The sequence below is a fragment of the Lissotriton helveticus genome, chromosome 6 (assembly GCF_964261635.1).
Source record: "Lissotriton helveticus chromosome 6, aLisHel1.1, whole genome shotgun sequence".
Classification (NCBI taxonomy): Eukaryota; Metazoa; Chordata; class Amphibia; order Caudata; family Salamandridae; genus Lissotriton; species Lissotriton helveticus.
In genome coordinates this window covers 1,439,210,942-1,440,364,374 of record NC_136067.1, presented here as the reverse complement: position 1 = coordinate 1,440,364,374, position 1,153,433 = coordinate 1,439,210,942, and the positions used below count along the sequence as shown (strand labels likewise).

The 1,153,433-nt window shown below is 45.1% G+C and overlaps 1 protein-coding gene across 4 annotated transcripts; it reads right to left on the bottom strand.

Moving 5' to 3' along the window:
- Positions 1 to 265,250: 265,250 nt before the first annotated feature.
- On the bottom strand, positions 265,251 to 1,127,258 carry AHI1 (Abelson helper integration site 1). 4 transcript variants are annotated; one of them, XM_078649231.1, is made up of 25 exons: positions 1,127,027 to 1,127,258; positions 1,060,861 to 1,060,932; positions 1,050,239 to 1,050,363; positions 1,045,003 to 1,045,613; positions 1,028,231 to 1,028,424; positions 1,016,733 to 1,016,937; positions 970,569 to 970,761; positions 956,219 to 956,314; positions 898,456 to 898,641; positions 879,101 to 879,241; positions 836,520 to 836,652; positions 788,659 to 788,782; positions 786,218 to 786,447; positions 774,879 to 774,985; positions 732,993 to 733,111; positions 683,744 to 683,874; positions 668,989 to 669,129; positions 612,438 to 612,640; positions 518,486 to 518,603; positions 437,333 to 437,391; positions 392,331 to 392,399; positions 357,571 to 357,733; positions 357,353 to 357,435; positions 344,788 to 344,867; positions 265,251 to 271,108 (listed from the first exon to the last, which is right to left on the bottom strand). In XM_078649231.1, exons 2-25 carry the CDS (start codon positions 1,060,868 to 1,060,870, stop codon positions 270,871 to 270,873), a joined length of 3,759 nt encoding a protein of 1,252 aa, XP_078505357.1. In that variant the 5' UTR covers positions 1,060,871 to 1,060,932; positions 1,127,027 to 1,127,258; the 3' UTR covers positions 265,251 to 270,870. The 4 variants fall into 4 exon arrangements, with proteins under 4 accessions (XP_078505357.1, XP_078505356.1, XP_078505355.1 ...); XM_078649230.1 differs by having other exon boundaries at positions 1,127,048 to 1,127,256; XM_078649229.1 differs by having other exon boundaries at positions 1,050,239 to 1,050,367; positions 1,060,862 to 1,060,932; positions 1,127,027 to 1,127,245.
- Positions 1,127,259 to 1,153,433: the final 26,175 nt, after the last annotated feature.

Here is a 1,153,433-nt window from a genome sequence, read left to right as displayed (position 1 = left end):
TCTTCTGGGCGAAATTAGAGCCACTGATGAAATGAGAAAGCCTACGGTACATGCCCATCATTTAACCCTGTTGACTCCAACAATTCAGCCTTATATATTATTAATAGATAGAGACTTTGAACGTTTTTTGCTGACACATTTTAAATTGGATATTTTATATTGATCCCTAAGTTTTCCTGCAGTAAATGATTGGTATAGAGATTTGTGTAAGTGCCCGTGTGACGACATCTCAGTACAATCAACTATCCATATCATGTTTTATCTGCACATATTATGACACACCAAGAAAGAGATGGATTATTCCTGTTTTAAAGAAGCTCGGTCTGAGACATTGTCGACCCGCATTTTTAGTATTGCAACTTTTAGAAAATGGAATTTGTCATTGCATCTGTTATTGCGTTTCTTAAAAAATATATATATTTTTGGAAATCTATTATAATGTGACCTGTAATTATGTACTTTGCTGCCCCAGAAATTATTCTTAACTATGTATTTTAATGTGCTTTTATGGCTATTGTGTATTATAACCGAATAAAGATATTTGAATTGAATTGAACTGTCTCCTGCTGTGGCTGAATGTCTTTTTGTCTTTGTACATAAGTGAATGTTGGTCTGGTGATGGGTGTGTGGTGCCGGTAGATTTATTGGTTTATGTGCATAAGAGTCTCCATTGTTGTTTTGTGTCTGCATGTGTGATCTAGGTCCATGTGCGCAAGAACGGTATATGTCCCTGTGTACCAACACCATCCAAAAGGCAATCCTATTCGCTTTGTCAGTGCTTGTTAACGGACCTATTTTATTTGGATCAATTATAAATCTCAGAGGTAGCTTTGTGGAGGAACAGAGCAATCTGTATAGAAGTAGGAACATTTACACCAGCTTAAATCACGTTGGCACAGAAGAGACCATTCAGAGATCGTAAAACATTTGCCAGAGGAGTTAATTAAGGGCCATCGCGCTTAAGCCTCATTGAATTTACAGAATGGCGCAAAAACAAATCTGACAGAAATTAAGGCGGAGCGCCACACAGCCAAGAAGAACTGCTAGTGCCATGTAAATGTTTGTGGCTTGTGCTCCATGGCAACGGGCCATGAAACCTATTGAAACCCTAGGTGATGGTGTTCCTCTTAAAAATGGAAATGTCTTTGAAGGGCACCTTTAACTTTGAATCTGAGGGAGGAAGGCTCTGAACGCTGGTGTATTTTTGGACAGTGTCCCACTCTCAGCAGCTGAGAAAGGAACCATTTCGAGCGGGAAAAGAAATAATACATCTCCTTTCTTGCCATGGTATTATTGAAAATCTGAGAATATTATATATATATATATATATATTGTCATCCAAAGTGCCTGTGCTTTCGGGAAGGCACACAACATTTCTCCGCCCTGCGGGCATATCTCATTAGCATGCTGTCCGCTCTCCAATTTTAAAACTGCCCGACGCGTTTCTGGGAACCTTTTCCCGTCATCAGGGGCTGCCAACAAGGAATAATGTTCACACACCGGTATTTGCCAGACATGGATTTATTAGCCACACCCCTGGTAGGCGTGTTGTTTAGTACCTCGTCATACCAAGTGTTTCTGGGATGCGTAGTCCGTTCGGTGCATGGAAGTTGCATTTAGAAATTCCTTGAAGAATAATGCTCCTCAATTACCTATAGTAGGCTGGGTATTACGGTTCAGCACGCTGTACTGGAGTCCTGTGCTCGAACCTCCAACTCGTTTGGAAGTGATAGCCTCGAACTGCTGCAAAGGGTGAACGCTGCAACAGCTGATGGTGCTCTCCCCCCGACCAGGATATTTAAACTTTACAGAAACACACAGTCACTGGATGATGTCATCAGTGATGTCATTTGAGATGTCATCAGTGATGTCATCAGTGATGTCACTGACCATGTCATGAATGATGTAATATGTGACATCATCAGCAGTGGATTGCGGGTGCGCGATATATAGTTAGTGCAACTAACTATATATGGAATTTCAATGGTTTTGTGTGAGTAAAATAAGGTTTTTTAAATGCTAATTCCTAACTATATATGGTCTATAACCTATGGTTTTTTCAGTGAATTTTCAAGGTTTTGTAAATGCTAATTCCTAACTATATATGGTCTATAACCTATGGTTTTTTCAGTGAATTTTCAAGGTTTTGTAAATGCTAATTCCTAACTATATATGGTCTATAACCTATGGTTTTTTCAGTGAATTTCAATGGTTTTTTAATAGCAAATATCATAAGCTGTCGAATGTCAAGTACGTGGTAAGTAAAAACATTTTCGTGTTTATGCACACTGATCTGCTTTGAATGCTGCCCCCCACCCCTCATTTCTATTAGGAGTACTCTCTCTTTGCAGATAGTGAAGGGTAGTTAACGCAGCCCTTTGCCCCCTTTGTAATCCGTCGTGCCTGCTTCTCTCTCCATTTGATTGATTGTTCTCTTTGGTTCATTCTCTATTTACAAACAAGCACAGAGTCGCAATACTCTGTTTAGTCTTTGCAGATAGCGAAAAATCGTGTAAAAAAACAAAAGGAATCGAGCAAAATCAGTAGGCCACTAATGGGATCTCTTTTTGACCTCGCTAAAATAGAAACATTAGGAACAACCTGTTGAAAATAGCAATGCGTATGTATATAAGCGGCGTTCATTTGTGTTCACAGTACCCCTTGTTGATTGTTTCAATCGAGCATTGAATTGTTCGAAGTTAATTCTCTTAAGGATCTTCTCTACCTGCAAACGAGGAAGAATAGGAATATTCTCTCTCCCTTTGCAGATAGTGAAGGGTAGGTAACGCAAGCCTTTAACACGTCGTACCTATTTCATTCCTCATTGATTGATTGATTGTCCGAACATTGACTGTTTGGGAATTAGTTCTTTTTGGAGGTATTCCCTGTTTGCAAATAAACGTAGGAAAATCTTTGCAAGTAGTGAAAGGGTACGTAATGCGGACCGTTCTCCCCCGTTGTAATCTGTCATGCCTATCTACTCCCCACTGATTGATGCACCTTTTTCACCCGGACCATTTACTAGAGATACGTCATCTGGCCCGACCAGAGAGCACCCCTAGTGAAAAGGACATATGCAATAATAACGAAGTGATCACTGTATCCTGTTAACAGAAACTTTACCATGAAACAACCTGGAAAGAAAAAAATAGGAAAACGAAAATCAGTAGGCCACTGATGAACATGAACTTTTATTAAACAACGAACAAAGAAACGATAACATAACGTAATGATAAAACCTATTAATGTCCTAGAAACAAGAAAACGTTAAAATATGCCAGTGGTGAGAGACCAGAAAAACAGTAAGAGAAACCAAATCACCCCTCGCTGTCCCACCGCCTGCCACGCCAAAAAAATCGATAGACTAGGGAAAATGCAAGTCAGTAGAACATCCACCCCCACTCTGGAAACTTCCAAGGTGGGGCAGGGTTCCGGCTACGCCCAGCCGGGAGCAGCCCATATAAGGCAGGTCCTGCTGCCACGCCTCGGCCAGGAGATCCTAACGTAGGGTGTAGCCGGAGGAGAGGCCGAGGCCAGCGGGACCCGGCCAGGGGATTGCCTTTACAACGCTGAACAGTTGCAGGGGGGGGGAATGTCTCCTCGACCCTCCCCTCTCTCTCCCAGTCCGGCCGCGGTGGCCCTTGAGAGTTGCAGGTAGTCCCGCCACATGCTCTTCCGGTCCGACCACCAACGGTCGGGGGGCCGAGGCCGACGGGATCCGGCTGCAGCCGATAAACCAAGAAACCCGTTCATGGGGCCAGAGCCAGGGGCGTCCGGCCGACATCCACCGGAAGCCCGGCCCGAAGACGGACGGGACACTTCTTTCTTTTATAATGGCTGCGACAACACTGGGGGGGGATGTCTTGCACATGCCTCCTACCCCCCCCCTCGTCCTCATCGCCTGGTCCGGCCATAACAAATCTCAAGCGAGACGCCGTGGGGTGCACTGGGAGGGAGAGACGGTGCGAACAGGCCTCTCCCGCCTCCCCAGGTGGAGGCTTCCCAGCTGCACCCTCAGCGCTCCAGGCGCCCGGAAAAGGGTTCTTCCACTGTGGCCATGCTGCAACGTCTCGCCCGGCAGGGTGGAGCCCGTCCGCTCATGTGACCCCGCGATCGCCGGTAGCTGCCGAACTCTCAAAATGGCGGTCGACCTGGCAAGAGCGGGCCCAGCATAAAGAAATGGCCCGGTCACTGGTTGACTCCACCACCGTAGTCCTCCACGACCTTGAAGATTCTAGAGGAGCCGCGGGAGTCTCCGACCCCCGATGGGGAATGACTGCCATGATCGCCCGTGGAGTGACGAAACTGTATCCGCGGGACGTCGGCGCTCCCATGCTGGCGCCAGCCTCACTTTGAATTACTAGAATCCTGCAGACCTCACTTCCGGTGAAAGCACAGTGTGACCCGGTAGGAAAAATTATTGCACCCCCTCCCCTTTTTGACTGATAGTTCAAACCACCGATCCTTTCCTTTGCCCTTTTAACGGAACTTTGGACTGCCTCCCCCTCTTTTACATTTTCTAGAGAAAACAAAACATTAACCACTACATTAGCATAGCAGTTGACACCAGAACTGTTTTCAAATTGAAAACCAACAACATCTTCAACAGAATCCTTTTTGTTTCTGCTGTGACCCTGCTACAGCACAGGCATTGTCCCCAGCAGTAATTCTGCAATGCCGGTAAGAATAGCTGTGGTGCCTACTGGACTCACTCACCCCCGCGGCGCCCCACGCCGTTTTTTGCTGGGCGGCAACTTACTAGACATCACTTTCGTGCCATCTAGATTTCAGCGCGTTCTGCTGCCTTGGAACTATTCGCACAACAGACCGCTACTGACAAGAATATTTAATTATTGGTGCTGTCAATTTCAATAAATCTATTGGATAATTCAAAAGAAATTGCCACGGTCTCTTCGTTGTTTAAATGTTTTTACTGTTTTTGTTTTCTTGTATATATTTATATGTTATTAAAGTTTTATATTCCTACTACTTTGTTGGAGTGCTATATATTTTTAATGTGACACATAATTGTAAAAACTTTGATGTACAAAGAGTCATTCCTGGAATCTTCCGCTTCAGGCTCGGTCCCCTCCCCAATCACAATACAGGATGGTTTTCAGATAGTAGGAACACGTGTGGTGTGACGGATCTCATCGGGTGTGGGCCTTGATCTACTATAACTCCTTTGAAGAGGGGTGATTCTTTACAGCTGGGGCCATAAACTACATCTGCAGGGCTAGCTGATAGCCTGGACAATCGGACACAGAGAAAGAGGAGTGTCAGAGGGTGCGGTAGTGAATAGGGCGAAAGGGAGGTGTCGGGCGGGCACAGAGTGTGATTCTCAGGGAAGAGCAGTGCAGATGGGGGGAGGTTTATTGCCCATGCATAAGACAGAGAGCGGTGGTGACCAGTGCCTAGGGAAGATGCTTGCGTGGGTGAGGAGCCATGCTACGAATCGACAGCGTGCAGAGAGTGGGTCTGGTCAAGACATCTAAAATGGCTGCCGTGCACGACAAAAGTGTGGCATTTCAAAAAAGGCAAGATGGCGCAGACAATGTTTTTCAACACTTCCTCATTTCCTTCGAATCGAACGTTAACAGACGTTGGGGCATATTACCAAAGTTAAGCGATATTTATCGCTAACGATGCTTACCAACCAATTTTTTACCACTAAGCATCGTCAGAAATTATCGAAGATAAACCTTGCTATTATCAAGGTTTATCGCAAATGCGATAATAAACGGCTGCAATGCATGAATATCGCTAAAAACTCAGCGATATTCATGCATTACCGAGCTAATGCTCTTAGCCATGTTATCCACCTCCCATTGGATAACATGGCTAAGAACTGCTCAGGGCAGGTGTTACTTTTAGGAGATATTCGCGCTTAGCGCAAATATCTCCAAAAGTTGGTAATAGGAGATAGATATCTTGCATGTTGTAATGCAAGTTATTGTGGTATATGGAACTCATACCATAATCTCTCAGGAAAGCAGAAACTGATCCTTTTGGGACCGCCTAAAAAGGCCTAGGGGGTGAGGGGTACTCTACTTTGCCCCCTTTTCACGTTCCGAACTATTTTAATTTACTCTCTTCTGTAATTACACAAAATAGCAGCGATAAGATGCATCGGAGACACACAGTGAGAGAAAGGAGGCCGGAGATGAAGAAGAGATGTCAAATACACATTGGAGATAATATAGTGGCAGAAGGGAAGTAAATATGAGTAAACTTACCATGTAACATAAAAATGTTGCACTCTATACTATAAGTCTCATTTTATACTACAATCACTTCGCTACAACCTCATAAATTAAAAATAAAAATGAATAATGTCTCAAACAATTTTTGATTTCTAAATATAAATTTATTCTTCAGAATTTTCTAAATTTGAAAGAACTAGTAACATGTCCTCATCAGCAATGTCCTCATTAAAAGTCTCCAATGATGATTCTTGTAACTCTATGGTCTCCAAACACTCGATAAATTCGCCATCAAGAGATTGATCAAAAAAATCATTCAAGTCATCTCCTCCTTGTGACAATATTTCATTATTGGTGCTGTCAATTTCAATCAATGTAGTGGAATCATTCAAGTCATCTCCTCGTGACAATATTTCATTATTGGTGCTCTCAATTTCAATCAATGTAGTGGAATCATTCAAGTCATCTCCTCCTTGTGACAATATTTCATTATTGGTGCTGTCCATTTCAATCAATCTAATGGAATCATACAAGTCATCTCCTCCTTGTGACAATATTTCATTATTGGTGCTCTCAATTTCAATCAATGTAGTGGAATCCTTCAAGTCATCTCCTTGTGACAATATTTCATTCTTGGTGCTGTCCATTTCAATCAATCTAATGGAATCATACAAGTCATGTCCTCCTTGTGACAATATTTCATTATTGGTGCTCTCAATTTCAATCAATGTAGTGGACAATTCAAAAGAAATTGCCACGGTCTCTTCATTGTGAGCCATTTTATTTTGAAATTGCTTGCTGTAAATTGCAGAAAAAAATAATCACTTTCATTTATCGTTTTTAGTAATACATAATATAAAACTAACTTTATCAAGTATTTAGTATAACAGAAGGACTGCAAATAAATAACAGAAAACATTTTTCAAATTATCTTCAAGTGTACAACATAGTTCCCCTTACAAATTAACAACTCACCTTTTTAAAAGTAGCAGAAGTGTTAGTACTGTGTAAATCAAACACCAGAAATTCACCACCAAAAATTCCTCACAAATGTACCTCAGACAGTAGTATCACAAAATGGCTGTGGTTTCCTCTCATTTGACATATATACATAACCAATTAACTTTCATCACACACAAATACAAAACCAAAGTAACATTTTAATTGGTTCTAAATTTCAACACTTTCAAATGTGTTTTCCCCATGCAATTTTCCATAGGACATTTACATACGTCTGCAGCCTGAATGGCTGAACGGAATTACACCAAACTTGGCAAAATGGTACATCAAACCTAAGAGGTCAGGAAGGATCTGCTATGCCCCCTTATGGTCATTTCCCCCTTCGCTTTGGCCTCCTCTTGTCTCTCAATCCTACCGAGAGACAAGATGGCGGCCGCTACGGACTGTTTGGAATGTTGACAGACGCCGGAGAACCAATCAGCTTCGCAAAGCTCCGTAACGCGAAAAGTACGCGAAGCGGAGCGCTGTTACAGATATATATCTTTTTTTGAACGTTAATTTCTCAAAATCCACTGGAGCACATATATTGAGACCTAGCAAAGGCACATCGGGCTACCAGTCCCTAATATTTTGCCAAGTTTCGTGCAAATCCATTCAGCCGTTCGATTATTATTATTTTGGTTTTTTTTTGCCCCGCGGGGCCCTTTTAAAACCTCCACATCAAACCTAGGGGGTCAGCGAGGATCTACTATGCCCCCTTATAGTTATTTCCCCCTTTGTTTTGACCTCCTCTTGTCTCTCGATCCTACCGAGAGACAAGATGGCGGCCGCTACGGACTTTTTGGAATGTTGACAGACGCCGGAGAACCAATCAGCTTCGCTTCACAAAGCTCCGTTGCGCGAAAAGTACGCGTCCTGGGACGCTGCCAGGTCCGCTGTTACAGATATATATCTTTTTTTAAACGTTAATTTCTCAAAATCCACTGGAGCACATATATTGAGACCTACAAAAGGCACATTGGGCTACCAGTCCCTACAATTTTGCCAAGTTTCGTGCAAATCCATTCAGCCGTTCGGGCTAAAAGTGAGGCCAACCGCCCTATGGAAAACTCAATGTTAAAAACACGTTTTGGGACCCCCCTTTTTTCTCGGCCCCCCCTTGACGAACCCCCCCCAAATTTTCAAGGGCTGCTCAGAAACAAAATGTGCCATTTTCCTGAAAATTTCAGCCAATTCCGTCCACAAACGCCAAAGTTATTAGACATAGAATTTTCAAAAATCCCATAGAGAAAAAATCCTAACTATATATACCTACTGGCGACCGCCAGTAGGTAATATATATATATATCCTGCTCATTATTTTCGGCCTTATTAAAACATTATTATTATTTATTTATTTATTGATATTTTTTTATTACTTTTTTTGTACCGGAAATGAAAATAAACTTTGTGGTTGTAAAATAATAGCCAACATTCCGCAAATCAAACATAGTCTCATGTACCTTTATCACCAAACAGCTATTGATGCACTGAAGTGCGTTGTTTGCCGTTCCGCATTTGAAGAGTAGGTTAAAGGTGTAGATCATAGCTGCAGCTGACTGGAGTCGAGGTGAGGCTATTAGATTTCAGGAGGCGCGTACAGGAGCGCAGGGCCAGCACCATGGTGATAATCTAACGATGCACAAACTTGGCGGCCCTTTAATTGCATAAGGACAATGGATGCTGTCACTCCGTCATGTTATGACGAGAGGCCCTCGGAATAACTGAGCCTGGCGGTAAGAGCTTGTTTTCGACTTCCAGAGGGTGCGTGCGCACTTGAAGGTGCGTCCAAACTGGGTGTCCTGGGCTGTTCTTTCCTGCTGGCAGCTTATAGGACAAACAGCTCCGCCATGCTGCTGAACCGAGTGCGACAGCAGGTTCCTCACAGCACAGTGGATTTTCCCTCCGAATAAAACGATTTCGATTTGGCCTTACTGCCAGAGCTGCCGACTTCAAAGCTGGTTAAGTTCGAGGCTCAGCATCCGGCGATTCTAGGCAAATTACTTAACCTACCAATTAAGAATTTGTCCTTGTGTAACGTAACTCTGGTGGTCATGTAGGCCCGGTTCTAACGGGTGTGCCAGGCCCGCCCAAAGATGAGCCTTGGCCCTCACAGTGAATCTGCCAACCATGCACAACGACACTAAAACATTTACTGATAACTCTGGTGATTTATGATCCTGCTGGACAGCAATCATTTTGTCTGTTGGTAGTTTTTAAATGCAGATAAACTGAATTTTATGTGGATAGTTCAGTGGGTTACTGCCTTTGTCACAGAGACTGTGCACGTTCCCCCTATCCACCTTCTTCCTACCTCCTGAAGAATCAACACAAAGAGGCATGGGGTTCAAAGTGGGGAGATTTGCATATCAAAAGAAAGTCGAGGCTTGTGTGAAACCATACAAGGCAGTAGACTTAATAGGATGCAAAGCGCAGCAGTATAGCCCATTTTGTTAATGCGCCTGCTGCTGCTGTGTGCAACATTCAGCTTAGACGGACAGTCTTACTGGACCAGCTTTGCCTTTCATCCTTCTGAGTTTGAAATGAGCACTGTGAATTCGGGGTGATATGTACCCACAGATGACCTAGTCCCGTATGGTCGTCCCCTGAGAATGAGTTACAATGTGAAACAATACAGTGGCGCTCGCCTAAATCCTTCTAAACAGCATTTCCCATTCAAACCAACATCCTTCAAAAGGGGCATTTTAATTTAAAATAAACACAAGATTTAGGGCTAGATGTAGGTAAATCTATTTTACCACTTCTTAAATACCGAATTTTACTGATTCGGTATTTAAGAAGTGGTAAAATAGAGGGGGGAGATGTAGGTAATTCTAGATGTGGAATTACCGAATCGGTAATATTCGGTATTTACCGATTCGGGAAATACCGAATCGGTATTTCCTATTGATTCCTATGGGCTGTGAAGCCCATCGGAATCAATGGGAAATACCGATTTGGTAATTACCGATTCGGTAAATACCGAATTCTGCAAGGGTGCAGGGGGTGTTACTTTGACACCCTCTGGCACCCCAAAAATTCACATGTGCGCTATGCGGCACACAGACATGCCCTAAGGGCATGTCTGTCTGTCACATGGCATAGGTGTGCATGCACACATGTGCATGCACACCTGAATTCGGTATTTTAACACCCAATTGGATTGGGTGGTAAAATACCGAATTTGTAGGGCCTTTGGGACTCAGAAGAGTCCCACCTACATCTGAGATTTACCGAATCGGTAAAAATACCGATTCGGTATTATACAGAATCGGTAAATTTGTGCCCCTACATCCCAAAAACCCATTTACCGGTCGGTAACGGCCGAAATCGGCCGTTACCGGTCGGTAAATGGCTCCTACATCTGGCCCTTAGTGCTCTACTGTCCCCTACATGTACAAACAAACATACAAAAATATACATAAAAAACAATATCTTTTGACTTTTTACAAAGTCATGCAATTGATAACACATATTAAAAAAATTGATTTGTGTTTTTTACACAGGTACTTTCAGTCCAAAAGTCTATCTACTCGGTGCTTTTCATTGGCATGCTCCATCTATCACTTTACACCCAACAGCCCTTCACAACCAATGGCAGGACGGAACACTGATGTGGACATGTGGGGAAGACATATGTTTGGGGCAGTCATGTTCATTCATTGCATGGCCTATGTGCTGGAAGCCTGCACAGTGGGCGTGTCTTTTTAAGTGCTTGCTGGAAACGGGTGGCGGACAGGGTCTTTCTGCAGGACAGCCAGAGGGTTCACACTGCGAAATGCTTCTTTTCTTTTATATGGTGCGCATGTAGTCCAAGTTGACGTCAGAGCCCTTTTATAAAAGGCACGATAGACACTACATTATGTACATTCAGAGCCGAAACAACTAAATCACAATGCCTCATCAGAAGTAGTGTGCTATATAAATAAATTACCATTCACACGTGTTCTCATTACAGAAGTGCTCTCTCTATGAAGAAGGTAGTGAGTGAAGAATTTGAAGACCCACAGGACAAGGTAGCGTCATGGCCAGAAGAGACGCAAGATTTAAAACAAGCATTTGCAATGCAATAGGTCTTGCATTTGCTAGAGTTTGAGTTTTTGGCATTGTAAATGACAGTGCCTTTTCTTTATGTGTTGGTTTTTAAAACATAAATGAAAGGCATTGTCATTTACAATGCTGTTGGAAATGGCCCTTTCTGCAGGGTTATCCCCAAACATTTTGCTTCTTCATCCTTTATTTTTCCTGACCTGTGGTTGTTGGCAATAGGACTCTGGGAACTTTACAACTGCTGTTCAGTGCTAAAGTGCATATGCTCTCTGTATAAATTGTTATGGGGATTGGTTATCCATGATTGGCATATTTGTTTTACCAGTAGGTCCCTAGTAATTGAGTGTGCCAGGGCTGGTGATTCAAATGATACTAGTGGGCCTGCAGCACTGATTGTGCCACCCACATGAGTAGCCCTAAAATGGTGTCTCAGGCCTGCCACCGCAGTGCCTGTGTGCAGTTGCTAACTGCCATGCTGACCTGGCCAGTGTCCACACTGGCCAGGCCTAGCCCTTCCCTTTCTGTACAAATTGGACACCCCTATAGAAGGCCCTAGGTACCCCCCTGGGCAGGGTGCAGTGTATCTGAAAGGTAGAGCATGTACTGGTGTGTGTGACATGCTCTGGTAGTGAATTACAGCCATTTTCTTTTTTCACTATTGAGAGGGCTATCTTGCCCATAGGCTATAATGGGGAATGCTGAGTATAATGTTTACCTGCATATCTTCCCATAGGAGCAAGATAGAAAATTAAAGTGTGGTATCCCTGAACTCAGAATTTAATAACACATCTTTTAGGAAGGATGGTTTTTAAATCCTGTGTTTGAGAACAGCACTTTTAGAAAGTGGCTGTTCTCTTGTCTAACCTTTCTGTGTGCCTTGGCCTGTTTGAGAATTGACTGCCTGGTTTGTGAGTGACAGGGGCTGGGGAGCCCCCAGGAGGGTGGATGAGTCAGCCCTAGGCTGAATGACTGCATCTGCATCTTGAGTGCTGGGAGGGAATAGCACCTGGGCCTGAATAGGGCTGTGCCTGCCTCCCACAATGCTGGCTCCACCTCCGCTGGGCGGCTGGCGACCCTGCCCCTCTCTCTGAAAGGAGAGGAGAAGACAGAAAAACAAAGTGCTCAGGAACTGACCTGAACTGGTTCTGACCATGCCAAGGCCTCTCTGCCTCTAGAGAACAAAGGAAAGACTGGTATAAACAGGGCTACCCATACTACAGAAAATTAGATCATCCTGGAATAAAGAAGGAACCTCTGCTAAGGAGGAAAGCTATAAGACTGAAGAGGAATGACTGTCCTGCTGTGTACTTGTGGGCTGACCTGCAGTTGCTTTGTTGCCAAGGAGAGGGGAAGGACTTTGCTTTGTGCTGTGTCCCCTTGCTTGAAGACATCCCCAAGGGCCTGAGTAGAGCTGGCTCCCTGTTAAGAAGTCCCAGGAACAAAAGGACTTCACCCCCAGCTTCCCCCTTGACCTCTGCTGTATGAGTTCTGTCCTTCCTAGAGTGCTTGGTCCAGTTGTGGTGCCTCTGGAAGTTGTACCTGTTGTTTGGAAAGCTGGACAGGGAGAAACTAAGACAATCTGCAAATTTTCACGCATCGCTCGCTTGCGGAGCACATCCTCGACAGTGCGAGGAAATTCCCACCGCCGTGAAGATCGAGATCGTCACAGTGCCTGTTGCCACTGCAAGAACCGACGCATCCTTCACTTGCGGAACGCATCGCTCTGGTGCGGGAATATTACCATCACTGCGAGTATCGTCGCAGAGCCTGTCGTTGCTGGGTGAGATTGCCACACCGCTTGCTTGCGGACTGCATCATGTCGCTGCGAGTGTCATCGCAGAGCCATTGCATCAAGGGGTCGCGAGAGAAGATCGACGCTGCGCTGCACATCGCCACCGCACCTGAGATCGTCGCCGTCCTGAAGATTGTCGCATCGTGCCTTTGCGAGACGCTTCCTACGGAACCTGCGCACCGGAATCCATACAAGGTATCGCATCCCTCCCCATACAGACCAGATTCATCGCAATACGCCCGCTGCGTGCAGCGGGGCTGTCACATCACCTCCCCAGGGTCTCAGGAGTGACGCATAGCTCGTTTTTCAATGCTGCAGCTTCCATTTGGAACTTTTGTCACATCTAAAGGTACTTTTGGCTAAGCGTGACGCAACTGTGCATTATTTTACAGCAAACCCTAGAACTCTTTAAAAATCATATTCTTTAACTGTATGTTGGATTTTTGTCGTTTTGGTCTTGTGTAGTTTAGATTAAATAACTTTATTTTTCTAAACTGGTGTGGAGTCCATTTGTGGTGTTTTCACGGTGTTACTGTGTGTGTTGGTACAAACACTTTACACATTGTCTTTGATAAGCCTGTCTGCTCGTGCCAAGCTACCAAGGGGGTGAGCAAGGGTTATCTAAAGAGTGTATCCCCCTTACCCTGACTAGAAGCAAGGGTCCCTACTTGGACATTGGTACCTACCTCTGACAACTAGAGACCCCCAGATCTAACATTGGTGGCAGATGTGGGATTTGAACTTGTATTTGTACTTGACCCACAGTAATTGGTGTACATCACTAGTTTAGCGCAGACCACTACGCAACCACATACTTTGTTTTGTTTTGGTTCTATTTTTGATCTGATCCTTGAGTCATCCACACATTATGTCTCAGAAGGATAAACCAGCAAGTGATGTCGCAGAACTAGAGTTGGATATTGAAATGTTAAATGATTACAAAGTAGGTCAACTCAGGCAGTTCTGCAGGAGCTTTGGATGTTCCTTGGAAAGCAGCTCCAGAAAGGAGGAGCTACGGAAAGCCTTAAGGGCCTGGTGGGAGACCAAAGAGGCTGGGGAGACAGATGATGCAGAGGAGGATGAGGATGCACAAGGGGATGGTTTCAGGTCACAGGATCTGCCTGTGCCCAGAGCAGCCTCCAGGGCAGGCAGCTTCAATTCCGCTAGAAGTTTTTCCCCAGAGGAGTTGGAGGAAAACCAAAGGGTTAGAGATCATGAGTTAGAAGTCATGATGCTTGAGTTCTAGCTGATGGAAATAGAAATCCAGACCAAAGCAGAGAAGAGCAAGGAGAAGTATGCCTTGGAAGAATTGAAATTGACTTTGGCACATGAATTAAGAATGAGGGAGCTTGATTTGGAGCTCGAGAGGCTTCAGGCCATGAGTGTCTCAGCTGAAGAAGAAAAATGGGTAGCTCAAGAGGTGAGCTTTGCTGAGTTGGAGGTGGAGTCCAGCTCAGCTAGGGGCAACAAGATGGTAGTTTTCAGTGCTGGGAGATAGGAACAGACACCAAGAGCTGTGGCGCCTGACTTGAGGGAGGGGGTTGACATACACCAGGGGGTTCCGGTTAATGAGGTAGCTCCAGTGATGTGCAGTGTCCATGAAGTAGATTGGGGGAATGACACAGGGGACCATATTCCTAGTGGTGGGAGGAACACTCTACTGACTCTAGATGAGAGGTGCAGGGAGTGGGGTTCCCCATGGTAGAAACCTTAGTGTGTGAGTGTGGAGACCGCCTAAAAGAGTATGGGTTGTGTGACAGAGACAGTAGGACACTGTCTTGCCAATCTCAGAAGAGTGGTGTGGGGTACTTGTGTGAGGCACTGGAGTTTGAGCCAAAGGGTAGCTTGGTTAACAACTGTGGGGGGCTGTGTGATTCATTTGTTGGAGAGCATTTTACCTGTTTTCCAGAGCTATGCCAACACCCGGTGGAGTGTGAGTTCTCTGAATCCAGGGAACTTGCGCAGGAGGCAGATCTCTTGGTGGAGTCCAGAGAGTCTGTAGAGGCATTGGGGAGTGATTCCCAAAGAAGTGGCACTGATATCTTACAGACCTGTGAGGTGGAAGAGGTTCAGTGTAGCCCAGTTAGGTCCCAGTGTAGTGGGAGAGGTGTAGGGGCTCACGTCCTGTCTTGGTGGGGAAGGAGTGAGTGTGGGACTGTGGGTCCCAAGGTGCCCAAAATCCAGTCTCAGGGCCTGGAGGGTTCCTTAAGGGAACATCAGGTTGGGGACCTAGGCTGTACTTGAAGGCCATTTGAGGAGGATCTCCTAGTGTCAGGAGAACCTGGAGCCTCCGTAAACAGAGCTCTGTGGTTCTGGTTTCTGGCGGTGCCGCTCCATTTGGGAGGGTGCAGAAGTCCAGAGTGAGGGGTGTCAGGGGGATGTCTTCCCCAGTGGGAGAACCAGTGGGTCAGGGACCAGCCAGAAGGGCTGAGTCTCTCTGGAGTGACCATGGTGACACCACTTCTGTCCAGGGGGATCTTCGTGCACTGTCAGGTGGACAGGGGTCAGGAGATCTATGCCAGGCAGACTGTCACAGGACACATGAGTCATGTATCACCCTCGGGGGGATACTGTGTGAGTCCCCAGAAGTCCTGGCGTGCCAGGCAAGTGTTCAACCGCAGGGTTTAGTCCCTGAGTTGGGAGGCCAGGTTCAGGATCTGCCTGACCTGGAGGGAAGGACATCTGTAACCAGTGTCCTGACCGGTTTTGCTTCCAGGAGTACCACGCCAGTTGGGGGTGCAGCCCTCTGGAAGGGGGTGCAGAGGGAGGGAGTCCTCGCCTCTGACCCCGGTGCAACCTGAGGGTTTAGACCCTAGGTTGGGAGACCAGATGCTGGAGAGAGGTCCTGAACTGGTAGGAGAGTTGTGTTCTGAGGGCGCCTCTCCTGGGAGGAGAGTGTGGGAACCCAGAAGGCGGGGTAGGGAGAGGAGAGCCTCGCCCATGACCTCTGGTGAGCCTGAGGGTGCAGACCCTGGGCTGGCAAGCCAGTGTCAGGATGCCCTACCTGACTTGGCAGGAGGAGAGTGGAGGAAAGGTGTCAGACACCTAGGGCTAATGCCCCCCACTTTCTGACGCCACAGATGTTAGAGTGCCCTGAGAGGCATAAGGCCTGGGTTTCATCCCTGACCACTGTCAGTGGCCACTGTGGCTTGCTGTCTGTCTGTTGGGGCACACCTGTGAGCAAGTCAAGTTTAGGTGCTGCACAGGTGGTGTCTACAGGTGAGGAGAAGGGTTCCACATGGGTTGGCTTGGTGGACCCTGAGAGTATGGATGGAGTGATCCAACTGGGTTCAGGAAGGCGTAGAACAGGAATAGTGCCCTGCTGTTTGGGCCAGTTTCTGTGTTCTATCGCCCTAAGCAGGGAATCCCATCGAGGTATCGTTTGGTCTACCCTGGCTTTAGGCTGGAAGGGGGTTGTGTTGAAAATGGCCCTTTTTGCCAGGTTATCCTCAAACTTTTTGCTTCTTCCTCCTTTATTTTTCCTGACCTGTCGTTGTTGGCAATAGGACTCTGGGCACTTTACCACTGCTGTTCAGTGCTAAAGTGCATATGCTCTCTGTACAGATTGTTATTGTGATTGGTTATCCATGATTGGCATATTTGTTTTACTAGTAGGTCCCTAGTAAAGTGCCCTGAGTGTGCCAGGGCTGGTGATTCAAATGCTACTAGTGGGCCTGCAGCACTGATTGTGCCACCCACATGAGTAGCCCTAAAATGGTGTCTCAGGCCTGCCAACGCAGTGCCTGTGTGCAGTTGCTAACTGCCATGTTGACCTGGCCAGTGTCCACACTGGCCAGGCCTAACCCTTCCCTCACGGTACACATTGAACACCCCTATAGAAGGCCCTAGGTACCCCCCTGGGTAGGGTAGAGTGTATCTGAAAGGTAGAGTATGTACTGGTGTGTGTGACATGCTCTGGTAGTGAATTACAGCCATTTTCGTTTTTCACTATTGAGGGCTATCTTGCCCATAGGCTATAATGGGGAATGCGGAGTATAATGTTTACCTGCATATTTTCCCATAGGAGCAAGATAGAAAACTAAAGTTTGGTATCCCTGAACTCAGAATTTAATAACACATCTTTTAGGAAGGTGGGGATACATCTAAGGACAAATCCACTACAGGGCCCCAAAAATCCTCTAGGATGGGGAGCCCCCAGGAGGGTGGATGAGTCAGCCCTAGGCTGAATGACTGCATCTGCATCTTGAGTGGTGGGAGGGGATAGCACCTGGGCATGAATAGGGCTGTGCCTGCCTCCCACAATGCTGGCTCCACCTCCTGCTGGGCGGCTGACAACCCTGCCCTGTGAGAAGTTAGCCTGGCATATGTTGTCCACTATTCTAGAGGGCACCTTGCACCAGTCTAAATGCCCATTATGATGGTGGTTGTAAAGTCAACCTTATAGACCAGCTATCCTACTGGTAGCATGGACAAGCAGTCTTAGGCTAAAACTTCAGAGAGCATGTGAAGCCAGCTGTTTTACCATATATAATCACTTGAATACCTAATGAAAGGACACCACACAAGGTATATATCAAATATATATATATTTATTACTAACACAACCCCTCTGCACTCTTTATGAGGTCAGAGTTCGAGATACGTTACAAGTTACTCATTAAGCATACTATAAGTTGCACAAATACAATTCTGCCCTAGGGGCCTCACAAACCATATACTAAGTAAGTGGTATAAGAGCCACTTCAGGAAAAGTGAATAGGCCTAGTGCCAAGGGAATCGCTGGGGCTACACTACAGGACCAAAGGTTTGGAAGTAGGAGACCCACGGGAGACGGGTGCAGTGTGGGATCACAGACGCAAGTTACCATTGACTTACAATGGAGAACGAAGAAGTCACAAAGTTACTGATAAAGGACACTTCCGGGTGGATTACGGTGAAACCCCTTTAAACTAGGACACTTGGATAGTCAATACCCACGGGAGCACCGGAGTACTCGAGTTACCTCACCCAGGGAAGCCCGGTGCATAGGTGCCTTTTCGTGTCGGGTTTCGTCAATGCTTTCAATAGAGACCTGCAAAAGAAGTGCTGCAGGCGGCCGAAGGAAGAGTGTCCGGGTAGATCCAAGGGTGGATCAAGGAGCTGAAGAACCTGAAAGCAGAGGGGACAGAGTCTGGGTCACTAGCCAGTGACCAGGAAGGAACCAGGATGGAACCAGGTGATGTTGCGATGCAAACAAGTGAAGAGGTGAAGCTTGTCTCTGCAGCCACGAGGACCAGGAGGTGTCGACGACAACCAGGAGCTGGAGTTGAGCTGTCCCATGAAGGATCTAGTTGCCTGCAGTGTCGGTATCCGGATTAAACCCAACAAGCCTTGGTAACCGCAACCCATGCAGGAAATGAATATTCGCTTCAGGTCAGACCAGCAAGGTCTGAGGCACTTCTCCTTTGGAAGGAAGCTGGAGCAAGCACCGAGCAACCAGGCCAGTGTTGGAAATTTAAAGGATCGTCTTCAGAGGGCTCACTAGCCAATGGGCTAGCAACCGGGAAGATGCATCAAGCTGAAATGCAGGAGCGAGCCCCACGCAGCACTTGTGGAGTGTGGAGGGCTGAGCTCTGGTGCAGATGCTGCTCGGGTCTTGGGCTTCTTGTGTCCCAATGCACAACTGCAAGTTACCTCAGGAGTCGATACAATAAGCAATTTGCAGGATGTCCAGGGAGTCTGGTCCCACGTCTCTTGTGTCCGCCACAGGTCTCAGCTTTGTTGTGAATGTGGGTCAGAGTCCAAGAAGTCTGGAAGTCCAGTCCTGAGTAGCTGAGTTGCCGGGTTCCATCGGGAGCATCGACAAAGCAAACTGGCAAGTTACTGGTGGTGCCTGTTTGAACAGGGTGGTCACTCCTTGACCACAAGGGAGATCTTCTTCAGTCTTCTAGTCAGCATAGAATGTTGACGTCCAAGAGTTCTGTTTTGTAGTCTCTTTCCAGGGTAATATGATGTCTCTAGACACAGCTCCTAACTTTATACCAAACTAAGGGGCTGGATTACCTGCTAGGTCCCTCCTATGGGTAGACCCTGAGAAGGGGGTGGTTACACCCCTTTCTCTTTGTCCAGTTTCGCACCTGAGCTGGGGTTAGAGTGTCCCAGCAACTGGTTTGAACCGGGCTATGCATGGAGCACCTTGTGTGCCCCAGGCAGTGTCTCATTTTGCAGCCCTCCCTGCCCCAATACACTAAAAGCCAGTCTGGGGGAGGTGCTAGCACCTCCCAAAGCAGGAAACTTATTGTCCAGGCCTCCCCTGCCAGAGTTTCATCCAGCAGCAGGAGGTCAGACTCGTGTCTGTGGCAGCATCCATTTTGTGATGCTAAGGCTCTGTTTAACTTTAACCGGGTAAAGCAGTACCTACATGTCTTCTCCCTCTAGAAGGGTGGAATCATACCCCCGCCGCCAGAATAGGCGGGGCGGGGGGTAGTATTCCAAAGCGTTTGACACCTTACACTGCATGTTTTGATAAAGCCAAACCAAAGTTAGCATTTAACCGCGAGGATTATAATGCACTTAAGAGTATATGGTATGGCTATATCATGTAACAGCTATAAGGACATTGTTCCGAAAGCTGCAGAGGGGCTCAGCTTATGCTAGGGCACCCTCTCACATAAAACCAAGCACTCTGCCTCCAGGATTGTCGAGGCCTGCCATAGGAGTGACTTATAGGTGTATATGTGTCTATATATAAGGTTAGACATATGAATACTATATCTATGTAAGGGGTGATTACACAACCTTACCCAAGCTGAGTGATCAGCCTGCGGTGTCAGTTTGGATGGCCAGCCAGGGGTGGCATAATACATTCTGCAGCCCCTGGTAGGCCTTGGATGTACCTATGCCCTGGGTACCTATGGTACACTATACAGGGGCTCACAGGGGTGACCCAATACCCAATCAGGTATGTACCTAAAGTACATGGAGTCCATTTTACAGAGAGAGCAGGTAGCCTGGGGCCCTGAATAGCAGGATCCAAAGCCAACTAAGTCACAAACCAGCTAAACACTAGGCAAAAAGTTGGGGGGTAACCATAGTCAGATATCCACCTTGCTACATGACATACCCCTCTCTCTGAAAGGAGAGGAGAAGACAAAAAAATAAAGTGCTCAGGAACTGACCTGAACTGGTTCTGACCATGCCAAGGCCTCTCTGCCTCTAGAGAACAAAGGAAAGACTGATATAAAAAGGGCTACCCAGAACACAGAAAATTAGATCATCCTGGAATCAAGAAGGAACCTCTGCCAAGAAGAGAGCTGGAATACTGAAGAGGAAGGACTGTCCTGCTGTGTACTTGTGGGCTGACCTGCAGTTGCTTTGCAGCCAAGGAGAGGGGAAGGTCTTTGCTTTTTGCTGTGTCCCCTTGCTTGACGAGATCTCCAAGGGCCTGAGTAGAGCTGGCTCCCTGTTAAGAAGTCCCAGGAACAAAAGGACTTCACCCCCCGCTTCCCCCCTGAACTCTGCTGTATGAGTTTTGTCCTTCCTAGAGTGCTTGGTCCAGTTGTGGTGCCTCTGGAGGTTGTACCTGTTGTTTGGGAAGCTGGACAAGGAGAAACTTAGACAATCTGCAAATGTTCATGCATCACTCGCTTGCGGAGCGCATCCCCGACAGTGCGAAGAAATTCCCGCCGCCGCGAAGATCGAGATCGTCGCAGCGCCTGTTGCCGCTGGAAGAACCGACGCATCCTTCGCTTGTGGAATGCATCGCTCAGGTGCGGGAAGATTACCATTGCTGCGAGTTTCGTCGCAGAGCCTGTCGTCGCTGGGTGAGATCGCCGCACCGCTTGCTTGTGGACCGCATCACGTCACTGTAAGTGTCATCCCAGAGCCATCGCTTCGAGGGGCCGCGAGAGAAAAAGATCAATGCTGCGCATCGCCGCCGCACATGAGATCGTCGCCGTCCCGAAGATAGTCGCATCGTGCCTTTGCGAGACGTTTCCTACGGAACCTGCGCACCGGAATCCATACAAGGTATCGCATCCCTCTCCATACACACCGGATTCGTCACGACACGCCCGCTGCCTGCAACTGGGCTGTCGCATCGCCTCCCCAGGGTCTCAGGAGTGACACATCGCTTCTTTTTCAACGCTGCAGCTTCCAGTTGGAACTTTTGTTGCATCTAAAGGTACTTTTGGCTAAATATGACGCAACTGTGGATTATTTTAACGCAAGCCTTATAACTCTTTGAAAATCATATTCTTGAACTGTGTATGTTGGATTTTTGTCGTTTTGGTCTTGTGGAGTTTAGATTAAATAACTTTATTTTTATAAACTGGTGTGAAGTCCATTCGTGGTGTTTTCACTGTGTTACTGTGTGAGTTGGTACAAACACTTTACACATTGTCTTTGATAAGCCTGTCTGCTTGTGCCAAGCTACCAAGGGGGTGAGCAGGGGTTATCTAAAGAGTGTATCCCCCTTACCCTGACTAGAAGCAAGGGTCCCTATTTGGACATTTGTACCTACCTTTGCCAACTAGAGACCCCCAGATCTAACAAATGCCAATAGATTTAACTCTTGCAAATTCGAGACATATTGCATTGCAAATGCGCGTTTATTTAATCAGCAGTCGGGTCGTTAGGGCAACTGTGGAACATACTTTAAAGTGCGTGCTAACTATATTTACTGCTATATTCAATGTTTCAAGTTTGGAGGTGATTTTACTAATGTTTTTTTACCAGGAATAATGAAAGTGGAACCGGATGGTGGCTGGTATGGGGCTGGGGACCAAGGTCAGCTGTGAGATAAGATGCACTGGAAAGGGGTGGTAGAAAAGTGTATAATTAAGCCTGTAAGGGAGTGCGCTGCAGAATCAGGGGTCAGGTGGAGGTAGTAATGAAGAGGGATTCTCCCTAAAGGCTCGCACAGAGGGAGCCCGGGTAGTGTCACTTGCCTGATACCCCCACTTTAGAAACCTCCTCTTCCCATCAAAGGGACATTACATTGAAAAAAACACTTTTTGAGAGTGATAACATTTAGGAAAGAGATTTGGAAAAGAGTGCGTTTTACTAGGCCTTATAAGACTAAGAAGGGATAAAGGACGGCCCAGAAGCAGGCCTGGCTAGACATATAAGCAGAAAATCGGGTCTGCAGTGGTCCACCCGGATGCACCCTTGGCCCACGCAAATAAAGTTAGGATTTTTCTCAGTTTAGGAGTCCTAAAGTCAGGAGTTTTAACTTTATTACTCCTAAACTGAGAAAAATCCTAACTTTAAGACTTTCGGTATTCACAGAAGGCATTTTGGAGTCCTAAAGTTAGGAGTCCTAACTTTACTACTCCTAAACGGAGAAAAATCCTAACTTTAAGACTTTCGGTATTCACAGAAGGCATTTAGGAGTCCTAAAGTTAGGAGTCTTAACTTCTGTGAATACCGAAATGAGTAAGTGCCTTCTTTGAATACCAAAATGAGTAAGTGCCTTCTGTGAATACCAAAATGGTAGTAAATTTAGGATTTTGTCTTAAGTTAGTTCTGTGAATCGGGCCCTTTGTTTACAGTACTCCTTCTCTTCCTTTGACAGTGTAGGCCAGGGACATCAGACACACCACAGGAGGTGGAGCCAGCATTGTGGAAGGCAGGCCCAGCCCTATTCAGGTCCCAGGTGCTCCCCTCTGCTTACTTATAGAGTAAGCAGAGGGGAGCACCTGGGACCTGAATGGGTCTATTCAGCCCTGTGCTGACTCACCCTGTCTCTTGGAATCCCCCGGCCCCTGTCACTCAAACTCTAGTCAAGGAATACACAACCTAGCAGAGGCAGGTTTGGACAGTTAGGCAAGAAAATACCTACTTTCTAAAAGTGGTATTTTCAAACACAGGATGTTTTCGAAAAACTAACTTCACTAAAAGATGTATTTTATTATTCTGAGTTCAGGCATACTAAACTCAAATTTCTACCTAGTTCCCAGAGTCAGTTGGGATTATAAGAGGTTATAATCAAACTGCCCATTCTGGCATAGGGGGAACAGGTAGCCTTGCAATAGTGAAAAACGAAAATGGCTGTAATTCACCATCATGCCACACACATCATGGCATGTCCTACCTTTTACCTACAATGCACCCTGCCCTTGGGCCTACCTTAGCGGTGACTAATAAGTATAAAAGGGAAGGTTTAGGGACTGGCAAGTGGGCGCACTAGCCCAGTCAAAATGGCAATACCATACTGCACACAGGCTCTGCAATGGCCGACCTGAGACACACTTTACAATCTACTTCGGTGGGTGGCACAATCAGTGCTGCAAGCCCACCAGCAGCATTTGACTTACAAGCCCTGGGCACACGCAGTGCACTGTACTAGGGTCTGACAAGTAAACCAAACAAGCCAATCATGGAGTCACCAATCCATACATCAATTTACCATAGGGAGCACTTGCACTGTGGCACTGAATAGCAGTGGCACAGTGCCCAAAGCAAATAAAACCAGCAAAACATAAGAGGCAACAGCAAAAAATGAAAGGGATACCCACGCCAATGGTGGCAGGTCTAATAGTTGGCTTACTGTGATGGCGATGTCTCCAGAAGAGATGGAGGCACGTGCCATGTCGTTGCTGTCGACGCCGGGTCATTTGGACCTGCAGGCTGCAGGTCTGTCCGGGCGCGCAGGCCCCCAGTGAGGAAGGCATCGGGGGGGGTGGAGGCGGCGGTGTTTGCATGTTCACCGCAGTGCCAGGCTCCGGAGAGCCTCAGTGATCAGGTGAGAAAGCGGCCCCGATGCTGGGGGAGGGTGCGAGAGGCAGTTGAAGCCCCATACTTGCCTCGAATGATGGGGTTGAGGAGGGCGCCGTGCGCGCGACTGCGGAGCAGCCACGTGGGGCCTCTGTGTTTCAGCGTGAGGCCCTGCAGTCAGCAAACGGGAGGGCCGCCACCCAAGAGCGTGCAGCCCCAATGAAAAGGAGGGGGAAGAGCGAGGAGACACAGGTGCGTGAGCTCGCGCATTCGTTGGAAGACCCCAGGGGGAGGGTGGAGGTTTCGGCCCCAGCTGAAGGAGGGCCCAGGGGGAGGGGGAGGCTGGGCTTGGAGTTGAGGCTGTAGAGGCTGTGGAAGGCAAGGGCAAGCTAGACTTTAGGAAAGTCTATGAGGAGCGGATGAAAGAGAAAGAGGAGTCCCAGGACCTGGTGAAGGGGAGGGGTGGGAGTGGGGGAGTGCAGGTGCTCCAAGCTCCAGCTGGAATGTGATAGACTGGGATAGGGGTTCATGGCTGGAGAGAGCACTGGTAGGGATTCAGGCCTTTTGGCACTGGAGGGAGCCGGAGGGAGCAGGAGGAGGGGTGGGTAGTTCACAAAGGAAGAGGGGAGGTAGTGGGGGAGGAGAGGGAGTGGGGGGGCTGGTCTGGGAAGTGCAACCAAGAGGGATTTCGCTCGGCTCTGGCAGCAGCGGAGATGAGCTGGAGTTAGGACAAGGGCGAAGACCTGGGTTGGGCTAGTGTAGAGTCCTTTTTGCTGCGGGCCCATGGGGCTGGCACTGGGTTGGGGGACAGGCCCCCAGTGAAGGTATGTGGCAGGGCAGATCGTGGGGGGGTCAGGCGGGGTGAGGAGGAGGCATTCATGGGGTCATCGCATAGGGGCGGGCCCGGTGTGGGAACAGCGCCAGGTGGATGTGCTTGAGCTCCTAGTCACCTTTGACAAAGTCGATAACCAAACTTTGGTCAACACCCTAAACATATAGATGGGCTTCATTGGTCCAGTCTTTTAGCTGCTCATCTTCCAATTCATTCAGACAGAAAATTCAGGATTCCAGAACTTCTAGCCCCAAAAGTATTTATCCAATCTTCGATCACCTTCAACCTACAAATGTAACCTCTAGGAACCTCACTTATCTATGATACAAAACTGTACCTCAAAATCTCAGCAACAGGTGGCATTGAGGAACTTAAAAATGGTCTGTGCTAATACAGAACTAGGGTCAGATGTATGTAGCCCTTAAATAGTTGCAAAGGGTCCGATTTGCAGAATCGAGCAGTTTGCGACTGTAGAAAGGCCTTTTTTTATGTGCAAAATATACAACTGTGATTCTTTAACATGTTACATAATCACAATTTAGATTTGTGACCAAATACTAATTTGGTATTTGGAAAGGGCGCATTTAAGGTGCTCCTTCCAAATATCAAATCAGATTGGTATGTAATGTTGTTTAGCAAGCAAACTCCGAACGCAAAACCTTAATCTTTAACACCTCCTTAATGAAGGTGGTGAGCCATTCGCAAACTGGATGGGGTCCCCAAGGGACCCATTCCCCTTTGTGAATGTTAAACATTTATTAAGAGTAGGAAGTGGTCCCAGGGACCACTCTCTACTCTTAAAAAGTAAAACCCACACTTTGCATTTGTTTTTAAACACTCATCCCATTTTCCTATAAGGAAAACAGGTAGCATTAAAAAGAACAAACATGCTTTATTTAAAAGCGATCACAGACATGGTTGTCTGCTGACCTCAGCAGGCCACCATCCCTGTGATGGCTTCTATTCCTAGTGGGTCAAAATTTCGGATCTACCTCATTAATATTCATGAGGTAGGTCGATTTGCAACCCACTAGGAATCAGTAATTTAAGAACCAAGCTATTAGTAGGTTTGGTTCCCAAATTACCACACTGGTCGAAATTGCGACCAGTATTTTGTCACCAGTACTACCTACATAACTGGATCCCTTTTGCTCACTGATAGCACCAAATAGCCTTTGAACCAACCGTGGATAAAAGACATAACCATCCACAGCTTCACCTCCAGGATGACAACTAGCACGCAGTCATCTGCATTCTCCCTTGATCCTGACCTTTCTTTCAAGGAAAACAGTGCTAAGGAAACTAAGACAGCATGGGCATATGTACAAGCCCCTATCACCACCACAACGCCACTTTTACCAACGTTGTGGTGGCGCTAGGGGCTGTGCCTTATGTACAAGGCAGCGTTAAGCCACTTAACGTGACTTATTCCTGCCTTGTACATAAAGCCCACTTTCCCGCTATGGTTAGCGTGAAAGGGGTGGGCAGTGGGTTGGCGTCCCACCGCAACATCCATTCATTTTGACGCTGCCCCATAGGTACAATGGTAGCGTACATAGGAGGCAGCACAAAAATTAAGACCGGGTAAATCCTGGTCTTAAGTTGCCGAAAACTAGAAGAAATGCATTACTTCTCCTAGTTTTTGCTTTTTCCATGTGTGCTGCCTTGTGCAGCACACATGCAAAAAGTAAAATGCCATGGTTTGTTATGCACAGTGTCACTTTCTGTACATAAACAAACCTTAAAAAAAAGGCCATTTTGTCACTTTCATGTGTGCTGCATGAAGCAGCACATATGAAAGTGGCAGAATGGCATTTTATGATTGTTTATGTGCAGGAAGGGACACCTTCCTATACGTAAACAATCCTCCCCTGCACGCAGACACCCTTGCACCATGGTGCAAGGGTGACTGTGTTGGCGCTAAGTTGCCAGTGCAGGGGGAAACGCAAGGCTGCACCACATTCTTGTAAATATGGTGCAGCATTGCGTTTCAGAAGTGGCGGCACGCAGCGTTAAGCCAAGGAGGCTAACGCTGCGCTCCACCACTTCCTTGTACATTTCCCCCATGTTGCTAACTCTCCCTGCTGAAAAGTGTGGGAGGTTCCCCACTCAAAACAATCTTCAGATCAACAGTGCAAGAACTGATCTCCTAAGCAGCCTCCCTAACTTCACATTGGCACCCACAAAAGGTATTCTGCATGCTGCAGCTCACCTCATCATTGGCATAAAGAAATACAATCACATCACCTTGACACTGAAGGAACTTCAGTGTCTCCCACAACAGGCTCTTATCATCCTCAAGACAAGGTATATTGCGTATAAGGATTTCAGAAAGTAAATCCCAGCATATTTTATTGAGAAGCTAACAATTTCAGGCACACGTCACCACACAAAGAACCTAGACATCAAAAGGCAGGAGAAGAAAAAATGCAGGAAAGGACAGATTAGAAGGAAAACCTTCTCATACTTTGCAACCTGCATCTGAAACAACATCTGCATCAACATCTCTGTCCCCACCCTTAATTAGTTAAAGATAAAAGTAAAAACATACCTCTTACAGATCACGATCTCCTCTACTTCTAGCTATTAATCTCCCTTTACGCAGCAAGAACTGAAGAAATACTACTTGCCAGTTCGTTTCTGCTATATAAATAAGCTCACAGGCATACACATATATGTACATCAAAAGTAATCTCATATACAAATGCTTACTGAGGACTCTGAGCTTCATTACCAATTTTATAACAATAACAGTAGCAGTGTTCTTCTAGTTTCAGACTGCTTTTACTCCATTAGGAAATGGAAGAAAAACAATTTTCACTGCTGCAATGGAACACCTCTAACTCAAATGCTGAAAATCTGACTTTACCACTCTCAGCCTGATAGGTTTCGTCAAGCTTGATCTGAGAGAATCGTGCTCTTTATCGGTAGCTTTATAATAGTTTAAGAACTGGCAATTTGAGTGAAGAAAATTATTTAACAAATACATACATATGTACACACACACACACACACACATATATATATATATATATACACACACGTGTGTGTGTGTGTGTGTACATATATTCACTGAAAAAACCATAGGTTTAACACTCGTTATAGTTAGGAATTAGCATTTAAAAAACCTTTGAAATTCATTGAAAAAACCATAGGTTTCACACCAGTTATAGTTAGCTGGACATTTTACTCATACAAAACCAATGAAATTCCCATGTTATAGTTAGTTGGACTCACTATAACTCGCGCGCCCGCAATCCACTGCTGATGATGTCACATATTACATCATTCATGACATGGTCAGTGACATCACTGATGACATCACTGATGACATCTCAAATGACATCACTGATGACATCACTGATGACATCTCAAATGACATCACTGATGACATCACTGATGACATCATCCATGTGATAATACGATGCACCTCCTTACACTCTAATCTAAACTTTGATACATCCAGTGTTAAATACAAACTACCATTCCTGAAATTATTGACACACCAATACCAGTAACTACATACGCACTCACCGATATCTAGGTCTACACACACATCCACTCATTTACCCATACAATCACTCATACATACAGCCACTCATCAATAGAACACTATCATATCCACTCATACACCTATACAGACACTCACACGCTGACACTCATCCACAGAGTTACTCACACACCTAGTCAGTTTACAAAGAATCAATCACACTCCAATTTTCTTAACTACACATTTTTACTCACTAAACCTTACTTAATCAAACATATACTAACACATAATTACTCTCTTTTACAATCACTGATACAAGTACACATTGATCCATACAGTCACTTACGCAATCACAGGCTCTCATGTATAGTCAATTATATATGCCAACTCTCACATGCACTGTGTTTTACATATGTACTTACTTGGACATGGAGCACTGAGATAGTTTTTCACTCACCAACACACCCATGCACTGTTTTTTTCAGTTAATTTCAAAGGTTTTTTAAATGCTAATTCCTAACTACAACGAGTGTTAAACCTATGTTTTTTTCAGTGAATTTCAAAGGTTTTTTAAATGCTAATTCCTAACTATAACATTTGTGAAACCTATGGTTTTTTCAGTGAATTTCATAGTTTGTTTAAAAGCTAATTCCTTTGTATATCGACTTTGTAACTTACCTTTTTTTTATATTATTAACTGTTTTTTACAACAATTAATTATATATATATATATTTTTTTAATTATTTGTTCAATGTATATATTTTTTTTTTACATTTTTTCCTGGTGCGCGCACCGGTGAGCTTACCCGTATCATTTTGTCTTGAAGCGCTCAGGGTGCGCGCACCGGTAAGCTCTCCCGAGAGTGCAGCGAGAGCGCTAATTCTGCGTTCGTAAAAAAAAAATATGTATGAAAACTAAATAATAATGCAAGACATTCAGTACCATACTTATAAAAGTAGTATTTTTGATTTTCCGAATGGAAATGATTTTGCATTTCCGTAAAGCTACCAAAACGTCACTAAGGCGCGCCGCGTAAGCGCCCCGGGAAGTGCCTACGTTCGCGCCGAGTAAGCACCCCCCGGAAGCGCTCCGGTGCGCGCAGCGTAAGCGCTTCAAGTCACTTGACCTTAAAATAACTCTTTTCATTGGTTGCTAACATTTTTTTTTTCCAAAGAATGAAATCCCCACCCATTTCCTTCACTTCTTCTTTCACTTTTTGACTGCAAGACATGTCTTTTTCCTGCTTAATCTTTTTTGGATTATCATGGCTGCTGCTAGACCCTCCAGTAGCAGTGAGGACTCAGATGGGTTCATAGAAGAAGAGGCTCCCCAGCCCAGGGTAAAAGAACACTTCATATGGAAGTTTTTTCCCATTCCAGATGATAAAAAAAAGTAAATGCTCCAAAGGTGGAGTGCCGAATTTTTCACACTGTCCTGTCACAGGGTGACCCTAACAGAAAATATTCATTTGGAAATTCCACCATGATTCGGCACGTCCAGAGGAGGCACCCACAGAACTATGCCCGGAAGAGTGTCAGGGCTCTGGCACGAGAGGCTCCAAGGGATGGTGCCTCTACTTCAACTGGAGGAGCAACTGTATCGGTGAGGGGGCGACCAGAGCAGCTGATCCCCAATATTCAGCCTATTTTTAATGAGGCATCCATCAAATGGAAACATTGTGATGCCCTAATTTGTTACGGGAAACAAAGTATTTTGAACATTGCTCGAGCATTAGAGAACCACCGCTGCCGTCCCCAGCCCTAATTTTGATTTTTTTTTCTGCTCCTGTTGAGCAGTTTGCCATTCCCTGTTTTTGTTTTTGTTGAAAAAAAAGAAAAAAAAAGTTCTTTTCAGAACTACCTCCAATTCTCAAAAAAGAGCTGTATTCTTAAAAAAAATGAAAAAGAGTAACTGAAATGGAGTGCAGTGAGAGAGGAGAGGAAAATGAGGGAGAAAGCAAAGAAAGGGACGAGAGGGGAAGGGAAGTGAAGTAGGGGGACTGAAAGAAGGTGTGTGTGGGGAAGGAGAGTGAGGAGAAGGAGAGTGAACATGGGGAATGAGGATAAGTGAAGAAAATGTAGTAAAGGAACGGGGGTGGTAAGGTAAGAAAAGAGCAGTGATGCTTAGGAAAGAGTGGAGATACATACTGGATAAAGGCAAGTGAGTGTGAGACAAGGTGAGTAAGGCAGTGAAGAGACAGAGAAAGTGAAAGAAAAAGTGAGAGTAAAAGACTGAAGGCTTCATTTATGAGGCCATGCGTCACTTTTACGCCGCCGGTGCGTCGACGCACCAGTGGTGTAAAAAATGCACCTTGTTGAGTCATATTTAGAAAGTGACGCATCTAGGTAGATGCGTCACTTTGTAAACCCCTGCGCCACATTATGCCTGCGCCAGGTGTAAAGTATGCAAAGGGGGCGTATTGACGCAAGGAAGGGTCGTAGAAGTGACGCAGTGAAATCTATGAGATTTCACTGCGTCACTTTTAGGACGCCATTGCGTCAAAATCTTGCGCCTGCCTCACAGCAGGCGTAAGACTGAGGCAGGCCCTTTAACATGGGGCTTGCCCCATGTGAAAGGATGCATTGCTGGAGTTGCGTCACTTTTGTGACACACTCCAGCAATGCATCACTTTTGCGCTTACAGATACGTCAGAAATACTGACGTATCTGTAACTCCTTGCGAGAGTGGAGATACAGACTGGATAAAGACAAGTGAGTGTGAGATAACGTGAGTAAGGGAGTGACGACACAGAGAAAGTGAAAGAAAAAGTGAGAGTAGAAGACTGAAGGCCTCATTCATGAGGCCATGCGTCACTTTTACGTCGCCGGTGCGTCACTTTTTGTGACGCACCAGTGGTGTAAAAAATGCACCTTGTTGAGTCATATTTACAAAGTGACGCATCTAGGTAGATGTGTCACTTTGTAAACCCCTGTGCCACATTATACCTGCGCCAAGAGTAATGTATGCAAAGGGGGTGTATCGACGCAAGGAAGGGTCGTAGAAATGACGCAGTGAAATCTATGAGATTTCACTGCATCACTTTTAGGACACAGTTGCCTCAAAATCTTGCGCCTGTCTCACAGCTGGCGTAAGACTGCACAGGCCCTTTCACATGGGGCTGGCCCCATGTGAAAAGATGCATTGCTGGAGTTGCGTCACTTTTGTGACACACTCCAGCAATGCATCACTTTTGCGCTTACAGATACGTCAGAAATACTGACGTATCTGTAACTCCTTGAGACATAATGCGTCATACATTAAATATGACACATCAGGAATGTCGCAAGGCGAGCGCACTGAGAAGTGATGCATCGCTGCTTTCATGCAGCAATGCATCATTTCTCATAAATGAGGCCCTGAGTGAGAGAGGAAAGAAACATAAGTGAGGGAGTGTGGCTGTGTTATAGGGAGTGAGTGTGATAGAAGAGGAGTGACAGACTAAGGGGTCAGAGAGAATGAGGCTAACAGAGAGAGAATGAGGTAAGAGGAGTGTAGAAGTAAGAGGACAAAGGGAGTAAGAGAAGGAATTAGTGAAGTGGAGTAAGGACAGTAAGGGAAGGGAAAACAGTGAAAGAGCAAAGGATGGGAAAAGAGAGGAAGAAAAGAATAATGGCATAGATTCTTTCTCATTTCAGACCCATATTCTTGTACCTAACCGATTAAAATTGTTCCCACATAAATTCAAAACCAAACTGCACATTTTAATTGGTTGTACATTTCAAGACTTTGAAACTCACATAACATTCACCCATCCCCCCAGTGCTCATTCACCAAGTAACCATGGTAACTCCCTCTTAAACCAGCACACAGTTCACAAGTTAATCATACTATGTTGCAAAAAAATCCATCAAGGTTGTTTGACCTCTCAATCTACTAGCTAATGAAATGCAATGTTTCTTTAAATGACTTTTTCTCAACCATTTAAATGACTTCTTACAAAAAAAAAGCATGCAGCCTGATTTTCAGTGGAGATTTTTAAGAAAGCACCAATCATTTCTGGTTTTTCATCTGCACTGATTCCCAAGCACTTTTTTTCATAATCAAACTGCCATTTCATTTCCACAATTCATCTGACTAGAAGCACATCTACCTTCAACATGCAAAAAGTCTTGTTTGTGGGTCATAGCTATGTCCACTGGAGTCAAAAATACGCAGCTAACAGAGGTATTTTTAACCTTGATTTACCAAATGTGGACATTGTATGGATTGGACAGAGAGGATTGAGAAGTCACCAATTGATACCATTGGTAAAATACTTTATGCATTTACCACACCCTGACCTTATAATTGTGCACTGTGGTGGCAATGACTTGGGCACTTTGACTGGGGTAGGTCTGGAAATGCTTTTGAAGGACATCTTTGGGCAATTGATGTCACTTTTTCCAAAAACTGCCTTGGTATTTTCTAATATATGCCAAAGGCAAAAATGGAACTGGTCCAACCAATTTTGTCCATAGATTGAAAAAGGAAGGAAACATGTAAATACATCTGTTTCTGCTTACCTCAGAGACTATGGTATGGATTCCATTTACCACAACAACTTGCGTTACAACATGCAAGACATATATAGGAGAGATGGTGTGCATTTTACAGATGAGGAGAATAGAGATTTCCTCTTGAATATAAGACTCTGCATTGGTACCTACTTGTAGGTACAAAAAACACCCACATAACTCAGCAGCTCTTTTCAGAGCTACCCTACCTCTAAGCACTCTAAATTATTTTTTACTATGATTTTTTACACTGTTTTTCCCTGTGGTGTGCTCAGGGTGCGCGTACCGGAGCGCGCACCTGGGAACGCACCCAGCGCTTACCCCGCGAAAATGTAAAAAAAAAAAAAGTTTTTTTGTTCTTCAGGGTCCTTCTAGGCACCCCTCAGAAAACCTAGGGGGTTAGGGGGTGTCTACTCTGCCCCCTTTTAATTATTTCCCCCTTTATTTTTCACCTCTTGTGTCTCGATTCTACCGAGACACAAGATGGCGGACTCTCCGGACTGTTTAGAATGTTGACAGACACCCGACAGCCAATCAGCTTTCCGCTCGCGCATTCCCATAGCGCGCCGGGTGCGCTCCCCGGTACGCGCACCTGTGAGCGCTTGGAGAGCGCCTATAGATATATATATGTGTTTTTGAAGTTAATTTAAAAAAAAAACACTGGAGCAATTTTCACCAAATATAGCAAAGGCACATCTGCGTACCAGTCCCTACAATTTTGCCAAGTTTGGCGTAATTCCGTTCAGCGGTTCGGGCTGTAGACTTGTCAGACCGTCCTATGGAAATTAACATGGGGAAAACACGTTATGTGACCCCCTTTTTTCTGAGCCCCCACTACACGAATCCCCCCGAAACTTCCAGGGAAGGAGCGGAGCGGAGCTGGCCACAAATTTGGAAAATTACACGCAAATTCCTCAACCGGCCCAGAGTTATTCCCAATAGAATGTTGCGGATTTCCTATGGTAGCCAATCCTAACTATAACTACCTACTGGCGACCGCCAGTAGGTAATATATGTGTGTGTGTGTGTGTACATATGTATGTATTTGTTAAATAATTTTCTTCACTCAAATTGCCAGTTCTTAAATTATTATAAAGCTACCGATAAAGAGCACGATTCTCTCAGATCAAGCTTGATGAATCCTATCAGGCTGAGAGTGGTAAAGGCAGATTTTCAGCATTTGAGTTAGAGGTGTTCCATTGCAGCAGTGAAAATTGTTTTCCTTCCATTTCCTAATGGAGTAAAAGCAGTCTGAAACTAGAAGAACACTGCTACTGTTATTGTTATAAAATTGGTAATGAAGCTCAGAGTCCTCAGTATGAATTTGTATATGAGATTACTTTTGATGTACATATATGTGTATGCCTGCTATATATATTACCTACTGGCAATAGCCAGTAGGTATATACAGTTAGGACCTAGCTACCATAGGAAATCCGCAACATTCTATTGGGAATAACTTTTGCGCCGATGGAGGAATTTGCGTGTAATTTTCCAAAATTTTGGCCAGCTCCGCTCCGCTCCTTCCCTGCAAGTTTTGGGGGGATTCGTGAAGTGGGGGCCGAGAAAAAAGGGGGGTCACAAAACGTGTTTTCTCTATGTTAATTTCCATAGGACGGTCTGACAAGTCTACAGCCCGAACCGCTGAATGGAATTACACCAAACTTTGCAAAATTGTAGGGACTGGTACGCAGAAGTGCCTTTGCTATATTTGGTGAAAATTGCTCCAGTGGTTTTTACGACAATTAACTTAAAAAAAATATATATATCTGGGCGGAGCCTAACCACACATCTCATCGTGAGATCTGATTGGCTGTCAGCACTTCATCCAAGAAGTGTTGGCAGGCATCTTGGGACCAATATACATGATAGCACCTCATTAAAAAACATTGCAGTTAATAGAAGGTTTTAGGTCTTTAGTTACATTATAAATCATTTGTTGATGGTACCATACTCATTTTAGGAATTGTGGTGTGTTCTAAGGTGATTTTACCATGTGAAAAAGCCTTCTGCTGGGATATCATGAATCATGTTTGAAAGAAAACTATTATCTCATGCTTTTCCACCAGTGGTTTGGAAGGGGATCTATAAGCTAAACTGAAAGTATATTTTCTGTAAATTCACATTATCTTTCTCAGTCATGTGAGAATGAAGTCTGACATTCTCAGTAAAACATGTACATCCAACAAGGACAGAGACTATCAGTTGATTCCTTTGTGTTCTACTGCAGCTTCCCAGAGTGTTCTAAAGAACAACTAGAGCGCTAACAGTCCTACTTATTACAAAGGTATGGCACACCTGAAGCCATCTTGATTGGAATAAAGTGGTAACTCTTAAAACATTTAATTTAAAAAGAAACAAAATGAGGGGGTATATTTTGCCATTGAAAGTATGATTAGTGCTGCAGAAAGAAAAATTAGGGCACATTTTGAGTGACTTCTCAAATCCTCTTCTATTTCATTAAAACATTCTGACATGCAGTCTCCCAAGATGGCCACCAGAGACAAAAGAGCCCAAATGTAGCCCAAATAGCACCCAGATGTAGCCCAAGTATAGCCCAATGACAGAATGTCCCAGAGTGTTCTAAAGAACAACTAGAGTGCTAACAGTCTTACTTATGACAAAAGTATGGCACACCAGAAGCCATCTTGATTGGAATGAAGTGGTAAGTCTGAAAACATTTAATTTAAAAAGGAACACATTGAGGGGGTTCATTTTGCCATAGAAAGTATGATTAGTGCTTCAGAAAGAAAAATTAGGGCACATTTTGAGTGACTTCTCAAATCCTCTTCAATTTCATTAAAAAAATTCTGACATGCAGACTGAAACATGCACTTTGAATACCAGCAGCAGACCTGGTGAGCAGTAGCTTTACTACAGTGATATAATGAGCAACTAGAGTGCTAACATTCAATATTTATGGAAAATGTGTGACACATCTGAATGCCTTCTTGATGGAACCAAAGTAAACAAGCATTGAAAATGCAATATATCTCTCCCTCGTTTAAGTTAAAGCCATTCTGTTTGTAATGAGGTGGCTTTTTAGCTTTGCTTTTAATAGTGTTTTTCAAACTTTCATGTAAATAACATGCATATGTATGCATAGATGTATATGCATGCATGCATGTATATTTGTATTTATATAGATATGCAGATATGTATGTATATATATATATATATATACACATACATATATATAAATGCATATATATGCACATATATATGTGTATATGTGTGCGTGTAGATAGAACGAGGCACAATAAAGCAGAAAAACAAACGTGAAGAACACAAAAAGGGGGCAGGGTAGATACACCCTGACCCCCTAGGCCTGCCCAGGTGGTCCCACAAGGACAAAAAAGGCCCACATTAAAAAAAAAAAAAACCTGGTCTGTTTTTTTTTAAAATACCCCCCGGGGGGACCAAATCGCGGTGGCATAGTGATAAAGAAGTGTGGGGGGTCCACAATCCCCCCCAGACTGCCCCGGGGACCGCCACCCCCAGGGCAAAGCAACGCAGCCCATTGGCACATACTGGAGGTTCCTGGTGGGCTACTTGGCCCCCAGGGACTCCCAGTATGCAAGGGGAATTAGTTCCTATTCTGCAAACACGCCAGGGGTTGCGCTGCAGAGAGGTGTAAAAAAGGGTGTGGCCTCATTACACCTCTCTGCAATGCAGCCCCCTGGTGCCTACTGCAGGCTCCAGGTGGGCTAGTTGGCCCCCAGGGACCCGCAGTATGCAAGGGGAATTAGTTCCCCTCTGCAAACAAGCCCGGGGGCTGCGTTGCAGAGAGGTGTAAAAAAGGGTGTGGCCTCATTACACCTCTCTGTAATGCAGTGCCCTGGCTTATACTGGAGGCTCCTGGTGGGCTAGTTGCCCCCCAGGGACCCCCAGTATGCAAGGGGAATTAGTTCCTCCTCTGCAAACGCGCCAGGGGTTGAGCTGCAGAACGTTGTAAAAAGGGGGCGTGCCCTCTGAACACTTGCCTGCAAAAATGTAGTAAATCAGTATAAGAAAATAACAATTAATACATTTAAAAATTGTCATTTACAAAACCTTCGAAATTCAATGAAAAAAACATAGGTGTCAGGCCTTATATAGTTAGGAATTAGCATTTAAAAAACCTTGCAAATTCACTTAAAAAACCATAGGTTTCAGGCCTTATTTTGGGGCCGATTAGGATGGCGGTTAATCCGCATCCACCGGGCCGGCGGAAGCCACCGCCGGCCTGGAGGATGTGGTTTAACCGCCACGGCCACAGACAACACCCACCGCCAGATTAGGATGGCGGTGGGATTACGGTGGGACCAGCGGTGGACGGCTGGTCCGTCCGCCGCTGATCCGTGGGGTGTGTAGGGCTATTTGGTGACGGTGTCTGCAAGACACCGTCAGCCAAATTAGGATGTGCACGGACACATGCTTTTCCGCGGCGGCTTTTCCGCCGTGGAAAAGCATGTGGACATTGGTGTTTGGGGGCCCGTTGCGGGCCCCCAGGGTGTCAGGGGGTGGGGGGTGCACATGGGGAGTACCTAAAAATCCACTCAGTGATTCATAGATGTGTGTATACATCTATGAATCACTGAGTGGATTTTTAGATACTTGTATTGCTGTGACAATGGATTCAAATATGATACTCTGTATTTTACAAAGAGTGATGAAAAATGTAATTAGTGTATGAAAAGGTGTATGTGATTGTCACATGGATGATGTCATCAGTGATGTCATCAGTGATGTCACTGACCATGTCATGAGTGATCTAATATGTGACATCATCAGCAGTGGATTGCGGGTGCGCGAAATATAGTTAGTACAACTAACTATATAGGAGCAATTTCAATGGTTTTGTATGAGTGAAATGTCCAGCTAACTATAACACCCCTAAAACGTATAGTTTTTTTGAGTAAATTTCAAAGGTTTTTTAAAAGCTAATTCCTAACTATATAAGGCCTGAAACCTATTGTTTTTTCAGTGAATATATATATATATATATCACCACTGGGTAGTTATAGTTAGGACACCTCCCCCTCGGCTCAGGATCAGTCCAGGGGTACCGACGGACAGAGCGGGGCCTCCAACCCTGAGCAGTGGCCAGGAAGAGGTGAGGCTTTCTCCCAAGAATTTTTGGGAAAGAATCCTAAATACTTTATGAAACAGACATCCCCCGTCTGGAAAATCCAATGTACGGTAGGATGTTTGGTATCATTTATTTGTGTTAATTTTTGCTTTTTTCACTAAGCTCAGGTTAAGCTTAATTGCAGCAGTGTTTAAGAGGTCCTGACGAAAGCCCGGTAGGCTTAACTTTCCTACAATGGCTGAAACATGTTGACCATACCATCCTTAATAGACAGTTATTGTGTCAAACTGTCTCACACTCATTTTAATTTTTACACCATGATTTTCCCTAATAATGTTTTCCTTAAATCATGGTAGCCAATTTTACATCTCACTTTTTGATTCTTTTTGCACACATTTTTTCTCACTGCAATTTAACATCCCACACCATTCCAAACTGATTTGATTTTTGGTATGATCCATCACTGGTGGTTCCTTGGGTTTGGAGAAGCACATAATTCCAACAGGTGTGTGGCTCCTTAACCGGACCATCTTTGGTTCTATCCCAGATGATGAAGCTCTGCCATATGGGTGGGCTGATGGGATTCATTTCCTTTTTGTTGTACACACTTTACAGGTAGACACAGAGTCCGTCACATTTTTCTTTGCCCCCATAAGTTGTACAGACCATTGACAGTCCTTTTCTGTTGTTATACTGTGAATAAGGGGTTTGTCTGTCCTTTGGTCTTTAAATAATTTTCCCCTTAGACCCTCCACCAACCTTGTTTTTGACGATGTAGTTATAGTTAGGCCCATGTTTCCCTAGGAGAAGCAGTTTTTGGTTTTCTTATAACTGTGGTGCAGTTTGATATAACTTCACGAAAATTTCCCAAAAAAGTGTCATCTTCCTCAGTCCTATCTGGAAAGTGATCCAGCAAGTGAGGGCCGAGAAAGATGGGGTGGGGTCCCAAAACACATTTTCCCCATTCATTTTTTAATAGTACAATTAAACATAGCTACAGCCAAAACGGCTGAACAAAATTATATAGAATTTGGCACAAAGCAAAATATTGGTCATAAAAGTGTGCTATGATTTGGTGTAATTTTGTTCAGTAGTTTTCAAGAAATAATTGTTAAAAAAATAGATATTTCATGCTGCAGAGGATAGACGGATCCAACAGATCTAAAGATATGATCTGTTATGCTTTCACCACATCAACAAACATGTGGCGGCAGTCATTTTAGGGGAGCAAGATGGGGCAATCCTGCCTCCCTAGGTCTGGCGGGGATAGGCCAAAAACATATCTTTATTTTTTGAATGGACAGCAGTTCGGCAGAGGATCCGCGGTCCCTATCAATATAGAAAAATTAGCAAGTTCCTGCCCTTTTCAATATTAAGCCCCTCAGGGTTTTTTTGGGGAGGGGGCACATAACACCCTTCCCTGAGCCATTTTTAGGCCCAGTTCCCTATTCCCTGGGCCAGAGTAGTTAATTATGGGGAGGGAGGAAGCATGTGCCCCCCTCCCTGAGCCTTCAGAAGGCCACATGAACCCCATATCCCCAGGGGAGCCCCAGGCCCTCACACTGCCCATTCTGGTTTCCTTACCTGCAACCATCCCAGATGCAGTAGGAGCCGGTTATGTTTGTTTGCTCCTGCTAGGGAGAGCAGCTTTTCTCTGCTGACACTGGGAGGGAGCAAACCTGTGTTTCCTGCCCACAAGAGCGCTAGTTGTAGGATGATAGGGTCCCTGGGACACAGATACCGTCGGACCCTGAGGGATTGAGTCCTCGACGCCATTGGATGGCTAGGGGAGTGGCACCACACCTCCTCCCCACAAAACCTAATTTGATCCCCAGTGCCCTTTCGAGGCTAGGGGGGCCTATGCCACCCTAACCTTTAAAAATGTAATCAGCCCAAGGGGATGGGAACCCCGAGGCCTTTAGAAGGTTTGGGGTGGGGTCCCCGGGTGGGGTCCCCACCCTGAATCCTTCTTATTGTATAGAGCATGAGATGTTCTTGTGGGCTCTTTCTTGTACCTTCAGTTGGATGAAAAACCCTCATTTCTTTATAGCCATGAGAAGACCAGCAGGTAAAGTATTTTGTTTACTGCTTCCCATGATTTTGTCAGCAACCATGGACAGTCATGCTTCTGATGACACTGCCACTATGTACTCATGACAGCAGGAGGATAATGAATAAGAGCCTGTGCAGTGGGCTGTCGAAGAGAGGTCAGAGGGCCATGCAGGAGCACATTGATTGATATCACTTTTTTGAAACCCACCAAAATCAAAAGATGGCCATTTTCAGCATTTGGGCTGGTCAGCCAGTGAGAAGGGTGGTAAACTGAGAGTGTTTTGCGACCACAGTTGGGGTTTCAAAACATTCATACATAGGTTTTGGAGTCGCTATTAGGAAGGGACGCCCTTGGAACGCCCCTTCCTAATAGCGAGTCGCTAACCCTATTTTGTGAGTCGCTAATTGATTAGAGACTCGCAAAATAGGGTTGGAACATTGGCCACATGTTTTTTGCGGTTGTAAACGGGCATAAAACCCCTTTGCAACCGCAAAAAGCGGTTGTGCATCTGGCCTTTAATCTCCTGGTGCCTAGCAAAATGAATGTGTACGTCGGTAATGCAACTGGTGCTTATGTAAAACGCTCTGATATCTTCGTGTCGAGTTTGCTCTATATAAAGCTCACAAAAGTCTCTTGCTCAATCTTCAAACAAACCTCCATGAGCTTGACTTGATTGCTCGACCTAGCTAGGCAGGACATTCAGCGAGGTCTTGGAGGCATTTGAGGCTAAACATTCCACCGCAGACCCAGTGCCTAACATTTTGGTCAATAAGGAAAATTTGCAATCGGATATTTAACATTGTTTAGTGACCCCTACAATTTCAGGTATGTGTAAAAATTCAGTCGGTGGAAAGCATGGCATTTTAACGAAATTGTGACCTGGTGAATGATGTGCTAACATAACAGAACAGCTGAATGACAATTTGGATACATGCCAAATTCATGAATAAAACATTTTTAAAAACCATCTATTTCACACAGTTCCCAGAGAGAAATGAATTCAAAGATAAATAAGAGTTAGACAAAAAAAGCAGCGAAGTCAGCTAGGTTGTGGTAATCTGCACCTACTATTGTCATAGAAGTTCCATAGAAAGAAAAAGGAGAGTATGGCACAAAAGTAAACTGTAATGAAAAACAAATAAAGGGAGGAAGGTAGTTTAGAAGCTGCATCATCAGATGTGATGCGGTAGGGGACACCGAATAGAAAAGGACCACAAAAAACAAGCATTTGCAATGCAATTGCTGCAGCATTTATGAGAGCTATTGGCATTGTAAATTACAATGCCTTTTATTTATGTGTTGTTTTTAAAACAGATAATTAAAAGGCATTGTCATTTACAATGGTAATAGCTTTAACTCTTGCGAAGGCGAGACCTCTTGCATTGCAAATGTGTTCTGTGCCTGTGCTATCAACATTTTTAAAAAGCGTTAGGAGAGAGCTTATCAGGCAGGATAACGCTATTTGATAAAATAGTGCTCTGAGGCTGCAATTAAAGCATGCAGTGTAACAACTCATGTAAAAGGGGTAGTCGCCATGGGAGGTTACAAAATCAGACAAGGCTGTACTAAGGAGGGACTACTAAGTCTATTGACCAACCAACAGCCACTTTACAGTGTACAATGAGAAAAGCCAATGAAATTGTCTTCAAGTCCCTACATGAATTCAGGATGCCTCACAGAGCATGCGCTGCCCAGGCCCGACCTAAAAAGACAAAGCAGAAATGGGGCTGTGTGAACCGGGAAGAAAGTGTCAGATCGAGGGAGGTGAGAGGATGAATGAAACAGATAAGGCCCTAGAGGTGAAAGAGGGACATAAAACCACACATGGGAGCATAACATTTCTTCCAAAACCAGCACAGGAGAAATAGGAAGGCAAGGGGAAGGGGATAAAACCAAGGTGCAGAAGAGCAAGCCAAACAGGTAGAGCATGGAGGTGGAAATTAGGAATACGGAGTAGGGGAGGAAGGTATGAATGATAAACACTCTAGAAAAGCAAAGTAAAATTAAGAACATGGAGTAGCAGGTCTGTGTGATCCCACACAAAAACATCAGATGAGGAAAAAACTCTAAAAGACATTACTGAGGCTGGATTTGTCAGCCTAGTGAATGCCATTTATTTAGAAATGTTCAAGATTTTGTTTTACTTGGGACAGAGGCAAGATGGCCGCTGACAGTCTGTCGGGGTGAGGACGCGCTTCTTACCCGCTCCCTCGCTCAGGTTTTTTCACGTAAAGTAAAAAGAGGAGAAGTATGGACCGCGATGGTTTTTTGAAAAAGGGATTATTTGTGATGCACAGCGGACCCCCAAACCACGAAGCGTAATGGATTGAAGGGCGATTGATGTGGTTTTCCACGAAGGCGAGGGCGGAGGCACTAGCCCTCTCGACGGTGGAGGAGGTGCTGACTCGAGCATTGGCTACTGCTCGTCAGCTGATGGTGAAGGCAAGCGGCTGGAGAAAGCAGTACCGGCAGTGGCAGCAGCTGAAGCGGCTCCGGCAACAAAGTTCAGCAGGGGCTTCATCTACGAGCTGGCACTCGATGGCGCCAAAGATTTCAAAAACGCTGAGGGAGGAGAAGGCTGCTTGGAGCGAGTCGGACGCTCCGGCAGCTAACCTCCGCACAAAGAAGCTGATGCGGACACAGGAGACGAGCGAGGATTTACAAGCTACCGATCAAGTAAGGAGCGTGATACGGAGTAAGGAGGCTGGCAGTAGCGTGGGGGAGAGGCTGAAAAAAAAAGACAAAACCAGGGCGGCATTGGTAACGAAAGGAAACAGGGGAAAAGTACCCGAACAGGGGAACCTGAGGCACCCACTGGTTTTAGAAGCTTTCTTCCCGGTAATTGCAGCCAGCTCCCATGCAATTATTCCTCAGACAGACTTTGGCGATGTTATGGCCCTAAATCCGGATAACGGACCAGTTAATGGACTTAATATGAGGGAGATAGACAGCAACTCATTGGTAACCAGTTCTTTAACACAATCCGAACATGTGGGAGCCTTAATTAAGAAGGCGTACAGGAATGCTGAGCCGGCACAAACTGTCTCGATAGAGAATGCGGGGATTGTGGAGACTCCCACTGGACAGGTTAAACAGTCTAAACAGTCTCATGAGTTAGGAGGGGAACTTTTACCTGATATTGGGAAAACCGCCGGGAATGGGAATGCTGGAAAGAATGACAGTGCCCCAAGTTACACAAATGATAAGCAGGGCTATATAGAGAATGCTAGCTTCCTGCACCATGCTGAGGAGATTACTGTGCTTACAGACCCGGGTTCAGACAATGCTATGATTTTGACGGAGGTACTATCAGAGGTATTAAGGGAAGAGCAGAGCAAAATTAACGCTTCCAGTACCTTTGCTGCTATTGAGGGCCTGAGTAATGACATCAACGCATCTAAGCAGTTGGAGAGGGGGATAGGCGCTGTGGGGTCTGGTGATGGAAACGGAAATGATAATTTGACCAAGTTGACTGGTATTGACCCTAAGGTCGTGATTTCTTTAACTGGTTCTCCTTCTGATGAATGTTTTTTTTCTGTTAATGAGGGTGAGGAGGAAGGAGAGGAGGTGGGGGCAGCTGGGGGGGGCGAGTCAGAGGACTCCTCTATTGCCGATTTGGGAAGCGACCAGACACTGTCTGGACTTGGAATAGAGACTGTATCTACATCTGGCTCGGGATCTGGAGAGCCTTCTGACAAGGATACAGCAACAAAGCATAAGTCTAAGGTATTGACTAAAAAAAGGAGAAGAGCAAAAGGATCTATAAGCCCAGCAGCCATAGATGTAGCAAAGAGGCTCGATTGGGACTATGCAGCTACATCTCAATTGTATAAAGAGGGAGCCGGGAGCAAAGATGTGCCCTTAGGGTCTTTACGGCTGACTGAGGAGAGAGTTAGGCAAGGTCTACCCGAGCCTCAGACTCAAAACCAGGGGCAGCCCCAATGTCAAAAATCGCCTTTGGGGTTTGAAATGATGTACTCAATGCTCAAACAGATACAGACGGAGGCAAGGGTAGAAAGCCAGAGAGCCAGACAGGAAAGTAAAAAGATACAAAACGCTCTTCGGAAGGTAAATAAAGCGTGCACAGAGTTGGCAGGGAGAGTCACAGAGGTGGAAGAAAGAACGGGGTGCCTGGAAGATGAAATGAAGGGATGGAAGGAATTCAGACAAGACCAAGAGAAAATGAATAATGATGTATTATGGAAACTCGAAGATTTCGAGAATAGGCAGCGGAGAAACAATGTTAGACTCCTAGGTATTCCGGAGGGAAGGGAGGGTCAGGACGCAAGAGCCTATATAATCGAATTTCTCAAGGGGGCTCTCCCAGATATAAAAGGCTGGAACTGGGAAGCTGAGATTCAGCGTGCCCATAGGTTCCCTTTCACACAGAGAAAGGGTGAGGGATTAAAAAAACCTAGAGCATTTTTAATATATGTGGGCAACTTTTTATTGAGAGAGGAGATAATGGCCAAAGCAAGACCACAAGCAAAGTGCAGATACCAGGAGATAGAGTTCTTTGCTAGACCTGACTTCTGCCACACAACGGTAGAACGTAGGTGGAGACTCCGGGAGCTGATAGCTCCATTTCAGAGAATTGGGTGTGAGGCATACCTAATGTTCCCTAGTAGGCTTAAAGTGGTTAAGGACGGCCAGTTTAAGATCTTTTACTCTGAGGTTAGAGCAGCTGAATTTTTGACATGGCTTAAGGAAAGGACCCCACAGAGCAGTGCACAGTCTCAGGATTTAGTGGTAGACTTACCCGATAAAAGCAGTAGGATATAAAAAAGTTAAAAAAAAAAAAAAAAAAACTTTTTTTTCTCCAGATCTTATGAATAAATTCTACAGAAGCATAAGAAATGTTATATGAATGTGTAGATGTTAACAATGAGCATTCTCTATGTAGAGGGTTTTTGACATGATAAGAGCGGGGGGGGGGGAGGCGTTGGACCCAAACAGACGCAGCTGTCACATCTAGGTCCGATGGACCTACTTGCCTGTAGGGGGGGTGGGATAGCCGGGGTGGGGGGAAAGGGTGGGAGACACGGGGGGGGCAAGGAGCGTAAAACAAATAAGAAATGTATAATACAGGAAATACTGCAGAATAAGGGGAATAATGAAACAGAAGGAAGCTTTGTGTTTGTTGTGTTATATAAAGCCGTGGCTACAATGTGTAACCTGTTTTTTTTTTATATGATTAAAATTGTGATTGTTTTTGTTAAAAACCCCGGATGAGTATACGAGTAATGACATGGAATGTCTGTGGCCTTAATGACAAGACCAAAAGGCAGAAGGCAGCTGTTTTGATTAAAAGTCTAAAAATAGATTTCCTATTACTCCAAGAGACACATATACAACTGTCTGAAATTAGGCTGTTAGATCAGTTGGGTCTTACGGTTCTAGCATACTCTAGGCAGGGAAGTAGGAATAGGGGGGTTGCGGTTATGGCAAGGCAAAGAGGGGTAACCACCAGGAAAAAATGGGAGGATGTATGGGGGAGATGGGCCTTGATAGAATGCTTGGTCGGAGAAACGTGGGTTACTTTTGGATCTATTTATGGGTCAACAGGAGATGATCCAGAGATCTTTGAGGAAATTGATATTGAGCTGGCAACCTGGGCCCCATTTATAGTGATAGGAGGAGATTTCAATATTAACGGAGCAGGGGGACTGGGGCTGGGGTTGGGCCCCCCAATTAAGTATAAGGGAAGGAAGAAAAGAGTCTATAAAGCAGTTGCTAACTTAGCTAGAAATAATGGCTTGATTGATGTATGGGACACTCTTAACCCTGGTCAGGATGGTTTCACATATTACTCAGCACCCCATAGGATAAGTGTCAGACTAGACTATTTTTTTGTTAATAACCAAGGTGGGGATGGGATAGATATTGAAAGAATACCAAGGCTGTTATCGGACCATAATCCTCTGATAACTACTCTGAAAGATATGACAGAGGCAAGGAAGGTTTCGGAGTGGTCCTTTGAAAAGGCTTTTTTAGTGGAGGACGCGTATATCCAACATATGAGGAGATGGATTACTGAGTTTTTGGATATTAATAGGCATACAGCACCCGTAGGAACAGTGTGGGATTGTTTTAAAGCCGGTGTGAGGGGCGAGACCATTAGTTATGGGGCTAGGAAAAGGAAACAGGACAAAGAAAGAAGTGAGGGGGTAAGGAGGGAGTTATTGCGGGCGGAGGAGGAACTGAACAGTAGGACCAATCAAGCTGATAATGATGCTCCAACGAACTCCGCATACCTTAAACTCGTAAAACTGCGAATGGAGGAGGAAGAACAGTTAGCAGAAAGAGCAGCCAAGCAATATACAGTAAATAGGGAGAACTGTTACGAGTTGAATGAAAGGGTGGGCAAAATGTTAGCAGCTAGAACTAGGCAGCAGGTGTCCTTTGGGGAGATAAAAGCAATTAAAGATAGCACAGGAGCGACTGTAACCAATACACAACAAATAAGGGAAGTCTTTAGGCTTTTTTATACGGATTTATATTCTGAAAATGATATAAAAGACCCTGAAGATATAACTGAGTATTTGAATGGTCATGAGGGGGGACAGCTGGAGGAAGTAGAGAAGAAGAGGATTGATAACATGCTAGAATTAGAGGAGGTAAAAACAGCCATGAAGAGTTTACCATCAGGAAAGGCGGCTGGTCCGGACAAAATCCCGCTAGAGTTCTATAAGGTATTCTGGGAGGAGATACGTGGGGATATGTTACACACTATGAAACAGGCACAGACGGGAATTTCAATACCAGGCACTTGGTCGGAGGCCGAAATTGTGGTTATCCTTAAGAAAGGGAAAACGCCAACTAACCCAGGGTCATATAGACCGATTACTCTTATGAATACGGACACTAAGATCTATTCAAAAGCACTTGCAACAAGATTAGCCAGTATAATAACACCTTTAGTTACTAACAATCAACATGGCTTTATACCAGGACGGGGGACTACACATCACGTAAGGAAGTTAATTACCCTCATGGATAAAACGGAGGCTGATGGTGATTCATTTGCGGTACTACTACTTGATGCCGAAAAAGCTTTCGACCGAGTGTCATGGGTATATATGTGGAGTGTCTTGGAAAAATTTGGTTTTGGGAGAGGTTTTTTAACAGCGTTAAAAACATTGTATAGAGAGCCTGTGGCGGCAATAAGAATCAATGCTGGGTTAACGGACAAAGTAAAGATCAATAGGGGTACAAGACAGGGATGCCCATGCTCCCCGTTGCTATTTGCAATATATCTAGACCCTCTAATTAGAAGACTGGAGTCAAATAGGAACATTTCCCCAATCGTTACACCTAGGGGGGAGTGCAAAATATTGGCCTATGCCGATGACGTGGCGGTCATAACATCATCACCCACAGAGGCTATAACACATGTGGAGCAGGAGGCAAAGAATTTTGGGAAGATCTCCGGGTATTCTTTGAATACTGGGAAAACACAAATCATAAAAAATAACAAGACTCTATGCCAGGACCCTCGGGTGGCACGGACGGGAACCTATTTGGGAATAACTATAACCTCAGAACTAGATAAGATAGTTGAATTAAATATCGACCCTATTGTACGGAAAGTTGGGGGGAAACTAGATAGACTGAACAATCTCCATCTCACCCTGGTTGGAAGAGTGAACATTATAAAAATGTTAATCATGCCGAAATCTTTATACCTCTTTCGAACAATTCCTTTATGGTTTGACAACATCTGGTTCAAAAGGATTGAGAATATGATTAACAAATTTATATGGTCTAAAGGGAAAACTAGGAGAGCGGCTAGATTTCTGGCACTTCCGCGAGAAAGAGGAGGATGGGCGCTACCAGACATCAAGATGTATTATTGGGCTGCTGCCCTGCAATATATGGCGGGATTAATAGGCGGAGCTGAAGTAGAAGGGGAAGATCACCTAGGGTCATTAGCAGTATATGGTATATTGATGGGAGAAGAAACAAAAGATATTTTTTTGAAAAACTTTGACACGGCATATTTTAAAAGAACACGCTTCAAGACTTTAGCGGACGCACATAAAATATGGAAGGCATTTATGAAAAAGTTTGGTCTAGGGAATTTTAATAGGTATACGAGGTTACACAAGAATACGTTATTTTCGGGAGATGTATTTTCTGATGTAGTTTTTGCGGAATGGTATGGGAAAGGGATAAAAAAATTAGGAGATGTAATGGGGACACAAGGGATGAAGCAATTTGTAACAATACAGGAAAAATTTAATTTGTCAACACAACATTTCTTTAAATATTTACAAGTAAGGAGTTTTTTACAAAATAAAAGAGGGGGTACATGTGGATTTGAAAAAAATAACATATTGGAGATAATAGAGACTGGAGTAGATTGTACAATTAAAAGATTTTATTGTGAGCTAAATGAACATAGGCCAGATGATATGGATAAATGGGGGGAAACTTGGTCAAGGAAGCTGGGCATAGGACAAGAGTGTTTTAATACATCATTGGAACTGGGGGTAAACATCCTATGCTCTGCGTCACTACAAGCACAGCACTACAAGACTATGTACTGGCTATATTATACCCCGGCTAAACTGGCACAGTGGGGAGCGACAACTGGTATTAATTGTCCTAGATGCAAGTGTGTAGCCGCAGATGCCATTCACATGTTCGCAACATGTCCAAGTCTAGCTGGAATACTTAAAGAGATAGAAATGTTTTTACAAAGGGCTCTAAAATTACCTGCTAACCTAACACCTGCGATTATCTTGTTAGGGGTAGATGGTAATAACGTAGCTGACACAGGGAAATATTTCATTTTTGTGGCTATGGCAGTGTACAGATTGTGCGTCGCCACTGTATGGTTAGATCAAATGGCCCCATCATTTCAACAATGGTTAGCCAGGCTGTTGAGCATATACAATCTAGAAAAAGCGATCTACTCCAGAAGAGGTAAAAGGTTGAGGAAAATAGGTTTGGAAATTTGGGGGATAATAACGAAATGGAAGGGAGAAGAGTGATCTGTATAGGAAAGGTAAATGTATATAATTTGTATATAACTTGTATTAGTGTGTATAGGAAAGGTATATGTATATAATGTGTATATAATCTGTATGAGTCTGTAGACTTTGTGTAAAAAAAGGATTCAATAACGAATAACATAGATATAATGTGCTTGATGTTATCTAGTATGTATAAGTAGAGGTAAATTACTCCAATACTGAGGGATGGATTAATTTGGTGTTAAAAAGTTGTTTCTCTTTTTGTTTACCTTATTTCGAAACATATGGTGTAAACTTCATATGAGTAGACAATGTTGCTTTCCTTTGTTATCTGCTCCATGCCCTCTCTGCGCTCCAGAGGGGGGAAAAAGTTAAAAAAACTTTTTTGAATAAAAATATTTAAAAAAAAAAAAAGAAATGTTCAAGATTTGAGTTAATTATATCGGGTTCACGAGAACCTTTTTTTTTTAGATTCTTGTTCTCGCAGCATGATCATGGATAATCAATAATTTTAAGTAATTTTAAGATGAATAATCTTGAAGAGACCTTTTGCTGAATGGATTTTAAGCTGAAGTATTGAACTTGGAGTGAACTTGGAGTGGCCATCGAGGAAACTTTCATCAAAATGTTAGGAGGTCAGAAGTTATTAAACTGAGATATGATACTGGGTTCTGGTGACGATGTGCTGTTGGGTGTTTCCGTAGACTACATCATTGAGTTAAGTTGCTCAACAGAATCAACTAATAATTTCTTTTTGATACGTGTTTATGAATATTTTTCTTTTAAGTGACTGAGGCATTTATCTAGCCCTGAAGAAGTGTTGTTCCTACTGCGAAACACGTGTTAGCTGCCCCTGTGTTTTGTTTTCTTTCTTTATGTTCTATAAACTCTACAAAACTATATTTTCTAAAAATCCTATATAGAATTGCAATTTTGAATATTGTCTTGTGCAATATCTGACTATATATCGATGATTTAATGTATTCAAAAGTTTCAGTGTTGTCCAAAATATATAATTCTGATATTTTAGATATAATTGTTTACTATACATCACAATTACGCCCCTCACTTTACTAATAGAGTTTTTAACATTTTAAGACAGAGGGGAAACTGACGTAGTGGTAGGAGTGTGCAGGGACAGGCGTTCTATTATCCCCTTTATAGATGTTTAACAGCTTCCTCAGGATGAGTTTTTAAACCCTCACTTAGAAAGTTAATTTTCATATCTTTATTGTCTTGCAAAGGTTTCTAAAGTGATATGAAGGAAATGAGGTTTGAGATGGCCACTTGTTCTGCCGATCGCTCTAATATCTGTGCAGCATTTGCTCAACCCACCAAACTACCCAAGCATGTTTGCTTTTGTAGCTCATTTCCCTTTATTTTCTAATTCATTGAATTTTACTGCAGCATTTTAGTGCAATGCTCTTAACCTGTACTTTTATGCATATGTTGTTTTTATCCGAATAAAGTTCATATTGATTGATTGATTGATTGATTGATTGATTGATTTAGTGCAATGCAGTTTAAACGTTTTGTGACAAATTGCTGCTTTGAAAGGTTCTTAAATATATTCTGGGGTTGACCTTCTCAACTCACAATGTCTGCTTCCTAGGTAGACATGTTTAGACCAATAGATAGTCTGTTTGTCTCCTTGATATGAGCAGGAAAGAGGAGCAGGGTAGGGCTGGGGGTTTTAAATATGGGCACTGCAAAAAGGGGTCTTGAACTCATTGGTTTAGAGCTGTACTATCTGGTGGCTCATCTTCAGCGTGGGCCTAGATAGTGTGCAGATTAGGACAACTGGGCGAAGCGTCTGCTGCCGGAAGTACCCAGGGCATGCACCCTGCTGGTGATCCTAATAGCAGAAACACAAGATCAATACTGACTGCACACAATACAGTACGTTTCCAAGGCAAGGGAAACCGCAGTGAATGTGATAATGAGCAACACACTTTTTTCTAGGAAGTTGCAGATTTGGTAGCTGCTGTTATTTTTTAAAATTGGTCATAATATGTCCAGGACCAGGGAGAGGGAAGGGGGTCTCTATCAGGGATACAGTTGCATCACCATTTCAGTAGCGCAAGAGCTGTTTGGTGTAGCCGCAGGGCAATTTTTGCAGTTTGCCACACTAGCCAAGTTGGCAAAAGATATGCTTCCATGCTGTGCCCACGGAAACGTATGTCTTACAGGAGATATTAGAGATGGGTGCCTCCTGACGTTGGAGCTCTGAATTATATGAGGCCCTAAAGATAATAAGGGGGCAGATCGTACTGCCTACAAGGGAGGCTGACATTCCAGAGCTGATATCAGATGGAGATTCGGACAAGGCATGATTAAGGAGGTGTCTAGATTTAAACTTGATCATTTTTATGTTTCACCACACTTACCTATCCGATTCTTTAAGATTTACAAAGTGCATAGCTACCCAAAATAGGTCTTCCCAGCGCTAGTGGAGTGGTTGTAGTGAGTGAATTAGAAAGCTAAAATAATTTTAGAGCTTAGGGAAAAGATAGGTTTGAAGTTTTTTCCTAAAATTAACGAAGTTGTTCTCCCTTCTGCTACTGATTGGCAATCAGTTCCAAAGCTTTGGTGCAAGATACCTAAAAGACCTGGCTCCCAGTTCTATCTCTCTTGCTGTACCTGGCACCTACTAGGTTATGTAAAATGTATTCTGGCAGCTCAGATGGGAGTAGGAGGGGCTGGATTTATACATATTGGGGCATATGTGCAAGGAGTTAACGCTGCATTAGCAGCACTTTTCCGATGGTTTTGCGGCGAGATTTCCATCGCCATATGTACAAGCTGTTGCTAACCTCTGTTAGTGGCAGTTTTCCGGTGAAATCGTCCATAGAAAAGATCGCCACTTCTGTTAGCGATAATGACATGCAAGGGAGGCAGTCCCATGCAAAAACAGCTGCTAACCCCACTTCGCAATGTGTACAAGGGAATTCTTGAAGGTAGGAGGACCAAAACAACTGCCTCTAACTGCAGTTAGAGGAAGTTTATTAAGACCAGAACATAGCTGTTCTTAAAAATGGAGATAACCCTTGGGGCCTCATTTCAGCAGGTTTTGGTGCTGGACCGTGCTGCAAGCAATGTTGCTGCGCTGCCCTGCGACAAAACTACTGGACAGGACTGCGCACCATCAATAAGACAGTGCGCATTCCTGGGCCTCACTCATGAAAAGTGTTGCAGTGCTGCAAGAAGACAGCCTTGCAACACTTTTTACTACCACCTTCTTGTGACACCACAGATGCGCTGTATTCACTGGACAGCGCTCCATGACGCAAGTAATGACAGATATGTCTGGAATCCGGATGTATCTGTCTGAGCTAAAGTCACACATTGCTGCAGTTGTGTCACAACCATGACGCAACTCCAGCAATGCATGGGGCCAGCCCATCCCTGTGGCACTGCGTCACCATTACGCCTGCCATCATGCAGGCGTAAGGTACTGACGCAGTGCCGTTCTTGATGGGTGCCCAGGTGTCGTCGCAGTTCGAGATTCATCGGTGGCGGTTGTGTGCTGCGGAGTCATTGTCTGTAAGCATTGGCAGAGTGGTGGTGATGAGGGAGTTGACAAGACGTACTTTGTTGGCCTTGATCCAGCTGCAAGGGGGCGATGAAGGCGGTGGTGTATGGTGGGCATGGTAAGACGTGATGTATACAATGATGGTCGGTCCAGGAGAGTCCATTGGTGTGGCTGTAGTTAAAGGTCTCGCTGGCAGAGGAGGCATGCGCGACGGTGTGTCCTGCTATGTGGCTTGCTGCGGTGACTAGCTGCTTGAGTCTGATGTTGGGGAGCTACCCCAGGAGGGGTGGTGTTCTGGTCACTCAGGTTGTCCAGGTGGAAATTGAGTTCGCCGAGTAAGATGTCGTCGGTGGATGGGAGAGCCTGGTGTGCAATGAGGTCTACAATGGTATCGGAGAATGTGTGTCCATGGCCCAGGGGGGCCTGCAGATGAGGGTGCCCCAGAGGGTATGGTTGGGGTTGCTCCGGATCTGGAAGTTGAGGTGTTCCATGGCCACCGTTGGGTCATTAGAAGGATCTCATAATGTGGACAGGGGCAGAACACTGAATGACTATCAAGTTAAAATACATTTTCAAAGTCATGATATAATGCATAAATAATGGGCTATTCAAATAATTTCTAAAAAAAGTCCAGATGAAGCAGCTATTTCCTTCTTTGGATGGCATAAGAAACATGGACAGAAACTCAAAAGCATAAATTCACAGTATTAGGATCACAGATAAAATTAAAAGCTTCTTTATAATAAATATTTTTTTCTTTTAAAAACAGTGACCGCAGAATTTATTATGAGTAATATAAATGGAGGTTAAACGGGGCACTGCTACTAGTCTGCAAAGAAAAATATTTTCCTGTGTCTGCAACAATTTACAATTTGTCAGTCCCCGCAGAATTCCAAGGGTTATTTTAAACCTTGATGTGATTTCTTCCCTTGGCCCGTAACGTACCCTTGATGTGAACTGCACGCATAGCTGCATCAAAAAATTCACAATCTCTGTGGGAGCCACATCTTAACCAGCGACTGCCACAGCTTTGTCTGACTAACCAAGTCAAATGCACTGTTGAAATTAGCAAAACATAGATGGATGTTGCCCTCTTTCACCAGGGTGTAGCTGCTGATGAGCAAATGAAGGTTAATACATTGTTACATGGTGCCCACATCCCTACTAAAACCATATTGTGCATCTGTTAGGATCTGATTATCTGTCACCCAAATTTCCAACCTTTCTAATAAGTCTCTGCCAATTAGTTGCGTGGAGGAATCAAAGAGGGATATCGGCAATAACATTTTGCATTGCCCCGTCCCCTTTTTTAGGTCGAGCTGGAGAAAAGCAATGCGAAGCATTGCGTCCAGCTCGACAACTAATGTTGCCCGTCTCCTGGGAATCTGAGACAGGGGTCGGGCACGCGCAGCGATTGGTATCTGTGAACGTGCACATCCAGGCCGGCGCCGTGCCCATCTCCTGCCTCAGATTCCTGTGTGCAAACACACACACACAGCCACACTCACGCATGCGCACATACACAGCCACACGCATGCACACGCACACACACCCACACACACACACACACACTGCATACACACATGCACCTCCTCTAAAACAGACACACGCACACACAGACAGACACACGCACAGCCACACTCGAACACACACAGACACACGCGCGTACACCCCCCCCACTCACCAGGCTCTTTCCGCGTGTCCCTCGGCAGCCAGCATTCAGCATGCAGGGTTCCAGGACGTTCTCCCGGCAGTTCCTTCCTGTTTCTTTGCAGGCCCCGCCCACGTCCCAACGAAGGCTTCCTGACTTCCGCTAGCACTCCTTGGCATCTTAGACGCATAGCGGGTAGCATTAGCACCTCTTGTTTTTAAAATGCGTTTGTTTATCTAGGACGGACAAGTTTACTGGTTGCTTGTTTGTACTCACATCCCAATATAAGCTTTTACAGCAGGCCGACTCATCCGGTGTTTTGCAAAGTCTCAGTGTAGCTTCTATTTTGTGCCTCTAAAACTCATGGGCAGGCAGAGGCGTTTCAGCGAAAAGTCTTTATGAATGCCGGTTGCACATCTTTAACTCCTACCTGCCACACTTCCATTGGATAATGAAAACATGGCATGTATAAACAAACTGTTCATCTGTACCAAGGTCGGATGAAATTGTCTTTTAAGTGTCAAAGCTGTTTTTAAGCATTCAAACTTCCAGTAGTTTGTGCACATCCTGCTCGTGTAGCTTTCTCATAATCTCTTGAGGAATCAGGATACACTGCGCACACATGCATTGTTAAAACGTTGTGTGACTTGTATAGTTGCAGCCTGTCTTTTCCATTAAACATGCAGGCTTAAATTAACATTTCTGTGCCCTTCGTCCAGCCGCAATTTACTCTGACTAATGGCACATACCGGCAGGTGCTGATTAAATAACCATTGTCCAACACTTTAGAAATGTCTGACCTGTCTGCAGGCATGCCTTCAGTGGCAGTAATTTAATCCAACCATCCAAATGCCACTAATAATGCTTAGCAGCCTTTGGGCGGGGGCCTCCGTGGTGAATGTGACGGTCACATGAGAAATTTGAAACCAAAATTAGGAGCAAAAAAGTGGGGGAGCTCAGGAGAAACTACTTAGCATCATTTTCTATCCCAAACAAAACAAATGCGTTTTAGGTGCCAGCTTAATTACTGCCGTAGATTCATCATGCTCGGTGGTTGCTGAAATGACATCTGGGAGGGTTGAGTGTGCTGACTCCCCATAGTGGGCAAGTTGGAAATGTCGCCACAGTCTGAGTCCATATCACAAAGGCTTATTTAGCTTTAATAAAGATTTTAGATGATGAATGGTTTATTGAAGATAGGTGCTGGCGGAAATCTCATCCGCAGTGTGTCCCAAAATCCGCAAAATTATCACTGAAATATCCATTTTCAATACGTTGAAGTCTCAAATAATTTTCTCAATTATTTGAGACTCCAAATTGGAGTTTGTCATGCTCTTCGAGTGCTCACATCAGGTACACATCAACACCTGCCCCCCTTGTATTACAATTACAGGCCTTGAATACCCATCACCTGCCAGAGTAGCCACCCAATGTCAGGAAAGACCTCTTTGTGCCAGATATTGGCCACAATAATCGAAATTATGCCCATGAAACACCAAGTAATGGCAACATATGCCAATTCCGTATTATGTTTGAAAGGGCAACAATGATACCAAGGATGCCTACAGAATGTCCGTCACCATTTCACCAGGGATTTTCACATTCAGGCATGGCAAGAAGTGCCATATTATGCTATTGCTACCATTATGGAGGTAAGGGTCTAAAATATTCATAGGATGGCTTTTTTATGTAAAGGGTCCCTCCTCACGACAGATATCTCCCATTATGCGTTGAACCGGCACTTTTGTGAGGTCACACAATGGGGCAGAAAATCCTAGTTCGAAATTTTTAGAACACCCTTGACTTATGAAGGCCAAAGTGTGGGTTGGACATGCCGACTGTAGTGCATGCACATATAGAAACGCATACCTATCGCCAAAGATACACGTTACACCACACATGCATTTGTACATGCATACACACTCACCAGCTGCACAGGAGAATGACCGTCACACCCCCTCATCCTCACACCCTCATCCACCCTCCTCACACACCCGCTCACCCTCACACCTCCTCACCCTCACACCCCCTGACCCTCAAACACCCTCACCCCGTCACCCTCACCCCGTCACCCTCACCCTCCCTCACACCCCCTCACACTCCCTTACACCCTCTCACCCCATCACAACCCCACACCCTCACCCTCACAACCCCATACACTCACCCTCACACCCCTCACCCTCCCTCACCCTCACACCCCCTCACCCTCACACACCCTCACCCACACACCCTCACCCACACACACCCTCACACACCCTCACCCTCACACACCCTCACCCACCCTCACACCCCCTCACCCACCCTCACACCCCCTCACCCTCACACACCCTCACACACCCTCACACCCCCTCACACCCTCACACCCCCTCACCCCCTCTCACCCTCACACACCCTCACCCTCACACACCCTCACCCTCACACACCCTCACCCTCACACACCCACACACCCTCACTTTCACACACCCTCACACCCCTTCATGCCCCTCGCCCTCACACACCCTCGCCCTCACACACACTCACTCACAGACCCTCACACCCTCTCACCCTCACACACCCTCGCCCTCACTTACCCTCACACCCCCTCACCATCACACCCCCTCACCCTCACTCACCCTCACTCACCCTCACTCTCACATACTCACCAGCATAGCATAACAAAAGATAGCATAGCATAACAAAACAAAGAATAGGATAGCAAAACAAAACATACCATAACAAAACAAAACATAGCAAAACACAACAAAGCATAGCATAGCATACCAAAACACAACAAAACAGCATAGCATAACAAAACATAGCATAGCAAAACAAAGCATAGCATAATAAAACACAACAAAACATAGCATAGCATAACAAAACATAGCATAGCAAAATAAGCATAGCATAATAAAACACAACAAAACATAGCATAGCACAACAAAACATAACAGCATAGCAAAGCAAAACATAGCATAGCATAACAAAACATAGCATAGCATAACAAAACACAGCATATCATAGTATAGCAAATCAAAGCATAGGATAGCAAAACATAGCATAGCATAACAAAACAAAACATAGGAGAGCAAAACAAAACATAGCATAGCATACAGCATCTCTCCATACCATCACAGCATCACTCAGGGGCACCACAACATCACTATGCGCTATCACAGCATCACTGAACGCCACAGCATCACTCGTTGGCCATCACATCACTCAGCGCCACCACAGCATCAATTTGTGCAACCATTCAACAACACCTGGTTCAAATATGTTCTCTCAATGTTTCAAGCTTTATTACAAATGTAACAAAAATATGTTAATATTTCACTTCTGTTCTTGGATTTTCGTCACGATAAAATACACTGAACATAATCTTCACAAAAGTTATTTACAAAACTTTAAGCTATTGCCATTATAAATTACTATAACGTTTATTTAAGTATTAATTATTGAGAAAAATTAAAAGCCATTGTTATTTGTAATATCAATACATGTAAGTCACGTACATACAAGACATATTGTATTACAAATGCTATAGGTGTCACATTTGCGAAAGTTATAACTATTGGCATTGTAAATGACAAAGCTATTAATTTTGCTATTTTCAAAAACAAAACATAAATAAAAAATGTGTCATTTACAATAACAATAGCTCCAACTTTCCTAATGTGAGACCTATTGCATTGCATATTGGGACAATAATGCTTCCTGTCCAAGATGTGGGCAGATATCCTCTGACTGCGCATTACATACTTGCATCAGTATAGGGGCCCATAAATTAACACGTGATTTAAGTGTGTCAATTGGGACCCCATCAGGGCGAGATGCCTTTGCAGCAGCAAATGTTCCAAGGCGGTAGTAACATCCTCTAGACTAAAGGGTTTTAGGTGTGATGATCCTTCAAATCATATTGCTCAAGTGGTAACATCCAGATCTTGATTTTCCAGGATAATAATTCCCCCATAATGACTCAGCCAGTTGGCCTGTTGGACTAACGACTCTACCCGGTGGGCGGAAGAATGTTTTAAGAAGGGCTGATTTATAGTTTTCCAGAAAAGGATGCAATATACATTTGCACTATTAGGGTTGCTACTGGTTAAAAAAAAGGAATGGTAATTAGAAGGATATCTGCCACAGGTCCCATGTTACAGGCGTGCTCTAGAGATTTGTCAGAATAAAATATCAAAATAAATAAAATACATGTTGGTGGCACATCATATATATATATATATATATATATTACCTACTGGCGGTCGCCAGTAGGTATATATAGTTAGGATTTTTTCTCTATGGGATTTTTGAAAATTCTATGTCTAATAACTTTGGCGTTTGTGGACGGAATTGGCTGAAATTTTCAGGAAAATGGCACATTTTGTTTCTGAGCAGCCCTTGAAAATTTGGGGGGGTTCGTCAAGGGGGGGGCCGAGAAAAAAGGGGGGTCCCAAAACGTGTTTTTAACATTGAGTTTTCCATAGGGCGGTTGGCCTCACTTTTAGCCCGAACGGCTGAATGGATTTGCACGAAACTTGGCAAAATTGTAGGGACTGGTAGCCCGATGTGCCTTTGCTAGGTCTCAATATATGTGCTCCAGTGGATTTTGAGAAATTAACGTTCAAAAAAAGATATATATCTGTAACAGCGGACCGGGCAGCGCTCCGGTTCGCGGACTTTTCGCGGTACGGAGCTTTGTGAAGCGAAGCTGATTGGTTCTCCGGCGTCTGTGAACATTCCAAACAGTCCGTAGCGGCCGCCATCTTGTCTCTCGGTAGGATCGAGAGACAAGACGAGGCCAAAGCGAAGGGGCAAATGACCATAAGGGGGCATAGTAGATCCTCGCTGACCCCCTAGGTTTGATGTGGAGGTTTTAAAAGGGTCCCGCGGGGCAAAAAAAAATAATAATAATAATAATCGAACGGCTGAATGGATTTGCATGAAACTTGGTAAAATATTAGGGACTGGTAGCCCGATGTGCCTTTGCTAGGTCTCAATATATGTGCTCCAGTGGATTTTGAGAAATTAACGTTCAAAAAAAGATATATATCTGTAACAGCGCTCCGCTTCGCGTAACGGAGGTTTGCGAAGCTGATTGGTTCTCCGGCGTCTGTAAACATTGCAAACAGTCCGTAGCGGCCGCCATCTTGTCTCTCGGTAGGATCGAGAGACAAGAGGAGGCCAAAGCGAAGGGGCAAATGACCATAAGGGGGCATAGTAGATCCTCCTTGACCTCTTAGGTTTGATGTGGAGGTTTTAAAAGGGCCCCGCGGGGCAAAAAAAATAATAATAATAATAATCGAACGGCTGAATGGATTTGCACGAAACTTGGCAAAATTGTAGGGACTGGTAGCTCGATGTGCCTTTGCTAGGTCTCAATATATGTGCTTCAGTGGATTTTGAGAAATTAACGTTCAAAAACAAGATATATATCTGTAACAGCGCTCCGCTTTGCGGAGATAAAATTATATCTGTATTACCTAGCTGTTGCTAACACCAGTTAGCGACGGCTAGTAGGAGATAGCGACCATCTTGGGCCCCACTTTGCATGTGAGTGATATTTATCACTAATGACATGCAAAGTGGGCATGCCAAGATGTTAGCGACTGGAAACAGTCGCTAACATCGCTATCTCCTATTATCAACTTTTGGAAATATTCGCGATAAGCGCGAATATCTCCAAAAGCTAGCACCTGCCCTGAGCAGTTCTTAGCCATGTTATCCAACGGGAGGTGGATAACATGGCTAAGAGCATTAGCTCGGTAATGCATGAATATCGCTGAGTTTTTAGCGATATTAATGCATTGCGGTCGTTTTTTATCGTATTTGTGATAAACCTTGATAATAGCAAGGTTTATCTGCGATAATTTCTGACGATGCTTAGCGGTAAAAAAATCGTTGCTAAGCATCGTTAGGGATAAATACCGCTTAACTTTGGTAATATGCCCCAACGTCTGTTAACGTTCGATTCGAAGGAAATCAGGAAGTGTTGAAAAACATTGTCTGCGCCATCTGGTCTTTTTTCAAATGCCACACTTTTGTCGTGCACGGCAGTCATTTTAGATGCCTTGACCAGACCCACTCTGTGCACGCTGTCGATCCTTAGCATGGCTCCCCACCCTCGCAAGCATCTCCCCCAGGCAGTGGTCACCCCCGCTCTCTGTCTTATGCATGGGTAATAAACCTCCCCCCATCTGCGCTGCTCTTCCCTGAGAATCACACCCTGTGCCCGCCCGACACCTCCCTTTCGCCCTATTCACTACCGCACCCTCTGACACTCCTTTTCCTCTGTGTCCGATTGTCCAGGCCGGTCCTAGGGTATCAGCTAGCCCTGCAGATGTAGTTTATGGCCCCAGCTGTAAAGAATCACCCCTCTTCAAAGGAGTTATAGTAGATCAAGGCCCACACTCGATGAGATCCGTCACAGCAGACGCGTTCCTATTATCTGAAAACCATCCTGTATTGTGATTGGGGAGGGGACCGAGCCTGAAGCGGAAGATTCCAGGGATGACTCTTTGTACATCAAAGTTTTTACAATTATGTGTCACATTAAAAATATATAGCACTCCGACAAAGTAGTAAGATTATAAAACTTTAATAACTTATAAATATATACAAGAAAACAAAAACAGTAATAACATATAAACATTTTTAGGGAAAAACAACGAAGTAGCGGTCGGCTGTGAGAATAGTCCCAACGCAGCACAACGTCCAGATTTCTGGCGTGGGGCGTCGCGGGGGGTGGGTCATCAGTAGCAAACTGTTGTGCGAATAGTTCCAAGGCAGCAGAACGATGGCACCATGGTGATGTCCAGTAAGTTGCCGCACTGGTTTTGGTATCCTACAATGCTGCTCCGAATAACGGCGTGGGGCGCCCCGGGGGAGGCGGCGTGAACGGGCCTCTCCAGGTGGAGTCTCATCTGTTGTAGTGGGGCGCCCCTTTACCGTTTCAGTTGCCATTCCGTCCGTTTTTGGTCCACTGTGTCAAAAGCCGCAATTCAGCTGAGTTGCGCCCACTCTTGCGGTGCAGCGATAGGCGGCTGTCACAGGACTCTCAAAATGGCGGCAGGCTGTTTCCTTTTTGGGCCTGGTCCACTGAAATGGCCCTGGGACACCTTGGAAATCGGACGCTTGTCTGCTAGGTCTTGGACCCCATTCTCGAAAGCGTCCCCTCCGCCTTGAGGATTCATCAAAAGTTTTGGGAGCCCCCGACTCCTGTAGGCTTCTGGTGGGGAGCGGCTGCCATGATTGCTCGCGGAATGACCACGACGGAGCTACGAGATGGTGGTGCTCTCATGCTGACGCCAGCTTCAGTCTGAAACATCCAGAAACAAGGTGGGGCTTTCATCGTTTGGGAAAAAAAAAAAGTTTTCATCCAATGAAAAGTGTTGTTTTTAGGTCATATGATCAAGCCTTCCATCATTAGGAAACCAAAAGTAAAATGAACCAATGAAAAGTTTTATAAACAAGTCACATGACCTGTTATGCGACATAGATAGGGTATAAAATGCGGAGAAAATACGTTGGCACGTGAGGCGGCGTCAGTAGCGGACCGATGTGCGAATAGGCCGAAGGCAACACAACGCGCCAAGATCCGGATGGCACCGAGGTGGTGTCCAGCAAGTTGCAGCACTGGTGTGGCCATCCTACAATGCTGAAAGTCGGCGTGGGGCGCCCCGTTGGCCTGTGAGTTTGCGTCAGTAGCGGACCGATGTGCGAATAGGCCGAAGGCAGCACAACGCGCCAAGATCCGGATGGCACCGAGGTGGTGTCTAGTAAGTTGCCGCACTGGTGTGGCCATCCTACAATGTTGAAAGTCGGCGTGGGGCGCCCCGTTGGCCTGTGAGATGGCGTCAGTAGCGGACCGATGTGCGAATGGGGCCAAAGGCAGCGCAACAATATTTTCGGAATAGAAGACACCACAAGGCGCTGAGATGCCAAGATCCGGATGGCACCGAGGTGGTGTCTAGCAAGTTGTGGCACTGGTGTGGCCATCCTACAATGGTAAAAGTCGGCGTGGGGCGCCCTGTTGGCCTGTGAGATGGTGTCAGTAGCGGACTGATGTGCGAATGGGGCCAAAGGCAGCGCAACAATATTTTCTGACTGACACCACAAGGCGCTGAGATGCCAAGATCCGGATGGCACCGAGGTGATGTCTAGGAAGTTGCTGTACTGGTGTGGCCATCCTACAATGGTAAAAGTCGGCGTGGGGCGCCCTGTTGGCCTGTGAGATGGTGTCAGTTGCGGACCGATGTGCGAATGGGGCCAAAGGCAGCGCAACAATATTTTCTGTATGGAAGATACCACTAGGCGTTGAGATGCCAAGATCCGGATGGCACCGAGGTGATGTCTAGCAAGTTGCTGTACTGGTGTGGTCATCCTACAATGCTGAAACTCGGCGTGGGGCGCCCCATTAGCCTGTGAGATGGCGTCAGTAGCGGACCGATGTGTGAATAGGCCGGAACCAGCACAAGGCGCCAAGATCCGGATGTCACAGTGGTGGTTTCATAGTTGAGAGGCACTTCATCTGCAGTGGGGCGCCGAGATCCGGATGGCACCGAGGTGATGTCTAGCAAGTTGCTGTACTGGTGTGGTCATCCTACAATGCTGAAACTCGGCGTGGGGCGCCCCATTAGTCTGTGAGATGGCGTCAGTAGCGGACCGATGTGCGAATAGGCCGAAGGCAGCACAACGCGCCAAGATCCGGATGTCACCGTGGTGGTTTCATAGTTGAGAGGCACTTCATCTGCAGTGGGGCGCCGAGATCCGGATGGCACCGAGGTGATGTCTAGCAAGTTGCTGTACTGGTGTGGTCATCCTACAATGCTGAAACTCGGCGTGGGGCGCCCCATTAGCCTGTGAGATGGCGTCAGTAGCGGACCGATGTGCGAATGGGGCCAAAGGCAGCGCAACAATGTTTTCTGAATAGAAGACACCACAAGGCGCTGAGATTCGGTTACCACCGAGGTGATGTGTAGCAAGTTGCCGCACTGGTGTGGTCATCCTACAATACTGCTCCGAATAACGGCGTGGGGTGCCCGAAGGGGGGGGGGGGGCGGCGTGAACGGGCCTTCCTAGGTGGAGGCTCGTCTGCTGTAGTGGGGCGCCCCTTTACCGTTTCAGTTGCCATTCAGCTGAGTTTCGGCTGCTCTTGATGCTACAGCGACAGGCGGCTGCAACAGGACTCTCAAAATGGCGGCCTGTTCTTTGGATTTGGGCCTGGTCCACTAAAATGGCCCTGGGACACCTTAGAACTCGGACGCTCGATTTTTTTTTCCTTTCCTGTACATGCAAAAAAAGGTAAATGCCCGGTACGTTACACGCTTCATCTGCCACGATGAACTCTCCAGAGGAACCGAAAAAAAATATAGGTATGGTAACTATACCATGCATCGTCATATGGAGAGGTGGCACCAATTAATTATAGTGCTGCATAAAAGAGAAATTTGGAGGAGAACCCCTGACCTGCTAGTACATTCATCAAAGAAGTGGCACTGACAGCATCAGAGGCAAGGGAAACGGTCCCAAATATTTAGAAGAACTTTGGAAAGATTAAAATGACATGTTTAGATTGTGGCAAATTAATTTCATGTGGACAGATGAGTATTACTCTAATAAATACAGCATATGAACATCATCATAGTCGATGGTTGGTAGAGACATTTTGACTATATCCTGGACCTGCCCGTCCTCGCCCAAAATGGCGCCGGAATAAATGGGACTCGTAACTCCTTGTTGTGTACTGGTTGCAGAACCTTGAAATCACGACATACGTATGCAGTTTTGAAGCACATGGCGGGCGGGGACGAGAATTGATTGAATATTTCGACATCCCTATTGATATTAAGTTCTGATGTGTTATTGATTACTGTACTATTGAAAGTTTGAATTAACGTCACCCATGGTACTTGCCCGCAAATGTATATCTAGATAATTTTATTGTAACTGGCCCTGTCGTATTTTAATTATAAAATGTACGTCCACCGATTCCGTAACTGTTAGACACCTTAGTTCTTGCAACCTAATAGCCCGCCCGTTACGTTCCTCTACAGTGTAAATGTCTACTCATCATATACGATTACAGTTTGCTCCGTGGCCGGCCCACGTGGTTATAGGCTCGTATTTGTATAATGAAATTTTCACAATAAAGGTTTTTAAAAGAAAACATGGTAGTAGTATATACATTGGTAAAGTTTTTAATAATAGTCACTGTTTTAGAATCATTAAAAGGCAAGTGAAATAAAGCAGACCAATTACATGAAGGGTAAAAGGTATAATACGAAGGAACGCAGTAAAGATAAATGGTCAAGGGCTGTTGTGTTTTCTATTCCTGCAACATAAAGTGAACGATAAGAATCTCATATTCAGGCGTATCGGCGACTAAGACAGCAGGTCGACCCTCTTTTGCTCAACGGCTCCGTCATGGGACGAAGAAACGCTCTTTTTCTCGAAAAAAGAATATATTTTACTTGCAGGACAGTTGTAAATTTTCCGGGAAAGTACATTAGCCTGGAACATTATAACATATATTTAAGCAAAAATAATGTTCGGAAGTAATAAAAAGCGTAATTTTTAGGTCATATGACCAAGCCTTTCATCATTAGAATAAGAAAACTAAAATGAACCAATGAAAAGTTTTATTAACAAGTCACATGACTTGTTATGCTTACGTTACGCGCTGCGCGCCCCGGATGACTTCCGGATGCGCTAACGCGGCGCGTCATATGACGCATTACGCGACAACGCAGGTCCAGAATATAGTCAAAATGTCTCCACCAACCAGCGGTCGGAACACAACCCCTTTCAGCAGGCTAAATAGTTCTGTTAAATGACAACAGAAGGGACAGGCAACAAGAACCATTAGTCAAAGAGGGGAGGGCTAGTTCTTCTCTACCGGGTTACATTGGGGCGCTACCGGAACTGATCGAATTGGTAGTCTACAGTGTTTCTGGATGTTTCAGACTGAAGCTGGGGTTCGCATGAGAGCAGCACCATTTCGTAGCTCCGTCGTGGCCATTCCGCAACCAATCATGGCAGCCGCTCTTTATCGTTATTTTGGGCGGGGTGGGTGGCGGAGCCGAGCTGTTTTGCAGCCATCATTGTGTGGAGTTCAGTTCATTTCACTAGTTTTGTATTTGTCATGAGGGGTTGTTCCTAATGTTTCTATTTTAGCGAGGTCAAAAAGAGATCCCATTAGTGGCCTACTGATTTTGCTCGATTCCTTTTCTTTTTTTTTTACACGATTTTTCGTTATCTGCAAAGACTAAACAGAGTATTGCGACTCTGTGTTTGTTTGTAAATAGAGAATGAACCAAAGAGAACCAATTCTGAAACAGTAAATACTTGGATAACAATCAATCAAATGGAGAGAGAAGCAGGCACGACGTATTACAACGGGGGCAAAGGCCTGCGTTAACTACCCTTCACTATGTGCAAAGAGAGAGTACTCCTAATAGAAATGAGGGGGGGGCACCATTCAAAGCAGATCAGTGTGCATAAACACGAAAATGTTTTCACTTACCACGTACTTGACATTCGACAGCTTATGATATTTGCTATTAAAAAACCATTGAAATTCACTGAAAAAACCATAGGTTATAGACCATATATAGTTAGGAATTAGCATTTACAAAACCTTGAAAATTCACTGAAAAAACCATAGGTTATAGACCATATATAGTTAGGAATTAGCATTTAAAAAACCTTATTTTACTCACACAAAACCATTGAAATTCCATATATAGTTAGTTGCACTAACTATATATCGCGCACCCGCAATCCACTGCTGATGATGTCACATATTACATCATTCATGACATGGTCAGTGACATCACTGATGACATCTCAAATGACATCACTGATGACATCACTGATGACATCTCATTTGACATCAATGACCACATCACTGATGATATCATTCATGTGACAATACAATGCATCTCCTCACATTTTAATATAACCTCTGTTTCACCCAGTGTTAAATACAGAGTATAATTTTTGAAACCATTGACACACCAATACTAGTTACTACATATGTACTCACTGATTCCTACGTCTACACACACATTCACTCATTCACCCATACAATCATTCATACATACAATCACTCATCTTTACAACACTATCATATGCACTCATACACCTATACAGACACTCACACTCTGCCACTCATCCATGGAGTTACTCACACACCTAGTCAGTCCTGTAAAGAATCAATCACACTTCCATTTTCTTGTCTATACAGTTAAACATAGAGCACCTTACATTTTCAAACATATACTAACACATACTTACCTTGTTATACAATCATTGATATAAGTACACATTGATCTGCACAGAGTCACACACCTCCCAGCCAGCCACACACACACTCAGTCTCCCATACAAATACTTGGACAATCAATCAGTAACCCATATAGTTAATCATATAGCTACTGATCAACACATGCAGCAGTTTACAGAACAACAGACATAATGATGCACAAATTAAGACACTTTAGTCACTAACCCATGCACTCAGTGAGACACATTTAATCACTCACTCATACATTCAGTCATGCACCTACTAAATCCTTTGTCCAGACACTTATACTTCCACTCATTCTTCAATATGTAAGACACATTTTAACTTTACAGAAACATACAGTCACTGGATGTTGTCATCAGTGATGTCATCAGTGATGTCATTTGAGATGTCATCAGTGATGTCATCAGTGATGTCACTGACCATGTCATGAATGATGTAATATGTGACATCATCAGCAGTGGATTGCGGGTGCGCGATATATAGTTAGTGCAACTAACTATATATGGAATTTCAATGGTTTTGTGTGAGTAAAATAAGGTTTTTTAAATGCTAATTCCTAACTATATATGGTCTATAACCTATGGTTTTTTCAGTGAATATATATATATATATATATATATATATATATATATACAAGACTACTTATTACTTGATCCTAGTAGATTTGGACCTCATCCCAATTTAATAGTTGGTTGTTATAGCAGATTTGTGAAATATCTAAATATCTGATCTGTAGATCTTTGACATAGGTATTTTCTGATTTGCTATAGCAGGCTGTATTGCTTAACTGTCTATGAACCTCTTGACGTAGTTTTGCCTATTCATCAGGATTACGTTACCTCCTTTATCAAAGGGTTTTATCACCAGATCAGGGTCTTTCTGTAAAGATCTTACTGCCCTCCACTGTTCATTACACACGTTACAATAGGTCACACTAGCGACCAGATCACAGAAAATATGGATGCTATCTTTGGGTGATTGAAGGACATATTTAGAGGGTAATTTGAAAGCAGTTTCACTTGTGGCATCTGAGTTTATTCAGTAAGCAGTAGACAAGTCTACTATTAGGGCAGGGGTCACATGAGTCTTGGGTTTCAATCTCTATGATTCCTCCCTCAGATGTGCTCAGGTCATGCATAAGGTTTTTTGAAAACATTAAGTTTATGTAATTTCAATTTGAAGGCAAACGTATATAAGTCTCCTCTCAGTTGTGCATAATCAACAGGTGTATCTGGACAGAAGGAAAGTCCCAATCTTCAGACTTGCGCTTCTGTTCTTGAAAGTTCCCTTTTAGAAAGGTTTATTACCATTAGCTGTAGGGTCTGGTATGCCATTACTCTCTCCTTTGTGCCTGGCCGCTTGTTTCCAAACCAGTAGTTTTTTCTCTTTCTACGTTGGCTTTGTATTTGTTTTTTTTTTATCTTTAGCCTCTTTCCCTGCCTTTTTGTTTGACCTTGTAAGACTGTTTGTTGTCTTTCTGCAATAGCCAATATTCCTCGGAAAAAGAAATCAGTATCGGGGTGCTCCGGAGGAATCTTCGTTTGAGTCCAGGTCCAAACTCAAATTGGTGCTAAAGTCTCCCCTTCCTTAATCCATCGCTCCAAGTGTCTTATTTTTCACTAATTGCTGTCTGACCTTAACAAACGTTCTTGCGAAGGCCAGAATCCTCCCTTACATGTAATCCCATTCATCACATTGAAATTTCAGTTGTTTTCTCTGGGTAACTTCTTTCTCATAGATATTGATCCTGTCACCAACAATTTTCAAGATGCTGATTACATGCTCTTGGTCTTGTTCAGCCTTTTTATCAGGGAATGTATTTGGGGCATGAGATCTTTATGTTAGTCCCACGCATATTTGATAAGGATTTTACGCATTGTTTTTGAGCACGCGTTAGCCTTTTCAGCCCATTCCTTTAGAAATTGGGGCTTGGGATTGGCTGATGTTGGTATAATAAATATTCTTAGGCCGCTTGGGATACAGTCTACCTCCATATAACTCTGTAGTGAGGAGGACTCCCATCAGTGGCTTACTTCCCCTGGGCAAGGTTTTCCAGGTGGTTGCCCTTTTCTTTGTTGTTAGTTGCATATCCACTGGGGTCCGAGGTGTTCGGAGATGCTGCCCTGCCCAATTGGTTTGAAAATGAGTTCAGCCAAAGCCTCCTGCTCTCTCAAAAGGTTCTCTACCATTATTTTTGTAGATTTACATTCCATCTGCACTGAGTGCAGTACTCCAGTGCCCCCTGACTGCGTATAGATTTCCTCAGTGTGAGTCACGGCACACACGCCACTGCTGTTGTGTCAGACCTCACTCCCCAGCTTACTTTGAGCTCCTGGGGTGTGCACATCCACAGTGCTTATTTTATCAGGAAAAAGTTCCTTCCATTGTTGATGCAAAAACCTAAAAACCAAAGGTTACAAGGTCATTATAGTTAGGAAATAGAATTTAAAAAAAACATAGAAATTCACTGAAAAAAACAAAGATTGCAGGGACGTTGTAGGTAGGCTCAGATTTCAAATGTACAAAAGCATAGAAATTCAGCAGTCATAGTTACCTGAGCTAACTATATATTATACCCTGGCAATGCACTGCTTATGACTTCACATATTACATCACTCATGACATGGTCTGTGACATCAATGATAACATCACAAATTCCCCTACAATGCCCTACAATTCAGTAACTGTCAATCCATGTCACCTGGAATCCATCCGCAGAAATCCTACATGGTAGTACAGGCAACTCATGTTAGAAACATTTTCCAAGTTCCACCGTGGATTGCCGAACTCAGGATGGGTGCTTCCTCCGCTTCATCAGGGTGGGCGCACAATATATGTCATAGAAATGTCCACATCCACGGGAGATGAACCACCGGCCGTGAAATATGGGAGCGGGGCTGCTGGGCTGCCATCACACAGCCTACATGCAGCGCGAGGAAGCTGCTAATTGAAGCTGAACATTACGCCTGTAGCCCACTGGAGGGCTGTGAAACACAATCAAGGCAGAAATACCGAAGCAGGAATGATGGACTCCACTGAAGGGGGATACAACACACTGCAACTACCAGCATGCAACTCACCAGAGAGTGGATGCACGCTGGATAAATAAATAATGGCTGCAGGCTCCAGTCATTCTTGTTTGCCATCCCATGAAGAAGCAGCGTGAGCCGCGAAACGTGTTGGGACTTTAATTGGAACAGGTGTAATGTGCAGCTTCGTGCAAATAAAAGGTTTGAAACCTGCTACCTTGTGGAGTGACGTCTCTATAGATCTGAGGCATTTTGGATTGATGTTTGACACGGTACGCCTCATCCGCGGGAGATGAACCACCCGCCGTGAAATATGGAAGCGGGGCTGCTGGGCTGCCATCAGACAGCCTACATGTGGCACGAGGAAGCTGCTAACTGAAGCTGAACGTTACGCCTGTAGCCCACTGGAGGGCTGTGAAACACAATCAAGGCAGAAATACCGAAGCAGGAATGACGGACTCCACTGAATAAAAGGTTTGAAACCTGCTACCTTGTGGAGTGACGTCTCTATAGATCTGAGGCATCTTGGATTGATATATATACATATATATATAGGAGAAGTGTGGCTCAATGGTTAGAGCCAGGTTCTGAGCTGGGATGGGGCAGTGAGCTAAATAACGGTGATGGATCAAGCCCTGATCTTTGGACTGGGTAAGAGTGGTCTGCTTAATTCAGACACTCTGTTCATCACCACCCCCTTTTCTGAATCGTCAATGGTTAGAGCGGCAGACCTTGATGCAGAGCTCTGGCCCAGGACCAGGGTTCGATTCCCGCCTCGGCGGGTCTCGGGCTCAAATTCCTCTGACCGGATATTCTCGCCTCAGTGCCTATTCTAATCATGGGTCCCACGCTGCAACTCTGGGCAATAGCTTGCTTAATCTCCACAACGGCCCCAACAGCGCGAGGATGCCTGGTTTCACCAAGTGGGTGCCCAGGAGTGGACACTTCACAAGGAAAGGGTTCCTTAGCGATATGAGTACAAGCGCCGAGAGACCCGGTCCGGGTAGCTGCGCGCTATACAAGTACAAAAGCATTTACATTTACATTTATATATGAAAACTCCAAAGTTCCCCACCAAAGCAAAGAGGCACTCAGACATCCGCTAGCACCAGGCTTTTAAAGGGTAAGAACGGAACCGGCATGCCGATACAAATAACAGCTTTCGTGTCGAGTTATGCATGCCTGACGCGTTTCTGTGCTGCCGCACTTCATCAGAGGCTTTGACAGTCTTTCGTGCTGTTCTGACCCATACACACACAAGGAAGAATTTCACCCTTTGATGGGCTGCTCTGTTGAGCCTATTGACTTGTGGGTGTTGTAGTCTGGGTCAGCGAACTCTACCCTAATGGGTGCACGTAAATATTGCTTTGCCAAAAAGGTCCGAGCCCACAGATAGGCCTCCGCATGTGGGTGCCGTTAACTATCCCAAGTAAATGTCCCACTTGGTGGCTCTGTGAACTACAGCGCCCGTGGCCCCCAACCTTAGTAGGGTGGTGCATCTTGTACGGCCGGGGACGACGCGTATAATGAAAGCTCCAAAGTTCCCCACCGGAACAAAGATGCACTCAGACATCCGCTATATATATATGTATATATCAACCTACAAGCGGTCGCCAGAAGGCAGTTATAGTTAGGACCTAGTTTCCATAGGAAATCCGCAACATTCTATTTGGAATAACTTTGGCGCCGGTTGATGAATCTTCGCGAAATTCTCAAAGAAGATGGGGTGCTCCGCTCCACTCCTGTCCTGAAGGTTTCGGGGTGATTCCTAAAGCAGGGTCCGAGAAAAATGGGGTCCCAAAACGTGTTTTCCCCATGCAATTTTCCATAGGGACCTTTAAGTGAGGCTACAACCCGAAATGCTGAACGGAATTACACCAAATCTGGCAAAAAGGTAGAGTTTGGTTCGCAGATCACACTGTTTGTTAAATGGTGTAAATCCGTGCAGTAGTTCCTGAGAAAATCATAGATATATCTATGGATGAAGTAGGGTACGCGTATCCTCCGAGGATCATGCGCGTATCCTTATGAGCATGAGCTGCATGCTAATTGGCTGTCAACTGTCTGTCAACACTCCAAACCAGGAAGTGTTGGCAGCCATCTTTTGTCTCGGTAGAACCGAGGCACAAGGAAACTGAAAAACAAGTGTGCAAAAGGCGCAAAGGGGGCAGGGTAGAAACACCCTGACCCCCTAGGCCTGCTATCCCGAGGGAAAAAAAGCCCCCAGAAGTCTGCTTTGTTTCTAATTAGCCCCCGGGGGGGCAAGTCCCGAGGGCAATGTGCTTTTTTATAATGGGCCCCCCGCCCTGGGGACCGCCACCCCCGGGACTTTAACCTTATGTATGCACGGGGCTCACGGCCCCCCCGCAGCCCCGGGGACCGCCACCCCCTGGGGCTTCTTTTATTTTATAATAATGGGGAGCCCAGAGGGGCCCCCCGGCCCCGGGGACCACCACCCCCGTGGCTTTATCATTATGTATGGAGGGGCTCACGGCCCCCCCAGCCCCGGGGACCGCCACCACCGGGGCTTCTAAAATAAATTTAAAAAACCTGTGTGTGGGGACTCAAGCCCCCCCACACGCCCGGGGACCGCCACCTCCCCGGGGCACTACATTTTTAAATTGGGGGTCCGTGACGGACCCCCCAGCCCCGGGGACCACCACCCCCCCGGGGCTTTTAAATGTTGGGTGGGGGTCACGCAGCCCCCCTCCCGAAGCCTTGTGGTGGCCCTGGGGACCGCCACCCCCCAGGGCCAGCTCCTGCAGTGTCCCGGGGTGCCTACCCCGGGACACTGTAGTTTGCTATGGTAGGGCGGGAGCTTCGTGGCTCCACAAAAAAAAAAGTATTTTTTTAAAAAAAGGCCATGCCCCGGGGGATGGGATCCCCGGGCCCAAAAAAGGCCTCAGGAGGGGGGCCACACGGCCCCCTTCCCAATTTTTTTTTTTTTTATTTATAAATTTGGGGCAGGCCCTGGGGCATGGGGATCAGTGATGTCCTTTGAGATGTCATCAGTGATGTCATGAGTGATGTCACTGACCATGTCATGAGTGATGTAATATGTGACGTCATCAGCAGTGCATTGCAGGCGCGCAAGTTATAGTTAGCTGAACTAACTATAACGGGGGAATTTCAATGGTTTTGTACGAGTGAAATGTCCAGCTAACTATAACATGTGTGAAACCTAAGGCCGCTCAAAATATTCAAAAAAGGTTGCCACAAAGTGAGGGGGCCACTGCTGAGGATATCTTCTGCCAACACAGGTTCCACGAAATGCTGCCTGTCACCATCCATCACATAACGCGGCTCAACACGTTTCAGGTTTCCCCTTGTTCACGAGCCGACAGCATGCAACACAGCCACCTTTGATTGGAAACAACTGCTTTATTGAATAGTTACCGCCCTGGTGGGCGTGTCTTAGCGTCAAACTTAGCGAGTGCAAGATGATGCATTATGGTACGAGCCATCTTCTTTAAGATGGCGGAATAATAAAGAAACTACGAACAGACATGGAAAAGAACCTTGACAAACATGAGGATGAAGTGCAAACCAGAAAGCAAAGAAAATTTCATAGAGATCAAGACGACTGTGAATTTGGTACCATACTGACATTTGCTCAAAAATACGACACTTACAAACAACAATGGAAAACACCAACTGCGCTGAACGCTGCCCCATCTGGGAGTGAAACAGAATCTGAAGTCAGCGATGGAGAACAACGAATCAAAAGCTCAAAAAAGTTTTCTTTTTTAGACGAACTTACACTGCTATACCAAGAACAGCAGATGCCCAAAGGGAAACCAAAAAACAGAGGCAACTATCGAACAAGAGCCAGGGGAAGGGGGTCCTTTCAATCAAGAGGACAGGACGCAAAACAAGGAGAGGAAGGTACAAAAGGAAGCGGATACAATTTGAGGAACCGCACGATATCGAAGAAATAACAAACAAACGACACCCTAGCAACAAAATATCCCCTGACTTGATAATCAACTTATCAAGATATACTCTGACTGAAAGTGAAAGAAAACTTCTTAACAAAGGATTGTCATTCTGTCCTGAGATTCATCAGAACATTGTGGATACAAAAATTGACCTCTATAAGTATATAAGAAAACTCAAGCTAAGAAAACACTTTACAAAATTCCCCACGAACAAAGGCATAAGGCCGGATCCAAGTAATCTTGAGAGGAGTCAAGTGTCTGGTGATTACAATATAGGTGAAATACCATGCCTCCGCACAGCCTATGAGTTAGCAAATGAAACAACTACATCACAACTGACTGACACCCAAATATTGGAAGAGATGAGTGTCAGAACTGGCAAAAGAAGATCTACAGAATTAAAAAATAAATCAAAATTCTGCCCGGTTCTGTATCCGGGCAACAAAATTGATATTTTTTATGAACTAGTGTTGGGAGATATGGAAAAGATTAAACAAAATGACAATCGAAAAAGAGAAAATTTGAGCAAGACGGAACGCCTGGCAATACAAACTCTTAAAACGAATGCAACAATAGAGATCAAGCCGGCGGACAAGGGCGGAAATATTGTAATCATGGAGAAATCTGATTACATAGAAGAAGCCATGCGTCAATTAAACAACACAAAAAATGATGAACTTCTACAGAAAAATCCAACACTAGAATATATGTCAGAACTTGGTAAAAAACTGAACTCATGGAAAGAAGGAGGTTTAATAATGGAAGAGGAAAGGAAATTTCTTATGGTGGAATATCCGATCACCCCCACAATTTATTTCCTCCCGAAAATACACAAGACACTCAACAAACCCCCTGGACGACCAATCATATCCAGTTGTGGAAGTCTGTATGAACATATTGCTGTATATGTCGACCACTTCTTATCCCCAATTGTACCAACGATAAGTTCATATCTCAAGGATCTGGGGATTTTCTGCGCATATTGATGGACACACAATGGCAGCCCACATACCTACTAGTGACAATAGACGTCATCTCATTATACACTTCAAATGAACATGAGATAGGCGTAAGAGCTATCCAATATTTTTTGCAACAACGTCCCATCAATGAATTTGAACACTCAAAAATGTTGATAGAAATGATCAAACTGTGTCTTTACAACAATGTGTTCCTCTTCAATAAAAAAGTATATGAGCAAAAATGTGGGACAGCGATGGGAGTTTCCTTCTTTCCAAGCTATGCGAACCTCATGATGGGGTGGTGGGAGAGGAGCATAGCTTGGAGAGAAGAAAATGACCATCACATGGAGAATGTAGCGTTATGGCTTCGCTTTATTGATGACCTCTTCCTGTTATGGAAGGGGACGGAATCAGAATTTCTGACTTTCTTCAATACACTGAATGACAATGAGGTAGGCCTAAAATTTACGTACTCAATAAGCAACAAGGAGGTGGAATTTCTTGACACCAAAGTGTATGTGAGAGACAATAAAATACAAACAACTGTACACAGAAAGCAAACCGCCACCAACAGCCTACTTCATGGCCAAAGTTTTCATCCTGAGAAACTCAAAAAAAGTATTCCATATGGAGAACCTCTCAGAATGAAGAGAAACTTTTCTGAGGACAGTGAAATGGAGAAGAAATTCATGGAAACAAAAACACGATTTGCACAACGGGGATACAAACAGTCCGACATCTTAAGAGGAGAAATGGAAGCCAAAAAGAAAACAAGGACAGAAACCTTGCTAACTAAAGAAGAGAAGAACAGTAAATTGAACAATGCAGAGACAAGAAAGAAAGAGGAATCACCACGCATGATCATAACTTACAACAAAGAAAGCTACAAGATCCAAAAGATCCTTACAAAATACTGGCATGTAATCCAAAAGGATCCGGACATAGGCAAAAACATAGGCGACCGACCGTTAATGACCTACAGGAGGGCGCCTAATCTCTCTGATCATTTGGTGCTTAGCCATTTTGAGCCTAAAAAGACTGATAATTGGCTCAAGGACAAAAACAAAGGATTTACCAAATGCCATGTCTGTAAGGCTTATGAAATAGGCAGGAATTTGAAAAATCTCAAAGATCCAGCAGGAAAAAGTTTCATAATAAAGGATCATATCATCTGTGAAACCACGCATGTGGTGTATATGCTCCAATGTAGTTGCGGAAAAAGGTATATTGGCAGCACTAAATGCACATTAAAAAAGAGAATATTAGAGCACATACGAGCCATACAAAATGGGGACCACACTTATGCAAAGGCAAAACACATCTCCAGCCATACAAATAAAACCTGGAAGGATATCCAATATTCTGGCCTAGCCACAATTCAACAACATGAACGAGGAGGAAGCAGAAAACTGAAACTACAACGATTGGAATCCAAACTGATCATGAGATTCAGAACGAAACAGCCTACAGGATTGAATGGGGACGAAGAACTTTATTTCCATCTTTGATTTGGAGCATGTCACAAAATGAACATACAAACTTGTTGAAGTACAAATGAGCTAACCTGGAACAGGAGGTTCGGTAAAAAATGGTGGAACTGCCAGTATGATTTAATGTACAAAAGAGTTACAGTTTGACAAATTAATGTTATTGGGACATAAATAGCGGCTATACAATAGCAGTGGTAAGGGCACTCAGCCCTAGATATAGACTGAAACTGTTCACATCTATAAATTTGTTGAAACGTAAATTGAACAATGCCAAAGGTTTGAAGTATAACCACATGTGCACAGCAATACACTGCTTAGCTGCGTATTGACGTATGAAAATGTCAATCTATAAAGCATACAGGGATCACGCAAATCGATTCACACTTGCGCCGCACATAACGTGTAATAGGGCACTTAGCCCCAAAATGCATATTTCACCAATTTAATTAAGAATGGTGAGAATAATAACGATACATAGAGCGCAAGTGTAAGACACTGTTTAAATGTTTTTCTGCCTATAAAGATATAGGCACAGTTACAAATGTCATTGAATAAAGTTTTATTCAAATGAGTGTATAAACTACATATCCCAGCATGCACTACCAATAACTACATTGTATAAATATAGAAAGTGAAAAGGGACAATTGTATGACACCGCCGTGAGAAGGAACGTTATGTTCGAAACGCGTTGGCCATCACAGTGTGTTTAATAAACTAAATTCGACTTACCAAGCGGAGTGCCGGAATATTTTCTTTGAGTGGAATATTTACGAGACCCTGTCCTGGTCTCGATCCTGGCACCAACTCTGGGTGCTCCCTCTGCGACAGGACAGCTCGTGTTGTGATATATATATCTATATATATATATATATATATATATATATATTACCTACTGGCGGTCACCAGTAGGTAGTTATAGTTAGGATTGTTTTACATAGGGAAATCGCAACATTCTATTGGGAATAACTTTGGCGCCGGTTGAGGAATCTGCCTGAATTTTTTCTCAACTTTGCCTTGCGTCTCTTCGCTCCTTCCCTGAAAGTTTGGGGGGGATTCGTCAATCGGGGGCCGAGATAAAAGGGGGTCCCAAAACGTGTTTTCCCCATGTTAATTTCCATAGGGCGGTCGAACTCACTTTTAGCTCGAACGGCTGAATAGATTTCCACCAAACTTGGCAAAATTGTAGGGACTGGTAGCCCGATGTGCCTTTGCTATGTCTCAAGATATGTGCTCCAGTGGATTTTGAGTAATTTAGGTTCAAAAAAATATATATATCTATAGGCGCACCCCGCGAGTTCGCGAGCGGAAAGCTGATTGGCTCTCGGGTGTCTGTAAACATTCCAAACAGTCCGGAGCAGCCGCCATCTTGTGTCTCGGTAGGATCGAGACACAAGAGGTGGAAAAAAACAAAGGGGCAAATGACCAAAAGGGGGCAGGGAGGACCCCCTCTGAACCCCTAGGTTTGATGTGAGGGCCATAAAAGGCTCCGCGGGGCAAAAAAAATAAAAATAAAAATTTAAGATTTTCACGGGGGGAGCGCCTGGTACGCGCACCGGGGAGCGTACCGGGGAGCGTAGCATGGGGAAAACCCAGTTAATTCACTGCGTCACCTCTACGACCCTTTCTTGCGTCAATACGCCCCCTTTGCATACATTACACCTGACGTAGGTATAATGTGTCGCAGGGGTTTACAAAGTGACGCATCTATCTAGATGCGTCACTTTGTAAATATGACTCAATAAGGTGCATTTTTAACAGCACTGGTGCGTCACAAAAAGTGACGCACCGGTGGCGTAAAAGTGACGCATGGCCTCATAAATGAGGCCTTCAGTCTTCTACTCATGCGTCATATTAAATATATGACGTATTATGTCGCAAGTACTTTTAGATACGTCAGTATTTCAGACGTATCTGTAAGCGCAAAAGTGATGCATTGCTGGAGAGTGTCACAAAAATGATGCAACTCCAGCAATGCATCTTTACTTACCCTTCCACACACCCGTTCCTTTTCTACATTTTGTTTGAATAACCACATTCCCCATGTTCACTCTCCTTCTCCTTACTTTCGTTCTCAACACTCACCTTCTTTCAGTCCCCCTACTTCACTTCCTTTCTCCTCTCATACTTTTCTGTTCTTTCTTACTCATTTTCCTTTCATTTATCAATGCACTCCACTTCACTTACTCTTTTTCATTTTTTTAAGAATATAGCTCTTTGATGAGAAATGGAGGTAGTTCTGAGAACTTTTTTTTCTTCTTTTTTCTTTTTTTAGAACTACAACAAAAACAGGGAATGAAAACTGCTCAACAGGAGCAAAAAAAAAAAAAAATTAGGGCTGGTAACGGCAGTGATGGTTTTCCAATGCTCGAACCATGAGCAGAACACTTTGCTCCCCACAGGAAAGTAGCTGATCACAGTATCTGCATTTAAGGGCGCCTTTGTTAAATGCAGGCTGAATGTTCGGAACCTGCTCTTGTTATCTCCCCCTCACCGATGGTGTTCGTCCTCCGGTTGATGTAGAGGCCCCATCACTGGGAACCTTTTGTGCCAGAGCCCTGACACTTTCCCGGGCAAAATTCAGGGGGTGCCTTCTCTCCACATGGCGAATAATTGTGGAGTTCCCAAAAGAATATTTTTTATAGGGGTTACCCCGTGACAGGACTGTGTGACAGATCCTGCACTCCACTTTTGGAGCATTTACCTTCTTCTGGTGATCAGGTATGGAAAACAAATTCCAGATGAAATGTTCTTTGTATTTTGGCTGAGGAGGCTCTTCATCGATGAATTCATTGGAGTCATCTTCACTGCTGGATGATCGGGCAGCCATGATAATCCAAGATATCCAACAAAGAACCGACAGCAAAACAGGCAGGTCTTTCAGTCACAAAAGTGAAAGAAGAAGTGAAGGAAATGGGTGGGGATTTCATTCTTTATAAAAAAAATGTTAGCAACCAATGAAAAATGTTATTTTCAGGTCACATGACCCGACGCGCTTACGCTGCGCGCCCCGGGGCGCGCACCTGGTCGCGCCCCGGGGCGCGTTCGTATGCGCGTGATTGCTTCCGGGTGCGCTTACGCCGTGCGTATCACGCAGACGCGGCTACGCGATACGTTACGATGTTGTTTTCGTTCGTGGCAATAGCGCTAATGGGACGCTCACCGGTACGCGCCCCGGGAGCGCTCCGGACAAAATTATTATTTTTTTTTTTTAACTATTACATAATTATACAATATAACATTCAATTCAATATCACATTTCATACCTAGAGAGATTTGCTATTAAGAAACCTATGAAATTCACTGAAAAAACCATAGGTTTCACACCAGTTATAGTTAGGAATTAGCATTAAAAAAAACTATTAAATTCACTGAAAAAACCATAGGTTTCACACCAGTTATAGTTAGCTGGAAATTTTACTGGCATAAAACCATTGAAATTCCCATGTTATAGTTAGTTGGACTCACTATAACTTGCGCGTGCAATGCACTGCTGATGACGTCACATATTACATCACTCCTGACATGGTCAGTGACATCACTCATGACATCACTGATGACACCATCCAGTGAATGTGTGTCTTTCTGAAAAATAAATATTAGTGAGTAATGTTTAAATATTTAAATATATGTAATATTGTTTCACTTTCTGTATAAGTGGCTGCATGGGTTGGTGAGTAGATACATGTGTATGCATATGGGTTATTAGATGTTTTTCTTGGTATCAGTATGAGTGTTTGTATGGTTTAGTGGGGGTATTACATAGCACATAGATGCATGAATGACTGACTCTCTCTTTGTATGTGTTTTGAAGACAGCATATGTGCAGGACTGTATGGGTGGATGAGTGTGTATATGTGTGTGTTAGTGAGTGAATGACTGTCTCACTAGTGTCTTTATCAGTAACTACATATGTTTTAATGTATTATATGTGAATATTGATGTATATAAGTGAGTATATGTGAGAGTGAGGGATTGTAAGAGTTCCTGTTTAAATTAGTATGTGTTTCTATAAGTGATTGTTTAAGAGAGTAAGTATGTGTAAGTTTCCTTAAAAGTAAAGTGGTAGTGTGTGTATAACTGTATATGCAAATAAATGGATGTTTAATAGTTTATTTGCATGTGTGAGTATGTGTGACAGTATCTTTTGGATGACTGTCGGTGTGTAACAGGATGTATAGGTGTATCACTACATATGATGAGTGAGTATATGTATGAGTGACTACATAGAACTGTTGGTGAATGAGTGGATGTGTATATAGATGGTGGAATTACTGAATTGGTTGTTGTAACTGGTATGGGTATCTCCATTTTTTGGAAAATTTTAGTTTCTATTTTTGAATATGTGTTTCAAGGGTTACAATACAGTGAAAGGAGGTCTGTCAGTCTGTCACGAGGATGGTGTCATCAGTGATGTCATGAGTGATGTCACTGACCATGTCATGAGTGATGTAATATGTGACGTCATCAGCAGTGCATTGCACGCGCAAGTTATAGTGAGTCCAACTAACTATAACGTGGGAATTTCAATGGTTTTATGCCAGTAAAATTTCCAGCTAACTATAACTGGTGTGAAACCTATGGTTTTTTCAGTGAATTATATATATATTCACTGAAAAAACCATAGGTTATAGACCATATATAGTTAGGAATTAGCATTTAAAAAACCTTATTTTACTCTCACAAAACCAATGAAATTCCATATATAGTTAGTTGTACTAACTATATATCGCGCACCCGCAATCCACTGCTGATCATGTCACATATTACATCATTCATGACATGGTCAGTGACATCACTGATGACATCACTGATGACATCTCAAATGACATCACTGATGACATCACTGATGACATCTCAAATGACATCACTGATGACATCACTGATGACAACATCCAGTGACTGTATTTTTCTGTAAAGTTAAAATATGTCTTACATATTGAAGAATGAGTGGATGTATAAGTGTCTGGATGAAGGATTTAGTAGGTGCATGACTGACTGTATGAGTGAGTGGTTAAATGTGTCTCATTGAGTGCATGGGTTAGTGACTAAACTGTCTTAATTTGTGCATCATTATGTCTGTTGTTCTGTAAACTGCTGCATGTGTTGATCAGTAGCTATATGAGTAACTATATGGGTTATTGATTGGTTGCCCAAGCATTTGTATGGGAAACTGGGAGTGTGTGTGGGTGGCTGGGAAGGTGTATGACTCTGTGCATAATGTATGGGTTCAAAAGTGCATGTGGAAACAGCTGTATGGGTGGTTGACTGTGTGCATGACTGTATTGGTGAGTGAATGGATATCTCAGTGCTACATGTCAAAGTAAGTACATATGTAAAACACAGTACATGTGAGAGTTGACATATATAAATAACTGTGCATAAGAGCCAGTGAATGTGTGAGTGGCTGTATGGATCATTGTGCTCTTGTATCCAGGATTGTATAAGTGAGTAAATATATTTAGTATATGTTTGAATAAGTAAGGTGTGTTTAACTGTATAGTTAAGGAAATGGAGGTGTGATTGATTGTTTGCATGACTGACTAGGTGTGTGTGTAACTTCATGGATGAGTGACAATCTGCGAGTCTGTGTTTACACTGAGTGTATCTAAGGTTATATTAGAGTCTGAAGAGGTTCATCGTATTATCACATGAATGATGTCATCAGTGATGTGATCAGTAATGTCAAATGAGATGTCATCAGTGATGTCATTTGAGATGTCATTTGAGATGTCATCAGTGATGTCATCAGTGATGTCATCAGTGATGTCATTTGAGATGTCATCAGTGATGTCATCAGTGATGTCATTTGAGATGTCATCAGTGATGTCATCAGTGATGTCATTTGAGATGTCATCAGTGATGTCATCAGTGATGTCATTTGAGATGTCATCAGTGATGTCATCAGTGATGTCACTGACCATGTCATGAATGATGTAATATGTGACATGATCAGCAGTGGATTGCGGGTGCGCGATATATAGTTAGTACAACTAACTATATATGGAATTTCATTGGTTTTGTGTGAGTAAAATAAGGTTTTTTAAATGCTAATTCCTAACTATATATGGTCTATAACCTATGGTTTTTTCAGTGAATTTTCAAGGTTTTGTAAATGCTAATTCCTAACTATATATGGTCTATAACCTATGGTTTTTTCAATGAATTTCATTGGTTTTTTAAAAGCTAATATCTATAGCTGTAAAATGTATTCTTCTTTAAATCCAAAAATATATTTTATATGTTTATTAATAATTTTTTTTAAATATTTTTTTTGTTTCGCTCCCGGTCCGCGAACCGGGAAGCTTCCCGTTAGCTCAATTTGATTCCGCGATCCGGTCCGCGAACCGGTAAGAAATCAACATAGTGACGGTATCGCGTTGCCGCGTAATGCGTCTTATGACGTACTGCGTTAGCGCACCCGGAAGTGCCCCGGGGCGCGGACCGAGGCGCGAAACGCAGCTCCCCGGAAGCGATCCGCGGCGCGAAAGCGCGACGTATCGCGTTGCCGCGAAATGCGTCTTGTGACGTATCGCGTTAGCGCACCCGGAAGTGTCCCGGGGCGCGGACCGGGGCGCGAAGCTTAGCGACCCGGAAGCTAACCGGGGAGCGTTCCGCAGCGCGTAACATGAGCGTGAGAGGTCATGTGACTTGTTAATAAAACTTTTCATTGGTTCATTTCACTTTTAGTTTCATAATTATGGAAGGCTAGGTCAGGTGACCTAAAAATAACACTTTTCATTGGTTGAGAAGTATTGTTTTTTCCAAATGATGAAAACCCCTCCTTCTTTCCTCACTCTGACTTTCATCATTGTGAGAGGAAGACCTATTTTGCTTGTTGGAAGACCTATTTTGCTTGTGTGAAAATGGCTTCATTGGTTGCTTCAGCTGGTGGACCCCCACCACCACCTCCACCTCCTCATGGGAAGAGAGGACCACCTCCCCAGGTGATTACCAACACTGAGGAGGAAGATGAAGAAATGGATGAGGAGGGAGAAGAACCACAATTCCTGGAAGAGTTGCCCCGGGTTTCCAGAAAGAAAGCCAGTTTCATCTGGCAGTTTTTTTCGATGCCTCGTGGACAAAAAAAAGTCAACGCGAGGTATGTCACCTGCCTCATATGCAAGGAACAATTGTCCAGAGGGACGGACAAAAAATACAGTTATGGTAATCACACCATGCATAGGCACATGACGAGGAAACATCCCCTAAATTACAGCCGGGCGGAATTAAGGGATATGCTGGACAATCCTAGACCAACTCCTGTGGCCAGACCAACAATACCGGTTTCTTTAACACCAGAGGAGGCACGGGAAACTGTGCCAAATATCCCAAAAAATTTTGGGCATATGATACATTTATGTATGCACTGTCGTGCATTATTAGCTTGTGGCAACATGAGCATCAATGCACTCAACCTTGCATATGAACACCATGATTGCCCTAACCGCCCCCAGTAATTTTTTTTTGCTCCTGTTGAGCCCTTTTCAACGCCTGTTTTTTGTTGTTCCCCCCCCAAAAAAAACCCAAAAAAATATAAAATCGTTCAAAAAATACAAAAAAAACAAAAAAATTTCAAAAAAAAAAAAAAATATATAAAACAACAAAAATATATAAAAAAAAGTTCTTTTCAGAACTACCTTCCCTTTCAAAAAAAATTGCTACAATGTTTAGCACTCTGGCAAGCTCTATTTCTTTTGGTTCGCTCTCGGGTTAGCTTCCCGGTACGCGGACCGGGAGCTAACCAAAAAATGTTTTTTTTTTTTAAAAAGTGTAAGTATAAGGAAAGTAAACAGAGAGTGATGTTAAAAGAAAGACAGCTATAGGGAGTAAAGAAGAGATACTGTTTAATAGATCTATTTACCGAAGAAAAGACAGAAGAGGGTATAATTGTGAAAAACAAAATAGATAACGAAGTGAAAGAAAAACAAGCATTGGCATAGCCAATAGGTCTCGCCTTTGGGACCTTCTAAGTATTTAGTTATGCAGCATAATATCCTTGGTGCAGCAACATCAACTGTTGCATGGCTAAACACGTATAAGGTCCCAAAGGCGAGACCTATTGTCTATGCCAATGCTTGTTTCTTAAGTAGTATTGCAATACGTCTGACTCTTCCATGTGAAAAGATCTTATCTTGTGCTCTAAAGATTGCTAAAGTCTTGACAGAGAACAGGCTAGGCTGTAAGTAGGGTAAATTGCGCTTGGTGATCTGTTTGAGGGAGCGTCTGCTTTGCCTGGTGTCTTTGGAGAGCAATTTTGATTGGTATACTGGACAATGTTAGTTTTATTGGTCCAGTAGACAATTAAACTGCTGCATGACCACACTGTGTGATCCTGGGCACACTTTACAAATCCTACCTACCATCCAGCGGCTGAAGTGCAAATTGTAAAACCTGATAGCTGGGCACAATTACAGTGTCATTGCAGGCACACCCTGTGTGATCTTGGACATTTATCACATCTCAAAGTACTTTTAAATGCTTGAGCTTGGGATAAACCCTAGAATAATACTCTCATGCATTTGACCTACCCAGGTGTTTGCTGCTACGTGCTTGCAACACACAATTGCAACTTCTGTGCCCCTTCCAAATAAACACTAGAAATCAGAGTTGTAATTAGTCTCTAGAATGAGTAAGATGCCCTCCAGCCTCCACTTGAAAGCAGGGGTGTATAGTTTGAGGGGAGTGAGGGGGGGGCGAGGGAGGCATGCAATACTTTAACGCAGGTAAAAGTGTCCAAAGTCACACCATCTGCCCACTAAAGAGCGGCTCGCAGTGGCCGGCTGGCCCGGCTGATTAGGGGAGCTGTTGGTGCCGAGCCTGGTGGGGCAGGTCCCAGCTGTGCTCTGCCGGGCTGCAGGCAGCTCAGTTATTAGGCAGCTGGTGGCGTGGGGACCACTGCTCTTCCGTCTGTAATGTGCCCGAGCCTCCCGGCAGGCGGGGGGATCACAAGAGCGACCGCTCCCACCCTCGGAGGCTAATTAATTGGCAGAACAAGAGCGCATTAAGGCGGATATAGGAGGGAGCCCTGTGCTGGCACCTTCTGAGTGTATGAGCTAAAGGCAGGTGGTTGTGTGTTTCAAATGCCTCTCAGACTACAAAACGCAGCGAATGCTACGTCCAAATCTGAAATTAGGAGTGCTCGTGTGCACGTGCCTAGGTATGTCTATCTAAGTGTGTGTGCTTCATAGTAATAGTCTATGTGTCACTGCATCTTAGACTGTGTGCCACTTTAAGCATGTAACAGTGTGAGGGTATGCACTACTGCGCTTGTGAGTCACGCTGTTTGCGAGTGGGTTTGTACCTGACAATTACTGACCTTGCAGTTGTGTGTGACTCACTCTGTGTCTGTGCCACTTTATGCGTGTGCATTTAACCTTGAGTGCCTGTGTATGTGGAGCGTGATGTACTGCGTGTGTGTGCGCGTGTGTGTACAGCGAGTTACTGTATGTGGCCTACTGTGAGTGTGCGTGTGTGAGCCACTGTGTTTGTGTGCGTGTCCCACGCTGTGCTGTGTATCTATCTATGTTTGTTAGTGTGTGTGTGCTGCTGTGTAGGTACCACTGTATGTGTAAGCGGGTGCTGGAGTGTATAGACAAACACACGTGAATCCTCAGTTTGTATGCAATGTACGTCACACGTAATTTACGGTCCTGTTCCGCTTTATTTTATTTTGATTGCAGTATAAAAAATGCTTGTTTATATTAGACTGGGGAATACAAACAGGAATCTAGTCTTCAAAGGGAGAGCTGCATGCCAATGTAGAACAAGCACCGGCCAGCTTATAACCCTACTCTGCGATGTTCTTGACTCCCATGCCATTGTTCACCATTTGAGTGAAGTCATGACCCCGCCTACCGAGCGGGGTAAGAAATGCTGTTCACAAGTGTGGTTGTAGCTGTCTGGGCACTTAAATATGTTGCAGCTGTCACGTTACTTAAAAACATTGTGAGAGCCTAAGTAAAACTAGAGTGAATTATCGCATGGCATTTTATGTACAGCCCTAATGCTGCTGCGGCAGAATGGCACCATGTCCTGGAAATACAATAACAGAGACCAGAGCGTCTGTAAATGTCCATGAATCGGGCACCACGCTGAGCCAGGGAAACACTCGAACAATAACAAGGAGAAACACGAGAGATGGCCTGCGGCCGTCAAAGTGAAAGTACGGCCGGCGGAGGAGAAATGCGACACGGCGGGCAGGGGAGGGGGCGGAGCGGGGAGAGCGGCATGAGGGTGTGAAGCAGCAGGGGCCTGAGACGAGGCCGCCTTGCCTTTGATGTGGTAATGCGAGGCAAGCGGCTGGTGGCATTGTGCACGCGCTTTCACGTGCACTGGAAGAAATCGCCTGGGAATCGCCTGATCTCGGTAAGCTCTGTTTAAGCTGCAATAGATCGAGCTCCCGATCTCAATGCGCACATGCGCATTGAGATAGGTCGCTCGACCTAAAAAAGAGAGTATAACATTAACAAAGAAGAGTTTCTTGGAGAATGTGAGTGAATGTTCAAAATAAGATTAAAACATGGGGAATAACAGAGAGAAAAAATAGAAAACAGAAAACAAAAAATAACAGAAAAAGATTAATTGAAACAGCAAAGAAATGTAAGTAACATAGAGCCATATCATCAACATAGGCAATAAAAGTTTTGCAGCTTTTATTGGCAGAAATGTGTCGCTAAAGCTGCTTTTGCGGCAGAAAACTGCCACTAAAACTACTTTTGCACCAGTTTTCTGCCAATAAAAACAGCAATAATTTTATTGGCTGTGTTCATAATATGCCCCTTAGTGTGCTTCAACTACACAGAGAAAGCATTATGAACAAATAGTGATACAGTGATCAGTCAAAGACACTAAGAGTAATAGAGACGGAGTGAGTGAACAAGAGTGAGGAACTATGAGAAGAGAGGGACTGAGAAAAAGAGTGGAAGGAGTTGAGTATGTAGGTAATAGAGAAAGGAATGAGGGAAGTAGCAAAGGCAGGAAACTGAGGATTAAAGAAATGAAGCAGTGGAACTAATAGTAGTTCAATGTGATAGAAATGTAACGAAAAGAGTACAAAATATTTACCTTATAATTGTCGTTAAATTACTCACTTTTTGTTTTTATACTTTCAATCTGTGAAAGAGAGAACAAACATTTGAAAAATATTAAAACATGTATTTAAAAATTACAAAAGACAAGGGCAAAGATTGAAGGACAAACAGTTTTTCAACAACTTTGACACTTACAGAAGCTTCTGCTTCTCCAGGCCCCCTACACAGTCCTAAAGATATACATTTTAAACTAACAGTATCTTGATGCAGATGAAGTGAGGCCTATCTTAAAACATGGTGCATCTTTTGCACTGCTGTTGTCTCACAAAAGTGTCGCAAGACACTAAAATTTTAAATAATTGCTTCAGGATGCCAATAAGATGTCTACTATCCAGAGTTTTGTTTCAGGTGAGGCCTACTCAGGGTTGCAGATGAAATTTCGAGTTGTTGAAGAGAATAGAGGACATAATACATGTGAAGGTCTACCAATGAAGTGAGTCATGTCCACTGCACTCTTCAACAAAGTCCAAACCTCCTATGTTTCCCTGGACAGACCTAAACTTGATCTGCACAATGTGATTCGTAATGATAGGAAACACAGGTGATCTAATTGAAATACATGCAATTTATTTTGCTCATTTCACAATCACATCACTTGTGTTTCCTTTGCTTAGGTATCTCATTGTGCAGATGTAGTCTAACATATGAAAGAATACGCAGAAGTGCAGCACTGCATGCAACAACTTTGACACTTACAGAAGCCTCACCTTCTCCATGCCTCCTACACAGTTCTACATATACATCATAAATGCAAACAGTACAGAATTAATTATACATGTTAAATGGTTTATTTTTGCTGTTCTCAGAATGTATCAAAATTCACTAAAAACAGTGACTTGAAGGTATTCATCATGTAACAGCGGGGAAAAAAAAACACAATCAAAATGATTGTGTTTAAAAAACCCATACAACATCAGAAATCAAAATTCAGAACTCCTTAAAGTTAACTTACTTTCAATGACGTCAAAGGATGTCCTATGAACAGCTTACACTCTTTTGTGCTGTTATTACTTTCAGCCCGCCACTTTCTGAAAGAAAATCTCCATCGTTTTTAAAAACACGTTACATGCAATAAATGACTTCTTGCTCTCTACCACAATTTTCCACAAGGCCAAATCTGGTCAGAGCAATTTATAACTCTTGGATTTCTTGTAAGCCAATCCCGTCATTTGGCATTTCCGCAACTTTCAGAATTAAAATGTTGAAGATCATTTTCACAATCCTGGAATAGTAATATCTTCCCCTTCTTGCTCAGTCATGTTCTACTTTTCCTATGACACTGATACAAGCAGACTTACACTACCTCTATGACTACTACAATTATTTAATTCTCTACATCACTTTTAATCACAAAGCAATGTAAAACAGTAGACAGCATTGCAGACTTACATTCCCTCTACTCCATGTTTTGATTGGCTGCTTCAATTAGTTTATAAAAAGAAACAGTTTTTCTGAACTCATTCAAAGTGCACGTATTTCTCCATAATGTCCATTCCTATGGTTAGAAGTTATGTCTCTGAACTACACTTATCCTCAAGGCCAAATTGTGTAGGAGCCATTAGAACTTCTTGAAATTCCACAGAGCACATCCCGAGATTATTTCCCTAAAATTTTGGTTTTAAAAACACCAGGTAAGAGTTTTTAAGGTCATACGGCAATTTTTTTTTGAAAATTAAAACAGAATCATTGCAGAATGACCAGCCATTTCTAGACTTTAAATAAGCTGTGTAATGTCCTGATGTTATTGAAGGGCCGTCATGATATATAATTGCTGCAGTTACAAAAGTCCTTCCTGATATTGACAACTGCGAAGCTACAAAATTTTTAATTAAAGTTGTCAATTTTGTTCCATCAGGCCTACATCGTTGGAACATTAAAATGACATACTGGCCATATGTTCGTATAAATAATGTGGACATCATTTCAGATTTACATTGGCTACACTCCATGTTGTGATCAGCTGCTTTTACTAGCTTATTAAAGGAGACTGATTTACTGTCTGGCAAAGTTAAATATATAAATCTTTCTGAGTCTACACTAGTAGTACTTGATACCATACAGTTCTCGCAGTCATGCTGCCATTGATAAGAAAGCCCAAACAGCTGATCTACATCTACACCTTCAGCATGTAATACATCAAGCATATACATTAAAAACTCCTGACAATCTTGCTGAATATTTTGAGAGAATTGTGTTTGGCCTGAACATCTGTCTAACAGATTTCGAATTTCAGACACACTTTCTATGTTTCTTCTATCAGTGGTACATTTCTCTAACACAGAATTTAACAAACTGCAAAATCTTTGATCAGAATTGACCACAATCTCTTCTTTTACATTTTTTAGAGAAAACAAAACATTAACCACTACATTAGCATAGCAGTTGACACCAGAACTGTTTTCAAACTGAAAACCAACAACATCTTCAACAGAATCCTTTTTGTTTCTGCTTGTAATTTTAGGTTCATTGACTTTTTGTCTTTTTGCTACAACCTCCCCAGTATTGTTCTCATTTCTTCGTTTCCGGCCTACCACACGTTTCTCAAACAAAGGATACTGAGGCAAATGTGGCGCATACTCTCTTCTTAACCTATTGTATTCCTTAACACAATCTAGATCCGCACAAATGTTTGTGACATCACACTCAATCAAGTACAATCCCGATAAAGTTCTAACTCGTGACAATGCCACATATGCCATACCCTCCTTGAACACAGAACTGCCAATATTCACCAATGCACTGTCTACACTTAAACCTTGCGATTTATGAATTGTCACCGCATATGCCAAGCAAACAGGAAACTGCTTACGGCGAACATATAAGTCTTTTACAAGCAAAAATCTAGCAGAACAACGAGCAATTAGCTGTACTTCCTCAATGCCATCAAATTTAATTTTTAAAAATTCAATTCCATCTCTATTTCTGTATTTCACAAAATCAACAACATTACCCATTGATCCATTTACCAGACCTCTTTCAACATGTAAATTCCTTCTTAAAATTATACGGCAGTTCAAGCACACATTCAGAGTCTTTTCAAAACCTGCAGTTTTAGATATACTCTTCTCTAATGAATCCGATTTTGTTTTCAGATTCTCAGACAAAATAATTGTTGATCCCATATGCTCTACTCTATCAATAGCTTCCAGTTTCACAATCTCTTGCTTTTCTAAATGCAACATTTTGTTGTTAAATTTGGCACATTCTGCAAGAGTTGGCATCAAACATATTCCAGATTTCTTCTCAGTAATTTTCTGAAAAATATTCTCAGGCACAACATCTTGTTCTGGATATAAATTTGACAGTAATCGTGCATGTAAAGCTTCTTTCCCATGCTCGGTCACTTTTCCAATTCTAACATCTTGTAGAATAGTCTTGTAAACTTCATCCTTCGCCTGACGCATATTTTCATGCAGTTCAGCATAATTGAAGTTTAACCATATATTGACGTTGCCAATGCTGCCTAGGCACTTCCTGGTATCTTCATGCGTGAGCATTTTGAACACAGGTTGCCCTTTCACTGGTGTCAGCTGCAGAAGATCTCCGAAAACAATGATGTGTTTGCCACCAAATAACACATCATACTCTGTTTTGAGAACTTCTTGCATCCTCAAATGCACAAAGGCAAGCATGACATTGGAAACCATGCTTACTTCGTCAATGATAAGAAGTTTCATTTTCCTCAAGATTCTTGAAACTTCAAAACAAGCATCTCCAGATAGCTTGTGATATTGTAATTTGTTGTCATGCTCCACTGGCAGCATCAGTAAACGATGTAAAGTAATCCCTTTAATATTATGTGCTGCCAGTCCAGTTGGAGCAGTGACAACACAAGACAGCGATGACTCTGTCCTTTCCTGCAAATAGCATGAAATTGCTTTAATGAGGAAACTTTTTCCAGTTCCCGCTTCTCCACTCACGTACAGTCGGACAGGCTTCAACGACGTACATGAGCACTCTTTCTTATCATGACTTAATCCATGATCAATTTGCATGGTAACTTCGTCATATATTTTCCTCTGCTCAACGTTGAGTTGTCTTTCCAACTCTTCTAAGTTAACCGCATCCTCTTGAGCATGTGCCATGGCTCTTTCCACTTCATTCATAGCAGTGGCAGCTTCATTTTCGATAACAGGTCCTCCTAGTGGATCCTGACTCAATGAAGCAGAACTCTGACTGTCCTGAGAACTGTCTCTGGCAATCTCGGCTGCAATCGTTGCTTCCTGCTCAATTTCCGCATTCAACATTTCTACATATTTGGGAAAAGCAGGACATTCTATGGTCTCCTTGGCGGCATTGAAAGAGTCTTCATAACAGAGGAAATCTCCAAGCAGTTCCTCTTCTGCACGCCAAGGCTTGAAAAGTTGCAAAAGTGCTAAATAGAAAAACTCCTTTTTTTCAGGAGATTCACCACTCAATTTTCGATGGTTTACCAAGTGGCATTTTCTTTGCTTGACCAGACATCCCTCACTTCCTATTACAGCATACACTCCTTTCTCAGTATCTTCTTTGATGTTCCTCTTGAATATGTAATTTTGCAGAACCTCATACAGACAAACATTCTCGAGGTGACTGCTTCGATTTGGATAATATGTATCCAACATGTTTGTCTTCAAAATGTCGGTACTGTTTGGCTCCTTTTCCGCCAAATACTCAATTTCCCGCACAGGTTTGAGAACTCGATTACGCGTTGCTGCAAGACCAAGACTCGCCCAAACGATACTCCTGGACTTGGCATAGAGACTTGCTGAAGACAACCGGTCAGAACATTCGTACGCTCCGATTTCTCGATGCGACAACATCTTCAGACTGAAACTGTACAACTTCTTGCTGAGGCTCTTTTCATGGGAAATGTCCTCCCACATATCCTTCAATTCTGTCTTCTCTTTTTTGGTGATGTAAGACGTCACATACCGAGCCACAGCCATACAGTTATCAGCCACAAACTGTATATCCATGTTAGCATTCCACATGGACAAAATCACCGGGTTGTAGTCGTTGATGTACTTGGACTCTTGGTTCCTCTTCAAATTGTAAGTGTTTTTAGGTGATTTCTTCATGACATTGTGTCGCAGCGAAGACATCAAACTGTTTACTCTTCCTTTAGAAATCACCGGTCGTGGAAAGCCGAAACGACATTTAGTGTAGAACTTGTCCTTGTTTCGGAATTTACGACGGCAGTACTTTCCACATCGATGGCTTTGGAAACGCAGAACTTTTTCTCTTAGGCTTTTCTTCTCCTTTGCGTTTGGAACAGCACACGTAGAATACTGTTGGATGAAACTCATCACTGAGTCTTCTGGATCCGTTCCAAATTTAGGTGCATCCTTGATCCACAGCAACATATGTATATGAGGAGCACCTCTTGCTTGGTACTCCTTTCTCCAGAAGAAATCCAACACCTCTCCAAGAGGTGGATTCTTCTTATTCATGATGAAAGACATCATAGCTTCAAATCTATGATTGAAGTACCTACATACATTGACTGGATCCAAAGAGCACAGTTCTCCAGGTGTCTTGAATTCGATGTTATCTACGTTAGCATTTGCCTCTCGTAGAAATTCAAGTAAGTCTTCCCAGCCATACTCGGCACAGCTCAGAGTGAGGAACCATGTGGGAGTACCTAAGTTCCTCAGCATACATTTTAAATCACCATGACGACGGTACCAGTACTCATTAGTACCACGCTGACACGCCATGAGATTAATCAGGTGAGAATCCAAAATACTGTCTTGGACATTGACTTTATCCATAAAGTCACTTGCCGGGATGTTTTGCATGTGTATACCACTTTTCAAGATGTGGTTCACTGCATATGACAGTCCAGACAGATCGCTTTCAAACAGGAGATGAAACAAATAAGGAATGCATTGTCGAAACCTAGCATCTCCTGCATACAACCGCAAAGTCCGGTATTCAGAAGCAGGAATTTGATGAGGTCGCTCATCATATCTTCCTCCCTGACCTGTTGGAAAAAGCTGTGGGAAACACCGAGCTTCCAAACTTTCCTCCCAAACACTAATGGGACTCCCTTTGGCTTGTTTCATTTGAAACAACTCAATAGCATTCCCCATGACTTCCTTGGAATGCAAAGGATGAACACTATAATGTTCATATATTTCTTCACTAGTAGAGGGTTCTACTTTCTCAATTTGACCAGCACACAAATCGCTATCCTCTTCCTCACTTACTTCCTCTTCTGCAACATATACATTCTTATAGTATTTATTATTTTTTTTCAAATACAATGTTGCCTTTTTAACTTTCCTAACATCTACTAAATCTTGCCATATTTTCTTATTCTTTGTCGGAACCCCATTAACTAAGATAACCAGAGGTTCCTCTTCCACTTTTTCTACTCCAATTGTGTTAATGTTTTTCTTCAAATCTAGAGGCAAATAAACAACTCTTCCCTTTAATCCTCTCTGTAAATCTGATGGAGGCAATTTCCCTGTCTTTGGCTCCATTCTTACAATAGCCTGAAAGGGATGGATACTTTGAATCAAAATAGATTCATAAGTATTTAAATCCTTCAATTCAGAAGGAATCTCAACCAATTCCAGATTATTATGAACTGCTCTAGCAGGCATCTGGTTTTGATTTAATTTGCAACAACAATAAGTACACACACGTTGATCCAATCCCAAATCAAAACAATTTTCTACCATCAAGTATGTTGCAAAATCCTTCCATTCACTATTATTTTCCCTTTCACTTTTTGCATATAAATCCACTAACTTAGTCTGATTCTTATAATAAGTGCGTCGACAACACACACAAGTGAAATTAGGCCTCTCACTTGATTTCACCTCAAACGTGGCAATTTCCCTCTGGAAATTATCTGTACTGGAAACCTGTACACTATCTTCCACATGACCCTCTTCTTCTTGCTCAATTTCAACATTCTCCTCTTTACTTCCAAAGTAACAAAACTCAATTTCTTCACATATATTCTTCACATCTATTTCAGAACCATGCAAAAGAGCAGCGCATAATTGTTTAAGCATAATTGCTGGACTCTTAGCATAATACAACATTCTAACTAATTTCCTCACTTTGTTATGATGCACTGCTAGCATCCTGAAATGATGAAAAACACTCTGGCATACTCTCCTGGAAAGACAAGCCAGTGAATGTCCATGCAAACCTGTCACTTCTCTTACTCTGCAAGGATCTAATTCTTGCAACAACATCATTTTCTGCTTCAAACTTTTCTTATTAAATGACCGTACAAAATCACAAAGCAAATTGATGGAATCCTGTCGCACACTGCAAATACTACTACACTTCCAGGTGTACACAGGACCCTTAGCACGTCTTCCTAAAACCTCATTACCTAACACCTCTTCTGCCTCTGTTGTCACAAGTTTTTCTTTTTCAACTGGACAACCATCTTTCACTTCATAAGCACGACCACTGGTGTCAACTGCATGCACCAAATCATTATCCTGGAAATAACTCTCCTCATTAAAAAATGCCTCACAGCTTGAACTATGCATCCATTCTCCAGAAAAAACTTCACAAAAATTACTACGATTAACTATTCTCTTCCATCTACTATTTCTTTTGAAATCAAAAATTGCCTTGTTTAGCTTCCTAATTCTATTGATTATCAAAATAAATAACTTACGTTTAATTTCAAATGCCTGATCAATAACTTTCTCAACTTTTTTTTTTGTCTTATAAAAAACCAGTTTCTGTTGACCTTTCTTAATATTTTTTAACAAATTGCCAATTATCCTGTTCCGGAACATTCGTTTACGAATCTCCCTAAACTGTTGTTTCCTTCTACTATCATGCACAGAGTTATCTCTTGCTCTAGCAGTAACATTTTTCATTGGCCTTTCTTTTCCATTTGATTTCCTTCTCGTTTTATGGACTGAAACATTTTCTGTAGTAATATTTTTTTTACTACACATATTTCTTATAAATTGTTTTGTGCTCTTACCCGGTGCTTTCTTCGTGACTTGGCAAATCTTTTTGTTAGAGGACTGCTGCGTATTTTTTTTCACCTGCTGTCTTTGACGTTTTGCAGCCTTTCTCTGTCTTTCTATTGTAGGCATGGTGAAATCTTGAAATGATCTGCAGTTGAATCTGTGGAAAAATATAATAAATAATGTTATTAACCATTATTACCAAACAGTAAATCAGTAACAGTGATAAAAAACTTAACACACTACTTGACATTTTAATTAGAAGATTTTTTAGTCGTTGGCAAATTTACAATACAGAAATACCAGAAAAGAAATGACATTTATATTTATGTTACCTATGCTATTTTATATGTGAATCTGATCTAATTTTATGAGCATATTTTAATATTTTATTGAAGACACTACACATAACCTGCTTTTGAAGGTGTCTTTATTTTTAAATTAAACGGTTTACCTTTTTACTTTTTATTAATTATAAATTTTAAAAATAAATGTTTATATTTCCAAAGGCTCAAGCAGGTCAGCTTCCCATCCTATATCATATAATTCGGACAAATCTGCATCCTCATCACGCTCTTCTTCATCCTCAGGATTTAAATCATCCAAGGGATCAACATCCACTGATGTTTCAATTACAAGTTCAATGATGAGGTCAAAATCAACTGATTGCAGATTGTCGCTCATGTTGAGGTTGTCTTTATCTTTAAAGAAAGATAACAACAATGAGATGTTGCAGAGTAAGAGACAAATCTCACAGATTATAATAGTAAAATTGTTTAACAAGAGTAACATTTTGCAGCTATTATTTAGCCATGTCCAGCGATGCTGAGCAGGTGAAGCCTATGTCTAATCTTTCACTGAACAGGACTCATCTCTTCTTAACCTTGGATAAGCCTCACCGACTCTGTGTCCCCTGCACATACTTAAATGTAAAGGGGCAGATTTATGTTAAATGGCACATCCCCAGGCATGCACCAGTTAACGTGCACCACTGCTCTGCCACCCATGGTGTGCCGCATTTACAATCAGATAGGAGAAACCTGCGTCAAAACCCTGCGCCTGCTTGAAGCAGGCATAGGTCTTGACGCAACATTGTGGAGATGGTGCACCCCTGAGCCTTGCTGGAGCTGCATCGCACTTGCGATACAACTCCAGCAATGCGCCACCTTAACGGCACAGATGCATCAAGCATCTGTGCCGTTTTTGCCCCATGCTGTGCCGCATTGTAAATGCAGCACACCATGGGTGGCGGAACAGCGGCGCAAGATGACTGGCACATCCCTGGTGATGCGCCAGTCATCATAAATCTATCCCTAAGCTTCTTATCTTGTTAGAGATGAACTGCCATATGTATCATCAAAATATTTTGCATTTCCTAAATAGCGAATTTTAAGGAATAAATAGCGATTCTTTACCATTCCTAATTTGCGATGAGCAAATTGCTAATTGCAAGTTACCCATTCATTTCCATGGGCTAGGAGGCTCATAGGAATGAAGGTTTAATTTGCGATTAGCAATTTGCTCATCACAAATTAGGAATTTTTCCAAGGGTGCAGGGGTGTCTCAAGAACACCCTGCTGCACCCCTGAAAAAGAAATTTGGGGGCATATGGCACACATACATGCCCTAAGGGCATGTGTTGGCGTCATATGGGACCTTTTGTTTTTTTTAAAAAAAGCTTTTTGAAAAGAATTCACAAATTACCACCAATTTACCACAATAGTTTCCAAATCCTTAATGTCATTTTTTACATATTTTTTGTTTGATACATTGCATTTAAGTAGTCACAAAATTTGCAAATCCTTCAGTGCAATTGCAAAATAAGGAATAGCAAATTTTGCTACTCCTTATTTTGCATCAAACTTGTTTGATACATACCATTTGTCTAATTAACATTCGCAAAGGCCAAAATTCGTAGAATTTTGATCTTTGCGAATGCTAATTAGCTTGATACATATGGCCCCAAGTGAGGCCTGTCTTACGACATGGTGCATCTTTTGCATCACTGCTGCATCGGTTTCATGTGGTACGTTTTTTTTACACCATGACATATCTGCCTAAATGCATCAATTTGTAATGTTGTCGCCTCATAGCAAATCTTTTGCACCGCCGCTGCATCATAAAAGTGACGCACAGTGGCACAAAAGAGGCATACACCTATCATAAATCTGTCCCTAGCATTTTAAATGATTAATCCAGGATGACGATAAGGTGTGGCCTATCCAGAGGTTTGTTTAATGTGAGGCCTACTCAGGATTGCAGATTAAAGTTACGCTTGATGAAGAATACAGAGGAGATAATACATGTAAAGGCCTACCAATGAAGTAAGTAATGTGCACTTTATTGCGCCAGTCATCATAAATGTATCCCTAAGCTTCTTATCTTGTTACAGATGAACCACCATATGTACCATCAAACTATTTAGCATTTCCTAAATAGCAAATTTTAAGGAATAAATAGCAATTCTTTACTATTCCTAATTTGCAATGAGCAAATTGCTAATTGCAAATTACCCATTCATTTCCATGGGCTAGGAGGCTCATAGGAATGAAGGTTGCAATTTGCGATTAGCAATTAGCTCATCACAAAATAGGAATTTTTTCAAGCGTGCAGGGGTATCTCAAGAACACCCTGCTGCACCCCTGAAAAATAAATTTGGGGGCATATGGCACACCTACATGCCCTAAGGGCATGTATGGGCGTCATATGGGACCTTTTGTTTTTTGGAAAAAAATGCTTTTTGAAAAGAATTCGCAATGTACCACAAACTAGAAGTTGGTGGTAGTTTCCAAATCCTTAATATCATTTTTTACATATTTTTTGTTTGATACATTGCATTTAAGGAATCGCAAATTTTGAATTAAGGACATTTTAAGTCATTTCCACATGTGCAGTGTTTTCAAATTATGATTTGAAAATCGTTTTTGGGGAAAAGTAATGGTTTGCAAATTTATGACAAGGACATAATGGTGTATGCTTCTCTATAAGGCATTTCAGTGTCTCTGATGTCATTTTTCCCATATTACATTATAAGACCTTTCCCCATGGAGCACATTCCTTGTAAATATGCTCCCACCTGTGCATGGCGAATTTAGATTTTGACTGTTTGAGTCACATAGCCATGTTAAAAGTGACCCAAAAAAATTGCAAACGTTTTAAAAAAACACAATTATGTGTCTTAAGGACATTTTAAGTCCTTTCCCCATGGACAATGTTTTCTAAGTGGCGCAAAAGAGGCATACAACTATCATAAATCTGTCCCTAGCATTTTAAATGATTAATTCAGGATAACAATAAGATGTGGCCTATCCAGAGGTTTGTTTAAAGTGAGGCCTACTCAGGATTGCAGATTAAAGTTACGCTTGATGAAGAATACAGAGGAGATAATACATGTAAAGCTCTACCAATGAAGTAAGTGATTTCTACTTCATTGCGCCAGTCATCATAAATGTATCCCTAAGCTTCTTATCTTGTTAGACATCAACCGCCATATGTATCATATAACTATTTTGCATTTCCAAAAAAGCGAATTTTAAGGAATAAATAGCGATTCTTTACCATTCCAAATTTGCGATGAGAAAATTGCTAATTGCAAATTACCCATTCATTTCCATGGGCTAGGAGGCTCATATAAATGAAGGTGCAATTTGCGATTAACAATTTGCTCATCACAAATTAGGAATTTTTTCTAAAGGTGCAGGGGTGTCTCAAGAACACCCTGCTGCACCCCTGAAAAAGAAATTTGGGGGCATATGGCGCACATAAATTTTAACAACATTCCTTTACCTCAAAAACGATTTTCAAATCATAATTTCAAAACACTGCACATGGGAAAATTACTTAGAATGTCCTTAAGACACATAAAAGCGTTTTTTGATTGCCTTTCCTGCATGGTTGGGTCACTTTTAACATGGCTATGTAACACAAACATTCAAAATCTAAATTTTCCATGCACATGTGGGAGCATATTTACAAGCAATTTGCGCCACAGAGAAAGGTCTTACACTAAAATGAGAAAAATAACATCAGGGACAGTCAATTGCCTTATAAAGAAGCATACACCATTATGTCCTTGTCATGAATTTAAAAACAATTCCTTTTCCCCAAAAACGATTTTCAAATCATAATTTCAAAACACTGCACATGGCAAAATTACTTAAAATGTCCTTAAGACACATAAAAGCATTTTTTCATTGCCTTTCCTGCATGTTTGTATCACTTTTAACATGGCTATGTAACACAAACATTCAAAATCAAAATTTTCCATGCACATGTGGGAGCATATTTACAAGCAATTTGCGCCACATAATTCATAATTTTCTCCTTAAAGCACACTATTCTCTATCTAAATTAAAGAAATATTTTCTCACCTTAGCAAATACTTTGAGTTTGAAAACAGTCTCAGAAACACACCAATTTGTCTTCAGCAGAGCAAAAGGTATGCACTCCAGAGTCTGCAGCTATCAAAAGCACAGAAATGCTGTAATTCTTCACACATATTTCTCATGTCACCCAATCAAAACTCTTCCCTCACTTTTTTTCAAATGAAAACCCTTCCCCCCTCTGCCATTTCATGCCTTTTCTGCATGGCAACCACCTCTTGGAAGACTTCTGGTGTTTGCAAGTTCACACAACTTTGTTGCAATTGAACTCTGAACTCTCAGTGCACCTGCATATCCAGTGCATTCTTTCATTTAATGATTTTCTATTGACCATTCAAAATACATCTTTCAAAGAACACATCCGTGCACCCTAACTTTCTGTTTTCAGCAATCAAAATCCACCAATCACTGTTACTGCTTCATGAACACAGAAACTCCACAGTTTTTTTCATTTTAAACTCTCATTTTTTCAACTGCCATTTCATTGCCACACTTCATCTGACTGCAGGAGAACCTTCTCTCACCATGTTTTCTGTCTGGATTGTTGGACATAGTTATATTCACTGGGCTCAAAGGTACGTTGAAAACAGGAAATTACCTAACCTCAATTTACAAGATGTGGAAATTAAGTGGTTTGGCCACAGAGGATTAAAATGTCACCAATTGATACCATTGGTGAAAACCTTTATGCATTTGCCCAAACCTGACCTGTTAATTGTGCACTGTGGAGGTAATGACTTGGGCACTTTGACTGGTGTAGGTCTGGAAATGCTTTTAAAGGACACCTTTGAGCAATTAATGGCACTTTTTCCTCAGACTGCCTTGGTATATTCAAATATATGCCAAAGACAGAAATGGAGGTGGTCAAACCAATTTTGTCCACAAATTGAGAAGTCGAGGAAGCATGTAAACAAATCTGTTTCAGCTTACATGAGAGACCATGGAATGGGCTCCCTGTACAACAATAACTTGCGTTACTACATGCAAGATATCTACAGAGGAGATGGAGTTCACTTCTCAGATGAGGGCAACAGAGTTTTCACTCTGAATTTAAGAATGTGCATTGGTACCTACTTATAAGTACCTAAATGTACCATAAACCCAAAAGCTCTTCTCAGAGCTACCCTACATCTGATCACTCACAATTATTATTTTACTCTAACATTTTTCACTAATTTCCAACAAAGTACCCTCCCTGGGGCGCTACCCGGTACGCGAACCGGGAGCTAACCTCGCGAATTTTTTTTTAAAAATGTTTTTTTTTCGCACATATAAGCCTCCTCACCCACCCTCAGAAAACCTAGGGGGTCAAGATAACTCTACCGTGCCCCCTTCTACCCATTCTGAACATTATTTGCCCTCCATCTTGTATCTTAATTCGACCGAAACACAAAATGGTGGACTCCCGGAACGCTTAAGGTTCGCGAACCGGGGCGCTCAACGGTTCGCGTACCGGGTCGCTCTCTGGGAAGCGCACCATCAAAAAAGGTGGGAAAGTAGTTCACAGAAAATCCACTGGAGACAATTTCACCAAATATAGATTAGCTCATACTACATACCAATCCCTACCATTTTCACAAATTTGATTGGAATTCCATTTAGTCATTTAGCCTGTAGACCTCTCTAAATACCCTGAGGTAAATTACTTCACAAAACACATCTGAAGTGTTGGAATTGACAACCAATGAAAATGTTACTTTCATTTTCTAATTTTTTTACCTGACATTTCATTGGTTATATACCTGAATATATATAAAGGAAGAGAAGAAAACACAGCCATTTTGACTACTACTTCTTGCTGTACATTTCAATAGTATTTTCACTAATTCCTTCAACTTCTTTCTAAAGGTAAGTTTTTATTTTTAAAACTGAAGTATATTGTGCACTATAAGTTAATATGGTAAACTTTTTCGGATAGATATATACTATCCCTCTGTAGTAGTTATAGATTTAGAGAGACTTCTCTGTTATAGTTATGGATGGAGTTAGGCTTCTCTTGTATAATTATGAATTTACTTACGTTAAATCACATACACATTTTTATATTCCTACTTCCACTCTGATACTATACACTGCCCAAAGATAAATTCACTGATAAAAAATGCCTATCTAAAATTATTCCCAACATTGCCCTATCTCTACTAATATATATTTTTTTAATCCAAATTTCAGGCAAAATGGAAGGCGAAAACCAAGTTTCTTTTGAAATGGACCTGCAAGACAGCAGCCAAGAATTGATTGATACAATTGATCAAATTGACATTGAATTTTTCGATGAAACTTGGGACAATGAACTACTGCAATGTGTACAAGCAGTAGATAACCTCCTTGCAAATGAGGACATTTTACACCCTCAGAGACTACAATGTATATTCCATGATAATTATGAAATTTCTGACAATGAAATGTTAGAAAGTTTAATAAATTATGAAACACAATCACATTAAAAAAAAATGCTTAAAAAATAAAGAAAATAAAAAATAATCAACAAAAACAACAATCAATTAACATACAGCATTTGAAAAGTCTATCATTCATTTTTCATTGCAGTACGCTGCCCAGAACGCTTCCCGGTTCGCGGACCGGGCGCTCCCCACGCAAAAAAAACAAATTTTTTTTTTGTTTTTTATGCCCCGCGGGGCCCTTTTAAAACCTCCACATTAAACCTAGGGGGTCAGGGAGGATCTAGTATGCCCCCTTATGGTCATTTTCGCCTTTGTTTTGGCCTCCTCTTGTCTCTCAATCCTACCGAGAGACAAGATGGCGGCCGCTCCGGACTGTTTAGAATGTTGACAGACACCGGAGAGCCAATCAGCTTAGCTACGCGAAGTTCCGGTACGCTTAAGGTCCGCGGACCGGAGCGCTGCCCGGAGCGCGCTTACAGATATATATCTTTTTTTAAACGTTAATTTCTCAAAATCCACTGGAGCACATATATTGAGACCTAGAAAAGGCACATTGGGCTACCAGTCCCTACAATTTTGCCAAGTTTCATGGAAATCCATTCAGCCGTTCGGGCTAAAAGTGAGGCCAACCGCCCTATGGAAAACTCAATGTTAAAAACACGTTTTGGGACCCCCCTTTTTTCTTGGCCCCCCCTTGACGAAACCCCCCCAAATTTCCAAGGGCTGCTCAGAAACAAAATGTTCCATTTTCCAGAACATTTCAGCCAATTCTGTCCACAAACGCCAAAGTTATTAGACATAGAATTTTCAAAAATCCCATAGGGAAAAAATCCTAACTATATATACCTACTGGCGACCGCCAGTAGGTAATATATATATATATATATATATATATATATATATATATATATATATATATATATATATATATATATATATATATATATATATATGACAGTGTGGTAGTAGCCGTGTAGTTATATGTAGTTTTACCAGAGATACAAATTCCTCACATTTTTAACTCTTAATAACTTGCCACCTGTTTGAGGAATCTCCATGAAAATTCCCAGACCTATTCTTTCTTCTATATTGGAGAATGATAGAAAGTTTTGCAGCGGTTGGCAGAGAACAGGTTTTGACTCCAATACATTTTACTAGACCTTTTGTATTTGGCATAGCAGCAAAAACGGCTGAGCTGATTTCAATGACATTTCACAGGAATAAACACTATATTATGTAGATGATCCTTTTTGATATGTGAAGTGACATGATTTAGGGTTTCTTAAGTTATAATTCAAAACAACTTAGAGATATCTGTTGTCGCAGTAGTACCTTGGTACATGAGGATGACAAAACAAAATGTGATTGGTTACCGAAATATATTTAAAAATAAAAAGACAGGCATCTTGTTTTCAACACAGTTTTGCAGTGTGCTCTGCACTATGTTACAATATAACTCTGCAGTGATGAGGTTGGCTTCGCATACCCTGTAAAAGTTAGTAGTGGTAGGAAAATGTAATTGTATATATGTGTTCTTTTTAAAACATTTCATGGACTACTGCATTAGTACAGCGGTAGTCTCTAGGTGGTATTGTGGTGCCAAAAAATCATACGAAAATAAAAATAATTGCTCATGAACTACAAAGACTGTAGGTTGGCTCTTAAAAGAGTCTTTGGTTATATCAGAATTAGGTATAGTTAAATATGTTCTGTAACCCATTTTTTAACATTTGCCAAAAACACATTGTTGCCATAGGGACTTAGATGGGCACCATCTTTATGATACCGAACTGGGTTAGATAAATGAATATTCAAGTGAAAAATTGAAGACATTGCATGATCTTTAAGGAATGCTGACCCAGTGTTCTCACATGTCTGCAACATTTTCTAACTTTTCAGCATTTACAGTTGAGTACTTCAATTCCTGTCTCTAACAAATTTTAGAGAACACAGAATTTGTCTTGAGAACATACTCAGTAAATACCGAAAAGTGTCTTTCATCTCAATTCCAGTTCTAATCTCAGATAGCCTATAGCATACCCTCACCCTCTACCAAGGATGAATCATATACTGTGGATGCTCACATGCACTAAGGAATGAAAGTAAAGGAAGTAGTTGATTCCATCTCATACCTCTTTCTCCAATCCATGTAATATCTACTGCTTTTAAACCTAAATCACTTTTAATAGAACCATTTTTAGCATACTCTCTGGTCCACAAAATGATACGGTGTACAACCGCTCAAAAACAAACCATCATGGTTACTCACTCACATACAAGTTTCAGAAACACTCACCCACTGAAACAGATATATATATATATATATATATACACATATACTGAGGTTGAAGATTCACCAAAAGGACATAACATTACATTTAATACATTTTAAACAAACACAAGTACTGGGTTTACTTTTTTGAGCTATTAATATAGCCCAATAATACCAAAAAAAGCATAAATCCTCAGAAATAAATTAGATTGCACTGCTAAAGTTTCACACAAACTAATTAGACTATTGACACACAGATTTCTGGTCACATGATAATGTAAACCAATAAACACATCACAAGTTAAATACAACATTAAAGATTTTTCTCATTGGGTATTACACCCAACTACATCACAAACACAATTCTACTTTCCATGGCATTAAAATGCTCTCCACACATCATTCCAGTAAAAACACCAGCCATACAATTGGAACAACTTAGTGGTCAATTAGGATGGCGGACGGACCCCCGAGGTGGAGGGACCGTCCGCAAGGGCAGCGGCATTCCCTCCATGCCAATTAGGATGTGACTGCCACCCTGGCGGTCACATGCTGTATCTTTAACATTGCGGCGGGTGCTGCTTCAAGCAGCACCCGCTGCAATGTTAAAAATGCATGCATTGCATTTGCATGCAAAAAGCGGCAGGCACCGCGCAGTGCCTGTCGCTTTGTGCATGCAAATGCAGGGGGTACCATAGGTACCCCCCATGTGCACCCCCACCCCCCCTTCACCCTGGGGGCCCGCAAGGGCCCCCCAGAAGCAAAGGTCCACATGCTTTTCCACGGCGGGAAAACCGCAGCGGAAAAGAATGTTTACACACGCTTCCTAATTTGGCTGGCGGTGTATTGCAGACACCGCAACCAAATAGCGGTCTACACCCCGCGGATCAGCGGCGGACAGACCAGCCGTCCGCCGCTGATCCCACCGCCATCCTAATCTGGCGGGTGGTGTTGTCAGGGACCGCAGCAGTGAATCCGCCTCCTCCAGGCCGGCGGTGGCTTCCACTGGCCCGGAGGATGCGGATTCACCGCCATCCTAATCGACCCCTTAATTATGCTCTACTTCAGTCTAATCCAACTGCCTGTAACTCTATTACAGACTAAATATAATGAAAAAATGTTGATGCTGTATCTGAAAATAATACCTGTGCAGATGTTGTGTTCACTCACAATCCATTACTCAACTTACAGATTATTGAAATGGATAGTCTGGCATTTCAAGACACTATTTAAGAAATACCAAATAAAATATGCATTTGCTGCCGAAAAACACATTATCAAAATAATCTTAAATGATTGATCTGTTTGGAAAAAAAGAAGAAATAGAGACGGAGTATCACGGAGAAATCTAGCTATTTTTCTAATTGTGGTACAAAGATATGATATTGGTCATTAGCAGTTAATTTGCAATTACTGCCTTTGAAAACTGGAATATAACTTCTGGCCTTCACGTGCAATTCATAACAATTTGGAAATGTAACCATCAGAACTTAGGACTCATAATTTATATGAGAGTAATTTAATTCAAACAAGACATCCTTTTCAGACCATTGTTAGACTGCAATCAAAATCTGGAAAATGTCAACCTCTTAATTAGTACGAGCACTGAAAGAAAAAGTGGTGTACCTTCCATTAGTTTTCAATAGAAACATACACATTCTTGCAGTACAATGCCAAGTAGAGGAATTGTACTTGTATTAGTCAATTGAGCCCCCTACAAATGACAAATAATTTGGCAACAATTAATAAGTATTGACAAAGTTACAAACATTTTATCTTACCTTCAGAAAAACAACACATACTATAAAGAGTTGGGTGTTGATCACCTTATTTTTTCCACTTACTTACCATTTACAGATAAAAAAGTATTTGGACAATTTGAAAAGATCAATAAAGAAAGTGCTGAAGAAGTATATGAACAATAAAGTATACACCCACTGACTACACCCTAGAGATATGATGGGTGATGCTTTAGAACTCTATCAAATCAGAGGAGCTAGAGGACAGCCAATTAATACATGGGGGAAAAAACTCCAGAATTAGATGTTATCCACATTTATTTCCTACTGGTGAAAGGAGGATGATAGGATGATCTCCTGTACAAATGTCTGCTTCAAGTGCCGAGCTACAAGATTATATTCAGAAGACCCACACTTTCTCCAAGACATTCCTTACATTTTCACACTATTTTATGAAAGTGATCTTCCCATTTCTTCATATGCTGTTGCACATTTTACATATACTAGGTTCATTGTGCTGAGTACCTACCGGATGCCTTATATACATTTCAGCTTAAAGAAAATGCTAATCTTCCAGACATTACCTCCAAGACAATAGGTGAATGATGTTCTTGAGGTCCTGCAAATGTTTGCAGTTATTTCAACCACAAATTCCAAACATATTTAACTACTTAACCAACTAGAAGAAAAGTCCCTTGGAGAGATATTTGATTTATTTTGGACAAAAGAATATCAAGCAAGAGGTGCAACACATCGTGATATGCTTTTGTGGACTAGAGATACACCTACATTTGGATATGACATTGATGAATCCTTTGTACATTTTATTGAACAATATGTCATTTATATGATCCTCAAGGAAAACAATAAAATAAAAACTTTCTGAGCAAGTTGTACGATTTCAATCACATACATTCTCCCACAACACACTGATCACAAGGCTGCACAACATAGGCATCCAAGGATTAACGATCAGCTCCACCCTCTTCAACACTAATATGATACCTCTGGCCAGCATCGCCAAAACCCAACCACTCAACATCATATCCTACGCACACAACTCATCCTCTCCCTCTCTGAAGACACCATTAAAAGACCAACTTCCACAACTGTATGACAAATGTCGCCAACTGGATTAAGGACAACAGCTGAAGCTCAAAATGGACAAGACAGAGGTACTGATTTTCAGAAACAAAAGCTTCCTATGGAATGCCTCCTAGTGGCTTTCAGAACTCGGGTCTACTCCTACCGCCACTGACCACACTAGGAACCAAGGCAACATTCTGGACAACACACTAACTATAACGACTCACATCAATGAATGTTTCGTGAGATGTTCAAATGGCTACCCCAATGCTCAAGACACACCATCAACCAGTCCCACTTCTGCAGCAAACTGGACTACGGTATTGCTCTTTAAGCGGAGATCGCAGCTCACTTCCTTTGATGACTTCAAACCCCACAGAACGCTGCAGTCAGACTCATCCTTGGTCACCATGTATAACCCCATTGCGCCCCCTACCTCAGGGAACTCCACTGACTCCATGTACAGAAAAGTTCAGTTCAAGCTCCTGACTCATGCATACAAAGCCCTACACAACTGCAGGCATGTTTACTTGAACCCACACCTGAAGTTCCATCAGCCCACCAGACATCCCTGCTCAGCATCCCTTTCTCCTACCTAGCAATGAAGACATGGAATGAGCTACACTTTCATCTATGGATCTCCCCATTCCTTCCAGATATCTGAAAGTCCCTGAAGCCCTGGCTACTCTGCTAATCAACTGAACCCTGCCAGTGCCTGGACACCCTCAATGGTGACAAGTAATGCTCTACAAATCTACCAAATGGTTTATTGATTGACTGATTGATAAGCATGGAAACAATGCTTAGGGAAATTTTAAAACAAATCCAAAAATTACTGAAAATAGTGTATTTGTTATTTATTTTCCAAGGCCAATTTGGCAAAAAGGAAGAGTCAACAGTTTTATGTCATCTGTTATACATGCAATTACTGGAAAATCACCCAACAAAATACCTAGAATCTAAAAAGAGCCCAAGCATCACAATGGATCAACAACAGCAACTGTTTAATTCTACATATGTGGGATGTTAACATGATAGTACAATTTGTTGCTGATAACGGTAGCATGTTATGTTACTTCTTATATTACTAAGGTAGAGAAAACTGATATTGACCAAAAGGCTAAATCAATTTAACCTTCAAATGCTCTCTCAACGAGAGGTCAGTAGCTATGAAGCATGTGACTGTTTAAGCTTTTCAAGCTTTTACAGTAAATCCCAATCAAGTATGTGGTTTAGCTTAGGATTGTCGTCATCACAATGAAGAGTTCTGAAAAGCTACCTGAAATTGAAGATCTTGCTAATTTTTATACAAATAACAAGGGCATTGTAATAATTAATCTGTTTGACACTTACTACCCAAATAGAAGCCCTTTTTTAGAAATGATCAATTCTACACTTATCACAATAATGTGCCAGAAGATATCAATGCCAGAAAATGAAGAGTTCAAGGGACAAATGGATGTTTCATGCGTCATTTAAAACCTACACTCATTAATCACCACAAACTCAATTGTGAGAATGGAGAAAAAACCCACTACTTAGCACTTCTACAGCTTTGGAAACTGCGGAGCAAAGAAGAAGATATTATAGGGCTGTTTCAATCCTATGAAACTGCTTTCGATGCATATAAAAATGAGATTGCATTATCACAACTTCACACATTCTTAGAAACATTGGTACAAGAAATATCAAAAGAAAAGCAAATTTATGCAGAGCTAATATACCCAATAGGGTATATTAGCAGGATGATGAGACAGCGTTGACTTGCTTGGTCATCGTGAGGGATGAGTCTAGGATGAAGCCCAGGTTGCGTGCGTGGTCCGTTGGCTTCGGTGCGATGCCCAGAGCAGGGGGCCACCAGGAGTCGTCCCAGGCGGAGGGAGATGGTCCGAGGATGAGGACTTCCGTCTTGTCTGAGTTCAGTTTCAGACGGCTGAGCTTCATCACTTCCGCGACGTCTTTCATTCCTTCCTGGAGGTTGGCTTTGGCGGTGGCGGGGTCGTTGGTGAGGGAGAGGATCAGCTGGGTGTCGTCTGCGTAGGAGATGATGTTGAGGTTGTGTTGGCGTGCGATGGCTGCGAGAGGGCTCATGTAGACGTTGAAGAGGGTGGGGCTGAGAGAGGATCCTTGCGGAACGCCGCAGATGACTTCGGTGGCTGCGGATCGGAAGGGGGGAGGCGGACTCTCTGGGTTCTTCCGTCGAGGAACGAGATGATCCACTCCAGGGCCGCTCCTTGGATTCCGGTGTTGCTGAGGCGCTGTATCAGGGTGCGGTGGTGTACAGTGTCGAAGGCTGCTGGGAGGTCCAGGAGGATGAGGGCAGCAGTTTCTCCGTTGTCGAGCAGGGACCTGATGTCGTCGGTGACTGCGATGAGGGCGGTCTCGGTGCTGTGGTTTGCTCGGAACCCGGACTGTGAGGGGTCGAGGGATCCGTTGGTCTCGTGGAAGGCGGAGAGTTGTCTGTTGACGGTCTTCTCGACGACTTTGGCTGGAAAGGGGAGGAGCGAGATGGGGCAGAAGTTTTTGAGGTTCGTGGGGTCCGCGGTGGGTTTCTTCAGGAGGGTGCTCAGTTCGGCATGTTTCCAACTCTCCGGGAAGGTGGCGGATGCGAAGGAGCTCTTGATGATGTTCCGGAGTTGGGGTACAATGATGGAGTCGGCTTTGTTGAAGATGTGGTGTGGGCAAGGGTCGGTAGGGGAGCCGGAGTGGATGGTGTTCATCAGGCGGATGGTGTCTTCAGTGCTGACCGGGGTCCAGGTGCGGAGGGTGGTGGTGGGGGGCGTTGGTTCGGTGGTTGAGTCCGAGGTCTGTGCGTCGAAGCTGTTGTGTATGTCGGCAGTTGGTGAGCCACTGTGTGAGGTTGCGGGCTGCTTCGTTGGGGTCCGTCGTGTTGGTGGGCGGGTTCTGGCTGAGGGCGGTGGTGAGCTGGTCGGCGGTGATCTTACTCCAGCTTTTGCGGGGAACCTGTTGCGGGTGGTGGTGGGTCGTGGTTCTCCTGAAGCTGAAGTGAACGCAGCTGTGGTCTGTCCAGTGTAGTCCGGTTGAATGGCTGAAGGAGATGTGCTTGCTGGTGGGGGTGTTCACCAGTTGCTTGAGTCCGAGGTTGGCGAGGTTGTCCAGCAGGGTGGCGGTGTTGCTGTCATTGTTGTTCTCCAGGTGGAAGTTGAGGTCCCCTAGAAGGATATAGTCTGTGGAGGTGAGGGCGTGCGGACTGAAGTCAGCGATGGCTTCGCTGAAATGTGTGCGTGGTCCCGGGGGCCTGTAGATGAGGGTGCCTCTGAGGGTGGTCTTGGGGTCCGTGTGTATCTGGAAGTGGAGATGCTCGGCGGCGGTGAGGGTGTCGCCGGAGTTGGTCGTGATGCGGATGGTGTTTCTGTGGACGATGGCGATGCCTCCTCCGTTTTGGTTGACGCGGTCCCTCCGGGTGATCTTGGAGCCCTCTGGGATGGCTATGGTGATATCGGGGGCTGACGAGGCGTTCATCCATGTTTCTGTGAGAAAGGCGATGTCTGGTGATGTGGAGTCGAGGAGGTTCCAGAGTTAGACGGCGTGCCAGTGGACGGAGCTGGTGTTGAGCAGCATGCACTTGAGGTGGTTGTTGCTGGGGCTCGGCGTGGCGGGTGCGGTGCAGGTTCGGAGGCAGATGAATTGGCAGGCTTGGCAGGTGAAGGGTCCGTGGGTGCGTTTCGGGGTGGCTCGGTAGCAGGCGGGGTTCTGGCCAGCGTTGAGTGCGTGGAGGGTGGTGGCGTCGTAAGTTCATCGGGTGCGCTGGCAACGACGAGGGCCAGGGGTCCTGGTACTGGGCGCGGTCCAGGCGTGGACGGGCGTAGACGGGCTTACCTTTGGCGCGCCTTTGGCGCGCAAACGGCGTGCCCGCTGCGCGTACGCGTGGACTCCGCCATAAATGGCATAGTGGGAGGGAGGAGCAACTGGGAGGCGGGAGCGGGGTGGAGAATAGGAGGGGGAGAGGGTACAGAAGAAAAAAGGGGGGCGGGGCCACGGGGGAGCAGCAGCAGGGATCGGGGGAGCGGGGGAAAACCAGCGGGTAACAGGCGGCAGAGAAGCACAAAAATCAGAGAGGTACAGCAGCACAACGGTCAGACAATTAAAACAAAATTAGGCACAACAGCAGAGAAAAACACAACCAAGGGGCACCTGAGCCCTGGGGGCAGCGGCGAACAGGCGACAGCAGCAGGGGGAACCGGCGCACTCAGGAGGAGCCACGCATTCAGGAGGAGCCACGCGGCTCTGACAAGGTCAGGTCAGGTCACAGCTCCCCGTCGCGTGTCCACCGCCTAAATAGCCAGTGGGAGGGAGGAGCAGCTGGGAGGCGGGAGCGGGGTGGTGAATAGGAGGGGGAGAGGGTACAGAAGAATAAAGGGGGGCGGGCTGCGGGGGAGCAGCGGCAGGGATCGGGGGAGCGGGGGAAAACCAGCGGGTAACAGGCGGCAGAGAAGCACAAAAATCGGAGAGATACAGGGGCACAACGGTCAGACAATTGAAAAAAAATTAGGCACAACAGCAGAGAACAGACGGCAGCAGCAGGGGGAACCGGCGCACTCAGGAGGAGCCACGCGGCGGGTGGAGTGACCAGCTCTGACAAGGTCAGGTCAGGTCACAGGCAACAAGTAATAACCCTTCAACTTGTAGAACTGCAGGCTCACTTGGACAACCAACAGTTGATAATGAGGCTACAGTTGTCATGGATGAGGTTGAACATGCAACGGGCTAAGCTGAGAAAAATGTGGAAAATGTTGATGACCTAAAATCCAAATTAAGGGGTCAATTAGGATGGCGGACGGATTGCCACCGCCATGCAGGCGGTGGCAATCCGTCCGCCATCCCTGCCCATCTGCCACCTTTCTTCCCCCCGCCATATTATGATGGCGGGGAGGACCGTGGCGGAGGGGAAGACCGTCCGCTGCTTTAAGCTCTAATATGGTGGCGGTGTCTATCAGACACCGCCAGCCATATTAGGATGTGCTGGGGCAATGCCGCCACGAAAAGGCATACGGTTCCTGCTTTGGGGGCCCGTTGCGGACCCCCAGGTTGAAGGGGGGTGGGGGGTGCACATGGGGGGTACCTATGGTACCCCCCTGCAGTTGCATACACAATTCGGCAGGCACCGCGCGGTGCCTGCCCCTTTGTGCATACAAATGCATAGTGTGCATTTTTGACTTTGCAGCGGGTGCTGCTTAAAGCAGCACCCGCCGCAATGTTATATATACGGGATGTGACCGCCAGGGTGGCGGTCACATCCTAATCCCAACGGAGGGACCGCCGCTGCCCCTGTGGACGGTCCCTCCACCTCGGGTGGCGGACGGACGCAGGTCCTTCCGCCATCGTAATCGACTCCTAAGTTCAGGGCAACTTCAAATATGCAAACAAATTCAGAAGTCTGTAGATCATGGACTTCAACATGAAAATGGATTATGTCAATGTAGTCATTTCAAACCTATATTGTAATTTATCTAAGCCCAAGTTGGAAGTGACAAACGTTTCCTTATTAAAGTAATTATGTCAAATGTATCAGTGCAGTTAATGCTCAAACTGAATTAGCATCGCATAACATAAAAGGAATTACATCACATCATCTTGTTACTGCATGTGGAGCATGATAATAAATAGAAATACCTGAAATTAAAAACTAATACATCAAGAACTCAAAAGAGTTTTAAATTTTGATTATAGATGAAGTTAGCATGGTCTCCAACTTAATGTTGGCTTTTGTTCAGTTATGGATGCAAAAAGCACACAGGAAATCTTATGACATTCTCTTTGAAGGAAAACATATTATTGTTTTTGGAGACTTGTTACAACCTAAACCTGTAAAAGGTGAGCCCATTTTCAAAAAACATTTGTAAAAAAATACTTGTAATTCGCTAGGAAGAATAGGCAATGTGAACATTTGGTTACATTCCTCATACAGTGAAATCACTCAAATTATGAGGAAAGCTAATGATGATCATTAGGCAAAAATATTACAAGACATTCACCTTAGAATTTTTTTAAAAAGAGTCTAAGACTATCCTCTTGAACTGAAGTATAAGTACATTATTTCCAAATCTTCATTCACCTGCAAAAGTCATGCATTATTTACTTTGTCAAGCACTATCCATAGTTTGTTTGATGCCAAGTCTACAAAATTGTACTGAATTAAATATTGAAATGCTACATCTGGTAAATCAAAACATTGTCCATCTATCTGGTGAAGATACCTTAGAGAGTCACAGATTAAATATCCCTATTAACAAAAGCTTAGCTACAAAATTACAAAATCTGTGTCACGCAAAGCAGGACTAGAGAAAGACTAAAATCTACGTAAAAATTGGTCAGTGATTTTATGCCACAAATTGCATGTAGAAGAAGGACTTGTAAATGGAGCTATGGGATTTGTTGTTACATTTTTAATGTCTGCATATAACGAAGGCATAGAATTTATTGTTGAGAAATTTGACCAAAAAAATAGCTCGGGAATCATCAAGACTCTTTCTCATCAAAGATTTATGTATTTGCAAAGAACAGTTTTTTTTTTATTTGGCTAATGCTGTTACAATGCTGTCTGGCAACCCAAAATTTGCCTCTGTCAAAGGCGAGCTTAGGAAGTTACATTGGCTTCCTATAAAACAAAGATCTTGCTTTAAAGCGCTTTGTATAGTCTTTAAGGCTATCAAAGGTATTGGTCCAGAATTCCTCAGGCATAAGTTCCAATGGTATGTGCCCAGGAGGTCACTGAGATCTACCAGTGCCAAATTAACACATATTCCCAGGATAACTCAACTGGGGAGGCAGGAGCTTTATCCACTGTGCCTCAAGAGCCTGGAACGAGATTCCATTAGCTTTTAAAAATGCTCCAAATCTCCTCATGTTTCGGAAGAGTTTGAAGACGTGGCTTTTTTCACAATAATAATAATATCTCAGCTAGTTTCAGGAGGCCAATGCTTAGCGCCAGGACACCCAAGGATAATCGCGCGCTCTATAAATGTTAATAACATAACATAACAATACACAAATCACAAGGACTGAGCTTGGATTATGCATTAATTAACATTGGCTCCACCGTGCTCAAAAATAGAATGCTATCAAGAAATAATGCAGACAGCTCCTGTGCCAGTAAATACAATCGTTTACGAAAGACATACACTCCTTATCTTAGTGAATATCCCATTGTTACACAACTTAAAATGCCTTTCAAAAGAAAAAATGTTTTGGACAACAATCAGAAAGAACTTTTGCAAGAATCTCAACAAATCATAACATGTGGAAGTAACTGGATAACAGTTTAATAATGACAATGCAATTAACTGCAATATCAATGTTATGTTAAATCTACTTTAATTAGTATCAGTGAAAGAAGTACTACAATAACACATACATCGTTTGTGAAACAACGTAGCTACTCTTCATGGCCTACTTCACTCACACACGCACATATGTGACTCCACAAGTTCTATTAGAGATATGGTTGACATGTGTGCAGGTGCTGTTAATTTTTCAATACATCAATAGCAAAGATACTCAGGAATTTTGTATGCTGTTCTCCAAATAACTGCTAATGAGACTCAGACTAATGTAGACCTCTTTGGTATAAGCTACTTTTGGGAACATGAATGCTTATGTAGCTTTCATTCAATATGTACTATAACAGAGTTTAAATGATGTGTATATATTCCAATCCATGTGAAAATCAGTGACATTTAAAAATGTAATAAGTAACGCTCTGCTCTCAAACTTCTGTCCAAACTGTAGATCACAACTAGTCTCCTCACTTCGTTTAACTATGCTCACAAAATAAATACATTAAATATATTATTTTCATTTTTCAAAGGTGCACCAGGAATAAAAGAAAAATTAGTACCTTGATTACTAACTTCACAGCTTCCCAAATTTCTATTTCAGGCTGTACATTTACTTGTAGTGCTATCATTTTCCATCATGGAGACACTACAGGTTTCAGGAAACTATACAATATATTTACAAAACAAGACAGGGTGATCAGAATGTGATTATAACGCTCTTATATTTAAGCACAGGTTGGCTAAAAAAATTCAAATCTGTTACCTGTTAATTCTACATCCTAAATTCTGACTTCCACTGCAACCATTTCCAGAAAGCTACAAAGGTATTGTAGAGTAGCAGTTATGTCATTATGACATAACTCACATTTGTAACATACAGTGAGCTATTACTCAGTATTTACATTTCTATATGTGTTATTGGTAATGTTAATAATGTAACTGTTGAAAGTAATGAGATTTGAAACTGCATAGAGATCGCATGTCGCAGTTGCGAGTTAGAGTTGATCTAGTGTGTCTACTGAGTTTAGTGTGTATGGATTGGAACGATGTATAGTTATTTCAAGGTGCTGAATAAATTACATTTTTGGGTATCACTATTACTTCAGTATTTCAGATGTTTGTGTTTTTTAAGGTATTTTATTGTAGTACCAAGTAATGAAATCCACTTAACCACAACTGAAGGTAAACCTTGTTTTTTTCATGGAACAAGTAGGTAGATCACCATTTTTTTTTTATAACTGTTGTTATTAGCTTCAAGTTGTAAACAAAGTCATTTGCCAAAACAGTCAAAAGCAACCTCACATTCTCATATGTGAGTACATATTTAATCATTGACACCTACTAATCTCAGACCATAAACTTACAGCCATTTCTCCCATATTCGTTCATGCTTGCGGGGGCAACCCTGTGCCTCGTAGATGGGCTCCTCTAATGTTGCACACAAGTCCATCCCAGTTCTCCAGACAGTCATCGTGGGTAGAGTTGCAGCATTCCATTTAGTGGCAATATCCCTTTTGGCTATAATCATACTCATCCAGATGAGATACCTCTCTTTCCTTGTGCATCCAAAGCATCTAGTATCTCTAGTAGGGCTGCTTTGGGTGTCAGTGTGATCAAGTATTCCAGCACTTAGAACAGGGAGGACATTATCCATTTCCAGTATGTATTCAGCAATCAGTGGACATGACCATGTCATGTGGAAAACGTCTGCATTCATGTGGGGTCAGAGGAAGCAGGTTGGAGCATGTAAGTTACCCGCTTGGCAGGGCTTCAGGGGGGTTGCAGTGAAGGTACTTTAGTTGAACCTTTCGTAGTCGGGATGATATGGCTATTTCACAGGGGACCATGTGGACGAGTTGCAGGCCCACATCCTCTAATGTTCTGACCCAGCCCTCCCACTTCTGCCTGATGGGGGTAAAGTCATCAGGTGCATTTTTGATCATAGTACAGTATGGATGTATGACGTTACAATGCATACTATTACAATGCATGCTTTTACAACGCATTTTTTACAACTCATAGTATTACTCGAGTATTAAAATTAGGTATTGTAGACTTGTAAAATAAAAATGTTACAAGTCTGCAAAATTTTAAATTAACATAATATATAAATTATTAAGAAATATACCTACAAAAACATAGTCATAAATGCAGACTGCAGAAAAGAAAACAAGCGGACCACCATTTTATGAGCTCAGAAGCCCTACAACAGTTTCGATGACATTAAAATGACCCTCAGGCACACAAAATGGAGGTGAAAACAGACACAATCCAAAGTAATGGGCATAAAAGTAAACGCAAATTGAAATATATGTTTTCACATAATATAAATAAGAAAAAAACCATGAACACAATAGATATTTTTGTGAAAATAATGGTGGTACCGAATTTTTTTTTATAAAAAGAAACCGACCACCATTTTGAAAACAGTATCAGCGAGAGAACACGCTTATTTAGCTACCTCTCACTCTTGGAGATATTGTGACTGTGACATCACATAACAGCCTCTCAAAAAAAGCAAGTAAGTAAATTAAATTACTAATGAATATCTTGCTAATATTTTAAAATCAACAAAACATTATTTTGATAAATGTTAATTTTTTTCCAGTTTATCGATATCTTTTGACGGACTTTGGAGAACAGAGAAAAATAATTGTTTTCGCTTCCTAAACTCCAAAGTAATTCAAATAATATTATACAATATTCAAAGGTATAACATTAAAATGATGAATGCAAATTACAAAATATTGTATTAAATAATGCTAAATGCCTAAATCAGCCATCCTTTTGTGATAAGAGGTTTTGTGGTGGAGTAAATCACATTAAGAAAAAAAGCATAACCATTGAATGTTGATGTTGTTTATGCAAAAACATTTATTATGGTGTGCAATAGAATATTTAGATAACTCTGACATCTACCTAGGTGAAAGGAAAAAAAAGGTAAGTGATGCTAAATCAATTAATAAGTGAAAAAAACGCTACAAAAATATGTGAAAATACAGTATGGCTATTATGTTATGAATTTGTAAACTTGCCCCAAACAAAAGGTGATTGGCTCAGTAAAATTTAAAAATGATTCTCCAAAATGGTCTTAATACGAGTGTAAAACAGGATTGTGATGAATAAAAAAACTGCTAAGAATATTTTTATGCTTAAAAAGGTGGTTACTGGTGGACTAATATTAAATATTAAAAGTTAAAAGTGGTGCAAACAAAAAATGTAAATGTAAAAAGATCTTTGAAAGTCAATTAATTTTAAAAAGTAATCTTCTGTGAAAAATTAAAACCATTTCTATTCATATATATTCCAACAGACTGACAATTCTGTACCCAAATTCATATTCGAACCACCTTCAAAAAAGCATCCAAATTCATTTAAACCTCCTTCAAACGGCAAAACAACTTTTTAAGGTGAGTACATTTTCTCAAAAATTCATTATCCAGAGCAAACAATACACATAAAACAATAGAAATGTTTCAGAACTACTTAAAAGTAGACAGTGTGTGGATAGAGGAGGCAGGAGAATAAATTCGTATTAAAATCATGAAGCTAACTGCAAGTGTAAAAAAGCTGACAAGTAGAATGTTTTAAATGACATATTGTGAATAAGGTACTGCTTACATGAGTGCATATTGAAAACATTGTATTACTTGATTAATAAAGAAATGCAAAAAACATTTTAATGAAAAAATATCACTTTTTTAAAATTAATAAATGGTATATATTTTAAATGTCATCAGATATCAACAGTCAATGAACATGGAACACTAAATCCATAGAAAACCAGCTTAAACTGACCTTCCAAACAACAGATACAGCAGCTTCAAAACTCCAAAAATAATTGTTTTGGTAAGTTAATTTCCAAAATAAAAGAGAAAATTCAACTAACACTTTTTACATCAAAAAGTGCAACACTCCCAAAAATCCATATAAATATTTCAAAGCTATGTTCTTTTCTCTTCCTGAAAAATAGACACAATATTGTAAACATATACAAAGAACAGAGAGAAACGAGAAGCAAATACAACCAAGGAAAAATGTAATTAGAACTGAAACAATTTCCCAAATGTAATAATTTTTATTCCACAGGAAGATTTAATGTTTTTACTATAATATTTAAACCAACAAATGGAAGTGTCAAAATGAAACATAGATATACATTTGCCAAACAAAGCAGTTAATCATCAAGAAATGTTTTTTGAACAGCCTTTAAAAATGAAACAAAAAGAAATTGTGAAATAAACATTAAAACTTACAATCTTTTCTACATTTTCTTATCATTTCAGATAATGTCATCAAATAAGACAGCAAATTACATTACATCAAACAAGGGGAACTGCCTCCTCAAGCATGCAGGGTACATTTATTGCAAGGAGAGACTAACAGAACCAAGGTGTCATTAGAGGTGCGTGCAATACTACTCAACCCATTGCACAGGCAGAGCGGTTACTCTGGGTGACTCTGTTTAAAAGAACCACAGAGCATAACCACTCTGCCTCTGCAATGGAGATTGAGGTGAGAGAAACAATTAATGAAATCAAGGAAATTGCAAGTACCTCCAATGACTCCTGTGGTTCAATATTGATGGAGGTTGCTCAACACGTCCCAACTCATGTTGCCAGCAGTATGCCTATTATCCCCAATCAGAGAAGAATTGTGCACCTCAAAAAACCGGGAAGTAACCCACAACGAGTTACACCACAAACCTTCTCTGACATACTTATTCCTCCTGAACTCTCTGTTACTGTTTCTAATTAACCTTTCTTACTGCATGACAACCAAAACCCTCTCAAAAGAATCCTCATCTTTAGTACTCCCCGTAATCTAGTTAAGTTGGAGAATAGTGATGTTTGGATGATGGATAGGACGTATAAAAGCACGCCCCATCCTTTCACCCAAATATACACCATTCATGCAAAAATAAACAATACAGTAGTCCCGTTAGTATACAGTTTGCTACCTGATAAACAATCCACAACTTACACTGAACTTTTAACAGTGTTAAAATCAAAAACATCCAACAAAAGTCCTAGAAAAGTTATTATTTATTTTGAATTTAATAATAATAAACTTTATTCGGATTTTTTACAAAGATCCATAAAAGCAGTACATAGTAAAAATGAATCTGCAGTGCAAAATAATTACAGATAACTTTAAAAATAGCAAAAGGAATTTCGGTAATTTATCCAGTACTATTATATTTTAAAGGTTTTTCCTGTGTCCGTATATACATTTCAGAAAATTAAGAACATGGTAACATGTGGCTTCAGTATCCAAAAGCTGCAAACTCAACATGGCTACTCGACATTGTTTAAGACCCCAAGATTTTAAAAGAGTCAGTAACCAAAGTTTGCGGTGTTCCTGATAAAATTTACAGAACAGAACAGTATGAAGGGTGGTTTGTCTTGATTTCCCATCGCATGGACATGGGAGAGGATTTGGGTCCCAAACGTTTGGCGTTGGAAAAGCTACCAATTTGTGAAATATGTTCAGTCTGAATCTTATCAGGAGAAATCGGTCGAAGGTGCCAATGTCGAGAATTAAATAAGGCTGCATTAAAAGAGTGGATTGGACCATTATTGCGTGCTGTACCGACTGTTTCCCGGCTTCTGATTGTAATCTCAGGTTACCCAGATGTTCCAAGGCTCGTGTTTTTAAGTTATTTTTTGAGAGTTCTCCAATTTTTTCGGGGTTTGAGTAGTATTTTTCCATTCCAAGGTCAAAGAGGAAGTTCCGGATATAGGCCAGCCATTTGATTTTTAAAGCGTAGTCCAGGGACATTGCATCTGCCAGTATTGTTTTTGTAAGGTCGTTTTTTTCTGATGCCCAGATACGTCGCCATAAAAGAAGTGGTTGGATTTTCGCAAGATCTTCGATATATGGAACACCCAATTCTAGATGGCAGGCGTAGGTCGAAGAGCTTTTGGGGGCTGATAGAAGGAATCTAAAAAAATTGTTTTCTGCAATTTGCAGAGAGGTAACATCCGTATGGCCCCATAGTCCTGCTCCATATAAAGCTGTAGATTGGCATTTGGCTTTATATATGGTCATCAATTCTCTGGGCGGACGTTTTCCTAATTTTTGTGTAAACGACATCAATGCGGCTAGTGCTCTTTTAAAACAATGTTTTCTGGCTTCTACTGCTGGTTTCCAGGAGAGTTTATTATCTATCATGACTCCCAGATAGCAGTATTCATTTGTAGAGTCTATTCTTTGGGTGTCAAGATAGATAGATTTTTGCTGTTTTCTCCCGACCCCAGCCTTCATTACGAAAGTCTTTTTTACATTTATATGAAGGTCAAGGGTTCTCATGAACTGCGAATATCTGCTGAGGGATCTTTGGAGTTCACAAGGGGTTTGTGCAAGGAGGACGGCGTCGTCCGCGTAGAGCAGAGCGGGGATCGGGCGATGTTTGGCCAGTGGAAGATCTCGGGCACCCTTCAGGAGCTCTACCTCCAGGTTGTTAGTGTAGAGGGAGAAAAGGAAGGGTGCCAGGACACATCCTTGTCTAACCCCACGCTCTACTCTGAAGGACGCCGTCAGTTCCCCCTTTGTACCGTAGCGGACTCTTGCGGATGGATTGGAATAGAGTTCTCTCAGAAAGTTCAGGAGTGATGGATCTACCCCCATTTCTGCTAAAAGGGACCATAATTTTGTATGGGAGACACAGTCGAAAGCCGCGGACAAGTCTACGTAGGTCATATAAAGTTTTGCTTTCTTTGCATGCACGTATTTTCCAAAAATTACCGATAGATTTAGGGCTTGTTCCACGGTTCCTAGTCCTTTTCTAAATCCGAATTGTAGGTCGGATAGGATGCCTCTCTCTTCCGCCCAATCCTGGAGTCTTTCTAGGATCACTCTACCTGCTATTTTCCCTAGTGAATCCAGCAAGGAAATTGGGCGGTAGCAGGCAGGGTCCATGCGGTTACCTTTTTTGAATATCGGCACCATGATGGACCTTGTCCATGACTCCAAAATTCCTTTTTTTGCCGTTGCGGTGCAGACCCTTGTTAAGATCGGTGCCCAAAGTTCTGTTTGGTATTTAAAAAAGTCTGCCGGGACTCCATCCGGGCCTGGAGCTTTTCCCTTTTTGGTTGAGTTCAGTGCCAAAAGAATCTCGGAGATTTCGAAATTTATGTCTATAGGGTATGGTAGGAATGTTTTTTCCTCCTCTTCCGTCTCTTGATCAGAGGATGGTTTTTGGAAGACGCTGGTAAAATGTGATACCCAAGCTGCAGCATCTATGGCGGCTTCGATTTTTGGGCACGTGTCGTCTACCAAGAAGGGAGTTCTTAAGATTCTCCAGAAAGCTTGAGGATTTTTTTCTTGTGCACTGGTGTGGAGTTCATGCCAAAGCGCTTGCTTGAGTTCCTCTTTCCTCTTTTTCCTTGTTTTATAGTATTCACTTCTAAGGATGGCTATAATGCGAGGGTCCCTTTCATCTTTGTTTAAGGCTAGCTTCAGCTTTGTGTGAGCCTTAGTACATTCTTGATCAAACCAGCCTTTGAGTCGAGATAGACCGGGTTTATGTTTTGCTGTAAGTAAAACCTTTAATTTGACCATAATTTGGGCAAAGTTGTTAAGAAGCTCCTCGTCTTTTGTTGCTATGTCCAAACAAATTTTGATTTGGGGATAGACTAATCTTATTAGCTCTTTAGTAAGTTCTTCTGGGTTGATCCTTCCCCATCTTATTGAATACCCATTTAGTTTATCCATATTGATATTTTCTTGGGTCAGTGCATTGGCTATTGTTACTGGAGAACATTGTTGGTGGTTTAGTAAGACTTCCAGATTTAATATTGCATGGTCACTTTGGGGATTCGGCTTGACTTCAAAGTTTTTTACTCTTGATTGTAAGGATGTTGATATAAGTATGAAGTCTACCGTGGTTTTATAGCCTCTTCCTAAGTAAGTAGGTGCCAGTGAGTTATCTCCATAGTCCAAGGTGTTTACTATCTGGAGATCCAGGTCGGATAGGAGATCATTCATTTGTCTGCCCATGTTGTTATGCAAAAAATGGGTGAGTGAGAGGCCTTCTTCTGTCACCATGCCAGGACATTTTCTTTTTGGTTGGGTACAGGCGTGAAGGTTGAAGTCACCTGCCCATATTATTGTTGCCGGGCCTCTTTCTCCTTGTTTCGTTCTGAGGGTGGTTAGTTTTTCGTGGAGATGGGTCAGGACTCCCTGAAAGTCTAGTTCATCCAGGTTGTTATAGAAATTAATGATAACCAGTGACTCTTTTTTCGGGAAGAAGAGACCAAGGATCTGCACATTAGAGTCCAGTTCTATGACCTTTATTTTGGTGTTTTGGATAGTATTGGCTACGTAGATACACAGGCCTCCCTTTGGTCTACCTATCTGTCCCGGCTTTGCGAGAGAGGAGTACGTCTTGTAACCCTGTAGGTGGTGTTCTTGTAATGACCATGTCTCCTGTATGCATATTATTTGGTGGTTATGCATGTGATGCATAATTGTCCCATCCTCTATTTTTGTCCTTAATCCTGCGACGTTCCACGAGATCAGGCTCAGGATTGTTGAACTATTCCTTGAGCTTTTTGCTATTTTTGGTTCGTTAAAGATCTCTGGGGCTGGAGGGATCTCTAGGTCTAGAGGGACTAATGGAGAGACCGTAGGTTCCGGTGAGTCTGTGTGAATTTGGGGGTGTTCTTGTAGCTGTGATGGTCAGTCAACGCACTCTAAGGCGCTATACCTATTTGCTAAATGAAGGTCATTCCAGCCATCCCAACATGTGGGATCCCTGTGCTTTCTCCAGTGATCCTGGCCACACCATTCGTCCCTTTCTCTGCCTCGTTGATTAAGGCCTAGTGGGTTGAATGGGGGGAGCCGTCCTTGCCGCGGCTGCTGCCATTGGTGAATATTGTGTTGCGTGGATTGATGGGGTTGCCACCACTGTTGGGAAGTGTGGTGTAAGTATTGAGGAGGATGAGCAGGTGGTTGGGTAACGAGATGTAGAGGTTGAGGAATTTGGGGAGGTGGTTGCCACTGGAAGATTGATTGTTGTGGTACTTGTGGAAACCGTGGTGTGTGGTATTGATGCGTATTGTATTCTGAGGGATTTATGGGCCCGGTGTTTAATGGGAAGGCGGGACAGGGAAAATTTTGCCTTGAGGATGGGGGTAGGAAATAGGACAAGGGGAGGGGATTTATTTGGGTAGCGGGTCCACTGTTGGGTGAGTTACAGATGTAGTTAGATGCCCCTATCTCCCTAAATTTGATGCTGATGACGTCCCCCGCTATGGACTTTGTGCTTCTGCCGACCCAATCTCCTCTACGTACGGAGAAGATATCGCCCCTGATGTGAGCGGGTAAGGGTTTATGGAGTTGGAACCACTGGGCACATTTATTCCTCAACTCTGCGAAAGTTTCTCTTACACCCTCCTTCAGTGGGGGTACAGCTGTTAGCACCACCACGAAGGGAGAAGCTTCCGGGGGTAAATTGATTATTTTGGGCCGAGACTGCTTGGTCTTAGGTTCTAGTGGTTTTTCTCGGAAGGGGGTCTCTACTGGAATGGTGGTGTTTCCATTATTGCCTTTTACTTGTCGGTTGTTTGTTTTGGTTTGGCCTACTGGGTCTGTTTGTATTGCGGGGGGGAGATCTACCGCTACCGAGGTGTCAGGGGGAGCATCTGAATTGCTCCCTTTTTTAGCTGGAAGTTGTGTTGCTGACACCTTTCTCGCTGGTAAAGTATTAGGCTTGGTCGTTATGCCTGTTGTTTGTTTAATACACGGTGTGTTTTTATTTGGGAGTATTTCCTTTGCCCCATGCGTTTGTGCGGGGCCATTACCGCTTATCTTGCAGCTACATTTCGTGTTGATTAGTGAGGTGAGTCTGTCCAACTTTGATATTAGAGGTTTAATTTGTGCTGAAATTGTGGCTTCGAGGTCTGATTTGAGGTCCATTACCATATTTTCCACCCAGCAGGGGATACCTGCCGAGGGATTTGAGGTGGGCGTAATCAGGTTGTGATTCTTTATTTTTATTTTAGGTTTTTCCTTGATATTTGGCATAGCCTTGGTGATAGTGGGGGTGTTTTTCCTTGTTTTTGTCGGTTCTAGGGTCGTTACTGGATCAGGTAGTATGGAATTACTAGTGACACTCTGGTCTAATTTTTCGGTTGGTGATTGGCAGGCTTCTAAGTCTGGGGTCTCCTCAAGGTCGGCATATGATTGATCGGAATCTGTTTGGGTTACGGATAAATCTACAAAGTTTGGGACAGTCATCGTAGGAACAGTAGTTAGTGGTATTGGTAAAGAGCAGTTGTTAGCGACCTGGTGTGCAGGGGAGTTTGCGGTGGCAAGTGAACCTAACGAAGAGCGTTTAGCCTGCATGAGGTCCAAGGAAACTCTTTTCTCCAGTAGAATTATGCTCTTATCAATGGTGTCGTTTACCCTGGATATGAAGAGGTCTATGGGACCGGTCACTTGTGTCACCAAAGTAGCTTTCTTAGATGTGCTTCTGGTTTTGGGACGCATCGTGATCGTCAGTGGAATAAATCAGGAATCGTGGGGACCTGAGGGAACGAAGTGAAATGCAGGGTGACAGGGCCGGGGCCGTCCTCTGCCGTCCTCGAACGGCCTCAAACGGCCCTGTCTTTGCCCAGTCTTCGCCCGTGCTGCGTCCCGCGCTGCGGGAGTAAGATATTGTTAAATAGGGGGCGTAAAGGGCAGGGGGCGGGGCCAGCAGGGAGAGCGGACCGGAAGCTATACGTCGGTCTTGCAGGGACTTCTGGGAAATGAAGTCCCCGCACGCTCGCAGCCCCGCTGGTGCCTCGCGCCTCTCACCGCCTTTCCGCTGTTCTCCGGTGTTGCTGCTCCTCCCGGCTGTTGGTTTGCTTCCTGCGCCCAGACACGAGGCGGCACCCGCGGAGCGGGTGCTGCGAGAAATGGGCTTGGAGAGGAGGGCTGGAGGTCTGCTGCGCTGTTGAGCCTCTGTAATTTGCCCAGGTACGTCCGTTTGATTAGTGAGCGTCCCGCTCGCTAAAGGGCAGGAACGCTTTTAAATGTCTTTGATGGGCGGGGGGCGGGGCCAGCAGGGAGAGCGGACCGGAAGCTATACGTCGGTCTTGCAGGGACTTCTGGGAAATGAAGTCCCCGCACGCTCGCAGCCCCGCTGGTGCCTCGCGCCTCTCACCGCCTTTCCGCTGTTCTCCGGTGTTGCTGCTCCTCCCGGCTGTTGGTTTGCTTCCTGCGCCCAGACACGAGGCGGCACCCGCGGAGCGGGTGCTGCGAGAAATGGGCTTGGAGAGGAGGGCTGGAGGTCTGCTGCGCTGTTGAGCCTCTGTAATTTGCCCAGGTACGTCCATTTGATTAGTGAGCGTATTTTGAATTTGCAATGATTAATGTTATTACCAAAATGTACGTGGATACCCAAATTCAAGTATGTTTTTTCCACTTTTCACAGGCATTTTGGCGTAAAATACAAAAAATATCCTTAGTTGTGGATTACGTATCAGATAGCAAACTGCAATTTGAACTAAGAAAACTAACTGCATTTTGCTTTGTTCCTCCTGATAGCGTAGACGAGTACTACACTGCAATTACAGAATCTGACTTTTTTACCACAAACAAAGAAAAATTGGCACCCTTACTAAATTATTTTGAAGACACATGGATTGGGCATCTAAGCATGTCGGGTCGCAAGAGGAAGCCACTTTTCCATGTGGAGTGGTGGAACTGCTACTCGAGCTGCTTAGAAGGAGGAGCAAAGACAAACAATGCCATTGAGGGATGGCACAACTCCTTCAATTGGCAAACCTGATCCAAACTTTTATCATTTTTTGGAAACTTTGAGGAAGGGGCAGAGTTTCCAAGAAATGAGAATGTCACAAGCATTAACAGGTAGTCTAAACCCACGAATTAGCAAAAAATCAAAGGAAATGTCAGAAAGATTATTGGGAACTCTACAACAATTTTCGTTGTGTGTGGTTTCAGACTACCTGGATAATGTTGCACACATACTACATTACTAATACACACTACACTTTTACTTTCCTGTTTTGCCCTAAAATGTATAACTTGTTTAAATTGGCATTTTTTAAAACTTTTTTAAATTTTGTAAGTTGGTTCACCTTAACTTAGATGTTTTCTTTTTTCTAATCTTTAACTTCCCAATCCAAAGTATGTTGTCCATGACTGACTTTTTTCAAAGAACAAATCCACATGCGAAAACGCCATAAAAGAATGTTGAGATAAATCAACCCATTTTCCATAAGTCTGTTTTTTCAAAAAAAGTAAGTCTTCCACAATGTCCTGTTTTTTTTCGTTTCAACAAAGGCAATTTTAAAAATGTGGGTCCATTCAAGAAAAAGTTCCCAAAAATTAAATCTTTCCCAAAAAATCCAACAAAAAGTAAAAGGTCGATTTTCTACGAGCCAATCCATAATTATTTCTTCTTCAGCTCCAACTTGTTTTTAATCCAAAACTTCCCATCGCCAATGTTTTTTCAAAATTCCAAACCTTCCGATTCCACAATCCAAAACAAGATTATAATAATCCAAAAAAACATTGAAGTTATCCATAAAAAATCCACAATGTCCTTCCAGAATCCCCAAAAAAATCCAAGTGACCAAAATCGATCTTTTTCTTTGACAGCATTTATGAAATCAACATTTTTTTTGCATTATTACAAACAAATAACATTATTTACAATTAGACATCCTTTCTAGATCCAATTTTTTTAACTAAAACATTTTCTAAAAGTAAACACATGACCAGACGTGGGTATACTCTATTAACATGGTGGTTGTCAAGTTACGATAATACAAATTAAACACATTACTGACATCTAAAAAACTCCCTAGACTCTCCTTGCAATAAAAGTCACTCATGCACTATTGTATTTAAGGTTTTAAAAGTTTTTTACCTGAGCGCAGGTCTCCAAAGCTTCTGCTCTGTCTGGCAACGCTCCTCGAAATGGCTGCCTTCAAGTATCACGTTTACGCGTAAACGTCATCTAGAGCAAAAAAAAAGAAAAACTGACAATTTATTTATTGTTTATGTTTAACTTACTATTATTATTAAAAAGTATTTCATACAAAAAAGCATTATGTTAATTTTGAATACATTAAAATGTTATAATATTTACAATTATTTTCATAAAAATATTAATAATAAAAATAATATAAACACACTCGCATTTTTTTACTCAGGTATTACAAATATATTAAAATTAAATTACTACTTTTTATACTGTTTAAATTTTGTTGAAGACACTTTCTTACCTTTCAGCTGCTCCATCAGGCTTGTATTCACTCCCGCAATCCACAAAAAATGAACTTTAATAACATAGACGCGGCAATCTCCATGTGAACTATAGAAATAAAAGAAGGAAATTTTTTCACATTCACTTTAATGTCAAAGCATGGGAAAATGTTGGTTAATAATATTTTTTTAATAATTAACTTACATTTAAAATATTTAAAAAAATGCAAATCATTTTTTAAATTAATATAACAAATTCTAATGAATATTAGATGATTTAAAAAGCATGGTAATTTTTTTAAACTATTTCTTTAAATTTAATTAAATGTAATCTTTTTAAAAATCTAGTTTTAAATGCTTTTAATCTTCAATCTTTTTTTAAATTGAAAAATACATATTTAAAAAAAATTCAACTGTATTATATTTGCATTTTTTTAATACATTTTAAAAAATGTAGGGTAAGTGCTGAATAGTGTAGGGGTAATAATTACTATTCTAACTCCATAGGGGTGCATTTGTAGAGTTAAGTGCTGAATAGTGTAGGGCTAATAATTAATATTCTATATCCAAGGTGGTGCATCTGTAGGGTAAGTACTGGATACAGTAGGGGTCCTAATTACTATTCTAACTCCAGGGGGTGCATCTGTAGGGTAAGTGCTGGATAGTGTAGGGGTACTAATTACTATTCTAAATCCAGGGGGTACATCTGTAGGGTCAAGTGCTGTTTAGTGTAGGGGTACTAATTACTATTCTAACTCCAGGGGGGTGCATCTGTAGGATAAGTGCTGGATAGTGTAGGGGTACTAATTACTATTCTAACTCCAGGATTTTGTATCAGTAGGGTAGGTTCTGCATAGTGTAGTGGTACTAATTACTATTCTAACTCCAGGGTGGTTCAACAGTAGGGTAACTGCTGGATACTGTAGGTGTACTAATTACTATTCTAACTCCAGGAGGGTGCATCTGTAGGGTAAGGGCTGGATAGTGTATGGGGTACTAATTACTTTTCTACCTCCAGGGGAGCATCTGTAGGGTTAAGTGCTGGACAGTGTAGGGGTACTAATTACTAGTCTAACTCCAGGGGGGTGCATCTGTAGGATAAGTGCTGGATAGTGTAGGGGTACTAATTACTATTCTAACTCCAGGATTTTGTATCAGTAGGGTAAGTTCTGCATAGTGTAGTGGTACTAATTACTATTCTAACTCCAGGGTGGTTCAACAGTAGGGTAACTGCTGGATACTGTAGGTGTACTAATTACTATTCTAACTCCAGGAGGGTGCATCTGTAGGGTAAGGGCTGGATAGTGTATGGGGTACTAATTACTTTTCTACCTCCAGGGGAGCATCTGTAGTGTTAAGTGCTGGACAGTGTAGGGGTACTAATTACTATTCTAAATCCGGGGGGTGCATCTGTAGGGTAAGTGCTGGATAGTGTAGGGGTACTAATTACTATTCTAACTCCAGGGGGGTGCATCTAGAGGGTTAAGTGCTGGATAGTGTAGGAGTACTAATTACTATTATAACTCCAGGGTGGTGCATCTGTAGGGTTAAGTGCTGGATAGTATAGGGGTACTAATTACTATTATAACTCCAGGGTGGTGCATCTGTAGGGTTAAGTGCTGGATAGTGTGAGGGAACTAATTACTACTCTAACTCCAAGGGGGTGCCTCTGTAGGGTTAAGTGCTGGATAGTGATGGGGTACTAATTACTATTCTAACTCCAGGGTTGTGTATCAGTAGGGTAAGTGCTGGATAGTGTAGGGGTACTAATTACTATTCTAACTCCAAGGGGGGGTGCAACAGTAGGGTAAGTGCTGGATAGTGTAGGGGTACTAATTACTATTCTAACTCCAGGGAGATGCATCTGTAGGGTAAGTGCTGGATAGTGTAGGGATACTGATTACTATTCTAACTCTGAAGGGGTGCATCTGTAGGTGTTAAGTGCTGGATAGTGTGGGGTACTAATTACTATTCTATCTCCAGGGGGGTTTATCTATAGGGTTAAGTGCTGGATTGTGTAGGGATACTAATTACTATTCTAACTCCAGGGGGGTGCATCTGTAGGGTAAGTGCTGGATAGTGTAGAGGTACTAATTACTATTCTAACTCCAGGGGGGTGCAACAGTAGGGTAAGTGCTGTATAGTGTAGGGGTACTAATTAGTATTCTAACTACAAGGGGTTACAACAGTAGGGTAAGTGCTGGATAGTGTAGGGGTACTAATTGCTATTCTAACTCCAGGGGGTTGCAACAGCAGGGTAATTGCTGGATAGTGTAGGGGTACTAATTACTATTCTATTAAATACTAATCCATACCTGAGAATTAATTTTAATAAATAATTTATATTTTTAATTGATTCATCCCTAATAGTTTTAGAATTATGAGTATTTTTTATATAGCCAAATATTATTACAAAAACATGATTTAATACAGAATTTACTACATAGTATTTTTTGAATACCCCAGTATTTTTATTTTTTAAATTTCAATTCAGAGTATTTTTTAAAATCTTGAAATACCAAACTTATTAAATAATTTTAATTTTTTTTTAATCGGAAATAAAGAAAGAAACTTTCAATTAATTGTTAATATATATCATTTAAAAAAAATGAATTGTACTAAAACATAATAAAAAAATCTTTTATTTAAAAAAAACATCAAAGGATTATTCTAATACTAAAAATACAATAATAAGGAGTACTTACCCAAAAATGCGTTGTAATGGTATGCGATGTAATAACATATGCGTTGTAAATGCATGTGTTGTAAAAGCATGCATTGCAAAAGTTGCGTTGAAATAGCTTTGCGTTGTAATGCCCGCGTTGTGATGGCTGTTTCCCGTACAGTATATGCGGGATATCTAATTTGACCATCAGCAGTTGGGCCCCAATGGATTATATTCAGGGAGCACGCCAAGACAGTCTTTGTACATGGCTACAGTGTGTCTAAGCTGCATATATTTGTGAAACTGGGTTTTGGCAAAGTTAGAGTGTGCCTGAAGATCTTGGAAGGATTTAGTATGGTTCCCTTGCCAAACATCAACCAAGTTTGTAATGTCAATTTTGTCCCATGTCTTGTCTCATGTCTGGAAGCCCTGAAAGTTGGAGGTGTGCACGTGGCATGACCCCTCCACAGCGGAGTCTATCATGCTACCCATAGGACGGAGCACCACACACCAACTCAGGAAGATAACTCGGGTTACCTCTGGAAGATGTTTGGAGAGTGGGTCTCCGTAGATCAATCGCATGAGTTTTTACAGATCTACTAGTGATAATTCAGCTTGGTACATGGGGTTATTTCAGCCACTGTTCAGTTGTCCGCTAGTACAGCTGGAGGTCCACCATCACCATGTCCCTGCCGTACATCAATAATTGTCATTTGGACCAGGCAATACAAAGTGGGTGGTTAACCCACAGGAAGGTAGGAACCATGGAAGTGAGATCCCTGCATCACCAGTCAGGGATCGCTAATAGGAAGTTCTGGAGGATGTAAAGGTTACTTGGGAGGACATCATTTCAAAAAGGGTCACACATACCAGTATGTTAAGTGGTAGGGCAGACCAGCATTGGAGGTCTGATCTCGTTAGGGTGATAAGGGATGTGATAATAAGGCTCTGGGTCAACTCAGGGAGTAATGAGATGGAGATTTCCAAGTAATTAAAACTCAGTCATTTCATTGGTATGGAGGCTTGCGAATGTCTGTGGTTGTACTGTCACAGTGAATCAGCACAGGGAAAGATTTGTTTGCATTCACTTTGAGTCACAAAACCCATTATATAATTCAAGGAGCTAAAGACAACACGGTCCTGTCAGATGTGGGATAGCCAAGTAGAGGAGAATGTCGCCCACATAGAGAGGAATTCTTTTCTCCATGAAGTTATCCCACCCCTGCAGTTGGGCGTCACCCTCACCAAGTGAGCAAGGGGCTCAATGGTGAGGGCAAAAAAGAATAGAGACAGAGGGTATTCCTGCTGGCTCTCCCTGCTGATGGGAAGGAGTCTGAGAGAACGCCCTTAATTAAATACCAAGCCCTGGGCTGTGTATAAAGTAGATCAATAAAGCCACACACACTCGGCCCTAGGCCAATTTTTAACAAAAACAAACTCATGAAGCTCAAGTCAATGGAGTCAAAGGCCTTTTCAAAGTCAATTAGTAAAAGTGCTAAGGGATCGGACGTCTCATAAGCTCGGGCCAGTGCTACTTTCAATCTGAATATACGCGCATGGTACTTCGATTAGGCATGAATCCTAATTGGTCCGGGTGAACAAGGCTAAATATGACATGAATACGTCTAGTAGCGATAACTTTCACAAAACATTTCCCCAACATGTTAAAGAGGGATATGGCTCTATATAAGGTGCAATGCAGCAGAGTTCGACCCTCTTCAGGAAGCATGACAATCATGGTTGTGTCCAACTCTGATGGGAAGTGGCTTGTCTGTTCTGCTTCCGTATATAAATTAAGGAGATGATGGGAAAGGATGTCCTAAAACGTACAATAGTATTCCAGGGCATAAATATCTGTTCCAGGGACTTCCCTGAGTGTAACTCGGATATGTCTTCCTGGATTTCCTCCACTGAGATGGGCTTGTCCACATCCATTCACTCCAGAGAGGAAAGACTCTGGGGAGTTATGTCTGCCAGGAGGGGTTGGCTCTGTTTTCACAAGGGGCATTGGTATTGGCCTCAAAATAAGCCTGTAGCTCGGTGGCAAGAAGATCTGTGCAACGCTCATCCTGGATGAACCAGATATTGGAGCACCACAGGAGTATATTGTGTTTATCCTGTCAACAAGGCGAATTTCAATACCGGAGTGACACGCAGAGCGTCTGCTGCAGATTTTAAGAAGAGGTTTATGTGTGAGAGCGTCTAAAATAATACTGACTTGTGAGCATTGGCTATGCCACCCGGTTGCCACACTATCAAGATGTTGCATAAGCACAGGGAGTCTAGTCACTCCCTGAATTATTACGCCCTCGCCACACGGTGTTGGTGGAGGTTCCCATGCTGTCTATATCAGGGTTGAGCGTGGTGCTGAGTGGATGAGATGAGACATACACACTCAAGGGGTTGTATCGGCACACCACACCTACCCAGGGGATCTGTGACCATTTTCGTTGCTGTGAGGGGAAAGGATTTTTGCAACACCTCTGAAGCCCCATGTGGTAGACTCTATCATAGCCGAACCCCCTAAGGAAGGGGTATTTCGAGCCCAAAAGGTTTGTTTCCTGTAACATGAGGACAGACGGATGGGGACATTTAGCATACCAGAGGACCACCTATCTCTTGAAGAGGTCTAAAGGTCTGATTATGTTCCAGGTTAAGGCAATAATGAAAGTCATGGGGGCATTGTCATCTTGTTGCAGGGTGCCCTCTCCATAGTGGGTCACCAACATTGATGAGGAGGGACCAAAAGGGTCCAGAGGTGTCGTGGGTGCAATGTGAATCATGAGCAACGTAGCGATGAGGCAAGTCAAAACAGAAACTCAAATTAACAAACTTCAATAATCCCAACTCCACTCCTCCCAATACTACCGGCTCTGAAGCGCCTGTCACCCTTAACACCAATAATCACATATCCTGACTCAAACTGTAAACTTTAACGTTTGGGGGGTTTCCTAATGGTGCCCTTCTTGCAAGGGATTATTAGTTAGCATTGCTGGTGTTGTGTGGCTGTTGAGGAGTTGAATATAGTCATTATGGATTGCTTTCCTGTGCTAAGGAATCTCAGTTTGCAGGGTCCTCCCTCAGCATTCAGGTGGATCTACAGCAACCATGGAGCAGCTGAGTTGATGCATGCAGAAGGCTCCATGCCGATAAGGTCTAGAGAGCCTGCTTAGTGTCTGCATGTCCTGCATGATCTAGTACATTGCTGCTGTTTTGGTTTCAAAGCCTGGGGTCACGCGGTGACTCTCAACCTCCGGAAAACCTCTTGATCCGTCCCAAGGCTTGGCAAGGACGTACTGTCAGCTACCCATTACCATGCCACCTCTGGAGTATGAAAGAAGTGAGAGGCACTCGTGGATCACCTGAAGTTTCACCAGGAAAATTAGCATGTACTGAAGGCTGAGGGCCTTAAGCTTTTGTTTTACCTCATCAAAGGACCTCTGCTACCTTTACGTTTCCTGGGTATACTCTGAGAATATAATTATTTGGGAGGATTGGAACATTAGCTCCCCAATCTTGTGGGCCTCTCGAAGGATGGTATCTCTATTGTGGTAGATGAGGATCTTTGCAATTAGCGGCTGTGGGGGTGCACCGGGTAGGGGGCACTGGGCCAGTGATCTGTGTGCCCTTTTGATCACAAACCAATGAGAGAGTGTCTTTCGGTAGCCATGATTGCAACTGGTCTTGTAAGAAGTGTGTGGGCGTGTGCCAGTGGCCCTTTGTCTTTCCCCATGTTGCGGTGCAGGCAGTTACTGGGGACTATACTAGTGGCCGGGCACCAAGTAATCTACAGGGACGGTCCCCACTTGGCCAGCTTCCCCAGAGGAACAGGGCAGCACAAGCAGCCGAGTGTCCAAATAGAGCTGGGTCAGGTGAGACGTTGGGGCCTGTCAAGCCCACAGAGAATCTCCAGGCACTTTTTTGTCATGTGGGGGTGGTATCATCGGGCTAGTTACCTCTCCGAGATTGATGCTGAAGTCACTGCAAGAGAACCGCTTCCTCCCTCAGATATATGGTTGGTCCCCCAACAGGTGAAGCAGTCAAGGTGGGGGAGGGCTATCTCTCCTCACAGCCCAGTGGGCCCCCAGATGCCAAGACAGGTCTCAGATCCACGCTGTAAATGAATTGCCTGAGGCGCAGCGTGTGTTGGTGGAGGTCAGGAGCAGCCCAAACACCACTCAGTGGTCCAGGTCCAGTGGCCAGTCCCTCCACCCAGCTGAAAAGTCAAGAATGTGTCCTCTCCCCACAGTCGCCTCTCACCTCAGCCCTCTAGCAGTGAAAAGTCGAGAATTTGTCCTTTCCCCACAGTCGCCTCTCACCTCATTCCACTAGCAGTGGTCGAGTTATACCAGAACCAGGTCCATGTCTCCTGGCAGGTTCGGGCTCGATGAAGATGGTGATGCCGTCCCAATTCCAAGAAGAATAGGGTGGCTTTGACCACCTGTACTGGGCCCCAGTGCCCACACCCCCAAGGCCATTAGGGAACAGCAGCTACCTGAACAGAAGGGGCAGCACCACGGCATCCCTTGCGTCTCCAGGGAGGCACACCCGTCACTGGAAAAACCAACTGCACAGTGGCCAGCCAGGATTCTCTTAGGCCACCAGATTGACACAAGTTTAGCCTTTGACCCAGCAATGGCTCAGGTGATGTCCACCACCGCTTTGGCCGCCATAAGTGTGGCAGGGTATGCTCAGACGTGAGTCCCTTGCTCACTTTGTCACTGGATTCAAGCAAGCCGGGCTGAAGACGGCTGGAATGCCAGAAACCGGTCCTCGGAAGCTTGTTTCCGGTCCAGGAAAGGCATGGCTTGGCAGTTCGGGCTGGACTGTTCCCAAGAGGCACAGGGTCAGACTGATTTGCATATAGCCATGTCTGAACTGGGGTGGCAGAGTGGGCTAAAGAACAGTGATGGATCAAACCCAGATCTTTTGACTGGGTGTGAGTGTTTGATTGGTTCAGATGCTCCGTCCATCACCACCCCCTTTTGTACCGCTTTGGCCGCCATAAGTGTGGCAGGGTATGCTCAGACGTGAGTCCCTTGCTCACTTTGCCACTGGATTCAAGCAAGCCGGGCTGAAGACGGCTGGAATGCCAGAAACCGGTCCTCGGAAGCTTGTTTCCGGTCCAGGGAAGGCATGGCTTGGCAGTTCGGGCTGGACTGTTCCCATGAGGCACAGGGTCAGACTGATTTGCATATAGCCATGTCTGAACTGGGGTGGCAGAGTGGGCTAAAGAACGGTGATGGATCAAACCCAGATCTTTTGACTGGGTGTGAGTGTTTGATTGGTTCAGATGCTCCGTCCATCACCACCCCCTTTTGTACCGCTTTGGCCGCCATAAGTGTGACAGGGTATGCTCAGATGTGAGTCCCTTGCTCACTTTGCCACTGGATTCAAGCAAGCCGGGCTGAAGACGGCTGGAATGCCAGAAACCGGTCCTCGGAAGCTTGTTTCCGGTCCAGGGAAGGCATGGCTTGGCAGTTCGGGCTGGACTGTTCCCATGAGGCACAGGGTTAGACTGATTTGCATATAGCCATGTCTGAACTGGGGTGGCAGAGTGGGCTAAAGAACGGTGATGGATAAAACCCAGATCTTTTGACTGGGTGTGAGTGTTTGATTGGTTCAGATGCTCCGTCCATCACCACCCCCTTTTGTACCACTCAGGTGATGTCCAGCCAGTTCTCCAAGGCTCCATACAGGCCCTCCAAGGCGGGGCAATGCTCAGCAAGCAGGATGGCCGAGGATAGCAGGGATGGTCCAAGAGCACACTCAAAGTGCTTCAGCCATCTTGCTTGGGCAAAACACACCCCTATATAGATGACCATTTTGTGTAAATTTACTGAAACGCATAAGAACATTTTAGTCACCTACTGCACCACTAAAACAAAATAAATAGTTTACAAAAGGTGGATTTGTAGAGCTCTGTTTTCCACCCTTGAGGGTATCAGGCACTGAGTAAGTGAGAGTAGCCATGTAGTGAGTCTGGGCCTGAGTACAGGCAGTCATGACGGCCCCATTAGAAGACTTATTGAAAAGCCAGGTCTTCAGCTTCTTGTGGAATTCAGGAAATGATGAGGAGGCCCATATGTGGTGGGGGAGGTCATTTCAGGTTTTAGTGCTATGGTGGGTCAATGAGTGACCTCCTGTTCTGCTTCTGTGGATGCAGGGTGTATGTGCAGGTGGGAGCTCTGCTTAGCAAAGTTTTCTAGTGGGTTGGTGGAAGTGAACTTGGTGATTTAGGTATGCGGGTCCAATGTTGTGTAGTGACTTGAATACATGTGTGAGAAGTTTGAACTAGCAAAGCTTTTGCCTGGTGAGCCAGTGGAGTTCACTGAGTAGTGGTGTGGTGTGAGATCGATGCAAGAGGTTGTGGATAAGTCTGGCTGCAGCATTTTGGATGGTTTGAGGTTTGTGAAGAAGATGGGTTAGGACGCTGCTGACGTTATTTAACAGTTAATTAAATAGCATATAATACTGCAGTTGTGCTATTTATGGGCTCAAAATAACAATGGGAACATTACCCAGTTAATTAATATTGTAAGGATGAATTGCGGAATTCCTCCTGCTCAAATTTGGACACATGATCTGCCAGCCACACACAGATGTACTGAGTTAGTGAGTGTGTCACTCTCTGAGTCAATTTGTCTTATTCACAGCACCACCAAAGGAGCAGTGGGTCTTCCCGTTTTCCTTGCAAAATAGTGTAATAAAACACTGTTTTATTTGCATGACTTGAGCGTGTACATGTGTTGTCAAAGATCCCTCCCAAGTCATTACATTTTGCGAAAATTTTTTGGTGGGACCACTGCCTGTTCTTAAAAATGTATATTCTCGAAGGTTTGAGAAAGGGTTACCACCAGTTTTAAACTGGTGGTAAAGTATTAGGTTCTGATTACGAGTTTGGCAGTGCATAGGACTGCCGAACCTGTGGTGGAGGTCCGACTACCACTGCACTGCGAGACATGCAATATTGTGACTGTGGTGGTCAGACTGCCACATGATTGAAGCAACCATCATGGAGCCAGGATCCTACAGCATTTTTGCAACGGTCAAAGGCAGAAATATGTTGTGGTGCCGCAGTGGCACAACCGAGCACATTTCGAGCCACCTCACCATCACCGAAAGGTTCGGGTGAAGCAACAAAGGGGGCCATAATAGGGCCCCTGCTGCCTCAGGGTCCAGGGGTGCATGCAGGGGGCACATGTATTGCCCCCCTCAATTTGCACCCCCAGTTCCTGCATGGTGTGGCATGTATACCACACCACCCAGGAAGGTGCAGGCAGAGCTTTTTGAGAGCGTGGTCTACACGGTAGGGTCTTCTATGAGCCTACCAGACCACCCAGTCAGACTGCCGCAGGACTGCCTACCAAACCAGGAATAAACTCCATGGGTTTAGCGGTCCTACAGCGAGCGGCATGTTGCATCATTCACTGCAGGACCACCAAACTCGTAATCAGGCCCATTCTGTTTTGCAAACGGAATTTGGTTGCAAAACAGTAATACATACCATACCGATTCGGTATATGGAAGGGATGCCCGAAATATGCCCCTTCCAAATACCAAATTGCAAATGCAAGATACGATTTGGCAACAAGTTACTGAACCACATTTTGCACATTTGAAAAAGTATTTTGCGACCGGAAAAATGCTTTGTACATCTAGTCCATTGTTTTCTATGTATATATTAATATTTTTAACAATATTTTTATATATCATATCAGTTACTTTAATATATTGGTACTAAATATCGTTTTTTAATTCATTTAATATATATTAGCTGTTATATTCATTTTTTTTGTTAATATTATTAATGTAATGCCATTACTTTTTTAATGTATTTTCTAACTTTTAATGTGTAATTATAACTTTTATTATTCATCAGTAATTTATAAATTAGTAATAGTTGCTGGTTTTCTCGGGGAATATTGTGTGAAAATATTTAAATTATAGGTTGTTTTTTATTTTGAACTCAATTTTATTACTAAGTACATCTTTAATTGGTGATTAATTATATTAATTGATTAATAGTTATTTTAACTAATTGTATTTTATGATTTTTCATTTATATACTTTTTTTTTACTTAAATTATTAGTTTAGTTTTGAGATGTGGGTCACTGGATTTGTAGGGTATAGGGTAGAAAGTTATATATAATATAATTTTTGGGAAATTAATTTTATGTTTCAATTTAATATTTATTTGTCAGTTAATTATGTATATATTGAATTGATTATTCACTATGTAAATGCATTGCTGGTTTCAATTAATTGTGTAATTAGCTTATTTAAGAACAAAATTAGTAACATGCTTTTTAAAGTTTTTCTTGGTTTAAATTTGGGTCATTTTTTAAATTAATGATTGGATACTTTTTTTCATAAATTATTCACTTTTTTGAGGGATTGTGTATTTTTGGGATAGTAGGAGGGAACTGCATTTTTTTGCACATTAATATTTTACTTTTTTATGATTTTTTACATTAATGTATTATTGATGTTTTTGTAAATTTTAATCTAATTTTATTTATTTGCATAGTTTATATCTTTTGTTTTGAATATGTTTTAATAATTTAATTTTGTTACATATTTAAATGTTGTTTAAAGGTCATTCGGATTAGGAATTATTTAGGTAAACCTTCCTAAGTACAACAGTTTCTATATTTTAGCTTACACTGGACCTGGAATAGTAACTGTAAACCCTCCAAAGACCAACACTTTCCCTACTGTTACTTAGAGTGAAGTGAGCATAGTAATCTAACCACCGCAAAGCCTAGCACCTTCCCTTCTGATGCTTAGAATGGAGTGAGAATAGTAAATATAACACCTTCAATTCCCAACATTTTCTCTACGGAGCTTTAGTTTGGAGCAGGAATAGGAATTCTAAACCCTCCAAATTCCAACACGTTGGTACTGTTGCTTATGTTGGAGTGGGAATACTAAAACTGATTTTTCTGAAGTCAAACACTTTCCCTGATTTGGAAAGGCCTTGGGTCACGCACTACTCCACCCACCAGCGGGTATACCCCAGGAGCATCACGGTAAATGCAGTTCTTCAAAGCGAGTGCGCTTTACGGAGAATTCGAAGTGTATAAGCAAAGTTGCAGCACCAACTCTGGACACCGGTGTTTCAGGATTATTTTCCTTCATCAGCAGATTATATGTAGTTTTCTGGGGTTTGCTGTGCAGGCTGCCAAATATTATCAGGTCTGGTACCTCTCATAGGTGCGTTATCCGAGCTCGTCAACCCAATGGCTCGAGGGAGCCATATTTAAATGAAAGTCCATGGGTCGCACAGTACTCCACCCACCAGCGGGTATACCCCAGGAGCATCACGGTAAATGCAGTTCTTCAAAGCGAGTGCGCTTGTCGTAGAATTCGAAGTGTATAAGCAAAGTTTATGAATCGTTTTGGCCACCACAAGTGTGGAAGGGTATGCTCAGATGTGAGTCCCTTGCTCACTGCACCATCCGGATTCAAGCAAGCCGGGCCGAAGACGGCTGTAATGCCAGAAACCGGTCCCCGGAAGCTTGTTTCCTTTCCAGTAAAGAATTGGCTTGGTAGTTTGGTCTGCCCTATTCCCATGATGCACTGGGCCAGGGTCAGACTAATTTGCATGTAGCCAGGTTCTGAGCTGGGATGGTGCAGTGAGCTAAAAAACGTTGGTGGATCAAGCCCTGATCTTTTGACTGGGTAGGAGTGTTCTGCTTAATTCAGATACTCTGTCCATCACCACCCCCTTTATGAATCGTTTTGGCCACCACAAGTGTGGAAGAGTATGCTCAGATGTGAGTCCCTTGCTCACTGCACCATCAGGATTCAAGCAAGCCGGGCCGAAGACGGCTGTAATGCCAGAAACCGGTCCCCGGAAGCTTGTTTCCTTGCCAGTAAAGAATTGGCTTGGTAGTTTGGTCTGCCCTGTTCCCATGATGCACTGGGCCAGGGTCAGACTAATTTGCATGTAGCCAGGTTCTGAGCTGGGATGGTGCAGTGAGCTAAAAAACGTTGGTGGATCAAGCCCTGATCTTTTGACTGGGTAGGAGTGTTCTGCTTAATTCAGATACTCTGTCCATCACCACCCCCTTTATGAATCGTTTTGGCCACCACAAGTGTGGAAGGGTATGCTCAGATGTGAGTCCCTTGCTCACTGCACCATCAGGATTCAAGCAAGCCGGGCCGAAGACGGCTGTAATGCCAGAAACCGGTCCCCGGAAGCTTGTTTCCTTTCCAGTAAAGAATTGGCTTGGTAGTTTGGTCTGCCCTGTTCCCATGATGCACTGGGCCAGGGTCAGACTAATTTGCATGTAGCCAGGTTCTGAGCTGGGATGGTGCAGTGAGCTAAAAAACGTTGGTGGATCAAGCCCTGATCTTTTGACTGGGTAGGAGTGTTCTGCTTAATTCAGATACTCTGTCCATCACCACCCCCTTTATAAATCGTTTTGGCCACCACAAGTGTGGAAGGGTATGCTCAGATGTGAGTCCCTTGCTCACTGCACCATCAGGATTCAAGCAAGCTGGGCCGAAGACGGCTGTAATGCCAGAAACCGGTCCCCGGAAGCTTGTTTCCTTTCCAGTAAAGAATTGGCTTGGTAGTTTGGTCTGCCCTGTTCCCATGATGCACTGGGCCAGGGTCAGACTAATTTGCATGTAGCCAGGTTCTGAGCTGGGATGGTGCAGTGAGCTAAAAAACGTTGGTGGATCAAGCCCTGATCTTTTGACTGGGTAGGAGTGTTCTGCTTAATTCAGATACTCTGTCCATCACCACCCCCTTTATGAATCGTTTAAGCAAAGTTGCAGCACCAACTCTGGACACTGGTGTTTCAGGATTATTTTCCTTCATCAGCAGAGTATAGGTAGTTTTCAGGGGTTTGCTGTGCAGGCTGCCAAATATTATCAGGTCTGGTACCTCTCACGGCGCGTAGGTGCGTTATCCAAGCTCGTCAGCCCAATGGCTCGAGGGAGCCATATTTAAATGAAAGTCCATGGGTCGCACACTACTCCACCCACCAGCGGGTATACCCCAGGAGCATCACGGTAAATGCAGTTCTTCAAAGCGAGTGCGCTTGTCGTAGAATTCGAAGTGTATAAGCAAAGTTGCAGCACCAACTCTGGACACCGGTGTTTCAGGATTATTTTCCTTCATCAGCAGAGTTTAGGTAGGTTTCAGGGGTTTACTGTGCAGGCTGCCAAATATTATCAGGTCTGGTACCTCTCACGGCGCGTAGGTGCGTTATCCGAGCTCGTCGGCCCAATGGCTCGAGGGACAACATTCCTGTTGTTGTACAGATGTTGGTTACAATTGCATGATGTAGAACTCTAGGGTGGCTTGTCTTCTAACTTTGTTGATGATGTCTATTAAGAACAGCTCCCAGTTCACTATCAATGTGGGTCTGGCATGGTGCTGATAAGGTGAGAGTTTGAGTCTGCCGCTGCTTTAGCATATTTCTTTAGGTCTTTTTGCCATAACATCTTGTCAAGGGAAGTGGTGGACTCAGCACATAGTGATTAGACGTTTAGCAACAACTATTACAAAGTCCATGAACTTTGTTACATATATGCTAACTTCAATTTTCGTCATGAGACCTAAAACATACATTTTGGGTTGGCATAGGTTATTTATCCCCGTCCATTCCCCCAGTTGAGTAGTAAGATCCTTCTACCAGTACTTTATAACTCTTCAGAACCAGACCATGTATCAAAATGCACCCTCACTTGATTAAACCTGGGACATACCATGGGCGTCTGGGGGTACATAACATGACGATGTGTAGGCTTCAGATATGCTCTTTGGGGAAAATAAAATAGAATGAGCTGAAGTGGTGTTTATCAAGACATGATGCACTTATTGAAAGGCCCAGTTCTATCCAGTATCAGTGAGTAGAACACCCAGGTCTTCATCCCACGTGGCTCTTAGAAATATCAATGTCTTGAGTCTAGTGCTTCTTTTAGCCGGATAGGGTAGTGTAATGAAACGTCTACCAGTTTCAACTGTCAATAACGTCTGAGTACGTGTATCAAATGGCGCCTACTCCCCGCTCCACCCCATGTGCACTGTGTGTTAGGAACTACCCTAAATGTAGATCATGAATCGGCCATAGTTCCTCAAAGGGCATGAGATAGCCCAAGTTGTACAGGGTATCTAGTGCAGTGATTCTTGCCCTGGCCCAAAGACATCTGTTTACCCCAAAAGTTAGCCAGGCGGAACAAGGAAAAGACTATAAAAAAAACTTCCAGAGCATATGTGGTTGTTCCTGATCTATGATACAAACAGTGGTGTCAATTATATTTTACTACAAAAATGACCGACTCCCCTCTAACACAATTAAACAGTACAAAAGTGAATCCCTGGGTCTGCAACTTGAGTAGAGTGTGGGGAGTCCCTTTTAAAGACAGTTTTCCTCACCCACCCATAGGTGGCATGCTTTATCTTCGGGTAATATCCTCGCACCACTAACCTATTTGCAGTGCTGGCTAAAATCCCCTCACTGAGAGGGAGGAACTCAGGGATGTTTTTTGATGTAAAAAGAGGTATCCTAAAACCTTGAGATGAGCCGGGTATGGAGGGAGTGAAATGGGGAGTGAAAGTGAGCTAAAACGAACTCCCTGGTATGTCAGAACATTCTTTAATGGGACATCAAGAGGTCAGGCTTAAAAAGGTTGAGCTATGGCAGGGGAATTCAACCTGTCATAGACTAATAGTGGTCGACTTCTTTCAGCCTAGTACATTCCACAGAGGTGTAGCGTTTTTCTTCAGGACCAAGCGTGAAAGGTGGGGTGAAAAAACCACGCATACCAAACTTAGTAGGTGGTAAGAAAAAAGCATACAGCCAGCCAGTGGGTATAATAACCACTCAAAATTGCGGCTGGTCAGCCTCTTTCCTGAAAAGAGACAAAGTGTTAGATAAACAATTTATAACACATATCAAACGCACTCACATATAAATCACCAAATATGGGTGCTGTAAATGCAGTTTGTGGCCTATTATAGTATCAGAATGACTGTTATAAATACTTACTCATATTGTCAGGTGAGCTAATGGCACCTTAACCACGGCACACACACTTGAGGTGGCATCCAATTCCTATGTAAGAGAAAAGTGGGGGGGGGAAACAGACTGTAACGTGCAGTCATAAAAGAACCCAGATATACAGTTGATTCAATACACATGTAAAAACAAATAAAGAGAGCTATGGAGCCTTATTGTAGCAAAAAACATGCTTAACCAAGAAATTGGCATGGGAATATTCTATGAATGCCATTTTTTCTACCATTCAAAAAGAGTCTGTAATGGATTCTATGAAGAAATGTCGAAAACCACTGATAAAATAGGCATCCGCCTCAGGATATAACTGGGACGCCAGGTAGAGAAAGAGGATGTTCTATTTTGCCGGTGATTTTTTTTTTCAATGGGCTCAGTACCTTGGTCCCAAGAAACACAACCTGCTCCAATTCTTGGCACAATACATTCTCAAAAAGATAAATCTGTCCACCCCGCACAAAGATGGGGATTGCGCACCCTTGTGACATAGCTTATTATGGCAAGAATTAAAAAAATTGTTATTATGGTGTTAGCAACCAGCAAGCCTTTAATTTGCAAACAAACAGGATAGGCCAAAATGATGCGCAACCCATTGCTCAAAGGAGCACATGAATGCGAGGGGCATCAAAGGAGTGTAGTTACTCGGCTGGGAATGGGTTCATCATATCCCAGTGAAATTACAATTGTTTGGCCTTAAGCGTAGCTGTGTCAATACTCAACAAGAGGGAAAGACTGTTAATAGCTTCCGCATGAAGGGCATCTGTCCAGGAACACACCAGTCCACGGATGGGCTAGGAACAAAAAGGTTAATACATCCAGTAGCCACACTAAAGCAGTTGGCAAGCCCACAAGAAAGCGGAGGTGCAAGTGACTGGTATGCACATATCAGAAAAAATTATGCGTGCAATACCTGAAACGTAATGCTACAACTGAACACAATGCCGGGACCAAGGAATGTCGACGCTAAGCGTCGCTCGCGGATCAATGGAGTACGTGAGCGCCCGGTATGTCATGAAAGATGTGCAAATGTGCAACTGAAGCCGTACATATAAATTAAGACAAAGGAGGCATGCACATCGTCCGAGGCTTAATGGAGCCCGTGAGACCCCGGACAAACTATTGGGGTCATGAGTGAAACCAAGCAAAGAGCTGGTGGCTCAGAGGAGCTCTTGAACTATAGTCAATTTTGATAGGCTAAAGCATGAAAGCTAACACATAGGGGTCGATGCCGATCTCGTTCGGACAGCACACCGAGAACCGTCGGTAGCTTTACCTCACGACCGAATCTTTCCAGGAGCCGGACCGTCCGGGCAAAGAAGTACGATACGGAAAAGTGCCAAATTCCCGACCGACACATACGCTACGACTCCATCCACAATTTCCGTCCGAGCCGAATCTGTAAACGCCAAATCGAGTCACACAGGACCAGTTTCACTGCATTTTCTGGGCGGTCAAGTACGATGCGTACTTCCTACGCGCCGAACGGGTAGCCACGTACAGCACGTCACAGCATCCGGGAAAGCTGCATATCAGGTACGATTCACGCCAGACGGACCAGCTAGCAACGGGTTTGAGACAGAGCACCAAGCAGCGTGTACGAGACGAACACACCATGAATCCCATCGTGCATGTCATACCAGTACTGTACATCTATGACCGGATCAGGAACAGACGCGGACTGCGCAGACGGGAAGTCAGACAACCACCACACAAACAAACGACACGTGCCCACCAAATGTCACACACACCCAGGGGGTCCATATCCCATCAGCTAGCAACAGGCCACTATAGGGGTCGCATGACTACCACTAATGCCACCCCACTCATATGTGGTATGTTGCCTATCACCATAACCACCCCCACTCATATGGTGCATGTTGCCTATCACTAATACCACCCCCACTCATAGGGGGTATGTTGCCTATCACTAATGCCACCCCCACCCATATGTGATATGTTGCCTATCACTATAACCATCCCCACTCATAAGGGGTTTGTTGCCTATCACTATAACTAACCCCACCCATATGTGGTATGTTGCCTATCACTATAACCACCCCCACTCATATGGGGTATGTTGCCTATCACTAATGCCACCCCCACTCATATGTGGTACGTTGCCTATCACTAATGCCACCCCCACTCATAGGGGGTATGTTGCCTATCATTAATGCCACCCCCACCCATATGTGGTATGTTGCCTATCACTATAACAACCCCCACTTATATGGGGTATGTTGTCTATCACTATAACCACCCCCACTCATGGGGGTATGTTGCTTATCACTATAACCGCCCCCACTCATATGGGTTCCTTGATTTTAAGTGCCATTATGAATTTGAACAGGTGTTAGACTCCATTCAGCCAACTTTAGCCAAAAAGCTTTTCCTCCAGTTTAGATACGGCACCCTACCATTATTAGCATTCACCGGCAAGTGGGTGGGAGCCCCTAGTCGTGTATGCCCCGGATGCCGAGGTGAGGAGGAAACAGTAGTCCATGTGGTACTTTTCTGCAGGGTATATAAAAACCCTAGGCGGAAATGGATAATCCAATTGTGTAGGAACATGGGTGTTAGGAATCATCATGATTTTTTCAGGATTCTAAGAACAGATTCCAACCCAGTCTATGTGGTCTCAATAGCAAAGTTCCTATTTTCCTTTTTTTTTTTTTTTTTTTTTTACCATGCCAAAGTTTTATTTTTCCACTTCAAAACAGTATATTATACAGAACGAAGTTATTAGTTTGATTCATTTTACAATATTTCTTTTTTTTTTAAATAGTTTTTATTAGCAGCACGGGAAAGAAATATAATCAAAAACAAACATATCCAGAAGTTAACAATAGAAAAGATCAGTTCGTGGACAGGATTAACATATCATAATAAATGAATTCTCATTAAACCCAAACACATCAGATATAATTCATGTTGCAGGCAAATATTATAAATCAATATTCATATTCTGAGTGGACTTTGAATAAGTATACGTTTTAACAGATAACAGACCCCCAAATCTTATCAAATGTAACCAAGGCCTTATTTCCTCTAATCTTAGCCAAAGTAGATTCCATACAGTGAATCTCGTTAAGTAATGACCACCATTCCATGAAATGTGGGGGTGTAGGGGAAATCCAAGCGCGGGCGATTATGAGTTTCGCACATGATAGCATAATTGTTATTATAGGTTTTTGTGGAGTGTTCCCAATATTAACATCAAGCAGAACTAGAGCAGGATCCAGAGAAAATATACTCCCTAATTTTAATTTCATTACATTCTCAACCGATATCCAAAATTCAGATATCTTAGGACAAGTATACAACATATGCACCAAGTCTGACGCAGCCAGCGAGCACTTAGGGCATTTAGTTCGATCTGTATAGTTACTATTAGAGGTCCATTTGGAAATTCTTTCGGGGGTATGATAAAGCATGCAAGTTGTCTTAAATTGTTGCAATCTTAAGCTTGAAGAGAGTACAGCTTTATGGATATTACCCAAAGATCTGTTAATAACTACTGAGCTAATATTACTCCCTAGCATCCTACTCCATTTCTCCACCAAGGTACTGCAATCGCTATCTCTGTATGTAATAAAACGTCTATAACAACAACTTATTAGGGATTTGTTTTTTTGAGAGTAAAGGCTCTCCCAAATAATAGTAGACTCAGAGATACTCTGAAGCTGCATTTTTCGGATCAGGAAATCATATATTTGCATATATTTGTACCTCATGGTATCAGTAACATTATATAGTGTTTTAAGAGTCTCAAAGCTCAGCAGCCCCTGTGCGCCATATAGATCTCCAAGTGTTTTTATTCCATGCGCCCGCCTTATACTAGCGGTTCTATCGTTAAATATCCCTGGTAAGCCCGGATTACCCCATAAAATTAACTTAGGGTGAAAAAAAGGCAGATTACAAAAAGCCTGTATGTTGCGCCAAATTTTTACCAGATCTCTTGCGGTCTTAAATCGTACTCTTTTAAAGTAGTTAGGGTCGTTGATTCTCCATAGAAAGAACATAGCATCCTTATCAAACATAAACGTTAAAAAGTAAGGTTGGTTGTCGGATTCTTCCGAATTAATTAAGTATCTCATGCGTCCAACAAAAGCAGCCCAAAAGTATAGTTTAAAATCCGGAAAGTTCAACCCTCCTGTTTCTATGGCCCCTTTTAAAAGAGTCATAGATCTACGTGCTTTATGATATCCCCATATGAAGCTACTAAAGATACCATCTAAGTTTCTAAAGAATAAATTTCCCAAAACCAAAGGAATAGAGCGGAATAGATAATGAAATTTTGGTAGTATTATCATACGTATCAAACTGATTCTGCCTATGATATTTAGGGGTAGTTTATGCCATTTTTTTAAGAGAACTTTAGTAGTTTTAACTAATTCCTCATAGTTTACTTTTGTTATATTCTTAACTTGAGCAGTGATCCTAACCCCTAGATAAGTGGCCGCTTGACATAGTCCGATGATTGCCCTTCCCGGTTTGCAGTTACTAATTATTTGGGTTTTGTTTATATTTAATTTATATCCGGATACCTCCCCGAAACTGGTTGCTTCTGCCTTGATACCTTGCATAGCTTTTACAATATCAGTTGAGTAAATAGCGATATCGTCGGTGTAAGCTGTAATTTTTAATGTATGCGGACCAAATTTAAAAGGAATGATATCAGGTTGGAGTTGTAGTGCTTGGAGAAATGGCTCTATAGATAATGCAAATAAAAGGGGTGACAAGAGACACCCTTGGCGGGTCCCACGGGTAATAAAAAAAGGAGCTGACGTCAAACCAGCATAATTGATTGTGGCTTCCGGTGTATCATAAAGAGACTGTGCCCAATTCAGGAATTTACCCCCAAAGCCAAACCCAACCATAACTAGCCACAAGTACTCCCACCCCACTCGGTCAAATGCCTTTTCTGCATCTAACATAATCATACCGAGTGGGGTGGTTTCCTTTTCCGCTATATCAAAGGCAGTTACTGCCATAGTAATGTGTGCTGTAGTATCCCTGCCCATGACAAACCCGTGTTGATGTGGGCTGACTATTTTGGGTATAAAAGGTGCCAGTCGAATGGCCAGCACCTTTGCGAAAATTTTAGCGTCTGCATAATTAACGAAATAGGGCGATATGAGCCACAATCGTCCGGTGGTTTCCCTTTTTTTACAAAAAAAACTAATTTTACCCTATTCCAGGAGTCCGGGGCGTTCCTACTATCCCCTATAAAGTTAATAACTTGAAAAAAGAGTGGTATAAGTTCTTCAGCACACAGCTTGTATATTTCCACAGGGATAGTGTCCTCACCGGACGCCTTCCCAGATGGCAAGGAGAAAATTGCTTTTCTAATCTCCAATTGACTAATTTGAGTAGAAAGTGAATCCATCGCGAGGGAGTTAGGTCTGACGAGAAAATGATCCAGATAGTTCTTGATAAATATTGCTGTAGGAATAATCTCAGGAGTATATAATTTTTTATAGAATAATACAAATTCTTCTAATATTTGCGATGGTTGGTCAATTATAGTATCGTTGATGCCCTTCAAATTTTTAATCAAGGTGTTAGCTTTCTCTTCAGCTATTTTAAAAGCTAATAGTTTCCCGACTTTATCTCCGCTTTCATATTGTGTGACCTGATTTTTATGCAATTTTATACTGCTTTTTTCCCAAAAGGTAGTTTTAATGGCTGACTTCAGCTGTCCCAGACACAATTTTAATTCGATTGTATTAATGGTCTGTAGACGAAGAGCATCTGCCAATAATAACTCTACTGATAAAATGTCGTTTACCAAAGCTATATCTTTCTTGCGGTTTTCTAAGTTCTGATGAAAAAGAAATTGCTGAGTAAATCCACGTATGCTTGCTTTACAAGAGTCCCATACCATAAGACATGTCGTAGAATCAAGATTAAACTTAATGAAATCAGCAAAGTGTACCTTTAATTGTGAGATATATAAAGTATTAGTAAGTAAATGCCTAGGGAAGGAGAATTGTCGAGGTACTGTGTGTTTCTGTTCAGTATCAAAAGATAGTAATATTGGGTTGTGATCCGAGTTAATTCTAGGACATAGTTCGATAATACTAGTATTTGCTATTCTATTAGAAGCCCAGATCATGTCAATACGGGAACAGAGTCGATGAGGAGCCGAATAAAATGTATAACCAGGCTCAGTAGGATAGGCGTGACGCCAAACGTCTTTTAGATTATGTAGACGCCCTAGCTCAAGAATGGCGGCCCGGGTTCTCCGCATTCGTTGAAAAGAATTACCCCTTGTAGTGTCAATCTGATAATTCATTATGCAATTAAAATCTCCCATAATAAACAATTCTCCTGACCATTGTAGCAATTCCATATTTAGTTGATCAAATAAATGCGCTTCATCAAAATTAGATCCGTAGACAACACAGAATACCAATTTACTTTTTTCAATAGTTAGTTGAACTATGGCCCACCTCCCATTCTTATCACAGGCAGTTTTGTTAATTTCTATTCTAAGCCGTTTATCCTTGAGGATGGCAAACCCCCTTATTGAAGCATTAAACCTGGAGCAGGTTAGCACCTCTAAGCCCAAATGACTCAAGATCTTTTTATCTTTATAGGCTACATGTGTTTCCGATAGAAATACAAAATTAGGTTTATACAGGGCTAATTCTTCTCGTACCAGACGCCTTTTCTTTTTACTATTTAAGCCTGCAACATTCCAAACTAAGCATTTTACTCGAGACATTTAACTAAAAAAAAAAAAAAAAACTCAGATACATCCTGTCATTATGTATAGTTAAAACAAATAGTAAATTTATCTCCAATTTTTTAAGTACTTTTCCTCCTGTGCTATTTTTTTCAAACAAACCCCCCCCACCAAACATTCCTGACTCCCCACCCCTCCTATCCCTTCCCTCCTCCAGAGAGAGAGTACCCCTCCCAAATGTACTAACCCAACTGCCGCTGTGTTGGCAGCAAAAGAAACGGAGCTGCGGCCCCGAGGGTCCAGCTGTGTATTATTACCAACTCCAGACCATGTATCATGTCTAACTGTATCTTTTACCACAATATAGTGATAGATTCAGATTCAGCTGCTGATTCACTTGATTAATATCCACAATCCAATCACACTCAGCCAAAACGTGATTTAGTTCAGTCTTATTCTGATTAATGATCAGCAGCTATTTCATTGTCTATTTTCCGATTTCCATTTGTCTATTATTTGCTCTACCTCCCTTTCTTCCACAAAGTAAAATGAACGTCCATTCTTTAGAACCTTTAACTTAGCTGGTTCTTGCAAAAAAGCTTGTCCTCCCAACTCCTTGATGGGGTCAATGTATTGTCGTAATTTCCATCGGCGATCCATCGTGAGTTTACTTAAATCCGATCTTACAAAGAACGTGACTGAATCACTAGTAACTGGAGTATTTGGTTTTGCTTTTAATGAAACTGCTTGACGAAGAAGAAAGTTACCAACATAAATCAAAATAGGGCGCGGATACTGATTGTTTTTGTTTCTTTGTTTCTTCAAAGAAACAAAAGCAAAGATCCTATTTTCCATGTGGCTAACCCGCAGAACAACACAAATCCTAGTTCTCGCGGCAATATTTATCTATTGATTTGTAAACATCACTGGTTAAGAATAAATCACCCCAGGGAGTTCCTTAATCTAGGGATACTCAAGATGTCTCAGTCTATTGCCTATATAAAAAACAACCTAGCTCTGATCTATACATTTAGAACAGCAAAAGACTAACAATCACCTTGAAAGAAAAAAATATGTGAAGAGCGAGATGGCACCTCACGGGCGCACCACCAATGGGACCCCTGGCTGGTACTCACCAGGATGGCCCTGTTCTCATCATTGGTGCCATCAAGCTTTAACGTAAACGTGTCTCAGACCCAAAGTAAAAAGACAGTGAATGGTGCAGTGAACACAACTTATATGTGACAAAAACTTACAACATTAAACATTTAACATACAAGCTACTGTGCAACCAGGACAATAAACTTTACTCATGGTCCTTTCTTTGTTGCAAACAGTAAACACATAAACATAAAAAAGGAGAGTGTGAATACTACCTATCGCTTCACACCCTACTTACAGCCGACATGTTTCATTGCCTTGGTTTTTATCAGGCAATTTCCTCAGGGCAACTCAATTTAAATGCCACTGCAAGAGACACTGTGCTTCGAGTGCTGTAATATAAACAAATATATATGCGGTTACCTGTTGTCCACCTTTGTATTCTCCATATAGATACTAATACACTGTCAAACATTCATGCTGTATTAGGTAATAGTTGATATTGTTACCCTTCAAGTAGCCTTGCCTCTCATACCAGCCGAGAGGAACTTAAAAACAGGAAAACAGCCCCCATGGGTGAGCGTGGACCTATCTCCCTTCAGTTCAATTACTAGAAGAAAGTACCAAACAAACACAGGTTATCCACTTAGAAGCGTTAATTAGCCTTGCTTGTTGAACATAAAAATAAAAATAAAAAGGTCCAAATAGGTCCATCAGAGCGTTACCAGTGGAGATCACTCATTCGGCGTCTTCTCAGCACTCAAACACCGAACGAGTGTTTACACCGTTCTATTTGGATTCTGGAGTGCCGATTTTCGGGGGATCTAATTGGCCGATTTCCCGGGGCTCTGATTGGCTAGGATAGTCAGATGACTCTCGCGGCCATTTGTAAACGGTCACAAGGCCATTGAAAAATGCCTGTTTTATGTACAAATGTACACATAATCACATTTAGATTATCAAGTGCCGCTTTTCGGGGAATTTGAATGGCCGATTTCCAAGGGTTCTAATTCGCTTCATTTAACTACTTCAGCGATTTGCAAGTTTAATAGTAAGGATCGAACCGCGTATCTTCCTTGACGATAAACAGTTCCGACGTGATTGGAGCTATATCGAAAATAAATGCACCAGAGATTGGTTAATTCTTATTATCAGCACAGCCCAGTGAAGAGGTGTTAAAAGAGATCGTGGAGCTTGAAGAGACCATTAGTCGGGACAGTAGCTTTACTGATGCAAAAGAGCATTTACAGAAAATCAAAGAAGATCTTGATGAATACAAGCAATATATGATCAACCAGAAAATCAGGGGGCTACAGCGCAATTTACAACGCTACACACACGAGTGGGCTTTTCTCTATATTAACGACTCGCACTACCAACCTGCCCAAGAACAACAACAACAACAACAATTCGGAGGGGGGAGAAGAGGTAGAGGAGCCAGATTTCAGCAACAGCGACGAACACCATCAAACTGGACATTTGATAACACGTCCAGTGAAGAGGAACCTGAGCCAGGACAAAGCACCAGTAGAGTGAGATTTAACCAACCTGAGGCTCCCAACACTGACCTGAGCGCATTATTGCGGAATTTTTTAGAACAGGGACAAACAACCAACAAGGGCCCAGGACAACAAGGCAGAGGAAAAGGACGCGGCAATCGACCCCCGCAACAATGGCAAATATTCTCCCCACGACAGACAAGGAGCAGGGGAAAACGACCACTCTGAAGAGTATTGTGGTCAACTTATCCGACCATCAACCAACTTTGGAAGAAGAAAGAATGCTCAATAAAGGGTTGGGATTCGTTCCCACGCCCACTCATGATGCTTTCAAGTGTCACACTGAGTTTCACGAGACGATGCGTAAAATTAAGTTGAAGAAATTTTTCGCAAAACAACCATTTGAAGAGAGAAAAGGATTCAATATCAACTTGAAAAAGCCTTCGACTTTCTGTCCTCCAATGGGGGCAATTGGACCTGAAGTGGCGGTCTTTGAGGCCAAAGTTCTAGAGGAAATTGGGAAGATAGAAAGTAACAATAAAACAAGTGGTTTTAAAAACATGACGAAAGGAGACTGGGAAGCCATGAGGTCCCTCCAGAATAATGACAATATAACAATAAAAAGCGCTGATAAAGGCGGTGCCGTCGTCATACTAAACACTTGTGATTACGAAGCCGAAGTACGGCGATTACTTAATGTGAGAGCTAACTATCAGCACTTAAGAAAAGACCCTACCCCGGAACTGATGAAAACAATAACAGAACTCATTGGTGGAGCGAGAGAGAAACAGTGGATAAGTGCGAAGGAGGCGGAGTTCCTTATTAACACCAATCCAAGGACCCCCGCCTTCTATATCCTCCCAAAGATACATAAACCGGCCCGGCCAATTGTATCTGGAATCCAATCAATATTGGAACCTCTATCCCAGTTCGCTGATTATTACCTTCGCGAATCGGTGATAACCCAGAAATCCTATGTTAAGGACACTACAGACATCTTAAATGTCCTTAACAATATGACATTTGACCCTGTTAATGAGTATATCGTGACTATTGACATCGAGTCCCTATACTCGTGTATTCCTCAGGACGCCGCACTGGTGGCAACAGCGAGAGCACTGGCCAAACAGGAGTGGTTCTATGATGCCCCCCAGAGCTTTGTTCTGCAGTGTGTTGAATTAGCGCTCACAAGGAACTTTTTCAGCTATAAGAACGACCTGTTCCTCCAAGTGATGGGCACATCTATGGGGGCTACGATGGTACCCAGTTTGGCCTGTATTTATGTTGGCCAATTAGAGGAGCACATCATCGAATCTGACATCAATCCCTTCAAGGGCCACATGCGCCTTTGGAGGCGATATATAGATGATGTGCTCCTCCTGTGGGTAGGAGAAGAAACATCCCTCCTCCAGTTCTTAAACTGGTTGAATACCCAAGATATGAGCCTTCGCTTCACCTGGAATTATCATCACACCAGTGCGGTCTACCTTGATCTTGACATCGAAGCAGTGGAAGGAGGCTTTCGAACAAGTGTTCATCAAAAACCTACTGATAGAAATTCATTGCTATCTTATCAGTCATATCACCCGCGAGCATTGAGAGACAACCTCCCTGTGGGGCAATTTTTAAGGTACAGGCGAAATTGTTCTTCCACTGAACTATACAAAGAGCAATCAGAGGCGCTGAGTAAGAAACTGGAAGCCAGAGATTACCCGCGCAGAGTTATCAAACAGGCTCAAAAGAGAGCCTTGAACACACCAAGATCGGTTCTGTTAGAATCACAAACAAAGGAGAGGACAGACTGTCTCCCTGTGGTCATGACCTATGACCCTATGACCACCAAGATCCGCCAATCTATTAGGAAACACTGGTCTCTATTATCCACAGCGGATTTCAAGATGCCCCCGCCTCGCTTTGCTTTCCGAAGAGCTAACAATTTGAAAGACAAACTAGTCCACACCAGGATAAATGGAAGACCAGAAACAGAGAATACTACCATCCCTAAAGGACACTTTCCATGCGGAATTTGCTCAGTGTGCCCCCTGACGAAAAAAACTGCAACAGTGACTTTACAATCTGGTAAAACCTGGTCACTGAATCACTTTAGTAACTGTAACACTTCCAACGTAGTGTACAGACTAAGATGTGAATGTGGGCTGGAGTATATTGGACTCACCACACGGAAGATCAAACTCCGTATTCAGGAGCATGTCAGCACAATAAGGATTGGGAAACTAACCACTAAATTAGTGCAACATTGCCACCGCAATAAACATACCTTTACTTGGGTGGTTCTGGAGAGAGTGATGGGTGATGCCCAGACTACAGAAAGACACTTAATTACCAAGGAAGCACGATGGATATACCAAGAACAAAGTGAACAGAAGGGTCTGAATGAACTCTTGGAGTGGAACAAGCTATGTTGAGATATACATGTGGATGTTCTTTGGCGCGGTATGCTGCTGTCCCCCAACTCCAAGGTATCTCTCCACCTCAAATATAACAAGGTGACTATATCTGAATAATTCTGTATAAACAACATTACAAATAATCGTAGGTCACTTTGTACCTTCCCATTGAATATATTAAGGGTTATGATTTAAAACCTCTTTTTTACTCGCAAGGCGTCCGCATCTATGTAGAGCCAAACCCCTGGAGTATGTTTCGATCCTCACACATCTTCAAGATATAGACTGAGATGTAAGATTAAATGCACTTGTGGAATGACTTTTTCTACTTGAGTGCTATTAATAGTTGTACTATCACTACTATCTACAGAGCCCATACACTATTCCTAGATGGTTTCGACTTACATTGTATATACACTGTTCCAAGATGGCCGCGACCAATACATTACTTTTATTTTTGTATTGGTATTGTAATTACCACTGGATAACAGATGAGGTGTGGTGTCTCTATTGAAAATGTCTTTTTGTAAACCTGTCTGGAAACACAGTGACAATTTCCCGAATCGGAAAATCGACGCATCTTCTTCGCGTAAATTTCAAAATATACCCCTAAAATGTATTTATGTGATCATTAACTAGTTAAGCTGTTGAGATGGTGAAATCTGACTACACTATACGAGCAGGCACGTATTGGCACATAAAACAAACACTTCCAATGGCCTGGTAACTGTTTGCAAATGGCTGCGACAGTCATTTAACTACTTCAGCGAATTAGAACCCTTGGAAATCGGCCATTCAAATTCCCCGAAAAGCGGCACTTGATAATCTAAATGTGATTATGTGAACATTTGTACATAAAACAGGCATTTTTCAATGGCCTTGTGACCGTTTACAAATGGCCGCGAGAGTCATCTGACTATCCTAGCCAATCAGAGCCCCGGGAAATCGGCCAATTAGATCCCCCGAAAATCGGCACTCCAGAATCCAAATAGAACGGTGTAAACACTCGTTCGGTGTTCGAGTGCTGAGAAGACGCCGAACGAGTGATCTCCACTGGTAACGCTCTGATGGACCTATTTGGACCTTTTTATTTTTATTTTTATGTTCAACAAGCAAGGCTAATTAACGCTTCTAAGTGGATAACCTGTGTTTGTTTGGTACTTTCTTCTAGTAATTGAACTGAAGGGAGATAGGACCACGCTCGCCCATGGGGGCTGTTTTCCTGTTTTTAAGTTCCTCTCGGCTGGTATGAGAGGCAAGGCTACTTGAAGGGTAACAATATCAACTATTACCTAATCCAGCATGAATGTTTGACAGTGTATTAGTATCTATATGGAGAATACAAAGGTGGACAACAGGTAACCGCATATATATTTGTTTATATTACAGCACTCGAAGCACAGTGTCTCTTGCAGTGGCATTTAAATTGAGTTGCCCTGAGGAAATTGCCTGATAAAAACCAAGGCAATGAAACATGTCGGCTGTAAGTAGGGTGTGAAGCGATAGGTAGTATTCACACTCTCCTTTTTTATGTTTATGTGTTTACTGTTTGCAACAAAGAAAGGAACATGAGTAAAGTTTATTGTCCTGGTTGCACAGTAGCTTGTATGTTAAATGTTTAATGTTGTAAGTTTTTGTCACATGTAAGTTGTGTTCACTGCACCATTCACTGTCTTTTTACTTTGGGTCTGAGACACGTTTACGTTAAAGCTTGATGGCACCAATGATGAGAACAGGGCCATCCTTGTGAGTACCAGCCAGGGGTCCCATTGGTGGTGCGCCCGTGAGGTGCCATCTCGCTCTTCACACATTTTTTTCTTTCAAGGTGATTGTTAGTCTTGTGCTGTTCTAAATGTATAGATCAGAGCTAGGTTGTTTTTTATATAGGCAATAGACTGAGACATCTTGAGTATCCCTAGATTAAGGAACTCCCTGGGGTGATTTATTCTTAACCAGTGATGTTTACAAATCAATAGATAAATATTGCCGCGAGAACTAGGATTTGTGTTGTTTGATGACTTATTGAGTGGAGGGCGTCCTAGTTCTGTCTTTCCCTCTAGACTCCAATTCTGTTTGCGCCTTGTGTACGCCGGCTCAGTCGTGAGAGTTTTCCCAAGCAACCTTATTTGTAAACTCAGATTTTTTAGTTGAGTGTTATATATGTGGTTAGTAAATCCTGGTTCATTTCCACCATATACTGCACAGTCTAAGTTTCAATAAGTCTGTAATTTTAGAATGGATAAAAATTGTCTGGCTTTCACGGACGAACAAATCGCTGCTATCTTAGCAGGCCCGTCATTGTTTGAAGATAATCCCCTAACCGGTAACAATAAAGTAAGGGAAGAATGGGAGAAATTGAGTATTTTAAAAAAGAAACATATAAGAATTGCCTTGCATGGGGCCCTAATGTCTGAATACTACCAGTCTGGAGCCTCACCTGCAAGTTTAATAGTAAGGATCGAACCGCGTATCTTCCTTGATGATAAACAGTTCCGACGAGATTGGAGCTATATCGAAAATAAATGCACCAGAGATTGGTTAATTCTCATTATCAGCACAGCCCAGAGACTGAGTGAAGAGGTGTTAAAAGAGATCGTGGAGCTTGAAGAGACCATTAGTCGAGACAGTAGCTTTACTGATGCAAAAGAGCATTTACAGAAAATCAAAGAAGATCTTGATGAATACAAGCAATATATGATCAACCAGAAAATCAGGGGGCTACAGCGCAATTTACAACACTACACACACGAGTGGGCTTTTCCCTATATTAACGACTCGCACTACCAACCTGCCCAAGAACAACAACAACAACAACAATTCGAAGGGGGCAGAAGAGGTAGAGGAGCCAGATTTTCAGCAACAGCGACGAACACCATCAAACTGGACATTTGATAACACGTCCAGTGAAGAGGAACCTGAGCCAGGACAAAGCACCAGTAGAGTGAGATTTAACCAACCTGAGGCTCCCAACACTGACCTGAGCGCATTATTGCGGATTTTTTTAGAACAGGGACAAACAACCAACAAGGGCCCAGGACAACAAGGCAGAGGAAAAGGACGCGGCAATCGACCCCCGCAACAATGGCAAATATTCTCCCCACGACAGACACGGAGCAGGGGAAAACGACCACTCTGAAGAGTATTGGGGTCAACTTATCCGACCATCAACCAACTTTGGAAGAAGAAAGAGTGCTCAATAAAGGGTTGGGATTCATTCCCACGCCCACTCATGATGCTTTCAAGTGTCGCACTGAGTTTCACGAGACGATGCGTAAAATTAAGTTGAAGAAATTTTTCGCAAAACAACCATTTGAAGAGAGAAAAGGATTCAATATCAACTTGAAAAAGCCTTCGACTTTCTGTCCTCCAATGGGGGCAATTGGACCTGAAGTGGCGGTCTTTGAGGCCAAAGTTCTAGAGGAAATTGGGAAGATAGAAAGTAACAATAAAACAAGTGGTTTTAAAAACATGACGAAAGGAGACTGGGAAGCCATGAGGTCCCTCCAGAATAATGACAATATAACAATAAAAAGCGCTGATAAAGGCGGTGCCGTCGTCATACTAAACACTTGTGATTACGAAGCCGAAGTACGGCGATTACTTAATGTGAGAGCTAACTGTCAACCCTTAAGAAAAGACCCTACCCCGGAACTGATGAAAACAATAACAGAACTCATTGGTGGAGCGAGAGAGAAACAGTGGATAAGTGCGAAGGAGGCGGAGTTCCTTATTAACACCAATCCAGGGACCCCCGCCTTCTATATCCTCCCAAAGATACATAAACCGCCCGGCCTCCGCCGGGCCGGCCAATTGTATCTGGAATCCAATCAATATTGGAACCTCTATCCCAGTTCGCTGATTATTACCTTCGCGAATCGGTGATAACCCAGAAATCCTATGTTAAGGACACTACAGACATCTTAAATGTCCTTAACAATATGACATTTGACCCTGTTAATGAGTATATCGTGACTATTGACATCGAGTCCCTATACTCGTGTATTCCTCAGGACGCCGCACTGGTGGCAACAGCGGGAGCACTGGCCAAACAGGAGTGGTTCTATGATGCCCCCCAGAGCTTTGTTCTGCAGTGTGTTGAATTAGCGCTCACAAGGAACTTTTTCAGCTATAAGAACGACCTGTTCCTCCAAGTGACGGGCACATCTATGGGGGCTACGATGGCACCCAGTTTGGCCTGTATTTATGTTTGAGGAGCACATCATCGAATCTGACATCAATCCCTTCAAGGGCCACATGCGCCTTTGGAGGCGATATATAGATGATGTGCTCCTCCTGTGGGTAGGAGAAGAAACATCCCTCCTCCAGTTCTTAAACTGGTTGAATACCCAAGATATGAGCCTTCGCTTCACCTGGAATTATCATCACACCAGTGCGGTCTACCTTGATCTTGACATCGAAGCAGTGGAAGGAGGCTTTCGAACAAGTGTTCATCAAAAACCTACTGATAGAAATTCATTGCTATCTTATCAGTCATATCACCCGCGAGCATTGAGAGACAACCTCCCTGTGGGGCAATTTTTAAGGTACAGGCGAAATTGTTCTTCCACTGAACTATACAAAGAGCAATCAGAGGCGCTGAGTAAGAAACTGGAAGCCAGAGATTACCCGCGCAGAGTTATCAAACAGGCTCAAAAGAGAGCCTTGAACACACCAAGATCGGTTCTGTTAGAATCACAAACAAAGGAGAGGACAGACTGTCTCCCTGTGGTCATGACCTATGACCCTATGACCACCAAGATCCGCCAATCTATTAGGAAACACTGGTCTCTATTATCCACAGCGGATTTCAAGATGCCCCCGCCTCGCTTTGCTTTCCGAAGAGCTAACAATTTGAAAGACAAACTAGTCCACACCAGGATAAATGGAAGACCAGAAACAGAGAATACTACCATCCCTAAAGGACACTTTCCATGCGGAATTTGCTCAGTGTGCGCCCTGACGAAAAAAACTGCAACAGTGACTTTACAATCTGGTAAAACCTGGTCACTGAATCACTTTAGTAACTGTAACACTTCCAACGTAGTGTACAGACTAAGATGTGAATGTGGGCTGGAGTATATTGGACTCACCACACGGAAGATCAAACTCCGTATTCAGGAGCATGTCAGCACAATAAGGATTGGGAAACTAACCACTAAATTAGTGCAACATTGCCACCGCAATAAACATACCTTTACTTGGGTGGTTCTGGAGAGAGTGATGGGTGATGCCCAGACTACAGAAAGACACTTAATTACCAAGGAAGCACGATGGATATACCAAGAACAAAGTGAACAGAAGGGTCTGAATGAACTCTTGGAGTGGAACAAGCTATGTTGAGATATACATGTGGATGTTCTTTGGCGCGGTATGCTGCTGTCCCCCAACTCCAAGGTATCTCTCCACCTCAAATATAACAAGGTGACTATATCTGAATAATTCTGTATAAACAACATTACAAATAATCGTAGGTCACTTTGTACCTTCCCATTGAATATATTAAGGGTTATGATTTAAAACCTCTTTTTTACTCGCAAGGCGTCCGCATCTATGTAGAGCCAAACCCCTGGAGTATGTTTCGATCCTCACACATCTTCAAGATATAGACTGAGATGTAAGATTAAATGCACTTGTGGAATGACTTTTTCTACTTGAGTGCTATTAATAGTTGTACTATCACTACTATCTACAGAGCCCATACACTATTCCTAGATGGTTTCGACTTACATTGTATATACACTGTTCCAAGATGGCCGCGACCAATACATTACTTTTATTTTTGTATTGGTATTGTAATTACCACTGGATAACAGATGAGGTGTGGTGTCTCTATTGAAAATGTCTTTTTGTAAACCTGTCTGGAAACACAGTGACAATTTCCCGAATCGGAAACTCGACACGTCTTCTTCGCGTAAATTTCAAAATATACCCCTAAAATTTATTTATGTGATCATTAACTAGTTAAGCTGTTGAGATGGTGAAATCCGACTATACTATACGAGCAGGCACGTATTGGCACATAAAACAAACACTTCCAATGGCCTGGTAACTGTTTGCAAATGGCTGCGACAGTCATTTAACTACTTCAGCGAATTAGAACCCTTGGAAATCGGCCATTCAAATTCCCCGAAAAGCGGCACTTGATAATCTAAATGTGATTATGTGTACATTTGTACATAATGCAGGCATTTTTCAATGGCCTTGTGACCGTTTACAAATGGCCGCGAGAGTCATCTGACTATCCTAGCCAATCAGAGCCCCGGGAAATCGGCCAATTAGATCCCCCGAAAATCGGCACTCCAGAATCCAAATAGAACGGTGTAAACACTCGTTCGGTGTTCGAGTGCTGAGAAGACGCCGAACGAGTGATCTCCACTGGTAACGCTCTGATGGACCTATTTGGACCTTTTTATTTTTATTTTTATTTTTATGTTCAACAAGCAAGGCTAATTAACGCTTCTAAATGGATAACCTGTGTTTGTTTGGTACTTTCTTCTAGTAATTGAACTGAAGGGAGATAGGACCACGCTCACCCATGGGGGCTGTTTTCCTGTTTTTAAGTTCCTCTCGGCTGGTATGAGAGGCAAGGCTACTTGAAGGGTAACAATATCAACTATTACCTAATCCAGCATGAATGTTTGACAGTGTATTAGTATCTATATGGAGAATACAAAGGTGGACAACAGGTAACCGCATATATATTTGTTTATATTACAGCACTCGAAGCACAGTGTCTCTTGCAGTGGCATTTAAATTGAGTTGCCCTGAGGAAATTGCCTGATAAAAACCAAGGCAATGAAACATGTCGGCTGTAAGTAGGGTGTGAAGCGATAGGTAGTATTCACACTCTCCTTTTTTATGTTTATGTGTTTACTGTTTGCAACAAAGAAAGGAACATGAGTAAAGTTTATTGTCCTGGTTGCACAGTAGCTTGTATGTTAAATGTTTAATGTTGTAAGTTTTTGTCACATATAAGTTGTGTTCACTGCACCATTCACTGTCTTTTTACTTTGGGTCTGAGACACGTTTACGTTAAAGCTTGATGGCACCAATGATGAGAACAGGGCCATCCTGGTGAGTACCAGCCAGGGGTCCCATTGGTGGTGCACCCGTGAGGTGCCATCTCGCTCTTCACACATTTTTTTCTTTCAAGGTGATTGTTAGTCTTGTGCTGTTCTAAATGTATAGATCAGAGCTAGGTTGTTTTTTATATAGGCAATAGACTGAGACATCTTGAGTATCCCTAGATTAAGGAACTCCCTGGGGTGATTTATTCTTAACCAGTGATGTTTACAAATCAATAGATAAATATTGCCGCGAGAACTAGGATTTGTGTTGTTTGATGACTTATTGAGTGGAGGGCGTCCTAGTTCTGTCTTTCCCTCTAGACTCCAATTTTGTTTGCGCTAACCCGCAGAAACCTGCTAAAATAGGATCAGATCTTTAGCATCTCGTGGTAACACCCACTTTGTAATGGAATTATCGAGTTTTAAATCTTATCCTAGATGGAGGAAGAATTCATTTTCTATTCTTTTTTATATTTTATAATTGTATGGGATTGTGAGACAAATCCTTTGTATTCAAAATGTTTTAATTATTTATTTAAATTCAGTTTTTAAGTGTCCCTGTATACTTATGAAATGTTATTCTTTAATGATTTTTACGAAACTGTATTGTCCTATTATGCCCGAATTGATTATGTGCGTAACCGATATCTAATTAATAACCCACCCCGGGTAATTGTTGTAACTGATTGTGCTTTTATGGTTATAAATAACCACAATAAAGTTCTTTGGAATGGGAATTGGAATTGGTATGTTGCCTATCACTATAACAACCCCCACTCATATGGGGTATGTTGCCTATCACTAAAACCACCCCCACTCATGGGGGTATGTTGCCTATCACTATAACCGCCCCCACTCATATGGGGTATGTTGCCTATCACCAATGCCACCCTCACTCATAGGGGATATGTTGCCTATCACTATAACCACCCCCACTCATATGGGGTATGTTGCCTATCATTAATGCCACCCCCACCCATATATGGTATGTTGCCTATCACTATAACTACCCCCACTCATATGGGATATGTTGCCTATCACTAATACCACCCCCATTCTTAGGGGGTATGTTGCCTATCTCTATAAGCACCCCCATTCATATGGGGTATGTTGCCTATCACCAATGCCACCCCCACTTCTAGGGGGTATGTTGCCTATCACTACTGCCACCCCACCCATATGTGATATGTTGCCTATCATTATAACCGCCCCCACTCATAGGGGGTATGTTACCCATCACTATAACCACCCCCACCCATATACGGTATGTTGCCTATCACTATAACCACCCCACTCATAGGGGGAATTTTGCCTATCACTAATGCCACCCCCAACCTTTTGTGGTATGTTGCCTATCACTATAACCACCCCCACTCATATGGGGTATGTTGCCTATCCCTAACCCCACCCCCACTCATGGGGGGTATATTGCCTATCACTATAACCGCCCCCACTCATATGGGGTATGTTGCCTATCACCAATGCCACCCTAACTCATAATGGGTATGTTGCCTATCACTATAACCACCCCCACTCATATGGGGTATGTTGCCTATCACCAATGCCACCCCCACTCATAGGGGATATGTTGCCTATCACTAATGCCACCCCCACTCATATGGGGTATGTTGCCTATCACTAATGCCACCACCATCCATATGTGGTATGTTGCCTATCACTATAACCACCCCCACTCATATGGGGTTTGTTGCCTATCACTAATACCAACCCCATTCATAGGAGGGGGTATGTTGCCTATCACTATAACCACCCCCATTCATATGGGGTATGTTGCCTATCGCTACACCAACCCCCACTCATATGGGGTATGTTGCCTATCACCAATGCCACCCTAACTCAAAATGGGTATGTTGCCTATCACTATAACCACCCCCACTCATATGGGGTATGTTGCCTATCACCAATGCCACCCCCACTCATAGGGGATATGTTGCCTATCACTAATGCCACCCCCACTCATATGGGGTATGTTGCCTATCACTAATGCCACCACCATCCATATGTGGTATGTTGCCTATCACTATAACCACCCCCACTCATATGGGGTTTGTTGCCTATCACTAATACCAACCCCATTCATAGGAGGGGGTATGTTGCCTATCACTATAACCACCCCCATTCATATGGGGTATGTTGCCTATCACCAATGCCACCCCCACTCATAGGGGGTATGTTGCCTATCACTGCTGCCACCCCCACCCATATGTGATATGTTGCCTATCATTATAACCACCCCCACTCATAGGGGGTTTGTTGCCTATCACTATAACCACCCCAACCATATGTGGTATGTTGCCTATCACTATAACCACCCCCACTCATAGGGGGTATGTTACCTATCACTATAACCACCCCCACTCACAGGGGGTATGTTGCCTATCACTAATGCCACCCCCACCCACATGTGATATGTTGCCTATCGCTACACCAACCCCCACTCATATGGGGTATGTTGCCTATCACTAATGCCACCCCCACCCATATGTGGTATGTTGCCTATCACTATAACCACCCCCACTCATAGGGGGTATGTTGCCTATCACTAATGCCACCCCCCACTCACAGGGGGTATGTTGCCTATCACTATAATCACCCCCACTCATATGGGGTATGTTGCCTATTACTAATGCCACTCCAATCATATGGGGTATGTTGCCTATCACTACTGCCACCCCCACCCATATGTGGTATGTTGCCTATCACTAATGCCACCCCGACTCATAGGGGGCTGTGTGACTATCAATATCAACACCCCCACCCATAGGATGGGTGACATGCCACACATCCATCATACATCAACATCAGGTACGTCAGCAAAATACATCCCCCCAACAGCATGACAATAGTGTGTAGTCTTTGACAAATGCCCACAACAGTGAATATGAGTTTGAATATACAATGTAACTACCATCACATGTGTGACCAAAAACTGTGTGTGGGCTACACAAGTCAAGCATCACAATAGCACTGTGTCAATGTGCTCTAACCTCCCATCACTGTGTAGAACAAATGTAAATTGTGGGGTTTCAAACTGCAGCAAATGTTGAGCATTGTGGTAATGGGGTCTAAACCCCCCATCATCACAGTGACCAAAAGGTAAGTCTCATCATGGTAAAAGCAGCAAATGCCAAACAGCATGTATGATCCCTGGTCTCAACACATGAAACACTTATGTGGCAAAGTAGTGGTTGTGTCACATACCCACAGAGATGTGGTGAGGCAAACAGTGCTGTAAAAATAAAACATAATCTCAGCCATGTGCAGAGAAGCACCAACCATGGGGGCTGGCATTGCATACAGTATACAATGACACAAAAGCAGAAGTGACCATCATAATGCATACACACATCTCGAAAATAGACACACAAATCAATACATCCTGTGTAGACTGTAGGTGTCAGGTCTCAAGCTCCCATTCCATGGCAGCAATGGGACTAAACAACCAGGATTAATGTGCAGAATGACGAGATATGACTCACAGGGACAGCAGGGAAAATCACCCAAACAACATCCAGCCAATTGCCCACAACAGCAATACCAATGCACTGGTTCAGATGCACAAACATAAACAGGCAAACTCACACTGCACATCTGACACAACATGTGTTTGTGTGTGTCTCCGTATCGCCAGGCAACTACACAACACTTGAGGGGGGCTGAACCAGAATGACACAGATATGTACACAGTGCCATATAAAAGTAAGCCTTCAATTGGGCACCCCTTAGTGGGCAATCAGAAATTGTAAGATAAAAGAGATCCCAACAGACACATGTGACACAAGCTAGAGTGAACAGCAACTAAAACAGTAAGCGACAGACCCACAACAACTTTTCTGTGAAATGTACTGGGTGGATGCAGGTCCACCCCTAAGCATATGTGCTGCTTGCGTCAGAGCCTCAGCTGTGCCGCGTCCCGGGGAGCCCCTGTGTCTGTGTGTATGGCTCTGTGTGTGGCTCTGTGTGTGTGGCTGTGTGTGTGTGTGTGTGGCTCTGTGTGTGTGGCTCTGTGTGTATGTGTGGCTCTGTGTGTGTGTGTTTGTGTGTGTGTGTGTGTGTGGCTCTGTGTGTGTGTGGCTCTGCGTGTGTGTGTGGCTCTGTGTGTGTGTGGCTCTGTGTGTGTGTGGCTCTGTGTGTGTGTGTGTGTGTGTGTCTCTGTGTGTGTGGCTCTGTGTGTGTGTGACTCTGTGTGTGTGTGGCTCTGTGTGTGTGTGGCTCTGTGTGTGTGTGTGTGGCTCTGTGTGTGTGTGTGTGTGTGTGGGTACAAATGCAATAGGTCTCGTATTTGCGAGAGATTAAGCTATTGGCATTGTAAATGACATTGCCATTTATTTATCTGTTTACAAAACAAACACATAAATAAAAATTCTGTCATTTACAATGCCAATAGCTCTATTTTTTGCAAAGGCGAGACCGTTGCATTGTAAATGGTTGTTAATTCACTGAATTCACTGGACAGCCTTTAACCCCTTGCATTGTGCTCTATGACCTAGAAAGAGCATTATCAATGGCAGGGACCATTAACTGTTCTGAATTGCCCCTTAGAAGAGACAGAAATCGCAGTTACGAAAAAAGCATTGACATTTCTGCGGTTTGGTGAACATTTTTACAGTGAGAAAGAATTGGTAAATAAAAAGAAGTAATCAGGCATTCTGGTGTTTTGGAGTATAGTCAGTGATACCTGGCAATTATGATAAAAGTGTACTTTTCCATTGTGGGCAGATATACTATGCAAAGACTGTGAAGCTCTCTGACAAAGGCAAGGCACAACATCTCTGATGCTCGAGAGGCCCAAGACTTGAATAGTTGGGTCTTTTACAGTTCAGCAAGGTACTAGACTTAAATTTTTAGGGCACAAACCAAATTACTGATTTCTGAACTGCCTGCTATATGTAAACAATTACACACCGGTCGTGTTCCCCAATATTTTGGGAACACACTTACTATATTTCTTGTGGCCCAAAGAAATCCTGGGTATACCAGCTACCCTACATTGTTGGGAAAAAAGGCAATAAGTTCACAGTCCTGCCTACGTGTTTTACTCATTGGATAGGAATGTGCAGTGAAGAAGCAGAACCTATCAGAGATCCTTTGTAGGGATTTAGTGCCTCTGTCTCAGCTGCCCCAGAATCAGGGCACATACACCTAGGGGCTTATTTACAAGCCCCTTGTGCCGCTGGTGCGTCACATTGTGTGACGCACTGGCAGCGCAACCTGCTGCCTGATATTTACAAAGTGGTACAAAAGGGGGTGGTGATGGACGGAGCATCTGAACCAATCAAACACTCACACCCAGTCAACAGATCTGGGTTTAATCCATCACGGTTCTTTAGCCCACTCTGCCACCCCAGTTCAGACATGGCCATATGCAAATCAGTCTGACCCTGTGCCACATGGGAACAGTCCAGCCCGAACTGCCAAACCATGCCTTTCCTGGACCGGAAACAAGCTTCCGAGGACCGGTTTCTGGCATCTCAGCCATCTTCAGCCTGGATTGCTTGAATCCAGTGGCAAAGTGAGCAAGGGACTCATGTCTGAGCATACCCTGCCAACTTATGGCGAACAAAGTGGTACAAAAGGGGGTGGTGATGGACGGAGCATCTGAACCAATCAAACACTCACACCCAGCCAACAGATCTGGGTTTAATCCATCACCGTTCTTTAGCACACTCTGCCACCCCAGTTCAGACATGGCCATATGCAAATCAGTCTGACCCTGTGCCACATGGGAACAGTCCAGCTCGAACTGCCAAGCCATACCTTTTCTGGACCGGAAACAAGCTTCCGAGGACCGATTTCTGGCATCTCAGCCGTCTTTAACCCGGATTGCTTGAATCCAGTGACAAAGTGAGCAAGGGACTCACGTCTGAGCATACCCTGCCAACTTATGGCGAACAAAGTGGTACAAAAGGGGGTGGTGATGGACGGAGCATCTGAAGCAATCAAACACTCACACCCAGTCAATAGATCTGGGTTTATTCCATCATCGTTCTTTAGCCCACTCTGCCACCCCAGTTCAGACATGGCCATATGCAAATCAGTCTGACCCGGTGCCTCATGAGAACAGTCGAGCCGAACTGCCAAGCCATGCGTTTCCTGGACCGGAAACAAGCTTCCGAGGACCGGTTTCTGGCATCTCAGCCGTCTTCAGCCTGGATTGCTTGAATCCAGTGGCAAAGTGAGCAAGGGACTCACGTCTGAGCATACCCTGCCAACTTATGGTGAACAAAGTGGTACAAAAGGGGGTGGTGATGGACGGAGCATCTGAACCAATCAAACACTCACACCCAGTCAAAAGATCTGGGTTTAATCCATCACCGTTCTTTATCCCACTCTGCCACCCCAGTTCAGACATGGCCATATGCAAATCAGTCTGACCCTGTACCTCATGGGAACAGTCCAGCCCGAACTGCCAAGCCATGCCTTTCCTGGACCGGAAACGAGCTTCCGAGGACCGGTTTCTGGCATCTCAGCCGTCTTCAGTCCGGATTGCTTGAATCCAGTGGCAAAGTGAGCAAGGGACTCACGTCTGAGCATACCCTGGCAACTTATGGCGAACAAAGTGGTACAAAAGGGGGTGGTGATAGACGGAGCATCTGAACCAATCAAACACTCACACCCAGTCAACAGATCTGGGTTTAATCCATCACCGTTCTTTAGCCCACTCTGCCACACCAGTTCAGACATGGACATATGCAAATCAGTCTGACCCTGTGCCTCATGGGAACAGTCCAGCCCGAACTGCCAAGCCATGCCTTTCCTGGACCGGAAACAAGCTTCCGAGGACCGGTTTCTGGCATCTCAACCGTCTTCAGCCTGGATTGCTTGAATCCAGTGGCAAAGTGAGCAAGGGACTCACGTCTGAGCATACCCTGCCAACTTATGGCGAACAAAGTGGTACAAAAGGGGGTGGTGATGGACGGAGCATCTGAACCAATCAAACACTCACACCCAGTCAACAGATCTGGGTTTAATCCATCACCGTTCTTTAGCCCACTCTGCCACCCCAGTTCAGACATGGCCATATGCAAATCAGTCTGACCCTGTGCCTCATGGGAACAGTCCAGCCCGTACTGCCAAGCCATGCCTTTCCTGGACCGGAAACAAGCTTCTGAGGACCGGTTTCTGGCATCTCAGCCGTCTTCAGTCCGATTGCTTGAATCCAGTGGCAAAGTGAGCAAGGGACTCACGTCTGAGCATACCCTGCCAACTTATGGCGAACAAAGTGGTACAAAAGGGGGTGGTGATGGACGGAGCACCTGAAAGAATCAAACACTCACACCCAGTCAACAGATCTGGGTTTAATCCATCACCGTTCTTTAGCACACTCTGCCACCCCAGTTCAGACATGGCCATATGCAAATCAGTCTGACCCTGTGCCTCATGGAAACAGTGCAGCCGAACTGCCAAGCCATGCGTTTCCTGGACCGGAAACAAGCTTCCGAGGACCGGTTTCTGGCATCTCAGCCATCTTCAGCCTGGATTGCTTGAATCCAGTGGCAAAGTGAGCAAGGGACTCACGTCTGAGCATACCATGCCAACTTATGGCGAACAAAGTGGTACAAAAGGGGGTGGTGATGGAAAGAGCATCTGAACCAATCAAACACTCACACCCAGTCAAAAGATCTGGGTTTAATCCATCACAGTTCTTTAGCCTACTCTGCCACCCCAGTTCAGACATGGCCATATGCAAATCAGTCTGACCCTGTGCCTCATTGGAACAGTCCAACCCGAACTGCCAAGCCATGCCTTTCCTGGACCGGAAACAAGCTTCCGAGGACCGGTTTCTGGCATCTCAGCCGTCTTCAGCCCGGATTGCTTGAATCCAGTGGCAAAGTGAGCAAGGGACTCACGTCTGAGCATACCCTGCCAACTTATGGCGAACAAAGTGGTACAAAAGGGGGTGGTGATGGACGGAGCATCTGAAGCAATCAAACACTCACACCCAGTCAACAGATCTGGGTTTATTCCATCACCGTTCTTTAACCCACTCTGACACCCCAGTTCAGACATGGCCATATGCAAATCAGTCTGACCCTGTGCCTCATGGGAACAGTCCAGCCCGAACTGCCAAGCCATGCCTTTCCTGGACCGGAAACAAGCTTCCGAGGACCGGTTTCTGGCATCTCAGCCGTCTTCAGCCCGGATTGCTTGAATCCAGTGGCAAAGTGAGCAAGGGACTCACGTCTGATCATACCCTGCCAACTTATGGCGAACAAAGTGGTACAAAAGGGGGTGATGATGGACGGAGCATCTGAACCAATCAAACACTTACACCCAGTCAACAGATCTGGGTTTAATCCATCACCGTCATCAGCAGTTCGGGCTGGACTGGTCCCATGAGGCACAGGGTCAGACTGATTTGCATATGGCCATGTCTGAACTGGGGTGGCAGAGTGGGCTAAAGAACGGTGATGGATTAAACCCAGATCAGTGTACTGGGGGTGAGTTCTTGTATTGTCAACGCTCCGTCCATCACCACCTTTGGTTTTGCTTTGTTCGCCATAAGTTGGCAGTGTATGCTCAGACGTGAGTCCCTTGCTCACTTTGCCACTGGATTCAAGCAAGCCGGGCTGAAGACGGCTGTAATGCCAGAAACCGGTCCTCGGAAGCTTGTTTCTGGTCCAGCGAAGGCATGGCTTGGCAGTTCGGGCTGGACTGTTCCCATGAGGCACAGGGTCAGACTGATTTGCATATGGCCATGTCTGAACTGGGGTGGCAGAGTGGGCTAAAGAACGGTGATGGATTAAACCCAGATCAGTTGACTGGGGGTGAGTGCTTGTATTGTCAACGCTCCGTCCATCACCATCTTTGGTTTTGCTTTGTTCGCCATAACTTGGCAGGGTATGCTCAGACGTGAGTCCCTTGCTCACTTTGCCACTGGATTCAAGCAAGCCGGGCTGAAGACGGCTGTATTGCCAGAAACCGGTCCTCGGAAGCTTGTTTCCGTTCCAGGGAAGGCATGGCTTGGCAGTTCGGGCTGGACTGTTCCCATGAGGCACAGGGTCAGACTGATTTGCATATGGCCATGTCTGAACTGGGGTGGCAGAGTGGGCTAAAGAACGGTGATGGATTAAACCGAGATCAGTTGACTGGGGGTGAGTGCTTGTATTGTCAACGCTCCGTCCATTACCACCTTTGGTTTTGCCTGATATTTACAAGCACACGTAAAGCCACCCTGAGTGGATTTGCATGTGCTCCTAAATATCGCCCTTTTTCATGCAACACATTGCGTGTTAGAGGCGTGAAAAGGGTATGCAGGAAGGTGCCCCTTCCTGCACAAAAATAGCTTACCTACGACTCGGGTATCCTTGCACCTTGGTGTAAGTGTGCCTGCGCTGGCGCATGGCAGCAGTTTGTGCGCCAGTTGCGGGAAGAGCACAGAGATGCAACATATTGTTGTAAATATGTTGCAATTCTGTGCTTCGAAACTAACACAGAGGCGTGCAGCAAAATAATTTGCGGCACCGCACTGCGTTAGTTTCTTGTAAATAGGACCCCGTTTCTTTATAGTAGCTATGGCTGTTTATTTAACCTATGCTCTGTATGCAATGTAAACACTAAACATTGCATCTACAGCTTTGCATATGAGATGTCTCATTATCTGCCAAGAGAAATATAGAACATTCCTGTATACCTTTGTGATAGCCCCCTTGTCCACATTCTGCTCAAGTTAATGGACAGTTTCCTTATTAACATGAATGTCCTTTAGAACAGGAAGGGCTCCCTGTAGAGGAATCGTCTGTCCAGGCTCTCTATCAGAGACACGGTTTTATAGCAGTCCTACAAAGAAACAAGCATTGGCAAAGTCAAAGGGTCCTACATTGTCTACAGACAGACCTTTCTGCTTTGCCAGCCCTTATTTTCTTTGTGAATTGTTTGGCAGTCCTTGGCACTGAATGAGACTACTTGTCGTGCAGATGCCCAGATTGTGCAAAAACAGAATGCTGCCACTCACAGTCAGGTAAACTAATGGCTGAAATGGGATGACCCTGTACCTCATGCTTTATGTCATGGTGGGTGGATGCAAAATGTGATTGACACTGCAGCAGACCAGTGGACGGAGAGGTCTGATTGAAAGACCCTGGAAGCGTATATAGTATGTGTACTTTTTTATTTATTAAAAACAAAAGGCCCTACGTAATGCCGGACCTAAAAACATGAGAAGGGAGCAGCACTCATGGCCGGGTGAGGTGGCAGGGAAATCAGGCTTTCAGAGACAGTCATTCATGATCATAAGAATTACTCAGACCTAGGTGAAACATTATCCGCAATGTGCATTTGAAAACAGTCATAGACTATTAGAATAAAATACAGACCGAGCATACAAGGGCATCCAGCAAGTTACACAATTTATTTTGGTAAACAATACATGAAGCACAGTATATGCTCACAAACCAAGAAAAAATTGGAACATATTAAAACAAAGCCTTATGCATGGGCAGTAGTCACTTATGTCAGAGGTTTTGGGTCAGTGGTGAAAGTTAGTTCATAGTGGAAAGGTGAAGGAGCCCCTGGGATATATGAGCATGTAAATAGTGGTGACGGTGAGCTGTGTCAGGCTCTCGGGTTTCCGGCAACTTTCAGACACACATGTGCTTTCCCTCGCAACTAGAAAAAAAACAGTGAGAGCTGCCACTCTGTGGCTACCCGCGGTCCACGCAGGGGACCCCCATAAGAGGGTGGCCGCCTTAGTGCCACATGAGGGCACACAGCAACATTCCAGTGTCTTGGGGACCCCCTGGGGGTCCGGCGCGCCACCGCACCATTTCCAGTGTGCGGGTGGGTGGGAAGCCAGGTATAAGTGCCTCTACCGCCCACCTGGCGCCCTCTTTCCTGTCATTCCTGCATGCCGTGAGTAGATGGGTGGACTGGCAGTCCACAGGTGGGAGGAGGTAACCCCCCCTCCCCCAAAATTGGTAAGCACCAATTGGCTAGGGCCACAGTGCAATTCGGTTCTGAGGGTGGGCAGGCGGCGAGGGGCTGCCTGCCCTTGGATCGCCTGTAAACTAACCCACCATGTTGGCATATTTTAGTATGCAAATAAACCTGCAGCAATTTTCTCCACCAACAAGGTGCCTTGTCTGTTTATTTCATCAGGAGATTGCTGTATGTGTGATGGGGAGTGTGTTGCCGATATTGGCACTACGCCGTGTGACAATATTCCCTATGCATTTTTAACGCTGTGTTGTGTGCACAGTACAAAAGCACTTTTGCGTAAATTCCACATGAAAGCTGTTGTTAATCTGAGCCCCATAGGGGCATCATGGAAATTTGGAAAGTGTGCCAAGCGGGTCATTAGTGCTCGAATTCCGGAAAAAAATATATAGGTTCCTAAGAAAAACCTTCATATAAAGAAGGAGGAATCCTCTGCAGATACACAGGAGGCAATCTGCATTCAGACCCATCTGGCTGATGGAATGGTTTGAATGTCTCCTAGGTTTTTGATATAAGAGGACCGATTTAATGTCAGAAACCAAAAAAAAAGAGTGATTCCATAACATTAGGTCAAACATCGTTACCTCTTTAGTCTGAGCGCTACTTCCGGGATCACTGACAGATTCTTACACTAGGTGAAGTTCAATACAACGAAATTGGCACCAAATACTCTGTCTCTTTTAATCCTTTTTTTTTTACAAGAGCAGGTGTGTGGGTTGAGGCAATATACAATGAAACTGCTGTCCTCAAGAACAAGAGTTACAAGTACGCAAATTCAATGTCTGGACTCACACTAACCTGGCACTGACATTATTTCTTTTGGAAAGAAGTGATAATCCAACAGAGTGACGGGAGAGTAAGGTGGGGGAGATACAATTATAATTTGATCTCCTTCCCAAGAAGATATAGTTAATATTAATTTTGCTGCTACACAAGCAGCTATTACTTATGCAAGGTGTGCAGTGAATTCCATGTGGCATCATTGCATGCCTCTACTAGCAGACATTATCCTGGATATGAGACAAAGTATCAGTCTGACCACTGCACAGAAATTACCTACAGGGCCATAAATCATTAAAAAGTCGTTTTAGGGGGTTTACACAACTATTGTAAAGTCTGTTCAAACAATTCTGTAATAGCTGTCGGGAGACTACTTAAAACCAATGAATAAACTGTAGGCAGCTGCTCTATGTTTACCTGTTATTTATGACCATTGTTCATTATACTGAAATACAGAATATTTTATTTTATATCCTTGTTGTGCTTTTATATACTATGCATAATATTGCATGTGTGTATGAATTGAATTTGTTTTATATAGTTTCTGTTGTCTGGGTGGATGTTTCACCGAGCTAACTGATTGCTTGATAATTGACAATAATGTAACCCTACATACAGCTAATATTACTTTCCTTGCCTGCACTACACAAGTCCACTGCTGTGACATGGCTTGCCTGATTTGTCCTGCATGTAAGGAAAGTAGAGATGTAATTACATGGTGTGTCTGTATGGACTGAGTGGGCCTGTTGATAGTGGCTGCTCTGAAATTGTGATACTGCATGTAATATGTATATATATATATATATATATATATATATATATATATATATATATATATATATATATATATATATATATATATATATATATATTTTCTCTCTCTCTCTCTCTCCCCCCACCCCCACCCCTTTCTTTGGTCAATCTTCTCTTCAACTTTAATCACGCTTTTATTTGCCTACTTTGTTTCTGGAAACAACCCCCATCAACCACAAGATAATTCACCAAGGTTCATCAATCATGGCCCATTCACAAAGGACCCCCACTTTCAGAGAACATACATATTTCTCTATAGATTAGTTCGAGCAATACGCTTTTGTTACCAGTCACAACCAAAGCAATGTTGTGACCTGATGCCTAGTTCCTCTGTAATAGTCGCCGCAATAGTAATTGACACACCCTCAGTTTCTCAATGCAGTTTCCCTTTTCAATCAATCAATCACAATACTTTATTCTGTATAGAAAAAATACCATAAAAGTACAAGTAAAACACATCATAGTTAAAAAAGAAAAACCAATTCAACAGTCAAAAATTTTACATGATACATATTCAATACATCAATAATTAAGTACCCCTCCCCTCAGCAGGTTCCTTCATGAGGCAGTTTCCCTTTTGTTCTGTGCGACATCTCTTTTCTGTGTCAACATTGGAGTACAATATATACAAAAGCACTTTGGATATTAGCATTGGACACCGTTAATAAGAGCACCAAGGACAACTGCCCTTAAAAATCCTATTAACTCAACGAAATTGGCAGAAATGTTTCTTCTCCACTGCATAAGTATACATTAAGGAATTTCAATCTACTTGGTGCTTAAACCCCAGTGTTGAACTGCACTACGACTCCCTAATACAAACATAAGAATAATCTCACAGAGAGGAAACATTTAAAAAACTGTCCAATTTTCCCAATAATCAATCACATATTACATAAACTGTGTTCTCAAATGTCCATAAAGTTGAGTTGTATTTATCCAGCATGAAACGTCCAATAAGAAGACTTAGATGCCGTTGATTAAAACTGGACGGCTGGTCGATAGGCATACTAACCTGAATGAAATACAAGGATTTTCCATGGTTTTAAGAAACCCTTGTGGGAAAATCATTTGTTGACATTTGTTATGAATGAACAGAAGTATCACAATCGCTGATGGAGCCCCATGTGGGGATGAAATGCGTTAGCTGGACTATTATTGTCTGGTTTTATATGAAGAAATGAATAATAAAGATTAATCATGTATATTGAATCATCATAATCTAAAGGCCTGTTTACGAGTACGGGAGGCTTGCGACTGCCAGACTCGCGCAGACGATCAACCGTCTACAGTATTATGACTGGTAACCCCTTAAGTGCTGCTGTCGGCCGTTGAACGTCACAAGCACTACCTTCGTAGTGCTGCGCACGTCCAACGGCCAATGCGGCCCCGCCCGTTTTTGAGGAAGTGCCGCACTGCCGCGAAATCGCGGCCGCGGCCAACGGGTTAAAGTCTCATCGCCCGGTGGACCGCCGGCTATGCCAGGAAACAGTTGTTCCCTGGCGGTGGCGCAGCTACACCACAATGCAATTTGCTGAGCAGGGACTGGCGCAGTTCCGCTCAGCATATTCCAGGTTTGTCCACCGCCAGCATTTCATGGCGGAAGCCCCGCCCTAAAACACTAGCGGTGTAGGAAAAAAGGGGCCCTACAGGGCTCCCATGCCCCTCTCCGCCAGAGGGATATATTCAAGAGGGCACAACATGGGTCCCCCTGTCTCTAGTCCCACGTTCCAGCACAATATGGACGTCCAAGTCCATGTCATGCTGGAACTTTTTTGCCATTCCCATTGCGATGCCTGTTTTCCAGGCACCGCACTGGGAAAGGCAAAGGACCGCTGACTGTATCACGAGTTGAACTCGTGTAACAAGAGTACAACTATGATTCGGTTGGCAGTCATGTGTGGGTTTGGCGCAGCGGAGCCGGCGGTGAGCCGGCGCCTTGGCGCCAAATTCATAAGCAGGCCCTAAGTCTCTTTAGTGGACGTGTCATGCTAGATGAATAAACCTTAACTTTATGGACATTTCATAACACTGTTTATGTGATATGTGATTAATTAATGTGAAAATTGGGCTGGATTTTTGTGTGCTACCCCTCTATGAGATTATCCTCTTGAAAAGCTTTAATATGATGTATTCCTTCTACCAACATTATATGTTTTTCCCACCCTTTCTAAAACCCAGATAAAAATAGATAGTCCATTAGTTTTAATGGAGAAATCACTTTGGACATGCCTTCTTTTGGAAGCCAAAAAACCTGATCTTAGTTTAATTTGCACAGCTCAGTTTATAGTACTTTTCAAGCCTATAACTTCAAAGCAACATGAGCTGTCTGTTTCTATTCATTAGAGGTCTGTAAAAAACACTGTATTAGAAAATTATAGTAAGGAAACAATGGTATGCCACTAGAAAATTACTAGATAGGCCCAAAATAAGTTTTGCATTTTATGTTAACGTTTTTGGAGTGTGGCTTTCCATGAATGAGTAGAGAGTGTCAAACCAATCTAACACCAATTCACTTTCTGATGTACCAAAAGATCTGTCTCCAACAAACACTGAGACTCTTGTGTTTTTAGGTTTATGAAATATTTATGTTTCTTGTCCTGGGGGCTAGCTATTATTAATTCAGCAGGTTAAGGTATGTCAATATCGACAGGCATATGGGGTCCACGGGACATCAGTTATACCTATACGTTTTTCCCTTATGCGGGAGAGGGGTGGATTTTCTTTTCCTGCTTTAGGGCATCCTTTCTACCCCACTGTTCCTGAGGCAGGCCGTTGCTTATATTGTAAATCTTTCCTGCTGCATTGCGGTTTAATCGGAAAGCACTAATTTGTTAGCAGGCATAAGGAAGTGGAACTCTGCAACTCTAGCATTGGGAAAGGTGGATTAGGAGGGGGTGTTTGTAATTAATTTTTAATAATATGAAGTTTGAAGTGGGTTGTTGCCTAATGGGAATTCTAAATGTGTGGCCTTTATCCACAAGGTGAGTCTTTACAATACAATACAATACAAGCTTTATTCGGTTTTAAGAATGAAAACCACAAACGCAGTAGAAGCATAAGATAACACATCCAGTAAAATCCAGCCTGAATACAAATTAAGTATAACAATATTAATAAAAACCACAATCATTTAAAACAGCCCCATACAAAATGTAATCACAGCTTTTCCTCAAATTTACAGCAACTTTTAAAAAGCTGAGAACATTGAGAATGATGTCACCTGTAAGCACCTGCAAGTAAAATTCGCCCTTTTCAATATAGGGAGGAGATATAGTTTCCTGGGACTAGCATAAAAACTGCAAAACATAGTAAAATGTAAAGTGTCCTGTGGAGACCTATTGTCACAACTACAGGACAAAAGCTTTTGGCCCCCATTCCCATAGCAAGGATAGACTAACTAAAAAGGCAATAGGTCCAAACGAAACCTCATTAATAAAAAACGATCCTACCAGCTTTTAATGCACAAAAGAGAGGGCTCAGTAAAGGGCACAGTTTTCAACATGATATACCGATGGACACTGGGCTTCAATATAGTGCCCTCTTCCCTAGCCGATAATCTCCGTTTGAAAAAGGGTCTTTCACCAGATTATAATCCTTCTTAAAAATCCCAGGTGGATTACTGAATAGCAAACAAAGTATTGTCCCCGAGCAACCAGAACCTAATTATTTGGACCAGTTAAGTCAGTAGTCGTCAGTGCCATCAGGATTAAGACTTAATCCTGATGGCACTGACGACGGCAGGAGTACTCTCCTGATTCTGACCATACATGACCGTATACTTCTGGACCAAAGATCTCTAGTCCTCCTATTAAGATACCCAATGCTATTGTTTACAGAAGTTGGATTGTCGACAATGAAATAGATATTCTCCATTTATTAGACCCAACTTATGGGACCACACACAGGTTTTATCTGGAATGCGGTGACGATATTTCTTAAAGAATACGATTAATGCCCTGATGAAGTCGTCGGGTGAATCTTCCCGAAACGAAACACGTGTTGGCTGCCCTGGCTACATGTTCATGATGTTTTTGACCATTGCTTCAAAATTCCTGTACTTGTGATAAAAGAAACAAGGAAGCAAGAAAATAAAAGAAACTTTGATGAGAACTATTATACTTGGATGTTTATTGGTACTGATGACTTAACTGATCCATATAATTAGGTCTGGTTGCTCGGGGACAATACTTTGTTTGCTTTCTGTCCTCTGAGGTTTTCCAAGGAGGAGTTTTTTGGCACGTGGGTGGCCGTTGCCTTATGTTCCCTGGAGCATTTATCTTTCTTATGATATTTTGTCACATTATTCTGTATAGGTTTGCGCAGGATTTAACCCAGCCACGCCTCGCAGTTTGTTGGATTACTAAATAGATCCACCATTCCCAGACTCAGTCACTGATATATTTAAACCAGGAGATATGAAGGGAAAAGTGACGAGCTCGTAGGGCTATAGTATAGTGATAACCATGTCGTCAGAATCATTGTTGTTTCTCTGACTATTTTCCCTATTTACTTCAACTATTTCATTTAACTTTTTCCTGATTTTGAAACCTTGGAGAAACCACCATAACCTCTTGCATAGTATCCAGCATTTGACCACATAGAGTGTGTGATTTATGTTACTTGTTTTGTAATGTCTTGTTTGTCATTTTTTAGGGCAGCACAACACCAATCGTTAAAGAACAAATAGTTCAGTTGTGCACGTGTGAAATATATATCACTTCTTTCCAAAATTTGGTGATGTGTTTGTACATTAAGATGTTTAATATTTTAACTATTTGGTGTCATACCTTTTCAGATCTTAATCCAAGGATATACCTACTAGGTATTGTATTTGCATGAAAACAACTGTTTCATCAGATTGTTCCTTCACCTTAATAATACATTATGAAAACTAATTAGGTTTCTATAGCAGTTGAACAAGGGATCATTTATCCTGGCCCTGACAAAAAGCCTTAGGGGATAGGCTAGAAACATGTAGACCAGGAGACAGACACCCATCATAGTGTAAGTCTCCTCTTTCCCCCTTTATAATAATACCAGCTACAGGATTTAATAAAGTTTAGACTCCACATAGCTAAGGATATTTAAACAAACTTACCTAGTTTGTTTACCCTCCCACTCCCTTATGACCAATCACTTGACCACCCAATAGTCAATACCTTACAAAGTGCTGCCACGTCTCCGTCGGTTGTAGCACGCCCTGTATCGTATCGGGGCGGGGCGGGGTGGGAAGGACCTGGAAGATGAAGCATGCTACCATGGGACATCTTGGTGGGTGAGGGTTATTTTAAGAAAGCTCACTGTTTTCCTTAAACTAGTAGTAAGATCCACAGTGGGACCATTCTTCTAGGACAAGTGGACTTTTGTTTGTTGTTTATAGTAGATAGGTGGTGAGTCCACTACAAACCTGACGTCTTTCTCCCCCAATTGTTTGTTTTAGGGAATAGTGATGAGACAAGTAATCTGTTATAATATCCTTGTCAATTGTATTCCAGGCCGGGACCAAATACTCACCCATAAAGAAAGAGGACTAAAAACAAAATGTCAGATAGAAAGGCAACACCCATTTTTTAATGCACCGAGAATGTAGGGGCACTTTTTGGAACACACAAGAAAAGTCTTGACAAGGCGTTCTAAACCTTTGCAGCTCATCCAGGTTAAATAAGCCCCAGATCGTACTCCCATATTCTGCTTTAGAGGTACACTTAGCCTGTAAATGTGTAAAAGAGCCCCAGTGGGTCTGCTGCCCAGTCATGATGCAAAACTAAAAACAGCACCATTTGCCCGAACAAAACTCTCCCACTTCCTGTAAACCAGAGGGCGCCAACTTAAGGCAGAATCGAACGACAAGCCCAGGAAAGCAAACACACTAGTCTTTGACACAGGAGAAGGCTTAACTTTAAATGTGGACGATTTAGTGGAATGCGGGTCAAAGACGATCAATTATGATGTTTTATTGTTTATAAAGGAGCTCAACAGAGACTGCAGACCCTTGGCAGTTCCTGTCATCAGTACTGCATTGTCTGCGTATAATAAAACTGGTAAACAACGCAGCCCCACCTGTGGGCAATCTATCTTAAGATCCGCTAAAACTTTCCTCAGGCTATTTATATATAAGTTAAAAAAAGGAGGCTAGGATACTTCTCTGCCGCACCCCTCTTTGAATTCTAAAACCTTGTGTAACCTTTAAGTCTTCGGAATATCATACTGCAGCCATGGTATCCCTATCAATATCTCTCAAAAATAAAACAATATCCAAGTCCATCGCCAGGGATAGCGTGATCTACCAATCCTTAGATTTGTTGACATGATCAAATGCTGATGAAAGATCCATAAATACCAGATGAATGGAACCGGCATGAGCAATGGTATATTTACTTTGGACTGGGTATAAGTTCAAGCAAACTTTTTCACTCACGCACACAAGGCCCTTCACAACATTATACCCACATACCTGAACAACCGCCTCTCCTTCCACGCACTCAAAAGACACCTCTGATCAGCCGAACTCTCTCTGGCCACTGCCCAACTTATCTACAAGACCAGATGGGAGGAAAGTCCTTCTCCTACCTCGAAGCCAAAGCCTGGAACAACCTACCCCTCCACTTCCGGCAATCTCCCACATTGCCCCAGTCCAGGAAGGATCTCAAAACCTGGCTCTTCGGATGACCCAAGCTCTCAATGGAGTTGCCCCCCCCCCCCCCCCCAGTGTCTTGAGACCCTCATAGGTGAGTAGTTGCGCTTTACCAACCCTGATTGATTGATTAACTGAGGCATTGATCTAATGTTGACTGCCCAGAATGAAATCTGTGCTGGACTTCAAATAAAACATTTTTTAAATCAGCCCAATTGGAGAGTCTTTCCAGGAGGATACGTATACAATCTTGACCACCGAATCAAGCAGCAAGATGAGCCTGTAACAATGGATGCTGTCCCTATCCCACTTCTTGAAAACAGGAACAATGATGAACGTTGCCTATGAGGAGGGGGTGGGGGCTAATCATTACTGCCACATTGATGAGGGTGGTCTAAATTGGAATGTAAACCTCTACATCTTGCACAAAGAGGTCAGGTGGTATCCCATCTGGGCCAGGGGCTTTATTCTTAGATAATCCCAGAATACCCTCCTAGCCTCCTCAATAGAAAATATGAGGCTTTCCCTCCTACCATGCCCCCACAGGATAAGGGTGATTGGGGGGTTACAGATTTACTCAAAATTGGCCACCTGGCTGTCTTCAGAAATGTGAGCCTCTAGCATCACTTGCAAAGAAGGGGCTGTTGATGACACTCCAAAATGTTGAACTACTTCTCACAGTACTAGCCTCGATAAGATCTGTCCAGGCCTCCTCCTTTAAGATGGTCTTACATATGGTCAGTTCTTGTTTGTACATACACCGGCTCTTCTTTACTACGGAGGAATCTCTGGGTTTAGCACTCAATGCACATTTGAGATTTCTTATTGCCTGAGAGCATCCAGAATCGAACCACCTCGGCAATGAGTCTTTCAAAAACTACTTTGCCTACTTGATATGTCCTGGTGCACATCATTGATGTCCATTCACAAGGAATTGCTTGTAAACCAAAACTGGAGCAAATAATACTTATAAGGATCATATAGTTCTCTGTCCATATCCCTGTATATATGTATATGTATATATATAGTCACATGTTGAAGGGAATTCTCTGATGTGGACTACAGTCAATCCCTTATTAAGGCCTGGATAGCATGCATATGCTAATGGACAAAGTAGTAGCCACTTTGATTGCACCTCCTCTGCACATTATCTGTATTTTTTGTGCACCAACATTTCATGATTTTTTTTGCATGTTTTGTATGTTTCTTTTCTTCTCCACATTACCCAAAATGCACCTCCTAGTAGACCTGAAATTGACATGGATCTGCGTGATAGTCATCAGCTTAATCACTGCCCACAGTGGTCTGTTTTGGCTTGTTCCCATAGTAGCACTAGTTACTGCTCAAGGAACCCCTCTGTAGGCTGTTAAGATTTGTATTTTCCTGTTTGATGTGTTATGTTTTTCTGGTGCGGCAGGAGTATTGCAAGCTCCATGTTGCCCATTGCTAAAGTTACAGTGTAATCTTGCACTAAGAGATACTGTTAGGAAATGGCTCATTCACAAAACATGTTCTAATTGATAAAACTTTATGTAGCGCTTCGATTATATCCAATCATGGCATGTGTAGATTTTTCAATTATAGAGTCCTTCCAAAGAGCTAGCTTAACAGCTGCTGGCTTTGGGTGCAGCCCTCCTCCCATTGGTTTGAGGAAAAGATCTTAAAACACGAGGCAGGAGTCACCAGTGCCATTCTGTACAGCTCTAGGAACCAGGCTTGGTGGCTTTGCTGTGCTCATCAAAATAACTGAAGAACAGTTTCATGGGAATAATCGGTAAAATAGTGCTAGAGTAGATATTCCCAAAGTAACCTTAGTCTTTCCCCATCAAGGTACCAAACAAAAACAAATTGGTATTCTTGCAAATGGCAAAGAGATCCATGTCTAGCTATTACCACACTTTTAAAGTAGATCCAGGATACTCTTGTTAATAGGAATTCTCCGTTTTTTCTTAAAATTGCATTTGGCATTGCCCACCCTTGACAGATGAATATAAAAGCTGTCAATCAGGGTTCCAGTATCTCTGATTACATAAGGGATGCCTCCTTGCCTATGACTCAGAAGGAGGTCCCTTTCCTTCACCTGTGCAGTCCTTCTACTATATCATGGATGGGTCTGGGTCAAGAGAATCTCCAGTTTGTCTTACCATTTAAATGTGAAAGCATGGGGTCTTAAAATTGGAAACAACTATGAAAAGAAGAGATGCGCTAAGGGGGTCTTTCCAATCCATGCACCAAATCAGCATGTGGCCTTCTGCACTATTTTTACACTATACAACGTATGAGCCAAACTCAGAATATATTCATACAAAGAAATTTAAACCAAAAACCATAATACAAAAGTCATGTTGAGATTTTATAAATGTTCAGGGCCTTATTTATGAGGCCTTGCAACTCAACACTTTTGCGCCGCTGGTGCGTTACTTTTTGTGACGCACCTGCTGTATAAATAATGCGCCATGTGCACCATATTTACATAGTGATGCATCTAAGCAGATGCGTTAGTTTGTAAACCCCTGTGTTACATTTTGCCTGCATCAGGTATAATGTATGCAGGGTGGGCGTTCGCCAGCAATAAAGGGTCATAGAAGTGGTGCAGTCAAATCTATGAGAGTTCACTGCAACACTTCTAGGATGCTACTGCATCAATATCTTATGCCTGCCTCACAGCAGGCGTAAGAATGAAGCCCCATGTCAAAGGACACATTGCTGGAGTTGCGTCTGTTTTCAGACACACCCCAGCAATGCGCGTCTTTTGCACATACAGATACGTCAGAAATACTGACATATCTGTAACTCCTTGCGACATGAAGTACCATACATTAAATACGGCGTATCCATCCTGTCGCAAGGAGGGCGCAGTGAAAACTGTTGCATCCCTGTTTTCACGCAGCAATGCGACCGTTTTCATAAATGAGGCCCGCAATCTCTTATACTATTGACGTTGGAAGAAATCTTTCTGTGAAATGGAAACATTTTGATAATTCAATCATGTTCTATATAAATCCAGTGGTTTTGCCTAGATAACAAAGATAATCTAAAGATCAAACAAAGAGTGGGGTTGTCTATGGGAAATTAAATGAAGAGGGGGGCCCTACAAAGATATATCAGTTAGATTGATTTGAGCTTTATGGAAGTCTTCCTCAATCATTCATCAAACATTTGCAAGCCTTGTATATCATAGGAAACTCTTGTGGAACAAAAATGGATAGGAATATGTGTGCCATCTTCATACGAATGGAAGGATAACCTAAAGTACTTAAGGATGTTAGTGAGGGGGGTTATATATGAGAACTTGCAATAGTGAGGAGCCCTGTGAGATTCAAAAATTCTACTTGGTGATGAATTCCCCGGTCCATATTCTATGGCAGGTTGGTATGACCTGAACCACTCAAATCCATTATGAACTATCAGGCAGCCAAAGTGAGGTAGCCCTGCAGGATAACTTGTCCAAAGATGTGACAGTGTACAAAAGTTTCAGCACACTTACAATAAAGACCTGCCTCTCTCGCTGCTAGCATATTGCTCAATTTGTTTTACTAATGGAGTCTTTAATCAGTGTGTGGACCAGATTGTAAGTTGTACCAGTCTACAGCATCATGCTCCTCCTTAATAGAACAGGACCGTCACAAAATCACATTCCTAGAATCCTAGGAAAAGTGAATCTTGTCATGGATCAGTAAATGAACTTCGTCAGTAACCGTGCAAGTGATGATAACTTATTTTTTCTTAGTCCCACACCAGAGGAAAAGGAGGCTCACAATCTTAGTGCTACGCTTGTTTCATTATTAGCATGTGTTATTTATTCATTTTACATATTTAGACATGTTTTGTGCCTGCAGCTCACAGTGGTAGTTTCAGAATAACATAGGAACAGTGAGACAAGTGACTGTCAAGATCATATATTGGCAGGCTTGCCTCTTGCGGTGCAGGTTACATGATTTCTGGTGGTCGGTATGTGTTTCTTCATGCTGGACAAATGACCCTGTCTCCAACTGAGTGGGATGGGAGTGTCCAGGGGAGTAACAAAGGCCCTTTTATCCCCTGCGGAACAGGTGGGCATCAACCCTCCAGGAGGGCCCCTACCCTTCATGGGGGCACCATTCGGTCCAATATCAATGAACAGCTGTGAGATATGGGAAACTCACAGGCTCCTCACCATTTTGTTTTACGCCACTGGAGTGACCCCAGTACTGTCATGAATAACAATCTGATTGAAGAGAGTTCTTTTGAGGGTCTCCATAAAGGACTCAAAGCTGGGCAGTCTGCAGTCTTTGGGTGAGGGTCAAGGTCATTCCTGTAGTGGACCCTGAATTCTGGTTGTCTACCATCCATGAACCACCTTCTTGAGCTGAACTGACCTGATCAGCCTGAAACTGTGAGATTTGAGAATTCACTGTTGGAAAAAATTTGACAAGTTTTCATAAGTATTCTTGACTGTTTTGTTTGAGGGATGGTACGCTGCAATAAAGTTTTTTATTTGATCCATTTGAACAGCTTTCAACGTTTTATTGGGATCGGAGACAGGTCCCTCCGGCACATCATGAGCCAGAAGTTGGTGTTTTTCACATCTAACAAGATGTACTACTGAAATATACATCAAGACATAAAGGGGAAGTTTTATCAACACCTGGGCGCTTGTGCTAAGGCACTAACAGTGATCTAAACTAGGGCAAAGTGTTGATTAGTTGCTTTGCGTTACTTTGCAACTAGAGCGCATCCCAAGCATGGTACATGGGCGTTTTCATGCTACCACTCATGATTTTTTACACAAAGCCCTATCTACTAACACAGCTTTGTGCCCAAATAATAAATATCACCACCTTGAGACAAGCATTAACTTGGAGAAATGTTTTTATTTTCCCAAACTTTGTTTTATTTATCAAAACCCTTTCAAGCTGTGCATGTGTGCTGCACCTTACAGCATACATACAAAGTTTGAAAAGTGTTAACGTATGTTGCAACATAATTTTTGTCCTGGAAGGGTACCCTTTCTGTACAAAACATATGCTAGACATCATGCAAATACATTGACTCCGTGAAGCAGAGGTGTGTGGGGCGCTAGATGGGTTCAAACAGTGCCAGTGTAGGAGAAGAGAGCAGCAAAGTCATGTCTTTGCTTATATGCCTCTACACTGCTCTCTGCCCCAGCGCAACACAGCTCAGCAACTTTGGTTGCTATGCTTGGGCTATGAATTAGTAAATATGCCCCCAATGTTTAATATTTTCTGCAATGGTTTATCTTCAGCTCTTGTGGTGTCTCAAATGGAACACTGTGTCCATAGTTTCATCGGGTAACCATTCCACCAGCATTGGAGCCATTCAGACACATGCTTCTCACCCTTATAAATAGAAAAAATGTGTACAGCACCACCCGTATTCAGTGCTATTTTTTCAAACAGATGAGATTTTGTGTATCACTAAAACGTAAAGGTGTGATTGGTGCAGACTAATTACCAGAGTGAGGGCGCTGTGTACACATCAAAGCACAATGGAGAGAGGAAACAAGTAAAGAGACATGAGTAATGGAAATATTTTTTGTTTGCAATTCTTTATCAGATGATTAAAACAAAACAATGTATAGGGGAAGGAGGGACAGGTAACATAAGGTACGATATGTGAAACTGTAATACGGTGACCGCTCAGCCCTCCACAGGGCTTGGTCGCCCCACTCACTGCTGCCGCTCCTGCCTGCCTTTGCCGCCTCCTGCCTGCAGATTCCTTCGCTCGCTGCCCGCTGCTCCTGGGAATTTCCCGCTGCTCCTGGGAATTTCCCGCTGCCCGCTGCTTCTTGGAATTTCCCGCCGCTGCCTCCCTGCGGCCCCTCCCCCCTGTGATTCCATTCGCCGCCCCGCTCCCGCCACCCAGCTGCTCCTCCCTCCCGGCTCCTTACTTATGACGCCCCCAGAGCGACCACGCAGCGGACGCGCGCAGCGGGAGCGCCGATTGAGCGCCGAAGGTGCACCAAAGGTAAGCCCGTTTGCGCCCGTCCGCGCCTGGCCCGCGCCCAGCGCCAGGACCCCTGGCCCTCCCCGCCGAGGCAAGACGACCCGACTGACCTACGACGCCGCAACTCTCAACGCACTCAATGCCGGCCGGACCCACGCCTGCTGCCGAGCCACCCCGAGACGCACCCACGGACCCTTCACCTGCTGCACCTGCAAGTTCACCTGCCTCCGAACCTGCCCCGCACCCGCCAAGACAAACACCAGCAGCAACCACCTCAAGTGCATCCTGATCAACAACCGCTCCGTCCACAGACACGCCGTGGAACTCTGGAACCTCCTCGACGCTACATCACCGGACGTCGCCTTCCTCACGGAAACCTGGATGAACGCCTCCTCTGCACCCGACATCGCCATCGCCATCCCGGACGGGTACAAGATCATCAGGAGGGACCGCATCAACCAGACCGGAGGTGGCATCGCCATCGTCCACAGGAACACCATCCGCATCACGACCGACGCCAACGACTCCTTCGCCGCAGCCGAACATCTCCACTTCCAGATTCACACTGACCCTAAGACGACCCTCAGAGGCACCCTCGTCTACAGACCCCCGGGACCACGCACACAATTCAGCGAAGACATCACAGACTTCATCAGCCCGCACGCCCTCCCCTCCACCGACTTCATCCTCCTCGGGGACCTCAACTTCCACCTGGAGAACAACAAGGACCGCAACACCACCGCCCTGCTGGAAAACCTCGCCAACCTCGGACTCAAGCAACTGGTCAACACCCCCACCCACTACGCCGGCCACACGCTTGATCCCGTCTTCTCTTCCAGCAAGTACATCACCTTCAGCCACGCCACCGGACTCCACTGGACCGACCACAGCTGCGTCCACTTCAGCTTCAAAAGATCCCGACCCACGACGCCAAGACTTGGAACTCCCTCCCCATCCACCTTCGGCTGACCCAGGACCATCTCGCCTTCAGGAAACAACTCAAGACCTGGCTGTTCGAGCAGTAGCATACCCCTCCCCCCAAGCGCCTTTAGACCCTCCCGGGTGAGTAGTGCGCTATACAAATGGCATGATTGATTGATTGATTGATTAATACTGTACTGAAAAATACAATGCAAGATGAAACAAAGCGCTAGGTACATAGCATGTGGTGTTCCCATGAGACAGGTGCCCTTAAAGGACAACGAAGGGCAACATCAAGGAGGACATACGTGTGGACAGAAAGGTCGGCGGGTTAACCCCTCCCATGCTCATGATGAGCTCAGCTCGTTATGAGCCACGGTTCGCGTGTGCTCATGACGAGCTGAGCTAGTCCTGACCGTTGGAACGCTCACACGCGGGGCTAATTACCCTGCTGTGCTGAGCGTTCCATTAACCCCTTGGCTGCGGGGCTGATTCCCCCGCTGTGCTGGGGGGAGGGGGGCGCACACAGCGCCCCGTTGCTCATGACGAGATCAGCTCGTCATGAGCCACATTTCTCGTGTGCTCATGACGAGTTGAGCTCGTCTTGACCACGCCCGTTCCTTAGAACGCCCCGCACAGCAGTGGAATTAGCCCCGCACCTGAGCGTTCTAACGGTCATGACGAGCTCAGCTCCTCATGAGCACACGAGAACCGTGGCTCATGACGAGCTGAGCTCGTCATGAGCGTCGGAGGGGTTAAACAGGCGTGGTCGTGACAAGCTCAGCTCGTCATGAGCACACGAGAACTGTGGCTCATGACGAGCTGAGCTCGTCATGAGCACCGGGGTGCTGTGCGCGCCCCCCTTCCCCCAGCACAGCAGGGGAATGTGCCCCGCAGCCAAGGGGTTAAGGGGGTCAGAGAAATGTAACATGACAAAAAGAAACTAATAGAGGGAGAGCAAACAGGGAAACCATACTTGCATCAACACGCCCGGGAGGAGGGAGGAGAGAAAGGGAGAGAGTAGGAATAGATGGGTGAAAAAAGGAAAAAGATGAGAGGCAAAGATCAAGTGGGATATAGAAAATCGGGAGGGGGGAAAGTGGGGAAAGTAGGCCTGCACCATCAAGGATCATGACCAGATGGGATCTCTAGGGCAGTGTCAGTGTAATATAATATCCAGTCACCCTTTTGGGGACAGGGGCGCTCTCAATTAAGGAATAGTGGAATTCATCCCGAACAAAAAGGAACCAAGTGAGGATGAAGGCCTCTGCCTTATCCTTTGGGTTATAGATGACCCTCTCATAGAAGGCTGTCTGGTACATTGTCGAGAGCCATTCATCATGGGAGGAGGGGCAGGGGAACGCTTGTGGTGAAGAATACAGATCTAAGTTTTGGCGATAGCCGTATGGCATAGACCACCCTGAAGGCGTGAAAGGTCTGGGGAGGTCACTAGATCATGTAGAAGGATCAGGGGACGAGGCAGGGGTGGCGTGGTTGGTAGGGTCTCTCTCAGCATGGTATTGACTGTCTCCCAAAAGAATTGTACAGAGAGGAAATCACAGAGGATGTGTATCATGTCACATCGGTCATGGGAGCAGTACCAGCAATTTGCATGAAATAACAGGCCCTTTGCCCGCAGTTTTACTGGAGTCCAGTGCCAGTCATGCAATGACTTAAAGAAACAGAACTTCAATTGTGCCTCCTGGGCTCCATGATCCAATGCCTTCAGAAGGTCCGCCCAATCCGCCAGTTCATATAATCTTTGGAGTCTGGTTTGTCATGTGACACAGAGGCTATTTCGAAGGAGTAGGTAGAAAAGATGGCGGCTCAATGGGTTATAAAACCAGACATCACCCTGCAAAAGGGGCCCCATGTTCCAAGTTAGGATACTAAAGTAGAGGGCTTATGGATCTAGGGCTGTACATCCAGGAGTAATAGAAATGATAACCTGTTTCCTTAAATGTAAGTGGCCCAAACTTCGATTTATTGGTTGGTGAGGAGGGCAAAGTCTGTCACTCAGGCCTGCTTCATCGTGTGGTCATCTGGGTCAGCCATAAAAGTGGTGTCCACGGCGAATGATCCGCTGTTTGATCAATATGTCGTTTAAAGGGGAGGCAAGGCCAACGGAATTATGCAACAGGGAAGAACCAGATTATGTGCAAAATTCACCAAATTACATTGCTTCAACAGAGAAATTATATGGTGTAATGTGGCACATTTTAGTATAGTATTACGTCATTATTTTAAACCTTCTTAACACTCTCTGGGCATGGGTTTTACCCCACTAGTACTAGTTTAATATCCAAGTAACGCAGTAAGCCACAGCAAGGTGACCGCTCAATCTTTGCAAATGGTCTTCTACTGCGCGGCAACCGGTGTCTATTCATTCTTGGTAACATTTGATCTATTTGAGCAAAACAATTGTGTTTTTTGTTAAAATCTGTCGATTATGCAGCAGAAGATGGCTAATGAGGCTAATCCATAATTAATGCAGAAAACGCTGTGGGTGCAAAAAGCCCTAATTCCAGAGGGTGTGGCTTAAAGGCTAGAGCGGCCAACTTTGAAGCTGGGGCACCAAGTTTGAGTCTGGTGAGAGGCTCAAACATCCTATGATTCTGGGCAAATCCCTTAATCTCCCCGTGCCTCGAAATGAATGTGCCCCTCTGTAATGCAACTGATGCTCATGTAACGCGCTCTGATACCTTCGGGTCGAGTTCGCGCTATATAAAACTGATAAGAAAAAGTATGTTACCTCATGACTTACATGTGTCCAATTACAACACTTGAGGCATTCCACAGAAGTTCCCTGTTAAAGTATTTTTTGGCATATTTAACACCAACTTTCAGTTGGTCCTAACTGTGGTCATAATTTAGCATTCTTTAGCGCCATTTTGTATGGAATGCCTTATGGAGAGCTATTTCAGAGCTAGAGCTAAAACTAAATTATATCTTTGTGACACATTAAACTAGCACAGCATAAAGATTATCGCTAATTTGCTGACATTTTCTGAGCTTCAGTGGAATGACGAGCTAACCTTTTGTGGAGCAAAAAACCAGCATAATGGCGGTCAGTGGTCATTCCTTGCCTTTGCAAAGATGCACCAGAAAGAGCCTAGCTGCACGTTCGCTCTACAGAAGTAAGTTTGTAGAAGTGATGTGCAATGTGTGTGCATTCAAGCATCTACAGCAAGGCAGTCTGTCGCAAGTGAATTGGGTGTTTCAGTTTACCAGACCTGTCATAATAAATTAATGACAGGATGTTGCAGAAAAAAGCCTTGGTTCCAACAACATCTTGCGCAGTTTAATATAGCTCAATTTCCCCATTTCTATACATTTGCGGTTAGATAAATTCTCACAAAATTTACAGCTGCTTGCCGTCCATTTTGCACTGCGCCCGCTGTGTTTGTGGTAAGAGACCCGCAGGTCCCATGATGTCTCATATACTCGTGTGCTCATCGACTGGTATTTTTTTTCTGCTGGCGTGGAAACATTTTTCACCGATGTGTCATCTGTCGCCTTGGCCGAAGGTGAGCATGGAGACGTGGGTTGCCATTGTTTGTCACAGCATGGTTCGTGCTTAACTAGAAACATGGCTGACCAGAGAATAAGAAGCAAAGCTGTCACACATGCTCTGACTTGCTGCATTTCTCACCATGTGTACAAATTCGTAGTCGGAAATAGGCACTGGGCAAATGGATTCGTGTGTTCTTTTCTGCGAATCATTTCTCCTAGCAAAAATACATTTGTTAAAAAAAAATCCTCTTAAGGTGATAATCTTGACGTTTGAATATGATGGGAGCACTCTCCGGGACCTGAAACTTTCTATTGGACCTCAATTTGAAGCTACATGGAACACAACATATATGCTGGAACCACATTGCTTATTTGAGAATATCACTGGATGAGACCATATAACAATATGGTGATATGAATTTGATGTGATCTTGATAAAATTCTTTGGCCCTGAGGAAGTCTTTGGGTATCTTCCCAAGACGAAACACGTGTTGGCTGTTTTTCTTGTTTGGCTACTTTGGATGATCCCAACTACGCTGGATCACCGTTTGAAATCTGTGTTTGGAAATAAAGACTTTTTCTCAGAAAGATATTATCTGGAGAACCTTCTTTGGACTGATCTGCTTATCAAATATTGTATTTATATTGCTCGGGAACTAAGTTTGTTTCTAATTTGTTTCCTCTGTTGCAGAGGGAACACCTTCTGGCACGTTAGTGGTCGTTGCCTGTCTGTTCCCTAGAGCATTTGTTATTGCTAATTGGATCTTTTCTTACTTTTATTGGTTTTGCGCAAGACGTCACCCAACCACGTATCGTTGCATTTCTTTGATAATGGAAGAACACCATTTTTTTTTCCTTTCCTCGAAAATTCTGATGAACAGAAAATATATATGTAGGCCTAGACTTACTGTGGTCCCGCAAAGAGCACAACATAAAAATTGCAATGCTGCGTTGCACAAAGGACAAAAATTAGAGCAGCACCAGATTTAGCAAATGTAGGCCCAGCTTAACGAAGCTGTCAGGCAGCGCAGCACCCAAAGACGCTGCGCTGTGTTGCATGACAGGGGGAGAGAGTGCTATATTCACAGAGATATGGCACACTCCTCCTCTCTCCCTAGCACCGGTGCTGATTTCAGCTGTCGTGGACCAGACACACTCCTTAGCCCCATAGCACTAGGGTGCGTGCCTGAGTCTACAATAGGTTTGAACCGGAAAGGTACCCTCCCAGTACAAAATACTATGCATAGACAAACTTCAAAGGTTTTCCTACTCTGTAGGTGTGCTGCACAGTGCAGCACACATGCAAAGTTGGAAATGCAAGGTGAAATGACAACATTGCTCCTTTTTAGGCCTGCTTTCCAGCTGCGTTAATTTTTGGCGCTTAACACTGCCTACCAATATTAGTGAATAGAGTTTATTGTCAAAAAGCATGGGTGGTTACATGAGAACACCCATCTAATGCCTCCTTGTCTCACAGTAATGCAAACCAGCAATTTGCGCTATTTTGAGTAACTTTTCCATAAAAACCAACACAAATACCAATTTGCATTGGTTTGTTAACCCCAAAACAGGTTAAACAATGGGTTTGCATTAAAGAAGTAACGCTAACCCGACGTTAAACCTTTGAGAATCTGGGCCCTCATCTGGCGATGACATCGTTGGCGGCACTCAAGAGAAAGATGCTGTTCAGCATGACGCTCTACCTTGTGCTATGGTACATATGTTCCTCAGAAGTGCCTAGGGTATGTTATGTGCTGGAGGTACACCCTTCAGTACCAATTCACATGTGCAGGCCACCGCATAGGGTTCAGGCTTGCAAATTGTGCCCTTTAGTGCAAAGCACTTGTTATACTTTGCAATATCAGGTGATGTACAACTTAAGCACTTACGTGTCTTGGTTACTTTTGGAATTAGGGTTGGGCTTAAAGCCAGTTCACGGTACTGTAGTAGATCTAGCTTGGTGCCAGAACCTATAGATTTTTGTACTGTTCTGGCGTAGGCACACCCTTATTACATAATTCAACAGTGAGTTGGTGTAAACAGATTTTGAGCTGAGTGAGGGTCAAGTTTTGATCAAAATAGATTCAGCGTACCGATTGCACAGCGTAGTGACAACTTATATTGCTTCAGGGCAAATCTTTAATACATTTAAGAGGTTTTTTAATGAAAAGGTTTGACGGTGCAGCTGTTGCCAGACAGTTATGTCAGCATCACCAGAGAGGGGCCTTGGCTCTTCCCACATGTTGGGAGCCAGGAGTACATGTTTTGATTGGGAAGAAGTTGCGTGCATCCACAAAACAAGTGCTTGCCCTCCGCACAGCTGTGATCATTTTGCTTATTTATTCAGCTACCTAAGCTTGAATTTTCAGGGACAAACATATGTCATTGCAATGCTTTTAAAGTATCTTAGATAAGTAGATCATTAATGCTGTGTTTCTCTGGCTGCAGCAAAAATAGGAGGGTAGTCATTAACCTATATGGGTATTTAGGTTTGGCTTGACAGTGCAACTTTCATCTGTCCTTTAAACCTGCACCAATATTATTATACAGTTGGTTCATTCCACATAATACATATTCCTGTACTATTTGCTTGTAATGCTTCACATTACCATACAACATTCCTTTATAGTAGACCTATCGGCATTGCCAATGCTTGCTTCAATAGTCAGACCCACTTTAAAAAAGGAGAAGAAGTGGAAATGAATGTTCTAACTAGGCTTTCTGCTTTGAAGGTTTTTTTGTCTGCATGGCCTGTGCAGATCTGGGGCCGTATTATGTATTGCCATTGTTTGTTCCGGGTGCACCTTTTAACCGATGCGCCGGGCGCAAACAATGACAATGCGCTCTATTACGATGTATGTGCTGCTCCCAGGGCAGCCGCGAACCTGCTCTGCCCTGGGACAGCGTATTCATGTGAAAATATGGAGCGGCTTCCTAAAAGGTGGTCTACTGTGAGTGTGCCCCCGCAAGCTTCATTTCCTCTGCGCCCGCTTCTGTTATAAGGCGCAGTTGCAGAGGCAAAGGAATCTTCTCCTTTACATAGGGCACGCCCTATGCAAATGAGGGAATGTGCCCTGAAGGTAGTACTGGTGCTTTAAATGCACCAGCGCTATCAGTATTACTGAAGGGGGCACACAAGCGTCTGTGCCCCCTTCTGTAATCCCAAAGTGCCCTGGGGGTGTGGAAAGTGGGCGCAAACTTCTGTTGCACCCCCTGGGCACTAACTGTAATACGGCCTCTGGATGCTGTACGCTGTTGTAGTCAAAATATTTAACTGTTTATGCTACTTCAGAACCTACAGCATAGGGAGCAGAATGTTTATCTCCTTTACACATGCATGTGCCCAGCTACTAGGGGTGCAACACAAGCCCCTGTAGCCTCCAAGGAGACCCCAGCCCAGCGGTGCTGGAAATTTTTTACAGTGGGGTGCTGTCATTAATGTTATATCATTGAAGTCATAGGGATTGTGAAAGATCCAAACGTCATACAAAAAACAAGTGCAGTAAATGTGCGGTGCCCATTCAGCAGGAGAGTAATAAGGGTGCAGCATGGAGCAGGTGGTGCATTCTGACAGCACATTTGCTGTTAAACTGGACACTAAGATTGCATGGATATGCAGTTTTACTAGTAAAAATATATAGCGTATAAACGAATATGTGTGGGAATCAAGTTTTAGTCAATTTTTATCACTTGCACATCACCAATTCGAGTCTTGATTTATTTTTATCTTATTAAAATGTTTGTCTTCATCACACTTCAGAATTACAAAAAAGTGCTTAATTTGTGCTTTCCTAATTTCTGATATAATTTTTTTTAAAAGTGTATAGTAAATTTCCCAATCTTTAAATGTTCCTGTGTTAGAAAAAAACTGACAAGCTTCCTTTCGTTTCCTGAACCCCAGCAGGATTGTCACCTGTATCACTTTTTTACAAAATCCTCTCACTTGGCAGTAAGAGAAAAAAGAGTACACTCCAGTTTCCAACTAAGCAGTGCCAGAGCTGCCGACTGTGGAACAGGGGAACCTGCGTCCTGTGATTCTGGGAAAATCACTTAATCTCCCCGTGCGTAATAAAAAAATAAAAATAATGGGTCTTTGTGTAATGTAACTGGTCCTCATGTAAAGCGCTCCAATAACTTCCGGTCGAGTTTGCAGCTTCGTAAATCTGAAAAAAAATATAGTCTGATATTTGACTTTTGTCATTGAACGCACAGTAAATATGGCAGGATATACAAAAAGGCATCTTTATTGCTTATTCACCTTCTGAACTCCAGCATGATTATTTCTGGGAGTGCAGCACCCCCTGCACCCCTGCTTCCAGTGCAAATCAGGGTCCCCATCTAAGACCAGTAAATGTCTGTGAGATATGCAAGACTCAGGGGGACCTCGTCATTTTATTACGTCACTGCCAGCTACACAGTAACACAGTTTGATTACTTTTTCCCATCTACGTATAGCAAGAAAATACTTCCCATACAGGCCACACTGCACTCACACCTTTGCACTTCAAATTTACACTGAGGCATATCAACAAAACACAATAGGAGTAAACTACTGGCACTCACACACCAGATCAAATCACTTCCCACACAGGCCACACTGCACTCACTCCTTTGCACTTCAAATTCACACTGAGGCGTAGGAACAAAACACAATAGGAGTAAGATACTGGCACTCACACACAAGACCAAATCACTTCCCACACAGGCCACACTGCACTCACTCCTTTGCACTTCAAATTCACACTGAGGCGTAGGACAAAACACAATAGGAGTAAGATACTGGCACTCACACACAAGATCATGTCACTTCCCACACAGGCCACACTCACTCCTTTGCACTTCAAATTCACATTGAGGCGTAGCAACAAAACACAATAGGAGTAAACTACTGGCACTCACACACATGATCAAATCACTTACCACACAGGCCACAGTGCACTCACTCCTTTACACTACAAATTCACACTGAGGCGTAGGAGCAAAACACAATAGGAGTAAAATACTAGCACTCACACAAGATCATATCACTTCCCTCACAGGCCACACTGCACTCCCTCGTTTGCACTTCAAATTCACACTGAGGCGTAAGAACAAAACACAATAGGAGTAAGATACTGGCACTCACACACAAGATCAGATCACTTCCCACACAGGCCACACTTCACTCACTCCTTTGCACTTCAAATTCACACTGAGGCGTGGGAACAAAACACAATAGGAGTAAGATACTGGCACTCACACAAATGATCAAATCACTTACCACACAGGCCACAGTGCACTCACTCCTTTACACTACAAATTCACACTGAGGCGTAGGAGCAAAACACAATAGGAGTAAAATAGTAGCACTCACACAAGATCATGTCACTTCCCACACAGGCCACACTGCACTCACTCCTTTGCACTTCAAATTCACACTGAGGAGTAGGAACAAAACACAATAGGAGTAAGATACTGGCACTCACACAAGATCAAATCACTTACCACACAGGCCACACTGCACTCACTACTTTGCACTTCAAATTCACACTGAAGCGCAGGAACAAAACACAATAGGAGTAACATACTGACACTCACACACAAGATCAAATCACTTCCCACACAGGCCACACTGCACTCACTCCTTTGCACTTCAAATTCACACTGAAGTGTAGGAACAAAACACAATAGGAGTGACATACTGACACACACACAAGATCAAATCACTTACCACACAGGCCACATGAGGGACACAGACTCACCCATCAGTAGTACTCGGATGGAGTAGTGTGTACCTGTCCGCTAATGCACTGCAGCGCTTCACTAGGCATATGAAGCGCTAGAAAAATGCAACTACAGTAAAATACAAATGGAAATAAATGTGTCCAGTTATTATAGCTGATGTGCATTAAAATGTCAGCAACAAACACCAGCCTATGTTGAGGTTTCATGCTTTCTATGGGGAACAGTGAACAGGTTCTTGTGAATCATGTTGGAAATCTCTCTGGAAAGAGGCCACATACTCAACAAACATCAACATGCTGGCAGTCCTTAGCCCGCTCGCTTGGCCTCTCTTTTGTCTGAGGCCCTTGCATGCAACGTAAACAATCGGAATGCAAGGGATTTCCACTCAGAGGGCCCAGTTCTACATTCATAAAAGTTTCCCTCCAAAACACCCAGAGATGCCTTCTGCTGCCATGGATGACTGCTCACTTAGCGAGACACCGTTTATTAACACGTTTTTGCACACGAAAAGACCCCCGCTGTTTCTCCTTCTATACGTTACGCGTCTTCCGGGATCATTAAAATCATATGAGGGCGGATGACATCACCCCTGTGTAAAAAAGACTAAAAGAAGTTACGTTCCTGAAAAGGATAGTATTAGCAACTAAATATTCATAACCACTAACTAAGAATGCTTATAATGTGTTGAAAGACGAACGACTGAGATTCAATGACCAAAATGTATAAATGTATAGACAGTTGCATTATAATTCCGGGCAGCGCGCTAAAAGACACATACACCGGAATGTGTTAGCTGGCTAAAAGAAAAAAATATTGGAAATTTGACGGAACGTGCATGTCAGTGTTTATGTAAAAATATATAGAGCTACCACAACATAAATATGCTTCTACATGTTTTAAAACACTTTTCGTGTATACGTATTTACACATAAACATACTTACAGATCCAAGTATGTATAAATACACATATGTATAGAAAACATAGACGCACGTTCATGCTTGAAGAAGTGTGTGTGTACATTTCACACATACACAGATGGAAGGCTATTTATTATTTTTCAAGTGACGTACATAGTTTATAGATTCATATAAGCCAATTAATGTGTATATTCATGTTATCACCATTTGACCTCTATGAACATCTCAACTCGTGCATGGGCATCAGATATATACCAGTGCGCAGCCTCCTACCCTTCACGGTAGTAAAGGTTCACAGAAGAGGCGCGTCCCGTGTTTACAAATACAAATGTTTCCCGCCAGAGACGTGGCCTATTCTTCCCCTCAGAAGTAACTGGAGCGGAAAGATGTGGTAAATGAAATACTTCATTATTAAGGTTGCCTCGACGAGCTGCGCAGAATGGCTGCCAGGCCGGCTCTTGTTCCGCGCTGTCTGCCCCTGGTCACGTTGGGCCATTGTCGCCCCTAAATGATCCTGACGTCCACCTCCCCGTCAGACAATCGGGCCCAGCCGGCGGATTTAGTCCACCAGCCAACAGAGACGGTCGATTGTCCCGTCTCCCTCTCTCTTCTCATTACCCCTCGTGGCTCTGATCTGCTCCCATTGTTTCAAAGACGGGAGATGGCGCGCACCGCACTTGAGGTTTCTCTGGCGCCCCTTCTGGAAAGTGCTGTAAGCTAGAAACGAAATGGAATGCGTGTATTGTGTGGGAGCGTGCGTAAAGTGCCTCCTCTTCGTACGTGTTTTACTTCCTTGTCTTCGATTGTACAAATTCTACGGTATGTTAGGGAAAGTATGCAACTTTCTTTGCCTTGACAAAGTCTCTGATTTTCTCCTTAAATAGCGCGTAAAGCCAAATATATCCGACAGAACACCTACAATACATAAAAGGGGGTGGGTGGTGCAGTTGTCTGCAAACTGTATATTCCCAAACCTTCGGAATTAGTATGTATGTCTTAGAAGCTTCAACTATCAGTGCAGTCTATTATTATAAACCACAGGGGGTCACACGACCGTGTTTGCAAATGAACGTAGACTGAGTAGAAGTTGCACTCTAATAAAGCAAACGTGTTTGCTTGTCTCAAAACATGTATCAGATACTGTGACCCCATACGTCCATTGTGAAGACATGGCAAACTATTATCAATGAGAACCCCGGAGTTCTGCCCCAAGACAGAGCAGACTGCGCAAAAGCCTTTGCGTAATTGTTTTAAATGGCTGACACCACAAAGGATTTTCCCCCCTCATTATTTTTGTTCTCATGGGTACATTTCCTAATCAGCGATGAATGCCATTTTGAATAAGCATTGACTTCTGTGGCGTGCACGAGGGCCCAGTTAGAAGAATGCAGAGTAATCTATGATTTGAGTGGATTTCCACATATGTGGGAAATCACCAAACAACCCCAAGGATGTGCACAGTAATTCTAAGGAATTCATGGATGTCCTGAGGTATGCCTCCTGTTTTATACTCGCGCTTGCAGATGGATGTCCTGAGGTATGCCTCCTGTTTTATACTCGCGCTTGCAGAATGTTTGCCAGGTGGACAATCCAATGTCATTTATTTCCTCTCCAGCGTACACATTTCTCGAGATGGAGATGTTTGAGTGTGTTCATACCCATTTTGCACAATTATTCCAGTTTTTGTTGTATCTCAGTGTAGGTGTGCAAAGGTAGCACGAAAAAATCATGGAACCATTTGAGAATCCTCCCGAAAGTACAAGGTGGTAACTACTCTCTCAATGGCCAATTCTGAGCCTTATATATAAACACCAGGAGAGTTAGGGATTTTAGGTCACTCCTCTACCCCTCAGAAATTACTGTATACCAACAACATAAGAGTGACAATGGGTGCAAGAACTCAATTGAAAATTATGTGTTTAGTAACCGTATGCGCAATTACACCCTGAAGGTCTCAATAATGTCACAAAGCAAAAGTGAATCAGGCGCAACAGAAAAAACTATTTTCTTTAAAAAGAACCCTCACTCACCAACCTGGTTGGTGACATGCTTCATCATTGGGTTCCCACTGGGGAGACCGAATGTCACCCCAGTGTGCTTCAACGCCTGACTTACAGCGGAGCTGTATTTTTGTGTGTGAAACTGTGATGAGATGGTGCTAAAAAAAAAAGTGGTGTGGGTGATTTAAAAGATGACCAACTATACCCCGTATCTACTTTAATAGAGGGCCAGTCGGCAACAATTAAAAACAGGTGGGACGGTCACTACGGAATTTATAAATTGAAACTCCGTGTCCTACAAAATAAAGGTCAAATTCTGTGCCTTGCCACGGACCACCACCTTGAGCCAGAAGTCAGCAACATGATTCACGCGGGAAGGGCGCTATTACAAGCAGGCCGGAGAAGAATGCAAGAGAATTTTTGAACTGGGTCTTTCTGAAGTTGGACTGCAGAGTTTACTTTTATTTGTTTTGTTTGAGAGTTGGTTTCATTCAGGAAATGAACTTTAAATAAAGTGGTCTCTACTATGACACCAATATATTTTTAGGTTTCGCTTATGCTGTGCTTGTGATTAGGTTTCCCTTGCGCTGTGCTTGTGAAATCTCTTATTGTAATATAGCTTAAAAGGGGGTTCATATCAGTTCCCAATTCCGAATTACTGTGTAAATTCACTTTTGTTTGGCACTTTTTTTGTTAATTTCCCATGGCTGCACTTATTTACAAAACTTCTACTAAAGCTGTAAACACTGCTAAAGCCCCATTCACTGTCAAGATAAGATATCTTCCCACCGAAAAGGCAGACAGCTTCTAACAGTATGTTGGAATGCTTGCTTTTTATTACTCAGTTATGTAAAACAGATGCTTAAATCTTAGAATTTTTATGGCATTTCCTATTCATGCCTCTGTACCTTTGTTTGCACTTTGTATGCATTATCGGATAGATTTTTTCAACATAATCTATTTCGTGATTAAAATTAAATTCTAAATGTTGTAATTAGGGCTGGGCGGAGTTTGCGAAGTAGCGCTACGCGAAGCTACGCAAAGTGCACTTCGTGCTACGCATAGCACTACGCGAACTGCGTAGTACCCTGTTTGCACTGTGCAAGATGGTGTTTTCAATGATCGCACAGTGCGGACAACCATCCGGCACTGTGCAATCATTGAAAACGGCATCTTGCGAGGTGCGTGCTGTAGATTTCTGCCGCTCAAGTAGATTTTTACTCGAGCTGCAGCTTTGTCAACGCGGACTGGTAGTTTCTCATCGTGAGCGGTTGCGAGCATACGCGACCACTGGCAATGAGAAACCTGACCTGCCCGCGTTGAGAATCATACCGGGAGGTTTAATTTCCATGCTCGCGATCGGCAACTCGCGAACGAGGAAAAAGTCTCGCCGGGATGTCATTTTGCTTGCTCGCGGTCGCCAACTTGATGTTGAGGACCGCGAGCAAGCAAAAATTGAACACTACGCGTGTTTGCACTGTGCTACTTGCAGTTTGCGTAGTGCGAAGTAGCGCAAACTATGCAAGCGTAGCGTAGTGCTTTGCCCAGGGTTTGTTGTAATAAACATTGCACTTTAAAAATAAAGTTAATATACAAGAGCCATGCTATATTTTACTACTAAACAGGCTGTCATAAGTGCTGTTACCTTGTAGACAAAGGGGTCATGATTTGAATGGTGCAGCAGGTACAGTAGCACCAAACCCAAACATTGTCCGAACTCCTCTAAACACATAATATTGCTATATTGTACTACTATACAGGCAGTGACAATTGGAGTTACCTTGCAGTTAAAAGGGGCTTGGTTTAAATAGTACAGCAGGTGCAGTGGCACCAGGGTCAAGATTGTCATAACCCCATTACACCAAACAGTGCTATATTTTACAACTAAACAGGCAGTCACAAGCGCAGTTATCTCGAAGGCAACAGGGTTGTTAATTAAATGGTGCAGCAAATGCAGTGGCACCAGGTTTAAAAGTTATCAGAACTCCTCTAAACATTGCTATATGTTACAAATAAAAAGGCAGTCATGAGTGCAGTTATCTTGCAAGTGCTAGGGTCATGATTTCAATAGTGCAGCAGGTGTAGTGGCACCGGGACCACAATCTCCAGGCTCCCCACTAAACACCAATTATTGCTGTATTTTACAACTAAATAGGCATCACAAGAGCAGTTATCTTTCAGGCAGTAGGGTTGTGATCTAAATAGTTCAGCAAATGCAGTAGTGCCAGGACCAAAAGTGGCACAGGGCCAAAAGGTTGTCAGGACTCCCCTAAGCACCTAATATTGCTATATTTTACGACTAAACAGGCGGCCGCAATTGCAGTTACCTTGCAGTTGAAAGGGGCTAGATTTAAATGGTACAGCAGGTGAAGTGGCACCAGAGTCAAAAGCTCAAGGCACCTCACTAAAAATCTAATATTGCTATATTTTATTCCTAAGCAGGCAACCACGAGTGCAGTTACTTTGCAGACAACAGTGTCTTGATTTGAAAGGTGCAGTAGGTTCAGTAGCACCAGGCCCAAAAGGTGTCACAACTCCTCTAAACACATATTATTGCTATATTAGACTACTAAACAGGTACTCACAATTGCAGTTACCCTGCAGTTTAAAGGGTCTTGATGTGAATGGTGCAGCAGGTGAAGTGGCACTGGAGCAAAAAGCTCTAGGGACCTCACTAAACTCAGATTATAGCTAAATTATACTGCTAAAAAAGACGGTCACAAGTGTGCTTATCTAGTAGGAAATAGGGTCAATATTTGAATGGTGCAGCAGGTGCAGTAGCACCAGGACTGAAAGCTCTAGACCCCCCACTAAACACTTAATATTGCTATATTTTACTAATAAACAGGTAGTTACAAGTGAAGTTACCTTGCAGACAACAGGATCATGATTTGCATGGTGCAGCAGGTGCAGTGACACCAGGACCCAAAGCTCTAAGAACTCCTATTAATACCAAATATTGCAATATTTTACTACTTAACAGGCAGTCACAACTGCAGTTACCTTACAGGCAATAAGGTTATGTGATTTGAATGGTGCAGTGGCAACGGGGCCAAAAGTTGTCAGAACTCCTCTAAACATATAATATTGCTATTACATCAATTACTTCTATTTCCCTCTTTCAAAATGTTGCTATTGCTTACCCACACTATACCACTAGCAACAGCAGAATATATTGCCTTTTTGTAAATAAACACGTTATTACCCTTAAACAGACTTTATGTAATTTATATTGTAAAACTACTCAGTAAACTACAACTCACAACAAAAAACAACTTACTATTAATCACTTAGGCAAAACCTATTAAATTTACCAATGCTTGTTTTCTTCCTATATGGCCTCCACAAATGCGAACAAATCAGCAGTGGTCATATCTGAATGCCTTTTCATTTTTTAAGAAATGCATTTGAAGATGGCCACTGTGCAGTCACGCACATCTGTGCCCGCAATGATTGAAAGTTCAAGTCATAAATAGACTAATACATTCAAAGATGGATGCTGTGGATGTGCACGCATCTGTTGTGGCCATTTATTTAATGCATTTTTTTAAATATATTGTTACAAAACCACATTAAAAAATGGCCACCACGGATGTGTGAGCTTTAAAGTTGATCGTTGTTGAATGTATCTGATATAAATATATGAACATACATTCAAAGTTGGTTACAGTGAATGCATGCACCTTTGAGACAACAATATTTTAATGCATTTTGTTCCATTTTAAGAAACCCTGATCTGCCCCCATGTTTAAATAGGATTTTATGAACAATAACAAAATGCATTCAAAGATGCTTAACAGGCGTGCATGCAGATGTACAGGTAGCCATCCTAGAATGGTTAAAAATGTTTTTAGATGACTGTATGCAAATAGCGTGGCATGCTCCCTCTATGGTGAGAGGACTGAGAGGCTAAGGGGCAAGCGAACATTGGGTGGAGGGGTGAAAAGGTGGATTTAATAAAGAGGAGATTGGAAGAATGGAGAACAGGGAGAAAGAGGGGAACAGGCCCCCAGATGCATCAACAAACCAATTTGCGATTCCTTAATAGCGAAAAATACAGATTCGCTATTAAGGAATTGCAAAATGGAATGCATCAAGAAATGACATAAAAAATTGCGATTTCTTAGAATTCCTTAATTGCGACTCGCAAATTGCGAGTCGCAATTAAGGAATACCTCGCCATTCATTGCCCATAGGAATGAATGGGAAGACAATATCAATTTGCGAATTGCAATTAGCGATTTGCAAATTGAGATTGCGATTTCAAGGGTGCAGGGGTGTCCAAAGGACACCCTGTTGCACCCCTGAAATTGATATGTGCACATATGTTGCGCACACACATGCCCTTAGGGCATGTGTGTGTGCGCAACATGAAAGTTTGAAAAATTCACAAAAGTGCATTTTTCAAAGTTTTTGCAAATTACCATGAAGTTGTACTTCATGGTAATTTGCATGCCCTATTAGCGAAGTCGCTATTTTAGAAACTTACATGAACTGCATTTAAGGAATCTCAAATTGAGATTCCTTAAATGCAAATAATCGCAATTTAGCGATTTCTAAAATTGCGATTTTTGCATTTAGGACGATGCATCCCAAATTCAAAAATACCGCTCGCAAAGGGGCAGATTCTCAGAATCTGGCCCTTTGCGAGTGGATTTTGGTTTGATGAATCTGGCCCATAGTCCCTTATATACATTGCAATGCACGGATTGACTCAGCAGACAAAGAATACACCCTGCAAATAAGACAATGTGAGAATCAAATGCTCTTGGACTGATTAACCCAAAAACAGAGGCAGATCATTAAATCAGGAGCAGAGAAGTGAGATAGAAAACAAAACCATTCAATCATGTGTAAGGGTGTGACCCGAAGCCCACTCTAAGTATATCTACTGTAATGCAAACAGTAGGCCTCGAAGAGACAATTAAAGCTAGCCTAGACAGAAGAACGAGACAATGATACCCTTCTGTGAAAAGGGCCTTGTCATGCTCATAAAAAGCATTGGGTTTTTATAAAATTTGATCATAGTCATCAATGATATATTTGGCCATGAGTAAATGTAAGGTTATCATTGTTGAGAACAAACCATTTGAAAAGGTTAGAAACTTAAGGTTACAGCCTTAATACTTTACTATTTTCCATGGTTTGCTCAACGGTTTGTGGCCATATTGAATAGAATTGAATACAAAGTTTGCATAAGCCTTTACACGTAGGCTCAACACGGCCATACTATGTGGTGTACCCTGAACCAGGTACTTCCACAATTTCCAGGAGTGGGAAATGTCTCCATATTGTATTTTGCTTCCCTGAAAATACTTTAGCTAGTATGTTATGGAAGAAATACGAATGAAACCTCCTACAGTCCAATTTTTTTGATCGAATTGCTACATATGTACTTTATTACTTTTGCTTAATCGAGTTGGATTTATTCACTAAATGAAATGTGAATTTGTGTAATTTTAATTCTTTGATTGTTGCATATGTGTGTCTTGGTACCTAAATGCTAATTGAACAAGTTGCTTGCCTTTGTTAACACATTATCTGATAGGGACTCTATCTACCTGCAGATTTCTTACCTTTGAATTTCCCAGGTGTTAGGTTGGATCCAGAAACTTTTGCTGAGCAATACCCCTTGCGTGCACCCTCGGGTGGCTCCATTTCGACCCCGCGTGATGTCGTCGGCGTCGGTAGCGTGGGTTATGTCGCAGTGCCTATATAGGCGCCACCCAGGTGTTTTATTCCACGTCAAAAGTGCTGAGCCAAGAAGTAACTGACGTAGTCATGTGAAAAACTAGGGCCCTAAAAGGGAGAACAACCCTAGTCCTACAAGATCAGTCACAAAGCGGGGAGACATAGGTGGGGCTGTAAGAAATCTGCAGCTAGATAGAGTCTCTACCAGATAACGCATTACAGAAGATAACTTTTTCATCTGATAGAGACTTCTAGGTGCAGATTCCTTAACTTTGAATCAGATACTCAAGCCATACCATTCCGGCAGTGGGTTGCGGACTCACATCCTAAACTAAGAAGTCTTGCAGCACAGAACGGGCAAAATGTCCGTCCCTGCAAACCTGACCTTCAAGGCAGTAATGTTTTGTGAACGTGTTTCAAAAAAGCCCACGTCGCTGCCCGACAGATATCTTGGATTGGGATCCCGAGCCAAGGCTGAAGTCACAGCTTTGGATCCCTAATCCCTCAGGAGGCTGCTTCTTTGCCAAGGCGTAACAGATCTTAATGCAGAGAATGACCCAGTGAGAGATGGTCCATTTCTGAACTGCCCTTCCCTTCTTTGCTCCCACGTACCCCACAAAGAGTTCGTCATCCAACGGAACTCTTTTGTGCTATCGGTGTAGAACGACAATGCTCTTTTTGGGTCCAGTCGGTGGAGACGCTCCTCTTCCTTAGAGGGATGCGGGGAGCAAAGAAGGTGGGCAAAGTGATGGACTGACCCAGATGGAATGGGGTCACAACCTTTGGCAAAAAGGATGCCCAGGTGCGAAGCACCACCTTGTCCGGAAAGGACATAAGCTAAGGAGGAAACAAGATAACGCCTGCAACTCACTCACCCATTCCGAGTTTTCGAGTGAGCTGGCTGTTCGCGCTGTGTTGTGCACTTGGAGCTGTTGCTGCGGGAGAGAGGAGAGGAGCCTGCCACCCCGCCATTCTGTCAGTCCGCAGCTTCTGCTGCCGCTTCTATTGACCCGGCCGCTAGACGGGGGTCGGCGCGCTGCTGCTGAATCGCCCAGGCGGAGGAGGTTGAGGCGGCGGTGGGAGCAAAGGCAGAGGGAGAGGCAGAGAGAAAAAGTCGCTGATAAACGCTGCAGGAGCACCTCCTAAAACGCTGATTAGGAAAAGCTTGGAAAGCTTGGAAAATCTTGGAACGAGCGCTTGGCGATATTACGGTAGTCAGGGAGCAAGACGGGGGTAGCAGTGGTCATTGGCGACCCCTCCTCCCTCTACCTGCAGCCCCTTCTGGTGAATTGCCCGAGCCTGGCCTGGCCCTGATCTCCGGTGCAGAGCTGAGGACGGAGCCCGAAGCCCGGAGGCACAAGCAGGTCTTTGATCTCTGAACAGTGGAGGGACAGGCAGGATCAATAGGCGCGACCAGGACTGGGCCCAGTACACAGTGTGATTCTGACTGTGTGATACTGGGACTCTGGGAGTTACCGGGACGTTGGGCTGCATTGTGTAGCTGTAAAAACAAATTATGAGAACAAGGAACTCAAATCTTCTACAACACCAAGAAAAGCCCCGTCCCCACAAGTCAGCAAGCTGCCAAAAGGAAAAAATGCTCTACCCCTCTGGCAGAGGGGCTCTAAAAATGGGGTTAAGCCATAAAGATGGACTTGTCGAGGTGGAGGTGGATCAAACAGGAGACTTGCCTTTAGACCCATCACTAGCCCCTAAGCTCCAACAAGGTCAGGATGTAATCTCACAGGTGCCTACGCCTAACAAGAGCTCAATTATCCGTAGCAACAGAAAAAAACTAATTAGCGCTGACAGTAATAGAGATATAAGGGACTTTTTGCTTCACACAACGCCCAATTTGACGGGCTCAGGTGCAGGTCATGTTAACACCACAACTAGTCAAACCACAGTTGTCTCTATTACACCACCAGGATTCCACTCACCCAGGTGCCTGGCCATTCCACTACCGCCAAAAATAATCATGGCGCCGGGCGGCTCAATAGTACAATCGACAACGGATCCAACTTTGCTTAGCAATAACAACAGCAAAAACAGCCCACCCAATTTAACAACCCAACGACAATGGGACACACAAATGGACGGTCTGGCCGATGGAGAGAACAGAGAGACTCGGGCAATTGGGCCCATCGGGACCAAGGGGGTCAGAACAATTAATGCTCAAGCATTAAGTGCAAACGCCGAACCATTCGTAGCCACAGCAACCTACTCTTCAAATCAAAGTAGCACCGTACATGACAATGTTCTTTTGACTCCTTTGACTCCTGCAAGCCCTAGCCCGCTAGGGCAGGGGGTGGATAAAGTAACGGAGCCGCAGTCGTCCACACTAGATCATCAATTTGTATTAATTAATGATGTCTTGTCTTCAATGGTAAATGCTGCAATAATGCACGCTGACAAACGAGTTGTGATATTCAGGTGATAAGGTTGAACCTTGGTCCCCTAGGATATGTTGACATCTACAATGTCTATGTGAGAGGAGTCCGTGGGGGCAAGTCACAAGTTCTAGCAGCTTTCGACAGCCTCCTCGATCTCTAATCAACGGACAATAGTATCATTATCACGGGTGACCTAAATTCAACCCTTGAACCACTTGCTACCCCTGACTGGCACCTCACCGATGAAGAAGATGCCCAACGGGGAGTCTCAAAATTAGAACTTGACCCCGCATAAAAAAATGGACAGAAGTGGTCATCCAGATTAACACCATCTGTTATGAAAGGGGTGTTAGGGCCCTCTACAGAAGGATGCCGCAGGATAGGTTTGGGGCCAACACGTTTAATAATGGGTACATTAAAAGCAGGATTGACTATATTCTCTGTAGTATGAAATTCTGGCAAACAATTGATGATATGGTGATAAAGAACCACCTTGAAAGTGATTATAACCCCTTGTGTGTTACTCAAGGTTGGTGGAAGTCTGTGCAACCACATGTGGGGGAAATTGAATCCCATACCCCGGATGTTGTTCCCACCAATGACATGCATCGGCTCAAATGGTCATATATAATTGAAAATCCTGAGGCTCTGGGAAATATCATCATTGATGTAGACTGCACCACGCTAGAGATTGAGCAAATGCTGTCTTCTGGAGTGGACTTGGGGCGTGTAACACAGGCCAATGATAGCTTCTTTATGCGCACAAGATCCCATTTCATTAAGCCCATTAGAATCAAGAAACTAGCTGACCCAAAACCTTCATGGTGGTATAACAAAGAATGCAGGCTCGCTAGAATTGCCCTTGGTAGTGCAATCAGGGGCGGGGAAACGGATATTGTCCGTACTGCCAGGTACGAATATAAAAAAGCTATCCATAAAGCCAAGTGCTTACGGGATGGGTTCAGATGGCAGGACCTTAAAGAAGTCAGCTCGCAGAATAACAGTAAATTATTCTAGAGTATTATAAAATGGGGCAGAGGGGGCCTTCAGATCAGCCTCAAAATCATGTCTCGCAGGAAGGCTGGGTTAATTATTTCAGACCCCAATATGCCTGCAGCCCCTCAGAGAATCATAGGGAAGATCCTAGTCATGTATTTTACTTGGATGAGGCTTTTAATAATAATGATGTTTCATTTGCTCTTGGTGTAGTGGCAGGAGGTAGAGCGCTGGGACCCGATGGTGTCCCCGCGGATGTGTTCCTCCATGATAAAGCAAGATGGGGTAGATACATTTTACTGATGGCAAACCCAATGGCACAGGGTGCCCCGGTACCGGATTCCTGTAATTCCAGTATACAGAAAAGGAGACAAATCGCTCCCAGGGAACTACAGACCTATCAGTTTGATAGATACGATACAAAAGGAAGTTGGGAGGTTGATCTTGAACAAAATCCTTGATTGGATAGATGAGAGTAGTATACTGTCCCCCTTTCAAGCAGGTTTCCGTAAATACACTAGTACCATCGATCAAGTCTTCCGTTTTATCCTACTGCATTGGAAGACAGTGACCCTGGGTAAAGGTAGCCTCTATGCTGCCTTTGTTGATTTAAGAGCAGCATTTGACCTTGTTCTCCGTTCCTGTCTGTGGGCAATGTTGAGTGAACTAGGTCTTTCTAAAGAGCTGCTAACTCTTATAATGAGGTTGCATGAGGCAAATTATGCTAGAATCTGGTAGGGGGGACAGGGTAGGGTCACCACCCAGTTTCCCGTAGAACGAGGAGTGCGGTAAGTTTGTGCTATGGCACCAACGTTATTTTCTTTGTATATTAACGGAATAGTGGATTGCTTGTTGCCAGTGAACACGGATGCCCCTACCTTAGCTGGTGTAAAAATCCCGATTTTAATGTTCGCGTATGACACATTAATTATCTCAAAGACTCCTAGTGGCCTCCAGCGAGCCTTTGTAATTTTTGAAGATTTTAGTTTTGCTCACGGCCTTAAAGTTAATATGGCAAAAACGAAATTTATGGCTTTTAATCCGCACAGAAATTTTAAAGGAAAAATTTTAATGAATAATCACCCACTCGAACAAGTCAGGGCTTTCACTTACTTGGGGATCCACGTAGAGAAGGACCTAAAGTGGAATTATCATATCGATATACCAGTATTAAAACATCGGCAACTTAAGGGAGCCTTACGTATAGAACACAAAAGGTCACTAACTAAACTAATTAGACAAGTGCTCCAAGTTTATGATTCAAAAGTTGTCAGCTCCGCTCTCTACGGTGCTGAACTTTGGGGGTTCGAGAACGTAGCTTGCTTAAGTCTTTCTGAAAATAAGTTCCTCCGTAGTATTACTAATCTCCCCCAAAGCACTCCATTAAGGCCGTTAAGGTATGGTCTGGGTAGAAATGCCATTACAGATGTTGCCAAACTGCGCCCTATTCTATACTGCGCAGGATATGGACAATACCTGAACTGTCATCATACGCCGCGGGTTTCCTCGATGTAATAAAATCTGATGGCTTCCATAAAATCGGCTGGCTAAGGGGAGTTAGAGATAGCCTAGTGGGCTTAGGTATGAAAACGCTATGGGAGAATCCAACAGAGGCCTCTTTCCCCTCTAAAAAGATCTTAAATGAGAAGTATTGGGAAAGGGTCGCCCATAATGTTTGGACTAATACTGATTCATCTTCAATGGTGGGAATCTTTTTGGAATCAAAATTTATTCCCAGACTTGAAACCTATTACTAAACCAAGGGACAGGAAATTGTATTTTCAGCTGAAGGCAGGTTCACTACCCCTATCAATCAATCAAGCAATCAGAGTACTTGTAAAGCTCGCTACTTGCCCGTGAGGGTCTCAAGGCGCTGAGGGGAGGGGATGCCGCAGCTGCTCGAAGTGCCAGGTCTTGAGGAGTTTTCTGAAGGCGAGCAGGTTCTGGGTCTGCCGTAGGAGGGTAGGGATGATGTTCCATGTCTTGGCGGCGAGGTAGGAGAAGGATTTGCCGCCGGAGGTTGTTCATTGGATGCGGGGGACAGCGGCGAGGGCGAGGCTGGCAGAGCGGAGCTGGCGGGTGGGGGGTGTAGAAGCTGAGTCTTCTGTTAAGTTAGGCTGGTCCGGCGTTGTGGAGTGCTTTGTGTGCGTGGGTGAGGAGCTTGAAGGTAATCCTCTTGTCGACGGAGAGCCAGTGTAGGTCTTTCAGGTGGGGGGTGATGTGGCTGCGGCGGGGGACGTTGACGATCAGTCGGGCGGAGGCATTTTGGATGCGTTGTAGTCATCGTAGGTGTTTGGCTGGGATTCCTGCGTAGAGTGCATTACCGTAGTCCAGTCTGCTGCTGACGAGGGCCTGTGTCACCGTTCTTCTTGTTTCGGTCAGGATCCACTTGTAGATCCTGCGGAGCATGCGGAGGGTGTTGTAGCAGGAGGAGACGGCGCCAACCTGTTTAGACATGGAGAGGGAGCAGTCGAGGATGAATCCTAGGTTGCGTGCATGGTCGGTGGGTGTCGGTGCTGTTCCCAGTATTGTCGGCCACCAGGAGTCATCCCAGGCTGAGGGGGTGGGTCAGAGGATGAGTACCTCCGTCTTTTCCGAGTTCAGCTCCAGACGGCTGTTCCTCATCCAGTCGGCGACGGCCTTCATTCCCTCATGGAGGTTGGTTTTGGCGGTGTGCGGGTCCTTGGTGAGGGAAGAGGATGAGCTGGGTGTCGTTGGCGTAGGAGATGATGTTGACGTCGTGTTGGTGGGCCACTTGTGCGAGGGGGGCCATGTAGACGTTGAACAGTGTCGGGCTGAGGGATGAGCCCTGGGGAACGCCGCAGATGATGTCGGTGGCCTCGGATCAGAAGGGCGGGAGGCGGACGCTCTGGGTTCTGCCAGAGAGGAAGGACGTGGTCCAGTCAAGGGCCTTCTCTTGGATTCCGGCTTCTGGGAGGCGTGTCTTTAGAGTGCGATGGCAGACCGTGTTGAAGGCAGCTGACAGGTCCAGGAGGATGAGGGCTGATGTTTCGCCGTTGTCTAGTTGGCACCTGATGTCGTCTGTGGCGGCGATGAGGGCTGTCTCGGTGCTGTGGTTGCGTCTGAATCCGGACTGGGACGGGTCTAAGATGTTGTTGTCTTCCAGGTGGCGGGTCAGTTGCATGTTGACGAATTTCTCGATGACCTTCGCCGGGAACGGGAGCAAGGAGATGGGCCGTAAGTTCTTGAGGTCCTTGGGGTCCACCTTGGGCTTCTTGAGGAGGGCGTTGATTTCGGCGGGTTTCCAGCTTTCCGGGAATGTCGCTGTTTAGAAGGAGATGTTGATGACCTTCCGTAGTTGGGGTGCGATGGGAGCGTCTGCTTTGTTGAATATGTGGTGTGGGCACGGGTCTGACGGAGATCCTGAGTGGATGGAGTTCATGACCTTGCGTGTCTCGTCGTCGTTGAACCAGGAGGTCAGACGGATGGCGCTGGTGGTGTTCGCAGGGGAGGTGGAGTCTGGCGTGGTCGGGGCGGTTGTGGTGTTGAAGCTGTTGTGGATGTCAGCGATCTTGCGGTGGAAGAAGATGGCTAGTGAGTTGCACAGTTCTTGTAAGGGCGGTATGTCGTTGGCGTTGGCGCTTGGAGAGTTCCTTTACGATGCTTAGGAGCTCTTTGCTGTCGTGTGCGTTGTTATCCAGGCGGTCTTTGAAGGAGGATCTCTTGGTTAATCTGATGAGGTGGTGATGTCTGCGGGTGGTGTCCTTGTGGGCTGCGTGGTTGTCCGGAGTGCGTTCGTGGAGCCACATCCTCTCCAGTTTCTGGCATGCGTGTTTGGAGGTCTGCAACTAATCGGTGAACCAGGTGGCTCTCTTGCTGGCGTGGTTGTTGGAGGGTTTCTTGAGTGGGGCGAGGGTGTTGGCGCAGTCGTCGATCCACTGTCTGTTGTTGCGGGCTGCGATGTCCGGGTTGGTGGGGTCGGTGGGTGGGTTTTGGGCGAGGGTGGTGATAAGCTAGTCTTCGGTGACTTTGTTCCAGCAGCAGCGAGGTAGCTGTTGGGTGTGGTGGTGTGTGGTTGGTTTGTTGAAGGTGAAATGGATGCAGTGGTGGTCAGTCCAGTGGAGTTCGGTGGTGTGGTCGAAGGCGACGTGGGTGCCTGTGGAGAAGATGGGGTTCAGCATGTGGCCAGCCGCGTGGGTGGGTGCGGTGACGACTTGTCTGAGGCCGAGGTTGGCGAGGTTGTCGATCAGGGTGGCGGAGCTGGCGTCGTTGTTGTTCTCGAGGTGGAAGTTCAAGTCCCCGAGGAGGATGTAGTCCGTAGAGGCTAGTGCGTGGGTGCTGGCGAGGTCGGCGATGAAGTCGCTGAATTGAGCTCGGGGTCCAGGTGGTCTGTAGATGAGTGTTCCTCTGAGGGTGGTGTTGGGGTAGGTGTGGATCCGGAAGTGCAGGTGTTCAGCGGTGTTGAGGGTGTCGTCTGCGTGGGAGGCGACCTTGAGTGTGGACTTGTGGACGATGGCTATTCCTCCTCCGATTCCGGTGGCGCGATCCCTGTGGGTGATCTTGTAGCCGTCCGGGATGGCTATGGCGATGTCGGGCGCCGAGGAGTCGTTCCACCAGGTCTCGGTCAGGAAGGCCACGTCTGGGGCGGAGGTGTTGAGCAGATCCCAGACGTCAGCGGCGTGTTTATATGCGGAGCGGGTGTTGAGGAGTATGCAGCGGAGGTGGTTGGGTCCAGTCCTTGGAGGTTTGGTGGTTCTGTCACAGGTGAAGCTGCAGGTGTGGCAGGAGAAAGGTCCGTGAGTCCATTTCAGGGCGGCTTCGAAGCAGGTGTGGTTTTGGCCGGAGTTGAGTGCGTAGAGGGTGCTGGCGTCGTAGCGGAGTCTGGTGTTGTGGCGTTCGCGGGGTCCAGGTGTTCTGGCGCTGGGCGCGGTCCAGGCGCGGACGGGCGCAGACGGGCTTGACTTTGGCGCATCAGCGATGCACCCGCTGCGCTCGTCCACTGCATGCAGCTGCTGCGCGGCATCCATAGGAGGAGGAGAGGGAGGGAGGAGCTGCTGGGAGGCGGGAGCGGGGTGACCAATGGGGAACAGGGGGCAGGGCCACAGCGACGCAGCGGCGGGAAAGGGGCGGCAAACGGCGGGAACCAGGCAGGCGGCAGGAAGCAGGGCACGAGGTAGCTGGTGGCTGTGTGGTGGCGTGGGGAGCGACTTGCCTGCGAGCAGGGTCAAAGGTCGCTCCTAAGATCTCTTACTTCCAGGTGGTCTCCACCAACTGATAACATCTGCCCGGCCTGTGGGATCTACAAAGAAACAGTCGCCCATATGCTCTTTGCATGTTCAGCCCATGCCACCTCAAGGAGGGTTTGGCTGAGTCCTATGTGCAAACTACTTGGCACAAACAGGAGTGCTGAAGCTAAATTTCTAGGGTGGGTGTGGGTAATAAGGCTGAATTCAATAACTGGGGAAATCAATCTTGAGCAAAATGTCTAGTTGGTTTAGCTCGAAATTAGAATGTGACTGATTCAATATTAAACTGTTTTAGTTTTATTCAAAACAGATTTTTACTGAAAGGAAGCTAGTAATATGAAATCTGTATCTTTTCTACTTGTCCAGATCCAAGTTTTAACCAATTTTTCCACCAACAGGACTATGTATAACCCAGCTAAGACATTTTAAAGTGTGTATATTTAAATGTTGTTTGTACTGTGCTTTTATGATTACATGTCGAATAAAGCTTGTTTGGATTGGATTGGTTTATGTGCAGGAAGGTGTCCCGCCCTGTACATAAACAATCAATAACTAAAAAAATGAAGTTTTGCAAGTTCTATGTGTGTTAATGCAGCACACATAGAAGTTGAACAAACACCATTTCAGATTGTTTATGTGCAGGAATAGAACGCTTCCTGCGCATAAACAATCATAGCATAAACAATCATACCAGTGATGCAGGCATCCTTGCACCAGGGTGTCTGCGTCGGCGCTTGAAAGCCCATTGAGCGCCAGCGCATGGGAGAGCACAGGAATTCAACATATTATTGTAAATAAGTGGCACCTCTGTGCTTTGAAAGTGTCGCAGAGTGGCACAGCCAAAGGGCTTGCGGTGCCTCGCTGCGGCACTTTCTTGTTAATGAGGCCCGTATTCTGTAACCCTGTGTACTGTTAAAGTTGACCAAAGTGGGCCTTGAGAAACCAGTTCAGTTCATGCTTAAGTTTAAAATCTAACATTTAAGTTGTATTTAACCTTCAACGTAGAATGCACTTGCTTGTATTTTGTTTCCACTGCAGGTATGGACAAGGCCCATTAGTTAGCATACAAAGGGTTTTGTTTTCATCAGATAGCAAGTTATAAGAAAATGAAGTTGGGAGGAAGAAGAGTGGTAACGTGCAAGGAGGCAAATTCTCATGGAGGAGAGGAATGATCAAGGATGAACAAAGTTCCAACTTACCGATGTGGGATAGGTGGTGCAAATATCCAGTCGTGCCGGAGCCATGGAAATTCACTAGCAAGGATCCGTGGTATTATCTACCCTGAATGCAATTGATATTTTATGCTGAAACGCAGTGAGGAGCAGGGAGAGTCAATTTAGGATTTTACAGTGAGCAGATCTATGCTTCTGCTTATGTGGCTTTATGCTACCTGACCCATGGTTGGAGTGTCTTCTATTGAAGACTCCAACAACTGACACCTTTCTGATTTCACCATTACTGAATGCTAATGAATTTAGGTGCCCTTTTAAGGAAGTGTATGGAGAGATAGCTTGCTCATGCTTACTTTGTAAAAGAGTCTGATACAATGTAATACTAAATTATTTTTCCTGATCATCTGTATCGTTGTCATAGAGTTAGTCACATGCTTTGTATTATGTAGGGCAAGGGCCCGATTACGAGTTTGGTGGTGTGGCAGCGGGCCACCACTTACTTTGTAAAAGAGTCTGATACAATGTAATACTAAATTATTTTTCCTGATCATCTGTATCGTTGTCATAGAGTTAGTCACATGCTTTGTATTATGTAGGGCAAGGGCCCGATTATGAGTTTGGTGGTGTGGCAGCGGGCCACCACACCAGCGCCCCACTGCCACACCACCAAACTCATCTGCACACCGCCTGCCAGATTATAAGTTCATTCGTGGTCTGATGGGAAGTGCTTTGGCGGCCCCCACTGTGGTGCCTTTCCAAGGCTCATATCTGAGTCTTAGAAAGGCACTACAACGGGAGTGCCAAAGCACATTCCTGCACGGCATGGACTGTGCAGCCCATGCCTTGCAGGAACAGGGAGTGCATACTGACAAGGGGCACACCATGTTCCCCCCTGCATATACCCCATGGCCCAAAGGTAGGACCCTCTTAGTTTCCTCACGGCACACTTTTCATGGCAGGCTCATTGCAATGACAACAGTGTTGGTGAGGAAACTTGTAATATGCTTGGCAGTGTCGCTGCGGCACTGCCAGCATATTGCGGCATCAGACCACTGCGCAATCACCACGGGATCACAGATCCCCAGCAGTTGCAGCGTTCCTGTGGCAGTCCAAACGTCCAAGTCATAATAGGGCGGATGGACAATCACCATCAACATGACTACGGCAATCCTAGGGTCTGCCGAAGTCCTAATAAGGCCCTTAATCTCTTCAGGAGATTTGGGCTTATCTTGGTCTTTCCGTATTCTATATGATCATGTTGTGATTGGTCTATATTGATTTGTTTCTAAATTTATAAATAAACCCTACGAAACTCAAATTAAGTTGTCGAGTCGGTTATAGTGTGTGACCACATTGGTTACACTGTAATGAGATGTTAACAAGTGATAGTATCTCCCTTTACTTATCATGCAGCTATAACAATCATCGATCTGGAGATAAATGTGTGAGTGGGCCTGAGCTCCAGCACTAACACTAATACAGAAGATGTTGGGTGTGTCCCTCTCTGGAAGCTCACTCTCTTTTTTCCTTTCATTCCTCCTATTGTTCTGAAATAGTTTTTGTTGGTTTTTAGTTCTCTGTGCACTTTACAACTACTAAGCAGTGCTGAAGTGTTTATGCTCTCACCTTTAAACATGGAAAAATGGGTTTACAGCCAATAGGCACATTTCATTTACTTATAAGTCCCTAGCACAGTGGTACTACAGGTACCCAAGGAGTGTAAATTAAATGCTACTAGTGTGCCTGCAGCACTATTGGCCCACCCACTTAAGTAGCCCTTGAAAACATGTCTCAGGCCTGCCATTGAAGCAGTGTCTGCAGTTTTAAACTTCCATTTCGACCTGGCAACATAAACCTTTTGCCATACATAAACCTTCCTTTTTAATACATAAAAGTAATCCCTTGGTTAGGCCCTACACAGCCCATAGGACAGAGTGCAGTGTGTTGAAAAGGTTGACCATGCACTTTTAAGTTTTGCATGTCCTAATAGTGAAAAACTCTCAAATTTGTTTTTCGCTATTGCTAGGCCTACCTCTCTACAGGATACCACTAGGTTACCTTATCACATTTAATAAGAAATAACTTTTGTTTGGGACCAGGTGGGAATGTCACATTTGGTGTCTCTGAAATTGTAATTTAAAATCCTCTTTAATGGTAAAGTCAGATTATAAGTCACAATTCTGAAAATGCCACTTTTAGAAAGTTGGCATTTTCTTGTCCTAACCATTTGGTGCCTGCTGCCTCTTCTGCTGTCTGTAAAGGAAGACTGCACCTGCACCCTTCATCCAAGGCTGAAGTGACTCCAAGGGGTAGCTGACTGACGTCTGAGCTACATGGACACAACTGCACTGGCCTAAACCTGCATCAGAACCTGCCTGAGTCCTTCTGTAGTGAGTTCCTGATCCCCATGAGGTACCTTCCAGGCCCTGAGGCATCAGTTAAGCTCTTCCATGAAGAAAAGGAGAAATCGTGAAGTTTTGGGCTCTTTGAGACTGCAAACAGGCCTGTTACCACCAAAATCTTGCCAACTGCCAACAAATACTCTGGTGAGCCAGACTCATCGAGCAATAGCAACCACCAGTGAAGACCAGCAACGCGAGATCTGCACTTCATGCTACAGTATCAACAGTCCGCGGTGACCATCAATGTGAATCTACAGCAACGTCTGTCAACAGGGACAGGATCTACACACTACAGCGACGGCCATCCATGACACGCAGCCTGCTCTTTATGCGACAGCGTCGACCATCTCCGATGGTATCCCTGCTCCTTGTGGCCTCCTCCACTGCGAACTGGCATTTAGCTCAGCTGAGAATTGCCAGATGTTTCATAAGATGTATGATCTGCAGTGCGATTTCAGACATAAACAGAAGGGTATTAAAAGCCAAGGTGCATTCCCGATAGAACTTGATCCTGACTTATTGAAGGATAGCCTCAAATCATTTTGGAGCAGCAGAGGCATTGCTGATCTAAGCCCCTTTCCACAGCAATTCAATGCAACTTTTTGTTCTTGGCCAGTACAAAAAGGGCAAATTTCTTAACAAGCCACTACAAACTAATTCAAACAAACTAATTCAAAATATACACACCACAAATGGCTCGTATATCAGTGTATATCGTATATCAGTGTTGCACATTAAAACAGTAAGCGGAGTTTTATGAATAAATTAAGAAAAAAGGAATGTTTTTTGTGCTCCTTTTTAAGTTTGGCTTAATGAATGCCATTTGTTCATCCACGGTTACGAGCAGGCCCTGTGAAAGAATTTAAGGGTTTTTATGTTCCCTAGTATGTCTGGCTTCTTTGGATTCATGACTTCCAAAGACACATTGCATACAATTGATACAGTAAATTAAAAGACTTGGATCTAATGGGGTGTGACGCTCCCATCCAGTCTCTAGGGTCGAGGGCAGACAGGACCTAAACCAAGGTTAACATTTTGAACCTTTTGGAGGAACCGGTTGACGTCCCTAAGACTAAGATACTTACCTTTGTCTTTCTTGGGTACCAGGAAGTAGTGGGCGCATCAACCATGACCTACTTTTGGCAGAGGGACACAGGGACACGTTCGATAGCCCCATTGGCTTGAAGAGCCATAACTATCTGGCGGGGAAGGGACAGTGATACTCCGACATGCGGTGGGGTGTTGGTGACATGGAGGGAGGGGTAGTCTAGAAGGTGAGGGAGTAGCCCCTTTAGACTATATGCAAAACCCACATGTCCAACGTGATGGTGAGCCAGTGGGGGAGGTGCCGCCCACTGGCAACTGGTGGCCCTGAAAAGTCAGACTAGGAAGATTTGGAGGTTTCGTCAGGGGGTGCATTGGTGGACTGGCCCCAGACTCGCGACGCTGGGTCCAACTTCCCCGGCCACTCAGAGGCTGGGTAATTTGTGCAGCCCTATGGTTCTGGGTGGAACATGGTGGGGCACCCCTTCCATAGCCATGAAAGAGGCGAAAGGTAGACTGCATGGGGCGAGAAGTTGCTGCGAGGCCCAAGAATCTGGTCATGGCCCTAGAGTTCTTGAAGCGCTCAAGCGCGCTGTCCGCCTTGTTACCAAACAGGCAACGGCCATCAAATGGCATGTCTAAAAGTGTGGATTGGACATCCCGAGAGAAGCCAGGTGTTCTCCACCAGGCATAGAGCCTCAGGGTTACCGACATGGAAGCCTTCCAACCCAGCGAGTCAGCAGTATCCAGCCCACACCGGATGGTGAACTTAGCTGCGTCTCGACCCTCAGCAACAATGAGGATGAGCATGGCCCGGGCCTCTTCTGGGCACAGTGGCAGCACTTACGCAACCGTATCCCACACCGTGTGTGTGTAATGGCCCAAGAGACATGCGGTGTTCACCGACCGCAGTCCTAAGCTGTCGGAAGAAAACATCTTCCCATGATGGTCCAGCTTCTTGGATTCCCGGTCTGGGGGAGCCTTTTGTAGATGAGGCTTGGACCACCAAGTTCTCAGGTGTAGGGTATTGGGAGAAGAAAAGTGGGTTGCCCGGGGCCGGGTGGTGGCATCGGGCAATCATCCTGTCCACAGGAGCCCCTGGGCTGGGCTTGGACCGAGTGTCCAGAAGGATGTCAGTGAGAGACTCATTGATAGGCAGCAGGCTCTCCGAAGAGGCTGCTGCCCACTGACTCATCTCAGTCAGGTGGTAAGTCCTGACAGCCACCGTAGGAAGCTTGAGGCCCAAGGCCTCAGCCGCCGCACGCAACACCACAGCATAAGAAGCTCCCTCCTCCGTAGCAATGGTAGGGGGTGAAAGCATACCAAGGTGTGGGGAGGTATCCAGACCACTGGCATCACCCAACTCCTTTCGCCAGTCCAATGAAGCAAAAAAAAGGGGGGTTTCTTATGTGGGAGAAAATGGCGCATATAAAGTGTGCGTAAATTATAACTCTGCAAGTAAAGTGGTGCAAAAAGGTGAGGGAGACCACCCTAAGCCCTCAATAGTAGACCCTAGGGTCAAAACATGATTAAAACAAGCCTATGCACACACTTGTGTTAATGCAACTCTTAGTAAGAAGTTTGTCATGCTTCTTTGAACATTCATTGGACACATATATCACACATATGAGATTAATCTGTGTAGTTGTAATTTTCTTTTTCCTTCAATCTGAAAATTGCCCAGCCAACACGTGTTTCGTCTAAGGATGTACCCTACGACTTCTTCAGGGCTTTTAGGCAAGCGTAAACAGTGATAAAATCCTCTCCGCCAGTTGTAATTCCGTCCCTGCTGGTGTATAGATCAAAATGTGACCGACAATCAAGAAGTCCTTATATAAATTCAAAAGCGGTTCCTTCTAATGTAGAAAAATGTCCAGTGAAATATGTCCAAATTAAGGCTGTCCTCTCAACGGCACTCCAAATACGAGTACCTACTAACGAGTGCGCTGTCTGTGGTAACCACGCTCTGAGGTTCCAATTTGACCAGGAAGCCTTTCGCCAGTCCCGGTCCACATATTGTCTGCTAGAGGGTCAACAGACCCCTCCCAGTCCTCCTCACCCTTCTCTGGCAGCCATTCAGGGCGGTAGGGAACGTCAGGGATGAACAGTGCTACAAAAGTACCCTCCGACGCCGATACAGATATCAGTCAGGCGCCGCGTCCGAATCAGGGGTGAGGCTGGGGTTGACGCCAATTGTGGGCACAACCGACATCGGGGGTGTCGTCACTGGAGTCGATGCCGGGGAAGGTACCGCGAGGTCGACCGGCACAGATCAGGATCCAGGCCTGGACCCTTGGAGACCCTGCGGCGCTGAGTCTGGAGCTGCCGGCATCGAAGGTCCAGGGCACCTAGCCAAGTCCCTGGGGCCCAAAGGCACACCTGGGGAGTCGGGCTGCCCAAAGATGCTGTGCAGCGCTTCATACGAAGCTGGGCAGGGGACGTTCCGGCTCTGAGGAAGGGAGGGAAGTGCAGAGCCGTCCCAGCGGGCTCCGAGCAAGGAGCCGGAGAGCGACAATGCTCCGGGTCCCGCATCGTGTCGGACGACGGAGGGGGAGAAGGCGAAGAGCGACAATGCTTCCTAGCCATCTTCTTGTGCTTCGACTTACCTGACGAGTGCAAAGACTTCGAGGACAAATGGTGGTGGCTCCGCGACCAATCCGGCAAACTTCACCTCAACCGGGACATTGAGCGGCGTGGAGCGGACTGCCGGGCCTCAAAATGCTTTTGGCCTGCTCCCGCAAAGACTTCGGGTCAGGGCCCGGCAGTCAGAGCACAACTTCGGGTCTTGGTCGCGCTTCAGGCACCAGTGACACAAGAGGTGCAGATCGGTGACCGACATCAACTTGTGACAGGAGTCACAGGGCTTGAAAATGGGCCGACGGCTGGACATCCCCTGTACACCAGGAGTCGAAGATTCATAAAGATGTAAACAAAAGTCAATATAGAGTTAGTCAAAAGGTGACTAAGGCCCTGGATCTGCGCTGGCTGGAGTGGAAAAAGAAAGAACTGATGTCAGCGCGCAGGGGCGGCGTCTAAATAGACACGCAACGTCATGCAGACGACCACGCCGCCGCCGACTAACGCGGAGTCGCCCATCGCCACCTACCAACGCGCAGGGGTACTGCTACGAAAAGATTTCTCCGGATCCAGTCCGACGCTAGGGGGTAATTCTAAGGTAAGGAATCTATAACTACGGTCTATTTCAGATACAGCTATTACCAACCCTTTTACCTACTTTATATGGCTGATGCCACAGCTATATTGTGAATTAGCAATTCTAAGGTCTACAAATTCACAACATTTTAGTATAAAAGCACCGAATAGTGCAAAGTTTGCTAAAGTCTACAAATTGTCATCTAAAATTATGTAGATATGCATTATTGACCCAATGGTTTAATAAAGTGTCTTTTTAAAATTGTTTCAGTGGGTCAGGCCGGGCTGGCTGACAAAGAATAGAGCATTGGCAAGAAAAGACATTGTCAGCTCGGAGGAAGGCACCATCTCTTGGTACAACGAGTTAGGAGGCGGAACCAACAAAAAGCAGGAGTAGGGCTCTCAGCTTGAGAGCTACCAGATCTGCCGCAAGAGACTTCAGACAGAGAGTGAAGAGTCACTTTGGTGATGTGGATATGGGCACCACCGGAATGGGGTAGGAGGATTTTGGTGCTTCTCTTGGCATTGAGCAAGAACAAACTGTATTGGTCTCTCACCCTACCTGCTGTAGTCCCATCAAACAGTTCTTTCATCACTATTTCCCATGCTACCCTTCATTTTCTTTCTTCGCATGGGGTGTATGTTCATTCCAGGGTCAGCTAAATTAAGTCTGGATCAGAGGATCTCTATATCCTCGTAAAAACTGAGAGTGAGAATGACCAGTGACTTCTGCCCCCAAGCCTGAATCTGAATTGGACATCCTCTGGCTAGGGGGTCTGGCTTTAGTGTTTGACAGAGGACTCTTGTTTTTAGACTATTTTTGGGCTAAGAACTTTTTTTATCCCCCTTTGTATATAAAGTGGTTTCCTTGACACTTAAGGACATATTTTTATTATTTGCCAAACCCCTTCCAAGTTAGCATTTCGATCTCTTTGCTAAGATTACATTTTCTTTCCTTTTTCTTAATAACCAATAATAATTTTATTACGTTTAACAATTAATGGCAGCATCTACCAACATTCTTCAATCAAAGGTGAGGGAGGTAGAAGTATTAATCCATTCAACTTCCACTCTATATATCACAAAATCAATGGAGAATGGATCACTAGTAGACTACATTTCCGGGGGCAGAGGCAGCACTAGCCAGGAAATCCCGCAGAGCCGGTGACTGAGGAACTTTCTCTTACCCCTGATGAAAGTACATTTCAAGATTATCACGGTACTACTGACCTTGTAAAGTGAGCATGTGGAGAACTGCTCCACTGAGATACTACACAACTCGTGCAAGTATTATTATATTTTTAAAATATTCCACCTCGGTCCTGACGAAAGCCCCATAGACCCGGCTGGGCATGGTGGGGCTGAAACATGTTGACCATTTCTTATGTATAGGGGGTCTAGTAACTCGACCCTTCATTACATCAAATTTTTAAGTATCCTTGATCTATATCTTTAATAAAACCATTTCTTTTTAAGATTGAAGGATTTTTTAAACTCTATCACTTTTGGGAGCACTATTTCTGGAGCACTGCTACAATACCAGTGGGTACCTCCAGGTGGAGGTTGGATATACACAAAAAAAGAACCCTATGATGATGCACCCACGCTATGTTACTTGGTGGAGAATCAAGATATACCACCTTATCGAAAACGTGCGTGTATGAGGGTTTTTTAAGAAGGGCGTCCTGAATAAAAACTCTGGTGCTGTAGTCTACTAGTGATCCATTCTCCATTGATTTTGTAGCATCCACGAACATTCAAGAAAAAATATTATTATTCATATCAGACCATAACATGGGATTGTCACACTAGTAAGCAACATTATTACATCGGCAGTCCATGATACACCCACCACCCACCTCATATCCTCCTCTTATGTTTTTGGGTACAATCCCTCACTTTTCTTGGTAAGAAACACAAGTCTACTTTCTTCCTCCAGAGTGCCATCGAAGGGGGTTTTGACTGCTTCCAGGTTCGGACAATGTCTTGTTTGTCCACCAAGGAGGTCACTCCTATGAAAGCCCTTTTTGATCTCGGTCCTTCTACTGCCTCCAGGAGACCCAGTAAGGCCAACCGAAGACCCAAATCAACTCAGATACTTGTTCTCTACCCACTCCAAAAGGATGCCAGGGCTGGGCAGGACCAGACCATATGGATGAAGTCAGCCGGGGGAAGGAACATCTCTCACACTTGGCTCAGTCCACAAGGTCCATCCACTGTAAAAGCTGGTGCGGTCAGATGTGTTGCATATAGGTAATTGGTTTGGACCAATCAAAGCCGCTATGAAATCACCAGTTCCCTCTGGGCCAGACATGCCTCCCTCCAATCATCGCCATCTAAATCATCCACCCCACTCTTCCACCTATTACTGAGATGGAGGAATTGGTAGGGTGCAATAATTATCGAGGAGTGATAGATCATGGCGATGGCTCCTTTATCCAAGCTTCCCATTAGCAACTTCTCCTCGAAAGGACTATATTCAGGGATCTCTTTATTCACAAGAGGTAGACAAGCAAGGCATGACGCAACTGAAGATCGCAAAAAAATTGCATGTGGGTGAGGCAGTATGGGTCCCACAGCCACTGAAATTACATTAATGTCCCGCCAGGGTGAACATCCCCAAGTAAGTAATTCTTATTCTGTTCCACTGGGCGAACCCCTGCAAGCTGAAGCCAGGTCCACTGCCACAGTGGTGTCATGCTTCTAATGCAAAAGTGTAATGCAAAAGTTCCAGTGGATATAGAGCAGGGCTGCTCTCCAGCAGAGTAATGTCAACCCGGGTACAGAAGGGAGTAGCAGGGGAAATCAGATTCCCATAGAGCAGGCCAAGAACACCATTAAAGTCCACGATGTGTAGTTTATTTCCTTCCGGTCCCTTCTTAAGGACACTTGTTCTATACCCCACAATATATATATTATTGCAAAAAAATATATAATGTCTATAAATATTTTGAATGCTACCAACAATCTCTTTCTTGCGTTTACAAATCATACAGCATGATGCAAGTCATACGGGATGATGCATTGTACATCAGCCAAAGGACATGTTTTGTGATTTAGAAGATACCACTGCCCGCATGCGTGACTGTCTCAAATGGCAAGCAGGATGTACAGAGAGGGGTGGTACTTGGGAAGCTGTGTGCTACAGATTCAAGAATGTGGGATAACTGCTCCTCACCAGTGGTGTGCTTCCCTCAGATGATTGAGAGAAGACCGGAGATGCACCTTCATGACGGAGTGTGTAGGAGATTGGATAGAGAGACCCTGCAATGTGAGGGCCGAGTGGAGGTCAGTGTTGCACAGGTGAATGGAGCATCCCTGGCTGTTTGGTTAATGGCCGGTAGAACTGGCAATCCTGAGAACGGATTTAGGAGGAATACTGATGCCCAGCCATAAAGTGGCCTTCGTTAAGGTTTTAGGTGTGGGGTCAAGAATGCCCTCCTCTTTCTCCGGGTACTCCAGCTCCTGGGCTAGCTCGTGATTCTCCTCCCCTCCTCTTCTTCTTGGTGGACAGTGCACACTGAAGATATTGTTGCCAGGAGAAGAATCAGATTCTCTCTTAGGATTTCCCGCTGACCTCTGCTTGTTCAGCATCACCGTCCAACTCAATGGTGCCCAAAACCAGGAAGAAGATTTCAACAGATGAAGAACATCACATCTAGTTTTTTTTTTTATCTCTCAACAGACTACTTTAATAAACATTGTTCTGAAAATACAGAATAAAGTTAGTACCATGTGAGATTAAGACAACATATGCTGTTAAAGGTTGCTCCATGGATGAGATTAGTATATATCAACAATGTAAACTCACCATTCCCAGTAACAGAGATGACTGTTTTGCAGTTCCCCTGTGAGGTCGGCTGCTGAATCTGGGTCCTGGTAGATGATATTACAAAAGTGTGTACAGATTCAGCAGTTTTAGAGATGAGATGTAGGTTCAATTGACATTCTTAATCTATAGTCACAATGGCCACAAATGCAGCTAGAGACATACATGAGCGTATCCACAACCATGAATAGTAAGTAAACATATATAGTGTGGTGTAGAAGCCAAAGCCAAGAGGGAAGGGGAAGGGGGGTGGGGGGGGGGGGAGATTCCCTCTTGGGAACTAGAACCCTCACACACCCAGCAAGCAGCTGCTCCAGATCCCTTCCGGATTACGCGTGGGGGGTAGGTTTGCAGGCAGAGACCGCACACCGCTTGGGTCCCTGACTCTTCTGTGCAGGTCCCACAGAGCAGACTGAGAAGCATCTTAGGGACACACCTAGGGTTGCATCACTCAAGGCAGGACCAAACGGCCTGTCGCACTACAGACCTTAAGAACAAAGGTTGTATGAAGTTTTTTAGTTTCACTGTGTAGTATGAGCACCAAGGTCCTGAGGAATTGCTATTTAAGCATGAAACATGTCGACCTAAATTGAGGGTAGCAGATATTTCGCCACATATAACTGTGACATCTATCTCCCCTCCCACCATTTTAATGAAGAGAGTTAGCCACGTTAATAAATTCCCTTGTGGACTAACCCACCTTTTTTAATCAATCACCACTTATCCACGACTACACATTCACCTGCCCTCTCACACGCACGCATCATATGGCTGGAACAAAAGATCTCCGCTAAAGAGCCCCTTCGCGGGTGCCCGTCGGACATTGCAGCGCCAGTCTGACGAGGAGCAGGACCCATATGATGAAGCATGACACCTAGCTTGCTGGGTGTGTGAGGGTTCTAGTTACCAAGAGAGAATCCCCCCCCCCGCCCGACTTCCCCTTCCCTCTTGGCTTTGGCTTCTACACCACACTATACACACACACACACTCTCTCTCTCCCTTTCTAACCAGTCCTTCTGGGGAACTGTGTGTACCTTCCTTGTTGCCTATGTTATAAACAAGGCCTTCTCATACATTGCCAATTTTCAGGGCCTAGTTGGATGACAAAAACTATGAAACAAATATGCAGACATATAAAGCATGGTGCCAAGGGGGATGCTTGAGAAAATACATACAGCAACCCTGTCAGTCTTCAGAGAAGATATCGGCTCCCTAGGAAAAAGAGCCAAGATTTAACTTACCAATGCATACCATCTGTCTGCTGTGTGGGGCCAGTACCAGAGTTGTAGCACTATTTGGAGTAATTGGAGTAGTGGTAGGTGGTGGAGGGGACATCAACACAGAGCATTACAATCAAAAATAAAAACATTTCTACAAATTAATGTACCAGTATACACGAGAAGGTGTAATGTGAGTACAATTAAAACAAGTAGCAAAACACATATTGACATTTATGACTTGGATACCAAAAACAATTTACAATAATCCTCTATAATGTGTTAGTCAGTTTGTTTGTAGAGAGATATACCTGTCTGTGTAGGTGGTTTACGTTGTAAGACCTGCCCTGTGTGTTTGCCTACCTCAGTAGCGTCCCAGCTGAACCAATCAATCCAGCTTTATAGAGTAGCAAAATAAACATTAACACAACATGCATATTTGTTTAAAGCTAGTGTTACAGGGCATTTATGTGGGGTATATAAGTGATGTGCCACGAATAATGCAGGTATGAGTGGAGGACAGATATAGATGAGTGTGTGAACATTTTTTTAAAGAGATAAGGAGATTTTCTTATATAGACAGAGAGTCATGGCTGCCAAATTGTACAGGATCATGCATGACTAGCTAAGCCAGTGCCAGTTTTTTTTTTAGGCGTCTGGGATGTCTAGGACTTTGGGACGTGTAGTCTTATTTAAGCAAGCATAATAATAGGACTACATATCCCGCAATTCAAAGAAAAGCCATGACTGCCTTAGCTGGTCATGTATGGACCTGAAAACTTTCCAGCTATAGAGGTTAGGGCTTGGAGCACTCTTACCTAACACCACATCAGTGTTATCCTGCAGTGGCAACCCATTATAGCAGGTAGCCATGGTAGAGATGATGTCCTTCTCGATGAGGGTGAGATTGAGACATGCTCCAGGCTACAGTTGGTCCTCCAGGAAAAACTTTAGCCAGCTCAATCCTGGAAAACTTCTCCTTCAACCGTCTCCTCTGGTCTTGCCAATGTTTCTCAATGTCCCCCATGGCCTTGACCTCATCTCAGAATGCATTGACTGAATCAGTCACCTCCCCCCATAAGGCTGTCTTCTGGGTTCCACTAAGTGTGTAAACACGCAGCCGTTGTAGTTGCTTGTAGTCTGTAACCACAAATTTAACAAGGGCTGTCTCCTCCTCAGTGAAATTACTTTTCCTCTTCAACACAGGCAGCCTTGTGGCTTGTCAGAGACGCAGTGGTAGCTGCATGATCTGAAAGTTGAAGAGGAAAGAAACAGAGTCTATGGTGCGGGTAGCATTTATGTGGTTGTTAGAGAATGTGTGTCAGGTGTATCCGATTTCTTTCAGCTGCATATCATTTTCCTATTAACTGCTCTGCAGAGGTCTGCCATTCATGCCATGCGGATGTCTCCGCCCCATTAGTGGAGGTTCCAGCCCATGCACGGAGATCTCCTATTCACTCCAATGCAGAATCTCTGCAGTCCAGGCGGAGCCGCAGCCTCCAATAAAGAGATTCCACCAGAAGTAAAATACAGTCACGCTACCTGGTCCTCTAAAAGGCAGACATCGAGGTGTGTGGGCGTGGCTGGCTTCAGAGGAGTGCTGACACGCCTCAGTACCGATAACAAGGAGGCAACAAAAGAACCAGACTGGGGTCCAGAAACCTCTTTCTCACCTGACAGGCTCCCCCGCAAGCTAATAAAAAGTGAGAAACAAATAAAACTCATAAAACTATTTAAAATGGGCTGATGAACCCCTTGATCAGCAACGTGAAAGAAGGAGCCAGGCACCTTCCAAAATTGCCAGTGTGTGTGCCGTACAAAGAAAACCAATGGCAACTGCATTGGCAGCTTAAAGGATGCTTTTGAGACTGCCAATGCTCACAGATGCAGAGCCCCAAAAGCAAATTGGCATGGATGACCAGTGTGTAGATTCCTTAACTTGGTATTGCATTAATGAATCAACTCTAATCACAGAAAGGGGAGGATGGAAGTGTCGGTGAGGAATTTGCAGCTAGAGTCTCTCCCAGAAAGAGCTTTACATCAGGTAATCACTCCTCTGACAGAGACTTCCAGCCGCAGATTCCTCTCCTTTTGAATAGATACCAGAGTGTAGGAAATGGGGGTTACCCAAATCTCCAAGGGGGTAGCATGGCATCAAGCGGGCAGGCCAAACTTCGAGGACATGTGAAGCATTCACGCAGTACCCACAGACGACACACCAATCACACCACAAAAGAGTCACGACACCACCTTTGGTTGGAAAAAGATTAAGTTTAGTTATGTCTCCAACCTGCAAGGTAAAAAGGAACAGAATAGTGGTAGTCACAACAAGGCGCCAACTGGCACCAGAGCCAAGTACTTCAGAGGGAGATTATTTACATGGGACAAAAAGGGGTTGAGTCCAAAGTCCATGCTGAAAGGAAAAAGGTTGATTAAATGAACATTAGACCTGGGGCCAACCTGGCGGGGCCAACTCAGGCTCTCATCCTCGGGGGAAGGCTGTAATTGCAAATTTCCAACTTTATGCATAAACACACCTCATGCGTTATAACGCCAATCCCCACCCCTGTAAGGGAAAACAGAGCATCACAGCACATTTAATATTAGACAGGAGCACCTATCATGAATCAACATGGCTGGCTCATTAACCAGGGGCATGAACAGGGGCCTGGAATAACTCGTCAGGCCAGCTTAGGGGCACCCCTGCAGTAGAAGGGAACACCCAGATTTACTCCACCCTCCACCTACGGGTATAAAACAACAGGTAGGAAGGCACCTGGCATAAAACACAGCAAGGTTTGCCCTTGAACCTGGAATGTAATCAGGGGCCTGGAATAACCCGTCAGGCCAGCCTAGGGGCAGGACAACTGTACTAAAAGGCACGTCCAAGTTTACCCCCCCTTATAACCCGGCCACTGTGCAGGAATCAACACTTCATCAGGGAATCATACCCCTTCCATCACAGGGAAAAACAAAGGCTCCTTAGTCAGCAATAGCATTTAACAATCGACACACACCTTAGCAGGTTAGTCGGCCTGCAAGGAACATCAGGCGCAGAAGCGCATTGCACCTGGACAGGTAACCGGAACATACCAGGCCAGAATGAATCTACTTTGGCCAGGGAAAAACACTTCCTTTAACAGGATTAAGCAGTAAATGACATTTCGGTCAATGCAAAGCTTTTCATCAGATGTAGAACCTTTCCTCATCCGTCAACCTTTTCATTAGGCTAGGGCGAAGCACTCCTTGAGCAGAGTCACCACCCATTGTGGGCACGAACTTCCAGGCCTAAGAACCTCGGGCGTACCCATGCAGAGGGAGTATCAGGCCTACACAGGTATCAAGGGGCAGAACACACTTGACTAGTCCCCTAGGCACAAAAGTTAGGTCGCCCTCTAAGCCTCCATAGCTCCTAGGGTGACCCTATGGGCTAGATACAGGGTCCTCTGTAACTGGCACAGTCTGTTGGGGCCCAACGTTGCAGGTGCCCACTGCCAGACGGGGCACCTGGAAAGTTAATCCGGTCCTTGGGGCGGGCACCGACCATATGCCCCGACACACCCCCAACCCATGATGTGGCTGAGTCCCCACTCACCGGTAGACCTGCGATGGGTGAAGGGGCTCCGGCTTCCCTGGGGTCTTCTTGGCGGTGGGGCAGGCACCGGCAATGTGCCTCAAGGCCCCTGCGGAGCTTCGCCACACCACCCCCTGTCTCGTACTCCTTGGGGGGCTCTTTACTTCAATGCCAGCCCCTCGTCTGAGAGGGGGCCGGTAGGGGAGGCCTGCGCAGCTCTGGCGCTCTTCTCGAGGCCTCCCTGCTGTTCACCCGGGCAAGCGCGGAGCTCCACAACGGGGGGGGGCAGGCACCGACAATGTGCCTCGATGCCCCCTCCTCTCCACGACAACCGATGCTTCACCTGGGTTCCCCCCTCTCCTCACGGGGACCCAGGGCTACCGGACGCTCCTCCTCTCGGGCTGCCGGACGGCAACCAACCCCTGCGCGGCCTTCAGGTCACGGCCGCGCAGGCCAATCCGCTCGCGGCGGTGGCGGGGGCGGGCCGATGACGCGGTCAGGCCCCCGTCACGTGATGCGGGAGACAACGGCCTCAGGGCCTAGCGCGGCCCTCTTTCCACCTCGGCGACCCCCTCCTGACACCGGGGGTCGCTGCAACGATGCGCTGCCCAGCGGGGGAAGGTCTCCTCACGGCGCCGGGTTGCGGCGGTGATTCCGGTGGCACAAGGGGTAGGCTCCCTTTTTAATTAGCTATTTACTTCACGGGACAGCAATGAGGGGTAAGCTCCCTCAGCGTCAGGCCATGATAAGGGGTAGGCTCCCTTTATTTAAGTATTTATTCATCTGGAAGCGCACCAAAAACGAGGGGTAAGCTCCCTCAGCGCTGTTCAGTCAAATACTTCCTCAGGCCACACAGCAGGCACAGCGCTATCACTGGCAGGGGGGCACTTTGCGATCTTCTAGCGCTCAGGGCTTCTCAACTTCCAGGGTCCAGAGACACAAAGGGCACAGTTCCTCCAGCAGGGCGCAATCCTCCCAGCCCACTGCCTCCAGAGGGGCCACAACTTCCTGGGGGCACCAACCTCCCCAAACAGCGTCTGACAGGCGCACCTCATGGAGGGGAGGGCCGAACCATTCCACAGCCAGCCCCAGGGGCACACTCCTCACCTCCTGGGGGGGGTTCAATCCCACAGCATTCCTCCTCTTCTGGGCACCTCTTTCCCTCAGCGCTGGCGTAGTTCAAGGTCCCACAGCATCAGTGTCCTGGGTAGGGACCCTCCTTTGTCAGGGGCCCGGGGGGAACAGTAGAAGGGGGGGTTCTAGGGGTGCAGGGCCCAGCTCACAGGCCCATGTGGCGGTAGCACCTCACAGCAGGTCCCCTCTCTCCCTTGTCCCAGCGCTGACTGACTCTCTGGTGACACTTCTCCCTATTTATACCCTCCTCCCAGGCAGTGCCAGGACCTTCTAGAATGTTGACACATCTAGCCTAAACTGGTTCTAGGGGAGGGGGTGAGCACCCTGGGTGCCAGGCTTTCCCTCCAAAAGCTAGGGGTAGCTGGGTAATATTATCTAGACCGCTGACCTATGGCAGTCCAGTGGCAAAACCCAGGGCCATGGCATCCATTTTAAAAACACTACATTTCAGTCAGGTGCAGTTTTAAAATGGGGGATTTTACAAGTGCTCACATTATTTCATGTAATTACATTTTTCAAAAGGGGTCTCACACCACTCATGGCCTATACAGGTTTAATCCCATGGGGGAGACAATCTAGATAAGGGGGTCAAAAGCGAAAAATTTGGGGGGAAAAGGCCAAGTCCAACACAGAGCAATACCCATTCAGGGGTGGGTCTGTGAATGAGCTCAAACCAGAAAGTCCTGCAGGACTGAGTGGGTGAAATGCCCTTTTCCATAACCATCCAGGCAATAGTGCTTGGTGAACGTGTGGAGGGCCGCCCAAATAATTAACAGTCAAATGTCTTGGACTGAGACTTTGCATGTTAATACAGTGGTAGCACTTTGGCCAGGGTAGAATGAGCACGGAGACCTTCTAGAGGCTGCTTTTTGGCAAATGAGTAGCATATCTTATTGAAAAGCACAATACAGTCGGAAATGGACTGCCATGCCTTGCCTTTCTTTGTTCCAGTGAACCCCACAAAGAGCTGATTGTTCAACCGATAGTCTTTGGTACGATCTATGTAGAAGCCAACCGCTCTCTTGGGATCCAAGCGATGGAGCCTCTCCTCGTCCTAAGTAAGAAGGAAGAGGCTGAGGCTGATCATTGTGATAGTTTGACTGAGGTTGAACAGCATCACAACTTTTAGCAGGAAGGATGCCTGAATCTGCAGAACGAGTTTGTCTGGGGAGAAGGTAGTGTACGGTAGATTAACACACTGAAGCTCACTCACCTGCTGTAAAAAGGTGATGGGAATGAGGAACACTGTCTTAACAGTAAGGACCCATAAAGGGCTGCTGTGAAATGGCTCAAACGGTGTGCAAATCAGATAAGTCCCATTGGGGCATTACAAAGGGAGAAGGGGGAAACGTGTTGTAGCCCTTTCAAAAATCGCATCACAACTGGTGACTTAAAAAATGAGGGCCAATCTAGCATCTGTAAAAGGGCCAAACGATCCAAAAGATAACCTGTAACTGTGCCCAAAGCAAAGCCTTGCCGGGCAAGAAACAGAACAAACAAGAGAACATCAGATAACTAGGGATGGTGGGGGTGACTCCTACTTGTGGCACACCAAACCACAAATTTATCTCAACAACAGGCATGTGCAGTTTTTGTTGAAGGACAACTGTCTGCCAATATGATAACAACCACCTCTGGAGGAAGGTTGAAGGTGTTCAGCTGCCAAGACTCAATCTCCAGGCATAAAGGTGGAGATTGCAAAGGCCTGGATACAGAACCCTGCCCTGTTGCTGCAACAGCTGGTACTCCTGGAAGGACACACTGATTGCAAGACATATGTTCAAGCCCAGGAGTTCTCAATACAATACTCTCCATGCCCATTTCAGAGCCACTATGATAACTTGGGCCCAGTCATTCCTGATCTGCTTGGAATCTTGGGGCAGGAGTGAAAGGCATACAGGAGTCTTGAGTTTCACTGGAGGCAGAACTCGTCTACGAGCGAGAATCTACCATTGAAACTCCAACATGTAGAAGTACTTACATTGTGCGTTCTCTGCAGAGGCAAATTGATTGTGCATCGCTAATGGGCCGGCAGGATAGACCTATAGAAATAAGCATCCTGCAGCTCCAACATCACCATCCAGTCTCCAGGGTCGAAGGAAGGTAAGACCTCGGCCAGGGTGAACATTTTGAATTTCTCCTTCAGCAGGAAGAAGATTAGAAGGCACAGGCCTAAAATAGGCCAAAGACCTACCTACTTCTTGGGCATCAGAAAGTAGCAGAATTAGCAATGACATCCTACTTTGGGCACTGACATCCTACTTCTGGCACTGGCACCTACTTGATGGCCACTCTGGCCAAAAGGGTTTGCACTTCCTGACACAAAATAGAGATGTGGTCCTCTGTCAGTCACAGGGGAGGTGGTAGCAGGTGTGGTGGGGAAGAATGAAAGTATTCCCTGTAAAAGAATCTGTAGAACGTACCTGTCCGACGTGATCTTCTGCAAACCGGGTAAGAATAGGTGGATTCGGTCTCCCAGTGGGTTGCTCTGTCCCTGTAAGGGCACATTAAAGAGGTTTGGCAGGTGGGACAGTGGTAGACTGGGCAGCATGCTGACCTTTGTTGCATGAGCGGTGGGCACCTCAACCTCTACCGTGAAACTGCTGGAGTCTCAGTGAAGGCTGGATAGGCTGGTGGGAAGAGATGCCGTAGCCAAAGTTGAAAAAGGAGTAATGGAACTGTTGTGATTTGCGAGGGGGAGGAGGAAAGATGCAGAGAGCGAAAGGTAGCCCTGCTCTTTTTAAAATGCTCGAGAGCAGAATCAGCTCTGCCCCCGAAAAGGTGGGTCCCATCAAAGGGCATGTCAATTAAAGAGGACTGGACTTCACCGGTGAACCCAGTCGATCGCAGCCACACATGGCCACAAAGGCAACACTGATGCCTATGGCCTCCCTGATATACTCGCTGGTGTCCAAGCCGCAATGAATCATGAACATGGCTGCATCAGACCATCGTTAATCGCCAAAGAAAGCAGAGGGGAAAGACATCAAGCACATCAGGGAGAACATGTGCCACGGAATCCCAAAGGTCATGAGAGTAGCATCCCAACTTACAACTGGCATTAACAGAGTGGAAACCCCAGATGGTACAGTTAAAGACATGTTTCCCAAATGTTTCCATTCACTCAGATTCCCTATTAGGGGGTTGTAGAAAATGTGTTGGGATTAGAGTGGCTGCTGGAAGCTTCCACCATGAGGCTTTCTGGTGAGGGTTGCTGCGAAAGAAAAGGTGGGTCGCTTGGAGCAGGGCGATGGAGCCTAGCAATATATAGATTGACTAGTGGGCTTGATCATAGCTTGGCCTAATCTTCCAAAAATGTATACATCAGTGCCTTGCTGAAAGGAAGAAAGGGCTAAAAAGATATCAACCCAGGTTGAAGGTCCTCAGTGAAAACATTTGTCTTAACCACCAAGGTAGGGAGCTAAAGGTCAGGAACTATAGCCACCCTACACATTACCGTGACATAGGAAGTGGATTCCTCTGTGACTGGTTCAGGGGGAGAAAAGAGATCTGTCTCCTGGGTGATATCAAAGCCACTAACCTCTTGTAAGTGCTTGTACCAATTGTCATTCTGGAAGAGCTAAGAAAAGTCATCACCCGGTCACAGTAATTATCTGAATCTGTCCCACAAAGGGAGTGCAGAGCGTACTGTCTCCCCTGTAGCAAATCAAGTGGGGGAAGTGATACATCAGTTGTATTCCAGTGCAACTGCGGTTAAGGTCAGACGGGCGTCTGAGAAAACTATTCCAATAGATTTCTCTGGCATTGGTGAAGTCAGTATCAGTATCGACGACCCGGGGCTGGCAGGGGCTGTGGCGCCAGAGGCAAGACAGGCTCAGAGGGTTCAACTGGCACTGAGGGCGAACAGGCAGGCTTTAGGTGGAGTGTGTCTCGGTTCCTTGGGGTCCAGTGGCACGCTAGAGGGAGTTGGCATGGATCCTAAAAGCCATAGCATGGCTGCATGGTACTCTTCCATCTGATGCGGCATGCCCAAATGTAAGGCACTGTACAGTTGCCAAATAACTTGCATTCCTACTTCTGAAACACCTTATTCTTTTCTTATTCCAGAATCCCTTTGAAGCCCCTGTGAAGAAGCTAGAACTCCCACAAACCATGAGGTTATCTGCTTAGTACCTAAGGCACCAGAAGTTAAGTTAACCACAAGAAAGGTATAAATGTACTAGCAAGCCTGGAAATGGGATTGATGGAAAGAGAAGCAAGTCAATTGGTGGATGGAAATGTTACCTGTGGTTATCTAATGTACCCCTGCCCTTTTGGACCTGGTGTCATCTTCAAATAGTTGTGCGGCAAAGCATAGGCCTGTACTTAACAATTCAAAGAGCAGGACCTGTTCTTTGACCTTGAGGGGTACACCAAACTTGCCACCATAGTGGGCAGAGGACCACTGTAACTGACCTGGGTTTAGCACATATAGCGGTGGTGGCAGTATACCATGTTTTGTGAATCCTTAAAGTAACCAGACCTTTTTATCTGTGTCATTGCGATTGTGGCCTAACTGGATTCTCTTGTGTAAAGGTCTGCTTAAATGTGAAAGATTATCTTGTGGGGACATCCTGTTTGTAGGTTGAGTGTATACATAGTGTGTTTGTGATACATGCGTGGTAGGACTATGTGCGTTTGTGGGTGTACAAGTCTGAGCACTGAAGCTAGTGGATGTCTCTAATTTGGGAGGGCACAAAACAGAGGATAAGGACAGCTTTCAGGGATGTTGTCTGCCTCACAGCCGGACCAGCAGCGGTGAGACGACATCACTTGAAGTCTGCACTTTCGCCTGGAAGAACCAATGGTCTGCCTAGTGCCTATGAAATTGCCTGCCTGCTGAGATAAGGAAGGAGTCTGTCTGGCCCACCAGGATAAGAAGCTGACCAGGAGAATCCCAGTATCCTACTGTCTTGCAACTGCTTTGCTGAGTGAGTCCTGCAATAGCCCATGTTGGGCTATCACGGCAGTGTGAATCCTGCACCAGCCTGCTTAAGGCTACAACGACCATGCAGTGTAAATCCTGCACTAGCCCGTGTTAGGCTTCAATTGCCATACTGTGCGATTCCTGTGCCAGCTCATGCCAGACTACAATTGCCTTGCTGTGTGCATCATCGGCCCAGAATCAGACCAGGATTATTGAGAACTCTAAGCTGGCCGTCCCGACTCCTGAGTGGCATTCGTCAGCTTACTCGATAGATTGTGAATGCCATAGACTGAGGCTGCGTCCGGCCTCTCCAGCAACTGCCACCAAGACAGCGTGAAAATACTGCAGGACTGCAGTTGTGACCAAGCCACAGCAATGCACTGAGGTGAGGTGAACATGCATACTTGAGACTGTTTCCTCCCCGCTAAAACACTGGGGCAAGAACAGAAGTGATTTGGATATATAAGTGAAACTATCGGGAAACAAATCTGAACCTGTGTCTAATTCATGCTCCTGTCATGTTACTGGGGGACTACAGAATCAGGGTCACCAAGGTAGGAAAAGCACAGAGAGAAGGGGGGGGGGTGATTTTAATGTCCACTGGGGAATCTTGACTGTGGATATTACAGTGGCATTCTATTGGATTTTGTAATATTTAGTACTGATGTGTGATGAAAAGTACTTTATTTTCTAAAAAAAAAAACACATGCACGGTGCTGGTTGATTGCGGAGTTCTGAGCTCCTGCCTCCCACACTACCGCCCAGAGAAGCCTGTGACTGCTCTTCCTCGCTACCCTTAAGAATCAAGTGCAGATATGATTGTATACAAAGCAGACAGATGTTTTTTAATAGGCAGTGGTATTGTCGATCGGCAAATGAAAATACGGGCTGGTCTCAATAGGATGAATAAATGACCTGTGGGAGTCTATTGGCTCGTGGACTAAATGAACACATGACAGTAAGCTCATAAGTGGCAATATATTGGGAGAGTCTGAGTAGACCAACAGACAAATTTGAGGAAGTGAGTGAGTTGAAGGAATATTAGAATGAGAACAAAGAGTTTTTCATATGTTCAGGATAAAATAGCCGTATTTTTAATTGGCACGTGGATTAAAATTAAGACATGGTAACAGGCACACAAGTAGGAATATATTGTGTGTGTCTCAGCAGATTTCCGGATAAACATTAGTAAGTGAGCGAATTCAAGTAATTTCATAACGAGAATAAAGAATTTGGACATGCCCATGAATAAGTAGCATATTTTCAATTGGTCACCAGTTCCACGGGCTTATAATGGGGATTGTGGAAAGCCAAACCGGTCAAGAGAAGTAGAAGCCTATTGGCTCTTGTAGTAAATAGGGATCAGTGATAGGCCAGGTAAAAATTACTTTTGATTGGCCCGATGTAATGGTGGACCAGAAAGGAAACAGTAGCTTTGGAAGACGGAATGTTAAGAGAAAGCGTATCATTGGTTAACATATACATCTAACAACTAATCTAATTGGAGAATTGTTGCTCATAAGGCCAGGGAGAAGTCGAAGCCTATTGGCTCTTGTAGTAAATAGGGAACAGTGATAGACGGGAAACAACCATTACGACGCGGTCATAACACCGCAGTACCATTACAACGTGGATTTTAGAACGCAAGTCGTTACCATGACTTGCGCTGGAGGGCGCTCTAGACTAAGGAATAGTGTGATTTACTATTCCAACACCTTCCCTACTGTACGTAGGCTGGAGTTGGCGTAGTAAATCATACTACTCCTAAGTCCAGCACCCTACAGCGCAAGTCGTGGTAACGACTTGCGTTGTAAAAGCTGCGTTGTGATGGTACTGCGGTGTTATGTACCGCATTGTACCATCATACATCCGTGATAGGCAAGGTAAAAATGACTTTTGATTGGCCCGATTAAATGGTGGACCAGAAAGGAAACAGTAGCTTTGGAAGACGGAACATTAAGAGTCAGCTTATCATTGGTCAACACATACATCTAATCTAATTGAAGAATTGTCGTTCATAAGGCCAGGGAGAAGTCGAAGCCTATTGGTTCTTGTAGTAAATAGGGAACAGTGATAGGCCAGGCAAAAATGACTTTTGATTGGCCCGATGAAATGGTGGACCAGAAAGGAAACAGTAGCTTTGGAAGACAGAATATTAAGAGAAAGCTTATCATTGGTTAACACATACATCTAACAACTAATTTAATTGGAGAATTGCTGTTCATAAGGCCAGGGCGCGAGAATACCTTCACCACGGCAGGATTTATCGGGCCAGGCCGGAGGAGAAGGAGGCACTATAATAATAATACGGTGAGGGTGGAATAGATTTAGGCTTACGGGGTAAATTAGGGCCAGATGTAGGTAGGATTCATTTACCGATTCTTATTTACCGAATTTTACCGATTCGGTAATTAAGAATCGGTAAATATGAAGGGGGGACATGTAGGACCAGCCAGATGTTTTTTATACCGAATCGGTAAAAATCTGTATTTACCGATTCAGTAAATACCGACCGGTAATGCCCATTCATTCCTATGGGCTTTGAAGCCCATAGGAATGAATGGGCATTACCGATTCGGTATTTACCGAATCGGTAAATACCGAATTCCACAAGGGTGCAGGGGGTGTCACTTTGACACCCTCTAGCACCCCCAAAACAGGTTCGGGTGCCATGTGGCAGGCATACCTGCCCTAAGGGCAGGTCTGCCTGTCATATGGCACAGGTGTGCATGCACACATGTGCATGCACACCGGAATCGGTATTTTACCATCAAATTGATTTGGTGGTAAAATACCGATTCGGTAAGGCTTGTGGGACTCTGAAGAGTCCCACCTACATTCCAAATTTACCGAATCGGTAAAAAATACCGATTCGGTATTTTACAGAATCGGTAAATTTACCGATCGGTAAATTTACCGATTCTGTAAAATGACTGTCCCTACATACCATTTCTCTGATACCGGTCGGTAACGGCCGAAAATACCGATTTTCGGCCGTTACCGACCGACCTACATCGGGCCCTTAGTGTCTTTAAATAAGATGAAAGGGAATATCCGGAATTGCACATTTATTAGGATATTTATTTGCCCACTTCTCCCATAGAATTAAAATGGAGATAAAAAGCGACCTCAGAAATGAAAAGTAGAACATGGACTGGGACTAAGTTTAATAAATATTAGGTGAGTTGGAGTTGCTTAAAGTAATTTTCAGAGTATGAATAGTGTTTAAAAATTGGACTTTTGGAAATGTCTTTGCTAATATATTGCAAATGAGGAAATAAGGGAAACTAATTTCAAATAACTAATCTTGAGCCTATTACAAAAGAGCAAAGAATAGGTGAGAGGAACTGGTTAATTTCACGAATAATATGACAGATTAGTCATTGAAAATTAACATATTTTTAGAGGTTATGATGAGAAATTCTGTGTAAAGAGACTTCATTAAAATAGGTGCACCATACAAATATTATAATGAAGGGAAAAATAATCTTTATCGACACGTCTTCCTTCATTATTATTTCTTGCAGAATCTTGTCACATAGAGATTATTATCACGAGGTATTCGGCTCTACTATTTTTAATTTCGAAAGTAGAGAACATAAAAATGAAGGTGAGTGTTTAAATGTTGATCAATAGGCTACATTGGTTAGACAACTTGGGCAATTATATGATTGATGTTTCATTGTTTAGGTCTACAGATGTCTGTACACCAAACTTAGAATGAACCTATTGACATCATAGGAATACTGAAAGTAATGTTACAGTGGATTAAGAACACAGTATTAGTTATCAAATACTGGAGATATGTGAACACGGATATTGAAAGGGATAAAAAATGTTTATGCTTGTGTCCTGTCTTCATGATAAAAGGTTGGTTCATCTCTTTCGAGAATGGATATAGGCAGGTGAATGAGAATGTGGGAATTTACAAGAAATATTGAACCTTTAAAGGGGGATCTTAAATGTTCAATGAATAAATTGTTGTGGATCGGTTTTCTTTGAACTTTGTCAATATGGCAAGAAGACAGCAATTGGTTGATATATTTTGTCTTATTATTTATTTCAGCCCTGATGATGTCCGCATAGGATGAAACGCTTCGGATGATTTGAATTTGTGAATGTGCTGGTCTAAAATATATGTGGAAATGAACTGTGACCTTTAAAGTAAAAGAAGAAAAGGACTTGGTGAACAATAACTTGTTGAAAAGAACTGTGATTTTGTTGAATTAAAGAAGAACATTTATTTTGGAATAACAATTTTCTGCCTATGGACTGGTTATTGAAAAGATTCCAAATATTGGCAACATTTGTTTTCAGAGATTGTTGGGCGTTCCTCTTGCGTGTAATTGTTTATTTCATTGAAAGATGGCCCGAGGGCGGTGGACCACCAGGGTTGTAGCGCCTGTTCTCAAGTTGAAAGTTTACAAAGTGTGTAGAATAATTAACTTGTGAGCCCTAGTGCTAAGCCCTTACCGCTGAGTGATTCTGAATTGTATGTTATGATTGTACTTGGTCGAGTTTGCACAGATATAGTAGGACGGATCCGAGGACACCAGTGGTAAACTGCCCCTAACACCACCGTCGGGGACCAGTAGCCCTGTCTGTCCTAAATCCCTCCCCATCCTCCCACCCAAGTAGGCTGACGTCCATCGAATTAGTTGTCTAGCTTTTCTTGATCGGATGGCTTGAAGTGCCAAGTTGGGCTGCCATTCGCTTATTTTTGACTCAAGATTAATTTTGTTTGTATGGTGTTCTAGATCATTTTGTGCTGCTGAAGAAAAAGTTGCATTCCAGAAATGTCTTGAGTATTAATTCGGTTAATAATGATTTAGATTTCATTCATGCTTAAGAAAAGTAACAAAATGCAGAAAAAAATATTAGAATTCAGATCACGGCGAAAACATTATCAGACTTTCGCCTGAAATGAAACAGTTTGCTTGCATTCGATGTGCACTCTTGAGTTCGGAGAATACTACCTCTAAAGGCTTTCGTAGGGTTTAGCTATCCCAAAATGGGGAATTGGGCGGCAGGAGCGACACCTTTACATTTTTGACATTAAAACAAAATAAAGTGAGTGCACATTCAACCCTCTGTGCACTACACCAGGATATATATCTTTCTAGAAAAGAGGACTCTGAGAGGGAAACCGTGGAGTAATGCAGTTCTGAGAAGAATAGCTGCCAGAAACAAAGAATGCCCGTGGCCCAGGGGATGTTCCAGGGTTCTCAGTGAAATATGTTGGGACTTATTTACAAGCCCTTTGCACCGCCTGCACATCACTTTTCCCCATATTTATAGTGAGGTATCGGCGGTGCAAGGGGCTTAATAAGCCCTGTTGTGACTTGAGAAATGAGCATGGACGACATTGAAATGTAGTAGACGGCATGGTGCAATTGACGACCCCAGGGGTATCTCCCAACAGTACTTCTCCTGGCTCTACACAGAAGAGGAAAGCTTGCTAGGGACCGGTATATCCGAGGTTATGCTCTGCCACTTGAGCCACATCTCCATCAGTGGAAAGGAGAGCGAAGCAATAAGGATTACACCAAGGCATAAAGAGACTCAGGCCTCCTAAACTTTCTTCTGTGATGATGTACATTTGTTATCAACTCAACTGCTTTCTAGTCACAACAGCATACCGGCCAACTCACACTGCACCACCATGTGACACACGCTATTAGCTCCCATCACATACGGATCAATACAACGAGAAACACCTCGGGATCCCAGTGAGGAGCCGATATCACGCGGTAGCAGGGAAAACGAGCTGAAAACCCCTGTAAATTGTGGTTTTCCAAGGCTTTGAACTGTCAACATCTATTAAAGGGTGTAAAAACACCCAGGACATCGGAACCAGCCTCAGCAAGCTTTTCGTATTTTTGAGGAGGAGGGGGTTTTAGAGCCAGTAGGGTTCAAAATTGCCTGTAGGTACTGTTGGGATGAGGCCACGGCCCCTTCAAGCCCCCACCTTACACAGTGAGATTGTTCTTAAAGTTGGCAGGTATGCAACAGTTGCTTTCATTAGGCAGGACCCAGCATTGTCTGGCTTGAACTGTGAAGGATGGTACCAACAGGAGCTATCTATAAAGCTACCTTCATGGCCTGTGCGTGAATCCCCTCTCAAGCCTACGGAAGGGTCCCGCACGGGGGGGTTGTCCTTCAGGAGAGGAGGCTCCCGCTGCACCCTTGCCGCTCCCAGAGCCTACCTGACCCCTCCGCTGCTCGCCCACATGCGCTCCGGGATTTATTAGTCGGGACCTTTTAAACTGGACAATGCCTCGGGATCAAGTTTGTTTGTTTGTCCACTGAGTGGAGTGGAAGATTTTACAGTTGTAGTCTCTTTGCTCTGGTGATTCACCCACTGATGATTATGCATGGCTGCGAAGATCATGACCTCTATGCCGAGACCGGCGGCAAAAGCGGGTAGACAGAGGTCGGCCATTTCACGACTACTGGTGGCGGGCCGGTGCTGTGCACTAAGGAGCTGCTGCCACTTCATAACCTTGTTTTTGCCCCATCCCCAGCCCCCACATATGCACAGAGAGACTGGAATTTAAGCGTGCTTCCTCCGGTGCCTGTCAGGACCGCACAGCCACTGCAGCGGTAACTGCAGCGGACGCGGCCTCGCTCCCAGACGGACCTGGGTGCTGCCCACAACGGCGCTACGAGGAAGAGCTCCTGAACCAGCGCACAGACTGAATGCTGCCCAGAGGGATTGAAGCGGCTTGCAGCTAGAGGGCCTCCTGGGCGGTGCGGGGATGCAGTGACTGCTCTGCTGGAGGCCTACAGTTTGCCTGCCATTTTGTCTCCTCCGCTACCCTGGACGGGTGTTTTTTTATTAGAGCATGTGATTCTATGTGTGCTTGTGCGCACAGATGTTTCTGTATGCTTGCTTATGTCTGTGGGTGTGATGGTGTGTGCATGTATTTGAGTGTTTTTATATTAGAGCATGGGATTGTATGTGTGCTTGTGCGTGTGGATGTTTCTGTATGGGCGCCCTCTGTTCGTGTATGAGAGTGTGTGCACACATTTGTTGTGTGCTTGTGCATGTCTGTGCGTGTGATTGTGTTTGTGTGCATGTATTTGTGTGTACGTCCTTGGGTATTTTTCTTCTGGAGCATGATAGTTTCTGTATTTGCGTTTGTGCGTGTCTAGGAGAGTGAACGCATTTGTGTGTGCTTGTGCATGTCTGTGCATGTGATGGTGCTTCCGTGTGCATGTATTTGAGTGTTTTTGTATTACAGCATGGGATTTTATGTGTGCTTGTGTTCTTGGATGTTTCTGGCTATGTGCTTGTCTGTGCGTCAGTGCGCATATGAGAGTGTGTGCTCACATTTGTGTGTGCTTGTGCATGTCTGTGCGTGTGATGGTGTGCGCACGCTGGATTTGTTATTTTCTGGCGGCCGCTGTCCTGGATATTGACTTTAACTGCCTGATGCCTAACCTTAGGATGGCCACCAGTGTACCAGTGTACCAGAGTACAGTCCCCTGCCTGACCCCAAGATGGCTTCCATAGTGGTCCCCTACACGTTGTTTTACTTCCCTGGGACAACAATTTGACATTGACCAGACTTTGAAACATATCCCCTAACCTGCCTACACACCAGGACTTTGAACCTGCGGAATTTACCCCAGGCTGTGGAGACCTGAGCGATTTGGCTGGTGCCCGGTGGAGCTACCATATAGCTAAAGAGAAGATGGGTTGTGGACTCCCCCTCCCTGCCGTCACCTACCCAGCCGGACCTTGATGTTCCCCTTGTCTCTACATCCTGTCTTCCTCTTACCCCTTTACCCTATCCCCTTACCCTTCATGCTCCATTCACCTTGTCCCCTATGTTCTTTAAATGCTTTTCTTGAAACTTATGTTACTTTTAACTGATGTAATTTGCAACATTATTGTCCCTCATGTAAAGCGCTCTGATTCCATTGGGTCATCGCAATATAATAACTCATTAATTAAATTTGATCCCATTTAGTACTCTTTCTCCCTTTGTCTACCTCCCAGGCTCCTATCCACTCTCCCCTGAATCTCTCACCTTGCCTGCTAGTCTGCCTAGCCCCCTGTCCTTTGTGCCCTTTGACTAAGCACACCTTCTCCCCTTGTTGGGGAAAGATCCATTATTTATACTCTGGAGTCTCAGCGTACCCGCTGAGAGAGTCCACTGTGCCAAGGGAGCCACTCACAGCTGAGGTATGGTATGGCACCCCTTGCCAAAGCACTCCCTCTTCCCTTTTTGGGGAAGGATCCAGTATGTAGGCCTTGGAGTCTCAGAGCCCCCTCTGAGAGAGTCCACTGCGTAAAGGGAGCCTCCCGCAACAAGAGATAGGGAAGTGATACCACTTCCCCTGGGATCACAGCTTACTGGACTTTGGACATTGCATTGACTCGTCTACCGGTTTGTGTCCCCGTCGCCCTTCCCCTCCTCTTTCCATGCGATGTCCTTCACCTTCCTCTTTCCCGCCTTCATTACCTGTCTACTTCCCCAGCTCCTTCCCGCCTCCCCTGAATCTTTCCCCTTGCCTTCTTTTCCCCTTAGATATTTGTTCTTATTGTTTATCTTGACCTTACAAGTAACTATGTAGCCATGCTCTAATAACTGTGTAACCTTTGTAACAATGCAACCTGTAACTATGATCTGATGCTCATGTAAAGCGCTCTGATACCTCCGGGTCTAGCAAGCACTATATAAAACCTTTAAAATAAAATAAAAATAAATAAATAAAAAATACCACAGTCAAACGACACCTCCACTGTTAGGTATGGTGTCCGACTCAGTCTGCGGGCAATAACGTCAACATAACGGACTATGCTTTGTCCCCAAAGGACCCTTTTCTTTTCATGGTAGCGGCACCCCAAACAAATGGATCTAGATACAATAAGTTATTAGATGCAGAGGGTTGGTCATGTCATCATGTACTTTCACCCTAGTGGGGAGTGCCTACGACCAGTCAGTAGACCTCCAAACAGGAGGCGGGATATTCTGGACAGGGTGCCCTGATGCCTTACCTGTTCAACAGGTGTGAGGGTATGCGCGTGGTTTGTGAACCTCTAGACTCATCTCTCGACTCCTCTTCCTGAGGACAAAATCTGACTTTACTTGTAGGGCAGTATCTTGACTGCACTGTCCCGTGGCTCAATGTGCATGTTTTAAACCCAGAGTATTGAAGCCTAAGTTATTTGAGTTGAAGGAAGTGAAAAATAGAGTGAAAAACAATAAAAACAAAGCTAGGACTCTATAAGAGCACGACCGCATATCCTTACTAATGTATGGAAAAAAGCGAACTAGTTACAATGCACACTCCGAGGTGCATGTATTATGCTTGACCTGGCCCAGCAAGCTCCAATGTACAGCTTTATTGGCAGTTACGATTCTGTGGAGAACTGTACCTACAGGTTAAGAATGGGACAAAGACATTTTGTAGACGAAGAAGCTGTGCTAGACTATTTTGTTAGGAAGGACATGCTTACAAGTTGGCACACTATAGAAAGGAATAAATGTAATTTCTTGGCAACACCATGCACAGTCCATTGATACCAAATGTTAAAAGTACTCAAGATGACGTGTCATGATATTTGTGCTCTAGACTTAGCATCTGAGATATAAAACCACTGAGTGAAATGTGTGTGGAGACAGAGTATATACAAAGGCCCATAAGAATGTGAGAGGGATGTAAGTTGCTCTGAAGCTACTGCAACCTTCTGATTAGCTACTTTTGTCATTCTTTTTATATAAGACCTTATGCCTTAAGGCCATACGGTGAATATCCATTCAGGGCTCGAAAAATCCTAAAAACGGTACTAGTCCTGCAGGTCTAGTACCTTGAAAAATCCCCTCGACCTAACGAACAAGTTACTTACCTTCAGTAACGCTTTTTCTGGTGGATACAGTATCTGCCTGTGGATTCCTCACCTTGTGAATATCCCCTTGCGTCAGCAACATTTGGAAATTCTTTTTGTAGCTTTGCGCCGACGTGGACGACGTCACAGAGGCACGACACCGCGTGCGACTCCGCTGACGTCACCGTCTCCATAATAGGCCCACGCCGGCGTGATGACATCAGTTCCGCCCTTTTTTCCGTGCCTTCGAGGCACACGCACGGACCAACATCAGTAGCTATATACACAGTATACACAGTACACAAATGTCAAGATAACACACATAGTGTGAAACCAATGCAGAAAAGCAATTGAAATAAAACTTTTCCTTCAAGAATAAAAACATATTAACATCACAGTTACTCAGGTATAGAAGAGTGGACAATGAGGAGGCGGGTGGGTCAGTGAGGAATCCACAGGCAGATACTGTATCCACCAGAAAAAGCGTTACCGAAGGTAAGTAACTTGTTCTTCTGATGGATACATCTGCCAGTGGATTCCTGACCTTGTGAATAGATTCCCACAGCAGTCCCCACTCCCGGAGGAGGGTGTCCGCTCTCCTACACCAGAAAATCCTGGAGGACAGAACGCGCAAAGTGTCCTTCCCTCCTCACTTCGGTATCCAAGCAGTAATGCTTTGCGAAAGTGTAGAGGGAGGCCCAAGTTGCCGCTTTACAAATATCCTCAACAGGAACACCCCTAGACAAAGCAGATGTTGAAGACTTTGCTCTAGAGTGAGCTCTAATAGCCTGTGGAGGTTCCTTACCAGCCAGGGCGTAGCAGATCTTAGATGCATAGAATTATCCATCTCGAAAGTGTGCGCATGTGCACAGCTCTTCCTTTCTTGCAACCAGCAAATCCAACAAACAGCTGGTCATCAACACGATAGTCCTTAGTCCTATCAAGATAAAAGCTCACCGCCCTCTTAGGGTCCAAACGGTGAAGCCGCTCCTCCTCCTTGGAAGGGTGAGGGGGAGGATAGAAGGTAGGAAGGGTAATGGACTGTCCTAGATGGAAGGGAGTTACCACCTTAGGCAGAAAAGCAGCTCTGGTCCTAAGAACCATTCGTTCAGCATGGATGGTCAAGAATGGGGGCTTTGAACTAAGAGCTTGAAGCTCACTTACCCTCCTTGCCGAGGTAATTGCAACTAGGAAAACCGTCTTAAAAGACAACAACCTCAAGGGACAATTATGTAGAGGTTCGAAAGGGGAACCCTTCAGAAAAGTATGCACCAGATTCAAATCCCATTGAGGCAAAATAAAAGGAGCAGGGGGGAATTTATTTGCAAGGCCCTTCAGAAATCTTAAAACAATAGGAGATTTAAATAAGGACGGCTGATCCGGCAGGCAGAGAAAAGACGACAAAGCCGAAATATAACCTTTCACTGTAGCCACAGCAAAACCTTGCTGCGCTAAAGAAAGAGCAAATAGAAGTATATCTGACAAACGAGCTGTCAAAGGGTCAATGGACTTCTCCCCACACCAAGCCACAAATTTAGACCATCTGTAAGAATAGATTGACTTAGTGGAGTCACGCCTGGTTGAAAGAATGACATCCACCACATCGTGCGGGAGAGAAAATGAACTCAGGTTGCCCTGTTCAATCTCCAGGCATGAAGGTGTAAGGTCCGGAGGTGGGGGTGTAGAACCTTCCCCTCCATCTGAGAGAGGAGATCTGCCCTGAAAGGGAGACGGAGCGGCGGGCACGAGGAGAGGTGGAAAAGATCTGTGTACCACACCCTTCTTGACCAATCTGGGGCGACCAATATAACTTGGGCCCGGTCTTGGCGAATCTTCCTGAGAACTCGAGGAATCAAGGGTATTGGAGGAAACGCGTAAAGGAGTTACGAGCCCCAACTCAACTGAAACGCGTCCCCTAGGCTCCCTGCATCGGAAACTGGAGGCTGCAGAATGACGGGCAGTGAGCATTCTCGCGAGTGGCGAACAGGTTCACCTGAGGAGTCCCCCACGTCCGAAAGACGTGACGAACTACCTCTGGATGAAGCCTCCACTCGTGGTCGGCTGAGAACTGCCGACTGAGACTGTCTGCACGCACGTTCAGAACACCGGCCAGATGATTTGCCATCAGACAAATCTGATGATCCTGAACCCAGGACCAGAGACGCAGAGCCTCTCTGCAGAGACACTGCGACCCTACTCCTCCCTGCTTGTTTAGGACCTGAACCGACCGACCGCGAAGGGAAGGGAGGAAGGCCTTGAGCACCAGACCCTTGATCTCCAGATCCCCCAGATGAGCACCCCACCCTAAGGTGGATGCATCCGTTATCACTGTGGCCACCGCTGGAGGAAGTTGGAAAGGCTTTCCTTGAGACAGATTGCCCTCCACACTCCACCAAGACAGATCCGCTGCAGTTTCTCTGGAGATCCTGATCGACTCCCTCAGATCTCCGTTGTGTTGATACCACTGCCTGCGGAGGCACCATTGGAGTGCCCTCATATGCCAGCGTGCATGGTTGACCGACAGAATGCAAGAAGCCATCAGACCGAGCAGTCGAAGGACCTTCAGAACTGGAACAACCGCTCCATTGTGAAATAAAGGAATCATCTCCTGTAAGTCGCGAATCTGCTGAGCAGGAGGGAATGCCCGACATACAGTAGTATCCAGTACCGCACCTATGAACAGGTTGCGCTGGGAGGGCACCAGGTGAGATTTGGGTACATTTATTGAAAAACCCAACCTGTACAACAACTGAGTTGTGACTTGCAGATGATGGAGCACTTTCTCCGGAGATTCTGCTTTGATCAGCCAATCGTCCAGATAAGGGAATACCAGAACCCCTGACCTTCTGAGATGTGCAGCCACCACTGCCATCACCTTGGTGAAGACTCGAGGCGCAGTAGTAAGACCAAACGGAAGGGCCGCAAACTGGTAGTGCTGCGATCCCACCGTAAAACGGAGATACTTCCTGTGCGACTTCAGAATGGGGATGTGGAAATACGCATCCTGCAAGTCGATCGAGACCATCCAGTCTTCTTCCAGCAGCACTGGAAGAACCTGCGCAAGGGTGAGCATCTTGACCTTCTCCTGCTTCAGGTAAAGGTTCAAGATTCTGAGATCCAGGATTGGACCAAGTCTGCCATCCTTTTTGGGGATCAGGAAATACCGGGAGTAGTACCCCTGACCCCTCTGCTGCTCTGGAACCACCTCTATCGCACCCTTTCTGAACAGAGCCAGGACTTCTTCCTGCAACAGCAAGTGGTCCTCCACACAAAAACCCTGGCAAAGTGGGTAATTGGGGGGAATTTCCCGAAAGGGAAGAGCATACCCATTCTCCACGAGATTGAGAACCCAAAGATCCGATGTAATCAATTCCCAATCTCGTAGAAAATGGGTAAGCCGACCCCCACTGGGCCCACATGATCCGGAATGGCGGATCTAGGGCTGCTTTCCTTTGGTGGCAGGGGGTTGGGAAGAGGTAGAGGAGGAGGAGGAGGCCTGACGACCTCTAAGACGAGCTCTTTGCCTGCCTCTGTACGACTTGTACAGTGTATTTTGCTGCTGTTGCTGAGGCTGCCTGTAGGTCCGAAAGGAAGATCTGCCAAAGCCTCTGAATCTCTTTCCGGAAGTACCTCTGGACTGCAGGCCCAAAGATCTCGCTGTCGCTCTGCTGTCCTTGAATCTTTCTAGGGCAGCATCAGCCTTCTTTCCAAACAAACCTGACCCATCAAAGGGCAAATCCATCAAGGCAGCTTGGACATCAGCAGAGAACTCAGATGATTTAAGCCATGCAGCTCTTCTTGTGGCCTCAGAAGAACCCATCACTCTTGCTACCGAGTCAGCAGTGTCCAGACCACTCTGAATGACCTGTCTTGCGGCAGCCTGAGTGTCAACAATCACCTCTTGGAAATCCTTCCTATCCTCTTCAGGAAGCTTTGGAACCAGCTGTTTTACTGAATTCATCAACGCATGGATATAGCGTCCCATTAGACAAGTTGCATTTGAGCACCATGCTTGCTGAGGAAAAGACTTTTTTAGCAGCCTGGTCCTGCTTCTTCGATTCCTTATCCCCAGGTACCTGTGGAAAAGCGCCCGCAGATTTTTTCGAGCAGGCCGCCTGCACAACCAAGCTCTCTGGCAAGGGGTGTGTGGATAAAAAGTCCGGGTCACCAGGCGCCACCCTGTACCTTCTTGCAACCGCCCTCGAAACAGCAGGGGCTGTAAGCAGCCTTTTCCAAACCTCAGTTATAGGCTCCGCTAAAGCATCATTAAAAGGGAGCATAGGCTCGACCACAGAAGTAGGCGAATGAAGGACTTCAGTCAGTAAATTAGCTTTATACTCTGCCGTTGGAAGAGTTAAATTCAACAAGTCTGCAGCCTTTCTTATGACCACGTGATAAGGTGTCACATCCTTAGAAGAGGCGTCAGAAATAGAGGCCAAATCCCAATCAGGGGACAGTTCAAGACCACTAGCCTCTCTCAGATCATCGAAAAGATCCTCAGAATCCTGCAGCTCACCCTCTTCCATCTCTGCATCACGATACTTCTGCTCTTCCAGAAGTCTCTGTGCCTCACGCCTCGACCTCTCCTTCATGAACGAAGTCGACGGATCCGGAATCGACTCCGTCGGAGCCGGTGTCGAGCCCGAAGCCGGAGGACCAGACCGCTGAACACGAGGTCGGATTTGATTCGGCAACGGCGTCGAGGGTGTCGGCGTCGATGGTCTTGGCGTCAAAGGCTTCGGCATCGAAGGCTTCGCGGCGCCGAGTAAAGCCAAGGTGTCATCGGCCCGGCATAAAAGGCGTAGGAGCATAAGACTGGGGGATACCCAGATTGAAGGCTAATGGACCCGTGGGACCAACCGGTGCACCAGAGGGGTACATTGCTCTTGAATAAACTCCATACATTGCATTCAGGAACTGAATAGGGTCCTGACCTGGAGCAGGAAAAGCTGGATAAGAGCCCACAGGTTGCTCTCGAGGGAGCGGAGTCTTCTCGACTTCGACCTCAACCTCAGGCTGGTGCACCGGGGTCGATGAACCCGCAGGCAACAGAGCCTCCTCTTCTCCTTCATCTTCTTCATCTCCCTCACCCACCTGGTCAGAAGAATGAGTCGGAGTCGGAGAAGGATTCGACATCGGCTTCAGTGAATGAACAGGTGAATTCACAGGCGAAGCCTCACCTTCGGAGACTTGAACTTCCGGAGTCGGAGCCTCCACTTCTTTGCGAAGTAACTTCACCTGCGACTTCGGTCTCGAGCTCGAGTCCTTTCCAGAATGATGACGAGACTCATGAGATCTCTTCTTGTGCTTCTTCCTCGATGACTTTGAAGCATGCACCGAAGACGACCTCGAGCGCAACTTCGAGCGAGACCTCGACCTCGAACGATGAGTCCGTGACCTCGACCTCTTCTTGTCCTTCCTGCTCTTCAACTTTGCAACAAGGAGTTTCGCCTCCATCTCACGGAGAGCCTTAGGATTCATTTTCTTGCAGGATGAACACTCCTCAACGTCATGGTCCGCACTCAAACACCAGACGCAGCACTCATGCAGATCCGTCATAGACATCATCTTGCCGCACTCTCCGCAGGGCTTGAATCCAGTCTTCTTAGTGCACATTTTGACACAAAGAAGCAAAAGGACACCGAAATGAAACAAACAGTAACAAAGTTACCAACAGCTACAGACGATCCCTAGAAACCGTTAGCGTTGACGACGCGGAAAAAAGGGAACTGATGTCATCACGCCGGCGTGGGCCTTTTATGGAGTCGGTGACGTCAGCGGAGTCGCGCACGGTGTCGTGCCTCTCTGACTTCGTCCACGTCGGCACGAAGCTACAAAAAGAATTTCTGAATGTTGCTGACGCAAGGGGATATTCACAAGGTGAGGAATCCACTGGCAGATGTATCCATCAGAATGCAACCTACTTGACCTCCATCTTTGAAAGTGGAGCAAATGTGACAAGCTAACAGATTTAAAGGCATCTTTATTGGTCAATCACTTTGTGAGCAATAAAAATGTCTTTACATCTTGTTACTTTGTCACATTTGCTCCGTTTTCAGAGACAGAAGACAAAAGTAAGTTTGTCTTCCTACTCGTCAGAAAGGGCTAGTAGGACCTAAGAATAGCTCGCCCTCCTTAAATTTACCTTGAAAATGCGAGCGGTCGAGTGGATTTTTAGAGCCCTGCCATTAATGGACCATTCCCCAATGTTGTAGTGTGCAGGACAAAGCATGAGTACCCAAGGGCAGGATAGAAAAGAACTAGGAAAATAACCCTTTTCTTGTGGACTCTGTTGTTGATCAGGGGTGCCTTTTCATTTAACTGACCACTCTGCTTAATCACTGCTCAGTTTTCCAACGTATTATAAGGCATGGGAGCAGTGGGTTCATTCCCAATGTCCTAATCTTCAATTCAATAAATCTTTATTCAATCTTAAAAAGGTCATCAAAGCACAAGTTAAATCATCACATTCCTTGTCACAAAATACCAATCTTAGTGCAATACAATAGATACAACCATTAAAAATACAGCAATTCAACAAATATAATACAGGACCATCAGCAGCCAAAGAGCCCTATACCCTCCACTCCATTGATTTTCTACTGCGAATGGCCAACTTGAGAAAACCACATATAGTAAAACAGATATCTGGCTGTTAACATTTGAAGGTGGATTAACGCTGCACCACGTCTGAAATGAAAAGCGGCGCGCTTTTCATTTAGTCGACACTTGTGTTTAATGCTACTCGTGAAACTTCTATTGTTTTGAAAATGCATGGTGTTGCCATCATTTTTATTAAAAAATTGAAACTATTCCCAATTAACGACATTATTCCTGCTTAATTTCCTATAACTGTTTTATTCACTGGGGCACTTACTGTCATTGCATTGGGAGCTGTGTTATAGCTCCAGGGGGGCCTGCTCCGATCTCTTCCGATTTCAGGAAGTGAGGATTTTAACACTTAATTCTTAGTTTGCGCTCTAGTCTTCCTGGACTTCGAGCACGCTCAGCCTCATAAGGAGCCGATGATGCGACCGCGCAGCGGATGCGCCGAAGGCAAGCCCGTCTGCGGCCGGCAGGGCCAAGGGCCAGAACCCCTGCCAAAATTTCTACAGATATGTGTGTCTACGGATGTATGACGTTACAACGCATACTTTTACAACGACTACCATTACAACTAATTTTTTACAACGCAAAAACTTTTACAACGCATACCATTACAACGCAAGATTTTACAACGCAAGTACCTTTACAACGCATACCATTACAACGTAAATATTGGAAAGTATATATTTTTTTATATAAATTATTTTACATTATTAAAATATAATTAAATTTTATTTAATTAATTTAATTTAAATATAATTTTAATTTATTTTTACAAATTAACCCTGTACCCCAAAAACTCAAAACTGACCCTGAACCCTAAAAATATTTTTTTTAATTTAAATTAATTTAAATTATTAAAATATAAATAATTTTTATTTAATTACATTTAATTAATTTAATTTAAATATAATTTTATTTTATTTTTACAAATTAACCCTGTACCCCAAAAACTGAAAACTGACCCTGAACCCTAAAAATACCCCTTTACCCAAAAACTGAAAACTGACCCTGAACCCTAAAAATACCCCTTTACCCAAAAACTGAAAACTTACCCTGAACCCTAAAAATACCCCTTTACCCAAAAACTGAAAACTGACCCTGAACCCTAAAAATACCCCTCTACCCAAAAACTGAAAACTGACCCTGAACCCTAAAAATACCCCTTTACCCAAAAACTGAAAACTTACCCTGAACCCTAAAAATACCTTTACCCAAAAACTGAAAACTGACCCTGAACCCTAAAAATACCCCTTTACCCAAAAACTGAAAACTGACCCTGAACCCTAAAAATACCCCTTTACCCAAAAACTGAAAACTGACCCTGAACCCTAAAAATACCCCTTTACCCAAAAACTGAAAACTGACTCTGAACCCTAAAAATACCCCTTTACCCAAAAACCCAAACATATAATATTTTAAAAATAATTATATACTTACCAATACTTACGTTGTAATGGTATGCGTTGTAAAGGTACTTGCGTTGTAAAATCCTGCGTTGTAATGGTATGCGTTGTAAAAGTTTTTGCGTTGTAAAAGTTTCGTTGTAATGGTAGTTCGTTGTAAAAGTTGCGTTGTAAATGTTGTTTCCCGTGTCTACAGCGCCAAAATGCTGAAACACTACAGGACATTGACTAGAGGCAAGTGCTCCCACTCTATGCCTCCGGATGGCCCCACGACCCATTGCTCGGGCTGTTCCTACAAGTTCCTTCCTGTTCTTGAAGGCTCCACAACTGCTAGCAGTAAGGCCATTAATATGTTTCTGCTTAACTGTCGTTCGCTCCCTAAGCACGCTTTAGAAATTCGCCTTCTTTTAGAAACAGAAAATCCGGATGTGTTATTTTTTAACTGAGACTTGGTTAAATAAGGATGCTGACCCCTACATTGTTCAGGCGCTCCCACCCAGTTATGTTATACAGAGGCTGGACCAGAGGCTGGACCAGAGGTCGGGCATGGAGGGGGGATTCCTATTATTTATAAGTCTGATTTTAAATGTTGTGTTACCTACGATCTTTTACCTGACTGTGAAAGCATGTTTTTTACAATCAATGTTTCCCCTGTAAATACCTTTTCAGGCATTTAATTTATCACCCACCTGGTCCGTTAGGCCTTTTCGGTCAGGATCTTCTGGACATAGTTGCTAACTTGGCGGGCCCTCTTTCCAATTTTACATTACTGGGAGACCTCAATCTTCATTTTGATATGACACTCCCCTCATCCACTTCAGACTTGGCTGATGGACTTGGGATGTTCCAACTGAACCAAAAAGTGAGTGGCGCCACCCACTCCAAAGGCCATTTATTGGATCTTATATTTTCTAACATTTATAATCTTCGAGCTGGTGACCCGGTCCCTATACTCTGGACGGACCACTTGCTTATCCCTTTCTCATGGCCCATACAAGGTATCATTAAGCCAGCTATAAAGACAAAAAAATGTACCCGATCCTGGTCCAAACTTCCTTTGAAGCCTTGGGTGGCTATCCTTGAAGATAGTGTGCCCATGTTGAACTCCGACCCTGTTATAGCCAACGATAATTTCAACAACTGCCTTGAGTCATCCCTCAACTCTGTCCTTCCAAAAACACTTATTCATAAAAAAGTAGGAACTAATAAAAATGCCTGGTACTCCCCGAAACTACGGGAGCTCAAACAATCTTGTAAGAGATTGGAAAGGATTTGGAGAAAGGACTATTTGGTCCCAAAAAAACGAATACAGAGCTGCAATTATTATTATTATTATTTTTTTTTTATCTTTTTATTGATTTTCATCAAAGTATAACCATCAAGTAATGGAATACAACAAATGCCAGTACACTCCTGCATTCTTCATCCAGATGCTTTCGTTACAAGTAGAATAACGTTATGAGTTAGCGAGTCAGTCAATTTAGATAGTAGCAAAGTATATACAGCACTTACTCGGCCCATCAGGAGAAAGTTATAGGTCACAGTCAGTTACAACACTGCAGGTACATTATTCTCTTGTAAGTAAACTGTTAAGTAGTTCTGGTAATCCTTTGGTCTGGATTTAGTTGGCAGTTCTTCCTCGTATGTTAACAGTCTGTCTCTGCAATACGCCATGTCCTGCAACCACTGCTTAGGGTCCGGTATGTTCTTGCCCCCCCAGCATTTAGATATCTGCCTTTTGGCCATTAACAGAGCAATTGCACAGAATTTACGTTTTGTCGCTTTAACAGTTGATAGGAGACCCAGCAGACATACCTTCATGGAGCATTCAATTTCCACACCCACCATATTTTTAAGCATATCTGCGATGTTCTCCCAATAATCATGTACTTTCCCACAGTTCCAAGCCAGGTGGACAAAATCTGCCTCCCGCTCCCCGCATCTTTTACAATTAGCGTTCTCGCACAAACCATATTTATGGAGTCTGGCCGGGGTGTGGTATGTTTGGTGTAGATATTTTAGATGTAAGATGCGTAGGTTACCATTTGGTGTGAGTAGCTTAAGTAATGCGCATGCAATGTACCATTCTTTCTCCGATAACGGATCTGGCAATACCTCGTTCCACCGTAGCATTGCTTTCGTGGAAGTGTATGGGATCTCATGCTGTGTCACCTTATATAGGCGGGATACTAGGTGCGTGGTGTTTGAAGTTGTTAAAATTAGCTGCAACGCTTCTAGACATGGCGGTTCTGCTGGGTAGTCTGGATATAAATCTTGGATAGCTCTCTGCAGCCTGTAATAGGTAAAGCGAAACAACATGGACTGATTGCTTATGTAGGACAAGTCGTCAGCTTGGCGATATCTACCCTCGTTGTATAAGTCCCCGAATGTATCTATTCCCACCCTTTTCAGTAGATCCATACCAACTTTTTCGTTAGTTACTGATAGTTCCGGGTGGTAGTGTAGGGGTAGTGCCGGCGCGTATATTGGCAACTTGTGCGCTAATCGTCCCAGTGTTCTCCATGCATGCGTGGTCGTGTCAATTGTATTGATGTCCATCGAGTGTAGTGGTGGGCGTTTATGCGTCATTATTGCTGTCAGTGGTATCGGCATAGCATCCCCCTCCTCAACCACCGTATGTGTTAAATAAGGTGTTGTGTGGTACCAGTATGCTGCGTATTGTGCCTGTGCACAGAGGCAGTATAAGTAGAAGTCCGGAACGGAGAATCCACCTTTTTCGTATAGGAGTGTCAGCGTCCTGAGTTCTATGCGTGCCTGTTTACCCGCCCATATGAGTTTTAGGATTAATGATGTTATGTTTTTGAACACTGTCTTCAGGGGTGTTATTGGTATATTGTTAAAGAGGTACAAAAGTTTAGGAAGAATATTCATTTTCACTATTGCGATGCGATCAGCCAATGATAGTGGTAATTGTATCCATCTGTCGATTTTCTCTCCTATCTTGTCCAGTACTCTACCATAGTTGGTACGTATTACTTCCTCTGGGTCTCTACTATACCAGACTCCTAAATACCTAATCGATTCAGTTTGTCAGTCCAGTGGGAAGTCTGTGGTATGTGGTGTAGTAGTGTCAGTGAGTGGTATTATGGAGGATTTATCCCAGTTGATCTGCAAGCCTGAGTGTCGTCCAAACTTTATGTATTCCCTTAATAATGGGTTCAAGTTTTGTTCTGGGTCCCGTACGTATAAAAGCATATCGTCAGCTTATAGTGATATGTGTAACGGTCGGCTAGGGAAGTGCAAGGCTGAGTGGTTATGTGTTTGTCTAATGATGCAAGCTAGTGGCTCTAGCGCTAGTGCGAATAGTAATGGCGATAACGGGCATCCCTGTCTTGTGCCACGGGCAATACTAAAGGTATCTGAGATATATCCATTCTGGCTATAGGGTTCGTGTATAAAAGCGTCACCCAGGTTATGAACCTCGAGGGAAATCCCATACGTTGTAGGATCGTCAGCAAGTATGACCACTCTATCGAGTCGAAAGCTTTGGCGGCATCAAGCATGACCGCCACCGCCTTTGTGTTTGGTGTTAAATAGTGAGACACTGCAAATAGCGTTCTAGTGTTATGCGAGGTCGCCCTTGTTGGTATAAACCCGGCCTGGTCCGGTAAAATCAGGTTTGTCATCAGGGGTTGCAGGCGAACTGCTAAAATCTTTGCTAGTATTTTTGAGTCCACGTTTAGCAATGATAATGGTCTGTAGGATTCACAGATTTCTGGGTCCTTATTAGGTTTCAGGAGCGCTATCAGTACCGCTTCTCGTAGTGACGGAGGTAGCGTTGCCTGGTCAAATGCATTGCCATACATCGCAACCAGATGGGGGGCTAGAATCTCAACGTATGTTTTGTAGAATTCACCTGTATAGCCGTCTGGGCCTGGTGCTTTACCACTGGGTAGTGCTTTAATGATTTCTGTCACTTTCTCCACTGTTATAGGCAGTGAGAGGTATTCTCGTTGGTGGTCCGAGAGCCATGCAATAGCCACGTCGTTCAGGTACCGGAACGTGTCTTCTGGGAGCGCTGTCTGGTTGGATTTGTATAATGTGCTGTAGTTGTTTACGAAGCTACGCAGTATGTCCTCTGGATGGGTCAGAAGCGTACCTTCTTCATCACGAATTTGTGTTACCGTTCGTGTTCCCTTTCCCTCGCAGATTTTCGCTGCCAGCACTCTGCCCGGTCTACCACCTTCCCCAAATTGTCTAGCGATTGGGCGTTTAGTGACATATTTAAGTTCATCTGTCACATAACTTTGATGTTCAGTGCATGTCTGTCGAAGTTCGCCTAATAATGTAATATTCTTTGTGCGCTCATATTCTGTTTCCAATTCTTTCATCTTGGCTTCACATTTAGTGATCTGTTCTCTAATGTCCTTCAGTATGCCAACTGTGGTACTCATACAGACTCCTCTTAGTGTTGCTTTAAACGCCTCCCAGAGTATACCAGGATCGTCCACTGTCGTGACATTGAAGTGGAAGTATTCTCTGATAGCTTTGGCTATGGTATCAGCATATATCGGATCTAAAAGAGCTTTGGCGTTGAATCTCCAACTAAATGGAGGTGTAGTGTAGTGCGGCATTTGTAGTGTCAGTATAATCGGGTTGTGGTCGGATAGGGTTCTGGGTTGTGTTTTCAGAGTACGAGCCCACAGTAATACGTTATCTGTACCTAACCAGTAGTCTATTCTGGACCAACTACCGTGTGCCATATTTACGTGTGTCGCCCCTGTCATATTTGGACACTTCACTCTCCAAATGTCTTTAAGGGAAAGCTCTTCCATGATGTCCCATATTTTCCCTCTGGCCTTCTTATGTGGTTCTGACGAGGCAGTGGAGCGATCTAGAGAGTCGCATAACGCCACATTAAAATCTCCCCCCCAAATAATGTTGGTGTCAGTGAATTCGAGCAAATGGTTCCATATTTCTTGAAAAAATTCAGGAGCGTCTACATTTGGGCCATATATGTTAACCAATGTCACACGCTGTCCTCTTAATCTTCCCGACACAATAACATACCTGCCACTTGCATCCAGCATGGTTCGGGTGATTTCAAAATTGACACCTTTCCTAATTAACGTCATCACTCCTCTTGAATAGGAGGAATAGGTAGCAGAGTGGCTGGATTCTGCCCATCTTGTCCCGATTTTCCTACACATCGTAGGGGCAACATGCGTTTCTTGTAAGAACGCTATATCTATATTGTATCTGTCAAAGCATGCAAAAATCTGCCTAATTTTTTTAAGATTGGCAAATCCCCGCACATTCCAGGTTAGTAGCTTCAAGCTATGTTTACTTGACGTACCTGTGCTGTAATGTAGTATATAAATGAACGTATCCTACTACAGTATCAATCAACATAATATTCATTGGTAAAATGACATTTGACCCTTCTTGCTCCAAACGTAAAATAACATGGATATCAGCAATGCATCCTAAATGCCCTGGCACTTGCGTAGTAACTAAACCCCAACTTGCCCCAGTCCCTCCCACTTCAGCAGCCCAATTTTGCTGAAGCTATAGTACACTATTAATTGTTGCAAAAAACATACATTTGTGGGGGTCACCCATGTAGAGGTCCGCTGGGGACACACTTCCCCATCCCATAGCAAGGATGGGGGCAGATCAGTCATTTTTTAATAGACCTCATGTGAAAAGCGGAGGGGGTACTGCTGGTGGAAGTATCACATTCTTAGTGTGTAGTTCATACCATAGTCTGTGAACCCTTCTTTATATGTATACCCCGTAACAGGTACGATTCTGCACCAAATGGCTCTTACAATAATCAATACTGTCCCGCACATCTACAGTCTAACGTTATTTGCGGATTGCAATGTAAAACCCATAAGGTAAATAGTGCAGCCCGTCTTCATATGGTATTTAGATGACGGTCCATCTGGTCGCAGTACAACCGAGCCCTGTCTTATGCAGTGTAATCACAGATTGGTCTTACCATTATCCAGCAATCAGTCTATCCCTCGAGGGACGTGGATAGGTAATTAGCCACACTTCTGGATTGCTGAACAGTTCACAACCATAGTTAGTGGTTCGACACCTTACCGTCAGTCAGACTCTGGCTGTCGTTCTTTTCTGTTCGACCTTTTCCCTTTGGTTGTAGTCTTCTTGATGAAATCCATTGCAGCTTTGGGGGTAGTTAAAATGGAAGTTTTTCCTTCCCAGGTAATCTTCAACCGAGCCGGATAGAGCATAGCGTATGGTATCTGCAATTCACGCAGCTTGGTTTTGGCTTCGTTGAATGCTCGTCTTGCCTGTTGCACTGACACCGTGTAGTCCGGGTAGAACTCCAATTTGTTTCCTTGGTGTTGAATCTCTCCTTTTTCACGTGCTAGTCGCAGGATGTTGTCTCGATCTCTATAGTTCAGCACACGGGCGACCACGGGTCTCGGTGCCGCGCCCGGTGGGGGCTTTGGTGCCAGGGAGCGATGTGCTCTCTCTACTATAAATATAGGCGACAGAGACTCGGCTCCGAATATGTCTTTGCATAGTTGCTCAACGTAAGGTTCCATGCGTCCGGTGTTGGTAGTTTCCGGTAGTCCCGCGATACGGATGTTATTCCGGCGGGATCTCGCTTCCAACTCCTCCGCTTTTGTCTTGATGACCTCCAGTACTTTCTCCAAGCCGGTGCATTTGGCTGTTGTGGAATGTGATTCATCCTCCACCGCAGATATGCGATTCTCAGCCGTTTCCAGTCTCTCCCCATGTTTGTCCATTATGGCCGCCATGTTATCCATCCATCCTGTGAGATGGTCTAGCCTGCCATTGATATCTTGCAGATTGGAGTGGATGGCTTTAAGAATGTTCTCCATACTGCTTTCACCCGTGTTTCCAGTATCTGCGTCTTCATCTAATGGCTCAGTCAGTCCTTTCGGCGTTTTCCGTGCTTCAAAGGTGATCTTTGATTGTAGTCTGTCTGGCTTACCCATGGTGTCTGGCAGTGGAGTGTTTTGTATTAAAATATTCAAGAGCAGGTTGTGTAGCACCGTCGCTGCGCAGGGGCCTTATAGTGTAGATGTCTGATCGAGGTGGGGCGGTCACTGGACAACTTACTGGTCTAGGTCTATACTGAGAGCGATGTAATTTTCATAGGTCTAGGCAATCTTGTTCGCGGCTCTTTCGGCAAGGGTTGGTGACATCTCTCTTTGGGGGGAGGTATCGGGACTCTTGAAGTTGGCGCCGCGACCGTTTGTGTTGCCTCTACCTACAGCATTCTGTTGCACACTTGATAGATTCACAGGTGAGGTGCCTTGCCTTTCCGTGTCGTGCAGGTGTACTCGCAGTGGTTCGGTCATACGCTACTATACGCCGGCATGCAACCTTACATCTGCAGTGTTGCACAGTCTCCAGTGTGGTGGGGGAGAGGCTCACAGTGCGAGACGAGATTCGCGGTCCCGACAGTAGGCATACTCTTACAGAGCAAACTCTCCAGTCTCTCATTAGGTGTCCGCCAATCCCAACAACAAGTGTTCCTGTTTAAAGCATTAGTGTGAAGTTGTCCCCGCCTATTGGCGCCTTCGCAACCTGGGCGCCGCCATTTTGTGAGCAAGTCCCGTGTAAGAAAGTGCAGTTTAGCGCACGTTAACGTAAGTCAATAAAGCTGAAGTGTCATGCGCTTTCACTGCCCCATAAGCGCTGGCCGCAATGTAGAATATAACCTGTCGGCTCACTTCCTCGTCGTCTCCCCAGGTCTGGGCAACGGTCAGAATCAGCGTTGCGGTGATATGGGCGCCGCCATTTTGAGTGTCCGACTCCGCCGCCGCTGTAACGCAAGTTAATCGTCCCTTTTATGAGCACCTCGTAGGATCTCTGGTGTCGGAGTTGGCCCACCTGCGGATCCGTGCAGCAGTCAGTCGCGTACAGTTCCGATCCTTCATCGTTCCTGGTTGTCCTTATGAGGCCGCGGGGACTGGGGGCCGCCATGCTGTCTTGAACCCGATGGCAGTTCACCGGTGTCGTTTCCATGGAAGGAGAGCCAGGAACGGGCGCATAGTACACTCCAACTATGCAGTAGATCTTCCCGTCCAATTTAGTGCCGTTTACGTTTGTTTACGGTCTTTTTTTGTGGGTTTACCGCGTTGTCATCAGATCTGCCCGGCGGAGCTGCTTTCTCAAGCGGCCATCCCGCTGTGCGCCCCCTAGCGCCTCCATACAGAGCTGCAATTAAACTTTATAAAGCCTAAATATAGAGCGCCCAAACTCTTTATTACCAAGATAGAATTACTTCTGCAGCAAATACACCCGAGAAATCTTTCAGATTGCAAAAGCTCTTGTTACCCCTTACACTCCCCCCTAATACTTCTAAGGACACTCAACTTCGATGTAACCAGTTAGCAGACTTATGTGTAAATAAAATACAACTGATTTACATGTCTTTTTCACAGACCATAGTCCCTCAAATGGATTCCAGCTTTGACATCGCTACTCCAATCCAATTACGTTCACTGGAAGAATTCCCCCCTTTGAATACGACATCCTTCCAGGGGATCCTGGCTCGTTTAAAAAGTGGCTCCCCTCTAGACCATGCTCCCCCCCTCCATATTAAAACAAGTTGATGTCTGGGTATCCACAGTGATACTGGATTTAATCAATGCCTCATTGAGGACAGGAATTGTCCCCCCTGCTTGGAAGCAAGCGATGGTCAAAGCCCTTCTAAAGAAACCCAATTTGGATCCTAAGGAGTTGGCACACTATCACCCTATATCCCTGCTACCGGGAGTAAGTAAAATAGCCGTGAGATATGTGAACTTTATCCTCTCCGCTTTTCTGGAAAATAATAACTGTTTCCACCCTACCCAGACAGGATTCAGAGTGCTGCAGGGTACGGAAACTGCTCTTATCAGTGTCATGGAGGAAGCCAAAAGAATTCTTGATGATGGTGGCTGCGTCGCCCTCATTCTCTTAGATCTTAGCGCAGCCAAAGAATACTGTGAACCACCAACTATTGATTCAAAGACTTAGAAATGTGGGAGTGGCAGAAACCGTATTAAAATGGCTGTAGTCTTTTCTTAAAGACAGATCTTTCGCAGTCTTGGAAGATGACATTATGTCAAATCTGATGCCATTAAATTGTGGGGTTCCTCAGGGGTCCTACCTAAGCCCCACTTTATTTAATATCTACTTGGGCCCGTTGGCTGAAATAAAATTGCCATTTGGGGTGCAAATAATCACTAATGCTGACAATACCCAGCTGGGGGTTTCTATCAATCAGCAAGATAGTTCCTCACCAGGCTTAGCTTCATGCCTTGGTGCCATCTTTAAGTGGATGGATGAATCAGATCTAAAGTTTAATAGGGCTAAGACAGAGCTTATGCTACTGGGCAATTCAGCCACCCTGAACATAGATCATCTTTGGCCCAGGTGTCTGGGTCCAGCCCCTAACCCCAAAGAACATATTAAGAGCCTTGGTGTGTGGCTGGACAGTAACCTAGATCTTAAGGAACAAGCTCGAAAGGTTGTGGCTAGCTGCTATGGAATGCTGAGGCTCTTCAGAAAGATCTTCCCTCTACTACCTTTCGGTGCTAATAGGCTGCTGGTCCAGGCATTAATTCTTTCACTGTTCGATTACTCCAATGCCTTATATCCTGGAGCACCGCTTTCCATGAATAGAAGACTGCAGACTGTGCAGAATTGCGCTGCTCGCTTGTTGTTGAATACTTCCAGGCATAAGTCGGCCAAACCTGCTCTTGCCTCCCTCCACTGGATCCCCATCAAAGAACGAGTTCAGTTTAAGGCTTTATGCATTGTTCATAAAGCACTTACTGGCAAAGGTTCTTCCTTGATGCATTCCCTCATCCAGCCCTATCACCCATATAGAGCGTTGGGATCTGAAAATAAGCGATTGATCATAATCCCGAAAATTAGAAGAGCTCGAAGTGGGGGCCGACTCTTCTCGTATAATGTGGCAAAGTTTTGGAACCTTTTGCCCCTTCATATATGTCTAGAGGCTGCCCATATGACTTTTCGAAAGAAAGTAAAAACCCATCTCTTCTCTTGTTGCGGCTAGCGCTGGGATGCCCACGGGTGAGCACGCGCTTTATAAATGCTAATTTCATTTCATTTCAAATGCTAATTTTCTCAATAAGGGTTTGAGACATAACTGAAGAAAATGACGATAAAAACTGAAGAAAAAAAAACCATTAAAATGTAACAGGGATTATTCTGCCTAGTCGTTACAAGGACAGGGGGTAGTTCTTTGCCCTCTACACCTTCTGTTTCATAAAAGCATGTCGGAAGAGGGGCACTCTGCAACAGCAGTCGTAGCATGCTCAACTGGGCGGTTAAAAACAATGAAAACCATGCTCATCAGTGGCTAACCGTGTAGAAACCATGGGTAACTGTGGGTTGTCCACGAACACAGAAACAGGTTTGACCCGCTATTTACATTTGAATTGTGAGTGTCACCAAAGCTATCTGCGCACCAGCAAGGGTGACAACCCTTACCACTCGTATAACCAACCCTTTCCCCAATGAGGACTTCAAGTCATGGCTTTGTCCTCAATAAAAGGAAATAAGAGGGTAGATTCATTCAAGAAAAAGCAGTTCATGTCCCAAAAGACAACGTTCTGGTCTATTTTTACACAGGTGGAAGTGAAACATTGGTAAAAAAAAAATATTGTAGAATTTCATAATGCTACGGCCTTCCGCATGCCCATAATAAACGGAAATTTAAATGCAAAGACCTGATTGACTAGAGTCAGAAAGTAAATGTAAACCACAACAGCAGAGGAAATGTCATTCATGGGGCACTGAAGAGGACGGATTTATTTATATAGTATGTTGGCCCTTAGCACATGTGCAGGGATCACACTGTGTTACAGCTTGCGGTTACTGGCTAAGAAACGTCCACGGATCAATGCACAGGACTGTTACTCTCACTTCTTTTTTCATCAGAAATGGGAAAAGTTTGAACATACATGCACTCCGTGTAAACTAATATCCAATTTCAAGTAAACTGATAGCCTATTTCATTTATCATTTATCTTTTTAAGGAATGATTTAAAGTTAACTATAATAAAAAAAAACGCACAAATATAAAAAGCATTTAGTTTATTATCTTAAATACAAGCATTTGAAATCAGGACCAATAAGTTACTGCAAATATTATTAGAACTGTAGGTCAGGTACAGTTACATGAATTCGATTTTAAAATATCTGACTTGACATGGCAAATCAAATTAATAATATACAAATACAAAATATAGGCTTGTGTATTTTTTTAGAGTAAAAACATTGTGTCAAAATACAGATGAATTTGCCAATCAATTTGCCAATGCGGCTGCCAAAATAGCACCAATATAATATATAGATTAGCACACCTCTGTATAAAAACATTTCCTTCATTTGCTACAAAGGTACATTACGGGAGCATGCACCTTCACTGTTGTAGTACTTTTTAATAATAATGCTACAAATCTTTACTCAGACAAAAATATACATGTACTGCATCATTTTTATATAGTGCAAGAACTATGCCTCATAAAGAATAAGGTATTTATTTACGGTAGGGCTTTTTTGGATGGATACCCGCCTTCGCATAGATTCCGCATGTGAACGCTTCCCAGGCGTCACACTGGATCCATAATTGTTTTTTTGCAGGTATGGCACCACACTGACACTAGGGGTCGCTGTGCGGGTTCAGCCACTGGTCCCTACAAGTCCAATGAAGTGAGGAAACTGAAGACGCCACGAGAGGCAGTGGTCAGTCCCACTGTTATTGTAGCCGCTTCACAGAGGCGAAGCCCAAAATATGGAGAACCCAAGGTAAGGTTCAAAAGTAGAAAATGTTAATGTAATCTTATAAGCAAACTCTGAATCGAAGGCGAGAATCTACTGACGGAAACTGCGTACCATTGGAAAGAATGTTCACGAAGGTAGGTAATCTGTGCTTTTAATGAAAACGTCTGCTCTGGACTCTGAGGTAAAGTTTTGTATCTGGGTTATCTAGGATTAGCAGCAGCTCCAACGAGCAGTGACAGCTCCGTCGTCCTTGTCTTTTCTTCCTCTACGCTCCTGGTAGGATGAGGAGGAGGACCTCTTGTTTTTTATGTTTCTTGGGGGCCCCTTTCAACTCTAGATTGAAACTTGGAGCCGTCACAGAAGCCATGAGTAATTTGGTTCCCTGTGCCCTAATGGCCCCTGGGTGCTTCAGCCGTGCCCTTTCCAAACAGTACATGGAGCCCTTCGAGTGAACTGCCGTTGGTCCACTGCATTTTCCACATGGGTAAAGCCCAAGAATTCAAAAAGGGGAAACACCCCATAAAAAATAAGACTGCGACAGATACAAAAATCTGTGAAAAACAGGTCAAAAACTTGGTGGCGTCAGACTACGTTTTTTGACGCACAGATAAACAGGAACTGACGTCATCGGCTCTTGTGGAGCCTTCTGTTGACCCACTATGTCACTTCTGATAAAGCTGCACAACATTAGCGGGCGCGAGTGAGGGGTTGTTGATACAAAAAGTTTGTATTGTAGTTGAATATGAGAAATGAGGATTTATACAAGGCACCTGGGCGTAGGAGTAGTCTAGTAGAAAAATAAAGTTGTGAACCTATTTCCCAGGTTGGTTACAGAGAAGAGTATGCCTTGTAGTACCCTGAAAGCAAAAACTGTTTGGCACCATGCAAAATAGAGAATATATTAGGCTTTTGTTGAGCTCCCTGCCTCTGAAAATTTCACTGCAGAGGATAAACCACTGAAAGCATAATTTCACAATGATATATACAAGATTTGGAGGGAAAGTTATTTTTAACGAAAAAACACGACATTGAAATAAACGTAGAACCCATGTGATTGATTGCTTTTACAATTTGCATTAAAATTTGGATAAAAAATAAAAGCCACACCCAAGGTCCTGCCTTTTAAAGTTTCACCATCAATCACCAGATGGTGACAGGTCTTTTTTACTTTTCAAACCAAAGAACGTATGCTTTTTAAGTGTTTTAAATAAAAAATAAAAAATGGGCTGCTCTGTCTTCGCTGCCTGCTGCTTCAGAGGAATCTAATTTGTATTGCCTTCAAATTCTGGCAAGGCAAGAGGGGCTAACGACGACAGCCAACAAATATCCCAGCAAAATAAACTGTGGTTGATATTCTACATTTGGTTAGACTCTAACTTAAAAGAAAGCCATAATAATATTGTTTTCGTAGCAGACAGGATCCTTTGAACCATCATGCAGGTCTATTTCTTCAAATATGATATGTTAAGCTACTTTTAAAATGATCTATTTATGCCTTGTTCTTTTTTATCTACTATTAAAAAAGTGTTTGTGCTTTATACCAAACTAGACATTAAATCAGCTAACATGTGCACTCTGTTACAAAGTGTCAAAATACACTCCTTTGTATCGTGCCCTACAAAAGTATTTTACACACTCGCTTGTTCGCGGTACCATGAAGCACACTTCGCTCCATCACCTCCTGCTTGTTAACATGGCATCACCCTATTACCTCCACAGCATCAGGTTGTCTTGCCGCTACTTAAGACATTGACAGCTAGGCACCAGTGGCAGAATTACAAGGACTCTACTTAGAATAGCAAATTGACCCACTGTATTGCGGGGAATATATAGAACCTTGTAGCGTCATGCGACGCTGTGTATAATGTTTGGGGCACAATGATGGTCTCCTAGGAGCCCGGGTCCGCGCTGCTTGAACTGGGCCAGTTAGAAGTTGAGGAGCTCAGAAGTTGGACCTACTACATGCCTAGTTGCTAATAATCTGTTATTAGCTATTTCGGTGTAGTGTCTTCACTACACACACTCAAGGTAATGGTCAGGCACTCTTATGGGGATTGAGGTTCTGACATTCAACCAACAAATGGTTTGATCAGAGATACCTTGACATCATCATGGCAGTCTCCCTGATGGAGCAAGCCACGCCTCAGAAATACTCGACCACATGCCAACTGACCGGAAGCCAATTAATTTGCACTTACACATACAATAAGCAAAGTACCTGAATTCTGAAAAGGAAGTATGCATTAGTGTGTATTTCCTATGGGGTCTACGTGGCGGCATCAGATATCTGTTCTTGCACTTCAAAGCAGAACCTGAAGTTGTTGGACACAAACATTTTGTGACAAATGATCTCTTTTAGCTCTATTATTTTGTTTTTCCTTTGTTCAATCACTGTGGTCTTTACAAAACAACAGAGCAGACCTGGAATTAGAACACTGTACTGTTGGTAACTTCTTTTGAATAGAGAAGTGTGGCTCAATGGTTAGAGCGGCAGACCCTGATGCAGTAGTCTGGCTGGGACCAGGGTTCAATTCCCGCATCGGCGGGTCTCGGGCTCAATTTCCTCGGACCTGATAATTCTCGCCTCTGTGCCTATTCTAATCATGAGTCCCACTCTGCACCTCTGGGCAATAGCTTGCTTAATCTCTACAACATCCCCAACAACGCTGAGGATGCCTGACTTCACCTTGGGGGTGCCCAGGAGTGGGCTCCTCACAGGGAAAGGCCAGGAAGGGTTCCTCGGCGGTATTCGTACAAGCGCCGAGATGCCTACGGGTAGTCGTGCGTAATCATTTCATTTCATCATTTCATAATGGAGCGGTAGAGGGCCAATAATGGCCGGTATGACCACGTGCTCCAACATTCCAGTGCTTGTCTTTCTGTTTCTTCCTCTTTAATTTAGAACGTTCTACCCTCTGTAGATGGAACGTTCGAATAGCGTTCAACTCATTCAGCATCTATTTGTACCAATTGTTGCTGGTCTGCTCCCTCGTTATTGGCCCTCACATCGAGTGCAGACCTATAACTCAGTAGAGGGTCTTTGCCAACCCATTTAGCCCTTGACATTGGGCTATTATCCCATGATATTCACTGCTTGGGTAAACCGGAGTCTTATGGCCACACAATGAACTAACAGCATTTTTATTGCAGCCTGACACACCATATTTGTTAAATCCGCAATCAGTTGTCATTTGAACCTCCCTGGGTGTGTGATGCTATCAGCTTCTGGGGCCTTGTTAGCAGTACAGAATCTGGTACGATCTGGAAAAAAGTAGCAATGCCGAGCAATAAAAGCTCTGAGCAAATTTTCCCATCAAAGCAAATTGATGGGACAATGCTGCTTAAATAATTTGTTGAAACCTGAGTATACAAATAACATTTTCAATGGATTAGAGGCGTTCTGGAAAAAATGCAGAGATGATACATAAGAGGTCATAGACTTCACGCTGTCTCACATAACATTAAATTGACATGGAATTGCATATGCACGCCCATGGACTTGCAGATCACAGGTTTGACTCTTGTCATGTTAACTCGGCTTTTCATCCTTCAGTTGTCGATAAATTGCATGCCGATGGTGTGGTATTAAAACGCTTTCCGAGTACAGCGCCTTGAGAAAACTCTGACACAAGTGACTGTTTCAGTACGTGCCCGTTGTAAGAAGAGAGGAAAATAAGTAACGCTCGTTCACGATTTTAGGGTGGGGAATTTTCTGCAGGCCCTTTCTGGAGGAAATTACGCATTCAGAACTGTGCAATGGAGGTAAAATCTTGGGCGACATTATGCGACAAACATTTTGCGCAATATTATTTACTATGCACCACAAACGTAATAATTGAGCAAACCTGATACCTTTCGCAAAAGGAATGTGTGCCGACATGTTTTCACACGTTACTATAGCGCACATTGTAGTGTGGCCGACAGCGCACAGCAATACTGATTGGAAATTGGTTGACCACCCCTCCCGGTTTTGCCCGGACAGTCCTGGTTTTTGAAGGACTAACGAGGCACTTTCGTCTGAAACAAAAAAATGTCCCGTTTTTAAGGGAGGGTCGGTGAACCTGTACATTCATCACATTCCAACCGGCACTTTCAGAAACAGGGACCGAAGTTCACTTATTTAGACTCTCCTGCTGTGCTACTTCACCTTATTCAAGCAGCACAGAAGGATTTAATGCGGTGTGAATCAGGGCTGCAGAGGCCATACGTCAAGGCCGGGCCCACCTGCAGCTGGACTCTGGAGCTTTTCACAGAACAGGGAGGGAATGTGTGTGTGTGTGTGTGAGAGAGAGAGAGAGAGAGAGAGAGAGAGAGAGAGATGTGCCCGGAGACCTAAAAGGACATTTAGTCCTATCATCCTATGTCTATGTCTATATCTATATCTGTGCCCGTCCAAGTTTTTCGTTCGGAAAAGTCTGGTAACTTTAAGTGGAATAATTCTGACTCTGGCGTCTTAAAATGCGTTTCTCCACCAGTGTTGTGAAGGGCCAGTAGTCTATTGCTTTGGTAACGGAGCACAAGGAAGACGCTATTTTTTGGTGTTTGGTTAAACTCTTATAGGAAAGCGGTTATCGAAAGTGAAAAGAGATAAACAGACACACAATGCATGTTCCCGGTCATTGTCACGAGTAACTACCGCTTAAGGCCCTGCATAGGGAGAGAAGGGCCTTAAGTCAACAAAGAGCATGCTCCTGCACAACAAACTGTCGAGAATACGTGACATGCCCTTGCCACAAAGAGTGCAAAATGAGTTGCCACGGATATTCGAGAAAATGCATGTTCACCTACACGGATTCTGACGTCATTGTTAGCCAATTTAGCATCAGCCGTTTATTTCTCCTTGAATATAAGGTGTGTTCTTGGCGATGCGCAGCCATTTTAGAGAATGCCGGGTTGACAAGATACCCGTCCCACGTCATTCATTTCCGTGATAGCTGTCTGGCTCAAAGGCATTATTGGTACTTCCAGCTGTGGCGTCGTTCTTCGGAGTTTTCCTTTTCTTCTTTTTAAAAGGTGCTTCCTTTCTCACCCCAGACCCGCTTTCAACCGGGGATGCAGTGCTGGAGGGCTCCTGTGGGCCAAGGGGCTCTCCGTCCGGTCTGCTGGCTGCCCATTCCACCCTCTGCGTCTTCTTTACTTTCCTATTTGGTGCACTAGGAAGAAAGAAAAGAAAGATTGCTCAATATGGCCGGTATGCTGTTCCAAACCTACAAACAGGATACGAGCAAGTACAGACAAATACAATAAACGAGGCGAGTGTCCTGTTTACTTGACGAAACATGTTTATTGTTACCCAACTAAAGGCTGATTGGACCCGCCGAGATTTGAACCTGTGACCAGGAGGTCAAACACAGGCCCCCTACTGTGGACGCATTAGTCGACTACTATGCCACTAGACCCGGCTTGTTTATACCCAGATGTTCGCAATCTCCATGCACAAACGTACACAGATCACTCATACATGCATTTAAGGGGCAGCGCAACTCACCTACTATTGCACAGGTACCAGCACAGACAAACACCCACGCGAAAAAACAGAGCATCATACATGCAGGTACCCATGCACACAGAACACAGAATCTACAGGCAATTATTTGCAAAGTCCACCAGATATGCGCACATAAACCTAGCGACATACTTATACTTGCACTCAATCAACACATACCTACAAGCATCCACGTGCACTTACCACCCGACATACAACCAGTGCTTTCAATGGAAATATAGAAGTGCAGGTGCTCACTCTTTAGAATACCTGTTGGCGCCTGAGAAATGCAGGTACTCTCCCACTAAATGTATTGCAGAAGTGCTGACAAGTGCAGATACTCACTCTTTAGGGTACCCGGGGGCTCCTGAGAAATGCAGATACTCTCCCAATAAATGTATTGCAGCAGTGCTGACAAGTGCATGCACTCACTCTTTAGAGTATCTGTTGGCCCTGGGAAATGCAGGTACTCTCCCAATAAATGTATTGCAGCAGTGCTGACAAGTGCATGCAGTCACTCTTTAGAGTACCTGATGGTTCCTGGGAAATGCAGGCACTCTCCCAATAAATGAATTGCAGCAGTGCTGACAAGTGCATGCACTCACTCTTTAGAGTACCTGTTGGTCCCCCGGGACCACGCACACAATTCAGCGAAGACATCGCCGACTTCATCAGCCCGCACGCACTCCTCTCCGCTGACTACATCCTCCTCGGGGACCTCAACTTCCACCTGGAAAACAACAACGACCGCAACACCACCACTCTGCTGGACAACCTCGCCAACCTCGGACTCAAGCAACTGGTAACCACCCCCACCCACTACGCCGGACACACACTCGACCCCGTCTTCTCATCCAGCAAGGACATCGCCTTCAGCCACGCCACGGGACTCCACTGGACGGACCACAGCTGCGTCCACTTCAGCTTCAAAAGGACCACGCTCCACCATCACCAACAACAGGTCCCCCGCAGAAGCTGGAACAAGATCACAGCCTACCAGCTCGCGTCTTCCCTGAGCAAGAAGCCTCCCACCAGCACAACGAACCCCAGCCAAGCCGCCACCAACCTCACGAAATGGATCAGCGACTGCGCAGACGACCTCGCCCCTCTGAAGACCCCGCCGAGCAGACCCGGCAGCAAGAAAGCCCCATGGTTTAACGACGAACTCAAGAGCTCCAAGAAGAACTGCAGAGCACTCGAGAAAACCTGGCGCAGAGACCCAACACCGGACAACATGACTGCCCTCAAGCTCGCCACCCGAAAACACCCCCAACTGATCCACGCCACCAAGAAAACCGTATTCAAGGAACGACTGGACAACAACGCGCACAACAGCAAGGAACTCTTCAACATCGTGAAAGAGCTCTCCAACCCCAACGCCGGAAACAACGACATCACCCCATCGCAAGACCTCTGCAACTCCCTCGCCTCCTACTTCCACAACAAGATCGCGGACATCCACAACAGCTTCAGCACTCAACCGACGCACGCCACGACCGAACCACCGCCCCCCACCACCACCCTCCGCGCCTGGACTCCGATCAGCACCGAAGACACCATCCGCACGATGAACTCCATCCACTCCGGATCTCCGACAGACCCCTGCCCTCACCACGTCTTCAACAAGGCTGACACTGTCATCGCACCCCACCTGCAGGACATCATCAACACCTCCTTCGACACCGCCACCTTCCCGGAGAGCTGGAAGCACGCCGAACTCAGCGCTCTACTCAAGAAACCATCAGCCGACCCCACCGACCTCAAGAACTACCGCCCCATCTCGCTGCTCCCGTTTCCGGCTAAAGTCATGGAGAAGACTGTCAACAAGCAACTGGCCGCCTTCCTTGAGACGAACGGCTCCCTCGACCTCTCGCAGTCTGGCTTCCGGGCCAACCACAGCACCGAAACCGCCCTGATCACAGCTACCGATGACATCCGAGCCCTGCTCGACAACGGAGAAACGGCGGCCCTCATCCTCCTGGACCTCTCCGCGGCCTTCGACACCGTCTGCCACCGTACCCTAGTACAGCGCCTCAGCAACGTCGGAATCCAGGAGAAGGCACTGGAGTGGATCATCTCCTTCCTCGCCGGAAGGACACAGAGAGTCCGCCTCCCCCCGTTCAGATCGGAGGCCACCGAAGTAATCTGCGGCGTTCCTCAAGGCTCCTCGCTCAGCCCAACACTCTTCAACGTCTACATGAGCCCCCTCGCAGCCATCGCACGCCAGCACAACCTCAACATCATCTCCTACGCCGACGACACCCAGCTGATCCTCTCCCTCACCAACGACCCCACCACCGCCAGAGCCAACCTGCACGAAGGGATGACAGACGTGGCCAAATGGATGACGAACAGCCGCCTGAAACTGAACTCAGACAAGACGGAAGTCCTCATCCTAGGATCCTCACCCTCCGCCTGGGACGACTCCTGGTGGCCCCCCGCCCTGGGCAGCGCACCCAAACCAACAGACCACGCACGCAACCTGGGCTTCATCCTGGACTCCTCCCTCTCCATGACCAGACAAGTCAACGCCGTCTCCTCATCGTGCTTCAACATCCTGCGCATGCTACGCAAGATCTTCCGATGGATCCCCTCCGAGACCAGGAAGACGGTCACCCAGGCCCTCGTCACCAGCCGTCTGGACTACGGCAACTCCCTCTACGCCGGAACCACCGCCAAACTCCAGAAGAGACTCCAGCGGATCCAGAACACCTCAGCACGACTCATCCTGGACATCCCCCGCCGCAGCCACATCTCCGGACACCTGAGAGACCTGCACTGGCTCCCGGTCAACAAGAGAATCACCTTCCGGCTCCTCACCCACGCACACAAAGCCCTACACAACCAAGGCCCAGGATACCTCAACAGCCGCCTCAACTTCTACGCTCCCAAACGCCAGCTTCGATCGACCAGCCACGCCCTCGCCGCCGTCCCCCGCATCCGAAGAGCCACCACAGGAGGAAGGTCCTTTTCCTACCTGGCCGCCAAGACTTGGAACTCCCTTCCGACCCGCCTCCGCCTGACCCAGGACCACCTCGCCTTCAGGAAGCAGCTCAAGACCTGGCTGTTCGAGCAGTAGCGGACCCCCCCAGCGCCTTGAGACCCTCCGGGTGAGTAGCGCGCTATATAAATGCTTTGATTGATTGATTGATTGATTGGTTCCTGGGAAATGCAGGCACTCTCCCAATACATGTATTGCAGCAGTGCTGACAAGTGCATGCACTTACTCTTTAGAGTACCTGTTGGGCCTGGGAAATGCAGGTGCTCTCCCAATGAATGTATTGCAGCAGTGCTGACAAGTGCATGCACTCACTCTTTAGAGTACCTGTTGGTTCCTGGGAAAAGCAGGCACTCTCCCAATAAATGTATTGCAGCAGTGCTGACAAGTGCATGCACTCACTCTTTAGAGTACCTGTTGGCCCTGGGAAATGCAGGCACTCTCCCAATACATGTATTGCAGCAGTGCTGACAAGTGCATGCACTCACTCTTTAGAGTACCTGTTGGTTCCTGGGAAATGCAGGCACTCTCCCAATAAATGTATTGCAGCAGTGCTGACAAGTGCATGCACTCACTCTTTAGAGTACCTGTTGGTTCCTGGGAAATGCAGGCACTCTCCCAATAAATGTACTGCAGCAGTGCTGACAAGTGCATGCACTCACTCTTTAGAGTACCTGTTGGATCTGGGAAATGCAGGTACTCTCCCACTAAATGTATTGCAGCAGTGCTGACAAGTGCAGGTACTCACTCTTTAGAGTCCCTGTTGGCTCCTGGGAAATGCAGGTACTCTCCCACTAAACGTTTTGCAGCAGTGCTGACAAGTGCAGGTACTCACCCTTTAGAGTACCTATTGGCCCTGGGAAATGCAGGTAATCTCCCAATAAATGTATTGCAGCAGTGCTGACAAGTGCAGGTACTCACTCTTTAGAGTCCCTGTTGGCTCCTGGGAAATGCAGGTACTCTCCCACTAAACGTTTTGCAGCAGTGCTGACAAGTGCAGGTACTCACCCTTTAGAGTACCTATTGGCCCTGGGAAATGCAGGTAATCTCCCAATAAATGTATTGCAGCAGTGTTGAGAAGTGCATGTACTCTCGCTTTCTTTAAAAGTAGAGTAGTGCTGGTGCTCAGTACCGGACGGCACATTCCCATTTAAAGCACAGCATACAACCACCCTTGCTCACACATACCAACAACCAATAGGTAGCCATAGACGAGGTGAGCCAACACAATAACAGGCACGGGGATGGACACAGATACAGCGGCTTAGATGGATTGATGAAGGCATCAGGTTACTTTAATTCTTGGCCCATCTGAGGAGGGCAAAATATGAAGCGAGTAAAGAGTGGAAGGTCAATTACTATTCAGTGCTTGGCCTCTCCCTGGAGAATCATTTCCACTGTGTGAAGGAAATCTTCAGTCTTTGCCCTGAAAATCATTGTTCTTTTTATATGAAGACTGATTTTAGATAACACCGCTGTGCACACGGCAAGGCCGCGCCATTCTTGGCCTCTTTCGAATAATAATACACAGGGAGCCCTGCAATTAAGTACCTGCATCAATACATAACTACTATAGGTCACACTTGGGATTGCAAGACTGCGGTACTCCAAACGTGCGTTTAGTTCTGGTATTTCCATATAGTAATATTTCCTTTCAAGAGCGTTAGTGCAATTGGGTCAAATGAATAAAATCAACGACATCAAATCCTAAAATGCGATGCTTTCTTAAATGAAAACCCACCTCTACAAATATGGTCCCTAAAGTACAAACTGTCCTTAAAGTACATGGAGCGATGTGGCAACTCTGGTTAAGTATGCATTTCCAAGTAAAACACACGTGGTCTTTGATTTAACAATTTCATTCACCTCATTTCAACGTGTGTTTCATATTTGTTAGTCTTTTTGTCTTTGTAACGTTACTGTTACTTTATATTTATTTTACTGAACTCCAAATATCTCATTCAATAGTTCTAGGCCTTCTCACTGTAATGTAAAGTAATATTTTATTACCATTTCTAAAGGCAAGCGGCAGCAGGTTGACCAAACCCTGTAGCAACCCCCCACAGGTAGCAGGTAGCCAACCCCATTCTGAACACTGCCTTTAGCTGAGCACAGCAGGGGGCGGCAACAGGGGCCAGCTGCGGCCTACCCACCAGGAGGTAGCCAAATGTCAACAGACAGTCAACTCCACAATGTGCATGGCCTTTCGTCGTGTGCGGTTTAAGGTTTGCTGGAGGCAACCAACCTCACGCTGCGCATAGTCTTTAGTCCTGTGTGGCGTGGGGTTAGCAGTAGGGCCTGGTTTGCAGCCAGGCCCTGCCTCCAACTTCCCGCAGGCAGTCAACCGCACGCTGCGCAATGGGGGGTTGGCAACAGGGTTTAGCCCGTGGCCAAACTCCCAGCAGTCTGCCAACCCCACACCGCGCCCAGTCTTTCGCACGCACAGCACATGGTTGGCCTTTGGGCTCTGGGACCCCATTTCCTGGGGCCAAAACATCTACATTAAGGGGAGGAGACATGCTGCCCTCCTCCCCAATCCTTAATTGGCCCCAGAGACACCATTCCCCAGGGCCAGTTCCAATAAATAGGGGAGGGGGACGTGTGACTCCTCCTCACCAAGCCTTAAAATGCCCTGGAAAACCCATCCCCGGGGCCCAATGCAATTTAACAGGGGAGTAGAGCATGCATCCCCCCTCCTCGAGCCTAAACAGGCCCTGGGGATATCATCCCTGGGCCAAATGCAATAAAATAAGAGAGGGGCCAGAATTGCCCCTGGGCCTTATTAAGTCCCTGGAACCCCATCCCTCGGAGCAAAACCAATACCAAAGGGGTGGGGGGCGCATGGCTCCCCTCCTCAAGTGTTCTTAGGCACTAGGGACCCCTTACCCCGAGGAGGGCTATGCAACCTTCTTGACCTCAGGGACGGTGGGCGTCCTGGGGCCAAACTGGGGCACCTACAGAGCACAAGTTGGGGGCAGCAAGGGGAGCCTTAGAGCCTTCACTACTCCAGCCGGTTCCCCGAATGGTGTGGTACCAGCATTGCTTCTACCGGGAGGGAGCAGCTATTTTTGTTTGCTCCATTCGGGCGGGAGAAAAATGTGTTCTATTTGCTTGCCAACATCAGGGGAGACAGGGAGCCAGATCACACGTCTACTCCTAGCCTTCGGTAGCAGTTTTGAATCTCCTTCCAGCTGGGAGCAGACTTCTGTGTTTGTGCCCCAATACCAAAGGGATGGAACCCCAGGGACCTATAAAGGCTTAACTTGGGGCCTCACGGCCCACTCCCTTTTTATTTACTGGGGTTGGGCACAGGTTGAGGGCCCCAACTCACGCTCCCCCTCCCCATATATTAAAAAAAATATTGCAGACCCCATTTTGTTTTGCTTTTGCTGCGATCTTGGGGAGTCTCGCAGAATTGCAGCAAAAACACACAGATTAAAAAAAAAAATTGACCCCAGGGGGCGTCCACATGGGCCCATCCCAAAAGCCGTAGGGGGAGTAGGGTTTAACTTTAGGACAGGGGACAATGCCTCGGAGTCCTGCAATGGCTGCCAACAAAATTCTTCTCATTTTGCTAGCAGCCAATCAGAGCACTTGCTCCTGTGGGAGTCTGACTCCTGTGTGAGCGAGATGGCCCAAAGGGAAAAAACTCCCAGGGCCAATGAGAATGCTCTATTTATAAATTGGGGCTCCTGTGAGACTCTTGCGGAAGCTCCTCGGACCCAACCCTCCAGCTATACAAATATTTTTGAACCATTATTTCTCAAAAACTACTCAACATATTTTCAACAAATCACAAAAAGCACGATCTTAGAAGTCTATGGAAAATGCATGGGGATTTTGTGTTTTGGGATCTCTCCCTTTTTTCTCGCCCCCCGTTTAAAGGATCCCCCCAAAACGTTCCATACACAAAGTAGGCACAAAAGAGGAACTTTTTGAAGAGTTTTGTGTAGATTTGTCAAACAGCACTAAAGTTACTAGCAAAACAAAAAAGGAAAAAAGGCATTCCTATTAAATTGCTGACATAACTACCCAGTGTATATATTTAAAAAATCAAGGTTAAAGTCAAGTTATACATAGGTGTAAGATTGGATTATTGTTTTTTTTTAGGCGGGGAGGTGGGGGTCAAAGTCCCAGTCAGGCAACAACCACAATCCTTGTCAAAAGTCACTAAATTAACCTGTGCTGAACCATCCAGTAGCTTCACACAAAAGCAGTCAGGCTTAGCTTAGAGGCACTGTGTAAAGTATTTATGCAGCACACAAACAGTAATAACGTGAAAACAAAACACAATAAAAATTTCAAATCAAATTTAAAAAAATAGTATCAATTTTATTTAATAAAATTAGACCAAAATGACAAGAATTCTATCAGTACACACCAGAGAGGTATGCAGTTTCAAAGGTTCAAGTAAAAATAGCGCAGTGAAAAAGTGCTAACTATGGGGGATCTAGTGTTGCGACACCAGGACAAAGTCACAATTTCAGGCCGACCCCGATGGAGTGAGGGCCGGATACAGGGAACAGGTTAGTTTCGCTGAAAAAGTTACCACCTCAAATTCCAGTGCACGGAGTTCAAAATTTCAGGGTTTCACAGGAGGAACTTGACTGACCTGGGGTGGCACCTCTTGGGGATCAGGAACTCAATCCAGCATAGGCCAGCAGGGCTTAGGCATGTCCAGTTGCAGAGCCAGGCAGGGCAAGTTGCAGCAGGTGAAATAGGCAGTTGCAGAGAGGCCTCTGGAGCCTCATGTGTCCCTGTATCTCGGAGCAGGAGGCCAGCCAATTGACCCTTGGAGTTACCCAGGTAAGCTTGGGATGAAGGGAGGTGGTCCAGTCTTCCCTTCTCATAGAGCAGGGCAGGCCTCAAGCAGCAGGGCAGTCCCCTGAAGAACAATGCAGGCCTCAAGCAGCAGGGCAGTCCCCTGAAGAACAATGCAGGCCTCAAGCAGCAGGACAGTCCTTGTCCACACATCTAGGAATGTACTGAATAGTGGCTCTGGAGGTCCAATATTTACATGTGCCTCGAGCAGCAGGGCAGTCGCCTGGGGAACAAGGCAGTCCCTCTTCTGTAATGTCCACAGATACAGGAGTGTACAGAATAGTGGCTCTGGAGGACAAATATTTACATATGGTGACATCCTTTGAAGAGGGGCAATTTTATCGGCTACACCTACATCTGGTTCTAGAAAATTCTTCTCGTCCTTTGCCAAGGCTCAAATAAGTCTCAGGTTTCTTTGTGTGTGCTGGAGGCAAGCCCTTTGAAATGTAAGTTGGGCTCCACTCCCAACCATACTGCAGGATGGTCCATTCTGCTCTTCCCTATTGTTCAAAGTCTGTGTCCAACATGCATTCTTAATATGGGGGAGCCATTAACAGGCCTAGGCAGCTGGAAACTTCTAGAAAGCTTGAGAAGCTTTTGAACAAAAAAATAACAACTTTCTAAAAGTGATATTTTCAAAACTGTACTCTAAAATATGACTTAATCAATAAAGAAGATTTTACATTACAATTCATTTGAGTCCAATCATGAGATGTATACGTGTTCCCAATCTAAAGGTAACACTTAGTAAATGTAATAGGAATACCCAATGTTATTCAAAAGGAGAGATAAGCCTTACAGTAATGAAAAACAAATTTTGAGATTTTTCATTAACAGGATATGTATAACTTAAAAACACATTTTCTACTTTTTAAATACCATGCATTGTGCCCTATGGGCTGTTTAAAACCTACTTTAAGGGTGACGTGTATTAACAAGCATGTGCAATGCAATAGGTCTCGCAATAGGAAAGTTTGAGCTATTGGTATTGTAAATGACAATTTTTTTATTTATGTGTTGGTTTTGAAAATAGCGAAATTAATAACTTTGTCATTTACAATGCCAATAGTTATAACTTTTGCAAATGTGACACCTATAGCATTTGTAATGCAATATGTGTTGTATTTACGAGACTTAGATGTATTGATATTAACAATGGCTTTTAATTTTTTTTTAATAATTAATACTTAAATAAAAGTTATTGTAATTTATAATGGCAATTGCTTAAACTTTTGTAAATAACTTTTGTGAAGATTATGTTCAGTGTATTTTATTGTGACGAAAATTCAAGAACAGAAGTGAAATATTAACATATTTTTGTGACATTTGTAATAAAGCTTGAAACATTGAGAGAACATATTTGAACCAGTTGTTGTTGAATGGTTGCACAGATTGATGCTGTGGTGGCGCTGAGTGATTTTGTGGTGGCGACGGGTGATGCTGTGGCATTCAGTGATGCTGTGGCAGCGCATAGTGATGTTGTGGTGCCCCTGAGTGATGCTGTGGTGGTGCTGAGAGATGCTGTGGTGATGCGATAGATAGATAGAGTGAGTGCGATAGATAGAGTGAGTGCGATAGATAGAGTGAGGGCGATAGATAGATAGACGGAGGGTGATAAATAGATAGAGGGAGGGTGATAAATAGAAGGAGGGCGATAGATAGATAGAGTGAGGGCGATCGATAGATAGAGTGATGGCGATAGAGTGAGTGCGATAGATAGACAGAGTGAGTGCGATGGATAGATAGAGTGAGGGCGATAGATAGATAGAGGTCGATAGATAGAGTGAGGGCTATCGATAGATAGATAGAGTGAGGACAATAGGTAGAGTGAGGGTGATAGATAGAGTGAGGGTGATAGATAGATAGAGGGCGATAGATAGATAGAGGGCGATAGATAGATAGAGTGAGGGTGATAGATAGAGCGAGGGTGATAGCTAGATAGATAGTGAGGGTGGTAGATAGAGTGAGGGCGATAGATAGATAGATTGATAGAGTGAGGGGCGACAGATAGATAGAGTGAGGGCGATGGGTAGATAGAGTGAGGGGCGATAGAGTGAGGGCGATAGATAGAGTGAGGGCGATAGATAGATTGAGGGCGATAGATAGATAGATAGAGTGAGGGTGATAGATAGATAGATAGAGTGAGGGCGATAGATAGATAGTGTAATTATGTGGTGTGTAATTATGTGGCAGGGAGGGTGATAAATAGATAGAGGGTGATAGACAGATAGAGTGAGTGCGATAGATAGAGTGAGGGCGATAGATAGATAGAGGTCGATAGATAGAGTGAGGGCTATAGATAGATAGATAGATAGAGTGAGGGCGATAGGTAGAGTGAGGGTGATAGGTAGAGTGAGGGTGATAGATAGAGTGAGGGCGATAGATAGATAGAGGGCAATAGATAGATAGAGGGCGATAGATAGATAGAGGGCGATAGATAGAGTGAGGGCGATAGATAGAGTGAGGGTGATAGATAGAGTGAGGGTGATGGATAGATAGTGAGGGTGGTAGATAGAGTGAGGGGCGATAGATAGAGTGAGGGCGATAGAGTGAGGGCGATAGATAGATAGATAGAGTGAGGGGCGATAGATTGAGGGCGATAGATAGAGTGAGGGCGATAGATAGAGTGAGGGCGATAGATAGATAGATAGATAGATAGATAGAGTGAGGGCGATAGATAGTGTAATTATGTGGCGTGTAATTATGTGGCACTGAGTGGTATTTGGAGTGTATGTTGCATTGAGTGCAGTGTAATTATGTGGTGTGTAACTATGTGGTACTGAGTGGTATTTGGAGTGTACGTTGCATGGAGTGCAGTGTAATTATGTGGCTTGTAATTATGTGGCACTGAGTGGTATTTGGAGTGTATGTTGCATTGAGTGCAGTGTAATTATGCCGCATGTAACTATGTGGCACTGAGTGGTATTTGGAGTGTATGTTGCGTTGAGTGCAGTGTAATTATGTGGCGTGCAATTATGTGGCACTGAGTGGTATTTGGAGTGTATGTTGCGATGAGTGCAGTGTAATTATGTGGCCGACCAAGCCCTGCGTTCTCTGAAGCTGTAGTGTGGAGCTAGGCTGGGCAGTCTGCTTGTGGTGAGCTCTGGGCCCTTTGTGACCACTCTAGTGTCCAATTCTCGTTGACAGGGTCACACGGCCTCAAGGGGGGCTCCTCACCTTGCAGCGTTAATGGCCCACTCCTTTTCTCCCCACCGAGTGCCTCAGCTCTCTAGTGGACTTCCAACTTGCTTCCTGGTCGCTGGGCCGCTGGGCCGCTACAGCCTTCCCATTGGGGGGCCACCAGGTCTCTTATCAATTACGCCCCTGCAACGCTGGGAGGCCGTGTCTTTGGGAACCTCAATATCCAGGCATGGCCCGGACATCAAGACAGTCTAACCTACCTCTGCTGTCCGTCCCTGCTGCCTCGCTTATTGCAGCTGATGCCCTCTAGGCCACTCTTCTCCCCAGGGGGTGGGCTTGCTTCGTTCACCCGAGTCAGGCGCAGTCAGCCACTGTACTCACCCGCGGCGATATGGGCTATTGCAAGGATTTGAGGTGGTGGGATGAGGGTCGCTTTATTGCACTGCCGCCAGCATTCTCCACCTTGCAGCTCCTCCCTGCAACAGCGGCGCTAGTTCCTCTCTGTTGCCATCATGCCTCACTGCCAGCCGGCCTCCCTCCATCTGTAACACTCGGCGCAGCTGCGGTAGTCAGTGTGGGGAACTTTAAGTACACCTGGGCTGCTCCTTACTCCCTCCACACTCGGTGCCGATGGTCTGGGGCAGCCACTCACTGAAGTAGCCCTGCCGACTGGTGTTGCCCCACTGACTTCACCTTGGCACCATTTGCTGAACAGGCGGCCGCGCCCTGATCATGAGCACTCGGCGTAGCAGCGTGAGGCGCCACCGAGTTCTAAGGGCACGCATGGGCAGCTCCGCATTCCTTCTGAGAGCAGTGTAGGCAACCTGGGGTACCCGTTCCTCTATGCAGCTTCTTATTTCGGCACAGCACTGTAGCCTTCACTCTGGCACAATTTAGTAGAGCGGCCGGCCGGCCACCCTCCATCCACAAGCAGTCGACACTGCCGCGGCAGGAGCCTTAGAATTCAGCAGATGCCTCAGGGCAGAGCCACACACATTCCTCACCCGATGCTGCTGATTTGCGGTTGCCGCTCCCCCAGGAACCACTGATTTACTTTCCGGTGCACCATCTTGGACATGCCCCCACAAAGAGCTGTTTATTGGCACCAAGTGAACTGAACTACTCAACACTGGAATCGGGACACAAAAGTGCACCTTGGCACCGGCAAACTCAGAAACCTCAATCACACAGGAGGCAATAATCCACCAAGACTTTTGTCCTCCCAAACAAAAGACTGCATACTATCAAACAGGCGCTCGCCATTTGTCTCTAAGCCCCGTCCTTTTCAGACTGGGGGGGCGTGTTTTTGACTGTTGTTTACAGCCTAGAAAGAAAGTCAAAAACAAGCCCCCAATCCGAAAAGGACGGGGCTTAGATTCAAAGAAGAACGCCACTGGGACCTCTTCTCCAATGGCTGGCCACCGTTTAGGAGGCCAGCCAATGGAGAAGAGGGGCGGGGCTTAACCTCGCTACTCCAAGTCTTTAAATCTTGCGAGCTCGAGTGCGCATGTGCGCACCCGACGCCATGCGAGTCCTAAAAAGGAAGGTTTAGGCCTGGCAAAAGGTTTATTTCACCAGGTCAAAATGGCAGTTTAAAATTGCACTACAAGCTGGAATTGCAGGCGTGAGCATTTTAGTGGGTGGTACAATGTGGGCTGCAGGCCCAGTAGCAACATTTTTTTTTACAGGCCCTGGGTACCTGTAGTACCATACACTAGGGTCTTATAAGTAAATTAAATGTGCCAATTAGGTGTAGGCCAATTTTACCCTGTTTTAGGGAGAGAGTATAGACAGTGTAACACTGGTTAGCAGTGGTAAATTGCACAGTGTCCTAAAGCCAACAAAAATGAATTTCAGGAAATAGGAGGGGTGAATGCAAAAAGTGTGGGGTAACCCTGCAGAGAGGGCAGAGTCCAACAAGAGGTCTTCCAATAATATTAAAAAAACCTACAGTTTTAAAACAAAAAAACCCACTAAAATGCATCAATTATATGTAACTGACCTAAGTATAACTTGCACCATGACAGATTTCTTATGTCCTTCTTGATGTCATTTGTGAGGTCATCAGAGGCGTCATAGCAGTGCAATTTATATTTAGGTCAGTTACGTATAAAAGATGAATTTCAGCATATTTTTGGTTTTAAACTTTTTGCTTGGTTTATTATTAGAAGACCAACGTATAACTCTAATATAACCTTTGTTTTTTTAACATAAGGTAAAATCTTGCCACCTTAATTACGTGCAACTCCACTTTAACCTTTATGTTTTCCAGTGAAATGGTATATTTTTTTGAACAGAAAGTGATGAACAAGTTACTTACCTTCCATAACGCACTTTCTGGAAGAGATGCATCGTAGCTGCAGATTCCGTACCTTTTGAATATTCCCCAGGTGTCAGCCTGAATCTGACAATTTTTCAGCGATACCTCTGCACGCCAGAGAGTGGAGCCTTGTGGCTTCGCATGGACGCAGTTCCGCTCCGGAAATGAATATAAGGCGTATATAGACACACCCCCTCCTCGGACGCAGAACCTCACAAGAAAATTGGTGGACTGTGTGCAGATTTCTAGATTTGGGAACTTATTAACAGATCTAGTCCAATCACAGAACGAGGAGTATAGGAGGGACAGTGAGGGATCTGCAGCTAGAAAGAATCTTTACCAGAAAGAGCATTACCAGAGAGAAGTAACTTTTTCTTCTGATGGAGACTAATAGACACAGATTCTTGACCTTTTGAATAGATACGAAATCAGTACTTATTAGGAGGTGGGCCCGTTAGCAAACCCATACCAGAAAGTCCTGCCCCTCTTGGTGAGCTTGACAATAACGTTTTGAGAATGTGTGGAGGGATGCAAACATAGCTGCCTGGCAGGTGTCTAGGACAGGGACTCTGGAGCTAACACAGCAGTAGCAACTTTGGCCCTGGCATAATGAGCACACAGTCGTTCTGGAGGCTGCGTTTTGGCCAATGCTTAGCAGATTTTATGCCGAGAATGATCCAGCAGGAGATGGTTCTCTTCCGCACTGCCTTATCTTTTTTCACTCCAGCAAACCCCACAAAAAACAGATCGTCCATCTGATGCTCCTTGGTATGATCAATGTAGAAGCTCAGCACTCTCTTATGGTCCAGGGGATTACGTTTCTCCTCCTCTTTAGATGGGTAATGCATAACATAAAATGCCGTGCCGACAGAGTGGTGGTTTGACTGATGTGGAACGGTGTCACTACTTTGAGCAGAAAGGAAGGCCGAGTCCGCAGAACCAATTAAGACAGGACCAGCTTAAGGTCCCATTGTGGCGTCACAAAAGGTAGAAAGGGTAAACATGTTGTAGCACTTTCAAAAAACTCCTCACAACTAGTGATTTGAACGGTGAGGGCTGATCTGGTAAACGTAAGAAGGCCGAAAGATAACCCATAATTGTGCCCAAAAGCAAAGTTTTGACGGGCAAGAGAGAGGACAAGCAGCAGAATGTCAGATAACTTGGACTTAAGGGAGGTCAATCTGGCGGGTGTAGCCCCAAACTACAAATTTATCTCAATGACAGGCGTATACTGTTTTCGTCGAGGAGCTTCACTGCCAGGATGACATCAACCACTTCTGGAGGAAGGTCGAAGGTGATCATCTGTCTCTGCTCAATCTCCAAGTATGAAGGTGGAGATTGCGAAGGCCCGGGTGCAAAACCCTGCCCTACTGCTGTGACAGCAGGTCCTCTCGGAGGGGCAGGCTGATAGAAAGAAATATGCTCAAGCCCAGGAGTTCTAGATACCATACTTCTGTGGCCAATCTGGGGCCACTAGGATGACTTGAAAATAACACACGCCTAGACACGTGTGAATAGTTATCAGGAATAATCACAATAACACAGTCTGTGCATATCCACTTTGCATTTTATCTGAAATAATTCATTCATATATATTCATCTTTTCAAAAGTAAAAAAGGCTTGTTTGCAATAGGTGAAATATATATTCAGATAAAATGCAAAGTGGATATGGACAGACTGTGTTATTGTGATTATTCCTGATAACTATTCACATGTGTCTAGGCGTGTGTGATTTTCATGCCCTGTGAATGGTTGGGGTGTGCAAAAGTAAGTGCGCTGACGAAATACCTTATGAGAACCCAACAGAACCATTTTTTGTTAATAAACTTTATACCCAGGTTCTAAGGGACACCGGGTCGCCCCGCTTTTGTTACTAGGATGACTTGGGCCCGTCCTGTCTAATTTTCTTGAGAACCCAGGGCATGAGTGGTATCGGCAGAAAGACATATAGGAGTCCCAAGTTCCACTTGGGGTGGAACGCATCTCTGAGAGAGAAGCCCTTGGAAATTCCAACATGCAGAAGTGCTAACATTGCGTGTACTCGGCAGCAGGGAACAAATCAAGCTAAAGTTCTCTTCATTTGCAAGAAGAGACCTTGCATCACCTTCTGATGTAACTGCCACTCGTGATCTGTTAGGCACCGAAGGCTGAGCTAATCCAACCTGGCATTCAATGATCCTGCCAAGTGGTTCACCATCAGGAAAGTTTCTTTGGGGTCCAGCCATTTCTAGAGGTGCAGAACCTCTCGTACAGGGTCAGAGAACTCCACCGAATACCTGAAGTCTCTGATCGCAACCTCTTCCAAGTGTTTGCCCCATCACAGGAGTGATGTATCTGTCAACACTGTCAGCTCGGGGTGGAGAAGGGAGAGGGGTCTGCCGCTGAACCAATCGCTGTCCAATAACAACCACTGCAGATCTTTTGCAGTCTCCTCCGAAAACTGAATTTGGTCAGAGAGGTACCCTTGATGATGGGCCCACTAAAACTTCAAATTACACTGCAAAGCCTGTATATGTCAACTGGCATGTTCAACCAGCAGAATGCCGGAGGCCATCAGTCCCAGCAGACTAGACCTCATTGAAATCCAAGACTGAGGCTGAAAGATTAGCATCCTAGCCTGAATGTCCTGGATTCTCTTTCATGGGGGAAAAGCAAAAAAGCGAACCATGTCCAGAATAGATACAATGAAGAAGAGCATCAGAGAAGGAGTTTGGTGTGACTTCAGCATGTTGATAGTGAACCCAAAGGATGACAGGAGGTTCGCTGTAGTCTTGAGGTGGGTGACTGCCTGAGGCGAGTTTACCTACCATGATGACTGGCTGTTGAAGGCAAAGACTGGCACCCCAGGCCTCCGAAGATGAGCTTCCACCATCGGCATCACTGATGTAAACACCCGGGGGGCCATGGTGAGACCAAAGGGGAGCACAGTCAACAGGAAATACTCTTGTCCCACCACAAACTGAAGGTGCATTGATAGGCCGGACCGGAATATGATAATAGGCGTCCTGTAGGTCAAACACCACAATTCAGGCTCCAGGGCAGAGAAGACTGTGGCCTGGCTGAGCATTTTGAACTTCTCCTTTCAGATGGAGTCAAGAATGTGCAGATCTTATATAGGACTAGCTTACCCACCGCACGTTGCTGCGATCTCAGAAGAAAGGAAATTTAAGGAAACTTGTTATGATAACATTCAATTTACATTGTGTCATTTTTATTGAAACTTATTCATTTTAAAATGGAAAACATTTCAAAGTGTTGTTTTAATTCTGTTTTTTTATTCGAGTGCTTGTGGATACACGATATTTTTTGTTTTTCCGTCTGGTGCATAGACGAATAAATCAGAAGGTTTTCCGACGCGTGAGCTGGCCACATACAGTTGTCCATGTGAGAAGCACGGATTCTCCAAATCTAGTCCACACACTTGCAGCGATTGTCCTTGTGCTTTGTTGATGGTCATTGCAAAAGCAGTCGCACCGGAAACTGTAAACGTTCAGTATTTGAAAGATTATGAGGGCCCTGGGCCCGATATTTAACAAATGTTTCTTTTTGCCAGAAACCTTCGCGGGAGTGTACTCAACAACTTCCCAAAGTTTCATGCCGATCGGATGAATGGTGTAGTAATGCATAAAGGACAAACGGACATACTTTTGTATATGTATATATATATATATATATATATATATATATATATATATATATATATATATATATATATATATATATATATATACACACACACAGAGGTCTCCGTCCTACTTGGGCACCAGAAAATAGTGGGAATAGCAACCACGCCCTTCTTCTGGCAGCGGCAACCTCTCAATAGCCTCTTTAGCCAAAAGGGCTTGCGCTTCCTGCCGCAAAATGGAGAGACTATCCTTCATCAGTCGTTGAGGCGAGGGTGGAAGGGGCCAGTGGACGAAAGGAATAGGAAAGCATACCTATGCTTCGATCTCCACCAAGGAGCTCCTTGCTAACGGTGGAATCCAGGCTTCTATTAAATCAATTGTTCATGCCAAGGCTCATGGCCCTGATGGTATTGCTGGCGATCTGTTTTTACATGATATTGACAATTGGGCAGTATACTTTCATATTCGCTGCTAAACATTTTGGGCAGTATTTCTATTATGTTTACTGTTTTAATAAGTTATACAGCTGCTGTTGGTTTAAATCAATTTTGCTATATATACCCTCATTTATGTCGATGACACATCATGTGATCAAGCCTCTACGAGAGGCGAAACGCGTCATGACAGTTGCTGGCTGGTATTAGAGCACGAATAAAGCACTGAAGATTTTGCACTCACTTGTGGTTTCGCTCTGACGTTATTTTGCTACCGTGGTGGTGAAGGAGCGTGATGGATAGCGTCTTTGAGCATATTATATATATATATATATATATATATATATATATATATATATAGACAGAGGCCTCCGTCCTTCTTGGGCACCAGAAAATAGTGGGAATAGCAACCACGCCCTTCTTCTGGCAGCGGCAACCTCTCAATAGCCTCTTTGGCCAAAAGGGCTTGCGCTTCCTGCCGCAAAATGGAGAGACTATCCTTCATCAGTCGTTGAGGCGAGGGTGGAAGGGGCCAGTGGACGAAAGGAATAGGAAAGCATACCTATGCTTCGATCTCCACCAAGGAGCTCCTTGATAACAGTGGAATCCAGGCTTCTATTAAATCAATTGTTCATGCCAAGGCTCATGGCCCTGATGGTATTGCTGGCGATCTGTTTTTACATGATATTGACAATTGGGCAGTATACTTTCAGATTCTGTCAATTGCTATTGCAGGGGGTGCCCCAGTACCCCAGTCTTAGAGGGGTGCTGAGGCAATCCCAAGCTTTAAAAAAGGCGACAGATCCTCCCCAACGAACTAAAACCAATTAGCCTCATTGACTCAATCCAAAAAGTAGTGAGTTGAGCGCTTCTGGCCAAGATGCAGGTATATTCAGGAGAATATCTTATCCCCAAACCAAGCAGGTTTTCGCGCCAACATTGGTACAATAGATCAGGTGTTTCGATTCTTGCTACTCTGTTGGAAGACCGTGACTATTGGCCGGAGGAGCTTATATGTGGCTTTTATAGATCTCAACACCGCGTTTGACCTTGTCCCCAGACAAAAATTGTGGCAATGTCTAGCAGAAATGGGGATGTTACTGTCCCTAGCAACTCGCCTCCATGAGGAGTACTTTGCCAAAGTATGCTGGGGCGAGTAAGGACAGCTTAAGGATTCATTAGATGTCTGTAGGGGTGTCCGTCAAGGGTGTGTTTTGGCCCCCATACTCTTTTATCTTCTTATAAATAATGTTGTGCAACATCTACAATAGGACCCCTCTTATGCGCCAATGTTGGGGGGCGAAAGGGTTACAACGCTGCTGTTTGCGGATGACACCCTGTTGGTGTCAAAAACTCCCGGGGGGCTACAGAAATTACTTACGTGACTCAATGCCTTTTGGTGTATGCGTGGTTTGGAGCTAACCACCTCTAAAACCAATTTTTTTTACAATAAATCCACATAAGTCATATAAGTGTAGACCTGCTCTGGCTGGCACCTTGCTGGAGAGAGTCAACACCTTCGACTATTTGGGAATTACTGTAGCTTATAGTATTATCCTGGAAGCCCCAAGTAGCTAAATCTACTTCGAGGCTTTCCCAAACAGCCGGGGCACTGAGTGAACAGAGCTTTTCCTATAGCAAACCAGTGGCGGGACCTCTCCAGAGTTACAAGCAGTGAGTACAGCCCTCTATGGTGCAGAGTTGTGGGGTTTCGAAAGGTTAGACTATCTTGTCAGGGCTGAGAACAAATTCTTGAGGAGCATAGTCCAGCTGCCCCAGAGCACACCACTACACTCCTTAAGGCTTGATTTAGGCAAAAAAAGATTGCTGACAAGGCTATGGTGCTCTCACTGCTGTTTTGGTGGCGAATTTGGTCTACCCCAGAGTTAACCTCCTATTCTAGGGCTTTAGATGAAGTTGTTTTCCTAGACAAGCTGATAAAGCTAGGTTGGTTAAAGAACATTAAACTTCTATTCACCAAAATTGGACTAGAGGAACAGTGGGCAAACCGGGACCCAACCTTAATTCCCACTAATAGCCAAATTAAAATGCAATACTGGGGCTGGGTTGCCCAGATAGCGGCTATTAAGCAAAACGGTGGACGGTTAAGCTCCGATTTTACAGATTTTAAATCTGTTGCCCTCTCAGAACCCTACCTAGACTCTTATCCAGACTTCTTCGGACAGGAATTATACATGCAGTCTAGGTTCGGCGCACTCACCCTTCATGTATTCACTAGCCCATGGTGCCACACTACGCCATCAGCACAATTCTGCCCTTTGTGCACCACCACCACAGAACCTCCAGCGCATCTTTAATTTGCTTGCCCCACCTACTCTCGTCGCAGAGCACAGTGGCTTACACTATCATGCAAGCAGCTAGGGACGTGCGACCATGGCGACGCCCTACGCATACTCACATCTGATACCAGACAAGTGATAGTTTGGGCAGTTGCCAAGTTTATGGGTTGTATGTGGGGCATAAGGAGGAAGCTACTGAATAGTGGAGGAGACTGATTATTATTTGCTTCATATGTTTTAAACTAACCTAACGCATCTTTGGTATAATACCTTGTGGTGAATATACCCAGACAGGAGATGGCCTCTAGGCTGCGTAAAGGATCTAGTCAGAAGTCTAGGTCTCCTGGAGGTGCTGATGATCAGACCGAACCAATAAGAGAGCTGTATAGTATAAGAATTACAGTGCATATTTGTATTCCCAGGCCTATAGTGAGAACCTAATACTTTTAGTTACTTTTGTTTTTTAATTTAACGGATAAAATGAATTGTATTTAAATTATTTTAGACCTCTGTGTATTTTATGTTCTATATTAATCCTATTAATTTGTAATACAGGAGCAAAATTGTACAGGGCACTCCTCGGGTCCCATGTCTAAATAATGTTTGCTGCGGCTACTATTGGACCGTTTCGTCCTTTTACGGTTACCAAATGGATTTCAGATTTTAAAATGTGCCGTTATTCTCTGACAATGCTTTTATGTTTTTTAACCGAAATAAAGCTAAAATGATGATGAGGACGAAAGCATTCCCCCTGCTACTATCTGCAGGACAGACTGTCTGATATGATCTCCTGCCAATCCAGAAGGAACTTTTGGATTCTGCCTCCCAGAAAGTGACTGTGCTCCATCTAGGGAAATCTAAAGAGGTTTGGCAAGTGGGACTGTGGAGGAAGGGAAGGGTTGGGGACTGGCAAGCATGCTTACTTTGGCCACATGGGAGGTGGGCACATCACCTGTGACCGTGAAATTGCCTGGTCCCCTGAGGGGGCTGGACAGGCTGGCAGTAAGGGATGCCTCGTACAAATACAGCAAAAGGTGCTAAAACTGGGGTGGTCAGCGAGTAATGTGGTGAGGCCCAAAGAGCGAGCCATAGCCCTGCCCACCTTAAACTGCTTGAGGGCAGAGTTAGCTTTGTCCCTGAAAAGACGCGTCCGGTCAAACGCCATGTCCATTAGTGAGGACTTGATGTCACTAGAGAACTCATTAAAACGCAGCCACACATGGAGGCAAATGTCAACACTGGTGCCAATAACTCGCCCGATGGAGTTGGTGGTGTCCAATGCACAGTGAATTATGAACTGGGCCGCATCACAACCAGCTACAATTGCCTAGTCCAAGACACCTGGCCGAATTCCAAAAGGCATGGGATTAACGGCCCAACAAGCAGCTGGTGTTGACAGTGCAGAGGAAAAGACCCTCTTGCCAAATGTTTCTACACATGTAGATTGCTGGCCAAGAGGACTGGAGGGAAATGTATTCGCAATAGACCCACTAATGGAGCCCTGAACAACAAGACTGTCTGGTGAAAGATGCTGCAAGAGAAACGCAGGGTCACCTGGAGCAGGAGGATGGCGTATGGCAACTTGTCGGCTGACAGGTTTGCCCAGGCCTCCAATAAAGTGGCAAAAAGAAAGTGCAAGGTGGGCTGCATTCCTTTAGAACAGGAATGTCCAATAGAGGAAGTGGCACCTCAGTAGGATTTGGGCATGATGTTGGCTGTTTCTTTTTATATTTACCTGAAGATTTGCAGTGTGATGAACGGCAACCTCTCAAGCAGCTCAAATGACTCCAGGAACGACCTTAGGACACGACTGCGACTTGGAGCGGCATGATGTAGAGTCTTCTTATGCTTGGTGATGTGGAGTTTATCTTGCATTTCCCGATGGCCATCGGGCTCATTGACACACAGTTTGTGCAGGCCTCGGAGTTGTGGTTCGACCCCAGGCACCACAAGCATCCCTGGTGGGGATCCGTCACAGCAACTTTGTGAGATCCCCAGCACGTGTGCTCAGGACTGTGCTCACTTTTCCGTGTGGATCTTTGATTCACACAATGACGGGGGTTATCGGGTTAGTCCTCCGACCTGGAAGCACCATACTAATACAAGTCCACAGATAACAACACGCGCATTAGCCTGAGCGCCATTCTTCCTGATTTCACTAAAAACCCCACCCCTAGCCTGGGGTCTGTTTGAGACAGTCCTGACAGGGCTTGAAGCCTGTAGTTTTGGGAGGTGACATCCCCGGCACACTGGAAACATTTTGAGGTAAAAGTCTTAAAGAGACCATGAGAGAGCTCCAGATCCACATCTGGAACTGACAACAGAGCATGGGAGTTGCGCCAATATAGGCTCTGCATGTCATTTTCAGAGCAGAACGGCGTTGGTGTGGACCCATAAGGCGCCACCTTCCGGTGTACAGAGGTACTGTTGAAAAGTTTCCAGTTCCAGTTCGACTTCTGGGGATATAATTCATAAGGTGAGGAATCTGCGGCTAGAAGGATTTATCAGAAATCTTAAAAGGATGTGTCTGTGGCCAACTACCTGCCGCACATGGCCATGTGTAGATAAGGAATTCAATATGAAAATACTAGAAAGCCTGAATTACCTATACTGGCCAAAATTCCTGCCACTACAAGCAAAACTCCTCAGAACAGAGAATAACTGGACAGACCTGGATTTACCAGGTGGAATTCAGCTCAGTTTCCACGACTCCGGGGGATTTAACGCAGACATTAACCACCTGCTAATATGTGGTAAATGTTTGCAAGGATCCTTTGTGGGAAGGTCGGGGATGGGTGGGGAAATGCAGTCTGGCTGGGTACAGGGACCTTTGCCTTGGCTGAGGGTCCGGAAAGCGGCTGGAGATGAGATGGGCTTTCAGATCACGATACAGCCTTTTACGCACAACTTGTAATCGGGGTCTAGACAGTGGAGATGCCGTCTTTCAATCCTATTTGTTAGCAAGAAAGAATTTCATAATTGCCACGTTTGCTGAAATGAAAAGATTGGGCAAGCCAAGCTAGAAAAACTTGTTTTTCTACTTGTCAGAACTGAAAGCTGAGCCCGAGGACATATTGTTCACGTAAAAAGACAGTGTTTAATGTAAAAGACTATGGGCCAGTTAGGAAAGTGAAACAAATGTTATAGAAATGCTACGGGTTCAGACAGAAAACACATACAATAGCTAAGTTTATGACTGTGAATGCATACCTTCACTGTTCAAACAGTTTTGTTTCTTTCCCATCCCATGAGTAAACAAACCTACATAGAACACATTTTGATGCCTCATACAGAAATATTACAGCTAAATAGTACCTATTCTATCAAGTATTATAATGGAATACTCCGTTTATTAAATGCCACCTTTTATAAGGTAAGGACTAGGGCGTGGTATTGGAGGACTGTACAACAATGTGTAACATTCAAGTTTCAAGCTTATTTGTTTTTGCACAGCTAACAAAAGCCATTACAAAATTTGATGAGACCTTATAAAACAAATAGATTAGTTGTGAATACAAACCATATTATTAAAACATGATTCAGATCAATTTTAAAACTATTAATATAGATTCAGGGCATATATATAAAAGCGTGTTTACATACGATAAAAAACGATGTAGAAAAATGGTTTGGAAACAATAATAAAATCCATTACAAAAGCAGTTGTTGACTTTTAAATGAATTAATAGTAATACATATTTGATAAAGAAAATTCTATATAAAAGACTGTTTGATAATCGAACCATCATTAAATGAGTAGACTTATTTGATTACCCGTGGATCAATAATTAATGTATACATGGGAAAAAAGTATAAATCGTAAGTATTAAAGTGCATGCCATCAAACTTCAAGTACCAAAGCACATATGGGAAAAGGGATAGGAGGTGCCAATTATACTCTGCAAGTGTCTGGCAGATTAGGGCTCTTAACAACTTTTCTGTTTCATGTAGGAATTTAATCAAAGTACAAATGGCCTGTGAGTGAGCGTAATTAAGAAGAAAATCTACTGCCGTTTGAATTGTGCTACATTATTATACAAACAATACTGTAAATTTGCATAAAAATTGAATATATATTTAATATTGAATATATACGTAAAAATGGACACAAAGAAATTTTGATGAACCAGTGTTTCCCAAACTGAAAGAGAGAGATCAAATTTTAGGTTGCTTTATTGTCTTAGCATGAAGATTGGTGTTAACTTTTCTTTATCTGACTGCACGGTGAAAGGAGCTTTAAAAGTGAATTAAAAGAGGGGGAGAGGTGTGGCGCAGCGGCCAGAGCGGTTGACTCCGGAGCGTGGGGAATCACAGCTCGATCCCTGGTGCTGGCCGCAGCTAAGCTCAGCACTATGAGGCTCTGGGCAATAGCTCACTTACTCTACCCGACGGTCCCCACCACCTTCAAACCTTAAGGGGTGATATGTTCGCACTTTACAAATAAGTATTATTATGCGACAATGTAGAATGTTGCTTTTTACAACACAAAAGAGAATGTAAATACCTGAAAAATAGCTGAATGCATGCATCAGTTAATAAAGAAAAAAGAAAACACTTTTTTTGTAATTATGAAGTGTGCTGGAAACAGAGATTTTAATAAAGATCAAAACAAATCAAGACACTTACTTGATGATACACAAATGATAAATATTCACAGAAACCCGATTTATATGCTGTATAGTTTTAGCAGTAAAACCGCAGGTCTATGCAAATTTAGCGGCCACTTCAATGGAAAATGTACTGTCTGTATGTGACAATGTGCTACCACATGATGAGTTACATTAAAAAAATCGCCCGCCTCATGTTGATCAAAGGTAGGAGGGTCATGAAAGTTTGTCGTTCTAAAAAGTGGGTAGTGGTTGTAAAAGGTTTGGTAACAATTGAGATACACTGAAAGTAGTGATGCCTTTCAATAAAGTACATTATCTACAGAGATCAGAATTGTTTCACGAAGTAATCTGCGTTGAAATCGAACATTCACTACTCCATGTTGAGGGTTGGGGACTGGCAAGCATGCTTACTTTGGCCACATGGGAGGTGGGCACATCACCTGTGACCTGTGACCGTGAAATTGCCTGGTCCCCTGAGGGGGCTGGACAGGCTGGCAGTAAGGGATGCCTCGTACAAATACAGCAAAAGGTGCTAAAACTGGGGTGGTCAGCGAGTAATGTGGTGAGGCCCAAAGAGCGAGCCATAGCCCTGCCCACCTTAAACTGCTTGAGGGCAGAGTTAGCTTTGTCCCTGAAAAGACGCGTCCGGTCAAACGCCATGTCCATTAGTGAGGACTTGATGTCACTAGAGAACTCATTAAAACGCAGCCACACATGGAGGCAAATGTCAACACTGGTGCCAATAACTCGCCCGATGGAGTTGGTGGTGTCCAATGCACAGTGAATTATGAACTGGGCCGCATCACAACCAGCTACAATTGCCTAGTCCAAGACACCTGGCCGAATTCCAAAAGGCATGGGATTAACGGCCCAACAAGCAGCTGGTGTTGACAGTGCAGAGGAAAAGACCCTCTTGCCAAATGTTTCTACACATGTAGATTGCTGGCCAAGAGGACTGGAGGGAAATGTATTCGCAATAGACCCACTAATGGAGCCCTGAACAACAAGACTGTCTGGTGAAAGATGCTGCAAGAGAAACGCAGGGTCACCTGGAGCAGGAGGATGGCGTATGGCAACTTGTCGGCTGACAGGTTTGCCCAGGCCTCCAATAAAGTGGCAAAAAGAAAGTGCAAGGTGGGCTGCATTCCTTTAGAACAGGAATGTCCAATAGAGGAAGTGGCACCTCAGTAGGATTTGGGCATGATGTTGGCTGTTTCTTTTTATATTTACCTGAAGATTTGCAGTGTGATGAACGGCAACCTCTCAAGCAGCTCAAATGACTCCAGGAACGACCTTAGGACACGACTGCGACTTGGAGCGGCATGATGTAGAGTCTTCTTATGCTTGGTGATGTGGAGTTTATCTTGCATTTCCCGATGGCCATCGGGCTCATTGACACACAGTTTGTGCAGGCCTCGGAGTTGTGGTTCGACCCCAGGCACCACAAGCATCCCTGGTGGGGATCCGTCACAGCAACTTTGTGAGATCCCCAGCACGTGTGCTCAGGACTGTGCTCACTTTTCCGTGTGGATCTTTGATTCACACAATGACGGGGGTTATCGGGTTAGTCCTCCGACCTGGAAGCACCATACTAATACAAGTCCACAGATAACAACACGCGCATTAGCCTGAGCGCCATTCTTCCTGATTTCACTAAAAACCCCACCCCTAGCCTGGGGTCTGTTTGAGACAGTCCTGACAGGGCTTGAAGCCTGTAGTTTTGGGAGGTGACATCCCCGGCACACTGGAAACATTTTGAGGTAAAAGTCTTAAAGAGACCATGAGAGAGCTCCAGATCCACATCTGGAACTGACAACAGAGCATGGGAGTTGCGCCAATATAGGCTCTGCATGTCATTTTCAGAGCAGAACGGCGTTGGTGTGGACCCATAAGGCGCCACCTTCCGGTGTACAGAGGTACTGTTGAAAAGTTTCCAGTTCCAGTTCGACTTCTGGGGATATAATTCATAAGGTGAGGAATCTGCGGCTAGAAGGATTTATCAGAAATCTTAAAAGGATGTGTCTGTGGCCAACTACCTGCCGCACATGGCCATGTGTAGATAAGGAATTCAATATGAAAATACTAGAAAGCCTGAATTACCTATACTGGCCAAAATTCCTGCCACTACAAGCAAAACTCCTCAGAACAGAGAATAACTGGACAGACCTGGATTTACCAGGTGGAATTCAGCTCAGTTTCCACGACTCCGGGGGATTTAACGCAGACATTAACCACCTGCTAATATGTGGTAAATGTTTGCAAGGATCCTTTGTGGGAAGGTCGGGGATGGGTGGGGAAATGCAGTCTGGCTGGGTACAGGGACCTTTGCCTTGGCTGAGGGTCCGGAAAGCGGCTGGAGATGAGATGGGCTTTCAGATCACGATACAGCCTTTTACGCACAACTTGTAATCGGGGTCTAGACAGTGGAGATGCCGTCTTTCAATCCTATTTGTTAGCAAGAAAGAATTTCATAATTGCCACGTTTGCTGAAATGAAAAGATTGGGCAAGCCAAGCTAGAAAAACTTGTTTTTCTACTTGTCAGAACTGAAAGCTGAGCCCGAGGACATATTGTTCACGTAAAAAGACAGTGTTTAATGTAAAAGACTATGGGCCAGTTAGGAAAGTGAAACAAATGTTATAGAAATGCTACGGGTTCAGACAGAAAACACATACAATAGCTAAGTTTATGACTGTGAATGCATACCTTCACTGTTCAAACAGTTTTGTTTCTTTCCCATCCCATGAGTAAACAAACCTACATAGAACACATTTTGATGCCTCATACAGAAATATTACAGCTAAATAGTACCTATTCTATCAAGTATTATAATGGAATACTCCGTTTATTAAATGCCACCTTTTATAAGGTAAGGACTAGGGCGTGGTATTGGAGGACTGTACAACAATGTGTAACATTCAAGTTTCAAGCTTATTTGTTTTTGCACAGCTAACAAAAGCCATTACAAAATTTGATGAGACCTTATAAAACAAATAGATTAGTTGTGAATACAAACCATATTATTAAAACATGATTCAGATCAATTTTAAAACTATTAATATAGATTCAGGGCATATATATAAAAGCGTGTTTACATACGATAAAAAACGATGTAGAAAAATGGTTTGGAAACAATAATAAAATCCATTACAAAAGCAGTTGTTGACTTTTAAATGAATTAATAGTAATACATATTTGATAAAGAAAATTCTATATAAAAGACTGTTTGATAATCGAACCATCATTAAATGAGTAGACTTATTTGATTACCCGTGGATCAATAATTAATGTATACATGGGAAAAAAGTATAAATCGTAAGTATTAAAGTGCATGCCATCAAACTTCAAGTACCAAAGCACATATGGGAAAAGGGATAGGAGGTGCCAATTATACTCTGCAAGTGTCTGGCAGATTAGGGCTCTTAACAACTTTTCTGTTTCATGTAGGAATTTAATCAAAGTACAAATGGCCTGTGAGTGAGCGTAATTAAGAAGAAAATCTACTGCCGTTTGAATTGTGCTACATTATTATACAAACAATACTGTAAATTTGCATAAAAATTGAATATATATTTAATATTGAATATATACGTAAAAATGGACACAAAGAAATTTTGATGAACCAGTGTTTCCCAAACTGAAAGAGAGAGATCAAATTTTAGGTTGCTTTATTGTCTTAGCATGAAGATTGGTGTTAACTTTTCTTTATCTGACTGCACGGTGAAAGGAGCTTTAAAAGTGAATTAAAAGAGGGGGAGAGGTGTGGCGCAGCGGCCAGAGCGGTTGACTCCGGAGCGTGGGGAATCACAGCTCGATCCCTGGTGCTGGCCGCAGCTAAGCTCAGCACTATGAGGCTCTGGGCAATAGCTCACTTACTCTACCCGACGGTCCCCACCACCTTCAAACCTTAAGGGGTGATATGTTCGCACTTTACAAATAAGTATTATTATGCGACAATGTAGAATGTTGCTTTTTACAACACAAAAGAGAATGTAAATACCTGAAAAATAGCTGAATGCATGCATCAGTTAATAAAAAAAAAAGAAAACACTTTTTTTGTAATTATGAAGTGTGCTGGAAACAGAGATTTTAATAAAGATCAAAACAAATCAAGACACTTACTTGATGATACACAAATGATAAATATTCACAGAAACCCGATTTATATGCTGTATAGTTTTAGCAGTAAAACCGCAGGTCTATGCAAATTTAGCGGCCACTTCAATGGAAAATGTACTGTCTGTATGTGACAATGTGCTACCACATGATGAGTTACATTAAAAAAATCGCCCGCCTCATGTTGATCAAAGGTAGGAGGGTCATGAAAGTTTGTCGTTCTAAAAAGTGGGTAGTGGTTGTAAAAGGTTTGGTAACAATTGAGATACACTGAAAGTAGTGATGCCTTTCAATAAAGTACATTATCTACAGAGATCAGAATTGTTTCACGAAGTAATCTGCGTTGAAATCGAACATTCACTACTCCATGTTGAGGGCATCAACAATTTGCATTTGCACCACACTAATTTACCAAAACACAAATTAAATAAGTCACGTCGACCTGTGAGTTTAACAAACACATAGAAGAGCCACCATAGTTAATGCCACAAAACCTGCTGTTAGGAACTTCCAAGAGTATTCTGTGAACTTTACTCCTTGGGTCCAAATGACAAAAAACCCTTTAGACAAAGCCATAAATCTGCTTCAGTAGGGATTCTCCTACGGTTGGTCTGGACCTCCGACAATTTAAGGATTCACAAATCATTCCACAAGTTCCTCAGGGCATAAGACTGCAGAATATTTCATGAAGAGCTCAAATATGCAAATATTGTGCATGCATTAATGATGAGAAATGTGCATCGGCCTTCTAGTTTCCTACCATGAACGGCAATTACCCTTGGTTGAAGTATTCTGTGTGCATTCAATGGGTCGCATCATATACATGTTGGAGCTTGCAAGAAGGCCAGGATGGAGCTATGAGACGGGTTATCATGACATCAAGCTCAGTAACACTGCGGTTAGAACACCAGCAGCACAATGCACAGCTGCCTCAACAGCATCTGCCACAAAAAATAATTCTGTGAAGAACAGGCATAACCCTTGGTTTGAAAATTAACTTTCTAAAAGAAAAAGTGATCTATAAAGATAGAAAAACAGTAGAGACCATCAAAGCAACTTTAAATAAAGGTTTAAGAGAAATGAGAGGCATTCATTTAGTTATGATTTATAGAGCGTGGCTGTTATCGGAATAAGGGCACTCTGGCGCTGAAGAACCTAGTAGGAGGCAGATTAAATCCTTCTTGGAATAGCCAAGTTTTGAGGTCGTTCCTAAAAGTATGTAAATTGGACTGTTGATGGAGACATAGAGGCAGTGTTTTAAATGTTTTGGCCGCTAGGAAGGAGGAGCAACCACCATATTTGATAAGCTTGTTGTGGACGACAACAGGCAAACGAAGAGTGCTGGCAGAAAGACGGAATTTACTCATCTACTGAGAAAAGAAGGACAAGTATTATAGAGAGCTCGGTGAGCCAGGCACAGAACCTTGAAGAGGACACACTTGCGGATTAAAGCCAATGCAGGTCTTTAAGATGATCGGCATGCACGTTGTGGATTAAGCGAGCAGCAGAGTTCTGAATAATCGGAAGACCTTGAATGAGATGGTCAGAGATACCATGATAGAGAGTGTTGCAGTAGTTCAAATGTGATGTAATAATTCCATGGATCACAGTTTAAGGTTATCTATACAAAGGAATCATTTCCTCAATCAGAAATAAACAATTCCCAAAACTGATACAAAAGCCTTTAAAATTGGTGAGGCTCAACTCCCCTGTTGAGTACAACTTTACAAAGATTACTAAAGAGATAAGGTCAACCCTTTACACTAATGGCATCATCCCGGCCTACTACAGTAAAAGCAACTGCACACTATTCAGCAGTCTATGTAACAGCCTTCAAAATATTTTTTCCTAAATGTGTCTTCTCTGAATATTGGATCTATCACTCCACTACTAAAGAAGCTTCATTATGTCTTCTCTAATAATTGGATCTATCACTCCATTACTACAGATGCTTCATTGTGATCTCAACAAGCCTTTCCTAGTACAACTCTTCAACCATTTATTTTCCTGCCCTAGGCCTCCGCCATCCTATCTTCCCATTACTTTTCTCTATTCAAGATTTCGTTCTTTCTCTTTCCCTTCCAGTCCACCCAGTACTCATCTCTAGCTATCTCCATTTCATTCTCAACCCCATCTTCTTTCTTTTCTTTTCCAGATGCTAACCAATGGAATTTGACCGTTTTGTACTCTACAATGTGTTGAATGTAATGCTTAACTATGTTTAATTATGTGTTTCAGTTCATTGTAATTGAAGCTCAGCACCTCTCATTGTTCAACTTTGCAGGTAGCTGATAACCTGGTTGAACACGCTTTCTAAAAATCCATAAATAAATAAACTTCTTCGAAGCCATATCTTGAGCAATCTAAGTGCCTTCAAAATATGTTGATGACAGTTAACATAAAACAATATCAACAACATGACATTTAGCTGGCTGTCACGATCGCATAACATAAGGCAAAAGTAATACTGAAAGCAAGAACATTAAAATTAAAAATAGCATTTATAATATTTTTTGGAGCAGTAAGCCACCAGGAAAGACAAAAAGCAGTATGTTTCATGGCAAACTGGGTTAGATGAAGGAGGTGTGAATGAGGTAAATAGGGTGAAAAAAAAAAAAAAAAAAAAAACAGGGGGTATCTTGTGTTCATCAAAACCTGGACTACTACTTCTAGTACAAAACAATAGTAGTTGTGTCGGATCAACGATTTTAAATATTTCAAATATTCTCTGGGGTCCCTGTAACAGTCTTTGCACATGTAATACATGTAACAGAGTTACAGGAGTTAAGCACAGACACAAAGCAAACAGTTGTACACTTCTATGGGTAGAATGTATATTGTCCATAAAAGTTTACAGCAATTTATAAGCAATATATCTACAGACATGGGTGATGGGGTTTCCGTGAATTGAAGGGGGTAACCCCGCTGAGAAATTTGGAGCACCCATTTGTCAGAGGTTATAGACTGCCATTGGGGCAGGTGGTGCTGATCCTGCTGCCAACCGGTTGCCCGCTGGCATTTGAGAGGGCATATTAATGGGATTATGTAGGCTGCTGTGGTGGGATGGCAGACTAGGCAGTTTTCTGACCTTTTCTCTCACGAGGCTTGAAGAAGCCGCGTACGCAGACATGGAAGGATTGTGGAGCCTGCTGGCTGTGGTGGCTGGGCGGGAATTGACATGGCTGGTGACCTCTACCATAGCCATGGAAGTGGTGGGAGGCAGAATGGGGCTGGTGTGGGGACGTGAAGAGTACCAGCAGCCAGGCGGTGGTCCTGCTGTCCATGAAGTCCTAAAGCGCTGAATCTGCCTTGATGCCAAATAGATCGGTGCCATTAAAGGGCATATCCGAAAGGGATTCCTGGACATCCTCAGAAAAGCCAGTTGACCTCAACCAGGAATGGTAACAAAGTGCCACAAACGAAGCAATCGCTCTACCATGCCAGTCGGTCATATCCAGTGTGAAGCTTATTGTGAAATTTGCTGGGTCCATGTCATCGGCAATTGCCTTGGAGAGAATGGCTCAGGGTTCTTCCAAGACCATGGGCTGCACCTGTGCTACACAGTCCCAAACGGCATAGGAATACCGGCACAAGAGGCAGGTGATGTTCACTGACCGCAGGGCAAGGCTTGGGGAAGAGAAAATCCTCTTGCAAAAGGTACCCAGCCTCTAGGATTCTCTATCCGGTGGTATCCTAGGGAATGTACCAGGGTTAAACTGGGACATAGAAGCCTGGATGACCAGGCTCTCTGGTGTTGGGGAGCTGGGTGAGGATAGTTGGATCCCCAGGAGTGGGCAGTGGCGGTATTCGGTCTGTGCACAGGATTGCCTGTGCAGGGCTTGGCTCAGACCTGGAGCAGCACATTAGTAAGGGCTGCATTAAAGGAGAGAAGAGGTTCAGTGGGGACTGTCCCAGTTTGAAGAACCTCTGTCAAGATATTAGTCTTGACTGCTACTGAACGCAGTGTAAGGTCCAGGACATCAGCCACCCTTCTCACCAGCATGACAAATGACGCCCTTTCCTCAGAAGACACATTTGGAGGAGTGATTACTCCAGTGTTTGGAGAGGTGACAAGACGACTGGCACCCGCCAGTTCCTCATACAAGTTATACTCTGCCAAGGGTTCTTCCAAGGGGTTGGGAATAACCATAAGATTTCTCAGATCCACCCTAATCGCTTTCCCCACAGGGCCTTTCATTAAATTGAGGCTCTGTCTCTGAGCCAGAGGGTCTATGTCTGGTCAGCACTGGAGTCAAAACTGAACAACTCCGGTCCAGCTCCGTATCCAAGTTGGGTATGATGATGAGGTTGGCACCGGCGAGGAGTGTCTGCAGCACCTGGAATGCCACCACTGTAACAGACTTTAGGGAGGATCACGGACTTGTGACCGGAACCAAACCTGATCCATGAACGGATCAAAAGGGCCCAAATGGAGCTGAGGGTGAGCCCGCAGGCAGAAATCTAGTTTAGGTCCCTGAAGGCACTCCAGAAGGGCCTGCCCTCCCAAATATGAGGTGCATGGCCTCAAAAAATTCTTTCAGCTGGGTGATCACTTTGGCTCCAAGAAATTCTGAGAGGATTAGAGTAAACCCCAAAGCAGGCTCCACGGCTGACATGTGGGTGCAGGACTTAGATTTGTGGCATTTTTCCTGTGTTTTGTCTGATGACTTGGACTAGAGCAGTAAAGTTGAAGAATTGGATTTCATTTTCTTGTGGGATTTACCTGTCGAGAATTTTTAATGTGATGACAACCATTGAAAACTACTGTGAGAGTGGGCCCGGGGCCTTTCTTAATATGGAGTTGTCTGGTGTCAGGTGACCAGGAGCTCCCAGACTGCCCTGGGGCTTATTACTCAGTAGTCTGGGCCGGCCTTGTCGGCGGTGGCCTTGCTCCATGCAGCACAAGCAAACCAAATGGGGGTCTGTCACAGACATTTGCCTGTGAGAGGCTCCACAAGGGTTTAACTTCACAGGTTTTTAGGGAAAATGCCTGGAGCATACTGGAGAATTTTGACAAAAGGCTGAAAAAATTAGTCATAAAAAGGACCCGGTAGCTCTTGCGGTCTGCCCTGATGGAGCAGAAAGAAAACAAGCATTTGCAATGCAATAGGTCTCGCATTAGGAAAGTTTGAGCAATTGGTATTGTAAATGACACATTTTTTATTTATGTGTTGGTTTTGAAAATAGCTAAATTAATAGCTTTGTCATTTACAATGCCAATAGTTTTAACTTTCGCAAATGTGACACTTATAGCATTAGTAATGCAATATGTGTTGTATTTACGTGACTTAGATGTATTGATATTACAAATAACAATGGCTTTACATTTTTTAAAATAATTAATACTTAAATAAAACCTATTGTAATTTATAATGGCAATAGCTTAAACTTTTGTAAATAACTTTTGTGAAGATTATGTTCAGTGTATTTTATTGTGACGAAAATCCAAGAACAGAAGTGAAATATTAACATATTTTTGTGATATTTGTAATAAAGCTTGAAACAATGAGAGAACATATTTGAACCAGTTGTTGTTGAATGGTTGCACAGATTGATGCTGTGGTGGTGCTGAGTGATGTTGTGGTGGCGACGAGTGATTCTGTGGCGTTCAGTGATGCGGTGGTAGCGCATAGTGATGTTGTGGTGCCCCTGAGTGATGCTGTGGTGGTGCTGAGTGATGCTGTGGTGATGCGATAGAGTGAGGGCAATAGATAGAGTGAGGGCAATAGATAGAGTGAGAGCGATAGATAGATAGAGGGAGGGAGGGCGATAAATAGATAGAGGAAGGGCGATAGATAGATAGAGGGAGGGTGATAGAGGGAGGGCGATAGATAGATGGAGGGCAATACATAGATAGATAGATAGATAGATAGATAGATAGATAGAGTGAAGGCGATAGATAGCTAGCTAGATAGATAGAGTGAGGGCGATAGATAGATTGAGTGCGATAGATAGAGTGAGGGCGATAGATAGAAAGAGTGAGGGCGATAGATAGAAAGAGTGAGGGCGATAGATAGAAAGAGTGAGGGCGATAGATAGAAAGAGTGAGGGCGATAGATAGAAAGAGTGAGGGCGATAGATAGAAAGAGTGAGGGCGATAGATAGAAAGAATGAGGGCGATAGATAGATAGATAGATAGAGTGAGGGCGATAGATAGAGTGAGGGCGATATATAGATAGAGTGAGGGCAATATATAGATAGAGTGAGGGCGATAGATTGAAAGATAGAGTGAGGGCGATAGATAGATAGAGTGAGGGCGATAGATAGATAGATAGATAGATAGATAGAGTGAGGGCGATAGATAGATAGAGCGAGGGCGATAGATAGAGTGAGGACGATAGATAGATAGAGTGAGGGCGATAGATAGATAGATAGAGTGAGGGGCGATGGATAGATAGAGTGAGGGGCGAAGGATAGATAGAGTGAGGGCGATAGATAGAGTGAGGGCGATAGATAGATAGATAGAGGGCGATAGATAGATAGATAGAGTGAGGGCGATAGCTAGAGTGAGGGCGATAGATAGATAGATAGATAGATAGATAGAGGGCGATAGATAGAGGGCGATAGATAGATAGATAGAGGGCGATAGAGGGCGATAGATAGATAGATAGATAGATAGATAGATAAATAGATAGAGTGAGGGCGATAGCTAGAGTGAGGGCGATAGATAGATAGAAAGAGTGAGGGGCGATAGATAGATAGATAGATAGATAGATAGATAGATAGAGTGAGGGCGATAGATAGATAGAAAGAGTGAGGGGCGATAGATAGAAAGAGTGAGGGTGATAGATAGATAGATAGATAGATAGATAGATAGATAGATAGATAGAGTGAGGGCGATAGATAGATAGAAAGAGTGAGGGGCGATAGATAGATAGAGTGAGGGCGATAGATAGAAAGAGTGAGGGTGATAGATAGATAGATAGATAGATAGATAGATAGATAGAGTGAGGGCGATAGATAGATAGAAAGAGTGAGGGGCGATAGATAGATAGAGTGAGGGCGATAGAGTGAGGGTGATAGATAGAGTGAGGGTGATAGATAGATAGCGTGAGGGCGATAGATAGAGTGAGGGCGATAGATAGATAGAGTGAGGGGCAATAGATAGAGTGAGGGCGATAGATAGATAGAGTGAGGGCGATAGATAGATAGAGTGAGGGCGATAGATAGATAGAATCAGGGCAATAGATAGATAGAGTGAGGGTGATAGATAAAGTGAGGGCGATAGATAGAGTGAGGGCGATAGAGAGATAGAGTGAGGGCGATAGATAGATAGAGCGAGGGCGATAGATAGATAGAGTGAGGGCGATAGATAGAGTGAGGGCGATAGATAGATAGATAGATAGATAGATAGATAGATAGATAGATAGCGTGAGGGCGATAGATAGAGTGAGGGCGATAGATAGATAGAGTGAGGGGCAATAGATAGAGTGAGGGCGATAGATAGATAGATAGAGTGAGGACGATAGATAGATAGAGTGAGGGCGATAGATAGAGTGAGGGAGATAGATAGATAGAGTGAGGGTGATAGATAAAGTGAGGGCGATAGATAGATAGAGTGAGGGCGATAGATAGAGTGAGGGGCGATAGATAGAGTGAGGGGCGATAGATAGAGTGGGGGCGATAGATAGATAGAGTGAGGGCGATAGAGTGAGGGCGATAGATAGATCGATAGATAGATAGAGGGCGTTAGATAGATAGATAGAGTTAGGGCGACAGCTAGAGTGAGGGCTATAGATAGAAAGAGTGAGGGCGATAGGTAGATAGAGTGAGGGCGATAGATAGATAGAGTGAGGGCGATAGATAGATAGAGTGAGGGCGATAGAAAGAAGGAGTGAGGGCGATAGATAGATAGATAAATTGATAGGTAGAGTGAGGGCGATAGATAGATAGATAGAGTGAGGGCGATAGGTAGATAGAGTGAGGGCGATAGAGTGAGGGCGATAGATAGAGTGAGGGTGATAGATAGATAGATAGATAGATAGATAGATAGATAGATAGATAGATAGCGTGAGGGCGATAGATAGAGTGAGGGCGATAGATAGATAGAGTGAGGGGCAATAGATAGAGTGAGGGCGATAGATAGATAGAGTGAGGGCGATAGATAGAGTGAGGGCGATAGATAGATAGAGTGAGGGCGATAGATAGATAGAGTGAGGGCGATAGATAGATAGAGTGAGGGCGATAGATAGATAGAGTGAGGGCGATAGATAGATAGAGTGAGGGCGATAGATAGATAGAGTGAGGGCAATAGATAGATAGAGTGAGGGTGATAGATAAAGTGAGGGCGATAGATAGATAGAGTGAGGGCGATAGATAGATAGAGTGAGGGCGATAGATAGATAGAGTGAGGGCGATAGATAGATAGAGCGAGGGCGATAGATAGGTAGAGTGAGGACGATAGATAGCTAGAGTGAGGGCGATAGATAGATAGAGTGAGGGCGATAGATAGAGTGAGGGTGATAGATAGATAGAGTGAGGGGCAATAGATAGAGTGAGGGCGATAGAGTGAGGGCGATAGATAGATAGAGTGAGGGGCGATGGATAGATAGAGTGAGGGGCGATGGATAGAGTGAGGGCGATAGATAGAGTGAGGGCGATAGATAGATAGATAGATAGATAGATAGATAGATAGATAGAGGGTGATAGATAGATAGAGTGAGGGCGATAGAGTGAGGGCGATAGATAGAGTGAGGGCGATAGATAAAAAGAGTGCGGGCGATAGATAGAGTGAGGGCGATAGGTAGATAGAGTGAGGGGCAATAGATAGAGTGAGGGCGATAGATAGATAGATAGAGTGAGGACGATAGATAGAGTGAGGGCGATAGATAGATAGAGTGAGGGAGATAGATAGATAGAGTGAGGGTGATAGATAAAGTGAGGGCGATAGATAGATAGAGTGAGGGCGATAGATAGAGTGAGGGGCGATAGATAGAGTGAGGGCGATAGATAGATAGAGTGAGGGCGATAGAGTGAGGGCGATAGATAGATCGATAGATAGATAGAGGGCGTTAGATAGATAGATAGAGTTAGGGCGACAGCTAGAGTGAGGGCTATAGATAGAAAGAGTGCGGGCGATAGATAGAGTGAGGGCGATAGGTAGATAGAGTGAGGGCGATAGATAGATAGAGTGAGGGCGATAGAAAGAAGGAGTGAGGGCGATAGATAGATAGATAAATTGATAGGTAGAGTGAGGGCGATAGATAGATAGATAGAGTGAGGGCGATAGATAGAGTGAGGGCGATAGATAGATAGAGTGAGGGGCAATAGATAGAGTGAGGGCGATAGATAGATAGATAGAGTGAGGACGATAGATAGATAGAGTGAGGGCGATAGATAGATAGAGTGAGGGCGATAGATAGAGTGAGGGGCGATAGATAGAGTGAGGGCGATAGATAGATAGAGTGAGGGCGATAGAGTGAGGGCGATAGATAGATCGATAGATAGATAGAGGGCGTTAGATAGATAGATAGAGTTAGGGCGACAGCTAGAGTGAGGGCTATAGATAGAAAGAGTGCGGGCGATAGATAGAGTGAGGGCGATAGATAGATAGAGTGAGGACGATAGATAGATAGAGTGAGGGCGATAGATAGATAGAGTGAGGGAGATAGATAGATAGAGTGAGGGTGATAGATAAAGTGAGGGCGATAGATAGATAGAGTGAGGGCGATAGATAGAGTGAGGGGCGATAGATAGAGTGAGGGCGATAGATAGATAGAGTGAGGGCGATAGAGTGAGGGCGATAGATAGATCGATAGATAGATAGAGGGCGTTAGATAGATAGATAGAGTTAGGGCGACAGCTAGAGTGAGGGCTATAGATAGAAAGAGTGCGGGCGATAGATAGAGTGAGGGCGATAGGTAGATAGAGTGAGGGCGATAGATAGATAGAGTGAGGGCGATAGAAAGAAGGAGTGAGGGCGATAGATAGATAGATAAATTGATAGGTAGAGTGAGGGCGATAGATAGATAGAGTGAGGGCGATAGGTAGATAGAGTGAGGGCGATAGAGTGAGGGCGATAGATAGAGTGAGGGTGATAGATAGATAGATAGATAGATAGATAGATAGATAGCGTGAGGGCGATAGATAGAGTGAGGGCGATAGATAGATAGAGTGAGGGGCAATAGATAGAGTGAGGGCGATAGATAGATAGAGTGAGGGCGATAGATAGATAGAGTGAGGGCGATAGATAGAGTGAGGGCGATAGATAGATAGAGTGAGGGCGATAGATAGATAGAGTGAGGGCGATAGATAGATAGAGTGAGGGCAATAGATAGATAGAGTGAGGGTGATAGATAAAGTGAGGGCGATAGATAGATAGAGTGAGGGCGATAGATAGAGTGAGGGCGATAGATAGATAGAGTGAGGGCGATAGATAGATAGAGCGAGGGCGATAGATAGGTAGAGTGAGGACGATAGATAGCTAGAGTGAGGGCGATAGATAGATAGAGTGAGGGCGATAGATAGAGTGAGGGTGATAGATAGATAGAGTGAGGGGCAATAGATAGAGTGAGGGCGATAGAGTGAGGGCGATAGATAGATAGATAGAGTGAGGGGCGATGGATGGATAGAGTGAGGGGCGATGGATAGAGTGAGGGCGATAGATAGAGTGAGGGCGATAGATAGAGTGAGGGCGATAGATAGAGTGAGGGCGATAGATAGATAGATAGATAGATAGATAGAGGGTGATAGATAGATAGAGTGAGGGCGATAGAGTGAGGGCGATAGATAGAGTGAGGGTGATAGATAGATAGATAGATAGATAGATAGATAGATAGATAGATAGATAGATAGATAGATAGATAGATAGAGGGTGATAGATAGATAGAGTGAGGGCGATAGATAGAGTGAGGGCGATAGATAAAAAGAGTGCGGGCGATAGATAGAGTGAGGGCGATAGGTAGATAGAGTGAGGGCGATAGGTAGATAGAGTGAGGGCGATAGATAGAGTGAGGGCGATAGATAGATAGAGTGAAGGCGATAGATAGATAGAGTGAGGGCGATAGATAGAAAGAGTGAGGGCGATAGATAGATAGAGTGAGGGCGATAGATAGATAGAAAGAGTGAGGGGCGATAGATAGATAGAGTGAGGGCGATAGATAGATAGAGTGAGGGCGATAGATAGATAGAGTGAGGGCGATAGGTAGATAGAGTGAGGGCGATAGGTAGATAGAGTGAGGGCGATAGATAGATAGATAGAGTGAGGGCGATAGATAGAGTGAGGGCGATAGATAGAGTGAGCGTGATAGATAGATCAGATAGATAGCGTGAGGGCGATAGATAGAGTGAAGGCGATAGATAGATAGAGTGAGGGCGATAGATAGATAGAGTGAAGGCGATAGATAGATAGAGTGAGGGCGATAGATAGAAAGAGTGAGGGCGATAGATAGATAGAGTGAGGGGGATAGATAGATAGAAAGAGTGAGGGGCGATAGATAGATAGAGTGAGGGCGATAGGTAGATAGAGTGAGGGCGATAGGTAGATAGAGTGAGGGCGATAGATAGATAGATAGAGTGAGGGTGATAGATAGAGTGAGGGCGATAGATAGAGTGAGCGTGATAGATAGATCAGATAGATAGCGTGAGGGCGATAGATAGAGTGAGGGCGATAGATAGAGTGAGGGCGATAGATAGATAGAGTGAGGGCGATAGAGTGAGGGCGATAGATAGATAGATAGAGTGAGGGCGATAGATAGAGTGAGGGCGATAGATAGATAGAGTGAGGGCGATAGATAGATAGAGTGAGGGCGATAGATAAAGTGAGGGCGACAGATAGATAGAGTGAGGGCGACAGATAGAGTGAGGTAGCCTCGTGGTGGACGTGGTGGTGGCCTTGGTGGTGGACATGGTGGTGGTGGATGTGGTGGTGGTGGTGGATGCTGTGGTAGTGGTGGTGGACATGGTGGTGGTGGACATGGTGGATGCGGTGGTGGACGTGGTGGTGGTGGACATGGTGGTGGTTGACGTGGTGGACGTGGTGGTGGACGTGGTGGTGGTGGATGTGGTGGTGGTAGACGTGGCGATGGTGGACATGGTGGTGGACATAGTGGTGGTTGATGTGGTGGTGGTGGTGGTAGTGGTGGTGGACAAGGAGGTGGTGGTGGGTGGTGGTCGTGGTGGTGATGAAGGTGGGGATGGTGGTGGTGGACATGGTGGTGGTGGACGTGGTGGTGGTGGTGGTGGAGGTGGTGATTGTGGACGTGGTGGTGGAGGTGGTGGTGGTGGTGGGTGTGGTGGTGGTGGTGGGTGTGGTGGTGGTGGTGGGTGTGGTGGTGGTGGTGGGTGTGGTGGTGGACATGGTGGTGGTGGACGCGGTGGTGGTGGATGCGGTGGTGGTGGATGTGGTGGTGCCCAATGTTCAGAGGGGACTGGCCCCTTCACGCAACAATAGTTGTGTTTACACAACAGAGCTGTTGGTTGCCCCGTCAGTTGATGTCATGGATTGTTTGGGTTAAGAAACTGGTTCTGCGGCACTTCAAACAAGCTGGATGTTTCATGTCAGAGCTATCCTCATTCAAGGTAAACAGATGAGCAACACCAATAAACAATCACCCAAGATGACCATGCTTGCAAGAACAGTGCCCACTGTATCAAATATCTTGATGCTTTAACGCCCTTTATGATGAAGACCAGGGGCAACCGCAATTCTGCTGAATGGCCCGATCTGCAGGGTCTACGGACTGAATTAATCTCCGGGAACCAGGAATGTGCACTCACATTAGTACAGACCTAATGCTGCGACTGCTTTCCCCCCACAGCACACAGAATTACTATGCCACATCACCAAAGCAGCAGCCTAAGTCCACTCTGGTGTAATCAAAAAGACAAGGGGAAGAGATGGCAAGCAGGTTCAATGAAACTACAAAGATTCAGGACAGGGAGGAAAAAGAAAATGCGATATGGGCAATGGACCAGAAGACCAAGGCATTATGTGGGAAGGAATACACTGTGGGGCAATGGGACATTCAACCAAACTGATCTATGTGGCAGAAGAATAACAAACTCCCAAACATTTAAAATACGTCCACGGTCCCGCATTTAACATGTATGTACTAACTCAAACCATACCCCCTTCACATACACACAGGTGTTTGTTGGAAAGGGATTGACACATGAATAAAGGACCGTCCTGCTCCCCTCTCCATGGAAGCTCATCTATCGGCCAACGCATAGTAGGCAGAAGAGACACTGAGAGCAAATCAGAAATATGCTACTAAGAAACTAATGTTAACAGATGCTGTACTTTATAAAAAGCCACAAGCTATAAGACGGTAAGGAACATGGGAAGTTTGGGCCACCAGAAGAAAACGGTATTAGTTTGTAGCACTAGTGCAAAGTACTTCACAAAAGCAAAATTATAATTTGAAAATAAGTGCCAATTGTTATTCTTCTCATAAATGGGGTCAGAGAATATAAATTCTACCTACTGCGGCTACATTCCCATCAAAAAGTGTTCAAGCAAAGCAGGCGAGATTTCTAAGTCACAGCAGGAGTGTGAGCAGGACCGGAATCTAACAAGTCAGAAGAATTTTACGGAAGCTATCCGATCCTTCATGTCAAGAGCCATGCTGTTTAATAAGAACAGCACCCTTTTTCAAAGCAATGCCGAGTAGGGGCCGTTACTGACAAACCTTTTCTTTAGGAATTAATTTTACTCTGTGCAAGAAAAGCGAATAAGTGTACTATGTATGAAACTTACAGTCTAGAACTTTCAGTATCATTATTTATGTATATGACATGGCAACATTTAGATAAAATAATTCTCCTCTTGGAGCTGCAAGAAAAATTCTCTCCATCCCGTCCCACAAGTACGGGATACTCTGATTATTATCCACTAGAATACACATCCTGCTTTCACCCTCACCCAGTGCCCAACAGCATCGTCCATTTAGTTAGAAACTACGAAGCTACGACATGCCCTTAGAGATCAAAAGATAGTTAAGATCGGAGGGGCCTGAATTTGAAAACAGGGGGTTGGCACACCACTGTCTTGGATGTGGGGTGGCAGACAGTTAAACAAGTGTCTGCAGAGGCTCACCGCGTCGCACTAAACTCAAAAAGGTTAATTTTTAGCGGTAGAGAAGTATAAACAACACCCATGCATATAGGAATACAGTTCCAGAACTTCACAAAAAAAGGCTTCGCACAGATCACCAGAGTAACGGGGGGGGGGGCGGAGTAGAGTGACGAGCGTAAATGGGTAGGACAGCAGTACCGTAAACAGCATCACGACCCTGGTATACATCGCGGTGCCCCCGCTCCAGGGACAAGTTAGAGGTGCTGACTGCTTAGCAGGAGGCAAGTGTGGCGAATGAGGGGGGGCTATATTAACTAAGAAAATAAGAAGGGTGGATAAACAATCGAAACACCATAAAGGGATGTTTGGAGACCGAAATGTAAATAATGGGTCACACAGTGGTGATCAAACTGCATAAGGGACAAAGGTCATACAGGTGAGTGATCCAGAGGAAGAAATGGAAGCGACGTGCACGTAGCACATTTGTTGTTATGTGTGCATGGGTGGAGGTCAGGGGGCACATGAGGAGCCGGGGTACACTTCGGGGACAGGGGTCGACACGCAGGAAAAGGATGGGCAGGAGAGCTTACTGTAAATGAAGAGGTGGAAGGGGGAGTGTCCGGTACACATGGTGACAACATAAGGGGCGCATGGAGGAGCATAAAGCACAGAGACAGGGAGCCGAAAGTGCCGAGATCACACAAGCAGTACGTGCTGTTGGGATAGGGTGGCCGATGACTGCCAGTGATAAAGGTCGTTCAACAAGAGAAGGGCATGTTAGATGCTTTATGAATCCAAGGAAGTGATATCGGACCGTTAGCTTGCTTATAATTGCTCAAGTGGAATTGCAGGGGCAGTGTGCGACAACACAAACGTAGTTCCTAGGGCAGGGTCTAACAAGCGATGCACGCTCTTTGCTGGGGGAGGGGGAGGGCCATTAAAGGAAGGGGGCGGAGAGGAGCCTGAAAGTTCAAAGAAAATCAGAGATCAAAAGAAGGGTGGGACATTGGTGAGCGAGCATATGGGGGGTGAGAGGGTGTGCAGCCTGGTGAGCTGAATGCGTGTGGCAGCAGAGGCGGAGCGCGGCGCGCGCACAAAGTATCTGGTGGCAAATGGAAGCTGTGCACAATGCGCGTGGTTGTACTCACATGCACTGTACCCGATACGCACTTTGGGTGCACTTTTAAAAGCCCTTACTTTAATCTCGCCAAAGCATCCCTAATGGGATGGCTTCAGTGAGACCTAAAAACTGATATCAGCAGACTCGGGTGTAGGCACTGTGCGCACGTCACTTCCAGGGCAGATGCCACCAGGCACCACGTCACTACCGGCTTACGGATGTACTGCTCAAGATTTTCGAGATCCAGTGTGACGTTTTGGAAATATTCTAAGGTAGGGTATCTAGAGCTAGAAGTCTCCATCAGACTAATAGTTAATACGAGCATCTGTAAAAGTTAATTTCACACTCTACTGATGTTTTTTGATTAAAGTCAAAGTGAGTAAACAAGTTTCTACCCACACCACTTTTCTGCGGCCATGAGAGATTTCAAAGCTCCTCTACTACCAATTTTATTTCAAAATTTCTTTTACATAAGGTTATCCACCACATTGCATATGTCTGATTGTTATACAGTTAATGAGCAAAGCGAGAGAATAAACAGTCAGTTCCACATTTCTAACATAACTCAGTGCTATACAATTGGTAAGTATCAATTAGCAAGTCAATAGTCTTTTACATATATCTAGCAAGAGTTGAGCAGATGGGATAATAGATTCATCACCCAAAGCCCAATCATATTGCATGTTCCTGCAATATGGGATCTAAAGCCCTAGATCTTGGGGGCAAGGGGGCACATGGGCTCCCTCTATATACATTCCACTTTCCCCAGATCTTCTCCCATTTTTTGTGGCATCCCCTATTTTCATACACAGATCTCTCAGCTACCATGCATCAAACCAAATCCCCTTTCCAATTGCCAATGGATTGAGTTGTCGCCAGCCTCCACATCTGTGTGATATTTTGTTAGGCTACCATCATGCCCAATGTAACCCAGGTTTGTTCAGCGTGTGACAAATCAGTGGCATCCCAAATGTTAAGAGGGCAAAATCTGGCCACTAGAGATATGGTTATTCCTCTAACCTCACTCATGCACAATAGCACTGCTCCCCAGTAGGTTTGGACTTTTGGGCGTCCCCACAGGGTATGAAAAACACGTTCGTACTTGTCCACATTTTCTGAGACACATTGTGTCTATCTGTCTGCCCATTTTTTTACTTGTGTGGTACAGGAAACGTAGACTCTATTACGTTTTTTAAGTTGCACTAAACAGAAGCGCAGTCGCACAGCAACCTCCCGCAGTAAAGCCAAGGCTTCTAACCATTCTTCATCCTGCAAATCTTCCAGGTCTGTCTCCCAGCTTTTTCGGACTGGGTGAGAATGTCTGGAGAATTATTCATGAGTTTGCGATATGTAAGAGAGATCCCCTGTTGGTGAGGTGTTCTTCCAGTAGTCTGTTCTCCAATGGAGATGACTCTGGTAGGGTTTCACCAGGGGGTAATACTGCCTGGAGGGTATGTCGGATTTGTAAATAGCGGAAGGCCTCCGTTAGAGTTAATTTGTAGATTTTTTGTAAGTCTGCAAATGAAATCACCCCTTGGGCACTACATAGGTCCCCCACGGTAGAGATCCCTCTCAAATCCCATTTATCGAATCCCTGCCTTTTTGCCAAAGAGCCCTAAAGTTCAGCATCCCAAAGAGGCATGGCCTGTGTGATCTTTTCCCACCCCTGTTTTTGCAGGGTTGCGTGTCAAAGACTGACCGTTAGAGCTGTTGGTCCTTACAGAGAAAGAAGGGGTGAATCAGTGTATAGTGCACGGCGGTATCCTCCTACTTGGAGAACCAGGCGGCCCATACGGTAGGCTGGCTCCTCCCTGATCAGGTGGGCTCAGTGGTTGACAGTTGTTAGTTGGCTGCTCTATAGTTAGATTGAAGATCGGGTACGGCTATCCCTCCATTGTTCCACCCTTGTGTCAATTTCACTAGGGCAATGCGTGGGGATCCTCTTTCCCACAACATGGTCTTGATTTCACTATTTATTGCTTTAAAATACGTGTCAGGTACATAAAGGGGGGTTCTGTAGCATGTAGAGAAAGTGCGGTAGTGCCATCATTTTAAAGAGTGCTACTCTAAAAGTGGGAGAGATCTCCAGTGTCGCACATCACTTTTAAGACGTGTCAAAAGGCAATGCAGATTTTTAATTGTGAATACCTTATGATCAGTGGTAATGTGGATGCCCATGTATCGGAAACTCTCAGTTGCGACACGGGCCTCCCGTCCTGGAGGAAAGTGGGGTGTTGGGCCATGGAGGACAAATATCACTGATTTGGACCAATTAATCAGATATCAGGAGTATTCCCCAAAGATTGAGAGGTATTGGGATGGAAGACTTGGGGGAGGCCACATGGAGAAGAATATCATCGGAGTATAACGAGATTCTGTCCTCCCATTCCTCCATCCATCGCAGGCCCCGGATCAGGGGGTCCCCCTGATCCACACTGCCACGGGTTCGGGAATCAATCCAAACATTAGGGGGAGATAGAGGGCAGCCCTGTCGTGTTTCTCGACAGAGGGGGGAAACATCAGACGCTCTACCATTCACCACCACATGTGGCAAAGGCTGTGTATATAGTAGTCACAGCCAGGTTCAGGCTCCGCCACATGGGCGAAGCCCATGTGGCGGAGTACAGCAAAGAAATATGTCCCCTCCACGGTATCAAAGGCAATGCAGGCGTCGAGAGACAGGATCACCACATCTTCACCAATTTTGTGTGCACGACCCAGGACTCTATAAACCCTGATTGGTCTGGATGGACCAGTTTTGACATTAGTGGGGTCAAACCAAGGGCCAAGAGCTTGGACAGGATCTTTGCATCTGCATTCAGTAAGGAAAAGAGGCACATTGTTTCGGTGGTCTGCCCTCCTATTGTATTACAATCACAGAGGCAAGCCTCTGTTCCTCTGGGAGTATGCCTACTTTTCTACTTTCTTTAAACATTTTCAAGTGGTAGGGCCTTATGATGGGTGTCGTGAGTTTATATAATTCCATAGGCATGCCATTGGGCCCAATTGCTTTGCCTAGTTGCAGTGCTCGAATGGCCTGTTTCACTTCCTCCTCCATGAGGTCACTGTCTAAACGTGTTACCTAATCAGGAGAAAGGGTCGGTAGCGGTCTAACCGTTAAAAAGGTGAGGGAGTCTTGCTCCGGGCCCATGGTGTTGGAAGTGTATAGTTTACAATAATAGGTTGTGAAAGTGTCTGCGATAGCTTGTGGGTCGCTCTGGTGCTCTCTGTCTGGAAACTATCCCCACCACGCATCAGTTTGTCTATCTAGCCAGATAAGCAACTTTCCCGTTCGGTCTCCTTGTTCATACACACAGAGCTGTGTAGCATTGTACTTAGTCCTAGCAGTTTCTGCTACTACATCTCTGTACTCCTGTTGTTTCAGGCATAAGCGGTGTTGTGTGTCTATTTGAATATCCGGCATTAACTGTGCCTTCAGCTTCAGAATCTACTGTTTGAGGGCATCCACTGTTTAACATCAACACCGTTTACGTCCTACCATCTGATTACTGCCTTATAGGCTTCCCAAAGCGTCAATGTAGAGGTGACTGAATGCTAATTTTCTTTGAAATCGTGGGTCTTTTGTGTTAGTAGTCCCTCCCCATTATTGGAAGTTTAAGGAGCCAGGGATTTATAGAGATTGTGTCCCTCCCTCTTGAGTGCCCCAACAGTATCTTTCCTACACAGGAGCGTTGTCCGATTTACCCCTCATTAGGTGACACACATCACAGACATTTTTCAGGGAAGAGGCTGATAAAATGAGAAGGTTGACATGCTACTGTGGGCCCCAGATTGGAAAGTGAAGTGTTGTGAAGAAGGGTTAAGAGTCCTCCGGACATTCACCATCCCCAGTGCCGCTAAAAAGACTGCTAGTTGGGTTAAAGGAGGGAAGGTCTGCCTAGGGAAAGTCGGTCCATGATATTGCTAAGTATCATATTAAAATCCCCTCCTATCAATAACTCGCCCTCTGGTGCTTGAAGCATTAACATGCCTATGTCCAGGAGAGAGACATTATGTAAAGCTGGAGGTACATAACAGATATAATGTTCATCGTCTCCCCTTCCCACGTCCCCGTCAGAGCAGCATATCTGCATTGCTTGTCCTTTCAGGTCTTATTAATTGAACGTGGAAAGCATTTTCTAAGAAGGATACCCATCCCACGGGAGCTGGAAGTGTAGCCCGCATGTACCACGATTTTGTAGCCCCAACTGTCAAGTGCCTTACACGCATTGCCTAAAAGATGTGTCTCCTGCAAAAGAATGATGTCCGGAGAGTGTCGCTCGATCTACTGGAGCACCACTCTCCTTTTAATTTTATCCCCAGTCTGTTAACGTTCCAGGATAGGAGGTGAAGCTTTGGGATCTTTGTATCCGTCCTGCCCACATATATCTAGATAGGGTCTTTTTCTCCCCTTCCCCAACCCTTATCGTCGATACTCTTAGACTATTGTTTTGCACCTGCATTAAACCCATCAACCATATCAAGGGTTGCAACGTGGGGTACCTAAAGCACAAGTTACTACTTATGTAACAATATATCTGTAAGAGACATTAGCTAGTGAAAGATTCCTTACCTTAGAATATCCCCAGGCGTCAGACTGGCTCTGGAAAGTTTTGCTTAGCAGTACCCTTGCGCGTCAGTAGGTGGCGTCCTGCGGCTCCGCCTCCGTCACTGGCATGGTCAGCGCCGAGATAACGTCACGGAGAGTACTTAGGTGCCACCCATGCGTGCTGATGTCAGTTCTGTACACGACTTTCCGCGCCAGGAACGCAGAGCAATGTAAGATACTGACCATTGGTGCATAAAACTAGGGCCCTAAAAGGGGATGACCTTAACCCTAGTAATCAGTTCGCAGAATGGGGAGGATGGGTGGGGCGGTAAGGAATCTATCACTAACTAATGTCTCTTACAGATATATCGTTACACAAGTAGTAACTTGTGCATCTGAAAGAGACACGTTAGTGATAGATTCCTTACCTTAGAATAGATACCCCAGCAATACCAACCCCGGTGGTGGGTCTGCGACCAAAATTATACCAGGAAGTCACGGAGAACAGAACGGCCAAAGAAGCCGTCTCTCCGGACTTGACTGTCAAGGCAGTAGTGCTTTGTAAACGGGTGCAGCGAGGCCCACGTAACTGCCTGACAAATGTCCTGCAAGGAAACGCCGCGTCCCAAGGCAGTAGTGGCTGCAAATGCCCTGGTCGAAGGGGCACGCAGCCCCACAGTAGGCTCCTTCTTGGCCAAGGAGTAACATGCTTTGATGCACAGAACGACCCACCGGAAAATGGTCAGTTTGTGCACCGGCCAACCTTTTTTGGCGCTCACGTACCCAACAAAGAGCTGATCATCCACCCGGAACTGTTGTGTACGCTGCAGATAGAAAGCAAGCGCACGTTTTGGGTCCAGACGGTGGAGCCTCTCTTCTTCGCAGGAAGAATGTGAAGGTAGAAGGAAGGTGGGTAAAGTGATGGTCTGCCCGATGTGGAAGGGCGTGACAACCTTTGGCAAGAAAGAAGGATGGGTCCTCAGAACCACCTTGTCCGGATGAAGTGAAAGGAAAGGAGGTTTAGAAGAAAGAGCCTGGAGCTCACTCACTCTTCTGATAGAGGTGATGGCTACCAGGAAAGCCGTCTTTAAGGTGAGAAGATGTAAGGGACGGGTATGAAGGGGCTCAAAGGGAGCACTCATCAGGTAAGTCAAGACAAGATTTAAGTCCCACTGCGGCATTATGAAAGGAACGGGAGGAAACATGTGTGTAATGCCTTTGAGAAAACAGTTAACAACCAGGAACTTAAAAAGAGAAGGCTGATCAGGAAGCCTCAGAAAGGCGAAGATGGAAGAGAGATAACCTTTGACAATACCCAGAGCAGAGCCCTGCTGGGCCAAAGACAGCAGAAACAGAAGAACCTCAGAAAGAGGGGCAGAAATGTGATCCACAGCTTTTGCTGTGCACCATGCCACAAATTTGTTCCATCGGCAGGCGTATACAGTTTTAGTGGAGGGACGCCTGGCTGCCAGAATGACATTACAGACTTCAGGAGGAAGGTTGAAAGCCGTCAACTGTCGCTGCTAAATCTCCAAGCATGGAGGTGGAGGCTGGACAGGTTCGGGTGTAGGACCGTCCCCTGCTGCTGCGACAGAAGATCCTCCCGAAGAAGGCAGTCAGATCGGGGAATCGATGCTCATACTAAGTAGCTCGGGATACCATACTTTTCGAGCCCAGTCCGGAGCCTCAAGAATAACTTGGGCCCGGTCGCGTCTGATCTTCTTCAGCACTCTGGACCGAAGTGGTAGAGGCGGAAAAGGGTACAACAGAAAGCAACTCCACTCGCGATGAAAAGCGTTGCCGAGCGAGTGCTGCCACGAAAAATACAATGCGCAGAACTGAGGACATTGCGCATTCTCGTCAGTGGGGAATAGATCTAACCAAGGCTCTCCCCACTGAAGAAAGAGACCTTGCACCACGCCCAAGGTCAGACGCCATCCGTGATCCATCAGACACCGGCGGTTGAGTTCGTCGGCCCTAGCATTCAGAGAACCCGCCAGGTGTGGAACCACCAAGGTAATGCCGTGATGTGCCAGCCACGTCCAGAGGCGCAGAGCCTCTTGACATAGGGTCCACGACCCCACTCCACCCTGCTTGCTTCAATACCACATGGCGGTAGTGTTGCCCATTAACACCTGCACTACACTTCCCTGGACAGAGGGAAGGAATGTTTTCAGCGCACGTAGGATCTCCCTTAGCTCCGAAACATGGGTATGGAGTTTGGATTCCGCCGGAGACCAAGAGGCCTCTGATCTCCGCCCGTGGTATACGGCCGTCCCAACCCAGGAGGGACGCATCCGTCAGTACTGTATGCCCCGGTTGGGGAAAGGAGAGGGAGCTGCACTGACCCAACACTGGTCCGTGAGCCACCACTGCAAGTACTGTGCAGTGCCCTCCGAGATCTTGACGTAGGTGGATAGATTTCCATGATGCTGCGTCCACTGGAACTTGAAGGCCCACTACAGAGCCCTTATACACCACCTGGCATGATTGATAAGCAGAATGCAGGAGGCCATGAGTCCCTGCAGCCTCAGTGTTGTGCTGACCAAAACCCAGAATAAGGGCTGAAAGATGGGAAGCATAGCCCGAATGTCATGGACTCGCTGTTCGGGAAGATAACCCCGAAACTGCACTGCGTCCAGAATCGCTCCAATAAAGAGGAGCCTCTGAGAGGGACCAGATGTGACTTGTGCATGTTGATGGGGAACCCCATCAAATGCAGGAGGTCAGCCATAGTGTAGGTAAAGCCACAGGGCATGCAGGATGGGAAGTGCAAAGGAGGCGTCCAGCAGGCATAATGTACCATCCAGACTTGTGCAGACGAGAACTGAGGCAGTGTGAGCAACTTGAACTTCTCCCTTCGGAGGAAGTGATTAACGTCCCACACCCGTAGGACAGGACGTAGGATGTACCCTCCGCTGACACCACGAAGTAGTGGAAATAACAACCACGACCTACATCAGGTGTCGGAAGGCGCTTGATGGCCCTTTTGGCCAGAGGGTCCTCGACGTGGAGATACGAAGTTGGCATGGTTGGAGGGGTAATGTGGAAGGGGAGGGGGTAGCCCCTTCGGACCATCTGCAGAACTTATGTGTCCGAAGTGATGGATGCACCAGAGGCAGAGAAGGCGACTCCTGCCACCCCTTTTCGTTTGGTGGGCCTGAAACAGCCTATTAAGCTGCGCAGGCCCTTGCCTATGGAGTCGAACGGATGGTGGCGCATCGTCCCCTTAGGCAATTGCCTGGGAGAGCCCCGTCCGAGCCACCGAAGGACACTGCGGCAGCACCTGTGCCACAGTGCCCTACACAGAGCGTGAATAGTGGTGCAAAGGCCATTTAGAGAGGCAGAGACCTGGACAACCAGACACTCTGGCTATGGGTGTTGTGTGACATAAGCGAGGTTGCCTGGAATGCACAGGAGCCCCTTAGGATGGGCTAGGTGTTGTTCAGAACGGCTGTGAGTGTGCCATTAAAGTGCAGCAGTGGTTCTGTGGAGGAAGCCAACATCTGAAGCACTTCAGGAAGGAGAGGCACTGAGGGTAAGAACCACCCCTATGCAACACCACGAAAAACAAACCAACCACTTCCGTAAGCACGGAAGAAGGGGACAGTGGCCTAGGCTTTGGAGATAAGTCCAGCTGTACTGTACGCTCCAGATCGATAATCCAGTGTGGTACATCCTCACACTGAGCTGCGAGAGGGTCTTCAGACTCTTCAGAACATTTCCCATCGTCTACTGGCCAGTAGAGAGGCCGAGCTCGATATTGACCTGCTCTGGAGGTAGCGCCGAGGGTGGCGCAGAGGATGGAGCCAGCGGAGTCGCCGAGGCCGGATCCAAAGGGGATGTCGTGGCTAGAGCCAACGGCGATGCCGAATCTGGGGCCATTTAACATGGTCCATGGTGGTGCCGAGGCCGGATCCACGGTGGCGCAGAGTCCGGATCCACCGGCTGCGCCGAGTCCGGTTCCACAGAGCCAACAGCGGCCCGAGGCCGGAGCCAACGGAGGTGCCGAGGCCAGAGCCAACAGCCGCGCCAAGGCCGGAGCCAAAGGCCGCACCGAAGTCGGAGAGAACGGCTGCACCGAGGCCGGATCCAACGGCGTAGGATCCTGTGGCGCCGGGGCTGGAGCCGGTGGCGGACCCACCGTGTCAACAGGATCTGGACACAGGACCGCGGGCCCGAAAGGCATGCCGGCGGGAGCCAGAGGCCTGTAAAGGCAGTCCATAGCAGCAAGGAACTCTTGCATCTGTTCGGGAGTCGCAGACGGACCCTGGTATGGCGGGTAGGCCGCTGGACTCCCAGGCCCCAGAGGAGCCGCAGGGGCGAGGTCCCTGTCCCCCTCATCCGCCATGAGGAGCGACGGTGAGAAGTCGGGAAGCAAACACGCTTCTTCAACTTCTTTTTATGGCGAAGCTTACCGGAATCCGAAGGTGAAGACTTGGAGTCCGAGGAGCGATGGCTCTGGTCCCACGAGCGGTCCCGGGAACAGCCCCTAGACCCGGAGCGGCGACATGACGAATGCTGGACCTGAAAAAAGTGGGGAAACAACAGTTTCAAAATAGCGGTCAAAAAGGGACCAAGGTACGTGCCCAATCCGGATCTCCACTTACTGGCGCGGAAATAGAAAGAACTGATGTCAGCGCTTGGGTGGCGCCTAAGTACTCTCTGTGACCTACACTTTGGCCAGCAGAGCTCACAATTTGAATTCAGTCTTGATTTATTACTTGCAGACAGAATTGTACTCTATGTCCTCGGATTTTGTCAAGAGGAAGTGACAAAAAGCATTCCTCGATGTCTGTGCTGGCTACTGCCTTCCATCTACATTGTGGACTGCAGGGCTCACAATTCAGATCGAGTTGCGATTGCAGATGACGCAGTCCAGTCCGCAACAGACATTGCTACCAGTGCGCGGCCCTCCCGGACCACGCATCATCGCTAACTGTGCACACGCGGAGTGCCTCAGTGCACCACAACTCATGGATCCTTTATGATAGAATCTTTCATGTCTGAATTCAGATCTGCTGCCCCTACCTCAGTGTACCACAAATCATGAACCCTTTACGATAGAATATTTTGTGTATTATTTCACATCTGGTGCCCCTAACTTAGTGCAGCACAAGTCATGGACCCTTTATGATTGAATCTCTGTGTGTGATCCGATGATTACTATTGTAATTGTTGCCAGCACCAACCATTCCCTGAGGGCTGGCTTACACTCACACCACACAAATCCAGCACAGACGTCACTGGACGTGTGAACCTGGTAATAAAGGGGCAGAGCGCACGTGCCCATACCCAGTACCACTATCTATCTATCTAACTGTGTCTGTGTGTTCATTATGTATGCATGATGCTGCTCCTGGGCCCTACCACATTACATTCTGCTGTGGACAGCGCTTGCAACCATGTTACCTCTGGCAGTGGGGAAAACTTTGGTTATGTAACTTTGTCTTGGTCATTGTATAAGTACATAGGTAGAGACTGGATCATTTGAGAGTACTGCAAGGAGAGTGTATAGTGAATTTCTAAGTGCTTCAAAATTGGCGGAGAGATTGGATAAGTACATATTTTGGCGGGGCCTAACCCCCGAGCTTGGCTCTCATTGGCTGCCTTCCACGTGCCAAAAACGGAAATTTGGGATTTGCATGGCCCTGTAATGCTACAGCTGCAACACTCAACTGAATGTGCAATAAACATTCATATCCACATAGTGAGTGTGGGTGGAACCGGGTTTTAGTAGACAGGAAGTTGTGGCGCTCAAGCACTATTAACGTATTTAGTATTTGGCCAAAAAGGTAATGATGGTGCTGTCAGGAAGGGGAGACCCTAAAACCCCTCAATCTGTGCAGAAAAACCACACAATCGCAATTTAGCAATAGTCCTGCACACTCATATAAATAACATATCATATGGATCAGTGTTAAGAGCAATATGACCAATACAACGTTGGAGTCTTTGTTTTTATCTTCTTCTTTGGAGAACCCACATTCGGTGATAATTGCAACCCGACAGAGAGTAGGATAAGGTCACCCCGCGATTGTAAGAAGACGCCAGTAAGCGGTCTTCATTTCAGGACATAGCCTGGAAAGAGCACGTACCCGGGCATTACCGGGATTGATCCGGTCCTCATCCTACTCTCTCCCTTGTTACACGTTCACGTTTACACCCATTTCGGAACTATGAAGGATTCTTGGTGTACTGGCGTCACTCCTTGACTGATCTGCCTATTGGCTTGTACTCTTTCATTTTGGAATACCTATCACAAGGACTTTCGTTACCCTGCCGGGTTGGAATTATCACCGGATGTGGGTTCTCCAAATTTTGGATTCAGCCACAGAGCCCTGAAGAGTTGTAGAACACTGTTTTCTACGACGAAACATGTGTCGGCTGTCTGTATGTAACTTATACCAGATGACCAATTAAAAAGAAGATAAAAACAAAGACTCCAACGTTGGATTGGTCCTATTGCTCTTAACACTGATCCATATGATATGTCATTTATATGAGTGTGCAGGACTATTGCTAAATTCATATCCACATAGATATGTCATGTGCACGATCTTTCATGTGTGGCAGTATGGATGAATGTAGGGATTAGTGAATCACCCTACCTTCCATGTTGGCCATGTTTTGGGACTTTGGTCACAGGGTGACACATTGGCGCTTGCTGCCCGGGTGGCGGCAGCACTACAACAGGGACACCCGCATCAGTTGATTCCTCGTACAGCCCAGGACGGAACCAAACCTAGAGCTCCGGAGTCATTGTTCACAGCCTTAGGCAGGACTGGCATACGTCAGGCCAGCCTAGTCCGCTTACGCATAGCAGTGGGGCCCGAACACAGGTACAAGGTGCTACCACTGAATTTATGTGTAGGGACTGGAAAGCCCTTGGGCGGTTGATAACTACTGATGCAGTATTTAAGGTTGGAGACAGTTTTCCCCAGATTATCAGGTTGATAAGAACTACGCTTCATTGTGTTTTAGGATTACCACGAGGGTAGACTCTCTTGCCCCGCTAAAAAAACGCAGGTACAAGGGCAGAGCCTCGGCTCCTTGGTTTAATGATTCTTTTAAGGCTTTAAAACTAGCCTGTAAACAGGCCGAAAGGAAATGGAGGCAAGGTTATACAGACTCTAGCAGATTGCTCTGGAAAGCTAAACTTGTCGAATATAAAGCCCTGATTCATAAATCCAAAGCCGACTACTTCTGCTCCACGATTTGTACTGCGGCAAACAGCTCTAAGAGCATCTTTCACATTCTGAACGGTCTAACTAGCCCTGACTGTTCTAAAAAGTCGACCCCCCCAACGCAGGCTCTTTGTGATAACCTGGCTTTGTTTTTCAAGGAAAAAATTGATGCCATTATTTATGATCTTAGTACCACTTCCGACCCGACCTGCTCCATTAGTCTAGGGGATGGGGGTGCAGAGGACGGGTGCCCTGGTTGGCAGCCTGTTGATCGACTCTCGGAGTTTCCCCCCATTACGGAAGAGGATCTCGGCAGGCTGGCTCGGGGTATTTCATCGGGATCACCTCTGGACCCTATTCCTCATAAAATTTGGAAAGACTATGGAGATGAATTATTTCCTACCCTCTGTAGGATTTGTAATCAATCGTTGGCTAGTGGTACTGTACCTGCATCCTGGAAACAGGCCCTGGTATCCCCGCTTTTGAAAAACCCTTCCCTGGACCCGGAATGTCTAAAGAATTATAGACCAATCTCCTTGTTACCGTTCCCTGCAAAAATTGTTGAACGTTGGGTGAGCTCGCTCCTTTCTAAACATCTGGAGCAACACCAATTTCTGGATGAAATACAATTTGGCTTTCGCCCGGCACATGAACCGAAACGGCTTTGCTCACTGCCATGGATGATCTTCGAATGCGTGCAGACCGAGGTCAAGCAGCAGCTCTTATTCTGCTTGACCGGTCTGCCGCATTCGATACGGTAAATCATGCGATCCTCCTGAAAAGACTGAGTGAGGCCGGGGTGGGTGGTGGTGTCCTGCGATGGTTTTGCTCCTTCCTGATCAACAGAAAGCAGGCGGTGTCTCTCCCCCCTTTTCAATCTGCATTCTCTCCGGTGTCACATGGGGTGCCTCAGGGCTCGGCAGTTAGTCCGATCTTGTTTAACCTTTATCTGAAACCCCTGATTGCATTGATCAAGTCTCATCAGATCAATGCTATTAATTACGCAGATGATACCCAAATCATCCTATCTTGGGAGGGTGAGGAGTCGATACCGCTGGAGACATTTCATGATTGTTTGCGAGACACGGCTGGATGGCTACATAATAACTCACTGCAGTTCAACGCCAGCAAGACTGAGGTGCTGTTCTGTGCTGGAAATCGGACTCCTCGCCCTTTTCCGGATAACTTCTGGCCTCCAGAAATATCCATAAAGACTCAACCGGTCACTATTGTTCGCAATTTGGGCGTTATGCTGGACAATAAGTTGAGCATGGAAGCTCAGGTGGCAAAAACGGTGTCCTGCTGTTTTGCCCTCATCAGGTCCCTTCGAAAGATCCTACCGCTACTTCCCTTACAGGCCCGGGCTTTGGTAGTCGGGTGCACCATTTTGAGCAGACTCGACTATTGTAACGCCCTCCTGCTTGAGTCACCGAGTCTGCTGTTAGATAGACTTCAAAGAATCCAGTCCGCTGCTGCCAAGCTGGCTCTTGGTTGGCATAGAAGATCCTCTGCCTCAGCGGCGTTGGCTGAACTCCATTGGCTCCCGCTTAGGCAGAGAATATCTTTCAAATCCCTTTGCCTGGTTTTCAAAGCCCTTCATGTGCTCGGGCCTAGCTCTTTGCAAGCTAAATTTGTCTGGTACACCCCAACTAGAGCACTTCACTCAGCAACTGCATGTTTGGTGAGAGTACCCAGGTTTAAGAAAGCTAGGGCAGGGGGTAGATCTTTTGGAGTCGCTGCTGCCAAACTCTTGAACAGTCTGCCCTTGGAGATTCGTCAAACGGAGGAACTTCTCCTCTTTAGGAAACGTGTTAAAACCTGGCTGTTTCCGAAGGTTTAACCTGTTGGGACCTTTCTGTCACATCCTCTGTTCACCACTTCTGTGGAGCTTTAGCGCCAGGATGCCTGTAAGGTGATAGTTGCGCTTTATAAATCTCCTAAATAAATAAATAAATAAAATACAGGGAGGGACAACAATGCTACATAGCCCAGATTTTCATTGTAGTGATCTAATGCTCACAGGTCTAGTTGTCAGTACGCTACAGCCACTCCCTGATGGCTGGTTTACACCCACACCACACATATCAAGCACAGGAGTCACAGGACACGTGAACCTGCCAATAAAAAGGACCGGGCGCACGTGCTCCACGCCATTTCCATTTCAGACTTGGTGGCACCGGATGCACTGCAGCCGGCACAGGCACACTGCCACAGGTGGGTGACTTTTGGTGCACTGAGGTAGGGGCACTGTAAGTCCTGAGCGGGTGTGCAGCCTGTGATGATGCCCTGTCCCGGCGGTCCGGACAGACTAGGTTCTGTGTGCTCTGCTGGACCGCAGTGTAGGTCTCAGCCATCGAACAGCGGGGGCCTACCGCCACCTGGCGTGGCCTCACTGATCACAGAGTTAGTGCCACCACAAGGGCTTAGCAGGTGTGCAACCTGCGATGATGGCGGGTGCACTGGTATGTCCTCTGCCATGGTAAAATCAAGATGCAGCACCAAATGTGAGACCTGGTGGCCTGCGGAGCGGGCTGCATGATATGCAGGATGCCCTGTCCGCGGGCACCGGGCTTGGGGCTTGCAGCTTCACGTGATAGGCCCTTTTCTCTACACGCAAGTTGCAAAAGGTGAGCATAGAGCCTTGTTTGCGCAGCGGCGGGCAGTCACCTCCGGGCAGTGGGAGGGATATGGTGCAGCAGCGGCGGGCAATCAGCTCCGGGCAGTGGGAGTGGGTTGGGTGCAGCAGCCTGGGTGCACAGCAGTGGGCCGACACCTCTGGGCAGTGGAAGTGGATGGGTGCAGCAGCCTGGGTGTGCAGCAGCAGGCAGACACCTCTGGGCAGTGGTAGCGGATGGGGTGCACCAGCCTGGATGCACCAAGGCGGGACAGCAATTTAGGCGTGTGCAGTCATATGTACTCTGCCATTACTGATTCTGTACTATGTTTCAGATGAGTGAGTTTGAGGGCTCCACTATGTCCCGGCACGTGGTTGGAGATACACTGGTGGCTGAAAGGTGAGCTGTGAGGGTTTTGTCCACAGTGTGGGCACTCACTGTCCCTCTCCATGTCTTCCTTTCTCTCCCTCACACTCTTTCTCTCTCTCTTCCTCTATCAGTTTCTCTCTCTCTCTCTCTCTCACTCTTTCTCTTTCTCTATCTCTCACTCTTCCTCTGTTTCTCTCGTCCTCTTTCTCACACTGTTTCTCTCTCGTCCTCTCTCTCTCACTCTTTCTCTGTCTTCCTCTTGCTTGTTCTTTCTCTATCTCGCTCTCTCTTCCTCTTCCTCTCTCTCACTCTTTCTCTCTCTCTCTCTCTCTCACGCCCTCTCTCTCTCCTTTGATGGACGCATGACGCCCAATCTTATCTTGCTTTTTGTCTAGCAGGCTGTGATTCACAGATTGACGACCCCCCCCACACGAACCTGCCGCCACGAGGCGATGACTATAGTTCCAGTGAGATAGTGCCAACAGAGATGAACGCGTGTGCAGCCTGCAATGATGCGTGGCCATCCTGGCAATCAACACCCACTCTGACCTGTGAGCTTGCTTGACCGCGTGCACGCATCGGCTGAGGAGGTTGCTTCAGCATGTGGTAGACCTTCTTACACACATGCCGGTGGCAGAAGGTGAGCAGAGAGGCTTGTTTCTGTAGCAGCGGGCAGTCACCTCTGGGTGGTGGGAGTGGATAGTGTGCAGCAGCAGAAGCCTGGGTGCACAGCCCAAGTGCAGGCAGACACCTCCGAGCAGTGGGAGTGGATTGGGTGCAGCAGCCTGGGTGCACAGGAGCGGGCAAACACCTCTAGGCAGTGGGCGTGGATGGGGTGAAGCAGTCTGAGTGCGCAGGAACAGGCAGTCACCTCTGGGCACTGGGAGTGGATGGGGTGCAGCAGCCTGGGTGCACAGCAGCGGGCAGACACCTCTGGGCAGTGGGAGTGGATGGGGTACAGCAGCCTGGGTGCGCAGGGCGGACAGACATCTCTGGGCGGGGGGAGTTGATGGGGTGCAGCAGCCTGGGTGTGCAGGGGCGAAACAGAGAATTACGCATTTGCAGTTGTATGCACTCTGCCTTTACTAATTCTATACTATGTTTCAGATGACTAAACTTGAGGGCTGCACTATGTCCCGGCACGTGGTTGGAGACACACCGGTGGCAGAAAGGTGAGCTGTGAGGATTTTCTCTACAGTGTCAACACTCCCTATCCATCTCTTCCTTTCTGTTACTGACACTCTTTCTCTCTCTCACTATCTCTTCTTGCTCTCTCTCACACTCTTTCTGTCTCTTCCTCTCTCTCTCATTCTTTATTTCTCTCTCTCTTTCTCTGTCTCACTCTTTCTCTCTCTTCCTTGTATCTCACTCTTTCTCTCTTCCTCTCTCTCTCACTATTTCTTTCTCTCTCTATTCTCTCTCACTCTTTCTCTCTCTCTCCTTTGATGGACGCATGACGCACAATCTTATCTTTCTTTTTGTCTTGCAGGCTGTGATTCACAAATTGTCGAGGGATGACACGCCATGCCTCTACGTACTTTTATTTTGTTATTTTGTTTAAATATAATGTTTTATATGTTAATCCATAGATGACTGAGATTCTTATTTGTCCAACCTCACATGCATCTTCTTAATTATAACAATTTGTTACGTTCCATATTTCCTAAGGTTGCTGTCACATTTGTTTGTGGGGGTGAGGGGGGGTGGCGGACAAGGGGCTGGTGGAGAGGGGGTTTCGGAGCAGTATTGCATGATCATGTAGGTGTGGCTCTGGGCTGGGCTCCCTTTCGTGTTGCAGGTTGTAGTCCGACTTTACAACAGCTCAGAGCAGGTGTAAACTTTCTGCTACTAACACTCCTTATCGCCTGTTTTGTACTCTCTTCGAAGATCTTGCTGGTGGTTGAGAAACTTGCGAAGTGATGTGTTTGCTGCTTTTTGCACGGGAATGCCTACTCTACATCTCATTCGCAATATTTGCCGGGGTCATCCGTGACGATGCTTTTTGAGGCTGCTATCGCTTGTAAACTGGTGATATGGGCTGTTTGCTCCAGCTTGTTGAATGGTACGTTAAATTTATCACCATTATAGTTGCGATAAAGGGCTGTTAACTCGGCGATGTGTCCTTCAGAATATACCCCTAGGTGGTTGAAAGACTTATGAAGTACTCAAGTGCCCCGCTAAGAGCCACGCAGCCATCGCTTTCACACGGGAGGCCACGCTAAGAGCCGCGCTAGAGTGATGACTCAATTTTTTTTATCGTCCACTTTCACTAATTTACATTTACCTCGGGGACCCCATCCCCGGAAGCATGCCAACATGTTTATTATTTGAAAAAACGAACAAACGAGAAGAGGGCCGTGTTGGCCCCATCTCCTGTGGCCAATTGCGGCCCAAGGACCGCATCCCCTGGAGCTTGGCCTCACCATTGGGGACCTTGGGGGCAGCCCCAATGCCCCCACGGTCCCGCCGGCTCACCGCGTCCTGCGGGAGCCGGCATTGCTTTTCCACACGGGGAGCTACTGACAGACAGCTCCCCGTGTGGAAAAGCAATCAGCTTTGGATTTTGGAAGCAAGAGCAGGTTTCCCTGCTCTCGCTTCCAAAATCCAAAGCAAGTTTGCTATAACAGCAGTGTCCCCAGGGGTGGGCATCCCGGGACACTGCAGGAGCCGGCCCTGAGGGGTGGCAGTCACCAGGGCCATCACGGGCTCCAGGAGGAGGGCCGCTTGCCCCCCTCCCAACATGAGTGAAGCCCCGGGGAGGTGGGGATCCCCGGGGCTGCGGGGGCCCCAGCAGGCCCCTGCTATTATTTTTAAGAAATGCAGCCGGGACCTAGCCCACCCGGGGGCCTCATTAAAACAACACACGGGAACCCGCGCTTCATTGTTTTTAAACAATTTCGGCAGAATTTGCAATCCCAGCGCGTATTGCGCCGCAATTTAATAAAAATAAAACCATTTTTGGTTGTGTGGGTCCTTCTGGGCAGGCCTACGGGGTCAGGGTGTTTCTACCCTACCCCCTTCTCTTGTTTTATATCTTTGTTTCTCTGTTTTCTGGTGACTCGCTTCTACCGAGTCACAAGATGGCTGCCAACGCTACCTGGTTTGGAGTGTTGACAGCCAATTAGAATGAAGCTTGTGGTCGTGGCAGCCAATTAGGATGAAGCTCGTGTCGGGAGGGTTCGCAACTCCTCCGGTGCCCTAGATATTGAAACTTAATTTTTTTTAATTTCTCAGCAACTACTGAACGGATTTACACCATTTAAAAAAAAGGTCGCTTTCTGAACCAAGCACTGCCTTTTTGCTAAATTTGGAGTCATTCCGTTCAGCAGTTTTGGCTGTAGACTTGCCCAAAGTTTATATATATATATATATATATATATAGCACTAACCAGGGCATTACAAATTGCACGGACCGGTCACTGAACCTGTGTCCGCGATGTGGGACTGCAGAATTTCACTTTGCTTGGGACACTTACAGACTGCGGGACTTCAGGCACCAGCATGCTTTGCAACTGCAGAGATGGAACAACAAGGACTCTGATTGGACTTACCTGTACCAATAAGAACAGCACTAACAGTATGTAAAGTCCCTGCGCTTTTTAACTAATTTCTGAAACACAATGCTGGCAATGATTAAGGCATTCGCCGAAACGAGCCTGCCAGGTGTTTATAAGTATACATTCCTGTCTGGATGGTGGCAAATAAACCTTACCTGGATTGTCCAAGAGCATGTGTAAGCCCGTTAAAAAAAAAAGCCGGGATTGGTGGTGCCTTGAAACCTACACCGGATCAAGAGCGCCAGGGGTCCGTACGAAATTGAGCCAGGAGGGAGTAATATATATATCTATATCCTACTGACGGTCGCCAGTAGGTAGTTATAGTTAGGACCGAGTTTCCATAGGAATTGCATTTTTGTTTTGCTTATAACTTTGGCCTTGTTTGATGAAATTTTCAAAACTAATTCTTTGTTTATATCAGCTCCTATGTTGAAAGTTTGGGGGTGATTCGTCAAGGGGTGCCGAGATACAAGGGGGGTCCCAAAATGTGTTTTCTCCATGTTAATTTCCATAGGAAACTTTAGACCAGGCTACAGGTCGAACGGAATTACCCAATGGCAGGGAGAAGGGTTTTGGTCCAGAAAGCGCGCTTTTCTTTATTGGTGTAAATCCGTTCAGTTGTTTTTGAGAAATATCGAAATTCACAGATATCGATATTTGGGAATTCTGCCATCTGATTGGCTGAGGCGTTACGAGCACGAGCTTGCTGCTTATTGGCTGCGAGCAGTTGCAACTAGGAAGTGTTGGCCGCCATTTTGTGATTCCGTTGAAGCGAGTAAGGGGAAAAAGTGAAAAGAGTTGGAAAGGAGGGTAGGAGCACTGTAACCTGTGGAGAAGTGTGGCTCAATGGTTAGAGCGGCAGACCCTGATGCAGAGGTCTAGCCCGGGACCAGGGTTCAATTCCCGCCTCAGCGGGTCTTGGGCTCAATTTCCTCGGATCTGATAATTCTCGCCTCGGTGCCTATTCTAATCATGGGTCCCACTCTGCAACTCTGGGCAATAACTTGCTTAATCTCCACAACGGCCCCCACAACGCTAGGATGCCTGGCTTCACCTTGGGGGTGCCCAGGAGTGGGCACTTCACAGGGAAAAGCAAGGAAGGGTTCCTCAGCGGTATTCGTACAAGCGCCGAGATAACCCAGCTGGGGTCGATTCGTGCGCTATACAAGTACACTACATTTACATTTACCTCTGTGGGGGAGTGCGAAGCGAAGTAATCCTTATAGGAGTTGTTCAGTTCCTGCCTGACAAGAAGTGTACTTATGTGTGTTTCTTTTGTAGTTTTGACCTCACAGAGTGTGCAACTTACATTAGTGTAGCATGTGTCAGGAGGGCGGAAACTATCGCTAATGAGATGGTGTTTGAAAAGATTGAATGGCAAACATCACATGTTGTTTACAAGGTTGTGGATATCCGTAGACACGCAAGTCAATGGTGTGCGGTATTATTTAAAGTGTTGCTATGGCGAAGCGTAAACATGAGAATGTGCTCGGATGGAGGGAGGATCAGCAGTGAGGCTACGTCATACACAGTGATAACACTCATTACAGTGGAGCAATGCATGTCAAATGTGAATCTGAAAGTCTCACATATAACACACTACTATATTGGTAAAGCCTGATAGAGAGTATAGCAAAAGAAATCTACACATTGCTGTTTACTGTTTGTCACATGTGATCTAGGATGTGCACTCTGCTCGTGGCTCCTGATACTTCTTAGAGCCACGAATACCCAGGCCGAAAGGGAGCACAATAATGTTCACACACACAGACCAGGGGCATCGTGTAACACACATTTGTTTTTTGAGGGAACGTTTGAGATGCATGGCAATCACACGTGGAAGGCTAATGTACAGACCATGAATATTGATCAAGATGATCGTTGAAAGTTGTGTGTAGTATAAGATATCTGTATACAGGAAAACTCTTTTCAAAAAAGCTTTCTAAGCAGAAGAGGTGTCTCTCATCAAACGCTGTAGAGAGAATGAGTAAAATGGATGGGGTCGTCCAACTGTTACAATGGGAAATGTTATGGAGCAATCAAATACTTTTTTTTAAGGTCACATGGCAATCGCCAACCGAGCACGCAAGGAGGCCGCACCAGACGTGATTTTGACAAAATATGTTTATCATAATATAAGTTTATTACAGTTAGAAATATATAAATGTTTAAAATATTTTAGATTCTGGGGGCCATTGACCCATTGATAGTAAAAGACCACGACCGACAACTCCTGGACCTGTTCCTCACCTTGGCGTGCAAGGTTGTCCTTTGCCACTGGAAGACAGCTTCGAGGTCTCTTTTAATGCTTGGACGGAGTGGTTGGCTTGTATTAGAGGGGTGGACAACCCGGCCTTGAACTCTTCCCCATGGCAAACTACAAGCAAGAGACTCTGGTCCTCACTGGACGCGGCCTCTCTTTACTTCAAGCCACCATAAGGTTCCTTCAATCATATATGCACATTATATTGCAATAGGCAACTATGGCACACGCGTTGTTTGTTTGAACCCATTCTGGTTGCACAACTAGATTCGTAAGCCTTATAGGCGCATCAGCACGACGGTTGCATATAATCTGTATAGTTTTTATAATTGATTATCAACCTACGCCCACACTGTTATCATAAACATCTTGTATTGTGTTATTGTTTTGCTGAAGGTCGACAATGATTCCCATGACCAATCATTTGACACTCTACTGTATAGACTCACATCTCAAATATCAATCTCAAATGTATGACTGTCTAATTTACTCAATGATGACGTTGTGGCTCTGATCTATCTTATCTTATTTTTCTTTTACTTTCTTATTTCTTATTTCTTATTCTCATATTTCTTATTTTTCATTGATCATTGCATTGTACTTACATGACTGTATCGCATCACTGCCTGTACATTTATTTTCTTTTAAACAAATAAAAACGATTTGAACACAAAAAAATAAAAATATTTTAGATTATCGCTTGCTCTCATATACTGTTTAACGTTATTTAGATATACTTTTGAGACCAAAAAAAAAGGGGAAAGGCGTACCCGGCACTAAACTATACATCTGCGACGTAACACAGGGCCTGGCAGCGTGTACTCGTTGCATACGCAACGCACAGCGGGCCTACGTACATGACGTAATGCATGGCTTGGTACTGCGTACCCGTCGTATACTAAAGTAGCAGCTGGGGTGACTTCATGTGTATATGATGTTACGCATGACGCGGTGCCACAAACTCGCCGGATACGAAATGCGCATCATTTACGAGTTTAGCAATATGGCAGAAAGGATTCGTGTGGTGATGGAGCTTGGTACGCTACCGGTATGGGAGTGCAGTTTTCTCCCTAAAAAATAAATATATACATATTTTTGAGAGAAGATATAAAACATTACATCATTTTTAAAGTAAAAAAAAGAAGTATAAAAGAGTTCCAAAATATTGAAAAAATATTGAAAAAATATAGGTTTTACAAACATTAAAATATGAAATTAACATTTAAAAACCCTTAGAAATTGACTGAAAAAACCATAGGTTTCAGGCACGTTATAGTTAGGAATTAGCATTTAAAAAACATTAGAAATTCACTAAAAAAACATAGGTTTCAGGGACGTTATAGTTAGTTGAACATTTGAATCATATAAAACCAGACAAATTCGCCTGTTATAGTTAGTTGAGCTAACTATAACTCGCGCGCCCGCAAAGCACTGCTGATGATGTCACATATTACATCACTCATAACATGGTCAGTGACATCACTGGTGACATCACTCATGACATCTCAAATAACATCACTGATGACATCACTCATGACATCATCCATGTGACAATCTGATGCACATACTGATGCTCTAATATAAACTTTGATACACCCATTCTAAAACACGGACTACTATTTTTTAAACCATACACATAAGAATGCCATATACTACATAGCACTCACTATTTCCTAGGTCTACACACCCATCCAGTCACTTATACATGTAGTTACTCATCAATACAGGACTATAATATGCACTCAAATATCTACATGCAGTCATACTCTGCCACTTATCCATAGAGTTACTTACACACCTAGTCAGTAATGCAAAGAATCAATCACATACCCATTTAATCATGTATACACACCAACTTCGTTATTTTTAGACATACCACATCACTTATTTATACAGACACTAACACATATTTACTGTCTTATACAATCACTGATAGAAGCAGACACTTATTTATACACCCACTCTTCAAATAACTTAGTCTCACGTATACTCATTTATATACTCCAACACTCACATATAGTGGCTTAAAACATATGTAGTTAGTCACAGATATACCACTGAGACATTTATTCACTCACCAACACACCCATAGACACACTAACTCACCCATACAGCCCTTCCCAGATGCACTTTTTAATCCATACAACCACTGAATCACCCACTCAGACATCTATGCACAGACTCATACACTCACCCACCCAAGCCCACACAGACACTCAGGGACCCATACAGATACTCAGACAACAAATCAATAACCTATATAGACACTCATGTAGCTATTCAGCAACCCATGCAGTTGCTTACACACCAATGGAGAGACTAATACAGACTTTCACACCGTTTAGTCACTAGCCCATGCATTCAGTAAGACATGTTCAATCACTCACTTATACAGTCAGTCACGCACCTACGAAATAATTCCTTTAGGCACTTGTAAATGCATTCATTCTTCAATACACTTTGGTATATATATATATATAACATATTTAAACTGTACAGAAACATACATTCATTGGCTGATGTCATGAGTGATATTATCAGGGATGTCACTGACCATGTCATGAGTGATGTAATATGTGACATCATCAGCAGTGCATTGCGGGCCTGTGAATTATAGTTAGCTCAACTAACTATATCAGGCGAATTTCTCTGTTTTTTTCTCTGGTTTCCCGTCACCGTTGGGCAGTCCGTGTTCAGGGTTCCGGAAACCCTGTATCTTCTTCATTAATCTTTATTTCGGCAATTTGCCATAACAGATATACATAAAATTGATACAAACAAAATCAGACATCAGTGTTACATCAATAACGGAATAGCACATAAGTACAAAGAGAGAATGCGTCACCTATTTTGTATAACAATCCAGTAAGCCACTACTGATTCTTTAAAACAGTCTAAAATATTACAAATTAACAAATAAAAACAATTATAACAGTAGAACTAAAATCTTACATATAGTAACCTAACACAGAATTTTAGCACAAAACAGCACAAACAGAGGCTCAGGAATATGGTACCCTAGGAATTAGGAGCAATCTCTTGTGCCATGCTGCTTCTAGAAATTTGGCCATTGCGAATACAGTTACTTTTGATAGGTCAGTTTTAGGAATTCTGAAGGCCTCAGAGCATTTGCGAAACCCTAGATTTTTACATAAAAGAATTACCCAAAACCTTCTGGCCGCAGTGTAGGCAGGGCAGAAGAAGACTAGATGCAGTTCATCTTCAAGCCTACAATTGCAACCAGGACAGTTTTCCAGGGACTGCTGCTTCCATTTACTGGTAAATGCTCTTAGCGGAAGAGTACTGTACCGCCATTGGAGATATAACTTCCTGGCCAGATTTGGAAAGATGTCATCGAAAACTGACTCAAACTTATAGAAGTCTTTCACCCCGAGAAAAATGTTAGCCAAAGAGTCTGGACGTGTACCCTGTGTATGGGATGCCAGGTTACATGCATAAAAGGTTGCCACCAGATGTTTACGGGACAAACCCTGGCATGCCACTTCAGGATCGCTCCACAGGGGCGAAAGGCCCAGCCGGGCAGATTCAGTTTTTATGTATTTAAACCACGGAATGTTCTCTATAGCGGGAAGAGCAAAGATTTCCTGCAATTCCTGCCTATAATTGGCTAACTCAGGAGTGGACCATAATCTTCTCCAAAAAGTTAAAGGTTTCACACCCACCACTTCGTCCAAAGGCTTCAGACCCAGGTCCAGCCTAAGAGGCAGAAGTGGTGTACTTGCCGGTAACTTTAGGAGTTGTCTAAGAAACTTGTTTTCTAGAGTGACCAACTCTTTTTTACAGGCATATCCCCAGAGTTCACTACCATAGAGGATCGCTCCTCTGGCCTGGAGTCTGTAAATCTCCAACGAGGGGGCTAGCGGCCTAACAGATGATTTATTGGAATTTACTAGCCTAATTATTCCCCCTGTTAATTGAGCCAATCTGAGCTGGGACTTAGCCTGGTGATCACCCCATTCCAGTTTATCATTAATGGTCACGCCCAGGTACTCAAACGTAAAGACTCTTTCTATTCTATTCAGGCCTATAGATGGATTGGGTCGTTTTTTTGGGGGGGGATTAAAGATCATGTACTTAGTTTTCATGGCATTTATTTCGAGACCATGCTCTCCACAGAATGCCTCAAACCCCTCCAGGATACGCTGAATCCCCATAGGGGATTTCGACAGCAGCAGGGTGTCGTCCGCAAACATAATTGCGGGCACCCTGCTGCCGCCGAGCCTAGGTGCATCTGTGTTGGTGACATTATTTAAATAATCGATTACCCCGTTGACAAAGAGGCAAAACAGGGTCGGTGCAAGAACACAGCCCTGCCTTACCCCTCTGCCAACGGGAAATCTTTTAGAGAGGCAACCCATCCTCCCGCACCTAACCTGTGCATAATTATGTGTATGTAAGCGAACAATGATGTCTAGAAGAGCGGGGGGGATGCCGAGTTTGGCAAGTACCGTCCAAAGTTTGCTCCGCGGAACCAAGTCAAACGCTGCACGGAGGTCGACAAAGACGGTATACAATGTACCCCCCTCCACCCGCACCGTCTTCCAGAAGAGAAGGGCCAGACGAAAGATTTGATCCGTGGTTGACACCTTACTCCTAAACCCCGCCTGGAATGTGCTTAAAATTGAGTGGTCCGTCATCCAATCCTGCAGGCGGTCAAGAATCAGCCTCGCAAAAACTTTTTGTGAAACATCAATGAGGCTGATTGGCCTGTAGTTGGCTGGGAGCAGAGGAGAGCCCTTCTTAAAGATAGGTACAATCTCTGCTCCCAGCCAAGTACTGGGGACCGCCATTCCCCCAAGGATTGCATTGAAAACTACTAGCAAGTAGGGAGCCCAAACCCTAGGTTGGTGCTTAAATAGATCACCCGGGATTTTATCTAATCCGGGGGCTTTTCCTGATGGCAGTTTGGATATTGCGTTAGAGACCTCCCCTAATGAAAATTGCAATGGCTCAGCGCCTTCCAAAGTTAAAACTTGCGCAGTTGACCCACCGGGGGAAAAAGGATGTTCAAATGATGACCCAGCTTGGGGCTTGTGCAGGCCCGGGCCAACCTCTTCGTAAAGACTGCGGAAGTGATCTTCCCACACCGAAGCCGCTATGTTGGCCTCCACAGCTTGAGTCGGCTCGGCAGATCCCGTTCTCACTATCTGCCAAAATTTCCGAGCATCTCTAGCCTGGAGGGAGGCCAACATATTTTCCCAGTTGGAATAGTCCCAATCCACCTTTGCATGGTGGATGGCTTGCTTCAGCTCCGCCCTCCTCGACTTAATTATCTCTGTGTCCCTGGGGTGCTTCAATGCAGCGAGCAGTTTGGCCTTTGCCTTCCTACAAGCTGAATTGAACCATGAGGGTCTTTGCCCCCTACGGGGCCCTTTCCTCACAACTGGATTTAAGAGTTCCACAAGGGTATCCACCAAATCCGTATGGAGGGTACCCAACTTGGGGAAAAATTCTTCTGAAGAGGATTGATTAATGAGGGCCCCTACGCGTTCTAATGTGGGGAGGATCCGTGCATAAAGCTCGGAGATGTGGGCAGGGTTATCCAAGAGCTTAGTCCATCGAACTCTGCGCCTATCGTTAGTTAAAATGAAATTATAATCTGGAGATGCCTCAACCGGCTGGTCATCCGTAGAACCACTGGGCAAAACCAGCGAGAGAATCAGCGCATTGTGGTCGCTGTCACTTCTTTGGACTACTTCGAAGTCAGTGACCTTGTTCCAGTCCGAAGTCTGAACCAGGATGTAATCCAAATGAGACTCCTGCCCGGGTTTATTAAAAGTAGGCTTTGAAGGGATGTCACTCCTAGATCGGCCATTACAAGCCCTCAGAGAGTTACTGAGAGTAAGTGCCAGAATTTGTGTTGCTAGGGGAGTCCATGGCTTAGCTGGGGGGCCAACTAATTGCGGAATTCCCCACTGGTCATCCTCCTCCAGAAGTGCTCCCTCCATAGTCAGGGTTAGCGGCTCATACTGGCAATTAAAATCTCCCCCCAACAGGATCCTAACACCCTTGGGTAATGTGGGCAAAAATAAGGAGAGCTCATCAAAGGTGGGTGATGGCCTTGTTATACCCACCGGTCTGGAGTATACGTTTATCAGCGCGAGTTGTGTACGGTTCGACCATTCCAACAGCACACACTGAACATCCAGTGAGTTGGTTTTAAGGGCCCTAGCCATGCATCCCAGATGGGATGCCACCCAAATGCAAAGGTCCCCCGAGGGCCGCCCTCTCCCCTCCCATTTGGCTGGGATTGAGAAGGTTGCATAGCCTGACCGCTATTTGTCCTCCCGCACCCATGTCTCCTGAAACATGCATACATCCTGAGTGTCAATAAAAGACCCCCAATCTGGGGAGTCTAATTTGCCCTGGAGTCCGGCTAAATTCCAGGAGAGAATAGACAAACAGGATATACGCTTGCCAGAAGACGTCGCAGGTGAATCAGGTAACGCAGCCACAGTGATGGCTGACAACTCGGGAAGGGATTCAATAGATTGGACTTCCCCACCAATCACACCCTCGCCCATTTAATTTATTTGGCCACCCATGGACTGGTCAGGCTGTAATCTTCAATCGCAGTCGTCCAGACCAGAGAAGACATCAAACCTGTTTACTGACTCCAGGGGTGTGAAAGGTCTCAGATGTTCCATTCTCCTATTAGGGTTTCTATTAGACCTGGGAGGTACAGTATTCCACCCAAAGGGGTCAGCAACATGATGAGGGTGTTGGGCTTGTGGCGGATACCCAGTATTGTAAGACATTAGGGGGGCGATCTGGTTAGGTACCTGCCCGCCAATGTAGGTGGGGTGATACACCAGGGATCTAGGGTAGAAATAAGTCAAGGGACGCGGGACAATGGAGTTGCTGCCTCCACCCTGGGGCCAATTTAATATATAATTGACTGCTCGAGGGTCTCTAAAATTTACGACAACTAGATCTCCATCGTTGTCCTTGACCCTGCTACCCAGCCAAGAGAGTCGTCGAACGTGCACAATATCACCATTGATGTTATGTGTGAGTGGTCTAAATTGGGCAAGCCAGTGCATAATTTTGTTTTTGAGCTGGAGAAACCCCTCCCTCTTATTAACTGGCAAACTAGGGACCCCCGTCAGAACAACCACATACGGGGCAGCTTCAAGGAGGCAATTCTACTTGAGGGCTTTTACGAGAGGGTGACCTGGTATGTCTGATGGTACCCCTTGTAGTCTGCTGTGGATTCCCAGCAGATGGTTTTCCAGGTCCCATCATGGCTGCACTAACTGGTTTGGAAACTGAGTTGTTATTCTGCTTGGGGGAAGGAACCTTCTGTTGCTGCTTGGGGTTGATTCGTTTAATGGATTGGGAAGTACCTTTAGAAGCGGCGAGAGTGCACAAAGTCACCACGGCAGGTGGTGCAGGAACCCCACTCACCAATGCCTTAGATGGTCCCTGGTGATTATTAACTACAGCCTCAATGTCTTCAAGCTTTTTCTCCACCCTCCTCAACCTCTCTATAATGGGTAAGATGAAAGACCTTATTAGGTGTTCCATGTTATCCAGTGAGGCGGCAGTAGAAACATCCATTAGGGAGGGGTCATCAGGAATATCAATTGGGACATTAGTGTTCACAAATTGTACAACTGGTACCAATGGTGGCAAAGGTGCCGGATTTGGCGTGTTAACTTGAGCGACCACTGGGACCAAAGCAGTTCTGATGCTAGGCTTAGATGGTTTTCCAAAATCAGTATGACTAATCTTTGGCTTTTGCGGGTCCTCCCCATTCCGTCTTCTTTTTGCAGGTGGTGGGCCATGAATCTTTGCCTGCACTGGTTTTTTCAATTTATTTTGAACATGTTTAGCCTGGGCCAAGGTCCGGGTAGTCAAGTCAGCATCGGACAGTATCGGACTAGAGGGAGGAATGTCACTTACGGGCTGGTCTATATGGACCAAAGGTGTTGGAGTGCAGACTCGTAACAAAAGTGGGAAGCTTTCCAAAGATAAAAGATCTTCATTGCTGGGAGTACATCCAACAGTAAGGGGAAGGGCGTTGAGAGGGGATTCTGCGGAAACCTTATTCTTCATGCTTTCGACAGAGCGACAGCGCTCTGCCCTACTCTCTGCCAGAGTCTTCTCCCTATCTGGATCGATGAGAGCCTTTGTGAAATAATTGTCGAGGGGGCCGTTAAAGCTACACCCAGCCTTCTCAGGAAGTGGTTGGTCCGGACTTTGGGCCATTGTGGATAAGTGGACCAAATAACAGTAAGAATCAATAGATGGAAGAGAGTAGGCCCTGCCCGGCCTCACTCGGTCTCTCAGAGGGCCTCAGAGGGCCCGCCCTTTGCCCGGGCTTAGCCCCGAGGTCCGTCCTGCGCGCGTCCCGCGTTTGCGAGAATAGGTGGAGTTAAATACAGGGGAGGAGGTGGGGCGGGAAGAGTCGCAGGTGCGCTGGTGCCTCACGCGCTTATCCTGCTGGAACTCGCAGTCCCACACCCACTAACCGGACTGGCTCTGGTCTCTCCCCGGGATTCTTGCAGGAGTTTAAGGGTCCACGGGCATCCAGGAAACAACAGCAGTCCAAATGTAAAACAAGACGGCTGCGAGCGGCTCCCGCGAAGCGGGGGCCGCGAGCCGTTATCAGCAGCAGGGGGAGGGGTGGGGCGGGAAGAGTCGCAGGTGCGCTGGTGCCTCACGCCCTTATCCTGCTGGGACTCACAGTCCCACACCCACTAACCGGACTGGCTCTGGTCTCTCCCCGGGATTCTTGCAGGAGTTTAAGGGTCCACGGGCATCCAGGAAACAACAGCAGTCCAAATGTAAAACAAGACGGCTGCGAGCGGCACCCCGGTATCATATCAATCCACCTAGCGTGATCAAGTCGTAAAGCTGAAACGCGTTGCTGTGCAGCTTGAAAAAACTATTTGCTTCAACATACCGTTGTGTCCGTGATACTTCTGCAAGTTTGGAGTAGGTGGATTGATATTTATATGTATATACATATACACACATATCAACAACTGCAGCAGATATATTTTTGTGTAAAAATGATGGGTTCCTTTATTGTTTACCACACTTACTTGCAGTTATAATCTACTGACAATCTGAGTAACTTGACAATTACAATATATTCCTTTGCTGATTTTTCACTTATATGTCTAAAAAGGCTGATAACCATTCTTAACTCCTGTATTCGCTGGTCTGCAGCCAATCTTCAAACTATGAAGTTGTGCCCCTAAAAATACTGTATCTGGGAAATAAGCATAACAATATTGTCACAGTTAAAATGTAACTGAAGTTAAACATTACTTACTACACTAAAGGTGAGCCTGCTTCTACGTCAGAATGTGGGAAAAAGGTGTGCTCCCTTGACTTGGTGATGGCTGTCGACATCTGCAAAATAACAAAACAAGCATTGAGGTAGAAAGAAAGGTAATGAGGGCAGCACGTGCACTCCATGCATGCTTTATCAAACCCACCAACTTCCTGAATCTGGAAAGAGCATACCATGCTATAAAAAAAGCAATTTTTCTCAGCACTGTAAAGTTCACTCCACTATACCTCACAGAGGAAGTGGTTCCCCCGGCCTCTGACCTCTTTTCTTAGCAAAGACTGTATTTAAAGATTTTTAGCTGACTGATCCACTGCTGAATGAACAAAAATGTTGCACAAAGACAAGAAATTGTCAAGATTGGCCTGGCTGCTTAACTCCTGTAGAGTCAACATTGAACTTCTGCCTGCACTCCCTCAGTCGATGCAGAGGTGTTTGAAGGAACAGGTGTGAGCTGACATGTGCCTTGTGAGCAATGCGAAATGAGGTTGTTGTAAAAACCACAAACTATGGTGTGTCCCAAAGAACAAACAGCTAAAAGTCAAACAGGGTAATTTACATAATTGCAGGCCTGTGATGGGGGAAACTTGGTATTGCTTCTGAAGAATGACGGGTGGTTCTTGACTGTCTTCTCACCTCTTCTTCAGCAGTGATGTGACTGGAGTGGCTAAGGGATTAAATGAAGGGTACTCAATTACGAGCTTTAAGAATGGTGGCATTGCACACGTTGGGGTCCTGCCACTCAGGAGGATGGGTGGGTGTAGAAGCTTCGAGAAGGATGATAAAGCCTCTATGAAAATACTTTTTTGTTTCTGCACTTTTTTCTTGAATATGTCAAGCTTAGGGAAATTCTTGAGGTCTGGGCACACCACTAGCTGTGTGCTCAACAGCCAGATAGACCCCCTTCGATTATTCCAGCAGAAACGGTCTTGAATAGTGTAGCTTGCCTTCCTTGATCTCATCCTATGGCTGGGCATGCAGGGTGGGAACAATATCTTTGTGTATATTTAGAACAAAAAACCTTGTTTGCTTGGAAGGCGGTACCCAGAAATCTGAATTTTATTCTCTCTGCCCCTGAACGCCGGTGAAAATCTTTTAAGCCTATGAGATGTGGCCCAATCTCTTCAAATGAAGGCAGTCTTGCTAATTGTTTCTGAAGGCTGTAACTTTGCAATCTCTGCCTTAGGGGATATTACAATATTCGAGTCCTCATATCAGCAAGTGTTTAGTACCTGAAACAATAGAAGCAGAGAGTTGAAAGTTTGTATTTCCCACCACAGTTGTGATTTTCTGATCAAGAGAGTTTCTCATCATACCATGTACTCTGATGATCTTTACTGCATGAATTCAGTGTTGTATGGCTTCTACACTGTTCAGCTAAATGTACATTAGGAGGTTCCCTGAAAATTAGAGTCAAAACCATTACTGCTCAGTAGCTGTACCACCAAGAATGGAGTGAGGAATTTTATTGAATCAGTCAATATTTTGATGGTAGAGTGCTCCCGACATACTGATAAAAAGGTAGTTTAATTTAAGTTTGAATGTAACATCCCCACATACTGTTAAAAAAACAGTTTTATGTAACTTTGGATGTAACGCGGCATCTCCACTAGGATGCTCCTTAAAGCTGTTGCCTTAACACACCTCACAGAAGCTCTCGTTGCTGATTACCACTGTTATCTTTTACAAAAGAGCAACCACTTCACTGGGCGTATTTCACTATTTATTTAGGTTTTCACTTATGTGCTTTCATGTGGCCTTATGGCTACTCTGCGGTACAAAGAGGTCGATTACAAGTGCCCTAGATCTGTCCTCAATTGACCCCCCTTCCTCTGAGTTACAGATCAAGGCATTACTGGGGTGATCAATATCGAAGTCATTAGAAAATCAGGGGCAGAATAAACATTAATTTCAAGTGTGAGGTTCCACTGATATATGAGAAATTAGTACGCGGTCATTAACTGCATCCGAAGCTGCCACAAATTGCCGATTTGCCTACAGTTTCACCTAGGGTGTGCCTACTGTCGGCAGCTGGAGTCCCTGGATGAAATGTAATTGGTCTGCCAATTTACTGTGGACCTTTTATTTCACAACGCGGCTATTGGGAATTCCTGGTCTCAAACTTTGCTAACTGCTTGTTGCAACTGTGGGGTTGCTCTATCCAGTGAATACTCTACGGAGATCATTTGTCCAGTTAACTTTTTTGTCTTTAGAAAGTGGGGGCCAGTCCCTTAAAAGAGATTTTTGGGGTTCTAACTGTATGGAGGAACTAAAGAAGGAAGGTGAAGTACCTTGGAAAATGAAAGGAATGAGTGAGAGTGATATAAGTGACAAAATTGGGAAGATTGGATCGCTGGTCATCTATCCAAGCAAGCGCGTGGGGTAGAAACATTGTGAAATGGTGAAAAGGTATTTTGGGTGCTTTAAATGTGGGCAGTAGGAAAGGAAGCAGACTGACACTAAAAGGTCATTCTCATGGCAGATAACACACTATATAAAGAAGACTAACCTAACATAATGTGTTGTAGTTGGGTGTAACTGGATTCTGAAAACATAGGAGGCTGGTGGAAAGTGAAGACATTCAGAAGAGAGAGTTTTGGATTAAGGAGTTAGTTGGGCCATGCCTGTCCTATAGCAAGACCATGAATATAACTACCGTAAAAAAAAGAAAATCTGGACATTTCCCCAGCAGTGTTGTTTCAAGATTTCTTTGCAGATCAGGTCTGGAAGAGGGTGTGCAATTGTAATGCCAAATGTGTAACAGTGGGTGCACCTCCACTGCCGCTCGATATACTAAGCGGGAGCACCGACGGACAGAGCGGGGCTTCATTCTCCCGAGCGGTTGCCAGGTGAGGTGAGGTCTTCACCCACACAAAGCTGGGAAGAAGATGTTCTTCTCTCCTTCCAGTGGGCATTCAAGTGTGATGGTTACCGGTAGATATGTAACTTTTTCTAGTACATTAATTATCTGTTTCACTCAATTTAAGAATTATGGTTGCAGTAGCCTTCTTTATCTATGGTCCTGAAGAAAGCCGGGGCAATGCCCCACAGGCTGAAACATGTCGACCGTCCTACTCTGCGCCATAGGGTAGTCTTACTACCCGGCGTGTTTTTAACAATTGACACACAGATTGCGTTTTGAATGAGACACAGCGCCTGTGTAGTTATTTTTAATTCATTATTTTCCTTTGAGCACTGCACTTTAGAAAACACCATTTCACATGGGACATCACGGCTAGTCTTTTGACATCCATCTCCACATCGGCACTGCTTGGCCAGTTGTGCGATGGCATGATCAACTAATTTCCCACATGACGTCAACTCCACCATAAAGGGTGGTCTGATGGGATTTTTTCTAGCTGATGCTCCCACCAGCATACGTGCATACATGCACCCACTGTTACACATTTGGCATTACAATTGCACACCCTCTTCCAGACCTGATCTGCTCTGTTGTGTGTTTTGTATAATAGAGTAGGGGAGAGAGCAGAGAGGTCACTAAACATTCCCCTTGACCCTCCACATACATTTTTGTTTCTCAAGATTTCTTTGGCCATGAGAATCCCGTGTGGCAGGGTTGCCGGAAAGTTCGAGTAGGGTAGCAGAAAAAGTGACCAGCCAAACAATCTACACGTTCAGGGATCAAATGAACCAAGCTATTCAGTTGTGTATATGTAAGACTGTTGCAGCCTACTCTCCCTGAAATGTGGGGGTAGCAGCCTAATTGTAAAAGAGCAAACTGGTTTCTTCTTAAATGTATTTATCGGTATAAGCTTAGTAACATGGTGGGTTATTTAGAAATGATCATTGACTTATCCTGTACCATTAAAGTATTACACCGAAGACATTTCTGACAGGAAAATTTTGTTAGAGAGGTAGAAAAACAGTCTGGGCACTGCAGGCTTGCATTGATTGAGCCACAAATAGATAGTTTAGCTCCACCAGAGGAAGAATGGTGAGATCGCTGTGTTAAGAAGGCAAACCCCCCATTTCCTTGGTGGCTCTACATCGCATGGGAAATTACATTGCAGCTAAGGATAGTTAGGTGTTAACGCGGACGAAGATGTAATTACGGCCCGAACTCCTATAGGCCGACAGCGGGCGCTCAGTAGCTATAATGATTTTATGATAAACTTAGACCTAAAAATAAATACTACTAAAACTTTTATAATGAATTGTGGAAGGGGTGGAGGGAAGCAGAGGGACATTTTTATAGAGAACAAAAAAGTGGAAACCACTCAACGTACTCCTATTTAGGTATTTTAATTTATCACAAGGGATCGTGGTCCCAGGCCATTAAAACTAGAAAACTTCATTTTATGAGAACAACAGCCCTAGTAAATTTCGCACAAAGGTTAGGAAAAAGGCCCCCAGTAGAGCTGATTAAAATCTACCAAGCTAAGTGCGTTAGCACAGCTATCTACGGGCGGGAATATGGGTCTATTGTGATATAAACGATATACAGAGGGTTGAGAAAGCGTTTTTAAGGTACTTATTGGCTGTCCCATGATCTATATCAACATATATTTGCCACACAGAGTTGGGCCTACTATTTATTACAGACATAATAAAGATGCAACCAGTTTTATTATGGAACCGGATCTGGACTTCGACAAAAACGAAACTTAGTCGGCAAGTGTTAAGTGACAGCCTTAACTTAGAACACGCCTTTAGAGATCAGGTGGTTGAAATACATAAAAGAATTTATGACTGATTTAGGCCAGCCTGAATACTATCACTATCCTTCTTCGATGGGTCTAATCCCTAGAAAGGCTTTTAAAAAACAATGTATGAATCACATGGAGGCAAATAGATTTGCCAGTGAGGCATCAAAGCCCTCGGTTAAAAGGAATCAATTGATGCGCTCCACCCTCACTATCCAACCATATCTAATATATGTAATGAGAGGCTACGAAAGATTTGTTCTGACACGTTTCAGACTTGACATATTCCACCGTTTGGTACGTTTTCCGACCATAAATGATTGGTCTAAAACCTTCCCAAATTGTCCCTGCTACGGAGTCTCACCCCAATCAACAATTCACATAGTACTATTCTGCAATTTCTATTGAGAGCCGAGGATGAGGTGGATCAAACCCATCTTGAAAATGTGGAGTATGAGGCAATGTCTTCCGGATTACATTGCATTGCAATTTTTAGAAAATTAATGTTTTGTAAGAAATATTGTTGTATTTTTAAAACGTGCGATTCAATGCAGGAAACATCTATGAACATTTTCTTACTCTTAAAATATCCTTGTGGGACATTTAGTTTATTTGAGATATGAGGCAGTGTTGTCTGGCCCTCTTTGCATTGAAGATTTTAGACAATGAACGTTTTGTAAGAAAAGAAAAGAAAAGATCATGGATCCCTTACCATCCATGATCAGATGCAGGAAATCTCTTTGAACTTGGTCCATCAACTAAATACGTACTCAGGTCTTACCCTTTTAAGTATTCACAAACTTGTAAATCATGTTTTAACTTTTCTTTATCCAATCACTTTTACAATCATTGTACAACATTGGCAGTATGAAACTATGAATTTGGTCCCTCCATGAAATATGTACTCAGGTCTGTAAATCACGTTTTAACTTTTCTCTAACAAATTATTTCTATAGTTATTGTATAATAACGTTAATATGAAATTATAAAACTGCTTTCATGTTTTTAATCGAACTTTTAATGACTATTGTGCAATATTTGTGATATGGTATTGTAAAATTTGTGCTTTTATGTTTTTTTGTGTACAAAAATTGCATACCGAATAAAGCTAAATTTGATTTGATTAGGTGTTAACATTAGGTAAATATGTTCTTAACATAAACGTTTGGATATAGATATATGCATGCAAAAACTTAAAAAACACATTTATAAAAACAGGGATAAGTAATAATTGAAGTTAATAAAAAACTTAGTAATTAAATAGAATGCAACTCAATCTATTTAGCATTATTTTTAATAAGGACTAGAGATTCAGTAAAACACAATACATTAAAAGAGAAATAATAGATGTATGTGACTGTACACACATTTTAGAAGAAAGCTTATATAGTCACACTATATATAAATATATATATATATATATATATGTATACATATATATAAATATATACTTTTTTTTTTTTTACTGGAAAAAACAAAGATGAAAGTAGTGTTATAGTTAGGTGAAAATGGCCATTAAAACATAACATTTAAAACAAAAAAGCACTGAAATTCAACAGTTCTAGTTTACTGAGTGAACTAGAAATTGTGCCCTCACCATTCGCTGCTTAGGACCTCATTAACTGCATCACTCATGACATGTTCAATGACATCATTGATGGATTCACTGATAACATCTCATTTTCAATTATTAACACTGGGCATGCTGAGGACCCAAGTTCTTGTTAGCTGTATACTGTAACTAGTACATTTCAGTGTTTTTATTTTTATTTTTAACTTTTAACTGGCATTTTCACATAACTTTACCATCACTTTAAACTTTGATTTTTTTCCATGAATATATATCAGAACAAGTTACTTACCTTTGGTAACGCATTATATGGTAGACTCTATCTAGCTGCAGATTCCTTACCTTTGAATTTCCCAGGGGTCAGGCTGGATCCTGAAACTTTTGCTGAGCAATACCCCTTGTGATTGCCATCGGGCAGCTCCATGCGGCCCCGCGTGATGTCGTCAGCAGCATTTGTTATGACATCACGGTGCCTATATAGACGCCACCCAGTCATGCAAACTTCCGTACTTTTACAGCCAGATTCATCATTGTAAAATCGGCTCGCAAAGGGCTAGATTCTGAGAATCCGGCTCTTTGCGAGCGCTATTTTTGCATTTGGGATTCATAATCCCAAATGCAAAAATCGCTGTTACAGAAAGCGCAAAATTGCAAAGAATCGCATTTAAGGAATCTCAATTAGAGATTCCTTAAATGCAATTCATGAACCTTTTAAAAATTGCGAATTCGCAATGGCTGGCCGCTATTTACCGCGAAGTCTGACTTTGTGGTAAATAGCGAAAACCTTGAAATCGCATCCTTATTTGCGATTAGCAAATTGCTAATCGCAAACAAGAATTGCGATGGGGAGTTATTCCTTATTTGCGATTAGCAATTTGCTGATCGCAAATAAGGAAGCTGTAGAAATCGCAATTTTCTTTGCGATTTCTACATGAATCCCGTTTTGCGAGTCTTTAATAGCGATTCCTTAATAATCGCTATTAAGGACTCGCAAAACGGGACATTGATGAATCTGGACGTTAGTTTTTTCACACCAGAAGCGCAGAGCCACGAAGCAGCTCACATATATGTGTGCAAAACTAGGGCCCTGATATGGGGAGTAACCCAAACCCTACAATATTAGTCCGCAAAGCGGGGAGGCTTGGGTGGGGCTGTAAGGAATCTGCAGTTGGATAGAGTCTCTACCAGATAAAGTTTTACAAAAGGTAACCAACTTGTTCATCTGATAGAGACTTCTAGCTGCAGATTCCTTACCTTTGAATTAGATACACAAGCCATACCATCCTGGCAGTGGGTTGCGGACCAATATCCTATACTAGAAAGTCCTGCAGGACCGAGCGAGCAAAATGCCGGCTGTGCGGATCTGTCCGTCCAGGCAGTAGTGTTTTGCAAACGTGTGCAAGGATGCCCACGCTGCATCCTGAATGATGTCTTGGACTGGCCAAGATGAGCCAAGGCTGTAGTCGCAGCCTTTTCCCTGGTGGAATGGGCCCTTAATCCCTCTGGGAGATGCTTTTTGGGCAGGGCATAACAGATCTTGAGGCAGAGAACGACCAAGCGAGAGATGTTCATTTTCTGCACTGCCCTTAGTTTCTTTGCTCCTACATACCCCACAAAGAGTTGGTCGTCCACCCGGAACACGTTTGTACGGTCAAGGTAGAACGACAACGCTCTTTTTGGATCCAGCCGGTGGAGATGCTTCTCTTCCTTAGAGGGATGCGGGAGAGCAAAGAAAGTGGGCAAAGTGATGGACTGACCCAGATGGAATGGGGTCAAAACTTTTGTAAAAGAGAAACCCGGTTGCGAAACACCACCTTGTCCGGAAAGGACATTAGATAAGAGGCGAGCAAGATAACGCATGCAACTTACTCACTCTTCGGGCCGATGTAATCGCCACTAAGAAGGCTGTTTTGATGGTCAACAGTGTGCAGAGGCTCAAAAGGAGCATATATTAGGTAGGTGAGGACCAAATTAAGGTCCCTCTGTGGCATCACAAAGGGCGTGGGGGGAAACAAATGAGACAGCCCTTTTAGAAATCTATGTACAATAGGAGAATTGAAGAGAGAGGGCTGGTCTGGCAGCCGCAAAAAACATAGACAGAGCAGAAAGGTAACCCTTGAGAGTTCCCAAAGCAGAGCTCAACTGGGCAAGGGTCAGAATAAATAAAAGGACAGTAGAAAGAGAAGCAGAAAGAGGGTCAATAGACCTTTCTGTACAGTAGAATACCCATTTATGACAACAGCAGGCATATACCGTCGTAGTGGAGGGCTGCCTGACTGCCAAAATAACGTTACAAACTTCGGGATGAAGATTAAAAACTATCAACTGCCGCCGCTCAATCTCCATGCATGGAGGCGCAGAGTTGACAGGTTCTGGTGGAGGACCCTCCCCTGCTGCTGCGACATAATATCCTCCCAAAAGGGGCAGCCTGATGAGAGAATCTATGCTCATTTTCATAAGATCTGTATATCAGACTCTCCTTGCCCAGTCCGGAGCCACAAGGATGACTTGGGCCTGGTCGCTCCTGATCTTCTTCAGAACCCTGGGCAGGAGTGGTATGGGCGGAAAGGCATACAGCAGGCTTAAGCTCCGGGAGAAAGGCATACAGCAGGCTTAAGCTCCACTTGCGATAAAAAGTGTCGCCGAGCGATAGCCCCCTTGGTAACTTCAGCAAGCAGTACTGCTGACAATGTGAGTAGTGTTCGGAGGTGAACAAATCTAAACAAGGGTCTCCCCACTGTTGAAAGTGACCTTGCACCACCTCTGGAGACTCCATTCATGATCCACCAGACATTGACGGTTGAGTTTATCCGTCCTGGCATTCAGAGAACCTGCCAGGTGGTGAACCACCAGGGTTATGCCCTTATGTTCCAGCCAGGTCCAGAGATGTATGGCTTCTCGACAAAGGGTCCACTACCCCACCCCGCCCTGCCTGTTGCAGTACCACATGATGGTTGTGTTGTCCGTGAACACTTGCACAAGCTTCCCCTTGACAGAGGGAAGAAATTCTTTCAATGCCAATCAAATCGCTCGGAGCTCTAACAGATTTATGTGGAGCCCCGACTCCACCGGAGACCAGTGTCTCCTGAACTCCGACTCTCCCAGATGGCCACCCCATCCCAGAAGTGACTTATTTGTCACTACTGTGGGTTCCAGTTGGGGAAGGGAGAGGGGTCTGCCATTGACCCAATCGCGGTTTGTCATCTACAACTGCAGATCTCTCACAGTTCCTAGATCAAGTTGTTGAAACTCCCACTCGAACTTTAGGTCCCACTGCAGCGCCCGCATATGCCACCTGGAATGCTTTACCAACACAATGAAGAAGGCTAGGAGGCCCAACAGCCTCAGAGACAGTCTCACCGAAATCCAGGATAGAGGCTAAAATATCAGAATCATAACCTGAATATCCTGGACTCGCTGCTCGGGAGGATAGGCCCGAAACTGTACTGTGTCCAGAACAGCTCTGATGAAAGGGAGCGTCTGCGAATGAGTCAGGTTTGACTTCAGCGAATGCTGGAGGTCCGCCGCGCCGTAGTCTGAAGGTGGGAGACAACAGCCTGGGACGAGGACACCTTCAACAGCTAGTCGTCGAGGTAGGTGAAGACTGAAACCCCTAACCGTCGCAGATGAGGGAAAATTATTTATTTATTTATTTTTCCCTCTGCATCGTCTGTCAAATTCCCCTCCCCCCCTCCCCCCAACCAGGCCCCACAGCCCTTACCTGGGCCGTGGCTGGAATCTACTAATTCTGTTTGAAGACTTTGGACGGAATCCAGTATAGAAAGTGTGAAGTGAAAACAGTTGTTTGGTGCAGGTTTGCATTTTTTATTGTTCTGTAGGTTAGTGGAGATTTTGGGCCAAACGTTATCTGGGAAGAAAGGGGAATTTGTATGTTGGACAATATCTCCTGAATGGGCAGGGCAGTGGTGGACTGTGTGTTGTGTACCGTTTTGTATATTTTAGATGCTACAAAGTCAGAAGATTTCAACGCGCCATGGCAGAAGCTTTGCCTCATTCCTTCACTACGAAACTCAAGGGAGATGGAATGGGTGGGCGTCTTAGACATTTCAATAGGTAATCAATATTTTAAAAAGAAACAGCTTAAAACCAGTCTGTTCTACCTTCCTTGGGACCCTGAATTTACCATGCAGTATGCAGGGATTTAAAAAAAAAAAAAGGTTAATTCTAGAAGGTGGAAAGTTCCTTTGATCTGACTCTAGAGTGAACACGTTATGTGGTATTGAGTAGAATGGTTTAAACTGGGCTGTAATTGCTGGCCAACTTTGTAGTGTGCTAGGTGTAGGGCCTTGATTTCCTGCTTTCTCTTGTGTTTCAGGATAAAGTGCATAGTCAGGCGCTTGTCAAAGTTTCCTGATGATGTTTTGAATCCACGGAATGCAATAGCTTAGTGAACACACCACAGTCTGCAGGCAATTTTCGTAGATTGTAGCCTTAGAGCAATGTCATCACAACCACAAAACAATACTAAATGGTTGTGGGTCAGTAACATTGCGATGCCCTACAAGTCTTAAATCAAACAGTTACATAGGGATATTCCATAAATCTCCCAGTGTCAGACCCAAAATAAAAGTATGCTTCTTTAGTGCTGGATGCTGGTTCAGGAAGCATCGGTGGCCTCCGAAAGCGCCTATGCAGCAGACATTTTGTGATGAGGAGCAGAATGATAATGCTTTTCTGAAGTGCAAGCCTGCAAGAGTATTGTAAGAGGCTAAATGAAAATGACCAAGTATTGCGATCTGCAAATCTCTAGTGCTCCATAGCTTTACAACAGACATATTTTCTGCAGAGCCACCCATCCGGTGCATAAGATGCTCTGTGAAGAGCCAATCCATACAGCCTATACACTGTATTGTGAGCAGCCTATCTCTTCAGCAGTGAAGAGGGCACCCCTCCAGCACATACTGTGAAGCGAATACCCCTCATATCAACTGGGAGAGGTGTGGCGGCGTGGCCAGAGTGGCTGGCTCTGGAGTGTGGGGCTCAAGGTTTAATCCCCGGAGCTGGCCTCAGCTCAGCATCATACAATAGCAATAGCTCTTGTAATCTCCCTGGCGGCCCAGAAGTGTCTGGATACCCTTAGGGATGATAGTATGCATTTTACAAATGTGGAATTATTATTAATATTATTAAGCTGTGTTGTGGAGAGAGCAACCCTTCAGCATAGAAGCAGTAATGTGAAGTGGCTAGCCCTTCTGGACACTGTGTCTAATATGTGAAAATATAAAAGCCAGGGCACAAGGTATTGCATTGTAGCGACCCACAGCTCCTGCTGCTGAATGGCAGTGCCAGCAAAAACTTCTTTTAAAAGTGTGACTTTTTGGAATATTGCAGGTCACACTAAGCTGTAGTGATGGCATAGAAATTCAAGTTTTATCATTTTGCAATCCATTGCACTGCCAAACACTCGTGCTGCGCTAAAAACAAAAAGGCTAAGAGTGACACAATGTGGTGTACTATCAGGAAAAAGTGATGGTGTTTAAAAATAAGTGTAGGTGCCGAGCACTGGCAAACACCAGCACAAATTAAGCTCAGCCGACACATAAGCTGTATAGTGAAGAGGGTACCCACCCACCCCCTCCACACACAAATTACACTGTGAGGAGACTACCCCTCCAGATCATAAATTGTATTATGAAAAAGGTACCCGTTCAGCACATATGATGTATTGCGACGAGGCCACCACTACAGCCCAAAACGTGCTTTGTGAAGAGGCTAAGGATATTTTTGATTGTACAGTTGCATTGCAATAACACAGCCAGCTGTCTTCAATATCTGCATTACCAGATGACTCTGGCTTTTACTTACTTCTGTTTCCTCACTTTGTCCAGAACAATACCCAGGGGCAGATTTACAAGCCCATTGCGCCACTTAAACGTCATTTTTAACATGAGAAAAGTGACGCAAAAGTGGCGCAAGGGGCTTGTAAATCTGCCCCCCCCCCCCCCCCCCAGTGCTTACCTGGAGAACGAAGCAAAAAAAAACTCTTTCAATTTTGGGAGAATTAAGCAAGATTAATTTCAGTATAAATCCAACACCACAATAGGCCCAACAGCTGTAGATGCAACATGCCATGGAGACATCTATGGATTGTTAGGAAACGCTTGTACAATTCTAGCCCATATTTCAATTATATATGACATGCTAATTGTGAAAAATATATATTTCTTATATTTGGGGCCTGGTCGAACTTTTTCACTAAAAAAGGAGGTAGTTAAACATTAACAAAAAAGTCAAGGAACACTTGTCTGGTAGAAAGTTGAAATGAAGTTTCATGTTCTTGCACATCAGTTACCCTTTGAGGCGTGGGAGATGCTTCATCAACTTCATTTTGCTCGGTGGACGTGAGAGTGGTGTAATCTGGCTCTTCATAGTCAGCTGAAACCGCAACAAAATAAATGAATAAATACAATGACAGAGCTCAATGGCTGCTTTTCACAGACACAGGTGATAAGATCAAGGATGATCAGTTGAACCCACACCAGTAGAGCAAGGAAAGAACAGCCAACTTACTTTCGCCAGCCACATAATTAGCTGGAAAATAGCCTTGCTGTCCAGTTGCTAGGCCGCCAAACCACCAGCTGTCATTATCTTTGTACAACACTTGGATAATGTCGCCGCGGTGCATGGTTAGCTCATCTGATCGGTGCGCCGTGTAGTCGTAAAGTGCCACGACCTAGGGGAGAGATAAAGCCACCACAACTTTATCACAACCAGGCCACAGAGACACCCCCCAGCCTTCACTTCCTCTCGCAGAGAGGCGGCTCAAACCAAAGCTGCACTTTGGTGAAACATGAGGCTTCCTTGGGCCTAGCGAATGGGATCAGGGGTGGTGGGAACGCAGCCGGGGAAACAAGATAAAGGGCTGTGGCATTGTAGAATATGATGAAGACATATTTCAGCAAGATTAACTTCAAAACAGCAGCTGGATGTTTATAAGCACCATGATCTTGGTAAACGAAAAAAAAATGCAAATTCACATGCTTAGAATGAATACCCTAACTATTACAAAAAAAGGTTCTTTCGCTTGACTGTGTAATATATTCAAAAACAATATCCATCAATTGAAGAAGAAATATAATTACAAGTAAATGATTATTAAAATGGAAATTCACTTGGCAAACCCAATAGGATTCAAGTGGAAGTGGGCAAGCACAGCACATTCCTTTATTCTATCAGCAATCCAAATACAATAATTCAATCATTTTCTTACAGAAATACATGCATACGGGATAGATTGCTTAAATTCGGACAATAAATATTTCCAATAGGTCTCGCGAGAAATACGTCATCAGAATTTGACAGGCTTACATTCTTTCAACCGCTAGAAGCAGGAAAACCAAATCACTAACTAACCGATTATTATATGTCTTTTTCAAATAATAATGTACATTCTTGTAATAAATTTTGTGTCACTGTCAAGAAGTTGGCTTTATTTCTTGTGAAAAAAATGTAAATAGCTGCTAAAGTTTCAGATTGCATGTGTGTGACATTTTCATAATTTCAGAGACATTATGAGTGACATTTAACAACTATGATTGACACTTTCTCACAAGCAAAATCAAGCAATGAAGACGAGGGAAACATATATAGATATAAAAAATGACACCCATTTGAGTTACAAGAAATTTCTAAGAAGATTTTAAAACTGCTGGAAAGCACCAGGAATGGAGAGGCACTAGTGCCCTTGTGACCCCACCTACAGGCAACTTCCACAGTGTTGTGATTTTATTATTAAGTGTAAAAAGCAGACACACTAATGACCCCTGCTTTGTAATCTCGCGACCTAAAGGAGAGATGGGCTTTGGATTCCCTCCTTGACCATCACCTACCCAGCCAGTCTTTGGTCAAACTCTCCTGACCTTATCTTCCTCCTCCCCCTTCACCCTACCCCTCTCCGCTCTACTCTTCTCCTCTTACCAGCTATTGACCTTTGCCCTCACCCATCTTGCTCATAGTTCCCACCCTGTTCATCCACTGGACTTTCTTCTGTGAACATTCCCTCGTCAGTTGGGACCTACCTATTTGACTAATGCCCGACTGAGCTACCTTGTTTAGCAATAAGAGGCAGGCTGTGCATTCTCTCCTCGGACGTCACCTACTCAGTCGGTCTTTAGGCAGACTTCCTTTTGTCTTTCTTGATGTCTTTTCCCTCATCCTCTCCCTTCATACTTCCCCCTTCCCCTCGCTCTATTTATCTCACTTTTCTTTCCTCTCTCAATGTGTTGCTTATTTTTGATGTAATGTCTAATTGTTATCATTTTCTGTAACATTGTGTAACCTAATGTAAAGGGCTCAGATACCTACGGGTCTAGCCAGCGCTATATAAAACTCATTAAATAAATACAAATCTGCAGCTGCCAGGGGCGCAATGCCCACTGGGCTGAAAGGGATTTAGCCCACCTCTTGTCAAGTGTGTCTTAGCCCTGTCTGTGCAGCTTAAGCTTCAAGGAACACAAGCAGTTATTTAGCTGTCATGGACTGGGGCCTGGTAGGGGTTGATGCCTCAGACAGCCTCATCCAAAATATTTTGCAGGCTGTCAAAAGACCGTTATCATTTAAGAAGTCTTGGTGTGTTTCTGCTGCTTCCAATGCCCCTGTCACTCCCACTCTTCTAAGCAGATCATGGCTTAGCCGACTCACTGGGCCCCCTGGAAATCAATCAAGCATCAGGCTCCAGGCAGCTCTCTATGTCCCACTTTGGACCAGGCCCGAGCCTGTACCAGGATGTGAGGCCCCCAACAACACAGATGTTCTCAGCTGCCTAAATATAATTAAAATCAGCAGTCAGCTGATGTGCTAACGCCGTTGGAACCTGGAATGGTGTGCTTCCTTTGAACCACTATTACTATAGATACTATGAATTAATTATCAGAAGTCTCCCCATTTGAAGTTGGATGAATACAGCGGGATAGTTATATATCCCTGAATAATGCGAACAGTACACTACGTTTTGCTCGACTGACTAAAGCGAGCTCTTCCTCATTCCTTCATATCGTCATATTTACCCTAAGGGTTGTTCTCCACACAATTAAAAATTGTCCTGATGATGGTCTTTTAGACACCTGCAACCGAGACCGAAACGTCGACCTACACATCGTCTCCAAAAATAATTTGTTTTTCCTTAGAGTCTCCTTGGTTCATGTTTGACTTGAGTTACTCTGGGTTGATTATTTGGAGTACATGTTTTGATTATGAACTGATTTGTCATTTGAATTCTGTTATCTGTTCATAATTTTACACTGTGAGATTAATTTCTGTCTGTATCCCCATATTTTCATCTAATCTGATAAAATTCAGTTTCTCTAATGAAACAAGTTTTTCCGTGTGCTCTCTTCTCTTGATATATTTTTATTGCTGTGATTTATCTATGTTATCCTGAGGATACATTATTGTTAGATTGTTTACAACTAACTTCCTAGACTAATGCGTCCAAATTTCTGTGTTTAAGTCTCTCAAGTAAATTCCCTTGCAGACACTTTCTCTTTGATACTACAGACAGCAGTGAGCACGCATACTGGCAAATCACAGGAGAGTGAGGTGCACAAATACAGCCAGTCAGGGTGATGTATTGATTTCAAAGACTTGACCCTACAAGTTACTGCTCTCAACCCTAAAAAAAATGATTTACAGAGCAGCTCAGCTGAGCGATGTCCGCCCGTTTGGCACGGGCTACACCACTACCAGCCCAGCTCCATAGACAGTGGCACCAGATCACCCCAGCAGGCTATTACAGAGCTACTACACCAGGCTCTGCTGAGAAGTAATGCCGCTGCCTGCGCTGAAAGCAATTTGTTGGACCGGCACCACCAGTCCACTCCAGAGTGGCCGCGCACTGCGGCTAGTACTATTAATTTAAGCACAGTTTGTTTTTATATTCTTTTTATTAAAGACAAACAGCAAACAGCCCAGATTCACAAGTAATACAGTGGCTGTTGTTCTCATCACATATAAATGACACAGTTGCTTCATTGTCCGTACATTGTGGCCACAATATAGGTGGCAAATTCTTCCCCTACATCTCCATCTCCTCCAGGGAGGTTCGATCCGGCAGTTTCGGCGGCGTACATATCTCCCCTCTGAAGACATTACATTTATTCCATAATTGCATCCATTTTTTCGGGCACCCCCTAGAGACATACACTGTTTTCTCATGGAACATACACCAATCCATATCCTCCATCCACTCCCTCTTTGTTGGCACCTCTTGCTCTCCCCATTTTCGTGCGTTATTCATCTTGGTCACTGCTCCTCCCAGGGCTACCCATGACCTCTCTTTAGTCCCCAGGTCTGTTGGCTCCCACACATTCAATAAACACAACTTAGGGTTTGGGTTTAAGACAGCTTCCCAGTACTCAGCTATGAACGGACAGTCCCATAGTATGTGCAGGAACGTGCCTTCTTGACCACAGTCACGCCAACAGCTAGCATCATCCCAGTAGCCCATTTTGACCAACGTGGGCCCTGTATAATATATTCTATCCAGCACTTTCAATTGAACTAGTTTCAACTTTGATGATATCGCCACCTTCTTGGGCGAGAGATGCTAGTTCCTCTCGCCACTCCTCCTGATCTAAATCCATAACATCTAGTTCCCACCTCTCACGAAGCTGAGAGAGTGGATCAGGGGAGTTGTTGATCAATTTGGAATAGGTAAGTGAGATGGCTTTACGTGCCATGTACCCATCAAGTAAGCGATCCTCCAGGGGTGAAGCCCCTGGTAAAGACACATCTCGAGGCACCATCGTTGTCAATGCATGACGTATTTGTAAGTATCTAAACCTTTCATTCTCTGCCAGTTCAGATTCCCGCTGTAATGTTTCGAAAGTCACCACATCTCCTTTTCTTCAAAGATCCCCTACCCGCGATATCCCAATAATGTCCCATTTATCAAAACCCTACGATCTCCAGAGGGATCCCAGCTGCTCAGAATCCCACAATTGAGTGGCCTGGATTATGGTCTTTGCCCATCCCATGGTTTTATGCACCGAGTGCCACACCTGGACTGCATGATATGCAGGCCCTGTCAACCCCATCCTCACCGGGTTTGAATACAACACTCGCGTATTGTTACTCTGTGGCAGTAGCCACCTATCCATCGCATATCATGGATAATTATGGGGCCAATAAATACAATGATTAATAGAAGCAAACTGGGCCGCCCAACAGATTTTTTATATTGGGCAATCCTATTACCCCATCGTACCAGCCCTGTACCAGTTTAGGGAATGATATTCGGGGCGGCTTATTACCCCAGAGCCAGGCTCTCTGCGTATTTTCCACTACTTTGAAATAAGACGTTGGGACCATTTACGGTGAGTTGTGAAGAATATATAATAAGCGTGGTAGCGACATCATCTTAAAAAGTGCCGCACTGCCCAGTGAGGAGAGCGTCAACGCTTTCCAATGCTCAACGTCGTATTTTAATCTTTGCAGAGGTGGTAATAGGTTGGCAGTGTAAAATAGTTTAGGATCCTTGGTGACAAACAGTCCCAAATATTTAAACCCCTCTCTAGCTATTGTCACTTGATAGTCCCTGGGAAGGGTGGGAGGGTCCCCATATAACACAAATATCAACGGTTTTGTCCAATTTATCGCATATCTGGAATATGATCCAAAATTAGTGAAGATATTGTGGACCCTATGCACTGACCTCTTTGGCGAAGTCAAGTATAGCAGAATGTCATCCGCATATAGGGATATGCTATCTTCCCAACCCTCCAACCATCTCAATCCTCGAATTAAAGGGTCTTTTCGGATCCAACAGGCTAGGGGCTCCAGCGTTAGTGCAAACAATAACGCAGACAAGGGACACCCTTAACACGTCCCCCTGTGTAGACGGAAAACAGTAGACTTTCTATTGTTGACCACTACCTGTGCAAGTGGTTCCGTGTATAGGAGTCGCACCCAGCCAACGAATCTAGGACCCAAGCCCAGCCTCTCCAAAACCGCAAACAAGTATGGGCATTCTATTGTGTCGAAACACCATGGGGCATCTAGTGACACCACCACTGCATCCTCTCTTAAAGTCTCCACCTTCTCATCACTTCATGTAAATGCCTGAGATTTAGTGATATGTTTCTGGCCGGCATAAAACCAGACTGGTTTTACTAATATTGTGCTTTCAGCATTTAGCAGGGATATGGGTGTACGACCAACATTTATGTTTTGGTTTTCCATCTTTATGGATCACCACTAGTGTGGCAATCCTTTGATCTTGTGGGAGACACCCCTTCTCCAGGCTTTCTTCATACATGGACTTAAGGTACAGGGCTATTTTGTCTGGCTTCAGCTTGTAAAGCTCAATGGGTAACCCATTGGGGACCATCGCCTTTCTCCGACTGAAGATCCCGGATGACTTGGGCTATTTCATCCTGGGCTAGTTCACTATCTAGTGCGGTTTTATCGTCCTCTTCAAGCATCTGTAATTGCATCTCTGACAGCAGGTCTTTAGTCTCGCTATCCTGTCTAGTGGCTCTAGATGTGTAGTAGAGCTGTTCATAGTGTCTAGCAAACTCATCAGCAATATCTTGTAGGTCTCTGAGACCATCCCCTGTGTGCCCTTCCAACTAGTTGACTATTAATTTCTCTCTTGTCAAGCCATGCCAATAATTTACTTGCTTTATCCCCCAGCTCGTAGATGCAGCAAAGCTTATGTCTATCTAGTGCTTTTGCTAGCTCTCTTGCCTCATCCCTGTACTCCGCTTACTTAAGCTTGAGAGTGTGAGCGATGTGTTGTCTCTCCTGCTCGATAGCTTCACTCTCCAGCTTTGCTATCTCTTGCTCTTACCATGATAGGTCTGAATTCCTCTCCTTCCTTACACCTGCTATCTGGGATACAGCATGCCCCCACAATACAGTCTTAAAAGCCGCCCAGAGGGTCTGTGCCGAATCAACCATCCCTTCATTTTCTTTAGAGTAATGGTCAATTTCTTTGGCAAGCTTGTGTTTAATTCTTGGATTACGAAGGTGCCATGGATTGATAGGTGCAACTTGAGTACTGCTATTGTGCCCTGTCCCAATCTGCACCCATACGGGGGAATGATCGCAGATGCCCCTTGCCAGGTGTTTAATTTGGCAGATATGTCTGAACTGGTCCAAAGGGGTGAGGATGTAATCAATGCAGGAGAAGCTATTATGGGCACCCGAATAAAAAGTAAAACCTAAGTCATTGGGTTGATGGACTCTCCAGGTATCCACTAGTCCCATTGCAGTCAAGCGGAAGGACTGCCTTTGGTGATCTAGTTGTTTTTGGTGGGTGCCGATCTAAGCTACTTGAAACTACGGAATTAAAATCCCCCCCATCAAGGGTCTCCCAGTGGGAAATGTCAACAGTACCCTCCCAACGTCTCTCTCAATGCTCGCTCTTGTAGGCCCGGAGGCGAATACACCGACATTATAGTAAGAGTTTCTCCCTCCCAACTCCCTGACACTGCCACATACCTCTCCAAATTGTCTGTGTACACTTGGTCAACCGTCATGAGGAAAGACCTTCTTTTAAATATGCCCACTCCTCTTGATCCCGTGGTGAATCCTGAGTGCGCCACTCGTTGATAACCCATTCACCCCAGAGCTTTACACATATTACCCACCAAGTGAGTTTCCTGTAATAGTACTAATTCAGGGGCTTGTCTCTTGAGAAACTGGAACACCACTCCCATCTTCAATTTATCTCTGAGCCCTTTCACATTTCATGAGAAAAGCTGGCACTACTTCTCATGCATGATTCCTATATAACTGTTTATAACAACCTTCAGAGGTGTACATATCCGGGCACCCCCGAGACCTCTGGGCCAGATACTGAGGGAGGGAAGAGGGGGCGCATCTCTCCATATAACAACGAGTATTGGTTCTGCAGCATACAACATTTGTATTATTGTGCCCTCCAGCATACTATGTGAATCTGTTACAAACAAACATAACAACAACATATAATCCCACAAACCCACAATCCTGCTCCCCTGCACTCTGGGCGTCAAGCTGCCCAGATCCCCAACTATGCAGAGTGCCTGTCGCCCAGAAAGACTAACTTAAAGTAGATTAGAGGGGGTAGGCCATTGATCTGTTCCCAGCCCCAGCAAAACATCTTCAACCAGGGTCACCCATGCATCGAACTAACACAAATATGGTCATTTATCGGTCACAGTTTGTCTCAGGACCATGGCGACTACGAGTGTCCCTCTTGTTCAGCCATAAGCGCCGTTACCCTCGGTCCCCGTCGCCGCCTAATCATGGGGCTTTGCAGCTTCATTGCGCCCCATCCCTATCCCGGCATTGTGTTTTTTAGCCAGTCGCCAGCCCTCCAGCCAGTCGGCTGCTGATTCGGGTGTTTTGAAAAACCATGAGTTCCCATCTGCCTCTACCCTGAGCTTCACCGGAAACAACATGGAGTATGTGATCCCTTGTCTCGCAATCGCCGTTTGATCTCAAGAAAAGATCTCCTCCTTCTCTGCACCGCTATGGTAAAGTCTGGATAAAAGGCAATTTCACTATTTTCAAACCGTTTTGGAGACGCAGTGCGGGGGGTCTGCAGTATACAGTCCCGCTCCCTAAAATTTAACAGCCTGGCCAACATCTACCCGGAGGAACCCTGTGCGCTCTCTCGACAGTAAAAAAAGGTTAATAGCGCCTTCGGTTTGAGGTAGTCGCAGATAAGTGTATCCACAAAGAGGTCAGCTGTCTGTCCCTCTGCCTTTTCCGGGATCCCAATTATCCTTACATTATTTCTCCAGGACCGCCCTTCATAATCTTCCAAAAGTCACTCCATTTTCTGGCTAGTGTCCTATAGTTCTTTTATTTCTCGCTGCATCCTTTTACTGTCTTCGCTTAGTTCAGCCGTGACTACTTCCACGTTTCTTACTTTTTCGCTAATGTTATGGAGTTCGGCTCTCATCAGTCACATCAGTTGTTATCGTATCCATTCTTGTCTCCAGAGACGTCCGCGTTCCAATCAACGCTTCTGTTAAGTCCTTCAGGGAAGGATCATCACTCTCCGGGCCTTTCACCATGTCTTCGCCTCCTTTATTTGGAGCCTCCGGGTCCCACCATTTCTGCGTGGCGAAATTATCTAGTTTAGTCTGGAGAGGTCCTTTTGCTCCACTCCCACCAGGCATTGCGACGTATTGGTCGCTGGCCTTCACAGGCCAGGTCCGAGTTTATTATTTACAAGCACCCCTAGGTTGCCAGCCCTTTTTCAGGGCGCTATTGTTACGCCCAAGAGGCCGCTATATCCAAGTACTCTACTTCTTTGCCCAACCTCAGTCACTGCGGGGCCAGGGAACGCGGTCTTATGGAGTGATATCTGCTAGATGCTCGCTGGCGACAGTAATTTCTATTGGGCAGTTTGTCATTGGACCATAAGTACCTCTTAAGTCAATATGGGATTGACGGATGGTAGCACTCACTGTCCACAGTAGTAATGTTCAATGGATCGGCTGTCCCCCAGCTCCTCTCATTGCCCCTCACGCTTGGTTTCTGTCTTCCCCACTCCAACAGCGATCACACCCCAGCTGTCTCTTCACTGTAGTCTGCACGCACTCTGCAGACATCGGCCCCGCATCGCAGTAGTGGCACTCTACTTGGCGGCCAGTTGGTGTCTCACGGGCAGCATCAAAACGGCGCCCTTTTCACCAGTGGGGCTCCTGCCAATCAAGTCTTCTGGGACCCGCACCGTGGATGATCATGTACTCTCAGATCCGCGGTCAAGGCCTGAGCACCATCCATTCTTGGATTATGGGAGGAGGGTACCCCACACCGTTCCAGGCTTACTTGCTCCTGTGTCAAGGGCCGCAGCCCACCCTGTGCCAGGGTTCATCCGGTGAAGGCGTCCCGTGTGCACGACGCGTCAGGCTCCCTGTCTCAGGTGGCGGTGTAGCTGGGTACCCACCCGGCAGCGATGTACACCTTCCTGGGCCAAGTTTTCTTCAGGCCACCGACTGTGCGAGGCCAGGCGCTCCGCCTCTGAATCAACTTCCCCTCAGTCCGGGCACATCGGAAATAAAGGGCGGCGCGTCTATGTTCTGCTGGGCCGCACTCCCAGGACATGCACCGCGCACCTATCATCGTGCGTCGCCACTTCCCAGGTGCTCTCCGTGATGGCGCGATGCATCAGCGCCTAGTCTCTGTCGGATTGTCGGACGTTTGGTCATATAATTAGGGGTCGGAGCCCAGGGAATTACGGCGCTCTGCTACAGTGCGGCCATAGCTCTCGGCGCCGTAGCCCCCCCCCTCAATTTAAGCACAGTTTTGAAGGTCAACAAGCATAATGAGAGTTTACTCCAGGCACTCACTCACTCACTCATTTTGCTTGAGGCAAGAGGTACATTTATATGGTCTGCCTCCTCATCACGGCAGCAACGACTCCAGCGGCAAATGCCAGCCCTGCCCTCTTGATTCTGAGGCTCAGCACACTGCACAGTCCGAACTGGTGTGCAGCTCTGGGCTGCTGAACCACTGCGGCGGCAGTGTGGGTGTCACTCAGCTGCCGGCTGCCAGTGGTGGGGTGAGTCGGCTCTGGGCGCTGCTGGAACAAAGCATTTTAAGATAATTTTTTTACCACAGAACACCGCATTGCGAGCAGTGTTGCGATTTCCACTTTTGCAACCTTCCAAACACTGAACCACCCACGCTGCTGCGGGCAGCAGCAGGACGTCCCACCTAGTGTGTGTCACAAAATAAATCCTGACCTCACCTCAGGTCTCTCATTGGGAACTGACTCTCACATCAGTCATGATTGTATCAAAAATGCCGTGCAGCCGGCTGTGTTGAGTGAATCCAAATTGTTACATTGTCAAATGTACCAGTAACAACTAGAGTTGACGATCTGAGTTAGCGTACCCCCCCTCCCCCCGGGAACAGCGTGCATGGTGCCCTGCCATTCCAGCTTTAGTTTCAGTGCTTGTGTTGCATGATTACTAGTGCTCTTGTTTGACAGCTGTGGAGACGCTATTATGCATGACTTTACATTTCAGTGCGGTTATGCGAAACCATACTGAAATGTGTTAGTCTAACACCTGATACGTTGAACTTGGCAGGGCTGAAAAAGCTGAACGACTTTGAATAAGATTAAAATTCCGACAGTCATTTATTGCTAGTAAAGATTTATGGATTTTAATAGCCCATTTGTTCTCGAAAAAACATAACTAAAATGAGCCAGTGATGGATTATGCAAAAGATCTCTATGCAGTTGTACAAAAAAAAGAGAAATGGACTATTGGCTACTGCACCCAACAAAATCCCAAAAACACAAACAAGTTACTTACTTTCCTTTATGATGTTTCTGATGTATACTCTATAACTACCTGCAGATCCGTTGAATCTGCTACAGGAGCCGGATTGGATCTGGAAAAGTTGCACCCACAAGTGGTATCAAGACTCCCTATAATGCACCCTCATGGTGCACGCACTACAGTTCATCATTCTTTTTTATGCACTGTGAGAGGCTGAGACAAGGATGACAAGGTTGACAGAGAATGCAGTGTGCAAGAACTAACTTGGGACAATATTAAAAATTGCAAGACCACTCCTCAGAACAGGGAGGTGGGAGAGTTCAGTAAATAATCCACAGGTATATAGAGAATCTCCCTGGGAGATCATTACCAAAGGTAGGTAACTTGTTCTTCTGATAGATGTTTCTACCTGCATATGACTGTGTGAAGGAACAGGGACCCCCTGGTGCAAATAGCGATCCTGGGTCAGGGTGAGAAGTATATGTGAACTAAAATACCCAGGCATACACAACAAATAGAACTTCGATAATCAAATCAACTGGCCCATGTGAAATGAAGTGATTACATAAGAAGGAAGGAAGCATTAGTTGCAGGACCAACTGGTATGGAAAACGATGAAGTGAAAGGAGACCCGACAAATAAAGCCTGCAGCTTGCTAACAAATCGATCTGTGATAATGGCGGAACAAAAACTGATTTTAGAGTGTGTAGCCTCCAGCAGCATCTGTATTTGGGCTCAAAAACTTGAATCCTTCCGAAAAGTGAGCACCATATTAAGGTCCCCTTGTGGCTTGACAAATGGCAAAGGTAGGGAGGGGCACCATAGCAATGGGGCGACATCTCGCCCCAATCGATCGCACTATTTAGTTGTGCCAATCTTGGCAATTAATTCCAAAACATGCTCCATTTTCATCTGTCTCCTCGTACTTTTTACTCATTTTTTTTCAATTTTAGTGTGCTTTAATTCCACAGGCGGAGTGATCATGCAATTTCCTAGGTTTCTGTGTGTGATAAAGGTAGGGATAAAGGTAGGGAGGGGGACAAATCAGTTAAACCAGTCAAAATGCACATAACAATAGACCACTTGAATAAGGACGGTTGATCCAGCAAAAAGAAAAACCTGAAAGACCTGCTAAATAACGTTTAACACTGCCCATAGCAAAGCCCTGCTGGGTAAGAAACATCACACTCTGCAATAAAGACAAATACAGGGTTTGATTTCTTCCTCAGTGCACCAAGAAACAAAGCATGACCAACAAGTTGACAAGGTAACATCCACCACGTGTGCATGGTGGTAATAAAAGAAACTCAAGTTGCCCTGCTCAAGATCCAACCATGAAGATACAGATGCAGAACCTGTCCCTCCATTTGCAAAAGCATGCCTATACAGAGAGAATCAGGGATAAACAGAGTAGATCATAATACCATATCTACTGCCACCAGTCTGACTCGGTCAACATCACCATGCGTATGGCCCTAGTCCACCTTCCTCAGAACTTGGGGATAAAAAGAATGGGCAGAAAGCACTCTCTGGCGAAAGCTTTTGCCAGAGCCCCTCTCAGCGGAAGATGAAGGGCACAGAACAGAGGGCAGTGAATGTTTTGTGAGTGGCAAATAGATAAACTGGAGAGTTTGCCCCCAGAGGGCAAAGATGGACTGAATCACCTCCAGTTGGAGGCGCCAAATCATGATCGGCAGAATTACGCCCACTGAGATCATCTGTCCACATGCTCAGCAAGCCCAACATGTTCAGTACAATCCGCAAGACCCATTGAGACGGTGCCCTAGACCACAGCTGCGGGGCCTCCAGAAAGAGAGGCACAAGCTCAATTCATCCTGCTTATTGGCGTGCCACTTCTCGGTTATGTTGTCTGTCAGGAAATGAACTGACTGACTGCAAATTGAGGCAGGAACACCTTGGAGGCCAGTTGGATCGCCTAAAGCTCAAACAGGTTGATGTTGGATGGACAAGCAGACTGAGGTGTATGAACTACCTTAAATATTGAAGATTACTTTTACTTCTTTGGCGTTGGACACATCTTTACATGGGACTTCCACTCTTGGTGAACCACAAACCTCTGATCTCCAAGGTATTGCTATGGCAGTCTCAGCCAAGGGCTGAAGGGCTTCTGTGAGATATTCTGCCACTATCCACCAGTTCAGGAGGTCCGCTGAAAACAGATACTACTGAAGTGCTTGCATGTGCCAGCGAACACGGGGTCCTGCAAAATGCAGGAAGTGACCCGATTTAAAAGGTGAGGACTGTCAGGGCCAGAAGAAGTGTTACCTGCCAAAACATGAAGATCATAGCCTGAATATCCAGAACTTGCTGGGGGGGCAGATAGGCCCTGAAGGGATTAGTGTGCAGCTTTCTCTAGATCAGGCATCAGTCTATAAAGCCTTTCTTTGAGCGAACATGTCCTTTATCTTCCTATTGCAAGTGGAAGCTCAGGGCCATTTCATGTTACATGAAGTGTGTTTCACTTAAATTTTTCCATAACTCATTATCATATGATTTGAGTTTTACATTGAGGTTTGTGGAGTAGTATGGGCAAGAAGGCCAGAGCGTATACTGTCTCTTTTACCTTTTTGCCTGGTCTAGTGCTAGGCTAATTGTAAGCTCACAATCGTGCAGGCAGTGAACAGCACTGCCATAGCGCTGTGGGTAGTTAAGTGTAGCTCACATTGGAAGCTGGAGGTCAGCACAAGCTTTTCGTGTGATTTCCAGATCACCTTTTAGAATAGGGTGTGAAGCTGGCGGCTCCATTTTAAAAAGGCTCCCTTTCAACTCGATGTGCCAGCGGTATGTGGGTGCAGTTTGTGATGGACACTTTGCAGAATGGAAAATTGTATGTTTTCTGGTTAATTATCAGGCATTGTGGTGTCCTTTCGTGAAGGATTGTGAGTGTACAGTGACTCCACACTATTTTTACATCGGTCAATAGTAACAATTCAGGAAATTATCCTGCATAAGGAGTTAAACGAATCCTTGATTAAACCTTCTATTGACAAAGCAGTGGAGGAAAACGTATCTTAATACATCAAGACAATGGTGAATGTTTTCTTCAGCAACAAAAGCCGTGATCTCTGCTGCTGAGTGAAACAGCTGCAACCTTAGTAGGAGTATTTTGGGTAGAAAGAAACCCCAAATCCAGTCTTGAAAACCAGTTACTTATGATGAGATTGAGTCAACAAGAGCAAATATGTCAGATAATTTAAATTGTTGTGCATTATGTGTATTTTGAATGTGGGAATAAACACAATGAGCATCCTACCTGCCTTCAGAGTGTCAGTTTAGAATTTGAGACAAATCCATCTACTGAAGGATGTGAAAGACCGAGGAAACTACCCTATGACCTGAAGGTGGATTACTGGAGGGTTAAAGGTCTACAGTTCTCCATTTCGGGGGGAAATGAATGAATGACAGTATTTATAAAGCGCAACGTTCACTCCAAGGAGTATCTTGGCGCTAAAATTGTCAGCTTTAGATAGGCTTCACGATACCTTTTTAACATCTGATCGGATGAGTCTGACCGACAGTGTTTTGGTTAAAGTAAGTGTAGATCTAAGGGTATAGCTACTTTAAGATATGATTCGGAAACCAGTGAGAATTTTCTTAAGAAGGAGTTTGGAGGACCCAAATTTTACCCATCTTAGCAGCGGGATCCTAGTTCTACGGAATGGGAATGTGTGTCACATGCAGCTGAGGCCACTGGTTTCGTAAACCCCTAGTTAAATGTGAGCATAAGAAAATGAGAGCAGAATGTCCTCATCTTACCCTTCTTTGGTAATGTGGATGATACTTGCCCTAAATCTGGGAAAGACCATGAGAAAGGATCAATAAAGCTTGTGCAGTTTGCAAAGGAAAGTGTTTTTATTTAACACATCTTATGGCAAAGATTCTGGAACTCGCAGATAAGGATAGAGCTTTTGGTAGGCCTGTGGGTGTAGTGAGGATCTGGGCACACAGGTCTACAGGTGTATTTAGGAATGTCAGTCTGTTATATAGCAGGGAAAAAGGTTTTCACGGCCATGAGGGGGGGGGGGGGGGCAACCTCAAAGTTGACTGATCCCAGGGCAGTGGTCAGGGTACCGAGATGCATGGAAAATGTAAGGCACTCTTATGGAAAAAAGCTTGTGGCTCACAAGTTGAAGCCAGCTCGCCAGTGGCTATTTGAGGTGCTGGATCAACCGTCATTTTGTGTCCAAATCACCAGATGCTTCTGACTCGTGAGGTAAGTACATATTTAAAAAAAAGCCACAAGCAAAGCTAAACACGGAAATGAGTGCCTGGAATTGCTTGCAAGCCAAGAGGTAGGGGGCAGGGCAAGTCCCTGTGACCAACCCCAGGCTGAGCAGCATCCTCTACAGGTGAGTTCTGGGCAGAAAACTATGTAACGTGGTGGTTGATTGTTCACAGCTGATAAAGGTACTTACGATGTAAAAACGTTCACTTAAACATACTTACATGATGAAATGAATCCTGATGTAAAAACACGCAATGTAACGACTGATATTCAAATCCAAGATTCCTATGAGATTCCAGTGATTTTATTCTGCACACAGAAGTGCTTACAACTCTACAGAACGTGAAGTGTTCGGTTTGAGTTGTTCTATTAAGTCGTGGTTGAACATCCACTTCCACCCATCTACAGCTGAAGTAAGACCCAGCGGAAGTACTTACCAATGTGGACCTTTAGAAGTGGACCTGAAGGATGCAGCAACCTTTTCCCCGTTTGGAAATCTGCAGTGTGTATTACTGCAAGTTAGCACTGAGCTTCTTTGGTTATGGGGGGGATCAGTGCTTAATTTGAGCCTGTTGTTTCCGGTGATCAGCACCCACACTTAATTGTCAACACCGACACTTTTGATAGTCTGCCACATGGTAGCACTGTTTTTGTAATTTAGAGATTAGCAGAGCAGTTGTTTACTGATTCAATATACATTAAAACTACTAGTACCTGCCGCCCACGCCATTCTAACAGCTTTGGGGGCCTGAAATAGTCTGACCTGTCACACTTGTAGCAGTGTGCTGTTTAGTAGTTCTGTAGTTACTGTCGTTGGCAGCACTGGCAGGGCAATGGGTGGTTCAAGATGTAGTGGCTTCCAGATGAGGACCCTGGCACTTATTATTTTACAAAATAAACACTGGGTGGGACCATTCTGGAGTTCATATGCCTGCTTTTTTGTATCTCCTAGGAATATCCAGAGATATTTCTACTCTTCCCTCATTGTTGCTATAACTTTCCATGGATCCCCAGGCTCATCCTCCACCACTAGTGCTTCATCATTCTAACTTGTAGTGTCTCAGGAGATTATGAGAGCTTCAATGCAGTCTCAGGCCTTTTGGGCCAAGTCTGAATTGTCTTCTAAAAAGCTTGTGCTACATGTACAGATACAATGTATTGACCACCATGAGTTGCGTGGGCTAGCTGGAGAAAGTTAGCGAGCTCCATCCAGCTTCAGTCCTGGTAAGAGAAGCAACTAACTTTCTCTCCTCTCTGCCTCTAGTTCTGACATATCTGGCTTATATCTGGAGAGTCAGATGTTTGGGTTCTGCTTTGTGAAACACAGAGTTGTCATGCTATTGTCTTCGCCTGGACATAGCTGATAATTGAGAGTACATTTTGAAAGTTTTATTCGGCTTTCTGTACAACGTGTATTCGTCTACTATACTTCACAGAGATCCCAATTTAATGGGATTAGATTTATCATCAGTTATCCTTTTTTGGGATGTGTCATTTTCTATTTCAAGAAGGACAAAACTTGTCCCCAAGGCACCGATTACCCACATTTCCTACTGCAACCAAAGATATGCTTAGTCCGATGTTTGCTTGAATATGAAACAAGTACTGTGCCTTACTTCATCTCAGATGCTTATTTCGTTTAGAAAACCACCGACATTGTAAATTTTTCCACTTTATCAAGAAAAAAAGAATGCAACAAGTAGGCGTACTAAAAATTACGTCATGCATTCAACTTGGGTAGTGATGGCTTGGACACCATTTTGGTACCAGTTTAGATTAAATGAGTAACCCAAAAGGTATAGAAGATATTCGTCCTACATTGGATGGAATGGGTATATTAAAGAGGTAAAGTTTGTATTTCCCACTTTATCGCCGTTGCCTTTGTTCCTATTCACTGCACAAATCTAGAGGGCAGTGATGTTATCAAAAATTATTTCGCCTAGGGGCCCTCAAATCCTTTACTCAGGCACTGAACCCATCCCCCCTCTTATGCTACAATAACTTAAGTGAGGGGGGTCTGGAGCAAGAGGATAAGGCCAGTCCTTGAGAAGAACTCAAAACATGCCAGCCCAGAGCTGATAACAAATTAGGCTTTCAGGTGCCTGTCAGTCACTGTGCTACCACTCAGCACAGCATTAACTTAGTTTCTTTTTCTTGTAAAACAAAACAGCACTTGAACTTTTAAGAACCTTCAAATACTTAGTACAGTACCCTACAATAAAATGTTTGCTTTGACCTTTCTCTGCAGCAATTTGTGCGACAACTAAAATGCTAGCCAAGTTCTTCAGGAAACACCTGCAGCACCTGAGTGTTTGTAGCCTCCTGAGGAAAATATGTTCACAAAGGTCAATAAGTAAAGATCAATATTGTTAAAAACAACCTGCTTGAAGCCTTGTTTGAAAACAGCACATTTCATGCATTTGGTTGATGCCACAAGAGTGATGTCACATTGCTCGTGCGCCACGGCTGGCTTCTGAGTTGAGTGAGATCTTGGGAGGTACACAGGGCTTTAAGTGGGCGGGTCTCAACAAGTCTGAGCACCAGCAGTTTTTTAAGGGGGCCTCGAAACGGGTCTCCATCTTGTGCCCTGGCACAGGCGGTCCATTATTTTTCCGGACTGCAGTAACAGCAGGAACTTCATGTGCGTGTGGTGAGCCTTGTAGGGGAAGGGAAATCCTTTAAAGAAAGTCATTTTCTCTCTGGATTTCCGTTCTCTTTTTGAAACTCAGGAGAAGCAACATTGGCGTGGTGTCCAGGGCTTTAAGTGGAAGTTTTTTTCAATATTATATACAAGCCATAGTTGCTGCTTATGTATCTTATGTAACTAGCAACCATTGACAAAGGCAATAGTTCTGACTTGTAGGTATGATGTGACTTGTATCATATATCTGGACGCAATGACAGGAACAGCAAAATACAAGTCGGGCGGCACACTGTGCTAAACACAGATTTTTTTAGCTGGTGTGTTTTTAAGCCACGCCCTTAATTACATGACCATGCCCCTTTGAGAGAACCCCCCAGTTTTTCATCTCTCGTAAAGCCCTGGAGGTATATCTGCAGAAAGAATTTCACAAGGCCCTCCTTACGAGTGTCTGACAATAATGATGGGCCTGGAATTTGGGGATGCCCAGGAGCATACGAGCAACAGTGTTTTGTAGCACCTGTAGTTTGGTGAGAAATTGCTTTTGGAGGTTGAGAAAGAGACCATTGCAGTAATCGAGCTGTCATTACCGTTTTCGGTAATGTCTCTGGGAGATAGGGTAGAATTTTCTTAACTGTTGTCATTGTAAAGAAGACCGATGATGTGATAGCTTTTATTTGGTCACCATATGTCAGTTTATTGTCTACAAACACTCCCAGTTTTTGACTTTCTTTGCGGGGTTGGGAAGATCACCTAGTTCTCCTGGAGCTATATTGGACACATTTGGTTTATACAATTACTCTTCGTCAGTCTGGGAATCTTAGCTTCACTGTATATATATTACATTTGAAAAAAACACAGCTTTAAAGCAGAAGCCTGAACTCTTTCAAGGGCCTTTCCAAAAGAAGCTAACTGGCCTAAATCCCCACATTCTGCACCGCTAACAGATACTAGGACAACACTGAGAACATTTTTATTCTTCACAGTGAAAGATGATGTCTGCTACCTACTAAACTGTGCCAATGACTCCCCAATTTTGGTAGGGGAAAAAAAACCAGCACTCCTTTTCACGGACGACACTTTGTTGCTGTCCAAAACTAGGAGGTGCCTTCAAAACTTGATTAATCGCTTCAACCAATTATGCAAAGATTTTGGTCTTGAAATGAATGCAATTGAATATATGATTTATACCAAGAGAGGCAGAGTGAGAGAGGTCATCAAGAGGTCATCAAGGTGGGCTCTGAAGCATTGGAAAGGGTTCAGCAGTTTGATTATCTGGGTACCAGGCTGGACAACACCGGTTCCTGGGCCCCGCAAATAACCAAGAGCACTTTATTGTGAAACATCGAGGTGCAGGCATACACACATTTGCCAAAATAGCACCTGGACTCCTGCCCGTCCAGCAGTTGAAATTTATAAAGCACAAGCAAGCGTGGCTGTTCTATACAGGGAGGAACTATGGAGCCATTGAAACATGAGTGCCTTGAGCACAGGAGAAAACAACTTCCTTAGGAGATTTCTGGGCTTAGGGAAAGGCACACTGTTGGTCCCTCTATGCCTTGATTTGGGGTTCAATGAGATATTGGTGCAGATACCGTTGAGACCCTTATTGTTTTGGGTTTTAATTTGGAGTACCTATAAACTGCACCACCTTAGGGACGGCCTGCAGGCAGTTGTTGGGTACAACAGGGTGGGGAAGGTCAGATGGCTGGGGTTTCTTAAAAATGCCTAGATCAAGCTGGGGCTACAGAAAATTTGGTCCGACCCTCAGTCCGTTCACTGAGGAGACACCCTTAAAGTTAAGAAACTGGCCCAGGAGAAAGGTATTAGCAGTAGGGACTGATCATCTACTTTAGGCTGCTTAACAAGTGCTTTCCTTCTCCACAAATATGTAACCAACATGGAGGAGTTCTTGGATTTGATCTGTCCAGTGATTGCTTGGTCCCTCTTTCTCCAATTTAGGTACAGGACGCTCGCAGTAGCTTCTTTTACCGCTAACTTGGGGAAGTAGAAACAGGATCTGATCGTCATTTCTACTCTAAAACTGTCCAAGAAAACCAATGATGAGGACCTGTTGTTTTTCTGCCCGATCTATGTCTTACCCAGAAACAAATTGATCATCCATTTGTGTAGATGCCTTAGCCTACAAATCCGAGTTGAAGCTCTTAGAATATGCAAAAGCAACGCCACCTTGACTGTGCTTGTGGCTGTTTCGAAGTTTCTGAATATAGCCTGGGCAATTAGAACCACAACACAAGGGCTAGTATAAGCAGCCACGCCCCAAAGGATTTATATATGGTTGTAGAACTTACGATGCTCTTAACTCTGTGTTTATGCACTATGTGCTTTTACAATTATTTATTGGTGTTCAGTTGTTCTTAAAGTTTTTACCGTGTTGTAATCATTTTGTCACTATATATTTGATGATGAGACTGATGTCTCGAACTGTCAATAAATGCATGGATGATGGCTGCTGTGTAAACCTAAGATGAACACAAATGCTGGAGACCATGAGTTACTGGCACTTTTAAAAATAGACAAGTTGCAATATCTGTCCTTACGAAAATAGAAAATGTATAACACATCCAATGTTTAAAATGGAAATCAAGAAGAAAGAATATGAAGGGCATTCCAATTCAACCAATTAGGAGAAAATATAGTAATAATGGCCATAGAGTCCGTACCATGTTGGAAGTTAAAATTAGAAGGGCTGCTAAAGCTGGGCTGTAAATAAGTTAAGCTCCAAAGTTCTGCTTTGAAATCCAGCTTGACACTGTATGTTATCTGTCTCCTACTTTGTCTGGAACAGTAGAGACTGGCTTGGAGTAGAAGACACTACTGTAACAAAAGTGGGCTTGCACCAAACCCCTAAGTCATGTTGTTTTGTCAGCTTGCTTTTTCATACCTGCTTGATGTTCCAATCCAACTGTGACTGAGTTGCCCCCGTGATTACCAATATGTTTTTCTTCTGTTTTCTGTCTCTATGATTCTTCTTTTGGTATTCTTATGAGCTACCTCAATGGCCAGGAAAGCTTAGGAGTGGATGGACAAGCTACTTACCTTAGGTAACACTTTATCTGGTAGAGACATGATCTAGCCACAGACTCCTTACCTTAGGATGTCCAGGCGTCAGTCTGGATCAGAAAGATTTTTCTTAGCAGTACCTGCATGCCGTTAGGTGGCGTTGGTCGATCCTGCGTGATGTTGTAGACATCAAGTTTGTTGTTGTGATGTCTGTGTGGTCTATATAGGCGCCACCATGGCACGCTAGCATACTTTTCACAACTTTATACAACAGAAGTGCAGAGACATGAAGTTAAATGACAGTGGTGTGTTAAAATACAACCAGGGCCCTGAAGGGAATCAGCCCTGTATCCGCACTGCGAGGAGGATGGGTGAATAGGTAAAGAATCTTCAGCTAGATCATGCCTCTACCAGACAAGGCGTTACCGAAAGTAAGTAACTTGTCCATCTGATAGAGACATTTAGCAGCAGATTTCTTACCTTAGAACAGTTACCCAAGCGATACAATCCCCGGCGGAGGGACTGCGGAAAAGCTTAAACCAGAAATTCCTGAATGACCAAGCAGCCTGAGGCCTGCCTTCTCCACAGACTTGATTATTCAGGCAATAATGTTTGGTAAACATATGCAGGGATGCCCAAGTAGCCGCCTGGCAGATGTCAAGTACAGGGACACCACGTTGGAGAGCCGTGGTGGATGCCTTAGCTCTGGTTGAATGAGTTCTGAGGCCTTCAGGAGGCTGTTTCTTGGCCAAAGTGTAACAGATTTTAATGCAAAGGATAACCAATCGTAAGATGGTCCTCTTTTGTACAGCACGTCCCTTCTTTGTCCGGCATACCCAACAAATAATTGGTCGTTCACCTGGAAATCTCTAGTGCGGTTAAAGTAGAACGATAATGCTCTTTTTGGACCCAGTCGATGGAGACCTTCTTATTGGATGTATGACGATACAACGCAATCATTTAGATCGCGGTACATTACATTGCTGTTTTTACAACGCAAGTCGTTACAACGACTTGCGCTGGATGGCGCTGGACTTAGGAATAGTGTGATTTACACTTGCAACTCCAGTCTACGTACAGTAGGGAAGGTGCTGGAATAGTAAATCACACTATTTCTTAGTCTAGAGCGACCTCCAGTGCAAGTCGTTGGAACGACTTGCGTTGTAAAAACAGCGATGTAAATGTATTGCGGTGTTTTGACCGCGTTGTAAAGGTTGTTTTCCTTCTTATTCCTAAGAAGGATGCAGAGGAGCATAGGAGGTGGGCAAGGTGACAGAGTGGCCTAGCAGGAAAGGTGTCACTACTTTAGTCAAAAAAGAAGCCTTAAAGCGGAGCTCTACCTTGTCTGGAAGATGGTGAGGTAAGGAGGCTGAGAAGAAAGAGCCTGAAATTCGCTCACTCACCTGGCAGAAGTTGTTGCCACCAAAAAGGCTGTTTTGATAGCATGCAGCCAGAGAGGGCAATTGTACAGTGGATCAAATGGTGTACACATCAGATATGTCAGAACCAAGTTAAGGTCTCACTGGAGATGATAAAAGGTGAGGGGGAAGCAAATGTGTAAGCCCCTTCAGGAATCTATGTACAATACAGGACTTGAATAGAAGCGGTGATCTGGCAACTGTAGAAAGAAACAGCCGAAAGGTAACTTTTCAGAGTGCTCAGAGCAGACCTGTGCCGGGCAAGAGAGAGAATGAAAAGAAGAATGTCAGAAAGAGAGGCAGACAGGGGATCAACAGACCGTTCTGTACAATATTTACAAAATGTTTGCCATCAGCAGGCGGAAACCGACTTAGTGGAAAGATGCCTGGCTGCCAGAATAACTTCACATATTTCAGGAGGAAGGTCAAAAGCTGACAACTGTCGCCGCTCAATCTCCACGCAAGGAGACAGAGGGTTGACAGGTTCGGGTTGAGGACCCTCCTCTGCTGCTGCGACAGAAGGGACAGCCTGATTGGAGGATCGATGCTCATCTGCAGAAGCTTGAGATACCAAACTGTCCGTGTCCTTTCCGGAACCACCAGAATGACTTGGGAACGGTCGCTCCTGATTTTCTTGAGCACTCTTGACAGGAGTGGAATGGGCAGAAAGGAGGCCTGAGCTCCACTCAAGATGAAAAGTGTCGTCGAGTGAGAGCCGCCTTGGAACCTCGAATGTGCAAAACTGCTGACATTGCGCGTTCTCAGCGGAAGCGAACAGATCAAACCAAGGCTCAACCCACTGCTGAAAGAGTCCTTGTGCTACCTCCGGATAGGGGACGCCGTTCGTGTTCTGCTAGGCACCAATGGCTGAGTTTGTCCGCCCTGGCGTTCAGGAAACCAGCTAGAAATTGAACCACCAGGGATATGCCCTGTTGTTCAACACCAAGTCCAGAGACGCAAGGACTCCTGACAAAGGGTCCACAACCCCACCCAGCCCTGTTTGCTGCCGTACCACATGGCGGTAGTGTTGACTATGAACACCTGAAGTAGCCTGCCCTTGAGAGATGGTAAGAAGGCTTTCAGTGACAATAGAATCACACAAAGCTCCAACAAGTTAATGTAGAGCCCAGCTTCTCCCAGAGACCAGAGTCCTCTGATCTCCACCTCTCCCAGATTACCACCCCACCCCAGAAGTGACACATCTGTCACTACTGTGAGATCTGGTTAGGGAATGGAGAGGGGCCTGCCACTGACCCAATCACGATTTGTCAACCACCACTACAGGTCTTTCGCAGTTCCCTCCGAGATCTGGACCAGGTCGGTGAGATTCCCCTGATAATATGCCCTAATTGGAACTTCAGGTCCTGCCAGCATGTGACATTTGGCATGATTCACCAGCAGGATGCAGGAGGCCATGAGGCCCAGCAGCCTCAGTCAATCTCACTGAAATCCAGGATAGAGGCTGAAACATCGGTATCATAGCCTGAATATCCCGGACTTGCAGCTCGGGAGGACAGGCCCGAAAATGCACTGTGTCTAGAACGGCTCAGATGAAAGGTAGTGTCTGAGAAGGAGTCAGGTGTGACATTGGCACGTTGATAGTGAACCCCAGCGAATACAGGAGGTTGGCCATAGTCTATAGGTAGGAGACGACTGCCTGGGGTGAGCCCTCCTTCAACAACCAGTCGTCCAGATAGGGGAAGACTGGAACCCCTGATCTTTGCAGATGAGCTGCAACCACCGCAATCACCTAGGTGAATACCCGAGGGGCACTTGTAAGGCCGAAGGGGAGCACGATAAACCGAAAGTGCTTGTGGCCCATCATAAACTGCATGTAGAAGCAATGGTCAGGCAGAACTGGGATATGGAAATATGCTTCAAGCCCAACTCTACCATGCATTCTCCCAGGTACAGCGCAGACAGAACCTGAGCAAGAGTAAGCATCTTGAACTTGACTTTTTTGCGGAAGTAGTTGAGGGCTCTGATGTCGAGCATAGGACGAAGGCCTCTGCCGTTTTTTGGGGACCAGAAAATAGCAGGAACATGCAACCACAGCCTATTTCTGGCCCAGGAATTCTCTCTACAGCTCCTTTGGGCAAGAGAGTCTTGACTTCCTCTCGGAGTAAAGCCAGATGATCCTCCGTCAGCTGATCATATGTTGGAGTCATGGAGGGAGGGCTAGTCACAAAGGTGAGGGAATAACCTCTTCGGACTATCCGCAAAAGCCACCTGTCTGAGGTGATATCCTGCCAGTGGTGGGAGGTGATGGCATATCCTGCCCCCAACTGGACTCCCATGATCTGGGAGGACTGGACTAGGAAGGTTTGGAGGTGGAGGAGGGAGGGGGGTTTGTGGCTTGACCTGACTTTTGGCCCCCCAACCCATGGTATCGGGGCAATTCGCTCCCACGGCCGCGCAGACGATGCAGAATTTGCACAGTCCTCTGGCTAGGGTTGGGCTGGCACTGCTTGAAACCCCTTCTGTAGCCACGAAAGGAGCAAAAGGCGGACAGGATTATACTGAGAGGTCCTAGGGCTTGGTATATTCCGCGACTCCTTGAGGCACTCTAGTCCTGTGTCTGGACAATCTCCGAAGAAACGAGAGCCATCAAGGGGTATGTCCATAAGATTGGCTTGGATATCCCCAGAGAAGCCAGTCGTTCTCAGCCAGATGTGGTGCTTAACACTCACCGTCTAGGAAATCGCTCTGCCCAGCGAGTCAGTCTTGTCAAGGCCACAGTGGATGGTAAAGTTTGCTGCATCCCTCCCATCTACAACAAGTTGGGAGAGGACAGTCCAGGCCACCTCCGGGACTTGTGGCAGCATTTGTGCAACCGTCTCTCACAGTGAAGGGGAGTTACGGCCCAAGAAGCATGCAGTGTTTCTGACCACAATGCTAGGCTGGTGGAAGAGAAGATTTAATTGCCAAAGCTATCCAGCCTTTTGGACTCCCTATACGGGGGTGCGGAAGAAAAACGCCACGGAAAGTAGAGGCTTGAACAACCAAGCTCTCGGGGGTCGGAGGAAAGGAGAGGAAAGCTGGGTCACCCGGTGTAGGGCGGTGGGCACTGGATCTTTTCACAGAAGCCCCCGTGGTAGGCTTGGACCAGGTGCCCAGAGGAAGGTCTGTTAAGGCCTCATTAAATGGCAACAAGGGTTCCGTAATGGAGACACCAGGTTGCAGGACCTCTGTCAAGACATTGGTCTTGACCGCCACAGTAGGAAGCTGCAGGTCCAGGACCTCCGCAGCCCTACGACCCCCATAGCGAAGGAAGCCCCCTCCTCTGTACACAGGTTAGGAGGAGAAAGCATGCCAGACTCTGGAGAGGTAGCCAAGCCACTGGCATCACCTCGTTCCTCGTACCAGTCCATTTCCTTTGTATAAAGCAGCACTTCAAAGGGGTCTTGCTGCCCCTCCCAATCCTAGTCCCCCTGGATAATGCTCAGGATATGACATAGAGTTCAAGTATCTGTCAGTGCTGGCCTCTGCATTGGTGGACATCCAACAGGTTTGGTCTAGTCCGGAATTACGATTGAAGGGTGGTGCCGCCAGTGGGTGCTGGTGACGTCGAGGGTCTCGGTGTCAGATGTGGCATCGGGGAAGGTTTCGTGGGTACGACCGGCGGCGGTCCAGATCTGGGAACGGATTCCTGAGGAGCCCTGGGCACAGGAACTGAGGGCGCAGAACCAAGAAGAGCTTCTCCCGTGGAGCCTGTGGGGTCCAAAGGCATGCCAGCAGGGTCAGGTCACCCAAATACACCACACATGGCGTCATAAAACTCATTTAACTGTGTGGAGGTCGCTCCCATCCCCGAAAAAGGAGGGATAAGCGGAGTCAACCCATGCACCCAGAGCAGGGCCTCGAAAGTCTCATTGGGTGACAGATGGGGCGAAGATAAGGCATACTGGAAGTTCTAAGGTAAGGAATCTGCGGCTAGATGTCTCTATCAGATGATAGCTTTCAATACTACACCTAAGAGGTTTGTTATTAACCGCACCAGTCAGAAGTGGGGATTTTCAAGGCCGTAGGCAATGGATGTTTAGAAGATTTCTTTTCCGTGGCATATAACTATAGGAGACTTATTTTACAGTTTTCACTTTTCTAGTAATGATCTCCCTATTTTCTCAAACACCTAAAGCAGCATGCTCTCTGTTCTCTCTAGAATGGTCTGGAATCCCCCCACAATAGAAAGGAATGGCAGACCATGGAGGGCTGAAAAAAGTAATGGCCATGGTTCGGGAGTAATGTGAGTGCTAAAAGTTACAGGGGTTGAAGAGATACATACAACTGAAGGGGGACCATGTGCTAGACGAAAAGAGGTGAATAAGAGGGGAAGAAAGAGATTTGATGGTGGGGAGAACCCCTCAACCTAAACAAATGGGGAGGAGAATGTTGGAAAGTGGGGCAGATGGGTTTCTTGTTTTGTAGAGGTAGACACAGAAAAAGAACAAATTCAACCAATTTTGTTTCAACATCACCCAAGACCCTCTCTGTGTCCTGTCAAAAACTACAGTAATTGTTTTTTTTTGTTTTTTAACTCAAATATACATTTTTTTGCGATAGATCTTTTTTCACATTTTAGTAGTATTATTGAATACTTGTTCACTCTTTTAACTATGATGTAATTGAAGTGTTGGTGCTTTTGTGTTGCTAGCTGCTTTCCTTAGTAGTGCACTGCATTCCTGCTTCCTTTTTAGGTCTCATCTAGAGACAGCTGTTGTTGAAAGACCTATTGTGCACAGTTACAAAACTTTGAGAGGGCTTTGGGTAAACATGATGCTTTTAAGTTATTGGTTTTCTTGCCAACCTTGTTGTCTAGTTTTATTTGATGGTTTTCCTTCCTTTACTTGTGTTTTTTCAACCTTGCAGCACATCTTCTTTTCAATTCTTTTAACTGGATGACTTGCATCTGTCCACTCCTAACGTTCAGGGAACTACTATTATGTTTGCTTTTAGCACTTCCTGGGAGCGCATGCGTTTTCTTGTCCAGTACACAGGTACTGTTTCCCCCTCAACTCCCCATCCCTCCTTAATCTGATTTGCTCTTCCTGCCCAGCATATCTGTTGCTTCACCAGCCCTTCCTTGCCCACTCAACTTTTTTCTGTTTCTTTTCATCCTCCCAGCCTCTTCACTGCTCCCATGCCCCTCAACTCTCCACGCTGCCCCACTGCTCCCTTGCCCCTCCTTTCCCCATGCTGCTTCAAACGGAGATAAACTGCTACTGCCTCAACTCAACTGTTGCTTTCCTGTCCTTCATCTTGTTTTTCTCACTTTAAAAAAAAAACAACAAAGGGCCCAGGCTGCTGCAAATAGCTTCTGAGCTGCTCCTTTCAAGACAACTGGCTTTCGCACACTTTTCCTTTTTTTAGTTTACTGTTCCAAGACATATGTCAGCCATACTCAAACAGTAAAATTAAAATTGAAAAAAGAGTTGTTACAGCATCATGAGGCATTCATGAATATGAGACGTGAAATATGTGTACAACTGGCCTTCATGCTGAGGCCTGCAATCCAGTGAAAAACAAAACATTTCTGCCACAGATTCATAATGTGTATATGCGCATGTGTGACAATATGTAATCATCAAAACACACAAGGTGATGGACGGTATGTTGCACATTGGCAAAACATTCACCCCCAGTCACAGATCTGGGTTTAATCCATCGTTATTTTGCTGAAAGCCTGAAACTGGTCCTAGGATGCTTGATTCCGGTCCAGGGAAGACGTGGCCTGGCAGTTCGCTCTGGACTGTTCCCATGAGGCACAGGGTCAAGACTGATTTGCATATGGCTATGTTTGAACTGGGGTGGCGTGGTGAGCAAAATAACGATGGATTAAACCCAGATATGTGACTGGGGGTGAATGTTTGACAATGTTCAGCATTCCGTCCATCATCTTTTTGTGTTGCATTTTCAGCATTCCGTCCATCATCTTTTTGTGTTGCATTTTTACCCTAAGTGGGAAGGGTATGCCCAGACGTGGGTCTCGTGCTCACTACGCCACTGGAGTCAAGCTATTCTGGCTAATGAGCACTGAAAGCCCGAAACCGGTCCTAGGATGCTTGATTCCGGTTCAGGGAAGACGTGGCCTGGCAGTTCAGTCTGGACCGATCCCACCAGGCACAGGGTCAAGACTGATTTGCAGATGGCTATGTCTGTACTGGGGTGGCGTGGTGAGCGAAATAACAATGGATTAAACCCAGATCTGTGACTGGGGGTGAATGTTTGACAATGTGCAGCATTCCGTCCATCATCTTTTTGTGTTGCATTTTCACCCTAAGTGGGAAGGGTATGCCCAGACGTGGGTCCCATGCTCACTACGCCACTGGAGTCAAGCTATCCTGGCTAATGAGGGCTGAAAGCCCGAAACCGGTCCTAGGATGCTTGATTCCGGTCCAGGGAAGACGTGGCCTGGCAGTTTGGTCTGGACTGATCCCACCAGGCACAGGGTCAAGACTGATTTGCAGATGGCTATGTCTGAACTGGGGTGGCGTAGTGAGCAAAATAACAATGGATTAAACCCAGATCTGTGACTGGGGGTGAATGTTTGACAATGAGCTTAAATCATTGGTTGACTAAGCTTAAATCATTGGTTGACTTAAATCCCATGATCATCTGTCTTCAAGAGACGTGGGCGATGGAAGAGTTCCAGCTAAAGAGTTTTTATGTGTACTGCAGTATTGCAAAAAAATCTTCAAAAGGGCACACAAGTGGAGGTCTAGCCATTTTGCTTAGTTGCGATATAGCATGGGACCCCGTGATATATAAACACCCCTCAAATTGATGTATTTGTGCAAAACTGAAATTAGGAAAGGATAACTCAGGGCATGCAAAGTTTTTGCTTTTGGTAAATATCTATATTCCCCCAGGGAGGGCGTTTAACCTACTGGTTAATTCCATCTGCAGTTCGTGCTAAGTTTATGTAACACGGAAGAAAGTGCACGTATATTGATGGTAGGGGATTTTAACGCTAAGTTAAATAATATCGCTGGTCTGTCCTTCTCTAATACGGATCTGGAGGAGGTGTGGGCTATTCCAGAGTCTGTACTCCCGGCACAGTTAAAATCTGATAAACGTGGCCTTTCCTTCTTGCAAAATCTTAGGAATCTTGATCTAGTACTTTTAAATGGTAGATTCCCTGAGGATTCCCCCGCAGTTTATACTTTTAACGAGACATACGGTCAGTCCCTTATTGATTACATGGCAGTTTCCATTCAACTGTTTAGTGCGTGTACGCAGTTTAAGGTGCTCCCTTCTAAGTTGAGTGACCATAACATTCTTGAGGTAAATATGGTTACAAATATCGAGAAGCCTGAACTCTGGAATCAGAGAAATGAAAGTGTCACTTACTCTCGAAATAATGGCCGTACTTGTTGGTCGTATAAGACACTCCCGAACTTCCAGAGGGTATTTAAGAATATCACGTTTAGGCCAAGTTTAAAGACCCGGTCGTGAGGTATGAGAGAGTTTTGGCAGCAATTAGAAAACTGGGAAGAAAAAAGCAAGGTACGAGAGCCTCCCCTATAGTATTAACCTCTTGGGAAATTAAAAAATCGAATAAAGAGATTAACGGGTTGATCAGACTCCGATTTAGAGTTCCTAGTTTACAAACGCAGAGAGAGATACACAGATTAAAACAGGCACGAAAAAGGAAAATAGCATCAGATAGGAGGGCGGTTGAAGATGAAAAATGGGTTACCTTACGTGAAGTGGCCCTATCTGGGGATACTAGAAAGTACTGGGCTTTGATTGCGAAGTTTTGTGATGGTAGAGAAAAATCACAACCCATTTCAATCTCAGAATCTGAGTGGTCCATTTATATTTCCCAACTGTATGCTCCCAATCCACTAGTAGATCAATTGGAGGGGGTTGTTAATAACTCAGAATTGGGGGTGGATGTAGGAGAACCAACAGAATTGGAAATTGAAGGTTATATTAAGGGGGCAAGATACTCCGGGGCAATGGGGCCAGACGATGTTCCAGTAGCTATAATAAAACAGGATCGTGAAGATTGGGCACATTTTTTATATCCGTTGTTTGCCCATTGTTATGCTACTGGGGATATACCTTATTCCTGTATGGGAAGTATATTGGTCCCGTTGTATAAGAAGGGCCCAAGAAATTCCCCGGGTAGTTTTAGACAAATCTCCCTCTTGGATGCAACGGGGAAACTGTTTGCAAAGAGTATCCTTGGCCACTTGCAAGAGTGGGCATTCGGAAACAATCACATACCTCTGGAACAAACAGGATTCCGTAAGAACAGTGGCACTTTGTATAACATTTCCATCCTACAAACGTTAATTGAAAAATATCCTGTGGGCCGAGGTGTCCCGTTGTACACAGCTTTTATAGATTTCTCCACAGCGTTTGATAGGGTAGATCGGGGACGCTGTGGAGGAAATTGGTCACAATGGGGATCCCAGGGAACCTTTTAAGATTAGTAATTGCACTCCATTCTTTGACGTGGACAAAGGTTTTGTTGGGGGGATCTCAAGGCCTTTCAATGAAAATAAGTACACACAACGGGCTGAAGCAAGGGTGCCTTTTGGTCCCTTTACTCTTTTCTATCTATATTAATGATCTGCCGAGTCGGGTAGGATGGAGTAAAGGGGACCCTCCCCAAATAGGTAACCTTAAATTAAGTTGTCTGTTGTATGCAGATGATGCAATAATTATGGACTTAACACCAATTGGGTTGCATAGAAGATTGACAGAGTTGGTTAGGTACACAGAAGAATATTTTTTAAAAATAAACATTTTAAAGAGCAAAGTTATGATTTTTAGCTATCAAGGGTGTAAGGTTAGAAAAAATTTGAGTTGGTATCTGGAAAAGGACAAACTGGAATTAGTGAAATTTTATCCATATTTAGGAAAAATATTTTCAAACATGTGTTCTGCTACCAGACATATGGACCATTGCAAAGGGAAAGCAATTTCACAAGCATTGGCAATGAATCGTCTGTATATTCAATGTGGGAAAAGACATTTTCCCCACATCATTTCAGTTTACAAAATAAAAATCCCACCGACTTTGAACTATGCTAACGAAACAGTTGAGGAGTGCGAATGGGCCAAATTTGAGAAAGTGGAAGGGAAGATCTGGCGCCAAATATGTAATTTGAATTATGCTGCGCCGATCGCGGCGCTTAGTCTCGAATTTGGTCTTCTCTCGACATAGGTGTTATCAATTGCTGCCTGTTTAAGGTGGTGTAATGCTTTGATAAATGGCCCGATAATGTGTTAAGGGTAGCATTACACAGGGAAATATTTGTAAATATGATGGGGAAAAGCACTATTTTTAGAAATTACATAAAGGCATTAAGTATGTTTGGTCTAGATAAGGAAGGGGCAGCAGCTTTATGTAAAACCTCGCTAAAGCAGATAATTAACAAGACAATTTATGTGGTTTCTCGCAAAAGAGATTTGATACTATGTGCAACGAATGGAAGGATGGACTGCATTGCTGGGAGTTCTATTGTTAAAAACCCCCAACCGTATGTCCTATGGAACCTAGAACATGGAGTACGTAGGGTGATTCTGTTAAGAATGAATTTATTACCCCTAAGAGTTGTAACAGGTTCCTGGGATGGTATCCCCAAAAATGAAAGATACTGTCATCTGTGTAACTGCGGTATACAAGATTTGAACCATGTTTTGATAGTGTGCCCTGCACTCCGCTCAATCCGACGTAGATACTTAAGGACTGGTTTTTTAAAGTATAATATCTCAACAGCTGAACAGGCCCGTAATTGTCTTTTGTCCCCTCCATCCGAATTGATGTGTTTTAAAAATTTTCGGTTCTTTAAAGAGTTTTTAAATGTTTATTAGGACTGTTGCACAGAGCACTTGCACTTTTTGTATGACATGTAAATCGTCTTTTTTTAATATCTTTTGTCTAGATTATCTACATAGCTGCTAGGGGAGTTTTGATAAATATTCCTCCAAAAATTGCACAGAGGACTTGCACTTTTGTATGATAAGGTAGCGCTTTCCTCTTTTCCCTAAATTCGGATTACAACTGTTATTAATTTTTCTGTGTATCCCTTTTTTAATTAGGTTTTCCAGACAGTCCACAGTGTGTTTTAACTGAAAGAACTTTGTTTGAGTTGTAAGCCTATTTGCATTGAAATGTTGTTGTCCAGTGTAGATCTCTTCAAATAGTTCTTACACGTTTATTAGGATTGTAACATCTTAAAGTGATTCGAGAGCTTGCAACATCTCGATGTTAAATTATCTATACTGCTGCTAGGGGAGGGTGGGAAATATTCACCCTAAAAAATTGTACAGAGCACTCGCACTTTTTGTATGACATGTCAATTGTCGTCTTTTTTTAAATATCTTTTGTCTAGATTATCTATATAGCTGCTAGGGGACTTCTGATAAATACTCCTCCAAAAAATTGCACAGAGCACTTGCACTTTTGTATGATAAGGCAGTGCCTTCCTCTTTTCCCTAAATCTGGATTACAACTGTTATTAATTTTTCTGTGTACCTCTTTGTAATCAAGTTTTTCTGGCAATCCAAGGTGTGTCCTAACTGAACAAAAGTTTGTTTGAGTTGTAAGCTTTTCTGCATTGAAATGATGTTGTCCAGTGTAGAGTTTAGTCTACTGAAGGAAAAAAGTGTTTTCTTCCAATTGCTTGTATCTTAGCACAAAATGGTACTTGTAATTTTATTCTGCATTTTTGTATGTACTGAATGATGTTTTACTCAAGTACTTTATGTGGAATTCTTCGGAATTCTAAATCATAATAAATATTAATTGAATTGAATTGACAATGTGCAGCACTCCGTCCATCATATTTTTGTGTTGCATTTTCACCATAAGTGGGAAGGGTATGCCCAGACGTGGGTCCGATGCTCACTACGCCACTGGATTCAAGCTATCCTGGCTAATGAGGGCTGAAAGCCCGAAACCGGTCCTAGGATGCTTGATTCCGGTCCAGGGAAGACGTGGCCTGGCAGTTTGGTCTGGACTGTGCCCATGAGGCACAGGGTCAAGACTGATTTGCATATGGCTATGTCTGAACTAGGGTGGCGTGGTGAGCAAAATAACGATGGATTAAACCCAGATCTGTGACTGGGGGTGAATGTTTGACAATGTTCAGCATTCCGTCCATCATCTTTTTGTGTTGCATTTTCACCCTAAGTGGGAAGGGTATGCCAAGACTTGGGTCCCGTGCTCACTACGCTACTGGAGTCAAGCTATCCTGGCTGATGAGGGCTGAAAGCCCGAAACCGGTCCGAGGATGCTTGATTCCGGTCCAGGGAAGACGTGGCCTGGCAGTTCGGTCTAGACTGTTCCCATGAGGCACAAGGTGAAGACTGATTTGCATATGGTTATGTCTGAACTGGGGTGGAGTGGTGAGCAAAATAACGATGGATTAAACCCAGATCTGTGACTCGGGGTGAATGTTTGACAATGTTCAGCATTCCGTACATCATCTTTTTGTGTTGCATTTTCACCCTAAGTGGAAAGGGTATGCCCAGATGTGGGTCCCTTGTTCACTATGCCACTGGAGTCAAGCTATCCTGGCTGATGAGGGCTGAAAGCCTGAAACCGGTCCTAGGATGCTTGATTCCGGTCCAGGGAAACGTGGCCTGGCAGTTCGGTCTGGACTGTTCCCATGAGGCACAGGGTCATGACTGATTTGCATATGGCTATGTCTGAACTGGGATGCGTGGTGAGCAAAATAACGATGGATTAAACCCAGATCTGTGACTGGGGGTGAACGTTTGACAATGTTCAGCATTCCGTCCATTATCTTTTTGTGTTGCACGATATGTAATCATGCCAGGACCAATAATTTTCTTTCTTTTTCATTTTCTTTTGTTGCAGATGCTGCTGGATTATATTAGAAAAGAAAAGAGATTCTTTGAGTTTATAGCCAAGAAGTTGAGAGTTGCAATACATTGTTTGCAAGTGGGTATGTACAATATAGGTCTATAATATAGTGGTCCCATAACATCCTTGCTGACTGAACAATAAAGAAGAAGGCAGCAAGGGCAAGCAGCAATCTAAAGCAAACATCAGCAATTGATACAAAGTCCTTACCTGCTGTCCTTTAGGCAAAGGAAAAAATAAAATAAACGTGAAGTGGGGAGGCGCACACCAGATGACGTGAAAACGCTGGGGCATGCAGCAGGAGTAAAAGGCACCTTACTGGCCAGCCTTGATTCAGCTGTGATAGCTGGCAGATTAAATCAGTAGGTGTCTCTGGCCCAATCTTCAGGGTGGGATCGTAACCAAAATCACAGGTATGGATAAAAATGTATAGTTTCCAGACAGCAGGAGAAGGAGCCAGATAAGCTTCTTCACAGAGTTAATAGCTTTAAGAGGTGACAGGATCCACCTTCTAGGTCAGGCAGAAGATGAATGCTTGCCGCACCCTTGGCAATTGCTCAAGCACAACAGAGTGTACAATGGAAGTGAGGAGTGACTGCTTGTCCCCCTCAATCCAGCAAGAAATGTTCAGAGGTGTACTTGGTTAATGCTCCTAGACTAATCCTGAGGCCAGGAGTGGCGAGAAGCCATAGGGTAAGGTGAAATGGCTGCAGATTCTAGCTGTACGATTTGGAAAGTGTTCAAGGCAGCTTTAGCAGGTAGAATAAGATGCAGCTGATAGCATCACTTATTGCTATCCTAGGACCTAAATAAAATCATTACATTATGTTGACTCGAGACATTCCCACATATATTTTCAACATTTACTTACTGTCTCTTGCACTGGCATGAAGTTATCTGCTTCTATTTTGAGTGATGTAGTTGAAGATTCATTACCATGCTAGAAGAAATAATAACTCACATTAACATAAAACACACTTACAGGATTTAGTAAAAAACTGTACCTTATAATATAAAATCAACATGATTTGCCATGAGATATTCCTGAAATCAAGTGTGACGGTCTCACTTGCTATAAAAACACATGATACTTTCAGGAGTTTTAATTGCCAATGGTGTATTTTTGTGAAGTGAAATCACTGAATTGAAACATCAACTACCCAATGAACAAAAATATACTTCAATGAAAAATAAAACTATTTAGCAGCTGGCTGAGTGCTTAAAGTAACACATAAGGGAAGACCAAGCAGACATAATGTCTCTACTGCAGATGCCAGAAACAATCTTTCTCTATAGCAGTCCTAGAGGTAAGTGAAGGTAGCTCCAGAATGGGACATAATTAGGGCTATGCCCCTTGAAGATTCAGTGAAAAGAAGGAATACAGAACATGTCTGTTAAGGTAGAGCCGTCATTCCAAATGATAAGCGTCAACTCTTGTATTGACAATATGTAATTCCATCTTAAACTTCGCAGAGGCCAGCTCCGGATGACGGAACTTACATACTTCCACGGAGCATCAAGTAGATGGCATAAATGATTCAAACAACGATTGTGTTGGGAAGTGTGCATTGAGAAAGAACCTTCCATTGTGTACCTAAAGTATCATAATCAAAGACTTTCATTGGAAGTTCTGCTGAAGAAGTGTTGGTGTTAATTAATTTCATGTCAAGACCGGAGGCTAGCATTATGCATAACCTTTTATTACTACTCCAAACAGCAGCACATTAAGGCAAACTTCAAGCACACTTATATAATAATTGTTAAGTAATAAGGTTATATATATTTTAAAAATAAGACTATATGTAGTAATGTTATTGCAATTTGAAGCTGTTAAACAGTTTGTTTTGCAGTTCCCAATATATGGGACATATTTTATTCCAGGAAAATAAGTGCAGTTGAATTTGCAATTGCGATTTTCCTTTTTTTTAATTAACTGAAAGTAGGTTTGATATAATGAGAGTTTGTTCTTGCCTGTTTGGCCCCTCGAGCACCGTTCGCCTAGTGGTGCATCGAGGGTGATGGAAACAGATTCAGCGCAAGGCAATTTGTGCCTCACCCTGACATGGTGCCGTCCGTTCAAGGGGAATAAGTGTTCCCTGTGGGCTACCGTAGACTCTGGCATCCTGTTGACGGGGCGTCTTACGTGGAGCTCACGTCACAATATCATTGGAACAGGTGGCCATTTGCTGATTACATGGTTACCATGGAGATTTTGGTCTCCGGCAAACATTTTGGTTAAGGTTGTGCGTAAGGTGGATTCGCACGTACAATACGGCCATTACCTAACTGAATTATGCGGTGGTTTTGTGGAGGGAGAGCAGTAAATAGTTTTTTTGTGGAGAAATATATTGAAAAGAAAAGAGAAAAAAAAAGATTTGTTTGAGGTTACCTGCAGATGTGTTTTTAAACCAATATAAAGATGAGTGAGGATGGAGGACCTTCAGGAGTAGAGAGTAATGATGATAGGTTGAGGAAAATGGCACAAGAAGAGGTAAGGGCCTCAGCAAAGGATATTTTAGGATCTGTTATGAGGAGGAAAAATAAGGCTACAGATCTTTCAGATGAGGAATACTGGTCCCTAGAGGAGGAAAACAAAAAAGTTATTTCAGGAAAGAAAAAGGTGAAAAGAACGAATATTGACACAGGGTGAAAGGATCATTTAATAGCATGGCAAACAGGTGGTCTAGGCAGCACGGTAAAGGAGGATGTCCAGCGCAGCACAAAGGAGGGTGTCCAGCGCGGCACAAAGGAAGGTGTCCTTGGTAGCCTACATGAGATTCAGGTAGGACCAGCTGAAAAAAGCTCCTATAACCGCGATGGAGATAGTTGTGATGAATTTGTCTTGGACAACTATGAAGATGATGGTTGGGATTTAGATTAGGAAGAGAAAATGAGATAAGAAAGGAGAAAGGGATTGTGAAAGACCCTTAGGAGGTAGATCTGTTCAACCCTGATATGATAAGGCACCTTAGGAGTGCGGACTGATGGCCATTGGCACATGCTGCAGAATTTGTTAAATTATAGATAAGGAAGCCTTTGGAGAAAGAGGCAAGAACTGTAATGAGAGCAGAATGTTATCGTCCAGCGACTGAGACTAAGGCATGCATGAACCCAGATTTAGACCCAGATCTGATCAGTTTTCTTTTTAAGATGGGTTGTAACCCCAAGAAGGGTCTAGAAAGGGCACTCAAACAGTGCCAGGATAGGCTGCTAGATGTAAATGGTCCTCTTGCAAGCATATTGGATGTGGCTGAGTCAGTCTTTGTGGATACAGAGTTGTTAAGGGGTTGGTTGCTAACAGCAGTTTGTTTCCATGGGAATGCAAACATAGCATTGATGGTTGAAAAACGTAACACAATCCTCATGCGCATTCGCCCAAAATGAGGAGATTTTGCAAAAAAGGTGTCAAGTTAGGACCCAAACGGTTAGTTATTTGGAGAAGGTTTAGTGAAAGGTGTGGAGAAATTAGTTTCCACTTTCATGAGCCTTGATAAGGCTCAGAGTTCACTAAGAAGATACAGGGGACATATTTTTGACAGGGCCGGAGCAACGAGGCGTTTCTCTGGCTGGTCATTATCAAGATCTCATTATCAATCTCAAGGACATATCTTTTAAAAGATTCTAGTCAGCCACTGGATTCTATCCTCAGAGAGGAAGAAGTATCAGAGGATGCCAGTTCAGAGGCAGGGCTCTTTTTATACAAGGAAATCAAGGTAAATACAAAGACGATTTCTGGTTCTATCCTAGGAAAGGCAGGGGGACATTCAAAAGATTTTAGAAACACTTGAAAGGATTTGACAAAGGACCGATGGGTCCTACAAGCAGTACAAGGGTACATCATAGAGTTCAGGGAATTGCCTGTTCAGGATGTAGAACCAAGGGATACGGCATTTCATGTAGACCAACAAGTAGGTTTGGAGGTCCAGGAGATGATAAGGAAAGGAGCAATAGAGAAACTGTCTGGAAAAGATGTAGGATTTATGAACAGAATATCTTTAGTCACGAAAAAGGACAAGGGCTGTCTCAGAATCAGGAGGAGTTAAGGAAACAACTGTCTGTAGCTCTACATCTGTAGGAGTCCCTAGGTTTTTTGATTAATTTGGACAAATCAGTATTGATGCCTTGTAAGGAGACAGAGTTCCTTGGATTTCAGGTCAACACTACACACGCAACTGAGTTTACAGCAAAATAAGGTTGCGAAAATAAAATCAGAGGTGAAACATATTCTGAAGAAACAATTCATTACTTTGAGGTCATTAGCAAGAGTTATAGGTTTATTTTCTTCTTTAATTCAGGCAGTTTTTCTGGGACCATTTCATTACAGAGGACTGCAGAGACTGAAAGTGGAAGGCCTAAGGAAGGGTTTGCGGTATGAGAACCAAGTATAGGTTACCACGGAAGTGCAGGAAGAGTTGAATTGGGGGCTAGACAATTTAGATGCATGGAATGGCTGAGCAATTTTTGGAATACGTCCAGATTTTATATCAGAAATAGATGCAAACTTTTCTGGCTGGGGAGCCTGTTTGGATTGTTATGTAGGAAAGGTGGCAGATGGTCATGGTAGGAAAGTCTGAGCCATATAAATGGTTTAGGAATGGGAGCAGGCCTTTTTGCACTAAAATGTTTTGGGAAAACATTAAAGAATTGCAATGTTTTATTAAAAATGGACAATGTGTCAGCAGTCTGTTATAAATGGGAGGTAGCATGTCAAAAAGTTTAACTCAACTTGTAAAGGAAATATGGAATTTCTCTCTGGAACAAAAGTTATGGTTACAAACAGAATACTTGCCAGGTCTGTTCAATACAACAGCAGATTGGAATTCAAGATACATCCAAGAGTGCAGTGATTGGAAGTTGAGTCTGCATCTGTTCAGGAGAATTCAGAATGTATGGGGTCCTTTGGAGGTGGATCTTTTTGCCTCAAGGCTGACGTTCCAGTTACCACGGTATTTCAATTGGAGACCTGATCCCCAGGTGGAAGCAGTAGATGCTTTTGAACAGGTTTGGAAGGGATTTCAGGAGTATGTGTTCCCACCTTTCACGATGAGTCAGAGGGTATTGTTGATGGTGCGGTGACAGAAATGTCAGATCATTCTGAGCACTCCTTTTTGGACAGCTCAGTTTTGGTTTCCAGGGTTGTTGGAGTTAGTAGCAGAAGAACAATTTTTATACCAATTTCCGAAGACATGCAGTTAGATCCAGGAGGAGAGGTTCATCCTTTAGTTTTGGAAGAGGTTTTGAATCTTCTTGCTTGGAAGATTTCAGGGGACTTTCGAACAGGCTCAGGAGTTGATCAAAGAGTCTTGGGGGCCTGGGACAAGGAAAGATTATGTTGGAGCATGGAAAACATGGGTTAGGTGGTGCAAGGAGAGAGACTTAGTTCCTGTGGAGGAATCTCCCATAGACCTTTCAAATGTGTTATCTTTATTTGAGAGGGGTCTATGTTACAGGATTATATAAATTGTTAAGATTGTGTATGCTTGAAGCAGGAGTGGATATGCAAAAGTTTGGTGCACATTCCAAAAGAGGCGCATTGGGGAGTTTTTACTTCTGGAGGATGTCTTGAGGAGATTTTTAAGATGGCAGACTTGTCTAATGCTGGTGTGTTAGCAATGTTCTATTTGAAACCTATGGAACATGTATCATCTGCTGTGCTATTACAGCTTTGAACATGCATGATCTTAGTCTCTGGTCTTGACATGAAATGTAGATTCTCTTAGTTTTATGATCAGAGAATCTGGACTACATTCAAGCCACGGAGGCTAGCATTATCCCCTCTTCCCTTCCCAGGTAAGGTTGCATTGAAGGGAGAGTAAGGATTTAGGTAAATAAACTGTGAGTTTGCATTCTAAGTTACTCTGTTTTTCCATGAATTGTAGAAATTAGAGTTTACATTCGGTTTTATATTGTTTTTACCAGAGAACGACTAAAGCTGGAGGCCTAAAAAATAGAACTAAAAAGTGGAGATATGGACCATTTCGTTTTTAATTTGTTTTCAAGTTCAAGAGAGTTTAGCTTCGGAGCAGCTGCAAAGAGGAAGATGGCTGCTGGGCTTTAGTTTATATAGACTGTGGGGGTGGGTCTAATTCTAGAATTTTAAGTGCGGTTGAAGTTTGCTTTAAAGTGCTGCAGTTTAGAGTAGCAATAATAGGTTATGCATAATGTTAGCCTTTGTGTCTTTAATGAATAAACAACCAATCATTTATTTCAAGGTTTATTGGTGTTAAAGAAAGGATGTAACTCAGGAGTTCTGCACCCCATTACTTTAGAAACACCATCATTTGTATTAAACACATCTGGTAGCAAAAGCGTAAAAATATAAGTCTCTTCAAAATTCAAATAGTGTATTTAATTAACATGCAAAACCTTTTCACCTTAGTACAACTGATTACATCAGTGCATTTAGAAGTATTAATCTAAAAGTGATAGGTTTCAAACATGTATTTAGAAACATTATTTCTCCCCTCTACCCTGACAACAATGCCAATAGTGAACTAAAGAGGCAAGTCAGTTCTTTTGTTCAATCTTTGGGTTGCCTGGGTTTCTAGTTCCTATTATACGTGAACAACATAATAGTTTATTAAATCAAATACAGGAGGTTTTGTACAGGGCACATCCTGAAGCCATGCATTTCGATGTCCTCTTATTTGTGATAGTGAAGTAAAAGGAGGGAAAGTGAAATAAACCAATTGCCTAGGATCACACAATTTGGAAAAGTGGGGAAGCCAGAAATAATCTCAGGTGTTTTGGTTCCACGTTGTTCTATTTAGCCACTAGATGTATATGTTTCACTTCCCCTACACCCACCTTACTGCTAATCAACCCCAATCTCCTCGCCCAACCGTCACCCTGGTGTCATCAATGCAGCCATCAGGCACATTACACACCAAACTTTTTGCCCCCTCGGAAAATGTTTGCGAGCACCCATGCTTTAACTGCAAACACTATTGGAAATTATGATGCCACATTGATTGGGTAAGAATTGTGGTGTTCAAAATATTGGGGTTCAGATTATTATTAGGGTCCGGCTCCCACAACATGTGGTAGCAGAAGAGAGTTTGCATTAGAGCAAATCCTCTTTAAGGGTCCCACTGTTTAGATTTATTGTTTTGGATTATTTTTGTCACATTCCAAGGAGAAAAACGTTTTTGGAGCTTTGTCAACATTTGGCGTCGGATCGTACTGCAGATTGACAAACAGTGTAACTTTAAATACCTGTGCGGTCCTGAATGAACTAGGAATGTAAACATGAATAGGGAAAAACAGAGTTTGGGAAGAGTGCCAAGATGAATTGTGGTGATGGATTTCTGCTACAGTGTTGTTGTTTAGATATGTAATGATGATCGTGGGTTCGATTAGCTGATTGATTACTGTTAGTATGATGTATATACATATTTGAAAACCCATTTGAAGTTATTTGTTATTTAAATAGATTTGAGTTGGTTAGTGGATTTTGGTGAAAAAGATCTCATGATATTGATTATTTGTCTGTATTGTAGTGTGTACAGCGAGGTTCTGCTTGCACATTGATAAGGATTTTGAAATAATGATTTTTTTCTTTCTAGATTTGAGAGTCCAACTTGGGTTGTTGTGCCTACTCTGAGTGCACTGGGTAAAGTACGATAACTCAGAGGTGGATTTCTGCTGGACAGAAATTGCCAAGAGAGAGTTTTATTAGAGTGTTGTGTTTCTTTCTTTTATTGCTCAAATTGAAAAATGTACGGTTTGCAATTGAGTTGTCTTAACTAAGTAACTGGCTTTTTTTGCTTTCTAGAGTAAACAGACAAAAGTTTATTGAGTTAAGTGATTTAATATGGGTCTGCAATTGTTTCTCTGTTCGCGAAGAAGTTGTGTTGTGATTGGTTGAATCTGAGGCTCTCTGGTGCTGAGATTGGTATGACATCATCACTAGTTGTGCTCTGATTTGTTCGCTGTTGACACAGTCGTGCTATGATATGTTGACCTTCGACAGCGCCGTGCTGCTATTTATGGTTGGCTGTTTGATGTCACCACTAGTTGTGCTCCAATTTGTTGTCTGTTGGAACACTTGCACTGTGATAGGTTTAGGCTGCTATTGATGGGTGTTTGTTAAGTTCTTTGTAAATGGAGTTTTTACTTTATTTGATTATATGGTTGACCTGAGCTTGTTTAGGGGGAAAATGGATGGACTATTTACAAAACCTAAACCTAAAATAGAGGGAAAGCCTAAAAAGGGACAGAAGTTACTGAGTGAGGGCAAACCAGCATTTGAAATGATGAAAGAGGTCGAGGTATTACACATGTGTCTGGATTTCTGAACGTAATAAACATGCAGAGCATAATGAGGCTTTACAGTTTCCAATGGAGGACACATTTAATATTAGAAAAAATAGTTTCCTGAGGAAAATGCTGTACATTATGATACTAACGTCGAAAACTACACAGTTTGAGATGCTCAATAAATAAATGTGCATGGCAAAAGAGAAAGAGAGGGAGAAGAAACATACAACTATAAAGATGCCACCCAGGGCTTGGCTGGATAGCAAACTAGATCGGCAAGAGAAAATGTGGAGGGAAGATATGATGCAATGTGTTAAAACTTTTCCAGCTACAGTTTCGGGAGCAGAACAACACAAAACTAAAGAGAAAGGACAGAATGAGGAATCAGATAATGATGACAAATTCATAGATGAACTGTTGATTTAAGACTTTCGCAGTATACAAAAAGACAGATGGAACCGACCCAGACTGCTGTTGCGGTAGGTAGGGATGTAGATAAGATACTGCAGTGGTGCAAAATCTTACTGAAGCAACAATGACAATGCCTAGTACGAGTGGGACTAGGGGACAAGAAGACCAAGCACAGTTAATAGCTGAGAAAATAGAGGTGATAGAGCCATCACCTAAAGAAATTTGTAATGGAATTCTAAAACTAGAATTTGGGGAGATATTGCATGCAAATGTGGATTCAAACAGATTATTGATCTCCAATGCTGATATAATGAGATACTTGATTAAAGTTGCTGCGAGATGTGACAATGAAGCTCATGACAAATTGGAAGAATTATCTTATGAATTAGAGTTTATCAGTAAAATAAAAAATGTTGAACAAATTAAAAAATTGATTTAACACATCATGAAATTAAGGCGATGGGTCTCATTTATATGAGCACTCATATTAAAGATTTAATTGAGAAAACTCAAGATTGGGAGGATTTGAAGAAATACTGTGATAAATGGAGAAAAGTGACAGTAAATAAGAAGAAAAGGAAGGGTAATGAGGGAAAAGTGGTAAGAAATACAGAGAGTGCTTCAGAAGAAGGAACAAGTCTTGTTGTTGAGTTTCCTTTAAAAGAGATACGTGAAGGGAATTTGGTGCATGTCCCTTGCACCCGGGCAGATGTGTATGCTTTTACACATAATAGGTCAAAATTGAGAGAAGATGCAGCCGAGTGGTGTGATGAAACCCTTAACCTGACACACCTTTCTCCGATGTTGTGGACTGATTTCAATATGCTATTTGAGATTGTTGTTCCTGGAGATTTGCGGTTGGATTGTAAGATGGCTGTTGGATGGCCAGTGCAGGAACTGGCTAGGCTGGCCCTAATAATGCACCATTTGTAGATGTAGCTGAGAAATATAAGGCAGTGATTGAGCATTTGGAAAAATGGATTCCGGAAAGGGATATACATTGGGAAAAGATATTGACAATGACACAGGTAACCAACTGATCAGTGCATTCCTATTATGTGAGTTTGATGCAGGTACTTAAGAAACATAGCAGAGTCTAACATTCAGAGAAAGATGCTGTTGAGGGTTTCATGTCTGCTTTCATAAACGACTAAGATGAGAAATAAGTAAACATATTTAACAGAGTGAGTGGTATTGGTCGATAAAGGGTATTAATGAGACTGAAATTGGCAAAGAACAGAGATGATCATCTTGAGGAAAAAATAATAATTGATGGAAAAACTGATGATTGCTCACTCATATGAAACAATTCTGATTAATCAAATGGGTTCAAATATAGATTTTGTGTGTGAAGTGGTATGAATGGGATGAACACATAAAAGCAGGAAGATAGAATGAATGGAAATGTTGAGATGTTAAAGAAAAGCACAGCTTGCCATATCTGTGGCCGAATCGGGGACGAAGAGGGAATGTAGACAAACTCCTCAAAGTGTTAAAGACAATTCAGAGCGAAATCAAATGATACAAAGAAATAATATGATGTTGAATATGCAAATTGTTGGACTAAATGCAGTCAGAAAACATTTACTATGCCAATGAAAATAGCCCCAATAATGCTACAAACTGTGAGAAATAAAATGCCATCTAACGAAGGCTATCAGCAGAACGCTGATTCTTCATTATGCTTGAGTTTCCAGCAAAACAAAAAAAGGATGTGGGTGTCCAGATTGGGAAAGCAATCTAAAAATGAAAAAAGGCAAAGGTTAAAAGAGCTGCTAACAAAATATTAATGTCTTGGGCTAGAAGAGCGCCTGAGAACCTTCTGGGGAACTCAAAAATGTGCATATTTGTTTCAAGGGGGGGAAAGGGGCACTCCTAATGTACAACCAAGTGTTTGTGGGGCTTGTAGTAGTGTGGAAGCCACACCACGATTTCACCCTACCTAAGAGTTTTCACAGCGTTTCAAGTACTGCTAGGGCTTGTGCTTGTGCTCAGAAACTCTGGGGTGTGGGGACCTGTGTAGGTGGATCCTTAAGCTCTGCTTGCAGCATGTGAAAGTAAAACGGAAGGGACGCCTGTTCATATTTTATTGAACTTTTAAAGCAGTACACTGACAGTTTAAAAAAGTACATTCTCATATTTTACTAATATTATAATGCTTTATTGAGAACAAAAGAAAATTACAATGATACTTTATATTTCTCAGTGAAGGCCATAAGAATGACATTCTTCTAATGAATATCATTGTTAGGTGGTACCATCCCTAACAGTTTAAAGTTGTTGCATTGTCAATTACTGTAGTTCGTAGAGTGTGGCTACACCCTGTCAAAGCATGCAGGTCTGCCTTTCGATAATTAACACCCCTTTAAAGTGAGAAGTATATGTGATGGGGTATCATGGTCTTGGGATTCAGGGCTCACTATTGATGTGGACTGTTAGAGCGAGTCACTGTAGCTATCTGACCTGCCTATTTGCACATATTTGTAAATTAATATGTATTAAGAAGGAGCATGTGTATAACAAAGAACTTTTGCTTTTTTATATGTAAAAGCACCGGCTGGACAATGGTGAATTGGGTATTTTTGGTTATGTACCTGGGGTAGCCCATACCACCTATCCAGAGTAGGCCTTGTATTGCTCTGCATCACTACCCTGAGCCCAAAAACCAAATGCCCCAGTGCCTAGAGCCGAAGCCCTTAAGCAGTCGGCAGATTGGCCACAGATTGACTGAGGGTGTTGAGCATCTGCTCAACATTAAATATGGTAAAAAGGAAACCAAACACAAAAATTCCCAGGAGAAACAAAGTTTGAAGTGACGTTATAGTTAAGTGTGGTTGTAAAATCTTAGCTTCCGTGGAGAAACCCACCAGAAATTCAGTGAAAAAAACCCAAGGATTAAAGTGATGTTAGAGTTAGGTGCTGAAATCAGATAAGATTGAACGATGAAAAACTAAAAAAAACACACTAAAAAAAACACACTAAACACCAGTCATAGTTTAGTGATTTCATCACAACTTGCACCTGTGTCATGCACTGATCATGACCTCACACATTACTTCACTCATGACATGTTGAGTGGCCGTTACTGATGGGATCATGCAGTAATGGCCACAGTATCCCAAAAGGTTTGTCAACTTGAAGAAATTGAACAAGCTGCACCTGTGCCCAATTTTCTATCACCAATCAAGCGATAATGGATATAACCTTTGACCACATGCTATGTGCTAGACACATAGCATACCTGTCAAGTCACCCCCATTGTTGGATAAGACCCTGCTTTTAATGCCTCCTTATACTTTAATTAAAAAAAATTAATTTGTACTCTAATCATGTTAACTAGATCACCTTTAAATAATTCACATGACCTGCAATTTTAAGTCAGGAGGTTGACAGGAATGCATTTGCCACTGATGAGACACATTCTGCGGGCTCTATGGACAATCCCCCATAATTAGGCACAAAACACTACACACATTTTTGAGATGCACACAATGGCATAAAATCTTACAGCCATGCTTACACGCCCTCTGCAAGGGAAATCACCTCTAAATGGATCACCTCTACATTATTCAGCAATCTGCAATGTCTCAAAATATTCAGCAAAGTTCTGGAAGTAAAACATCCACATATTATAAAGGACCTTGTTACACAGAATTTGCCTATAGTGCTCTATTACAACTATTTAATATGGGAACATAACCAAGAGATCCACTGGTGAATAACATGGTTCAACAGGTAGTACTACTTGCACCCCAAACATCACTGCTATGTTAAAGGTGCACTAGATAGCTTTCAATATTCACAACCACACATACGTTAATTTCATTCTATGTAAATCAAGTGTACACACAGTAACTCTATGCTGCCTATGACTGTAGGCGCCTTACGAACAACTTTCCTTTTTTAAATTATGAAGGGGTTTATGGAGTACTGTGAATAGCAGAATGATTGATGAAAACCTTTGAGATGTCATCAATGAACTAATTTGAGATGTCATCAGTGATGTTATCAATGTCATTTAACATGTCATGAGTGATGTAATATGTGAGGTCATTAGCAGAGCATGACGGGGGTGCAAGATATAAAAAGTTAACTAACGTGTAACTGGCGAATTTCAGGGAATCTTCAGTTTTTCTTAAACCTTGTTCCATATGTAATTTCAACACCAAATTATAACATCCCATTAAACCTTGTTTTTTCAGTGAATTTCAGTTTGTTTATCTTATTACCACACCTGTCTATAATGTCACTTTAACCATTTGTTTTTTCAGTGAATACACACGCATTTACATATATATATATATATTTTAGTCACAGGGAGATTAAGTGATTTGCCTAGAATCACAGGGTCTTGAGCGGAGGCCGGGCACTTAACCTAGTTCCCCAGTTCCAAAGTCAACAGCTTTAGCCATTAGTCCACATCTCCTGCCTAGATGTTGTCGAACAGAAGGGAAATTCAAAATCAGACCATCACAATGCAGAAAAAAGACAATGACTGATAATTGGGAACTGCAGACTAATCAAAATATGAATACATGTGATTGAGCAATAATTTATGCATACAACCATACTGCAGCGCTTGATACACAGGAAGGTTCCTTCAATATCCTGCAAAATGGCATGATTTGCCTGCCCAAACCTTTGTAATTGGAGTCCAGCAGGAACAGACTTCCCCATGAAACAAGGAAAAAGGGGATTATCATGAAAATTTTCTCTACATTTAGTACATCTCCGCAGCAAAGGTAAGTTTGCAGCGTGCCACAGCACAGCCCTGTTCCCTTTTAGTCTAGGTAGGTGTAAAGGCTGCGGTAACAATCTTAACAGTTACGATGGTGTACTGAAAGGTTTTGCGTCATGAAACCAATCAAGATTTTGGACTGCTCTCTATCAGTCTGGGATCAAATGTTTTATATATATTACGTTTCGGTATTTTTTTCCATAAAATGCAGCAATATGAAAACCAATATTTCAAGAATCCCAGTGAAATATTAGTTTTATCATCATATTGATAGCCCGCAAGGAGGCAAATCACTCTGCAGAGCTTAACCATTGCTAGAAATACGAGGATTAGACAACAATGGAGGAACACATAATGTGGCATCGTAATCTACATTATGGAGCAAGAAAAATGTAACAATGTAGCACTTTCTCTCGCAGTACTATTTTTATGAACCTAAAATGGAAACAACCTTGCTTGTTGAAATCTGCAACTTACACGGCAAGTACGTTAAACGGCAAGTACGTTAAACGTAGATCATAACTATGAAACACATTTCTACGGACCCATTGTTTTTAAATCATAAGATCAGCTCATTAAAGAGAAACAAAACTTAAACATTAGTTCCAATCAGTTCCCAAATCCGATCAGTTCTAAAAGCTTCCCGAGTGGTACAGCCTACAGTGCTTTTCTCCCGGCTAGGGAGGCTGGCTGTCCTCAAGTTGGGGGAAGGCTGAAGGTGTGTAGACCCATCCTCACTCCAGTCCTTCGGCAATGCCAAGTGGGTGGATGGTATGTAGGGTAGCGATGTGGAACCAATGGCAAATCTCTCCAGCCTGTGGGAAAAACCATTGGTGTTGGAAGGACGTGCGGTAGGGGGCAAATACATCCTCCATAACTTTTAGGAAAGTTGGGAAGAGGGGCAGGATTTTAGTTAAGATATATTATGCTGCCCTAAGAAGTGCATCCTGGATATAGAAGAAAAAAGTTACTTACCTGTAACTGCAGTAATCCAGTATTGGTATCTTTCATAGATTCACTTGCTTGAACCATCTCCCATCTCGACGACGGGGAATGATTCAAGCATGTGAATCTATGAAAGATACCCCAGTACTGGACAAGTAAAAGGTTTTTGAAGCGGATGTCTGCCGCGTAGCATTAACAGTGGACCCTGGTTACAATTAGAATGATCAGGCTTTCTTTGCCTGTCATTAAGAAGAATCTGATTAAAAAAAGAGCAATGGAATGGGGGCTGTGATGAATTATCTGAAGGGATTAGCAGCCCCCACCCGAATGGATCCATAAATCATGTCATTTACACAAAGGAGGTAAAATAATTCACAGGTATGCCGTCAGTCCCATAAAGTATGGGTATTGAGAGCACTGCTTTTTGTGCAATAAAAGGACACACACATGTAATTACAATTATAACCAAATACTGCCTTCTGCAGATACAAATACGAACAAAATTCAAAACAAACTATACAAGCATATCTAAGTCACACAACAACTTATTTGTACAATATATGGCATTAGGTAAGAAATTATACGGAAGGAAAATGAATACCAAGCGTTTATGCGACATGAAAAAATTATTGTGAATTGAGTTTCCTTTGTCTAGCAAGCGCTGTGATGCACTCCCTATGTGCCTTATCTGCTCTCCTTGAACTAACTACAAACTAACCACGTACACCTGCATTTCTCTCGCGCGATAATGATCGCCCGCCTCATTAACCTCAGACGGACATTGCTACAGCACACATAACTTTTGCATTTCGAAAGCTCACACTTTAAGCTCCCGGCTGATCGGATGCACCCCACATGTTCTACTGCAAACAGGCGTGTGTGGCCGCGGTGCGTGCAGTCGCCGCCTTATCAGTTTGTTCGGACGAGGTCATGGTAGTAAAGGTTGTCACAGAGCAAGAGAGCAATTAAAGAGGCAAAGGAACGAGCAGGTGCAACTCTGCACCTCAATAAAAAGGACACTCCCAAAAAGCGCATTCTTCCTCCTAAATTTTTTTTTCTACAACGTGGAAGTGAAACTATCATTCAACACAACCAGACAAACGGGTTCATCGGCAAATGCTGCCTTCAGATTTTACGTCATCTTAATGGCACACGATGGAGTATTTTTCTGTGGAGCTCCTGCTAATGAGACTATTTCGATGTCAATGTTATTCTGCCTCAAAAAACAGAACACAGCCACATCCAGTTACTGCAAACTGTGACGCCCGAGTTGCTTCCCTGCATCGAGATATTCATGGTTGGGCACCTTCGAGGCAGGAATTAGCTCATCAGGTTCTCCTAATGAATTTCTTTTACACTATAACACCCCATAACCATTACCTTGACAGAATAAACTAAATAAAAGGCTCAGGATTAGGGAGAGATTAAGGGCAACTGTAAATGATAACATTAGGGTTAGGTTGATAGATATAAGGTTAGGGCAAGAGTAAGTGATATGGTGAGGCTTAGAGTAAAGGCTAAGGGCCATATGTATAAACACATTTTCCCATAGACACAGAATGGGTAAAACCCTTTGATACATCTGGCCCAAAGTAAAATAAATAAATAGTGGTAGGGTAAAATTGTGGGTTACGTTTCGGTGTAGGGTAAAGGAAAGGTTTGGGGAAGGGAATAGGATTAAAGAAAGAGTTAGGGAAATTCACGGGGTGAAGGTGAGACGGAAGGTTATGGCGTTGAGGTAATTGTAATGCACATATGTATGATATGCAAGGGATAAGGGAGTGACAGACAAGGTGAGTTTAATGGGGTAAAGGCAGATGAGGTAATAGCTGGAAAAGAAGTGACTTGGGGCCATATGTACAAAGCATTTTTGCGGTAGAAAACGGCCTAATCGGGCCGTTTCCAACCACAAAAATGCTTCTACTTATGTTCAAAGTACAAATTGCAACTCTGTATTCAGAAGCTGCGTATTTAGAGCATCCCTTCAAAATACTGATTCTGAATGGGATGTATTGATGTTTTGCGACCGAAAGCAGGTCGCAAAACATTAATACTTTACCAACTCATTGAAGGAGGTAGTAACCCATTTGCCAGGGCAAAGAGGTCCCAATGGGCTGCGGAAAAAATCTAACACTAAAAACTCCAGCAGGACCAAACAAGCAATATGCCCGTTCCTGCAAACCTGACTGTCCAGGTAATAGTGTTTGGCAAACGTGTGCAAAGACGCCCACGTTACTGCCTGGCAGATATCCATGGCTGGGTTGCTCTGAGCCAACGCTGTGGTCGCAGCCTTCTCCCTGGTAGAATGGGCTCGTAAGTCCTATGGGGCTGCTACTTAGCCAGGGCATGGCAGACCATGCAGAGAATGACCCAGTGAGAAATGGTCAGTTTCTGCACTGCCCAACCTTTTTTAGCTCCTACATACCCCACAAAGAGTTGGTCATCCACTCGTAACTCTTTTGTGTGGTGAAGATAGAACGACACGCTCTTTTTGGGTCCAGATGATGGAGACGCTCTTCTTCTTTTGAGGGATGCAGGGGAGTAAAAAAGGTCGGCAGCGTGATTGACTGACCAAGATGGAATGGAGTCACTACTTCCGCAAGAATGAAGCCCGAGTGCGAAGAACAAGTTACTTACCTTCAGTATAAATTAATCCGATAGAGACATGTTAGTTGTAGATTCCTTACCTTAGAATTTCCCTCAAGCATCAGTCTGTATCCGGAGATTTTTTCTTCAGCACAGTACCCCTGCATGTCATTAGGTGACGTTGGTTGGCTAGACGTCCATCCTCGGCATCGTGGGCGCAGGGATGACGTTGCTGGACCTAGATAGATGCAGCCCAAGCACGCGGACATCAGTTCTTAACATGACTTTCCAAGCCAGAAGCGCAAAGCCATTAAAGACACTGACCCCTGGCACATCAAAACTAGGGCTCTGTACGAGAGTACCTATCCGTAGAAATCAGTTCGCAGAGTGGTAAAGATGGATATGGCAGTAAGGAATCTACAACTTACATACGTTTCTACCAAATACATCAATAACGAAGATAAGTCTCTTGTTCTTCTAATAGATACTGTTACTTCTAGATTCCTTACCTTAGAATAGATTCCCCAGCAATACCATTCCTGGTGGAGGGTCTGCGAACCAAGATCATACCAGAAAGTCCTAGAGTACTGAACGGGCAGAGTACTCACCCTCCAAACTTGGCTGTCCAGGCAGTAGTATCTGGTAAATGTGTGCAAGGATGCCCACGTTGCTGCCTAACAGACGTCAAGGACTGGGACTCCACATGCTAATGCCATGGATGCAGCCATTGCTCTGGTGAAATGAGCACCCAACCCCACAGGAGGGTCCTTCTTCACCCAAGTATTGCGTATTTTAATGCAAAGGACAACCCATCGGGAGATGGTGAGTTTTTGAACAGCCCAACCTTTCTTGGCACCCACATAGCCAACATAGAGTTGATCATCCACCCGGAAGTCTATTGTGCAATCAAAATAAAAATACAATGCATGTTTTGGGTCCAGATGGGTCTCTCCTTCTCTTTGGAAGGATGCGGGGGTGGATAAAAGGTGGGCAGAGTGATAGATTGTCAATCACCAACGTGCATTGTCTTTTTATCTTGATGGCACAATAGACTTCCGGGTGGATGATCAACTCTTCGGGGGCAGTCTGATCAGAGGATCAATGGCCATGCTCAGAAGGTCGAGGTACCAGACACTTCGCAGAGGTGGTCCCAGCAGAAAGGTATACAGGAGGCCAAAGCTCCACTCGTGATGAAAAGCATTGACGCAAGCAAGCGCTGCCTTGGAAACTCCAATGCACAATACTGCCGACTTTGCACATTCTCTTCATAGGCGAACAGATCTAACCACGTCTCTTTCTACAGCTGAAAGAGACTTTGCGCCACCCCCGGATGGAGACGCCATTTGTTATCAACTAGGCACCGATGGCTGAGTTCGGCCACCCTGGCGTTCAGGGAGCTGACCAGGGTTATGTCCTGAAGTTCCAGCCCTGTCTAGAGGCGGACAGCCCCTTGACAAAGGGTCTACGACCCCACCCTGCCCTGTTTGTTGCAGTACCACATGGTGGTGGCGTTGCTGGTGACCATCTGCACCACTTTCTCCTTGAGAGGGGGAAGGAATGCTTTCAGTGCCAGACTGATCGCCGGGAGCTTCAAAAGGATGACATAGAGTCTGGACTCCGCCGGAGACCAGAGTCTCTGATCTCCGCCTCTCCCAGGTGGCTGCCTCATCCCAGAAGTGACGCATCTATCACCACAATTGGATATGGTTGGGGAAAGGAGAGGGATCTGCCTCTTACCCAATCTTGGTTCGTGAGCCACCACTGCATGTTGAAGTGCAGTTCCGTCCGAGATCTGGACGTAGTCAGAAAGATTCCCGTGAGGCTGGGCCCACTGGAACTTAAGGACCCATTTCAGAGCCCGCATACACTATCGGGCATGTATTACCAACAGGATGCAGGAGGCCATGAGGCCCAGCAGCCTCAGAGTCAGTCTCACCGAAATCCAGGATAGAGGCTGAACCATCGGAATCATAACCTGAATATCATGGACTCGCTGCCCGGGAGGACTAGCCCAAAACTGCACCGTGTCCAGAACAGCCCCGATGAAAGGGAGCGTTTGGAAAGGAGTCAGGTGTGACTCCGGCACATTTATAGAGAACCCCAGCGAATGCAGGAGGTCCGCTGTAGTCTAGAGATGACAGCCTGGCATGATGACGACTTCATTAGCCAGTCGTCGAGGTAGGGGAACACGGACATATCTAACCTGAGCAGATAAGCTGCAACCACCACCATCACCTTGGTAAGCACTCGAGGGGTGCAGGTAAGGCCAAAAAAAAGAGCATAGTAAACTGAAAGTAATAGGGGCCTACCTTGAACCGCAAGCAACGTCTGTGGCCCTGTAGGATGGGGATGTGAAAATACGCATCCTGCAAGTCCAACGCTACCAGCCAGTCTCCTTGGTCTAGGGCAGACAAGACAAGCCAACGTGAGCATCTTAAACTTCTCCTTTTTAAGGAATAGATTGACAATCTGGAGATCAAAAACGGGCTGTAACCCTTGTTTTTTCTTTGGAATCGGAAAGTAGCGGGAATAGCAACCACTGCGACTTCTGAAACTGCGACCCTCTCTATAGCCTCCTTGACCAGGAGAGCTGTAACTTCCTCTTGGAGTAAAGTTAAATGATCCTTCAACAGCTGTTCTTGAAGTGGTGGAATAGGAGGAGGAAAAGAAAGGAAAGGCAGAGAATAGCCCTCCTGAATGATCTGCAAGACCCACTTGTCTGATGTTATGGACCACCAGTGGAGAAGATGATGATGGATTCTCCCTCCAACTGGAGTAGCATGGTCTTGCAGAGTCAGGCTAGGAGTCTGGAGGCTGAGGCTGCCAAGGGCTGGGTGGCAGACAACTTCAGGCTTCCATTCCGAGGTCGGAATGAGACGTACCCACGTCCTCGCACAACTTGGGAAAACTGCGCAGGCCTGTGGCTGTGATAGGGTTGGCGCGGTTGGAAACTCCTTCTGTTGCCACGAAAGGGGTGAAAGCTAGACTGGCCATGTGGTGTTAATGAAAGGCCCAAGGATCTGGCTGTAGCATGAGATTCCTTGAAGGTCTCCAAGGCAGGGTCTGCCTTCTCTCCAGAGAGACGAGAACCGTCAAAGGGCATGACCATCAAATTAGCCTGGACATCACCCGAGAAGCCACATGTTCTTAGGCAGGTGTGGCGCCGTAAGGCCACCGTCATCAAAACCACTCTGCCCAACGAGTCAGTCATGTCAAGGCCACACCTAATAGTAAATTTTGCTGCATCTCTCCTGCCATTCACTGCCTGGGAGAGTACAGCCTGGGCCTCCTCCGGGACTTGTGGCAGCACAAAGGAGTGGGAGAAACAGCCCAATAGGCATGCAGTATTCACCGACCACATTGCCAGGCTGGTGGAAGAAAACATTCTTCACAAGTGTTTCCAGACTCTTGGATTCTGGGGGGAAGTAGCAAACAAGCCAGGATTTACATGTAAAGTAGCGGCTTGGACGACCAAGCTTTCTGGGGTAGGGTGTTGCCTGAGGAACTGGGGGTCCACTAGGGTGGGGCGATGGCAGAGGGCAATTGTCCTGTTCACACAAGTCCCTGTGTTGGGCTTGGACCTAGTCCAAAGCATGAGGTCCGTGAGGGCTTCATTAAATAGGAGAAGCGGTTCTGAGGGGATTACTCCTGGCTGAAGCAACTCTGTCAAGACTTTAGTCTTGCCACTGAGGGGACGCCATGGTAGGGGAGAAAGCATGCCAGTGTCTGGGGAAGTCTCCAATCCACTAGCCTCCGCCAAGTCCTCACACCAGTCCATGTTAGGATCTGGGATCTGGTATTATTCAAGGTCTAGTGACCCCTCCCACTCCTTCACAATTCCTAGGCCATAGGAATAGGGCTCAGGCTGTGGGCTGGGAGGAATGGCTTCAGTCAGCTCAGGATGACGCCCCTCCAGCATGGAACGAGTAGTGGTCCCTCCCAAACCCACGGGGCCCAAAGGCACATGGGTAGGGACGGGACGCCCAAATATGAGGTGCACGGCTTAATAACATTTTTGAAATTGGATGGGAATCACACTGGCTCTCGGTAACTCTAGAAGGTGCGGGGCTGGCCCAGGTGCAGGCTCGACCGTGGAGCCAGCCCTTGAATGACGACGCTCCTTCGTCTGAAGACCGTGTTGGACGGGCTGAAGTTAAAGACCTCTTCAATGTCTTTTTCTTGCGGGACTTACCCGAACGCTCAGATGTCTTGGAGTTTGATGAGGATCTTCGGCTCCACGACCGATCCTGGGACCTTATTCTCGATCACGATAGAGACTGTTGCGGCATAGCACATCAAGCAACATGGAGCTTGAGGAATCGCTCCCTCAAGGCCTTGGGGTGCATGATACGGCAATCAGCGCAGGTCTTTGCCTTGTGGTCATGCTCCAGGCACCAGAGGCAAACAAGATGCAGGTCCGTGACAGGAGCCGCAGGGCTTGAAGCTTGCCTTTCTAGTGGACATCTCTGTCACACCAGGACAAGATCTCTCATAAAAGACTTTGATAAAAGTAAAAAAAAATCAGTCTAAAATATGACTGGGGGTAGCTATCTCCGGATCTGCTCTGACTGGGAAGGAAAGTAAAGAACTGACGTCTGTGCAGAGGGGTGGCACCTAAATGGGCACTGCACACATCAATTTCGGTATAGACTATGCCACACAAAGTTGAATGACATCACCTACCGGAGCACAGTGTGTAGGAAGCTGGCTCTGTACATACTATACCAAAGTAACGTATAGTGTGCACAGGGTCCAGGTAGTCCCCAGAGGTATAGCAGAGGCTAAATTAGTTAAGTACTAACAGCTCTCTTTGTGGTAGTGTAGGCGAGCAGTTAGGCTTATCCGGAGGGTGTGTTAAACATTTATTGTATTCACTCAATCAAGACTGATGGCACACATTCAGAGACAGAATCCAGACCAATTGGGTAAGTATAAAATTGTTATACTCATATTTTATTTCTAGAACCATGCAGGACCTGGTACAGGTAGGTAAAATGTACTTTCAATTATAAACCTTTACACAGAAATGTAATTGGGAATGGTTTTGCAATTGTTACAGGTTGGTATAAATACAGAAAGCAGCTCAAATGGCACAGTAATTACTTTTAGAATACTTTTTGATAATTTTCAGATTACCTTCACTCCTTGGGGGTGGTATTCCTAGATACTACACCGAGGGGTCTCACAAGACAAGGAAAGTAAGACTTTTTAGACTTTGCAGTTTAGTTATCCTTTCTCCATACAAACGTCAGTTCAACACTTATAACATTTTAGGCCCAAAATCTCATAACATGGGTTCCTATGGGAGAACAAGCATTTGCAATGCAATAGGTCTCAGGTTTACGCGAGTTTAAGCTATTGGCATTGTAAACAGCAATGCCTTTTTTATTTATGTTTTAAAATCCAAAACAAAAATAAAAGGCATTGTTATTTACAATATCAATAGCTCAAATTCGCGTATGAGAAGAATGTTCCTGTGCTAAGTTATCCAGGATGGTATAGGGAAATGGTTGAGAAGAAGTTTGTGAGTCCCAAGGAGACTAGATGCCAATCTAGTATTAGATATTACGTGGCCTGAAACACTATGATGCTTTTAAAATAAAACATTATTTACAACAAGGGGTGGTGATGGACAGAGTCTCTGAATTAAGCAGAGTACTCTCACCCAGTCAAGAGATCAGGGCTAGATCCAACACCGTTTTTTAGCTCATTGCACCATCCCAGTTTCAGAACCTGGCTGTATGCAAATTAGTCTGTCCCTGGCCCAGTGCATCATGGGAACAGGGCAGACCAGACTACAAAAGCCAATTCTTACACTGGGAAGGAAACAAGCTTCCGGGGACCGGTTTCTGCCATTTCAGGCGTCTTCGGCCCGGCTTGCTTGATTCCTGATGGTGCAATGAGCAAGGGACTCACATCTGAGTATACCCTTCCACGCTTAGGGTGGACAAAATTATTTACAACAAGGGGTGGTGATGGACAGAGTCTCTGAATTAAGCAGAGTACTCTCACCCAGTCAAGAGATCAGGGCTAGATCCAACACCGTTTTTTAGCTCATTGCACCATCCCAGTTTCAGAACCTGGCTGTATGCAAATTAGTCTGTCCCTGGCCCAGTGCATCATGGGAACAGGGCAGACCAGACTACAAAAGCCAATTCTTACACTGGGAAGGAAACAAGCTTCCGGGGACCGGTTTCTGCCATTTCAGGCGTCTTCGGCCCGGCTTGCTTGAATCCTGATGGTGCAATGAGCAAGGGACCCGGTAGCTTGTTTCCTTTCCAGTGTAAGAATTGGCTTTGTAGTTTGGTTTGCCCTGTTCCCATCATGCACTGGGACAGGAATAGACTAATTTGCATACAGCCAGGTTCTGAAACTGGGATGATGCAGTGAGCTAAAAAACGGTGTTGGATCTAGCCCTGATCTCTTGACTGGGTGAGAGTTTTCTGCTTAATTCAGAGACTCTGTCCATCACCACCCCTTGTTGTTAATTATTTTGTCCACCCTAAGTGTGGAAGGGTATGCTCAGACATGAGTCCCTTGCTCACTGCACCATCAGGATTCAAGCAAGCCGGGCCGAAGAGGCTGAAATGCCAGAAACCGGTCCCCGGTAGCTTGTTTCCTTTCCAGTGTAAGAATTGGCTTTGTAGTTTGGTTTGCCCTGTTCCCATCATGCACTGGGACAGGAATAGACTAATTTGCATACAGCCAGGTTCTGAAACTGGGATGATGCAGTGAGCTAAAAAACGGTGTTGGATCTAGCCCTGATCTCTTGACTGGGTGAGAGTTTTCTGCTTAATTCAGAGACTCTGTCCATCACCACCCCTTGTTGTTAATTATTTTGTCCACCCTAAGCGTGGAAGGGTATGCTCAGACATGAGTCCCTTGCTCACTGCACCATCAGGATTCAAGCAAGCCGGGCCGAAGAGGCTGAAATGCCAGAAACCGGTCCCCGGTAGCTTGTTTCCTTTCCAGTGTAAGAATTGGCTTTGTAGTTTGGTTTGCCCTGTTCCCATCATGCACTGGGACAGGAATAGACTAATTTGCATACAGCCAGGTTCTGAAACTGGGATGATGCAGTGAGCTAAAAAACGGTGTTGGATCTAGCCCTGATCTCTTGACTGGGTGAGAGTTTTCTGCTTAATTCAGAGACTCTGTCCATCACCACCCCTTGTTGTTAATTATTTTGTCCACCCTAAGCGTGGAAGGGTATGCTCAGACATGAGTCCCTTGCTCACTGCACCATCAGGATTCAAGCAAGCCGGGCCGAAGAGGCTGAAATGCCAGAAACCGGTCCCCGGTAGCTTGTTTCCTTTCCAGTGTAAGAATTGGCTTTGTAGTTTGGTTTGCCCTGTTCCCATCATGCACTGGGACAGGAATAGACTAATTTGCATACAGCCAGGTTCTGAAACTGGGATGATGCAGTGAGCTAAAAAACGGTGTTGGATCTAGCCCTGATCTCTTGACTGGGTGAGAGTTTTCTGCTTAATTCAGAGACTCTGTCCATCACCACCCCTTGTTGTTAATTATTTTGTCCACCCTAAGCGTGGAAGGGTATGCTCAGACATGAGTCCCTTGCTCACTGCACCATCAGGATTCAAGCAAGCCGGGCCGAAGAGGCTGAAATGCCAGAAACCGGTCCCCGGTAGCTTGTTTCCTTTCCAGTGTAAGAATTGGCTTTGTAGTTTGGTTTGCCCTGTTCCCATCATGCACTGGGACAGGAATAGACTAATTTGCATACAGCCAGGTTCTGAAACTGGGATGATGCAGTGAGCTAAAAAACGGTGTTGGATCTAGCCCTGATCTCTTGACTGGGTGAGAGTTTTCTGCTTAATTCAGAGACTCTGTCCATCACCACCCCTTGTTGTTAATTATTTTAAAATAAAACAAGCACAGAGAAGCAGTACATCTTTTAATTGTCCTTAGTAATATGAAACCAACAGCCATTGACAAAGCCAATAGTCCTGGCTTGTTGTAGGTGTAATGTTACTTGTTGTATCATATATGTGGATGCTATGACAGAAGCAGCAAAATAGCAGTAGTGTGGCACACTATGCTAAGCACAGATGTTTAGCTTACGTGTTTTAAGCCACGCCCATTATTAGATTGGCTATGGCCCCTTGAGAGACCCCCCCCCCCCCCAGTTTCTTCATCTTACTAGTTAGAAGTGGGCAGAACATCTGAGCAGGAGGGAACAGTGCCGAACACAAAAATGCAGCACAGAAGTGTCCAGAACAAGGCAGCGCAAAACTGGATAGAACAGAACAGCGCCAAAGGAAAAAGCCAGCAGAGAAGTGGGCAGAACGGGGCAGCACAGAACAATGCAAAATAGAGCAGGGCAGCACAGAACAGTGCATAATAGAACAGGGCAGCATATAACTGAACAGAACATTGGAAAATAGAACAGGGCAGAACAGAATAGTGCACAACAGAACAGGGCAGAAGGGAACAGGGACGAGCGGAACAGGGCAGAGCAGAACAGGGATGCACAGTGAAGACCAGCACAGAGCAGAGTGGAATAGAACAACGAACAAACGGGAGAGCTAGCATTGGGAACAGAAAGGAGGAGACGTGGTTTGTGAAGAAAGAAATGAAAAGAGAAACGGGAAAAGTGAAGGACAGAGACGGGACAATAAAGAAGGGAGAGGAAGTGAAGGGGAATGGGGGTAAGGCAGGGTATGTCGTACAAAAGGCAGAAGAGCGGGAGGGGGCCACAGGCCTTATGATGCCATGGCAGACTCGGTGGTTGCAGACAGAGTGCACACCCAATGCCATTATCCCTTGGCAGAGCAGGACCACAGGTGACGTGCTGATTATATTAAGACACACTGAGGCTTTTGAGAAGGTGGCCGCACATTAGAAAATCCTTGACAAACATGAGGAAGTGGCGAAATGCCGAAGAAATTACAGAGTGACTAACCATGCAATTACCGCTGAAATGAGCCACTCCGTGCTATAAAATAACAGAAACATCGGCTTTGCAGAGGGCGCTATTGCAGGTCATTTATTGGCTTTTTCATCCTTTTTACATTCCATTTAAGCTTCGCGTTCCTGTGCTTATATGTTTTTTTTTTTAAATAAAGCACTATACCAATCTGTGTGTGGACGGGTGCAGAGTATTGTGTGTACAGCAGTGGCCTTAAATAACTGAAATACCCCATATGCAGGAACCTCAGTAGAATTCGGGGTGAGCATGCCCTGCCCTGGCAAAGCTGCAGCTCTTCCTAGCTCCGTGGTCGCTCTACAGTCCGGCCCTGAGACGTTACTGGAGGTACTCCGATGAGCGGCAGTTGTGGCTGTCCGTCAGCGAGCGGTATAAGATACCCGGGTGCCTGTTGTACCTCAGAACCTGTCCTGCTCCGGTGTGTGTTTGTGGAAACTTGAGCACAAACTTCCGGTATGGTTGTGGGCCCAGACCCTGCGCAGTGTAGGTGACATAGAGCGCGCCCCAAGTGCAGCCGCCATTAAGGTTCTGGTAATGGAGAGCGCTGCGAGCTCCTGCCTGCCCTCGCTAAAGCAGGATGCGCATTTGTATTTAAGCCATTATGCTTCCGCTTCCAGTTTACGGAGCAGCCCTGTGAACGAGACACTGGACAGACCAGGCAAAAAAGAGTGCAAATCCACTCAGCCAATCAGAGGAGAAGACAAGCATTAACAAATGCAATAGGACTTGTATTTACGTGAGCCCTATTGCATTGTAAATAAAACTGCGGTTGTGCTAGAAGACACAAACTGGAGTAAATGATAGGGGTGGTGGTGTGCAGAAAAGTGACGGACTGCGGGAGGGAAAAATCGGAGTTAGGGGAACAGAACTGATTTGAAAGTAAAGGGGCTGATAGCCACTGAGGGACAAAAATGACGTCATGGCCGTGAGGAGGCGGGACTAACTTGCCGAAGACCAATCAGAATGCCGCATTTACGATTTCGGCCAATCAAAAAGATAGCTCGAAAGTGGGCAGAGCTTCCCCCACTATACTGTATACTGCATCTCTCTGACGAGACATCGCATGCGCTGTCTAGTCCGAGACCTAAAAATGGTTATCGGTTTCACAAGTAAGTAAATGTCTCACGAAGGAGAGTTTTGGAGGTTAGGAGCAAGGTTCCCCGAGGTCTAGCAAGGCACTCAAGTTGCACCATCACCACCGGCACTCGGGCGGCCCGGTGCAGAGTACAGGTGCCCAATGTTAGCCAATGGGGTTTTCAGTTAGGGACTGCTTAAGAGCAGGCATCTCGGGTGTGGGAGCAAAGCTCTTGGGGTTAAGGTGCTGCATTGCAGGGGCCAACAATCTGCACAGGAGCTGCACCACCAGCGGCACTGGGAAGGCCGGGTGCAGGGTGCCAAGAAGACGCCAGGGACCCTGTGATCCTCTATGGAGACCTTTGATTTCGCAAAGTTGCTGCAGGCTTGAACAGGGAGACCTCCTGAATGCGATCACGGGCTGGAGAGGTAATCTGGGTTCTTGGTGGATGCCTAGACACCGTCGGTTGAGCCGCCCAAGGCCGTGGGGCGTCATGTGCAGAGGTGTCTTTTGGTGTCGGGTTTCTTTACAATCCCCGGTCGCGGTGGTGGCGACCCTTCGAGTTGAGGCTAGAGGCGTTGTCTTGAAGTTGAGGGAGGTTGGGGATCACCAGATCACAGATCAGGATCACTGGGGAGACCTTCTGGTGGTGTTTGGCCACTCGAACTCGGGCTGTGGCGTCAGGTGCAGAGTGGTGCAGATTGGGAGTCACTTGAATCTGGATTCTGTGGGTGAGTCTTGGCTTGAGCAAATCCGACAGAGACAGTGTGGGTTAGTTGAGGGCAGGCAGGTCCTCCGGGCTCTGGCGGTTGCTGGCTACTGGAGTCGCCGGGGTTCTTGCTGATAGGCAGGTTGTAGATGGGACAGGCCGGTACGGCTGAGACAAAAGCAGTTGGTGTCCTCTGCTTCTTGGGTCAGCATCTTTCTTCCTCGAATCTGAGGAGGCAAGGTTCAGGGTGGCTCCTACATACTGGATTTAGGGGCGTTAAAGGGGGTGTGCAGGTCAGGACAAATGGGTCCCTTCCTTGGGGGTGGGTACACACCCTATTATGCCACCTTTCAGTGGGAGGGGGCATGAGCCTCTCCCTAATTGGCGAAACGCTTCATCTTCAAGATGGAGGGGACTGAGATGTGTGCTTCACCTTGCCTCCCCCACCTGAGGGGTGGGGTTGGCAAAGGTCGGCATACCTCTCGTCCTAGCTTGGTTTTCCCACTGATTATCTTGTCTAAAGTGGGGGGCAGAACCGGTGGCTGCCAGTTGCTGGGGGGCAGCAAAAGGCAGGGACAGCTTTCAAAGTACGTAGATTTGAAGCTTCTCCTTTGCGGACCTGACCCATCTTGGGAAGGGAGGCATGACACCGCTGCCCAGGATGGGCTTTGTTTCTGGACCCAGAGACTCGAGACACTTTACCCAGGGGTCCAGAAACCTGTCTGGTGGCGGCAAAATTCAGGCAGCCATTCAAAACCACACCAGGGCTAGCGTTTTTCAGGAGGCATCTCTAAGATGCCCTCTGAGTGCATTTTACATTAAATCCAACTCTGGCATCAGAGTGGTGTTTAATGTGCTGAGAAGTATGCTACCAAACTTCCCAGGATTTAGTAAAACATTTAGTAAAGCCATTATGGAGCTGTGAAGTTAATAATGACCAACTCCCAAGCCATATATTCTTTAGGGCTTTACTATACTTACAATGTCTAGGAATGGGCTTAGACATTGTAGGGGTACAGGGCTCAGGCCACTGTACCCTCACCTCAGGGCTAGTGCACCCTGCTAGAGGGGTGGATTACCTAGGACTCAGGCAGTGGGTTGTAGGGATGACACACAGAGATGTGTGTGTGCCATATCGACTATTCACTTTCATCTGTACCAAAACACGCAGTCTGCAATGGCAGTGTGTGGGTGTTAAGGTAAAGGGCCTCTAAGGGTGGCACAATAGCTGCTGCAGCCCTTAGAGGCCTTCTCTGGCCACAGGGCCCTTAGTACCCACTGTACTGTTTACAAGGGGCTTACCTGTGGCCAGGGATGTGCCAATTGTGGGTACAAAGGTACAGTTTTGGGAAAGAACACGGGCCCTGGGAACCTGATTGGCAGGAACCCAGAGCACATGAAGACAGGTTGTTGAAGTTGCCAATCAAAAAGTGGGGGGCAACAATGCAAAAAGGGGCACTTTCCTAAATCAGAGTACTGCTCGTGAAACATTTCTGGATCCAGTCTGGCGCCTGGGATAATTCTTAAGAAAAAGAATCTGCGGTGAGAAGTCTATCAGATAGGAGAACTCAGAATTAACCCACACAGATTCAATGTCGTTTTTCATTTTAAGAAATCTTTAAGAATTATATACTTATCCGAGCAAAGAGCCACAGGTCTAACAGCATAGCAATAGGATACAAGTTAAGATTACCCATCATAGAATCCACACTTTAAATCTCAAGTGAGAGAGATGTCCCGGAATGCACCTAGGCCAGACAGCTACACTGTAGTTCTGGCTAAATTCCCATACAAAAGTAAGAGAGTACTGACAAGAACTGATTATTTGTTAGGCTTTCCTTTTCGATGGTTAAGTGTTTTTCTTTCATTGCTCAGAAGTTGAATTGCAGTAATGGCTGCCAAGGGAGGAAACAGGAGTGACATTCTTACAAGAACCCTACAAATCTTGATAAAGTTAGCATGGGAATTCAATCTAAAATATTAGCACAACACTTATCCCCAAATGCAAAAGAATTTCTGTCAACAGTGATGCAGTAAACCTTGGCAAGCAGGGAGGGAAATTGTGGATTAGTCACGGTAAAGATGTCAAAAGGACGTGAAAAACATGATGATATTCAAAGACCAAACAAATCTTCTGCTAATCAAACTCCATTCATAGTACAACAATGCCTCTGAAACACGCTTTAACAGCTCCTTATAGTGAAAAGATAGGTAAATCAGGGGCGGCTCCTCCGCTATGGTGGAGGAGCGTTCCCACACTGCTTTTTAGTAGTGCAAAGTAAAAACATAAAATGATAATAACTTTGAGTTATTATCATTTTATGCTTTGTGCTGCTTTGGGGGCGGGTGGGTGGGCGGGTCTGCTGTGCTCTCGGAGCAGGGCAGGGGAGGAGTGCTTTGCTACTCCTAAGTGCACATGACTGTTTGGCCGGCCCTCTCAGGACACCCAATACCGCCATGTACACTTTACATGTTCATCATGCAAGAACATTCCCAGGCCCCCATTCCCTGGTTGAGCACCGAACAAGGACGCTCAAAACCAATCACAATGCTGCATTGCAGTGCTGTGATTGGTCAGGGGAGCCTGGGTGCTTACCAATCACAACGCTGCAGGTCAGGGGAGCCTGGCTGTGTTTCCTGAAGTCTGGAGGGAAGCAGGAGCGGAGACGCGGGAACTGGTGGCATGGTAAGTTTATTTTCTTTAACATTTGTTTATACTGCGCAACCCCACCACAACTGCGCCTGCCACCGGCGAGCCATGCTGCAGCCACTGTGTTAAATAGATACTAAAACGTAAAGTACTACTCATGCTATAGCATATTTCTCAAATAATGCTCAGATTCTGTAATGGCACATTTTCTTACAAGAACTCGACATACAACAAACATACACTTGAGGTACCTTGACTACTCTAAAGCCCTTCTGCCTGCTTTCAGATATGAGATAGTATTTTTAAGTGAAGTAAGAATTGGGTTTATCCAAGCATAATACTATACACAAGAATATGACAGTAAGGCATGTGACTGTGCTACAGAAGAAGGAAGATGGACATTTTTTTGTCAATGCCTGGAAGAAGGCAGTTCACGTGTCACATATATTTCACTCCAAATACAGCACACCTTTCAAATGTATACCCACAAAGCCATGTCCAATGTGTTTCATGTCTGTCCAGCCTAGGTGTATCTAAAGATGGTCCACAAGGGCTCGAGCCATGCCAGTTCATTAACTGAACCTCAAGAAATGCTTTAACACAAAATTAACCTAAAAGGGAATCCATTATACAGTCACTGGATATACTGAACATCTGCCATGGCTACAGCCCTAAGCCTAAGTGCCGGAAACTGTATTCTGTGGCCCATACAATACTTACTTTGCAACTTGAGAAGCACAATTGTGACAGATAACTTCTTTCAGTTTAAGGACTTTAGTGACATCTTCCTCACAATATTCAAATGTTTTTATTAGTCCAAGTCAGAAAATAGCTCCTATAACAAATGGACAGTTGATACCACTCAAATGAATCATCTTCTGTCGCCTAGAAAACCACCCACAAATGGATCATTGCCACTTGCACAAGGCATTCCAAGCTCCTTAAGAGAACTGCTGGTGCTAAACTTTAGTCTGTGAAGTGCTTTGCGACCATCCGGAGTCCAGCATCTGCTCAGGATTTTTCAGAAAAAGCATGTCCCTTGATTTCACAGCTGTAAGGGGTTCCATCAGTAATGTAGCCACTTGGCCTCCATTGAGATTTTTTCTCTGTGGCACCTCAAGATTGGACCCTATGTGCCAACACAGAAAATGGAAAGATTCTATATAGTTTGAGTGCATCTTCCACTATCTTCTGTGGATAAAACAGATGTTCTGATGGCAAACAAAAAGTCGGGCTGCAGGAGTGTCATAATGGAGCTTCTCCTTTTATTTCTCATCTTACTGGGCAAGAATGACAAGGGCCAAGACGAGGCTCCGCTGAGATGGTATAAACTAAAAAACTAAATGGCCACTAATCTGAGCATAATGGGACCTGAAGTTCCTCAGAGTCAAAGTGTATTTCCCTGCGCCAATTAATTCCATGGACCTCACAATAAATACAACACTCCCCCTGTACTGCCCTCATAAAGTTATATCTTTCCACAGGGGATACTATAGTCATCATATAGAGTATATCAAGGGACCACGCTCAAAAAAGGATTCCGACATACATTCTGATGTCATCAAAGCTCGGCCAGCCTAGCACACAATTAGTAAAGAAGCAGCACTGTTATCCCTTCATCATGCAAGGAGATTTATGTCCCTATCACCTAGCCCCCAAACTAGAGCACAGATGCATTAGGGTGGTTCACATGCTTAAGGGCCATCATCCTAATGCAGAGGAGTCCCCTTTGAGTCAAAAATGATGCTTCACACCCAGCTGGGTTCTGTGATCAGCACCCAGACAGGTTTCTAAGATGATCTATGTGATATGAAGGAAAAACTAAACGATAGTTCATGGATGATCACAGATGGGTCAGTGTTGGAAAGACGTCATTCAAGCACCAATTTAAAGATAAATTACTCAAACCCTAATCCTTAGGTTCAGAAAGTTTTTAAGGCCCCCAAGAGCAAAAGGACATCACTCACAATGAGGCGAGGCAATGGCTGAAGTGGGACGACCCATTGCCCGGTGCTGTAGCCCGTGGTTGGCGGAAGCTAACTGCGACTGACTCTTTAATAGACAAAACGACGAAGAAGGTTCACTGAACTCTCCTATTTGTACGTATTTTTTTTAATGATTTTTGGAAAACATGAGGCCTCTGATACAGCGTAGCGGTCTCAAGGCCAGTTCAAAAACGGAGTAAAGCCGTCTCAAGGCCAGTTCTAAAACGGAGTAAATCGCTGGGCGTGAAAAGCAGCTTTAAATTCACACCGGCAGCACTAGGGACCTGAGATGGGGGAGCAGCCTAGCAGGGATGATAGATTAGCTGTAGTGCTGAGCATAGTTTGTTCATTCAGCCCTCAGCAGCACGTTTTGGCGCGAACAGTTTGTAAAGTCAATCCCGTTCTGCGACAAAGTGATTAAATCTTCATATTTTTAGAAACTGAGTTGAACCAGGGCGTTATAGTTCAAATTCATCCTAACTCAAGCCTCTCTTCATGACTCGATCCGAAGCATAACAAGACACATTACATCTATTGACATTTTATAACTGTGCACCACATCCAAGCTTCATTCCATTTTTAACAACGTCTGACACTGTAGTTGTCATAAAATTATTAGTAATACACTCCAACGTATGAATATGCCCTAGTCAATAAAAATATTTTAAATGCAATTTCATAAAATAAAATAAACTAAGTTTTGCCGTGAGGTTATAAAAGTGGTATAAAATTACTTGAATGTAATTGGAATAATTACTTTGAGTGATCTCCAACTACACATTTTGTTAACTTTTCTTTCCAATGAACAAGGCGTAAAACTATTGCCAGCTACTGCTGCCGTCCAGGTTTCTAAAGAATGAGTTTCTTTCATTACTACAGGCCTACAGCGTTTGACGAGGATGGGAATATGTATTAGGGCCAGAGGGCCCGAGCGAGTTTGTTTCTTACTTAGTTCGATTATGTAGAAACAAAAAAACTAATGCAAACACAGCTGCTGCTGTAAAGCCAAAGGGAAATATGGCACTGCATGAACTCAGATGGAAAGTTAAAATTAAAGTAGCTAATAGCTCTGTGCCGTAGCGTTTGCCTCTTGTCAGAGTTACTATCTGCTTATACACAAAATGCATCCAGGACGTAGTATTCATTTATTGACAACATAAGCAAACATTAGCAAAGCCTAAAGGTCTCACCTTTACAAAGAGAGTCCCGACCTGTTGGCTTTGCCACTGTCTATCTGTAAAGTATTGTTTAAAAAAGTAGAAGAAAAAAATCTGTTACAAAATATTCGAGGAAAAGCAAGCATATCCTATGGTATTGTAAAACTGTATAACGAAGTCCATGTTTTCAGTCTTTATAAATGGCACGGTAATTCTTCAAATACTTTTAACTCTGGAAACTGTTCAAGTGTTAGAATATAAAGGGGAATGCCCGCTAAGGCCTAATTTACTTCCCACATAATTCAGCCGTTTGGTCCTCTTTAGTAGCCCAGGGAGCAGATTGTGGGCCCCAGGGAGAAGTGTCATGCTAAGTATACCTTCTGCCTCAGATGCCAGGTGAGCAATGGCAGGCAATGACCGTTCCGTCAGCGGCATAAATGCCTTTTTGTGCTAAAGCTTGTGCTTTCATGCCATAAGGTGAATGCAGGATATACAACAAAAACAGTTCTTAAAGTATGTTCTTCAGCCACACCCCAGCAAAATACCCCTGTTGATGTGCTTTGGTGTTCTCCATGGAAGAAACCTGGGTGGCAATTTATCCCAGCATTGCAGCCAGAGCACCCGGCCCTGACAGAATCCCTAATGATTTGTATAAAGAGGATATAACGCTCTGGGCTTCTTACATCAATATGATCACAGATGCCATTACAGCAGGCATGAATATTCCCCCCTCATGGAACATAGCGGAGATAATCCCCATTTTCAAGAAGGGCGATAGAGCCACCCCGGCTAGCTACAGGATTATAAGACTAATCGACTCATTGCAGAAAATGTTCTGAAAGCAAGTGTTGGGTCGAGTACAGGCTTGGATCTCTCAGCAGCACATATTGAGCGACTTCCAAGCAGGCTTTTGTGCTAACATTAGCACATTGGATCAGGTTTTCCGCTTCTTGTGTATCTTCTGGAGGGAGGTCACACCAAAGGGGGAAAACTATGTGTTGCCTTGTGGACCTAAGGACTGCATTCAACCTGGTACTGAGGGCCAAGTTCTGGAGGGTGCTAGCAGAGATGGGTATACATCAAAATCTCCTAGAAATCTTAATTCGGCTGCATTCCTCAAATACTGCACAAGTTAGGTGGGGGGGGGATAACAATCAACTCACTGATCAATTTCCTGTTGAATGTGGAGTGGATCAAGGGCGTGTCCTAGCCCCCACATTGTTCTCTCCCTTTATAAATGGGGTGATTGACCCTCTAGATAGGGATGGATGTGATGCACCAAAGGTGGGGGAGAGAAGAGCGCCCGCCCTACTCTTCGCGGATGATACCCGACTATGCTCTAAACCACAACATGGTCTGCTACAATTGCTGAATATTTTTATGGAATTCTGCAATGACATGGCTTGTATTAAACGAGTCAAAAACGAAATATATGATCTTCTCGAAGGGGAATTCAAAGCCTTCAATAAAGCAAATATATGTAGGAAAAAGTCCACTAGAGCAAGTCCAAGCCTTTAACTATTTGGGTATTCACCTAACTTCAAAGCAAAATTTGGTGCCACATATCGAAAATCATTAGTACAACAAACGGGCCACCTAAGCAAAATTCACAAAAAAACAGTGACAAGGAAAGTGGTCCCGGCACTAGAAATTTACAATACTAAAATACTGGTGGGAACTCTCTATGGTGCCAAATTATGGGGTATTGGAAACACTCACTGTTGTAGAGAATCGGTTTCTTCGCTCAACACATGAAGAGGGGGAAGGACAAACACATGAAGAGGATGTCAAGCCATTGAATAAGAAGCAAAATGAGAGTGACAAAGACAACCGATGTAAACAAATGGCAGGTTGTAAGCCCACTGTAAGTTCACAATAGGTCTTTGGCAATCAGACAGCTTGCGCTAACTAGTAGGAGACACCTAACAAGGGCATTCAAAGACATAACTTCACCAATTGATCAATGGGCCCGATCAACACATGGTTTTGAACACCTATGGTCAACAGTGATCTGCAAAATGTTCACTTTGCACATAGAAGCAGCAGAATAGTCCATGACACACTGTTTTGGCACTATGGAAATTCTGCATTAAGGATTGAAGCTCCACGTTCTTAAGTTCCGTTGTAGAAGCAGATTTGTGGATGTTCTTGTCTGGGTATAACAGCAAAGTGTACTTACAAACTAATAGGGTTGTGGTTATTTAGCAACAATTTGCATGTAGTTCCCAATTCAAATATAAATGTAATAGTAGTACTTCTATTAATGGTAGGAGTTCGTTGATTTCAAGGGTGTGAATGCAGAGGGAAACCCCTACATTTAATAGAGGTTTGGGGGGAGAGATTTCTCTTGGAGGAAAGTACGTTTCCCATGGAGAAACAAAAGAAGGGAGTGACTAGTGCTAATGCACATCTGAGTTCAGTAGTTAGACATGTCCAACTAGTGGAATTCTGCATACCAAAGTGCTGCAAATTCAAGTACTCCTGAGAAACCTACTACAATTGCCATAGTTCTTCCAGGTGTACTGCTCAAATTCTTTGAGAAGACTAAAAAAGTTGGAAATTTACTTCAATATTAGAAGTCATACTAGGGGAGCAATTTGTTGATTTTAAATCTAATGTCAAAATACAACAGATTACCAAGTACAACATTTTCATGAAGCATATTTTGACTATTTGCAAACGTACAGTTGTTTTTTGATCAATTTTAACAAAAATTAACCATTTATTATTGCTAAGTTAGTCTTTCAAAGTGTAATCATTTTCTTTAGTTCACGAAAGTGCTGGAATTTCTTTTACATAATGGTTGAGGGCATTCATTGATTTTGAATTACTACTTCCATCCTTTTTAAGAGAGCCCCGAGATTGCAAAAGGAAAATATACAATTGTCCTGTTTTTTTGGAATATGCCTATGTTCCCTGATTGTACGCACACACGTGGAGGTCTGCACTGCTGAAAAGCTGCAAGGATAGCTGTTAGTGAAATTTGTAAGACTATGTAACAAACACAGTTGAGCATAATATTTTCAATTATTAGTGCAAAATGTGAACAGCCCAACTAACAATATTATCAGAAAATTAGATGTCCCGGCAACTTATGGAAGTAAAACTACAAACCACATGATCAAGCAATAACCACTGGAGTCCCATATATAGCCACTTTCTTTGCTGCTCAGCAACCAGTTAAGTGCTCCTTGTCTACCTTATTGTTGACTAAACATTCATTTGAGATTTCGGTGGTTTTATCCAATTGCATTTTATTTACCTCAATCGCTTTTCTGTGGCATGCAATTCATTGTATTTGAACGCATATTGTTCATGTGTTTGCCTGTACATTTACTGATATGCTTGTTTTTTAACCGGCTCTCACAACCTCACATGGGCAAAACCTTTCAGGTCTCCTTGACCACTTCTGTCTTTTTACGGGAGTAGCCGAGTGTAGCTTTTCTTGGCGGTCAGTAGGTGATGTGCCTGTTTCTCTGACCTAAGGGCAAATTTGGCTTCCCAATGACCCTGCACCTTCTGGAGCTGCCATGTAAGTCTTTTTGTGTGTCCGAGGTCATCTCTGTCAGTGCTTCACATTGAAGTTTTAATATTTGCTCCATGGTGACTGGGCTCTTACCGTTCTCTTAAGAGTATGAGCAAATTGACCCAAGTGGACTCAAATGTACAGTTATGTTTAAGGAACAGGTTGATAAGTCACCATGATTTGAGGAGTAAGATGAGCTCAAAAATGTGTCCTCCTAGAACTCTAGTATAAACTTGAGGGTCCAGAGACTGGCACCTGTATATGTCAGGGAAGAAATGTAAGCAGGGCAAGGGTACTAATGAGAACATGCCACATAAAGATTGGGATGCCTGAGAGGGTATGGAAGACTAGTGCAACCCAAATGACTTACTTCACCACCCCTCTGAAGACAGAGTGGACCTCGATTCCCTGGGTTGCTTTATATGTGCAGACTGACTCCGTAAGGCCCTAAATGACGACATCCAGATCTAGCTGCACGACAAAAAGTCAGACTTCACTCTGTTGAGCTTAATATTTCCCTGACACCATAAATGTCCACCCAAATTAAAACTGTTACTGGCAAGCATACCTAGGGTCCTAGTAATGGAAATGATAAATGTTGATGACCATGGCAGAGCATGCTTATGAACATACCTGGCTTAGTTACCTCGATAATGCAGATGGCTGAATTAACTTTAGCAGCAAGGCCAGGGTACACTTGGCGCATAGCTCACTTGTGGCTGGCATTCAAAACTAGTGCGCCCAGAAGACTTTAAACCTCAGTGATGAAACGTGGTCAGATATAATCACTAACCTTTCACTTGACATAGGATCTATTTTTTTTCCCCAAAATTAAAGTATATAACTAACTGCACTACCAAGCATGATACAGAAACAAACTAAGATTGATAAAAAAAATTGAAAACCAAATATATAGCTCAATGCAGCACGCCAATCACTGTTAGTTATAACCTTTATTATGTATGCATTGTGCTCTTTAAATAGTAGAAAAAATTAAGGCTAAAAGAAAACGACTACCTTTTTTTGCTAATGGCTGTCTTTTATAAATATACTGTACACACAATCGCTATCAAAATCAGAACTATACACTGAACACATAATGAAGGAACAAGCAGAGAAAGATTACGATTGCAGCCGTGTCACATCAAGGCCTGGCTCAAGCGCCAACCACGCTTGTAATTTGCTAAATACATGAGCGACTGATTTCACTTACTGCTGGGTGAAACTTTGCATCCCAGATTTAGCCTACCAACTAGAAGCATTTGCACACGACTTCATCAGTAGTTCATGTTGAGATTTCTCCTTGCCCTCACAAAGCCCTCTTGATGACTGAGCTTGTGCAACACTGCTGTGCAGGGCAGGGCAGCTCCCTCCTTTCAGGATTTATGGAGACACATCCAGGGGCTGATCCTTTTCATTTTCTGCTGCCAGAGTATGAACTTGCTTCTTTTTCTCGGCAACTGACTTCAGATCATCTTATATTCATAAAAATGTTGAAGAGGTACCTGCTCAACTTGTAATTGCTCTATATGATTCTTCTCCCGTTCACTGTGCTTTAGCAATAGGATACTCATGAGAGTAATAGTGTGCTCTATAAAACTATCAAATACACAGAGCGAGAAAGAGCTTATAACATTTCCACATTAGCTATACAAAGTCATCATCAAGTCATCAAGGCCACCATGTTCTACTGGTCAATCTTAAAATCTCCTATTTTGCTTTATTTAGATTAGGCTGCTCATATAGAATTGGGCCAATACTGATTAGACAGTTCAAGAAGCCTCTGTATAGCACATTTATATGTAATATCTAAGAATACCCTCGGCACACACATCAAAAACAACAAAATCGCTTCCATGAGAGATAAGGGAATTTGTGGCCAGGTGGCCAATTAGAATTTTTCCTTAGGGCTACTTTTTTGGGTCGACATTTGTTTCTGTACACTTGTGTCCACGTGTACAGTGAGAGGTGTCTATGATATATGTGGAAAAGAATTCAAGGAAGTGACTGTCCGGTGCATGAGTACACAACATGGAATGTGGAGGTAATCTAGACTATCACAGACTAGAAAGCATATGAAGCTGTGTCTTCCTGAGGACCATAATCAATGAATAAAAATTGTCTAGGCCAAATTGTAAGCAATGATTAAAGACCAGAAGGGCACAACACAACAGAGGGGATTAGAGGACAGATGGACCGACTGGACGATTAAGTGGTAAAAATTAGATTGAACTCTGCAAGTTGTGCGACTGCAGATCCAAGACAAAACACACGGAACTGGAAAACTGCCTGCAGAAACAACACCGAGAGGCAGAATCTGAACAAAGACTGAAGGTGGGAACATACTAGAATTCTTACAAAACATGTTTGGCAAGATATATTTTTTCAATACTGTGGGTGTTGATAGTGATGGCCCAAGAAGAGAGAGTATGGAACAAAGACTGAGGGACACACCTGCCAGAATGTCATGCTATTCAGCAGAAGAAGCTAATAATGAGATATTGAATGCCACAGCCCTGCTACAATACCATGCCTTAGCAATGCCCTAGTAGGGAATGGGGGGTATCTCTGTCATGTGACCTGCCACCAACACACAGTAGCATCATCTTTTTCCCTTCACTTACACTTGTTTACAACGATCAATTTAAGTCAATGAAGTGGTATGTGACTCCCCAGAAAGAACCGCAGTGACCAGATAACATGAGCTACTGTGAACACGCCCAGGCAGCCCAATCAAGAAAGCCTCCTCCTTTCTGCCATGCCCCATTGCCTCATCATCGAAAATCACTGATTTAACCACTCAGGTTATCCAAGTTGCACCCCAGAACCAACCGCAGCATTCATGTCGTGTGACCTTCCACCAATGTGTCCCAACACTCAACCAGGACAGCCTCCTCCTTCCTACCACTTCCCCTGTCGAAAGTCACCAATCCAGCCACAGACTAGACCCAATCAACAGCCCAAAAGGAACCAGAGGACCCCAGAAGCACATCTGTAGCTGAACAGAAACAAGGGCATCACCTGTTTGGGTATGTTAAGGCCATGAAAGGGCCTTGGGCCACAGCGAGTGCCTCCAGGGAAAGCATCCCCAATGTGCCTCACAAACAATACACTATGCCTAAATCCCATACTTAGTTTTGCACACACTAATATCACACTCACTAGACAAAAGCCCCAAAAGTTATTCACATCCCACGCACCAGCATTCAAACATCCCAAAAACAATGAATTCTACTCACACTCTTCAGATCTTTAAGTCCCTTTCTTTCCAGACATCACCATAGGTCATAATCTGAATACACTCTTCATTAAGGAATATTGCTCACTCACCAACACACATTGACATACATCTTGCACAACCTTGTCTTCTCTGGCTACTGCATACAATGCACCAACTGCCTCAAAGTCCCACCAATCCTGCAATCGGTCAACAAATGCATCATGATCAATTGCTTCTGCTATCTTCGCTTAGAAGATAAATGATAACAGTAAAATGAACAGCATTAAGTAGATATCCTTACTGTATCCAACCGTAGTCTCAGATCTGCTAAAAGAGGCCTGCTATCATCCCATCAATTCAGATGAAAGATATAGTGGCCACTCCCTTCAGCATCAGGGCACCTCCTCTGGAACTCACCACTAACAACCTTAGACTTGAAAAGGTCTACTTCTAATTCAGGAAATTCTTTAAGATAAAACATTTCACCCTAGCATTTGGATAATCCTGCCGTCTCAGAAAAGCCTATTACACGTTATCCTAGCCCACTGCTTGTGTGTACTGGTTGTATGCCTAAGATTACCCTTCCCCCTAGCACCTCAATTCTGGACATCTGCACACCCAAAGCTCTGCCATCATTGTGAAATCTTTAGTGGAATTATTAATCAAAATCCTGGTGAGCCCTTAATTGGGACCCATGACTACATCAAGCTTGCTTCTGATCACCCAATTGCTCCCATGCCTCAAGCCCTCTGAGGCCACCTTCACCATCACAGTGATTTGTAGTGCTTAATTAAAAAATAGAAATAAATAAATCCCCCATTGTCCCAATGCCAGACGGACAGCATGCCAACCTCCTTTCACAATATGAACACACTGCCATCCTTAACTCTCTCAAGGCCAAAACCCACAGCGATAACATTCCACCGCCATCCAACGTGACATTCTTTATGGACATGCCTTTAAATCCCACCTCAGTATCATCAATACTTCCCTCACCTAAAAAAAAACCTAACCATTACCCTAAACAGGTTGTATTATCCACTTCGGAAACAAAAAGACATCCTGGACTCTACATTCTGCCAGCTACCACCCATTCACTCACATTGTCTTTCATCGTAAACAGAAAGCAGTCTTCATTCAACTACAAGATCATATCAATAAGAATAACTCTTAACATACCTACAAATTTGGATTCAAACCACTTTGCAAGACAGAGACTGTCACCCTTCTGTTAGCCAATGCCTGACTCGTAATCACTGACAAGAATGACCACTGCTTTCTTTTCCTACCTACTCAAGCACAGCCTTTGAAACCAATGGTCATCAAGCACGACTCCACCTTCAAAATTATGCATGAGCTCTATGAGATGGTCCTCAAATTGTTCACCTTTTACCCAGTTAACTGCCACCAATGTGCCCAGCTTGTAGACGGATGAACCCAGAAATTCTAGGTCTCATGATCATCTTCAATATCTCCATAAAATAACATGGAACCTTACTCAGCAACAATAGCAGCAAGGTCTATCAATACTGTGATGTAAGGATTTGCGTCCATTATATGGTATGGCTGTGAAGCCTTACCGTAGAATACACTCACAAAAACTGTCTTTGATCCAGTCAGGCTCGTTTGAACAACCTTAAGCTCAACCCTGAGTAAGTATGGCTTTCGAGTAGAAAGGTTTGATCAAAGGAACTTAGAAAGGAACTTAGTGTAAAGCATTTGATAGTACCACACAACGAAATAAGAAAGCCATACAACACGAAAGTAACACAACACCAATTTAAAAAATAGATGATATCTTTATGAATTTTTAGAGACCTTGATGAGCAAAATCCACCAGAGGGCTCGGGAGATGCAGATTTTTAATTCAACCACAAACAATCACTGTTCAACAAAAAGTTTGGAAACTTCTCAAAAGTTTGACTACTTCAGTCTGGCTTTGGCGACTAAATCCAATAGGATGAAGACCTGGGGGCTAAAGGGTATATTTGACAGTTACTTTGCCACCAGAGCGTTTTCTAGTCTAGTTCCAAACTTTATGGTATGACCGCCTTAGACTTTAATGGAGTGGTCCTGATGCTGTGAATACCGGAGGAAAATATGCTCCAATTATGGTGCGATCGACTGGGTTGCCTTTGTGGTTGTTCCTTTGGTCACAGGTTGCGTGGGGCGACTTGGGCCACAGAAGTCGAAGTCCCTTGAAGTCCTCTTTGAGACCCTGGAAGGCCAGCTGCAGCTGGGCTACTGGTCTCTGTATACCTTGGCTAAAATTAAAACCTTTAGTGGGAGCATGTGTCCCTCTTGGGCGACCAATCCCGAATTTGATGGGACTCCTGGGTCCGGCTGATTTGGGTGCAACTCTTTGGCCATCGGGGGAGAAAGCATACCAAGGTCTGGGGAGGTATCCAGACCACTGGCATCACCCAACTCCTCTCCCCAGTCCGGCTCCTCAAGTTCCTCTTTTAGAGGGTCAACAGACCCCTCGCAGTCCTCCTCGCCCTCCTCTGGCTGCCACTTAGGGTGGTAGGAAACGCCAGGGATAAACAGTGGTACAAAAGTACCCTCTGGCTTCGTTACAGACGTCCGTCCGGCGCAGTGTCCAAATTGGGGATGAGCCTGGGGTCGACGCCGGTTTGGGGAGCAACCGAAGTCGGAGGCTTCATCACTGGAATCGGTGCCGGGGAAGGTACAGTGAGGTCGACCGGCGCCGATCTGGAACCATGGCTGGATCCTTGGGGACCCTGTGTTGCCGAGGCCGGAGCCGCCAGCACCAAAGGCCTGGGCCCCCAGCCGAGCATGTGGGGCCCGAAGGCAAGCCTGTAGAGTCAGGCTGCCCAAATATGCTTTGCAGCGCTTCGTAAAGTGCATGAAGCTGGGCAGGGGAAGCTCCCACTCGGGGAAAAGGAGGGAAGCGCGGAGCCATCCCAGCGGGCTCCGAGAAAGATGCTGGAGAGTGGCGACACTCCGGGTCCCGCGTCGCGTTGGCCGACGGACAGGGAGAAGGAGAAGAGCGACGATGCTTCTTCAACTTCTTCTTGTGCTTCGACTTACCCGAGGAGTGCGAAGACTTAAGAGGATGAATGGTGGTGATTCCGCAAGCAGGCCTGCAACCTTCCCCTCGACCAGGACATTTAATGGCACAGAGCGGACTGCCGGGCCTCCAAAAGCTTTCGGGACTGTACCCGCAAAGACTTCGGTTACAGGGCCCGGCAGTCAGAGCACGACTTTGGGTCGTGGTTGCGCTCGAGGCACCAGAGACACACGAGGTGCGGAGGGTGACCGACATCAACTTGTGACAGGAGTCACAGGGCTTGAAACCAGGCCGAAGGCTGGACATCCCTCGTGCACCAGGAATCAAAGACTCAAAAAGATGTCGACAGAAGTCAAAAAAGGGTTAGTCAAAAAGTGACTAAGGGACACGTTCTCTCTGGATTTGTGCTGGCTGACGTGGAAAAAGAAAAAAATTACATCAGCGAGCAGGGGCGGCGTCTTAGTAGACACGACGTCATCCCAGCGATCATGACGCCGACAAGTGCGGAGTCGACCGATGCCACCTATCGACGCGCAGGGGTACCGCTATGAAAAAATGTCTCTGGATCCAGTCTGATGCCTGGGGATAATTCTATGGTAAGGAATCTATAACCAATGGTTTCTTCCACAAAATATTTTACTAAATGATGCTTCAAAGAAAAAGTATCTAAAATATCACAGTAGTTTAGCAAAAAGTTTTTTTTCCATGTTGCTTTTTTTGGGAACACTTTATGTTAGAAGCAAAGATCCTACAACCTTGCTTTCAAGCTTCTGCAAATATTTGCATCTAATCAAAGAGCATTCTGGGGGCAGGATACGTACCTCATATTGTTAAACTTTGCAAATGTGTGAAGACATTTTGATATTGAAACCACTGCCAGTATCGCATTCTGAACTTATAACATTCATTAGAATGCTGACCCTAATAATAATGTTTTTGCATTAATGAACCATAAATTCAAGTTCAAACAGCACTAACATATGTACACAAATATTACCTTATCTGCAGACAATGGCCTTTCCTGATCTATAATGTGGTACTGTAACTGGCAGCCAAAGAGTTTGGGCCGTCTTGTCCTAAGGGCAAATTAGCATGCAAAGTTGTTGTCCTTAAACCCAAACAATATGTCCTGGGCGTCAACAAACAGAAATCCCAACTTTAGAGATATGGAACACTGCTTGGGGGGTGAACAGAGCAGCAGCAGACGATGTCCCTAATGAATAGTGGTGCTGAATTTCGGTTACATGAGAAGGGAATTGTAAGGGGGAATAGAGCCAGTTAACTGCAACATTATGCCGCATTGAGATCCTTTGCTAATGAGCAGGAAATGCATGAACACCATTGATCAGTTCAACCAGGCTGGAAAAGGTCAGCAGTAGCCGATATGTTAAGGCTTGGTGAGGAGCACTCTGGGACAGGGGGAGGGTGAAGAATGTTTGCCAGGGCAAAGTAGTATGCAAAAGGAGAGTACATCGGCCATGGTGTCGAAGAATTGGGCCTTGCCATCCCCAACACCCAGGGATTGGAAGGGTACAACATACCATACTTGAGTCCATGCTTACGGAGCAGAGCTTTGACATCGTGGAACTTTTGCATTGCCTCTGAATGGCGAGCGTAAAGTCAGGATAAATGGAGATCGTGGAAAGGGAAGTGTGGCTTTGATTTAGGTTAAAGCAGACACTAGAGTGTCAGGCATTTGTATAATCAAGTCTGGGAAGCACCATGGTCAGTGTGTACTTCATGTCTAAAGTTGTCTGGTTGACAAAAGCCTGTGAAAGGACCTAAAAAAACTACTCCTCCAAAGCACAGTTTCCCAGGTCCTCTTCTTATAGCAATACACATGAACTGATGTTAAATAATAATTGTGGAACTCCGTAATATTCTGAACTGGTGCAAACATAACATTGGGGTGTATTTAACAAACATTAAAGGTTTCAAAGACAACAGCTCTCAAGCAAGACATATCATTTTTAAGATTACCACAATCAGCCAACACGTAGGACCCATTGGTCACTTTAATGGTTAACTTTATCTGCTTGTATCAACAGAGGTAAGATGGAACAAGACAGTGGGTCTAGGTCTTGTAACAAGCACCCCACCATCTACATATCCAGGCAAATGAGGTTTTGCTTTCATAGCTTTAATATTGGTTTACAAACGCTTTTTGCATTTCATTTAAAATCTCCAGAAACTACAGTGGGCAAACTTAAGCATGTTTCCTTGAATTGGATCTAATTGTTACATTTGCATTGTAGCTGAAAATGGGCTGGCGTGCGAACAGCAAACCATATCTAAACATATAAGATTCCATGTAAATCAAGGAAAAATAATGTGAGTGACATTGTCAGTTTTGCTGCTGAAAGCCGTTGAAGGGGATGGGTCCAATAATATTAAGTAGAGAAAAGTACACCATTTGCCTACACCAGAAAATAAAAACATAAAACTATTTTTTTAAAAGACCATTTTACTTATGTATTTGCACAAAAAAAGAATGAACTCTCAAAATGGCTACAGCAAACAAATGAGTAGAGTCTGGCAAAATTGAACTGTAACTAATTTATGAACTGAGGTAAGAGGAGCATTTTAAGTCTATTGATTTGGTAAAATTAACTTTTTATAAACAAACATCAATAGGCTTACCATCTGCAGCTTGAACGATGGGGATCGACCTATAGGATGTCCAACAGGGCTGAAGCTTCCTGTAAATACAGTGCACAATCAGACTGAATAGTTAGGCAATTGACATCTGTATCATTTATTTTAATCTTCAAGAACAAAACACCACCCAAATGACAAATAACAGCAGCAAAGCACTGAAAGTAAACTGACATTTCTATTTGAAGCACACTGGCTTTTACTTGAATTGTCCATCAATCAATGCAAATAATAAAATGTATGTAACAAAATACAAATAACACAGAAAATTATAATACCTGTCCAAACTTGACCACAACAAGCATTTGCAATGCAATAGGGCTCGCATTTACCCGAGTTAAAGCTATTTGGCATTGTAAATGACAATGCCCTTTCTTAATGTTTTAAAAACGAAAATAAAAATAAAAGGCATTGTTATTTGCAATGTCAATAGCTCAAACTCGCGTAAATGCAAGACCTATTGCATTGCAAATGCTTGTTAGATTAGTGAGTAGAAACACTCTCTTTCAGCCTGCGCGGCAAATTAATTAAATAAACAAGCGCGGCCGCTACAGTGAAAGCGGACTGCGCTGCAAATTTTAAAAAAATTGTCCTTACCGACTTATGAAGGAGACCGTGTAACGCCACAAGTAAAAGGTCCAGTCCTCATGGGAGGTAACAAATGGCGATAGGGCGGTAACAAGGAGGGACTAACAAGCCTCATTATCAATCGGAAGCCAGCATTTACCAAGGACAATGACACCAGCCAAGCAAAAATATGGATGGAGAGAAGGCGAGGCATCCACAGCATACTCAACTAAAGCATGCCTCGTAGAGCGAGCAGCATATGCGCGCTGCCGCTAGGCTCGACCTAAAAAGCATAGCATTTACAACCATAGTTGAAACCCACACTCTGGACATTCACCATATTCTCTGTAGCATTAGGCTAAGGGGTAGAAGCCAGACAGGGGACAGGTGGAGGGGAGGGTTGCCCATGCAAAATCCCTAGAACACCCACTAACTTAATCTTCTGGATATTATAATGTAATTTGCATTGCATTTCATACTCTGGAATAGCATGTAAAACTATTTGTACAGAAGAGTAGAGAGAAGGTGTCCAGGTTGTTAATGCAAAGTCAGCACACTCATATCTCACAGCAGAGAAGCGAAGGAGGTACCTTAACTTAGCAAAACATATTCAATGTTGGGAAATAATGAAATAGTGAGCAAACGAAAAAACCTGCTAAAGTTACTAAAATGGGTTGCCCATTCCATCAACAATATGCCGGAATGAGCTGAGTGGCAGGAACCTGCATTGAAATTGACAATGTGTACAGATTTCCGTGCATCTGCTTCTAAAAGTAAGAATATTTTGTTGAGTGCAGTGTTTAGTATTCCACTTGTTTTATGGTAAATGCAGTAAATGTACAAAAAGTGGTTCCCATACACTGTGACTTTGGATTCAAGCTAGCCTGGCTGATGAGTAGCGATACCTAGAAACCGGTCACAGGATGCTTGTTTCCGGTACAGGGAGGACCTAACCTGGCAGTTCAGGCTGGCCTGTTCCCATAGGGAGCAGGGTCAAGATTGATTTGCATGTGGCTGGATCCAACTGGATGGTTTGGTGAGCAAAAAAACCCAGCAATAAACAAGATGGATTAAACCCAGATCTGTGACTGGGGGTAAATGTTTGATTTGTTCAGCATTCAATCCATCATTTAGTCTTTTTGCTACCGGAGTTGCAAGAGCATCAGACAACCTTTTTGGGGGTGGTGGGATGTTGGTGTATCGGAGAAGTAAGGACAAAGCATATACTGTACAAGTTCACAAATCGCTCTGCAAAAATGGAGAGTAAACTAATAAACAAAGTGTTCTACTGCGTTTTGAGCGGAAGGTGAAAATTTGGGGGATTAACAAAGAATATCAGCTATAGTCCTGGAACAGTTATAAATTAACAGGGGAACTCCTGCTTGCTAGGATTTTCTGATGCATAATTTCCATTATGGTAAAGTCACACAAAATAGTATCACACATAACATTTTACTTTTTTCATATGGAAAATATTTTCTCTCGGGTAAACATTTTTTTTGCCATAAACCATCTGAAAAGAGTAGGTTTAGGTGTGTACATGAGTTGGGAAACTAAATTGGAAATATCTGTGAATAACAACTATATTATGACTTTCTGGGTCTTTACAAAAGGTTCTACACCCATCGCATATGCTCCACTCCCCACACCCAGGTTCGCAACCATAACTTACAATGGTGGAAAATCCTCCACAGTGGCAGTTGTTCTACCAAAATACTATTTTACTATTCTAGAATTTCACTATTCCAGATTTGTGCATGAGAACATGGATACTCAAAAAATGAATGTGAGTCAGGCCTTAAATATATAAGCTGGCCTAAGAGTTTTTGCATTTAGTTTACATAACTAAATACTTATTAAGGTGAGTCCACTCACCAGAAATTTGTCTTTCCAAAGTAACTCATTTCACCGGTCTATGTGTTTTTCAAAAACATTGTTACATTTTAAATACCCTTTAGTAGACCCAGTGGTTATCACCCAAGAGCAAGGCACTGGTCTTGTGACAGATAGGGCCCGATTCACAGAACTAACTTAAGACAAAATCCTAAATTTACTATCATTTTGGTATTCACAGAAGGCACTTACTCAATTTGGTATTCACAGAAGGCACTTACTCATTTCGGTATTCACAGAAAGAGTCCTAACTTTAGGACTCCTAAATGTCTTCTGTGAATACCGAAAGTCTTAAAGTTACGATTTTTCTCAGTTAGGAGTCCTAAAGTTAGGGGTCCTAACGTTATTACTCGTGAACTTAGAAAAATCCTAACTTTAAGACTTTCGGTATTCACAGAAGGCATTTACGAGTCCTAAAGTTAGGACTCCTAACTTCTGTGACTTCCGAAATGAGTAAGTGCCTTCTGTGAAGACCAAAATGAGTAAGTGCCTTCTGTGAATACCAAAATGGTAGTAAGTTTAGGATTTTGTCTTAAGTTAGTTCTGTGAATCGGGCCCATAGTTTCCATCATAACTGTCCTTTAGTGGACTGTACAATTCAGTAAGTGTATTGTTTTCAAAGCTAGTTCGAGAGAGTGGCACAGCAATCTAATCTCTACTACTTTGAACCTACTCATGGAGACAAACGCCCGGTGTTGCATATTGGGATGTCGATGTTTTTTCCTGGAGCCCGATTGAGGAAGGATTACTAACCCTGAGCTCAGTGAAACTGCTATAGAGTTTAGAGGAATTAGTTATCAACAGGCCCAGGTGGGCGGACTAAACATGGGCACATCATCCACAAGTGATATGAATATGAGGAACAGGTGGTCTCGGCAGGAACACGGGCTTCACGGTGAGGAGGTCTGATATAAGAGAGGGTTCATTCCTTGAGACTTGGGATCCTGAGCCTGCTGCCTCTTAGCTGAACGATATATGAGAAAGAACACAACTTACCTGGGACCTGCTTCCATTGTGCACATGGGCAGGGAGACCAGAGGCTCCCTGCCTCCATTTCTAGCCTTCACCTACTGGATCAGGTAACTTCAGTATGCAATCCACTGCTGACCAGCAATGGACTGTAAAGGTCACTGTTGTCATTTTCACCCTAAGCTGACAGGGAGTGAGTTAGAAGACCCCAGAGGTGAGAAAGTCTTGTCACGTGGATCAGTCATCCGTTGTGGGGCCCAGAATGGGTAGTCCTTCGTCAATGAAACTTTTTGTTTGGACTACAATTAATGCCAAACTTATCAGATTTCAACCCAAAGTGTAGTGATGCAGAAAATGTTGCCTGCACAGCGTGTACACCTGCTTAAGGTTCGTTATAGCAAGTTGTCAATTTTTGGCCCCAGCTCAGCACACAGACAATCACGCATGTGGGCTGGTGGTAGTTTTGTGACACGGATGGAGAACCAGTGTGGGCTCTATGGTCTCAATTAGCATCCTGTGTGCACCCCATTTACCACGTGCGACTAGTGTCAGTTTACCAGGCTGTAAAAGACTGACAGTGGGATCAGTAAAATCAATTATAATGGCAGAACAGGCCTTTTTCTCTGTTGTTGCCCCAAGGAGTTGCCTACTGGCCTCTCCCATCTTTATAAAGCTGTCTGCCGGTCCCCTGTAACTGAGTCCTTCGCTCATCCATGTGGGGACATGTATGTCTTGTGTGTACCTTTATGAATGTGTAGAGAATAAATGTATGGAGTGCACGTGACACAGGCGGCAATAACCACATGGTAATCCATTTTGCATTTGCTACATCCAACTGGTAATTAAGATGGAGGGTTTGATTACGTCCACACAGCTGATGTGAACTGCAGTGCTCGCTGTCAGAATATTCCAGAGATGCTTTTCATGGGTCGGCCTTTTCGGTGTGGAAGAGAGGGGATAGGGGGTCCCTTTTAGGTAGTTTCCTCTGTCCTTTCGTGGCCTAATGTACACCGAAAGGGATACCCACCTCTCCCACCCACCCCCTATCTCCCACAGGTAAACAGGCAGTTAAGTGCAACAGCCTCCCTTTCTTTTGACAGGATACTCCCAAGCTCCACCTAGCGCCTTTTGACAAAGACATCAGTGGGAGCAGTATGAGTGGAAAGAGCAAAAAGGGAATAACTGCCCAGAACCACTCACTGACTGTTGGAATACACAACTATGGTCTGCAACTTCACTATAAAAATTGGGCAGAAAATGTCAGCCCGGGTGACAATTATATCTCTACCAGAATCCTTGGTCCCACATCAGTGACGACTTAGGAACTCTTCTGTGCTCCATGGTTGATGTATCCATTAAGAATTCTCCTTTCCAGGTTCAGGATCAACGACTGAAAAGTCTGATACCCTGCCATGAGATGCGGCTTTGGAAACTGCCTTGAAGGAAGGAATGAGCTGCCTGAATGGTGAGAATGGGTATTGGAGATGTCCTTGCAGCACAAGAGTTCATGTGGCAAGGAACTGGAAAGCAGATGGATCCCAAGAGGAGGTGCACCACTCACAAAGAAGGGTGAGGTCTGGGTGACCCCACTGCAGTGTCTTACCCATAGAAGTGCCAGAGTTACAGAGCTATTAATGAAGACCCCAAATTGCTTAGTATAAGATCCTACTAGAAGGTACCCTGCAAAAGCGAGAGAAGTCTAACAACTTTTAACTGCAGTTGCACCAGATGGTACTGTGATAAAAAAGGAAGGCAGCCTATGCCATTGGATTTCACGCGACTCATAAATGCAACTTGAGTGGGCTCCTAGCTTTGCCTGGGTGGGCAGCATTGTCTGGATCCAAGGACGAACCTATGAAGCAGGTCTTACCTGACTAAAAGCAGTGCAACCGAAACATAGCTACCGGTACTAGCACTGTTCACAATTCCCGGATAAAGCATATGCTGGGATGTCTACTGCAGACCTCAACCACGGTTGACTTGGACAGAGAGAAGAGCAGCTGAGTTAAGGTTGGTGAGCCATGCACCGACTATACAACCTTGAGCAGAAGGGCGCTGACCATTGGCCTGCAAGAATCATCACCAAGGACATAATGGTACTGTGCCATAGTGACCTCAAAGAACAGGGGCCAACACCACATACACCTGTCCTTGGGGAATAATTCAGACCGTACTACAGATTAGTTACTAAATAACAATAAACATATTGCTTACAAAACCCTCTGCTGAATATGTACAGCAATTGCATTGTGTTAGTATTAAAGTACTTTTTTTTTCTTTTTCAAAGTAATTTACTGGCTTGACAGTCGTTTACTATTTGTCATCAGATGCGTTATTGAGTCTCTTGGACTGCTCAACATCACTATCCAGATGGTCTAATCATAAAGGGTAGTACTTGGCACTCACTTATGGACTCAATAGTTTTCAGACCCAATAATTTTAGGCCTGGACACCCTTGCAACGGGAATTGGGGTTATTTGGCCTAGCATTATGACCAAATCGATATCAAGGCCTTAGTGTAAAGTTATAAGAAAATACTCAGAGGAAAAACGAATTAGAAAGCTTCTCGGATGTAAAAACAAGAAAAGGGACAATTGGCAACTAGAAATGTCAGAGATGTGGAGCGAAGGGGCGTATCATACCAAGAGGAAGGTGGTGTGAGTGGGAATAGTTTTCTGTTTTCTTATGCCCTGAGCAACTTTTGCTGCCTGGTGTGACATTGCCTTGTGCATATGGATGACATCTACATGCCCATTTGGGCCAGTCTTTACTTTCTAAGGTAACTTGTAATAAAAACCCCAGACATTTTCTTAGAGAGTCATAATGGGAGCTGTTCACTTTGACCGTAAGAGCTGCCCACCACTTCCCTGACCCAAATTGACTGCCACCCCTGGCAAAGCCTACTGCCATGGGACGGATTTTATTACAGAATGGATGCAGAAAATGCTTTGAATCATTTGTATGATCTCCCAATATCACTGTATGCCACACTATTGTTAGTTTGGTGCATTTATAAATTTGTTTTTGCAATTTGAATACAAAGCAGCAAGTTGCATTACGCAGGATTGTTACCTATTGTTATATGCAAGAAGCTTTATACTCCTATTTTTGCTTTGCACACAGGTATTTTCAGCCAAGAACTTGTACAAAAAAAAGAAAACCCAAAATTACAAGTGCCAGAATTAATTCACAAAGCATGGCTGGGTGGGCAACTCACCTGCCTGCTTTGCCAATGCTTGTTTTCGTTTTGTAAATATTTTGTAAAACATTATTACAAAATGGCCGCTCATATGTGTACTTGTACGCAAACGCACAAATTGCCATCTCCAAATGGCTTCACTAATAAAGTTATACAAAAAACATTCAAAGATGCCACACATACATATACATAAGAGACACATACTCAAACTGGAAAGGCACGGGGAGCAAAAAAAGATGGATTTAGGCCCAGATCTCTGTACTGGGGTGAATGTATGATATTGTTCTGCATTCTGTCCATCAGTTGTTCTTTTTGCACACATACATACAAGCATGCACATGCATAGGTGGCTATATTTAAATGGGATTCACTGGAGATAAAACATTTACAAAATGGTTCCACTTGCATTAGGACAAATGCACATACATAGGCAGCGTGTTCTGATCTGAATGGGTTCTATTTGTTTGACCCGTAAAGAGCAAATATTACAAACTAGCTCTTTGGACCAGAACTTTGTCAATTCCCAACAAACTTGTGCTGATTTAGAGGCATATTTTCAATTAGCATGCCATTTCAAATCAAAAGTAATTTGCACCATCACATCTGGATGGCTGGGGCTTTATGTGAACCAGTGGGCCGTAAGAGCACTGCATCCCCAACCTTCGAATATCAGGCTTGTGATGGACTTTTTGTCTTTCCTTGTCATATCTCACAGGACCCCGCGTCTGTGACAGACTGAGGACAAAGAACGAGACCCAGAAAGAACCGAGGCACAAAAATAAGTTCATAATAGAGAAATAGAGATAGGACTATTGATTACAGCTTACTACACACATACAGGCACATGCATCTTTGTTGGCTTTTGCGATTTCTTAATTGCGATTTTTAAGGAATCGCAATTAAGAAATCGCAAAAGCCTATGCATGAAGAAATCGCTGAAAAATTTGCGATTTCTAAACATTCCTTAATTGCGACTCGCAAATTGCGAGTCGCAATTAAGGAATACCTCCCCATTCATTCCTATGGGCCTAGAGGCCCATAGGAATGAATGGGAAGACATTCTCAATTTGAGATTAGCAATTAGCGAATCGCAAATTGAGATTGCGATTTCAAGGGTGCAGGGGTATCCAAAGGACACCCTGTTGCACCACTGAAATTAATCTGTGCACATATGTTGTGCACACACATGCCCTAAGGGCATGTGTGTGCACAACATGAAACTTTGAAAAATGCACAAAAGTGCATTTTTCAAAGTTTTTGCAAATTACCATGAGGTTCAACCTCATGGTAATTTGCTCCCCCTAATTGTGAAATCGCTATTTTTAAAACTTTCATGCATTGCATTTAAGGAATCGCAAAATGCGATTCCTTAAATGCAATTGCAATTTGAGATCTTGCAAATATCTGCGAATTCTCAAATTGCGAACGCCTTCACCCTTGATGCATCCCAAAAGCTGATTTTGCGATCGCAAACGGCCGATTTTTGCGATTCGCACCGTTTGCGATCGCAAAAAGCTTTGATGCATGTGCCTGATAGTGTCGTAAGAAAAAGACCACCTTAAGGGTACTCTTGTCTTAAACAAAAAAGTAGCATGCATTAAACTAAATTTGTACACACAACACCTTTGAAATATTGTGAATATCTCAGAAACGCGTCTGCGGGCACACTGCATACACCAGCACTTGACATTGCAGAAACACCTGTGGCCCTGCGAAAGGCACATCAAACACTGAGCAACCACACCACAACTCTGCCAAAGAGAGCATAGGATACATAAACAAAACAGTTCTGAAACTCAGAGAGAGGCAACCAAGACAGTTGCTTCTAAATCACCGGTAGCTAAAATCAGAATGCAAATATAATCTAAATTATTTTGGAAATCTGGATCAGTGAGTGTGTTTGCAAAGTAGTTATGATGTGAGGGGAAACGCGACATTTACAACAACCCGATATATTGTCCTGAGACTCAAATATATAGAAATTATTTTCAACATTTCGAAATGTAATTATTTGTGTTCTTGTGCAAAGCCTGTATGTACACTGCTCGCGGGCTTCTTCGTACGGCTGAGGGGACGGAGAGCACAGTAGAGAAAAATAACCTGGAATATGCTTGTTAAAGTGGGGCAGTCTAAAACCCACAGGTTTACCCTAACAGGTGGATCCGCAGGGCTCTACTTTGCTTCCAAAGTATAGAGTAGGAAGTAGGAGGTGCAGCGGTGAAAACTGAAGCCTTGAAATAAGGCAGGAGCCTTGAGCAATGAAGGTCTCAACTGTCAGAGTTTTTACACTTAGCTTGAAGGATGGGCAGCTGGTTTTGGGAAGCCCATGAGAGGTGCCTAGAACATTTTCTTGAAGTAGATGAAAGCTCTGAGGATCAGGCAGAAATTTCAAAGCTGGAGAGTGGGTCAGAACTTTGCAGCCTGTGAATGGTTTGGTTTTGTGTGTATTGCAGCTTGCAGAGGGGTTGAATGGGTGCTCTTTGTAGATGTCACTGCAGTAGTCTAGGCTAAAAGGGCCAACACAATCCTGCTGCGCATCAGTACAGGGGTGTGTGTTCCTACGACAGTATTTGGGAATGTAGCAGAGTTCATTTAGACCAAGAATGACACAAATGATGGCACTTCGGGTTCTTATGACCCAACATCAGGAAATCTACTTTAAATTCAATCACGAAGAAGCAGCAGACAGGCATCTAGTTATGTCTCTACCTTAGGATCTTCATATTGTTTTGGCAACCACCTTCACTCGCCAGTATTGAGGTGCCACACCGCGCTGTCAGCAGTTTGAGGCCGGTTCCCCCATGGTCCTGTACATGTCATTGATCTCCGGGTACAGTGCCTGAGACTTTAAAAAAGTAACATAATGGTGGAGACCATCTTCACCAGGTGGCTGCTGCTGGTTGAGGAAGATGTGACTTAATTTAGTGCAGGCCCATCGGTGCCCATTGACTCCTTGACGAAGAAAAGCAGGGTGCAGTGGCTGACTGTGCTGAAAGTCGTTGAGGGATGCAGCAATGCCAGGTTTCTGGCCATAATCGATTTAGGAATGGTGGCTTTAGTGCTGTAACGAGGGCAAAAAGTCAGACTGGAAGTCACTCGGTAGTTCATGAATTTGTGGTTGGGAGAATAGAAGTGATTTGACAGCTGTTTTAAGGGTTTCTGCTACGTATTGGAGCACCAATATAATTCAGAGATTTTCCTGAGTCTCAGGATCTGTGTTTCAACATTTAAATATGGGTCTGATGATAGTATGTTTGATTTTGACAATGACTTCGCCATGGCTAAGTGATGAGTTAGGGTAAGAGCGGCACCTACCAGAAGGTCACACTTTGCTGCTCCTGAATTTCAAATGGTATAATTGGGCATTTCGGTACTGAATCACCTTTGCGACTTGTCAACATCTGATTTATGCTGTAGGAATATTAAGAGACTATTTCCAGGGCTGGCGAAGAATAGGTAGGTTCTGGGAAGAAGCTGGTGTTGTAGAGTTGGGCCAAGGGCATGAACGGGCTGCTTCTGATTGTTGCAGAGCTGTTGTAAGGGATCTGAGGAGAAGGTGCTGCAGTAGAGGTGTGCCAACTTTTTTTTCCAGTGATGCAACTCTGACAACAGTTTCTCTTGGCTCTTGGAAGGGCAAGCTTGAAGTTCCATCTCTGGATGAGTAGTCAGTAGAGGATCTGGATTGACTCCATCTCCTTCCAAATGCTCTACCACATTATTTCTGTGCTTACGGTTGTCACTAAACAATTGATGATCTTTGTTTTGCTGCACTGCATTTGGCATTGAGGTGGCACCATATTAGAGACAAAATGAGCAAGTTACTTATCTTTGGTAACACATTATCTGGTAGAGACATAGTCTAGCTGCAGATTCCTTAACTTTTTAATTCTCCCCAGGCGCCAGACATATATGACTCCACTGATGTCACGACCGGAGTTAAAGTCATCACAGAGTCGTATGACGTTATTGCCCGGCGCGTAGAGGTACAGCTGAAAACTTTCCAGATCCAGTCTGGTGCCTGGGAAGAATTCAAATGTTAAGGAATCTGCGGCTAATTGTCTCAATCAGATAATCAATATTTTAAGTGAGTACCTATTCATGCAGACAGGCAACAAACAGCCAATCAGCGCTATATATATTTGGGTGGAGGCTTCAGAGTGAGCGTTACTGAAGTTTCTGAATGAGTAGGGTGCTTCTGCTGGGTTTTGGTATCTGGAATGTTGTGGTGATTGACAGCCTTGTTAAAGAAGACCAGTGACTATTCTGACCATGACAGCAATTAACATCTTACTTACCTCTGGTAACACTCTTTCTGGTGAATACTCTATCTAACCACAGATTATCATCTTTAGAGTATTTCACAAGCACCAGAATGGATCTGGAACTTTTCATAGCAGTGCTATAGCGTCAGGTGGTGCCATGCAGCTCCCATTTGAATTTGTTGCACCTGAAAAGTGATGGAGCGGAGCCGCATATAAGCGTACCCTCTGCATGCTGATGACAGTTTTTTGCTTGACACTTTCTGTGCTCTTGGGTGCAGAGCACAAAACAACTGGATGTGCCACTGCACATATCTCTATCTCAGGGCCCTTTGAGAAGGTAAAAAAAGGCCACTCCACTGAACAGGGAGACAGGAGGGCAGTGAGGAATCTGCCGTTACAATGAGTATGAGTGCTACCAATGGTGGGCAACTTTGTCTTCTGCTATATACTACTACTTTTTTTGTTATGTTTTATATAGTGCGAACTTGACCCAAAGGTATCAGAGTGCTTTACATGCGCACCAGTTGCATTACAGACGGAAACATTTATTTTTTAGGCACGGGGAGATTAAGTAATTTGCCAAGAATCACAGGATGTTTGAGCCTCCCGCCAAACGTGAACCCAGTTCCCTAACTTCAAAGTCGGCCGCTACAGCCTTTAAGCCAGATCTTCCCATGCAGATTCTAATTTGGAGGACTCTTAGCAAACTTCTTATTTGCACCTTATCTTTCTCTACCCCCCCCCCAGAACCTCAAAAAAGCTGACCATCCACTCGATGGTCTTTGGTGCGATCTATGTAAAAGCTTCTGTCTCTTTTGAAGTCCAGCCAATGGAGTTTCTTCTCCTCTTTCAAGGGATGAGGTGGAACAAAAAACATTGGGATGGTGATTGATTGCTCAACGTGAAAAGGAGTCCTGAATTTTGGCTAAAAGGCCACCCAGGTCCTCAACACCTTCTGTGACAAAGATGGTGAAGGGCACTGCAATGAGAGCCTGGAGTACATTAGCATGACAAGCTGAAGAGATGCTGTGAGAAGTTGGCCTGGCATATGATGTCCACTATTCTAGTGGGCACCTTGCACCAGTCCAAACGACCCTTATTGATGGTAGGTTTAAAGTCACCCTTTATAGAAAGCTATCCCAGTGATAGCTGTGGAGAGCAGCCTTCAGGCTAAGACTTAGAGGCGGGTTAAGGTAGTTGTTTTACCAATTATAATCTCTTGAATGATCAAATGAAAGCACACCACACAAGGTATATATCAAATATATATGTATTTATTCTAAACACAACCCATCTGGACTCTTTATGAGGTCAGAGGTAAAAGTACAATACAAGGAACTTAATTGGCATACGATAAGTTGCACAGAATATGTTATGCCCTAGGGGCCTCACAAACCATATACTAAAATAGTGGTATAAGAACAACATGAGGTTTAGAAAGCAGGCCTAGGGCCTGTAGAACCGCTGGGGCTACCAGGAACCACCCACGGTAGGGACACAGGTGGCCCACAGGGGACGCACGCAGTGTCTAAACACAGCCACGGATCACCATTGACCTTATATGGAGAACAAACAAGTTACAATTTTAAAGATTAAGGGCAATTAGAGGTGAACTACGATGGAACCCTTTTAGACTGGAACATTTCGAGAGTCAAGACCCACGGGATCACCGGAGTACTTGTGTTACCTCACCCAGGGAAGCCGGTTGCATAAGTGTCTTTTGGTGTCGGGTTTCGTCATCGTTTCCTATGGAGAGCTGCGAAGAAATGCTGCAGGCGACCAGAGGAAAAGTCCCCAGGTGGATTCAAGAGTGGATCGGACCTGTGAGGAACCTGAAAGCAGAGGTGACAGAGTCTGGGTCACTAGCCAGTGACAAGGATGGCGAGGAGAAGATGCCAACCAATGTTGGGTGTTTTCAGGTGAAAGAGGTGAAGCTGGACTCTTCAGCCACGAGGACCAGGAGGCTTGGACGACGACCAGGAGCTGGACTCAAGCTGTCCCACGAAGGATGTCGAGTACTGCAGCGTCAGAATCCGGATTGGACCCAACAAGCCTTGACAACAGCAACCCACGCAAGATGTCGAGATTGGCTTCGGTTCAGACCAGCAAGGTCTGGGGTACGCCTCCTTTGGAGGGGAGTAAGAGCACGTCTTGAGCAACCAGAAAAGCTCAAGTAATCAAGGATTGGCATTTGTGGGGGATCACTAACTGACGGACTAGGAACCGCAAAGGGGCCTCGAGCTACGGTGAAGAAAGGGGACTCACGGGTCACTCGTGGAGTGCTGACCTCTGTAATTCAGTGTAAAAGATGCTCAGGGCAGGGGTTTCAAATACCCCAATGCACAACTTTGGGATACCTCGGGAAGTAGGTGCAGGTGCAAAAATGCAGAATGTCCAGGAGTTCCAGTCCCATGTCTCTCGTGTCAGCTACGAGTTTCAGCTTTGCTGGGAGCTCGGGTCAGCTTCAAAGATGTCTGGAAGTCCGTGTCCTGTGTCGCAGATTCTTTGGGATCCAGCGGGAGCCTCGAAAATGCAGACTGGCAAAGATGCTGTTGTTGCCTGTTTGAACAGGCCACTCCTTGACCACAAGGGAGATTTCTTCAGTCTTCCAGTCGATATGGAATGTCGAAGGTCCAAGATATATGTTGCAGAGCTTCGTCGAGGGTAATATAAAGTCCTAGGGACTGGGATCCTATTCTTAAAGCAAGTTTAATGGTTGGACTAACTCTAAAGTCCCTCCTATGGGTGGACCTGGGGATGGGTGGTTCCATCCCTTCCCCTTTGTCCAGTTTTGCGCCAGAGCTGGGGCTGAGTGCCCCAGCAACCGGTTTGAACTGGGAAATGCATGGAGCTCCTTTTGTGCCCCAGGCATTGTCTGAAAAGCATTCACTAAATGCAACCCATCCTGCCGCAATACACTAAAGCCTGTCTGGGTAGGTGCTAGCACCTCCCTGGACAGGAAACCTATTGTCCAGGCCTCCCCTGCCGGAGTTTCATCCAGCAGCAGGAGGGCAGACTCATGTCTGAGGCAGCAGCATACATTTTGTGATGCTGGGGCTCTGTTTAACTTTAACCGGGTTTATCAGTATGTACATGTCTTCTCCCTCTAGAAGGGTGGAATGCTACCCCCACCACCAGAACTGGTGGGGGGGGGTAGTGTTCCATAGTGTTTGACACCTTACACTACATGTTTTGATAAAGCTAAACCAAAGTTAGCATTAACCACAAGGTTTATAATGCACTTAAGAGTATATGGTATGGCTATATTATAGAACAGCTATAAGGAAATGGTTCCGAAAGCTGTAGAGGGGCTCAGCTCATTCTAGGGCACCTGTGAGAAGTTGACCGGATAGGTGATGTTTCCAATTCTGGAACCACCTGTTATCAGACCAAACAATCCCTTATGGTGTCTGGTTGTAAGTCAACCTTATTAGACAAGCTATCCTAGGGGTAGCATGGACTAAGCAGCCTAAAGGCTTAACTTAAGAGGTCGTGTTAAGCGAGCTGTTTTACCACATACAATCCTGTAATATCAAATGAAAGGACACCACACAAGTATATATTATAAAAATATATGTATTTATTACTAAAAACAATCCCCAGTATTCTTTATGAATAAAGGGGCACAAGCGTTAAATCAAAAGCACAGTTTAAACATAAAAAGTTGCACAATTATGGATGAGGGCGGGGGCCACTCAAACCATATACTAAACAAGTGGTATAAGAGATACCAATCGAACAGTGGTTAGGCCTAGGGCCTAGGGAATCGCTGGGAGCAGTCGGGACAAGCAGTGCTGAAGTCGGGAAAAGCCCGCGGGATTCGGGTGCAGTGCGGAAAGCGCACGCATGCACCAATGTTAACCAATGGTGCGTAAAAGTTGTAAAGTTAAAGTTTAAGGACACTTCCGCTGAACCTAGAGGAACAAAACTTAAGACACAGACCCTTGAGATGTGTACCAGTGTGGGAACACCGGCGGAGCAAAGTTACCTCACCCACAGGAAGCGGGTGCACAGGGTCGAAGTTGAGTCGGGTTTCGTCACGCAGGTTCTTGGTGCTTGAAGCTGAAAGGGCTGCAGGCGGGGTGAAAGAGAAGTGTCCGGTGGAGTCCAAGGGTGGACTCAAGTCGAAAAGTACCTGAAAGCAGAGGGGACAGAGTCTGGGTCACTCAGCAGTGACCAGGGTGGAACCAGGACGGAACCAGGCAATGTCGGGCGCAATCAGGTGGTCGTCGAGGAGCTTCTCTCCGCTGTCACGTGGGCTCTGGGGCATCTACGACGTCCAGGAGCGGGTCACGATCTGTCCCACGCAGGCTCTCGCCGTCGGCGCTGTCGGCTTCAAGATTGGAGCAAACAACACTTGGCAAAAGCAATCCACGCGGAACCGGGAGATTGCTTCTCACTCGAACCAGGAGGGTCAGAGTGGGGGCTCCTTTTCAGGGGAGCTGGTGCAGATCTGGAGCAGCCAGATTCACAGGTCGAATTTCAAAGTTCGTCGGCACAGGGGCCACTAGCCGGCTGGCAAGTGACCGGGCCAACGCGTTGAGCCAAAAGTAGCAGAAGGGCCCCACGCAGCACTCGATGAGTGTAGAGGGGTGAGCTTCGGTGCAAGAGTGGCTCAGGGTTGGGGCTTCTCAAACCCCGGTGTACAGCTTTGAGGGTCACTCGTGGGCTGCACGGTCAGCGTCTCGTGGTCTTTTCAAGATGGCGTGCCCCACGCTTCCGGTCGCCTCCACGGGTCTCAGCTCTGCAGGGACTGTGGATCGGGCTGTTGGAAGGCAGGCAAGCTTGATCTCGTCGATCTCAGTCGCTCGAGTTCCGGCGGGAACTGCGACAAAGCAGACGTCGATGGCTGGATGGTGCCTGTTTGCACAGGGTGGTCACTCCTTGACCACAAGGGAGATTCTTCGGGCTTCTACGTTGAGTAGGATGTCGAAGGGTCCAGAGTTTCGTTTCTTATGTTTCATCAGGATAATCTGAAGTGTCTTGGCACTGCTCCCACTCTTATTCGAATCTGGGGGGCTGGATTACCTGCTAGGTCCCCTCCTATGGGTGGGACCCAGGAAGGGGGTGGATACACCCCTTTCCTTTGATCCAGGCCGCCCTGGCACGAGGGCTGGAGTGCCCCAGAACCGGTTTGGCCGGATTATGCAAGGGGCAGCCTTGTGCGCCCCAAGCAGTGTCTGGTTTCTTTCAAACCTCCCTGCTACAATCCACTATCTCCTGTCTGGAGGGTGGTAACACCCCCCTGCGACAGGAAACCCTTTGTCCAGGCCCCATTTGGCTGAGTTTCGGTCAGCTGCAGGGGGTCAGACTCTTGTCTGTGGCAGAGGCATCCATTTTGTGGATCTAAGGCCTTTTTAGAAATTAACTGCATTTAAGTAAAGTAACATGTCTTACCCCTCTAGAGGGGTGGAATGCTATCCCCGTCGCCAGAACTGGCGAGGGGATAGTATTCCAAATCGTATGACACCTTACACGACATGTTTTGATAAAGCCAAACCAAAGTTGCTATATAACCGCGAGGATTATAAGGCACTTAAGAGTATATGGTATGGCCTTATCCTGAAACAGCTTAGGGAGTTGTTCCCGACGGCTGCAGACAGGCTCAGCTCATGCTAGAGCTCCATCTCACATTAAACCATGCACTCTGCCTCCAGGATTGATGAGGCCTTCCATAGGAGTGGCTCACAGGTTTATATGTGTCCAGATATAGGTTTAGATATAGGTATACTATATCTAAGTAGGGGGTGATTACACCACCTTACCCCAGCTGAGTGATCAGCCAGTTGTGTCAATTTAAGAACCAGCCAGGGGTGGCAAAAGATATGCTGCAGCCCCTGGTAGGCCTTGGTGGCCCCAATGCCCTGGGCACCTATAGTGCATTATACAGGGGCTGACAAGGAGTCCATTTCCAATTGTGTTATGTGCCTATAGCACATGTATCATTAATTTAGTGAGAGAACAGCAGGCTGGGGGTCTGATCAGCAGGCCCACAGCCTCAGTAGTCGAAAACCAGTGAAGCAAAAAGCAAAAATTTGGGGTGACCATAGGATAGCAGACCCTACTCTCCTACACAACCCCCCCCCCCCCCCCCAAACGCAGGGACATTAAACTAACCTTGACCAGATAAGTCTTCATGTTCTAAGTGGAAGTACCTGGAGAGACCATCTGCATTACCATGGTCAGTCCCTGGGCGGTGCTCCACTGTAAAGTCCATCCCCTGTAGGGAAATGGACCACCTGAGTAGTTTGGGGTTTTCACCCTTCATCTGATTTAGCCACAAGAGGGGCTTATGGTCTGTCTGAACTAGGAAGTGAGTTCCAAACAAGTAGGACCTCAACTTCTTCAGGGCCAAAACCACAGCAAAGGCCTCCCTCTCAATAGCTGACCAACGTTTCTCTCTGGGGGTCAGCCTTCTGCTAATAAAAGCAATGGGCTGGTCTTGACCATCTTGATTAAGTTGTGAAAGCACAGCTCCCACCCCCAACTCAGAAGCATCTGTCTGTACAATGAACTGTTTGGAGTAGTCAGGACTCTTCAGGATAGGTGCAGAGCACATGGCCTTCTTCAGGTCTTCAAATGCCTTTTGACAGCTAGCTGTCCACTGAACCTTTTTTGGCATCTTCTTGGATGTCAAGTCATTTAATGGTGTCACTATAGACCCATAGTTCTTCACAAACTTTCTGTAATACCCAGTCAGGCCCAAGAAGGCTCTGACTTGTGTCTGGGTAACTGGAGGAGCCCAGTCCTGTATGGTCTGGATTTTGCTCTCCAGTGGTTGAACTTGACCTCCACCTACTAGGTGGCCCAAGTATACAACCTTACTCTTCCCTATCTGGCACTTGGTGGCCTTGATAGTCAGGCCTGCCTTTTGCAGGGCCTCCAAAACCTTCTTCAGGTGGATCAGGTGATCCTCCCAGGTGGAGCTAAAGACAGCAATATCATCTAGATACGCTGCACAAAAGTCATCCAACCCAGCAAGGACTTGGTTCACCAACCTTTGGAAAGTGGCAGGTGCATTCTTCAAACCAAAGGGCATTACCACAAACTGATAATGTCCACTAGGGGTAGAGAATGCTGTTTTGGCTTTTGACTCCTCAGCTAGTCTGATTTGCCAGTAGCCAGCTGTCAAGTCAAATGTGCTCAGAAACTTGGCAGAAGCCAATCTGTCAATGAGCTCATCTGCTCTTGGAATGGGGTGAGCATCTGTCCTAGTGACAGCATTGAGACCCCTGTAGTCCACGCAAAATCTCATTTCTCTCTTTTCATCTTGGGTATGAGGTTTTGGCACAAGGACTACTGGGCTGGCCCATGGGCTCTCTGATGGCTCAATCACTCCAAGCTCCAACATCTTTTGCACCTCAGCCTTGATGCAATCCCTGACATGGTCAGGTTGCCTGTAGATCTTATTCTTCACAGGCAGACTGTCACCAGTGTCCACCACATGGGTACACCAGTCAGTCTGGCTGGGTGTGAGTGAAAACAAATGTCTGTGGGACTGCAAAACTTGTCTGCAGTCCCTCTGTTGCTGGTCAGTGAGGCTGCCTGCCAAGGCTACTCCGTCAACTGAACCATCATCAGGGTTCTGAGAAAGCAGGTCTGGGAGAGGGTCACTCTCTTCCTCCTGATCCCCATCTGTGGCCATGAGCAAGCTCATGTCCTCCCTGTCCACAAATGCTTTCAAACGGTTCACATGGATCACCCTGTGAGGGCTCCTAGGGGTTCCAAAGTCAACCAAGTAGGTGACTTCTCCCTTTTTCTCAATGATAGGATAGGGTCCACTCCATTTGTCCTGGAGTGCTGCTGGGGCCACTGGCTCCAGTACCCACACCTTCTGTCCTGGTTGGAACTCTACCAGTACAGCCTTTTGGTCATGCCAAGCTTTTTGTAATTCTTGGCTGGCATCCAGGTTTTTGGATGCTCTCTCCATGTATTCAGCCATCCTGGAGCGGAGACCAAGTACATAGTCCACTATGTCTAGCTTAGGCTTTTTGAGAGGTAACTCCCATCCTTCCTTCACCAAACACAATGGACCCCTCACAGGGTGGCCAAACAAAAGTTCAAAAGGGCTGTAGCCAACCCCCTTCTGTGGGACCTCTCTGTAAGCAAAGAGCAGGCAAGGTAAAAGAATGTCCCATTTCCGCCTGAGCTTCTCTGGTAATCCTTTTTTCATGCCTTTTAGGGTCTTGTTAAATCTCTCCACAAGCCCATTGCACTGTGGATGGTATGGGGTGGTAAACTTGTAGTTTACTCCACACTCCTTCCACATTGCTTTCAGATAGCTAGACATAAAGTTCGTGCCTCTATCTGATAGTACCTCCTTTGGGAAGCCCACTCTTGAGAAAACTGCAATGAGGGCTTTTGCCACCACAGGTGCTGTGGTGGTCCTCAGGGGAATAGCCTCTGGATACCTGGTGGCATGATCCACTACCACCAGTATAAATCTGTTCCCAGATGCTGTTTGGGGGTCCATTGGACCCACAATATCAATTCCAACTCTTTCAAAGGGGACCCCCACCACAGGTAGTGGTATTAGGGGGGCCTTTGTTGTGCCACCTGACTTACCACTGGCTTGGCAAGTGACACAGGAGCGACAAAACTCCTTGACATTTTCTGACATGTGAGGCCAGTGAAAGTGTGAAACAAGCCTGTCCCACGTCTTGTTCTGGCCTAAGTGTCCTGCAAGGGGAATATCATGGGCCAAGGTAAGAAGGAACCCCCTAAACTTCAGAGGTATAACCAACCTCCTGGTCATGCCAGGCTTGGGGTCTCTAGCCTCTGAGTAAAGGAGTCCATCATCCCAATACACATTATGGGTACCTTGGGCATCCCCAGCAGCCTCAGCAGCAGCCTGCTCTCTGAGGGGTTCAAGGGAAGGGCAATCTAATTGAGCCTGCCTCAGGTCTGCCCTTGAGGGTCCCCCTGTCCCCAGAAACTCAACCTGGTCAGGTTCAAGTTCCTCAGAGACAGTCTCCTCTTGGACTGCAGAATCAGTTTCCTCTGAAACTTGATCCTCAACCTGGGGCAAGGTGGAAGGCTCAGCCTTTCCTCTCTTGCTCCTTCTCTTGGGTTGTGGTTGGTCCATTGTTTCAAGATCCACCACTGGTTCAGGAAGGCACTTCTTAGCCTGAGACCTTGTCACTGCAAGGACGTGAGCTGAAATCCCTAGCATTTCTGCATGAGTCCTGTACTCCACTTCTGACCAAACTGAGCTTTCAAGATCATTGCCTAACAGACAGTCTACTGGGAGGTCTGCACTCACAACAACTTTCTTTAGGCCATCTACCCCTCCCCAGGAGAAGTTCACAACTGCCACACTATGGGAAGTAGTGGAGTTGCTTGCATTGGTCACTAGGTAACTTTCACCTAGTACAATCTGTCCAGGGTCCACAAAGTCAGGTGTCACCATTGTGACACTGGCACATGTGTCCCTGTAGGCCTGAGCCAGTTTATCATTGATTAAAGGCGTCTGCCTATATTTGCCCAGGTTACTGGGACTCACTGTAGTGGACAAAGCTAGGTCCACATCATATAGGAGAACTGCCTGAGTAGGGGTTCTGACTAGGCCAGATCCTACTTCAATACCCAGGGTCAACCCTGCTACACCCTTGGACTGTGTTCCACCACTGCTTACTGGACTAGGGGTTGCAGTTGCTTTAGGAGCTGTAGTGGTGGGGACTGGATTTGTCTTGGTGCATTCACTGCCCCAGTGTGAAACTGATTTGCAGGTATTACACCAAGGTTTCTTTGGGTCATTATTCTTCTTTTTCTTGTTTCCATTTTGGGAACCACCCTCCTTACTATTAGTTTGGGGGCCTGAAGACGTCTGGTCTTTTTCTTTATCTTTCTGATTTCCACCCTTCTGGTCTGTTTTCTTCTGGTCACCACCTTGGTTCTGGGGTTTCTGCTTAATCCTTGTTCTGACCCATTTGTCTGCCTTCTTTCCCAATTCTTGGGGAGAGGTCAGATCAGAGTCAATAAGGTATTGATGCAACAGCTGGTTTGTACAGTTATTAAGGATCTGTTCTCTCATGATAAGATTGTACAATCCTGTATAGTCTGAAACTTTACTTCCCTGCAACCAACCCTCCAGAGCCTTAGTGGCACAATCTATGAAATCAGTCCAGCCTTGAGTCTGTGCTTTTTGGGTGTCTCTGAACAACAACCTGTATTGTTCAGTGGTTAGGCCAAACCCTTCAATAAGAGCACTCTTCATGACAGAGTAGTTTTTGGCATCCTCAGGTCTAACTGTGAGGAGCCTGTCCCTCCCTTTCTCAGAAAAGGAGTACCATAAAATTGCAGCCCACTGATCCTGAGGAACCTGCTGTACCATGCAGGCTCTCTCAAGAGCAGTCATCCATTTGTGGATGTCATCCCCTTCCTTGTAGGGGGCCACAATTTTTGTCAGGTTTCTATTATCATAGCTCCTGTCTTTTTCTCTAGGAATGTTGCTGCCACCAGTGGCATCTAAGCCACTCAATTTCTGCTCTCTTGCCAAGGCAAGTCTAGCTTGAGCCAAGGCTACCTCTTCCCTCTCTATTTGGAGTTTGACAGCCCTCATTCTGGCCCTATGCTCTAGCTTTTGAGAAGCAGTCATGCCTCTCTGAGATTCTCTTGAGGCACTAGAAATATGAGAGTCCCCTGAGGGAGATCTCACTCTCCTGTTGCCTGGGAGAATGTTATAGGGTCTGGGGAGGTGCTGGCCCTCTCCATTCCCCAGTAGGTCTAAGTTGGCCTGGTTAAGCCTGGCAACTAGGACCTGGCTACCCCTTTGATCCTGATCTTCTGGGTCCTCTACATCTGAGTCCTCTTCCCCCTCCTCTCCTTCTTCCTCCTGAGGGGTATCAGTTACAGGGGGGTTCACTCCATCTCCTGACTCTAAGGGAACTTCATTCGCCTTCTCTACGTCATCCTGTTCTAGAATGGCTATCAGGATAGGACAGGTGGGACTTCTGCCCCTTTTTAACCCTCTTGAGATGCACAAGGCAATCAACTCCTTTCGGGTTAATTTGTCATAGCTGGAAGTTGCCTTGGTAAGGTCAACTGTCACAGGAGCAGACCCTGAGGCTATTCCTGTGTCAGACATGACTCTAGTGTGGTGTAAGTGATGCACCTACCTACACTAAGTGTTTCCCTACTGTACCTTGCTAGTGAGTTGTAGTCAGGGTGTGCTAATCCCTTCAACCTACAACTACTAAGTTCAGTAGAACTTAATATGCTAAGCTTTTGATTTATATGTACCTAGAGGTACTTGATGTGATCTTTCAATTTGATAAAAGATTGCAATGGTAAAACAACAGCAAGCTCAAATCCGCACCGCTGCTCACCAATGTGAGAAGTTGGCCTGATAGGTGATGTTTCCAATTCTGGAACCACCTGTTATCAGACCAAACAATCCCTTATGGTGTCTGGTTGTAAGTCAACCTTATTAGACAAGCTATCCTAGGGGTAGCATGGACTAAGCAGCCTAAAGGCTTAACTTAAGAGGTCGTGTTAAGCGAGCTGTTTTACCACATACAATCCTGTAATATCAAATGAAAGGACACCACACAAGTATATATTATAAAAATATATGTATTTATTACTAAAAACAATCCCCAGTATTCTTTATGAATAAAGGGGCACAAGCGTTAAATCAAAAGCACAGTTTAAACATATAAAGTTGCACAATTATGGATGAGGGCGGGGGCCACTCAAACCATATACTAAACAAGTGGTATAAGAGATACCAATCGAACAGTGGTTAGGCCTAGGGCCTAGGGAATCGCTGGGAGCAGTCGGGACAAGCAGTGCTGAAGTCGGGAAAAGCCCGCGGGATTCGGGTGCAGTGCGGAAAGCGCACGCATGCACCAATGTTAACCAATGGTGCGTAAAAGTTGTAAAGTTAAAGTTTAAGGACACTTCCGCTGAACCTAGAGGAACAAAACTTAAGACACAGACCCTAGAGATGTGTACCAGTGTGGGAACACCGGCGGAGCAAAGTTACCTCACCCACAGGAAGCGGGTGCACAGGGTCGAAGTTGAGTCGGGTTTCGTCACGCAGGTTCTTGGTGCTTGAAGCTGAAAGGGCTGCAGGCGGGGTGAAAGAGAAGTGTCCGGTGGAGTCCAAGGGTGGACTCAAGTCGAAAAGTACCTGAAAGCAGAGGGGACAGAGTCTGGGTCACTCAGCAGTGACCAGGGTGGAACCAGGACAGGACCAGGCAATGTCGGGCGCAATCAGGTGGTCGTCGAGGAGCTTCTCTCCGCTGTCACGTGGGCTCTGGGGCATCTACGACGTCCAGGAGCGGGTCACGATCTGTCCCACGCAGGCTCTCGCCGTCGGCGCTGTCGGCTTCAAGATTGGAGCAAACAACACTTGGCAAAAGCAATCCACGCGGAACCGGGAGATTGCTTCTCACTCGAACCAGGAGGGTCAGAGTGGGGGCTCCTTTTCAGGGGAGCTGGTGCATATCTGGAGCAGCCAGATTCACAGGTCGAATTTCAAAGTTCGTCGGCACAGGGGCCACTAGCCGGCTGGCAAGTGACCGGGCCAACGCGTTGAGCCAAAAGTAGCAGAAGGGCCCCACGCAGCACTCGATGAGTGTAGAGGGGTGAGCTTCGGTGCAAGAGTGGCTCAGGGTTGGGGCTTCTCAAACCCCGGTGTACAGCTTCGAGGGTCACTCGTGGGCTGCACGGTCAGCGTCTCGTGGTCTTTTCAAGATGGCGTGCCCCACGCTTCCGGTCGCCTCCACGGGTCTCAGCTCTGCAGGGACTGTGGATCGGGCTGTTGGAAGGCAGGCAAGCTTGATCTCGTCGATCTCAGTCGCTCGAGTTCCGGCGGGAACTGCGACAAAGCAGACGTCGATGGCTGGATGGTGCCTGTTTGCACAGGGTGGTCACTCCTTGACCACAAGGGAGATTCTTCGGGCTTCTACGTTGAGTAGGATGTCGAAGGGTCCAGAGTTTCGTTTCTTATGTTTCATCAGGATAATCTGAAGTGTCTTGGCACTGCTCCCACTCTTATTCGAATCTGGGGGGCTGGATTACCTGCTAGGTCCCCTCCTATGGGTGGGACCCAGGAAGGGGGTGGATACACCCCTTTCCTTTGATCCAGGCCGCCCTGGCACGAGGGCTGGAGTGCCCCAGAACCGGTTTGGCCGGATTATGCAAGGGGCAGCCTTGTGCGCCCCAAGCAGTGTCTGGTTTCTTTCAAACCTCCCTGCTACAATCCACTATCTCCTGTCTGGAGGGTGGTAACACCCCCCTGCGACAGGAAACCCTTTGTCCAGGCCCCATTTGGCTGAGTTTCGGTCAGCTGCAGGGGGTCAGACTCTTGTCTGTGGCAGAGGCATCCATTTTGTGGATCTAAGGCCTTTTTAGAAATTAACTGCATTTAAGTAAAGTGACATGTCTTACCCCTCTAGAGGGGTGGAATGCTATCCCCGTCGCCAGAACTGGCGAAGGGATAGTATTCCAAATCGTATGACACCTTACACGACATGTTTTGATAAAGCCAAACCAAAGTTGCTATATAACCGCGAGGATTATAAGGCACTTAAGAGTATATGGTATGGCCTTATCCTGAAACAGCTTAGGGAGTTGTTCCCGACGGCTGCAGACAGGCTCAGCTCATGCTAGAGCTCCATCTCACATTAAACCATGCACTCTGCCTCCAGGATTGATGAGGCCTTCCATAGGAGTGGCTCACAGGTTTATATGTGTCCAGATATAGGTTTAGATATAGGTATACTATATCTAAGTAGGGGGTGATTACACCACCTTACCCCAGCTGAGTGATCAGCCAGTTGTGTCAATTTAAGAACCAGCCAGGGGTGGCAAAAGATATGCTGCAGCCCCTGGTAGGCCTTGGTGGCCCCAATGCCCTGGGCACCTATAGTGCATTATACAGGGGCTGACAAGGAGTCCATTTCCAATTGTGTTATGTGCCTATAGCACATGTATCATTAATTTAGTGAGAGAACAGCAGGCTGGGGGTCTGATCAGCAGGCCCACAGCCTCAGTAGTCGAAAACCAGTGAAGCAAAAAGCAAAAATTTGGGGTGACCATAGGATAGCAGACCCTACTCTCCTACAGCACCCTCACACAAAACCAAGCACTCTGCCTCCAGGATTGTCAAGACCTGCCACAGGAGTGACTTACAGGTTACTATGTGTCTATATGTAAAGGTAGATATAGGTATACTATATCTAAGTATGGGGTGCTTACACCACCTTACCCAGGGTGCAAGTGCAGACCTGTGGTGTCAGTTTGGAAGGCTAACCAGGGGTGGCACAATACATGCTTCAGCCCCTGGAAGGCCTCTGGGGTCCCTATGCCCTGGGTACCTAAGGTACCAAATACAGGGGCTCATAAGGGTGACCCAGTAACCAATCTGGTATGTACCTAAAGTACATGGCATCAATTTAGAGAGAACAGCTAGGCTGTGGGCCTGATTAGCAGGGCCACAGCCATACTAAAGTCGAAAAACCAGGGAAGCACAGCAAAAAGTGGGGGTAACCATAGCAGGCAGACCCTACTCTCCTACAGATGCCTCTGAAGAAGACAGTTTTGAAAGTCAGAAGATAAGGAGCAGCTGTGCATTGGCTCGAAGGGAGTGCACATGAGGAACATTAGGACCAAATTAACATCAAACTGTAGCATCATTAATGGTTTGGGATGGAACCGGTTTCAAACCTTTAATAAAACCATATCACCTCAAGTGACTTAAACAAGGGCAGCTTGTCTGGCAAATTTAAAAAGGCCAAAAGGGCCAACAAATAACCCTTAATAGTGCCACTGTAAGAGCCTGCTGGATCGAAGACAAAACAAACAATAAAACATCCAACAGTTTGGCTTGTAAGGGGTCTGTTTTGCAAGCTCCACACTACTCCACAACTGTGTCCCAGATTCTGGCGTAAGCGGACTTTGTAGAGGGATGCCTTGCTGAGAAGATGGCATTCACAAGCTATGTGATGGAGTGAATGCAGTCAACTGCCATAGCTCTATCTCCATGCCTGGAGGGGTAAGTTGTGCAGACTTGGGTGCCCTGCTGCTACAAAAAAAGATTTGGCCGAAGCGGTTGCCTGACCAGAGGATAGATGCTTATGCCCAGACGTTACAGGTACCACACTATCTTAGCCCAATCTAGAGCCACTAGAATGTATTGGGACCTGTTGTTCCTGATATTCTTCAGAACTCAGGGCAGGAGAGGCAGAGCGAGAAAGGAGTAAAAGGAGTTCTGTGCCCCACTCTAGTCTAAATGCATTTTCTAGAGAGAGAGTTCCTGGGAACTACAACACAAAGAAGTTTGCGAAAAGATCCAGCCAGGTTTCTCCCCACTGTTGGAAAATGCTCTGTTTCACTTCAAGGTGCAACCACTTTTCGTGATTTGCCATGCACCAATGGCTGATCTTGCCCCCCATGGCATTTAAATATCCCACCAAGTTGTTCACGATCAGGGAGATGCCCTGCCCTGATGTTGCAGTACCACATGCCAGAGACTGGAGCACTCCGATCTCACCTTTCCAAGATGAATATCCAAACCCAGAAGTTATTCATCTGTCACCACCTTCAGCTCTGGGTAGAGAAAAGAGAGAGGTCATGGCCAGTTTGTGGTTGCTCAGCCACAACTGCAGATCTTGTGCTGTCTCCTCTGAAACCTGAATGGCGTCTGGTAGGTTTACTTTGAACTGAGCCCACTGGTAGGTTTCCTTTGAGCTGAGCCCACTGACATTTCAGATCTCACTGAACAGCCTGCATATGCCACCTGGCGAAGTGGACAATCAAGATGCATACTGCAACTAGGCCAAAAAGCCTCAGAGCTGCTAAAGCAAGATCCAGGATCATGGCTGAAATATAAGCCTGATACTACCCAAATGTCTTGGATTAGTTGAGATGGAGGAAAGGCCCTGAACTGCGCAGTGTGAAGAATAGCTCCTATAATAGGAAGCCCCTGCGAAGGAGTCGGTTGTGACTTTGGTTCGTTGATTGAGAACCCCAATGATGTCAGGAAGTTTGCAGTTGAATGGAGGGGGCGCATAACAGGCTGTGGTAAGCCTGCCTTTAATAGTCAGTCATTGAGGTAGGGGATAGCAAGAAAACTGGTATTCCCCACATCCGAAGATGGATGGTGACCACCGCCATGACTTTCATGAACATCAGTGGGGCACTAGTAACGTTACAGTGAAGCATGGCAAACTGAAAATGCTCCAGGCAAACATTGAAGTGCAGGTAACATCCGTGGGACTGCAAGAGTGCATATGAAATTACGCATCCTGCAGTTCCAAGGCTACCATCAAGTCACAGGAATCCAAGGCAGGCAGGCTACTGTGGGACACAGAATCAGCTTTTTCACCAAAAAAAGCATGATCCATCAAAGTGTAAATGCATGAGGGATGCTTTCATTCCCCTAGAATGATGGAACTGTCTCTGTGCTCTATAGGAGATGCCTGCACATCCCAGTAAAGCATGTGGATCTCATCTATGGTCCAGTGGAACACAACTGATCGTGTACCTGGACAGCATTCTACTGCTGAATCAATGTTCACACCGATTGAAACAAGAAGTCCGGATGATGCCCTTCTTCTGGAATATTATTAAGGACAAATCCGTTCTCTCCTCAATCCAAAAGATAACCCTCTTGGGGATCATGGAGGATTCGCCATCACAGACTTTAAAGCTTCCTCTGGCCAAAGTAAGAAAAATCAGGAAGAAATAAAAATGTACTCTGTCCAAGGAATGGATCTGCCTGACAACTGGCCCAGATGGTAGGATTACTAGCCTCCACAATCTAGGCAATCTTTAACCTGGAAAAATGAACAGCCAAAGAAGCCGTCTCTCCGGACTTGGCTGTCCAGGCAGTAATGTTTAGTGAACGTGTGCAATGAAGCTGCCTGGCAGATATCATGACGGGGGGAGTCCACATCCCAAAGCAGTAGTGGCTGCCGTCACCCTGGTGGAGTGGGCGCGCAACCCTACTGGAGGATCCTTTTTCGCAAAGGAATAAAAAAATGTAATGCAAAGAACAACCCATCGAGAGATGGTTAGTTTTTGCACGTCCCGACCTTTCTTGGCGCCCACAAAGCCAACAAAGGGCTGATCATCCACCTGGAATTGTTTTGTGCGATCCAGATAAAATGAAAGCGCACGTTTTGGATCCAGACGGTGGAGCCTCTCCTCCTCTTTAGAAGAATGCGGGGGTGGGAAGAAGGTGGGCAAAGTGATGGTCCGTTCAATGTGGAAAGAGGTAACCACTTGGTAAAGAAAAGAAGGTCTAGTGCGAGGGACAACCTTGTCCAGATGAAAAACCAGGAAAGGAGGTTTAGAAGAAAGAGCCTGAATCTCACTCACCCTGCGAGCAGAGGTGATGGCCACCAAAAAGGCAGTTTTTAGAGTGTTAATAGTCTAGGAGGACAATTATATAGCGGCTCCAAAGGAGCGCACATAAGGTAGATCAGAACAAGGTTCAAGTCCCACTGGGGCATTACAAAAGAAATAGGAGGAAACAGGTGAGTAATGCCCTTAAGGAAGCGTTATACAATAGGGGACTTGAAAAGAGAAGGCTGATCAAATGGCCAAAAAATAGCCTTTAAGAGTGCCCAGAGCAGAGCTCAGCTGGGCCAAAGAAAGAATGAAGAGGAGAACCTCTGAAAGAGGGGCAGAAAGGGGATCCACAGCCTTTACTGTGCACCATGCCACACATTTGTTCCATCTACAGGCGTATACCATTTTGGTGGAGGGACGCCTGGCTGCCAAGATAACATTACAGACTTCGGGAGGAAAGTTGAAAGCTGTCAACTGTCACCGCTCAATCTCCACGCCAGGAGGTGGAGACTGGACAGGTTCGGCTACAGGACAGTCCACTGCTGCTGCGACAGAAAATCCTCCTGAAGAGGCAGTCTAAGCGGAGGATTGATGGCCATGTTCAAGAACTCAGGATACCAGGCTCTTTGTGCCCAGTCCGGAGTCACAAGAATGACTTTGGTTGCGTTTGATCTTCTTCAGCACTCTGGGCAGAAGTGGTATAGGCAGAAAGGCGTATAGAAGACCGCACCTCCACTCGCAACGAAAAACGTCGCCGAGCGAGTGCCGCCTTGGAAATTCCAACGCGCAGACCTGCTGACATTGCGCATTCTCTGCGGGGGCAAATAGATCTAACCAAGGCTCTTCCAACTGCTGAAAGAGACCTTGCACCACCTCCGAGTGAAGATTCCATTCGTGATCCATCATGTACCGGCAGCTGAGTTCATCCACCCTGGCGTTCAGGAAACCCGTCAGGTGTTGAACCACTAGGGAGATGCGCTGATATTCTAGCCATTTCCAGAGACAAAGTGCCTTGTGACAGAGGATCCACGACTCCACCCTGCCCTCTTTGTTGTAATACCGCATGGCGGTGGTGTTGTCCGTGAACACCTGCACTACTCTTCCTTTGACAGAAGAAAAGAATGCCTTCAGTGGAAGCCAAATTGCCTGGAGCTCCAGAAGGTTGATGTTGAGCAAGGACTCCGCCAGAGACCAGAGATCTCTGATCTCCGCCTCCCCCATGTGGCCGCCCCACCCCAGAAGTGATGAATCTGTCACCACTGTGAACTCTGGTTGGGGAAGGGAGAGGGACCTGCTGTTGACCCAATCTTGGTTTGTTAGCCACCACTGCAATTGGTGTGCAGTGCCCTCCAAGATCTGGATGCAGCCAGAAAGATTCCTCCTATGCTGCGCCCACTGGAACTTCAGGTCCAACTGCAGAGCCCACATATGTCACCTGGCATAGTTCACCAGCAGGATGCAGGAGGCCATGAGGCCCAGCAGCCTCAGGGTCCTTCTGACCAAAACCCAGTATAGAGGCTGAAAAGATTGGAATCATAGCCCGAATATCCCAGACTCGCTGTTCAGGACGATAAGCCCAACTGCGCGGGGACCAGAACCGCCACAATGAAAAGGAGCTTCTGAGAGGAAATCAGGTGTGACTTCAGCACGTTGATAATGAACCCCAGTAAATGCAGGAGGTCCGCCGTAGTCTGGAGGTGGGAGATGACAGCCTGGGGTGAACATGCCTCCAACAACCAGTCGTCGAGATAGGGGAAGACTGGAACCCCTGATCTGCGCAGATGAGCTGCGACCACCTCCATCACTTTTGTGAACACACGAGGTGCGCTAGTAAGGCCAAAGGGAATCACGGTGAACTGAAAATGCTTGTGGCCTACCGTGAACCATAGGTAACGCCGGTGGGCAGGCAGGACGGGGATGTGAAAATAGGCGTCCTGCAAGTCCAATGCTGCCATCCAGTCTTCAGGGTTGAGGGCAGGCAGGACCTGCGCCAATGTCAACATCTTGAACTTCTCCTTCCGGAGGAAACGGTTGACGTCCCTGAGATCCAAGATAGGATGCAGGCCTTTGTCCTTCTTGGGTACCAGGAAGTAGTGGGAGTAGCAACCACAACCTACTTCTGGCACAGAGACTCGCTCGATGGCTCCCTTGGCCACGGGAGCAGCATCTTCCTGACGGAGAAGGGCCAAGTGATCCTCCGACATGCAATGGAAAGCAGGTGGCATAGAGGGAAGGGTAGTCTCGAAGGGGAGGGAGTAGCCCCTTCTGGATATCTGCGAAACCCACCTGTCCAACCTGATGTGGAGTCAATGGGGGAGGTGATGGCGATTCCTGCCGCCCACTGGCAACTGGTGGCCCTGAAAAGTCAGACTAGGAGGGTTTGGAGGCTGCTGCAGAGGGGCGCTAGTGAACTGACCAGCCCGCTGGCCCCCAGATCCACAACGCTGGGTCCCACGTCCCTGGTCGCCCAGAGGCTGGCTAGGTTGGGCAGGACTGTGGCTCTGGGCGGAACATGGTGGGGCACCCCTTCCATAGCCACGAAATGGGCGAAAGGCGGACAGCGCGGGGCGAGAGGTAGTAGTGAGGTGCAAAGATCTGGCCTTAACCCTGGAATCCTTAAAATGCTCGAGCCCGATGTCCGCTTTGTCGCCAAACAAGCGACGGCCATCAAAGGGCATGTACAAAAAAAGAGTTGATTGGACATCACCCGAAAAGCCAGTGGACCTCAGCCAGGGGTAGCATCTCAGGGCTGATGACATTGAAATCATCCTGCCTAGCGAGTCGGCGGTGTCCAGCCACATCGTATCGCAAACTTCGCTGCATCTCTACCCTCAGCAACTGCACGGGAGAGCACGGCCCGGGGCTCCTCCGGGCACTGCGGCAGCACCTGCTCAACCGTGTTCCACACAGAGTGGGTGTAACGGCCCAAGAGACATGCAGTGTTCACCGACTGCAGTTCTAAGCTGGTGGAAGAAAAAATGTTCTTCCCAAGGTGATTCAGCTTCTTGGATTCAGGTGGAGCAGTAGGGAATGCACCCTTGGAAGTTGAGGCTTGGACTACCAAGCTCTCGGGGGTGGAGTGTTGGGAGAGGAAAATGGGTTCGCCTGAGGCCAGGCGGTGGCATTGGGCAATCATCCTATCTACAGGGGTCCTTGCGCTGGGCTTGGACCAAGTGCCCAGAAGGATGTCTGTGAGGGTCTCATTGAACAGCAGCAGGGGCTCAGAAGAGGCTGCTGCTGGTTGAAGCACCTCGGTCAGGAGGTTAGTTCTGTCCACCACCGTAGGAAGCTCACGGTTCAAGGCCTCAGCTGCCCTACGCAACACCAAAGCATAAGAGGTTCCCTCCTCCATAGCCACGATAGGGGGAGCAAGCATGCCAAGGTCTGGAGAAGTGTCCAGACCACTGGCCTCACCCAACTCCTCTCTCCAGTCCGGTTCATCCAACTGGTCAGCCATGGGGTTCAGAGACCCCTCCCAGTCCTCCTCATCCTCCTCTGGTTGCCATTCAGGGGGATAGGGAACACCAGGGTAGAACAGAGGTACAAAAGTACCGGTCAACGCCGGTACCAGCGTCGGCCGACGTCGTTCTGGCACCGCGTCCATGTCGAGGGGGAGGCTGGTGTCGACGTCAGTTGATGACACGACCAGCGTTGGAGAGGGCGGAGGTGTCGCCAATGGATCTGCCGCAGGAGGAGGTGTCATAAGGTCGACCGGCGCGAACCCGAATCCAAGCCTGGATCACAGACAGCCCGGGCCGAAGCCACTGGCATTGAAGACCTAGAACCCCTAGCTGTGTCTGCAGGGCCTGAAGGCCCACCGGTGGAGTCAGGCTGCCCATAGATGGAGTGGAGGGCTTCGTCAAAACTACGAAGTTGGGCATGGGTCGCTGCAGCTCCGGGGAAGGGAGGAAAGCTCAGAGCCGACCCAACAGGCTCCGCAGGTGAAGCTGGACGACTACCTTCCGCATCCCGTGTCACGTTGGCAGACGGACAGGGAGAACGCAAAGAGCGACGGCGCTGCTTCGCCTTCTTTTTTGTGCTTTGACTTACCCGAAGACTTCATAGAGGAGTGATGGTGGTGATTCTGCGACCGGTCCTGCAACCTCCCTCACGACCGGGACCCCGAGCAGCACGGAGCCGACTGCCGGGCCTCCAGGAGCTGCTCCCGTAAAGACTTCGGATTTATGGCCCGACAGTCGGAGCACGACTTCGGGTCTTGGTAGCAATCCAAGCAGCTCAGGCACACAAGGTGCGGATCCGTAACGGACATCAACTTGTGACACGAGCCACAAGGTTTGAAGCCGGTCCGCCGATGTAACAACCCTTTGCACCAGGAGTAGAACGACTCAAAAAAGAGGTCAACAAAAGTAGAAAAATGACAGTCAAAAAGCGACTAGAGGTACCACTCTCACCGGATCTGGGCTGGTTGGTGCGAAAAAAGAAAGAACAGACATCAGCATGTAGGGGGGCTCTCTAAGTAGGTAATGCAACGTCATTCGGCGATCACAACGCCAACGACGATCGCGGAGTCGACCGACGCCACCAACCGACGAGCAGGTGTACTGCTGAAGGTAAATTCTCCTGATTGAGTCTGACGCCTTGGGGTAATTCTAAGATGAGGAATCCATAACTAATAGTCTCTTTCGGATGTGGTCAATATCTTGAATATGCTTTCCAAACTGACTGAGACAGAATTAGCATACAGGACGGTCGATCAGCAATATCTCCAGGTCGCATGCCTGAAAATGGAATACATGTGCGGAACACCCTCTAGTTGGCAAACGTCTAATAGGTTTACATCTTTCTTGGCCACCAGAACCTAGCATTTTAATCTCCGGGAACAGAACATGGTCCTCAAATGCCTTTTCAGTTGGCAGTCCTTTCAAGGAAGGAAGTTACAGGAAAATGAGCCACTTTATTGTACCTAATTTCCTATAACAGAGTCTTTGATTGAGAACTTGGATATCTCTTCCAGGATGTGCACCCCAGAAGGAACCACCTTTGTGGTGTCTAGGAGAACATAAGGATAACACACGGTGCGTTTCTTCCAAAGCTTTTTGGGACAGTCAAAAACTCTGTATAGTTAATTGCGTAAGTAAATATGAGGAGGAAACGAGAATATCAGACCGCCTAGTTGAGTCAGCTTTTGATTTCCATTAGGAAGCCTTTCGGCACAATTTCCTCTACAACAATTGCAAGATGGATACGTTGGATCACGGCAGACGTCGACTGAGGTCTCCATTTTAAGGGTCCATTCTGCTGGAGGCCCTATGGCCTTTAAAGGCGCTTTCTGCGGGTGGTCCCCTAGAGGATATTATGAAAGCAGCACATTGGTCCACAGAATCAACTTTTAATAAGTTTTATTTCAAACTAAGTACTGGGGTAGCATTGTTGCAGGTCAGTAACCTTTAAACATGCATGATCCTCACTTTTGGTCTGGGTATAGAATGAAAAAGTTCCTAGCTAACATGATGGAAAATGTAATTCCTAATAAAGACGCAGCGGCGAGGATTATTCCATCCTGCTTTTTACAGTCAACTTCTCTTTCTTAAGACGAATCGAGAGACAACGTTTGGATAAAGTATGTTTATTACTATGTGTTTACTGAACATGGGCATACATACTTAAAACATATATTTATTTATTTTTTACAGGAAATGCATATGAATAATTGTTTTTGGGATGCTTGGCATGGATTGTATGCATCTGATTACCTTTCTTGGTTTTAACATAGACAGAACAAAAACAGGATTTCCACTGAGGATACATCTTTTGCGCAAAAAGAAGAAGTGATGTTTCTTAAAGATTGTTATAGTGGGACTGTTATAGCCTGACTGGATATGGGACTGATGCAGTTTTTTGTAGAGACTCGTGGGTCATGTAGTCCTTAATAGAATGTAAAATGTGTCATGTTAGCTTGGATAATTTTCCACAATACCTTTTGACAACATCATGCATTATGAATACATTTTTAAAGCAAAAACACAGAGATATATTTAAAATCAAAACCATCAAGTATGCAGTCTGTCATAGCTTTCAACATAGATTTTACCGTCATTTTCAAACATTATCTCAAAACCTTGGTATATTGGCAGACTTTGAAAACAACATCAATATCTAACAGCTCTGCAAGTTAAAGACATAACTTTTCTAAGAAATATCCATTTGTAAAAGGCTGATCAATTCTGAGGATTAGATGACTAAGGCCACTACATATTGATTTTAAAATTCTATAAGTAATTTACATTTTTCTAAAATAAATAAAACAGTAACTGCCCTACAAAAATTATATTAATCTCCACCACGATCACGGTGCCAAAAGTAAGTTACATATTTCAGTTTTGCAAAATTAGCAATGCAAAAACCTCTCTGTTTGAGAAAATGTCCAGTTACTGCCTGTCGACTATTGAAGGTTTCTAAATGTCTCACATTAGATGTGTTTGATTTGACTATCAAAATATGTTAAATTTCCAACATTAAGTTCCTAGGAGGAACATCCGTTGTCTCTTGGTTTATTTCAAGTCGAGGTTTTCAGTCAACCCACGTGACAAACTAGAAACTATACATCATCTTTAGGTTACAAGTTTTCACTCTAACCACAAGTGCACTCTTGTTAATGTTAATGTTAATGTTAAAAAGTATTTATTGAGCGCACTGCCACCGGTTAGTTTCCTGGTGCTAGAGTAGACAGGGAACGAGTCCTGAGGCGAGAGGAGAAGGCAATCAGTGATACGCTTGTTTAAAAAGCCATGTTTTTAAGGCTTTCCTAAAGGACATAAGGTCCGGGCAAGATCTGATCTTCAAGGGGAAAGTGTTCCAAAGGCGAGATGCCAGAACAGCAAATCTGCAGCCACCAGAGCGTTTGCGTTTGAAGGCAGCTGTCTGGAGGAGGACTTGGTGCGCAGAACCCAGATTGCGGGAGGGGGTGTACCTGGTAAGGAGATTGTCTATGAATTTAGGGCTTTTGCAATGGAGAGATTTAAAGACCATGCAACCAGTTTTAAACGAGCAACGTTGGGCCAGGGGTAGCCAGTGAAGGTCCCTAAGCAGAGGAGAGGCTGAGTGCCATCTAGGTTGCGCAGTGATCAGCCTGGCTGCATAATTCTGGACCATCTGGAGACGCTTTAGGAGATAAAGGGGTAGGCCTAGATATATGGAGTTTGCATAGTCCAGGTGGGACAAAACCGTGGTAATCACCACCTGGGTCATGGCTGCAGGAGTGAAAAAGCGTCGCACCTTCCGGATTTTCCTGAGCTGGAAGAAACACTTGGAGACCACTTGACCCACTTGAGTTTTTAAGGAGCGGTCGCTTTTCAGGGTCACCCCAAGTGTCTTAGCGGCCGGGGTAGGGGTAGGGGCTTTACCCATATCGGATGGCCAGTAGTGAGGGCCCCAGAATTTGGCGCTGTCCCCTGTGAGCACCAGCTCGTTTTTTCCAGGGTTTAATTTTAAGTGATTTTGGTTCATCCAGGTTTGGATGAACCGCATGGTAGACTGGAAATGAGAGATGGAGAGTGTGGAATTGTCGACCGTGAAGAGCAATTGCAGGTCGTCTGCGTAATTAAATACAGATACCTGCCTATCTCTTAAGGCCTGGAATAACGGAAGAATATAGATGTTAAACAGGTGGGGTGACAATGATGAGCCCTGAGGGACTCCACAGGTAATGGACCGTTTAGGGCCAACCAGGGTACCAAGACGGACCCACTGGGAGCGATTCTCCAAAAAGGACTTCAGCCAGTCTGCGGCTAGGCCCCTGATGCCAGCCTGGTTGACACGGTCGATCAATATGTCATGGTCGACCGTGTCAAAAGCGGCCGACAGATCTAAGAGCACCAGGGCCTGAGGGGAGTGTCCAGTCACGGAGCGAGTCGAGGACCGCAACTACCACTGCCTCTGTTGAGTGGGCAGGGCGAAAACCTGCCTGGTGGGAATCTAGACAGTTTGAGCTCTCCAAGAAGTTGGACAGATGTTTCGCAACATGGGCTTCTAAAACTTTAGCCCAAAAAGGGAGCAAGGAAATTGGCCGGTAGTTTGCCATACAGGAGGGGTCCGCCCCAGGTTTCTTCAGAAGTTGGAAGACTGTTGCCTCCTTGAATGCCAGGGGAACTAGGCCGGAACTCAATTTCCTTCTCTATTTGGCACTTTCAACAAGTTCAGCACACTCATTTATAAAAAAAACAATGGCTATGAAATCCTCTGACACAGCTAAGATGAATTCCTCTAACTGCAGCCGAGCATCTGCAGTATCTCCTTCCAACCCAGACCAACCAAGTTGTCAGAGGGAACAACGCACATTTCTCCTTATAATTTTAATGAACAAGTCTAGTCTTGGGATCAATCCACTAAAAAAATTGGTCTTATCAATAGTTTTTGACTTCAAAAGTTAAGGAAGACCAACATTTTCTTGACAAATAACCGTCTTCAAAACTCGGACTTAGCCATCCACCAACTTGACGCTTTGTTGACCAATCCTCAGTAAACCCTTGAAATGTCACCCACGATCTTGACCTAATGCTAACTAATGGCATGCCTTACTTGTGGTGTATAACTCCTATTCCATTCACCAATTTAAACAGTGTTAATAAAAGGGACCACAAGCCAACCTACGGATCATGCAAGAAAGGGCCTACCTGCCAGGAGTCTCCAAAGTCGGTTCAGGAGGGTTAGAACCATGCAGAAATATCTGGATAAAACTGCAAATTATTTCTATTCACATTCACTGCAAATACACTTCTTTATTTGGCTATGCTGGAAATCAAAACCAGGCATCAGTTTTGTCCTGCTACGGACACTTCACTCCTGGGCAATCCTAATTTAGAGCACAGCAATTTGATAACTAGGTGAAGTCCTGTCTCCTCCATTTCCACTACTTTTATTTTTCAGAAAACTGCCTTGTGCATCCACCTGTCCTTGGAATTTACTTATAGGCCAAATTCACAAAGGAGCCCAACAATCCTGGCCACAGCTGCTAACGGGGAACCAAAACCGGGTATTGTTGATGTTCTCCCGGTTGAGGCAGCAAAACATTATTCGTTTTTTAATACATTCTTCAAGGACAAGAGACACTATACACCCAGTGTTTCCCAAAACTTTATTGGTGGGTCGTGAAAGTCCACGCAACAAATAAAGATGCCTTTAAATTCTGTATTTACCTTGTCACATTTGTTGCGTTTCAAAGACAGAGGTCAAATGTCTTTTGGCAATAAGTTGCCTATTTGTTAAGGGTGGGATTTGTGTGTACAAACTCCTCTCACTTTTCAGTCAATGAAAGAACAGTTAGGTGAATTATGTGACAATTTTGCTGGGTTAAAAAGGTAGAAGAAAGGACTGTAGTATGTCCTTTTTTTGTAACATAAAACAAAATGTAAATAACTGTAAATGGACTGTACACATTCAGCAGTCATAAAAGCAAAAAAATAGCACATTTTTTTTGTAATTCCAAAGTGTGATGGAAGGAGAAAGCACAGATTTGAATAGGATCAAAACAATTTAAGACACTTTATTTGACGATGCACAAATAAATATTCAGTGAAACCCGTTTTCCACACATTAACATTTGTGTGCCATTTTAATGGGAAATGTGCTGGCCATTAATGACAGCGCGTGCCACAGGATACTCTAGTTACATTTAAAAAAATCCCCCGCCTCATGTCCATTAAAGCTGTGTGGGTCACAAAACTTTGTCGTTCTGACAAGTGGGGCATGGGTCTAAAAAGTATGGAAGCAATGGTATATAAAATGGCGTACAACCGTTCTATCACAATCTTCACCAGCTCCTAATGTTGACTACAGAACCAAGGTAAATGCGTCATTTGCGGTATAGAACATTCTGAGCAAAAAACAAACAATATTATGAATCTGCATGCTTACTTTTATTTAATTTCTCCCATGAATCACATCACTGGACAATTTGCTGACCCTGCATAGTGTTACCATGCACCATCATATGCTTGATACACAATGGTTTCTTTTTGATACACAATATTAAGATGCTGTGAGTCTCCTCTAGGCTAAATATGTGGACATATATGTCTGTTGACCCTCCTGTCAAGGTCTGTAATGCACAAGGCAATGGATTAACAGTAACTTTTATTCTCACTATGCACACTATAGAAGCAAATCAATCTCACATTGTGCTGGCCTAAAAGTGCTCGTGTTTTGGGTGAGACTGTGGACCAGCAAAACCAAAATACCCGTAAAAGATGCATTGGAAGAATTGTTGTCCAGGCAAAGGAAATTAGGTCTCCTACCCTGGTTCGGGAAGGTCAAGGGGTGGCTTTTGAAAATTGGTATGAGTACCCTTTGGGGTGATCCTCGTTCCATATCTAGGAAAATGCTTCCTCAATTAAAAACAATGTATTGAAATTCTATTAATACTGGTTGTAATGAATTAGGGTCACCAGGCATTTTAACAACACAATTTTTAAATGTCAAAAGTTGTTCCAAATTTGAAATGTATATGGATGATGTAGAACCTCCGCAAGCACGTGCACTTTATATCCACTTTATTTGGCACACTTCCCCTAAACGATGTGAGAAGCAAATGGTTGAACTCCACTCTTACCTCATTGTGCCAGTCTTGTAACTCTGCCTCCGAAACCATCGCTCATTATCTGTTTTTTGCCTTGATTAAGCTACATTGAGGAAAAAATAAATTGTTCCTGCATGCCGTGTGCTGTCCTTTTCCTGCCACTCAGATGCTTTACATGTTTTTACTTCGGTCACTACTAAATTGCTGGTTTTTACTTTATCCAGATACCTCCTTTATTCCTGATGGTTGAGGGCCAGGGTGGTCAAAAGAACTCTTCCCACCGGGATGGGAGGCACTCTAAGGGATAGCCATGATCGAAGCCCTGTGTAGTTTGTAATTCTTACCCGCTCGTTGACAGTGCACCAGAAGGACTTTGTGTGACATGAGAAGAATGAAGAAGTGTCAATTATCATTTATCAGGGTAAGGTGTTTATTCCAGGTGTCTTCAAAATTACACCACACAACAAATGATCACCAACGTTCCCTCCTCCTGTATAAATATCCCCGCAACCCTCAGTTCAATGCTCTTCCATATTCGAATGCCGCACCGGGAAGCAACAGCACAACATTCAAACTACGCACTCCTTGGGTTACACAGCTGCATCATACAACCTAGCCCATACCCCACGGAGACACAAACAAGTGCCATCACATTGAAACACAAGCGCAACAACAGACTTATTGCTCTCGTGTTATATGCAACACAAATCCCAGGACAATTGGACTCTTAATGGCATAAGGAAAAGTTGATGTGAATTACATGAATTACTGTAATCTTAAAACCTAGTTGAAACATACAATGAGGACTAAAAAACACAACTAAAGAATAGAAAGAAAAAAGCACTAGAAAACTAAAGAACTAGCCCAACACCGCCCAGGTACACCAACCTTGGCACTTCTTTTTAGGAGGATATTAGCACGTGATCAGGCAGAATACCATCATTCACAGTGCGAGAGAGTAAATGGTTGAAGAGGACAGACCTACTGCCCCATGCGATATACCGTGGTGGGTACCAGTGGAATTTGAATGGCAGTTTAACAGACCAATGGATGAAGAGGGCTGGACCAAAGCCTCTCCATGCAAATACATATGTATGTACATTTTATTTTTTATTAGGCTTGCAATAAAACTAAAACTGTCAATAACCTAACCCTAAAAGGGAGGAAGGAGGATCTCCGTAGGGCAGAAAATAGCACAGATACTTCTCGGTTAAGGATGTGAAAGAAGGACCAGAATGGCGATGCATCTGGTAAAATATTGATAACAGCTCAGCATCAGTTACATTGAAAAAAGGTGGTTTGGGAACTTTTTGGTTACACCATAAGAAATTTTAAAAACTGCACAACATAACGTTCTAAAGAAGATACCACTCGGAATAGAGATGTGGTAAGTGGGTTTTATTAGAGCACTTCATCCACCGACTCCTCACATCAACTGATGCTCGCTCAAATAAATCTTCCCCAACATTTCATGTTCCAAGTTCCATAGAATTAATTACATAAGCACCTTCTTTGGCCAGATACCACCCAAATATAAATGTATGTAAAAAAAAATTATTAGGCTTGCAAAAACCGAAAAATGTCAATAAGCTAGCCCTAAAAGGGAGGAAGGAGGATCTCTGTAGGACAGAAAATTGCACAGATACTTATCTCCTCTAAATGAACCCAAGCATGTCTCAGGTTAAGGATGAGAACGAAGGACAAGAGTGCCGCTGAAACTGGTAAAATATTGATAACAGCTCAGCATCAGTTATATTGAAAAAGAAATCAAATGGTGGTGTGGGAAGTTATTCACATTTTCAGTTCCATCATAAGAAATCTTAAAAACTGCACATCATATTTAACAGTTCACCTTTGAAATCTAGTGCTTAAAACCAATAGAGAACAAATATGGGCCGGTTTCCTATTAAGGGCCATAAACAAAGGCATCAGTATCCTCTTTCGCCTAAACAACTATGCCTTCCCAGCTATCTTGGACTTCCTCTTTATGAAGTGGATTAATTGGTAGAGATAGCAAAGCAGGTCCCCATTACTTTCCTGGGTAACAGTTAACGCATGGATGTAAATTTAAGGCTCAGGTTTCACCGATATCACTCAAATATTGAACTGTATTTGTAGATCTTTTGTTTGACACTCTTTGTATACAACTTTTTTTTCTGCAGGTCAGGTGGTACTCAATTAATCGCCCTAATCTAAGCAGTTCTTGAGTTGAAAACAATCTAAAGCTTGCCTGCTTGGTGGATCGGAGTCTGCTCGCCCAGCCGTCGCCTTAGGGGACAATATGGACTGAGTGCACAAAATGGGCTCAATGATGAGCCTTCATAAATGCTGTCATCTTAGAGCCTGAACAAATCTGCACCATTTACCAAGACGCGCCTACACCACGATATGTATGTATAAATCCACACAATCTCCTTACACTTTCTTAATTAGAATGGAGAAACAGTACCCCGACCACCTGGAACCATTCAAATCTTTATTTATTTCTCCACGAAAAAGTGCATGAAGTGCAAAATAGATAGCCAATGTATTTTGCCGCTGAGACAAACCCCATTTGAAATCAGAGAAAACTACTCATGTAAGACAGACTTCGCTGTTTACGTACTCCAATGCACGTGTGGCAAACGGTACGTGGGTAGCACAATACACCCAGCACACGTACGGATATTGCAACACCTATGGGCCATCGCACATGATGACCCAGCATATCCAGTTGCTAGACATATCAACATGTGCCACGCCGGCAAAACCCAGGATCTCTCCTTCTTCGTAATTGACAGTATCCCTAAAAACATCAGGGGAGGGAATAGAGACAGCTGTCACTCAGAAGATTGGAATCTAGATATATAATCCTCCAAGATTCAAAAATTCCCAATGGAATGAATGCAGATGAGGCTCTAAATGTACATCTCTGATATCCCAGCCGCTTGTCCTGTAACTGTAACCCGATCCATAGCGTTAGGTACTCACTGCTTTAAAGAAAACATTTTTAAGGTTTAGTTGACTTATTTTTTCACTTTTTCTTTCTAACACCACCTTGAGCACCCAGTGACTTGTGTTGTCTCAGACATTTAACCTTGCAGATACTGGCTCTAAAGTCAAAAGGTTCACAGCCCACTTGGGCAGTACCCAGCATCACCATCTACCTACACCCCGGCGAAATACAGCCTGTACATCCCTTCAAGTACAATCCATTACACTGTGCTAGCAACCACAATGCCACAAAACGGATTATAAACATCTCCTGGTTGTAAGAACTGTTGTATGTACATAATACAGGCAAATCGTGAATTTAACACACTCAACTTCGCTAGAGTGGGGGGTGCACAAAAGATGAAAGAGAGGAGAACCTAAATGGTTTGAAGACAGTTCTCCAAAATACTCGAATGAATCACATAGGGACACATTAACACAAACTCGAATACGTTGTGTGTTTTAATTGTTGTTAAAGCTTGCATTATTTTCTGTTTTTTATTTTTTTGCACTCGCAATGTTCCTATCTAACAATTGTGCATGTATCAACAATTGCGTGAATTAGAAACAATGAAATGTTTTCTCTTTTTACCTATTCGTTTTTGCACTGTCATGCCAATGCAGCCAATTCTTCTAGGTCCGTTGCCTACGGACGGTTGCTGTGACAACTAACCAGTTTATGCTTGTCATCAACTAATGTGTATATATAGCTGATGTGTGAGATACCTGGTGTAGTGAGCAAGGCGGTCCGCCGCCGAAACACGTCTAGGTCATGTGGAATTAAAAGAATCTTTCTTTGGTTATTTACCCACGGAGTCAGCGCCTTCTTGACTTAAGTTTTGGACTGGTTCGATATATATATATATATATATATATATATATATATATATATATATATATATATATATATATATATACACACACACACACACACACACACACACACACATACACGTCATAAAAAGAAGGTGGGTTGTTTAAGGAGGAGGCTATTGAAAATAAGTTACTTTTCCGTGATGTTAGTTCTGCAGTATTGGTATCTTTCATAGTCTCACATGTATGAATCATCCCAGTCATCAAGCAGGGAAATTGATGTCATCACAGTAGCAGTCCCATGCTGTTAAGTAGCCCAGTCACATCATTTGAAAAGAACTAAATGTCAAACAATCTGAGGCAACCATAAATGAAGACCATAATTTTTTTAGATTGCAAAGGACTCGTTTGAATACGAATATCTTATGTGGCCCACTTGAGAGAAGGAGGGCGGGTCACACGTGAATCTACAAAAGATACCAATACTGGGGAACTACCATTGCAGATGAGCAACTTTTTCTACTCCACTGTTGGATCTTTCATAGATTAACGTGCTTGAATCTGAGTAACAAGCAGTAAGCAACAAGCAATCTAAAATTAGACAATGGATGGAGGGTTGTAAAATAGTGCTCACCTTGATTAAAAAGATGAGGCAACAAAGCTAGGTCCATTGCCGCATCTCTCGGCTCTGTGTCTTCCAAGCAGTAATGCTGCCAAAAAGAGAAGGCATTTGTTCAAGTTGCCACTCTGAATAGGTCTATTAATAACAGCCAGCAAACACAGCTGTGGATGTTGCAACACTTCTGGTAGAATCAGCTGCCATATTGCTGTACAGTGATCGGACAGCCTTTCAAAGGCAATATGGGATAGCAGCTGCCATCCATTGGGATCCACCTTGTTTAGAAGTAGCTTCTCCTTTACGTGGATTTCCAGAGGTGATTAAAAATTTATTTGATTTACTCAATCTCTTAGTCCTGTCCAACTAGAATTATTAGAATTGCTGATTTTTTTTATATCTAGAGAATGTTAGTTTCTCTCTGAAATATTGCTTAGATTAGGAAAAAAATGCCTTTAGTATAATCGGCTCATGTTAGTGTAAGTCTGAAGGAACTATTTGTATAAACTTTGGTTCTTTTTCAATGTCACCCTGTCATTTCAAATTGAAAAGAATCTTTAATTTGTGAAGATCTGTATTTACCTGACCCCCCCACGCTGATATCAATGCTAGAAATTAGATTATGTTCCATGAGAGGAATTTTATTCTCACACTATGAATCTTTCCAAATGGTATTAGCATTAGCTGCAACAGGGTTGTCTTGAGTTGCCAAACCCCTGGAGGTTTTCGGAGGGAAAGATCTGAGGAGCCCATACATGGGTTCCTTCATTAGTCGACTAGTACATAAAGACAGTATGTTGAGTTCTCTTCTGAAACGGGAAATAGCCGCTACATGAACTTTGACTAATGAAAGTGCCAAGCCCCATTGTGCAACGCTTAGCAAATAGGGAAGAACTTGATATTGCATTGCAGATATAGGATGTAGATCCTGTAGTTCACACCAGGAACAAAATATTTTCCATTTAGCTTAGTTGGGTCTATTTGTTGATAGAGCTCTTTCTTGTCTGTGCCAAAAGAATTATGCAGTCTTCTGTGATGTTCAGATAGGAATATTCAATGCGCGCAAGATCCAAATGTGCTGCTTTAGCGATGCTGGATTTGACTGCTACCTCTGCTCAGAAGGTTTTCAATGTGATTAATGGGATCTGTGGACTGTTTGATAGGACCAGAAGTTCCAAAAACCAAATATGTCTCAGCCATGCTAGGGCAATCAGAATTATTCAGTATGGTTCTCTTATCATTTTACTGGGTACTTGTGGAACTCGGAGAAGTAATAAAAAGGTGTATGCACATGTCCATGACCATCCAATTACTACGCCATTCCCCACTTCCAATCCTATTATTATCCGCTTGCTTGTATATTACCAGCATTTGTGATTTATGTTGTTGCAAAAAGATCGATTTTGGTTTGCCCCACATTCCGAACACTTTGTCGATTTGGGATTGGTTTACTTCCCGCTTGTAACAATGCTATACACTGCAATTTAGGGCTTGTGCCCACTCATCTTACCCTGGTAGATTTTCTGTTATTATGGTATCTTCTGTTGAATTGCCCCATTCCAGAGGTTCTGAGCTTCCACCAGTATGTTTTTTCATCTTGTCCCTTCCGGTCTGTTTATATAAAACATAATAATGGTTTTGTTCGAGCATACCAAACACTGAAGATTCTTTTACCCTTCAAAAGAATTATTAAAGCCCCAGTCACATTTCAAAGCTCTACCAGATAACTATTTATGCCGCTTTCCTCCTGTGTCAACCTTTCATTAATAGCTAGGACTTGGAGATGAGTTCCCCATCCTTCCATAGACGAGCGAGTTGTCAAAATAAAATATGCAGGTTTTTAAGAAACTAAGGCCATTTACTGGCCATCTTTGTCCACCATCACAACCAGTCTCTTATCTTAGCTATTATTTTGATCTTGTCCTCAAAAGATCAATCTACTTCGACTGACTGAGCAGCCTCATCTGCAGACTTAATGAATTCAATGGAATAAAGTAAGAAACCATGCCTAAAAGGCATTTGAATTGACGTACCGTGATCTATTTCCTGGGTCGAATCTGAACTGCTAAATCTTCTAACTTGTGCAATCTTTCTATCGAAGGAGACACTTTGTTTTTCTTCTATTCAGGACTGTCTGAAGAAATTTTAATTTGGTCCATGGACTTCTTATCTTCTGAGTTCTGACGGCCAGGTACAATCATTTGAACAGGATGAGACAAGCTTGTTTTGAATTGTTGATCGAACTGTAATTTGGACCTTTTATCAGCCAGTCGTCCAGATAAGTGAACAAGGCCTTCAAATCTTTCCCTAAGTGGTGACAAGAATTTTCTAAATATCCTCAGGACAGACTTTTGTACAGTCCATGCACTTTTATTCCAGGGCACCAAAGGCCAAATATTTTGGATTCCTCTTCCCAAAGTGAACTACCCCCGTTGGCCTCTGATTGTGTGATTAGACCTTTGTCTGACACTGTATGCCTAGCTGATGCTACCATCTACCCCAGGTGTCAAGCAGGATGTTGGCTCTTCTTCCACTAGTGCTACATTCCACCAGCTAGCTATTCTTGGTTGGAATATTGCTGGCATTAAGGGTAAGCTTGGCAATCCTAGTTGGGCCCAGTTCATCAATAGTCACAAAATGTGCTTATTCCAGGAAACCAGGTTGGTTGAGTTGGTATTTCGGAGGGACTTTAAAAGCTTCTGCATCCCTGCAATCAGGTCCTCAGTGGGGCGTTCGTCGGGTGGGCCACCCTCTTGGGTGTGTACTTCTCTTTCTTGCTCTATAGTCGGTCTTCAATCAGCTTCTCCGGACATAAACAGGCTAATTTCTTTCCCCTCTTACAGTTAAGCCTCTGTTGTTAATAAATATCTACAAGAGGAGGTGTGGGAATAGGTATGAATCTACAACAGTCCATTTGTTGGACAACATTGTGGCACACCATTTGGAGTCCCATTATGTTATTGTGGCCGGAAATTTAAATCTTACCTTTGAGTCCAAAGGTATTATCCAAGATCCATCTAGTATGGAGACCAAATATGGGGAATCCCTGAATTAATTTCACCCACAAGGAGAAACCTTACAAGGGCTGCTCTTCAAGGGGTTGATCTTAGCTTAGCATACGGCTTCTGAGCCTGTAATGGCTGTTCCCTCTCTGACACTTCTCCAGTGCCCAAACTTAGGAGAGTGTTGTATTCCAGCTTCATTGACTATATTCTCCTGGATGTGGGACTCTGGAGTCAGAGGGATGTTATGGTAGTGTCTGAGAGTGATCATAACCCTCTGGCACTTAGAATGAAGTCATTTTACACTCTGAATCCGAGAGATATGATCAGCAGTTAGAGGTCATGAACAACCGCAGAAATGTGAAGTGGGAGGTAGTGTGCTCTTCCTCCATTGTTGTCTCAGACATCTTATTTACTTTTTGCTTCTCACATGGAGACTATGGTAGAAAATTGGGTTAACAACGCAGTGATCATAATTGACCACAATAGAGTATTTGAAAAGCTTACGGATTTTCTAACCAAGGAATACTTGAGACCACTGGTAATAAACTTGTCAAAGTGATGGTTTACTCAGTCTTGTAGAGATGCAAAGAAAAGGCTTCTGAGTGCAATATAAAAGGGAGTTACCCAGGAGATAAGGGAGTGTAGAGCCTGAAACAGGCTCACAACAAAACAAGCCAAAGCATGGAGAAATGAAATCTGGTCTGATCTTTTTGAAACTTCAGCCAACAAAGATCAGAAGATATTTTGGCAATTAGTAAGCATAGGTGGTGAGAAATTTGTGAAACCAGCAGTTATCAATTTTGCCCCACATATGGGTTGCCCAATTTGGGAATTTGTATTCAGGTGCCCACAAAATTGCTATGGTTCCTCTCTAGGTGTAAGATAGCCCTAGATCTACCCTACATACGCCTGAGTCATTTTTTGTTAGTCATTTTTTTCCCTTGTGGAGACAGTTCTAGCAGTAGACTCATCTAAGATAGCTAAGGCACCAGGGTTGCATAAGATCCCAATATACCTCTTTAAATCAGATAACTCCATTTGGGTCCCCTACATTAACGTGGTTACCAGTGCCATTGCAGCTGGGGCAGCCATGCCTACCTCACTGAAAGGTGCAGAGATTGTCCCTGGCTTTAAGAAGGAGAGTACTAACAACACTTCAAATTACCGTTCTATTAGCCTTATAGACAATCTCCAAACGTTTTTTTGTAAACAAATGTTGGAGCGGCTCTTGGACTGATCTAATGAAAATCATATACTTTAGAATCTCCAGGCAGGTTTTAGGTCCAAAACAAGTGCAATTGACCAAGTCTTCAGCTTCCTTTTGGGTAAGTGGAAGACTCTAGATATAGGAGGATGGGGAATCCCTTTCTGGCATTCATTGATCTGTGTGACGCTTTTGATCAGGCCCCTAGAACATAATTATGGGAGGTCCTATTTGGGATTGGATCTCATGGTAAATTGTTGCAAATAATTATGTAGCTCTACGAGTGGAAGTACGCAAGGATCCGGTGTGGTACAAGAGGGAAGTTAACAGAACTATTCCTTTTATGAAGGGCAACTGGCAAGGCTGTATCCTTGCACCTACCCTTTTTCTTTTATACATCAATAATTGTGACAAGAATTTTCTTGACTGTGTCAATTACTCCCCTACCCTAGCAGGACCTTCTTTTTGCCAATGACACTCTTTTATAGGCTAAAATGAAGAGGGATCTACAAAATCTGATTGATAGCTTTAGTTTGTTTTGTACAGAGTATGACTTTAAAATCAATACTTCTAAAACTCAGCTGATGATATACTCCAAGAAAAAAAAAGGCGAAGGGTGCCCTCAACTTAGAAAAGGAAGCATCAGAAAGGGTTGGGGAGTGTGATTACTTAGGAATTTGACTGGTGGACTCCGTATCCTGGGACTCACAGATCCTCAGAGCTCGCTCACTATTAAACAGAGACCTGGGGCCATATGTATATTTGCTAAAAGGGCTTCTTGGTTTCATATTCTCTCTGCCATGGAAATTTATAAGGCACAAGTCAGGGGTGCAGCACTGTATAGTGCCGAGCGATGTGGCCAACTGCAGCATGGGTCCATTGGGGGTTGCTGATAACAATTTAATAAGAGCCCTTATTGGCCTTGGTGCCGCTACGATTGGACTTCGGTATTACTTCAATCGTAGAGCTGGCCTTTTGAGACAATCACTATATTGGGTACCCATTTGGGTTACCAGTGAACTGCAAATTTATGGAGAGGGGCTTGCAGAGATTTTTAAATTGCACTCGCTTAACAAAAATGAAATGAAATGAAATTAATGAAATGAAAAGGAGTTTTATTAAGCGCGGCTGCTGCCCTGGGGCGTCCAGGCGCTGAAGAACAGGGATGGTACCTCATGATACAGTCAGCTTAGAGAGTTAATCTTGTTTATTAAAAAGAAAAGTTTTGAGCTGCTTATGAAAGGAGGGTAGGTTAGGATTAGATCTTAGGTGGAGAGGGAGTGAGTTCCATAGCTGAGCTGCGTTATAGGAAAATGACCTGCCTCCTGCCCTAGATCTCCTAACGCGAGGGACTGTGGCCAAGAAGGCGTGAGTGAAGCGAAGCTGTTTGTTAGGGCAGTAGGGGGAGAGCAGAGGGTAGTTGATCATAGGGCCGGATTTCCAAAAGGCTAGGTGGGAGATGCACACCGATTTGAATATGATTCTCTCCCTGACAGGGAGCCAGTGCAGAGTCCTCAGCCCAGGCTCCACCGAGATTCTGCGCAGGAGCTGGAGCAACGTGCGTGCAGCGCAATTCTGGATTCGCTGAAGTTTTTGCAAGACTAATTCAGGCGCCCCTAAATACAAGGCATTGCTAAAGTCAAGGCGAGATTGAATTAGGCCTTGTATAACAATTTGCTTGGCTTCAAAAGGTAGAAGCGGGAGAATTTTCTTCAACAGCCTGATGAGTACGAAGCAAGTTGCTGATACCTTGGTTGCTTGGGTATTAAGGGTCAGAGATTTGTCCAACCAGACCCCAAGACTTTTTATATTGTCTTTGGGTATAGGCGGCGCACCCAAACTAATGGGCCATAAGAGGTCAATGGTGGGTGTAGCTGGGGGGCCGAGGAGCATAAGCTCGGTTTTATCTCTGTTGAGCTTGAGATATGATGCAGTCATCCAGCTTTTGACCTCTTCCAAATGACTGATCTTTGTTAAAAAAGCTTGGCTGGATCTTGGTTTGGCAATTTTTTGTGAAGATCCCTCTTCTATCCCCAATGGTGACATTTGAGATTTGAGGAGAATACTGCTGCCCAAATTGAGTTGCAGAATTCCATGGGCAGCTTTACTAGACTTTTTTATTGCACAGATCTATTGAAAAACCTAGAGGAATTTTTAAATGATAACCGTCCGGCACATACTCGCACATTGTATTTACAGATTAGATATGGGACCCTTCAACTGCTGCCTACACTTCATCATGGGACGCCGCCAGACCCGTCCACAGCCATTGTTTTTTCTGTACTTCTGTAAAGCAAACAGAGAAAATGAAACAGAGAAACACTTGTTCTTCTGTCCATTGTATGCTAATGCCAGAAGTAAGTTGATTGTCCCTCTTTGTTAGAGTTTGATGAAAAGAAGGCAAGCACCTAGGATTGGCAAAAGCGATTCCTCAACAATAGTTACAGTTGCTGTATCAAAGTTTCTGTACGTAACTTAGTCTGTCAGGAAAAAGCTGCTACCCAAACCCTGATGTACTGATGTCTACTAGGTCATGTTTTCCTGCTCTTTATATTTTAGTAATTTATGAATCTCTTTTTATTGAACTATGTGTAAATATTTGAGAATTGGTGTTTTATTTATATATTATTGTATTTATTTTTTATTGCCAAATGTGTTTATGATGTTTTGATGATGAAATCATATTTTCGATCAATCAAATTTTGAACTTTGACTTAAGTACACATGATAGTGGCAGTTGTCCATCTGGAAACACAAATACAAATATTTTCGATGGTGACTAGTGAGGTGAAAATAGGCATCCTGAAGGTCTCGAATGGTCATAAATTCTGATTCTCTTAGCGGGAGCAGAATAATCTTTACGGATACCGTTATGATCTTTTATTTTTTGGGGAGAACTATTGAGCTGGCCAAGGCCAAAATCTGACTCCAATTTCCTGTCTTTTACACCAGATTAAAAAGAAATGAGAATAGAATCCTGAATTTTGTTTGGATCTAGTGACTTTCTTTATTGTCCCTCCTTTCATGGAAAAAAATCCTCCTGCAATTTCTGCAAACGTAGGCGTTGCATTCTGATTGGTGGTGTTCTTGAAGGCTTTTTTGAAACATTACAAGGTAAGGCCATTCTCTACTAAAACTAGAACCCATACGTCCCTAGTTATTATAATTTTCGCATCTACTTGAAGATGGTGAGGTGACCAGTGTCTGTACTTTGTCAGCACCTTCTTCCAATGTTCTGTTATCTGGACTGTGCAGTGTTAATTCTTCTTGGAGTAGTTCTGGAATATGATGTTGATGATTGTCTGTACCGAGTCTGAAAGGGTTGATGATATGGCTGGTGCTGAACGTGATACCTCTAAACCTGCATTGCTGGTATGTACCTCTATGGGCTTGTCCTCTCCCTCTACAAGGCCGAAAGGGCTGTTCCCTGGCCATGCCTTGTAGTGCTTCGTTTACATGTTTTACAAAAAGAGACCCATAATCAAATGACATATCCAATATCTTAAACAGCACCAATGGCTTAAAAGCTGTGCAGCTAATCTACCAATGTGTTCTAAAGTCCGCCCCCGGCAAGCTATGTGAAAACTACGATTGCTACATGCATACATGCATTGATAATTGCTGCCAACGGTTGCTCTCCCACCTTCAGAATACTGATAGCCAAAGCTTCAAGCAAATATTTTAAAAACTATGCAAGATCAGACCACATCTGTTGAAACAGCATAGGCTAGACAGAGTTAGCAACATTGCAGAAACCCTCTTCCAGATGTTATCCAAGCACCTATTCTCTCTCTTCAGAGTCAGTATATGGGTAAAAGTATTTCTAGAGCTTGTTTGCGCTGCTTGCATAATTACTGAGCCCACTTTTAGATGACCAATTAGGTAGGCTTTTGTAGTGTCTGGTGCCTTATATTTCTTAACCAGTGGAGAGTAAAGTGCTGACACTGTAGGTGGATTCTGCATACCCTTGAGACCCTCGCTCCATATGCGGTTGATAGTAGGTATTGATTTGGATTACTTCTTTGGTGAGTCTTTGAAGTCATAAAGGAAACAGTCTATAATGGTAAAGTGAAGTGTTAATGGGCCTTCTTGGTAATAGCATTAAATCCAGGCTATGTTATCTGGTGAAAGGTCTAAGTCTGAGAGGTGCCAGCCCCTTGTGAATCTGGTGAAGGAGCTATGTAGTCATCCTATTCTGAGGTTCATGGTGACAAATGCCTTCCTTTGTTTTGACTTCGTTGCAAATTCATCAGTTATGAAGATTGTATGGTTTGATGATAAGAGACAGAGCATGTGGTCATGGTATCTGAGCTGTTCTGCATGCTGAGATCTTTTCTGCATTCTAATATCTAGTGGTGTTGTTGGTGGCACTCTCTGCAGAGTTTGAGAACTTGGGCAACTTACAGTTGACATTATCTTGGAAGCTTTTTCATAGTGATTCACCATTATCATTCTGTGATCCCACACTAAGGCTATTGGGATTTGTATTATCTCCAGGTTGTTAGGGTACTGTTGCTCTTCATTTTAGGCATCATATGGCAGGGGAGACTGCCACTGGAGTGGGCAACAGTCCTCATCGAAAGGTTCGTAAGACCCTGAATAATGTGGCTTGATCCTCACGTTCACCTTCATGTGGCTCTGAGATAGGATACTCCTGCTCCTCATTAAACTGCTGGCAATTGACTCTCAATTGACCAAGGCTGTGTGCAGGACGGAATGGTCCTTCTTCCTCTGAGCCTTCTGTTTTTAACAGTCTTGCAGGTGATTGATTAGATATTTTGATTGGGGAAGGATGTTAAGACATAATCACAGATGGTCATCAGTCTCTGAAATTAACATTATTGGAGCAGGTGAGGAGTCATCAGTGGAACTATTGGTAAAACAGTCATCAATGGGTGTCTCATTGAAGGTAATGTCATGGACAGTAGCATCACAGATGATGGTGTTTTGTGCAAACTTCTTCGTAGACTGTGTCATTCACGAGCACTTAGCTGTAGGCAAAGCGATCTTCTCGATAACAGGTCTCATCACCTCTACTGTCGTCAATGGTGGTCTTGTCGATGGAGATTTGGATGCATAGTTCTCTGTTGAGAAAACAGTACATAGCTTCTTGTTAGTCTAAAGTATTGTCATTGTTGAAGAGTGACATTTTCCGGCAATAATGTTTTCAATGAGAGTGAGAGAAAAGATGATGTTGAGAATTGTATCTTCAGAGGCTCAGGAGAAGGAACTCTTGACTGACCATGTGGTTTCTTAGGAGAGGACTGCTCTAGTTGAAGCTTTGGCAGGATGCGAGTTACCTCAAGAAATCTGCTGCGCTGTTTAAATTTTTTACTAGTGTGTTTTGATGTTTGAAACAGTTTCAAAGACAGTTACTTCCTTACAGTGAGACCTCTTAAGAGTGGTTTGAGATATCCTTGAAGAGGAATCTGAGTCTTCATCAGAGGCAGATGGCCCTTCTGATTTCTGAAGCCACCGAAGATTTGTTGACTCACTATTGTTGATGGTTTTTGATGAAAGCTTTTTGCATATGTTTAGGCTTATGAGATAGATGAGATTGGTGGAGGCAATAAATGCAGTCCTTGATGAGATAATCAGAAAATAGCTGTTGAGCGTGCTTACAGGATAGTACTGGATAGTTTTGGAGCAGTTGGGAGTGATCGTGCTGGGAGAGGTTCTGGTCGGCCCTCTGAGGAAAGGGGCAGAAGTACAGGGATTAATCGACGTTGCTGGGTGAGTCTTGGGTGCTGCGTATTGTTTCTCTTCGGAGGCAATAGAATTTGATTTTCGCGGTTTTGAATCTTACCAATCCGGAACATAGATCAACATGAAAAAGACATAAACGATGTTAAAAAAAGGCTTAAAGAAAATCATCCTCAAGCTAAGCCAGAATACATTGTGAACTGTTCCTTGCTTTGTGGTAAAACCTGAGTGAGGAGGGCTGACGAGAGGGTGGATTTTCTATGGATAAAAGAATACACCAACAGATTTTGGGATTTCCAAATTTCTTTGACTTCTAACAAAATCCCAACATTTACTGACTACTGGCACTCTCCTATACCCAATAGAACATAGGTCCTCAGACCCCTCCCAGTCCCCCTCGTCATCCGTCTCCTGATAGTCAGGGAAAAATGATGGAGCCGGGTCATAGGTGAATTGCTCACCCATCGGTGCCAGAGACGGCGCAGGGCGCCACCGGTCCGACGCCGGACCCCGACGCTGGGACTGGGGACGACTTCGTCCGGGGACAGAGTCGCGGGCGACACCCTCGGGGTCGGCGCCAGCGGAGGAGTCGTAAGGTCGACTGGCGACGACCCGGATCCAGGCCTGGATCCTGAAGGGCCCTGCGGCGTCAGGACCAGAGTCGACGACGGTGCCAGGGCGGAAGCACACGACGGTGCCGGGCCAGAGCCACCGGCCCGCTAGCGCTCCCATACGGACCCGCGAGGCCCGAAGGCGCCTCGACAGGGTCCGACGGAGGGAAGTGAGTCCTCATGGCCACGAGGAAGTCACGTATCTCCTCCGGCGTCGCGTGCAGCCCAGGGACCGGCGGGTGTGGAGCTGGATGCGGCACTTGCGGCACCGGCGGAGCCGCGTGGGCGATGTCGCCCGAACCCCCGGCCACGTTGCGCGAGCGTCGGGGGGATTCGGAAGAGCAATAACACCTCTTCGACTTTTTTTTGAGTGCCTCGACTTACCTGAGGACTTGGAGCCCGACGAGTGGTGGTGACTCGTCGAGCGGCGATGACTGAGGCTCCGCGACTGGTCCCTTGATTTCCTCCTAGACCGGGACCTCGAGCGGCGCGGAGCCGACTGCCGGAACTCGAGCCGCTTACAGGACCGCTCCCGTCTAGCCTTCGAGGTCAAGGCACGACAGTCGGGGCATTAGTTGTCATCGTGGTCGGCCCGAGACAGTAAAGGCACCGACGCTGGGGGTCGGTCACCGACATCAAGCGGTGACTGTCCTCGCAAGGTTTAAACCCAGGCATCCCTACCGACACCACGAGTCGAAGGTCGACTTGAGAAATGATCAAAATAGATCAAAAAAGTTAATCAAAAAATGACTAAGAGTATTGCTCTTCCCGGATCTGTGCTTGCTGGCGTGGAAAAAAGAAGAACTGGCATCAGCGCGCGAGGGCGGCGTCTAAGTACTCAGACGACGTCATCCCGGCGATCACGACGCCGACGACGGACGCGGAGCCGCAGACGACGCCTAGCGACGCGCAGGGGTACGGCTGACGAAAACTTTCCGGTTCCAGTCTGATGCCTGGGGATATTCTAAGATAAGGAATCTTTCAGATATGTGTTTCACCCCGCCTAACCTCACTATTGTTGAATTCTTTGCAATTACGTGTGTATTTGCACATAATACAACTACCACAGCGGTAGTGTCCTGCAATCGGGTTGTGCACACAAAAGAGTCTATGTTAGTTCCAAAGGGAGCACACAGAATATCTAACATTTATGTTTTTAGCAAGATCTTTTAAAAAGTGGGATGGTATTGGGACTAATGTTCTTCTTCTTCATCTAGGACCTCGCAATAGACAACATTAAGATTATTATGAGACGTGGTATGAGCTTTTTTATTTTTATTTGATTGTATTTTCCCATAAACAATACATACATTTGCATATTTCTGTTTAGGCAAATAAAGGCTTTGTACCATACATCAATCAACAGTTATAGAATAGTTTGATACTAATACATAATGTTGCATATTCTCATTCTTTACATTGACCATTCTCATTACTTGTCTTGCGAATTTCTAACTCCGTCCATAGTCTGTATGGTTTGCAGGTAGTGGATCATGGGTCCCCAGATATCCTTTGGTCTGGAGGTCACTGGTAGTTACTCAGCATATATTGCTAATTAATCCTTACAGTACACCATATATTTTACCCAGCTCTTTACCATTGGAGGACTTTTGCTGCCCCAGTGAATCACTATACGCTGTTTGGCCAGTAGTAATGCTACCGCAACTACTTTCCGGGTGACCAGGCTTTTCACTTTAACCAGGCCCAACAGGCATACACATGGCGTGTTAGGTATTCTCTCCATCACCATATTACCCAATGTTTCTATTACCTACCGCCAGTCATCTCTCATATGGGGGCACGCCCAGCTGACATATAAAAATCTGCCTCCTTTTGATCACACTGTTTACAAACAGCGGTGTCGCGTAATCCAAACTTGTGCAATGGAACAGGGGGATACATCTGATGCACAAATTTTAAATGGATAATTCGTAAATTACAATTTGGTGTGAGCTGGTCTGTCAGTGCGCAGTATGTATTCTATTCTTCCTCTGTTATAGGTGTGCTTAGAGTTCCATTCCAACTCTCTAAGGCGCGCTCTGTTTGTCTATATTTTTCTTTCTGCGCTGCATTATAGAGTTTGGCTACAAGCTTTTCCCTTGTGGGTGCAGTATATAATGTTTGAAGCGTTAGGAGTGTTGGTGGTTCTTGTGGAAAAGATGGGTATATCAATTTACTTGACTGCTGTAATCTCATGTATGTAAAAAGGTGTAATGGGGTCTGCTTATGCGCTGTATCTATCTCCGCTGAGTGTATACACTCTTGATTTTGGTATATGTCCCCCATCTTGCACACCCCCATCTCCACCAGTACGCTTTGCGCTTTTCTCTCTTGTGTAACCGTGATGTCGGGGTAATGGCGTAAGGTCAATACTGGGGCATAAATTGGAACTTTATTTGCCAGCTGTGCCAATTTATGCCATGCTTGTAATGTGCTGTGCACTGGGTTTATTGTTGTCTGTACACGTTCCTGGTTTCTCTGTGGTATCAGTGCCGATAGTGGTGTTGGGAAAACTGCATCGCTTCTATAGCTAAATGTGGAATATATTCATGCGGTTTGTGCAAATAATCTGCAAAATGTGACGTGGTATGCGCTTTAATGTGCCTATTACATAGCTAAAAATTAAATCAACTTTTATTTTTATTCACTTTGACAATATTTAGAGTGGATGCTGACTATCAAAAAGTGGTTGGGCTTTCTGCATAAAGGTATGTATGCCTTGGTTATTTTCAGCTTGGGTCACAGAATGTAGCAAGGTGTATTTCTGAATGCTGCTAGGACAATCACGCCACAGCCCCTTATTGCACTTGCATGCAAAACAAGAACGTTTTCTTGCAGCTAGATGTCCCTAAGAATTTACATTTTGCCTATGTATAGAGCATTCTTTGGAGAGTAGCATTTTGAAAATATAGCACATTACAAATCATGTAGTTCCCCAAACATAACTAGGCCCCACTAAGGGCTTCCATTAATGCCACAGTCAGACTGATTACTATTACAAAAAGACACGATCACATATCCCCAGCCCTAAAAACCATAAACTGGCTGCCGTATGAAGCAAGAATACAGATAAAGATTGCCTGCATAACTCACAAAGCCTTACATTTCAAGACCCCCATATATCTGACTCAAAAGCTAGAATTATCAGGGCCCTGCAGACCTTCACAAAGTGCAAGTTCACTGCTTCTGAAACCACAGATTTTCCACAAAAAGGGAACGAGTTACAGAGCCTTCTCAGGCATTGCCCTGGAGATTTGGAACTCTCTTGCACTGGACGTCCCTCGAATTTCATCCACTGCTTCTTTCAAAAAGGAAGTGAAAACAATCCTAATGAACATGTTTCTGCCCTCAAAGACCTTGTCTCTATTGCTTACTTACCCGCCCAATATTCTGATGCTCTGATTGACTACTACATTGTTGCACATCTGTGAACCCCAGCCTTTGCCATGCTATGCACATATATGTAATAAATGTTCTTTTCCTACAAATGTATCCTACCTACCATAAATGTGAATCACTCCGATACCCTCTCGGGTCATGTTCGCGCTATAGAAAACTTTCTAAATAAATAAAATAAAAATTATAATGGTCGTATATTTATGTAATTCCTCACTGTAGATTTATTAAAAAGTAAGGCTACAAACACAGGTCAAACATTCTTGGCACATCTGCTGAACTGTATTACGTCACACGTCTATTTGGCAACCAAAGTCACTCCTGCCAAGCAGAATTAGAGTCCTGCTTAATTTAATACACACCCTTGTGTGAGTTGGCTGATGGTACTTCCTTTCCCCTGAAGGCACAGAAGTAATTATTTCAGCATACACCACTTTCACATGAAATATGAATTATGTGCTTGAGATAAAATGGTGATGTGGATGCCTTCAAAGTCTGCTCTGTTTGCTGCATTTCTGAGAAATATATATTAATTTGTAATCCTAAAGAATCAATAGATGTGTACACAGGAAAAAAATATATATAAATTCCAACTCTGAAATACATGTAGTACATCCAACTATTGTAAAAGCACGGTTAAAAGCAACAATTCCAAAACATTCATTAGGATCTTGAGAGCATGACTTCAAAGTGACACCAAGAGTCACGGTTCGGAAGTACTTTTTATGACCAAGTTTTTTTGTGGAAAGGTACAGTGGACAGGTTCTTGCGTTTTGCTGGAATTAAAGAACAATTAATATTGTTTCAACAGCAAAAGACTTCACGGGGGGGGGGTGACTGCCAGCGGGCGGCAGGATCAAAGGCAAGGCCCTGCACAACACCCCCACTGTGCACAGCCACAGCCCAGGTTGGCCGACGGAAGAGGGTTGGGACTAGCACCTTGCTTCACGCCAAGTGCCCTGTACCGCGGGGTAGGCTGGTGGCAAGGGTTAGGGTGCCAGTTCTGGCCAAAAGCGCATGGCCAAGGGTTAATTGACAGCAAGTGGTAGTTTACAGGGAACTTGGCTGCAGGCCAATCAGCTGATTGCAGATGGCTTGGAGTACGACTGAAGTATGTGCATAGAAGGAGCTAACTGACAGCAGGGGTACCGCACAGGCCCTTGAAACAGGTCAGCCCGGTAAAAATAAAAATAAAGAACACTGCACGCAGGTTTGGCTGGTGGAGTGGGGTGGCTGCACGCCATCGGCTGGAATGAGATATTAGCTTCTCAAAGGCAAGTTAGATGCAGGGCTGGGTTGCATGTCCTGCATCAAAACTAAGATCTTCATTGGAAAAAAAAACCCAATAAAAAGAAATAAAATTAATAAAAATGGAGCCTGGGTTCGCTGTCCCTGGCACGGCGAACCCAGGTCAATGGTCCATAAACCTCTGGCAAGAGAACCAGGACCCTCGTAGGAATTGCAATGGGTATGGCAACCCGGTGACACCAACCCCTTGATATTTTTAATTAGGGTACAGGAGCATGCACGGGTTCACGAACATGAACATAGGGTCAGCGGATCCCTACATTGCGTCTGGCCATTGACCAAATACTGTGGACAAGCCTGTTGCTCATGGCCTAAGGTCATGAGCACCTGGGACTAGCACCCTGTGGCAGGTTGGGCATAGGGCCTGGCCGAACACTACACATGAAGCACAGCAAGGCTGGCCAGCCGCAGTGGGCAGGACAAAGGGCGCTGCTGCAAGTAGATTATGATAAAAAAGAAAAGGCAAAAAACTCACTGGGAAAAAAGATACAATTTAAAAAGATACAATGAAATTGTGGTTATCATAAATTACAAAACTTTAATGCATATTTCAGAAAAACCTTATAAATTCACACAAAAAACAGTACACGTGCAGCTATGGATGCGAATTAAAATTTAAAAAAATACTGAAATTCCCCAGTTATGTTTAGCAGCGCAATCCATAATGCACAACAGCACTCCATACGATAAACTGCAAACCAAATTCACTCCGTGCCGAAAGTAAGGATGCAAAATACCAAGTAACGAAAGCTGGTCTTCCTCAGACGTCTGAGGATTTCCAGTCAAGATTGTGGAACTTGCGGCCTATTAAACGCTATTAAATCCTCTACATTAAAAAGTGCATTTCACTTAGCAATAGGATGACACATTTTGTTAGCAGCAACACTCCTGGGCTTTTCAAAGACAGAGACAGCACTGATTGATTCCTGGAACTTCTTCTCATGCTGAGGAAGAGAAAGTTTTCTGTATTCGAGAGACTATGGAGGGCAAACATGACTTCATTGTGAGAGGATTGGTAAACGTTCACGGAGGGAGCATAAACAAAACAGGAGGGCCTTATGAAGGTGGAAGAGGGGTTTGTACTTCTTTGGTACTTCTGCAATGAAATGACATCCAAAGTTGAACCATGAACGAAAGTACCAGACGTTCAGCGATAAACAGAAGAAAAAAAACAGTACCCCGGAAACTGGAAGATCTGAAAATGTAATCTGACCTACAAGATTCATTTATGAAATTTCTAATTGTAACTGTTACATCTTGGGTGAGCCAACAACCATTGCATTGGATGTGCAAATGATGGTTGGCAAATGCAAAAACAATAATTGATGGACAGAATGCAGAACAATGTTATACATTCACCCCAGTACAGAGATCTGGGCCTAAATCCATCGTTTTTTTGCACTCCACAGCACCCCAGGTCAGGCATGGCCATATGCAAATCAGCCTTGACCCTGTGCCTCATGTGAACAGTCCAGCCCGAACTGCCAAGCCATGTCTTTCCTGGACCGGAATCAAGCATCCAAGGACCGGTTTCTGGCTATCAGCTGTCATCAGCCTGGATAGCTTGACTCCAGTGGTGTGGAGAGCATGGGACTCACGTCTGAGCATACCCATCCCACTGTCACCCCGAGTGGGATGGGTATGCTCAGACGTGAGTCCCATGCTCTCCACACCACTGGAGTCCAGCTATCCAGGCTGACGACGGCTGATAGCCAGAGACCGGTCCTTGGATGCTTGATTCCGGTCCAGGAAAGACATGGCTTGGCAGTTCGGGCTGGACTGTTCACATGAGGCACAGGGTCAAGGCTGATTTGCATATGGCCATGTCTGACCTGGGGTGGTGTGGAGTGCAAAAAAACGATGGATTTAGGCCCAGATCTCTTTACTGGGGTGAATGTATGACATTGTTCTGCATTCTGTCCATCAATTGTTGTTTTTGCATTTGTCACCCCGAGTGGGATGGGTATGCTCAGACGTGAGTCCCATGCTCTCCACACCACTGGAGTCAAGCTATCCAGGCTGATGACGGCTGATAGCCAGAAACCAGTCCTTGGATGCTTGATTCTGGTCCAGGAAAGACATGGCTTGGCAGTTCGGGCTAGACTGTTCCCATGAGGCACAGAGTCAAGGCTGATTTGCATATGGCCATGTCTGACCTGGGGTGGTGTGGAGTGCAAAAACAAAACGATGGATTTAGGCCCAGATCTCTGTACTGGGGTGAATGTATGACATTGTTCTGCATTCTGTCCATCAATTGTTGTTTTTGCATTTGTCACCCCGAGTGGGATGGGTATGCTCAGACGTGAGTCCCATGCTCTCCACACCACTGGAGTCAAGCTATCCAGGCTGATGACGGATGATAGCCAGAAACCGGTCCTTGGATGCTTGATTCCGGTCCAGGAAAGACATGGCTTGGCAGTTCGGGCTGGACTGTTCCCATGAGGCACAGGGTCAAGGCGGATTTGCATATGGCCATGTCTGACCTGGGGTGGTGTGGAGTGCAAAAAAACGATGGATTTAGGCCAAGATCTCTGTACTGGGGTGAATGTATGACATTGTTCTGCATTCTGCCCATCAATTGTTGTTTTTGCAATGATGGTTGGCAAGGCTGCTTGGATGGATTTTTGAGTTTATCATGAATGACAAACGTCAGTGTTTTTTCAGTTTTTATTCATAACCATAACTTTTGCTATCCCATAGACCATTTCATATTGAACTTAAAGTATACATTTTCTTGGTTTATAACAACGTCAAAAATAAGCTATGCCTTCTTCTATTTTAAAAGCCTAGCTTTTTGGTCCCCCATTCTCTCTCCTATGTCACGAGTGGCTGACAAGAACTACGTTTAATACTGTAGGCCCGAACACTGCCAAACTCTTACCTCTCAGCCTGTGCCTCACAACATACTTTCATCCCTTATATGTTCTTATTTGCACGACTTTGTTCTTCTCTGTCAATTCCTAGCTACAAAAAAAATCCCTAAACTGAACAAACAGATACACTAGGTGTCTAGGCACGTATGTTTTACTTTCTTACCTCCTTGTTGTGTGTATTTGTGCCATTGCAATTCCTCACCAGCGTGCTTTCATCTGCTAGAGTAACATAACCTTTTCTCTTTTAAACAGCTTGTTTTATAATATATTTGCTATATTAGCAGGCTTGAAAAAAACCCTGAGCAGTGAGTCAACGTGAGGCGAAACGTGTTGGCTGTTGAACCATCCAGCATTCTTCTGATGTCTCTCAACTGTAAAAAAGTCACTGGACACAAACGAGCTCAATCAATAAACCTATGTTCTATAAAAATATTTGTGGGTGTGTATAAGATACAAGTCTAATAAACTGAGGAATCATGTTTTCGTAAATTAACCCATAACTATGTTGTGAACAGTTGTTCTTTGTTTTATAATATTCGAGTGGTGCTATGCAATTGGGTTAATTATTACTATGAAATTGGAAAATAGACCCAAACTCATGGAGCTATGATTGCACAAGTACAAAGCAATATATTGGGATATCGTGCGCAGGGGGTCCTCCATTGTTCAAATAACCATAATAATAACTTCACTTTACCTGTAATTTCTTCCAGTGAAATTGTATATATATATATATATATATAGTTCAATAACTTTATTTCAGCCACTGGGTCCATCAAAGTACAGGTAGCAGTTAAACAGATATTGTACATTTGTAATTAAAAAATTTGGATTTCTCAAATTCGTATATTGGAACAATGGTAATCTGCTGGACACACAAGAATTAAACATCTCAAAGAGAAGTAAAAAAGCTTTGTGCTACAATCTTCAGACCATTAAAAGAAGATAAAAGCAGCTAACTAAAGGAGGGCTGCACTCTAAAATTATTACAAATCTAAAAATATGGGACTAAAACAATAAACCCAAAACATGGATACAATTCTACTTCAAGATAGCTCGTCGAATGTGCCACATTCAATTTAAAAATTGGGATACAGCAAAGACTATTGGTGGATGGGTCTCGTACTTTAAAACTTTGTAGGCCTCTGCACAGCGCACAAAGCCCAGGTTCTTACAAAGTTGGATTAACCATCGCTTGCGCGTTAACCGATAGGCTGGGCAGTTGAACAGGACGTGTATTTCCACCTTGTAATTACATGCAGGACAATCCCCCTTTTGATCTTTAACCCATTTGCTAGTAATCGCTGGTAATGGGATGGTCCCTAATCTAAATTGCACATACAATTTCCTGGCCATTGGGGGTTGAAAAAAATCCAGGAAATGTTCCTTGCTATATGTGTTTTTAACTAACAAAAACTCTGCTGTCTGATGAGCACATGTGGTACTTTCTTCTAGGGACATTACATTAAATTGTCTGTAGCATTTAACTAAATCTAACCTGAAAATTATAGCACATGATAGTTCGGGAGTTCTCCAGAGCCCCGACTTGCCTATCTTAAAGGCAAGATCCCTTATGTGCCAAAACCAAGGGATTTTCTTGGTGATACAGATGGTCTGGAGCTCATTTAACTCAGCCCCATAGACGGACAACTCCGGGGTAACCCATAACCTCCTCCAGAATGTTAAAGGTCTCAGGGCAATCTCTTCATCAAGTGGCCTGATGCCCATGTCCGTACGGAGGGGAATAAGGGGGGTACTACGAGGTAGGCCAACAAGCTGCCGCATGAAGTTGTTCTCGATCTTCGTTAGGTTGGTGGCAGAGCAATGCCCCCACAACTCCACCCTGTATAGCATGGCACCCCTTGCTTGTGCTTTGTAGATTTCTACCACAGGGGCGGCTGGTTTAAAAACTGAGCTTCTGTACATTTTGATTATACCGCCCTCTGTCTGGGATAGCCGGAGTCTTGCTTTGCCCAGCTGGGGCCCCCATTCAAAATGCTCTGACAGGGCAACTCCCAGATAGTCAAATATCTTTACTCTTTCTAGACGAGTACCATTTAGAGAAGGCCTAGTCATGCTGAGGGGATTGAAGACCATGTATTTAGTTTTAGCTAAGTTTATCTCCAGCCCTCGCAACTTACAAAAATTGGCAAATCCATCCAGAGTGTGCTGGATACCCATTGATGTTTTTGAAAGTAACAGGGTGTCGTCAGCAAACATCAGCGCAGGCACCCGCCCCGATACTAACTTGGGAGCGTCGTTGTCCTTTATGTTTATAAGGTGGTCAACAAGACCGTTAATAAAAAGACAAAATAAGGTAGGGACTAAAACACATCCCTGCCGGACCCGCTTTTGAACAGGGAAACGGGAAGTAAGTTCCCCATATTTTCCACAATGTACTTGGGCAAAATTTCCCAGGTGGAGCCTCTCTATAACTTTGAGAAGGTAGGGAGGAATTCCAAGATCACTCAGCACCTTCCAGAGTTTCTCCAGAGGGACAAGATCAAAAGAAGACTTCAGATCAACAAATATAAGGTAGAGGCTGCCACCCTCTATAGTCACCGTTTTCCAGAAAAGTAATTGTAATCTAAATATCTGGTCTCCGGTTGACATGTTCGATCTGAAGCCGGCCTGGTAGGGACTTAGTATTTGTTCTTCTTCCAACCAGCCCTGAAGGCGGTCCAAAAGCAGCCGGCCGAGAATTTTTTGGGTGATGTTGATTAAACTAATCGACCTGTAGTTAGAGGGTGAAAGAGAACAACCTTTTTTAAATATGGGAACTATCTCCGCCCCATATATATATGTATATATATTAACTACTGGCGGTCGCCAGTGGGTAGTTATAGTGAGGACAGAGTTTCCATAGTAACAGTATTTTTGACTTTTCTTTATCTTTGGCACTGATTGGCGAATCTTCACTGAATTTTCTTTAAAAAGTGTCATAGTAAGTCTTGTTGCGCATGGGAATTTTCAGGGTGATCTGTCAAGTGGGGGCTCTGAGAAAAGGGGGACTAAAAAAAGTGCATTTTCCCATGAAAATTCCCATTGGTCATGTAGTCAAAACTACAGCCTGAACCGCTGGACAGAATTACATAACATTTGACAGAAAGGTAGATGTTGTTATGCAGATTGTGCTTTTTGTTATTTGGAGCAAATCCGTTCAGTACTTTTACAGAAATTTAAGAAGAAAATGTTAGTGAGATCTCTCGCTGCAGATATTTCAGGACGATCCGCGATTAATCACGACTGTGCGTGCCAACAGGAATGCTGTGATGGGCTGGACGCAACCTGACCAGGAAGCTGCTGCTGCCATTTTATTGATAGGTTCCCGTTGCTGAACATTTCCGTGAAAGCTAACATAAGGGGTGAGGGTGGAGATACTCTGACCCCATGTTTGAGAAATGGGGGTGTTCGTGACACAAGATATGTGTGCAAAATTGATTCTTTTAATCATTCGAAATATTCGCAACAACATTGCGAAGGCCAACGCGCCCCTGTGCACTGTTGATGGGACATTGCGACCTTCGCGGCGAGATCACAAATATTGCTAAAAAAAAATAATGCAGTTGTGTGTGTGTGGGGGAATCCACCAATGATTGATTGGACCAGGGCGCTTGCACGGTCTAATATGCGTCCTTAGATGATGCAGTGGACTTGATTAAGCGGAAAGGGAAGGGTGCCCTGATGGCAAAATCTGATATAGAATCAGCTTTCAGGTTATTGCCAGTTCACCCAGACAGCTACCATTGGTTGGGCTTCAAGCTGGAATGCCAATATTATTATAACAAATGCCTACCCATGGGGTGCTCGATATCATGCGCACACTTTGAGGCATTCAGTACGTTTCTAGAGTGGGAGCTTGGTGCAAGAGTGCCGAAGGGCGGGCGGGCCCACTTCCTAGAGGACTTCCTGTTTATCGGAAAAGAAGGCACAAAAGAGTGTGACAATCTGCTAGACAATTTTATACAGATGGCGCAGGAGTTAGGTATCCCACTGGAGCAAGACAAAACAGAAGGCCCTACCACAAAACTGTCCTTTCTGGGAATCGAGTTGGACTCAGTAGCCGGGACATGCAGGTTGCTGCCAGAAAAGGTAGTCGACCTACGCGCCAACATACAAAAGTTGAGGCAGCAAAGAAAAGTGACACTAGGGTAGATACAGCAGCTGCTAGGGAAACAGAACTTTACCACACGAATGATCCCCGCTGGGCGCACGTTTGCAAGGCATTTAGCGTGGCTAACCAGGGGCATGACACAGAAACACCACAGGGTCCGCATCACACAAGGGTTGAAGGAGGACCTGGAGCAATGGGATTGTTTTTAGGCAGATTTCAATGGCACCCTGATATGGCGAGACCCCTGGGAACAAGCAAGCAAATTGGAACTCTACACTGACTCAGGGGGTTAAGGCTTTGGGGCAATCCTAGGGACCGCATGGTCAGCGGGGGAGTGGCCAGTGGCCTGGCAAATCGATGGGCTGACGGAAAAAACATATCCTTACTAGAATTGTTTCCCATAGTGGTGGCTTTCCACATCGGGCCTAGAAGCTGGCGAATAGGCAAATTACGCTGTGGTCAGACAACCACGCAGTGATACAAGCAATTAAAATGGGGTAGTCGAAATGCCCAGCAGTGGAAACCCTGTTGCGAAAACTAGCCGGCTGACAATTGAAGGGCAACATCGAGCTTAGGGCGAGACACATCCCGGGGATAAACAACTCAGTTGTGGATGCCATTTCTCGTTTTCAAATGGGGGAAATTCAGAAAACTCGCCCCAGCAGCAGACAAAAGGATGACCCCGATGCCAGAAGAGGCATGGTCATGGGTGGACCTGGGTTGAAAACATTGTTGAACAATGCGCTGACGAGGCAGGCAAGGGAAAGTGGACCAGAATACACTGCATCAAGGATGCAAATTGTGGCCAGATGTGCTTACCACATGACCTCCTGTGGCAAGGGGAGCTGAGCCAGGTGAAGCTTTTCAAGCACAAGGACGGGTCTTTCCTCAGCCGCTTTCAGTTCATAGCTGTAATGAGGAAAACCCTGGAAACAATGTGTTAATATCACCATGGCCAAAGTGTGGAAGGCCAATGGAGGGGGCTTCGTGAGACATGGTTTTATAAACTTGAGGTCTCCAGGGTACGACCTGGAAGATGGGGTACACCTCACGGGGGTGGGAATGGACATGTTCCTGCTGAACATGGTGGGGATACTGGAGCAAATGGGCTTTAATTAGGAGCAAGAGGAGAGGGCAGGATAGGGGGGAGCTCCCTCCGATTGAGAAACCGTAGGAAGCGTGGTGGAACAAACATAAAGAAGCTAGTAGAAAGAGAAAATTTTTAGAAGGTAGATGGAAGGCTCTCGCAGTGTCCTTGGGATGCCTCATGGCAGGGCCACTGAGGGAGCCAAGGGGCGGAGTAGCGCCATAGAAAGAGTAGATGTGATGCTCCTGCAGGACCCTTGGGATAGCTCACGGCAGGGGTACTGAGGGAGAAGAAGGCAAGGACTCAGCCTCAGGAAATGACGAGTAGATGCTCAAGTAAGGTCTTTGGGATGCCACACGCCAGGGATCCCCTGTGAGAAGGGAGGGCCCACGAAAGGGTTACAGGGCGAGCAGGACCACACTTGCAACCTAGGCAGGTCCAGACGGACACCCTCCAAATCAGTAGCAAGTTGAAGCCTAGACCCCTGAGTCGAAGTCCAGAAAAAGGGGCCCCTCTCCTCCCAGGAAATTGAGGAGGCTGGGTCCATGATGCAAGAGAAAGAATGGCAATGAGCAATAGAGGAAAAGATAGAACATGGTCATTGAATGCGGTTATGACCATGAACGTTTGAAATGATAAAATGTTATGTATACAATTTTATGCTGCTGAATAAACTGCGAGGAGATTGGTGATTTAATGCTGGATAGAAAAATAGATATTCTTTTAATCACAGAGACGTGGATGGATGAAGTGTCCGATCCAGACTTACTGGTAGCAGTGCCGCACGGTTTTACTGTACACCGGTTAGATAGACGGGGAAAAAAGGAGGGGGCTTGGCAATTATTTTTCCGGTTAGAACAGTTCCTATATTTTCATCTACATGCGAAGCCCTACACTTTGCTATCAAGCTTACTCCTTTATATAATTTTAAAGGAGTACTCGTCTATAGACCCCCGGGTGCACAATCTGAATTCTTGTCCTCCTTTGTGTCGCTTATGGGACTATTAGCAATTGATGACACCTTCATAGTCTTGGGATATCTAAACTTCCACTTAGACAAAACGGAAGATTCTGAAACCTTATCCCTATTGGCCGCTGTGAAATGTTGGGACTAACTCAGCTCGTAAATGCACCTACACACGAGGCCGGACACATATTAGATGGCATATTTTTCCAACATTAAAGAGTTAGTAATATGTGATATACTGCCTCTCACCTGGTCTGATCATCATGCCATCTTGTGTCATATTCCCATTACCCAGGCTCCTACTCCTAAAGGGGTCCCTCTAACTCAAGAACCATTTAGAGTCTGGAAGGACATTGATAATGTGACCTTTAGAGCGTCGCTAATTAAATCCCGTCCCATTATTTCGGCAGACTCTAACACAGCGGTGGATCAGTTTTACGCCTGGTTGGGTAAAACGGTGGAGGCACTTGTGCCGCTTAAATCTATTTCAAAAAACAGGAAAGCGCCTTCTGCACCGTGGTTCTCAGAAACTTTAAAAAAGCAAAAACAGGTCTGTAGGAATCATGAAAGAAATTGGCGAAAGGCTTATGATAGTAAAAGTAAATCTATATATAAAGAAACATTGGCTGTCTACAAAAAAATTAGTCATGAGGCAAAAACGAAATATTTTGGGGAACAAATTGACAATTCTAAAAACTCAAGTAGACAACTGTATGAGGTGGTAAACTCACTGGCGGGGAAATCAAAAGACCTGGGCCCTCCTCTCTCGCAGGAGTTTTGTGATGCACTGGCAAACTTTTTTTTTTTTTAAAGTAAATGACATTTACTCGGAGTTTTCAGTGATGAAAAACCCTACTGAACTCAGATCCATCTCTTCGAGTAAACACCGAGACTGCTCACTTGCTCAATTTAAAGAGATAAAGGAGGATCAAACAGCTGACATCATCAGACTTATAAAAACAGGCTCAGCCCTAGACCCCTGCCCTCCTAAAATCTTTCCCCCAGTAACTGATTTAATTAGCGAAGTCATCACACAAGTCTGTAATGGGATGTTTAAATCAGGGGTTTTCCCGGATAGACTAAAGAACACACTATTAAAACCTCTCCTTAAAAAGCCCGGTCTAGATAAGAACACGCTGAAAAATTATAGACCCATTGCCAGCTTGCCTTTTCTAGCCAAAGTAGCTGAGAGAGTAATGAACAATCAACTGTCAGAGTATATTGAACAAAACACTCTACTCGACGACACTCAGTTCGGGTTTCGGAAAATGCATGGGACTGAGACCGCACTTATTAAAGCCGCTGATGACATCAGGACTATTAGAGACCAAGGGGGTACAGCTGTACTGGTCCTGTTGGATTTATCTGCGGCCTTCGACACGGTCAATCACTCCAGCCTGATTGACCGTGTCGGAGAGTTGGGCATCCACTCTATGGCCAGAGCTCTGCTTGCCTCTTTTTTGTCGGGTAGAACGCAGGCCGTAACACTGGGATCGTTTAAATCGTGTGGTGTTCCTCAAGGCTCATCCCTAAGTCCGACACTTTTTAATATCTATGTGTCGGACTTAGCTAGGGTTATCAAAAACTACCGGATGAGCCTTACCACATACGCCGACGATACCCAGTTGGTGCTTGCTATCAATAACGACGGAGAAGAGGTGGCGGCTCGGTTTCAAGAAGGCATGTTGGCAATCAAGGAGTGGATGGCCGGGAACTGCTTAAGGCTCAATTCAGAGAAGACTGAGGTGATTATCTTTGGAAAGTTATCCCCCCTGTGGTCTTCAGTTTGGTGGCCTCCATCACTTGGAGCCTTACCAACCCCTGTTCAGAAGGTCAGGAATCTAGGGATAATCTTTGATGAGAAACTGAACTTTGTTAACCATGCTAATCAGATAGCATCCTCAGAATTCCATAAACTTAGACTTCTAAGGAAAATTCTACCTTTTCTTCCAGAGAATGCTGGGAAAACGGTGGTGAGTTCCTTGGTACTGTCATCCTTGGATTGCTGCAACGGTTTATTTCCAAATGCTCAATCTCGGGTGGTTGCCAAATTACAACTAATTCAAAATGCAGCGGCAAGGCTGCTGTCCGGCACTCCCAAATTTAAACCGATTAAGCAAGTAATCAGGAATTACCACTGGCTAACGGTCAGAAATCGGATCAGATTTAAAACCTTATGCCTTACCTTTAAAGCCCTACATTGTCTTGGGCCGGAGTTTCTTAAACAGAAGCTCATCCTCTATCGCCCTACCAGATCACTTAGATCCGAACACTCGCACCAACTAACGGTGCCGCGGACTAGGACTGTCACTTGGGGAGACAGATGTTTCACGAACACCGCAGCTAGACTATGGAATACTCTTCCGCTGGCGATCAGATCTACCCCTTCACTGTTTCAATTTAGAAAGCTGCTGAAGCCTTGGTTGTTCGACCAATGATGTCCCTCTTTATTCTATTACTTTTGGATCCTGATAATGTTTCCACTGAGACTATAAGCTGAGCCACAGCGCCAAGACACCCACGGGTATAAGTTGCGCTTTTGCTACTTACATACAGGATAAGGGGGCAGAATCATGTGACAATTGCCCGTTATATCAGTGGCCAAATTTTGCTCAGTGAGCATTTTTACTTTTTTTTCCATTTTTTAATAAGCCTGGATACTTATGCTTGTTTGTTCAATACAGCTATGTATTCTACAAATCAAAGAACATAAACCTATTTTGACTTGCACTTGTGTCGGCCATCTGTTCAGTTACTTTAATATTATTTGTGACATTCTCAAATGTGCCCATAAAACTGAATTTTGACCCTTTGCGCTGAATTTTTAGTCACTGCCTCAATGCCAGGTAGTCATCCTACCTTGAAATAGGGACATCAGTGGCAAGACCAGAGCACTGAGCAAGAATCTCCTGCAGAGGACAATTTCAGCAGACAGACAGATGTAAAAGGGACAAGCGTATTGGTCAAGGAGGAAAATGTGCATGACTGCTAGTGATTCTGTACCTCTCCTCAGTGTGTGGGTTGGGATGGGGTGGGAGGAATGGGGAGGGATAGAGAGAGAGGGAGGGGGAGAGAGAGAAACTCACGCTGCCCCCAAGGCAGAGCATTCATGTGAAAAACGGAGCGGCTGCATTTAAGCCGCTTTATGTTTTCACGGTGCAAGTGGCAGCATGCCTGCACTTTTAAAGGAGTGTCTAGGAGGTCCATAGGACCCCCTTTCCCTGCTCCAGAGGGCTGATCTCTGGGGTACACTGACAGTATACCACCGTTTAGGCTGTTTTACATATTTACATATGGATGGGTGTAAGCTGAGGTGGCATGGTGGTCAGAAAAAAATGGATTAGGAAACAGCCATGAATAATTAAAAGTGGCTGCGATTATTCAAGCATTCCATTTATCACCGTGTTTTTGATGCCCTAAGCAGTGCTTAATTCGAGCCAGTGGTTTCCGGGGCTCGCACTAGCACTTAATTGTCAGCACCGGCTCTACTGCCAGTCCACCATATGGTGGCGCTGTGGGTCTAATTTTGAAATAAGCACACCCACAGGGTTTATTATATCAATATACATTCAAAATGAATGCTTGCCGCTCAAGCCATTCTAATAGCTTTGGGGGTCTGGAATAGTCTGAAGTGTCACACTTGTAAGAAGAGTATGATGGTTAGTAGTTGTGCTAGTACTGTCATTGGAAGTGCTTGCAGTTGTAATAAGTGGTGCAGGCTGCAGCGGCCTCCCAAGAAGGACCCTGGCACTTACCTTTTTACAAATTAAGCACGGGCCCCAAGTAAAAAGTAAGTCACCCTCTTTGGAATCATCTCCTCCCTCCCAAGAAAGGGGATACCTCACACAGACTTCAATGGGGTCATTAAAACCATTCTCACTCTCCTAAAGTTTGATTCGTTTCTATTGATTTCAATGGGCTCACCTTTCGACACCACACAGTCCTCCTCTCCACCCTTGAGACTCATAAGAAATATGTCGCAAAACCCCTTTGCAAAAATGACGTCCTTCCTTGGACCACTGCCTTCTGCTAAACAAACACAAGCCTATGCAAAGTGAAAATAATGACAGGCAAAGTAAATATTATGGCTCCCTCTTATGGCGCTCGAAGGCCAATCTCGAATTGAAAAGTGCCATCGCGGTGACAGCTGCCTAGAATAGACCTGGGGCCCGATTCACAAAGGTGAAGTGGGACGAAAGTCTAACTTTACGACTTTCGGTATTCACAAAGGGCATTTACTGGTCTTCAAAGGGGCATTTGCGAGTAGTGAATGCCCTTTGTGAATACCGAAAGTCGTAAAGTTAGACTTTCCTCTCACTTTAACTTTGTGAATCGGGCCTCTGGTCTGTCCCCGTTTCGGGAGAAATCCACCAATACTTGCTTTTTCTAAAGATTTGCCAGGGATAGAAATTTTGGCAAGAGCCTAAAAGTATTACCAGCTCGGCAGGGTCAAGCCCAGGTGAGTGATAACACACTGAAACGCAATTGTGTTTTTCTTTCCCTGGTGCAGCCCACTCACCACCGCAGTGTTTAATGTTGTTTGAAGTGTGGGAAGATTTAAGAAAGGGCTGTGGGAAAGGCTCAGAAGGAACCCCCGAGCAAAAAATCAGCAAACACCCAAAGGGGTTAAAATAAATCGGCATCTTTGTTTAAATGCGTGCAGTTTACCCAACAATCATAAATGTTCCCATTAGAGTGGGGGGAGGCATGGATCCCTTCCAAGTGCAAACACTGATGTCATGTCTGCGTGGGAGCCAGCTTTCAGGTTCCAAATAAAGTGAAAAAAAAAATAATATGGGCAATGTTCTTGCTTTGCGTGAAAGATGTTCTGAAAGAATCACAACACTGCTTTTTTTTTTAATTCTTAATTTAAGGTGCAAGTCTGATTCTTCCAGAGTGTCTGCTTTGGCCAAGTCTTGTTAACCACTGTTGGAGCTTGCTCTTGGCTAGGATTGTTTTGGTGCTGTAATCACTGAAGCCACACAAGCAAAATGATTGTACACAAATCGAAAAAGTGATATTTTCTAAGTGAAAAAAAGGAACGGGCTAAAAACATATTCAGGGATGTCTGATGCTCGGGGGGAGATTATACTTTGGGTAGGGATTTTCTGGTTTCTTTTTGTTAGTTGTTTTTTTGTTTTTATTTTAATCTTAAGCGAGGTGTATAGAACTCAGTGGTGTAGCATTGGCAGTAACAGTGTGGTGAATGCAAACCAAATGCTTGATACTGCATTATATACTGTAAATTGTGTCGAACCTTTATAAAATTGAATGAAAATAATTTTGAAGAAAAAATCAAAGTCAGTTCTCCTAAGAAAGTGATTATAATATGATGTGTCCACAGAACGTAATGTGTTAATTGAGGCTTATTACACCCTACTAAGCAACTCTGCCTATCAAGTAACACAAACTCTGTCTCTCTACAGTTAAACCTGGTTGTGTTCTGTTATAATGGCTTCCAGAGCTCGACATATCCCACTAATTTAGCCTCTTGCACTACATGTGTGAGTGTCAAATCAAATTTGGAAAGAGTCAAGTTTAAAGCATTGATAGACCCTCATGTGGCTTTCTACTGTCCTTGTCGATGGTAGGAGAGTAAACCAAAGTTTGGAAGCATGGCACCTGTCCTTGGTCAGGGGCGGCCTTAGGCATGTGCAAGCCGTGCATCTGCACAGGGCCACCAAACCCCAGGGGCCACCACACCAATATATATCCTTAATATAATAATCCTCTGAGGATGGATACCTATTTGCGTGGCCGCCCCTGGTAGGGATTTGTTCCACTTCCAAACACCCTGACCCCCCCCCCCCTCTTCACTGGCCTCCACGCTCCGCCCCGCCCAGAACCCCTCTTCTGGGGCCCCCTACCTAAGCTCCCTGCCCAGGACCGCCATGAGCCTAGAGCCGCCCCTGCCTTGGTAGAAAGCAGGGAACCTGGTCATCCAAACGTCGTGGGAGCTTGGCACATGAATATGAATACAATATATACGTATCTCAGATTTTTTTCAGTAGCTCAGCGGGTGAGACGGAATTTTGTTTGGGGACTCGTGATTTATTAACTTTTTTACCAAAAAAAAAGACATTAATGTAACTTTCCACCCTAGTATCCCGTTTAAAGCACATTTGTTAAACATCGATACTAGTGCATCGCCGTATTTACCAAAGTAGTATTACTTTTATGCATGTGCTCTGATGCGGTGCACTCTTTTACCAGTTGTGGACTTATCTGTCCATGCGGGAGACATAGCTCAAAAAGCAGATCTCGGTTGACTCGAGCTGAACTTGCATGACTTGGAAAAATTCATGATCATAGAGTCACAAGTTGAATCCCGCAGCCCGACAGCTCCATCCAAACAGCAGTAAATTAAGCTCCATAATTAGAGGAAGAATATTAATCTGTTATTTACAGACCAAGAAAAAGAACTAAGTGAAAAAGGAAGTAATTTATTGCTTTATGAAAACCGAATCCAGGCATTGTTGTCAGTGCTTGCTGCAGGAAGACGAGAGAAGTATGGGTAACATTTTGATATTAAAAAAAAGGGTCGAGCAAATAGTAGGGTTTATATGACACATGGAGGTTATTGAATCATACCTGTTCCTCCATCAGAAATAGGAGCAGCAGCGCTGATAATAGGGGGTGTATAACATTTGCACAACCTGTTGTTGCGTAATCATGCAAAATTCAGCAAAAATTCTATTAAATTACACAAAATTATGCAAAACCAGCTTTTGGTGCTAAATTTTTGCATTAAATGTTCCATGGACGTGAGGAAACATTTTGAGGTAAAAAAGGAGCATAAAAAGACACATGCCACTACAGCATGCTGTTCATGTTGTGGTTGTTCACAGTGTACCCATGCTCCAGTACTAGAATTTTGCCACACAGCGTAATGCAAATTTCCCGCAATTACATGAAATTACACACATGTAACACAAATTTCAACAAGGTTTAGCCGATATTCAAATGTTAATAAGGGCACCAGTAATTTAGAGGGGTCAAGAAATAAGTTATGTTGTCATATTATGTAGATTTGTAGAGCACACTATCACCCAGGAAGGTATCCTGGCGCTGATCCCAAAATAAAATGGGGTTGTGAGATCCCAATTTTGCTTACTTGCTTTTTGATCTTACAAAAGAAGCCTATCAACAGCTCTCCAGGTCTGTCTGCTGGGGCAGATAGGTGTGTTGGTGTGTGCCGAGGGATGCTGATCCCGTGGCATCAGGAGTCGTTTCTATCTTGAATCTTTTTGTCTTTGCTGGTTAGTGACGGTATGGCTTACAAGTCAGTAAATACTTTCCGCTCAGCCATCTCGGCAGGCCATCTTCCTAAAGAAGGTTTTCCGGTGGGGAGCATACTTTGTAAGGAAATTGTTGAGGGGAGTGAGATTGTCGGTCCCTCCGGCTCCCTGGTATTTCATCCTGTTGGATGTTAATTTGTTCTTTAATTTGTTTCTTTCTTGACCAAGCAATAAATATCTATCAAGATAGCAGTTATCAGCTAAGCTGGGCATGTTGCTGTGTTTGATTTCTTGCAAAAGGGTGTCTGAGGTCCGAGCCCCGGATATATTAGGTAGAATGTTCACCCCGGAAGGGGTTACTTTCCATATTTCAAGACGAACAAAATTTAATTGAAAAATTGTTCTGTATCTGATGTTCGTGGATTTCCCAGCATTGTGTGTGGTACATTGTATTTAGGCATATGAAGCATTGACAGAGGAAGTTTGCCCAGTCGGAGAACAGCAGTTTCTGATTGCTTTAAGTAAACCATTCAGGGTGGTTTCTTCCCCTACCATAGCCCAATGGGTGAGATATGTCATGCAAGAGGCAGGTATTGACACATCAGTGTTCGGAGCACACTCAGCAAGATGTGCTAAGGCTTTCAAAGCTTTTTGATTGGGAGCTCGCCTCGAAGACATAGTTAATAAGGCCAATTGGTTGTCAGACTCCGTATTCAAGACGCTCTATTTTAAACCATTAGTGGAAATGGCTACCATGGAGGGCTTGACTTAGAATATAAAATGTCCTAGCTGTCGTTACGGAAAGTTTCAATCCTATTAAGGACACAGAGGCGAGGATTATTGTCACCCGATCAAGGCTGATTATCCCTTTCTGGTGTTTTTACAGGGATGTGAAACTCAGAATTTGTTTCCTCTTATGTAGAAGTATATTTGGGTTTCTTGTAAGGACAATGGTCAGTAGTTATGGCTATGATTGGGCTCCTGGTTTTATGGTATTGATTTTTTCGATATTTCTGTCTGTATTTATTCATATTTATTTTTTGCTCATTTTTTCTGTATTTATCCATTTTTATTTTGTACTTTCTGTAGAAATAAAGCTGCAATGGGTATTATTCCACATTCATTTAACTGATAAATGTATACTAACATTTGAATGTCCAAAAAGTTTCAGCTGTATACAGTGCAATAGCATTATCTGAAAACACTTGCATTGTAGAAAAACATAAAAAACTGTAGATCTGCACTTAATTATGCTCAATTAGTAATTCTATTGTATTTTTTAATATCCCCTACCTCTCAATCTGTACACTTACTGACCTGGCACTCATGATTCACAGCAGAAAAAAAATATCCAAAAAGGCCTATTTTCCATATTTTACTGTTTTTAAAAATAGATACAGACAGGAAAATAAATAGTTTTCTGTCTGGATTTATGTAAAAATCTTTAAAAACAGAAAACTGGGAGCCTTAGTTATGATGTACTGTAATGTTATCTGTAAATGAGATGTGGTAGGTTGCCTCTAAATAATGTTTCATGCGACTTGACTTTGATTTTTATAATAAGTGTGGGAAAGCATTTACAAGTTTGATTTTATGTTTTAGGGAACAACGCCTCTAAGCAAGTTTGAGCCAATGTTGGAAGGAACCTTTACTGTGGAATGAAGCTCTCGTACGAAGAAAGAGGGGCATAAACAGAGATGATGGACTATACTATAAGGACTGTTTATTGATTGGTTGTGATGTATTTTCTCTTTCCCTAATGGTTTTCTGGGAACCGTAGTTGTTGTAGGAAAGTGCCCCTTTTTGACATGGTTACCATCACTTATTGCCTAGCATTTGACGCAATTTTGACTGAAAGTGTGCTGGGTTCCTGCTAACCAGATCCGCAGCACCAATGTTCTTTCCCTAAACTGTACCATTGTTCCACAATGGGCACCTCTTTAGGACTCCTAAGTCCCTAGTAGGTGGCATTCCTAGTACCTATGGCATTCGGGCTGAAGAGGTTCCCGAAGGGATGCAGCATGGATTGTGCCACACTAAAGGACCCCTCACCAAGCTCATGCAAACTGACATTGGAGCCTGCGTGTCTTGGTGCAGAGAAAACGAAGTCGACATGGTACACATGTGTGCCATGTCTGCAAAACACTACATGTGGTTTAGGTAAGTCATCCCTACAGCAGGCCTTACAGCCCAAAGGAAGGGTGCCCTATACCCATGTGTGGGCATATCTGCATGAGTGGATGTGTCCCTGTGATATCTAAGTTCACCCATAGATGTCACAAGTGAACAGGGAAGCCATACCAAGTACATGGGCTGGATACTAGTCATTACGAATTCCCTAGCTACATAATGGCTTCAGTGTATCCCCAGATGTTTAGTACCAAACATGTTGTCGTAATAAACCTGCACTGATGCCACTGTCGGATTTATTAAGAAATGCACACATGGGACACCTTAGGGGTGCATCCTGAAAATCAACCAATACTAAGTGTGTTCACTGACTGGCCTCAGCCAGTCACCCTAGACAGGTTTTTGACCCCCTGAGGTGGGGCCTTTGCTCTTGGAGGTCAGGAACAAAGCCCGCTCTGGGTGAAGGTGGGTGAAGGTGTTTACATCTCCTCCAAGCAGGAACTGTATTCCAGGGAGGGAAGTTTCAAAGACCCTGTTGCCTTTGTTATGCGACCCAGGCCTCTCCAGATAGTGGAGATGCCCACTCCCCTGTTCTGACTCCACTTTTGGCAGCAAGACAGGTAGGAAAATTTGTAAGATGAGGAGGCGTGCTAATGTGGAACATACTTTTCAGATTCCTCAATCTTGTTTTGGGCTGAATTAGCCTTCTAGAGTCAGGGGTTTGCCCACTTCCCACCGGAAGTGAACTTATAGAGGGTGTAGACACCCTAAAGGTAGTCAGCCCATTGGCTACTACCCGTCACTCACCTTAACACCCATAAATTGAGAAAATACCGAACTCAAATAGGAAAACTAAATAGGTGGCACCCCTGAACCCAAGAGCTCAGATTCAACATATCAAGAGAAGAAGGATAAAGAAGAGTCACTGCCTTGGTAGAAGAGGAGAAGAGCTGTGGACTTGTTGGTGCCAAACCCTGCCTGCCACAACTTTTCTCGACAATTGTGACAGAGCGACTCAACCTGCACCTGTAGCCCTGCCCTACTTTGAAGTAGAGGAGCTTCTCCCCTGCAGCCTTCTGGCACAGAAAAGCAGAGTCCGGTCTACCGCCTTGCAGCTCCCTGACCTGATCGATGACGCAGACGACCAGGAGAAGGTACTCATGCTTTGGATGGTTAGATCTATTTACCTACTGGGTGTGAAGACACCAGGACCAACTGGAGCCATGCAGCACCAATCCTTGGGACACTGGATGCCCTTCATCAAACAGGAACAGTGTGAGTCCAGTCTGGATTCCCACTGCACTAGGACCGAGCAGCTTCGGGGGACATAAGCATCACTGAGTCCCACCTCATGCATGGCCCAGCTGACCTGATTTTGCCCATGCCAGCTGTTTGACCCTAACCACAAGGAGCAACTTTGCGCAGCCAGCCCAGCTGACCTAAACACCCATCACCTGAGCCACCCAGCCCATGTACCGAAGAACCAGCTTCCACAGTTGTTTATTAAAAGGCTGCTGTATGGAATAAAGTGAAGAAAGATTAGCATAATCCTCGCCTCCGTGTCGTTAATAGAATTGAAAACATCAGTTTCAACAGCTAGGAAATGTTATATTCTTTCCTAGATTGGAAGAAGTGGTGAAAAACACAACTCTGGGCTACAAGCTATATATAATGCATGATTTTCCTGTATGCAATCCCTGTATTAAAAAACCTGCTAATATCCATATTACAGGCCATTTGTGACACACTTAGTTTGCTGTAATAAAGAAATGACAGCAGCTCAGCTGAAATAACTTAAAACAGGCCAGTTTTCACATCACAAACCCCGCAGCCAGAGTGAGCAGCCAAGGGGAAAGGCAGGACAAAGAGCATAATTAAAGTTGCAATTTAAGAAAGCCTAACATGGATTTCCTTCCACTCTGTTTTTCTATATTACCAGTGATAAGCAGGAAGGAGATATTTATGGCAAAAAATGTTTTAACACACTTTAAGTAATTATACAAAAGACAGAATCTCAAATTTCTACACTTTCCAAGCTACAGCATTTTTTTTAAACTCTGACTTGTATTAAACAGATTCTAATATATTATCTGCAACATGTATCTAACCGTTTTTTGGGGTGTGTTTAATTCTGCACTAGAGATTCTACTTTCATTCTTCGTGTTTGAAAGCATGCTATTTCTCTCATATACAAGAGCATCACACCAAGGATTTAAGCAGTTTGACGGAAAGGTGATGGTGTGACCATATATTATAAAGGATATATTATCTGTGCCATATATTATGCGGATACTGAAAGTGGCCTTGGAGTTCCATCACCTTATAAAATAACTTCTCGGTGACTTGCAATAAGCTTGTAACATACAGCAGGGGGTACTTTATCCCTTACACTACACCTACCGTTTAACCTATCTTAGTAATAGAGATAGTCAAACACAATATGAACTGCAACAACCACACCAGGGGCCCTATTATGTAAAGAGTTCCTATTACATGGAATGAGCAACTCCCAGGGCAGCCACAAACTCATGCCACCCTGGGGGTGGCAAACTGATGTGAAAAACAGAGCGGCTGCTTTGAAGCCGCTCCGTGTTTCCCAGTGCAGGTGGTAAGCTGCCTGCACTTTGAAAGGGGGGTAAGAGATCCCCTTGCAGGCGGGTGAAGTGAGTGACTGCACCAGTCTGCAAGAGGATGTCAGGGGGGTCCATGAGGGCTGCCATTAGGGGCACACTGACAGTTTGCATAACAGCTCCTATGCCTCTGCGTCCGCGTCTATAATATGGTGCGGGCGCAGAGGCAAAGGGAGTACCTCATTACCATGGGGCCACGCCCCCATGCAAATGAGGGAATGCACTCTGAAGATCGCACCGGTGCTTTATGTGCGCCAGCACTATCAGTATTACAGAAGGGGCTGCACAAGCATCTGTGGCCCCTTCTGTAAAACCAAAGTTCCCCAGAGGCGAGCAAAGCGGGTGCAAACGCCTGTTGTGCCCCCGGGGGACTTCCATAATACAGCCCCATATATTTATTGACACAATTCAGCTTTCTTTCAAGCCATGTTTTAATTTTACCGCCACCCTCCACTGCACATCCTAAAAATAAGTTTTGTTGATTTAAAAACAGATAGAGACCACTTGTGTCCGTTATGTCTGATCCAGTGACAAGCACTTAATCATCACCTCTATCATGCGTATGCCTAAGACGTTTTCAACTAGCTCACTCAGGAGACTGCAAATTCTGTTTTGTCATGCACAACCTGCAGGGGCGTAGCTTCAGGGGAGGTGTGGGGTGCTACACCACCCCAAAAAAATTAATTTCAGATAAACAGTTGGGTACAGGGAACCTGTGCTATCAGTCAGGTATGTTGAGGTGTTTGTCGTATTTCACGGGGAACTTTTACATACACACACACAAAATAGCACACACACTTTCTCCCTCTCTCTGTTTTGAAGGTCTTCAAAACGTTGGTTATTTTCCAAAATATTGGGTTTTCTCTCACTTAGTACCGCTACCAAACCGCATTCCTCCCTCTTTCCACTGCCCTTTAAGTCCATCTCGTGCGCCCTGCTTGTGAATAATGTATTTAAACATTTTATGAGAGCATCAATGTTGGAAAATCTGAAGCCCCCCCACCCCTCCCTTTCCGCCGTACCCCAATTTTACTGGCCAAACTACACCACGACTACCTGGTGTGCACATTTATTTTTTATGTTGCGGGCTATATAGCTGAATAACCTGCTTTAATACAACTCTTTTTGATGTTCCCGAGCACTGAAAAATAAAGTTTTACTATAATTCAACTCAATGGTACTGAAGTCAGGCGTTGCAGAAGTTGGAACTTATGGAGCAGCACACCCCAGACTAGAGTTTAACTCACTGAATCATCAAGAAGGCAGCCCATCGACTTTATACTCTGGACACAGTGAAGCACATGGCTATGTTTGGTAAGTTTGTACAATATACTCGCACAAAGACATTCCCTCCTAAGTAATCAGGCAGGCACGCGTGTGGAGGCTGCCTATTATTTTTGACTTACCGACTAGTTTAACTGAAGTATGTAAAACTTTTAATAATTGCTGTGTACATAGATTTATCTTGTTTTTATAGATTTTGAATTTCAGACCTCTAGAATTTAATTATACTATCTCTTAATGCAGTGCTCTTTTTCTTTCTATTGTAATGGTTTTGAGTAACCACCCAAATAAATTCATTAATTTATTCATTCATTCATTCACTGAATCATCTTTGCTGGGGATTATGTTATATACACCGAATCATAATCATTACATTTACACTCCTTGCAAAACCACACTACGCACAGAGGAGGCATGTGCAGAACAAATGAAACATTTCCCTCCCGACGTCGAGTGCTCACCGTTTTGAGTGGTCAGAGACTGGGCCGGGATCAGTTGAGTAGCCAGACTGCCTGGAAGTCTCATCTTGGAGTGTGGCGACAGCAGCGACGGCGCGGGAAGAGCGTGACTTGAGCCGGTCTGCAATAGGAAAGGCAAATGAGAAACAAAGGTGTCATTTCCTGGGTTACCAAACGGACCAGATTTGTTTGCTCCACACGGCGCGGACGGCTTGAGTGGGCAGAGGGATGTCGCCACATGTTAGATACTAAAACCATGCTGATTCTGAGGCATTAGTTCAAGCTTTGCCAAATGCCAAGTCATTGTAATTCAGAATAGGGTTAAAATGGCCTTTTACAAGAGTCTTCACAAGAGTCAACTGGACAAGGCCTCTTGGTAACAGATTCAAAGTTGCCTGCTTCTTAAGAGATCTTTGAAGGAACGTCGCGCCATGCAAGAAAAAGAACAAGGGATATTGCAATGACTGGTATATTTAAGACAGTAACCAACGACTCTCATTAAACGCTAAAATTGCAATATGAAAAGTTACTCTACAACACTTCAAACATCTGTGTGTTAACGGTCTCTAGCATGTTTCCAACTAATACTAATTTCAAGGGACACGAGAAATAAAACAGAGTGCATAATTTCAGTGAATTGAACAAACTCGGATTACAAACTTGGTTTCCTTTGCAGTCGGTAGTCAGGGTCGGACTAGGATCGAAAATCGATCCGGACACCAAACTAAAAGCGGCACGAAATAGTGAATGAGATAGCTGAAAAAATCTGGCCCATAATGGCAAAACAGGGCCTCCTTGAATTTGTATGGACAAACTGAGTACGCTTTGTGCATGATATGGAAGAATGCATGGATCTGAGCTTGCTGCAAGCAATGTTTGTTTAAATATCAAGGAAATCAACATTAAAAACCGGCACAGCATACCATAAAATGGGTCTACAAACAGCCAAAAAAACAACTTACTCACTGACCTGTCAGACTAGCCCGTTGGGCACTATATGATTGCCCTATAGGAAGTGCCACTGGAATTATGCGCACAGGAGGGCCACATTATGCGGCAGTGTTGAGTAAATTATGCAGCAAGAAAAGGCACATTAAGCGGTATTTTTTCAATATTCTATCATTTGTAAACTTGTTAACACTGTCTGGGCATTAGTCGCACCTCATTAGTACCAGTTTAACACCCAAATATAACAATAAGCAACAGAAAGTTGACCAGTCAACCTTTGCAAGGGGCCTTCCACTGCGCAGCAGTGCGTGTCTCTGGGTTCTTAGTAACTTTTGAACCATTTAAGCTAGCAACACATTTTTTTGTTAAAATCTGCAAATTATGCAGCAGATAATGGATTATGTAGCAAATGCGGCAAATCTATAATTATGCAAAAATCGCCACAGTCGCAAAATCGCATAATTCCAGTGGCCCTGCCTATTGGCCAGTACAACACTATCAGTAATTCAGTTGCAGGATCACATCTCCAATCAACCACAAGTGAAACCAGCAGAAGAGGTGCTAAGTGGTAAAGTGATCAGACATAACATTGGTCATATATATTTCAGGGGCATTTCCTTTCTTCAGGCCTAACTATGGTGCCTCCAGCTCAGGCCACTGAGGCTTGTAAAGACAGCTCCTGGAGAGGGCAATACGCCATCACTTTATGTTCGCCATCCAACATATATATATATATATATATAAATATATATATATAATTATTTTTTTTTACAAAGTTTTATATAGCGCGGACTTGACCCAAAGGTATCGGGTATCAGAGCACTTTACAGGACCACCAGTTGCGTTACATTCATATTTGTTAAGTGATTAAGTGATGTGCCCAGAATCACAGGATGCCAAGGGTCGTTGCATAGACTCGAACCCAGTTCCCCAGATTTGAGGTCGACCGCCTTAGCCGTTAGGCTACATCCTCTCCTCTAACATATACACAAGTGGTCAAGCTTAGTCTAACAGCTATGGTACCCTGTCTCTGATTCCTCTGAGGAAAAACTGAAAATATGGATGCCAGGAGAAATTGACAAACTTATTGATAAAAGGTCTTGTGGCGAATTTCAAATCAAAATGATTGTGTTTGGAGGAGGGGCGACAACATTAAATAACTATTAAAAGTTCAGTGCAGAGTGCAGCCCAGGGAGAAATAAATATAAGCAGAGAAAGTGACAAAGTGTTAGTAAGTCAATGCTTGAACATATGGCTAAAAAAGTGAAGGGGCTACTGGAGGATCCAGGTATATCGAGAGCTCTGCTAGATACATGGGAACGTCGAAGCAGGTGATGCCAAGGGTTACGTAGTGCATTACTGGCTTGGACATGGAGGGGAGAAACAAATTAAAAACATAAATCATGAAACTAGGCATTCAACAGTATAAGAAAGGAAACAATAGTGTTCGACCAATGTTATTTAATCACATTGGGAATGCATTTTTTTAACAATCGTAGGAACAAACCTAACAAAGTATCAAATTCATATGGGTGGTGCCCAGGGGGAAGGGAGTGTTAGATAGTAAGTGATGGGAGAGAGAGTTTGGTGATGGTGACAAACATATCACAAACAGTTTTGGTATATATTGGTCATATACCGGATAGTCAAGGTCCACATCCTATATACATATTTGCCAAATAAACTGTGATCTCATATGTTATATGGCAAATATGTATATAGGATGCGGACTTTGACTATCCGGTATATGATCAGTATATACCAAAACTGTTTGTGATATGTTTGTCACCATCACCAAACTCTTTCTCCCATCACTTACTATCTAACACTCCCTTCCCCCTTCCCCCTGAGAACCACCCATATGAATTTGATACTTTGTTAGGTTTGTTCCTACGATTGTTCAAAAAATGCATTCCCAATGTGATTAAAGAACATTGGTCAAACACTACTGTTTCCTTTCTCATACTGTTGAATGCCTAGTTTCATGATTTATGTTTTTAATTTTTTCTCCCCTCCATGTGACAGCCAGTAATGCACTGGGACCACTTTATTATATACCGTCCAGTACTCAGGTCCCAGTGATTCCGGGTTAACCCTTTGTTGTAACTAAGGGTTAAGTAGTGCACAGTGGAGACAGGGTGAGAGGCACCTGTCAGAGCGTATATTGTCCTATTGTCAGAAAGCTACATCCTGTGAAACGACTGCCTTCTCTATCTTCCTCTCTCCATCTTTATGTCCCCTAAACAATCCACATTAAAGAATGAGTGCATGGATCATCGTGCTCTTCTCGCCTGCCCGGTGGTAGTCGGGAGGGATCGAGGGTTCTAGATATGCTCCTAGCTGGAGGCCCGCCTACTTGTACCACTTTGGATGCACATCCTGTATTGTGCCTTCCTCTTAGTGCTCCTTGCCCCTTTGGATGCTGGAATAAACAGGGCTAGATCCGCTTTGGGCCAGATCGGGGATTAAAAGTAGCCGTGAAAGATAGTTTAAATAGCCCTTCCTCACTTCATCCCCATTCACTATGTTTCCATCCATTTTCTGTTTCTACCCTGTTTTTTCCCCTTCAGGAATATGCCAGTCCGGCCCAGTCTCCTTTCTATGGCCCTCTTTTGTTTTGATGACTCACTCGTTTTAGCAAGTGAAGGGAACCAGGAACAATGGGTTATATTTTTCTGCTTTGCTGAAATAAACAAGGGCAGCTCCTCCGTTATGGCCGAGAAGCATCGCCCCTCCGCCCCGCTGAAAACCAGCAGAGGCAAACGACAAAAATAATATGATAATAAAACATTTTTACTATCACTTTATTTTTTCCTCCTGCAGGCTGCAAGCGAGGGAGGGGCAGAGCCACCCATATGAACGCTGCACCACCAGGGGGGAGTGGTGGGCACTGATAAGTGCGCATGACGGTTTGGCCGGCCCTCTGGGGCCGGCCTTACCACCATACGTACTTAGCCTTTCTCCACCTGGCTGTGTTGTACAGAAGGGTGGAGAACCAACACAGGCTCCCAGCCCATGTCTGAGCACCGAACCACGGCGCTCAGACCAATCTAGTGCTGCTCTGATGCTGGGAATAGTATTCCCAGCAATAGAGCAGTTCTGGAATTGGCATCTGCGAGCCTGGCAAGTGTGTAGCAGTTCCTGGATGTCCGGGAGGCGAGGATCGTGAGCTAGGTGCGGCCGTCAGAGCAGGTAAGTGCAATTTTATATATTTTTTTGTATGTATTCCCCTCCCCAACAAATCGCACTACTAATGACCGCTCCTGGAAATAAACAGAATAACTTATTCCAAATTCCAAGGTTGGTTGCTCCTGACCCATGATGTTGTGCTGGAGTATTGCTTTACCACCGGACATCACTGGGATCTTCAGGGGCAGTAAGAGCTCTATTGCATCTCTACTTCCCCCAAAGCTTTCTTAGGTTGGGCTTTATGTAAATCAGGGGCAGTGTAATGCCAGAGTCTAATGGAGGTCACCCGTAATATCAGCTGTGAAGTGAGAGTTGAACTGCTGGATTTAGAATTGGTCCAGTTGAGAGGACCATACTTTACGGTTGGATTATTGCTTCTTCACAGCTCTCTTTTGATGGAACTGACAGCTTTCTTTGGTTCAGCGGTGGCACAAAGTGAGTTATGTCTTTATGGCAACATTTTTCAAGGGATACACTTGTTATCATATATTAACTATATGAATATCAATACCTTGTTTAATCAGTGAATTTGACTGCTAATGTGCATGTCCCACCAGCAAAGTGGTTCCATTTCGTCCAGTGGTCATGCTATCCACTATACTGTGACTTACTGTTTGAAACCTATTATTCAATGAAAAGTATATTCAACAATTGAGTTGGATAGCCTAGAAGTAAACAATGTAAATCAATGTTTGAATGCATTTTTTTAAATATATGTTGCAGCCTCTTTTCACATTTATGTTTGTAAACTGTGCAATGCACACACTATTGTCAAATAAACTTTATTTTGGCTCTATTAGAATAGGCCACAAAAGTACATAAAACAGATAAAATGTTTTACAATTAAAAACAGCCAGTAAATACCCTTCAAAACATTCCTGCCATCACGACCTATCCATGTAATGGCGAAAAGAGGTACATTAAAGAACAAGTTACTTACCTTCGGTAACGATATATCTGTAGGAGACATATTTTAGTTATGGATTCCTCGCCTTAGAATTACCCCCAGGCGTCGGACTGGATCCGGATTTTTTTTCTTCAGCAGTATCATTGTGCGTCGGTCGACTCCACGTTAGTCGTTGGCATAGTGATCGCCGGAATGACGTCGCGGTATCTACTTAGAGGCCGCTGACGTCAGTTCTTTACACGACATTCCTCCGCAGAAACGTAGAGCCAAGCAAGACACTGACCACTGGTGCACAAAACTAGGGCCCTGAAAGGAAATCCTTAACCCTAGAAATCAGTTGGCAAAACGGGGAGGACGGGTGGGGCAGTGAGGAATCCATAACTAATATGTCTCTTACAGATATATCGTTACCAAAGGTAAGTAACTTGTTCATCTGAAAGAGACTATAAGTTATGGATTCCTCACCTTAGAATAGATACCCCAGCCATCCAACCCCAGAGGAGGGTCTGCGAACTAAGTTCACCAGAAAGTCCAGGGGAACTGAATGCTCAAAGAAGCCGTATCTCCGGACTTGGCTATCCAGGCAGTAATATTTGGAGAACGTGTACAATGTAGCCCACGTGGCTGCCTGGCAGATGTCATGATGGGGAACTCCACATCCCAAAGCGGTAGTGGCTGCCGTCGCCCTGGCGGAATGAGCGCACAGCCCCACTGGAGGTTCCTTTTTCACTAGGGAATAACACATTTTGATGCCAAGATTGGCCAATAGAGAGATAGTCTGCTTTTGCACGGCCCGACCTTTCTTGGTGCCCACATAGCCAACAAAGAGCTGATCATCCACCCGGAATTGTTTTGTGCGATCCAAATAGAATGAAAGCGCACGTTTTGGATCCAGACAGTGGAGCCTCTCCTCCTCTTTAGAAGGATGCGGGAGCGGGAAGAAGGTGGGCAAAGTTATGGTCTGTCCTATATGGAAAGAGGTAACCACTTTGGGAAGGAAAGAAGGCCTAATGCGAAGGGTTTCAGATCCAATTTTTCAACGGAAACGGCTCTCCTCAGGGCCACTGAAACCCTACGAGAGGGAGCAGATGAGGGCAAGACCATGGCCCTCATCATGCTCGACCTCAGTGCCGCGTTTGACACTGTAGCACATTCCATCTTGCTACAGTGTCTAAACAAAGCCGGAGTAACCAACAAGGCACTGGGGTGGCTGAAAGCCTTTTTGATCGATAGAAGTTTCCAAGTCCAAAGAGGGACGTCCCTCTCAGACAGCGTAGTGCTTGAACAGGGGGTGCCTCAGGGCTCGGCCCTGAGTCCCACCCTGTTTAATCTATACATGGCCCCCCTGGCAGAGGTGGTGCAATCGTTCGGCGTGGAGCTTGTCTCTTACGCCGACGATACGCAACTCTTAATATCTTTGACGCAAGCCCCCTCCAGGGAAGCTGACAACTTTAATAACTGTATGAGCAGGCTGGCCTCTTGGATGACAGAGCACTGTTTAAAACTGAACGGAACCAAAACGGAGGTCATCATTATTGGAGGCAATGAGACCAATTGGACTAAAGAATGGTGGCCCACTTGCCTGGGTCCCCTGCCCCCTCCTAGTCGGGAGGCAAAGAATCTAGGAGTCTGGGTGGACAATAAGCTATCTTTTGATAGCCATATAAAGAGAACTGTAGGCAAGTGCTTCGGAGTGATGAAGACACTCAACCGCACTCTGGACTTGTTGCCTCTCAACTCCAGACGGACTATGACGCAGGCACTTATAACTTCCCGGATTGATTACGGGAATGTTTTACTCTTGGGCACTTCAGAGAAAAATATAAAAAAATTACAGGTCCTACAAAACTCGGCCGCTCGCCTAGTATTAAGACTGCCCCGTAGAGCCCCTTCACGACCCTCGTTGGCAACTCTCCATTGGCTGCCGATCAAGAAGAGGATCATTTTTAAAGCTCTGCTATGGTGTCACAAGATCATCCATAATAAGGCACCTGCCTATATGTCGGACCTGGCTTCTCTATACGAACCCAACAGAACCCTTAGATCCCAAGGGACAGGTCTGCTCACAATTACCCGTCCTAAAAAGGCCAGAATGGGCGGCAGATCCTTCCGCACGATGGCAGCGAAGCACTGGAACCTCCTGCCTTTGGACACCAGATTGGAGGGCAATGAGACCTCCTTTAGGAAGAAACTGAAGACTTGCCTTTTTAATCTGTGATAGGCTCCTCTCTCCTCAATTCTCACTTTCTCCACAGCGCGGGGACACGCCGGGAGGCGTCACCAGGCGCTTTACAAGCTCTTTTAAACTAAACTAAACTAAACTAAAACCTTGTCTGGATGAACAGGCAGGAAAGGAGGTTTGGAAGAAAGAGCCTGAAGCTCACTCACGCCGCCAGCAGAGGTGATGTAAACCAAAAAAGCAGTTTTGAGTGTTAAAAGTCCGAGAGGACATTTATGTAGCCGCTCGAAAGGAGTGCACATGAAGAAGGTCAGAACCAGGTTCAAGTCCCACTGGGATATTACGAAAGCAATAGAAGGAAACAAATGAGTAATGCCCTTAAGGAAACTTGAAAAGAGAAGGTTGATCTGGAAGGCGAAGAAAGGCCGAAATGGCCACAAGATAGCCCTTGAGAGCACCCAGAGCAGAGCCCTACTGGGCCAAGGAAAGAATAAAGGGGAGAACCTCTGAACGAGGGTCAGAAAGGGGATCCACAGCCTTTGCTGTGCACCATGCCACAAATTTGTTCCATCTACAGGCTTATACTGTTTTGGTGGAGGGACGCCTGGCTGCCAAGATAACGTTACAGACTTCAGGAGGAAGGTCGAAAGCTGTCAACTGTTGCCGCTCAATCTTCACGCAAGGGGGTGGAGACTGGACAGGTTCGGGTGGAGGACTGTCCCCTGCTGCTGCGACAGAAGATCCTCGCGAAGGGGCAGTCTGATTGGAATATCGATGGCCATTTGCAAGAGCTGGGGAAACCAGACTCTTCATGCCCAGTCTGGGGCCACAAGAATGACTTGGGCTTTGTCGCGCTTGATCTTCTTCCACACTCTGGGCAGAGGTGGTGTAGGCGGTAAGGCTTATAGAAGACCGCAACCCTACTCGCGACGAAAAGCATCACATAGGTAGTGTCGGCTTGGAAATTTCAACACGCAGAACTGCTGACATTGCGCGTTCTCCTCGTTGGCAAATAGATCTAACCTAGGCTCTCCCCACTACTGAAAGAGACTTTGCCCCACCTCCGAGTGAAGACGCCATTCGTGATCCATCATGCACCGGCGGCGGAGTTCGTCTGGCCTGGCGTTCAGAGAATCCGCCAGGTGTTGAACCACAAGGGACATGCCCTGATGTTCCAGCCACTTCCAGAGACGAAGTGCCTCCTGATATAGGCTCCACGACCCCACCCACCCTGTTTGTTGCAGCACCATATGGTGGTGGTGTTGTCCGTGAACACCTGCACAACTCTTCCTTTGACAGAAGGAAGGAATGCCTTCAGTGAAAGACGAATCGCCCGGAGCTTCAGACGCTTGATGTGGAGTTCGGACTCCGCCGGAGACCAGAGGCCTCTGATCTCTGCCTCCCCCATGTGGCCTCCCCACCCCAGAAGTGATGCATCTGTCACCACTGTGAACTCTGGTTGGGGAAGGGAGAGGGACCTGCATTTGACCCAATCCTAGTTTGTTAGCCACCACTGCAATTGGTGTTCAGTGCCCTCCGAGATCTGGACACAATCGGAAATATTGCCCTGATGCTGTGCCCACTGGAACTTCAGGTCCCACTGCAGAGCTCGCATATGCCACCTGGCATAGCCCACCAGCAGGATGCAGGAAGCCATGGCCCATGAGTCCCAGTAGCCGCAAGGTCATCCTGACCGAAACCCAAGATAGAGGCTGTAAGATCAGAATCATAGCCCGAATATCCCAAACTTGCTACTCGGGAGGATAAGCCTGAAACTGTGCAGTGCCCAGAACCGCCCCAATGAAAAGGAGCTTCTGGGAGGGAATCAGGTGTGACTTTGGCACGTTGATGGTGAAGCCCAGCGAATGCAGGAGATCGGCCGTAGCCTGGAGGTGAGAGACGACAGTCTGGGCGAGCCCGCCTTTAACAGCTAGTCGTCGAGATAGGGGAAGACTGGAACACTTGATCTGTGCAGATGACCTGCGACCACCGCCATCACTTTCGTGAACACCCGAGGGGCACTGGTAAGGCCAAAGGGGAGCACGGTAAACTGAAAGTGCTTGTGGCCTACTGTGAACCGTAGGTAATGCCTGTCGGGCGGCAAAACGGGGATGTGCAAATAAGCGTCCTGCAAGTCCAACGCTACCATTCAGTCTCCAGGGTCGAGGACAGACAGAACCTGAGCCAATGTCAACATTTTTAACTTCTCCTTCCGAGGAAGCGGTTGATGTTCCTGAGATCCAAGATAGGAAGCAGGCCCTTGTCCTTCTTGGACACCAGAAAGTAGTGGGAATACCAACCACGACCTACTTCTGGGACAGGAACTCGCTCATTGGCTCCCGTAACTTCCTGGTGGAGAAGGGCCAAGAGATCCTCCGACATGCAATGGAATTGAGATGGCATGGATGGAGGGGTAGTCTCGAAGGGGAGAGAGTAGCCCCTTCGGACTATCTGCAAAACCCACCTATCCAACGTCATGTTGAGCCAGTGGGGGAGGTGATGGCGAATCTTGCCGCCCACGGGCGAATGGTGGCCCTGAAAAGTCGGACTAGGAGGGCTCAGAGGCTGCTGCAGAGGGGGTGGTGGTGGACTGGCCCGCCCGCTGGCCCCCAGATCCACGACGGTGGGTCCCATGTCCCCAGCCACGCAGAGGCTGAACAGCTTGCGCAGGCCTGTGGCTCTGGGCGGAACATGGTGGGGGACCCCTTCCGTAGCCACGAAAGGGGAGAAAAGCAAACTGCACGGGGTGAGAGGTGGAAGTAAGGCCCAAGGACCTGGCCATAGTCCTGGAGTCCTTAAAGCGCTCGAGCGCGTTGTCTGCTTTGTCGTAAAACAAGCGACCGCCATCAAAGGGCATGTCCAAAAGTGTAGCTTGGACATCACCCGAAAAGCCAGTGGACCTCAGCCAAGCGTAGCCTCTCAGGGCTACTAACGTTGAAATCGTCCTGCCCAGTGAGTTGGCGGTGTCCAGTCCACATCTTATGGCGAACTTCGCTGCATCTCTCCCTTCGGCAACTGCACGGGAGAGCACAGCCCGGGCCTCCTCCGGGCTCTGCAGCAGCACCTGCGTGACCTTGTCCCACACCGAATGGGAGTAACGGCCCAAGAGACATGCGGTGTTCACCGACCGCAGTCCTAAGCTGGAGCACGAAAACATTTTCTTCCCAAGATGGCCCAGCTTCTTAGATTCCCCATCAGGTCGGTGCGTTAGGGAATGCGCCCTTGGCAGTCGAAGCTTGGACCACCAAGCTCTCGGGGTGGGGTGTTGGGAGAGGAAAATGGGGTCGCCCAGAGCTGGGCTGTGGCGTCAGGCAATCATCCTATCCGCAGGGGCCAATGTGTTGGGCTTGGACTAAGTGCCCATAAGGATGTCCGCGAGGACCTCATTGAACGGCAGCAGGGGCTCCGAAGACGCCGCTGGTTATAGCACCTCGGTCAGGAGGATAGTCCTGACCGACAGCGTAGGAAGCTCAAGGGTTAAGGTCTCAGCTGCCCTAAGCAACACCACTGCATATGACGCACCTTCCTCCGTAGCCACAGTAGGGGGAGATAGCATGCCAAAGTTTGGAGGGGTGTCCAGACCACTGGCCTCACCCAACTCCTCTCTACAGTCCGATTCTTCTAACTGGTCTGCCAAAGGGTCCACACACCAGTCCCAGTCCTCCTCTGGTAGCCATTCAGGGTGATAGGGAACACCAGGGGAGAACAGGGGTACAAAAGTACCGGTAGGCGCTGGTACAGACATCGGTCGACACCGGTCCGGCTCCGTGTCCATGTCGAGGGGGAGGCTGGGGTCGACCTTGATTGGGGATACAACCAGCGTCGGGGGGGGGTGGAGGATTTGCCAACGGATTCAGGGCTGGGGAGGTGTCGTAAGGTCGACCTGCGCCGATCCGGACACAGGGGGCCCTGCGGTGCCAGAGCCAAAGTCGCCAGCATCGAAGGCCTAGGACGCCCAGCCGAGTCTGCGGGGCCAGAAAGCGCGCTGGTGGAGTAAAAGCTACGAAGTTGGGCAGGGGTCGCTCCGGCTCCCAGAAAGGGAGGGCGGCTCGGAGCCGACCCAACAGGCTCTGCGGCTGGAGCCGGACGACTACCTTCTGCATCCCACATCGCGTTGGCCGACGGACGGGGAGAACACGAAGAGCGATGGTGCTTCTTCGCCTTCTTTTTGTGCTTTGACTTAACCGAATACTAAGAATAGCAGTGATGGCTCCGCGACTGGTCCCACAACCTCCTTCTCGACCAGGACCTCGAGCGGCGCGGTGCCGACTTTCGGGTCTCCAGAAGCTTTCGGGACTGCTCCCGCAAAGACTTTGGGGCCATGGTCCAGCAGTCGGAGCACGACGTCGGGTCGTGGTCGCGGTCCAGGCACCAGAGGCACACAAGGTGGGGATCCGTCACCGACATCAGCTTGTGGCTGGAGCCACAAGGCTTGAAGCCGGTCCACCGAGATGACATCCGTGTGCACCCTGTGCACCAAGAGACGTGATGACTCGAAAAGATGTCGACAAAAAGTTGAGAAAAGAGTCAGAAAGTGACTTGAGGTACCGCTCTCTCTGGATCTACGCTGGATGGCGCGGAAAACGAAAGAACTGACGTCAGTGCGCAGGTGCAGCGTCTAAGTAGATACTGCGACTGCATTACGGCAATCACGATGCCAACGACGAACGCAGAGTCGACCGACGAGCAGGTGTACTGCTGAAGAAAAAAATCTCCGGATCTAGTCTGACGCCTGGGGGTAATTCTAAGGTGAGGCATCCATAACTAATAGTCTCTTTCAGATAGAAAGCTTAATTACCACATTTTCATTAAAACCGTTCAGTCTGGCAGAGCCTACACCTGATATGGACTGCTTTGCAGATAAATGAGACGACACTAAAACAAATGACTGGAGATTCCATTGCATGCAAAAAGCGCATAGTATCTTTGTAGTCCATTGTTATGTACTATAAATAGGTGCTTTAAAAATGTCTTTCTTATATCACCATTAAATTGACAGAAAAGCATGAAATGTAAAGTGCATTGTTTGGCACTGCCGTCACACAGGCACAGGTTAGCCTTTAAGTCCCACTCATTTAATTTGGGGAAAGAAACAAGGTGGTGTACAATACTCGGTCATAATCTGATCGGGGCAAAGCAGTGCTGATGACTTGTCACCCAAGATCAGTGCTTAATTTGAGACAGTGGTTTCCTGTGGTCGGCACCAGCACTTAATTGTCATTACCGGCGCTTGTGACAGTCTGCCACAAGGTGGCACTGCCTCGATTATTAATTCAATATACATTGAAAATTACTATTACCTTCCGCCCAAGCCATTCTTATAGCTTTGGAGGCCTGTAATAGTCTTAATTGTAAAACGTGTAGAAGTGTGATGATTAGTAGTTGTGTTATTACTATCATTGACAGCTCTGGCAGGGACAATGTGGGGTGCAAGCTGCAGTGGCCTCCTGGCGGGAGCCCCGGCACTTTTTTTAATTAATAATAAAGCACGGCCCAAGATAGACACAATTAATCTCTGTTACTTTATGCTTCAATGTCTGTTGATCTCTGTGAAAGGGAACCTGTGTGTCTGTAGGCGGCATGGTCCCCGTGTGCAAACCAGATGAACATGTGTGCCCGTAGACCGAGTGCCTCTGTGAGCATGTACAGTCATAACCTATTGCTTTTAGATTTGGAGGCTCAGAAGAGATGCACGTTCTGCGGAACATAACCCACCTGCAATAGGTTAGGCATCTGCAAGACCATCACGCACATGTACGAAAGGACGCACTGACAACGGCTTTTAGAAACATTTCAACTCAAAGACACTGTAACAATATGTACTTTAATAGGAACATTGTTAAAGTGAGATCAAACTGAGGAACCTACCTACTGATTGAACTAATTCATAAAATGGCCTACCTGATTTATAGAATGCTGCAAACTTATAACCAGGGCAGCATTATCCTTGGGTCCGTCTTACTAGGTCCAGCAATAAGGCAGTTCTTTTAGCAGCAGGCCTTACCGTATATAGATGTCGCCAGTGCTTCATTTGTAAAATAATGAGTGCCAGGGCTCTCAACAACATGCCATTGCAGCTTGCACCACCCATTGCTCCTTCCAGCCAGTGGGGGATTATCCGCTAAGGCGGAGGAGAGTTGCCCCACTGCTTGCGGAGCACTGTAAAATAAAATATAAATGATGATAACATAACTTATTATCATTTTATTTTTAGTATCTGCCTGGTTCGGGGTGGGAATGGGCCGAGCTCCTGTGACGAGGGAGGAGGAGTGGATGCTCCACTCTAAAGTGTGCCTGATGGCTTTGCCGGCCGTCTTGGCCTGGCCAAACAGTCATGAGCACTTTGCATGTTCTCCACCCAGGCTGCATTACAGCCTGTGTGGAGAAAATGCCCAGGCTCCCATTCCCTGTCTGAGTGCCGAACTGCTGCGCTCGGACCAATCACAGCCCTGCATTGCAGTGTTGTGATTGGCTCTGGGGAGCCTGGGTCAATCAATCACGTGTTTGTTAAGGGCTACTATTCACCCGTGAGGGTCTCAAGGCACTGGAGGAGGGGGGTTTCAAAGTTTCCAGTCCATCAAGGAGGGGTCTGTCGAAGAGCCAGGTTTTGAGGTTTCTTGTAAAGATGGGGAGAGATATTGTTTGTCTGAGGAGGAGCGTTCCAGGCTCTGGCCGCGAGGAAGAAGAAGGAGCGGCCGCCTGATATGGTCTTTCTGGTGTGGGGGACCACGGCGTAGGAGAGCTGGGCTGATCGTAGGGTCCTTTGGGGTGCTTGGAATTGGAGTCGGTTGTTTAGGCATGCTGGTCCGGTGTCATGGAGGGCCTTGTGAGCGTGGATGAGCATCTTGAAGGTGACTCTAGCTTCGATGGGGAGCCAGTGGAGTGTGCGCAGATGCTGGGGGATGTGGCAGTGTCTTGGCAGGTTGAGGACCAGGCTTGCGGCGCCGTTCTGGATGTTCTGTAGCTTGCATGTGAGGTTTTTGTTTATTCCGGCATAGAGTGCGTTGCTGTAGCTTGACCAGGGTGTGAGTGACAGTCTTTCTGTGTTCAAGGGGGATCCATTTGAAGGTCTTGCGTAGGAGGCGGAGGGCGTGGAAGCAGGAGGACGAGATGGCGTTGATCTGGTGGTCCATTCTGAGTTCAGAGTCCAGGATGATTCCCAGGTTGCGTGCGTGGTCCGTGGGGGTGGGAGGACTTCTGAGGGTGGGGCCCACCAGGTGTCGTTCCAGAAGTCGGGGTGTGGGCCCATGATGAGTACTTCTGTTTTGTTGGTGTTTAGTTGAAGGCAGCTGTTTTTCATCCATTTGGCAATGGCTTCCATGCCTTCTCTAAAATTGTGTCTGGCGTTGTTGGGTTTGTTGGATAGGGAGAGGATGAGTTGGGTCTCGTCTGCATATGACACAATGTTGAGTCCGTAGGTTCTGACGATGGGGGTGAGCGGAGCCATGTAGCAGTTGAAGAGCTTAGGGCTGAGGAATGACCCCTTGGGGACTCTGCAGGTGGTTGGTGTCGGGTCCGAGAGGAAAGGGGGAGTCTGACCCCCTGCGTTCTGCCGGAGAGGAAGGAGCGGATCCAGTCGAGGGTCTTTTCTTGAATCCCTGCGTCGTGGAGTCTGTGTATTTCGGGTGCGGTGAGAGACGGTGTCGAATGCCGCTCTGAGGTCGAGGAGGAAGAGGGCTGCTGTTTCTCCTTTGTCCAGGAGGGTGCGGATGTTGTCTGTTGCGGCGAGGAGGGCGGTTTCGGTGCTGTGGTTTTTTCTGAAGCCGGTTTGGGAGGAGTCGAGGATGCTGTGCTCTTTGATGAATGTGGCGAGTTGGCTGTTGATGGCTTTCTCTATGACTTTCGCTGGGAAGGGGAGCAGGGAGATGGGTCTGTAGTTTTTTAGGTCTGTGGGGTCCTCAGAGGGTTTCTTGAGGAGGGGGTTGATCTCGGCGTGTTTCCAGTCGTCGGGGAATGATGCGGTTGCCAGGGAGCAGTTGATGGTGTGGCTGAGCATGTGTGCGATGGTGTCAGCTGCCCTGTTGAAAATGTGGTGGGGCAGGGGTCCATGAGGGCCACAGAGTGGATTGAGTTCATCGTCTTCAGTGTGTCTTCAGTAGTGAGGGCTGTCCAGTTGTCGATCGTTGGCTTCATGGTGTCGGGGTGGTTGCTGAGGGTTCAGTGTGGGTGATTCCTTCTTCCAGCTGGAGCAGAGGGACAACGTGGGAGAGACGGAGGAGAGACGCGGCGATCAGGTAAGTAAAATTGTATTTAACCTCCCACCCCTCACCCCCACCTTCCCACCCCTCTCCCCGACACCACCCCCGTACCATACTGGCCACCACTGCTACCAGCGCTGCCAATAACAGTACTCACACAACTACTAACCACACACCTAGCAGAGTGACAATTCTGACTATTCTAGGCCACCATATTCATAAGAATGACTGGTACCACATATATTAGTCATTTTTAATGTATTTGGAATTAATAAACAAATGTTGATGTGCTGATCTCTAAATTAGGTAAGTCTGCCGCATAGTTTGCTGTTTGCCTGAGTGCCAGTGGTGACTGGTGACAATTAAGTGCCGGTGATGAGCACCAGAAACCACCATCTCAAATTAAGTACTGAATATACCTTTAAATATACACATAATAAATCACGTGATTATAAATAATGTGGCCACGATTCACAAACAAAAAAATCACTGGCTGTAGATATCTGAATTTCTGGTATTCCCAAAGGCTGCCAAAAGAAATCGTGGGAAGCAGCAAAAGCCACATATTTCCAGGAGTAATCTTGAAAAACCTGCAGTGAATTCCCATCTACAGGAATAAAAAGGCGTTTCCACTGGCGGAAATGTGAATAGTGTACAATTATGGATGGGAAAATTCCGTGCATGAGTCCAGCTTCACTTTGATTTGTTTTTATTTTTTCTGCCACGAGCGACAAAATATTTTTCTCTGTGAAATAAAGCCCTTTCACTCCCCCCTTCTCATTCTCACTTTGGAAGTGGACAAGTGTAAATCGCTGACAGTTTCTAGGGTGGAACGTGCAAAATAACAAGTCTATGCATACCCATAACCAGGAAAGTTGTGGGTGTTCCCAATATTTTAGATATTTCCTTCCCCGGATGGCCAAAACCCCTCCCTGGAACAATATCTGCTCACATGAAAAGTAGGTCTTAGAGAATGTTTTCAGAGGTGTAATATCACGTTCTTGGTACAGCTAGTAAACCAAGCACTGGCAAGCCAATAGGTATCGTCCATAGGAGCTATGGGCTTAGCCAATCCCTTTTGACGGTGCTGTAAAGCATGGGCATAAAGCAATTTTTGCTGATGCTGTGCAGCATGACCAAGGGGGGAAAACATCAAAAAAAGGTACGACAAAATAGCTGCATCAGTTTGTAGGCGCATGCCTGCGTGACGGTGTATATATGTGCTATCATACACGGACATGCAGGGGACTTTTTTTTATTTACTGATCAGAGTTGGATGGCAAATAAAAAAGTTATATATATTTTAAAAAATGCACCACATGCCAATGGGTGGAGGTCTTACAGCAACATAGGAGGGAGTGAATAAAACAAAACAAAAACAAAGCTGGTCTGGGGGAATGGGGAAAAGCAGTACAGGAGAAACACAGCAACACTAAAGACGGGTGAGCACACAAGGGAAAGAGTAAAACGGGGGAGGGAGAAACATTCTATGTAAGGAGCAACGTGGGGATGAGGGGCGGAGAGAGTTGGAAAATACATGTACTCCCGTAAAGTACTGATCCAAAAAGAAACAAGTAGTTCCTTAAAAGTGAGCCGTGGAACGACACAATCAAAAGGAAGGTAAACAGAATATGCTCCACAGAGGAAGGCGAGTCAATGAATAAGAAGCAACCAAATTATACTGACAATAAAGCCAACCAATGGTAAGCAATGGACGGACTCCAAGACCACAGTAACTTCTTGGTAAGCTCACAATAGGTTTTTCGCGCTTAGACTACTTATGCTGTCTTGTAGGCCAGACCTAAAAAAGATATTTGCCTGTCTAAGAAGAAATGACACATAAAAAAGCTTTGTGAGTGGGGCCCTGCAAATAGATATATACAGTTAGGAATTACCACAATGACGGATGATCCTTGTCCAGGCCATAGGCTTGCCAACATTGTCACTAAAATGTCAAGCTTTAGTCATGGCCACCAAAGAAAGCTGAAAAAAGTTTATGCAGTCGCCACGTTTGTGCCACAACATGACATGTGAACAACATGTATGTTTTTCCACTCAAGACTTTAAAAAATGTTGCAACAAATTCCTTTTTTCCACTAATAGAAGAACTGAAAATCAAAAACAACAGACTCCATAATGGCACAAGCCAACAGCCAATCTCTGGTGTTTCCAAATTGTAGTTAACCGAACTGAATGCAAAATCCCCTCTCCTTGTCTGACAGAAATGTGTTGTTTGCTCAATGCATACTATCCCTAAGCAATAGGCACTTCCCCAGCTATACAAAGGGCACCTGGAGCAGATGTGTTAATTTGCATATTGGCACAGATAAGGCCGTGAAACTCCTCCACCGTGGGCTTCTTTGCATACAGGGTGTAGAGTTACCACACAAAAAGATCCTTTCTTACATTCTATTCAGATAGATTAGCAAATAAAAAGCAAACAAAGAAAATCAATTGACTTGCAATGTGAATCATTTCCATGCTTAAATGAGAAATAACAAGGTGTGAAATGCCAAACACAGGTTACAAGTTGGCTTTCCTCAAGGGGCAGAGAGCCGTGAAAAGAGCCTTCACCAAGAATTTCTTAAGCAGAAGTTATTCAGCTTTGTTTAAAAAAATAATACAGTGTGTGAAGTTCATGTTTTGAATGTAAATAAAGGAGAAGCACAAAATCTTCATACAAGTAACGTTTTGTTTTGATGGTTTCCACTTCTCGCAGATTCCTCTCAGTGAGTAGTCATGCAACACAGCCCTGGCAAAGTATACATTACTCATACAAAGCTATCTCAATTGAGAAAGCACCTCTGCGCACAACAATAAAGACCAAGTGGTCTAGTTATTTTATAAACATAAGTGTAAAGTCATTAATTCCACGTGAAGTGTTCATCAGCTGTCACATTTTATTCATGTCTTACAGATGAGGATCCAAAGAGTATATCCAAAACGTAAATTCCAACCCACAGATAAGGCTATTCCAAGCATATAGTCATGGGTCCCAATGCATTTCGGGCCAAGCCCTTCATCAGGGGAATGTTATCGTGCAGGAGTGTAACCAGCTCTAAGGAGAGCCGTCAGGTCAGTAAACAGTAAAAAGTATACATTACTGCAAGCCTGAGCCATGAGCCAGCAATGTTTTGCAAAGTTGTGCGATTAAGACACCATGACTGCCCAGCAAAATCAGCAACAAGGATAGGAACCAATGGCTACCAGGAGCTGGATATCCACTCTGTTTTATCTTGTGTGGTCGATAGGATAAGATTGAGAACAACTGGGGACCAGCCTATATAATCTCTCCTCTTCCTCGTTGGAATGAGGACGAGGAACGAAAGATAAAAGGGAGATGGAGTGAGGAGATGGAAAGCCGACACAACTTTAGGAAGGAAAGATGAGAGGTGTCAAATATCAATTTGTCTGAATAGAAAAAAAGAGAAATGTGTCTGGACTGATGGGGCTTGCAATTTCCTGACTCCACATGCCAAAGTAACTAGGATGGGAAACACAGTCTTCAAGGTAAGTAAACGAACCAAGAAGCTGCACTGGAACGAACCATGAAGCCATAAGGAAGGTCAGTACCAAATCAAACCCCGCTGTGGAACAATGAAATGTTATGGGTGGAAAAAAGTGAACAGAACTTGTAGAAACACAACAAAAAGACCGATATGAACAAACATAGTTGATTAGAAAGGCACATGAAAGAGGACATGTCAGGGAAACAGCCTTTCACTGAGGTGACTGCCAAGCCACTTTGGTCAATGGAAAGCACAGATCGCCGGGGAGTCTGGGTTCAAGGGGTGCTAGCCATCAGACCTGCACCAAGCGACTATTTTTGACCATGAGCTGGCAAAGGTAGCAGGCAATCAAGCAGTCAAGATGGCGCCTGTCACTTCTGGTGAAAAACGGATGGTCCTTAGTTGGCCCTGCCAAATCTCCACGCATGCAGAGAGGCATCTGAAACACGAGGCCAGTATTTGGTTATCCTGCTGTGAATGCAGATCTATCTTTTGTGGCAGAGAAAGCAGGGGCAAAGTGATGGGTTCCAACAGATTGGCATACCAAATCAGATCAGCTGAACTCGATCCTCTAGCATCTTTTGTCAGCCCTTCAAAAGACGTAAGATCAGCGGGAATTTGCACAGCAGACCCTGTTACCATTTGAATCTGAGGGCATCCTGCAAGGAACCATTTTGGGAGAAGCATGTAGCACACAAGCCCTGTTTTAGGCCATGGCTAAGAGATCAATACACAGACATCCTAATCTAGAGAATATTATGTCTGAAATTTGGGTGTGAAGTAACCACTTGTGGTTCTCTCTTGGGAGACAACTCTGCATCTCCCATGAGCCATCCAGTAGAGTCAAGTCAGAGCTCCTACCAGCAGCTACTGATGGAGGGGAAGGAGTTCTAGAAATTTTAAAGAAACACATTCAGCTATGATGGGTAGACTGGAGCTGCTGAAATTGCTGGCATCACTTAGGTCCACCTTTGCCTTAAAAGGAGCAGTAAAGCTTCTGAGGACACTGGGCCACCCGGAGCAGTTGCTGGTGTCATGAGGACTGCTACTTGAAGAAGCCCCAGAGGCAGCAGTACTCCCGGAGAAACTGCGTAGTTGGGGCGGCTAGGCATAGTGAGCCTGCCATAATGTGACTATATTTCATATGTTCCAGGGAGGCATAACGATAAAAAACAGGGGTATTACATCCATCACGCCATTGGTTATGGCCTTCCGCATAAATAGATATTCTCACTGCATCTAAATGAGAATAATGTCTGTGATGACTTGAAAACTGGGTGATAAGATAACTGAGGTAAACTAGGTTAACTAGGTTAGTGCCTGGGAAAATGCATTTTCAAACCACTCTGAATCAATTTAAGCCATTTCGTTAGCTGGCTTTGTGCAACAAGAAGGTCCCCTGGTTGCTGTTCGTTGAGGAGAAAGCAAGGAGGAAAGTCCAGAATAACTACACCAGACCAAAGCTGCCACAATAAGGAAGAGCCTGAAAAGGTCTACATGATGTCAGCCTGTTGAAAATCTCAAGACATGCTCAAGGCATGGAGCTATGGCATGCTTGCTACATGCATGGGAAGATGCCCGATAGCTGAATAGGGCATATTTTATAGAGAGCTGAGGAAAGCTGGATCTAGGAGTAATTTGTCATCTGGTTGCAGGAGTGTGGCAACAGCAGATGCATAAGGGAGGCAACTTGAAGTAGGTGACCATATGGGGCTCCAATGCTGTAGGGAAGAATTTACACCTGTCAACTTAGGAAGGGGGTATCAGCAGAAACCTCTGCCATCAAGGACACTAAAAGAGATAAGATATGATCTTGCAATGGTTTAAAACTTTGAAACTGAGAGTGTCACCTCAATCCCAGTGTCACTGCATAATTTCAATAACAGTGGCTACATGGGCGGGAAACCCCCAGAATGCTCATGCATAGTGTGGATTCCTTGCATGAGGCATTCCATGGAACAAATGCCCCCATTTTTGAAAAATAGCACATGGAGGCACACATGAAGGGGAGCAGATTGATCCACGCCTGGGACTCAAAATGTAGGTGAAGAAATAAAAAAAGGAGATATACAAAAAAGATTCCCCTTGCTAGATGTCCAACCTTGAATCTAACCCCAGGTGTTTTACGCAAATCGGCATCAAACTAAAATACACCATGTGTAAGACTGTTTGACTTTTGTGCTGGATTCCTTAAATGCTTATGAAAACAATATTTACTCTGAAATGCAGCACTAGCGTCAGGTGGCAGATTTTGTACCTTGGAATGAATACTGCAGAAAAGTAGGACACGCACTGTTACCTGCAGCATGCTAAAAGTGGTATGCAGTAAAAGCAAAGTCATCTATCTAACTTCTATTTAACTTCAACAGTAGTTCAGACTATTCCAAGTCATTTTTGTTGTGTGGCTTTGGGGAAAATAACGTTTGTTCCAAAGATGTGATTTAGTAATGACGGTTTTTCACCTTCACGATTTTACTAGCTGTTGGATTCTTTTTACCCTTTTGGCAACTCCATTTGTACTTGCTGGTGTCTCTTCTCTTTTTGGTATTGTATCAGCCTTCCTTCCTTGTCTCACCTCATTTCCTGGGAGGTGGAAGGTTGCATGTAAATTCAAAAAATTCTTGAAGCTGCAAAATTACTCTTAGTAGTAGGTAACCATTTTGTTTTGCTGCATGTATCCTTTTCTGGATTCACATGCTGTGAATTGATTTTGTAGCGGTATTCTGCGTCACTCTGGGCGGTGATGTAAAAATGAGGTTGAGTTTGCGAACAGATACTTCAATACTCTCTGTCCCACTTTGTTAATTTGTATGTCAATGGGTTTTGTGAAGGTGTGGATTGATGACCATGTGGCTCCAAACAAGTGTTATTTGTAGGCACGTTTGCTAGAAAGGCCAGGGTGTATCCTTTCTTCCTTGAGGAATGACCTCTAGATTTCTATTCCAGATATATTCCTACCTTCTGGTAACACAACTGAACTGTCTTTACTATCCACCATAAAATGCCCCCCCTTAGTTACCGGAGCACCCTTGTTGGGGTTTGCATATGATACGAAGAACTAGCTTAACTTTTTGACCTCCTTTGTCCTGTTTAGGTAGTACATTACAGCCCTGCAAACGTATAGTGTATGTAGCATTCTCTTGGCTTGTTTTCTTGGCTTTTGGAAGAACCCTGGTAGCTAGATGGCTTTTTTCATTTGGAACTGGGATCTGATCCTTGGGAGGCAACGTGGATTGGTCCTTCTAGTTACTCTATTCTTGTGTTAGAGCAGGTATGGATCTTTGGTGGTTAATGCCTGCAGCTCGCTTACCCTCTGCAGTGATGTGATTGTGACTAGGAAGGCAGTCTTCCAGTTCAAGAACCACAGGTCTGTCTCATGCAGTTGTCTGAACGGTGCTTTCATAAGATGCGTTAGTACCATGTTGAGATTCCACATTGCCGCCGGTTCTGATCTCGGTGGAGCTATTCTCTTTTGCCGCTTCAAGGAATCTCTTGATAACTGGTGCCCTAAAAAACTGCTTCCTATGTTGGCTTGTGTGTAGGTAACAGTGCTGCCAAGTGCACGTTTAACAAGGTGTACGTCAGTTTGTTGTATAGCAGGTGGGGTGAGATACCAGATCACTGTGGCGTCCTCAGTTGTGTTGAGGAGCCGACCCTTGCCTTCGCATAATAGGACATATCTAAGCCATTTTGTCATGTAGCATTTTCTTGTGCTCGGCCTTCTCACTTCCTTAAGAACGTCCATTGAAAGTTTTGGGACATTCAAGTGTCCACACTCTATGTCCTTAGGAGCCAGGCCGTTAGACTCAGGCTGTTCACTTCTGGATGGAACACGTTGCCTTCTTGCATGGAGAGAAGGCTGTATTTTCCTGGCAACATGTTTACATTTCTTTGTGCCATCTCCACCAGCTTTGAGAACCATGTTTGTCTTGCCCAATCTGAAGCAATTAGGATCATTGTCATCTGGTACAGCTTACACTTGTTTATCACTAAATGTATGAGTGGAATTGGTGGGAAAGTGTTTGCAAATTCCTCAGACCAGTCTGTCAACATGGCATTCCCTTCGAAGAGGTGGTGGAGGTCCCTGGATGCAAAGTCTCAAGATTTTGAATTTTTAAGGGTGGCGAATAGGTTGATCTCTGGTGTGCCTCACAGCTGGAAGTCCTCTTTCAGTACTTTGCCGTTGAGTTCCCAATTGTGTTATACGGATGCCTGTCTACTTAGTCTGTCTGCCTCTCCATTTTCTACACCCGGCAGATGTATTGTTGTCAGGTCTATTCCTCTCTGAATGGCCCATCTCCAAATCTCTTGGGCTAGTTTTGACAGCATATGTGATCGTCAGGAAGGCCTTGATAATAGCATTTGTCTTGGATGTTTCATCTAGACAAGTCTCAAAGGCTTCCCTTTTGCTATTAATTAGTTGTTTTAAAAACCCCTCAGGAACAACCTGTGACGACTGCAGGGGATTTCCATTAAGAGTTGCTAGCTCAATTTCTTCAGTCTGGGTGGTGATATGACTACGCTGCAAATTAAGGAGTACAATGGGGGAAAATTGTATGCTTGAGGAAAATGTTCACTTAATGAAAAGGAGTGTGTTTTAAAATTAAATGCATGGACAGCTTAATATGTTGGACATTAGAACATAATATATAGTATTATGGGCATTTCTCCCATTAAAAGTGCACTGAAATGGGACACATGGGAATTACATTTTGTTAGAAAACGCCAGGTGACATTTAAATATTAATGGATTCATCTTATCCCCATACTGAATATAGTTAAAATGTGATTGGCCAACATTTTCTAAGTCGGTCTGTCCGCATATTTTTTCAGGGGCTATGTTGCACAATCGTGTGTTAAAAACACCCATCCCCCCATAAAATTATCTAATTCTTGCTACTAATTGTGTCAAGGCACTTTAGGTCTTCATACCGTTTTCGCAGGATGGCTGTTATTTTTCACATTGTGGCATTATTATAAAAATTAATTACTGCCAACTGTGCAACGCCCAAGCCTTCACATGCAATTATTTGGTAATAAGGATTGTGTGATGCTATAGTTATTCTGACAAATTGTGAGGTTTTAGAAATATCATACCCACCCGTTTGGTTTACCATGGTTTGTAGAAATAGCTGGAACATGGTATGTTCCGTACCCATTTACATGTGAGAGCTCCATGAGCCAATTCTCTTGTTAGCAGATAAAATGGAAACCATCTATAAACTCTTACCATTCTGGGTTAATGATTTTATTCGGAGCCTGCCACATTCCAAAACAAAACATGCACTGTATAGACTTGTTATCTTTGATTTGAACATTTACTGTTGTGAAGTGCGCTGATAACTTCGGGTCTAGCTAGCACTATATAAAACTCTAAAATAAATAAATCTTGTTCGTTCAGATAAAACATTGTGGTTGTGTTGTCCATCTGAATTTGCACCGTCTTTCCAGGCACATGTGTTTGAAAGACTCTTAAGGCCAGGAAAACTGTATTTCGGGCCCGGACATTAATGTGCTGGATCGCTTCTTCCGCTCTCCGTAGTCCTCTGACTCTAAGCTCTCCCATGTGCGCTCCCAAGTCCATGTGGGACGTGCCCGTGATGATGGTCATTGTCGTTGTGTGAAGGTGCTGCCTACAGTTATGTCATCTGGGTTCCACCATTCCATCTCCTCCTGTATTCTTTGTGTTACACCCACTAGATCGTCCCAACTCCCCATCCCCTGTGACCCCTAACAATGGACCCACTCTTGCAGTGGCATTCTATTTAGCCTTGCATCTGTGATTAGCGGAATGCATAAGAGAATCATGCCCATCACCTTCCCCAGAGATCTTACTTTCAGAGACTGACCCTTGCGGTATCGGCAATTCTAGTTGTTTATCGCCTAAACCCATTTGAGGGTATGATAGGCTCTTGCCATCACAGAGTTGATTTTAGCTCCCAGGAAGATCTTATTTCTCTCCGGCTTCGTGGAGTATTTTTGAAGGTTGATTGTGAAACCTAGCTGGTGGAGAGTGTTCGGTACAGTGCTGAGTTTGCCTTGGTTTGCTAGTCGTCTACCTACGGGGAGACATGTATTCCCTTTCGCCTGAGGTAGGCCACCAGTGCCGCGAGGCATTTTGTGAATACTCTGGGTGCTGATTTGATTCTGAATGGAAGCACCTGAATTGGTAGTGTGTTGTTGATTATGAACCAGAGATAGTTTTGGTGTTTGCTGTTCATGGGGATATTTAGATAAGCATCCTTAATGTCCATGGTATAATATAGTCCTTTTCGCACAGCCGCAAGATGACCTCTTAAAGAGTAGTCATTTTTAACATTTTTGCTTGTGGCACACTTCGTAAGGCCCTCTTTTGCAGTAGTTCCTGAACTTCACTTTACAGGCCTCGACTTTCCTCCACTCGATGTAGTCTTTTCTTTAGTTTGTCACCGGGTTGTGTCTTTACCAGTTCTATGGAGTAACCATGTCTGATGATGTTTAAGATCCACCTGTCTGTCATGAATCCCTTCCACTCCTGGAGAAACAGCTTCAATCTGGTATGTGGTTGGGCATATGGTAAACTGAGTCACTTGATGGAGGATTTTGATCCTCTGGAAGTATGCCCCCTTCCTCTAGCTCTGCCCAAAAGGGCTGTCAGTGTTTTGCTGGATTTGCTATTACTTATGAACACTTTGATGTTGAGCCAGCTGCTGGAAGGAGGGTTGAAGCACTGCACTTTGAAAGCTTCCCCACCCGCGGGTCTTCTTATTGATGTTGTTCCCCTCTGGGCCGGTCCCCGGAGCTGCACTCCCCCTTGGCCTTTGCAGTGTTGTTATCCTTCTTACTTTGCTGTAGTGTGCTTTCCACAGCAACTATAAACAGGCTGTCACCTACGAAGAGTGTGTATGATGTTTTCCTGAACTTCATTTTTAAACAGAGACACCCGCAGCCAGGGTTGCCTTCTCAAGGATGTTCCAGTTACCAGTTGTCTACTGGCTGTACCTGCTGTGTCCAAAGCTGATTCCAGGCATGTGGTGGTTATTGTTATGTTATGTTAAGAGTCACTTATATAGCGCCTAATCACCAAAGGTCTCTTAGCGCTTGTGTGAAAGTTACAACCTAACACCAGCTATTACCTGTCAGAACTTATCTTGCCCACAGGCCTGCATGAACAAAAAAGGTTTCCTTTTCTTCCTCAGTGGGAGGAGAGCAGCTTCGCTATGCAAACGTTCTGGCAGTTTATTCCACAACTGGGGAATCAGTACTGAGAAAGCCCATCCACCCATAGTAACTTTATCAAATCGTGAGCAGGTCAACAGGCTTGCCTTGGACGACAGAAGGCATCGTACCGGGACATATTTCCTTAGACAGTCCCTAATATAGACTGGTGCCGTCCCATACAGGGCCTTGTGCAATACATAAGCCCTTGAACCTAACCCTCTCCTTAATTGGAAGCCATTGCAGTTGTTGCAGCAATGGCGTAGCATGTGATCACCTTGTAAGCTTGAAAATTAATGTTTCTGCATCGTTCATTAGTACTTGGAGCTTCCCCAGCAACTTGTCCGGGAGCCCAATATAAAGCGCATTTCCATAGTCCAGTCGCCACACAATCAGGGCTGCCACCACAGTTCGCATAGTTGCTTTGTCTTCTTCTACCAGTGCGGCTTCCCTCTTTTAATACTGTTCAGGAAGGTGATTTAAGGACTTCTCCAACCTCCTCCCAGGGGCTGCGGGCATAGGAGTTTAAAAGTGCATTTGAGTTTGTGATCCTCTATCGTGTTGCACTCCCCCTTGTTAACTTCCAGCCTACCATCTATTGCTTTCCTTTTCCGGCAGGACCCTGTCGATGTTGGGACACTTTCTATATTTCTAAATGTGGCAACAATGATTGAATCCGCCACTACATTGCCCTTAATGTATACAGGATCTTTTGAAGAATGTTTATATTTCTTCTCTATCCTCTGAGTTACCGCCTTGCAAGAGGCTGGTTCTCTAAAGCCTTCCATTCCTTGCCTGCCCTAGAATGCTTGGCAGTATAGGGAGGTGTCGATGTTTGCTCTAGGATGGTAGGAGTGTCTCCTGGATGAAACAAACCTGTGTCCTCTCTTCCTCTCACTATACCCTGTACTTATCTGCTGCCCTTCTTCACTATAGCGCTGTACATCACGATATCCTCGGGTGATGAAGGCCTCCACGGGTATGTGCCAACTGGCTCTTCTGGTGAGTCTGTTCTGCTGTCCGGACACTGTTCGTCGCTGCTTTTGGCATCTTGAAAGATCCGCTGGTCCTCTGTGTCTTCCTCATACGGGAACAGCTGCTCCTCTCCTTGTGGTTCAGGGTAGTTGATGGGTCAAGCTCATTGTGCTCGCCCTCCTCCCTGCTATTTTCCCCAGGTGGTCTTGAAGGATTTTGAATTCCTTCCTTGATGTCTCGAAATCCTTCTTCTGAAGGATCACCGCCATGTCAGCCTCGAGTCTCCTCTTCTTTCTCTCAAATTTCCAGGGCCTGCTCTTCGGTATCAAAAGGCTTCAATACGTTTTTCTTCAGTTCTGGCATTCCGCTGAGCCTTCTTTGGCCCTTTCTTTCTTTTGATTGCCTTTCAACAACGAGGACTTCTTCAAGGGCCATCTTCCATCAGTGTCTCTTTTTCAGAACCCGTAGGGTTTGTTCATTGTGTTTTCGTCTTTCCTTGGGTCGTAGAGTGCTTCAACGCAGAAGCAGTCCTGTTTGACTTTGAGTCCAAAGTGTTCAGCTAGGACCCGGAAGGTTTTTCAAGATTACCTGCTGTTTTGTATGATCCCCATCTCTGGGTTTGTCAGCTGGTTTGTCTCTATTTTGCCGACCTCGTCCACATCAACGTCCGATCCTTCCGCCTGAGCCACTTCTGCCTCCTCCACATTGTCCTACTTGTCACTCGACAGGCCGAGGTCTGAATCAGACTGCTTTTCATCAAGTCAACAAAAACCATGTTGCAGATGCAGCTTTGCCTTTTATTGCCTTAATTCTTCCTGCTTTGCCAGAAATCTAGGTAAAATACAGCAGCAGCCCGCACAGGTAAGCTCTGGGGGGCAGGGGTGGGGAGAAGTCGACAATCAACGGAATAGGTATAACTGAATAAATAAATAATACCTATTCCATCATCTGTCAACTTCCCCCTGCCGCGCGCCTCACCACACTTACCTGTGCCGGCTGCCACTGATAAAATACATACTGCAATAAGTTGCGGCAATATCAGAAGGTGGCAACACACATTTGAGATTTATAAAGCTTTCAAAGAGACTAGACTAACATAGGATGGCCCTCTTTCAGTAAAGTCAAACAGCTTCCTCTCCCTTCCATCGAACAGTCGTCTTCCTTAAAAATACTAGAAGTAGACTAGCTGAGGTCCTAGAATACGAAACTTGCTTTTGATATACGGCCATTTTTCACAACAAATAAATCTTGTGTATGGGGTAAGATGGACAAGTAAAAGGGTTTCTTTATATTGGCCAGCACAAGTCTTTTAGAAAACGGTAGGTGGCAACTGAGGATACAGTGGGTGAGGACATCAGTTGGCTGAACAGATTTTAAGCCTGAGGCTCCAAATTTCCTTATCCAGCATCAAGGACACACAAACCAACTTTGTTTTTTAAAAAAAAATGTGTCTCATGCATGTACTATACATGGCTATTTTTTTTACCCAGCCATATTTTGGGGTAAAATAGTTCTACGGTTCACAATAAAAGAATAACTTTTTAGTGGGCTTTGTTCTAACTGTTTCAGATTTTTTTGTTTTTTTGTACCAAAAGACAAATTATGATACTCTACATCTTTTTACCACGCATAGAGGCATGGTAGAAAATTGTTAACATTAAAGCTGGTGTTCTGTTTGCTAACCCTGTAAAACACACATCACTGAACTACCTAAAATCAACTGTTTAAGTGCTCATTCGTCAAAAATAAGAAGTACCAACCATACTTATAAACCTCCGAAGTAAATGCTGCTTTCAGAGAAATATTATACTGTCAATTATACAACTCTTGCACACTAGGACAAAAAAAGATCTTATAACGCACAGTTTTGCAACCCGGCACAAATGAAGAAAATTGGTGCTCTCACAACTGTTGGTGTGTTGTAAAATCCTAAAATATACCACAGGAAGCCACCAAATTTGACATGCTACATGTTTCACAATAACTAAAAAAACAAACACAGAAAGTTGCTGAAGTACAATGCACAACTGTTTCCTTCTAGTTCAGTCCTTAATCGCCCTGCTGCGCCAAAACTTAAAGAGAGAAATGGCACCTGCTCCAAGTCATGAAAATCCCAGACTCTGAGAAAGGCAACAATGGATTAGGGTGTCAGCACCGTTTTAGGGGGGTGAAGTTATCATGGCAAGCCACAAAATTGCAACCACTAACTTAATCACTCAATACTGTGAAGCTACCCGTGCTTTGTAACTCCCTATCTTTAGTGAATACTTGCAATTCAAAACATATATATATATATATATATATGTATATTTTTTTTTTTATGTGTACGCCTTTTTGGCAGAGCAAGCTTACATGATAAAGTTGAACAGATGATCTGCGTAAATGGGAGCAAATGAGCCTGCCTCTTTCCCCTTCGACTGTCCCCATTTGCTCCCCCAAAAGTAAGAAATCTACGGATACTTTTTGAACTGCATATTTTCTTAACATCACAAATCAAGCGAGTAGTTTTGGCACCAATCTGTAGGTCTCCTACGTCAACAAAAATGTTATCACAACGTCCAACTGAGTCCTGGTGGGAGCTGGCAAGAGTTCTGGTCACTGCACATTTGGACTACTATCCATCTTTTTACTGGCCTTCTCAAAAATATCATCAGCAGACAACTGATGCTAGAGGCCTAGGCTATTAGATTATGCCTAAACCTGCACACGCATGACCAAATTAAGCATGCACTGTGTCAGAACCTCGTTCAGAGGTCCACGGAGCGTGCATGGGTTACTGGGCCGAACCATGGGGATTGATGCCTTCTACTCGGATGTCCCGGGGCCCAACCTACTATGGATCCCAAACAACTGGGCCAAGTACCCTTTCAGCACTTGTCTCCCAGTATTTACATGGTGTGAACAGTTCAAGACTCTGTCGGGGAGGTGGCATTTTGAGAGGTGGGAGGTGTGGGGGTGAGGGGGGGGGGGCACGGGCCCATAATTCAACATGAGTGCAGCAGCAGCAAAACATGATTGTCCAGCCAAATACCTACTTTTGTAATGAAAGTAGTATTTTGCTATACGGCTAACTACACAATGGAAAATGCGACATTCACAAACAACAACATGACCCCCTTGAGGTCAGGGCTCCACCCTGCATGTACTTCAGAGCACTATATCCTTCATGTACTGTACTCGTCCAAGGCACACATATATCTAGCTCAGATACACCACTCATGAGCTGTGCAGCACTCCACACACAATAATCACTACACAGTATGCTGCAATGCCAGCTTTTGCTGCCTAATTCCTGGTGAAGACAGTAGCCTTCCACCACTATGAGGTTAGCGGTTCAAAAAGACCGCAATACTTGAGACAGGCCTATGTCATGTAGCACATGCATGATCCATGTTTGCCTATGACAGCAAAACTCTGCATTAGGGATCCAGATCCGTGTAGTTGGGCACTGAGCGCAGGGTTGCATGTCCATTACCATGCCAAGGACTTTTCCGTCCCAACACACTGAAAGCAACAACTGGCCCCCAATTAATGTCATGATAAAATTCAATGTTCTCTGTACTGTACATTAGGCACAGCAGGGCAAAGGCCTATGCTACCTACAGCAGCTGGCACCTCACGAATTTCCCTCCAATCCTCAGGGGCGTAACACAAGCCCTTGTAGCCCCAGGCCACCATTGCTCGGGCCCGTAACCCTTCAGAGTGCCCAGATTCAGTCTAAGGTGAATGATAATGTGTGACATTGGGGAGACCAGGGCCAGACTGGCTGTAGCGGGTACCGGGCAGTTCGCCCGTTGGCTGGATGGATAGGGGCTGGTGTTGTGCCCGTGGGGGTGGTTTTGTCACTGGGGGCTGGTTTTGCAACAGGGATGCAATATCAGCTCCCTGTCACAAAAGCAGGAGTTGTGCTTCTTGCTAGCACCCATTCCACCCTCCTAACCCCCCACCATCCCAGGGTCGGTCGAGCATCAATCAGCCAGGGCTGGGTGCTGTTCCTAGTCCAGCCCTGGGGGAGACTCAAGTGCCCCATATCACAATCTTCATGGGGGGCCCATCACTTTTGTGTTACTCCACTTCCAGTCCTCAATTGTGCATCTGCACAGCTGACCAACCAACAAACCGACAACAGGACCAAACATGGCGATAAAGTCCCTGGTAGCTCAAGGACCGAGCATGTGTATTTCCTTGAACCTCAATCACATGCGGTTCAGGAAACATATGAAAACTGAAATAGTTACAATTGCCTCAACACAACACTGGACGGATTTATGGTGTGGTGGAAATGTACTGAATGCTGAAACCACCCATTCGATCAAAGTCCACTGCTCCCGTCTATGTATCTGATTAACAGCCTCAATCACTCAAGTAACCTACTGGCTACAAAGAGTGCTTTACAAAACCCCAAAATCAATAAATAAACGTGAAAATAATACTAGTACTAATCGTCATCAATGTGTTAATGCAATCTGAGGAATAGGCCTGTGCGACTTTGCAAGCTGTACCACTGTACCAACGTGCCGTGCAATTATTTGGTTAGGTTTTTAAAAATTGTCAAATCCTGGGGCATTTGGATTGCTGGAATTTGGGAACACGTGGTGTCGAAAAATATGAGACCAGCAGGTATAGGTGCGAGGAAAAAAGTGTCAGATAATACCCATCAATTATATTCACTTTTCTTGTCAGAAAGAGTTTTCAGTTTTACTTCTGTATTCCTAAAATACATTGTTCGTTTACTTTAAGAAAATCATACAAGGCTGTGAAGTCTCGTGCCTGAGATGACCGGTGAGTTGTATGGCATTTTACCGTACGAATGTAACCAGTATCAACGCCGCATAATTTGCTTTTGAGAAGTGCAAAGGTCTTCTCAGACGTCCCTAAAAGAACAGGTGCGGTATGTGCAGCAGCAACGCAAGCTTCATTCACAGACAAAGAGTTTGCAGGCTAGAAAGCGGTATTCCGCTGTTCACACACACAGAACACAGCTTAGACAGCAGAACTGCAAGCTTCATAGTCATATATAAACAATTTGTTATTTGTAAAGGTCAAACTAATCACCCGTTAGGGTCTCAAGGCGCTCGGGAGAATAAGCGAGCTATCAACCAAAGTCACATGATGCTGAGCTGATCAGCCTCCAGCACGGGGAATCGAACCGTGAGCCCCACTCTCCGGAGTCAGCCACCCTGGCTGCTGCACCACACCTCTCCTCCATATAACAGATGCAGCTCCAGCATGCATCATTAATGAGCACACTTCCAACCTCACACATGCACAGGTAAAGCCCTAACAAGCATGCCATGGACCCCGGTGCACGCAAGGAAAATGGCCCCTTTGGCTGCTGTTGGTGTAGTAAAACAGAACAATTATCCAGGCTCACTGGGCACCTCAGGGCTCTGGGTTCCGGTGCCACTGCAACTGCTGCATGAATTGAAGCGGTGCCCTTGATCGGCAACACTGCAATCACAACTCAGCGAGAGCAACAGCGCAACCACAACTCAGCGAGAGCAACAGCGCAAAAAGAGAGATCAGCCCTGAAAAGACGTCTGTCGCAGAAAGACTTCCCTGACAGAACGAGCACAACATAGAGCAAGGCGTTCAAGCTCCCCTCAAACACACAGCTGCCACGGCCTCAGTGCATGGGAATGGGCGGTGCAAACTTACTTAAGAATATGGTCAATAGAACGCCTCAGTGCATGGGAATGGGTGATGCAAACTTACTTAACCCCTCCGCTGCGCTGAAGTGCGGAACGTTCTATTGCGCGGGCGGGGCCGCGACGTTCAGCGGACGCGCGCAGCACTACCGAGGTAGTGCACGCGACGTCCGCTGAACGTGCGCCGCACTTAACGGGTTAAGAATATGGCCAATACAACATAGCCAAATATACACAGCATAGGCACCAGCAATTCAAGCTTCTCTCAGATGAAGGACAGGGACAGTTGAATCAGTTGCCCACGGGAAATGGAAGCGCCCCTGATGCACAAAACATGGATATCATAGGAACATGTCACGCTGCAGGCCTTCTCTGCTTATTCAGCTCATGTCAAAATTCTGCTGGCGCAGGGGATATTCACAAGGTGAGGAATCCACTGGCAGATGTATCCATCAGAAGCACAGAACATGGATATCATAGGAACATGTGACGCTGCAGGCCTTCGCTGCTCATTCAGCTCATGTCAATTGAATCTCTAAGCTATGGGAGACTAGGGGCCCGCATCACATTCTGCAGGGAAGGAAGAGTTGGGGGGTGGGGTGTCATCATTTTGCGTTACACCACAGCCACCAGATAAGGCAAACTGGAGAGAGGAGTCCCTACTCATTCCTTAATTTGAGCCGGTGGTTTCCGGTGATGGGCACCTATTTCACAACACTGGCATTTGTTACAGTGTGCCACATGGTGGCACTGTTTGTTTAATTTTGAGATAAACACAACCACTGTTGTTTATTATTCATTATACATAAAAAATGACTAATACCTGCATCTAAGGCCACTGTTGAAGCTTTGGGGGCATGGAATAGTTACATTGTCTAACCTTTAGGCATAGGATGGTTAGTAGTTGTGTTGGTATTGTCACTGGTAGCACTGGTAGGGGCAATGGGTGGTGCAAACTGCAGTGGCTTCCTGATAAAGGCCCTGGCACTTATTTATTTACGAATTAAGCACTGTCTACTTGTCATTGCCAATGAGCAGTGCTTAATTTGAGCCAGTGGTTTCTGGTGCTCTGCACCAGCACTCAATTGTCAACACCAGCAATGATGACAGTTGCCACATGGGGGGCACTGTATGTGTGATTTAGAGATAAGCATAACAGTTTTTTTTTTAATTAGTTCAATATACATAAAAAAACGAATACCTGACACCCAAGCCATTCTTATAGCTTTGGAGGCCTCGACCAGTCTGAATTGTCACACTTTTAGCAGTGTGATGATTAGTATTTGTGCAGGTACTGTGATGGGTGGACTGACAGGGGCAATGGGTGGTGCAAGCGGCTGCGGCCTCCTTAGGAGAGCCCGGGCCTTTTTTTTTTTTTTTTTTTAGCTAATTGGAAAAATAGTCATTAGAGCCTTTTTTTCTCTTACCAGGTCCCGTGATGAGCGATTACTTTATGTAATCCCTTTCCACCCGGATTTCTCTGTCTGGCAGGTGAATTTACAGAGACAGCCCCAGGGCTTTAAGTGGGCCAGGTCTCACCGGGTCTGAGCACCGGCAGTTTTTTTTAAGGGGGCCTCGAAACGGGTCTCTATCAGGCTCTGTTTTGTGCCCTGGCACTGGCGGTCCATAACTAACAACCATTAACAAAGGCAATAGTCCTGACTTGTTGTAGGTATGATGTTACTTCTTGTGTCATATATCTAGATGCAATGACAGAAACAGCAAAATACAAGTCGGGCGGCAAGCTATGCTAAGAACAGATTGTTAGCGTACATTTTTTGAGCCACGCCCTTAATTGCATTGGCCACGCCCCTTGAGAGACCCCCAGTTTTTTCATCCCACTTAAAGCCCTGGACAGCCCTGATATATTATGTAAGGAGAGCCAATTTCTTTCAGTCTGGATGAGAAACTTGCTTTATGTAGTATTGGTTCCTATAACTTGCTGAGTAAAATGACTTTGCGCAGTTTCTGGCATTTCTGTTGAAGGAGGCGAGATGCAGGTACCCACCACACAGATGCAAACACCAGATTCCTTGATATGTTTATGTGTCGCGTCTATCAAGTCAAGTAGCTACTCTAACCGGAAATCTTTAAAAAAATATATAGCAAACACTATAAAAAAAAAGAGAAAAAAAAAATCACATTTGCACAACATAAAAAAAATAAGATCCCTTTGATGAATTAAGTGAGGCAATCGATATTTTTGAAATATCTGCTGTGGAAAGGGATTGCTTAATAACTTTCCAACAGCAAGCGGGGTTGGTTAAGCTAGCCAATGCCAATCTACACATTTTTACAACACACCATTTGCTTGCTTCATGCAAAAAACCACAGCCGTGCCAAAGGCCCTGTTTACTACAAGCCGCTACGTTAAGCAAAGCTTAAAGAAGAAAAAAAACGTACTTTGAGTTTTCTACACACGATAAGGAGGGGGAAGCACTCTGGCACTGCAATCGCCGCCAATTTAATACAAAGCTGCTTTGCGTTATGTTTTCTGCGACTGCCACCCCATGCAAATTATGCAAATAAATCATTTCTACAGAGCCTCATTTTCATGTTAAAAAAGTGAACTGCACGTGTGTCAAAATAATAGGCTACTGCATGTCTCGACAAGCTCACGAACAAAAATTCCTTCTTTTCACTGATTGCTCAACAGACTGACCTAACCGGCAGATAATCCTCATTTAAATATTTGCATGCAAGTCAAATAAGCTTGGCCCGCTGGGCGCTTTATCATTTACCAGAGGTCCTGTTTTCTTAGTTAAAGTTTAGAACCTTTAGGGCATCCTGTTTTGAACAAGACACTTGTCAAATAGGTCTCTCATCAACCATCTAGAAACCTGAAAAACTGGAACGCCAACAGGGAACATGCATTTATTAATTCACGCACGTGGTGCCTACAATTTCGTGAACCGCATTCATGATATTGCATGTGTCCTGGTCACAGTGTTCTCCCGCAACCCTGGAAGAAATTTATCGAGCGTGTTTAAAACGCAATTACATTTAAATGGAATCGGGGCTCCTGTCTGCCCCCTGTCCCCAGAAAGCAAAATGGAAACCGTGAAGAGTTAGGGACACATTCGGAGGGTTTTGTTCAGCCACGGTCGGTAGTAGGAGTTCCTGCAGGGCGGTGACATGGGGAGGGTGAGGGGCAGGGTGGGGGGTAGTAATGTATGGATTACGGAGTTTAACTGGTAAGTAAACATATAAATAAATAAAACGAATTTCGTTGCGTGCACCGCATCACCAAATGTGATGCAGTGCGTGCAACGAAATTTGTTTTATTTATTTATATGTTTACTTACCTGTTAAACTCCGTAATCCATACATTACTACCCCCCACCCTGCCCCTTCCCCTCCTCAAGTCACCGCCCTGCAGGAACTCCTACTACCGACCGCGGCTGGTTTTGTGGTATGTGCACAACGCAAACCTAGTCAAAAGGCAGAGAGATCTGGAGAGGATGAGATATGTAAAAGTGTTTTAAGTGCACGGTCTTAAATGAGATGAAAACATGGGGGGTCGGGAGGGGAGAACCTCTCAACGGGGCGTGGCCTACGTAATTCCTGGGGCGTTGCGGATCCCAGGGCCATCTATGGTACCAGGAGGGGGGGCCACAAAGCCAGCCTCCTGTTTGCACAGGCCGCCCTGGGGAGGTGGTGGTCCCCGGAGCAGAAAATGGCCCGGGAAAAGGGCAGTGCAGCCCCTCTACATCTAAAAAGAGGCCCGGGAGGCGGTGGTGCCTGGGGTACGGTAAGCACAGCCCCCCTTTCCATATTAACAAAAAGCCCTAGGGAGGTGGTGGTGGTCCCGGGGCTTTTGGGGTTGCGCTGCCCCCCCATTCTTATTATTTATAGCCCCGGGTCTCGTTATTGGTCCCCTGGACTCGGGGTTTCCGCATGCCTTCCAACTCAATATTAGCATAAGCCGGGAGGGAACTGGTGGTCCCTGGGGTTGGGGGCGGAGATTTGTCAAACGACGCCAAAGATAAAAGGAAGTCAACAAATCTTTTCCTATGGAAACATGGTCCTAACTATAACTACCTCTTGGCGACTCACCAGTAGGTACATATATACACCTGACATACAACTGCAACCAGCCAGAACTATTGGCTTTGTCAAAGGCTGTTGGCTGTTTAAGATAAATGAGTAACAGCAATGATTTTGTAGTAAATAATTTTGTCTCCACATTTTGTCCAACTACATAACTTACACCTCATCGTTTTCCTCTTCAGTACCATCTTTTTGCTCTCTCCCGAATGGACTTCCTCACATCTCCTCCACTGTATACCCTCAAACACATAACTCACCCACTCAACTTTAAGCATTGCGTTTTCTTTTACTTTCACATGGTCAGTATTTTGACACCTGTGTACCTCCTTTGCAGAGAATCACAATTGCAAATGGAATACATGATCACTGCTTTGTGTGCTCTGCAGAGAGGGCAAGGACTAGATGATTATGTATCCCGAAGACCTTTTGGACCACTTGACAAATCTAGCTAATGAGCCCAAATTAGGGTGAAACTGGTCCTGGGTTGCTAGTGTTCCGGTTCAGGGAGGACTTGGTCTGGAAGTGCGGACTGGACTGTTCCCATTGGAGCAGGGTCAAGACTGATTTGCATATGGCTGGGTCCTAACTGAGGTGAGATTACTGAGATGAAGTTAAGCATTCCACTCATCACTTTTTTGTAAACTTTATTCTGACGAGGGTCAGACACGGGTGTACTGTGTGGCTGCACATAGCTGTGGGAGTGACTGGAGGGATCTATGGGATCCACCTGCATTCTCCCAAAAGGCACCATCTTGGGGAGCATCAGCTGTTCATCTCTCCTACCTAGTGCACAGTCACTGCGCTTTTCCAACAGTGGCGTAGCAATGAGGGTGCGGGGTGGCGGACCGCCCCCAAGCGACACGAGTTATGGGGTCGTCGGCCTCACCCCACTCATAAGCTAAGGCCGTCACAGGGCGGGAAACCAGGGGTGTAACACAGGCCCCCGCAGCCCACGCGGTGCGGGGGGGGGGGGGGGGCCTAGCTCCAAGGGGCCCCCTCGGCACTAAACTCCGAGAGAGCTCCTGATTGAGCCCGGAGGGGACCCCTAAGTACGGTGCAGTGAGGCTCCCTCAATTTTCGTTACGCCAGTGCGGGAAACGTCAGCACGCCGCGTGCTCTTACATGCCGCCCAAACGCTGGGGCAGCACCGGGAAGTCTAAGGTCTAGCTACGCCACTGCTTCCCAAGATCCCCTTTGGACCTGTGCCCATATCGATAATATGCTGCATGGGCGATGCCTCATTTGTATGGGGTCGTACCCCTGCCCCCTGGAAATTCAGAGGGGGCAAAATGTGCGCCCATACATCTGGCATTATGGAAGGACTGCAGGAGCATCAACAGACACTTTTGAATATGTAAGGACCACGGGGTGCAAACAACAAGGTTGAAATACGGCCTGAACCCTCAGGGCACTTCTATAATATTTAGAACCCTGGAGAACAAAATGTTTAAGATTAATTAATAAACAAGGGAAAGGCGAGATGGACTCAACTTCATTCTGCTACTGACAAACGGAGCATCTCCGGTTGACTGCTGCAAAACAAAACAAAAAAACCTGTAAGGAACAGTAACGTAAAAGGAACAAGGACACTTGTTTCTAACGACACGCATGGTCTGAGTTGGGCTAGGACTCCAGACAAGTATTTGGTAAAGAAGTTCCAATTTGCCATTGGTAAATGTACCGAATGCCCTCGTTTTGGATTCGAAATACTGCCATTCACCGTATTGTGTAGCTCAAAATGACTTCAAAGCCCGACAATGTCGCAGTCAGTATTTAGGGGAGTTATGACAGAATTTCCAGGCTCCACATAGCAAGTGAATACTCCACTCAAAGTTTTACTAAAACTTTTCTGAAAAGATTTTCAAGCTCCCTCTGCCCCCTTGTGGCAGTTTGTACTATATTAGATCAGCACACCACATAAGCTATCACTTAAGAAGCATAATACAAAATTAGTAAAGCTTTTTTGCACTACTTTTGTTTCTTGCTTAAGCATTCCATATCACTGGAAGATTTTTGCTACAAGGAAAAATATAGGAACAATGATTGTGAAGAACTGCAAAAATATATTTAGTAACTAGGGTCATATCAAGAAAACAGTTCTGTAAATTGATCAATACTATTGGCTGTCTCAAGTAAAATAAGTCAGTGGAGTTTGCAAGCAGCAAAAGGTGTAAAGTGTGTCTTAATCTGTAGGAGTTAGAAAGCGCCATTTTGTAAAATACTACTTACAACAATGAAAAATACGTTTTAATGACGATGTTGTTGCTAGCATCAAACACTGTGTAATTTACAACGGAAACATTAAAATACCTATGGTAGTTATCATCGACGAAATTCAAATACGACAGACACACATCTTTTCAGGTAATTTGGGCAACTCCACGAACAGAACGAACAGAAACGTGCTTAGTTTATCATATGCACCAGAATAAACCATTTTTGAGTGATTGTATTGATTACTAAAGGCCCGATTACGAGTTTGGCGGTGTAGGAGTGGGCCGTCATGCAAGGTTGCAGGACATAATCATGCATGCCTAAACTACACATGCCTTAACCAAACGGTCTTTACAACGAGCGCGTCTTTACCACGCATGCCTGTACAATGAATTTCATTGTAAAGGAATGTTTGGTAAAGGTGTATGTATGGTAAAACTCACACCCCATCCACCCTGCCCTGAGCCCTAAAATGTGGCCCTCCTGCTTTATAAACGACCTGCCCCAGCCCTATTAACTACCCCATCCCCTACCTTGAGCCCTAAAACCCAGCTCCCAAGCCCAAAAAAACGTCCTGACCCCAGTGCACCCACCCTATGCCCTGAAAAATGCCCCTGCCCTGACAACTACCCATTTCCCCCTGCCCTGAGCCCTGAATCTCAGCCCCTTCCCTAACAACTACGCTGATCCCTGCCCCCTGCCCTCAAATCTGCCTCTCTGCCCTGAAATCTGCCCCTTCCCCCTGCCCTGAGCTCTAAAACGTGCCCTCTCCTCTAAAACCTACCCCATCTCCGACCCCCCACACTGAGCCCTAAAACCGTCCCCAATCCTAAAACCAACCCCTTCCAGCCCCAGACCAACTTACCACGCCACATCCCAGTCCTTCCTGCAGCGATCCTTCCAGTTCCTCTCCCCTGCCCGCTGAGACAGCTAAAACGCCGACTGCCTTAACTATGCATATACGTGGTTAAGGCATATGCATGGTCAAGGCAAGCGTTTTTAGCTTGTAGGGAAACACACACATGCTTATTGCCGCATGGGAAAGGCTGTTTCCTGCACACGCCACTGCCCCGCTCTTACACTGCGAAACAGGGCCGCCGCCCGCCAGATTACGAGTATTATCGCGATCTGATGGTCAGCGTGGCAGTCACGCAGCAGTGCAGTTTAATGGCTCATATGAGAGCCTTAAACTGCACTGGACCGCAATTGCAAGTTGCAGCCCATAATGGACTGTGCAGTCCATGGCATGCAGGAAAGGGGTGCATGAACACAGGGGGGAACAACATGTGCCCCCCTGGATGCACCCCCGTTCACAGGGCCAAGAACTTACTTTCCTCACACCAGCAGTTTCATGGAGTAAGAACCTCCATGAGACCGCTGGCGGTGAGGAAAATAGTAATATACTTGGAGGCGCCGCAGGGCACTACCAATCATAATGGGGCCCTTAAACCGCCACGTCACCGCCAAGGATCTCTGAACCATGGTGGCTACATCGGTGCTATGGCGGTCCGACCACCAAGTTGTAACCCAGCGATCAGTCTGCCACCACTGGGCCACCGTGAGTTTGGCGGTCCTCGGACCGCCCAACTTCTAATTAGGCCCTAGGTAACAACACTATTAATAACGAAAACTATTTTTTATTTAGAGTAGCAATACATTTTACCTCATACTTACTTTCACATTTTAATGTGGAGAAAGAACCATTTTGCTATATGCCTTATTACGTAACCCACCACAATAATAGAACACATTTTCACAGTGCAGCAAAATACACAATGGACTGAAGCAAGTTATCATCTTTTAATCTGATTTAACACGCAAGTCACAGAATTATGCAAATACATTTGGCCCATGTTTTGTGTGAGTGCAACCTTTCCGGACATAAATGGCCAGATTACGCAAGCAGTCCTTTTTGGAATTCATTACATTTCTCGCCTTCCTCGTTTTAGTACTAACAGGGCACACGCAGACTCACATACTGTGAAAGTATGGCCTCTGTCACATTATAATTGATAAGGGACCTGAAGAGGGGACTCAAAGAGGAGCTGTTCTAGAAAGAGCAGGAAAGTGGTAGCTAAGATTTGTGTGCCACCTGATTTCCACATAGACTTTGGTGGAAGGGATAAAACGTGGTGGCTATCCCATCCGCCGTATTACAAGTGCCATATGTTATGATGCATTTGTAATATGGTGAAGGGATATCCACTGAGTTTGTAGTGGAGTATCCCATTTGTCAAAACATAAAAAAGACCCTTCGTGCTTTGAACAGTTAAGATCTCTTTATAGAACAATTGGAAACTCTTTAATATGTGATAACATCTCCTCACTCACAATGAACCATCAGGTCAATCCTGTCACCTCATCCTGCTTCCACACGCTCTGGCTGCTTCGAAAGATATTCATAGGGATCCCCACCGAATCCAGTAACACAGCCATACACACACTCATCAGCAGCAGACTCAACTACGGCAATGCACTCTACACCGGTGTCACCCAGAAACTCCTCAGAAAACTTCAGAATGTTCAAAACGCTGCAGCCAGACTGGACCTGGACATCCCTCTCCGCAGCCACATCTCCAAACACCTCAGAGTACTCGACTGGCGTCCAGTCAACAAAAGGATAACCTTAAAGCGCCTCAGGCACACCTACAAAGCCTTCCACAATGCAGGACCAGCATACCTAAACTTCTGACTCTCATTCCATGTTCCCACTGGACACCTCCGCTCTGTCCAGATGGTCCTAGCCACCATCACCCGGATCCACAAGACACGAGCCGGATGAAAATCCTTCTCCTGCCTCGCCGCTAAGATCTGGAACATCCTGCCGACCCATCTCAGACAATCCCCATCGCTGACCCAATTCAGGAAGGACCTCAAGACTTGGCTCTTTGACTGAACACCTTAGAGCAGACAGATCAGCAGTCAGATGCCTTGATATCATCACAGGTGCACTTTACAAACCCTGATTGATTGAAATTTATGATATAAAGCTTAACCTAAGGATCTTGGTGATCAAGAAACCAAATACAGGATGTGCATGACACCATCTATATAGCTCATGACTGGATCAATAGAAACATATTCTGCCGAAAGGGCTGCCTGGATGTCTTCCAGGGTGAGATCCGTGTCCAACTCCCGAACAGCAGCCTTCCCCAGCCATGGAAGCAGCAAAGAGGCCATAAAAGTATCAATGCACTCCGGTTCGAGTGGGAACGGATTATGATACCTCTGCTCCAAATGAGATTTAAGGCCATCCACTATGCCCCCTTGTGTGTAAACATCACATCCTAGTGGAGGCCTAAGGTGAAGAATGCAGGAGTGAGGAGCCTCCCTCCAAAGAATCCAGGTCAACAACCGACTGGAGCAACATCTCTCCCTATGGAGAATCTGGCAATATGACTTTAAGGTGTATTTCCCCAGCCTATCCTTCACCCCGGCGACACGCCGCAAAGCCAATAAGTCCTCCTGCCACCCTTCTGCCTCCCTGTTGTATATGAGAAGTGCACCATAACTGACAGTTTGCTGAATAAAATGTCAGCGAGACTACAGAAGGTTGTTTTGGGTCCGTAACGGCAATTCAATAAAGTATTCATTAATGTAAATCTTTGGACATTTTAATGGTACAAACTCATCAAGAAGACACATGTGGGGCCTTCAACACCAACATTGCAGAGATCTCCAGAAAAGGTCAAACACGACTCTATAAGGAAGACGGTAGAATGGTCAATGTCCTCTCTCTTTGCATCATTGACATGGTGTGGAAAGATTCATGAGGGAAGATTCCAATGACAACCTCTTGGAGATTTGGAGACTGGAATCAATCTCAATCTGGCTCCTCTCTACTAGAACCTTATGCTTTAGCACTGGTTTATAAGTGAGAAATATGAACCACCTCACCCACATTATCATGTGGAGAAGAGCAAATGTAAGGAATCTAGAATCAGAATGTGCTGGAAGAGATCCTCTAGGGCACAATTAGCCTATACATAGAAGATTCCAATGTGTACCTCAGTTTGGATGGAAATCTCTGGGCCTAGGTGCTACAATTGTCAGGGCCCAATTGTATTGTGGCACATTCCTCGCGAAAGGCTTCACCCAAGTGTGGAAAAGTAAATTTTGCCATGTTGTATGTGCCTACGTGTTCCCCATCTTATGCCATATGTGCATGATCGATATGCATATGTATCCCCTATGATCGATTAAAGACGCAATTCCAGTTGTGTCCAACTCTAGTATGCCAGTTTCCAGTCTTCGTGAATACAACGAATATCAGGCCTATGTAAAGCTACGTTGCCACGTTTCACAGTGTGCACGTTAATTCACTGAAAAGTCCCCGTTTCTAGGCCTCAAAAGGGCCCGGACTCAGATTCAGCTCCTGTTTCCTGAACCCTCTCCGAGGAGCAATACAGCCCCCACCTGTATCCCTGACCCTTAGCTTACTTCATGCCTCGCAGTGCCCGGCTCGGCCTGGCTCTGCCTCTCAGTCTGCCAAGAGTATGTTATGATTCTAGTTATCAGTCCAGCCCTCCTTCTCTGCATTCCTAAGCTACTGAATCGCATCAATAGTTTCCGTCATGGTCTAGCCTTTATGTCTCCATGTAAGAGAAATACTGTATTAATATTCATAGAATATTCCTCGCACACACACTACATATAGGATTATGCATGCACCAGTCTTAATGTCTGTTAGCCTTTGCCCTGATAACTTTTGGATTCTATCAACATGTTCCCTAAACACTAGATACTAGATAGGCTTTAGGTACATGTCGCCCTGACACTCCAGACTTTTCGTCTCCTCTTCTAGCACAGAAGTCATAGCCCCCAGTCCTCCTGGTAACACGTCATTGCCAGTTTGTGCGCACCACTAGGTTAGAGGTCCCAGCTGCTCAGGTAGCCCCCTCCATGTTTCCGCCCCTTTTTATGACATATTCTGTTACGTTTACATCACATGTCTATGTTACGCCCTGTACACGCCTTCTTGTTACATCATTTCTGCCCTTATCTTTCGCGACTGCTACAAACTCCGCCTACTGCTACGCCTATTGTATTGAATGCCATGAAAATGTTTTAACTATATATACTTGTGCACTGTTATTAAAAGTTACCATTCCTTTGTCCCTGCCCCAGGCAGCTGCCATCCCATCACCGTACAGGCTGTCCTGTTCCAGTCCTTTATGCTTAATTAAAGCCTGTCAACTCTAGCTACCTCGTATCTTGACTCTTATTTATTGAGCTATCTATTTGTATGAGTATCCTGAAAAATAGTACCGGTAATTAATTATTTATTTACCACATAATGGCGCCCGAATAGGGACTTGCCCTTTCCCCACGCGCCGGAGAAGCCACGCAGGCCCCCTGATCCTCTGCAGCCGTGACGGAACCATCCTGCGCAGCGGCAGATATTTCTGCTTCAAGTATCCCTCAGGTCCACGGAGGAGACGGAGGTTGCGGTCCAGCATCCAGACGAGGCGGTGGAGGAACGCGGCGAGTCCCGACCAGAGCCCAAGCCGAGAGTCCAAGGTCCGAGGTATCCGGAGGCCCACCTGTAACTGAAGTCCGAAGTTCGTCCGTCCGTCGTCGTAGCAGTCCAGTCCAGTCCGAGGCCTTCCGTTCTTGCTGCCCGGTGAGTACCGTTGCTGGGGTAGTATCTAGACAGGGTCAATTAATTTGTCTCTGGTCCGTGGGTTTGGGTACACAGATCCAACACGAAGTGTCCACTTAGGTGGATGCGGGTCCTGACGTGTCTCTTTATGGGACCGGTAAGTTTCGTACTGTTTCAGCAGTGCATCTAGTCTGTTCTAGTAAGTTCTGTTCTCGAGAAATTCATGTGTTCTGTTCTCAATATTTCAGGTAGTATCTTGTCCGAACTGTTATTCTAAATGTTATTTCATGTGTTTTCAACGTCGTGGTATGAATGATTCGTATTGCAGTTATTATTGTGTTCATTGTGTATTGTATTGTGTCCAGACTCCAGTCTAGTCATGCCTCTGTTCTCAAAATTACGTCAGCTAAGAACTAGAAAAGGTCTGCTCGAAGAAGCAGTTCCTGTCCCGCCTAGGGACAGTCCAGGTCATTTCATGTATCAAAAGCATGGCATAAGTGCCATATTATATCTAGATTTATGGGTGGAGTACACCAAACAATTAGAGGAAAAGTATAGATGGCCCGTATCAGGTACGTGGGATGCCGAGTGCATCATGCGAATAGAAGAAGCATTATGGAAAAAGAAAGCCAGACAGTCCCAGAAAGATGCCATCGAGTTATGGCGCAAAGAATCTCATAGAAGAACAGAGAAAGAAATCAGAAAGTCAGAATTAAGTAGAGAATCCTCAGAAAGAGCCCAAGAAAGGGAATTAATCGAAATAGGTAAACGAGTTAAAGCCGAACAGTCAGACAGACAGAGAAATGCCCTCATTAAGGGTATGTATCCTCTTCTTGCCGAGGGCTTGCCAAAAGCAACCCCGGAAGCACCATGTAATTTTCCGCCGCCATTAGTTCCGATTAAGCTACGTCACAAACCGACCGCAGCTGATATTTTTCTCTCGTCCTATTTGGACGACACAGTCCCAGAATATGCGAATCCTGCTCCGCCAGCTCCAGTAAATAATGTAATTCCTGTTCTTCCAGCCACCGGGGCACCTGTTACAGCACCTGTTACGGTACCCCCGGTCCAGCCCATAGTACAAGTTCCCGCTACATCGGTCACTCTGCCAGCACGAAGAGTATCAGTCGACGATTCCAGTTTAGGGGCCGCGGGGGGAGGTCCTCCGGGTACCCCGCCGCCACACAAACGTGTAACGTTAGTCGAGTTACATGAACGTGCGTTACAGCGTACGCCCAAATATCAGTCCGTTGCAGATATCAGACGAGCTCTTACCGAATGCCGTTATGATCCAGTCCCAGGCGATGATAATATGGTTATATATTCATTGCGTGTAAGACGGGTGACCGAGTATTTGGACACCCTACCGAATATGAAAGAAGATCTAGACAGAATGTATCGTTTCATCCGTACAGGGGATGATCCAGAAAGTATTGGCGAAATCATGTCTCTAAGGAAAGCTGAGACCCAGCTCATGCTATTAAAGTTTCTAATTAATTGTTTAATAAGGGAACAAGATTGTCCAACTAAAGATCCGACCGAAATGAAAGTTCTGACAAGGTGGAGTGATAATATAGCCGAGGGTAGACACAAGACCCTCAGTAGTATAGAGAGTATGTACAAGAAAATTCGCAAGGAAATAATAAGGTTACACGTGCAACGTAAAACAGCACAAGTAAGCGAGAAAGAAAACGACTCTTCTACCGAAGAAGTAGAAGACGAGAATACCGCCAGAATAGCGTATGTAGGTAAATCTAGATTTCCAGACCGACATTTACGCCTAGAACACAAGAAAGTCATTCATCATCCAGCACCAGAACAAGGTTCTCTGGAACAAGTATTTCAAGCTACCGATCACATTTTGAAATCACGTATCGGTTATAGTGAACTTAGTACCATGCATGAACAAGAACTAGCCCGATCAGCAGTCCGATGGATTACTGATTCTACCACTTTTCCAGACGAAATAGTGGCACAAATGTTTCTGAAACTGCCCCCAGCCGAGCAGCGACTGGTGGGTATGTATATGATCCAGCACCTCATTACACTGTATGAGGGTCAGCATTCTGATCCAGGTCCGTTACATGATGTCCTGAACGAGTTACTCCAGTATAAATGGAAAGGTTTAGGTACCGATTTAATTAGTGTCATTCTAGAACAACGCCACAAATATAGAACGTTTCTGAACCCGCATTTTGTTCACGTCTCACCTCCAGAAAGTAAACCATTTTACATAGATAGACAGCATCCGTTACGAGAAGTACACCCAGTTAGGACACCGGATGGTGAAATGCAACGAGTATTTGTTTACACCCCTATCACAAAGATGGAACTCTTAGAGATGAAGAAATTAATTCCCTGTCACAACAAAGATCCAGCAGGGTTCCATCGAGAATTAAAAGACATGCTCCGAATGGGAGAATACACTTATCCAGATATTATTAAAATGCTAAAGGTCCTGTTGCCCGCAGGGGTATACGAGAAACTCAAGGAAAAAGAATGGGAGGTGGGAGAGAAAAAGATAGATTGGACAGCTCTAGAAGCTGAAGATAAAATACGAGTACCAGGTACCGGTCTTGGGGAGAAATGTAAAGAATTGCCAGAGTTATTGATTCAGGTTTTGCCAAGGTTATTAGCCACGAAAAAGGAAGATTGGGATGCAATCTCAGCATGCAAACAAACAGGATGAAGACACTAGTGATTTTTATTCTAGATTCGAGAAATGTTTTAGTATCAACAGTGGTCTCAGGACGAGTAGCGAGTCATACCCTCATCTTTTTGTTACTAAACTAGTCGAGAATTCAAGTCCACAAGTTAAAAACCGAGTCCTGAAAGTCGAAAGTACATGGCAAGCTAATACTCCGTCGCAAATGTTACAGATGCTCCAGTATCACCAGAACAGAATCAGGGAAGAGCAAGAACACGAAAGGAGACGTATGAAAGACACGAAAATGAAAGTACTAGTTGCACAATCTGTTCCACAAGACAGTCAGAAGAGGGGTCCGAATCAAGCCAGTCATCCTGCAGCTCCCGTTAAAGGGACATGCAACTATTGTAAACAGCCAGGTCATTTCATAAACGAATGTGCAGTTCTGAAACACAACATAGCCACTGGTAAAACTAAAGAAAGACCACGTCCGCCTAGACAAGAACAAGTTTCACAGACTTCTCAGTCACCACAGAATGCACAACAGACAGTTCCAGCACCGCAGCCTATCGCTGCAACACAGCATGTTACACAGCAAATGTACCAGTATGCCCAGTCAGAGTATCCAGATTATCAACCGTATTCATGAAACAGCCTAGAGAGGGAGGTAGGCTTGCCTCTCATCGAGATACCTGTAGATCAAGAGGGTCCCTATGTTCATAGTCAAGTATTAGGGAAAGACAGAAAGTTTTTGATTGATACAGGGGCAAGTAGGACTACTATCAGTCATGACGAGGTTCCAGGGGCTCCGCTCTCAGGCTCTAGAAATGTTTCCCTTGGATTTTCAGGAAAGCCTATTGTAAACGAGATATCAAAGCCAGTTACTCTAGAAGTTGGTCCATTGTCCCGAACTACTGATTTGCTACTTACGAAGTCATGTCCAGAAAATTTGTTAGGTATTAGGACATTGAAAGAATTAGGTGCAGTTATTTGCTGTTCCCCAGAAGGAATACGTATGTTTTTGCGTGACTTTAAAGGTCACTATGTATTACGAGATTTTGATCCAAGATTGTCCAATGTTCCGCAGCATTTATGGGCGCAAGGTCCAACTGATGTAGGTTTTATGCGAATCACACCCCATCGTGTGACTCTCAAGCAAGGTATAGTCTTGCCACGAATCAGACAGTACAGATTGCCACCTGAGGCTGTAGCAGCCTTATCCAAAATTATTGACGAGCTTATTGCTCAAGGAGTGGTTGTAGAAACTGACTCCAATGTATGTAATTCTCCTATCATTCCAGTCATGAAACGCACTGATCCAAATGCACCTCCAGTATATCGATTAGTGATTGACCTTCGAGAACTCAATAAATGTATCATACCCCAGTATCCAGTAGTCCCAGATATTTCATCTCTATTGACAGCTATTGATTCTGAAGCTATATTTTTACAGTAATAGACCTCAAGAATGCATTTTTCAGTGTTCCAATTCATCCAGACAGCCAGTACCTTTTCGGTTTTTGTTTAAATGGAAGGAGCTATAAATTCACACGAGCTCCTCAAGGTTTCACAGAAAGTCCTAGCATTTACAGTCAAGCACTTAAACGACAACTAGACAACATTCACATGCCAGCTGACACTGCCTTGCTCCAGTATGTCGATGATCTACTGATCACAGCCCGTTCTGAGCGAGCTTGCGAGCGAGCGTCACTTACAGTTCTGTATTTCCTAGCCGAGATGGGGCACAAGGTGTCCCCTTCGAAGCTTCAATTCTGTGTCCAGCAAGTGGTCTACTTAGGACACTTACTGTCCAAGAGGGGTAGGCAGTTGACACCAGACCGTATCCAGCTAATAGCGAGTCTTCCACAGCCCAAGACACAGAAGGAGGTACGTGCTTTTATCGGCCTTACTTCTTACTGCAGACAATGGATTCCTCAGTATGCATTTCTAGCTAAGCCACTGATACAGTTAACGACACAGGAGGCAGCCGTATCGACTGTTCTCCCTTGGACATCTGAACATACACTTAGTTTTAATGAGTTAAAGAAAGCCTTATGCCAAGCACCTGTTCTAGCTACACCGAACTACAGTAAGCCTTTTACACTTTTTGTCACAGAACGTGATGGTACTGCATTATCTGTTCTCACACAAGATCAAGCAGGACAGTACAAGCCCTGTGCTTATTTTTCAAGCACGTTAGATCCAGTAGCCCAGGCTTTGCCTGCGTGCCTCAAGTCAGTTGCAGCCACAGCACTAGCTATCAGACAAAGTGATTCCATAGTATTAGGACATTCCCTGACAGTACAAGTTCCACACTCCGTGGAAGTTCTTTTAAACCGAACACAGACTCAGCACTTGACCATTGCACGATTAACAGGTTATGAACTGACACTGTTCCAGCCACACATAGAAATCAGACGCTGCAACGTTTTAAATCCTGCTACACTGTTACCATCAGTTACTTCAAATCCTGCCACACATGACTGTGTGGAAGTAATTAACACTATGACTAAGCCAAGACAAGACTTGACAGATATTCCATTACCTGATCCCGACCTGACACTTTATGTGGATGGTTCATGTATGAGAACAAGTACAGGAGAACTAGTAGCCGCGTATGCAGTGACTACTGACACTGAAGTTATAGAGACACACCGTATTGATACCCTGTCTGCTCAAGCAGCAGAGCTAGTCGCTCTGACCCAAGCCTGCATACGTGCCAAGAACCTGAAAGTTAACATATACACAGATTCACGTTACGCATTCGGAGTCGTACACGACTTTGGAGTGCTCTGGCAAGAAAGAGGTTTTATGACTTCTCATGGAACCAAGATTCAGCATGGTCTCCTCATTCAAGCTCTGTTAGATGCAATACATTTACCGACAGCTATCGCTATCATGAAGTGCAAAGCACATACTAAAGTTACTGACATTATTTCCCAAGGTAACGATCTAGCAGATCGAACAGCCAAGCTTACAGCTCAGACACCAGACATTCCAGTTAACAAGACACAGACATCCACTCCAGAACAGACTACTTGTATGACAGTTAAGGACCCTACACAAGATGTCATAGACATACAGTTACATGCTACTCCTGAAGAAATTAAGAAATGGTCCGAACAAGGAGGGGTCCAGACAGATCAGGGATGGGTGACGAAGGGAAAAGCCACATGGTTTCTCCCCGACTCTATGGTTCAAGTCATTATCAATACCGCACATAGTCCAGCACATCTAGGAGAAAAAGCTATGTTAGACAGTATCCAGAACCTTTGGTTTAACAAGCACTTACGAGCTGCAGCCAAGCAGAAAGTCCGTACTTGTATGATATGTTGTCAATTCAATCCAGGTAAAAGTGTCCCGGTGGAACAAGGGGGATTCCAGCCTCCTGACCACCCTTTTGAGGTCCTCCAAATGGATTATATTCAGATGGAGCGATGTCGAGGTTTCAAGTATGTCCTCGTAGTTGTATGTGCTTTGTCCAGGTGGACAGAAGCATATCCAGTTCCAGATTACACAGCTGCGACCACTGCCAAGCAGTTGGTTCGTGAATTCTTTCCTCGTTATGGACTCCCTAGGGTCGTGTATTCTGATAACGGCCAGCCATTCTCATCTGAACTCATGAAGCATGTGTCCCAGTTAGGGTACCAGTGGAAGTTTCATTGTGTACGCCATCCTGAAGCAGCCGGTCTCGTAGAGAGACATAATCAGACATTAAAAATCCGCATTGCCAAAGTATGTAAAGAGAAAGGTGTAGACAGGCTAGTAGCCCTGCCAGTCGCTCTATTTTATATGCGCATGGTCGCACATTCCAGATCAGGTCTGTCCCCTTACGAGGTCGTATTCGGCCGCCCCCCGAACATGTGGGGTACACCTAGACCCCGAAGTATTACAGATGTTTCCAGTAATATGCTGACAGATTACCTAGCTTCCTTGATGTCTGCCCTACACTCTTGTCGTTCACAGGTTGCCGCCACATTTCCAGACAATACCGAAGTGAAACCGCATGAGGTCATTCCAGGCGACCTAGTCTTTGTAAGGAACTTTGATCGTTCAAGTCCGCTGGAGCCTCGTTGGAAACAGCCGAGACTAGTCCTCCTGACCACCCGTAAGGCCGTAAGGGTTGGGTCCATCTGTCTCATGTCAAGAAATTTCACGGACTCAGAAACAAGACTTTTAATGACATTTCTACAGACATTTCCATTTCAAAGGACTACCTGAAACCAGACTCTAAATCAGACATTCATTTAAATCCAGAACTAAAAATTCCTCTGTTAGAGAGAACTCCGCAGCAGGAGTATAAATTAAAACTCCGGTCTAGTAAAATAAGTCAGCCAGTTTAATTGTCTAAGTCCCCCTCGGGTGAAACGGTTAGACAGGTATCTGACATGTATGAGATAGACCCCCATAGTGAGAGAGTTAGTCAAAACTCTATCCGATGTATCGTTTTTCTAAGTTTTCTATTGTTTCTAAGTTTGATGGTTACCTGCACAAGTTATGCATTTCATTTATGTTTTCCAATTCCGCATGTAAATACGTTTTCTAATACTACAGTAGAGCACACATTTAGTGATCTGCCTCCTCACGAGTTATCCTATCGTCTTGCTATGCGCAATAACACGTTCATTAGAATGTTACACTATTCACACCAGACCAGCAATGCTACTAATTGTTGGGTGTGTGGTCGACTCCCCCCTTTCCAGACACTGAAGGGAGTTCTGCCACTCTTTCCTTATCCGTTTTCACATAATGGTTCGTGTGGAGCATGGTCCATGTTAACGTCATCCTCAAATGATATGTCCCATCTGAATAGAACATGTTTTCCAGACAAGCAAGGTCTCTCCCATAGAATAGGGTTAGATCTAGAAAATGAAGTTTATAATTTAGGTAATTATTCTTCGAATTTTATGGTCCTGAATGTTCAGTCTGATACTACTCCAGACTTACCTGCTATTTCAGTACTACCAGTCAAAGGCGAATTATGTGTCAGAAATAATGGTTCCGCACATGTAGGACATAGTGATTGTATTACTACTGTCGAGTATAGTGACAGTGGGAAATCTATTTTCAAAGCTTCACGTCATTCTTATTTTGTTTGTGGTCAGACCGCATATGTTCGTCTGCCCCTCGATTGGGATGGAACATGTTACATTGCCTTCCTACTGCCACCAGTTTTTCTAGCCCCATCTGATTATCACAGAAACACACATCTAGTACACGTCAGACATAGAAGGGAGATTGAGTCCCCAATTGTCGATCAAACTGAAACTGCTCTAGAACAGTATACAGATTTCAATAAAGGTTTTTTCTTCTTTATAGGCCCTATCCAGAATAGTAAGTTAATACGTAGATTAACCAGAACCCTTGAAGCAGTAGTGAATGAGACTACTTCTGCTCTAGGTAACTTAACAGAAGAGCAATCTGCTATGAGATTTGTCGTGCTCCAAAATCGTCTCGTTCTTGACGTCATACTGGCCGATAGAGGAGGAGCATGTAGAGTCATCGGATCTAGTTGCTGCATTTTCATTCCTAATAACGCGCCGTCTGTTTATTCAGCTATAACCAGACTTCATAAAATTGCCCATCAGTTACACCAGAATCCAGGCACCTGGACATGGTCCGGTTGGCTCTGGAGTATCATATCTGCCTGGGGATGGAAAGTATTGTCATTCCTAGGTATTGCAGTAATGATCATATTCAGTTGCTGCCTCTGTATACAATGTGGCCCTGCGATTTGCGGCATTTGTGCTACCTCTTGTATTCCTAGTCCTAAGTCCCGTTCCAAGACAATTCGAGACGAGCAAATGATGCTGTATGAAATGATAGATGGTATCATGAATATAGATGTTTCCTGATGGAAACGTAGGGCACAAGGAGGGAATGTGGAAAAGTAAATTTTGCCATGTTGTATGTGCCTACGTGTTCCCCATCTTATGCCATATGTGCATGATCGATATGCATATGTATCCCCTATGATCGATTAAAGACGCAATTCCAGTTGTGTCCAACTCTAGTATGCCAGTTTCCAGTCTTCGTGAATACAACGAATATCAGGCCTATGTAAAGCTACGTTGCCACGTTTCACAGTGTGCACGTTAATTCACTGAAAAGTCCCCGTTTCTAGGCCTCAAAAGGGCCCGGACTCAGATTCAGCTCCTGTTTCCTGAACCCTCTCCGAGGAGCAATACAGCCCCCACCTGTATCCCTGACCCTTAGCTTACTTCATGCCTCGCAGTGCCCGGCTCGGCCTGGCTCTGCCTCTCAGTCTGCCAAGAGTATGTTATGATTCTAGTTATCAGTCCAGCCCTCCTTCTCTGCATTCCTAAGCTACTGAATCGCATCAATAGTTTCCGTCATGGTCTAGCCTTTATGTCTCCATGTAAGAGAAATACTGTATTAATATTCATAGAATATTCCTCGCACACACACTACATATAGGATTATGCATGCACCAGTCTTAATGTCTGTTAGCCTTTGCCCTGATAACTTTTGGATTCTATCAACATGTTCCCTAAACACTAGATACTAGATAGGCTTTAGGTACATGTCGCCCTGACACTCCAGACTTTTCGTCTCCTCTTCTAGCACAGAAGTCATAGCCCCCAGTCCTCCTGGTAACACGTCATTGCCAGTTTGTGCGCACCACTAGGTTAGAGGTCCCAGCTGCTCAGGTAGCCCCCTCCATGTTTCCGCCCCTTTTTATGACATATTCTGTTACGTTTACATCACATGTCTATGTTACGCCCTGTACACGCCTTCTTGTTACATCATTTCTGCCCTTATCTTTCGCGACTGTTACAAACTCCGCCTACTGCTACGCCTATTGTATTGAATGCCATGAAAATGTTTTAACTATATATACTTGTGCACTGTTATTAAAAGTTACCATTCCTTTGTCCCTGCCCCAGGCAGCTGCCATCCCATCCCCGTACAGGCTGTCCTGTTCCAGTCCTTTATGCTTAATTAAAGCCTGTCAACTCTAGCTACCTCGTATCTTGACTCTTATTTATTGAGCTATCTATTTGTATGAGTATCCTGAAAAATAGTACCGGTAATTAATTATTTATTTACCACACAAGAGCAATTGTAAGGGTAAGTGTAAAGGAAAAATTGAGAAATGTGCCCTCACAATTTGTCAACAATAGTTCTAAAAGGAAATTCAAACGTTCTTTGAAACTTTCACGAGCGTGGTTTTTATTTTATGTTACATCTGCAGAAAAAGGACAGCCGACACGTGTTTCGCCCAAGTGGCTTATTAGCCGTGGGCTTTTTCAAGGCAAAAATCAGTTGTGGTGACAGTTTGAATTCATGAATATCTGGAAAGTCGGTATATAGTTTCTATCGCACAAACCTAGCCACAAGACAGCGGAACACTATACATTGTCAAAGACCAGCATAGAGTCACCAAATGATAGGAGAGATAGCAGGCATGTGGATGGTTAACACATAGTGTTCTTTAAAGAGGAGAGTCTTGTACTCTATCATAAACGGGAGCAGTGTTGGGGTGGTCCTCATGGATAAGAGTATGTTGTTCTAGATCCTGGGTGCATAGAAGGAAAATGCCAGCTGCCATATTTTTTCTTTGGTATACTTCTTCGTCTGCAGTTTGATAGTATTCTGGCTGCAGGTGTGCGAACCACCAGATAAGGTGAGCTTGTCCGTAAGGTAAGTGACGGTGCAGGTCGTTAAGTCTTTGTAAATGATGCAGATGGTTTTGAAGATGGTGAGAACCGGCATGGGGAGCCAATTAGGTTACATCAAGAAGGGGTTTATGTCATCATATTTCTTCAGGCCACAGATCAGCTGTGCAGTGTCATGTAGGTTACCTTTAAGGTGTGCTAGTGTAGCTTCTGGGAGGCCATGGGGCAGGGTGTAACGACCATCCAAATGTGAGAGTATGAGGGTTTGAACAGCAGTTGAAAGTTTGCTCATATGAGGTGGAGAGGGAACCATCAGGCCGTGGATAGTCACTGTGATGCTAAGAAACTCGGGTTTATCTGATATTCCAGTGCCAGAAAAATCTGAAGTTCCTGTGGCTGCGTTAACTGTCAGATTGTAAACTCCTTTTTTATGCAGTTGAGTAAAGGTATGAAAGCCACATTTGGTTGGCATGCTAATTACATTGCAAAATCTTTATCTTTAGGGTGACTGGCTGGGTGACTTTAGTTCAAAGAAAGCCATTTTCCAAATACCTACATATTGCTAGGGGTTTGGTTCCCCGGCCAAACTGTCTAATGGACAGATAATCCTCTCTTGTGGTCATCCTCAACAACTTGACAGGGTAGGAAGAAGACAGATGCATACAAATAATCTTCAGGACTGGAGGACTACAGAACTATCTGGATCTCTGTGACTCACACAGCCTTATGGAGACATAAATATATCACAAAATGTCAATGGTATGTGATGAATGCTACACAAAGAAGGCACAAGAAAATACCTATGATTGTACATATTGCCCATAAATGTAGTTTTCATGGAAGCCCACCAACCAGCTGAGCTGAATTATTATTTGCATTCCACTGATGAGTGATGTCCACAAGAAATACATTTTAGGGAAATAAGATCCCTTCTGTGTGTGGCATTGCATTTTCTGTGACCTTAATAACTGACCATTCGTCTCTGAGCTATATCTTTTCAAACAAGTTAGTTGAGACAGATCATTTAATATTAATATAGCAATAACGGGTGCACCTCAGGACCCAAGACGGGTACTGCTAAACCGTTTAGGGCTTCAATTCATTAGAATCAACACTGTACTTTATTTATGATATAGACAAGAGATCCACACTTTAGTGTGGTGACAAAACTATGTTACAAAAATGGTTACTTCTCAACCATTCCCTAGACACAGAATAACTCTCATCCACAATCCAACATTCAAAGGAGTACCAACAGGACATGCAACTCAAACAAGAAACCTGGGCCCTTTCATGGATAAAATGAATGTTAAGTACATCTTCTAGACCTAGCCATAAGCCAATAAGTTCGACCATGCTCCAATAGGAGCAGTCTAGTCCAGACTGACATGCCAGACTCTCCCAGCACCAGAATACAAGCAACCCAAGAGCAGTGTTGTCTGATTGGGACTCATCAGTTGGGTACAGCTTAGTTCCAGTGGCACAGTGAGCATGGCGCCCACACATTCTTCCATTCACCTTTTATGTTTCTGATGTAATGCCATATGTGGCTAAGGGCATGCCCAGACCTGAGTCCCTTGATCATTGCGCCACTGGAAGCAAGCTACACCCGACTGAAGAGGCCCAATCAGGGAAAAAACTGTCTAGGATTGTTTGTGTTCCTGTTCAGAGAGTACCTGGGATGGCAGGTCAGACTGGACTGTTCCCATTGGAGACTAATTTGCATATGGCTGAGTCTGATCTAAATTATGGTGGGCAAGAAAACGACGAGTTGGAATGTTACCCCAAGCAAGTGCCAGTGTTTAGACTTGTTGCAAGAATGGGTCACTTCACCTTTTGTGTGTTTAATTAATAATCAGCTAATTTTGTGTTCCTCTCCGAATGGGCATTTTGATGCAGTCTATTATTGATAGATAGGTTCCATCACAAAATGAAAGCACTTCCCAAAAATTCTGTGCCAATTTGCACACAGTATATGTAGCCCACCTGTATATACACCAGACCCTTTATTGTTAGACACATTTTTCAAAAGAAGCTTCTCAAATTCATTTAGTGTTTATTTTATTGCACCTACCTACTTGGTTTAAAATCTCTATCTTTCTAGTACTGGTGCACAGAAGCGAAATAACAATTTAAAATGTCTCAAACTATAATATGCGTTAACCAACCTATAAACCCCATAAGCCTATAGAATCAAGGACAATATGCCACAAGATTTAACCCTTTTGGTAACATTTCTTTCGAAAAGTACAACTGACCCAAACAGAGCAATTCAGCAAGCAAGAGGAGAAGTGATTGATCAAAACAAATCAAACGCGATAGCATAAAGCTAGCCCGATATCATGCACATATTTTATTAACGTTTATCTGCACAACAAATTAGCAACAAGGTGATATACAGATTAAGTGTCAAGAGGAAGTTACAACTTTACTGCCTATAGGGAGCTCTCTTCTCACCTGCCGTTAGGCGCCCTGTGCACATTAACCTTTTCCGTGCTGATGACGGAACCGCTCCTTCATCAGCCGTGGTGGCGCTGTGCTGATGACGGAGCGGTTCCGTCATGGCCCGCCCGACACGCCTGTGCGGCGCTGATTTCGCGCTGCGTGGCGCCTTCTATTAAGCGGGCGGGGCCATGACGGAACCGCTCCGTCATGAGCACAGCTCAACTGTGGCTGGTGACGGAGCGGTTCCGTCACCAGCATGGGCGCGCCGCGCGACCCCCCCGCCCCCTTAGCACTGCGGCGGAATAGCCGCCGCAGCGAAGGTATTAACACCCTTACTTGGCCAGCCTTGCTTCTGCGCCTGCTCAATAAAAAGTAATTTGTACAGAAATGGCTTCACCTGGCAGAAACCCTGTGATTACATCCTCAGGATAAATGCACCTGTGTAAAGACTGGTCTGATACAGAACACCTGCTTCAGCAGACTACGGGAAGCCAACTCTTACGCAAACAAGGGTCGGAGTTCATATAGTGGCAACATTTTAACAACAAAAATGAAGACTCAACTCTGGAAAAGAAGGTAATTGGGCTAGTCAGAAAACAGTAACACGCAGTTTTGAAAAATAAAGAGTGAGGCCCCATTTGTTCAAAGAATAATGAATTGTATTTACAAGGTATGAATGTTCTTTCCCCGTCTAGTTTATCTTCCATCGAAATGTGTTAATCTGTGTCTTGGTAGTGGAGGTTGGAGGTGACACTTCAGAAACTGCAAACGTTGATGCAGGGCTGGTTCTAGGGTTTGTGGGGCCCCGGGCAGACTGGGGAGCGTGCGAGGCCCCTCTAAGTTGTGACATCACAGGAAGTGACATGAACTCAATGTTACTTTTCCAGCACTGGAGAAGCAGATTCACAAGAAACTACCTACCTACCTAGGGATGTTATCATTAAATGGCTAAAAGTATAATAATAATCCAAATAAAATAAGTATAGATATTTTAAAGCTGTATTATGTGGAAATATATTAAATTAATCAAACCGGAAAAGCTAAGCTTACATCCCTCCAAAACTGATATGATAATTACAATGTTCACCAATTGTTTCCAGATTAGGACATGTTTAAAATTCCAAGTCAGACTGTCCCAGAACTATACAGCAGGACTTCAAGTGATTCCCCAGCCCTCCCCTTTATGTGAGTGAAGTTGAAGTTAACACGTTTGGTTGTCAACAGGCATGAGGCACCAACGGGAGGGATACATGCTAGTTTGGGGGGGCGAGCTGCAAGAGCTGCAGCAAATAGAAAGCACAGATTCCAGAAGATAAGAGGATATATAGAGAGGTGGGGTGGATGATATATTGGCAGAAGCACCAAAGGCTGCACACTGAGCACCTAAAAACAGCAATTACTCTCAAACTCCATTTTAAGGGATAAAAACAACTGAACTAACAACGATATACAGAAGAGATGTGTAAAAAGGGAAAACAGTTTGTGACCAAGGAAAAAGGAAAAGAAAAGCCATCGCTCTACTAGGAGCCAATCACATATTATACTGTACTTTGCCCAGGCTGGCCCATTGTCATTCTGACATAACGAGCCAGCTGACTGAAAGCACAGTCAGACTGAATCTGTGCACACCCGCCTTAAGGCTTAAGTATCCTTTTGGGTTGTGCACGAGCGGCCAAGCTAGCCTAAGCAAGGAACCCAGTTTATATATAGTAATAAAAAACTCATCTCATATATTCGTCACAGAACACATTTTTTGGTGTTTCATTACACAACCACCTGCTTTAAACCAGTCCTTTTAAAAGCATAGTTTGACTGGTTGGATAAGGTTCTAATCAGGAAGATTGATGTGACATACTACATTTGTGTTCCAATATCTTTATCTCCTCCTGGAAAAAGCTTTTGACTGCTCGCTATTGCCACCTTTGGAGAGACAATGTTCTAAAAGGAAAACATTTAACCCAATTAAATAGTCAGTTCTGAAATAGCAATCATAAACAGTATCCTCCACAGATTCTGCCAATAAATCTCCTATTGCCCCTGACCCAAAGAATAGGTCACACACATAGCCTGCTTTTTGCCTTTTACAAAAAAATATTGTGGGGCATTAGAGAAAAGGGTAGCAAAGAGATGTCAGAAGATGCAGAGAAGTTTTGAGCCGGGTGAAGTTTTTTTGAGCAGAGAAACAACCACAACAGTTTTTTGTTTTTACATAGGTAGAAACTTATGATGAGGCAACCAAGATATTACAAAGGGAGTTCTGGGCAGGAGCTATGATCTCTAGCTCTCCGTTCAGGACCTGTGCAGGAGAGGGTCCCACTGTGAGTGAGATTTAATATAAAGGTCACGAGGCGTAATAGGGTACATATACAGCAGGCTGAAAATCAGCAGACACATTGAGATTAGTTCAAGATTGCAACCCTTTGTGGAGAATGTTACATGCATCTCAAAACTAAGAAAAATTTAAAAAACATTTTTTAACATTGAAATTGAAGAGATATGACATTGCAAACTTCAGTAGAAGGCTCACATGATTTGGCAGCACACTGGTTGAAAGATAATTTTACCTGTTCTCCAGCATCTTACTTTTTTTGCTGATTCTGCCCACTTACATCCACCTCTCCCCTCCATGCTCTACTTTTAACCTCATCTCTTCTGAACCTTTTACCTACTCTTGCTGGTTCAGTCCCTTATATCCACATCACGCCTGCATTATCTCTTGTTCACCTCTAATCTCTCCCCAAGCATCTTACCTTATTCTGATTCTGTCACCCTAATGTCCATTTTGCACTCAATGTTCTACTTCTTTCCTCTCATCTTTTCAACCAGCCTCTCACCTTCTCTAGCTTCAGCTTTTTGCGCTGATTCTGTCCCCTTCACATCAACTGCTCCCTTTTCACACCAGCCTCTTCTTGGTAGTTCTGCCCTTTTACATCCACATCTTCCTTCCATACACTGCCCTTATCACTCTTCACCCTAGCCTCTTACCTTGTTTCTGCATTTCTCCTCCATTACTTCCATCTCTTCCCTATTACCCTTCCACTCTCCAAACGTTTTGTACATTAGATTACATTACACTGAAAATGCAAACCAGAGGCCTGGCTCTGCTCAAAGTCCTCTTGGAAACTTGAGCCCAAAGTGAGCCGAGCTTTCAAAGAAGACGATGTGGCTTCCAGCCTGGCTCCCCATGATGCAGCTGTCCACCAAGTATCGTGGGGAGCCAGGCCTGGATCCCAGCCATGGCACAGTATACTGTGAATCCAGGCAAATCTCTATGCTGGAAAAAAGAATGTAGTCTGTGTCTGTTGTAAAGTGCTCTTATTTCCTTGGCCAAGGTTTGTGCTATGTAAAACTGCCAAAAATACAATGTGTGCCCTGCCTGTCACCCAGGCTCTAGTCTCATCCTCCAATAATTAAAGACGGAGCATTATACTTTGAAGTCACAAATAGATACCCATGTAATGGCTGAATTGCACAGTGTGAAACTGGAACACCCAGGATCAATTCCGGCTTCCCTGCTTGACCAAATTGTGTAATCCTAGGCAAATGCTTTATTTCACCAGCCTCAATTTTGTTAATTATCACACATCAAAGCACTTTCAAATATGTGCAGTCAGGGTGTGTGTGGTACAACACCTCTTGAATTTGATGTTATAGACTACGATTTTGCTCCATGTTTAATAGGAATCTAGCTCACATATAGGGTATACATCAACCCTGACTTGCCTTTTAGTCAGTTCCACAGGAAATATGTGATTTTGCAGTCATTGCATTTCTCGCATAATTATGGATTTACAGCATAAGCCGTGTGCTGCATAATCTGCAGCTTTTAACAAATTTTTTTTTTGTTTCTAACGGAAACAGATAAAAAACTGATAAAAAGTTACTAAAAACACAGCAACACTTATTGCTCCACAATGGAATGCCATTCACAAAGGTTGACTGGTCATCTTTCTGTGCTTACTGATGGGATTTGGGTGACAGGCTGGTACTAACACAATGAAACCTTTGCCCAGATAGTAATAATATGGTAAAAATGACAAAATAATGAGGTAATACTTTCACAAAATGTGCCACAGGCTTTAATACTCATCTACATGTAATCCTTGCATGGGCATAAATGATAACCCTGGTGGAATCTATGTAGGGAAACACCATACATTCTGAGAGTAGCAACACAGAATGGGAGAAACATGCAGTATTATTGTGTTTTTTCGGGAGAAACGCGGGATTAACATAGAAGGAGCAAATTCATGACTCTATGAAAAAAAACTGTGCTTCCTAAACTTTCGAAACGGACATTCAGAGACGATTTCCGCGTTTTATCCGCGATAAAAGAAATTAACTTACGTACTGAGAATAAACACACAGAGACCAATAGACGGTTTTACGCTTGAATTTCCGCAAATAGATATCTACATTTGTTTTCACATAAGCGAATCAGTACTTGCCATTGAGAGTTATTGAGAGCTGCATGTATTTTCCCCTGAAGAAGGGAACGTCGGTTCCCGAAATGGATTGGGCGGCGCTTCTCCAAAATTGATTTTGACATATATACAAGATATAAGATGTGATACATATCATGTTGTGGATAATGTACAGAATATATTTCAATGTTGACAGTATTTTGTCATGATTTCTAATGAATAGTGATACACACATTTGTTGATTGTAAAGTGAACAATCATTATGGTGAATATAATTGAACTGTGATATTTGAGTAATTATGTTTACCACTAAAAAAGAGTTTGAATCCACAGAAGATTAGTTTGTGCGTTTGTTTTTTATACATACAATAAGATTACAGTAGAAATTACTGAGAATTTATTCTCTTGGAACAGTGCACACTGCATGTAGGCCTCTGTCTACATTTCAGTATAGTTTTCACACATTGTGTAGCCAACACAATCAGTAGTGTTGCACCCCATAGTTAAGTAAGATAAATATAGTTAAGTGTTTAAAGACTCGAGTGCTCCTCTTCTCCCCTGAATTTAGTATTATTGTGCTATCCACCCCATTCCAAAGTGCAGAAGTCAGAGGGTTTGATTACGAGTCAGTCGTTTTATTCTGACCCATGCTTAAACTATTTTTTACACACAGATCAGAATTACGAGTTGAGTATTATTTAACACATTCGATAGTTATCGGATGCATTAAATACCTCAATCTATGTTAAATTTCGGCAGCTCAAACCTACTGAAATTTAACCAGGGAAAACTATATGGCATTTGCCACATCATGCAGATTTTGGTCTGTTAAACACCAAATCCACATGTTATTCCCCACAAACTTGTAATAGGTGCTATTTCACGCACCCGATAAAAACTATCTCCGTGGTATTGTTATTTACCAGGTGCGATAAACAGCACCTGTACTTTTAATCAGGTCCATAATGGGGAGGTGGTACCGCTCCGAACAGTTTTAGTATTTACTGGGTGCAATATTCTATCAAAATAAGGGCAAGTCGTGTTAAGGTCTCTAGTTTCTCATATCAATGCTTATTTATGATGATATTCCGCTGCAGAAGGTTAAGGAAGTCATTCAAGGCCATCTACTCAGGTTATGGACATGAGTCACAGGATTGTAACTGCAGGTACAACCAAAGCTAGAAGGGCTTTAAAACTATTAGAACATTCCACATAATGATGGCAGAATTTTATAAGCTAAAAAGGGATAAACAGAAAGACAAACATCATAATTTTGGAGCAGAAAGTTTACACCTGCCATTACTTGCGTTCTGCCATTCTAATGATTGCAATGGAGCTCCCAACATTCCTATGTGGTAATTAAACATTTTTTCCCACAACTGCAGCAAAAAGGGTTGTTAATAACCCTACACAGCGCAGTTGTGGACCCTTGTCACAGAGGAAGGTGCATAACAAAGGGTGTAATTAACAGCTTGTATTGCCTCTCAGGTAACAGAGATAAGGCTAACAGAATATCCAAACCAAGAAATAGGGAGTACAGGGGTTGAAAATGTGCCTCTCACATGAAGCATAAGGGATAACATTTCTCCATTCTCCTGCAGTGCGTTCCCTTATAAAAGCAGCTGCTGTTTCAGACTCTGCCGTCTGGGCTCTTCCCCATGTTTGTATTGCAATGTTTATTTACAGATTTTAAAGCATGAAGGCTGTATTTTTCAATAACCGGACACCAACATGGATACTAACAGTAGATGGCGCCAGATTCTGGATCTTTCATTTTCTCTCTGCCTGCGGGACAGTTTTTGAGCTTTGAAATAAACCCTCATCCTATAAGGGCCTACATTTAATTCATTCATTCATTCATTTGATCTTTATTTCGGCACGTTTTGGCCATAAAAGATACATGCAAAAAATAATACATATTACACAGTGAATACAAAAATGTATACATGATAACCAATTGGGGTAGCAGAAATACAATACATTTCATCTAATTAAAAAAGAAAAAAGGCACATAAAATATTAAATTAGATTATGGTTAAAAAAAAGTAAAAAATAAGCTTTTGGGTGCTTCAAAATGAGAATGGACCAATGAAGCAGCTCACCAGTGTACCACAGGTAATCTGAACAAATCTAACATCTACCTGATAATACAACCAAACTGAACATTTATAGGTCCAAGCCCAAGTTCTTGCGAGAAAAACTTACTGACAGTAAAAATCTGCTGACACAAAACACAGTAAGTCGACTAGTGTCCGTTTTGACGATCCTATATGCTTCCACATATGATCGTATACCTAAAGCATTACAGAAGGGCTTGATCCATCGTTTCCTTGCTAAATCATATGTGGTGCAGAAAAACAGTTTATGATTGTCATCCTCTCTAGAATTTAACTGGCAACACATACATTTTGCACTTTTCGGTTGCCCTGTAGACCTTTTCCATCTTGCTAATGCTACATTCGTTTTAAGTATACCATATCTAAATTTTAGGTATAGACTTTTTGCAAGTGGAGTTCGTATCTCATCTAGGAATACCTCAAAATGAGGAGAGACTTTCAAAGCAAGAAAACTACTTGTGATGGGTCCACATGAATGGTCTTTTAGGGAATTATGAGATATGTAATCCCAAAATCTTGCCTCAACATGTTTCTTACAACTTCGTGTCAGACACGGCGGGTCTTACCAAAAATGAGTGAGCCCTATTCTATGGAGCCAAGATTGAACATGTTTCAACCAAGGATTAGAATTATAAGCGTCAAGGTTCTTCACTTCTAGAAGACCATCTTTATAATCTGCAAGTTCGGGAGTACCCCAAAGTCTCACCCAATATAAAAGTGGACGTAGTATTGCAAGGTGGTCTGTGCGTTTCATGCTTAAATCTAAAAATAACGGTAAAAGTGGGGCGCGTTTGGGCAATCTCAAAATACTTCTATAAAAGTTGTTTTTGTTTTTCACAAAAAGATTCCTTTCAACTGTATTGTGATAAAAAAAGGCCTAGAAATAAATACGAAAAAGACCAAATGTATGGCCTTAAATCCTCATAAATCCTTTAAGGGGATTTTTTTCTTAAACAGCCAAAAATTGGAACTTGTGTCAAACTTTTGTTACTTGGCTGGGAGAGGTGTGGCGCCGCGGCCAGGGCGACTGACGCTGCAATCTGGGGACCATGGTTCGATCCCCGGCTCCGGCGGCAGGTTTGCCCAGCACCATGTGACTCTGGGCAATAGCTCGCTTAATCTTCCCGACGGCCCCCAGCACCTAGAGACCCTTACGGGTGATTGTGCGCTTTACAAATGTGGACTTTACTTTATTCCCAGCACTCATACCCCAAATTTCTGCACCATATAAGGCACCAGACTGAGCCTTAAATTTAAACACTTCAAGTGCTGGTGAAATAGATGTATTTAGGCTCGCCCCATGTCGCTTTATAATAGGTAGGTAGGGTGTTCTGATTAAAAATAGTTTTACTTTTTTCAATTTGTGTTCTCCATGAGTTTTTGGAATCTAGAGAGACAGCCAAGTAACAAAAGTTTGACACAAGTTCCAATTTTTGGCTTTTTTTTTATCACAATACAGTTGAAAGGAATTTAAAAGGGTTTGCAGACCAATGGCCATTTGCGAGATCAGGATTGTATCTAAATTTCAGTTTGCAGACCCAGGCCCCATAAAAACATCTGACAGTCATGATCTCAGCTTTAAAGAGGCTGGCCTGCCAATCCTTAAAAGACCATCAATTATTATTACAATGGGTCAAAATGACTCACGCTCAACTCTGTTTCCCTGCGTTTCGGATTAGAGGGACTGACACGCTCGCTATAGAGATGTGAGTCTGCGTTTTTATGGTCTGGCTTGACAGCACAGCTGTCGCCAGATAATTATGTGAGAACACCAGGAGAGACTTTGGCTCCACCCACATGTTGGGAGCCAGGAGTACATGTTTTGATTGGGCAAAAGTTGTGTGCTTCCACTAAGTGCTTGCTCTCCACATAGCGGTGATCATTTTGTTTAAGTATTCAGCTGCCTGAGGTCGAACATTCAAGACCACACAGATGCTATTAAATTGTGTTGGATAGCTAGATAAATTATTGTATTTTTCTCCAGAAGAAGCACAGATTGGAGGAGGTTAGTCATTAACCTACATGAATGTTTAGGTCTGGCTTGGCAGTGTAACTGTCATTTAACCTTTTAACATACACCAATATTTTCTAAATGTCTTTGCTTCTACACAAATGCATACACAGTCCCATGCTAATAATACTTGTAATACTTCAAATTACCATACAAATTTTTTTAAAGCCAGACTGGGCATTGCCAATGCTAGTTTAGGAAGGTGCTGACTAATGAATTCAGAAATTAATTATTTCTTTAAAAGAAACAACGCAACATAAATGAACATTCATTACATCATTTTGTAGTTTATTATGTAAAAAAAACACCCATGTAAGCAAGTAGTGCTTATTTTATGACAAATAAAAAGGTGAAACAACTAGAGGAATATTGTGAAATCCAATGGATGCTGACACCCATGTCAGGAGCAGGACACTGCGTAGGCAAGGGTTGAGCGGTGAGGATTGGAAATCAACATAATTTTGGAAGATTGGGTTGCATGGAGCAGAGGATGGAAACTGTAATAGCGGCACGGGCTTTATATGGCGAAGCAGCTTTTTTTGTGATCATAAAATAAAAGACTTGTGGGACTATTCATGCACTGCAAGTATATAATTGAAATGCTTCAATGCTAAAAAATGGTGACACTATCATGTTCCAAGTGAAATACCATTGGCCCATTTAAGGCGCATTAATATGAACGTTTATAGACATTGCACGGTATTCTATTCATGTTAAAAGAACAATTGCACTAGTATGAAGACTACCGGCCGGGAAAGTGAAGTATTTCTTCCAGATTTAGTGTTTAATTAGTAAATAATGAGCATTTAAATAGCGATATGCTTGTACTGAGAAAGGCTGTCCAATCAGCCGAAACACGTTTCCTATCAATTGTAGCCATTTGATATTCTCTGTACACTGGATGAAAGAACAAGATAATTTCTTTTCTTTGTGCAACTTGAGTGCAGGCTTTTGTTTGATTTTGGAAGGCTCTTTTAAATGTAAAATATATATATATATATATATATATATATATATATATATATATATATATATATATATATATATATATAATATATATATGTGTGTGTGTGTGTGTGTGCATATACACACATATATATATATATATGACAAGGAACAGTGACTTTAAGCTTGTTTCTAAAATGTATAAGCTTAAATTAATATATTGAAAAGTATGTTAAGCAATTTAATATATTTAACTTTAAAATCTATTAATACAAATATTAAAGTTATTAATTAAATAACATATGGTAAGGAAAATAGGAATTATTAATTCATACACGTATGAATTAATATTATGTTAAAATAAAAGCATTTTGAAATCGAAACAACTTCATACACTAATGACATGCAGTTGATCCTAGTCCTAGATAAAGACTCAACAGATTTGGAGTACAACTTTGAGCTATGTCTCACAGAAGTCATCTAGTGGATGCAACTCAGTCACCTCAAATGTAATACAGACAAGACGGAGATTATGTTTGTAGGGTAAATCAACATTTTCGACCTGGCTTTATGGCGGCCTGAAGCTGCTCTATCCCTCCATCCAATACTGTTGAGGTGGTAAAAAACCTAGGTGTAAAATTTGACGCCTCCCTCTCCTTCCGCCTACAGGCACTCTCAGTGGCAAAGATGTGTTTCAACTTGCTAAAATCTCGCAAAAAATTCTTTGACCTTATCCCCTTCAAAAAAACAGTGGCCATGGCACTAAATTTTGTCAAGACTAGACTACTGTAACAGCTTGTATGCAGGTGCCAACAAACAAGTGCTAGGGAAACTTCAGACTATACAACATGCAGCCGCTCGTCTTGTACTGAAATTGCCCCACCGCTCCTTGGCCTCAGCAGCTCTAAACTCTCTGCACTGGCTGCCAATTCATAAAAGAGTACTTTTCAAGATCTTGCTAATTACTTTCAGAGCCTTCAGAGTATCAGGGCCAAAATATTGAGTTTCCAGATTTATGCCTTATGTTTCTGCTCGCACGCTTAGATCTTCATCAGTAAACTTGCTTAAACCTCCTCCTTTAGGTACAAGACAAAGGGTGGTAGATCCCTTGCCGTCCTCGGGACTAGTGCGTTGAACCTTCTTCCTAGCCATCTCAGATCCACTAAGTCAGAACTTCTTTTTAAGAAAGTGCTGAAAACCTGGATTTTTGCAGCCGGTGACTCTGTGATTCTCTCTTTCCTAAGAACCTGATTTTGTTCATGTATGCCCTGCACTCTATCTCCATTTCTGCACAGTAGCGCTCACCATATACAAATACAAAATACTTAATTTAACATATAGGCAATTGATTTAATTTGATTACGTTTGTGTTTTAAGGATAGTAAGGGGGATACCAGGGCGATCAAGTGATAGGTATGAAAGGCTGTAGTTCCGGGGGAACGCATTGGGACCATCTGCGGAGTTTGTAGGCGCCTCATAGCGGACTTGAAGATACCGGAGGGCCAGCTAGTCACCTCCAGAAACCGGAGGTACAATCAACTGATGTATGCGCGATGACATTAGTGTTTCACAGGGAGATACACTCCCTCTGAGATACACTTGGAAAATACTGCATTGAAGTCCTATCGTCAACTGTTACAAAGGGAGAGTGATACATTTGGTAAGCTCCACGTCCGCTCTGGCATCAGGCTAAGTAGGGTGTGAAGCGGGAAGACTAGCCTGCGCCAGGGCCGGACTGGCTACCGGGCAGTTTGGAATGCTCCTGAGCTGGGTTCTGATTTCTTTCATGGAGACCTGTGTGTGCTAAATGAAATTCGTTTTGCTTTAATTATTTGGAAGCACACGCAGGTCTCCATGAACAAAACCAGCCCCCACCGCAGTGAAATCAGCCCACAGCTCAGCAGCATTCCAAACTGCCCGGTAGTCAGTCCGGCCCCACGCACCACCTGGAAGTGCCTGCCTGCCCCGGTAGTGAGGGAAAATCAGAGGCCAACCCAGCCGTGAACTAAGGTAACAGCGGAAAATAATAAATGCAGGAGTAATTGTGCGTTTTAAGAAAGTGCAATGTGCAAATACCTGAGCACCGTAAGGCTCCCAAGTTAAAACTGTTAAGATGGCTTGGCCAGCGAACATGGCGGTCGTGTAGAGCCGGAGCTCCGACCAGCCGATCATCATCCTTCCATAAATATCCTGACCCTGGTCAAATTTCTAAGATCCCTGCAGTTGGGTCCAATCCCTAACACCGGGACGCTTGTAATTCGCGGCCGGAGCTGCCCGCACTGTGTTCTGAGGAGTCCCGGAGGGAAACCGTAAACCGGGCTGCTGGTGCGGCCTTTGGAGCCGGGGCCTCGATTTCCAGATCGTCCCGCCAGGCAAGAGGGGCCGTGCGGGTGTTGCGGGGGAGCCTACGCCGAGTGCTGCCGGAGCTCCGGCGCTGCAGTGTGGCGGCGGCCCCGGCCCCCTGGAGGGGCGGTCCCCGCAGGGCAACGCCGCGGGTGGTAGCTGCGGAGCGGGCTCGGCGGGTCCTTGCTGCGGGGAGAGCTGAGGGGCGCGGCCGCCATTTTACCCGCGAAAAGGGCCGCCATCGGCATTGGGAGAGCAGCGCTGCCCTAACGAATGTCCATCCTGGGCCTGGCGAGGGACTGCAGCGGACCAGGGTCAGATGGGGCCCAGTGGGAGGACAGGAGGAGAGGTTGCAGTGCCACGTGGCCATATCGGGGGTCGAGTCGGGCCCCGAGCTCACCTTGGCCTACATTCCTGAACAGCGCTCCGCCGCGCTACCCGAGAGACCCGGGCCCAGCTAGGAGGAGGGCAGGACCGGAGCTTGCTGGTTGCCGCAGAGGGTCTTGGGTGGCCGGACAGTGGGGGCTCCCGGGGTAGGCGGGGCCCTGCCACATCTCGGGGGTCGGATCGGACCCCAGTGCCAGACGTTTGTGCAGTGGACTGCATGGTGGGCCCCACCCCCCCTCCCCCCACCCCCCCGGCGAGAGCCTGGTGACCCCTTTTTTTTGCGGCCTAGTGATCTGGGGGCACTGGCTGGGGGGCACAGCTGCTCTTGACGGACTGCAGTGAGTACGTCCTTCCCGGGGCCGCCGTCTTGTTGCTGGGTGTCTGGTCGCGGGCGTAGCCTGTTGAGCGGCTTTAACTGCGAACGGCCGGTGAGAGGACCCGCTCATCCGCAGCACCATGACACGGGGTGGCAGTGGAAGCCAAGGCAAGCAGGGCCCCATTGATAAGTTTACCGAGGCCGCGGGCGCAAAGGGGACGCAACCTCCGGTGCCGGATAATGCTGCGCTCTTGGCCGCGATCACGCAGTGCAGGGATGTCCTAGATGCCAAGATTGGGGCAGTGGGCTCCAATGTTATGCTCCTTCGGCAGGACCTGCGAAACGCCGTGGAACGCATAACGGGCGCGGAGACGCGCATTTCAGCCGTGGAGGACGACATGACTACCCTAAAGAAGAGGGTTGTGGCCCTTGAGAGGACGCAGAAAGGACTGGTGGCGAGAGCGGAGGAGGCAGAGGGACGCGCCAGGCGCAGTAATCTTCGCTTTCTGGGGTTTCCAGAGGATTGCGAAAAGGGCAATGCTGAGCGCTTCCTAACACAATGGCTGGAGGGGTGGATGCCGGCTGATACCCTCTTGCGCTGCTTCGTTGTGGAGATTGCCCATCGGGCCTTGACTCAGAAACGTCCAGTGGGAGAACGCCCTCGTCCCATGATCGCCAAACTGCTGAATTATGCCGACAGAGACGCTATCCTGAAACAGGCGAGATTGAAAGGCCAGCTTATGTTTGAGAATTCTCCTATTCTTATCTTCCCGGACTACACGAAATTGGTGCAACAGCAGAGACAGTCCTTCGCCGCGGCCAAGGCCCGCCTCCGGGGCCTGAAGCTACCCTATGCCCTACTATACCCGGCTCGATTGCGGGTTGTCTTCCAGTCCCGCACCCTCTTCTTTGATACCCCGGAGGCCGTCTTTCAGTGGACGGATGAGACGGTCAGGGTGCGAGTCAACACGGCAAAAGGCGGTGAGTCTGACTCCTCGACCGGGGGCCCCTCGGGTAGGGGTCCCGAAGATCAGCGCAGGCGCCGAGGCAGGTCTCGATAGAATCGCAGCTCAAAATCGCAATCCAAAACACGCAAGGACAAGGAGACGCAGGAGGCCAATGAAGATGTTCCCTGACTGTGGGGAAGAAAGAACAATTGCCCATCCGATTGACAGCTATCGTTGACCAGGGCACTTTAGCTTGGCTGGAGGCCACGCTTACCCAAGGTTGGGAAGGGGTCACAGCCTAGTTCGACATGGGTTGTGTTGAGGGGATCCATTGGAGGGGGTGCTCCCTGGCCCCACGTTGGGGCCAGGACCATTCCCCGACCACGACAGGTGCTTCCATGTTTGGGAGGTGCGTGGTGGGGGGGTGTTTGTTGGGGATTGGGGCTGTTCTGGTTCAGGGGAAGGGTCTGTGCGTGTTGTGCTGCTTCCGATCCGTGGTAGGTGCTGCTGTTGCTGCCTGTGGTGCGACATGTATGAGTTATATGCCTTTACATAAATGTCATCTGATGCTGGGGGCTCTCGGTTAGGTCCCTGTGGGACACGCATACTGTGCTGGAATGTGCGAGGAATGCTGTATAAGGTGAAGAGAGGGGCTGTTTTTACCTGGGCCAAGGGCAGGGGAACTGACATTTTGCTGAGACCCACCTATTGGGTACTAAGGCGCTCTGCCTCCAGCGTAATGGCTTCACACAGGCCTTCCATGCAGGATTTACGAGGGGGTCGCGGGGCGTGGCTATTCTGATCCATCGTAGAGTCCCCTTTACTCATAAACGCACATGGCTAGATGCGCAGGGCAGGTATGTGTTCGTACAGGGCAAGATTGGAGGTGAGGTGGTTATCCTTGGTAGTGTGTACGCGCTGCCCCCACTGCAATGGGCCCTAGTGGAGAAGCTGATGTCCCTATGGGTTGATATGCCTACGGCTCTATCGATTGTGGGGGGGGACTGGAATGACGTCATGGACGTATCATGGGACAGATGGCGGGGCGCTGCAGGCGAAGTGGCGGGGAGGGAGGGGCAGGTGTCTCGACTGAAGGCAATGGTCATGGGGTTGGACTGGATTGACTCCTGGAGGTACAAGCGAGGGGCGCGTAGGGACTTCACATACTTCTCCTCTGCTCGAGACTCGTTCTCGCGCCTGGACTACATCTTCCTCCCGCGGACAATGGCCACCAGGCTCTTGTCAGCAGACATCTTGCCACGGGCACTCTCGGATCACTCTCCGATCTCTGTGTTGGTCGACACTGGGCGTACCAGGCAGCCATTCAGGTGGCGCCTGTCGCCTTGGCAGTTAGTGCAGCCCTCCTATCGCGCCCACATTACTTGTGAACTTGCGCACTTCCTGTCCGCCAATGTGGGCTCAGTGGCATCCCCGGCAGTACTATGGGAGGCCATGAAACCCACCATGAGGTGTATCGATATCTCGTGGTGCTCAGCAGCGCGGAAGGAAAAGCGTAGGGACCTGGTGCGGCGGGAGGCGGAATTGGAGGACCTGGAGCGCAGGGGTCGGGGGGAAGATGGCAAACGGGAAAGGCGTCAGCTAGTGTTGGCGCAACAGCAATACACGTCGATATTGCTGGATGAGGCCCATCAGGCGTGGCTAGACACACGGAGCCGCATATACCAATGGGGGGATAAGTCTTGCTAAATGCTTCATCGCCTGTGTCAGGGCATGATGCACGCACAGCCACTGCCCCAGATAGTCGCCCCTGATGGGGAGCCACTGTGGGAGCCCGGTGCGATAGCGGGTAGCTTTGCCTCCTACTACGAGACCCTGTATGCGCCCCGGGAGTGCCTAGATGCCGCCATGGTGCAGCGATTCATAGATGATCTTCTGCCACGGGCCGTATCGGATGAGGTTCGCGATGCACTAGACCGGCCGCTGACGGATGACGAGCTGGCCACGGCCCTGGGCGAACTGAACCCGGGCAAGGCATCGGGTCCGAATGGGTTTCCGTGCGAATTTTTTAGACACTATGCGACGCAGTTGACACCCCACTTCCGGCCAGTCATCGAGGAGGCACGTGAGAAGGGTACGCTGCCTCCGGACTGGAGACGCGCGGAGGTAGTAGTTTTTCTGAAGCCGGGGCGCCACCCGGAGAGACACGAGTCCTACCGACCTATCTCGCTGCTTAATACCGAGGCCAAGATTTTGGCGAAGGCCCTCGCTAATAGACTCAAGCCCCATATCACGGACTTGGTCCACCCGGACCAGGCCGGCTTTATGCCTCAGCGAGCCACTCGACATAACATTAGGCGAGCCCAAGTTGCGAACTCGGCCTGAGGGAAAATGGGAGAGCGGGCTGCGCTGCTGTTGGCAGACATGGATAGAGCGTTTGACTCTCTGAGCTGGACGTATTTGTTTTCTCTCTTGGGCCGCCTGAATCTGGGTCCCCGACTCCTGGCATATGTACGACTCCTCTACACGGACCTGACGGCAGCGGTGCGTGTCGGCGGTGGAATCTACCGCTCCTTCAGTATCCAGCGGGGGACTAGGCAGGGGTGCCCCCTCTCCCCGTATCTCTTTGCACTCGCTATGGAACCTCTCGCGGCGTGGGTGCGGCTTGATGCCCAATTGAGGGGCTTCCAGTGGTCAACTGGTGTGGCGGATAGAATAGCCCTGTACGCCGACGACGTGCTATTTTTTCTCACCAACTTGGATCGTTCGGGGCCTCGCATTATGCGGATCCTGCAAATTTTTGGAGAAACGTTGGGCTTTATATGAACCCCAGGAAGTCCACCCTCTGGACTCTAGGGGGTCCGCAACCACTGGGTGAGTGGGCCGATGGGCTTCAGGTGGCTGTGGACGGTGTGAAATATCTTGGGGTATACCTCACGGAAGATGCGTCTGTAGCCCTGGAGCGTAATATTACCCCGGTCTGGGAACGTACACGAGAAGATCTCAAGACATGGGCCAGGATGCCGCTCTCCATTCAGGGCAGATCTGCCATTTTTAAGATGGTCGCGCTTCCACGCTTACTGTACCAATTGCAGAACCATCCGGCGTTGGTTCCACACACTTGGTTCCGGCGCCTGAACGCAGCATTGAGTGGCTTTTTGTGGGAGGGGGTCGTGGTACGGGTTGCGCTTCGGACTTGCTTCCGCTCCACATACACGGGAGGCCTTGCCACGTCGGACGTACTGTCATACTATCAGGCATCCCACCTACTGGTACTGAACGACTGGTGGTACGCGGACAGGGGAGACCCTGCTTATGCGGTGGAGCGATTCCTCATGGGCTCTGCCTCCCTACACACGCTACTGTACTCGGCATCTCTTCGGAGATCCCTGCCGTCCGTCACGCGAGGGGTCTTTCAGATCTGGCGGCAGGCCCTGCGCAGGGTGGGCTGGTGGAATGTCCTGACCCTGGAGACCCCATTGTGGCAGAATGGAAGATTGCCTCAACTAGCGGCCCTAGTGGGCTTTCGGAATTGGGACGCGATAGGCATCTCTACCCTGGGTGATGTCATGTCTGGGGGGGGTGCTCAAGTCCTTTGCCAGGTTGCGTGAGGAGTTTGAAATGCCACATGCCCAATTTTACTAATACCTCCAATTCCGACATACTCTGACCCCGTATCTTCAGGGAGTGGAAGATATACCAGAATTTAGTCCTATAGAGGCCAATGTCTTTATGGGAGAACTGCCTGACAAAAAGATTTCCTGCATATACCAGACCCTTGTACGCCACAGCGCCTCAGACCTTGCCCACCTCAGGATCCAGTGGGAGCGGGATGTTGGGGAGCTAGATGAGGAGGATTGGGTGGAGGCCCTGGAAGGGCCCAAGGGGGTGGCCATTTCCATGCGCTTGCGACTGATACAATTCAGGTACCTCCACCGTACATACTACACTAGACATCGCTTGTGGAGAGTGGGATTGATTGCTTCCCCGAATTGTCTTAGGTGCAACACAGAGGTGGGGACGCTGCTGCATACAGTGTGGGGCTGTGGGGTTCTCCAGCGATTCTGGGACAGAGTGTTTCGGTGTTTGAATGAGGTACTGGCCTGGGAGCTGCAGAGGGACCCTAAACTGGCTCTTCTCCATGTGCTGGCTGGAGTGGGGGGCAACCAGTACAAGCGCCATTTACTACTGTTGGGGCTGACCTTGGCCAAAAGGGACATTGCGAGATCTTGGAAGGCACCCCGCGCCCCTTCCTTCATTACTTGGCAGAATGGAATGGACTTTTGTATGGGCCTGGAACAGCCTGTATATGTTGCACGGGGGTGCCCTCTCAAGCATTATAGAATTTGGAAGCGGTGGGCAGACTATCAGGGCCTGGACCTGGACCCACCCCCAGAGGAAGAGGTCGTACAACTAATCTGACAGTCAGATAACCTATGCTATGGCGAACATTGCAACACGCATAGCATGACACGGACGGAGTAGGCAGCGGCACGCGCGGGAGGGAGGGGGAGTTGAGGGTGGGTGGGGAAGGGCAGGGGGGTTTGTACAACAAGGCATTTCTTTGTTTGTTAATACAATTGCATAATCGCCTAAGAAAATGCTTGCATGTCACAGTCATTGCTTATTTGTTCTAGTGATTGTCTCTGGAGGTCAGAGAATTACTTGATATGTTCCTATCATGCAACCAATAAAATCTGTTTTTAAAAAAAAAAAAACTGTTAAGATGAACCGAGTAAGTAAAATTCACAAATTAAAATAATAGCAGCCACGGCAATCCTTACCGCACCTTGGATGGAAAGCAGTGCTGAATTCTGCAACATACGGGGACATTCGTTCAAGGACACAGTTGAGAGGGTGTATAAACCCTTTAAGGACGGTGCTGGCTCCTTTCCTAAGAACAATATGGCATTTTCGGACTCTATTTCCGCCAATTCATCTCCCCCCCCCCCTTGCATTAGAACATATTATTCAGGTGCTAAAAGCATCTAAATCAGGGCCCCCGGCGGACCCCTGTCCTCCCAAAGTACTGCACCTGATTCCGGAAATATTAACTGAACAATTAGGGGTCGTTTTCAAAGGGATAATTCAGTCAGACATTTCCCCAGACATCTGGAAAATAGCCTCGATCATTCCACCCTTAAAAAAACCGAATCTTGACCCTAATGATCCCAGCAGTTATCGACCCATGTCCAGACTACCATTTCCAGCCAAGGTGCTGGAGAAAATACTAAATGCGTAGCTCACTGCATTTATTACCCCCAAGAAGGATTAGTTACTTACCTGTAATCCTAGTTCTCTTCCAGGGGTATCCTCATCAAAGTCATAAGCATTAGAATATTCCCGCCCATGCGCGGGACCCCAGAAACACTATATTATATGTGCCCCACATATATATACTCATATATATATATATATACATATATATATATAAAACCATGCAATAGCAGCCAAATCACACCAGAGCTGAAATATGCTGTGAAGAATTTTCACCAAACATGAATAATATGCATTAGAAACATGAGAAACAACACCAAAGATTGTTTAGAAACTGTTTTAATGCTTAGGCAGCAGTAGAAATTCTTATAACACCCTGAAAGCATAGAAAACTCCCAGGCTGCATTGCAAACACACAATCTAAAAAGACTGAAAAGCTAACCTGTAGCTGTATACAAAAAACTGACACCGTGCCTTTAAGGCACCCATGACCACCGGTATCCCATCATGCCTCAGGGGTGACAGTTAGGTCAGTTGTTCTTTTCGGAGACTGAAACAAACCCAGTAACAAAATAGGTTAACAATATCTCCTTATTAATGAATATCCTTTGCCCGGGGAGGCGGGAGGGTTGCTTATGACTTTGATGAGGATACCCCTGGAAGAGAACTAGGATTACAGGTAAGTAACTAATCCTTCTCTTCCAGGGGATCCTCATCAATAGTCATAAGCATTAGAATAGAATAGCGAGCCTCTCCTTATCCCTGCGGGCAAAGGAATGACAAGACAGTAATCTTATCAACAAGCCTGAGCAGGCTATAGGCTACCCAAACAGATTTCTCAAGGAGGCTTGCCCTACTTGAGTATCGGCCCTGGAATCAGATTTGAGACAGTAATGCCTCATAAAGGTATGAATCGATTTCCAGGTTGCAGCCTTGCATATTTCTGACATTGGAATGTCATGTAAGAAAGCTACTGTAGCGGCTTTCCCTCTAGTGGAATGCACTTTGGGTGACACCAATAAAGGCTTGCCTGCAAGCTGATAGGCCAATTTAATGGAAGAGACAATCCATCTGGAGATGGACTTCTTGGCCGCTGGAAAGCCCGTCCTCAGTGAACCATAGTTCACAAACAGTTGATCCGTTTTTCTGATCCCCTTAGTCTTTTCCAAATAGAACTTGAGCACTCTCTTAAGATCCAAGGAGTGCAGTGACCGCTCGGCTGGGGTCGTAGGATTTGGAAAAAACGAAGGGAGGGAAATGGACTGATTTATACGAAAATCAGAAACCACTTTAGGCAAGAAAGATGGATGAGCCCTCAGGACTACTCTATTGTGGTGGAAAACAGCATATGGTTCCTTCGCACAGAGCGCTTGTATCTCTCTCACTCTGCGCGCTGAGGTAATCGCCACCAAAAAAGCTGCCTTCCAAGAGAGATATTGCAAGGAGGCCTTGTGGATGGGCTCGAAAGGAGGTGACATTAACCTGAATAGAACCAGGTTCAATTTCCATAGAGGGGAAGGATTTCGCACAGGGGGATACATTTTTTTTTTACCACTGGAGGAAGTCCTTAACCACCGGAACCTGAAAGAAAGAAATCTGATCTGGTGATTTCCTGTACGCTACTATGGCTGACAAATGCACTCTGATGGAAGCATATTTCAAACCAGAAGTTGCCAAGGAAAGGAGGTATGGCAGGATTACCTCCTCCTGCCCTTTAGTCGGATCTAAGTGATGATCCCTACACCATATGTAGAACCTTTTCCACTTGAACGCATAAGACGCTCTCGTGGAAGGTCTCTTAGCCTCCTTTAAAATGTGCATACCTTTGGGAGGCAGATTCAAATGCCCATATTGCAGGACCTCCGGTGCCATGCTGTCAGGTTCAGTGATGAGAGGTTGGGATGTAGAATCCTCCCGTTCATCTTGCTCAACAGGTCCGGTTTGCAAGGAAGTCGTCTGTGTGGACACACAGACAGTAGCAGTAGGTCCGGGTACCACCACTGTCGTGGCCAATCCGGAGCTATCAAGATCATTTCCATGTCCGCCCTGAGGAGCTTGGAAACTACCTTCGGAATCAGAGGCAGGGGAGGAAACGCGTAGGCAAAAGTTCCCGACCAATCCATCAGGAGAGCGTTCCCCTGCGTCCCTGGCCGGTGGAATCTGGACGCGAAGGCGTGACATTTTGCGTTTTCTTCGTCCGCAAACAAGTCTACGGCTGGACGCCCCCAACAACGAAAAAGCTCTTCTACCACTTCGTCGTTTAGCACCCAGTCTGGCTGATCTTCGAAGTGCCTGCTGAGTGCGTCTGCTTTGATGTTTAACTCGCCTGGAAGGTGCACCGCCACCACTGAAAGGTTTCGAGAGAGAAGCCAGTGCCAGATTGTTTGAGCCTCCCGGGAGAGAGGGCGAGATCATGTGCCTCCTTGTTTGTTCAGATAGAACATGGTGGTTGTATTGTCTGTCTGAACCAAGATTGAATTGGACTCGATCGCTGGAAGAAAAGCTTTGAGAGCTAGAAACACCGCTCTGAGCTCCAGCATGTTTATGTGGTACGTCTGCTCCTGTGCAGACCACTGACCCTGAATCTGAAGGGGACCCATGTGCGCTCCCCAGCCTTGTAGAGAGGCATCTGTCACTATAGACTGGGTGGGTAGTGGCTGATGAAAAGGTACTCCCACCAGCACATTCCTCGTCCGAGTCCACCATTTGATGGCATCCTTCGCTGTTTGGGAAAGAGTGATACGATCTTCCCAACGCCCAGTTGCCTGGTCCCACTGGTCTTCGAGCGCCTGTTGTAGAGGGCGCATTCTCAGCCTGGCGTTCGGGATGAGAAAAATGCAGGACGCCATGGAACCCAGCAGAGAGGCTACCTGTCGGACTGTTGGAAGCAGAGACTCTAATAGAATCCCGCACTTCTGCCTCATGGAAAAAAGTCTCTCCTCCGAAGGAAACGTTTTTCCCAATTTTGTGTCCAGAACGGAGCCTAGGTAGTGGATGGACTGTGTCGGACGCTGGACTGACTTCTCCAGGTTAACATGGAGACCGAGCCTGTGCAACTGGTGTAGGCAAAGTTACAGATCGTGCGTCACCTGAACCGGAGACGGGCCCTTTAGGAGCCAGCCGTCCAGGTATGGGTAAATGAAGAGTCCCTTTTTGTGAAGAAAAGCCGCCACCACTGCCATGCATTTGGTGAAGACTCGTGGTGCGGACTTGAGTCCGAAGGGTAGCACCCTGTACTGGTAGTGTTTGCTTCCTACGACAAACCTCAAGTACTTGCGATGCTGTAGAGCAATCGGAATGTGAAAGTATGCATCTTGCAGATCAACCGAACACATCCAATCTCCGGCTTGAAGATGTGGGCATATTTGGTGAAGAGCTAACATGCGGAACTTTCCTCTGACAATGACTTTGTTTAGGAGACGCAGATCTAGTATAGGCCTGAACTTGTCCTCCTGATCTTTTTTGGGGACAAGAAAGTATTTTGGGTAGACTCCCTTTCCTCTTTGAGAGGGAGGAACTTCCTCTATAGCTCTTTTTTGTAGTAGGACTGACACTTCTCTGCGGAGCAACCTCAGCTGGTGTGGGCAAGAGGTCTTTAGAGGAATGCTTTTCGGGAGCGCACAGAAACGTAGCCTGTATCCATTGCGCAGTATATTCAGCACCCACTGATCGTTTGTGATGCTGACCCACTCTGTCAGGTGTTGTGAAGCACTTCCTCCCACTGGAGTGGGCAACGGCGCCAGAGGAAGCCACTGATCAAGCCTTTCCTCCTCTCGTTGTGGAAGAGGACTGCTGGTGACCTCCTCTACCTCTGTTGGATTTGCCTCGGAACTGGGATTTTCTTTGGTTCTTATTCTGGGACCACTGAGGGGTTTGAAACCTCTGTTGAGCCCCTCTCCCGCTGTTGGTCTTAAAGCGGCGTTTAAATTCTTTTTTCTTCTCCAAACCCACCGCTTTTACCGTATCCAGTTCAGTCTTCATACGAGTCATCTCTTCGTCAGCATGTTCTCCGAAGAGAGAGGAACCCGAAAAAGGAAGATTAAGGATGCGATGCTGAGCATCCGGCTTCAGCCTTGTGAGGCGCAACCAAGCCGACCTCCTGGCACAAACCCCATGTGAGTAGGAATGTGCCGCAAGCACTGCACCGTCCGCTGCTGTGCTTATCAACTGGTTCGCCACCAGACATCCTTCTGTCATAGTTTCTTCGAAGTCCTTCTGGTCTTCCTTTGGCAGTTTGGACTTGAACCTCTCCATGGAGTCCCATAAGGCTCTCTCGTATCAACCCAGCAGTGCGGCCGCACTGGAGACCTTCAGCGTGGAGGCAGCTGAATTGCAAACTTTGCGACCCCACGAATCCTGAGATTTGCTGTCCTTATCTGGTGGGACTGAAGAGGAAGCAGCAACTGCATGCGTCTTCCTCGCCGCTGCCACTATCACAGAGTCTGCTGGAGGGTCAGATTGTACAAAAACTGGGTCAGAAGACGCCGGCTTGTATTTCTTCTGTATGCGGGCTGGCACCGCTCTGATGGCTGCTGGGGTTAGGAAAACGTCCTTGACTGGATCCATAATCCCCGGGACTAAAGGCAGCAGTGGACGAGAGATAGATTTTTTGTGCAAAGTTTCAAAAATCACTGTCGTAGTAACCTGGGGGACAGACATTTCAATGCTCAGCTTCTGAGCTCCTCTTTGCAGGACATCCAGATAAGTGCCGATATCATCCACTGGAGAGGATCTGGAAGTAGGACTATCCGTCAACGTGGGAGAGTAATCCCTCTTGGAAGACCTGGTCGAAGAGGTAGAGGAAGTAGACGGAGTTCTTCAATGTCTACGGTGAGCACCGTGCCTCCTCTCACGTGAACTTCTTGGGTGCTATTCCTTTCTAGGAGAGCGAGATCTGACCGGATCTTGTCTTCTTGGTGAACGCGATCTGACAGGATCTTCTCTGGGAGATCGGGATCTCACCGGATTTTCCCTTCTGGGAGAGTGAGATCTGGTTGGTCTTCTCACAGGTGATTTGTCTGCTTGGCTCCTGGGAGGACTACGCCTGTCCACTTCATCCACCAGTCTCTGGAGAGGAGATCTGTGCTGCGGACTGACATACTCCTTCATCCGTTTGGTAGCCCCTGAATCTCGCCAATGGTCCAATGATTTGTACCATCTGGGTGATAGTCTGACCTCCGCAGCCGAAGGATCTGTCTGACGCACAGGAGATCTGAGGACAGTACTTCTGGACCTTGAGGATGTTGTTGAGGAGCCAGAAGACGTAGAATGACGAGAAGCTGACTCCGTAACCATGATCACAGAGTTTCTTGACGACGATCGAGCCCTTTCTGAATGTCTCGACGCCGAGTGTTCTGGCGTCGTACGTTTTTCTCTCGACGTCGAACGCCTCTTGGGAGTCGGCGGGTCCAACAATTTCGAACGCCTCGACGGCGATCGATGCGAGGATCTATGGTCTCTCGACGTCGAGTGGCGATGACTTGCCGTCGACGGAGCCCTCTGTCTCGACGTCGAACGGCGATGACCAGCCGTCGACGGAGCCCTCTGTCTCGACGTCAAATGTCTGTGCGCCGACGGCAGAGGGGTATTGGTCACCCTTGACGCCGAGAGTCGATGAAACGCCGACGGAGACTGCGCCCTCGACGCCGACCGATGTTTTTCTGTCGACGGCGGAGGGGTCTTGGTCCTCGACGCCGAACGTCGTTTCTTAGACGACGGCGGAGGGGTCACACTTCTCGACGCCGGTCGTCGTCTGGATGACGACGGCGGAGGGGTGACCTCCCTCGCCGCCGATCGTCGCCAGGATGACGACGGCGGAGGGGCCTTGGATCTCGACGCCGACCGTCGCCCGGTTGATGGCGGCGGAGTTACCTTCTTCGACGCCGATCGTCGCCCGGTTGACGATGACGGAGGGGATTTCGACGACGGAGCTGGATCCTTCGACGTCGTCGACGTACCTGATCTTCTTTTCGACGGCGAGCCCGCCGTCAACGGTAGTTTTGAAGGCAAACGACCCACCGGTGGTTCTTTCCTCAGCGCCAAGCCTGACGCTGAAGCTGAAGGGTGGGAAGACTTCTCTTTTGAAGATGTTCTAGCCTTCTTGGAACCCTTCTTCACCGGAGACCTTCCTCTGGATGACCTGTGAGCCAGGCCATAGATGCGAATTCTTTCCCTGTCTTTGAGAGTTCTTCCTGACAGGTGCTCGCAGTGAGGACAGGTGCCTGGATCATGTTCTTCAGGCAGACACAGGATACAAACGTTGTGATTGTCTGATTTTGCTTTCTTGTTTCCACAAGAAAGACATTTGTCAAAAAGTGAAGGCATTCTCAGCTGAAAATGCTCACCAAACTGACTTACAAAGACAGTTTCTTACTTGACTAGATGTAAAATGCCAAAGTAAGCAGAAAAAGTTGTTTAAAAAGAAGTAATTTTCTGTCAGAAAACAGAAAATTAGTGGAGCTGTGTAACCAGGATCCTTCCTGAAGGAGCCGGAAAGAACAACTGACCTAACTGTCACCCCTGAGGCATGATGGGATACCGGGGGTCATGGGTGCCTTAAAGGCACCGTGTCAGTTTTTTGTATACAGCTACAGGTTAGCTTTTCAGTCTTTTTAGACTGTGTGTTTGCAATGCAGCCTAGGAGCTTTCTATGCTTTCAGGGTGTTATAAGAATTTCTACTGCTGCCTACGCATTAAAACAGTTTCTAAACAATCTTTCATGTTGTTTCTCATGTTTCTAATGCATATTACTCATGTATGGTGGAAAATCTTCACAGCATATTTCAGCTCTGGTGTGATTTGGCTGCTATTGCATGTTTATATATATATATATGTATATATATGTATATATATATATATATATATATATATGTTCGTCACAATTCGCTAATGTACAACGAAAGTAAACGGCACTCCAAAGTCTTTTGTCCAGAAAGGAATTTTATTCGGCAGACCCCCTGCCCCCTCGACAAACGCGTTTCACCACTAGGGCTTCGTCAGTGTCAACCTGGTTTCAGTAGGAAACACAATTTTATCCCCACCTCCTCCACATCATAGAAAGAGGACTGGATCATGCCTAATCAGCGGCCATCTTACAATGTGCAACATCGAGTCAGGCAATGACATATAGAATTTACATGGCGGGTTAAATGGTGTATAAAAAAGTGCTCATGTGATTTAAAAAAGAACATAAAAAATAACCAAAATTGTTAATCGATAAATTCATTTCATTACATATCTATCACATTGGGTCAATGGCACACTTACAACAACAGGAGTTACATTATATAATGCCTTCCTTCCACATTATCACTACAATGTGCTCGTTGCTCAAAAGTATCCTTTGATTTGGTAGCAACATAGATTACATATTGCGCATTGTTTCCCATATTATACGTTATAAACATATTTCTGGAATTAAATGTTAATTAAATGTTAAAAAAAAATAAATATATATATATATATATATATATATATATATATATATTTATGAGTATATATATGTGGGGCACATATAATATAGTGTTTCCGGGGTCCCGCGCATGGGCGGGAATATTCTAATGCTTATGACTATTGATGAGGATCCCCTGGAAGAGAACCTTCTAGATCCCTCACAATACGGGTTCTAGGAGGTGCATGGAACTGAGACAGCTCTGGTCAAGGCCGCTGAGGAATTAAGGGCAATACTAGACACTGGGGCAAGGCCACCTAGATTATGTTAGATCTATTGGCGGCCTTCGGCACTGTGAACCACGAAATAATAGCCAGTAAGCTATCTGAACTGGGGATCAGAGATACCGCCCTCACACTATTGTAATTTTTTTCTTGCCGATAGGGCCTTTTCGGTAGAATTCAGAGCCTTTTCCTCCAAGCATTTTAAACAGCCCCACACTCTTCAGTGTATATGTGGCCCCTCTGGCGTCAATCATCATGCAGTTTGGTTTCTCAGTGGTCTCTTACGAGGACAACACCCAGTTGGTGGTGTCAGTTTCAAGCAACATGGATGAGACTACAAAATATGTAACGGACATATTATCGAGTTTTAAATATAGATTGGACAAAATATCGACTGGACAGAATATAGACATCAAAAATATCGTTTCTAAGGTAAGTAATGTAATATCGAATGTTAAAAATATAGACAGTAAAAATATCGAAGTATATAATATAGGTTATTAAAATTATCGAATTTTTAATAATATCTAATTTTTTATAGTGTTTTTTATGTTATTATATGTGTGAAAAGTGTGTATTTATGTTATAATTTATTTAAATTAATGAAATTTGTTTTTTTAATTTTCGCGTAATTTCATTCTGTAGCGGGTTGTGGGTTTATAGGGGAATTAATTAAATATTTAAATTTATTTATTGATATTCATTTTTAATTAATTGTTAATTAATTTATATTTGGTAATTAATTAAATTTTAATTGGCAATTAATTTTAATTAATTGATTAATTGTTAATTATGTTAATTTTACTCATTTATTTTCTGTAGCGGGTTGTGGGTGTATAGGGGAATAGGGTGGGAAGTAATTTAATTATAATTAATTAAATATGTAAATTTATTTATTGGTATTCATTTTAATTAATTGTTAATTAATTTATATTTGGTAATTAATTACATTTTAATTGGCAATTAATTTTAATTAATTGCTAATAATGTTAATTTTACTAATTTATTTTCTGTAGCGGGTTGTGGGTTTATAGGGGAATAGGGTGGGAAGTTATTTATTTATAATTAATTAAATAAATCAATTTATTTAATTGTATTTAATTTGAATTAATTGTTAATTAATTTTTAAATGTTAAATTATTAATTGTTAATTTGTAATTAATTTGTATTAATAGGTAAATAATTGTAATAATTATTTTTAATGTGTAATTTTAATTGAATAATTATTATATTATATTAAATTGGTAATTTCTTTTAATTCATTTTTTATAGATATTAATTTATATTTATTGAAATAATATATGAAGTATTTAATTTCCCTACTATTGCACTCTCTGGAGTGGGAATAGAAATTTTTACCACTATGCTATCCAACGCTTTCCCTACTGTTGCACTCATTGGAGTGGGAATAGTAATTTTTACCCCTACGCTATCCAACGCTTTCCCTACTGTTGCACTCACTCGAGTGGGAATAGTAATTTTAACCCCTACGCTATCCAACGCTTTCCCTACTGTTGCACTCTTTGGAGTTGGAATAGTAATTTTTACCCCTACGCTATCCAACGCTTTCCCTACTGTTGCACCCACTGGAGTGGGAATAGTAATTTTTACCCCTATGCTATCCAACGCTTTCCCTACTGTTGCACTCTTTGGAGTTGGAATAGTAAATTTTACCCCTACGCTATCCAACGCTTTCCCTACTGTTGCACCCACTGGAGTGGGAATAGTAATTTTTACCCCTACGCTATCCAACGCTTTCTCTACTGTTGCACCCACTGGAGTGGGAATAGTAATTTGTACCGCTACGCTATCCAACGCTTTCCCTAATGTTGCACCCACTGGAGTGGGAATAGTAATTTAAACCCTACGCTATCCAATGCTTTCCCTAAAGTTGCACCCACTGGAGTGGGAATAGTAATTTTAACCCTTACGCTATCCAACGCTTTCCCTACTGTTGCACCCACTGGAGTGGGAATATTAATTTTTACCCCTAGGCTATCCAACGCTTTCCCTACTGTTGCACTCACTGGAGTGGGAATAGTAATTTTTATCCCTACGCTATCCAACGCTTTCCCCACTGTTGCACCCACTGGAGTGGGAATAGTAATTTTAACCCCTACGCTATCCAACGCTTTCCGTACTGTTGCACTATTTGGAGTGGGAATAGTTATTTTTACCCCTACGCTATCCAACGCTTTCCCCACTGTTGCACCCACTGGAGTGGGAATAGTAATTTTTACCTCTACACTATCCAACGTTTTCCCTACTGTTGCACTCACTGGAGTGGGAATAGTAATTTTTAACCCTACGCTATCCAACGCTTTCTCTACTGTTGCACTCTCTGGAGTGGGAATAGTATTTTTTACACCTCTGCTATCGTACGGTAATAATCTTGGATATTATTTAATTATATTATGTTACTATATATATATGTTTTAACAAATATGATTGTAAACATTTTTTTATAACTTTCATTAATTATTTAATTATTATAAGTTAATTTAAGTATTTTTAAGTATATTTTAGTAATTAATTTAAACTATTAATTTAATTTAACACTGTTTTTAATAAAGTCGATATTTTAATCAACTATATTTATGTAAACAATATTTTGGACTCGATATTTTTGTACTCACCTGTTTGTAGATACAAACTCGATATTCTGTCTGTCGATATTTTGGCATCGATATTTTTGCAAGTCAATATTCTGTCCGTCAATATTATGTCAGTGATCCGGATGAGACAGCTGACTGTTTCAATTGCTGCATTACACAGGTTAACCCGTGGATGCAGTCCAACTGCCTAAAATTGAACGGCGGAAAGACTGAAGTCTTGCTGTTGGGCTCTAAGTCATCTTTCCAGTCACCTAGATGGTGGCCTGCCAGCCTGGGTAATAAATGTAGGATTCATCTTTGATGATAAACTTACATTCAATAGTCAGATCAATACCATCTCCTCAACCATAAGGTTCATCCTAAAAATGATCAGGAAAATCCGTCCATTTATCCGACCTGATGCCCTAAAAACACTGGTTACAGCATTAGCCCTGCCCAGGTTGGACTATGGCAACGCCCTGTACATGAGGATCCAATCCCAGTATCTACAAAGGTTGCAGTGCCTTCAAAATGCGGCAGCCAGATTAATATTGGATATCCGAAGGTTCGAGACAGTCTCCCAACGTTTAAGAGCCCTCCACTGGCTTCCGGTGGACAAGAGGATTAAGTTTAAATTCCAATACCTAGCCTTTAAAGCACTATGGCGCAGGGTATCAATTCCTGAGGACCCATTTGAAATTGTTTGTGCCTTCTAGAAGTCTAAGATCCGCACAGAGCAAATTTCTGCAAACACCCAGGTTCAAGAAAGCACGCTGGGGCGGAAGAAGCTTCCTGTTATGGACAGTCAAGACATGGAACCTACTCCCGATCACCATTAAGAGCAGCCCTATGCTTACATCTTTTAGAAAGGCGCTGAAAAACTGTTTTCTTTCCAATTAACACTATTTGCACACCACTCCGGCAACCTTACTTGACCCACCGGTCTGTAGCGCCAAGACGCCTCTGGGCATTTGTGCGCTTTACAAATGCACTAATCAATCAATCAATCAAGCTCCTTGGAATGGACCTCAGGCAAGAAATGGAGGTACCCCCATTTTATCTATATGGAACACATGTGGTCAATTGCAAAGCCGGCGGTGGGAAATTTTATGACATTGTAGGAGGGATGGAGTGGGACTTCTGAGTTATAGATAGAGGGAGGTCATGCAGGAATTGGAGGAGGACCTCACTTTGGAGGAAGTGGTTGCAGACATTAAGGTCCAAGGCTCCGGGTGGAGATGGGTTTCCAGCAGAGTTCTATCATGCCTTCTCTTCTGTTCTCAAAGAAAAACTATTGAAGGTCTGTCTAGAGGCGAGGGAGAAACATCTTTTCCCACCAACTATGTGAGTGGGGGCAGTGTGTTTGATGCTAAAGCCTGGAGGAGACTCCACTGACCCTTCTGCTCACAGGCCGCCCACTAAGATCAAAACAGATCTTAAAGTACTGTGCAAAATATTGGCAACTAGGCTGTAAAGGGCCATTCGGGAGCTGATCCATGAGGACCAATGCAGCTTCATGCCGGTGCGTAACACCACTCTTAAGATCCGTGGGTACTACATGATGCTTTGGAAGGAGAGCGGGAGCTGGCTTTGATCTCCTTTGAGCTTTAAAAGGCATTTGATATGGTGGAGTGGGCCTTTCTATTGGCAGTCTCTTGCAGGGCATGGGGGTTGGCCCCAACTTCTGCGCCTGTATGCAACTTCAGTATACTGACCCATCTATACGTATGAGGGTGGGTGGTGAGCTTTCTGAAGCATGGCCAGTGGGGAGGGGGACTCGTCAGGGGCGCCCTCACTTGCCCCTGTTATTTGCCTTAGCAATTGAACCCTTTCAACTTCTGCTGAGTGTGGAGCTATAACCCTAGGGGGTTAGGGTGGAGAACGATTACCACATTAATTCTGCTATACGAGGATGCGCAAACACCCGATGACTTGGTCCCAATCTGATGCAGTTACTGGGTTCCTTTGGTGAGGTCTCAGGGATTAGGATCAATGTCTGCAAGTCACTCTTGTTCCCCTTTGGTGGCTTAATTGGGAGATGGACCAGCTGCCAGATGTGGATCTCCGGGAAAGTTGGAGGGGTTTCAGTACCTGGGGATTTGGGTTATGCACACTGAGGCCAGCATCAATGCAAAAACATAGACAGGGTTTTGATGGGGCAGAGAACACTACTAAATTCTGGAATAAGTTTCCTCTTACAGGGATAGGATGGGTGGCTGTGGTTAAAAGGGTTTTCCGTCGCGCTGCCTGTACCTCATTCAGAATTCTATGTTTCCGTTGCAGAAGCGTTTTTTTGCAAGCTGGATAGCCTGTTGGTGAATCTCCTATGGGCGGGTGAACGCATCAGGGTGGCGCTGACAACGACCAATAAGGACTTGGAGGAGGGGGGAATGAGCAGTCCCAGATATACAGTTCTACTATTATGCTGCACACTTGCAGCATGCTGCTAGATGGCTCACAGAGTCTAAGAATTGAGAGAAACAACTCCTGGGGACGGAGTTCTGTGGCAAGACTTTGCCCCAGTTGTCGATGCGAGGGGCGGGTTGAACCATATGGTTCCATATTCAATTTGAAACGCGGCAGACCTTTGGTAGAAGGTAGTCCAAAAGGTTCTCCATAGGCGCCCCTTCTGTAGGGAGCTACAATTGTGGGATCTGGCTCTTTTTACGAATATAGGTATGAACATGCCTATGGAACAATGGAGGGGAGGGGGGGTGTCTGGCAGCGGGTGATATACACCCCAGAGATATCTTCATTACATTTCTGGATGCTCAGGACTCTTTTGGAGTTGGACCAACCTATATTTTACATTATGCTAAAATTGAAGATTTTCTTAAAGGAGCACTGGACGGATTTCCCAGCGGAGCCCCGGGCCTCGGATGTGCTTGAGGGTCTTATTGAGTGGAGAGAGGGACACCACCTAATTACCCTCTTTTGCAAAGCTCTTGTGGGTTACATGCAACCTTGATAATTCCCAGCTCGTGGGGTGTGGGAAAGAGATTTGGGAATGCCCATCTAAGATTCGGATTGGGTGAGTTTGTTGGGCCTTGTGTGTACCGTGTCTTGGAACAACAGATTTAAGCTGCTGCATTTTCATTTTCTACACCGTGTCTATGTCACTTAACATAGTCTGAATAAAACAGATCCCGCTAAGGTAGCTAAGTGTGGGCGATGTGTTACTGTTGGAGCCATTTTCATTCACCTCGAATGGGAATGTAAAAGAGTCCTGGATTTTTGGGGATAGGTAGTGCCATGCATAGAGACAGCCACTGGGATTACAATACTGTTGATGCCGTAACCCTGCTTGTTGGGAGTGGTGATGCGCCCTAAAGGACTTAAAATCCTTCACAGACTTGTCCAGTTGGCCCTATTATTGGCGAAGAAACGGGTGGCATTTGCATGGATGGGTACAAGGACCCGCCTGTTGGATAACTGGTTCCGAGATCTCTTGGAATGGAGAGTAGCAGAAGAACACCACATGAGAGTGTCTCGTACTGATGAAAGGGGAGCAGATCCCATAATGTTGTGGGCTCCATTGCTGGGTATGTTAAAGGATGGCAGTGATTTGAGCTCCATAAGTGGATCTGAGACAGAGGGCTGATTGTGCGGGGCTAATATTCACGTAGATTTTCTAATGACCAAGTGTGCAATGGTGCTTCCTTGTACAGTGACTACCTTGTTGCCTTGGTAACATACCCGAGGTGCCTTGATTTTGGCTCGGCTAGTAGGTGTTTCCACTTAAGAATAATGTACCTGTAATTGCCATGGGAATATGTATGGCACTATCCACTTACACTGAATGTTTTTTCGAACTTTTTACTTTGCATAAAATCAATAAAATACAGTTAAAAAAGCATGGTAAGGGGATTTTAGAGTTCAGGGTTGGGTTGTTTTTAGGGACAAGCAGGAGCTTTTAGGAGAGTGATCAGGGGAAGTAATGAATTTTTAAGGTCAAGGTTTTATAAATCTGGAGATTTTAGGGTTCATTACTGGATAATGTATCGTTTTTTTTAATTGGATATTTGGCTGAGGGTGTGTGAACCCTTCCAAAGCAACAACCATAATCCCTGTCAGGGTGAACCACAAAAGTCTCTAAATTTACCTTTGCTTAATCCTCTGGTAGCTTGAAACAAAAACAGTCAGGTTTAACTTAGAGACACTGTGTAAAGTACTTATGCTTTTCACAAACAAGATTAAAGTGAAAACACAAAGCAAGAAAAATCCTACACTAATTTCAAAAAGTAGAGTAAAATGCAATAAAGTATTAGACACCAAAAAGACAAAAATCTAATCAGAAGGACCAGAGTTATAATTTTTTTAGGTTTTATTAAAGACTAGAGCCCAGAGTTCAAAGCACCAACAATGGGTATCTGGTTGCACAAGACTGGGACTAAGACGAAAGTTATGTCCGACCACGATGGAGCGTGGTTCAGATGCACAAAGTGGATTGGGCCCAGTCTCGACTTACCTTCGGACTTAGAAGACATTTTGAGGAAAATTGAGTATGTAAAGTTCTGCGAGTAAAGGCAGCCTGAGGTGTCTGAGGTGGAGGGGTTGTCATTGGGAAGCTGCAGGACTAAGTCGCAGTGAACATTTCTACATTTGGACTTTGTCCATTTTTTGGAAGTCGACAAACTTCAGCAGGATGAAGCTGCAGGCGGTAGCCGATGACTGCTTCACCTTCTGTGAGGAGCCGCTGGACAGGATTTGCTGCTGTGGAAAAGAATGCAGCGGAATGTACGGCAATCAGGCTAACTGGCGATAGAACTTGGGTGGATCGGCGAGCAGGTAGGTCCTGGTCTCATGTCTGTTCTCAAAGCGCTTTTGGGCTAAAAACCTTTTAAGTCTCAAGTATTGAGTTTTGGCTATTTGGGTATTTTTAGCATCACTTCCAAGGGTCCAGGACAAGGCGGGCACCATTTGGAGACCAGGATTCACTTCAGACAGGGTCCAAGTGCATGGTTTAAGTTGTTGGATCTTTTTGTGTCCCTATAGGTCAGAATAGGAGGATAGCCAACTAGCCCTTGGAGTCTTTCTGGCAGTCCTGGGTTCAAGCAACAGGGCAGTCGTCTGGTAGCAGCAGGGCATACCTCTGATTTACAAAGAAGGCCACAAGCAGCAAGGTAGCCTCTAAAGTACATAGCAGGCCTTAAGATCATGGCAGTCTTCTGAAATACAAGGGAGGCCTTCTGCATGTGCTCTGCAGGTCTAGGAAATAACTGAAGAGAGGGACTGAGAGTCCTATTTTTACACCTGATGCCAGATTTAAAGTGAAAGAAACTTCTATTGTTCTGGAATTTCCTTCCTCCCTGTCCAGACTCTAAGAGGTCTAGGGTGACAAAAGACAGATGTGAAATTCTTTTTGAGACTGTTGAGGTAGCTTCTTTGAAGTGTAAGTCAGGCAGGAAAAGCTCTACCCCTCCCTTCCTACGAACACCTAGTCCCCCGTTGTCTAGCAGTCTGGGAAGAATACACAAAGGCCAACTGCCACTATATTCACATTCATGTGACCCAGGAGACTGGCTGCGGGCACCAAATAATTAGAACAAGAAAATGACAACTTTCTAAAAGTGCCATTGTCAGAACTGTGACTTAAAATCAGACTTTACCCTTAAAAAGGATTATAAATTACAAAGCTTTAGAGGCCAAACATGACATTTCTACCTGTTCCTAAACAAAAGTAATCACAAATTAAATGTAAAAAGGTAACTCAGTATTATCCTACGGGAGAGGTAGGCCTCATAGTAGTGAAAAATGAGGACATGTAAACCTTAAGAGTGCACATCCAACTTTTTAAATACACTGCATCCTGCGCCATGGGCTGTTAAGGGCCTAACTTAGGGGTGAGTTATATTTATTGAAAAGAGAGGTTTAGGCCTAGGTTTAATTTGCTAGGTCAAATTGGCAGTTTGAAAGTGCACACAGCTGGCGACCCTGGTGGCCAAAAGGGACATAGCGCAACTCTGAAAATGCCCTGATTCCCTGAAGTTTAGGCAGTGGCGGGCTGGCATGGACTGGTGCGCCAGGGAAGAGAAACCAATTTTTAAGGCTGGTGGGTGCCCAAAAACATTTTCGAAAATCTGGGGTAAATGTTGGGAATACTTCAGCTTAGCAGTTAAATTGGACGATATATTATCTATGGCTGTACTGTGGGAGATGTGGGGGAGAGGTGGTGGATTAGAGACGGGGACTGTACTTAATATTGGTAAACTGCTAACACCATATTTTCTACGGACTGCCAACATGCCTTTTTTGTACCTTTTTATTGAAAATTCAATAACTCGTGTTAATCAAACAAGAGTGCACACAGGCTACACTGCCAGGCCTGAGATATTTGAAAAGGCTACTTAATTGGGTGGCACAACAAGTGCTGCAGACACACAAGTAACATTTAATTTACAGGCTCTGGGTACATGTTGTAACACTTTACTAGGGACTTAGAAGTACATTAAATGTACCAATCCGGTGTAGGACAATTTTGCCATGTTTTAAGGAGAGAGCACAAGCACTTTAGCACTGGTTAGCAACAAAGCCAAAAAAATAGAAATTTATCAAACAGGAGGGGAGCAGGCAAAAAGATTGGGGGAAGACCACCCTAAGGCTAACAGGTATAAGATTTAGGATTAGTAAGGAGTTTTTATGGGTCAGGGTAGTGCAACCAATAACGCTGAATATAAGTAAATAAAATACATTTTTTGTATTAAACTTGTTAATTTAGAATTAAGTATACATCATTAAATAGATATATACCTATTTAAAATGTGTAATAATAAGTGAATACATATACAAATATATCAAATATAGGGTTAAAATAATGCTTACCATACCATTCGCTATATGGTATCTGTACTATATGTCAGTCCAAAAAAGTATACTTCTGTATGATGCTTATCTGAAGCTTGTTTTCATGGTTAGTAAAAATAAATTAAACAATAAAATAACATAATGCTTACCTACCTAATTATGAAATAAAGGCACTTCTGAGGCAAAAAACAACAATGTAAAGGGACTTTCAATGTACCGGCAGCGTTGTAATGACTCCCAATGCAATAACAATTTGGGAAGTAAGGTAGTAGTTTCACACTGCACTGTATACCATTTACAACTGAAAACAAATAGGTTCAGCATGCTGCCGAGCTTTGGCAGTGATTACGAAGTTGAATCCAGCACAGACGTAAATATTGTAGATTTTGCTAAATAGGAGTTATATTATAAAATGAAGAGACATTTTAGAATCTGAGCTGCAGTACTCTGGCTGAAATTAATCTGCCACACATAGGGCATTGATTCCAAGACACATGGATGCCAAAGGAATGCCCCAGTGATTTCAGGGCTATAGAGAATTGCACTGGGAGGACACTATTTGTATAGAACACATAGGCTAAACAAAACATTAGGTCTCTATAGGTCATAACTTTCACCTTGATGTATTTCTTGACACTTTTGGACAGGGTTCACCAGTTCAGATACCATATGCGGACCTATTCTGTGATACCATTTTGGCACTTTTCTAGTGCAAAAATTAATATAATTTAAGGAAAAAGTCTAAACAAAATCTCCGGTAATGTTGCAGTTCTTAAACAAAGACAGGTATAAAATGTTGAAAATAGGATCCACCAAGGGTACCAAAGGAAGATGAGTTTAGAATTTTTAAATTATGTCATTTTGACCTACCATTACAGAATCCAGTTTCTGTTTTACTTTTTGAAGCCTCATAGATGTTCTTACAGTGTTGACAAACTGATCCGCTTTGGATGTTACTTGATCGTGCATTGTGGTATTTGCATCGGTATCACTCATCATTGTGGATCTTCTTAGTGCAGATGATATGAATGATCCATTTAAATCCTTTATGGTTTCTGCTTCTAGTTGAGAAACTACAGAAAAGAACATAACTTCCTAATAAGCCATAAGGCAAATTTTGTCAGCAAAATAATGCTTTCCACATCCGTGAGGATTATTTTTTATCGATAACATTTAGGGACTAATGCACTAAGGTCTCTACAAGTTTGTACATGTGCAAAATTTTCACATCAAGGTCAAGCAAAGCACACCAGTCTCCACATTCATAAAGGCAAGTTACACGTTTATTGGGGGTTGGCTCTACGAAGAAAGTTTATCGATCTGTTCTTTCTATTAAATATTTAAATGCATGAATCCTGGATATACAAAGGCCATTGTTTCCCCCCGGGAATGCTTTAAGTACCCATGCTACACACGTCTTAAAATTTCAGTAAAACATTAAAAAAAAATTACAATATTTATGGTGCTTTTATACATGCTTAGCATGTGGGCAGCTTCACGGTGGGAAAGAATAGAGTAATGTGTTCACTATTCACTTGAACACTGTGCATTCCAAATTATTTATCTATGAAGAAAGGTTTGAATTAAGGAGTAAGGGTGTCCATACGTTGCACCCTTGTGTGAACAATGACAGGGAGTAATCAGGCAAGCCCATAGCCAGATTTAGCCCCCGAATTAAGCAAATGGGCATGTTTGCCTTTGTACACCTCCAGATGGGCTAAAAACAAATGTTTTATGAATGGAAATATTTTTGCATTTGCCTAGGCAACAATTAAACATTTCCAATGGTCTTCTTATTATGACTTTACTACAAATTAATTTCAGTATTTTATTCTGAAGCCTCTACTTTAAGCAAAAAGACAAAGCCGATGGTCAAAACAAATCCGATGGTCAAAACAAATCCGATCCAGATGAAAATAGCAGGCAGGGGGAATTCTTATTCATACCATCTTGGCACCTAACAAGGTCATTTGATGTCAAGTGAGCTACCTTGTTTTATCCACGAGGTACACCATTTATCCAACATACACAGGGGCACCAGCAAGTTCTTGCCACCACACAGTTGCAGAAGAACAAATAACTTCTATTTAATGGATGGACACAATAGGCTGTTCTTTCCCGTAAATCTTTCTTATTAGCAATCCCAGGATTGGACATTTTCTTCTTGTACTAACAGGAAAATCATACATACACACAGTGCAGCACTGAGTGCTTAGGGTGCAAATGTCATGAATTGCCAGTGCTCTCGATTACTTAGATGCTCAGCTCCTCAGATTGACCAGAATTATTCTGATGTAACCCAGGGAAGGTAAGTTGTTGAGGAAGAAACTCGAGTGAAAAGAAGTTCAAGGGGTTACGTCATTTAGATGTGTCTACGACATATTATACATTCTCCTTAAATTGGAATGCATCAACCTTTGTGGCATAAATCCTGATTGGTCAGAGTCAACTAAACCTCGGGTCACTTTGTAGAATTTATTACTAGTACTTTTGTAGGATCTTGGATTCCATCAATCAGATCACAATGACCCGTAGAATGCACAAAGGTCTCTCAGGTCCCTGGCCCTAGAGACTGCTGCTATTCTCAGATCTCGGAGACGACACCACACTTCATCAGTGTCCAAAAACATTTTGAGTAGGTGTCTAGTTAATTAAGAGAAGGGCATCCGATTTTTTTTGCAGGAAAGGTGGTAAGGTTCTATCTAGTGCCTTACCACGATGCATTTATTGTGTCGTCTACTCTATTTGTTCCATGGATAGCGCAATTTCTGGGGTAGTTGTAGCTTTGTAAATTCATGTGGGCATCACTAAAATCTCTCTTGAACTCGTAAACGTCTGTCACATTAGTGTTCAGGCAGGTTTTGTGTAGAAACCAAAGTACCAAAAGCACCGAAATCAGCATTTGTTGTGTCCACCTCTCCCTCCTAATCCTTCAGCACCTGTACCCAGTGATCAATGCTTTCTTTCCTACTCAGTCGAGGAAATAATTCACAGTTAATTTGCCATCCCTGTTACCTACATCATGAAGTCATCGTTCCTTCCCTAGACACTGCTTTTCCCCATGCCCTTTAACCAGAGCTCACAGTTACCCTCCAAATTTTTGATGAAGATCCAAGCCTTCAGTCTGCAGTAACTCCCCTGTGGATCCCTTTGATTCTTGCACCTTACGTCTCTTCCCCTACCAACACTTACCAAACCACACTTATTGAGACCACCTAGGTCTAAAGTCTTACCTTAATATTATGAGTATTGATCAATTGAGCTATGGTAAAAACTTTTCATGCCAAGCATTTATTCACTATTAGTGGGTGTTCTTAGGTTGGCCAATAACGAATGTGATTCAGGATCCAGCTCTAAGATCACCATCTTTGCATTCTACAGCCTGTCCCAGAGCCACAGTCTACAGTCTCAGGTGCTTAAGATTTTTGCTCTTGAGGCACCTTCTTCTGTAGTGTCTCCTCTTTTGATCAGGGTGTTCCAACCAATCCATGACAGCTTCACACCTTCTCATCTCTTATGGTGATTCTGCAGCCATTGACCAGTACCCTTCTTGTACCATCCTTCCAAACAGTTCCAAATGTGGTCAGGCAAATGAATATACCAGAATTGCCACTAAGAAGCATCGACAAACTGGATGGGTGGAGCATCATGCACTTTACTATCGCCTTTTACAATTCTCTTTTCACAGTATCAAAAGTTCTGCCATGTCTTTACTGGCTATGTGAAATGGGGAAACAACACACACTTTGGAAGAGGAACACATGTCTAGTCAACTGAAAAACAGAGTCTCCAATCTAAAATCAAGAAGGTGTTCTTGATGGCTATAGGTGATGCATCCGGTTACAGGGAAGAAGCAGCACTTTGATGGGCCCTCTTCACTGAAAAAACTTGGAATGATAATGTTGCTCAAGATGGTTAATTTAACGTTCTCTACAAATGGTTTGGGTCTTGCTCCCATTTCTCTCTCTGAGACTCTCACTTTGCAGATAATGTTGAAGCAAAAGCAGCCCTTCACATCCTCAACTCATGCGCCAAGGTACTTGAACGCCTCATGTAGTCACCACACAGCATTCCTCATGCCACCTATGTAGGATTCCCCCTGAAATTCCCCTTTTCGGCCATGGTCCCTACTGATATTTTCTAAATATCAGCCCCAAGAAGGTTCCAAACTGTTTCGGTGTCTTTCAATGGGAGGAGCCCCTCCAGCAGGGAGGGTTGTGATTGCCGTTCACCTAGGTTTGGAGATAATGCTGAGGGCGGCAGAGATCTACATATAATCTGTGGAGGATTTACCAGGAGTGCTATTGTTTTGCTTTTGCTACTAGGTGTGCCTTTGCCGACCCAAGGTGTCAGTGCCAATGTCTGCAAAGTCTAGGGGATGACTGGATCCACTTTAGCTCAACCACACTTACTAGGCACTCCTATAGCGACTGTGGTTTGTGATACTGCTTTTGGGTTCACTGAATTCAAGCCGTTCGTATTTCCTGCACTTGCCAATGTCAATGGATTCAGGACATGCACACTCTCCTGGATTCGGTTTACCCAATGTGGGTCAAAGGCTTCACTCAGGAGAACACCAGCATAGTCAGGTGTGGAAGGCTGATGCTTTACCCATCATGTCTGGACCACAGACTTGCCACTGTATGAGGTTCTGCTGCCACTTACCACAGCAGTGAGAGTTAACATAACAATTTGAGACTGCTCTGCAGCTTGTAAATGTCACCCAATAATCTTTTACGGCTGTCTCCTTGGTTCTTTTGCTCTCCTGTGCCCCAGTGTGAAGGGCACAGGAATATTCAAAGTGCATGCATGCATGCCCATAAACTGCTTTCAGATTCCCTCTCGACTTGCAAACTTTCAGAAATATTTGTGGGGGGTAGTTGGTGGGAATCAATCCCAACAGCCTGCTCCACCGATCCTCAGCACCTTTCATGTTGACCCACACAAAACAGAGATTCCATCTCTCCAATCTGAGCCTTGTGGGCTCCTGAAGACGTTAGTTGTTGCACGCAAAATCACTCACAGATGTAACATTTGTTTTGTGGGAGATCACTGAAGACATTGCAAATACAGGGAGATGATAGACGGAGCGCTGAAACTTTTCAGACACTCACCCCCAGTCACATATCTGGGTTGAATCCATCATCATTCTTTAGCTCACTTCGCCACCTCAGTTCAGACCCAGCTATATGCAAATCAGTCTTGACCCTGTGCCTCATGGGAACAGCCCAGCATGAACTGCCAAGCCAAGTCTTCCCTGCACCAGAACAAGCATCCTGGGACTGGTTTCTGGGTAACACCCTTCATCAGCCAGGCTAGATTGAATCCAGTGGCAAAGTGAGCAAGGGACCCACGTCTGGGCATACTCTGCCAACTGAGGGCGAACATAGCAAACACAAGGAGATGATGGATGGAGCTCTGAAACTTTTCAGACACTCACCCACAGTCACAGATCTGGGTTGAATCCATCATCATTCTTTAGCTCACTTCGCCACCTCAGTTCAGACCCAACTATATGCAAATCAGTCTTGACCCTGTGCCTCATGGGAACAGTCCAGCCCGAACTTCCCACTGTGCAGGGAGGTGATGCGTCTGTTTATTACTGCAACCTCGGTGTTCTTGCCGGCTTGGCACCCAAATGCTATGCGTGAGGATCGGGGATGCGTCGATTCTCGATGCAGCGGCAACAACAACACTGTGTTGCACTCTCCATCCGCGGTCCCACGATGCATTGGTTCTTGCTGCTGCACAGCATCGTCTGCGTCTGAATCAGTGTGGTGATCTCGGACATCGGAGACGGTGCACGGGATTCAGCATGCAGCAATTTCTCGAGCCACGGCAGTCGGTGCGATGATTTCTTCGGCGATGCATCGGAAACAGGTGTGGATGCGTTGAGCTCCTCGAAGTTGCGTTACTTTTCCAGCTCCCAGCGGCAAACAGCCTCCAAAGGCCCACAACCGCAGCACGTACCTCTTAGCAGGTCGGAACTCCCAGCAAGGAAATTCAGGGGAGCTGGTGGTGAAGTTTTTGTGTCCCTGAGACTTCGGAACAGGAGGCAAGCTCTCTTTCAAGCACTTGGAGATCTTCATCAAATAGGGGACAGAGCACACAGCAAAGTCCTTGTCCTTTCCTTGGCAGAAACAGCCACTGCAGGCCAACCCCAGACAGCAAAAAGCAAAGTGGCAGTACTACTCCTCAGTTTCTCCAGCTCTTCTCCTTGGCAAAGGTTCCTCTTGATTCCCAGAAGTGATCCAAAAGTCTGGGTCTGGGCCCCTATTTTTGTAATACAAAATACTTTGCTCTCTGTCGCAAAGAAGATCTTTACCCAGCCAAAACCAGATCTGTCCTCTCTGGTGCAGCTTCCTGGCAGGAGGTGGAGACACCATTGCCTAAGGCAGACCAGGCCCATTAGGTGTGAAAGAAATCTCCCCCCTACTCTGAATGCAGCCCAGGTCCATTCAGCCCAGCCCCGATTTACCCTGGAAAGGTAGGACATACCTAACCCCCCCAAGTGGCTGTCTAAACAGCATGCACATCCCCAGCCACTTTCACTTCAAAGCCAGACAGTCAATACACAACCTAGCAGAGGAACACTGGATGGTTAGGGAAGAAAATACCTACTTTCTAGAAGTGGTATTTCAAACCCAGAATGTAAACATCACCCTCACAAAAAGATGCATCTTAATATTCTGAGTTCAGGCATATCAAACTTTATTTTCCTATCTTTTTTCCCATGGGCAGTTATGCTTATAAGATGTTATAAGCAAACTCCCCTTTCTATCCTATGGGACAGATGGCCTTACAATAGTGAAAAAGGAACTTGGCAGTATTTTACTATCAGGACATGCCACACACATCAGCATGTCCTACCTTTCACATGCACTGCACCCAGCCCACATGAGTACCTTGGGCCTACATTAGGGGGGACTCATATATAAGAAAAGGGAAGGTTAGCGCCTGGCAAGAGGGTGCACTTGCCGGGTCGACATGGCAGTACTACACTGTACACAGGCACTGCAATGGCAGGCCTGAGACTCTGTTGCAAAGCAGCTTGTGTGGATGGCACAAATAGTGCTGTGAGCCCACTAGCCGCATTTGGTTTACAGGCCGTGGGCACACACAGTGCACTGTACTAGGGACTTAACAGTAAACCAAATAAACCAATCATGGAAACACCAATCTATAATAGTTTACAAAGGGAGCACTTGAAATTTGCCACTGAAACAGCAGTGGCAAAGTGCCCAAAGCATCTAAACTAGCAAAACGAAATCCAACACAGCAAAAATACAGGAGGCAAAGACAAAAAATGCAGGGGAAACCCACGCCAAGGCTGCCAGGTCTAACAGTCTTAAACATAGACATTTTCAAGGCATATAGTGTAAGAGAAAATTACTACGGTTGTATATCATTTTCCATAAGTGGAGAGTAAGAACATAGATCAAATCAACCTGAAAAGTAGCTAATATGCAGTTCAGTGTAGAGGGTCCAAATGTTTCCACCAGTGTAGCACCTTTTGCCCTTCATTTTAGCACTATTTTGGCACCATTTTCCCACCATGTTAGTTAAATTTTATGTCAAGATCCGAAGGCTATTATTATACAATATCCTTTATAGCCACTACTACGCAGCAGCTCCTTTAAAGAACATAGGACTTTTTAACATTGCAGAGTTCAATAAAAACACTGTGCAACAAGACCCTCCTTTCAATTGTCGCTGCTGCTCAAACAGATAATTATTTTGTTCTGTATTGTTGCGTAGTGTTTTGCAATCAGGTATGAATGTGTGTCTTTAATGGGAGTTAATACATTGTAATATGGTGAGTTTTGGGAGAGGGAAGTTTTATTTTTCATGCTATGTTTATTGCTCATTTGTGTAATATGTCTTTCTGTGTGAGATTTGGTTTCGACGTGTATAGTGCGGCTCCCATGGTTTAAAACGTACAGGTATTTATACTTAAGGGGAGTTTGGCTTTTGTACTTGATCTTAGTTGAGTGACTTACTGTTGGAGTTTATTTTTAAGGGCGGGCTGTCCTGTAAACGGGGCGCGTGCAGCCTGTCAGAACACAAGACTTTCGCGTGCTCGGACAGGGAAATGGTTACGTCTTTACACGAGTGTGAATTTCACACATTGCTTTTGACTTGTTCGGCTTGCCGTAAATCTACTTTACGTCTCGCAGCAGCCAATTTAAATGTTATTGACATATGTGTGTTTGGGAGCATCAGCTATTGTGGGTCTTTGGCTTGCCATAGGTGTGCAGCCTATGTCATTCAACATCAGAGGCGCAACTAGAGTCAGATTTCGTGGGGTGGCTAAGAAAACAAGCATTGGAAATGCAATAGGTCTCGCAGTAGTAAAGTTTGAGCTATAGGTGTTATTTTTTTTTTGTTTTTTATTTATGTGTTGTTTTTTCTAAATAGCTAAATTAATAGCTTTCTTCTTTACAAAGCCAATAGTTATAATTTTTGTAAATGTGACACCTCTAGCATTTGTAAAGCAACATGTTTTGTATTAACGGGACTTATATGTGACTTATATGTATTGATATAAAAAAAATCAATGGCTTAAAAAAACAATTAATAATTAATACGTAAATAAAATGGATTTTATTTTATATTGCCAATAGCTTAAAGTTTATTAAATATATTTAGTGAAGATGCTGTGGTTGCGCTGAGTGAGGGTGAGTGAGGGTGAGGGTGAGTGAGGGTGAGGGTGAGGGAGGGGTTGAGGGTGAGTGAGGGTGAGGGGTTGAGGGTGAGTGAGGGTGGGTGAGGGGTTGAGGGTGAGTGAGGGTGAGTGAGGGTGAGTGAGGGTGAGTGAGGGTGAGTGAGGGTGAGTGAGGGTGAGTGAGGGTGAGGGTGAGTGAGGGTGAGGGGTTGAGGGTGAGTGAGGGTGAGGGTTGGTGAGGGTGAGGCTTTAATTGATGGAGCCCTTTGAAACCTTGTGATGACATAGATCTATGCTACTTGAGAGGCACTGTAAGGGTGTCAGCTGCTGAGCTGTGGAGTGCGTGATTGTAATGGACACGTATAAAAATGTTTGCACGAGTTACAGTCTGATGGTGTATTACAAAAAATCTATAATTTGAAAGCGCTTTTTTCTTAAACCTATTTTTTTTTTTACACATTTTGTGACAGCCTACCGTATTCTGGTATAATGTGAGTTTAAAACAACTTCATTTTCACAATGCTTTCTGTCACATTCTGGGCCCTCAAAACACTAAAAATACACAAGTCATTCTTCCCCACAATTGCCTAAGAGGTACGTCCAAAGGAATGAGTGGTGTCAACAGAGATGCATTTATTTGTAACGAGCTGTAGTGTAAGTTCACATGCAGCTTGCAAAATGCATTATTTTTAAGGCATGGCGATCAGACTTTGAAAACCAAACACCGAGACATTGCTGAAACACAGAAGCAAGACCACAAGTTTGCATCAATTGAGGGCCACAGAACACCAATGTAGAAAACAAACATAAGGAGTAAATAAATGCAAACTTTTACACATCAGATCTTCTCAGTTAATTATTTTCCGTAGAGGGCTTCTAACTCATTCTGCACTGGAGCGCATGACAAATCACCTTTGTTCACTCGTTTGTCTACTTGCTAAATGTACTGGCTAGAATGATGTTGAAACCCGGGACAGTCCCTACACATTCGGGTCACCCGGATACCCTGTGGTGTGGATCCTAATTAAGGAAATGCACTGCAGTACATGCTAAACAGGTAGATTTCTGTATTATTTGCGCTTGCTTGCCAAGAAATAAAGTTGGGACGGTGTCATGATGTGTGTACATTCTGTCAAGAGGTGGGGCTGATAGAAGTATATCTCATTTCAACAGCGCAACTACCATAAATCAAAGATAAGAGCTTTATTTCACGATTTTTGCAGTGGGAAATTGTTTATTCAACTCGTCGGTGACACACCACAGCGCCCACTCGTTTGTTTACTTCTTTGCAGCCCTCGCACGCATCTGCGCTCTAGAACCACATGACCGGGCTTGGTAAGAGGCCAGAAAGGCAGACAAAATACACAATTCGCTCACTGATCCAGCGGCCACGTTAAAGTCAGGCAGGAAATTACATGTCCCATCCTTCAACAAAGGAAACAAGCATTTGCACCGGAGGCCAGTACTTACCAGCATAGTCCTAGGTCTGTACCGCATTGATGCTGGCTGCGGGTCGGCGGCTCTTTTGCCGAGGATGATCTTCAGAGCTGGGAAGAGAGCAGTGGGCTAACTCGGGAGGGGGCGGAGCGGGTAAAATAAACAAATGAGACGGAGGGAAGAGAGGGGAGGGGGGAGGAGAAATGCGACACGGCGGGAAGGGGAGGGGGCGGAGCGGGTTAAATTAAACAAACGAGACTGAGGGAAGAGAGGGGAGGGGGAGGAGAAATGCGACACGGCGGGAAGGGGAGGGGGCGGAGCGGGTTAAATTAAACAAACAAGACGGACGGAGGAGAGGGGAGGGGGGAGGAGAAATGGTACACAGCGGGAAGGGGAGGGGGCGGAGCGGGTAAAACAAGACGGACGTGCACGCGCTTTTAAGCTCAATGCGCATGCGCATTGAGCTTAAAAGTCACGGGCACTGCAAGGAATCGCCACGATTCCTTGCAGTGGATCAAGAGTGGATAAGCCCCCATAGTCTCGCTTGCTCGATGCGCATGCGCATCGACAGGCGAGACCTAAAAATGTGGGGGGGGCTGAATCTGTAGGCAATCGGCAGAGTCGAGCTGCAGGGGCTCTTAGAAGGGGTGAAACAGCAACAAAGCCCCATTAACATGCACAAGGTCTTTTAAAGACCTGTGAAGTGCTCGGGTGCGGCTGTGAGCGGGCCCGGGAAGTGTCTCATCCCGGGCTGCCACACACGACGGGGCGGGGGGCTGAAGCCCTTGAGGCCAATGTGTGTTGCGCGCCTTTTCAACATCCATTTTAGCAAGTTGGGAAATTTAGTTTTTTGTCTTAGTCACACTCAGAAAAGGAAACGTACATAGACAGATTTGGAATTCTGTGATTGCACAGACATTGAGAAATATGTAAACAGATGATAGGCAACATTTACAAACATACATCGATTATCTATGATGAGTCATCTGGGAGTGCGAGGTTGAAATCAGTTCATCCTCAGATTTTAATTCAGATGATCAAGAGTTGGTGCCCAGAGACAGAAGACTCTTGGTGTTAAAGATGATGGGACGGTCCAGGACACATTAAACACTCTTTTGGGCCACAGTACGTATGACCTAAGCTTTTAAAGCACCCTTTATCTCGAAAATGGGCCCCTTCAGAGCATGTAGGTTACTATGTAGAATATTGGTTCAGGAACAAAATACCTAAAGATGTGAAAGCTTGGTTGCGGAGAAAGTCCTAGACCACCCTTAGCTAATACAGTTTTAGCTACCCCTGAACTTGATGGATACCTTTTGCCTTTTATTGGAAAGGCTGTAAGAAATCCACATAAAGGTCTTGATAAAGATTTGCAAACATGCAAAGACAGCCTCCTAGATGTAAGTGGCCCTATAAATAAGGCTTTTGATATAGCAGAAAAGGACTATGATATAAATAAGCATGTGAATGTGGAGGAATTGAGGCAATGAATTCAACGTCTAGTATGTTTGTTGAGTAATGCTAACACTGCTTTGTCCATTTAACGCTGCAAAAGTATTCCATTAAAATAGGTGCTGAGCAGGTAGAACTAGCTAGTAAGGAAGATGGACCAGCAGCATGGTTATGCTTTTTTGTGACGCCTTTATAAATAATCTAAGTTTGTGGTTTCATGTTGCTCTCTACAAAAATCTCAGTGAGGTAATAAAAAGGTCTTCAATTATCGTGTTCTTGGAATGGCCAGGAAAACAAGGGCTCACTTCCCCTGCCATGGACAAGGTACAGCGAGAAAATTTTTCTCTCATGAATATAGATTAGGGATAAGAAGTATACCAAGGTGAGAGTTTTTTCCCCTCAAAGACAGTTATCAGTGATGTAGGAATACACGAGGGCAGAGATGAAGCAGAGGTTCCACAGGTAAGTGTGTAGACCCTTTTGTTATCTCCTTAAAGTTGGGCGGCAGACTTGGCCAATTGTATTAGAACTGGGTTCAGTAAACAAAACATCCTTGGGTTCTAGAAACTTTCTAGGGATTTCAGATGGAATTTGTGGCACAACGAGAATTTATGGAAACTTTGTGTGTCTTGCCTTTGGCCTTTCATCAGCATATTGCGCTTCACAAAGATTCTCCATACTATAGTGGCTTAACTCAGGTAAAGGGGAATAAGGTTGATAATTCACTTGGACGATATATTGGTTATGGATCAGGAGAAAACACCAGTGGAATTTCATACAGATTTAGTAGCAAAGTTCTTGGAAAGTCTTGGATTTGTAGTGAACAGGAAAAAGGTAATTTTGATTCCAATCAAAGAGACTTGGGGCCCGATTATGATGTCATATGAACCGCCACCGACAGGCCGTCAATGGTGGTTCGCCAGACATCCAGGGCTGCGGTCTGACCACCGGATTACGATGCAGATGGTCGGAATGATGCGGTCGGGGGGAAAGACCACCGCCTCTGACAGGATCAGAGATCCAACGGGGCAGCAGACAGTTAATCCTTGAATTATGATGTCCCTTTTCCTCTGCCTCTACTTGGAGGTCCAACTGCCATTAAAAGGCAGATGGAAAGCAGGTTTGGGGGCTCCCTGCAGAGTTCCCGTACCTCCTGGGACCCCACTATAGGACCCAGGGGGCACCAATGGTGCCCCCCTGAAATATCCATGCACCCTGTGGCAGGCACCAAATGGTGCATGCCACACAGTGCAGGGATGATTCTAGATATACCTTTTTGCATTGAGGCTTGGGTGTGGCCCCTTTCCGGGCCGCAGCACAAGCCTCAATGCAAAATGGCATGTTTTTGACCACCTTAACAGCGGTCAGATTGTATTTCAGAGGTCGGGACCTCCACCTACTTGTCGGGTGGTCCCTATCCAGAAACGATCGCGGTTGAATGCTCGTCCAGCCGCCACTGTAATCAGCACCTTCGTTTTTAGGGTCTCTGGTAGGTACGGTGAATGGAATTTTGAAGCTTCCAAGCGATAAACTGAAGAGGATAAGGAAGGAAGTTCAGAAAATTTGGTAATTAAATCAACATTTTTTAAGGATTTTGGCACATATTTTGGGTTTATTATCTTCTTCTAGTAAAGAAATATGTACAGGTTCCTTATATTATTGTGTTTAACAAAGCACTCAAGTGTTATTTTTTTTTTTTACAGAGTTTTAAATAGCACAAACTTGACCCGGTATCGGGTATCAGAGCGCTTTGCATAGCATCAGTTGCGTTACACGAGGACACATTAATTTTTGTTAGGCACAGGGAGATTAAGTGAATTGCCTAGAATCACAGTATGTTCAGCGTCATTGTCGAGACTCGAACCCGGTTCCCTAGATTCGAGGTTGACCGCCCTAGTGGTTTGAAATACTCTCAGTATACTATATCTTACTATAGAGTTAATAGAGGAATTACCTTGGTGGTTGAAGCAAATGGAAGCCAGAGTGCAATTTTTGGAAAGAACCTGGATTTCATAATAGAATCGGATGCAAACTTGGAAGGCTGGAGCACAACATGTGGCTCTATAGAAACAGTTGTTGGCAGGATCCTTTGCCTCAAAGCGTCTCACAGAGCAGACAGCAAAGTGCTCATTGTTGTTTTGGATGGACAATTTCTCAGTTGTGATATATGTAAACAAGTTCCTCAATCGAAAAGTTTGGTAGACTTGGCAAAGATTTTTGGGGATTACCGCTTGAAAAGGGATGTGTATGCACAGATGAAATATGTCCCAGGATTGAAGAAAAATGTAGCAGATTGGTTTTCAAGGAATTTCTATAATGCAAGCGATTGGAAATCATAGAGGGGAGTGTTTCTGGAGTAAGAAAAGATGTGGGGTCTATTTCATATGGATCTTTTTGCGAGCAGGTTGAACGGTCAAGTGAGCATGGTTTTACAGGTGATGCCCAGATCCAGATACATCAGGAGTGAATTATTTCCTTCAGAACTAGAAGGGTCTCTGTCCGTATGAGTTTCCGCCTTTTGGAATGATTGCTCAGGTGGCAATGATGACACACAAACTAGAGGAGAGGGTTGTAATAGTGACTCGCTTTTAGAGATGGCAAGTGTGGAATCGAACTATGCTAGAAATGAGTGTGGACTTCCTAGTTTTGCTCCCGCTATTTCAGGGAATTCTCAGGGGTCTGCAAGGAGAGGTACACTAACTTGTAAGTTAGAGCTATTTGAGTCTAATGACATGGAGAATTTCGGGGAAATGTGAAGAAAGCCAGTCCTTTCTAGGGAGGCTTTGAGACTTATCGAAGAGTCGTGGGATCCGGGTACAAGGAAAACTTATAGAATGACATGGGGAAAATGGTCATGCTAGTGTATGAAGAGAGATCAGGATCCTGTTTCAACTGATGCAGTCTAGATGGTTAATTTCCTGTATGGACTGTTTGAGAAAGGTTTGATAAACAGAACAATTAACTTGTACGGATCTGCTACTGCTGCTGGCCACAGTCTGGTGAGTGATGTATTGAGAAAGGCATTTCCGGCCTGACCTGTAGCAAGGCTCCAGGTCCGGACGGCCTGCTCCCAGATCTTTTTAAATCAAATCAACCTCTTTGGACCCCAGTCCTTACGGCTGTGCTTAACGCAGCAGTGCTGAAAAGTTGCCCAGAATCGTGGGGTTGCTCCACGATCGTCCCTGTGCTGAAGAAGGGAGACCGTAACAGCAAGGTAGTGGGAGGGGTAGTTCTAAATAGATTGACCACTTGGGCTAAAGAAAATAAAGTTATTTCTGACATTCAGTTTGGGTTTCGCCCCGGGCACTCTACCCTGGCCCAATGTCTCAACCTGTATATGCTCCTGGGGAAGTACACTGTAGCTCGCAAGGGTGCCATCTACATGGCGTTCATGGACCTTTCCTCCGCTTTTGACTGTGTCAACCGGGGGAAATTGTGGCAGTCCATGGACGCCATGGGGGTGGATGTCACTCTTGTCAACTTCCTAAGGGATCTACACAGGGATACGCGAGCAAATATTAGATTTGCACATGATCTTGGAGTATCGAGGGATTTTACTGTTACCCGGGGAGTAAGGCAAGGGTGCATTTTGGCGCCATTCCTTTTTAATCTATATATCAACGAGCTAGAGAAGTTTCTAATCGAAACCGGGGTGGATTTTCCCTATGTAGGGCGTAGGGGCCTTCCCATCCTCCTTTATGCGGACGATGCAGTTCTCTTGGCTAGAACTGCCAGAGGCCTGCAATCGCTACTGAATGCCTTCCGCAGTTTTATGGCTGAACGGGATTTAGCCATAAATAATTCCAAATCTTTTATACTCCAGGTCGGGACTTGCCCGAAATGCATCCACCCCTTCACGATAAACAACGTGAAAGTGCCCATCACCACAACCTTCTCATATTTGGGAGTTTTGTTTGATGATCATCTAAGTTGGGCCCCATTAGTCGAGAAGAAAAGAGGGGAGATCATAAGGGCGAACACCGCCATCTTCAGCTTCGCGAGCAAAATGGGTAAGCGCCCAATTGCTGCAATGCTGAAGCTGTATCAGGCAAAAAGTGTTGCGATTGGCAGCTATGGAAGCGAGCTATGGGGATACAGAGCAGCGAAGGCCATCTAAGTGGCAGAGAATAGCTTTCTAAAACAACTACTGGGAGTACCAAAGGGCACCTCAAATTTAATCATTCATGAGGAAAAGGGGCTCCCTTTTATTGGCGATACGTTAGCCTTGCGCCCTCTGCTTTTTTGGATGAAATGCTGGCTAAATAACGATCTAACTCTCAATCACCAGCTTCTCAAAGAGGCCCTGGCCCTGGATAATATGCTCAAAATCCCCTGGCTGAAATACTTAAAATCCTGGTTTAATGATCTTGGACGATTGGATATCTTTTTACGGCCCAAAACGATTATAATCGAGAACATGGTCTATGTTAAAAAAAACTTTACCCTATGGAAAAAATATAACAGAGAAGGGGCAGATCTGGTTAAACCTAGTGTTCGTAACTTCGTGTTACTCAAAACTGTCCCAGTGCTGGAACCTTATCTAACATGGCCTATCTCATCTCATGAGCGGTTTCTGTTAACCATATTCAGGTTTAACTATTTCCACCTTCTGCTCGCGGTTCCAAAGGGAAGTCACAAAGGACAGGTTCTGCCGCCCTGTGGCTGCGGTGTTTCATCTCCACAGGACTTAGTGCACTTTATGTTCTTTTGTCATTATTATGATGTTCCCCATAGACTGTTTTTAAAACCGCTGTTAAAAAAAAATGAATTTAACCCAGGTCCAACCTGCTCTTTGCATCCTGCAGATGTTGAGCCCAGAAGCACTTTATTTGTGGTTGGTTTTTTAAAAAATGCATTCAGATTGCGAAAAAGCCTCCCATATTAACAGAACTCTGTATAAAAGCCACAGTATTAATTACATTTTATTTTAAGCTTGCATACCTGGGATGAAAGCCTTTTTTAAACTGTTTTGTATTAACATGTAATTGAGTGATTTTTTTTATCTGCACAAGTGTAAATGTACATATTTTTAACTATATAACTGTTTTTCTTTTAATGTCGAAAGACTGCTTTTATGGTTTGCTATTCGTATAACCGAATAAAGTATTTTGACTATGACTATGAGTGATGTATCAGTGGGCCAGGATATTATGCTAAGTAGAATATTGAGAAGTATAAGAATTTCTAAACCTGCTGTATTGAGATATAATTCAGCTTGAGATGTCAGTTTGGTGTTAAGATTTTTGTAGGGTTGGGGTGCAAATGATGATCTTTCATTAAAGGATTTTTCTTAAATTGACAGTGCTTTTATGTTTAGTATCCTATCATAGAGTGTCTGATCTATGAGCTTAGTATGTGTGTTGTAGATTGTATACACATGAAGGGATTTCTTTTTTTTTTTTTTACAAGAAGGACAAAAACAAATTCAATGACTATTTTCTAACCATATTTCAATGATAATGAAAATGTGTGTATGGTATGATGGTTAAACTACTATAAGTTTAGAATAAAGGCTTTAAGACCTCGAGGTGGGTCACAGTTATTAATTTATTTTAAACAAGTATGTGGGGAAAGGCTGTTTTCTGCTTAACAGCCTGTAGAAAATCTACATTCTTCCCTCCATTTCAGCACCATTTTTCTTCCAGTTTCATCCATTAGCTCCTTTTTCCAAAATGCTATTCCTTTATGCTACTATTTTAGCTTCATTTTGCTAGCATTTAACTTCAGTTTGACAACATTTCTCCTTTTTTCTATTTTAGCTTGATTTTCTCTCCAATTTAGTAATTTCCCCCCCTTTCTAGTATCATTTTAACTTCACTTTCCTCTATTTTGCAATATGTTACTTTCATTTTAGCAGCACTGTTCCTCCATTCTAGTCCATTTCTACTCAATTTTCCTTACATTTTAGCTCAATTTGTCCTCTATTCTTTCACAATTTTATCTTGATGTTTCCAACATTTTAGGGGCATTATTATTCCACTATTTTTTGCTCCATGTCCCCAATATTTTAGCTGCATTTTTCTGAACTTTTAGGTTCAGTTTTCCAAAATTGTACCACCATTTTTCTAACATTGTAGCTCCTTTTTACCACAATGTTAGCTCCATTTTCCCACAAATGTAGCTCCCCTTTTTCTTCCATTGTAGCACCATTTTACATCAACACATTTCAGCATCCATGCACTTGTAGTGTGAGTGCGCGTTGGGCATTGCAGCGCCGGCCCGGCGAGGAGCAGGCCCATATGATGAAGCATGGCACCTAGCTTTCTGGGTGTGTGAGGGCCCTAGTTCCGATAGGAGCAATTCCCCACCTCCTCACTACCTAGAGTACATATACAGGGTGGTTAATATACCACCAAGGAACTTCGTACCCTTCTCTTTTGAAGAAGAATTGTTCATCATTTAACCAGTTAGACTGGTATGCATAATCCGAATCGTCCTGTAAAAGGGATATCCCAGATTCTTAGATCTCTTAACTCTCCACTTAGACCCAGGTGGCCTTGTTGTGTTTTGTGTAATCTGCATCATCCCATGGTATGTTTCCTTGTTTTGATGCCCTCACTCCAAACCGATGAGCCTCCAGCAAATTCATCTACTTAGCCCTGATTCTGCCAAACAGGGCAAAGGCCATGAACTGAAAATACTAACAAGCTCCTGAAAACAGTAGATGGAAGTATGATCTAGGCAGGTTTGCACAGGCTGAAGTACATTCTTGCAGTCACTCTTTAAACATCGTGGGTGTACAGTCTGTGGCTCTGAATTGGAATTCTCTCCTGCGGCACATTGTGTCTATGTCTGATGAGAAACTGTCTTATGAAATTAACCGGTGTAAACCAAAGTGTCATCTCATGCAGTATTGAATCATAGCTTTCCCCATGGACCTGGTGAACAAGTTACTTACCTTCGGTAACGCTTTTTCTGGTAGATACTATATCTGCCTGTGGATTCCTCACCTTGTGAATATCCCCCTTGCGTCAGCAACGTTCGGAATTTTTCTTCGTAGCACGCCGGCGTGGACGACGTCATAGGAGCACGGCATCGCGCGCGACTCCGTCTGACGTCACCGACTCCTTATTAGGCCCACGTCGGCGTGATGACGTCAGTTCTGCCCTTTTTTCCGTGCCTTCGAGGCACACGGACGGACCAACAACAGCAAATATGCATATATACAATGTACACAGTACATACAAACCATCATAGCACACAGTGCATAGCAAAGGTATCAAAACCCAAAATATATACAAACAATAAAACCAGGTATAGCAGAGTGGACAACGGGGAGGCGGGTGGGCATGTGAGGAATCCACAGGCAGATATAATATCTACCAGAAAAAGCGTTACCGAAGGTAAGTAACTTGTTCTTCTGATAGATACATCTGCCGTGTGGATTCCTCACCTTGGGAATAGAGTCCCATAGCAGTCCCCACTCCCGGAGGAGGGTGACCACTCTGCTATACCAGGAAATCTTGGAGAACAGAGCGCGCGAAGTGGCCGTCCCTCCTCACCTCGGTATCCAAGCAGTAGTGCTTCGCGAAAGTGTGGAGGGAGGCCCAAGTCGCGGCTCTGCAAATGTCCTCAACAGGTACACCTCTAGACAAAGCAGATGTTGCAGACTTTGCTCTAGTTGAATGTGCTCTAATACCCTCAGGAGGGTCCTTACCCGCAAGGGAGTAGCAGATCTTGATGCACAGGATTATCCACCTGGAAAGTGTGCGCTTGTGCACCGCTCTGCCCTTCCTGCAGCCAGCAAAACCAACAAACAGCTGGTCGTCCACCCGGAAGTCCTTAGTCCTGTCCAGATAGAAAGACACCGCCCTCTTAGGGTCCAGACGGTGCAGTCTCTCTTCCTCCTTAGAAGGGTGAGGGGGAGGATAGAAGGTAGGAAGGGTAATGGACTGTCCAAGATGGAAGGGAGTAACCACCTTAGGCAGAAAAGCAGCCCTGGTCCTGAGAACCATCCTTTCAGCATGAATGGTCAGGAATGGGGGCTTGGAACTAAGAGCCTGAAGCTCACTTACCCTCCTTGCCGAGGTGATTGCAACGAGGAAGATCGTTTTAAAAGAAAGAAACCTCAATGGACACTTGTGCAAGGGTTCAAAGGGAGAACCCATTAAGAAGGTCAGCACAAGATTCAAATCCCAATGAGGAACAACAAAAGGAGTAGGAGGGAACATATTTGTTAGACCCCTCAAAAACCTTAAAACCACCGGAGATTTAAAAAGAGAGGGCTGATCCGGCAAACAGAGAAATGCCGATAAGGCCGAAAGATACCCCTTGACCGTGGCCACCGCAAAACCTTGCTGCGCCAGAGAAAGAGCAAATTGTAAAATGACAGATAAATGAGCCTTCAAAGGGGCAACATCCTTCTCCCTGCACCAAGAAACAAATTTAGACCACCTATAGGAATAAATGGACTTAGTGGTTTCACGCCTGGCAGAAAGAATGACATCCACCACATCGTGAGGGAGAGAAAAAGAACTCAAGTTGCCCCGTTCAATCTCCAGGCATGAAGGTGTAATGTCTGGAGGTGGGGGTGTAGAACCTGCCCCTCCATCTGAGAGAGGAGGTCTGCCCTGTGAGGGAGACGGAGCGGCGGGTGAGAGGAGAGGTGGAGAAGGTCTGTGTACCACACCCTTCTTGGCCAATCCGGGGCGATCAATTAACTTGGGCCCGGTCTTGGCGAATCTTCCTCAGAACCTGAGGAATCAAGGGTATGGGAGGAAACGCGTAAAGGAGTTGATTTCCCCAACTCAACTGAAACGCGTCCCCCAAGGCTCCTTGCAACGGATACTGGAGACTGCAGAATGACGGGCAGTGAGCATTCTCGCAAGTGGCAAACAGGTCCACCCGAGGAGCACCCCACATCTGAAAGATGTCGTGAACCACCTCCGGGTGAAGCCTCCACTCGTGGTCGGCAGAGAACTGCCGACTGAGACTGTCTGCACGAACGTTCAGAACCCCGGCCAGATGATTTGCCATCAGACAAATCTGGTGGTCCTGAACCCAGGACCAGAGACGCAGAGCCTCTCTGCAGAGACACTGCGACCCTACTCCTCCCTGCTTGTTGATGTACCACATCGCGGTCGTGTTGTCCGTCAGGACCTGAACGGACTGACCGCGAAGGGAAGGGAGGAAGGCCTTCAGCGCTAAACGTATCGCCCGCAATTCTAGAAGGTTGATATGAAGCAACCTTTCCTCTGGAGACCAAAGCCCTTTGACCTCCAGGTCCCCCAGATGAGCACCCCACCCGAGAGTGGATGCATCCGTTATCACTGTGGCCACTGATGGAGGCAGTTGAAAAGGCTTTCCTTGAGACAGATTGCCTTCCACGCCCCACCAAGACAGATCCGCCGCAGCTTCTCTGGAGATCCTCACTGACTCCCTGAGATCTCCGTTGTGTTGATACCACTGCCTGCGGAGGCACCACTGGAGTGCCCTCATGTGCCAGCGTGCATGACTGACCAACAGAATGCAAGAAGCCATCAGACCGAGCAGACGAAGGACCTTCAGGACTGGAACAACCGCTCCATTGTAGAATAAAGGAATCATCTCCTGTATGTCGTGAATCCTTTGAGGTGGAGGGAATGCACAACATACAGTAGTGTCCAGTACCGCACCTATGAACAGGATGCGCTGGGAGGGCACCAGGTGAGATTTGGGTACATTTATCGAAAAACCCAACCTGTGTAACAACTGAGTTGTCTCTTGCAGATGATGAAGCACATTCTCTGGCGACTCCGCTTTGATCAGCCAGTCGTCTAGATAGGGGAACACAGGTATCCCCGATCTCCTGAAATGCGCAGCCACCACTGCCATCACCTTGGTGAAAACTGGAGGCGCAGTAGTAAGCCCAAACGGAAGGACCGCAAATTGGTAGTGCTGCGATCCCACCGTAAAACGGAGATACTTTCTGTGCGACTTCAGAATGGGGATGTGAAAATACGCATCCTGCAAGTCGATCGACACCATCCAGTCTTCTTCCATCAGCGCTTGAAGAACCTGAGCAAGGGTGAGCATTTTGAACTTCTCCTGTTTGAGAAACAGGTTCAAAATCCTGAGATCCAGGATTGGCCGAAGCCTGCCATCCTTCTTGGGTATCAAGAAATACCGGGAGTAGCATCCTTGACCCCTCTCCTGCTCTGGAACCACCTCTATTGCACCCTTTCAGAACAGAGCCAGGACTTCTTCCTGCAGGAGCAGCAGGTGGTCCTCCGAATAATAACCTTGGCAAGGAGGGTAATTGGGAGGGAACTCCTGAAAGGGAAGTGCATACCCATTTTCTACGAGATTGAGAACCCAAAGATCTGATGTAACCGATTCCCAATCTCGTAGAAAATGAGTAAGCCGACCCCCTACTGGCCCCACATGATCCAGAATGGTGGATCTAGGGCTGCTTTGCTGATGCGGGTGGGGGTTGGGTATTATTGGAGGAAGTGGAGGAAGAGGAGATTTGACGCCCACGTCCACGACCCTTCTGTCTACCTCTATAGGACTTATACAGAGGGTTCTGCTGTTGCTGCTGTTGTTGTTGGCCTTGTCTGAAGGGACGAAAAGAGGATCTACCAAAGCCTCTAAACTTTCTAGTTGTCGACCCTCTCATCTGGAGACCCAAGGATCTTGCAGTAGCACGGCTATCTTTAAACCTTTCCAAGGCGACATCCGCTTTTTTACCAAAAAGGCCAGTCCCTTCAAAAGGCAAGTCCAGCAACGTAGATTGCACATCCGCAGAGAAATCAGAGGATTTTAACCACGCGGCCCTCCTGGTCGCAATAGAGGAGCCCATAATCCTGGCAACAGAATCAACCGTGTCCATGCCACTCTGAATAACCATGCGTGCAGCAGCCTGAGTGTCTGAGACCACCTCATTAAAGTTCTTTCTATCCTCCTCAGGAAGCTTAGATGATAACTGCTTCACAGAATCCATCAATGCATGGACATATCTTCCTAAAAGACAAGTAGCATTAGTGGATTTAAGAGCCATGCTCCCTGAAGAGAAAGTCTTCTTTGCAGACTGATCTAACTTTTTTGAGTCTTTGTCCGCCGGCACTTGAGGGAAAGAGCCTGCAGCCCTGTTAGAACATGCCGCCTGCACCACAAGACTTTCAGGAGAGGGGTGCGAAGAAAGAAACTCAGGGTCACCAGGAGCCACCCTGTAGCGCCTTGCAACAGATCTTGAAACCGCAGGAGCAGATAATGGTCTCTTCCAGATCTCCTTTATTGGATCTGATAAGGCATCAGTGAACGGTAACGTAGGTTCAACAATAGAAGAGGGAGAGTGTAAAACTTCAGTAAGTATGTTGGGCTTATACTCAACCGTGGGCAGTTTCAAGTTGAGAAGATCTGCAGCCTTCCTAATAACGACGTGATAGGGTGCCACGTCCCTAGAAGGAGCATCAGAAGCTGAAGGTAAACCCCACTCAGGAGAGAGTTCCAGACCACTAGCATCACGTAGGTCTTCAAAGTCATCATCATGATCAAGAAGTTCACCCTCTTCCACATCTGAATCTTCATCTCCCTTTTCTTCCAGAAGACGCTGAGCCCTTCGTCTCGACCACTCTATTCGAATCGAAGTCGACGGATTCGGTAACGACTCCGACGGAGCCGGATTCGACGTCGAGCGAGGAGTCGGGGCAGCCGAAGGACGAGACTCACGGACAGGTGTGGAACCTCGATCCAAACTACGAGGTCGATCCGGAGTCGGCGAAGCCGCATGCGGAGTCGAAGACCTCGCTGGTGCCGTACCGAGCCAAGGTGTAAGAGGCGCCGGCATAAAAGGCATAAATGGAGCTGGGGCGTACGACTGAGGAATGCCCAAATTGTATGATAATGGACCCATGGGACAAACAGGTGCTCCAGTGGGGTACATCGCTCTGGAATACACCCCAAACATCGCATTGAGAAAATGCGAGGGGTCCTGACCAGGACCAGGAAAGGGAGGGTACGAATCTACCGGATGCTCTAAAGGAGGTCGATCCGACACAGGTTCATTTTGACCCTCTTGGTCCACAGGAGTCTCCATCGGAGTCGGAGTTTTAGGAACTACCTCTTCTTCTTCCTCATGTTCCGAAGAATGTAAAGATTCCGGATCCGGTTCCGGAGTCGGGGAACCTCCGATGGACTGAGCAGGAGAAGGAGAAACGAAGTCCTTATGGTGTTTGTGAGACTTCTTCTTCGAATCTGAAGATTCCTTCTCCGAATGATGCTTTGAGCTGTGCTTCCTCCTCTTGTGCTTTCTCTTCGAGGAGCTCGAAGCGTGACCTGAAGTCGACTTCGATCTCGATCTTGATCTCTCTCTGGACCTCAACCTCGCTTTGGATCTCGACTCCGCTCTGGACCTCGACGCCGACCTCGACTTCGATCGAGACTTTTGTTTCGATCTCGAGCGTCTCGACGTCGACCTCGAAGATCTCCCAGCATCTCTTCCCTTTACCTTCGCGAGAAGTAGTTTTGCTTCACGCTCTTGATGCGCCTTTGGGTTCATCTTAAAACAAGAATGACAGTTCTTGACGTCGTGGTCTGAACCCAGACACCACAAACAATCGCTATGTGGGTCGGTGATTGACATCATGCGGGCACAAGACCCACATTGTTTAAATCCTGTCTTCCTCGACGACATCCTCGATGAAGAAACAAATCGCAAAGGAGAAACAGTAAAGATTAAATAATAGCCAGATACTAAGTATCGAGAAGATCCCGAAAACCGTTAGCGTCGGAGACGTGGAAAAAAGGGAACTGACGTCATCACGCCGACGTGGGCCTAATAAGGAGTCGGTGACGTCAGACGGAGTCGCGCGCGATGCCGTGCTCCTATGACGTCGTCCACGCCGGCGTGCTACGAAGAAAAATTCCGAACGTTGCTGACGCAAGGGGGATATTCACAAGGTGAGGAATCCACACGGCAGATGTATCTATCAGAAAACATCTGCAGGCTTTCATGGTCACAGCCCTCCTACCCCTGTGAAGTATCTAGGAAAAAGACATAGCTAACTCTTAACTCTTATACCGGCATGTGTTTCTTGATGGATAAATGTTCTGCTTCAATTCATGTTATCGCTAATGCTCTGATTTCGTTGTAGTCGATCTGATGTGCCTAACCTTATACTGAGTAATCTGTATGGACTGTCATTACGGATTTTGGGATTGAATGTAGGATTTGCATTATTGCCTTCACGTATCAAAAATTGCAATAAAGATCAAGTAAAAATAATGTGGTTCCTCAAGAATAACTAGAGAAGAGTAAAACCACCACCAACTCTCTCACTCTTCACTAGCGCAGACCTAAAAGACCAGAACAAGGCCTTTGCATTGGATCCTGGTGAACATTCAAAGATAAAAAGGACTGGTTTGCATCCGGGTTATTTAAATTTTCAGTTGTATAAATGTATGTAGGATTTTAATTAGTTGTGTAAAATGTTTTAGATTGAAATAGTTTAACATATCGCCAACAGATGCTACTACCACCACTATCTGTTGGTGTGATCACAAATCTGTTTAAGTGATACACTACCAAGAAATTCATATACTAATGAGGAAAAAATATTTACTTAGACAGAATAGAATAATTTGCACTACTGGTTTGCTTATAAAGTCTGACAAATTTAAACTTCACTTACAAGTTTTCAAAAAAAGTTGCATGTTTGGCATCTCTTTTTGGCAATGCAAAACACTTGAAGTTGCAGTGTGGGGCCATGGGTAGAGAGAACCCCAGTGTAGCTTTCCCCTATTATAATCCCCAGGGCCTGCAAATGCCCTGATATGCCCTCTGCACTGCCTGATACCAACTAGGTTCCGTAACCTCATAGGTCACTTTATTGCCTCCCACCCTGGGTCTCGAACCCTATGCAGCAGGTTTCAATCTCTTTTCCTTCCACATCATGCCTGAAGGACAGATGTCAAGTCCCCAGAGTGAATATCTGTACACCTTTAGTGCTGAAGTTCCTGAATGTTTTAAAATAACCCTTCTTCTTGGTGGCCCGCAGAATGATCAGGATTGGTGGAAAAAGTAAATGCGTGGAAAAGTTCCCTCCAATAGTTAGCTCATCAGAGCGAATGCCGTAAATTATATCCGTTCTCTTTTCATGTTGTATTTCAAAGCCAAAAAGTCAGCTTAAAAACATCTTAATGGGTACAGAACCACCTCCTCATACAACTCCCAGGTGTGATACATTTTGATCAGCTCAAACCACTTGCATGTGAAATTTAAAGCAGTCATCATGTTCATGCCTAGGTGATTGGAACCCACAGCACCCTTCTTGTTGATACTGCTTGCCAGTGCTGCCGCCCCCAAGAAATTGAGGTGCCAAACTCCTAATTAAATGAAAGAATATCACAAATGCTGACTGCATCAATCAAAGTTCCATTATGTATTTTTGGAGCTTTCTATTCCGTGATTACCGTAAGCTAGTAATATAACAATTCTCTAAGACTCCTAAAGGAAAAATGAACTGTGTTATCACCAAATTTTTAAGCCAAATATGTCTAAAAAGGGCTCTTTTGAGAATGCAGATAAGGATGACATACACAGAGCAATGATCCAGTGTCTTACCAGGATAGCTCTCTTGGTATGTGGAAGCACTACCTTAGGCAATTGTCCAGTAGGGTCCTAGATGCCGGGCAGGCCTTGCCACATGGAACTAGGAAACAAAACAGGGCAGTCAATCCTGACTGACCCCTCCTGACAGATGACTTCCTTACATAATCCATAGCAAACAAGTAAGGAGGGAGCTCCCTGTGGTAACAACTGATACCAGTGGTTGGAAAAGACTGTGTTTCTGGTTGTCACTTCTGGCAGTCATCCATGAGAAAGAAATGTATAGAGGCCCACTGCCTGGGTCTCTCTCTTTCTCGCTCACTCTCAGTCTACGCCTTCAAATCAGAGGAGAGGGAAAGGCGTGGTGCTCTTCTGTAGGCTTGGAGAACTACCTCCTGCTGTAGATCCAGATGCAGTAAGTGTGCCTAGGGAAGAACAGATCTACATGAGAATACAATAAGATGACTACAAGACTACAGCTGCCCATCTTCACCCAGGAACTGGCGGACAGCTGGTTTCCCCTTATCAACATGAGACCCATGCTCAGTGAACTGGCCTGCATTCACTGCAAATCATTCAAATACTAAGAGCCTTCCACGTTCCGTCTGCATCAATAAGTAGGACCTAGCAATAACTCCTTACCATTTTCACCCATGAAGGACATACCATCTGGACTAGAAGAGACACCCAGATCCTGCTGAATTGTTACATTTTCTAGAGAGCATGATTTGTAAGGCTGCCAGCTTTTCAAACTGTTAAGGCGGGTTGCTTTTGTTTTGGGATTGGTGAAACTATGGTACAACCCTTACATTACGTGCTCTTAGCCACAGCAGAGGCTTACAACTATGCTCGCATTGAAACAGGCTTTATGCAACTCTTTGGGCAAAAATAAGCCTTTAAGGCAAAGGCCTCAAGAACATATTGATTTTCTTCTTCATGGTGAACTCGCTCAAAAATCTAAATGGAAAGATTACACTTTCTCCAAACAATTATGCAGTATTTCTGACTGAATGGTGAGTAATTGGAGGACTAGTCCTGTAGAATGAAGGAGCCATTCCTAAATAAATAACATCAAAGGCCCATGTTTAGGAGAGGTTATCACACTCCAGGACCTAAGAAACCCTTACGAGAGACTTATAAGGATGCCATACCCAGCAAAGGCCTTTTAATAAAAGTGGCATAGAGCTGGTGGCTTGCTATTAGCCTCTAGTTGTGCCTCTACACCTCTGCTAGGCAGAAAATACTACTGATGCCGTTAAATTGGGGTTTGCCATCATTGGAAAGTGGGGTACAGCGTTTACAATGCAACTTTTACCACGCAGTACCTTTACCACGCAACTTTTACAACGCAAGTCGTTACAACGACTTGCGCTGGGGGGGCGCTGTAGGATAGGAAATAGTTTAATTTACTATCCAAAACCTTCCCTACTATCCACGGGGACTGGAGTTGGAATAGTAAATTAAACTATTCACTATCCAGCGCCCCCCAACGCAAGTAGTTGTAACGACTTGCGTTGTAAAACCTGCGTGGTAAAGGCATGCGTTGTAAAAGCATGCGTAGTAATGACATACATCCTTGGAAAGTGCATCCTTCAAATGCCCAATACTGCTGCAAAGATTGATTTTAGGAAATGAAGTCCTAGAGCCCAGTCGGTCGTCCTAATATTTTCGAACGTCTCAAGCAACTCAATCCAACAAGTTTCTTGAAAAAAAATATATATCAATAAGCTTTACAGATTCAGGGGCTCACACCCAATCATATCTCATTAGAACTATACCTGATGCCATGGATCTGACCAATCCTTCTACTGTTTCAAATCCAATCTTCAAAGCTTCTTTCAAAAGCTATATGTTGTCTGGTATTATCTGGCCGAAGGCTGGGTGTAAATCTGAGGGAAAGAACTTATTATACACCAGGAAAATTTCCTGTACAGGGCAATGGCATCTGGCCAGCAAATAAGCAACATTAGACACTATAGCCTAATGTACTGAAGTTAAAAGCCTTTCTACTAAAGGGGTCCTGTTTGCATACATTTTGTATGCAGATATACTGAACTTAGGAGGGCAAAGAAAGACATATGTACTATGCTGGTCCTGGGAGTGCAAAGAAAAACATCCATACTATGCTGAGCCTAGGAGTGCACGGAAAGGCACTTGTACCACGAAAGGTCGATATATTGGATCCTGATTGAAAGGATCAAAATGTGTAAATATTCACGGCTGCAGATTAACCCTCTGGATGAAAATTCGTGTTTCTAGAGTAGAGTTAAGAAAAAGTAACTCAAGGTACCACTGAAATTAGATTAAGTTTCTTAGCTGAATTTTGTGGTAATTGCAGTAACATAAAGATGTGCTTCCTATTTTTGCATTGAAAGAAGGAACAGATAACTGCCTTTAATAAAGAGTTAAAACAGGACTCACTTTCTCAAAAAACTGGAAGAACAGCTCCATTTACTGAGCAAGGAAATCTGAAGAAAGGGTATACCTCAATGTCCCGCACGAGTATTGACTTTGTTGCAACATTAGAACATTACTAGCATTTATCCGATGTCCCTACGTATGAGAAATAGAAAGTCATCTCACAAGAGGCATTCTTTAGTGAAAAATCCTCCCACAATACTACACATGTGGGATAACATATGGTCAGGCCCTGAATCTTCAAATTGGGGAGCAAGGGCAGTAAGAATCTAAGACATTTTACGGTCTGTAAAGCTCTGCTTCATGAAATCAGAGCCTATCCTACCGCAAAATGGCATTTTCTATTCTCAAACCCAATCAGCGATTTGCCAAGGATCTTACAGAATTGCAATTTGGATTTGGAAATATATATCGAATCAGAATTTGGAAGAGGTGGGTTAAGGGCATCCCTGCAGAAAACGATTCCTTTAGCAATATAAGGATGTTTTGCGACTGAAATCCAATCACAAATCATTAATATTTGACCACCTCCTCAAAGCAGGTGGTAATCCATTCACAAACTGGAAGGGGTCCCTAAGTAACCCATTCCCCTTTCGTGAATATTCACAAAAGTTTTTATTAGGAGCAGAAAGTGGTCCATGGATGCCTGCTCCTAAAAAAAGTTTGGGTACTTTATAATTTTTTTTTGCGCATCACATTTCACTTTTAGGAACACCGGCTGCATTTTAAAAAAACCTAAATTGCTTTACTTTAAAGCAATTACAGACATGGTGGTCCAGCTGAAATCAGCACCCCACCATGCCTGTGAATGCAGTCAATAGTAGTGGGTCACAATTTGTGACCTACCTCATGCAAATTAATGAGGTGGTTTGAATTACCACCAATTACCATTCTGTATTTTGTGAACTGACCAATTAGTACATAGCACAAAACACATATGTATTCGGGAAAAGTGAATGCACTTTTACCACATTCATTTGTAGTGCATTCCTGATAAAAAAAATCGCAAATCGATAAAAGCTACAATTTATGATTTCTAACAGGAATCTTTATACACGAGGGCCTGAGTCTATCTTCATGAAATTTGTATCTCATCTTCAAACTACAAGTGACCCCAAAGGCATGACACCCCCATGAGCAGTCAAAGGCTCCGGCAACACAGGCTTTGACGCCCTCGACTCGGCCAGACTAGGAGTCTAAGACCAGCCTTCAAAAATGGGAAAAAGGGGCAGGCTTTAACTAGGCAGTGGGAAGCACACTACTCTTTGCGCTGGAGAGGGACGTAGCAGCCAGTGCAGGAAAGAGGTCTACGGAAGGCTAGAGGGGAGTGTAAGTGTTAAACATTTTTAGTATAATCCGATTAAAGTGTTGCATCTTGGCTTCAGTAGCACATGAGGAAGTCAAGGATACCTGGCATTGCAAAATCAGAAAAACTCTTAAATCTGTTAGATCTGTACATTAGTTCGATCATCTTCATTATAAGTGAAGCCACTGTCCTGTCACCCAATATGGGATGATCTCCCCCCCACGCCTACAGTATCATTTGGCAGATTCCACACATTATAATATCGCTCCAGGTGATGGACTGGTCCTCCAAACTTTTCCTCAACAATAGCTCTCTACTGCTCCATGTGGTGCCATGCAGCTTTAGCCACATCTCCACCGTACTTGATAACATTGGATTCTATTAGGAGTCAAGTTATGTTATGTTATGTTACTGTGGATTTATAGAGCGCATTATCACCCAGAGGTCTCTAAGCGCTATCAGCGGACATCAGACTGGTTGAAACGAAGTGAGCTGTCCAAAGCGGACCCCATGCCTCTAAAAACAAAACAGTTTTCAGATTCTTCCTAAAGCGGAGGAGATTCGTTTCCTTACGAAGTTCAGTGGGAAGACGGTTCCATGCCTGAGGAGCAACGGTCGAGAAAGCTCGCCCGCCCAAGGACGAGCGATTGTACCGAGGGCAGGCCAGATATCCGGCATCAGCCGACCAGAGGACCCTACTCGGGCAGTAATTAGTCAAACGGCCCTTGATGTAGCTCGGAGCTGAGCCATGAACAGCCTTGTGCACAATACAGAGACTTTTGAATTTGGTTCTCTGTAGAATTGGGAGCCAGTGTAAGCTCTGCAATAAGGGCGTGACCTGTGTATGTCTGGATTTTTTAAAGATTAGTCTCGCCGCGTCATTCATTACCACCTGAAGCCTAGCCAAAAACTTTTTGGCAGACCAAGATATAGAGCATTCCCATAATCAAGACGTGATAAGATCAGGGCGGAAACTGCCAGTCTAAGGGTGCTGAAAGACAGAAGTGGAGAAAGTTTCCAGAGCTGACGCATTAGGCCCATAGTGGTTCCAACCACCGCCGATACTTGCTGTGTCATGGATAGCAAGGCATCAATCTTAATACCAAGGCTTTTTACGGCTGTGGCCGATTGGGGGAAAGGTCCTATTTCTGTGGGCCAGAACAGATCATTCCAAGGGTTTGAAGTTGTAGTGACCGCTAAAACCTCCGTTTTTCTAGGGTTAATTTTTAGCGAATTTGCCGACATCCAATTAATGGTAAACTTGAGAATGTCTTGCATTCTCAAGTGAGCCCCAGGTGAATGGTCGATCTGGATCAGGATTTGGGTGTCGTTGGCATAATTATAAACCCTGCAATCCAACTGATTTAATGCAGCAATTAGAGGATGCAGGTAGGCATTGAAGAGCAGATGGGATAAAGCTGAACCCTGGGGTACTCCACAAACCAGCGTAGCTGGCTGGGACACCAGATCTCCTAATTGTACTCTCTGGGACCGATCCCTGAGAAATGAGGACAACCAGGCCAGAGCAGTGCCCTGGATCCCTGGATCACAAATTCGCGTTAGCAGTTGGCGATTATCCACAGTGTCAAACGCCGCGGATAGGTCTAGGAGCACCAGAGCACACAGCACATTTTGGTCTGCCCTAAGTCTCAGATCGTCCAGTACAGAGAGCATGACCAATTCCGTACTGTGATGGGCTCTGAACCCTGCCTGGTTAGGCTCAAGAAGCTGATTAGACTCCACATGGCGAGTAAAAGATTAAAATACATGCTGTTCGATCATGTTTGCCAGAAATGGTAGCTGAGAGATTGGCCTAAAGCTCTTAAAGATTTTTGGGTCAGCACCAAGTTTCTCTAAAAGTAGAATCACCCGAGCTTCCTTAAATCTGGAGGGGACCAGCCCTGTTTCCAAGGAGCGATTCAGGAGAGAGAGGACTTTGTCCTCAATGCCCGGCCAAGCCATTTTGAAGATTTTAGGAGGGCAGGGATCAGCTGGAGAACCAGATTTCACCCGTCCCACCAAGATAGACAAAAGCTCTTTAGTAAGGAAAGGTAGGGTGGTCTGTAAATTTGTTGGCCTAGGGCAAGGAGAAGGAGGCTCCAATGAACAGTGTAAAGTAGGGATGTGCTGAATTTCTGTCATCAGATCATTAATCTTATCTAGAAAAAAGGATTGAAATTCATAACAATCCTTTTGACTAAAGGTAGCTTTTTGTGATTTGGCCTGTCTTAACTCATTAAGGATCCTAAAGACCTCTTTCTGGGGGTTGGCCGCCTGTGAGATGGCAGCCTCATAGAATTCAGCTTTCCGTACTTGAATAGCTGTTTTGTAAGCGGCAAACTTCAATACATATGCTAAATGGGCACAAGGGTCCAAAGATTTGCGCCATGCCCTCTCACACTGACGTAATGTTTGTTTGAGTTCCCTGAGTGTCTGGTTGAACCAGGGTGACCCCTTACCCTTGTCAACCAGTCTGATCTTCCGTGCCGGTGCCACAACCTCCATGGCTTCCCCGAGTTTAGAAAATAGGGCGGAGCACTCAGACTCCAGGCTATCATTCTTGGATGGAGGATTATCTGAGTGCAACAAGATAGCTGTCAGATCGGCCCCGTTGACCTGCTTCCAGCTGTGCATCGTATTCCACTCAGGCAGAGCAATAATCTTTTTGGTCGAGAGAGGGTATTGACCAGCAATTAGATAGTGGTCCAACCAGGAGCAAGGGGAAATAACTATAGGACCAGACAATGGGCGGGAGGACCAGACCAGATCTAAAATGTGACATTTCTCATGTGTGGGCCCATCCACCATTTGGCATAGTCCGATGGAAGTGAGAACCTCTTCTAGCTGTTTTGCCTGGCCGTCCTTTGGGATCATGTCCCAATGAAAATTGAAATATCCGAGCACCACCAAACCTTGATAGTGAGTGCGGAGATCTCGAACTAGTTCCAGGAAGGGTTCCATAAACCTAGCTGGAGTGTGTGGTGGGCGGTATACTAAAAGAAACACAACACAGTCTGTCAGGGAGCAGAATTTCACTCCCAATACCTCGGCGCCCTCAATACTTTCAGAGCACAACAATTCCGATTTCAATACATTGTTAAAAAGGAACGTCATCAGATCGATTCAAGTAGGTAGCTGAAAAATTAGGGGGCATAGCCGCAACCAGATCCGGCATAGCCGACTCGTTCAGCCATGTCCCTGTGACACATAGGAGGTCCAAGCTGTTTTCTTGAAGAAGTGAAAAGACCTCCAAACAGTGCCTCAGTAGCGATCGAGTATTTAGCAAGGCGAATCTACACCCATAATGGCTTGCCTGCTTGGCCATATTTACTGTTAGTGGGGCATTGATACGCTGGTGTCAGTATCTGATACTAGTTCTGCCCTTCATTGAGGCATGCAGAACAGAACCAAGAGAGTATCAATACCAGTACATAACCTTTGCATACCTTGTGATTTCAGAGAACAGAGAAGGGAGGTCACTGAGGAATCTGTGGGAAGATCATGTAGTCACCAGAAGTATTGTTACTAAAAGTAAGTAAAGTTTTCTAGTATTGGATCCATCTCCCAGCAGATGTTTGACCTCATGAAAGTAATACCTTCCAAGACGCAGGATTAATTAGTGCTGATTACCCAAGCTTAAACTACGAGGCAGTAATGTTTCAAGGGTGACCAAATGGCTCTCAGGTGATATCTCTGGTGCGAGCCGTAGAAACAGCCACAGCCCTAGTGGAGTGGACATGATTGCCCTCCGGAGGGGCTTGGACAAGGCATAGCAGATACTAATGCACAGATGACCCCCACCTTGCTCCTTTTAGCTCTTGATATGCCCACAAAGAGCTGATCATCCACTTTGTCCTACTGAAGAGTGTGACTGAAATAACAGGACAGAGCACATCTAGGGGTCCAGTCTATGCAGCTGGGTTGTATGGATGGGTAGCTATGATGAAGCAACTTGCCAAGGTAGAAAACTGTGAAAGATGGACAAACTGAGAGGGCCTGAAATTATACAACGCTGTAGGTTGAAGGTATTGCCACTAACAGTAGAGTCTTCAGAGCGAGAAATCGAACCGTGCAACTGTGCATCGGCTCAAATGGTGAAGGCTTGAAAAAACTCAACAGAAAATTCAAAATGAGGAAAAATGAAGACAGTGAGGAAACAAAGAAAACATTTTCAGAAAACGTGCCACTAATGGCGATCTAAACAAGGATAGCTGATTATGGAAACACAAGGAGAAGAACAGAGCAGCCAAGCTACATTTTATTGTAGCCACTTCTTGGCAAGGGACAGAGCTAATCAACTAAATCACAGGACAATGGAAAGTCAGGATTGAGACCAGTGTGCACAATTGAAAATGTTGTTCTAGTGACTCTCTTAAATGGAGTTCGTAGCAGGCTTTCTGGCAGCCAAGATTATGTCTGCCACTTAAGCAGGTAGGCAAAAGGACTGCGGCCAGCACTGCTTTATCTTCAGGTGCTGCAGCCTTTGGGGAGTGAGGCGGAGGATCCGACTATCCTGCTATTAAAAATAGGCCCACATTTTGATCGAGAAGAGGAAGTGGCCGACTGTTCTTGCCAAAAGATCTTGGTAGCAAACTCACCTCACCCAGTCTAGGGTTGTGGGCTCAATCCTCCAGCATCCTTTGAAAGATATTGGACAGTAGCAAAATCGGTGGAAAAGCATTTAGCAGGTCCTGAGACCAGCAGATTCTGAAAGCATTCCCATGGGAAGTGTATGGTACAACATCTCCCGTTCTTTGCTGCGTAAAAATATCCACATATGAACTTTACATACTAGAGAACAGCACCTCTATCACTAAAGGATTTGTGGTACTCAAGTGAGAGATGACTTAAAGATGTGCTGTTACAGTGAAGGAAGCCGCAGGGTTAGCTGGTATAGGGAAGATTACCATTCATTGCACATACTGCCACAGGGAATTGCATCTTAGTAAGAAGTCCATGACCGCACAATGCTCTGTCTGTGGAAATAATGAATTGTGTAAGTGTTATTGGGCATAATCTGAATGATGCTCCCTGTTAAGGAAAAGAGAGATGCCTTCTTGGCAAGTGGGATCACCTACAGCTCCAGCACATTTATGTGCAGGCACTGCTTTGACACAGGCTGTAGGCTCCCCTACAATCTTGTTGTCCAGACTGGCATCCCAGCCCAGCCAGGAGGTGTAGGTGACATGGCTGAAGGCACAACCTACCAGACGTCTGAAGGGGTCCATCCACCAGTGTAGAACCAGGTGAACCAACTGGAAGATATTCACCCGAGCAGAGAGACTCTCTTGATAATTGAGTCACTGTTTTCATAGGAATCACTGAAGGGCACTCATCCGCTATCTGGCATGTGTGAAACCGACTGGATGAATGAGACCAAGCAGACATAAGACGTGCAGGGCTGGGATCTGTGCAGAAGTCAGAAGCATCAGCATTACCTGCCAAACATTCACAATTCTTCGAGGAGCAAATGTGCTCAGATGGTTAATGTCCAATATAGTATGAATACTATACCTTGCACATTTTTCTCCTAGTAAATTTTAGCAGGTCAAACCTGCATAAACCTAACAGGTGGAAATGTGAGGTAAATACCGATCCATGCAGAATTTAATGAGCTAAGCATCAAATTCCATGTCTTATTGCCTGTTTCCTTGATTAAATACGGAATAGCAGGTATTTACCATGCTAAAAACCTCACACCACCCCAATCCTGCCCACTTATAGACCGGTTACAAGCCTCCGAATCGGTTCTTCCCTCAGAGAATATAGGAAGCTGTGACTATGGAAAAGGGGAAAACAGCGGGGCATATATTTGCACCTTTTCTGCCCACTGCCTCCACCATTCTGCCAAGCACCCCGCCTCTCCCCCGCCACACCCCGCCGTTACTCTGAATTCCACATGTGCCTGCACCACGGCGCACTATAAGCCCTCCCGCCCATATCTGAGTCATGGCATGATGGAGTTATTTATCATCAGTCCTGCCACCTGGCCCGCCATCTGCCTGCCCCACCATCAAAGCGCAGTCTCCACTGCAAGCCTCAGCGGAGGTAAGGGGCGGGGAGGGAGGCGTACATGGGGTACTGACTGCCTCGGTCCTGCTGATCCCTATCACTGGTCCCAGCTGCCGGACGGCCAGTGAAGGGTTGCAGCGCTCCTGGACACCGGGGCCTGGGAACATGATCTCAGTTTTTGTAGCGCCACCTACTGTTCATGTGTGGGAACGACAAGAGACCCGTTCGCTGCCCTCTGATTTCAGTCTGGAGTCGCATAACGCATTCTCCTAATGTCGGCCCCTGACGTCATTGCATCGCATCGCGCGACACACCTACGGTGTCGCGCCACACAGTTTGGAAAGCTGTACCCTAATAAATGTATTATTTAGTAAATAGTTGGGTACAGAAGCTTTCAGTCGGGTAAAATAAGGTGTCTGACGGATTTCAGCTGGGATTTTTAAATAATCAGACAAAACACACATACATACACTCTCTTCTCTCTTTTGAAGGCCTTAAAACATGGGTGTTTTAAGAGCCCCTCACGATCCACACTTGTTTCCCTTTCCACTGGCCCTTAAGCCCCACACAAGCGTTGCTTCTCGTATAATGATTAACATTGTATGCCAGTGCGATGGTCTAAAAATTTGAAGTTCACCCACACCATCTTACTGAACATGCTACGTCCCTGAGTAAAACTAGCAGACCTGTTAAGTATGTAAGTAGGTGTAAAAGTAGTGACTAAGGTAGGGGCTGAGTTAATGTAGAGGTAGATGTAGAACTAGAGAAAGAGACAAAGGTGTTCTGCAGCATAGACTGTCACAGCGCACCCTTTGTGTAACATGGCCCTGACTTATGAGAAGCATAGCTGGCAGTAAAGGAGACGCAGTTACTTCCAGCTTTGCTTCTTGTAAGCAATGGCTATAAGTACAAAGTGTGTGTTTACACACCGCTTGCAGGTTTTCAAAAAATATAAATAAAAGGCCTTACCAATTACAATGCCAATACCTCAAACTCTTGCAAATGTGAGACCTATTGCATTGCAAATGCATGCTGAGCTCTGAGATGGAGGCGGCACCAGCCATAGGAAGGCAGGGACCGTGACGCCAGGCCGTGCGTTTCAAAAACAGGAGAGAGGAGGAGGCAGCTGCAGCCAAAATATACCTCGGCCTTTGAAAGCAAAGCAAATGTGGCAAGATATTAGCAAATTGTATATCCCTGTTTACAACAGAGCTCTGTAAGCCACGAGCACTGGTCTCGAGTGTTTCAACTTAAAGAAAGAAATAGTGCTCACAAGCTCAGAGTAACAACACATGTATCAGGGGCAGTCCTTAAAAATGTGCGGAGCTTTTCAAACCCATATCCTGAATACAGCATGTCTCGCAGAGAAACCACAAGCACTGCCTAAGCGAGAACTAAAAACAACTTAGCCACTGAATCCACATATGGCAGAGATGTCAGCTGGGACACTACCTCCTTTGTCATTCATGGAATGCTTGAATTGACAGCACTGCACGCTCTTGCTAACAGAATACAGCTCATTGGATTGGATCACTCCAGAGTTGTGAAGGAAAGTTGCCCTATTTGGGTCATATTACACAAAGCAAACAGGCCTTTGCTCCAACTTTTTGCACCCTGGTGCACTTTGCTATTACCTAAGGGACTGCAGATGCTTGTGCAGCCACTTCTGTAATAACTTACGTCAGAACAAAAGCAAAGGGACATTCCTTCGTACACATGGAGGGGTAGATCCATGCAAATAAAGGAACCTTTTGCCTTTGACCCTGCGCTGCATAACAGGTGCAGTTCTAGAGGCAAAAAAGCTATCATGAAGGTGCACCACTTGTGCATCAATTTGAGGTGGGGCATCATCAGTGCTCCTCCACAGAGAGGCCCTTGACGGGGACAAGCGGGTCCCAAAGAAAGACACTCCTGGAACCACCTAACAGGCAGAACCCGTCTACTATTGCACCTGCCTGTTTGAGGATCCATGGACTCCCCTTGAAAAAGGTACTGAGCCCACTGTCTGCAGTGAGAGGTGTACCGGTGACTTGAAAGCACCCGTCTGCCTTTTACTGATATGCAGTTCACAGGTTCGCGTCTGCACCGGGAACAGCAAGTTTGTGTGAAAGGTGCACTGTCCATGATATACCTATACGTGCCGCGGCTTGGAGGGATATCATATGCAAACCACGAGATCTCTCTCACGTCCCTGATAAAGAAGTGACGCTGATGAAGTATTGATACATGTGAGCCACGTTATCTACATTTATTTAACAAATAAACAATTAACTCCGTAAAAGACCGCCATATTAACTATAAGCAAAAGAGAAGTTTCTGGAAATTGTAATCAGCAACAACTCTCGATTGGCTAACAACGCTTTAGTCACCGAGACAGTATTTACAAGCGCTTGGAGCCCTAAGGAGCCCCGCTACCTTTAATCGATATTCAAAAAGCTCTGAGCCATCCCGGTCATATCAAAAGGATGTGTTCGTGGTTTTTAATTAGAGAGATCGTTTTATATTTTTGGTCCTGAAGAAGGTGGCTTGAAATCATTAAAGTGCCACTGAAACGCGTCAACGCATTATAACTTCACATTTGTTACATCCAAGGATCGCATTGGTTGTCCAATAGAGGATATGATTTATGGACACCTATGAAACAACATTATGAATTCTATGTGGAGTAATGTATTTAGGATGCGTATATGATTATGCACTGTTGTTTGTTGTCTCTCTATCTGATATATTTAGCTTTTTATCGTTAGTTAGTTTGTATCTTCATGTATTGTGCACACCGTGGAATTGACCACAGGATATTTTAATTTTTTTTAAATCCTTTTTTTTTTAGACATTTGTCATTTTAATAAAATATACTTGTCCTTTTCGAACACTAGCCGTCTTTGAGTATTACATTATATAACTGACTAATAGGGACTTTGTGATTGGTGATGCTATAGGTTTTTGGATGAATGTTCATGGTGAATCAAGTTTGAATGGTATACATGGTAAATATATCTGAATATAGTACAGAGGAACTATTCCCAAGAGAAATCTGCTTTCTTTTTATTACCTAAGGGACTGCAGATGCTTGTGCAGCCACTTCTGTAATAACTTACGTCAGAACAAAAGCAAAGGGACATTCCTTCGTACACATGGAGGGGTAGATCCATGCAAATAAAGGAACCTTTTGTCTTTGACCCTGCGCTGCATAACAGGTGCAGTTCTAGAGGCAAAAAAGCTATCATGATGGTGGACCATTTGTGCATCAATTTGAGGTGGAAATTGCAAAAAACACAGTTGATGGACAGAATGTAGAACAATGTCATACATTCACCCCAGTACAAGGATCTGGGCCTAAATCCATCGTTTCTTTGCACTCCACACCACCCTGGGTTAGACCCTGGCTATATGCAAATCAGCTTTGACCCTGTGCCTCATGGGAACAGTCCAGTCCGAACTACCAAGCCATGTCTTTCCCAGACCGTTATCAAGCATCCAAGGAACGGTTTCTGGCTATCAGCCTTCATCAGCCTGGATAGCTTGACTCTAGTGGTGTGGAGAGCCTGGGACTCACGTCTGAGCATCCCCAGCCCACTCGGGGTGAAAATTGCAAAAAACACAGTTGATGGACAGAATGTAGAACAATGTCATGCATTCACCCCAGTACAAGGATCTGGGCCTAAATCCATCGTTTTTTTGCACTCCACACCACCCTGGGTTAGACACTGGCTATATGCAAATCAGCTCTGACCCTGTGCATCATGGGAACAGTCCAGTCCGAACTACCAAGCCATGTCTTTCCCAGACCGGAATCAAGCATCCAAGGACCGGTTTCTGGCTATCAGCCTTCATCAGCCTGGATAGCTTGACTCCAGTGGTGTGGAGAGCCTGTGCCTCACGTCTGAGCATCCCCAGCCCACTAGGGGTGAAAATTGCAAAAAACACAGTTGATGGACAGAATGTAGAACAATGTCATACATTCACCCCAGTACAAGGATCTGGGCCTAAATCCATCGTTTTTTTGCACTCCACACCACCCTGGGTTAGACACTGGCTATATGCAAATCAGCTCTGACCCTGTGCCTCATGGGAACAGTCCAGTCCGAACTACCAAGCCATGTCTTTCCCAGACCGGAATCAAGCATCCAAGGACCGGTTTCTGGCTATCAGCCTTTATCAGCCTGGATAGCTTGACTCCAGTGGTCAATTTTTTGCAATTTTCACCCCGAGTGGGCTGGGGATGCTCAGACGTGAGCCCCAGGCTCTCCACACCACTGGAGTCAAGCTATCCAGGCTGATAAAGGCTGATAGCCAGAAACTGGTCCTTGGATGCTTGATTCCAGTCTGGGAAAGACATGGCTTGGTAGTTCGGACTGGACTGTTCCATGAGGCACAGGGTCAGAGCTGATTTGCATATAGCCAGTGTCTAACCCAGGGTGGTGTGGAGTGCAAAAAAACGATGGATTTAGGCCCAGATCCTTGTACTGGGGTGAATGTATGACATTGTTCTACATTCTGTCCATCAACTGCGTTTTTTGCAATTTTCACCCCGAGTGGGCTGGGTATGCTCAGACGTGAGTCCCAGGCTCTCCACACCATTGGAGTCCAGCTATCCAGGCTGATAAAGGCTGATAGCCAGAAACCGGTCCTTGGATGCTTGATTCCGGTCTGGGAAAGACATGGCTTGGTAGTTCGGACTGGACTGTTCCCATGAGGCACAGGGTCAGAGCTGATTTGCATATAGCCAGTGTCTAACCCAGGGTGGTGTGGAGTGCAAAAAACGATGGATTTAGGCCCAGATCCTTGTACTGGGGTGAATGTATGACATTGTTCTACATTCTGTCCATCAACTGTGTTTTTTGTAATTTTCACCCCGAGTGGGCTGGGTATGCTCAGACGTGAGTCCCAGGCTCTCCACACCACTGGAGTCAAGCTATCCAGGCTGATCAAGGCTGATAGCCAGAAACCGGTCCTTGGATGCTTGATTCCGGTCTGGGAAAGACATGGCTTGGTAGTTCGGACTGGACTGTTCCCATGAGGCACAGGGTCAGAGCTGATTTGCATATAGCCAGTGTCTAACCCAGGGTGGTGTGGAGTGCAAAAAAACGATGGATTTAGGCCCAGATCCTTGTACTGGGGTGAATGTATGACATTGTTCTACATTCTGTCCATCAACTGTGTTTTTTGCAATTTTCACCCCGAGTGGGCTGAGTATGCTCAGACGTGAGTCCCAGGCTCTCCACACCACTGGAGTCAAGCTATACAGGCTGATAAAGGCTGATAGCCAGAAACCGGTCCTTGGATGCTTGATTCCGGTCTGGGAAAGACATGGCTTGGTAGTTCGGACTGGACTGTTCCCATGAGGCACAGGGTCAGAGCTGATTTGCATATAGCCAGTGTCTAACCCAGGGTGGTGTGGAGTGCAAAAAAACGATGGATTTAGGCCCAGATCCTTGTACTGGGGTGAATGTATGACATTGTTCTACGTTTCTGTCCATCAACTGTGATTTTTGCAATTTTCACCCAGAGTGGGCTGGGTATGCTCAGACGTGAGTTCCAGGCTCTCCACACCACTGGAGTCAAGCTATCCAGGTTGATAAAGGCTGATAGCCAGAAACCGGTCCTTGGACGCTTGATTCCGGTCTGGGAAAGACATGGCTTGGTAGTTCGGACTGGACTGTTCCCATGAGGCACAGGGTCAGAGCTGATTTGCATATAGCCAGTGTCTAACCCAGGGTGGTGTGGAGTGCAAAAAAACGATGGATTTAGGTCCAGATCCTTGTACTGGGGTGAATGTATGACATTGTTCTACATTCTGTCCATCAACTGTGTTTTTTGCAATTTTCACCCCGAGTGGGCTGGGTATGCTCAGACGTGAGTCCCAGGCTCTCCACACCACTGGAGTCAAGCTATCCAGGCTGATAAAGGCTGATAGCCAGAAACCGGTCCTTGGATGCTTGATTCCGGTCTGGGAAAGACATGGCTTGGTAGTTCGGACTGGACTGTTCCCATGAGGCACAGGGTCAAAGCTGATTTGCATATAGCCAGGGTCTAACCCACGGTGGTGTGGAGTGCAAAAAAACGATGGATTTAGGCCCAGATCCTTGTACTGGGGTGAATGTATGACATTGTTCTACATTCTGTCCATCAACTGTGTTTTTTGCAATTTTCACCCCGAGTGGGCTGGGTATGCTCAGACGTGAGTCCCAGGCTCTCCACACCACTGGAGTCAAGCTATCCAGGCTGATAAAGGCTGATAGCCAGAAACCGGTCCTTGGATGCTTGATTACGGTCTGGGAAAGACATGGCTTGGTAGTTCGGACTGGACTGTTCCCATGAGGCACAGGGTTAGAGCTGATTTGCATATAGCCAGTGTCTAACCCAGGGTGGTGTGGAGTGCAAAAAAACGATGGATTTAGGCCCAGATCCTTGTACTGGGGTGAATGTATGACATTGTTCTACATTCTGTCCATCAACTGTGTTTTTTGCAATTTTCACCCCGAGTGGGCTGGGTATGCTCAGACGTGAGTCCCAGGCTCTCCACACCACTGGAGTCAAGCTATCCAGGCTGATAAAGGCTGATAGCCAGAAACCGGTCCTTGGATGCTTGATTCCGGTCTGGGAAAGACATGGCTTGGTAGTTCGGACTGGACTGTTCCCATGAGGCACAGGGTCAGAGCTGATTTGCATATAGCCAGTGTCTAACCCAGGGTGGTGTGGAGTGCAAAATAACGATGGATTTAGGCCCAGATCCTTGTACTGGGGTGAATGTACGACATTGTTCTACATTCTGTCCATCAACTGTGTTTTTTGCAATTTTCACCCCGAGTGGGCTGGGTATGCTCAGACATGAGTCCCAGGCTCTCCACACCACTGGAGTCAAGCTATCCAGGCTGATAAAGGCTGATAGCCAGAAACCGGTCCTTGGATGCTTGATTCTGGTCTGGGAAAGACATGGCTTGGTAGTTCGGACTGGACTGTTCCCATGAGGCACAGGGTCAGAGCTGATTTGCATATAGCCAGTGTCTAACCCATGGTGGTGTGGAGTGCAAAAAAACGATGGATTTAGGCCCAGATCCTTGTACTGGGGTAAATGTATGACATTGTTCTACATTCTGTCCATCAACTGTGTTTTTTGCAATTTTCACCCCGAGTGGGCTGGGTATGCTCAGACGTGAGTCCCAGGCTCTCCACACCACTGGAGTCAAGCTATCCAGGCCGATAAAGGCTGATAGCCAGAAACCGGTCCTTGGATGCTTGATTCCGGTCTGGGAAAGACATGGCTTGGTAGTTCGGACTGGACTGTTCCCATGAGGCACAGGGTCAGAGCTGATTTGCATATAGCCAGTGTCTAACCCAGGGTGGTGTGGAGTGCAAAATAACGATGGATTTAGGCCCAGATCCTTGTACTGGGGTGAATGTATGACATTGTTCTACATTCTGTCCATCAACTGTGTTTTTTGCAATTTTCACCCCGAGTGGGCTGGGTATGCTCAGACGTGAGTCCCAGGCTCTCCACACCACTGGAGTCAAGCTATCCAGGCTGATAAAGGCTGATAGCCAGAAACCGGTCCTTGGATGCTTGATTCTGGTCTGGGAAAGACATGGCTTGGTAGTTCGGACTGGACTGTTCCCATGAGGCACAGGGTCAGAGCTGATTTGCATATAGCCAGTGTCTAACCCAGGGTGGTGTGGAGTGCAAAAAAACGATGGATTTAGGCCCAGATCCTTGTACTGGGGTGAATGTATGACATTGTTCTACATTCTGTCCATCAACTGTGTTTTTTGCAATTTTCACCCCGAGTGGGCTGGGTATGCTCAGACGTGAGTCCCAGGCTCTCCACACCACTGGAGTCAAGCTATCCAGGCTGATAAAGGCTGATAGCCAGAAACCGGTCCTTGGATGCTTGATTCCGGTCTGGGAAAGACATGGCTTGGTAGTTCGGACTGGACTGTTCCCATGAGGCACAGGGTCAGAGCTGATTTGCATATAGCCAGGGTCTAACCCACGGTGGTGTGGAGTGCAAACAAACGATGGATTTAGGCCCAGATCCTTGTACTGGGGTGAATGTATGACATTTTTCTACATTCTGTCCATCAACTGTGTTTTTTGCAATTTTCACCCCGAGTGGGTTGGGTATGCTCAGACGTGAGTCCCAGGCTCTCCACACCACTGGAGTCAAGCTATCCAGGCTGATAAAGGCTGATAGCCAGAAACCGGTCCTTGGATGCTTGATTCTGGTCTGGGAAAGACATGGCTTGGTAGTTCGGACTGGACTGTTCCCATGAGGCACAGGGTCAGAGCTGATTTGCATATAGCCAGTGTCTAACCCAGGGTGGTGTGGAGTGCAAAAAAAGATGGATTTAGGCCCAGATCCTTGTAATGGGGTGAATGTATGACATTGTTCTACATTCTGTCCATCAACTGTGTTTTTTTCAATTTGAGGTGGGGCATCATCAGTGCTCCTCCACAGAGAGGCCCTTGACGGGAACAAGTGGGTCCCAAAGAAAGACACTCCTGGAACCACCTCACAGGCAGAAGCCGTCTATTATTGCACCTGCCTTTGAGGATCCATGGACTCCCCTTGAAAAAGGGACTGTGCCCACTGTCTGCAGTGAGAGGTGTACCGGTGACTTGAAAGCACCCGTCTGCCTTTTACTGATATGCAGTTCACAGGTTCGCGTCTGCACCGGGAACAGCAAGTTTGTGTGAAAGGTGCAGTGTCCAGGTCTGCGTCCAGAACCTAGTTAAAAGTGCACCGCGATGCAGACTACAAGAAAGGCATATGTGGAATGCGACTCAAGAGGTCTACAATGACGCTGGAGCTTGAAGCACTAAAGTGCCGCATTTCAGACAGTGAGCAACACATTTGTACCTCCACCACCAAGTTTTAGTTGAGTCAAAGGCTGAGAAAGAACGAGATAAAAGAGTCCTTAAGAGCCAGAAATTTGATGATTGTGCATATTCCCCACTTGTGCACCTAAAAACAAAACTTGAGTGATTGCAAAGTGATTCAAAATCAAGAAGGAGCCTAACTGAGCTGCTGTCTTTCCTCCGTCTATGGTATTTGAAGGGTTAGAAACAGGTCTATAGCTGGATGAAGGTGATGTGTATATCTTCTAGAGGTCCTAAAAGCAGATGCCAGCTTAGGGACGAAATTGACAAAAATGAGGAACCCTGAGTGAATACTCGAATCTCTCTCTGACCCTTCCATGTCCTTGAGCTACAAGAGCATCCAGGCTGGAGGGTTATTTTGTTTAACACGTTTGCTACTGAGCTATATAAAATGCTGATTGTTGTATTAAATAAGATTTGAGCCTCAAAAGAGATACTTCTCGGTTGCGATTCCATGCCAATAGAGGTCTTTGGCCCTTGTGGCTCAAGGCAATTCCGCATAGACAAAGCCTGGATAAAACCTTTCCTTTTTTCAGGTTTGTTTAAGTTGGCAGCTCTGCTTAGCAACCGAGCGAGTCATGAAAAAAAGAGTGCTCGTGGTATAGGTTTATAATTTTCAAAATGAATGTGTACTGAGGGAGAGGAAAACTGCTTTGAGTAAAAGATGACAAAGCACTTTACACATTTCTTCGTGTCGTATTGCACTGTTTTGCATTAGTATTGGGTCTGTGGTGTGGAATGATTGCACTAAAATGACTAACACACACGCATTATCTGTAGGCCGTTATTAAAGTGACTTCCACAGTGAAACTGCAGCGGTGACTGCCTCACTACGCTGGTACACGGTCCTTTAGATACTTTTATAACAAGCACTGTCAAAGCCAACAGGCCTCCCGCTTGGGAGCTATTGGGTTATCCAATTCTTTTTTACCATGCTGAACAGCATGCCTCATGCTGCCTAACATGAGTAAAGTCAATAAACTAAAATTAAATAAATGAATAAATAAAAGATAAAAGATGCTATGACGCCAAAGTTGCGTCATATAGGCACATGCATCATGCATACTTACACAATAACGCAAGGAAATGTTACTCAACTGAATCATCGGTGTGTGGGTGATTAACACGGAGAGCAACGGTGGATGGGAAGCAACACAGTGGGGAGAAGGATCAGAAGCAACCCGCAAGAGGGTAGGAGGGCGTAAGTGGAAGGCAGCAAATTAGCGGGCTGGGGTGGGAGAAGTAAAGCGGTGGGCAGAAGCAACATGGAGCGCAGGAAAAGCAAAGGCATGGGAGAGCAACATGGAGGATGGGGGAAGAAAAAGGGCTCAGAGAGAGAAACATGGAGCAGGCGGAGAGAAGCATACGGGCGAGAGGAGCATAAGTGAGCATAGGTGTATCATAGGACAGTGAGAGGCAAGCGGGGGAGAAGCAAATGACCAGACAGTGCAACACAACAAGAGGGGAAGGGGCCAAGAAATCAAGAAAAAGTACACGAGGAAGGTAGCTGAAACAATGCATGCAGTCTGGTGGATTGCTTACTTCAAAAGAAGAAAGTAGCTCCTTAAATGTGAGAAGTGGAGGGACACAATTAAAGGGTCGGTGCTCCAAGGGAGGGGCAGGCACAAGATGGACAAGGCAAGATAATGAATAAGAAAGAAATGAGTGACAGAAAAGCCATCCAATGGAAAGCAATGGGCAGGCTCTTAGCCCCTTTATGTTATTGTTTACACCCACAATTTGTCTCACAAAAGACAGTGCATGCAATGTATAGTAGACTCAACCAAAAAATGAAGGCAAAGAGGTAGAACTGATCCATGCTCTATTGAACAGGGTCATATCTCTACATCATTTTGCTTCACATTGGTCACTTAAGGTTTGTAACGTTTTAATCTGTTGTACTTATGATCTGCTGAAGTTTGTGCAGTGTTAAAGCAAAACAAAAATAATTGTGCTGACTATACAATGCATGTGTGAAATAGTTAATCTAATGTGTTCAGATTCAGAGTACCTTTGGGATGTTAAAGCAGCACCTCAAGCAATACAATGCATATACTCTGTAGGAGGCGGAATGATACTCCAAATAGCCAATGGCATAAGGAAAAAGAAAAAATACTCCGACGAGAGGCGTCAAAACCCACTTTATATATATTGTAAATAATTGGTACCAGCATGTCATGCGTATTATAGCTCTATCAAGCAAGATATGAAAAAGAAAGCACCCTTTCACCTGCCATAAGCCATTCCCAGTCAGATCATTTGCTAGTAGGGAATGGTGCTATCTGCTTCGCTGAAGGACTCATTGGCAGTGGTCAGCACCAGAGGTGGAAATGAGGAGCATCGGTGGTGTCTAGTTGAAGAAACGAATTGGGCCATGGCATTTAAAAAAAAAATTGAAGGATTGGCTGCCGACAGAATAGATAGTGTATGGTAATTTACAGAACGGAATCCCCTTCTAAGTTAATTGCAGATTTATGTTACAGACAGAGACATTGGAATTGTGAGATTTTGTAGAGGCAGCGTTTCCTGCATAAGTATGAATTTGCCCCATAATCCAGCATTTGCTGCACAATCTGCATAATTTTCCCAGAAATGTTGTTTCTAGCCCATACAGATCAAAAGTACCTAAACAAAAAGCACCGATTGTAGTTCAGCATAGAGGGAGGACGTATCACCTTAAGGTTTCTGGTCTCTATACTCCAATATTAAACTGCCACTAAAGATGCGTAACTTTGACCAGACAGCACGAATCATTTTTAAAATGTCAAAATAATTACATGATACTGGCATAGATTGTGTAGAATTATGTGGGATAATTTGGCTTATCTTGTTACCTAATTTTGTCAAGTCTGCTGCATAAGTTGGTCCCACACTGCCGCATTTTCCAGTGGCCTGGTTATAGCTTCTGGTTCAAAGTTATAAGCACTTAGCCTTAAGTGATCTTTGCCTGAAGAAGAATTTTTACAGACGACATGAGATAACAAGCATGTGCAATGCAATTGCTCTCGCATTTGTGAAAGTTAGAGCTACTGGTGTTGTAAATTGCAATGCTTATTAATGATTATTTACTTTTGTAGCATTCATGGTAAGCTGTACTTTAGCTTCACATGTTTAAAGCTAAAGTGGTGCGTTCCACGAATGCCTCAATAGTAAATAAATAGAAAAGAAAGGCAGGTGGACGCCATGTTTAAAAAGTCCACATGCAAGCTGCGAAGCGTGCGCAAACACAAAGGACAAAGCTGTCAGAGAAAAGATACCGTAATAGGCCAATAGTCAATGGGAGGACTAAGGCACGAAAAGGGGGGACATATACCCACAAGAAACCTTAGAAAAGGAAGTTTTTTAGAACGACACACACTTTAACCAATTGGCAGCGAGGGAGTGGCCAAAGTCTGTAAAAGTGGATACAGCATGCCTCGGAGAGCTGCGCATGCGCTTGCTAGGCTCGACCTAAAAACGTAAGCATATGTGGGTTGTCAAAAGTAAGGCTACATGGTATACCAGACCAAGGCAGGTTGGCCTTGGCTCTAGATCACGATCAAGCTTTGGGACTCAAATGAAAAATAAGACCTGGACGAGACAGGGTACTATACTCATACCTTCTACATTACACAGCTATATGAAAGCGAAACAAGCATTACCAGAGCCAACAGATCTCACCTTTGGTACCTAATGACGGAGCAAATGGCTTTAGTCATGCAAAACAGCAACCCTGATGCTGTGCCACTAGGCTAAAAAATGAAGGGAAAAAAGCTCTCACACATGCATTTTGTAGGTGTGTGTACTATGCATTCAGAAGCCTACAAAATGACACAGACACTTTTTTTTACCTATGTAGTTACCAATCTGAGGTGGATCAGCAACCAAAAAGGAAATAAAACACAGGAAAGAGTTCTTGTTTTTGAAAGTGGGTGAGGTGGAGGAAGAAACACAGGGTCATGGGCGGGGCAGAAGCAAAAGAGGCTCATGAGGCGTGGGTTTATAAAGCAAACGGGGGAAGCAACACGGGGAGGCAAAAGCAACATATGGGTGGGTGGATGGGTGCAACGCAATGGGCCCCTATGCCCAATGCGGACCCATGAGTCAGCTCTGGCTTGGCTTTCCCTATGATATTGGTGTCTTGTCCACCTCTACCACATGGTTCAAATCACTTCGTTGTTTTAACTTTGTGTTTGGTGTCATTTTACAGGCCCGCTCACTCACAATGTGCAGGGGGTTAAGCGAGCTGACCTGGCAGCAATTAAAAACGGATACTGAAACGGATCCCTTTTGTGCTCTATACTTATGCTCTTAACTTTAAAGGAAAAAACACTGATGTATTTCTGAACAATGACTGCAAAAAATGTTATGGTAAACCATTAAGGTCTTTGTTTACTTAATCTTGCCTTTCCTAAGAGTGTTGTTTTTTCCAAGATGTTGTTATTCTGTAGTTTTTTCCCCCCCATACAGCATATTAATCTTGGATAGTGCATACTGTGTCCTGAGTCAGCTATAGGTGTCTGTGGGAGTCCAGGTGTGGGTGGGTGTTTCAACCAGGCCACGATTGAGAGCTCTGGGGTTCACCGCCACGCCATCAGGTCTCAAGGTGCCTGTTGGTAAGTCATAAAGGGATTCAGAATATATGCTCATTCAATCATTGGTCTCTCCGCAGAGAACATAGAGCAATGGTCAGGTGCACCAATTGTGATTTGTAAAAGGCTACGATAGAGGCATGCACCTGTTCTAAAAAAGAAAGTCAAAGAAAATGGAATGCTTATAGAGGAATGGGTGTGGACGGTGGTGAAGCGATAGAGATGCAAGTACTTACATGCATGAGAAAATGAATAAGAGGGTGCTGAAACATGAAAGAGATGAGGTGTGAGATACACAGATGAAAGATTTCAGAACGATGGTTGGAGACTGTAGTGAAAAGGAATGTGAAGGGAAGAACAGGGTGTCTGAGACACTCTTAAGACTACAACCCTGTTCACAGACCTAATAAGGTTTAATTCACAGTATCACATTTTCAAAATTGAAATAAGTTCAATTCTAGTTATTCAGAAACAGATGCATTGTTGTTACTCCTTTAGCTGATACAGCTAACAAGCATGGGCAAAAGCAATTAGTTTGGCTTTCTTTAAGTGCATATCCATTAATGAGTAATAGGCGTGGATGCAATAATAAACAGTACACAGAGACGCACAAAAATGCTACGGGGGGGGGGGACATGCAAGGAAACAGAGTTTTAGTTTGTGTGTTTTTATGCCACACCCTTAATAACGTAGGCCACGCCTCTTGGAAAGGATTCCTTGGACACTTAAACCACTCTCTTTTACAAGCCCTGATAAGTATGAACTAAACTATCTACGTGATCATTACCTCTTCATAAGTGGTCTTGAAAAAACATCCAGACCACATTAGTCGCAATTTGTCTCATCCTTTCTCTCGTATTCTCGATTTTAGCTTACTTTAAAAAGAGTCAACAGATTTCCCCGATCCACTTCGGTGAGTATAACAGGCTTTGCGGTCATTAGAACCTTCGGAAATATGCATTTGTTAATTATTTTTTTTAATTCTTCAGTCAAGAGCCTGATCCGCGTGCTCTGATAACCGTTCGTTAATACACTTTTTAGTCAGAACACCACAAACGGAAACTTTGCCGATTCCCATGAACGTACTTAAGCGCTCAGTCCCTTGAAGCTCAGCGTGGAAAGCGAGGCGATGTGTATTCAGCAATTAAACGCACACTGACTCATCATTTAATAACACGGGCCCCCTCTCTCCGTTTTTTTGACGTAGACCTAATTTTATACAGTGGCTTATTGTCTCGGAAGGTGCTCAGGGCTGAGTTCGGTTCCACTGTACACATCTGCTCCGTGGCGGCGTGCCTACTGTGTATATGCAAACACGGCGGAACAGGTGCAGGATAAAGCCTCAGTGTTTCAGAAGTTGGACAGGCTTTACCTTCTTGCTTATTAAAGAAAAGGCAGAAGACGGCGAGCATTGTAATTAATAAAGATCCTCCGCTCCAGGGCGGATGGGGGTGGGAGGGGAGGGGGTTGGGGGGCATACGAGCTGGCTGTACCGCAACATGTCTGCCAGCTGTGCATCACCATATGGCTTCAGCCTCCTACGTCACCTAGGCCTGTGTTCGGAGGGGTAAACACAGAGGCGCATGCGCACAGCTGGAAGAGACCTGACTGAAAAGAGGAGCTGCGTTTTTAGATGGAACATGGCTGGCCTGGCTTGGCCCATAACCTTGAGGGAGAATGACTAATCTTTCTGAAGTGAAACCACATCAGTGCTTAATTTGTAAACCAATTCGTGCCAGGGGCATAAGTCAGGTGGTCGGGGCAGTTCACTCAAACCATTGTCCCTGCCAGTGCTACCAATGACAGTACCAATACAACTATCACACTCCTACAAGTGTGACAGTTTAGACTAGTCCAGGTCCCAAAAGTTATAAGAATGGCTTGGGCTGCAGTTATTAGTCACTTTTAATGTATATATATGAATGAAAAAACAACTATTGTTATGTTCATCCTGAAAGCAGACAAACCGCACCACCATGTGGCAGACTGTAACAAGTACCGCTGTTGATAATTGAGTGCCGGTGCTGAGCACCAGAAACCACCGGCTGAAATTAAGCACTGATACGTTGGTAGCCAAAAGAAGATGGTTGCATCAACCATACAAAACAGTTGTAATGCAAGGCCTGACCAAGGATTGGACGATAAGAACCTGGCATAGAAGTTAAGTGCCTGGGATTTACAGGATGTTATTATTCACTGAGGCAAGTGCAGCAACAAAGGGAGCCACCTTGCTTCCATGATTGCAGCTGGTGGCCAACATACACTGAACTGTCGAACCAAGCCTGATCAGCCAGATCGTAATACCTTACGGGTAGGGTATACAACTAGTCTCGACTAGCTCTTGATCCAACCAGGCTCATTACAACCAGTAAAAGATATGGTTGTGGAGCAGAGACTGGGAATAGACAATGACTAGGGCTCCCAGTTTCATTTTTTTTGTTGCCATTTCAGTCTGTATTTATCCATATTTATTTTTTGCTAATTTTATCTGTATTTATCCACATTTATTTTGGGATTTGTGAAAAAACGAAGCTGAAATTAGCATATTTCCACATTTATTTAACCGATAAATATGCACTCATGCTTGAATGTCTGTGAGGTTTCAGTGCAGTGAACACCCACAAAATTCAGTATCAACCATGTGCATATCTACTGCTGTTAAAGCCTATTTAATTACATGCCTTCATTTTTTAACCCCCTTAGCTATCAATCCACACATCTTTTGGCCTGGCAGTCAGGGCAGACAGTATTTAGAATTACTCAAAAACCAACCCAATTTCCATTTTTATACACATTTAAAAATAAATACAGACTCGAAAAAGGAATGTTTTCTGTCTATATTTATCTGTAAAAATTAGTACAAACGAAAAAAAACAGGGAGTATTAACTATGACGCACTCATAACCTCTTTGCTTCTACACAGGTTAACCTCTTGGCCGCGGCGGTAATTCCGCCGCAGCACTAGGGGGGAGGGGGAGGGCCGCGCGGCGCCGCCATGCTTGTGACGGAATCACTCCGTCACGAGCTGCGGTGGCGCTGTGCTTGTGACGGAATGGTTCCGTCACGGCCCCGCCTGCTCGATAGAGCGCGCCGTGCAGGCGCGAAATGAGCGCCGCGCAGGTGCAGGGGCCGTGACGGAACCATTCCGTCACCAGCACAGCACCACCGTGGCTCGTGACGGAATGGTTCCGTCACGAGCATGCAAGGGGTTAAATAAGACAGCTCACTCTCATGGTGTTGAGGGACTCGCAGCATTGACAGCGATAATTCTAACAGCTACTGTGAGGTGGTGAACAGAAAATGACTTACCCACAGACGCCATTTCAAGTACGGCAGAGGCTTATTACAAGGAGTTTCAAGACTGGACCAGTGTAGAGCCTAGGATGATGGCATGGGATTTAAAAGCCTGCCTTTAAATATCTACCCCCAGTTTTGTAGCTAGTGGACACCACTACCAACGTGTAGAAGCAAAAACAGGGTGAACCGGTACGGTGAAGACTGCTTTTAAAAAAAGCTTTAACTAAGCAATCTTGCCAAGTCCTGACATGCAAGCCCAGCTAGCAAGCTGGTCCTAAACATAATTGCAGATAATGTATAAAATTCTTGTAGGGCAGAAAAAAGAGCAAGGAATGCAGAAGGGCCTGGGAATTCCTAACAGCAGAACTACACGTAAAAACAGCAGTCGGTTCTGGGAACTGGTCTTGTGGAGCTACAAAGGCACCCCTATTAGTACACAACAGGGAGTGGGGCCAAATGAATGTCTGAAATATTTTAGCACTCTACACAACGACAATGCTCAATCAATCAATCATAGCATTTGTATAGCGCACTACTCACCCGGAAGGGTCTCAAGGTGCTGGGGGGTTGGGGGGGGGGTCTGCTACTGCTCGAAGAGCCAGGTCTTGAGTTGCTTCCTGAAGGAGAGGTGGTCCTGGGTCAGCCGGAGGTGGATGGGGAGGGAGTTCCATGTCTTGGCCGCCAGGTAGGAGAAGGATCTTCCTCCGGTGGTGGCTCTGCGGATGCGTGGAACTGGGCGAGGGCGTGGCTGACGGAGCGTAGCTGGCGGGTGGGAGTGTAGAAGGTCAGGCGGTTGTTGAGGTACCTGGGTCCCAGGTCGTGGAGGGCCTTGTGTGGGTGGGTGAGGAGTCTGAACGTGATCCTCTTGCTGACGGGGAGCCAGTGCAGCTCCCTCAGGTGTCCGGAGTAGTGGCTGTGTCGAGGGATGTCCAGGATGAGTCGTGCTGAGGCGTTCTGGATGCGTTGGAGTTTTTTCTGAAGTTTGGCTGTGGTTCCGGCGTAGAGGGTGTTTCCGTAGTCCAGACAGCTGGTGACGAGTGCCTGGGTGACCGTCTTCCTGGTTTCGGTGGGGATCCACCGGAAGATCTTGCAGTGACTCGCACCCAGCTTCCACGCTGTGACTCCCACAATTTCCACACTGTGCCTTAACTATGATTTATGCAAGGAAGGGCAGAGCTACCAAAAATGTAACTGACCACAATCAGGGGAAAAGGCCAATAGGCACCAGGATGCAGGACACAAAATTCAGCACACACCATACTTTCATCAAAATCCAACAAGGCAACTGGGCCTTGACAGAGACCAGCAGACCTCTACCGCGTTGAAGTGCCTCGCAGGCTACCTCTCACGAGCATGGTTAAATGACATATACTATCCTGGTTATGAATCCCCATCCTGGAGGACAGCAATACCTATTCCACTTTATAAGAAAGACAGTCACCTGAAGCCAGCAAATCACCACCTGATTTCACTATTTGATGGGACGGGGAAGTTCTCAAACAAAATACAAGACTTGGCTGACAGAAATAATGTACTCAGAGGGATGCAGACAGACAACAGAAGGGACCATGTGCTATTGAGCAGGTAACAATGTTTCTCCGGATTCGTATAAAATGCGCCCAATTAAAAAAAGTGCACCTGTACACGACCTTCTGTCGACCTGAAGGCATATTTGATTTAGTCAATCAACCTCTTCTGTGGCAGACAGCAGGGTCTACCAACAATCTCCTTGAGGCCCTGGAACATTGACACCATCACACTTCTGCCTAACTTATATTGGATAGGGCGTGGGAAAAAGCACCAATGCATTCTCCGTCGGTGTAACCTGTTCATAAATAATGCTGGTCTCATCTTAGACAAGCTGCAGCTAGGGAGGGAGATAATTGTAAGCATCTTTTTTATGGAAGATGTAGTACTATTATCCCTAACTGAAGTGGCAATGCAGTGCTCATTAAAAGCCTCCGAATTATAATGCTGTAACAAACGGTCTTACCAGTACCATTAGTACTGTTCAAATCAGGTTAATGACGTGCCCTCTCAGGGTACTTTAACTTGCGTGGGAAACCATAGTGATGCATTACAGTTCATGGTCGCGAGTTCCCTCTGTATTCCTTTTAACTCATTTCTCTTTTCTAAAGTTGCCTAAATGTGGAAAACAATAAAACCTTACTACCTTTAACTGTGGCAATTTATTCCCTCTTCTCTGGTTACTGCTTCTTTCTGGACTGGCCTGCCCATCTCAAGCAGGATTGTTCCAACTCCAGGAGCTTTAATTCCAAATCCCCTCATGAGCAACTTGGTTGGTCTGTGAATGTCCAGTGTCCCCCCATCACTTTAGTATTCAAAGCCTCAAGCAACAATATCACTGCATTCTCTGTTAGAGAGACTGTTCTTCTAATAGATACCCAACTTTTGAATAGATAATAAAAAAGTACCTATCCATAGGTGGGTCTGTGAATGGACTCCAACAAGAAAGCCTTGAAGGACTTGGTCCTGAGTGGGCAAAATGCAACTCTCTTCAAACCTGACTGTCCAGACAATAGTGTTTCACGAACGTAAGGAGGGATACCCACGTATCCACAGGCAAATGTCCAGTACAGGGACTCTCTGCATGCTAATGCAGTGATAGTAGCTTTGGCCTTGGTAGAATAACCACAAAGTATTTCTGAAGGATGCTTTTTGACCAATACATAGCAGATCTTACTACAAAGCAAAATCCAGTGGGAGATGATTCTCTTCTGCACAGCCTTGCCTTTTTTCACTCCAAAGAACTCCATATAGAGCTGATTGTCCACCTGGTATTCTTTTGTAACGACCAATATAAAAGCTTAGAGCTCTCTTGATGTCCAAATGGTGAAGCCTCCCCTCCTTCTTATTATGGCCAAAAATATAGAGTAAAAGAGAAAAGAATTGAGGGTGGGGACTGGGTTCTTATTGAGAAAACAGGATGGGTACCTAAAGGTCTATCCAAATTTCAAATGCCTCTTCTGGTGGAAAAGGTAGGGAAGAGTTCTGTATTTTTGAAGAACAGAGATTGGTGGAATTTAAGCAATGCTATTCCAATCAAATCCACTAAGCCACATTTTATGTGTGGTGGTTTGGACGACTGTGAAAGGAATGGTGTTATATCATATTCAAAGAACTTCTTACAAAGAAACAAGATCGACAAGTTAACAGATTCTGTTCAGTTAAATCAGATTCATAAAGATCGGAACAGTGAAACTGCAAATAAAATTGTAGATAAATCTGATAGGAAAAGTGTATTACCAAAGAAATTTGAAGATTTTGTAATTTAAGATTCAGGCTTTTTGTTTGTTTGTTTTGTTTTTAGTGATGAAGAGAGATGTTGTAGGTTAAGTTGTAGTGTATTATTATGTGTTTGACATGTGCTTCACTGCATTGTCGCTACAGTCTGCCTCATTGTCATTGCATATGTTTGGATTGTCATTATGGTCTGGAATAGAGAATGTGGGGCATGTAGTATTCTAGAAGTGACTGTTTCGAGGCATACTGAGAAGAGGCTGCAGTGTAGTCCAGGGCTTCTTGTGAAGTAATAAACTTATCAAACAACTGGAAGTTTCATCTTCGTTTATATGAACCCTACCGCATGCCACTGGTAAAAGATTGCTCGGATCAGAAGGGCCCTGGCAAGGCAGGAACTATTTCATAAACCAATACCAATTGGTTTAAAGGCTATCACAGAGGTAGCACACGCAGGGCAGAAAGTGGGATGTCAGAAGTCCAAATGTTTCTGGCACTGCAGTATCCCAGGTTGCCACATTAACCACAGGGAATCAGACATTCAGGTCTTCAGTCAAATACTGGAGAGTATTTGCTTCAATTGCTAGCTGAGCATGGCGAGTGCTTCAAGAATTGCCCCTCCATGTTTTCTGCTTAAAGGTTTTTTATGCTTATGGCTCTTAGTTCCATGCAAGGGCTTGTAAGACAGCCTTGTTTGATGAGTACCGATAGGAATGGATAATTGGTAATGACATAAGTAAACATAACTTTTTTCAAACGTGTTCCCATCATATGGGTATTTTCCAAGAGAAAATAGCTTACTAACAGTTCAGTTTGTTCCCATTAAAGCAGTGTGATAAGCGTACTGATACGAGGCAGGATGAACGGAAGTTTTGTTTGCAGCAGAATGTGTCATACATTTAGTTGGTAGGGCCAATGGGTTAGGGAAGTGCAGGGCTTGGTGTGGGCGACTTGCTAGCGGGAGTATAATGGCAGCAGTTGCAACACATGGGTTACCTGGTAAAACTATGTATCCGAAAAACAGATTGGCCAGATTGTGAAGGGTTGGCAAAGCCCTAGGGAAGACAGAGCCTTGTTGGGCAGGTACATCGTCACCTTGGGTCAACCAAGGGCATCCTGCAGTACAGAACGAAGTTTAGCGATCTGGTCACTGGGATAATCCTCTGCTGTCGCTCCCCAAATTTAACCCCAAAGTCCCCGCCATCTAGGGGGGGGGGGAATTTTAATAGGTAAACCAACATTCAGGTTGAGAGGGTTTTTTCCCTATGATCAGATGCCAGTAACATGAAGCGTGCATAACTGTTATTGTGTCACCTCTAGGTTACCTTTTCTCTTCACTTTCTTTTTGTATGTGGATTGTGTTGGCACATAAGAACTCAACATACAGATAATAGCTCTGCCGCCGCCATTATACCACCACAAAGGGCTGCCACCCACAAAAACATGATGCTTTCTCACTTGCATTTCTTTTAGAATTTAGGAAAAATTGGTCTTGATAGTAAACTTTGCCAATGAAAACTATTTCAAGACTAGCTTAATTGAAAAAAACAGTTCAATTGTTCTCTGAAATAGTTTCAGGAAAAGCAAGAATACGCACCTTTGTGATCATAAATATACACAAGTATGGGCTGGCTTTGTCCAAAGGCGCAAAAGGCTACCATGTGTTCAAGAGGATGAAAGGCAACATCTCGAAGCGGTGACGTATAGGATAGATCCGAATACTTTGCGACCTGGTCCCCTGGAAGAGAATACACATTTAGTGATGCACATAAAAACTATAAACCTGTTTCTATGGCAGTGCATTGGTGCAAATTTTTTATTCAGCAGTGCATAAGTAACTGCAACGAACCCATTGATACCAATAGATTGATTGATTCTTTATTTTTCAATTAATTAAAATCATTAAAATATACCACATTTTCCATGTGTCGAGAAGAAAGGAGAAAGAAAACAGTTTTGAATTCATAACCGCCATGCGCACTCCAACTCGGGTAACTAGGTTTACTAAAAACTGTAGAATCGTGAAAGCAATAGTCCGAACTAGAACTAAAGTGCTGGTGGGTAAGGATGGCACCTACGTCTGGGAACCCAGTTTACCCGTCCTTTAGGCGGACCCTTTGCCCAATAAATTAATGTCCATTTACAAAGCTAAACAAAAACTTTATGTCAGCTGCCTCAGCATTGGTTATGACTAAACATGTAAAACATCATGATTTTCCTCGTTTCGATGCAGGGCACATGGGTTAACTTGTCTGACATGCTGGTTTAGTCCTCTAGTCATGATCGTTTTTGTTCCCTTGTGTTCCTGGGGTTTATGTTGAGAGAAATCTGAAGCAGGACTCTGATTATGTAGTGGGCACAGGACTGTTATTTTGCTTTGTTAGCTGCTTGGTCATTGTCACTCAAGCTTGGTGGCCAACTAATTGCAGCTTGTGACTTTAAGGGTTTGTGTCAGTGCAGCCCGAATTGCTTCTATGAATTTCCCTAGTAACCACAATTTGTGCTATGTTGGCGGAGAAGCACAGGGCTGAGACTTCTCTGCAGTGTCTAAAGCCGTGAGACCAGCAAATTGGGAGTACCAAGCAGTGGTGCACTCTTGCCATCTTTGAGCAGCAGCACAGCAGGTGAAGCCAAGATTCACATTGGTAGCTACATAAACGACAAGCAGTTGAGTTGTTTTGCCGAGCCCAGGATGGATTGAAGTCCACGATAGGCAGTGCGAGAAGTCTCATGTAGGTGATTCTTTTCGGGCCAGGACTGTCAAGGCTTGCTCAAAGTATGGCTGAGGTTTTCCCAGGATATAAGAGACGTCCAGTGTAGAAAGATTGGGTCGGCAGGGTAACCTTTCCAGGTCCCTTTCAAATGATATTTTCTTAACCTGTACGTATTTGCCAGGCTGTGGCGGGGATTTCCTGGTTATGCAGATTATGAGGATTTTTAACTTCTATTTCAAGTAGACTTGTAGCTGCTGTCAACTGTACCTGCCACGGGGAACCAGCCTCTTCAAAAATTGTTTTAATTTGAGCTTTCAGTGAGGGTGCTGAGGCACACAAAGTACTAATGTACTATTGTATTATGTCCCCCGAGCAATTGATATCCGGGCAGGCGATTGCCAGCTCCAGTCTCACTCTGGCTCTCCTGGTTTGTCGGCGGAAGAGTTAGAACCTTCTTGTACGCAGGGATTTGGAGGTTGATAAGGAACTTGTTGAACGAGCTGGGAAATACTAGATGACCGTAATTAAGAGAGGGAACAAGTTATGCTCTAAGAACTTTCAGGATGGGTTCTACAGTCGGACTGTGAAGTCGCTGGTTTAGGCATTTCAGACTGTAAATGATGCCGGCCCCCTTACCTCTTAGGTGTTTTAGATCGGCCACTGGTTTTGCCCCTTCTGATAGCCTGACGCCAAGGTAGTTGTAACTTGTGCATGTTATAATTTGCAGGTCGCCTAGGTGCTATTGAGCTGTTTTCTTTGGCTCGTAATTCCCAAAGATGACTATCTTGGTCTTCTCCTGGTTTACCATGAGGTTGTTCTTTTGATTATACCTGTGGAGAGTATTTACGGCATTTTGTAGACCAGTTCGCGTGCGATCCATTATTACAATGTCGTCGGCATACTGAAGGATTTGGAGCCGCACTTTCCCCAGCCTTGGTGTTAGTCAACATGCGCCTTCCAGGGGTTTTCCCAGGTCTGCTGTGTAAAGATTAAAGATTAAAGAGAAGGGGGCAAGGACAAAGCCTTGTTTCAGGCCATTGTTGGTTGGCACCTCGGCTGTTACAGTAGATTGGCTGGTCTTTATGCAGACCCAGGTTCCCTGATGTAGTGCTGTTATTGCCTTTAGTAGCTGTTGGGGATTTCCCCAGGAGTCTTGTTTTTCCCACAGTTTCCCTCGATCCACCAGGTCAAACGCTGCACTGTAGTCCACAAAACAGCAGAAGAGAGGTAATTGTGCTGGCTGTATAGCTTGGTGTGACAGGTGGCCCAATACTAAAATGTTATTCGTAGTGGAGCTATCAGGCCTAAAACTAGATTGAAAGAGGGGAAGGATGTTGTTATCTTATGCCCCGGCTTCTAGTTCTTTCAATAGTATTCTTGCATAAACTTTTGCTTCTATGTCTAATAGAGCAATAGGGCGGTAGTTTTCTGGTCATTTTTATTGATACCAATAATTAAGAAAGATCCATTAAAGGCAAATTATTTCCTACACAAAAATATAACTAACTGAGCCCAATGAATAGTAAAGTACATTTTGTTATTTTTTTTTACCTGCTCTGAAAATGGACAGCCAGACACTATCTTAAAAATTAGATTTATACAAATAACAGCAATGTCTTAATGGGATGCTCTGAAACCAATGGAAGTTAATGACTAATTTGTCAGAAACAGCTTCCAAAAACATGCATGTCTGCCAGCAGACAATGGTAAACTAGGTTTACAGAAGATATTCATGGCACAATTCACAAAATTAAATTAAAATGTGAAGAAATAGTAATGTGTACATTTACACTTTGTAGTTATATTAATACTTTTAGAAGGGTTGTGGGACTGGGTATTGGAGCTACATTTAGAAGTGTAAAGTTACCACTGGTAATTTTTCACACATAGGCAAATGTCATTGCCACATAGGTAGAGATCATCCTCTGGTAAAGTATAAGAAAAAGTATGAAAAAAAAACTATATAACATTTCTTTTTACGTTAAATCTCAATGTAATATATATATATATATATATATTAGCCAACAGATTTAGCTAACTCCTCCTTAATGAGGGAACTAAATGAAATCTGTAACAGCAGGTACATCTTAACAGAACAGGAAAATGAGCAATCTGGTGCTCCGACAAGCCCCATGGAGAATAGAAGTCCCCAGTTTAGTGCATCACCTCAATTAAATAAAAGTCCTCTGGAACCCCACCTCCCAATAACAGACAAAGTTAACAATCAACCGATAGTACTCCCTCAGGTCCCTCTTGCCAACAGAAAGCGTAAAGGTGCGGAAGACATAGGGAGGCTAGCGAAACAACAGAAAATAAACTCAAGTCCCCCACTGGTCATTGACACCACTCCAGAAATATCCAAGGCATGTCCAACATTGGAGACTCCTGTATCTATTTTACCATCCGAACTATTGGCCCAGCTTGAAGAACTGGTTAAAACCTTAATATCCCCGCTGATAGTAAGGATGGATAGAATAGGGGAAAAGGTCACGATGATAGAAGAATCCATCAAGGCAAACATGCTTACAAATAGAATGTCTGGGCACAAGCAAACTCAGAACTTAGCTGCCTCCAATATGCCTAGCAGAATGGCCCAATACCGACCAGTCGCTACTAGATTATTAGCTTCAAAAGCCAAGGAAGTACCCAAAGAATCACCAAAAGTACTGAGTTCTGCTCCTAGAGCAGGACTGATTAACGTAGCCACGTTTTCTGAGGGGTCTTTTGCTAAACAGGGTAATATGCAAAGAAAAATTAATTGTATAAACCTACCTCCAGAGGCAGCACCTTTTGTGTGTGTCCTTTCGGGAGTGCCCGAGCATACAATCGGGAAAGTTGAAGGTTATCAGGACCTTAAAAACAAGGTATCATTTTGGTTAACCAAAAATAGACCCCTTCCACCAAATATTGATGGTAGTATCCTAAATGTTAGAAGGGTGGGGTGGGTAGGATCCCGTCCCAAGGACTTAGCAGGACACCTGGTAATTGTAAATTCCAGGGATAACCAGGTCGTCCCATTTCTTCGCAGGTGGCAGCCACAAACAGGAGACGGGCCAATAGCAACAAGGGAGCTGTGCGATTTTTATCCCAGAATCGCTCATCCGCCACCCTCAAGATGGAGTGTAGAGGAAAACTATTTGAAGGGTGGGAGAGGTCCCGTACCGAGCAGTTACAGGATACCTACCTTCAACCGTTATGACTTACTCTATGGCTCACATAGGCTGAACTGATAGGATAAGGATATCGTCCCAATTATCGTCCATAAAGCACAGACACTTTTTCCCGTATGAAGTACTTTATGGCGATGCCAAATCCAATGAATTCGAATTCTAACTGATGTAGCCAAGTGTTCTTTTCTTTATAGATCAAACATAGCTTTACATGCCTTTTATACTTTTTATTGTTTTTAAATTGTTAAATCTCTTTTGTTGGATCGATTTCTCATTGTTTGTTCACAAGGAAACCTGATTTGGATAGGGAATTATGTGTAAAGTTATGTTGTATATGAAATTTTATGCTGTATGCTTTTATGGTTATTAATTTTAACCGAATAAAGTACTTTAAGTAAGTAGGTAAAAAACAAAAAAAAACTCAAAAAATGATATATATATATATATATATACTTTTTTGAGTTTTTGTTGTTGTTTTTACCTACTGGCTGTTGCCAGTAGGTAGTTATAGTAAGGATGTAGTTTCCATAGATAGAGTATTTTTTGATTTGCCAATAACTTTAGTGTTGTTTGACTAATCCTTGGGAATTTTTCAAAACTAGTTCAACACTCAATTCCGCAGCTGTCTTGAAAGATTTGGGGTGGTCTGCCAAGAGGGGACCAAGAAAAAAGGAGAGGTCCCAAAACACGTTTTCCCCATGTTAATTTCCATAGGAACTTTGGACACAGCTACAAACCGTACTCCTGAACGGAATTACACCAAATTTGTCAGGAAGGTAGATGTTGCTTCAGGGAAGTGCCTTTATGTGATTTGGTGTAAATCCGTTCAGTAGTTGCAGAAAAATGTAAAGACATTTTCAGTTGTATATCTGAGGACACGGAGGATCCGCGACTCTCCCGATCTCGTGCTGAGATCTGACTGGTTGCCAACACTTCAAACCAGGAAGTGTTGGCAGCCATCTCGAGACTCGGTTGAACTGAGTCACAGAAAAAAACTTTAAAAAAAAGAAAAGAGGGGCAGGGTTGAAACACCCTGACCCCCTAGGCCTCTTGGGGGGTGGGGGTTCCACAGGAACCACAAGCCCCCCCCCCCCAAAAATGTCAAAACAATTTCGGCGTGAGTCACGCCGGATCCTCAAATCCCACCATAAAAAAATAATTTAAATAATGAAGTGTAGGCTCCCGCGCTTCGTTAATAATTGGCCTCTAGGTGGGGCAGGTCCCAGGGGCATTGTATAAATAAGGCAGGGTGGGGCACACAAGCCCACCTTCCAGTGGCTTATTATACCCGGGGGAGCACCACCTTCCTGGGGCTTCCTTAACCAAAAATACGGGGGATGCCCATATGGCATTTCCTGCTGCCCCGGGAACGACCATGTGTGTTTACTTAATAATGAAGGATCTTTTGGGCCACCCCAGCCCGGGGACCGGCACATGCCCGGGGCTTCAAGTTTAGAGAATACAGGGGCTGCACAGACCTCTCTGCAGCCCCAGGCACCACCACCTCCCCACGGTTTTTCATAAATTGAGTGGGGTTGCCTCCCCCGCATCGTCGGGCACTTCTACCTCCCCGGGACAAAATTAAGAAAGGATGGGGGGCAGGCAGCCCCCTCCTGGGGCCATACTTGGCCCTGAGGACTGCCAAACCCCAGGGCTAGCTCCTGCTATGCCACGGGGTGCCCACCCCTGGGACATGGCTATTTGTTATGGCTTGGAGGGAGCTTACATCTCCCGCCAAGCCATAGCAAACTGTACTCCATTTTGAGCAAGCAAGAGCATTTTTCTCTCACTTGCTAAAAGTGGAGCACAATTACTTTGGCAGACAGGGAGCTGCATGTTAGCAGCTCCCTCTCTGTCAAAGCAATGCCGGTTCCCACAGGAGGCAGGGAGCCAGCAGGTACCGCAGGGGCCTTGAGGCTCCCCGTGCGGTTCCCAACACGTCTAAGTAGGTGCCCTGGGTGGGAACAGGGCACCCACACTAGAGGCCGGGCCCAGTGGTCCTCGGGCTGAAATCAGCCCGGGAGTGGGGCCGGGCGGTCCCCTTCTCATTAATTATTTACTTAAAAAAGGGAAAGGCTAGGCCCTCGGGAATGGGGTTCCCGGGGCTAAAAGCAGCCAAGGAGGGGGCTGCATGGACCTCCTCCCCCATTAAAAAAAAAAAAGGTCTGGCCCCGGGGGATGGGGGGCCCAAATTGGCCCATTGAAGGGGACCATGTGGCTGCCTCAAGTAATATATATATATTTTTTAATTCCCAAAAATGTGGGACCAGCAAATCGCAGGAGGATTGCACCTTTTCTTCACCACTCTGCAAATACACTTCATGGTGCACTGCTGTTTGGTTGAGAAAGTCCCATTGGATGCTGAGGGTCCTTGGGAGCCAACAAGTCCTTCTGTTACCTCCAGTAAGTTCCACACAGAGGGTTTGCTGAGAGGTCTTCGGAAGCAATGCCCCCTTTCTCCACCACTCTGCAAACATGCCTCCTAGCGCACTGCTGGTTGGGGGATGAAGTCCCCTTGGATGCTGAGGGTCCTTGGGGGCCCATAAGCCCTCCTGTTACCTCCAGTAAGTCTGACACCGCCGTACTCCTGAGGGCTGCTCAGAGGCCCCCCCCTCTTTCTCCACCACTCTGCAAACATAACTACTAGTTAAACTATAAAAATTCACTTTAAAAAAAAGGTTACAGGGACATTAAAGTTAGGAAATAGATTTTGAAAAACCTTGGAAATTCACTTAAAAAACCAAATGTTAAAGGGTCGTTATAGTTAGGCTTAGATTTTACTCAAACAAACCCAGTGAAATTCAGCAGTTATAGTTACCTGATCTAGAACTAGAACTCATGCCCCCACAATGAACTGCTTATGACCAGTGAAATAGATTGTGAACGGTAATACTATTGCCTGCTTACTCTACAGTCAAGCAACCTTCCCTGAAAAAACGCAGGTGGTGTAGGCAAAAGTGTATATGTGGTGTATATTGTGAAGGTGACATAGGGTGTAGTTGTAGAGTATGATAGATACTTGTGTACATTGTTTGTTGTGTCTAGTATTTGGTGACAGTATAGTAGGCAGTGTTGAGGTTCTCTTTAGGATATAGGTAGTTGTGTACTGTGTAGGGGTCCCAGAGTTTGCTGGTTCTGTTGTAGGGCGTATGGTGATAGGGACTTTAAAGGTGTACCAGTGGATGGAAGCAATATTAGCTGTGGAGGGGGGGGATAATCTCGTCACTAACATCCGCCCATCCTCCTAGACTGATCTTTGACTGACTGTTACGGTGCCAATGCACTACCGGTGCCTATAGCCCATCGTCCCTCTGCAGTGTGAGTGAACTATCTCAGCCTTGCCACAATACCTTTAGTTCCCACTATCCATCCAGCTTTTATTGTACCCTACTATTGATCATTCCTACCCGCACCCATTTTTCGCAATGCCTTTGTCTTCTCTCTTATTTCCACCTGTTCTGGTGACTCCGGCCCCTTGTCTTGGTACCATGCCAGCCTGTCTGGTTGTTATTGTCCCTGTCTACAGTGTGCCGCTTTCAGTAACTGGTCCTATTGTCTTTCCCAGATCACCTTCACCAGTGTTGAAGATCAGCACACTGGTTTATTTCCAGCCTGAAAGGCTTGAGGTCAACAGAAATAAATCCACCGTGTTTGCTAATGGTCACATCTGCAATGATGCAAAGGGAGTTGAGTGATAGCAACCACCACATAAAATAGATAACAGTATTTACAATTGGCAATGGACGGGGTCAGAGATGGAGACCCAAGTAATGAGTACTTCCCCACATAACCACCATACTCAAACATAAAAATACAGCATATCCCCATGTATATAAGCTTTTATTTGGACTATAGATGTGTACCTGCATATGTGTAATGCTTAATATAAACTTGTATAATAATTATGTTTTTAAATATATAGATATTGTCTAGTTCTGCTTAACAAATATAAATATTACTTATGGTTATATTATTCTATGTTTAACATGTATATAAGGGACTGCATAAATAAGTAAATCTTTTATCATAACTATTATCTAAACAATTAATAAAAACAAATAAATTAACTTGAAACTTGAAAGTCTGAGTTGATTAAATACAACTTAAATTTGCATATTTTACCGTCTTTATACATATATACCTTCCGCGTACTTGTATATTTTTATATTGTATATATTTATATTTTTATATTTATTACTTTACTTCTAATTCAGGATCTCCAATGCACTACCCAATATCTCACCCTAGACCTCTCGTAATATATCCTCTACCTCCACTCTGACTCATCTGAAACCTCATTTTACTACTCTCTCCAATGCACTATCATATTTCTCACCCTATAACTCTCTCAATAAATCCTCTACCTTCCCTCTCTGACTCATCTAAAAGCTCATTATACTACTCTTTCCAATGCACTACCCTATTTCTCACCGTATACCTCTCTCAATATGTCCTCTACCTCTGCTCTCTCATTCTAAACCCTTTCTACTACTATGATCCCCAACATAACCCTTTCTAGACTCTTCCCTACTCTACCCCTCCTTGCATCATCTCATACTTCTTTTACTATACAGATCTCCTCAACTAGCCTTTGTAAACCCTTCTCTCTGGCTCTCCCCCCCCCCATATCCCCCCTTTACTCAATCAAAACCTCCCCCTACTGCTATGAGCTCAAAAAACAAAATAAACTTTCCGGACCCTTTCTTTTTCTATCCCTCCACTATCCTTTTCAATCCAAATAACAGACTAACATGTCCACCGCTCAAATTAATATCATATTTTCCTAGACTAATCCCCTTTTAGGTTCCGGAGTGGTGTGCTTCCCACTGAAAAGCACTTTAACACCTCATCAGGGGTAGAAACCGCTATATAAATGCAAACCCTTTCCTCTTCTATCCCCACTATCCTTATTTAATACAAATAATAAACTCACATGTCCACCACTAAAGTTAATTTAATATTGCCCCTTATTAATCCACCCATAATCTTTTTGGGGTTTCAGAGTAGCATGCTACTCGCCGAAAAAGTGCTTCAATGCCTTGTCTGGGGTATAAGCGCTATATAAATGTAATTACAATTATATAACTCATGACATGGTCAGTAACATCATTGATGACATCTCAAATGACATCACTGATGACATCATCCACAGAACCATACAAGCTCTTATACTCCCACTTCCACACAACCACTCACATACCCATTCACAGACCCATACCAGTACTCACACACACACTCATTCCTCCATAGAGGCACTCACACACCTAGTCACTCACTTATGCAGCCACGCACAAAACCATTCACTCACTCATACAACCAGTCATTCTTCCACAGAGCCTCTCACATAGCCACACACTCACCCGTACAGCTACTTATAAACCCATTTATTTACCCACACAGTCACTCACACATTTACTCACTCACCCATACAGCCTCTCAACACAGACACTCACTCACCCATACAAACACACACACACTCAATCACAAACCCACACAACCACTTACATACTCATTCATGCATCCATAAAAGCACTCACATATTCGCTCACTCACCCATACAGCCAGTCACACAGACACTTACTCTCCAATACAGCCCCTCACACACCAACTCCCTTAACCAAACACCCACTCAAACAGCCACTCACTCACTCATACTGCCACTTACATATGGAGTTACTCACTCACACAGCCATTCAGACACCCACTCAACACACCCATACATACAGTCACTACACACCTACTTACCCACCCGTAGAGCCACTCACATCGCTGCTCACTCACCCATACAGCCAGACTCATCCACTCACTCACCAATACCACCACTCACACAGCATCTTACTCACCCACACAGCTACTCACACACCCACTTATACACCCATACAGCCACTTGCACACTCATACACACAAGGATACATACAGTCACACAGCTACTCAATATGTTAGAAGTTGTATCACTTAGTAGTCGTGCACCTAGTATACTAATTTCACTTTTGTAGTAGCTTAGTATATATGTTTAACACCCATAAACTCTTTTAAACACAAACTCATTTGATGTAATTTGAGATATCATCAGCGATTTCACTGGCCATATCATGAGTGATGTAATATGTGAAGTCATAAGCAGTGCATTACGGTAGCCTAAGTCATAGTTACAGCTCAGGTAACTATAACTGCTGAATTTCACTGGTTTTGTACAAGTGAAATCTAAGCCTGTCCCTGTAACAGTGAATATATATATATATATATATATATGATGTGATCAAGGCTACCGTGACGTAGCCGAAACGCGTCATGCTGGTGACAGAGGAGCAATTAAACCACCTTTAAAGAAAACTCGAGCGCTTTTTGTGGTCTGTACCTACGTCTGCAGAATCGGTGTCTAGAGCCGATCAGTAGGAGTTTTGGAACGGATATATATATATATATATTTTTTTTTTATAGTTACCTGAGGTAACTATAACTTAGTCCCCAGCAATGCACTGCTTATGATCTCACAGCCCCTAGAACATCTCATTCACTCACTCCCACACACCACTTACATATCCATTCACAGACCCATACCGGCACTTATACAACCACTCACTGATCCATAGAGCCATTCGCACATCCACTAACTCATAAAGCCACTCACTCATTTTGTATAAAGAGAATCTGAGCCGAAATAGAACGCCCCTGTGACTTTTTTTTTCTCAGTAAATTTCTGAGGTTTGTTTAATTCAATCTACTAACGATAACGTCCCTGTAACCATTGTTTTAATTAGTGAATTTTTTAAGTTTACATTTTTAAAAATGTTCTAACTGTAACCAGTAAACTTTCAGAGTAGGTGTGCGAGTGGCTGTATAGGTCTGTGAGTGGATGCGTGACTGGCTGTATCGGTCTGTGAGTGGATTTGTTGTGGGCTGGTTGGGTCTGTGAGTCGGTGTGAGTGCCTGTGTTGGTCTGTGAGTAGTGCTATGGGTGTGTGAGTGGCTGTGTGGGTGTGTGAGTGGATGCGTGACCGGCTGTATCGGTCTGTGAGTGGATTTGTTGTTGGCTGTTTGGGTCTGTGTGTCGGTGTGAGTGCCTGTGTGGGTCTGTGAGTAGTGCTATGGGTGTGTGAGTGGCTGTGTGGGTGTGTGAGTGCCTTTGTGGGTCTGTGACTGGGTCTGTGAGTGGCCCTATGGGTCTGTTAGTGGGTGCGTGAGTGGATGTATGAGTGCCTCTGTTTGTCTGTGAGTGGGTGTACGAGTGCCTGGGTGGGTCTGTGAGTAGTGCTATGGGTGTGTGAGTGGCTGTATGGTTGTGTGAGTGGCTGTGTGGTTGTGTGAGTGGCTGTGTGGCTGTGTGGGTGTGTGAGTGGTTGTGTGGGTTCCTGCGTGAGGCTGCGATGGGTGTATGAGTGCCTGTGAAGGTCTGTGAGTGGGTGTACAAATGCCTGTGTGGGTCTGTGACTGGGTGTACTGCGGGTCTGTGAGAGGGTGTGTGAGTGCCTGTGTGTGTCTGTGAGTAGGTGTGTAAGTGGTGCTATGGATTTTGGGCATTTGCATATGTAGGGTATTTAAAAGGGAGAACAATGGACTCTGCTCTCATCAGGAGATGACAAGAAAGAAACCGCTTGTCACAGTCACTACAGATCAGATTGCACTCCAATAGATCAAATATGCATTCTCCTCCATTAAGGAATTTAGATTGTTTTTCAACGTGGAATACAAGAGGAAACATTTGATTTGCTTTCGCCAAGCCCAAAAAGTTATGAATGTTTGTGTATTACTGAAGTGGAGCTTCTGATGAAGCACCTGCTATATTTATATTTGAAGTACTTCCCGCTGAGGTTTAATTTCTGTGAAATGCGCACCAGGGCCAGAATTGAACACAATTTTTTCAAAAAAGAGTTCGTAGTTTTCCCGGAAACATCCACCAACCTGGAGTAATTTCATCTGGTTATTTATTAAGTGTCACCTCGTTGGGTAAATGTCATGTATACTACAGCTGCGTAAAGAACCCTGGGGTAATGTCTCCAGTGACCTTGTGTGCATGTAATTTCAATAATGTGATTGTTCTTCAAGCCTCTTCATCCATAAATCTGTGTTAATGTGAATCCTAATCAAGAGAAAATTAAGAGATTACAAAGAGGTGAATCTCCACCAAACAGGGGTACATCCTCTTGACTAAATAAAGTAAGTGCTTCTTTGTGTGGTGGAGACGTCCTTGTATTCCTCAGCATCAATAACGCATCACCATAATCGGCTGGAAACATGTACAGGGGCCTTTTGTTAAGCTGTCTATCAACGTGGGAAAAGGCGGGTAGACCTTTACATACTTCTAAAGAAAATGGGGATGGTCCCCCTCCCCGGGCCGAAAACCTACCTCCCCCCCGGGACCAACCACACTGCAATGGGGGAAGGGGGCCACGCGGCCTCCCTCCCTGGGCTGATTTCCACCCTGGGGACCCTCATTCCCTGGGGCCCAGCCACAATTCAATGGGAGAGAGGGTTCCAATGCCCCACTCCCCAGCAGATTTTGGCTCCCGGGACATCATCCCACATGGCCCGGATACGTCTTTGTAGGTGCCCTGGCCCCACCCAGGGCTCCAGTTTGCATGTTGGGGCCAGCGAGGGAAGACCCCAGTAGTTCCTACCACCTACCCACCTTCTGCGGGAGCCGGTACTACACTCGCACACAGGGAGCTGCTGGAAATGCAGCTCTCTGCATGCAAGAGCAATACTTTCCTCTCTTTCCCTGCCCACGTCTGCGGGCAGGTAAAGAGATTAAACTTCCGCTGTCACAGCTCCTGCCAAGCAAAAGCAAACAGCTATCTCCCAATGTTAGGCACTTCAGGAGATAGCAGGAGCTGACCCTGGAGGTGGGGAGGGCAGTTGAAGTGACATATATGGTTACATGCCCCCCTCCTTTATTCTGCACGAGCCAGCCCCGGGGAGGTGGCGGTCCCTGGAGCCGTATATGGCCCAGGAGGGGGGTTGCACGGCACCCCTCCTTTAAAAAAACTAATTGGCCCCTGGGAGGTGATGGTCCCCGGGGATAGAGGGTCCACAAGGACCCCATATCAATTTTTGATAATAGCCCTGGGGAGGTTTTGGTCTCTGGTGCCAGGGATGAGGAGGGGGGCGCGCACTCCCTCTAAATATTGCAATAGTCCTGGGGAGGCGGTAGTCCCCGGGCAGTTATTAAGTCCTTGGAAGTGGACTACGTGTGCCCCTTCCTATTTTTTACACCAAGGCTGCATGCCCCTGTGACCTGGCCTACACAAAGGCTACAATTATATACAATTATACAAAGCGCGGGAGACCACCCTTTCTTTTAATTCACTGCAATATTCATGAATATTTGTCAAATTTATCTGGTAACCAGAATCAAACTAACAATATTTTACCTATCACACAAATGGGTTTTAGAAAAGACCTTTCTGTTGTGCAAGGTGGGTTGATTTCACAGCTGTCTGTCAGGGAGGCATTAGTTCACGCTACAGGCACACACTGCTCAGTGCCTTCATTGACTTTTTCAAAGCATTACTCTAATAAACCAATCACTGCTATGTCACAAACTTTGCCTACGTGGCCACCATGATGATCTTAGTTCAGTCCTGGATTATTTGTACATAAAAACGGAGGTATATCCCCCACACTAAACATCAGAACATAACCTCCCAAAGTATCTTTTGTCATGAGGTATGAAAACGATGTGTCCTGGCATCAACCTAATTTACAGACCTACCTAGCCATGGTACATTTCCTCAAGAACTGGGAGGTTTAGAGATAACATAAGGTGTATTTGTAAAGCGCACGTTCACCCGCAGGCATCTTGGCGCTGAATAACATATATTTATTGTTACCCAACTCAATGGTACTAATTTTATCGACCTCAGATGGATGAAAGGCTGAGTGGACACGCCGGGATTCAAACCTGTGACCATGAGGTCGAACACAGGCCCCTGCAGTGGATGCATTAGTCCACTGAGCCACCAGACCTGGCACAGCATTATATTATGCAGACAATTTGATATTGTGTGACAGAAGAGACATCAGTCTCCAAAAAAGCAGGCTAATTCACTGATAATTAACAAAAGCAAAAGTCAAATTTTGGCACCTGGGCATGCTAGATAAAGGAAGAAATGGTTCTTGTGAAGTGCACGTTGGAGGGCGCACCCTTATAAACATTTAGGTGTTCACTTTAATGGGTATCTTAGCTGGAAAACACTGATATTCCGCACATTCCCATTCCATTTACTCAACATGTTCAACATCTTAAAGTGTGAAGGAATTCGATCACAGACTAGCAAACTAGACTTGGTTAGTGCTCTGGGGAGGTTTGCCTTCAGACCGCAGTTCTGAAAACATATAGTTGTAAAGAAATCAGAGGGCACATACATTTTTCTTAACCATGATTATCAAAGCAAATTCCTGCAATTCAATTGGTGTACTAGTGGTGTAGAATCCTATCCTCAGAAGGTTACTTAGAGGATTCTCTCACCTGTTTCAGTGTTCCAAACATAGGCCATCCCATCTTCACTTCCAGAGAAGAGAAATGTCCCACATGGTGTTAAAGCACTATGGATCTTCTCTCTGTAATTTGTTGCACCAACGTATTTCTTTGTTGCCAATCTGGGAATACATAGAGTATTACTTATTTTTTCCATACGCACTCATTTGAGCTCCGTAAAGCAACACCACATACAATACAACCATATGCAAATTGTCAGAAGTTTTTTTTTCTATTAAACTCCAAATGTAAATAAATTGCATTGATGTTATCCAATCACCAAGTAAATTAATCTTGGATGCAGATCCATTCTCATCAAATAATTTTTTTAATCAAACAAATTACTAAAGTACCATTCACAGAAGTGACATTGTCATATGGCCCCTCATCCCCAGAAGGCCCTGCTTTTCATGTAACGAAAGCTCCTGAGGTAAACTTGCACACATTTTAGAAATATTAGATGCAGACAGGAGGCAAACACATTTCTACTCGAGCCTCTACCGATAAAGGGAGTGGCCTGAATCATGGATTAGATACATTAACATTATTCATACAGGCAGCAATTAATATCAATCACCTGACAGCAATAATGCATTACCCCTATAAAAGGGTGGATACAAATCATTTTAGCAATAAACTGTAAGGCCATTTTTGTAATTGCAAATAGACATATCACATTAAATAAACATATTTCCTTTCTGAAGGCAGGAAAAACAGTGCTGTTGGTGACAACATGGATGTTACTTACTTACCTGTAATCCTAGTTCTTATCCAGGGGTATACTCATCAAAGTCATAATCTATGAATAATCCCCGCCCATGTGCGGGATCCCGTAGCATATAGAAAATACATATATATACATATATATTCATATGTGAAAACATATACATGCAGCCTAAAATGTTTCCAAAATGGCAAAAATGCTGAAATTACATAGGTTTGCATTTTGGTACCTATATCTTCCAAACCCATAAGGAAAAGAGGAAGCAGTAACAATTGCCATACAACAATGCTTTACTGCCATAGAGAAAGCTTGTAATTGCAGGCATGTGCCTGTAGGCTGCAGCAGAGTACTAAGAAACAAAGAAAAACGGACACCTTGCCTTTAAGGCATTAGAGTAGGGGTACCATGCCTTTAAGACCTGCAGGAGACCCCTTGCTCCCATGATGCACCACAGGTGGCAGTTAGGTCAGTTCTTTTTGACGGTGCAGACGCACCCGAGTAGATCTGCAATCAATAAAAAATAACTTCAAGAGAATGCTTGTCCGGGGAGGTGGGTGGGTTGCTTATGACTTTGATGAGTATACCCCTGGATGAGAACTAGATTACAGGTAAGTAACTAATCCTTTTCATCCAGGGGATACTCATCAATAGTCATATTCTATGAATAGAGTAGCAAGCCCATACCCAAAGCCTTGCGGACGAGCAACAGAGCATATAGAACATGAAGTAACATCACATTCAAATAGCAGTTATGCAAACACATTCCTCACAGAGGCCTGCCCCACCTGGGCAGCGGCCTGTGCATCCGAATCTAGGCAGTAATGGCGTGTAAAGGTATGTACTGAGCGCCATGTATGTTTCAAACAAAGGAGAGAGTAAGGGAGTTCGTTCACCCAAAGGTGAACTAGAGACTTCTCCTATTCCCCTGGGAGGAAATATGGCAAAAACAAAGGAAGGAGTATCCACTATGATTTTGAAGAACAGACGTATCTGGAGGATCGGTTCTTGGCAAAAAGAAGGAAATTCATCCTTTTGATAGAAACCCCTCACTCACCACCTAGTGGTGACATGCTTCATCATTGGGGTCCACCTTGGCGTCCTAGCGACACCAAGGTGTGCTACAACACCTGGACTACAGTGGAGCGGGTTGTGGCTGTAGGTGCAAAAAAAAAAATGTTAAAAATTGTCCTGGTTGTACTCAGAAAAAGTAATTTTATTTATAGAGCAACTGAACAATGTTTTAAAATTAATAATGGCGAGATCCTGGTAGGGAGGGTTACGACCCTGGGATCTCTATATGTGTTGAGTGGTCAACATGTTTCTACCATAAGGGCTATTGCCCGGTATTCGTCAGGACCAGAAAAAACAGGTGGACAGGGGGTGCGTGCTCCCTAAAAAGCACACCCGGCCTTGATCCCCTGTGTGCCTACTGGCAAAAAATGCCAGTGGTGAGTGCCGCTCAATAAAATAAGTGAGCTGGCGGGTTAAAACAAGAGACCTGTAAGGAGAGAAGAGTGGATAAAGAACAATCAGGTATTGAGTGATAGACTTACTCTCCTGTAACGTCGTGCAGTCTCTCAGTGCAATTGATATATAGTGCCAAATGAGGTGGATGGTTCTCCAGATATACGTAATACCGAGGTGAGGTGATACTAGTCAACATCTATGGCAAAGGGTGGGTGCACGCAAATTGCATGTAGTGCTAGCACAACCCTGGGGGGGTTGGGGTATTAGATGTAAGATACTTGTGCTACACGGAACAGGTCTGTCACGTGGTGCCTAGGCTACTCGCTGGATATTGAATGCCAGGGCGGAACCTATTTCATTACAGTTGAAAGTAAGGTGAAGTGAATTAGGGCATAGATGTAACTCGGTAGTGCTATATACATTTGTCAGCAACCGACTTAAAACGTGTAAGTGAATAACATTAAATCAACAAACAGGAACAAACATACATGTAACACTGAAGGACACACTTAAGTGCAGAATGACTTGGGAATATGCTTACTCCAATATGAGTACTCTGGGCTTCAACGGGCAGGGCGTAGGGTCAATGCCTGTATAATAACAACTTCTGTAAGAGACAAACAGTGCGCGAGCGTTGTAAATCTCTGCGCCGCTCAGGGCGATCTGTGGGTGGTGGGCGACGCCCTCGTGGACCCGGTATGTGGATTTGTATCCGGGGCTTGGTATCATAGATCTACTTACAGTTTCAGGCAGGTAAGATCAGAGTCGACCTACTCCTCGCGTCCACTGCTCGGCTAGTAATTCCGATGGCAGCAGGACGCGGTAAAGAGGAGTCGACCGCTTCCGGGTTTGGGCGCGGCCTGGGCGTGTAGGGGGCGGGGCTAGCAGTACGCGGTGGCGTGCTGCCGGTAGCTAGGCTACCGTTAGGATACAGCCAGCAGGTTAGGTAGTATCACAACACATAGCAGGGTCGGTTGGCTCGCAGGGTAGCTCCGCAGTGCTGGAAGGAAAACGAAGCGTGGGATGCCCGCCGGGACTTACATAGTGGGAACAGATATTCACGCAGCAAAGTGGTTGTGGGCATTTATAATTAACGCTGCGTTTGGACTGAAGACCAGTGACTGATCACTGGTATATTAAGTGCCTCACTATCAAAAGGAGCCTTATTTCAAGGTTGATGAGGGTGATATATTAATATAAACAAATTAAACCTGCTGGGTCAAGTTGGAAAAAAGCCCAACGCTGATGTGTCAGAGCGGATCAGTGGGGCCAAGGTGATTCATGCTATGGTATTTCGTAGTGCGAGGAACAGTAAGCTAAACGCTCAGTGGAGCAAAGCTTAGGAATATATTAGGAGTATCAGGTGGCAGAGCTCTGTTGTTAACTCTTGGTCTTGGTGGCCCTAGGGATGGAGTCTCATTTCAGGACCGAGTTCCATGGGATATTGTCGTTGAGCCCAATTTTATGGGAGGAAAGACGATAGATCCATCGCTGCTCTTTTTCAAAAAGTCGTGTTTGTGCATTGGGACCTGGTTTGATTTGCTCAATTACAGTCCATCTCATGTCGTTGGGTGTGTGATGGGCTGTGAGAAAGTGGTCAGTGAGCCTGGTGTTCGTTTTTTTGCATCGAATTGTGCTACGATGTTCCGCTATTCGTTGCTTGACCTTTCTTGTCGTCATGCCCACATAGGGCTTGTCACAGCTACATCGGATGAGGTAGATCACAAAAGTGCTGTTACAGTTAGTGTGTGATCTTTGTTGCCAGACTTTGCCTTCCTCAAGGTTAAGAGTTTTGGTGTTGTTCGTGAGGTGGCAGACGCTGCAATCACCACATCTGGAATGTCCGGTCACTGGGGGAAGGCCCCAAGCGTTGGTGATAGTTTGGTCGGTTGTCACCATGTCCATTCTAGGTCTGGTGTTGACCAAGGTGTCTTTAAGGCTCCGTGCTTTTTTATAAGAGAAAAGTGGTTTGTCCCAATTATGATTTCCAGTGTTCAGTATTTGCCAATGTTTTCTGATACTTTTACTGACCTGGTTAGACACCGCATTATATGTGGTCACGCATGTAAGTGGAATCTCTTCCTCTGTTCTTGGTGTGTCCTCTAGGAGGGCTTGTCTTGGCTGATTTCTGGCCCTTTTCTGACATCTCCTTGTGATTTTCTCAGGGTATCCTCGGTTGGTTAGTTTCTCCGTCAGGTCTGCTGCCTGTGTTTTGTAGTCCTGCAACTCGCTGCAGTTCCTCCTAAGTCTGAGATACTGGCCGTAAGGTAAATTTTCCCTCAGAGGGCGAGGATGGAAACTCTCAAATCTCAGCAGGTTGTTCTTAGCGGTGGGCTTAAAGTGGGTTTTGGTCTTGAGCTTGTCAGTGTCTCTTTCGATCTCAATATCAAGGAAGACCATTTTGTCTTTGTCCACATTATGTGTGAACCTCAGGTTAGGGTCACACGTGTTAAGCCACCTGATGAAATCCATTAGTATTTCTTGCGGTCCTTGCCAGATGGCGAAGACGTCGTCTATGTACCGCCTCCAAAATTTGATGTGGGTGTTGTAAGGGTTATTGGGGGTAATGACATATTTTTTCTCGAAGTCATACACATAGAGACCCGCTACGCTGGGGGCAAAAACACTGCCCATTGATGTCCCACCTATTTGGAGGTATAGCTTTCCATCATGTTCAAAGAAGTTTCTTTTAAGTGCAAGAGTTGCACATTCTACAATGAACTCTGTTGGTGTTGTATGGTCCCATGTGGAGTTGTCCAGTGTTTGTTTTAGTACTGTGATGGTGGCGTCTTGGGGAACATTACACGAACATTCCCCAAGACGCCACCATCACAGTACTAAAACAAACACTGGACAACTCCACATGGGACCATACAACACCAACAGAGTTCATTGTAGAATGTGCAACTCTTGCACTTAAAAGAAACTTCTTTGAACATGATGGAAAGCTATACCTCCAAATAGGTGGGACATCAATGGGCAGTGTTTTTGCCCCCAGCGTAGCGGGTCTCTATGTGTATGACTTCGAGAAAAAATATGTCATTACCCCCAATAACCCTTACAACACCCACATCAAATTTTGGAGGCGGTACATAGACGACGTCTTCGCCATCTGGCAAGGACCGCAAGAAATACTAATGGATTTCATCAGGTGGCTTAACACGTGTGACCCTAACCTGAGGTTCACACATAATGTGGACAAAGACAAAATGGTCTTCCTTGATATTGAGATCGAAAGAGACACTGACAAGCTCAAGACCAAAACCCACTTTAAGCCCACCGCTAAGAACAACCTGCTGAGATTTGAGAGTTTCCATCCTCGCCCTCTGAGGGAAAATTTACCTTACGGCCAGTATCTCAGACTTAGGAGGAACTGCAGCGAGTTGCAGGACTACAAAACACAGGCAGCAGACCTGACGGAGAAACTAACCAACCGAGGATACCCTGAGAAAATCACAAGGAGATGTCAGAAAAGGGCCAGAAATCAGCCAAGACAAGCCCTCCTAGAGGACACACCAAGAACAGAGGAAGAGATTCCACTTACATGCGTGACCACATATAATGCGGTGTCTAACCAGGTCAGTAAAAGTATCAGAAAACATTGGCAAATACTGAACACTGGAAATCATAATTGGGACAAACCACTTTTCTCTTATAAAAAAGCACGGAGCCTTAAAGACACCTTGGTCAACACCAGACCTAGAATGGACATGGTGACAACCGACCAAACTATCACCAACGCTTGGGGCCTTCCCCCAGTGACCGGACATTCCAGATGTGGTGATTGCAGCGTCTGCCACCTCACGAACAACACCAAAACTCTTAACCTTGAGGAAGGCAAAGTCTGGCAACAAAGATCACACACTAACTGTAACAGCACTTTTGTGATCTACCTCATCCGATGTAGCTGTGACAAGCCCTATGTGGGCATGACGACAAGAAAGGTCAAGCAACGAATAGCGGAACATCGTAGCACAATTCGATGCAAAAAAACGAACACCAGGCTCACTGACCACTTTCTCACAGCCCATCACACACCCAACGACATGAGATGGACTGTAATTGAGCAAATCAAACCAGGTCCCAATGCACAAACACGACTTTTTGAAAAAGAGCAGCGATGGATCTATCGTCTTTCCTCCCATAAAATTGGGCTCAACGACAATATCCCATGGAACTCGGTCCTGAAATGAGACTCCATCCCTAGGGCCACCAAGACCAAGAGTTAACAACAGAGCTCTGCCACCTGATACTCCTAATATATTCCTAAGCTTTGCTCCACTGAGCGTTTAGCTTACTGTTCCTCGCACTACGAAATACCATAGCATGAATCACCTTGGCCCCACTGATCCGCTCTGACACATCAGCGTTGGGCTTTTTTCCAACTTGACCCAGCAGGTTTAATTTGTTTATATTAATATATCACCCTCATCAACCTTGAAATAAGGCTCCTTTTGATAGTGAGGCACTTAATATACCAGTGATCAGTCACTGGTCTTCAGTCCAAACGCAGCGTTAATTATAAATGCCCACAACCACTTTGCTGCGTGAATATCTGTTCCCACTATGTAAGTCCCGGCGGGCATCCCACGCTTCGTTTTCCTTCCAGCACTGCGGAGCTACCCTGCGAGCCAACCGACCCTGCTATGTGTTGTGATACTACCTAACCTGCTGGCTGTATCCTAACGGTAGCCTAGCTACCGGCAGCACGCCACCGCGTACTGCTAGCCCCGCCCCCTACACGCCCAGGCCGCGCCCAAACCCGGAAGCGGTCGACTCCTCTTTACCGCGTCCTGCTGCCATCGGAATTACTAGCCGAGCAGTGGACGCGAGGAGTAGGTCGACTCTGATCTTACCTGCCTGAAACTGTAAGTAGATCTATGATACCAAGCCCCGGATACAAATCCACATACCGGGTCCACGAGGGCGTCGCCCACCACCCACAGATCGCCCTGAGCGGCGCAGAGATTTACAACGCTCGCGCACTGTTTGTCTCTTACAGAAGTTGTTATTATACAGGCATTGACCCTACGCCCTGCCCGTTGAAGCCCAGAGTACTCATATTGGAGTAAGCATATTCCCAAGTCATTCTGCACTTAAGTGTGTCCTTCAGTGTTACATGTATGTTTGTTCCTGTTTGTTGATTTAATGTTATTCACTTACACGTTTTAAGTCGGTTGCTGACAAATGTATATAGCACTACCGAGTTACATCTATGCCCTAATTCACTTCACCTTACTTTCAACTGTAATGAAATAGGTTCCGCCCTGGCATTCAATATCCAGCGAGTAGCCTAGGCACCACGTGACAGACCTGTTCCGTGTAGCACAAGTATCTTACATCTAATACCCCAACCCCCCCAGGGTTGTGCTAGCACTACATGCAATTTGCGTGCACCCACCCTTTGCCATAGATGTTGACTAGTATCACCTCACCTCGGTATTACGTATATCTGGAGAACCATCCACCTCATTTGGCACTATATATCAATTGCACTGAGAGACTGCACGACGTTACAGGAGAGTAAGTCTATCACTCAATACCTGATTGTTCTTTATCCACTCTTCTCTCCTTACAGGTCTCTTGTTTTAACCCGCCAGCTCACTTATTTTATTGAGCGGCACTCACCACTGGCATTTTTTGCCAGTAGGCACACAGGGGATCAAGGCCGGGTGTGCTTTTTAGGGAGCACGCACCCCCTGTCCACCTGTTTTTTCTGGTCCTGACGAATACCGGGCAATAGCCCTTATGGTAGAAACATGTTGACCACTCAACACATATAGAGATCCCAGGGTCGTAACCCTCCCTACCAGGATCTCGCCATTATTAATTTTAAAACATTGTTCAGTTGCTCTATAAATAAAATTACTTTTTCTGAGTACAACCAGGACAATTTTTAACATTTTTTTTTTGCACCTACAGCCACAACCCGCTCCACTGTAGTCCAGGTGTTGTAGCACACCTTGGTGTCGCTAGGACGCCAAGGTGGACCCCAATGATGAAGCATGTCACCACTAGGTGGTGAGTGAGGGGTTTCTATCAAAAGGATGAATTTCCTTCTTTTTGCCAAGAACCGATCCTCCAGATACGTCTGTTCTTCAAAATCATAGTGGATACTCCTTCCTTTGTTTTTGCCCTGAGCGCCATGTAGCCACCTTGCAAATCTCAGATATAGGAATGTTGCGAAGGAGAGCTGCTGTAGAAGCTTTCCCTCTAGTAGAGTGTGCTTGTGGTCTGCCCTGCAAATCTTTGTTGGCTAGTTGGTAGGACAAGGCTATACAGGAAACAATCCATCTAGAAATAGATCTTTTGGAAGCAGCCAGCCTGGTATTTGTAGAACCATAGTTGACAAAGAGCCGGTCAGACTTCCTAAGTGGAAGGGTTTTAGCAAGGTAAAACTTCAATACCCTCCGGGGGTCTAGAGAATGTAAAGATCTCTCCGGGGGAGTGGTTGGCTGATGAAAAATGTGGGCAGTGTGATAATCTGAATGATGTGGAAATCCGAGACCACCTTGGGCAGGAAGCTCGGATGAGTCCGCAGCACCACTCTATTGGCGTGGAACACAGTATAAGGCTCCTTACATCACAGGGCCTGAATCTCATTCTCCCTGCGGGCTGAAGTGATGGCTACTAGGAAAGCAGCCTTCCAGGTCAAATGCTGTAAAGATGCCTTATGAATGGCCACAATAAAAAGAGCACCCATCAACTTGGTGAGGACAATGTTAAGCTCCCAGGGAGGAGAGGGGGACCTCACTGGTGGAAACACTTTCTTAAGCCCCTCTAGGAAATCTTTGACCACAGGCATTTGGAAGAATGAGGTCTGGGTAGGAGACTTTCTATAAGCTGTGATAGCAGCTAAGTTGACCCTGATGGAGGGGTACTTCAGGTCTGACCTCGCCAAGTGCAGTAAATGTGGAAGAATCACTTGTTCTGGACCTTGAGTAGGATCGAGAGCATTGTCCTTACACCAAAGGTAAAATCTCTTCCACTTGAAAGCATAAGACTTTCAGGTGGAGGGTCTCTCTGCTTCTCTAAGAATATCCATACAGTCAGCGATAGGTCTAAATGTCCGTACTGGATGACTTCAGGAGCCATGCAGTCAATCGGAGGGAAGGGAGGTTGGGATGAAATACTCTCCCCTTGTTCTTGGTCAGCAAGTCCGGGCGGCAGGGCAGTCACCGGTGTAGAACCTCTGACAGTTGAAGGAGATCTGGGTACCAACACTAGCGTGGCCACTCTGGCGCTATCAGGATCATTCTGGTGTTGGTCCTGTAGAACTTCTGTATGACCGCCGGGATCAGAGGGAGAGGAGGAAAAGCGTACAGCAATGTCTGTGACCAGCTGATCAAAAGTGCATTCACCCGTGATCCCTGCTGGGGGAATCTGGACACGAAGACGGGGCATTTCGTCTTTGCCGCATCTGCAAACAGATCGATGTCCGGCACTCCCCATTGCCAAAAGACCGGAGAGACGTCCTCGTTGAGCACCCAATCGTGCGCTTCTACGACGTCTCTGCTGAGACCTTCTGCCTGCACGTTCAGGGTTCCTGGAAGATGGACTGCGACGATTGAGAAGCCCTTTCCCAGCAGCCACTGCCATATGGATTGGGCTTCCAGAGATAGGACTTGTGATCTGGTGCCTCCTTGCTTGTTCAGATAGAACATTGTTGTTGTGTTGTCCGTCTGAATCTGAATGTGGCTAGATTGAAGAGATGGATACAGGGACTTGAGCGCCAGATGGAGCGGCCGTAGCTCCAAGAAGTTGATGTGATAATTCTTTCTGTCTCAGACCAGAGACCTTGTACTTGAAGCTGGACCATATGAGCTCCCCAGCCTTGCATTGAGGCATCTGTGACCACTGTCTGTGTTGGAGGTGTCTGATGATAAGGGACCCCTTGTAGAAGGTGAGAACGTTTCATCCACCATCTGATGGAGTCCCTGGCGGCTTGGTGGAGAAAGACACGATCCTCCCAGCAACCTGACCTCTGGGACCATTGATCTTCGAGGGACTGTTGTAGCGGCAGTATGTGAAGGCGTGCATTGGGCACAATGTAGATGCACAAGGCCATCGATCCCAGCAGCGAAGACAATGTTGAGGAGGGTGTAGCACTTGAGAAGTATTGATGACAACCTCTCCTCCGAAGGACACACACTTGCCTTTGCGGAGTCCAGTGAGGCGCCTAGATAGTGAATCCGTTGCGTGGGGTTGAGGACCAACTTCTTGTAGTTGACTTGCAACCCCAAGGAATGCAGAAGGTTGAGGCAGTACGAGAGATGGCTCTGGAGTAGGGCAGGTGTGGAACTTTTCAGGAGCCAGTTGTCTAGGTATGGATAGATGAAGATCTTCCGACTGCGGAGGAAGGCAGCCACCACCGCCATGCACTTGGAGAATGTCCGCAGGGCAGATTTGAGTCCGAATAGAAGCACTCGATACTGGTAGTGGTGGTGAGAGACCTGAAACCTGAGAAATTTGCGATGTTTCACTGAGACAGGAATGTGAAAGTAGGCGTCCTGCAGGTCGATGGCACACATCCAGTCTCCCTGGTGAAGGTGCGGAAAGATTTGATGCAGGGCTAGCATTCGGAATTTCTCCTTTCTTATAAACCTGTTCAGCAGGCACAGGTCGAGGATAGGTCTCTACTCTTTGGCTACTCCTCGCTTTTGGACTAGGAAGTACCAAGAGTATACCCCCTGGTTTCTTTGGAGAGGTGGGACCTCCTCTATGGCCCTCTTGGAGAGGAAGATGGATACTTCGTCCTGTAACAGCCGACTTTGAAGTTGAGGAAGGCGCTTCAACTGCGGGGGCAATTGTGGAGGGGGAGACTTGAACCTTAGCAAGTAACCATGCTGCAAAATATTCAGCATTCACTTGTCTCTTGTTATGGTTTCCCATTCTTATAGGTGAAAAACGATACTCCCTCCTACCGGAGTGGCGAACAGGTTCAGCGGAAGCAATGCCTCACTGTTTGGGAGGCTGCTTAGAGGTGGACTGTTGCAGCTTGCTGTTCCCCCTTCCTCTTGCAGGGCGCTTTTGGTGGAATTGGGACCTCTGCTGGCTTGGGGAGGACCGTTGAAGGGGTTTAAACCCTCTGCTGAAAGGAAGGTTTGTCGCCCTGACGAAAGCGTTTTCAGAATTTCTTTCGTTTCTCCAGACCAACAGCCTTGACAGTATCCAGCTCTGTCTTCATCATGCTCATCTCCTCGTTGGCGTACGCCCCAAACAAGGAGGAGCCATTAAACGGAAGGTTTAGAATCTTTTTCTGTGCATCAGGCTTGAGGCCTGTGAGGCGCAGCCAGGCTCAGCGCCGAGAACAGACGCCATGGGAGTAACCATGCGCAGCGAGATCTGAAGAATCCGCTGCCACACTTATAACTTGATTGGCTACTAGCCCACCTTCTTTGGGGAGATTTTCTGTAAACCTTGCTAGAGAGTCCCAAAGAGACCTGTCATATTGCCAGAGAAGGGTTTAGGCACTAGCAATCTTCATGGATAAAGCCGAAGTATTGCACATTTTTTTGCCATAGGAGTCCATCTGCTTACTGTCCTTCTCCGGGGGGACAGAAGATGACGCAAACGCTGAATGAGACCTCATGGATGCTGCCACAATGACGGAATCCGCTCGTGGATCAGCTCTGAGAAACAAGGGATCCTCTGCTGAGGCACCAAAGGAAGCAGCGGTCTAGGAGCTGTACGATGGTGTAAGGTGTCAAAGATAATGGACGTGGGAACTACAGGGGTATGCAAAGTGATGTTTAATTTCTTCACACCCCTACCCAGGACATCTGAGAAAGTTGCGATGTCATCGATGGGAGACACCCGCGATGGAAGAGTTGAGGAGAAGGTCGGAGAGCAGTCCCGGACCGAGAACCTCGTGGAGGAAGACCATGTGGGTTATCTTATGCGTCTTCTCTTATGGGGGTGGTCATGATGAGAGCTGTGACGACCCCTGGACCATGATCGGTGCGTGGAAGGTGATCTTGGACTTCTGGGGGGAGACTGACGACCCCTGGACCTTGATTAGAGCGTGGAAGGTGATCTTGGTCTTCTGGGGGGAGACTTGGAGGGCCTAGCAGGAGCGCTTCTCTGAGGAGAGGTCCTGGAAGGCGAGTATGTGTAGGAGTAGTCCGAGCCCGGACTTCTGCGTTCACATGTCCCGACACCTTGCAGCCAGCGAGGCGACAGACCGTAGGCCCTCTTCTCTCCAGCTCTGGGAGATTTCTCCGGTGAAATCTGCACAATATACAGTGTTGGGGTGATGTCTGGTCCCCAGATGACGATCTGGACCTGGATATCGACTTACGCTGGGTCTCCTCTATAGCCGATGTAATTTCTTCCCTCGACGTCGAATGCCTCGACGTCGATGAAGTCTGCGTCACCATCGGCATTGATCGAGGTGATCTGCTATGGGACCGCCGTCCCGCTCTCGATGGTGGTCTCGACGTCGATCTCCTACGGCGATGCGGAGACCACGGCGTCGACCTTCGACATCGACCTTCGACGTCGGCCTGGGGACTTCGACGTCGATCTTCCATGACGTTGTGTTGGCGGCGATCTTCTCGACGTCGAGTGATGGGACTTCGATGATGCTCTCGACGTCGACAAGCTCACTTGCGGCGAGATGTTTGCCGTCGTGACTCTCGATGCCGACCCCCTCGAAGGTGGCGGAGGGTGTCTCAACATCGACGGAAGCCTCGACTTAGACATTTCAGGTCTCTCCGGACCCACAGCCTTTGAGCCCGAAGTGCTGTGCCTCGACGCCGACTTACTTGCATGTGGCAGAGAATATCGACGTCGAGATGGTGATTTGTCCCTTGACGCTGAAGAGTGTCTGGGTCTCTTCGACGGCGACTTCGAAAGCGACGGCGAATCGCCTGTTACCTTCTTCTTTCTGGACTCAGGAGAGGTGGCATGTCGCCGTTTTCGGTGTTGTTTGCTTGAAGAAGGTTGTCTGAAGACTCCATAGTCACCTTCATGATGGTTTCTGTTCTTCTCCAGCTGGGCATGAAGTTTAATGCGTTCCCTGTCGCGCAGAGTCCGCCTGGAAAACTTCTGGCAGTGGTAACACTGGTCAGGATTGTGTGAGGATGGAAGACACACAATACACACAGAGTGTGGATCTGCCAGTGCCATCTTCTTGCCACAGGAAGGGCATTTCCTGAATAAGGCTGGCATTCTGACTGGAAAAATGTATGGTAAAACCCAAAAACCAGTAGAATAAGCCTTTAGAAGTCAGAAAAATGTTGAGTTTTCTGAGAAAAATATAAACTAAATCACTTTCAGTCAAACAACTGAAGAGCTCAAGCTCCAGGATCCTCAGAGAAGGAGCCGGAAAAAGAACTGACCTAACCGCCACCTGTGGTGCATAATGGGAGCAAGGGGTCTCCTGCAGGTCTTAAAGGCACGGTACCCCTACTTTAATGCCTTAACCCCTTCCATGCTTATGACAGAACGGTTCCGTCATGAGCGACGGTTGAGCTGTGCTCATGACAGAACCGTTCCGTCATCGTTCCATTGGCTCAATGGAACGGTCAGCACAGCGCAGGAATCTGCGCCGCGCTCAAGCGGTTAAAGGCAAGGTGTCAGTTTTTCTTTGTTTCTTAGTACTCTGCTGCACCCTACAGGCAAATGCCTGCAATTTCAACCTTTCTCTATGGCAATAAAGCATTGTTGCATGGCAATTGTTACTGCTTCCTCTTTTTCTTATGGGTTGGGATGGTATAGGTACCACAATGCAAACCTATGTAATTTCAGCATTTTTGCCATGTTGGAAACATTTTAGGCTGCATGTATATTTTTTCACATATACATTGGTCGTCTTTCTTGTTAATAAAGACCCTTGATTACGAATCCCACTGAGTCGGTGCCTGCTTTCTGAAAGGAATGAACACAGGATTGGGTTCATATATGTATATATATGGATTTTCTATATGCTCCGGGATCCCGCACATGAGTATCCCCTGGATGAGAACCTAGGTTTCTAAACTATTAAGTCCCTCATTACAAGTTGGGCATAATATGGTGGGGACTCACCACATGTGAAAATACTATTACCCCATGGCGAAATATTTGCCAAAGGAGATAAATATATCTTATTGTGAGTTTAACAGGAAAATGAGGCATAACACGCGGGTTTGGTTCTTAACACACTGATTTGTGCATGTTTGGCCTTGATTTTCTAGGTCTTTTTCCCTCGATACATTTCGGAATGTCTGACAAGCCTGAATCTATCTGAGGAAAGCTGTGAGGGTGTGATAATTATCACACAACTCGTAATTCCTATCCCTCTGCAAACATGAGTTTGCAGAGGGCTCAGGATTTTGCTATTAACTTGTAATGAGGGCCACAGACATAGGAAGAGAAGCGGTTCAATAGTAAAACATTATAAGGCTTTGTAAAAAAAAATACCACAGAAAAATGAGAATCATTAAAATGGTTACTTCATCTTAAATTTTTTTATAGTTTTACGTATTTATGTATAAAGGGCACGTTCACTAAAGAGAATGTTGGCGGTGAGAGGAAGGGAGGAAGAAAAGAGGACAGCTCACACCACCAACTAGATAAGAGCCGACACAAATGCCCAAGGGCGGTAAGCAAAAACAGTTAGTGCGTTTTTCTAAACGCAAAGTGGTTTTCCATGTATCGCGTCAGTAAAGTAGATTATTCCATAGCATAACAGAGCAACAAACTACCCCTGCAACTAACTGGATTCTAGGTAGTTGCATCCAATGGTCTAAGTGCACTAAATAAAGGTATTGGAACTGTGATGCTGTGTGCAATGAGGTGGGGTCAGTAAGCGTGTGGGCGGGGTCAATTGCGTGGCTAAAAAATAAAATATTCTGTAACTTTTTATGGTCTTTCACCTTCAGGTAACAACATGTAAAATAATGCAGAACTTAAATGAAAAATAAATGCAGGCTAAGTTAAACAATAAGAAAAGCACTACCACACATTATGAAACCTCCATTAGTTAATGTATTGCACAGGTCTGTGTCCGTAACCAGAGGGTCACAGAATTGAACTCTGGTTGGTGTAGTGGGGAATAGTGGCTTGGGTATGTCTATTTTTATAAGGTCCCAGTTTGTAACAGAAAGCACTATAAACAATTAAGTCATTATTTAATACTTGCACGACACACAATATAAGATAAGCTGCAACAAAATGTTAGAAAAGGTTTAATATAAAAAAGTGCTTCCAAAATAAAGATTTTAGTAATACCCAGACTGTAGATAGTGTATTTTATTATAACTACTGTTAGACCTGTCTGACCTTTTGTGTACTCCCTCCAATTTATTATTTATTTTGTCCTCTTTCTGCCCCTCATGCCTTTATTTATTTTTGTGTCCACTAGATTTTTATGGTGTTGGCCTGGGGGGATAGGTGCTCTTTTACCCTCATAATCATTCACCTCAGTTCAGAGGCCTTTCCTGACAGGAATTCCCTTGGAGTCACAAAATGGTGGCTACCAACTGTCATAACTGACATACCTGGAACCAGTCCCATAGGAAAGAGTAGGGCATTCCAGAACCTTCTGGTCCCTTCTGGACCTCTGAGGGACAGCCTATATAAGGCGGAATGCTGGTCAGCCATTTTGTCTTGCAGTGAGCCTGGACAGGAGTAAGGTGACTAGTGAGAAGGAGCGCGCACTGGAGTAGGGAGAGACTGGTCAAAAGGGCAGCTTTCCCCTGCAGACTGACGGGCCCTCTTGCTTGCCTACCCAGCCCTGTCCCTGAAAGAGGAAGCGCTTGACCCAAGGACTGAACCCTGATTGCTTTAAATCCTCAACACAGAGGGAAAAAGGGGTGCTGAATTGGGCTCTGGCGTGACACCGCCTTCGTGAGAAAACAGCTCCCCCTGCTCGTGGAGAAGAACTCTCCGACTGGGTGCCGAATTGGACCCCCACCCCCTCGCAGCAGCGTGGCACTAACCCTGACTGTTGGCAAGGTGGGAGAGAGCTTACTCTGTAGCTGCCAATTCCGCGATTAGGAGCGCCATTCAGGAAGGCTGCTGTGACGCGTGAAGAGGGTTGCAGCGCTGAGGAAGTTCTGTCACCGGAAGATCAGCTGCCGGCTGGGAGGTGGAGAATACCCCGGAAGAGGACGGCCGGAGGCGGGGCACAGTATCGAAGCTCGGCGGAAGGCGGACCCCCTGTGGGAGGAGCCGCTGAGGGAGCCGCCGAGGGTCGTGCGGAGGTTAGCTGACACCGGAGTGCACCGTGAGGTAACGGTACCTCGCCCCATTGTTGAAGAAGCGCCAGGGGCGGCCAAGCGAGCCAGCGGAACGCCTGCTTCCCCAGGTAGCGTGGAAAGAGTGGGGATTCTCCGCGAGAACTGCCGGCCAGGTGGCTTTCCAACCGGAAGGTCGGGGAGGCGTCTGACTCCGACTTCTGACTGAGCTGAAGTAAGCCGGGAAGGTGGGGAAGGCAGGGAACTAGTCCGGAGAGGCGGACTTCACTGAACCTGAAAGCAGAACAGTACCCAACTTGAAAAAGAGACAACACTCTCTCTGGGTTCAGTATAAGATCATAAAACCTTCAGTATTAAGGAGTGGTACCATATTGAGCTACAGTATCTCCAGTGACCCCCCACACGTCCTGGGAGTAACGGTGAAGAGTCCTGCGGGAATTCAACAGGATCGAGTGATTCTGGTCGAGGGTGAAAGCTCATGCTAATGTAAAGGAGGGGCTTGGGGTGGTAATTCTGGTTGTGCTCACGTGTTCTATACCAGGCTTAGTTGGGTGTGACCTTCTTTCCTCGCAAACCAAGTAAGGGATTAACGCCTGGTGGGTCCAGCTAGGAGATTGCCAGCCCTAAGCCTCTTGAGAGTTAGTTGTGCCCTCCACTGTATCGCAATTGAAACTTATGGTATTATAAACTAAACTTGTGGCAAGATAATAATTCCTGTGAGGGGAGTGAAGAAAACCTTGAGAAGCTGAATTGTTGCACTTTACCAATTGAAAGACAAAAAGGGGGTACTTGCTAAATGTGATAAAGTACTAAGGTTAAGTGTGTTGAAATGTATTGAACTGTAATTTGTAAAGACAAGAGAGCAAAGAATATTTTTATAAACAAGCTCGTATTTTTCCAAACATTGGTGTAGCGTCATTTTTGAGTGATATTGCGTTGGATTACTGCTGGGTGGTTTGCAACCTTTGCACATGTGCCTCTATGGATAATGTCTTACCCTAGGCCAGGCTACCCTAGGTGACCTAACATCATTAGGTTCCAACAACTACCCTTTAAAAGAACACACTTCACAGCCCAGCTGGTAACTCCTTTATAATATCCTCAAAGAGAATATATTTGTGTCATCAGGAAGTTTCAAGTGATTACATCAATTAAAGCTAATACTGGTTTCCAAGCACCCTTTACACTTGCCAATTAACCAGCTGCGCATATTTACATTTCTTTCAGGCAAGCAGGCACCCTGGAAAGAAGGCTTGTTTGACTGTATGTCCCTCCTTCTGTTTCACAACACAGGATACTCTCTGCCTTGCACTTCAGCTGAAGCATTTCATCTGTCGACATTAACCGTCCTGGGATGGTTGTCCTTTGACAAAAAGTAGGGGAACGGTTTTACTTAAACTAAGAAAGTATGGGCAAGTTGTGCCCTTAAGATCCCTCCCACTTCGACCACTGAATGCATCACCTTTGGACACTAGAGCGAAGTCAAGTGCTTGAAGCACTTTTCATTGAGGCCTGATTGCTTCCAGGGTTCTCCAAAGCCAGCCCTGAGGGGCTGGATCTATGCCAGATTTTGAGCATTTACCCATTTACATGCTGCATTGCATTATTCAATGAGGGAGCAAGCACAAGCCAAGATATATGTTTCTCAATGGTTGAACTGAAAGATTTTTCCATAAATTTGTATGATTCAGAAGCAAGAATCTGTGACGATGTTGACCTGTGTGGTCATGGAAAGGTTTTTGTTCATGCAAACCTCAATATATGTAAACTTGGTGGCAGCACTAGGTGGAATTCAACGTGAGAGGGGCCAGCTGAAGTAATGCCAGTGGAGTTTATTGTGGCCTACCAGAAATGCCGTCTTCTTTATTCAGCTTTAGAAATCAGTATTGGGTGTCTGATGACCAGTTTATATGTTTATGAAGGGTGGTGGGGGCTTCTCTGTCCAGTCGTACCAGGAGATGTGAGTTATTAGCAAACATACTCTTCTTTCAGCAATTCCATGTTTTCACTATCCCAATGTGACCTACATAAATGGATATTTTTCCACTATTTTTTATTATGTGTCATACAAAATAGAAAGATAAAGTTAATACAAAATATGCTCCGTCTTACAAGAATTTTTAAAAAACATGAATTAGTGGAAAACATACACAACTAAACTTCCATTGAAATCTAACTAAACGTGCTATCTGAAGGTATACAGTTCCTCTAATTGTGATGCCTGGGAGAAAAAGTAAGCCAAGCTTTCTTTGTTTGTAAATTACAAACTCGGGGAGGTTCGGTGCAGGAAAGAGAGCGTGGGAATTCCTTCTTTCGGAACTAGGATCCTCACACACCCAGCAAGCTAAGTGTCATGCTTCATCATATGGACCTGCTCCTCGTTGGGTCGGCGCTGCAATACCCAACGGGCACCCATGAAGGGGCTCTTCACCGGAGATCTTTTGTTCCTTGCCGTATGATGCAGTGGGGGTGTGTGAGCTGAAACGTGTAGATATTGTGCAAAGGTGATTTAAAAGAAGTGGGATAGTCCAAATAAGTCTTTTATTCTGGCTGGCTAACCACCTCGTTAAAATATACAGAGTGGCAGCCTATCTAACTCTAAGGTTTAGTTTAGGCTATGCTCAACTCTACAGGTCAACATGTTTCATGCCTAATGCTCAGATTGATCCGTGGCAATTCTGCAGAACCTACTCAGTGAATCTATATACACAGAGCGGTGGGGTCTAAGTACTACCTACTGCGTGTTCATACTACGAGTCAGGTAATCTGTAGTATCTTCCAAAGGCCTCTCTATAGTGAGGGAATCACTCCATTAGTGTCCGGCGGAGTATGAGGACACCTGAAACATGGTGTCCATTCCGTATTTCATGTGGCCCAGAGTCACCTACTCTCTCTTGCCGGCACCTGACTCGTAGTATGAACGCGCGGTAGGTAGTACTTAGTGAATCTATCTACACAGCGCGGTGGGGTCTGAGTAGGTCCTAAAGAATTGCCACGGATCAATTGTCGAGGCACTGGGGACTGCAGCACCGGGAGCCGCAGCACCGAGGCACCGTGAGCCGCAGCACTGCCCACAGCACCGGGGACAGCAGCACCGGGAGCCCAGGCACCGGGAGCCCAGGCACCGGGAGCCCAGGCACCGGGAGCCGCAGGGCCATGGAGGCCACGGAAGCAGCTAACACGGAGAAGACTTAGCCGATACCCGGTGGCACCGCTTTTATCTGCTATTCGGTAGTCTGGCTCGGGTTTCCCCCGAGGCTGTCTCCTACCCAGCCGGACATCGGGGCATGGATTACCGCACCACTGATGCCTCTCTTTCCGACTCTTCCACCTCACTCGGAGCTTACCGTCCTCCTGTTGATTATCCAGCCTCGGCGCAGCTCTGGCTCCTCCAGATGGCTCCGGATGGTGGTGGATTGTTCTAAGGCGTGATCTCCCCTCTTCACGAGACTTCGAGACGTCTTGGCTGATGCCCAGTGGAGCTGCTTGAATCGGCTATAGAGGAGTCCGGCCTGGGTTTTCCCGCGGCCGTCTGCTACCCAGCTGGACATCAGGGAAAGACATTCCTCGTCCCGCTGCTGCTTCTGTTCTCTCACTCTGCTTACTGCCTGGGATCGAGTCGCCGCTGATGAATGATAATGGGGCCAGCCTTGGCGCAGATTTGTCTCCATCGGCTGCCTGCCAGTCCTCGCTGCCTCTCCATGCTGGCTATCTACCTGAATATGCTCCGCCTCGTCCCTGACTCCTGAGACCCGAGAGAACTTTTTCCAGGTGTGGGGGCACGGAAGCCACGAACGGCAGATTGTCTACACCGATGCCCCAGTGGACCCGGGCCTGTACGCCTCCTCTCCCTTCCTACCCACCTTTGTCTTTGGAACTACGTGCCCCCCCTTGACTTCTTTTTTGCACTTTAATTCACGCTCCTGGGTCACTTACATGCACTTTATGACTTTTTATCTTTTTCCCTCCCCGCCATTTTGTTGCTGTTCTCCGCCAATTCCTCCGGACCCAGACCCGCCATTGAACCTTTGTCCTTTACCCTTTCCCCTCGTTCCCCCCTTGACAATCCTCAAACATTTCTCCCTCTTTCCTGATTTGCCTTTTCTCATCCCCTCGTGGCCCGCACCCTCTCTCGTAACACTACTTTTGTCCCCCCCTCTACCTCCTCTCCACACTTTTGATTTTCCCACTTCCGCAGTTAATTTCTGTGCAACTGTCTTTTATTTTACTGTACCTTGACTGTAATCTTGTCGTTTCCATGTAATAATTATGTAACTTATTTAAACTTGTAACTTGCAACTCGCTGTGGTGTAACCTAATGTCAAGCGTTCTGATACCTACAGGTCTAGCCAGCGCTATATAAAACTCATTAAATAAATAAATATTAGAGGAACTGCATATCATTTGATAGCATGATCTGACTGGGCATTTATGTTGGACCTCTATAAAAAGCCCCATAGTCCCCATCTTTTGTTGAGTAATCTAACTAAATGCACACTTAAGATGTCTCAATATGTAAACATATGTAGAAGGGCTAGGACGAGTTTCGTATATGCAAAATCTTGTAATAAACCATTGGTTACATGAATAAGATGAAATTTGCACAAACTATTCTCTGGCAAGTATCTCAAGGAAAATTACACTACAGTTTCAGACCCAAACAGACAGTGGTTCAGGTCATGATGCTATCATTCAAGAGCAAGAGTTAAAAGATTTTTTTTTTAAGTAAATGGAAAAAACACTAAGGATCTCATTATGATGGCGGGCGGACATCAGTCCGCCCGCCATCATAACGGTGCTGGGACCACCCGCCAGACGTGCGCGATCCCACCAGGCCAATTAGGATGCGCCCGCCAGTAGGGCGGGCGTGTCCTGGCCTTTTGACATTGTGTACGGTGCTGCTGGCTGCAGCACCGTTCGCAATTCCAAAAGGCCATGACATGCACCACGCGGTGCTTCCAACCTTGTGCATGGGAATGTAGGGGGGTACCCCCCAAGTGCACCTACACCCTTCCCCCACACTGAAGGGGCCCGCAACGGGACCCAAAACGCAATCCATGCCAGCCTTTCTATGGCGGCAGCGCCGCCATGGAAAGGCATCTCCCAGGTCACATCCTAGCATGGCAGACCGTGCCTGCTAGGCACTGCCAACATATTAGTGGCCCTTTTCCGTCCGTCAGGCAATCGGTACGATTGACACCGGCGGAAAATCGGCGGACGGACTTTGCGTCCGCCGCGATACCCAGTGCCCTCCTAATTAGGCAGTTGGTGAAATGCTCAGTGATGGAGCAAGGACCGCCACCGTCGGCGGTGGAGGTGGTCCTTCCGCCATCATTATGAGCCTTTGTTCATTATTTGGTATTCCTACATTTGGTGCAAATTTTCCAAATGAAACAGGAATCCTTGGAAGCAGATAGCCAAAAGACAGCCTTCTGGAGGAAGCTTTAACATTTCTCAAAACCACCTGATTAATAGAGGTCTTTTAGTGAGATCAAGTTTAATTTTGTCGATTATCCAAAATGTTCAAGCAAAATAAAAAGAGAAATGTAGTGATGTATATTCACATGCTCTGCATACTCCTGAAATATAGTGTTGGGCTTCGACGTGTACAACTTGTTTTTGTTCAAGTCATGATCTATAGTGACTCCTCTGTTAGACGGTAATGCGCATGGGCATCGACTCCATAATTGGATTGTTTTCCTGCACGGCAGGTGAGTATGGAGATAGAGCATGAGAATGCGTAAAGAGGTCCATGCAACAGAAAAATTCAAGTTAAGGAAAAAGAATATATCTACAACAACAAAAAGAGAGGTGCATGTGATTCTACAGCACTGCATGCCACAAACAGATGTTTACATGGTAAGTAACACTTTCTGCTTATGGCATGTGTAGCTGTAGATACACATGCTCTGCATATAATGTAAAGCTGTTTCTCCATAAGGTAGTGGCTAGCTAGGGAATGTTGCAAAAGATTGAAATAGTGTACATAAGACAGCCTGGCCCACTTGGGCCTGCTGTCTCGCTAGAACATCCACACAGTAGTATTCGTTGAACATGTGTGGTGTAGACCAGGTAGATGCTTTACAGATACTAGCTATCGGAATGGTGCCTACGAAAGCCATTGAGGCTACTTTTCTTATGTGTAGGAAGCGGCCTTGAGGGTTAAGGAACCTGCCTTTTGGCTTTGGCAGTGCAAGTTTGAATACACCAGACTAAACAGTGAGCTGCCCTGCTTTCAAATGGCACTGGCCTTCTGTGGCATTAAATAGGCTACAAAAAAGGACGCGTTTTACAAAATGTTTTTCTCCTGTCAAGGTAATACATGAGGGCCCTCTTTACATCTAAAGTGTTTCTGCTACTGAGTTAGGATGCAAGAAGAACACTGGTAGTTCAATTGTCAGATTAAGGCAAAGGAGAACACTTTGGGAAGAAAGTTTGGATTAATTCTAAGGACTACCTTGTCAGCGTGTAATACAAAAAACGCTCCTCTAACATGGGCGCTTGGATCTCACCAACACCTCAGAGAAAAGATCGCAACTAATAAAGCCTCTTTCCAGGCTAAGAATTAAGTGGCGCAAAGGAGGTGGGGCAATGAGTCTAGTGAAGACTACATTGCGGTGCAAGGGTGGTATACTGTTTCAAGCCCCTCCAGTAAAGCTTTAATTATGGGGATTCTGAACAGAGAGGAGTGCTCCCTGTTATCTAAGTATGTTACCACTGCAGCTAAATGTAAATGTAAAAAAATGGAAGTGTAAGCCAGGCCTGAGAGTTGCAACAGGCATCAAACAATGTCTTGCACTGTTAATTTTAGCGGGTCACTGTGTTTGGATAGACGGTAGTTGACATACCTCTTCTTCTTTGCTGCATAGCAGGCCAGAGTAATGGGACAGCAGGCTTCCCTGAGGATGATAATACACTAAGTGGGCAAATTCAGCTAACCAAACACTAGGACCTCAGGAACCTATCACTAGGTTGACCTACCTGGGGTTCGGATGTCTGAGGATGGCCAGGTGGTGGGTGCAAAGGTCCATCTTGCTGGGGAGCTTCTCATGAGGAACTACTGACAACTTAAGGAGAGTTGTCCATAATGGGTGCCTGGATCACGTGGAAGCCACTAAGATTAGGGTGAGGGAGGTTTGCCAAAGCTTCTGAATCACGTACAGAAGGAGTAGGAGAGGCACAAAAACATAGGCAAATATCCCTAACCAGTTCATCCACTGTGCATTGCCCCTGGACCGTGGGTGAGGAAACCTGGATGTGAAGCTTGGGCATCTGGCATTTCGGTGGTTGCAAACAGAACTATGTTGGGAAACCCTCAACACCAAAAACAGGGGATCAGGACTATTGGCTGGAGTTTCCACTCAAGGACTTGTTGCTGCATCCTGCTGAGCAGGTCTGCAAAGTAATTTTCTGCTCCCGGAAGGTACTCCCCTAGAAAAATACCTTTGTGGTGGATTGTCCAGCACCACATGTCCTGCACCAACTGCGATAGCCTGGATGAGAGCTTGCCCCCTCACACCCTTCATGTTTGTAGCTAGTACATGGCTGTCATATTGTTTGTTTTGATCAGGCATGTTTTTTGTGGCGAACATGGCAGAAAAAAACCTTAAGAACCAATTAAACTGCCAAAAACTGCAGATAGTTTATGTGAAACGTCTGTTGCAGGGAAGTCCACAAACCGTGAACAGATGCCCTGTAGATGTGCCACCCAGTCTGAGAGAGAGGTGTCTGTGATGATGGTCACTTGGGGATCAGTCCAGGAGACGCCTGCCCCATATCAAACTGTTGTTGTTCCACCATTGTAGAGAGTGATGGGTGCTGGTCATTAACAATATTAGATAGTTCCATGGACGCTCTGCTTGTGACCACTGTGCAGCGAGGCACAGTTGGAGTGGACGCATATGGAGCCAGGAGTGGGGAACGATGGCAATGCAGGAAGTCATTATGCCAAGTAGGCATATCACCGTGCGTACAGCTAGCTGAGGATCTGGCTGGAAAAGAGGCTGAAAGGACTAGAAGACTTTGACTCGAGCAGGACTGGGTTAAGCCTTTCCAGTGATTGAATTCAGTATTGCCCTTAGGAAGGGTTGTATCTATAGTGGCTAAAGGTGTAATTTGCCCACATTGATGGTGAAGCCCAGATTGCGAAGGAGGTCTAAGGTGATCTGTGTGTGAGCTAGATACTGCTCCTTGCTTACACTATTTATCAGCCAGTCATCAATGTACAGGAAGACGCAAACACCGCTCCTCCAGAGATGAGTGACCACCACAACCAGGCATTTGGTAAAAACCCCCGGGCACGGTAGTAACACTGAAGGGCGGAACCTTGAATTGAAAGTGTTGTCCACGAGTGACCATGTTGGAATACGCCGGCAGGAGGTATTTGTTGAGGGGTCGAAGGTCTAGAATTGGCCAGCGGGACCAGTTTTTCTTGGGGATTAGAAAGTACAGGGAGTACACAGCGTTGCCACATTATTAATGGGGTACTGGCTCTATGGGGCCCTTGAGAAAAAGAACGTCCACGTACTGTTGGAGGAGCTGCTGGTGTTGGGGGGGAAGGGTGAAAGGGTGAGCTTTCCTGGTGGGATGTTTAATGGTGGGGCCGAGAGTGCCAGGCAGTAACCATTCTCTGAGATATATAGTTTGCCATTGTGAAAGCACCACCTGCAAACGTCCCCCGACAGGTGTTGTATGATCAAGGGAAGGGAAAGGGAGACACTGCTTAGGTGAGGCAGCTTTCTTAGCCACTCCACCTCTAGCCCTGCCCTTGGTATTATTTCCCTGGTAGGTGATTCTGGAGTATCCTCAGGAGGCTTGGGGCTGCTGCCTCTGATAGGAGGCTTGTTGCTGCCACGGAACTGTGGGATGAAAAGTGGAACTAAGTGATGGATACTGGAGAGGCCACATCACGTTGGCAGTATCGGTGTCCTTTTAAATTTTCTCCAGCACATGATCAACTTGTGGGCCGAAGAGGTGTTCGCCATCAAGTGGCATATTGATGAGAGGCTCCTGAACTTCTAGCTTAAAGACAAGATACATTGCGAATCATGTCTGCAGACTAGGATGCTGGAGTTCACATCCCTGGCTGCGCTGTCTGTCGTATCAAGGGCACATCTAATTGAAGTGTTGGAGATGGTCTGCCCTTCCGACACAATCTCCTGAGCATGGTGCCGGTATTGGTATTGGATGTTGTATGAGCTTCCCCTTTTTGTCCCATTGCGCACTGTCGTACCTCACCTACAATCTTACAGAAATGGTGTTACGACAATTAGTTGCAAACTGTGAGACAACTGTTTTCCCAGATGCATCTATTTTTTACTTTCTTCATCTGGGGACGGAGAGTCCTCAGTGCCTTGGTAATTGGATCATTTGCAGGTGCCTTGCACTATCATCGAGTCTGCGGAAGCTGTCCTCTAATGTAGAGTGGGTCAGAGAGTGAGGGCTTACATTTTCTGTCATCCCTCAGGGTGAAAACTTTGGCCTTCACTGGGTCCTTTTAAACTTCCTTCATAGGCTTAAGCATGCCCTTAAGCATTGGGAAGAATTGGGTGGCATGCTTAGTGTGGGCTAGCATTTCCACCAAGACGTCCTCTTCTGATACGGTGTGTAGATCCACCTTGTAAAAGATGGCTGCTCAATGGATAACCTCATGGTATGAAGTGGTATCGTCAGGAGAGAAGGGTTTGGCAGGATACAGATCAAGGTCGATGGCACCTGGAGAGACAACCCCATAATCATACCAGGGGTCATCATGGAGTTCCTAGTCGTATGGAACATTAAATGTATCTAGGGTGGAGGGCTTCCATCCCATGTCGCAAAGAGGTTGGTGAGACCTTGTGGTGATGAAAGAAACGGTGGAGGAGGTGTTGGCGGCACTGGTGGTGGTGAAAGAGGGCAAGGAACGTGAGATGGAGGAGCAGGCCTTGGGGGCAGCCGACTGGTGCACCAATCTTTTAGTATTTTCTACTTCGGAGGCGGTGGAGGCACCAATTCCAGTTGCTCTTCAAAAGTGAACTGCCTCTTGCGAGGGAGAGTCTGCTGCACCTTTGGTGGGGACTTAGCAATGACCTTAGCCGTGTGATGGTGATTGAACAACATTCACTGCTGAGAGTCCAACGCTTCCCGAAGGCGCTGTTAGATGGAAGGACCGGGCCTTCGGAATCTGAACAGGCGAATGGATGCAGAGGTCTGTTTGGGCTCCTAGGCTGCTTTTGACGTCAAACTGTGTTTCAGCTCTGAGGAATCCTTCGGAGTAGACGTCGAGCCACAAGAGGGCGCCGTTGCAGCTGTTGGTGTTGAGGCAGGCCAGGTATTATGTGGATAGCTCAGTGCAAGATTTGACTCTGAAGCCTTTGGCTGGGAGGTAGTGGGGGTCCGGAAGACTGTGTCCCCGACTGTGGGATTCGTGCCTGGCCCCCATAGGGGCGGTAAGTGCCTTTGTGTAGTATGGTACTTACTGCTGTCGTGTTCTGTGTTGCACCGAGGTCGGCTGCGAATCTGGGTTCTCAGAGTCCAACACATAATCTGGTTCTGGGCTGAAGGTCGTGGCCTGTACTGTGTCAATGTCTCCCTCATTTTCCTCCCCTTCAACCTCTTAAACGAAGATGTTGGGGGTATCATTGTCACGCTGCTGTTCCATGGCATGCCGCGGGAGTAGATGGTCCAGACAATTTGAACGGTCTTTTTCGAGTAGAATGCAAGGCAGGCGGAGCGGAAGGCCTCATTATGGTCCATACGATCGATGCGAATCCGAAGGAAAAACCACAACGTGGGAAGAAAACATAGGTGCACTGAAGGACAGCTAGAAGGCTACCAGGAACGGAGAACTCGAGAGGTCCTGACGAAGACTGACACGTGGTATCAACACAGAACCCTGGCGAAGCATGTTCAACCCCAACAGCAGGTGAAAATATTCTCAATATGGAGTTGATGCCCATGCACATTACCAGCTAAGGGAGGAGTCGCTATACCTCATGACTTGAAAGACTTCTTCAAATAAAAACAAGCTGTAAACGTCCGAGATCAACACTAGATGGCAGGAATATGGAGAGCATGTGTAACTACAGCTACACATGTCACAAACAATAAATGTGCTATATTGCGACATGGAAGTACGCATCAATAAGATCTGTGGTACAAAGGCACTAGAGAGAGGAAAAGGGTTAACTTCTGCACAGGAAAATTAATGAAAAGATGCAAATGCACAAAAAACACCTGGAGTCTAGCTGTTGAAATCTTGTGTAGCTCTACACCTGGGTACTTTTTTCTATCTCTTTCAGGGACATGGGTTGACTTTCCTTCAATACTAAACAGAGAGACTTTCATATCCCTTGTCCTGCTACAACAGGAGGGCAATTTGCCTTTATGCTGCGGAGCATACTGCGCAGGAAGTAGTCTTCTGACTATTCAGGACTTGTGTAAAAAGCCAAAGATACACTACATAAACTTCTGATCCCTTTCCTGTGACTACAGATGAACACATTTAATTTGGGGAGTAATGAGTCCTGAAGTCTCAGAAACATGTGAAACTTGTGGAGATGTAGGAGTAGATGTGATCTGTGTGCACTTTTGGTTATGATGGTTAATCATGAATCAGCTGAGAAGGAATTTGGTTATGTTCACACATCCGCAGTGGTGACAGTTTCCACTGCAAGTATAGGACCAGATCTACTGCATCTTTGCTCAGCACTGATAACTTAAGAAAGGTTTATATAATGACTCCAAGGCCAACGATGATAGTCCCCATCTGCAACCTCAACAAGGTCTCAAGTCAATCTTAACACTGCCTACATAAATACTCTCTGACAGAAAGAATAATTGTCAAGTTGTGCATAGCCAGGTCCAGCTTACAAGTTACAAATACGGGCATACCTACAACAAAAATGGGATCAGTACCTAAACATCCAGACCTGCAAATAAACAGCTGAATCAGTACCCAAAAATGGCATAGTACTGCTTACACAAGATATAACTTTTAACAGAAGTACACAATTTTAACTTTACTCTACAAACATATATGTCATTGTGTTTATGGCAACTACTATCTTATAGCAAAATATTAGTGTCTCGGCAACTGAATCACAAAACAAATAGAAAAAAGAAACAGCCATACATCTCAAATGTGATGGTCTGGATTTCTCACTACTAAAGATAAGCGTCCTTCCTTTGAAGTATGAAAGAACATCTGGTCTTACCTTACTCTATTACAAATTACAAAGAAAAGCAGCAACATGTCCTTAGGTCTTCCCCACAGAATTACATCAGTCGTACCCAAAAGGGGCTGTATATACACCCAAGGATTTCCCCCACCACAATGTGAGCAGTGGACAACATCTTCTTCATGGTCTAATCTTCATGCCAGTTAAATACTATAGGAACTGATTAATATGAATCGTGGCATCACAAAGAGTACAAGTTCTAGACAGCATTAAGACCTGGCCGCCTTTAAGGCTGGTCATAAAAAACATTCAGAACAGGAAGGCAGGATGATGACCAACTACTAATCTCAATGTCATCATTCAAAAAAGACGGTTAAGCAGGTCAGACAGTTCAAATGATTAGAGCCACTATCAAATACAAAAGGCAAAAAGGAAAGGTTGCTTCCTTGGAGACAGTAGGCATGGTGCTTCTAATCACATAAGTGAAATAAGCGGACAGGGGAGGAAAAGCCAAGCCTTTGTTTGGAAGCAGTGGTCCTGTATATGAAGAAAAATCACTGCGTCAGGACTCACACTTTTGCTGCCCAAGCAGATTAAACAGTTGCTTTATCTGTGGGAAAGTTCCACTCATATGTATGAAGGAAGGGTTGCTGTGGAGATACAAGTGCCCGACTTACCTAAGCCCAAGTGCATGAAACACACCGTTCTTATAAATGTATTTAAATCTTCCTACCTGTATGTGTGAAATATATTCAATTTTAATGCTTGTCAAGGTGAAAACCTTTTGTGCCATTTATCTTTGGTACAACAGTTTGTGGGGACAGACTAGACAGCTCAGATTCCTAAAGCATTCATCTGGAGAAGGGGATAGTCTGGTAACTACAAATAACTAGTGTTGAGGTCCAGAACTGGACATCAATACCAATGAAACCCTGTCTTATGAAATGCAAATTATGTCAGTGTGCCTTGCAGCAAAACAACTTAGTATTAGTGTTTATTTAGTGGATATATACTGCGATGCATTCAACACAGTTATATATATTTTTTTAAACCGGGGGAAGAAAAAAATTGTATATTGATTACCGTCTCCTGACAATCGCACGGAACACCACAAGAATGCAGAACTGAATCGTCTGCACAGTGCTGACACCAAAGAAATATGATAACTAAAAATGTGTCAAAGCAAATTCTGCAGAGAAAAATCATCTGCCAGAAAAAATGTGTGGCGAAAAGAATGACACCTAACGGGAACACCACCCGTGGGGCACCTGGCAAAACCTCACCAGACTAGGCCCCTTTTCTCATCATTGGTCGTCATTCAATAAAAAAAATATAATGAAACAAATGTGTCCAAACAGAAACCAAACAGAAAAGTGTAAGTGCACTGATAGCAGAACGGTTGGAGCTGCTAGTGACAATATAGTGTGATTAAAATCAACAGGCACACCTATTCGCAACCTTAATGTATAGGTGTGAACCATTGAATTAAAAAGCCTGGTAGCTAAACTCGCATACCATTACCTATCGCCAACATGTTTCTCTGCCTCAAAAGTAACGGCAGATTCGTCAGGGCAACACACCTTGTCACTGCACCACTGTTGGACACTTTGTTCTGTAGCGACCTCTAGCAGCTTGCATCAATCATAGCAGCTGTCGAGGAATCAGGGGGATTAAACATAATCCTCCTGCAGTGAGGTTTTCTTAAAATACACTTTAGCCCTCACGATTGTGGTCATCAATCGTTACTTAGAACGAAGAGACAACGCGCTCCGCGTTCTAAGTAACGATTGATGACCACAATCGTGAGGGCTAAAGTGTATTTTAAGAAAACCTCACTGGTGAATAATGGGTTCCGCTTATATATATATTTTTTGATTGCCTTGTTTTTCCTCTTCTTTTCCCCATTTTTTAATTTTTTTTTCTTGTGCACCTTATTTTACTGAGAACACGTAGATGCTCTCTAGAGCATGCTCGTTCCTGATTTTTTCTAAACTTATTTGTTCTTTTGGTGAACTAATTATTGTTCAACAAGTGAGTTCTTATTTCTCTTAAATTGGTGATTTGTAGATAGTATACTAATTGTATACAAGGCTTTGTATATGTTATATGATCGTAGGGTGATTCATGTGACATTAAGGCTATCTTATATCTGTTTTAGCCCTGCGGAAGTCGATTGGCGTATTTGCCTGACGAAACACGGGTTGCAATCCTTTGGTTACCCTGTGGTTTGAAGAGCATCCAATAAGAACTGTTAATACTGAAGATACTATGAAAATGGAAAAATAAAAGAGAAGAAAGAAATCCAATCTATTGGGGAGTTGTGAATTCATATGAACTCTTACACTTACAATTGCTGCTCAGGTTTTTAACTGTTACTTTGTATCTAGGGTGGACTCTGTCTATCTGTCTTACAACTCTCGGCAGTGGTTGTATATTAACCTTGAGCACTCTTGTCATTGCGAATCTGATTTGAGAGACGGACTTCACTGTCTTGCGCATGGTTCCCCTACTGCCATAACTTCGTAGCCTTGTTTCATATTGGGGTTGCTGCAGATAGTGATATATACTAATTGCTTAGTAATTAAAAAAATATGTGCTCTAGAATGGAAAGAAGTAAACTTGCTGAGGATCTTTAAAAAAATGAATGACAGGTATATCGGTCAGTAAGGCTGTAACCCAGGGAATTTCCAAATCTAATGAGGGTTTCAAGATCAAATTAATGAGACTAGAACGTCTTAAAAAGACTGAAATTGCTAAGTGGTGGGACGGGCTACACTAAAAGAATACGCCGAAGCAAAGACAGGGGATTCCTACTCACAACGGAACCAGGGTACTAGTTATATATGGGGAAACAGTGGTTGATGTGGATAGTAGAAAATGACTTAAGCAATAAATATGCACAATCGCAATAAACATGTAAAGGGCAAGAAAACCTTCTACACAGTTTGCTCAATGTAATATTTTATAAAAACAGTGAATAGTATATACACATCTTTAAGTCAAAAGCGCAAATGTTTGTGCATTGTGTCCCCAAGTGAAACTTGGAACCAAAAAGTGACTGTACAAGGTGAATAATTTTGTAAATGGTTTCTATGAAGGAAACTGACATTACACACAGCTCCACACGGGGAAGTGTATCGCTACGGCTGTAGCGAATTATATGACGAGCCCATTGGCCTACTTACATCCTTAAGAGTAGGACTATATGGTTATCATATGCTAAGTGTAAATAAGACTATACTTACTGTGGTTTGTCCTGTCCCTACTTACTCTTCTCTTACCCTTTTGGGGTTTTTCACTGTTACTGGTGAACATCTACTGACTCTTCCTCATTTGGTTTTTCACTGTTACTGGTGAACATTTATTGACCTTAACCAGGTGAAATATACCCCTTTTATAATATTTTCTCTCATCTCTGTAATATTAAGAATCAGAAAACTTTTGTAGATTTTAGAATCGTTAGCCTCAGGTTGCATTAGATGAGGTACGTTGGAATGGGCCACGAGGTTTTATTATAATCTGGTAAGGACTGTTCATTTCAAGTAAATATAGTGGAAATTTCTGAGACCGGTCATGTTCTTTTCGGTCTATCTTCATTGCGATGTTGTTAGTTGGGCATATTTTACCCTCTTTTATGATAGTGTTCTTTTGTACTGTTTTAACCGTCGTAGGTCTTGTATATAATTTCGTTTTTATTCAATCTCGACTTATCACATGTGCACGTAGATATATGGCACAATATTCTTTTTAAAATATGCAATTTTCTTTGTCTGAAATGGCGAACTTAATACAATATGCATCATTAATGGTCGCTGTCAGGGTGGACTTAATATCTTACCTGTCTAGGCTACTTAGTAAACTTTAACTTAACTTTATTGATGTCATATTAGACACTCTTTGACTTTGGCGGCCACATTGAATTACGTAATGGGTAGGACTCCCTTTATGTTTACTAGTTCACGGTTGATCTTGGGTGCTACAGTCTAGTGTCGTACACGTTCCATCATCGATTTCAATGCTATTCGTGTGTATATAAGGCTATCCCTAGATGGCGCTGATGCTAGACACCGATGGATAACATGCTGCTGGTCGCCGTATCGATTTATTTAAGGTATTTGATTAGGTCTATGTCTGAATGTTTTTCTGTACTTAATAATAATAACTTACATTGCTGGGACTGATTTTAGAATATATAGAGACTTTTAAGTTTGATAGCTTGCATGGGACATGTTAATTATCCTTAGGTCAGAGGAATATAAGCAATATTGTTGTTATTTCTTCTGTCATAGGTTTTGACTCGGTGTATTATGACCGGGATCCGGGAGTATGAGTAGGTCTTAGATAGACTTGTCTGACTACAGATCGCGATGCGGTGATCTTTACTATAGGTAATATGATCTGGCCACATTAAATTTTTGAAGTGTTGCTGCCTCTGCTCTAAGATTGGGGTTACGTTTTTGGCCCGTCTCTGCGTTATCATGACATAATTGGACTGTCTTTATCTTCTAGTATAGTGGCCGTCTTATCTTTATACAGTATAGCTCTTACATTTTGTGTATTTTTTTTATTCTTTATTGACCATTTTGCAATCTGATAAGCACGCTGTTTCACTTTTTGATGACCCTCTTATATGTGCCTTTTTTTCCATTAGGAGCACTAACTATTTTCTTTACTTTGTCTGGAATCACTCGTGTTTATGAATACTCAGCGTCTATGGCATCTTACACTGCTGCTTTAAAGGTAATATGACTTTTGGAATTTCTAGTGACCGCTGAGCTAGCTGGCACTCACAATTAAGTCTAATATATTCGATAGAGACCTAGTGGACCTAAGTCCTACGTCACATCTATAGGATATATTATTCCAATGCGCAGAGCCTATTGAGAATATAGGAACTACACTACATGGCGCCCAACGTTTGGCAAGGCACTAATTTAACGCTAGATACTAGAGTAACTCAGTCATACTTTTCACAGAGACCCCTTTTTCCCGTAAAATACTCCAATAAATGTCTGGAGTGGGTTAAAGGATAAAAGATCCGCCATAACTGAGTAGGACGAAAAATCCTATGTATTAGTTTTTGGTTTGATTCAGCGTTGAAGGATACAGTGTTCTAAAATATTAAGCACCTTAACTTTGTTTCCTTAAAACTTGCTCTGCAAACTTTCAGTCAACAAAATGTCGGATAGCGGCACCGAGAACGGAGGCAATAACGCAACCGGTAGAGTTACAGCTGCAGCCCGACCGGGTTTAAACATTACAGGTGTCCAAGAAAAATGAACACGGGGCAGAGCCTGCTTTAAATCTGGGTATGAAATTACTGAGAGATTTCAAACAGGTCTCAGCTATAATATTAGCTAATATTAAAGGTGAAGCAGCATCCGTGGCGATCCGCCAAAAATTAAAAGAACTTGATGTAACTGAGCAACCATATGAACTGGCCAGAATAATGGAAAAAAATCCTAAGAAGAACTAGGTAGAGATAGTTTGGGTGGGAAACCAGTTAAACCCCAACTAACAGAAAATCAGGAAAGGTCTTTATTAAAAACACTCTCACTACTCCTAAAAAGAAGTGGGAAAATACTAAACAAACACTTCCTAAAGAGAAACGTTCTCAATCCTGAGGTAGGTCTCCTCAAAAGGAGCCCTCTGAAAAGAGGTATAACCTCAGGAATAGGGATAATTTGAGAAAACCTGATAGATATCAAGATACTGATACACGTTCCTCTCGTACTTTTCAGACTTCCTCACAGAAATCGGAAAGAAGAAGATGGTCACAACACAAGGAAGAAGACGTGAAGTCCTAAGACGATCAACACGTTCCAAAAAATAAGAAAACCCAATTCACCAAGAAGAAGGTAGCAGGTCTAAAAATCAGACATGCCGAGGATCTTGAGGACACAACTCAAGAACGGGGAGCGGGCCCTGACAATGGTAGACAGCGCAGCAAAAGTTACCATAGCTCGCAAGATCCTGAAGGATCACCTGGAGACAGTGGTCTTGAATGAGTACATTCAAGTTGAAACTGCTGATACCAGGGTTAGTGTACCCCATAAGTTATATGAAGTAATACTTTGGATGGAGGGGGATATAACTAGGAAAATAAGAGCACTCTTTTGGGAGAAGCTCTCTAAGGGTTATGACATTCTTCTAGCTGAAAAAAACTGGCCACCAAAATTTGTCGGGGAATGCCCACATGGCGAAGACATCATTATGCCAGCCTTCTCTAATCATATTCCAATTCACTTAAAATGCACATATGCCAGAAAATGGGCTCTAGCCCAGGCTCCAGCATTATATAAAAATCATGTAGGATGGGTTGGGGATTCTCCTCACCATAAAATCCAGTTAAAAATCAACCAACTGCTCAGAGGCAGTATCCAGTTAAGCAAGAAGCTAAAAAACAGGTCAGGGAGATATTAGATTAACTTGAATACCAAGGGGTGATTGAAACATGCACCTCGTCAATGAACAATGCTTTGTTTCCTGTTTCCAAACCAGACAATACCTAACGTCTAGTTTTGGACTACAGACATTTAAACTCTTGTTGCAAGTCACATAAGGCACGTATCTCCAGGGAAAGAGAGTTCCACAGAGCTGCGGCACGTACTCGGAATGAGCGGCCGCCAGCACGGCTACGCTTGAAGCGGGGGACGACAGCAAGTTCAAGGTCCGAAGATCTTAAAGAGCGGACCGGGGCATAGAGGGACAAGAGATTTGAAAGAATCAAGGCAGGGGAGCCCTTAAGAATCTTATAGGCTACACAAAGAACCTTGAACTGGATCCTTTGCGCATTCGGAAGCCAATGCAGGGCATGCAGAGTGTTAGTTGTGGGACAGAATCTAGGTAAGCCCACAACTGCTCTAGCCGCTGCATTCTGTACGCGCTGAAGGCGGGTGATTTCGGCCCGATTTAGCCCCACCAGAAGGGAACTGGCATAATCGAGTCGAGAAATCACCGTAGCCTGCACCACAAGTTGCCTGGTCGTTGCATCGAAGAATTTTAATACGGGACGTAGTCCGCGCAGGATGCCAAAGCAGCAGGCCGCCGTGCGCATTGTATGGCAGACAAAGGTGAGGGTTGGGTCAAGCCACACCCCAAAGTTTTTTAGCTCAGGGACCGGGATTGGCGTAGGACCCAATTCTGAAGGCCACCACCTATCACCCCACAGTTCCGATGACATCTATCTTACAGACGGTGACTTGGACAGGCACTTGAACAGAGTGAACACCATAATACTTGGGTTCGCATCTGAAGGGTACAAATTCAACTTTAAAAAAATCAAGAATTGCCCATCTCAACGCCCTATTCTTAGGATACAAACTTTCAAGTGAAGGCAAAAGCCTGGTAGCAAACTTTTTAGAGAAATGTGAGCTGCTCCAACCTCCAAAAATGCTTAAAAACTTACAGTCAATTCTAGGTTTCCTGAATTTCAGAAGAACTTACATTTTGAATTACGCAGAAAGGGTTAAACCTCTCTACGAATTAATCAAACCTGATTTCAAACCAACTAATTGGACTCAAAAACACACAGAAATTTTGCGTTCAGTGCAAACAGATATGTTAGCAACATCACATTCACAGACACGCGTAAACGTACGCAACCTTGTAATCAGAATAATCCCAGGAAAATGCGGATTCACGTACTTAACCTTTAATGAAGGAGAAAAAGTACCAATTGCTTACAAATCACACTTGTACACACAAGCTGAAATGAAATTCACTTCAACAAAAAAAAATTTTGACAGCGGTTTTCACTGCATTAGCAAAAGAGAAAGCTCTCGCACAGGGTAAGCGCATAATGGTCGTTACACCTGTACCTGCCTTAGAGGCAGTGACAAAAGCAAGCATTCCTAATGCAAAAGCTTTACAGCCGCGATGGATACAATGGGTTAATTCTCTTGCTGCAACAGACGTTGAATACGTTTTTGACCCCTACTTGTAAACTCAAGAATTTTTACAATACGAACAAGAATGTCCTCTGCCCGCTAAGATTCTGCCTCTGGAACAGTACTAATGTATAATTTATACAGACGGATCAGCACAACCCGCAATTGGGGGTAAACAAGCTTATAGTGCTGCGTGCGCGATTGTTAAAGGTCGCTGGGGCGAGGTAAATTCAGACCTATGGTCATAAAAACTCAATCTCTAGGAGACTGTACAGCTCAGCGAGCTGAACTATAGGCTTTTAAGATGGCTCTTGAAAATATCGATCGCGAATTCCCCACACTCATAGTGTGTGATTCGTATTACTGCATCCAGCGTTACAATGAATACTTGCAGAACTGGGTTCAAAACGGATTCAAAGATGCAAAAGGTGGCACAATCAAGCATAAGTTACTTTGGTAACAAGTAGTTCAATTACAGAAAGAACTACAAAAGACTCACGTGATCCACACACTGAGTCATCAGCGTGATGGCGTTCACCTTGCAGGGAATTCATTGGCTGATGAAGCCGCAAAGGCAGCTGTGCAAACTGCTTCCGTAGCTGCAATCACTTGTTCAAAAACAAAAATAGACAGCGAAATAATGCAGGCTGTCTCCGCATCCAATAAAGACAGCGGTAAAACGTTACCAAAAGCTTTCCACTCAGTACTCCTATATAACTGATGCGAATAATGTTCCTTTTGCTCGAATCCCTGGAGTGGGGGATAGAGTAATTCCAAACATTGAACATAGATTAGGACTAATCTTAGCAGCAGGTGTTTCCGTCACAGTGTCATTATTAAAACAAAGTTACTGGTGGCCACGCATGAGGAAACAGACCAGAAACTATGTTTTGGAATGTGAAATCTGCCAGAAAATAAAAGTTTCATCAGTGATACGACCGGCGCAGACGCCCCTTCTAATTTCAGATAAACCAGTAGCATGTCTTTACCTGGACCATTGCGGTCCCATACAGAGGGATGGTAGCTATAAATACATCATGGTCGCAGTGGATTCATGCTCAAGATTCATTTGGATGTGGCCTCAGCGCTCGGCTGACGCCCGAACTGTTATAAAAGATTTGCGAGTCTTTATCTGCACATACACAATCGGCACGCTACATTCTAACCAGGGTCCTGCGTTTAGCTCTCGAGCTTACAAGGAGGCCATGGCCAATCCGGGCGTTGCATTGTGGCACTCAAGTCCATTCCATCCTGAGGGAAATTCGGTAGTGGAAAGAATAAACCGGAACATAAAGCAATCTATAACAGCTAGGGTATTAGGCACGGGTGACGGATGGGTCAAACATCTAATAAGTGTCCAACGTAGTTTAAACAATCTGCCAAGAAATTCTCTGGGTGGAATCACTCCATATGAAATCCTTTTTGGTACTAGAATGATTGTCAAAGATCTCGATCGTCACACTTCAGTGGTGGAATAAAAACCCTTTGATATCAAAGACCGTTTGGCTGTTTTGCAGGACTTAAACAAGAAAAGAAGAAGAAGTCAAAGCAACACAATACAGAAGCCAACAACCACTGAAGGAGAACAACCCGCCCCAGTAAGGCCTGTCTGGATTCCAAAGATTGGGGGTCTAGTCAGAGAAAAGATCGCGGACAAGAAGGAATTTGGGCCTTCTTACAGAAAATCAGTACCTGTGCTAGCAATCCACGGATCAAGAACAGTGTTACTGCCGCCCCTTGCTGGAAGAAAAGAGAACAGGTTTGTATCCATCGACCCTGGTCAAACCACATCATGTGGCCGATAATAAGTAGTAGGCCCAGTGGACTCCAAAGATGTAGCAGACGATCAAATCTAGCTACTATCCAAGAGGTTCAAACTGAGAGACTCATCACCTTTGAAGAATCTGCAGAAAGAAAAGAAGGACTATGCAACAAAGCCATGGAACTTGTCCCTCTTGAAACCCAAATAACAGTTCGTCAAGAAACTCCTGTCTATAATGATATAGCATCTGACTATATTAATATGACAAGGGATCAAGCAGCTCGAGCGATTTCAAATAATCGGGATGCAATACCAACAATTGACAGAACTGCGTCTGGCTATTTCATCAACTTTGATAACGTTTTCTGAGGATCCCAGTGAGCCCGAAACAACGCCAGCAAATAAACCTTTTACAGACCAAGAAACAGAACTTTTTCAGCAACTAGAAAAGGCTTATCTGGTTTCACCATGGGTTGAATTTTGGATTGTGTTAGGCGTACTTTTTCTCCTACTTTGGCTCATTCTTGTATTAAGTTTGGGAAAGCTGATAGATGGAAAATATAGTTTATTTTATTTTTTTATTTATTTATTGAAGTTTTGTATTGCGCTAGCTGGACCCGAGGGTATCGGAGCGCTTCACAGCATTTACAAATTATGAGCAAACAAGTTCTGAACGGAAAACGAATGCAGAGAAGAAAACAAAAACAAAAACATCTTCGGTATACCAACTCAGAGGCAATATGACAACAGTTGCGGAACATGTCTCCAGTTGGAGGGATTTCGATAGTAAACCTTCCTCAGGTCCTTTCTGGGTTACCCTTTACGGTAGAGAGCGCTCTAGGAAGAGGGCTTTGAGAAGTGTCTTGAATTTCGGGAAGGAGGTGGTCAGTCTGATGTGGGGTGGGATGGATTTCCAAATTTTGGGCGCATTACCCGCGAAGGATTTAATTCCGGTTTTGAGTTTCCGAGCTCTCAGTGGGATGAGTAGAAGCGTGTTGGAGCTTCTGAGGTTCCTGGACTGACAGGCCCTTTTGAGTTTGGCAGCCAGGTATTCAGGTTTGCCTGTGTGCAAGGCTTTGTGCGTGAGACAGGCTGTGCGAAAGCTGGCTCGTTGGTCAATAGGAAGCCACTTCAGTTCTCTAAGTGCCGGAGAGATGTGCTCAAATTTTTTCATTCCTGTGACCATTCTTGCTGCGGCATTGAGGGTAGTGGTCAGGGGACCTCAGTGAGATTTTGCTGATCCGGTCAAAGTTGCGATTCCATAATCAATTCTGGAAAGCACCAACGCCTGTGTGGCCTGTTTGAGATCTTTTGGAGGGAGGAAGGGTTTTATTCTGTACAGTAGCTTCAGGTTTAGGAACGCGCATTTTGCGGCTTTAGAGATGTGCTTTTTCATGTCCAGCTTGGGGTTGAGGGTAATCCCTAGGGATTTCACAGAGTCCGTTGGCGCAAGAGCCCCATTGAGGGCATCTAAGGCTTTGAGCCACTCCTCGATTTGAGGGGTTTTGTCTCTATTCGAGATGAGGAGAACTTCTGTTTTCTCTTGGTTGAGTTTGAGGTGGTTCATTGAGAGCCACTGTTGGACCTCTTTGAGCGTGACTTTCAGTCTGTGGATGTCTTTGATCGAGGTGGTTTCCAGGTAGAGTTGTGTATCGTCTGCGTAAAGGTGGAAGGGGATGTTGGACTCCCTTAGAAGTGTGGTGAGGGGTTCCATGTAGACATTGAAGAGTTGTGGAGAGAGTACTGACCCTTGTGGGACTCCTCTACTGACGGGTCGGGGGTCGGACTCGAAGTTGTTGATTTTTATTCTTTGTGTGCGGTTGTGAAAGAAGGAGGAGAACCATTTTAGTACCATCCTTTCGATGCCTGCTCGCTCTTGGAGGACTTTGAGGAGCAGGGTGTGGTCAACTGTATCGAACGCGGCCGATAGGTCAAGTAGGATGAGAAGGCTGCATTGGTCAGAGTCGAGAGACATGTGAAGATTGTCTAGGACATTTAAGATTGTGGTTTCGGTGCTGCATTCCTTTCTGAATCCTGATTGGTGTGGGTCTAGTAGTTTGATGTTCTCTAGGTGTTGGGTTAACTGAGGGAGAACACATCTTTCAAGAATTTTGGATAGAAGCGGAAGGTTTGAAACCGGTCTGAAGTTGTTCATGTCCTTAATGTTCAGACCTGTTTTATTTTAGTAACGGAGTGGCTTGACCCACTTTGAGGCAGTCAGGAATGAGTCCCTTGCTCAGTGAACTGTTGATTATCTTGCACCAGATTGGGGCTAGGGTGAGCTTCAGGTCTTTCATCAGGTTCGAGGGTAGCTGATCTAGGGAGTGGGATTAGGGTTTAGCGGCGGCTATCAGCTTGATAATCTCATCTTCCTGGATGGGGCGGAAGGAGGACCAAAGCGTAGGAGTGCTCACTAGGGAGTTGCTTATTGTTGCTAGTGTCGAGGTCCCCATGAGGGAGGCGGGGTCGGTGTTAAGAGCTAGATCTATTTTGGCGATTTTTTCGTTGAAAAAGCTAGCAAAGTTGTCCCAGAGCGTTTTTGATGCCGCCATGTTGGATGTTGACGGTTTGGATGTTTGGCTCCTAATAATGTTAAAGAGTTCATTGGGGCGATTTTTAGCGTTGTCTAGGGCAGAGCAAAAGAAAGATGTCTTTTTGTTCTTGATGTGCTTATTGTAGTTTCTGCGTGCTGCCTTGAGTTGATCCCGATGGAGGGAGGAGGGATTATTCCTCCAAGCTTTTTCTACAGTTCTGAGGTATCTTCTTTCCTCATTGATATCAGTGGTGAACCAAGACCTAGAGGGGGTGTTTCTGTTTTTTTTTTTTAGTTTCAGTGGAGCCAGCCGGTCCAGGGTGATCATCAGGTTAGAGTGAGGTACGTTTGGAGGTTGAGAGGTGCTCCGCTTCGATTGGGAGGAGCGTGCTTAGCCCTTCTCCATTTAGTAAAATGGACACAGCAAGTAAGAACATCAAGTTGCTCCTGAAGCCACACAAATCATCTCATCGTGAACAAAGAGACCTGTCATCAGTGAACATCACAGCCGCTCCTATACCTGGTGGTATAGCATGGGACAGAACTGATTATGATTTTTATGGTCCTGCCGAGCTGTTGAAGATTCCACACCAATTTAAGGTTTCCCTGAGTGACTTTATTTCAACCAGCACATTTTTTGATGATTGGGACTTTGAGACTGTTAATAATATGATGTCAGATTTAGGAATGTCTCCAAAATGTACAAACCATGAATATTTAGAAGGTTCATCAGATTATGAAGAAATGTATTGTTACAATCACTATGGTCACCATTACTTGCACAAATCTGCAAACCCTAGAAATGTTTATACTTTCAATCAATGGGAACATTGTCCAACGCCACCAAAGGGTAGCTCAAAAAACATTTTATGAAAAATGTCCATACTTCTCAGGTTTCAATACCACAAACCCGGAAACATGTTATTTTAAAAATGTTAATAAGACAGGAATGAAAAGTATGTTAACAAATAAAAAACAAATGTATTCAGCAGCCTTTTATGCCCAGCTGTCCTCATTAGGTTTCGCCTTCTGGAGAGACAACATAGAAACAAAAACTGTCTGGGGCTCAAAAGACTGGCAAGTACAGGGAATAGAAGCTTTATTTCGAACCTGTATTATTCTCGAACAAATAATGTTTTTGAATGACACTGTTCAACAAACATCCTGTCTTGGACTAGCCAAGATAAAAGATTTAAACAAACCGTCCATACCTGTACCTACAGCTGATAGTAAAAACACTTCAGAGGGAGGGGTCGACATAACATCAAATTTACTTAAAAACAGAACTGATCCTGATTGGAAAAAATGGTTAATCTGGCCCACAGACACGAATACCTGTCAAGATAGATTCCTGAACAAGACACAAGGGTTTACAGTAACTAGGCCAGACCCAAGATATGTCCGGAGACAACTTCCAGGGATAGTAACAACATACAGTGTAAGAAAACTATGCCTCGAATGGCTACAAAAATCTACACTTACAGAGGTTAAACAACACTTGACTTTACTTAAAGATGGCGTTGATTTGAGAGACTTCTTACTAGGGCCTCCTAAACCATGTCATAAACGTTTCATATTCGCCGGTATTTATGCTGCTTATAATGAAGCATGGAAAGTCATGCAAATGGAAACTGCAGAACAAATACGAGAAATTGATCGTATTAATTTAGAGAAAGCTCTCTCTGTGGTTGAGAATGGGTTAACAACTCTGTCATCCAGAATGTATTCTTTGGACAGCATTGTATCCTCTGCCACTGACATAATGGAACAGGACTTGCTCATGTTACAACATGGACAGTCACAATTGCGTTCTATAATGCTGCTAGGCTGGACGTTACAAAATCTTCGTTCAGGCTATGTGCCTTGGCGTCTAATCAACACCACGTCATTGTTTACTGGATTTAACCTTACAGATAAACAAATCTCTTTGGCACATAGGGGAGCAGACTATACGGAGCTGAGCATAGAAAAACTGGAAAGATTACAATTGACTGTTTCTGAGAAACCAGCCATAGAATGGATAATACATGGCACCATTACGTTGCCAGTGACGATTGTCCAGTTTCAGTATTTCTTGAAACGCAGGCCTGTATGAAAAGGTTGGGTAAGGAATACATTAAATCAACCTGGGATTTACCATACACACAAAAATGTTGGAGTAGGGGAAAGGAAGTCTTTCTTAGTGGTACACAATGTAACAGCGCACTAAGCGGTACACTTTTATGTCAGGGTATTCATTTACACGGAGCCTGTGATGGTTCTTCGACTAACTTATCCTGCCACCTGCAAGGTTCTCCGGCAGCAGTGATAGATCCAATTTTGAGGCAGCTTTCTTATGGGAGCTACATAATGTTGAATGATCACAGCTGTTGTGGAATGATGCCAGGAATTGCCTACCCCGTAAGTGTGTCAGCCAGGGTCACTTGTTGTATTCAAGTATTGCTTCCTAAAGCAAAGACAGACGCGGAGTCGCCGTTATGGCCTTCACTGAACATCTCGTCTATTCAAATTGATACTTTAAGCAGAATGAAAGCCATTCTTTTACAAAAAGCGGTGCCACTGACCTTGTCCAAAGAGACGTATGATCTGCAAGTTGCAAGGTCCTCTACAGAGATACATGCCCTTTTATCCACAAACTGTCCAATACAGTTCACAGAAATGTTAGGTCGTATCTTAAACATGTGTGATACCAGTGGTATTGTACATGTATTTAAGACTATTTTTTCGGGACTGTTAGCACCTTTTGAAGCAGTCCTCAGCATATTTCCAAACTTCGTGCACTCGGTGTTTGGCGGACTGCCTCTCGTTTTGGAACTCGCAGCACGGATTTTATTTTTGCTACTTCTGCTTCGATATGGCAAGCCAATCCACCAACGATGCCCAGATTACCATCGAGAACACTCTCCTGGCAATGAAGTGTCATGAGTGCATAATCCAAATTTTGGGCTTGGCTCTTTTAAGAGATCTGAATACCACATGGTTTCTTTAATTCAGACCAATCTGGCAAGATTGCATCTTACCTGTTCTACAATGCCTGCTATGTGGAGAAGAATGCGTGTTAGACATCGGTCTAACACTTCCATCAGCGCTGCCAACGGATGTTGACGCTTTGCTCGGTTCGGTAACGGCTCATGCATTGTGTTGTTCCCAATGGCTACCAATCCTGATGACGACATTCATGGAGGTCTCACCAGCACAACCAGCTGATGGTGAGATACGTGGACCAACAGGCACACAGGTACCATCAACTGCGAACATTGCTAATGCGACTGACGCTGACGGCGATGCTTCTCATCTCTGTACAATTGATCTGCTTAACGAGGTAGTCCAACTTTCACCTACAATTTTAAACAAATTATTTTCAAACTTAGGCGATTTGATGTTTTCTCCCAACAGTGAGAGTGATTTTTGAGTTGGCACACAGCGTTATGATGTACTCTGAATTCGACCTTCACTTTTCAAAACAAAACTTCTAACTTTAGAACTCTCTTTTTCTTCGATTTAACTTTTTCCAAATTGAACTTTTTTGGCACAAAGTAATCTGCTTAAAGTAGAACTATTCTTAGGAACAAGAATTCTTTGAACACTTCCAAGAGACAATATTTGACCTTGTTCACAACAAAAACAGATTTTATATTCTGTCATGGAATGGTCTCAACCTTTCTTCTGTATTTCAGAGCCATTTCATGAATGTTCTTTCATGACTCATTCTGATGGGCATTTTTTCCAATATCACGCTACATGCTTTGAATGAAAATAATGCTTTTTACATGCGTACAGCACAAAGGCTCATTTTCGTGTACAACCATTTCGAATGCATTTTATGTATTTTGGGTGGGATTGTTAATATGTTTTTTGCTTAGTATTTAGTAATGTCAAACATAATAAAGTGGAGTGGGTGTTGTATAGCATTTTAGGTTAACTTTCCCGATTCATGTAATTTTCCCCATTCATGCCCTTATATAGGTATTATTCACACTACCCTTATAGGCATTGAAATCATACCCATATTTAGACATAGCCCATGCAGTCCTAATACATGCATGGCTACTTCCATTAGTTTCAAAAAGCCACAACGATTTCTTGTAAAACTCAGCTGCAGCAGTCAGGGACATCGCCCTTTCTTGAATATTGATTTGTCCTAGAAATCATGGCGTTTTCAAAGAACTACCGTTCTTTGGGGACGTTATTATGTCCGACTTTACATCAATCCAGGCACCTTCAAGGTATAAATATGCCTACACTTGCTCGGGCAAACACACAGTGGTTTGGAGCAGTTCGACTATCTACTTGCCCGACGCAGCTCGCTACAGCAAGTGCCGAAGGAAGCCGACCCTCCAGCTGACGCACTGACAGAGAGGCTGCCTTTTTCTCGCTGAGAATCCAGCTACAGTGTTTCCAAGCTCCCCTTGCGGAGTGTTGGGAAATCGAGTCCGGAGGCAGAGATACCAGACCTCCTTCATTCCAAACCAAGGTACGGAGCTGATTAGACCCTAAGAAAAATCTTGGATAGATTATTCGCAAAGAAACTAAAACCTAGGCTATACCTCACTTACTTCTTCCCTCGTACTAGACTTAGGTTAGGTACATCGGGGTAGGAGTATTTTATAAGCACTAGTTGAGTACTTTTAGTCTTTGTTATTTATGTATGTATTTTATGGCTTAGAAACTATACCATGCGTTTACAGTATTATTTTATAATACTCTTCTTGCTGTACGCATTATACTTTACAGCCAGTTTTACGATTGTAGCAGTTCATTTCTTCTGCATGAGAAAGAAGACTGTTCAATAAATACATTGAAATAAATAAATAAATAAATTGAAAACGCCCATCTCTCTATTTCTCTGCACCGCTGATGAAACGAAGCATGCACGATTGACTGAGTGAAACATTTATCTATTGTTTCCACAACTCTGAAGATCAGTTTTATTCTTGGGAAACAAAGTTGTCATGTTTATGCGACTGTCACAAACTAATCCCTTCTTGTGAATTCGAGAAAGTTTCTAGTGACCTCTGAGCTAGCGGGCACTCACAATCAAATCTAATATATTCGATAGAGACCTAGTCAACCTAAGTCGTACTTCACATCTATAGGATATATTATTCCAATGCCCAGAGCCTATTGGGAATATAGGAACTACACTACAATGCAAGCTACTCGTCACGTACATAATTAATTCCTGTCTAAAGGATTTTTGCATTCTGGCCTTTGATGCTAGGGCGATACTTGACTAATTTCTATACACTTATTTCTGTAACCTTTATTTACCCTTGTCATATGGGGGTTTACGCTATATTGCTTTGTAGCCTCTTCCCTTTTTAGGTCTCACCTGAGCCAATGCGCTTGCGCATTGGTCCGGCGAGATTATAGTAAGCGGAAAAGAAAAGTCTACCAAAACGGCTGCGGATCGCATACAGTTCATGTGATCTATGCGCGTGCACAGAGCCAGCCACATAACACACCACCATTTGTCTGTGCCTCGGCATCAGACTTCAAAGGCTGCCACTCCCCCGCCCCCCGTGTGCACATCACGCACCACCATGTGTCTGTGCCTCGGCATCAGACTTCAAAGAAATGCGCTCCCGCTCCCCCGCCCCCTGCCACAGCAATGCCGGGAGCTTGATTCTGGACGAAAGTGAAAGGCTACCATGCTTGTTTACAGTAGCCTTGCTCCTCAAATACTGCTGCTGTGTTGCCATCTCTCTAGGGACACTCAGCTTGAAAACACTTGACTTGCTAGCTGCAATGCTACATCCGCTATGCTTTGCCTCTAGACACGTTGATCCCTCGCAGACTGTGCTGACTCTGCCCCTCCTGATTCTGAAACTGACCAACGCAGTCACCACGCAGTCTCTTATCTCTGTCTTATGATGTCTGCCCTGCCACCATTTACTATGGACCCTTACCCTCACACCTCCTCACCCTCACCCTCACACACCCTCACCCTCATACACCCTCACCCTCACACACTCTCACCCCCATACACCCTCACCCCATCACCCTCACCCCCGTCACCCTCACCCTCCCTCACCCTCACACACCCTCACTCACCCTCACACAGCCTCACTCACCCTCACAACCATCTCACCCTCACTCACCCTCACCCCCTCACACCCCCACACACCCTCACCCACCACATCACTCAGGAACACCACCACATCACTCAGGGACACCACCACATCACTCAGGGGCACCACTCAGGGGCACCACCACATCACTCAGGGACACCACCACATCACTCAGGGACACCACCACATCACTCAGGAACACCACCACATCACTCAGGGACACCACCACATCACTCAAGGACACCACCACATCACTCAGGGGCATCACCACATCACTCAGGGACACCAGCACATCACTCAGGAACACCACCATATCACTCGGGGACGCCACCACATCACTCGGGGACACAGCCACATCACTCGGGGACACCCCCACATCACTCTGGAACAACACCACATCACTCAGGGACACCACCACATCACTCAGGGACACCACCACATCACTCAGGGACACCTACACATCACTCGGGGACACCACCACATCACACGGGGACACCACCACATCACTCTGGGACACCACCACATCACTCTAATACACTACCACATCACTTTAATACACCACCACATCACTCAGCCCAACCACATCATCACTCAGCACCACAACAGCACTATCCTTGCTTGCTACCAACAAGTATTGCCATAGCCAATAGGACTCGCATTAGGAAAGTGTAATCTATTGGCTTTGTGAATAACATGCTATTAATTTATATATTTTCAAAGTCAACAAATATTAAAAAAAAATGTCATTTACAATACCAACAGCTCACGCTTTCCTAATGCGAGACCCATTGCATTGCAAATGCTTGTTTGAAATCTTGTTGTATATCAGACATACGCATGCCTTTGCATGCTCTGACTATACGACATGTAGACTTGATAGTTTGGTTTTTCAAGAATTAGTGAAATATTATTCTTCCTCACATAATAGATTGTGGTATTATGGATTATGTAATCGTGACTATGATAATGTTCTCTTTGAACTGATATTGTTTAATTGATGGTTTTAGTACTTGTCTTATTTCTTTAGGAATTTGTCTAGCTTGAACTTATGGTTCATGAAAAGATATTTTAATTGTCTTTTCTATTATTCCTTTTGGTAAGTGTACATGGTTATTTATTATTCACAATGTGGTGTGGTGAATAATGGGTTCCGCTCATATATATTTTTTTTTTGATTGCCTTGTTTTTTCCTCTTCACAATTTTTTCTTGTGCACCTTATCTTACTGAGAGCACGTAGATTCTCTCTAGAGCATGCTTTTTCCTGATTTTTTCTAAACTTATTTGTTGTTTTAGTGAACTAATTATTGTTCAATAAGTGAGTTCTTATTTCTCTTCAATTGGTGATTTGTAGATAGTATACTAATTGTAAACAAGGCTTTGTATATGTTATATGATAGTAGGGTGATTGATGTGACATTAAGACTATCTTATTTCTGTTTTAGCCCTGATGAAGTCGATTGGCGTATTTGCCTGACGAAACACGAGTTGGCAATCTTTTGGTTACCCTGTGGTTTGACGAGCATCCAATAAGAACTGTTATTAACGAAGATACTATGAAAATGGAAAAATAAAAGAGAAGAAAAAAATCTAACCTATTGGAGAGTTGTGAATTTATATGAACTCTTACACTTACAATTGCTGCTCGGGTTTTTAACTGTTACTTTACATTCCTAAATGGGAAGTCTTGTCCAATCTGTGAGCTCACGGATGATTGTGCTAGCAAGTAGGATCGAAAGGGCTGCCATATATCAAGAGGTCTAGAGGCTGGGTGTTGCAGCTGGGCATATATATCGCTATTAGTGTTGCAGTGTCTAATGTTGAACATCCAGCCTTTCAACGTCGTTGAGTGTTTACCCCCCCAGTGTAATGTGACCTCTCTCTGTGCTGACAATAACGCTAGCGCACAAAAGCGCCTAGAAGACTTTGGGAGGTCATGTACATGTCCCAGCAATGCTTGCCGGGCTGTGGGAGAAATGTTCAGGTCAATAATGCTGGATAAAAAACCCTGTCCAAAATTGAGCCACCCTGTCACACGTCCATGCCATATTTGCAAAGTCTGCCTTCGGGGAGCCGCACCGAGGAACTTTCCTTGTGTTCTTAACAGAAGAATAGTGACCCATTTTTATAAGTTTTTGATAGGCTAGTCTCTATTTTTGTCACCCACTCTAGGTTAAGATATCACCTCTAGTTATAGCATCTAGTTTGAGGCATGCACATTAATGGCTATGATTAAATTGTGTGTAACTTCAGAGTCTGGCAGACAGCCTATGGGTATGTCATAAAAAAGCAGATAATTCACAGCAGTGATATTAAATATTTTGCATTATTTTTGACTGAGCTGCAACCATCATTTAATTTTCACACCCATTACTTTCAAACTTTTAAAATTGTAGTTTGTTATTATACTTCTTTGATATGGAATGGCTCCTTTTTTTTTAACCAGGCAACTTACATTCGAAGGTCCATAACTCTCAAAGTACTGTCTTTTGCATGAATTAACAAACGTCTTCCATTCGGATGGACTTCCAAGTGATTCACTGAAATCCCCTTTAGGTCGTTTTCTCTTATTTCCTGCAATACAAAATTCAAAAAGATCTATAATGCAAAAACACCTTCATGTACGAAATTAGAAAATCAATTTACAGAACTACATTGTTTATCAAAAACACAGTTGCTAATGTAGGTCATTGCTGAAGTGTTCCTACAACATAAACAAAGACCTTGTTTAGCATCAAATACATATATATGAGATGTATATAAAGGAAATGAACACCACTAATTATAAGAGAAGATGCTGAACAGGGTTATACTCGCTATTCTAAGTTTAACCGTATCTTTCACCCAAAGCATCATACATTATTATTACATTAAATATTCTACTGTCGGCAATTTCTCTTACCTGTGGTAGCTTTGACGCAGAGAAAACGCAAAGCGGACTCCTAAACATGGATATTTGCTGAATTTAATTCGAAGCAGCAGCAATATTATCAGGCACAACTGGTGCATGTCAGATACCTTATCCTCTGCTATTCCAAAACAGTTATGACACAGAAATGAAGGGGCACATTGCGCTATTGGATTCCCCAGAAGCAGAGCAGAGGCTGAAGTGTGAAAAATAAGTCATCTATGTCGCTCCAAGCATCCAGGGACAGGATGCTGCTTCTACAGTTTATTAATTTATTTAAGGTTGGCATGAGAACAAGTCTTTTATTCCTGGCTTTGGGGACTTTGCCTAAGGGCTGGGTGAAATTGTAAGTGTACTGGCTGGCTGCCAAGGCTGATGGAGTATCTCTGAATGGTGAGATTCCAGTACTTGCAAAGAACCTGTTAGCCAAGTTGGTTCTGAAAAAAACTAAAGAGCAAGATCTCATCAAGCTCTGGCAACCTGATACACTAAGTGTGCTTGTCTAAGGTGTGCACATTATGATGTTGTGGGCCTATAAATCAACTATTTAGCTGGGACAAGCATACGGACAACGGAGGGTCACCAAGCAAGAGGGACTGGGAGAAGAACACGGGATAGAAGTGCACGAGGTAGGGATCTGAAGAAAAAGCCTCCTGTCCAGTGCTTGAACAAAAAAAAAAACATTGCACTTGTGCAATGAAAGGACAAAAGTAATGCGTCCATGCTCCAGGGGAGGGACAAGCACACAAAGAGGAAGGAAGCCTACACAAGCTGACCAATAGGAAGTAAGCAAATGAGAGTGATAATGAATTCACCAATGGTAAGCCAAGGGCGGCCTTAAAGCCCCCGTTCAAATAACAAAAGGTTTCCCAAGAAACAGCACATGCTCTATCTTAAGCAATACTTAAAAACTGTTCAACCTTCAATTCCAGCATTTGCTGGGTCCAACCCTCACTTTGCTGTGGGGAAAAACTGCAGAGCAATAGGAAAAAAATAAACTTAGAACTGTTTATTTATGTTTCCAGAATTGTCGGTGTACATTAGACTTACTAACCCACACATTAATGTGAAGGCTGGACATATTGGCAGAAAGAAAATAGCTCTCACATGCGTTCTGAGGTTTATAGACTTGGCACCCATGTTGGGGCAGGAAGACTGAGGAGTGTGTCATGGACCACTTCTGCTGAAAGATACAGCTTCTTACCAAAATCGCTGTTCTTCTTGAGGACTTAAGATAGTTGCAAAATGCTTTTCTTTATTTTTTAAACCACTACCTGAGCGGGACCTTGCTCAATGTCTATTCAAGTTTGAAGAGACTTCGCCAGATGCAGCCTGCTGCCTTGCCCAGGTGGAGGATTTTGACTTCTATTTCAGAGACTGAGATGGTAAACCTTTGATCAAGATGAACCTGTTTGATGCATCTGCCTCGCGCTCCATTATGAACGGCCTGAAAATGCACCTAGGTCAAGGTCAATCGCGAACAAAGAATGCAGATTAGCACTTTACTTGACAATGGCGCTTTTTACCTTAAATCTTAAAAAAACAAAAATCTCTGCTCCGGTCCCCTTTGTTGGATTTTTGTCATTTTATTAAATTTGTCTTTATTTTTAAAAATTGGAAGTGAGATTTACATTTTTGACTCTAACTGTCTTGATACTTCTAATTGCTTTACACATTTTCTCCAAGTCAAGCCTGCCTGCTCTGTGCTATACTTTCCTTTAGAGCTTAGGTTCTAATGATGAAAACCTTATTTTAGAACCAAAACATTGGTTGCTATTACTTGTGGAAGACGACCATACACTTCAATTGATAACCCCCTTTCTTAGAATAGTCTCTAACTCCACTTACATGCTCTCCTTCCAAAATGCCCCCTCAATAAATTACATTGCAGCCATGCTACACAAAGATAATGCTTTTAATCCCCACTCCACCGTAGCCACCCCTCCATTTGCTTACTAACTGTCAATAAGGCTGGGTGTGTGTGTCACAACAGAAAAACAGGTAAAATCACCATCGGTACGGCAAAACTATCAACATTAATTAATGAGTCCTATCTCAGCAAGTAGCAGCTTCAAATGCTTACTTGCAGCCCTTGTAGCAAGATTGTAGAGTTCTGATCTGTCGCAGTCAGTATTCCATACTAAATTAAGGTGATTCTCCACATACCTTTGCCCCTAAGCGGTGAGCAAGAGAGTGCTGTGTCAACAAGGAACCTGTCCCATGTTACATTGGAGGAAAACAGGTAAATGTAGGTGACCCTAGGGGACATGGCCAAGCAGGCAGCCAAGTAAGATTCACCCCAAATGAGTTCCATGACTATCGTCATTATTAATTATCCTGGCCTGCAGTATTGCTCCAAGATTTTGGGAACAGGAGTCCTCCATACTGCCTGAGCTACAAGTAGAACCTGGGGCTAAATCGGGTCCCAATTGTCACCAGAACCAACCTTGGCCAGGAGACGTGACTGAGGGCCGCCTGGGTGAGGAACAACTGCCGCTGCTATGGGCGGGCCATAGTCTGGAGCAGCAGCAGGTGTGCTGCGGAAATAGTTGCCAGCGGGTGACCCCCCTCCATCCCCCCAAGGATGAGTTCCCCTTTTGTTGCCAGCCCACTCCTATGAGTGTTTGCGGGCATGCATGGAGCCAGAGGAGCGCACAGGGGGACTGTCTATACCAAGATCTTTTCCAAAAAATTGTGCCTCTGACAGTGTGTTTTGGGAACCTACAATGAGAGAGGCACTGCCATGGTGTCCAGTTAGGAAGGCAATGCCTCCTTCAGGGATGAACCCCGCTCCCGCCCGCAGTAACTAACATACTATAGGTGCTGCACTAATCCTGCACAGGGCCAGCAACTCGCATCAGGTGCCACAAGGAGGCCAAAATATCATTACCATGTGCTGAGTTCACATTTGGTGGTGTGCTCTCACAGTTCGAGTGGGACACAGTGAGCCACAGCTCTGCAGCTTCGACTTGCAGTTCTGAGATAAGGAAGCTCTGGGGCTCGAGGTCAACTGATCAGGAAGATTAGACCTGGGTCTGCTTTGAACGGACCACAGGAATCTGATGGACAGGGTTGAAACAACTAAATCAGCGCTTGGTTTGATATACCCATCCATGAAAGAGATGCAACCCAAGGTACAAGATTTGCAAAAATGACGTTGACTAGCTGAAATTAAAGGTAAGTGATGCTGAAGGTAGTTCATGGAGGAACAATATTTGCATTAATAGCTTGACGGAAGGTGTAGAGGGTCACACATGGAATTGCACCTTGAAAAATGGCTTGTGAACAATGTATCGACTGGCAAGCTGTCAACATTTTTCTCAGTGAAACGGGCGCACAGAGACCGGGGTCATGCCCCCCACATGCCAGTGGTAGCACACCAGTTTTATTACAGCAACATGAAACCTATCTTGCAGATCTTCAGAAGCAAAGGCCCATGGACGGTGGAAAACCGCCCTGTGAATATATTCCCAAACTACATATCAGAGGTGCAGCAGCAGAGAGCCTTGTTCCTCTCAGTCGAGCACAAATTGCGACAGCTGAAAGTTCGTTAGAATACATGCATACCTCAAATGTCAGAATGCTCAAAGTGCCCGTTTACAGGAAACGCACGTCAGTCACAGATTTTGGCAAAATATTCAAGAAATGGTGAGGTATCATAGTGGGGACTACTTAAGCCAGAGATGTCCTCATCTGGGTTATACCAGGATTTACCTTCACACCTACACAAACTGTGATACATTGAAAGCAGGTAAGTGATCCAGGAGGACCTTTGCGATAGAGAAATGCTCTATGCGAGTGCAGTATAAGCCCCAAATACTAACTTAGTGGGATTTTTAACTGCAACTCAAAAAAGAGGGGGGAATGGGAGCTATTTGGAAAGAAGAGGTCCAGTACCTATGCTCCCAAAGAATCATGTGGTAATCACTAGGGGGTAACTGTTCCTAATGGAGAAGATTTTTAACTGCTCTTACTCCCGCCGGCTTTCCAGCCCTCAATCACCATGTCTGTGTGTAGGGGGAGCTTCAATAGTGTCCCTGAAGTGAATGTAGGTATGTCAATCCCACCGCTGCCTTTAGCACAGTACTTACTAGCAATGCAACATCTAGTACAGTAGGTGAAAGATTCACTGGTAACTGATGCGTGGCGTACTTTGTATCCAGCTGATAGTGAATATTCATTGTACTCAGGGGTACACCACTTACATACATGCATAGATTTGTTCTACTGTAACACGGAGGCAGCGATGCGTGTTATGGATTTGGAATATTTGGGGAGCATCGTTTCAGATCATAAACCCTTTAAACTGACACTGCTCTGGGGCCATGCCTGCCCCTGCATACCCAAATGGAGACTCCCACTAGAGCTTCTACATGATCCAGTGCTAAGGGATGAGATGGCAGAACACATTGGTTACTACTTCACAGACAATATCAGAAAACCTCCAGTGGGCAAGTTGTAAGGGGCGTTTTTTAAATGGCTCATAAGGAGGCACAACATTCACACCAGTCGCAAGGTGAAAAGGACACTATGACGGGAGATGGGTCAGCTGGATCACATTCACAACAGTTTTACAGGAGCAGGCTCGCAATTGGCTGGTGCAAGCAAAAATGTTACTCCTGGCATTATTGATGCTTGGGTACTCTAAAATGCAAAGAACATGCTGTTAAACAACATGCTGAAGAAGATAAGGCAGGCCATATGCTCGCTCAGCTACGCAAATCTGAGAGCCCTAAAACCTTGATAGGAGTCATGCAGGATGCCCAGGGACAGAACGCGCAAAGTGGGGATAAATATTGTTTTTATAAAATTAAAGCTGGATGCTATGCCATGGGAAACGATGACGGAAGATACAGTGCTACCTAGATCAGATCCCATTACCAGTAGTGGACATTACACAACACTGTTAGTTGGATGAACCACTATAACTGCAGGAAAAATGATTAGCTATCTCTCAAATAGCAAAGGCAAAAACACTGGTGCCAGATGGCTTCCCGGTAGAATTTTATGATTCGTGTAGCATCAGGCTGGCACCCTGCCTGCTGCAGTTATAAGAGGAATTACACCTCTTGGGCCATATGCTTACCAGTGAGGACATTGTCCTCACTGTACTTCCACACCTGGGAGAGATCCTCTCCAGGTGGGCTCATACTGACCTTCGTAACTACTAAATCTGGATTACAAAATACTGGGCTAATAACCATGGTGCAAAGCTTAATACACAGTGACCAGAATAGATTCATCCTGGCCAGAAACACATTGATAAAGCCCCGAGACCCCGGCAGAGCGGGGGAACACACTTACCTACTGCCGCCACCGCCGAGAGTCTTGCAAAACCGGAACCAGGGTCTTGCCGCCACCGCCAAGAGTCACGAAGGCTCCATCTACCGCGCCGCCGCTCCGGGGACTACTAATCCCGGCAGGCCACGCGGCGGCGCACAGGAACAGACAGGAGAGGCGGGGAGAACGCGCCAGGAGGCGCTGATAAAGCCCCGAGACCCCGGCAGAGCGGGTGAAACACACTTACCTACTGCCGCCACCGCCGAGAGTCTTGCAAAACCGGAACCAGGGTCTTGCCGCCACCGCCAAGAGTCACGAAGGCTCCATCTACCGCGCCGCCGCTCCGGGGACTACTAATCCCGGCAGGCCACGCGGCGGCGCACAGGAACAGACAGGAGAGGCGGGGAGAACGCGCCAGGAGGCGCTGATAAAGCCCCGAGACCCCGGCAGAGCGGGGGAACACACTTACCTACTGCCGCCACCGCCGAGAGTCTTGCAAAACCGGAACCAGGGTCTTGCCGCCACCGCCAAGAGTCACGAAGGCTCCATCTACCGCGCCGCCGCTCCGGGGACTACTAATCCCGGCAGGCCACGCGGCGGCGCACAGGAACAGACAGGAGAGGCGGGGAGAACGCGCCAGGAGGCGCTGATAAAGCCCCGAGACCCCGGCAGAGCGGGGGAACACACTTACCTACTGCCGCCACCGCCGAGAGTCTTGCAAAACCGGAACCAGGGTCTTGCCGCCACCGCCAAGAGTCACGAAGGCTCCATCTACCGCGCCGCCGCTCCGGGGACTACTAATCCCGGCAGGCCACGCGGCGGCGCACAGGAACAGACAGGAGAGGCGGGGAGAACGCGCCAGGAGGCGCTGATAAAGCCCCGAGACCCCCGCGTCGCGGGACGCGAGCGGGACGCCCGGGGCTAAGCCCGGGCAAAGGGCGGGCCCTCTACGGCCCTCGTCGGCATGAGGAGGCAGAGGCAGGGCCAGAAATGCTGCCAAACAGTATCCAAGTAAGTGAAACATTCCCTCCAAACCCTGAAAAAGCCTGGGATACTACACTGACTACAACCCCTTGATTTTGCCTTGTTGCCACCTTGTAAAATGTCTAAAGCAAAAGCATCTTCTGCTCCACTGAATACAATTGACAATTACATGGTACAGAAAGTTGCCAAAATTAATCAGCATAGAAGATCATCTTTGGGTCTTAGCTACTCGCCAGACATGCTTATTGACAACACGCCACTATCTACCTCAGCTCTTGATATTAGTAATGAGGTCTTCCAGGCTCCAGATACTAACCCATTAACGCAACTATTAGTCGCAATCAACGAACCCGTACCTGAATGTTCAAATGATACTGACATTATTACGGTAGAAGAGGAAACCCCTATACCGGTCCCAGCTCCTAGAGTAACAAAGGGAGGGGGAAAGAATGTACCAAAAAGGGGTGGTCTTCGATCAGGCAAGAAGTGCCCTGACCCTTTACCCCAGAGGAACATTGAAGATAAAACTGGGAATAAGGGGGAAGTAAAGGCCTATCTGGACGAAGACCAATTCAAGAAGCTACTGAATGCCATAGATAATAAAATAAAATCTATTACGAAACCACTACTAAGTAAAATTGATCAGCTCACAGAGGAGGTTACTAGATTGGGGGTACTTTTGCAAGAAATAACAGAGGAAAGCCCAAATACCGCTTTATTAAATCCGGTTATAGCTGACCCGAAAACAACCAACATCGTATCTGGGTCAGATTTTCAACCAAGTACTTCTCAGAATACTATGTGGAGGCCTGCCCAAGGAGGAGTGGGGCTAGGACCCACAAACCCAGATATTATTGTTAAGGACCTTGCAGGGCCCACTTCCAGAAGCGTAAAAGATCTAGATAACGTAGAGAAAGGCCCTGTTGAACTAGTAGTGGAAGCTTCCCCACTAATTTTGGTTCTAGCAAATGTTCCTCAACTTGAATCAGGGCATGCAGAGAACACTTCCTCTTTGATAAATAAATCACTACACTGGTTATCAAAGAACATGGCATTTAAACCAGGAGGCAGGGATCAGTTGGCACAGGAAGTAGTAAAAGCTAGAAGGGTTGCATGGATCGGGGGTGGCATTAAAAAGTTTAAGGGGGACTGCGTGGTGCTGCACTTCTCAGATCCTGAGGTTTTACCAAACATCCTAGCTAATATATATCCCCCCCAGCTTAGATCTACCGAAATAGTGCCACTAACGTTGGATTTCTTTTATATAAAAAAGGGAATTATTCTAAATCCAACGTTATTAAAAACAAAATGGAACCCTGTAATAAGAAAAGCCAAAATCCCTGAAAACGCAAATAATTGGGGAATCTCGATAGAAAATAGGTTCTCTGCCCTTTCAGGTCTAAGTCAATGTGATTGACTGGAAAAAACAATGACCATAGGGAATCCAAAGATTGTAAAGGCTAAGCATGGAAATATTAGTACCCCCACGACATTAGGATCACACTGTTGTGAGGGAAAGACTTCTGACCCTAGGGATCATGCCTCTAATGTAGTAAATAATAACTCATTAGTTGATTACAGTAGTACTAATGTTGTTGTAGCTAGTCCTCCACCCCCTCCGCTCTCCCATAATCTGACTATTCCCCTAAAAAAGAGGAGTGTGGAAAGCAAAGGTAGCATTAAGTTTTTATCATGGAATATTGCGGGTATCCTACATAAAATAGAGACCCCAGACTGGTGTGAGTTCATTGACAGTTACGATATTGTGTTGCTACAGGAAACATGGTCAGTGTCACCAGTCTTTCGACAGGGCTTTTTAAACTTTTATGTGCCCGCGAAAAAGAATACTAAGGGACGCCCTTCAGGGGGTCTACTCATATGGATACGCCAATCCCTGCAATGTACAATCAAGCAGACCCATATTATCAATAGCGACCTACTTTCCATTGTGCTCAATTGGGGCGATGGCCACAAGATGGCAATATATAATATTTATGCAAGGGGAACCCAAGGGGGCACATCTTCTGATATAATAGGTGCCTTAGATAATGATTTAGAGATGTTAGATACGCAGTATATCATCTTGGTGGGAGGAGACCTAAATACAACATTTGAACCTTTAGGCTGTGAGGACAGTGATCTGACTCAAGAGGAAGATACTAAGTGGGGAATTCCCCAGTTAGATCTTCCGATGGTAATAAAGTGGACGGAAGTAGCTATCCAGACTAAAAGTTTATGCCTATCCAGAGGACTGAGGGCAGCCAATGGCCGCACTCTTTCTGACCTACAGGGCAGTCATACCTTTGATAACCTAAGATCGAGTAGTAGAATAGACTATATCTTGGTAGATGTTAGAGGTTGGAATAAAGTTGTCGATATGCAGGTCATCCCCAGGTTGGAGAGCGATCATAACCCCTTGTCATTGCTATTCAACATAGAACAAAAAGTAACTTTAGAAAATTCAGCTAGGAACCTGACGACCCTAGATGTTGTTCCAACTAACAATCTCCGTCATATTAGATGGATAACTCTAGTAGATAATTTAGAGGCTAGGCAGGCGCTTGAGGGGCTAGTCATTGATGAAGTAACCAGACTACAGGTTTTAACGAATGATATAAATTTTAAATCATGGATCGAAGAGTCACAGCCAAAGTTTTTTGCTAATATACAGAAGCTATTCTTCAAAACGACCAAGAAGAGGAAGGGTATTGGACCACCCATAAAAAGGGGTTGGTACGATCAATCTTGCAGAATTGCAAGACAAAATCTTAGTATAGCACTAAGATCTAAAATAGGAGTTTTAAATGCTAGGGACAAATATAGGAAAAGTCAGATTCAGGCAAAAAAGCGGTGGGATGAGAACCTTTGGCTGGATTTGAAGAAAGCATGTGCTGATAAACACCAGAAAGAGTTCTGGGCCATATTAAAGTGGGGATCAGGGGGCATAGCAGATTGTCCAAAAAATCATGTAGCAAAGGAGTCCTGGGTGGACTTTTTCAAACCCCAATATGCAGACAACTCAGGGTCGCATACTGATTTCCCCATAGAAAGGGTATTTTTTACTAATGAATTATTCTCAATGAAAGATGTACATGAGGCAATGGATGGAGTGACCAGAGGTAGGGCGCCAGGTATTGATGGAATACCGGCAGATGTTTTTTTAGCGGACAGAGAAAGCTGGTGTAAATACTTTGTGTGGCTTGGAAATGCCATAGCACAAGGGGCAAAGATACCAGCAACATGGAAAGGCGCGGAAATAATACCAGTCTACAAAAAAGGGGATAAGGCTTCACCAAGTAACTATAGGCCCATCAGTCTCATTGATTGCGCCCAAAAACTGATGGGCAGGATGGTACAAAACAAGATTCAAGCCTGGATAGTTGACAAGGACATCCTTTCCCCATATCAAGCTGGTTTTCGCCCCCTAACTTCCTCTGTCGACCAGGTATTCCACTTCTTAACCATATATTGGAAAAATGTAACCCTGCTAAAAGGTCCCCTTTTTGCTGTTTTCATTGACTTAAAGTCAGCTTTTGACCTAGTCCCCCGGCAAAAACTTTGGACTGTCTTAAGGGATCTAGGAATAAGTCCCGAACTATTGACTTTGCTTGTAAGGCTGCATGAGAACAACTATGCCCGGATTAGGTGGGGTGCCCAGGGCGATGTCACGGAATCCTTCCCTGTGGAGAGAGGCGTGAGACAGGGCTGCGTCCTGGCCCCCACCTTATTCTCTCTCTACATCAATGGCATAGTTGATTTCCTGAAGCAATCTCCGACGGATGCTCCACTATTAGACGGGAAACGAGTCCCAGTACTAATGTTTGCAGACGACACCTTGCTGGTCTCGCGGACGCCTAGTGGTCTACAAAAGACATTAAACGCCTTTGGTGAGTTCTGTCGGATTCGGGGCTTGGAAATAAATACATCTAAGACTAAATTTATGAATTTGAATCCCTCCATGAAATTCAAGGGGAAAATGGTCTACAATGGGGCTTATTTGGAAGAAGTGGATGCTTTTATCTATCTAGGCATCTCTTTAAATGCTAATATGAACTGGAGATCACATATGGACTCTGTAGTGCTAAAATTTAACCAGCTGGCAGGGGCAATTGCCCAAAAACATAAATCTTCATTCACTAAACCAATCCAGCCCATAATGGAGATTTATGGTATGAAAGTTCTGGGTGCATGCCTCTATGGTTCAGAATTATGGGGTTTTTCCAACTTGAACACCTTAGCAGTTGCAGAGAATAAATTTTTACGGCGCATAATTGGTGCTCCTCAGAGTACTCCCTCGACCCCACTCCACTAAGATCTTGGGAGGAAAAGGATCGAGGATATGGTCAGACTGCGCCCCCTCCTGTATTGGAGGCGCATAAAAACTACTCCTGAGTTGAGCCATTACGCAGCTGCCCTCTCGGATGTTGATAACTCTGATACCTTCCATAAAGTACTTTGGCTTAAAGAAGTGAGGACATTACTCCAAAAGCTGCACCTTGAACACTTATAGTCTGCAGTAGACCCAGATGATTTTCCATCTAAGATTACAATGAAAAAATTGTACTGGGACATGATAAACAATGCTGCATTGACTTCTGATCAACCATCTGCCCTGACATCCCAGTTCCTGGAAGTTAAAACAATCCCAAAATTTGAACAGTTTTGGGATTTGATCTCCAAGCCCCTAGATAGGAAACTGTATTTTCAGCTTAGAATTGGCTCTTTACCCTTAAATGCTTTCACGGCCAAATGGTGTCCTGATAACGCAAATACTTGTTTTTATTGTAAAATTCATGTAGAAGATATCCCACATTTTCTATTTGTATGCCCCTTATATGCTGCCCCAAGGAATAGATGGTTGAAACCTGCTTGCAGAAATTTGGGCACAAGGAAATGCTTGGATGCCTTAAGGATTTTAAGATCGAATTGTGCCCCTAATCTTGCAATTGCAGTGGCTAAATACATGGGGTGGGCATGGATAATACGCACGCGCACTTTAAAACTCCTATGAATTAATGAACTACCAGACCCTGTGCTTTAAACTTTGTGTTGTGTCTCTATTTTAAAAATGATTCTTTTTTGTCTTATTCGCCAACAAAGTATAAACTGCTTAGAATTTAATACCTTTTTATTTTTAGATTAGTATTTATATTTGTATAGTTTAGGGATATGCTTTTATGACAATGTTGTCGAATAAAGTATTTAAACTTGAAGCTGAAGCTGAAGCTGACATTCCTAAATTTATGGAGACTCTTCCGAGTTATGGACCAGGATAAGATACAGAGACGGAGTACTGGGCTGTAGCACGAAACATTGGCAATGCATTTGATACCCTCAGCTGACCTTTTTTAATCTCTGTGCTCTGACATATGGGGTTAGGCAACAAATTCTTCAGTTGGGTCCAACTCCTGTATAGGGTACCAGTACCTAGAGCGCACACAGGGAAAGAGATCTCTGAAAGGGTCAGGATAAGGAACAACACCAGAAAGGGCTGCCCTCTTTTGTCAACAATATTTGCACTGGCTATACAACCACAGGCGTGTTCACTACGCCTGCAAAGTCCAAATTGGGGAGTGCCATATAATATCATAGTACGCGGATGATGCACTGATTTACCTGAGACGCACTCATACTGCCTCAAGACCCTTGATGGCACTCCTGAATATGTTTAGCAGCATATCAGGACTGCATGTTAACTGTGACAGGTATTGCCTGTTTCACACTGATCAGGCAGGTGGATGAGACCTACCTTCCTCTGCCTAATATGGATCAGCGAAAAACACCAACCTTGATAAAATTCTTAGGGGGGAATTTGTACCATGACGAGCTCAATGTAATCGATGGCAACATTGGCAGGGTGATTACTAAAATTAGAGCCTCATTGCCTTTTGGGAATGCACTCCTCTGCTTTCCACAAGGGGCAGAGCAACGATTACCAAAATGTTGATCTTGTCAAGGTTGCTTTACTTTTTCTCCGCTCTGCCTGTGATACTTAAGATGTAATTTGCAAGCGGCACTGGTACGGGGCAATGGTAGGGGAGAGTAGCAATCCAGAAGTTATAAGCACTGTAAGGGGCATTAAAATCCATTTGACAAAAGAATTATTCAAGATTGCTCATCCTCATTACTAGATGTTCGTGATCATGCAGCAAGAACAAGAATGCATTCTTGTGTCGAATGGATTTTAATGTGGAGCATTGATTTTTGGAGCAGTCTTTCAGGCATCTTGCATTGTAATGCTAGTAAACCTGAATGTTATTGTTGTTTCTCGGGTGGTACCCTACAGTTGGTGTTTCTATAAACCACGTGATTAAGTATATGCTGCTCAATAGGATTAACAAATAATTTTTATTTGATATGCGCTAAAGAAAAAATGCTTTCTTTAAAAGCCTGAAATGTTCATTTAGCCCTGAAGAAGCGGTGCTCTTACTGTGGAACATGGGAAACAGCTTTTACAACATGGCTTTTACCACGTTGTTTGAACACAAATGGGGCAGCTCCTAGTCGAGTAATCTACAGGTGCCTAGAGATGCGTGATTGGTGGGGGCATCGTACAAAAAGTGAAGGACTGGCCTCACACACCACCTGGCGTCATACTTCATCATAGGCCGTCCTCGCCCTCTAAAAACTCAGTTTGATAGAGGGCGCGCATACACCTGACGACAGGGATGCACTTCTAAACTAAGTGGGGCCCGTGGGTAGTGAAGGTGATCTAAAAACCATTACAGTTGTCAAAGATTAGTTTTAATTAATTGGGCAACTGTATTGTATTAAAAGAAGTGAGCAGTGACTAGGGAAATAATTATCCCTTCACCGTGGTGTTTGTAGTCAACATGTTTCTGCTCAATGTCCCATGCGGGTACGTGGCATTCATCAGGACTGAATATCTAATGGGGATCTATCCTTATAAATAAATAATTAAATAAAGATCAGCCACTATATGGGGTATGAATTATCGCTATCCCTACTGGTATGGGACTCCAAGTCTAGCCTGTAGAAAAAGAGAGAAAACAAACACATACATGATATGTAGGTTTCTGCTGGTTGTTACGCAAGTAACAATACAACACCACACGACTTATCGCGCGTGGTGGTTTAAAGGTGCATGACATGTGTCACTCATACGTGTGTGCACTTCTTAATGAACTGCAAGAGAATGTCTCTCATGACTTACCATAGAACTTTAACCTACTTTCTCCATGGGGGGTCATGGGGGAAGGCCCCTATATTGACATTCTGGGAAAGTGGGAGAGAAAACAAACTGACCTGATGATACTTGATCAGGTTCAGATATACAGATGCAGATATTTAAAAAATAAATAAATAAACAGGTTTCTAGAGTAGGTAGAGACACTACCTACATCAGCGTGTTACACATGCACCCACATCTACACCAACATTCACACTCTTACTGTCTCTCGGTGCGCCTTCGGCCGTGTACCTAGAGGTGTCCACTTCGCCTCCCCGTTGGTAAATGGAAGCAGGTTTTGTGGGACCTTATATAGTCCTCCTGCATGTGTAATTGGTGCCAATTGAGGTATATTGGTAGCACCTAAGTAGCACCTAAGTGGGATCCGGTGTCCCCTTTAGCTAGTTCCTAGTTAGCGGGCACTCGGGCAACGGCCGAGAGGACGGTATCGAAGTTCCAGCTGTGGGCTGCTTTTTTGGCAGACTGGGTGGCCGATTTGGGCTGTGTCTGGTGTGTTCAGGTGTGGCAAGCAGCCCAGTGGGGACCTGAGTGGCCTTTCTGGAGACAGATGGGCGTCCATTACCTCCCTTTTATCAAGGGGCAGAGGTGTCACTCCCTTTCTCTCGCTGGGCTGGCCAATTAATGTGTGCATACTGAGCGGGGGCAGGGGGCCTGAGCAGAAGTGGCCTCACTTGTTTTGAAGTGTATATAAAACTTCGACAAAGCAGTGTTTTGCGAAAAGGCAATATACAAATGTGGGCCACTTTTTTCTGCGTGCCCGGGCCGATTTGTAATCCCAATCCAACCGGGGTGACAAACACCTGCGTGACTTAGACAATTTACATCAGGGGTACGGGACGGGGCCCGGCCAAATCCTGTTAAATGAAGCACTAGTATGTCAAGCACATGCCACTTGGAACGCGTCTCTAGAAACTCTAGGTTCCGAAATGATATATCCAATGTAACTACGTCCATCACATCTATTTAACGTCGAAACGCATAGGCTACATCCTCTCGCTTCCCTGAATGTAATACGAATGAGCAAGATTCTACATTTGGTGAGGCACTGCTCTGTGATAGTCGTATTTTGTGATGACGTCCTCGAGGGTTTGACTGAAGTAACAGGGAGATGCGCACCTAAAGACTACTTGGCCTTGCAGCTCAGACGCGCCTACGTCCTTGAACTCACTTTTTTTTTTTTTAGGGAAAAAGGTATGTTATGTCATGGAAGGCAACAGCTGCATCCCAGATCCGAGACTGGTGGAGGGACATACTGAAACGGATGAACGAGGAAATAGCTGTATTATCACACCCGCCAGTTGGGGGATACAGGGGGCGGCTCTCACAGTGATTTACATACTAAGAAAAGGTGGAGGCGAAATCTGACACACACCCTAGAGCAGAGGTCTTCAAACTTTTTGATGCCAAGACCCCCTTGTAAAACCTTTTTAGGCGTAAGGACCCCCTTCCAACAAAAGTTTCTAGAAACTGGTACTCCTCATCATCAACTTTTGACAACCATAAATGCGCCTGTTAGACCTCATCACATCCCTCCATCATTCATCCACCCACACTTTCACACATCCATCCATCCACCCTTTCATCCTTCCATCCATACATCCATCCTTCATCCATCCACCCTTTCATCCTTCCGTCCATACATCCATCCTTTACCCATCCACCCTTCCATCCATCCACCCGTCATTCATCCACCCACCTTTTCACACATCCATCCATCATTCATCCATGCAACCTTTTATCCATTCATACATCCATCCACCCTTTCATCCTCCCATCCATAAATCCATCCTTCATCCATCCACCCTTTCATCCTCCCATCCATACATCCATCCTTCATCCATCCACCCTTTCATCCATACATCCATCCACCCACCCTTTCATCCATCCACCCATCATTCATCCCCCACCTTTTCACACATCCATCCATCCACCCTTTCATCCTTCCATCCATCCTTCACCCATCCACCCTTTCATCCTTCCATCCATACATCCATCATTCATCCATCCACCCTTTCATCCATCCATTCACTCATCATTCATCCACCCACCTTTTCACACATCCATCCATCCTTCAGCCTTACATCCATCCATCCATCATTTATCCACCCACCTTTTCACACATCCATCCATCCTTCAGCCTTACATCCATCCATCCATCCATCATTCATCCACCCACCTTTTCTGTGCCTCTCTCATGGTGGGGGTGGGGGGGTCAGTATCTCTCTGCGTCGTCTTCCTTCTTCTTTCCCGCTCATGGGAGGGCATCTCTGTGCCTCCCTGCTGGGGGCAGGGGTCGGGGGACGTGTCACTGGACCCACAGCTCCAGGTGTGCAACATCCATTGAACTCAAAGGGCTACACTACAGCCTGCTACCCCAGCCCCCTCCCCCCCCAGCTCCCCCCAGCTCGTGTATGTGAGCCCGGCTGAAACAGCTTCAGGGACACACACACAGTCACACCCAAGTACTTGACAGGTCTTTAAAAGACCTTTTACTTGTTAATGAGGCGTTGATTTTCACACCTCGGTGTGAATTAGGCTTCCGCCGTGAGCACCCTCGATCAGCCCAATGCCAGGAACTGCACTCTGCAGAATCTGCGACCCCCTTCCCAGGACTCCACGACCCCCATGGGGGTCGCGCCCCACAGATTGAAGACCGCTGCCCTAGAGAGATGAGGCACACTGGTTATGAGCCAGTACTAAGGGAGGTGTTAATGCATCGACATGTCAGACATACATTCTGCCGTACAGGTGCTGTGGAGAGCATGAATACTTTGCTATTTACCCTAGGAGAAGTTGTTGGCAGCAGTAATACTATCGGCACACCTGTTAGGGGTACAGGCACAGATTTATCAAGTCAAGTGCAACTATGGATGTAATCTAGAGTTCTTCTATTTAGAATTGTTGCTTTGATTGTTTACATCGGTGACGTGTATCTATCTCCCTGCGCAACTGGTATGTAAAAGGTGCTGGTGACTGGCTCCTGTTTATAGTGGTACACAGCAAGCCACCACAAATTGTGTTTGAGAATCTTCCGTCACATGCTGGTAGGTCAGCCCCGGGGCCTGGGAGCAATACAAGATGAACTTCTTTCACATGCACGAGAAACACGGCAGTGCCACGATTGTGCGATAACGCAGGTTGTCACAAACGGATCGGTTAGTAATGCAGAAAAACTCAATAAGAACAGTACTGAAAAATAAAGTACGCTGACCCTCTGGTCCGAAAAATCGAAATTAGCCAGTATAACTCTACCTCTCGGATCCTTCTTGGTCAGTTTGTGTTGCAGAGGAATGCATTGCTTGAAAAAGATGTCTACCCCATTTTTGTTTGGTAGGATCAAAGGTGAAGAGCTGAGTGGGATACAACCGGTGTGTCATTTGTGACTGATGGGACTATTTTATGTGGGATTCCTATAAAGATTATAAATGACATTTGGTATCAAATAGCGCCAAACCCCGGAGTTTGTTTGATTAGGTAAGCTCCTTTGCATTCAAGGAATTTAACCAGAACTTAATTTGCCTCACTGGCCACCCAAGGCAAATTTCCTGGGCTTGGGTGGTATTCGTGAGCTGCCACCGTCCACACCATCTACTCCCCTAACATGTACTGAACTTTATAAACAACAAGCAATAAGGTATGAAAATAAAGGAAGCGTGTGGTCTAACTTCTATTCTCCCCAATACATATCAACGGACTTCTGCACAGTGATCTTGGGCCGCCTCAGGACCAATAGGAAATCCTAGGCTTTTATTTCCCTGGTACCACACTGTGGAGCAAGCAAGGTGGACTGTCCAAGAAGACTGGGAATCCCACTGTTTAGGGTATCACAGTGTGGCACAGAGTCAACTGTCTAGTCAGTGTCATGAGTAAGCCCGAGGTCTCATTTAACATCAAGCTCTCTCCTTGACTTCCAGCTGGGGGACACTAGGGAATATGTTGCTCCCTTCCAGGAAGACCAAACACAGCTCTCAGGAAGATTCACACTACGGTCCTCGTTTTATCCTCTCAAAAGAAGGACTCCGCAGGAAAAATCGGTCACTTGGTGTGTGTCTATCTAGAAAGCAACGTCAAGTGTGCCTCTTAAACACGGTTCTTCACCACCCATTTGTTTATCTGGGATTTCCAAGAACATCCTGGCCTCCTCAACCTATCAGACTGTGATGTCATTATCCTTCCAAAGGAAATGTAGACATTCTGGTAAAGTAAACAAAAATTCAGATTTAAGTTCCTTCACCACCTGGTGGTACAGCCAGTTGCCAATGATGTTGCAGCCAAGTCCTTATATAGTGCCATCTGGTTACCTCTAAATAGTATACCGGGCTGTGCTCTGAACACCCCCAGCAGGAATTCCATTTGTCAAGTTTGAGGACAGTTGCAGACCTTCATCTCTTGGGCACTTAGTAGCTCTATTAGTATTTTGGTCCAGCCTAGGAGCTGTCTCTGTGTAAACAGTAAAGAATTCATATTTATTTAAGATCTGCAGGATGAGAGATTGACAGCAACCTTCTATATCACCTTTCTCCATTTCACCCCTGTATTTAATCCTCATGTTTTCTCTTCTAGATCTGCTCTACAGGTCCTCACACTTGTTTGTGAGGGGAGGTACCCAGGACGCCAACGATGCAATGGAAGTCATGACTACTTGACTAGTATCCAACAATGACTAAAGCAGTGGTATCATCAATGCCACCCTCTTCCTCTACCCATGCGTACAGCTTTTGCGCTCGGCTATACCATTCCCAAAATCCATGCATAGCTTCAAGAGGCTCTAGCAGAAACCGTCTTTTAGGTGGGGCAGAATCTCCATTGAAGTTATAGAGGCCCTGGCCTCATCTGGCAGAGTCTTCTGACGCTGTGTTTCTATCTCCTTGCATAGCACAAATGCGTTAAGATGTGTTTGTTGAGGCATCTTCACTGTGCGAGGCCTGGGCAGAAGTGTGTGACTGCCATGTAACCCAGTCTTAGTTGGAACCTTTGTCTTGGTAGGGCTCTAGCCCCTCTGCCCAAACTGTCACTGAAGCAGCTCACAGTATATTAGCAAGGGTTCTTAGAAAAGTGCTCTTCAGAGGGTATCTAAGATCACAAATCCATCATGATCGTTCATTCATCATAACATTTATAAGCGCTACATCTTTAGGGGTTATATTATTTCCTATAGCACTAAGGAACAAATGAGTAAAGACTAAACTTCTCTGTACATGACCGGCTGCTAGCTTTCCAACACTGAAGTTTCCAAGTCTTGCCATTGGATGAAGCTGTCGCCAGACACAACCATAATCCTTCCAAGGACTGAAGTGTCCAGAGTGATTCAAAGTGACCCGAGTGATCCAATTGTGAGCAGTTTCCAGTAAATGTATCTGTGCTTATTGGTTTTCAGGAGCAGTGGAATGCAGTCTACCACCTCTCCACACGTTGCACATGCTATAGGAGGTTCCTCCACAAAGTGAATGATGCACTAATCAGTCATGGTCTCCTGGTTCCGCTCTTAGTGCTGTGTGTTATTCTCGACATCAGCATCGGAGACAGCCACTGGGGAGGATCCCACCTAGCACTGAGAACCAGCACCTCAGAGTTCAGAGGCTCTCCCTGATCCTCTGATCCTAGCATTAGTTCTCTTCCCATCTCTGCTGTGCCTTCAGGTCGCAGGCACAATCTTAAAAAACAGCACTGCACTCTTTTCCCCTTGAATTCTAGAAAGGAAGATACCATTGTGAGGTACATGCATTTTTTGGGTTAGCTAGCCTTTTAACAACTAATGTCCCTTTCTTAAAGGAACTTCTCAAATAACTGTAGCAGAGTGTCATGAAAAAGAAACACAGCTCCATTTCACTATATACCTTTGGGATAGTGGAAGGGGAGGGCCAAATATGATGAAGCAAGAAGTCATTATTACATCAAGTGACAACAAAGGTGTGACATGGAGCACTGCCCATGTTGTGACATTTTTGACAACATACTTCACTGGTAGACATCTGATGGCTGCCACTGCTCTACCACACACTTTGGTCAGAGGAGAAGGCGGCAAAAGAAGCCAAGGTATTTTGGAGCACACAGGCCTTCAAAAGAAGCTTGCCAATAACATCAGTAATTCAGAAGCAGATTCCCAACAGGGTGTGTGTACTAAAGGCAGTTTCCTGATGTAACGAAAGACCCCATTGGAGTGTGCAATGTCTGCTCACTGATGTGGTTCACCATGTTACCATGCCAGGCTTTTTCTAGTTGGAATATAACTTGCAGCTGAAAACTGCTGGCTCTATTACGCATATTACAATGGGAAGCTGGCAGCCAGTCAGTATAGGGAAAACTGATGCTTGGCAGCGTGGAAAGGCCACCATCAGGCAGTGAATGGGCCTTTGGTGCATGGCTGGCTGCTGTTCAGGTGCTGGTGGTGTTCTGAAGGAGACATGCATGTGTTTGTGCTATGCCACCCATTGAAACCTTATGCAATACAATCATCTGTACAAAAACAATGTATTTATTTATTAAGAATTTCTGTAAATTGCTGTGTCTCTATTATTTTATTCCTTGTCGACAACATGCTACATGAGTGTTTTAAGGGCAGGTTTGGTGTGGTCACACTTGCAAAGGTTAAGGCAAAGTCTGACTGCCTGGCTTTGAAGTTATTGGAGCTTGACAATCAGTTCTCAAGGGAAGCACTAATAGATGGTACTGTAGTAGTGAAGTTGCACCTGGACAAGGACTGGTGGTGTGGCATGTCGAGTGGGAGAGAGAACTACATGTTTTTCTCTACATGGCCTTAGTGCAGACATGGGGAGCGAAACAGAGGTCAGCATCAAAAATAATACAAAGTAATACTTTTTACAATATGACAGGCAGAGTTCCAAGGCTTGATGGCCAATGAAACATTAGTGAGGCACTCATTGTTCTCTAGTTACTAGAATCTTGGACTTAGAAGCGTTCATGATCATGAAGCCCTAGTGCATGCAGTAGGGCACGTGGTCCAGGCAAGAGGTGATGTTGGTTAAGTTACCTGCCCTATTTACCAAGAAGCGGTTTCGGTTTCATTACAGAACATTTGTAAGTCCACCTTCCTATTCACTTGCAATACATCAGGCTACCCCAGCAATGCTTATTTATTGCTCAAGCCGGTGACAGCAGTTCTTTCCATTTACAAAACCCGGCAGAAGATTATCGGTAACTTCTGATGAACTGGCTGAAGGGTCAGCACCTAACAATTATTCTAATCAACAATTCAATATTGAGAAATTGTATTACTTATCAACAACCACAGTGTATTGTGATAGCAGTAAATGTCGAGAGGTAATACCTACAATTTAGAGACGGGTAGAAATTCCCTAGAGAAAGAGAGAGAGTGAGAAAAGAATCAAAGTAGTCAAGAGACTCCAAGGCTGTATGTGAACACACATGGTGAAAGTGAGCACGAAACAGCGCGTTTAAGAAAATACCTCACAAGGAGATCACTAGAAAATTTGAAAAAAACTGAAATGTAGGTTAAAGACAAAGTTAAATCCAAACGATGGGTCCAAGCAATGTTGAGCACTGTCTGAAATGGATGCACTTGCACGTCAGCCATGATGGGAAGTTAATTATATTACGAGGAGCCAATTAGGTCGGCACACTTTAGCAAAGTCATTAAACCAATAAAGCTCTTCTTAATTGGACACTAGCTGGACAGACCAACATTCTACCATTGGGAGGACCCTATGTGGCGTGTGGTGTAGAGCCAGCATTAAGGGCAGTAGACTATCAGGGCAGCAGAACAGGCCCCCTCAAGGCGATCAAGGTGGGCAGGAGGGTGTTGGACCTCAACAGTTGGAGTCTCCTCTTCTCTTTCGAGGAGTGAGAGAACGCTGGGAGGGTGACTGATTGCTCAACATGAAAAGGAGTCACCGCTTTAGCCACAAAGGCAGCCCCAGTTCTCAATACCAGTTTATCTGAGAAAAGGTAAAGCAAGGAGGTTGCACCAGGAGAACTAGCAGCTCACTATTGCAATGAGCTTAGGTTCTTGTGACAAGGAATAGTCTTCAGAGTCCGGGGACATCGTGGAGAGCTGTGCATCAGCTCGAAGGAGTGCACGTGAGGAAAGTGGGGGACAAACTGAGTTCTCACTGTGGCATCACAAGGAATCTAGGGGGAAACCTCTGTGTCAAACGTTTTATAAACCTCATCCCAGCGTGCGATATAAAGGACGGTTGCTCTGACAAACACAAGAAAGCAAAAAGGGCCTACAAATAACCTTAATTGGTGCATGCTGCTAGTTCAGAGATAAAAGAAACACGTCATCCAAAAGTTTAACCTGTTACAGGTCCATGTTATGGGTGCAACACCAGACCACAAACCTGTCAGAGACCCTAGCATAGACAGGCTTTGAAGAAGGATGCTTGGCAGCAAGGATGACATCCATCACTTCAAGTAGATAGAATCAAGCCAATTGTTGCAGTTTAATCTCCATGCACAGAGGTGTAGATGTTGCAGGTTCAAGTGTGGATTCTGCCCCGAGGCTCCAACAAAAGATCTTCCTGAACCGTTAGCCTGATCAGTGGACAGATGCCGGTACCCAGAAGTTCCAGGTACCACATTCTCCTCGCCCAATCCAGAGCCACTAGGATGCCTTGAGCTCAGTCGTTTCTGATCTTACTCAGAATTCGAGCATGTGCCACCCAGGGATGTAACCGCCATTCTTGATTTTGTTGCGTTTGTCCGCCCTGCCATGCAAAAAGCTTGCAAGGTGATTCATGACCAGGGAAATGCCCTGATGATTCAGTCAGATTCTGAGATGAAGAGCCTCTTGGCACAGGACTCCACAGGGCCCTGCTTGTTGCAGTACCACATGGCGGTGGATTGTCTGTGAGAACCTGAATTAGCCTCCTTTTGATGGACAGTAGGAATGCTTTCAGTGCCAGGCGAATAGCCCACAACGACAACAGGTTGATAAAGAATTGGCCCTCTGACAGAAACCAGAGTCCTCTGATCTCCAACTCCCCAGATGACCTCCCCAGGCTAGCAGCGACTCATCCCTCACCACCATCAGCAGGGAAAAGGGTCTGCTGTCAAACGTTTTATAAACCTCATCCCAGCGTGCGATATAAAGGACGGTTGCTCTGACAAACACAAGAAAGCAAAAAGGGCCTACAAATAACCTTAATTGGTGCATGCTGCTAGTTCAGAGATAAAAGAAACACGTCATCCAAAAGTTTAACCTGTTACAGGTCCATGTTATGGGTGCAACACCAGACCACAAACCTGTCAGAGACCCTAGCATAGACAGGCTTTGAAGAAGGATGCTTGGCAGCAAGGATGACATCCATCACTTCAAGTAGATAGAATCAAGCCAATTGTTGCAGTTTAATCTCCATGCACAGAGGTGTAGATGTTGCAGGTTCAAGTGTGGATTCTGCCCCGAGGCTCCAACAAAAGATCTTCCTGAACCGTTAGCCTGATCAGTGGACAGATGCCGGTACCCAGAAGTTCCAGGTACCACATTCTCCTCGCCCAATCCAGAGCCACTAGGATGCCTTGAGCTCAGTCGTTTCTGATCTTACTCAGAATTCGAGCATGTGCCACCCAGGGATGTAACCGCCATTCTTGATTTTGTTGCGTTTGTCCGCCCTGCCATGCAAAAAGCTTGCAAGGTGATTCATGACCAGGGAAATGCCCTGATGATTCAGTCAGATTCTGAGATGAAGAGCCTCTTGGCACAGGACTCCACAGGGCCCTGCTTGTTGCAGTACCACATGGCGGTGGATTGTCTGTGAGAACCTGAATTAGCCTCCTTTTGATGGACAGTAGGAATGCTTTCAGTGCCAGGCGAATAGCCCACAACGACAACAGGTTGATAAAGAATTGGCCCTCTGACAGAAACCAGAGTCCTCTGATCTCCAACTCCCCAGATGACCTCCCCAGGCTAGCAGCGACTCATCCCTCACCACCATCAGCAGGGAAAAGGGTCTGCTGCTGATTCAATTACAGTTGAGCAGTCCCAGATCTTTTTCAGTCTCTTCAAAAACATGGATGGAAACAGAAAGGTTATCCCAGTGTTTGACCCACTGAGACTTTATGTTTCACTGCAGAGCCTGCATATGCCACCTGCCATAGTAGACAAGCAGGAGGTAGGAAGAAAAGAAGCCCAGAAGCATCAGAGTAACGCTCACGGAGTCTCAGGACTAAGGCGAAATCATCATGACCATAGCGCGAATGTCCTAGACTCGCTGTGATTGAGGGAAGGCCTGACACTTCACTGTGTCCGGAATGGCTCTGCGAAGGACCTAAGTGTGACTTCGGAACATTGATAGTGAACCCAAACAATGTCAGGAGATGCGCTATCGTCTGGAGGTGGTCTGCAAAATCTTTGTGTTACGCCTGCCTTCAACTAACTGAAATCCCCAACCTCTGAAAGTGTTCTGCAACTACTGCTATCACCTTAGTGAGCACCCGAGATGGGGTATTGGTGAAGCCAAAGGGGGCATGGCAAATTGAGAATTGCTCCTGGCATACCCTAAGCCACATGTCGCATGAGTGGACTGCAGAACCTCCTGCATGGCTAAAGCCGCCAACCAGAGCAGAGAGAACTCGGACACACATGAGTATCCTGAATTTGTCCTTCCGTAAGAAGGCATTCAGAGGGCAGAGATATAAAACAGGAGAAGGTCTCCAGCATTCTTCGGCACGAGGAAATCACAGGAGTATCAGTCAATCCGTACTTCTGTTGCCCGATCCCTCTCTACTGCTCCTTTGGCCAAAGGAGCCGGCCCTGCACTTATTTCGTCCATTTTCTTTAACCTTTCACACACACCAATAACAATACATTAGAAAAATGCTTAGACTTAAATATGCTCTTTCTCTACCTTACTTTGTATCAGGTAACTTAAATGTTTAATAGAGAGTTCCTTTAAAAAAATAAGAAGAAAATAAAAGAAAAAAAGGACCACATTAATATCCCACTATGGCATCACGAAGGGTTTAGGAAGAAACATACGAAGTAGACTTTTAAGAAACTGCATCACCACAGGTTATTTGAATCAGGGAGACTGGCTCCGTGAATGAAATAAGGCCAAAGGGTCTGACAAATAACCTTTAACAGTGCCCACTGTTAAGTGAGACAAAACAAACAACAGTAGATCCAACAGTTTGGCTTGCAATTGGTCTGTATCACAGGTGTTTACAAGAAAGAGGGGCCCCTTATCGCCAAAGGGAATAGGGCACTAACAAAGTAGAAAGAAAAGGATCCCTTTGGGCAAGCTTCCAACCAAGGAGCAACCGGTCAGTAGATAATGTCCACCCTAATCGTACCAACAGTCGATCACCACCATTCATACACTTTAAGCTTGAACCATATGCAATGGGAAAAAAAATAACATACTGAATTAGGAAAATATATCACCTGAGTTCATTCTTACAAAATTTGCTTAAAAACCAGGGAAAGGGGGCGTGGCCAGGCGCCAATGAAGATGGCTGCTTAGCCCAGAGCTCCCCGGAACCGCAGCCCTTCATCCCGCTACAATCCGTGAATTGCCTGCTCCCGTCACACTCCACACGCTGCGCCGCTTTGGTGAAGGGAGGCGGCGTAAAGCGACCCTGCTCCGGTCCCTTTCGGCGATTCTGGGGCAGCGCTGCAGGCCCGTGGCCGTGCGACGGTCGGCGATGTTGGTGCTCTCTGGGCAGCCCTGCACTAAATAAAGGTCCCGGCTTCGAGGCCTGTACGTGACTGGTTCATCGGGGTGCGTCGGCGTCGCTGACCTCCCCTAGTGTGGCGGAGCTGCCCTGGAGGGTTCGGAGGCTCTAACAGACCTCCTGCTGGCCCCTTGAGACTGTTCACGCGCCTGAGGGGAAGAGGACTGGCCGCGCTACCAACAGCGTCCCGCGGGTGAAAAGGCCCGGGCGCCATTTTGAATTACGGCCGCGGCGCTGCAGGAGCACAGGACAGTGCGCCTAACGTCCGCCCTTAGCGCTCTGCTTCATCCTGGCCTTGTAGAGATGAGGTGGACCGGGGCTGTGGCAATCCTACTTCTTGAGCCCGCTGAAAGGAGGGGCCGCCCAGTCTCCCGAGGTGTGCTCCAACTAGCCTACTGTGGTCTCGAGGAGATGCCAGGTTGCCGTGCAGGGAGCTAGGGGCAGCGTGGGTCGGAGCTGCGACCCTTAATATTACCCATCTCTCTCCCTGAAAATCGCAAGCGGTGGTGGCACTGGCAGATTGGAGGTAACAGGGGTGTGCGAACTTTGGAGAGCCCTTGTAGCGGGGACGCAGTACAGTGGACTCTGAGGTTGTACGGGGGGGGCCTGCGCAGTTCTTGTCATGGCGTCACCCGGAAAGGGCCTAGCAGCCCTGATGGTGACCTAATCTCACGTAGTGCCTGAAGGCCCACTCCTTTGCTGGGAGCGGCCTGACTCACCAACTATGAGGCCCAAGCAGACAACGATCTCGCAGTCCAACAAGCTGGACAAATATATGGTGCAGAAGGGAGTACCTCAGACAGAAGGTGCGACTGGCGAGCAACCTGCACAAAAAGAACCGTCTTTGACCTCCATCATGACCGCCATCCAGACGCTCGGCGCTACGCTCGGCGCTACGCTGGAAACCAAGATTGACAAAGTCTCAATAGAGGTGAATTTACTACGCGCAGACCTTAGTAAATCCTCCGAGAAAGCCAAAACCAACAAGGCCGATATCCGAGAGCTCCAGACGGCATCGAAGGCGCTGGAACAACGCGTCAACGAACTGGTGCATCAACACCGACAGATGTCCCTGCGGCTGGAGGACCAGGAAGGGAGGGCCCGCAGGAGCAACATTCGCGTGGTGGGGGTGCCGGAGGAACTTGATGGGTCCAGTGTCGAACTCTTTCTGGAAGATCTGATCCTTACTCACCTCAAACCAAAGCGGCTGTCGTAATTCTTCACCATTTAGCATGCTCATCGTGCGCCTATCCCTAAACCCAATCCGGGGGCTCCACCCAGGACAATCATCGCAAAAATTTTGAACTGCAGGGATAGGGACGCAATTTTGCAGACAGCGAGACAGGCCGGGGACTTACAATATGAAAATGCCACCATACGGTTTTTCCCGGACTTCACTATCCAGGTGCAAAGGGAGAGGCGCTCATTTATGGGTGTCAAAGCAGCGTTGCGTGAGAGGGTAGTCAAGTACATGATGTTCTTCCCGGCCAAGCTGAAGGTCCTCTCCGGGGGCAAATCCCTGTTTTTCACCTCACCGGCGGATGTACAGGACTGGATTGATCGGCAGTCATCGCGAGCCCGAGATCGAACGGAGGGCGAGAACTGGAGGGACACTCAGGCTACTTCACCGGCATCTACGGTCGGGAGATTGGAGGTGGATGCGCAGAGCCAACGTTCCTGGAGATCGAGATTGGCGAGTCCTCATTGGGGAACGCCCGAGAGGCGACAGAGCACTGACGACGACAGGACTGCTGCTGAGACCTACTGATTAACGTAAAGTACTCTGTGTTGCGGGACCTGGGGGTGGGCCGGAATGCCTCCTGTGTCAATCTTTTGGAGGGAAGGGGACAGACATTCACTCTATGCATTCGGAGGGGGAGCCAAGATTATACAGGCAGAGGTTGTGATGACCCCCTCCTTGCGGCACTGCTCCGGTGACCCCCACAGGCCCCTTACGGGCGGCAATATTGGGCGCACGGGTCGCGGAATTGACTCTAGCTAGATAGACCTTAATCCTAGTGGAGTGTGGAGGGGGATTGGTGATGATGTGTCATTTTGTTTCATTATTTGAGGGATGGAGGAGGGGAGAGGGCGGCGGCTTGAGTTGGGGCTGGTTCATGCACCGTACAGGGAACGTACCGATAGAAAGGAGGGCAGGGGGAGTTCTCTGCTAGTTTTCTTCTCCTTTCGGGTTGGGTCGAAAGGCACCCTGCTAATTGGGGATGTGGGTGGTTCTGAGCCTACGGAGTAGGGCAGCAGGGAGAGGGGTTGGGGGGCCAGTTGGGGGAAGGGGAGGTTGGGGGGTGGAGTTGCGGGAGAGGGGGGCGCGAGAGGTTGAGGAATGTTTGGTGTGATCACTACAGATTTATGCACGTATAGAAGTACACTGTACCAGGCGCCCTGGGGAGGTTGTTGCAGTTTGGAACACTTACCAATATGAGGTGGGATAAGAGCCTCAAGGTTTTGAGTTGGAACGTCAACGGGCTTGGGGATAAGCTTAAGAGAACTATTGTGCTGCAATTTCTCAAACGACACATGCCGGATGTGGTGCTCCTTCAGGAGACCCAACTCCTAGGTAACTCATGCCACGCGCTTAACAGATGTGGGTATTCGCTGGTGGCGTGGGGTGGGCATCATGTTGCGTCGCAGCCTTCCGTTGGTCGTTGATCACCCGGGTTCTGATCCCCTTGGCCGCTTTGCTACTATTTCAGGTAGATGGGAGGGCCGCAGAGTAAACTTATTCTCAGCCTATATCCCGCCTGGGCTGCAAACTCAATCATATCAAGACTTAGGGACGTTGCTTCTTTCCCTTCCAGATGGGCAGCTCTTAGTGGGGGGGGATTTCAATGCGGTGGTCTCAGGCCATCTAGACAGGCATCCACCAAGGGTTCTTCCATCGGGCCACACATGGTTAGCGGATTTCATTGACACATTCGGCCTTACTGATCTATGGCGACTCAGACACCCAAAAGAAAACCAATACACCTTTTTTCACGGGCCCACATCGCTCCTTCTCCCGTATAGACTACATCTTAGGACACCTGCAGCAGGGAACTACTGTGCAAGACGCCACACACTTAGCAAGAGGCATTTCGGATCACTCCCCACTGCTGGTACATCTCACTCTCGGAGAAAAGAGGGTGGGAAGTATAGCACCAATTAACGCATGGTACCTCCATAACGAAGACACAAGGAAGACCCTTACACTGGCGATTACTCGGTACTTTGACGACAATGATGGTACAGTGGACTCCGCAGTGACGCTGTGGGAGGCTTTTAAAACAGTAGTTCGAGGGGAGGCCCTCTCGGCGATTGTGGGAAGCTGCAAGGAGCGGGAGGCGCACCTGGTCCAACTGGAAAGCGACCTCCAGAAGTTGGAAGATGCGGTACTTACTCAGGGAGAATCAGAGGCGACCCACCAGATGCAACTCAAACGTGCGGAATATAAGGCATTGGCCACAGATGCCGCGAAACATGTCATTAGAGATCGGGAGGGGAGGATCTACGGCCAGGGTGATAAGGGGGGCAAGCTGATAGCTTGGCTAGATAGGAAACAGCAATTGCAAAAAGTTGTGACGGAGCTCAGAACTGAAGCAGGGGTCGTTATTACGGAACCAGCTGCTATTGTCCATGAGTTTGAAATGCACTACCGGAAGGTCTATAGTAGGGGTCTGACAGGCCGGAGCAGGACTCGGTTGACTTATTGGCGGGCATCCGGTTACCTACCCTCTCGAGGCAGAACGGGAGACCCTTGAAGCGCCGCTCACTGCTGAAGAGTTGGGCCGAGCCATCAGTGATCTCCGCTCAGGAAAAGCCCTAGGACCTAATGGGCTGCCTATCGAGCTCTTTAAGCTTAAAGCTGATGCTCTGAGCCCTTACTTGAAGCGGATGTTTGAGGAAAGTAGGGAGAGGGGTCTGCTGCCCCGGGACCAGAGCATAGCTACCATAGTGGCCATCCCCAAGGACGGCAAGCCAAGAGACTCGTGTGCATCATATAGACCTATCTCTTTACTGAACGCGGAGCCCAAGATATTGGCCAAGGTGCTGGCCAATAGGCTTAGACCCGTGTTGCCAACATTGGTCCACCCGGACCAGTCAGGTTTTATGCCCCATCGCAACACGGCACTTAACCTTCGCCGGTTACATGGAGTACTGGGGCGCTGCCATACCATAAGGGAGGATGCAGTAGTGGCATCACTTGATGCCACTATGGCCTTTTACACTTTAGAATGGCCATATATGATGGCGGTCCATCAGAAACTGGGCTTTGGCCCTGAATTCAGGTGGGTCCGTCTCCTCTACGCTGAGACTTTGGCCCAGGTAACGGTAAACAATAAACTCTCCGAGGTCTTTGTTCTAGAGAGGGGGACACGACAGGGGTGTCCCCTCTCGCCCCTGCTCTTCGCCCTATCCCTTGAACCGCTTGCAGCCTGGATCAGGCAGGACCTTTCCTTGAAGGGGCTCCGATGGTTGGGAGGACAGGATTTCATTGTACGCGGACGACATCCTTCTCTATCTCTCGAGTCCTCGTAGGTCCGTGATGGAAGCTATGGACATTTTCACTAGTTTCTGGAGGAACTCAGGGTACAGTATTAATTGGGGCAAGTCTGTAATGTATGTCCTTCATGGAGACCCGCCGGTGGTCCCCCGGAACTGCCCTATCAAGACGGCCACAGATGGGTTTCGTTACCTAGGGATCTATATCTCCAAAGACAAGGCCACAATATATGAAAGGAACCTCCTGCCACCACTGCAGCGTTTCAAGAGGGACTCGGTCTCCTGGCGGAAACTCCCGGTTTCCCTGCTTGGTAGGGCGTCACTCTTTAAAATGATGGCGTTGCCGAGATTCTTATATGCTCTGCAGAACTATCCAGACTTGGTTCCACAATCTTATTTCGCGTCTATTGAATCAATGCTTAGACAGCTGCTATGGGTCGGAACGCCTCGCATCTCCCTCCAGAAACTTACACTAGGTTGGTTTGACGGAGGTATAGCGCTCCCGGACATTCGGAAGTATTATTGGGCTGCCCATCTCTCGGCCATCAACCAGGGCACATATGCTGATGGCGACGATCCGGGTTTTGGAATGGACCAATGGCTCCTACCGGGCAGGAACTTTGAGGCAGCACTGTACTCCAGGCCTGGCAGGAACCCTCTCACTGGGCCCACTAAACACTCGGTCCAACTGTGGCATACTGTCCAACGCAAATTGGGATGGGCAGACACTTTGACCCTGGCTACCCCGTTATGGGTTTCGGAAAGATTAGGTAGTCTGGGCCGCACTAAGGGGTTCCACAATTGGGATCTTATCGGGATCTCCCACATAAGGGACCTTTGGGGTTCCAACGGTGTCGTCTCCTTCGACTCACTCCAACGCACATATGAGCTCGCACACACAGAACACTTCAGATACTTACAAGTCAGACACTCCCTGCAATCCAACATCCCCCAGGGAACTCTCCCCCCGCCATCATCCCCCCTGGAGGACAGATTACTTGATGGCCACCTACCCGAGCACGCCATATCCCTCACATACAAGAAAATTATCAATAACTCCCCAGACTTACTGCGGCCTCTCAAAGGGAAATGGGAGGCGGACGGGTTAGAAATTGATGAGGAGGAGTGCCCTAGCATCCCCTAAGGAAGTAGCCTTTTCGGCCAGACTTCGGCTGATTCAGCTCAAAATTCTCCATAGAGTCTACTTATCTGGAACTAGATTGAAGTTGATGGGCCGAAGTGAGGATGGGCTCTGTAGGAGGGGGTGTGGAGAGGTGGGGACGTTTTTCCACATAATCTGGGAGTGCCCTTTGCTCCGAACCTATTGGCAACGGATACACCGATGCATGCAGGAGGTGTGAGAGGTGGAGCTCCGAGTTGAGGCAAAGAGGTGTCTACTAAACGTCTGGGAGCCTACTGACCTATCAACCCATGGGAGGATATGGGCCACATTGGGATTCGTAATAGCAAAGAGGAACATAGCTAGGCTATGGGGAGCAGTTGAACCTCCGAAAGTGGGCTCATGGAAAACAGATATGGACTGGTGTATGCTCCAGAAGAAAACGGTCTATGTGGCCAGGGGATGTCCCCGGAAGTGGACTGCTGTGTGGTCCAACTGGAACGAATACAGGGGCCATATATGCGTACCCCCCCAGACCACCCCGGTTGACGACCCACTCGCAGCACTGCATGCTAAGTGATAAACTGTAATGAATGTGTTCATAATTATATGATCTGTTAAAAGGGGATTCAAGAGGTACACTTGTGTGTAATGTACTATCTTTATGTGACGACCACCGCTGTTTTTCTATAAGGTTAAAAAAAAACACAAAAAAAACAGGGAAAACCCGTCAAACAATACATATCATGTCACAATAATTCATAAAACAACAATACATTTAAAACAATAATAATAAAATGGCATGAAAATATGAAAAGAGTGAAAGGAACAAAGGCTAGGCTGCAAAACTTAGTCTTAGCAAGTTACAAATCCGTTCTTGTGTTATAATACGGGCATGGAGATAAGCTTTCTTTAGTTGGCTTTCTCGCCCCAATGTCCAGTAGAAGGATTGTGCATCAAGAGGTGGCGTTGACGCGTTTCGATGGAGAAAAAGGCTTATAAGTCCATCTTTGTCAAGACTTGAATCTAGACACTCTTTATTTTGTTTAATTCATTTTCATGCAGATACCTACAATAAAATAAAAGCATTACTTTCATATATTGTCAGTTAAACTACATACCACTCCTGAGAAATCCCTCACATTTGACCTAAAGTGCATTCCTATTTGATTAAAAATCTATTTTGTTCTCTACCCGGCCATCTAGAGACACTAAACATAATATCATACATATAGGCCACCATGTACCATTTCGGGTCATATTTTAATACAAATTTGTAAAAAATAAAAATAATTTGAAGGAATTATATATATCACAAGTACATCTACCTTTACCTTTGATTGCCACGAAAATATGATTTCAGTACCACCTCCTCACAAACTACCCATTGGATATGGCCCAATCTTAGAAAACTACATGCACCAATTCAATCAATATCGCATTCCCATTCATTCCTTCTATTTGTTACTTATCTACTCCCATTGATTCGGCATGTGATAGGCTTATTAAAACAATACAATGATGCGTCTCACCTGCATCACTAGGAGAGACTTCTTAGTCTGTAGTCATATCGCATCTTATATCAATAAAATCCCATCTAAGATTGGGCCATATCCAATGGGTAGTTTGTGAGGAGGTGGCACTGAAATCATATTTTTTGTGTTAATCAAAGGTAAAGGTAGATGTACTTGTGATATATATAATTCCTTCAAATTATTTTCATTTTTTACAAATTTGTATTCAAATATGACCCGAAATGGTACATGGTGGCCTATATGTATGATATTATGTTTAGTGTCACTAGATGGCCAGGTAGAGAATAAAATATATTTTTAACCATATAGGAATGCACTTTAAATGTGAGGGATTTCTCTGGAGTGGTATGTAGTTTAACTGACAATATATGAGATTAATGCTTTTATTTTATTGTAGGTATCTGCATGAAAATTAATTACACAAAATAAAGAGTGTCTAGGTTCAAGTCTTGATAAAGATGGACTTATAAGCCTTTTTCTCCATCGAAACGCGTCAACGCCATCTCTTGATGCACAATCCGTCTACTGGACATTGGGCCGAAAAAGCCAACTAAAGAAAGCTTATCTCCATGCCCGTAATATAACACAAGAACGGATGTGTAACTTGCTAAGACTAAGTTTTGCAGCCTAGCCTTTGTTCCTTTCACTCTTTTCATATGTTCATGTCATTTTATTATTATTGTTTTAAATGTATTGTTGTTTTATGAATTATTGTGACATGATATGTATTGTTTGACGGGTTTTCCCGGGTTTTTAAGCAAATATTGTAAGAATAAATTCAGGTGACATATTTTCTTAATTCAGAATGTTATGTGTTTTTTCCCATTGCATATGGTTCAAGCTTAAAGTGTATGAATGTTGGTGATGGACTGTTGGTACGATTAGGGTGGATATTATCTACTAACCGGTTGCTCCTTGGTTGGAAACTTGCCCAAAGGGATCCCTTTTATTTCTACTCTGTATCACAGGTACCACAACAAGCCATAAACTTCTCTCAGAGTCTGTCGTGAACAGACTTTGTTGAAGGATGCTTGGAAACAAGGATGAAATTCACAACTTCTGAAGGGAGAATGAATACAATCAACTACCACTGCTTAATCCTCACACCCTGCTGCTGCGACAGTCGTTCCTCCTGAGGCAGCAGCCTAATCACAAGAAAGTTGGTAATAGCCACACATTTGGGGTACATATGCAAATTGATGGACGGTATGCCGGACAATGCAAACATTCACCTCCAGTCACGAGGATCTGGCAATAATCCATCATTCTTTTGCTCACCAAAACACACCAGCAATATGCAAATCAGTCTTGACCCTGTTCCTTGTGAGAACAGTCCAGCCAGGTCCTCCTTGGACCGGAAACAAACATCCTGGGACCGGTTTCATGGCATCACCTTTCATCAGCCAAGCTAGCTTGAATCCAGTGGTGTAGTGAGCACGGGACCCACGTCTGGGCATACCCTTCCCACTTAGGGTGACATATGCAAAAGAAACAATTGATCGACGGAATGCTGGTCCAGACTGATTTGCATATGGGTGGGTTCAAACTGGAATAGCATGGTGATTAAAAGAACAATGGATTCAGGCCAATATCTTTTACTGGAGTGAATGTATGACATTGTTCTGCATTCTGTCCATCAATTGTTGTTTTTACATTTGTCACCCCGAGTGAGATGGGTATGGCCAGACATAGGTCTCGTGCTCTCCATGCCACTGGAGTCAAGCTATCCCGGCTGAAGAGGGGTGAAACCCCGAAATCGGTCCTTGGATGCTTGTTTCCAGTCCAGGGAGGACCTGTCCTGGCAGTTCGGGCTGGACTGTTCCCATTGGGCACAGGTTCAAGACTGATTTGTAAATAGCTGGGTTCAAACTGGAATAGCATGGTGAGCAAAAAAACGATGGATTTAGGCCCCGATCTCTATACCGGGGTGAATGTGACATTGTTCTGCAGTCTGTCCATCAGTTGTTGTTTTTGCACAGGTTTTGGGTACCACTCTGTCCAGCCCCAACTCGGAGTCAAGGAATAACTTGGGCTGGTCGTCCCTGATCTTCAGAATTGGGGACAAGAGAGGTAGTAGTTGAAAGCCATATTGGAGTCCAGTGGTCCACTCAAGGCGGAATGCGCGCTGGGAGAGAGAGCCTTCTTGGGAATGCCAGCTAACAAAATACTGACATTGAGTGTCCTCAGCAGTGGCGAAGAGATCAAGCCAGGGTTTTCCCCATTGCTGGAAGACATGCTGTGTCACCTCTGGGTGTAACTACCATTTGTGATCTACTACACGTCACAGGATATGTTTCTTTGCAATAGTGGTTTAAGGTCTGCCAGGTGGTGCACTAGCAGGGGATCCCCAGACGATTCAGCCAGTTCCAGCGCTGCAGAACACATTTGCACAGAGCTTATGAGAGCACTCCACACTGTTTTGTGCAATACCACAAAGGGGTGGTGTTTTCCATGAGAATTAGAATTGGTTTAACCTAGATGGACGGTAGAAAGGCGTTCAAGCAAAGTGAATAGGGTGCTTCTTCAACAGGTTGATGTGGAGAGTGGTCTCTGCCGGAGACCAGTGTCCAATAATATCCATCTCTCCCAGATCACCCACCCAACCCAGCAGTAATTAATCTGTCAGAACCGTCAGCTCTAGGTGGGGCAGGAAAAAGAGACCTGTCACTGGCCAAATGAAGATTAGGCAGGCAGGAGGAAAAGAAGCCTCAGAGCCACCCTCACTCAGACCCAAGATTGAGATTTAAACATCAGGATTATAACTTGAATGTCCTTTACTTGCGAATCTAGATAGAAGGTCCAAAAACCCAACATATGCAGGTGTGGCCTAAATTAAAGAAAATCTCTGTTAGGGGTTTAGGTTGACTTTCATATTGACAGTGAACTCTAACGATGTCAGGAGGTGTTCTAAGGCTGACTGAGACAATTCTTCTTTCAATAGCCAGTCGTCGTCAAGTTTGGGGAAGGCTGTTATACCCAACCCCGAAAAGACCCTGCAACCAATGCCATCATGTGAAAAAACAGGCTTTCTGCAGGTTTCCCCCCACTTTTTGACCCAATTCGGACTACTAGCTGCTGGTATTGTTGAGAGTGCACTAAGGCCTACTAACCAGACCTCAGTGCCAGTGTTATACCCATCACAAAACATATGTTGAATTAGCTACCCCAAAATTGGCATAGCTGACTTACTTATAAGTCCAGGGTATATGGTACCAAGAACATGTAAGTTAGAGAGTCCACCCAGGGCACAGCACTGATTGTGCTACCCTGTGGATGACAGAGTACAAAATGGCTCCCAGCCTGTAACCGCAGCCTGGAAGAGCAGTTTTAAAACTGCTAGTTCGACTTTGCCTTTTAAACCAATGCGAAAGCCCACACTTCCTTTAACAATATATGTATGTCTCCCCTAAGGAAGGCCTATTAAGCCCTAATGCAGAAAGTAATACATTATTAAGTAGTATATATATATATATATCAATTCAATTCAATTCAAAAATCTTTATTTCGGTCATGAAAGACCATAAAAGATATACAAATAATTGTTATCAGTTAAAACATTTATACATGTGATATAAAAAGTCATAGTTAAAATCTGATTACTAGAAAAACATCATAATTCGAAGAAGGGAGGGAATGGAGTTGTTTCATGTAGCTTTAGTGTCTCTAATAATTAAGGCGCGTATTCGCCACATAGCTGTCAGAAATGTTGCCATTGCAAACACAGTTGGAGCCGCTAAATCTGTTCTGAGGACTCTATAAGCCGGAGCAAAAGTTCTGAAACCTAAGTTCCTTAAGTGAGGGACCAATCAATAACTCCTAATTCTGCTGTAGGCTCTGCAGAACAGGACCACATGAAAATCGCGTTCCAGTTTGTAATTGCATGCGGGGCATGCCCCTGAGTCCAGATTGCCTTCCCACGATTTAGTAAGGGACCTCAGGGGAAGAGAGCCATACCTCCATTGCATGTAGATCTTCCGCACAGACACAGGTGTCATAGTGTCCAGTACATATTCAGGGCTGTAGGAGTCTTTTATCTTGATAAATGAGTCAGTTAAAGATCCTTCCCGGAAAGAGGACATGGCTTTCTGATGCATAGCTCCGTAGAATAAATTTGAAAGTTCTTTTCTAGCGAGCCTTACGGACGCTACTTCCGGGTTGGACCATAATTCTGGGACTCCAAGGTAAATGCACATATCCCTAATGTACTTTATCCATGGGATTTTAGTGGCATAGGTTGATCTAAGAAGCTCCTGCAGTTAATTTCTATAATGTACCAGGTCCTCACTGCTCCACAAACGCCTCCAGTAGGTCAGAGGTTTTAGGCCCAGTACCTCCGTGATTGGTCGTAGCGCCAAATCCATTCTTAGGGGGAGTAGTGGGGTACTCGGGGGGAGAGCTGCCAGTTGTCTTATAAAGTTGTTTTCAGCGACCTGTACCGTATGTAAAGGTATATGTCCCCATATCTCACCCCCATAAATAATACCCCCCCTGGCTTGGGTTTTATAAATATGGATAGCGGGTGTCAGTGGGCGCAAAGGAGATTTTTTGGCAATTCTTGTAATGGCACCTGCCCTCTGTACCAGCTTTGTTGTTGCTTTTGTTTTATGTGGGAGCCAAGTCAGATTCTGATTGAGGGTTATGCCGAGGTATTCTATTACTTGGACTCTCTCCAGGGTTGTAGGTCCCAGGCGAGGGTTTGGGCAACTTTTGGTTTTGGGGCTTAGAATCATAAATTTGGTCTTAGTTGGATTTATTTCTAGACCTCTTTCATTACAAAACCCCAAAAACCCATTCAGAACCCTTTGAAGCCCCATTGGAGTTTTGGACAGCAGCAGGGTGTCATCAGCAAACATGATTGCTGGCACCCTGCCGCCATTCAATAGTGGTGCATCGGTGTTAGTGATCCTGTTTAAGTACTCTATCACCCCGTTCACGAATAAGCAAAACAGGGTCGGGGCCAGTACACAGCCCTGCCTCACCCCTCTAAGGACTGGGAATCTATCCGATAACCTACCGCCCTTTCCATATGTGACTCGGGCATAGTTGTTTGAATGCAACCTAATTAAGATATGGAGTATGTCTCTCGGGACACCCAGATCAGCCAGCACCGCCCACAATTTAGCCCGAGGGACTAAATCAAAGGCGGCGCGGAGGTCCACAAATACCGCATACAGTGTCCCACCCTCCACGAGCACTGTCTTCCAATATAAAATACTCAGTCTAAGTATTTGATCGACTGTTGAAACTCCTTTCCTAAATCCCGCCTGAAGAGGGCTTAAAATGTCAGTCTCCTCCATCCAGCTCGACAACCTATCAAGAATTAATCTGCCAAACAACTTTTGGGACACATCAATGAGGCTGATTGGGCGGTAGTTGGCTGGGAGCAGGGGCGGCCCCTTTTTATATATCGGGACCACCTCTGCTCCCAACCAAGTATCAGGTATTTTCATCCCCCCCAGCACTGCATTGAACAAAGTCATGAGATAAGGTGCCCAAATTCCCGGTTCATGCTTGAAGAGGTCGCCCGGCAACCCATCCAAGCCCGGTGCCTTCCCGGTGGACAACCCGGCTATCGCCGACCTAATGTCTTTTATAGTAAAGGGTTCGGCAGTCTGTCCCTCGAAGGTAACGGACGGAGCTAATTCTGTCCCCTCATTCTCTAGGGAGTATAGCTGCTCAAAGTGCCTTTGCCAGACACTTGCAGCAATGTTGGGTTCAATGGCCGTGGGAAGTTCCCCGCTACCATGGTTTATTATTCGCCAGAATCTACGGGAGTCCCTTGTTGCTAGGGACTCCGATAGATTCTCCCAGTGCTGTATGTCCCATTCTATCTTTGCATTAGCTAGGAGTGTTTTATAGGCCCTCCTCCTAGAGGAGATCTCTTCCCTTGTACCGCCTGCTTTTATGATAGATAGGAGGTCATGTTTTGCAACTCGGCAAGCACTGTTAAACCAAGTAACGTTTTTCTGTCTCTGGGTTCTGGGTGGTCTAGTGCTGAAAAAATGTATATATATATATATATATATATATATATATATATATACATATATATATATACTTTAATATGTCCTAACAGCAACACATTCAAACTGTTATTTTTGCTGTGTAAAGATTAGTAGCCCAATTGGTTAATACAAAGCTACAGGCTGACCTCCTATTCCAGCTAACTTCTGACTAGGACTACTAAAATAGGTACTTCAAGGTATCAAATTAATTGTGGTATTAAATCTGACCTGATGCCCAGGTCCAGTTTGATGTCACTTTTAAGGAAATGCAAGGTTTAGAAAGTTGCCACTTTGTTGTTCAGTTTATTCAGCAGTCTCTCACTGTTGCTGGCCATCAGCCAGCCTTTTGCCCTCCTGGGGATTAGTGTGAACGAATCCCAGTTTCAGGAACTATAAATAGAGGCCTTCCACAGAGGGCGGTGTCACCTCCCCCTTTCAAAAAGCCAAAGAAAATGTTAGCCCAAAAAGTGAGTTTCAAAGGGGAAGTCGAGTAACAGAGGGGTGAGACCAGTTGCCAAACCGGAATGAACATGGGCATGTAGCCCACGGTTTTCCTGTTATTATGCAGACCAGTTGTCAACTCTCTAGGGTGGGTTACCAAGCTCCTAACATCCAAGGAAAGGTTCAGACATCTTAGGAGTGGGCAGAATAGTGGGCCCTGAGATTGATAGGTGCCACACATAGCCATAAGTCATTACAGGGTGTGAGGGATCCTGGTAGCTCATTAGCTAGAGACTGCACCATCCCCCCAGGGCACTTTCTGGGCATAAAAATTGCACCCCCATTACCCTGAACTTCAAGTCACGACGGAACTGGAGAAAGGATCGAAGAAAGTCTGCCCCTGACACTGGAACTGGCAAGAGAGGTTGTACCGACTGCTGGTCTGCACCTGCCACACCTTCGGCTAGCAAAGAGAAGACTGTGTATGGGGCTCCTGGCTCATGGAAAAGGTACTCTCAAACCACAGACCAAAGACATGACTCCAAAGGTCAGTCTGCTGACCCCTTTAACAAGCACCAGGGTCATCAATGTTGAAACAGCCCATTCAGGCAAGTCAGTAACCACATTCATCCTTTCACTGCTGAACGCCAACTGGCAACCCAAAAGACCGATTCGTGATGGCAAAAAGTTGCATCGGAATCCAGCCTTTACTTATGGGGCAGAACATAGTCAATGTGCTGCCGCATGAGGCCACCTACCAGCGCTCAGGCTAAGCTGAAAAAATCTTTGTGATCAAGTCTGACACCTGGGGATATTCTAAAGGTGAGGACTCTGCAGTTAGAGGTATCCTTCAGAAGATGTTTGAAAGGCACTGCCTAGAAATGTTTAAAACTTTGCAAATCATGATAAGCATGGCCTCCTGGTATGCAAGCATGAATTCTCTCTCCTTCCCTTTTCAACCATTACATCTTTTTGCTCTCTATAAAGACCCTTCAGAACAATATACCTCCTGTAGGCTAATACTCTGCTTTGCTTGAAAGCCTCCTCACCAAATGGTATCTCGGCCCTTTTCTCACTTTCGAAAACCTTCAGGAATCGGGGTCTTCAAGATACACTTGGCACCACTGAAGGCAGCACTACATGCTGCAGTGAGGCTGCTGTAAGGGCCATAACGTTATACAAGCACATTACATTTGTTTGTCTTACTACAATGTCTGGCCCATCAAAGTCCAAAAAGTACTGAAACTTGCCTGTATTATGATGCAAGCCCTTCATTCAGTAGCTTTCAATTCTAACACATCTCTAAAACTCTTCTCATGGAAAGTCAGATCTTCAAAAACACACTTTCAAAATCCTGCTCATCCAAGATCGGTAACTCTATGGCATGAAATCCAGCATAAAACTTGAAAGTGTCACAAAAGAACCAAAACTCCTGCTTTTCTATTGTCACATTCTCTTCAAATGCCTAACAGCGAAGTGAAGAATTAATGGAAACTGAACAGGTGCATACATGCTTCTATTCCTAAAATGGAATTGTTATCTCCATTGTGCCCTTGCAAATAATGTATTCTTTCACATGTCTATATGCCACTGTATAACATATGTATTTTCTTTTATCTCTAGGCGTTGTGTCCTTCTTTAAGGTGGCTCATACAGAACTAGTAGTAAATAAACAACAATAAATAAAACATAAGTTTAAAGGCACAAAAATGGTGTTTCAACAAACCCACCTAATTTCAAGTAAAGCTTCATGTTGCTACGGCCAGTCTATAGGAAGAAACAGGCAGTTCAGGCCTTAAAAATATTTCTCACAAACACATTCGCTAAAGCTGCATTGGCCTAAGGTTCTAAAAATAGTAATGTGTGCATGGAATAACAACATTCCATCTCACAGAGACAGAAGGTCTCTGTGATATGGAATGCGGCTTGCACATATCTTGGGTGAACAATCCTCTGAAGCTATGGATATTTTCTGCTATATTAGGTGACAATGAGCCTCATTTAGAATTTGTTGGAATGGGAGCTTGGTCACAAATCATCCTCTTCATTTTGAGGTGGGAGAACCACCAGGTTTCTGACAGAAGAGCTTCAGTGGGCTTTGCAGATGCTAACTTTGTGTCTTGAGGTGGCGGCGGTAGATCCTTCTCCTACCTCACCGCCAAGACCTGGAACACTCTCCCTACCAACCTACGACAGACCCAGGACCTGCTGGACTTCCGAAGACTTCTCAAGATCTGGCTTTTCGATCAGTAGCGCCCCCCCCACTCCCACCCCCCAGTGACTTGAGACCCTCACAGGTTGGTAGCGCGCTTTACAAATGCACTGATTGTTTGATTGATTGATGGAGGTCACAGGTACGGAGGACTTCTTCCAAATATCTGTTAAAGGGACGCCTCTCTGAAAGGCAGAAAGGCAGGCACATCCTATAGTCCTTTCTATTGCATATAAGTGACCTTATCATGAATATCTACTGCCTGAGGTGTCTTCTGAACTGATAGCCTATTACATTTTTTTAATAGAATTATTTTGCTGAAACCGCAAAGGTGCATTAAAGTGCAGTCACTTCAAACATACGTATGCACCATGTTACTGTCTACATACAAAAATATGCATCAAAGAATTCTTCAAACAGGTAAGAATGCTTCAGGGACACACTAGTGGCAGTAAAGTAATGTGTACATTGAAAATGGCAATAAAGAAAATAACTACCTGCTTAATGCTCCAGTGCTGGACCGGATTTTTTTTCGATGATCCACTGACAAAGGTATTCCATACAATGACGAGTCCTGAGCTGTCCCCTGAGAACATATGAATCCCTGTGAAAGACAGCTTGGATTTATTCCCAATTTGTGAAATAAATATTGTTTGCAAAAGAATGATGTGCACAGTAAATTACAACAAAAGATAATGTTCCTTAAACAGTATCGTGGGGTTAAAAAAACAATAGTCCCTGATATACCTAATTAAAAAAACATGAAATTATACACAACTCATGTGTTGTCATTTTTTTTTTTACATGGTTTGCAAAATTTGGGAAAAATACTAAATAAAATATTGCATTTGGAGACAATTTTATGGTTTATTGAAGAACTGACATGATTTGTGAAATCCTTAAAAATAATAGAGAACCCAGACATTTTTATTTACCGGATTACTCTACAAACATCCCTATGATATTAGAAATCCCCACATTGCAAAACATAATTAAAAACATATTTGTGAAACAAGGGTTTGTCATATTGTATAGACTGCTGTTTTAGTAAATAATTTTAAAATCACTAAACCTATTTAAATAGGTTTCAGTTGTCATCCAAGACTAATTTCCTCTTCCAAAGGGCACAACCTTTTTCCTACATAATTGATGTTGAAAGATACATTTTTTCTTCTCTGAGGGATCTTTATCTTTTACATATATTTTGCTTGACGGTAAAACGATTCCAAGGTTAATCATTATAATAGCAATGTTAATAAATTATAGTTTAACCCCTCCCATGCTCATGACGAGCTCAGCTCGTCATGAGCCACGATTACTGTGTGCTCATGACGAGCTGAGCACGTCATGACCGTTAGAACGCTCACAAGCGGGGCTAATTCCCCTGCTGTGCAAGCGTTCTACACAAACGGGTGTGGTCATGACAAGCTCAGCTCGTCATGAGCACACGAGCACCGTGGCTCATGACTAGCTCGTCATGAGCACGTTGCTCATCATGCGCACCGGGGCGCTGGGCGCCCCCCCCACCCCCCCCGGTCCAAATAGTTTTTATTGAAGACTTAAGCTATATAACAACAACTCTGGCATAGGTGATTTTGGGGCAGCAGTGTGCAAATGTATCACTTTCTACGATAATATTAACACATTTACATCAAATAACTTGAGCTGTTCAGTTCAGAAAATATGTTTTATGAAATTGATTAACATTATTTTGCCCACTCAAGGATAGAAGGTCCATCAAATTGTCAGAGCACCTCTGTGAATTTACATAAGACTAAAATAAAGTCTTACCAAGGAAACCAGTAATCAGCCAACCATTTTAATGTAATAATATTAATTTTCAACAACTCAATGAAAAGAAACAACCTATCATTTTCTAGCACTGACACACTCCCGAAATTTAAGAAAGGGGATTAAGAGGAGCCATCCAATCACAGGTCAATTAGTCTTATAGATACTGAACAGAAATTCTTTGCAATCTGATCCTGACACACCTCCACACCATAATTGAGGAAAATAACATACTGTCACATCTGCAAGCAGTTTTTAGGGAATCTACAAGCACTTTGGACCAAGTGTTCTGTTTCTTATTACTTATTTGGAAGGAAGTTATTATTAGGAAGGGTCACGTCATTGTGTTTGTAGATCTCAAGCAAGCGTTCGATCACATCAACCACACTAAACTATGGGCTGCACTGAGGGATCTAGGGCTCCCCAATGGTTTGCTACAACTAATAATGAGCATGCACCAACACAACTATGCTCAATTTCGGTGGAACCAAAGTGCCGAACTTACTGAGAAGATAAATGTGCAAAAGGGAGTCTGCCCCAACCCTAGTTACTTTATATATGAAAGGGCTAATTAATGCATAATGTGACTGTGGGGGTGACCCTCCCAAACTGGCGGGCAGACAACTTCCCTCACTCCTATTTGCTGAAGATACGTTGTTGATCAGATAAACACCAATGGGTATGCAGAATGTATCAAATAGGTTTGTTACAGCTTGTATTGATTTTGGCCTAGAAAATAACTGCACAAAGACTACATTTACGGCCTTTAACCCCCATCGTTCCTTTAAAGGGAAGTTGAGGCTGGGTTCAAATACACTAGAAAAAGTCAAGGTTTTTTATTACCTCTGGGTTATATTGAACAATAACTTGAGATGGACCGACCAAAGCCAAAAGAGTAGTCTTGCATTTCAGCATGTCGACACCTCAGTTGTAAAAAACTCAAACAATCTGTTTATCACCCTAGCTCCCCAGCTATTGAAATGCATCGAGCTAGAGGTTTTGGAGTTGCTCTTTATGGTGCTGAATTGTGGGTTATGGAACAGACAAATTACCCAGAGCAGGTAGAAAATAAATTGATACGATCTCTAATAAATCTTCCAATTAATACACCATTATTACCAGCATGGCTAGACCTTGGTTTACAGAGCATTAAACATATTGCGGTACTGAAGGCTTTGTTGTTCTGGGTTCGACTATGGACTAGCAAAGCTCAGATCCCAGTCAAAAAAGCTGTAGCTTAAGTACAAACTCTCGAAAAAGCAGCCGAACAGGTGAAGAGGTGCAGAGTGGTTAGGCAATGGCTGCTGAGATTGTGGCTGAGGGATATGTGGGAGGATTCCGAATCACTGATGAAAGAAGCTGTTCCTCTTTTAAAGGCAAAGTTTTGGGTCCATGTTCAGGATTTCTGTTTTAATGATGCAGCACTGGGAACATTAAGCTGAAGGTTCCTAGATTTTAAATGCATGTTTTTATTTGAAACCATTATGGATGAGATTGAGTCTCCTCATGCACGTGCACTTTATCAACAATTTAGGTACGAAAGTTTGCCCCTGAATTACAGTAAAAGCAAACAGAAGCAGGCTACTGTAACCCCAATGTACCTTGTATGCAGCCTTAGCCCTGAAACAGTAGACCATTTTATGTTTTTCTGTCCCTCCTATGCAAAAATTAGGAAAAAGTGGATAATACCGGTTTGTAGTCTTATATCATTTATGCGTCCAGCTGAAACTTTGAGAGTGTTAAGATCAGACACAACAAAATGGCTAGTGTTCGCATATACTTTTGTATTTGTATTTGTACAGTACTTTTTTTGGATAGGCTGAAATCTGTGCAATATGGTCTTAATCGTAGGGTGGCATTTGCCTAAGAAAGTGGTGACACGATTTCAGGGCAAAAATCCACCAATATACTAAGTGTTAAAATATATTTTGACCTAATTACATTTAGAAAATGTTGCTTGAAAGTGCATATAGTTAATTTCTGGAGAAGCTGCCTAAATGTATTAGCAGGACAGGTAGATGAACACAAGATGGAGCATGGGCCAAAGGTGAAAAAGACTAAAGCCAGAGTAAGAAAAGAGTTTCATAGGGTGGGCAAGAGTAGATTTTAGAGATATGGTAGAACTGATAACAACATGTACAGACAACCGACATTAAGTAGCTAAACAAACAGGAATAAAATAATAACAATACTGAGCAGATAACTGAATACAGGAAGACTGGGGAGCAATAAGAATACAAGCAAATGAATCTGAGGTATTTTCTCTGGGTCTTTAGGCAGTCATAGGTCACTAGGCGGAATGCATGGTGGGTATTGTCATGTTCCCGGGCCTCAGATGCTATTGCAATCCAAGTGGCAAAATAACTGGCTGGTATATACATAACTGTGCAGGCAGAGAACCCAAGGTTTATTTTAAGAGTTACCAGTATACGCTACAGGAGCAGCCACACAAACTCAAATTGGAACCTAGGCATAAATAGATATGTACAACAACAATGTCCAGAAGAGGTCTACCTTTAGACAAATTCAATCAGTTATGTGATGTATTCACTAAACCACTGTACAATTATTGAAAGAAACAAAGACAATGTGAATAATTAGAAGAATTTGTAAGAGAAGTTCAATCAGAATTTATAGACAAATGACAATCAAATTTGAAAGAAGTGCTCAGCGTGGAAAGAGAACACGCAATGCTAGTCGCAAAAAAAGATACAAAGCCCAGTATACGAACAGAAAGAAGAAAATGGTGACAGACGTTACAATTGAAATTGCAGCTGATGGAGCAGGATATTGCGCAATCTGCTCTAATGAACACCCTTATAATACGTACTAACAGTAAGTAGTGTTGGAATGAACTAATGTGCACAATTACACAACACACGGGAAGATTGTTTCAAAATATGCATGAACTAACCAGAATGAATGCGTAAATAACCGTAAATGGAATAATAATGTGCTTAGAATGAATTAAGAAGGTCTGCATGGCAAGGCCGCATGTGCATTCAGTAAAAAGCATGACGTGTGTTGCTTTATCCTAATAAATATTGCAGCTTTTCTGCTTGTGCTATTTCGGCTAACCGTTAATATGAAGTAGAGCTAAACAGTGAAAATTGCATTGTCACATAATTAATAATTGTCCGTTTTCCGTTCTTTAAGTAATGGACGAGTTCTCCATCTTTTAAAGTTGGTTTAACCGAGGGCGGGTGGAATTAGGAGTGAGCAGGAACCATGTGACCACGTGGCTGAACTGCTGTGCAAAACTGAAAAAACCTGACCTGGTGAAGGACAGAACATTGAAAGCCAGCCAAAGCCAGTGTCATCGTGGGAACAGAACTTGCAGTCATTGAATTTATTAAAAATTACAATAAATTGTTAAATGTGTACTCATGAGAGAGAAGAGGTATTGATGACTGTATAAAAAATGTATTGAGACAATGGGGTAGTCAAAACTAGCTGATCTCACCATGGGATGACATCTCACCCCTAGAAATTAACCAATCCCTTAGCTAGAAAATGTGAGTTTAGAAACAAATTTGGAATGGACATATGTTTTAGAGTATAAGAATAGGCACTTTAGGGGTATGGTTAATGCGAGTGTGGGCTGAAGTTGTCAGAGAGCGGGATGCAATGCTGTTCGTCGGTTTGCAGAGAGGCCTAGCTGGTTCTGTACTGTCCCTGTCCTGGTTGTTAAGACTTTGATCCCTGACTCTCGGTTCAGGGGTCTCCCACTGCTGCCTAGGCCTGGGTGGTGGTTTTCCCTTACAGATCCCATGGGTTTGTATCTGTTCTGACTTCGCATTGCAGAATTATTTTGCAGTCACATTCTTGTCTCTGAAACTGTTGTCTCTTCATTTATCCCCTCCAAATTGATGATCTAAAATCGATATATTTTTGCTTGTATCTAATGTCTCTTCATCTATCCACTCTTTGCAACGTATATTTGAGATAAATGATAGTTCCGTTGTTGCTATGATTAGATTGTTGCTCTCTCTCTCTCTCACATGAGGTTTCCAGTATTTGAAATTATGAATGTAATCACTATGAGCATTTATTATTGCTAGACAAAATTATAAAATCTCACCAGAAGTTTGTGGTTATTTCAGCCAGTTTCAATGACTAATGTCTTACGAAAATTAACATTGCCATCAACTCTTCAACTAATTGGTCCATTCACCGAGTAAATGAAAAGTCGATTAATATTTGTTCAATACACAAAAGTAAAGAATTTTTAAATTTTGTGCCCGAGTAAACAAGAGTAAATTGAAGTAAAGTTAACAAACTTAACCCCAGCACATCAGGGATTTGGGTGAATGTATATGGGCCAAAGTAATGTACTATTGTTGAATATTTATCGCTAAATCACATTTTTGGGTTCGCGCTGGATCACAGCGTTTGCAATTATCTGTAGAGCTCATATTGTGCAAAAATCTAAATTCGGTTCATCACTATTGGGGTATACATCAATGGCATTTCGACCCAGACGTAAATTGATGGTCAACATCAGGACAAGGGAAAGTTTGCTAAGAACAGGAGGTGTGTATTTGAATGAAACTTGAAACAAGTTCAGGTTAAAGGATAACATGACAGTACACATTATGCTAAAAAGGGAATAAACTGCCCAGATATCAACTATATCCAGATTATTATGCATAAGGTGCACAAGTGATGAGTAAATAACTGTGTGGACAAAAGGAAGTGAAGTCTGCCACTCACTGGGTTAGTGTTCATCCAAAAAAAGAACCACAGTATCAGGAAAAAAAGACTAAACAACCAGGAGAAGAGGGTAGACGAAAAAAAACCTGAAGTGAAATAACATTTGGATTTATTAACATAAACCTGGGCGCACTAATCGCACTAAACTGAATGTGCAATCAGAGGTGTTACTTCAACAAACATTTGGTTTTATTTAAGGGAATAAAGGCAGTTAATATGATGATCAAGAAAGAAAGCAAAAGTTCATCAACACCTCTGAGGACCAAGATAGAACTCCAAACAATTCTATTGAACTTATACAGTTAGGTGCTATAGTCCAAGAAAAATGCTATCATCTGTGACAGAGACTGCAGATCATCAACAACGTTCAGAAATGCTCTGGCATGAATTTTTTTAATCTGGAATTCCTTTCTCAATGGAGCTAGGTGCCAGGTGTTACATACTATCCAATGCACTATAAATATGACTTAGTTATCTTGAGGCCCTGGAAAGAAAGTGTGTTAGTTTTAAGAGTGCTCAAGCAGAGGTTGCTGGGATCATGCCCAAAAAACCAAAAGCTCACCCAGCAAATGGGGAACTAGGTATTTCAACCCATACAAGGTAGCATGCTCTTTGATATGGGGAAACTGGTCCAAAGTCAATGGCCATTTTGTCCAGTTAATTGGACACATGGGATCTAATGAACAGTGAGAATGATTAATGGTTGAAAGTACATAATAATACGGGTGCTGTGATAATGATGAGTCAGAAGGATCATGCAAATAAGTCCATGACAACTGCCAAACGGTTTATGCTTCCTACTATAGATTAAGTTAACTTGTTTGTGTTTGTTTCTGCAAAAAGAACATGTATACTCAAGCCGCTAATCTCTTGATGTACAGTATCCTTTGAGGAAGGAGCAGCTTCTTCTGCAATCCTATGGACATATGCAGACAATGTAGGTGTGACCTAAAGCCTTCAAGGGAGGAGCCTGTCATTAAAAACCGGTGGTTCCTGCAAGTGAAAGATTTGATAATTTCAAGTGTGGTTGTCCTACTGCCACCATAGCAGAACCACCTCAGCCATGCTCATTTGGTCTGACTCCATTGGGCATGCAGTTTTTGGACGAAGCACATACAAAGGAAACAGTGTGGAATAAGAGCAATGCAGGGTCACTTGGGCTGCTGAAGGGCCTTGCATGTACACATGGGGCCCACTGGTTGTATACATGAAATATATGGAATGTTTTCAGTCTCGTTTCTCCATGGAATTGAAAAGGAGGTAAGATGGTGGGTGATCTATATTGGTACAAGGCAAGATTTGGGAGTTTTGATAGACAAACTCAAGTCTTGTAGAAGTCACTGCAGTTGCTTAGTGTTGGGTATCTTATGAAGAAGGCTGCAGCCGCCAGCTGGTGGTAAACCGGAATCACTAAAAGGCACAGGTGTACCTACACCATACATTTTGGAAAGATCTATGGTGCTGATGAGACCAATGGGCAAAATCCTGAACTAGGAATGAGGGCAACCCTAGGAAGTGCATATATTGGTGGTGGCTGGAGCGAACAGGAATGTGGAACTAGGGTTTTTGGAGCTCAATAAAAGTCAGGAATGTGTTGTGTGAAGGACAGTATGTACCACAGCATGACTATTTTGAAGCCTACAATGATCCAAAACAGGCTGTCAGCCCTCTGACTTCTTTTTAGCCAGGACATGCCTAATGGAATATTCGTTCTTCATTCTATCTACTGCCCCTAGACAGGGTTATAGCAGCCATAAAAACTTTATAATTCCTGATCTCAGATGCCTTTAACAGTGCATTTGGCCTGATGATGACAGACAGGATAGATACAAAAGGGTTGAAATGAAAATGTTTACAAGCGACAAACTAACAACTGGATCACAGACATTGATCAAAAACATCAAGCCCAAACAGAGTTGATCTTCCAATTAAACTATACTGTTGCCATTTCTCCTATGCTTGTTTGTGTGCCACTCTGGGTGACAAATGCAAAAAGAACAATTGATGGACAGAATGCAGAACAATGTCATACATTTACCCCAGTACAGAGATCTGGGCCTGATTTGGATATAGCCGGGGTGGAGTAGTGAGCAGAAGAACGATTGTTTTGACCCAGATCATTTGGCTTGGGGTGAATGTGTGATTTATTCAGCATTGCGTACCAATGTGAAAAGAAGTCACGACTTTTGGCATGAAGGCAACTCTGGTCCTCAGTACCAGTTTCTCGGTGGTGTAGGGCCTGACTGATGAGAGGTGTTACATCGAAACCAGTCCCTGGATGCTTGTTTCCGGTCCAAGGAAGACCTGGCTTGGCTGTTCGGGCTGGACTGTTCCCATGAGGCACAGGGTCAAGACTGGTTTGCATATAGCTGGGTCTGAACTGGGGTGGGGAAATGAGCTAAAGAACGATGATGGATTCAACCCAGATCTGTGACTGGGGGTGAGTGTCTGAAACGTTTTAGCAAGCTTTGTTTGCCCTAAGTTGGCAGGGTATGCCCAGATGTGGGTCCCTTGCTCACTTTGCCACTGGATTCAGGCTAGCCTGGCTGATGAAGGGTGTTAACCCAAAACCGGGCCCAGGATGCTTGTTTCCGGTCCAGGGAAGAACTGGTTTTTTCAGTTCTGGATGGACTTGACCCATGAGGCACAGGGGCATAACTGATTTGCATATAGCTGGGTTTGAAACGGGGTGGTAAGTGAGCTAAAGAACGATGATAGATTCAACCCAAATCTGTGACTGAGGGTGAGTGTTTGAAAAGTTTCCGCGCTTTGTCCATCATCTCCTTGTGTTTGCTTTGTTTGCCCTAAGTTGGCAGGGTATGCCCAGACGTGGCTCATTTGCTCACTTTGCCACTAAATTCAAGCTAGCCTGGCAGATAAGTGGTGTTTCCCTGAAACCGGTCCCAGGATGCTTTTTTCCCATCCAGGGAGGACCTGGCTTGGCAGGTCGAGCTGGACTAGTCCCATGAGTCACATGGTAAAGGCTGATTGTCATATATCTGGGTCTGCTAAATAGAACAGGTAAACCCTGCCAGAGTTAATTTGTGGGTCCCAAAAGGGGGGATCCTAATGATAGGGGAAGTGGTGACACAATTCTACGTATCAGAATCAACAAAACACCTTTAAGAGAGGACGTCGCTACGTGGCTCTTGCCGACTTTGAAGATCCAGATCCTTCCCCTCCCCTGCTGGCGATCCTGTATGTGCCCCATCCTCTTCAGGACCCGTCTATGACCCTGGACGACCCTAAGATCCCGATTGGCTAAAAGTGCCCCTATCCCCGTCGCCCTGGGGGCCCTCCCTGGCTTCCTGCGACCCTATCATTGATCCGAACTTGACGGGAAATCGACCCAGGTTTTAATAAATGACCCATCTGAGACGCCTTTCTCCTGCTATGTTTGGGAATTCAGACCTGCTCCAGTGGAATTGTTGGTCGCGATTTGGCCCAATTTAGATCCCCCCCTCCAGAGAATCACATACCGTTTGATGCAGAGAATTTTCCCTGATGTCCACGAAGTCCGCTAGACGGTAGACTTCTTTAACGTGAAAAGAGCGTGTATGTCCCCACCTCTTGGTCCTCTTCGCCCTGATGAAGGTGCAGCCCAAATAGGCTCCGCATCGAAACGCGCGTTGGCGTGATCTACATGGATGGCCTCTAGTGTAGTCGTTATCAAATCACATTGCCCACCTTGTTCTTGCCTCCATGTTGTTAATTTAGTCCTAGCAGCTTTAAAATCAGTTACCTGCAGGCTATAATGTACCTCCATTATTTTATGTGTGTGCTTGTACTATTATAGTGAGTTAGTTTGAGAGTGAGTGTATGTTTAGTGAATGACTGCGGAAGTGTGTGGGACATGAATAAATGTTTTGTTCTCTGTGAAGCCTAATTGTGACCTACATTATATGTAATGTACAATACACTGTTGCGCATTTGTCTTAAAGTCCATACATGGATTTAAATATGAACCACCATTTTATTAATAAATCAACTCTATTTTCATAAAAAGGTGTATCTAACTCGTGTGATGTTTTGTTGACTCTGATACGTAGAATTGTGTCACCACTCCCCCTATCATTAGGATCCCCCCTTTTGGGACCCACAAATTAGCTCTGGCAGGGTTTACCTGTTCTATTTAGCTGTTTTCTCCCCTTTCTTCCTGCCAATATTCGAACCATCCCACTGGGAAACCCCCTTCTATTCTGTTGATATATCTGGGTCTGAACTGGGGTGGCTAAGTGAGCTAAAGAACGATGATGGATTCAATCCAGATCTGTGACTGGGGGTGAGTCTGAAAAGTTTCAGCGCTCTGTCCATCATCTCCTTGTGTTTGCTTTGTAGATGAAAGAGGACTCAGCACAGGTCTTGGAGCTGAAATGGAAGTCAGCACCAAAGTCTGTGGACAACAAGAGGTGGATTCCAGGGGTTCAGGTGGCATTGAGGATGGCTTCGCTGGCAGTAGCTCAACTGGAGACCATTGCAAATCTTGGGGGCAAGAAAGTGAACCAGGTGGAGACCGTAGACTGCCGGTAGGCCTCCCTAAAGGCCATCAGGGGGAGCTGGTAGACTGCTGGTAGGCCTTTCTAAAGTCCTTTACCTCCTGTGACATTGCCAATGGCACAGGGTACTCAAGGCAACTTGGGCTCAACCGTGGAATCGGCTTCTCGATCAGGAGTGAGACAGAGTGCACCCTAATGCCCTCGTAATTTCTCTTTAGATAGAGAGTGGCGGGATGAGGTTGAGTCCTGCTTCACCTTGTGTTTCCTCCTTGATTTGAACTTTGACGTACCAGATGACTTTGACCACGAAGAAGACCAGTTGTGGAATCATCCTTGAAAGGGGAATAGTTTATGTCCTCAACTTTGAGAACGAGACGGACCTATACAAGGCTTGAGACTTCTTTCAATGTTCTGCGATATACAGCTTCACTTCACAGTCCTGGATCGCCTACGGGTGCATGAGGGCATATTCATTAGACGACTTGCAGTTGTGCCTCAAGCCCAAACACTAAAGCTATACCTTGTGTGAGTCCATCATCAACATCCGTTTCCAACATGGATAAGGCCCCATAATTTTAGGTGGGGACAGTGTTCCCTGGCACACTGGAATTCAATTTGAAAAAATTGTAAAGCTGTCAGAAAAATCATATTAATTTGAAATTGTCCATCACCATAAATATCATACAGTCTTAATGGTCAAAATTCCTATCATTCCCATGAGATCGAGACAGGTGCATAACAATAGGCAAGATTATCAATAAATATGAAATACACATGTCCAGAATAGAGTCCATTTGAGTTTGCAAAGCATGTTCAGTAACACTCAGTAAAAATACCTTTGTCATCAAAGCAAAGTGTGTTAATAAAGCTTTTGTGGCCATCCAATTCCTGCAGGAGTTGTCCATGGATTTCTTTTGCCATCACATTCCATATGCGCACCACGGAGTCGTAACATCCTGTCACGACCAAATATTCAGCCACAGGGTGATACTTGGCAGTGTAAACAAAAGCAGGGTGAGGGAAAACTTTCAAAGCAGATGTAGAGTGGGCCTCGATTTTCCACATTCTACAAGAAAACAAAAAGAAAGTTATTTAAGTGGCATACATTTGGCTACCAGTGAATGTGCATCCCTATCTAGCAAGCTTACAAAACACCAGCAATAACATGTATTGCGAAAAATCAATGAAAAAAAACAATGACAAGTTAAATTCAAACAGTAAAGCAAAGGTAGGGGGAGGAGTCTGAAAAAAGGCGGGAGAAGAGTAGTTAAAGTGAAAGGGATGGAGAGATAAGGCACACAGAGGGAGACTGTCAGATCAGTACCCTTCCTTTGCACAATCATCACATAATTATTGTTTCAATAGTCTTCCTTCTCTACAACACTTAGCTCGCATAGGCCCTCATTACGAAGTGAAATTTGGCGCAAGTATACAGGGTCTTGGGGGGTTAGAGTTAGGCATAATCTATGGAACAGCCAGTACTGTACAACACATTCTAGCAATTACAAGTATCTTCCCCAGAAGAGGGATATGCGATCTGACTGAGCAATACTGTATCTTTTTGTGGACAGTTTCCCCAGATTTTGTTACATGTTCCTCCTACACTCAACTGGAAGAAAAAGGCAACTGGTAAGGTGGGGGTGGCATAGTCTCCTTCTCCCATGCTGTCGCATTGGTCAGGGGTGGCAGGGTTGTGCTGCTGCCCACAGGCCACGGCACAAGAAGCAGCAAAGTGAGGTTGTGCGTCTTTGGTTCAATCCAAAATTATCAGGTGCAGAGATTGTGGAGTCATTAATTTCAGGATAGGACAGACCTGGTATCACTAGATGAAGATTTGTCACTTAAGCTTATCACTCCAGGTAAAATCCAACATTTCACAAAGAGGGCTTTAGTCAGTAATTAGGCATAATTGTGGGAAACATTTATTCAGTCTTCGACACTTGTTCATTTCAACTTTTTAACCTCTGTTGAATGTGACTCTTCATCATCTTTTTAGCCTCCAAACTCCCTGCAGTAAAACTTTCTAATGTGTTGCCCAAAATACTGATTTTCTCTGCAATGATCTGCCTCTCCATGCTTTCCTCAATCTATTGAAAAAGCTTCTCTTTCAGTGACCTTATCCTCACACCATTGCTCACACTGCCGCCTGACCTTATTCACACACCACTGCTCACACTGAATCCTACAGTGGATGGCTCAGAATGTTTTTTATAGCCTCACTGTTGCCCTATACAATTAATCTTCAGTCTAAAGTCCCCAAAACGACCGTTCTTTCAGACAAATGTTTACTTTTCTTAAACCTTTCCTATTCCAAGTCTACCTCTAGAACATGCCCTCTCTCCAATACTGAGGTATTATTTTTTCAACATTTCCAAGGTACTGTGATGTCTCGTTTTTCCTTAACTGTGTGGCATTCTGGAAAAAGTGCTATAAAATATAAAAGATGCACAACTTTATAACTACATTACCATAATAGTTTAAAAAGAAGATATTCTTTCACATATGCTATCTTAAATTGAACACAGTGGACCAAAATGGGTACATTTCGGATTTCTGCCTTTTAATGTTAATTCCTTTTAATTAAATTACTACACCAAAGTACTCGACCTACGTTATAACAACTGGAATTTGATAGTGACAGGGTTTTGAGCAGGAAAGAATCTAAAAATCGGGTCTTTATATGCACTTTAAACCCAGCATTTTTAGTTGCTTTGAATTCATCCTTTGGAGAGTAATATTTCTCATATTTTTAGAATATCTACGTAACTTAAATTTACAAACAACTGATGTATTTGAATGTGAGTAATTCCGTATCTCAGTAGTTAATAAGAAAACCGGCCTGGATTGGTATGCATGGACTAAAGTTGGAAAACATATGAATAGTAAAGAACAGGCAAAAAAACATGGGACCTCTTTAGGTAAATTACAACACTATTTTCAGGTGCTAATGGTGTTCATACATTGCTTTATGTCTCACAATACTGTTAGCCAATAGAAGTGCTATGTTATTATTAAAACACTCAAGACATATTAAGCCTACATGTCAATGGTTTGAGTCATTTTTGTTGGATTTGTGATTACTTCCAATACAACAGGTAATGCTGGCTTAGTAAAATACACCCATGTAAATATTTATATGATATAAAGAAAGTTTCTCTGACACCTGTGCATGTTCTCAGTTCACCCAGAAACCGGCAAACATTCTAGTAAGTGCCTCCCTCAGAGAAACATAGCAAAACGAAATCTTAAATGCACAATATTTTCTATCCTCACTGACCTGGCCGTGCCATCTGAGGATGCAGTAAGAAGATTCTGATTATCTGTTGACCAACAAATATCGTAAACAATATTGAGGTGGCCATGAAGCTCTTGCAAATACTGCCCAGAGGGAATCTCATACACTGAGTGGAAATAAAAGACACTGTTAGAAATCAGGAGAAGTAACTAATTACAATGAACAGCCAACAAGTTATACAAAGCAGCTTACTACAAGTAATATATCTTACAAATTGTTACAGTAACATATGTTATCCATCAGAATAAATACTATAATGAAACAATATAATTTCATTCTCTGCAAAATTATGCAAACCAGGTATGAAGTCTGCATAAAAGAAATCAATTCTAGGGCAGGACCGGAGGTGAGGATTATGCTGTAACTTCCTTTATTCCTACAGCCAGCAGTGTTCAATTTAAACATATAACAAAACAAGCATTTACAATGCAATGGTTTCGCCTTTGGAAAAGTTAGAGCTATTGGCATTGCTCACACACAGAGCCCCACACACAAATACACACACACACACAGAGCCGGACACACACACACAGAGCCAGACACACAGAGCCAGACACACACACAGAGCCAGACACACACACAGAGCCAGACACACACACAGAGCCAGACACACACACAGAGCCAGACACACACACAGAGCCAGACACACACACACAGAGCCAGACACACACACAGAGCCAGACACACACACAGAGCCAGACACACACACAGAGCCAGACACACACACACACAGAGCCAGACACACACACAGACAGAGCCAGACACACAGACAGAGCCAGACACACAGACAGAGCCAGACACACACACACAGCCAGACACACACACACACAGAGCCAGACACACACACACAGAGCCAGACACACACACACAGAGCCAGACACACACACACACACACACACACAGCCAGACACCCATTCCTAAATATGATATTTCTACCATGAATAGTTTGCAGGTTTTGCTCTGGCAGTGTTTGTATCTCGCAATATGACTGTAATAAAAAGCGGTTGATTTGGCTTCAAAGAGGACATAAAACATTTGTTGCTTGCTGTAAAACTGTCCAATGTTTTTTTACTCTGAGGATGAAGCAAGGAGATGTGATTACGGGCAGAGCTCTGGGCTTTGGAACTGTGGAAGGAGAGCTGAGGGCGGGGAACGGACAGCGGGAGGGGGGCGGGAACACGAGCAGCGGGACGGCATGAGAAGACAACATCCTTCTTTTACAATTTAGTGTGAACGTAGCTGTGCCGTGTTTTGGATTGTTATCATTGATCTGAAATTATTGTAAGTGGCAGTGTTTGTATCTCGCAATATGACTGTAATAAAAAGCGGTTGATTTGGCTTCAAAGAGGACATAAAACATTTGTTGCTTGCTGTAAAACTGTCCGAGGGTTTTTTACTCTGAGGATGAAGCAAGGAGATGTGATTACGGGCAGAGCTCTGGGCTTTGGAACTGGGGAAGGAGAGCTGCTGGCGGGGAACGGACAGCGGGAGGGGGGCGGGAACACGAGCAGCGGGACGGCATGAGAAGACAACATCCTTCTTTTACAATTTAGTGTGAACGTAGCTGTGCCGTGTTTTGGATTGTTATCATTGATCTGAAATTATTGTAAGTGGCAGTGTTTGTATCTCGCAATATGACTGTAATAAAAAGCGGTTGATTGACTTTACCAGGTATTTGCATTTTTTACCGGCCTGTAAGGATATGTGATTACGGGCAGAGCTCTGGGCTTTGGAACTGGGGAAGGAGAGCTGCGGGCAGGGAACGGACAGCGGGAGGGGGGCGGGAACACGAGCAGCGGGACAGCATGAGAAGGGGAAACAATATCGGATTTTTGATTGTATCTAGATGTCAGAGCGCTTTACACGGACAGCGGGAGGGGGGGCGGGAACGGGCACAGGACAGCGGGAGGGGGGGGGCGGCGGGAACGGCCAGCACTCACCTGGACCTGGACTTCCTCCGGCGGCCGTGGTCGGCATGAAATGACGAATAAAAACAATTTTTTTTTTAAACGAAACTCCACCCACCGCCGCGATGACGACATCGCGGGAACGCCCCCGAATCTGGTCCGGCCTTGACGGACAGATCCGGCTCCCAATGGCTAGCCTCCATTTATGGAGCTAGCCAATGGGAGCCGGGGGACGTTCCTGAAGCCCATATTGTAAACAATAGATTTCGCCTGCGCCGAAAAGCTGCGCAGGCGAAACCTAAAAACTAGCACTCCCAAGGTGCTCTGGGCAGTCCATAGTGTCCACCAATCAGCATGCCCCGTCATCCCCGAAGGCATGTGCTTCCTGGGTCACCTCCTCTTTCTTTCCTTCTGCCACGCAGTTAAGTTCACTTTTCTACTCCTCCCATGTTTGAAGTGTTTGGGCTTTTATGGCATATTTGATGTGATGTTTGCTCATAAGAATTCTTTGTGGTTACAAGAATCTGTGGGTTCATGTTTATTTCAAGTGTGACTTTAGCAGGGATTATGCTTGGAGATCGTTTTGGCTTACCCTAAATGCCTCATACACGAGCGTGTAGAGAGATGCCTGAAATGTGTTTACTTTGAGGGTACCGGCGACCGTTTCAACGTCGGCGCTGTTCGCACTCGAGAGGCATAGCTGTCTGTTAGGCGCCGCCTCGTTTTTTCCTCAGCGTGCGCGGAGAGGGGAGTCTCGCGACGGGACCATCAGGACAAAGCGGGTCCGTAGCCGGTTTCCTATCGCTCCGGGACTTGTGGCTGTGAGGCGGCGGAGGTGAGAGGTTCATTACTTCCCTGGTGCTTTTAAGGGCAGCGGGAGCATTCCAAGGGAAAGCTTCGTTCGCGGCCCTGTTTCTGCCACAGTTGCGCGTCACCTCGCGGGGGCGCGGGATCGTCTCGCTGGTCCATGTTAGACTTCCGGTTGGGGACCGGCGAGTTTGAGCGCGCCCGCGAGTTTTGAATAGACGCACCAGGGCAATGCGGCGGCAATGTCTGGGACCATGACGCCTGCTTGCAGGCTGATTAATTTGCTGACAGCTTCACAGTGGGACACCCCTAGTGGTCAGATTTATTGCCGTGAGGCATTTTGCGGGCAGTTACGACCTTAAGGCTCGCTTGCTGTGGTGAGGCAGGCTCAGACATCAGAAACCCGGTGAGAGTAGGGTGAGTTGCCCCCCTTGTCACTGACCAGCCGCCGGGCAGCACAAAATTTAGCGATTTGCGCCTTAAAAACCCTGCCTTCTGGGCCTATACAAGAGGGTTAGCTTACCTGTGACAGCAATACTCTGCCAAACGATGGAGGCTGAGTATTCAGAGGAGGAGAACATCCAAGTCATTCCTTTGGATGATGACTTTTGCGATGCGGTCGACACATCCATCCATAAGGCCGTAGAGGCAGCAATGGGGCCCTTTGAACGACGCATTATGAAATATGCTTATTCCATCCAGACGGAGCAGTCCCAGCGCGCTGAGAAGCGGAAGCTGACCAAAGAACCTGAATAAGAGGCGTTTGAGCATCTGAAGACTGCATTCCTGGCTAAAACTCAACGTTTAGAGCACGATTTGCCCCCGGAAACCCCGGAGGAGCCGCATCTTGTTGGTGAAGGGGACGAGGATTCGGAAGGGAATTCCCTGGACGAGGCAGGCCCGTCCTCATGGTATACCAGCGCTCCCCCATCGGAGCCTTCGGCTCAACCTGAAGGATCTGCGGACATGCTGGTCCCCGAGGGCCTGGTACACCCCAGATCGTCTGCCTGGCTTCCATCGCCGAAGGTGTCTGCATTCGCGGCAAGTCAGCTCCGTAAGCCTCTCGAAAAGGAGGTTAGGGCCTGCCTTAGGGCTGAGTGCCCTAGACCGGCTTTGCCAGGGAAAGGGCCACAAATCCAGAGGTCAACCAGAAAATGGCGACTTTTCTTCAGAAATACATTTGAGATCCCAAAAAGGGTATCGACAGGTACTGGAAAAATTGCCAGGACAAGCTCCTCGACTTAACTGGGCCTCTCACAAAGATCCTGGAATTAGCTGAGGAGGCCAAGGCTTCGGGATAGGCCTTGTCCCCTGAGCGCATCTCTAATTGGATATTCGATAAGTAAAAGCACCCCCCTCCCCCAAGCGCCTTGAGACCCTCTGGGTGAGTAGTGCGCTATATAAATCTCTGAATTTGAACTTTAATTGGGTCCAGAGGGCAATCGTCTTCTTAGGAAATGCCAACTGCGCTCTCACTACGGAGAGGCGCCGCTCCTTCTTGCTCAAAGTGGACCCCAAGCTAGGTGACTTGGCCTCTTCAGAGGCGGTCACCATAGCGGATGGTGGCCTGTTCGGAGATCCTTTTATAAAGGAACTGACAAAATTTGTTTCGACATTTACATCGTTGGACAAGGCACATACTTCAATCAAGAAGGTGTTCCACACGCGTGTTTTTGTTAGCGCTGGTCGTGGCAGGGGCCGCTCGGCCGGCAAGTTCTACTCACAAGCTCCTCAGAGAGGCGGAAAGAAACCTGCGGATCCAGGACAGCAAGAGTTCTTCCAGTCCCGCCGGGGTTGCAGAGGCTGTGGTGGCAGAGGACGTGGCCAACAGGTGGCCGGTTCAGGTGAGTGCCTTTCCTCTGTCATATTTCGGAGTGGGGGGCAGGCTGGCTCTTTTCGAGAGCAATTGGAAGTCCATTACCTCAAACGCCTGGGTGTTGCAGACTGTAAGGGGTTTCCAGATAGAGTTTTACAGATTCCCTGTGCAAAACACTCAACCCCGACTGCTGCTTTTCACACGGGACACGGCCACTCTCATAGACAAAGAAGTGGCAGACCTCCTGCGGAAAGGGGTGATAGTCCCGGTCCCCTTACACCCACGCGGTTTTCTAAGCAACATCTTTGTGGTGGACAAGACGGATGGCGGTCAGCGCCCGTCATAAACCTCAAGGAGTTCAACCACTGGTTGGTCTACTGCCACTTCAAGATGGAAGGAATCCATTTTTTGACCGACCTTTTACAACCCGGGGATTGGATGGTACGCCTGGATCTGAAGGACGCGTACCTTACGGTGCCCGTGTTCCTCCTCACCGGCGATTCCTGCAGTTTGTGTGGAGGGATCAGGTGTACGAGTTTGCAACCCTTTCCTTTGGCCTCTTGTCAGCACCATGGTGCTTCACGAAGGTCCTCAAGTCAGTAGTGGAAACTCTACGAGGGAAAGGCCTGTGCCTCATCATCTATTTGGATGATATTTTGTTGCTGGAACAATGTCCAGAGCGGTTGGCCGATTGTCTCTAAAACACAACAGACTTGTTGCAGCACCTGGGGTTTGTCATCAACGACAAGAAATCCGTTCTGGTCCCTGCCCGTCAAGTGACCTTCCTAGGGTTCACCATCAATTCGGTGGCTCGGACCCTGAGCCTTCCTCCAAGAAAATTGTCAAGATCCGAAGGGAGCTTCGACGTACCTTGGCCCGCCCTTCCCCGTCGCTTCACCAGGTAGCGAGGGTGGTGGGTCTCTTGTCCTCGTCCATCCAGGCAATTTTCCCGGGGCCACTCCATTACAGAGCTCTTCAGCGCCTCAAGGCATCACATCTCCGCAGAGGGCTTCAGTACTCAGATCAAGTTTCTCTAACAGAGGAAGTACGCAGAGAAATGAGATGGTGGCTCGACCATATGGAAGCCTGGAATGGCAGGGCCACCTTTGGCTGTGACCCAGATTTGGTAATAGAGTCCGATGCCAGCAAACTGGGCTGGGGGGCCCGATGCAGGGACTCGTCTACAGGAGGAAAGTGGTCCGCCGTGGAAAGCCGGTTGCATATCAACTGCCTGGAATTGATGGCAGTCTCTTTCGCCATTCGCTGCTGGACCAAGGACAAGGTATCGTGCAACGTCCTATTGAAAATGGACAATGTATCAGCGGTGCGTTATATCAACCACTTGGGGGGACGAAGTCCAAAGCACTGGCAGACTTGGTCAAGGATCTGTGGACCTTTTGCCTGTCAAATGATATCTCACTCCCGGCAGAGTACCTTCCGGGAATCGCCAATGTGGTGGCGGACTGGTGTTCCAGGAGCTGGACGGATATGAGCCTCTGGCAACTCCAGCCTGCGGTTTTTCAGCGCCTCAATGACACATGGGGTCCGTTTCGGTGGATCTCTTTGTGTCCAGGCTAGACCACCAACTGCCGAAATTCTACAGTTGGGAGCCGGACCCTCTAGCAGCAGCCACGGATGCGTTCCTGCAGGATTGGTCAGTAGACGCGGGCTAAGCCTTTCCCCCGCTCGCAATGATCATGCGACTCATGACTCAGGTTCGCAGGCAGCGAGCGAAGGTCGTCTTGATCACCCCGTATTGGAAGTCTCAAGTGTGGTTTCCAGTTCTTCTGGAACTTTCTTGGGATTCTCCAATCCTATTACCCCGAGATCCTCTTCTTCTGAGGGATCCCCAAGGTCTCCCTCACCCCCTTCTCCGACAAGGGAGGATGCCACTTGTGGTGTGGTGGATTTCAGGCATAGATGGAGTCGGCAGACTATCGCAAGATGCTCAGAAGCTACTGGGGGCGGCATGGGCAGACAGCACCAACAAGCAGTACAAATCGGCCTGGGCTCGATGGGCCGGTTGGTGTATTCAGAACAACCAAGATCACATGGAATGCGATGTGGTAGCCATTCTCAATTTCTTGGCGTCTCTGGCGTCACAAGGCCTGGCTTATAGAACGATTAATTCTCATCGTTCAGCGATTTCCACGGGACATAGGCCGGTTTAGGGTAAGCCTGTGGGCGAACACCCAATGGTTTGCAAGTTGCTGAGGGGTGTTCGTTTGATGCTACCTCCGGAGCCCCGGTACTCCCCTTTGTGGGACGTTAACAAAGTCCTTCGTCTGTTTCTGTCCTGGCAGGCCAATAGGTATCTATCCAGGAAGGAATTATCAGTGAAATTGGCAGTGCTGTTATGCCTGGTTTCCTGTCGCAGGGTCTCAGATGTGCGGGCCTTGGACATTTCGGGTAGAGTGTAGACTCCTCAAGGGGTGCCTTTCCATATCGTCAGGAGGACAAAGTCGGATTCTAGGATCATTTCTTATCCATCTTTTGATAACTATCCTAAGGTGATAAGATGCCTTAAGGAATATGAGAATATGTCGGAAGAGACTCGCCCGCCGGGCGAACGTCAATTGCTGATTTTGTTGCGTAAGCCCATCAAAGCTGTTATACCACCAACGATTGCATGATGAATCAGATGGGTGATGCAGGAAGCGGGCATAAATGCCTTGCAGTTTGGCACCCATTCTGTGCGAGGAGCCATGGCGTCAAAGGCCTTCTCCCTGGGTGCCAGGTTGGAGGATATCCTGAACGCAGCAGACTGGTCGTCGGACTCGATGATCAAAAGATTCTATTTTAAACCAGTTGTGGATTTGGCCTCACTGGTGGTGGACAAGCTTTGAACGAGCATAATCCTCGCCTCCGGTCCTGCCATAGAATGAAAAATTTCCTAGTAACCATGACGGACAGTTTAAATTCTATTAAGGACGCGGAGGCGAGGATTATTCCCTCCCAGGGCTCTAACGAACTCCTGCTCTCGCCCGGGATTGAGTTTTCATAGCTTTGCCTTCTCTGGGAAAGCGAGGCCAAGTATAGTATAAGTATCTCTTTTATGTACTACTGGTTTAAGGTGCATGCCTTGTGTCATCCGGCTTCTGTTGTTATGGTTTATTGATGATCGTTGGGCTGGAGAACAGAGTCAAGGGCTTCTGGTTCTTTCTTTCAGGATCTGGTGGCGCCAAGAATGAGTGATGGATTCCTAATTGGTTTTGGCCGCAGTCAAAAAAGAGGAGGTGACCCAGGAAGCACACGCCTTCAGGGATGACGGGGCATGCTGATTGGTGGACACTATGGACTGCCCAGAGCACCTTGGGAGTGCTAGTTTTTTTTGTTATATGTTTAAGTTAAACACTGCTGGCTGTAGGAATAAAGGAAGTTACAGCATAATCCTCGCCTCCACGTCCTTAATAGAATTGAAACTTTCCGTCATGGTCACTAGGAAATTTTTCATTAATGATTATAATGCTTTTAATTTAAAAAAGTAATGCTGTTGAAAAAACTAAACGTAGACTTAAATTTTGGGCACTTTGACGTCTCAAAAAATATAACTATTATTTTTGTATGGAACAGTCTTCAAATGGTATGAAACAGGTACACTGGAGTCATAAGAAGGAACCAATACAAAAGGACAACCAATAAACTATACAAAGTAATATACTACCAGTAATATAGCTTCAAAATTCTGGTACTGTAAGGTGCTATATCCATCAGTTTGCCAATTACACAATGAAGCAATTTGTCTTCATTACCAGTATTTGAAAAACTATGTATACAGTGCATTGGGTCTGTATATAGTAAATCAATCATGGATTATAACCATGTTTGTAATGAGAAAAACTATAATTATGTGACAAAAATGAATGTAAACGTAATGTCTAGATTCTTATTTAGGATCTCAAAAATATAACCACTAGACAATATTTTTAAGAAGCATTTTCCAGAGTGTACGAAACAGGTTCAGTGTGGTCCTCAATTGTGATGCTGATTTTACACTTTCAAACTGAAAGGGGGCAGAGGTACCAATCCTTCCCATTTGGTTTTGTTTTTCTTTCATATTTTGGTTGTCTTTTGCAGGACTAGAACACAAAAACATAAACAATTCATTGTCACTGTACATCATAGGCACAGCATACATAGCGTCATCTTCAACTTTGTAATTGCATTCAACTGCACAGTGCAGAGAGAACAATGGGACAGAAATAAGTTAAATAAAGGAAGACATTTTTAAAGCATTTACAGTTCATAGATATTCAACAATATCACGGGGCTCACACAGAGTTCAACTCTACCATGACTGGTCCCAAGACCAGCTGTGAAAGGAGGATGATTGTGCGTGGGGCTAGCTATCCCACCATGTAAAAAATCCTAGCTAAAGGAATGCCAACCAAAAGACCAAAATACATACCGGCCTTGGGAAGCCAGGAATCTCCTTCATGGATAGCTGAGATGCCTCGTGGTAAAAGCCAGAGATAACTGGAAGCCACAATGCTGATACACTTGCGTTTGATCAAGACCAAACCACTGGGACAGGGAAAGTGAGGACCATGTACTAGACAGGCAAGACAGCCCAAACTACAGCGGAGATTAAAAAAAAAACATGCCCTTCTTGCCATCAGCGAGACCAGATGGACACAGTCCGGACAGAAAAGACTGGATACAGGTGGAATGCTTCTATATTTGAGACACAAGGAAGAGATCACCCAGCATACTCACAGAGTAGCACTGATGCTAATGCTAGCACTCAAGGGAGCTCTGGCTGAATCGGAAGCCTACAGTCCCAGAATCATCACAGCAACTTTCCGAACAAAGAAAAAGAGGACCAATATGAATGTTATCCAGTGCTATGCACCTACAAATGACAGCAAAGAAGAGCAAAAACTGAACAGTTATACAACAGACTCCAGCCCATCCTGGAGCAATGTTTTGAGAGAGACAACACTATACTGATGGGAGACCTCAATGCCAAGATTAAAAATGACAACTGTGGGTACAAAGAAGTCATGAACAACCAAGGCCTTGGCAACATGAAAGAGAATGATGAAAGGCTCACAGATCTCTGTGCCCTAATCAGCCGGTGATAGGCAGTAGTGTATTCACACACAAAAGAATACACATGGCAAAGTGGGTGTCTCCAGATCATTCAACAGAGAATCAGATTGACCATGTCTGCATTGCCAGAAGTTCTGGAGGTCCCTGCAGGATGTGAGAGTGATGAGAGGAGCGGATGTGGCGTCAGACCGCTAAACAAAGCAAGGATGGAACCCACAAACCAATGGCAGTGATATAACACCACCCTCCTCAAAGATCCCCAGAAATGGAGTGAATACTCAGTCACCCTCAGTAACAGGTTTCTAGTCCTGCAAGAACTAGTCAACGACAGACACCCAGTAGAAAGTCAGTGGGCGAAGATCAAAGAAACAGTGACATCAACCTGCCAGGAGGTACTGGGCCCCAAGAAACACCAGTATAAAGAATGGATTTCAGCTGAGACGCTCTGCAAAATCCAAGCGAGAAGGCAAAAGACAGCTGCAGTCAACACCAGCCGAACAAGAAATATAGAAGATGACACAACCTAACAACCACACAACGTAACAAAGAAAACTGAGGCCAGGAAGGCAGAGAGTCAAGAAGAACAGTTCTAGCTGTATAATCACTTAACCAAGAAGCAAATACAGAATAGCACCGGATGCTCGAGATCAAGAGATTGCTACAGGAATGGAGAAAGGACTGGAAGCCAAACACAGCATGACGAATAAGGGGAATTTTATCAGTGTGGACATACCTTGCTGCACGATAGCACAAATCTAAGCCATGGGACAGGAAAGTCGAAAATGTGGAAAACGCAACCATTATGAAAAGATTTGCAAGGCCCCCAATAAAGAAATGTTATGTTATATATTATGTTGATTTGTATAGTGCCCTAATCACCTGAGAGGGTATCCAGGTGTTTGGGCAGGTGTGTAGATTTGTGGTCCCCAAGGTGCTTACACGAATAGTAAGGTCTTCAGCTTCTTGTGGAACTCAAGAAGTGCGGAGGAGGCTCTGGTTGTAGAGGGAAGTTGGTTCATATCTTGGGTGCGATGTAGGAGAATGAGCGTCCTCGTTTTTGCTTTTGCAGATGCAGAGAATGAGTGAGAGTGAGGCAAAGTGTAGGTGGTTGGTGGAAGTGTATGCAGCTGTTCTGGTATTCTGGCCCTGTGTTGTGTAGGGTTTTGTATGTGTGAGTGAAAAGGCTGAATAGGCTGCGCTTGTGAATGGGGGGAGCCCGTAAATCTTCCTAAGGTGTGGTGTGACGTGGGTGAATTGTGGGAGGTTGAGTATCCATCGTGCAGCGGTGTTCTGGATGGTCTGGAGTCTGTGTAGGAGTTGTTTGGAGATTCCGGCTTCGAGAGTATTGCCGGAGTCAACCCTGCTGGTGAGGAGTGCTAGCGTGATGGTCAATCCAATGTTCTGAGGCAACCGTTAGAAGATTTTTCACAGCATGCGTAGGATGTGGAAGGAGGAGATGCACACTACGCTGACTTGTCCCGTCATGTTGAGCTTGTCGTCTAGGATGATCCCTAGATTTGTTGTGTGGTGTGTGGGAGTGGGTGTTGGTACTAGCTCCGACGCCTACCAGGTGGATTCACATGGGGAGATCTTGTTGTCGAAGACCAGTACTTCTGTCTTGTCAGCATTGAGCTGCAGGAAGTTGGTTCAAATTCAGAAATTTGCAGAAGTTCAAGAGGGAATCTGACTTATCATCCCGCTATGGTCATAAATGACAGAAGCAGTAGCACATCTTGATCATGCATGATGTCACTTACAGCCTCTCACTCACAAAAAAGACATCATGAAAATCACAAAGAACCTCTGTGTCGGGATAGTCAGTGTGAAGTAGAATACCCATGCCTCAACTGGTGAATGAGAAATCACACAGCTTATTTTGTCTTCAACAACTGAGCTTTTTGAACTAAATATTCAACGCAGAAACGAGAAAAATTAACCCCATGATATAAGTGCAAATCAAAGATGCTGAAGTCTAAACACGGATGACAAAAGACTCCATCGACTTGTTTAGGAAAAATTAAGACACTCATGTAAAAACCAGAAAGTGGATGTTGACAACGATGTAACAGATTGACCCATACCGGCAGCTCGCCTTCTGCCAGTATGATTCACACTTCTAAACAACTGACACTAACTGTTCCATATAATGTAGAAGATTCAACTGTGGTTAGACAATTTCCAAAAATGTAAACAGGATTGGGGAAGATGAAAAACTTTGAGGTGAGATTACATATTAATGATGACATAAAATAAGAAGCTGCATACTCATTGGAACAGACAACAAAGTACCTTTGGCCAGCGTCCAACCAACCTCCTGCTTGGCAAAGAAATTCAAATGAAAATATCAGGCTGAGGAGCTTAAGCAAACCAGTCCCCAGGTTCCATAAATGACCATTGTCAGTTCACCAACTGTACATCTGACAAAACTCCCTGTAGGGAAAAAGTCCACAAGAAAGAGGTGGACGGTTAGATTAACCCGTTTGCTGCTTCGAACGATCAGCGTCAGTGCTGAACGTTCGAAGAAACGGGTGCAGCCGCGTCGGCCGTTGGACATGCGCAGCACCAGGAAGGTAGCTTGCGCGACGTCCAACGGCCGACGGCAGCAGCGAAGGGGTTAAAGAGAAGAAACAGGGACGAACTGCAGTGGAGACTAGCTTCCACTTAACAGTAAGAGTGAGATGAAAAAACGGAGGCGTGGTCGATATAACTAAGGGTGTGGCTTAAAAGCAGTTAGCTACAAATATGTGTTTAGCATAGTATGCCACCCGACTGGTAGTTTACTGCTTCTATCATTGCATCCATATATAAATTACCATGAGTAACATAACACCTACAACAAACCAAGACTATTGGCTCTTTCAATGTTTGCTAGTTGCATAAGATAAATAAGAAACAACCATGGCTTCATTGTATAGAATATTGAAAATGTTTCAGTTCTGAAATGAGGCTGCGAAATAACTATAACAAGTCTCTTTGAAGTTACCTCAAAGGCACTGATAGGTGGTACTGCTGCAGAGTTAAGATTTGTTTTTCACCCTGAGGATGAGGGCAAAAATGTAGAGCCCAATAGGACCAGTCTCAGCACCTGCTTTTCAGAACGGTCCTGAGTGAGAGTATTTTTAAGCGGGAGTTTACAAAATAAGATAAAGATGCTCCATTTCTTCGGATCCATCTGTTCAGTTTGTTGGTGTAAAAGGATTTCATACCATCTCCCTGCTTTGTTGTATTTCCCCGTCCCCCTACCATTTTTGACGCATTGTCTCCCCCAGGACCTGTACTGCGTTTTGCAGAAGGGTTTTCGCTAGATGCGCCCACACGCATAACAGGAGTACAAATATAAATTTGCTGAATAACTGAAAACCAAAACAGACATGGAAAGTTTACTTCACAGCTTATGGAAGACTCTATCGATATTTAAGAAGCCCTCCCCTTCTATAGGAAAATCACTGAAGATTCGCTTTATTCAGCCAGGAATAAAGGGCGTTGTTAAAAAAACATAAGGCCTACGTAAGATTGTGTAAATTGACGCACACATCAGCAGGGCCCTTGCATACAGCTCCGATTCACGCACTTTATTTCTTCAGAGATTCCCACTCATAAGACTTTAAATAACAGTCGAACAATAAGATAACAGTATGAAACCAGGAACTGATACTAAGAATGGAGCACAAGCTGATGCGCACGTAAAAGCATGAGTGTCAAGTCTAGCTGCAAATCTACTAGAAAAGAGAGATACAGAACTTGAACTGGCTAAGCAAGTAATGTGAAAACGTTTAGACAATTACCCCGAAGCCAGCATAAGAATGAGATATCTCATAGCCAGAATGACTCCTATAAGACTTAAGGCACCAATTGCACTGTTTCTCTTTGTTTTATTATTATTAATAAATATATATATATATATATATATATATATATATATATGTTTATGCAATGCCCTCGAGCTTGAGAAGGCACTCGACGCTCTCCCTGTTCATTATGCACGCCCTGCTGATGGTCCCCCTTCATGGCAATGCTTCGTTCTCAGGCATGGTCCGACGCGTTTCAGGGCTGGCACGCCCCTTCCTCATGGACAGGCACTGGGGATGAAATGATGAAACGCCTTTCCTTTTCAACATCACTTTTATTTGATGCGAGAACGCCCATCTGGGCGTGGTACAGTTTTGGACAGCCAGCTAGCTGCTGGGATTTGTAGTCCAAGAAAGGCGAGTAAGTATTCCTTTAGTAGGCTCAGTTACCCCACGTGAATTTTCCTTTGTTGGTTAGAACCTTAAGTAGGTGGATTGTCATGTGAGCGACCTTTTTTTCTCCCAAGGGAAAACGTGCATCCCGGAATGGAGCAGTTCCTTTCTGTAAGCCTCCTCGCACTCAGACACGCAGGCTGCAGTCTGTCTGAATCGAGAATGGTGCTCTTCTCCACGGCCAAGGTGCCGTGTGAAATGTGTTTATGCAATGCCCTCGAGCTTGAGAAGGCACTCGACGCTCTCCCTGTTCATTATGCACGCCCTGCTGATGGTCCCCCTTCATGGCAATGCTTCGTTCTCAGGCATGGTCCGACGCGTTTCAGGGCTGGCACGCCCCTTCCTCATGGACAGGCACTGGGGATGAAATGATGAAACGCCTTTCCTTTTCAACATCACTTTTATTTGATGCGAGAACGCCCATCTGGGCGTGGTACAGTTTTGGACAGCCAGCTAGCTGCTGGGATTTGTAGTCCAAGAAAGGCGAGTAAGTATTCCTTTAGTAGGCTCAGTTACCCCACGTGAATTTTCCTTTGATGGTTAGAACCTTAAGTAGGTGGATTGTCATGTGAGCGACCTTTTTTTTCTCCCAAGGGAAAACGTGCATCCCGGAATGGAGCAGTTCCTTTCTGTAAGCCTCCTCGCACTCAGACACGCAGGCTGCAGTCTGTCTGAATCGAGAATGGTGCTCTTCTCCACGGCCAAGGTGCCGTGTGAAATGTGTTTATGCAATGCCCTCGAGCTTGAGAAGGCACTCGACGCTCTCCCTGTTCATTATGCACGCCCTGCTGATGGTCCCCCTTCATGGCAATGCTTCGTTCTCAGGCATGGTCCGACGCGTTTCAGGGCTGGCACGCCCCTTCCTCATGGACAGGCACTGGGGATGAAATGATGAAACGCCTTTCCTTTTCAACATCACTTTTATTTGATGCGAGAACGCCCATCTGGGCGTGGTACAGTTTTGGACAGCCAGCTAGCTGCTGGGATTTGTAGTCCAAGAAAGGCGAGTAAGTATTCCTTTAGTAGGCTCAGTTACCCCACGTGAATTTTCCTTTGTTGGTTAGAACCTTAAGTAGGTGGATTGTCATGTGAGCGACCTTTTTTTCTCCCAAGGGAAAACGTGCATCCCGGAATGGAGCAGTTCCTTTCTGTAAGCCTCCTCGCACTCAGACACGCAGGCTGCAGTCTGTCTGAATCGAGAATGGTGCTCTTCTCCACGGCCAAGGTGCCGTGTGAAATGTGTTTATGCAATGCCCTCGAGCTTGAGAAGGCACTCGACGCTCTCCCTGTTCATTATGCACGCCCTGCTGATGGTCCCCCTTCATGGCAATGCTTCGTTCTCAGGCATGGTCCGACGCGTTTCAGGGCTGGCACGCCCCTTCCTCATGGACAGGCACTGGGGATGAAATGATGAAACGCCTTTCCTTTTCAACATCACTTTTATTTGATGCGAGAACGCCCATCTGGGCGTGGTACAGTTTTGGACAGCCAGCTAGCTGCTGGGATTTGTAGTCCAAGAAAGGCGAGTAAGTATTCCTTTAGTAGGCTCAGTTACCCCACGTGAATTTTCCTTTGTTGGTTAGAACCTTAAGTAGGTGGATTGTCATGTGAGCGACCTTTTTTTCTCCCAAGGGAAAACGTGCATCCCGGAATGGAGCAGTTCCTTTCTGTAAGCCTCCTCGCACTCAGACACGCAGGCTGCAGTCTGTCTGAATCGAGAATGGTGCTCTTCTCCACGGCCAAGGTGCCGTGTGAAATGTGTTTATGCAATGCCCTCGAGCTTGAGAAGGCACTCGACGCTCTCCCTGTTCATTATGCACGCCCTGCTGATGGTCCCCCTTCATGGCAATGCTTCGTTCTCAGGCATGGTCCGACGCGTTTCAGGGCTGGCACGCCCCTTCCTCATGGACAGGCACTGGGGATGAAATGATGAAACGCCTTTCCTTTTCAACATCACTTTTATTTGATGCGAGAACGCCCATCTGGGCGTGGTACAGTTTTGGACAGCCAGCTAGCTGCTGGGATTTGTAGTCCAAGAAAGGCGAGTAAGTATTCCTTTAGTAGGCTCAGTTACCCCACGTGAATTTTCCTTTGTTGGTTAGAACCTTAAGTAGGTGGATTGTCATGTGAGCGACCTTTTTTTCTCCCAAGGGAAAACGTGCATCCCGGAATGGAGCAGTTCCTTTCTGTAAGCCTCCTCGCACTCAGACACGCAGGCTGCAGTCTGTCTGAATCGAGAATGGTGCTCTTCTCCACGGCCAAGGTGCCGTGTGAAATGTGTTTATGCAATGCCCTCGAGCTTGAGAAGGCACTCGACGCTCTCCCTGTTCATTATGCACGCCCTGCTGATGGTCCCCCTTCATGGCAATGCTTCGTTCTCAGGCATGGTCCGACGCGTTTCAGGGCTGGCACGCCCCTTCCTCATGGACAGGCACTGGGGATGAAATGATGAAACGCCTTTCCTTTTCAACATCACTTTTATTTGATGCGAGAACGCCCATCTGGGCGTGGTACAGTTTTGGACAGCCAGCTAGCTGCTGGGATTTGTAGTCCAAGAAAGGCGAGTAAGTATTCCTTTAGTAGGCTCAGTTACCCCACGTGAATTTTCCTTTGTTGGTTAGAACCTTAAGTAGGTGGATTGTCATGTGAGCGACCTTTTTTTCTCCCAAGGGAAAACGTGCATCCCGGAATGGAGCAGTTCCTTTCTGTAAGCCTCCTCGCACTCAGACACGCAGGCTGCAGTCTGTCTGAATCGAGAATGGTGCTCTTCTCCACGGCCAAGGTGCCGTGTGAAATGTGTTTATGCAATGCCCTCGAGCTTGAGAAGGCACTCGACGCTCTCCCTGTTCATTATGCACGCCCTGCTGATGGTCCCCCTTCATGGCAATGCTTCGTTCTCAGGCATGGTCCGACGCGTTTCAGGGCTGGCACGCCCCTTCCTCATGGACAGGCACTGGGGATGAAATGATGAAACGCCTTTCCTTTTCAACATCACTTTTATTTGATGCGAGAACGCCCATCTGGGCGTGGTACAGTTTTGGACAGCCAGCTAGCTGCTGGGATTTGTAGTCCAAGAAAGGCGAGTAAGTATTCCTTTAGTAGGCTCAGTTACCCCACGTGAATTTTCCTTTGTTGGTTAGAACCTTAAGTAGGTGGATTGTCATGTGAGCGACCTTTTTTTCTCCCAAGGGAAAACGTGCATCCCGGAATGGAGCAGTTCCTTTCTGTAAGCCTCCTCGCACTCAGACACGCAGGCTGCAGTCTGTCTGAATCGAGAATGGTGCTCTTCTCCACGGCCAAGGTGATGTTGAAAAGGAAAGGCGTTTCATCATTTCATCCCCAGTGCCTGTCCATGAGGAAGGGGCGTGCCAGCCCTGAAACGCGTCGGACCATGCCTGAGAACGAAGCATTGCCATGAAGGGGGACCATCAGCAGGGCGTGCATAATGAACAGGGAGAGCGTCGAGTGCCTTCTCAAGCTCGAGGGCATTGCATAAACACATTTCACACGGCACCTTGGCCGTGGAGAAGAGCACCATTCTCGATTCAGACAGACTGCAGCCTGCGTGTCTGAGTGCGAGGAGGCTTACAGAAAGGAACTGCTCCATTCCGGGATGCACGTTTTCCCTTGGGAGAAAAAAAGGTCGCTCACATGACAATCCACCTACTTAAGGTTCTAACCAACAAAGGAAAATTCACGTGGGGTAACTGAGCCTACTAAAGGAATACTTACTCGCCTTTCTTGGACTACAAATCCCAGCAGCTAGCTGGCTGTCCAAAACTGTACCACGCCCAGATGGGCGTTCTCGCATCAAATAAAAGTGATGTTGAAAAGGAAAGGCGTTTCATCATTTCATCCCCAGTGCCTGTCCATGAGGAAGGGGCGTGCCAGCCCTGAAACGCGTCGGACCATGCCTGAGAACGAAGCATTGCCATGAAGGGGGACCATCAGCAGGGCGTGCATAATGAACAGGGAGAGCGTCGAGTGCCTTCTCAAGCTCGAGGGCATTGCATAAACACATTTCACACGGCACCTTGGCCGTGGAGAAGAGCACCATTCTCGATTCAGACAGACTGCAGCCTGCGTGTCTGAGTGCGAGGAGGCTTACAGAAAGGAACTGCTCCATTCCGGGATGCACGTTTTCCCTTGGGAGAAAAAAAGGTCGCTCACATGACAATCCACCTACTTAAGGTTCTAACCAACAAAGGAAAATTCACGTGGGGTAACTGAGCCTACTAAAGGAATACTTACTCGCCTTTCTTGGACTACAAATCCCAGCAGCTAGCTGGCTGTCCAAAACTGTACCACGCCCAGATGGGCGTTCTCGCATCAAACAAAAGTGATGTTGAAAAGGAAAGGCGTTTCATCATTTCATCCCCAGTGCCTGTCCATGAGGAAGGGGCGTGCCAGCCCTGAAACGCGTCGGACCATGCCTGAGAACGAAGCATTGCCATGAAGGGGGACCATCAGCAGGGCATGCATAATGAACAGGGAGAGCGTCGAGTGCCTTCTCAAGCTCGAGGGCATTGCATAAACACATTTCACACGGCACCTTGGCCGTGGAGAAGAGCACCATTCTCGATTCAGACAGACTGCAGCCTGCGTGTCTGAGTGCGAGGAGGCTTACAGAAAGGAACTGCTCCATTCCGGGATGCACGTTTTCCCTTGGGAGAAAAAAAGGTCGCTCACATGACAATCCACCTACTTAAGGTTCTAACCAACAAAGGAAAATTCACGTGGGGTAACTGAGCCTACTAAAGGAATACTTACTCGCCTTTCTTGGACTACAAATCCCAGCAGCTAGCTGGCTGTCCAAAACTGTACCACGCCCAGATGGGCGTTCTCGCATCAAATAAAAGTGATGTTGAAAAGGAAAGGCGTTTCATCATTTCATCCCCAGTGCCTGTCCATGAGGAAGGGGCGTGCCAGCCCTGAAACGCGTCGGACCATGCCTGAGAACGAAGCATTGCCATGAAGGGGGACCATCAGCAGGGCGTGCATAATGAACAGGGAGAGCGTCGAGTGCCTTCTCAAGCTCGAGGGCATTGCATAAACACATTTCACACGGCACCTTGGCCGTGGAGAAGAGCACCATTCTCGATTCAGACAGACTGCAGCCTGCGTGTCTGAGTGCGAGGAGGCTTACAGAAAGGAACTGCTCCATTCCGGGATGCACGTTTTCCCTTGGGAGAAAAAAAGGTCGCTCACATGACAATCCACCTACTTAAGGTTCTAACCAACAAAGGAAAATTCACGTGGGGTAACTGAGCCTACTAAAGGAATACTTACTCGCCTTTCTTGGACTACAAATCCCAGCAGCTAGCTGGCTGTCCAAAACTGTACCACGCCCAGATGGGCGTTCTCGCATCAAATAAAAGTGATGTTGAAAAGGAAAGGCGTTTCATCATTTCATCCCCAGTGCCTGTCCATGAGGAAGGGGCGTGCCAGCCCTGAAACGCGTCGGACCATGCCTGAGAACGAAGCATTGCCATGAAGGGGGACCATCAGCAGGGCGTGCATAATGAACAGGGAGAGCGTCGAGTGCCTTCTCAAGCTCGAGGGCATTGCATAAACACATTTCACACAGCACCTTGGCCGTGGAGAAGAGCACCATTCTCGATTCAGACAGACTGCAGCCTGCGTGTCTGAGTGCGAGGAGGCTTACAGAAAGGAACTGCTCCATTCCGGGATGCACGTTTTCCCTTGGGAGAAAAAAAGGTCGCTCACATGACAATCCACCTACTTAAGGTTCTAACCAACAAAGGAAAATTCACGTGGGGTAACTGAGCCTACTAAAGGAATACTTACTCGCCTTTCTTGGACTACAAATCCCAGCAGCTAGCTGGCTGTCCAAAACTGTACCACGCCCAGATGGGCGTTCTCGCATCAAATAAAAGTGATGTTGAAAAGGAAAGGCGTTTCATCATTTCATCCCCAGTGCCTGTCCATGAGGAAGGGGCGTGCCAGCCCTGAAACGCGTCGGACCATGCCTGAGAACGAAGCATTGCCATGAAGGGGGACCATCAGCAGGGCGTGCATAATGAACAGGGAGAGCGTCGAGTGCCTTCTCAAGCTCGAGGGCATTGCATAAACACATTTCACACGGCACCTTGGCCGTGGAGAAGAGCACTATTCTCGATTCAGACAGACTGCAGCCTGCGTGTCTGAGTGCGAGGAGGCTTACAGAAAGGAACTGCTCCATTCCGGGATGCACGTTTTCCCTTGGGAGAAAAAAAGGTCGCTCACATGACAATCCACCTACTTAAGGTTCTAACCAACAAAGGAAAATTCACGTGGGGTAACTGAGCCTACTAAAGGAATACTTACTCGCCTTTCTTGGACTACAAATCCCAGCAGCTAGCTGGCTGTCCAAAACTGTACCACGCCCAGATGGGCGTTCTCGCATCAAATAAAAGTGATGTTGAAAAGGAAAGGCGTTTCATCATTTCATCCCCAGTGCCTGTCCATGAGGAAGGGGCGTGCCAGCCCTGAAACGCGTTGGACCATGCCTGAGAACGAAGCATTGCCATGAAGGGGGACCATCAGCAGGGCGTGCATAATGAACAGGGAGAGCGTCGAGTGCCTTCTCAAGCTCGAGGGCATTGCATAAACACATTTCACACGGCACCTTGGCCGTGGAGAAGAGCACCATTCTCGATTCAGACAGACTGCAGCCTGCGTGTCTGAGTGCGAGGAGGCTTACAGAAAGGAACTGCTCCATTCCGGGATGCACGTTTTCCCTTGGGAGAAAAAAAAGGTCGCTCACATGACAATCCACCTACTTAAGGTTCTAACCAACAAAGGAAAATTCACGTGGGGTAACTGAGCCTACTAAAGGAATACTTACTCGCCTTTCTTGGACTACAAATCCCAGCAGCTAGCTGGCTGTCCAAAACTGTACCACGCCCAGATGGGCGTTCTCGCATCAAATAAAAGTGATGTTGAAAAGGAAAGGCGTTTCATCATTTCATCCCCAGTGCCTGTCCATGAGGAAGGGGCGTGCCAGCCCTGAAACGCGTCGGACCATGCCTGAGAACGAAGCATTGCCATGAAGGGGGACCATCAGCAGGGCGTGCATAATGAACAGGGAGAGCGTCGAGTGCCTTCTCAAGCTCGAGGGCATTGCATAAACACAATATATATATATATATATATATATATATATATATATATATATATATATATTTTAAATGAGAAGTTTATCAGCTAACTTGCATTTTACTCATGAATTTTATGCCATATGTGTTTATGTGTTTTAGCGGTTAAGCTGCACTTTTTATGATTTAAACCAAATCAAATAAAGTAATTTACTACTAACTAGAGTGTCACGTCAAGGCATGATAACGTGCAAACTGGTTGGTGGTGGATGTCCTTGTACTGTAGATGTCCACGTTTCCCGAGTTGCATTTTTGTTTTGCTTAGATTTCACCAGTGATAATATAATGGCGTGTTTCGTAAACTATCTCGGGGGATTAACAGGCAGCTGGCCCTTCGCTCGAGTTTGCCACTTTTGGATAAAACAGGCAGCGGTTAATTTGTGCCGGTGTTTTCTGGTGCTCGATACGGACGCTTATTTAGGATAGTCTAAACGTGGTGTCACTGGTTGTATGTTTTTCAGCACATTACCGAAGCCAAGATTTTAACAATTCTATATACTTCTGAAATATTCCAATCTGTGTCACATGATGTGTCAACGATTTCTAAAGCACATCACTCGGCTACAGATGTGTAGCCGAGTGATTTGCTGTAGATATCGTTGATAGTCTGCCATTAGGCAGTACTGGCAGCGGAAGGTTCCAGCTGCAGTGGCCTCCTCACTCAGAAATACCCTGGTATCCTTTAAGATTTTGTTTACAAATTAAGCGTTGGGCGAACCTCTGTAATCTTAAAATAACTGAGGGTCGAATTAATTACAGTCAATGGTATTCATTTTACCAATCTTTCAACCTCACAAGCGTGGCAGGCTAATTAAACTCTGCCGGGTTCCGAATCCGTTAATCGGAGAGCTCTACTGTCGGTGTATTATCCTACAGATATATCAGACCTACACCTGTATAAGAGCACTTGCGTGTTCGCCCACAACATGGAAATGAAAGTGCTAGAACAACTATTAAACACAAACCTATTTTAATATTACATATTTGGCTGATCATATTCTGATTCCTTGCAAATGGCGTTCTTAGTTCTTCACTGCCATCTAGTGGTCAGCAAAAATAGCATATGCAGAACGTGGTTCATGCACTCTTTTCTCCAGAAAATCTAGTTTTTCAATAACGCTTTCACGTTTGCAGGACCGTGATAAACAGTTTACAATTCGACTGAAAGAAATAAGACACTTCCAGGAACTCACTATAAACAGTTTCTGGGTCCAAGTATTGAACCATATTCATTCGGTAAAAACGGATAACGACATTGCTCGATCAGCTATGCCTAGTGAGTTTCGCAAGCGGATAAAATGTTCTATTATCACCACAAAGTATTGTAGCACATCCCGGAAAATCATTTCGCTACGCTAAAAAGAATTTATCGTATTTTGCCCCTCCTTCTGGGGCATAGGAGGTGAAAGCACTTTCCAAATCCTGCATTTAACAAAATTTCATAAAAACTAACATCAGATACTTGGTCATCAGTAAAAATGCAAGGCCTATAATCCCGGGCCCCTGATAAACCTCAAATTGTTGTCCATGGATTTTCATTTTTTTTTAACAATTCTTTTTTATTAAAGAAACATCAGCAAAATCTGCCGAGAATGCCTCAGGGGGTGACATGATTAACAATGCTTACAACTTCAGAGGAACTTTACGGGGAGGGGGGATCATCAATAGCAGCATTTGGGGGTGGTGTACAAATATCACCTCTGGAACTGTTCCAAAGCCCCCACACCAGTGTCCATTTACGGGGTCTTCCCCTCGCGAGGTACGTAGTCTTTTCCCTAAACATACACCAGTCTAAATTCTTTTCCCACACCTCCAGAGTGGGAGTTTGTGCAGCTCCCCACATTTGGGCTATATTTCGTTTGGCAATCATAAAACCCAGGGTAGCCATTGTGTTTGTGAGGTGTTTAAGTCAGTGGATTCCCATATATTCAGTAAGCACCTCCTCGCCTCTGGAAGTAGGGAGATCCCCACTACTCTGTGCATTATGTCATGTATGTTGCGCCAATAAGTGGCAATGTACTCACACTCCCAGATAATGTGAATAAAAGTCCCTACAAAGCCACACTGTCGTTTGCACAATCCCTTGTCTGAGAGTCCAATATGTACTAGTCGGGGACCTGTGAGGTAGATTCTGTGTAGGATTTTAAGTTGGACTAACTGCAATCGAGCTGGAATTGCCAATTCTTTACGGGAGGACCTTGCTATCTGCCAGTCCTCTTCATCTAGTTCAATCCCATCCTGCCTCCATTTGTCGCTTAACGCCTCAAGGGGGTCAGAACCGTGATTAATCAGTTTTTTGTATATCAGTGAGATCGTTTTATCAGGAAGATGCCCGTCTAGTATCCTATCTTCAAGCGGTGAGGCCTCCAATGGTTCTGTTGTCACGGGCAGTGCTGTGAGAAGGGCGTGACTAACTTGTCCGTAGCGAAAGTATTTGGAATTTGTTAGCTTATACTCCACTTGCATTTCCTGAAATGATTTAATTTTCCCCTTTCCCCATATATCTTTGACAGTGGAAATCCCTAATAAGTCCCACTTGTCGAACCCTTTTGTCTTCCAGAGCTTGCCAAGTTTTTCAGCTTCCCACAGAGGGGTGGCCATGGTCAGTTTGTTTTTCCAGCCCAACGAACTCGCGGCATTGTGCCAGATCTGAACCGAGTGCTTCGTCGGTCCAGTTAATGCCAATTTATTAGGCCAGGAGTACAAAGCTCTACTATAATTACCCCCGGGAAGAAACCACTTATCCATAGCGTATCCAGGGTCATCAACCCAGCCATATGTGCCGTGGTTAATAGCCTCTAATTGGGAAGCCCAGTAGTATCTTTTGATATCTGGGAGAGCAATGCCCCTGTCATACCATGAAAATATTAATTTGTATAGAGCAGTTCGGGGCCTACCCTCCCACAATAGGCTCTGCTGCGTGCCTTCAATCTCACAGAAGTATCTCGGTGGCACCACATCCAAGGTATTCTGCAGAGCATAAAGAAATCTAGGAAGAGCCATCATTTTAAAAAGGGCTGCTCTACCCATCAATGACAGGGGAAGCTTCCTCCAGTTGGAAATATCACTCTTGAGCCTCTGCAAGGGGGGAGTGGCGAGGGGGAGGAGATTTCAGGAATATTGTACCAAGGGATCCAAAGAGATAAAGATTCCCAGGTATTTGAACCCTTCTGCGTTGAACTGTATAGGACAGTGCCGCGAAGGAACTGGCGGGTCTCCCTTCAAAACAAACATTAAGGATTTCTCCCAGTTCATTGAAAGCCCTGAATTTCTCCCGAAGGAGGCCAGGACATCGAAGACAACAATAAGGGATTTACAGGGAGAAGTCAAATAAGGCAGGATGTCATCTGCATATAAGGATATCCGGTCCTATGGATTTTCTTTTTTGATTTGTGTTCTTGGATCATTAGAGAAGAAATTCAGCTTGGGTAGACATTGCTGATCCAAATAAAATTTTTCTGGAGGACGTTTTAAAAAATGGCAGATGTATTGGAAACATGATATAATATTTCAGGAACAATGAGACCTATATACTTAATTGTGGTGTCAAAACATAGGTTTTGGGGATTTAGCAGTCTTATAGAGACAGTAGTAGTAGTAAAAGTATGTTTATTAGACCATTGGTCTCCAAACAAGATACATATTACAATAAATAGTTTAAAACATGTATAAAAAATTCCACAGATGCATTAAAAGAGACAAATGTTCATACAGCACTACACCCAATATTGTAATCAGCAATACAACAAAGCTTTAACTTAGGGATGGCGTTCCACCTTAGACGCAATTTTCTAGAGCGTGACCTACTATTACTTCATGCCAATTTCTATCTAACCATATTTGGTTCCAACAGAGTCCTTTTTACCGCCTTCATATATTTTGCCATGGCGATTGCTATATCAAGATTTGGCATGTCGGTAAGTAGGTTAATTGCTAAGAGGCGCTCAGTTATACCATATTTTAAAAACAGGGGTCGCAAAAACAGTTTCCGCTGTGACACCCATTTTTGACAGTCTAGTAAGATATGTAGGTTGTCACACTTGGTACCTAATCCACAGCGGCATTTACCATCCGGTTGTATCAATTCTGCTTTTCTGTTTCTCTGAGATACCCAGCAGTTAATCCCTATTCTCCATCGGAGCACCTCGGCTCTTAATCCAGCATTAGGTAGTGTATCCAAATAGGGATACCATATATCATTCTTCCAACTATTTATCATATAATGGACTGACACTTTCTTTTTCAAATATATCATATCATTTTGCCTGGATATTTCTCTTCCTGTTGTTCTAAGCTCCGCATTTGAGGCTTCAACCGATAGTGTCGCCTGATCAAATTTTACATTTAAATTTTTACAGAGTGCGCACAATTTCATTCTGATCCTGCTGGCCCAATTTAGGTCACTATGCAAGATCTCCTCTTTACACCATTGTGACACTTTTGCGACTTCCTCGGATCCCAATCTTTTCCAAAATCTTAAAAGGGCCACTTGTACCTGTATGTTCCATGAGGTCACGCCTAATTCCAAGCAGATTGCCTGAATCATGGAGGAGCCGGGCAGTGACATCAACGATTTTACACATTTCCCCTCCTCAATGTCCCAATTATTCTTCCCGCTCAAATATAAAACTTCGGCTCCATACTGCACTTGTGGGGGTATCATTGCCTTATAGGCTTTCAGTAATGGTCTATGTGACATATCCCCGTAAACTTGGCTGAATTTCCTTAGCCCGCATCCTGATGTATGGGCTTTGGCAGTCTGGGCTACTAAATGGATATCCGATTTTAAAGACTTTTCAATCCAAATACCGAGGTATCTGTATTCGTTCACAATTTCTAGTTTAGTAGTTCCCAGGTACCAATTAAAATTCGGGGTTTTCTTCCCAAAACATAGGATTTTAGTTTTATCCATATTTACTGTCAGGTGTTTAGCCAAGCAATATTTATTGAAGGCAGCTAACTTCCTTTGCAATCCGATTTCCGTTTGGTCAAAAATTACCAAATCATCGGCGTACAGCAGACAGGACAGATGTTTCCCATGCATTTTGGGGTTTGCACTTCTACTCACTTCTAGAATAGATGGGAGATCAGCCAGGTATATTGCAAATAATAAGGGGGCTAAAACACATCCCTGTCTTAGGCCATTCTTAATCAATATTTTAGGAGTCAAGGCTCCGTCTACGTCTTTAATGACTTGCGCCCAGTTATGTTTATGTAACTCCTGGATAATTTTCAAGAGACAGACAATAATTCCTCCCAGCAACCCCTCTGCCATTTTTCAAAATGACGGCTATAATAAAGGCAGAAAAGACAAATGTAGAAATGAAACAAATAATAATGGTTTTTAATCCTTTTATGTACACACCAAACAATGTTTCAGATCTTAATATGAAAATAAAAGAATGTTTATCACTCTTGTTTTAGACACATTTTCATAGTTCACTTTATTTATTCGTTCCAGCAATCACTCGTGGTACATTTGCAGAATGTTGAACATTTGAGAAAAGCATATCGAAAGGAATTTCTTTGTGAAGCACAGGTATTGCAAGTACATATACATTTAAGTTCAGTGGGTAGAGGCTTTAGACAATTCTTAGGTTTTAGCATCCCATCAACATCTTTCTAACTAAATTCAAACAGATTTTTCGCTACATATGCATGCTCCAAACCATATACACATCTTCTGACCAAGTAGAACGCTCAATTAATGAGACCACGCAGAGAATATATCGTCAGTGGAAGGTCACTTAGCGGGACTTATCTCTTGAACTCACTGAACCCAACATTGTCAAATGTGTGACAGCAAGAACTCGTTTTCCACACACGTGCACAGTATTTTTCTACGTCTTTTAAGTCACATTCTTCTTCTGTGTCAGCAAATCCTTTTAGAAACTTCACAGGTTCAGCTATTAAAGCTTCAAGCTCTGTTCCAATTTTGCTCATAATGTCATCACCCATTAGAATGTGTGCCTTGATAAGAGCACTGGGAATCTCTGGGTCACGTTTCTTGTACAGAACATGAAGCACGAAAAAGTGTATTTTTTCACCTGTTCTATAACAGACAATCCTTGACTTATGAACATTGCAACAATTCTAAGTAGCATTTGAAAATACAATGACTCTATTGGAACCATTTAAAACAGCCCACTTATAATGTGGAACAACACGAAGGTCTAATCCTCCAATTTAATGTTAAGTTCTTGAACAATATGGCCCATAGCTTTTGAATGTATCCCTGCATGCACCAACTACTCATTGACAACCATTCCACTTGCAATAATTGTAAACTCAATGTTCATTGAAGCATCAGCAATGTTTTGGGTGAGTTAACATCTCCAATTTCATCTTCTTCGATGTTGATGACCAGAATGTATCATTTGCACAGGTGTCGAATTTTTGATGCAGGGAAGGTCAATTGTTCCACTTGTAGACTTTCTTCTGATTCTCTCACATTCTTTGACAGATAATTCAAGATAACTATCAAAGACAATGGGGGGCGCTAGGTGGCGCCAGACCAAGATGGCCGCACTGGTGTGAAGCTCCCGATCGGCCGAGCACTTTCTCCTATGCTGCAGGGATCCTGCCCGGACAGATTGGCCCCAACATTGCCCCCTCACCTCCGCATTGTCGAGCTGATCACGGCGGTGTCTCGCTTGCCCTGTGGATCCCGTCTGGAGCGGTGCCGGCGGCCGCGGAGAGCTGGGCGGGCTGCGTCGCTGAGGTGGAGACCCTCGCGCGCCGGCTCACTCTGCTGGGAAAGGCCGGTGCTGTGCGGCCTTCCCGATACTGCCGACGGTGCCCTGAATACTGGAGAAGGCCTGGCCGCCGACCGCCTGAGGGGGCTCAACGTGCCCGGGGGGACCCCAGCTGCTGTCATCAGGTGAGCGCTGCCCGCGGCTTGCCGCCTCACCCCGTCATTGTCCCCCCGGCGCTGGAAACGCACATTGCCGTGCTCTCCGCCTCGAAGGTTTGCCCGCCATCCGCCATCTTGGGGCTCCTGCTTCATGGTATGGGCCGTGTCGTGCCTAACTCCCGGCCCTAGCCAAGCTGCAGTGGGACTGCGACCACCGGCCCTGTAGGCACTGCTGCTGTTCACCCACCTACTGCACGGTTGGTGCCCTTATCATCTCATCCTCCTGGCAGACGCCGCGAAGTGATGCGGCGCCTCTCTCCATACTGCAGCTGCGTCGCCCCTGCTCCTGCCGCCGCTAACGGCCACCGCAGCAGTTACAACACAGGCGCCTACTTACTTTCCTGCTTGGGGCAAACCTGGAACTTCAAAGTTCACCTGGCACCCGCTTGACCGCCCTAATAGCGGGACCGCGCTGCAGCGCCGGCCACCATTGCAATATACTGGGCCCTTCCCATCTTGTACTCCCTCCTGTGGCGAACTGGCCTGACACACTCCTCCCCTCCTTAAGTGGAAGGCAAAACGATCTCCTGGCCTCCTTTCGTTGAGATATCCCGGGGTTGTGTTGATGACGCGGCACGGCACGAGAACTGCACCACCGGAGGCCACTGCGCTGAAAGGCGTTCCACAGTATCTCCATTCCTCGGGCCTGCACCTTGCGCTGTCTTCTCTGCCTGGAGCCCTCACCCACTCGGTGCCTACGACTGTGGCTGCTCTCAATTATTGTCTACTCCAACGGCCCTGCCCGAGGCGGTCCCCCCCTATTCCGCCCCGTCACTGCTGCGAGCTGGCGTCCATTTCTCCTACTACATCGCGAACGCCCAGACGAGACATGGGCCGCAGTAATGCCCGGCAGTCCAAGATACCGTTTGAATCCAAAAAGACCTCCAAAACTACGCCGGAGTCGGAGGGCAGCCCCGCAGCCTCAGCCCATCAGGAGGAAGACTGGAAGACTTTATTGCTGGGCATGAAGCAAAGCCTCTCCACAATAGACGCCAAAATAGACACTATGAACATGCGCATGGACAGCGTAGTGGCCAAGCTGGGGCAACATGACACCCGCATCAAGGAGTCTGAAGACAGGTTATCCGTTCTGGAGGATGGTGCCACTTCCACGCGTAAACAGGTCACTCAAATGGACAGGTTGCTCAAACTCATAGCCGACAAGAATGAGGACTTGGAAGCGCGGTCCCGCCGCAATAATGTCCGTATTTTAGGCCTTTGCGAGTCCACCAACACAGGCAAAATGGAGACCTTTGTGGAGAATCTCCTCATAGAACTATTTGGGAAAGAATCCTTCTCTCCACACTTCATCATTGAGAGGGCCCATAGATCTCTGGTGGCCCGTCCGCCTACCGGAGCTCCACCTCGCCCTGTCATCGCACGCTTTCTGAACTACAGAGACCGAGATGCAGTGTTAAAGCGCTCGAGGGAGCTAGGTACTGTGAACTATTGCAACACGTCTCTCTCCTTCTTTCCAGATTTCACCCCCTCAGTCCAAGAGGCCAGGCGAAAGTTTGCAGGGGTTAAAAAGAAACTCCAGGCGCAGGAGATTCCATACGCCATATTATACCCAGCCAAATTGAAGGTATCGTACCAGGGCAGGCACCATTTCTTTCAAAACCCGCAACAAGTGGAAGACTTTCTCAATTACTGTAGGAGGGATCGGAGCGGCGACGAAGCGACTAGCTGCCGCTCCAGGTCTCACTCACCACTGTCGCAGCAGGACTGAGTGTAGGCAATGCGATACTGACCCTCGTCATCCGACGCACTCTGGCCATCACCTACACTGAGCCTGTCTCCTTACATATTGTGTTTCAGGTACTTCAACTGCACTAGACTTACCGGTCTACGATAATACTAAGTGCTTGGTCACCCACCTCCGTCCCACGATAGACGCCTGGTAAGAACCCGGTGTCTGTGGGTGTAAGTAGGGAGGTGGTTGGCAGGTCTGGTGCCCCTAGTTCTGTCCCCCAATGGGCGAGCCCCTACACACCCCGTCCCCCCTGCGGGAAGGGGCAGGTGTCATAACATTTCTGGTTTCTGTTTTATTTTGTTCTTGGGATGGTGGGTGGGAGCTGTATTCCCGGCCAGTTGGGGTTGCCGGTGTGGGTGGGAAGAAACTCAATACGCATACTGCTGTCTTTAGTATATTTACTGTGTTGTCCAAGGGGTGGTTTTGCGGGAGGATTCACGGGGGGAAATGTCATTTTTATAACGTCAACTGTGCTAAGGTCTTAATTTACAGTATAACATGTTACATGATTTGTTCCATCTCTGAATGGGTGACGTAGAGAATGAGCGGCCATCGCAACAATTTCGGCTAGTATCATGGAACATTCGTGGGCTGAATAATCCTTGAAAAAAGAGACAAATTCTGGGATATCTTGACAGGCAGGGCGTGTCGATTGCCATGCTTCAAGAAACACATTTATTGCCAGATAGCTCTCCCCTCTTTGCGTCCAGATGGGCCTCCTGCAAGGTTTTCTCTTCCTATTCCAACTATGCCAGGGGTGTTACGATTTTGGTCAGACGTGGAGTGAGGTTCACACCTGCCAGGACAGAGGTGGATTTCAGTGGCAGATACTGCATGGTCTGGGGGCAGCTATACTCACATACTGTCCTGTTTGCATGCTATTATGGTCCCAACACCGACAACACTTCCCCGCTTCTCACAATGTGGGGCAAGATTCAAACACTGGGCATAGGCCACGTCATATTGGGAGGCGACTTTAACACTGCAATTGCGCCGGCTCACGACAGGTCTCACCCCCAGGCCGCACACTACTCCCATAATCAGAGCGCGCTGTCCTCTATCACTGCTGAACACCACTATATAGATGCTTGGAGACATTTACATCCTTCCCTCAAACAGGGCACGCATTACTCTGCAGTACACTCCACATGGGCGCGGCTAGACTACGTGTTCCTCTCGGCTGGCCTCACTCCCTGGCTGGTTAGCGCCCTACACCTTGCAGGACTTTCTCTGACCATTCCCCAGTCCTAATATCACTGCGCATTCCCACTGAGACCTCCCCTTACTTGAATTGGCGCCTTAATCCTGCTCACCTTACAGACTCTGCCTTCCGAGCGGACCTAGAACAGGACATACACGACTTCTTTGAGCGTAATGTGGGGTCGGTGTCAACTCTCACGACGGTTTGGGAAGCCTTTAAGGTCACGATGCGGGGATGGTGTATCGCTAAGGGAGGCGGCGTCCTCAAATCATTGCGCGGTGAATTGCGTAAACTTGAATCCGAACTTCAGGACCTGGAACAGAGAAGAACTCGCGACGCCCGAGACCACGCTTCCAATGCCCTACTTAGGGAAAAGCTGAACGAATACACGGAGGCGGCAGATAGGGAGTGCAAGTTCCTCGGCAAACAGCACACTGCTCGCATCTTCGGCGAAGGAGACAGGCTCGGCAGAGCACTTGCCTCAGCTGTCAGGTCCCCTAGATATAATAACTATGTCACCACCTTGCTGGATGAACATCAAATCCCACAGCGGGACCTCACGGAACAACTCCGCATCCTCACACATCACTATTCCACTCTCTATACGTCCCACAGGTCGGCGCCTATTAATCTGCACCCATATCTAGACGACACCGCCATTGCGTGGCTTGGCCCGGCAAAAATTTCTACACCACACTCTTGAGATAGACGAAATAAAGGACGCTATCATGTCTATGAAATCAGGCAAGGCGCCTGGCTCCGACGGGTTGCCAATCGACTTTTACAAAGCCTACATACATATACTCGCCCCAATCTTACAACAAGTCTATTATTCTGCCCTTGAAGAGGGAACCCTACCGTCCTCTATGCGCGAAGCCCTTATAACATCCCTCTTGAAGCCTGGCAAGCCACCAGAGCACTGTGACTCCTATAGGCTGCTCTCGTTGCTCAATACTGACGTAAAGATATTGGCGAAGGTACTTGCAACGCGCCTTAACCTGCTGATGGAACGTCTGGTCTTGCCTGACCAAGCAGGATTTGTCCCCAACAGGGCGACTTCCCATAATTTACGCACCCTTCAGGCCGTACTGCAGGACATTAACCCTCGCTGCGAAGCGGCTGCTGTGTTTCTCGACGCTACTAAAGCGTTCGACTCCCTTGAATGGGATTACCTCTTGGCCCTTCTTGAACGAATGGGGATCCCATACAGCTTCCTAGATTGGATTAAACTGCTATATAATAACCCATGTGCTTCAGTCCTACTAAATGGCGCTAGGTCGGCTCCCTTTGACATTCACAGGGGCACCAGACAGGGTTGCCCTCTTTCCCCTGTCCTCTTTGCGATCGCCATCGAACCGTTAGCGGCAAAACTTTGGCAGCATCATAACCACCGCTCTCTGATATACCCAGAGCGCCAGCTGCTAGTTGCACTGTACGCTGACGACATAACCTTGTATGTACACAAACCGCGCGAGAACCTCAATCCCATTCTGCGTGAAGATCACTAAATTTGGTGCCATATCAGGCATACAAATCAACTGGTCGAAGTCTGCTCTCTTCCCCTTGACAGATAAGACTGAGCAGTTTCCCCTGGACTATCCCTTGATATGGGAATCAGAGGAGCTAAAATACCTTGGCATCATTGTATCACGAAACCGAGAGGAACTCATTAGGGCCAACTATGGCACTGTCCTGGATAAATTGACTGATACCCTCACTAAGTGGATCCATCTCCCACTTTCCATGGCGGGCGTATTTCCCTTATCAAGATGGTTGTCCTTCGCAAGCTGCTCTACCTCTTCACCAACATACCGTACAGTCCGGGATCCCACTTTTTCCGTTCCCTCAATTCCCAACTATCGCTCCTTATATGGGGTGGCAAGCAGGCGAGGATTAGCTTGCAGACACTCATGCTACCTTACCACCAAGGCGGATTTGATGTCCCAAACTTCCAACGCTATTACGACTGTGCCCAGGGCCACTTCGTCGCTTACTGGCTTCACCCTCCCCCCTTCATGGCCCACTTAGCGGTGGAGGTCGGCTATATGAGGCCTTTACAACCGTCGGGGTACTTATACACCACGCCTCGGGTCACAGACCGAGACCCAACCACAGTTGATTGCACGGTTCTGGCTTGGAAGCGCCTGGCGGACCGCATGGAAGTCGAGTTTCTTTACTCTCCACTTATGCCCCTAGCGCACGATCCAAGACTGCGCATGGCCTGTGAAGAGATTGGGCGTAAATTGCTCACGAAATTGGCAATCCACAAGTGGGGCGACCTATACCTCCAGGGACAATTCCGAACAGCGGCACAGTTCTTTGGGGAGAATACCCCCTCCGTAATGGAAACGTTCCTCTATGTACGGCTCCGTCAAAATGTTAGGGCAGTTACTCATTCCTTTCCTGACGAGACGGACACCCTGGCCCCCCTGCACACGCTCCTACAAGCGGACACCCCAAAACACGTTGTGTCTATGCTCTACAAACATGCACAGCCAGCTCCATCCCCCCCCCGCTTAGAGCCCGCAGCGACTGGGACGGCGACCTAGATGCCCCGATGTCGGACGAGCAATGGGAGGAGAGCTGCTCCCACACTAATGCGGTGACTGGTAATGCCCGTCTCAGGCTGATTCATTTCAAATTCTTGCATCGAATCTACTTTACTCCTTCCAAACTATTCCGGCTCGGTCTGCGCGATATCGACCAATACTTCAGATGCAAGGGCGGGGGAGCTGACTTCTTTCACCTGGCGTGGACATGCCCTGCGGTAGCGGAATATTGGCATGCTGTTTTTGAGGCGCTGTCTGACATGGTCGGTGTGGATATAGATTCCTGTCCAAAGGTTGCCCTGTTAGGCCACATGGCCCCAGCGCTGAAGTCACATAGGAAATTTTTCGCGCTGGGCCTCCTGTTGGCTAAACGCCATGTGGCATGCAAATGGGGCAGGGGCCGTGCGCCTAAGTTCAAGATGTGGCTCAATACCATGGTCACCTGGCAAGAACACCTTCACAACTATGCCGATCTCCTACCACACATGTCCCGTCCCAAAGATCTCTGGGGGCCCCTTACTGCCTATCTTCTTCGTGAGCAGGGTGAAGACTCTTCGGATACATGAAATTACGCTGGAACTCACTAACCTCGCCCCTCTCCCTCACCCAAACCTTGCCCTGATCCCCCCCACCTGCCTTGCCTCTAGTCTTCCCTCCCCCTCCCCCCCTCTCCCCCCCCCCCTGATATTACCCTACATACAGGTGCGCTTGCATACTGGGCTCTGCGGTGCCTCACCCAAGACTTCCATATGTTTTTTGAACCCATCGGCGACCTGACTGCATATCCCGTCAGCTTATGATGCCCGGCTTTAGGCTGATCCACGACTTGTTCCTGATGCCTGGCCGCATACCTACTTCACTGACATGTTATATATATCACTTCTACCATGGCCTTTGCTCTTTATTTCCCTCACGGGTTTGATTTGAAATGTTCCCTCCTCCCCCCCCCTCTGCCCCTCCCCTCCCATGTCAGCCTGACGTACAACGCGGGTGCGGAGCAACGCTAACCCCGGCGAAGGTGGCTTCATCTTCTACGTGTTGCCATCGCATAGCTCCTCACCTCAAGGTCCTTCCATCCACATACACTGTATGGTGGTACATCATGGGAGGGGTCTGTTTCGTTTGGTGTTTTGCAGTTGGTTTAAAAAAAAATGATAAAAGAAACCTCAAAGTATGCTGCTTGTATACACAACGTTTCCATGCCATTATTATAATGCACATGTCATCTAACTATACCACTTTTATACCGCGGCCGGCCCAGAAGGGTTGTAGGCGACATGCTGTGTCTAACTTCTGTAGTCTTGCATTTCTGATGTTGAGTCCATCCTGGACTAATTCCATGGTAGCTGCCGGCCCGCCACCGCAGGTTGTAGGTGTGAAGCTGTGTACTGACCTTTCCTTTGTTATCAATAAAGGTTTAAAAAAAAAAAAAAAAAACTATCAAAGACAATATGCAGTTCTTGCAAGGTGCACACTGACTTTGATATCTGTAGAACAGTTTTGCATGGACAAATTCTTGACCATTCTTAATTGTGAGATATAGTCCACAACAACAGCAGTTTTAAATGAGGACACCTTTTTTAATTGAAATTCTTCAGATGGAAGTTTTCTTTTTAGCTCTTATATGAGTTTGTGCTTCACTGGTTTGGTTCCAGTATCTCCATCAAATAATGCATTTGTTCGAAGATCATGCAACAGAATGTCCTTGATAAATTCACCCCTTTCTTTTGCTACATCCATCACTCTACGTGCTTCGCAACAGTTGTTTTTTTGTAATCTCTTTTGTAGTAGCTGATTGGACGATACTCTTACTATGGCAATTAAAGCGTGGAAGTTTAGCTTTAATGATTATGTCAAACAGCTTTTTTTCTTTCAATACAAATCTTTCCTGCTTCATTTCTGCATATAGTTTTGATCCATGTACCAGGACATCTAGCAGACGGGTCTTTATATCAGTATCCGCAAATTGTTTGGTCACAAAGTTGTGTAGTTGCACAGGCTCAGTCATTTCAAAGGGTTTTCCCTGCTGCTGCATGAAATGAAGGCTGTCAACATGATTATTGAAATGTTCCCCTCTCTTCCCCACAAGTTCATGGTGAGGAACAATTTCATCATGGTCCATTCATTTTGAACTTGTCATCTCTCTGAAAACATTGCAAATAGTAAACTAGTTGAGCAACATATTGAGAGAGTGTGAGAGAGAGTGAGAGACAGACACGCCCAGCAACCCCGAGGCAGTCGAGCGGTTAGCGCTCTAGTACCTATTTCGAAGGGCTATTTAGGCGGGAGGAAGCCTGGGCTCATTGCGGTAAGGGCAGGACAGTGGCAGTGTCTCCCGACCCCGCTTGGTGCCAGGTAAAATACTCCACAGAGCGGAACTATCGTATAAGCTGTCATAGCTTGTGGTATTTTTAGATTGATTGCGAATTTTAAAAATACATTTCACTTGCGCCGCATGTCACTTGATTTCTGATTTTAAAAACGCACGCTGTGTTAAAATTGATATACGAATTTAAACACTCACCCTCTGTGCACATACAAGTTACCCAGAACTGTAAGGGGACCCAGGGGCTCATTTCCCGGTCTGTTCTCAGTGGTCAAGCCTGCCCGCCCTGGTCCGACTCGGTATCCAATACCGTTGAGCGGAGGGCGGGGCAGGAGAGAGACAGACACGCCCAGCAACCCCGAGGCAGTCGAGCGGTTAGCGCTTTAGTACCTATTTCGAAGGGCTATTTAGCCAGTCGTCAGCCCAAGCGCGCAGCAGTTGCGCGCAGAGGGGCGCCTTCGACAGCGCCAAACACCAGCCTAAGACCTGCCCGTCTGCGCCCGTCCGCGACAGGACGGGACCAAGGGCCATGGAGGTCGCAAAACATACCCTGCAGGAACCACTCACTAATAGGACTACCTACTCTGCACAGGCAATTAGGGATCTCCAGATCACACCGACACCTGATTGTCAAAAAACTACTAACAACATAGTTGAAGGTCCATTTGCATGCTTTTATTGCAAAACCCAGTTTTCCACTCAATTGAAGGGAAAATATTTTGAGAGACATGTAATAGCCTGTACACCCTCTCCCAAAGCCTCTACTTCAAATATTTCGAAAGTTACCGGCCTGAAAAATATCCTTTGCAACATACGGTCACTACCTAAACATACTTCTGAAATATGGGACCTAATTTCTACGAATGAGCCTGATTTTTGTTTTATTACTGAAACGTGGCTCAAACCTCATTCCACCACCTCCATCACTCTGGCCATTCCAACAGGATACAAAATAATTAGGCTAGACAGACCTAAGAAAATAGGTGGAGGAGTCGCAATTGTACACAAAAATAATATTAACTGCTCCATTTTGGCAGAACTTAGCACCCCCGAGATTGAACTATTGATCTTCAAATCTGCTCATTCCCCCAAACAAACCAGATTGGGTGCTCTTGTGTACCGTCCACCGGGACCGAGTACGAACTTTGCTAATACGTTGCTTGAGAACCTAGCACCTTATGTTCACAATGATAAAGACTTCCTGTTAATAGGAGACTTCAACATACATAGTGAACTGAAAGACTGCAAGGAAGCACAATCACTATTAAATGATCTCTCGTTGCTAGGTCTCACTCAACGCAATATGGGCCCAACACATTTGGCGGGACACACCCTAGATCTTATAATAACCAATTTTCCCAATGTTACCTGTCTACCCCCCGCCCAAGTCAGCTGGACAGATCATTTCATCATCGAGTTCTACACCCCCCATCCTGTCACTACTATCCATGGACCGACGACCATTCCTAAAGTACGGCGGCAATGGCACAAAGTAAATGAGACCACTTTTTCCAGAACATTTGCTCAACCCTTTACTGCCACTCCTGAAAATATTGATAGGGCAATCGAAATATTTGCAAGAGCTACCAAAACGGCCATTGATGAGATAGCCCCCTTAAAACAATTTAGACCCCGACCAGCCAAAAAACAAGAAATTTGGTTCTCCGAAGAGCTCAGGACTTTAAAGCAACTAGCTAGAAAACTAGAAAAGAAATGGAGGACTTCTCATCTTGTAACTGACAGGAGCCATTACTGGGACGCACTAACCACCTACCATAAAGCCATCAGAACTACGCGGAAAGCCCATATAACTTCTCTTATTACGGCTGCAGACAATTCCCCTAGGGTTCTTTACCAGGTCCTACAATCTTTTACTAATCCTGCAGCTTGTGAGAGCCCTGACATCTCTTCACAAATACTTTGTGACAAAATATCCCAATTCTTCTCGAATAAAATAGATATCATCTATGGAAAAATAGTCAATTCCAACAATACTTTGACTACCAACGCAGCTGCCATTTTTCATGATTCAGAATATACCAATGGCTCTCACACCCTAGATATTTTTCCCCCTATCACCTCTAAAGAATTGTCTTTATTCATTATGCAGATCAAAAGCGGCAGTCCTGATGATATTATCCCAGCAAGACTTATGCCCACCCTGTCGGAAACTTTATGTCCCACTTTTGAAAAACTTGTCAACTTATCCCTGAGTACTCTGTTCCCAAACAATGGAAACAGGCCTTAGTTAGGCCTATTAGGAAGAACGCCGCTATTTCCTGGACCGATCTAGCAAACCTCAGGCCAATTTCTCTGTTACCGTTTTTAGGAAAGCTCACAGAGAAATATGTTAACCGACACCTATCCAGCTACATTGAGATAGCTGGCGGCCTAGACTACTCTCAATCTGGTTTTAGGCCGAAACACAGTACAGAGTCCACCCTCCTGTCTGTTACTGACGACCTGCATATGCTCCAGGACAAAGGCTATTCTGTAATTCTTGTGTTGTTAGATCTGTCGGCAGCGTTCGACACCGTGTCACACAACATCCTTATTGACCGGTTGTCGAACGTAGGGATCAAGAACAAAGCCCTTGCCTGGCTAAGGAGTTTTCTTACCGATCGCACCCAGATTGTCACCATGGGTGAATATCGATCAGCGGAGGTAGAGATTACAAAAGGGGTGCCACAGGGCTCCTGTTTGAGCCCAACACTCTTTAACATCTACGTGGCACCCCTGGCAAGAGTGATGCGCAAATTTGGTTTTATCCCCGTGTCATATGCGGATGACACGCAGCTCCTCTTTCCCTTTCTAAATCTCACCGCTGAAATAAGAAACTCCTTCTCTGCTGGCATGAAAGCCGTCGCACAGTGGATGTCCACCAACTATCTACAGTGCAATGTCAACAAGACAGAAGTAATGCTGTTTGGAGATGGCAAATTACTGTGGACCCCAGATTGGTGGCCATCTGATCTTGGTACTGTCCCAGAGCCCAAACAGGTCGTTAAGAACCTAGGGATCCGTCTTGACCACGAACTTTCACTTAAGCAGCATAGTGACTTTGTAGTTGGCTCATGCTTTCACACCATTAGCATGATGCGAAGAATCTTTCCCCTGTTACCAGACTCTTTCAGAAAAACCCTAGTGCAGGCCCTCATCCTAAGTCGTATTGACTATTGTAACGGATTGCTTCTCTCCGCCAATGAAGGAGTGCTGGATAGACTCCAGGTAATCCAAAATACAGCACCCCGCCTTGTCCTAAATGCCCCTCCTAGAACAAGTTCCAAACCTCTCCTCTACAAATTACACTGGTTGAGTATTCGACAAAGGGCTAAATTCAAAATATGTTGCATTATTCACAAATGCCTAAATGGACATGGTCCGACCTACCTGGAACAGAAATTCACTCCCTACATCCCCTCCAGATCACTAAGATCCAGTAAAAGTCTTCTGCTGGTAGTACCTCGTGTCAAAAAAACCAGGCACGGAGGGAAAGCACTGTCTGTTGCAGGGCCTATACTGTGGAACAAACTTCCTCTGACCCTCAAACTCTGCACAGATCACCTGAAATTTAGAAAACAACTGAAAACTCTGCTTTTTACTAATGAGATCTAGTTCCATTCTTTTTACATCTCTTCATCTGTTGTAATATTATCCGGTACCAAAGCGCAGAGATACTCCAGTTGGAGTCGATTCCAGCGCTATACAAACTCACAAATAAATAAATAAATATTTACTTTTAAAGGTCTGACCAACAAGTCCCCTGGAGCTTTTCTGAAATCTCTGGATCGTCTGCTACAGTTCCATATCTGAAGCCACAGCACTGAACCTTCCCTCTCTATCTTTCACTAGAAAATATCTTCTGATTCATTTTCTGTAGAGGTATGTTTGTTCCACCTCGAGCTTCTTCAGTCTTTTCGAATACCAGGACCCATATCTCAGGTAGTTTATGTAATCAAATTCGTGAAAATCAATCATCAGTCACTACACAGTCTTCACATGCAGATCCCAATCACCATCCCGATCAGCATGTACCACATTTTTCACTAGAGCTATCACATGTAAAATCTTTCTCCGGTTTGGATTTTTCTTCACATTCTTTGATAAACTTTACAAACTTGGTTTTCAGGTTCCCTGATTTTGAACTGAGTGTATTGAACATTGCCTGGCTTTCCATATGTCTTTTGAATGAAATGCCCCCTGTGCCTTGTTCTCTTTTGAGATAAGATATGAAAAACCTAATTTGCCATTCTTGTTCCAGAAAGCATTCCAATGCAATGTTTCTATATCCTCAGATATGATGAGCATACCTTGTATCAAAAGAACATAACGAGTTACGCTCAATACTGACTAATCAGTTTTGCTTCCAAAGATTTCAGCCTCAATAAGAGCATCTTCTATGCCACATCCACTGATATAACTTCCTGCACACCACAATACAACTTTTGTTAGGTAGAAAATGCCCATCACGGGATGAAGGTCATCAAATTCTACTGGATTAGTCATAAAAATGTCAGCTAATATACGGAAAACACCTTCATCACAAACAATTGGCAGCATAGGCTGGTCTTCAAGCTGAGCATGCACATTTTGGAAATTCTTTAGAGCTGTGTATACTGTTGTGTAGTTTATGACTGGAAATGGTATTACTAGCTAAAACCCAACCTTCTTCAGTGGAACAATAGTCTGGGACATCGGAGCATGAAATCCAGCCCACGGAGTGTAGGAAGCTGTCTCTGTATATACTATACCAACATAAGGTACAGTGTGCACAGAGTCCAGGAGATCCCCAGAGGTATAGCAGAGGCTAAATTAGATAATTCCTAACAGATATCTTTGTGGTAGTGTGGTCGAGCAGTTAGGATGTGTTAAGCATTTATTGTATTCACTCATTCAAGGGCTGATTACAGACGTTCACAGACAGAATCCAGACCAATTGGGTGAGTAAAAAGAAGGTGTACTTATGTTTTATTTCTAAAACAAAGCAGGACTTGGGCACAGGTAGGTAAAATAAACTTTCAATTGTAAAACTTTACACGGTAATGCAACTGGGAGTGGATTTACAATAGTTACAGGTTTATTTTTGCTTTAAAAACAGTTTAAATTACAGAGAAATCACTTTTGATTACTTTTGGATTACATCGACTACTCGGGCGATATGCCTAGATATCACACAGTGGATCCGACAATACAAAGGTAAGTAAGACTTTGTCAGGTTTAAAGTACAGTTACTTTTCTTCCGTACAAGACACGTCAACACAGGCATTTATAGGAATAAAATCTTGTAACATTGGTTCCTATCAGGAAAAGAGTGTTAACGGTTTACAGGTAAGTAAACGACCTGCAAGTATGACTTTTGGGGGTTAGGAGCAGGGTTCCCCAATGTCCAGCTAGGCGCTGAAATTGCACCACCAGCGGCACTGGGGCAGCCGGGTGCAGATTGCAGGGGCCTAATGTTAGCAAAATTGGCCTTCGGTCAGGAGCTGCTTATGAGCAGGCCACTCGGGTGTGGGAGCAAAGCTCCTGGTGTTAAGATCAGCACTGCAGGGGCCAACAATCAGCACAGGAGCTGCTCCACCAGCGGCAGCCAAGTACAGAGTGCCACGGAGACGTCGGGTACCCTGTGGATTTCAATGGAGATCTTCAGTTAAAAAAAAAGGCTGCAGGTTCCGGCAGGGAGGCTTCCTGAAGGAGACCGCCAGCAAAAGAGGTAACTTGGGTCCCTGGGAGATGCCTGGATACTGTCAGCTGGGGCACGCAAGGCCGTGGGGCGTCGGGTGCAGGGGTGTCTTTTGGCATCAGATCTTCTTACCAACTCCGGTCGGGGGAACCTTCAGGTTGAGGCTGCAGGCGTCGGCCTGAAGCACGAGGTAGGTCGGGGATCACCAGATCCCAGGTTACGATGACTGGGGAGACCTCTCATGGTGTTTGGCTACTCAATCTGACTACCAGGTACTTGTCCCATGTGGTCTGTGGGAATAACAACCTCACCCAAAAAAGAGAGGAAAACTTGTTGGCCAGGGAGACTGGGAGAGTAGATCCGCGGTTGAAAGCCCTTTCCGTGGACATGCAAGGGGCGGATGGCAAACTGGGGTTGGCTAGAAGCCCTGCTGTCCTTAATGCATTCCAGCGCTGAGTCAAACGTCTCTCTGAACCGACAGACACTTTCAAAAGGCCTGTCCATGAGCGAGGCCTGGATTTCCCCCAAAAAGCTAGTGGTTCTAAACCAGGCATGGAACCTAAGGGCCACAGACCATATAATTGCTCTGACCAGAGAGTCTGTCGTATTCCAGTCCACAACTTATGGTGAACTCGGCTGCATCTCTCCCATCAGCAATTGCTGGAGAGTATGGCTCAGGCCTCCTCCGTGATAATGGGCAGCAACAAAGTCTCAGATGGTATGGAAGCATCTGCCCGCAAGGCAAGTAGTGTTCACTGACAGTAGTGCCAGGCTGATAGAAGAGAACATCCTCTTCCCAAAGGTGTCCAGTCTTCTGGATTCCCTATCTGGTGAAGTAGTAGGGAATGTGTACTGGTTGATTTTATAGGTAGACGCCTGGACCACCAAGCTCTCCGGGTGGAATGCTTGGTGAGGAAACTGGGGTCCCCAGGAGAGGGGAGATGGTGGCAGGCAAGTGTACTTTGGACGGACAGGAGCCTCTGGGCAGGATGTGGACCAGGCCTTGGGTAAGAGGTCGGTAAGTGCTTTATTTAATGGGAGTAAAGGTTTGGTGGGGGCAACTCCCAGCTGACGCACATTGTCAAGACATTAGTCTTGACTGCCACAGAGAGTAGCGTAAGGTACAGGACTTCAGCCCGCTCCGCAGCACCATTGTAAATGAGGCACTCTCCTCCGTAGCCATGGTAGGGGGAGATACGAGGCCAGTGTCTGGGGAAGTGTCCAGTCCACTGGTGTCTGCCAGATCCTCATACTAGGTGTTCCTCAGGCTCTTCTAAGGGCTGGTAACCATAAGGGTCAGCAGACCCCTCCCATTCATCAAACAATCCAGGCATATTGTAGGAATAAGGTACTGGCTCCAACATGGGTAGTCTGACCCCGAATGGTGCCGGCATTGGACAATGCCCATCCGGATCCATATCGGAGTCGGGAATGATGGAGGCGGTGTCACTGCCAAGCATCAGTGGTGTCGCTTCTGGTGCGGGCATGGGGGATAGTCGAGGTTGCTCGACCGGCACCATTCCAGAACTTTCTCTGGATCCCTGGGGTCTGACTAGTTACGAGGGCAGGCCAGCCAGACGGAAAACCAGTAGTGGTTTTCCCCAACCCATGGGACCAGAGGGCATTCCAGAAGGTCTAGGCCATCCAAAGATAAGGTGCATAGCCTCATAAAAATCTTTTAGTTGGGTCAGGTTTGCTCCACTTACAGGAAACTGAGGGATGCACTGTGATGACCAAGGCACAAGCTCCACCACAAAGCTAGGCCTCGAGTGCCGACAGCATCGTGACTCGTTTGAAGACTTGCGGGGCGATGTCAAAGACCTCTTTGACAATTACTTCTTTTTTTGTGGGACTTATTCGACTTACCAGGTGACTTGGAGTGGCACGATGATCGCCGGGTTTAACTCCATTAACGATCTCAGGACCTTCCTTGCGATTGGGATCTGGAGAGTAGCAGGGTCAGTCAGGAGGCGAGGAGCTGGAGGAGCCAATACTTCAGCGCCTTAGAATGTACAATGTGGCAATCCTCACACGTCTTAGCATTATGATCACACTCCTGACACCAAAGGCCAACCAAGTATAGGTCCGTCACTGACATCTGACGATAACAGGTGCCGCATGGTTTGAAATCGGACTTCCTGATGGACCTCTTCACACCTCACACCAGGAGACACAGCCTTGAAAAAAATCTTTGACAAAGTGTTTAAAAAGGTCAGTTAAAAAGTGTCTGGGGGTAGCTCTCTCCGGATCTGTGATGACTGGCGCAGAAAGAAAAGAACTGGCATCCGTAAGCCTGGGTAACGAAGACCCCGCGTACGGGCTCGCAGGGGTACTGTTCACCAAAGATTTCTGGATCCAGTCCGGTGCCTGGGAAACACTCTGAGGTAAGGAATCTGTGGCTATAAGTCTCTATTAGATCACTTAGCCTAGCCATCTCTAATTATTCTTTGCGCGTTATTAAAAAAGCTGGCCAAGCTGCAGCTGTGCCTGTCAAATGTGTCTTGCCTGTTAGTGAAGCTGAGGTATCCTACTGTTTCCCCAATACATGGTGAGGGCCTTTGGAGCTCTCTCCCTAGATATTCCATTGAGGTAGTATGTCATACTGATAGGTGGAATGTTATAGTTCAAACAGGAGAGAAGATTGTCAAGGAGTGGAGCTATTCTAAAGAGGCTAAGGTGAAGGATGTAAGTTTAATAAACAGCCTTTATTTCATCTTATGCATGTGTCCTCTTGTTTACATTGGCGACAAGGTAGGGATTGAAACCCATGTGTGCAGTGAGATTGTGAAGAAAAAAGGTATGGCTAACATCTCCTTACGAATAAGAAAGTGGGTGGTTGCTATGCAATAGTTCAATTTTAGAATTGAGTATGTTCCTGGGGTAAAAAACTACCTAGCTGAATGTTGTTCACGTCTAGTAAAAAAAAAAAAACATATTTACCACACTAGATGATGATGAGGTGGAGGAGATCTTAGAAGATGATTATGTGGTGTGTCTCATTTAGGATGGGGTGATTAAAGAGGATGAGTGGACCACAGAAGTAGGTGAGAATGAAACCCTGCAGGCATTGATCAAAAGTATCAAGGTTGGTTGGGAAAAAGGTGGTAAGATTGAGGAGCCAGCAAGAGTCTTCAGTAAAATAGGAAACAAGCTTGCCATTCAAGGTGGGTTGCTGTTACGAGGCACAAGACTTATTCCTCCCAAACGTTTGAGAAAACATCTAGTAGATTTTACTCATAGTGATCGCCAAGGGATCTCCAAGACCAAAGCAAATTTGAGACAAGCGTATTGTTGGCCAGGACTGGACATTCACATTGAAAGAGTGGTGAGAGTGTCTGGGATGTAATAGGAATGACAACGTTTTGAAACCCAGAGTACAACCCATGAACATAAGAAAGCTTCCCAAAGAAGCTTGGGAGGAGGTTGTCGTAAATATTTTGTGTGCCATCAAAAAATCTAGTGTGGACAAATATGTGATTTTGCTGTTAGACATGCACTCAAAGTGGCCTGAAAATAGGTTGACCAATTCCATTGAAACCAAGGATGTGATGGCTTTCTTGGAGCGCATCTTTGAGAAAGAGGGCTTTCCTTCGGTCTTGTGATTAAACGGGGATGTACAGAAGTAAAAAGGTGAAGAACCACTGTGCTAGATCACTTCGTAAAATTTAAAAGCTTTGAGGCTGTTTCACAAAAGTATTGAAAGTAGTACTACAGGAGAACTCTTACATGCCCTTGTCTATTGGCTCAAAAATGTCTAACCTCCTGTCAGTAAAAGTGCACAGAGGTAACATTCTTATCTCTACAAATTGCATATGAATAATCTCTTACAAGTCCCACTTTACCCTCCTTTTAGATATTTTGGGGCAGATTCAATGTATGTTGGAGTATGTTAAAGAGTGCTTCAGGAGTACTACTTTATGTCTTTGCAAATAGGTCCTTGGCATTCAAGTGATCCTATATCACACAAGATTCCTTAAGTAGGTCCTAGCTTTTTATCCCGCAAAAACTTACAAAAATAAAATATCAGAGGTTCACGAGCGCAACGTGGTGGAACCCTAAAAGCTAGGACTGGCTGAAGGTGTCACACATTACAATGGGCAACATTGCAAATATGAACAAAGTTTAAAAACCAAAGCAAGTTTGAGTCTGTGGTTAGGTCTTTGTTCTTGGTGACAATAAAAGGTAAAGATATAAAGGGGTAAAAAGGGCAGCAATTGCATTTCAAATGCAGTTGGTGGCATGCCACTGTTAGCCTAAACCAACAGAACTTTCTAAAAACTAGAGGTGTTCACGTAATTGGAATTTGAGTAATTAGTGAAAATTCAGGCAAATTATGCATAATCATGCAAAAAAGAGCATTTGGAGCTATATTTAACAGTGAAATGCGTCCTCGTGTTCATTATGGATGCAAGGGCACATATTATACAAAAAATATTAAAAAAGCACAATTGCGGCAAACAGCAGCTGCTCACGTTCAGGTCGTATGATAGCGGTAGGTTTTTCAGGGGACACCCCTAAGGTGCCCGCAGGGTGCATGTCATAATAAAACTTGTACTGGCAACAGTACAGATTTATTAAGACAAGGTGTTTGATACCAAGCACCACAGGTTTCACTAAAGCCATCATGTAGCTGGGGAACTCGTAATGTCCAGTGCCCAGTACTTAAGATGGCTTCCCTGTTTATTTGTGCCATCTAGTAATTGTATTAGACAGCACTGGGTCATATGTGCTCATGTAGATACACCCTAACATGTAATATAATGCACCCTGGCTTAGTGCTACAGGGCCTGTTGTAGGGGTGAAATTGATATATTACCTGCACTGACTTGGCATTGCACACAGCGAATGTGCCATGCCATATTCTCACTCATGGTTTGCACCATGACACTCAGTCTGCAATGGCAGCCTGCATGCAGTGTGTGTGTGGGTCCCTTATGATGGCATTTGGCATACTGCAGCTCTTTGGGACCCTCTTTAGTACTCATGCCCTAGGTACCAGAGGTATCATTTACTAGGGACTTATAAGTGTGCTAAAGTCCTTCTCAATTGTGTTACGATTAGACTTTAACTAGATTTACGGCAAAGGGCATTGGCTCTGGTGTCTTATTAGCAGGCCTGAGTGCCCTGTCAGAGTTGAAAACCAGCAACTAGTAGTCAAAAAGGGGCAAACCCTAGGGGTGGTGGGGGGGGGGAGCAGGGTGGCATCAGCAACACAATTATAGTTTTCTACAGTACTCAAAAAAGGAGAAGCCGGAGGGTCTGTCTCCATCTGCTGACCCATCTTATGTTGAGGCCTTCTAGTTGGCCATGGTGGAGATCACAAGGATGGCACCACTACCCTCTGGACCAACCAAGGGGATGGGGGAGGGAAGGGGGACGTGATAAGAGAAATGGGAGAAGGGGGCATAATTCTACAGGTGCGGCAACTGCAGCTTCTCCGGTCCAAGAATACATGGCCCCATCTGAGCCATATTTGAAGAAACAAGAGTCTCCTCAACTGTCTCCAGAGATGATTTATTTGCATCGATAAAATCTTAAAAGTCAGCTAACAGCATCCGAGAGGTTTATGTCTGTTTTTGGGAAATTAACTCCTCCATAGGGCCTACATATTTGCCCCTGTGGAAGAACTTTTTGGATAAGATGCTTTGGAGATGCCCACTAAGATTATTGTCAAATAAAGTAACAATTCAGTTACGGACAGTCTCCTCCCTCCTCACAACACGGATGCTGGTCCCCATTTGGACTTAAAAAAAATACCACCGGCCTCGATACATCTCCAGAACTTGGCATCCGTTATCCTTCTGGACTTCTGTGGTATGTAAAGCAACGCAAAATAGAATTACTAGTACGGGTGGTGAAAACAAAATCCAACATTCTCACAGAAATCCTGCAACCATTATCATCGGTTTTATAATAATTGTTCCTTGTCAATGGGGCACCTTAGGGCCCAGCTTTTGATGCTAGGGGAGGCGGGGAGACCTTTTTGGGTTCAGCAGGGCACACACAGATCGCCATAGACCAGTGCCATCTGTTCTACGCCTTTTTTGCGGACCTAAAGTACATACACATCTAAAAAAATCCCTTAATTTGATATAAAGGATATTCTGATGCTAATTCTGGAAGTCAAGTAAACTATCTGAAGACTGACAACACTCTTTAGTTTTATTTCTTTTACTATGTTGTAATTAACTATTTGAATACATTCCATAAACTGTGACGTGTCAGCAGTTTTTTGTGTTCTCCTGTATAACTATTTTATTCACTTATCTAAATTAATTTGCCAATTGAATTGAAATGATTAGTGCTTCTACTGACTTTTTGTGCAATATGTATACATCACAAACCATAAATGTACGCAGTATATCATTAAAGATGCCAGGGACATGCTCAGTTCGGTGCACCTTGAAATGGATTATAACTTACAAAAAACTGGATACTTACAAAAAACTGGATACTCTTCCCTGTCGGCGCATGCTGCTGCCAATGTTCGTCCATCGTGAGAGAAACGGATGCTGAAGCACCCCTGCTGCCCAGCGCGTAGTGAAAATAGATGCTTATTTGGGATCCGGCAAGCCTAGGTGACACAAAATATCTTACCATTAGAATAATTACAAAGCGAATTGGTCATGCCAACAAAATGGCAGCACTGTGTTTTGTCTTTCTTAAGACAAAAGGTCTGATCTATCATAGGGTTTTATCCATTCTGTGTCAGTAGAAAAATCTGCTGATGCATCAGGCTCAAAATAACTTACCTATAAACTTAATACATACTGCCTTTAAATAACTGCATTATAACTTAATCTGGTCTTCAAAAGGCTACTGAGTTCCTGGATTTAGAATCTCTGTTGGCATCAAGGTAAAGAAAGGCATGGAATTTATTTTTTAATTCAAAACATTTCAGAGGCTTTAAGGATTGGTGTATATACATGATAGTGTGTTGGCACCATTGACAAAGAAAAGTGACCTCTCCTTGTTTCCAACCCGTTTTTCCAAAAGTACCACCCATGCCTAATCAACTACACAAGGAAGGAAACCGTGAACTAGCACTGATAAATGGCCGAACTGGAAGCCAGTATTGGCTCTAGAAAAATGATCCAACCATTCCTAAACTGCAGGAGCCTGTGACTCCAATGGGGCCATGGTGGGGTCTGGAGTCCATCCTTCCCTGAAAGCGCCCTCTAGCCGGGACCAACTAGGAAAATGTCAGAGTGACAGAATGGCCAGTCTAAATGCACCAGATTTGCACTGTTTGTTCATGTTAAGATAAAGGCCCCTCGCCCCTGGAATTAACAATACCGTGGTACCGCTAACTCCAGTGGGAATGGAGCTAATGGGGATTATAAAGTGAAGAGGTTACTCTGAAAAAAGAGGGGGAATACGTAATCTGGGTCCATTTTCCCTGCACTTAATACTTTAAGTAGGAGGAGTCCCCAGGTTAAATCTACCAGGTCTGCAGTATATTACGGATCTTTGAGTTCTTAGGGGAAGGGTAACATGACTCACCACTGAATTACCTCAATTCTCATAATGGAGATGTACATTTTCATACTGTTTTAGACAAGGAATATTCCACGAAAGAGTAAGATGTGCTATCCTGGATAAAAAGACTCATGATGCGCCATCTAGGACTAAGCAAGATTCAGCTAAGCAGGACCCTCTCCAAATTCTTCACAGTCTAATCTGCCATCATAAACTTGAATGGACATGGCAGCTCTCTATGGTCTTTGCGCAATTAAAGTTCCGGAAGGAGAAACGTAACATCACCACATAGGAGGCGATAGCCTTAAGTGTGTATGAAACACAATCACTTGCTACACCTTTTGGGTCCAGCAATAAATCTGCTTATCATCTTTTGGCGACTGACAGGCTAGCTACCAGTAACAAGTGGGGCTCTCCAATCCCTGACTCGATAAGGTGTAGATTCCCTTTATAAAGAATCCCTTCACTGATTATCCAAATAGAGCCGCTGTTGGTGTAACCCACAAGAGAAGTTCATTATCATCCCAGTCTCTCAGAGATTTCTTTACTAAAGGGCTGCAAACTTAAAAAAGTTCTACCTCTCCCAGCAGAGCCCAGAACACTGCTTGCCAAAATGCTGCAACATCACTGGTGGAAGATGCTACCTATATAACATTTTACAAGATTGTCCTGCACAGATGGGGAAGGCAACACAGCTCTCCTTCAAATTAATTCCTAGGTTTAATCTACATGATTCTATTTTAGGTGCTAAGGCCATGTTGCAATACGCCAGCTGGGTGTGTAAGCCTTAGGACAAGTAGAACCTTGAAATTAGGCATCTAGATCTTAATATGTTATAGATTGTTTTCATAGTAGAGCCATATTCTTAGAAGGAACCTTTGTAGAAGTCAGAGAGCATCTGATATAGAGGCTATCAAATATATTGTTTAGGAATTCTTTTCTCCCAGGTCACAAACTTTGCAATCTTGAAGACAAGAGTGATTTCTGGTTTCCCAGAGGTTTAACTGGGAGCAGAAACAAACCAAGGCAGGCATTTTTCCTCTAGTGAGTCTGAAAAAAACACTATACTACAGATTGAGTTATGAGGCAAGGGGACTTTCATATACCATACCTGAATGAGACAACATCTAGGCCCTAGTCTCAATGTACCCATCATCTTGTGTTGAAGCTTAGTTCTTGTAATAATCAGGGTTGTCGGTGAACACAAACCTTTTTTGTCTTTGGATGCCATGAAAAACATCAACACAAACTGTGGAATGTACTTATCCCAAGAAACACCAAAGCCTACTTGTTGTTGGGACTGTGGTTCAAGTTTAAGAATCTAACCCAGAATGACTTGCAATAAGTATAACAAGGCGATGAAGGGTATTTACCTCAAGCTAAGCAGTTCTACCAAACCATGAAGCTACTACTTTGTACCAGTTCCCTGGATCTGTCCTGACTGCTCTAAACAGGCCTGAACAATTCATACAATTTCAAAAAACAAAGGCGACAGTGGAGACTTCCTAATTTTAGCACCTAACACAAGTCACCCCCCAATTTATTGAATCGCCCCTAGTGGTTTGTATGGGCGAGGTGTGTGCACACTGGTTAACACCCACTGTCACAATGGTAGTTCATCCAAGAACTTATACAGTAAATACAAAAAGGCAAAGGTGCACCACACAATTGTAAAAATACAATGTTAATAAACACAGACGTAGGTTTTCTTAGTCGTGATTTTTCTTTTATTCCAAAACTTTATATTGGAATAAAAGAAAAATCACGACTAAGAAAACCTACGTCTGTGTTTATTAACATTGTAGTTTTAGAATTGTGTGGTGCACCTTTGCCTTTTTGTATTTACTGAACAATTCATACTACGAAGGAAAGAGGTACCTTAGTTACACTCATGACCACTATCAAGCTTAATTTCATGGCCATCTGAAGCCTGACAGTAATGTAAATCTGACCAGTTCTGTTTTTGCCATAGAACATAAAAAGGTCACTTGGTCTAAGTTTATTCTGAAGCACAATTCCAATCTGAAATTCTCCAATTTATTCAGGAACAAAGGAAATTATCTTAATAGTTAATAAGACTAATATTATCTGCACAGAGGGGCAGAATAAATCCTATCCCTCCACAGGGTTGAAGCTAGAAATGAAGGAATAATCTGAAGTATTGTGTCTGGGGTGTTTAAGCTTCTGTTGTTTAATTGGCCAAAACCATTAAAAGCAAAGTAAGGAGCCACATAAAAACGGGAAGGACCTATGACCAGAAGACCCATGTAGCTCTGACAGATATTTCAATTTAATGTGGTCAAAAGACTTTCAGCAAAACAATGTTAAAATATTTGCAATCCTTTTTGATGTGTCAGCTTAAAAATAAGCCCAACTAAAGGGAACAGATTATAGAGAAGAGTCCAGAATTATAATTTAGAGACTAGAGTCCAGGGGATCTGAACAATTTAATTGTAGAATGTGCAGAGTTCAGTGCTGAGACAGCACATTCTTTATTTTCCTTTCAAAGCAGGCCATGAGCATGACTTTTTATCTTGCTGGGTCAATCCCTTATCATGTGTTAAAAGCAAAGCCAGCCTGGTTCTCATATGTTTTTCTGCACCTATGTTTGCAGGACGAATTAAGCTTAATGATGGTTATTGTTCATTGGGCATTCTAAAAGAGGGATAACAAAAAGCATGTGGATCAGAATCAGCAGTAAGGTATTGCTTCCCTACTCTTTAATCCTGCACTTCTTCAGACCAAGCTCTTTGGGAACTCAATTCCACAGCACCAAAACTGCTACGGGTAAAAACAGAAAATGCCAGAAGAGCATTCAAATAAATACACTGTACAAGTACCCCCTTCAAAGGCTGACTGTTTGGAGAAAAGTGCATGAAGTGAGTAATGCTTACAAAATGCTCGGGTAGCTAATATGGCTGATTACTCATCTGCATGGTATAAATACTTTTCATAAACCATGAATGTTCCCTTAGACCATTGATACTCAAAGTATGGCCCGGGGGCCGCTTGTGGCCCTCTTGATCTTTAAATGCGGCCCTTCAGATAACAACAGCTCCAGCAGTTGTTTATTTGCTAGCACTAATATTTAGAAAAATATTGTAAATATATGGCAAGCATTTATTAACCTGCAAATAAATGCTTGCTCGTTTATTAGGTCGCGCCTGCGATGCAGGGGCGAAAGCCCCTGCTGTCGCAAAGCGATCTATTGCAATCATTTCAGTCCTTTTCCCGTTCAAGGACTAGGCAGAGACAACAGACTGTCACGCGCACGCAGCCGGCCGGAATCGGATCAGGTCACGCGCTCCGATCCCGGCCGGCTGTTCACAACACATGCACACGCAGGCACAGGCAGGCACAGGCAGGCACACACGCAGGCACAGGCAGGCACACACGCAGGCACAGGCAGGCACACACGCAGGAACAGGCAGGCACACACGCAGGCACAGGCAGGCACACACAACACACACACACACACACACACACACACACAGACAGACGCACGCACACACATCCCCCTCCCCCCAACTCACCGGGCTCTTTTAGTGTGTTCCGTGTCTCTGTCTCTCGTCAGCCAGGGGGTCAGTCTCGATCCTCGATCTCCCTCCGCAGCGCTGGTCTTCACCCGGGCCCCCTCCTGGGACCCGGGACTTCAGATGCCGCAGTCCGCTTTGGCGCCGGGGCTCGGAGCGCGCATGCGCCGGCAGCCCCCGCCCTCTCACGCTCAGCCCGGGCTGCTTGCGTTTCGTAGGTGAGTGATGTCATCGCTTTGGCCATTATGTCTGAGTGTATTTTTCAAACTTATTCTAACATATATAATGTAACTCTTACGCACATTATATTTATTTGAGGATGAATCAGACTCAGATAAAGGGAACTAATATTATTTTAGCGTCTCCTGTAAGCCGACGGTAGGACGTACATTACTAATAGAAAGTGATGATGTACTTTATTACGGACTGAAAATTGCTCGTTGATCGACGAAATTAATAATTCATTATAATTTATACTATTGCATTAGATAATGCATAAGTAGGTACAAATACTATTGGGAGAACTGATTGCCTAGGTAATACGTTTCTTTCCTGTATTAGTGGGTTCTTTTTACCGTTTCAAGATGGCGCCTATTTTGTTTTCGACTTTATAAACAGCTTCTGTAATGGCGCACGGGGAGCACGCCATGTAATACAGTTAGAGACTGATACGGTGCAAACAGTTGATATTTTGCGATTAGCTCTTTATGGGATTTATTTATGCTCTACAACTAGTATCTATGACCGGTAGTTTATATTGATTTATTATTTTTTCAGGCTACGTAAACGGTACTATTGATTACGGACAATTTCCTGTGAGATTTTGAACACGGAATGGGGCTTATGGGGTTTGAATGTTAATGGATGTATTTAGGATATACACGTTATTCCTATTTTTGCATACAGGACTGACGGATAGGAGTTATTGGATCGATATTGAGTTTTCTTGTTGCTGACCTCGAATTATAGGTGAGCAATATAGGGTTGCTGTTGATAGTGGAGTATATTCGTTCTGGGGTGTATATTTACCCCCTGTTTCTATTTTCAGGTTACCTTTTGGAAATTAAATATTTATGATTTAGTCAATATTATGGAGTGAGGAATAACTGAAGAATTCGGGTGAGCATTATAGTAAGGGATATTGAGTCACCTATACTTTTTGAAGCCGAATTACTGGTGTCTTTTTAAGGGGTAGTGATACTTGATTATGAACTCAGGTGGGGTGTCACGTTGAGCCATATATTACTGATCAATGTCTAGTATCTTGTATTGACTTTGCTAGAAGGCTGATACGCTTTGATTTAATTTTTGATATACCTGCTTTGGTTATCATAAATATTTTTCAGTGTACAAGCCTAACGTCATATTGGCAAGTAGAATTTTGGGACTTCAAAATTAATAGTTTCAGAAGGTGAAATATAACTATATTTATTATATTTTATTCTTTGGTGAATTTGTGCACTGCGGTGGATCTCAGACCCTGGTGACTTGCTGTATTTTTCACTACTACCGTTATAACACTTTAGTGGTGTTGTTCTGCATTCCTTTACTTATTTCATACTCGAAACTATTGGACTAATGGAAGCTTGACTTTTTTAAGATGTTTTCACCGTTTTGTTAAAATTCTTTTGGAAGATGTATTATAATTAAATGTATGTTCTTTTGGAACTGCTGCCCTGATGAAGTCATTTGCACAGACTGGTGCATGACGAAACACGTGTTGGCTGCTTTGCTACGGATTGGATGTAGTGCACCTTTGACTTTGTTGACACTTGATTTGAAATAAATGACCATCTTGGACAAGATTTATTGGAAGATTCTTACTTTTGGACAACACCAAGCATGGACTAATTAAGCGAGATTCTTACTTTAAAAACTTTTTTACTTGTACTGACCTTGTTTATTCACCAGCTGTACCTGAGTCTTAAAATATGTCTATTATTGAATGAATACTTATATCATTTACCTTATTTGTTGCTCAGGGAGGAAAGTCCTTTTGCATGGGATTCATTACCTGTGAGTAACTGTGGAAGTGCCGGCTGTGATTTTAGCATCTATATTGCGAGGGGATTGAGTTACACAGGTACAAAAGCCACCCCGTATGCCACCGGAGAGGGGTTACTCTCCCTCCATTCAGAAGGTGCTCCGGCCTTTCTGCGACTCATTTAACATGCAGAGCCCCCACCCCCAGCATCCCTAGAAAGTGGACGCTGAGATGCTCAGGTTATGGCTAGCACCAGGGCTAGCTTCATTCTTCACAGGCCTCTCTATCTATTCAGAGTGCCCAGCTGCTTCTCTGATGTTCAACATGTCACTTAGTCAACATACAGTGCCCAGCATCCCCTGCAGCTGCCCTCTGCTGCCCAGCTCTCCCCGCAACCACTGCCCTGTGTAGAACTTTACTGCTGCAAGCATTGGGGGGAGCTATTCATCAGCCAAAAGGAGCACCCGCCCTTGAGCTTCCACCATCTCTGCTAGCACTCCTCCACCTCCCACACCCTGCTCAGCCAGCATCAAATGATTAATAAGATCTTTATATTAGAATGTGGATCACTGATTTGAGGCCACCAAAGGGTAAATATAAACAGAGTAATAGATCCATGGAGCTGCAGTAGTGTAGCTTCAACTCCTGTCTCACTGCCCAGCTTCCTGCACAGAGTGAGTGCCACTGTACAGCCTCTAAGCTCTCCAGTATCCCTGCTCGTTACAGTGCTGCAGACAGCGGAACTTCCTTGCATATAGTGAGGAATAATGGGTGAAGGTGCAAATCTTAACATGCACTAACACACACAGAGGAATTAAGTAGCATGAAAGCTCATCCTTGGGTGTGTGTGGCTGTTCACCAGTGACATGTGAAGTAACAGTAGATGTTGTAGCAAGCAGGATTGTATGCTGCATGGATAAACACTTATAAGGTCCCAAAGGCGAGACCTATTGGCTATGCCAATGCTTGTTTAACATGTTTTTGGACCTCCTTATTCAATCCCTGACCCACCCAGACCCCCTACCACAAACCTGCTGGCATCAGTGCGGCCCTCGGTCACACAACAAACTGTACTTTGTGGCCCCTGGGCAAATGTGTGTGAGTACCCCTGCCTTAGACCATTTAGAATGAGCACGGTATCTCAGGGAAAGAACATGAGGGCCCATATTCACAAAGGTTTAGCGTTGGTTTAGCATTACTTTTTCAACACTAACCTGATGTGAAATCTTTTTGGGGATTAACAACCAACGCTAATTGGTATTAGCGTTGTTTTGTATGGAAAAGTAACGCAAAGCAGCGCGAAATGCTGCTTTGCATTACTTTGCGTCAAGGCGGAGTCACCTGGGTGGTACATGGGCATTCCCATGCAACCACCCATGCTTTTTTACGCTAAATACTATCTACTAACATTAGTAGACAGGGTTTAGCGCTTAAGAACAAGTTACTTACCTTCGGTAAAGACTCTATCTGGCTGCAGATTCCTTACCTTTGAATTTCCCAGGCATCAAGCTGGATCCGAAACTTTTTGCTGAGCAATACCCATTGCACACTCCATCGGGTCTCTCCATTCAGCTCCGCATGACATCGTCAGCAGCGTCGGTTAGGATGTCACGGTACCTATATAGGCACCACCCAGGTGTGCGGACGTCAGTTCTTTTCTTTCTGTGCCAGTTAAGCACCGATCCGGAGAGAGCTACCCCTCTCTCGCTTTTTGACAGGCTTGTTCGAAAAAGAGGTCGCAGGACTGCTCCCAGAGCCCAAAGTCCTCTTCGTCCCATTCGAGGTCTGTGGAACATTAGGGGAAGATGCACAACAAGAAGTCCAAGCAGACTTCATCTTCACCTCAGCTGTCGTCCATCGATAAAAAGAGGCAAGGAGCACCGATGCTCTACGCACAGAGCCGGAGCCAAGGGCGACTTCGCCCCTTCCTCCCTTTCCGAGAGCCGGAGCAACCCCTGCTCAAATGAAATAATTTTAAGAGGCCATGTGCGGCGTATTTGGGCGGGCCGACCCCTCTAGTGAGCCAAGGGGTATTACTCAGCAAAGGTTTCCGGAACCAGTCTGACGCCTGGGAAATTCTCTTTTTTTAAAAATATTTTTATAGATTTTTTCACATACCACACAGCACAGTAAAGCATAACAATAATGAACATCGACAAGAAGCAAAGAACACAAAGAACAGAAAAAAACTACTTATTTGCGAGATCTTATACACAACACAAACTAACGACCAATAACGAGATACATAATAATGCGTGTATTCAACTCTCCAACATACTCTCCTTCCATATCCTCATTAGTTCCCAGATTTTCTTCCCCAGCCCCCTTGCCCTCCTACCCTTCCTAGCGTAAATGCCTTTTTCTAGGTTGTAGACAGCCAGGAGGCTTGCCAGCCAGTGTTGCATTGCTGGGGGTGTTTTATCCAGCCAGGTCCTAGCTATCGAGAGTCTCAGAACTGCCATGGCAACAACTAAGAATTCCCCATAGGTACCATCCAGATCTGTACTAACCCTGAGTAGTATCAAAGGTGGGGTGAGGGTGGTACTAACCCCTATTGAGCGGGCAAGGAAAAGTTCAATATCTCTAATAAGTGTATAGAGTTGTGGACAGGTAACGAATATGTGAATGATGTCTGCCTCTGGTGCATTGCACCGTGAGCAAGTGGTCCTTGAAGTTCCTCCCCGCTGAGCTATTCTTGCCGGGGTAGAGAGTATAGCGTCTTATAATGCTGGGCTTGTAAAGAGGCTGAGCATAGTACTGAGCACCCTAGCTCTAAAGAGTCTTGAAAGCAGCCTATCTCGATATCCAATTTACTAGCCCACTTGGCTCCATGCTTCTCCAAGTCATCTGGTTTTGCAGCTGCCAGAGCTGCGTAGAAACTGCGGATTGTACACTCCCCGCCCCTCTCTATGTTGTCCAAGATACCATTGTTGGCAAACCATGCAGCCCATCCATGTCTGTTACTCAAAAAACTCCAAACCAGTAAATATTTGAAAACGCTCCTCCTGTTGTTGTGGAATTTAGCCTCCAGATTTTCAAATTGGAGAATCCCATCTGAACCCAACTGGTCCCCCATCTTCACAATCCCCTTTTCTGCCCAATCTGCCATAACTGAATCAGAGAATATCATTCGTGGTAGGGATCTGTTTTTAAACAACCGCGTGTATCTGTTGAACCTCCCCAAGCCAAATTTCTTAAAAAAAGCAGCCCAGATTTTATGGGCGGCCCGGACTGTCTTAAATCTTGTTCTTTTAAAATAGGAGTAGTCAGTGCAGCTAAGGCAGGAATTCTCCGTCTCAGTACCGAGTACAGTTGCATAAACTTCTGTAGAGGTAGACGTGATTTTAGGATCCAATCTGCCGCCTCCGATCAGACCTTGCATGTACTGCAGAGCCGCTGCCCAAAAATACAACCTAAAGTCTGGGGCCCCCCAGCCTCCTCTAGCCCTAGGGAGAGTGATAAACCTATATGCCCTCCTTGTTTTCCTGTGTGCCCAAATAAATCTATTCAAAACTAACTCTAAACTATTAAAACATTTGGCCTCAAAAAAGAAAGGTATTGCCCTAAAAAAATAAAGAAATATAGGTAAAGTTACCATTTTAATTATATTTGTGCGGTCTACCAAAGATAAGTGGAGATTGTTCATTCTCACTAGGTCCGAGCTTACTTTAGACATTAGGGGTGCCATATTCCGTTCCACTACCACATCTAGATCTGCAGAGATCTCGACCCCTAAATAAACTGCAGAACTAACTACGCGGCTATCATTACAAACAGTATAAGAGTTTTTGACTATCTGGCTCTTGCTCTTATTGAGCCTATAACCTGAAACCAGTCCAAATCGCTGAGCTTCCAATTCTACCTCACCGATGGCTAGGGCGCGATTCGGAGTGACGATTGCCACATCGTCCACGTAGGCCAGCGTTTTAAATTGCTTGCCGTTTACGCTTACAGCGGGGATGCTTAAGTTGGCTTCTAACCTTCGCAACAAGGGGTCCATATGTAGCGCAAATAGCAATGGTGACGATGGACAGCGCTGCCTGGTCCCCCTGTTAATCTGCACCGAGACAGTGTGTCCCCTGTTAATCCTAATCCGGGCTGTAGGCTCTCTATACAGCCCAGATATAGCCTTCCCCTAAGCCATACCACCTCATTAACGCCCACAGGTAGCCCCAAGAGACCCTATTGAACGCCTTTTCTGCGTCTAGGAATAAAGCTGCGATAGGGTTCCCCGGGACTTCAGTGGCATTGAACAGAGTGATTACCTGCCTAATGTGCTGAGTAGTGCCCTTCCCCGGAATAAACCCGTGTTGTGTGGGACTGACCATGCCTTTGATCACTCTAGCCAATCCTTTAGCTAAAATTTTTGAAAAAACCTTCACATCCGAATTTATCAGGGTGATAGGCCTGTAGGATCCCGGTGCTGTAGGTGCCTTGCCTTTCTTTAAGATGACAATAACGTCAGCCCCCCTCCAGGATTTTGGAATTGAATTCCCTTGCTGGGCCTGTAATACCGTATTTAAAATCTCAGCGATAAGCACCTCTTGGAATACCTTATAAAATTCGACCGGGATCTTGTCCGGGGCTGCTGCCTTTCCCGAAGGAAGGTTCGCCAGTGCTGAGGCCATCTCCTCTAAGTTAATTGGGGATTCTAAGATTAACTTCACTTCTTCCGGGAGGGTCGGGGCTAGGCTGTGGTTAAGATATTCCTGTATATCTGCATCCCCGCCACCATCCTCCAGGCCATAGAGATCTGTGCAAAATTGCCTAAAAACTTTCCTTACGCCCTCTGGCTCGGATACTATATTACCTTGGCTATCCATAATATCCTTAATTTCTCCTGCTGCTAATTTTTGTCTGGTGCGGATTGCTAACACGTGTCCAACTCTCTCGCTCAGCTCATATGATTGTTCCTTCTTGGCTAGGTAGTTAGCTGCAGTCTTACTAGCAATACCTTCTACTGCTTCAGCTTTTAATGAAATAATTTTAAGTAATTGCTGTTCCAAGGCCATACTCTGCTGAATTAACAAATTAAATTCCTCCTCTGCCTTGGCTAACGTATTAACTATTTCCTCAACTCTGACCCTCTCAGATTTCTGCTTGTGTATCGAATAGCTCAATGTCTCCCCTCGGCTCCTGCCTTAAATGCATCCCAAACAATCCCTGAGGCTGCACTCACTCTATTGATTTCCCAGAATCAACTTTTCCATTTGTTCATATATTTAATATATCCGATGTCCTCAAATAAACCTCTCTCGAAAGTCCAGGTGTTTTCCCTGTTAGCTACCCCTTCTAATTTAATAGTTATAATCAAAGGATTATGGTCCGATATTATTCGGGGGTGTTTCTCAATTTGGGACCTGGATAGCAAAGAATTAGATATTAAAAAATACTCTAATCTAACTAGAATTTTGTGAGGAGCTGAAAAAAATTTACTACCATCCGAATGTGGGTGCAGTCTTGCCCAAAGGTCTGACAATGAGTTATGCTGTGCAATAGATGCTATTGCTCGATATGTTCTCTTCTTCCGGCCAGTATACCCCCACCCTGCTTGCAGCTCGGAACCTGAGGGTCTATTAACATTGAAGTCCCCGCAACATATGATAGGTTCAGGCCAACGGGCTAATTCCGTATCTAAATATTCAAATATATCAGGGTCATCCTCCGTGGAGCCATATACCGAAACCAGTGTGAACGTCTCGCCCTTGCACACTATTTCCGCTATAGCCCACCTACCCCATTGATCCTCTTTCTTTTTAGTCACCGAACTATCCCTCCCTTTGCCCAATATAGCCACCCCTCTCGTCTTGGGCCCTTGCTTTGTTTGGGCTAATAACGAGAACCCTAATTGCTCCAACAGGAATCCCTTTCCCCCCCTCTATATGTGTTTCCTGCAAACAAACAAAATCCAGCCACATTGTTTTCAGAAGTGCAGCCACCTGCAACCTTTTCTGGAGATCATTCAGCCCACAAACGTTAATTGAGGCAATTCGACAAGTCATTAAAATACATCAAAGGATTGTTCTAGCTTCCTTACCAGTTTTTTAGTTAAACCAAAAAAAAGTGATGTGCTGTATGTGTTGTGTGTGCTCCCCCTCCTGACACCCCCAATAAAGTAGCCCAACCCTCCCCCCAACCCCCCTACTGGCAAATAGGTCAGTCATGACCTATGAGTGTCCGCTTCGGAATGTAGCTGCTGCACCCTCCTCCCTCTCACTCAGTCCAACCAACTTTATGCTTACCCTTAGCCCATGAACTCCTATTCTCGCTGGGTTATCTACCCTACCGTTTTGCCAGGTGTATACATCCATGAGGCCCTCAACCCATTTTAACTGTACCATAACCCCCTTATCGCCCCCCTCTTTGTAGCCACGTAGTTCCTCCATATACTCCTTTGCTTTTATTTCAGAAAAGAACATTTTCACCTGCCCTCTAGTAATCACTTTTAACTTAGCAGGGTAGAGCAGGTATGCCTCTGAGCCCAGTGCGTGAATAGGGGCTATTAACTGTCTCAGCCTCCACCTTCTTTCAACAGTAACATGACAGAAGTCTGGCCTGGCAAAAAAAGTGATATTGTTAACTGAGCGCTTGGCCTCTGGTTTAGCTTTTTCAAGAATTTCCTGTCTCAGTAGGTAGTTGCCCACGTAAACCAGAATTGCTCTAGGTCTATTATCCTGGCTGGCGCCATGCCCCTTCCTATTTACAAATGGAAAGCGATGCGTCCTTTGGATCTCACTCTCCCACTGCCAAGATGTTAATTCTGGAAAGGCACCCTTCAATAAGCTTACAACAAACAGTCTCGTATCCTGTCCTTCAAGTCCCTTCGCCACCCCTAGCAGTCTTATGTTGTTCCTTCGCTGCCGATTTTCATAGTCCTCAAGTTTCCACTGTATATCTTCAGCCACCTTCTGCTGTTCCTGCTTAAAGGATTGAAGACTGTTAAAGTCGTCCTCCAGCTTCCCTGTCCTTTCTTCAACTTGGGTTACTCTCTCCGCCACCTCCTCATATAGTTTATTAATTTTTCGTAGTGAATTCTGGATTTTCTTTGTCCCTTGCCTGGCCCTGCGACTCTCAACTCTTGCTTCATTTTGCATTTGCTTCAAGGTGCTAAAGAGTAAGTCTAATGAGGCTGGCTGGGGAGGGGTTTGGGGGTGAGGTGACGGGTGTTTTACTGGTTGTGATTGTGGGCTAGCGTGCTCCTGATAGACCAGAGATGTGGCTGAATAGTCCCAAGTTAATTTTTTAGTGGGATCTGTAGGACTACCAGAGGGGTTAGTTTTCCTTCCAGATCTACGTTTCTTCTACGTGGTTTTCTGGGGGAAAGGGCTGCTGCCAGTGTCCGTATCACCTCCTGTGTGAATTTCGCTAGACAAGAAAGACTCGGAATCTTCGTTTACAGAGTAAAATGTATCGCCTTCTGCTGAGCCTCCCTCCGCTGTCCCCTGAGCCCCCTCGTAGTTGAAGTCCTTAGGGATAGGGTTACGGTTCTTTTGTAAAGTGAGCATTGGAACGCCAGTTCCTGTGCATATCTCGCTGAGTGCCTCAAACAGATTTATTTCCATCGCTCGTTTGCCTGGCTCCCCCAACTCACTGCATCCATGGTGTACAATCAATGGGGTGGAGTATCCCTCGACCAACGCTGTTTGGACCGACCCATTCCTCCTGGGGCCGTCTACAGTAGTGTTCGCATCACCCACAGTTTGCCTGCTGCCTTCGTTCTCAAGCGGCTCACCGGCCGCGCTCCCTTTTACTGGATCCGTCAGCTCCTGCCGTTGCCTAGCAACCCTTGCTTCTGTGTCCACGAGGACACCGTCGACTTCGGTGCTGCTGCCTGTCTCGGATCCATCCAAGTCGGCGCATACAGGCTCCGAGACTTCTGAAGGCTCCGAGGATTTTACAGCAAAGGCTTCGGCCAAGGTAGGCTGGCGCATCAGATTGCCTTTGTTTTTTCCTTTAGCCCCAAGCGCCTTTTGTGTGGGGGGATCGATAGTGTTCCCAGTGGCTTCAAGGGGGGCAGGGGCAGGGGCCTTGCTGTTCTTGCCCTTCTTCTCACCGCCCTTCTTCGATTGATTTCTTCTGGCTGTGCTGAAGCTAGCGCTGGCGCTGGCTCGCTGCCCGGTGCCGGGGATCAAAGCCGACTTCGTTTCGTCTTTACCTTTCGGAGCGGCATTCTTCTGCTCCTTAGCCTCTTTGGATAGCTTAGCAGAAGGGAGTGACATGCTGAGGGGCCCCTTGAGCATCAATGCCACGAGACTTGTCAAACCAGTTTCCGCTCGGGCGAGTAAAAAGTTCAGAAATCCCCGTACTGCAAGTAAAGGCCGATGCTTTCCTAGAATGCTGCTTGTAATTCTTCCGTTATTGAGGGCATTTAACATCTCTGAACCAGCAACGCTGCATGGGCTTCAATCCATATGAGAGGGAGTTGGAGTGAATGCGACTGGTCGCTACAGACTGTCCGCGGCCATCTTGCCCCGAGACCACGCCTGGGAAATTCAAAGGTAAGGAATCTGCAGCTAGAAGTCTCAATCACATAATTAACGCTGCTGTAAAGCAGGTGTTAAAAGGAGAAATGTTTTTATTTTTCCTTTATTTTCTGAATTTGCATGCAGCACACATAGAAAGTAGGAAAAGCTTTGAAATGTGTCTAGATATAGTATTTTGTGCAGGAAGGGTACCCTTCCCGTACAAAACCTGGCGTTAAGGAGTGTGCCTGACAGAGGACAGCTGAAATTAGCGCTGGTGCTAGGGGAAAGGGGAGAAGTCTGCCAAAACGTTATGAATATGGCGCTCTCCTGCGCTCTCCCTGTCATACAATGCAGTGCAGCCTCTTTGGGTGCTGCTCTGCATTCTGTGATGGTTTTCAGAATGTGGGCAGAGGTGCTTATGCTGTGGGCTTTGAAGACACACAAGACTAGCCACATGGAAACAGAAACCTTTGCACTTTTCTTGACTGGGGAAGGTGTGTGTGTGGAGGATAGATTATTTGATTTCCTAACAGTAGCAGTTGTTTTCAAAATGAATTTAAAAGCCCTGGAAACATATATGTTATATAGGATTTTCTCAACGGAGTAAGAATGAAATCTTGATGGAAAGAAAGGAACACTCACTTCCCATTTTTTTAAAAGAAATTCTGTGAAAACTGACAGCAGCACATTTTCCTTATGGAAAACTAATGTGGATTTTAGTAATAATAAAAAAGCAACAAAACTTAACAGTCCTTCCTGTTGATGTAATTGAGACCATGATGAACTTTTTAAATGTCAAGCGGTTAGTATCACATGCTGCCGTAAGGTCATATAATTTGTCCGTTAGAGAGATTAGGCCTAAACTGAGGTCCAGCTAAGGAAATACAACTCCATCAAGTGGGCGCACATGCAGAGGACCACCAAAATTCCTCTATACGGCCTCATTATCTTAAAGAGAAAACATCAGTAGGTCTATTAACGTACGCATTGATCGCTCATAGATCATTTTGATGGGAATCTATAAGAAGAAAAATGTACTTACCTTTGGTAACACTGCTTCTGGTGGATACTCTGCAGATTCCTAACCTCTTGCATATTCCCTTCAAGCGCTAGACTGGTCTGGAAATATTTCTCCAAAGCTCTATCTCACTGGTAGGTGGTGCAGACTCTGTTCAAAGTCAGAAGTAATGTTCCTGAGATATCACCAACCCAATAAAGAGCCTACGCCATCGTACAGACATCTGATTCCCATTCATTTTTTCCACGCTACCAAAGCAGTATGATGAGAATTACATCAGATGAGGTATGAGGTGTAACAGAAAATTGAAATCCTATTATTTGGGCTCATTACAATCCCCTAAACAAGGAGAGAGGGAGGAATCAGTGAAGAATCTGCAGGTAGATAAGAGTATCCACCAGAAACATTGTTACTGAAGTTAAGTAACTTTTACTCTGATGAATACCTACAGATTCCTCACCTTATGAAGAGATTCCCAAGTAATACCTACAAGATGGAGGGCCTTGATGGATGGTTATATCAAGATGACCTATAGCACAGATAATCGAAGAAATATATGCTTCACTAGGTAGCGATAATCTGGGAGACAGACCTAGGAATTCAATAGTTAAGAGCAATTCTGAAAAGAATAACTCTAAGCAAGCACCAGATTCTTCAAAGAAGAAATATGATGAAAAGAAAAAATAAACAGTCACAGGGTGGGTCTACTCAACAGGAACACACCAACGAGAATATACAATTTGAGAAACCGTAACAATATTAGGAAGCCTGACAAGTATAGTGATACTGATGCGCATTCCTCTCGTTCCTTTCAGGAGTGATCTGAAAAATGTTCGGAGAAAGACGGACGGTCAGAACACAGATCAGAAAAGCGAGTCAAGACAAAAAGGGAGACACATCGCACTTCGGACTACATCAATGAACAGGAAGATAAACAAAAGACGGCCAAAACTCAATTTAAAAAGAATAAGGTAGGCAGGATTAAAGTTAGAAACGCCCAGGCTACTGACGACCCTGCTTCTTAATGGGGACTGGGCAGTGACGATGTTAAACAGCGCAACAGAAGTCGCAATAGCTCGCCGGAACCTGATGGATTATCTGGCGGCAGTAGCGCTGACTGAGCATATCACGGTGGAAACACCAGATACAAGGGTATGTGTCCCACATTGTTTATACAAAATAACGCTCTGAATGGAGGGGGACATACCCAGGCAAGCAAAGGGTCTCTTTTGGGAGATCCTGACATGTGGTTACAACTTTCTTCTGGCCGAAATGGATTGGCCACCTGATTTCGTAGTGGATTGCCCAATGGGGGAAGATTTTATTTTACCTGCTTTCGGAATCAGGTAATAATTCATACGTGCAACAGTGGGCATTAGCACTTACTCCTACACTTTACCGCAATCATGACGGGAGGCATGATGAGTCACCTCATCACTAAATTCCATTGAAATCGATTCCTCAACCACAGAGATGATTCCCAATACAGCATGAAGCAAATAAATAAGTCCGGGAGATCCTAGATCAACTTGAGTACCAGGGTGTGGTAAAGAATTGCACCTCACCTATGAATGATCCCTTGTTTCCGGTAATGTAACCCGATAATTCATATAGTCTAGTCTTAGACTATAGACATTTGATCGCTTCCACACACACATTGGCAATAGAAAAGGCACATAGTGGCGCACTAATGAATAACATTGCGTGGAAAAAATACAAAACAACATTAGATGTCTCAAATGGATTCTTCTGCCAAAATATAGAGCATGGGAGCAGATATTTGACCGCATTCTCAGCGCTAGGTTCTCAACGCCAATTGTGTTGATTATCTCAGGGTATAAGAATAGCCGCTGGTTATTTTCAACCAGGGTAAAAAAGTTACTTCAAAATTATGATGAGGAGGCACTATCTTTTATAGATGACATCTATCTGACGGATGATGAATTAATGGAACACTTGGCTAGAGTGACCCACACAATCCTTGGGTTTGCTCACGTGGGTTACAAATTAAATTTAAAAAAAATCAAAAACGGCCCACCTCGATGTCCTATTTCTAGGGTATGAGTTGTCAAGTGAAGGCAAAAGCCTGGCGTCATAGTTTTTAGAAAAATGTGCACTGCTCCAACCGTCAACAACTCTGAAAAGACTTCAATCCATTTTAGGATTTTTTAATTTTGGCAGGACATATATTTTGGATTACGCTGAAAGAGTGAAACCTTTCTACGACTTAATTAGACCTGATTTTTCACTGCATCATTGTACACAGTAACAAAGATATTCTGCGTTCTGTACAAACTGACATAATAGCTTCTAAACATTTACATAAACGTGTTAACACAACTAACCTGGAGATCTGCGAAGTTGCTGGACCAACTAGGTAAACATATTCCACTTTCAATGAAGGCGATACAGTCCCTACTGCATACAAATCGCATTAGTACCCTAACGCTGAAATGCGTTTTGCACCAACTGTAGATACTCAGCGGTGCAGACTGCTATGGTGAGGGAGAGAGCACTAGTGCAGGGAAAACGCATAATTGTCATGACCCCGATACCGACCCTAGAGGTCATTACAAAAGCATCAATCCCAAATGCTAAAGCATTACATCCACGATGGATTCAATGGGCTAACTCTCTCACTGCATCAGATGCAGATCTCAGATTTGACTCAACACTACAAACACAAGCATTCGTGCATTACAAACAAGAATATCCTCATCCGAATTAAATTATGCCTCTAGATCATATGAATCTATCATTAATACTGATGGTTCTGCAGAGCCAGCTGTAGGAACAACACAGCAATATTCTGCGGCATGTACAATTGCAAAATGGCACACGCATGATGGAAAGTTTGGTCCTGGGAAAACACAAACTCAGTCCCAAGGGGACTGTACATGGCAGCTGGCAAACTAAAAGCTCTGATACTGGCACTACAAAATACAGATTGTGAATTCCCAACACTAATTGTGATATATTCATTTTACTGTGTTCAGTCCTATAACGAATATTTACATTATTGGGGCCAGAATGGATTTAGGGATTCCAAAGGTTGCACAGTAAACCACAACATGCTTTGCGAACAAGTGGCAAAGCTGAGAGAAGGCCTGCCACGGGCTCATGTTATTCATACATTGAGTCATCAACATGTTGACATTCATGTTGAAGGGAATTCAATGGCGGATAAAGCCGCCAAGGCAAAAGTTCATACTGCTACCGTTGCTGCAATAACTCGTTCAGGTACGAGGATAGACGGAACCACAATTGTAGCAGTTAATGCCACATGCAACGGAACAGCCCTGCTAAAAAGCTGACCGCTTAAGTACTACTTCAACTTAGATGCATAGAAAATTCTATATGCTCAGAATCCAGGAGTGGGGGATAGAGTTATACCAAACACTGTTTGCAGATTAGGACTGATACAAGTTGCACATGAGGGTTTTACTCATGTAGGGATTATTGCTACAGTTTCATTCATGAAGCACCACTATTGGTGGTCAGGTCTATCAAAACAGAACGAGGACTTTGCCCTACAATGCAACATCTGCCAGCAGATGAAAGGTTCCACCATAGCACGTGCAGCACAGACATCTCTATTGATCTCAGACAAGCCTTTGGCTTGTTTTTATTTAAACCACTGCGGCCCCCTTACAATCAGATGAGGCTTAGAGGTATATCTTGGTGGCAGTGGATTCAAGCTCCAGATTTCTGTGGGTTTGGCTACAGCGCTCGGCTGACCCTTGAACAGTTATAAAGGATTTGTGAGTCTTTATTGTGACATATGCAACTGGCACACTACATTCTGCCCAGGGTCCGGCATTTAGCTCTCGGGCTTACAAAGAAGCCATGGTAAGTTTGGGTGTGGCCTTGCTGTACTCCTCCCCCTACCATCCAGAGGTAAATTCGGTCATTAAGAGGAAGATACGTGACTTAAAGTAATCCTTCACAGTTAGGGTCCTAGGCTCGGATGGCAATTGGGTCAATCATCTATATGGGGTCCAGAGGGCACTTAACATGCCAAGACAATCCCTAGTGGGGTTGAACACCTAATGAACTCCTGGTTGGTGTGAGAATGTGGGTACCAGACCGCGATAGTGTCAGTACAGTGGAGGCTGAAACACCATTTGAAATCAAGGTATGTGTTACTGTTTTACAAGTACTCAGTGAATTTCGGGCCTTACAAAGCAACATCCAAGTAAAACGCACCGCCACTGGAAATGTGAAAGTAGTTCCAGCAAAAACTGCCTGGGTGCCGAAGATTGGGGACCCCCTCTGAGAAAAGATAGTGGACAAGAAAGAATTTGGGCCGTCTTACAGAGCACCTGTACCTGTCCTGGGTGTTGAATGTACCAGAATTGTACTTCTTCCGCCTATTGCTGGTCGCCAAGACAAAAGGTTTGTTTTAATTTATCTGATCAAACCACACTATGTGGCCGAAGTGGGCTCCTCTGTTGCCATGGTACTCCTCTCGCTCCTGTACAGGAAGTTCAGATGGAAGCTTAAATAACGACTGAAGACTCCACTCTCCAAAGGGAAGCTATAAACAATAATGAAATAATACTTCTCCCTGATGAAACAACTACAACTGTACAACTACAACTGTACAATCACCAAGTATTGAAATTTCAGTTCGAAAATTTATGACACCTATGTAAATATGCCACAGATCAAGTCATCTACCAATTCTACAAAACTTGCTGAGCTGCCAAGAATAGACCGGACGGCGTCTGGCTACTTTGTGCATTATGATTATTTCTCATCGGATCGAAGTGAACCTGAACTGCCAATACCGCCTCTCCCTTTCAAGCTACGAATGTATGCTCCTTATCATTGGCTGAAAAAGACTTACTTTGGATTACAATTGGATTACTTTTCTTAGTGCTTTGGATTTGTTTAGTGACTGTATTTTTCCTACTTCTGAATGGACACTTTCTCACAGAACGCTCCGCAGAACACCTTATGAACTTGGTTCTTAAACCACATGTATCATCACATCGTGAACTGAGGGACCCATCTCCGGTGAACATGTCATCAGTTTCAGTTTCTGAGGTAATTGGTTGGAAGAGGGTATCGTATCATGTGTATGGTCCAACTGAATTATTGAAATTCCTTAAATTAAATATCATCACATCTAGTACTTTCTCTGATGATTGGGACATTGAAACTGTGCATAACTTGCTTGCAGATCTAGAGCAATCATCTGTTTTTTTCTAATGATGAATTGTATGACAGTACATCTAACTATTATGGAGACATGTTCTGCTACCAACATTATGGTCACTCATTTTGCACAAAGCTAGTATTCAGCGCGCTGTTTATAATTACAAACAATGGGAACACGGCCCAACTCGCCAAAAGGTAGTTCAAAGACATTTGCACAAAAGTTTGCTTATTTTTAAGATTTTGAAATATTGGACCCAAATATGCTTACAAACACCAAGCTGATGTACACTGCTACCTTCATTTCCCAACTGTCTACATAGGCTTTCGACTTTTGGAAAGACACCATAGACCAGAGGTCTTCAAACTGTGGGGCGCGCCCCCCCCGGGGGGGCGTGGATGTGCTGCCAGGGGGGCGCCAAATGGTCTGCAATTACATGCAAATGAAGATAGCCTTTAAGCGCAAAAGGCGCCGGTCTAGGCTGTCCTCATTTACATGCAGCAATTAAACGCCACAAAAAAAAGTGAAAGGACGTATTAGTTAGTGGCACTGGGGAGGCCAGCGAGTGTGATGTTAGGGTCAAAGACCAGGCTAAAAAGAAGGGAAAAATTGCATTCTATTGTTTTCTGTTCACCTTGGAATAACTACATATAGATACGCACATTAAACTACGAAAGTGTTTAAGCAACTCGGAAAGGTGCGGTGGGTGATATAAACAGAGAGTTTCCCTCCAAACTGCCAGTGGTCATTGAAATTTATCACATAGAAATGTACTTTTTGGGAGGCAGAACAAACAAGGGATTTTTCTTCTTTAGTGAAAAATAAACTTTGCACAACTACAACCTCACAGAACATACTGTTGCATTTTTGTATTTTGGAGCTGCTGAGAATAAAGTGTTTGCAATGTTTTCGATTTTGTTTTCAAGTGTGGAGATTACGTGCAGGAGAGTGGTACATGGATGACATTCATCACCTAACATTCTCGTTGGGGCATTGACAGACATGATGGTGACTTGTCCTGCACTCAATTACTGCACCACAGTGACGATTGGAAAAGGACTTTGAGGTTTTGCAGATAGAGGCATCTATTCTGTTCTTGCTTGATGCTGCATATTTAGGGGCAGATTTACAATAACTGGCGCATCCCTGCATCTCAGCAGGGATGCGCCAGTTATTGTGCATCACGGCAGACACCTCCTGCGCTACCATGGATGTGCCGCATTTACCATGGGGCAAGAAGAGACAGATGCATGACGCATCTGCTGCCGTAAAGGTGACGCATTGCTGGAGTAGCGTTGCAAGCGCGACGCAGCTCCAGCAAGGCTCGGGGTGCCTCTATGCCTAACATGCTAAGTCAATCCTTGCGCCTGCTTCAAGCAGGTGCAGGGTTTTGACGCAACATGACCTTAAAAGTGACTGAGGGAAATCACTCAGCCACTTTTAGGAGGCGTTCCTGCTCCGGAACGACCCCCCCCCCCTGCGCCGGCGCTGCATCACAAAAGTGACGCAAAGGCGGCGCAAATGTGGCATCCAGGACTTGTAAATCTGCCCCTATGTGTGGATTACGAGCTACAGAAAAGAACACCTGAAATGGTCTAATGATCCCTGCCCCCTGTGATCATTCCTCTACCTCCCCAAATCCTTGCCATATTGTTTTGGAGGGGGCCCAACTTTTGGCAAGGGGGGCTCAGACCAAAATAGTTTGAAGACCTCTGCCATAGACACTAAATCTGTCTGGGTAACAAAAGACTGGTAGGGTCAGGGAACAGAGGCCTTATTCTGAGCATGCCTCATACCACACTCAATGATTTTCCTCGAACAAAACAGTGCAATAAACTTCATGTCTTGGTATAGCAAAAATTAAGAATTTGAACACACTGCATATTTTGGCATTCTCACACTTTGAGAATTGGCATCACTTTACAAATTTCAGTGAGGATACACTAGATATCATTAATAGGTAATGGTTCTTTCAACTGATCAGCAATATGTACAAACAGAACATTCAGGGATGGTGACGTCATATAGTGTTGGGATAATATATCTAGACTGGCTAAAAACCTCAACACTTTCCCAGATGAAGCAGCACTTGTCTCTTCTTTCTGATAACATCGATCTCAGGGATTTTTTATTAGGTCCCCGGAACCCACTTCAAACGCGCTTTTTGCACAGTATATACAACGAGCTGCGGAAGATTTCTCAACAGGAAGATGCTGGGGGATTGTGCAAGATCGACGGGGTTAACTTAGAAAAGGCTGTGGCTGTGACTGACATCGGCATGACCTCATTATCATCCAGATTTTTTTCACTGGACACCTAGTGTCTTCTGCATGTGACATAATACAGCAAGACATGTCTATTTTACAACATGAACAGTCACAATTACGGTCACTCATAATACTGTGCTGGACGTTACAAGCGTTATGTTCTGGCCACGTGCCAGAGGCGCTACATCTACAGTACAAGTCTGTTTTCAGCATATGATCTAACAGAAAGACAAATAATAATAGCATGCAGAGATGCGAAATATACCATGTTGCACATTGAAAAATTAGACCAAATAACTGTGGCTGAGACACCAACCACAGACTGGATAAACCATGGTTACATCACCCTGCTGGTCACAACGTTCCAATTCCAATACTGTCTCCAATGCCAACAGGTAGGCAGATATGAAGTGCTAGGGGGAGGTTATATGCATGAGTATTGGAATTACTGTTCAGGTTTAGATGCAGGAATGGGGACACAGAGGTTTTCCGTAGCGGTTCAGATTTTGAGGATGCCTTAAGCGGTTCCTTAGTCTGCAAGGACATTTTTCTCCATGAAGCCTGCAATGCTTCAGTAGCGAACATGTCTTGTTACCTGAAGGGTTTTCCAGCTGCAGTGATTCAACCGGTGTTCAAGCTGCTCTCCAATGGGAGCTATTTGATGCTGAATGATAAAGGTTGCTGCAGAATGGAACTGGGCATCGCTTATCTAGTGACAGTTAATTCCATAATGACTTGCTGCACACAAGTACTGTTTTCACCAGCTCGCACAATTAGGGAGGCAGTGCTAAGGCCTTCGATAAATATTTCTGACACACAGTTTGATTCTTTGAGCAAACTCAAAGCCATGCTTTTTCAGAAGGATGTGGCCTTAACCTCAGCCAGAGAGACGTTTGATCTCAAGGTTGCAAGGTCCTCCTCTGAGATACAGACACTACTCCACACTAACTTTCTGCTGAATTTTGGGGAGCTGGTCCACCGTATCTTAAACATGTCTGTTCCGGAGGGAATAGTGCACTATTTTTCTATGTATCAGCTCTGGTCTGGAAAGCACGTTTCAGACCATTTTCGGAGCTATACCATCGTTCATACACTCCATTTTTGGAGGGTTCCTGCTTGCCCTGAATCTTGTGGCGGGAATTCTGATTTTAATATTTCTGCTCCGCAATGGACGTCCCAGTTCAACCCGGAATGGAGATAGCACTGCTGGTGCTGCATTGCCGTGAGAACATGGTATACTGCTTTGGCACAGCTCGACTTCAAGAACTGAACAAGCAATGGTTCTTATTCTTCAGGGCCTGCCTGGTATGGCTGCATACAAACTATATTCAAATGTGTGCTTTGCAGTCACAAATGTGTTCTGGATATATGTCTCGGATCAGAATTGGTTGCACCACCGGACATAGAAGTATTGATGGACCCATCTAAGGCCAATGCGTATTGTCGTCCCCAGCCTATTCCATTGATGATGAATGCAGTCTTAGAGCCACCCTGGGATCATTCAGGTCCTAGTGATGTGAACTGCAGCTCTGTGGATCACTTATGGGTAACAACACCTCCCTCAACGGATGCTGTGGGAATTGGATGGAATCACCTTTGCTCCATTAACCTGCTTAGAGGTGCGCCTCTGGAATCGTTGTCTGCAGTTGTGTGCAAAAGTAATGTAGCGTCTACCGCTCAGAACACATAAACAATTGGCTTTTTCCATGTGGAAACAATTTGGTCTATTTTTTCAACAAATTGAACAAAAACAACTTTTGCTTTCTTTTTCTAGGAACCATGACTTACTGAGTGCTTGGGATCTCAAATGGTATAATGACTTAAAGGCTTTTAAATAAATATTTTAAAGGTAAGCACGCTTTTAAGAGCATTTTTGAACATTTTTAAAATTATCTGCTGGCTTTTTAGATAGCCTTCAGATATCGACCCTTAGTATGAGGAATGGGTGTTATATTCCAAAGTTAGGCCCATGTAGCGAAGGTCTATTTTTCAGCAGTGACATGTTTCACATATTTGCATGTGCGACAATGTTGGATTAGTTTACCTTGAAACTAAGAATGTTTACACATCTAGCTTAGCACAACATTATCACAATGAACATCATGTACAAAGTCTATTTTCGCACTATGTACAAATGTCATCTCTATCTTCCTCCATGGGGCGATAGGGCTATCTACATATCCAAAAAATCACTAATCTATGCGCACATCGCAATGCTGCTTTCTATTATAAAAGATGAGCATCCCAATAGATTAGAAGAGGAGGCACTGCAGCTGACACCAGGGGTCCTTGCTTGGCTGAGAATTCACCATGCAGCGATCTGACATGAGGGGTCTTGTGAGGGGTGTCCAGTTTGTGATTAAGACAGGGTCCTTCATTCTCTTCCACCAGGTAATGGGGTTGGATCATACCTTGGGGGGATTCTTGGCTCTATACATACACACACTTTAGGTAAACTTAGAGTAGTGTTCGCATAGTAGGAGTCCTTTTTGAATACTGCCTTGTTTTACATGCCAGCATATATACATTGTTTTAGTACCATGGTAGAACTATAGCTACTATTCACCTTTTTGGTGCTTGTAATCACTTTTATCTGATTCTGTCTATTAATCATTGCAGCAAGTGTATTCTATACAAGAATAACATTGGTTCAATAAATATGTTGAAAACGTTCCATAGTGTATCCTCCGTATACTTCTCTTAGAATAAGTGAGCACAAGTGACTGAGTGAAAGGTTCTGTACTGTTTCCACGATCCCTGAGGGGTCAGTGTTGTCATGTTCAGTGGTTGACAGAAACCATTCGCTCCTTGCTAGGTTAGTGGGGCATACGGTAGCACTGTGAGCTAGCTGGTCATTAGACCAACATTTCCTGTGGGGGAGGGGGAGTCCGGAATCAGTCTTGGCATCAAGTCCCTAGTTAATTTTGTTGAAACAATGTGCAGATCCTACAGATTAGTAGGAACTACACAAAAGGATGTTGGTTCCTCGGGCCCCCAAAGGGGGCGCCAACTTTGACCATTATTGCAAAAGTGCTCAATTACAGAGCCCACTACAGTTATGGGCCCGATACACAGAGACCCTGCCTACGTGAACATGCAGATCAGGATTTTCCTGGACTATACACACAGGGTTCAGACTCTGAGGCGATCGTTCCAGGCTGTTAAAGAAGATCTTCATGCCCGAAACATCATATACATGCTGATCTTCTCCACGGTGCATGAGGTATAGTCCAGATTCTTTACTAGTCCGGAGGATGTCTGGCCTGGCTTGAGTCGGAGGTCCTGTGAGATGGAATTGGGGTCTCTGCCAGATCCACTGGACTGAAGAGGGCCCGACGAGACAGGGCCCAGCGGTTCGGCTGAGTGGAGGCACCGGGGTTGCTTTGTTTCACATTTTTCTGTTACTGGTCTTTTATTGGGGAAGGCTTAGGGTTGTTGAGGGACCTGGGATGCTGGTGGATTGCTGGCCTAGTCTAGTGGAAGGTCTGAGCCCTCTATGGGACCCTGATACTTGTTTTGCACTACCTGTGTGCTGGCTGACATGGGTGGGGGCGGATGTTCAACTAAGGGACTGGTAGAGTAGAACTCAGTAACATGTAAAATGGGGAAGCATCATTGATGAGTACATATTGATGTTAACCCGGGGGAGGAGCTGAGTTGGTTTATAAGTGGGGGTTGGTTGTTTTTAGTTTCTAGACAAGCAAGTTCACAGACACAGCACACACACACTAATGTCAGGAGAACGAGTTGAGGGGTATAAGGTCAATACATGAGAACTTGGTGCATGAAGGGGTAGTGGGAGCCTCGGAGACCAGGGAACTGGGTGATACCAAAATCTATGGCAGAAGCAGTTCATTTTCTCACCGGGAATGTTAGAGGCCTGAGGGATTACACAAAGAGATACAGGGTCCATCCCTACCTTAGACAGTACCATGTAGGAATAACATTCTTACTGACTCTGAGGAGGAAATGTCAGGGACAGTTGTACGCTTCCACTCGCTCATCCTACTTGAGAGGGGTAGCCATATGGGTTGCTTCAGGGGCACCTTTAAAATGCAAGAGGTGTGAGTGGATGTTGAGGGCCAGTATTTATTCCTATTAGGGGCACTGGATGGGTAAGATAACAGCTTTCTCAATGTCTACTCTCCTAACTGTGCTGACCAAGGGTTTTTTGGGAAGATGGTAGACATACTGGTGCCGAGCCTGGAAACGCCTCTTCTGTGGGTCAGCGACTTCAACTGCATTTTAGACAGTGCCCTTTTAACATGAAACCTGCAGGACCCTACCGTTGAGGGAGGCCATGCGGAGGGTGGAATGTGTAGATATCTGGAGGGAGACACACCCGGCATAAATGGAGTATACATACCACTCAGAAATGCACGATATGGGTAGTAGGTAGTACAAAATGCTTATAGTACACAAACCTGCTGACAGTGTTGCTACAGTAGAGCATCTGCAGCCCTTCATCTCAGGATGCTCCGATGTTCCTGGCATACTTGTGGAGACGCCAAATCTAACTTATCCCCAAGTGGCGACTGCGCCATGAGGCACTGCACTACACTGTATTTCACGCTGACAACCGCAATGTAATTGAGTGATACCTGGAGGGGAACTGGGGGTCTGCTTGGGACCAGGGCTAACGAGTTGGATGCCCTGAAAGCTGTATTGTCTCGAGTATATGGTATTAGGTGACAGCTGAGAGGGATCTAAGAGAACAGAAGGCTGCACTGACTGGCTCTCAGCAGAGTAGGGTGTTGAAAACCTAGCGGCTGAAAGAGATTAGACAGCTGCTGCACAGGGAGGGTTACAGATCTGGTCGCCTCCCGGCTAGGTTACTCCTTAGAGAGAGACCGACCTTCCGGATTCCGTCGCAGAAGTATGAAAAATGTAGATGTGTCATGGCCCAAGCTGGAATCAACAAGGAGCTGCAGTGGGACCTTGGTCGGGTGTATAGCCAGAAGGATGCAACTACAGGAGTTCCTGGGTGGGCTGGGCATGCCTGCCTTAGAGGCCGCAGCAGGAGAATCTCTGTCCCTGACCAAAGAGGAAATCCGTGAAGTAATTCAAGCCTTGCTGATGTGCAAAGCCCCAGGCCCAGAATTGGCTTTCTGTGGAGTTTTATACTACCTACTCTCATATGTTGGCTGAGAACCTGCTCGAGGTTTATATTGAGGTAGGAGAGAGAGGTATTCTCCCCCGGACTACGAGAGAAGCCCTAATTTTTATACCAGGCTATAACCCATAAGACTTAGCCTCCTACCAACTGCTGTCCATAATTAACGTGGACGTGAAGGTCCTCTCTAAGATTTTAGCCACTAGATTGCGCTGGGTCATCTGTCAGCTTATACATGACGATCAATAAGGGTTTATCCCCCAGAGAAATACCCTTATAAATATATATGCTGGCTTACACAGGTCATGCCCTCCGTGTATGATGAAGATGGTGGTGGCATCACTAAACGGAGGGGCTTTGACAGGGTCAACTGGGGATATAGGTGGCACAGACTGCCAAGAGGATGCATAGATCCAACAAGGGCAGAGTGCTGGCATGCCTAGAAACCATGGGGCTTTTGGAGTAAATGATCTATCACCGGTACAGTGGCGATTGCCAAACTGGTTTGTGCTGCAAAACACGCAGTGTCCTAATAATCACTCAACTTTTAAAAAGTTGGGCAGCCTTCTGGTGGCTCTGGTTTGGGCTAGTAAATGCAGTAGGGTAGCGCTCAGTACAATGGGATATGGAGGAGGGGGACTTGGACTGCCGGATACAGAATTGTACTATATGGCGTCTCAGTTGCAGCATGCCATTCACTGATAGCCCCAACGTGGAGAAGAGACTACAGACAGGCATGGTGGGTGAGGCTGAACTGCCCCTCTGCCTCATGGCGAGAGCCCGGGTACATACAAGGTGCTCCTACATAGTATGACAGACCCACACGGGAGTCCGTGGTTCAACAAATCCTACAGGAACCCCATTTTCCATGCGCCTACTGCTGTGGTGTTTGAGGTCCTTTTTGCAAATCAAGGAAGTCATGGCCATGATGGCTTGGATCTAGGGCGGTTGAGACATGTGGAGGGACCTGTACTAGGGGGAGCAATGTAGCACGTTCAAGAGGCAAGAGAGGTGTTTGGGGTGGCACCTGGCCAATTCCTACACTTTGCTAAACTTACAAAAACAGCAGGCGAAATCTGGCCTGGGTTCCCCCAGACCCCGCAGCCTACTCTCACGCTGGAGGTCTTCCTTGATAGCCGTGCTACCAGATAGTTAGTCACAAGATTGTAAGGTGCGCTGAGATGAGATCAACCGGTGACCCAGCTAGTAACTAGGTGCAGCTGGGATGCAGATCTGGGGGAACCCCTATCAGAAAGTGATAGGAGGGAGGCGTGTGCCTTAGTGAGTGGAATTTCTAGTAATGCGCGATTCAAGCTGACGCATCTTTATGTTGTACACCAAGCTTACCTTTCACCTAAGAGGTTGCGTGGGATGTACAGAACTAGATCAGGCGCCTGTCCCTGGTGTGTGGGGCTGAAGCAAACACCATATATAAGGCGTGTGGGTGTTCAGAATTGTTGTCCTACTGGAGCATGGTTGTTCGTTGTCTCAGAGAAGTGACTGACATGCATATAGATAACACAGTGATGCACTGTTTGCATCATCTGATACCTAGCCAGAAGGGGAGTAGGGAATACTATAAGTTTGCACTGTTGGGGCTTGTGATAGCTAATAGGGCCATAGCCGTTCGATAGATGTCCCCTCGGGGACCTACTTATGAAGAGTGGCGCACAGATATGGAGGAATGGGCTCTGGCTGAAGAACATCAGATGAGGAAGGTTCCAATCAGACCCTCCAGGATATCGCGATTTCGCGATTTTGCGGTTTGCCGCGAAATCGGCACATTTGTAAAAATGCTGCGATTTTTACTAAAGTGCCCGCGAAATCGGCACTTTTGTAGAAATCGCGCGGCATTTTTACAAAAGCGGATATACTGGGGGGTCTGATTAGTGAGTGTTTCTCCCTCCACATTCCTGCAGGTACGTACCCTCAACATCTGATCTGTACAGACCTTCTCCGACCTCCAGGACGTTTCTTGCAGCTTCGTGTAGACGGAGCCCAATATCCATCAGACACAACTAAATTTTCCGAGTCTGTCACGAGAAAAGCAGGGCCATCAATTTGCAGTGCTCTGGCTTGTGTCAGCCGAGGGGAAGCAGTTTTATTTGCACGGCCGTGTGGGCCTGTGGGCGTCGTCTGCATGAGCTCACATGGGCAGCGGTTGTCTGAAGCCCCCACTGCAGGTTATAGAGTGACCTTGCGGCTTCCCCAGGACACATCTGCAAACACAGTATCCTTCCCAGAACCAGCAAGGTAAAGTGCAATATCACAGCGCCTAGCGCTCCGAAGGAACCACGAGGTGAGCTGTATAGAATTCTCCCCACAACCATTTCCCCATCACTGGAGCAGTATGAGCCTTCGATTGCATATCAAGAAAGCTTTCTTCAAGAGAATTATGGCACGTGGATGGCAGCCAGGGCCCAGTGCAGATGTAGAAGAGAAGAGAGAGGCTAACTTGATATGTTGTTCACGTGCAGGAGGTGGAAAAAGCAATATCGGAGGTCGGTGCTGCTGGGTCTCAAAACTGTGCAGAGACACACAGATATGTGCCCGATCTTAAACTTAGAAATGCAGACTTTATCACCTAACACCACTCATGTTCAGCAATGAACGTCTTTGGATATATCACCAAAAGTCAACATTGTCTTTTAAACTGTCAACAACGGAGAGATTTTACTCGACATTACCAAATTCTATTTCTAAAACCTTGTTGTAATAAAATAAGATGTGCGACTTTCAAATATTTAAGTATTGCAGTTATTTCAAATATTTAGTTAACTGAATGCACTTGTGTCAAACCTGTTGATTTTAAATTGCAGTCTCCAATATTCCTGCCAAACTCTTTCTTGTCCAGGTCCTTACGTAGAATATGTGTAACCTACATCCAGAAATCGGCTCCTCGGTGCTTATCAAAACCAACAACCTTCTCAAATCCTTTCTAAGGGCTTCAATATTCTGCAAGAGTATCATCTCTTTCTATAAAGGGCAATCCTTGAAGTTCCAGCAGCCAATGTGTACCTTCTTTTACCCTGAGCATATCCTGTTGTGCCCGCACAAGACCTGCCATGTCCGCTCGCAATCTTACTCCTTTCTTGAAAAATTCACACTGTGGATGAAGATTGTAGGTTGGCTGGAAGGACTCGGGCAGCTGGCTTCATGCAGGCTTATTTCCACCTAACTTAGAAATTGGCCTAGAGCGCCCTCTGCTCTTTGGCTCCCCAAACACCCATCACACTTGACGGTACACCACAGCAAAGTTAGAGAAGCTGAATTAGTTGCCACCCACAACATCTTGCAATCCTAAAAAGCCTTCCACAGTGGGTGGGTGTGTAGTATCTATGCGCTATAGTCAAAGCAATCTCAGTTTAGGAAATGGGGTGATTCAAGGTGATGGAACCACCTGCAGAATGTGTTAAGGGGTCCTGAGACTTCCATATGTTGCATATATTCACAGTTTTGGGGGTGAATGGGGGCACCTAAATGTTGGGGTGCACCCTGCACCACAGTGGCTTTAGGACACTGTGTTATGCCTCTGAGTTCCGTTTTGAGTCATTGCATTATATCACTGTGCATTAATGAAAGATTATACCACGGCACCTAGCTACAGGGAGGTCCCGACCACGCAGATTGCCTATCCAGTGCATTGACCAGATCAGTTGCCCGACCAGGTAGAACACTTCCATATTTGGCACCCACATTGCTCCAAATTAAAGGGGAAGCATAACCTTATTTATTGCCATTATTTTGCATTTGACCTCCTCCAAATCAAGTCGAACAACAAACTACTGGGTTCCTTGAAAAATGCTACTTTTCAAATCACTGGTCTGGCCTCAAAGAAGTACAGCAGCAAAGGAAATAATATCATTTTAATAACTGTGACTCTGCATTTGGGAGAGACTGATCATTTACTTCAAAAGGACACTGAGGACCTCACAGTGTGTCTACATTGTAAATAAACCAAATATACATAGCTTCATGTCGTCAAATAACTAAAAAAACTAAGATATCTGTGTTTGTTGTAGGAAAAATGGCCACATAAAATGCCACAAAATTGCCGCTAAATTTCCATATTTGTGCCGCTAAATTTCCATTTTTGTGCCGCTAAATTTGCTAATCCATGCCGCTATATCCTGGGGGGTCTGTCCAATGGACGAAAAGATGGAGCGGGACTGTTTTGAGTGGCAAGGAACATTACAGGAACTGTTGACCCAGTTATACAGAGCAAAGTGGATGCTGACCAGACACAGAGATCGCCAAGTGGCTCCTCTGGGAGGTGCTCTGAGCCTGGAGGCCGAACAATATGCGGGAGTACTTCTGGTGTATGATGGTGGTCTTTGGAGGCAGTAAGGATCGAGGGAGTGGTGTGGTTGGGCCTACATATTAGATAAATGGTCTGTTTTTACTTATTTGAACATAGCTCTGTCTGATGTTCCTGTTAATGTAACACTGTTGCGTTGTTTGTGCATGCTATCAATAAAGAAGTTTTAAAAAAAAAGAGCCTACCAGTTGATTTGCCACCAGCCACATTCTGAGCTTTGGTGCCCAGGACGAGAGCCTCAGAGCTTCTCGCCGGGGAGACTGGGATCCTACATACCAAACAAGGTGTTAACATACAAAATCGCAGTCGTATTGTCTGTCAAGATCAGGACTGACTGCGAAGGGAAGGAATGAATGCCTTGAGCACTAGGTGAATAGCTTTCAGTTTGAGCAGACTAATTTGTAAGCACTGCTCCTATGAAAATCAGAGGCCTCTGACCTCCAGCTCCTCTTGATGAGCCCTCCCATCTTATGTTGGAGGCATCATCACTATCGTGGCCATGGATTGATGGGGTTGGAAGAACATACCTTAGCAAAGGTTCTCCTCTACACCCCACAAAGTAAACTTCGCTGCAGTGTCTATGGAAACCACAATGGAGTCCGCGAGGATTCTGTGAAGTCAGCTGTATGTTGGACCCACTGTCTGCGAAAACACCACAGGAGAGCAATCACATGCTCATATACCAGCAGCCAAGCATGATCAGGAGGATGCAAGAAGCTCGAAGACCGAGTAGGTGTAGAGCACACAGGAATGGAATCCAAGTTACTTCCTGAAAGCACAGGTACAACATATGAATGCCACATATCCTCGGTGCAGGTGGAACATCTCGGCCCAAGGGGATATCCAGTACTCCCCCTAAAAACAGGATGTGTCCAGGTAGGATCTGGGCACACTGAAGAAAAAACAAAGCTGTGCAACAAGGATGACCTCAAATGCAGGTGTGACTGCCACATCTCCAGAGTTGTGGCCTTCATAAGCCAAACTTACAATTAGGGACCGGAATCTCGGACCTCCTTAGAAGGGCTGCCACCACTGTCATCACCTATGTGAAGATTCATGGTGTCAATGTCAGTCCAATTAGAAAAACTGCAAATTGAGCTGTGTCCACCACAAAGTGCAGATACTTCTTGCGTGACAGGATTGGTATATGAAAGTATGCGTAATGTAAGTCAATTGGCATCATCCAGTCCCTAATCACAAGCCCAAAAGAACCTGAGAAAGGGACAGCATCTTCAACTTCTTGCACAGGAAGAAGTTCAAGAACATAAACTCCAAGATCGGCTGCACTTCTTTGGAAAAAGGAAGCTCCATGACTAGCATCCTTGATGAATCTCCTTTTTTAGCACCAACTCCATGGTTTCTGAAGCAAAGATGCCACCTCTTGCTGTAGAAGAAGGTTTTCAGTGTAAAGTCTTAATGAGGAGGGGGAATCTGGGGAAGAGACTGCTGAAGTGTAGGGCATACCCGTTTTCCACAATTTGTATGACGTCCTAGTCCAAAGTTATGGACCTTCAGGTCTGTTAAGGGAGAGACACCCAGGCTCTTACCGGTTACAAATAACTAGACTACAGGGAACTAGAACTGTTTTCCTGCCGTGGCTGAAGAGGGGGAGGGAGAGCTAAATGCTTGAGGTTCTGCATGGCCTCAACCCTTTCTACAGCAGGATTGTGTTCCGTCACAAAATTGTGTGTAGAGATTGCTGCTGAACAAGCGCTGGCTGGTGTTTATGGACATTGAGGGTTCTCCCAAATCTTTGAAACTTTTGAAACCCCTGGAATTCCTTTCTGTGGAACTGCAGACCTAGAGAGCAGGCTGGAACACAACTGTCTTTGAAGAGTTACAAGGCTGAGTCAGTTTGGTACCTTTATATAGAAGGTCCCTCAAGGTGGACTGCACATAGGGGGAAAAAACAGAGAAGCCAGGCATGTCTCCTGACAGCAATTTATGTCCTCATTGCCAAGGTAACCAAATCTGCTGTATCTAGTCTGGAATGTATCACCTGTCCTAATGCCACTTGACCCTCCCAGATCAGATCTTGGAAATTAGACTGAAGTTCTTTGGGAAGATAAGACTTCAGCGTACCTGCTCTTTGTCAAAGGGCATGCACCTAGTACCCTAGCAGTCATGTGGAATTGAGGGATTTCAAGCCAGGCTCCTGGCTGCTAAGATTATTTTGGTCCAAGCCTCAATCCTTTTAGATTCCCTAGCGGCTGGTGCAGTAGGATAATTTCAAGGCAAAAGCTCAGACGAAGAAAAAGCCTGAATTACTAGGTACTCTGGTCAAGGGTATTCCAACAGTAAAGATAGATAATCCAGGACAGGTCTATATCTTCTGGCACCTGATCTGTTCACTGCAGGGGTTGAGGGAAGTTTGGTTCACATAGCCAGAATGGGGTCTAGAAGAGCCTTGCTAAAAGGCAACATTGGCCCCAAAGTGTGGGTGGAAGACTGTAGGGCTTTGGTCGGAACGTTGGACCTAGTTTTGACAGTAAGGCAAGAGCAAATTAAGAACCTCTGCTGCGTTCCTCATGATGGAGCGCTATTAAGTAAGTGCAGGAGCGATGGCCCCAGAACTCCATCTCAGGGGAAGTATAAATGCTACTAGTTTCAGCAATCCCTTGAAATTTCTGAACAGTTTCCCTTCAAGTTGACGTTGTGTCTCCCTTTTGCACTAATGTAAAGGTGCCAGAGACAAGGTTCCAAAGCCAATGCCAGCACCAACGGCATTGAGGTGCTAAGGAAACCTGTGTCCGTGGGCACAGGCATAAATGAGCCTCCGCTGGACCCGAATCGGTGCAAGAGTTGAAGTTGACTGGACGATCAGCACCGTTTGAACTAGCAGAAGGGAAGTAATGTTGCAGAAGGAAGGCCCAATGGTGGGAATCCATATGACATCCCTACAAGTCCTATAGTGTCCGAAGATGCTACAGAGAGTACTATCACACATCTAAATGCCTCACAAATGGTGCTGAGATAAGGTGCCAGAATGTCTATTTATAGTTAGGATGGAATGGGGGCCAGGAGTGGCGGCGCTGGGACCTTTGTTGCAAGGGGTGATGTTGACTCGATGATCAACAGTGTTTTAAGTGACAAAAAAGGACAAATGTTTCAGAAGGAAGGCTCAATGGTAGGAATCTATGCGACATCCTCACAGGCCCAAAGGGGCCCGAAGATGCGCCAGAGAGGACCATTGCATGTCTGTAAACTTCAAACATGGTGCTGAGATAAGGTGATGGCATGTCCGAGAACAGTTTGGATGGAATGGGACTAGGGGTGATGGTGCCAGCTTCTGTGCCAAGGGAGTCTCGGCCAATTCCTGAGTCACAGAAGAGTCCCTGAGAGACTTGGGAAACCTATTTTGTTTATGTTTGCTCCCATGCCTCCCCCTCACCATGGGCCCGATGTAGGTAGCCAAATACCGGTCGGTAGCGGCCGAAAATCGGTAAATTCGGCCATTACCGACCAGTATTAGTGCATCGAGATGTATGTCACCAAAAACGTACCGAATCGGTAAATACCAGTCGGTAAAACACCGAATCGGTATTACACGATTCGGAATTTACCGAATACATAATCTCCGATTCGGTAAATAAGAAATGGTAAGTTACCGAATCGGTAAATACCGAATTCATATTTACCGAGTCGGTAAATAAGAAGTGGTAAAAAAGGCCATTTGAGATGTAGCAAAGTCAGGAAATACCGAATTTCGTGAAATTCGGTATTTAAGAGTCGGTATTTAACATGGATTGGAGGCAGGTGGAACCCAGGAACAGGATATATAAGAAGCTCCCAAAATGCAACAGTACACCCACAATGGCGGCCTTCTACGTAATAGCAAGGTGGCTACGGATACAGGCAGCAGGAGAGAGGGTCTGGCTAAGGGAGGAGCAGGTATATAGGCAGAGGATCACCCTCTTCCAACTCACTGAAGCAGAGATCCTGCAAAGGTACCGACTCCACCCCAGAACAATCCTGGACTTGATCAGGGACCTCCACCCATATCTGGAACACCCAACCCCAAGAGCACATGCCATCCCACCCCATGTACAGGTGCTGTGCTGCCTACACCTTCTTGCCTCTGGGAGCTACCAGCACGTGATAGCCTCTGTAGGTGGAGTGTCCCAGAGCTGCCTGTCACGCTTCTTCAGAAAATTCCTAAACGCCATGATGCAGGGGATGGAGCACTACATTGGGTTCCCTGAGACACCTGCAGAACTAGCAAGGACAAAAACCGAATTCTATCAACTTGCACAGTTCCCGCACATAATAGGCTGCATCGATGGTACGCACATCCCACTATGCCCACCTGCAGCAACTGAGCACATATACAGAAACCGGAAGTCCACACATTCAATCAATGTGCAGGTGATCTGCAACGCTAGCAACATGATAACGGACATTGCAGCCAAATATCCTGGGAGTACCCACGACTCCTACATATTCACCAACAGTGGGATATACAGACGCCTTGTTGCTGGTGATTTTGGTGATGGATACCTGCTGGGTAAGTATGTGTGAGACACCCTGACAGTTCATGCAGAATGAGCACTCCTGAGTATGTGACTAATCTAATTATCCTTTCCCACCCAGGTGACAGTGCATATGCCCTGCGGTCATTTGTGCTCACCCCCTACCTGAACCCATCCGCCAGGAGTGAAAGGCGTTATAACGTGGCACACAGAACAACACGTTGCGTGGTGGAACGTACATTTAGGCTGCTGAAAAGTAGATTTAGGTGCCTCCATAAGAGTGGAGGTGCACGTCAGTACACGCCAATAATCTGTTGCAAGATTATTGCGACCTGCGCCATGCTGCACAATCTTGCCACCAAGGAGGGCACAGAGATAGAACTCACATATCATGAGGACAATGATGATGGGACAGTACAAGCAGATCACAATGCAGCAGGAGCAGCACCAGCAACAGATGGTCGACTGCGACGTGCTGAAATTACCAACAGATACTTCTAATTGAGCGATGATACACAGCCATGTCCAGTGATTGGAACACTCACTTTAATGTACACAACTGCACCGTCCAAAAAAACATTTATCAAATTAAATGCACTTTGCACAATGTTTTGCCAAAGTTTCCTCACTTTGACCTGTCCTGTGATCAATGTGTCTCTCAATGCTTGCGCTTACGCATGATGTTTTGCAAGGCACGGGGCTGGGGGTCTACATGTGCAGTGGTGCCGGTGTCTTCGGCATGGAGTCTGCTGCTCCAACGTATGTCCTGAACAGGCGTGCTGGACCCACTCCTGCTCGTTGACTCCTCAGTGTCCCCAACAACCATGTTGCCACGTGTGGCTGTCAGCTGTGTCAGCATTGCCTCCATTGCTGAGGTCACCCTCCCCATCCCCCGGGACAAGTCACTGCAGCAGTGAACAATGTCAGTCTGCAGATTAACAGAGCGGCGACACTGCAGGGTGGTGGAAGTTGCAAACCGGTTAATCGACTGATTGAGCAGCCTGACCTCGCGCCTATACCTGCGCCTCTCTTCTTGGTCACTTTGCAGCCTGTCACAGAGGGTGCCCATGCGCACCTCCATGCCCCTCACCCCCTCTGCCATGGACTCCATCCCTTTGCCCATTGCCTCCATCCCTTTGCCCATGGCCTCCATTCCCCTTGCCATGGCACCTATCCCCCGATCGATGTCCGACATCCTGGTATTCAGGATGCGCACCTGCCGGTGCACAGCCATGATGCCTTTGGCCTGCATACGCTGGACTTTCACCATTGTGGCTTCAAGCCCAGCGAAGACACCCTGTACATCCTGCCCCTCATCCTGCTCTCGTGCCCTACGGACACGGTCACCTGCACGGCCAGATCCCAGTGAGCCAAGTTGTCCAGCGTGGCCAGCCATTGTTGGTGTACTAGGTCTGGGAGCCACTACCACTTCCTCATCGGAGCTCTCCAGGATCCGTAAAGGTGGTACATCCTGCCTCCTTGGCCTCACGCGCACAGGGGACCCTGAGCTGGGTGTTGTGGCTTCTGCTGGTGCTGGCTGAGTCTGTGTGTCGAACAGCAGGGGCGAGAGTGGCTGAGCAGTGGTGTCGGGCTCCATTGCTGTGGGTGCCTGGGGTGTGGATGTTTCCTCAGGGACAGTGCTAGGTCCAGCAGTGTCTTTGGCCTTCTCCCTCGCAGACGATGTTGTGGCACTACACTCCCCTCCCAGCGCTGCTCTGCGCGATGACTCTCCTGTGAACAGACATGGACAATGATCAGCTGCCTATTTTCCCAACACAGATTCCTAACACACATGTTCATTTGCCTAGACTGTTTGTGCATGGGGAGTGTGGCATGGCATGCAGCGTTCGGTGTTGGCAGCTTTGATGTATGTACCTATGACTACAACTACCATGATGCATTGCTGGGGACTACAGTCATGTGTGCTAGATTGTGAGTGATTCACCCACATTGGGGAAGGGGCCTGGGAATGGGTGGGGTACATGTCCATGCATCTTACCTTTCTTACTTGCAGCTCTGGCTGAGCTATCAGCATCCCCGATACCATGTATGCTTTCAGGCTCCATGGTTGATTCCACGAGCTGCTCGAGGTCGGTGAGGCTTGGGGCACGGCTCTTCCCCCCCCACCGGTTGCTGCTGATTCCTTCCTCTGGGTGGCTAGTTTTTTTTGGGTGGTGATCCTCAGATCATACCACCTCTTCTTCATGTCGTCAATTTCTCTGTGGGTCACTCCTAGGGCATTGACCTTGCTCTGTATTGCCAGCCAGGTGGTCCTCTTTACAGACTCAGCAACTTGCAGAGACTGTCTCCCGAACAGCTGGCTGTAGTGCTGCACAACCTCCTCCACCAGCACCTGGAGCTCTGTTGGGCTGAATTTCACCTTTCTCTTTCTGTCCCCTCCATCCTTTTGTGCCTCCTGGGACTCCATGCTGTTTCTCTTGGTCTCAGTGCAGCCTGGTCCTCTGTCTCCCTTCCAGCTCTCTCTGCAGTTCTGTTGCTCTGCACCTGCATGGGTGTGGCCACCTCCAGGTACTGGGGTGTGGTACTTGCAACTGATTGGCTGATCTCTCAGATGCTTGGTTGTGGGGTGTGATGGGTGTCCCTGATTGGTGCACAGGCTCACATGTCATGTATTCAAAATTTCGAGATCGGAATTTACCGATTCGGTATTTACCGAATCAGTAAATTCCAATTCGGTGTCTCCCATTCATTCCTATGGGACTGGAAGGCCATAGGGTTGTATGGGTGTTACCGAGTCGGATATTACCGAATTGGTAGATACCGATTCAGTATTTACCGAGTATGAATACCGATTGATACCGAATCGGTATTTTTTACCGGATTTTTACCTACATTTGGGTTTCCGGTTCATAAATACCGATTCGGTATGAGTCGGTATTTATGAACCGGTAAAAAAAATGACCTACATCGGGCCCCATATGTTTTCAGTGAGATGACCTTGACTGACAATGCTGGTGATCGTGAGCAAGACCTGCAGCTACCTCTACTGGCTACCTCTTTATGGCTCTGGCCATAAAGAATTCAAACTCCCTTTCTTTAGGGGCCTTTGAGTTCCTGCTCTGGCACAATTTGCAAGATTTGGAGTTGTGGCAGAGCCCAGGCACCACAGTCAGATGTTGTAGTGGTCATTGATTGACATTTGCTGTTCGCTTTCGCCGCAAGGCTTAAATTCTGACCTCTCTGGATTGGACATGTTACATTTTGAAGAGATTTTTCTGGGAAGAATCGAGCTCCAAAACAGCATTAAAGATGTGGGAAAAATGGAAGTGTCATCAGCACGATGGGGGGGACTTTGAGGTCAAAAACATAACAGGGACGTCACTTCTGTCATCAAATGCAATCCATGTCCCTATTGTTGGGGTAGAGGTACAGAGAAATGTTTTCCTGACCAGTCTGCCCCTGGAGAAGTATTCAAGAGGTAATGAATCTGCATGCAGAAGCAGAATCAGAAACTTCATGTCTGCTAGAAGTGACAAAGTATAAGGATTCATTTGTGGAAGGCCTTCTCAGATTTAGGTGATTTTCAGAAGCCCACTAGCATGAACAAAGACATCTGTACTTTCATAGATGCCTTGTCAAGTCATTCTTGGCAGAATACATAACAAATGTTTTTACACACTAATTTCTTAGGAACGAGGATCTCAAATGCAGCAGTGGAAAGGGGGAATTGAGAGTTAATCCTTTCTGCTCAATGAGGCTATTGCGAACCCGAAACAACTCCAGAAAGTAGTTTTTAGAAATCTGAATCAGGTTTGGAATTCAAATTTGTTTTGGTCAAAATGATGGGACTTTGAGGGTCATCTCCAAGGTGGATGAAGACTCCATGAAGACATCATAACATGCCTTGCATGATATTGTTATTTCCAAAAAAGGCATTGGTGTAATACACAAATACAAATACTATGATAGCTACCAGAATATAAGGTACATAATTTCTGACAAAGACACATATCACCTCCTACCACAGGATGCTCACCCTCATACACAGTGCCCTTTTTCACACACTAAACTGGCAAGTATGGTTAAGTGCCAGATTCAGGATCACTTTAACAAACGTGCTTTAAAACAGCTCTTACTTAAACCACCTCTTTCCACTCTAACATGTATGAGAGCGCCAAAACTCTCCTGGAGAGTACAAGAAGCTCCTCCCTCTGGCTCTCTGGTTTAATATGTACCTGCACCCTGTTACCTTGCTAATTTGTCCTTTGATTTTACTTTCTACACCTATGCAGATGATTTCCTGTTCTTGGTCCAGCTTGACCAAAGGTCCTAACTGTACAGTCTCTAAGTTGCACCAATTCAATGCAGTTATAGACTACTGGATGCAAGATTGTGGGTTAAATCTCAACAGGTTCAAAGCCAAATGTTCCTTATAACTGCCAGTCCACAACAGAGGCCTTTCGTTTTGTTGACCGTCTATTCTGGGCCCTTGAACACGCGTCTCTTGCAAAATTAGAAGCTTTGGTGCCGTGCTAGATTCAGAAATTCTACATTCCCTCTCTCCCGCAGACAATTAATAGTCAGCATGTGTTTTTCTATGTTACAAAATTCTACCCACAAAATGGCATATGCCTCGGTTAAAACATAATTAGTTTAAGTAGGAATAAGTGGCCCAATTTCAGAAGGGCCCGGTGAACATCAGTATTTGTTTATGATACAGAAATTTCAGCTGCTGAAAGCAACCACAATCTCTATATAAAAACCTGAGGCACTAAAAACCTAACGAGTCCATCTGTAATACTGTTTTATCTGCTGTTCAGTCCTCTGTGCAATCTTGAGCTCAGTGTGAAGACACCATCTTGATAATGATTGTGGTCCTTAGCATATACCAATCATAATTAAATGCTGCCATCATGAAAAACATAACATTAATTAATCAGCAACACACAGAAATATTCTTATTTATGACACTGTAGTAATTCATGAAAAACATAGTAGAAACACCTTCACAGTTAACAGATTCCCAAAGGTAGCATTTGAGCAATACAGTCATTTGACTTTGATGTAGCTTTTATACACTGCTACAAAGCTCTGATTTACAACGTTAGTTTAAAAACAACTATAGGTACTGGAGTATAGCCTGTTCATTAGTGTATCTTACTACAGCGGACAACTTAGGCCACTCGACTGCATCTCCTGCATCAAGAGTAACACACACAGCTAGAACATTTAATGATGAGTACAATGTATTTACCTGCCCAGGAAATCTCATCCACTTTACAATGTCCATCTTCTTCTCATCAGAGTCAAATTCGCTGGTTGCACTCGGGAGGCCACCAAAGGAAGCACCCTGATCCTGCTGTACAGTAGTCGTTGATTGAGAATGGCATCCTCCCTACAAACAGAATAGATTCAGACATCCTTAAATCCAACTGTCCAATAACATAGCAACATTATGACTGTATCTGTAACTATATGTCATATTACTGAATGATTTTAAACAACACATACAATTTTCAAAGTCATTTGAGGGGTATTGTAGCTTATGACCAGGTATTGGGTAGATCCAAAAGCTGAAAAATACTCGAAGAGGGAGTATGATGCAAAACTGTCTGCCTCAAAAATTTTCAGCATTTTTGTACTCTTACTTTCCCTTTGCTGCTAGATGATGAAACACTTTGTCTCTATTACAATGCAGTATAGTTCTAGGTCCTACTGATGAAGATTTTTGGGTTATTACATGTTTTCACTCACACTTTCCACATGCTCCCTGTTCTTCCAACATCTACCTTCTAGTTGTGGGCTAGCCCACAGAGTTTTCCGTTAAAGGAAAAGGAGGAACTCCAAGTAATTTTCTGAGACAAGGGGTGCAGGGTTGTCGTTTAGTTGTTATTTACACCAGTGTATTCAGATTTCATTACGGTACTCTCACCAGTCTTCTGTAGTGTTATGGTTGGTTGCCAGTGTCCTTTATCATGAACTCCCTGAAAGTGGTCATACCAATGGCCCATGATTCATCCAACTGCCCGAGCATCAGGCATTTCAGTGCTTCATACCATGTGGAATTCTTCTCTTTTCCACTACTAAAAGAAAATTGCCTCGGCTGTAAACCAATCTAAATCTGAAGCATGCATGGGTATGTGTACTCAGGTGAATATCGTTTTATCTGGATGAGTATGAAGTCTCTCCAGAACCAGCCTTTGTAAATGCTCAAATATTGGACAGGTAATCACACCGTTCTTTACAGGGTTGCAGGACATAGTCTCAATTGCAGGTTAGTTCACAGCTGTGCCAGGTGGTGTTAGAGGTGTTGCTGAGCAGGGTATGGTGTTTCACGTTCTGGAGTGATGTGGAGTGGACTTTTACAAGGTAATATGATGTTACAGATTGTAGGTTGATGTGGTATAGTGTGGTGTAGTTCGGTATGTTGAACTATGTTGTAAAACTGTCAGTGAGTAGTGCCGCATGCTAAAAACTGGCATCCGGTGCAGTGAGTTGATTGTAGAGATGTGGATTGCTTTATGGTAATGCATGAATTTCATTGTTGATTGCACGTGAGGGCAGGTTGTGTGTACTGTGGTCTTGGGTACTAGATTTGATATTTTGATTGATATTGATATTTTGTTTAGTTGTGGTATACAATATGTCTTGTGTGTTGTCATTTGGGGTGTTATTAACTGGGGTGTTGTGATAAGATCTTGCGGTTGCTGTTCTGATGGGGGTGGATGTGTTAAGTATGAATGAACATTTGTGATGTGGTGCAGTGCAATGTTGACTGGAGTGTGTTTATGCAATGTAGGTTGATGTTATTTAGTATGAGGAGAAATTGTATTGTGTAATATATTGAGTACAATAGGAAGTGCAGTGTTGAATCTGAAAGTTTTTTTAAGGTATGTGCCATGTCAGTGTGAATTACTTGTGTGGGATTTTATGCATAATGTGGACTTGGGTACGATGTTGAATATTCCGTTGAGGAATGGTATATATAATCTTGTGGCTGTTATGTGGTGATGTATGTTACAAAGTGGTGTGTTATGGTCAGATGCTGTGTGTACTGCTAAGATATGTTTAGGTGTGGTGGATTTGGATTAACATTTGTCATATGGTGTGATGTAATGTCTATCATGGAGCAGTGTTATGTAGAAGGAAAAGTTACTTTCGGGAAAGATCTTTCTGGGCGATATTCTATCTCCTTGCAGGTTCCTCACCTTTGAATTTCCCAGGTGCCAGACTGGATCCAGAAAATGTATGGAACAGCTCTCTGGCGGCGGCAGGTAGCTTCAACTGTTCTGATGTCAGACGTGGAGTCGTGATGATGTCATCGGTATTGTAAAGCCTTGAGACTGGCGTCCTAAAGTTAGTTTGACTCTGGTTTTGCCACAACTTTCAAGCCATGCCAGAGAAGACTGAAACTTGCATATTGGTGTAGTGCATAACTAACTTTACCTTATTAAAAAGGGAGTATAACATTTTTTCCCCTCAAGAAGCAATGGTGAGAGGGTCAGTGAGCAATCTGCAGATATACACAGAAAGAGTGTTACTGAAGGTAAGTAACCTTTCCTTCTGTTTGATATTTCTACCTGCAAAGTCCTCACCTGTAAGAAGATTCCCAAGCAATAACTTGAGTGGAGAAAATGTTTAGAAAAAGATCTGAAGAACCTAGAGAGCAAATTGACTGTCTCTTCTTTATTCAAAGTCCAAACACTAATGTTTGTCGAAGGAGTGTAGGGAAGACCATGTAGTGACCTTGCAAATGTGTGCTATAAGCACTCCCATAGCTAAAGTTGCTGTGGAGGAATTGGCTATGGTGGAATGAGCCTTTATTCCATCAGGCGGGTCTTTTTTAGTCAAAGAGCAACAGATTTTGATGCACAGGTTAATCCATCTGGAAATCAAGCGTTTCTAAACTGCTTTACTCTTTTTTGCAACCAGTGTAACCAATGAACAGCTGGTCACCCAATCCTATAGTCGTACTACGGTTGAGGTAGACGTTCACTGCAATGCCTACTAAAACAACTGTCTTATATCTATCACAATGGGGTTTGTTTATGAGTTTTGGGCTGGTGGTGTTTAGATCAGGAGCAATGGTATTGTGTACGATGCACAAACAACTGTGGGGAGAGTTGTATTGTGCTTATATGTGTGCTAAGTGATGTGTGATGGTAGTCGCTCGGGTGTGGTGTGGTAGTGAGAAGCACTGTTTGATGTGGAACAGTTTGTTGTGATACAATGTGCGAGATTAAATGGTGTGGCAGGTATGCTATGTAGTGCTGTTTTTTACTGTGTTTTAGTGTGTAGTGTAATTTGATGTGACTTGGTGTGCTTCAATGAGGTTTTCATTGAATCCCCAAGAGTTAGATGTCCTGGCCCATTCAGTTATGGAGTCTCAGACATATGAATATATGTTCGAGAATATCTTTGTGTGACCTGTTGTTTGGTTTACCGAACAACGGTCCCCATGTACTAATCTTCCCATTATTGTGTGAGTCCTCACAACCCTTGGATTTTATGTCCCTAGAACCTAAGCTTTAAGGTTCAAAGTCCTCCTATCCCAATGTCTGTCACCAATTGCTCTTGTGTTTTGGCTTTCTTGCCCACAAGACTATCCCCCTCTACCCTTCCCTGTTCGGGTTTGACTCCCTGTGACTACAAGTCCATGTATATATTCCAGGAATTTACTGTTTCTGTCACCATGTCTGTGCACCCTACCCAGATCACTCTTCTCTATCCCAAGCTCTTAATTGTCTAATCAGGGTTAATACCTCATTGTCTCTCAGTTTGATTTGTTTGGGCTTAAGTCGCTATATTTATATATCCCCACCCACATGTCTGTGCATCTCATCAGATGTAAATAGATTTGGTTCAGTATAGAGTCTGACTTCAATTTCCTTTGTCTGTGCCATTCTACCCCCTTAGGTCTACTGTCACAGAATCCATATCCCCATCTCTACTTTCTTTCTTCATGTATGAGCTCTTTTGACCCAGTTTTTGCTCCAGACCCTCTCAGAGCTTCACCAGAAGTGAATGGTGCATTCATACATGCAGAGAACGTTTTAAGAATAAAGATAGGACTGAAGTTGGAGCACTGTACATTTCAAGAAGCTTACTTGGAAAGTGAAGACTAGTTATGGGCCAAATATTTGATACATAACCGATATTCAAACTGACTTATTTCAATCTGGGTAAACAGTTCATATTTGGTGCTAACAGTAGGGCCAGTTATGGATTAGGAGAAAGAAGGCAGCTTGATAACTCACCTAACATATTACCACAATGGTATACTACCTTTATTAGCATGTTATTATGTGGAAAAGGACGGCAAAATGGAAGTTTCAGGCAAATTTGGGCATCTCAGATAGTGTATTTGAAAAATCAAAAATGTCTCAAACCCTGTCGACCTAAAAAAAGATCGAGTTATCTTTTCTCACTTGATCAGTACTAGTTGGGTATTGCCATGGATTAATTATAAAAGTCTAATATATCTGTTATACATTGTTACAGCATATGTTTTATTTAATTTTTTGACCAGCCATAGTTTAAAAAAAAAAAAACGAGGATTAACTTAAGTACTTAAGTCACTTTTAAGAGCAAAGGAAAACACACCCTGAGACAAAGAATTTTACCAATACTTACACATGAGAGAAATTACTTCAGGTATTACTTTCAACAAAGCAGCTTCAAGGAGGATATTCAGCTAAATAACTACATATTGTTAAGGTAAACTACAGCTTAGTTTATCAGAAAACCAAAGGGTAGCTTAGGCAGTGGAAAAATACTTGCAGAAATACCTAGATTTAAATTCTGTATTTTAACAACAGAGTACATTAATGGCACCAAAGTTCCAATTATTGGTGTTTGTTACTGACAAAGATTTACATAAAAATGCTCTCAAGTTAAACCTGGGAGCTATTTTTCTCGAGAAAATTTACAATATGCACAATTAAGCTTTTTCTTTTTTTAATAATAACACAGATTGTGTAATTCATTGAAAGCATAAGAATATCACGAAAACAGGCCAAAGTGGCAAATAGTAATTTATCTACTCTCATACCTCAAACTTGTAATAAAGGTGACATTTATTTGTAGGAATATGTCAAATTTTAAAAGTACCTAGGTTAATTCCCAATATTAATCCTCTGGGCGATTAGTTAAATAGAATTCAATGAATTCAACAAAAGGGGACAAGAAAAGTTCAAACATAGCCGTTTCCAAGAGATCAGCTATGGAAGAAAAGGAAAGTAAAACGTTTTTTCAACTGGAACTCGAAAATGTTCTCCCGCATAGGCAGATGGAACGTAAAGGACCAATCAACCGAAAAGGAGTTGAACAGAGTAATCAAAGACGGTTTGGTAGTGTTTAAATCTAGAGGTCATGATATGTAACATTTACCTACTTAATAAAGCGAAACTTGATTAAAAATTAATTTAAGAATAAAACCAGCTGGTCAGACTGGTAACTCCAATGAGGAAAACAACAGCCCAGAAAGAGATGTTTACAGAACAACTTAATAGTCCAGGAGAAAAATTAAAATGTTGTTTGGATGGATGGACTTAACAGGTGAAGTACAATAACATATGGAAATAAAACTGAGCAAAAAGGAGAAACAAACAGCTAAATACACCAGAGTACATGAAAATTACATTTTCACACCTTTGCATATAGATATATCTCCACTGATTTGCCTCCCATTTGAGAAGGTCGATCACTTCTCAACATACGCTACTCCAAAGGAACAGCACAATCTAACAATGGAGTGGGATCGGGTTTCAGTCATGTTCCAGTAAGAAACTAAGGGGTCGATTAGGATGGCGGACGGAAACGTGTACCGTCCGCCGCGGAAGGTGGCTAGATACTCCGGACCTGTCCGCGGAAAATCCGCAACAGCAATTAGGATAAAACATGCAAAAAACGCCGACCGCGGCGTACGGAGCACACCAATCCCCGTCCGCGGCGGTCGGAGTACACCTGAGTCCGCGGCAGGCGGACGGAACAGTAAAAACACCGACCGCCGCGTACGCACATGACCGCGAATACATCCACCACCCCCGCGATACCTGCGCAATGTCCGTGTCCGCTATTAGGATAACTCCGCAAGTACCCCGGTAGTCACCGCCATCCACGTCCGCAGCGGTACAAATGCACCGAGAATCCGTGCACCACAGCGGAACGACAACACAAACAACATCCCTACTGTCAAACCAATGCCATACATTGGCACGGAAGTTAATCACCAAACACACGAAAAAAAACGCCCACCCACCGCAAACATCCAAACCAATCACAACACACAATGATCCACCGCCAAGCACCACACAATCCACACCTGGCAACACTCCCACCTAGCACCTGACTGCCAATACCCATTCAGACACGGTCTAGACACACACCATAAAAGAACTCCCACCCACTCCACAACTCCTCTGCATCACAGCATAGCTGCTAGCAGGACACACCACTGAACTGAGACCAAAGAGAAATAGCATTCACACAACCCACACCCAAACACACCCACCACACAAACTTCCACCACACCATTCTTACACACCACACACCTGCACCTCCCCATCCACGCAAACCCACACCCCGAGCACCACACACCATGGCACCAAAAAAAAACCCCAAATTCACTGACACCGAGTTGAAGGTTATGGTAGATGAGATCATCCGTGTGGAACCCCACTTATTCGGGGCCCTAGTGCAGCAGACCAGCATAGCCAGGAGAAACAGCATGTGGGACCGGATAGTCACCAGGGTGAATGCCTCCGGGAGCGTCCCGAGGACGAAGCAGGACATCCAGAGGCGGTGGCACGATCTAAAGACCCGAGTCAAAGCCATACGAGCCAAGAACCATCTCCGGGCTAATCACACCGGCGGTGGAACCCCTCCGGAGCCCTTACCCTACACCGAGTGGGAGGACAAGGTGATGACCATCATCCACCCTGAGAGCCTTGATGGACTTCCTGAGGGAGAAGAGGCTGGTAAGTACAAACCAAGCACCACGAGCACTACTACATGGTGTGCCTCACACAACTGTGAAGACACATCTCCCAGACCCCAACCCATGCATGCAGTCCACATACTCACCAACGTCGAAATCACTCCAACAGGCCCCCATGTCCATAGGGATGGCGGTGGTGGTGGGTGTGAGGGGATGGAACTACAACTCCCAACAGGCCCCCATGTCCATAGGGATGGCGGTGGTGGTGGGTGTGAGGGGACGGAACTACAACTCCCAACAGGCCCCCATGTCCATAGGGATGGCGGTGGTGGTGGTGGTGGTGGGTGTGAGGGGATGGAACTACAACTCCCAACAGGCCCCCATGTCCATAGGGATGGCGGTGGTGGTGGGTGTGAGGGGATGGAACTACAACTCCCAACAGGCCCCCATGTCCATAGGGATGGCGGTGGTGGTGGGTGTGAGGGGATGGAACTACAACTCCCAACAGGCCCCCATGTCCATAGGGATGGCGGTGGTGGTGGTGGGTGGGGTGAGTACCAGTGCAGACAGAATCGGCAAAAAAAGTGAAAACAACCTGTCAAGTCCACATTACTCATCCTCACATTTTTGTTTTGCAGGTCATCCTAATCTGACAGCTGGAAGCAACACCCGCCCTCCAGACTCGCCAATCACAGACGTCTCAGGGGACGATTGGCCAGCCACCTCCGGGGCAGAGGATGATCCCGGCACAAGCAGCCAGCCAGGGCCATCTGGCTCCCAGGTCACCCCTGCACCAACAACTACGGCCTCTGCCATTGTGACAACACCGGCCACTGTGACCTGCACAGCCACCACCAGCACCACCTCCACCACCACCACTACTACTACCACCACTCCTGCCCCTGCCACCCTGCCCAACCCAACGGCCAACGCCGTGCCAGCGCCATGCCAGCCACGCAGGGAGAGTGTGAGGCAAGGCAGAGATGCAAGTCCAGATCCGGCAGGCAGGAGCATACGCCAAAGAAGACGGGAGGATACCAACACACCCAATCCAGTGCAACAGTCATTGGAGGCACTGGGCAGGGTGGAGGTGAGCTACCAACGTGGTCAGGCACAGGCAGACCGGGCCCACCAGGACTTTGTAGATAACACTGCAATGTTGGGGGCCATTGAGAGGCGGCTTGGCCAACTAGTGGACATCTTCACCAGGACAATCAGGCCACAAACAACGCCACCGCCACCGCCACCTGCGGCGGATGTGGTACCCGATGCCCCAGCGCAACCAGCTGACTCCGTACCGGCACAAAGACGGAGGGGCCGTCCGAGGCAGGAAGTGGGCGACAGCAGTGTGGAAGCAGCTGCCACACGCTCCAAGAGGAACAGAAAATGACTGTACCAGTACCTGCGCATGCCATTCACCCTGGCAACTATCCGGTCCCACCTGCCACAGGCCTGCTGTACTAGGCAGACACCACCCTATGTGGTGTCCGCACGGAATTTTCATCTGCCATAACCTTCTACTCTCACTCCCCCACCCCTTCACTCATTTGTAAATATGCACCTACACCCATGCACAATTTGTAAATAAAAGCCACTTACTCACTCAATCATGTGTTGCCTCCATGTTTATTCACATGAATGCATCAGAAACAGATGTTACTAGGTACAGGTATCCAACTGGTACAGAATCATGGCGCTGCGGGAGTGACCTAGGGAAAATAGAAACCGCAAAGACACGTCAGGAAACATGATCACACTCATCAGAACACACTGCAGTGCAACATATAACAACCCACACGCATCACAACAGTAATGGATGAGACGACACACATCATGGAGACGTGCATTGGCCACAATTTAGCACACACACACACATGCATGCATCACATAGCAGAACACAGAGATGAAGCACACCACTATGCCACAACACCAGCACACATTCACAGGGCATACCCAAGCAGCACAAGAGGAGCACACTCACAATCAAGGGAAGTAGCGATCAATGATCTGGCGCCTCTGGTCCACACCTTCCTCCTCACCACTATCCTCATCAGTTGACATGGCTGGGTCGGGAGGGCGAGGAACTTGCAGTTCATCAGGGTCCAAGAGCAGTTCAATGTTATAGCGCACAGCCAGGTTGTGAAGCATGCAGCACGCTATCACGATCTTGCATACTTTGCCTGGTGAGTAAGGCAGGGCCCCTCCAGTCTTATCCAGGCACCGAAACCTAGACTTCAGCAGGCCAAATGTCCGTTCTACCACTCGACGTGTCCTACCATGGGCATCATTGTATCTCATTTCTCCAGCTGTAGTGGGATTGCGTAAGGGACTGAGCAGCCAAGGCCTGTTTGGGTACGCCGAGTCGCCTGTGTTGGTGGAAGAGAGAGAGAGAGAAACATCACAACCTGCATTGTGGGGCACACCATGCCACACAGATATCACTCCTGTCACCACAGCATACTCACCAACAAGCCACGCTTGTGCCGGACGCAGATTAGCCATCAGTTGGGGGACCATGCTGCTCCGCATGATGTGGGCGTCATGTGCAGAGCCAGGGAATCTTGCACACACATGTGAGATGATGTTGTCGGCCTGGCACACCACCTGCACGTTCAGGGAATGGAAGTGTTTCCGATTCCTATACACCTGCTCACGTGCCCGTGGTGCAATGAGAGCGATATGCGTGCCATCAATGGAACCCACAACGTGTGGTATACGACCCAGGGCATAGAAGTCAGCTTTGACCGCTGCCAAGTCCGCCGCCTGAGGGAAATGTATATAGTCATGCTTGTACAGCATCATGGCTGTCAGTACATCCCGGAGTACCGTGCTGAACATGGCCTGTGACATTCCCCCGGCATCTCCAACTGTGTACTGGAATGTGCCTGTTGCAAAGAAATGGAGTGCCGCCATCACCTTTTGCGTGGGTGTCATGGAACCTGGATAGTTTCTTCGCGGCTGCAGGTGAGGAGACAATAGGGTCACAAGTTCCAACAATCGACGGCGATCCAGCCTGAATTTCCGGATCACCTCCTCGTCCACCATATCCTCCAGCACAGTGTATGGGCGATGGACATTTGGAGCCCTCCTGTGTGGGAGTAGATGGAATGGAAGTCAAATCACATACAACGCATGTGTGTGCACCTCAATCACATGTCAACGCCCTCTACCAACATGTAGTATCCAGTGTATGCTTGTCATATGTGTGACTCCTCTGATTGTCAGGACAACATGGATCGACGTGGCAACAATGTGCATCCACTAGCAACATGATGTTTAGCAACATGTGCAATGCACACTGTCTCACCTCAACATCACTGCCAACCAGACATGTGACATGACCCACATGTGTAGGCCCAACATCACATGCACACATGTAAGTACATGCACACATACTAAATTAAACACCCCCCCACCCCCCCATATCATGATGCACCAATGGCAACACCAGGAATGGTGGGCATACAGACATCACATGCATGGGGACACAATAGGCAACACACATGTACAGTACACAACAGAACCCCCACCATAGTCATCATCTGACACATACCACTCACTGACAACTGATTCACAGGTGCCCATACATACGGGATCTACTGTGTACATGTGAGGTACGACAAAATTGTGTAGGGTACTACCCGATGTGGACATGCACACGTGATGGACACTTGTGGCTCACCGATGCCCATGGTATGGACACACATGGGATGGAGCATGACATGTGTAGCCACGCAATCACGCACACAACCGTGAGCAGGCAGCTGCAGACAATGGTACAAGGTGCATCATCGGCTAAGATGCTAACATTGACCACGCCATGGCGGTGCACTGCATCCGCTGTTTACGTCTGGGCATACGCGGGCCGCCTTCGACATTCACATTTTCTGCACGTGCACAGACCGTCACGCCCACACACCGGCAAGTGCATGTGCAAGGATCCGGGACGGATGGTCGATTTGCAACAATGTTGTATCACTGGCGCCTCCATGGCGGTGCACGTACACAGCGGGGGAGGTGCAGGCCTATACACCCTGTAGATGTACTCAATGGACATGCCAGTTCATGACCCCCCTTACAGTCACCTTGCATCATCCACCGTACACCGGCCGGAGCGGCCGGCCCTTCCACTACCGCCGTGCCAGGCCCTGCCCAGGACCGCCGTGCCGGCCATGGCAACAACCGCCATTGCACGGCCCTTCCACTACCGCCGTGCCAGGCCCTGCCCAGGACCGCCGTGCCGGCCATGGCAACAACCGCCATTGCACGGACCGCCAGGGAACGCCGGTAGTGGAAGGGCCGTGCTATGGCGGTTGTTGCCATGGCCGGCACGGCGGTCCTGGGCAGGGCCTGGCACGGCGGTAGTGGAAGGGCCGTGCAATGGCGGTTGTTGCCATGGCCGGCACGGCGGTCCTGGGCAGGGCCTGGCACGGCGGTAGTGGAAGGGCCGTGCAATGGCGGTGGTTGCCATGGCCGGCACGGCGGTCCTGGGCAGGGCCTGGCACGGCGGTAGTGGAAGGGCCGTGCAATGGCGGTGGTTGCCATGGCCGGCACGGCGGTCCTGGGCAGGGCCTGGCACGGCGGTAGTGGAAGGGCCGTGCAATGGCGGTGGTTGGCATGGCCGGCACGGCGGTCCTGGGCAGGGCCTGGCACGGCGGTAGTGGAAGGGCCGGCCGCTCCGGCCGGTGTACGGTGGATGATGCAAGGTGACTGTAAGGGGGGTCATGAACTGGCATGTCCATTGAGTACATCTACAGGGTGTATAGGCCTGCACCTCCCCCGCTGTGTACGTGCACCGCCATGGAGGCGCCAGTGATAGTACATTGTTGCAACTGAAGCATCCGTGCCTGAGGCTTGCACGTGCGGTTGCCGATGTGGGCCCGTGACGGTCCCTGCACATGCAGCCAATGGGAAGAGGGACGCTGGCCGCATACGGCCAATCGCAAGTAGCGGAAGCTGTGCACCGCAACAACAGGGCCAGTCATTGGCCCATTTCACGATCACGCTTCCAGGGCTGACCAATTGCTGGCGACGTATGCCACTGACACGTGCTGAGGGCCCTATATATGTGTCTTGGCCAAAATGAAACTTCCTACCCTGGGGACCATTGCTGCCTGTGACCATCACCTCGACCTGCTGCTGCTGCTGAGCTGACCACCGACTGCTGCTCTAGTGCCATCACCTCGACCTGCTGCTGCTGCTGAGCTGACCACCGACTGCTGCTCTAGTGCCATACTCCGTGATCTTGCCATGTCGAGAGGCAAAGAGATCCGGTCTCGACCCTTCACCGCCGCGGAGCTTGATGTCCTCGTGGACGGTGTACTCCGCAACTATGGACGCCTCTACGGCGCACCGGGACGGGTGGTAAGTGCAGTGTGGGACATGTTGGTGTGCATGAGGGGGCCAAATGATCAGGCCTATTTCTATCTTAGCTGTGTAGTGTGGGCTAGACATATGTTCCTGATTGTGCATGGCTGCTGACAGTAACGTCTTGCCCCTATGTGTGTGACAGGCCACCTGTCCACTGACTTACACCCTTTTGTCTCCCATCATGGTAGGTCAAGCTGCACCTTCGCAAGGACCTGTGGAGGAGCATAGCACGGGAAGTACGGGCATTGGGGGTGTGCAACAGACGACATACACACTGCCACAAACGCTGGGACGACATTTCCAGGCTGAGCAAGAATGTAGCGGAAGTAACACTGGGCCTGATTCCAAGGACGCCCCGTCTGTCCCGACGCTCCATGACCCCTCTCATGCACCGTATCATTGCAGTGACGCATCCTGAACTGGCCGAACGTCTGAGTGCCGATCAACAGCAAACTAGCGGTGAGCATACTGTCTGTGTAGGAAACTTGTGAGTGCTATGCATGTATTGGTGCACAGACACACTATTGAGTTCCGTGTTGCGTATGTATGCCTGTGAAGCCATTTTGGTCCCATTGGGTGGTACTCATTTGACATCCAGGTCCGCCATGTTGACACGCCACTTGCTTAGTAGTTGAGTGTAAAAGCACATCCCCTAGTGGTCCATGGCCCCATGGCAGAAAATGTGAGGATGACTGGTAGGGGTGGGCCATGTGCAGGATGAGGGCTCCTAAACCTTTGTCTGCTATGTGATTTGGCTATCCTGTTCCTTCTGTACGTGAGTGTGCCCATGACTCACACATCTTTTCTGTGCATTTCAGCTTTGACAGAGGACACTCAGCCACAGACGGTGGAGAGTAGCCGAGGAAATGAGTCCGGCTCAGACTTCGCACACACGCAGACTGACACGGAGGAGGCCAGCGCCGGAGAGGGGGACAGGACCGTCCCTGAGGACTCGCATGTGGAGACACCATCGTCCTCCTCGTCGGACACTCGTGGTGAGCCTGCACTGTTGACACAGACTGGGAGTGGGCACTCATCACCTTCTGTCGTAAGACAGCACACAGGGCCCACACTTCCGCCAACTGCACCATGTACTGTTCGTGGCCGGAGGAGTAGGGGGAGCAGAGTGGCGTTCGGTGCAGGCACCGCTGCCCCTGCCACGGTGAGCCAAAATGCACTGTGTGCTGAGGCCGTTGATCTGCTGCGACAGCTGTGTGTGGGGCAGACCAATATGACAAATGCTTTCCAGGACCATGATAGGAAGTTGGGGCAGGTGGTGGCATTCATGGAAGGGATGCATGGCGATCTTGCAGGTCTACACAGGACAGTGCAGTCATTGGCAAGCAGTGTGTCGTCTGCAATAGTACAGTCGAACGAACAGGGTGCTACTTCTGTTTCACCATCTACACCGCTGGATGTCTCAGGGGGTAGTGATTATTCTGAGCAGGACTCAAATACAGGTTATTGCACTAGAAGCAGCGTCAGACAGCACGTCAGGGCACGCAGGGCACAGACCCCATCCCCTAGATCAGCTAACTCTGTTCACGTAGACGACGTCAGATGCACTGGAGTACACACACAGGATCCACAAGTGTTGTTGGGGGACATGCCTTCCGGAGCTACACAGGCATTCAACACGAAAGGTACTCCCAAGGCAAGGGATACTCACATGTCCATGGACTGTTCCTTGGACAAGGCCAGTCAGAAGACTAAAGCACCTACTAAGAGCAGGGAGACTCCCAAGAGCAGGCCCACAGCAGAGGTAAGGGACACTCCCAAGGACAGTGAGAAGACTAAGGCACCTACTAAGAGCAGGGAGACTCCCAAGAGCAGGCCCACAGCAGAGGTAAGGGACACTCCCAAGGACAGTGAGAAGACTAAGGCACCTACTAAGAGCAGGGAGACTCCCAAGAGCAGGCCCACAGCAGAGGTAAGGGACACTCCCAAGGACAGTGAGAAGACTAAGGCACCTACTAAGAGCAGGGAGACTCCCAAGAGCAGGCCCACAGCAGAGGTAAGGGACACTCCCAAGGACAGTGAGAAGACTAAGGCACCTACTAAGAGCAGGGAGACTCCCAAGAGCAGGCCCACAGCAGTGGATAGGACCACTCCCAAGGGCAGGGACACACACAGAGAGCAGGTGTCTGCTGGAGACAGGTGCACCACAGACGACAAGTCTGCTGGCAGGAACAGGGCGGCGAGCAGGGCACAGGCTACATCCAGAGACAACACTCCACCTAAGGATAAGGCACATCCTACGGACAAGGCATCTCGCATGGACAATGGCGCTATCAAGGACAGGCATACATCACTGAGGCTGATGTTTTCTACTAAACGCCAAACTGATGTCTCCGCGGCGGAGTCCCCCCATACCTCCACTCCCATCCAGGCCAGTCAGAAGCAGAGGAGGGTGTCCCCTGTTGTTGCATCCCCCATTACACATCATTCCGAGTCCAGGCGGCAGGCACAGAGCAAACGGCAGGCAGGCTCCAGCACGTCCCCCGAAACAAGATCCCCGGCAGCAGTTGCTCCACCTATGCTGGGTGGTGATTCTTTGGAGTCCCCACCACTTGGCAGTCCTGTCCTGTCCAGGGTGCACTCACACCTCCCTAAGAAACGCAGACACACACCATTGACACCTGCCAACCCCGATTTGGCTCTAGGTGAGCTATCCCCAGCTCCCAGGCCCACCCTGCCTCCTGGCCCATACAGCCCTGTGGCTCATCATTTCAGTAGTCCCAGTGGCGCTGGTGCAGTTGACTCTCATGTATCAGATGGTGGCACAGTGTCAGTTGTGCCCTCTCCTGTTGCAGATCCTGGCAGGGTATGTGGGTCTATGGCTCACGTGTCAGTTAGGAGATCTGTGTCTGTGTTGCACACTCCTGTTTCTGGTGCTGGCAGTCTGTCTGGGTCAGTGGCTCACGTGTCAGTGACTACATCTGTGGCTGTGTCTCACACTCCTGTTGCTGGTGCTGCCAGTGTGTCTGGGTCCGTGGCCCATGTGTGTGTCACTCGGGCTGTGGCTGTGTCTCACACTCCTGTTGCTGGTGCTGCCAGTGTGTCTGGGTCCGTGGCCCATGTGTGTGTCACTCGGGCTGTGGCTGTGTCTCACACTCCTGTTGCTGGTGCTGCCAGTGTGTCTGGGTCCGTGGCCCATGTGTGTGTCACTCGGGCTGTGGCTGTGTCTCACACTCCTGTTGCTGGTGCTGCCAGTGTGTCTGGGTCCGTGGCCCATGTGTGTGTCACTCGGGCTGTGGCTGTGTCTCACACTCCTGTTGCTGGTGCTGCCAGTGTGTCCGAGGCAGGTAGTTCACGCAGTCCCCCTGATTCTGTGATGTGAGGTGCTGTACACTTCACTCAAATGTTAGTTCACATGGTGTGTCCATTGAGAACTGTGTGGCACTCTTGTGGTCCCTGTGACGGTTTGGTAGGGACACGTAGTTGTGCTGCCTCTGATGTACCTGCTCTGTACTGCACAATGCCCTGTTGATGCTCTGATACTGCATACTGCCCTCTCGTTACCTGCCTATGATGTACCTGCTCTGTACTCTACTATGCCCTGTTGATGCTCTGATACTGCATACTGCCCCTCTCACGTGCTGCCTCTGATGGGCCTGCTCTGTGCAATGGACTGTTGATGCACTTAGCCCCTCTCACGTGCTGCCTCTGATGGGCCTGTTCTGTGCAATGGACTGTTGATGCACTTAGCCCCTCTCACGTGCTGCCTCTGATGGGCCTGCTCTGTGCAATGGACTGTTGATGCACTTAGCCCCTCTCACGTGCTGCCTCTGATGGGCCTGTTCTGTGCAATGGACTGTTGATGCACTTAGCCCCTCTCACGTGCTGCCTCTGATGGGCCTGCTCTGTGCAATGGACTGTTGATGCACTTAGCCCCTCTCACGTGCTGCCTCTGATGGGCCTGCTCTGTGCAATGGACTGTTGATGCACTTAGCCCCTCTCACGTGCTGCCTCTGATGTACCTGCTCTGTACTCTACAATGCCCTGTTGATGCTCTGATACTGCATTCTGCCCTCTCATGTGCTGCCAATGATGTACCTGCTCTGTACTGCACAATGCCCTGTTGATGCTCTGATACTGCATACTGCCCTCTCGTTACCTGCCTATGATGTACCTGCTCTGTACTCTACTATGCCCTGTTGATGCTCTGATACTGCATACTGCCCCTCTCACGTGCTGCCTCTGATGGGCCTGCTCTGTGCAATGGACTGTTGATGCACTTAGCCCCTCTCACGTGCTGCCTCTGATGGGCCTGTTCTGTGCAATGGACTGTTGATGCACTTAGCCCCTCTCACGTGCTGCCTCTGATGGGCCTGCTCTGTGCAATGGACTGTTGATGCACTTAGCCCCTCTCACGTGCTGCCTCTGATGGGCCTGTTCTGTGCAATGGACTGTTGATGCACTTAGCCCCTCTCACGTGCTGCCTCTGATGGGCCTGCTCTGTGCAATGGACTGTTGATGCACTTAGCCCCTCTCACGTGCTGCCTCTGATGGGCCTGCTCTGTGCAATGGACTGTTGATGCACTTAGCCCCTCTCACGTGCTGCCTCTGATGTACCTGCTCTGTACTCTACAATGCCCTGTTGATGCTCTGATACTGCATTCTGCCCTCTCATGTGCTGCCAATGATGTACCTGCTCTGTACTGCACAATGCCCTGTTGATGCTCTGATACTGCATACTGCCCTCTCGTTACCTGCCTATGATGTACCTGCTCTGTACTCTACTATGCCCTGTTGATGCTCTGATACTGCATACTGCCCTCTCGTTGACTGCCAATGATGTAGCTGCTGTGGTGCCCACTTTGCCCATGCTCACGCATACACTGTGATTTAACCCCTATTTTGTACAATAAAGGTAGTCTATCAGGTCTCGTGGTCTGTCGTTGTCATTCCTGCTTGCGTACTACTAATGTGTATTTGTATTTGCTTCTCATCAGTGGTTTCGGTAACATGACACTCCCCCTCCCTACGTCACGTCCCTTACTGGTATTCCCCTGCAGACGGCCAATGGTTTGTGCCTTACCTGCGTCGTCGTCCATGGTGGGCCATGACTAGGACGTGGTGGATCGCGAAGAGCATCGGGAAAGCGTGTAGCGCTGGGTCCATGGTGTTGGTCAGCTTGCGGTGGGTATCTCTGCTATGTCACCTGTCTTCGCAGTGGGGATTCCGCCGTGTTCAGACAGGTTGTTTTTCCGCTGCGGTTTTATGTGTATTTTCCGCCATCTTGATTTGGGGGACGGTCTTCGACGTCAGTACGTACGGCGGGGCATCCGGATGTGTTCCGTCCGCCACGGTCTCGTGTGTAGTTCGGCGGCGGAGCGTGCTATTCCGTCGCGGACGGAAATTTGACACGTTTTCCTATCCTGATATGGCGGACGGAGTATCCGCGGCAGGCGGACACGGAAAAGGCTTTTTCCGCCTACTCCAGGGCCGCGGTGGCTCTTCCGTCCGCCATCCTAATGAGCCCCTAAATGTCAAAGGAATTTGTAAGATGATATCCAAAGCAAAACCACTTTAGAAGCAGTACAGCGAAAATGTATCAACATACATTTTAACTGAGGCAGTGATCTGCCATTGAAGCCAATCTAACAAAAGTAGTTGTTAACCAACTTGGTACATAATAAACACGAGTAGGGAAGGAAACAAAGGGCTAAGTAGAGAACAATGCAGACAAGCACAAGTAATATATTAGTTTCACATCTATTTCCCAACAGTCACAGTGGTGCACGGTAGCAATAAGCTGTCCAGTGCAGAGTACTGGGGGCTCTTCAATCGGCTTAGGAGAGGATTAAGGGCAAATAAAGCAACATTATTCCAGAGGTGGAAGGAGATGACCAGGGCACACACTCAAGTTCTGGTCTCTCTCTCGTTTCATTGAGGAGGTGACAAAACCACGAAGTTTAGCAAAATAACTGTTCTTTGAGAACCTAGGCCCAGAATGCATCAAAGGAAAATCTGGTCGCAAAGGGGCAGATTCTCAGAATCTGCCCCTTTGCGACCGGTATTTTTGCATTTGGGATGCATCATCCCAAATGCAAAAATCGCAAATTGAGAATTCGCTAAATTGCGATTACTTGCATTTAAGGAATCTCAAATTAAGATTTCTTAAATGAAATGCATTAAAGTTTAAAAAATAGCAATTTCGCTAATAGGGCACGCGAATTACCATGAAGTACAACTTCATGGTAATTTGCAAAAAACTGTGAAAAATGCACTAAAGTGCATTTTTCAAAGTTTCATGTTGCGCAACATATGTGCACAGGTCAATTTCAGGGGTGCAACAGGGTGTCCTTTGAACACCCCTGCACCTTTTCGAAATCGCATTCTCATTTTGTGATTCACTAATTGCGATTCGCAATTTGAAAATTCTTCCCATTCATTCCTATGGCCCTCTAGGCCCATAGGAATGAATGGGGAGGTATTCCTTAATTGCGACTCGCAATTTGCGAATCGCAATTAAGGAATTTTAAGAAATCGCTATTTTTGAAGTGATTTCTTCTTGCATTCCATTTTGCTTTTCCTTATTAGCGATTCCTTATTTTTCGCTAATAAGGAATAGCAAAATGGATGCTTGATGCATCTGGGGGACAATAGCTTAGGAACAAGTCCCAAAGAGATAACAAGAGCATCTGCTAAATATGGTGACTGGAAGGCTCCCTTAAACCCTTGACCCAACTACAGAGACAGCCTCAGTGATCGACAAAGAGAGGTGAGGGCTGAAAGAGGGGGAAAATGCCTGCAGGAAAAGCCACACAATGCATAGAGGCCAAACACAGATATGGGACCTTACTGTGATTTACACTTCGCAAACCAGGAACACTTATACATGTGCAACACCTATAAAGGTATTAGGAGGGTTTACCCACCAAAACAAGTTAAAAATTCTTAGAAAAAGGAAGACAACTGTATGATTTCACAGTGATCTAGAACAGTGATTATGTTTGAATCTAACCTCTGTTGTCGTATGTTTAAGAGTTAACAGATAAGGCGGCCTCGCCTTTATCTCTGACCTCATTCTGTGCAGAAGTATTCACAAGTTCCCAGAAGAAGCTACTATGTGACATTGTTTTCATTTCACATGGTTCTCAAGTATGGGCTGGGCGGAGGATTAATCCCATTACCAAAAATGCAATAACAATCCACACTGAACAGTTTAACTACCCGAAGAGCTAAATGGAATTACTGATACATTTTTCAAATTAACAATCATAAGCGTCAAAAAGTATTGATTATTTAAGTTTAAAACGTCCTGCTTGCCAGGAAAAAATTCCAATTCTACTTACTTGATCTGGTAGTTTTAAGCCTTTAACTGTTACATACAAAGTTGATGGGTAACGAATTCTTGGATACTTAAGCCACCACTCAAACACATCCACACCACTCTGATGGGTCCTGGTTCGTGAAGGTGGGTAATATAATTGTAGGCGTAGTTTCCCATCTACATTTAGGACTCCATTGGCACCTACAAGCTGGCGTAAAACAGAAAGCAATACAAGTTCAGTTCTTGCCCAGAGAATCATTGGATGTCATTCAAACATGTTATAATTGAAAATACTTCTTCGCATTCTCAAACCATGTATATTATAGTAATTATTATAGTTGTATCACTCTGAATAATACTTAAAGTGCGCAGCTGCTTCAAATTACTGCCAAATTTTGGCCTAACCGTGGCAATTCTAGCGGTGGGATTATTAGAAAAATTGTGCTAAACTGAAAACCAGAAAAAAGTGTAAATACGTGTTATGTGCAGCCACTTAGCTATTTCAGACAAGTGGGGATATCACAGAAAACATTATCAACTTTGAGCTGCAAAACAAATGCAGGAAATGGGACAAGAACAATAATAACGGGGACCAATCCAATAAGAGATTTAGAACAATTATACACTTACGCTGGATAATATTTCTTTGCAAGGTGGTGATTACTGACTCGAGCAACTGTAAATTTGTAGAACTGTAAACAGGAAAGGTTACAAATGTATCATTCGAGTCGAATTACGTTAAATGACTTAACTATCTAAAAATCACTTACCTAAATGACCGGTCATGGAACACAAAACGCATCATGAAAAAATAGGCAGCTGGTCCTGATGTCACTATGGTAGACTGGTATTGTGTAAAACAGGGTGGGTCAATAATTTTTTCATTTCTTTCCAGGGTCGTAAGAAGATAGCAAGTGTTTTAAATGTAATGTCTTGGATTAATCTTGGATTACCAAATGCAAATCAAACATGGCCATGCCCAGATATATAAAAAATGTTTTATAACTCTGGGTACTGTCAAAACTGTGAAAGCTAGAACAATCTCTACCCAGAAATAAATCGCCCTGTCATTATAATACCAACTAAATCTTAATAATTGAAGTACTATACGCTTAAATGCTGAGATAGGTAGCTTATAGTTACAATTTAAGTCTAAAACTAGGGCATCCAGCTTATGAAAAAATCTGATAAACACATTGCGTTAAAGGGCGCCAGAGGTGCAGACATTTGGGAGAATTATTACTTTTCCAGCCGCATCTAGATTAAAGTAATTTGTTATATTTTTTTAAAACCTAAGGTTATTATATTTCTTTATCAGCACTGCTGAGCAGGTCGGTGGTCTGCGGTACCGCTCGCAGGTGACCTGGTCTTGTGCTCTGGCAGAGATGAGGTTACTGCCAGGACTCGTTAATTGGATATGAGCACAGCCCCCCAGGTGTGAGGTAAAACCACATGCATCCCAGTGCTTTGGAGAATCTCGTAATAGGTGAGATAAATCTCCAAGAACCGGGCAGTAATATTTCAGATGGCAACAGCCAACTTTCTGAAGCTCTCTTGAATGCTTGTTGCAATGTAATGGAAGTCAAAACATGTACAAAGAAGAGCTAACACTCCCGATTGCCATCGCCTGGGGGCGCCAGAGGCATTTATTTTTTACGTGATCAGTTGCAGGACAGACTGGCAGAAGAAGAAATGCAATCTCAGGAGGCTGTTGAACCCCTAGGATGGTACCCGACGACACCGATGTGGCTAAAGAGGTTGACACTGACTCCCGGAAAGGAAAGCTGGTTCAAGGGTCGCAAAAGGCAGAGGCTTTGCTAAAGATATATATTTGGCGGTTTGATACTGAATTTCCGCAGACAGTTTGAAGTTAATTCAGGTCTGGCCAGCATGTCCTTGAATTTAGTATTCTCTGATGATGCTGTCCCTCAAGATGCAACAGAAAGAAAGGTCAAAGGGACATGAAAAAGAGCCAAGGCAGTTTCGAACTTTGATTTTAGAATAGCATCTCATGCTACATATACCTCTCATGCATGACAAAAAGAGTTTCATGTTCTAAAGCATGTGAAGAAAAAGTAAAAAGACTGCACTGAGTTATTAGGAACTTTGAAACGAAGGCCAGATTTTTAGTGGACACCAAGTTTAATTATTTATGTGCAGCAGCTACATCAACAGGTGCTATAATATCAGCTCGCAGACACACGATTGAGACCGTTCAAACTGGGTACCGTTAAAAAACAAAAATCAATCATTTTGCAAATTATTTGAACCTCAGCTGGAATATCTTCTGAAAAATGTCTGAAGAAGAAAGGCAGCACAAGGAAGAACACAGTCTTTTCTGTTCTAGCGACATGAATTTCAATGTCATTTTATGAATGGTTTTTCAGGCTAATCAAACCAGGGGATTTTATGGCAACTATAGAATTACAAGACTCAGACCTGCATATACCAATAAATTAGGTGTCAAATGTTTCAACATTGTCTGTGATGAACAATGACATCTATCAGAACAAGGGCCAGATGTAGGTAACTTCAATTTACCGACTGATAAATACAGAATTTTACCGATTCGATATTTATGAATCGGTAAATATGAAGGAGGGAGATGTAGGTAATTTTTATATTTGAATTACCGAATCGGTAACATTCTGTATTTACCGTTTCGGTAAATACCGAATCGGTATTTCCCATTGATTCCTATGGGCTGTGAAGCCCATAGGAATCAATGGGAAATACCGAATCGGTAAATACCGAATGTTGCAAGGGTGCGGGGGGTGTCACTTTGACACCCTCTAGCACCCCAAGTAAAGGCATGTGTGACATGTGGCACACATACATGCCCTAAGGGCATGTCTGTGTGTCACATTGCACAGTGTGCATGCACAGATGTGCATGCACACCTGGATTCGGTATTTTACCACACAATAGGATTGTGTGGTAAAATACTGACTCTTAAGGGCCTGTGGCACTCTCAGGAGTGTCACCTACATTTGGATTTACCGAATCGGTAAAAATACTGATTCGGTATTTTACAGACAGAATCGGTAAATTTACCAAATCGGTAAATTTACCGATTCTGTAAAATAATGGCCCTTACATCTGAAAACACAAATACCGGTCGGTAACGGCAGAATTCGGCCGTTACCGACCGGTATTTGCTCTCCTACATCTGGCCCATAGTCTTTTCATTCGGATTGCCTTCTGCTACATGAACCTTCTCTAAGGTATTAGCTCTTTTAGCAGCTTTATTACAGGTAAAAGGAATTTAATTCGTTTCCTGGTCTGGATGATATTCTAATCTCTCCTTCTTTCTTTAAGGCTCAGAAAGACAGACATTGTATGCCAAACATTGCAGCAGTTCAGTTTCATGTTCAGTTCGACAAGTCAGATCTCATTCCATCTCAAGACCAAATATTTATCGCAGCAAGATTCAGGGCAGATTTAGAAAGTGTATTCCTTCCTCTGAATCAAACGTCCTCAAGGCAGTCCCACCCAATAGCTTTATTGGAAAGGGACTGGGCCCAAGTAGAAACATTACTTTGGGTGCAGGGGCTTTTGGCAGCTGATACAGTTGTGGTGTCATGGTGGAGCCTGCATATTAAATTGTTATTGTGCCATTTCCTGAAGTACTGGAATCCAGCAGGCAATTTGTGGATATTGTGCCAGTTTTGCCCCACATCTGGGAAAATTAGCCTGTGGTTATTGGAAGTCGAAATGGTGTGTGGGGGGGTGGGGGGAGGGTATTTATAGTAACAACACATGCCAGTGGCCTAGAAAGGTGGACTAACTGGCTCAAGGTGAATTTTCCAAGAGTGAAGTAAGTTGCAGTTCCAACTGGAAGGAGTTGTGCACAGCACTTCAAGCTTTGTGGGCTTTTGCTCATTTGATTCAGGGACGAGCTGTGTTAAGGAGGACAGGCAACAAGGCGGTCCTGCCATATACAAATTACCTGGGGGGGCACATGTTATTGGTGGTGAAAAGTTCTCTGCTGTCAGGAAACAAGCAGTTTTATTAAATAATCTTGGCATTGAGGGAAGAAATATTTATGACAGTCTAGATCCTATACCTATAGGCAGAGGGGCAGGAGAACATAATGATGTTTATGAGATGAGTGTTCTTCTTTTACAGAGACATTTTGGTGCACGCATTAATGTGGTTATGGAAAGACATACGTTTTGCATGCGTATCCAAGGAAAGGGTGAGAGAGTCGGCAATTATGAAGCAGCACTTAAATCACTTGCTCAAACATGTGAATTTGAGCAGCTGACTGACTCTCTCATTGGTGATCAACTTGTCCGTTGTACTAATGACCAAAAAATTCAGGAAAAGTTATTATCGAAAAATCAGAATTTGAAAGAAGCCATCACCATAGCTGAGAGTTTTGAACATACTTCTAATTGGGTCAAAGAAATACGGAAAGGCCCAAGTTAGTCTGACCCTGTTTCAAACATCAACAATGAGACCCAAGAGATTTTTCAACCTGAAATGCATGTTGCATCTGTCAGCAAAACAAATGTGAAGCAAGATAAGACGTTTTCTAAACCTGACAAAGCGAAAGCTAATTTTAATTGTAATAGAGATGGAAAGTTTAAATGTCCCAGATGTGGAAGCCAAAATCACGGGCCAAATTTTCCAAATTGTTTTGTGAAAAGTACAGTTTGCAGGAACTGTGGGGAAAAAAGGCCACTATGCTCCGATGTGCAGAAATAACAGAGTGAACTTTGTGGATGAGGAAGAAGAGTGTGTTCAACATGCAGTTCATTGCATCACTGACACACCTCTTGATATTGTGAATGACGTGAAGTTTATAGACTCTGATACTGTGACAATGCCGAAATGTGATATATGTAAAGGAAATTAGATTGTTCCTGTTTTAGCTGATTCAGGCTCTTTATTTACCTTAATCAGCGACAAGTTTTGGTTCTCAACATTTGGGTCTGACAAAATTAAGCTTTTAGCAACTGACGTAAATCCGGTTGGGTATGGTGGTCAAAAGATTGATCTAATTGGTTATTCTGTTCAGACTATTTTGTTTAAAGACAGGGAAACAGTGGGCAAGGTTTATGTTGCTAAGCGGGGGGATAATCTTCTTGGTTGGCGTCACCAAAGGAACCTTGGGATTGTTTTAAATCCAAATGCACCTGAACAAGTCATGTTAGTTTCTCCACAGAGTGATGTTCAAGATATTGTAGAGAGATTTGCAGGAGTTTTTACTGACAAACCTGGTCTTTTGAGTGGTTTCAAACATAAAATAATTTTAAAGGACAATGCAAAACCTGTTGTGCACAAGGTAAGGAAGGTACCAAACCTTATGTTGAAACCACTTCAGGAAGAAATTGACAGACTGCTGAAGTTAGAGGTAATTGAGGTGATAGAGTCCTCAGAGTGGCTCGCGCCCATTTTTTTGGCACCTAAGGATAAAGGAAGCAAAATTAGGATGTGTGTGGACTTAAGAAGCTTGAATGGTTCAATCTGGGTAGATAGACAACCCTTACCGAATATCAATGAGATCTTGTCAAAGTTAGGAGGGGCAAGTATGTTTAGTGTGATGGATTTGTCGGCAGCGTATCACCAAATTATGCTTCATGAAGACTCAAGACATTTAACCTCTTTTGTAACCCCTGTAGGAGCTTAAAGATTTATTAGAATGCCTTTCGGCCTGGCGAGTGCAGCTGCTTGTTTCCAAAGGGTAATGAAAAATGTTTTGTCAGGAATTGATTCTGTACTGTTTTTCCAGGATGACATTCTGGTGCATGGAAGTGACAAGGGTAAGCATGATGGAGTTTTATTTGAAGTTTTGTCTAGGTTGGAGAAATATGTTTTTTTTTTTTGGTTTTTTTTTGCAGAGTTTTATATAGCGCGAACTAGACCCGAACCGAATCAGGTATCAGAGCGCATTACATAGCACCAAATACGTTACATGAGGACACACTTTCATTTTTTTTTTTAGGCACAGGGAGATTAAGTGATTTGCCCAGAATCACAGGAGGTTTTTTTGGCGTCGTTACCGAGACTCGAACCCAGATCCCCAGGTCCGAGGTCGAGCGCCTTAGCGGTTAACTCTGAAACGTGAAAAATGCAAATTCCGGGTGAACTCAGTATCGTATCTTGGGCATTCCATTTCTGGGGAGGGAATCAGTCCTAAAGTTGATTTGGCGGAGGCCATATTGCAGGCTCCGCCTCCTTCAAACAAAGACCAAGTGAAATCTTTTATTGGTTTGTCTGAATACTATTCTAAGTTTATTTTCAATTTCGCAAGTGTTATGCAACCCATCAGATTACTTTTAAAGAAGGGTGCTGTTTTTAATTAGGATCAAGAATGTGCTAATGCTTTTGAAAAAGTGAAATCTGAAATTGCAAAAATGCCAACTTTGGGACATTTTGATGTGCACAAAAAGATGATTTTGACCACTAATGCAAGTGTTTGTGGGTTGGGGGCCGTTCTTTCCCAAATGGTTGATGGCACTGAGAAAGTCATTGGCTTTGCTTCTCGGTCACTGAAGGGTGCTGAAGAGCGTTATTCGGTGATAGAGCGTGAGGCTCTGGCCTGTTCATGGGCCATGAAGCATTTTAGATTTTATTTGTGGGGTCTGCCTTTTATTGTCAGGTCTGACCACAAACCCTCGTACAGATGTTTTCTTGTCGAAATGTTGAGTGCACTACTCCGAGAATCAAGAGGTGGATTGAAGGTCTCATGGAGTATACTTACTGTGTAGAATATTTGCCTGGTCTTAAGAATATTCCAGCTGATTTCCTTTCAAGATCACCTTTACATAAGTATGTGTTAGGTGATCCTGAGTGCCAGAGTATTTCCTGGGTGAAAGAATCGGCTCTAAATGAAGTTGAATGGAAACATTGTTTTGTGAGTGACCAAGCCAGAGCAACAGTTATGGATTTCACTGTAAATGGTTGGCCTCTTTTGAAAGATGTTCCAGATTCGGCCAAAGGTTATTGGAATGTCTGAGATGAGTTAAACATTGTGCAGGGGGAGCTTTTTCGTGGGGACAGGTTGATACCCCCATTGATGATTCGAGAAAAGATAATAAACCTTGCACATGAGGGGCACCTTGGGTGTAGTCTCACCAAGGCAAGGGTCAGAGAATCTTATTGGTGGCCCGAGGTGGACCGCCAAGTTGAAGAAACTGTCAGGGACTGTACCATTTGTGCTGGAAATGATAGATCAAGGAAGGTGAGGACCACTCCTCTTTCCACTGTTGCTATACCGAAGCGTCCCTGGTCTAAACTGGCTGTGGATATAGTTGGTCCTTTTGATAATTTGGCTTCTTCTGAGAGGTTTGTCGTTGTTCTGGTGGATTATACATCTAAATGGTTATCTGCTTCTTGTATGGGTTCAGTTATAACTAAGAATATCATTGAGTTCTTAAAGGATGCTTTCACTTGTGAGGGGATTCCTGATGTCCTTGTTTCTGATAATGGGGTACAATTCACCTCACAAGAGATGACTGATTTTCTGAAAGATTTGTCCATCACTCATCAAAGGACTGCTCCCTATGCTTCCAGGCAAATGGTTTGGTTGAGAGTATGATTAGACTGATTAGGGCTTCTGCTCAGACCGCTTTAGAGTTGAGAGTTCCACTTAAGCCTGTTCTCAGAGAGAAGTTATGGGTGCATAGAAACACACCCAACAGTGTGACTGGTTGTTCCCCATTTAAAAAATTGAGGGTAGGACAGCTGGTTCAAAATTGAATCCTTTATGGTTAAGTGTTAAAGACAGAGGTTGTGTTGTTAATAATTGGAGAGTGAGAAACTATCAGAATAATTACAAGCAGAGGTTTGACATTAAAATGGGGGGAAAAAAAATCTTATGGAAAGTCGGTGATCTGCTTTTCATTAAAAAAGCTGTGTGGTCACCAAAGGTGAATCTAAGTATTTTGGGCCTAGATGTATTGTAAAAGTCATGAATAATGTTGTCATGATTGCTGGTGGGGATGTTTGGAGTATGTCTCGGTTAACAAAATGTACGGAGGAGGATGGTAATGTGAAGTCAGAATGTTTCAATGGTAATGTAAAGCCGAAATGTTTCAACAATCTGTCACAAAATGTTCTTTTTCACAGTACTAGAGTTAAAAGACCTCCTTTGTATTTACAGAATTATTATTCCAAGTAACATTTTCCTTTATCATTTTTTTCCTGTATTATTTTTATTAATGTTGTTTGTTTCCATGTTTCATTTTATTTATATTATCATAAAAAGGGAGATGTGTTGTATCTTTACCTTTAAGTTTAATATTCCCTGTTAGGAATGTTACATGACATCAGCTGGAATGTTGGGTCAAGCTGATGCAGTTGAAGCCACCACTTTGCTGTTGCCACAAGCCTCTCTGGTGAGTGTAAAAAAGCTACTTCTATTTAAGTGAACTGGATCATCGTTTTTCTACATTTTCCTGGTGCGCAGCCAGGGTGGGGGCCTGTTGTGGGTCCATGGGGTGGGGGGGGCGCTTTTGCAGCAGTGCTGCAATATCGCCCCCTGTAACTAAATTTGCCGGAACCAACCCTGGCAAACAGCTTGGCCACACCCCCAACCCTCTAGGGGGCCAGCTGAGCACTTTTCCAGGGCCGGTTCTGGTTCTCAGTCCGGCCCTGAGCATGCTACATAGCGGTACAAAAGGGGGTGGTGATGGACGGGGCATCTGAGCCAATCAAACACTCACACCCAGTCAACAGATCTGGGTTTAATCCATCACCGTTCTTTAGCCCACTCTGCCACCCCAGTTCAGACATGACCATATGCAAATCAGTCTGACCCTGTGCCTCATGGGAACAGTCCAGCCAGAACTGCCAAGCCATGTCTTTCCTGGACCGGAAACAAGCTTCCTAGGACCGTTTTCTGGCATTACAGCCGTCTTCAGCCAGGCTTGCTTGAATCCAGTGGCAAAGTGAGCAAGGGACTCACGTCTGAGCATACCCTGCCAACTTATGGCGAACAAAGCGGTACAAAAGGGGTTGGTGATGGACGGGGCATCTGAACCAATCAAACACTCACACCTAGTCAACAGATCTGGGTTTAATCCATCACCGTTCTTTAGCCCACTCTGCCACTCCAGTTCAGACATGGCCATATGCAAATCAGTCTGACCCTGTGCCTCATGGGAACAGTCCAGCCCAAACTGCCAAGCCATGCCTTCCCTGGACCGGAAACAAGCTTCCTAGGACCGGTTTCTGGCATTACAGCCGTCTTCAGACAGGCTTGCTTGAATCCAGTGGCAAAGTGGGCAAGGGACTCACGTCTGAGCATACCCTGCCAACTCATGGCGAACAAAGCGGTACAATAGGGGGTGGTGATGGACGGGGCATCTGAACCAATCAAACACTCACACCCAGTCAACAGATCTGGGTTTAATCCATCACTGTTCTTTAGCCCACACTGCCACCCCAGGTCAGATATGGCCATATGCAAATCAGTCTGATCCTGTGCCTCAAGGGAACAGTCCAGCCCGAACTGCCAAGCCATGCCTTCCCTGGACCGGAAACCAGCTTCCTAGGACCGGTTTCTGGCATTACAGCCGTCTTCAGCCAGTCTTGCTTGAATCCAGTGGCAAAGTGAGCAAGGGACTCGCGTCTGAGCACACCCTGCCAATTTATGGCCAAAAAAGTGGTACAAAAGGGGGTGGTGATGGACGGGTCATCTGAACCAGTCAAACGCTCACACCCAGTCAACAGATCTGGGTTTAATCCATCACCGTTCTTTAGCCCACTCTGCCACCCCTTTTGTACCGCTTGCCTGAATATTTGGACTGCTCGCATGCATTATGATTTGATCACAAATAAGTTCTTTGTGGAGAAGTTAAAGCCAGGGCACGCAGTGCAGCAAAGTAATCATTAACACTTGCCGTTTTTCCCTGTTTTCTCTGGAAAAACTTGTACCTATCCACTGCAACACTCACGATAGGCAATAAATGCACACCAAGATGCTGCAATGCATGTGTAAACACATATCCACCCTCTCTCGGCTTCTTCTCTATCTGATTATATGGTTTAAGAACTCCTGGACCGAAGCAATACAGTAATACTTTCTTTTTCTTCTCAGGCAAAAAATCATCCTCTTCAAACGTATCAATATAGTTGCAAAGGTGCTCATTCTATTGCACTGTAGCCTCATCTTTCGCAGGTAGAAATGTTTGAGGATTTGATAAATTCAGCATGTTTTACCACTTCTTAATTGTATGTATGTGTGACCCTAGTACTTAATTCATGCATAACTCATAATTTAGCCTCCCTGTAGTATGTCTTAAAATGAATCTATGACGTACTATGGTGCAACAGGGTTTTACACGGATGAGTGATCCCGGGGCTCCGGTATCACTCCTCCGTGAAAATCTTTGTTGCCCCCCCTATAACTCCTGCGACAACCGGGACTCACCGGAGCACAAGGCCAAGGGGGTGAACCGGAATCGAGTTGTGTGTCCACTGTAAGGAACTGTAGGGAACATCGATCCGCGCCTCTCTGCCCTCAGGGCTGGAACAGATACTTTAGAGCGGAGCGATCGGCGGACTCCACAACTGGCAGTTCTGGGACAGCCACGCTTTGGACTCGCAAGAGTCCCGGGAGGCAGCTGACTGCGGGCAGATACAGTGAGGTGCAGCTCTGACACCGAGGAGAGGCAGGCACCGAACGAGACCGAGAGATGCCCTGTCCAGGCCGCTTCGTTCTTTCAAACTACTAGCAGACAGCGGTGATAGACAAGGGAAACAGCACAAGGCTGGTGAGAGGGACTGTGCAGCCCAGGGAGTGGTTCCGGGAAAGCCAGAGGGAGGGGCCCCTCCCGTTCCTGGCTTCCGTCCGTTGCTGGCTTCCAGACTTGAAGACAGCGCCGGTCAGTGCCTGAGATGCTGGGGGCAAGGGTCTACCCACCGGATCCTAGGGGCAGCTGCCTCTGACACACTGGCCTCGGTGGCGGCGAGGTGCGAGACACAAAAACTTGGATGCCTGACCCTAAGATGGCGGCTCTTTGGGATCAGATACCTCCGAGGCGGTGACCTCAGTAACAGCGAGGCGTGGTTCCAGGAAACTTGGGTGCCTGACACTAAGATGTCGGCTCATCGGAACACAAATGGAGGGCGGCAGACGGCCCGCACTACATCTCTTCACGGCGGCAACGGTTCCACAGCACAATGATGTTACATGTCATGACCTCTCCTGAGGGACAATTTATACAAGAAAAAGTAAACAAACAAGACACACTTACACTGTAATACTCACAAGCTTAAACACTGGAATTTCAAAGATACTATCCAAGAGAGTGGTTCAGGTCCATATTAGCTTGATAAACAAGAGAAGAGAGCGGTTCAGCTCCACATTAGCTTTATTAACAAGAGAAGTTTGGATCACTGAATACTCACTGGCAGATGGCCGAGGGGAAAGAGCTCTAAGATCATGTTCCTGGGCTCCGGGATCACTCCTTAGTGTAAATCCCCGTTGCCTCCCCACCGCTTTGCTCCTCTTCTCGGCGGCAACAGACCTGCAGCGTGAAGGTGCTACACGACTTGACCTCTCCTAAGGGACTCGCAGTACAACGAAGTGGTGAGGCGAGGAGGAATTCTCTTACCAATGAATCCAGTAAACTCACACTTTTGACCCAATTGCTGAACACGTCTTCTTGAAAGAAAAGGGGCTCTTATCTAACTGTCGCTAAGCCACTAATAGTAAAACAAGTCCCTGACTCCTCCCAGTTCTACCCCTCTAAGACTAATCGACTGGGGAGAGCTCCAGGTGGCCGATTTAACTTCCCTTTGCACCTAATTGCCTGAAACCCCATGGCCCTAACTCTTTTTCCATCATCTTCCCCCAATCTTTCACTCGGAGCGAAAAGGAATTTCAAACACAGGCTGATTAGACAACACCCGGAAACTCTATTCGCTGACATATACCACTGCTCCTCCAAAGGCCAGCAGAAAATGGATGTCACTTTCCACACCCAGAGCCCTGCGAAATGGAACACCATTCTCAGAACCCACCTTCACATATCCAAAACAACTACCATCCCTCGCAGCTGCAAACTGAGGTTCTCAATCTCAAACCGCCCTACGCGCAGGGGCAACACCTTTGCGACCATCTACAACAATGGTACAGTCCTGATCCAAGGTAACAATGACAACCTGAACTCATCTGATTCCCTTTTCCCCACGCTACACAACGCCTTCACTAATTTACGCAATTCCCACTCGAACAACTCCCTATCCCCCATCCGGTGGGACCCTGGACAATTCACAAAACAATCCCAAGACACACTCCACCATCTCCAACTTATCCCTCTCCGAAGCCACCCTCTCCTCCTCCTCCTCCTCCTCCATTTCCCCTGACTCGCACAATATATACCTCTCATCCAGAACAAACCCGAGGTACGTCTCTGCTGAGACTCTCCAACCTCTTGCCGACCTCCACCTCCCCCCTCTCCACGATACTATTCCCAACAAGCAACGAGCGTAACCGACCCTCAGTCAATAGCTCCTAACTCTCTCCTTTCATCGGCACTCAAAAAGCTGCAGCTTGATGCACAATGTGATTTTTCACACCACATGTCCACGGCTATCCTCAGGTCCAACATAGGGAACATTAACACTGTGAGCCACACTCCCACTGACAAGCTCTCTCCATCCCTGGACTGCCCCGCTCAGGACATCCTGAACCGAAACTCCCCTACCCCCTCCTCTACGAATATGACTTAGAGACTTGCTCAGATGGACAACCTGCTAGTGTTCGTAATACAGGGTAGCAACAAAATCTTATTGATCATCACCACACCTCTGGACCCTACCCAACGCCCACACCCTACACCATAGCTACCAACACTAAACACACAAGTCCTCCCAAGGCCCAAAGGCACAGCTGGAAAAAAAAACCTTCATGAACCAGAAACCCAAAAGTACAAGCGCAGCAATGTCCATGAGAGAGGCGATTGATCTTGCAAACTTTTAAGACGCATCTTCAGCTGTCAACCCCAGCTCAAAGTTCCAGGTTATCACTGGATTTGGAAGAGATCGCATCGCACTTAGAACATCGAGACCTCCAGCCCTCCTCACTAATATCCCCATGGCTCCCCTAACAAAAAATCTCAACAACAAAAGAAGGACCAACTGCATGCTCATTAAGTGCAGATCTCCTTATCTCCTACCAAACATGTGAAAGAACTGGTAGAAACCATCCTCACCTATGACATAGACATCGCGTTCATCACAGAAACTTGGTTGAATGAGTCCTCTTTCCCCATCATTGACATGCATGTGCCCCCGGGGTTCTCAATCATCAATAAAGAAAGAAGAACCATTGAGGCGGGTATTTTGCAATCATCCACAAGAGCAACATCTCCGTAGCGGAAACGGACTCCTTCAAATATAACACATTTGAAAATTTAACCTCCACCATTAAGACGATTGACAACAAAACGCTATACTGCCATCTCCTCTACCATTCGCCAGGCAACACCCCTTCATTTGGAGAACACCTTTCCAACTTGATAACACACTGCTCACTCTTGGACTCTAACAACATAATGCTAGGCGACCTCAACCTACATTAAAATGATGAAAATAACTCTCTGATCCAATCCATGAATGAACTTCTACATAACAATAATCTTATCCAACACTGCACAGAGCAAGCCCACAACACAGGCTCAATCCTGAATGCCATTATAGCTCACGAAGACACAGTCACTATTGACCACATCCTTCCTGTTGACTGGTCAGACTACCACATCATTTTATTTCACATCAACCAAACGATCCATTACCTACCTCCTACACAGGAATCCCCCCATTGGGCAAGAAATCTAAGACAGATTCCCCTTGCTGACCTGAAAGAAAGGGTAAGCTCACTCCTTCCCACCACCATATGCGACCTTTCTACAACTAAACTTACCTCACACTACAATGCAACAATGACTTCAATCCTTGACAAAATAGTTCCCTTGAAACAAAAAAGAGTCAAGAACATTCCATTGAGATCTTGGTTCAACACAGACCTAAACTTTGAAAGAAGACAACTAAGAGCTGCAGAAAGACTCTGGCGGAACAACCCGTCCACAATCCACCTTGATCCACTCAAAACTGAACACAGGAAATATAAAAAACACATCAAAAATGAAAAAACTTCCTTCTTCTGTGGTGCACTAAACAATGCCAAAAATCGTCCCAAAAAACTCTTTAATCTCATTAGACAACCAACATCTAAGCTCACCTCAACCTCAGTGCAGGTTTACAAAAAACTATGTGATAACTTGGCCAATTTCTTTAACGATAAAAGCACCAAGATTGAGCTTTCCGCCTGGACGACAACCTACGACCACCCAACGAAAGCCGCCCCCCTGCAAAGAAGACAACAACCCACTCAGGCACCCCCCTAACAACTGGAAGTCTTTCAATCCCATCTGTGAAGCAGAAATCATTGAAATGATTACCTGATCCAAACCCTTGTCACACATTGCGGGGCCTATCCCTGCCCAACTGGCTAAAAAGCTCAAATTCACTCCATTACCAAAAAACGGGCTTTGACCCAAAACGATCTCAATAACTTCAGGCATGACTCCAATCTCCCATTCTTAGCCAAAATCCTGGAAAGATGTGTTCTCCTTCAACTTACCCAACACATTGACAGCAACACCCTTCTAGACCCTCACCAATCGGGCTTCAGAAAAGGTTGCAGCACAGAGACAGCGATCCTGAATGTCATAGATGATGGTATTCACAAATCACTCGATACGGACCGATGCAGTCTACTCATAGTCCTGGACCTATCGACAGCCTTCGACATGGTTTACCACAAATTGCTCATCAATGTACTCCGAGAAAGGGTTGTAGCAGAAGAGGTGGTCTTGCAGTGGTTTACCTACTTTCTGCAGAACCGCTCCCAAAGAATAAAAATTCAAAACTTCATGTCTGACCTACTCCCCATAAGCAGGGGCGTCCCACAAGGATCAGTTATCTCCCCATCACTGTTTAACATCTACCTGGAGCCCCACACCACCATACTCAAAAAAGCCAACATCCCCTTTCACCTGTGTGCGTACGATACCCAGATCTACCTAGAAACTGCCTCCATTGGTGACATTCAGAGACTAAACAACACTCTAAGAGAAATCCAACACTGGCTATCCCTCAACCACCTGAAACTCAACCAAAATAAGACAGAAATCCTTCTCATATCCAACCAAGAGTAGACCCCCCCCCCCAAATCACAGAATGGCTAAAAACCATTGATTCTCTCAACTGCAATCTCATCCCGTCCAAATCCGTAAAATCACTGGGAATCAGAACCAGAATCAGAATTTAGCTTTATTCGGTTTTCAATTTAACACACAGGAAAACCATAAAAGCACAGTTTTACAATTATATATCACATTATTATACAATATTTATAAAAAATTAATTTAAAAGTTGGTACAATATTTAAAAGTCTAAAAATAGTTAAAAACGAAGGCCTAGCAGCATACTTTGAAATGGGGCGAGATTCATAGATGTTTCCTATGTTTGATCGTGCGCTTCAAGAATAGAGCGATGTGTCTAACAAAACAGTCATTATCTAAGAGCTGCAATGCAAGATAGGCCGGGCGACATTGCCTCATACCCCATAACTTCGGTATAGGTTTGATCCACCTCCTCCTCTGTTCCAAATAAAATTTACAGAACAGGTCTACGTTGATTGATGTTTGATGGGAGACTGCGTCAAAGGGGCAATTTGGTAAGATTTTACACCATCATTTATGGTTGGAAAGCTTACCAAACGATGGAATACATTGAGTTTACCAACTTTGTGAATGCTTTAAGTATGGTTGCATACCGATGGTGGCCCGCATCATTTGTTCGGTTTGAACCGACGGCCTTGATGCCTCGATGGGAAATCTATTTGCCTCCATTAGGGTCATGCATTGATTTTTTAAAGCCTTTTTAGAGATGGAGCCCATCGAAGAAGGATTATGGTAATATTCTGGCTGGCCCAAGTCGGACATAAAAACTTTTATGTACTTTAACCACCTGATCTTTAATGCATGTTCTAGTTTGAGACTATCACTTAAAACATTACGATTAAATGTGGTTTTATCAAGGACCAGATCAGGTGCCATAACAGAACTGGTTGCACCTTTATTATGTCTGTGATGTATGGTAGCTCCAACTCAGTAAGACAGAATAGGTTGATGTACAGCGCGGGACCGCCAATAAATACCTTAAAAATGCGTTCTGTACCCTCTGGAATTCGTTTACGTCTCAGTATCCCAATATCCCAGCGCCACAGATGGCTCTGCTAACGCACTTGGCTTGGTAGATATGGATCAACTCTACTCAGGGTCTCTTTCCTAACTTTTTTGAAAAATTCACTAAAGCTGTTGTTCTCATAAAGAGAAATTTCCTAGCCTTAATAGCCTGATGCCATGAGCCCTTATGATCAATTAAAATTCCTAAATAGGGGTACGTTATAGTGGTTTTCACCTTCTTGCTCTCAATGTAGATGTTACTCTGGTTCCTACCGCCTGTCCCGCAACTCATTATAAAAGTTTTAGTAGTGTTTATTCTCAGGCCTAAATGTTTCATAAACTCATTATAGCTATCAAGAGCCCGTTGTAGCCCCATTGGTGTTCGGGCCATAATTACGGCAGCGTACGAATGGAGTAGGGCAGGTATTGGGCGTTTTGACAGCTGGGGTAGGTCCCGGCACCTTTCCAACATGGATTGCTCCAAACCATTGGTATATAGTGTAAATGGGAAGGGTGCCAGAACACAGCCCTACCTAACCCACCTCTCCACTTCGAACAATGCTGTACACTCTCCGTTAGGCCCATACCGCACCCGAACTCCGGCATTTATATAGAGCTCCCTTAAGAAATGAATTAGAGGAGCCTCTACCCCCATTGCCGCTAAAATACTCCATTATTTTTAATGACGTAGGCAATCAAATGCCGAAAGGTCAACAAAGGCCTGGTACAGTTTTCCCTTTCGCGCCTATATGGTATATTTTCTCATATGGATGGTTAAATTAAGACCCTGTTCTTTTGTGCCCAGCCCCTCCCTAAAACCAAATTGAAGGTCTGATAAAACATTATTATACCCGGCCAATTGTTGGAGCCGATTAAGGACAATACGACCTGCCACTTTGCCCAAGGAATCCGGAAGTGAGACAGGGCGATAGCATGCCGGATTCTGTTTATCTCCTTTTTTTAAAATGAGTACCATGATGGAATCTGACCAGGATTCAATAAGTCCGATCGCACAGCAAGACGCTAGTACTCGCGTTAATAGTGGGCCCCATAGCTCTATTATATTTAAAAATGTCAACAGGTACGCAGTCTGACCTCTGAGCCTTTCCCCCCTTGCTGGCATTTAGTGCACATTATACCTCCTCTAGAGTGAAGGCTAGATTTATTGGAAAATCTGTTGACTGTGTTCTCAAACTTGCAGCACTTACAGCTATGCAGTCCCCCTCCCCTGCCTGTCCAAAGATATTAGAAAAATATTCCACCCAATGTACTTCCTCAATCGCAGTCTCTACAGTAGGGGTGTATTCTGTTGTTAGGAATGGGGATTTTATTACACGCCAAAAGGCGGTACTATCCTTATTGCCTTATTTAGGTCGGCACTGGGAATCACTCTGGATCCAAACTTAGACATGATCAAACATATCAAGAACACCGCAGAGAGCGCTTTCTTCAACTTAAAACTACTCAACAAAATAAAACCCTTCATCCTTCCCAATTACCTTATATAGCCTACACAATCCCTGGTTCTGTTCAGATTGGATTACGGGAATGCAACCCTCACAGGCACGGCAAAATCTCAGTTGGCTCCACTCAGATTAACTCTAAATGCAGCAGCCAGGATGGTCTCTGGAGTAAAGAAATACAAACACATCTCTCCCGCTCTCAGAGAGTTAAAATGGCTCCCAATCGAAAGGTGTGCCAACTTCAGGACTGCTTGCCTCACACACAAAGCTCTGCACACAGGCAAACCTGCTTACCTGGCCTCCAAACTCAATAAGGCCGGTCAGACAAGGAATCTCAGGAGTACTAACACTCTACTTCGCATCCCTCCGAAAACTCGCAAACAAAAAACCTTTTCACGCTCCTTTTCTGGAAATACACTCAAAATTTGGAACTCCATCCCAGTCCATATCAGGACTAACCCCTCATTCATAAAATTGAAGAGCCAGCTCCTAAGACCTCGTCCTCAACCGAACTATTCTGATGGGATAGCTGTCACCCAACGTAGAATCTTGCCTAGTGAGGTATATAGTCACTTATATAAGAAGGCTTCTACATAACCTACCTCTTGACTCGCTCCTTTGTCCCCACTCCCTGAACAGGACTTGTCAAGAATGTGTTTATCACTGTTATACTTTGTATTCAATTGCTACACAACAAATGTTGTAAAGCGGTCCGATAACTTCGGGTCTGGCGTGTGTGTGTGTGTGTGTGTGTGGGTGTATGTATATATATATATATTCACTGAAAAAACCATAGGTTATAGACCATATATAGTTAGGAATTTGCATTTACAAAACCTTGAAAATTCACTGAAAAAACCATAGGTTAGAGACCATATATAGTTAGCTGGACATTTTATTGACATAAAACCAATGAAATTCCATATATAGTTAGTTGCACTAACTATATATCGCGCACCCGCAATCCACTGCTGATGATGTCACATATTACATCATTCATGACATGGTCAGTGACATCACTGATGACATCACTGATTACATCTCAAATGACATCACTGATGACATCTCAAATGACATCACTGATGACATCATCTAGTGTCTGTGTGTTTTTGTAAAGTTTAAATATGTTTTACATATTGAAGAATGAGTGGATGTATGGAAGACTGAGTGTGTGTGTGGCTGGCTGGGAGGTGTGTGACTCTGTGCATATCAATGTGTACTTGTATCAGTGATTGTATAAGAGAGTAAGTATGTGTTAGTATATGTGTGAAAAGTATGGTGTTCTGTGTTTAACTGTATAGATGAGGAAATCGAAGTGTGATTGATTCTTCACAGGACTGACTAGGTGTATGAGTGCATGTGATAGTGTTGTAATAATGAGTGACTGTATGTATGAGTGATTGTATGGGTGAATGAGTGAATGTGTGTGTAGACGTAGGAATCAGTGAGTGCGTATGTAGTAACTGGTATTGGTGTGTCATGATGTCATCAGTGATGTCATTTGAGATGTCATCAGTGATGTCATTTGAGATGTCATCAGTGATGTCATCAGTGATGTCACTGAAGTATGGTGTTCTGTGTTTAACTGTATAGATGAGGAAATGGAAGTGTGATTGATTCTTTACAGGACTGTGTGAGTAACTCCATGGATGAGTGGCAGTGTGTGAGTGTCTGCATAGGTGTATGAGTGCATATGATAGTGTTGTAATAATGAGTGACTGTATGTATGAGTGATTGTATGGGTGAATGAGTGAATGTGTGTGTAGACGTAGGAATCAGTGAGTGCGTATGTAGTAACTGGTATTGGTGTGTCATGATGTCATCAGTGATGTCATTTGAGATGTCATCAGTGATGTCATCAGTGATGCCATTTGAGATGTCATCAGTGATGTCATCAGTGATGTCACTGACCATGTCATGAATGATGTAATATGTGACATCATCAGCAGTGGATTGCGGGTGCGCGATATATAGTTAGTGCAACTAACTATATATGGAATTTCATTGGTTTTATGTCAATAAAATGTCCAGCTAACTATATATGGTCTCTAACCTATGGTTTTTTCAGTGAATTTTCAAGGTTTTGTAAATGCAAATTCCTAACTATATATGGTCTATAACCTATGGTTTTTTCAGTGAATTTCATTGGTTTTTTTAAAAGCTAATATCTATAGCTGTAAAATATATTCTTTATTACGTGACGTATCACGTAGCCACGTGAGACGCCTCATGACGCGTCGCATAACCGTGACGTATCGGCTCTGCAGTGCAAACAAAACCCGTAACGTAAGCGTGCCGGAGCACGCTTACAGATATATATATTTTTTTTAACCTTCATTAGACAAAATCCACACGTGCACATATCTTGAGGCCTTGCAAAGGCACATCAAACAAACAGTCCCTACAATTTTGCCAAGTTTGCTGGAAATCTATTCCCTTAATTTTTTTTTTACTGTTTCTCTTGGTTTTCCCCTTGTTACGCTTACCGGGACGCTACCCGGTACACGAACCGGACGCTCCAAAAACACAAGATGGCGGACTCCCGTTACGCTGCCGGTTAGCTGCCCGGTTCGCGTACCGGGAAGCGCCTCTACCGCGAAAAATCGCGGGGGACTTTAATATCCCCCTCATCAATCCTAGGGGGTCAGGAGTGGTCTACCTTGCCCCCTTTCCTTCATTTCCCCCTTCGTTTTTCACCACATCTTGTCTCTCGATCGTACCGAGAGACAAGATGGCGGCCGCTCCGGACTGTTTAGAATGTTGACAGACACCGGAGAGCCAATCAGCTTCGCTTCGCGAAGTTCCGTTACGCGTCAGGTACGCGAACCGGGGCGCTAACCGGAGCGCTGTCACAGATATATATATTTTTTTAAACGTTAATTTCTCAAAATCCACTGGAGCACATATATTGAGACATAGCAAAGGCACGTCGGGCACACCATATCTACAATTTTGCCAAGTTTCATGTAAATCTATTCAGCCGTTCGAGCTAAAAGTGAGTCCAACCGCCCTATGGAAAAATGAATGGGAAAAACGTGTTTTGGGACCCCCCTTTTTTCTCGGCCCCCCCTTGACGAAACCCCCCCAAATTTTCAGGGGCTGCTCAGAAACAAAATGTGCCATTTTCCTGAAAATTACAGCCAATTCCGTCCACAAACGCCAAAGTTATTAGACATAGAATTTTCAGAAATCCCATAGAGAAAAAATCCTAACTATATATACCCACTGGCTATCGCCAGTAGGTAATATACATATATAAACATATATAATCTGCATATCTATATAAATATAAATGCATGCATACATATACATATATGCATACATATGCATGTTATTTACATGAAAGTTTTAAAAACACTAATAAAAGCAAAGCTAAAAAGCCACCTCATTACAAACAGAATGGCTTTAACTTAAACGAGGGCGAGATCTATTGCATTTTCAATGCTTGTTTACTTTGGTTCTATCAAGAAGGCATTCAGATGTGTCACACATTTGCCATAAATTCTGAATGTTAGCACTCTAGTTGCTCATTAGATCACTGTAGTAAAGCTAGTGCTCACCAGGGAAGTCTGCTGCTAATCATGGTTTGCAGCCATTTTCCCGCATTTTTTATCCCGCAGACTTTCAGTCCGCATACCATTATCCCGCAAGGTCATTGACCTCGCATACCATTATCCCGCATTTTTTCAAAACGCATGTGCATTAATCGCGCATGCCTTTACAAAGAATTACGTTTTAAAGGCATGTAGGGTAAATGCATTTGCGTTGTGAAAACCACGATGACGAGAGAGGTAAGTGGGTTTGTGTTAATTTTTTCGTGGGTTAGTGATTGTGTAGTGTAGTGTAGTGTTGTGTAGTGTAGTGTTGTGTTAGTGTAGTGTAGAGTTGTGGTGGTTGTTTAGTGTAGGGTCATGCTGGGGGTAGTGTTTTAGGGTTTAGGGTTGTGTTGTAGTGTTTGCGTAGTGTAGGGTCATGCTGGGGGTAGTGTTTTAGGGTTTAGGGTAGTGTTGTAGTGTTTGCGTAGTGTAGGGTCATGCTGGGGGTAGTGTTTTAGGGTTTAGGGTTGTGTTGTAGTGTTTGCGTAGTGTAGGGTCATGATGGGGCTAGTCTTTTAGGGTTTAGGGTAGTGTTGTAGTGTTTGCGTAGTGTAGGGTCATGCTGGGGTGTAGTATTTTAGGGTTTAGGGTAGTGTTGTAGTGTTTGCGTAGTGTAGGGTCATGCTGGGGGTAGTGTTTTATGGTTTTGGGTAGTGTTGTAGTGTTTGCGTAGTGTAGGGTCATGCTGGGGGTAGTGTTTTAGGGTTTTGGGTAGTGTTGTAGTGTTTGCGTAGTGTAGGGTCATGCTGGGGTGTAGTGTTTTAGGGTTTTGGGTAGTGTTGTAGTGTTTGCGTAGTGTAGGGTCATGCTGGGGTGTAGTGTTTTAGGGTTTTGGGTAGTGTTGTAGTGTTTGCGTAGTGTAGGGTCATGCTGGGGGTAGTGTTTTAGGGTTTTGGGTAGTGTTGTAGTGTTTGCGTAGTGTAGGGTCATGCTGGGGGTAGTGTTTTAGGGTTGGGTAGTGTTGTAGTGTTTGCGTAGTGTAGGGTCATGCTGGGGGGTAGTGTTTTAGGGTTTTGGGTAGTGTTGTAGTGTTTGCGTAGTGTAGGGTCATGCTGGGGGTAGTGTTTTAGGGTTTTGGGTAGTGTTGTAGTGTTTGCGTAGTGTAGGGTCATGCTGGGGGTAGTGTTTTAGGGTTTAGGGTAGTGTTGTAGTGTTTGCGTAGTGTAGGGTCATGCTGGGGGTAGTGTTTTAGGGTTTAGGGTAGTGTTGTAGTGTTTGCGTAGTGTAGGGTCATGCTGGGGGTAGTGTTTTAGGGTTTAGGGTAGTGTTGTAGTGTTTGTGTAGTGTAGGGTCATGCTGGGGGTAGTGTTTTAGGGTTTAGGGTAGTGTTGTAGTGTTTGCGTAGTGTAGGGTCATGCTGGGGGTAGTGTTTTAGGGTTTAGGGTAGTGTTGTAGTGTTTGCGTAGTGTAGGGTCATGCTGGGGTGTAGTGTTTTAGGGTTTTGGGTAGTGTTGTAGTGTTTGCGTAGTGTAGGGTCATGCTGGGGGTAGTGTTTTAGGGTTTAGGGTAGTGTTGTAGTGTTTGCGTAGTGTAGGGTCATGCTGGGGTGTAGTGTTTTAGGGTTTTGGGTAGTGTTGTAGTGTTTGCGTAGTGTAGGGTCATGCTGGGGGTAGGGTTTTAGGGTTTAGGGTAGTGTTGTAGTGTTTGCGTAGTGTAGGGTCATGCTGGGGGTAGTGTTTTAGGGTTTAGGGTTGTGTTGTAGTGTTTGCGTAGTGTAGGGTCATGCTGGGGGTAGTGTTTTAGGGTTTAGGGTTGTGTTGTAGTGTTTGTGTAGTGTAGGGTCATGCTGGGGATAGTGTTTTAGGGTTTAGGGTAGTGTTGTAGTGTTTGCGTAGTGTAGGGTCATGCTGGGGGTAGTGTTTTAGGGTTTAGGGTAGTGTTGTAGTGTTTGCGTAGTGTAGGGTCATGCTGGGGTGTAGTGTTTTAGGGTTTTGGGTAGTGTTGTAGTGTTTGCGTAGTGTAGGGTCATGCTGGGGGTAGGGTTTTAGGGTTTAGGGTAGTGTTGTAGTGTTTGCGTAGTGTAGGGTCATGCTGGGGGTAGTGTTTTAGGGTTTAGGGTTGTGTTGTAGTGTTTGCGTAGTGTAGGGTCATGCTGGGGGTAGTGTTTTAGGGTTTAGGGTTGTGTTGTAGTGTTTGTGTAGTGTAGGGTCATGCTGGGGCTAGTGTTTTAGGGTTTAGGGTAGTGTTGTAGTGTTTGCGTAGTGTAGGGTCATGCTGGGGTGTAGTATTTTAGGGTTTAGGGTAGTGTTGTAGTGTTTGCGTAGTGTAGGGTCATGCTGGGGGTAGTGTTTTAGGGTTTTGGGTAGTGTTGTAGTGTTTGCGTAGTGTAGGGTCATGCTGGGGGTAGTGTTTTAGGGTTTTGGGTAGTGTTGTAGTGTTTGCGTAGTGTAGGGTCATGCTGGGGTGTAGTGTTTTAGGGTTTTGGGTAGTGTTGTAGTGTTTGCGTAGTGTAGGGTCATGCTGGGGTGTAGTGTTTTAGGGTTTTGGGTAGTGTTGTAGTGTTTGCGTAGTGTAGGGTCATGCTGGGGGTAGTGTTTTAGGGTTTTGGGTAGTGTTGTAGTGTTTGCGTAGTGTAGGGTCATGCTGGGGGTAGTGTTTTAGGGTTGGGTAGTGTTGTAGTGTTTGCGTAGTGTAGGGTCATGCTGGGGGGTAGTGTTTTAGGGTTTTGGGTAGTGTTGTAGTGTTTGCGTAGTGTAGGGTCATGCTGGGGGTAGTGTTTTAGGGTTTAGGGTAGTGTTGTAGTGTTTGCGTAGTGTAGGGTCATGCTGGGGGTAGTGTTTTAGGGTTTAGGGTAGTGTTGTAGTGTTTGCGTAGTGTAGGGTCATGCTGGGGGTAGTGTTTTAGGGTTTAGGGTAGTGTTGTAGTGTTTGCGTAGTGTAGGGTCATGCTGGGGGTAGTGTTTTAGGGTTTAGGGTAGTGTTGTAGTGTTTGCGTAGTGTAGGGTCATGCTGGGGGTAGTGTTTTAGGGTTTAGGGTAGTGTTGTAGTGTTTGCGTAGTGTAGGGTCATGCTGGGGTGTAGTGTTTTAGGGTTTTGGGTAGTGTTGTAGTGTTTGCGTAGTGTAGGGTCATGCTGGGGGTAGGGTTTTAGGGTTTAGGGTAGTGTTGTAGTGTTTGCGTAGTGTAGGGTCATGCTGGGGGTAGTGTTTTAGGGTTTAGGGTTGTGTTGTAGTGTTTGCGTAGTGTAGGGTCATGCTGGGGGTAGTGTTTTAGGGTTTAGGGTTGTGTTGTAGTGTTTGTGTAGTGTAGGGTCATGCTAGGGGTAGTGTTTTAGGGTTTAGGGTAGTGTTGTAGTGTTTGCGTAGTGTAGGGTCATGCTGGGGTGTAGTGTTTTAGGGTTTTGGGTAGTGTTGTAGTGTTTGCGTAGTGTAGGGTCATGCTGGGGGTAGTGTTTTAGGGTTTAGGGTAGTGTTGTAGTGTTTGTGTAGTGTAGGGTCATGCTGGGGGTAGTGTTTTAGGGTTTAGGGTAGTGTTGTACTGTTTGTGTAGTGTAGGGTCATGCTGGGGGTAGTGTTTTAGGGTTTAGGGTAGTTTAGTTGTTTAGTGTATGCTAAAGGCATATTCGTTCTAAAAGTTTTCGTTATTTTAATTTGCGGCCTAATAGTACATGCGGGATTTTTTTTGCGGACTGATGGTATGCGGGATTTTGTCATATATTCGCTAATCATACTTTCTATGGCAAAATGAACCCCCTCATTTTGTTTCTTTTTAAATTAAATGTTTTAAGAGTTACCACTTTATTCCAATCAAGATGGCTTCAGGTGTGCCATACCTTTGTAATAAGTAGGACTGTTAGCACTCTAGTTGTTCTTTAGAACACTCTGGGACATTCTGTCATTGGGCTATAGTTGGGCTACATCTGGCTGATATTTGGGCTACATTTGTTTTTTTTTGTCTCTGGTGGCCATCTTTGGGCTACATTGGGCTACATTTGGGCTCCAACATATATATAGCCCAATGTAGCCCAATATATATTTTTCAAAGTTAATTTTCGTAAAAACCACTGGAGCCTATATCTTGAGACATAGCAAAGGCACATTGGGGTACCAGTCCCTACAATTTTGCCAAGTTTGGTGTAAATCCATTCAGCCGTTCAGGCTAAAAGTGAGGCCAACCGCCCTATGGAAAATTGCATGGGAAAAACACGTTTTGGGACCCCCCTTTTTTCTAGGCCCCCCCTTGACGAAACCCCCCCAAATTTTCAGGGGCTGCTCAGAAACAAAATGTTCCATTTTCCTGAAAATTTCAGCCAATTCTGTCCTCAAACGCCAAAGTTATTCGACATAGAATGTTCAAAAATCCCATAGGAAAAAAATCCTAACTATATATACCTACTGGCTATCGCCAGTAGGTAATATATATATATATATATATATATATATATATATATATGTTAAATGTTGTATACTTGTAAAGCGCACAGCTGCCCCAGCAAAGGGGCGTCCCGGCGCTGTATACCGCTGGGGAACCCGTCCTGGCTTTCCCTGTGGGATGGTCCCTACTGGGAATCCCCAAGGTGGAGCCAGGCATCCCCGGCGTTGATAGGGCCGTTGTGGAGATTAGGCAAGCTAATGCCCAGAGTTGCCGAGTGGGACCCCAGGTTAGAGTAGGCACCGAGGCGAGAATTGTCGAGTCCGCTGACCCTGGTCCACGACCCTGCCGTGTCGGGAATTGAACCCTGGTCCCGGGACGACTTCTGCTCCCGGGTCTGCTGCCTCTAACCAGTGAGCCACACCACTCCACTATATTATTCAATAATCTCTTTTCACGCAGAAAAGAAGCCGGGTCGCACCACAAATCTTCTTTTTAAAAGGCTTTAATGCATATAACAAGAGAACTCCAAAACACTCCAAACACCTACGCGTTTCGATCTCTCACTGAGATCTTGTTCACGGTGCCGCCTTTCTCTTACCATTGGTTTATAAACAGTCATGTTTACAATAAACACCTCCCCCCTTACCCTGGGCAAGGCATTCTGGTCATTGTGGTGATATTTACAAAAAACGGTGCGAAAAAAAATATAAGAAACAATTCTTAACTCATATCAGAAAAGAACATAAAATATCAAGTTCATGCTCAAATGTTCATTTCACATATCCTAAACCTTTACATGATGCTTATTGCTTGCATTTTTATACCATTTGTTTAAATTTGTATTAATTAATGCCTCCAGTGGCATATGAACCTTTTCGGCACTAATTCAATAATTTTTCAATTACAATATTACCATGTTCCTCAATCTATCTTCTGCAGATCAGTTATGAGATTTTATTATGTTATTTCTCATCTATTCACCTCATTGCATGAACCTGTTGTGCACCAAATTTAGAAATTAACTAAAATTTATAAAATTATAAGTGAAGATGCTAAGATCTAGATATGATCAATAATGTTCATCCAGTAATTCGTAAGTTCAAAACTAGTTTTCAGAGTTTATTTACAGATGTATGTACATTTCCTCACACTGGTTCAAACCAAACGGACTCATGGTTCGTAATTTGAGCATATATCTTGATTCTTTTTTCCTCAACATCAGTTCTCGATTTCCTCCTCTTAGTGGTTTTTTTGCTGTATCAATACCATAGATCTTCAAGTTTTTCCACTCGCTGTTATGATGAGACTCCATGTGCTTGGCAACGGCATTGCTTCTGTCTTTGTGTATAGTTGCCCTTACATGTTCCAAAATCCTCTTTTTTAGTTCATTTTTTGTGCTGCCCACATATTTTAATTCGCACGGGCATTCAATTACATAAACAACAAAAGGTGTTGTGCAGGTAATGAGCTCATCAATTCTCCAAATTTTTCCATTGTCCAACATGATTTCCTTGGTTGGTTTACATATTTGACAGATCTTGCAGTTGAAGCATTTCTTGAAACCTTTTCCTTTCAACCATGCTTTTTTCTCTTCTTTAATGAAATGACTCTTAGTTAGACGATCACTTAGGTTAGGTGCTCTGCGAAATGTCATTTGAGGTGTTTCACCTACAATGGGACCAATAGTAGTATCCATTTTTAGAATTTTCCAATTTTTCTTCAGAATGTTTCTGATTTGTTTAGACTCATTTGAAAAGGTTGTTATGAATCTTATCACATCTTTCTCACTCTCTTCTTTCTTTTGAATTGGTTGCAATAAACTGTTTGTCTTTTCGGCTTGCTCTCTCCCAACCTTTCTTTATGTGATTTTTTGGATAGCCTCTTTTCTCAAATCTTTGACTCAAGGATGTACTTTGTTTGTCCCATTCTTCATCTTCCGAGCATATCCTCCTTAATCTTAAGAATTCTCCGTACGGGATATTCTCAAATAAACACTGCTGGTGAAAGCTGCTGGCGTGCAGTGTCGCATTGGTCTCGTTTTTTTTCCTATGTAGGGTGGTATGTACCTCATTGTCTTTTATATATATTTCAGTGTCCAAGAAAACGATTCTGTTGTCACTCAGTTCGTAGGTAAATTTGAAATTCGCAGGTGATGAGTTGAGGACTTGAAAATAGTCTTTGAAATCTTTTTCTGAACCATCCCAAACAATTAGGAGGTCATCAATAAAGCGTACCCATAGTATCACTTTATTCAGCATTATGTCATTCTCAGCTTGCCATGCCCATTTCTGTTCCCACCACCCCATGGTGAGACACGCAAAGCTTGGGCTAAAAGAAAAAAAAAATATATATATATATATATATATATATATATATCAAAGTAATCCCGACCGCCGATGGCTGCAGTCATAGACGGGCACGGACCTCCTTCTCTTCGTCACCTTCCTCTCACTTCTCAATCAAGTAAGAGACGCCAAAACACCATAAAGTGTAGCAGTGCAGAAGATTTATTGCAAGATAACAGAGCAAGTGCTCTCCCTGACGCGTTTCGCTCTGCGAACGGAGCTTGGTCACATGACGCGATAGGAGCAGATGGACACAATTTGTACAAAATAAAAGCCAATGCGCCTAAGAAACAGGTCGCAAAGGTACACAACAATGTAGACCTAATATATACAAAAAGGAAATGTTACTGTAGTAAAATACCACAGTGGGGAAAAAAGAAAGTTACAGCATAGTGCTCTAAGTAAATGGTAAACTCTAAATACAAGTTTATCATAATTACATGCTATTGACAAAATGATCCTTTTAGTCAAACAAATAATATTTCTTCATACCTAATGTAACTTAAAACATGAGGAGAGCATAGTGCTCCACCATCATAACAATAGTGTTGCCAAGTTGCAAAAAATATGTAATAAATTTAATATCATGATTGTATAAATGCAAGTGCATTTCAAAAAAGGGGTAAAGGATTGCCAATAAATTGCACATTTCATAATCCCATATTTCCAATGGTTGATTCAATATAATGGTCAAAGGTTGTGATTCATGTAAGTGCTAACTAAAGTGCAACATAAAATAATATTAACAAAAAAATGTTTTTTAAAAGATTAATGTGTTCCAATTAAAAAAACAACAACAATCAACTGCAAAATAGCCCAAATAGAGAACCTAAATCGAAAATAGTTCATTATGAACATCAAATCCTACATATAATTTCATCATTAATATGTAAAGCCCATTTATCAGCAGTATTTACAAATAGAATCAAAAGATTTTTTTGCGAAGCTAGAACAAGTACATTCAAACACATCAAAGAAATTCCGATATCATGCTACAGAAAATGATGTAATTCATCAAAAGCATTTAGCCCATTGGGGGACCTCGTGTCAAGTAACATGATAAAGTAGGCTTCTTTTTGTCTAAGTAACCTTTCACGATCCCCACCCCTACCGGGGTTCGGTACAGAGCATAGCAAAGTATATTTCAGATCTTTAAGTTTTTTATCGTGAACCGCTTTGAAATGGCGGGCCACAGGATAGTTCATGTCTGAATTAACTATGGCTCTTATATGTTGAAGGATGCGCTGGTTGGCAGGCAACTTTGTACTCCCTATGTAGGAGAGTGAACAAGTGCAGGTGAGTTTGTAGACAACAAAATCACTGCGACAAGTGAGATGCTCAGTTATTTGTATGGGTGACTCACTAAAAGCTGATTTATAGTGAGTACTATTCTCAGCAAAATTGCAGGCCCGGCAAGATGCCCATCTAAAGAAACCTGTTTTAGTAAGCCAGGGGTTTTTGATGGAAAGTTCTGGTTGACTTTTGTCCAGAGCATCCTTCATGGAAGGAGCCCTCCTAAATGTAATAGCTGGTGTTGTAGGTAACAGAGGGCTCAAGATGACATCTGTTAGTACAATAGGCCACTCTGTTTTGATGATTTGCCTTAGCCTCTGTACTTGGGAACAGTAGGTGGTGATAAGCCTTACTGAACTTCCCAAAGTGGGTTCTGGGGAGAGTCTAGTACTCGGGGTCAATAATTGCTCCCTTGGACGAACGGAGACTTTAGAAAGTGCACGGCTCAATGCATCTTGTTTGTACCCACGTCTCAAGAATGGACTCAGCTAAACATTGATTGCTCACCTCGGGATCACTACAAATTCTTTTGATGCGAATGAATTCGCCCAGCGGAATACTTTGAATAGTGTGGGGCGGGTGTGAACTGCGGGCGTGAAGAATAGAATTACCCGCAGTGCTCTTTCTGAATAATTTGGTGTGAATTTGTCCCTGTTCTATATAGACTTGGACATCCAAAAATTCTGCACAAGTAGATGTTATAGTGGCAGTGAACTTTAAATTTCTGTTGTTGTCATTGATATCGTTAACAAAAAGGGCAGCTTGTTCTGGCGTACCCTTCCAGACGATAAAAATGTTGTCTATAAACCTCCAATAGTGGGCAAGATGTTCAAGCCATTTGCTATGTGTTCCCTGCAGGACGTGCTTCTCCCACCACCCAACATGTAAACATGAATAGCTGGGGGAGAAGCACGAACCCATAGCCACACCTCGTTCCTGATGAAAGATTTCCCTGTCAAATTGAAAGTAGTTGTTAAACAGAGAAATACGAATCATTTCTAACAACATTGAATTATGTTCCCTGAAAGTGGCTGCCCTAGTATCCAAAAAATACTTGATCGCTTCTATACCTTGCAGATGATTTATGCTTGTGTATAGTGATTCTATGTCCATGACCAGAAAACAAAAGTCAGTGCACCAAGTAACCTCACCAATTTTAACTAATAAATCAGTGGTATCTTTAAGGTAAGAGGGAAGTGAAACCATATGTGTTTGGAGAAAAAAGTCAACATATTTGGAAATGTTCTCATTCATATTCCCTTGTGCAGAAATAATAGGGCGACCTGGAACCCGGGGAAATACATTTGTGAATTTTAGGCAAAAGATAGAAAAGAGGGGTGATGGGATGTGATACATTCAGAAATTTTGCTTCCTCTTTTGTGAGAAGACCAAGCCTTTGCCAGTGATTGATCTTTTTTCTGGTGTTATCATATGTTTTCAACATCGCAAACTTGCTGGATTTTGTGTAGCACAAGGGGTCACCCAACTGGCGTGTTGCCTCTTGAAGATAGTCGGATTTTGCCCATAGTACAGTGTTGCCACCTTTATCCGCACTCTTTACTATCACATTTGTATTGCCTTGAATTTTCTTAATTAATGTATTGTATTTTAAATTATTGAAATCTGTTTGTCTTTTCTTTTTTCCCAAAATCGTACGGTTCAATGTTTTTAATTCAGTGATTACTCTATCGCTGAATATGTCCAGGGCGTCTTTAGGCATTAGGGGTAAGAAAGTGGATTTTCCACGAAATGGAGTAGATGACGATTGATTCACAGGAATGATTTGGCTGACTGTAGGGGTACATTGAGAACTGTCCTAACAGGCCAAAGAAATTAGAGTTTGGAGACCTGTAAGATTGCTTACACTCAACAGTTGTTCTTCCGATGTTACGGCAGGGGAATCAGTGTTTTTGTCTTTATTGTCTGGATGAATTAAAAAGTACTTCATGAGTTTAATCTTTCTAATAAATTTGAAGACATCAATCCGTGCCTGAGTGTATGAAAAGTTATTGGGAGGACAGTAAGAAAGGCCCAGAGATAAAAGTTGCTCTTCTGCCTTTGAGAGTACCAAATCAGTCAAGTTAATTACTATGTTTTCCTGTGCCATAGTTATTTGTTCCAATTTCTTCGTGTGTTGCCTCTCCCTCCACCTCGCTTTGGAATTGCGCCTTCTGAAGCGGCGCTTTTGGCTACTGGTTTGCCTGCTGGTTGAGGAATGTTCCGTGAGCGCAGAGAATATCTCCGGTCCTCGTTGACAAAATTTAGTTCATCCACCAATGTGAAATTTGTAAGGTCAGTAGAGCCCATTGTGGTGGAAATTAAACTGCCTTCAGAGCTACTGTATGATGATACAGACAAGTTATCTACATTCAAAGGAGCGGAACTGCTGTTCGATCAGATGTTGCGCCAGTTTTATGTTGTGTTGACATTGCCTTTCGTTTATAAGAGTCGTATTTTCTGGCGAACGTGAAAATGCGGCCAGTCGCGTAATCATTTTTATCACGCGCAAATTTCTGTATTTTCCGTTCCTGAATGTTTTTTTCCAGTTTTGCCAATCTCTGGTCTATGTCTTTGCGACTTTTATTGATTAAATCAGTCTCTCCAGTCGCTTCTAAAAGTCCATTGACTCGGTCAATTTCAACCAGTAAGCCATCCCTGTCTGATTGGGCATATTTAATTAGAATATGAAGCATGTTTTTAGATGATTGTAAATTATTCTCTGCCCATTCTTGTAGCATCTTAGGGTCAGGATTTTCATAGGTGGGAACAATCAAAACCCTCAGACCTCGTGGGACACGGTTTGCATCAAGATATTTTTCTAAGGATTTCTTTTCCCACCATTTGGAAAGCTCACTACGGAGTAGTTTTTCTAGTGTTTTTAACAAATCCCTCACATTACTGTTGCTTGGCGTAGTGCGATTTTCTTGGGCTGTTGTAGCAATGTTTTCAGGTAGGTTCTCATAGAGGGCTTCCGCCGCTGATTCCCTACTCCTAAGCGCGTCGCTGGAGATCATTATCAAGAATTGATGTGCAGCTTTGTTTTACAAACAAAAATGATGCCGTCCGCCTGCTAGGGGGCTTGGTTGATCACTGTTCAAAATACGAGAAATCCCAATTCCCGCTGCAGAAATTCTCTTGTGAAAACTCGAAAATGCGAACAGGGCGTCTTACCCGACTCTGCCTCAGAGATGGACGGAGGTCAGCCGACCTCAACGATTCCGAAGCACCTCGCCGGGCCAGGACAAGACACCACTGCCGATGAAATCGAGTAGTTCTCAGAATTGCGGGGGGCACAGCTGAAGAAACTCTTCCGAGTTCAAGTATAGAGCGCCAAAGCAGAAGCCGAAGCAAAAGCCGAAGGCGTTACAGGCTGCAAAGAACGCTGTGCCTCTCAAGATGGGCGGGTCCGTGAAGCCAGAAGCAAACCAAATCCCGGTGATAGAAATCAAAGTAATCCCGACCGCCGATGGCTGCGGTCATAGACGGGCACGGACCTCCTTCTCTTCGTCACCTTCCTCTCACTTCTCAATCAAGTAAGAGACGCCAAAACACCATAAAGTGTAGCAGTGCAGAAGATTTAATGCAGAATAACAGAGCAAGTGCTCTCCCTGACGCGTTTCGCTCCGCGAACGGAGCTTGGTCACATGACGCGATAGGAGCAGATGGACACAATTTGTACAAAATAAAAGCCAATGCGCCTAAGAAACAGGTCGCAAAGGTACACAACAATGTAGACCTAATATATACAAAAAGGAAATGTTACTGTAGTAAAATACCACAGTGGGGGAAAAAGAAAGTTACATATATAGTTTGTCCTTTATGCATTACTACACCATTCATCCGATCGCCATGAAACTTTGGGAAGTTGTTGAGTACACTCCCGCGAAGGTTTCTGGCATACATTTTTTTTAAATATCAGCCCCCCAGGGCCCTCATAATCTTTTGAATACTGATTACGCACCAGACGGAAAAACAACAAATCGTGTATCCACAAGCACTCGAATAAATAAATAGAATTAAAACACCATTCATCCGAACGCCATGAAACTTTGTGAAGTTGTTGAGTAGACTCCCACGAAGGTTTCTGGCATAACATTTTTTTAAATATCGGCCCTCCAGGGCCCTCATAATCTTTCGAATACTCATGTACGCACAAGACGGAAAATCAAAAGATCGTGTATCCACAAGCACTCGACTAAATACATAGAATTAAAACAGCATTCATCCGATCGCCAGGAAACGTTGGAAAGTTGTTGAGTACACTCCCGCGAAGGTTTCTGACATACATTTTTTTTAAATATCGGCCCCCCAGGGCCCACATAATCTCTCGAATACTGATGTACGCACCAGACGGAAAAACAACAAATTGTTTATCCACAAGCACTCAATAGAATTAAAACACCATTCATCCAATCGCCATGAAACTTTGTGAAGTTGTTGAGTACACTCCCACGAAGGTTTCTGGCATAACATTTTTTTAAATATCGGCCCTCCAGGGCCCTCATAATCTTTCGAATACTCATGTACGCACAAGACTGAAAAACAAAAGATCGTGTATCCACAAGCACTCGACAAAATAAATAGAATTAAAACAGCATTCATCCGATCGCCAGGAAACTTTGGGAAGTTGTTGAGTACACTCCCGCGAAGGTTTGTGGCATACATTTTTTTTAAATATCGGCCCCCCAGGGCCCTCATAATCTTTCGAATACTGATGTACGCACCAGACGGAAAAACAACAAATCGTGTATCCACAAGCGCTCGAATAAATAAATAGAATTAAAACACCATTCATCCGATCGCCATGAAACTTTGTGAAGTTGTTGAGTACACTCCCACGAAGGTTTCTGGCATTACATTTTTTTAAACATCGGCCCTCCAGGGCCCTCATAATCTTTCGAATACTCATGTACGCACAAGACGGAAAAACAAAAGATCGTGTATCCACAAGCACTCGACTAAATACATAGAATTAAAACAGCATTCATCCGATCGCCAGGAAACTTTGGGAAGTTGTTGAGTACACTCCCGCGAAGGTTTCTGACATAATTTTCTTTTAAATATCGGCCCCCCAGGGCCCACATAATCTTTCGAATCCTGATGTACGCACCAGACGGAAAAACAAAAAATCGTGTATCAACAAGCACTCGAATAAATAAATAGAATTAAAACGACACTTTGAAATGTTTTCCATATTAAAATGAATAAGTTTCAATAAAAATGACACAATGTAAATTGAATGTTATCATAACGAGTTTCCTTGAATTTCCTTTCTTCGGAGATCGCAGCAACGCGCGACGGGTAAGCTAGTAAATAAATAAAATACACCTACTAATACCATGCGTGCCATTACAACGCAGGGATTACTATGCTAGTACCTCTACAACGACCTACCATTAAACCCTTTATTTTACCATGCATATGCTCTTTACCAGACATGCCATTACAACACAAAGGCATGCGTGCTAAATGGATACACTTGGCAAAAGTGTCTAAGGTAAGTTATACAACCCTGCCCTACCCTAAACTCTAAATCAATACCCGTGCATGACCACCCGCCCTGGCCCCAATCCTGTCCCTACCCTAAATCACTACCCCTGCACCAACCCCGACCCCCAGTACTCTCCCTACCCTAAACCCTAAAACACTACACCTTCACGACCCGCCCCCAGCCCAGTCCTCTCCCTACCCTAAAACACTACCCTGAAGGACCCCTGCCCCAACACCCTAAAACACTCCCCTAACGACTCTCCCCCGACCCCCAGTCCTCTCCCTACCTTAAACCCTAAAAAACTATCCCTGCACAACCCTCCCCGACCCCCAGTCCTCTCCTTACCCTAAAACACTAACCCTGCACGACCCTCCTCGATCCCCGTCCTCTCCCTACCATAAAACACTACCCCTGCACCACCCATTCCCCTTTTACCCTAAAAAAGTAACCCCCACCCCGTGCCAAATCCCCCTTACCTGTCTCTCCTCGTGGTTCCTCTTTCTCCTCATGGTTCCTTGTTCCTGTGGTCTAAGGCGCGTTGCAAGTAGTTGTGATGAAACCAAGAGCCTCTATTTCCTCAAAATGACGTGGATTGTCTACAATTTTTCACAACGTATGTGCTATTACCATGCATACCTTTACAACGAAATTCGTTGTAAAAGCATGCATGGTAAATGCACATGCGTTGTAAAAAAATGCATAGTAAAAACTATGCGTTGATACAAAGCATGTGTGGTAACACTTGCGTTGTAATAGCATGCGGGGTAACATCACAATGTAAAGGCTGTTTCTCTTTGAAATTAGACACCGTCAAACCTCCCTTGCATCTATTCAAGCGAGGCTTTAACGTATGCAAATGGCAAGCAGAAATAAGTTAAACAAGGTACACTCTGACCTTTACCATGCAGAGGTGAATCTTGACCAGCTCGTGTTATGCAGCTGTTAAACAAAAAACTATGCCCCTCATATTATTAGCATTACTAGTCTTACGGGTATATCACATTTAGTTAAATTGCAGTACCAGTTGGAGTTCTCTTGGAGACGGCTTTCCCTTCAACAAGACAGAGCAGTCTCCGTTTCTCTCTTCGCTAGTCACCAGGTGCAGCAGGTGCAGACTTTGTCGGTTCAGCCTCTCTTTGCTGGTCCATTGGTGTGGCAGGGCAGTCCTCCTGCAGTCCTTCTTCCAAGTTGGTTGAAACCGGAGGTCTGGGTGCCAGGGCTGCCCTCTTTATTCCCACAAAGGGCCCTCAGAGCAGGATGGGGTTGGTAGCCAATGGGCCACCAGGTTCCCTCCCACCTGGTGACCACTTCCTATGGCGTGTGGCATCTGGCTATCCCAGGATGCACCATTCTGCCCACTCCCAAGATGGTCAGACCGCTCTCTCAGTGCTCAGACCTCACTAGCCCACCACCAGGGTGTGGCTACCTAGGAGCTACATGCCCAGGGGAAACCGGTTTGGCTTCCCATGCCAGCCCGTCTACCTCAACATTGGTGTTACACATTTGCCCTTCAAGGGCGGCTTCATCTTTGAAGCCTGCCTTTTTGAGATAACACCCAATGGGCTTCCTGCAGGAGGGAGGTGACACCACTATTGCCTGCAATCCTTCATTGTCCTCCTTCCTCAGAGCAATTAGTACATCTCTCCAGAAGGGCAGAGAGCTGTCTCATGGAGCAGGCTCCATGTGTGCCTGGGAGGCACAGGAGTTTTAAAGGCAACAATGTGGCAACTTTGCTAAAGCTGCACACTGCAACAAGTTACATTAATTTCGACTTGAGGTACAAGTTCGGCTTAATGTGTCGAGTTGTTTGATACCTTGTCATGCCCACTTTGGTCGCACCATTCAAGAGTTAGCACAGCTGAGGTGTCACTGTGTAACCCTGTACTCGCCAATAGGGTGACCAAGTCTTTCAACAGTAAAAACAGCAGCTTACTGTGTTTTAATGTTGCACCCTGCCTTTCAGGCTCAGTAGGCCTGCCAGAGGGGTGACTTTCAAGCATCCGGGAGAAGTGGTGGCTTCGCCATTGCTTTCCATGGCAAAGTTGGGCTAGCAGAGCACAACTGCTCTATCAGTCTGCAGTGGCAGACTTGGGTACTTGTTTTACTTGGGATGCCTCCAGCGTCACACAATTAGTGCTGCAAGCCCTGAGGTACCCCTTCTAACTTACTTACCCTGGGTACTTTAAGGATCACCAATGATCTTAGCTTACAGCATTTTCAAAATAGCAATTCCATTCTCAAAGTGTGAAATAGCTTATGGGTAAGCTCAGAGTAAGGTTAGCATGGGAGAATTGTGCCCACCCCTTCCTATTTGTCCGAGGGGGTAAAAGGCAATTATCAATTCAGGGTTTACAATTTAAAGTTACGTTTTCACACTGCTTTGGCAGGTGGCTGGGAAGGTTCTAATGATGGAAGTCCACTGAATGTAAAAACTGTGAGATGTGATGTGCCCTAGAGCGGAATCTATAACTTAGATTTATGGAGTCACAATTTGCTAATAATCTGACCGCCTATCCAGTTAAATTGTAAATGAGTAGTGTCAACATTCTTATAATACAAAAAATTATGGAATCCAACGATGAATGCAGCCTGGTGATGCATGCAGGAGAAACAGGAAGAAATTAGTTACTTGCCTGTAACTGCAGTTATCCATTATTAGTATTTGCATAGATTCACATGCTTGAATCATTCCCCGTCATCGAGATGGGATTCCCCGGTACATTTATAAAGGCAATGTCACATTAGAATTTGAAGGCCACGGGCCTAAGGCCTTACATTTAGTAGCATATCCAAGTCCTTATTTAAAAAGGACCAATCTCAGGAGAACAACCAATCAGCTGACACCACCCTCTAGACCCCTCCTGGAAGGAGCTCCTGTCCCTCAGATTTTCATAAGCACTGTGCGTATTTAGAGGTACAAATGAGAGTATTAAGTGAGCCCTTGCAAGGGAGGTGGGCAGGTCGCATGTAAATCTATGAAAGATACCAATAATGGATAACTGCAGTTACAGGTAAGTAACTCATTTCTTATCCTGTATTAGGGTATCTTTCATAGATTCGCATGGTTGATTCAGAATATAAAGCAGAAATGAGCACATTTCGCCATATATATATAAATCATACATCTATGAATAGTCAAACTGTTTTCTGAGAAAGGAAAATAAAAGCAAATAAACAGTTACATGAATTATGCATAGGTAAAACCGATAAAAAAAAATACGAAATAGCAATGGATAGTTTTCAATCTTGGCATAACTAAGAAAAAGAACAGAGAAATGTGCATCAGAAAATGGTTGGTGGGAAGGAAGGAAGACTCACCTTCATTGGAATAGATTTCGTAGCACCGCCTGCCCAACCGCTGCATGCTTCATCAATTCAGAATCCAAGCAGTAATGCTTAGTGAATGTATGCAGCGTTTTCCAGGTTGCTGCTCAACAAATGTCTGTGAGGGGTACGCCAGCAAATAACACTATAGATGCAGATACTGCCCTAGTGGAGTGGGCATCGAACTTTTGATTGTAAAGGTTGATCGGCCTGTTGGTGACAGAAGAGAATAGCACTAGAGATCCATCCAGGTATGCTCTGCTTCGTTAAAGGAAAACCTTTCCTGGGTAAGCTGTAAGCCACAAAGAGCCGATTAGACTTGCAGAAAGATTTAGTTTTGTCTAGATACAATTTAAGGCAGCATTTCAAGTCCACTGAATGCAGAGCCCGTTCAGCTGCCGTTTGAGGATTTGGAAAGAAAGACTTCAAGACAATCGGTTCATTAAGGTGAAAGTCCGATGGGACTTTAGGTATAAATTTCGGGTTGGTACGTAGGATCACCCTATTGTTTTTTAATTGAAGAAATGGTTCTTGTATTGTGAAAGCCTGAAGTTCACTAACTCTTCTTGCGCATGCAAGGGCTAGTAGAAGAGAAGTTTTCCATGTATCAGCTTAAATGGGTGCTTCATAAGTTGAGTAAGTACCATGTTGAGTTGCCATGTTGGAGGTGGAGACTTCACAGGAGGAAATGTTCTGAATAGACCTTTAAGAAACTGTTTTGTCGGAGGAGGAGCTACGCTACGAAGCAAGATGGCCGCATAAGCTCCCAGCTCCGCCGACCTCTGCCTGCAGCTCGTATCTCCTGTCTATTATCCTTCAATCGTGCCGGACTCCCATGCACATGAAGTCTTTCTGACTCCTGAGGTGCAAGTCCGGTTTTTCTAACTTACCGGGGGACGAAGTTACGTCGAGCTCTATCCTCGGCCTGCTCCAGGGCTTCCGCCGGGACCTCGATTTCTGGCCCATTCAAGCTGGAAGTGAACAACAGCGGCTGTGGGACCAGGGGTTCATCCGGTCTCCCGATCTCGGATCACTTTCCCGCTACCGGCTGATAATAAAGCAACCAGCTTCTCGAAGGACATGGTACGGTGACGCAAGTAATATCGGTGGCCACGGTCGGGGGTCCGATGCCCGGAGACCCTTCTGGGAGGCCGGGGTTGACGGGCTGGCCCCTGCGGGTGGCGAAGGTGCCGTCTCTGCCTGCTGTGAAAGCGCCCGCTGTTATTTCCAGCTCAGTGTGTGCCTGTGCCTCGACGGTGTTCCGTGGCCCGAGTCCTGCTTCGTCTCGGGGGACGGAGATGGAGGGGACGGACGGCGCGCCATCGTTGAGGTCCCTAATGGCCGCCATTGGGGCGCTCCACTCTCACTTTGTTGTCACGTACCAACGGATGTCTGTAACGCTGGATACTGTTTGCTTGAGACCGGACGAAGATGTTCCGACCAGTTGTCAGCGAGCTATGGTTCCCGAGGAATATCCTGCATGTCCTTCCGAGGTCCTCGAGCGGAACCCTGCTTTACCCCAATTTTCTGACTCTGGCCTCGTAGATGGCGCACCCACGAATGTTGTTGGCTTTCCATACCGGACTCCTGTTTGGCGAAACATCGTCGCTAAAGGCTGTGAGCGGCATGGGCAGTTTTTCAGTGATTTTCGGAGAGAATCGCCCTTCCCTTTCATCATCCTTTGTTGTCGTATTTTCGGATGTCGCCATTTTGTTTCCTATCTTCAACCCGATTCTGCGGCCCCAAATTGTTCTGGATGCTTCGACTACCTTGATGTCACCGTGGCTCGGGCCACTTGGGCGTTTGTAAAGAACCGTACTGGTCAGGGTTGATTTTTGACTTTTTTGGAGTTAGCCGTGCTTTGTGATTTATGCCGGAAATGTACCTTTTCTTCTAATGGGAGTCGGGCAGTTTTTTGATGATGTCCTCCCCTTGTATGGGGTCAATACTTGCTCTTAATAGTGGAGAATATGTCCTGGGGAGGCCGCTAATGGCGGAGGGTTAAGGAGACCGGGAGTGTGTTTTATTGTTCTCCTCTCTTTCTTTATCTTTTATTTTCCTTTCTTTAGGGTAATTCTGGGGCGACAGGCACGCTGTTAGTGGGGTAGGCCATAGCCATTATGGTGATGTAGGGTGGCGGGTGTTGGGGGGGTTTTGTTATTTTAGTTTGTTTTGTTCTATGGTCCCTTTCTCTCTTCCTTTCTTAGTAGGGTTGGCTGTATCTCCTTCTTTCATCCTTTTCTCTGTCGGGCATCTGCACTTGCCTCTACTTTATTGTCTCGGACGGGTGGGTTTTTCGGATGATGCTTTCGCTAAATTGCTTGCCATTGTTTGACCTTTACTCCTGGCCTGCCTTCGGCGGGCGTAGTGTGTTTTAGGCCGTATTGCTCATCACCGATTCCCGATTGCGTGGAGGGATACGCCCCTCCCGTCTCTTCTTGTTTATCGTGTAGTGTGATGCCTTCGATGATATAGCCACAGCTACTTCTTCAAAACTATAAAAAATGAAACCTCTTCCATCCTTGTGCTTCGTGGTGCCTACAACCATGTATTATGCTTACACCGTGCTTACTCCTTGAGCCGTAAACATGTGCAATGCTTCTGCTTATATTTCCTGAGTTTGCGGCCGGCCCCTGTGGTTGTAGGCCTGCGCTTGTACTGCTTTGATCGAATCAATAAAGGTTTTTAAAAAAAAAAAAAATAGCTGTTTTGTCAGTCTTTTTTTTTTTTTTTTTCAAATTTTTATTTTGCAATATATCAGAGGAAACAAGAGGGGTAGGGAAACAGTAAGAGGGGAATCAGGAAAAGAGAGAGAAAGACAGGCGACACACCGCCACAAACCCCACACAGGGGGAGCAAAAATAGGGAGGGAATCAGTCGAAGAAGAAGGGCATCAAGGCTCCAAAGTCCACCAGAAGCTGGCAACAGTCCAACAAAGCAGCGGTGAAGAGCCCACTTAGGCCAGCTCCCATCCCAGGAGAGAGAGCGCAACAGCGGACTCAACACCCGCAAACAGTAAGAACAGCCCAAACTCCGTCCAAGGCTCAGTATTCATCCCCAGTCAGAGCCAGTCGCAATCAAGGAAGAAACTCAAGACAGTGTCCCCAACAATCCCCCCACCCTCGTCCCTCCCCAACATTACCCTCCCCCCAGTGGCAGCGACCAGCAAGCACCCACCCAATACAGACATTCTTGCAATCAAAGTTGGAAGAGATGAAGGGACCGCAGCGTTGAAGGACACACCGCCGAAGGTAGGCCTCGGGACAGAAATCGCACCAGGGCCCCAGTTGTACATAAAGTTCTTAAAATTCCCCAGAAAGATGTCAGAGAGGCGTTCCATGCTTAACAGACGCCACAATCGGGCATGCCACAGGGAGATAGCGGGGGCAGTTGGGGACTTCCACGCAGCCGCTAGAGTCATCTTAGCTGCACCCAGACACAACCACATAATACGCTTATCCGCCCTAGTCTGGTGTTCGAGTAGGGGGTCCCTAAGCCCCAGCAAGACAAAAGCCATGGAGTCCGGGATTGGGTAACCCAAAATGTCTTTTATGTGGGATAGGATCTCAGCCCAGAATGGCTTGATGGCGGGGCACTCCCACCATATATGGCTAAAGTCCCCCAACATTCCACAGCCCCGCCAACACCTATCTGAAGCAGTGGGAAATATGCGATGCAATTTAGAGGGATAAAGGTACCAATCAAAGATGAGTTTCATATGTGCCTCTCTAAGGTCAGTAGAGTGATTGTGTGCCGTGACATCCCTCCATAAGCCCTGCCACTCATTGGTAGAAATGTCCCTCCCCAATGTAAATTCCCAATGGTCTTGATATCTCGGCCGTGGTGTCACGGCAGAGTCCAGCAACAACTTGTACAGGAAAGAAATCGTCCCCTTCATGGTGGAGGTACGAAGAAGGAAGGACTCAAATTTCGACAAGGGTCTGGTAGCAGCGTCCACCACAGCCGGCGACGTCGCCCAATGTAAGAGCTGGAGATGTCTAAAACGTTCCGTTGGAAGAACGCCATAGTCCCGCATACAGTTGTGGAAAGTGAGGGGCTCGACGCCATGGAACAAGTGGGTAAGGGCTCTACAGCCACCCTCCCTCCAGGCTTCAAAGGGACCGTCCGTCAGAGCCGGGGGAAAGGCCGGGTTAAAATGAATCGGGGTGAATGGGGACGGGAATGTGGTCCAACGGTCATCGCCGCTCACCGTGTCCCAGACCTTCAACACTGTGCTCGTGGGAGTGCTAACGTAAGCATTTTTGGGCCGGTCTGCTTTAGGCTTCCAGGCCAGATCCCAGATGGAGCGGCCCACAACGCTCCGATCCATGTGGAGCCAATGCTTGTCCGATAGCTGTTGGGACCACTCCACGATGATCCTCAGTTGAGCGGCCTTGTAGTACAAATGCATGTCCGGAAAGCCAACCCCCCCCTCCAAGCGTGGGCGCCGCAGGACTGAAAATGGAAGCCGTGCTCGACCCCCCTGCCAGACATATCGCAGCATCACGGTCTTCAATCGGCGGAAGTAGTCTAGCCCTATCGGGATAGGCAAAGCCTGAAACAGGTACAACAATTTGGGAAGGAGCACCATTTTAAGGGCGTGTATCCTACCCAGCCATGAGATAAATTTAGGCTTCCAACGGTCCAACTCAGTCCGAACGGAAGACAACAGCGGCGGGAAGTTAGCGTGGAACAGGGCATTCACGGTAGATGTCAGACGTACGCCCAGGTAGAGCAAGGACTCCGTCGCCCAAGCGAGTGGAGTAAGCAGCCGGGTTCGTTGTACTTCCCCCGCCACCAAAATTAACCTTGAAGCCCGCCACTACTTCATAGGCAAAGAGTACCGAGTGGACATGCGGTAGTGACAGCTCTGGGTCCCGGATGGACAACAGGACGTCGTCAGCAAAGAGCGAGATCTTATGCTGCTCGCCTGTAAAGGGAAGTCCCAGAATCCTCTCTTCCTCCCGCACCGCCAACGCTAACGGCTCTATACTAAGGGCAAAAAGCAGGGGCGAGAGGGGGCACCCCTGGCGCGTCCCCCGGGAATGGCGAAAACTCGCGGACCTGTGACCATTGACCAACACACGAGAGGTAGGGCCACTGTAGTTGGCCTCAAGCATCCTTATGAAAAGGGGGGAAAACCCGAAGGCCACCAGCGTCTGGTGCAAAAACCCCCAGTCGACGCGGTCGAAAGCCTTCTCCGCGTCGAGCCCCACTAGCACCGCGGGTATGCGAAATCGTTCCGCCTTTTCTATGAGATGGACGACGCGGCGTAGGTTATCATGAGTCTGCCTGCCCTTAATAAACCCAGATTGATCAGGATGGATGAGGGCAGGCATCAGATCTCGCAGTCTACCCGCCAGGATAGAGGAGTACAGCTTGGCGTCCAGATTGAGAAGTGCTATCGGGCGGTAAGATGCACAGAAAGTAGGGTCCTTGCCCGGCTTGGGGATAATAGTGATCAATGCTTCGGCCATAGAATCCGCTGTCCTACCCTCAACCGCCATTGCGTTGAAGAGGGAGACTAAGTAGTCGCAAACTTCAGAGGCGAATGTTTTGTAAAAGAGGGCCGTGTAGCCGTCAGGCCCTGGGGCCTTGTGCATCTTCAGGTTTTTAATGGCATCCAAGACCTCCTCCCGGGTGATGGGGGAGGACAGGGTATCGTTCCATTCTTTAGAGACTTTCGGCAGAGGCAAACCCCCCAGGAAGTCGGATTGTGCACCCGGGTCAAGAGCGTCACTCGAGTAGAGCGCTGCATAGAAGCGCCCGAATATGGTCGCCTTGTCCGCATCTCTATGCTGCACAAAGCCCGCCTGGTCGCGAATACCCCCTATATAATCTTTCTCGCGTTTGTCCCGGAGTTGTCGGGCAAGATGGCGCCCGATCTTGTTGCCCTGGGAGTAGGAGGTGCGCCGGAGTCGCAGAAGAGTAAACTCCGCCCTGTTAGTATAATGAGCCCTCAGTTTCCCTCGCACCGCCGTCAGGGGGCGCAGAGTTACCCTGGAGGGGTTCTCCTTGTGGGCTCGTTCCAAAGAGGCCAGTTCCAATTCAAGAGCTTCCCTCTCCACTCGCCTCAGCTTGTTCAGATTCGCGTTGACGGCGAGGCACGTGCCCCTTAAAGAGGCCTTGCATGCGTCCCAAGTGGTATACACCGACGTGTCCGCAGGGGGATTAAGGAGAAAAAACTCACCAATGGCCTTGCGTAAGACCTTACAGGACTCCTCATCGCGCACCAGAGCTGCCGGGAAGTACCATTTACGCCAACCATCCCCCCCGGGGGCCCAGTGGAGACCCAGAACCACGAGACTATGGTCCGATAGCGAGAGTGGAAAGATAGTTGCCAACTGTATGTCCCCCCGAAGAGCCTGACTAACTAAGATATAGTCAATGCGGGAGTATGACCGATGCACATTGGAAAAAAAGGTGTAATCCCTGGTCTGAGCATGGAGAAAGCGCCAACTGTCGATCAAACCCATATCACCTAACTGCCGCGTAGTTTCGTCTGAGAAGACGCCAGTGTCTGCCCTGCGGGCCCCAGAGCTATCTAAACTCCTGTCCCAAACCATATTGAAATCACCCAACAAGAGTAAGTGACCCTCCACAAAATCCCCCATCTTGTTCAGCAGACCCTGCAGAAAGCCATTCTGTCCCGCATTAGGGGCATACAGTACAGCAAAAGTACACAGGCGGCCATGCAACAGTCCTTTCACCAACAGCCAACGGCCCTCCTTATCCACACTCACTCCCTGGGGCTGAAAATGCAGGGAAGCCCGGAAGAGTAGGGCCACCCCTCTATGCTTCGAGGCCGCAGACGCCCTATAGATAAGAGGGAACTGCCGATGACGAAGCCTCAACTCATCCCTCCTAGCAAGATGGGTTTCCTGGAGGGCACCACATCCAAGTGGTGATCTGCCACATATTTCCAGAGTTTCTGCCGCTTCTGCGGGGAGTTAAGTCCTTTCACATTCCAAGTTCCTATGCTGATAGGCATAAGGGACAAAAAAGATTCCACGCCACGCACACCCCCAAACATTCATGGTGCCTGCACCGGACCAGCACACGCATCCGAGCCCACTCCCAAGAGAGAGAGGCAGACACAAGGACTCGAGGGAAGGGTCCCATACGAAATACAGGTGGGAAAATCAACAAAGGCACCTTCAGCACACAATCATTACACTTTTTCGTCACCACCACCCCCCCGGCCCCCAACCCCAACCCCAACCACCCTGCCAGAACATCTACAGTTAGAGCGTCAACAAACCCACCCCCCACCCCCCCCAGAACAAAGAACAACAAAGTGCAACTCAAGGCACTGAACCTGAACCTCGCGGTCTTCAGTTCCAGCAGGTCAAGGTTCGGAAGTCCCCTACCGGACTGGAAGTGGGGCAGGGGTGTCAACTCGGTGACCCCCAGGTCCAAGGTCCGGGGTGTCCTCTCCAAAAGTACCATTATACCCCGGGGACCTCAGGCCAAGAGCCCCTCCGACGCCACGCCATGATGTCGGGGTCATGCTGCTCCAGAGCTTCCCTGGGAAGCCGTCACGGTGGCGGAGACCACCGATGCCACAGCGGCACCTCTCTCCTGCTCTCTAGTCGCCGGGTCCGGTCGTTGCCGCTCCGGGGACGGGCCCACTCTGTGCCAGGAAGAAGAGCGGCGCCTCCTTCGAAACGGTGAGCTGCGAGCCTCCTGAGACGGTTCCTCCCCTTCGATGCCCAGAAGATCCTTCGCCACCCTCAGGGAATTGATCTGTCTCAGCCTGTTCTCCCACCGAAAGATAATCCGGAAAGGATGACCCCAGGAGTAGGACACCCCGCGCTCCCGGAGGAAGGCGGTCACAGGCCGGAAGTCCCTCCGCTTCTGTAAGGTAGTCGCTGCCAGGTCCTGGTAAAGCTGGGGGTGATGGCCTCTAAATTGCAATGAGGTGACAGTCCTAGCCTTCCGTAGGATCCGTTCCTTGATCTGGAAGTCGTGCACACAGACGAGGATATCTGGCGGTGGGCCCCCTCCCCTTCTAGGTAGCCCCACTCTATGCACTCTGTCCATCTGGATGTCCCGCAGCTCCTCGTCCTCCAAGATCTGAAGAAACAAGGCCTGGACGTATCCACGCAGGTCCCCCGCTTCACCATCCCACGGAACCGCCTTGATGCGAATGTTATTTCTCCTGGAGCGGTTCTCCAAGTCTTCTGCGTGGGTTTGCAAATCCAGATTCTGCTCCGTGAGCCTTATGACGTCCTGCTGGAGCTGGTGCACATCATTTGCCATGGTAAGGTCATGGTCCTCCAGCGTCGCAACCCTTTCGCCAATCCCATCGACGTCCCTCCTCACCTCCCGGAGGTCGGATGCCAATTGTGTTCGTAATTCGGAGATGTCCTCTTTAATAGTCGCGAAAAGCTCTTTCATAAACGCTTTAGTCGCTGGTGCCTCATCATCTGAGTGTGCGGAGGACCCGCTGGCGCCAGGTGACGCAGGTTGCTGCGACGACTTGGAGGACCCCTCCTTCACCGATTTCCCCATCCTGCGCTGTGAATTGGACATGGCCGCGAACCGCCGCCGCACTCCACCTCCAGGCCCAATTAGGTGCAGCCGGTAGGACGAGGCTCAGAAGATCGCCCCTCTAGCGGTCGAGGACCTTGGCACCCCACAATCCGGTCTCCGTGCTCTTCAGTGGCGGCCCCCCCGTTGAGACAGGGCCAAAGAGGAACCACCACGGATCACCCAGGCAGCCAGGCGACAGTGCAGGGAGGCCGCGGCGCGCGCCTCCCAGCTAGGAGGCAGCCAAGAAAGGGAAGCGCCAAGCGCCCCCCAGGGACTTCTCAAAAAACGGCGCCGCCGGCCAGCCCCCCAAGTCCGCTTATCCTAGGCAGCAAAGCGTCCCGGTCGCTGGGACCATACAAGATGCCCCCTTAAGCAAGCAGCAAGTGTCACAGGAAGCCTACCCTGGTCGCAGACTGCAGGGAGACCGAGAGAGCTCCCCCGGCGTCGCCAGCCAAGCCTCCGCTCATCTAGTCCAGGGCACCTCTCCTGATCACCCCTGGGCCAGGCCCTCGGCTGCAGTGGCACACCTCACGCCCCTCTCCGGCTCCGTTCACTTCTCCGGTGCGCCGGCTCACCTCTAACGCGTCCCGGTGGTGGGTCAAGTATCCACGCCTCCAGCCGGCTATTTCCGCCGACACTCAGCCAGGCAGGCTACAGGCTTCCACTGACGGCGTCGCCGTGTCCTCTCACCACTCCGCACCGAGGACCTGCGTTTCTGCGGGAACGGTGCTCCCCGCCCCATTCAGGTCCCAGCTGGGATCGACAGCACCGGTCGGGTCCACAAAGGCCAGGCTCCGCGGAGGCCGAGGTCGGACCTCCCAGCACTCGAGGCCGCTGCTTCACAGGCCGCAGCTCGGATCCGCGCTACACGGCGCCACAGGCTCCAAATCGCCCCTCTGGCGGCACCGGAGCACTCCGCCAGCCTTCACGTCCAGCTAGTGCTGAGCAGCACACCAGGGACCCCGCTATACGCAGCAATGTCGGTGCGGCGTCGGAGAGGCTCAGAGATGCGTCCTACTCCGACGCCATCTTGGCCACGCCCCCCTTTGTCAGTCTTTTTGACCACAAAGAAGAACCTTAGGAAGATCTTCGGAAACTGGAGATTGCAGCCAAATGAACTTGATCGAAGTATGAGCCAGACCTGAATTCGCCAGATGGAAAAGATATGGCTAGATTTCCTCCGGGGATGATTTGAGGGGATGCACTTTAGCAGACTCGCACCAGATGCAGAATCTTCTCCATTTGAAAGAATAAGTTCTGTGGGTACTGTCTGCTCTTGCATGAGACAAAATCTCCCTGCACTCTTGAGGAATGTTTAGCCAAGCCGAAAAATCTCAGAGAACCTGGATACGGATACTGGACTTGTCCCTGGTTCATTGTGAGAAGAGAGGGAAACTGCCTCAAAGGAATCGAAGGTTGTAAGGCCAGGAGATGAAGTTCTGTGAACCAATGGTGGCAAAGCCACGCTGGAGCTATTAGAATTAATTTGCAAGGTTCTGCTTTCATCTTTTTTAGAACCCTGGGAAGAAGAGGAATCAGTGGAAAAGCATAGGCAAATTCGCTGACCATACTATTGAAAACACATTCCTCAGAGATCCCTGTTGGGGATGCCAGCTTGTGAAGTATTGGCATTTGGCGTTGTCTTTTGTGGCAAACAGGTCTATCGCTGGGTCGTCCCACTGAGAGAGGATTCTGTTGAACGTATCCTGGTTCAATTCCCACTTGTGGCAGGTTGTCTGTAATCTGCTTAACGAATTCGCTATTAAATTCTCCTTCCCTGGAATAAATTCCGCTCTCAACAAGATTCCGTGTTGAATCGCCCTGTTCCAAATTCGTTGATATTCTTAGGAGAGGGAGAGAGATTGAGTTCCTCCTGGTTTGTTTAGATAGTGCATTGGCATAGTGCTTGTCTGTCCTGACAAGCACTAGGGAATCTTGTATCTTGGGAAGGAAAGCCTGAAGGGCTAGAAAAACTGCTCTCAATTCCAAGAGATTTATGTGCAGACTCCGGCGAGAAGGTGGCCACTTCCCACTGATCCGAGGTTCCTGAAGGAAACTCCCCCAACCTTCCAGAGAAGCATCACCAGAGGAGAGGTGTTATGATGTATTCTTACCTGTCATTGCATTATCTGCATGCGCTTACAATTCTAGGTTCTGATTGTCCGAATGTTAGGCTGACGGCACTCGACTGTTGGCAGTTGTACTGGACTGTCGAGGTGGTCGGATGCCTGGTTGCTTACTACTAATAAACTTACCTAAATTGTTCCTGCCTCAAGATTGTTTCCCTCATGAAGCAACACAACAAGAGGCTTGTGGAAGGAAAGGTAAGCCCAGAGATAGATGGTGAGGATAAGTCCACCAATTTAGCCAGGAGACCATTTGTGGAGTCCCCTGTATTTTGTCGTCAAAGGATCCACTAACCTGAATCAACTGAGCGATCAAAGCTCCCTGAAGAGGACGCATGTGTAGACAGCAATAGGGAATTAGAAGAATACGAGAGGACATAATTCCTAGAAAAGATTTGTATAGACGTACTGAAAGAGGCTTTCTTCTTTGTATGTGGCTTGCTAACATCAGACGTTTTTGTTGTCTTTCTTCCGTTGGATAGGCCTTTTCTAGAACCATATCTAGGACAGCTCCCAGGAACGTTATAAGTCGAGAAGGTTGTAGGACTGACTTGTCTGGATTTAGTGTGAGACCCAATTTGTTGAAAAGCCATAGACAGGCTTTGGAAGATTTCTTCACGCCACTGAGAGAGGGTGCTTTGACGAGCCAGTCGTCGAAATACGGGAAAACCTTGTGATGGTGTTTTCTGAGATATGCAGCTACTGGAGCAAGGCATTTTGTAAAAATGTGTGGGGCTGACTTGAGTTCGAAAGGTAAAACTCGGAATTGATAATGCCTGCCAGCTACAGCGGACCTTAGAAACTTTTTGTATTTCATATGGATAGGTATATGGAAACAGGCATCTTGGAGGTCCAAGGACACTATGTAGTCGTTTCCATTGAAAAGCTGCAAGACTTCCTGAATGATTGCTTCTTGAGGAATTTGTTTAGATTTCGTAAATCTAAAATTGGCCTCCACTTGTTTCTCTTCTTGCGCACTAAAAATAACGGGAACAGAATCCTTTCCCCTTTTCATGAAAATGAACATGCTCTATTGCTCCTTTTTGGATCATTGTTAGACTGGGCATCTTTTGGCGTGTTTCCCCTTATTTTTGCTTTCTGACCTCCCGGTTTGGACTCTGTTTTTGCTGGCGCAACGTTTCGGTGCCCTTTTCGCACTGCTGATCAGTGGTAAAGTGCAGGCGCTGCGTGTGTCAATTGTGTTATGGATTGGTGTTTCCTCAATTGGATATTTGATTTACTTGTTAGTCCCTAGTAAAGTGCACTGAGAGCCAGGGTCAGTGAATCAAATGCTACTCATGGGCCTGCAGCACTGATTGTGCCACCCACGTGATTACCCGTGAAAAGGTACCTCATATCTGCCATTGCAGAGTCTGCGTGCAGTTGTAACTGCCATGTCGACTTGGCCAATGCACACTTGCCAGTCCCCAACCTTCCCTTTTCTTACATGTCAGGCACCCCTAAGGTAGGCCCAAGGCACCCCTGGGGGCAGGGTGCAGTGTATGTGAAAGGTAGGACATGCCAGGGTGTGTGTGGCAGGTGCTGATAGTGAACAACAGCCAATTTCGTTTTTCACTATTGCAAGGCTATCTGTTCTCATGGGCCAGCATGGGCAGTTTGATTATAACCTTTTATAATCCTAAACTGAGCCAGGAAACAAGGTAGAAATTCGAATTTAGTATGCTGAACTCAGAGTGTTAAAATACATCTTTTGGTGAAGGTGATTTTTACATTCTGTGTTTGAGAATACCACTTTTAGAAAGTAAGTATTTTCTTGCTCAGTAATCCCGTGTGCCTCTGCTGGAATGTGGATTGCCTGTCTCGGTTTCGTATGACAGAAGGCTGGGGAGCAGGAGGGCTCCAGATAGTCTAGGTAGGGTTAGAAAAGGGCTGAATAGACCTGGTCCACCATGGGGGAAGGGGGAGGTGATTTCCTTGCACCTCAAAGGGCCTGGTCTGCCTCTGACAATGCCGTCTCCACCTCCTGTCAGGAATTCACACCAGACAAGCAGAACTGGTTCTGGCTGGGTACAGACACCCTCTGCCTCGAGGATCAAAGGATTTTTGGATACAAATACTGGGGCCCAGATCCCTGAACTTTAGAAATCATCTGGATCAAGAAGACTGCCAAGAAGAAGAGCTGGAGAAGCTGCAAGGAGGAACTACCACTTCGCTGTGTGTTTTGCTGGGCAGACCTGCAGTGGCTGCTTCTATCTTGGGCAGTGAAAGGCCTGGAATGGACTTTCTGCAATCTATTTTGTGAGTCTCTCCGAGAGCTTAAAGATGAGCTTGCCCCCTGTTCACAAAGTCTCAGGAACAGCAAAGACTTCCAAGCTCTTCTGCCCGCAGCACTGGAGACTGTGTGTTTTGTCCTGTATCAGAAAAAAAACAACTCAAGGACGTCCACGGCGGCGCTGCCGACTCCGTGTCCTGAAGGCACCGCAGAGGGCACCGCCGCACCACAACCTTGGCCTCATCGATGATGCCCGTCGATGCCGCCACCGAGCCGCTGCTTGCACCGCGACCTGTGGGCACCGCACTTTGCACAGCCTCACTACACGCCGAAGCCTTTGCACCGCAGAGGACACCGCCGCACAGCAACCTTGGTCTCACCGACGACGCCTGTCGGTGCCGCCACCGAGCCGCTGCTTGCACCGCGACCGGTGGGGACTGCACTCCGCACCGCCTCGCTTCACGAGGACGCCTTGGCCTCCCCGATGCCGCCCCTCCACGCCGTAATAGTCGCTGCTGCTTGCACCGTGTTCAAGGGCACAGCTCATAAGTCACACGAAGCACCGCCCTCATCTCGCACCGCAGGCTTGGCCCACCGACGCCGGCACCATCTACTCCCGCTTCTCAGCGGTCGACAGCGCTTCAGCAACGACGACGCAGCTGCTTGCACCGTGACCTGCTAGCACCGTGAGGGGCACCGCCTTCATCTCGCACCATGACCCTGGTCTCACTGAGGGTGCCATCCAACGCCGCCACCGAGCTGCTGCTCACACCACGACCTGTGGGCACCGCACATTGCACAGCCTCACTACACGCCGAAGCCTTTGCACCGCAGAGGACACCGCCGCACAGCAACCTTGGTCTCACCGACGACGCCTGTTGGTGCCGCCACCGAGCCGCTGCTTGCACCGCGACCTGTGGAGACTGCACTCCGCACCGCCTCGCTTCACGAGGACGCCTTGGCCTCCCCGATGCCACCCCTCCACGCCGTAATATTCGCTGCTACTTGCACCGTGTTCAAGGGCACCGCTCATAAGTCACACAAAGCACCGCCCTCATCTCGCACCGCAGGCTTGGCCCACCGACGCCGGCACCATCTACTCCCGCTTCTCAACCGACGACAGCGCTTCAGCAACGACGACGCTGCTGCTTGCACCATGACCTGCTAGCACCGTGAGGAGCACCGCCTTCATCTCGCACCACGACCCTGGTCTCACTGACGGTGCCATCCAATGCCGCCACCGAGCTGCTGCTCACACCACGACCTGAGGGCACCACACGCCGCACCGCTGTACTTTGCACCGCAGCACCCGACGCCAGCGCTCCTGATTTCATCAGAGAGGAGCTCGACCTGCAACGCGAGTGACTTCGAGGTCCCCAGTGCCCTGCATTTCTCACAGGTACTGCTTGTGGGTCTTCCCGACACCGTAGCTGGCCTGCGCCCCTGCGACCAGCCAGAACTGTTAGATTGGTTTTTCACGACACCGTGGTAGCCCCGGGCGGAGCTATTGACATCAAAGAACTTTGTTTGAAACTTATTTTGATAACTATCAACTTTTTTTTGCATATAGTATTGTGGATTTTTGTCATTTTTGGTCTTGTTTTAATTATATAGAAATATTGGATATTTTTCCAAACTGGAGTGGTGTCCTTTTGTAGTGCGTACACTGTATTGCTATGGGTTATGTGCAAAGGCTTTACACACTGCCTCTAAAATAAGCCTGACTGCTCATGCCAAGCTACCAGGTGGTGAGCAGGGGTTATTTTAGGAGTGTAACCTCCTTATCCTGACTAGAGTGGAGATTTTTGCCTGGCTTCCGCCCTTGCCCTAGCCTACCAGAAATCCCAATTCTAACAATCATGGATGTTATTTCCAACTGTAACAGGTGTAAATGTTTGTGAGGCAGAGATTGAGGAGGAGTTGCAACTGTGGCTGTACAAATTCTAGGGAATGGCGAATTGCACTAATTGTAGGACCCAGCAATCCATCGTAATTTGCTTCCAATTTTGAAGGTAATGGGATATTTTTCCCCCTACTTTGGAGGGAAGTGAAGAAATTGTAACCGGCAGAAGAGAGAGGCCATTGACGCCTGGCAGAATCTTTTTGTCGTCCAGCCTTTCCTCAAAAGGAAGATTTGTAGGCAGTCGCTGGTTGTTGTCTTTGGGCAAACTGTGTCTTGTATTGCTGGCTAGAGGAGGTATAGGAAGGATACCTATACTGCTGTTAACCTCCTCAGTAGGATGATTGACTTTTACCCCATGCACCACGAAATAGGGTTCTTTTGTACTGGAGAGCACCCAAAGCCTTGGATGTATCGGTATCTTTTTTGATTCCCTAAAGGGCTTCATCGATATGCTTCCCAAAAAGCTCTAGAACATCATAAGGCATATCAAGAATCTTGGTCTGGTCTTCAGGCCTGAATGTTGTAGCCTTTAGCCATCCTTGGCGTCTTAAGACTGCAGCTCCAGCTAGCTGACAGAAGCCAGTGGAAGCAATGTTCATTGCACAGTCAATTTCTGAAGTGGAGCGTTCGCCCTCCAGTAGCACTTTCCTTGCCTCCTCCTTGATGTCTTGTGGGAGATCGTTGAGGTAAGGAGCAATGTCTGACCACATCTGCCTGTTGTAGCGTCCCAGCAACGCTAAAGAATTGGACGCCCTGACCGTCAACACCGACATAGTGGAAAAACTTTTTCCTATGTTGTCTAGCATTCTACCCTCTTTATCTGGAGGTGCTGACAGCAGAGCTGAGGGGTTCTTTGACCGGCGTTGTGCCGCCTGTAACCGACTTTTTTGTAAGCACGAGTGGGACCACGTACTGAGTCGCCGATTGATTGGGCCTAAAAGACTTGGGTGATTCGATTCCCGCAGTTGTGAATTCTACTACTTGATGTAATGGACAGATATAACTATTGGTCTATCTAAACAGTGAGACCGGTTCAAACAACATTTGCCGTTGTTTTAACTTGACAATTCTTGTGGATCACCTTCAATGAAAGTTGATGGGATCATTTTTATTCAGAATTGTTTGTAACGCTCAAGTGAAACGAGAGCCCTGATGATGACTGTGTAATTTTACAGTGGTCAAAAAACCGTTGACGCCTATGTGGCCAAAAATAACGAAGGACACATTATTTTTGTTTATGTTGTTCCTTTATTGTGATGTGTATTTCTTTGTTTGCCACCTGTCTGGTTTGTGATATGTTTTTGTTTGTATACCAGCACTTTGTCTTGAGCGTAACTGTTCTAGTTGCTTTTTGTAATAAATAATAACTTTTGATACATGATTTCTTTGACTTATGGATTTCTTCTTCTTCTTTTTCTTCTCCTTCTCTTTTCTTTTTGAATATTTCATTTGTTTGATTTATTAATGCTTGTATATTGTATGTTTTAAGCAAGTTTTCTCTTGAACCATTTGTTAGGTACATATACTGACAGTCCCTGGTTCAGGTTTGTTGGACTGCCCCTGTTGTTAGTATTGAGCAATCACTGAATCAGGTCTGGGGAGACCTATAAGACAGGCAGGAGCGTCGTCCGGGGCTTTGTATTTTTTGTCGAGTCTTGGTAAGACTGGAGGAACTGTAGCAAGGTTTCTCATTATTTGAATGCCCTGATCCCAAATATAGTTTATAATGGGCATAGACCTGACCGATTTCTTAAAAGGTTCCTTGAAATCGTACAGGAACCAATCTTGTTGGTGAGATGGCATTGGAAGCTCAAAACGTCTGGCTGCTCTTTCTAAAAGATTATGGAATCCTCCAATATCCTCTGGAGGAGAATCTTCTTGAGGCCGAGACGGTGACGCTGGTGGAGGGATAATGTAATCGTCCCATTCGTCGGGACGTGATTGTGTATCTTTAATTTCCCCTTCTTCTTGTTGCTCTTCCCCCTCTTCGTCTATAGATGGAAGCAACCGCACAGGCACTTGAGCTGTAGGAAGGGATGGAGGCTGAGCTTGCACCTCAGGAGGTGGAAAAAGCGCTGGTTCAGGAGAAGGTGCGGACGTAGGGAACCTCTTTTTGTAGTCCGACAGCATGAATTGTAGGTCTGATATCAGAGCTGAGGGAAGACAAACCATTTCTGGTTGTAGTTGCAGATGGATTCCTTGGTCAAGATAGTACAAATGTTCATCAAAACACTGATCCTCATAATCAGAGTCCTCTTGGTATTTGAAGCTCAGTTCCGAGGGACTTCTTGCAGCCCCAAACAAGCTATCTTCGTTAGAGTCCTCATTATCATCATCTAAAAGATAAGTTGGCAATAAGGCTTGAACCCTACTAGGTGATGTCAAAGAGGGTGCAGTCTCTCTTTTATAGATTTGTGTTTGGAAAACAGTTTTCCTGATTTGGATTTTGGTGTCATCGACGAGGTTGTCATCAGTACACTTACCGTCGTGGAAGAACCGCCGACTGGCATAGATATGGATGTCTCAGACAAAACTAGTGTAGATGACAGAAGTGTCGCCGATGATGCAACTCTCGTCATCTAGACCGTCGACGACGCAATAGGGGAAACCGTTGATGGGAGGGTTGTCGTCGTTGACGCCGGCAACACCGTCAACGAAGCACTGGTCGTCTTCTTCGCCGTCGGGCTTGTCGTTGACGCAATCTTCATTTGCGACGATGACCTCTTGACAATTTTTATTGTCGACGACAAAGGGGCTTGACTCGTCAACAAAGATGTTGTTGTCGATGAAATAGACGCCAACGAGACTGACACTGTGGCAACGGTATGTAGAGTTCTTGTCATCATCAGTACCACCGTCGATGAGCAGTCCGTCAAGCCTGAGGAAGGCTTCTTGAAAGCATATTTCACCTTCACTGGAGGAGTAGGAGGGTCCGAAGCGGATTTCTGTGTGGATATTTTGGCAGAAATCAAACTGTGTAGGGAAGGAGATGCCCTGGAAGGCAGATCTTGCTTCTTAGTAGGCTCTGAAGACTTGTTGTGAGTCTTCTTTGGAGGTTGCTGTGAGGAATGACCTGGAGAGACGTCCCAAGGTCTTTTCTGAGGCGCATTTGAGGAGGATCTTCAGGAACCTTCAGTCTCCTCGGAAGATACAGGGTCCTCCCTGTCTTTAAGCCTCTGCAGACAGTTCCCATGAGGCACAGGGTCAGACTGATTTGCATATGGCCATGTCTGAACTGGGGTGGTGGAGTGAGCTAAAGAATGATGATCGATTAAACCCAGATCAGTTGACTGGAGGTGAGTGATTGATTTGCTCTAACGCTCCGTCAATCATCCCCTTTGGTATCGCTCTGCAGACATATTAGCAGCCTTCCCTCATGGTCTTTTAATGTTTTTGAAAAAAAGGTACAACATATCTTGCAGTCCTTTAGTTTGTGATCAGGATAAAGGCAATAAAGGTAGTCCTTATGAGGGTCATCGATGTGTAGCCTTTTCTTTCTACAGGTACCACAGGGCCTAAAAAGGTCTTTTTTAGGTGTGTCTGACACGAAGAAATTGGAGAACTTCTCGCAGACAATGAAATTATAGAGGAAAATTACCTTGAAGCCCAGAAAATATTAGGGAAAATGAGAAAAACTGAGCAGAGCTCAGTGGAGACTCCCTGAGCACAACGTGCGGTAGAAAATCTGAGGGACTGGAGCTCCTTCCAGGAGGCTTCTAGTGGATGGTGTCAGCTGATTGGTTGTTCTCTTGAGTTTGTTCCTTTTTAAATAAGGACTTGGATATTTTACTAAATGTAAGGGCTTAGGCCTGTTACCTTCTATGTCTAATGTGACATTGCCTTTATAAATGTACCGGGGATTCCCATCTCGACGACGGGGAAGGATTCAAGCATGTGAATCTATGGAAGATACCCTAATACAGGATAATAGAGATGATTTGGCATCCTGCAGGCAATGGTTGTCAATTTGGAGGTAAAGGTGGGTCCGTCCTGATATCACAGAACAAACAAAACAAATTAAGCATCTTGCCTCCAATTCCTGCACATTTGACAGGGCTCAAAGAGAAGGTCATGGTCGCTGGTGTCAAAGGCAGCACCGTGGATATGTGGGAGCAGTGTAAAGGCCTGAAATTGGTCCATTGAAAAGGAGTTCTTCACTTATAATCATGAGAGTGGTTTCTGTTCCTCAAATAAGGTATCACAAGGAAAGTGTTTTCGAGTGGTAAAGGAGGGGGAAGGACTGAAACCAAAATAGATAAGTACAGTATAGAGGCTCAGTAAAAAAAAATTGTGTCTACACAAATGTGTTTGTGCGAAAGGCAGGGGAGGCTAAAAATGAAAAATATGTACAGAGACATAGTAGAGCTTTCTTAAAGTAAGGCTGTGTGATATCAACGTAAGTGCTTCACCTGTTTCTTGCAACTTAAACAACTTGTTATTAAGATGCAATTTCAATTTTAGTTTTGATGATTGTCTGCACATATTGTTCTTCCCCATTTATTCCTTGGTCTCTCTCTTTTGTTTATAGAACAGAGCACCAGAGTGAGTTGTGGGTAGGAATTGCAGTGATAACGTTAGTAATGACCTCAAAGCCTCATTTCCCTCTCTACTTTACGTTTACTTAATATCGCAATGAACACATTATTCAATTTCTCCAGATTACTCTACTTCAAGAAGCAATATTAAATGTTTGGCTACATGGTGGCCTTTAATAATCCTGATGTGGGAAGTGAAAACCAGCCAGAGGTATGGCTGTCGTGTGCAGTGTTTGGGAATATTTCTCTTCATAGGCAAAGCAATGGTCTGAATTGAAACTTCATCAGAAGAAATGAACAACAAGATTTTAGACTTTTTGGACATCAAAATGTATGTTTTCGAACTATGTTTGCTCGCTTTACTTTTAGAACATGCCAACAGTTTAGCGACTCACTCATTTTTCCAACATATCATAAATACCTTTAAAAAAGCCCAGGCTATTCTCCGAAAACCTCTTTCATGAAACTGAACATCAGAGTTAGGTCTTGCATCATCTACGCTTAAAACATCGAGCAGCTGCAAAAAAAAAGCACATTTACAAAATATCTCAATGACACCCATATATAAACCTAATGATGTAAAGTAGAGGAGAAAGGAAACAATTGCAATAGATATACATAGTGCATACCTTTTTCACATCAGGATATGGCTGTACACATTATTAATGAAAAATACCTAAAGCTTTTCTATTTCAATTAGTTCTAAACAAAACCTCTAAACAATACAAGACTGAATAGACAGGGACATTATTTAGCATTTCCTTAGGGCTATTTCAAGCAATGACAAATCGTATATGTTGGCAAGTTAGGAAACAATACAGTATATCATATACATTTGCAGTCTTTAGTTTTTAATGACCTTGTGCTCCTCCATCGCATGAAAATGAATAAAACCTACAAGAAATCTTTGAGTGCATCAACTGTTGGGTTGGTATGTGTAAACGTGTTAAAAATCAGGGATAAGAAATTATATACGGTATTACATCCAAGAGGTACACAAAGTAAACTAATGTATTGTATGCCACTACACTTCCAAATGTACCTAGTTCTTCTTGGTCCGCAGAATTACAGCGTAGGTTAGGGAAATGTTCTAATACATGAATGAGCATTTATTAAGTATTGGTTCTATACTAGGAATTGGAGACAAATATCATGTATAAAATTCTTGTATTTTTTATTACTAGCTGCCTTAAACTCAAACAAAATATTATAGCTACACTTCCCAGATTCCCAGGCAAAGGAAGCTAACATTATGCCACCATCCACTTGAATAACCAATGCCAAACTTGATACAACTGTACACACCTTGGTATCATCCCTCTTGCAACCTTTCTATGCTGCTGTTAGAATGAGATGAGTGCCTCTTTCTTTGCACATTTAAGATATATATAGTGTAGCATTTTACACCTTAAAAGGACACAGTCCAGACATGGCATTTGACATTTTTACTCATTCGTATTGCTAGCATGGACTTTCAATGTCTGTGCATTTTGTGTGGTATCAGCGCTTTCAAATGGGGCTTGATCACTCCTGTTAGAAGTATTCTCTCTGTCCAGGTAAACATTTCAACCCACAACCATAACATCTTCTTGTGGCCTTGATCGTCCTTGGGCGAGGCAGACAAAAGACAAGGATTAAGGCTCGGCTGAGTCTTTGTAGTGCATCATGGAATGCAAACTCATGTGCCAAGCAGCCACTTACATGTACCCGTCACAGAGGTCCTGCTGAGGAACAATAGGGTTTCAGCATAGAGGCCTGGTATACAGAGAATATTTGCATATATTTTAAAGATCAGATTCCATTTACCAAGGGACTGGCAAGCAGTGAAAGATGTTAATGATCGAGCTTCTCTATATCATCAGCATTACCTGTAGGCACAGCCTTTGCTGTGAGGACTCCTGCTTTAGATACATTAACTAACATTTAAAATAAGGGGGTGGGGGAGAAATAAATTAAAATACCTGGTGTCAAATAATTTCAGTGTTGACACCATATTGGTGAGTGACCACTAACATTTGCAAGATCTCAGTGATCTATATCAAGAGCCTCACTGCTTATATGAAGAGTTTCCTCTGCTTCATGGGTCGGCCCATTCAACGCTCAGTGAAGTGCGCTGTAGCAGATGACTACAACTACAACTTAGCAGCAACTCATTGTCAATGGCAGAGATTGGACTGCTACTAGTGAAAGGACCAGGTATGCCAGGCAGTGCCCTAGGACAGGCAGAAGAACTGTGCTAAGAGAGAAGGCTGCAAAAGGAGCCATCACCTCCACTCTTACATACCTATGACAAGCTCTATTTTCCCTTTTTGAAAAGTAAGGCAAATCTGCGGCTTTTATCATCTGTCCGTGAGATAGGACAATCCAGTAGATATCCAATGAAGACTCTCTACCAAAACTTGGATGATGACCAGCCCCAAAGTGGAGATGGAACCCATCAGTTTGATCAAGCAATGAAAAAGTGTGTTTCTTGTTAGTAGAGCTTAGTGGGAAAAGAACCCAGTGGCCAGAAAGAAAAAGGTCCAAAGAAAGAGCACTTAATGCGAATTCCTGGCAGACACTAGCATCCCAGGTACACAACTTAGACTCACATTCCTAGAGTGGAAAACTCCACTTGTAAAGGAATGCACATGCGCCAAGACAAACAGGTTGAGAACTGCCTCAAAATATAGGGCAGGCTGTTAATAGGTAGAGCACTACCACACCAAGGAATGATCTAGAAATGCTATCCTTTATGATAAACTGCATGACATATCCCAAAAAGAGGACTAACAGGTCATGGAATGCATATTAAGATAAATTGCTTATCCTCTGCAAACAAAAATATTGGAATAGTACAGTCATGAATGTAGCAGCAAGTTTACTAGATCTTTTAATGCCAACAAGCATGGCTCAATAGGCAACATGCTTTCAAGGCAATACTAATTGAACCATTGCAGTCATAAGTTTGAGATCGGTCCTGCCGTGGGAGTCTGCCTCTTTGGGGCAGGTTCAGTAGCATAGGGGTGATTCTGCAAACATACTTAAATACACCGCACTCATAAGGCACAAACTCTTTCGGGAAGTCTTCCCAGAAACGTTTTTCAACCAGACAAGGAAGGAGATGCTTGCTTGGTTGACGTCTGTCCACTGAGTGATCAGCGATACAACTACAGGAGGTCCAACAACTTATTCACAGGAAACTTAATACAGATGCTTCACCATTTGATTCATATTGTTTGCCCATGGCAGGTAACCTTCAACCCTCTTCACATATAGGTGAGGGGCACAGGTTCAGGGAATTCTGCAACAAATGGCAAACGATAACTTCACCTACAGTGGTCCTTCAGACTGCATAGAGTTTCAAGTTGCATGCAAAGGTGGGCAAGCCAGCAACTGGATAATGTGAGCAGAGACAGTAATCTGGCTTGGAACATAGGGCAAACATTTGAGCTAAGCTATTAAAAGTATATTTCCTTAGCATACGCAAGAGTTTCAATGCAGCACTTTAGCTTATGTTACTCAACTGTTTAATATTTAATACATTTGATCATTTCCAAACAAAAACTTATGAACATTAAAGGTTAAAGTCTTGCTGCTCATTCGCCATCCCCGTCCAATAATGCCCTGATAATGTTGCAATGAATGGGCCAAAAGACATCAGTTTCTGATGAGGAAAATATTAAAGGCCAATTTTATTATTATACATTTTGCAGAGACGTTTTAAGGCATGGGCTAAGTGGGCAATTGCCCTGGGGCCCCACCTTCCAAAGGGGACCCTGGGAATGTAAACTATCTTTTTAAATCACTTGCGTGTATTTCTGTTTCTTAACATTTAACCTATAATTTAATGTTGTTAGACAAAATAGGGCTTGAATTAGCACAAATTAGGTAATAAAATGCAATGCTGTTCCAAACAGGGATACCCAAACTCCTGAAAATGACACCGGTATGTGGTCACATTATTTTCTTCGAAATTGCATGTGGCTGAGCATTTTCTATTGGAGTACTGTGAGTGCTTCAAAGTTTGGCAGATAATGAAAATGAGATATTGTGAAACAAAGTAATTTGCCAAGGATAGCGCAGCTTGGTAGCGCGGGAAGTCAGAATCGGATCCCTGATGTTCTGGTCATATAGTATGCTATTCAGTCACTGGACATTAGTTCCTCCTTTCTCCATTTCCAATTTAACCAAAAAGAATACCAGGACTCTGTATACGACTGTATCTTTCAAGGCCTAAACTCATGCACTGTGTTCATTAAAGCGAATTTTGCAAAACTCAAGCATCGGATGATAAATAAACCTGAATTATATTAGAAATCTGTATAGATACTGCTAAATCAAACTATGATTCACCCTTAATAGGGGAAAGCAAATTAATATCTGAACATTTGGAGAAAAAAAAACTAGTAAACTATACTGATTAAAAAGGTCATGTGATGTTTTCCACAATACAAAGTTAAGTTTGAGGCGGAGCTGGATACTACTCTATGGAAAGTGGATTTTAAAATTGGGCGTGGTAATAAAATTGTTCCTGCATCTTTCAGTAAATAAAGCGATAGAGAACGGGATACCTTACTGTAAACAGAGATGGAATGGGAGAGATCTTTGGGCCATACTAAATGATGTCTTGTAAGAATGGAAAAAACTCATAAAAGTATCTTATGGGGGCATGCCCTAATTATTGTAATTGTATTAATATAGCGCCTTCTACCCCAGAAAAGGCATTGAAGCACTTTTCGGCAAGTAGCACACTACATCGGAACCTAAAATGGATTACTGGTAGATTAGCATAGGGAAATATAAATCGTTAATTTGAGCAGTGGACATGTGAGTCTGTTAGGTGGATTTAAAAGGATAAAGGAGGGGAGAGTCTAGAGAGTGTTATTTGGGCGATCATAGTAGTAAAATGAGGTTTGGAATGAGTCAGGATTTAGAGGACGGAAGAGTCTAGAAAGGGTTACTAGGGAGATAGCAGTAGTAAAAATAGGTATGGGATGAGTCATAGGTGGGATAGAGGAAGGAAGAGTCTAGGAAGGATTAGTAGGAAGATCATAGTAGTAACAAAGAGGTTTGGGATGAGTCAGAGTAGAGTTAGAGGATATATTGAGAGAGGTATAGGATGAGATATAGAGTAGCGCATTGGAGAGAGTTGAAGGCCTTTTTTTACGTCTGCGCTAGGAGTAAAGTAATAAATTAATGGATACATAACTACATAGAAAGGTAATTATGATCCGTCTCTGGCAGATTTCTGGCATACATGATGAACATACTCTGTGGGGTGTACTTTTTTGAGTGACGCAGCAACTCATTTGGAATAAGGTTTGGGCTTAAAAATATAAAATAATACAAAATTGTGTTTACAGTGGTTGCTGCCCATGGGATGTTTTAAAGCAAGGGGAAACACTGCTTCCTATTGAAGAGAGAGGAGCTATTCCCATCTGGTCTGGTTTAAAAAAAAAATGCAAAAAGGTAACTGATTCTGCTCTACCTTTCAGTCCACTAAAAAATGTAATTTTCTTTGAGCGGTTCTAAGCATTTGCTGGGTACCATTCTCTGCTGTCACGCTCTTCCTTCCAATACTTATTGCCCACTACATTTAGAAAAGATCCCTGTACATCATGTGAAATGGCAATTTTATCTCATGCACAGTTTAATTTACATAAAACTCCCATACTTTAGGTGCATGAAATTAACTGCCGACATGCCTTGAGTCATGCCTTAAGTCAATTGTTAAGCATCCAGTGCATGGTAAAAGAAAGCAAGGGTGGTTTAATTTGAAGTGTGACATTGTTCAAAACTATTAAATAATGAAAACAAGCATTGCCAATGAAAATAGGTCTGACTTTAAAGGAACGTTGCATGATAGCATGAAGTATTATCGGTAGATAGCATGGGAATGGATATGTATTTGTTTGGAAATAAAGAACTGTAGAATTATATTGGTGTAGGTTAAAATGCCAGGTGACCATTGCACTGTTAAGCTACACCTAAAAATTCTTGTCGGTTAATAACTGCCCTCCTCCCATTCGTGCTGCTGCCACAGAAAAACACAGTTAATTAGCTAGTTATTTAAGACACTTTAATACCATTACAATGTCTTTCATGTGAGTACCCATGGATGTGCAAGCTCAGGCAGCTGGATAAATAAACAAAATGAACACAGCTGTGTGGAGGGCAAGCACTTATTTTTATTAGCACACAACTTTTGCCCAATCAAAATATTAAGCTATTTAAGCTTAGTATTTGCACTGTGCTGCTGATATCGTTATTTGTTTATGCGGTCCGCGTGAATGCTATCACGCTCCTTTCACTTCCGGCTTCATGCTAATTGCATACTGTGGGACAGCGAAGTGTAGTCCTCCACCTGCCAGGTGGCACTGTGATCACAGCGTAACTCTCAGCTGGCGAGACGTAGTTTTCAAATTTATTTAGATGGATTCAGAGTTGCGTGCCATGGCAGCCCCAGGAGTCTTGTCCCGGCCTGGAGAGTAACGCCCCACAATGCCAGGGTTTGTATTTCTGTGGCACCTTCACAGCTGAAACCCTCTGAATCGGTATTACCCTGGTTTTATGACACCCAACGGGGTCTGTATTTTACCTCGGGAGGCCGCTCAGGCCTCCGTTGGGGGACACAGTGCCAGGCCAATAGATAATTGGAATGAGGGGTGTCAACAGGCTAAGACCTGTTAAAGAGTGCGGCATGTCCCACAAACATACCTTTGCTGGAACCCCAGTACCAAATGAATGAGCGATGTGCCTGCTGGCATACCCTTGGTCTGGCCCTTAGTGCTCACGCCATGGAGATGTCGGAAGGCACACCTATGGAAGGAGATTATTGTGCACAAGTAGCAATAGTAGCAGCTAGTAAATTGTGAGAAAATAAACAGAGCATCACAGGGCTTTAAGTGGGGGAAAAAAACTGGGGGTGCTCTAAAAGGGGCGGGGCAACCCTCTTAAAGGGGTGTGGCCTATCCAAGTAGGGGTGTGGTCTAAATAAAGATAACTAGTGTAGCAGTACCCCCTGCTCTGTCAAGCCGTCAGCTCTAGGACTCCTCAGAGCGTCATCAGATTTGGAATTCACCACTCAGGCTCGCTCTCTCCCCTACTTATTACAGCAAGTCTATGTATGGATAACGCCATACACCCTCCCCAGTACCCCAAGACCTGTGTCGTCATCCTGGGAAATGCCCAAGCAGACACCTCCCGTATAGGGTGGCTTCACGTGAGGCTGAGTGTACTAGAAGCACTGCTCCCAGAAGGCAACGCGACTTCACATGGGTGAGTTTTAGCAAAGCCACCACCCCTTTCAAAACATGCCACAGAGTCCTCCTACAACGCGGTTCACCTGGCATGATGTCATGCCTTGACCTCCACTACTCAGTAGTGAGCAAAATAAGCATGCACACATCGATGTGCATGCTCACACTGAAGTCCAAGAAAAAAAAAGAAAACTGACTATCTCTGCGAGGCCCGAAAATAGAGCCCGATAGAGACCCGTTTGGAGGTCCCCTGAAAATAACTGCCAGTGCTCAGACCCAGACAGACCCGGTTCACTAAAAGCCCTGAGTTTAGTAGTAGTTAGACCTATGCTGCTGATGGCAATAGCACACCAGATGCAACACCCAGTGGGTCTGAGAGCCAAGTTCCCAGGGTGTGAAGAGCACCATGTCAGACAGTGTGTGCAAGATGGGGACAGGACGGCTGTGTACCCAACCCCCTGAGGAACTTACAACCCAAGATGCATCCAGGAATAATGTAAGCTCCTGCGAGATGGGAAGCAGGTAGCCCCCTGACCCGCGCTTGGCTCAAGGCCTCTGTGTGTCTGTGAGGCAGACAGCCTAAGTGCTCTTTCGGGAGCGCGTCACGCGGATTTGCAGGACCACTCCACCATTTTGCATGTTGATTCTCTGGCACTAAAGAAAAAGGGCATATACCGCAAGTAGCAACATAACACCAGCAGCAACATAACACCAGCACATAAAATGTAGACTACAAGATAATGCAGCGGGGTGAGTATACTGTGGAGAGATCTGGGGTTAACCTCCAGATCACATGGTCAAATCTCTGCACAGCGACTCAGCCGTTTATCTTTCGAAGTTTGATGAATTGATTTGGCTGGCAGTCACAGCTGTTATTTAAATAACCATAACCATTCGGGCGGCGGAAGCGAACTGAATAGGTTACGGGCGGGGAGCCGTTACTTTGCAAAGGACAAGTAAAGTGAAGATTACCCCCTCCGCTAGCCCATGGCGAAAGCACTGTAAATACATGTTGTTGTGGCCCCTGGGAATTCTGGGAGTGCCTACATGGGTATCACCGTGAGTTGTCTTTTAATTTTTGATTTTTTCACACATCATATCCTCACAGAGAGGACATGCCTTAGCGAGCGTGGACCACCGGGGATACTCACTTTTTTGGTCCTGAAGAAAGCTGCGTGAATCTACTGACAGCTGAAACATGTCGACCTACACCTTTGTAGGACACAGGGGCTTACAATATAACCTCTGAGGTATCCTATACACAGTTTTTATTGATACTAACTGACCTTTGAATAAAATTGCTTAGGGTACAGTTATTATCTTTTAACCTCACTATCACCTTACACAAAAACACACAGAAAATTCTTGTTTACGACAACCAGCTCCGCTGTAAATCAGGCATCGTAGCACACTGGGGGGACATTCGGTTCCTCCAGTGAGAGCCCTATGATGAAGCATGTCACCACTAGGATGAGTGAGGGCTCTTCTTAAAAGCAAGATATATTTGTCACTGTGCGTGCAGCACTTTTTGGTTCATATATAACATCTCTCCACTTATGGGTTGAGTTTTTCTATATTACTATAGCACCTTTGAGTCACTCTTCAGTTGTTGTTGCATAATTATTGGGGGTACAGGAGTGACCCATAAAAACCCTTACTCTCTTGTTGAAATATAGTTAAATAACCTGGTCTGGCTGCTCTCGTGGGGGTAGATTTCACAGTCAAGCACACTAAAAAGTGCTCAGGCAGTCATGAGCAAGGCGTAAACGTGTGGGCGCTATAGATATTCTCTTCTGGTTTGCTCGTGTGACGGCTCTGCGTTATGCTGAAAGCAGTGCTGTCTTCACCCAAAAACACTGCCTGCGCCATTTTTCTCCGTGACCTATCGTCACCCTGAATACAAGGCTGCGAGCCCTAGGGTCACGTGACCCGGCACGGGGCGACGTTGGAAGTGCAATACTCCTCCATTCCCATCACAAAATGTTCCTGCTGTATTGTTTAGGCATCCCCCTTGATTTTTCCGAAGCAGAAGGCTTGTTGTGTAGGCAGAAATCCGGATGTTACCTTTGACGGCCGTGCATTATTTGAGAAGGATGCATCGGGTTTGATCCTCTCGGAAACCATAAACAGATATTGCAGTGAAACAGGATCTGTTTTATATTCCGCTCCCCAAGGATGCCAGCATTGAGCTGTGCACATCGATGTGCATGCTTTCACTGAAGTCCAAGAAAAAAAAGAAGAAAAGAAAACGGACCGAAAATAGAGCCCGTTAGAGACCCGTTTCGAGGCCCCATAAAAATAACTGCCGGTGCTCAGTCCTGGACAGACCCGGCCCACTTAAAGCCCTGGAGCATCATATCCAGGTTTAAATAAAGAGGGTATTTGATGAGCATATTAAAAGCTACAGAAAAGAAGGATAACATATGTTAAAAATAATTAGTATTTGTCACAAATGTAATACTAATGGCATTGATGTGAGACTAATCACCTACATTTCACAAGCATCTAACATAAAATGGACATTATTCAAACATTAGCTGGTGCTAAAAGTTGACATCATGTGTAAGACGCTTACCCCAGCATCCATTAGTTACTTTTCATAAGGCAAGATCCTTAAAAGATACATTTGTTTACAGCTCCTTAACTAGGGAACCGAAACTCAATACCTGGTTGTGTAAGAATCCGAGAATTTGAAAATGTGGGAAATGTAAAGCTTGTTTACATAGCGACACCACCAGAGAATATGAGCACACCTTTAGTAGGATCAAGCATAAGACCTAATAGCATATAACATGCCCCACGGAGTATACAGTTTACATTGATGAATATTCTTTTTCGAATAAAAGAGGTACATAAGATCCATCATTTTTCCAGTAAATAAAATATTAGAACATTTTAAAGCCATCAGAAACAAGGAGAGAACATACCCTGTAGCTCGCCATTTTGAAATCATGCATAACTGAGACCAAGCAATGAAAAGGTTTTTTTTGTTCATAACAAAGATATCTAAAGACATTAGCAAAGGTGACCATGAGAAAATCTTCAAGATTCAAAAATTGGAATATATAATCAGGATAATTGGAGACGTGTGAACGTAATGATCATGAAAATTCATGAAGAATTTAGCTGTTGGACTTTAATATTGAATGTTGCTGCTAGATTAATTATATAATTAACTCTCACTGCACTGTAATCATTAACTTCATTTTAAACAGTTTTTTGGCATGCAGTGGTTTTTCCTTTCTGTTCCTCTGTTTCAGATTGTTTTGCATGAAGATGAATTGAATTTGGTGGCATTAGACATCAATATAATCTATGGTCTCACTGGGACATCATGTCATGGACAGATGCAAGTCAACCCATTGAAGAACTAGTTTAAAACTAGAGTGAAAATGAAAGTAGATGTTACCACAAGCTTCAATGAATTTCCAAAAGCTTGTCAAAAGACTGGAAAGCAAAATCAATGATAGTGTGAAACAATATTTTTCTAATTGTGATATATTGTACTTGTAGAGACACAAAGTTTGTTTTAACATTTTACACGTAATGCGTAAAGGACGTTTGACGAGGCCACATGTTAATGTTGTGAGCTAAGCGAAGGCGCCAAAATGCGCTGATATGGTCCACATGTTCTGGCGATAAACACTGTGATGCACTTTTATCATTTTCTCTGGTGGGGATAATTCTGAATTTATCAAGGGTGCGAGACACAATACTTTGACAAGGACCCGCCTAGTAGATCTTAGGTCTCCCTAGTTCTGATAGCAACCTTCTTTAGGATACATAGATATAGATATATATATACATGTAATAAAAAAGCTGAGTTTAAAGTGGCAATATAGTTAGGTTAGATTCAGAGACCTTAGCTTATGTTTAAAAACATCCTAGAACGTCACTGAAAAAAGCAAAGGTTAAAGTGATGTTGCAGTTAGGTGCTGAAACTCAATAAACAATGAAATATGCCAGTTATAGATTAAACAACCAACAGCAATAACTTGATCCCCTATCATGCACATGCTACATAACTGATGACATGAGTACCCTAAATTTCGCTTGTGCGCTTTCCTCAACCCATTGTTTTGTTCTTAAAACTTTACTAGGGGGTTTACTCAGTATTAGTTTGAAAATGATGTTGTTTAAATCGGAGTTACGTCCTTAATCATGTCATTTCAAATGCCACGAGTGATGTAGTATGTGCTAGCGCCAGTGTAGTTCGAGTTAGGTCAGAGCTTTCAGAGGAAGAGCATTGTTTGTTTCTTTAATAACGTTGGTGCTGTTTGACAAATCTGCATGAAGGTTTCCAAAAAAAACAAAATGCATCCACCACTGCTCCTTTGTTTGGCAAATTTGGTTAGAACGTTAATCAGAGACCATGGTTTTTGTGACTTGGTATAGTTCTATTCAGCAGTTTGAGAAATAGATATTTTAAGAGGGGCTTGGGTTGGGCACGAAGGGGTTAGCCCTCTGAAAATGTTGGGTAAACAAACCTTCACCCTCAGGCCCACGGAGGTAGGTGCAAAACCTGGCCTTAGGCCACACCTTGTACCAAATGGCTGCTGTACATGACTGAAGGCTGCGCGCACCAGAGTTGGCCATCCTGCTACAGGTAGGGTCAGGCCCAGACCCTGCAGTCAACCACTGAAGCTGTGCATGGCCAAAGGACATGTGCAGTGGTGAGGTGGATCGCTCACTCAGTGGGACAATTAATGCAGAGCCGTGGCACAGGCCAGCCCCTTAGGCAACCTTTCCACAACAGCATGTGGCCAAAGGGAGCTCAGTATCTGAAGGGTGGTCAATGGCTTCATTGAGGATGAATACTGTGCGCAGTGGGAGAATCCATTCTTGAGGGTCGTCTGCAGGCCCGTCCCTGCAGCCGATCCCACTTGCTGTGCACAATGAAGGCTGTGTGCACCAAGGGAGTAGGTCATTCACTTACAGGGGGATGAAGAGGTTGAGTGCAGAGAGTGACTGCATGCGATGGCTACACTCAGCAAAGCGGTTGGTTGCTCCCTTGAGGAGGGAGAGGTTGGGCACAGCTCCTGGTCTCCCAAAAACGTGGGTGACTACATAGAAATATAACACCTATGCAACTCCCTTTTAACGCAAAGTAGCTTAAACTTGTGCATACAGGTACTTTGCATTACTTTGTCCGGCTTTCCAATGTAAATTTTGTGTCATAATTGTTTATTGGAGTTCAAAGATAGGCAATTTCATAGGTTGCAAAACAATATAATAAATATAAATCTGTATGTGACAAATTTTGATTTGTGTTGGAAAGGAAATATGAGTCACAGGATCGGGGCGTATTATCGCCCCTGCCGAACGCACAGCTAAAATTGCCTGTTTGTAGGCCGTCCTCCAACTACACATAGTAAATCCAAGTAATTCAATATAAACCAGTTTATGCTCATTTTTGTTCAACAACTTTTTCATGTTTACTTTCCACACGCGGAGTGGATTTGCCAATTTCCAAGGTTTCTTATGTTAAGGCTGGGCCATCCGAACCGCTTGCACAGAACACGAATGAAGCAATTTCGTCCAAGACATTGTAGTTTATTCTAATACCCAATGCATTTCAGGCCTCTTGTGCCCTTCATCAGGGGTCACTGCAATAACAAATAATATGACCAATATTACCATTTACAGCATCAAGCGTCGTCAGAACAGATACATTGATGTACAATCCGATTTTTTGCAAAAGCGCCATTTCATTTAACAAACCTTTTATATTACTTACATAACTATTGTAAATCATGCTACTGGTTAGATTAGCTATCTTTCCCTGTTTGTTACCTCTCCCTCATCCTACTGTTAAACCTGACTATCTTGCAGGAAATATGACCATAATGTTTTACGGTGGTTTTCCGTTACAAAAGTAATGCAAAACCTGTGAAAGTGCTAGTAAATCTGGGCTCATACTTGTATGCTGCACAACATGGTGCCAAACAGTATTATATTTGCCATTTAAAATGTACAAGGAAAAGGGATTCTAACTAGAAACGTGTTTGGTTTTTTAAAGATAATCCTTTTTTGTAATTCTTTTCATTTTTTCAGTATCCAACTAAAACAACAATAAGCAGGGCATCTAAACTTGGATGGAAACAAACAAAAAAAAAATACTTCATGCAGTTTTTCTGATGAGCAGCCAATAGGCTGCTGCACTATGTTCTCCAACATAAATAATCTTTGCACACTTCATGCCATATAATGCGATGTTCGGCCATACAACTACATCAGAAGGAAGATAATCCCTAGGTTGCAGATTGTGGAGTATAGCAGATAATGTTGAGACTCCGTCATCCTTTTGATTTCTCCTCTTTGCTGAATTCAACTGGATAGTGTGCCCAGTCCATGGGGCTTGATTATTACAGATGTTCTGAATGAGTAATTTTTACAGTATCCAGAGAAAACTCCCAGTGAGAGAGCTTTCTGGTAACCTTGGCCACTACTTATAGAAAAAAAAACAACGGACTGTGGTGAGGTCCATGGCTCCTCCTGTTCTTCTTGGGAGTGGTCATCTTCTCTTTAATTATGCCCAGATCCCTCTGTCTCTTTAAAGTTGAATCCCAAACAAACCCCCTAGGCTCAAAAGTAAAATAAAATGGCCCATTCCAGCCTGCCCAAAAAATAAGAGCACATGAGGTTAGGGGCACTTTGAGCCCCCAGGTGCTCCACAGAGTTAAAGCTGGTCACTATTCCACTGAAACAACTAAGGTGTGGAAGCACCCAAGAACCAGGTATACCAACACCATAATTTATGCTGAGGTGGAGACGAGTAAAGCGGCAGAAGGATAACACACTGCACCAGAGGACGTGAAGTGTCAACACCGAAAGGAAAGTACCATCAAGATTTGGCAATTCACAAAATATTGCAGACACTGCCTAAAAGTTGGAGCCACTGGTGAAAAAAAACAAAATAATATTTTCCAAGCCAACTCAACAAAGAACACAAAGACTTAAAACAGGAAAGACATTTTAGATAAATACATTGAAAACAAATTCACATTTTAAAAAATAAAAAGTTGAAAACATTCATCAAAAATGTCAATTAAAATAGTCATGAATGATGTAATATATATGGTCATAAACAGGGTGCGACAGGGGGCACGTTATACTTAGTTCACTGAAGTGCAGAATTTCAGTGGTTTCTCGTTTTTGAAACGTTAGCTCTTTTCTCATTGCAATATTTAACTATAACATCACTAACTTTTGGTACTCTTGATTCAATAGACCACGATGTAAAGAATTCCAATGTAAGTTTACACAGCGTAACAACTGACAATCGTGCCAAGTAACTACACAGCTGAATGTGTATTATGTTCTGAAGATGTGACAATATTGAGCCAATTATTTCTACTGTATGCCTGATTATACAGACTACTCCTTAATTGTTGCAATTTCATTTGAAAAAATCTCTCATCACCGTGGTCATCACTGTAATTATATAATTAGATCCCTTGTTACACATAACAGCTAACAAAGACTTAAAAAGGCATTCAAGATGATTAACGGTTTGAATTGATACCTTACCTCAAAAAACAAAATAACTTTAGGACTGTCTTCATTTTCTTGAAGAAGATAACCCAATCGTTCATTGAAGACAATTTGTTCCTCCCACTGTGGAAGTGCTGTCTTAAATTGTTTGAAATCATAAGGCCGGGTCATTACTGGAAGAATGTGTTTCACCTTCTCTCCTTCAATAAAAGACGAGACAGCATCGCCACTGAAAAAAATAATATTTCATACATCAGCAAGATTATCTGAGGCAAAGTTAAAAGAGTAACACAATACAATCACTTGGGGTGGTGACTGACAGCCATGGAACGTTCTAGCTGAGGAAACAGTTGATAAAAGCAAAGGCTACTGCCTTGACCCAAGTATTGTTAACGCTTCATAAAAAAACTTTGGGGGCCCAACATTAGGCCCCATGATACAAGTAATCAGTGCCAAATTATTAACTATTGCATATAGGTTAGAAGCATGGTTAGAAAAAGAGGCTACACTCCTGATCAACTCGTTATCAACATCTATAGTAGGGATGTTTGCCTTCCGAAGAATAGTTCCCCTGCCCAGATTAGGCTGGAATTCGGTTTAACAAAACAATCCGCTAAAAGCAAAGGAAGAGTTGTGAAAACCTCAACTAAGGAGTACAAATTAGAACATCAATTATTGACAGAAATGTCGGACTGAAGCAAAAAGACAGCTGCATATACCTACCTAATAAGTCTCTCATTAATCTGAAGATAGAGAATTTATGGTCTACCCCAATGTCTTTCTCTACCTTCAAAAAAATGCTTACCAAAAGTGATAGAGCGCGCGAGGCCACCCGACCAACAGTTTTCGCCGTTTCCGGCTTCAGGGCCCATATACTTTTCAAATCACTATATACATCGATCAGGTGACTTCACGAGCTCTATCAAGTTGGTGTGTGTGTGTTCCCTGCTACCAAATTTCGGTGCACCCGACTTACCATCCACCGATGCGGGCGCCTAATGACCACAATGAATCAGGGAGCTAGCTGTAAAGGAAAGGCAGCAAAATACAAACCCAACCAATAACATTCAAATACTGTTTAAATGACCACGGACAACTGGAAGTTTTAAAATGTTTATCTAAATTCAATATTTTCTTGCATGAGGTACAATAAAACAAGGCAATCAATAACCAAGATAACGTAAATCACATAGGCAGAAAGAAATAATGACAGAGTAATCATCAAAGTACTAATAAAATGTAACGAGAAAATACTATGTAAGTCAGTATTATCTAGACAGGGATAGACTAAGTGTATGTGACTATAGAAGAGCTTATAATGAATAACACGCTTCACTTAAGGTGAAGGGGCCTTTGAACAACCTAGGCAACGAAGTTCTAGACCATATCAGAAAATGACACACTGCTATGCAAAATATAATTTCTAACAAATGAGAAGACATAGGAATAACTTTGCAAAATTATAAATGACTGTTCAATAGTTGCGGAAAGGCATGGAAATATAACATATGCAATGTTGAACTTTATTTAAGCAAAAGTTAGAAATTCAGAAGGTGCAAGAATTTCAAGAGGTTCAGAGTAATATTTACCTAGAAAAGGTGTGGAAACCAAACCCTGGCCACGGGTCAGTTAAGGACAGGAAACCCTCAAGGAAGGATACCCCTCAAAGGACAGCAGGTGCAGAATGGACACCCAGGACAGGACAGGATACCCTCGGAATAGGAATCAGGACAGGACCCTCAGGACAGGACAGCAAACCCTCAGGACAGGACCCTCTTCAGGACAGGACCGGAACCCACAGTTCGGAAGCAACGCCTGCGCTCCACCCGCTCTGCAGCTATCGATCAAGACCCCGATTGGGTCAGCGAACTCCCAGCTAAGTGCCTTGCCAGCACTTTAAGGTTCAGTAGAACCTTAGTCTATGGTCAAATTCGGACAGAGTGCTCCGCAGCGCTCTGTATCTTCAGTCACCTATTGAGTGCGTTGGGTCAGTGACAGGTCAGCTAAACCAGACAAGTCGGACGGTTCACTAGGTGAACCCAGGGTAGATATACAGTTTGGGGACAGTGTACCACCCCCCAATGTTGCAAAGTGTCAGAATCCCTCAATTTCAATTGGTCCTAAGGTAGGGTTTGGGTAACACACCAATCACAATACACGATTTGAAGCCTTCATTTACATATTTGGGTACCGCCTAGCAGATTTGGGGTTCCCATGAGCTAACTGTAGCGCAATATAACAATGTATCACATAAGGAGCCACATTCGCTGTTCTCGCAGGGCAGAGGTGACTTTCTCAGGAGCATCTCGCCCATCACTGCCAGCTGGCTATGTTCCATCAGCCAAGGTCCCTCGTGCTGCCGAATGTCGCACAGGCGCAGAAGGGACCTCCAATATGGCTCTCCTCTCACTCAGACCCCCATTTCCCGCGGTACATGAAAAGTAAGCGAAAACAAATTAATACATAATAATGTCATTATGAAAACACATCACAGGGTTTGTACTTTTAACTCATCATCAAGAAATAAACTTAATTGCATTAAATGTTAGCTACATTGACACGGACACAAGAGCAGTGGCACGAGCTGTACCACATGATAAGCACAGCTATGAATTACGCATGCGCATAACTTTCCCTCCACTTCTGCAGACGCGTCAGGACACGCGAGTGTGGCTGACGCATGCGCAGTAACTAAAATACAAGCGACGGCCATTTTTAAAAGGACACGGATTAATTCATTAGAAATACACATAGGCAAGCTTCGGGAACTTTACTTAAGCTAAATATAAACGTTAGTAAAACATACACGGGTTACCTTATTACACATAAATGAGGTTCTTGATTTCGGCAAGCCGCAAAATATGCAAAGCTTTGCTTCATCAATCCCCTCTTTGATGATATCTACTATCATCACAAATTATACTGGAACCAGATGCCAACTTTCTTTCACACTTTATAAAGTTCTATTTCTTCCAGCAACCGCTCTAACTTTTCTCTTTCAGTTTTAGCAGGGTGAGAAGTTTTCACCTTTTTGTATATCTGATCATTCACTTCCTCTAATTCAATCTCATCCACACTTCGTTTCACTCCTCTTGCATTTACCTCGTGCTTTTTGGTGCGCTTGCGGTATTTACAGCATAAGAAAATGGAAAGTATAATAAGACCTATAATACCAATTGGCATCAGAATTTTGAATAATAAGCTTTTACCTATGCTAGCAAGCCAATGACCTACATTTGAGAGACCATCTACCAGTCTCTTCCAGGCACTATCAACCTCGAGTGGTTTGAGTTCCTTTGCCAAATTAGTAATGTTTTTCACATATCTTTTGATCTGTACACTTTTATCCGGAATATAAGTGCAACAATGTTGCGCCTTCAACATCCGGCAGACTCCGCCCTCTTTCGCTAATAAGGTGTCAAGAGCAAGTCGATTTTGTAAAACCATTGATCTGATCGCAACCATTTCGGTATTGACCAGCAGAAATCCATGAGCTGTTTCAGTAGACAGCACATCCACTATAGTAGACAATTTGCAAATTCTGTGAGTGTTCAGAACCACTCCCACTCCAGGTATCAGTGCACTGAAAATACTACCCATAATTTCACCTATACTTTCTCTTTTACTACGCACTAAGCCATTAGTATCTTCATTGCTTCCAGCTTTTCCATTCACATGGTATATTTTCGGGAAAACAATGCCAAAGTAGCAGCTCCCATACCAGTGATCCGGCAATTTGAAATAAGCCTTGTCCCCACAAATATAATAAATTCCAGGAAACACAGGCTCTGACCCATTTTTGAAACCCCAACCTCCAATTACCTTGTAATTATGTTCGCATTCACTGGAACCAATGAAAACATTATTATAATAGCTAGTCTTCTCGCGGTGAAGACATAGCTTGCCTTTCTTTTCAAAATCCAGCAACAGAGCAGGACCCGCTCCACCAGATGAGGTGCCTTCCATGTTTTCTGCCCACTTTGGCTTTTTCTGACTTTCGTCATTAGCCTTCTTCTGAATTTTAATTCTCCTTTTCTCTGCCATGTTCAGGAACATCTTTTCCTGCTCACGCAAAGAACAAGTCAAGTTATCTCTGTGTGCGTCTGCTATGTCAATGTTCCCTATAGTCAGAAAGTAGTCTCCCATATATCTTATGGTGTCAGTTTTGGTATGTACAGGATTCAAGTTCCCACGTATAGGAAGTTCAGAAAAGATCACGTCATTGTTAGAGTAATAATACTGTAACGGTCCCCTTTTGTAAAATAAACTAGCTAAAATGCTACAGGAAATTCCATATGTTAATGGCAGATGATGGTATGTCACGCCTTCAGCCACCGAAGTGGGTAGCTTCATGCAGACATAGCAATCTTCAATTTCCATAGTCTCTACATAATGTATTAACAAGTTTGCGAAAACATTCAAATGTGTCCTGTTTTTCATTCCATGATAATGTAGTCTTTTCTCATCTGATGCTTCTAAGTCTCGTTTAGTTTGTCTCAATGCTCTCTCATGTCTTTCTACACTCTGTGTTGTCAGCTCCTCATTGTCAGTATTTACAACTTCAGTAGGGACAATGTTAGTATCTTTACTTACAGCAAAGGGAATGAAAATTGTTAATCCTATCCAGATAACTATCAGCACTACTACACTACATATACACACCTTGCAACACGTCTTAAAACGGCTGCAACTAGGACTACCATTCACTGTTGAATCAGACATTTTGGCTCAGTAGGAGTGTTCTCACCCCTCTTTTTTTTTTTTTTTTTTTACACAACTAGCTTACTTTGTGCAAATTCACGGTGGTTCGTCTTCCTCTTCAGCTGAGTACTCTGGGACGGGTTCTCCGTCGCTCACGTCAGTTATATCAAGATCTTCAAGTTCTTCCAAAACCAGTGTCCATTCAGGAGACTTGTACTTTTTGTTTTGCCTTTTTATTCGCTCACTCCTTCTTTTGGAAGAGTCTTCTTCTTGTTCTGCTATTCGAGCACTTCTTCTTGCTTCTGCACGTTTTTCTTCCACTGTCTTTATCCTTAGTCTCAGTCTTTTTACAAACCTAGGCTCAAGGTTGTTTCTTTTCTTTAGTCTCTTAGTCGGTACTTGGACTTCACTTTCTTTTCTTATTCTCTTGTTCTCTTTATCTTGTGGTAATTCTTCTCCACTTTCTTCTCCTACTTCCCTTATCTGGCTAGTTCCAGGGCTAGCATCAAATTCTTCTGCCTGGTTACTAATCTGGCCTTGTTCAGGAATATTTTGTTTTTGGCTTTCAATTGTCTCTGTTTCTGTTTCTGTTTCCTGAACCCGTTTTTCTAACCCTATCTGATCCTGTTCAAGCACTTCGATCTCTTGATTTTCTTCTGCTCGAACTATTACTCTATGTCTAGTCTGTCCCTTATCCACATCAGGAGTTAATGGAGGAGTATCAAACACTTGTTCTGTATCCTGCACGTGTTCAGTATCGGGCACTTGTTCAGTCTTATTCACTTGTTCTGTATCAATCACGTGCTCTGTCCCTGTCTGACCTTCTCCTTCCTCAGTTTTGATTTGAATCTCAAGTGGCTGAGGTTCTTCGCCTGTGCCTTGCTTTTCCTGACTAGTCCACTCTCTACCTTCACTAAGTCGTTCTCTTGTTCTGATAGGATCTTCGGTCAGATCAATCATCGGTATCCATTCTTCTGGCCATATGCTTGGCAGCTCGTCTTCAGCTACTCCTGGCTCAGTTTCCTGGACCTCTTCAGCAGGCTGGTTTCTTGGCAGTTCGCAGTCAACTACTCCTGGGCCAACGTCTGCTGTTCCTGCAACCTGACTGGTGCTGGGCTGCTCGTTGTCAGTTGCTACTGGTCTGGCTTCTTCAGGGTCCTCTGCTGGTTGCCCTGGTTCTTCAAATCCTTTGTCTGGCAATACCTTCTGGGTGTGTCCGGCGTGGATCCACTGGGGAACACCTGCGACTTTTACTGCAGTGGTTGTCACCAGGATTACTTGGCGTTTCTTTCCCCACCTTGGTGCCAGACAGCTTGATCGAGTGTGCTTCTTTATTTTGACCCAGTCTCCTGGAACCAAGTTGTGGAGAGGAGTCGTTGGATTAAGGATGCCGTCGTCTCCAATCTGGCGAGAGATAGAACGCACTTGGTCACCCAATCTTCTGCAGTATTCAAGCACCAAATCATCAGTAATGCTCAACAATTTGCTTCCTGGCACCCATGCTTGTCTCATCACTCTTCCCATAATGATTTCATGGGGACTTAGGCCTGTCTTACGGTCTGGAACACTTCTCAGTCCCATCAGGACCAGGGGCAGGGCCTTCACCCAGGTCATGCCAGTAGCATCTGTCAGTTTTGCTAGTCTGTTTTTGATAGTTCCATTTACTTGTTCCACTATTCCAGAAGCCTCTGGGTGGTATGCACAATGGAGTTTCTGCCTTATTCCGAAGGCCTTACAGAGTTCAGCCAGTATGTCATTCTGGAAATGTCCACCCTTATCTGATTCAATAATGCATGGTATTCCGAACCTAGGTATCAGTTCTTTTAGTAAACACTTCGCTACTGTCAGTGCGTCATTTTGAGGAGTAGGGTAAGCTTCTACCCATTTTGAAAATACGCAAACAATGACAAGGACATATCGTTTCCCTTCACACCGGGGCATGGTGATGAAATCAACCTGTATCTTTATAAAGGGACCCCCTGATCTCCCAATCTTGCTCAGCTCAACCATTGTCCTTTTGCCTGGGTTCATCTGTTGACATGACAGGCACCTCTGGCAGAGGGACTCTGCTACCTTCCTGAACTTCTTGCTGTACCAAGTCTGTTGAAATACTAGAATCATGGCATCCCTACCAATGTGTGATCCTTCATGTATTAATCTTGCCATTGTGCCAAGCAAGTGTCGGGGTAACACAGGCATACCAGTTGGGCCCAGAATCACACCATCCACACGTCTCGGTCTACATCCATCCTCTTTCCATTTCTCTCTTTCTTGCCAAGGAGCCGACTCCTGCCACTCTCTCACCTCATCCCATGTAGGCACTTCCTCAAACACCTGAAGCTGGCAGCTGGTTCCTGGCCCCCCTCGTTTTGGATTTACAATATACCGATCTTTGGCACACCATTGAGCCACTCGATCAGCATAATCGTTTCCCAGAGATACTCTGTCCATGCTCCTTTGATGAGCAGTACATTTTACCACTGCCAGTTCTTTGGGCAACTGGATGGCCTCTAAAAGGTCATGAACAACTTTTGCATTCCGAATGGGAGTACCTGAGGAAGTCATGAATTCCCTCTGCAGCCATAATTGGCCAAAGTCATGCACAACGCCATAACAGTACTGACTGTCAGTATACACTGTTATGCGTAAGTCCTTCCCAATTTTGCAAGCCATTATCATGGCTATCAATTCGGCTACTTGTGCAGACTTGATGTTATATAGGTAACCTGCTTGTTCAATTTTTGTGAAAGACACTACTGCATAAGCAGCACTCAAGCCTCCTAATTCATGTCTTAGGCAGGAACCATCCACAAATAGTTCTTTATCATGCTCAGGCAATGGTACTTCTTTTATGTCTGGGCGTGGCTTGGTACTGAACTCTGTCAGATCAATACAATCATGTTCATCATCATCCCCACCTTCCATTTCCAAGGGGTCGGGGAGTAAGGTGGCAGGGTTCAGAATACCGCACCTAACAATGCTCACATTTGCTGCACCCACAAGAATCCTCTCGTATTTAGTCAGCCGACTAGGGGTGAGATACTGTGTTTTAGTTCTGGTCAATAGGATTACCACTCCATGTGAAACATACACGGTCACAGGATGTCCCATGACAATGGACTCACTCTGCTCCAAACTTGCACAGGTAGCAGCTACTGCTTTCAGACAGCCTGGTAACCCAGCGGCTACTGGGTCCAGTGTGGCAGAGAAATAGGCCACAGGCCTCCTGGTCGTGCCATGTTCTTGAGTCAGGACTGACAATGCGCAATTATCGCGAGTGTCACAGAATAGTGCAAACTCTTTGGAATAATCTGGCATTCCCAACGCAGGGGCTGTACACAGACAATTCTTCAATCTTGTGAAAGCCATTAGACTTTCATCGTCCACATCTGGCATTCCTCTCGTGGTCATTTTTATCAAGGGCCTGGCTAAGGCTGCAAATCCTAGAATCCACTGCCTGCAGTACCCTAATACACCCAGGAACATTCTGACATCTTTTTGAGTACGGGGCAACTGCATTTTTTGAATTATTCTCACTCTTTCTGAAGTGACTTTTCTGACACCCTTTTCTATCTGGTGTCCTAGATATTTCACTGATTTTGCACAGAACTGTAGTTTGTCAGGGGCCACTTTATGCCCTTTCTCACACAGGTGATTTAGGAGGGCAATGGTGTCAACTACACAGTCCCTGTGACTTTTAGACGCCAATAGAAGGTCGTCTATGTACTGCACTAATACAGAGTTCCCAGGTAAGATCAAAGTCTCTAGACATTTTTTCAAGATCTGATTAAAGATAGAGGGACTCTCTGTATACCCTTGAGGGACCCTGTTCCAACAATACACGTGACCCTCGAAAGCAAATGAGAAAAGAAATTTGCTGTCGGGGTGCAGGGGTATCGAAAAGAATGCATGACACAAATCAATCACAGTGAACCACTCAGCATCCCAAGGAATCTGGTACAGAATTACTGCAGGGTTCGGGACAATAGGGCAGCAAGGAACTACAATTTTGTTAACCTTTCTCAGGTCCTGCACTACCCTATACTTGCCACTAGGCTTTTTGATGCCCATAATCGGTGAGTTGCATGGGCTGCTCATCACTTCCTGTATGATGTTTCCTTCCAATAATTTTTGTATTTCCAGAGTGACACCTGCTTTCACTTCAGCATTCATTCGGTAGGGCCTAGTGTTAGGATATACTGCATTGTCCTTGATGGCTATTTGTATGGGGTCCACATCTTTCATCAACCCCACATCCTTTCCAGTGAAATCCCACACCTCTGGTTTTACGGCTTCCTGTAGTTCTTGGGGCAAGTCCTGCAGGGTCAATCTTTTAATTTCTGAGTCAGGTCTAAGCAACAATAATTTATAAATGCCGTCTTCATCTGGGGTCTGTATTTCAACACCTTTTGGTGTGCAAAAGATGGTACAGTTCATTTTGCACAGCAAATCGCGTCCCAGTAAATTTACTGGACTGGTGTCACAGACGACAAATCTATGCATCTGTTTAAAATTTCCAATTGAAATCTCCATTGGTTCGGTAACAGGAGTACTAATCAATTGATTAGATACACCTACTACTTGGATATTTTCTCCCGAGAGGGGTAGGTTTGGAACGTCCACTGTTCTTACAGTAGAACGGGTAGCGCCAGTGTCCAACAGAAAGGTGACATCATTTCCGTCAACTTTTCCTTCAATATATGGTCCAGACTGGTCTACCGGCAAGGAAGCGCCAAGTACGCACTCCTCGTCCTCCCCTCTCAGGCCCCGTCAGTCCTGATCATTACAAAGGAAGGTATCATTCAGCAGATACTGCGAAGTTGCTGTATTTCTGTTCTCCCCGCTTTCCCAAACCTCTATCTCTTCATTTTCTGCCTGTCTTCCCCTGTATACCTGTTTGGGTGCTCGAGGCACCTGAACTGTTTTTACCTGGGGTTGAGTCTTTCTTGGTCTTTCTTTCTGCGTCTGTGGAATTAAATCAGGAGTTTTCTCATTAACATCGACTAATTGGGGACACTCGTTTCGCCAGTGTCCAATTTCGCCGCACTGATGGCAGGGAAATTTTTTCATAGCCTCTTCCCTGCTAAATTTGGGCCGGGGCTTTCCTCCACCCCCTCCCCCAGGACTTTTGTTCTCAGCATTTTTAACCATGTTACTCAATTGTTTTTCCTGTTGTTCTGCGAGCTTCACCTGAGCCCACATAACCTTCTCCTTAAGGGCCTTTTTCTTTTCTGCCATCTCGTCCTCGCAGTACTTAGCGTACCGCAGGACCTCATCCATTTTCTTAGTATGCCAACAGATTTTATTGTCTTTTATCCACTGACAAATTTCAGGTCTTAAACCATTTACAAACCTGTAAATAAAGTGCGTCATATCCTTCAGGTCGATGTTATCAATACCACTGTATGTTTTAAATACCTGCAATAACCTCTCATAGAAAGAGTGCACTGTCTCGTCCCTTTCCTGTGTTGTTCTATCTATTTTTGTCCAATCAGTTTCCTTAGCGGGCACCTTTTCTTTCAAGTGCTGAATTACCTGCTCATATTTTCGCATGACTTCCTTTGATGGCTCCCCTGTTTCCTTGTTTCTGGGATACTCTTCGCTGGGCCAATCTATGTTTATTTTACACTGGGTCCATAAATCTACTGGAACCACAATGTCGAAAAACCCATCCAGGTCTTTCCACAGACATTTTTGTACCTTCACGAACCTCTCCACCTGCCGGTACCAGTCAACTGGTTTCTCTCGTAACTTTGGAAAATCGTTCGTGAAGGACACAATATCCTGCCTAGACCAGGGGACATGCACATATTTCCCTCCTGGAACTTCGCGCATGGGGCATAACTGCTCAGGTTTTTCTACCTCTCTTAAAGCAAACTCGGGAGTCACTTGTCGGGAGCGAACCTCTTCCCTCTTTTTCGCCCACCTGCTTCTCCATTTTTCCACATCTCCCCATTTCTGCAGTACCCCCATTAATTCTTTAATCTGCAACTTCTTCCCTGCCACATTCAGGTGTTCTATATCTTTGTCTGAGAAGTCTGCTCTGTACGGTTTCTGTAAGGGCTTGGATTTTGAGATATCTACCCCCATACTAACTGCTGTTTCGGTCAGTTTTTCATGGAGCACTCTGGTGTTCCTAGTAAAGCTTTTACATATGAACGACAATTCTTCCTCAGAGTAGGTATTCAAACGATCCAACCCCACATTTCCTGCCATTAATTCTTCTATTTCGACCCTCAGCTTGTAGAGGTCTAAAGGTTTTGTTTGCGGAGTCTGTTTCTCTAATTCACGACTCCAACTCTCAATTTCATCCGGAGTTACCAGAGAGACATTCCTAGTACCGGTTGCTGTCTCTAATTTAATTTCTTTTGTATTAAAAGGGTTATACCTCTGCTGTATTCCCTTTCCAGTCTGTTTGTTTGGCAATTCCAAGAATGCAACTTCAGACTCGCACTCACTGGACTGATCATCTATGATGATTGGTTCCTGTCTCGGGGTTGCTATGACTGGGGTCATGACTGGAGTAATCGGATTTCCCTGACCATTTCCGTATAACGGGACCACCGGTCCAATAGTTACTGGAATAGTCAATGCCTCAGGACTGGTATTTATCTGAGAAATTTTCTGAATTATTTCTGTCCTTTGTCTAGCTAGAGCCTCTTGCTCCTTTTCCACTAGTACCCTTCTTAAAGTTGTGTCATGTAATATCTGTGGGGTCAATGGAGGAGTAAAACTCGGGGCAGTAGGATGCGTTTCACTTGGTCCTCCCCCATAATTTGGTTTCGGGAATAAAGTTCCAGTATTAAAGGACCTGCGCTCTTCCCCATATGGAGGTTGAACAAAAGGCAGTCCTGAATTCGAGGGTTTCTCTTCGCTTTCATGCAAGGGTCTGGGGAAAAAAGTTTTCGTACGTGGATATTTTTCTTCCTGACTTGCGGGCACTTTGGGATATATATCCCTTGTTTCCGCCAGTTCGGGTTTCTCAGGATAGGGTAATACTTGACCACCCCCTCCCAGTCCCAGGGACCTGTCTTCTTCCTTTAGGAAGTGGCGTCGGGGAACATCTCCTACACTGGAAGGTCGGGTTCCCTCATTGTAAGGTGGCGGACTTCGGGTACAGATGTCATCTATTAGTTCATCATCTGAATCCCCCAGGGCCCCCCAATGCTTACATTTTTCAGTACTTTTCTCACCTGCTCCAATGTTATGACATGCAGGCATCATGGGAAACAGACCCTCAACAATCATGCTCTGCCTCCACTGTTTCATCCTTTTATCCCTGGATTCCTGTTTCTGCCTGGGGTACCACTTGGTCAAACCCTTGTCCATTCGGGGTCTTTCTCTTTCAAAAGCCTCAATCTCCCATTCCTCTAATGCCTCATACTGCGTTAGTCTCGGTCTGGGATGCAGTTCATTCATTCGGGTTCTTAAATTAAATAAGATCCTACCATTGAAAGTACCATCTAACGGAAAAGCCAATACTCCGTCATCTTTTGTGTACTTCACCCAATTCTCCAACCACACACAGGTATTGTACCCTCGGTCAAACATCATGAATGAGGCAGGAGTATTGGGTGCTGGGACAAGAACACCTTCCCTAGATTTAATCGGTTTGTCCGTTTTAAAATAATTTTTCACCTTATTTACAAGGGACATTTTTCTCTTGGTTCCGTACATAATATCGTATCTGTTAGCCTTCCACTGATCCCTTTCAAACCCTAGATGCCTTGGATCAGGTCGCGTCTCTGTAGTCCGCGAGTGCCACATACGACTTCTACGCTAACTTTGTTTACAAACTACCTCCAATCAGAACGCTCTTCAGAAAATTCGTGCAACCAATGGGTGCGCGACACAAAATAAGCTCCGCCAATGGGTGCGCGGCCCCTTCGTGAGACAGTTCCCACGCTCCGGCGCTCACCCCTCCTTTACAATTTTAGCTCCGCTACCCGCCCGCTGCGTCTACCAATCCCAGCGCGACACAGAGTGACGTCAGAGGCGCTTCGCGACTGACTCCCTCCCTTCACAAGGTAACGGAAACTTTCTTTCTTTTAAAGTGCTCAGTGCTTGGTTATTTTACAACAAATACACATTCGCCACAGTGCTCAAGTGTCTAGACAGAGAAAGAATTCTTTTACAGCAAGTAAACTACTTCCATTTACTTTTCACTCGCTGCGGGCAGATCTCTTCCGCCTACCCTTCACTCTAGCATCGGTGAACCTGTTATTCCCCTAGACTCATCCACTTCTTTCCGGGATATATTCCGAGTTTAAGGTTTCTCAGCGGACCCCTCTGCTTTCACGCTAGCTCCGAGGAACCTGCTACTCTTCCGATGTGACCCTTACTAGGTTACGCCACTATGGGAATTTTGCCAATGAACCCCGTTACTGTCATTTATTCACACATGTATTCAGAAAACCCTAGTTAGTGCTTCCCGGTTATCCTAACCTGCACCTAACTTTCCTCGAACCTGTGACCTCAGGACAATGGATTCTATTCACCACTTGCCCTTTCAATTCCCCGGGGAGTTCGGACAACACTTAACTAAACGATTGACAATTGCATGGATTAGTACATATAACAATATAAGAACAAGAAAAATAACAATACAGCAATTCATGAATTTCAGCAGCGTATTCACAAGAGAGTGATCAGTTCCCTTAGAACAGCCGCTCTTATAGCAGCATTAATATAATAGCAGCTTCCGACTTAACTAGTCCAACTAATCCTGCCTAACCTTTAGCTAGTCCCTAACCATCCTCTAGCTACCAGAAAACTGATAGAGCGCGCGAGGCCACCCGACCAACAGTTTTCGCCGTTTCCGGCTTCAGGGCCCATATACTTTTCAAATCACTATATACATCGATCAGGTGACTTCACGAGCTCTATCAAGTTGGTGTGTGTGTGTTCCCTGCTACCAAATTTCGGTGCACCCGACTTACCATCCACCGATGCGGGCGCCTAATGACCACAATGAATCAGGGAGCTAGCTGTAAAGGAAAGGCAGCAAAATACAAACCCAACCAATAACATTCAAATACTGTTTAAATGACCACGGACAACTGGAAGTTTTAAAATGTTTATCTAAATTCAATATTTTCTTGCATGAGGTACAATAAAACAAGGCAATCAATAACCAAGATAACGTAAATCACATAGGCAGAAAGAAATAATGACAGAGTAATCATCAAAGTACTAATAAAATGTAACGAGAAAATACTATGTAAGTCAGTATTATCTAGACAGGGATAGACTAAGTGTATGTGACTATAGAAGAGCTTATAATGAATAACACGCTTCACTTAAGGTGAAGGGGCCTTTGAACAACCTAGGCAACGAAGTTCTAGACCATATCAGAAAATGACACACTGCTATGCAAAATATAATTTCTAACAAATGAGAAGACATAGGAATAACTTTGCAAAATTATAAATGACTGTTCAATAGTTGCGGAAAGGCATGGAAATATAACATATGCAATGTTGAACTTTATTTAAGCAAAAGTTAGAAATTCAGAAGGTGCAAGAATTTCAAGAGGTTCAGAGTAATATTTACCTAGAAAAGGTGTGGAAACCAAACCCTGGCCACGGGTCAGTTAAGGACAGGAAACCCTCAAGGAAGGATACCCCTCAAAGGACAGCAGGTGCAGAATGGACACCCAGGACAGGACAGGATACCCTCGGAATAGGAATCAGGACAGGACCCTCAGGACAGGACAGCAAACCCTCAGGACAGGACCCTCTTCAGGACAGGACCGGAACCCACAGTTCGGAAGCAACGCCTGCGCTCCACCCGCTCTGCAGCTATCGATCAAGACCCCGATTGGGTCAGCGAACTCCCAGCTAAGTGCCTTGCCAGCACTTTAAGGTTCAGTAGAACCTTAGTCTATGGTCAAATTCGGACAGAGTGCTCCGCAGCGCTCTGTATCTTCAGTCACCTATTGAGTGCGTTGGGTCAGTGACAGGTCAGCTAAACCAGACAAGTCGGACGGTTCACTAGGTGAACCCAGGGTAGATATACAGTTTGGGGACAGTGTACCACCCCCCAATGTTGCAAAGTGTCAGAATCCCTCAATTTCAATTGGTCCTAAGGTAGGGTTTGGGTAACACACCAATCACAATACACGATTTGAAGCCTTCATTTACATATTTGGGTACCGCCTAGCAGATTTGGGGTTCCCATGAGCTAACTGTAGCGCAATATAACAATGTATCACATAAGGAGCCACATTCGCTGTTCTCGCAGGGCAGAGGTGACTTTCTCAGGAGCATCTCGCCCATCACTGCCAGCTGGCTATGTTCCATCAGCCAAGGTCCCTCGTGCTGCCGAATGTCGCACAGGCGCAGAAGGGACCTCCAATATGGCTCTCCTCTCACTCAGACCCCCATTTCCCGCGGTACATGAAAAGTAAGCGAAAACAAATTAATACATAATAATGTCATTATGAAAACACATCACAGGGTTTGTACTTTTAACTCATCATCAAGAAATAAACTTAATTGCATTAAATGTTAGCTACATTGACACGGACACAAGAGCAGTGGCACGAGCTGTACCACATGATAAGCACAGCTATGAATTACGCATGCGCATAACTTTCCCTCCACTTCTGCAGACGCGTCAGGACACGTGAGTGTGGCTGACGCATGCGCAGTAACTAAAATACAAGCGACGGCCATTTTTAAAAGGACACGGATTAATTCATTAGAAATACACATAGGCAAGCTTCGGGAACTTTACTTAAGCTAAATATAAACGTTAGTAAAACATACACGGGTTACCTTATTACACATAAATGAGGTTCTTGATTTCGGCAAGCCGCAAAATATGCAAAGCTTTGCTTCATCAAAAGAATTTGGCAACAGTCTCAGCAGAAGACAAGCAACATTGTCCAAACACACACATGCCTGCATGAGTTAAAACAACTATATGAAGGTAGGCCCCACCCAATCCTAAACTGTACTTTCGCCAGAAATCTGAAATATAAACCATTGCAATTCTGGAGGGTAGGGTTGCCAATACTTGAATGCACCCCGAAAGAGCTACAGACCACTAGGTTAGAATCCTGCAGACTTTGTAATAGCTACAAGAACGCTGTTGTCTACATAGTTTAAGCCCAGAGTTACAACATGACACCTGTGCCCTTTTAAAATATACATATATTTTTTTAATGGGGCTCCGCTCATGTATAGACAAGCGGTGGCTGCATGTCCACAGGTCACACATCTACCTTTGGCTGTCCGGTTTGTAAAGTTCATGAGTATTACAGAAAGAAAGCTAAAGGAGATCTCTATAACAAATGATGCTTGACCTTCTAAAGGACCTGGAACTTTCTTCCTGGATAGTAGTGGCACAAGAGCAGCTGAACTCAAGGACTATTCCAAGGGGATCACAGCTGATCCATAAGTGGGAGTTGATTTTTAAATATAGGCAACTTGACTAATTTCCACATTGTACTTTACAATAATGCTGGTTTTATTTTGTAGCCCCCTGTATTTTATTCAAGTATGTCGATAATAATGTATTTTATATATGAATTTGCTATAGCAGGGCTTTTCTCATTCTTAATGATTTTACTTATTCCCTTTTGCATAAATGGAAACATTTTGCTGTAAAAACGAGTCTCAAACTTCTCATCATTTCCAAAAATCCTTGCGTTGCTTTTAGAATGGTTTTAACTCTTCAGAGCCCGTGCTTTATTTATTGTGGTTACACTAAGCTCACGCAGCACTTTTATCGTTCGACAACCAGCACTTGCACTTTCTTATATGACAGCTATGATAGATAGAAATGTGATTTTTAATATTGAACTCATGTATGGTTTTAATTAACTATGTCATGACATAACTAAAAGTCAAGAAGTAAATGAGACAAAGAAATCTTTGGCACGCAACAGAAGGACTTTAAAACTCAAAAGTACAAAAATGAAGCCGCAAAACTGCCTCAGTTTGAGGAAACACGAAACATCACATCAGCTCCAAAATAATGTAACTGAGTGAAATATTCCTTTTGGGAGGAAGGTCCCAGATACCTTCAAACCACGAGCCCCCGTAACAACCATGACTCAGACATCGGAAGCAAAACGAGCATCCTGCAATGCTAATTTTATTTGAACTCTAAAATCCATGAGAAAATAAAATGGTGGCAAAGCCATCAAAACAAAGGGATCCACCTCTGGACCTCACTGGATCTTCATTTGAGATACATAACCACTTTGTCATACATCAGAGAAACAGTGAAAACAAACCACTTCAAGGAGATTTTGTGCATGAACAGATTGTATTGGGGCCATCTCCTGACCCTCTTTTGGACTGGGCTTTACAATACAAATGAGATATCCTTTCTGCTTTACCCGGTACTGATCATTGCTGAATCGGTTACTGAAACTTCAAACTGCTCACCAACTGTTGCAAAGTGGCACTGGGGAAAGGTTATCAGTTAGCACTTTATAAATCAACCCAAAAAATATAGCAAATAAATATGGTAACAAACACAACATTAAAATAATAAGTTCCTGGAAGGCGCGCGCAGCCACGCTCAAGATGGGCTCCGCCTAGTGAAGCTCTGTATTGCGTCGGAACGCCGATACAAATATGCGGCTTCCACAGTGATAATTAACTTGGAAACAGGCTGGTATCACCATCGGAACATGCCCTGCATTGTTTGACAATGCGTTTATGCCTTTTGAGGGATGTTTTCTTGCTTTTTGGAGAATTTTGCGTTCTAAGATTTTGCTCTCTTCAGAAGTGAGTTATCTGTGGCACGCTTTTCATACTTCCCACCTATCTACTCATTTATTGAACTTATCTTGATTATTTTTGGCATTGAGAGATTGGGGAAGTTGACTGTGGAGATTTTGGGCTTGCACACGAAGCAGTGAAGTGGTTCTTCTTTGTCAGTATACAACACGGACATGTTTTTTTTGTTGGCTGCATGTTTTTCTTGTCTGCGCTTTCACGATGTTTTTCATCGTTTTACTATGGGCAGAAGTTGAAATTTGCTGCACTCAAATACAAGTCATTCATTGACCCAGAAACAGGCAGGTATTACGAGCGGCTTTGTTTGGCAACGTTTTTATGCCTTTTGAGGATCTTTGTCTTACTTTCTGGAGACCTGAAAGCTAAGCTTGTGTGACGGCCACCATTTTGTGTTCCAGGTTTGTGTTCTTCTCAGAAGTAAAATCTTAGTGGCACGCTCTTCATACTCCACACCTCTCTCCTCATTTGTTGGACATATCTTGTTTATCCTTGGCATTGTGAGGTTGGGAAATGCGTTATATTTTTACTGTTGGTTGCATCCTTTTCTTCTCCACATTTTTCTCAAAGTTTTTAACATTTTCTATGGGCAGAAGTAAAAACCTACTACACTCAAATAAAAGTAAAACTGTTTAGACCTATATAACTGACTCCTCACTTACTGCCCCTCCCATGGACAGTTTGCTCTCTGCAGTAGGGATGTCTTAGTCTTCTTCCTCTAGGTCAGTACCTCTGCCTCTGTCAGCCTCCAAGACGCAGACAATGCCTACAGCTACTAAACGCCTCAAACAAGACCCACCTTCTCCTCCTAAACCTCCAACTCCTGTATCATTAGATACTATTTTGGAGGAGATACATGCTCTACGCCCATTCATTGAGGAGACTAATACTCGATTACAAGTGATGGATAAAAAGTGGTCATCTATGGAATCTAGGCTCTCCTTGGTGGAACAACATATTAGTGATGTTCAGGATGCTGCTGTTAAAATAGCGAAGTTGGAAAAACACATTTCACTGCTTAAAAAGTCAGCAGAAGACCTTGAAAACAGAAATAGACGGAACAATCTTCGTTTATATGGACTTCCAGAGGGCCTTGAAGGGAATGAACCGGTCACTTTTTTCACCTCCTTTTTTCCCAAGCTTCTAGATCTTCCACCTTCAACTAATTTGAACATTCAGCATGCTCACAGATTAGGCCCTCGTCTCTCTTTCGCGTCTGCTCCATCAAAACCTCGTGGAGTGATTCTCCTTTTCTTGCAGTTTACAGACCTCATCCAAGTATTACACATGGCTAAGTCTAAAAAGCATCTCGTTTGGTCTAGTGCTAACTTGTTTATTTCTCAAGATGTTTCTAATGCAACGGATAAACGACGGAAGGATTTCCTTGAACTACGACCCGCACTACGGGCCCCAGGTGCACAATATGGGCTTTTTCATCCTTGTCTTTTTAAGATGACCTTTCAGAACAACACATCCACCTATGATGATCCTGCAGACTTGAGGAAATGTATTCATTCGCACTCCACTTCGTCAATGGAGATTCCTGGTCTTTTTACTGTTACTTGGCTGTTATGCTAAATCCTGATATCTGTTTTACTAATGTTTGCTTCCTTTATAGGTTGCTCTGTAATTTATGATTTTTCTCACCTGTTTCTTTTGTCAATTCCTCTGTAGACCTTTTGGAATCCAGTTACTTGTTTCCCTTTTATCGTGTTGGTATCCCGGCGTGATACCTTCTCCCTTGTCGGTTGTGCAGTCTTCATTTGTTGTCGCCACTCCTTTTTGTTGTCCTCCTCCCCCCCTTAAACGGTACGTATTACAGTCGTCATCTTGACATGTACTGTCGTCTCTGGTTATCTTTCTTCTCTTTTCTCCCCCAGTATATGATCAAGTCTATTTTTCATCTCATATTTATCTCTTTTCCTATTCTTTTCCTTTTTTCCCCACTACTGACAGTCATATTGTTAGTCATAAATTATCTCTATATTTTTCTTACTCTACATTTTGGCTTTGCCTTCTGCTCTTCTTAAACTACTTCATTACTGTCAATTTCATTGCTTTCTACTTCTGGTCTTTTTCTTGCATTCAAAATGGTTCCAACTTCTCTATTCTTCCTTTTCTATTATAATTTTCACTGGAGATTCTACCTTACAACCTTCTTTTTTCTTTTTTCTTTCTATTACTTTGCATTATTATTGATAGTGTGATTGTATATGTAATTCATTTAATTTACATTCAAAGTTATTTCATGGAATGTAAAAGGTTTTATTAATCCCATTAAGAGGTAGAGAATATTATTCCACCTTGCTACATATAACCCTGACTTAGTCTTACTGCAAGAGACTCATTTGACAGAGCCAGAAGCTCTGAAATTTAAAAAGCAGTGGGTGGGTTTAGTCTTAGTATTCCCCATGAACACAAAGAAAAATGGGGTAATTATTCTTGTTCATAAACGTTTGAACGGAAACTGATTCAGATGGTAGATGGTTAGTAGTTGAGTTGCTTATTAATAATATTTCTCTTACAGTTTGTAATATTTACGGTCCAACTCAACCAGACTCTTCTTTTGGCCTAATATCACAAAAATGCATTCAACATGATGAATTTTTTATTTTGGGAGGTGACTGCAACCAAGTTATGGACCCTTTCATTGATCAACAATCCCAGGTCAATTTTATTCCCCACAAGACCCATAAACAATTTCAAGACACAATATCTCAGCCTCATCTTGTAGATAGAGTAGTTTCTTACCTGTAACTCCAGTTCTGTAGTAGGGGTATCTCTGTTATAGTCATAATCTAGTGAATAGTCCCGCCCATGTGCGTGGACCCCGGAGCAATCAAAAATAATCTCTTAAGCTGTCTTCTTTGCAGTCCTGCATAGACACTTAAGAGAGAATTAAGACAAATAATGCAGCCTAACATATACAAGGCTACAAAGGTCACCACTTCATCTAAACAGTGAAAAGGATAGCCCACCATGTCCGGTTTAACACTTTTTACCAAGTTTTCCTCACAGGGAAAACTCCCCTTAACCAAAATCCTTGGAATGATAGAGAGGAAGGGTTGGACAGACAAGCCCCCATAGGCTGCCATTATATTTCTTGAAAAGGGATACCGTGCCTTTAAGGAACTCTCCAGAGACCCTCTGTATCCCAGGATGCACAGCCAAAGTCGTTTTACTTTCAGTTCTTTTTGAAGGTGTATAAAGCAAGGCCTGTAGCATACATTACAGTACCATTTTCTCCACCGGGGAGCAGGGCGGGCGCTTATGACTATAACAGAGATACCCCTACTACAGAACTAGAGTTACAGGTAAGAAACTACTCCTTCTGTAGTAGGGGATCTCTGTGTATAGTCATAATCTAGTGAATAGAATGGCAAGCCCATCCCAAAAAACCAACCTGGCGGTGGAGAAAAACAGACAACACCACTACTGTACAAACAGATTTCTCAATGAAGCCTGCCCAACCTGAGCATCTGCTCTGGCATCAGAGTCCAGACAGTAATGCTTAGCAAAGGTGTGGACTGACTTCCAAGTGGCAGCCCTGCAGATCTCTGCAATGGGAACATTACGAAGCAAAGCTGTTGTAGCTGCTATGCCCCTGGTAGAATGAGCCTTAGGCTTACCTCCTAAGGTCCTGTTAGCCTTCTGGTAACATAACTGGATACAGACACAATCCACCGAGGGATGGACTGTTTTGAGGTGGCAAGACCAGTCCTGACCGACCCATAATTGACAAATAATTGGTCTGACCTACGAATGTCCTTGGTCTTATACAAGTAGAATTTCAACACCCTTCTGACATGCAGGGAATGTAGAGACCTTTCCGCTGATTCTGGAAAAACGTAGGTAAAAGTTATGGTCTGATTGACATGGAAATCAGAAATCACCTTAGGGAGGAACTTAGGGTGAGTATGCATCACAACCGTAGCAGCATGAAATACAGTATAAGGTTCTTGACAACACAACGCCTAAATTTCACTCACCCTGCGGGCTGAAGTAATGGCCACAAGGAAGGCCGCCTTCCATGACAAGTGCTGCAGAGAAGCCTTATGGATGGGTTCAAAAGGCTCCTTCATCAACCTGGACAGCACCACATTCAGCTCCCATGATGGCGAAGAACGCCGGATAGGAAACACTTTCTTCAATCCTTCCAAAAAATCTCTAATCACAGGGATCTGGAAGAAGGACATTTCATATATGCAGTCAATGCTGCGAGGTGAACCTTAATAGAGTGAAAATTAAGACCAGACTGAGCCAAATGCAAAAGATATGGAAGGATGACATCTTCCTTGCAGGGTGTAGGGTCATAGTCCTTGGAAGTGCACCAGATGCAGAACCTCTTCTACTTGTTAGCTTCCTTAAGTATAGTCATGCAATAGTCAGGAAGATTCAAGTGCCCATTTTGCACTATCTCAGGAGCCATGCCGCCAAACTCAACGATGAGAGGTTGGGGTGCACCATCTGCCCCCCGAACTTCGTGAGAAGGTCCGGCCGACACGGCAGCCTCATTTGGGGTGGGAGAGACCGGTGAAGCAGGTCCGTGAACCACCACTGTCGGGGCCACTTTGGAGCAATGAGGATCATCTGTGCTCTGGATTGAGACAGCTTGATGAGTACCGCCGGAATCAGGGTGGAAAAGCGTACAGAAAGCTGTTTGACCAGCTGATCCATAACGCATTCCCCAGAGTCCCTGGTTGGTAATACCTGGAGGCGAAGTCTTGGCATTTTCTGTTTTCGGCGGTGGCGAACAGGTCTACGTCCGGAGTGCCCCACAACAGGTCTACGTCCGGAGTGCCCCACCTGTGGAAGATGTCTCCTAGTACTTCGTCGTTTAGAACCCACTCGTAGTTTTCTTGCACCAGCCTGCCGAGGGCGTCCACCTGAGCATTCTGCACACCCGGCAGATGGGTAGCCGTTATCGTCAGTCCTCTGGCTAACAGCCAGTGTCAGATCGCCTGCGCTTCCTGTAACAGTGTGCGCGATCTCGATCCCCCCTGCGTGTTGAGGTAATACATTGTGGTCGTATTGTCCGTCTGCATAAGCAGGGAGTTGGTCTGGAAGGATGGATGAAAGGCCTTCAGTGCCAAGTGGACAGCTCTGAGCTCCAGGAAATTTATGTGATACGTGGATTCCGCCAGGGACCACGTTCCCTGGATCTGTAGATGATAGGAATGCGCTCCCCAGCCGTGGAGAGAAGCATCCGTGACGACAGTCTGAATGGGAATGTCCTTGTGGAATGGAACCCCCTTGAGGAGATTCTTTGCGGAGCACCACCATCTCAAGGACTGTTGAGCGTGGAGGGACAGCTTGATCTTGACGTCCCAGCTCCCCCGCTTCTGGTCCCATTGATCCTCCAGACATTCCTGCAACGGCCTCATGTGTAGGCGTGCGTGTGGCGTGAGGAAGATGCAAGAGGCTATCGACCCCAGTAGAGAAGACCCCGTCCTTGCTGTTGTAGATGGAACAGCTATGAGAGCCTGAGCCTTCCGAAGGATCGATAAGCGTCTCTCCTCTGAAGGAGACTTGCTTGCTGAAAGAGTATCGATGGAGGCTCCCAAGTACTGTAGGCACTGGACAGGCGTCAGATCAGACTTGGACATGTTTATATGCAACCCCAGCTGGTTCAACAGAACGCCCGTCCTGTTGAAGTGCAGTTGCACTTCCTAGAAGGTGGAGGCTTTGATCAACCAGTCGTCCAGGTACGGGTAGACAAACACCTTGTTCTTTCGCAGGTGCGCTGCCACCACTGCCATGCATTTTGAAAACGTCCTGGGTGCAGACTTCAGTCCAAAATGTAGTACGGTGTACTGATAGTGATTGGTGCCGACTAGAAAGCGCAGGAACTTCCGGTGTTTCCGTGCAATGGGCACATGGAGTACGCATCTTGCAGATCTATTGCGCAATGCCAGTCTCGCCTTTGCAGCTGAGGATAAATCTGGTGCAACGACAGCATGCAAAACTTTTCCCTGCGAATCCATTTGTTTGCTTGTCGCAAATCCAGAATGGGCCTGAACTCGTTCTTGTCCTTCTTGCGTACCAGAAAGAACCGTGAGTAAAGACACTTTCCCCTTTGAGACAGAGGGACGTCTTCTATCGCCCTTTTTCTTAACAGGGTATCGGCCTCCACTTGGAGCTCGCGCAGTTGGAACTGCGAGCAAACTGGTGGAATCTCTGGAGGCGGGCTGATGAAACGAAGACTGTATCCATTGCAAACAATATTCAACTGCCAAGTAATATTGTATGCTTCCCCCCACCGGAGCGGGTAACGGACGAGGAGGAAGTAGCCCCTCAGGGCCTAGACCCGGCCGGGCCTTTGAGCATCGAGAAGGACTGTTGGCCGCCTCTGCCCCTCGGGCGCTTCTGGAATGGTCGCCGCTGGCACTGCTGCTGCTGTTGGTGCTGCTGGACAGCTTGACGACCTTGCCCTCTTCCCTGGGCACCAAAACGTCTCTGGAAGGGACGGGAGGTCTTCTTCTGGTCTTTTGGCTTCTCTAACCCGACAGCCGTCAGGGTTTCTGCCTCCGCCTTCATGCGGGCCATCTCCTCATCCGCATGCTTACCAAAGAGCGTCAACCCAGAGAACGGCAAGTTGGCGACTCTCTGCTGCGCCTCCGGTTTCAGCGGTGTCAGGCGCAACCAGGCATGGCGTCTCAGATTAATCCTGTGGCAGTATCCATGAGCGGCCAAGAGAGAGGAATCTGCAGCCGAGCTGAAAACCTGATTGGATACCATCATGCCCTCATTGATGATTTCCTGGAAGTCCTCTCTCCTGTCTCAAGGAAGGTGCTCCAGAAACTGCTGCAGGGACTCCCACAAATCCCGGTCATACCGACCCAAAAGAGCCGCGGCACTAGCGGTTTTCATGGAGGTAGCAGCCGTACCGCAGACTTTTCGTCCCATTGAGTCCATCTGACGGCTCTCCTTATCCGGAGGCACCGTAGAAGACGGGGCAGTAGTGTGCTGCTTACTGGCCGCAGTGACAATCACCAAATCCGGCACTGGCTCTGATCGAAGGAACGCTGGATCAGAGTCAGGGGGCCTGTACTTTTTCTGCAGCCTGGAAGGAGCGGATTTCGTTGACGCCAGAGTCAGGAAGAGCTCCATAGCCGGTTCTTCCAGCCCTGGCACCAAGGGCAACAAGCGTCGAGGCAACTGCCGCTTGTGTAAGGTCTCGAAAACACCGATGTAGAAGGTGTGGGTACCGTTAGAGTAATCCCCAGCTTCGCTGCCCCTCTCAATAACACCTCCTGAAACGATACAATGTCATCCACCGGTGACACTATCGTATTGGGGGAATCCGATAAGGTGGGCGAATATCCCCGGGCACTGGAAGAGTCCGTATGACGGGACATTGACCTGTCCCTCTGGTGACGATGTCGGGACCGTGTCGAAGATCGACGGTCACTCCTTGATCGTTGCCTCCGTCTGGACCGTGACCTAGATCTCCTAGACCTCGGGCGATCCACTGGCCATACAGGAGGCGGAAGCTGCGGAGGCAGAACTGGAATCCTAGGCTGTGGAGGCCCCGTAGGCGGCGACGGGAAGCGCGGCAGAGATAGAGACCGTGGAGGAGGAGGAGGAGGAAGATGAGAAGGAGGAGGAGGAGGATTCCCCTTAGGTAATGGAAGAGGCATCGGCATCCTGGGCCTAGAAGGCGAATAGGTCTGAGAATATTCAGAGTCCGAAGACCTAACCACTCTCCTCTTCTTCTTCTGCGCAGGCCTTGACGAGGATGTTCTCGAGGCCGACCTCTTTTCAGACGAGCGCCGGCGCCGCCGTGACCGGGGCCTCGTGGATGCAGAAGATAGGCTGACCACTGAGGCAGAGGACACCATCCTGGCCCTTGATCGCCTCCTCGACGTCGATTTCTCCTTCCTCGACGTTGACCCCATCCTCGACGCCGATACGTCCCTCGCCGTCGACTCTCTTCTCCTCGACGTCGAACGTCGAGTCATTCTCAACGGCGAACGGCGGTGTCGCCTCAACGGCGAGCGCCGGTGCCTGCTGGACCCATCCCGACGTCAATGGTGTCTCGACGCCGATGAAGCCCTCGACGTCGACCTCGTCCGAGGTCTCGACGTCAGTCCCCTCGACGTCGAACGGCGACGTCGCTTCGACCCAGAGCCCTGGGTCGACGGGGAGCAGATGGTGGTCATCCCTCTCGACGCCGACGTCGAGGCTATTGACGTCGACAGAGATCTGTGCCATTTCCTGGCCTTTTCTTGACTGGGCAGCCCCCCAGAGGCCGAAGCACGGGCAGAGGACGAGGACCGAGTCCCTCCATGCCCAGACCCACCTGGTTCCCGATGTCTCCTTAGCTCCAGGCCTTGGAGACGGATTTTCTCCCTGTCCCTCAGGGTCCTCCTGGAGAAGGATTAACAAATCACACCGTCTTCAGGGACATGAGAGGATGGGAGACAGAGGATACACACTCTGTGAGCGTCCGATTTGGCCTTCTTCCTGGCACACTCAGGGCACTTGTCGAACAAAAAAACACCCAAAAAGCGAGAGCTCAGTGCTCCAGGGTCCTGCTAGCAGGAGCCGGAAAAAAGAACTGAAAGTAAAAGGACGAGTGTCTCTGGAGAGTTCCTTAAAGGCACGGTATCCCTTTTCAAGACATACAATGGCACCCTATGGGGACTGGTCTGTCCAACCCTTCCTCTCTATCATTTCAAGGATTTTGGTGAAGGGGAGTTTTCCCTGTATAATAATTACCTTCCACCACCTTTTACACATTGGGTGCTGGTTCGCATGAAGGTTTTCCTAACAGTATATTCACCTCTACATCGCCCAATAAATGTGCTTTAACCTTGAGAGTTACATGTGCGGGTGCGCACTAAGGAAGTTAAGAATGTAAATTCACTCCCACACGATGGATAAAATACGTTTTGAGCTTTAAGCAAATGAGATTATATTTGTTTAAAAATGCACACACTAATGATGAAATTTATACATAACTAGCTTACCCGTCACGCGTTGCTGCGATCTCCGAAGAAATGAAAGTCAAGGAAACTCGTCATGATAACATTTAATTTACATTGTGTCATTTTTATTGAAACTTATTCATTTTAATATGGAAAACATTTCAAAGTGCCGTTTTAATTCTTTTTATTTATTCGAGTGCTTGTGAATACACGATTTTTTGTTTTTCCGTCTTGTGCGTACATCAGTATTCAAAAGATTTTGAGGGCCCTGGGACAATATTTAAAAAAATATTATGGCAGAAACCTTTGCGGGAGTGTACTCAACAACTTCCCAAAGTTTCATGGCGATCGGATGAATGGTGTTTTAATTCTATTTATTTATTGGAGTGCTTGTGGATACACGATTTGTTGTTTTTCCGTCTGGTGCGTACATCAGTATTCGAAAGATTATGAGGGCCCTGGGGGGCCGATATTTAAAAAAATGTTATGCCAGAAACCTTCGCGGGAGTGTACTCAACAACTTCCCAAAGTTTCATGGCGATCGGATGAATGGTGTAGTAATGCATAAAGGACAAACAGACAGACAGACATACAGACAGACATACATTCGTTTTATATGCAATCAATAATGATAAGAATAACCATGGGTATCCCTCTGCTTTCACGGAATTGGTCTGAATCGCCTTTCATCAAACAGAACAACCAATTTAGACAGAGGGGAGTAGGAGGTCCTCAGAACGATTATTTAAGACCCGATCTTACATTCCAGCTCAATAATCGCTATGAGGTCCTTTCCTCACTTGAAGTCAATGACTGACTGGGTTCGAGTTCGCAGGTGAATTTGGTTGGGGGGCTTGGTTTGGGGGCCGATGTTTCTATCTTGATACCCGATAGCCCCATTCCACCACTGGCTAATGTATTTTCTAGCCCCTTACGCTATGTAGTGCCGATCCCTGAGGAACATCTTGAGGTTGATGTAACAAGCAACGGCCAGATTGACTCTCCCATGCAGAGGTCGACCTTGGTTCTTGCTTCCTGGAATATAGCAGGCTTAGAATCAAAGGCGGTCTCTGATGAGTGGGCCTCTTTTGTCAAGGGAGTGGACATCTGGGACTTCCAGGAAACGTGCTCTATTAACCCTGTGTTCCATGATGGCTATTCAAACATTACAAAACCAGCTTTAAGAGGGCACAGAGGAAGACCACTGGGGGGTCTAACGTGCTGGGTTAGGCAGTTCGAGGGGATCACAGCAGAGGAGTTAGTACTGGATAGTCCGGACATACAAGCTATTAGAGTCAAATCCGTTAAAGGCCTTGACTTGCTCCTGCTCAACGTATATGCAAGAGGCCTATTGGGAGGGAGATCATATCAGGTTGTTTCTACCCTAGAGTCATTCTTGGCCGAAGGGCCCCCAAATGTCAATCTTGTTATTGCAGGAGATTTCAATACCTGCTTTGAGCCCCTAGACAGTGACAATGGTAGACTTAGCGCTGAGGAGGACGAAATTTGGGGCGTCCCCCAACTGAATCTTCCCCCCATCAAGAAATGGTCTGAAGCAGCCCTACAACTAAAAGGGCTGTGTTTGGAATGGGGTCTAAGGGCAACAAACGGTAGAACAGGGTCTGATGTTGGAGGAGAGGCGACCTTTGATAATGGCCGATCAAAAAGTAGAATTGACTATATCCTAGTGAAAGTCGAGTTTTGGCACTTAGTCCAAGATATGGTAGTGCAAAGTCGCCCTGAGAGTGATCACAACCCTCTGGTTCTTACACTGAAGGACAAGAGCTTTTGTAATCCATGCGAACCCGCAGCCGAGTCCGGCCTTAATCAAGTAATTGTGGCCAACGACATGAGGAGGGTACGTTGGGCCAAGGTCGCACTCGATGAAAAGAAAGTGCACGAGATCAGGGCCCTTGTTTCGGGGTCATTAAAGAAATTTAACAGCTTCAAAAATCAGGAGGACTGTAATGCTCACATAACTAGGGCCCATAATGACTTCTTTTTAGGTCTAAAAACTAAACTATTTTATAAATACCAAGCCAATTAAAAAGATTTCCACCTTGAAACCTAACTCGTGGTACAATGAGACATGTAGAGCTGCCCACAAGGAGTTAGTGGCAGCAAATAAGGGAAGGAATCATAGTATTACTAAACAGTCCCGACTGGCTTATAAATCTTCCCTGAAAAAGGCTAAGAGGGACTGGGATGAGGGGCGATGGCAGATCTTCTGGCAGCATGCAAAGGTAGAAATATGACCTGGTTTTGGGAACTGGTTAAATGGGGTAACGGGCAACACTCAATAATTCCCAATAACAACGTAGAGCCCCATCGTTGGGTTGCCTTCTGCGAAGCCCAATTTAAGAACAATAATAATAATAATAAGGCACTCGTTCCCGTTCCCATCTTCCCAGATACACCTTTGCTCTTTAGTACAAAAGAGGTTGAGGCAGTTTTGAAGGTTATTCCTAGTGGTAAGGCTCCCGGGCCTGATTGTATACCGGCGGATTTATTCAAGCAGGACCCTGACTTATGGATTCCCTATATTACGAACCTTATTAATGGGATAGCTATAGGAGCGCCGATTCCATCGTCTTGGTGCGGCGCGGAAATTATCCCTATCTATAAGAAGGGTGATCGTTCTGCTCCGGCCAACTACAGGCCTATAAGCCTTATCGATGCCCTCCAGAAAGTTGTAGCGAGAGTCATCTTGGGTAGGATCCAGCTTTGGATGGATTATGAAAGCATCCTCTCCCCGTTACAGGCTGGGTTTCGTGCCCATATGGAGACATTGGATCAAGCTTTTAGATTTGTTATGCTCTACTGGAAGGAGGTTCTGATAGGTAAGGGCATGATTTTCTCTGCATTCCTGGATTTAAAATCTGCGTTTGAGTTAGTCCCACGATCTAAACTATGGGATGTCCTGCTGACTCTGGGAATGCCCAAAGAACTGGTTGCTCTGGTGGTCAGGCTTCATAGGTCTAACTTAGCACAAGTCCGCTGGGGAACGCCTGGGGAGGTTACCGACAAATTTACAGTGGGAAAGGGTGTCTGGCAAGGCTGCGTGCTGGCCCCCACATTGTTTTCCCTTTTTATCATTGGGGTGGTGCGGTATTTTGACAACCAGCCAACGGATGCACCCATGCTAGCAGGCCAAAAAGTCCCCCTGCTCATGTTCGCGACGACACGCTGATTTTATCCAAGACGAGACAGGGGCTTCAATTAGCACCGTCTCATTTTGAGGAGTTCTGCCGCGACCACGAACTGGTAGTTAACATTGAGAAGACAAAGTTTATGGTCCTTCATGGGGCTAGGCCAGTATCTTCAAGAGTTTTCATGAGCGGGAAACTCTTGGAGCAAACCAATGTCTTCACCTACCTGGGAGTCACCTTTGGTGATAGACTGAGCTGGTCTTAACAGCTGAAATTATTGGTCTTGAAGCACTCTCAACTAGCTGGGGCCCTGCAAAAGGAACATTGCCTATCAAATACTAAATCCATTGTTCCTGTTGTCAAAATGTACACCACTAAAATCATTCCCGCTATTCTGTACGGGGGCAGAGATATGGGGCGCGTGTAATCTGTACCAGTTAGCACAGGCCCAGAATACATTTCTGAGATCAATTGTGGGCCTCCCCAAATCAACTCCTCGGACGCCCCTTTTGCTAGAACTCGGTTGCCAGCCAATCGAGGATATTGCCCGGTTTAGGATGCTGGCGTTTTGGAGAAGACTCTGGATTACTCCAGAACTTTTCTTTTTCGCCAGGGGCTTGATTGAAGTTAGGGAGTTGGATAGAGCAAATAAAATCGTATGGTTAAGCAGTATCAAATCCCTGCTCACCAGGATGGGTATGAGAGATTTGTGGGAGTGCCCTGAAACCGCATCATTTCCAACCAAAACTGTCTTTAAATCAGCATATTGGAACCTCATTAAAACTGAGCGGTTCTCGTCTCTGACCTGTTCATCTTTAACCAGAGCCTACTGTGAATTCAAAGATGAATCTTCGATGGAAAGCTATTGGAATCTAATAACCAAACCCAGAGATCGCAAGCTTTACCATCAGTTCCGTGTCGAGACACTTCCAACAAGGAAATTTACTAGTAAATGGTCTCTTGGCTCAAGTGCCATGTGTCCGTTCTGTCCGAGCATACTGAAGATATTAACCACCTTCTTTATGTTTGTCCAGCCTACCAGCTCCCCCGAAGTACGTGGCTTAAACCTATATGTAGATCAATGGGCACCTGTTTTGCAATGGTCGCCAAAAAGGCTATTAAAAACAGGTTGTAATGAGACTGCTGTTATTGGGGTGTCCAAATTCCTGAGCTGGGCTTGAGCTATCCGGGAAAAAAGAGTGGGCTCTTTGAGCTAAATGAGTTATTGTATTAATTGGCTTGGTTGAGTATTTTTATAGGCGTTGCCTTTTTGTCTTTTATATAAAAAGTCTTGTGATTATACTAGATTTAATATTCTCTTAGTATTGGTTCTAATGTAACCCTGTTATTTATATTTTTAAATATGGTTCTTTTACCTGACAGTTTTAAGATGAATTTTGAGCTTTATATACTTTTTGTAATCTTATCTTCTGTCTTTTATGATGAATAATCGAAATAAAGACTTTTTTGAATGAATGATAAGAATAACCACAATTATTTCCTCGTCAATTGAACCCATTTTCATTTCTGATCATGCCCTGTTTGTTGCTGATTTTGACTTGCCCCCCTCAATTCCCAAGTCTTCTAGATGGAGGTTTAATAACTCCCTTTTGCAGGATCCACTTTTCTCTTCTTCTTTCATTTCCTTTACAGAAGAATTTTTGTCTTTGAATTCATCTCCTGATATTTCCCCTTCACTGCTTTGGGATACTGTTAAGGCGACAGCCCGTGGCTTTATCATAGATTTTTTATCCAAGAAAAGAAACATTTTCTTAATCAGCAAAAAAAATTGTTAGCTAATATTAAAGGTTCAGAGCATCTTTTTGACACATCCTCTTCTGCTTCCTCCGTACGGCAGCTTATTCGTGCTAAACTTGACTTTAATAAAAACATCTACTGATAACGCCTCTTCTGTTTTACTCCGAACGAGCGCTCGGTATTATGATGGATGCAATAAAGTTGGCAAACTCCTGGCGAATTATCTTAAATCCAGAAAGAAACATGTTTTGATAGACTCTATTCATTCATCGGATGGGAAAACCCTTTTCAAAGACCAAGACATTTTCAATGAAATCATGGAGTTTTACAAAACTTTATATACCCGAGAATCCTCTCCACTTCCTTATTCTATAGACTCCTATCTTAATCATGTTCCACCTTCACCCCATATAGACCTTGACTTTAGCTCTCTAGAATCTGATCTGTCTATCCAAGAGATATCTCAATCCCTAAATCTTAAGAAAAATAAAACACCTGGCCCTGATGGGTTTACGGTAGAATTTTTTCTTCATTTCTTTCATCTTCTTTTTCCCAAACTTCTACAACTCTTTCAATTTTTCCACACTCATGGTAAGGCACAGGGTACTTTCTTACATGCTAAAATCTGCTTAATCCATAATGATGGCCGCAATCCCAAACAGGGTATAAATTATCGCCCTATCTCCCTTGTAAATGTAGATTATAAAATCTTTGCCAAACTGCTCGCGATACGCCTTGAGCCTCTTCTACAAAAACTAATTGGATTGGAGCAAGGTGATTTTGTTAAAGGTAGGTTAACATCAGACAACTCTCGCTTATTTTTTAACATTTTAAATAAGGCCTCTTCTCTTTCTTCTCCTCGTGCTCTCTTTCTTCTCCTCGTGCTGCAGTCTCTATCGACGCAGAGAAGGCTTCCAACAGAGATAATTGGTCCTTCTTATTTAAAGCTCTCCCATTAGCATGGTTTTGGTCCTAAATTAATTTCTTTGACATCTTTGTTATATTCAGCTCCTAAAGCGTCCGTAGCAGTCAATGGTCTTCTATCTCAATCTTTTTCCTTAAATTGCGATTGCCGTCAAGGCTGCCCTCTTTTGCCCCTTCTTTTTATTGGCAGCTTGTATATAAGAAGAGATTGACCTTGTTTTGTAAAGATTTCCTCTTGTCTGGTGGTTGATTTAGTAAATGGCACAGCGTGGTTTCATGATCTCCTGCGTCATGTGCTCGTGGACATCAGATACTTGAAATACTTGGAGGCAATAACTGTCGGGCCGTCTGCCTCTGTAAAGTACTTCCAAAAAAGTCAGGATACTATTTTGTAACTTCAGACCTCTGTAGCATTCAATGCTGAAGAATTAACTCGGGGATGCAGCCTCTTATATACCAGCTGCTATGTTGTGTATATTATTTTTTTTTTTGATATCCAGGTGGAAACCTATTTAAAAGGGAACACACAGACATTTTATTTAGTCCTGAAGAAGACCTCGAGCAGATGTTTTCACAATCACACCAATTGCCAGGGGTGGAAACTCCGACGCATACTTACAAGTGTTATTGATCAACTTGACCAATAGTGAATAAGAGGATTAATTCCTTGTTGTGTTGAATCACACTTTTCGTGTATCTCACAATGTGTCTAAATGTGTCGTTTTGATATAAATGTAATGGTTATGTCTTAACTGTGTTGTGATATATATGTAGGTACAAAAGGGGGTGGTGATGGACGGAGCATCTGAATCAATCAAACACTCACACCCAGTCAAAAGATCTGGGTTTAATCCATCACCGTTCTTTAGCCCACTCTGCCACCCCAGTTCAGACATGGCTATATGCAAATCAGTCTGACCCTGTGCCTCATGGGAACAGTCCAGCCCGAACTGCCAAGCCATGTCTTCCCTGGACTGGAAACAAGCTTCCGAGGACCGGTTTCTGGCATTCCAGCCGTCTTCAGCCCGGCTTGCTTGAATCCTGTGGCAAAGTGAGCAAGGGACTCACGTCTGAGCATACCCTGCCACACTTATGGCGGCCAAAAGCGGTACAAAAGGGGGTGGTGATGGACGGAGCATCTGAATCAATCAAACACTCACACCCAGTCAAAAGATCTGGGTTTAATCCATCACCGGGCTGAAGACGGCTGGAATGCCAGAAACCGGTCCTCGGAAGCTTGTTTCCGGTCCAGGGAAGGCATGGCTTGGCAGTTCGGGCTGGACTGTTCCCATGAGGCACAGGGTCAGACTGATTTGCATATAGCCATGTCTGAACTGGGGTGGCAGAGTGGGCTAAAGAACGGTGATGGATTAAACCCAGATCTTTTGACTGGGTGTGAGTGTTTGATTGATTCAGATGCTCCGTCCATGACCACCCCCTTTTGTACCGCTTTTGGACGCCATAAGTGTGGCAGGGTATGCTCAGACGTGAGACCCTTGCTCACTTTGCCACAGGATTCAAGCAAGCCGGGCTGAAGACGGCTGGAATGCCAGAAACCGGTTCTCGGAAGCTTGTTTCCGGTCAAGGGTAGGCATGGCTTGGCAGTTCGGGCTGGACTGTTCCCATGAGGCACAGGGTCAGACTGATTTGCATATAGCCATGTCTGAACTGGGGTGGCAGAGTGGGCTAAAGAACGGTGATGGATCAAACCCAGATCTTTTGACTGGGTGTGAGTGTTTGATTGGTTCAGATGCTCCGTCCATCGCCACCCCCTTTTGTACTGCTTTGGCAGCCATAAGTGTGGCAGGGTATGCTCTGACGTGAGTCCCTTGCTCAGTTTGCCACTGGATTCAAGCAAGCCGGGCTGAAGACGGCTGGAATGCCAGAAACCGGTCCTCGGAAGCTTGTTTCCGGTCCAGGGAAGGCATGGCTTGGCAGTTCGGGCTGGACTGTTCCCATGAGGAACAGGGTCAGACTGATTTGCATATAGCCAAGTCTGAACTGGGGTGGCAGAGTGGGCTAAAGAACGGTGATGGATCAAACCCAGATCTTTTGACTGGGTGTGAGTGTTTGATTGGTTCAGATGCTCCGTCCATCACCACCCCCTTTTGTACCGCTTGGGCCGCCATAAGTGTGGCAGGGTATGCTCAGACGTGAGTCCCTTGCTCAGTTTGCCACTGGATTCAAGCAAGCCGGGCTGAAGACGGCTGGAATGCCAGAAACCGGTCCTCGGAAGCTTGTTTCCGGTCCAGGGAAGGCATGGCTGGGCAGTTCGGGCAGGACTGTTCCCATGAGGCACAGGGTCAGACTGATTTGCATATAGCCATGTCTGAACTAGGGTGGCAGAGTGGGCTAAAGAACGGAGATGGATCAAACCCAGATCTTTTGACTGGGTGTGAGTGTTTGATTGGTTCTGATGCTCCGTCCATCACCACCCCCTTTTGTACCGCTTGGGCCGCCATAAGTGTGGCAGGGTATGTTCAGACGTGAGTCCCTTGCTCAGTTTGCCACTGGATTCAAGCAAGCCGGGCTGAAGACGGCTGGAATGCCAGAAACCGGTCCTCGGAAGCTTGTTTCCGGTCCAGGGAAGGCATGGCTTGGCAGTTCGGGCTGGACTGTTCCCATGAGGCACAGGGTCAGACTGATTTGCATATAGCCATGTCTGAACTGGGGTGGCAGAGTGGGCTAAAGAACGGTGATGGATCAAACCCAGATCTTTTCACTGGGTGTGAGTGTTTGATTGGTTCAGATGCTCCGTCCATCACCACCCCCTTTTGTACCGCTTTGGCCGCCATAAGTGTGGCAGGGTATGCTCAGACGTGAGTCTCTTGCTCAGTTTGCCACTGGATTCAAGCAAGCCGGGCTGAAGACGGCTGGAATGCCAGAAACCGGTCCTCGGAAGCTTGTTTCCGGTCCAGGGAAGGCATGGCTTAGCAGTTCGGGCTGGACTGTTCCCATGAGGCACTGGGTCAGACTGATTTGCATATAGCCATGTCTGAACTAGGGTGGCAGAGTGGGCTAAAGAACGGTGATGGATCAAACCCAGATCTTTTGACTGGGTGTGAGTGTTTGATTGGTTCAGATGCTCCGTCCATCACCACCCCCTTTTGTAACGCTTTGGCCGCCATAAGTGTGGCAGGGTATGCTCAGACGTGAGTCCCTTGCTCAGTTTGCCGCTGGATTCAAGCAAGCCGGGCTGAAGACGGCTGGAATGCCAGAAACCGGTCCTCGGAAGCTTGTTTCCGGTCCAGGGAAGGCATGGCTTGGCAGTTCGGGCTGGACTGTTCCCATGAGGCACAGGGTCAGACTGATTTGCATATAGCCATGTCTGAACTAGGGTGGCAGAGTGGGCTAAAGAACGGTGATGGATCAAACCCAGATCTTTTGACTGGGTGTGAGTGTTTGATTGGTTCAGATGCTCCGTCCATCACCACCCCCTTTTGTACCGTGATATATATGTAAACATATTGTTTGTTTTCACTTCACATCTCATATTCGTTAATAAGTGTAGTTGTACACTATATATCTGTGTGTATACAAATGTCCTGTCGCTTTGCTTATTTTTTATGATTTTGTCATAAAAATCCTAAACGTATTCAGAATTGTAGGAGTAGTTATGGTAGAGTTTCTTTACTTATGAGTTGCTCTTATGTTTATCATTAAATGAAAATCTCATCTTAATAGAGGGATATTACATAAAACGTTTTTTCGCTCTCTGAAATTATTATTATTTTTTTCACTTTATTTTTGTCATTTTGCAAGTGTAATACAGTAAGACAGCACAGTGAGCACAACAGTGACACATTTCAATGAAATCAGTCCAGGATATTTTACAGTGAGTAAAATTGCAGTTCCCTCACAGAAATGATAGGGGTAAAGAAGCATGACATGTATTCCCAGAGGTACGCGATACAATATAGGACAAAGCAATGGCACATGATGCATAATGGTATAGCAGATCATTAAAATCACCCACGGTCTGCAGAGGTCGGCACCGCCTTCCAAACCGTACATCACAATGCGGACATCGACCTTGGAACAATCAACAACGGTCAGGTGTGCTCCTAACTTCATCAACCCCGACCCCCGTCTGAACCTCCTCATCTGCTGCAGTTGTTCCCTGTTGTAGTACATAGCCCTGTAATGGCCCCCATATGTCCTTGGGCCTCGAGGCCATGGGCTACATTTCGGTATAAATTCCAACCTGGTCCTGACAGTATATCATATCCTGTAGCCATTCTTTAAACTTCGGGGCTCTCCCCCTCCCCCATCGGCATGCAAGTCGCCGCTTAGCCAGCAACAGGGCAATGTCTACAAACTTTCTGCTGCCTTTAGGTATGTGTGCAGTGTGCCCAAGTATGAAGGTTAGGGGATCCATAGCAAAATTCAAATTCAGCATACTCTCCAGAGCATCATGGATTTGCTCCCAATAGTGCCATACCTGTGGGCATTCCCAAGACAAATGAAAAAAAACCAGCTCCTGGCCGCCTATATCTCTCACAACAGTCTGTGTCAGCTAGTTTGAATCTATACTTCCTGGCTGGCGTCTAATATACTCTATGCAGAAATTTATACTGAATAATCTTAAAGCGACAGCTCGAGGTGATACGCCCCGTCATCTCACAACAGTATTCCCATTGCTCATCAGTGATCACTCTCCCTAAGTCAACGGTCCAGTGCCCCCTGGCCGTCCCTACCACCTCTGGAGTGTGCATGCGAAGGCTGCTATATATGCCCGATACCAAGTGAGTACCTTCGGCGCTGCCCAGTAAAACAGTCAGGGGAGGGACGACATCCGGTTCCCGCGGGTAGTCTGTGAGGAGTTTTTTCATACCCTCCCATAGTCGTATATAGTAAAAAATTTCTAGGGGTGTAGGGACAGTGTCGCCAAAGAATTGCTCCTTGGAGCGAAACTCCCCATTAAGAAACAGATCCCCCCCACAGTATCATGTAAATGTAAATTGTAAATTGATACTTGTATAGCGCACTACTCACCCGCAAGGGTCTCAAGGCGCTTGTACGAATACCGCTGTGGAACCCATCCTGGCTTTCCCTGTGAGGTGTCCACTCCTGGGCACCCCCAAGGTGGAGGCCAGGCATCCTTAGCGTTGTGGGGGCCGTTGTGGAGATTAAGCAAGCTATTGCCCAGAGTTGCAGAGTGGGACTCCATGATTGGAATAGGCACTGAGGCGAGAACTGTCAGGTCCGTGGAATTTTGAGCCCAAGACCCGCCGAGGCGGGGAATTGAACCCTGGTCCCAGGCTAGACCTCTGCATCAGGGTCTGCCGCTCTAACCATTGAGCCACACTTCTCCACATATTTTGAAAGCCAGTTTCTTGTATCACAGTCACTCTTGGGTGATAGGTTAGGAGCATGCGCGGTGCGTAAAGGAGAGGGATTCGTAATTTATGTGATATTCTCTGCCATGCATCTATAGTGCAAGACACCGTGGTCGGTGGCGTCTCCAGGACTGCAACCGGACCATGGACGACACCATTCAGCGGCAGTAGTTGCGTAATCCAGTCCTCCACCGCTATCTGCGGCATATATCGTGTAGGTGATTCGCTCTCTGAAATTATCATAGATTAGACATTGAATTTGCTTCTTCTGTTAAACCATATGTAAGAAAACAAGTTACTTACCTGTAACTGTAGTTCTCCAGTATTGAAAGCTTACATAGATTCACATGCCTGAATCATTCCCCGTCGTTGATAAAAAAGCAATGCTTAGTGTATAGCAAACTGAAAAGAGGCTTAGGCCCCTTTCCCTTTTGCAACCCATAACCTTTGTTATGTAAAAAAGAGACCAAACTTGTCTCTAGAGCAATCAGATCTCCTCACCCTCTAAAACACTCCTGAGAGAACCTTTTGCCCCTCAGATTTTTGCGCACTTGTGCCATAGACCCCTTTCGTGCTAAATCCAAGGTGAGCCTCTCAGGGGAGGAGGGTGGGTCGCATGTGAATCTATGAAAGCTTCCAATACTGGCGAACTATAGTTACAGGTAAGTAACTTGTTTTATTACTCCAGTATTGAAGCTTTCATAGATTCACATGCCTACATCAGAATAGCGAGCAGTAAATCATAGCACATTTTGTTATGTCACCCAAAACCATGAACTAGGCAACATAAGTCATCTAACAATAGTAGTAGCCAGACAAATATATATATATAGATAACCGTTTATAAATCATATATAATACAGCATATGACAATAAAATGTGCTTATATTACTCACCAAGGAAGGAGGGATGGTAAAGAAGGCTCTCCGTTACTGGAAAAGGTTCCTCAGTACTGCTTGTCCCACTGACACATCCTTCTCTGCAGGTGCATTAAGGCAGTAATGTCTGGTGAAAGTATGCGTACGCTTCCAGGTAGCAGCCCTTCAGATATCCTGGATGGGTACGCCTGAAAATAAAGCAGTGGAGGTGGACACTGCTCTCGGGGAATGTGCACGAACACGTGCATTTAACGGCTTACCCGCCCCCTGATGACAGTACTGTATTGCAATTGAAATCCACCGGGCAATTCCCCGTTTTGACAACGGGAAACCCTTCCTGGGTGCACTAAAACCACAAATAATTGGGTAGATTTCCTGAAAGGCTTTGTTCTTTGTAAGTAATACTTCAGACAGCGTTGAACATCTAAAAAATTGAGAGTTTTCTCTGCAGTCGTCGACGGTTGAGGTAAAAACCGTTTAAGGATCAACGGCTCATTCAGATGAAAATCTGTTGGTACTTTTGGAATTAATTCGGGATTAGTCCGGAGGACAATCTTGTCCTCTCTGAACTGTAGAAAAAGTTCCTGAATTGCGAGAGCCTGTATTTCCCCCACTCTACTGGCTGAAGTGAGAGCTATCAGGAGGGCCACTTTCCAGGATAAGAATTTAAGTTCCGCCCTGTGAATTGGTTCGAAGGGCTGTTTTATCAACTGGAATAGAGCAATGTTCAACTGCCAGAGTGGTGGCGGATGCCTTATAGGAGGGAAGGCCCTAAATAATCCCTTCATGAATTGTTTTATAATTCTCTCAGACCATAGAGATGGACCTGAAGAGGTTCTCCTATATTCGAGAGATCTCCGCCAGATGCACCTTTATAGAGGCATGGGCTAAACCAGATTTCGCTAGCATCAGAATATATGGGATGATTTGAGGTGCCGCTGAGTTCAGAGGATGGAGATTGTTTTCCTGGCACCATAAACAGAATCTCTTCTACTTCATCCTATATGTTCTATTTGTGCTCTCAGCCCTGGCCTTTGATAGTATATCCCTGCATTCTGCATAAATCTCTAATTGGTGAAATTCACGGTATTCAGGAGCCCGGCCGCTAATCGCAGTGATTTCGGGTCTGGATGAAGCACCTGTCCCTGGGACGTTATCAAGAGTGCTGGTATCGGCTGTAGACGAATTGGACGATTCTCCGACAGTAGGAGCAACTCTGTGAACCAGTGTTGCCTGGGCCACCAAGGGCTATCAGTATTATCTTGCACAGTTCCTTCTTTATCTTCGTGAGCACCCGTGGCAGGAGGGGAAATCGGTGGAAAGGCGTAGGCAAAGACGCCTGACCATGCCATCGAAAACTCATTCCCCCATGATCCTCGCTGATGATGCCAGCTTGCGAAGAACCGGCATTTTGTGTTCTGGGCTGTTGCAAACAGATCCACTGTCGGAACTCCCCATTCGCCAAGGACTCTTAGTAATATGTCCTGGATGAGCTCCCACCTGTGAAAGGCCGATTTCTGTCTGCTGAGAGTGTCCGCCTTGATCTTGTGATCTCCTGGAAGGTGCACCACCTTTAGAGATACTCTGTGTTGTACAGCCCATTCCCATATCTTTTGTGCTTCCCGTGATAGGGAGAGTGATCTTGCGCCTCCCTGTTTGTTGAGGTAGTGCATTGCGGTTGTGTTGTCTGTTCTCACTAAAACAGACCTTTCCCGAATTTTTGGTAGGAAAGACAGCAGCGCCAAGCCTACTGTTCTTAGCTTCAACAAGTTGATGTGAAGTTGTTGGTCCTGCAATTTGCAGCGACCGCTGACCTGCAGACCCTGAGGGACTGCCCCTCCATCCTTCCAAAGATGCATCCGTGGTAATCACCAATGGAGCCGGTTAAAAAGGAAGGAAAGACCCACTGAGATGTTTCTGCTTTAGATCCACCATGTTACTGCCTGCAGCATAGCTGGCGTGACTTTCACTTTGTCCTCGAAGGATCCCTTTGCCTGGTGCCATTGTAGATCCAGCTCCTCCTGCAATGGACGCATTTTTAGTCTGCAAGGAGGAATGAGAGGTATGCACGAGGACATGCGTACTGAAAGACACTTTTTTCTCTTGAACTCCTTGGCCAGAGTTACAAGTCCCAGTTGCCTCTCTGTGGAGGGAAATGCTTTGTTCTTTAACCCCTCCCCTGCTGGTGACGGAACCGCTCGTCATCAGACACGGCCACGCTGTGCTGATGACGGAGCGGTTCCGTCACGGCCTGCTCAGAGCGCCTGCGCGGCAGCGATTCCGCGCCTGCGCGTTCTTAAGAGCGGGCGGGGCCGTGACGGAACCGCTCCGTCATAAGCACAGCGCAACTGCGACTCGTGACGGAGCGGTTCCGTCACGAGTACGCGAGCGCCGTGCGCCCGCCCCACCCCCTTGGTGCTGTGGCAGAATTGCCGCCGCAGCAAAGGGATTAAGGTGTCCAGAATTGCCGCTAGGAATGTGATCTTTCTTGAAGGCTGAAGGGGTGATTTTTCCATTTTCAACGTCAGCCCCAGTCGGCAAACAACTGCATGCATGCCATATTTGAAGTCTGAGCTGAAGCTTCCGATGGTGCTTTTATCAACCAATCATTCAGGTATGGAAATACTTGGCATTTTCGTTTTCTGAGAAAGGCCGCCACTGGCGCTAGATATTTCGGAAAAATTCTCTGGGCAGACTTGAGGCCGAATGGCAGCACTCTAAACTGGTAAAGGTCTCCGGCCACTGGAAACCGAAGATACTTTCTAAGGGAAAGATGAATGGGGATATGAAAATATGCATCTTGCAAGTCTAGGGTGGTCATATAATCCCCTGAGTTTAAGAGCAGTAGAATGTCTTGGAGGGTCACCATCTGGAATGACTGTTTTTTGAGGTAAGTATTTAGAGATCTTGGGTCTAATATCAGAGAGCATTCTTCCGGACCAGGAAGAAACAGGAATAAAATCCCGTCCCCTTCTGGGAGATCAGCACTGGTTCTAGTGCTCCCTTTCAGAGCATTGTCCGAATTTCTCAGCGCATTTGAAATAAATGTTTGATCTCTCGACTTGTAGGTGGAGTGCAAGGGGGGAATTGAAGAAATTCTAGAGTATGTCCGAATTGTATGATGTTGAGGACCCATTTGTCCGTAGTTATTGTCTGCCAATGATGTAGATGGGAAGGAATACATGAAACCAGATACCGGAAGTTGTCATTGTCTTCTATTATTCTCTTTTCCTTGACGACCCCCTCGTCCTCTAGGAGCGGACTTAGTATAGCTCCCCGATTGTCTCTGCCCATACTGTTGACAGTATTGTTGTGATGATGATGAATAAGAGGGGTATGTTGCCTGTTGGTAACCGCCTCTATAGGATGGTTAGCCTCTTCCTCGTGCGCCTCGAAAGGGCACCTTACAATATTGTAATGTACCAAAGGCCTTTGCCGTATCGGTATCCTTCTTGATACCCTGAAGGGCTTCATCTACTTACTTTCCAAACAAATCTTCCCCATCGAATGGGAGATCTAGGATCTTATTTTGGACCTCCGGTCTAAAGGCGGTAGCTCTTAACCAACCTTGGCGTCGCAGGACTGCCGCACCCCCCAGGGAGCGAAAGGCTGTGGTTGCGATGTCCATCGCACAGTTGATGACTTCAGCCAAAGTCCTCTCTCCTTCCTGATGAACTTTTTTCGCTTCTTGTCTGTTGTCCTCCGGAATGAGGTCCATGTATGGAGTCATATCACACCACATCTGTCTGTCGCATCTGCCCAGAATAGCAAGGACATTCGCTGCTCTAACGAGGAGAGCCGGCATGGAGGAAAACCTCTTTCCCCCATTATCTAAACGTCTTCCCTCACTGTCAGGTGGTGCAGATATAGGCGTCGATGGATTTTTAGATTTTTGTTGCCCTGCCTGGGAAATTACTGAATCTGGTTTAGGATGGCCCAGTAAACAGGCTGGTGCATCCGCAGGGGCCTTCTATTTCTTTTCCAGTCTAGCGAGCACAGGTGTAACCGTAGCCAGTGTTTTCATCACCTTCAAGCCTTCTTCCCACACATGGTTGACAATTGGTATAGATCGAACCGACTTAGGGTATGGCTCTTTAAAATCATAGAGGAAGCATTCCGTCTGTGTTGTAGCCATTGGAAGCTGGAATCTCTTCGCAGCTCTTTCCATTAAATTATGGAATCCACCGATATCCACCGGTGGGGAATCCGCAGGCACTGGTTTGGGTGATGCTGGAGATGGGATCAGGTAGTCATCCCATTCCTTGTTGGGATCCGTTATTTCTCCCTCCTCCTGGTCATATTGTCCATGGTAGCCGGATCCTGGTGGTGCTGAACTTGAGGTGTTGGAGGCGTAATTTCCTGTAGTGACTCTCTGCTTCGGACTGGGGTAGCAGGGATGGAACGTGGGTGTGAAATGGGCATTTCCTGAGAGGCTATTGTCGGCGAAAATCTCGGTTTATGGTCTGTCAGCATAAACTGTAGATCCATCATCATGGAGGATGGCATAGCAACCATTTCCTCTTGGTACCCTTGTCAATCAAGTTGCTGCGAGGGGTACTGGTACTCTCCATATCCCTCTTCGTAATCATCCTCCTGGCATTTTACATGTAGTTGTGATGGACTACTGGCATAACCAAAGGTTCAGTCATCCTCCTCCTCTTCTGAATCCTCCTCCTTTAGTAGATGTGATGGAACCAGAGGAGTAATTTTGCTCGGGGAGGTGACCTCTGGCGTAATCCCCTTCTTACAGACAATCAGCTGTTTTTCTGGAATTTCTCTTGTCGATGAGCCCGTAGTCGAGATCGCCGTCGACACTACTGTTGTCGATGCCGTAGTCGACACCAGGCATAGGGCGCTCTCTGTCGTTGACGACCCCATCGTCATCACCGTCCACAACTATCCCGTCGTCGACATGGTCGTCGTCACCGCTGCCATCGTCGTCGATGTTGTCGCCGATGTTACAGGCGTTGACGCAACCGTCTAAACGGACGCCGTCGATACCGCAATAGGCAATGATGGTGACTTTGCAATTTTGCTTTACCTCTAGCTTCGTCGTCGACGACGATGGTTTCTTCCTCGACGATCCCGTCGACGATGCAGGTTTTTTAGATTTCTCCTCAGGAGGCATAGTAGGTGGCTTTCTGAAGGGCTCTTTGACCGGAGGAGGTGACTTTGAAGGCTCAGAAGTAGATTTCTTTGACTATTTTTCACTAGAAGTGTGTCCTTTACTCTCCTTTTCCTTAGGTTGAGGAGATTTTGAAGGACTACGCCCAGAAGACCCATGAGTGGTCTTTTTGAGGGCCTTCCCAGGACGTTCCTCTGAGGAATGAGTCTGAGGAGATTTTGTTCTCTTTTGAGATCTCCTAGATGTAGAGGAGGATCCCTCATCGCTGTTACTAGAGATAAACTCCTTTCTGTCCTTTAGCTTCTGAAGCCATATCAAAAGGTGTCCCTCACGATCTCTAAGAGTCTACCTAGAGAAAGGTCCTTGGCCTGGTGATCAGGGTATAGACAGTAAATGCAGTCAGCATGAGTGTCATCAGTGTAGAGCCTCTTCTTTGAACAAGTAGCACAGGCTCTAATAGACGTTTCTTCTCTTTCCCAGACATTCCTCAAAGAATGTACTTGAAGACAGTCCAAAGTATTATCAAATCCAACTGAAGATGAAAGAACAAAGTTCCTCAAAAAGGCTGAAAAGACAGAGTTTGAGCAGAGCTCAAAGGAGACTCCCTAGCACAACAACCGGTAGAAAGTCTGAGGGGCAAAAGATTCTCTCTGGAGTGTTCTAGAGGGTGAGGTGATTTGATTGGTCTAGAGACAAGTGTGTTCTCTTTTTACATACAAAGGTTATGGGTTGCAAAAGGGAAAGGGGCCTAGGCCTCTTTTCAGTTTGCTATACACTAAGCATTGCTTTTTTATGTACCGGAGACTCCCGTCTCGACGACTGGGAATGATTCAGGCATGTGAATCTATGAAAGCTCTAATACTGGAGTAAATAGGGATTTATTTTGGTCATCATTAACCAAGTATTTAAGTAAGATTTCAACTCCTGATCACGTAATCGTTCTGAAAATTTCCAACCTCCATAGATCATTTGGTCATTGTTTTTCCCTACAGTATTTGTTCCCCTTTTTGGTTATTACATTTCTTATGCTTGTATATTTGCCTACCTCTTGCATAAGATAAGATAAGTTTAATAGTATATAAGCTTATTATATTGTATTGTTATAAGAAGTCTATAATATAATCTCATGATCTTCAATTATAGTACTGTACTATATACTCCCCCTTTAGCCCCCTTTTCTTCCCACCCTCTTCTTTTCTTTATTATTGCTAAAATGAAAACAGCTTTCTATTTTGCTTATTGTCTGTTTTTATATTTATTATACTATACATATTTTGGTTTTTCATGACTTTTTCTTATTTAATTGTTGCTTCCTTAATAAAAGCTTTTAAAACTGGAAAAAAAAATAAGTTCATACCTAGAATAGAAACTGATCTATGTTTAGGGGCAGATGTACAACCACTCTAAATTGTGACTCACAATTTGAGCTTAATTGCGACTTGCAAATTGCGAGTCCCAATTTAGAATGTACAACAGTGTCAGAGACACTGTTAGCGATTCCCAATGGGGTTGCAAAATGTGAGGCTCGTGAATATTAATGAGCCACTCGCAATTTGTGACCCCATTTGCAATGGCTGGCCCTCCCAGGGATGGTGGCCTGCAGGGCTCAGCAGACCTCCATGTCTGGCACCGGTTTACAATAAAGCATGTTTTTTAATGCAGCCCGTTTTCCTTAAAGGAAAATGGGAGGCATTTATTTTTAAAAAATGAAACGTTTTCATTTAATTTTTTAAGGGCCAGTAGATCCCTGGGAGCACTGCCTGCCCTTCAAAAATATTTTTGGAGCAAGTCACAAAGGGGAAAGGGTCCCCTTGGGATCCCCTTCCCATTTGCAACTCCATGAGGGTGGTAATTTGCGAGTGTTTTGCAACTGCAGTTGCGGTTGCAAAACCTTGGTACATGGCTTTGTGGTCGCTATTACGAAGTAGGAAGAGAACACCCCTTTCTAATAGCGAGTCGCTAAACACTATTTTGCGAGTCACAATTTATTTTGCGACTCGTAAAATAGTGTTTGTACATTGGCCACATGTTTTTAGCATGCGCAAACGGGTCGCAAACCTGTTTGCGCATGCAAAATACCATCGTACATCTGGCCCTTAGTCCCATACTTGCTATGTATGAATTGTGGATGAGCAGAGATATTTGACTACTAAAAAAAGCCTACAGCAAATCATAAAGTTCCTGAGGGCCTACTCATATAATTCCATTCACAATCCATGTGTCTAGCCCCGCTGTTCCTTCGCTATGCGAGAGCTATGGAGTATACTACAAGCCGGTGCATTGAATGAATTTGCAAACTGAACCATGAAGACATGGAGAGAAGAGGATGTGGCCTTCTAACACACATAGGTTTTTTATGAACACAAATACGTTTTTAAAACAGTGACTTTCTAGGTAGTATCATAACAGATGCCATTTTCTTTACTGTGCATGTTATCTGCTTCCTCAAGATAAACTGCAATTATTTCTTCTCTACTAGCTAGATGCCAGATACCTGTACAGCGTTATGTTGCTTTTACATTTTTGTTTGCTTCAGTAAGTATCACACTGAGAAATTCCATCAAAGTCTTACTTGAATATATCTTCTACGTGGCATTTGGTTCACATAAAATACATTCTATAAAAAGTATAATTCTGCAATTACCCGTTATCCTGTTTGACGTGTAATCCGGTTTTTTCATCGATGACGTGAATCTTTACTGTTGGATGTAAAACTATCATATCATTTTTAAGTTTATCAGTTCGATGGATGAAAATTCCCAAGACAAGGTTTTCATATATTAAACGTTTGGAATACATTTCATTTTCCATAGCGTTTTCCGCAATGACAACCGGATTACTCTCTGAAACTGAAAGAAAACAAACATGTACGTAAACTGTAATTTGAATGTAACTAAAGGTTTTAACAGCTAAAATATGAAATGTCAAGACAGTGAAGCATTTTCTCAACCCTAGCTGCGACTTGTGATTTGTGGATAGAAAAATGTGTTGCCAAAAAAGGTAATCGAGAACCAAAGCCAGCCATGCGAAAAAGAAAACGTATCTACATATGCTTCTCCAACTGGTATATCTTTTGTAGATTTTCACATTGAGAATATTTCCATCGAGTTTGACAAGTCAAATGAAAATCCAAACAGTGATTGGGTTATGTTGCTAATTTCCCCAATGGATGGAAACATAACCTTTGAAATAACTTATAGCACAGCTGAAGCTCCGATAAACTACTAATCTAATGAACGTGAAATAACTAAATCTATGAATGTTATCAATGCTGGAAAAGCATCATATCCGTTTCTACAATTAGAGGTAAATAAATAGTTTCGGGAAATTGTGTATTTCGTCCAAAGTAAGGGCTACAAAAATAGTTCCAGAGACTGATTTTCATTTTTCCCAGCCACTTAGTTTTAAGGGCACAACAATGCAGTTAAATAACAAAAGCATCAAAACTCATTGCCTAATCAGCGGTACCTACTTGAATATGTTCTGCAGTCAGAGCCCACTATAAACTAAACATTGGATACAACAGCTGCAGAATCCTTCACTTCTACAGACAAATGTTCTTTTGCAGCAAATGTTTTCTCTAAAATACCATTTCTTTAATATAAATGAACAATTACTAACGAAAATGAGACAGTATCACCTGATCCTGAACTTAACCTTTTCCGATAAATATTTTCCTGTACAAAAATAATGTCATGCTTACAGTAGCACAGTTAAATAGTACGTGAAAAATAAACAAAGAGTAACTTGCATACTTTATTGGGTCGCCAGCGTACATTTTGTATTTATGGGAAGTTTTCATACTAAGAAGGTTTTTTATTTTAAGAATAACTTTAGCTATGTTTGACGAATCTACACACTTTTCAGGAAAAAAACACATTTGTTTCTCGTAGATCAATCTTGGAAAGGGTTGAGATATTTAGACAAAAGGAGAGAAGTTATAAGTGAATCTCAAGTTGTTGGTTCCCATTTAAAATCCTTTGTGGAAACTTGTTCTAAAGCAGATACAATGCCTTTTTTGGTTTGGTGCGAATCCCTTCTGCAGTTTTTAAGAAAAGCCTGAAATCAGTGGGTCTAGGAATCTATATATATATATGTCACTGTCTGCTTTGTGAATCCGAAATTTATCTCTGAGCTGACCGTTTGATTGGCTATCATATTTTTAGGTCAAGTCTGGGCAGCGCACGTGAAGCTCTGCGAGGCATGATGCTTTATTAGAGCATAGACTTGAAGCTCCGCCCACTCTCCACCCATATTTTTAATTGGCTTGTGTCATTGTCCTTTGTAAATGATGGCTTCTGTTTTATCAATAGGCTTGTTAGTCCCGCCTTAATACCGACTTGCCTTCATTTGACACCGCCCGTGAGGACTGCCCCTTTCACTTCTGTTGTTACACGGTATGTCTTATTTAGTCTGTAAGCACTATATTTCTTTAATGAGTTTCTCCTACTGCAGACACAACATGCTTTCCTGCAACATTCAGCGTACATTGTGCGCTTCCACTTTCCAAGCAGCCGGGACAATGGTGGCAATAGGTCTCTCATTTATGAGAGTTTGAGCTTTTGGCATTGTAAATGACAATAGCTCAAGCTCTTGCAAATGCAAGACCTATTGCCAGCAAATCTTTATGGGTGTTGTTTCCAAGCGCACCATGTAGCGCTTGCACGTTAACAGAGGCCACGCCCCTTTCTTTAGACAAGCCGTATCTAAAGAAAGGGGCGCGGCTGCCATCAAGGTGAAAGAGCTGCCGCGCCCCTATTATTAGAAGCGGCTCGTCTAAAGAAAGGGGCGTGGCTTCTATTCATGTGCAAGAGTGGCATGGGGTGCTTGGAAACTAAAAATATTTGCGATTCAATGGGTCTCGCATTTGCGAGAATTTAAGCTATTGACATATACAATGTCAATAGCTCAAAGTTCCGTATATTCGAGACCTATTGCACTGCAAATGCTTGTTTTCTTCAGCAGCCATTTTGAGGATCAAGGACCTGAAATGCTAAAGGCAAATCTTGCTGTGGACATTTTTTTGTGAGGACATAAGGAAGGTGGGTGAGACACCTTATCCCCGAGCGGAAAATGGAACACCCCAGAGAGGAGTAAACTACATGGTTTCAGTGAACCAAAACCTGTAATGGGTTTAATTAATTGTTTTGCAAATTAATATGCAGATTTGGAGACACTTTTATACTTAAAAAGCCTAAAGAACAAGTTACATACCTTCGGTAACGAAATATCTGTAAGAGACATAGATTAGTTATAGATTCATTACCTTAGAATTACCCCCAGGTGTCAGACTGAATCCGGAGAATTTTTTTGTCAGCAGTACCCCTGCACGTCAATAGGTGGTGTTGGTCGACTTCGCGTTCATCATTGGCGTCATGGTCGCCGTAATATTGTCGCAGTCTCTACTTAGAAGCCGCCCTCGCGCGCTGACGTCAGTTCTTTACACCACAGACTGCGCGAGACGGGTGATGAAGAGGCCCAAGGACTTGGCCGTAGCCCGGGAGTCCTTGAATTGTTCTAGCGCGTTGTCTGCTTTGCCGCCGAACAGGCAAAAGCCATCAAAAGGCATGTCCAGCAAGGTAGCCCGGGCATCCCCAGAAAAACCAGTTGACCTCAGCCAGGTATAGCGTTGAAGGGCTACCGACGTTGAAATTGTCCAGCTTAGCGAATCAGCGGTGTCCAGTCCACATCTTAAGGTAAACTTGGCTGCCTCTCTCCCCACAGTGCCCAGAGCGCGGCCCGGGCCTCCTCTGGGCACTGTGGCAGCACCTGCGCTACCGTATCCCACTCAGAGTGGGTGTAACAACTCAACCGACATGCAGAGTTTACCGACTGCAGTCCCAAGCTGGAGGAAGAAAACATCATCTTCTCAAGTTAGCCCAGCTTTTTGGACTCCCTATAAGATGATGCGTTAGGGAATGCGCCTTTGAAGGTAGAGGCTTGGACCACCAAGCTCTCAGGGGTGGGGTGTTGGGAGAGGAAAGAGGAGTCGCCCGGAGCCGGGCGGTGGTGTCGGGCAACCATCCTATCCATGGGAGCCCCTGCGTTGGGCCTGGACCAGGTGCCCAAAATTATGTTAGTAAGAGCTTCATTGAAATGCAGCAGGGGCTCAAAGAGACCACTGCTAGTTGAAGCACCACTGTCAGGAAGTTCGTCCTGAATGCCGCTGTAGGTAGCTCGAGGTTGAGGGTCTTGGCTGCCCTACGCAACACCACTGCATATGAAGCACCCTCCTCCGTAGCCACAGTAGTAGGAGACAGCATGCCAAGGTCTGGAGAGGTATCCAGACCACTGGCTTTCCCCAACTCCTCTCTCCAGTCCGGGTCATCCAACTGGTCATCTAAAGGGTCTACAGACCCCTCCCAGTCCTCCTCACCCTCTTCTGGTTGCCAATCCAGCCTGTGGGAAACACCAGGATAGAACAGAGGTACAACAGTACCGCTCTGCGCCGGATCCAGCGTTAGTCGACGTCGGTCCGGCTACGTGTCCAAGTCAGGGTGGAGGCTGGGGTCGACGCTGGCGGGGGCCACAACCGGAGTCGGGTGCGGACGTGGTGCCAGTGGAATCGACACCGGGGGAGGTGTTACAAGGGTGACCAGCGCCGATCCAGATTCCAGGCCTGGATCCAAGGGGACCCTGCAGAGCTGCCGGTGTCGAAAGCCCAGGGCCCCCTGCCTAGTCCGCGGGGCCCAAAGGCGCGCTGGCAGAGTCAGGCTGCTCAAAGATGGCATGCATCGCTTCGTAGAAACTCCGAAGCTGGGCTGGGGTCGCTCCGGCTCCCGGAAAGGAGGGAAACTCGGAGTGGACCCTTAAGGCTCTGCACGCTGAGCCGCGGGACAGGCACCGTCCACATCCCTTTATGCGTCGGCCGGGGAGAAGTGGAAGAGCGACTTCTTGTGCTTTGTCTTACCTGAGGAGTGGCAAGACTCTGATGACGAATGGTGGTGACTTCGCAACCGGTCCCGCGACCTCGAACGGCGCGGAGCGGACTGCCGGGCCTCATGAAGCTTTCGGGACCGCTCCCGCAAAGACTTCGGATTCATGGTCCGGCAGTCGGAGCACGACTTGGGATCATGGTCGTGCTCCAGGCACCACAGGCACACGCGGTGCAGGTCCGTAACCGACATCCACTTGCAACAGGTGTCGCAAGCCTTGAAGCCGGGCTCAGGATGACTGGACATCTCTGCGTTCACCAGGAGTCGGTAGACTCAAAAAACGGTGTTGACAAAAGTCGCACATTAGTCATTAAACATGTGACTGGAGGTACTGCTCTCTCCGGATCTGCACTGGCTGGAGCGGATAAAGAAAGAACCGACGTGAGCGCACGAGGGCGGCGTCTAAGTAGATACCGTGACATCATTACGGCAACCACGACGCCAACGACTAACGCAGAGTCGACCGACACCACGTGTAGCACCTAGGGGTACTGCTGACGACAGAAATCTCCGGATCCAGTCTGACGCCTGGGGGTAATTCTAAGGTAAGAAATCTATAATTAGTTGTCTCTTTCAGATAATATGTATGAAGGTTCTTGAAAAGATTACAATTTTAAACAAGTAGAGAAACTGGTACCAGACAGAACGTGACCAAAGCCTATGCCTTACGTCCAGCTGGTTCTGCAGGCCTAGTTATTTGATACAGTACATTTTGCACTATACAGGCATCGGTACACGGCACAGGGTGCGGTGAAACGCCACACCTAAAGTCTAGTATGAAAAAAATTATTTGGCAGTGAAAAAGTGTACAGGGAAAGGCAATAGGCCTTCCCCCTGTGCCCAGCAGTCACTTAAATCGAGGTGGGAGGCACTCAAAGGCATTGCCTTTTGCCCAACGGTTAATGTCTTTGGATATGGCTATTGGGCTCCTGGCGAGGCTACACCCTGGGTCTGTGCCAGCTGGGCAAGTCAACGGAGGAAGCCCAGAAGAAACTGCAGGTTTAGCTTTTAAGGGACATGGCCTAATGTTCTGGTTTTAACAGGGTCTTACTTGCTTAGATAGTTCCACTGGAATGTACTGGTTTCCAATAGCTCCAATTAGGTTCAAATAATCCTTACTAATTTCAACTGTTTATATTAATTTGAACTGGTTTGTAGTGCTTTCAAGTGGTATTTATTAGTTCCAAGTGTATAATATCTGGTTTCCTCTGGTTCTAAAGTATTTCAACCAATTTATAATGTTTGATCTGTTTGTATTAATTCTGGTGTCAACTGATTTCAAGAGGTACATACTGATTCTTATACATACTATTTAACCGGTCTACAGAGGCAGGAGTCTTCAGCATGGCATTGGCAAAGAACATTTAGCTGGCCATGCCTCACTGAAATGGTGTTGGTAAAAGAAGGGGGTTTGATACACTTCGGTCAGCAGGACCTATTAAAGCATTATGAAAGACAAAAACCTGACCTGCTATTCATTGCTGCTGTTCAATTATTAAACAGTCTGCGACCTTTATCCAATTCGAATGTTCTTACGTAATTTGATTACTTTGTTTACAGAAAAACATTTATCTCAATACGACATTGTCAAACCATGTCTTTTCAAAAGATACACTACATTAGTGAAACTGTGGTCAGTGTTTAACATAAAACATACTTTATTTATACAAATCAAACCAAATCACAACATAAACGTGTTGAATCAGAATTATGTGCCAGTCATTTTAACCCTTTCGGTGCTCATGATGGCATGGTTCCATCATGAGCACCGGTGCTCCTGAGCTCACAACGGAACCATTCCCTCATGAGGACAGGGGCAGGAAATCCCTCTGCTGTAAACAGTAGAGGGATTTCCATTTTATTTTGTGCCTCAGGAGGTGAGGAAGAGCTTCCCCAACCTCCAAAGGACCCTAACATGTTTTCAATCTAATGACTATTGCGCGCATGGCGCGCTGTTGTCATTAGATTGAAAACTAAACTGAAACTTAGTTTCAGATTTAATGTTTCAGTGCTCATGGGGCTATCTCAGCCCCCGAGCACCGTAACACTTGGGAGAGGTATCGTTGGAAAGGGGAGAATCTCCCTTTCCCAATGGTACCCCTCCACCAAAAAATGGATCCCTGGATCCCCAAGCAGGGCTCCACCCACTAGGCACCAGGGAGAGGGGAGCGGCCCTTTGGGCAAGGGCCTTTGCTCTCCCCATATTTTTGGGGCTAAATTCAGTCTCTCAGCCCCCATGGTCGACGTATTGAGGCGACATCAAAATTGCCTATCACAAAATCTTTTGGGCCCTTGCTTGTTGCGGGTACTAGGGCCTCCCAAACGAGTCGGGAGACCTGGGGAACGTTTGGTGGTAGAAAATTTGTGTCAGCCCGGTGATGCAACAACTTTCCCACACAAAAATGTGGGTTTATCTGATCAATTTAAAGTTAGCAGGGGATGCTGGGTAAGAAAAAGTTGGGAGAGCCACGCAAGCCATACCTCCCTGGAATTCCCTGGGTGTCTAGTTTTCAGAAATGTGTGGGTTTGATAGGATTCCCTAGCTGGCCGCCGAGCACAGGGCCAAAAACCCAGGAGACACCCCCCCTTGCAAAACCAGGTTGTTTCGTGATAGGCAATTTTGATGTCGCCTCAATACGTTTTGGGCCCTTGCCTGTCGCAGGTACTTGGGCCTCCCACAAGAGTGAGGCACCATTTTTATCGGAAGACCTGGGGGAACGCTGGGTGGTAGGAAATTTGTGTCAGCCCAGTGATGCCACAACTTTCCCACACAAAAATGTGTGGGAAAAGTGATTTTTCCAGCTAAATTTCAAGTTTGCAGAGGATTCCGGATAAGAAAACGTTGGGAGATCCACACATACCTCCCTGGAATCCCCCGGGTGTCTAGTTTTCACAAATGTATTTGCTAGGTTTCCCTAGATGCCGGTAGAGCTAGGGTTTAAAATCTACAGCTAGGCACTTTGCAAAAAAAGGGTCAGTTTTCACTGTGAAAATGTGGTGTGTCCACGTTGCGTTTTGGGCCGATTCCTGTCGCGGACACTACGCCTACCCACACAAGTGAGGTACCATTTTTCTCGGAAGACTTTGGGGAATGCAGGGTGGGTGCAATTTTGTGGATCCACGCAGATTCCAGAACTTTCAACCACAGAAATGTGAGGAAAATGTGTGTTTTTTTATCTATTTTTAGGTTTGCAAGGGATTTTGGGTAACAGAACCTGGCGAGAGACAGTCAAGTCACCCCATCCTGGGTTCCCCTGGGTGTTTAGTTTTCAAAAATGTATAGGTTTGCTAGATTTCCTTAGGTGCTGGCAGAGTTAGGGTTCAAAATCTAGAGCTAGGCACTTTGCAAAAAAAGGATACGTTTTCACTGTGAAAATGTGGTGAGTCCGTGTTGCAATTTGGGCCGTTTCCTGTCGCGGGCACTAGGCATACCCACACAAGTGAGGTACCATTTTTCTTGGAAGACTTCGAGGAATGCGGGGTGGGGGGAATTTTGTGGATCCACACAGATTCCAGAACTTTCCAACACAGAAATGTGAGGAAAATGTGTTTTTTTTTTACAAATATTAAGGTTTGCAAGGGATTCTAGGTAATAGTACCTGTTGAGAGCCAGTCAAGTCACCCCAGCCTGGATTCCCCTGGGTGTCTAGTTTTCAAAAATGTATAGGTGTGCTAGATTTCCCTAGGTGCCGGCAGAGCTAGGGTATAAAATCTACAGCTAGGCACTCTACAAAAAAGGGCCAGTTTTCACTGTAAAAATAAAGTGTATCTACATTGCATTTTGAGCCGTTTCCTATCGCGGACACTAGGCCTACTCACACAAGTGAGGTACCATTTTAATCTGGAGACTTTGGGTAACACAGAATTGTAGAGCAACTGTTATTACCTATTGACTTTCGATGCATTTCTGCCTTCCAAATGAAAGACAATGTGTAAAAAAGAAGCCATTTAGAAAAATTACCTATAATTCTCATGCTAGTATGAGAATTCCCAATTTCGGAAATGTGCAAATATCTACGGTTTCTAAACTCTATATTTTGGTCCAATTTAAGAAATAGATAGGTGTCTTTCATACCGATTTTTCCATGTATATATTTTCCCACATGAATTGCTATATACCCGGTACATAAATCAAAAACCATTCCAAGACGCTTCTCAGTTATTGGCTTTGGGTTCGTCAGGTTCTTGGTGAACCTACAAGTCCTATATATCCCCACAACCAGAAAGGTCCAGCGGATGTAACGGTATATTGCTTTGAAACAGATGTCATAGCTCTAGTTTTATTCATCGAACGGAACGTCAATAAGTGGTAAAAGAAATACGACTGGCCTGTAGCGTGCTTCATACTACAAAGTCCATAATGCAGTAGATGTCATTGTTGTTCGTTTGGTAGTATTTCCGGATATCCAGTTTGCAGAGTGCAAATCTTGAACCATCTTTGCTAGAGGAGCGTTTGAACAACTGAAGCTGAATTCACTACTAATCAGGTAAAAGCCGCCTCGGCTTTAGACGAATGAACCGCCACATAGTTGATCTACATGACTAATGGCTCACCCGTTTGCTTCACAGTACGTTAGAAGATTGAATCTGCGAACGCAAAATGGCAACATACAGGTAGATGCATCAAGCATTTTTGCGAGCCCAAACGGTGCGAATCGCAAAATTCGCCCGTTTGCGCCCGCAAAAATGGCATTTGGGATGCATCAAGGGTTCATGCACTCGCAATTTAAGAATTCGCAAATAATTGCGAGTTCTCAAATTGCGATTGCATTTAAGGAATCGTAATTTGCGATTCCTTAAATGCAATGCATGAACCATTCCAAGATTGCGAATTCGCAATCTGGGGTCGCTATTTACCGCAAATTCAAACTACGTGGTAAATAGCAAAAACTTAGAAATATGCACTTTAGGGCATTTTTCTAAGTTGTATATTACACACACACATGTCCTTGGGACATGTGTGTGCGCAACACCAGTGAACATTACCATTTCAGGGGTGCAACAGGGTGTACTTTGGACACCCTGGCACCCTTGAAATTGCGGCACATTTGCCATTCGCTAATTGCTAATCGCAAATAAGGAAGGACTCCCCATTCATTCCTATGGGACTTTAGGCCCATAGGAATGAATGGGAAAGCCATTCCTTATTTGCGATTAGCAATTAGCGAATCGCAAATAAGGAATCAGTAGGAATCGCAAATAACATTGCGATTCCTACATGCATCCCGTTTTGCGAGTCTTTAATAGCGAATCCTTAAAATTCGCTATTAAGGACTCACAAAAAATAACATTGATGCATCTGGGGGATTGTTTCCTCTGGAGCCTTCAGCTTAATTAAATTGTGCCAGCCGTGAAATTCCCACACAGGGCTATCACTTGAAACATTGCACCACATAAGTGCACGAGGCTGTTAACGTCAACTTTTGATTCCACGTTAAGATGTGATTTTGAGACAAACAGCCTTCCCGTTTTCTTGCAGCATTATACCCCGGGGCACAACCGGACAGGCTTGTTGGAAATAGGTGCAAAACTTTGCCATTCCTCCCATAACCGCCTTTCCATAAAACAAACAGAACGTACGTCCAACCTCCTTCTATGTTTATAATTCAAAAAACTATGTTCAGCGAATCCAGTCGCTCTTAAATAAAAATATCCCTATGTCCCTAGTTATGACTGAAAAATATCCATTGTCATCAAAAAGACTTGACTTCACAAATTAAGGTATTCCCCACTACTTCTATCAACTAGCATGAAAACATAGCTGAAATAACACTAAGAGCGACGTTGCGTAACTTTAATGAAATATTCCTGGAACTTGTATCTATGCAGATTATCCCCTCCCAAGCCCTGAAGAGAACCCTCAAATGACATAGGGACTCTAAACGCGTCGGATTTCACCTTCTACTGGGTTTATTAAAATTACAATTGTTTATGCTGAGCATTATGCGTCAAATGTTAGATGCCCACAAGTCGCCCAAATGAATTCCCAGTAATTTAACAGCCATTGCAGTGTTTTTTGAAAAATGATGTATTCACGTTGACACAATCGGTTGTTTTGGTATGAATTAATATGACTGGTACATAATTCTGATTCAACACGTTTATGTTGTGATTTGGTTAGTTATGTATATATAATGTATGTTTTAGGACCAGAGTTTCACTAATGTAGTGTATCTTTTGAAAAGACATGGTTTGACAATGTCGTATTGATATAAATGGTTTTCTGTAAACAAAGTAATAAAATTTCGTAAGATCATTCGAATTGGTTAAAGGTCGCAAACTGTTAAATTATTGAACAGCAACAATGAATAGCAGGTCAGGTTTTTGTCTTTCATAATGCACTGAAACATTGAGCAGGCGACAGTGCGCAGGACATACATTTGCTAAGAATTGAGTAGACAACCATGATATTTTTAACCAAGTGGTTCTAGAATTTATAGTCACAACATGGTTTGAGCACCTTCTTCACAGTTCCTGGGTGTAAACCCTCTCTTGGCATAAGCTCGGTCTTGATGACAAATTTTGTTTTGTTCCATTCAACGATTTTTTATTTTTTCCTCCAAAATATCTTCCCTGTGGAATTTTAACCAGTTTTCATTAAACTTTACAAGATCAAACTTAGGAGGTAACATTTTGTTTTGAACAGGTTTGTCAAATGGGCTGACATTTCTGAACCAGAAAACGATTTTCCTATGAACGAAAGAACTGAACTATAACTATGGTCAATATTGTGACGTTTTCATTAAAAACAAATGTCCATCACAAAACATTAGGACTCATGTGAAAAATGTAGCACAATCTTGCTCTATGAGAAATGAGTTATTGGTAACGGCGATTGCTGCAATCTAGAAAACTTAAGATTCAGTCTCCTGACTTCTGGGCATAAAAAAAGCAGACAAAGCGAGTATGAATGTTTAATGCAAGGGGGCTTTATCATCAGACCCACTTCAACAAATAGTCAATGCTGCCAAAAAGCTGCAAACAATAACAACCAACAACGTTGTGCCTGTATTACACCTTGCTCAGTGATGGGAGTCGGTACACTCTACTGGAAATGTAGTTTGGCACTTCAGTGCCGTGGTATCTAATGTTAGCTTTCCTGTTAGCTGGAACAAATTTCATGGTTTCTCTTTTTAAAGACAGTGGCACATTTGTTTTAAGTGACATTCTGTAGCAGATAATAAAAACAAATCTTCAATATACAAACCATTTTTTGCTTTATTCTTTGTCTTTTTCACTTTAGTCTTCTTTTGGTAAATCTCTTCTTCCTCTCTGCCATTCTCCATATTGGGTACACTTATCTTGTCACTATCTTCAGCAAGTATTCCTCTCAATGGTCCTTTCTTTTTTATTTTGGACTCTTCCGAAGGAATAGCATTAAGTTCAGAAATGGACATAACACTGCAATACAAAAAACTGTTTATTTTTTTATTTCAAAGTATTTTATTAGTTTTATACAAATACAATAGCATTCTTTGGGCCTGTTGTGCAATTATGTGTACATTCCCAAGATAACCAGACTACATCAACAGGCTGTGCTACAGAACTGAAGGGAGCTTGGACGTTTTAATTGCCTCAAGTGGAACAACAAGGTGATGTATGGAATCCTTGAATTAAACTCAGCCACTTGCAATCGCTCGGGCAGGATCCCAAACCAATATTTTTTGCCCACCATGCCACCTCAGTTTGGACTCAGTCATGGGCAAATCAGTTTTGATCCCACACCAATGGGAACCGTCCAGCTCAAAATGCCATTCCAAGTCCCCCCTGAATGGGAACACAAGCAACCTAGGACCACTTTCTGCCTTATTAGGGTTCACCAGTGAACTTGGTTCCAGTGGCACAGTGAGCACTAGGCCAACGGCTGGGCATGCCTGTCGACTTAGGGCGTCAACTGCAGCAGCAAGTTGATGGCTGGAATTCTCAAATTAATCTCAGCCACTTGCAATCACTCGGGACGTATTCCAATCAATCGTCTTTCACTTACCATGTCATCTCAGGTTGGACCCATCCCCATGCAAATTTGCCTTAACTCTTCTCCAATGGGAGCAGTCTTGCCCAAACTACCAGGCCACGTCCTTCCTGAACAGAACACAAGCAGCCCTGGACTAATTCCTCCTTATTATTTATTTATTTATTTATTGAATTTGTAAGGCGCTCAGCTACCCAAAAAGGGTTTCCCGGCGCCAGGCGGACAGGGAGCAGAACGAACATGAGGCGGTTAGATGCAATTATTGATCAAAAAGCCAGGTCTTAAGAGTTCTGCGATAGTGGGTATAGTCAGTTTCTTTACGAATGTTAGAAGGCAGAGTATTCCAGAGGGAAGGGCCTAGGTAGGAAAAATATCTCCCCCCATTCTGTAGAGTTTGACTCGGGGTACAACGAAGTTGCTCATGTTACTGGAGCGTAAGTGGTGGGAAGGAACATGGGGACGAACAAGAGTTTAGAGGTATTGAGGGGCAGTACCGGCCTTGATTTTGAACATATAGCTCAGGGCTTTTAACTTAATATGGTTCTCCACCCTGAGCCAATGTAAGACACGAAGGTGTCTAGAAATAGGGGAGGTCCTGGGGATTCTGCATAGGAGTCTAGCTGCAGAATTCTGGACAAGTTGAAGTCTGCGGGTCACGGCCTAGTTTGAGCCCAGGTATAGAATGTTGCCGTAATCGAGCCGCGATGTAATGAGGGCATGGACCACGGTTTTTTGAGTGGAGACTGGCAACATCCATAGGATTTTCCTCATCCATTTCAGAATGGTGAAGCATAGCGCTGTAACTTTAACAGCTTGTTGGTTCATGGACAGTGAGTCGTCAATGATGACGCACAGGTTCCGAACGTGGCTAGTTGGTTTGGGAAGGTTGCCCATCTCAGTCGGCCAGTGAGAAGGGCACCAAAGGTCTCTCTGCTTGCCCAAGATGAGAACCACAGTCTTCTCTCCATTCAGCTTCAGGTAATTTTGGGTCATCCAGTTGGAGATACTCCTGAGGGCTTGTTTAACACAGGAGGGCGCCAGGGGATTGGAGTTAGAGAGGGAAAAAATAATCTGGGAATCGTCCGCATAAGTGAAGAGAGTTAGACCAGCCTGGTCCGCGATGTCTGCCAAAGGTCTGACGTACAAGTTGAACAGAAGAGGGCTAAGGATTGAGCCCTGAGGCACCCCATGAGGTGAGGCGTGGATTTTGGAGCAAGCTGTAGCCGAGACGATTTGAAAAGTGCGATTGTTCAAAAAGGAGATAATCCAGTCCAGAGCTCATCAGTGAGATATGGCTGGGTTCTAGTGACACAGTGAGCACGGGGCCCATGTCTGAGGATACCTTTCATGCTTAGGGAGTCAACTGCATCAACAACAACAAAAAGGTGATCGGAGAATGCTTGAATTAATCTCAGCCACTGGCAACCCGTATGGCCCCATCGGTTTTGTGTGTACTCAAGTGAAACAGAGTAATGAGTAAGTGAGTTTTATGGGACACACCAACAGTCAAGTGGACTGAATATGTACCGCTTGCCACTTCCACATTAAACCAAATAGAACAGCAACCTAGCACAAAGTGTGCCTTAACTTCAGATGATTAGATCATTTGTAGAAGTCATTTGAAAGAGTGCTTCAGATTCAGGTTCCTAACAAATGAATGTGTTCCTCACTCCTTTGGTTTAACAAGCAGAAGGTACAACTGCAGTGTATGAAGCAGATGAATATCCTAATTGCATTGAACCCATTAATATTTGATGCTAGATTTCATTTTCCTATTATGAAATTTATGTTTTAGAACCTGATTCCAAAAGCAAACTGACTTGCATCCAAAAAGGGGTTATAATTGTAGCGCAAGTGTGGATAGAAAAATGCACATACAATGTTTGCGTACAATGGAATGGAGAATAACCTGCACACATGGCATTTTATTCACCCTCCTGAGGTTTCAAACTTGTATTCCAATATTAATTTCATTCTGGCTAATTGGTACACGCAATGCCCATGCAAATTAGCCAATGTGCAATCTGCACCCGCATTTTATGGCTCTGTCATTATCAGACATCGGCGTTGGATGGTAATGAAAATCACCCAATTTCTAGGAGTGGCCACTGGATGAATTTGCTCCACTATAGGGAAAGTATGATGAGAATATTGATCCTGTGATTCTTCTCCAGGTTAGGATTTTCCTTCAGAAACTGGAGGAGTTGCTATTGCAACAGAACGCTAATCAGGTCCTGAATTTCAATGTTACGACTTTATCAACGGACAAGTGTCACAAATATTGTTTTTTTAACTACTCTAAATAAGCAGTGCAATGCAGAGTGGGAAGCTTCATTATATCTAGCCCAAATGTGGTAGTGGTTGAAGAAGAATAGCATTTAGGGTGGAGGAAAGTAAGTGTGGCAAATTGAAGGCTTAAAGGCTAACTGAAATCTGGAAACTTCACGTGTAGATCAAAATCTCGTCTATTTTCTGGAAATTGAGAAACTGACATAGCAACACACCAATCCTAGAACTATGCCTGAAAAATAATTCCATTTGTTATGTATGAAAAATGTACAAAAAGCTGAAAAAAGGGTTGTTAATCCTGATGCCTTTGCTCCAGATATTCGAAAATGCTATTCTTATTACTTACAGACACAAAACCTGGCTACACAATGGCACCAAAAACGGTGACGATTCAGGATCTTGACAAAGGGTGGGTCTGGGTCAAGAAGGTGAACTGGCAGTCTCAAGTACTCTAAGCAAATATCTTACTACTACAGGAATCCTCTTGTCCAGTCCTTTTATTCTCTGATTTTCTAAGGATTTTGCAAGCTCACAAGGATTGAGACACCACTTTTCAAAGGAATGTGGCTTGATGCTGATAAACAGTGGAAAGCGTCATTACAGAGAAAACTATGATAGGTTATACCGCAAATAATTGGAGCAAGATACATCTAGGAAACAACCAGCATGATGATAAAACAAGAAACACTTTTGTGCAGGGACCTTGTTGGAGCACATCCAACTTCATATGGACACAACACTAAAGAGTTACCTGGCTCTCACCATATTTAAGGTCCATGGTGTGAGGGAATTTATCTGGCACCAGAAAAATAAGTTACCCACCTTTGGTAACAATCTCTGTGGGGGATGAAGAAGCAATGCTGTTTAAATCTTCTGAAGGATACTTTTAACCACAAATTCCTCACCTTGTGAATATTCCCAAGGCGTCAGGCAGGATCCGGAAACTTTTAGAGCAGAACTTCTGCATGCAGATGGGCTGCATTGTGCGGCTTCACACTGACATTGTTCCGTTCTGGAAAAGACGAGTGGAGCCCCATATAGGCACCAGCCATGCACACTAACATCAGTTACTTTCTAGGCTGTCCATGCCCTCGACGCTGAATCCATCATCAGATTGATATAACTAGTGTGCAGAGCTCAAGATTGGGACCTACTGGAGATGGGAGGTTTGGGAAGGAATCTGCAGTTAGACAAAGCATCCACCAGAAAGATCATTACATAAGGTAAGTAACTTGTTCTTCTGATAGATACTTATAACCTCAGATTCTTAACCTTGTGAATAAATACCACAGCAGTATCTCTCAAGGTGGTGGGTCTGTGAACTGGCTCAGACCAAAATGTCCTGCAAGTTGCCCAGCCAAAATGCTCCGCTCCATAGATTCGACTGTCAAGGCAGTAGCGCTTTGTGAACATTCGTACTAATGCCTCCTTGACAAATTTCCCATAATAGGCACTCCTCATGCTAATGCAGTGGTATAGCAGCTTTGGCCCTGAGTGAATGAGTCCACAAGTCTTCTGGGGGATGCTTTTTCACCATTGAGTAGCAGATCTTTAAGCACAGAACAATCAATTATAAGATGGTCTGTATTTGCCTTGACCTTCTTTGGTCTGGAAACCCCTACAGAGCTGATTGTCTACTAGATGTTCCAGAATGCTCTTTTAGGGGTCAAACGATGTTGTCCTTCTTCTTCCATAGAGGTATGAGGCAGAGCAAAGAATACCAGAAAGGGGATAGCCTGGCTGACATGAAAAAGGGTAACTTCTTTCAGTAGAAATGAACCTTGTATCCTCAAAACCAATTTATCAGGGAAGAAGGTGCTATAAGGTGGATTGAAAGAAAGAGCCTGAAGCTCACTCACACATATAGCAAATGTTATGGCAAATGAGAAAGACTGTCTTAAAGGTCAGAAGTCTCAAAAGACAACTGTGTAGCGGCTTTAAACAGGTGCACATAAAAAAGTTGGGAACTTAGTTCAAGTCCCACTGATGCATCACAAATGGTTTTGGAGGGAACATAATGCAAACCTTTAAAAAGTCTAATCACGATGGGTGATTTGAATAAAGAAGGCTGGTCTGACAAAAGCGAGAAAGCCTAAAGAGTTAATAAATAGCCGTTAATTGCACTCAAAGCAGGTAGCTGCTGGGTTTGGGACAGAACAAATAAAAAAACTACACACCACTTTGCAAGTGTTACACCAATCCACAAATTTGTACCAACTATAGGTGTCCACTGATTTTGTGGAGGGATGGCTCTCCACCAAGATGACAACAATGACCTCAAGGTGCAAGCGAAAGGAGGTCAACTGTCGTCAATTCTAAGATCCATCTGTAGGCTGTTCCACATTTTTGCTGCATAGATCCGAATGAGCGTTCCCCCATTCTTGCTCTGAATATTCTCGGTACAGTCACCAGAGCCTTTTCCAACGATCTTAAGCTACGCCCTGGTATGTATTTGGTAATTAGAAGTTGGAGATATCTTAGGCCTTTCTTTAGTAGGATGCGGTGGCAGTGGCACATTGCCTTAAACACGACTCTTTTCCACTGGCAGCCAGTGGAAAGCTGTCAATGCTTTCTTCGTGTTAGATCTTCTCGGAAGGCCGAGTACCAGACAAGCCGCCGCATTCTGTACCCTCTGCAATTTGGACAGAACTTTTTTTGTAGCTCCAAGATGTAGTACATTACCATAGTCCACTTGGGAGGTTATTACTGAATGTACATTGGTTTTCCTGGCATTAGATGGTAAGAGATCCAGGACTTTCCACAGAATTTTCATGGCCCCATAGCATTTTCCCGCTACCTTCCGAAATTGGCTCTCAAATGTCAACTCTGAGTCAAACCAGACTCCGAGGTTTTTCCACTTCTGCTTTTGGGGTGGGTAGTTGGCCTAGTGAATCAGGCCACCACGCGGTTGACCATATGGATGGCATCTTGCCTACAATCAGTACCTCCGTTTTATTGCCGTTTAACTTGAGGCAGTGATTCGACATCTAGTATGCTACCTCTTTTAAACATTTGGAGAAACGTATAGCTGCCTGGTCCTTGTTCTGTGATAGCGACACAATAAGCTGCGTGTCGCCTGCATAAGAGACAATCAACACCTTATGTTTCTCCACTGTCTCTGCCAGTGGTCCCACATAAATGTTGAATATAATGGGGCTCCAAATTGAACCCTGTGGAACCCACTGGGACAAGGGAATACTTTCAGATAAATAGGTGTGTTGTGCCACTTGGAAGCTCCGTGCTGACAGACACGCTGTCAACCAGCTCAGAGCACTATACCTGATGGCACACATCTCTAACCTGTGGAGGAGCAGTTTGTGGGAGACGGTATCAAATGCCGAACTGAGATCGTGTAGTGTAGTTCCTATAATGACCATGCAGGACCTGCGCTTTTGGATAACTGCACTGTGGGTCTGGTGGTAGACTGATTCTGTGCACCTCCACCGGGTATGTTAGCCTTGTTTGCATTAGCTAGCTCACAGTGCCACTAGAATCTCCTTTTATCAGAGAGATTAGTTTTTGGCAACCTCAGAACATAACAACCCAGATTCCTCAGACTCGTGCAAAAAATATACTACTTTTCACCCGGTTACTCGTGCTAGCTCATTTGGTCTCAGAGAGATACATAGAAGAAACAGTCGAGTGTGTTTACAATAAGAATTTATTGCACTGTTGTTCTTCTAGTGTAAAATATATGTGCTGCTACAACTGTTACACAGTAGCAGAGATATATGATCAGCAGTACAGTGAATAAAAAGGAATAGTACAGGTCTACCATTTTACAATAATCATGAACATATACATAAATATAAAATGCATTTATAAAATAAAGCGCATAATCCTATGATTCCTGTCTAGATGTACCTAAGTGTAGCTAGCATGTGAGTGGGTGCGAAAGAGCTATTGAACCTAGGAGGCAAGTATCCCGCTAGGATTTAGTTGAACCCCATTACCTAAATAATGAGAGTGTGGGACCTTGTCCTGGTCTCAAGTTGGACACCCCGCAAGGGATGTTTAGACCACTGTCAGCTGGAGCGACTGCATGCAGGAGCCTCAGCATGCAGGAGCCTCAGCGTCTCTGGTCAGTGTGTCGCCTTGAAGCCTCGGTTCCCTCCAACTACTGATAGCAAGAGGAGCTGTATTTATACAGAGTCCCTTTGTCCCTTGTGCGTGTGTTAGCCATTGTTTAGTATGAGGATGACGTATGGGATAAACCTTGTGCATAGATAGGAGGAAGGTGAAGTATACCCCCTGGGTAGTATCCTCATAAATTATTCATATATGCTAAGGATGACGTCCTAGCAGTATTGATTGGGAAAAACTCTCCCTCTGCATGGAACTAGGTGAAAGGTTTAGTCCATAAAAGGCGTTCAATCCTTATAAGGTGTTCTGTCCCTATAAGGAGTTCTGTCCTTATTAGGTGTTCTTGTCCTTATAAGGCGTTATGTCCCTAAAAGGCTCGTTCATCTGAAATGTAGGGGAGATGATGTAGGTGAAAGGGTAAGATGTTCCCTGGACCTATATTACAGTTCCTATATGAAACATAACAATAGGGCTCATCAGCCAGGTATAGCTTGGTTCCAAAGACACAATGTGCACGGGAGCCACGCCTGGGCATACCAGTACCACTTAGGGCGACACACTAAAGTAAACAAAAAATGATGGATGGAATGCTTGAAATAATCTCAGCTACTGGTTATTACTCCGGCCGCATCCCAGTCCATCATTATTTTGAACACCATGCCACCTCAGTTAGGACGCAGTCATATGCAAATTCGACTAGACCTTTCATTGGGAACGGTCCAGCCCAAATCTTAGCTACTGGCCCCTGAGTGACTATCAGTGGCTGAAAATCATTCAAGCATTCCATCCATCACCTTTTTGTATAATTAAGTTGTATACTACGTCCCAAAAGGCATGGCGGTAGCGGCAGAGACAGCAGCTAGCAGTTACTGACCGGAGAGTAAGGCTCATGGAGGAAACCATTTACTTGCAAAACCTCTCTGTTTTTTATTGAATGATCAGGCAGGGTGGTATGAAAGACATTGTGGTTGCCTTTGCTGGCAGATGCATGTATCACAGACAATCCGCCACCAATCGTTGTGTTGTTGGCAAAATTTCAGGAGCAGGGTGATGGTGACGAACAACTTGACTTTTAGAGGCTGGTCCTGAACAGGGCTTGACCAGGTGCCTAAAAAAGTGTCTGGAAGAGCCTCATTGAGTGGCAATAGTGGCTCTACAGGAGTCTGACCAGGTTGCAAGACTTCTGTCAGGACATTAGTTTTTACAACCATGATTGGTAGCTATTGTGAGGAAACTGGCTACTAGCTGTGTGGCCTGCATAAGTAACAGGTCCACATTCGGCAAAATCAAACACTGCATTGTAGCGCTTGACTCTCGCAGGAAAGAAGGGCAGGGCAGTCCAAGGCCTACTCAAGGGAGGTTGAGTTGGCTAGTAATCACCATTTGTGGGTATGCAATAATAACACTCGATAAATAATTGTCCAGTTCGTGCTTTTTTAAATTCTTTTTAGAAAAGTAAATGTCCATTTATTACACACACATTACTCCACACTACGTAGTAATTTACAAAAATACATAAGGATGGTGGGAATACCTTTAGAAACAATACATATGACCCCCTAAAGTGTCATGACATCTAAATTCACACTACACTCCCTTCATGTCCAATACAGCACATAACCACATATTGTGAGGTCAGTTTACACTAGGTCAATGTTGTCCTATTTCAAGATTGGAATCACATGTTATGGTAATGCGTCATTCCATCACTGACTTCAGTAACCGTAATCCCTCTGCATTTATTTAAAATAGTCGAGCATTACAATCATGTGCCCACATGATCAGTAATAAGTGATGACAGCCTGCATTAACAAGCATAAAGCATGACATCCCTTTCTGCACTTATGAGTAATCAGGCTTTGCAATAAGGTGCCCACAAAAACATTAATAAAACATTGCAGCCTTTGGGTATATGAAAACACCAACACTGACAGCTTTTTACATAAAGCAATGTACTTTACATGTTTGAATGAAGCATTGATTAAGACAATGGTGAAGAATACTTTGTAATAAAGACTTGTCAAATGGTCATGACTAATACTTTTAAATAAAAGCATTTTCAAACAAGAACCATGTGTTTGTTTTTAAACATCTTTAGGCCACAACCTGTAGATATAAACATAGCCCCTAGAGGGCAAGACACTCCCAGTTGTAAAGCACCTGTTCCAGGCTGGGGAGCGCTTGAAAGACCAAAAGGAAATCCTGGGTTGGTCAATATTGGCTAGACATTCCAAACGTAGGGTCAGTACTTTAACTAAATTGTTTTGCTGGGGCGCTGCTGCAGTCTTGCAACCCTCATGGGTTCTTTGGGGTATTGGTGGTGCCATCCTGGAGCAAACACAAGGTGAAGATGGACGGAGCGCAGAAACTTTTCAGACCCTTACCCCTAGTCACTATTAAATCTGAGTTATGTTATGTTATATGGCATTTATAAAGTGCGACAGCTGCCCTAGCAGAGAGGCGTCCCGGCGCTAACAGCAGAAAAACGGACGAGGCAGAGCGAAAACAGGCCTACTTATTTATATATTTATTCATTTGTAGAGTGCATGGGTACACCACCGGTGTGACCCTGCGCTGAGAGAGGACTCTGAGAAGATGCGGCTTCCAAATGCAAAACCGGCCGATTCTTATCCTTGTTCCGATTGCACAAACAGCCAGGTCTTTAGCTGCCTACAAAATCTGCTTTCGCATGGCTCTATTCTAAGATCCATCTGTAGGCTGTTCCACATTTTTGCTGCATAGATCCGAATGAGCGTTCCCCCATTCTTGCTCTGAATATTCTCGGTACAGTCACCAGAGCCTTTTCCAACGATCTTAAGCTACGCCCTGGTATGTATTTGGTAATTAGAAGTTGGAGATATCTTAGGCCTTTCTTTAGTAGGATGCGGTGGCAGTGGCACATTGCCTTAAACACGACTCTCTTTTCCACTGGCAGCCAGTGGAAAGCTGTCAATGCTTTCTTCGAGTTAGATCTTCTCGGAAGGCCGAGTACCAGACAAGCCGCCGCATTCTGTACCCTCTGCAATTTGGACAGAACTTTTTTTGTAGCTCCAAGATGTAGTACATTACCATAGTCCACTTGGGAGGTTATTACTGAATGTACATTGGTTTTCCTGGCATTAGATGGTAAGAGATCCAGGACTTTCCACAGAATTTTCATGGCCCCATAGCATTTTCCCGCTACCTTCCGAAATTGGCTCTCAAATGTCAACTCTGAGTCAAACCAGACTCCGAGGTTTTTCCACTTCTGCTTTTGGGGTGGGTAGTTGGCCTAGTGAATCAGGCCACCACGCGGTTGACCATATGGATGGCATCTTGCCTACAATCAGTACCTCCGTTTTATTGCCGTTTAACTTGAGGCAGTGATTCGACATCTAGTATGCTACCTCTTTTAAACATTTGGAGAAACGTATAGCTGCCTGGTCCTTGTTCTGTGATAGCGACACAATAAGCTGCGTGTCGCCTGCATAAGAGACAATCAACACCTTATGTTTCTCCACTGTCTCTGCCAGTGGTCCCACATAAATGTTGAATATAATGGGGCTCCAAATTGAACCCTGTGGAACCCACTGGGACAAGGGAATACTTTCAGATAAATAGGTGTGTTGTGCCACTTGGAAGCTCCGTGCTGACAGACACGCTGTCAACCAGCTCAGAGCACTATACCTGATGGCACACATCTCTAACCTGAGGAGGAGCAGTTTGTGGGAGACGGTATCAAATGCCGAACTGAGATCCAGCAGGATTAGTGCGTCTGTTTCTCCTTCGTATGCACATTTTCTCAGAGTTTCTGAGGCCATGAGCAGCGCTGACTCTGTGGAGTGAGCCATTCTAAAACCTGATTGGGATGGATGCAATAAGTCATTCCTGTTTATATGGTCTACCAACTGTTTGTTTGTTACTTTTTCTGCAATCTTAGCCACAAATGGTAACAGTGAGATAGGGCGTAGATTTTCTAATATTGTTTGATCTAACAAACGGTTTCTTTTTAAGTGGCTTGACAATGGCCTGTTTCCATTTTGTGGGGACAATGCCATTTTGGAAGGAGCAGAAAATGAGCTCCGAGATATATGGCATAATCGCGTTAGCTCCCTCCATTATTATTTTCGGTCGAGCTGGATCCATAAGGGAGCCAGATTTGATCCCTTTTGCTATGGCTGTCAGTTCTCCAGTTTCCAGGATCTTTAATTCATCCAGCGGCACCCCTACAAAGTGTGTCTGGCTTCTGCAGGTCAGGCCTATTCCTTGTCGCGCTTCTACAGGGAAGAAGTCATATATCTTAGTCACTTTATTCGCGAAGAATTTTGCTACCTTGTTACAGGTCTCAATAGAGGCAGTTGTGTCATCTCTAGTTTCGCGTGTTCTGAGGGACTTAAGTATGGTGAACATTTCTTTGGAGGAGTTGGTAGCCTTTTCAATTCTTTTCGTATAAAAAGTACATCTGGATTTCTTAATTAATGCATGGTATTGTTTTATTTCCCTTTTATAGTTTTCTTTGGCCCTACTACAATAATCCTCCCTCCATACTCGCTCAAGCCTTTTACATTTTTTCTTGGCCATCTTCAGTTCATCATTGAACCAAGGTGCCGTTTCATTTTGTCTCTTTGGGATCCTGGTGCTTCAAGGTGCTGTCTTATCTAGTGCCTCTATAATCCAGGTTTCCAGTTTGTTATTGGCTAGATTAATGTCTTTATCTAGTGTAAGCTTTTTTTCCAACAGCACCTGGGAGAAGGAGGTGGGATTAAAATGATTCCACTTCCTAGTAGTGATTTCCTTGGTCTGTTCTAGTCTCTCTCTGTGGGAGGGTACTGTAATCTGGATTAGATAATGATCTGACTAGGGAATTGGCCATGGTGTGTCAACCTCTGTCTCCGTAATATTTGAGAAAATGGGATCTAAAATGTGTCCCCCTTGGTGCGTTTGTGTCTCTACTTAAGTGTCAATAGCTCCTTGAATATTGTATTGGCTTCTTGGTTCTGTGTATATTCAGGTCGCCTAGCACCAGAATTTTTTTGTATCGAATAGCTGGGTGTACTACTTTCTCTTTAATGCTCGTAATAACTTGTGATAATGGACCTGGAAGGCGGTAAATTAGAAAGCCAGCTATGGTGTTATCTTCAGTTGCTCATAAGGTATATAAGAATGCCTCGCAGTTTTCTAGGCCCGCTTTTTTTATCTCACACTTCATTGTGGATTTGTAGATTATAGCAATACCGCCGCCTATTTGACCTTCTCGGTCCTTCCTTACTGACATATATTCGTTGGGGATTGTGTCCAGAACATCTGGGGTGGAACTCTAACTGAGCCAGGTCTCGGTCAAGAACAGAGCGCCCAATGATTGTTCCCTTAGTCAGGGATCTCACATTTATTTTTAGCTAATGATCTGCAGTTTAGTAATGCTAAGTGCAGCTTCCCCTCCTTGTTATTGTTTGTTTTAAGTGTTAAGGTCATATCACAGTGATCGCATTTAGCTTCCTTGCTATCTACGGTTATGGTATGTTTGCATAAAATGTCAATAGGCTTTGATAGTCTACGTAGCTTCTCTGCCGAGTACCCAATCCTCCCTTGTGACTCCAATGGACCAGGGGGTCTGGTCCCTGGGCGCGGACGGGCGCAGATGGGCGCGGACGGGCGCGGACAGGCTTGCCTTTGTCGGGCCAGCGGCGCGCGTCCGGTGCGCGGTCGCGTGCACATCGGTCTTTAGAGGGGATCGGGTGGGAAGTCCCGCCTCCCCAACTGGAAGTGATGCTCTATGGCAGCTTAGCCACGCCCTCCACACAATAGCACTCAGCCTACGGCAGTGGAAAGAGGTGTGTTTTGATTGCCTTCCTGAATTCTAGCATGTTGTTGAGTGTACGGATCTGGCAGCGAGTTCCAGTGTGTTGCCACCATGGTACGAAAAGAATGCCCCCCACCGCACACCCTCCTTACCCGAGGCACCACAGCCGGGTGTTGCCCCCAGAAACGGAGATGGCGCGTGGGTTCATATGGGAGCAGCAAGTTAGCCAAGATTCCTGGGGTGGCATATTTCAGAACCTTGAAGGCTATACAGAGAACCTTGAACTCAATCAGCCTGGCCACTGGCAACCAATGGAATCGGCGATTGGCATCTGTTACAGGGCAGGCTCTGCGGAGACCCAGAAGGGTTCTGGCAGCCGCATTTTGGACTATCTATAGTCTTAGAATTTCTGCTTTGTTAGCCCCCAGATACAACAAGCTGGCATAATCCAGTCTCAACAACATCGAGGCCTGGATGATGACTTGCCTTGTAGATGCATCGAAAAAGCCCAGAAAAGGTCTGACCCCGGCAGTAGCCCAAAACGAGTCCCTGTCACCTTTTTATTTTGGACTTGGAACTTGAGGTGCGAATCCACCCATACCCCCAGGTTCTTCAACACCTGCGAGGGGGGGGGGAGGCGGGGGACTGGGGGGGGGGGGGAGGGCAAGGGTTTCGGGCCACCAGTGCTCACTCCACAGCCCATGGTCTCTTCCCACGAACAACACCTCAGACTTTCTGGCGTTGAGTTAGAGACAGTTGGTAGTCATCCACTCGGCGACGGCCGCAATATTGCTCCGGAACTTTGTGTCATCCCGCGCGGAGTCGTCCGAGAGTGCCACCACCAGCTGAGTGTCATCAGCATAGAAGACCATAGTCAAACCTCTGTTTTTGGCTACGGCGGCTAGTGGTTGGGCGTATAGGTTAAACAGCAACGGGCTCAAAGAAGAGCCCTGTGGCACCCCTTGATAGATAGTATGAATACCTAAAGTGAAAGGGATGGCTGTCACCTGGAATGTCCTTCCTGCAAGAAAAGAGGAGAGCCAACCTAGAGCAGAACCCACAACTCCAAACTCCTCCAGACGCTGCAGCAGAATAGAGTGGGACACCGTATCAAATGTGGCACTGAGATTCAGTAATATCAGTGCCGATGTTAGCCCAGCATCTAGGGCTGTCCGTTGGTGTTAAGTCACAGACAAGAGCGCTGACTCCGTGCTGTGACCCGGACAAAAACCATTCTGAGAGGGGTCAAGGATGTTGTTGGTGTTCAGATAATCAGTAAGGAGGGAGTTGATATAAGCCTCAGTGATCTTCACCGCCCATGGAAGGAGGGAAATAGGGCGGAAATTCTCTGGCTTAGCTGGATCCAAGCTGGTTTTTTTTTAGCAAAAGACACCACCCTGGCCTGCTTCCAAACCCTAGCGACAACTGCCTTAGCGATTGACCTGTTGATCACCTGGCCCAAAGGTGCCAGGAGCACAGGTAGGATTTTCATGAATTGGACGATCAGCAGGGGAGCCAGTTTTAATTTTGCCGCATAGTGATTACAGCTGATCGTGAGAGATTGGAGTAAAGGCTTCCAGAGTGCTGGTAGTGCGGGGGCAAGGAGCAGCACTTAGGCCGTCTTGGGCCTGCGGGAAAGACCTGTAAATATTTTCATGATTTTCTATTGACTATCTCTATAGTGGTTTATTCTTATGTCATTATTTTATACAGTACAGATTATGCATAAATCACTTGTACAAAGCCTGTATCAGCTTTGATTCTTTCCCAAACTATTAATGTTCATTGATCCTACAGGAGCTACTCAAAAATGAATGTGTATTTAGCTGGCTGTTGGATGGGGGTGGGATAGTGAGAGTTAAGGGTTTGTTGTACCTTAACATGTAAACACAAAGCACATTGTTTTACATTGTACATGGCATATTGTTGATACACCAGGTGTAACTAGCGGATAATTTTCTACATATGTGCTGTTATACTTGATGATGAATAAATTGACTTTTGCGAACAAAAATATTTTTTTAAAACAACAACAGCAAAAGAGACACTTTCCTCTGGGGCAGGACCCAAGGGAATGCAACACCATTATCAGGTGAAGTTTCAAGTCCACTGGCATTCTGTAGCTCTTCATACCAGTTTTCCTTGTCATATTGGGGAACATAATCGTGCAAGTCATCATAGCTGTCACTGTCTGAATCCAAGCCAAAAAGATTGTGTAAGTTCTGGGTCTTACCATGAGGTAAGGGCAAAGTATCAGAATCAGAAGAATTGTCAAGTGGCTGCGCACCAGGCGCAACTTCCGTCGAGGCTGGGGAGGACTCCGATCGGAGCCTGACAGCACAATGACCGCACATCCTAATCTGGCACTGCGTGATTACAGCGTAACAGGAGAAGGGGATGACATCGGAACTGGAGCCGGCACCCAAGTTGGTGATGAACCCAATGAGGGTTCAAGAGGCACAGATGGCACACAGGGCAGACTCGCCAGTGGTAGTCCGAATGGAGACCCCTGCGGATCCATGGTTCCAAAGACACGTCAGAGGGAGTTCGTAGAGTGCCAAATATACACTACAAGATCCCACTAAAGGCTTCAACTTGCTGCAACGCTGCTGGTGCACCATTTGAACTCAGGGTACATCGGGACAAAACTTATAACCTGCTCCAATGGCGATAGGAGGCACATTGACTTCCTCACGCTCTCTTTGAAGTTTATGAGTAGTGGGAAGGGCTTATTTCCTGCTTTGATTTCTTGTGTTTTTTCTACGACTTACCCGAAGACTTTGAACGCGACGACGATCTGCCCCGTGAACAACTATGGGAACAGGACTTCCTTTCAACTTCGACCAGTCATGGCATGGGGTCTTCTTGTGTTTGGTGAGATAAACTTTGGCCTCACCATCCTGTATGGCCATCAGATTCACCTGGGCAGTCATGAATGCCCTGGAGCCATCCTCCAACTCTAGGCACCCCATAAAGACTTTGTAAGGGTCCATCAGAGGCATCTGTTTGTTTAAGCACAGTTGTTTAGGAGGTGACATTTGCATTCTGCACACTGCAAAAGATATTGGATAAAAAACTGGTCGAAAGACCAAGGAGAAGCTCTGGAGCCTCATCTGAAGGTGCAGAAATGAAAGAACTAATGTCAGTGTGCGTAGTTGGCATGGATATGCGGTTCCCCACGTCATTTCAGGAGCAAAACGATGTAGACATGAACAGGCAAGATGTCACCGATTGGCGCACAGGGGAAATACTCTTAACAGTTTCCAGATCCAGTCTGACGTATGGGGAATATACACCAGGTGAGGAATTTGCAGTCACAAGTATTCATCAGAATAGTGTTTTTACACCACAGATTCATTCTATAGGAAATATACTTTCAGGTGCATGCTATGGAGGGTCACACGAAGAGAAGGACGTGTGTCCTCGAATATACTGAGATGCAGTAGTGGACAAGGATCCTCCAATAAGAAAGTACTAACTTATGTAAATGCAGCGTCAGCTAAAACCATTACAGGAATTTATGAAATATACTTGCAAATTCTGAGAAGGATTCAGAGTCAGCAGAAAAATACACTCACAATCTAACATAGACTGCAACCATGTGGCAAAACCAGTTTGTTTTAAACACCGCACATTTCTTTTATCCTGGCTCAACAAGCCTAATCAATTTTAACTTGCTTACTTGGAAACAGATTCATATTAGAATACCAATACAAAATATATTTCCTTTTAGCTGGTTGCCTTCTTGTGGTTTTGAATCAATTTTTGACTGGCTGCAGCTTCAAAATTATTCTCACAAAATATGCAATGAAGAAAAAAACAATACATAAATACATCAACAAATTAATAAAGATACCTTGTTTCTGCATCAGGCACTTCAACTACTTTCTTTTTCTTCTTCTTTCTTCCCGTTTCATTCTTAAAGAGTACATCTTGGTCATCTGGCTGCTCCTTAAACTCATCCATCTGAAGCATCATTTTCTTTTTTATCTTTGCTCGGAGTTCTTTTGCCTCTTCCTCAGACACTTGAAGTTGGTATGCTTGAATAAGTTGTTGTTTATCTTCTTCCAAATCGTTTTCATAGTGACCATCATTAAAGACACTCCTTGGCTTCTTTCGAAATCCTTTGGACACAGGTACAGCTTTCTGTATTTCTGTTTTTGATGACACTGTTTGGCCTTTACCGTTTTCACTCTCAACATTCTCAGAAACGGTTTCTATCATACTTTCTCCAGACTGTGTCTGGTCATCTAGCACTGCTTTCTTTTTCTTTTTGGTGGGTTTGATTTGCTTGTTTTCCTCTTCACTGACATTGTGCTGTATTACATCCGGCATTGAAAATGCAGCTTTAGGCTTCTTTTTTGTACGGAGACTGTTCTTTTCTTCTGGATCATACACAATCTTGTTAAGAACCACATCATTTTCAGTTTCTTTAAAAAAATCAAGTCTATTCTTTAGGCTTTCAAGCTGGAAAAAAAGGCAGAACAGAACCAGATTACACACTTAGAAAAAGACATAACACTGATTGATCTGGTGCTAAGGGTGTGCCCAGCCAACACGGTCTAACTCATTCATCAAATAATTTATATAAGAATATGTGCAGGTTAACAATAAGTTACACTCCCAGACAAGCTGTGGCGGATACCTCGAAGCTCTCTACGGCAAACACTCCCGTACTTGTTATATTGGCCCCATGTCCCACACACTGTCAGTATGGCGCCGCGCAAACAAGAGACTCGGGTGGGCCAACACCCTCACATTGTCCACCCCACTTTGGGCCTCGTACAGGCTAGGCACCCTCTGTCATTGTAGTGGCTTCGATAAATGGGACACAATAGGCATATCCACTATTGGCGACTTACTCCACAAGGGCAAGCTACTGACATTCAAAGAACTCCAAAACACATACAATCTGGCAAACTCTGAGACCTTCAAATTAAACACGCCATACTCACCAACATCCCAGATCTCGCCTCCCTCCCACAGTCCTCGCCCCTCGAAGACAGACTCTTGTCCGAACCCCTTCAATCTAAAGCGATCTCTTACACATACCGCAAATTGTGCAACAACATGCCAAATTCTTTCCATCTCCTGCGGGATAAATGGCAGACTGACGTTGGCAATATGGAGGATTCAGAATGGCAGTCAGCACTGATGTCCCCGCGCAGCCATCAATCATAGGTTTCGGTTGATATAGTTAAAAATATTACACAGGACATACATGTCAGGCCCCCTCTTAGCTAAAATCGGCCGTCGCCCATCTGACCTTTTCCTCCGTCACTGTAGCTCAATGGGCACTTTCTATCATATCCTGTGGGAATGCCCTGTAGTCCAAGACCTTTGGAACCGCGCTATCCTGAAAATGACTGATGCCCTAGGGAAACCGGTCCCCCTGACTCCCAAATGCGCACTCCTTAATATATGGGACCCCACAGACCTCACAGCGATAGAACAGCGCTGGGCGGACCTGAGCTTCCTCCTCATAAAGCGTGAGATAGCTATGCAATGGGGTTCCCAACACAAACCGCTCCTGATTAGGTGGGTGGCTGCAATGGATGTGTGCATGCTGTCGGAAAAATCAGTTTACAAAACCAGGGGTTGTCCCGGGATCTGAGATAAGAAGTGGGGTCGATGGAATGCCTATAGGGGCGAATTGTGTACTTCCCCCAATGGCGGATATGGCTATGGCCAGGCAGATCGCCCCTCGGTGAGTGTAGATACGATTACTGTCGTGCCGTGCGTGCTCTGTGGCAAAGAATGCTGACTGCAATTGTTCACATAGATGTTTCCTCTGCTTTGATTAGTTATGTTTGTTTTAAAATGGAAATACCATAGACCTATAGATTATCCGATACAAAGCTTTGGCTGTTCTACGCACACCTTGCTACCACGCCGCCGAACCCCCGGGATGTCGGCTAAATGGCTGTGTTATTCTGAGACTCTTGCTAAGTGCCTATATGTACCGCAGCCGGCCCTCGGGGTTGTAGGATTTATGCTGTGTCAATTTGAAATATGCATTAAAGGTCTTGGAAAAAAAAACAAAACAATAAGTTACACTCACTTTCAGAAGGTAGAACACTAGGTGGCATTATTTGACTCTTGGAAGTATCACAGAGATTTTACTGATATTCTCAACCGTGTATGCCCAACTTTCACTCTCTTACAGCAAATCAAAGAGACACATTCAATCATAGTAACGGGAAAGAGTATGATGACATTTCGTGGACAACACTTCCGCAGACTTAAAGTTACGACTTTCTAATGCAAGTGTAATGTCTTCTCATCCAGCTGGATGGTACCATCACCTGAATAAACAACTTAAGCAATGTGTCAAAGTCGTGGGGTATAAGAGTGTTTGATTAAATGAACAATTTCTGTCAGGATTGGAAGTACAAGTTCTAAGAGAAATCAATGGCAATTAGATAGGTTAAAATGTAACTAAGGAACTACCTAAACCAAAGGTTTGGGATGTATCCTACTGGGTAAGATAACAATGCCACAAGGAATAACAGTACAAGGAGGATCTTAACATAATGAACAACCTTAGGGACCCTGACAGCAGATATTGTTGACACCATGAAATGAGTTTTGACAGTGAGAAATAAAAAAAAAAACAGTTTTTAAAAAGGGGGCTTGTCAAGGTCTCCAGTTTCAAATGAAAATACTTTCTAATAGGCAGAAGCTGCCTTTCAAGAATTTCAGAACTGTTCACAACAATCTAGTGAGACCTCTCTAAACTTGCTCCAATACCTTAAATGAAATCCTCAAATGTGAACAGCAAAAGCAATAAAGTTTTGCCAATTGCAGGCAACGCAATAGAGCACACTTGACACAATAAACAGGGAGTAATTATTCCCCCAAATGCCAAACTAAGAGTTATTTCGTTTTTGGGACTAATCCACGCTTGAACCATTTTTCAAGGGGTGCTCACCATTAAACTCTGAAGAATTGGATTTACAATAGGCACGATGAGCCTGGGCAAAACCATCTTTGTGGCAAAAAGAGAAATAGCAATCACACCATATTCATTCAAGCAATAAAATGATACCATTTCACTTAAACTTTTCAGAAATCTACCTAACCCCAATTGTTTACAATCTCTGCACTCATCCACTGACTTGGCTAAGTATATGTCTTCAGTCTTTTGTCAAAAGATCAAGGCCATCAGATTAAAAAGAAGGATGAGAGGTTAGTCTTGCAAAGACACCAACACTGTAAGAGCAACATGGGCCCCCCTTATTTGCAGACCTCTGCAACTAATTTTGCTGACGTTGTCCAACTGCATGGCAAGATAGGATGCTCTGCCAGCCCATGTCGAATGGTATACTTCTGAACATTTCCAGAAAGGCCAAGTGTGGGTTAACTAAAATCCTGTGAGCTTGACATGTCTTACTCAAGGCTAAACAAGTTTGGGAGGAATTCATCCACTCCATACAACTACTTAATACCTTTTTATAGTAATGGATAGAGTAAGACCACGCCCATAAGACAGAGGTGTGTCATAACCCAAGAAAGTGGGTACTGGCGATTACAGATAAATAGACAGAGCATTACCTTCTTATCCCCTTTTTGGTCCCAGTCTTTACTTGCAAAGATATACCACTCAAGTGTGAAAGAAAATCGACTATGAATGCAGTCTGCTGCTCATATATCTAATTCAATCATAAAACAACTGGTTTTCCCCAAAACTAGTCATCAAGCCTGAAGAACTGCTGAAAGAACTATTGTACCAAAGATACTTCCTTAGAGGAAGTAGGGGGTTGCAAATATTGAAACAAGAAAGACAAAAATGATGATTCCCAGAAAATAATCCGAGTATTACCGTCTCGCCATTTCTTTGTTATAGTGCTCACATATGCGGATATACATACAAGCATGTTTTGACTCAAACAAATGCTGACACGTATAATTTAATAATAAAACCAAATGGTTTACACCATTAATACCCCCACTGCCTGTAGAGCAAATGTTATAGCAAATTCAATCTCAATATTCCCAAGTCAAGGTGATAAAAAGCTCTAAAATGATGGAGATGGTGTGTCTGCCATGAACACGTCTGGCAGAACCGCTCCACAAGCCTCAGCCCAAGAGACAGACCTGCCTCTTCTAGACCTTCAGCAATCTATGAAGGTGGCCCCAAATTAATCTTGTTAAATGCCCATACAATCTCCTCATTGTATACCTGTTTATGATGCAAGAGGTAGAACTCCAAACACATATATGTCGATGCTGAAATTTATAAACAAGGAATCACATTTTGCTTATTTTACAGAATGTCTAGGTTCTTGCATGAAGACAAGTCAACAATGCTTGATAATGGTTAGGCAGCATTTCGGTTGAATAAACAGCATAAGTACCTGCAGTTAATGCCACATTAAGACAACAGTGGTATCGCTTAAACACACTCTGGTTTCCTCTCGACGTGGTTGGCTACAGTAATATTTCCATATATTACCAACAAACCGCCAGAAACATCTGCTAACACACAACTGGAGAGACTTTCACATGGGTAATTTCTCATCAGCTGATGCTGTGCAGCAGTCAAGTGAGGTCTGAATGCCTTCTCTGGATCATTCCACCCTCATAACAACAAATATTTAATTGTGGAATTTAAATGGCTCTTAGGGACTGCCAGAGATTAGCTTTTAGGGACTGGTGGAGATTTGCTGTTAGTATTCTGAGAGATGAGAGAGAAAGATAAAAAGATCCTTTATAGACCATCGTGGGAGGAGGGGGGGGGTGTTCCTCTGGGGAGCGAGGAAAACCTTTAAAAAGAGAGCAATTTGGGGCAATGAGAAGGGTCTGGAATGAGGAAGGAAATGAAGAGCTAACGTTTTAGGGACTACACACCAAAATCGAAATGCAATTCTATTCAAATGGGATGTAACTTCCAGCCTTCTCTTTGTGTCCTGGTCCTTAAAGAAAGCTTGTGATACAAAACATACACCATGAAAGCAATACCACTGGTCTGCAGCCAGTAGAAATTGTGTGTAAATTACTTTATCATTTCTACTTCATCAAAATAGTCCATGGCTTAACTTCTCATCATATAACATTTTGTGGCTTGTCTTGGCAAAGGTTGATAAACTCACCTCAATTTGCTCTGGCAGAGGCCTGCTCTTCTTCTTTGATTTCTTTCCTTCAGATGTTAAATCTGCATAGCTTCTAAAAACTTCTTCAAAGCGAGGCTTGGTTTTTACATTCGCTTCACTCTCTTCTGCGGAAACAAGTGGTGCAATGATTCATTTTTTCATCATCTTTGACAAAGACTTGTGCAGCCAACTTGACCACATAAAAGCTTGACCCAACACAAAGAAATGTTCCCTGTCCATTAGCTACCATTTTTCCATTTGTGTAGCAGCTCACCCCCCTACTGCTGAAGGACACCGAACAAGGACTAGATGTCATGGTCTTAAATATGGGGTTCCCGTTCGTCCTAGATGGCCTCACTGCACTCTAACCTTTTACTGTCCACCCTACCAAGGACCCTTCAGCCTTACTTTGACTCCTGGCCTCTTTCAACACTTTGCTCCAGCTCCTGCACCCTTTGTTCTTGCAAGTTTCACCCCATCCCTTGCACTTCAATTATATTCTCCAGCGCACTATCGCAAAGCTTGTGGTTCATGCTCTTAAGGGGACCCTTTCTTTGTTTTCTGCTGTCCTCTCTGCTCTTCCTGGACCTTGCAACCCCTCCTTTTTAAGAGCTCCCACTTTCCCCCATTTGTTTTCACTCTGTGCTCTCCATTGGCATTTCTTCCTGCAAGAAGAATTCCCGGAGCAAGACTCGCCTGAGCGCTACCACATCAAATCAAGCACAGCTTTTCCAACACTCTTGCAGAGAGAGTTTATGCTTACCAGGTCAAGTGTATGTGTACCATGGACTGCCTCCGATGCTGATGAGGCTAGATGAACGAGCTGGTGGGACTCGCTCAGAGGGCCATGATAATACACTGAACCCAGTACAGCAGGATGACTGAGCAATGCACCTGAAGGCCTGAACAAGAATTACACTGCACCACGGAAAGTTAAGTGCTGCGTGTTGGACTTGGCCTTTTCCCCCCAAATTTTTCGCTTTTGACCCCCTTGTCTGAAATGTCTCCCCCATGGGATTAAACCTGTATAGGCCATGAGTGGTGTGAGACACCTTGTTAAAAATGTAATGTCATGTAATGGTGTGAGCACTTGTAAATTTCCCCATTTTAAAAATGCACCTGACTAAAATGTACTGTGTTTAAAATGGATGCCATGGCCATGGGTTTTGCCACTGTACTGCCATAGGTCAGCAGTCTAGCTATTATTACCCAGCTACCCCTAGCATTTGGAAGGAAAGCCTGGCATCCCGGGTGCTCACCCCCTCCCCTTGAGCCAGTTTAGGCTAGTTTTGCCAACATTCTAGAAGGTTCTGGCACTGCCTGGGAGGAGGGTATAAGTAAGGGGGATGTGCCACCAGAGAGTCAGTCAGCGCTGGGACAAGAAAGAGAGGGGACCTGCTGCGAGGAGCTACCGCCACATGGGCCTGTGAGCTGGGCCCTGCACCCCTAAAACCCCCTACTCTACTGTCCCCCGGGCCCCTAATAAAGGAAGGGCCCCTAACCAGGACACTGACGCTGTTGGGACCTGGAACTGCGCCAGCGCAGCGCGACAGAAGCCCCAGGAGGTGAGGAGTGTGCCCCTGGGCTGCCTGGAGGAACTGTTGCCCCTTGTGAGGTGCTGCCTCTCAAGCGCTGCAGAGGGAGTGTGCCCCTGAGGAGCTGTTCTGGGACTGTCCGCCCCCCTTGGAAAGTGTGGCCCCTGTGGAAGCGCTGGACTGGGAGGAGTGTGCCCCGAGGAACTGTGTCTCGCTGACCTGCCTCAGATAATCTGCCCCTGGACTGCCTACCGAGCGCTGTGGGGAGAGAAGCGCTGGGGCTGGTGGGGCCCCCGAGGTGCTGGTGGCCCTGAGAGCTGTGTGGGCCGAGGGAGGATCGGTGCGCTATGAATAGCGCCGATTACTGAGGAGCCTACCCTCGTTCTGGTGCGCTGACCGCCAAATAAATAATTAAATAAAGGGAGCCTACCCCTTATTACCGCCGATCTCACCGCCGCGGCCCGGCGCTGTCGTGGGGACCCCCCACCGTTGTGGATATCGTCGCGGCGGCCCCCGGTGCCAGGAGAGGGCTGCCGATGTGAAGAGAGGGCCGCGCTAGGCCCTGAAGCCGGCCTGACCCGCATCACGTGGCTGGGGCGCCGGTGACGTCTTCCGAAAACGCCCCCAGCCACGCCGCGCACGGATTGGCCCAGCGGCCGCGCCCCCTGAAGGCCGCGCAGCGATTGGCTGCCGGCCTAGAGAGCCAGAGAAGAGGAGCCGGCCGAAGCCCTGGGTCCCCGTGAGGGAGGGGGACCCAGGTGAATTGCCGTTGCGGGGCCCCTGTGCAGAGGAAGGAGCCCCGGGAGTAGCGACCGGAGCGAGAGGCCTCCCCGCCGGTCTGTGCCCCCGAGTGAGGAGCCGGTGAGTTAGGCGGGGCCTGGGCACACTGTCGGTGCCAGCCCCGCCTCCCGACCTGAGGCGGCCGGAGGAGCAGAGAGACTGCGGGGCTCCCGTGAGGAGGAGGGAGCCCCGATTGGGCCGCCCAGAGGCGTGTTGGAACCCCCGGGCCCCCGTGAGCAAGAGGGGCCCAGGTACTTCCGTAAGAAAGGAGTGCCCCGAGTGTTGTGGCCCGAGGCTTGAGGGGAGGGAGGGCCTCGAGGCACATTGCCGGTGCCTGTCCCTCCTCCTCGAAGCTGAAGAGAGCCCCTGTTTGGGGCCTGAAGCCTCGTGGAGGCTACCTTTAAGTCCCAGGCCCCCGTGAGGAAAGGGGGGCCCGGCTATAGTCGCGAGAGAGGAGGGGGCATCGAGGCACATTGTCGGTGCCTGCCCTTCCTCAGTGAAGCCCTGCGCCTGCTGACGTCCCTAGGCGAAAGAGTCCAGGAGCAGCTGGTGAGTGGGGCCACAGCTGGACTGTGTAGGGGTGGTGGGAAAGGCAACGAGGCACAGGGTCGGTGCTCGCCCCCCTCTTCTTTTGGACATCGGGACTGGCCATGTTGGCCCTGAAGGTACACAGGAGACCCCTAGACTGGGCAACCTCCCCACAGTGAGAAGTGGAGGCCGGGGTTGTTTCTATAAGTAGGATTAATCCCTAGGGACTGCGAGCTTTGTTAACGCAAGTTACCCTGTGTGTTTGCCAAACTGCATGTTTAGGTCCCAGGGAGTGGTTGCCCTATGCTTAGTTCTGGGCCCCATGGGTTATTGTTCCCCTAAGGTGACCCGGGAAGAGTTGATGCCAATACACCCTGATGTTTGATACCCCTAGTTTAATGGTAGAGGGAGCCTAGCTGTTTCCTTCCAGGTGTTCCTGGTCTATGAGGAGGGCCCCTACCGGATATTACTGCTGGGTGAGGTATGTTCTGCCTAATGTTGGTCAATAGGTTGGCCTGACGTGTTATTCCAGGCCCTTGGTTATGCCCCAGGTTAATGGGCCAGCCGTGCTGATTTATTACAGGTGCTCCTATTTATGATGTACTGTGAAGCCCTGATGTTTTTCCCTTACAGGGGTTGGGTTGGCGTTATTGTGCATGATGTATATCTATGCTAATGTGGTATTTTGCAATTACAGCCCTCCCCTAAGGATGAGAGTCTGAGTTGGCCCCACCAGATTGGCACCAGATCTAATGTCATTTTGATCCCATCCTTTTTCCTTTCAGCATGGACTTATAGACTCAGCCCTTACTTCCCATGTAAATAATCCCCCCTTTATACACTTAGCTCTGGCGCCAATTGGCGCCCTGTTGTGACACTACTGTTTTGCATTTTATTTTGCCTTGCAGGTTGGAAACACTACTAAACTACTTATCTTTTTCCAACTCAAACTGGTGTCCTGCCTCTTTTGTGGTGTGCCTGGTGTGTCGTCTGTGGGTACTGCGTGAGTGCTTCACATGTCCTCGAAGTTTGGCCTGCCCGCTTGGTTCCATGCTACCCCCTTGGAGATTTGGGTAACACCATTTCTTACATTGGTGGCGAGCGGTGGGATAGGACTGGTGTTTGCGCAGTACCACAGCGGCCACGGGTTACACCACAAGTAGAGCTTTGAGAGAATTCAGAGCCTTGTTGTGAGGATTATTGTTTGGCTGAATATTGTTTGCTATATTGCTTCCTCCTGAAAGTGTTTTTTTTCTTGGAATTGTGTCCCCTTGTTCCACTGTGGGTGTGTCCCGAGAACCTCACCACGATGGGGTTGGTTTATGAGGAGGTGGAACTGAGGGAGTACACCGAACAGGAGGTGATAGACTTCCTCCTGGAGAGAGGGATACCCCCGGTAGGAAACATTAGGAGAAAGCCGTTTCTTTATGAGGCCCTCAAGAGGGGAGAGCCCTTAAAGATCGGTGGGGACCTGTCTGATTACCCCCCCGAGTATTTGAAGGGTGGATTCGGTAGAAGCCAGTGGGAGGGCTCCCAATCTGCAATCCTGGAGGGTAATTACCTGGATGGAGAGGAGGAAGAGTTTGGCAGGGCAGAGATGCCAGGAGCTGATGAGGACACCGTAGATAGGGAGTCCCGCACTGGGTCCTGTCCCGGGGGCACTGCCCCATCCCTTTCCCTGTCCCCAGAAGAGTGGGTAGATAGGAGGGAAGAAAGGGAGCATCAGCTAGTGCTGGAGAAGCTCAGATTTGAGCAGGCCATGGAGTTAGCGCAGCTGACGATTCAACAGCAGAGGCTAGAGACAGACATGGTCCTAGCCCAGGAGAGGATGGCAGAGGCAGAGAGGGCCTTTGTCAGGGAGAGAGATGCTCAGGTGGGTAGGTTGTCCCCTGAGAGTGGTTTTAAGAGCCTGGATACACCGAAGAGGGTGGGATCCAGTGGTGGCAGCGAGTGTAGGTCCAGTGCAAGGAGTCCCATTCCAGATGCCCAGGAGACCGTGCCTGATTCCCAGGAAGAGGGGGACGGGTTAGTGTTCAGGGGCAGGGGAAAACTGTCCCACCAGTCCTGGGGAGAGTTTGAGGAGGAGTGTTGGACTGCATTGGAGGATTGGGTGGTGAGAAGAGCAGTGGAGGATTGGGAAGGGCTGTGCCATGCCGTTATTCGGGAGCACATGCTGAGGAGTTGTGTCCCAAGTCTGCGTCACCATCTGTTGCAGTACGGGTTCTCAGACCCCAGGGAACTTGCCCGGGAGGCAGACCTCTGGGTAAGTGCCAGAGCGTCTGGAAAGACATTGGGGAGTGATCCAGAAAGGAGTGGTGCAGGGATCTTCCGACCCAGTGTGGCGGGAGAGGTGAGAATCCCAGCTAGGTCCCAGGATAGTGGGCGGGTTGTAGGGCCTCACATCCCATCTATAGGAGGGAGTGAGACGGGGAGGTGTCCCGAGGTGCCCCAACTGCAGTCACAGGGCCTGGAGAGTTCTTTTAGGGAACCCCAGGTTGGGAGCCTAGGCTGTCCCGATGTGCCTTCTCATGAAGGGGATCCCCTAGTGTCAGGAGAACCCGGAGCATCAGTAACCAGAGCTCCAGTGGTTCGGGGGTCTGACCAGTCACAGGGTTTAGATCCTGGACTGGGGTTCCAGGTTCAGGGGTTGCCTGACCTGGAGGGTGGGGTACCTGTAACCAAGGTCCCTACTAGTTTGACTCCCAGGGGTACTTCTCCCGGTGGGAGGGTGCGGAACTCTGGGAGGGGGTGCAGAGGGAGCAAGGTCTCTCCTCTGTCACCGGCTCAGCCAAAGGGCCCAGATCCCGGGTTGGGTGGCCAGGTTGAGGGTTTTCCGGACCTGGCGGGTGGGACATCTGTGTTCAGAGTCCCCCCAAAGTTGACTCTCAGGGGTACTACTCCAGTTAGGAGGGTGCGGAACTCTGGGAGGGGGTGCAGGGAGAGGGAGGACTCGCCCCTGTCACCGGTGCAACATGAGGGTTTCGACTCCAGGTTGGGGAGAGAGTGGTTGTGTGAGGGTGTCCCCAGGAGAAGGAGATGGAGGAACCCTAGGAGGAGAAGTAGGGGGAGGAAAGCCTCGCCCCTGAGTGCTGGTCAGCCTGAGGGTTCAGACCCCAGGTGGGTGGACCAGTGGCAATTTGGAAGGAAGAGAGTGGTCCAAGAGCATTACAAGCCTGAGGCTAGAGCCTCCCACTCTAGGAAGGAACAAGGGCCAGAGATTTCTGGATGGCCTAGAGGCCAGTCCTGGCCACATCCCACTAGGGAACACCAGTGGGGTGGTTTGGTTGATGAAGGGAGGGTTGCGAGAGAGAACCATTGGGTTCCAGAGTGGAAAAGAGACTGCAGGTGCTCCTGTAGTTGCAGGCCTGCGTCCACCTTTTTCCGCCCCAAGCAGGGAAGCCCATCAAGGTATTGATCGGTCTACCCTGGCTTTTGGCTGGGGGGGGGGCTGTGTTGGACTTGGCCTTTTCCCCCAAAATTTTTCGCTTTTGACCCCCTTGTATGAAATGTCTCCCCCATGGGATTAAACCTGTATAGGCCATGAGAGGTGTGAGACACCTTGTTAAAAAGTAATGTCATGTAATGGTGTGAGCACTTGTACATTTCCCCATTTTAAAAATGCACCTGACTAAAATGTACTGTGTTTAAAATGGATGTCATGGCCATGGGTTTTGCCACTGTACTGCCATAGGTCAGCAGTCTAGCTATTATTACCCAGCTACCCCTAGCATTTGGAGGGAAAGCCTGGCACCCCTGGTGCTCACCCCCTCCCCTTGAGCCAGTTTAGGCTAGTTTTGCCAACATTCTAGAAGGTTCTGGCACTGCCTGGGAGGAGGGTATAAGTAAGGGGGATGTGCCACCAGAGAGTCAGTCAGCGTTGGGACAAGAAAGAGAGGGGACCTGCTGCGAGGTGCTACCGCCACATGGGCTTGTGAGCTGGGCCCTGCACCCCTAAAACCCCCTACTCTACTGTCCCCCGGGCCCCTGATAAAGGAAGGGCCCCTAACCAGGACACTGACGCTGTTGGGACCTGGAACTGCGCCAGCGCAGCGCGACAGAAGCCCCAGGAGGTGAGGAGTGTGCCCCTGGGCTGCCTGGAGGAACTGTTGCCCCTTGTGAGGTACTGCCTCTCAAGCGCTGCAGAGGGAGTGTGCCCCTGAGGAGCTGTTCTGGGACTGTCCGCCCCCCTTGGAAAGTGTGGCCCCTGTGGAAGCGCTGGACTGGGAGGCGTGTGCCCCGAGGAACTGTGTCTCGCTGACCTGCCTCAGATAATCTGCCCCTGGACTGCCTACCGAGCGCTGTGGGGAGAGAAGCGCTGGGGCTGGTGGGGCCCCCGAGGTGCTGGTGGCCCTGAGAGCTGTGTGGGCCGAGGGAGGATCGGTGCGCTATGAATAGCGCCGATTACTGAGGAGCCTACCCTCGTTCTGGTGCGCTGACCGCCAAATAAATAATTAAATAAAGGGAGCCTACCCCTTATTACCGCCGATCTCACTGCCGCGGCCCGGCGCTGTTGTGGGGACCACCCACCGTTGTGGATATCGTCGCGGCGGCCCCCAGTGCCAGGAGAGGGCCGCCGATGTGAAGAGAGGGCCGCACTAGGCCCTGAAGCCGACCTGACCCGCATCACGTGGCTGGGGCGCCGGTGACGTCTTCCGCCACGCCGCGCACGGATTGGCCCAGCGGCCGCGCCCCCTGAAGGCCGCGCAGCGATTGGCTGCCGGCCTAGAGAGCCAGAGAAGAGGAGCCGGCCGAAGCCCTGGGTCCCCGTGAGGGAGGGGGACCCAGGTGAATTGCCGTTTCGGGGCCTCTGTGCAGAGGAAGGAGCCCCGGGAGAAGCGACCGGAGCGAGAGGCCACCCCGCCGGTCTGTGCCCCCGAGTGAGGGGCCGGTGAGTTAGGCGGGGCCGGGGCACACTGTTGGTGCCAGCCCCGCCTCCCGACCTGAGGCAGCCGGAGGAGCAGAGAGACTGCGGGGCTCCCGTGAGGAGGAGGGAGCCCCGATTGGGCCGCCCAGAGGCGTGTTGGAACCCCCGGGCCCCCGTGAGCAAGAGGGGCCCAGGTACTTCCGTAAGAAAGGAGTGCCCCGAGTGTTGTGGCCCGAGGCTTGAGGGGAGGGAGGGCCTCGAGGCACATTGCCGGTGCCTGTCCCTCCTCCTCGAAGCTGAAGAGAGCCCCTGTTTGGGGCCTGAAGCCTCGCGGAGGCTACCTTTAAGTCCCAGGCCCCCGTGAGGAAAGGGGGGCCCGGCTATAGTCGCGAGAGAGGAGGGGGCATCGAGGCACATTGTCGGTGCCTGCCCTTCCTCAGTGAAGCCCTGCGCCTGCTGTGGTCCCTAGGCGAAAGAGTCCAGGAGCAGCTGGTGAGTGGGGCCACAGCTGGACTGTGTAGGGGTGGTGGGAAAGGCAACGGGGCACAGGGTCGGGGCTCGCCCCCCCCCTCTTCTTTTGGACACCGGGACTGGCCATGTTGGCCCTGATGGTACACAGGAGACCCCTAGACTGGGCAACCTCCCCATAGTGAGAAGTGGAGGCCGGGGTTCTTTCTATAAGTAGGATTAATCCCTAGGGACTGCGAGCTTTGTTAACGCAAGTTACCCTGTGTGTTTGCCAAACTGCATGTTTAGGTCTCAGGGAGTGGTTGCCCTATGCTTAGTTCTGGGCCCCATCGGTTATTGTTCCCCTAAGGTGACCCGGGTAGAGTTGATGCTAATATACCCTGATGTTTGATACCCCTAGTTTGATGGTAGAGGGAGCCTAGCTGTTTCCTTACAGGTGTTCCTGGTGTATGAGGAGGGCCCCTACCGAATATTACTGCTGGGTGAGGTATGTTCTGCCTAATGTTGGTCAATAGGTTGGCCTGACTTGTTATTCCAGGCCCTTGGTTATGCCCCAGGTTAATGGGCCAGCCGTGCTGATTTATTACAGGTGCTCCTATTTATGATGTACTGTGAAGCCCTGATGTTTTTCCCTTACAGGGGTTGGGTTGGCGTTATTGTGCATGATGTATATCTATGCTAATGTGGTATTTTGCAATTACAGCCCTCCCCTAGGGATGAGAGTCTGAGTTGGCCCCACCAGATTGGCACCAGATCTAATGTCATTTTGATCCCATCCTTTTTCCTTTCAGCATGGACTTATAGACTCAGCCCTTACTTCCCATGTAAATAATCCCCCCTTTATACACTTGGCTCTGGCGCCAATTGGCGCCCTGTTGTGACACTACTGTTTTGCATTTTATTTTGCCTTGCATGTTGGAAACACTACTAAACTACTTATCTTTTTCCAACTCAAACTGGTGTCCTGCCTCTTTTGTGGTGTGCCTGGTGTGTCGTCTGTGGGTACTGCGTGAGTGCTTCACATGTCCTCGAAGTTTGGCCTGCCCGCTTGGTTCCATGCTACCCCCTTGGACATTTGGGTAACACCATTTCTTACACTGCGACTTTGCAAACCTAAGATATTTGGGAAGAGTATGGTTCTTTTTAGGGCACTGAACAGCTAGCCAAGACTATACTGACCGGCAAAATGTTTCCCTAGAGCCCCACTGAAACTCCTCCCACAGAGCCAGGGGCCAATGTACTTCAACACAAAAGACTGTCCTCCACATTAACATGGGTACTGGCTCCTTTTAGTACCCTATGAAATGCCCTCTGTCAACTATGTACTGTGAATACCTTGTGTGTAGGGTAGCAATAAGATACTTTTTCTTTTTATGAACTAGAGTCCTGGCTGAACATTAATTTATCGATTTTTATTCGATTCGTGTTGCATTCTGAGGCTCTTACCCCACACCACATACCCAAGTAAGCCTTGGACTACATTGCCTGGGTACTCTGAGGGTCAGGTGCTAAAAGGGTGTACTTGGTTCTCAGTTTTTGGAGAAACAGTATGGTTAAAACAAAAAGGTCCCTATTGGTAAAAGGCACAGATTGTTATAATCTGAGCCCAGCCCCCCCTGCCCCGGTTATCTGAACCCAGTTCCCCTCCTTCCCTAACCCCCACATTGTCCTGGAGCTCATTTAATATATGTGCGCAATATGCTTTTTAAAGACATAACAGTCTCAATAAATGATCACTGCTTTTAATAAATAGTACACTATTCCCCCAGATGACAAAATGTACATTTGGGTTTAACAGTTGTAGTGGTTTAATTGGCGTTCAATGGAAAATAGGTTAATTTAATACCGCAAAATGAACCATCCCGAGTTCATTAATTAGCACCCTTTACTCCATAAGGGGTGGAAAGACCCCTGTTGGTCTACATATCAGCAGATAAAACAGTAGAAGTCGTTTCATATGAATTACACATGAAATAATAAAACAACCGTCAACCTCACTGCAACCAGCTTTGAGGCTTGGTGAAGTACCTCATGCTATGGGAGAAAAAGAGTACTTTAGTAGATTGTGGGTGGTAAACCTTCCCCAAACGAGGGCTAAAGTAAAACAAAGGCCTGTGCCCACAAACTATTGATTCAGCCAAAAAAACAACCTTTTTCCCCAACATCTGCTTTGAGAGGACAGCAGCCACCTTCTATTATGAATGGGAGTACACTTTGGGAACAACTCTGAACAGTACAGACCCTGCGTACAAATGATCCCAAATGTTATATCAAACAAACACCGGGCCCCACAGATAGTCATGTTCTCTAGGGCTAAAAAGTTAGAAAATGTCAACAAGGGTCATGATGTGCCAGCTTTCAATTCAATAATGCCTAAAAAATAAAATAGTACAAATACAATTTCAAATTATCTAACAGTTCTTCTGGAATAAGAGGAAATGTCTTACCTGTTGGCATCTTGAATTCTGATGGACGGTGGTTGTAAGAATTACATTGCTTGTCCAGGTTCAGCGACACATCTGCAGAATTAAACAGGATAATTAATTAAAAGAAGGATAAGACCTAAATAATTCAAACTTTTGACTAACTAAAAGGTTAGGGGACTTTGGCACCCAGTGATCCCTTAGGCTTTCTTGCGTCAACAACTGGTGAGTTCTGTATATTATAACACTAGAATGTGTAGAGCCCCACGAAAGACAATGCAGAGGCTCAAAGCCAATAATTGCTGGTATAGGCCTTCTGCCCCAACATTCCGATACTTTTCTCCCCCCCCCCCTTTTTAATGTAAAACATTCCACCCTCAGTGGGGGAAATGCTCTAACACAGTGTTTCCCAAACTATGGGTCGCGAAAATCCTAGCAATAAATGAAGATGTCTTTAAATTCCATGTTCGCCTCGTCACATTTGCTGCACTTTAAAGGCTGAGGTCAAATGGACTGGAGTTTACAATCTCCTCTCACTTTGCAGTTGGTGAAAGAAAAGTAAAGTTAATTGTGTGACAGTCTTGCTGGGGTAATGAAGTGTGAATGGAAAGGCTGTAGGATGTCATTTTTGTAACAGACAACAAAATGTAGATAACTATAAACGAATGGTACACATTCATCAGTTAGGAAATCAAGCCAAGCATTTGCAATGCAACAGGTCTCGCATTTGCGAGAGTTTAAGCTATTGGCATAGTAAATGACAATGCCTTTTATTTATTTGTTTCGTAAACCAACACACAGAAAAGACATTGCCATTTATAATGCCAATAGCTCAAACTTTTGCAAATGCGACACTACTTTAATGGTGGTCGCGACCTTTTTTAGACACTGCTCGCTGTATTCAGGTTACAGCGAGCCACACCTAAAGAAAGGGGCGCGGCCACTAATAAAGTGAAAGAACGGAATGGAGAGCTTTTACTGGGAAAAAATAAACAGCTAACATAATGTGGCCGCTAAAGTTAAAGCGGACTGCGCTGACAAATACAATAATTAAAGAAGCACAGCTGCTATAGTTACAGCGGACCGCACTGGCAAATTAAATAAAGAAGTATGGCTGATATAGTTAAAGTGGATCGTTATTACTAATTAAATATAAAAGCGGGTGGCGTGCTGCATTGTAGGAAGCACGCCGTGGGGAAAATCATTGAAGAAAGTAATGCTCACAGACTAGATAAAGCAGACCGTGTAACATAATTAAAAAGTCTAGTTCTCATGGAAGGTTACAAATGCAGAGAAGGCGGTACCAAGGAGGAACTACTAAGCCTATTAATGAATCAAATGCAATGATTTAGAAAGGACAATAACAGGAGCCAATTGAAAAGATGGGCGGTGCTTCAACTCCCTACCTGAATACAGCATGCCTCGCAGCACAGCGCTGCCCAGGGTCGACCTAAAAAGTAACAACATCCTGGAAACAGCAAACACTCATAGGGAATGGAAGATGAAGTAAAGCATGTGAAATGTACGCAGGAATAACAGTTACATTAACGTTTTTACACTTATTGAGAAATCATGGAGTGTTTTTGCATGAAAAGTGAATAGGACTACTTGGCTGAAAGAGACCGGTTTCAATGTCCATTGCTTTTAGCCTTACAAAACGTAAGAAGTTTGGTTTAAAAAGACCACTTTCCTGAACATAGTACAACGGTGCACATTTTATAAAGTAAAATAAAGAAAACCATTAATAAATCTCTTGCTAAAGAACAGAAAGCCTAACACAAGATATATCACTAATGTACATTAACAGCAATGCCTTGACAATAGACGCATTAAAATATTCATGGACACAGTGCTTATATACAGGCACGCCAATATTCTCCACTGTGCACACATAGATGAGGGAATAAAAGCAAACCTGTTCAAATAGCAAAGTGTCTGCTTTCAAACTTATAGCAGAACCTTTGTTGCATCATTCATTCAGAATATTAAAAACACCATACACTTTTGCCGGACTGAAGAGATAGCTTCAAAGGTATCTAATGTACCCTGCGTTTCGTGGACGGCTTTATCTAACTAAGTAGGTTTAGGCAATGTTGGTGAAAATAGATGTGGCCCAATGATATTGATTATTTGGAACATGTGTATTCATGCTATGGTAACAGGTGGACCCGAGTTTTGTGCGGTCTACGCTTTTAAAACCGAAGGGCTTGGAGATATCAGCACATTGCATATCCCTGAGCAGGTGATGTGTGTCTGATGGGGCAAACAAATGGCACATAACTGAATAAACGTCAAACAGAAGTTACCAGAGTGGTGACAAATCAAGGACCCTGTCGCCTTCTAGGGCTGTGCACTCACTGAAGCACTGTTGTGCACTTGGTCAGCGTGTTCTGAACAAATATGCATTCACCACGCCCACTGCTTGTTTATTTCTCAAGGCTCCTCATGTTGCACAGAAAATGTTCATAACAATTGTGGCTTACAAGAGGTTTGAGGCTATCTAACGGGCTACTGAATATGTAAATAAATACCTGTATGAGAGAGCTGCAAATCCGCTTCCGCCCCGGCGTCTTCAAATGCCTGTGCCCGACAAATCGCGCAGCAGGCAAGGCACAAGAGTTGTTTTTTGGATCCATTTCACAAGAGAACAAATCACGGAGAGGAAAGAAGGGGTAAGACCTGCTGGTTGAAATAATGGCTTTCAGCAAGTGAGGAGGAGCAAGAAGGTCTGTGTGCAGTGTCCTGATATACCGTGTGCAGTGCACGGATTGGTTTGTGTGCAGTGCCAGAGTGGTTCTTTGCACATATACGCACAGGTCAGTGTGCAGTGCACGGGTTGGTTTGCTGCAGTGCCCGAGTGGTTCTTTGTACAGTATCCGCACAGGACAGGTCAGTGTGCAGTGCATGAGTTGGTTTGCGTGCAGTGCCAGAGTGGTTCTTTGCACAGTATCTGCACATGCCGGTGTGCAGTGCTCGGGTTCTTGTGCTCAATGGGGTTTGAAGAAAGGGGAACTTTACACCTGTAAGGTGTGGTGCATTTTAACCATGCTCCAGTGGTAATTACTGCTGATGTCAGTATCGCCGTATGTCACCACTTTGTAAGCGGGCACTCAGTTGATATGATGTTGGTATCTGGGCCCCCTAATTCAGCTCTAATGTTGTTGGCTGAGGTTATATTTGGTACAAAGGTAAAGTTCTGTGAGCAGATGGCAAGCTGCAGTCGGGGCGGGGTGGGGGCACCCCATCCGACGGAATAATGCACGCATTAGGCAGGTCTGAGTTCCTGGCACGCAGATGAGAGAGTAGGTTTGTGGTCGGCAGGCGCATGGGTGTCTGGGCTGTCAGTGTCTCGTGGGTGTGTGCAGTGTCCTAGCGTGATTTGTGTGCAGCGTCCAGTGTGACTTGTCTGCAGTGCCAAAGTGTGATTTGTGCACAGCATCCTGGCGGGACTGTGTGCAGCGTCTGGTATGACTTGTGTCCGGTGTCAGAGGTGGGTCTGTGTGCAGTGCAAGACCAGCACCACCAGGCAGGACGCCGCTCAGTACCAGCGAGTTTTACCACTGAAAGTAATCACACGTCATCTTTACATACCATTGGGACCTCAAAAAAGAATACACTCCGGCCGTGAAATTCTATCCTGTGAAAACGGGCAGCCTACGGAACAAGTTTACCGGCGGCGGTATGTGTGTCTGTGTGCGCGTGTGTGTATGCCTGCGTGTGTGTGTGCGTGTGTGCCTGCTTGTGTGTGTTTGCCTGCGCGTGTGTGTGCTTGTTTGTATGTGTGTGTGCATGCGTCGTGAGTGTGGCTGTGTGTGCGCGCGCGAGAGGCGAGAGGCGAGAGGCGAGAGGCTGACTTGCGGTGAAAGTGGGACAGGGGATGTGCACGGCGCCGGCCTGGGCGTGCGCGCCCACGAGATGAAATCGGCGAGGGAAAGCGCGTGCACTTCCCCTGTCCCACATTCAAGTAAGCAAAAGAGGTATACTAGAGGTCCTTCGCTACGCTCGACCTAAAATAATTAAAGTACTTTTGGGGGATTTCTGAAGTGTGAAGGAAACAAAGATTTCAAAAGGATCAGAACAAATCAAGACGCTTTACTTCGTGATGCACAAATAAGATATTGACTGAAACCCGATTTCCACACATTATCATTTGTGAAACAATTCAGTTTTCGGTAAATCTGTATGTCTGTGCCAATTTAGTGACAATTTCAATGAGAGATGTGCTGTCTGTAAATGACAATGTGCTACCACAGAATGCTTTTGATACTATAAAAAAAAATCTCCTGTCTCATTACCGTTAAAGCTAGGTGGGTCACAAACTCTTAACGTACTAAACAAGCATTTACAATGCAATGGTTTTGCCTTTGGAAAAGTTAGAGCTATTGGCATTGTAAATGACAGAATTTGTATTTATGTGTTGGTTTTGAAAACAGATAAATAAATGGCATTGTCATTTACATTGCCATTAGCTTAATCTCTCGCAAATGTGAGACCTATTGTAAAGACCACCGCAATGGAGCGCACACCGGGTCTAGAGATTCATCAGTCCAACAAGTACCGACTTGCACCCACCTGGGTGATCCACTATTTAACTACAAGTACCAGAATCCCGAGGGGCGATCCGGAGGAGGGGCTAGCGGTGTGCGCTCCATTGCGGTGGTTTCTATTAATTGGCTCCCTTGAGCTTTGAGCCGACGGGCTCCTGGATGCTGCCCTGCGTGCCGGTTCGGGCATCAAGGCCATTGACGGTTGTTTGGCGGCCTTCTCCTCCACCCCTAACCATTTCTCTACTGATGAGGGAAGTTATCCCGAAACCCGAGCCATGTCTCGGGCGATACCCAAAAACCCGGGACATGTATCGGGTCTAGAGATTCATCAGTCCAACAAGTACCGACTTGCACCCACCTGGGTGATCCACTATTGAACTACAAGTACCAGAATCCCGAGGGGCGATCCGGAGGAGGGGCTAGCGGTGTGCGCTCCATTGCGGTGGTTTTTGTGAGACCTATTGTACCCTACGGACGAGCTCAGCAGACAGCAATTACTACCACACACACACACCCAGAGCCACACACACACCCAGAGCCAGCCACACACACACACACCCAGAGCCACACACACACACACACACACACACACACACACCCAGAGCCACACACACACACACACACACAGAACCACACACACACACACCCAGAGCCACACACACACCCAGAGCCACACACACACCTAGAGCCACACACACACACACACACACCCAGAGCCACACACACACACACCCAGAGCCACACACACACACACACGATTCAGAAAAGGGGGTGGTGATGAACAGTGTCTGAATTAAGCAGACCACTCTTACCCAGTCCAAAGATCAGGGCTTGATCCATCACCGTTATTTAGCTCACTGCCCCATCCCAGCTCAGAACCTGGCTATATGCAAATTAGTCTGTCCCTGGCCTAGTGCATCATGGGAACAGGGCAGACCAAACTACCAAGCCAATTCTTCACCAGAAAGGAGACAAGCTACCGGGGACCGGTTTCTGGCATTTCAGCCTCGTCGGCCCGGCTTGCTTGAATCCTGATGGAGCAGTGAGCAAGGGACTCATGTCTGAGTATACCCTGCCACACCTATAGTGGCCAAAAACGATTCAGAAAAGGGGGTGGTGATGAACAAAGTGTCTGAATTAAGCAGACCACTCTTACCCAGTCCAAAGATCAGGGCTTGATCCATCACCGTTATTTAGCTCACTGCCCCATCCCAGCTCAGAACCTGGCTATATGCAAATTAGTCTGTCCCTGGTCCAGTGCATCATGGGAACAGGGCAGACCAAACTACCAAGCCAATTCTTCACCAGAAAGGAGACAAGCTACCGGGGACCGGTTTCTGGCATTTCAGCCTCGTCGGCCCGGCTTGCTTGAATCCTGATGGAGCAGTGAGCAAGGGACTCATGTCTGAGTATACCCTGCCACACCTATAGTGGCCAAAAACGATTCAGAAAAGGGGGTGGTGATGAACAGAGTGTCTGAATTAAGCAGACCACTCTTACCCAGTCCAAAGATCAGGGCTTGATCCATCACCGTTATTTAGCTCACTGCCCCATCCCAGCTCAGAACCTGGCTATATGCAAATTAGTCTGTCCCTGGCCCAGTGCATCATGGGAACAGGGCAGACCAAACTACCAAGCCAATTCTTCACCAGAAAGGAGACAAGCTACCGGGGACCGGTTTCTGGCATTTCAGCCTCGTCGGCCCGGCTTGCTTGAATCCTGATGGAGCAGTGAGCAAGGGACTTATGTCTGAGTATACCCTGCCACACCTATAGTGGCCAAAAACGATTCAGAAAAGGGGGTGGTGATGAACAGAGTGTCTGAATTAAGCAGACCACTCTTACCCAGTCCAAAGATCAGGGCTTGATCCATCACCGTTATTTAGCTCACTGCCCCATCCCAGCTCAGAACCTGGCTATATGCAAATTAGTCTGTCCCTGGCCCAGTGCATCATGGGAACAGGGCAGACCAAACTACCAAGCCAATTCTTCACCAGAAAGGAGACAAGCTACCGGGGACCGATTTCTGGCATTTCAGCCTCGTCGGCCCGGCTTGCTTGAATCCTGATGGAGCAGTGAGCAAGGGACTCATGTCTGAGTATACCCTGCCACACCTATAGTGGCCAAAAACGATTCAGAAAAGGGGGTGGTGATGAACAGAGTGTCTGAATTAAGCAGACCACTCTTACCCAGTCCAAAGATCAGGGCTTGATCCATCACCGTTATTTAGCTCACTGCCCCATCCCAGCTCAGAACCTGACTATATGCAAATTAGTCTGTCCCTGGCCCAGTGCATCATGGGAACAGGGCAGACCAAACTACCAAGCCAATTCTTCACCAGAAAGGAGACAAGCTACCGGGGACCGGTTTCTGGCATTTCAGCCTCGTCGGCCCGGCTTGCTTGAATCCTGATGGAGCAGTGAGCAAGGGACTCATGTCTGAGTATACCCTGCCACACCTATAGTGGCCAAAAACGATTCAGAAAAGGGGGTGGTGATGAACAGAGTGTCTGAATTAGGCAGACCACTCTTACCCAGTCCAAAGATCAGGGCTTGATCCATCACCGTTATTTAGCTCACTGCCCCATCCCAGCTCAGAACCTGGCTATATGCAAATTAGTCTGTCCCTGGCCCAGTGCATCATGCGAACAGGGCAGACCAAACTACCAAGCCAATTCTTCACCAGAAAGGAGACAAGCTACCGGGGACCGGTTTCTGGCATTTCAGCCTCGTCGGCCCGGCTTGCTTGCATCCTGATGAAGCATTGAGCAAGGGACTCATGTCTGAGTATACCCTGCCACACCTATAGTGGCCAAAAACGATTCAGAAAAGGGGGTGGTGATGAACAGAGTGTCTGAATTAAGCAGACCACGCTTACCCAGTCCAAAGATCAGGGCTTGATCCATCACCGTTATTTAGCTCACTGCCCCATCCCAGCTCAGAACCTGGCTATATGCAAATTAGTCTGTCCCTGGCCCAGTGCATCATGGGAACAGGGCAGACCAAACTACCAAGCCAATTCTTCACCAGAAAGGAGACAAGCTACCGGGGACCGGTTTCTGGCATTTCAGCCTCGTCGGCCCAGTGTAAGAAATGGCTTGGTATTCCCAGTGTAAGAATTGGCTTGGTATTCCCAGTGTTAGAATTGGCTTGGTAGTTTGGTTTGCCCTGTTCCCATCATGCACTGGGACAGGAACAGACTAATTTGCATATAGCCAGGTTCTGAACTGGGATGGTGCAGTGAGCTAAAAAACGGTGTTGGATCTAGCCCTGATCTCTTGACTGGGTGAGAGTATTCTGCTTAATTCAGAAACTCTGTCCATCACCACCCCTTGTTGTTAAATACACACACACACACACACACACACACACACCCAGAGCCACACACACACACAGACACTCAGAGCCACACCCAGAGCCACACACACACACCCACACACCCAGAGCCACACACACACACACACACACACACACCCAGAGCCACACACACCCACCCAGAGCCACACACACACTCAGGGGGCAGGGAAACAAGCACAGCGAGGGGGCAGGGAAGCAAGCACAGCGAGGGGGCAGGGAAGCAAGCACAGCGAGGGGGCAGGGAAGCAAGCACAGCGAGGGGGCAGGGAAGCAAGCACAGCGAGGGGGCAGGGAAGCAAGCACAGCCAGGTGGCAGAGAAGCAAGCACAGCCAGGTTGCAGGGGAGCAAGCACAGCCAGGGGAAGGGGAACCAGGGGGCGGGGGAGCAAGCACAGCCAGGGGGCGGGGAAGCAAGCACAGCCAGGGGGCGGGGAAGCAAGCACGGGCAGGGAAGCAAGCACAGCCAGGGGGCAGGGAAGCAAGCACAGCCATGTTTCCAGTGCTTGGCTATTCTGAGCAAACCATTGGTGGATTCCCAACCGGCAACCATCCTCATCTATATTTCCAGCGGACGATAAGGGGGGCGTTAAGTTAGCTCCCCTGCACCATGTGACTCCAGGCATCAACCCACCCAATCTCCTTGCTGGCTCTGGTACCTTGAAACACTAAGAGATGCTATGTCTGTGCTCTACAAATAGGAATTAATAATAAATTACGGTTGTTTTGTGTGCATACCTATAATCGATGAGTGATAGAAGGGGGCAGAGCTTAGAGTATTTCCAACTGTCTGTGCCTAGGTTACCTCTGTGTCTCTGCCCTATACACCTGGTACCAACGAGCAGTGCCTATAACAACCGGCGGTGCTCCAGGCACGGTCAGGTGTCCCACTAGAGGAAACATTCTGAAACACATCACCATTACAGATTATGGAAATAAAACTGAACAAAGAGTCTGGGGAAGTGGCAGAGGAGAGGACCGGCCTCGTGTGAATCAGAGGAGCCTCCCTTCTAGATGTGCACTGTCCACGCTGAATCGCACCTTTGCAGGTGCTCTACACCTATTTAACAGTGACTGACTCTCAGAAGAAATCAATCAACGAACATGCAGAGCTCCACAAAAAGGCTCAAAACCAAAATATCATCTACAAATAATTCTACAATCAAACTCAGATAAGCATTAAAAGATAGACAGACGCAAGACTCATCGTGGCTGAAGCACTCCATGAAGACATGCTAAAACGCAAGCGGTGTACTAAGTAAATGGATCCCTATTTAAAAGTTCATCCCTTCCAATCTTCAACTCAGCCAGAGGCCTCCTCTAGACCTGTGTGCCCTCCCATCTTTTTCAGGTAGCTTCATCAAGAGTCACTCACGATGAGGGACAAGAAACAGCAAAAACTTCTGCTACAGAGTAAAACTGTTCCAATGCGATGTAAAGGTTGTGCAGGGTCTAGGCAATCCTTCTCAGAGGATTCTAAGTTAGGACAAGTAGAAAGCCGGGTCCAGCGAAATACCAAAGAAAGCAGTCCAGAGGAATACAAACCATCACAGGAAAAATTTATTGTCTGCCTCCCCCACCCTGCCGCCAGGGACATGAATTCTATATGGTCGAGATTACCCTGGGCCGCAAACTGCAAATGAATCGCTGCTGCAATCGCGTGCAAAGCCAAACTGCGGGACAGTCAGCCGTAGCCGACACAAAAAACAACTGATTACCCAATGGAGGGATACGCCACTCAGCTGCAGCTCGACTTGGTACGATCGCCCCCAAAAACAGCTGATCACCTCCCCGAGGACCCACACCACTGTACCTCAGCTCATGCCCCCCTCTGCTGCAACGTGCATAAATCTAAAAATTGCGGGACGGCCAGACAAAGCTAAAGACAAATTCCCGATCGGTCCAGGGAGAGACATCCCTTCGCTGCAGTGCACACATCTGATCTGTGTGCCGATCGTACTAAACAGCTGATCACCATACTATACCTCAGCGTGTACACTCCGGCATGCGGGACGGCCAGCCGATCGTGCCATGCTCTTCATCGTAAGCCGATCACAGTCCTCTGCTGTCCGCCGATCAGGTTCAGCCAATCCTTGACGCAGTGGCTGGGAGGCCGCAGAGGGCGAGCCGCGGGTTGTGCCTCCAGGAACACCGGGCGAGCCAGGCACAGGAGTGCAGTCCAGACCAGTCCCAGGGATCGCTACTGCCCGGCTGCCATCTTCGGAGGAATGACAAAACAAACCTTGGAGAGAAAAAAAAAAAACATCCGCCCACCGCCGCATGACGTTCTAAAAGGGGCGGGATGCGAAAAAATCTATGGAACGCCCACGAATCTGGTCAAAGAATAACGGACAGATCTCTCTTCCAATGGCTAGCCTCCATTTATGGAGCTAACCAATGGAAGAGAGAGGCGGGACAAAGCCCCGTACTACCTAACAAAAGATTTCGCCTGCGCGAACACTGCTACGCAGTGGACGCCAGGCGAAACCTAAAAATGAGATGCTGTTCTAAAAGGTTTGAGAAGCACTGCCTCACAGCCCTTCTGCCTCAAGCCCGTCTTCCTTCTGCTCATGGGTTGTTAAAAGCCCTCATTCTCACAGGCAGAGGGCTTTTAACAACCAGTACAGTCCTCGGCAGTGGGCTTAAATTTAGAAAATTAGAATGGGAGCTCCACTAAAGACAATTTTGTGGCTAAGGGACAACAATGGCTGGTACAGACTTTCTGCTGTTACATTCCAATGACTCTCTTAGTGTTTCTACCTGTTCAGTTTAGAGCAGGCTTTTCCAACAAGTAGCTCTTGAGCTACTGGTAACCCTCCAGAAACCTGGTAGCAGCTTTTCTGTGTGCAGGCCAGCATTCCAAATTAGAACCTTTTGCTTGCCAAAATGTATATCTGTATATGAAAGCGGAAACATAGGTGTGGTCGAAAAGAAAATAAAATGGTGTATTTTTAGAACTCATACACTTAAATTTGAAGAAAGATGGTTGAATTTCCAAATCATATTTATAGCTAATATATGGGTGCTAAGTCATGATTCGCTGGGGAAGCCTATTATTAGTGTTATTATTATCTTGATGGCAAGGGCATTGAATTTTTGGCTGCTATGTATGACTCATATATAGGCATTCCAAATACAGTTTAATTAATGTAATTTTCACTGATGTAGTCACTATTACAAATCTAATATTAGTAACACAAGATACGTTTAATTGACCATAAGTAGCTCTTATTACAGAAAGGATTCGAGACTTCTGGCTTAGAGCATCCTGCCCTTGGGTTGAATGCTCTAAAAACTTTATATTCCCTCTGCCTCAGGCTATACGGATAGGTAAATTCTCTCTGGCTTGTTATAGGCCTGAGTATCAGGTGAGGTCCTATAACACAGGTAATGGGCCTTTTACAGGTGGCATATTCCCTAGGCAGTATGCTATAATACTAACGTACGCCTATGTTACTACTGAACATGTATAGTGGGCAAGAGAAAGAAAGTGACATTGAGCTTGCATGTTAGTCAATGGAGTGCCAAATAATGAGACATTAAGCTAAACATGGTAATGGCTGTGCATGGCAATTATGAGACTGGAGGGACATACTGTTGTGAGAGCTGAACTTCAAAATATTAGAGTTCAGATGATTATTGAACATCCTGGTACAGAGAAAAATTGCATAAAGCGTCATGAAGTATCAATACAGACATACAGAGTTATAAAACTTAGCCTAACTAAATAATTCTAGCAAATACAAGGTCAGACTTGTAGAGTAGACATATTCCCATAAGAAAATGTAAGTCAAATGGACAGAAAAAATGAAAAATCGCCCAGCGACATCAACCCTGAGATGAATGTGAAAAGCTAACCCACAGCTTTAAAGCCTTGGAATTTTCATACACAAATCACACATTCTATTACTAGATTCTGCAAATTTAGCATAATAGGATCATGGTTAGGGTAGCATTGGCCAATGAGAAACAACAACGTTGATTTAAAATCTTTAGCACTAACCCATTCATTAAGACAATGGAAATCTTCCACCTACTCTCTCAGGAACTGTGCTCCTTAGATAATCAACACAAAATAAAACGTTTCTCAAACAATGGCTCATAGAATTGACGCCCCTTCAGCGGAACTTCCAGTTGAATTCCTTGAATATGATACTTTGGGTACATGGTGGAAGCTTCATTCACAATGCACACTTCTAGCACAATGGTTCATTTATTCCTTTATATCATTACTTAATGCTCCTCGGAGAAAGAGGAAAGGTGGCTGGCAGCAGGACACTGATTGGGAGGAGGAATGAGGAGGAACCACATGAGCAGAACACTAGAACTTGCATCTGTATTAAAATAAATGGCTTATCAGGGAAAATGTGGCATAACTACTTCAAAAGCAGGTGGCTAGATTAGTGCTAAGCAGGGTAAATAGGTGGATTGACGATAATGATATTCTATCCACCTATCAAGCAGGATTCCGTTCCCATGTTAGCACTATTGACCAAGTGTTTAGATTTATGATGATTTACTGGAATACGGTGGGGGCACCCTTTATGCAGCATTCATAGATCTTAAATCTGCATTTGATCTAGTGCCCCGTAATAGACTATCGGACACCCTTAAGGAAGCAGGGTTGCCTGCTGAGATCTTATCATTCATCATACAACTACATGAATCTACTTATGCCCAAGTCCGGTGGGGTCAACAGGGTGAGGTAACAGAACATTTCCTTGTGAACAGGGGAGTTCGGCAGGGTGTGTTCTAGCCCCTACCCTTTTCTCTCTGTTCATCACTAACGTGATCTCTTACTATACTGGATACCCTACAGACGCTTCTACTCTCGCCGGTTCGAGGGTCCCTCTTTTAATGTTTGCAGACCATACTTTAATTTTGTCTAAAACTCAAGTTGGTCTGCAGAGAGCCCTTGACAGATTTATTCTTTTTTGTAATGACCATGATCTTGTAGTCAATATTGACAAAACAAAGTTCATGGTATTGCATGAACATAAATCAGTTAAAGCCAGAGCAGTAATGAACTCAGTGTCACTTGAACAAACGGACTCTTTCACCTATCTAGGTGTTACAATGGGCAAAAGGATGACCTGGAAGCCAGAGATGGATCTGCTAGTCTTAAGGCACAATCACTTGGCAGGTGCTCTCCTAAAAGAACACGGTGTATCCCAAACCAAACCAGTTGCTCCCGTTTTAACTATATACCAAGGGAAGGTTAGAGCATCTATGATTTATGGAGCTGAACTTTGGTGCTTCGAATATTTAGCTTTTTTAACCCGAGCGCAGAACAACTTTTTGAGGGCATTGACCGGCCTTCCCCAGTCTACCCCACTTAGACCATTATATCTAGATCTGGGGTGTATTCTGTGTGAGGAAGCTGCGGGTTTTAGACCTCTTGCCTACTGGCGAAGGCTTTAGACTACCCCGGAGTTAGCTCCTTACGCCCAAGCTGTTAAGCACATAAGAGAAGCTGACAAAACTAACAAAATCTCATGGTTACAAATGATTAAGGCTACATTATTGGACATGGACCTTATCCATTTGTGGCTAGACCCAGAAGGGAATTCATTCCCCTCAAAATCAGATTTTAAAGCCCAATATAAGGACATGGTCCGCTTGAAGTCCCTCTCTCAGGTGAATGGTGCTTCCCTAACAGGTCTCTTCTTGGAACACAAAATAGACTATAGGCTGGAAGCCTATTGGGATACCATTATGAGCCCTGGTGATAGGAAGCTCTACCATCAATTTAGAGTGGGTACCCACCCCTTAAAATCTTTTACAAACAAGTGGAGGACGGTACATGATTCAAAATGTCACTCTTGTCCTGGGGAGTATAAGATTCTACCACATGTTTTGTTTGTGTGCCCTTCATACAAGGGTCCTCGCCACAAATAGCTGAAGCCAGTTTGCGCCAAAATAGGAACAAGATCTTGCCAGATGGCTATGCGCATTCTAAGAACGGATACTAGCGACGTCATAGCTATTGCTATGGCTAAATTCTGGAGCTGGGAAAAAATGGTCAATGTCTGTATTGTGGCAAAAAAGGACATTTCGTGTGAGAATGCCCAACTCGACCTAAGACTCTAACCTCAAAGTCACCACCCTGTTCTTCTTTACAGGGAAACTAAAGAGTTCAAGAGGTAATCAGAAGAACCTTTTGAGCAAACAGCAAGTGGCTCCTGATCAGTCCATTGCTAACACGCTACAGATTTCATCACCACATTTAACTCTTCATGCTACATTAGTTGTGGATGATATGTCTCTTGATGCAGTAGTCTTGATAAATTCTGGGACAACAGGAATTTTCATTGATGCTAAATATTATACTACTTTAAACATCCCCATCATGGTAAAAAACATGCCAGAAGCTGTAAGAGCAGTTGACAGAACAATGTTGACCTCCAGGCCAATTACACAACATAGTTGTGTTGAGTTGTGTTGAGCCAGTTGAGTTACCGGTACATCAAGAATCATGAACATACCAGGACATTATTAAATTGGACATCATCGATGCTCCATAATTTCGTATTATTTTAGGAATGCCCTGGCTAATGGAACATAACCCTAGAATTGATTGGGCTCAAAAAAGCATCCATTTTGTGTCCTGCTATGGAGATCCTACTCTAATGCCTCGCAACGCAGCCGTTTTCTTATTATGGCGGATTTTGTTTTGTTTCCTTTATTGTAGTTTGTTTTCTTTTTTTCATATATTGTATGATGTGCCTCATGATACTCAATATTATTTCATGTCATGTACATTTACAATATTGTTCGAGGTTATCATGTGGACAACAAAAATATCAATAAAGTTTGTCCTAAAAAAAAAAAAACTATCCATTTTGAATCAGAATTTTGTACTCGAGTCTGTTTGACGAAAGCCCATGAACACTCTAGCAAAACACAGGGCATAATAATACACCTACTTCCACCACTAACAACTCACATAATCGCAACTGCTGCAGAAGAAGACACTATGCTACCAGAACAATACGAAACATTTAGTGATGTCTTTGATACCACTTTGGTAGAAACTCTACCTCCGCACAGTTTACGACTGTCAAATAGATCTCTTACCTGGAGCAAAAATCCCATGCAGTCGAATCTATGCCTTAACGTAACACGAAAACCAACAATTGTGAACTTAGATTAATATTTTTAAAATGGGCTCATTCAGCAATCCAAGTCCCCTGCGGCCTAACTGCTGTTTTTTATACCAAATAGTACTGACGAATTACAAGGGTGTGTCGATTAGCGAGCTCTCACTGTTAAGCTCTCTTAGCTTGCGTTTGATAGGAGCAAACCGTCTGCGTGCCTCCTGGACAACAGATGCCGAAAGCTGCTGCTGCTGTTGATCGCGTGCAGCAGAGTGCTCTCTCCCGTGGGCTGCGGGAGTCACAGGAGCCTCGAGTGCCCTACAACGCCCTACACGCGGCAGGAACGGCAGGGCATTGCTGAGAGCGGCGGCGGGAGCCGTAAGTTGCTCTCCGGTGCGGCGGGAGCCACTAATTACCTCCCGTGAGCCGCGAGTGCCTTCCAACGTGGCAGGAACGCGGCAGGAACCTCAGGGCATTGCTGAGAGCGGCAGCGGGAGCCGAGAGATGTTCTCCGGTGCCATCCAGTGCGGTGTTGTCTCCAGTCAAGGTTTTCGTTGTGCCTGAGCGTGCAGCAGCAGGCGCAGTAACGGGCGGCGGCAGCAGCAGGGTTGGCCGCAGGAGCTTCCCGGTTTTCTGGTGTGAGCCATCCTTCACCAAACACTGCAAACAGATGCAAAATTGCAATGGCGGCCAGAACGCCTCAGACCTCTGGGAATTCTGTGCAGGAGCAGGCCGAGTTCGTAGCAGTGGCTGGAGCGTCTCTCATGCAGCAGCCGTAGGATCTCTCAGGTCTACCGGTTGGGTGAGGTGAGCCACAACTCCACTGCAACAGTGCTGCAACACTGCCGCAATAGTGCTGCAATCTGAAAAAACGCTCCAAGAGGTCCTGAAGGTTTTGAAAGTCTTCTTGCTCCTTGTTCCCCCATGATTCTACTTGCCATTTGCCACTTCAGCCATTCCCCCTTCCATCTACTCCCAGGCAACGAGGGTAGGCAAAGGGAGGGCGCAAAGCCGCAAAAGCCGCCAAAAAGAAACTACGGAGCGCACGATAGCGCAGAAGAGGCTCCTTTTCCTGATTATCTGTGCAACGACTTATGTGCAGTCCGTCTGAACGAGAGAGTGCAGAGAATCTTGAGGATCCGGACCAGTAATTCCGGCGCGCTCCTGAAGCAAGAGCGGCTTTGGAGCACAGCGCAGGTACGGCCTCAGACCTCTGACTTGCGGGACTGTTCTTCTGGATCAACGAAGTGGTGCAGGGCGGTGCAGACCTACGGGATTCACGGGATTGGTTCCTTCCCGTTAACGGCTTCTAACTGCCCCAGATCTACGGAGTGTGTGGGGTGGCCCTGGTCGGATTGAAGGCACTGAAGGCAGCCCCTATTCTATCTTGCCTAGCGAGCCTGTGTTTGCCAACTGTAAGGAGCTGGGGCTGCAGGGTATTTGGGGCAGCTGCTCTTAGTTTGTCTAACCTGCTTGCTTGTGCCAATCACCCTACAGAAGCGGGCTGGAGGCTCCGGAAGCGGTCAGCAGCGTCTGGAACTGACCTCCTTGGTGTGCCCCTTGCTGTGCCTGTCTGTGCTTGTCTGGTGCTCTCATCTTTGGGTCCTTACCGCCACTCGTACGGTAAGAAGCTCTGACTGTAAGCCCCACAATCCACAAATCTTGTTACCCCTGAAGTTTCTGGGCTCTCTCTTTTTGTCTTGTTCTGTTTCACCTCTGTCCAGCTGCTGCCTCCATTCTCAGCAGAGTGATTGGAGAGAGGAGGTCACCGCTGGGTGCTATCGTCCAGCAAGTAATCCGAGTGAAGGCAAGAGCCTTTTGTCATCTAAGTACACCGGTGCGAGATGTCTGCAAAAAAATTACGCTCAGGCTGTGTACTTTCCTCGTCTCTAAGGCGTACAAGTAGATTAAGGAGATCGTATAGTGGGTCCAGACATTTACAGCATCTCTGTTATAAAGCTCAACCAACCAATACTGGTTACTTCTGCAAAACTCCCCGGTCTGCTCCTGTGGAGGTAATACTGGGTCAAGAAGTCTCACTCCTTAAGCCCATGCTAATAACAACACCTAATTTGTTCTTGGCGGAAGCACAGACGATTCCCTGTGGCCTCACGGGAGGGTCATACAAGGTACTGCGTGCGAAGGAGCCACGACCCAGATGACTCAGTCAAACTTAGGACTGGAGGACGACTTAAGTGGGCAGCTATTCGATCCATCCCCAAGTACAAATATGAGCCCTGGTTCACGCGTCCGTCACTCAACTCAACAGAGCCAGCAGAGTAAACAGCACATCTTTTTAAACCAATTAAACTTTGAGCACCTTACTGCTGGTTCATTTACTGCATCTGTCGTTGACTTTTATGCAAAACTGGACTCGGAACATCTCTTTAACCAGCAGAGTCATCCAAACATTACTGTGAATAGGGAAAAACCTAATAGTATGATTGTGGCTGCATCTGGGGTCTCTTCGGAATGGGGTAGCGCTGACAAAAGATTAAGCGTTGATTGTGCACTTGGGCATACCAGAGGCTCCCGGGAGGTCTCAGGTGGGGATGTTCTGGTTATGGATGAGAAGGCAATTGCATGTAGAAAACTCAATCAACGGGAAGACTTTACACTCCCAGACATTGATATAGAAGTACAATCAAGGGGTCGGGAAGTTCCTCATGACCAAGTCGACAAAGATGTCTATTCGAAGAGTAGATTCAGGGAGAAGAATACCCCAATAGCAAGCTCTTCCCCTAGATGACTCTCTCTGCCTTTCTTATATTGTAGCTCAAGTCATCTGACTGGTACTTCCGTGGAGTTCAATCGAGTTGCACATGAAGTACATGATGTTTTCTTGCCTTGTTCTCAAGTGAAGCCTGGAAATGAAAATGAGAAGCATGATGTGCCCTCTGAATATTTGGTCTGCATTGAAAGAATACCAGGTTCCATTCTATCATTACTGGAGAAATCTGTATTGAGTTCAGACCATATGAGTGAGTGCTGGTATTTGTAGAGCGCACTAATGCAGAGGCGTCTTGGCGCTATGCAGGGTAACGTACTGTAGTACTTGCCACTATCCTATCTAGTAAAAAGCCATGTTTTAATTTCCTTCCTGAACCGCAGATGATTGGAAATTTGCCTTAGCTGTTGAGGTAATGCATTCCAAAGCCTAGAAGCCAGATGGGAGAAGCTCTTCCCTCCCCAACGTTGACTATTGATCTTAGACACCAAAGCCAGCCCGCGAGAGGCAGACCTCAGCGAGCGGGTTGGCATGTACCTTGAAAATAGATGTTGAAGATCGGGAGCCCCCACTCCCGCCAGTGCTTTGTGCACTAAGCACAGCGCTTTAAAGTCAATCCTCCTCTGGACTGGGAGCCAGTGTAGCTGCCTGATGGCCTGTGAGGTGGAATGATATTTGGGCAGACAGAGTAGCAATCTGGCAGAGGCGTTCTGGATAGACTGCAATTTGGCCAGTTGTGCACACTCTGCTCCCAAATACAGGGCATTGCCATAATGTATTCTTGAAAAGATAGTGGCGATTATAACCGTTTTCCTGAGATGGTAAGGGATAAACGGCAAGATCTTTCTCAGCCCCTTAAGCACAAAGAAACATGCAGACACTACCTGGTTCACCTGTGGCTTCCAAGCCAGATCTTTGTCAAAAATGAACCCAAGGTTCCTTGCTTTCACCACTGGAACCGGACAGGCTCCCGCTGTTGTAGGCCACCAGTTGTGGTTCCAGATGGATGCTTTCTGTCCAAATTCCAGGACTTCTGTCTTCTCTGTATTCAATTTTAAAAAGTTCGAATTCATCTACTGCATGACAGCCGACATACAGCAGGCGAAATCAGCGGGCTTGAAGTCTACAGAGTGGGAAATGGAAACAATCAGCTGAGTGTCATCCGCGTATGACACCAGCTTAAAGCCCAGGTTCTTTATTATCTTGGCTAGAGGGGAGACGTAAATATTAAACAGGGTGGGTGATAACGCAGAACCCTGAGGAACTCCTCCCGGCAGGGTAAAGTTGTCTGACTGATGACCGTTCCAGGAGACAACTTGCTCCCTGTCCGACAGGAAGGATGAGAGGAGATCTAGCGCTAGGCCCTTGACACCGATATCCTGCAGCCGTTGGATAAGTACCTCATGGTTTACGGTGTCAAAGGCCACCGTGAGATCCAGTAAAATCGACGTGACCCTACCTCCCTCATCCATTCCCATCCGAATTTCTTCCGCTGCCATCAGCTTGAAATGATCTCTGTAATGTTGTTCGAAGTGCAAAAGGTAACAAAAACTGATATGATTATCCATTCGCCTAAGACATGTATGCAAACGGGGGAATAGACAGATGCTAGGCCTCCTATTCCTGCCTCCCGGAGAGAGCTGAGGGATGTGTCTGTTCAAGCAGGAATACCTCTATTTCTACTACCCCCCATTGAACCTTGTGTAATCTTGACAAGGAAGAGTTTTGTTGAAACTCACTCTTTGGAGAGTCCTTGGTGGGCCTTCCTCTGAGAAATGTCACACGAAAACCTTACCCCTTGTTCATCAAGGGAAAGAAGGGGGGCAGTATGGAAAGCAAGAAAGACGAGAAAAACAGGAGCAACGTGGGGCACAAAGGTAGGGGAGAGATGGATAGGGAGGCCCCACCCCCATCCACCTCTCAGGGTCAACCCCCTATGTCATCAGTGAAAGGGGGGTTAAAAGCTAGGAAGAAGGGAAGTCTCACAATAACTCCTGAAAGGGGATACTATGAAAAAAAAAAACATAAAAAGATAAGATGATTCCCTAAACGTAAAATGGTAAAATTACATTTCCCACAAAATCCTGATTGTCAAAGTGAACCCCAAATTACAATGGTGGAGGGATGTCCTAAACTGAAAGTTGAGGAGGGTGCCTCCAGAGACCCAGCTACAGTACACTTTACATTAGATGGGGGTATAGGGGTGACAGGAATGGCAGATATTCCTTCAAGCCCAGTGTTGCAATCCCAACATGTACCCCATCCCCTCCATCCCAGTGAGTTGCCAGCTCCCTCAACCGGGGGTTTGTAAAAGGGAGGCGGGGCAGTTATACCTCAGACACGACCTAGAGCATTGGGGGCCAGAGTGGATGCAAGCTTAATGGTGGGGTCACATGTACTGGGTAACTCACAGATGGGATCTAATAGAACTTTCCCAGGGACAACAACATTGTATAATAGAAAGTCAGATATCCCAATCACCACTACAGTATCGCATCTATCTACTCAGTTTAATGAGGAGGCACAAGCTGTCAGTTTTGGCGATAGAGTGCCCCTATGGATCCCTCCAACAGGCGTTGTAAAGAAAGATAATGGGGAGCAGAAGGTTTCCTCCTCCATTGTGGATTTTATATGGCTATTTGACGGTGAATTCCGCCCGGTAAATAGAGGATTCATTCTCAAGGTCTTTTCTGAGATAGAGGCATTAAAGATGGCGGAAAGTAGGGATATCTTGCTCGTGAAGATTACCTTGCACGAGAGCTTCTTTTATTCCAGGGTCGTTTTTAGCTCTATGATTGTGGCAAATAGGTCCTGCAAAACTCTGAATTTTTTTTAAAACAAGGGCTGGATTTAATTCCTGTATTGGATTCCAAGGAACATCACTCTTTGACCCCTACATTTCAGTACCCAGAAGTACAACTGCCCGGTAATCCTGTGGTGTTAGACGCTTTGGGCCCGACTCAGAATTCCCATCGGGTAACAGTCTAAATATCAAGGTATCATTAGATAAAAGGGGTCGCTCAATACACTTGGTTTCAGATGCTGTTGGCACCTATCAGGACACAGATAGATGACGATTTGGCTCAGTGGAGTTGGGTCGCAAAATCCTTGAATACCAACTGCCTGGTGGTAGAAAGAAGTGGTTCATTGAGGTAGCCTGGGTGGGGGGGGTACTTCTGTCCTGGAATATGGAGAGTTTAGGACATAAAGATGAGAAACTTAATTTCCTAAAATCCTTGAATCCCTCAATAACATGCTTACAGGAAACCAGGGAGTGTAAAGACTTCGACTGCGATGGCTTTTTTGTCTTTTCTTGTTATGCCAAGCACTCCGAAAGGGGTCACGCTTGCGGGGGGGTAAGTATTCTGCCATCCATCAAATCTGTGTATCTTCTTTCTGGTGGCAAATCTATATATCCCTCCAGGGAGAAACTTTGATCATTTGTTAAGTACACTTTGCTCATATATTCATGACATAGCTTCCCTGGAAGAATGCCACTTGGTTGTTTTAGTGGGAGATCTCAATGCGAAAATTTCGAATTCTGCGTTGGAGATTTATGCCGATCCAGATAAAGAGGAGATTTGGCATATTCCAGACTCTCTCCTACCTCATAAAATAAAAACGGACAAACGGGGTCTACTTCTGCTTCATAGTATCAGTAGCATGGACTTGGTCATTTTATATGGCAGGGTTCCGCTCAAGAAAATAGCAGATTTTACTTTCAACTCCAATCATACACAAAGCTTATTGGACTACCTGGCTGTCTTCTACCAAATGTTTGGGGCCTGTGAAAACTTAACGGTATCTCCGTCAATATGGAGTGACCACAGTGTATTGGGTTTGACAATTGCCTTTAATTTACCCACATTAAACCAAGGGAACCTGGACCATGGCTTGGTGGTTTTAATAAAGCTAATTCCCGCTCCTTTTGGACCATAAAAGATACCACCGAGGCAGGTGTGATGGTGAAGAAAGGTTACGCAGAATGGCAGGGTTCTGATTTCTTAAACTACAGTTCTTCGAGGCACAAATGAAGGAGATACAAAATGTAAGTACTGACTCAACTGGCCCCCGTGTTGCAAACCAGGGTCTGCCACTGCTGAAAGTATTAAATCAAGAAATCAATCATTTAATCAGAAATCAACCGTTACAATTCTCCATTGGTAAACAACAAGAAATCTACCGCCTTAAGCAAGCTAGAAATCGTTACAAATTTAGAGAAAAGAGAAGGGAGTCTGATGCCAAATGGATCAGGTAAGGTGAGCCGCCACAGCCAAAAATTCAAAAAGAAACTGGTATCTGATCGCAGAATACTGCGATTCAAGACAGAAGGCTCTGCCTATTCCAATCCCAGAAAGGGAGTAGGTGGTCTATATCTCACTATTATATAATAATAATAGTACAGTACCTTTTTTGACGCCCTCTACAGAGGAGTCTTCTCTTCTGGAATATGGTCCTCCATCAAGGGATGAGGTAGTGGGTTAAATAAAGAATAGTAGATCCTCCGGCGCACAAGGGCCAGATGGAATTCCGATTGTATTAATTAAAAAGGAGACAGCGGCTTGGGGAGCTCTTTTAGCACCTTTGTTTGATTTCTGCTCCCGAACTACTAATATCCCATCCTCTTGGAAGGAGAGAATTATAGTTCCTTTGTATAAAAAGGGTCCAAAGAGTCAACCTACTAGTTTTAGACAGATTGCGTTGTTAGACGCTACGGGCAAATTATTTGCAAAAAGCATACTCGGTCACCTGCAGCAATGGGCAAATGATCAGAACATCTTACCACCAGAACAGGCGGGCTTTAAAAAGAATCACAAAACCCTGGACAACATTGCGGATGTCCATACCATTGTAGAGAAATATACTTTCTCACGAAGCATGCCTGTCTATCTGGCTTTCATTGATTTCTCCACGGTGTTTGATAAAGTGGATCGTCAAACGCTGTGGAGAAAGCTTCATCATATCGGAATGCCACACCACCTTTTGGGACTCTTGATAGAATTACATACAGACACTTGGTGTCAAGTGATAATGGGAGGCCAACAAGGTCTATTTTGTTTTGCAGGATCGTGACTGATAATGGGCTGAAGCAGGGCTGCCTGTTGGCCCATGATCTTCCAGGCACGTTAAAGCATGCCCCTAGAATTGGTCCATTGTCTATAGCTTCCCTACTTAATGCAGATGTCGTTGCAATTTTTGATTGAACTCCTATCGGCTTGCAACGTTGACTGGATGTCCTAACTAAATATGCGGAGGGTCATTTTTTGAAAATTAATATTTCCAAAAGAAAAAGCTTAATCTTCCACAAGAATGGCCATAAAATAAAGAAAGGGTATCAATGGTTTTTAGGTCGTGAAGAATTAGTATTGGTCGACTCCTATGGGTATCTGGGAAAGGTTTTTGCAAAAAACAGGCAAGACTCGGAACATATTAAATTATGTGTTGGTAAGGCCGCAACCCAGACAGTAGCTCTGAATAGATTTTATAAAATTTGTGGGAGACGTCATTTTGGTCATGTCCTGTCAGTATTTAAGGTTTAAAATGTTTCCCTCATTAATTTATGCTGCAGAAGTATTGGATAATAATTACTGGCTCGCCTTTGACAAGGCTGAAGGCCGGTTCGTCCGCCAAATTTGTAATCTAAATTCTCTGGCCGCCCACATGTTATACGCTTGGAATTTGGTTTAGTCTCCTCTTTTATTTTAGCTCGGTCAGCAGTCCTGAGGTGGGGGAACGCTCTCCTTTGGGAAGATGAGGGTTCCCTCGGGGCTGCAATGAGAGTGGAAATCTTTGACAAGCTAAAGGATCTTTTGTCGTTTTTTAGATCATTTGCTTATGCAAATAACCTTTTTGGGCTCAGCTTAAATAGTAATTCATCTGTGCCAATGTATGCATTGAAGCTATTCATAAAGAAGTCTGCAAGCTCTATTAGCATGGCAAGAGATATTGCTCTAAGTAAATCTAAGTCCCAAAATGAGTTAGTTTGTGGTAGTGCCCTGGGGAAAAGGCAACAGCCTTATTTAGTTTGGAATCATCCACATGGGATTAGAAGACTGATGCTTCATTTAAGAATTAATCTGTTGCCCCTAAAGAGATGTTACTGGCATATGGGAAAAAATCCCGAAAGAGGAGAGAATTTGCAAATTATGTTATACCAAAATCCAGGATCTTAATCATGTTTTATTTGTGTGTCCGGAATTACAAAGGTCATGGCGTTTGTTCTTAAGACCATCATTTATCAAATGTAATATTCATTTAGCCCAGGAGGCCAGAATATTTGTTTTATCCCCTCCAAATGAAATGGTCTGTTATAGGATATTCCAATTTTTTTTAAACGTTTTTGACTATTTATTAGGGTTTATTTAAAAACTTGCTATTAGTTGCCATTACTATATAAAAAGAATATTTATCCTTCTGCCGCACTTTTTAATCTATTATTGTATTTTAGGAAAAAAGGGAAATATTTTTTGTATTGTATTTTAAATTGGTTTTTTTACTGTATTGATGCGGACCTCCGTAGGGAGTTCCTTAACAAATAAAACTTTTGACTTGACCGAGTTCTCAATAACATCACCATCAAAAATCAATAGCCTTTCCCTCTCACCCCAGTTTTGCTTGATCAAATACGAGGTGCAAAAATGTATACCAAATTTGACCTCAAAGGCGCCTACCATCTTGTATGCTTACATGCAGGCAATGAGTGGAAAACTGTGTTTCACACGACATATGGATTGTTTCCATATAACGTTGTGCCCTTTGGGCTTTACAATGCCCCAAAAGTGTTTCAGTTGTTCGTAAATTATGTCCTTCAAGAATATTTACAAAATTGTCATAGATGATATCTTAATATTTTCTACCACCATGGAGGAACACGTACAACATATCAAAACAATATTAACAGCTCTGCGCAACAATGGTCTATATTGTAAATTATCTAAATGGACTTTTCATAACACAGAAGTGGAACTTTTAGGATTCATCCTGAAACCTCATGGAATTACCATGGCTGAACGCAAAATCCAGGTCGTCAGAGAGTGGCCCAGACCACAAAATGTAAAAGATATTCAGCGATTTAAGGGTTTTGCTAATCTTTACAGAAGATTTATAAACCATTTCTCAGCTACAGTTATTCCACTAACAACTTTGCTCCGTAAAGTAGTTTCCTTTCAATGGACTAAAGAAGCTGAAAATGCTTTTCAGATGTTGAAAAAGGCTTTTACAACTGCTCCTATATTGAGACACCCAAACACAGAACACCCATTTATTTTAGAAGCAGATGCTTCTAATACCGCTATCGGGGCTATCCTCTCTCAAAAAGACAGTAGGACTAATCATTTGCATCCTGTAGAATTCCTTTCAAAAACCTTATTGCCAACCGAGTGCAACTATACAATTGCAGAAAAACAACTGTTGGCAATACGTCTCACCTTTAAAGAATGGCAACATTACTTATTAGGTGCCAAACACCCATTAGTGGTTTACACGGATCATTGAAATTTACAGTTATTTCGTTGTGCTAAGGCTTTAACGCCCAGACAGTTATGCTGGACACGTTTTTTGGCCGAATTTAGTTTTCAAATAACATTCCGTCCAGGTAATAACAATAATAAAGCAGATGCGCTCTTTCGTACAGATATCACAACAACAGAGTCTACTGAACCTCCTGCTGCGGTTCCACAAGAACAAATCATAGGAACTTTTACAGTTTTAACCACTGACTTCTTCTATCAAATACTAAAGGCCAGGCCTATAGCGCAAATAATACAATGGTGTAAACTAGAGCAAAACCTCCAAATAATAGATACCTTACCATTCCATAGAAAATGTCTGTATATTCCCACAAGAAATCTTCAAAAAAATGTATTTCAATGGTGTCATGATCATCCATTTGCTGGTCATCCTGGATGTACCCAAACTGAAGAATTAGTTAACCGTAATTTATGGTGGTCCACGTGGAAACAAGATCTAAAAGCATATATACAAATGTGAAGTCTGTAGCAGGACCAAGTCTGATAAATCTAGAAAAACTAGCTTATTGCATCCACTTCCCACACCACAGAGGGTATGGGAATATACAGCGATGGATTTTATAACAGCGTCACCAAAAGATCAAGGAAAAGACGTAATCATGGTGGCGGATGACCGTCACTCCAAAATGGCTCATTTCATTGCTTGTGCAGGCTTCCCGACAACTGCAGAGGTGGTCAATCTGTTGTTAACTCAAGTCGTACGACTACATGGTTTACCAAAAACCATTATCTCAGATCGAGGACGGCAATTTACATTCCGATTTTGGAAGGCTTAGTGTGCTGCTCTTAATATTAAAAGTCATACATCAACAAGTTATCGCCCAGAGACTGACGGCCAAACAGAACGGGTAAATCAAGTACTGAAACAATATCTCCGGAGGTTTTTATCAGCTACACCTAGTTCTTGGGTAGAATTACTTTGGGAAGCAGTATTTGTGTATAACAATTTTCAATATTCCGCATTCTGCAACACAATTATCCCCATTTTATACTAATTATGGACAAAATCCACAATGTTACCGCTACTTCATCCCTTACCAAGTACTCAAGTACCTAGTGTGACACACAAACTAACTAAGCTATCCACCATGGCCCCGCGTCTTCGTAGCAATGTTCTGAAAGCCAAAGCCTTATATAAACGAATTGCTGACCGAACACGAAAAGCAGGGCCATTATATCAACCAGGAGATCAAGTCTGGTGGTACACAAAAAATCTTCAGTTTAAACATCATCAAAGGTTCCAACTATGATACATAGGACCCTTCCCAGTGCAAAAAATGATTAATCCTGTTGCATTTAAATTGGAGTTACCTTCAACAATGAAAGTGCATCCAGTTTTTCACACTTCCTCGTTAAAACATGCTGGTGCTCATGCTCGTTCTTGGCCACCACCTCCTCTTTTAATTAATGGCAAGTAAGAATATGCAATACAAGCCACTAAAGGTGTCAAACGACATAAACGAATACTGTGGTATTTGATGCCCTAGAAAGGCTACGGACCTGAAGAAGACTCCTATGAGCCTCACCTGCTTCGTCGCTTCCATGCTCCTCATCCTATACCTCCTTAAGATCCAGCAAGATGGCCTTTAGAGAAAGTACTGTAATGGTCGCTCCCATGGGTAACATTGCAGAAAACTCATGTACAATGTTGTGTAAAGAGGGCAGGGTGTAGGGCTACTGGAATGTGTGGGGAGTGCAAGTAGTAGATGTTTGTGAAAGCATGCTACAAAAGGTTGGATGGAATGGGTGTGAAAGCGATGCGACGCTGGGTCGTTGAATGCTCAAAAAAGGAGATTTTTGTGGTGTGGTGAGGAAAAACTTTTTAACGTGATTTAATTGTGTCTTTGGAATTCATACATGTGATGATGTTTATGAATAAATTCTCATTCATTCATATGAAAACAGAGGTTTTGCGGCTACATTGTTTCATTTCAATGTGTGGCCGTTAAGAGGTAAAATTGTTTAACAGTATTGGCATTCTGTTGTTTATTGGTCATCTACTGTTTAGCACTGTTGACCCCTTCCTCCCAAACTCTTACTGCAATCAGAATGTCTACCTTACTGGTCATCTGGGCTCCTTTTAAATATTTGCCTGTGGATCTGCCTTATCAGCTCATCTTAACTCCCCGGACATTATCACATCCCTTAGGTCCAGTTCGGGATCACATGATGATACCCTTTCAAGCTTTTGTTTTTTACTTGCTGCCCTTCAAACCATGTCACTTGTGAATTGGCTATCACGGGGCTGGGGGGCCAGCAACATTTGAGTGGCTTGCAACCAGCGGTGGTCTGTGCAGGTAAGCGCAGTGGGGCGGGGTTAGGGGAGGGGGGGGGGGGGAGTTAACAGATGGGTAGGGAAAAATAAATAATTCCTATTCCGTTGTCTGTCTGTATGCCCCACCCCACTGCGCTTACCTGCACGGACTGCTGCTGCTTGCTACTGTCCGTAGGAAATAAACCACACTACTTGTGTCTGACTGTTGCCCTGACACAGTATGACGCTGGATCCCAGTTTTCCTTACTACTTCCTATCTCGGCACTATGACACATCTCATTCGAATCTGCTAAAATGAGACCTAAGATTTAATCAAATTCATTGTGATTTCAGTGCCAAATCACAATGCAACTTCTGAGGCACCCTCGAAGTTGTGCATTGGGGATTGAGAAGCCCCAGCCCCGAGCACCAACTTCACCGAAGATCACCTCTCCACACTCACCGAGTGCTGCGTGGGGCCCTTTTGCATTTTCCTGCTCGACGCGTCTGTCCGGTCACTTGCCCGTTGGCTAGTGGCCTCTGTGATGACGAAACCTTGAATTTCCAACGCTGGTCTGGTTGCTCCAGACTGGCCCTTGCTCCCCTGAAAAGGAGCAGCCCATCAGACCTTGTTGGTCTGATCCAGACGCCATCTTCGATTCCTGTGTGGGTTGCATTAGCCAAGGCCTGTTGATTCCGAATCGAGAACCGACACCGCCAACAGCGAGAGCCTTCGTGGGACAGTCCGTGCCCAGCTCCTGGTCGTCGTCGACACCTCCTGGTCCACGTGGCAGCAGAGACACGCTTCGAGACATCACCTGATTGCTCCCCGACATCGCCTCATTCCTTCCTGGTTCCATCCAGGTCACTGGCTAGTGACCCAGACTCTGTCCCCTCTGCTTTCAGGTACTCTTCATCCTCGATCCGCCCTTGGATCCAACCGGACTCTTCTCTCCTGGTCGCCTGCAGCATCTTTTCTCCAAGGCTCCATAGAACTCCACGACGAATTCCGACACACTTTGGGACCTATGCACCCGTTTCCTGTGGGTGAGGTAACGCAAGTACTGCGGTGCTCCTGTGAAAATTAACTCTCCTAGTTTCCTAGTTTCAAGTGGTTAGCTTCTAGTCCAGTCGGAAGACTCCTAAACCTTTAACTTTCTAACTTTACGCAGCCATTGATTTCTATGTGTGCACGTGTGTGCATTTAGAAACTGCACCCGCATCCCGTGGGCCTCCTGCTCCCTAACAACTGTAAATCCAGTGTAGCCCCAGCGATTCCCAAGGCCCTAGGCCTTACCATTGTTCCTGACGTGGTTCTTATACCACTATTTTAGTATATGGTTTAGCGGTTCAGCAGGGCCTATCCATATTTGTGCAACTTTTGTATGTTATATTAAGTTACTTGTTATGCGCTTGTGTTTCTGTGCCCATAAAGAGTTCAGAGGATTGATTTAGAAAATAATACATATATATTTTGAATATATAACCTGTGTGGTGTCCTTTCATTTGGTATTAAAAGGTTTGCATATGGTAAAACAGCTGGCTTCACATGCCCTCTTGAGTTTAGCCTAAGACTGCCTTTGTCCATGCTTCCCCTAGGATAGCTGGTGTATAGGGTTGACTTTACAACCATCACCATAAGGGTTGTTTGGACTGGTGCAAGGTGCTCACTAGAATAGTGAACATCATATACCAGGCCAACTTCTCACACGGTCCCAAAAGCGAGACCTATTGGCTAAGCCAATGCTTGTTTTTTATGTTTTGGCATGCATCAAACATGTTCTATTAAATTCTACCTTTGAGATTGGTATTTAAAATAGTCCTTTAAAAAAGCCTGATAGTTTAGCAAAGCCGTAACCGTTCTGGTGTTTTTACAAGATGCAAATATTTTTGGGTAGCTTTTGTTTTGAAGGTAATTTGCACAATACATTAGCAAAAATGCCTGCAACCTTCAATTTTAAAATGTACAAATTGTTTTGGGGATCAAACCAATGCCATTCTTGCTTTCGTTCTACTTAATGTATTTGCATGTAACAAATAAGTACTGTGGGAGCATTATAAATAGCCACCAATTGTTAAAACATATGCACATTTTTATATTGGAACGACAGCCAGTAATGCAAGTTGAGTTAACAGCTCACTGTTTTCTTGGAGCGCTCACCCTAACAGTAAATGCTTTCCATTAGTGAACTACCCGAACCATTTAGAACATTTTACACACATGAAAGTCAATCTTGCCCTTCACATGAGGGAATATTCCTTCCGACAACCATACCGTGGCAGTGTAAACCCCAAACAATATGACCTCCCAGTCGGGGGGTATAGTAGGTTAAAAACTAGTGTTTACCTTGATGGTGGAAGCCACGACAACCAGATTCTCTGGAGTAGGATGTGTAAGGAAACCAGGATCGCCAGGAACCAGTCTATGGCATCTTTCCAACTGTCTATTCTCCGGCAGGCATGAATAGGGCTTGGACAAAGTGCCCATTAAAACAACAGTAATGCTTCTCGGAACAGAAGCAAGGGGTCAGATGAAGCGGGCCCAGTTTGAAAAACGTCATTAAGGACAATTGTCTTAACTTTTAGTGAAGGCAGTTGTAGGTCCAGGACCTCAGCTGCTGGTCTAGTTACCACTGGTCTAGTCACCAGAGCAAAGAGAAGCACTCCCTTTTTTGGGGGGCCAAGAAAAGAATTCAACTGCACAAAGAGAATTATGAAGCCCACTGACCTTCTGTAAGTCCACGTAAAGACTGTCTTTATTATAATGGAGGGAGTAAATCATCCCCATCCCCACCATAGTCATCCCTGAGCGATAGCAAACTCTGGTCTGAGTCAAAAGCACAGTGGAACCTCTGAAGGCACCTCTGCGGTAGTGGAAGTAGTGGAAAAGACTCAAGCTGTATCGGAACTGGGTGCATTGTAGGGGATTCAGAGCTCGGCCTCAGCTGGGGTTGTGCCAAAGCTGTCTCGGAGTTGAGCATTGAAGCTCGTGCCCCCTCTGGTGACAATGAAGGGGTCTTCGAGACAGGGTGGAATTCTGCACCAGATTAGGCACTGAACCCGGATGGGTCCAAGGGGTTCAGACGGTACCAAGGATGGATCTGGCGGCAGTAATCTGACTGGGAATTCCTGCTGATTGTTGAGGCCTTATGGCACATCAGAGGGAGCCAGAAGAGTTCCAAAGATACAAAAAGCATTACTTCCTTAAAGGTCTCGTCCTGCTGCAGCATAGCCAATAGCCCAGGGCACCTCAGGATCAACTGTGTGAGCAACCTCTCAATCGCAGATAGGATGGGCAATCGGTTGTCACTTTTATGCCTTTGAGACTTGTCTTTTGATAGAGAGTGGCCTGATGGATGTTTTGCTTTTTTATGCTTCCGCTTGGAAATACCGAAGGACTTCGACCAAAAAGATGAATTCTCACACAAGCACTTCCACGCCCTCGATTGAAGTGGGACTCAATAGGGGCACGTAACTTCTTCCTCTGTTCAGCGACGTACAGCTACATATTACAGTTCAGGATCGCCTTCGATCTTGGCGTCCATGACCACCACCTGTTTTACTGCAGTTACTGAATAGTTTGAAGCCTGTAGTTTCAGGAGAGGACACTGTTACCTTCCACACTAAATTTCACTCTAGGGGTCATCGGAAGACCAACAAAAATGGGAGCGGAGTTCCAGATCCGCATTCGAAGGGGCAGAAAAAAAGGAACCGATGTTGGTTCCTTGTGGAGGAGTGTGGCTCAATGGTTAGAGCGGCAGACCCTGATGCAGAGTTCTGGCCAGGGACCAGGGTTCGATTCCCGCCTCGGCGGGGTCTCGGGCTCAATTTCCTTGGACCTGTTAATTCTCGCTTCGGTGCCTATTCTAATCACGGGCCCCACGCTGCAACTCTAGGCAATAGCTTGCTTAGCCTCCACACCGGCCCCAACAGCGCTAAGGATGCCTGGCTTCACCCTGGGGGTGCCCAGGAGTGGACACTTCACAGGGAAAGCCAGGAGGGGTTCCACAGCTGTATGAGTATCAGCGCCAGGAAGCCGCATAGGCGACACCGCAAGGTGACCGTCTGGTGACAGTGCGCTCTATAAGTACCATGACATTTACATTTACATTTACATTTGGTTCTTATATGTGGCTCAGCTCCTTCATTTCCGGGGCGGAACCTAATCCTATGTGGAGCTGAGTGGTGCCACCCAACAGCATGCAGAAACACTGCACAAAAAAGTTTCCAGATCCTGTTTGGCTCTTGGGGAATATTCTAAAGGTGAGGACTCTGCAGTTAGAAGTATCTATCAGAACAGGATGATAATCTATCAACAGAATGTAAACGGGTACATTGAAGTCTACAAAAGACAAAATACAATCCACATCACATGAAACATGCAATACACAGGCTCTGTAATCTAAAGCACTAATGCAATGACATCACAACCAGAACTACACATACTCTGCACAGTGAATTATAGGGCAGAGCATTCATTACGCTCACACCTTAGGTAAAGACAGTATTACGGGTATCCAAGAAACTCTGATGCAAGGCACAAAAAACTCAGTAACAACTGAATCAAAGGCATACTTTTAACCTCTTACGGATTGTCACAATCAAAGTTCGGAATGCAAAAGAAACACGAGAAACTGTTCAATACTAGATGACGTCACATGCAATGGCCTAACTCTACTTAACCTTTGTGTACATCCTCACAAATCAATTCTACTTGTCTGGTGAAGTTGGGTTCTATTGGTTGGGAGTTTTCTTTTGTTGAACCTGTGGGTCGTTTCGTCCTCGTCATGGAAAGGGTGCCTCGATCTCCATGCACGCTTTAAGCAATGATGAGTAAGGCTGGAACAAGTAATCTCATCTTCTGGAATGTACAGTGGTTAGGCTCTTTGAGGAAACGCTATAGGATTCTCTCCCTTTTTAGGTCTCGCCCTGCGATTGCAGGCCAAAGGCCTGCTGTCGCAGAGCGAGTCTTTTGTAATCGTTTCAGGCTTTTTACTTTCAAGGACTAGGCAGAACGGACAAGAGGCTGTTACGCGCACGCAGCCGGCCGCAATCGGATCAGGTCGCGCGCTCACCCTCTCCTGTCTCTTCTTTCTCTCCTTGGAAGCCTCATGCATACACACACACACAGCCACAGCCCCTGCTTTTCGCACAAGCACACACACAGAGACACACACACGAGCACACACAGAGGCACACGAGCGCACATACACGCACACACATGCACACATACAGACACCTCCCCCCCCCCGCCGCCTCCACCCCCCAAGGGTGAGATGTTCCCCCCTCTTTCCTCGCACTCACCTGAGAGGTCGGCGCGGGCCCCGCCGAGCAGCAGGAGGCAGGCGGTGAGCAGCAGCGGCGGCTCCATGGCACTCGGTCCGTCCGTCTGACTGACTGCCGGCGCGTGCCCCTTTTCGGCCTCCTATACAGATGCGTAAGAGAACAAGGACCAGTGCGTCACTCCTACGCACTGAGCGAGCGCGCGCGTGCCCGCCCGCCACAGAAAGAGAGCACGGACAAGGACCCGGGTCTAAAATCAGCTGCGCACGACCCGAGCCCGAGGACAGGGGGCAGAACAGAGCCATGGAAGTATAAGAAGGACAAGGCCCGCGGCCCGCCTGCGCTCGTGTATCGCTTTGTGTGAGCACAGAGGCAGTCTACGCTGCCAGGTAACAGTGAGTATTCCCAATATTCGGCGTAGCTTTGGGGGTGCCCAGACACTCGTCTCCCAAGCTCGGGTGTCTTTTCGCCGCAGCTCAGGGCACTGCTTACACTTTTTATTTTCAGTGCGCACTTTGATTTTTTTCAGCAGCCCTGCATCCCTGTGCTATGGCAGTAGCAGCCGCAAACACCGTGACATGTGCAGAGACGGCGCCAAGTCCACACTCACGAAACTCCTCACTGCAATGGGTATCATTTTTTATTTAGGTATTTATTTAATGCGTTTTTATATAGCGCGGACTTTACCCGAAGGCGTCAGAATGCTTCACAATAGGAACAGAACTGATACTTGTTTAATTTACACAGAGAACAGTTAAACCTTTACTTTTCGGATTACACAATATGTTTGTACAGTGTTTTCAGGTGCTCGTTATTTCTGTTTTCTTCACTGAGTTTTGCACTTTCTTTGCTTCTGACAGATTCCCCGAACGCCCTGTTTTATACTTTGGTGCAGGCATGTTTGAATGCCCTGCTCTGCTTCCCACAATGCCCCTTCTCTCCTGATGTGCCTCTTTGGGAAAAAACCTGAACCTTCACAGATGTTACATACTCATGCCTGTTCACAAGCCTTGCTTCCTTTACCATGCTACGTTAATATTGAGATGCACTCGCCAGTGCAAACAACACAAAGATTGACCTCGCCACCCATGATATTTTTGGAAACTGGTTTCTTTAAAGAGGACAGAAGAAGTTCAGACTAACTGGGACATTGAACTTCCAGCAGGCTGCTGTTTACCTTTTTTTTTATATTCATAAGTTAATAATATTTAAATAAACTAGTCACCAAGTGACTAATAGAGCAAATCTAACGAGTCATCTCCCACTGTAAAGACGACAGGAGCACCTTGCAAGAAATGTTTTGTGCAATTGGTTCAAGCATTTTGCACCACAGTCTACCATATATGAGAAGTAAAAAGAACTAACCTTTTAGAGTGCATTCCGCTGCAGAACCATGATAATGGCATATTTTCCATTCACAATAAAGCTGTAATTGCCAATAAAAATCATTTTTGGATAGTTGGAAACAGATTCTAAACTAGTAGACATGCATGCCCCTGGTGGAAACCATAGATGAATGTGATGAGGGAAACCTTGCTTTACTGACTTCCATGGGTACATTCTTCAAGAGGGCGTCTTTCTTTGCAGATCGAGCATTGCCTAAAGCTGCTGTGGTTTTCCGGAATTGTCACATATGCTCCTCCCAGCACGTGCATACTTAAGGAGGAAGGCATGGGTCCTAAAACTACACCACAAGAGGTGTTTCTCCTATGCTGCTGCTTCTTCAGCTTCATGGCAGTCACTAAGGGGCTTATTTACAAGCCCCTTTCGCTACTTTTGCGTCACTTTTAACATGGGAAAAGTGACACAAAAGTGGCGCAAGCAGCTTGTAAATATGCCCCTAAGTTTGTAAGCTAATTGGATACAGAGGCAAAGCCACAGTTTTGCTGGTAGAATTTGGGATTTTTCTTTTAGCCCTTAACCATTATCCATTAAATGGATGCTGTTTTTGGCTTCCCATTCTTTAAAGATTCTGTTGCAGAACCTCTGTTGAAACAATTGCCACATAGGACTCTCCAGCTTTCATTTCACTTTGCATATTTCTCTATTTTATTACCTGCTCACTCTCTTTATTCTTTGATACTGGGAAAGATTTTTTTAAGAACTTCAGCCCATTGGTCAAAGATGTAAGCTACCTTAACCATGATTCTGATGTTTTAGGGTTAGTCGGATAAACATAAAGGACTTTGGGAGAAGCTGTTTATTCAGGTTTAAATGAATGCACTTCCATCTAAAGAAGGCCAGACTTAATGACTTTGTCAATGCTTGTTTTAGGTCAAGCCAAGTAAAATCATGCGCTGCTCTGTGAGGCATGCTGTATTGAGGTAGGGACTTGATGCTCCGCCCACTCTCCGCCCACATTTTTAATTGGCTTGTCTCATTGTCCTCTGTAAAATATGGCTATTCATTGGTCAAAAGGCTTAGTAGTCCCTCCTTACTACTGCCATGTCTCATTTTGTAGCCTTCCATGGCAATATACCCCGTTAAGTGTGTTGTTGCCGGGTAGGCTTTAACTACATCCTCCGAGCACTATTTTCTCAAATAGATTTGTCCTGCCGGCTGTTGCAGGCAGGACATGCTGTCTCCTGAGGCTTTTTAATTTTTTTATAGTAAGCATTTGCAATGCAATAGGTCTCACATTTGCGAGAGTTTAGGAGCGGTTTGGAGAACCCTGGTTTAAGCTATTAGCATTATAAATAACAATGCCTTTTATTTATCTGTTTTAAAAGCAACACATAAAAAAAGGCATTGGCATTTACAATGACAATAGCTCAAACTCTCATAAATGCGAGACCTATTGCATTGAAAATGCTTGTTTTTTAAGAGACATGCTGTTGATATTGCCTTCTTACAGGAGACTCATCCCTCAGATGCAGAGGCTACCAAGTCGGACAAGAAATGGAGGGGCACAAAACTACTACGTTAACTACACGACTATCTCAAGGTGTCCTTAATTGGATAGAACGGGGGGTTTCCTTTGCCCTTTCGTACATTGGGACATAGAGGGTTGTTACCTGCTGATACAGGACAGATTTGATGGGGTGTACGGCACCATTAATACTTATCAGCTCAATATTGACAATGTGTACTTTTATCCAAAAGTGCAGGATGTCCTTTTGCCCGGCATTTGACTGTTGAGTCCTCTGGGCTGGTGAATTTAACCGCATCCTAGATGGTGATCTGGATAGGCACCCCCACATCATAAAACCAAGCCTAGGATGCCTTTCTCAGTCCAGGAGGTCATTGTTCACTTCGGGCTCTGCGACATAGGGAGGGCTACTCATCCCAAATCAAAGGAATGTGCCTGCTATTCCTCCAACACACACTACCTATAGTAGACTGGATCGTATTTTACTGTCATTGGAAAGTGGGGGTCCTCACAGTGGCATATTTGTCCTACTACTTATACGATCAGGCCCCGGTCTGTTGTGAAATCGGATGAGGGAGCAATACTCGTTTGCCTTTGCCCTGGAGCCCCCCTGCTGAAATCCTGCAAGATATAAAAGGCAGAGAAATGCTGGCGGACGCACTGGTGATTTCCTTGAGATCAAGTGCCCCACAACATGCGGTCAGTCTACTGAATGGAAGGCAATAAAGGCTGTAATCCAGAGGCGTTGCGTTGGCCTCACTTGTGGGGTCAGGTGCACTCTGCAGGCTGAACTCACTTAGAGGGAGGATGAATTAGCGAGTATGCAGCAGCTTCCTCCGGTTGATGTGTTTGGGAGGCGGGGGGGGGAAGTAGTGGTTCAGCGCCAGGTTGCAGACGTGAAAGGCAGGTTGGAGAGATACACCATCAAATCCTATAGCCAAATTCTCCATAGGGAGAGGGACAGCTCTGTACAGTTTCTAGCTTAGATCCTCCGGCAGGGAACTCCCCTTTCCTCCATACGCCACCTTAAATCCCCCCAGGGCCGGGAAGTCTTCACTCGGGGATATAGTGAATGCAATTACCCAGTGGGAATCTCCGGCAGCAATAGCTTCCCTGCAGAATTTTATCGAGCTTTCTCTCCCACAATTACTCAACACTTCCTGGAGGTCTATTTGGAGGCCAGAGACTCTGGTATACTTCTCCGTTCCGTGCAGGACTATTGCATCTCTATCATGCTGAAGCCTGGTTTGGATGGCTCAGACCCGTCACCCTATAGACCAATCACGTTGAATAATACGGATACGAAAGTGCTTTGCAAGGTGTTGTCTCTTTGGTTATGTCCAGCAATTTCATAATTTATACAAGAGGACCGATGTGGGTTAATTCCCGGTCGTATCTCTACTATAAACATATGGAGGCTAATGCATGTCTTGCATGAAGTGGAGGGTAGGGAGGAGGATCTTACTGTTGTTTCCACTGACATTGCCAAGGCCTTCGACGTGGTCGACTGGCAGTACCTCATGCAGGTGTTAGAAGTGATGGGGTTGGCACACTTTCAAGCTTGGGTGAGGCTCCTGTACACCAGTCCCATGGCTAGAGTGGGAAAGATATGCTATGATCCTTGGCTGGATGGCAGGGACACATTAATTCTCTATATCACTATTTCTTAATCCTTTGCACTGATGTCACTGTATATTTTGCTACGTATAATACGCTGCTGCTAGATGGAATTTTTTCAAATGAAAATGTTTTAACCCTTGGATATTGTTTATGATTGTCAGAACTCATAATGGGGAGGAATATTTTATTATGTGTAATCAATTGTAAACTAGAATCGTATTTATATCTAAATATTCCTGTGATTTTCTGTGGCCCTGTTTGGGGGATCTGTAATCATAAATAAGAAAAAACTTAATGTGATCTTTTGTTTGGATCATCCACAATGCCTACGGGAACAAAGGACTGGTAGTTTGTTAAAATGTGGCTTGCTCACATAAAAAGTACGACGTACTAAAAAGGAACACACTAACAAGTATATACTTCTAGTCTAAAGTATCGCTGGACACCATACATTTAATCTTGGGACACCAAGCACTAACTATATATATTAAATAAATAAATGTTACAATTCTTTTTTTTTTATTTTTTTATTTATGGTTTCACAGCAACAACAACAAAAACACATATACATAAAAGAGCCAACAGCCAAGGATATACAAATTCATAACCGGGTAAGTAAAGGCAGCTTAGATCATACTCATCAAACATAATGCATAGGAAGGGAAGAAAACAATTGACAATGAGACAAACTCAATTCATTCCAATTACTTTAGGCCTCATAGTAATCACGGAAGGCTCCCCAAATACCCAAACCCATTTTTTGCTTCCTGGAGCCTTTAACCGAAAATAAACCCCATTCCAATTTATATAAGTTATACATTTTTGCTCTCCAATGTTCAAATACCGGGGGTTTATCGTGCAGCCATTCCGTTGCGATGCATAAGCGGGCCACAGTCATAGAAAAAAATATCAAATAGCGATACTGATATAGTCCATTCGTTGAACTAGTCCTTGTAACCTTTCCCAGTAACATCATAGCGGGAGTAATGGCCAAGGGGTAATTTATAACCAAGGACAAAAATTGTTCTATACCTACAATAAAATTATGCAATTTATTACAACTAAAAAAAATATGAACACTATCAGCGTTATCTTCCCCACAGCGAAAGCATTTCCCATCATACCCTTCCCCCAATTTGGCCATCCGTGCAGGAGTGTAATATAAATCAAAAAGAGTCTTTAAAAATTGGACTTTCAAGTTTGTGGACATTAATACATCCCTAAACATAATAAGCGCTACAGTCCATTTAATCCTAAATTTTTCAAGATCATCTGGCCTATCCGCAAGCAATAGTTGATATAAAGCTCCAATTTTAACCTGCCTTCTAACCCCTTCTACCACTACATTAGATCGCATAACCACATTAGTTCGAACCAGATAGTCCCTTATTTGCAGAAATTTGAAAAAAAATAAGTTCTGGGGAAACCAAATAAAGTAGTCAGCTCTTCCAATGATTTGCAAATCCCAGAATCAGAACACAAATCTCCTAAATTTCTAACACCGTTCCTCTGCCATCCTATTGAAATATTATCTCCAAAGATTCCAGGTAACAACTTATAAGCATTAAGAGGAGTATAATATGAGATCTTCCCAAGCGCATTTGATTTAAAATTATATTTCCACACTTTATGTGCACTAATCAAAACTTTAAATCGTGTTCGTTTATAGTAACTACCATCCAGTTCTATAAAAAAACACTGTTTTGCAACTGGGTCTAATAAGATTTCAAAAATTGTTGGAGCCGTAGCAGTATTGGCAGCATTCTCCCCCGTAATTAACACCCTCATTTTCAACAAAAAACATGTAACATAGTACAAAAAGAAATCCGGTACACCCATTCCTCCTCTATATCGCGGTAAAGTTAGTAATCTCATCGCCCGCCTAGGCCTCCCAGGGCTCCACATAAATTTTCCACAAATGGCTTGTAAATGCCGTAGTCTCGGTTTAGAAACTTCCAGCGGTATTGACCGAAAGAGATAAAGAACTTTAGGGAGTACATTCATTTTGACAATATTACACCGTCCAATAATAGTAAAATACATTCGCTCCCACCTATCCAAAGAAGTTTTAACCTTATGGACAAGTGCATTCCAATTAACATCAATGAGTTCGGTCATAGAGGCTCGAATTTGTATCCCCAAGTACGTGACCTCTTTCACACGCGGTCATCTTGCCATACTACATTGTCAGAACACACAATTTGCTTTTTTTTTTTTAAACATTTTTATTATTTTCATCAAAAGAAAGAAGGTACATAACAAGCATGTCACTGTCAAGTGAAAGCCCCCACGCCCTCCACCCCACTCCCCCCCACACATTCCAACAGCATCCATGTCCCTCTCATTATTAGCCCAGTATACCTGTATTAATGGCTTGTCCACTTATTCGTGATGTACAGTCTCTGGAACTCGGACAGCCCCACCCTACTTATGTAGCCTTGGTACTTACACAGTGCCTCTCTTATAGTCCGCCATCTAAACCATGGTAGTGTCTCCATTTGCCCTATACTTTACGAAATTGCTTCGGACACCCTCTCGCCTTATATGTGACCCTTTCGGCCGCCATGTATAAATCCATGCCCCTCCTCCACTCTCCTAATTGTGGTGCATCCGGTGCCCCCCATTTCTTGGCAACATCCCTTTTGGCTACCACCAGTGCTAGCGCTAAGAAGGTCAGCAGTGGACGGGCCAGGTCCACATCATTGGACATCCCCAGCAGGATAAGTTTCGGATCCAATGGAATATCTATCTCTAGTACCTCCCTCAGTTCAGCAGTGACCTCCCCCCAGTACGTTTGTATATGCGGACACGACCATAGTGTATGTAAGAAATCTCCAGGTGCTATTCCGCAGCGCAGACAGCTGGGGTCCGGTATCCTCCCCATCCTAAAAAGCCGCCTCTTGTCAAAGTATACCCTATGTAGGATTTTAAATTTTATCAGGCGGAGTCGTGACTTAATCGCTACCTTTCTAGGGTGCATTAACACCACCCCCAGTCCACCTCATCCATCTCCCCCACCTCCCTCTCCCATATCGCCCAGAGGCCCTCCAGTCTATCCGGTTTATTATTCATAATCGTCTTATACGTCAGGGAGACCATCTTTTATGGGATCTTTTCTTGCAGCAAGCGGCCCTCCAGAGGTGCATATTCAGGGAGTGCCTCCTGTAATGTCCTTTCCGCTTGCCATGTGTGCCTAAATTGCATATATTTGAAAAACTGTGAGCGGTGGAGCCCAAATTCCGCCTGTAGTGATTGAAATGACTTCAGGGTCCCACTCTTAGCCACATCTCCCAAGGAGGAAATGCCTATGTCGTCCCAGCCTCTGAAACCTCTCAGTTTACCAATTTTTTTCAGCCAGGAGCAATCCCAAATCGGGGTCTGTCTCGAAGGTCTATGTGCCCATCCCGTGGCTTTCGAGGCCCTCTTCCATGCTCTCAAAGTTAGTCTAGTGGCTGGCATCAGCCTGGCCTGTCCTTTACCCTCATATATGTAGTATAAACAGTTGCGTTTGCCCATAGCGTGCCTTTCCAAGGCATATGTGGGGTGCGTGGCCGGTGCGTGGACCCAGTCATTGATGGGGGCCAGGTGTTCCGCCCAGTAGAAGGCCTCATGGTCAGGAAGGGAGATCCCCCCATCGTATTGGTGTCTTTGTAGGGTCTCCAGTGCAACCCTGGGGTGCCTCCCCAACCACAGGTACGACCTCAGTTCCGCATTCAGTTCTGGAAAAATCTTGGGCTGCATCAGGAAGTATTCATTTTGAAATTCGTACAAGAACCTCGGTAGGGAGATCATTTTGAACATGGCAGCCCTTCCGAGAATGGTCAAGGGGAGCAATTGCCATCTGCCTGCGTCTAGTTTAAAGTTACTAATAACACGATGTAGGTTGCGGTCGTAGGAGATATCCCTGTTTGTTGTTATAAATATCCCCACGTACAAAAAACCTTCACTGGTCGTCTGCAATCTGTCTGGCAGCTGGGGCCACTCTGTTCGCCCTCGGGGGTCGTATAGTGTCGACTTATGCCAATTGATCCGATATCCGGATCTGGCTCCATATTGGTCCAAGGTGCTGAAGAGCGCCGGTATTGTAACCTCTGGCTGCATCACATAGAGTAGCACATCGTCGGCATAGAGGGACAGTTTTTCCTCTTGTAGCCTGTGTGTCCCATTCAGAATCCCGCTATTCTTGGGTTTTGCCTGATCGCGCAGGCCACGACCTCAATAGACAAGGCAAACAAAAGGGGGGAAAGGGGCATCCCTGCCGAGTTCCCCTCTGCATTGGGAAGGCCTTGGAAGTTGTGCCATTTACCCTGACTCGAGCACTAGGACCTGAGTATAGGAGGCAAATCTTTCGCCGGAACTTGGGCCCAAAGCCCACATGCTCCAGTACTCCCTCCAGGAAGGGCCAATGTACAGCGTTGAACGCTTTTTCAGCATCCAAAGACAGGAACCAATGTGGTTCCGTCCTTCCTTTCACTTCACAGAGCCAGTTATGTGTTCTACGGAGATTATATCTAGTCGCCCTTTCCGGAATGAACCCTGTTTGGTCCATATGTACCAGTTGCGCTATGACTCGTCGCAAACGAAGAGCCAGAACAGTTGCGTAAAGTTTTGCCTCGACATTCATCAGGGAGATGGGGCGGTAGGACGCGCATTCGTCCACTGGCTTTCCTGCCTTATAGATTGGGATGATCGTGGCCTGTCTGAGGTCCAGCGGGAATTGACCCTCCTCCTCAGCATCTCGGAACATGCCTAAGAGGTGTTTAGTCAGAAGATCTGCCGTCTTCTTGAAGAATTCCGCGGGGAATCCATTGGGGCCCGGGGCCTTACCTGCACGGAGTTTTGTCAGTGCCACCCTGATCTCTTCCTCCGTGACGTCAGCCTCTAAGTCCTCACAGTCCGTCTCCTCTAGCTTCGGTATATCAGTGGTGGCTAAATATTCCAGGGCCATCTCCCTGGTCCCCAGATCACGGGCCTCATAGAAGGTCCCATAATAGTCGGCGAAAGCATCTGCTATCCCAGCGTCAGTACCTGTCCACATGTCCGGGCGAACCCTCACTTTTTCCACCCATCTCTCATCTCTTTCCTTCCTGCTCAACCATGCCAGGAGCCTTCCGGACTTGTCACCCACATCATAAATGCCGTGTAGGGTAGCCAGCGCCTGTGTCTTGGCCTCTCCCGTCACTAATTGTTTATACTGGGCTTGTACATCAACCAGTTGTCTCAAGGTCCCTGGATCTTTAGTGCGATAGTGTTCTGTCTCTAGTTGCAGTATCTGCGTCTCCAGCTCTTGGATTTCCGCCTGTCCCTTTCTTCTAGCGTCCGCCAGTCTACAATGTGCCCTGTCTCTGAGCACCACTTTAAGCGCCTCCCACAGGACAGCCCCTGAGTCCACAGACCCCACGTTTTCCCCCAGATATACCTTAACGTCAGCTCTTAGGCCCCTCAGGAGTTCCGGGCTCTGTAGGTCCCAGGCTGAAAGCCTGAGAATTCTAGGTTCCAGTCGTCTCTTCCGCCCTACTTCTAAGACCAGCGGCGAGTGGTCGGACATCCCTCGTGCACAGTATTCCGCTACATCAGATACCTGTAGTGTCTGTCTCGCCATGAAGATATAGTCCAGGCGGGAGTAGACTTTATGCGCCCCAGAGAAGAAGGAGAACACCTGCGCATTCGGGTGTAACCATCTCCACACATCTAGGAGGCCCAGGGCATTCATGGTTTTGGCCAATGGAGTCAGGGATGTGGGTTTATCTCTGTCTCCCGATCTATCTAGTGATGGGCACATTACATCATTGAAGTCCCCCCCCCCCGGATCTGGATCGTGTCAGAGGTGTTAAGAATGATGTCGGACACTCCCTTTAGCGTATCCGTCTGTAATTTAGGCGGTGCATAGGCGGAGATGAATGTGTATTCCTTCCTTCCCCACATCCCGCGTACCCCCACATATGTACCCCTTGTGTCAGTCCAAACCTGTGCTACTCTCATTGGTGGGCACTTTTTTGTCAGTATTGCTACCCCTCTAGACCCAGAAGTAAACCCAGCGTGGGCCAGGACTTTATATTGGCCTCTTGCTAGGAATGCACATTTCGTACCTCTCAAATGCGTTTCCTGTAGGAGTATCACATCTGCTCCAGATCTCTTGATATAATTATTAACCAAACCTCTTTTGATTTTAGAGCCCAGGCCGTTAACGTTCCAGGTCATCACTTTAAGACCCTCCCGGTGTGCCTCCCTATCTGGGATCCTTACAGACATAGCGATGGAGTTTCATCAAGTGACCTCGAGCGCCACGCGCAGGCATTTGTCGTGTGCTGACAATCTCGTGTGTCAAAGAGCCCCTGTAGATAATGTAAGAACCCTGTAGGTGTGTGGTGTAAAGTGCGTTCGACCGTTCGGCCAGTGACTGCAGTGCTCAAACCGTCCCTCCCCCTCCCCCCAACTGTCCCCCCCTCCAACTCCATCCCTCCAGTGCCCCAACTCTCCCATTCAGCTAAACTCAACATAGTACCCCAACCAAAACCCCACTCCCCCCACCCCACCTTCCTCCCCCATTAGACCCATCGAGTATCTCAGGACTTACTGGTAGGAAAAGGTCTGTCGCCCTCCCGGAGATCCTTCCCCTCTCCGAACTACCCCAACTCGTTTATCAACCAGTAACCAGACGGCTGTTGTCCGCAGAGTCCACAAAGTCAAGCGGAAGTCCGTTAGAGAGAAAAAGGAGTTAGAAACAAGTAGTGCCCTCCCCCCTTACACTGCAATGAACAAACTAGAATACACAAAAACCAAATAAATCAATGTGCATGTGATTCACTTGCGCGTTTCCATGTGGCCAGCCGATATCGTGTCCATTTACCATTGTCATTTTCAAACGTTGTGGGAACCACTCACTCCCTGTCCTGATGCCCCATCAGTATCAGGATCTCCCTCGAGTTCATGGATGGCCAGCACCAGCGGGTGCAGTGCTTGTTCCTGTCCCTGTTCCACCTCTGAAGTCTCTCCCTCTGCCGCGCTCTCTCTGTCAGCAGTGTCATCCACTGAAAGGGCCGAGAACCTAGACCCAGGAACCTTGTCAGTCTGTGGCGAGTCGGGATCCTGGCGCCTCCCCGGTGATCCATTCTTTGTAGGGTATGGCGATGTTTGGGTCTCCCGCTGGGACCTCGCTCTGCGTCTCCTCTGCAGCAGTACTCTCTCCCAGTTAGTCCCAGAGGATAGGCCTGTCCTCGGTAGCCCGTTTCCATTCCCTTCTCGTCTGTGTAGGGGCGGGCGCTCCTCCAACCACTGCCAAGCATCATCCGGTTGCGCGAAGAAGTACGTTTTGTCCTTGTAAATTACCTTAAGTTTGGCCGGAAATAGAAGCATGTATTGGATCTTCAAGTCCTCTGAGCCGCGGGTGCAGGGGGGGGGGGGGAACTCGACCGCTGTCGCGGCTATCCTGCGTCCACTGCGACGCTCCACCGTGTCTTCTCCCCGGTGTCCTGGTCTGTGGGGCCAAGTCACACCCTGACTCTTCCGCAGATTGGGCCAGCTGTATCGATGATAGTGTGCCCGGCTTCGAGGCCAGCTGCGTCACCACTGTGTCACGTAGTCCCCCAGCAGCCAGGCCGCAACCCCGCCCCGGGTTCGGGCCCAGGTCGGCGCCACACGCTTCCGGCGCCACAGGCCTGTCCCCAATCCCAGTGTTTAAGGGGATCTCGTGGCCACTCATAATTGGCGCGGTAGATGTATCGTGCCTAGTGTCAGTACGTCGTATTGCCGCCCTCCGTGCCCGGGGAGGCTTCTCTGCTGCCGTGACCGTTTCCTGGGACCAGATTGGGAAGTGGTCCTCTTTCCAGGAGTCTCTCCGCCCCCCCCCCCCCCAGGGGATCGCTCACCTCAGTTATCTCCCTTCGGAGGCTCTCTCCTCCGCCGTCGCTGTCTCCGGGCACGAGCACTCCCTAGTGCCAGCAAAGGGGGGGGGGGGGAGGGGGGCCCTTGCCGCCCTCCACAGTCCACAGTCTCTTCCCCACAGATCACGGAGCCGCGTCGGGATCAGAGACACCACACCAGAGCAGGTCTCAGCCTCGTCGTGTAGTCGGTTGTACTGGATCCCGTCCCCGCGGCTCCGGGGGCGGAAGGCAGATGCGGACCCGGGGACTTTCAACGCTGCGCCGCCGTTGCCGCCATCTTGCCCTCGGCTCCGGCTTCAGGTGCGAGTGCTTGTACTGTCGAGTTGCGGCTCTTCTCCGGGTCCCAGGTTAATCCCGCTATCGTGTTTCGGCCCACTGGTGTTCCGCCTGCACAATCGTAACGGTTATTGTCCGGTAGATGGGTATTTAGAGTGTCGGATCAGTACTGCTGGCCGGAGCTGGCGCAGAGTGCGACTCACTCGGCCATGTTGCTAGCCACGCCCCCAAAATTAGCATTTTTGACTCATTAAGTTTGTACCCTGAAATTCTACCAAATTCTTTGGCTAACCGCTCTATCTCTTTAATTGCGGGAGAAGGGTTCTCTGTAGTTACTGCTATGTCATCTGCATAAGCAAAAACTGAAAAACAATAATAAAAAACTCGAAACGCAGGGATGGATACATTAAGTGACAACTGTTCTACAAAGGGGTTAATATATAAAGCAAACAAAAGAGGGGAACAGGGACAACCCTGCCGGGTTCCTCTAGATCATGGGTACTCATAGTACGGCCCGCGGGCCAGCTGCGGCCCGGCAAGCCTTCCCTGGCGGCCCGCCGACCTTCCAGACATCGTACCCGTGCATTAAAAAAAAATGTCATCGTGTCTTCAAACACTGCTGGTTGCAGCCGCGCAAGTCTAAGAGACTCTGCTGCTCTGTGGGGGCCGGCCGCCGGGTGATTCCAATGACAGTCACAGTGGAGCTGCAGGGGTCTAAGAAGAGGTTAAATACAGCAAGGCCTCATTACCATACAAATGGTCTTGTGAAGTGCTCGGGTGGGGCTGTGTGTGCCAGGAGGCTGTCTCAGCCCGGGCTGACACACAGCAGGGTGAGGTGAAGAGGGTGACGGAGGTAATGGGACGGAGACAAAGGGAGAGGGAGGGAGGGAAAGAAGACTGTAACACCGGGGCTTGTTCCATTAAATATGAGAGCAGCAGCAAGTGCAGAATCCAGGAACACCGTCTGGTGTTCAAATCCAAAAGGTTTCTGAGTTATGTAGACGCATTCCAAACTTGCCTGTAGTCAGCACATGTTGAAGCGCTGGTGTGTTTTGGTTCGAGTAATTATTAAGTTATTGCTGGCAATTCCTGCAGTGCAGGAGTATTGGGACCACTCAGTCCAATGCAGGTAAGCAATTGAAGGTGCCAAAGTATTGCGGTACTTCAGACAAGCAGCGCTAGTGCTTAGGGCAGTGTCTTTAGAACCCACATTGTTTTAAAAACAGGCAACGTTTCTCAGTCCTGGCGTCGCAATGAACAAGATGCAGGCACTCCCGTTTAAGGGAATTATGGTAATGGCAGCCCCTCACAGATAAATGTGCTGGGGCACTGGGAGGGAGGAAAAGGGGAGGGAGACAGAGGGGGAGGGAAAGGGGGGGAGAGGGAGACCGAGAGAGAGAGACAGACAGAGGGAGGGAGACAGACAGTGGGAGGGAGAGGGAGGGAGGGAGAGGGAGACAGAGAGTGAGACAGAGGGAGGGTGACAGACAGGAGGGAGACAGCCAGAAAGAGGGAGACAGCCAGAAAGAGGGAGACAGCCAGAAAGAGGGAGACCGCCTGAAAGAGGGAGACCGCCTGAAAGAGGGAGACCGCCTGAAAGAGGGAGACAGCCAGAGAGAGGGAGACAGCCAGAGAGAGGGAGACAGCCAGAGGGAGGGAGACAGCCAGAGGGAGGGAGACAGACAGTGGGAGGGAGAGGGAGGGAGGGAGAGGGAGACAGAGAGTGAGACAGACAGGAGGGAGACAGCCAGAAAGAGGGAGACAGCCAGAAAGAGGGAGACAGCCAGAAAGAGGGAGACCGCCTGAAAGAGGGAGACCGCCTGAAAGAGGGAGACCGCCTGAAAGAGGGAGACAGCCAGAGAGAGGGAGACAGCCAGAGAGAGGGAGACAGCCAGAGAGAGGGAGACAGCCAGAGAGAGGGAGACAGCCAGAGGGAGGGAGACAGCCAGAGGGAGGGAGACAGACAGTGGGAGGGAGAGGGAGGGAGGGAGAGGGAGACAGAGAGTGAGACAGAGGGAGGGTGACAGACAGGAGGGAGACAGCCAGAAAGAGGGAGACAGCCAGAAAGAGGGAGACAGCCAGAAAGAGGGAGACCGCCTGAAAGAGGGAGACCGCCTGAAAGAGGGAGACAGCCAGAGAGAGGGAGACAGCCAGAGGGAGGGAGACAGCCAGAGGGAGGGAGACAGACAGTGGGAGGGAGAGGGAGGGAGGGAGAGGGAGACAGAGAGTGAGACAGACAGGAGGGAGACAGCCAGAAAGAGGGAGACAGCCAGAAAGAGGGAGACAGCCAGAAAGAGGGAGACCGCCTGAAAGAGGGAGACCGCCTGAAAGAGGGAGACAGCCAGAGAGAGGGAGACAGCCAGAGGGAGGGAGACAGCCAGAGGGAGGGAGACAGCCAGAAGGAGGGAGACAGCCAGAGAGAGGGAGACCGCCTGAAAGAGGGAGACCGCCTGAAAGAGGGAGACAGCCAGAGAGAGGGAGACAGCCAGAGAGAGGGAGACAGCCAGAGGGAGGGAGACAGCCAGAGGGAGGGAGACAGACAGTGGGAGGGAGAGGGAGGGAGGGAGAGGGAGACAGAGAGTGAGACAGACAGGAGGGAGACAGCCAGAAAGAGGGAGACAGCCAGAAAGAGGGAGACAGCCAGAAAGAGGGAGACAGCCAGAAAGAGGGAGACCGCCTGAAAGAGGGAGACAGCCAGAGAGAGGGAGACAGCCAGAGAGAGGGAGACAGCCAGAGAGAGGGAGACAGCCAGAGAGAGGGAGACAGCCAGAGAGAGGGAGACAGCCAGAGAGAGGGAGACAGCCAGAGGGAGGGAGACAGACAGTGGGAGGGAGAGGGAGGGAGGGAGAGGGAGACAGAGAGTGAGACAGAGGGAGGGTGACAGACAGGAGGGAGACAGCCAGAAAGAGGGAGACAGCCAGAAAGAGGGAGACAGCCAGAAAGAGGGAGACCGCCTGAAAGAGGGAGACCGCCTGAAAGAGGGAGACAGCCAGAGAGAGGGAGACAGCCAGAGGGAGGGAGACAGCCAGAGGGAGGGAGACAGACAGTGGGAGGGAGAGGGAGGGAGGGAGAGGGAGACAGAGAGTGAGACAGACAGGAGGGAGACAGCCAGAAAGAGGGAGACAGCCAGAAAGAGGGAGACAGCCAGAAAGAGGGAGACCGCCTGAAAGAGGGAGACCGCCTGAAAGAGGGAGACCGCCTGAAAGAGGGAGACAGCCAGAGAGAGGGAGACAGCCAGAGGGAGGGAGACAGCCAGAGGGAGGGAGACAGCCAGAAGGAGGGAGACAGCCAGAGAGAGGGAGACAGCCAGAGAGAGGGAGACAGCCAGAGGGAGGGAGACAGCCAGAGGGAGGGAGACAGACAGTGGGAGGGAGAGGGAGGGAGGGAGAGGGAGACAGAGAGTGAGACAGAGGGAGGGTGACAGACAGGAGGGAGACAGCCAGAAAGAGGGAGACAGCCAGAAAGAGGGAGACAGCCAGAAAGAGGGAGACCGCCTGAAAGAGGGAGACCGCCTGAAAGAGGGAGACAGCCAGAGGGAGGGAGACAGCCAGAGGGAGGGAGACAGCCAGAGGGAGGGAGACAGACAGTGGGAGGGAGAGGGAGGGAGGGAGAGGGAGACAGAGAGTGAGACAGACAGGAGGGAGACAGCCAGAAAGAGGGAGACAGCCAGAAAGAGGGAGACAGCCAGAAAGAGGGAGACAGCCAGAAAGAGGGAGACAGCCAGAAAGAGGGAGACAGCCAGAAAGAGGGAGACCGCCTGAAAGAGGGAGACAGCCTGAGAGAGGGAGACAGCCTGAGAGAGGGAGACAGCCAGAGAGAGGGAGACAGCCAGAGGGAGGGAGACAGCCAGAGGGAGGGAGACAGCCAGAAAGAGGGAGGGAGACAGAGGCAGGAGGGAGACAGACAGAGGAAGACAGGGAGAAGGAGGGAGACGGGGAGAGGGAGACAGAGAGTGAGACAGAGGGAGGGTGACAGACAGGAGGGAGACAGCCAGAAAGAGGGAGACAGCCAGAAAGAGGGAGACAGCCAGAAAGAGGGAGACAGCCAGAAAGAGGGAGACAGCCAGAAAGAGGGAGACAGCCAGAAAGAGGGAGACAGCCAGAAAGAGGGAGACAGCCAGATGGAGGGAGACAGCCAGAGGGAGGGAGACAGCCAGAAGGGGGGAGGCAGCCAGAAGGGGGGAGGCAGCCAGAGGGAGGGAGACAGCCAGAGGGAGGGAGACAGCCAGAGGGAGGGAGACAGCCAGAGGGAGGGAGACAGCCAGAGGGAGGGAGACAGCCAGAAAGAGGGAGGGAGACAGAGGCAGGAGGGAGACAGACAGAGGAAGACAGGGAGAAGGAGGGAGACGGGGAGAGGGAGGGAGAGGGAGACAGAGAGTGAGACAGAGGGAGGGTGACAGACAGGAGGGAGACAGCCAGAGGGAGGGAGACAGCCAGAAAGAGGGAGACAGCCAGAAAGAGGGAGACAGCCAGAAAGAGGGAGACAGCCAGAAAGAGGGAGACAGCCAGAAAGAGGGAGACAGCCAGAAGGAGGGAGACAGCCAGAAGGAGGGAGACAGCCAGAGGGAGGGAGACAGCCAGAAGGGGGGAGACAGCCAGAGGGAGGGAGACAGCCAGAGGGAGGGAGACAGCCAGAGGGAGGGAGACAGCCAGAGGGAGGGAGACAGCCAGAGGGAGGGAGACAGCCAGAAAGAGGGAGACAGCCAGAAAGAGGGAGACAGCCAGAGGGAGGGAGACAGCCAGAGGGAGGGAGACAGCCAGAGGGAGGGAGACAGCCAGAAAAAGGGAGACAGCCAGAAAGAGGGAGACAGCCTGAAAGAGGGAGACAGCCAGAGGGAGGGAGACAGCCAGAGGGAGGGAGACAGCCAGAGGGAGGGAGACAGCCAGAGGGAGGGAGACAGCCAGAGGGAGGGAGACAGCCAGAAAGAGGGAGGGAGACAGAGGCAGGAGGGAGACAGACAGAGGAAGACAGGGAGAAGGAGGGAGACGGGGAGAGGGAGGGAGAGGGAGACAGAGAGGGAGACAGAGAGGGAGACAGAGGGAGGGCGACAGACAGTGGGGGGGGAGACAGAAAGAGGGAGACAGACGTGGGAGACAGACAGTGGAAGACAGATGGAAGGAGACAGACGGAGGGAGAAGGGAGACAGAGGGAGAAGGGAGACAGAGGGAGGGAGAAGGGAGACAGAGGGAGGGAGAAGGGAGACAGAGGGAGGGAGAAGGGAGACAGAGGAAGGGAGACAGAGGGAGGGAGACAGAGGGAAGGAGGCAGAGGGAGGGAGGCAGAGGGAGACAGGCAGAGAGAGACAGACAGAGGGAGACAGAGAGGGAGGGAGACAGGGAGGGAGACAGGGAGGGAGACGGAGGGAGGGAGACGGACGGAGGGAGGGAGACGGAGGGAGGGAGACGGAGGGAGGGAGAGGGAGACAGAGGGAGTCAGAGGAAGGGAGGTGGAGAAAGAGGAAGGGAGGGGGAGACAGAGGAAGGGAGGGGGAGACAGAGGAAGGGAGGGGGAGACAGAGGAAGGGAGGGGGAGACAGATGGAGTCAGTGGGGGACAGAGGAAGGCAGGGGGAAACAGAGGAAGGGAGAGGGAGACAGAGAGGGAGAGGGATGGAGACAGGGAGTGAGACAGGGAGGGCGAGGGAGGGAGAGAGAGAGAGACAGACAGAGGGAGACAGAGAGGGAGTGAGTGAGACAGAGGGAGAGAGAGGGAGAGAGCTAGAGAGAAGGAGGGAGACAGAGAGAAGGAGGGAGACAGAGAGAGAGAGAGAGAGAGAGAGACAGAGACAGAGAGAGAGAGAGAGAGAGAGAGACCGAGAGAGAGATGTGTGTGTATGCCGGGTCTGGTGGCTCAGTGGACGAAGGCGTCCGCTGCAGGGACCTGTGATCAACCTCATGGTAAGAGTTTTTTTTGTTGCTCTAGCCCCGCCCCCTACCCCACTGACCCCGCCCCACCGGTGCGGCCCTCGGACACAAACCACACTATAATTTTGGCCCCCGAGAGAAAGTTTGTGAGTACCCATGCTCTAGATATACTCAGAGGATCTGATAGCATTCCCATTACCGAGATTTTAGCGGTAGGAGACATATATAGCGACTGCAATGCTACAATACATTTTTTACCAAATCCACTTTTATCCATCAGTTGCCACATATAATCCCATTGGACGCGATCAAACGCTTTCTCCGCGTCCAATAAAATTAAAGCTAAATCCCTTTTCCCTGCACCTGCAATGTCAAACAAAGTTATAACTTTATTTACATGGTCCACTGTGCCCCTTTTTGGTATAAAACCATGTTGATTTGGTGAAACCAAAGGTGTAATAACTTTGGCCATTCGGTTAGCCAATATTTTAGAATAAATGTTATTGTCGCTGTTCAATAACGAGATTGGTCGATATGATCCTACAAGATCCGAAGGTTTACCTTTTTTACAAAATACTGCAATCGTGGCCTCTGGCCAAGATTTTGGAGGGTATCCTGCCTGTGCCAGATGTAGAACTTTCAGCATTTCATGTTTGACAGCATTGAAGAATATCCTATAAACTTCCAGCGGTATCCGGTCTGGCCCTGCTGCTTTCCCTAGCGCCAAAGTGTTAACTGCAATTTCTAATTCAGACATAGAAATCTGTGCATCCAGTTGCTCCAAAAAGATAGGATCTGATTGTTTCAGGCCTTCCTCAAAAATCGCCATCTGGTCCCCCATCTAATCCCCCTCACCCTCCGAAATCACCTGCTGAGTATACAAGTCAGTGTAAAACTGTTGAAAAATTGAGAGAATCTCATGAGGGTCATAGTGCTTCACACCAGCCACATCCCTCGTTGCCAAAATATTTCGGGCCGATTCCTTCATTCGTAATTGAACAGCCAGCCGTTTACCAATAGTTTCACCAAACTCATGGCTTTGACGCTTAGAGAGCAGGTATTTTCTAGCATTCTCAGTACTCCAAAACACAAGTATATTAGCCCGGTACTTAGCCACCTTATTCTCTAAGTCTACTATATCGTTCCTACTTAAAAGAATCCCCTTACCTAGAGAACTCTCAGACTCCATCAATACTGCATATAGCCCTGCCAGCTCTGTTTTAAGTTTCTTTTGCTGCCCTAAACTAAATCTAAAACATTCCCCACGAAAACAAGCCTTAAAAGTGTCCCAGACTATACTTACAGATGCAGTCCCATTGTTATTTCCAAAAAAGCCCTTAATCCAATTACCCATATGATCCTTAAATTCGTCGTTTACACATAATTTCCGATCAAATGTGAAGTTGTTAAACTTAGGTCTGTCTCTACGTACAGCCAATTCAAGGACAATTGGAACGTGATCCGAGGAAATCCTTGGATATACATGAATTGACGCACCCACTAATAGAGCAACCGGAGAAAAAAAAATAGTCCAATCTCACCAACTTTTTATGTGGGTGTGAATAAAAAGTAAAGCCACTATCTTGTTCCCTCAGTTACCCCATACATCCACCAATCCCTGATCACTAACTAAATTATAAAGTGCTTTAAAAACTTTGGGCTTGCGCCCAATGTATTTATCAGGGCCATCCTCTAAGGCTTGATTAGCCAAATTTATATTTATGTCGCCTCACACCAGAACTGGTTGCGGCCACGTGGCTAATTCTGCATTCAGCTCAATCAAAACCCCTGCATCATCAACGTTAGAGCCATAGATAGTGCAAAGCGTAATCTTCAAACCCTCCATACGGCACTCTACAATAGCCCACCGTCCATTTTTATCCATTAATTTACGGTCAACAGTTACAAAATTTCTTCTAGCAAGGATTGCTACCTCCCGGATCATACTAGTTTGCCCTGATGTAATAATTAAAGAAAATCCCAATTCGCTCAATACAGCCCTCTTTAACCATGGAATGTGTGTTTCCTGCTTACATACTAAGTCTGGCCGAATGTGTCGTAATTCTGCAGCCACCTTTTGTCGTTTAAACATATTATTAAGGCCAGACACATTCAATGAACATATTTTAATTTGTGCATTCAACATTCTAATTTAAATAAGTACACAGCCCACTGAGGCCTTACAAACCATGATCTAAGCTGCCCCAAAACACTGAAAATGCCCTCCTTGACTTGTGTCCAGTAACTAATCCATGTAGTTGTCGCTGTGACATTTTTCCCCTTTTACACCCCCTTAGTGCTACCCACTTCCCCCTAGCCCCCCTACCCCTTCTCCTACTCAACCCCCCCTACCCCCACCCTCCACCCCCCCACACCATCTCCCCCCCAAAAACGAGGCTTTAGGACTGATTGTCCTGTAGATGCGAGCTCTACCACCTGCCCTTGCCTTCCCCTGCCGAGTCCTTTCACTAGGAGATCCTAAAATTAAAAAAAGCAACTTTAAACAGTTGGGAGCAATGGGCTAAATCTATGCCTTACCCCAAGAAAAAAAAAACACAATACCTGACAAATAACTAATATTATCCTTAACCTTTAGGCTACCATATCATAACTGAACATTTCAGCCTCTGAGAGTACCTATTCTATATAGACCGTGCAAACTCTGTTGCTGAGGCAATATTGGTAAAAAAACGGGTTTGATCCTTGAAAACTATCTTTAATTTAGCTGGAAACATTAGAAAGGCTAAGGCCCCCCCTAGATTGTAACTCTGGAATTAATTGGCGAAGTTGCCATCGTAGCTCTACTGACTGCTGGCACAGATCCGGACGTACAAAAAATTCCACATCCCCAGCCTTCCCCTTCTTATCCGGACTAGCAAGCTTAAACACCTCCTCCCGTGCCAAAAAGCTGTTAAAAGCTACTAACAATGCCCTAGGTTTAGTTTCTTGCCCAGGACTCAGCCGAATCTTAAAAGGAGATCTGTAAGCCCGTTCGATTTCTTTATCCCAGTCCCATCGGGTTAACTCCGGGAAAGCAGATTTTAACAGGCCTACAACAAACCCCCTTGGATCCTGCCCCTCCTTCCCCTCCGGGACCTGAAGAAACCTCAAATTATTGCGCCGTGCGCGATTCTCAATGTCAGATAGTTTCCAGATCATGTCCTCTTTCGTAGCCAGACTCTGTTCCACTATAATTTTCTGCTGTGCAAATTCATCCTCCAATGTCGATACCCTTGTTTCCACTTCATTGAATCGAGATACAAAATCACCATGTGATTTCACCAGGCGTCTAACAGAATTCTGTAGTTTCCGACATGAGTTCTGGATCCTTTGACTCTCCTCCCTGGTCTCATCTCTATGTTGCATGATAGACCGATAAATTAATGCTAAAGAGACCTCTTCTCCTTCAAGAACTGCTGGACCCTCTTGATTCGGAGTTTTAACATTAGTGTCATTTCTAGCACACATATCCAGCTTCCTGACTGTCTTAAGTTGACCTTCCTCCGACTCCTCAAGATCCTCTACTATTGAACTGCCATAGACACTGCCATCCAACATGGAAAGCTGAGCCGAGTACTGTACTGCCAAATCATCACAAGAGGAGCCAGAATGCTCAGAAAGAGAGTAAAAGTCTCCAGAGTCCACTTCTACATTTACCGCGCCTTGTCTCGTCTCCTCCATGCACAGAGCACTACCATAAGTCATCGTACTCGGATTCGGCAAAGACTCATCTACAATATTCACTGAGGCCTTACTTGAGGCAGCCACTGCCCCTTCTTGAATACATGAGTCTCTGCCAGAGTCCAATTCATCTGGTTCCCCCAGATTAACCGCCACTTCATCCATACTCTGCTCTATTTTTCTTTTTCTCCCTTTCTTTTCTCCTTTCCGCCGTGGTCGCGAAAAGCGCTGGTATTTTCATTCCACCATTCCCAGCCGTGGCTCTCCCCTTCTCCTGGCCAATAACTCCCTGGACTTGTGTAGCCTCCGCTAATTTTTGTACCTTAGTAGTGGCCGAGTTAGAATCACCACTCTGCCCAGCTTTCCCCCTCACCTGCCCAACCACTGCTGCAGTCTCCGCGGCCTCAGCTGGGACTTCCTCCTGTCCGAGCGGTTTTGCTCGAGAACCCTTCGGCGGCATCCCGATAGAAAATGCCGCTGGGGTTACCTTCACACCAGGGGAGAAGCTGCCTTGAGGAACAAACAATAAAAGGCTCAATTTCGCTTTCTTCCCGCCGGTTGCTATTATTCGGTGGCAGCCTCAGTTGAGCCTCGGTTTGAGCAATACAGTCTCCGGCAACTTCTACTCAGCAAAAACAAAACCTGCGCCGGCCTCCAGAAGCGTTCTCCCTCGGCCACGCCACACAGAAACGCTGAACGCCAAACGCTAGATTCCGACTGCCTCCAAATTTCTACAGCTGTGGGAGATGTTGCAACCGACGACCGGCAACCAGCAACAATGTATCCCGATTCAATGGTAACGATCCGCGGCATAGACTGGCTTCACTTGCTCCGGCTCAGAACTCGGTACTCCAGGGTCCCGCAAGAGAGGTGAGGTGCGCTCAAGCGTCCTTCACGGGCGCCATCTTGCCTCCAATATTAAATGTTACAATTCAACGCTATAAACTTGATAATTTCATGAAAATATACTCTCTTGCAAAAGAAAACAACAACAAACCTCATGAAAATCATTCAGTCAATTATCTTTATTTCGCAGTATTTCTACTGCATATAAAGTGCACAGAGTAAAGAAAGACATTAAGAACAATCTAAAATCAGTTACATTAATAAAACAATATTACAATCAGTTTAAAATACATTAAAAACAATTACTAGTTCCTTTAAATTTCTGAATAAATCTTATAATATTTCACCCCTAGGAATGTGGGAAGATAGGTGTTATAAGTGTTGAATGGCGACTAATATAAATACATTCACATCTTAAGTGGACTCAGGGTTTCCCCAAGCTGAGCAAGCTCTCCTCCATTTAATGCAGGACCAAAGGAATGAAGCTAACACAAAACATACGAGTGGATCATTACGTTTTTTAAAGAAATAAAGTGCTGGGAGACTGTTGTAGCCCTTTAATTTACTTGTGTTCTGAATTCTATGTTCTGTATTCTTTCTCCTTAGGACGTTGCTGTCCAGTCGATTCTAACTTGGAGATCAGACCGGACAACATCATATCAGGAATACTTGATGATTTTGTGGGTTTCCTCTTTTGAAATTATTCTACTCAATAACGTCCTTTATTGAACTTTTATTGTTTCTTATTAATGTTGTGAACCAATACAACATTATTTTGGCAACAATTGTTTTTGGGAATTGAACACATTTTTTTTTGTGGAAAACCCACCGGCGAAAACAATTTACATCTTTACTTAAATGAAAGAAGAAAATCAAAACTTGATGACGAATTTTTCTTTAAATGGATTAAACAACGCTGCGGTCGAGAAACATCCGGTAAGATTACTTTACCACTTTTTATGTTTCTGAAGACCGTTTGTTTTCCATTTGCTCGTCGCATCGTTTGTTTGAATGGCCACATGTGTTCTGAAGAGCTGCCCGTGATGAACTGCTGCTGCGCATGAAGGAAGAACCGTAGGACAATGTACGTCATCACTTTAGCGTCATCACGCTAGGTCACGCAACGTGACCTTACGTGGCGGCCATTTTCAAGGATATTGTTTTGCCTGGTAACTCCATAGCAACCATATGAATCGGACACGAAGCACGCATTTTAATTGAATAACTTCGTCCTTAAGTAATTTTTGGACCTTATTCAAGTTGTATTGCTCGGATTGTCCAGCCAATTTATCTACTATTACAGATTTCATTACTACTATATTATAAATAAAAAAAAGGAGCAGGAAATTAAAGGTGAGAATTTCTTCTTTCATTTAATTCTTTCTTGCTCATTTGAATTCAAATTACTATGGCTTATCAGATTCAGCCATATCAAATCAACCCATTCTTACAAAATCCAGGAAAACCACCAGTAAAGTGGCAACAATGGTTCAAATCTTTTGAAAGTTATATTATTGCCATAGACGGAAAATCATATTCTAATGAAAGAAAGAAAGCAGTACTTTATGGTTAACTGGGAGATGCAGGTAGATAATTTTTTTATAACATTCCAGAGAGTGAACCTCCTCCTGGACAATTTATACCCTGGGATGTTTTCACAGAAGCAATAAAAAGGTTGGAAAAAAGATTCATTGAACAACCAAATATTATGGTTGAAAGACACAGTTTTAACAAAAGAAAACAGTTAGCTGATGAAAGTTTAGAAGATTACATTTCTAATTTACATATATTAGCTTCTAAATGTGAATTCGGAGAAATGTTGGATATATATCTACGTGATCAGCTTGTAGTTCACTGCTTCTCAAAAAAGGTACAAGAGCGTCTTTTAGCTTGTAGGAATCCTACTTTGACTGAAGTTATAGACATTGTCATAAGCATTGAAAGATCATCAGTTTCTACTAAAGTCATCACAGGTTCAGACAGCAATTCTGAATCAGTTTGTACTGTTTCAAACAAGACTAAAGTTTTGGAAAACACAAAACCTAAACCTAATACCATCGTGAGAAAGAATTTGATATGTTATCGTTGTGGTTCAAAGACACATATAGGAAATAACCCAAGTTGTCCTACTCTTGGAAAAAGATGTTCAAGATTTAAGAAGCTAGGACATTTCAAAAGCTCTTGCAGGACTAATTTCAAAAACAAAAATACTTCTCAATTGAATGTAAATGCTATAGAAGAACTAGAAAATGACATGATTAATAACCTAATTGTAAACGTTAATGTAATAGATTCTGATGTGTCTTTTAAAGCACTTTTGGGTCAAGCCAGCATTGAAAATGTAAATGTAAAGGTCATGGCTGATTCAGGATCTCCAATTACTATACTATCTGATATTACTTATTATAAGAATTCATTTCCTAATTAGCTTTTTATTACAGATGTCGATCCTAAAGCGTTTGGCGGACAGGATATAGACATGATAGGTTATTTTAATGGAACAGTGAATCTTTTGGGCAGATCTATAGCTACAAAAGTATATGTAGCAAACAAAGGGCGTGATATCATTGGATGGCGTGATCTAGGTAAGATGGGAATCATGCTTAAACCGGGAAGGGATACTCCAATAATTCTTGGGGATATGCCAATCTCAACAGTTGATGTGTGTACCAATAATAATAATTCATTTCAATTAGATGAAATTATCAAGAAGTACAAAGATGTTTTTGAAGATAAAATAGGCTGTGTTAAAGGAGATGTACACAACATTAAGTTAAAAGAGGGTGCAATACCTGTTAAACATAAAGTGAGAAGTGTTCCGCTCAGTGTTAAGAGAGGAATTGAAAGAACTTTTGGACAGTCTCTATAGAAACAAAATCATCAAGCCTACTGACTCTTCGGAGTGGGTTTTGGTTGTTGTTTTGGCTAAAAAAAAATGGAAATTTGCGCTTGTGTGCTGATTTAAGCTCCTTGAATAAGACTATTTTGGTGGATTGCCACCCTTTACCTCTTAATTAGGAAATGTTAATGTCAATTGGACAAGCAACTCATTTTTCACTTATTGATTTAAAATCAGCTTACCATCAGGTATCTCTCTCTGAAAAAGTCTCAAAATGTGACTACGTTTGTTACTCCTTTTGGTGCCTTCAAATATATGAGGCTTCCATTTGGATTAGCTTCTGCAGATAATGTTTTTTAGAATCTAATGGACTCATTATTTGGAGATATCAAACAAGCATTCCAAGATGACATACTTGTTTTTGGTAAAGGTATTGAAGAACATAATAATGTTCTAGCAAAAGTTCTTGAGATTTTGCATGACAAAGGGATGACAGTCTCAAAAGATAAATGTTGTTTTCTGATAAATTAATTAGAATATTTAGGACACTATCACGAAAGAGGGTATTAAGCCAAAGACATTTTTTATTGATTCTATCACTAATGCTTCAGCACCTGTGGATAAAGATTCCCTTAAGCCTTTTCTAGAACTTAGTGAGTACCTTGCACGCTGTGTGCATGGATATGCATTTTGTGTTGAGCCTCTTAGATGTTTGATTCGCAAGAATGAAAACTTTGATTGGGAACATGAAGATGCTTTTAATAACAATATGGACATGATCAAAAATGATCCTGCTTTACAACCATTTACATGTGGGTTAAAATGTACAGTTACTGTAGATGCGAGTTCAGTAGGGCTCGGAGGTGTACTAACTCAAACTCATAAAGGAAAAGAAAATACTATTGCATTTATTTCACGAACTTTAAGTAAGGCTGAGTCAAGTTACAGCACTATCGAGAGAGAAGCATTGGCTTGCACTTGGGCTGTTGAAAAGTTCAAAAGCTATTTGTGAGGTAATTACTTTAATTTACTAACTGACCGCAAACCTCTGATATATTTAATGAGTGGTAACGGTACTGGTATGGCATCTTCTAGATTTGTAAGGCTCATATCAAGGTTGCAAGAATACAATTTTGATATCAAGCACATATCTGGTGGAGCTAATTTTAGAGCAGATTGCTTATCTCGCTTACCTGTAAAAAACATTTCAGATGCTTTAGAATACGACGATGACGAATGTGTTGTTTCTGCCATTGGTGCTTCTGAATATTCTATGGAAGTCATTTCTGAAGAAGATTGGTTTGAAGGATACAAACTGATGATGTACTTAAAAAAGTCATCAAATTCGTCACCAACGGTAGGGCACCGTTAAGAAATTTAGAAAAGTGTTTAGTTCCTTTTCAACAAGTTTCTTAAGAATTGAGTGTGGAAAACAATATAATCACTAGAAATGGTCTTTTTGTTCCACCATTGAAGCTTATTAATTCATTAGTGAAAAAGGCACATATTGGTCATCCAGGTATGTCAGGAACTAAAAAATTACTTAGAAAATTTTATTGGTGGGCAAGTATGGATTATTATTCCAAATGGATTGTTTATGATGTTATTTCTTTTCCCACAACTGATGTTGTCATTGATTTTTTGGAAAAGATTTTTTGTGTTGAAGGATCTCCCCAAAAATTAGTTTCCGATAAAGGCACACATTTTTTTTTTTTTAAATGGTGGATTGTTTTAAAAAAAACTGATATTAAGCATGAGAAAACACCACTGTATTTTCCAGCTGCTAATGGCTTAGTAGAGAGATCAAATACATTTTTCAAGGAAGGTATTCAAACAGCTTTATCTTCTGGTTTAGATGTGAGAAAACACATAAAGGAGAAGGTTTGGAGTTATCTCAATACTCCAAATTCTATCACTGGTTTCTCCCCTTTTTTCATACTGAAAGGCAGAGATGCTAAAACTGTTTTAGATCCTGTTTTTAACAACAAATTAGACTCTTTGTCCAAGATGGTTGAAAAGAATTCTCACAGTTCAGTGAATGATTGTTTGCGAGACAATACAAACTTTGCACTAAAATACCTACTAAGGAAAAGAAAGAATATGCATCTGGAGATTGGGTCATTGTTAAAAAACCTAAAAAAAACAAGCAAAGGAGAATCTAAATATACCCCTCAAAAAATTGTAAGAGTCACACACTCTTCAGTCATGTTAAAAAATTGTGGCTGGTGGAACAAGAGTGCTGTTATTAAAACTGAACCTTTTCACAAAGACATTATTGTTAAGAAAATGCGTGACAAAGAAAATTTGAGCAGTTCATTCTGGTGTTTTGATAAACATGTATCTGATCAAAACCAATATGATGCAAATACGTTATCTTCTTTGCAACCAACCAAACAATTCTAATTGTAATCAACAATTGATTCAAATACTTTATCTTAATCAACAAATTGATTCAAATAATTTTTCTTCTTTGCAAATTAACATTTCTAATTGTAATCAACAAAATGTTTGTAATAATTGCACTACTGATTGTACTGATGTCCATATGGACAGGTCTTCAATTTCAGATACCAGTACTGTTACTGAAAAAAGAAACGTTGTTATTCCGGCCAGATTTAATGATTATTATTTGTATTGATTTTTTTCTTTTATTTTGTTTAGTGAAGGGAGATGTTGTATCCCTTTAATTTACTTGTGTTCTGAATTCTATGTTCTGTATTCTTTCTCCTTAGTACGTTGCTGTCCGGTCGATTCTAACTTGGAGATCGGACCGGACAACATCATATCAGGAGTACTTGATGATTTTGTGGGTTTCCTCTTTTGGAGTTATTCTACTCAATAAACTCCTTTATTGAACCTTTATTGTTTTTCTTATTAATGTTGTGAACCAATACAACAGAGACATTGGCTAAAATTATATTGACGTAAAAGAGGCAGGATATATCTTGACCTTTGTACTTTATCAAAACAACAAAGGGAGATTAAATGAAGACGAGACTGCTCAGAACTACCATTACAACGGCATACTGTTAAATCACTAAGTGAATACCTCATAAACATCAATTTACCCACAAAACAACAGTAGAGATACTCTTAGATATGAGCTAGTGCGATGCTGTGTGACATGGACAGATTCCCAAAGGCAAACTTTCATTCAAATCAGTGCCTCTATTTCTAAACTAATGAACTGTCGACATAGGCCAGCTTTAATGCTGCTGAATTCCATCAAGGGCAAAAACTAGACCCATACAGGTTCGCATTACTTTCTACTAACATACTGCACTGATTTGCATGATCTGACAGGCTTTCTAATGGTACCAAAGTTAAGGGCCCAAAAAATTCCTGAAAAGTTCAGGGGGAAGCAAACTTGTGGAAGTGGAGGACATGCTGAGGTGTGCCCAGCCGCAGAGCCTGCAACAACAACAAAGTGATGGTTGGAATGCTAGAAAATCTCAGTTAGTGGCTATCCCTCAGGCCTAATTCCAGTCCATTGTTTTTCGCCCACCATGCCTCTCTAGATAAAGGCCCCTTTAGGCAAATCAGTACCGACTATGCTCCTGAAGGGAACATTCTATCCCAAACTGCAAGGCATGGTCCCCTGAAGAAGGGATTATAAGCAACACCAGAAGGATTTTGACCTCTCTCTCAATTCTCCAGAAGCTACAATGTCACATAAAAACTTTAGAACATAAGCTTTAAAAACGTAGTGTAAGCAAAATAAACAGAAGGAATTTAAAGTTAATAAATAAAACACAATTTGAACCAGCTTTGACACTGAAGAGAAAAGGAACTACTTTAAAGTAAATACGAACAGTGTTCACTGGCTTGGTGTAGTCACTCAAAGTGAGTAAAGTGGGATGGCCAACTGCCTCATGCTGAATGCTGTGACAGGCAGAAGCAAACTGTGAATGAGAGCTTAGCAGAACAATGGGTGATGACCAAAAGACTCAGTCAGCACAGAGATTTTGTACGATTATTTTGGAAAAGCAATAATAAGGTGAGGCAACTAAAGAGAACCCCAAGCAAAGACTTAAAAAACTAGGTCACTGTTACTGTAGCCTCAGCTAGAATAGGCGATGGTGGCACACAGGAAAATCGTAAGAGGCAGCCAAGGCATGGATCCTCAGTATCATTATAATACATTATAGATGACACTGGCCATTACCTGGTTGGGTCAGAAGGCTATTTACTTTGATAGTTGGCGCGGAGTTGTTATGGAGTGGTTGTGCAGGAAGCACATATGAGACTCAGTAGGAGGGAGGAGAAGGCAGAAGAGGGTATCGCTGTGCGGATTGCTTTGTGTGCTGGATCTTGGATTCGGATATTGATGTAAAGGGTCGGGTACTGAAAGCGAATGTGACTCCGAAAGTGATTGTTAGATCGGGTGGAGGATATAATTCATATACAATGGGAGATTCAATGTGGGTTGGGGATAACCTGGAGGGTTAACAGTGCCCTTCACAGGAGACTGGAGAGAAATGAAATGATCTTATTGATGCTTTGCTTTTTTCACTGAATCACCCGAGATACAATTTGATGTACTTCAGACTCTCATTCTCCTGTGGTGCTGTATTGTCAATTGTTTTGAAAACGCAAATAAAAAGTTTCTTTTTATCATGTTTTCTACATAGAATTGGGCAGGAACTAATTTGCAATACAGATATAATCAGTAAAAGGCTCATGTAAAATATAGCACAGTGTAGCATAGGAAATTATTAGCATTCAAGCATAAACATGTGGGTTCAGGACACTGAATTCTTTGAAAATCTATCTGTGTAGAGGAAATGGAACCAGACAATTGTGCTTCAGAGGATCTACTGTCTGGTGTTTAGCCGTCAGCTTCGTAACTTATGAACTCTGGTCCCCTATCTTAGATTTCCTATCCCACTTAGAAGAAAGTGTGTGATCTTGGGCAAATAAATATCTCCTAAAGCCTAACTTTATTTAATTATGAATGGAAAGTGCCTACAATTGGTACAAGCAAATTCTATATAAACCTTCATATATGTTTATTTATGAGAAAGGTAGTACAGCTCCCAAAAGAGCCAACAAACGAGAAGCCATAGTGCAGGTTGCAGGGTTGCGGCCCAGGTAAAGTGTGACTCTACAGACTAACAGAGAAACACACACTCAGATACATGCCATAAAATTCTGGAAACACTGAGATAAAGAACTCACTCTCCCCTTTCGGTTCACTAAAAAGAAGGTCTTATCTTCAGGTGTTATGGAGAGATGGTAACCATGCAAAATGATCATGATGTTTTGCTTGGAAGGCCATAACTGTATGTGTGTGTAGTCTAAGTAGCATGATGAAGAAAGTGAGTAAGCTGTAGGGGCAGAAGCACAGTGTAACACTGGTTGCAGGACAGGGACGGATAGGCTGCTGTAACAGAGCAGACTTTGACTAAGTATATTAGAGAGATGAGAAATACAGGTCAATAAAGAAGCAGAGAAACTTTTGGGGCTTAGACCTGCTGTGCCGATATGAGATGGGCACCATTCATACCATAGCTATCATTAATAAAAGGATAATGAGAATAATTTCAAATCAAAATACCAGCATGCAACATGACAGAGTGACCATAAATATCTGATCTAATTTGCATTACATATTTATAGACTTTTAAACTCTAATGATCATTAATATAGATAACTTGCCATAGACAAATATATCCTGTGCATTCTTGACAAAGTTCTGTGCCACTGATTCACGGTATATGCTATGGTGAGCGGACGTGAAGAGTGGAAGACAATTGGAAAGAACAATGGATAAAGATCACTGACCAAATATCCCTACAGATATGCATTATTATAAATATATATCTTTTTTTTAAACAACAGTTTAGCGAGTAAACTAAAGCAGTCTCAAACACCAGACCTAAAATTCTTGCAATACAAAGCACTTTTCTCAAAGCCTCCGGAGCTCCATGTAGTTGTGACTGGGGGTTGGCGAGCCACTTAAAGCTCTAGCCAGGCTTGAGCCGAATGATTGGCTCCGGCTCAGCTTGAGGTAATCTTGGAAACCAGAGCCGAAAACTAGCCGAACTTTCCTGGGAGATGGTGTGGCTCACAGTGGCTACATCTGCCATCCATGTAACATGGAGAACCAGGTTTGATTCCAGGCCTCTGCTCAGCATCCCGTGAATCCCAGCAAATATCCATGGCCCAAAAAAACATGTGACCTAGTCGGTCTCTGTTGTGAAGCTTTCAGGGCAAGGTTGGCACTCGGTAAAACTGCCAAAAACAGGTGGATTCTGTCCGATTCTCATGCTCAGTCATACAATAAAAACTAAAGGCAACACATTAGCCTTGATGTCAGAAAAGGATACTCTTCTAGAGGCAAAACAGCACAGTGTGAAACTGAAAAATCTGGGGGGAAAATCTCAGTTTCCCTACTTGATCAAACTGTTTGATCATAGACAACCACTTTATTTTACCAAGCCTTCTTTTTGTTCATTATCGAATATGAGACCACCTTCAAATATGAGAAAGCTGGACGCATGCTGTACAAAAACCTCTCGTGTTTGATTTAATATACTATAATGTTGCTCCATCTATAATAATAATTCTAGATTTGTAATAAGAACCTAGTCCGCAAACAGGGTATACGTGATCTCTCATTGCCTCTGACTTGCATCTCACTAATAGAACTGCTATCAGGGCAAGAATGTTTCAGTTCATATTTAAAAATTAATTTGTAATAAACACTTCTCAAATAATATGATGTAATAAGGCAAAATGGTTCCGTGTGTTCAACAAATTACACTGTTTCAGTTTTTAAGACACCTTATCCTATTCTAACATGAACTTTGTTGCATTATTTACATGCCAAATATTTTCTATGCTCTGCTCGTACATGGTTTCTAAAATCCAGAGCCGAGATTTGGCTTGATGCTCCATGTTAATCTGTTGGCTCGCCCACCCCTAGGTGTCACAGTTTTCTGCTGTCTTTGGTATCGTTTTCTATTCCCAAACCTATACGTTATCTATGTACCCCGTTTATAAATGATTCCCCCAAAGCAGTAGCTATATGTTTTCAGAAGTTAAAACTGCTGGTGATAGACGTATAGTTTTAGAGACTAATGGAACTAAACGTGGTACTACTACTGGTTGGGGGTCTGACCAAATATCGAGGGTTCGCTGACAAAATTGAGTTCACTCTAATTCAGGTCACCTAGCTTTAAGAAGACACACGCCTGACTCACGGCGCCTCAAAGGTTTCCATGCCAGGCACCCCAAGAATACAGCCTCCCTCGGCGAACCTCCCAGCCCTGCGTCCAGAGGGAGCTGTATTTCTCTGGTTCTTGCAAAATACGATCTGACAGCTCAACACACCGACGTTGAAGCAGCACTGTAGCAGATGACCCTGGCTTCTTTTTTACAGATTTTTAAAGTGCACAGCTGGTTATGGGGTGACATCATAACAGAGGCTCATGTTAGGAAAATAACATTTTCTTTTAAAGGGACGAGTTTTGTCTAATACCACACATATACGCTGGACAACTGTACTCAATAAAACTCACATTGGGCAAAAGAGGTCTGACCTGACAGAGGCACAATGTAAGCGATGGCTGTTGCTGGCGACTATTCATAGCACTCCGTTTCCTGTAGCATCTGTCAGTCCCTGACTACCATTCACTGATCTTCCCCGTCCCCTCCGCTGCACGCGCTGCTAGCTCCCAGGTGTCGGTTGCGATGGTTCCGATGTCAACAACGATCACTTCAACCAAGAGAATCTACCAAGCTCCGCCCATCGCAGCACTTACTCACAAAGGTCATGGGGCAATGTGGAAATATTATATTGTAAACTGCATTTATATAAGCAATAGCCAATTAGGAGCTCGAAAGCCGCCAACTAGAATAGCTATTTTAAACTTCAATAGAAACATCATGTTTTTACCATAAAAGATAAAACGAACTTTTACAATATACCAATAATATTTTGAATTTATTTCTTTATAGAAACATAGTGAGTTTTCAGACGAAGTATAACAATAATCAAAACTGTACACAAGAGTGGTTGAGAAAAGATTCCGTATGTTTTCCCTGTACTTTTAAAGAGAGAAAGAAAGCATTTTGAAGTTCCAAGATGGCCGTTTGTTTGACGATGTTCAGCAATATAACGTATCCATGGACAATGTGTATTTTCTGCTCATTGGCTGTCTTCGGAGCTCTGTCCTATTGGATAGCAGCTCCATAACCCCGCCCATACAGGGAGCTGTGTTACTCAGTGCTGCCTTAGGAGTAGCGGATCGAAGTAGCTGCTCTTTGATGCTATATTCCACTTAACTGATCGTGATACCCAGCCTAGGGTTTTTTTTTATCGCTTATTAATGACATTTTCATAATTTCCGTGTAATTCTGAGTGTCGTTCCACAACTTTGAGTGACACCATTCGTAACCCGGCCAAGTGCCTTATTTCATCAATGTACCTAACTGACTTATTCCGTGAGCGTCATCTCAGTGATTCTGTGTCGCGGGTGATTATAAGTCTATTGGGAAAAATACATTCTTCCGATTATGTTTTTTTTTTTTTTAAATATCCAACTTTCCTCCTCTAATATTTTGGTATGTGTGCCTGATGGGTGACCTACTGACAAGCAACTGCCTGTTAAAATGGCCACGCCACGCTGTAAGCTAAAAAAGTGTATGGACTTTTACAAGTGACTGGATATACTTCTTGCATAGCGCCCACTCTTTCGCCTTGAAGCACTACTGAGTATTCGGGGTAGTAGATCGGTTCCTTGGAATTGTCCACACCAAGGCAAGTTTGCACGTGCACAGCAATGTGTCTAAAACCTTTCCAATGCTAAAACTCTTCTTTCTGACTCAGGATTGCCTACTTATTTGTGGCTGATTAGGTTGAGCCTATAGCGGCTTGCTTTGCGAGGCATGCAGTATTCATTATGGAGTGGAAGCTCCGTCCACTCTCCGCCTATCTTTTTCATTGGCTTAGTTCCTAAATGCTGCCTTCCGATTGATTTTAGGCTTGTTATGATGGCCATATCGTCATTGGCTACTGGCTCATTTACTTCAAGTGCTACACAGTTTTTTTTAATTTAGATTGTGAGCACTATTTTCTTCCCGTACCTTCTCGCCCCCGCACTCTCATTGTTCATGCCTTCTCACCCGCCCGCACTCCCGTTTGCAATGCAATAGGTCTTGCGTAAATGCGTTGGGTTGGGAAGGATGATTGACACAAATGACCCCACTCTGGGTCAATGCGGGACTTCCGCAGGTTAACAAACTTAAGAATTTTAGTAAGTGGAAGCTACTGGGCCTGGAGAGACTCAGGGAGCATGTGGAGAGATCATGCCTATATTAAATATGAAACACTACAGCAAGAATACGAATTGGGAAAAGGTGAGTGGTTGAGATACCTACAGCTTGGCCACGCCCTCAGGACTCACATTATTGAAGGGGAAGTACTAGCAGAATCATCTCCCTTAGATCGGTTACTCACAGACCCGCTAACATCCAAAGCAAACATCACTAATTAAAAAAAATAAAATAAAACAACTCTCCTGATTTTATCGGCCCACTAAAGACCGCATGGGAGGCCGAACTAGGCAACCTAGATTAGGATGAATGGGTGGAGGTACTACAAAATCCTAGGGAGGTAGCAATAAGATCCAGGTTTAGATTGATACAACTTAAAATACTACACCGGACATGCTAAGCAATAACTTTATTACATCGAATAGGACATTCTGGGACAAACCAATGCCAGCGGGGATTTGGCCATGAGGGGAACTTCTACCACATTCTGTGGGATTGCCCATCCATCCAGACATATTGGCAGGGGATAGCAGAGATTGTGACCAGCATAGTAAGTCAGCCAGTCCCAATCGAACCCAAATGGTTTCTATTACATGTCACAGGAGAGGAAACATGGCCTCAATACATGAAAATTTGGCTATCTCTTATGGCGGTAGTGGCAAAACGAAACATTGCAAGATGCCTGGGGGACGGCGGCGGGAAGTCAGTATGGATTGGGGTAGATTTGCTGAGAAAACTGTATACGCAAGCAGGGGCTGTCCCAAAAAGTGGAAACAATTCTGGAGTAAATGACAAACATATAGAGGGGAGCCCAAAACACAACATCGTCCACTCATCACTCACAGGTCCTAAGGGGTAGAGTAGCGTGTGCACATTGTAATACTGCAACAGCCCAGTGACTAGTCGTTTTACGGGATTGGGTAAGGGGGGGTTTGAATGGGGAAGACCAAATGTTGATTATACTTCCCAGTTATCTTGTATGCTGATTTGTTAATAAAATGTAAGGCCAGAATCTCCGAGCCACAATACTTCGTAAATGTATGATGTGTTGAGCATGTTTTAATAAAAAGAGTAAAAAAAAAGAAAATCTGAGTAGTTCAGTCGTACAGTCGCGCAGCGGCCAGGGCGACTGACGCTGGACGCTGGGGATCACGGTTTGATCCCCTGCTCCGGCAGCAGGGGTCTGCCCAGCACCATGTGACTCTGGGCAATAGCTTGCTTAATCTTCCTGACGGCCCCCAGCACCTTGACACCTTCGGGTAATTGTTCGCGCTTTACAAATACTGGACATTTACATTTACCTTTTCAGAGACATCTGAAGTGGGAAGGGGGAGCCGCTTCAGCTAAGCAGATATACTCTGTTTATTGGCTGAAGGTTTACCAAGCTTGTAAGGATAAACCGTTCTTTACATTGTGCAAAACTCTACTTCTTAACCGTACTCTTCTCTTCTAAAATGACTGAGCCCGTGAGTTGCCCTGGGGAAGACAAAGTTGTAAATGCTCTTAACATCACAGAAAACTGCTGACATGCAGTGACTATTAAATTGATACAACACGGCATATCCTTAACAGGTGGCTGTGTTACCTTAATGATTGAGGCACACAAGGTGTTCGGATCAGAGGTATTCTAATCCTGGATTTAGTTCCCACCTGCAGATCCGGTGACTAAATTGTTCCACACATACATTGTATTTGAACCACCAGATGAATACATTCCATACAAAGACACTGAAGTCCCGTTAACTTACCAGCAGCTAAAAAGCTGGTTTGAAGGCGCCCTTCCACACACAACATCTGTCGTGAGACTCAGTCCGCTCAGCATAGAAGGAGCGACCTGGCCGGTCTTAGCAACATACACTCTACATCCCGAGATAGACTACCAGTGGATGAAATCTGTAAAATATACAAAGACATAGTCAAACTATACAGACACATTGTCTAGTTCGTCATGCGAACATTAACAGTCAAACCTGTGAGAAATGCACCGGCTGGGCCACATCAGATCACATCTATAATTAACCCACAGACACTGAAATCAGTAATAGAGACAATTCCTTCCAAGCGGCAGCAAATACCGTTTTGGATTGCACAAAAAATAGCGCAGCTGGAAGCAGTATTTCCCCATACGGGGCCGCAGGAAAAACATAGAATGCTAACAATTTTCTTGCCAATGGGGTGGTTCCCTCGGTTGAGTATTGTACCACTTGGGGAAGAATCTTTGCTGCAGTTTACGTCAGCACACACAGTACTCCTTCCCTAGCAGTTGTTCCAGAAGTATTGGAACTAATATAGAATGAGTATTGGGCAGGGCCTGCCCTGGACTTGGGAATGAAACTGATGGGTAATTTTGCCCAAGTCTCTGCAATCATGCTGAGCAATATAAAGGGAGAGGCAGCAGCAGTGGCCATATACAGCCGCCTAATGGAAATAGCACCTAGAAATAGGAAGCGAGATTCAGCAAAAAGTATTGAAGAAACCTATGCTGAAATAGGCAGAGATAATTTGGGAACAAAAGCAGGAAAGCCACAAATGGCGGATAGTCTAGACAAGGACAAATCGAAGCAAGCACCTCCTTCTTCTGAAAAGAAATGGGAAAACAAAAATTGTAAAAATAATTATTCAGAAAAGAATTCACGATCAAGGGATGGGTCTCCCCAACGGGAGTCCTCTGAAAAGAGGTACAATCATAGTGTTAGACCTGACATCATTGGCATGAGTCTCTCCTTCATTTTTTCTGTTTGCCTCCTCTGTTTACGATGTTTTTGCTGGTGTATTGCTTTGGGCACTGTGCCACTGCTGATCAGTGCCACAGTGCAAGTACTCCCTATGTGAAATTGCTGTATTGATTGACTTCCATGTTTGGCTTATTTGGTTTACTATCAGTCCCTAGTAGCGTGCACCAGGAGTGCCAGGGCTTGTAAATACAAATGCTGCTAGTGGGCCTGCAGCACGTGTTGTGCCACCCACAAGAGCGGCCTAGTAAAAGTATGTCTGAAGGTCTACCATTGCTAGACCACGTGCAGTCTGACTGTCACGAGGACTGCGCAAGTACACCTACTTGCCAGTCCCTAAACCTTCCCTTAACTTCATGTTAGTCACCCCTATGGTAGGCCCACGGGCAGGGTGCATTGTAAGCATAAGGTAGGACAAGCCTGACAAGGTTGGCATGTCCTAATAGTGAATTACAGCCATATTCGTTTTTCACTATTGTAAGGTAACCTGCTCTCCATCAGTTAGAATGGGCTGCCAGGATTATTAATGCTATAATCCTAGCGGGCTCGGGGAGCGTGGTGCAATGTCGAGTTTGGTATCCCTGAACTCAGAGTTTAATAACGCATCCGTTTGGGTGGATGGTTTTTAGACTCTGTGTTTGAAAATAGCACTTTTAGAAAGTAGCTATTTTCTTGTCTAACTGTCTACCGGTCTCTGCTGGTTCTGGTGTGCGTGTGACAGGAGCTGGGTGGCTCCAGAGGTCTGAATGAGTCAGTGTGGGATGAGTGGGGCATTTGCATTGAGAGTAGGGGAAGAGTAGCTCCTGATAGCCTGCCCTGCCTGATACAATGCTGGCTCCGCCCCCCTGCCAGGCGACTGATGACTCTGTGCCTGCCAGGGACTTTCCTGGCCCCACCTCCTGCCGGGCAACTGATGGCTCTGCCCCTGCCAGTGACAATGCTGGCTCCGCTCCTGCTGGGCGGCTGAAGACTCTGCCCTGCACAGTGAATAGGCCAGGTGCCTCGGCCTGGCAACACCCACAACAAACCCAAGATGGGGGAAATTCCCCTGCATGGACAAAGGGATCAAAGCCAAAAAGGGGTATAAGAGAAGGACCCCTGAACGAAGAATTTAGATAACTTCTGACAAGGAAACCTGAACCAAGGACAAGAAGCCTGCTGATCCAAGGACTGTCTACCCCTTCTGCCAGAGTGCTGTTTGTTGGGGGAATCCTGCAGTTGCTTCTTTATTTTTGCCAAGGAACCAGGAGAGAGGAACTGAGTGTGTACTCTCAAACTTGCTAAAGAAAATCTCCAAGGGTTGGAAGAGTGCCAGCCTCCTGTTGAAGTCACAGGGCCAAAGGACTTCATTTGTTTGCTAAAAGTGCTTGTTGCTGGAACCTGAAATCCAGCACCTCTGAAGAATCCAGCAATCTCGACGCCGACGGACACCGCCGAATCCAGCTCGATATCGTGAGTAACGGCTCCAGTGTCCCGCACCTTCGCCGCCGGCCGCCGGGCCCGATCGACGCCAGTAGCGACGCCAGTGAGTAGTGAGTTCGGCTCCAACTCACCCTGTGTCGACGCCGCCGCTGATCCCATCGACCTCGAGCCCTCTCGACGCCGTGAGCGCTGCTCACTCTTGCAACATCGACATAGACGACGACGCCGTATCCTGCTTCATCTCGTGAGCGCTGCTCCTGCCTGACTTCGGTCGACGCCGCTGCAGATCGCCCCGACTCCGAGGCCCGATCGACGCCGAAGACGCGACGCCGGACATCTCGACGCCGCTGATCATCGAGTGCTTCACTTTTCCAAGGTACTGTGTTGTTGGGGTCTGTGCGACTCCGGTCTCGACGTAGCGCTCCTCGCGGTCGACGCCGAACCTTTGGATTAACTTTGCCTCGACGTCGTGTGACTCCCGTGTGGGTTACATTGTTGCCAAGAACTGTGTTTTAAAGAAGAAGAGTTGCTTTTGTTACTAAAGACTTTGTGCTAAGAAGAAACCGTGCTTGAACTATTATTTTTCCTTCCAAGAGTATTTATTAAGACTGTGGTATATTTTTGTCGTTATTTGGTCTTGTGCTAAGCCTTATATAAAAATCCTTATTTTTATAATACTACTGTGTCGTGTCCATTTGTAGTGTATTCACTTTATTACTGTATGTGGTCATAAATGCTTAACGCACTGCCTCTGAGATAAGCCTGTCTGCTTTGCCAAGCTACCAAGGGGGTGAGCAGGGGTTATCTAAGTGTGTGATCCCTTTGCCCTGACTAGAAAAGGTGTGTCCCTATTTGAAAGAAGTGTATACCTCTGCCAACTAGAGACAGCCGCTTCTAACATTGGTGGCAGCGATGGGATTTGAACTTTGCATTTATGACCCATGTGCAGTGATTAGTGTGCGCTACATAGTGAAAGCAGACCATAGCGCAGCCACAATCTGTTTTGGTTGGATATTTTATTTTTGTTCTCCGCTTTCCTGAAACTTGATTTTTGAAACTGCCAGTTTTGACCATGAGTGATGCCGGAGTCACTGCCCCTGTTGTTGTTGTGGAGGAGTTTGAAAGGAGTAAGATAAAGGATTACAAGTTACAGGATCTGAAATCCTTTTGCAAGCAATTTAAAGTTCCTACAACAGGCCTCAAAGTTAAGGAAAATTATCTCAAAGCATTGCAGGCCTGGTTAGAGGCCAGAGATCCCTCTGATCCGGTGGTGGTACCGACAGGGGAAGGGGAGGAGGAAGTGCCAGTGAATGGGCCCACATCTCCTCCTGGCAGCAGTGTTTCCTCCAAAGGTCTTTCTCCTGAAGAAAGAGAAGAAAGGGCGAAGGAGCGAGCATACAACATAGAAATGGCAAAACTTAAGATAGATGGGCAGTTGGAGATAGAGAATGCAAGAGGCAGGAGAGAAGCTGATCTGGAGATCAAAAGATTGGAGTTTGAAAGAGAGAAGTTAGCTTTGGAGCGTGATACCAGGTTGAGGGAGTTGGAGCTCAAAGCTAAAGAGTTAGAATTGAATCCCTCTGGTGGCAGCATCCCATCTGTGCCTGCAGAAAGTAGGTTTTATTTTCCTAAAGATGTGATCAAAGATTTTCAGAAGAATGAAGATATTGGTCAATGGTTTAAAGCATATGAGTTAGCATTGTTGGCCCACCGGGTCCCTGAGAAGGATTGGGGAGCGGGGTTGTGGGGTCGCTTTGTGAATGAGGGAAGAGATACCCTGTTAGACATGCCTGTTGAGGATAGGATGTCTTATACTCATATGAAAGATGCTTTAATGTTAAGGTATGGCCTAACCCCAGAAAAGTACAGACAGGCCTTTAGAGAATGTAAGAAGTTGCCTGGTACCACGTGGGTTGAATATGTGTCATTTTTTTGCAGAGCCATGGATGGTTGGGTAAAGGGCAGCAAAGTGGAAAGTTATGATGCTCTTTATGATTTGTTTGCTTGGGAGCACTTGTCTAATAACTGTTTTCCAGAGCTGCGCCAGCACCTTATTAATACCAAGATATCTAACCCTAGAAAACTTGCTGAGGAGGCGGACCGCTGGGTCAGTACCATGGTCCACAAGGGTCCAGTGGGAGACTCAGACAAAGGTGGGCAGGGTCCCCAGCAGAAGAGTGGGGGGGACAAGGGTAAACAGAGGGAGTTCCAGAAAGGGCCCCAAAGTAATCCCCAAGGGAACCAAGGGAAGGCTTCCCAGCCTCCCCCAGATAAGAAATCAGAGGCCCGACAGGTAAACCTGTTCGTAGGGGCCCCATGACCTGCTTCGCTTGTAAGCAGGTGGGACACCGTTTTTATGATCCTCAGTGTCCCTTAAAAAACTCTACTGCACCACCACGTGCAGCTCCCCGTCAGTTGGCGAGTGTAGCCCTGGGAGGGAAGGAGATGGTTGCCCATGGTGGGGAGGGTCCCGTAGAGATGTCCCTGGTCTCTTTAGGAGACATGGAAATGGTCCCTCCACCCCCTCTGCCTAGTAACACTAAGAAATATAGGCAGTGGGTGACCATTAATGGCCATAGAGTGGAAGCTCTCAGAGACACCGGAGCGAGTGTGACAGCTGTCAAGTGTCACTTGGTGTCCAGAGAGCAGGTTGTTCCCCACGCATTCTACCCTGTGATAGCTGCTGACAACTCCCAGAGAGAGTGTGAGGTAGCTCAAGTTTCCTTTGAATGGGGGGGAGTTTCAGGTACTCTTCAAGTTGCTGTAAGGCCCGCCATGCCTGTTGATTGTCTTTTGGGCAATGATTTGGAAGACTCCCCTTGGGCTAAGGTGGAGAGGGAGACGCATTTGAAAATGTTGGGTGTGCCAGAGTGGGTGTGTGCAACCACTCGATCCATGACAGCAAGTAAGGGTGTTGATGGGGTTCTGGAGCCTGAAAGTATGGCCCAGGACCCAGCTGTGAAGAGAAGAGGCAGGAGGCGCGGGAAACCGTCCTCCATAGTTCCCGTGGTCCAGGAGGAGTCAGACCTTGAGGGGTATGCCCTGGAACCCACCGGTGAACAAGTTGCTGAACTGGGAGACCTGCCCGAGCTGACCCACTGGCAGCAGGATGGTGGTCCCTCCAGGGAAAAATTTTGTGCAGAACAGAAAGTGTGCCCTTCTCTTGTGGGTATGAGGCAGCAGGCCTCAGCCCAGACAACAGGTGATCAGTCAGGGTCACATTTGGTCTACTGGGAGAACGATCTCCTGTATAGCGAGCCTAAGGCTGCTGAGCCTGGGTCAGCCCGTGTGCTGGTGGTACCCTAGCGCTTCAGAGCCTTCCTACTGGGTTTGGCTCATGACGTTCCGTTAGCTGGACATCTGGGGCAGGACAAGACTTATGACAGGCTTGTCACCCATTTTTATTGGCCTCAGATGCGAAGGGATACAGATATCCATTGCAAGACCTGTCAAACTTGCCAGGCAAGTGGGAAAAGCGGGCGGAAGCAGAAGGCTCCCCTCCAACCTTTTCCCGTGGTCAGTACCCCCTTTGACCGGGTGGGGATTGACATTGTTGGGCCCCTGGACCCCAAGACAGCCATGGGCAACAGGTTCATCCTGGTCTTGGTGGACCATGCCACACGGTACCCGGAAGCCATCCCTCTCAGAACAGTGACGGCCCCCGTGGTGGGACGGGCACTGATGGGTGTTTTCTCCCGAATGGGGTTCCCCAGAGAGGTGGTGTCAGACCGGGGCACCAACTTCATTTCCAACTATATGAAGTCTCTGTGGAAGGAGTGTGGGGTAACCTACAAGTTCACCACTCCTTACCACCCTCAAGGTAATGGGTTGGTTGAAAGATTCAACCGTACCCTTAAAGGCATGATTATGGGTCTTGAAGAACCAATGAGGCGTAAATGGGACGTCCTCTTGCCATGCCTGTTGTTTGCTTACCGTGAGGTGCCACAGAAGTCTCTAGGGTTCAGCCCCTTTGAGCTTTTGTATGGACACCCGGTAAGAGGACCTTTGAGTCTGGTCAAAGAAGGCTGGGAGCAATCTCCCAGGAAACCTCCCCAGGATGTATACAGTTACATGCTGGCCTTTAGGAACCAGACTAGGTGCTTCAGAGATCTTGCTCAGGCAAATCTGGAGGCCAGCCAGGAAGAGATGAAGCGGTGGTACGACCAGAAGGCCACTCTGGTGGAGCTTCAGCCTGGACAGAAAGTTTGGGTCATGTCCCCTGTGGAACCTTGTGCGCTCAAGGACAGATGGACTGGACCATTTAAGGTTGTGGAGAAAAAGAGCAATGTCACCTACATGGTGGACTTAAAATCTCCCAGGAACCCCTTGCGGGTCGTGCATGTCAACCGTTTAAAGCCCCACTTAGAAAGGTCCGAAGTGGGCATGCTCCTAGATACAGATGCTGGAATGGAGGAGGAGAGTGAGCCTCTCCCTGACCTCCTGTATGCAAAAGAGCAAGATGGGTCAGTGGATGGTGTTGTCCTCTCTGACACACTGACCCCTGAACAGCAGCAGGATTGTCGCCAACTGTTGGGACAATTCCCTGATCTGTTTTCCTTGATTCCTGGTGTCACTCAGTGGTGTGTCCATGATGTGGACACCGGGGACAGCACTCCTGTGAAGCACAAGGCTTACAGAGTGACTGACAAGGTCAGAGCATACATCAAGGAGGAGGTCTCCAAAATGTTTGCCTTAGGGGTGGTTGAGTCCTCTAGCAGTCCTTGGGCCAGCCCAGTGGTCTTGGTCCCAAAGGCTGCAGCGCCTGGTGCTTCACCGGAACTTCGGTTCTGTGTGGATTACCGAGGACTCAATTCAGTCACCAAGACTGACGCGCACCCCATCCCCAGAGCTGATGAGCTCATAGATCGGTTGGGGGCTGCCCGGTACCTCAGTACGTTTGATCTAACGTCTGGGTATTGGCAGATCGCCTTGACTGATGGGGCAAAGGAGAGGTCAGCATTCTCCACACCAGATGGGCACTACCAGTTCCGGGTTATGCCCTTTGGGATGAAGAATGCCCCTGCCACCTTCCACAGGTTGGTCAACCAGGTCTTGGCTGGACTGGAGGATTTCAGTGCCGCCTACCTGGACGACATCGCAGTGTTCAGCGCCAGCTGGGAGGAACACTTGCGCCACCTCCAGGAAGTGTTGTTGGCCCTGCGCAGAGCAGGCCTCACAATCAAAGCCAGTAAGTGCCAGAATGAGCAGGGTTCAGTGGTGTACTTGGGGCACCAAGTAGGGAGCGGCAAGGTGCCCCCCCTGCAACCCAAGATTGATACCATCCTGGCATGGGCACCGCCCAAAACCCAGACTCAGGTGAGAGCCTTCTTGGGTCTCACGGTTTATTACAGGAGGTTCGTCAAGGATTATGGTAACATTGTGCACCCCTTGACTTCGCTGACTTCCAGGAAGCAGCCACGACTTGTGATCTGGACTGACGCCTGTCAGACGGCCTTTAACACCTTGAAAACTGCAATGTGCACAGCACCCATACTCCAGGCACCCGACTTTTCTAAAGAATTTGTTGTCCAGACGGACGCTTCAGAGCATGGCGTGGGGGCTGTTCTAGCTCAGGTGAATGAAGAGGGCCGAGACTTACTTGTAGCCTTCATCAGTAGGAGGTTACTTCCCAGGGAACAGAGGTGGAGTGCGATAGAGAGAGAAGCATTTGCTGTGGTCTGGGCGCTGAAGAAGCTAAGACCCTACCTGTTTGGGACTCACTTCCGGGTTCAGACAGACCACAGGCCCCTCAGATGGTTGATGCAGATGAGGGGTGAGAATCCAAAGCTGTTGAGGTGGTCCATTTCCCTACAGGGGATGGACTTCACGGTGGAACACCGCCCTGGCACAGATCACGCCAATGCTGATGGTCTGTCCAGATTTTTCCGCCTTAGTGATGAGGACTCCCGAGGGTAAGGGTAGTTCTCCCCACATTTCAGCTGGAGGGGACACGTGTTAGACCTGACATCATTGGCATGAGTCTCTCCTTCATTTTTTCTGTTTGCCTCCTCTGTTTACGATGTTTTTGCTGGTGTATTGCTTTGGGCACTGTGCCACTGCTGATCAGTGCCACAGTGCAAGTACTCCCTATGTGAAATTGCTGTATTGATTGACTTCCATGTTTGGCTTATTTGGTTTACTATCAGTCCCTAGTAGCGTGCACCAGGAGTGCCAGGGCTTGTAAATACAAATGCTGCTAGTGGGCCTGCAGCACGTGTTTTGCCACCCACAAGAGCGGCCTAGTAAAAGTATGTCTGAAGGTCTTCCATTGCTAGACCACGTGCAGTCTGACTGTCACGAGGACTGCGCAAGTACACCTACTTGCCAGTCCCTAAACCTTCCCTTAACTTCATGTTAGTCACCCCTATGGTAGGCCCACGGGCAGGGTGCATTGTAAGCATAAGGTAGGACACGCCTGACAAGGTTGGCATGTCCTAATAGTGAATTACAGCCATATTCGTTTTTCACTATTGTAAGGTAACCTGCTCTCCATCAGTTAGAATGGGCTGCCAGGATTATTAATGCTATAATCCTAGCGGGCTCGGGGAGCGTGGTGCAATGTCGAGTTTGGTATCCCTGAACTCAGAGTTTAATAACGCATCCGTTTGGGTGGATGGTTTTTAGACTCTGTGTTTGAAAATAGCACTTTTAGAAAGTAGCTATTTTCTTGTCTAACTGTCTACCGGTCTCTGCTGGTTCTGGTGTGCGTGTGACAGGAGCTGGGTGGCTCCAGAGGTCTGAATGAGTCAGTGTGGGATGAGTGGGGCATTTGCATTGAGAGTAGGGGAAGAGTAGCTCCTGATAGCCTGCCCTGCCTGATACAATGCTGGCTCCTCCCCCCTGCCAGGCGACTGATGACTCTGTGCCTGCCAGGGACTTTCCTGGCCCCACCTCCTGCCGGGCAACTGATGGCCCTGCCCCTGCCAGTGACAATGCTGGCTCCGCTCCTGCTGGGCGGCTGAAGACTCTGCCCTGCACAGTGAATAGGCCAGGTGCCTCGGCCTGGCAACACCCACAACAAACCCAAGATGGGGGGAAATTCCCCTGCATGGACAAAGGGATCAAAGCCAAAAAGGGGTAAAAGAGAAGGACCCCTGAACGAAGAATTTAGATCACTTCTGACAAGGAAACCTGAACCAAGGACAAAAAGCCTGCTGATCCAAGGACTGTCTACCCCTTCTGCCAGAGTGCTGTTTGTTGGGGGAATCCTGCAGTTGCTTCTTTATTTTTGCCAAGGAACCAGGAGAGAGGAACTGAGTGTGTACTCTCAAACTTGCTAAAGAAAATCTCCAAGGGTTGGAAGAGTGCCAGCCTCCTGTTGAAGTCACAGGGCCAAAGGACTTCATTTGTTTGCTAAAAGTGCTTGTTGCTGGAACCTGAGATCCAGCACCTCTGAAGAATCCAGCAATCTCGACGCCGACGGACGCCGCCGAATCCAGCTCGACATCGTGAGTAACGGCTCCAGTGTCCCGCACCTTCGACGCCGGCCGCCGGGCCCGATCGACGCCAGTAGCGACGCCAGTGAGTACGGCTCCAGCTCCAAGTGACCCTGTGTCGACGCCACCGCTGATCGCATCGACCTCGAGCCCTCTCGACGCCGTGAGCGCTGCTCACTCTTGCAACATCGACATCGACGACGACGCCGTATCCTGCTTCATCTCGTGAGCGCTGCTCCTGCCTGACTTCGGTCGACGCCGCTGCAGATCGCCCCGACTCCGAGGCCCGATCGACGCCGAAGACGCGACGCCGGACATCTCGACGCCGCTGATCATCGAGTGCTTCACTTTTCCAAGGTACTGTGTTGTTGGGGTCTGTGCGACTCCGGGCTCAACGTAGCGCTCCTCGCGGTCGACGCCGAACCTTTGGATTAACTTTGCCTCGACGTCGTGTGACTCCCGTGTGGGTTACATTGTTGCCAAGAACTGTGTTTTAAAGAAGAAGAGTTGCTTTTGTTACTAAAGACTTTGTGCTAAGAAGAAACCGTGCTTGAACTATTATTTTTCCTTCCAAGAGTATTTATTAAGACTGTGGTATATTTTTGTCGTTATTTGGTCTTGTGCTAAGCCTTATATAAAAATCCTTATTTTTATAATACTACTGTGTCGTGTCCATTTGTAGTGTATTCGCTTTATTACTGTATGTGGTCATAAATGCTTAACGCACTGCCTCTGAGATAAGCCTGTCTGCTTTGCCAAGCTACCAAGGGGGTGAGCAGGGGTTATCTAAGTGTGTGATCCCCTTGCCCTGACTAGAAAAGGTGTGTCCCTATTTGTCAGAAGTGTATACCTCTGCCAACTAGAGACAGCCGCTTCTAACACATAGGAATCATGATAACATTCTAAAACACTGATACATGTTCCTTTCGTTCCTTCAAACACTCCGAAAGGGACATGCGATCAGAACAAAAGAGGGAAGATCGACCAAAGACAAAAAGGGAAACACATCACACTTCAGATTACATTATTAAACAGGAAGAGCAACATAAAGCAAAGCCTCAATTCAAAAAGAAGAAAGTAGCTGGCTTAAAAATTAGAAATGCCCAGGTTACTGAGGACTCTACTTCTGAACGGGGAATGGGCTCTGACGATGTTAGACAGCACGGCAGAAGTAACAGTAGCTCGCCAGAACCTGAACGATTTTCTTGTGACAGCAGTGGTAAATGAACATATCACAGTGGAAACACCTAATACCAGAGTTAGTGTCCCGCATAGACTGTATGAAATTACACTTCAAATAGAGGGGTACATCCCAAGGAAGTTCAAAGGTCTCTTTTGGGAGAATTTGACCTTTGGACATGACATACTGCTTTATCAGAAAAAAGAGAGGAACCCTTGGTTTCCCAAAGGACTGCGTTCAGACAAGAAATACACATAAGGCTAGACAAAAAAATCCTACGAGAGTTCATACAGACAATAACCTTTGTCTTTGAATGCCACAATTACTTGCTATTGAAAAGTTTTTATATCCTAAACACCTTATTGGTTACCACATATTTTTTGACCATCTAAGGTGATAGAGAAGCAGTTAGATTTGTGGCTTTACTGATTGTGTCAACGCGTTTCGAAGGTAAAATTCTATAACACCTTCTTTTTCAAGACTGTAGTTATTACTCCTGTCTTTATACAATATTCTGTTATCTTCCCTCTGCTGTGTTTGTATTGCCCCCTCTGTAGTGGTCCTAATTATGTGATTCTTCTTTAAAAAAAATTGTTTGATAGCGACGTGTGCCCATGATTGAGAAAGCCTCGTTCTCCTAAACTGGCAAACGTCTTTGTCTGAACATTTAAATTTAACTTAGATTAAAACCCTTGATTTCCAAGCTTGTACCCACACTCATTCAACGGTATTCCAATCTTAAAAGCCGCTCGTTCGTAGTGGTTGTTAAACTCACTCTTCAGTTTGGAGGCGCCTTTTTAATTTAAGGGCTCTCACATAGAGATGGCGTCCTCGTGTGTTCGTTTGTCAGAATCTGCTAGCAGAAAGGGATTGGCCGCCTGAGTTTGTGATGGATTGCCCAAAGGGAGGAAGGCTCATTTTGCCTGCATTCTCCGACCTCGTTCCGGAATCTTTAAAACATTCATACGCACAGGAGTGGGTGCTAGCGCTAGCTCCGGCATTATACCGCAACCATGTAGAATGGGACGTGGAGTCTACCCACCACAAAATACCATTAAAATCTACTCCAAATCCACAGAGACAGTACCCTATAAAAAAACAATGAAAAAAAGGCAGTTCAAAGAAATTCTAGCAATTTAATTAATAGACCTGATTGTTCTTGCACACAGAAAACTTTTCAGGATCCTAAGGGCAGGATATTGATATCTCTGCCCAAACGCTGGCATCTAACAAATGCCAATAGCGGCCAGACCTGAGTGTTCAATTTTTAGTGTTTGTCAGTCCACCCCACTTGTACCCCCGCTTGATAGTGTGTACAAGAAAAATAATTGAAAGGTCAGAAAGTACCTCACATAAGCATCACCAAGGGAGCTGCTGGTAGGTTCTCACCAGTTTGCTCACATTTCTCATCATTGGTGACTTTCATGACCATGAAAAAATGAATACAGTGTCACGCTTATTATAGGAGATGAATAGAAAGAAAAGATAGAAAATGATATGTGAAAGAATGCACAAAGAGTGCTTATGTCGATCTATCCCAACTAGACCCCGTGGTGAGAGAAAGGGTAAACTCGCTTCTCCAAGCTAAAATTGAGTTGTGACTCACTTGCAAATAAACCTACTTTATTGGATGCCGTGAGCCCACTCAAGATTAAAAAAGGAACAGCATGTTTCAGACCACTTTAGTTGTAGATATCAAAGGGAGAAAGAGGAACATGAAAGCTCGTTCACTTCCCCTGAAGGTATATGAGTAATCAATAAGAACTAGCCAGTGAATGAAAGCGGTATGTGTCTTTCTCAAGTGAAGGAAACGTCTGTTTCTTATGAAAGCCCTCACCCACCAACCTAGTTGGTGGCATGCTTCATCATCGGGTCCCATCTGGTGGCACCGAGAGTGCCCCAGGTAGGTGTGCTACGACGCCTGTTTATAGTGGAGTGGGTATTGGTAAGTGAGTGTGCAGTAATGGTGTGTGAGTGTAAGTTAAGAACTGTCCTAGGATCCCACTACCTAAAGGGGTTATTTTATTGATGGGCCCTTGGCAGTGTTAAAAGCAAGGCGGCGGATGTGCGTGGAGAGAACTATGATCTCCCTCATCCGCTATGGTCAACATGTTTCAGCCAGGCCGCATATTGATCAGGCTTTCTTCAGGACCTTTAAATGTGAAAATGATTAAAACGTAATCAGTAGCGTTTATGTGACCAGGTATGTGACGCACTCACTAAGGTGCGATATGGGTGAGAGGAGGATTTCCTGTAGGGGTTTATACCTGTAATGGAAAGAAAAACACAAATACAATACAGACAAACACACATATAAAGAATTAGCTTTCAGTAGATGCACATATAAATCATGTGGGTCTGTACCGCTGTGACCGTGCTTTAACCGGGTAATATGCGGCGATGAAATACGGTTTGTGATGGTACTGTGGTGCACAATTCAATATTTGCCAGTAGAATGCGCTATTGTGTCAGAAAATTCAATAGCAGGAAACTAGCATGCATTTGTGTAAAGGAACAGTTATTAAACTGTGTAAAAATCTTACTCTGATTTTGTTAGAGAAAAGCCTCATGAGTTTCAGGCAAGGGGTCCTGCTTGTAGTCACACTCTGGTTTGTGAGAAGGAGACACGCAGAGTATCAATTTCATCGTTGTTGAGTGATTACCCCGCCTTCTAGAGGCTTTATTTATTTATTTAAACTTATAAGGCGCGCGGCTACCCGCAGTGGGTTTCCTTTGGATCCCTATTAAACCCCACTTACTTCGTCAAAGCTCGAGACCCGCATTGAGACCTACTTGGTTGGCATCGGAACTCCGTCGGTGTGGGCGTCCGGTCGGGACGGGTTTAATACCTAACTCGCACTACAGGTGGATGCACTTTCCTTGATAATGCTAGTAGTGTGTGGAGGGTTCTCGCCTGAAACTTTGGGCAGGTCCCTTCTTGGATAAAAGACTACTACATATGGACTTGGACTGCGAACAGTCAAAATTAAAAAGTGTATTACAAATTATGATTGTGAAGAGATTTGATCCCAATTGGGGAGATTTAAACAATTTGAGTTTAAATGGTCAGCAGACTAACATTTAGTGGCTGGGTATGTGACAAGAAAAAGCACTACATATTTTAATGGTGCCTGTGGTTGTGAAAAGGCACTTATTGTTGCAAAAGGTTAATTAATAGTTATATTGTATATGACCGGTGATGCTCCTAGGTGGATTATAAATCTGGTCTGGTTATGTAGGTGCTTGCAATTGCTGGGGTTACACAGCAACCCTCAAGTACCTGGTACATTTCTCGGTCGTGTGGGGAATATGTCAAAAAGATTTTGGCAGTTTGTCGCCAATACATTGACCTCAAGTGTGGTTCTTGTTTGTGAGTCAGAGTATGTGAGGCTTGAAAGGTAGGGTTCAGATATTTAAGCTGTACCAGGCGATATTATCGTCTAACCCTTGTAAATGGGTTGAAAGGCGGTATAACCAGTTCTCTGGTTAGTAGGAATTTGTCATTGTTGGTGTTACTGCACTCGATGTGTTCTATCACTGTCCATGACAGATCGTTGGGTGTTTGTCCATTTTGTAAGTAGTGATCCGTCAGTTTGCTGATATTCTTTTTGCACTGAATGGTGCAGCGGTGTTCCACGATTCTGGACCTTACTTTGCTTGTCGTCATCCCTACGTAGAAGAGTTTGCAGGGACACTCGATCAGGTAGACTACACTGGCTGAGTTACAATTAGTGTGTTTGAGTTGACGCCATATCTTACCGGGTTCTAGATCTAGTGTTTTGGTAGTCCGTGTTAAATGACAAACACTGCAATCACCATACGGGTAATATCCAAACACTTTGGGTAGGCCCCAGACATTGATGACTGATTTGGTAGTAATTTTCTTGAGCGTCTTGAGTCGGGTTGACACCAGTCGGTCTTTGACGCTGCTGGCTTTTTTGTATGCAAACAGGGGTTGATCCCAGTTCCTTGTGCCAGAGTTCAGGATACGCCGGTTTTTCCGTATTGTTTTCGCCACTCTATTGGAGGCCTCATTATAAGTCGTGACGCATGTGAGTGGAGTGGTTGTTTCCCTGTGTGTGTTGTTCTCCAGCAGGGCTTCCCTGTTCTGGTTGCGGGCACGTTTTTGGGCGGAATTGACAATTTCTCTGGGGTATCCTCGCTCTTGTAATTTCAAAGCCAAGTCTGCAGATTGTTTGTGATAGTCAGAGGTCTGGCTATAATTCCTCCATATATGGAGAAATTGTCCGAAAGGGAGATTCTCTCTGAGAGGACGGGGATGGAACTGTCAAATTGTAACAGTGAGTTTCTGGCCGTCGCTTTGTAGTATGTAGTGGTTTTGAGGGGGCCTGCCTCTGCTTCAATAGTCAGATCCAGGAAAATTATGCTGGTTGCATTGGCAGTGCTGGTAAACCGCAAGTAGGGGTCACACCCATTGAGCCATGTTAGGAAAGCAGCTAGAGATTCATGGGAGCCAGACCAGATCATGAAAATGTTGTCTATGTAACAACGCCATAGTTTGATGTTATTGATATGGGGGTTGGTGGCCGGGAGTATGTACATTTTTTCAAAATGGTAGACATAAAGTCCAGCCACACTGGGGGCAAAAATGCTGCCCATTGAAGTGCCATTGGTCTGGAGGTAAAATTTCCCTTCAAACTCAAAATAGTTCTCCTTGATAGCTATGGTGACACACTTGAGGATAAAGTCTCTGGAAGTGGTGTATTCCCATGGGCTCTCCATCAGTATGTTGTGGAGAACTTGTAGTGTGGCATCTTGAGGTAAGCTTGTATATAGGCTCTCAATATCCAACCCCACTAGGAGTTGCGAGGTGGGGGTCAAACCTCAGGTCTTTGATGATGTTCAGTAGATGTTTTGTGTCTCTGATGTATGTAGATGCCTTCTGTACCAGGGGGTTCAGAAAAAAGTCACAGAACCAGGAAAGAGGTTCTAAAAGGGAATTAATCCCTGAGACGATTGGTTGTCCTTGAGGGAGTTTGCCTCTTTGTGTATCTTCTGGACTGTGTAGAAATAGGAGACTTTAGCCTTACTAGTACAAAGGAAGTCCGCCTCCTGTTTGGAGATGTGATGGTTTTCTTCTGCATTCTCGACCAAAGACTTTATTGTAGCTTGTAGTGTCATAGTGGGGTCTTCCTTCAGACATCTGTAATTCTGCGTGTCGTTGAGTAGCCTGCGGCATTCAGTGGTGAAGTCCTGTTTATTCTGAATAACAGTGTCTCCCCCATTGTCCGCCGGTTTGATGGTTATATTGGGATTCTCCTGTAGTTTACAAACCGCATCCCTGTCTACTCTAGAAAGGTTATTGTAGGTCGTGGGTTGGTCCATGGTTTCGACCTCATTGTATACCGCTTGCTCAAAAGTTGTTATTTCCACAGGGATGCCTGATGGAGGTGGTATGAAAGTAGATTTTAATTTCAGGCCAGTCTCATTGGTGTTGGTGATCTCTTCTGTGGGTGATTTCTTCTCAAAGAAGTCTTTTAGCTTCAGTTCGTGGAAACATTCCGCCAGTTCTGTATGGAGTTGGAATTTGTCCAACCTTGTAGTGGGTACAAAGGATAACCCTTTGTTAAGTACTTCGTCTTCCTTTTGTCTAAGAGGGGTTGAGGAGAGGTTGAATACCTGGGAGGTTGGTTTTGGGTCCTGGGCTATTAACGGTGTCGAAAACAAAAAGATCCACCTTAAATGGGTTTACTGTATGTCTAGAAGTGTAAGGCATACACAATATGTGTTAAAATACCCCTCACACACTAAAAGGGCCCTTGGTGCCATGCTTCATCATTGGGGTATTCCCGCCCCGCTGCGGGACAGGGCATGCTGCGACTGGCGACTACGCTGGAGCACTTTGTTATTGTAAGTGCTATGTGAGGTGTATCTGTTGTGAGTGAAAAGGGTCAGGGGTGGATGAAAAAGTGATGTTAAAAAATACCTCCCGCAGCGGGGCGGGAAGACCCGATGATGAAGCATGACACCAAGGGCCCTTTTGGTGTGTGAGGGGTATTTTAACAAATATTGTGTATGCTAATTTCTAATTTAAAACATTTGTAGAGCGCAGCGTATACCGTACGGTTTCTTGGCGCTAGTAGTTCGTTTAACTCCGGAAGAAAAGAAAGGCCGGTCTTGGGTAGGGAGGGGCATTATACAGGGAAGGCTTGTTTGAAAAGAAATGTTTTTAAATCCTTGCGGAACGAAAGATAATGGGTGGAATAACGGAGGTGATCAGGGAGGGAATTCCAGAAAGTGGGGGCAAGAGTGGCCAAGTTGGTTCCGCCCCATTTTTTTCGTTTAAAACGTGGGGTTAGGAGGAGGGCTTTGGAGGAAGAACGAAGCTCTCTAGAGGGAACGTATTCCTTTAGTAATGAGACAATAAAGGCAGGGGCAGTGCCTTGTCGGGCCTGAAAGACCATACACCCGGTCTTAAACAGGGAACGTTCTTTGACCGGGAGCCAGTGAAGCTCTTTGAGGAGGGGTGTAGAGTGGTGGTACCGTGGGAGACCATAGACCAGACGAGCCGCCTGGTTCTGGACCAACTGGAGTCTCCGCAGGCTGTATAATGGGATGCCATTGTAGATGGCATTGGCGTAATCTAGCCTCGAGATAACCAGTGCAGCCATGATCACCTTAAGTGCCTGTGGGGAAAAAAAACGGGAAACAGAGCGGATAGTGCGAAGGGTGAGGAAGCAGGAAGATACAACGGTGCTAATTTGTGAGTGGAGGGTGAGCTGGTTGTTGATTTTAACCCCCAATGTTTTAACTGTGAGTGACGGAGAGGGGGGGGGCCTAGAGAGAGTGGCCAGAAATGAGAGTTCCACGGACTGGACGAACCACCGGTGAGAACCAGCTCGGTTTTGTCCGGGTTCAATTTCAGCTGGTTGTGGTTCATCCAGTCCCTGATGAAGGTCATAGTCGACTGAAAATTAGAGACAGAAGAAGGGGAAGAAGACAGATCAAAGATGAGCTGGAGGTCGTCCGCGTAGTTGTACACGGTGACCTCCAGCTGCTGAAGAGCAGAGATAAGAGGAGAAATGTAAAGGTTAAACAACAAGGGGGAAAGAGAAGATCCCTGGGGGACACCACAAGTGACAGGGATGGGAGTGGACGTGAAGTCACCCGACCGAACCGCCTGGGTACGCCTTACACTTCTAGACATACAGTAAACCCATTTGAGGTGGATCTTTTTGTCTTTTTGTTTTCTAATTCATTGCATGGAGGAGAATGCATCCACCAGAGTACTCTCATGAGCACTACCTCTTCACTCCCTAACCCTTGATTTTGATTTATCTATTAACGGTGTCCACTTGGTCCTAGTTGGGGTTCTCTTGTCTTGTTCCTGGTGTTGGCACTCACAGGTTCCTCTTCTGCCCAGTGCTCCTGTTGTTGATTCCGTCTCCGTCCTCTTGATCCCCAGCCTTGTCCTAAAAAAGGTGGCCTTTGGTTGTGTTGACCACTTTAGGACAGGCCAACAAGGTGGCCTTTGGTTGTGTTGACCACTTTAGGACAGGCCAACATGTTTCGTTGCCAAATACCTTGTGGCTATTCCGTCAGGGCTCAGGACTAGTCTTCACCTCACTGGTATTTCAATCTGAGCCAAGGGTGACAGGTGGTTGCTCTCAAAGTTCATACCGGCACCCCACCACCTAGAGAGTGTCCTCTATTCGTTAGCTACAGATCCCCTGTAGACACATGCAGTCGCCGCCCGTCAACCGCGTTTGGACTTGAGTCCGACTTTAGTAAAGCAATCCTTAACAGCAAGTATATTAGGTGCGGGCGGTTGTTGGGTCAATCACCTATATGGGGTCCAGAGGGCACTAAATAATATGCCAGGAAAATGCTTGGGAGGACGTACCCCTTATGAGATCCTGTTTGGGACAAGAATGTGGGTACCTGACTGTGATTGTGCCAGCTCTGTGGCTGATGTAAAACCATTTGAATTGAATGATCGTTTGGCTGTTTTACAGGAACTCAATGAATTCCGGGCATTACAAAGCAACGTCCAAGTAAAACGCACCTCCACTGGGGAAGTGAAACCAGTTCTAGCAAGACCAGTCTGGGTCCCAAAGGTTGGGGACCTGGTCAGAGATAAGATTGTGGACAAGGAGTTTGGGCCATCTTACAGAACGCCTGTACCTGTCCTGGCGGTTCAAGGAACAAGAACAGTACTACTTTCACCTCTTGCCGGCTGAAAAGAAAAAATATTTGTCTCCATTGATCTGATCAAACCACATTATGTGGCCATTTCTCAACAGCAGGCCACAGGGAGTCCTGAGTAGCCGCAGATCTCTTCTCACTACTATACAGGAAGTTCAGATGGAAAGACTAAGAACGGTTCAAGACTCATCTGTGCAAGATGCTGAAGTAGCCAATAACGAAGTACAAATTACACCCGTTGAAACTGAACAACATCTACTGAAACGCAAATTGCAATTCAGCCCAACAATGAACTTTACATCAACGTGTCTTCACAAGAAGCAACTGCCAGTTCTACAAACACTGCTGAGCTCCCAAAGATAGATGGAACTGCATCTGGCTACTTCATCAACTTCAATGACTTTTCTTCAGAACCAAGTGAACCTGAACAAATGCCATCCATTTCCAAGAAAGAACAATTTTGACAATTCTATCTCTGGCTGAAAAAGACTTAGTGTACCCTTGGTTGCATCTTTGGTTTGCATTAGGGATCCTTTTCCTGTTAGTATGGATTGGTATAGTAACTGTCTTTTTTCTACTACTGAATGGACATTACCTCCCACAACACTCTGCAGTACAACCAGTGAACTTGGTCTTGAAATTAAACCACATACGTCATAACACCGTGAGCAAAGAGACTTGTCCCTAGTGAACATTTCAGCAGTTCCAGCACCGGATGGTATAGTTTGGGATAGAGTTTCATATGATGTATTTGGTCCTACTGAACATTTGAAAATTCTATATGTGTTCAAAATTTCAATGAATGATTTCATTACCTCGAGTATACTCTCTGACTACGATAGCATGTTTTGTTACTACTATTATGGTCATCACTTTTTGCACAGAGCTAGTGTTCCACGTACTGTAAACACTTACCACCAATGGGATCATTGTCCGACACCACCAAAAGGTAGTTCTGCTACATTTGCAAAGAAATTTGCATACTTTTCAGGGTTCAATACATCAGCCCCAATGTCATACTACTATAAGTTAGTACAGACTAATGTAACTGCAAAGAAAATGTTGCTGACAAACACCAAGCTTATATATTCAACACCTTTCATCTCCCAACTGTCTATACAAGGTTTCGACCATTAGAGGGACATGATAGACAGAAAATCCATCTGGGAGACGAAAGATTGGCAGGTTCAGGTTCATGGAACAGAGGCTTTATTTAGAGCTTGACTCATACCGTTACAGATAATATTCCTGAACAGAACAGTGCAACAAACTACCTGATATGGGTTTGCAAAAATTAAAGACCTGAAAACACCACGCATCCCCGTACCCATACCTATTGATGGTATATCAAATAACACACTGATTAGTGAGGAGGCACTGGGTGCACTTTTAAAAAATGCAAAAATATCAAAGGGTGGTTTTATGCTTATCTCCTATATACATATTATTTTATTTAATTTTAAAATATTTCTTATATATTGACTGTTCTCTTTTTGTATTGGTTTTTATTAAATCACACAAATAAAAATTATTATTCATTCATTCATTCATTCACTGGGTGCAATACTACAGAATGGTACATACATTCTTCAGCCCCCGATTGGAAGGAATGGTTGGTTTGGCCTATCAACACAAATAATTGACAAGCAAGATTCAAGGGTAACACCAAAGGGTTTAATAACCATAGGCCTGACCCATGCTATGTACACACAGACGATCCAGGGGTAGTGACTTCTTATAGTGTTGGGAAGTGGTGCCTAGAATGGCTAAGAACCTCAACACTACAACAGGTGAAACAGCACTTGTCCCTTCTATCAGACAATATGGATCTTAGGGATTTCTTTTTAGGTCCTGAGAAACCGCGTAAAAACGCTTGCATGCCATCTACAATGAACTTTGGAAAGTCTCCCAACAGGATGGTACTGAGATATTATGTGAAATTGAAAAGATTAACCTCGAAAAGGCCCTGGCTGTGGTAGACAATGGTATGACCACGTTTTCTTCATGTATTTGTTCATTAGGCAAAATTGTGTCCTTAGCAATCGCCAAGATTTGTCTATTCTACAACATGGGCAATCTCAATAGCGCTCCATTATGCTTTTAAGCTGGACGCTGCAATAATTTCTTTCAGGTCGCATGCTACGGATATATATTAACAGCACAAGTTTGTTTTCCATGTATAATCTGACCGACAGACAGTTGAGTATGGCACACAGAGATGCAAAGTACACTATGCTGCTCATGGAGAAATTGGAGAAATAACCTTTCATTGTACATAGTCACCATCTACTGAATGGTTAATTCTTGGCTATATTACACTGCCAATCATGACATTTCAGTTCCAATACTGCCTACACCCAAGCAGGCAGATACGAAGCTTTGGGTGAAGGGTCGATACAGGAAACCTGGGAGTTACCGTATAGATATAGGTGCAGAAATAAGTACTTTAAAGTTTTCTTAAGTGGTAAAGACTGCAGGAAGGCTTTAAGTGGGTCTTTAGTGTGCAAAGAAGTGTCCTTTATGGAACATGTAATGTGTCGAAAGCGAACTTACCTTGCTACTTAAAAGGCTCCCCAGCTGCCGTGATTCATCCTGTTTTTGAATTGCTGTCGAATGGAAGTTATTTAGTGCTGAATGATCAAGGCTGTTGTTGAATAACGCCAGGCATCGCATATTTAGTCACAGTAAACTTCAGGGATGTTTACTGTAAGCAAGTATTGTTTCCCCTGGCTCGCACAGTTAGGGAGGCACCACTGTGGCCTTCATTGAATGTTTCCAATATACGGTTTGATTCGCTGAGTAGACTGAAAGCCATGTTGTTTCAATAAAATGTGGCCTTAACTTCAGCCCAAGAGACTTCTGATCTCAAGGTTGCAAGGTCTTCAGCAGAGACACAGGCCCTGATCCAAACTTCCCGATCCATTTTGGAGAAATGGTTCATCGTATCTTTTACATATCTGATACAATTGGGATCGTACATTTATTTAAGCGACTTGGATCAGGTTTCTTAACCACCTTTCAGTCCATCTTTGTAGTAATTCCAGCCTTCATACAAGCAATACTTGAAAGCGTTTTTGGGGGGCTTCCTTGGGTCCTGCTTTCGACAGACATTTAATACTCTTCCCTCTCAGTGGACATCACAACCCCTCACAAAATGGAGAGAACACTGCTGGAACTACGTTGTCGTGAGCGCATAGTGTTATACCTGACTACGCCTTGGCTTCTAGTGCCGAGTGAGCATCGGTTCCTGTCTTTTAGAGCGGTCTGGCTAGACTGTGTCCTGCCTGTGTTCCGTTGCCTCTTCAGCGCATTCGGCTGCGTGTTGGACCTGTGTCTGACCCTTCCATTGGTTGCGCCGCCGGACGTAGAAGTGCTACTGGTGCCTTTGCAGGCCCACACGTGCAGTTGTCCTCAGCGTATTCCCATGTTGATGCCAGCATTTCTAGAGCCTCCAAGGGATGCTTTCTCTCCTGTTTGAAGGGATATCGGCTCTGCTTCAGAGGTTCAGGCATCGATATCAGGCATGCAGTCATCTAACTCAGCACCAGCGCAGCATCACCATAAAATCTGTGCAGCACCACCTCAGCAGCAACTCGGCACCAATGCAGCATCACGTCAGCATTAGTGCAGCACTACCTCAGTACAGAACAACATCACCCCAGTACCAGTGCAGCACCAACTGAGCATCACTCAGCACCAGCACAGCACCACCTCA

What these genes read in the sequence shown, in the direction of transcription:
- AHI1 (XM_078649229.1), bottom strand. An exon ending in AAAGAATAAAGCAAAAAATG is followed by an intron (nt 1,016,938 to 1,028,230) that starts GTTTGTATATTG and finishes GTTTTCTTTCAG; the next exon opens with TTTCAGAGAGTAATCCGGTT. An exon ending in AAGTTATTTTGTTTTTTGAG is followed by an intron (nt 956,315 to 970,568) that starts GTAAGGTATCAA and finishes TTTTTTTTGCAG; the next exon opens with CTGCTCGATGTTTTAAGCGT.